This window comes from Tursiops truncatus, chromosome X (assembly GCF_011762595.2).
Source record: "Tursiops truncatus isolate mTurTru1 chromosome X, mTurTru1.mat.Y, whole genome shotgun sequence".
NCBI lineage: Eukaryota > Metazoa > Chordata > Mammalia > Artiodactyla > Delphinidae > Tursiops > Tursiops truncatus.
The window spans coordinates 97117386-98270818 of NC_047055.1; the positions used below are offsets into that span (position 1 = coordinate 97117386).

At 38.1% G+C, this 1153433-nt stretch overlaps 6 protein-coding genes and 6 pseudogenes across 6 annotated transcripts; 4 read left to right on the forward strand and 8 right to left on the reverse strand.

Moving 5' to 3' along the window:
- Positions 1–124444: 124444 nt before the first annotated feature.
- On the forward strand, positions 124445–126039 carry LOC101338861 (T-complex protein 1 subunit zeta pseudogene; annotated as a pseudogene).
- A 41810-nt stretch (positions 126040–167849) lies between these two features.
- On the reverse strand, positions 167850–684755 carry CFAP47 (cilia and flagella associated protein 47). The gene is given in 61 exon segments (XM_073798895.1): positions 167850–167879; positions 173617–173785; positions 186929–187100; positions 200495–200647; positions 203999–204091; positions 204643–204716; positions 205772–205931; positions 248493–248649; positions 252536–252640; positions 256608–256716; positions 259828–260003; positions 275981–276078; positions 291160–291300; positions 310694–310756; positions 317251–317449; positions 317451–317477; positions 318231–318374; positions 318854–319050; positions 350883–351057; positions 357056–357282; positions 358034–358145; positions 374434–374579; positions 376033–376103; positions 384277–384363; positions 396228–396316; positions 406440–406598; positions 415040–415156; positions 418641–418775; positions 420621–420631; positions 423983–424175; positions 461494–461622; positions 462603–462689; positions 495672–495724; positions 497598–497800; positions 503872–504067; positions 521459–521618; positions 527252–527346; positions 539369–539510; positions 553451–553545; positions 565203–565305; positions 565384–565425; positions 568651–568728; positions 572738–572869; positions 574142–574264; positions 577291–577421; positions 588515–588745; positions 588748–588755; positions 589055–589271; positions 594119–594215; positions 594316–594499; positions 595080–595232; positions 597871–598084; positions 598820–599009; positions 667226–667461; positions 670063–670187; positions 672197–672357; positions 672710–672938; positions 675123–675261; positions 680764–680879; positions 684567–684691; positions 684693–684755. Coding segments are annotated over 61 exon segments (8046 nt in total).
- Positions 453125–454174, forward strand: LOC117310387 (melanoma-associated antigen B4-like). Its single transcript, XM_033849943.1, has one exon. The coding sequence runs from the start codon at positions 453125–453127 to the stop codon at positions 454172–454174; it is 1050 nt and encodes a 349-aa protein (XP_033705834.1).
- On the reverse strand, positions 614202–615721 carry LOC117310312 (melanoma-associated antigen B4-like). The gene has a single exon (XM_033849681.2). The coding sequence runs from the start codon at positions 615719–615721 to the stop codon at positions 614675–614677; it is 1047 nt and encodes a 348-aa protein (XP_033705572.1). The 3' UTR covers positions 614202–614674.
- LOC117310314 (ubiquitin-conjugating enzyme E2 D3 pseudogene) lies at positions 624888–625256 on the forward strand (annotated as a pseudogene).
- On the reverse strand, positions 627268–627938 carry LOC117310388 (melanoma-associated antigen B4-like; annotated as a pseudogene).
- Positions 632982–634298, reverse strand: LOC101316359 (melanoma-associated antigen B3-like). The gene has a single exon (XM_004331303.4). The coding sequence runs from the start codon at positions 634296–634298 to the stop codon at positions 633267–633269; it is 1032 nt and encodes a 343-aa protein (XP_004331351.3). The 3' UTR covers positions 632982–633266.
- LOC117310313 (melanoma-associated antigen B4-like) lies at positions 650604–652193 on the reverse strand (annotated as a pseudogene).
- Positions 684756–855413: 170658 nt separating the features above from the next.
- On the reverse strand, positions 855414–856780 carry LOC109551176 (large ribosomal subunit protein uL4 pseudogene; annotated as a pseudogene).
- Positions 856781–880579: 23799 nt separating this feature from the next.
- MAGEB16 (MAGE family member B16) lies at positions 880580–881623 on the reverse strand. The gene has a single exon (XM_019943086.1). The coding sequence runs from the start codon at positions 881621–881623 to the stop codon at positions 880580–880582; it is 1044 nt and encodes a 347-aa protein (XP_019798645.1).
- Positions 881624–943664: 62041 nt separating this feature from the next.
- Positions 943665–944309, reverse strand: LOC117310310 (small integral membrane protein 12-like). The gene has a single exon (XM_033849678.2). It carries the CDS (start codon positions 944307–944309, stop codon positions 944031–944033), a length of 279 nt encoding a protein of 92 aa, XP_033705569.1. The 3' UTR covers positions 943665–944030.
- Positions 944310–1087606: 143297 nt separating this feature from the next.
- On the forward strand, positions 1087607–1089144 carry LOC101322300 (ubiquitin-conjugating enzyme E2 variant 1 pseudogene; annotated as a pseudogene).
- The last annotated feature ends 64289 nt before the right edge of the window (positions 1089145–1153433 follow it).

Below are 1153433 nucleotides of genomic sequence, written 5' to 3' on the forward strand. Positions count from 1 at the left end.
GTCTGGGAAGATCCCACATGCCGCGGGGCAGCTGGGCCCATGAGCCATGGCCGCTGAGCCTGTGTGTCCGGAGCCTGTGCTCCGCAATGGGAGAGGCCACAACAGTAAGAGGCCCGTGTACCGCAAAAAAAAAAAAAAAAAAAAGAGTAGGAAGCTGGAAGCTTGGCAAACCCTTGGCACGTCAGATGCAAGGCTTTGAGGAGTATGACTGCCAGATCTGGGTATGAAGCTAATATGTTACCAGCCTTGGTCAAGATCTAATTAAGATCAGAAGTTAGGGACTTCCCTGGTGGCCCAGTAGTAAAGAATCCACCTTACAATGCAGGGCACGCTAGTTCGATCCCTGGTTGGGGAACTAAGATCCCACATGCCGCGGGGCAACTAAGCCCATGTGCCTCCACTAGAGAGCCCGTGTACCGCAAACTACAGAGCCTACGCACCCTGGAGCCTGTGCACCACAACTAGAGAGAAGCCCACACGCTGCAACGAAAGATCCGTATGCCACAACAAAGATCCCAAGTACCGCAACTAAGACCAGATGCAGCCAAAAAAAAAAAAAGATCAGAAGTTAGATGTGGCTTGAGCCTACAGTATGAGTGATCTCAGTGTGTGCAGCTGAATGAAATTTTGGTAAGAGAGCAATGGATATTCACTAATTAAATGGAGGAGCACACAGTGAATAGAATGATTATCGGTCAATATTCATTGGTAAACCAAATGAATACTAGCAATGTAATCACAATGCAAACTCTCAATTTTTTTTGGTGCCTTAAGAAATATGCCCTTAAAGGAACTTTTCATTCTTTTTTTTCCTACTCTCATCTCACATTTTGTCTTTTGGCACGTCAAGCTTGAGGATACCAAGTGTTTGCCTTTGGAAAGAATTTGAGTGGCTTAAGCCAGATGGGAAATTGGACCATCTGGGGTTATCTCTGCATGCAATGTAAGTTTAAATACCGTAAGAGAGACTGGCTAACTGCCCAGATAACACCACTGATTCTCTAGATTTATTGGGTTTTTCCAAGAGCTTCACTTCACCATGGGAGTTTATTTTCAAGCAGAGTACTGTTCTGATTTCCTTGGAAGAAGAAAAAAAAAAATTAAAGGAATGGATGAAAGAATAAGACTTAAAAATGCAGTATTTTATTGTTATCATATATCTCATACTAGGCTTTCAGCTCCTAAAATTATTCAAATTAGCAATAATGGGACCTCATGAGGACCAAACCTTCTAGAAAGATATGAACACTGTAACCTTGAATATATGTAGTATCCCTTTTTCTTATCTAATGTAATATTTTTTTCCAACTAAGAAGATTCCTTTTGCAAGGTTGTCTCAGGATTGTATCAGGGGAATTCCCCTTGGATGCTGTAGTGTAGTAAAGAAAATGTGTTTCCTCTACTTTCTCGCCTGGTGAGTTCTCAAGGGGAATATAAAATCAACAGCAACAAGCACAACAAAAAAGAAGTGTAATACCTCTAGAAGGGATGTCACCAATGGGACTACTTTTGCCAATTCACCTTTAGAAAAATTCTTGCACGGTGACCCATAGGCACTTTGTCTCTTGAAAGAGTCAGGTTTTGTGATTCTAATGCATTGACCAGGTTGGATTTTAAGAGATACTCTAAGCAGGAGTCCAAATAAAAGACTCACTCAAGGATTTGTGGACAGAGACCATAACTTTCTTGTTCTTTAGCTTTGCTGAATACTTAATACAGAGCTTGACACAGAGCAGTAGTTCAAAGATTAAGTGAACAAACTATTTTCTTATCTGTTCCTACCTCACTCCTAACTCCATATTTTTTATTTCTTTTGCCTAAACAACTCATTATTTTTCATTATATCATCATTTCTTTTTATTACTGTTTCTCCTGCTATATATGCTCCTAAACTTCCTGGGTGTCACATCAACTTTTCTCCATGTTTACTTTCATCTTTCCATTAGTGTTTGACACATTCATAACACTGCTAGGTAATTTCACCCTAGCCAGGTCCCAAATACTCCTTTCTGCATATGCTTACTAAAGGTTACCCCCTCCTAACATTTAAAGATTAAAGTATCAGGAACAACCTTATCTAGCTTCATAATTCCTAAAGAAGATTTAATTCTTATCGTTTAGGTTAGGGAAGAAATTCAGATTTATTTTCATATTGGGTTGGCCAAAAAGTGCCTTAGGTTTTTAAGCAAAAAGACACATTTTTCATTTTCACCAAGAACTTTATTGAACAACGTATTCACCCTTTTGTTCCACTACCTTCTGCCATTTTTCAGGCAACTTCATAATTCCATCTTCCCAAAACTTTTTACCTTTTTGAGCAAAGAACTGTTCCAGATGCCTTTTACAGTCTTCCGGGGAACTGAAATTTTTTCCATTAAGAGAATCTTGTAAAGACCGAAATAAATGGAAGGTGCAATGTCTGGTGAATATGGCGGATGAATCAGAACCTCCCATCCAAGCTATAACAGTTTTTGCCTGGTCATCAAACAAACATGTGTTCTTGTGTTATCCTGAAGGAAGATTATGCGTTTTCTATTGACTAATTCTGGACACTTTTTGTCAAGTGCTGCTTTCAGTTAGTCTAATTGGGAGCAGTACTTGCTGGATTTAATCGTTTGGTTTTCTGGAAGGAGCTCATCATAGAGGACTCCCTTCCAAACCCACCATACACACAGCATCACTTTCTTTGGATGAAGACCGGCCTTTGGTGGGGTTGGTGGCAGTTCACTTCGCTTGCCCCACGATCTCTTCTGTTCCCCACTATTGTACAGTATCCACTTTTCATCACCCGCCACAATTGATTTTAAAAACGGAACGTTTTCATTACATTTCAGTAGAGAATCCCATGAGTAAATATGGGGTCAAGAAGGTTTTTTTCACGTACGTGGAACCCAAACATCAAAGCGATTCACAAAACCAAGCAGGTGCAAATGATTTTTAGCATTTGATTTGGATATTTTGAGTATGTCAGCTATCTCCTGCATGGTGCAATGCTTATTGTTCTTAATTTTTGTCTCGATTTGATGGCTATCCACTTCAACTGGTCCACCCGACCGTGGAGCATCGTCCAGTGAGAAATCTCCAGCACGAAACTTTCGCAAACCACTTTTGACACATTCGATCAGTCACAGCACCTTCTCCATACACTGCACAAATCTTTTTTTTGCGTTTCAGTTGCATTTTTACCTTTCTTGAAATAAGGCATAATATGCCAAAAACGTTGCTTGTTTTCTTCCATCTTCAATATTAAAATGGCTACACAAAACTTCACCAATTTGATATGTCTTTCTTAAACGCACACTGATATGACAGCTGTCACATACAATCTAACAAAATTGTTTTGAATGAAGTTAAAGACAACTAAGTGCTACTAGAGCCATCTTATGGAAAAAAACGGAATGAACCTTTTGGCTAACCCAATAAAATTCACTTTTTGTAATTACATAACTCCTCAACTAAAGCTAAGAACATATATGATTGAGGCCAGCTTTGAGACCCAGTGCCGTTTATTGGAACTGATTCATATGGTAGAACATGAAATGATAAATCAGCAAATGTTAATGGCCAACAATCTATGTCAGGGCATCCTTATTAATTTGCTGTTATATTTCAGCCTAAATCCTGTACATGTGTGAGTGTGGGAGTCATGGTTTATGTTGATATGAGTTACAGAAATCACACATCAGATGAATTTTCTATTGACAATTTCCTTAATCTCAGGCAAGGTAAATTCAGGTACCTTTTCAGAAATGGTTATATCTGGCTATGTGTTGCAAATAACTGATATAAGGGAAGGATCATAGCAACAGAAATGTGTACAGAACTACCTGTTATCTGAGTTATTATATTTTGAGATGGGGGCATTTCAGTCAAACTTATCTTTCCTTTAAGACGGAATCATAAATTCAGGCTTCTTGGTCAGTACCATGTAAATACAGGTAACCTGGTATATGCTTCATTCTTTTCTGGTTTTTCTTAGAACTAATCAGTAACTTATCAGTAACATTCTAACATCCATTTCTTTATCCATACATGGGGTTATAGTATACACTACATGTAACACAGCTAAGAAAATGACTACTGCTTTCGTCAAAAATCAGTGGATTTTCTCCACAAAGACTCCATTTGTGGAAAGACTATTCATGTGGATGGTTTTGAATAGCTTGGTTTCATATAGTGCCTTCTTCACTTTTTACCTGCTATAAACATACACGATGGCAAAAAGCAATTTATTAGTGATTTAATTAAATAAAGGTGGATCAGGAATATTCTCAAATGTTAACATGCTCCATGGCTGACTCTACTCATTGGATGTAGTACTTTTAGCTTTGGGGCAAGTAAAAGCACAAAAAGCCAAATGCTGAATGAGAGAAGATGAGGGAAAGGAGTTGGAATGAGAAACTGAGGAGCATCAAGAAGAATTATGTCTCTGCTTGAGGAGGCCTATGGAGTGTCCCTGGATGACCCTATCCCTCTACTTCCATCCTTCGCCCACAGCTCACAATGACCCAGGCAGCATGGCGTGTCTCTGTGTGCAGTACAGCAGTGGTGCTAGACTACTGTGTTCCTTTCCCACCCACACCCCATCCCAATCTATTTGGTTTTGGAACAATCATCTGATTCATTTGTGACCCTCTTATGGCCTCATTAGAGTCAGCATATATTTTGATTCTAGGAAAAGCAGGCCAGACGGTACTGGAAATAGGTAGGAAGGGTCTCTCTACCCTTCTAAGCCATCTCCCTCTGTAGTTGACTGAGCACCCAGATGGTGAATTCCAGGAAGTAGACCAAGCACTTCTTGCTATCCCAAACCATTTATTTTAAATGACGAGCCTACTCATTGTTCAAGCTGACAATCAATTCCAGTTTTATACCAATAAATAGTCTAAAGAGGTGACCATCTGTCACCAACATTTTCTGTAATAGTCTACGCTCATTTTAAGTTTCCAGAAAAGTGACTAACGCGATGGAAGAATGCCTTCTCTAGACTTGAACTAGAGTGCATACTCTTTACATCAGTAGTGTTCGACCTTGACTGCCCATTAGAATCACTTGGAAAATAGTTAAAAATCCAGATGCTAAGGCCATGACCCAAACCATTAAATTAGAATCCCTGGATGTTGGGTCCAGTCATCAGAATTTTGTTTTTTTGTTGCTTTTGTTTGTTTGTTTGTTTTTGGCTGCACTTCGCAGCTAGTGGGATGTGGGATCTTAGTTCCCCAACCAGGGAATTGAACCCGGGCCCTTAGCAGTGTGAGCACAGAGTCCTAACCGCTAGACCGCCAGGGAATTCCCTCACCAGAGTTTTATAAACTCTGCAGGTGATTCCAATGTGCAGCCAAGTTTGAGAATCACTGCTTTATACAACAGTTTGCAACTAGAAAAGCCTTGTTGAGGACTATCCGTTCATAATCATCTATTCCAGTAGTTTGTGTTTCTATAATGGACATAGATCTGAATAGATGTGACATAACACAGACCTCCAAAGATGCAAACTCACTTTGATAAGATATGAATTTGTGGCAGGTGTGATTCTTTCCTAAGTCAGATGTTTTAATAGGGGCTACGGTTCTAAGAGCACATGTCCTTTGTCCACAAACAGCTCTCAGAGCTAGGTGTTCTGATATGATGCATCTTTCCCGTGGTGCATATTAGCACGTGCAGTAAAAGTCCACAGAGGCAGGCGTCATTAGCAGGATGCCAGTGGAGTCAGGAGAAAAAATCAATGCGGCTCACTCACTGCCAGCATTGGGAGTATTTGATATTTAATATTCACTAAAGTGCATGCTGAAGGGCCATTTTCTATTGATTTTCACTCTGCAGTGAGGCGGTGGGGAGGCACAGCAGTCCTTTAAAGAGCTCTCACAAGCCCATCAGTGAGGTCTTCATGCTATTATAGTATTTAGTGTTGTAACTGGTTTTAGTCTTATATTCCCAAATTCTGATGGGGTTACACATGCTACTTATTACTGGAATATTAAATAAGAGTTCAGTTCTACTCCTCAAGAACCTTAGCACTTCTGTAAAATCTTTATTTCCCAAATTTATGCACTTCTGAAATCTGCATAACTTGAGATGAAGCACTGAATCATCCCAGGTGCTTACTCTGTCAAAGCAATTTCCCACTACTCTTTGCTCTTTATCCCTTATTTTTCATTTCTTTACCTCAGTGTTAGGAAATAAAGAAAGTAAAGGTGAGGAAGGAGGTGGAATAGTATATTTCTTATTGACAACTCTCTTGAACACTTACCATATAAAACTTGGTTTAGCATCTAAAACACTGGTGGAGTTAGAATTTAATCAGTGCCCCATATCTCTAGAATTCATAAAAATCCCAAACTCTTACATTGCTTAGTTTTAAGGATTATAGGCTTTATTTCAGACCTACTTCTCAGATTCTTCTCAGACCTACTATCTCAGACCTACTGACTCAGATTCTAAATACATCATGTATCTATTCAGCTTGGGGAACCATGATTTAACCAAATGAGTTTGAACTCATTTTTCTTCGAAACTAAATCCATTCTCAACATTAAAAGGAAAATGGGGACAAAGTTGTAAAAGGAACTCTTTGTGGAAACATTTACTGTTTCCATTGTAGAGGAATAAAGATGTTACAATTGGACTACATCTCCAAAGTGTAAATGATCTTCATGAGTGCAGAAGAAATTTAGATTAAAATACATAATGTATTTCCCAAGTTTATGTTTCTGGGTCCAAAGCAGAAGTTCTTGGAAGATACACAGGTGGACTGATTCAATTACTTTTGTCAGAATTATTCAATGAATACCTGGTATTTTCCAAAAATTGACCCAGGTGTGAGGATACAATATGTGTTCTCAGGACATTTCCAATATAGAGAAGAAGAAACACAAATAAATACACTCAATTGGGACTGCAATGGCTGTGTGTATGAGGATGCTAAGGGACCACAGCAAAGGCCATCCTAACGCTTTCCTGATGTACTCATCAATATCTTTGTTGAGAAAAATTATATTTGAGTTGATTTTTGAAATGTGAAGGAATACACAGGAAAGAAAGGGAAAAGCAAACTCCAGGAAGAGGGAAAAGCACATATAACCTGCAAACAGTGCAGGGGACTTGGCAGAGACTCAACTCTCAGAATGAAAACTGGGGAGTTGCAAGTGATGAGGCCCAAGGAATAAGCCTTGTAAGTAAGGCTAAGGAGTCTGAACTTCATTCATTTGGGAAATCACTGCAGGCTAAGGCATGATCAGTTTTTCCATTTGGAAAGATAAATCTGACATCAGTAGGAGAGCTGGAATGACCCAAGGAGGAAAGACATTAGGAGGCCAAGGCAATAGTCCAAATAAGAATCTGAATGTCTTCAGCTAAAAACGATGCTGCATTTAAAAACAGCATGTTGGGGACCTCCCTGGTGGTCCAGCGGTTGAGACTCTGCGCTCCCAATGCAGGGGGCCCGGGTTCGATCCCTGGTCAGGGAACTAGATCCTGCGTGCCGCAACTAAGAGCCTGCATGCTGCAACTAAAGATCTCACATGCCGCAATGAAGATCCCGCATGTGGCAATAAAGACCCCGTGTGCCGCAACTAAGACCTGGTGCACCAAAATAAATAGATAAATAAATAAATAAATATTAAAACAAACAAAACAGCATGTTGGGTGATGTCAGCAAGATGGCAGAGTAGGAGCTCCCAGCCCTTGTCCCCCCTCAGAAAAAAATTTAACAATTACTGGGATTTCCCTGGTGGTCCAGTGGCTAAGACTCTGTGCTCCCAATGTAGGGGGCCCAGGTGAGATCTCTGGTCAGGGAACTAGATCCCACATGCCGCAACTAAGAGTTTGCATGCCGCAAATAAAAAGATCCCGCATGCTGCAACTAAAAAGATCCTGCATGTCACAACTAAAGATCCCACATGCCACAACTAAAAGATCTCACATGCCGCAACTAAAAAGATCCCGCATGCTGCAACAGAGATCCCACGTGCAGCAACTAAGGCCCGGTGCAGCCAAATAAATAAATAAATATTTTTTTAAAAAGTTAACAATTACCCACCAATGAAATAACTCTGGGAGAGTTCTGGAGTACAATGAAGAAGCTGCAGCAACCCAGGGAGCACAAAAACTGAGGATGTCCACATAGGAAAGCATAGGAATCATTTTACCTATGTCATCCTATCTCACAGCCCAGCCCAGCTTGGGGCCAAGAAGCATCACACTGGCCACGACCTCCCCTCATGGAGAATAAAGAGACCAGGAGGGCGCTAGCACCCTTTCCCACCTAGGAACTCAGCAATGCTGTGGACACTTAGAGTTTTTATCATTCAAGACCCCCTCTCAGTCTTTGACGATGCTGACCCCAGCTGATGGAGATTGCCTGGAGTCCACACCACAGTGTCCTCCTCTGGCTGGAGATGCCAATCCTCCACTCCTTTTCCTGGTGCTGCTGCTGCTACACTCATACTAACACAACAGGCATGCAATTAACAGCAATACAGTAATAGTGGGGGACTTCTATATCCCACTTACAATAATGGATGGAACATCAAGACTGAAAATCAATAAAGAACCAGCTGACTTGAACAAATTATAGACCAAACGAATGTGACAAACATACAGAATTTTCCACCCAACAGGAGAAGAATACACATTCTTCTCAAGTGCACACTGGACATTCTCCAGGATAGATCACATGTTAGATCACAAATGAAGTCTTTACAAATTCAAGAAGATTAAAATCATTCCAAGGATATTTTCTGGCCAAAATGGAATGAAATTAGAAAACAACAATAATAAAATGGAAAAAATTCACAAATATGTGGAAACTAAACAACTCACTTTTGAACAACCAATGGGTCAGAGAAGAAATCAAGAGAGAAATTAAAAAGTGAAAACACAACATACCAAAACTTATGGAATGCAGCAAAAGCAGTACTAAGAAGGAAGTTCATAACAATAAATGCCTACATTAATAAAGAAGAAAGATCTCAAATAACTTTACACCTCAAGGAACTGGAAAAAAAGAACAAACTAAACCCAAAGTTAGAAGAAAGAAAGAATCATAATAAATCAAATGGAGAGAGCAAAAATAAAACAAATAGAGAATAAAATTAGAAAAAAATCAACAAAACTAAGAGTTGACTTTTTTTGAAAAGTAAAATTGGAAAACCTTTAGCTAGAATAATTAAGAAGATTCGAATAAATAAAATAAAAACATGAAAGAGGAGATGTTACCACAGATGTCTCAGAAATAAAAAGAATCATAAAGGATTATTATGAACAATTATATGCCAACAAATTGGATAACCTAGAAGAAATGCATAAATTCCTAGAGATATACAACCTACAAAAACTGAATAAAGAAGAAATGTAAAACCTGAATTGACCAATAACAAATAAGAAGACTGAATCAATAATCAAAAACCCTACAATAAAGAAAAGCAAAGGACCAAATAGCTTCATGGGTGAATTCTATCAAACATTCAAAGAAGAATTAATACTAATCCTTATTAAACTCTTTAAAGAAACAGAAGAAGAGTGAATACTAATAAACTCATTTGATGAAGTCAGCACCACCCCAATACCAAAATGAGACAAAGACACTGCAAGGAAAGAAAACTATAGACCGATATCTATGATAAACATAGATGCAAAAATCCCCAATAAAATACTAGCAAACTGAATTCAACAACACATTAGAAGGATCATATACCATGACTTAGTGGGGTTTATCCCTGGGATGCAAGGAAGGTTGAACATCCACAAATCAATCAATGTGATACACCACATTAACAAAATGAAAAAAAAACAAAACAAAACACATGATCATCTCAATAGATTCATAAGAAACATTTGACAAAAATCAACATCCATTCATGATTAAAACTCTCAACAAAGTAGGTATAGAAGGAACTTACCTCAAAAGAATAAAGGTCATGAAAAACCCACATCTAACATCATAATCAGTGGGGAAAAACTGAAAGATTCCCCCTATGATCTTGACAAGGCAAGAATGGACACTCTTACCATGTCTATTCAGCACAGTACTGGAAGTCCTAGCCAGAACAATTAGACAAGGAAGGAATGTAAGGCACCCAAATTGGAAAGGAAGAAGTAAAAGTATCTCTGTATAAAGATGGCATGATCATATATGCAGAAAACCCTAAAGACTCAACAAAAAACTGCTAGAACTAATAAACTAATTCAGTAAAATTGCATGTCACAAAATCATCAAACAAAAGTCACTTGTTTTTCTATACACTAACAGCAAAATATCCAAAAAAAGAAATAAAGAAAACAATACCATTCACAATAACATCAAAAACAGTAAAATACTTGTGAAAAAATTTAACCAAGGAGGTGAAAGATCTATACACTAAAAACCATAAGACAGTGAAGAAAGAAATTGAAGAAGAAACAACTAAATGGAAAAACATCTCATGCTCATGGATTGGAATAGTTAATATTGTTAAAATGCCCATACTACCTAAAGCTATCTATTAAATTCAATGTAATCCATATAAAAATTCCAAAGGCATTTTTCATAGAAATAGAAAAAAACAATCCTAAAATTCATATGGAACCACAAAAGACACTGAATAGCCAGTGGTCCTGAGAAAGAACAAAAAGTTGGAGACATCACACTTCCTGATTTCAAACTATATTGCAAAGCCTAGCAGTCAAAACAGTATGGCACTGGCATAAAAACAGACACATAGACCAATGGAACAAAGAATAAAATCAATCAGTCCATACATCTATGTTCAATCGATCTTCAACAGGAGTCAAGAACACAAAATGTTATGGGGGAAAACTGGATATCCACATGCAAAAGAAAGAATTCGGACCATTTTCTCATACCATATACAACAATGAACTCAAAATGGATTGAAGACTTAAATGTAGACCTGAATCAGTAAAACTATTAGAGGAAAAGATGGGAAAAAGTTCTTGACATTGGCCTGGGATACGATTTTTTTTGGATATGACACCAAAAGCATGGGCAACAAAACCAAAAAAGAGACAAATGGGATTGCATCAAACTAAAAATCTTCTGCACAGCAAAGGAAAAATTCCACAGAATGGAAAGGCAACCTATGGAATTAGAGAAAATATTTGTAAATCCTACATCTGATAAAAGATTAATATCCAAAGTATGTAAGGAATTCATGAAACTCAATAGCAAGAAAATAAATAACCTGATTTTAAAAACTACAAAGGACCTGAAAAGACATTTCTCTATTAATGACATACTAATGGCCAACAGGCATATGAAAAGGTGCTCAACTTAACAAATTATCAGGGAAATGTAAACCAAAACCACAATGATATATTACCTCACATCTCTTAGAATGACTATTATCAAAAAGACAAAAGATAACAAGTGTTGATGAAGATATAGACAAAGGAGATCCCTTGTTGGTGAGAATGTAAATTGGTACAGCCATTATGGAAAATGGCATGGCGGTTCCTCAAATAATTTAAACATAGAACTACCATATGATCCAGCAATTCCACTTCTGGGTATATATTCAAAGGAATTGAAATCCATATCTTGATGACACCTCTGTCAGACCCCTGACCCCAGGAACTGTAAGATAATAACTTTGAGTTGTTTTAAGCCACTAAAATAATGCTAATTAGTTTTAGCTGAAATTAGAAGATAATACATGTGCCATCGCTGGATCCTAGATTTGACTCTTACCTGAGATCAAGGCATCTCTACCCAACACCTGCTCAGAGTCAGAGTTTAATCACAAGAAAGGGATAAAGAGAGATATCTGTTGGACAGGCAGCCATAGTATCTGCTACAGAAACCTTCCAATAGCACTTATCGTATATTATAAATTCATCTTTTCACATAACTGCCTCTTCCCTTAAACTATGAACTCCTCATAAACATGAACCAGGACATATTCATTTTGATATTCATATTGGCTATTGTGGGAAATGGCCTATTGTAGGTTTCAATAATTTTAAAATTAATGGATAGTAGAATGAATACATAATTATCAAAGTCACAATTTTGATAAACATTGGGCTAGAAAAATGGGTAAATACAGTGGTCCAAAGTAAAAAATAAGCTTCTGTCAGTTATAGGTTTTCACTACTGTAGAGATATTAGAGTGCTTTTTTGTGTGGGTCTGTCACTCCTGGGCCCAATGCTTCCCATAGTCAATTGTATTATTTTTGATGATTTTTACAAGTGGACTTCTGAAATGACCCTTTATTTTACAAAGTTTAGCTGTCTTTAAGAGGAACCACAATTCAGTTTTAAGCAACAAAAATGTAATTCTTCACAGTATCATCAAAATTTCATGAATATTTTATAAAATTGAGTCATGAGCACTGCCATTTTCTCTTCAAATGCTGTGAGACTGAGATACTGGAAGTCGTAATAGACTATTAAAAGTTTTGGCTTCATGTTTGAAGATCACCTAAAAGATTACACCTTCCAAAAACTCTCAAGCAATTAATTATTCATCAAAATGTAAAAAAGGTTTTTGCATGCAAAAAAGGTTTATGAATGCAAAAAGTTTTCAAATAATATATTCTTTACTTATCCTCAAAGAAACTAAACATATTAAGCATAAATCTTGCCTTTCTTCTTTGTTTTACTTATAACCAAGGTAAATGTATAGTGTAGGTGTTATTCTGTATACACAATACCAAATTTACACTTTAGATGATCCATTTGTCAGAGAAAAAAATCTAAGATTTAGTAATGTAGTAACTTTCAATAGTTGATTCTCTTAAAATAATTACTCAGTGAAATAAAGAATGAAATTAGAAAAGTTAGTGACTATTTTAGCACTATTTGATTTAAACTCATATTTCATTCTGGTATTGCAGGTATACCTCTCTGTTTTTCCTTTACAGCTAGTGAATATATGGTCTTAGAACACTTTAAATAATTCATGATTATTAGACCAGGAACCAACTATTTCAATTAAACCCAATGGTTTAACAAACCTCTCGAGAACTTAGTATCGGGAATCACAGTGCAACTAGGGGAGCTTCCTATTTTCCAATTAGAGAATAGTGGGGCCATATGTTGAAATGAAAAATTATACCATCAGTATAGTTTAAGAAGTTTTAAGGTATTAGTGATAAAGGATCTTGGTAAAAGAAAGTAGAGTAACCTCTTCCCCAAATTTTGTCACCCAAAAGAGGTAAAAGACAACAAAGGCCAATATCAAGGGCAATGAATGCAAGTGTCAGAATCAAAATCTCCGTTAGAACTAGAGTCTGAACAGCACTGAGGAGTTTGACTAGAATTCCATAGCCAGTGGGCATAGAGAAATCGTTGGATTGTCCACATTAGGAAGGGTTAAAGTGTTCAGACGCCAGATACTGGAACGACTGGATCTCGATAGAGGGGATACAAACAGGTTTAACTGTGCCCATCAAAGTAGGCAGATATAGAGAAGGAAGCCATGCACCATGGGGTTGGCCTGGGAGTCCCAGTTTTCAACCCTGTCCAGTTTTGTGTCACTCAGTGTAGAGAAATGATTGTGGTAGTACAGATACCAGAGGTGGTACCCTGGTACTAATTCACACAGATCTGGTTTTCCAGCAGTATTTGAAGAACAACATTTTCAATGTGATTTTGAGAGCCAAAAGCAACCCCAAATCACCACAGTTATGTATCTATATCTATATCTATCTATCAATCTATCTATATATATATATTTGTTTCAAATGGCTCTTTCTCAAGTATAGAAAAGTAAAATAATGTTAAGGAATGAGGCAGTTTTGTAGCATTCTGATGCCTTAAGCAAAAGTAGCCCTTTAGAATGATGGCTCTATTAAGCAGAATTACTCAGAATAGATCATTGAGAGTTGGAAAGAGAAAGTAAGAACATTTGAGTGAACACAGGAAAAGAATATTTTGAAGAGTGAAACTCTTCCTTAGTGGTAGAATCACTGGCTATGTGGAAACTACCATGGGATCACCACCACAGTTCTCTGCCACAGTTTTACTGGTAACTTAAAGTAATGAAATACATATCAAATCTACAAAAATTCTTGTGGCCTTCAGCAATCCCTTTATTACTTTTGTGTCTCAGTTTCCCCAAATGGAGACAAAGGGCTAGAATCCAGTGATCTGTAACATCCATCAGTCTTAAACATTGTGAGCATCCTTTTTCATACTGCTCTCCCCCTTTCTGTCTTTTGTGCTCAAATCCATCTTTCTTATTCCCTCTACTCCAGTCTTGATAAATCTCCCTGCTGTTTCTTGTCACCCCTAACCTGAAGGAAACAGCTCTAGAGACTATTAGTCAGAATTACTACATGGTCATCACCAATATCAGACAAGCAGCCTTCATCAGGGAGAGAAGGGCTGAACAAGCATGAAAGCAACAGTCATTGGACCGGAATGAATGAGCAAGAAACACTGGGTATTGCACTGGATTGCCTCCGTATTCCTTTCTTTATATGCTTTTCTTTCCTGATTCTTTTTCTTTCTCATCTGAGAGTTACAGGAATGTTTTGCCCAAACTATACAGGAATGGCTAAGCATAACAGCTTCCTGTTTTTTCCACCTTACCTCCTAGCTTGGAGGGTGAACACTAATTAATTTCCAATACACTGATTAGCTGGCTATACAGTGTGCCAGTTACCCCCAACCTCTGTGTTGTCTATAGAGCCTACTGCTTAAATATATACTAAAATGTGTGTGTGTCCACAAATATATATATATATATATATATATATATATATATATGCTATTTTTTCTTTGTTTCAACTTTAAGGAGAAGCTAAAGTTTTCCTGCTAGTGTGAAAAAAAAAAATGATGGATCATGATATTTAATGGGTTTTTTGTTTGTTTGTTTGTTTTGTTTTGTTTTGTTTTGGGCCATGCTGCATGGCTTGCAGAATCTTAGTTCCCCTACCAGGGACTGAATCCAGCCCTTGGCAGTGAAAGCACGGAGTCCTAACCATGGACTGCCAGGGAATTCCCTAATGGCATTTAAATAGAGGAATCACTTATACTGGAGAGAACTAAATGTAGATGATCCTAAACTTAGTGTGAATATTGTTGTTGTTCTTCCTTTTATAAAAGAAAAAAAATCCTCAGTATGCTCTGTTGTTATTGAAATGAGCCCAAACATCAACTGTGGTCATTTTCAGGAGCTCCACATTAGTCATTCCATTTAACGCCAGATATTTAGTGCAGATTAGAGAAAGATGACAAGAGGAAAAATATAGCTTTTTGTTTAATGAAAATGAGTTTGAAAGACAACCTATGAAATGGGAGAAAATATTTGCCAACAGGGCTTAATTTCCAAAATATACAAACAGCTCAACCAGTTTAATATACATATAAAAAAAAAACACAATCCAATCAAAAAACGGGCAGAAGATCTAAATAGACATTTCTCCAAAGAAGCCATACAGATGGTCAAAAGGCACATGAAAAGATACTCAACATAGCTAATTATTAGAGAAATGCAAATCAAAACTACAATGAGGTATCACCTCACACCTGTCAGAATGGCCATCATTAAAAAGTCTACAAATAATAAATGCTGGAGAGGGTGTGGAGAAAAGGGAACCCTCCTACACTGTTGGTGGGAATGTAAACTGGTGCAGCCACTATGGAAAACAGTATGGAGGTTCCCCCAAAAAAACTAAAAATAGAGTTACCATATGATCCAGCAATCTCAATCCTGGGCATATATCTGGGGAAAACTCTAATTCAAAAAGATGCATGCACCCCAATGTTTGTAGCAGCACTATTTACAAGAGACAAAACATGGAAGCAACCTAAGTGTCCATCAACAGATGAATGGATAAAGAAGCTGTGGTATATAGAGACAATGGAATATTACTCAGCCATAAAAAAGAAGGAAATAATGCCATTTGCAGCAACATGCATGGCCCTAGAGATTATCATACTAAGTGAAGTCAGACAGAGAAGATATCATATGATATTGCTTATATTTGGAATCTAAAAAAATGATACAAATGAACTTATTTACAAAACAGAAGTAGGCTCACAGACATAGAAAACAAACTTATGGTTACCAAAGGGGAAAAGGGGGAGATAAATTAGGATTATGGGGTATATACTACTATAAATAAAATAGATAACCAACAAGGACCTACTCTATAGAACAGGGAACTATACTCAATATCTTGTGATAACCTATAATGGAAAAGAATCTAGAAAAGAAAAGAATATATATGTGTGTGTGTGTGTGTGTGTGTGTGTGTGTAACTGAATCACTTTGCTGTACACCTGAAACTAACACATTATAAATCAACTATATTGGTGCTGGGTTCTAAATGTCCTAACTACCTTTACCTTTTGCCACTCATGAGGTATTGAGGGCTCAGTTGTCTTGTTAAGGGTCTCCAATGAAATGCAACTTACGCATTAAGTAAGAAATTGTCAGGAAAATGGTCACTTAAGCCTGTGGTCTTCCCTGTTAGTTCCACATTTTCAAATTACTGCATTCTGATGCCTTACAGTACTTTACCATTTAGAAGTCATCTGTGACAAAAGCTAGAGTTAACTCCCAGACTCTGTCACTATCAATAAATCTGTTGTTTTCATGGATTAATAAAAGGAAAATAAAAAGATTAGCAAAAAAAAAAAAAGTGGAAAATATGCGTTCACTCATTCATTGAGCAAATATTGCTAGATACTTCCATGTTCCATACAACTTCCTAGGGCCAGAGAGGAAATATGGTACATAGCTCCTATTCTGAAGGAACTTACAATATGTAAGTTGACAGAAGAGAAATGTGTGAAAATGGGAGAAAGAACCAGTCAAGGAAGCACACAGTGCATTCATGTATTATGGGCACAATATTTGTAGTGGCCCAGTCTGGATAGTTAACATTCATTCTTGTCACAAACAAATCTGAGGGGTTTAACACAATAATGGTTTAATTCTCATTCATACAAAGTCTGGTCATGTGGTTCTTCTGCAAAGGTGACGGAAGTCTGTGTAGCTACATCCTAAACAAATGGTGTCAAGACTGCCATTACACCATCCATTTGGCAGCAAGTGTGCAGAGTGAACATGAATCACACCCACTTTTAAATGCCTCGATCCAGAAATAGCATACTACTGCCACCTGCTTTTCATTTACAAAAACTTGTTATATGATTCCAAATAGATTCCAGGAGTCTGGGGAATACAGTTTTAGCAGCGTGCCTAAGAAGAGGGTACAGTTTTGGTGAGTATCTAGTCAGTTTCTACTAATCTACACTCCTGGTCATCATATGTCTCTTTCACTTCTTCCCCACATAGAAAACAGTCTCCCTTTCAGGGAGATACTTCAAGGTCCCTCTCATTGCTCCATTCATATGCACATGTTCTAAGCACTTTCTGCAGTTTTGAGTGAAATAAATCTTCCCTTTGATATCCTCATAAATTCTCCCCACTCTTCCAAACCCTTTATATCTCTTAAACATAAGGAGATTCTTTTAGTTTTCTTTTCTATTCGGATGAATCTATTCCTAATTTATGAACCCCTCGCCTCTCTAATCCAGTCTTTCTTTCTCCTGCTTTGAAAGGTGATTCTTTAAATACCTAAGAGTGTAGGATCTTATGAAAATTTGCAGTTGAGAAATGATCTTTCTTGTTGGTACGGTAAATTCTTACAGCTTCATGTACTTCTATTTACTGCTTAAGGGTTTTGCACAATCTTTCTAATTACAAACCGGAACTAAGTATATTTGAAGCCTGTTGTGATGGGGATTGATGTGGGAGCTTTATTGGCAGAGAATATTCCCAGGTGAAAAGAGAAGACAAATATCTCTAATCCCATGTTCCTTGGGCTTCACTTAATAGTACCAAGAAATTTCTCAATGACCTGCAAACCTTCCTTTTCTTAACAACTCTGTCATTTTGCCCTTTATTGCTCTTCTTATTTTTCTATATTAATTCCCTTTCTATTCTTTTTCCTTTTTTTATCTTGATCTTATATTTGAGCCAGGGATACCCATATCTTGTCCAAATTTCCTAGGAGAGAATCTAGATGTTCTGGAACATGAAGCTAATATAATCTGGCATGGGGGACTCTTTAGGAAAAAGCATATAACATTATCATAAGCAGTCAGAGCCTCGGAAGCAGCCTGCTCAAGTTAAGGGCCCTGAAGATTTAGCTTCATTAGTTTAATGGTAAATCTGCTTATCACAGTCCATCTCAGATCCGTTTTTCTTTCACATTCATTTCTTATTACATATTCACTAGAGGCTATATTAACAGAGTTTCTGCTACATTTATTAAGCATCGCATTTTTACTTATTACGAAACAGCTCCTTCTACAAAGAAACAGCAGTGGACTTGTCAGAAACTCTCAGAGATTTAGTTCTTAATGTAAATCTGCCTATGAATAAAATTGGAGCTAGACGGGATTCTGAACTAGACAGGCAATGCAAATTTTCCTTTGAAGGAGAGGGAGTTGAAGTTAGAGAAGCATAGATGGAGAGAGTTGACATACAGTTTTGTATTACTTATTGTGAAAAAGAATATTTAAATGCAAAGGGAATTTTGGAAGTAGTTGACAATAGTCAACTTTTTCTTTTGATCTTCAGTTTCCTATTCCTATTGCTAAAGAAACACCGTGAATTGATAGAAAGTCTTCGGGCTTTAGAATTAAATAGACCTCAAAGCAAACCCTGGGTCTGACACTTACGAGCTATGAGATTATAACATCTCTGATGCACTGCTGCATCGAGTATGAATGTAGAGGAGAATATCCAGTTTGTTGTTAGGATTTCTTATAATATTTGTGGGTATGTGTGGTTACTAGGTGATACTAAATGAATCAAAGCCATCATGTAATTACTATCATTAAGCAATCAATATATGTGTATGTATATATACATATATATGATGTTAGGTATATAATGTATACATATAATTGATGATACAGTAGGCATTTAAGAAACATTAGATAAAGGTTTATAGATATTCATATTTAAGGCAGAACAATAAGCCTGTTATTTAAATGATTTTTCTCTGTAATTGATTCTCTAAAGATTTTTTTCATAAGAATTTTGCTTTATTATCATTGTACTAATAACTTCATAAATTAACAAATGTGTCTTTCACTTCTTGAATTTCACAGCTTGAATCAGACTGCCACACCCCATCACTTGCCCCTCTCTCAAAGTTGCATGCCAGCAAATTTAAACTTATGTCCTTATTACACATTTGTTTTAGGAGAAATAGTCATCCAAGTGCCAACTGCATTTCCATTGTCATAAGCATTATTCTATTTAAAGTTATGAACCATCTTGAGTTCTGAGTCATAAGCAGAAACTGAGTTAGGCTGAGATTGAAAGGTAATTTAGTGGAATCCTATGTAGAGCTCACAGAATTGACAGCACCAGTACTGGAAAAGAAACAAAAATCTAGGTAACTCCTGAGGAATCAGTTGGAAAACCTGCATCAGAAATCCTGTATCGCTAGTAGTCTAGTCCAGTATTTTTCACACTTCAGGTAAGGGCTTATAACGAGATAGGAAGTCAATTTGTGAGTCCTGACCAGAATTTTAAAATGGAATGGAATGAAATGGAATAGAAAGGAATGGAATAGAATCGAATAGAAAAGAACAGAATAGGATAGAATAGAATAGAACCAGGAACAGTACATTACATGAAAAATTGTAATGAACAGTCCACATCCTTGATGATTCACTAAAGATTCAATATACCGAGAGGGTCCAATTAGACAAACCTAAGTCATGATCTTGCTTTATAACATTTTCCAAAATTCATTTCATTCTACTGCAATAAACAATGAGCCCTGAATAAAGTCCAGTACTACATTAAGAGGGCCCCAAAACATTGGGCTTCTGAACCAACATAACTTACCTATGCCTGGCACGAAACACACACTGTTGGTCTGTATCCCTCATGATTCATTCTGCTATTGGAAGTTTAAAATTTTCAGCATGTATGGCTGGGAAAATAACAGAAGTTCTCACTCTCAATCTCTCTTTTATTCCTTTTGCCCTATGCACAAATACTTGGAAAGTCCAAATACTTAGAAAGCTCAGCTTGTTTTGATATAGGCATTAACTAGGACTAAATGGTTTTCTTCTTCGGTCATTTAATCCTTGTGTTAGCACAGACTGCTTGGCTAAAAGCTAAGCTGATGTGGGCCAGGGTGAGGTCAACATGAAGCTCTGTTGTCTATGCTTACTGAGGCTTGTCCCACCTGAGCCACTTAAAAACCCACAAAGATCTAAAAAAAAAGAGTGGATATATGTACATATATGTATAACTGATTCACTTTGCAGTACAGCAGAAACTAACAAACATTGCAAATCAACTATACGCCAAAAAAATTAAAAAAAAAACAAACCCACCAAGGTGAAAAATCACATGACTTATGAAAGCCTTGAAACCTGATGCCCCCTGCCTAGGCTGTGTCAGAAGCATGGATCTTTTCTTCCCCAAAATATCAGTTCAAGATTTCCAGCCAACGTGGCCAAGATGTTGGGGTATTACGTTGCTGATGAATAGCACACTTATTCCTTTCACCCAAGTTAGAAACTAATCTAGTGACAGGCAAAGGAAACTAATGGAGAAAAAAAATCAAAGTAATTGTTTTATTACTGATAAGGCTGAAGGAAAGATTCAACTCCTAACAACAGAAAAATATACAAAGTATAAATTAACTTTAACAAATAGTGCATAAAAATTGAATGGATAAAATTACCAAATATTTTTAAGGTTCTAAGAAGAGTTTAATAACTTGAATTATATATCACATTCTAGAAAAGACACCATATTGTGATATGTGATATCAGCTATCCCTCAATTAATCTACAATTTTAAGACAGTTCCAGTAAAAAATCCCATTGGTTTCTTTTTTCCATGAAACTTAATGAATAGCATTTTAAAGTTATTTGAAAAAGCAAGAGACTAATAATAATGAAGATAACTTTAGGGAAAAAAGAACAATGACAGAGAATCGTGCTTTCAATTATTACAACATATCACAAAAATTCATTGTGGTTAAGAAAGTAACGTTTTGGCAAAAGGACAGAAAATCAGACAACAAAGAATACAGAGTACAGAAAGATACACAGAAATAAACAGGATCTGTACATGTGACAGAGAATAATCAGTGGAACATGGGTTACTTATTTATCTGTATGAAATTAATTACCCAAATGAAGTAATAAAATTAAATTAGAATCATTACACCTTACCCATAAAGCAGTTACAGGTAGATTAAAACATGAATTTTTTTAAAAAAATCTAAAGAAGTACAGCACTGGACATGTATTTCAGACTTTAAGTTAGGGAAGGATTTCTTAATCAAGGCAAAATACGTACAATGTATCAAGGAAATCAATTTAAAATTTGACTCCCTTGATATTATACATGTCATAACAATAACCACAATAATCAAAAGGATAAAAGCTGGATCACTTTTCTTGGATCACTTTTCCCAAGTTGTGGCCCACATTTCCCTCTCTGAGCTACAAACAAATTTTGGAGAGATGCCAATGGTAGACAGGAGCCACAGAAGGAATCCTTAGCGCAACTTAACTGCTTGAGAAGCACAATGGAATCGAATGCTATCCAAAACACTCCCTTCTCTGTCTCCAGAAGGATTATTCAATTACTACTGGAAGATTCCCACATTTCTCCTGGCAAATCTACACACCTTGGATAATTTCTTATCACTAGTAACTACTGTATACTAATAATTTCTTATCAGTCTTAACTACTGCCCTTCTTTCTCAATTCCATGGATCCAAAGTGAGTTTTATGAAAAATTTTCTTCTTCTAAAAATGACACATTAAGTTGGATATTTAAGTACAGTGAAAAGGTAGGGTTTCAAAAAACCAATTACCCCTATGTTTAATGCTCGTAGCAATGTTTTTGTCTTTTCTCTCAGAATGGTCACCTGTGTTAACCATTTCCCAGATGCTTCACCACTTGGCTGTATCCTAGTTCAACTCCCATGCGTTTGGAAGATTCACTGGAGTCACCTAAAATTTCCCCCATGGCAGCCATTGACAAATTGGTCAGGAAGCATACACTGATGCTCTGATCATTGGGATAAAAAAATGAAATCAATTCTGTGTTAAATTCGAACTTTCAAGAAATACTCTTCTAGTCACATTACAGTAGAAAGAAGAAACCAGACAGCTCTTCATTTAGGTTTTAAAAGATTTAGTTCATTTTAATATGAATAAAAGGAACTCCCTTCATAGACATACATTACAATATAATCAATCCTTTATGTCATTTAATCCAGGAGAGAGTGGTAGGAAATTGGACCCTAAGGCAGTTTTCTTTTACTGTTGATGGCTGGATGATAGAGCAAACTACCTTGCAACTCTCAAAAATGATATATTAATTTAACAGGTTATACACAACAACACAAAGACATGATGCTTTTCAAAGGAATGAAACAGGACATAAGAAAGCTGGAATATCCTCCCTCCCATGTACCCTCACACCTGCATTTAGCAATCTCCATTTGGGTGGTATGTGCAGTTTTAATAAGTAATGAAAGGAATAATGAAGCTTGCAATCTAGAGCATAAGAATAGCACCCACAGGGATTCAGCAGGGCCAAAGATAGCCCTGAGGCTGTGCATTATTCAATGGATCTGACTCTGTGATTACACACATGCAGTCACACTGCCTGTTACAGTTATAAAGGCTGACAGTCCTTAAGGTTAACCCACTCCATCCCCCAAACTTATTCTCCTTTCCTCCTTGAGCACCACCCCCCAGGTAAATATGTTTAAAAGTTTAGAGTTTCCAGTTGCCGCAATTGATTTGGCTTGTCTTTTTTCAAATTATTTTAACTTTGGCACATTTAATGTAGCACAGCCGTGTGGTGAGAGAGACAGTTGGCCAAAGAGAGGGCTCCATGGTGAACACCGTGCTTCTTCCCAATGTCAGGTCCACAACCTTGAACTCAAGGCAGCCCCTCCATTCCCAGAGCAGAAGGAGAAGCAGCCAGGAATGGTGAACCTTTCTGCATGTCATTCTGCTAATGTCCTGCAGCTCAGCCTGCAGGGATCGCCTCCAGGTGTAAGAGGATAATTCAGTGTTCACAGCCCGTTGATTTCCTGGCCACAGCTGCAGAAATGTCAATAAGGTGCCGACCGTAGCAGGGGTTGCTGTGTGATCCATTCTCTTTTCTGCTGAAACTCAGTTTGTCAGGGCTGCCAGATAGTCCAGGACGATGTTTTGTCACTATGGCCTGGGCTGGATTTGGGTCATCGACTTGGTTCCCACATTAGTTACCTAATGTTCTAGAGTGTAACCACTGTGCATATTTATATCAGGGTCTGTATCTTGGACAATTACGATGTTTGGAGATTTCAGGCCTCTGCTTTCAGAGTGTTCAATGATATATATTACAAGATACATGACAGGCTCTGAGCAGGATGGCAGGAGAACTGGTTTTCCAGGAACTCCCTCAGTGGTGTCTGTCAGGTCCCATCACACGCTGGGAAGCAGATCGTCCATTGCGGATGAAATGTTTTATGACACTGTGACTGCAAATCACATCACACCATCTCGAAGGCATACGTGCAGTTCCCCAGGGGGCCCTGCAGAGCAGCGCTACAGTCCTTACTGACTCGGGAGGGGACTGCACTGCCTGCATCAGTGTCATCCCGGCTCCCCCCCCCAGGGGTCCAGGGGCAGGACCCGGGCCAGTCAGAGCGGGTAGGTAGGCGCCTCCCAGGGACTCCAACGAGTGCATGGGGCGGGTCTCCTGCTGGCTGCCTGTTTCCATATCCAGCCCAGTCTCCCCGTTGTACTAATGTTGAGGGGCTCCTATTTGCCTCAGAAGTGTCCCCTGTTAGACCCCAACAGCCATGCTTCAGGGCTCCTCCTCTTTGTGCTGTCACACCCCCTCCCAAGTTACACATGGCCCCGGGGGTCCGCGCTGCTCCTATTCGCCTCGTTCACATCTTCAGTGGTTGCGCAGCTTCTACCTCCCGGGACAGGTCCACCATGGCCCTGAGGGGTCGCCCTCATCCTCTGGGACCTGGTCGCACAGGGTCTGGACCCATCTCTGCTGTGAGTCTGGCTGTGCTCATCCTCGGCCCGGTCTCCCCTCTGGCCAAGCACAGTGACTGGGGGAGGCTCTTCCGCTTCGCTCTGCTCGCACTCCCTGTTCACTCACACAGGCGCACTGAGGACGAGCGGCTGACCCTCCCGGCAACTCTCCTTTCCCTTTGCGTCAGATTCTCCTCTAACCTGTTCACAGCCCGACCAGTTACGGAGTGCGGTGACTCTCCTACTTGCGCTTTCACACTCCCCGTCTGTGCGCTCCAGGGTGACGCCGCCGCAAGGACGGCCCTTTGCTGCTCAGCACCCGCCGTGCACTTCCCCCGCTGCACCGACCATGCCTTCCTCTACCCGGTTCACATCACCCGCCCAGGGACCACGCTGCAGGCTGCTGCGCACACACGGGTTCCGCCCCGCTCGCATCCTGTGCAGCGTAACCACCGTGCTGGTGCTGCGGGGTTCCTCCTCGTGGCCCCGTTCACATAACCCCGCCACATTACATGGCTTGCCCTGTTCACGGAGCCTGTCACCTTCCGCCTCGGCACGAAGGGTGTGAGGATTCTCCTGTTTCGTCTGTTCACGTCCCCATGGAGGAAGGGAGGAACTCCCCCTCTTTGCCCTTCTCACCTCCCATGTCAGTCCCATCTGTGCACGGACAGACCAGGGATCACCCTCTTTCCCCATTCGCTTTTCTAGTCCAGTTGTCCCAGTGCGCCGAGCGTGTGGGGCTCTTTCTATTTGCCTTGTTCACATCCGTGCCCACGGACATCATGGTACTCACGGGTGGTACCTCATCCTCTTTGTCCTGTTCACATCCTCTGGCCACTGAAGCTATTATAGTTATGGTGCTGGGCTACTCTTCTTTGCACAGAATACCCTGGTCAGTTATGCCAGTGACACCAGCATATGGTTGAGGCAGGGCTACATCTCTTTACCCCATCTGAATACCCTGCTCAGTGACATCAGTACAGTGATGCTGCCAGAATGCATCACATCCCCTGATCATATCCCTGGTCCAACTATCCTTCTACACTGATGGTGGGGGGGTTGCTCTGCTGCCCCGTTAATATTCTTGGCCAAGTCACACCACTGGTTACTGCTCAGGGCTCTTCCTCTATGCCTTGATCACATCTCTGTGCCCTGGGCCCTGTTCCCCCTCTGCTCTAGTGAGACATGGTGCTGGGTCCTTCTCTTTGCCGAGTTCACAGCGCCTGCACACTTGCAACACTCTCTGGTGCTACAGGCCCTATTCACTTTGCCCCAATCACATACCCTGTCCATTTACAACACTGCACTAATGCGGTGATCCAGAGCTCTTCCTCGTGACCCCGTTAGCATGCCCTGCACTGTATTTTGTATTGATGAGAGAGGGAGGTTAATTCTCCTTGTGCCCTTCACATCCCTTGTCATTTATACCACCACACTGATGATGCTGGGTTCCTTTTCTTTACCATGATCCTGTTCCCTGTTCAGAGTCACCACCACATTGATGGTATGAGCATGTGTCTCACTTCCTGTACACCTCTTCCATCCGGGAACTGATGGTGTAGGTATCCCCCTTGCCGTACCCACAATGTTTGGGGGTTCTCATTTCTGCCCCTTTCAGAAAGCTCCTCAAGCTGCACCACTGCACTGACTGACTGGGGATCCTCCTCTATTCCCGATCACCCCACTGCTCTGATAGAGTAGGGTTCTTCCTCTTTGCCTGTCCACATCCCTTGGCCAGTTACTCCACTGCACTGATGGTGCATGGATCCTACTGACTGTCCTGGTCACTTCTCCTCCTGCCCAGCTGCACTAGTTCTCTAAAGGTTCAGGGAAGCACCTCTTTGCAGTTTCATATCACCTGTCCGGTTACATCACTGCATCTGGTTTACCCCACTCACTTACATGTCTTGTCTGGAGACCCACTGCATTTATGGGACAGTAGTTCTACTACTTGCCACATTCATATCCTCTGTCCAGCTGCTCTAATGAACTGATGATGGAAGCCCCTTTTCCTTTCCCCTTTTTGCATCCCCTGGCCAAGTACATCACTACAGTGATGTGGGGGGGGGGGCTCGTCCTCACTGCCTTGCTCATATCGACTGTTCAATTTCTCTTTGCCTTGTTCACAATCTGCCATTAATGCACTGATGGTGCATGGGTCCTCCTTGTTAGCCTGGTCAAGTAGCCTTCCTAGTTACTCCCCTGGACTGAAAGGATGGGCCTTCTCTTTCCCCACCCACATCGTTTGTCCATTTCTGGAATTGTACTCCTGGGACAGGGCTCCTCCTCTTTGCCTTGTTCACATCCCCTCTCCCTTACAACACTGTGCACATTGGACAGAGCTCCGTTCTTTGCTCTGTTCACATACTTTAATTACACCAGTGCACTGATTGTGCAAGATCCATTTTTTCCCAATCACATCTTCTACCAAGATGCCCCAGGGCACTGATAGCACATGACTCCTCCTCTTTGTAATGTTCATATGTATTCCCTTCTTTCTTACTCCACTGCACCCATAGTGCAGGTATCCTCATTCATATTCACTGCCAGGATAAACCAATGTATTGATGGACGGCCAGTCGTCCTCCTGGCCCTGTGCACAGTGTCATAACTCCACCACACTGATGGTGAAGGGTTCTTCTTTGCCCCCTTCACATTGCCCACCCAGTTCCTCCACTCCAGTGATACACTGGGCTTCCTCTCTGCCCTATAAAGAAATGACCAGGTGCACTCTGCATGTCATTAATAACCTCAATAATGGTAAAAAAAAAAAGGGGGGGGCTGCCTTGATGGACAGAACGACTGCACTGAGATGGAGATCATCTAGAGTTAGGTGTAATCTACACCCTAATTTGTCTGCCTTTAGCTATGGCCAGACAGGGCTATTAATAGGACAGATGGTAGGAACCACGATGTCAGCTTTAAAAAGATCTGAAGTAATGGGCCTCTGTCCAGCCGGACCTTGTTGTAACTTATCCTGAGACGTACTGACAATCTTAATGGGAGGTGGAAAGTCCACAGGTTCCCACCAAGCAAGTCCCACAGCAAGTGCTACCAATTTTGGCTTGTTCCACTTTAAGAGATTTCCCAAAATGGTGTCCATGCCTATGACTAGATGGACCAGAGACAGGGGCAACTAGCACTGGGAATTTAGTTAATTTGATAGATCTGATCATAACATTGAGCAGGACCTATATGCCCTGAATGGGGCGACATAATACACCCTGGATTTTAACTGAGTTACCACAGTTTTTGAAAAGGGAGGAGTTACACAGAATAACTGTGACCTGTGCCCCAGTATCTAAAAGGGCCAGGAAAGATTGGTTACTTTGTGGGATCCAATGGACCATAAGAGTAGTTTATGTGTGATTATCCCCAGGCAGTGGGACAAGCTCCAGGGAGCTGCCGTCATCCTAGGGGAGGTGATTAGGTGACTGCTACTGTCGAAGGGCAGGGCAGGGCATGGGGCATTAGGGCCCCTAGAACTAGGAGCTGACACTGCCTCCCTCTGGCTGCGTGGGACTTCCCCTAACCAACAAAGGGAACTCCCTCCTGTATGAGTTCCAAAGATATCTAGCAGGTTTTTTAATTGTTGGATTTCATAGATGGATTAGCCCCAGTTTTTTTCATGAGGGATACCCCTGTCTCCAAGTTGCCAACAGGTAGGTTTGTCGGGATGATAGCTGAGAGCCTCGAGGTGTCTCCGCAGAAGCTGACTGTGGATTAGGAAAAGGTCCTAAATTAAGAGATACCTCCTTTCTTAGAAAAGGGAACCCACCTACACTGTTGGTGGGCATGTACATTGGCGTAGCCACTGTGGAAAACAGTAGGGAGGTTCCTCAAGAAACTAAAAATAGAGTTGCCATATGACCCAGCCATCCCACTCCTGGGCATATAACCAGACAAAACTATAATTCGAAAAGACACATGCAGCCCTATGTTCACAGCAGTACTATTCACAATAGCCAAGACATGGAAGCAACATAAATGTCCATCAACAGATGAATGGATAAAGCAGATGTGGTACATATATACAATGGAATATTACTCAGCCATAAAAAAGAAAGAAAGAATGCCATTTGCAGCAACATGGATGGACCTAGAGATTGTCACACTAAGTGAAGTAAGTCAGAAAGAGAGACAAATACCATATGATAACACTTATATGTGGAATCTGAAATATAACACAAATGAACCTGTCTATGAAAGAAAACCAGACAAACAGAGAACAGACTTGTGGTTGCCAAGGGGGGAAGAGGTGTGGGAGAGGGATGAAGTGGGAGTTTGGGATTAGCAGATGCAAACTATTACATATAGAATGGATAAACAACAAGGTCCTACTGTGTAGCACAGGGAACTATATTCAATATCCTGTGATAAACCACAATGGAAAAGAATATGAAAAAAAGAATGTCTATATGTGTATAACTGAATCACTTTGCTGTACAGCAGAAATTGACACAACATTGTAAATCAACTATACTTCAACTAAAAAACCATAATGGAAAAGAATATGAAAAAGAATGTACACATATGTATAACTGAATCACTTTGCTGTACAGCAGAGAGTAATAGAATACTGGAAATCAACTATACTTCAATAAAATAAATTTTAAAAGAAGAAGAGAAATGCCTCCTTTCCAGAGTTTGAGTTTTTGAAATGGCTGCCCAGCTATGAGGTCTTGGTGAACTACCATTACCCACTGATCCCCAAGGAGAGATTTATCTGGGGGTCCCTGAGGGAGACAGTCAGGAAGTAGAGGTCGCCGCCCAGAGGGAGAAAAGACCTAGAGGGTCAAGCCAGCGCTGGTTCTGATAAACTAAAACCTGTTAATTGTTGTGTGAGTTGTTCTCAAGTCAACTGGGATAGCTATTCCCTCTAGGGTCTCCTGGACTGTGTGGGCTGAGCCATAAGAGAAACAAAGGTAGGTTTATAATTTGGTGGGAGGGGAGGGGCCTTGGAAAAGTTCCATGGACTGTGGGTCAAGGAGGGCAGACTCTGGGTTTGAAATGGCTTTATGATCTGCAGGGTCAGGGTTTTCTACAAAATAATACACTGGCCCAACCATGCCAATTTTGTGTAATAATGTTTTGGCCTCCTGTACTATTTGCCATTTATCACTGGCCTTAGCAGTGATGGTGCCTATGCTAGGGTAAGCCCATTCCCAGGCCATAAAAACCCACTGTAATAATAGAAGGGGCTTGCTCCACACAGCGATTTTCTAGGGGCTCTTCTGATCTGGCTGATCAGTGGCACTTTCATCTGTTTGACACGTGTGCTGAGTACAGGTGCGAGTCTAGCCAGAGTGGACAGAGGATCCCTGAGTACAGTATGTATTTAGGGGTCTCAGGCTATTCCCACTGACTGCCTCATTTCTTAGACCATGAGCCCGAGTATGCAGCCTATAGTAAAGACCCTTACAAACCATGATGTGCCCTTTTCCTGAACGCTCTGTACGAAGTCCCTTAAGATGGTTTGTATTTCTAGTCTTATGAAACTTCAACTCTCCATCTCAATTTCTTGCTCACTCCCAACAGTTTTTACCAGTTGGGCGTTTACCAGAAATACCTGCAGCAGTGGTTTGGTGTCGGCCTCCCGTTCTAAGGCATCCCAGTTGACGTCCACAGTGTTGTGGTCCGCCTGCAAGAGGGCAATTGTGGCACTGCCTGATCTGTTCCTATGCTTTGTTTCTAAAACCAGTTCTCAGAGTGCTGATACGCTGCGGCACTGACAGCACTCCAGAGTGTTCTCGTGGTATTTCACAAGTAGTAATCAAATCGAGCACATCAGCAGGAGTTTCTGGAGGTGCCAGGACAAGATGTTCCATACGCTTCTGGTTTTTCTCATTCACTATTGTGCCAAAGGTCTCTAAGGATACAAACTCTTAGAATCCACAGGATCCGGGGACAAAGTACAATAACAGCAAAGCAGACAACAGCAGAGGAGTTTGGGAGCGACACGGCAATGTTTGCAGGGAGCCATGGTCTCAGGGGAAAGAGCGGACCACATCACTGGTCACCAGGTCCTTTCAGTGTAAGGATATCTAGTTAGGCAGTTCCCTGCTACCCACAGAGATAGGCCCGTGGGCCTTACACGTATGAGGAAGGGAGTTGGTTTTAGCTGAGTAGCCTCTATGGCCTTCTGCACTAGTGAAGGTTTGGCGGATCAGATTCACTTGTACCAGGAGAGCGGTAACCACTTCTTATTCCTTTGGGAGGACTTCCACATAGTACGATAGCTAACTGCCCTAGACTCTCCTAGGGACCGTGCCCAGATTAGCTGCATCATAAAGACTTAAGGGAACCCTCCTACACTGTTGGTGGGAATGTAAGTTGGTGCAGCCACTACAGAAAACAGAATAGAGCTTCCTCAAAACACTAAAAATAGAGTAGCCATATGATCCAGCAATCCCACTCCTGTACACATATTTGTACAAAACTATAATTCAAAAAGATACATGCACCCCCTATGTTCATATAACAGCACTATTCACAATTGCCAAAACATGGAAACAACCTACGTGTCCACTGACAGAGGAATGGATAAAGAAGATGTGGTACATATATATAATGGAATACTACTCAGCCATAAAAAAGAATGAAATAATGCCATTTGCAGCAACATGGACACAACTAGAGATTACCATACTAAGTGATGTAAGTCAGAAAGAGGAAGACAAATACCACATGATATCACTTACATGTGAATCTAAAATATAACACAAATGAACTTATCTATGAAACAGAAACTGACTCACAGACATAGAGAACAGATTTGTGGTTGCCAAGGGGGAGGGGGACGGATGGATTGGGAGTTTGGGGTTAGCAGATGCAAACTATTATATATAGAATGGATAAACAACAAGGTCCTACTGTACAGCACAGGGAACTATATTCAATAATATCCTGGGATAAACCATTATGGAAAAGAATATATAAAAAAAGAATGTTTATATGTATATAACTGAATCACTTTGCTGTACAGCGGAAATTAACATAACATTGTAAATCAACTATACTTCAATAAAAAAATAAATAAATAAAAACTTCTTTAAAAGACTTAAGGAACCAACTGGAGACCACTCTGCCCAGACCACAGCACTCTGAGCTAGACAGCTGCTCGGGGAGGACTCAGCTTTTTGGGCTCTGCTACAACATAGACTGGAGAACCACAGCAAAACCAGACAAACATAACACAACGCAATGGCCACTGAAGCACAAGCTGGCCCCAGCCACCAGTGCCTTCCCACATAGTATTTGCTGTCTAATGAATTCAGTTAGTAAACCCAGAGGCCAGGTCACCCCTGTCACCACTACCCTGCTCTCTGCACCAACCATTTTAAAGTACACTCAAGATTTGTTTTAATCGCATTTGGTAAAGTATGGACATGAAGACAGCTGCCTTTCAAAGAACAGTTGATTACAAAGGGTTGCCCAGTGGACAGGAGGCCCAACATGCCACACAGGGCCACATGAGGTCATGTGCAGGGAGAAGCAGAGAGAGAGAAAGAGGAACTGGGGCTTTTATCACTACAGTAGTCAGAAGTAGCTCTACTGGGCTACTGGACCAGAAGCAAAACAGGCTGAAGCTTGTTGTTGAAGGTTTGTAATAAGATTCCTTCATGCTCATGAAAATGCTGGGATGGTGGAGATGTAACAACCTTGGGCCACTGGCAGAGCCCAATGATTCCAAGATGTCAAATCATCAATTAGAGAACACCAAAAATAGTTATTAAGTAAGTTATCACAGCCTGCTACCCATGAACCTCCTGCTGAGTAAGCCCCTGGGCTGCATGCTCCTACCAGCCACACATTTCCTATCAGGAACCCCCCGCCAGCTTCTCTGTACTCTCCACCCTTATACCTCTTGCTGACTGCTCCCCGAGGCTGGCTGAATCCTTCGCTTACACAGTCTTACATGATCCTCCCCTAGAATGGCTATTTCACCCATGCACCTCCCATCCACTCCTCCCACAGACTAGATGCTCCACCTTTCCATGCATCTCCCTTCTGTGTCTTTCCCTTGGGCTGGTGTTCCATCCACTGCTTTGGTCCTACCAAGTCTTCCCCATTACAGTACTCCTTCGTCTCAGGCCTTAGCCAAGGGTATCTACACCCTTCACTCAAGAACGTCTTGGAGGGTCATCTCCTAGGTTGGCTACATCGCCCGCTACTACACTTATTGTTGCATACTTCACCAGGCTGCTTTCCCTCTACTCACTCATAGCCTAGAAGTCCTCCTGGAGGCTAGATGCTCCCTCCACTCATGCATAGCTTTCTAGGTCCTACCACAGGATGGATATTTACGTCACTCATGAAACTCCTGCCAAATCTTCCTCTAGGCTGGTTTCTCCCTCTTCCCATTTACCTTCTAATCCATCAGCCTACAGAATGGCTGCACCTTCCACACACGTACCATTCTCCGATAGCTCCCCTAGAGTGGCTGCAGCCTCCACTCAGGAACTTCCTGATGAGTCCTCACCTAGGCTGCCTGCTTCAAGCACCCATGCGCCTCCTGCTAGATTCTCAACTAGGCTTACTACATCTCCTCTGCCAAGACCTTTATTCACATAAAAAGTTATTGATTTTTAAATGTTAACAGATAACTAATTTTCTTTAAAAACATTTGTGTAGGACTAGCAAACCCATCTGTGGTCCAAATTAGATATGCAAGCTGCCACTTTGAAACTGGTCAGAATGGCCATCATCAAAAATTCTACAAGTGATAGATGCTAGAGAAGGTGTGGAGAAAAGGGAAACTTCCTACACTGTTGGTGGGAATGTAAATTGGTACAAGCATTATGGAGAACAGAAAACTGAATACAGAACTACCATATGATCCAGCAATCCCACTCCTGGGCATATTTCCAGAAAAATCCATAATTCAAAAAGAAACATGCACCTCAGTGTTCACTGCAGTGTTATTTACAATAGCCAAGACATGGAAGTAGCCTAAATGTCCATCGACAGAGGAGTGGAAAAAGATGTGGTACACATATACAACGGAATGTTACTCAGCCATAAAAAAGAATGACATAATGCCATTTGTAGCAACATGGATGGACCTAGAGATTGTCATACTGAGTGAAGTCAGAGAAAGACAAATATATGATATTGCTTCTATGTGGAATCTAAAACCAAATGGTACAAATGAACTTACTTACAAAACAGAAATAGAGTCATAGATGTATAAAACAATCCTATGGTTAGCAGCAGAGAAAGGCGGCAGAGAAACTGGGAGATGGTATTGACATATATACACTACTATATATAAAGTAGATAACTAAGAACCTACTGTATAGCACAGGGAACTCTATTCAATACTCTGTAATGACCTATATGGGAATAGAATCTAAAAAAGAGTGGATATGTGGATATGTATAACTGACTCGCCTTGCTCTACATCTGAAACTAATACAACACTGTAAATCAACTATATCCCTCAAAAAAATTAATTAAAAAGGATAACTGTAAAATAGATAGCTAGTGGGAAGCAGCCACATACCACAGGGAGATCACCTCGGTGCTTTGTGACCACCTAGAGGGGTGGGATAGGGAGGGTGGGAGGGAGGGAGACACAAGAGGGGGGAGATATGGGAACATATGTATAACTGATTCACTTTGTTATAAAGCAGAAACTAACACACCATTGTAAAGCAATTATACTCCAATTTAAAAAAAAAAGATAACTAATAAGGAACTACTGAATAGCACAGGGAACTAGACTCAATACTCTGTAATGACCTATATAGGAAAAAATCTAAAAAAAAGTGGATATATGTATATGTATAACTGATTCACTCTGCAGTACCCCTGAAACTAACACAACATTGTAGATCAACTATATTCCAATAAAAAAAAAATAAAGAGTCATAGCCACATGACTGTAGGAACTGTCAGACTCGGGGACCAGGGGAGCCTGGGCCTTCAAAACACCTCTCTTCTCAGAGGTTGTCTTCAGTGGGAGGCCAGCCTAGGTCCCAGGCCTCGTGTTCATGTCAACAGCAAACCGACGTTACTCTCCAAGATCTTTCCAGGCTCGACTCGGGGGCTCACGTCGTCCCACACGTGATGTTTTCCCGTGTGTTGACCTGTGTCTGGTGTCTGACCCTGGCCTGCCCTGACACTGCTTTTGATCACAGACCTCGTTTGGCAGCCACACCCTCCCCAGCATCTGTCCCTACTCACGCCAGTTTTAGTTTTCCCACTCCCAACAGGGCACTGGTCGTTACTGGTGTTCTCTCTGCAGGGCTCGCATTAGAATAAATCCCTCTTCACCATCCCCCTTCCCACCTCTTCAAAATGTACAAAAAACCTAAACCTGGTTGCCTCATGCTTTCCCAGGGGCAGTGGTTCTCACCCTCTGCCTGCCCTCCTCCCCTGCGTGGACGATTCCCGGTCCCGTGTAGGAGGGGATTTGGCAGGGGGCGCAGTTAGACTGATGACGTGCTGGCCGGGGGCCCCATGTCTCCTGTTAAAGCCACAGGCACAGCTGAAGCACGATTCTTAAAGGGATGGTGGTATAGCTCTGCCTGATTCTCCCATGTCCAGGTGACTCTGCAGAAGGTTTGCCAACACGAGGTCAGTAAAGCTCAACCTCCAAACTCGGACATCAAACAGAGAGTGTAAAAGAGCTCAGGAAGCCTGGCTCCCTGCAGGTGTCCCAGGGACCACTACTGCTGACTACGGCATGGACTGTAAGGGGACCCCCGAGCACACACACCTGCTAATCTGATGTGGCTTACCCACCTACTATGACTTCTCTGGCCCTTAAGGAATTCCTCTGGTGTGACTTCTGGTCAGGCATCCAGGAGACTATGCTTTGTGCTAAAACAAGCCACGGCCAGAAGCCAAAGTAAACAGCTTTTCCTAATCAGACGCTATTTAACCAACATGGCAGGATTTGAGTATCATGATCGATTCCCTGGCACCACCCACCCTGGAGGCATCTCCCTGTTGGCTGAAGGTCACTGAAAGATGAGGAACCATGCCCTGGACACCAAGAGGCTCCACTTCAGGGACGGGGTGGCACTGTTGGTGCCATGATGTGACCAGCTGAAGGTGACTCTCCACCTGCAGTCGCTGGGGAGAGGCCTGCTGGCCACTCACGTGAGCAGAAGAGCAAGAGGGGGGCTTGGCGGAGGCCAGGAGGCCTTCACGGCTCTTCTAACGAATCACAAATTTGTGCGGTGGACATCTTGGCAATGAGGCTTCTGTAAATATTTGGCTGAATGAGCACCAGGTGTCAAGAAAAGTTTCCTGGATTAAACAAGCACCTACTCCACTGAGCTCTAAGCACACCCGACACTGTTACTCTAGATAATGCTGTGAAGTTGGCAAAGGCTCAGTCAGCTCCAAGCTCTATTAGATGGTACAAGGAAGCAGAGACGGTGAGTCACCGGGCAGAGGGGAGCAGACAGGGCGAGGGCTGTCTGGTTCCCGGATGCAGCCCTGGCTTTCCCCCTGCACAGGAGGCACTCTCACTCTCGTCCCCCCCACGAGCTTCGAGCTTTGGCAGGCCGGGGTTTTCACAGCCAGAGGCCCAACATCCAGCAGTCACGGGAGAACCAGGCCTGGCGGCACCTTGGGGAAACCTGTCTGAGCATCTGGTACACGGGGAGGGAGACACAGGCAGCCATCTGTTAAGGGCGTGCCCTGTGCCAGGCTCTGTGTTAAGCCGCGGTTTACAGGCGCACGGTGACTTCGTCTTTGGGAAAATCCCAAGATGGAGGAACGCTGATTATCCCCGTTTTACAGGTGAGGAAGCTGCTGCCCACAGGAAATAGATGAATGTCCAAGATCATGTAGCCAGAAAGTGGGGAACTGGGATGGTGAACCCAGGTCCACTGATGCCACAGTTCAAGCCAGCTGTGCAGCTTCTGATCAGTCCTTTATGACAGGCCAAGAGGCAGCAGACGGTGGCCCTTCAGCGTATGATGAACAGGAGAAAATGCCAGATGTTGACACAGATAGGAGAGGAATTAGTATACATCACTTGACATGACAATTTTTTTTAAACTTAGCACATAAGAGTGTTTATAAGAACTAGGTGTGCTTTCGAGTCCATCACTTGGGACAGAATTTATTTATTTACTGAATTTTAGAATTTTATTTTTTTATACAGCAGGTTCTTATTAGTTATCCATTTTATACATATTACTGTATATATGTCAATCCCAGTCTCCCAATTCATCCCACCACCTCCCTACCGGCCACTTTCCGCCCTTGGTGTCCATACATTTGTTCTCTACATCTGTGCCTCTATTTCTGCCCTGCAAACTGGCTCATCTGTACCATTTTTCTAGATTCCACATATATGCGTTAATATATGATGATATTTTCTTTTCTTTCTGACTTACTTCACTCCGTATGACAGTCTCTAGATCCATCCATGTCTCTACAAATGACCCAATTTCGTTCCTTTCTATGGTTGAGTAATATTCCATTGTATATATGAACCACATCTTCTTTATCCATTTGTCTGTCAATGGGCATTTAGGTTACTTCCATGACCTGGCTATTGGAAACAGTGCTGCAATGAACACTGGGGTGCACATGTCTTTTTGAATTATGGTTTTCTCTGGGTATATGCTCAGTAGTGGGATTGCTGCGTCATATGGTAATTCTACTTTTAGTTTTTTAAGGAACCTCCATACCGTTCTCCATAGTGGCTGTACCAATTCACATTCCCACCAGCAGTGCAAGAGGGTTCCCTTTTCTCCACACCCTCTCCAGCATTTGTTGTTTGTACATTTTCTGATGACGCCCATTCTAACTGGTGTGAGGTGATACCTCATTGTACTTTTGATATGCATTTTGCTAATAATTAGTGATGTTGAGCAGCTTTTCATGTGCTTCTTGGCCATCTGTATGTCTTCTTTGGAGAAATGTCTACTTAGGTCTTCTGCCCATTTTTGGACTGGGTTGTTTGCTTTTTTAATATTGAGCTGCATGAACTGTTTATATATTTTGGAGATTAATCCTTTATCCGTTGATTCATTTGCAAATATTTTCTCCCATTCTGAGGGTTGTCTTTTTGTCTTGTTTGTAGTTTCCTTTCCTTTGCAAAAGCTTTTAAGTTTCATTCGGTCCCATTTGTTTATTTCTGTTTTTATTTCCATTACTCTAGGAGGTGGATCAAAAAAGATCTTGCCATGATTTATGTCAGAAAGTGTTCTTCCTATGTTTTCCTCTAAGAGTTTAAAGCAACTCTATGCCAGTAAAATGAACAATCTGGAATTTTCTTTTTTAGTAGTATCTAAAAAAGATACTACTAAGCAAGCAAGCTCCAGTGGTGGACACCCTTCGCCAAACAACTAGCAGGACAGGAACACAACCCCACCCATTAGCAGAGAGGCTGCCTAAAATCATAATAGGGCCACAGACACCCCAAAACACACCACCACTAAAAAAGCTTCAAGGTGAAGGAGGAGTAGGACGTGGAGATCACCTTCCTCCCCACAGATACATCAGAAATACATCTACATGTGGAACAACTCCTACAGAACACCCATTGAACGCTGGCAGAACACCTCAGACCTCCCAAAAGGCAAGAAACTACCCACGTACCTGGGTAGGGCAAAAGAAGAAAGAAAAAACAGAGACCAAAGAATAGGGATGGGACCTGCACCAGTGGGAGGGAGCCGTGAAGGAGGAAAGCTTTCCACACACTAGGAAGCCCCTTCGCGGGTGGAGACTGCGGGTGGCGGAGCGGGGAAGATTCGGAGCCACGGAGGACACCGCAGCAACAGGGGTGTGGAGGGCAAAGCGGAGAGATTCCCGCACAGAGGATCGGTGCCGACCAGCACTCACCAGCCCGAGAGGCTTGTCTGCTCACCTGCTGGGGCGGGCGGGGACTGGGAGCTGAGGCTCAGGCTTCAGAGGTCACATCCCAGGGAGAGGACTGGGGTTGGCTGCGTGAACACAGCCTGAAGGGGGCTAGTGAGCCACAGCTAGCCGGGAGGGAGTCCGGGAAAAAGTCTGGAGCTGCCGAAGAGGCAAGAGACTTTTTCTTGCCTCTTTGTTTCCTGGTGCGCTAAGAGAGGGGATTAAGAGCGCTGCTTAAAGGAGCTCCAGACATGGGTGCGAGCCGGGGCTAACAGCGCGGGCCCCAGAGGCGGACATGAGAGGCTAAGGCCGCTGCTGCCACCACCAAGAAGCCTGTGTGCAAGCACAGGTCACTCTCCACACCTCCCCTCCCGGGAGCCTGTGCAGCCCACCACTGCCAGGGTCCCGGGACCCAGGGACAACTTCCCCAGGAGAACGCACGGCGCGCCTCAGTCTGGTGCAACGTCACGGTGGCCTGTGCCGCCGCAGGCTCACCCCACATCTGTACCCCTCCCTCCACCCGGCCTGAGTGAGCCGGAGCCCCCGAATCAGCGGCTTCTTTAGCCCCGTCCTGTCTGGGCGAACAACAGACGCCCTCAGGCGACCTACACACAGAGGCGGGGCCAAATCCAAAGCTGAACCCCGGGAGCTGTGCTAACAAAGAAGAGAAAGGGAAATCTCTCCCAGCAGCCTCAGGAGCAGCAGATTAAATCTCCACAATCAACTCGATGAGCCCTGCATCTGAGGAATACCTGAAGAGACAACGAATCATCCCAAATTGAGGAGGTAGACTTTGGGAGCAACTATATATATATATATATATATATATATATATATTTTATATATATATAAAATTTTCCCTTTTGTTCTTTTTCTGAGTGTGTATGTGTATGCTTCTGTGTGTAATTTTGTCTGTATAGCTTTCCTTTTACCATTTGTCCTAGGGTGCTGTCTTTTTTTTTTTTTTTTAGCGCTTTTTATCACCGGTGGATTTGTTTTTTGGTTCCTTTTCTCTGTTTTTTTTTATAACTTAAAAAGTTTTTTTAATAATTATTTTTTATTTTAATAACTTTATTATATTTATTTTATTTTATCTTCTTTCATTTTTTCTTTCTTTTTCTCCCTTTTATTCTGAGCTGTGTGGATGACAGGCTCTTGGTTCTCCAGCCAGGCATCAGGGCTGTGCCCCTCAAGTGGCAGAGGCAAGTTGGGGACATTGGTCCACAAGAGACCTCCCAGCTCCATGTAATATAAAACGGCAAAAATCTCCCAGAGATCTCCATCTCAACGTCAAGACCCAGCTCCACTAAACGACAAGCAAGCTCCAGTGGTGGACACCCTTCGCCAAACAACTAGCAGGACAGGAACACAACCCCACCCATTAGCAGAGAGGCTGCCTAAAATCATAATAGGGCCACAGAGACCCCAAAACACACCACCAGACGTGGACCTGCCCACCAGAAAGACAAGATCCAGCCCCATCCACCAGAACACAGGCACTAGTCCCCTCCACCAGGAAGCCTACACAACCCACTGAACCAACCTTAGCCACTGAGGGCACACACCAAAAAACAACGGGAACTATGAACCTGCAGCCTGTGAAAAGGAGACCATAAACACAGTAATCTAAGAAAAGTGAGAAGACAGAGAAACACACAGCAGAGGAAGGAGCTAGGTAAAAACCCACCAGACCTAACAAATGAAGAGGAAGTAGGCAGTCTACCTGAGAAAGAATTCAGAATAATGATAGTAAAGATGATCCAAAATCTTGGAAATAGAATGGAGAAAATACAAGAAACATTTAAAAAGGACCTAGAAGAACTAAAGAACATACAATGATGAAAAACACAATAAATGAAATCAAAAATTCTCTAGAAGGGATCAATAGTAGAATAACTGAGGCAGAAGAACGGATAAGTGACCTGGAAGATAAAATAGTGGAAATAACTACTGCAGAACAGAATAAAGAAAAAAGAATGAAAAGCATTGAGGACAGTCTCAGTGACCTCTGGGAGAACATTAAATGCACCAACATTCGAATTACAGGGGTTCCAGAAGAAGAAGAGTAAAAGAAAGGGACTGAGAAAATATTTGAAGAGACTATAGTTGAAAACATCCCTAATATGAGAAAGGAAATAGTTAATCAAGTCCAGGAAGCACAGGGAGTCCCATACAGGATAAATCCAAGGAGAAACATGCCAAGACACATATTAATCAAACTATCAAAAATTTAGAAATCATAAAGATCACAAAGAAATCATAAAGAGCAGATCAGAAATCAATGAAAAAGAAATGAAGGAAAATATAGCAAAGATCAACAAAACTAAAAGCTGGTTCTTTGAGAAGATAAAGAAAATTGATAGACCATTAGCCAGACTCATCAAGAAAACAAGGGAGAAGACTCAAATCAATAGAATTAGAAATGAAAAAGGAGAAGTAACAGCTGACACTGCAGAAATACAAAAGATCATGAGAGATTACTACAAGCAACTCTATGCTAATAAAATGAACAACCTGGAAGAAATGGACAAATTCTTAGAAATGCACAACCTTCCAAGACTGAACCAGGAAGAAAGCGAAAATATGAACAGACCAATCACAAGCACTGAAATTGAGACTGTGATTAAAAATCTTCCAACAAACAAAAGCCCAGGACCAGATGGCTTCACAGGCAAATTCTATCAAACATCTAGAGAAGAGATAACACCCTTCCTTCTCAAACTCTTCCAAAATATAGCAGAGGGAGGAAACACTCCCAAACTCATTCTACGAGCCCACCAACACCCTGATACTGAAACCAGAAAAAGATGTCACAAAGGAAGAAAACTACAGGCCAATATCACTGATGAACATAGATGCAAAAATCCTCAACAGAATACTAGCAAACAGAATTCAACAGCACATTAAAAGGATCATACAAAAAAAAAAAAAAAAAAAAAGGATCATACGCCATGAACATGTGGGCTTTATCCCAGGAATGCAAGGATTCTTCAATATACACAAATCAACGTGATACACCATATTAACAAACTGAAGGAGAAAAAGCGTATGATCATCTCAATAGATGCAGAGAAAGCTTTTGACAAAATTCAACACCCATTTATGATAAAAACTCTGAAGAAAGTAGGCATACAGGGAACTTTCCTCAACATTATAAAGGGCATATATGACAAACCCACAGCCAACATTGTCCTCAATGGTGAAAAACTGAAATCATTTCCTCTAAGATCAGGAACAAGACAAGGCTTCCCACTCTCACCACTAGTATTCAACATAGTTTTGGAAGTTTTAGTCACAGCAATCAGAGAAGAAAAAGAAATAAAAGGAATCCAAATCTGAAAAGAAGAAGTAAAGCTGTCACTGTTTGCAGATGACATGATACTATACATAGAGAATCCTAAAGATGCTACCAGAAAACTACTAGAGCTAATCAATGAATTTGGTAAAGTAGCAGGATACAAAATTAATGCACAGAAACCTCCTGCATTCCTATATACTAATGATGAACAATGTGAAATCAAGAAAACACTCCCATTTACCATTGCAACAAAAAGAATAAAATATCTAGGAATAAACCTACCTAAGGAGACAAAAGACCTGCATGCAGAAAATTATGAGACACTGTTGAAAGAAATTGAAGATGATAGCAACAGATGGAGAGATACACCATGTTCTTGGATTGGAAGAATCAGCATTGTGAAAATGATTCTACTACCCAAAGCAATCTACAGATTCAATGCAATCCCTATCAAACTACCACTGGCATTTTTCACAGAACTAGAACAAAAAATTTCACAATTTGTATAGAGACACAGAAGACCCCAAATAGCCAAGGCAATTTTGAGGGAAACAAACGGAGCCAGAGGAATCATGCTCCTGGACGTCAGACTATACTACAACGCTACAGTAATCAGGACAGTATGGTACTGGCACAAAAACAGAAATATAGATCAATGGAACAGGATACAAAGTCCAGAGATAAACCCATGCACCTACGGTCAACTAATCTATGACAAAGGAGGCAAGGATATACAATGGAGAAATGACAGTCTCTTCAATAAGTAGTGCTGGGAAAACTGGACAGCTACATGCAAAAGGATGAAATTAGAACACTCCCTAACACCATACACAAAAATATACTCAAAATGGATTAGAGACCTAAAGGGAAGACGAGACAGAATTTATATACTTACACGCTTAAAACATGTATTCAGCTGCTGGTAACTCTGTTCCTCTATCAAATAAATGATCATAGGTTAGGTGTTTCATCCGAGAATGAGATTTATAATTGCATTTACAATGGGACACATTTAAGCATAAGTCTGATAATATTTAGTAATCACAAGAACTGCTTGAATTGCATGTTTTAGTCCAGATGGTAGGTTTATATAATATTACTGTTTAATTTACCAGTGTCCACAAGAGAGGACAGAAGGATATATTCCACAGAGAGTATCACAGCACTATCTAATAAGCCCAGCCTCAAGTCCTTTTTTGAAATGAGGCAGGGTGTAAATCAATATGAAATCAACATGGCCATAATTCCTTTTATGTGTAGGTCTTTATGGTCTCCCCATCACTACTCAATCTCCACGTAAAGGCCGTGTCCCATTAAGTTCACTGCCAACTGCTGTGCCACCCTGTCCACCCACCTGATTGCCATCACCTCCCACTTTTAGATGTTCCCCATCATGATTAAAGCCTTCGGTTCTCCCATCATGGTTTTCAGCCCCTCCCCCATTACCACCATGATTCTGGGAATTCGACATGCTGGGGAGCCCCCGCCAACCTCCCAGCCTCCCAGGCCTGGACTCTCTCACAGCCAGTGAGGGACTAAGTCCTCTATCCCCACAACCTCGGCCAGCTACTCACCTCAGGACCCCACACCATCACCATGGGAATACGCTCCCCGAAATCAGGGGAGCAGCATCCCACCCTGACCACACCCTCCACCCCTCCAACCCCCCCCCATGAGACGGCCCCTCCTGGATGTCCCACAGACACCTCACCTACAAATGACAAAAACGACAGGAGTCAGAAGCACAGCCATGCGTTGAAACTCTTTAATAGCAGTGCTGAGGGCAGAAGGCCTCCCTCATCCGTGGGCAGTTTGGGGGCGAGAAGAGGCTGCTGATGAGGTCCGGCCGGGCTCTGGGGCCAGGGCATCACTACTTCTCCTTGGGCAGGGGCAGCTCAGCAGTGGACAGAAGGTGCTGGGCTCAAAGAGGCAGCTGAGGTGCTTGTTGTTGTCCAGTGCCCTCTGCACGTGCTCGGGGTGATGCGCATATTGTGGTTGTTGAGGGCCTCCCTGCTCCACGGTGTTGACCGTCACATACTCGAGGTTGCTGGTCTGGAACACAGCAGTGGACGAGCTCAGGCACTGGGCGTAGCAAGCCTCTTGCAGGAGGAGCTTCATGCGGCTCACGGGGAACTGCAGCTCGGCTCTTCTGGAGTGGAAGAGGTAGCGTTTCTTTTGACAATGATAGAACCAGAAGCTTCTTTTCTGTGACATGATGTTGGCTGGGTTCTGCCCTGATCAGTCCACCTTGATTGTCCTGCTGGCCTGGGTCTCTCGAGAGGCCAGTGTGTCTTTCTGCCTGCCGTATCCCTGCACTCCAGCCTTTTATTGGTCAGGGTGCTACCTTTGTGACAGCTCAGACTTTGTGAGTCATCGGTGTCCACTGGGCCCTGATCAGGACTGGCCTAGAAATGTCTGTGATAGGAATCTGGTCTCTCTGCTGAAAGGACTCTCTTTTTCAGGGAACTCTTAACTTTGTATCAGTACTAGACTTCAGCATTCTACCTAAAAATGTGTTTCAATGGAAAACTGCTCCTTGTCTATAGGACACAACTCCCTGTTATTTGATTCTAGCCTCACACTATCTTTGAGCCCTTTTACATCCTTTTGTAAGTTGTAGGTCGCTGATAGATACCCACAACCTCCAGTGGAGGCTCAACTGTCCCCTTCATACGATAATCAAACCAATTTTGCCCCTGTTTACATATTCATCTTACTATTCCTGGTCAATATTCCTGTTTCTGTTCTTTGGTTTCTCTTGTCAACTAGTTATAATATCTGCCAAGTTCCTTACGTGATAAATAAAATGTTTTAATATGTGTTCCTATCTGGGTAAGTGGTATGATTTTATACTTGCTTGATAATTACCTTTAAGTGTTCTGGAAGACACACCCATATGTCCAATTATTTCACCTATCAGAGCCAGGTAACTACAATGACAGAGAAGTAACCCACATGAACATTTAAGGCCCAGGCATGTGTTTTCCTGGCTCTCCAATGTGAATTCAATGCATCAGTAACACATCGTTGACTCTTTTTATAATTTTTTGTTTTCTTCTCTACTGATTTAATGTTTCTGTTGTGTTTTTGGCTCATTTACAGCCAATAAGCTATTTCCTGCTATTGATAGCCATGGTTGGTAATTGGGTTTTCAGTTTCCTTTTTCTTTTTTTATTAAGGTAAAGTCCACATAAACAAAATTCACCATTTCAGCCATTGTAAGTGTATAATTCAGCGTTTTTTAAAAAATATATTCACAATGTTGTGAGAGTATCAGTTCAAATTCCAGAATAGTTTCAGCACCCCCAAAAGAAACTCCATACCCTTTAAGCTGTAAGGCCTTATTCCTCTCTCCCCACCAGCCTCCGACAATCTACTTTCTGTCTCCATGGGTTTACCTATTCTAGATATTTTACATAAATGGACTCATAAAATAAGGGGCATCTTGTATCTGGTTTCTTTCACTTAGCATGTTTTCAAGGTTCATCCACATTATAGCATGTATCAGTACTTCAATTCATTTTTAAGGCTGAAAAACAGTCCATTTTATGTATATATCACATTTTCTTTATCTCTTCATCAGTTCATAGACATTTTGGTTTTTTCTACTTTTGGGCTATTAAAAATAATGCCGCTATAAACATTTATGTACAAGTTTTTGTGTTAACATATGGCTTCAATTTTCTTGTACATATAACCTAAAAGTGCAATTGCTTGGTCATGTGGTGAGAATTTGTATTTATGATTTGCCATTTGAAGATCTCTCTAGATTGCTGGTTTGTACAGATCTAGTTCCCATGGGGTGAGAGACAACACAGAATCTGGTTCATCAGTCTTTTTGTCTATTTTTGAGCTCACATCAATGAAGAATTTCATACCCTCTGGGAGGAGAAGAGCTATTTGATATCTGTACCAGGGAGGTTCACTGTTTCTGTGTTTATACTTGACCTGTTCCTGAAATTGTAGAATTGAAGCTATAAGCTCTACTTCTCCGTGCTTGTATGTCTATGTGCCTGTAATTCAGAAATGCCTTCACCTCTGATTGTGTACGTAAAGTTTTCCTACACAGTATTAATATAGTAGATTATAAATTATCGGAAATTAAAGGCGCCTCTGTTCTGACTGGCATATCTAGATAAACAATTGCTTACATAAATTGAGTATTCCTAAAATTTCCTGAAAATAAGGAAACTTAATTTCTGACCCTTTAAATATACTCCATTATAAAAATGGAGTATAAAAAGATTCTTCCATAAAACAACTCAGATTCATTTTAAGAATTTAAATTCATATAATTTAAATATTTGGTGAAAAGGATTAGTTTCATCTTTAGTGTTTAATGTAAAGGAATATGTTCTCTCTCATTTACCAGTGTCAAGTATAACACAAACACACTTTTTTTGTACTTGGGAATGTTTTTCCTTAACTTACACAGGTTTACTGATCAAATAAAGCAGCATTACTTTTCGTTACTATTTAACATTATGAAGATATAAATTCATTTTTAACCAAATTGAACCATAATTCAAGCCACCTTTTATTTCCACAGTAATAAGGTTTTGCAGCTTGCAGAAAGTTCAAGACAATATGAAAAGGAACACAAATCTGTGTTAAAAGTTTGCCAAATCTGGCTCAGGTTTGATGGGTTCATTCATAAAATTATAAAAGAGAGTTTGTGGTTCCTTTAGAATGAAATACTACAGTGATACAAACCTAAAATTTAATGTCCTCTCTGAAAATAGTAAAGTCCTTGTAGTATTGTTCTGCTCTTAATAAGACGTTGTTAAAAAGTTCGCTCTTCATCTTTTATGGTAATATGTTCAAAAAGAGATTCTATATCGCACCAAAATGACATTACACATTCTGTTTCTAATTTACAGGCTCACTTACCTCTTAAGATAAACAAATACCCTACAATACTGTAAGTGTTAAGGATTTGTGTTTATTTAAATACTGAGTTTATCAAATACTGTATTGTCCCTTTTATCAAAAGATAGCCTTGATACAACCATTTGTGTTTACCTGGGTGCCTACTGGTGACTCCTCAAGGCCGGCTTCCCCTCTATCCATGTACTTCCTGCTCAATTCTGCCTTAGGTGGGATACTCCTTCCACTCTTGGCCCTCCTGGTAGATTCCTCCCTAGGCTGATGGACTGTACTCTCATGCACCTCTTGCCGTGCCCTCCCTTAGGCTGGCTGCACCTTCCACACCTGCACTTCTTGCCATATCTTCACCTAGGACAGATGCACACTCCACCTTCCACTTCCTTCAATGTCCTGCTCTAGGCTGAAGCATCCCCATCCTCTGCACTTAGCCTCTTCACACCTAGTTGCTCTCTTAACTCGTGGGGTACCTGCTGGATCCTCCTTAGACTGGCTGTCCCACCATGATGAACTTAGAACCGAGCCCTCCCCTAGCTGCACCTTCCAGCCACACACCTCCAGCTGAGTTGTCTCCTAAGTGAATGCTCACTCTCCCATACTTCTCCTGCTGAGTCCTACCCTGGGCTGGCTGTAACCTCCACCCACGCATCACCTAACAAGTATGGCCCAAGGTTGACTACACCCTCCATCCATGTACCTCCTGGTCAGTCTTCCCCTAAACAGAATACTGCCTCCATTCATGCACTTCCAGCCTATTCCTCCTCTAGACTGGCTGAAACCTCCACCTTTGCATCTCCTTCTGAATCTTCCTCTAGGCTAGCTGAAACCAACACTCATGCACTTTCTGCTGGGTCCTCCCTTACAATGGCTGCTTTCTGCACTGATGCCCCTCCTTTACTTCTCCCTCAGGCTAGATGCAACCTCTTTGGCTGCATAGATTGTCAGTTTATCTGTCAGTTTATCCTCTAGGGGGAAATTCCAATCCTTACGCAACTCCTGCTGAGTCCTCCTTGAATGGATGCTTCCTTTACCCATGCAGCTCCTGCCATTTCCTCTCCTAGGCTGACTGCACTCTCCAACTATGAAGCACTTGCCACGTCCTCCCTTGGGCTAGCATAACCACCCACTGATACACTTTCTATCAAGTCTTCCCTTAACCTAAATGAGTCCTCTTTTCATGGATCTCCTGCTTAGTCCTTGCCTAGGCTTCATTCTTCTCTCCCACTATGTACTTCCTGATGGCCTGAGCCTAGGCTGGCTCCACCCTGCGCCACACAACACGTGCTGTGCATCCTCAACCATACACACCCGGCCATATCCTCCTCTCAGCTAGGCAGTCCCTCCACCCATACACCTCCTGCCGGACTCTGCCTTAGGATGGGTTCACCTTTGTCCATTCATGCATCTCTTCCTATTCCTCCCCAGGTTAGGAAGTCACTAAACCCTATACCTTCTGCTGTGTCCTCCACCAATCTGATGATACCCCTCACCCATGAGCCTCCTGCTGAGTCCTCACCTAGGGCGAGCGAGTCTCATTCTAGACTGGATGCTTTCTTCACTCATGCATTTCTTACAATGTCCTCCCCTCTGCTGTCTGCTGCTTCTGCCCAAGCTCTTCCTGCCTGGTTTTTCTCCAGGCTGGTTGAACGCTTTATAACATGTAGTTCCTGCTAGGTCCTCTTTTACATGCCTGCGTTCCATCCATGCACTTTCTGCCAGGTCCTTCCTAGGTTGGCTGTACCCAAGTACCTCTGACTGTGTCCAACCCTAGGATGGATGCTCCCTGGACCCATGCACATATTGCTGACTCCTCCTTGAGGCTGTCTGCACCCTCCACTCATACACTTCCTTTAATATCACCCCCTAGGTTAGATGCTCCCTTCACCTATTTACGTCCTGCACCGTCCTCGCCAAACCTGGCTGATACCTTGACTCATGCATTTCCTGCTGGGTCCTCCTTACACTGGCTGCTCCCACTACCCGCGACCTTACAGCCAGATATGCCCCACACTCACCCCACCCTTGCAACTCCCGCCAAGACCTCCCCTAGGGTAGATGCTCTCTCCAGCCATGCACTTCCTGCCATGTCCTTTCCTGGGCTACATGTTCCTTCCATCTATGCACTGCCTGCCTATTCCTCCCCTTGGCTGGCTGCATGCTCCCTAGTGCATGCACCACTTGACAATTCCTCTCCCTAGGTTGAGTGTACCCTGCTCCCTTTCACCTTCTGCCGAATCCTGTCTTATTCTTGCTGTGCCCTGTATCTATAATACCTCCTAAAGATTCCTCCAGCCATGCACTTTCAGCCCGTTCCTCTAGCTGCACCCTCCATGTTTACAGATCTTTTTGATTCCTCCAATAATTTGGCTGCATCTTTCATGCACGTAGTACCCGCTGGATCCTTGCGTGGAATGGCTGCTTCCTACACACGTGAACTTCCTACCAATCCTACCTTAGGCTGAATACTACACTTCTGCCCATGAACCTTCTCCTCCCTCCACTGATTCTCATGCTGTTGGTTCTCTAAGGAGACTGGAATACTCCCTCAAGCCTTCTGCTTCCTGCCATTCCACGCTTTTTGACTGCATGCTCCCTCCACCCATGCACCTCCTGCCTAGTCTTCCCTAGGCTTCCTGAATTCTCCAGATGTGCACCTGCTGATGATGGGCCCCACAGCACTTCCTGCTGGTTCTCATAGGCTCACTGCCTATTTTACCCATGCACTGCCTGCAGGCCTTCCTCCTAAGCTGGCTTCACTTTCCTATCTTGTAACTATTTCCATTTCTTCCCCTTGGCTAGATTCCCCCTCAACCAATGAATAGCCCACTTGATCCTACTATAAGCTGGATGTTTTCTCCACCCATGTGTTTTTTGTAATTTCCTCCTTTCTGCTGGGTCTTCCCTCTTCCCATGTGCTTCCATATATGTTGGTCCCTTGGATGGCTGCACTCTCCACCCATGGATCATCTTTCAATACCTCCCCTTGGGTGGTTGCGGTGTACACATCTGTGTACCCTGACATGTCCTATCCCAGGCTGGCTTCACCCTCCACTCATGAACTTCTGGTCTTCTCTTTGGCTGTATGCTCCCTCCACCCATGATCTGCCCACTTGGTCCTACCACAGGCTATATGTTCCCTCCTCCCTTGCATCTCTTGCTGAGACCATACTTAGTCTGGATGCTTCCTCTTCCCATGCACATCCTGGTGTATTTTTAACTCCAGCTACACACTTCCTACCTGATCCTCCAATAGCCTGGCTACACCTTTCACCATGCACTTCCTGCCATAACTTTCCCTGTGCTGGCTGGAACCTCGTTCATGCATCTCTTGCTGGCACCCTATAAGCTGGCTTCATTCTATACCTATACCCTTCCATATGGTGCATGATCTCTCCACCATTTACTTCTTATTGATCCTCCCCTAGGCTAGCTGTACCATGCACACAAGCAACTACTGCAATGTGCTGCCTTAGGCTGGCTGCCCTGTACAATAATGGGTCTCCTCCAGATTCTTATCCCAAGATTCAGGCCTTCTCCACCCATGCACATCTTACCATGTGCTCCTTTAAGCTGTCTGTAACCACCTGAACGAACTCCCAAAGCCTCTCCTAGACTGGATACTCTCCACCTACATACTTACTGCCAGAAATCCCCTTTGGATGGCTCCCCCCACACCCCGCACCGAGCATGAAGGCTAACCTAGTCCCTCCCTAGACATAAAGTTCTTTACATCCGTGCACTTTCTACCTACTCACCCCCCAGGCTGCCTTTACATATCACCTCCTTCCAGATCCTTCACACATCACCTCCATACAGAACTCATGCACCACTGGCCACGTCCTACCTATTCTGCCTGCACCCTCTGACGCACCTGCATCAGAATACTCTTCTAGCCTGCAATCTTTCTCCATCTATTCAACTCCATAGGCTAGCTCCAGGTTTTCCCTAGGCTAGCTACATGATTCACTCATGCACTTCCTGTGGCTTTCCTTACGCTAGATATAAACTCCCTGACTGCACCTGACACCAGGTTCTCCACCATGCTAGCTGCTCCCCTCTTCCATGAGCTACATTCTGGTCTACCACTTGGCTGGATGCTCACTCTACCCATAAACCACCTACTTGTCCTGCCATAGGATGAATATCCCCCCCACCCCCACCCAGGCACCTTTGGCCAAGCTCTCATCTAGTCTGAATATTCACTTGTCCCAGATCTTGCTGGTTTCTGACAGAGGCTGGCTGCAACCTCTAATGCTGCATATTCTACCCGGTCTTACCACAGCCTGGCTACACTTTTAACTCATGCACCTTCTGGCACAATTTCCCCTACACTAGCTGAAACCTCATCCATGCATCTCATGCTGGAGGCATTCTACACCCCTGCTCTGCCTGCAATATTCTTCCATTTCAATTTTCACTAACAATACCACCAAGCAGGATGAATTGAGAAGCACATTCTCTGAACTAGAACAAGGTAGATGTTCCCAAAGATGGTATGAACCTAATTCCAGGCTTCCAGGCTACAGTGGCCAGCAGAACATGACTCTTTTCCCCACCACAAGAGAACCAAACCATGAACCAATCATAGTCCTCTCCCTTCTTTCATCTACTCCCTCTTCTGCTTTATTCAAGGACTTTACCTCCCAACTCATGAAACTCAGAAGAAAATAGCAGGAAACTAAAGGTGATTATTTGCATCCAAATACGTTTGGTTGCCTGAGAAACAAATGTGAACAAGGGCAGATATAAGAAAAGCTCTGAATGTAGTGCATGCTACAGAGGACAATATTTCATATATTTTCATATATTTCAAAAAAGAAGTGCATCTGAATTACTTGCTAATTTGTGAGAACCTGAAAATTCCCACTTCTGGATATTCCATATTGATCCAGGTGTCATACAACTTTTAGATTTAGTCCTCAGAAAGCTCACATGATTAATGTCAATATTCAGTTCACTTTGACCCAGGTCCAGGCTATGGTAACCTGTCTGAACACTAATGAGAGAGATGTTGGAGGAGGAAAGCTTAGAGTTCTAAAGCTCAAATAAGCATAGATTATAATGGAAAGGTTGTAGTAAAAATAAAAGTTAAGCCTGGAAAGAGTTGGCCAAACTGTTAAAAGCATGAAACATATATAAGTTAAATCATTTTCATACACTGAGTATTTCAAAATTAAAAGCAGAAATAAGATCATGTAAAATGCCTGCGTTTACTTTTTTGAATTTTTATTTACTTGAAAAATAGAATAAAATTGTCCTCATTATAAACCTCTTGACTTTATATTACAAGATACTGTAGGAATCTGTTTATCTTAACCCAAACACATATGGAAATTTTAGACTACATTATATTGTAAGCAAAAAGACTACTAGCTACAAGTCGTATACTTGCTTAGTTGTACATGTGACTTGAGTCAAATCTGCGTCAGCTCCAGGCTTGGTTATGCAAGAAGGTGCCAGCTGTTATTGCAGATCTCCAGTGGGAGTGCCTCCCTTCCTAATCTATGTGAATAATGCTGCCTGCAGTGCAAATACATTCCCATATAAATGAAGAAATCAAGTTCCTGGGGACTTCAAAAAAGAAATCAGGAGCAGAAAAATGAGAAGGTGGCAGCCTAAATTCAAGAATTTGATTGACAAGAAAGAGAATTTCTGGACAAGGATTACAGTTCTAAAGAGATGGAACAATTTCCAAATGCCATAGATCTGCCCATTATCTTGACATCTTTCTTATAACTAGCCATTTCTAGAAATTGGGTCAAACCACATACACAGTAAAATGCCATAATATGAAATATACAGCTCAATATAATGTTTTTGAGATTCACTCTTATTATTACCGAGAATTGCAAAAAACATAAAACAAAAACCCTCTTGGTACATAACTCAATTTAAACCCCTGCACTAAGAGAATTACCCAAACTCTAGCATGGCTTCTAAGCGCTTAAGGCCATGTCCCTAGGATGACTCCAGTCTCCCTTAAAATGCCTGCCTGAGAAAGCTCAAGACTGTCAGGAGAATTTGCTGTTTGTTTCAGCTAAAACCTGGTAATAGGCAGATAGGCTCATAACCCTCCCCCCCACCCCCCCTTAGAGCAATTACTTTAGAAAGCTTGCAATTATAAATCCTTTCTCTGCTCCTTTGAGATATAAATCTTCCAACACCTAGAACTGTCTCCTCAATGACTTGAGAGCCATTTCTTTGAAATGCACACATTCAAGGAGATGAATTTTAATCCTGGTCTCAGTCTCCATGGGAGGGTAAGGTCCTAACTTTAGTGGGTACCTTGCTCCAATCTGTACCATTGGCTCTTTTCATAAAGGTATGAGAAGTTTGTTTCTCCTCTGGATGAGCCCCAATTAGTAAACCCAGATGGCCTCGTCGTACAGACCAAATTCCCCCTTAATGCCCTCAGTGCCTTTTCTTTAGCACACCCCAGCCTTTAAAGTCTCCTGCCTTTTGTTTTTGTGGAGTTAAATTCAGGTGACACTGTGTTCTCTCTCCTATTGCAATAGTTATTACTGAATAAAATTTGTCTTCACTGCTTTAACTAGTGCCTCTCTTTGTTCATCTTTCACCTGAGAATATTCGTACTTTCTATTCCCTTTTAAAGGGACAGTTCGTCCCATGATTTCTCCATGGCTCATTCCATCAATCCTTTAAAATTTCTACTCAAAGACCACTGTTTCAATAAGACTTTTCTTGCCTGCTCAATTTAGATTATCCTGTCCCATCCCCAAGTAGACAGTGTTTTTCACATTATCCTATTTTTTTTTTTTGTATGCATGCATGCATCATTCTCTGGAATTAGCTTGCCCATTCCTTTGCTTCCTTGTTTCTTTTCTGTCTCTTTCCACTAGAATATAAACTTCATGAAACAAAGGCCCTTGTCTGTCTCTATCACTATTTTATTCTCAGTGCCTGGATATCATAGCAAGTTGCTGAATAAATGAAGTATGTAGACTTGAATGGGGAATCATTATCACTTAAGTCTAAAACCAATTTATGTTTGATTTAAAAATCACTTTCCATTATTCTGCTGATTTAATATGATTATTTCTCTTCTCATATCTCAAAATGTGTTAGCTAAATCTCAAATCAGGAAAAGAAGGAAAAATGATCCATGGGTCTACATTCCTATGAAATAATCAGAAGATCTAAAAAACAAACAATAAGATATGGAGAGCACAGAGAAGGGGAAAGAGAGAGAGCCCGCTGATAATTTTTATCTTTTCATTTGCCATCAATAGGTGACATGAAAAGTTTTGCCAAATGATAATGTCATGAGTTAAGATCTACTGTGCTAGAAAGAAATGAAGCCTGCTATTGAAATTAAGGGTATTTGACTAGAGCAGAAGTATTCTTTCTAATTTTTGTCTACAGCTTTGAAAAATTAATAAGTTTATTAAAGCAAGGTGTGGTATAATAAAGAATATATCTGGTATTCATTGTCTACCACCCCATCCCTGCCGTTCCTGGCACAGAACTTGAAAAAAAAAAAAAAAAACCCTTGAAATTTCCTGAGTGATAGGACTGTCTTTGTGATCCTAATGAGGTGACTCACGGTGGGCCCCTAGGTAGCTTTAGGATGGGGGCTGGTCACCAGAAAGACCAACCACCATGTGAGTAGACTGTTGGAACTCTGGGCCAGTCCAACCTCCAGGGAAGGTAGTGGGCTACAGATTGAGTTCAATCATGTAGCTAATGATTTAATCCATCAGGCCTCAGTAACGAAACCTCAATAAAAACTCTGCAGTTGAAAGCTAAGTGGAACTTCTTGGCTAGTGAACACACTGATGTGCAGGGTCGGGGGGTGAAGAGCCCTTACTCCATAGGGAGAGGGTATGGAAATTCTGCATTCTAGACCCTATCAAACCATTTCCCATATATACCCTTTATAATAAAACTATGACCATTAAAATAGAGCTTTCAGCAAGCTCTGTGAGCTGTTCTAGTGAATTATCGAACCTGACCAGGTCACGTGAATCCTCAGATTTATAGTTCGCTGCTCAGAAATGGGGTGGTCCCTGAGAATTGTTTGCTGGTGTTTGAATTAAGAACAATCTTATGGAGGACTGAACCCTTAAACCTGTGGAGTCTAATGCTAACTCCAGGTAGCTAGTGTCAGAACTGCATTGCAGTGTATCTGCTTAGGGTAGAAATAGAGCACAAAGGTTTTAGTTTTCTCTTAGACGTGTAAGATGAAAAAGTCTATATTATCAGACATAATTTATGTAAATGATTCCCATTCAGTTTTAGAGACACCAGAAGTCTAGCAAGTGGTGACTTTCTTCTAAGATTCAGAATTCAGGGTACTTTTTAAGTAGTAAAAAGTACCCTGCCACCTAGACTCAAACCCTGGCCTAAATAGGGACCAAAGTAAATAGCAGAAGGGTTTTCACTGCTATGTAGAAACATGGCACTTCTCTAATTTTAATTTTTAAAAAATGTTCAGAAAAGATGATCCAGGTGATTTCTATCTCATAAAGCTTTTGGGTGCTGCCATTAAATTGTATGGCAAATACTCATGAAACAAGCTGAGGACTGGAAAACATCCATAAAAAGGGCTCACTGTGTGCAAGTTGGGCTTTATGGGACATAATCAACTCTTGGTTATTTCTCTGTGCTCCAATATTAGCTCCCCCAAAGCCACAGAATCTTGCTGAGTGCTATATCTGTAGACCTCTTAGGAGCTGTCCTGGACACATTCAGTAGATTCAGCAGACAAGCACTTCTTACTTCATCTTAGCCAAGTCCCATCCAGAGTTAAACGGGGATTCAGTTCCTTAAGAAAAATTATTTCTGTTGTGAGAGTCACTCACTGTTTTTGCTTTTGTTTTTGAATTTAGTAGATTGGATCAATGGATTGGTTGAAACAATGGGCTAGAATTATCAATTTAAAAAGACAATAGCATTTCAGGAAAAGCAACTGACTGTTATCGAATTCATCTTGAACACAACTGGGAGGTGTAAATTTAGAATTCAGTCCTTCCTGTATTTGCTTTCATTGTTATCTCTTCTCAACTCTGAGGTTTAGAGATCTGAGTCTCCCAACACCCTCCTAGAAGAATTTATGCTCGGAACCCACAATTTTTCTCGTCATCCTCTTCACCTATCCATACTCTTGTTGAATTTGTGACTATTTCTCACTAACTGTTTGAGAAAAAAACCTTCCTGATGTACTAAATGACAAGAAAGTGCTTATTATGTATCAGAAAAGGCTTTCAAACTAATAGCCACATTTTGGGATAAGGGGAGAGATAGGAGGGACTTTGTGAGATTGTGTCCTTCAAGTCAGAATTTCTCAAACAATAGCATGCAACAGAATCACCTGGTTTACAGCACAGATTCCTGGGTCCGACCCCTAGAGTTTCTGATCCAGTAGATCTGGGATGGGCTTGAGATTTGCATTTCTAGTTGAGACTGATGCTGCTGATCCAGGGACCATGCCTTGAGAACCACTGCTTTAAATTAACCTGGCTCATTGCCTCATTTGTCTAGGCATACAAACGCCAGTGTAAGCAATACTCCAGCATTTTCTATCCAAACTTTCTAGCCAAAATTTGGGATTTTATACCCCCTTCATTGTAATAGTCTCAAGCTGCTATTGGGACAAGAGTATTAGGTTGGGTTAAGATCTGTATTTGGTGTCTGCTCAGCTACTCACCGGCAGTACTGTCGTGAAAATTTTCTTTTAAATCTCTGAGCCTCTCTTCTGTATTGTAACAAGCAGAAAATAAATCGAGGCACTCAACTTCATTGTGGGGTTCAAAACATAAAACACATGCGAAGATGCTGGGTAAATTATCAAGTGCCCTACAAATGGTATACAGTTGGCCCTCTGTATCCATGGATTCAGAAACCGTGGGATAGAGGGCCAACTGTACTACACCAGTTTATATAAGGGACTTGAGCATCTGTGGATTTCGGTCTCTTCAGGGGTCCTGGAACCAATTCCCGCAGATACTGAGGGATGACTACAATTGTTCTAAAGTAAGTGGTTGCCCAAGTTAGCTATCAGAATGAAAAGGCACTCTACCAGGTGCTGGGCATGTATCACTGAACAAAACAGGAAAAAAAAAAAAAAATCCCTGTCCTCACAAGAGTTTACTTTCTACTGGGTTTATAATCTGGATTTAAATCCAATCCCCAAATCTTTATTTTATATGGAAGAATGAAATGTGTTTATTCTCAGGAGGAATAAATTCTAATTAAGTCAAAATTTCTCAAAGATTTTTCCCAGAAAATCTCCATCAGAATCTCTTAACATGCTTGTCCAAAGATTAATGGGCTCCACAGCAGGCCCACTCAATTAAACTCTAGAGGGTGGGGCGCAGTAATTTGAACATTCTTGGCATGAATGTCCCCTAACCTTTCAGAGGATCTGTCAAACTAAAGGGATTACATTCAAATAGTGCAGGAGATTCAGTTCTTTTGTTCAAGCTAAAGTTCGAGATCTGCTCTGCAAACCAAAGAGATAAGCTCACATGGTGGAGTTTCAGGCACCACCAGCTGCAGGGATGTTTCCTAAACTTCCTGATAAAATCACCCAGAGGCACATGTTAATACTGGATTTCCCAGACTCATTTCACACAGGTTCGGATCTAGTGGTGTGGGATGGGCCCACAGGTGATTCTTGGGTTAACAGTAAAGTTTAGGAAATACAGCACTTCAGGATAAAAGAGCAAATCAGGGACATTTTGAAACATTCCATGCTCAGGGAAAACTATCCAGGAGTGATGTATTAGGCCCTCTTATTTTTCCCCCATTTTAGTGACGTTTTTTCCTAACATGAATTTGCCCCTTTGACCTCTGTGTTTTCTCTCTCTGCTGGGTATCTATTTAAATTGCAGCTATGTGAGCCCTGGGTATGAAGGATCAAGATTTCATCATAAGAGTCTTCATTAGATCTTCATGGGTGGAGACTAATCTTATCAACCCAGTACCCACCTAGGGCCTCTCCCCAGTAGGTGATCAATATATATTTACTCAATACTAGCCTGGTTGATAGTATTCTGAGGGGTTAGAAGGTGTTTGGCTCTAATTTAGACCACATCTTGCAATCCTCCTCTGACCCTGCAGTCAATTGTTTACCCTTCAGTGAATGAAGCACCAAGCATCAGTTCCTTTGCAGATCACCCTGGAACACCTCTTGATTCTCCCTGATGTCTCCTCTGCTCCCCCCACTCAACAGACAAGTACAGAGTAGAGCAGGTGGGCTGACAAATGCAGATCAGAGCTCTACTTGAAAGAGATTGTGCCTTTTAATCTGGGGGGCTGTTGATGTCAAGCTGGTTATGGCGCCATTGTAATAACATTTTAGTATTAAAAGTGTGCTGTTTGAAGCAAATACATTTATTTTGAAATTTTTGATACTTAAAAAAGTCAATAACCACCTCCTTTCCTCTTTATCAGTAGGGCAAACTGAGGTTTGATATTATACACGTGAGATAAATTTGGGGAAAAGATATAGGGTAAAAGACCAATACATCTAGCAAGTTCAGAAGAAGGAAACACAAAAGCAATGTGTGTTGAAGATACCGTTTATGAAAACCTCTCATGGTTTTTGTGAGCAGAAACCATGACTGAGCATAGTGAGAGAAGACGCAGCTCAGATAAGGTAGGAAAGTTTGACAGGTGGGGACAGAACCTCTAAGGTAGTCAGTCCCATGAGAGAATTCAAGCTCTTACATGGAGAGACTATGTGATCTTCGGCAAGTCACCAATGCCTCAAACATTAACAAAATGTTTACATATACATGTAAATATTTGCGAGAATAAATGGCAATCCATCTTCCCTCCCCTTTAACTGAAAGAGTATCAGAGATGAATATTTGGAAAAGGAATAATACAGAACAGATATGAATTGCAAACTTTCCCCACTTAGTTCTTCTGGCTGGCAATTAAAACGATATAAGGCAGATTAACAGGAGAAAATCAGATTTATTAAATGCACACAGAGAATCCACATAAGCATGAAGAATTCCAAAGACAGCAAGGCCAGATGAGGTATATATATTATTCTGGACTAAGAGAAGGAGGTAGAGGTCTGAGATCTCAAAAGGAAGCAAGCTAATTCACAGGAAGATAAAAAGAGTGAATGTTTGGTAAACAAATGTTTGCTGGGCATCCAAAGACAATGGGACACAGAGAGGACACTTATCAAACGGGCTTTGCTATGCTTCTCTCTGTCTACCAACTTTATTATAGTTACCTATGGGGATAGCGCCTTCCAGGGACAGGCCTCTTATCTTAAATTCTTTTAGGCAGTGAGAAGGAAGTACAAGGCTCTTCTTGAGTCTTTTGGGCCTTGCTTATTTTCAGCTCAAAATAATTCACATGCCAGAGTGGCACATCTGGGGGTGGCCTTCCCTGAGCCCCATCACTGGTCTATTAGCACAGAAAATATAGCCAATGTCAATCATCAGCAATGATTTCAGTTAAGCAAAGTAAACCAATCTCTATCCCAGTTGAAAATCGTTCAGCTATTAAAGTTACCATACGTTAAAACAAAAAAAAAAAGAAACAAGCAAAACAAAAAAAAACACCCCCAGACCTGTTTATCACAAAAGAGTTTTCTAAATAGGTTCTTTGTTTGTCACTGCATTTAGAATTAGAATTTAATTTGCATTTATCTCATGATTAAGCCTTTTGGAAAATACGTTGACATTTCAATAAATTTTGAGTAGCCTTAAAGCAGAATTTCTTACACAGACTCTGAGGAGTTCATTAATCCATATCCTAAAGGACTCTGTGCCCTTGAGTAGAGACTTCCCTACATTTTTCATGCAAAAAGTCAGCAATACGTCCAAGTGCACAACGTATCAAGATGTAGGCTTGGCAAGAAAACATTGGTAAAACCCAGTCCCATTCACCAAATTTAATTTAATAGTTTGTTTTATGCTGGTAGGTGGGGGCAATTAACAGACAAAGGAATTGCTCAGAACCACACAGTAAATCTGCTTTATTTCAGTCATGTATTCCTGAATATGCTCTCATCTGACAAAAAACTGATAGGGAGGGTGGGAGGGAGACACAAGATGGAGGAGATATGGGGATATATGTATATGTATAGCTGATTCTTCACTTTGTTATACAGTAGAAACTAACACACCATTGTAAAGCAATTATACTCCAATAAAGATGTTAAAAAAAAACAAAACCTGACAACATAGTTCTACCCAGTTTTCTTCATTTCTGTTTTATCCAATACATTGGTAATATGCACAAACAAAGGTGAAGGCTTATTTGCAAACATGAATAATTTCAAGTGAGTTATGCAGGCTTCAAAGAATTCACATAAATTCAGAGTTCATAACTTGAATGAATGCTTAGCTCTGGTCTCTCTTTGGTAACTGTGATACATATTCCACCTTCACATATAAAACAGATAATAAGTAATATTAATAGATTAGGAAGAACATTCATCTCTGCTAAATAGGTCAGTGTCATTCTGAAGACTATACGTACAAACAGGAAGTCAAAGCATGCATTTAAACAGGTAAAACTATTCTGGTCACTAATGCCAGTGTGGTGGAGGGGAGGGGATGTGGAGCGTTTCCTCACACCAATAAGCAGTTCTCCAGACACCAGCTGGGTGTCCTACAACTCAACTCAATTCTGACACTACCAACCTTGAAATAGCATCAGATTCCACGGGTTAAGGGGTCAGTACTACAAGACTGCCACCCTCCCTACTTCGGATGTCAGTTGCAAGCCCACCTGTGCTTCTGACTGACTGGCTATAGATCTGAGGTTCCAGTGACCCCCTCCTTAGGTCCAATTAATTTGCTAGAATGGCTCACAGAACTTAGAGAAACATATTACTTACTAGGTTGCTGGTTTATTACACAAGGATATAACTCAGGAACAGCCAGATGGAAGAGATGCATAGAGAAGAGTAAGTGGGATGGGGCACGAAGCTTCCTTGCTCTTTCCAGGTGCGCCACTCCCACCACATCTCCACGTGTTCTGGCTATTCAGACAGTCTTTAGTTTGCCTAGATGTGCTGTTCTTCCTGCCAGCATTTCATTAGAATTTTTTCATTAGAATTTTTTATGAAAGAAAGGTACACAATGTCTATACATTGTCTTTGATTTGTCAGTCCACAAAACTAGCCGTAAGGTTTTTGGGATGATTATTTCTTATAATCTAATGCCAACTCCTATTAGCACTGTCTGCTTTCATAGCTCTATCTGTGCCTGAATTTAATGTGCCCATGGTCATACACACACAGGAATTATTACATCACTTTAAGTAGCTGGTTTCAATCATACAGACATGTCCTTGTTTTCCTAGTTCCTTGGTTCCTGATGAGTGTGTGTGTGAAAAAGGACTTGAAACACTGAAACAGTTTAGATAGGAAACTAATGCACCAGAGACATTAAATTGTGAAACAAGAAATGGATTCTCCTCCTAATTCCAAATTATGTTGTTTTTCAAACTGAGCAGAATCCTGAGGGGTCACCCCAAGGACAAAGGCCCCCCCCCCCCGAGTCCCCTGCCTCTTATTTGTAGAAAAGCTGAAGTCTTTCAGCTCCCCTGAGGCACAAAACAGCAGGTTCAAGCAGTTAATTATTAGGACAATAGAGTCACAGAATCTCTAGTTCCTCCTTAAAGGACCTAGGCAACAGTGTCTGATGCACATTCCTGAGTTGTTTTATAGACATTATAACTGCCACCAGAGGGAAAAAGCTAACCGCACGATGACCAGACTGTAGCCATGACATAAGCTGCTCCATCTTGAGCAGTACTAAATCTATGGCTAGCACAATTCCAAGAACTGGCCTCAAGATAAGAGGATTAACACTATTGCTCATAATAGTCGGTATCTTTGTGGGCATTAAAAAAATTCTGATTTGCTCTGCCCCTATATGTAAGTGGGCAACTGATGTTATCAGCAAGGAGATGCTACACACCCATGTCAACATCCTCCACTCAAAGACCTCAATGCCCTTTCTCAGCCTGAAGCAGCTACAGAAGATCGACCTTTGCCCCTGATCCCACAGAAATAGAATGTCTGACAGTGGGGATTTGTTAGCAGCCCCTAAAAGCTAACAGATAATAGACTCCACCAAGCTATATTTTAACTTAGCCTTCACACCAGGTGCCTCCATGCTTCACTAACCTCCAGCCCAAGCATACCTCTCAAATCTTTTGATCATACGATGCCTTGTCTAACCTGCTGACTCTTAGACTGAACAAGTAGGAATGATGAATAAGTGATTAATAATGGATGACTAGACTTCTTCCCCAGATTCCGCCTCAGTAATCCTGTGAGCAGACTGTCTGAACAAGATAGCATATAAAGAAAGATCACAAGAAGTCAACAAGCTTGTGAATGGATACAAAAACAAGACCCATATATACGCTGTCTAAAAGAGAGCCACTTCAGACCTAGGGACACACACAGACTGAAAGTGAGGGGATGGAAAAAGATATTCCACGCAAATGGAAATCAAAAGAAAGTTGGAGTAGCAATTCTCATATCAGACACAATAGACTTTAAAATAAATACTATTATAAGAGACAAAGAAGACACTACATAATGATCAAGGGATCAACCCAAAAAGAAGATATAAGAATTGTAAATATTTATGCACCCAACACAGGGGCACCTTAATACATAAGGCATATGCTAACAGCCATAAAAGGGGAAATTGATAGTGACACAGTCATAGTAGGGGACTTTAACACCCCACTTTCACCAATGGATAGATCATCCAAAATGAAAATAAATACAGAAACACAAGCTTTAAATGATACATTAAACAAGATGGACTTAATTGATATTTATAGGATATTCCATCCCAAAGCAACAGAATACACTTTCTCCTCAAGTGCTCATGGAACATTCTCCAGGAAAGATCATATCTAGGGTCACAAATCAAGCCTTGGTAAATTTAAGAAAACTGAAATCATATCAAGTATCTTTTCTGACCACGACACTATGAGCCTAGATATCAATTACAGGAAAAAAAATCTGTAAAAAAAATAAAAACACATGGAAGCTAAACAATACACTACTAAATAACCAAGAGATCACTGAAGAAATCAAAGAGGATATCAAAAAATACCTAGAAACAAATGACAATGAAAACACGATGACCCAAAACCTATGGGATGCAGCAAAAGCACTTCTAAGAGGGAAGTTTATAGCAATACAATCCTACCTCAAGAAACAAAAAACATCTGAAATAAACAACCTAACCTTACACCTAAAGCAATTAGAGAAAGAAGAACAAAAAAACCCCAAAGTTAGCAGAAGGAAAGAAATCATAAAGATCAGATCAGTAATCAATGAAAAATAAAGGAAGGAAACAATAGCAAAGATCAATAACACTAAAAGCTGGTTCTTTGAATAGATAAACAAAATTGATGAACCATTAGCCAGACTTACCAAGAAAAAAGGGAGAAGACTCAAATCAATATAATCAGAAATGAAAAAGGAGAAGTAACACCTGACACTGCAGAAACATAAAGGATCATGAGAGATTACTACAAGCAACTATATGCCAATAAAATGGACAACCTGGAAGAAATGGACACATTCTTAGAAAAGCACAGACTTCTGAGACTGAAGCAGGAAGAAATAGAAAATATAAACAGAACAATCACAAGCACTGAAATTGAAACTGTGATGAAAAATCTTCTAACAAACAAAAGCCCAGGACCAGATGGCTTCACAGGTGAATTCTATCAAACATTTAGAGAAGAGCTAACACCTATCCTTCTCAAACTCTTCCAAAATATAGCAGAGGGAGGAACATTCCCAAACTCATTCTATGAGGCCACCATCGCCCTGATACCAAAACCAGACAAAGACAAAACAAAGAAAGAAAACTACAGGCCAATAGCACTGATGAACACAGATGCAAAAATCCTCAACAAAATACTAGCAAACAGAAGCCAACAACACATTAAAAGGATCATACACCATGATCAAGTGGGCTTTATCCCAGGAATGCAAGGATTCTTCAATATACATAAATCAATCAATGTGATACAACATATTAACAAATGGAAGGATAAAAACCACAGGATCATCTCAACAGATGCAGAAAAAAGCTTTCGACAAAATTCAACACTGATTTATGATAAAACCCCCCAGAAAGTAGGCACAGAGGGAATTTACCTCAACATAATAAAGGCCATATATGACAAACCCACAGCCAACATCGTTCTCAATGGTGAAAAACTGAAACCATTTCCTCTAAGATCAGGAACAAGACAAGGTTGCCCACTCTCACCAATATTACTCAAGATAGTTTTGTAATTTTTAGCCACAGCAATCAGAGAAGAAAAAGAAATAAAAGGAATCCAAATTGGAAAACAAGAAGTAAAGCTGTCACTGTTTGCAGATGACATGATACTATACATAGAGAATCCTAAAGATGCTACCAGAAAACTACTAGAGCTAATCAATGAATTTGGTAAAGTTGCAGGATACAAAATGAGTGCACAGAAATCTCTTGCATTCCTATACTCTAATGATGAAAAATCTGAAAGAGAAATTAAGGAAACACACCGATTTACCATTGCAAAAACAGAATAAAATACCTAGGAATATACCTACCTAAGGAGACAAAAGACCTGTATGCAGACAACTGTAAGACAATGATGAAAAAAATTAAAGATGATATAAACAGATGAAGAGATATACCATGGTCTTCGATTGGAAGAATCAACATTGTAAAAATGACTATACTACCCAAAGCAATCTACAGATTCAATGCAATCCCTATCAAACTACAAATGGCATTCTTCACAGACTAGAACAAAAAATTTCACAATTTGTATGGAAATACAAAAGACCACAAATAGCCAAAGCAATCTTGAGAAAGAAAAATGGAGCAGGAGGAATCACGCTCCTTGACTTCAGACTATACTACAAAGCTGCAGGAATCAAGACACTATGGTACTAGCCCAAAAACACAAATACAGATCAATGCAACAGCACAGAAAGCCCAGAGATAAACCCACACACATATGGTCACCTTATCTTTGATAAAGGAGGCAAGAATATACAATGGATAAAAGACAGCCTCTTCAAAGAGTGATGCTGGGAAAACTGGACAGCTACATGTAAAAGAATGAACACTTCCTTACACCATACACCAGAAATAAACTCAAAATGGATTAAGGACCTAAATGTAAGGCCAAATAGTATGAAACTGATAGAGGAAAATATAGGCAGAACACTCTATGACATAAATCACAGCAAGCTGTTTTTTGACCCACATCCTAGAGAAATGGAAATAAAAACAAAAATAAATAAATGGGACCTAATGAAACTTAAAAGCTTTTGCACAGCAAACGAAACCATAAACAAGACCAAAAGACAACCCTCAGAACGGGAGAAAATATTTGCAAATGAAGCAACTGACAAAGGATTAATCTCCAAAATTTACAAGCAGCTCATGCAGCTCAATATCAAAAAAACAAACAACCCAATCCAAAAATGGGCAGAAGACCTAAACAGACATTCCTCCAAACAAGATATACAGATTGCCAACAAACACATGAAAGGATGCCCAACATCACTAACCATTAGAGAAATACAAATCAAAACTACAATGAGATATCACCTCACACCGGTCAGAATGGCCATCATCAAAAAATCTACAAACAATAAATGCTGGAGAGGGTGTGGAGAAAAGGGAACCCACTTGCACTGTTGGTGGGAATGTAAATTGATACAGCCACTATGGAGAACAGTATGGAGGTTCCTTAAAAAACTAAAAATAGAACTACTATATGACCCAACAATCCCACTACTGGGCATATACCCAGAGAAAACCATAATTCAAAAGGAGTCATGTACCACAATGTTCATTGCAGCTTTATTTACAATAGCCAGGACATGGAAGCAACCTAAGTGTCCACTGACATATGAATGGATAAAGAAGATGTGGCACATATATACAATGGAATATTACTCAGCCATAAAAAGAAACAAAATTGAGTTATTTGTAGTGAGGTGGATGTACCTAGAGTCTGTCATACAGAGTGAAGTCAGTCAGAAAGAAAAACAAATACCATATGCTAAAACATATATATGGAATCTAAAAAAAAAAAAAAAAAGTGGTTCTGAAGAACCTAGGGGCAGGACAGGAATAAAGACGCAGATGTCGAGAATGGACTTGAGGACACGGGGAGGGGGAAGGGTAAGCTGGGACGAAGTGAGAGCGTGGCATGGACATATATACACCACCAAATGTACAATAGGTAGCTAGTGGGAAGCAGCCGCATAGCACAGGGAGATCAGCTCGGTGCTTTGTGACCACCTAGAGGGGTGGGATAGGGAGGGTGGGAGGGAGGCAGACGCAAGAGGGAAGAGATATGGGAACATATGTATATGTATAGCTGATTCACTTTGTTATAAAGCAGAAACTAACACACCATTGTGCCTTCTGTGGGCAGACAGGGAAGGAATCCCCTCTCCTCATGCACCCCGGAACAATGGTATCTTGCCTCTTAGGCAGTTCCAGACTTTTCCTGGACTCCCTCCCGGCTAGCTGTGGTGCACTAGCCCCCTTCAGGCTGTGTTTACGCAGCCAACCCGAATCCTATCCCTGGGATCTGACCTCCGAAGCCCGAGCCTCAGCTCCCAGCCCCCGCCCGCCCCCGGCAGGTGAGCAGACAAGCCTCTCAGGGCTGGTGAGTGCTGGTCGGCACCGATCCTGTGTAGGGATCTCTTCACTTTGCCCTCCGCACCCCTGTTGCTGCACTCTCCTCCGTGGCTACGAAGCTTCCCCCCCCCCCGCCTACCCCCCATCCCCACCAGTGAAGGGGCTTCCTAGTGTGTGGAAACCTTTCCTCCTTCACAGCTCCCTCCCACTGGTGCAGGTCCTGTCCCTATTCTTTTGTCTCTGTTTTTTCTTTTTTCTTTTGCCCTACCCAGGTACGTGGGGAGTTTCTTGCCTTTTGGGAAGTCTGGGGTCTCCTGCTCACATTCAGTATGTGTTCTGTAGGAGTTGTTCCACATGTAGATGTATTTTTGATGTATTTGTGGGGAGGATGGTGATCTCCACGTCTTACTCCTCCGCCGTCTTGAAGGTCCCCCCGATATGATTCCAAATGCACTTGTTTGTAACAAAAATGAAGTTGTTTTTAAGAGTGAAGTTGTTTTGATCTAAGAATGAAGTTGTTTTTATAAGTTGTTTTGATATATATGTAAAATTGTTGTGTCAGGATGTCTTCACTGACATCTGTAGTTGCCAATAACCACTCAGTAGCTCAGCTTTTGATGGACACTGCTGGGGGTTTATCAATAAGAACATATGAAGTAGCAATTCTGGTGAGGGGACATTGAGACTATAAATACCCAGTGTTTGTGATGACTCTCAGAGTGCTTGGTCTGGGCAAGGCAACTCTTTGCTGATCTAAACAGCTCTCCAAAGAACTTGGGGCATTAGGTCCTGCTGTGGCAAGGCAGCCCTTTACCAGCAGTGGTGAAAACCTTGCAGCATCCACATGGAGATCATCTTGCCCAACACTGGCACCTTCCTTCCCTAGCAACATGCTCTAGCCACAAGGAATGTTCACCTTAGCACCGGCAGCTGGACATCAGCTTGTGGTTGGCTAAACCCACTCTACCAAGAACCAACTAGAAAGGTCCACCTCAACTAAATTTGGACTTTATTCCTTTCATCTTCCCCTTGCCTGGAACAATATTGTGATTAATCTATCATTGATTTGGAGTATCTTATTTCTTTATTGGCTTATTAAGAGACATTATCCTGTATGCTACTGGATTGTGAAGTTATTACAATTCCTGCAGTGAACCTATGTTAAATAAAATGCTGGCAAAGACAATCTCAGTGTCTGAGTATAATTTTTTAAACAGAAAGAACAAAGTGTCACTCATCATCCCCTTAAACAAAGCGTTAAGTCGAAACCCACTGCAATTGCCTGGCCCTCTGACAATGTACCTTGAGGCGAATTCAGAATGGAAAAAAAAAGGATGAAGCATTCTGTGCTTTGGATATGGGCGTGAGAGAGTGAAGATGCACATCTAAGGAAGAATTTCAATGAACCAGATTCTTGCATCTTGCCTTACAGAGAAAAGCAGTAAAATCATTAACTTGAGATACCGGTTCTTTGTGATTAGCAGGAATCATTTTATGCTTCACTATATGTATTTCCCAGCCAAAACCAATTCATATATATCCTGGCTCCTCCCCCACCTCTTCAGAGCAGTTCCTCAGAGCTACTGAGAGGCTGTCTTCCAGGCTATAGACCTCAGTATGGTCCCTGAATAAAACTGAAACTCACTGATCTCACATTTTATGTGTTTGTGTCTTTTTTCTCAGTCAGCAATTTGCTGCCCCAAACAAAACACTTTGGCTTGCTCTCTCTTGCTCTTAGAAATAGTCCATTAGCTGATGAAAATTCAAGTATTTTCCCTACCATAATATCAACTTTATTTTCGTTCTACAATCTAAAGCAAATATCAGTATACCCTTTTCTAATTAAGTAGAAAAGGAAATCATATAAATTCTTGTGGCCTTTTTTGCTTAATAAATATGTTTTATCATATTTTGCTAGAAGGTATTTTATTTCTTTCTGAAATTCCAATTCCTTTTCTATCCTCTTTTTTATCCACTGAATATTATTAAATTTGTAGAATTCAAATAGATGAAATAGTGACATAAGATACAGTTCTATGTTCTACATCCATCCTTTTCCTTCTGCTGGATGTTTGTTCACTTTCTTCAAATACATACCACACACTGTTTCAGACTTCTACTGGGCCTCAACCACACACTTCCATAAACATGTGAGTTATCTTTATTTTCTTTTTACAAAGAGCAACACTATTTTTGTTCACAGTAAAATTTTAGAAATTAGATTTACTTATTCATTGAGCACATATTTCCATCTACAATCTCTCTGCAACTTATAATGGAAATTGAAAACAAAGGGGGACAGAATTTGTCACCCCAAATATGTCCCTTTGTCATAAGGATGATTTTACGCTGATTGTTTTTAAGTAACAGCGGGCATAGGAAAAGCTCTGGAAAACTGAATAGAAGTTATCCTTTTATGAGAGACATTTACATTTATAAGGGCACCCTCCATTTGTAAGTGTGTCTCCCTCTCTGTACCAAGAAGAGAAGGATGATTATAAATCTCTAGAAATGCTTATCAGTGGAGAAGGCAACAACTTAAATCTGCAAAACAACCTTATCCTTGTTTACTGTGCCTTTGCTACTAACCTCCCATAACTGGCCTTCTCCCCCTACCCCCAGCATATTTTGTCTTTAGCTGGAGATGTTAGTGAAGGTGGCTTAGGCCATTTTGGAGAGTTACTCAGTTTTCTGGGGTATCTCCCATGTATACAGGAGGTATACATGTTATTAAACTTCTGTGTGTCCTTCTCCTGTTAATGCTTTACTGGGGGGGGGGGGCGGGAGGGGGAGTCTCAGACAAGAACCTAGAAGAGTAAAGGGAAAATTATTTCTCTTCCCCCACAAAAATTATACAGTAAAATTCTGAAGCGGGATGCATATAAATCTAGCAAAACAAACCAGAGATTATGATATTTCTATGTTGCATTCTATGATAATTGTGGAGTCAAAGCATTCAAACAGATCCCTATAAAGATATTTCACATACAACTGTGAAATAAAATTCACATTTTATGGCAAGACAAGAAAAACTTAAACATAAAAAATTTTCTCTGCCCTTTGGACTACAACTTGGCACTTGCCATCTACCTCTATAAGGATTAAGTTGTGAGCCACTGTAGCTGCTGACCTTCAACACCCCCTGAAAGGAGTTCAGGGTGGAGGGCAGAGATGAGGCACTCCGTGCTCTGGGAAAAACTGGCAGAACAGTCTTCAGATAGTTAGATATTTTCCGGAGAAGATCTGATGAGCCCAATTCTTGTATCTCCTTGTACCTAGGAAAGCACTAAAATCCTTCATGGTGACAGCTGCTCCTCGTGACTAGCAGCAACCTTCTGCAAAAAATATGTGCTTGGTTGCATGTACTCCCCCCCTTCACCAAAATCACATATATACTAACCTTCCTTCCCTACCTCTTTGGAGCAGTTTCTCAGAGCTATCTGAAATGCTGTCTCCCAGGGTATAGTCCTCTTTTTGCCCCAAATAAAACTTAACTCACAACTCTCATGTTGTACATTTTTTTCAGTCAACAGTTATGGCGACCACAGATACGGGACCCAGAGTGGATTTCTCTGCTTTACCTGAACTGTACGAGGAACCAGAGCCTGTGCCCGTCTGCCTCCTCAGAGAGTCCAGACGAATTTGGGTAAGTCTCTCCTGGTTCTTGGATCTCCCACATTAGTTGATTATCCTGAGTTTTATTTGTTCCTGTATAACAGGTACCTGTCCCCCTCCCCCAGTTGAAAGATACCAGGGAATACCCACCCAGGTGAAACATACTGGGGGGGTGCTTGGTTGAAAGATACCAAGGAATACGGACCCAGTTGAAAGATACTGATGGGGGGGTGGTTGAAAGATACTCAGTTGTAGGAGACTGAGTGGTCTGGGCTGAGTGGTTAGGTAAGAGGCTGATCTGACACTTTTCCTCAACTTGGCTGCCTTAATAGAATTTGTTAGGATGAAAGTGAAGATATTACATGAGAGCCTTGCTCTGAAGAAAAGGGACAAGACTCCTCCCAGCTGGTTACAACTTTCTCAGGCGACTGAGACATTTACGGGAGTGGTGGAAGCAGAGTCCTCATACCGTGCAGTGGTCCCATAGGGAAACCCACTCATTAATTAAAAGACTTGCTAATACAGGGGTCACTATAAGAACTGGCCATTCAGTGATCCAAACACCTGCAGTGGTCTTAGACCACCGAAGGGAAAAACTGAGACACGTAAGAGGGCTGAAACCACTCTAGGGTGACACCTAGAGGAGTTAAGCTCACAAGCAGCACACTGGTGCACTACACAACTTCATTAGTAAATTTTATCCCCAAGTTCAACTTTAAAATAGGAAATAGAGCCTCTCAAACACAGAAAAAAGGGGAGTCAGAAAACCAGCCTCTGACTAACACCCCAGCCAGGTTTACGTACATACAAAACTCATACTTACAAATACCTACTTAATTTGGGAAATTATACTAAAGGAGATCTCATTTTGCCCCCAATAAAACTTAACTGACAATTCTCACATTGTGTGTTTTTTTTTTTTTTTTTCAGTTGACAGCCTCCTCTCTCCCCCACATTGTGCATTGTGTTCTGCATTATGCATCCACCAAACCTCATCCAGGGGCAGAAATACCTGCTCAACCATAAAGAGCAACATTCTCCCAGCATCAACAAGACAACTCCTTAAGAGATAACATTCCTTCTTGATCTTGGAAGGGGCCACAATGAGGCTTAGATCTGGATTGTATAAACTGTCATTTAATGTACAGCCCTCTGTCTCAAAAACAAACAAACAAACATATAGCTGTGCCCGGAGTTCTGACAAGTGGAACAGTTCTTGGAGCTTTCTGAGATGCTGTTCTATGGTTATAAACCTCCGTTTGGCTAGAAAAAAGATTTCCACTTTTTTCTTAGCTCGACTGATTAAGTTTTCACTGACACAACTCACCTTCACATTTTTGTTAATTTTGTTCACATCATGTCAATAGTCCCTTATTAAGTTTCCCGAGGGTGCTTACTAAAGGGGCAAGAAACCCAGAAATGGAGATGAATGGGGAACATCTAGCATGTAGCCTGCCTCTCAATTTTGCCCAGTCATGGCTCTTTCTCTCCACCTCACTGGGAAAATAATCTTCTAGCCACTTTTGTCCTCTTAACTTCAGCTAAAGGTTTTAGATTTGAACCCAGACAGGAACTGTTAAAAAAGAAATGACAGGTCCCAAAGGAGTCACTTGTGCTAAAACTAAGACTTAATACTTAACCTAATTAATTGCAGTTACAAACTTCCCCAGGAACGTAATCCTAAGTGGTCAGTCAGGAATCTTCCAGTCAGCACCAATGAGGTAACCCAGCTAATTAAGACCCTTTTATCCCCAAAGGAAGATAACTGAATCAGAAATCAGTTTTTGTTTATGACTTGCCTTTAAAAACCTCTCCCTTTCTGTAGCCCTTTGGAGCTCAACTTCTACTGGCTAGTGGGGATGCTGCACAATTCATGAATTGTTCGATATAGCCAATTAGATCTTTTAAATTTACTCAGTTAATTTTTTTTTTTTTTTAACATTTTTGATGGCAGTATCAGGATGCAAAGTGAACTTCTGGTGGTATTCAGGAACAACGAGAAACACAGGCGTGGTACCTGAGAACGCTTTTTGAGTTCCCTATTTTTCTCACTGTTTCCAAGGGCTGTTGGCAAGTTTCTCTTGGTTCTGAGCTCTGCTCTCTTTGCATCAAGCTCCCAATCTAAACTGGCTTTCCAGTCCAGGGCTTGGTTGGTCAGCTTGAGCCGACACAAGGTTCCACTTGGAACCCAAGTCCCCTGGCCTTCATTCAGTCTGTAATTCCCCAGTTGTTTGGAATCCCTTTCCCCACTTCCAGTCTGCAGTCCCTATTTACTGGAGCCTGCTGGAATTGCTGGTACTGTGCATAGCCTTCTACTGTCCAGTCTGTCCAGTCTGTAGTAACATTTCCTTGGTTACTGCTGGTGTGTTAAGGTGCACATACTTGTTTGTCTTGTTTTGTGTCAATAAAGGCTACCTAAACGAGGTGGGATCTTTAATTTCTAAAGAGTCAAGTGCACTAACTTCTAGAACACCTGCTTATTTTATGTCTAAGAACTATGGTCCCAGAAGCCATAAATATCTACAAAAATAGCAAAGTATTACTGAAAACAACCTAGAATTACAATGGCCATTATGGGGAATGTTCCAATTTGACAAGTTCATTTCACAAGTGTACTTGGAAATAAGGTTCCAAAATTAAACAAACAGGATGAGATATCTATTTTAATTGGCCTGCAGGAGACTGCAGAAGGCTTCAAAATTCCAAAATAGCTTCACTGAAAGTTTCATTGCAAAACACTAGTAAAAAATTAAAAAGGGCTTCTCTGGTGGTGCAGTGGTTGAGAGTCCGCCTGCCGATGCAGGGGACGCGGGTTCGTGCCCTGGTCCGGGAAGATCCCACAAGCCGTGGAGCGGCTGGGCCTGTGAGCCATGGCCGCTGAGACCGTGCGGCCGGAGCCTGTGCTCCACAACGGCAGAGGCCACAACAGTGAGAGGCCCGCGTACAGCAAAAAAAAAAAAAAAAAAAAAAAAAAAAATTAAAAAGATAAAGGTACCTAAAACAAAAGACTTTGAGATAGACCCAACCCCTACTAGTCCCCCTCTCCTCCTTTATTTGAGTACTCATACTAGCCATCCTCTGTTTTAATCATCTTTCCATCCTGAAGAGACTACAAGAGTATAAACAAAAGTCTTCCTGGAATTGAACAGAACACTGCAGCACGCCCCCGCACCCCAAGTACAAACCGAGCAGTTAATGCTTAGGACAATAGAGTCACAGACTCAGTGTCTGATGCTCATACCTTAGTTGTTTTACAGATATTATAATTGCCACCATAGGAAAAAATGCTAACTGCATGATGATCAGACTATAGCCATGACATAAGCTGCTCCAATTTGAGCAGTACTGCATCTATGACTGGCACGATTCCAAGAACTGGCTTCAAGAGAATGGGATTAACCTTATTGCTCATAATAATCTATATCTTTGTGGACATCAAAATAATTGTAGCTTGATCTGCCCATATATGTAAGTGGACAACTAAAATTGTCAGCAAAGAGATGCTACAGACCCATGTTAACATCTTCCACTCTGAGAATACGGCGCCCTATATCAGCGTGAAGAAGTTACAGAGGATAGACCTTCACCCCTCATCCAATAGAAATGGAATGTTGCCTGACAGGTGGGGATTTGTAAGCAGCTCTTTACAGGAAATCACCCTCTGCAGGAAGCCCCTTTTCTTGTCACTTTAGTGAACCTATATTTTAACTAACTTTTAAACCAGGCACCCCCATTCTCTACTCATCTCCAGCCCAAGCACACCTTTCAAATCTTTTAATCACACAATACCTTGCCTAACTTGTCAGTACTTTCCGTAGATCAAAGAAGTAGAAATGAAGAATAGGTAATTAACAGATGACCAGATCTCTTCCCTTGCTCCCCTTCAGTAATCTCCTGAACTAACTGTGTGACCAAACTGTGTGAACAAGGTAGCATCTAAAGGAAAATCATTGAGGGGTCGACAAGTCTGCACACAGTGTGGGAAGGTGACGACTCTGATCCCTGATCTCAATGATTAACTGAGATTACCTCCCTGCTTCCTTTTAAAAGTTTCATGGCCAAGCAGAATCTTCAGAGGTGGTTTTTGGGGCACGCTGAGTCCACCATCTCCCCAGATTGCCGGCATTCTGATTAAAGGCACCTTTCCTTTCTACCATTTGTGAGTAGTATAGATTCTGTAAGCGGTGAGCAGAGGGACCCCCATTCGATAACATGGCAAGTTATTGGCCTTACAGATACCTCCTGTATCTACCTCTGAAAGAGGGCCCCTGTATGGGCCCTTCCTAGAGTTGATGGGACACTGAGGAATTTTCTGTTAAATTGCTAAGTTATTCTCTTTCATAGCCAAGAGAAGGTTAAATTATAATTAATGAAAACCCTGACTCTGCAGAGGGAATCCTGGGAAACTGTCAGAAACCAGAGAAAGGTGAGAATTCTTACCAGAGTCAGCTCTCCCTAATCTGTCTGTAGTGCCTAGTTCAGAGAAGGAAACAAAATTTCACAGTGTCCCCTCCTTTCCAAATCCAGAACCATTGCTTATTGATCCTTTCTCTCCCAAGGATAGCTACTGCCTTCTTGCTTTACATCCTACGTACCTGGACTGGCTCTCTGCCCTCCTGGGACATGCAGGTTGTGGTTCCTTCTTTGGGTTTTCTTTACGAGTGACTCTAGATCTTGTGAAGATAATACCTTTTGCACCCACTTTAGGGACACTGCTTAAGTCCAAGAGGTTTTTTGAATACTGGCAGAAATATTCACTGCTTATCCAGGTTGAAACCTGACAAGATATTTTAAAGGATTTAATAACTTTATAACCAGAAATTTGGTCAAATTTGAAGCTGATATTCAGCGTCTGATAGAAAAAGAAAATGTTTATGCCAACGCCTCTAAGCTAAATGTAACCAGAGGGAAGCATTTCAACATAGGTGGATGGATGTGTCAGTCCTTTAACCTCCAGGTTACAGACCAATTCTTTGAGGAATTGAAAGCAATTGCCCTTACCTCACAAATCTTTGCAAAACTAAAAATACAGCTCTAGAGCAGGGGTCCCAACCCCCCGGCCACGGACCTGTACCAGTCTGTGGCCTGTAAGGAACTGGGCCGCCACAGCAGGAGGTGAGTTTCAGGTGATCGAGCGAAGGTTCATTGGCCACTCCCCATCGCTCCCCATGGCTCTCATTATTGCCTGAACCGTCCCCCCAATCACCCCACCTCCTCACCCCGCCCCCGCGTCCATGGAAAAACTGTCTTCCATGAAGCCAGTCCCTGGTACCACAAAGGTTGGGGACCGCTGCTCTAGAGGACTGCAGGAAAAAGAAAAGTGTAGCGGGGAGAAGAACTTTAAAAATACTAACTGCTACAGAAGCACCCTTGCCCAAAAATCTAGTCCCAGTTCAAGGAAAATTTTTAAATGAAAACTATAAGGTCTCTGTTGACGTCTGTCTATAAGTTCATATGTGTCCATGTATATATATATATATATGTCTTTTTGTGTGTGTGTGTGTGTTGTAAACGTATGATATTTTTCTACCTCTGGATGGTACTGGTAAAATTAATTTGTAAAACAGCTCTATTTAATTGGTTTAAACAAACAACCGCTTTTATAGATTTATTATTCAAACTAACCCAAATGCTTTTCAAGTTCATGTAATCTGGGATAATCTTCAGTAAATAAAAGCTAATTTAAGTTTGTTGGTTTAATTAAAATAGGTATGTCTTTAGAGTTATCAACACTGAATATAATGCAGACATAAAACTTTTTATTTCACCTGGGTTTATTAGTCAAACAAGTTCATGTTACCTCTTATAAAATTTGTGGGCCTGAAAAATAACCTAGGATGATGACTGACTTTGTTTAATGTCTCATGAAGTTTTTGTTAATGGTCTAAACATAATTGTTGAAAATAAGTAAATTAAATGGATGTGAGATAAAAGTTTCTAGGTGAAATTTTAAAATAGTTTCCTAAAATCTTTCTGGAAACCTGAATCTTAAAGTTTTGCTAAATTAAATTAAATGATGGATAGTCACTGAATATCTAGATCATTTCCAAATAAGATAAAATACTGAAACATTAAGCACGGAACATAGGTTTATCTACTTTTTGCTTCCTTTTACAGACTAATTAAAGGTATTTGGGTCCATTAGCAAACACATTTTGTGCCTCGCTAAGAAGCATGTTTCTAGAAATTATAAAAGTATTTATAAATCCGCCAATCCACAGAATGTTGATGCAAAACATAGTTGGTTTCTTCTTAGTTTTTATTAGAAATTAAAGGTTTCTAAGGGTTAAAAATTCTAATATGTAATTAAAACTACTAGAACTAATTAGGAAAAGGAATTTTATGTGTGAATAAGATTAGAATAAATTTAATTAAATAAATGAGTTTTAATTCAAAAGTCAGGTGGTGCAAAATTGAAATTTGGTTTTCTGCTTGTTAAAAAGACAAAGTTTTATTGGACTACTGGTCTCCTCTTGATACGAAATTGTGAAAGACTTTCTTTAGCTTTTAAAATAATTTGCCTAGAAAACAAGATTCTGTATTTTGTTACAATATTTTTTTTTTTCAGAAAACTGAATCTTCTCTGTTAAAAAAGTTTTGTTTTTGGTTTTTTAACTATTTACCTTTCTGTATTTGCCTTTAACATCTTCTATTGTCACTTTGGTTAAATGAATAACTAAGCACTGTTTTACAGTGACCTATGATCCTATTTGACTAGGTGTTTTAAAACCTTGTTGATAATTTTGAAAAACTTACCAAAATAAAATTCTAAATGAAGTCTTTTTTGACCTCCAACTAACTTTGAAGTTTTCCAGAGCCTCCCTGGAACATTTTAAAAGATTTGCTCTCTCTCTCCTTATAAAAAGGGAAGGTGTTAAACTACTTAGGCTTATTTGATATGGTAAATTACATGCGAAGCATTGTCAAATAAGAAGTAATACAAAGCCTTTTAATGTTGTGCTTATATAGGTATATGTTATAAGTATTTCAGTAAATGTGTGCAATTCCTGGAAATCTATTTCCTGGTATAATGTTATCAGTCATAATTCCAGTTATTATCTTAAAATGTTGTATGTCACAGAAATACCCAGATTTCCTTAACAATTCCACCATATCTTTAGTAATAGGCATTTTTAAGTCTTCTGTAATTTACAGAGAGTTACTGTTTTATTCTGATGCTCTGCAAAGGTGTTCCCACAGAAGTATTTCATCTTCAGAAAAATTCAAGAAAAGGACTTTCTGACAAGTGAAGGTTTCTGATAACTTTAAGATCATGAAACTGAACTGGTAAGAACAAAGACTGCCCTTGAGTCTTCCTGGAAGGGACTATACGAGGTCCTCCTCACTACCCAGATGGCAGCCAAAGTTCAGTAGTCAAGCCTTAGGTACACATTTCATAGCTAAAGAAGACTCCACTTGACATCTGGTGGCATACAAATGCTAAAAAGCTCCAATGAAACTGACTAGGAAGAGAAGTAGCTAACATTAAAGGAGACTGCTTCCTCCTAAGATGCCAGATCAAGACTTCATACTTTTATGAAACATGAAACTTTCTCTTTCTTTCCTCTACTTTGACATTGGCCTAGAAAGATACCACCATCATCTGTATCTCCCAAGCCACTGTTAAGAGGGGTGGCCTTTCAGACTGCTGCATTTGTCAACAAATCTCTTATCTATGATGGTAGAGACTGCCTGGTTTGTTTTCCTGCCTCTGGTTAACACCCCAAACTTTGCAGCCAGGCTGTATTCAAAGGAAGGGACACAAGGCAAAAGTAACCAAAATAAAACTGCCTGTGTGGGCTACAGACCCTTAATACAAGATGGCATTCATAATTCAAAATTAGTTCCCTTTGACAGATCCCTACTTTCCTGCTTAAGAGGAAATGCAAATGAGGAATGTCTCCTTAACTCTTGAAGCTACTGCAGTTTCCGTTGCTAAGAGAACAGTTGACCAACAAAGATCCTTAGACTCTCTGGCCAAAGTTGTTCTTGATAATAGGACAGACCTTCATTATCTTTTAGCTGAGCAAGGAGTCGTCTGTGCTATGGCCGACACCACTGCTGCACCTGGATTAACACTTCTGGGGAAGTTAAATCTCAATTATATAAGGTCACTGAACAAGCCACTTGGCTTAAAAAGGTGACTCCTTCATTAGGTCTTTTCTTTGATTTTGATTGGTTTGGGTCTTGGGGTCCATGGCTCCAAAATGCACTGCAAACATTGGGAATTATCCTGCTTATTACAATCATAGAAATCTCCCTGGTGCATTGTGTTCTTTCAAAAGCTTTAAATGTGTGTTTGCAGTCAGTAACCACCAAGCAAATGCTCTCCCTAAGACTAGAAGGCCAGAAGAGGAACAAAGAGAATGACCAGCTTAAAGATTATGAACCTGAAGTGGTGACCTGTGAATATGACAAGGATTAAGCAAAAACATGACCTGTGAATACCACACAGAGTATCAACAAAAGCTCTGAGAACTACAGAGCAGTAGCTGAGACTGGTGCTAACGCCTTAACTTTTGATCACATCTCTCAGTTAATGTGGGAGTCTGATCAAAAGTGGGGAACTGTTCGAAAGGAGTCATGTGCTAAAAGTAAGACTTAATACGTAACCTAACTGCAGTGGCAACCTTCCCCAGGAATAAGACCCTTTTGTCCCCAAAGGGAGATGACCTAGTCTGAAATAATTTGTTTCTGACTTCCTTGTCTTGCCTTTAAAACATTCTCCGTTTTTGTAGTCCTCTGAATCTCCCTTCTATTGATACTTGCTAGATGGGATGCTCCTGATTCATGATCATTGAAAAAAAGCCAATTAGATCTTTAAAATTTACTCAGTTGGATTTCATTTTTTAAACAGAACTAAAAGGAAGGAATAAATTCTCTGGAAAAAAATCTCACTCTAAATTAGTTTGGAATCAGTCCTTAAATCACAGTCCAACATAGCATCACTTGACTATCAGCTACTGAAGATGAAGAAGCTATTTACTCTCTGAAATTGAGATTTTTATTTGACCTTAACAACTGTCCTCTTTCTTTGAACTGTGTTTGACTTTCCAACCTAAATTTTTCTTCTATGAAGAAAAGGATAAGTAACCCAATAGAAGATCTAAAGACATGAACAGGTATTTCACAGAAGAAGCAGCACATACGCGGGAAAACTGTGCAAAAGTGGTCAGCTATGAGTGTGAGCAAGGAATCACAAATCAATGCAAGAATGAGGTGCCATTTCATACCCATTTTATTGGTGAAACTGAGAAATCAGATAATTCCAAGTGTTGGGGAAGATCTGGATTGCTGTGATTTTTGGACATTGCTGGAAGAAGTATTGATTACTACAACCACTATGGAAATCACGTAGCAATATCTTGCAAAGATGAACATTCATAATCTCTACGGCCTATCAATTTCCCTGCTAATCATATATCCCAAAGAAACTTTGCACACATACACCGCTACCACAACCATCATGAGATATGAACAGGAATGTCCATCGAAGCTCTTATATAGTTGTAAAAACATGAAAAAAACTCTCAGCAGGAAAATGGATAAAAAGTAATGTAGAAATGATTGAACAGCAGCTGTATGCAATAAGGATGAATGTTAGCACTATAATTTTGAATAAAAAAACTAATCCCTGGAGTTGCAGCTACTGTAGCTGACAGGGTCTTGGTGCTATGACCAGGTTTCAGGCCTGTGCCTCTGAGGTGGGAGACCCGAGTTCAGGACAATGGTCCACCAGAGACCTCCCAGCTCCACATAATATCAAACAGCTAAAGCTCTCTCAGAGATCTCCATCTCAATGCTAAGACCCAGCTCCACTCAACGACCAGCAAGCTACAGTGCTGGACACCCTATGCCAAACAACTAGCAAGACAGGAACACAACCCCACCCATCAGCAGAGAGGCTGCCTAAAATCATAATAAGGTCACAGACACCCCAAAACACACCACTGGACACGGTCTTGCCCAGGAGAAAGACAACATACAGCCTCATCCACCAGAACACAAGGCACGAGTCCCATCCACCAGGAAGCCTACACAACCCACTGAACAAAACGTAGCCACTGGGGGCAGAAACCAAAAACAATGGAAACTACAAACCTGCAGCCTGTGAAAAGGAGACCCTAAATACAGTAAGTTAATCAAAAATGAGAAGACAGAGAAACACACAGCAGGTGAAGAAGTAAGGTAAAAACCCACCAGAGCAAATAAATGAAGAGGAAATAGGCAGTCTACCTGAAAGAGAATTCAGAGTAATGATAGTAAACATGATCCAAAATCTTGGAAACAGAATGGAGAAAATACAAGAAACGTTTAACAAGGACCTAAAAGAACTAATAAAGAGCAAACAAACAATGATGAACAACACAATAAATGAAATTAAAAATTCTCTAGAAGCAATCAATAGCAGAAAAACTGTGGCAGAAGAATGGATAAGTGACCTGGAAGATAAAATAGTGGAAATACCTACGGCAGAGCAGAATAAAGAAAACAGAATGAAAAGAATTGAGGATGGTCTCAGAGACCTCTGGGACAACATTAAACACACCAACATATGAATCATAGGGGTCCCAGAAGAAGAAGAGAAAAAGAAAGGGACTGAGAAAATATTTGAAGAGATTATAGTTGAAGACTTCCCTAATATGGGAAAGGAAATAATCAAGTCCAGGAAGCACAGAGAGTCCCATACAGGATAAATCCAAGGAGAAACACTCCAAGACACATATTAATCAAACTATCAAAAATTAAAAACAAAGAAAAAATATTAAAAGCATCAAGGGAAAAGCAACAAATAACATACAAGGGAATCCCCATAAGGTTAACAGCTGATCTTTCAGCAGAAACTCTGCGAGCCAGAAGGGACTGGCAGGACATAATTAAAGTGATGAATGGGAAAAAACTACAACCATGACTACTCTACCCAGCAAGGATCTCATTCAGTCTCAATGGAGAAATTAAAACCTTTATAGACAAGCAAAAACTAAGAGAATTCAGCACCACCAAACCAGCTTTACAACAAATGCTAAAGGAGTTTCTCTAGGCAGGAAAAACAAGAGAAGGAAAAGACGTACAGTAACAAACCCAAATCAATTCAAAAAATGGTAATAGGAACATAAATATCGATAACTACCTTAAATGTAAATGGTTTAATGATCCCACCAAAAGACATAGACTGGCTGAATGGATACAAAAACAAGACCCATATATATGCTGTCTACAAGAGACCCACTTCAGACCTAGTGACACATACAGCCTGAAAGTGAGGAGATGGAAAAAGATATTCCATGCAAATGGAAATCAAAAGAAAGCTGGAATAGCAATTATCATATCAGACAAAACTGACTTTAAAATAAAGACTATTACAAGAGACAAAGAAGGACACTACATAATGATCAAGGGATCAATTCAGGAAGAAGATATAACAATTGTAAATATTTATGCACCCAACATAGGAGTACCTCAATACAAAAGGCAACTGCTAACAGCCATAAAAGGGGAAATCAACAGTAACACAGTCATATTAGGGGACTTCAACACCCGACTTTCACCAATGGACAGATCATCCAAAATGAAAATAAATAAGGAAACACAAGCTTTAAACGACACATTAAAGAAGATGGACTTAATTGATATTTATAAGACATTCCATGCAAAAACAACAGAATACACTTTCTTCTCAAGTGCTCATGGAACATTCTCCAGGATAGATCATACCCTGGGCCACAAATCAAGCCTTGGTAAATTTAAGAAAATTGAAATCGTATAAAGTATCTTTTCCGACAACAATGCTATGAGACTAGATATCAATTACAGGAAAAAATCTGTAAAAAATACAAACACATCGAGGCTAAACAATACACTACTAAATAACTAAGAGATGACTGAAGAAATGAAAGAGGAAATCAAAAAATACCTAGAAGCAAATGACAATGAAAAGAAAATCTATGGGATGCAGCAAAAGCAGTTCTAAGAGGGAAGTTTATAGCAATACAATCCGACCTCAAGAAACAAGAAACATCTCAAACAAACAATCTAACCTTACACCTAAAGCAATTAGAGAAAGAAGAACAAAAAACCACAAAGTTAGCAGAAGGAAAGAAATCATAAAGATCAGATCAGAAATAAATGAAAAGAAATGAAGGAAACGATAGCAAAGATCAATAAAACTAAAAGCTGGTTCTTTGAGAAGATAAACATAATTGATAAACCATTAGCCAGACTCATCAAGAAAAGAAGGGAGAAGACTCAAATCAATAGAATTAGAAATGAAAAAGGAGAAGCAACAACTGACCGCGCAGAAATACAAAGGATCATGAGAGATTACTACAAGCAACTATATGCCAATAAAATGGAAAACCTAGAAGATTGGAAAATTCTTAGAAATGCACAATCTTCTGAGACTGAACCAGGAAGAAATAGAAAGTATAAACAGACAAATCACAAGCACTGTAATTGAGACTGTGATTAAAAATCTTCCAACAAACAAAAGCCCAGGACCAGATGGCTTCACAGGTGAATTCTATCAAACATTTAGAGAAGAGATAATACCTATCCTTCTCAAACTCTTCCAAATATAGCAGAGGGAGGAACACTCCCAAACTCATTCTACGAGACCACCATCACCCTGATACCAAACCCAGACAAAGATGTCACAAAGAAAGAAAACTACAGGCCAATATCACTGGTGAACAAACCCGACAGATGCAAAAATCCTCAACAAAATACTAGCAAACAGAATCCAACAGCACATTAAAAGGATCATACACCATGATCAAGTGGGGTTTAGCCCAGGAATGCAAGGCTTCTTCAATATATGCAAATCAATCAATGTGATTCACCATATTAACAAATTGAAGGAGAAAAACCATATGATCATCTCAATAGAGGCAAAAAAAAGCTTTCGACAAAATTCAACACCCACTTATGATAAAAACCCTCCTGAAAGTAGGCATAGAGGGAACTTACCTCAACATAGTAAAGGCCACATATGACAGAAACACAGCCAACATTGCTCTCAGTGGTGAAAAACTGAAACCATTTCCATTAAGATCAGGAACAATACAAAGCTGCCAACTCTCACCAATATTATTTAACATAGTTTTGGAAGTTTTAGCCATGGCAATCAGAGAAGAGAAAGAAAAGGAATCCAAATGGGGAAAGAAGTAAAGCTGTCACTGTTTGCAGATGACATGATACTATACATAGAGAATCCTAAAGATGCTACCAGAAAACTACTAGAGCTAATCAATGAATTTGGTAAAGTAGCAGGATACAAAATTAATGCACAGAAATCTCTTACATTCCTATACACTAATTATGAAAAAATTGAAAGAGAAATTAAGGGAACACTCCCACTCACCACTGCAACAAAAATAATAAAATACCTAGGAATAAACCTACCTAAGGAGACAAAAGACCTGTATGCATAAAACTGTAAGACACTGATGAAAGACATTAAAGATGATACAAACAGATGGAGAGATATACCATGTTCTTGGATTGGAAGAATCAACATTGTGAAAATGACTATAGTACCCAAAGGAATCTAGAGATTCAATGCAATCCCTATCAAACTACCAATGGCATTTTTCACAGAACTGGAACAAAAAAATTCACAATTTGTATGGAAACACAAAAGACCCCCAATAGCCAAAGCAATCTTTAGATAGAAAAACAGAGCTGGAGGAATCAGGCTCCCTGACTTGAGACTATACTACAAAGCTACAGTAATCAAGACAGTATGGTACTGGCACGAAAACAGAAATATAGATCAATGGAACAGGATCGAAAGCCCAGAAGTAAACCCATGCACATATGGTCAACTTATTTTTGATAAAGGAGGTAAGACTATAAAACGGAGAAAAGACAGCCTCTTCAATCAGTTGTTCTGGGGAAACTGGACAGCTACAGTCAAAGAATGAAATTAGAACATTCCCTAACACCATACACAAAAATATACCCAAAATAGATTAGAGACCTAAATGAAGGCCAGACACTATAAAACTCTTAGAGGAAAACATAGGCAGAACACTCTATGACATATATCACAGCAAGATCCTTTTTGACCCACTTCCTAGAGAAATGGAAATAAAAACAAAAATAAACAAATGGGACCTAATGAAACTTAAAAGCTTTTGCACAGCAAAGGAAACCATAAATAAGATGAAAAGAGAACCCTCATAATGGGAGAAAATATTTGCAAATGAAGCAAGTGACAAAGGATTAATCTGCAAAATTTACAAGCATCTCATGCAGCTCAATATCAAAAAAAACAAACCACCAAATACAAAAATGCGCAGAAGACCTAAATAGACACTTCTCCAAAGAAGATATACAGATTGCCAACAAATACATGAAAGGATGCTCAACATCACTAATCATTAGAGAAATGCAAATCAAAACTACAATGAGGTATCACCTCACACCAGTAAGAACGGCTATCATCAAAAAATCTACAAACAATAAATGCTGGAGTGGGTGTTGAGAAAAGGGAACCCTCTTGCACTGTTGGTGGGAATGTAAATTGATACAGCCACTATGGAGAACAGTATGGAGGTTTCTTAAAAAAACAAAAAGAGAACTACCATATGACCCAACAATCCACTACTAGACGTATACCCTGAGAAAACCATAATTCAGAAAGAGTCATGTACCACAATGTTCATTGCAGCACTATTTACAATAGCCAGGACATGGAAGCAACCTAAGTGTCCATTGACGGATGAATGGATAAAGAAGATGTGGCACATATATACAATGGAATATTACTCAGCCATAAAAAGAAGCAAAATTGAGTAATTTTTAGTGAGGTGAATGGACCTAGAATCTGTCATACAGAGTGAAGTAAGTCAGAAAGAGAAAAACGAATACTGTATGCTAACACATATGTATGGAATCTAAAAAAAAAAAAAATTGGTTCTGAAGAACCTAGCGGTGGGACATGAATAAAGACGCCGACATAGAGAATGGACTTGAGGACACAGAGAGGGGGAAGTGTAAGCTGGGACGAAGTGAGAGAGTGGCATGGACTTATATAAACTACTAAATGTATAATAGACGGCTAGAGGGAAACAGCCACAGAGCACAGGGAGATCAGCTCAGTGCTTTGTGACCACCTAGAGAGGTGGGAGAGGGAGGGTGGGAGGGAGACGCAGGAGGGAGGAGACATGGGGATATATTTCTATGTATAGCTGATTCACTTTGTTCTTAAGGAGAAACTAACACACCACTGTAAAGCAATTATACTCCAATAAAGATGTTAGAAAATAAATAAAAGTCAACTCAATGAAAAAAAATATTTATTGCATATATTTGAGGAATGAAAGTAATCACAGGAAATAAAGGATTGATTTAATAAAAATAAAAGGTAGTAACATTTCATCAAGTAAATGTTTTGGATTCTACAAAAAACATTTCAGCTACGTTAATAGAAAAACTGAAAAGATCTTTGATTCAGAAAATTGATTTGGAGAGGAACAGCATCTACCAGAACAGTTTCTGTCTTCCTTTATTTTTTTTTAAAGTTAAACAAAACATCTTATTCTAATTAATTAAAAAATTATACCCCCAAGAGAGGAACAGAGGGACACAGAAGTTTGCATTCCTGCTTGCACCAAGAACCAATCCAAACTCTGTACACTACTGAAATGGAAGTAAAATGGACTACATTGGTTAAGAATAAATCAGTGAATATTTTTGTGAGTATATAGTAGGGTTAAGGCACTTTCATAATTACTGGAGGAAATGCACATTTGACAAAACTCTCAAAATTGCAAATGCACATATCCTTGCAATCACCAATTCCACATATAGGAATTTATTCTGAAGATACACTTGCATACATTCATGGGAAATGTTACATGTAGAAGATTATTCCTACAGCATAGTTTGTAATAGCAATCTGGAAACAAATGTTCACAGATAAGGGACTGGCTCTGTAAATGACTCTGTATCCATAGAAGAAAATATTACTGAACAGAATGAACAAAGTCATGGTGTACGTGAAGGAAATAATTTCCAACTTGTTTTAGATGGAAAAGGAAATACACAGAAAATGGATGGGTAATACATGGATATAATATATATGAGTATGTAAAGATATACACCTGTAAAATACTTTGTGTGATATCTTTATTTATCTATCTATCCATCGATCTATCCATTGATCCATTCCCTGGTATAACTCTAGAAGAAACTTATGGCATTTGCTACCTTTGATGACTGAGGGTAATGTTAGAGTAGTGTGACTGGAAACAGGTTAGAAGATAAACCTTGATTATAAAACTATTTTTTTTTAAATTACAAGCAGTGTGTAAGCTATTACCTATCTAACAAAAGAGATTTAAAAAATATAAATTAGTGAAAACCCTGAAATCTGATGTGATGAAACAGGTTACTACCTCTTCACAAACTGATAATGCACAACACTGCATACTCTCCTGGAAGAGGTTAAATTCAGCATCTGCTTTCTGGGTGAGAACAATCCCTTTTGTTCTCTAATAGGTACCACTTCCTTTCCACTGGATATTGGCATTGCTGCCCATTGTGGAAATTAAATCTCACAGACATCACCAATGTCAGCACTAACATCAGCAATAGTGGGCAATAAAGCCAACATCTGAGAGTTTGTTTGCAGAAAGGGTGCAGCCCACCTCAGGAAAGGAAGGCAGAGTAATTCGTTGTACAGGTCAAAATTTGCATCAAAGAAGGATGTCATATAGTAAATGAATGAAACCTGGGTCGACATCATTAATCAGAGGAGTTATCAGATTGCCTCCCAAATCCTCATGATCAGCTCTGCCAGAAAAATACACATATCATACAGGAAACACTGATAAAAATGCTGCATGACCCTTGTCTCAATGTGTTTGGGATATAACATGAAGCCAGAAAATGTGAAGGTTAACCCAGAAGTCATTGCAAGGAGAAGACTCCACTTAGGCTACTAAGTGGAATGGCAAAATGCTCCATGTGACAATGACACAGAAAGGACTAACTTCATGTGGGAAGGGTGATGACAGGGTTACTTTGAAATATCTCTATCTTTTTTTATAAAATTAATATGTAGAACTTCATAAAAAGGTTTTACTTGTCCTAAATATATACTTCATAAAACTATACTTTTCTTTCCTGTTTTTCTGACCTGTTATAATAACATTTATCCCATACCCTTCCCATGCGCCACTGAATGTATGGAATATTGAACTTCTCTGCAAAGGAATGCTCATTTAAAAAACTTTGACATATGAAATTCTGAAATCAAGTCATGCCAAATGAAGTCCCTTTTTTTCTGTGAATGAGTGACTTAGTTTACTACCTTATCTAAAATCTTGTAATATGATTTTAGAGTGTTTAGTTAAAAAAATCAAACAAGAAATAAAGCTGAAGGATAGAAAGAAAAACGGAGAACTGGACATCAGAAGATCTATGGTAAATTTAGAAATATACTGCCAAATAGAAAATCAGGACGAAAAAGTTTTAAGCATCTTGGATTGACAATTTGCAACTATATTCACGTAATATAATTTTATCTTTAGTGAAAATAATCTGTTCACTACTGCAACAAGTTTACTGTGTCAGGGTTGGTGAGATGGCATGTGGCTATACCATGAAATCACATATGAGTGACACCAAATATAATAATTAAAAACTGACAATGGTTTCCTCTCTTCCTTCCTTTTCTCTTTTTTCCTTCCCTTCCTCCTTCCGTCCTTCATTTTTTCCTTTTCTCCTTTCTTTTTCAATCTCTACTCTGAAGTACAGGCTAGTCTAGTTTATATACCATGATTTACGCAAGTAGTTTTTGGTAAGCGTGAATTAACCACCAATCCAATTCCAATTTATTTTAGTGGTGTTTTATCAAGCCCTCATACCTTGACACCCTCCAGGAATGTGTCTTGATGGGCCAATCCTCAATCAAATTCTGAGCAGTGAGAAGCATATACAGTGTTATGCAGCATGTGAGTGCTCTAATGAAGCTATGTGTAATATGCTATGGGATGATAAGAAAGGAGGCAATTGATCGAACCTGGGGGAATTTGGAAGACTTCCTCTAAGGGGTGACATTTGATCTTGCATGGAAGAGTAAATAGAAATTTGCCAGATAGACAAGATGGGGAGGCATACAGAAGGGAGTTAGGGAAAAATGCCGTTAATTCAGTCAATAACAACAGATTAGTTGATTTAGGAAATATTTTTTGATGTGAATTTCTATAGCCAGAGTCTAATCCTACTTGGTCCCTGCTGGAGTTAAGTGAGTTCATATTGAGACCACATTCAAATAATGCCAGACTTACCCTGAAAGGACAAGAAAGTGCTGTTGACCATCTCATAATGTGGTTCACACGGGGCTGTCAATGCCAGCGTGACCTAGACTGCCCTCAAGGTGATCAAGGAAGAGTCTGGAAATGTTAGTGCACTGTGATAACAAGACGTTGGGGAAACATCCTGAAAACAGGCATCCATAAACGTATGTGCTCTAATTTGGGAGATTTCTCAAAAATCTGAAACTGTTTGCTCTCAGTCAGAATATTCAATGGCTTGTGCAGGGCACTATTTGGAGGCATTCAAATATTTCTTTGCACATCCAATAATATTGATGAAAACTCTTAGCCATTTATGGAGTTTTCTTTTAGGAGCAAGGAAGAGATATTCTTTGTAGTCATATTAGACTTTGTATTTTCCCTAGACTATAGGCACCTTCATGTAAATATAATTCCCAGGTTGCATGTACTTGAGTTTGTTTGTTGTATAAATCCATTTTTACATCTTTTTGGTTGTCTAAACTATATGTATCTATAAATATAGCCCAGAATTCTATTCACAGATGTGTAGGTATGTAAATTATAAAGAAAACTGATTTATTTCTGTATTTTCTTTACATTGTTGATCTGAAACTTGAAAACTATAACTTGATCCCAAATCATCTTTATGCAATGAGATTCAAATGCATTAAAGTTACAGAATTTTATAGCCTGTAGTCATCTTTAAAATGATTTACCTCTGTCTCCTCATATTGAATAAAGGAGACTTAGGTCAGATGAGGTCATGGCTTGCTCCTGATTCCTCAGTTATTGTAAACATCCTAGAATTAGAATATCAGTTTCTGGATTCCCAGCACTTGTTCCTTCCCTTGCTCTATTATGGATACTCCTATATGCCTACCTTTTCTTTAAATATAATCATAAAATTAGAGATGTTGAGGGACACTCAAAGATCACTTAGTGCCTCTGTTCTTTGAGTGGATAGAACTACTGTGTTCTGCACAGACTTTAAGCTATTAATTTCTGAAACCGACATATAGTAAATTAGAGTATTATTCAAATGTCATCCCCACATTATCATCTTTCCCTTTAAATAAATGAAAGTGAGTTTCATTCTTAAGGGGGATATTATTATATCTTGGCACAAATATTCTTTTATATTATAGAAAAATTCAATGGAAAATGGGATATAATTTGTCAGCAACATATCCATTCTAAAATTTTTAAAAACTCATTACTGTCTTCGAAAAAGCAGTATCATTAAAAGATGCTTATGAATTGTCTCGGTTGCCAAGGATTCATTTAATCCTAATGAGTCACTATGTGGTAGAAGGTTTTTTTGTTTGTTTTTTCTCTCTCTCTGGGATTTTTGCTGTGAAAATCAGCCTAGATATATTTCTGCAAAAGAGAAGCAGGCTACTCAATGATCTGGTGCCATGAGTTCCCAACAGTTTGTAAGCCAGCTAACAAAAGCACCAGGAACAATTTTGCTTATAAAACCAGTCATTCTCCAGGTACCACTGTGCACAGGCAGCATTACTACATAATTCAAAGGATCTACTGAGACCCTACTCCATGTGGAGCACTGTACAACAAAAGCACTTTTACAAATTGGGCCTCAGACTCTACCATCATGCTATCTTGAGCCACCCTCCCCTACGTCTTTGAGGGAGCTTTGAAAGCAGAGGATCTGGGTTCCAATCCCTGCTCTGGCACATGCTAGCTGAGCAACTCCTCTAATCCTCAGTTTCCTTATCTGTAAAATGGAAACAAGAATCCCTAGTTCATGAAGTTTAAAGGAAGGTCAAATAAAATAATACTTGAAAAATACTTAAGAAAATTGTCTAGTGCATATATAGTGTGGAATTGGAAATGTTTAAGCACCAAATATTGTGATTCACTTTGGTTAGAACAAAACCATAAACTAAATATTTCAATAGTATTTAATAAGAAAATGTTAGAGGAAATAATTGATTCTGATACAAGTGCATTGGGGAATGTACCATACAGGGCCCTTTGTTAATCTTTATTGAAAAGATAATAGAGAAGGCTGGGAAATATTTGCAAAACAATTATCATTAAGGCATAAGGTATAAAAGCATTAGCCACGTACTGATTTAGCTTAATCTATATATATTCTTTATCCCATCATTGTAAAATTGATTTTTGACCAAGTTTGTTGCAAACGGAAGAAACTCTCTTGTAACATTCTGTTTTCTTTTACAGAGTTTTATTTTTATCCCTAGTGTAATATAATCTTTAACCTCAAGACTATAATTACAAGGGGCTTCTCGTACCTGTTTTCTATAGAAACTGTCATCTGTTAGCGTACGTATGACAGGAAATTGGATTTACTCAACAAAATTGTAAAGTACAGACTAGCCCTCTGATGTTTAACTCAGTATCTATCTGTGTCCTTGGTAAATGTGGTAACACATCTCCTATATATGTGGCATAAATTTACTTGTCCATGAGAAAGCGTTCTAAGGTTAAATTTCTCCTTTTGGGCCTGTCTGCAAAAAAAGATATCTGTGACTCTAACACACTCATCTCAAAACAAAACACCGAGATTCTTTCTTCTACAATGAATGGTATGTACAAAGCCAATGCTGACTGTGGCTAGTTATACTTTCATTACTTGTTCTCCCTTCTACCATTTGACAACTGCTCTAAACCTGATGGAATAATGAGAGCAGAGTCACCAGGACTCATAATTGAGTTAACTGTCCTGCTGGAACCTGGGGTTTTGTCCTAATTCTTGTCCCTACCTTTCTATAGTAATTGCCTACAAATATCAAGCCCCCCCATCCTTTAGAACTTGGGGCCGTATATACTCTCGCTATTTCACTTACTAAGTACTGGTGTCCTGACCAGAAACCCAAGATTATGGCTGGTGTCTGGCACCTGCTGAGAGTTCTCCGAGTCCCAATGTCTGCTAGTCTGTCTGCATCTCTGAACAAGATCTTCTCCAAGGTGCCCTGAGCACTTGCTTGTCAAACAACCAAACACCAGCTTTTGTTATATTGTGTTTCGATCACATCCCACAGTGAATAAAAGTAAACATAAAATTCTGCAGTTTGAATCATGGACCAGGTGCTGCTCATCCCTCTGAGTGTAAGGATCATCCTAGGTAATGGCATCAAGACAGAAGCTATCAGTTTAGTAACTGGTTAGCCTTGGGAACAGAAAGGTAAAGAGAATCTCAATTGGTGAAGAAATTTCTACACTCTGTTTTTTGTTTTGTTTTAAACAACGTTGAATTTTATCTGAAACTTGTGCTCCTGGAAAATACGGACGGTTAAAGAAATCTCTCCCATCCATTTGTGTTCAAGGAGATGGCTTACTGCAGAGAAATACCCTTCCCCAAATGACATGGAAAAGACTCACAATGCTCGCTTTGTTTCTGTAAGACAAGGCCAGACTCAGACCCTCCAAATTCCCATTCTTTGTCTCATAAAAGATGAGCTAAACTGATTTTTCCTACTGATCAATTAGAATAAAATGCTTGTTAACCAGACTTTGATTAAGCTTCTCTACTTCCCCAGGTCCCTGAACTCTGACCCATCCTCAGCCTGAGCTAACATATAATCCCTCCTGTGTTTACAATGGCCTCAGGGTAAAATATTCTCTGATCTAATGCCCGATTTCCCTTTCATCCAACTTCCCCACACCTAATTATTTCTAGCCATGTTTAATCCTCCCCATAAAAGAAAAACCCTTTGTGCCTAACCCTTGAGAGGCTTGCAGAGCCCATGATGAGAGCATTCTCCCTACTGCAAGTGTATTCCCTCTTGCACTATCCCTTTCTTTATTCAACTTTATTCCAGATAAAGAAATTACCTTAGTATGGATTTTTTTTTTAATTTGATGGTTTATTGGTTTGCTTTTTGGATGGGGAGCTGGGCATGAAGGGTAGGTGGGGAGTGGTTGGAAAACTAATAGAAGACAGAAGCAATGAAGGAAATTTGCAGGTTTTGTGTGTTTGTTTTCATAGACAATATTCCCCTTATGGGAATGAGAGGTGGAGTGAGAGCAGAGTCGAAGGAGGGTGCTCCAGAGGCTGTGAGGTAGAAGCTGGCTCTGGATCTCTTAGTTCCAGGTTGGGTTCTGCACTCAGATCTGTGACTATCAGGGCAATCTCACCCCTGGAGGTAGGGGCTGCCTGCAAACACTCCCCCTCCGCATCATTCCTTCCCTTGAGAGCTCAAGTGTAAATCTTCTCTAGGCTGACTTTCTGGGCAAAAATATTTCCTGTCAAAGCAGCAGGAGTCAGAGGAGAGAAAAGGAAATGAATCTTGAAACAAGCTGATTAAGCAAATTTCAGCAAAGGTCAGAGGTGTACCTAAGGACTGTTTTTTTAAAATCCCAATGGCTCCTGGAGTTTATAGTTGTATTATTTTGAAATTTAGTTTTATCAGGTCCTTCTCACTTCCTGGGGAGAATATTATCTGAATAGACCATTTTCTATCGACACTATAATCACATTCGATTCTCATCATTCTTTCTACTCAATTTGCATTGTAAAGACTTAACATTGACAGTGCACTTACTGTGCTCCAGGCACAACACACACAGTGTCCTATTCAGTCTTCACAGTAAATGAGGCATCAGTGAGGCATTATAATTTCCATTTTATAGATGAGGAAACTGAGATTCAGAAAAGTTAATTGCAGGAGATTCTAGATCTAGCGGGCAATGAAGCAGAAACTTAAATCTTCCAATTAATTATATCTGACTCAAAACATCCTACTATTTCTATTCTACCATAACGCTTTACTATGTACCTATACATATCCTCATCTTCAGTATACACAAAAGATCTCATGTTACTTACGCACTTCATGAAGACTATTCACATATTTTGTTTCATTAGTATTTCTCACCAGTTCCGTGAAATAGGCCAAATTGTATTATTGTCTCCATTATAGATGAATTATTTGAAATTCAAATTGAAAAAGGAACTTTTATAAAGTGAGAGACCTACTAAAATGGCAGCATCTAGACCTGAACCTAAAACTTTGATTCCAAATCCATGACCCTCAAAAATACAGCACATTTTCTAGATCAACTCTGTGTATCTCTTTGTATACTGTGGTGTCTAAGGAAAACATCATAATTTGTTAACAAACTATTTTCACTGTGAGGCAAAGTACGTATCAGAAAGGAAAATACGTATGTTATACTCAACCAACAATGGAACCAGAGTAAAACTAGTATATCTAAAGAACATTAGACATAAAATTTAAAGTTATTCTTTTAAAAATATTTAATTTTATTAATTTTTGCATATAGAATTGTACAAAAAAACATAAATGTAAAGTTTAAGAAATGATTAAGGGCTTCCCTGGTGGCGCAGTGGTTGAGAATCTGCCTGCTAATGCAGGGGACACGGGTTCGAGCCCTGGTCTGGGAAGATCCCACATGCCACGGAGCAGCTGGGCCTGTGAGCCACAACTACAGAGCCTGCGTGCCACAACTACAGAGCCTGCGGGTCTGGAGCTTGTGCTCCACAAAAAAAGAGGCCGCGACAGTAAGAGGCCCGCACACTGCGATGAAGAGTGGCCCCCACTCTCCGCAACTAGAGAAAGCCCTCACACAGAAACGAAGACCCAGCACAGCCAAAAATAAATAAATTAAAAAAAAAAAAAAAGAAATGATTAAAATGTAAACATCTAGTCGAAACTGGAACCTTACCAGAACTTTCAGGCTAGGCTATAGGTATACTCTAAGAGAGAGGAAAAGATTCCAGGTGGAAGATTCAAGAGGTAAGGAGGAAGAACAAAAAATAGTAAATACAAGTGTATTCACATTGATTGTGTTAAATTATTATTAATGTCTAATAGGCTTATAAATAGAGTTAAACGCAGGGCAGCATTACATGTTAGGATGAGATTAATTCAAGTATATAAGTTTACTGTATTATCTGGGAAGATGGTAAAAATATTGCCCTTATTTTTAAATTAACTTTATTGTGAAATGTAGCAAACATATAGAAAATCCATAAAACATTAAAGCATAGTTTCATGGAATATTGGAAGTGAATACCTGCATAACCATCCCATTTGCCTATTGATCACAATCCCTCCCCCACCCTCCCAACTTCCCCTACCAGAGTAAAGCCTTCCCTGACTTTCATGGTAATCACTTCCTTTGTTTGCTACTATAAAAATTAAGTTTGTCCACTTTGTGGTCAATATTTATAAATATTCTATGTGTGAGTGAAAATAACATGTATCACGTTGTTGGTGCATGCACACACACGCACATAACCGTTAAGCTATGTTTGTTAATGGAGTTCAAATCTTCTATATCCTAATTGATTTTTTGTGTGACAATTACCAAAAGAGGCATATGTTAAAATGTCCCACCATCAACAGGAATGGATAAAGAAGATGTGGTACATATACACAATGGAATATTACTCAGCCATAGGAAAGAATGAAAAAATGCCATTTGCAGCTACCTGGATGGACCTAAAGACTATCATACTAAGTGAAGTAAGCCAGACAGAAAAAGACTAATATCACATGGTATCTCTTATATGTAGTATCTTAAAAAATGGTACAAGTGAACTTATTTACAAAACAGAAATAGAGTCACAGATATAGAAAACAGACTTATGTTTACCAGGGTGGAAATGTTGGGGAGGGATAAATCGGGAGATTGGGATTGACACATACACACTACTACATATAAAATAGATAACTAATAAGGACCTACTGTATAGCACAGGGAACTCTACTCAATACACTGCAGTGACCTATATGGGAAAAGAGTCTAAAAAAGAATAGATATATGTATATGTATAACTGATTCACTTTGCTGTACACCAGAAACTAACACAGCATTGTAAATCAACTATACTCCAATAAAAATTTTAAAAATCCAATAAAATACATCCTACCCCCAAAAAAAGTCCCATAGTGATTGCTGAGTTTACCCATTTCTCATTGGAATTTTGCATCTTTTAGATCTATCTGTCTATATATCTAATTTGTTTTATCTTCTTAATGAGTCTTTCATCTTTATGAACTGACTCTTGTTTATTTCTCTTTATCTCCTGTAAATTTTTATTTTTTTTTGCCCTAGCTAATTTACAGTAGGGCTGACTCATGACAATGTGTCCTGGATTTTTTTTGCTTTCCCTTTTTTTCCCACTCTGCTCAGCACCAAGATGACTTTTCTGCACCCGATGGGGATGAAATTAACTCCGGTTTACTTTAACACTAAGGTTGTAACCCTTTGGGATCCTGGACTTTCCTGCTTGGGCAGGCCCTGGGCCCTTACTTCTGTCCTTCCATCCTTCTTTCCCTTAAAGGGGGAACAGAATACGTCATCCCAAAATGCGCCACTTTGGCATGATGACTGTATGGAGCTAAAGACAATGGAGACCCAGCAGACCCATGAAAAGCTTTTTACCTCTCCCTTAACTGCCTAAAAGAATTTAGACGGGGGACCTGTACCAAGAAGAGAGCTATTACCAGAGGTAATTTTTACATCAGAAGGACTTACTGAAGGGCAGGGCAAACATTTGTTTACCAAACATTTGCTCTTCCCACCTTTCTGTGAATCATCTTCCTCCCCTTTGAAGCCCCAGACCCCTACCCCCTTCTCCTTAGCTCAGGATGGCATAAAGGCCTCAATGACCTGACTATCTTTGAGTCTTCATGTCTTTGTGGGGCTCCTGTGTCTACACAGTTAAGTTTGTTTTTCTCCTGTTTATCTGTCTTATGTCAATTAAATTATTAGACCAGCCAACAAAATGAGAAGGGAAGAAGGAAAAAAAAATTCTGCCTATGATCCCTCATCCCTACTCAAGCCAGAGAATCTAACCCCAAATGAAGGAAGCTCAAAGTCTTTGGGTATGAGGGAGGGGGAGGGGAATTGAGTGTTCTGTGTTCTGCTAAACTCCCAGGGTTCTCATTTTAAAGTATAACTTTGGCCTGGAAATTCTTCTATAGTCTTACTTGCTCTTTGATGTTTTTAAAGTGATGTTTTAAAATTTTTATCCAAAGTTTTCAGTTGTTTCTAGTGGGAGAATTCATCTAAACAGTTTAGCCTACCATTACCAGAAACTAAAATTCAACAGATACAGCATTCTAGCATGGAACAAACAAACAAAAATACCTGTTTATCCATGGAATTTAAAAAACTCAAGACAAAATATTCTTGATATCCAAGGCTTTTGAGTATAAGAGGTGAGCTCTCTGTATTGAGGAAATAATTAGAAACAAAATTTCCTGCCAATCCAGAAAAACTCTCTACAAAAGTACAAGAGAAAGAAAACAGTTTTATTATTAAATAAGCAATAAATAAGACTGTGATGTGCATCACAGACATCAGCTCAAGTGATTAGAAAGACAGAAATCTTACCATTTTACATAGCCAAACAGATACGACCATTACATATATGTTCTTAAGATAAATGATAACTAATCCTTAAGAGGACATGACAGTGCCATTTGTTACACATAATTTATCTTAAGTTTACTTGGTAACTGAGGTGGCCATCTGTGTCAGCTAATTGCTTTTATCCAAAGAAATAATACAACTCCTCATACGTATATAACAGGCAAGTAGTTACAACCTGGTGTCAGATGCCTAGGTCAACCTCTCAGGGAGACTAGAAGATGGGGTGGTATCTTTCTTAATGCTTACACATTTCAAAGAGATGTCTTCAGGCCTTTAAGAAAAATATCTCTGGGTTGTAAAATTGGCAAGAGGATTATTTAGCCTTTTAAAAGCCTTATATATTTACATTTTGAAAAGCAGAAAAAAGTATATACATATGTTTTATACAGGAAATATTCTAAGAAAAGGGATGGGAAAGTTTCTTTCCTTTTTTCTACCATGGAAAATTAATTTTTTCCTTATTTTGGGTTTGTGCTTACCCTAGCATTTCAAAAAGGAAACTTTTCCCCTGGCTTCCAAAATCGCCGCTTTGAACACTGAGAGGTAAGTCTCAAAGCACAGAACAACAGGTATGGAAGAATGCATATTGATGAAAGAGCGGGTCTTTCCTACCCTAGGAATATAACTCTTTGGAAGAGAAGATAGAACTGGGAAAGAAGAGAGTCACTGATGTAAGTCCAGAAGACGATACCACTAGGTGGAGCCAGAGCTCCCAATTTGAGATGAAATAGGCTCACAGACATGATTTATTCCCCACTTCCTACTTAGAACTCCAAGAGTGCAACATGCTAACATCTACAGCCTCACAGTAGAAACGGCCATAGGTCAAGTGTCATTGAGGAAAAATCCTGAGACTGTCCCAAGTTGCTTGCATTCCCAAGTTTTTTTCAGTCTATGATGGCTACCTGAGAATGTTGCAGGTTTTGAACCAGAGAAGATTTCTGGTGAACCTGAAAGGCGTATGGAGAGAGTCTGAGGAAGACTCGGTGGATGTGAAGGGACTCAGTGTTTTAGATGAGGAAGATGACGTATGCCCTTTGTAGATCTGGTATCAGAGAGCAGACATCAACATGTCTTCATGGGACTGATGACAAATTCAGAGGCATCTCAGCAGAGGCCATAGTGTGCAGGAAGTGACAGGGACAAAATACAAAGCCTAATGTGACAGTATAAAGTATTCCACTGTAGGGAGAAAAAATAATTTTCCTTCTACCCTTCTAGGTTCTTGGTGAGACTCCCCTATAATAAAAGACAGATTGACAGGAAAAAAAAACAAATAGAAGTTTAATGACACGTATACTTCCTTTATACATGGGAGATGCCCAGGAAAACCGAGTACCTCCCTGAAAAGGCCCAAGCCAGCATCTTAAATCCCATCTCCAGCTAAAGACAAAAGAAGATGTTGTGGGGGAGGAGTGGGGAGTCAGTTATGGGAGGTTTTGGGGGGTGGGGGGGAAGCACAGTAAACATGGGTAAGATTGTTATGCAGATTTAAGTCATTGTCTTCTCCATTGATGAGAGTTTCAGAGATTTAGTCATCCTTCTCTTCCTGGTACAGAGAGGGAGACACCCTTACAAATGGAGAGTTCCCTTGTAAATGTCAATGTCTCTTACAAAAGGGTAACTTAGGTTTCACAACTTTTCCTATGTCTGCTATTTCTTGAAAATAACCAGCCTAAAATAATCCTTATGCCAAAGAGACATGTGTGGGGGTGGAAAATTCTGCTCTCCTTTACCATCATCCACAGTATAAGTATCCCAGAGGAAAAAAAGATGATGAAGGTTAAAATCCAGAATTTCCTCTCTAAATAATACTGATAGAAATCTAGAAGTGGTTGAGTTTACCATAAATGTTCAGGTTTGTTTTCTTTCCTTCACAAATTGGGAAATGGAAAATGAGGTGCACTAAAATGTAACATATGATTTTAGTATTTGTAGTACCCTAAATGAGGCCTGGTCTGAGTTTCCAAAGAATTTTTATGCACTATAACAATACATCTGCCTCAAGGACTAACACTAACAGATGGGAAGGGGTGTGATTAGCTTGAGGCCAAACTCCCACCTTGTGAGAGAAATGAGACTCTCAGAAGTATTTAATGATTTGCAAACAATGGGTTGTAATGAGCCTGAGTGTAAGAGTATTGCATAATCCATCACATCTCCAGGGTTGACACAGGAATGTCAGCATAAGGAAAAACACTATGGATGGCTATGGGAAAATATCATGAAGGCCTCTATGTGAACTCTGAGTTGCTCCTGCAAGTACTAAACTTCTTCTCAGAAAGGAAAAGACGTTTCAGCTCAGGGTATAAGTGTGTTACCTGACAACGTCGGTTTTCCAGGAGAAGTAGGAGTCCACACCTGAGCTAAAAAGCCCAGTCAGTCCCTGGGTTGGGAGTTAAAGGTCTGGTCACCAATTCCAACATGTGGGTGTATGTGTGTGGGGACAGGTGTTCCCACACCAATAATCAATTCTCCAACACCAGCTGGGTGTCCTACAATTGAACTCAATTCTGACACTATCTAAGTGGGGATAGTGTCATACCGCACAGGTTAAGGGGTCAATCCTACAAAACTGCCCCCCTCCTGCAAATGCTGTAAGCAGATAGGGTACCGGGTCCCTAGAGAAAGAGAAGCAGCATGGCTTTCTTGACATAAGAGAGGCCATTTTTGGTCTAAGTCATTTTGTGATCTAAGCCTGGCCACAATGCGTGCCCTTGAACAGATCTCAGTAATTTATGATCTTAAGGGAACAAAGGAATGTGGGAACGAAGTAAAAGCAGTCAAGAAACAATAGTTCAGTGATAAAACAGAGTCCTAGCTCCTCCTCAAGGGATATACATAACAATCTGAAACATATCTTTGAGTTATGCAGGAACAAAGGTCCCCACCCAGGTGGAGGATGGTAACTACACGTTGAGACCCCACATTGGCCAGAATCTGAGGAATGATGATGTTGACCTTTACTGATCCTCGGAACTTCAATCACCTAAAGCTTGGGCCCTGTCAACCTCTGCCCCAATTCTATGCTGAATTGTCCTCTGCTCAAGCCCCTTCATGAATATGCATGTACCCTTAGCTTAAAACTTCCCCAATTTTGCTGTTCAGGGAGACACTGCTTTGGGAAAGATCCACAGTGCTCTCTTTACTGGCTGCAAGTAATAAATCCTTCCTTTTCCTGGTCTTTGACTTGGTTGTGCCTTCTGGCTTGACACCCACCAAGAGGTGAACCAGTTTTTGGGTAATAATCCCAGTGGCAAGTCTAGGTTATCACCTGTGCTTCTGACTGGTCGGCTATAGACTGGAGGTTCCAAGGACCCCCTCCTTGGGCTCAACTAATTTACTAGAGCAGCTCAAAGAACTCAGAGAAACATTTATTGTATCACCAGTTGATTATAAAAGGATGTAACTCAGGACAGCCAGATGGAAGAGATGCACAGGACAAGGTATGGGGAAAGGATGTGAAGTTTCCATGCCCTCTCCAGAAGTACCACTTTCCAGCACCTCCATGGGTTTATTAACCCAGAAGCTCTCTGAACCCCATCTTTTTGGGTGTTTATGAAGGCTTTATTACACAGACATGATTAATTAAATCCTTAGCCATTGGTGATTGATTCAACCTCTAGTCCCTTTTCCCACGCCAGAGGTCAGGGTGATGAGACTAAAAGTTACAGTGCTGTAATCACATGATTGGTTCCCCTGGCAACCAGCCCCCCCATCATTAGGTGCAGTTCAAAGGTCACCTCATTAGTATAACAAAAGACACCTTTATCGCTATCATCACTTAGGAAATTCCAAGGGTTTTAGGAGCTCTGCGCCAGACAGGAGACAAAGACCACACATACATTTCTTATTATAAATCACAATATCACAGAAATGGTAGAGCATTTCCACAACAACTGAAGCTCTCATTATACCACAGCACCCTACTCTCTGTATTCCCTTAAAAAAAAAAAAAAAAAGCAAAACAAAAATTTATGTAATAAGCTATAACTATTAAGATAACATGACCAGTAATACGGAAGGTGAGGCAGGATTAGGAGGTCACTGAGGCCCAAGTGACTTCAGGAGTAGGGTCAAAATATTACTGAGACAGCTTGAGAGCTGTTCTTACCTATGTTTCTTTGAAGCCAGACAGTTAATGCCAAGAGACAGACCACAACTCTCCTCTAGACAAGAGAGCATGGCCAGAGATTTGTGTTTTGAAATCAGCTATTGTAACTGAACTTTCTAAACAAAGACAACACTCTATGCTGTTTTCTCAAGGCAATTTAAGACTGAACACTACTATTACCGGGATTAAAAATTCTTTGTTGAGGTGAGAGGAAGATGAAGCAAGTGCTTAGAAATGCAGTCTTCTGGGAGAAACAAATATTGACTTCCAATGGAAGAAGTTGAGAACATTCCCTCCCAGTAGAAGGAGTTGTAAATGGCACCCAGGATCCAGGCGACCTATATGATGACAGTGGGCAGGGGTGTTATACCGTCTACAATTTATTTAAAATTTTACACACAAGAAACTGAAGAAGACACAAAAAAATGGAAAGATATTTGGTGCTCATGGATTGAAAGAATTAATATCATTAAAATGTCCATACTACCCAGAGCAACCTCGGATTCAGCACAATCCCTACCAAAATCCCAATGGCATTTTTCACAGAACTAGAACAAATAAATCTGAAATTTGTATGGAATCACAAAAGATCCTGAATAGCCAAAGCAATCTTGAGAAAGAACAAAGCTAGAGGTATCACACTCGCTAATTTCAAACTTTGATGCAAAGTGATAGTAATTAAAAAGTACAGTATTGGCATAAAAACAGACACAAAGATCAGTGGAACAGAATAGAGCCCAGAAATAAACCTGCACATACATGGACAATTAATTTATGACAAAGGAGCCAAGAACATATAATGGAGAAAGGACAGTCTTTTCAATAAATACTGTTAGAAAAACTGGACAGCTACATGCAAAAGAATGAAACTAGACCACTATCCTACACCATACACAAAAGAATAACTTGAATGTAAGATTTGAAACCATAAAATTTATAGATGAAAACATAGGCAGGGAACTCCTTGACATCGGTCTTAGCAATGTTTTTATGGATCTGACTCCAAAGGCAAAGGAAACAAAAGCAAACAAGTCGGACTATAAGCAGTTAATATCCAAAATATATAAAGAATTCATACAGCTCAACAACAAAAAGACAAATAACCTGATTAAAAAATGGGCAGAGGATCTGAATAGACATTTTTCCAAAAAAGACAACAAATGGCCAACAGACATATGAAAAGATGTTCAACATCACTACTAGGGAGATGCAAATCAAAACCACAGTGAGAAATCACCTCACACCTGTTAGACTGGTAATCATAAAGACAAGAAATAACAAGTGTTGGACAGCATGTGGAAAAAGGAACCCCTGTACACTGTTGGTGGGAATGTAAATTGGTACCGCCATTGTGGAAAACAGTCTGGAGATTCTTCAAAAAATTAAGACTAGAACTACCACATGATCCAGCTATTGCACTTCTGGGTATTTATATGAAGAATGAGAAAACACTAATTCAAAAAGATATATGAACCCCCATGTTCATTGCAGCTTTATTTACAATAGCCAAGTTATGGAAACAACCTAAATGTCCGTCAAGGTATGAACGGATGAAGAAGATGTGGTATATAGAGAGAATGGAATACTACTCAACCATAAAAAAGAATGAAATCTTGCCATTTGTGACAACATGGGATGGACCTTGAGGGTACTGTGTTAAATGAAATAAGTCAGATGGAGAAAGACAAATACCATATGATTCCATCATATGTTTAATGTAAAAAAAAATACAAAAGAAATGAATAAATAAAACAAATTCATAGTTACAGAGAACAGAGTGGTGGTTACTAGTGGGGGAGGGAGCTGAGGAGTGGGCAAAATGGGTGAAGGGGGTCAATTGCATGATGATGGATGGTAATTAGACCTTTGGTGAAGATCACATTATAGAGTGCACAGATGTCGAATTATAATGTTGTACACCTGAAAACTACATAATGTTATATACTAATTTTACTTTAAAATATTCTACACACACAGATGCACACACACACACACATATATTTTACATGTATTATTTTAAAAGTTAGTTCAAATACTAACTCGGGTCCAGATATCGATGTACAGTCTAAGTGCGGTCGACTGGCACTCAAGTAGGAAGTCCATACACAAGAGGCAGCTACTGAGAGTGCCTTTGTTCCTTGTTTTTCAGTCAACAAACTACGCTTTGCAAATTAACATATTAAATGCCAGAAATGAAATTTTATTGGCGAAATGGGCATGTTGTCTAGAATGATGTTGTTTTGTAAATGGACTCGCATAGGTGAAATAAAAAGTAATTAAGGTTTATGGACTGGCTGAATCTAGGGCGGAAGTTACTGCCCATCCCTGCACAAAGAGTTTTTAAGAATCTAATGAGGTTGATAGACTTTACCCTTTGGAATGCAGCCCAAGATCATTTCTCCTGCTATTTGTTTAGGAATGCAGTTCTTAAACTTGGCTGCACATTAGACGTACTTGGAATGCTTTTAAAAGCTGCAAAGGCTCAAGCCACACCTCAGAACAATTAAATCAGAATCCCTGGGGGAGCAGTCCAGGCATTAGGGTTTTTTTAAGTTTCATAGGTGATCCCCATGTGTACCCAAGTTTGAGAACCATGAGTCTGAGAGGATATATAGTGATAATTATTATAGTGTTTGCAGATTCCAGCCTCTGCAATGGTTTTGGATCTGTCTAGGACCCTTTCATGCAAGGAGGTAGCTGAAGTACCTAGAGGGACAGAATTCTGGAGTTCATGGAACCCACAGAATAGGCTGTATGAACCATTTTATGTCTGCTTGATAATCAATGTTTGATTACTCTATGTTTGTATTTATGGCAGCATTTGTTCTAAGACTTAAGATATCCTGACAGAAAAATTAAGAGGAAGCAATTACCCTTACCCACACCCAACTTTTGGGCAGCATTGTCTGTCAAAAATAAACTAAGCATTGGGCAAAACCCAAATAGGCCTAAGTCAGATTGCAGTGGGTGCTGGGGATGTAATCTGTTACCCAGGCAACCATGAGCTGTTTCGTCACTTTTTTTTTTTTTTTTTTTTTGCGGTACGCGGGCCTCTCACTGTTGTGGCCTCTCCCATTACGGAGCACAGGCTCTGGACGCGCGGGCTCAGCGGCCATGGCTCACAGGCCCAGCCGCTCTGCGGCATGTGGGATCCTCCCGGACCGGGGCACGAACCCACGTCCACTGCATCGGCAGCATCGGCAGGCGGACTCTCAACCACTGCGCCACCAGGGAAGCCCTGTTTTGTCACTATTTATACAGATAGTCACTATTTTAGGATACTAAATTATGGACAGAGACCTAATTACCATATTCATCAAAGGGTAGAGACATTAGATAATAAGTAAATAATTTGTCTCTAATGAGGAAAGCAATGCTGTCCTAGGGTAGAGAAATATTTATTGGATACAGTCACCAACCACAAGAGAGCAAACATGTCCCTATATTTTTGCCTCCGTAACTACACAAAATTTTGAACTTGAGCTTTCATTTCAACTCAGTGGTAGAAAATTTAATCTTTCAAATTCAAGGTACATTCAGTAAGTTCTGGTTTGAAACTCAGTCTCTCTTAAGGTAGAATTTCCTTTTTCCCCTTTCCTTCTATTTGTCCTGATCTATATTCCAGGGGGATTCATAAATAAGCTGGCATTTGGGATGGATGAATGGATGGGTGGATGGATGGATGGATGGGTAGATAGATAATGTATAACTTAACCTTAGAATTAAGAACCCATGCTGGCTTTGGCTGAGATGTATAAGCTTAATCAATTTTAATGATTGACATCTATCAACTACCTCTGTGGCTCAAATGCCCATATTCTTTCTGTTCTGCCACGCCCAATTCATTATAAGCCGATGTGTGCCTTCATTTTCCTGTCATTTTGAGGCTTCTAAGTCTCCAGGCCACTCTTATTCATTTTTATACCCCTCTAAAGGGAAGATGCCATTTTAGATGCTCTCTGACCTACTACATTGAGGGACATGCACTTACAACTTGCTACTCTATAGATTTCAGATGCCAAAGTGTCTTTGGGACTCCTCCAGGGGCCTTTCACTAACCCCTCTTTATGTTTGGGTCCCACTAACTCTGTCTAGATTTCTCACACACACTAAACCCTGTTACATAACCCTGGAATATTTAATCCACAATTTAACTCCCTCAATTACCTCTGCCAAATACATGGGTTCTTTACCTGCCCATAGGCAGGAAACTGTTCTTACATCCTCATACAATCTTTTGAGTTAAATACATATGGCATAAAGTCTAGGTCTGCTTCCTTAAAGGCTGCGTTTCTTGGCATTCCACAATGTCAGGTTTTTCACAACTTGTGTGTTCTATGAGTTTATAAAATCTACTCAGAAACTCACTTAACTTCTTTAATTCCCAGCTGAGTTAGCCCTTTCCTCACTCATGGAATACCGGCAACCCAACTGGGTGGTGTGCCCAAGATTGTTAAAAATAACAGGAAAGAGGAAACCTTGGTTATTATCAAAATATTGCCTCCTGCTATACCTGTAACAAAGACTTGTGCCTCTGAATGACTGGGATAAAATGGATAACATTTTATCAGAATATCTGTATTAGCTTGTATTTAAAGTGACTTCTTGCAAGAAAACCGAAGCTCTGATATATTAAGTGACGTGTCTGAGATTGCAATGCTAATTAATAGCAACTCTGGGAACAGAAATGTGCAGTGTTTTTCTGTTGCTGGAAGCTCTAAACTTGGATTGGAGAAACAGAAAGTGGCTTCTAGCTGTACAAAATTAATAAACAGAAACCTCAATTAAATAGTCAGAAGACCAAAAGGGGACCTCTCATGCCCTACGATGATTGCAGAGTCCAGCAGGTAGAAAGAAGAAAGATTCCTGTTCTTTCATGGCGAGGACTCAGCCAATGAAAAGCCATGGACTCTTGTTTATTATGGGCCTCCCAAGTTCTTTCCCCCCCCCCCCTATAAAAGCAGTTTCCTTCCCTTGCTGGGCAAGCACTTGCACAAGGCTCACCATGGGTGCAGGCCCAGAATTGCAATTCTCTGCTGACCCTGAATAAACCCATATTCGCTGGAGAAAGACCTGGCAGTCTACTTGCTTTAGGTCAACACAGCTAGCTCCATATCAGTGATTCACAAACACGGCTGTGCACTAGAATCAACAACAGATCTTTTGCAAAATACATGCGACTCTGACACAGCATGCATGCAGTTTCACCAGGCGTGGGTTAGTTTCCATGCCTCTCTACTTAAAATCAACTTCCACAGATAATTTCTATGCTTTGTAAAATAAACAAAGCTGAAGAGCATGTGTAATACACAGCCAATCGGCTTCAAATATTACCTTCCCTTGACGGCTTTCCAGTAGCTTTTTCCCAGTCTCTTCTAGCTCCTAAAGCTACATGTAAAAGAACGAAATTAGAACATTCTCTAATACCATATACAAAAATAAACTTAAAATGGATTAAAGGCGTAAATGCAAAACCAGATACTATAAAACTCCTAAAGGAAAACATACGCAGAACACTCTTTGACATAAGTCGCAGCAATATTTTTTTGGATTCATCTCTTAGCATAACGGAAATAAAAACAAAAATGAACAAATGGAACTTAAAAGCTTTTGCACAGCAAAGGAAATCATCAACAAAACGAAAAGACAACCTACAGACTGGGAGAAAATATTTGTAAACGATGCTACTGACAAGGGATTGATTTCTAAAGTATACAAACAGCTGAATATCAAAAAAAAAAAAACAAACAACCCAATCAAAAAATGGGCAGAAGACCTAAATAGACATTTCTCCAAAGAAGACATACAGATGGCCAACAGGCACATCAAAAGATGCTCAATATTGCTAATTACTGGAGAAATGCAAAATCAAAACTACAATGAGATAACACCTCACACCAGTCAGAATGGCCATCATTAAAAAGTCTACAAATAATAAATGCTGGAGAGGGTGTGGAGAAAGGGAACCCTCCTACACTGTTGGTGGGAGTGTAAAGTGGTGCAGCCACTATGGAGAACAGTATGGAGGTTCCTTAGATAACTAAAAATAGAGTTGCCATTTGATCCTGCCATCCCACTCCTGGGCATATATCCAGAGAAAACTCTAACTCGAAAAGATATATGTACTTCAGTGTTCATAGCAGCACTATTTACCAAGTGCCAAGACATGGAACCAACCTAAATGTCCATTGACAGATGAATGGTTAAAGAAGATGTGGAACATATATACAATGGACTATTACTCAGCCATAAAAAAGAATGAAATGTCATTTGCAGCAACATGGATGGACCTAGAGATTATTACACTAAGTGAAGCAAGCCAGACAAAGACAAATATCACATGATACCATTTATATGTGGAATCTTAAAAAATGATACAAATGAACTTATTTCCAAAACAGGAAGAGACTGAAGGACATAGAAAACAAACTTATGGCTACCAAAGGGTATGTGGGGGAGATAAATTAGGAGTTTGGGATGAACATATACACACTGCCATATATAAAATAGGTAAACAACGAGGAACTACTGTATAACACAGGGAACTATATTCAATATCTTGTAATAGCCTATAATGGAAAAGAATCTGAAAAAGAATACGTGTATATATATATATATATATGAATCACTTTGTTGTACACTCGAAATTAACACATTGTAAATTAACTATACTTCAATTAAAAAAAGAAAAAAAAAGGCCAAAAAAGGGAGGACTAAGGTAGCCATTAGCTCTGATGTAGGCACAGCTTGAGGCAGTGGTTTTAACACTTTGTTGTGTGTTTCAGGATCATCTAAGATGCTTGTTAAAAACGCACTTACCAGGTGCCACTCCCAAGTTGCCTAAACTGCTTTATGGACACTTGATAATGGGTAATTAAATAAATGGGTATATGCTGGAGTGTGATTCAAAGCTGGCTTTTAGTATGACCTGGAAGTGAGGCTTTGGGGCTTCTTCAGCCGTTATCCACATCAGAACTGCGCCTGCTCTTGTTGTGTATCTACCAAAAACAAGTTAATAGCTGTGCGTGAACAAATCGGTTTAGGTTGTAGGGTTTATTTATTCTATCATCTGTCTCTAATAGTTGAACCTTGCTTCCTTTGGAGGCTGCAAACAGTCTGTTTCCTGGTCTTGGCTTTGGAACATTGTCTGGCAGTGAGTAGGAAGTGAGAATTCTGTTGGGGGATTTGGCAGGATGGCATGTAAAAGCATTTCCCGAACTATTTCTGAGCCTGCTCAGAGAAATACCAACACTTCCAAATCTATAAAATGAGCTGTGATGTTTACTAAGTGGTGAGTTTGAAAGCACTGAATTTGCTGATTGATAAATGCCTGTTTGGAGAACAGAAAATACCTGCCAAGCACAATCTGCCACTCAGTAATTTTCAGGAAACACAGATGGCGGCGTATTTGGACCTTAACAGCTCTGGTGACCTAGAGAATTTGTTTGTAGTTTAATTACTTTGCAGGTAAAACAGAGGACAGATGTATCACACCAGGGCCAGCAGCAGGATGAGCCTAGGTACTGGCCCAAACCATTCCTCCTTGGCTCCTTGCATGAATCCCTGGGAATACGGAGATAAAGAGTCCAAAAATCTGTGTGATGAGCTCTGCAGCCTGTGCTGCCAGACAAGGCAGGTGAGAACCATTAGGAGAAATGCCCCTGTTGGGATAACTATTAGGGCAGCCTCCTTACCAATAGATTGACATCCAGTGGGAGGAAAACCTGAGAGAATGGGCTGGGGGCAGGGTGGGGGGGAAGAGTAAGAGAAATAAGACAGAAAAAGAACTGGAAGATGAAACTGCAAAATTAAAGGTGATCCTGGCAAGACAGTAAGGAAATCCTATTTTGGCCAATCTTATTTTGGGCTACTGATTTGCTTTGCTGTCTGCTCCAGATCCAGAGAAGCCTAAAGATAGCAGAGAAGTCAGAAAACATAAAAGATGTGATACCTGAAGAGCATGGAAAGGAAACAAAACAGAAAGTACTTTCTTATGGAAAAAAATGTCATCCTTTTTGTGACGGGTTTTATTCACAGAAGTGACAGTGATATAATTGTCTTGTTATATAAATTAATGTATATTACCCTCACTGCACTCTGAAAACTCTGAATGGAGGCAGGATGTGGTATTTATTGTGGTATTCCCAGCACAAAGCATAATGTTTACAAATGGTAGGCGTTTTTTAAGTGAATGAACATAGTGAAAATGTCTCTATTCAAGTGGAGGGGTAGTGGGCGGCTGGAGATGAGATATGAATTCTACGGGCACATGTAATAACACTCATATTTCAGAAATTGTGTCCCTTTGTTCCCTTATTGTTTCTTTCCTCTGTCCCTCTGCCATTTATTCCCTTCCCTTCCCTTCCATTTCTTTCTCTCCCCCCCATTCATTTCCTTCCTTCCTTCCTTCCTCCCTCCCTCCCTTCCTTCCTTCCTTCCTTCCTCCCTCCTTCCTTCCTCCCTCCCTCCTTCTCTCCTGAAATTGAGGGAACTGAGGCTAAAAAGGGCTAGCTGACATTTCCAACTTCCTCCATGAAGGTGATGATAGAGCTGGGACAAAGATAATTCCTTTGGTCACCCAAGCCAGGTCTCTTGTCTCCACATCACACACACTCTCCCTAGTTTAGATTTATGTACAGTCGAAGAGAGCCAAGCTGTCACCATAACACTGAATGAAGCTCCTAATTACTCTCTCTACATGGCTCTGAAATTATGACATCAAAGGAAATTAGTGGCACTTCACACTCTGCTGTATTTCAGGCATAGGAAATACTTGGTTGTGATGGCCATTAAGAGGACAGACATGAGTGATAGGAAACAAATTTTGTTAATAAGTATGTGTCAAAAAGCACAATACGTGTAGATGATCAACACAGTAAGTGTTTTCTAAAATTGACTGCTCTGAATTTCAATTACTATCATGGGCTTTGTCACACTTCAGCTGTATGCTCACAACACCCAAATTAAAATGAAAATATGAAAAATCTGTCAGTTCATATTTGTTTGAGTATACAATTCGATAAATGTGCATGTTGTTTTTCTAGCTAAATCCATCTGTTATTTTGGTATCGTGTAGACATATCCATAATTATAATTTTATTTTTGTATTGCCAAGTGAATATTTCAGGAGGCAGAAGACTTGAATACTCTAAGCCTCTCAGTAACCTGGAAAAAAGTTACTTAGCCATAGTCCTACCCACTAATATTAAAACTAGTAATATACACTCTTACACTATTTCACGGAGGATTATGAGCCAAATTAAACGACATTCAATGCATAGAGGAAGTTTTCCGAAGGCCAGTAAAAAGCATTATTCATTTTATTTTTTAAGTGCAGTGAAATGGTAATATTTGCCGAGGGAGTAGGAAGCACTATGAGGAATCAATCAACTTTATTTTCCCTCATGCATATTCTTACTTTTCCCCAGAACTAATGAGCCCTGACTCTGCTCAGCAATAGTGAATAATCGCATCTGAGGTTCTACTGAGATTTTGCTCTAGTGTTGGTTTTTTTTCTCTTGCATTTGTACCTTCCATTTACATTTACTTTCTCATCTATGCTTTGCTTATTAGAAATTGTGCTTTAGGGAGACTGTTTTAATTTTTTATTCTTTTACCCTTAGCAATGATTATTACTTGAGGCAATTTAATTTAAACGATTGGAAGGGAAGAAGCCGTAGGCAGGGAGGGTAATTTGGAGGCTGCTAGCTTGTGAATCAGGTATCCTTGATGAGTGATAATCAAGAAAGCCGTGAATTATAAATAAGAAACATAATATACTGGTGTGTGTGTGTGTGTGTGTGTGTGTGCGCGCGCGTGTGTGTGTGTGTGTGTGACCCAGATTTATCTTAGTTTTTATTGGATTTTTAAAAATATGATAAATGAGGTTAACATTTTTCTAAGTACTGGAACTTTAGAACAAGTATTTTACAAAGAAAATATCTGGCCAATACCCTTCAGCTTTCTCTCTCATCTTATACGAAGTGTAAAAACTGCAAAAACACAAAAAAAGAGAAAGCAAAATGAGTAATATAGAAAAAGTAGGTAGTTGAAGAAAATTTGTTGACATAATCTGCCTTAGAAATTGTTCTTATTGTTCCACCTAGGGGAAGGGTAAGAGGGAGGGATAGATTGGGAGTTTGGGATTGATATGTACACACTGCTATATTTAAAATAGATAACTGGACTTCCCTGGTGGCTCAGTAGTTAGGAATCTGCCTGCCAGTGCAGGGGACATGGGTTCAAGCTCTGGTCTGGGAAGATCCCTCATGCCGTGGAGCAACTAAGCTCCAACACAGTCAAAATCAATCAATCAGTCAATAAATGTTAAAAATGTATAAAATAGATAACCAACAAGGACCTACCGTAAAAAATAGTACAAATATAAAAAAATTAAAAATATAAAAGAATAAAACTCATCCTGTCACTTTAAAACCAAAAAAAAAAGTAATTGTTCTTATTACTTGAAATAAAGAAAACATGGCAAAGTTGAATCTTGAGCACTGGAAGAGATAAAATTTCACAAATCACTGTGTACCATGGGAAAGTTGAATGAGATGTTAGTGAGGGGGTGATGGAACCAGCCTGTAGGGTTTTGCTGGGTTTTGGGGGGTTGAACATAAAGTTATCCTGGAGGGAGCTAATATGCCATAAATCCCTACATCTGACTGGGTTTGGAAAACTACCCCCTGAGCATGTATGGAGGTTTCCGTTGACTAAACAAATTTAGGGCTTGTTAATATGTTTTAGTCAAGGCTTTTCTAATGGGCATCTGGGATTACTTCAAAGACAGAATTATGATCCCATGCAGAAACTAGTGGAAATCAATCTCTCTTTGAATGGTATACTTATCAGATTTAAATCAACTTTAGGTTAAACATTCTTCTTCCCTCAAAGTCTAAGAATTTCTGAAAATGTTTTGTATGTGTAGCTATGTTATTTAATGCTTTATTACCTGTGACTTTCTTGGTTTCCTATGATGTTAAACAATAAAATTCATGTTAACTCACAAAACTAAATAACTTCCTGGTTTTTGTTTTGCTTTTTTGTGTGTTTGTTTTTGGCTCTTATATAATCCTACAGCTTCAAATACTAAAGACTTTGAAGCAACTTGTTAAACCCATAGGCTATGGATTTAGATTGCCTTGGTGCAAACCCCATTCCTACTATTGACTAGAAAAGCACCCTTAGGCCACCCTCTTTTAGTTTTCTGATTGGGTAAATTGGGAGACAGAAGTGGTATTTGGAATCTTTATTGATACAGTTGTGAGAATTTTATCACACAGATCTTCCTTGACTCCTGATGGGGTTATGCCCCTATAAATCCATCGTAAGTTGAAAATATCATAAGCTGAAAATGCATTGCATACACCTCATCTACCAAACATCATAGTTTAGCCTAGCCTACCTTAAACATGCTCAGAACACTTACATTAGCCTACAGTTAGGCAAAATCATCTAACAGAAAGCCTATTTTATAAGAAAGTGTTCATAACTCATGTAATTTATTGAATAATGTACTGGAAGTATAAAACAGAATAGATGTATGGGTACAGAATGATTATAAGTGCATTGGTTATTTACCTTCATGATGGTGTGGCTGACTGGGAGCTGTGGCTCGCTGTCACGGGCCAGCATCACAAGAAAGTATTGTAGGGTATATCTCTAGTCTGGGAAAAGATCAATATTCAAAATTCAAAGTACAGTTTCTACTGAATGCTTATGGCTTTTGCACCAACATAGAGTCGAAAAATCGTAAGTTGAACCATTGTTAAGTTGGGACCATCTGTATACCATGTGTCACCCTCATAGTAAGCATTAAAGAAACGTCAACAATTATAATAATTATTCAGTATATAAAACACATTTCTCTTCTCCCAGTGACTTGATCCTTATCATAAAATACGAATGAAGATTTAGGACTGATGTCAGTGAGATGGCAGAATAGAAACCCTCAGACCTTGCTCCCCACAGAGACACTGACTTACCAACAATATATGGCCCAGAAAGCCTTTATGAGAACTCCAGAAACCACTGAAGATGACTCAGTACCCCAGGAAAGGGGAAAGCCAAGAACAGTCACATTGAAATGGGTAAGAAAAATTGTTACATTTCACCCATGATAGTCCTTCCCCAAAGCCAGCACAGCTTGGGGTGACTGGAAGAAAACACTCAACTCAGTGGTTGTCCTTTGAAGGGTAAGAGAAAAGTGGAACGTATACCCAGTATTCCAGCCATTCAGGGGGCTGCCTGAGGGACTGGCTTCTGTCTCCCCTCAGTTGGAGTGCTGATGGGGAACCAGCTTACTTTTGAACCCTGGGGGCTGCTGAGAACAAAGTAAAGCTTGGTGGCTTGTTGTAGTAACAAAGCACCTAGAGAACCATAATAGACACTGGAGGGAGCAAGACATTACAAGATCCTGAAAAGCAAACTGGAAAATCTGTACAGTTGGGAAATTATATGCACAAGCACAGAGAAGACACATCGTCAGAAAATGTTTGAGAGGCCCCTAGAATCTCTAGCCAGGTTGACTGGTGAAGGTCTTCTGTACAAAGCCAGTTTATAAAGACTGGAAGAGGTGGATTTTTTTTTTTTTTTCAAATACCCAAATCCCAGCAAAACCCAACAAGGCATATGTTGGTTTTAGGGCTTGTTAATATGTTAGGGAAACATGGCTCAATTAATTAAAAAAAAAAAATCTCCAGAAACTAACCCCAAAGAAACAGACATCTATGAATTAATTGACAAAGAATTCAAAATAACTGTCTTTTGGAAGCTTAATGAGCTTCTGTTAAAAAAGAAAAAAAAAACAGAAAATGACGTGTTGGTGAGGATGCAGAGAAATCAGAACCCTTGTACACTGTTGGTGGGAATGTAAAACGGGGCAGCTGATGTGAAAAACAGTATGGAGGCTCCTCAATAAATTAGAAACAGAATTATCATATAACCTAGGAATCCCACTTCTAGGTATATATCCAAAAGAACTGAAAACAGGATTTCAAAGAGATAATCTGCACACCTATATTCATTGCAGCATTATTCTCAAGAGCCAAGAGGTTGATATCTATCACAGATAAATGGATAGAGAAAATGTGGCATATACATGCAATGAAATATTATTCTCCCTTAAAAAAGGTGAAAATCCCATCATATGCCACAATATGGATGAGCCTTGTGGATATTATGCTAAGTTACATAAGCCAAGAGGACAATTACTGCTTGATTCTACTTACATGTGATATCCAAATTAGTTAAATTCTTAGAAACAGAAAATAGAACAGTAGTTGCCAGCAGCTAAAGGCATGGGGAAAAGGGGAGTTGTCTTTCATTAAAATCAAGACAACACACCCAAAATGGAGTTGTTCATGCTAAGTCCCACGTCACCAAACTGAGACTTAACTGAATTATAGTTTTGGCTCTCCCACAAAAGGAATCTTAAACCAGTCAATCAGGAATCACCTAATCAGCATTAGTTAGATAATCTGCCTGAGAGACCCCAGACACTGCCTAAAGGAAAGAGACCTTGCAATAATCAACCCACTTTTTTTTTTTTTTTTTTTTGGCCTAGTATAACTTCCTTGTTCCCACTCGCTTCTGCCTATAAAGGTCTTTCATTTTGTACAGTTCCTGAGAGCTCCTGTCTATCTGCTGGATTGGGTGCTGCCTGATGCATGAATCATTGAATACAGCCAATAGGATCTTTAAAATTTACTCAGTTGAATTTCATTTCTTAACACTTTCAATGGGTATAAAGTTTCAGTTTTATAAGATGAAAATTTTCTAAAGATCTGTTGCATAGCAATGTGCTTATGGTTAACACTACTGTACTGTACACTTAAAAATGGTTAAGATTTTACATTTTGTTATGTGTTTGTTTGCTTTTTTTTAACACAATAAAAGCAGAAGATTTCATGCTAGGGTAAACTCTAAAAATTTATACTTTATCTATTCCCTTCTATTCCTATGCCAGCATTTTGTCACAATTTCTCTGTCTCTTCTCCTTGAACTTACCACTACTTCCATTTCCTTTGTCTTTTGAATTTTTCATTCAGTGCCAAATGTTTGAGAATAACAGAGTTCAAATTTCTTTAAGAGATGCTTATAAGAAAAGTACACAACTCTGAAGATTCAATCAACAGATGTGGTCTAAACCACAATTGTTTCTCCATGCTACACCAACCTGTAGCTATAATTAACTCTCTGAGTAATCTATTTTGGGGGAGGAAAAATAATTTTCTCTCTTCCTTTCTAGTTGCTTGGCTGTAATAAAAGACAGATTAATAGGAGAAAAACAAACAGAAGTTTAGAAACACATATACCTGCTGTATACATGGGAAAGACCCAAGAAAACTGAGTAACTCCCTGAAATGGCCCAAGCCACCACCTTAAATACCACTTTCAGCTAAGACAAAACATATTGGGGGTGGGGTGAGACAGTTATGGGAGGTTATCAGGCAAAGCACAGTAAACAGGGTATGTTTGTTCTGCAGATTTAAGTCATTGCCTTCTCTATCAATAAGAGTTTCTAGAGTTTTAGTCATTCTCCTCTTACTGGTACAGAGAGGGAGAAACTCTTACAAATGGAGATTTCCTTTATAAATTTAAATTTACCTTACAAAAGGGTAACTTCTACTTGGTTTTCAGAGCCTCTCTTGTGTCTATTTCTTAATATTAAGCAGCTCAAAATAATCCTTATGCCAAAGAGACATATTTTGGGGTGGCACATTCTGGTCCCCTTCAGTTTACACCAATTCTAAAACTAGGGAAGGTATAGTAAAATGTACCTCCAGCGTTAGTAACGGCAAACGCATATCACACAAAACAAAAACCAGATGAAAACAGAACAAAACATGAACTGAGTGTCCTCATCCTAACATTAGTTTCCTATCTGGATGGTTTACCTTTTTGCCAATTGCCTCCCCTGTCTCTTTGAAGCCCATCTTGTAGATTTCCCTTATCTCCTGTGAAAACTTGCTAAAAAAGTAAAGAACGTAAGTCTGACCTTCCTTTGTAAAGTGGAATTTCCCATTTCCATTTCCCATTCCATTTCCAAGTTATTGTTTTGCTGGGATTATCAGTGTATTTAGCACATCACTTTACAATTCATTAAAGAAAGAAGAGGCAGGGGGTCAGTATTTGAGGCCACTTTTCAATTTATTTTATTTTTTTTATGTTTTATTTTTGAGTTTGTATTCCATGCCAAACACTGTATTAGGAGCAGAAGATTAAAACAAGACAAAACAAAAAATACAGTCCATAGTTTTATGTTAAAGATCCTAGTCAGGGACTATCCTAGAAACTCAGCGTGAACAAATTGAGGCACAAAGGGACTCGATCTGCTGCAGTAACCAAGGGAAGGTGGGCAGTGGTGCGGCCAGGCCTCTGAGACAGTAGGAACAGTGGTGCTCTCTCTGCCAGGCTCTGTTTCTCTGCGGTGGGCTCCTTTATTTTCTGTAAGCCAGCGTCTTCCACAAGTTCTTCAGCCTGGCTCTCACAGCTCTTGTCCTCACAGCTTCACCATCAGAGAGGGGCTGAGCAGAGCCCAAATCCCAGAGAAGTGCTCTGACTCTCTGGCACAAAGTCTGTATCCATCACTGTGTCTAGGAAGATGCACGCCTGTAATTGGCAGCCTCTGTCAGGATCCTCTGTTGCAGTGAGAGCACAAATGACTGAGCTGTGTGTCTGTTTTGAATGTTAGTAAGTATTTTGTTAGATCAAAAATAGATTTGGAAGAGAATCCCCTCCCCCAGGCCTAGGTTAGTTGAGCAAGACAAAAAGGTATGGATGGATTCATATATTATCCCCTGAGGCATTTCTCAAAATTATTTTTCACCCATCTGTTATTCTCTTTCAAAAAGAAAGTTTAAGGCAGCCTTGTTTGGAGTATATAACTACTTTTCCATCCGGACATAAGCATAATCATCTGTAAGTTCTTGGTTTAAAATTACTGCTGGTATCCTGCATTTTGCTTGTGATGTTTTATGTCTAGGCATCTATTTGGGTCAATTCTGTTAACTTATTTCTCCACACGAAGAAGAAAACCATGTCCTGCCCTAGCACGTGGGAAGATTTTATCTCATTTTATAGAATGTTTTATATGGCATTCATTTAAATTTTCCTTCATATGATGGATTGCAGATCTCTCTCTTGTATAATGTCAGTTTGGTGCTAAAGTAAAATGTGAAGATTTACTGGTATCTTTCCAAAAGAAATATTATCCATGAACTCTAAAGCAATAAAAAAAAAGAAATTCACTGGAGGATGTAGCAGAATGAGGGAAAAATCTGGATGGTGGGAAGAAAAGAATCCCAGAAATAGCATTCTGGTTTGTTTGACCAAAGGGGGATAATCTGAAATGCTGAGTAGCACAGTGTGCTGAGGTATTTGCATGACGATAGGGCACACAAAAAGGTGAAGCTCCGTATGATGGGTGTTTGAACCAGGTCATAATGGGCCAACTTGGATGCCACAGATTGATTTCTGCATCATAGAAACATCCTCAAGGAGCTTGTGCTGAGGAAACATGCCATATAGGCTGAATCTGCAAATGCTTCACAGCTTTCACTTCTCCCCTCTCTAAGTATAATCTCTTGCAGCCAATGAATCCTTGTTTTCTCCCTGGTAATCCCAAGTGGTTTTACCAGTGATGTTCTGTTACTTTACTCTTGATTTGCTACAGACAGTTGTGAAAAGATGAATCACTCGTGAGGGCAGTGAGGAGATGAAACTCAAGACTTCAGTGCCTGGTTTACTGATGACTGTACACCAAGTACAGCAGCCCCCAATGGCAGCAAATGTCCACGAGTCCTTACGGGGAAGCAGAGAAAGCCCACTTCCTTCTCAGTCTAGTAGATGTGAAGCTATTATCAGATATCAACTACCAGGCTGCTGGTACCTCGTTAGGGTGGGAATTCTTGCTCATAAGAAGCAGTTGATGAATAATAAGTCATAAGAACAGCCCTGCAAATACCTACCAATAAGTATGACCAGCAGATAAGGCTTCCTGTTGCTTTTCTTATAAAGAAATGTAATACTCTATTCCTGGGGAATAAAACTGGATCTGGGCCCATCAATTCTGGCAACTTATGCTTTCACTTGTGTCATCAAGCCGTTTTTTTTCTGAAAAGGGTGTAGAAATTTAGTGCACTATCCCAAGCAAATTTATTAATTCTCTGTTGACTTTTTCCTTCTTGTGGACTTTCTGTTCCTTCATTCCAAGAGGACTCTGATGGTTTTCCTAAACCTTCACCCATAGCCTCTCATTCCTGAGCATCACCGGCTCATGCACTCATTTCATACATATTAAAGGCCAGGCACCGAGCAGCCCTGACTTTCGAGATGCTCAGCATAGAGAAGAGGACATGGGGAAGAACATCAGTCATTGCTGTGCTGTATGATGAGATGAAAATGGAGCGTCTCCTGAGTCAGCCTGAGAACTGTGAAGATACTTATGGGGACCCGTTAGCATCAAGTGAGCTGATTCTTGAGGGACAAGCAAGGATTAACCAGAAAAGTTGGCATACAGGCAGAAGAGGAGGAAAAGAAATTCCAGCAGGTAGAACAGCATGACCAAAGACCTGGAGGTTTGAGGGATCTTACGACACTGAAAGAATTGAAGATAGACTAGCAAGTCTGAATCTGGGACCTTATAGGTCACCTGGCTCAGTACAGTGTTCAAATGTTTTCAGGGAGTAGAAGATAATCCCACTGCAAACAAGGCACAGGAAAACATCTATATTCTCCCATGAATGTGGGCATGAAATGGAAAAAAACCTGAACCAAGCATGTGATTGCTTTTAAATAGGCACAAATCCAGAGAGAGATGGAAGAAGTTGAAGACTGAGGTAGAGGGGCAGTTTCTAAGCCCCTCTTGCGCTGAATCTTTTCAAGATAACTTTCTTCTTCCTCTTCCTCTTCTTCCTCCTCCTCCTCCTCTTCTTCTTATCATTATTATTATAATTATTTTTGAATTGCTGCATGTTTATACTGCTCTCAATGTCAACCCCAATATTCAACTAAAAATCCAACTAGAGACTGACTCCAATATGTAAATATATTATGTCCCCAAATCCCATTTCTAAATCAGCTGTTTTACTCACAATGTATTTGCCCACAGAATTAGTGTTTCAAAAGGCAGCTTTTGAAAACAGTGGTAGTTGGTGTATTTCAAGGAATTGGTCCACTTCATCCAAGTTATCAAACTTATGGGCACAGTGTTTTTTGTAGTGGTCTTTTATTATCCTTTTAATACAGGCATACCTCATTTTATTGTGCTTCACTTTACTGCACTTTGCAGATATTGCATTTTTTATAAACTGAAGGTTTGTGGCACCCCTGCATTGTTAGATGATGGTTAGCAATTTTCAACAATAAAGTATTTTTACCTTAAGTCATGTACTTTTTTGGGGGGGCTGCATTGGGTCTTTGTTGCTGCGCGTGGGCTTTCTCTAGTTGCGGCGAGCGGGGGCTACTCTTTGTTGCGGTGCGCGGGCTTCTCATTGTGGTGGCTTCTCTTGTTGTGGAGCACGGGCTCTAGACACGCGGGCTCAGTAGTTGTGGCTCGTGGGCTCTAGAGCGCAGGCTCAATAGTTGTGGCACACGGGCTTAGTTGCTCCGTGGCATGTGGGACCTTCCTGGACCAGGACTCGAACCCGTGTCCCCTACATTGGCAGGTGTATTCTTGACCACTGCACGACCAGGGAAGTCCCCAAGTTATATACTTTTTAAAAGACATAATGCTATTGCACATTTAATGGACTACAGTACAGTGTAAACATAACTTTTATATGCAGTAGGAATTTTAGAAAAAAATTTTGTGCAACTCATTTTGTGATATCTGCTTTATTGCAATGGTCTGGAACCAAACCTGCAATATCTCCAAGGTATGCCTGTATTCTTGGATCAGTAGTAATGACCTCTCTTCCTTTTCTTATATTGCTAATTTGTGTCTTCTTTTTTATTAACTTCTTCTCCAGGTAAACAGATCTTGGCTCTCTTTCTCTACATGTGCTTGTCTCTTCAGATTTAGGGGTAGCAAGTTGCCCTGTGACCTTAGTTCTTTGGTGGGTCCAAGAAAAGTCATTAATTTCCAGTCTGTCCAGCTTCTTCTGATTGTAAGGATCGGTATGACGACTTGCTCTTTATGTGTTTGTGCTAAAACTAGAAGTGCAAATGTTTCTATGTATAGATTAGGCTATTTGAATCCACAAAGTCAGATATAAAATGTATAATTTATTCACAAAATTAAAATTCAAAGTTAAAGTATTTTTAGGAAGAACGTTTTATGTCCAAAGAAAACATACATGGCAGAGCTGAGATAAAACTAAGCTTGCACTAAATTTATGCTAGTATAATTGCATCTGTGTGAATTTGGTTCCCAGCAAAACACTTATATACCCCAGACTGTGTATGAAACATGATGCTGGGCTCCACCAATATAGGAAGCACAAGGATAAAACCACCAAACTCAGGGAGCTGACATTCAGTCGGAGATAGACCAGTGAATAAAGAATCTGACATATGTTATAAAAAAAATATGAGCATGGTGTTATGGGAAGAATGAGGTGATCCTCAATATGAAAGTACAATTTCAGAAATAATTTTCCATATATTCATGTAGATTTCTGTCCTCGGCACTCTGAAATGCACTGAGTAATGGGGTTTGTCCCCTGGAGACCATGAGACTTTGGAGGATGCCAGGGACATATGTTAAAAGGAGTTCGCACACAAATTGCATTAGCATCAGTGTTAATCCCCATTTCCCTAATCGGCTTATGGAAAGCCATCTCCAATACTGACATTTCTCTATTTTATCTTCTTTTCTGAAAACCTTATGATCTGGTTTTGACAGGAATAGACATATTTCATTCTCAAGAAAAATATATATGTTTGAGATTTCATAGTATTAAATGGTTTTTAAAAAAGGAGTATTATTGCATTCTTGGAGAACAAAATGCCATACATAGTCTCAGAAAGCAGAGAGAAACTCTACAAAGAATAATAGAATCACCTGACTGGCATCAGGACAGGCATTGCTTAGCAACCGTCTGTGATTTGCATTGATCAAGTCAGCAGGTTCCATGGTCCCAAGGAAGGAGATCTCTACTATTCTTTAAAATATTTATTAATTTGAGGTCCAAAGTTTATACTCAATTATTTCCTTTTGCTTTTATATCATCCTCCAGATCTGGGCATGGAGTGATATGTGAGTCTCCTTTGCATTTTGACAACACATACAGACTACCTGTTTACAAAAAATGCTACAACTCTGAGATATCTCTCAGGCCACTTAATAAAACTGTCATTTTCCCTATGCCTCTATTATTACTTTTAAAATTTTCCTTTTCTCACACCCTCACCTCACAGACAATATGTGCCTCATTTACAAACCACACCAAGGATACTGATTTTTCTTGATAAGTTAACAGTACTGCCTCTTGGTTTTTATACTCTCTACAAGGCTAAGGAAGACTAGAGCTTAAAAGACAATACTGAAGTGCTTCCATAATTTAAACTGGAGTCACAACATCTTAGTTTTCATCTTTTGAGGGCCACCATTTGTTCTCTTTTGCTAGATCAAAGAAATGGAACAGAGATATGAGCCCAAGTGGATGATTTACTAGAGTCCTCTTCAGAGAATAGCCGTGGGCTTTCGGACTCAGCGTTCATGCCAAAGCCTAGTGAGCAGTGTCCCTTTCCTGCCCTCCCTTCTTACGGCCCTCTCATGAAGGCTGTGGAAAATTTGAGAGGACCAAACTTCTTATAATTCTCAGCACATGGTATTCTCCTCCTGTATGTTTACAATCTTAAATGGTCTTTAAAATGTCTCTGTACCTCTGGCTTTCCCCTCTCTAAATACTCCAACATGAAACCTGAATGGCTCCCAAGGGGAGCCCTTGGCTTTGCCTTGCAAGCCCTGGCTGGCCAGCCAGTGTAGTTACAGCAGGGCCTGATGCTGGCCTCTGTGATATGCCATGTTCAAGGCTGTCACCTGTGAGCTCAGTCTCTCCATCCATAAGCACACTGGACACAGTTAAAGATGAGAAAATAAATCTTTACCTGTCAAGTTGCAAAGAGACATATTTCTCTCCTCCATTATTAAAGGGACTTGCTCAGTAATCCTGAAAATAAAACCCTGTAGTTCTAGTGCTTTACGCCTTGTCACATCACCACATATAAAATGAGCTAACCGTATGATCTGTTCTTCCACTGAGAAGAGAGGGCAGTTTCCCAGTCTGAGCAGCAGAAGCCCTTCACTTTCCCTGGTGGAGTTAGGAATGGGCCAAACTCTGCAGTGAGCTCACTCCTGTTCTGTGGAGATCAGAATCGCCAATATCTGCATCTACATAGTCTCCCCTGATCTACCAGGACATACTTGAAGTTGATTTGAAGGATGCTTAGGAACCAACATTAGCTTACAGCCTTAGAATACACTGTCTCTACCTGAGTAATTTTCTTATTAAAAAGTTTTTTGGAAGAGAGAGCACATGAAAAAAGCAGAAGCTCAATCTACCAAATATTCACTGGGTTGTTCTAATATTTTCCTGTGAGAATAAACTGATGAATTCATGGATCACTGATATATGAACTGCTCAAAAATCCCTTTAGTCTTTTGAAGGCCACAAAAATGAGAGGAGGACCACAATGATCCACTTATTTCTTTCATTTAGCATTCACTGATCATCTGAAACACGATACCCAATGCCCTAGACATGAGAAATACAAATACTACAAACAATTTCTTCTGTAGTATATGCTTAAGAAATACACAGTCAACCAGAAACTGGCATATATTTCTCAAATCAAGTTGTAGATGTCAGTTTCCTATGCAAATTAATTCCCCGGGATGATTTAATTTCAAGTGCTTTTACTCATAAAATTACATATTTGGCTCTTCCCCACCCCATTCCACATTCTTAAGCTTATGTTATTTAAATCTGAAGAAAAAAATAAAAATAAGTAAAGACACTACTTTCAGTAAGAAACACACACATCAGGGGAACTTGAGGGCTTGATCTGTTCCCACAAGTGAGCTACAAAATGGAGCATTTGAGCTGTTCCACACATATCAAGCTCAAAGACTATTTATCTGAAACATCCAACAAATGGAGGCTATGGTACTTTCTTGGCTTAATTAGTCAAAGGATTTCCTCCACTTTCCATCTTGTTTTGCATCAACAGACCCAACCGAAAATCAGAGAGAAACCTCTTTGTTGCAAAGCATATCCTCCATGGTCACTGCTTCTATTGTGACTGTTGGAACTCATAAGTGCTAGTGAAGAAGGAGATAGATGGGCCCCAGGCTGAGCAGCTGGAATCTGTCCCCTATGGACAGATACTCCAAGATAAAGATAATGGCGGGAGCAAGGAGGGGCTGAGTCCTGCTTGGACAAAAAATAAAGAGACCATGTATTTCTTATTCTTGAGGTCAAGGAGACCTCCCCGACTACACATCCGCAGAAAGGCTCCTCGGGGGTCAAAAAGGGAGGGGGCACCACCCCATAATAGGTGTGTCAACCTCCCCATAGTCCTCTGTGCTGAAATCCCTCTTGACAAAAGGATGTGCACGCATGTCGGGAAGGGATCTAAGACAGGTCAGGTGTGGAAAAAGAAGTGAGATAATTAGCCAAAGGTAAACAAAGACCAGGAAGAACTGCCCTATATGAGTGATTTGAGTCACCTCTCTGGTGCACTCCTCCTCGTTAGGGAGGACGCCCACACCCTTTCTCTCTGGGTGTGCATCTCTGCCTTGCTTCTGTCTTAACCAAACAAACTGTTTCTCTGTGTGCTCTCCCACTTGTGCAGTGTCTCTAATTATAAACTTTATATGTGTTTTTACAGTTTTTGCCTCCCTGAGAAATTCATTTTTCAACAGGGGCAAAGCCAGCAAAAGCCAACTTTGCTTCTAGCCTGTAGCCCCTGGTGGACTGGTGGCTAGGATTCCTGGTTTTCACCCAGGCTACCCAGGTTCATTTCCTGGGCAGGAACTAAGATCTCACTTCAAGCCACCACACACTGCTGTCTCTTCAAGGTCACTAGGATTGTTGATCGGGGCCATATTGTTTAAGGCAGGTTTGCAAAGGGAGATGTAAATGGTGGAAGAGCCATTTTCCTGTAGGTGGTTTGAACTCAGACTTAATTGAGGGCTTCAGAAAGGAGGGATGATTCCCCAGAGAACATTAAAAAGAACTGACCAGCCTGACTTTCAGTGAGATTAGAGGCATAAAAGATCATATTTTAAAAAACGGCACCATACTTATGCCTCCAGTCAAGATATATTAAAGGATTAGATTTACGTTTTCACATAAAACAAACTTAAAAAAAAACTGGCCAAAATATATGAACTAGTTCTCAAGTCACCATGCAATGAAGGACAGTGATTACTGAGATTTGAAAACAAACTAGTCAACCTATTGATGAGATGTATGAGGTAAATATGATTAAAAAGTGGCAACAGATATCAAATGTTTGGAGATGGGACAGGTCATGAGCCATAAAAGTAAGGAAGGACTCACACAAGCCAAGAATGTAAAGAAAGATGAAGGGTGATTCTTTAGTTTGGGTTTTTATTTTATTTTGATTTTTGCTTGTTTTGTTTCTGTTCTCTTCTAGACACATGCTCCAAGTTTAGAGGTGAGATGGAGAGGCCCTAAATACAATGCAATTTGTGGCCAAAGTTCAGTAACTCAGGACCAGGAAAAAATGAATTAAAAAAAATCATATCGACTGGTGGCAGCTGTATTTAAAGGGGATATGAGTTCTGTAAGGGATCTCAAACCAAAAGAATTGAACAATAAGACTGACCTATTTTCCCTACAGAGTTGTTGAGATGTATTTCATTTTATCTTATACTAGATCTTTAAAGCCCAAACTGTAGTGAAGGAGTGGCGACTGTCCACTGAGTTGAGGTAGTAAATGATTCAGCTTGAATCCTCATATGGCTTCAATTTTTACATAATAGAGGTGAAACGAAAATGTCTAAGAAATAGTTCTCAGGGACTTCCCTGGTGGTCCAGTGGGTAAGACTCTGTGCTCCCAGTGCAGGGGGTCCAGGTTCGATCCCTAGTCAGGGAACTAGATCCCACATGCATGCCTCAACTAAAGATCTCGCATGCCGCGACTAAGATCTCACATGCCGCAACTAAGACCCAGTGCAGCCAAAATAAACAAATATATAATAAAAAAAGAAGAAATAGTTCTCATTTGTCTGTATTTGGAAGATTTTCTTATTATTATCAGTGACCTAAGTAAAAAGAAATTTCACAAGCTGTTAACACTATTTAAATATTCAAACAATAAAAAAGAAAACTCCCTCTCCATAAGACCTGGATAGCGCCTCCCAGCCATGCTGAACTGGCTCTGGGCTTTCCAGACACCGGGTTCCCTCACTTTCTTCTGCTGGGTCAGCTATGGCGGCCAGGAAGACCCTGAACCCCAAGGCTGAGGTGGCCTGAGCCCACACGGCGTTGGCTGTCAACATCAGTGTGGCCTGGGGGATGCAATACGTGCTGAGGACCAACTTGGGGCCTAAGGGCACCATGAAGATGCTTGTTTCTGGTGCTGGAGACATCAAGCTCACTAAAGATGGAAATGTGCTGCTTCATGAAATGCAAATTCAACATGCAACAGCCTCCTTAATAGCCAAAGTAGCAACAGCCCAGGATGACATAACTGGTGATGGTATTACTTCCAATGTCCTAATCATTGGAGAGCTCCTGAAGCAGGGGGATCTCTACATTTCTGAAGGTCTTCAACCCAGAATAATTACAGAAGGATTTGAAGCTGCAGAGGAAAAGGCACTTCAGTTTTTGGAACAAGTCAAACTAAGCAAAGAGATGGACAGGGAAACACTTATAGATGTGGCCAGAACATCTCTACGTACTAAAGTTCATGCTGAACTTGCTGATGTCTTAACAGAGGCTGTAGTGGACTCCATTTTAGCCATTAAGAAACAAGATGAACCTATTGACCTCTTCATGGTTGAGATCATGGAGATAAAACAAATCTGAAACTGATGGAAGCGTAATCAGAGGTCTTATTTTGGACCATGGGGCATGGCATCCTGATATGAAAAAGAGAGTAGAAGATGCGTACATCCTCACATGCAATGTGTCATTAGAATATGGAAAAACAGAAGTGAATTCTGGCTTTTTTTTACAAGAGGGCAGAGGAGAGAGAGAAACTAGTGAAAGCTGAAAGAAAGTTCATTGAAGACAGATTTAAAAAAATGATAGACATGCAAACGAAAGTCTGTGGTGATTCAGATAAAGGATTTGTTGTTATTAATCAAAAGGGAATTGATCCCTTTTCCTTAGATGCTCTTTCAAAAGAAGGCATAGTAGCTCTGCACAGAGCTAAAACGAGAAATATGGAAAGGCTGACTCTTATTTGTGGTGGAGTAGCCCTAAATTCTCTTGATAACCTAAATCCTCATTGTTTGGGACATGCAGGACTTGTCTATGAATATACATTGGGAGAAGAGAAGTTCACCTTTATTGAGAAATATAACAATCCTCGCTCGGTCACATTATTGATCAAAGGACCAAATAAGCACACACTTACTCAAATCAAAGATGCAATAAGAGATGGTTTGAGAGCTGTTAAAAATGCTATTGATGATGGCTGTGTAGTTCCAGGTGCTGGTGCAGTGGAAGTGGCAATGGCAGAAGCCCTGATTAAATACAAGCCCAATGTAAAGGGCAGGGCCCAACTTGGAGTTCAAGCATTTGCTGATGCATTGCTCATGATTCCCAAGGTTCTTGCTCAGAACTCTGTTTTTGACCTTCAGGAAACACTAGTTAAAGTTCAAGCAGAACATTCAGAATCAGGTCAACTTGTGGGTGTAGACTTGAATACAGGTGAGCCAATGGTAGCAGCAGAAGTAGGCATAAGGGATAACTATTGTATAAAGAAACAGCTTCTTCATTCCTACACTGTGATTGCCACCAACATTCTCCTGGTTGATGAGATCATGAGAGCTTGAATGTCTTCTCTGAAAAGTTGAATTGAAGCTTCCCTTGTATCATCTGAATCTCAGACTCTACAGAGCGATCCTAAGAATATAGTTATGGAATTTTTGTCCAAGCTTCAAATGATTTTCAAAGGATTTTTTTTTCCCATATAAAAAAAGGAGAGAACACTGGCACCTATTCAGATTCTGAGGTTCTGAAATTATAATTACAGTATTTTAAAAATTGCACTGTAGTGTACACATACAGGCCATACTTGCCAATAAACAGGATGTTTTGCTTTAGCTTCAGTGATATAAAAATACATGTTAGATAAGCTACCTACCTTGTTATTAAATATTCCTTGAAAAACATCACTACCACCAAAAAAAAAACCTCCTTTAGTTTCAGCATAAACACACAGGCACTCCTTCCCACTAAATGCTCTCTCATCTTTATGACATCCTTTTGCTAATTTATAGCTGGGATTTCTGCCATGCTTCTAGTGAAATAAGACATGTTTATGACTAAGGCTTTCACACTTTCAAAAATTTTTCAACTAGATACTTGAGAAACTTAACATCTTCCTCCTCTAAAGTCAGTATAATTCATAGAGATATCAATATTGAGCAATTTGAATTTCTTGTGGTTGTCAAACTTACAACCATATTTTACAGTGGATTAAGAACACCGTTAGTTCTCTCTTGAGTTTGTCAGAAGAGTAACTTGATTTCTTTGACCTGCTTTCATACTTTTCACCTTATGTTGTTAGACCATGGGATTTTATATCATTTCTCCCAATGGAAAATATAAGACTTCCATAAATGAGGGCTTGACATTTAAAACATTTATTGCTTATTAGGTATATGATTTGCAAATATATTCTGTAGGTTGCTTTTTCATTTTGTTGATTGTTCCTTTTGCTGTGCAGAAGCTTTTGAGTTTAATGTAGTCTCACTTGTTTATTTTTGCTCTTGTTGTCTGTCCTTTTGGTGTCATATCCAAAAATTCATTGCTAAGACCAATGTCAAGGAGCTTTTCCTGTACATTTTCTTCTAGGAATTTTATGGTTTCAAGTCTTAAATTTAAGTCTTTAATCCATTTTGAGTTGAATTTTGTGTATGGTGTATGATAAGGGTATAATTTCATTCTTTTGCATTTCTGTATACCATTTCCCAAACAACATTTACTGAAGAGACTATCCTTTCCCCGTTGTGTATCCTTTTTTAAAATTGAGATATAACTGACATAAAACATTATATTCATTTCAGCTGCACACCAGAATGATTCGATATTTGTATATATTGTGAAATCACCCACCGCAATAAATCTAGTTAGCATCTGTCATTATACATAGCTACAACATTTTTTTCTTGAAATGAGAACTTTAAAGATTTACTCTCTTATCAACTTTCAAGTATGCAATATAGTATCATTAACTACAGTCACCATTCTGCACATTACTTCTCCATGATTTATTTATTTTATAACTGGGTGAAATGGGTGAAGGTGGAAATGGATGAAGGTGGTCAAAAGGTATAAACTTCCAGGTATAAACTTCCCATTGTGTATTCCTGGTGCACATGACAAAGCAAACACTATATAATCTCACTTATTTATGTAATCTTAAAAAAAAGTCAAACTCACAGAAGGAGAGAGTAGAACAGTGGGTTACCAGGGGCTAGAGGGTGACAGAAATGGAGAGATATCAGTCAAAGTGTATAAACTTTCAGTTGTGAGGTAAATAAGTTCTGGGGATCTAACCTACAGTATGGTGACTATAGTTAATAACACTATATTGTATATTTGAAATTTGCTAAAAGAGTAGATTTTAAGTATTCTCACCACACACAAAAAATGGTAACTATGTGAGGTGATATATGTGTTAATTAGCTTCATTGTGGTAATCATTTCATACATATATATATATATACACACACACACACATATATATACATATAAATATATCAAGTTGCAACGCTGTATACCTTAAATTATACAACTTTAATTTGTCAATTATACCTCAAAAAAGCTGGAATAAAATAAAATAAAATACAGGTTCATTGCTTCATAATGTTTCCATTTGGCAGTGAGACCCAGGGTTGCACTATCAGTAGATATGCAATGTATATGAATATAAAAATTTTCCTCAGCATGCACTGTCAATAGACACAGATAATTTGGCTTTGTTTTTGAACATGTTACAAACAGGATATTAATTCTTAGATGACTTAGCTCTAAGGTCAATTCCCGAATAGACTCTGGCAACACCCACATACTCCTATAATAGGTTCTAATAAGAGACACAAACATATCACGCCTATAAACCCAAGTTTCAATCACTACTTTGGACCCAGAATTAAGGATGATGGTGAAACCAACACTATGGTGCTTCCATACAGCTTCTCTACCAGGCCTACAAACTCATCTGACAGCCCTAAGATCAGCCAGTATATCTTACTTCCTGATATATATCAGGCATTTTAAAAATATTTTTATTGTAAAATTAATGATCCATGTAGAAAATTCAGAAAATCCAGAATTGTAAAGAAGAAAATAAAATAACCTATAGTTCTATATTCTAAAGATAACTTCCATTATTTTGGTGTGTTTCCTAGAAACAATTTTTATCTTTTTGTTATATTATCATGAACACCTTTTCATATCCTTAGACATTCTGTAAAAGGAATTTTAATGGTTGTATAATGTTTTACTGTATTCAGGTAATACATAATTTATTTAACCACATTGCTATAGTGAAGAACCTGTTTTAAACATTTTTTAATATTGTAATGTGGTGCATGTGCTGGAATATAATCCTCTAACTCACAGGAGATACACACTTCATGCATTTCTCTTTTAAATCATCTAGCATCCTTGTCTTGGCTCACCAACACTCTCTATCACACTATCTTGGAAACAAAAATTAGTCACGGGGTGTTTTCATGACCTAAGTGCAGGTCAATCCAAGACATTTTCTGGTTTGATAGAGAGATGCTATGAAAATAGGGGAAGAAATGCTCTTTTATCTCTGGAGTTGCTAAAGCAGACAGGGTGGAAACCTGCAGCTGCTGGGGTTTATATTTTCTTCTTTGAGAGGAAACCTATCTGAAGAGTGAAGTCAAGTAAAACGAGCAGAGAGAAATGATAGATGAAGTGCAGGAATGTCCTGGCATATACTGGTCCTTGCTGCCTGAGCCTGGGCCCTGGGGATTGCAACTCCTCCTTCAATTTTGTGAATTTCCCTTGTAGTTTTTCTAGCTTTAGGAACAGCCACATTTCCACTTTCCATTTAAATTATTTTGGGCTGGGTAACTGTCACAATTGAAAAAACTTTTGTTTATTTTGGCATCTATAATTTCTTTCTGAAGACTACTTTTTAAAGTAGAACTTAGGGTTCAAAGAATAATATTTCAAAGCTCTTGATACATATTGCAAAATCGAATTACAGAGAATTAACATCAATTTGCACTGTCAGTAATGAATGTACACCATAGAGAGGTTTCTGAAAAAACTCGAAATGATGACACAACTGTTGTTTTGAGGTTGCTTCTAATTCTGAATTTTTATTTTATTTATCCCACCAATATTTATAAAGCAGCTGCTTCAGTGTGTCAGGAATTGTCCATGAATTAGAATGCAAAAAATGACGACACAGGCCTGATTTAAATGAATTCACATCTGGCTGGGGAAGAAGAAGCCTTCCTATCCAAATATATCATGGACTTCCCTGGTGGTGTGGTGGTTAAGAATCCGCTTACCAATGCAGGCGACGTGGGTTCAATCCCTGGTCCAGGAAGATCCCACATGCTGCGGAGCAACTAAGCCCATACGCCACATCTACTGAGCCTGCACTCTAGAGCCCACGAGCCACAACTACTGAGCCCACATGCTACAACTACTGAAGCCCGTGCATCTAGAGCCCATGCTCCGCAACAAGAGAAGCCAACGCAATGAGAAGCCCTTACACCACAAAGAAGAGTAGCCCCTGCTCGCCACAACTAGAGAAAGACCGCACGCAGCAACGAAGACCAAATGCAGCCATAAATAAATAAATAAATCCAAATATATCATGATGCAGTGAGTAATATAACAATAACATGCTTGGAAAATGAGCAAATGGGAGGATACCAGCACCTGGACTGGCTTTGTGGAATTGATAGAAGGTATACAAGTTTAAGAGTCTCCCCACAAGAGGGGATAAGAAGTGTGGAGCAGGCATACCCATAGAAAAGATCTGAGAAAGCTGCAGAATCCCTAATAGGGTTGAAGGAAGGTATTTTTCTCCTGAAATCAGTCAGTAGAGACTGCAGGAGGTGACTGCTTCTTCAAATGCAAAGTCAGTAATGTAAGACTTCAAGGAACATGAAAAAAATTGAGAAAGCATGATACTACCAAAGGAACACATTTTCCAGTAACTGATCCAAGAAATGGAGATATGCAATTTGCCTGATAAAGAATTTAAAATACTTGTTTTAAGATACTGAACCATTACATTGTATACCTGAAATATAATGTTAAATATCAATTATGCTTGTATGAAAAAATAAAGCAAAAGAGTTGTTTTCACAAAACTCAGTGAGCTACAAGAAAACAGAAAGACAATACAATGAAATCAGGAAAGCAATACGTGAACAAAATGAGAAGGTTAATATAAAGATAGAAATAATAAAAAAGAATGAAACAAACTTGGGAGCTAAATATTACAATGAAGAAATGAAAAATGCAATAGGGAACATCAATGTCAGAGTGGATTAAGCAGAAGAAAAAAATATGTGAAGTAGAATACAAATCATTTAAAACTATCCAGTCAGAAGAGAACAAAGGAAAATGAAAAAGAGTTCAGAAAGCCTACATGAGCTATAGGAAATTATTAAGAGAAGCAATCAACGACATCATTGAGAAATAATCTATACATTATTGGCGTCCCAGAAGGAGGAGAAAGGGAAAAAGGAGTAGAAAGGTTATTTAAAGAATTAATGGCTGAGAACTTCACAAGTCTGGGGAGAGATCTGAACATCCAAGTTTATGAAATTCATAGGTTGCCCCAAAATTTCAACAAAAGATAATCTTCTCCAAGGCACTTTATTAAAAACAAACAAACAAAAAAAACTGTCTAAAATCAAAGACAAAGAGAGGATTTTAAAAGTAGCAAGAGAAAAAAAATTACACACAAGGGAACTCCTGTAAGGCTATCTGCATATTTCTCAGCAGAAACTTTGCAGGCCAGGAGAGAACAGAATGACATAGCCAAAGTGCTGAAAGAAAAAAAGTAACCAGAATATTTTACCAGGCAAGGCTGCCCTTCAGAAATGAAGGAGAGACAAAGACGCTACCAAATAGACAAAAGCTGAGGGTGTTTATCACCACTACACCTGCCTTACAAGAAATGCTAAATGAAATTACCTCTGTTTGCAGATAATTTGATCTTACATATAGAAAATCCTAAAAACTCCATCAAAAAATTGTTAGAATTAATAAACAAATTACGTTGTAGGATATAAAATCAATTTAAAAAATTAGTTGCATTTCTATACATCAACAATGAAATACCTGAAAGAGAAATAAAGAAAACAATCTCAATTACAATAGCATCAAAAACAAAATATTTAGATATAAATTTAACCAAGGATGCAAAAAATTCATACACTGAAAATTATAAAAATGTTTAAGAAAGAAATATAGAGACACAAATAAATGGCACAATATCCCCTGTTTGTGGATCAGAAGAATTAATATTGTTCAAATGCCCATAATACTCAAGGCCATCAATAGATTTAATGCAATCCGTACCAAAATTCCAGAGACATTTTTCACAGAAACAGAAGAACAATTCTAAAATTTGTATGAGACCATAAAATCCCCAAATATTCAAGGCAATCTTGAGAAAGAACAAAGCTGAAGACATCATACTTTCTGATTTCAAAATATATTACTAAACTATAGTAACCAAAACAGTATTACTGGCAAAAGTGGACACACAGACACATGGAACAGAATTGTGAGCCCAGAAATAAATCCATTCATATATGGCCAACTAATATTTGACAAGGGAACCAAATATATTCAGTGGAGAAAGCATAGTCTCTTCAATAAATGGTGCTGGGAAAACTGGATATTCACATGCCAGAAGAACGAAATTGGACCCCTATCTTAAACCATTCACAAGAATTTACTTGAAATGGAATAAAGACTTGAATGTAAAACCTGAAACTATAAAACTACTAGAAGACAAAGGGAAAAACGTCATTGACACTGGTCTTGACCATGACTTTTTGGATGTGGTGCCAAAAGCACAAGCCACAAAAGCAAAAACAAAAAAGTGGAACTGCATCAAACCAGAAAGCTTCTGCATAGCAAAAGAAACAATCAACAGAATAAAAAGGCAACCTGCAGAATGGAAGAAAATATATGCAAACCATATATTGGATAAAGGATTAATATCCAAAATACATAAGGAACTCATATAACTCAGGAGCAAAACAACAAAAAACAATCCAACTAAAAAATGGGCAGAGAGGGCTTCCCTGGTGGCGCAGTGGTTGGGAGTCTGCCTGCCGATGCAGGGGACACGGGTTTGTGCCCCGGTCCGGGAGGATCCCACGTGCCGTGGGGCAGCTGGGCCCGTGAGCCATGGCCAGTGAGCCTGCTCGTCCGGAGCCTATGATCCGCAACGGGAGAGGTCACAGCAGTGAAAGGCCCGCGTAAAAAAAAAAAAAAAAAAAAAAAAAAAAAAAAAAAATGGGCAGAGGACCTAAATAGACATTTTTCCAAAGACATACAGACAGCCAATAGGTACATGAAAAGATGCTCAACATCACTAATCATCAGGAAAATACAAATCAAAACCATAATGACATATCACCTCACACATGTTAAATTGGTTTTTATAAAAAAGACAAGTGATAACAAGTGTTGGCGAGGATGTAGAGAGAAAGGAAGCCGCCCACACTGTTGGTGGGAATGTAAATTGGTGCAGCCACTACGGAAAACAGTATGGAGATTCCTCAAAAAGCTAAAAATAGAGCTACCATATGATCCAACAATCTCATTTCTGGGCATATATCCTAAAAAATGAAAGCACTATTAGAAGAGATAGCTGCACTTCCATGTTCAGTGCATCATTATTCACAATAGGCAAGATAGGAAAATAACCTAAATGTCCATTGATGGATGAATAAATGGATAAAGAAAATTATATATATATAATTATTGTATTATATATATTATTATAATTATATAATATAATGGAATATTATTCAGCCACAAAAATGAAGGAAACCCTGCCATTTGCAACAACCTGAATGGGCCTTGAGAGAGCATTATGCTAACTGAAATAAGTCAGAACAAAAAAGACAAATACTTTATAATCTCACTTATATGTAGGGATCTAAAATAGCTGAACTCATAGAAACAGAGTAAAATACTAGTTGCCAGGGGGCTGAGGGGTGTAGGAAATGGGAATACTTTGGTCAAAGGTACAAATTTGCAGTTATAAGATGAATAAGTTCTGGAGATCTAATGTACAACAGGGTTACTATAGTTAACAATACTACATCATATACTTGAAACTGCTGAGAGAATAAATCTTAAACATTCTCAACACAAAAAGTGGTAATTATGTGAGATGATGGAGGTATTAAACAACCTTATTGTGGTAATCATTTCACAATATATATATTTACCAGAGCATCATACTGTACATCTTAAACTTACACACTGTTATATGCCATTGTGTCTCAATAAAGTTGATTTAAAAAAAATGCTAAAAAAGAAGTTGCATGACCCCTGCTGTTTTTCCTTGATATGCTCTGCTGGAAAAAAAAACATGTGTCAGTAAAGCTCTTGGCAAGTTCCTTTTGAACCCCATCTCTTGATATCAGAAATGACTAGCTTGTATATTGTTCTGAATCTAAAACTCATCTAGTGAGAAAATGAAGAATATTGTCTGCTGGGGTTTAAAAAAAAAACTTTTCTGGGAAATTTTCCTCAGCTGAAAATTTCTTTACTGATTTAACTGACCTGGTTATTTCCTTTGTTATTCATTTTATTTACTCCTATATTACATACCTCACCATTACATTTTATTTAACAGTCTTTCTGTGAGTAGTAGGCCTCAGTCTTCAATTTCACTAGTCTATAATACCTTTCTTTATATTTAATGTTACTAAAGTTCATTGAATTTCCAAATGAATCTCCTTTGTAACATCTCTATGTCTTTTTCTAACAAATATAGTCATTTTCCAAAATGGCAGCATGAAGTATCATTTACATATAATATTATTCAACAATTCTGTGATGCAAACATTTCATCAGCCTCCATAAATAGTGTATGATTTTTAAAAGTTAAAAAGAGGATGTCACCACTAAAACAGCAACACTGACCTCTATCAACCAAGCCTCCTGGGCAAGGATCCAAAAAGTCTAGGGACATTCTATCTAATAATACTGGCCTAATCAAAGATATCTGCACAAGAAAAGGAAATTCTATTTAGTGTCTGGTTAACACTAGTCCAATTAATGATATCAATTCTGTTTGTGAGAACAAAGAAGAACCTGGAGAGGAGGTGAGATAGGGAGGCACAAGGGGGCTGTGGAGGGGTCACCTTCCAACAAGGCTGTCACTCCATCCTCCCTCTTAACTGTCTACACTGGAGAAAGATAGGAAAGTAGTGAAGAGTCTAATACAGGACATTCACTATAAAGCTGCTGAGGCGTAGAGGAGTCTGTGAAATATCCAGCAGCAAAAACACTAGCTGAGAGAGAGAACGGGCTATTACATCCTCATATTTCCACTCAGAGATTTTCAGACAAGAAACTATTTAAGCCAAGCTGACTGTATTATTTTTATACAGGATGAAGAAAAAAACCAAAAAAAACATATATATATATATATATATATATATATGACACTATATATATATATATATATAGTGCCAACTGGTTTTTATACCGTTTTCAAAGATGGAGGCATAGCTCCCCCAAATGCAAACACTCCAAATGCAAACCATTTTTAGTCTTGAGGGTAATGGATGTGGAAGTATAATAGCTCCCATGGTCAGGGAATAACTGATAAAACTGAACACTGCAGTTTATCCCTGGCCCTGGGAGCAGTCTGTCTGCTCCAAGTGCCAGCATTAAGAAGATACATCGTCTGGAGATTTTAACAGAAACAATAACAAAACCAACTAAAAGTCTTTTACGTAAGCTGTCCATTATGTAGGATGGGCAATTCTAAATATCTGGGATAAAATATTCCTATCTGAAAAGATCTTCTATTGGCTGTTTAAGTTCTGTGGTCATTGTTGAAATTTAATACTAGAGATGAAAGCTTTAAATTAAAACACGTTTCTTTCTTATCCTCTTATAAACATCGAGAGTTAATTGGGAAAATCCCCATTACACAGTCATCCCTCAAAAAACAGGGACTCAACTACACAGGTTGTTTGAGAGAGTCCCTAATGTTCTGAGCTCTGTGAGCTTGCTTTATTCAGAGCTCACGTCACTCATCCCCGTGCTCTTGCCTTTTCTTGCACATCAACAGGAGATTAAAATTGAACTCTGCAGGCACAGTGAGCAACCAAGCAAAGAAATATAACTTGAGTTACTTCAATTCTGTCATTTTAAGCTACCAGTTGTAATTTTCACATGTATTTAACATTTTAAACAGTGAAAAATAGTGTGAACTACCAAGTATGATGATTTTCTTCTGTTAACTTTTTTTTTTTTTTTTTCCCCAGTACGCGGGCATCTCACTGTTGTGGCCTCTTCCACTGCGGAGCACAGGCTCCGGACGCGCAGGCTCAGCAGCCATGGCTCACGGGCCCAGCCGCTCCGCGGCATGTGGGATCTTCCCGGACCAGGGCACGAACCTGTGTCCCCTACATCGGCAGGCGGACTCTCAACCACTGCGCCACCAGGGAAGCCCTTAAGTAAACATTTTGACTTGCACGTGAACTATTTTTTATGAACTTAAATCTTTATTATTGAGATTTAGTCTTCTAAAGTTGTTTGTTCTTTAGCTTTAAAACAATTAACAAAAAATCAGTTCCCTAACTGAACTGATTTTCATGTTTCCGGATATGATTTGATATAAAAAATTCCAATAATAAATATTCCATTCTCTGTTTTTCTATTATATATTGATATTTTTTGTTTTATGATGATTACTGACAATATTTTTCTATGTAGATAAATGCGGTCTTAAAAATGACCTTTTCCACGTATAAAATATATTAGGCATGCCACCATCTCATCCATATCATAGCTGATTTACTTCCTTTTACCTCTGTGGATTTTTGCTCATTTCTTCCACTTGTACTCCTACTGGTTAATGTCTGCCATCTTCTCTACACTCTGATGAAATCCAATACTTTATACTATATTGACACTGACTGACACCAACTGTCTGTGACACCTTTTTTTCCCCCTTTTAATTGGGAGAATTTATGTTTGAAGTCTTGTGTTACTCTCTGATAAGTACAAACACTCTGATATGTTACAAACAAGTGAATAAACACAGTTCCTGGGTATGCTTATTCATCCAAACATTTACCCAACTGTACTTTCAGTACTTCTCTTCTGCCACTTCATCACAAACTCCCACCCTGAGACACAATAAACGGGCACCAGACCTGGTTATGGGTTATCTCCTCTGCTCATCACCTAGATGACAGCATAGCTTGTTTCTTGCTTCACTCAGATTCTCAAATGACAGTTTAGAAAGAATTTGTCTTTACCACGGATAAAAATAACTCCCATCCCTTTCACTCTGTTCCTTTTTCTCTACTGTAGTTTCTACTATTTGTTCACTCATTTACTGTAATTTTCCAATATTCTGTGAGCCCCAAAGCATGAACACTGGCTGCCTTATTCACCACGATATTTGGTAACATTGCCTAAAATAGTGCCTGGCACTAGGAAGCACTCAATATTTGTTGAGCAAATGCTCTGATCTCCAGGAGACTCTGGAAAGGAAGACAACTTGTAAAATGCATTGTAGGAGACCCACCTTCACCCCATTTTTGAGTTTGATGAGTGGGAAACTGGAACAAATCTTTTTAATTTGGAGATACAAAGGTAGAAAGAGAGTATAGGCCTCTGTATTAGTTTGCTAAGGCTGCTGTAACTAAGTACCATAAACTGAGTGGCTTAAACAACAGAAATGTATTGTCTCATAGTTCTGGAGGCTAGAAGTCCGAGATCAAGGTATCAGCAGTGTTGGTTCCTTCTGAGAGCTGTGAGGGACAATCTATTCCAAGCCTCTCCCCTAGCTTCTGCTGGTTTGTGGGCAATCTGGCAATTCTAGCTTCTAAGAAGTATCACCCTGATCTCCGCCTTCATCTTCACATGGCATTCTCCCTGTATGTATGTCTGTCTCCAAAATTCCCTTTTTATAAGGATGCCAGTCATATTGGATTACAGCCCATCTTAATGACTTCACCTTAACTAATTATATCTGCAAAGACTCTATTTCCGAATAAGAACACTGAGGGTTAGGACTTCAACATATGAATTATGGGGCAACACAATTCAATGTGTAATAGCCTCCTTGGCAAATCTGAGGGAGATGGGAAGTCTTGTAGAAGGTCTCCTGAAGAATCATGGAGATCCAGCACAAGATTAGAAATGGTGGGGTGGCATGTTCCAGGCATAAGGGGCAACAGCCTTCCATTTACCCTCCTAAGGGTCCTATGGTTTCAAACAAATAACAGAACATCCAAAAGCTGAAGTGATACCCCAAGAGAATATTAGTTTAGAGAGAAATTGCCGGCAGACTTGTAAATGTCTTGAAACTAGTTCAAGGGAATGCTGCTACAGAGGGTGCATTTTGCACTGGCTTTGGGATTCAGCCGTTGTGAATTTCTGCTGATGGCAGGGTGAGCGGAGACAAACCCAAAGGCCAGACTGCATGAGTTATATCACTTTAGATGCCAGCAGGAGACTGACATAGAGCAAGATGGAGAAAAACGCTGACTTCCCACTGGTGACAGTGGCGTTTGTGTAAGCCAGTACGATTTAACATCAATCCCAAAGAAAAAAAAGAGTCCAAGTACAGAATTTTTCTTAGTTAAAGCTGAAATGACTGAGAAAAATCACCAAAGTAACTAGGCTTATCTGGAAGTGGTAGGATCCTAATAATAATAATAATAATAATAATAATAATAATAATAATAATGTTGTTATTGTATCAGAGAGAACCAGGGACTGGTATAGAGTATGTTGTGATAGAAATTAATTTGTGGAAAAGAAAGAAAAGTTACCTTTTGTCACATAAGGCCTAAATTTGTGGTCTATTAAGTCTGTACCCATCAAGTTTTCTTTAACCAAGGAGATTCTTTAACCAAGGAGAATATTGGAAGGATAACTTGCTATTGATGTACTATTATGAATAATGCCTAGACAGTACAACATAAAAATTAAAGGTTTCATATATTTTACTGGCTGGAAAAATACATATTATGGGTAAAATCCATATGTTTTTTTGGTGTCAACATGATCAATATTCCCACTAATCTCCATTAAATATCATATAATAAATGGATCACCTAAAATAATACAAGAATAAGACTTGTTCTTTTTTCTGTAATTTTAACTCCCTCTACAATATACCTTTCTAATGGTTACTTATGACCACTTGCTCACTCTTTAAGGCAGATTGAGTTCCTCTAGGAGACGTGACCACAGCCACCCTTGCATCCCACCTGCTGGTTCTTGGTCTTTCTCAGAGCGAGCTGACTCAGGACAGGGTCAATTCTGCCCTCCTTTTCCTAGATGCCCTTCCAGGTTATGCACAGCCATTGTACCCATTCCCAGCTTATTGGTCATTTTTTTCCCCTTGACTGAAGTGAAAATGTTTTCTCCTGGAAAAAAAACTGTGGAGGCCCTGGTTTTATAAGTTTGATGGCTCTTATAATAACATCATTTAAAACAAGCAAAAAAAATGTCCTTCCTAAACCAGCTACATGTTTTACACTATTCATATATTTAGACGTACCGCTCTCTTTAATTTTCACTTATTTCATCCCTTCTGCAACAGGATCTTCTTTTCATTTGGGAAGTCTTACCTGCCATTTGTGAGGATGAGGCACACGAGGGTTATAGGAATCTCTCTTGGGGCTCCATGTATGCTTCCTTGCTTCAGTGCACCACAAATCAGGGTCCTGATTAATGTGCAAGTCACCCCTGACTGCTGAGTTGGACGCGCCATCTCACAGCCACCTGAGTAATAAGAACACTCTTGATGACTTGGTCCCTCACTGATGGTCCCTTCCTTCTTAGCCTGGGGGCCCATTTTGCTTCCTGTATTTTCCTAGGATATAACAACTACATTGAGGAATGTTTCCTCTCTCTCCTTATTCTCACTACCTTCTTGTAGGACTTTATGGGAATCTGCACACTAAATCATCCCACAAGGATGTAAGACCCTCTCTTTTTAGGGTCTTTCTGACATTTAAAAATAAAGATTGGAACTTGTGATAGTAGTTAGGACCACTATAAAGGAGCAGATAGCCTGTGTTTACTAGACTGATGGGGCTCACTGAAGAGGTTTTTACACCAATTTGCAAGGGACAAAAGATGCCTTTATTTTGATTTTTTATTCTTGTTAAATAAAATGAGAAATAACTTGCAAAATATTAACCTTAAGAAGAGGGTAGTTTGTTGGCAATATTTCAACATATATATGAATAAGCAAAGGTGACTTATAAAGAAAAATGGGTACTATTCTAATCAATAATTATTGTTATCATTCATACTGCCCTGCCACATAATTCTCAATTTAAGTATTTATGTACACACCCAGATAAAATGTAAACTCCTCCAAGAAAAAGGAAAGTTTTATCATGTATTATAATTTTATCTAGGACACCCAACAAGGGCTTTTCACATAGTGGGGCTGTCATATATATGTTATTGTATATGCAGAGATGTATATATACTAAATGTATCACATATATAATATACGCATATATCTTATATATTTCTTTAATATTTTCATATATTACACACATATACTAAAGCTACCGCATATATCTACTATATACTTACTCTATATCATGTATATATACTTAATATATATTTACATATTTTGTAATATACACCTTACATGTATGCATCTTGTGTAGCTTATAAGATATGCATGCATGTATTATAGTTCACATATATCTTATAATATCTTCATATTTGGTGTGATTCTTATTTTAACAGACAATTTTTTTCCCTAGGAAGCAAAAGCCAAGTAAAAAGATTTGGAATCTTTAAAAAAGACCCATGTTAGACTGTTAAATGTTAACGATGCTATGAATTCCTAAGCTGTGTGCTAACCAAACACATTATTAAAAGTGCTAATATTCAAATGTGAAAATCACCAGGTGGGAGCACAACAGAGGACTCTGGTTTGCAGAGGAGCCCTCATCCTGGGGACACAGGGTGAAATAAGGACGCTGGAGCAGAAGGTGATGTGATGTAATTGTGAAAATTCTCCCTGAAGCAGGATACAGATTCCTCCTTTCACTTAGTCTGATGCTGTAACAGGGTTCATTTCACCCAAACCGGAGGTCTCCTCATTATCCCTTCACACCCGGCAGACACAGCCTCTGAAGCAGTTTTCTGTGGTGCTTGCCGGTCTAGACAGGCATGATTTGCTCGGATGTTGAGAGGTGAAGGGGCAGAGCCCGGGAGGCTCCCTCGTGAATTTCGCAGGCAGGTCTCTTTAATTCAATCACTTGCTGGACCTGCCAACCGAAATGGGCGTGTGAGAGAGAAAGTCAGCTGTCCAGCAAAGGGGCTGCAGTGCGGGCTTCATCTCGGCCTTTATCAAGTGCGACTGTATTTTAATGCAGTGGCAGTAATTCCAGAGGGAAAGGTGGAGCTGTGGCAACTTGTTTGGATCTAACATGAGGCTTCAAGACGTGCCTGGAGAGACTCGTGCTGGGAGGAGCCCGCGTCTCTGACCACGGCCTGTGGAGACGCTGCATTGGCTGCTGTCTGTGCATTTGAACGTTCTCAGTTGTGCTCGTCAGTTCGTCATCCTCAGCTGTAATTGCCTCTTTTCTAGCTTATTCTCTGATCGGCATCACCTGCACTGCAAATCGGCTTCCCACTGCACATGCTCCGTCGGCCTCTTGGTGATTTCCACACCCCAGGCGCCTTGATAAACACACTCAGCACCAGCGTCCAGTTTCAACGCTGGAGAAATGGGTTCTCCTCATCACCTTTCCCTCCCCTCCTTCCTTCTCGTTTTGATGGGCTTCGTCCATACAAATACGGTCTACTTAAGGCTAAAACTACATTCCACAGCACACCTTCTGGCCCCTTCGGTATCAAAAGTGAGTTATCTTTGCCTTAATTTTCCCCCTTTGGTAAGGGGTAGGAGGATTAGTACAGGGAAGCCAGGCAGGACAAAAAACCAAATTCTTCCACATTCCACATTTTCCTAAATGGATTACTAAATGCGTATTGCCAATCACACCATTTTGTTTAGGCAAAAGAGAGAGAGAATATCAAGCTGTTGTTATACACTACTAATTACGGATGAAAGGATTAAATTGGAAAGAATCTGACTGCAGGAAAATGGCAAAGGAAAAAAAAAGGCTAATATTGTTATTATTCAACAGAGACAACACACAAAGAAAACAGAGTTTAAGCCTTTCTTCAAAGGAATTTTGAAGGTAATTTGATGGATTTTTACAATGCAATTATTATTAAGAATCAAAAGTACATTTTTAAACAAAAGAACTCATGGAAGGGCAAAATCTCCCCAGCATGGACAGGAGAGAAAAGGGTCTCAAAAATTTCATAGTAGGTGGTTCTTTACTATGAAATCCCTGATTTCTGTCCCATTTTGGCTACCTCCTGCCTAGTATCCTCTATTCCCTTCTAATATCATAAGCTTTACACCCAAGCCATCTAATCAGGCATACTTCCCAGTATGATTTTGAAACTTCGTTGGTCAGGCTAAATGAATCTTAGCCTACAATGTAGAATACATGTTCTCATGCCTCAGAAATGCATTTGTTCATTTTCAGGTGTTTCAAGGAATAAATTACTTTGCTGCTTGATGCAACATAACAGTTCCGTGCCTCAGTGTTCTTTATGCTAATTGAACTAGTCTGCTAAGTTAACAGCCTCAGACCTCCCAAAGCAGTGAATTCATATTATCTATCCCACAAACATGTGTGACCTGCGGAAATGACAAGGAAAAAACTTGGGCCAACTGCCAGGTTTTCAATGGATTTTCAATTTCTGTAAGTCTCCACCATTAAGGAATAAAATGATCCCTCTTTTAATTTAAACTAACAGTTTTAAAGTGGGATAGTAGAAAATAAAATTTTCTTACAATTTTTGAAATTATTTTGGCACACATACCTCATGCTTTACTTGATTTGTGTCCTATAATGTGTAATGCAGCTAGACTAAGACTTCCATGATCCCGCAATAAATAGGGAAATATAACTAATTATGAATATTTACAAAAATGGAAATGTTTCTTTAGAGAAGTTATGATGAGCTGAGTTTTGTGGGAAAACAAGCAGAGTAAGCTAAACGCTAATGTGATATTTTTTTGTCTGCTAATGCAGATCAGTCTGCCCCTAATAAAAACCAGAGGTTTACTGCAAAAAGCAGTGGCAGAGGAGTTGATTATGATTTTAGCTCAGAGGGGAAGCACAGGTAATAGAAATCTTTAGATCATTTTCACACTTTAATTTTAGATATTCATCTCTACTTTTCCCGAAATAAATATTGTATCATATCTATAGTGTTGTGACTTTTCCATATAAATCTAATGGAAACAGAGCCACTTGGATTTAATTTTTTAGAACTGGTGATTCATTTGGATCATTTATTTCAAATTAATTATTGAGCATCTACTACACACCATGAGTGCTAGGGGGTTACAACTGTGATGGGACATTCACAACCAAAGCCCCAACAGAGATCACCACTTAGCGGTTTCGAGTTTGCACTATTTCTCTTTCCTCCAAGGCCGACAGTCATCCCAACCTCCTTGGACTCACAGCTGCCTCCATACTAGAGCTGTGATCTGTGGCTGTGGCACAGATTTTTCTCTTTGAGAAGAAGCGATCTTATTGGGGGTGAACAGGCCAAGGCTGCCAGCATCTCTACCCCAGAAACAAATGACACAGCAGATCCACCTGGGCAACTTAGAATACCAAAGTTTGGGCTTCAATTTCTCCTGAAGTTGGTTTGCAGGTCAGGAGGAAGTGCTAATATTCTAAGGAAAACCAAAATGCGTGTGCATCTTCCTCTTCACTCCATCTCCTTTCCTCCCAGCTAGGCTGTGACGTCCTCCCCCAGTGTTCTGCTGCAAGGCTTGCTGAGTAAGGACCTAGGTTTCAGAGGTGAGACGGTAGAAGTACTGTTCTGTTTATGTTGTCCTAGACAGGTTATGTAGCATTCTGTTTGTTTTTTCCAGCTTCAGTGAGGTGTAGTTGACATAAAATAAACTGCAGGTGTTTAAAACATATAGTTTGATAAGTCTGGGCACATGTGTATATCCATAAGGCCATTATCACCATCCAGATAATAAACAAATCAATGACCTCAAAATTGTTTCCTCACCTCCATTTGGTACTTAGCATTCTAAGCCCCAGATTCTTCACCTGTAAAACCAGTATGAACATAGCAACCTCATAATGTCATGAAAAATTCACAACACACAGGTAAAGTGAACACTATATAGCAGAAGAGGGGTCTGTGTTAGATCCTTACCCCCACTTTGCATTAGTGAATATTCATGAATTGTCAAGTTCTCACTGATTCTACCATTTTATGCTTCTCATTCTTTTCCCCCAGTAAGTCAAATCTTTTCTCATGCTTATAACCAGAAATAAAAGATTCCTAGGTAAGCTCTACAGGAGGTCTGCTGAGCTAGTTGGGGAGAGGAGAAAGCTGGGCATTTTGAACTACCCAGGCAGTGGAGGGTAACTATGGACACAAGCCCTACTGCTGGCTGACAGCTGAGCAAATGTGTGTGAGAGAATCTGGAAGGGAGGGGGCACATCAAGGGCACTGATGTCTCTACCTGAAGGGAGTCTGATCTTACATCAGTAGCTGGCACCAGGGATGGGGATTCACAAAATTCTGTCAGCAAGGAAAGTGCTATCTGGTTGAACAAGATGGGGTAGAGAGACAGTTAGCTCCCAGGAGGAAGCTGTGCTTACCTGAGTCCACATAGAATCAGTTCCTGTTTATTTCCACAGACATTCAAAGTAAAATGGCTGAGATGTGGCACTCATAGAAGAATAGATTGTTTTCCTGTACCTGTGTAGGAAAAGAAGGGAAGAAACTATCTTAAGGAATCCAGTTGCATGTGAGAAAAACAGATGAGAACTATGTCATATTTTACAGACGTAAAAGGGAATCCATGGCTGACTAACCATTGCCTAGGTTGAAAACTGCCATTTAGAGTTATTTACAATTGATTCTTACTCCTTTTCTAACTATAAAAATGCACCTGTTTAAGTAATGTTTGAGCACCACATGATTTAAAGCAATAAAAGACTGTCCAAGTGGCATTTGGAAAATTTATTTGAAAAGCACCCTATGTTATTAAATGATTCATACCCCCAATACACACAGGCCTAGAAATTATTTTAATTCATTGTTTTCCAACTTGGGATCTCACATTTCTAGCATAGTCCATTTTGATACTTTTTAAAAGTCAGTATTCTGAAGAATCTTGGAGACTAGTAGAGTTGGAAATACTTTAAAAGCTTCAAAAACAGATGAAAAGCTATTCGATTCAACCATAAGAAATTGCCGGGGAGACCTTCAAGATGGCGGAGGAGTAAGAAATGGAGATCACCTTCTTCCATACAAACACATCAGAAATGCACCTACATGTGGATCAACTCCTACAGAACACCCACTGAACGCTGGCAGAAGACCTCAGACCTCCCAAAAGGCAAGAAAGTCCCCAAGTACCTGGGTAGGGTAAAAGAAAAAAGAATAAACAGAGACAAAAGAATAGGGACGGGGCCTGCATCAGTGGGAGGGAGCCGTGAAGGAGGAAAGCTTTCCACACACTAGGAAGCCCCTTCGCGGGCGGAGACTGCGGGTGGCTGAGGGGGGAAGCTTCGGAGCCGCTGAGAAGAGAGCAGCCACAGCAGTGCGGAGAGTAAAGCGGAGAGATTCCTGCACAGAGGATGGGTGCCGACCAGCACTCAGCAGCCCGAGAGGCTTGTCTGCTCACCTGCCGTGGCGGGCGGGGGCTGGGAGCTGAGGCTCGGGCTTCGGTCGGAGTGCCGGGAGAGGACTGGGGTTGGAGGCGTGAACACAGCCTGCAGCGGCTAATGCGCAGGGGCTAATTCGCAACAGCTAGCCGGGAGGGAGTCCGGGAAAAGTCTGGACCTGCCTCAGAGACAAGAGACTTTTTCTTCCCTCTTTGTTTCCTTGTGCACGAGGAGAGGGGATTAAGAACGCAGCCTAAACGAGCTCCAGAGACAGGCACGAGCGCGGCTAACAGCATGGACCCCAGAGACGGGCATGAAACGCTAAGGCTGCTGCTGCCGCCACCAAGAAGCCTGTGTGTGAGCACAGCTCACTCTCCACACCTCCCCTTCCGGGAGCCTGTGCAGCCCGCCACGGGACAACTTCCGTTCTCCCGCGGAAGGAACAACTTCCGCGGGAGAACGCACGGCGCGCCTCGGGCTGCTGCAACGTCACGCTGGCCTCTGCCGCCGCAGGCTCGCCCCGCCCTCCGTGCCCCTCCCTCCCCTCGGCCTGAGTGAGCCAGAGCCCCCGAATCAGCGGCTCCTTTAACCCTGTCCTGTTCTGGCAACCTACACGCAGAGGCGGGGCCAAATCCGAAGCTGAACCCCGGGAGCTGTGCAACAAAGAAGAGAAAGGGAAATCTCTCCCAGCAGCCTCAGGAGCAGCTGATTAAATCTCCACAATCAACTCGATATACCCTGCATCTGTGGAATACCTGAATCGACAACAAATCATCCCAAATTGAAGTGGGGGACTTTGGGAGCAACTGTAGACTTGGGGTTGGCTGTATGTGACTGACAGGTTTCTGGTTTTATGTTTATCTTAGTTTAGTATTTAGAGTTTATTGTCATTGGTAGATTTGTTTATTGATTTGGTTGCTCTCTTCCTTTTTTTCTTAATATATAGATATATATATATATTTTTTCCTTTTTCTCTTTTTGTATGTGTATGCTTTTTTGTGTGATATTGTCTGTATAGCTTTGCTTTTACCATTTGTCCTAGAGTCTGTCTGTCCGTTTTTTTGGTTTTTTTTTTTTTTTTTTTTTTTAGTATAGTTTTTAGCTCTTGTTATCACTGATGGATTTGTTTTTTGGTTTGGTTGCTCTTTTCTTTTTTTCCTTTTTTATTACATTTTAATTTTTAATAATTTTTAAATTTTTTTAATTTAAAAAACCGTACTTCTTTTATTTATCTTTTTCCTTTCTTTCTTTTTTTCTCCCTTTTCTTCTGAGCCATGTGGCTGACAGGGTCGTGGTGCTCTGACTGGGTGTCAGGCCAGTGCCTCTGAGGTGGGACAGCCGAGTTCAGGACACTGGTCCACAAGAGACCTCCCAGCTCCACGTAATATTAAATGGTGAAAGCTCTCCCAGAGATCTCCATCTCAACACTAAGACACAGCTCCACTCAACAACCAGCAAGCTACAGTGCTAGACACCCTATGCCAAAAAACTGGCAAGATAGGAACACAACCCACCCATTAGCAGAGAGGATGCCTAAAATCATAAAAAGGTCACAGCCACCACAAAACACACCACCGTACGCAATCCTGCCCACCAGAAAGACAAGATCAAGCCTCATCCACCAGAACACAGACACTAGTCCCCTCCACCAGGAAGCCTACACAACCCACTGAAGCAACCTTAGCCACTGGGGGCAGACACCAAAAACAACAGGAACGATGAATCTGCAGCCTGTGAAAAGGAGACCCCAAACACAGTAAGTTAAACAAAATGAGAAGACAGAGAAACAGCAGATGCAGGAGCAAGGTAAAAACCCACCAGACCTAATAAATGAAGAGAAAATAGGAAGTCTACCTGAGAAAGAATTCAGAGTAATGATAGTAAAGATGATCCAAAATCTTGGAAATAGAATGGAGAAAATACAAGAAACGTTTAACAAGGACCTAGAAGAACTAAAGAGGAAACAAAGAATGATGAACAACACAATAAATGGAATTAAAAATTCTCTAGAAGAATCAATAGCAGAATAACTGAGGCAGAAAATGGATAAAATAGTGGAAATAACTGCTGCAGAGCAGAATAAAGAAAAAAGAATGAAAAGAATTGAGGAGAGTCTCAGAGACTTCTGGGGCAACATTAAACTCACCAATGTTCGAATTATAGGGGTTCCAGAAGAAGAAGAGAAAAAGAAAGGGACTGAGAAAATATTTGAAGAGATTATAGTTAAAAACTTCCCTAATATGGGAAAGGAAATATTCAATCAGGTCCAGGAAGTGCAGAGAGTCCCATACAGGATAAATACAAGGAGAAACATGCCAAGACACATATTAATCAAACTATCAAAAATTAAATACCAAGAAAAAATATTAAAAGCAGCAAGGGAAAAACAACACATAACATAAAAGGGAATCCCCATAAGGTTAACAGCTGATATTTCAGCAGAAATTCTGCAAGCCAGAAGGGAGTGGCAGGACATAAAGTGATGAAAGGGAAAAAAATAAATACTGTATGCTAACACATATATATGGATCTAAAAAAAAAAAAAGGTTCTGAAGAACCTAGAGGCAGGACAAGAAGTAAGACGCAGACGTAGAGAATGCACTTGAGGACACAGGGAGGGGGAAGGGTAAGCTGGGACAAAGTGAGAGCATGCCATGGACATATATACACTACCAGATGTAAAATAGATAGCTAGTGGGAAGCAGCCGCATAGCACAGGGAGATCAGCTGGGTGCTTTGTGACCACCTAGAGGGGTGGGATAGGGAGGGTGGGAGGGAGATGCAAGAGGGAGGAGATATGGGGATATATGTATATGTATAGCTGATTCACTTTGTTATAAAGCAGAAACTAACACACCATTGTAAAGCAGTTATACTCCAATAAAGATGTTAAAAAAAATTAAAGAAAAAACATTGCCATTTGCCAAGTGAAAATCATTCAAATATAGGTGATTTTACATGGCTCATCCTAAATAATTTGGATTCTTTAAGAGAATCTTAGCACAGAGTCTATTTCTAGAAAAGCACAATTTATACATTTTGGGCTTTTTTGTGAAGCTCCTATCGATTATGAAGAAAAGGCACATGAGCAAGTCCAGTGGTAGTCACACTGATTTAGTCCTGTGCAACTGTTCTTATGTTTTTTCAAGCTACTGAAATAATATCTGCTTATTTGCTTTTTCTATAATTAAAAAAATATCATTGTTATTTATGTTTATCTACATTGAGTGACATGTCCTAATTGTTATAAGACTAAAGTTTCCCAGGGATCTTGATCTCTTAAATGCTGATTTCTGGGCCATGTTCCAGACATACCGAGGGTGGAAGTATTTTAGTCAGCTATAACAACATACTGAAGTCTGGTTGGCTTAAACAACAGAAGATTATTTTTCATAGTTCTGGAAGCTGCCAAGTCCAGGGGATCAAGGTCTTGGCCGAGTTGGTGTTTGGTGAGAACCCACTTCCTAGCTTTTAGACAACTGCCTTCTTGCACTATGTGCTCACATGGCCTTTCCTTGGCATGTAGAATAACTATGAGTATCTCTCGTCCTTTTCTTGTAAGGGCACTAATTCCGTGATGAGGATCACACCCTCATGATGTAATCTAAACCTAATTACCTCTCAAAGACCCCATCTTTGTGAATTTGTGCGGATACGAACTTTCAACCTATAACAGGGTAAGAACATGGAATTGCAATTTAAAACAAATTTCCTGAGTGAATATTAAATGCATATTTTTGAGACAATGTTATATACTTTTCATTTATCTTAATTTAAAATTTATAGCACTTAGATGTGGTGCATTTTACAACTGGAATTTTTAAAAAGAGGACTGAAAATTCAGCAAAGCTGAAGAATTTGCCAAGATCTGACAGCTGCAAAGTTCTGATTGATTTGAAATATGTGAATTCCCCTACATGTTTCAAGCCCTTTGTATGCCTATTAGTTTTCATCCTTCTGGAACCTTTTGCACATCAGTCTAAGTCAAATAACAGTAGCTTGACTGTATTAAGGCTGAAAAAAATATTGGCTACCTGAAAAGAACTGCTGTATTCTTGGAAAAATAGATGTGGTTGGTATTTCTAAGTATGAATCAAAAGTACAACAATAAGAAGTCACCAGAAACAACATAAGTGGAGCCATCTGGACAATCTATTCTTCATCATGATACTCTGTCTGTTAGGCATTGGCTGTTGATAGGAAGATCATAGTTCCTCTGTTTACAAAGGCTGCAGTAAACTGAACCTGGATTTAATGGCATATAATTTAGTGAACTCAAATTTTTAAGGGGGGAATAAACTGGGAGACTGGGACTGACATATACACACTACTATATATAAAATAAACAACTAACAAGAACCTGCTGTATAGCACAGGGAACTCTACTCAATACTCTGTAATGGCCTATATGGGAAAAGAATCTAAAAAAGAGTGGATACATGTATAACTGATTCACTTTGCTATACACCTGAAACTAACACAACATTGTAAATCAACTATACTCCAATAAAAATTAAAAAAAAAAAATCTGAACATACACAAAAGAGAAGAACAATATTATGTGCCAATCTCAAGACTAAGGACTTCTAACACATGGTCATATTTAACTGACATAAAATACATGAAGGATTCCATCCCCTTTTGCACTGCCACAGATCAACTCCTATGCAAAGATTCTGGGGTAAACAATATAGGAAGAGAGAGCTCTGCCTGTTAGCCTCTGCTGATGATATTTGAGCTGTTTTAGAATATAATTTTTGGTGTAATAGAGCCAGCACCAGGTAAAGATATGTAAGTTTATGCCCTGCACTGTTTGGCATCCAATAAGTCACCTCCCCTGACATATTTTCACTGTAAAACATGAAGGGATGGACCAGGTGATGTGTGGCATCATTTCCTGAAAAAAAATTTTTTTTAGCTAGATTAAGAAAGAAGACTCAAGTTAATGAAATTAGAAATGAAAGAAGAGATTACAACTGAAGCCACAGAAATAAAGAGGATCATGAGACTATTATGAATGATTATACAGCAACCAACTGGACAACACAGAAGAAATGCATAAGTTACAGAAATATACAAACTGCCAAGACTGAGTCATGAAGAAATAGAAAATCTGAATACACCTGTAACTAGCATGGAGGTTGAATCAGTAATTAAAAACCTCAACAAAAAAAGCCCAGGACCAGAGAGCTTCCCTAGCAAAACTTGCCTAACATTTACATAGGCATTAATGACTACAGTTAATTAAACTGTATTGTACACTTGAAATTTGCTAAGAAAGTAGATGTTAAGTGTTCTCACTAAACCAAAAAAAAAAAAAAGGTAACTATGTGAGTCTATGGGTGTATTAATTAGCTTGATTGTGGTAACAATTTCACAATGTACATGTACAGCAAATTATTCTGTTGTACACCTTAAATATATATAATTTATATGATTTTTGTCAATTATACTTCAATAAAGCTGGAAAAAGAATTAATGCCAATCCTTCTCAAAATTTCCCAAAATTGAAGAGGGAACACTTCCAAACTCATTTTATGAAGCCAGAATCACCCCAATACCAAAACCAGACAAATAAACCATAAGAAAATAATTATAGGCCAATATCCCTGATGAATATTGATGCAAAATTTATCAACAAAATACTAGCAAACAAAATACTAGCAAAATACAGCATATTAAAAGGATCATACACCATAACCAAGGGGGATTTATCCCTGGCATGAAAATATGATTCAACATATCAAAATCAGTAAATGTGATACACCACATTAACAGAATGAAGGATAAAATTCACATGATCATCAGTAGATGCAGAAAAAGCATATAATAAAGTTCAACATTTTTTATGATAAAAATATCAACAAATTAGGTATAGAAGGATATTACCCCAACATAACAAAGGCCTTAAGTGAAAAGCCCACAGCTAACATCATACTCAATGATGAAAAACAGAAAGCTTTTCCTCTAAGATCTGAAACAAGGCAAGGATACCCCCTCCATTTATTTCTGTTCAATACAGTGCTTCAAGTCCTAGCCAGAGAAATTAGGCAAGGAGGGGAAATAAATGGCATCCAAATTACAAACAAAGAAGTAAAATTGTCCCTGTTTGCAGATGATATAATAAAGAAACCCCAAAGATTGTAGAAAAGATTGTTAGAACTGAAAAATAAATTCAGAAAAGTTTTGGAATACAAAATCAACACACCAAAGGCAATTGTGTTTCAATACACTAATAAACTATCTGAAAAGGCAATTAGGAAAACAATCTAATTTATAACAGTATCAAAATAAAATACTTAGTAATAAAATTAAGGAAGTGAAGGACTTGTACACTGAAAACTAAAAAACACTGATGAAAGAAATTAAAAATGACACAAACGAAGATATCCTGTGTTCATGGATTTAAAGACTTACTCTTGTTAAAATATCCGTACTACCCAATGTGATTTATAGATTCAATGCAATTCCTATCAATATCGCAATGGCACTTTTTCCCCAGAAGTAGAAAAAATATTCTAAAACTCATATGGAACCACAAAGACCTCAAATAGCCAAAACAAATCTTGAAAACTATGACTCAAGCTGGAGGCATTACATTCCTGATTTCTATATGTTATAATGCTCTAGTAATCACACCAATATGCTATTGGCATAAAGACATATAAATCAATGGAACAGAATAGAGAGCCCAGAAATAAATCCATGCACATATGCTCAACTGATCTTTGACAAGTATGCCAAAAATACACAGCAGGGAAAGACTAGTCTCTTCAACCAATAGTGATGGTAAAATTGGTTATCCACATGCAAATGAATAAAATTGAAACCTTCACTTAACACCATATGCAAAAGTCAACTCAAAATAGATTAAAGATTTAAATGTAATATGTGAAACTATAGAACACTTAGAGGAAAACATAGGGGAAAAGATTCCTGACATAGATCTAATGATTTCATAGCTGTAACAGTAAAAGCACAGGCAGCAAAAGCAGAAATAGACAAGACAGACTACATCAAACTGAAAAGCTTTTGTATAACAAACGAAGCAATCAACAGAATGAAAAGCCAACTTAAGGAATAGGAAAAAAATTTGTAAACCATGTATCTGATAAAGGGTTAATTTCCAAAAAAACATAAAGGACTCCTGTAACTCAGTAGCAAATAAACCCATTAATGTGATTTTAAAATGGGCTAAGAACCTGAATAGACATTTCGCCAAAGAAACATACAAGTGCCCAAAACATATATGAAAAGATCCTTGACCTTGCTAATCAGGGAAATGCAAATCAAAACCACAATGCAACATCACCCCACACCTCTTAGGATGGCTATTATCAAAAGAACAAAATACAACAAATGTTGATGAGGTTGTGAATCAACTGGAACCCTTTTACACTGATGATGGGAATACAAAATGGTGCAGTGACTTTTGAAAACTATTTTTTGTTTTCAAAAACCTCAAACAACTTTTTGAGGTTCCTCAAAAAGTTCAAATTAGAAAAATCATATTATCCAGCCATCCCACTTCTGGGTATTTATCCATAATAAATTGAAATCAGGGTCTTGAAGACGTATTAGCACTCCCATGTTTATTCTAGCTTATTTATAATAGCCAAAATGTGAAAACAACCTAAATGTCCATAGATAGATTAATGAATAAAGAAAATGTGGCATACACATACAACAGACTATCATTCAGCCTTTACAAAGAAGGAAATTCTGCAATACATGACAACATGAATGAACCGGGAGGGCAATTTTGCTAAGTGAAATGAGCCAGTCACAGAAGGGCAAATACTGCACAATTCCACTTATATGAGATATGGAAAACAGCCAAACCCATAGAAGTAAACCATAGAATTGTGGTTTTCAGGGGTGAGTGGAGGGTAAATGGAGTGTTGATAATCAACAGTCATAAAATTTCAGTTATGCAAGATGGATAATTTGTAGAGATCTGCTGAACAATATTGTGCCTATGGATTATGATACTGTATTTTGCACTTAAGAATTTGTTGCGTTCTTAAGTTCTTACGTTAAATGTTAAGTGTTCTAACCACAGTAAAATTAGTAATAAAAAGAAACAGCCTTGCTGGCACCTTGATCTTGCACTGCTAGCCTCCAAAATTCTGAGAAAATAAATTTGTTGTTTAAGCCACCCAGTCTGGTCCTTTGTTAGGGCAGCCCGGATAGATTAATACACCAGAGAAATCACTGCCATGTTGTTCCTCAAGTCCCAACGTTCCTAGTCATCTCACCAGCTTTCTGCCTTTCAAAGTCTTCCTATGGTTTTCTACTGTGTCAGGTTTAGGACTTTTCATTTTAAGACTGAAGACCTAGAAGAAAGGGGGCTTCTCCAACTTGGCTGGAACCAGAAGTCTCCTGCTAAGGGTCACCAGGCAGAAGTACAGGATGACTACATTACGTAAACCCTTTCCAATTTGTAAGGATCAAATGAAATAGGCATGTGTCAGCTATGTGTCAGGATTAGCTGTTTCTTTTGTGACCCTCCTGTTCATATCACTATATGCTCAGCATGAATGGGAATAAAGTAAGCATCGGATTCAGTCCCCACTTCACTGTTCTTCTCTTTTAATTTACTCTCTAAATAATACCCAACTAGAGACCCTGACCAGTTCAAACACCTAGACTTGTTTCTTCTTTGCTAGTCCGTGCATCCACGAGGATTGAACTTGCTTTACGGCACATCAATACTCATCTGTGCCTTTGTTATAAATCTCCCTAGTGGCAGCATTGCAAGCCTTACATCTGCCCGTTGTGCAGCTTAATTCCAGCCTATTGCTGTCAGTATCTGCAGGGATTAAATACTGATTTTTTGGTTTTTTTAAGTTAAGTATCTCCTTTATCTACAAGACACTTTAAATCTGTAAATAATAGACCACTATGGGATGCAAGGTGCTTCCCGTGGATTTTTAAGGAGGATGTTTGATCTTTTTCTCAGGCCTGGATACTGTATTCTCTGTTCTCCCATTAAATTTTTGTTTAATATTGACTGAAAGGGGTGAGCAGTAACACTAAGAGGTGCCCTGGTGGCTCAAGGACTCCAGAAATGTTACTATCATCCATGGAGCTGCAGGATGTGATAACAAAGGAAGAGCGGGCCTTCTTCCTTTCAGCTGAATCACATCTGAGAAAATGAGCTTCTGGCTTCTCCTGCTTCCCAATGTGGCACTCAGCAACATACTTTCAAGTCCAGTATGCTTTTTTAATTTTTCCTCATTACTTTGCTGTTTTTAAATGCTTAGCCTCAAAAGTATCCTGGCAATTAATTGTGGCGCTTCATAGAAATTATTCTTAACCCTTGCCCCCCCCCCCCCCCCCAGTTTATGTAATCTCTGCCCTCCCTAAAGATAACTCGGAGTGGCCAAAGTGTCATGACTCTTGTAAATTTTAACATCTTTTTTGTGAACCAAAGGAGGGTGATTGAATTGGGCAAATACCTGACGTTTGGTGCTAAAAAGTCCTTTAACAACACTTTGTAGATTCACAACAAACTCTTATCTATAGTTATAATTAAGAGCATACTGTTAGTTTCTTTCTTTTTTTTTCTACATCTTTATTGGAGTATAATTGCTTTACAATGGTGTGTTAGTTTCTGCTGTATAACAAAGTGAATCAGTTATACATATACATATGTTCCCATATCTCTTCCCTCTTGCGTCTCCCTCCCTCCTACCCTCCCTATACCACCCCTCCAGGTGGTCACAAAGCACCGAGCTGATCTCCCTGTGCTATGCTGCTGCTTCCCACTAGCTATCTACCTTACCTTTGGTAGTGTATATATATCCATGCTGTAAGGCCAACTGGCCTGAGGCAGGGGAACACAATCAGATTCACAGGTTGCATCAGACCGAAACTCTCCGGACCACCCAGTTCCAGAAACTGACCTGGAGACTTTCCGGACCACCCAGTTCCAGGAACTGACCTGGGGACTTTGAACCCAGCCCAGCCTTCCAGCCTTTCGAGGGGCGGGACTAATGGTCCCCCAGGATACCCGAAAAGACCACCAAATAAGGAATACCCTGCGCCTTCCCAGATTCACCACACCCCTTTCCCTTCTTCCCCTATAAAATCTTGCCCAACCCTCGCCCGGGTGCGACTTCTCTGGCCCCTTTCTCTCGGACCAGTGAACCTCGCCCGGGAGCGCTCCCTAATAAAGCTCACTTGAAGCTTTCCTCTGTTTCGCGGTGCCGTTTGTTAAGATCCGACCTTACACATGCCTCTCTCCCGCTTTGTCACAGTTTCTTAAATGTGTTTTGAAAGTCTAAAACCCTCCTCTGCAAATAGAACGCAAAGCTATAAAAACACAAGTAAATTACCCCACAAGTAAATTACCCCGTCATCTATACTTAATAACATCTAAACACCAATGACTATTGTAATGAAAAACATGAAATACTTTCTATTTGTGAAACAATATTTACACTTTCAAACTGTATTTGGAGATGAAAATGAACTCTCCCAGCTATACACAGAGAATCCATTAATTAAAGACAATTGTTTAATTATTAGCAGTTTGCATAGTTAACCAAGGCTCATGATTTTCCAAGTTCAGAGATCAGAAACCACATTTTCTCACTTAAGCTGTGTATACCAGACTCATCTTCAAAGGCCAAACTAGGAAGGGTTCAGGAGGCCATAAAACTCAGATTTCATTAAGAGGTAAGGAAACTGATGCTCAAGGTAAGTGGCTTGTCCACGGTTATAAAACCAGTTGATCCTAGACTCAAATTCCGACCTCTTAACTCCCGGACTGTTGGTTTCAAACCTTGGGCGTTCCCTGAGTAAAATGTGAAACTGGCCCCAGTACAGGGAGAGCAAGGAAAAACCAGAGAAAGAAGAAGACCACTCCAGATTGGTAGGTGGCAGGTTTAAAAACAAAAAGCAAGGGAACTTACATGTGAAGTTTCTCTCCGGCGGCCGCAAGATGATCTCCTCACCCGCCTGCCAGAATCTTAAGGGTTTATATAGAGCACTTCTGAACGTTTGAGAGGAAGACTCCAGGAATCTGTCCGGTGAGAGAAAGAGAACACACGGCGTGCCTCAGGCTGTTGCAGTCACACCGGCCTCTGCTGCCACAGGCTTGTCCCGCATTCCAATTATAACTACTGTACCCCTCCCTCCCCCTGACATGAGTGAGCCAGAGCCCCCTAATCAGCCGCTCCCTTAACCCCCTCCTGTCTGGGCAAAGAACAGATGTCAGAGGGTAACCTACACGCAGAGGTGGGGCCAAATCCAAAGCTGAAGCCCAGGAGCTGTGTGAACAAAGAAGAGAAAGGACATATATACACTACCAAACGTAAAATAGCTAGCTAGTGGGAAGCAGCCACATAGCACAGGGAGATCAGCTCGGTGCTTTGTGACCACCTAGACGGGTGGGATAGGGAGGATGGGAGGGAGATGCAAGAGGGAGGGGATATGGGGATATATGGATATGTACAGCTGATTCACTTTGTTATACAGCAGAAACTCACAGAACATTGTAAAGCAATTATACTCCAATAAAGATGTTAAAAAAAGAAAAGTTTATATAGAGGCTTTCATGAGGTTCAGTCATGTATATGCCCAGATGGTTTCAATAACATTATGATCTGAGGCTGCATCCTTGAAGTAGTTCCTCGGAGTGGGGGTGGGGTGTAAGGAGCCTCTGATTGCCCAAGTCTAGCCTCCATTAGGGACAACCTCCAACACAGGCTAATCCTATTTTCATTATATTAATGATTTTCACATTTTAGTGGTATATCAGAATCACCTGAAGGGCATGTTAAAACACAGACAGCCGGCTCCCACCCTCAGAGTGTCTGATGCAATTTACCTGAGGTGGGACCCAAGAATATGCATTGGAAACAAGATTCCAGATAGCTGTTGATACTGCTGGTCCCAGGGACCACTCTGAGAACCACAGCAGTACAGTGGTTTCCTCTTACGTTATGTAGTACTTTACTTTTAAAGGACTTTTAAAAACTTTTTATTTTGGAGAATTTTGTAAATACACAAAAGTGGACAGATATGTATAAGGAACCGTCACAAATCTATTGAGCATGGACAACCATCCAACAATGGGCCATCTAAAGGACTACTTATCATGCCACTTTATTTTTTTCTGCACTTTCTCCTGGGAGACAGGCATTTTCATAATTTCCAAGATGCTAACAAAAATTGTTTTGTATTATTACTCTGCTAATGTTTAGTTTGCAGTGTTACTTAATGTACACTGTCTCCACAACTCTAAGTCGGAGACAGTGGTTTCCCAGCTTCCATGTTACAGTGAGGGAAATGGAGGCTCAGATGGTCATTAAGCAACTCACCCAGGACTCATACTTAAGTCCAACTCCAGAACTTATCATGACAGACACTATATTCAATTGTTTCAGTTAAAGTCAAACTTACCTGATTTTAAGACAAAAGCACATTTCAGCTGCACTTACTTTCATATGTGTAGCCGGTAATGGTGATACAACCTAAGCACTTGTGGTCAAGTGTTAATATGGTTAGTGGCCCAGGAAGATTCAGACCTCCTGGTGGAATGGTACTGGCTGCATTTTCAATCAAACCCCCAGTGTGGTTAATTGCTATTAGGATTTAGACACCATCACCTGACTCATTCTTCATGCCAGAGTTGGAGTTCTTCCTTCCTTTAGGACCTGAGTCTCCCTGGGACTTGTCGAGGAGAAAGACATTTTCCTCTGCCCTTCGAGGTTCTTCTGGCTATTCTAATAATTAAATTGACATGAGACAGATTAATGTGGGAAAATCAAACAAAAGTTTAATAACATGCCTAAACGGGAGAGACCCAGAAGAAATAAGTAACTCACCAAAATGGCTGAAGCCCTCACCTTAAATATCATCTTCAGCTAAAGACAAAAGATGATGTTGAGGGAGGCGAGAGTCAGGAGAGGTTACCAGGAAAAGAACGGTAAACAATCTTTATGCAGATTTAAGTCATCATCTTCTCCACTGATAAGAAATTCTAGAGATTAGAGTCATCCTCTTCTTCCTGGTACAGTAAGGCAGACATAACTTACTAATGGAGGTTTCCCTTATAAATGTTCATGTTTCTTACAAAAAAGTAACTCCTATTTGGTTTTCTGAGTTTTTTCCTTATCTGTTGCTTCTTAAAAAACAACCAGCTTAAAATAATTAATGTGCCAAAGAGATATATTTTGGGGTACCAAATTTTTCTCACCTACAGACTCTTGCCTCTTGTTTTCAGAAATATGCATAGTTTTTGTCATCTGTGTCTCAGATGACTTGTGAGGCTCAATGAATTATTAAGAACTGTTTAGATGAATGCTCATTTATAGTAGCATGGTCTTGAAATAATTCTCTGCACTACATATTCATATGCATATACATTATGAGTTATACATCTGCATTTATGACTCAATGCTCACACAAAATTTTAAAACATCTATGTATGTCAAATAAAATGCCACTGATCATGGTTAATGAAATCTTATCCTAAACTGCTAACCTTTGCAATGTTCTAATAGTTATTACCTTTGAGACATAATTGATTTAGTCAGTGTTGTTACATGCGTCTCTATTTGTGATGGACATGGTGCTCTGTACATTCTGTGATTAGAACAGAACAAACAGAAAAGGTAGAAAAAGCTCTGTCTGAGATAAAGCTTGGCAGTTACAATACTTTCTTAACACTGACCTGTGACTTTTTAAAAATGCGATTCCGGTTTCTTTTCTTCAAGTTTATTACATTGTAATAGTAAAGAATGGTTTTAGGGAATTTGTGAAATGACATCTATTTTTATCTAAGATCTATGAAGAAAAATGAAAATATTTAATTTATGATACATTTTTATTGAGGTATAATTTACATATAACATTGTGTAAGTTTGAGGTATGTTTATATATCGCAATATGATTACTACAGTTGTGTTATCGAACACCTTTATCATGTCACGTAATTATCATTTATTTTTTAGTTGAGAACAATTAAGATCTAGTCTCTTAGCAACTTTGAAGTTTATAATACAGTATTGTTGACTATAGTCACTATGTTGTGCATTTGATCCCCAAGACTTATGTATCTACTAGTTGCAAGTTTGTGCCCTTAACCAACATCTCCTCAATTTCCTCCCCTACCCCCCAGACCCTGGTAACTACAATTCTACTCTCTGTTTTTATAAGTTTAGTTTTTTAGATTATTATTTTATAATAAACCAGTAATCCAGTAAGTAAAATGTTTCTCTGAGTTCTGTGAGCTGTTCTAGCAAATTAATTGAGCCCAAGGAGGGGGTCATGGGAACCTCTGATTTAGAGCCAGTTGGTCAGAAGTGCAGGTGACAACCTGGACTGGCAGTCTGAGGTGGAGAGGGTTGTTGAGTCCTCCAGTTTTTAGACTGTCTGCCAGAAGTACAGGTAACAAACTTGGGCTTGTGCTGGTGTCTGAAGTGGAGGGTGGTCTTGTGGGACTGAGCCCTTTACCTGTGGAATCTCATTCTATTTCTGGGTAGGTAGTGTCAGAATTGAGTTGAATTCTTGGACACCTTGCTAGAGTACAAGAATTGCTTGTTGGTGTGGGAAAGCATCCACATACACACATTGGAATTGAGTCTGGGAAGCTTATTTAGCTGAATACACGACAGAAATGTCTATACATGTGCACCAAATGTCGGACAGGAATGTTCTTGGCAGTTTTGTACATAAAGACCAAAACCTGGGAACAACACAAATGTCCAACCACAAGTGAAAGGAAAAATACATATGATACATTCATACAATGTAATAATGTGATATATATAATGTGATTCATATAACGGGATATAACTCACAATGAAAATAATAAACTACTGATAGATGCAAAAGCATGGATGAATCTCACAGACAAAATATTATGTGAAAGAAATCCAAACAGAAAAGAGGACAAACTATGTGATTCCATTTATATGAGGTTCAAAAGAGCCACAATTCTTCCATAATGACAGCATTTAAAATCATAGTGACCTAGAGCAAGTGACGCTGAAATGTAGATTTAGTATCATTTCTTTTCATTGTGAAATGTCACTCAGTCATATAACTCATTACTTTCTTCCTTTTTTAAAAAAAAAAATTGTTTATTTATTTATATTTGGCTGCATTGGGTCTTCATTAGTGCACGAGGGCTTTTCTCTAGTTGCAGCGAGCGGGGGCTACTCTTCGTTGTGGTGCGCGGGCTTCTCATTGCAGTGGCTTCTCTTGTTACAGAGCACAGGCTGTAGGCGTGTGGGCTTCAGTAGTTGTGGCACGTGGGCTCAGTAGTTGTGGCCCACAGGCTCTAGAGCACAGGCTCAGTAGTTGTGGTGCACAGGCTTAGTTGCTCCGAGGCATGTGGGATCTTCCTGGACCAGGGCTTGAACCTGTGTCCCCTGCATTGGTAGGTGGATTCTTAGGCACTGCTCCACCAGGGAAGCCCCATTATTTTCTTTCTTACACACAGAAGTAACAACTTGAAAACAATTTAAAGCTTGTATACATCTATGTAGCCAGCACAACTTATACAACTCCTTGTAAGCTATTGTTTAAGTAACTGCAAAGGTGTATCTATTCTTGGAGGACTGCAGTATAAGTCTAAAAGAAGAGCTTTGCTTAAAAAAATATTTATCTTTTTTTGAGATTTACAAAAATAAATGTCTAATAAATACCTTATTTCATAATTTTTAAATATATGCCTTATTTTCAGACACATTGTTGTTTCAAAGAATGATAAATAACATGCAGACCTGGAAGAAAGATACAGCCCCTATTTCTAAACCATACTCTGGATGGGACTATTTTCTGCCCAAGCTGGACTATTCTACAAAGACACACAAGGCAGGAAGGTGCTCTAGACACAGGAAATTCAGGCCACAAAGACATCTGCTGAGGTGTTGAGTTTTGGTTTTGCTAAAGTTTTGCAAAATCCTCTGTCATGGTTGTCCCAGATACAAAATTACACAGGGAATTAATTCTCAGGGATGCAGCTGAAGTCACAAGTTTTGTCTGTCTTTGGAAATCTCAGGATTCTTTTTCAGTACTGCCTTTCTCATCTTGGAAATGGAGCAAATCTTCACACTCTGGAGATGATTTTTTACACCAGAGGACAAGCTTAAATATCATTTTTCTTTTGGGGAGTGACTTTTTAAAATGGTAACCTTGACATATTATTAAATGTGTCACCTCTCCCAATTAAAATATCCTTTTACAAGCCAGGTGCCGCTCTCAGCATTACAATGGCTGAACTAAAGTGGAATACAGAGGAAGATTTTTCACATCAGTGGAAGTGGTAAAGCCAGAAAATGAATTGGATTCCTTTTAGATGAATCTTTTATGGATCAGCAGATTTATTCAGAGTTACTTAAAAAGCAGTTAACATTCCATTAGCAACAAACTGTGATCTGTGTCAGCAATAAGACACTCTTCGGTCATTTATTTCAGCACAAGAAGTCACTTCAGAAAAAAATGCAATTATTGAATCTCTAAAAGGCAAATAAATACTGAGGCAAAACTAGGTCATTTTTCTTATAGAATTATGAACATTATGCTTGATTCTTTGCTTCATTTAATCAAAGCATTTGTTTTATTTTTGTAAGTTTATGATCAGGAAGGAAAGATAAATGATTTTTTTTTAAAAAAGAACAGTAATGTTAACATATTTTCACCAAGTTCATAGCAATGATTTCAGGAACAAATGGTTGGAGCTATTGCTTGAAGGGATGGGAGATGCTATTGGAGTTTCCCAAGCCTGTGTTGTAGGACAGGGGTACTACCAGACATGAGGAGACGCCTGGCCTCAAGTGCTGGGGAAACTTGGAGAGGTTAGCGTTCAGAGGCTTATTAATGCAGAGTGCTCTTCACTTTGACTGCGTTGGGCCTAACCTCAAGCCCCTATACTTTAGAATCTCTTTTGGCATTAACAAGATGGAAGCAGATAGTAGAAAAATCCCAAAGGGGTCTATGAGTCATGCTGAAAGTTGGTGTCTCATAGAGTAGAGAGGTAAAGGGCCCTGAACCCCTTTTGACTTTTGAAATAAGTGGATGGCAAGGATGCTGGAATAAACTGAAAGCATTCATGTTATTTTTTTCTCTGAGTTAATTAAATGAATATGAAGCTAGATCTCCTCTTCTGGGAAAATGGAGTAAACGTATTTGTCCATTTTCCTCCCAATAAGTACAACTAAAACACACACACACACACACACACACACACACACACACACATATGTAAGTATATATATGTATGTATGTATAAATATGTATATTACTCTAAAAGATGGAGAGAAGGCAGATGGACTAAGGACAACCTTGGAACTCAAGGAACAACATGGCTGTGAGTTTCCAAGGAAAGTCTGCTCTCTTTAGAGAAAGGACTCAGAAAAGGTCAGCCTAGCAGAGAGAAAACTTAAACAATAGCTTCTCTACTCCAGCCAAATACTACAGAAAAAACTATTGCCTCACACTCACCCTCACCAATAAAGGCCAAATGGGGGCCTAGACTTTCAGACTCACATTTGCTAGGCTGTAAGGAAGCGCCATAATTCCCCACTGGAGTGGTGTCAAAGAAGGTTGAGTAGGGGCCAGGGCTTTCATAGTCAGCCCTGCTAGGTGGTAATAAGGCTCTGCCTTCAGGGGAGGTCTCTGTCAGGGAAGGCTCTGCCTTCAGGGGAGGTCTCTGTCAGGGGAGACCGCTGGGTGGAAAGCCTGAATATCTACCCACACCCTGCAGCAACAAGATGCTCCTGCCCCTCCCAACTGGGGTGGTGGAGAGACAAGACTTTCACCACCTCTCTCTCGCACATGAGGAGGACACCAGCAGCACAATGGAGGGGGGCAGAAAAAAGGGTTAGTGAACTGAAAGATAGAACAATTCTAATTCTAATCTGAATAACAGAGAAGAATCTAAAAAATGAAGAGAGCCTCGGGGATCTGTGAGATTATAACAAAAATCTAATATTCATGTCATCAGAATCCCAGAAAGAGAGAGGAAAAAGGATAAGGCTGAAAACGTACTTGGAGAAATAATGGAGGAAAACTTCCAAAATCTGGCAGAAGACATATACCTACAGTTTTTAAAAGCTGATACAATTCCAAATAGGATAAATCCAAAGAAATAACAACACACAATAGAGTCACACTTCTGAAAAATGAAAACAGAGTAAAAATCTTGAAAGCAGCCCAGAAAAATGACACCTTACCAACAGGGGAAAACAATTAGAATACAATGAATTCATTATTAGAAACCACGGAGGTGACACATTTTTTTTTTTTTCCCAGTGCTGAAAGTAAAGAACTGTCCACCTAGAATCCTATATACAGTGGAAATATTGTTCAGAAAGGAAGCCCAGATATTCTTAGACAAAGGAAAGTTAGTGGAATTTGTCACCTAGAGATGGACTCTAAAGGTGAGAGAATTTCTCTAACAGAAAGAAAATTATAAAAGCAGGAATATTGGAATATAAGAAAGGAAGAAAGAATGCAGTGAGCAAACATATGGGTAAATGCCAGAGACTTTCCTTCTTCTCTTGAGTTTTCTAAATTATGATTGATGTTGGAAGAAAAAATTATAACATTCTCTGATGTGGTTCTAAATACCTGTAGAGGAAATATTTTTTAAATTATATAATAAGCAAGGGAGCATAAAGGGAGGTAAGAATGCTGCACTTCACTCAAACTGATAGAATGACATTAGTAGACTGAGAAGTTATGAATATATAATACAATAAGTAAGCTATCATGAAAATTTTATGCAGAGTTACTCTTAAAAAACACTTTAGATGAATCAAAGTGGGACTTAAAAAATCTACACGTAAACCACAGCAAGACAGGATCATAAACAGAGAAACAAAAAATGGAATGAACAAAGACAAATTAAAAAAATAAAATGCTTAAAAATAGGGAGAAGATTGGCATTTTTCTATTAGGTAAGAAACGTGTTGTATCATTACAGCCCCTGTAGGCATCAGAAGGTTAATAAGGGAATAATACAAAAGTGTCTACACACATACATTTATCTACACAATTGGCAAGGATGTGCAGAAAGTGGAACCTTTGTGAATTGCTGTTGCAATTGTAAAATGGTGCATGGAAAATAGTATGGCGGTTCCTCAAAAAATTAATAATAGGATCACCATATGTTACAGCAATTCCACTTTCAGGTATATACCCATTAACTGAAAGCAAGGAATCATACACATATTTGTACACCCATTTTCTTTTTTCTTTTTAATTGAAGTATAGTTGATTTACGGGTGAACAGCACAATTATTCAGTACATATATAACATGTTCTTTTCATATTCTTTTCCATTATGGCTGATTACAGGATATTGAATATAGTTCCCTGTGCTATACAGTAGGACCCTGTTGTTAATCTATTTTATATACAGTAGTTTGTATCTGCTAATCCCAAACTCCTAATTTATCCCTCCTCTGCCCCCTTTCCCCTTTGGCAACCATGTTTGTTTTCTATGTCTGTGAGTCTGTTTGTGTTTCATAAATGTTCATTTGTGCCATATTTCAGATTCCACATATAAGTGACATCATATGGTATTTGTCTTTCTCTTTCTGACTTACTTCACTTAGTGTGACAATCTCTAGGTCCATCCATGTTGCTGCAAATGGCATTATTTCAGTCTTTTTTATGGCTAGGTAATATTCCATTGTATATATGTACCACATCGTCTTTATCCATTCATCTGTTGATGGACACTTAGGGTGCTTCCATGTCCTGGCTATTGTAAATAGAGCTGCAGTGAACATTGTGGTACATGACTCTTTTTGAATTATGGTTTTCTCAGGGTATATGCCCAGTAGTGGGATTTCTGGGTCGTATGGTAGTTCTATTTTTAGTTTTTTAAGGAACCTCCATACTGTTCTCCATAGTGGCTGTATCAATTTACATTCCCACCAACAGCATAGGAGGGTGCCCTTTTCTCTATACCCTCCTTAGCATTTGTTATTTGTAGATTTTTTAATGATGGTCATTCTGACCATGTACACCCTTTTTCATAGCAGCATTATTCACAATAGTCAAAAGGTGGAAGCAACCCAAGTGTCCATCGATGGATGAAGGGATAAACGAGTTGTGGTATATATATATAGACACACAATGGAATATTATTCAGCTCTAAAAAGAAGGAAATTCTGTCATATGCTACAACAGGGATGAACCTTGAGGACATTAGGCTAAGTGAAATAAGCTAGTCATAAAAGGACAAATACTGTATGATTCCACTTATCTGAGGTGTCTGGAGTAGTCAAATTCATAGAGGCAGAAAGTATAATGGTAGTTGCCAGGGGCTGTAGCGAGGGGAGAATAGGGAGTTATTGTTTAATGGGTACGTAGTTTCAGTTTGGAAAGGTGAAAAGTGTTCTGGGATAGATAGTGTTAATAGCTGAACAATGTGAATGTACTTAATACCACTGAACTGTAAACTTAATGGTTAAAATGGTAAATTTTGTGTATTTTACCACACATAACACAAAAATGTTAAAATGAACAAAAGTACTTGACTCAGATACATAAATAAGGTACCACATAGTATTTATTTATCTCTATATCTGGTTATATACCTCATCTCCCTCACTGCAACTTGGTCTGACCTTGGTATAATGTGGAGGCCATCAACCTTCTACATTCCTTATTCCATATATCAGTGTTCTTGTGCTTTCTCTTTAAATAGGTCCAGAAGGAAATCCATCTGGCAAACACATTCAGAGTAAAGAATTAGTGCCTGAAGTTTAAGTGTAAAGGAGAAATGTCAGGATTCAGGTGTAACCCAGGGATAATCAGTATAGACAGACTTCCCCAGCGGTATGATCAAGCCACTTGAATGGTATTAGTAAGCAAGACACAGCATAGAAGCTCCAGTTTGTTTCTCTCTATACATTTACCTTATTTCTCTATCTGGAGTTCAGCCTTATTGATGTTTGTCTGCTGCATACACTGTCATACCTTGGCTCCCAAATTTTCCTAACTGAATAACTGAGACCGAAAGAGCTTCTCCCGTCCCAACGCCAAATTCCTAGAGAAAGAATCTGATGGCTTTTCCCAGGTGAGTTCCATGCTCTTTTTCCAATTGATTTGTGTGGTCATGTGGGAGGATGAATACGGATACTGAGGACTCATCTAGAATCCAGTGACATTTGTCTTTTGAAAGAAATGAAGCTATTGGTAAAAGAGAACCATAGGCATGAGTGAAGCAGATAACTTTGGATGAACACTTTGCTGGTGCCTCACAAATACCACTGCCTGGACAGCCTATGCATGTAGTGGGGATGCCCTCACCTCTGTGATACAGATGTCAACAGTTCCTACATAAGTATTAGAGGATGGGAGTGATTCATCAGTTCCTGTTAGCACCTCTCCCATACTCATTCAACACTCACTGGCCAGTACATAAACAACCCTGATCCATTGCAAATTTCTGCTGAAGGGCTTTCTTTCAGATGCTTGTGAATTAATGCCCTTAGAAAGTAAATGTTCCTATGGAGCAGCCCTTAGCAATGACAAATGAGTACTGGAGGATGAATATGGACCCCACTTGGCTCTGAGAAAGAAGGGGGATTACTCTGAGGCATGATCTACCTTGGACTTCAGAGATCCTGAGGAGAAGTGATATCCATTTGGACACAGAACAAACCTGTTAATAACTCACCCTCTTTTGGGTTCCTCCCCTTCCACATATCATCTCACTACCTTCTTCCCCTAATGGTGCTTTCTGTGATCAACGCCCAAATAAACTACCTCCTATCACATACCATATAAAGATTTCCCTCTTTGGGATGCAACGTAAGATAGGAGCATAGGACATAAATTGCCAAATGCCTATCTTCAGGGCTGGCATGATGGAGAGAAACAGGAAAGGACAGTCATTGGCAAAGGTAAGAGAGAGAAGCAGGAGCCGTGAGAAAGCTTCAAGTCTAACGTGTACCTGGCTGAGTCAGGGTGCAGAGTGTGAATACAGCTTGAACACTGGAGGAAGATCTAATCTACGCAGAGAAGGGAAAAAGAAGCATTGGAGAAGAGGGGGTAACGTCCTCAGCCAGATCATGGTGCAAGATCAGTAACAGACAAGCTAAGTAAGACTCATCCCCTTGAAATCTTAGCAGATGGGAACACAAAGGGAGCAGGGCCCTGCTGGCTGCCTGGAGACATGGGATTCATGTGGTCAGTAACCTGAGATGTATTAGGGAAACTTCTCAGCTGAGATCCAGAGGAGTGAATTAACAATCCACTAATATATTCTTAGTTTTCACTTGAGTAATTAATTGTTAACCAGTCAGTATAAAGATACTGCCTTACAAATGAAACCATTGGCTAATGTTTCACTTCAGTAAAGTGCTTCTTGTAAGAGGAAAGAATCCTTTCCTCGTAGATATAATTTTAAAAAGATAAGGCCTTCATTTGAAAACTGTATAAGACACCATATTTTAAGGCTTAAAAACAGAGAGAACTTCAGAGTTTTACTCAGGAACATGTTAATTAATAAGTAAACATATAAAGATCCAACAATCTGATATGTATTCACTGAGACTACAGTAACTCTGACAGAAAAAAAGCATAGAAATTACTTATCTAATCCTAAACTGTAGACACCAAGGTTCTTTTCAGTGATAGCTGATGAGAAAGAACCAGTTCCAATATCCCTCACTAGTTGACTGAATTGCAAAGTTTTACATAAGTCTTTCAAAGCTAAGTACTTCCTGAAACAGAGAAAAAAAAAAAAAAAAAAACTTTAGTAACTGATTATAATCTATATAATTAAACCTCTAGAAACTCCATAGCTATTTCTACTTGAAAGTGATTGGATTTCCTTTATTAATTATATTTCCAACATTCTAATAAAATTTGTAGTTAAAAATTAACCCAGAGACACTAGGAAAAAGGCTCTCTGTTGCTTCTTTGATGTATACCCTTTGGCTCTAAAAACTTAGCAATATAAAAATACAGAATCAAAGAGACTTAGACAAAATAAGCATTTTCGTACACAAAAGACAATATAGAAAGCTGGAGTGCTTAATGGAGCTGATGGTCTATATTCCAAAGCAGGCAGTGGGAGATGCAAATTTACCTCTTTGGGATAAGAAGGACTAGAGATCATCCATGTGAAATGGAGAAAAGGAGTTGGCTTCACTGCTTAAATCCAGGGGCTATGATTTCTAAAAGTAGGGTGAAAAAATACTGGTAACTGCTGCTCAGAGCTGCAGGCAATGGAAGCTCGAGCTGCCTGAGGTTCACTAATCAGTCCTGTATATCTTTCATATCCCTACCAGGGAGGAGGCCCAAGCCTTCATTATGAGAGCTACTTGTCAACTGAGGGCACCAGGACATTCCTGGAAGGAGCCTCATAACTCCTTGTCAGAGAGGAAAGAGCCCGGAAAGTGAAAGAAAAAGAAAACAATGCAAAGCAAAAAAATACATATTCCCCTTAGATAAGCCTGTGATCCACCATTCTAAAATGCATGAAGAAACCTAATGCTAAGAAAGACAATCAATAAGATAAACATCACAACAGGAATTATCTCCTCATGATATTAACTTTATGGAATATTTTGACAAATGCTTTATAGTAAACACTGCTATGATACTCAAAGATAAAATCTTATTAAGGAATGAACAAGAAAACATCAAACGAGAAGCTACATATATTTAAAAGGTGAATATAAAAAAACTAATCGAAATATAAGAAATAAAAAACATCATCAAAATAAACAATAAAATCAATAGACAGGATAAACTCTAAACAGAACACCCCTGAAAAGACTATTACTGACTTGGAAGATAGCACTGAACACTTCATCTACCACACAGCAAAGAGATAAAAAAGGTAAAATATATGTACAAGCTGTTAATATTCCCACAAGATCGATTGAGATCCTTTACACTTAAGCTTCAGGCCCTAAGCTCTTGGGATCTCTTTCCAGAATACAGAAAATGCAGGCAAGGAAGAGAAGGAATATTTGATAAGATATTAGTTGAGAATTTTCTGACATGGAAGAGAGATATAAGTATTCAAAATGATAGCACAGTTTGAGTACCAAGCAGAATAATAACAGTAATAATAACAACAATAATAAAATAACATAATAGACCCATTGCTAGATACATAATAGAGAAATTTTCAGGAAATCAAGAATGAAAGAAAAAAACCTTAAAAGCTAAAAAGGAAAGTCAGTTTACCTTTCAGGTAAACTTGACATAGAACAGATTTCTCATCAACAAGAAAAGTCATAGAAAATAGGGTAATAACTGCAAAGTGCTGAGGGGAAAAATAGTTATGAACCCAGAAATCTATGCCTAGAGAAAGTGTAAATTGAGAGTAAGGGCAAAATGAAGACATCTCTAGAAATAAGACTAAAAGAAGTTAGTTGTCACAAACAAACCCTTACAATATTGATTTAGGTTACAAGAAAAATCTTAAGTGAATGACAATTTTTTTTTCTTCCTGATTGTATGTTTGAACCATGTGTTTTGTTTACAAGGAGGCTCCTCACAATCCCAGCTTAACTCTTTCCTTCCCAGGGTAAATACCCCATGTTGCCCAGTCTGTTCTCCAGGAACTATCCTTGCTATGTGGTTGTTTGGCTCAGTGGGGACAAGACCCGGGACTGCTGTACCCAACATCAGGATCAGGATCTAGATATTCCTCTCTTTAACCAACTTCTTCTTAGTTTACACCACTGCCTCTTCTCTCTGCTTGCTACTTTTTAAATGTTTGTTTTTCAGAGTCATAACCATGGCCCTCTTCTCTTACTGTATATTTTGCCTTAACGTGTGAACATTAGAAGCACCTAAACACACGTTAAAATGTAGATTCTTGCATTTAGCCCCAAATAATGAATCAGAATGGAGGAGAGTGAACCTTGTAACTGCATTTTTAGCAATCAACTAAGACAATTCTAATGCATACTAGGATTTGAGAACCACTGCTTTTATAAGCTTACTATAAACATTATCATGCTTTCCTTTTGACTCATACCAATAAGTCACAAAATTATCAGAATCAAACCCATGTTCTGAGTTCCATATGCATATATTCACCTGCTAACTGGCCATTTCAATATAAATGTCCTTTATTTATCCATCTTCCTACCCCTTTACTCTATGTAGTCCCTTAGCTGAGAATGTGTTCCCACCAACATTTGTTCCCACATTTTCTGTTAATCCCCAGCCCATTAATCCTGAGCTCCAACCATTGCTTACTCCTGGACATGCTATGTACTGTCACATTTTTAGGCTTTGGCACATGTCCCTCCTCCCAGTCTGAGAGGCCACACTCTCCTTCTATACCCAGAAGACAACAACTCCATTAATATCCTGGTCAAATGTAATGTCTTCTGTGAAGCCTTTTCTTACTCCCCAGCCAGGTCCCCACCTCTGTCTTTCTACACCAAGGTCTCAATCACAGCATTTTCCATGTGGTCTGGAAACTACCTATTTACACCTGTCTTCCCCACCAGTCAGGGAGCACTTGCAGGAAGGTCTGACCAGTGCTCATTTGTTTTTTTATCTCAAGGCTCAGTACAGAACCTAGCTTGGAGTAGTACTCAGCATGTGTTTATTAAGTAAGGGCATAAACACATAAGTGAATTGATAGATACTTGGCCAACATTCACAAATTCCAAATCAGCATATGTATTTTTTAAAATGTACAGTGTCAGCTCCATATGGAACTTTCAGAATCTCAGAAAACTCTTAGATTCCGTTCTTCAGAAAATTCACATACTAATGAGCAAATTGAGATCCTCAAGTAAGAAACTCCAAGTAAAATCTTTTAATACTTTTTCAGACTTCTTTTTAAATATGAAGCTACAAAAATCAACAGCATGTTCTGTGTTCTCTAGAGATAAGAAAGAAGTTTGTGGACACTGTTAGCTCTTTATCTGGTTACTCCCCCTACTCCTCATGTAACTGCTCTAGTCTCTGAATTGATGTGGTGCCCTTTGATTTTTTTAAATTGAAGTATAGTTGATTTACAATACTATCTATGATACAAAACTATCACTATAGTGATAGTTTCAGGTATACAGCATAGTGATTCAGTGATTGTTTTCTGAATATATTCCATTATAGGTTATTATAAGATATTGAATATAATTTCCTGTGCTCTACAATAAATCCTTGTTGCTTATGTTTTATGTATAGTAGTTTGTATCTGTCCACTTCTGCTTTGTATGTAGATGCATTTGTACTATTTTTTACATTTCACATATAAGTTATACCATGTGGTATGTCTTTCTCTGACTTACTTCACAAAGTAAAATATTCTCTAGGAACATCCATGTTGCTGCAAATGGCAATATTTCATTCTTTTTTATGGCTGAGTAATATTTCATTTTATATATATATATATATATATATATATATACACACACACACACACACACACATACGCATTATATATGTATACCACATACTCTTAAGCCAATCATCTGTAGATGGGCACTTGGCTTGTTTCCTTGTCTTGGCTATTGTAACTAGTGCTACTATGAACATTGGGGTGCATGTATCTTTTCAAATTAGAGTTTTCATCTTTTCCAGATATATGCGCAGGAGTGGGATTACTGACTTATATGGAAACTCTTTTTTTAGTTTTTTAAGGAATCTCCCTATTGTTCTCCATAGTGGCTGCACCAATTTACATTTACATTTCCACCAACAGTGTATGAGGGTTTCCTTTCCTTCACAATGCCTCCAGCACTTAATATTTGCAGACATTTGATGATGGCCATTCTGAGTGGTTTGAGGTGATATCTCACTGTGGTTTTGATTTACATTTCTCTAATAATTACTGATATTGGGCATCTCTCTATGTGTCGTTGGCCATCTGTATGCCTTCTTTGGGAAAATGTCTATTTAGATCTTCTGCCTATTTTTTGATTGCATTGTTTGTTTTATTTTTCACATTGAGGTCCACAATTTATCTGGAGTTAATTTTTGGTTATGGTGTAAAGTAGAGGTTAAGATTTCTTTTTCTTAAAGGAACGAAACTGAGTTATTCGTAGTGAGGTGGATGGACCTAGAGTCTTTCATACAGAGTGAAGTAAGTCAGAAAGAGAAAGACAAATACCGTATGCTAACACATATATATGGAATTTAAGAAAAAAAACATGTCTTGAAGAACCTAGGGGTAAGACAGGAATAAAGACACAGACCTACTAGAGAATGGACTTCAGGATATGGGGAGGGGGAAGGGTAAGCTGTGACAAAGTGAGAGAGTGGCATGGACATATATACACTACCAAACGTAAAATAGATAGCTAGTGGGAAGCAGCCGCATAGCACAGGGAGATCAGCTCGGTGCTTTGTGACCACCTGGAGGGGTGGTAGGGAGGGTGGGAGGGAGGGAGACGCAAGAGGGAAGAGATATGGGAACATATGTATATATGTGACTGATTCACTTTGTTATAAAGCAGAAACTGAGACACCATTTAAAGCAATTATACTCCAATAAAGATTAAAAAAAAAAAAAGAAGGAAATACATCAACATGATCATTTAAAATCAAATACTAACACAGGAGTGGGTTATGTGCAGCAAGTCTCCAGAGGCTTTATATTTTTATTACCTGGGTTGTAAGGACTCTAAGATGAAAAATAAAAATAATTTTCTCAAGCAATATCCAACATTTTTCTCTATTCATTAAAACAGTAACAACACATTTTTCTGCCAATGGTGCTGCTTAATTAATGTCTGATTCAGAAGTCTAGTAGACACTTTGGGATCAGTAGTTGTGTCTCAAAACAAGACTACAAGTCCCTTGTGCCTGTGCTACTGAAAACAGACAGTGGCAATAGGCATCTTTTCAGAAATAACTTGAAAGTTATCTTTAGCCAAAATGTTCCTAGTGGCATATATGTGGGAAATTTTATGGAGAAGTGTTGCTTACTGGATAAATTTTCAGAATTGTATTTACCTTAACTTTTTATAAAATGATCACTTTAACATTATTTTACATTAATGGCCCATTTCACATCGTTTTTTTTTTTTTCAATTCAAGATAAAATTTATCTTCTATTTAATTTTCTTCATTTTAGACTTTAACATTTTGACAACATCTTATCCCTTAATCAAAGGTTTCAAAATCTCTATCACAAATCACCTAAAGTCTTTGAATAGGTTATTACAGAAAATAATATGTGACTATACAAATCACTTTACAGTCATTATTTATCTCTTCCACAATTCCTTAATATGGAAGAGAAATAATTTCCTATTTTCACTGGTGATAACAATATTTTTGGCTATACTTCACATTTAAAATTTCTTTATTGACCAAAAGGAAGTTAAAACAATACAGAGCAGTTGAAATATGTTGACTTTTACAAGATAATGTTGCTATTCTTTATCTGTGATCATTGGGTGAAACCTTTTCTCCCAAAGTCATTTAATGACTTTTGTGACATCAAACATTCTTGACTACTGCCTTTGTAGAACTCACCTGTATTGCTAACGTTGCTTTGTATTTCCTGCTGTACATTTTGGGTTTAAAACCCACAACGATTAGAGTTCCTTCAGTGTCAAAAGGAAGAAGTTCTCCAACCTGAGGTTTTACAAAAAACTCAGGATCACTGCCAGGTAGGAAGTATGCCGTGAATGGCTCGGGATTTCTGGAACAAAAATATAATATCAACCTTTAAAATTGTATCATTACCCTGTTCTCTTTATGAGAACTTGATGGGTAGGGCTTGGTTTATATCCTGCTGCATAGGACTACAGTTAAACATTAATGCTGTTATGCAGCTGTGAGTCTGATACTTGTTACTTTATGGAATGCTTACAGAATAATAGTGAGGAGGCATTTTTTAAATTACCGAAAAGTGTCATTCTTTGCAGGGTGACAAAAATGGAATCTTAAAGATCTTTTCAATCACATTTTATATTTATAGTGTACAAAGAATAAAATGCTGTCCCTATAATAACTGAATAACAAATGAAAATTCAATTATTTTTAAATAAATTAATATCTAAAATGCCTGACCACAGCAGCTATCATAAAGCCTTTGTTTTTACTATTATTCCAATGTGACATTTGCTCACTCTCCTTCAGTTTTCCACCTGCTAAGTAAGACATAAGTACTTTACAGGTTCATTAAAGATTCTTGGGCCTGAAGATGAGCTGCTATGATCTGAAGTGAACTGAGTGACATTTAAGATTCAAGTGACCATCTTGAAGTCAAGGTAGATTACATTTGAGATGAAGACTGTGAAAGAATTTGAGGAACTTCTTGGTAGAAGAAAGCAGGAGAGAGGCACAGTACATGGGAGGTTGTGAGGATTTTAAAATCCAAACTGACAGGGGAGATACAGGCAGAAGGTAAAGAACAGTTTCCTAGAAAAGATCCAACAGTGAAACATAGAAGAGCAGATGGGAGATTCAGGTTGGGACTCACTGATCCTTTCAGTAAATGTGTATTGAGTATCATAGTAGGTGGTCTGAGAAAGTGGACTATGGATACAGATGGCTTAGACTGGAATCTTAGCTCTACCTGGGAGCATGACTTCAGGCAACTTGCTTAGTCTTTTTGAACCTCAGTTTTCATTCTGTTAAATTAATAATACCCATAAAGATTATTATCTTTCTTGGCACATGGAAAGTACCTGACAAGGACTAATTAATATTAATATAGTCATTATGATTGTTATCGTTTTAAAACATTTTATTACCAGTGCTAGGCAATGATGCATGATCCGATAAATAAGAGATGTATAAAACAGAATATCCAGAGGGGTGATGTCAGGAAGATGGCAGAATAGGAAGCCCCAGATCAGTTCCATGGAGACACTGATTCAAAATTATGCAGGCCAATTTCCATTGTGAGAAATTCTGAAACCAGTTAAGAGGCTTCTGCCCTCCAGGTGAGTGCAAAATCAGCTGCTCTGAAGCTATTAGGAAAATCTGTGGATGCAGTCACCACAAGCTCTCCCTCCTGAGCACAGTACCACAGGATTAGGAGGGAATTCTCAGGTCTCACTTCTCCCAGGTGAAGAAAAGAGAAGAGTGGACCAGACGTCCAACATCTGGATATTGGAGGTGTGGGGCTGCTGGGGGACTGGCTTCCGTCTTGCCTATCTTGAAGTATTGATGAGACCTGACACACTCCAGAAGCACGGTAGTTTCTGAGAACAAAAAAGAGCTGGGCAGGGTACTGGTTCTACAGAGGTCTCATGGTATGGCAGACAGAAACTGATATAGCTCAGAAGGCTCTCCATAAGTGCAGAAAAAGAAGAGAGGAACATGCATCCAAATTTCTGGCTTTTCAGTGGGCTGCTTAAGGTTCTGATTTCTGTCTTGCTTGTCTTATGGAACTGAGAGAACATGACAAACTCTAGATGCCTAGAGGCTGCTGAAAAAAAGATCTGGGCAGTGTGCTATTTCAGAGTACTCACACTACAGAAGACAGACACCAGAGGGAGCAAGAGATTACAAACTCCTGACAAAATAGAAGCTGGCAAGCCCCTCTAATTAGTGATCTTCACACACAAGATCAGAAAGACATATTCACAGAAAAGATCTGAGAGGCCCCCAGAGTCTCTAGTTGCACTGCTTGGTGAAGATCTTTCCCTGTATAAAGCCAGTCTGTAAAGAATGGGAGAGGTAGCTATTTTTTCAAATGTGTAGACACCAACACAAAGTTAAAAAGAAAATGAAAAAAATTACCCTGTTAAAGAAACAAAATAAGTCTCCAGAAACACACCATAAAGAAATGGAGGTACAGGAATTACTTGACAAATTATTCAAAATAACTGTCATGAAGATGTTCAACAATATCAGGAAAACAATGCATGAACAAAGTGAGAATTTCAACAAAGAGATAGAAAATATAAAAAAAGACCAAACAAATTTTGGAGCTGAGGAATGTAGCTGAAAAATTCACTGAAATGAAAAATTCACTAGAGGGTCAACAGATTTGATCAAGCAAAAGTAATCAGAGAATTTGAAGAAAAGTCATGTGAAATTATCCAGTCAGAGGAGCAAAAAGAAAAATAAATAAAATAGAGTGAAGAAAATCTAAGGGACTTACACAACAATATCAAGAGGACCAATATACACATTATGAGTCTCAAAAGGAAAAGAGAAAAATAGAGGCAGAAAGCTTATTTAAAGAAATAATGGCCAAAAACTTCCCAAATCTGGGGAAGGAAATGGACATCAGATTCATTAAGTTCAAAAGGCTCTAAACAGGATGAAACCAAATAACTCCACAATGAGATGCATAATCAAAATGTCAACAAAGCCAGAAAGAGAATTTGGAAATAGCAAGAGAAAAATAACTTATCACATACAAGGGAATCCTTGTAAGACTCTCAGCAGATTTCTCAGCAGAAACCTTGTAAGCCTGAAATGAGAGGGATGATATATTTAAAGTGATAAAAAACAAACTGCTAAACAGAAACACTATAACCAGAAAAAACATCCTTCAAAAATGAAGTAGATACTTTCCCTGACAAAGAAAAGCTGAGGGAGCTAATCACCATTAGACCTGCCTTACAAGGCATGCTAAAGGGAGTCCTTCAAGTTGAAATGAAAAGATGCCAAACAGCCACACAAAAGCATTCGAAAGTATAAAGCTCACTGGTAAAGGTAAATATATAGAAAAATATACAAAACTCAATAGTGTAACAGTGGTACATAAATCACTTTTAATTGTGGCATAAAAGTTAAAAAACAAAAGTATAAAAATAACTATAATTATAAAATATATTAATGGATACACAATATAAAATATGTAATTTGTACATCACTAACAAAGTGTACAGATTTTTGTATGCAACTGAAGTCAAGTTATCAACTTAAAATGGATTGTTAAACTTATGAGGTGTTTTATGTAAGCCCTATGGTAGCCACAAAGAAAACACCTACAGAAGATACCCAAAAGAAAATGAGAAAGGAATCAAAGCATGTCACTAGAAAAAAAATCAATACAACATAAAGGAAGACAGCAAGAGAAGAAAAGATGGACAAAAGAGCTATAAGACATACAGAAAACAACAAAATGACAATGCTAAGTCCTTCCCTATCAATAATTACTTTAAATATAAATCAAACTCCCCACTGAAAAGAGACAGTAGCTGATAGGATAAAAAACTGTCTATAAGAGACTGCTGTCTATAAGAGACTAACTTTGGGTTTAAAAATACACATAAGCTGAAAGTTTTAAAGGGAAGAAAGATGGCAAATGGTAAACAAAAGAACATGGATGGCCTTACTTATATTAGGCAAAGCAGACTTAATAAAAAACTGTCAGAGAAGACAAAGAAGGACCTTATATCAGATCAACTTGACAGAATGATATAACGATTATACATATTATAGCTATACATATGCCCCACAATAGAGTATCTAAATATATGTACCAAAGATTAATAGAAATGAAAGGAGAAATAGAAAGCAATAGAATAATAATAGGAGATTTCAAAATCCCATTTCCAATAATGGATAGAAAACCGAGAAAGAAGATCAATAAGAAAAAAGAAGACAGGAACAATGCTATAGACAAATGGTTCTAACAAATATACGCAGAGTATTCCACTCAACAGCAACAGCATTTACATTCCTCTCAGGGGCACATGGAACATTCTCAAGGACAGACTGTATGTTAGGTCACAAATCAAGTCTAAACAAATTTAAGAAGACTGAAATCCTACCAGTTGTCTTTTTCCACCACAGTGGAATGAAACTAGATTATCAATAGCAGAAGGAAAATTGGAAATACACAAATATGTGGAAATTAAAAAATCAAATTTTAATTTAAAAAAAAAAACAATGAAATCTTGAACTACCAATGAACCAAAGAAGAAGTCAAAAAGATGTTAGAAAATATCTTGAGACAAACGAAAATGAAAACACAACATTGCTTGAGGAATGCAGCAAAAGTAGTACTAAGAGGGAAGTTTATAGTGATAAATGCCTACATTAAAAAAAAAAAAAAAAGAAAGAAAGAACTCAAATAAACAACCTAACTCTATACCTCAAGAAACTAGAAAAAGAAGAAAAACTCAACCCAAAGTTAGCAGAAAGAAGGAAATAATAAAGAGTAGAGCAGAAATAAATCAAAGAGACAATAGAAAAAAATCAACTAAGAGTTTGTTTTTTGAAAAGAACAAAATCAACAAAATTACCTAATTAAGGAAAAAAGAGAAGACAAATATATAAAATCATAAATGAAAAAGGACACATTACAATTGATGCCCCAGAAATAAAAATGATCATAAGAGACTGTTGTGAACAATTATATATCAAAAAATTGTATAACCTAGAAGAAATGAATAAATTCCCCCCAAAATGTAATCTACCGAGACAGAATCATGAATAAACAGAAAATCTGAACAGATCTATAAATATTAAGCACATTGAATCAGTAATCAAAATCCTCCCAACAAAGAAAAGCCCAGGAACAGATGGTGAATTCTACCAAATATTTAAAGAAGAATTAACATTAATCCATCTTAAACTCTTCCAAAATATTGAAAAGGAGGGAATACTTCCAAATACTTCCAAGTATAATTTATCCTGATGCCAAAGCCAGAAAGACACCACAAAAAAAGAAAACTACCAGCCAATATCCTTGATGAATATAGATGCAAAAAATCCTCAACAAATGCTATCAAATTGAATTCAATGGCACATTAATAGGATCATACACCATGTCCAAATAGGATTTAACCATAGGATGCAAGGAAGGTTCCACATAAGAAAATCAATTAATATGATAAACCACTTTAACAGAATGAAGGATAAAAAACACATGATCATCTCAGGACATGCAGAAAAAAATTTGACAAAATTCAACACCCTTTTATAATAAAAAAAAAAAACCTCAACAATCTAGGAATAGAAGAAAATTAGTTCAACATAATAGAGGCCCATATACAAAGTCCACAGCTAATATCATCCTCAATGTTGAAAAAACAAAAGCTTTTCCTCTGATATCATTATCTCTGTTAGCAGATGACATGATTTTATTTGTAGAATGATTCCAGGAAAAACTGTTATAACTAATAAATGAATTCAGTAAAGTTGCAGGATACAAAATCAACATACAAAAATCAGTTGCATTACTATATACTAACAATGAACTATTTGAAAAAAGAAATGAAAAAAAAATCCTATTTAAAATAGCATGAAAAAGAATACAGTTGACCCCTGAACAACACAAGTTTGAACTGCATAGGTCCACTTATACATGAATTTTTAAAAATACATATACTACAGTACTATACGATCTGTAATTGGTTCAAATCTGTTGGTGTGGAGTCACATATAGGGAAGGCTGACTGTTGACTGCTGGAAGGTCAGTACCCCTAACTCCCATATTGTTCAAGGGTCAACTGTACTTAGACATAGATTTAACCAAGAATTTTAAGATCTGTACATTGAAAACTAACAGACAAGGATGAAAGGAATTAGAGAAGACATAAATAAATGGAAAGATATCTCCATATTCATGGACAGGAAGAATCAATATCGTTAAAACGTCCATACTATCCAAAGCAATCTACAGATTCAATGCAATCCCCACCAAAATCCCAATGGCATTTTTTGAAGAAATAATAAAAAAAATTGTAAAATGCATACGCAATCGTAAAGGATTCTGAATGGCCAAAACAATCTTGAGAAATAAAAACAAAGCTAGAGGCCTCATACTTAGTAACTTCAAAATTTATTCCAGATCTGCAGTAATCAATATGGAATGATACAGGAATAAAGACAGACATATAGACCAATGGAACAGAACAGAGAGCCTGGGGATAAATGCACACATATACAGTCAACTAATCTTCGACAAAGGTGCTGAAAATACACAATGGGGAAAGGATAGTCTCTTTAATAAATGGTGCTAGGAAAGTGGTATAACCATATACAAAAAAATAAAATTGGACCCCTATCATATACCACTAACAAAAATCAACTCAAAATGGATTAAAGATATAAACATAAGACCTAAACCCTGTATAAATCAAAAGTAAAAATTTCAGAGGAAAACAAGGGAAAAGATCCTTCACCTTAGTCTTAGAAATGAATTTTTGGATATAACATCAAAAGCACTGGCAACAAAAGCAAAAATAAAGAAGTAGGACTATATCACACTAAAATTTTTCTGCACAGCAAAGGAAAAAAAATCACCCAATGAAAAGGCAACCTCTGGACTGGGAGAAAATATTTGCATACCATATATCTGATAGGGGGGTAATATCTAAAATACATAAGGAACTCATACAACTCAATAGCAAGAAAACCCACAAATAACCCTATTAAAAAATGGGCACAGGACCTCAATAGATATTTTTCTAAAGAAGACAGACAAATGGCCAACAAGTATATGAAAAGGTGCTCAACATCACTGATCATCAGGGAAATGCAAATTGAAACCACAGTGGGCCATCACCTCACACCTGTTCAAAGAGTCAAAAAATAAGTGCTGGCATGAATGTGGAAAAAAAGAAAACTACTGAACACTGTTGGTGGGATTTAAAATTGGAACAGCCATTGTGGAAAACTGTACGAAGTTTCCTCAAAAAGCTAAAGTTGAATTACCATATGATCCAACAATCCTACTTCTGGATTGTATATCTAAAGGAAATGAAATCAGTATCTCAAAGATATATCTGCATTCCCATGTTATTGTAGCATTAGTCACAAAAGCTAAGATATGGAAATAATCTAAGTGTCTGTCTACAGTTGAATGGATAAAGAAATCTGGTATATACACAGAATGGAATATTATTTAGCCATAAAAAAGAAGGAAGTCTTGGGACATTAGGGACAACATGGATGAACCTGGAGGGCATTATGCTAAGTGAAATAAGCCAGATGAGAAAAACAAATCAGCTGCTACTTTAACCCTGTCCTGTCTGGGGAGGGAACAGACGCCCTCAGGCAATCTCCATGCAGAAGAGGGGCCAAATTCAAAGCTGAACCCCAGGAGCTGTGCGAACGAGAAAGGGAAATTTCTACCAGCAGCCTCAGGAGCAGCGGATTAAATCTCCACAATCAACTTCATGTACCCTGCATCTGTGGAATACCTGAATAAACAATGAATCATCCCAAAATTGAGGTGGTGGACTTTGGGAGCAACTGTAGACTTGGTGTTTGCTTTCTGCATCTAATTTCTGTCTAGTCTTATGCTTATCTTAGTTTAGTACTTACAGTTTATTATCATTGGTAGATTTGTTTATTGATTCGGTTGTTCTCTTCCTTTTTTATATATATATATATAGATATATAGGTTTATTTTCTCCTTTTTCTCTTTTTGTGAGTGTGTATGCGTAGGCTTCTGTGTGTCATTTTGTTTGCATTGCTTTGCTTTTGCCATTTGTCCAATGGTTCTGTCTGTTGTTTATTGTTTGTTTTTTTTTTAGTATAGTTTTCAGCACTTGTTATCATTGGTGGATTTGTTTTTTGGTTTGGTTGATCTCTTCTTTCTTTCTTTTCCTTTTTTTTATTACTTTGTAATTTTTAAATTTTTAATAATTAAAAAAATATTTTAATAACTTTACCTTTTTCTTTATTTCTTTCTGTCTCTTTTTCTCCCTTTTCTTCTGAGCCATGTGGCTGGCAGAGTGTTAGTGCTCCGGCCGGGTGTCAGGCCTGTGCCTCTGAGGTAGGAGACCCAAGTTCAGGACATTGGTCCACCAGAGATGTCCTAGCTCCATGTGATATCAAACGGTGAACGCTCTCCCAGAGATCTCCATCTCAACGCTAGACCCAGTTTCCCTCAACGACCAGCAAGCTACAGTGCTGGACACCCTATGCCAAACAACTAGCAAGACAGGAACACAAGCCCATCCATTAACAGAGAGGCTGCCTAAAATCATAATACGGTCACAGACACCCCAAAACACACCACCAGATGCGGTCCTGCCCACCAGAAAGACAAGATCCAGCCTCATCCACCAGAATACAGGCACCAGTTCCCTCCACCAGGAAGCCTACACAACCCACTGAACCACCCTTACCCACTGGGAGCAGACACCAAAAACAACGGGGACTATGAACAAGCTGGTGGTGAAAAGGAGACCCCACACACAGTAAGTTAATCAAAATGAGAAGACAGAGAAACATACAGCAGATAAAGTAGCAAGGCAAAAACCCACCAGACCTAACAAATGAAGAGGAAATAGGCAGTCTACCTGAAAAAGAATTCAGAGTAATGATAGTAAAGATGATCCAAAATCTTGGAAATAGAATAGAGAAAATACAAGAAACGTTTAACAAGGACCTAGAAGAACTAAACAGCAAACAAACAATGATGAACAACACAATAAATGAAATTAAAAACTCTCTACAAGGAATTAATGGCAGAATAACTGAGGCAGAAGAATGGATAAGTGACCTGGAAGACAAAAGAGTGGTAATAACTACTGGAGAGCAGAAAAAAGAAAAAATAATGAAAATAATTGAGGATAGTCTCACAGACCTCTGGGACAACATTAAACGCACCAACATTCCAATTATATGGGTCCCAAAACAAGAGAAAAAGAAAGGGACTGAGAAAATATTTGAAGACATTATAGTTGAAAACTTCCCTAATATGGGAAAGGAAATAGTCAATTAAGTCCAGGAAGCACAGAGAGTCCCATACAGGATAAATCCAAGGAGAAACATTCCAAGACACATATTAATCGAACTATCAAAAATTAAACACAAAGAAAAAATATTAAAAGCAGTAAGGCATAAACAACAAAAAAACATACAAGGGAATCCTCATAAGGTTAACAGCTGATCTTTCAGCAGTAATTCTGCAAAACAGAAGGGAGTGGCAAACATATTTAAAGTGATGAAAGGAAAAAACCTACATCCAAGGTTACTCTACCCAGCGTGGATCTCATTCAGATTCGATGGAAAAATTAAAACCTTTACAGACAAGCAAAAGCTAAAAGAATTCAGTACCACCAAACCAGCTTTACAACAAATGTTAAGGAACTTCCCTAAGCAGGATACACAAGAGAAGGAAAAGACCTACAGTAACAAATGCAAAAATATTAAGAAAATGGTAATAGTAACATACATATCGATAACTACCTTAAATGTAAATGGATTAAATGCTCCAACCAAAAGACACAGACTGGCTGAGTGGATACAAAAACAAGACCCGTATATATGCTGTCTACAAGAGAACCACTTTAGACCTAGGGACACATACAGACTGAAAATGAGGGAATGGAAAAAGACATTCCTTGCAAGTGGATATGAAAAGATAGCTGGGGTAGCAATTCTCATATCAGACAAAATTGACTTTAAAATAAACACTATTAGAAGAGACAAAGAAGGACACTACATAATGATCAAGGGATCAATCCAAGAAGAAGATATAACAATTGTAAATATTTATGCACCCAACATAGGAGTACCTCAATACATAAGGCAAATGATAACAGCCATAAAAGGGGAAATCGACAGAAACACAACCATAGTAGGGGACTTTAACACCCCACTTTCACCAATGGACAGCTCATCCAAAATGAAAATAAATAAGGAGACACAAGCTTTAAATGACACATTAAACAAGATGGACTTAATTCATATTTACAGGACATACCATGCAAAAACAACAGAATACACTTTCTTCTCAAGTGCTCATGGAACATTCTCCAGGATAGATCATATCTTGGGTCACAAATCAATCCTTAGTAAATTTAAGAAAATTGAAATCATACTAAGTATCTTTTTGGACCACAGTGCTATGAGACTAGATATTGTGGAGGCTAAACAATACATTACTAAGTTATCAAGAGATCACTGAAGAAATCAAAGAGGAAATCAAAAAATACCTAGAAGCAAATGACAATGAAAACACAATGACCCAACCCTATGGGATGCAGCCAAAGCACTTCTAAGAGGGAAGTTTATAGCAATACAATCCTACCTCAGGAAACAAGAAACATCTCAAATAAACAATCGAACCGTACACCTAAAGCAATCAGAGAAGGAAGAACAAAAAAACCCCAAAGTTAGTAGAAGGAAAGAAATCATAAAGATCAGATCAGAAATAAATGAAAAAGGAATGAAGGAAACAATAGTAAAGATCAATAGAACTAAAAGCTGGTTCTTTGAGAAGATACACACAATTGATAAACCATTAGCCAGACTCATCAGTAAAAAAAGGGAGAAGACTCAAATCAATAGAATTAGAAATGAAAAGGGAGAAGTAACAACTGACACTGCAGAGATAAAAAGGATCATGAGAGATTACGACAAGCAACTATATGCCAATAAAATGGACAACCTGGAAGAAATGGACACATTCTTAGAAAAGCACAACCTTCCAAGACTGAACCAGAAAGAAACAGAAAACATAAACAGACCAATCGCAAGCACTGAAATTGAGACTGTGATTAAAAATTTTCCAACAAACAAAAGCCCAGGAACAGATGGCTCCACAGGTGAATTCTGTCAAACATTTAGAGAAGAGCTAACATCTATCCTTTCCAAACTCTTCCAAAATATAGCAGAGGGAGGAACACGCCCAAACTCATTCTACAAGGCCACCATCACCCTGATACCAAAACCAGACAAAGATGTCACAAAGAAAGAAAACTACAGGCCAGTATCACTGATGAACATAGATGCAAAAATCCTCAACAAAATACTAGCAAACAGAATCCAACAGCACATTAAAAGGATCATACACCATGATCAAGTGAGGTTTATCCCAGGAATACAAGGATCCTTCAATATATGCAAATCAATCAACGTGATACACCATATTAACAAATTGAAGGATAAAGCCATATGGTTATCTCAATAGATGCAGAAAAAGTTTCCGACAAAATTCAACACCCATTTATGATAAAAACCTTCCAGAAAGTAGGCATAGAGAGAACTTACCTCAATATAATAAAGGCCATATATGACAAACCCACAGCCAACATCGTTCTCAATGGTGAAAAACTCAAATCATTTCCTCTAAGATCAGGAAAAAGACAAGGTTGTCTGCTCTCACCACTATTATTCAACATAGTTTTGGAAGTTTTAGCCACAGCAATCAGAGAAGAAAAAGAAATAAAAGGAATCCAAATCAGAAAAGAAGAAGTAAAGCTGTCACTGTTTGTAGATGACATGATACTATACATAGAGAATCCTAAAGATGCTACCAGAAAACTACTAGAGCTAATCAATGAATTTGGTACAGTAGCAGGATACAAAATTAATGCACAGAAATCTCTTGCTTTCCTATACACTAATGATGAAAAATCTGAAAGAGAAGTTAAGGAAACACTCCCATTTACCATTGCAGCAAAAAGAATGAAATACCTAGGAACATACCTACCTAAGGAGACAAAAGACCTGTATGCAGAAAATTATAAGACACTGATGAAAGAAATTAAAGACGGTGCAAACAGATGGAGAGATATACCATGTTGTTGGATTGGAAGAATCAACATTGTGGAAATGACTATACTACAGATTCAATGCAATCCCTATCAAACGACCAATGGCATTTTTCACAGAACTAGAACAAAAAAATTTCCCAATTTGTATGGAAACACAAAAGACTCCGAATCGCCAAAGAAATCTTGAGAAAGAAAAATGGAGTGGAAGGAATCAGGCTCCCTGTCTTCAGACTATACTACAAATCTACAGTAATCAAGACAATATGGTAGTGGCACCAAAACAGAGATATAGATCAATGGAACAGGATAGGAAGCCCAGAGATAAACCCACGCACATATGGTCACCTTATTTTTGATAAAGGAGGCAAGAATATACAATGGAGAAAAGACAGCCTCTTCGATAAGTGGTGCTAGGAAAAGCTGGACAGCTACATGTAAAAGAATGAAATTAGAACACTCCCTAACACCATACACAAAAATAAACTCAAAATGGAGTAAAGTCCTAAATGTAAGGCCAGACACTATCAAACTCTTAGAGGAAAACATAGGCAGAACACTCTATGACATACATCACTGCAAGATCCTTTTTGACCCACTTCCTAGAGAAATGGAAATACAAATAAACAAATTCGACCTAATGAAACTTAAAAGCTTTTGCACAGCAAAGGAAACCATAAACAAGACCAAAAGACAACCCTCAGAATGGGAGAAATGATTTGCCAATTAAGCAACTGACAAAGGATTAATCTCCAAAATTTACAAGCAGCTCATGCAGCTCAATATCAAAAACAGAGACAACTGAATCCAAAAATGTGCAGAAAACCTCAATAGACATTTCTCCAAAGAAGATATACAGATTGGCAGCAAACACATGAAAGGATGCTCAACATCACTAGTCATTAGAGAAATGCAAATCAAAACTATAATGAGGTATCACCTCACACCAGTCAGAATGGCCATCATCAAAACATCTACAAACAATAAATGCTGGAGAGGGTGTGGAGAAAAAGGAACCCTCTTTCACTTGATCAGAATGTAAATTGATACAACCACTATGGAGAACAGTATGGAGGTTCCTTAAAAAACTAAAAATAGAACTACCATACGACCCAGCAATCCCGCTACTGGGCATATACCCTGAGAAAACCATAATTCAAAAAGAGTCATGTACAGGCTTCCCTGGTGGCACAGTGGTTGAGAGTCCGCCTGCCAATGCAGGGGACACGGGTTCGTGCCCCGGTCCGGGAAGATCCCACATGCCGCGGAGCGGCTGGGCCCGTGAGCCATGGCCGCTGAGCCTGCGCATCTGGAGCCTGTGCTCCGCAACGGGAGAGGATGCAACAGTGGGAGGCCCGCGTACTGCAAAAAAAAAAAAAGAAAAAAAAGAAAGAAAATAGGGGTGAAAGCAGGTTTACCTCAGTGGTTTCTTTGGTGCAAATATCAGACTGAAGACCAATGTTACCCTTTCAGCCTTGATATTATAAGATTTTTTAATGTAATATAAAGCCACGCAGGATTCCAAATTAGCCTTCACAGCTTCAGATTCAAATTGAATTTCATACTCAAATTCACGTTTTACAGGTATATCTAAGAAAATTAAGATTAAAATGCATTTTAATTCGATTAAATATGTATAGGTTGAAAATCAATTATGTCAGCATTAATCATGCACAAGTATTTAGAGGGAGGAAGATGGTATATGTTATTTAGCTTTGTGTTCATAATACCTATTGCATTACCAGATATATAATAGTACTCAGTATGCTTTTGTTAAAAGGTAAATAAATGAATGAACATAAAAAAAATACATGCACCCATCATCCTTAAATTCCACTATCTTAAATCCTTAAAATTCAGACTTATGAAACAAGAAATAGCCAAGTGGAAACTAAAAATCAATATTTACTATAAAATAAAAATAATGACATGCTCTCTATAAAAAATATATTAAAAGCCTATAGACTTGTAATTTATAAAGAACGATTTGAATTAAGTTCAAACAATATTAAAACTGCATCCCAGTCTATTAGGGCAGGATTTTCAAACACTGGTATATTTTATTTTTTGGCCACATTGCACGGCTTGCGGGATCTTAATTCCCGGACCAGGGATTGAACCTGTGCCCTCAGCAGTGAAAATGTGGAGTCCTAACTACTGGACCACCAGGGAATTCCCTGGTAAAGTTTAATACAAGAGAGAGTTCTTCATTAGTCTTGGGTTATTATAGACAATATGGTTAACTGTATTTTCTTACCCAGTAGGTTACCAGAGGAAAGTTAATTATAGCAGGGTTTTGTTAGGTACATGTGAAAAATATCTTAAATTCAAGACTGGCATGTAGAAGAGAAGCACAAGCATTTATTATATTTATGCTCCATGTCCATCTAAGGAGCCCAACTTGCAAATCAAGAAGTTTGTTGCACATAGATCATGGAAGAGAGCTCCAGAGAACCATGACTTGACCTGGTCCACAGCTGAGCTAATTTCTAAAGTCTGTCTCTAGTGTGTAAAGGTAAACGCGATCCTTGGATTCACAGAACTGACAGCCACCTCTAAGCAATCCTAACAGAAACCAGACCACCTTTCAGAAGTAACTGATTATAATTTCTGCCACAGAACTCTGAAATATAGCTTGGCTGTAACAAGCCTGAGTCACATTTAATGATTACTCAGCAAACCTTATTAATGTAAAATAACTGACTGACCCACACCCTTACAAGATCTTTTTTTTTTCCACGTGTAAAAATAAATCTCTGACCTCCTGAATTGCTAGTTCTCATCCTGTTGACAAAATCGGCAACTGTTGTTCCTATCAATAACCATTCTTTGTTGTAGCAAAATCAACATGTCTACTTTAATGTGTCTATTTGTTTTGGGGACAGGATATGGAAATGTATAGGAAGCAGCATTCCATACAGAGAAGCAGTATTTAAGAATTTTAGAGTGTTTAGTGGGAGATGAAATTTCCACTGCATTCAAATGACATATTTTTCAAAGTAAATACTGTATGTAGTTGAGATTTGCATCTGTTTCTGCTTAATTATTGAAGCCTTTATGGGAATGGCTGTGTTAGAATCAAGATAGGAAACGAGAAGCTAAATTTAGTTTCAGAAGCATTGAACCCCTTGTGGGGAATCGTCTCTATGGATGTCATAATTCCAATCATAAGAAAACCCACTGGTACAAAAAACAGAGATGATTATCTGCAAGGGACAGGGGGTGAGGCAACTAGGAATTTTTTTCAAACTACACATAATTTTTTCAAACTACACATATCCCCCTTACCTGTAACTTGAATATGTTGATACTAGCACCTAAGGGAGAGGGACAGAATTGGGTTGTACAAAATCGTAAACTGACATTCTGTATCGTGTCTTAAAGCTATCATAATAGAGTCTCTGCATTTTACTTGAAAAGTCATATTATGAAGTTAAAAACATGCCTTTTGCTAAGTGGAAGAGAATCTGTATAGTACTTTTATGTGGACATGGTTGATAAGAGCTAAATCAGTGAGGCCAGTGTAAATTAATTATCATCTGATTGTTGTATAAAATTAATCACTCATGACAAACATAGCTCATAACTTTAAGAGAGTAATTGCACATTTCTAAAAAAATATCTAAATAAATGTAGCTGCTCTTAATACAGTTTGTAATTTCAAAGTTACAGGTCAACAGTTCTTGGGACTACTGTAACAAATACAGGAGGAAAATTCTGTCCTTAGCAGTCCCTTAAAAAGACACTTGATGATGGCCATTCTGACTGGTGTGAGACGATATCTCATTGTAGTTTTGATTTGCATTTCTCTAATAATTAATGATGTTGAGCATTCTTTCATGTGTTTCTTGGCAATCTGTATATCTTCTTTGGAGAAATGTCTATTTAGGTCTTCTGCCCATTTTTGGGTTGGGTTGTTTGTTTTTTTGTTATTGAGCTGCATGAGCTGCTTGTAAATCTTGGAGATTAATCCTTTGTCAGTTGCTTCATTTGCAAATATTTTCTCCCATTCTGAGGGTTGTCTTTTGGTCTTGTTTATGGTTTCCTTTGCTGTGCAAAAGCTTTGAAGTTTCATTAGGTCCCATTTGTTTATTTTTGTTTTTATTTCCATTTCTCTAGGAGGTGGGTCAAAAAGGATCTTGCTGTCAAAAAATCTAGAAACAATAAATGCTGGAGAGGGTGTGGAGAAAAGGGAACACTCTTGCACTGCTGGTGGGAATGTGAATTGGTACAGCCACTATGGAGAACAATATGGAGGTTCCTTAAAAAACTAAAAATAGAACTACCATACGACCCAGCAATCCCACTACTGCGCATATACCCTGAGAAAACCATAATTCAAAAAGAGTCATGTACCAAAATGTTCATTGCAGCTCTATTTACAATAGCCAGGAGATGGAAGCAACCTAAGTGTCCATCATCGGATGAATGGATAAAGAAGATGTGGCACATATATGCAATGGAATATTACTCAGCCATAAAAAGAAACTAAATTGAGTTATTTGTGGTGAGGTGGATGGACCTAGAGTCTGTCATACAGAGTGAAGTAAGTCAGAAAGAGAAAGACAAATACCGTATGCTAACACATATATATGGAATCTAAGAAAAAAAAAAATGTCACGAAGAACCTAGGGGTAAGACGGGAATAAAGACACAGACCTACTAGAGAATGGACTTGAGAATATGGGGAGGGGGAAGGGTAAGCTGTGACAAAGTGAGAGAGTGGCATGGACATATATACACTACCAAACATAAAATAGATAGCTAGTGGGAAGCAGCCGCATAGCACAGGGAGATCAGCTCGGTGCTTTGTGACCACCTAGAGGGGTGGGATAGGGAGGGTGGGAGGGAGGGAGACGCAAGAGGGAAGAGATATGGGAACATATGTATATGTATAACTGATTCACTTTGTTATAAAGCAGAAACTAACACACCGTTGTAAAGCAATTATACTCCAATAAAGATGTTAAAAAAAAAAGACTTGAACTCATGAAATTAATAGGATAAATATATATTTAATTTCAATTGTGTTTTAACAGGTACTGAAATATTTACTAAACTTTTTTTTTTTTTGTATTTTACAATATATAATGGTTATCACAGGCTTGTCTAAAAGCACTTCCCATTTTCAATGGTCTCCCATTCTCTGAAGATTTTCATAAACTGCTCACTAAGACCTGTAGAATTTGCCCCAGTAAAACTTCCTAGCTACGGCTAAATTCATGAATATGAGGCAGATAATTTTGTTTCCACAGCCAACATCTAAACAGACTTTAAAAACGTTTTTCTTATCATTTATATTTTCATTTCTTTACTCATTCAATGAATAATAATTGAAAGCTTTCCTTGAAATGACAAATAAGGTTCTTGTCCTCATGGAGCTTTATGATTGGGAGGGAAAAACTGCCAATAAACTACCAATTATATCACTAGTTTTTAAATGACTACTGTGATAACGGCTACGATGGAGAAGCAGAAGAGACTATGAGAGCAAAGGTCCTGGGAACTTGACTTCTAAGGTCCTGAGGAAGTGACCAGTACACCAAAGTTGAAACGCGATAAGGGTTTCCTGGATGTAGAGAGAAAGTAAATGCCTCCTAGGCATCAGAGCAGCATGGGGAATTTTTCCATGGTGGAAACCACCTTGGCTCATTTGAGAAAGAACTTAAGCAGGTGGAGCAAAAGGGAGTAGGAAGAACTTGTCAAGAGATGAAATGGGCAAAATAGGCAAGACCATGCAGAGTACAGTGACGATTTGGGACTTCTAAGAATAACAAGAGCCTACTGAATGTTTTAAGTATGGAAGTGATGTGATCGTTGAATGGTAAATTGAGCAAAAGGGGATTAGGAGAGAAGGTAATGAAGTTTCTGCAGTAGTTCAGGCCATGTGGTGACTTTCACAAGGGTGAGAGGAAGATGTAGATTAAGCTCAAGCAATGCCCTGTGATGTGTGAAGTGGCAGCTACATGAGCAGTCCTGACTGGTAACTAGAATCATGAGCTTATCACTTCAGTACTGTATTCATACCCTTAACATATTGATACATACAAAATATTTAATCAAACAGGTTTCAGAGAATTGTAGAATATGAGATATCTATATCTTTCTATCTATCTATTGATCATTTACTGTCTCATAAAATAATGATGGTAATAATCATTTGGGTATGACAGCAAGGTCATTATATTGAATAAGAGGGGTATGTCTCCATCCAGATATTATGCCTGCATAATTATCATTCAATCTAATGCTTGTATCATCATGCCCATAAATCATGCAATGGGCACTATGTTGGCCAAGGGTGCCTATTACTTGGGTGAATTTTCTCAGGGCAATGACTGCATTTTATTCAATGTGGAAGAATATTAGTAATTCTTAAAAAGAGAATGCTTGATTAAATATGATAAATAATCAAAAAGTACTGAATTTTAACCAATTTATTTGCAAAATGTACTTTGAAATTATGTATTTTATACCATATATATTTTAATCTGTAAGAAATACGTTTCATAGTAAACCAAACCAAAATGTCTCAATTATAGAGAAATGAATATCAAAGTATAAAGAACAATATTATTCATGCTCCTTCCCTAAATTTCTATAGTTGTCTCTTCGTTAATAACAGGCATCTACATTTGTTTGAAAGAACATAGTAATCATACAAGGAATGAATGGAGTACTGAAGACAAATCTGAAATAGGATGACGACAACAAGGTATTCAAAGAAAAGAGAAGATACTGGATAAACTACCTAAAGCTATTTTCTTTGAACAGATAATGAAGAATGTGCCGTCTGCACATTCTTATTATTTTTTTACAAAATTGTGTACCTTTTTGAAGGGGTATTTCATTTACATGCTTTACTGCACTTTCATAAGGTCATTTAATAGACAAAACATTTTGATTAACTTAAAATAACTGCATGGTCCTTTAATACAACTGCAAGCACTACAAAATGAAAATTAAAGGAAGAAAGTGGCCACATAGCTGATGCTCTTCTTACATGTTTCATTTTAAACAAGAAACCAGAAATAAAAGATAAAGGAACTTCTTGTAACATAAATATTTTATCTAACCTTTTAGCAATGAGCACCCAATTTCAGACTCTAAGATTTAGGTACCACATTTTCGTACTTTCTTTTTTGATAGAATATTCTTTTGTGTATTAATGACAAAACCCACTGAATGACATTGAAAGAATCATGTTTCCATCTCAACATGTCATTTGTCAGTGACTGAAGACAGGCCCTCTAGTTACATCACTGTCAGAGAATGCCCAAACAGAGCTTTAAATGATAATAATGGTAATATCTAACACTTCTGAGACACTTACTGAGAATCAGGCACTTTTAAGGATTCTATGTATTTGCACTTAATCTTAAAAAAATATCCTATGAAATAGATACCATTACTATCTCCATACTACAATTGAAGAAACAAAGTTTATAGACATCTAAAGTAATTTTGTCAAGGCCCTACAGAGACTAAATGGAAGAACCCAAGCTGTCTGTGTTCAGGTGTCACAACCTAGGATACCAGGCCTGTCAAGTGGCACAACTGCTGAGAAGACGCCATCAGCAGCTGCATCTGGAAATGTGCAGGCCACCACCTGCGCAAGCGGGTGTGATGGCCCTCAGGGCAGAGGCCTGGGTCACTCAAACATTTAGATCCTGATCAGAGGAAGAGGAGCCAACAACAGAGATGGAGAAGGGAGAGATAAATAAAGCTAGTCATGACAGCCAAGAACAGAAATTTCTTTAACTGGGTCAACTGGTAAATGCTGCCGACGCGTAAGCTCAGAACACAAATCTGACCACTGGATTAGGCATATTGGATAAGGTTGACAATCTTGTCAGGGGTACTCTCATTAGAGTAGTTACGACAGAAGGCTTAATGGAGTGAGTGGAGTAGAGAAAGCAAAATGAAGAGAAGCAGAGGAAAGGATCAAGTCTAGAGGCCAATATGGGGTCATGGGAGGACCAATGACGAGCTTCTCAGGAGCTGTTTGTGATCACAGACCAAACCCAACATGGTGTTTACACTCAACACGTAAACAACATGCAACAAGATGACTGGCTTGGGGGGTGAAATGGCGACCAGTGTGACACATAAATCAGCAAATCAGGCACAAAAAAAGACAATAGATTAATCAAAGAAAAACAGCCTCAAGCTACTGAACACTGGGAAATAACAGGAAGAGGCATGAATCTGTTATGCAGTTCAATGGCAAAACTACTCTCACAGAAAAAGTCCCATAGAGAGAGCGTCACCGAACTAATCTCCAGAGAGGCACAAAGAAGGCACGGACTAGGAGTTACTTAGGAAGAATAAACACAACTATAGGGGAAATTCTGTCCACACGGTACAATTTGTAGTCTTATAGAAGTGACATTTCAAAATACAGTCTAAAAATACAAGTATTATAATATCCCAGTAGGGCAACACCAATTGATTTAAATAGTACAGGTGCATAAATCCAACATATTGGATAGATGTTTTTTGAATTCCTTCACAACAGTTTGTGTCTTGTTAAATTTTGGCATCTCTGGGACTCAGCATAATACCTGGGAGCAAAGATGCTCCCTAGATTGTTGCTGAATAAAAAAGATATGAAAGCGATCAATCTTCATTAACTCAATGGTGTGTGTGAGGAGTCAGGGTGGAAAGAGAACAGAGAGGTCCTGGTATTTTCATTTAATGAGGTTTGATAGTTTTATTGGACTCTCAGGGAAAGAAGATGATGAAGATAAAGGGAAATAATGGGAAGGCAGTGGTGGGGATCCTTATTTCCTACTGATCATGTTTACATAGAGAGGCTTATTCACTCACTAGAAGGGAAAGTTATGGGAGGAAAAAAAATCTCAGCATCAATCTGCCGCCTCCATCATGATCTGCCATCCAAGGAAAAGCAACATATCTGATCCGTGAATTTGGGTGAAGAAATGAAGCATGAGCAGATGAGCAGACCCTTTTTTTTCTTTCCCGATGTCCTGAATCCAGGATGTACACTTTCTCTTTCTTCTTCATGTGTTGGTTGTTTATTCCTATAGGGAGTCTACAACTGGCTAGGCTGGGGTTAATGCACTTGATTTTGGTGGAAGGTATTAATAAGCCCAAACAAATCCAAAGTCATTTTCCAGTTCACCTTTATATAAAGGTACTTTTTGATCTCCATCTGCTTTATTTCTACATCTATTTCTCAGATGCTTATAAATTCGGATGAGGGAATACAGGGTGTAATTAATGATCACACCTAAAAAAGCCCCATCAAAGTTCAAGCCACAGAGTGAAGTGCTCTAATTTCCACCATAAGGGATTTAAGAGACTACAGGAAGTACAAAATGGCTTAAACAACATGATTCTTTTGAATTCTATATAATGTGTTGAGTAAACTATAATTAAATGACACGCGTAGGTGAAAACAGCTGGTTTGCCTTTGCATAAAGTCTAAAATAGTATTCAGACTTGTGACCAGACTTGTCCCTCCATAAAGAAATAGGTGAGAAGGAAAGGGTGAGCAGGGAGAATTACAGAGTGCATGTAAGTTGGTTACATCTTTGGAATAACAGCAGTGAAAGGAATCCAGTTATTACCAGATGCTTTTAAGGAACTCAGAAAAGAGAGAGGTCAACTGATTTATTAAATATTCAGAGAAAAGACACTAAGACAGAGAAAAACATTAAAGTTGAGAGGGGACTGAACAAACGTACTTCTGTATAGCAAGACATGCTTCAGAACAGAAATAAACGTTCACCAATTAAAATGTCTTTTGCCAAAAAATAGATAGCTTCTCGCGTTCGGTGGTACTGAGCAGAGAAAAAGCTATTTTAGAGAGAATGATGGGAAGAGATAAGCCTGCAAGCCTTCCAAATAGTAATTTTCAATAGTAAGCATTACTTTTCATCATGAAAAGTAATGAAGCAGTAAAATATGAACCATATCAAAAGGTGTATTTTCAAGAGCTATTTGAGAGAGACTGTTTTCCTAACATGCCTTTCAAACCTCTCAAAATGATGTTGGCAGCTTCCTTATAGACCCTGCTTATCTAGGAGGAAGCGGATTTTTTTCAGGTAATAAGATTTAATCAATTTCTATTATCAGAATTATAATTTCTTTAGCTTGCAACCTGACAAGAGTACAATTTAAGCAATTTAAAGTAGCAAGAACATAGTAAGATGAGTCCTGGATACAAGCATTTCTTTACCTTCCTTTCCACTTCATGTCATAGAAGCATCAACATTTTCCCTTCAACAGGATAGATTTCAAATAAAAATCAAGGCTTGAACACTAAACTATTAATATTCACTGAAGCGGACTTCCCTGGTAGTGCAGTGGTTAAGAATCCACCTTCCAATGAAGGAGACATGGGTTCGAGTCCTGGTCCGGGAAGATCCCACATGCCGCAGAACACCTAAGCCTGTGCGTCCCAACTACTAAGCCTGTGCTCTAGAGCCCGTGAGCCACGACTACTGAGCCAGCAAACCACAACTACTGAAGCCCACGCACCTAGAGCTCGTGCTCTGCAACAAGAGAAACCACCGCAGTGAGAAGCCTGTGCACCACAACAAAGAGTTGCCTCCGCTCGCCACAACTAGAGAAAGCCCGCGTACAGCAACAAAGACCCAATGCAGACATAAATAAATAAATAAATTTATTTATTTTAAAAAAAGAATAAAGAACCCCCCCCTTAAAAAAATTCACTGAAGCATAGTAGGATGACACACAAAACAATGGTTTCACTTCAGAAAGAAACTGGACATTCACTGGGGTACAATTATTATAGGCTGGCTGCTTACTAAAATTATTTTCTATTTTAATAAGAAAGCACTTACATTTATTTATCACTGGAAATTGGAAGTTGTATTACACATCTGAATTCTGAGGTTAATCTACACTAATATTCTTATCCCTGGTATGTATAAACAATCAGAATTTTCTTTGAGTATTGTCTATCAGTTGAAGCAAAGAAAGCCAACAGAATTTCATTTAATTAAAGATTACATTTCCTACATTTGTCTAATGTCACTACATGATTCACTAAGGTAAAATCTATATCCAATTTATAATAACTTTTTTGAGATAAATGGAAATGCTTTGTATCAGTCTGATTCCATTATTAATGGATAGTTCTTTGAAATAGAGAATAACTGAAAAGGCACTGAAATGGAAAATTTCCCTCTCCTCATATAAATTTATTTCACTTTTTATAAATTTAAGCAGTTCGTGATTACACTGGCATTTTGCAATGACAAAACTAAAATTCAACCAAAGGGAAAAAATAAGTTAATATAATTAAGAATTAAATATCTCATTGTGCAACCTAGTAACTGCATTACTATCTCCAACTCTCACATACTTCATACTATCTATAACTAGCCAGTAAATAAAAAGAACACAGTTAGGGTGAACTAATATTTTTGGAATTCCAAAGACCTTTTGAAATACATTGGATACATATAACATAGATACTCATTTCATAATTCCATCTCCAGCTTTTCAAATATTGCCTTGCAAATTTTATAGTGAAAGTGTGTAGGGGAGATTATTCTGACATTTTTGTAATTCATTTAAGAAATATTTATTATTTCTAGTTCCTCTTCTACATTTACTCTCAGAATGTTTATTTGCAAATAATAGAACCCCAGTTTGAATAATCTTTTTTGGAAGACACCAAGGGTTTCATGAAGCAAATGGAAGTGTTGATTAAGTGTGATGGAGCCATGTGTATAAGTCAATGAGCAGGCAGAGAAAGGAGACCTGCAAAGAGAGGAGAAAGCAGGCCTGCATAGAAAAGCAGAGAAATAAATATTCCCTAGCTCTACATATTACAGCTTCAGCAAATAAAGATAAACAGGCTAGAATGACAGTAGGGAACAAATGGTGAATGTAATTCAAGATTATTTTATATAGATTGAATCACGTCAAAAACATTTTAGTAGGGCTTCCCTGGTGGCGCAGTGGTTGAGAGTCCGCCTGCCGTTGCAGGGGACACGGGTTCGTGCCCCGGTCCGGGAAGATCCCACATGCCGCGGAGCGGCTAGGCTCGTGAGCCATGGCCACTGAGCCTGCGCGTCCGGAGCCTGTGCTCCGCCACGGGAGAGGCCACAGCAGTGAGAGGCCCACTTACCGCAAAAAAACAAAACAAAACAAAAACATTTTAGTAGGTAAAAGTGATCAAATATCATTTCATACGGAATAGATATTTTTATAGGTGAAAAATTGATGGGTATTGGTACTTTTATATGTCGCAAAGTCATTTTTTATTCAGCAAGCAATGTGTAAACACTACTACTGAAAAAAAGAGCAACAGGATAAAACAGGGTACAAAGTAAAATAGAAGAGAGTGTGATAATAAAGGGAAAGCTGAAACAACTCTGTTTATTGATTGGCCACTTTGTACCGGGCATTATACCTTATGCTAGGGAACCTCTTAGAAAGCTTTTCCCTTGTAAAAGTTTTTGATTTCTACAGGGCTTTAGAAGATAAAGCAATTAGGTTAGACCTGATGCCAATATGAACAGCTCAGAACCTACTATTTCATCTTTAGGTTTTAAATCTAAAGTATTTTTTAAAACGGTTTTAAAAAATAGTCAGGGGCTTCCCTGGTGGCGCAGTGGTTGAGAGTCCGCCTGCCGATGCAGGGGACACGGGTTCATGCCCCGGTCCGGGAAGATCCCACATGCCGCGGAGCGGCTGGGCCCGTGAGCCTTGGCCGCTGAGCCTGCGCGTCGGAGCCTGTGCTCCGCAACAGGAGAGGCCACAACAGTGAGAGGCCCGCATACCACAAAAAAAAAAAAAAAAAAAAAATAGTCAGGCCTGGATTCATGCATTATCCCTTCCACTGCTGCATTGTAGGACCCTGGATAAGTCACTAAACTTCTTTTACTTAGATTTCCTCACTTGTAAAATAAAAATACAGGGATACTATGTGCTTCATAGGGTTTCTTTGATGATAAGTTCTATAATAATACAATAAATACAAAACATAAAACACTTAGCACTGTTCTTGGAAGACTAAGCACTTAATAAATAAACTGGCATGGATATCAGAAAGGTTCTAATCTGGGTTTGGGGTATGGTAGAAGGCACAGACAGAGTGACAATACTTTATATCAGATAGGTGGCTGAGAGAACTGGAGAATGGAGGGTGGTGCTCGGTTCACAGCAACAGCGGCTGTGCAGAGCCAGCCAGTTAAACCTGGATCCTCATCTCAGTAGGCGATTTGAGATGTTGACCAGAAACTGACTGGAACTCCATCCTACAGAGTGGGGAGACCAGTCTGATGGTAGGAGAGGGATAGGGGTATGTGTGAATTTCCATGCCCAGAAAACACTTGATGTATAATAGGTCCTCATTAAGTACTTTCGGATGGACTGATGATAGATTTTAACAGTTCACAGCAAATAAAATATGGCAGAGACTGCTAATTGTCTCCCCAATATTTACTTTCTCTCTTTTCCTCTTTTTTCATAATAGAATGTCCCCCAGTTTTATCTGGATCTGTCAAGAGGCATTTCCCAGCCTCAAGTGCAGCTAGGTGTGCCCATATGACTGAGGTCTCACCAGTGGGATAGAAGTAGAAATCACATATGCGTCTTCAGGTCATGGCTTTAAAGGGAACCAGCTTGCTCTTCACTGTGGACATGACTGTAGAACTGATCATGCAGAGGAGGACAACTTAGTGGATGGTGGAGCAACAAGAGAAAAGGAACCTGAATCCCTGATAATCTTGAGGGGCAGAGGCACTGTACTGCCTAAACCATGCACAAGTCCAGGCTTACATGTGAAAGAGAAATACGCCTGTCTTGTTTGTCACTGTTAATTGGTCTTAGTTAAAATAACTGGTTAAATTCCTAACATGTTTCCATCACTCAAGTATGGCCGGAAGTATGAGAGGGTATATATCAAGTTTATTATATCCTAACACCATCTGAGTGGGGCTGAATTGAGTTGAGGGGCTGCTTTCCATATTACTTCAGGAATTTCTTGAACCATTTAAAATGAGCATTTATAACTTAGTAGAAATAGCTGCTATTATAAAATATTAAAAACTATTTTACTATCTCTTGTATATCCTCTCTATACTCTTGTATACTCTCTCTCTCTTCAGTTATACCTCATTTACATTCTCTTATCACTGAAATAATTAGATTAGACACAGAGATGATAGTAGTGAGATTAAAGTAAAAAACTATACATATAAATGAGAAAACTAGAGAAGATATTTTGTTTCTGCAAGGAATTTCATACTTAATTTTGTGGTTAATTTGCTTTTTAAATAATACATAAACATAGATTTCTCCCCTTGATTCTAATAAAACACTGCTATGGAAATTTCCCTTTCAGTGTGAATAGGAGCATTCTACTTTAGTTCATCTGGGAAATAGCTGAAAAATAAAGTTTGCATCATTGAGATTTGATTTTGCCAGACCATAATATTAACTTTTTGAAAAGTCTTATTTAAGGTTCTAAATGTCAGAGGGGTAGTTGTACAAAATATATGTCAATTTATTGATTTATGTCAATTTTTATTGACATAAATTTTATCTAATTTATGTCAATTTTTCTATTTCTTTAAATAAGAAACATTTTATTCAAGGTTCTGCTTCCAAGTTTAAAGCTGAAGCCATGGCTTCAATCTTATTCCTTAAATCAGAAAACGAGAGTAAAGGAAGAAATTAAAGTTGAAGGAAAATGAAAATTACAGTTACTGTAACTTTTTCTTTCCTCACTGATGACAAAATCACAACCTATTTTTATAAATCCACTGATAACCATAATTATTGTCGCTTTGGAGAAAACTACTATGTGAAGAGAACAAACATAAGCGAACACTCATTGGACACTATTTTAATGATATTGTATGTGAAAAATAAATGGGAATGGATTTTCATGCAACTGAGTAATCAGCAACCTGAAATTTAAGGAAAATTGAGTTTTTATTTATTATAATTTTTTATACCCATGACTGTGGTTCTCTTACCTTTGATATCTTCATAAGAATCATATGATTTTCTTTTTGGAATCACTACAAAGTTTGTCAGATCTAAGATAGGATTTTGTCCCCAAAAATCTCCATCCAATGTGACTTCCACCTCCTCTTCTACCCACTTCCTGGACTGACATTTTATGACAACTACAGGAGAGAAATACTTTCAGTTAATTTGACTATTGGGTTATATGATTGTTCTTGAGATAGAAAAAATGAATTATGTTATGAAAAATAAAAGTTCCTTTCGCATACTTTGACACGTCATTGCATCTGGTATTAACACACATACACTCATCCAGTATCAACATACATTGACATTTTGGAAGCAACATGAATATTAAATAATATGTAAAAATAGCATGACAAGAGATAAATCTAGAAGATACACACCAAAGTATAGAAGATTACATTAGGATGTAGAAATGTGATTCAGGGACTGGATTTTTCAGCTAGCTGTATACTCATTGTGGTAAATACCAAACTTTACTTATATAAAAATACTACAGCAAATACCTTCAAATAATTAAAAAAATAAGTTTATTTTATAATAACACTTATAAAATATATTTTATTAAAGTATCTCCTAAACCAAAAATATTAGTTTATTTACATGCACCTTAAAATTCACTTAAATTAAGTAAAATATTTTGATTTCCATTTGTGAATTGCTTTTAAATTTACAAAATACACTATTTAGTAATTAAAAATTGTAACGAATTATTTAAAGTTAATATTAAAATGTTATTACATATTAATTTAGCATACAGCACTAAAACATTAAATATATAACTTTACATGTTTCTATATATATATAATTCCAACATTTTCCTATATAAAGTGCAGAAGTTGTTAATGATCTTGTGAGCAACCAAAATATTATGTCTATATCAACTACTAATTATATAAAGGAATATTAATATATTGGCATTAGCTGTATAATATTATGGGGCCATGTATGCTACAGTCCATATTTAAGAATATTATTTCTCCAAAATATATTAACTGTTATATTTTTATCAGTTCAGATGCACATAGGACATAAATTGAATATGAGATAAAAAGGGAGTCATAATACTAAAAAAGCTTTGAAATGGATTACACTATGCTTTCGTGGCATCAATAATATTGATAATATGTTCATCTGAACAGCAAGATTGGATAATGTCCTCAGATTTATGTGTTTTCACAGTATAGACCACATTTATAGTAAAGAAATGTTTAAAATAAATTTATTTTAATTCTTAAATTTACAGGTTAATACTGAACATTTTGGACTTAGAATATGTGAAATGTACAACAAGGGTACAAAGTTAGATGTAAATTAAGTGGGTTGAAATGGCTGAGGAAAATGTACAAGCTTTTCTGGTTATAATTAGCTTCAGTCCTAAAGCATTAAATTGGAAATTAGTGTGATCAAAGTTACAATTAGTATCATGTCATTGGTCTTGTCCTGTAAGTCCTTAGGAAATTACTGCCCTAGCAATGCCAGGATTACTAAACCACAATGGATTCACATTCCATTGTCTTTACACTGTGATAGGGAGTACAGTCCTTTTCTAATTATCTACCCCCAAAGGACAGGAGAAAAAGTGGTTCACAGAGCAACAAAAGTACCCTGGGCTTGAGAATAACCTGGGTTATAGATACATAGAAAAAAAAAGAAACAACAAACATTGATGGTGACACAGTTGAGCAGGGAAAGCAATGGGTTATTTCTGATGTGCTCTTAAGAATGAAGAATGGACTGTACTGAAAGTAAATAATATTTACGTATAAAATCATACCCATCTGTTTCTCAAGGGCATTTGTAGAGAAAAAGAATTACTAGAATAGGTTTTAGACTTTTGGTAAAATGATTTAATAACTAGTACACAGTCTGTTCAGAACACAGATGTTACTACTTGGTTGTGCTAATGTAACACAGGCTATTTACAGAACTCACATTTACTTTAAAAATCTAATAATTATGAAAAGAAGTGACTTGATAGAAAATTTCTATGTTTCTGGAGCATATTTAACCTTTGAAGAAAACTGTGCAAGAAATTTGTATTTTCTCATAGGTTTTATTTTAGACTTTAAAAAATCTGCTTTAAGTCTTTAATCTGGGAAAAAAACAAGCAGTGTCTGGGGTAGACATGAGCAACACCGCTGTTAGAATCCCAACAGAGTAATGTCTAGGCTGTATTACATCACTTTGATCAGAAGACTATTATAAATTTTAAACTGTTCAGCTCTTTGGAAAGTATAAAAACAACTATGTTTTGAAGGAAATTAAAAAAAAGCATTTTGACATGTTTTTGAAGCATTCTGAAGATAATTTAGTATATATGAAATATTTATGTGTTGATAATTTTTTGTTGTTGATAATTTTTTAACTCAAGAGTAAAAATATTTCAAGTAAAACAAATGACATTTATTGTCAAAGGTACTGTTAGTTATGTGGATTTTCACTCCAGTTAAAATTAAACTACACAAGGAAATATATAATCTTGGCCTTCCTTTATAACCAGTGTCTCTGGGGAAATGCTGTTATTCACAAGCAAAACTGACTATTTTCTCTTCTAAGTGTGGTGACATAATTTGTATCAGTAAAGACTAGCTCTTTTTCACTAGCAAAGATTGGTATTGGAGGGAGAAGAAAAATTCAAAATTTCAAGACTTCTTTTAGCTTATCTGTGTTGCTCAAGGTGGAGATCAAAAATAGATATCCCTTTGCTGTGCAATTCAGTGATTCTTAGTTATGAAAAACTATGCCTAGAGCCTGGTAAGAGGCTGGGATACTAAATTTCACCTTATGGTTATCTAAGAGGAGTTGTGATTCTTACGCTGACCCTGGGAACAAAACGGGAAAATAAAAGTATGCAGAAGAAGTGAGAAGAGTGTTGGGGAAAGAGAACATACAGAAACTTGAGAGAAGCCTGGAGTATGTGGAGAAAAAAAAGGGTCATTGAGGGAAAAAAAGGCATTTTAAGAGTAGGGATTTTACGTTGCATGTGTGGTGGCCAAGCCCACCTCCCTAAAATCTGTAGTACATTCTGACTGGTTTTTGGAGAACACCATAAAAGTTTTGTATCTGGGACAACTAATAGAGGAATCATTGCCCCCATGAGTTACACAGAAGCTAGAATATGGTGATTAAATGTGATCCAAGAACCCCAGTACCCAGGAATCTTACAGATCTAGCACAGGGCTCTGAGCATATCAAAGAATATGAAATAAAGGGGTCTGAATTTAATGTTATTTCAATCTTAGTTGATTTGTAGGTTTTACCAACAAGGAAGACAACAGGAAATGGTATGGTTTTGTGGAAAGATCATTGGACTTATTGTTAAGAGACAAGATTCAGTCCTAGCATTTCCACCAATAGGGCTAGGTCACTTTACAACCTACTTTCTCTGGACCTGGATTTTCTTACTTGTACAAAGAAGAGATGGGATTAGAAGGCCTCTAAGATACCTAAAATCCTGGTGTTCTCTGACTCTAAGATATACCTACCTTGGGGGAATTTAGGATGTGGTGCCTGTGGGAATCCAAGAATAGGGTATATCCAGCATATTCCTGGGATTTCTTCACTGTCTATCCCCAAAGCTCCAATTAGAAATTAAATTATTAAGAGTGAACAAAAGCATAAACACTTTCAATATTAGCATGAAATGACATATTTTTTAGTAACCTAATGGTGTTTTAGCAAAGCTTGTGAATTTAAACTTTGGCAGAGAAAAACTAAGTATGAAATACAAAACATTTTCTGCAAATGTTGATTTTATAACCATTTCAAACCAAACCCTGGTAAACTGTCACAAAGAAAAATGTAATACAACCATTGTAAGATGCAAGTTAAAACTGAAGAACTTTTTTCTCTACATTCAAAGGTTAGTACAGCAGTTGGCCCTCCATATCTGTGGGTTCCGAATCCACAGATTCAACCAACTGTGAAATTAAAATATTAAAAAAAAAAAAAAAAAGAAATTCCAGAAAGTTCCAAAAAGCAAAACTTGTATTTACATAGCATTTACATTATATTAGGAATTATAAGTAATGTAGAGGTGATTTAAAGTATATGGGAGGATGTGCATAGGTTATATGCAAATACTATGCCATTTTATATAATGGACTTGAGCAACCATGGATATTGGTACCTGCAGGGGTCCTGGAATCGATACCCCATGGATTCTGAGGGATGACTGTATTGGTATTTACTGATGTGACTAAACTGATTAATCAGAAGTAATACAGTTTCCATATTATGTTCTAAACTGGATGGGCAAAGCACAAAACACAAAAAATACCATTAAGTACAGGACTTCAGAAAGTTATCAGTAATTTACTTTTGGAGGCTACCAGTTAAAAGAAAAAGGGCATTTGTAAAATTATTCTACGTCCATCATACACCATCAGGAGAAAAGCAATACTAGAAAATGATTCTGGTCGTTGTTGAAAACAGGCTTTTCTTATGAAAAATGGAACATAAGACACGACAGGCAGGACCAGCTTCATGGGCATGTGACGTATGCAAGAACTCCACACTTGGAATTGCTCATGTTTGTTTAATGTCTTGAAATTCTTAATACTTTTTGAACAAGGGCCTCCTCATTTTCATTTTACCCAGATCACGTCGGCAGGCTTGATTGCAGGAGTGGTAAAAAGCATGGGAGAATGGACTCTGAGCCCACAGGAAAGAATTTTCTGAACGTGAAGAAGAAATATGCACATATAGGACAAAGTAAGAATTTCTTTTTAATTAATAAAGTTTCTAGACAAGTATTTAATGAAAATTATAAAAGCAGAGAAAACATTTAAATTTTGCATCATCACTGGAATCTGCTTAAATTTCAGCGAAGCAAAGAGGGGACAAGTAACCTGCATTCTGGCAACGACAGCACACCCTAGTCATGGCAGTATCTCATCAGGACGCCATATACCTGGCACAGTGCCATCACTTGGTGAACACGAGCATCAGAAGTCCTATGCTTTGCCCAGACAAGCTGTTCCAGGTTGTTCTCTAGATACAGACTCAAAAAGGAGTCCCTTTGCATGTATCTGACTATGATTCACTGATACGATACTTAGATTGACTTGTTCCTCACTCTGAACTTCAAATCAGCAACGATATATACAACCCCGTATATCAAATATATTTTCCCCCTCTGACCATGTAAATTTGAACACTTCATGAACTTCACATTGCATAACATATAAAAGAAACCGATCATATCAATGCCAGTCAAAATGAAATCATGTTCCTTCAATGTGCTATGTAAATGTTACCTTTTCACCTCTGTGTGCAATTCTTTAAAATTGTCAACAGGCCACCTTTCTCCACTTGCCTTCTTCATTTGAACAATGACCATTGTTTTTTGTAATTTCATAACCTGGGGCACAAATAACACCTGGATATCTACAGTCCCTTTAGGAGGCAATGCAATTCCTGTAAAAAAGAAAAACACACACACAAAAATAAGTTTTAATGTGGTAAACGTTTTTAGAATATAATTTTAACCACAGAAAGTAACCTCTCCTTACTGATGACCTAAATTTTTTAAAATCACTCCTGAACAAAAAATACATTATGCTAAATTATAAGTGCACTTTACTGGCTTCACTAATTTTCCTCAAATGTCACCAAAATTCTTTAAAAAACACATTTTATCCTGAGCCAAGGAGGTTCTCCTGAAGAGGCTGGAAGAATTGAAGAAATGTTGATAGTGATGGCTTGAGTTTCCCAGAGTGATAAAAAAAAACCCATAAAACCCATGGATCTTTTCAAGTCTTACCACATTTTGCATAAGGCAAAGTACAGCAATTTCTGACCCTTTCATTTCTTTGCATATTTTTGTTCTAGACCATAACAGCTCCATGTTTCTGCTTGGAGCCCCAGAATTGCTACCAGTAAACTGTTCATTTCTTTAACTGATTCACGAAGGAAGCCAAAGCTTATTTGTGAAAGAAAGGGGCATCCACTTCAAGTTGTAAAAATCAGAAGACAGAAAAACAGACAGCAATTTCTTGTGTTCTAGTGAATTCGAATTTTTCAACCTTTGCTTTGAATAAGTACCACCTGCGAAAAACTTGTTAGACATGGAGCTTGCTAAGGCCCAACTACAGAGATTCTGATTTGTTCAGTCTGGGCTGGGACCTCAAAGCTGCGTACTTAAGTAGCAGCTCATGAGATCCAGAAGCAGGTGATCATGAGACCATACTTAGAAAAAAACCCTCTATCTACTGGACGAGTAGTGAGCTTCTAGCCATTTGTAACAGTGAAGATTTCCAAGTGATCGGTGTCTTCCTTTATTTTGAAGAGTAACACTCTTTACAAGAAAATGGGATTACTGACTATATTTTAAAAATTCTTTGTTATAAGATTGATGATATTCAAAGTCATTTTGTCTCAGATGAGAATACTGTACTAAACTATTAAGAACATCAAGAAAGAAAATAGAAAATGGCCCCTCTGCAAAATATCCCAACTCAAAATTCTTATAAATTTTCAAATTTTAAAGTTTATTCCTTCAGGAAATGAAAATTTTCTAAGGTGTACTGTCATACTTAACAATAACTAGTAATTAATATGATTACGAGTTAATATTTATTCACTACTGATTCTATGCCAGGCTCTGTGCTAAGTATTTTTCACACAATTATCTCATTTCATTCTCAGAAAATCACCATAAACAAGTGTTATTATGTTTCTCATAGACAATTTGGTTAAACAACTTGCCCAACGTCCCAATGAAAGATCATGTTGTTTACTGAGATATCTGAAAAATTTCTATCTTCAATTTTGCCTTTATGAGTTCTGTATTTTCAATCAATCACTGCATTCAAATAAGTAAAAACAGCAAGAGCCAGAATAAAATAGGATAAAGAGCTGGAATATGATAAAAAAAAAAAGCAGAGCTGAGTCAAATAAACCATACATTGCATCTCCAAGGAAAAGTTTAGAAATGATCATTTACCCTTACAAAAGTATATTACCACTAAAAATAGATTATATTATAACTAAAAATAAACCCAGACATTTAGATGGTGTAAGGAGTCAAGACAAAGATACAAAAGGGTACTTCATTGCTAACATCATGCTTTCTTATAATATTTGAAATGAAAGATAATGCTATAACCAATAAGCTCATTTAATTAAAAATCTAGCAGGCTATTTGTGGCTGTAACTTTTTACCAGTCTACAAATAGAACTATAGTTCCCTATTGAATTCACCATACATTTCTTTAACTACTATTACATGCTTAAATAGTAAGTCACTGCAATGTTAATAAACTTCCAAGAAATCACTGAAACTTAGCAATGAAAAGAACTTTGAGAATTTATCAAATTCATTTCATGTCTCACAAATATTTTATATTTTCTGTGGTTTTCCCATCGTCCTTTGCAACACTTTGAGTAGAGACAGAAAAGTCGTCCACACTTCTATCTTATAAAGAATCTAACCTATGTTTTCTTCTAATATCTATATATTTTCATCCTTATAGTTAAATACTCAATCCACTTGTAATTTATCCATATGTAAGGAATGAAGAATGTATCCAATGTTGTTGATTTTCTATATGAGACTAATTATCCAAAAACCACTTATTTAAAAGTTCAATGATTTGAAATGCCACCTACACGGCATTTCCTTATATATTTTGGTCTTTTTCTGGAGTCCCTAGATTCCTCTTCATGTGTAAGTACCACACTGTTTTAATTATAGATGCTTTATTTTCTACTAGAACTGTCTCCTCCCCCAGCTCATTTTTTTAAAATAATTTTTCTAAATTTGGAATGAACAGTTAGCTCCAAGAAGGGGATGGCCTGGCAAACAGTTCTTTTAATGGGATTGCCCCACATTTACGCTTTAGGGATCACTGACATTTTTGTCCATTCACGATCTATTCAAGAGCAAGGATATGGCCTTTATTTTTCTCACTTGAGCATTATATTAGGTGCTTCTAGGTTCTTGGAATAGGTTTTCAGCCAGTGTTAGTGTTCAGTGTTGCTGGAGGCTCATTGCAGCATCTTCATATGTGTTTAGCAGGAAGCTGGGAGAAACCACATCAGTTGTTTCTATCTTCTGACTGGGAAATGTAGCTAGTGTGATGATTACTAAATCTATTAGGTTAAACAATCTAGTAAAACATATTCTAAACTCAAAACATTTTCTAAGCTTATCTTTTTCTGTTTTACTCCATTTCCATATAGTAACTACACAAAGTAACTACAGATGTATTTACTTTTTTCTATTACAGTTACCATTCGGGGATTCAAAATGCTAATAAGTATCTAGGGGGAAATATGCACATTTTATTTTACATAATTGATTTTAGGTACTTATATAGTTTATGAGAGAAGTATACATTATTTATATAATTTTGAGACCTGATAATACGTCATGTTTAGCATCTGAGAAATATTAAAAAGAGTGGCATTCAATGTATTATTATTATTGTTATTTTGCTTTTGAAATCTGCTATGGCCTAGCTGCACTTAATATTCAAATTTTATTCAGTGTATTCTAATACTGCTATTTTGACTGCTCTTTTGATCAAATGTAATAGAAATATTTATGCACTGATCTCCAATTTGAAATATAGAAATTGTACAATACTTTAATGGAATGAGGTTACTTGCCTTCTTAGAAGAAAATCTTCTCAAGAGCATAAAGTGAGCATAATACTCATTTTAGTAATGAAAATATTTCATTTGGAGAGATTAATTTTTAATCACTTTAGTGGTATTACACTACTGCTCCCCACAGCATAATTTCTAATTTTTAGCATGGAATTAGAAATAGCCCATTTCAGGAAATCAAAGAGATACTTAAACATTCTAGCTCCCTAAGTGATGCTATTATTTTTGTTATAGTGGTTTCTTTAATTAATTTATTTATATTTTTGTCAAATGTCTATTTGTTTGTTTTAACTGAAGTACAGTTGATTTACAATATTGTGTTTCAGGTGTATACCAAAGTGATTCAGTTATACGTATATATGTGTATATATCTATATTCTTTTCTTTGATTCTATCCCATTAGTTTATTACAACATATTGATTATAGTTCCCTGTGTTATACAGTAGGACCTTGTTGTTTATCTGTTTAATATATGGTAGTTTGCATCTGTTAATCCCCTACTCCCAATTTATCCCTCCTCCATCTTCCCCTTGGTAACCATAAGTTTGTTTTCTATGTCTGTGAGTGTCTTTCTGTTTTGTAAATAAGTTCATTTGTACTATTTTTTTTAGATTCCACATATAAGTGATATCATATAATATCTGTCCTTCTCTGTCTGACTTACTTCACTTAGTACGAGAATCTTTAGGTCCATCCATGTTGCTGCTATAGTGGTTTATCTTCAATAAGAAAGCAAGCTTTTATTTCTAAAACATCAAGTCATCAAGAATGTGACTTTTCATCAACCACTTTCACACATGAAATGTGTGCACTTTCTACTTGAATACTTTATATTTTCAATAACTGATTTAATAATCTTTAAATTATCACTAAAAAATAGAACAGAATTGTTAATGTGGTAGTTTGGAGAAGAGTCCTTTCATTGGTTCTTTAGAGATATTATAGGCTGAATTATGCCCCCCTCCCCAACTCATATGTTGAAGTTCTAATTGCCAGTGTCTCAAAAGTGACTGTATTTGAAGTTGGGGACCTTTAAAGAGGTGGTTAAGTTAAAATAAGACTGTTAAGGTAGGCTCTAATCCAGTCTGACTGGTGTCCTTATAAAAAAAGGAAATTGTGACACCAAGACAGACACCAAGGATGCCCACATACAAAGGAAAGACCATGTGAGGGCACAGTGAGAAGGCAGCCAGCTACAAGCCCAATAGAGACACCTTAGAAGAAATCAAATATCTTGGTCCCTTGATTTTGAACTTCCAGCCCCCAGAACTGCGAAAAAATAAATTTATTTTGTTTAATCCACCCAGACTGGTATTTTATTATTGCAGCCCTAGCAAACTGATACATGAAATTATCTTTCCTTCTATGTTATCTCAGAGGCTGAGGCATGGGATGCCACTGAACTTGCTTAGAGACTTTCTAATTCCAGGCTCTCAAAACAGGACAGATAGAGAAATTTGACTCTGACTGCCATTTGGCTGCTATGATCATGGAAAAGCTAGGGATGAAGCAGTATTCCCATCCAACCTGTATCTTGCTGACTGAGGTGCATGTATTGAATGGAAGCATCTATTGAAGAACAAGAAGGGCATTTCAGGGATGGAGTTTTCTTCATGAAGGATTAGAGACTGCTGCTGCTTTACTCCTCCATCTTTTATAGAGCGAGCTAATGTCTGAGATTTAATAAAGAACTTGTCCAAAGAAGACACCATTAAAAGGACTAGTGTACAAAAAGTGAGCACTAAGTAGAAGGTCACATTTACTCGTATAGGTCATTGGGGAATAGATACAAATCCATGCTTCTTAGAAAAAAATGTTCAGTTTGAGACATATAATGCTTTTAAAGTAGATATTTGGGATTATTCAACACAAATATGATTGCTAAGGTAAGTTTTACATCATGAACTAAGCACCTGTAAGTTAAAGTTTTATGTTTGCTTTTTTAAAAATCTAAGAATACATTAGCAAAAAATAAACAAATAAAACTTAAAGGAAATACTGATTCCAATGTAAACATTCCACTGCTGGGTCAAAAATGAGTGAAAAGTCCACTATCAGAGCCTCCTGACCAGAGACACAGTAAAGGACAGAGTTTTCTGTTATTGAAGGCCTTCAAGCACATGCTAATAACCACTGACAGTGATGACCAAGAGAAGGGTTTTGAGCTTTACATTAATATTTAGAATATCTTAATGTGCCTTCCAGTCTTAATATTCTATGGTAACATTTTTCCTTATAAATAGAAAAGATAACTAAGGTTTTAAAAATTAATGTCAGGAAATTGAATATTTTCTTGGAAAGTAATTTTAATTTCAATTAAAATAATATCCCTTATTGATCAATTACCATATCTTCCTTGTTCTCTGCACTGCTAAGTTGTGTGTGTATGTATGTAAAATCTCTCTCTTCGCCTGCAGGAATACTCTATGATATAATGTCAAGCATTTGAGATTTACAAATTTAAATCTATGCTCTGATATTCATTAGTTCTGGGAAACTGGGAAAGTTATTTAAATTTCTAAGTGAGATTTTCCTCATATGAAAAAGGAAGCATATATACATATATATATATATATATATATGAATATAATATACATACCAAGATTTTGCTATGGCAAAGGTACTATTTCAGATCCATCCAGATAATTCCATTTTGTACAGTATACATCGATTGTACACTGTTTTATTCTTTCACTTATTCATTCAGAAAATACTCTGTGCCATGCATTGTAATAAGGGATAAAATAGTGAAGAAAATAAATTCCTTGCTTTTCTGGATCATGCATTCCAGAATGTGTTGGGGGTGAGAAGTCAAACAATAAATAAAATGTATTATATGTATGGTGTTGTTAAGTAAAACAATAAAGAGTTAGAGAGTGATGTGGATGTTAATATAGGGTGGTCCAGGAAGGCCTCTCTGATAGGTGTCATTTGAGCAAAGCACCTAAGGAAGTCTGAGAAGCCTTGTAGACATCCATGGGGGGAATACTAAGATAGCAGGTGGCTATATGTGTCTGAATTTAAGGGGAAATTGAGGCTGGGGCTATCAATTTAAAAGTTGTTTGAATTCACTTGTGACTGAATGAGAGCTCATCAGGAACAAGTATGGACAGAAATGAAAAGAGAAGACAGCACCTTGGGCCTCTGGGAATTCAGGGGATAGGAACAGGGGAGAAAATGCAAAAAAGACTGAGGAGGCCTTACTAGAGAGATAGAAGGAGAATCAAGGGAGAATTGAATCCTGGAGGCCAATTGTTTCCAAAATGGTGAGAGATCAACTGTATCAAGTAGAGCTCATGAGCAAGATGAGGATGCACATAGACGATTAGATCTGGCAGTGTTATGTTACTGATGAACTTCAAAAGAGCAGAATCGGGCTTCCCTGGTGGCGCAGTGGTTGAGAGTCCGCCTGCTGATGCAGGGGACATGGGTTCGTGCCCTGGTCCGGGAAGGTCCCACATGCCGCGGAGCGGCTGGGCCCGTGAGCCATGGCAGCTGAGCCTGCACGTCCGGAGCCTGTGCTCCGCAACGGGAGAGGCCACAACAGTGAGAGGTCCGTGTACCACAAAAAAAAAAAAAAAAAAAAAAAAAAAGCAGAATCATCTGTAGACTGATGGGGAATAAAGTAAGATTAGCTTTTGCAATAACTTATAAGGGAAAATAATCTGAAAAAGAATCTATCTATCCATATCTATATCTATATATCTGAATCACTTTGCTGTACACCTGAAACTAACACAACATTGTAAATCAACTGTACCTCAATAAAAAAAAAAAAGAAAAAAAAGATAATGTATAAGAAATGAGGGCCATAAGTATAGACAACCTTTCAAGTTGTTTTGCCATAAAGAGGGATCAGAGAAATGGGATAGTACCTGGCAGGGATAAGGGGTAAAGAGATGCATGTCTTTTAACATTAAGAGGTATTATTGCATGCTTGCTATGTTGATAGGCATAATCCCACAAGAATTATTACACAGAAGACAGAGGAAAGAGCTGGAGAGCTCCACATAGTTGAGTAGGCGTGGGATTCAGTGAACAGGTAGAGGGCTGGCCATAAGAACACAAAGAGCTTTTCCAATGTAATGGGAGGAGAGGCAAGGCACATGGATGAAAATAAAATCAGGCTGGTCGAGCTAATGGAAGAACCAGACAGTTAGACTCTGATTTGACTTTATATTCTTAATGAAATAGGAAGAAAGAATATCAGATGAGAGAAGGGGAGGAAATGCTGAATGTCAGTAGTAGTCATCAGGTTTCAATTCATTGCAGGAAATTTTACTAAAGGAAAAGAATGTGTCATCAAAAGTTCATCATTCACTCACAGTTTTATTTCTCTATCTCCTTTCTATCTATCCATCTCTACATCCATCAACCACTTTACCTATTGTAAAAGCCCCAAATTCTCTAAATCCTAAGAAGACATTAGTCCTCTCTCTGTTAAAATACTTATCTGTATTTCTGAAGCTAAGAAAATTGTATAAAATGACAGAAAAGAGAAATGGTACTGTAAGCCTTGGGTTCCATTTTACAAGCCCAGACCATATAAAATATTTTAATTAGTTCGATTTTCATTCTCTTCATAGAAATATTCTAGTGGTAGAAGTAGGTCTAAATTTCAGGTTATAGAGATTTTTCTGAAGGGCAGGCATCCAGGCATCTTTGCATAACAAAAGCTATAGCTTTGTGTTTTACAATAAAATCAGCAGCTTCACTGACTAGCTTAGAAATCTGCTTGCTTTATGCTAAAAATCATAATTACAAATCTGTCTGATTGGAACCTGAGCTCATTTGTGTGGAAAATTGGTCATCTGACATAATAGGAAGGGAAATTTTATAAAAAACATGAAATTATGCTCAGCTGTCAACATAATTTAATCAACATTCATGACAACTATCTGGAGACCTGGGTATGCTTTACGTCAGGCAGCAGCACACATTAAATGCCACTAAACACTGAATTCTTGAAGACATTTTCCAATTCACAAGTAGCAACGTTTAAATTGAAAAAACATTTTTTTCTGCATAAAATATTTTTATTATTCATTGCCAAACTGCATGATATATGTTAACTAAAATCAACATGAGTCTTGGGAGCATGTGTGCAAGGGTTGGGTGGAGACTGTTAAGAATTATATACCTGATTTTCCTTTGCAAATTCGGTCACATTCAATCTGTTCAATGTATCATATATTAAGTTTATTTTACAACGCTAAAGTTAAATATCAGGACTAAACTATACATTAGTCAGTGATGTATTAATTAAGACTTTTGAGTAGAACTACATAATGTGTATATTCCTTTAAATTTTACAAATTACTGCTTCATTTTATTCTCCTGCATATCCTTGGTAATTGGTGTATAACAGTCTCCATAAATGTTTCTTGAATAAATATAAGAAAAAAATAAAATAAAAAATAAAATAAAATCAACATGAGACATAGCAATTATCTCTCATAAGGAAAAAAAATACGTCTCTTTTCTAAATGCTTATTTAGCTCTAATTATTAACAATCACATAAATTATGTATATTTTATCTTTTAAAAAGTAGATATTATAGATACCAAACATAGTGTATATCATTATCCTTCTGATTATTCTCTCTTATTATAATATGATATAATCCTTATCCATTATAAAAACATTTGAGATAATTATAAACATGCAGTTGTAAGAAATGAAAGTATGCTTTACTCAGTTATCTCCCATGGTAACATCTCGTAAAGCTATAATGCAATACAAAATCCAGAATGTTTACATTGAAGTAGTGAAGATATAGAAGTTTCATCACCACAAGTATCCCTCTGGTTGACCTTTTACAGACATCCCTGCCTCCCCCACTACTCTAACCCTGAATACTACTATTCTCCATTTCTGTAATTTTGTCACATCAAGAATACTCTATGAATGGAATCATACAGTATATAAATCTGAGGGACTGGTTTTTTCACTCAGAATAATACCCTGGATATTCAACCAAGTTGTTGTACTTATCAATGCTTTGTTCGTTTCTATTGCTGAATACTACACAGCGGTATAGATATAACACCGTTTGTTTAACCATTCACACTTTGAAGGGCATCTAGGTTGTTTTCAGATTTTGGCTATTACAAATAAATCTGCTATGAACATTCATGCACATATTTTTGTATGACATAAATTTTTACTTTTCTGGGATAAATTCCCATGAGTGTAATTGTTGGATGGTAGGGTAATTGCATGTTTACTTTGATAAGAAACAACCAGTTTTCCAGAATGGCTATACCCTTTTACATTCCCACCAGCAATGTATGAGTGATCCAGTTTCTCTACATCTTTCCTAATACTTGATGTCACTATTTTTTATTTTAGCCATTCTGATAGGTTTGTAGTAAAAACTCCTTGTGTTTTTATTTTGCATTTCTCTAAAGATTAATGATGTTGAACATCTCTTCATGTGCTTATTAACGATCAGTATATTTTCAGTATAGGTGAAATGCCTATTCATATTCTTTGCCCATTTTCCAAAAATTGTATTATTAGTGAGTTTTCAGTATGTTTTATATATTCTAGATACTAACCCTTTGTCACATATGTGGTTTGCAAACATTTTCTCCCAGTTTATAGCTTTCCACTTTATCGTCTTCTCATGGGCTTTTACGGAGAAAAATATTTTAGTTTGATGTCCAATTTATTAATTTTTCCTCTTATGGAATTTTTTATTGGTTAAAAGCAAGAACTATTTGCTTAGCATTGTGTCAATTTTTGCATAAAGTCTGAGCATCCTGGCTGGAATTGCATTAAACCTATAAATCAAGTGGGATAGAACTGACATCTTTACTGTATTGAGTCCTCCAATTCATGAATAGAGTGGATCTCTCTATTTATTTAAATGTCATTTGATTTTGTCATTTTCAGCATACAAGTCCTGAACATGCTCTGTTAGATTTACTTCTAAGTAATTTATTTATTTGGAGAGATTACAAACAATATTAGATTTTAACTTTCAGTTTCCATATTTTCGTTGGTAATATATATAAATACGATTGATTCTTTGTGTGTCGTTCTTATTTACCATGACCTTGCTGAATTCACTTAATACTTCTACAAGCTTTTTTTTTTTTTTTTTTTTAAGATTCCTTGTGATTTTCTGGTAGATAATCATGTGATATGAAGATAAGGACAGTTCATTTCTTTCTTTCATTCTATTTGCCTTTCATTTTCTTTACTTGCCTTATTGCACTGGCTGGGACTTCCAACAGTATGATAAATGCTGAGAGTGACATCCTTGTGTTGCTCCCTATTTTAGAGAGAAAGTATTCAATGTTTCATAACTGAAGATGACACTATATTTTCTATACTGAATGACCTGTGATTTTTTTCCTTTATTCTTTTTAAGAGAGTAGATTACATTAATGAAATTTCAAATGCTCAACCAGCCTTTACATTTGGAATAAATGCCATCTGCTCATGGGTATATTTTTTTGTTATATATTTTGATGGGTTCATTTTATTAATATTTGTTGAAGATTTTTGTGTCTAATTTCAGGAACAGTATTAGTCTGTAGCTTTCTTTAATTGTGATGTGTTTCTAGTTTTTGTATCAGGGTAATGCTGTCCTCATAGAATAAGTTGGAAGGTGTTTTCTCGCCTTCTCCATCTTGGAATAATTTGAGAAAGATTGGTGTTAATTCTTTTTTACATGTTTGGTAGAATTTGCCAGTGAGGCCATTTGGGCCTAAAGATTTCGCCTTGGAAGTTTCCCAATTATTAATTTAATTTCTTTAATAGATGACTACTCATATGATCTATTTCATCTTTGGTGGATTTTGGTAGTTTGGAATTTACGAGAAATGGATCAATTTCTCCTAAGTTATTGAATTTATGTGTTTATAGTTGTTCATAATACTGCCTTATTTTTCTAATGTCTTAGGTTATCTGTAGTGATGTTGCCATGGGTTACTTGAACATATTTTAGGATTTTAACTGATTTACAGTGTTTTTGAGTCTATCACTTCATACAATTTTCTTAGTTGTTTAAAATGGTAATTCAATATACATACGCAACTTACTGCTTTCCATAGGTATCAATGTTTAATTTGAATGAAATGTATCAATATGTACCTTATGTTTTAAAATGCACTCAGGATTTGTTTTAATCAGGTATGGTGAGACATACAGACACAGAAATGACTGTCATGAAGAAAGAAGTTTTATACTCACATATCCCTAGGAACGGGAGGCATAGCATGCCATGCAGGGACACATAGGGAATCATCAAAATTAGTCATGGGGTGAGGGAATGGCCAAGAGCTTTTACTGTGGTTTTCATGGGAAGGCTAAGCAGGTTTAGGATAGAGGGTATTTTCCTTACGATACATCACAAATTCTAGAAGATGGTGTGGTAAAGTTTTAGGATTTAGAAAGGAGTGAAAGTTGTGGTAAAAAAAAGAAAGTGGATGTACACTGCCACTGGGGATATGAATGTTGAGAATGAGGGATGACCTGGAAGAACAGGTGCTCATATGGTAACAGATACAAAGAAGGATAAATACATACTTATATACTTCCTGATGAAAGAAAGATAGATGGTGGTGGTAAGATCTCACACTCGCACTATGGGGATGAGACTTTAGAGATGGAAAAGAACGGATAACTTAGCAAATATACATTACATATAAGGATTTTCTAATGGCTTGAAAATAATCCATCAATTATTCAACATTCTCTAACTACCTAAACATAGGCATATACTTTGCTATATGTAAGCTTAGCATTCTTAAAACTCAGGTCTCATAAATAACAAACTAATGCCAAATGCTGAATTTGCTAACATACTCATGAATTGAGTGCTTGTCTGCAAGACAAATGTCTCAGCGTCTGCATTTTCCTCCTATTAGTTTCTTCCTGATAAGAAGTTTTGATAAAGATTACGGTACCATTTATATTTGATAATAAGATAAATAACACTCAAAGTTGGCATCTTCTGCTGTTATCGAGGGGATAGGGATTTCAGAACATGCCCACTTGCTACAGGAAAAGAAATCAATTAGAGCTACAAGAATTCAGGAAGAATACAAGTGGCAAAAGGTAATGAATGGTTGTGCCTAGTCAAATTGGGGAAATCCTAGAATGGATATTTTCCTAAAATGCATTCACCATATTTCTTTTATGAGTTAACTGAAAAAACAGAAATCTAATCCTTTAGTAAGATTAAATTTTGACTTGTCCACAGAGCTGGTGACAGTAGAGTTTCGACTGTGTACTCATGTCCTACACATGGAGACCATGACAACTTATATCCATCTGATTTTCCTTTTAGGCTTAAATATAAATAGGGGTGTCAGCTAAAAGAAGAAGAAAAAATAACAATTTCAGTTCAGGTGTAATTGGATTTTTGACATATCAGAGCTCTGATTACATCTGACAGATGCATATTGATTTTCATTTTAAGCTCTTCTTCTCCAACACACTTGGTAATTTCTGGAATTTTTTGCTTTAAATTAAATAAAGGTTTGAAGTGATAGAAGATTTTAATTAACTTCACTGACAATGTAATACCTACTCTGGAATTGGAGTCTGATATTATATTTTTTCATACAAAATAAACATAATGAGAAATATCACATTTATGTAGCATAAAGCAGGAATTTTGTTATTTAGAATGCACCAAACAGGTCATAAGGTATGGCTTAAAACATGTTCTCACTTGTCAGAGTCTAAGAATTAAAACAAAAATGTGAAGTCTACAAAACTGCATTGTTTCTCATAAGTGACCCAAATGTGCTAAAGCTGTCACCGCCGTTACTCTCTCTCCACACTGTATTTACAGCTTCCATCTCTTGAGGCTCTTGCATAGAAGCTAATACATTGTATGTTTTTCCATACCCGTGGATTCTGTGCCAGTGATCTTCAATAGTCTTACCCTGATTTCTTCTCTATCTCACACATGTGGATAAATGCCCAATGTTAAGCATGTTTTATGTTTTCCCCAAGACAGGCACTTGATACTTGATCCAAACATAATAAAAACATCATTAGACCAATAAAATGTGAAAGAGTATATTCCATTTACAAAACAAAATTTCACTCTCTAACTAACATCCTGTTGTATTCCAGAACTAGTAGAAAAGTATATAATTGACTTTTCATTTTACTTCTGAGCACTTTTATTCTAAATTTTTCTTTTTTATGCCTTATCTAGCACCTAAAGAAAAAAGGGTTCCATTTTTTAAAGAAAATATTTTAAACTTAACATCAAAATTAGCATAATTGTTCCAAAACAATTATCCTGATCCTATATAGATCAGTTTTTATTAATGTTACCAACAAAGAATGATAGAATCTTTGAGTTCTAACTTAATGGTCCTCATTTATAACCTCCCAACGAGTGTAGCAACATATTGTAAGAAGTCTATGCAAGACAGCCCCTCAGCAACCATTTGGACCCATCATCTGATGAGGAGTTCCTATTTCTTATGGTACTCAGTTCCTTCATGAAACAAAATTAGAAGGTTTTTCCTTGTTTGAGCCCCTAGTTCCACTGCTTAGAACTAACCAGTCTCTGGTTGAAGTTCTGCCCTCAGCAGGGATACAGAAAATTAAACTCTTGTCTTCCACACTTGGAGAAACTATTTTTCGAAGCTCATTATAATTTAACCCCTCAAGCACTAGACCCAGTTCTATATGTTTGCCAGTATTTTGCTAGTTATTCAGATTTTCAAGGACTTAACATCCTGACTATCTTGTCTCTGCTGGGTCCTTTACTAGGCAGTCCAAAACCGGTAAGCTCAGTTACGTGTTATATTTCACCTATGATGAATGATTTCCTGTATCTCTAAATACTGTCCTTGAATTTCTAACTCCATGGACTACCTGCCCATTAGGACATCACCACTTATACCTAGATTATAACATGTTGTCTGTTGCTTTATCCTTAATGCAAGATTTTCCAGATTTCCAATTTCACTCTTTCCTAACAGGTATAATTATGTCTGGTTTCTGCAGCACCAGTGTAAATTCAATCAAGAGGTCTAGTTGGAGGTTTTGGCTACAAGTAGAATTGTCTAGCTATTTATCAGGTATTTACTAGCCATTTCCTAAGATATGACAAAGGATCCTTCATCAAGCAATATCCATGCAAAGAAGCAATCTATTTTCTAATATCTTAAAAGATAGCATGTTTAATAGACTCAAATTATCTAGGTATGATCTAATTAGTTCATAGCAATTACCTATATTCTCATACCTGAGAAAAGCAATTTTACTATCATGATTGAAATTTACTTTACATTTGTAGATAATCTTACTACAAAGTATGTTATCAAGAATGAAGGGACTTCTCTGGTGGTGCAGTGGTTAAGAATCTGCCTGCCAATGCAGGGGACACGGGTTCGAGCCCTGGTCCGGGAAGATCCCACATGCCGTGGAGCAACTAAGCCCACAAGCCACAACTACTTAGCCCGCGTGCCACAACTACTGAAGCCCGTGCACCTAGAGCCTGTGCTCAGTAACAAGAGAAGCCACCACAATGAGAAGCCCGCACACCGCAACAAAGAGGAGCCCCCGCTCACCACAACCAGAGAAAGCCCGCACGCAGCAACGAAGACCCAACACAGCCAAAAATAAATAAATTAATAAATTAATTAATTGAAAAAAAAAGAAAGAAGTAAGCCAAACCCAACAATGTGCTCCCAAGCCACACACCACATATTCAATTTATGCTACTGGTGCTTTGAACCCACACGTGAGACATTCTGATCTCCAAAATACTATGTCTTGAAGACCACAGTCAAACATTGTAGAATATTGAGATTAATTATACATTTGGTATTCTAGCATACTGACTTTCTCTTCCTGTTTTTTGTAATACATAAAGTTGCTTAATAGTCTATGGTTTTACGTAAGACATAGATGACATGGACTCCAACAAGACTCTGTCAGCAATTTATTATAGCCATCAGTGCAGGTTAATTCATGCATTCACTTTTTCCCTTCAGTAAGGACTTTTCTAGCCACCCTATTCAAAACTGCACCTCCAACACTATGACTGTCTTTAACCTCTTCCCATGCCTATTTTCTCCCCCCCATCCTATTTGATCATTGTCTGTCTCTTTCCATGAGCATGTAAATCCCAGGAAGGCAGAGATTTTTGTATATTTGGCTCCCTGTGTATCTACAGAACTTAGAACGGGATCTTAGCATATGGTAGTTCTTAATAAATATTAGTACTTAAATGGATTCAGCAAGGAACTGTTCTAGTTGCTGGGGATACTGTAGGAAATGAGACAGAAAATATCTCTCGCATCATGGAACTTAACTTCTAGTGGAGAAAAAGAAGAGAATAAATAGATAACTGCATAATAGATTTCAAGTTAATTATTTAGGGAGAATTAGTGGAGTGTGCTTTCAGAGCAAACTTCTCTAAAGAAGTGATGTTTAGTGGAGGCTTCAAGGATTTGGAGAAAGTTAAACAAGAAGTTGCGTAAGAGTGTTGCAACCAGAAGTGTGAGCAATGTAAAAGCTTAAATAGGAATTGGCTCAGAATGTTGATACAGTCAGTAGCTCAGTGAAGGGTGGGAAAGAGCAGAGAAGGTAAGGTCAGAAAGAAAAGCAGGGACCAGACCAGAAAGGTGAGGCCTTTCTGACCTCACCTCCTAATGTTAAACTGGAAAACATGGGAAGGTTTTAAACAACATAGTGATACGACCCAATTTTTGTTTTACAAGAAATCGTTCTGTCTTCTGTGTGGAGATTAGAGTATGGTGTATACGACTGAAATACAGGAAGCAGTTGCAGTAGTTCGGGTGGTATAGTCTAGGGTGGAGGTGCTAAAAAGTGATCAGAATGAGATATATTTTTATGGCTTTGCTATCAGTATTTACTCATGGGCTGGAAATTTGCAATGAGAAAATAAAAGAAATCAAGTATGACTCCTAGGTTTTTGGAAAGATAAACTGGATAAATAATGGTGCCATTGACTAAGATGAAGAATTATTCAGGGAATAAACTAGCATGGGTGAGGAGACAGGTATATCAAGCATAATATTTAGTAAGAGATACCTGTAAGATATCCATGTGAAGATGAAAACATGCAGCTGAAACTCAGGAGGAAGTTTAGAGTTGGAGATATAAATTAAGAGGCCATGTATAGATGGTATACACAGGCTGAAAAAAAAATGTCCAGGAAGATATTATAACTGGGGAAGAGACTGGGATAAGCCCTAAATCAAGCCAACATCTAGAATTCTGATAGCAGTTAAGAGACAGAAAAGAAGATTTAGAGGAACTGAACAATGACATCGGAGGAAAACTAAAGCCAAGTGAATATAACATTTTAAGGAGAAAAAAAGACAACTACACCAAAGGCTACTGAGAGATAAAGTAAGATAAGGACATAGCACTGACCTACAGATAATGAAACATAAAAGTCGTGATTTCCTAGACAAAGGCAATTTCAGTCAAACTGTCAAGACTAAATCTTCACTGAAGTGAGTTTGAGAATTGGAGAAAAAGAAGTCAAGACATTCTGTACAGCAAAGGAAACCATCAATAAAATGAATGGCAACCTACTGAATGGGAGAAAATATTTGCAAATCATATATCTGATAAGGGATTAATATCCAAAATATATAAAGAATCCATATACTCAATGGCAAAAACAAAAAACAAAAAAATCCCATAAACCCCCAAAAAATCTGATCACAAATGGGCAGAATATCTGAATGGATATTTTTCCAAAGAAGACATACAGATGGCTAATAAGTACATGGAAAGATGTTGAACATCACTAATGCAAATCAAAACCGCAGTGAGATATAGCCACATGCCTGTTAGAATGGCTATCATCAAAATGATATGAGATAACAAGTGTTGGTGAAAATGTGGACAAAAGGGAACCCAACACAATGTCCTCAGTGCCCACTGATGAATGGATAAAGAAAATGTGGTATATACAATGAAATAGTATTTAGCCATAAAAAGGAATGAAATCTTGCCATTTGCGACAACATGGATGGATCTCAAGGGCATTACACTAGGTGAAATAAGTTAGAGAAAGATAATACAATATTATCTCACTTATATGTGAATTCTAAAACAAAAACAAAAACAAGCTCATAGATACAGAGAACAGATTGGTGGCTGCCAGAGGGGGGTGGGGGGACAAAATGGGTGAAGGGGGTCAAAAGGTACAAACTTCTAGTTATATAATAAATAAGTCCTAGGGATGTAATGTACATCATGGTGACTATAGTTAATAGTACTTTACAGTATATTTGAAAGTTGCTAAGAAAGTAGATCTTAAAAGTTCTCATCACAAGAAAAAAGTTTATTTGTAACTATTGTGTGGTGACAGATGTTAACTAGACTTATTGTGGTAATTATTTTGCAGTGTATACAAATATCAAATCATTGTTGTACACCTGCAACTAATATAATTTTATATGTCAATTATATCTCAATTTAAACAAAGAAGTAGAGACAATGAGTATAAACAACTCTTTCTAGGAATTTTACTTCAAATAAGAAGACAAAAATGGATTGGTAGCTGCAGAGGCCAAAAGATCAAGGTGTTCATTTAAAATATATTAATATTATAACATGCTGGTAAGTACTGTGAGAATCTCCAGTCAATGGAAACACCGTAGATATAGGTGAGATGAAAGATAATTGAGAGGTAAGGTTGTTGTATAAATTAGGAGAGGTGGGATCTGGGGATCAAGTGGAGGGGCTGGCTTGTGACAGGAGCACAAACCATTTGGCCCTAGTAATGGGAGTAAAGTCAGAGTTTTTTTTGTTTTGTTTTGTTTTTTTCTTTTTCTTTGTCCTTCAGTGATAATCAGCTATATGTGTGCAAATGTAGAAAGGGCAGAGAGTTAGTGTCTGATGTAGCAGACTAGATCATTCTTCCTGATAACTCTTTATTATAATTATATAATTATAATTTTACTCCTCTTTATTATAATTATATAATCATGGCCATACTTTTATGTTTCCCATGTTAAGGTAGGGAAAATATATCTCCCACTTCCACTGATATTAAACATACATTAATTTGAACAATGGAGTGTGGGTGTAGGTGAAATATGCAAATGAGATCTTAAGAAGTATTTTGTATTTCCACTTGCCCTCTTGTGCCTCTTCCAGCCACAATAAGAACATATTCTAGGTATGTTCCAGAACGAGTAAACCTATCGAGCAGTCCTGAACCTGAGGCACAATCTAAAGAAGAGCTGCCCAGCTGATCAGCAGATCCATGAGCAAGAAAAATAAATGTTTCAGGTTATAAGACATTGACATCATGGGGTTGTTTGTTATGCAGTTTTAATGCAGCAATTACTGACTAATTCACCATGGCTGTGGTTCTGCCTAGTGAACAGAAGGAGGAAGATAGACAAAAGAGTTGAAAGCATAAAGAAGGAAGTGACTATAATGACAGACAGAAGGTTCTGACCCTTCACAGAAGTTTTGGCTATAAGTGTTCAATATACGAAAATGCATGTACTTGTCATCACAAAGATCTTATAATGGAATTTGTCCAATGCCTTGTGGAAAATGAAGAACATAATTATTACATATTTCTAAGATGTAAGAGTTTAGTAAAATAAAATTAGGTTAATGTGTTAGAACTTGCTCTTAATCTACCCATGCTGTTATTACTCTTCATGTTTGTTTTTATTGTAAATATTCTACATGATTTTAATGATATGTCAGTAACTTTTTTAGGAATTAAAATAGCTGTCTAGCCTTACAATTCTCCTTGTTCTACTTTTTGTATGGTAACAACCAAACTCAATTTATCATCACAATATCATCCTAAATTTACTTAACATAAAAGACTCACATAATCTTACAGAAATTATAAAACATGCCATAGATTTTTAATAATAAAATTCAAAACTCTTTGGTGTTTGGAATAATTCCAGAGATTATATTATCCAACAGACTTCAAAAAAATTTTACTCAGAAATGCACAACTATAAAAACTAAGACAGTAACATTGGTACAATATGATTAACTAACCTACATACTTAATTCAGATAACATCAATTATTTCACTAATGTTATTTTATATCACAGGATCCAGTCCTAGATTCTACATAACATTTAGATCCCATGTCCCCTCAGTCTCCTTCAATTTGTGAGTCAGCCTTTCCTTGTCTTTTATGACCCTGACACTTTTGAAGAGTACTGATAAGTTGTTTCATAGAATACCCCTCAGTTTGAGTTTCTCTGATGTTTTCTCATGATAAGATTGAGGATATATATTTGGAGGAAAATACCAGAGAGATTATTTTCCCTTCTCAGTGTCCAATAATCAGGGGATACACGGTGTTGATATATTTTATTACTGGTCATATTAATCTTTATTATTTGGTTAAGGTGATATCTGCCAGGTTCTCCAATGTAGACTTAGTATTTCCCCTTTGTTTTTAATAAATACTTTGTGGAACTACTTTGAGATGGTGCAAACATTCCCTTTTTCTTTGAATGTTCACCTTCTAATTTGTTCATCCGTCAGTGGACCTTGTTTGTACCAATTATGTATTTAGTACTTCTTCAAGACCCTAAAACATCCATTTGACTATATTTGTTTGAATCTAAATCTGAGTTTTCTCTTCTGTTCATTTGACCTCTATGCCTGTTTAGCCAATACAAATTAGTGTAGTTTTTAGGTCCACAAAGGATAATTATTCAAAAGTTTCTCCAGCCTTGTCTGGAGTGCCAGTGAGTTTTTAGGGGGTTAAGCTTCTAAGAGGGTAACACTGTCCCTCTATCTTAAGCCCTTGGGATCTTTCTACTCCTTTATCAGTGCACATTCAGTATCCCAGTTCTCCAAACTTCTTAGCTGAACTCTTCTTACAAGTGTGCCACTGTAGCTTTATCCACAGATAAAACTACTTTGCCTCTAGTATCTCTCTGCAGGTACCCAGTCCTTGTTCAGATTTTGAGCCAACCGATTGCGACTTTAACTCTGATTTTTTTTTTTAAATTATAACTTTTCCATTTTCCCGTCTTTTCATTGTTGCTATGAGTGTGAACAGTGCTTTTTTCCAATGCTAAACATTTAAACATTGCTGAGCAGACATGCAAATGCCAAGTGACAGATTTTTAAAATGAGAAAACTTAAAAGGTCTAGAAGACGTCTCTTGTCTAATTGGTGGCAGAGTAGAGTTCACAGTAACCATATCAGCAAAACACTATTTATATGAACCTTTTACTGGGTCATTAAAATATTTTATTACAAAGAAACTTTCTCTGAAACATATTTCTCTTAAATGGTATTTATGATAATGGAATTTTGTTTATACAGTGATACCTAAATATGTACTAATTTTTAATCCATTTTGGTCTGTTTCTCTTCTGGAGATACTTATTTTCTGAAGTCATATTAGTAAAAAACTGTTTTAAATGTAGCAGCTTTTATTTCTGGATGAAATGGATTTTAACTGGTAAGAAATTATTTATATATTCTTTTAAGATACTGGTGTTTTATATTTCACTAAATATCCATGAATAATAACTGAGAAAACATGGTTGTTGTCATTAAAACTATTAAATTCTAAAATACAAATCCTTTGAGGATGTAACTTCTAGTGATTATAGCAAAAATTCCAAAATTAGAATAACTTCCATATTAATAATGAAAGCAGTAGCAACAACAATAAAAGCAAAATTATTATCCTATAAATTTGTATATCCTTCTACATGTATAAAATGCTTTGAGACAGAGTTTTGGCTTCACATTTATTATCTAGATTAATGCTGAATTAGAATATTGTCATAAATCATCACTAGTATAACTCATATTGCTTAAAGATATACTTTCTCATTTTGAGGATTATGCATAATACTTTATATAAAAATATAACAACATAAAAAGAAGAAAAATTGTACATTTTTATTCTGGAGAAGGATTTTGGCTTTCATTCACTGGCAATAATATAACTGAGTTGTAACTATGAAATCCTCTCTTGAGAATTTTGTGAAGCCATTATGTGAAAATAAGCATTTAAGGTGAATGGTAAGTGTCAGCATTTAAATATTATAGACTGGTAATATAACAAGAAAAATTAAATGACTTACCAAAAGCACATATAAAACTGTAAGAATTACTGTTTTAAGATGGATTAATATAGTCAATGATAGAATTGTGTTCTTACTTCCCAAATATCCTATGCTGATGATGGGCTATATTTTATGCAACATCAAAATTAATAATTTATATTGCTGGTTTCTATTGTGTCATATTGAGAATAGAGAAAGGGACTAGCCATATTAGATATAAATACAATGCCACAAAAATCACAATTTTAAAAAAGGTACTGGCTAGTTATAACCAAATTAATTAATGAAGCAACATATAGAATGACCATAAAGAGATCTGGAAGTATGCATTTATGAATATATTATCTTATTAACATATGCATCAATTAATTAATATACTAAAATACTGAATATATTAAAGTTAATATACTCAAATATGCATCACTATATTATAATCATCATAATACATCTTCAAATAAATTAACTTATAAATTATTATTTAGTTATATAAATTTTAATAATTAATATATAATATATAACTTATATATTAATGGTGTTTCCATTCAGTGGGAAAGGGCTGGTTTATTTCACAAATGATACTATCACAACTTGCTATCTAGCTAAAGGAAAAAAACAAATGGGAAATTCTGCACACCAAATATAATACAAAGATAAATTCCAGATGAATTATATATTTAAATATATTTTTTAAACTCTACAAGTCTTGCAAAAAAATTTACTAGTCTATTTTCACAATGCTTGAAGGAGAAAATCTTTCTAACCAAGACAGGTGACCCAGGGAATATAAAAGACAGGACTATTTAATCATAAAATTGCAAAAAAACTTATGGGAAAAATGCTACAATCAAACATAATAAACAAATAATAAATTGAAAGAAATATCTCTCAGTGACATATCAAAAATGTTTTTTTAAATTGAATAGGAGGGAACAGTCTCAAATTCATTCTATGAAGCCACCATCACCCTGATACCAAAACCAAAGAAACCACAAAAAAAAAATTATACACCAATATTTTTGATGACTATAGATGTAAAAATCCTCAACAAAATATTAGCAAAATGAATCCAACAATACATCAAATGGATCATACACCATGATCAAGCTGGATTCATTAGGGGTTGCAAGGATGGTTTGACATACGCAAATCAATCAATGTGATACACCATATCAGCAAAAGAAAAGACAAAAACTACATGCTCATCTCAATAGATGAAGAAAAAGCATTTGACAAAATTCATATTTTTTTACACTGTTAAAATGGCCATATTACCCAAAGCAATCTATAGATTTAATGTGATCCCTATCAAAATACCCATGACTTTTTTTTTTTTTTTTTTTTGCTGTACGCGGGCCTCTCACTGCTGTGGCCTCTCCCGTTGTGGAGCACAGGCTCCGGACGTGCAGGCTCAGCAGCCACGGCTCACAGGCCCAGCTGCTCCGCGGCACGCGGGATCCTCCCGGACCAGGGCACGAACCCGCGTCCCCTGCATCGGCAGACGGACTCTCAACCACTGCGCTACCAGGGAAGCCCCCCATGACATTTTTAATAGAACTAGTAGAACAGATAATCCTAAAGTTTATATGGAACAACAAAAGACCCAGAATTGCCAAGGCAATCCTGAGGAAAAAGAACAAAGTTGAAGGCATAACCGTTCAGACTTCAGACTATACTACAAAGCTACAGTAATTAAAACAACATAGTATTGGCACAAAAACAGACACATAGATCAATGTAATATCAATAGAACAGAGAGCCCAGAAATAATCCCAACCCACACAACTATGATCAATTAATCTATGACAAAGGAGGCAAGGACATAGAATAGAGGAAAGACAGTCTATTCAACAACTGGTGTTGGGAAAACTGGAAAGCTACATGTAAATCAATGAAATTAGAACACCCCCTTACATCATATACAAAAATAAACTGAAAATGGTTTAAAGACCTAAATATAAGACATGACACCATAAAACTCCTAGAAGAGAACATAGGCAAAACATTCTCTGACATAAATCATAGCAATATTTTCTTAGATCAGTCTCCCAAGGCAAAAGAAATAAAAGTAAAAATAAACTAATGGGGCTTAATCAAACTTAAAAGCATTTGCATTACAAAGGAACCAATCAACAAAATAAAATGACAACCTATGAAATGGGAGAAAATATTTCCAAATGATGTGACTGACATGGCATTAATCCCTAAAATATACAAACAGTTCATACAACTCAATGTTGAAAAAGTAAACAACCCAACCAAAAATTGGGCAGAAGACCTAAACAGACATTTCTCCAAAGAAGACATACAGATGGCCAACAGGCACATGAAAAGATGCTCAACATAGCTAATTATTAAGAAATGCAAATCAGAACCACAATGAGGTATCACCTCACACCAGTCAGAATGGCCATCAACAAAAAGCCTACAAATAATAAATGCTGGAGAGGATGTGGAGATAAGGGAACCCTCCTACACTGTTGGTGGCAATGTAAATTGGTATAGCCTCTATAGAAACAGTATAGAGGTTCCTTAAAAAAATAAAAATAGAGGTTCCATATGAGCTAGCAATCCCACTGCTGGGCATGCATCTGGAAAAGATACAAACTCTAATTCTAAAAGATACATGCACCCCAATGTTCACAGCAACACTATTTACAATAACCAAGACATGGAAACAACCCAAGTGTCCATCAACAGATGACTGGCTTAAGAAGATGTGGTTTAGGGGGCTTCCCTGGTGGCACAGTGGTTAAGACTCTGCCTGCCAATGCAGGCGACATGGGTTCGAGCCCTGGTCTGGGAAGATCCCACATGCCGCGGAGCAACTGAGCCCGTGAGCCACAACTACTGAGCCTGCACATCTGGAGCCTGTGCTCTGCAACAGGAGAGGCCGCAACAGTGAGAGGCCCGCGCACCGTGATGAAGAGTTGCTCGCCGCAACTGGAGAAAGCCCTCGCACAGAAACGAAGACCCAAAACAGCCAAAAAATAAATAAATAAATAATTTTATTTTAAAAAGAGGAAAAAAAGATGTGGTTTACACACACACACACACACACACACACACACACACTAGAATATTACTCATCCATAAAAAAGAAAGAAATATTGCCATTTGAAGCAACATAGATGGATGTAGAGAATATTATACTTAGTGAAGTAAGTCAGACAGAGAAAAACAAATATATGGTGTCACTTATATGTGGAATCTAAAACATAATACAAATGAATCTATATAGAAAACAGAAACAGACTCACAAACATAGAAAAAAAAAATTATGGTTACCAAAGAAGAAAGGGAGGAGGGGAGGGATAAATTAGGAGTATGCGATTAATGGATACAAACTATTATACATAAAATAGATAAGCAACAAGAATTTACTATATAGCACAAGAAACTATATTCAGTATCTTATGATAACCTATAATGGAAAAATATATATATATAACTGAATCACTTTGCTGGTACAACTGTAACTAACACAATATTGTAAATCAACTGTGCTTCAATTAAAAAGTTTTTAAATTAATGATATGCAAAAGTTTTACAAATTAATGGCAGATGTAAAACAACGCAGTATCATTAAAAATTGGCAAAAGTTATGAAAATACAATTTACAAAAAGTCAAATGTAAACATTAATGTTAGATCTGAAAGTTCTGCTTCCTGGAACCCAATGGACTTCTTAATTAGCCAACTGAATGGCTTCATGTTGACAACAGAGGCATTAATTTTCAAAGAAGGGGATGTTACCTAACATTTATCTATCTGTCTACCTACATATCTATATTTAAATAAAGCTAAAATAGAACACTGACATTTTTAAAAATCACATAAAAATGACACTAACTAAAATTATATCTGATTAGTTTCAATTAGATATAGAAAATTATGTGGAAAAACAAAGGCCTGATGTTTTAAAGAAAAATATAAATAGAGCAACACAGTTAAATGTATCTTCCCTATGTGCTTTCTGCCAGGAATCTTTATCTAACCAGAAGTAGGATTCCCTAACATTGCAATTACTCTGTGGACAACAATCTAAATTAAGGCTCTAAATATTTTCTTTTAAATTGAAGATAAAATTTAATTATCCCTTACAGAAATTATTTCACGGTATAAAATGTTTTGAATAGTGTGATAATCCTTTTACTATTGCATCATGGAATATCAAGAGTACTAAAGCGATATGATAGTCATTGTATGAGTACTTTTAATTATATTACCCTTTCTCATTAAAATGACTAAAGGTTTTCTACTCTCGAGTAAAATGTTATTTTAAGCAAAGCCTTTTTTGTTATTTGGGAAGCAATAAGAGAAAATATAATAGTGAGCTGTTACACTTAAAATCAGTAATAAAATATTGAGTATAAATGATCATAAAGGTAGTTTATATTATGTGAAAACAAATTGTATATTTTCTGTTGCTCTAATATCACAAAAAGAATGAGATATATTGCTAATACTGTCACTTTTTTTAAAAGGTGATCTAAAGTGGTTTTAAGCATGATTTGTCCATTAGAACACATGCAAAAAACATTTAAAAAATAAAATTTAAATGTTTTTGAAGGCACAAATCTGCTGAACTAGTGAAAATACATAAAATGACATTGATACAAAGATGCACTATCACAGAAATGTCATTTCTTCTTATATGTATAGAGTTATAATTTAAATTATAAATTTAAAATAATTCCAGTAAATATTCTATCAGGTTTTCTCTGGAGGTAGTCAAGTTTATTATAAGGTTCCTACAGATAAATAAATAGGGAAGAACAGCTAATAAAATCTTAGAATGGAAAAGCAATATGCAAGAGCCATCTTCACCACGTATTAAAGCACATTATAAAGACTCTCTAATTAAAACAGTGTAGTTTTGGCTCTAAAAGACAGATCAGTAGAATAGTAGAGATAACCCAGAAAGGACCCAAGTACATATGGCAGTGTAGTCTATGATAATGTTGGCATGTCAAATCAGTAGGGATAAGATGGGCTTTTAAATAAATCTTGAAGAAATAGATAGCCATTTGGGTAAATTAGGTGGAGAGAAACACCATGTTCTTGGATTGAAAGACTCAATAACTCAGTATTTCTAAGATGCCAGTTGCCCCCAAATCAAAGTATACTTTCAATACAATTCAAAGTCCTCACGGGGGTATGTGTGTGTATCTGTGTTCCTGTGTGTGTTTGGAAATTAACTAGCTGATTTTGAAATTATTATGAAAGTGCAAAGGATCTAGAATAACTAAGAAAATGTTGAAGAAGAGGAAAAATTTGAAGGATTTACGTTACTACGTGTTAAGACTTGCCATATAGCTATAGTAAAGACATACGGTAATGCTGCAAAAATATATGAATAGACAACTAGAGATGAATAGAGTACAGAAAGAGACTCATACACATTCTGCCAGTGGATTTAGGAGAAAAGCGTCACTGCAATTTAAGGACGGAAAGGATGGCTTTTTCTTTAAATGGTGCTAGGACAATTAGGTATACATAATGAATAAAATGAACCTTGACTCTGATATCTTATCACATTTTAAATTATTGATATAAGTATCAGGAAAAGTGAATAATGCTTCAAGTAAAAAGAGGAATATATCTTCATGACTTTATGTCCCAAGCTATCAAGATTATTGCCAGTATACAGTACCTAGATATCAGCTTTCTGGGAGAATTGCCTTCAGCTGAAGACAGTCACCTGACCAAGGTTAAACTCCTTTCCAGGATTAGACTACATTTCATGATGGATTGATGGGATGGGGGATGGGAGGGTTGTGGGTGAGGAAATGAGATATAAAATTCTGGCTTCCTCATCCCAAATTGGGGAAACTCTGAAGAACTATCCTAGTTTTGGTGCTTGCCAGGGTGTGAAATGACACCTTTGTCCCCACCTCCCTTTGTTAAGCTTTGCTTCATCCTCTTCTTCCCCCAGTGCTGTGGGTCCTCATACACTTCTCCCTAATACAATTCCTGCATGCTAACCTCCTTGTCAGAGACTGCTTCCCAGGAAAACCTTTTTGGCAACAGTGACATTTAAGATACTTCTGAGTGAAAGCTGGACAGATATTTAAAATTTTTATTTTATTATTTACTGATTGACGTTTTAAAGTTGTCTTCTATTTATAACAGTATTTTGTAGTTGAGTAAGAGCCCAAGCCCTATATTCAAACACAAGCTCCAGCACATACTGTGGGTGTGATCTTGGATATAACTCCTGCACGTCTCAGTATACTCATCTCTAACATAGGGTTATTAATAGAATCTATCTCATAGGGTTGTTGTGAAGACTAAATGAATTAATATTTGTGAAGTGCTTAAAACAGTTCCTGGAACAGAGTACATTGCTACTGCTCATGACAAGTGACACTGCTTTCTACTAAAATACAATTAGGTAAATTATTATATAGGTAATACAAGGGAATGCCAAAATCTGTGAAAGTGGTATATGAATTTACTGATTTTTTAAAATTAAAATGTTGAATGAATAGAATATGTAAAGGATTAGGGATATCGAAAGGAAGAACAAGGTTGCATTATTTTTTAAATATAGTTATAGATATCTACAAAGTTGGATACTCTTAAAATATAGATATAAATACAGAAATAGATATCTACTGTCCTGTAAGATATCCTTTTCTAGAAAAGGTATTCACCAACATAACAAGACTGTTTCATCAACGAGTAGTTGATGAAAATTAAAATCATTTGTCTCATAACTGTTTCACCTAAAAAACAAATGGATTTCAGAAGAAAAATAACTGCTATTTATTTCTTTGCTCATTTTTCAGAAATATATTTCCTGGCATGTACTGGCAGTGTACTAGGTCTTGTTTCATCTAAAACTGAAGAAAATCAGGAATCCATCTTTGGGTTTACCTATTTTCACCTATACAAGTAATACTAATAAACAATACTTGTATATACCTTTAGTGTTTAGACATTTCTTCACATGCACAACTGTGTTTGTTCTTCAAAAAATATCCTATTAGGTAAAACTGATTTTCATTCTTTCTGATGTCCAAAACAGGGTCTAGAAAGTACAGAAACCAGCTCAAGCTAACACAGCTTTTCCACATCACAGTCAAAACCAGAACACAGATTCTCACACTGCAAGTCTAATGCCCTATCCCTGCAGCTTGACTCCTTTACTAAAGTCCTACGTCTAATTTTATACATATATAGATTTGTAAACTAGTACCTTACTCCCTAGCGCTACACTATGATATATAATAATGCTAATCCACTGCCCCCATTTTTTTTAAACTATCACAGTCAGAGGACCCAGGAAAATGTTTCAGCTAAGACTGTTTTCTCAAGAGTTTAATCTTGATTTTGCTTCGGTGACATTTGATTACTTCCTAGTAAAAGAGAAAAGGAACACTGCAACTCTTATACATGTATCACCGTTGCAGAAGGATGGCTTCTGAGATCACAATTCACCTATACTCTTGTCTCATTTTTGGTTACTCGACCTAATTAGATGTGTACACAAGAATGAGCTTCAAACTGAAAACCTGGCAGGTTAAGATTCTTTGCTGACAGGAAGACCCTTTTTTTAAATTTTTTTTTTTTTAACTCCTGTCTAGTTTCTGTCACCAGTTTTGAAAGAAAGATAATGAAAAGAACAGTGAAACTACTAAAAACAAAATGAAGTATAGCCCAGAACTCATTCTAAGGAAGAAAAATTCTAGGAAAACAAAAATGTTTCCTTGGAGGAATGAAATGGACGTGAACATCTTTTTCCAATGTAAAAAAAAAGTGTCAATGGCTAGAGTTCTTGTCTTGGTATGTATGTATGTATGTATGTATGTATGTATGTATTTATGTATGTATCTATCCATCCATCCATCTATCCATCTATCGTTCCATCAACCCACCCACCCACCCATCCAATTTTATTAAGGGATTTCAGCAATGCAAAGGAACTTAAAATTTCAGAAAGAAGTTAATATGAGGAGTATTTGCAGAAATTATTTTTATCCATGTCCTTTTGTCATATAGAGAACAAAATGTTGGTAAACTCAGGCTGTGACTGGGATGATGCATAGACTAGCTTACCATGGACTGAAGCAGCAGCATTCACATTTGAGGAATATATACTAGTCTTACCAGCTATCACTTGGTTTCCCTTTAATGCCTAGCACTTAACTGAATTGAACTGAACGCACTGTCACATTACTTGGCAAACTGGACGATACAAGTTTAGAACCTCTCCACTCAATCAATTCATCTGAGATCATGTAGATGTAGAAAGACTTAGTTTTAAGGATACAAATGCTTTATATGGTATATGAGATTTTCCCTAGAAGCAATCTTTACAATATGGTCAATGAATCCCAAAGTCTCTAAAAATGCCAATAGCAGTGTAAGAAACAGAGATCCCATTTCTGTTGTACCCTTACTGTTTATGCTCCCCAAATCATCAGGGATATCCATAACACTAATATAATACCATATAAGAATACCAGTGCAAATAACAAATTTCTTGAAAATAAACAAACCCCTTTGGAGATTTTATTATATGAGCAGCAGAGACTATATTTGGAACTGTCAACCCACTGCACAGTCAGGGTGGTCCATTGCTAGTTGAAAAATCTAGCAAAGATGGCATTAAATTTGAAAAACATTTGAAGACAGCAAGAACAATATAAATTATAATTAAGAAAGTACGCTTAGGGACTTCCCTGATGGTCCAGTGGCTAAGACTCTACTCTCCCAATGCAGGGGGCCTGGGTTCGATCCCTAGTCAGGGAACTAGATCCCACATGCCACAACTAAGAGTTCACATGCCTCAACTAAAGATCCTGCATGCTGCAACTAATGATCCCACATGCTGCAACTAAAGACTCTGCATGCTGCAACTAAAGATTCCGCATGCCGTAACTAAAGATCCGGCACGCCACGATGAAGACCCCGCACACGGCAATGAAGATCCCACATGCTGAACTAAGATCCGGCGCAGCCAAATAAATAAATAAATATTTAAAAATAAATAAATATCTATGTACCAAACAGCATTGCCTTAAAATATACAAAGCAAAATTTTAAAAAGAGAAAGTACATTTATAATTTTTCAAATCTGAAGATTTTAAAATAGAACACAATGTTGGTCTCTGTGTTGCATAGAAATTACATTATATATAATTGCTAACTGGATTATTTAGTTAGTTTTTAATTTGAAAATATCTTAAAAATTACTTGCAGCAGAATAAAGAACCAGGAATTTAAAAAGAAACAAACAAAAAATAAGCAGTCATTGCAATATATAAGTAGTCCAAAATTAGTAAACAAAGATGAAAATTTTATAAACTAATACAATAAGATAGTTGACTTTGGTAAAAGAAACAATAATTTCCATAATTCCCATACTCTATGTTTACAGTGGATGATTCCCTGCCATTTTATTAATTTATTTACCTTTTGACCACCTTTACCCATTATTTGTATTATTTAAATAAGAGAACTGCCACTGGAAACTTTATGTTTTTTTCATGGAAAAACGAACTTTATTAATATTTATAAATACTGTGCTCAAAAATATTGAGGAAGGGCTTCTGGGAAGATGGAGGAGGAGTAACACATGGAGGTCACCATCCTCCCCACAAATAGGTCAAAAATACATCTACATGTGGAACAACTCCTACAGAACACCTACTGAACGCTGGCAGAAGACCTCAGACCTCCCAAAACGCAAGAAACCCCCTACGCACCTGGGTAGGGCAAAAGAAAAAACAATAAACAGAGACAAAAGAATAGGGACGGGACCTGCACCACTGGGAGGGAGCCATGAAGGAAGAAAGGTTTCCACACACTAGGAAGTCCCTTCACGGGCGGAGACTGCGGGTGGCAGAGGGGGAAAGCTTCGGTGCCACAGGGGAGAGCGCAGCAACAGGGGTGCCGACCAGCACTCACCAGCCCGAGAGGCTTGTCTGCTCACCTGCTGGGGTGGGCAGGGGCTGGGAGCTGAGGCTCGGGCTTCGGTCGGAATGCAGGGAGAGGACTGGGGTTAGTGGCGTGAACACAGCCAGCAGGGGGTTAGTGCGCCACGGCTAGCCGGGAGGGAGTCCGGGAAAAAGTCTGGACCTGCCAAAGAGGCAAGAGACTTTTTCTACCTCCTTGTTTTCTGGTGCGCGAGGAGAGGGGATTAAGAGCGCTGCTTAAAAGAGCTCCAGAGACGGGCGCGAGCCGCGGCTAAAAGCGTGGACCCCAGAGACGGACATGAGACGCTAAGGCTGCTGCTGCCGCCACCAAGAAGTCTGTGTGCAAGCACAGGTCACTATCCACACCCCACTTCCGGTGAGCCTGTGCAGCCTGCCACTGCCAGGGTCCCGGGATACAGGGTCAACTCCTCCAGGAGAACGCATGGCGCCCCTCAGGCTGGTTCAACGTCACGCCGGCCTCTGCCGCCGCAGGCCTGCCCCGCACGCCGTACGCCTCCCTCCCCCCGGCCTGAGTGAGCCAGAGCCCCCGATTCAGCGGCTCCTTTAACCCAGTCCTGTCTGAGCGAAGAACAGACGCCCTCCAGCGACCTACACGCAGAGGCGGGGCCAAATCCAAAGCTGAGCCCCTGTGAGCTGTGAGAACAAAGAAGAGAAAGGGAAATCTCTCCCAGCAGCCTCAGAAGCAGCGGATTAAAGCTCCACATTCAACCTGACATACCCTGCATCTGTGGAATACATGAATAGACAACCCATCATCCCAAATTAAGGAGGTGGACTTTTGAGAGCAAGATTTATTATTTTTTCTCCTTTTCCACTTTTTCTGAGTGTGTATGTGGATGCTTCTGTGTGAGATTTTGTCTGTATAGCTTTGCTTCCACCATTTGTCCTAGGGTTCTATCCGTCCGTTTTATTTTTGTTGTTTGAATTTTTTTTCCTTTTTTTGTCTTAATAATTATATATTTATTTTAATAACTTTATTATATTTTATCTTACTTTATTTTATTTTACTTTATCTCCTTTCTTTTTTTCCTTCCTTGCCTCCTTCCTTCCTTCCTCCTCCTTCTTTCCTTCCTTCCTTCCTTCCTTCCTTCCTTCCTTCCTTCCTCTCTTTCTCCTTCTACTAATTCTTTCTTTCTACTTTTTCTCCCTTTTATTCTGAGCCGTGTGGATGAAAGGCTCTTGGTGCAACAACCAGGAGTCAGTGCTGTGCCTCTGAGGTGGGAGAGCCAACTTCAGGACACTGGTCCACAAGAGACCTCCCAGATCCACATAATATCAAACGGCAAAAATCTCCCAGAGATCTCCATCTCAATGTCAGCACCCAACTTCACTCAACAACCAGCAAGCTACAGTGCTGGACATCCTATGCCAAACAACTAGCAAGACAGGAACACAGCCCCACCCATTAGCAGAGAGGCTGCCTAAAATCATAATAAGTCCACAGACACCCCAAAACACACCACCAGACGTGGACCTGCCCACCAGAAAGACAAGATCCAGCCTCATCCACCAGAACACAGGCACTAGTCCCCTCCACCAGAAAGCCTACACAACCCACTGAACCAACCTTAACCACTGGGGACAGACACCAAAACAACGGGAACTACGAACCTGCAGCCTGCAAAAAGGAGACCCCAAACACAGTAAGATAAGCAAAATGGGAAGACAGAAAAACACACCACAGAGGAAGGAGCAAGATAACAACTCACCAGACCTAACAAATGAAGAGGAAATAGGCAGTCTACCTGAAAAAGACTTCAGAATAATGATAGTAAAGATGATCCAAAATCTTGGAAATAGAATAGACAAAATGCAAGAAACATTTAACAAGGACCTAGAAGAACTAAAGATGAAACAAACAACGATGAACAACACAATAAACGAAATGAAAAACACTCTAGATGGGATCAATAGCAAAATAACTGAGGTAGAAGAATGGATAAGTTACCTGGAAGATAAAATGGTGGAAATAACTACTGTAGAGCAGAATAAAGAAAAAAGAATGAAAAGAACTGAGGACAGTCTCAGAGACCTCTGGGACAACATCAAACACACCAACATTCCAATGATAGGACTTCCAGAAGAAAAAGAGAAAAAGAAAGGGACTGAGAAAATATTTGAAGAGATTATAGTTGAAAAATTCCCTAATATGGGAAAGGGAATAGTTAATCAAGTCCAGGAAGCACAGAGAGTCCCATACAGGATATATCCAAGGAGAAATACACCAAGACACATATCAAGCAAACTGTCAAAAATTAAATACAAAGAAAATATATTAAAAGCAGCAAGGGAACAACAACAACTAACACACAAGGGAATTCCCATAAGGTTAACAGCTGATCTTTCAGCAGAAACTCTGCAAGCCAGAAGGGACTGGCAGGACATATTTAAAGTGATGAAGGAGAAAAACCTGCAACCAAGATTACTCTACCCAGCAAGGATCTCATTCAGATTTGATGGAGAAATTAAAACCTTTACAGACAAGCAGAAGCTGAGAGGGTTCAGCACCACCAAACCAGCTTTACAACAAATACTAAAGGAACTTCTCTAGGCAAGAAACACAAGAGAAGGAAAAGACCTACAATAACGAACCCAAAACAATTAAGAAAATGGGAATAGGAACATACATATTGATAATTACCTTAAATATAAATGGACTAAATGCTCCCACAAAAAGACACAGATTGGCTGAATGGATACAAAAACAAGACCCATATATTTGCTGTCTACAAGAGACCCACTTCAGACCTAGAGACACATACAGACTGAAAGGGAGGGGATGGAAAAGATATTTCATGCAAATGGAAACCAAAAGAAAGCTGGAGTAGCAATTCTCATATCAGACAAAATAGACTTTAAAATAAAGACTATATTAGAAGAGACAAAGAAGGACACTACATAATGATCAAGGGATTGATCCAAGAAGATATAACAATTGTAAATATTTATGCACCCAACATAGGAGCACCTCAATACATAAGGCAAATACTAACAGCCATAAAAGGGGAAATCAACAGTAACACATTCATAGTAGGGGACTTTAACACCCCATTTTCACCAATGGACAGATCATCCAAAATGAAAATAAATAAGGAAACACAAGCTTTAAATGACACATTAAACAAGATGGACTTAATTGATATTTATAGGACATTCCATCCAAAAGCAACAGAATACACATTTCTCTCAAGTGCTCATGGAACATTCTCCAGGATAGATCATATCTTGGGTCACAAATCAAGCCTTGGTAAATTTAAGAAAACTGAAATCGTATCAAGTATCTTTTCCGACCACAACGCTATGAGACTAAATATAAATTACAGGAAAAGATCTGTAAAAAATACAAACACGGGGAGGCTAAACAATACACTACTTAATAATGAAGTGATCACTGAAGAAATCAAAAAATACCTAGAAACAAATAACAATGGAGACACGATGACCCAAAATCTATGGGATGCAGCAAAAGCAGTTCTAAGAGGGAAGTTTATAGCAATACAATCCTACCTTAAGAAACAGGAAACATCTTGAATAAACAACCTAACCTTGCATCTAAAGCTATTAGAGAAAGAAGAACAAAAAATCCCCAAAGTTAGCAGAAGGAAAGTAATCATAAAAATCAGATCAGAAATAAATGAAAAGGAAATGAAGGAAACAATAGCAAAGATCAATAAAACTAAATGCTGGTTCTTTGAGAAGATAAACAATTAGCCAGACTCATCAAGAAAAAAAGGGAGAAGACTCAAATCAATAGAATTAGAAATGAAAAAGGAGAAGTAACAACTGACACTGCAGAAATAAAAAAGATCATGAGAGATTACTACAAGCAACTCTATGCCAATAAGGTGGACAACCTGGAAGAAATGGACAAATTCTTAGAAATGCACAACCTGCCAAGACTGAATCAGGAAGAAATAGAAAATATGAGCAGACCAATCGCAAGCACTGAAATTGAAACTGTGATTAAAATCTACCAACAAACAAAAGCCCAGGACCAGAGGTCTTCACAGGCGAATTCTATCAAACATTTAGAGAAGAGCTAACACCTATCCTTCTCAAACTCTTCCAATATATAGCAGAGGGAGGAACACTCCCAAACTCATTCTACGAGGCCACCATCACCCTGATACCAAAACCAGACAAGGATGTCACAAAGAAAGAAAACTACAGGCCAATATCACTGATGAACATAGATGCAAAAATCCTCAACAAAATACTAGCAAACAGAATCCAACAGCACATTAAAAGGATCATACACCATGATCAAGTGGGGTTTATTCCAGGAATGCAAGGATTCTTCAATATACGCAAATCAATCAACGTGATACACCATATTAACAAATTGAAGGCGAACAACCATATGATCATCTCAATAGATACAGAAACTAACATACCATTGTAAAGCAATTATACTCCAACAAAGATGTTAAAAAAAAAAAAAAAAAGAAAATGTCAGAGAAAATGACTGAACCAAACTGTGTGTTTGGTAACGCGGCTCATCTATATTCAAAAAAAAAAAAAAATAGCAAGGATAATGGACATAATAATTAATACTGGTAGCATATCTGAAAGGATACTAAAACCATCAAATGAAGGGTTGTAAGGGAAGAGGTTATTCACATTGTCTCAAATTATCTATTAGTTATAAAGGGAAAAGATAATCTTTACAATATAAAGATCTGGCAGACACAACCTTAACCAAGTGATTAACTTAGTATCCCCACTAATGGGACTTTGTGTCTCCGGATGTGTTGCAATGAGAAGTACACGATATGTGATATTCTTACCAAAATGTTTAATCTGAATTGAATAATGAAGAAACAAAGATAAGGTAAATCAAAGTACATCAATGCAGTGTAACATTATGGAGCTCTAAATATATTTAGGTAGTTTTTTATGTCTTAATATATGACTTCCAAGATATGCAATATGAAACAAAGACAAAGAAATTTTTGTACAGAAAAAAAAAAAAAGAAATCCATAGCATGCAGTATTCTACAAGACAACTGGTTTGGACTCTCCAAAATACCAATATCATAAAAGACAAAACAAGGTAGAAGGGAATTTTTAGATTAAATGAGATGTAAGAGATTGGAAACCAAATGTAACGAATAATCCTTGATTGAATCCCAGACTGGAAAAAAGATAACATTTTTAAAAGTTATAAGGAACATTTTTGGGACAATTGGAGAAGTTTTACTGTGGATATTTAATATTTTAAAAATATTAATGTATCTAGGTTAAATCTTAGTGTATGATAATGGCATTGCAATTATGTTGGAGAAAGTCCTTTTTCTAAGGCCATACATACTTTAGAGACGAAATTATATGTCTACAGATAGAGACAGGATATAAAGCAAGTTCCCCAAAAGTTAACAATTGATGAAATAGATGAATCTGTATGAAAAATATAGGACTATTCATTGTACTATGCTCTTCTGTAGGTGTGACATTTTTCAAAATAAAAAGTTGTGTTTTGTGGGGAGGGGACTAAAGACTAAATGCAAAAAAAAAATTCCTACAGCTTTAATTAAATGGAAGCACATTTTGTTATCTTTAAAATGAGATTTGTGCAAGTTGAACTACTGGGTCATGGGGGAAACATTATAAATTATAGTTACTTCTCTATGGAAAGGAGATAAGCTTTACTGACATTGAATATATGAGGTGATGATGCTATATGTAAATATTTCACAAGTAAATATGCATACATTGAAGTGAATGCTGAAAAACATTTACTAATTGAGGTGTATGATATTAAAATATATTTCAAGACAATTGTGTAAAGAGCAATATTTCTGAAAGTACTGTCTTCTGACAACCTACACTGGAATAACTTGTGATGGTAGGGTCTTACCCCAGACATAATGAATCAGAATAACTGTGAACCTGAGAATCTAAATTTTGATAAGTTTCCAATTACTGCTTACTGAATTTTGAAAGCTACTAAGTGAGAAAAAAGGAATTCCAAATATTAAGGCTCCCAAACAGTATCTAAAAATAATTAAAGTAATTATAAGCAAGTTGAGTCTCAGATTACTTGTCTGAAAAGTGGCTATAACAATAATTTCACGTCTACTTTTCCATAGTATGAGTGTTAGTTATTTGTTATGAGCAAACTAAGACAAATAATCCAATGAAACTAAGGTATAAATAGACTGTTATATATTTGATACTCCAACTTTCCTGCCCACCAATCTCAAATCTCCCAGTGATGTTTATTAATTCAAATATTTAAATAGACTATCTAAATTTGGGAGTGATTTTGAGAGCGTGGGACTTTTTCTTACACCTATTTATCTCTCTTATGTATTAAGCTATGCACACCTTGACTGGCAATGTACAATGATCACTACATATTTAACATAAATATTTATTCAACTCTGGAGGTACTTCAGATAAGATTCAGAGGCCTCCAAGGGCAAGATTTTCATAAACTAATTCAAACATGTGAAATCAAATGCACTGGGTATTGCCTCTCCACATCCCGTAAGTGTGATTAACTTATCGTAACTGTGTTATATTATTTACTTTATTACTATATTACTAGTGAACACCATGGTCATAATCAACCTGAGTCAACAACAATTCAACAGAGTACCTTGTTTATATTTTATCAACCCTCAGAATGGAAGTTGATATTTGTAAAACTAATATGTTAACTGGTATGCACACCTTTATCCCTGCTGTTATTCTGTTTTGCTCTTCAATAAAACTACTAATGTCTGGAAAAGAATCCACTTATACTTAAACATTTGAATCAAATCACTAATATTGCATTTAAATTTGTATTAAGTAAAAGATCAAATAATCTCAAGACTACAGCTACTTTAACAGAAATAATCAAAACAACTACTCTGCATACATCTATTACTGCTTCATTCATTTATGCAACTTTTAGGTATATAACCTATAGTGATATTTCACAAGTAGAATACCACACAAAATCAAAATACAATGTGTATAAATTTTTGTGTGTATGTATATCCCACACATGAGGTAGCTTTGAAATGTGCATATGACAGTTTTCAGCACAAAACAGATGCTCAATAAACAGTGACTGAATATTCAACTCCTGCTTTATCAATATACATGCCAACACTGAAATACTCATTTAGTTAGAAGCAAATCTATGAGTTAATATAACCCCTGCCATTAGCAAGCATATAAAGTAGCAGGTGTGGAATATGGTTATATGAACAAGGGCACACACATACATATAATAGAGATGGGTCCTTAAATTCTTAATGTATACACTGGGCCCTAATTTCTAATGTTTCAACTCAGATGCTTGCTTCCCATTCACAGCTACCTTCCCTGTTTCCACTTTTACTTCCAGCTAAGTAGGAAGGAAACTTAACAGTAGGGGGCTGGGATGGAGGGCATAATTACTGACGAGAGAGGATTGTGGGAATTGAGTCCATGGATACCAGTCGCTGAGGAAGGGAAAATGTCCTGGCCGAATAAGGCAGCCAAGATGGGAAATCCAAACATATGTGAGCTAGGGTCTGATGGCAATGTTAAAAAGAGAAAGGAGAGTCCTGAAGAGCTGAAAAAATGTGAAATGAGTGGTAGTCAGGGGCATTTCTTGAGGTCCTTTGATAGGATGCAGGGAGGCCTCTTTCCCTGAGATCCGGGGGGAGGAAGCAAAAAGAAGGGCAAGTGCCTTTCTTTAGAGGCTTATCAGTATGGGGCTTTTATTTATTTATTTTTTAATTTATTTTATTGAACTATAGTTGATTTACAATGTTGTGTTAATTTCTGCTGTACAGCACAGTGATTCAGTTATACGTATATATACATTCTTTTCATATTCTTTTCCATTATGGCTTATCACAGGATATTGAATATACTTCCCTGTGCTATACGGTAGGACCTTGTTGTTTATCCATTCTATATATAATAGTTTGCATCTGCTAATCCAGTATGGGGCTTTTAAAGCACCATCTGTAAGCAGACAACTTAGAAAGACAGTGAGGTGGTCCTGGAGAAGATGAGTTCAAGAACCTGTTCCATCACTTACCCACTGCATGGCTTTAGGAAATTTCTAAGCCTCAGGTTCCACATTGAAAAAACTCCAAGAGTCTTTTTGTAAAGATTGGGTATAGTCACATTTATAGAGCTTAAGTGTGGTACATAGTGGATGCATAACAAATCCTAGTTTTCTACGCTATTTGAAAGCTTTTCTGTAGCATTCTGGTCCTCATGGGACTCATTAATGGTGTGCTTTGGACACATCTCTAGTATTCTCCAGGTGTTTAGGCCATCTCCTCTCTAGCCTCCCTATCTCATTACTTTTTTAAGTTGGCATAGATTCAGATATGAATAGATCCCTCAAATATAATATTTTTGATACCTTTCCTTGCATAATGGCCAACTGAAAGAATGTATAGATAACACACAGTAGAATTAAAAGATTAAATAGAATTTAATTAAAGATAATAAATAGATTATTTGAATATCAAAGGGCAATATATCTGAGAGAAGTGATTAAAATGAAAACAGCCAAGATAGCAGAAGAAAAGACGTTAGAGAATTGGGCAATATAAAAGTTTTTGATGATGAGTTTACAATTCTAAAAATGTTGCCTTCTGGGAAAAACAGTGACTTTTGAAAGATATCTTCATCTATATATCTTAAATATCTATAAAGTCTGTCTGTCTATCTATCTGAAAGAGAGATGAGGAATGCAGGATCTGAAATACTGTGGGATCTCTCACACGCATCAACTACTCTCTTGGGGCTATATTGAGTCTTCCTATCAACCTCCCTAAGGGGATTCTGTGAATTATGTAGCATCTGCAGGAACATTTACATGTTCTTTTGAAAGACAGCAAGGTATTCCATCGTCCTATCATGAAATAATTTTAAGACATTTACAAATATTTAAATGAGAAGGTATTAATGTAGTACTTTCTCTAATGAGTATATTTGGCATATGTGTTAAATATTTTTATTCTTCTTGTCAGTCATATTTCCTTGTGGCCCTTCAACAATTCAGGTCAAATTATGAGGCCAGGTTGCCAAGAAATATGATTACAAGAAGACGTGTACATGGTGGCTAGAAAAAAAAATAAGTCCACAAAAGAAAGAAGCAGGAGGTTATGACAGAGTGACAGAGAGACTCCATCACCAAGAAAAGGAAAGGAGGAATCTTTTCATAAACTAATGGAGAAAGTGGAAGAGAGAAAGATATCAGAGGTCAGTGTCTTTCTTATTCCCCAGACTCCATGGGTTGAAGGAAGAAGGGGGAGAACCTGAAAGTCTAAACATTCACCCGAGAGAGTGAGTTTACTTAAAAAAGACTGTTTTAAACTACAAGAGACTAATACATTTTTAATTATCAAGCTGACTCTTTTTTCCTGTTACATAGTAGAAAAAATTTTTGACCAATTAAAGAAAATTAAGAAGCCACAAATTATTTCAGTTTATTTTAATGTTAAAATATTGACCCAATATGCTTTTATAACACTCTTATAGCTATGCAGCTGCCTTGAAAATTCCATTCCCTGGAAAGTTCCATTAATCAGCCTTGTGTGTTCCCACACCAGGAATTCTAAGCCCTACAACTGGTACAAAGTTTACAAACACATATTTTCTTGGCGCCTACCTAAATTTGTGTTTTCCAATTCCAGCCAAATACAATACCTTTTCTATTTGAATTTTGTCAGTTCCATCTTCCTTTCCCTCCAGCAGTTATTTCAACCCACTGTGCCACTCTTCAAATCTCTTACTATATCTCCTTTTCTCAGCATATGAAAATATAAATCCAACTGCTCTTAATTCCAAAGCCCCTCTACTACCTACAATTTATCTACATTCACATTTGTTTTAGCTTACCTCCACCTGTTCAAAAGTAGAAATGCCCCTGCTGTTCATAGCTCTTCCTTCTAACTCAACCCTGATACCAGTCCTCCCAGAGCCTTGGCCCATCGGTTAAACCCTATGTCCTTTATAGCTTTAACTCTTTCTCAACCCTGGCTTCTTCCTTCTGCTTATATATATGCTCAAGTCTCTTCCACATTAAAATACTGACTTCCTTGAGCCTGCAGTCAAGTTTTACTAAACAGCATGTCTCTCCTTCTCATCATAGCCAGAGTATTCATAAGGGAATTTTACATGAGATGACATTATGTTCTTAATTTTTCTTATTTCATACCACAAGCATGAAGAGATGATCAGGAAAGATGAGAACTCTAACAGGTAAATGATAGTGTTCAGCTTCAGCATTAATAAAAAATAGAAAATTTGCAATGATGATAAGATACAATTTTCCCACAATGAGACTGCTGGAAATTAAGGAGAATGATGATACTCAGGGCTTACAAGGTTCAAGAAAATAAGTAGTTATGTCTGTAATATACTCCTGATGGCAGCATGAAGTGCAATAGGATAACCATTCAGGAGAATAAATTGGTTACTTATATAAAAAACCTTAACATATGTGTTCCTTTTAGCCCTGAAATTGAACTTTATAAAATGGATCACTGTAGTTGTAGCAGTAGTTGTAATTTTAGTAAAAGTAGTAAAAATAGTTGAAAAGTTAAAATTATTAATGTTCAACATTACATTTAAAATGTGTTTCAGAAAACTAATAATGAGTTGATTTTTATTTCAGACCCACATTATTTGGTCATTTAATACAAAGTGATCAAACATTTCACACAACTGAATTTAAAAACATGCATCTTCAATATGACACGAAAAAAGGAACAAGCTTGGTTGGAGCCAAAATTTAATCTAAATACGCTATTTATATAGAAAAGGGGCAAAGGAAACAAAATTAGAACACTGGAATTTTTATAAACTTTGAGGAATAAACATTGGCATATTTGAGTGATATCATAAGAACTGTACAAATTTACTGACTTACATATTCAGCTTTCCAGATAAAATTAGAAGAATTTGACTTGGTATACAGATTCCTAATTTCTGATCCTGGAGTTTAGAGTTGTGATTTTGGCCATGATACTTCATCTCTTACATGTATGCTTTCTCTTTAATAAAATGATGTTGTTGAACTAACAGATCCCTGAAGTGTCCACTACCTCTAAAATGCTTGGACTCTATAATAGAATAAGTGTGATTAATAATTACAAAATGGGCTTCCCTGGTGGCACAGTGGTTAGGAATCCACCTGCCAATGCAGGGGACACGGGTTCAAGCCCTGGCCCGGGCAGATCCCACATGCCGTGGAGCAGATAAGCCCGTGCACCACAACTACCGAAGCCCCGCACACTGTGCTCCACAATAAGAGAAGCCACTGCAATGAGAAGCCCGCACACCGCAATGAAGACCCAACGCAGCCAAAAATAAATAAATTAAAAAAAAATTACAAAATAACATATGTAAAGTAAAAGAAAAACAACTTACCTATTAGTATGATATCGATTAAAACATCTTCTTCGGTGGGATTTTGGAAAGGTATAAGAACAGATGATTGAAGACGAAGGTATGTGGTCATTCTTTCTATTTCTAGAGGCTGGGGGAATAGTCCTATTCCAGAGATGTAGAATATCCATTCTTTAAACTATATAAAGATAAACATCCATAACATATATGTACTAATTACATACTTTTTATTTGTACCACTTAATAAATATAGTACACATAAAAATTTTGGCAGATAAGTTTTTTGTTAATATTTAACATGCACTGTTTTTATCTTTCCTTCCTTTTCCAAATTCCTTTTGATTTTATTGAAAAATCAATGTGTTTTTACACTGAAAAAAAGGCAAAAGGCCAATGTTCAAATATTAAACATATTTCAATACATACAAGGTTACTGATAATAACATAAAAGAGAAAATTTAATGAAAGCCATGCATTTCTGCTCAAGATTTTTAAAAAAATCAATTTGTCTAACAAACTGGGTACTAAATGCTCTATGAAGTTTCCAAAATATTTATCACAGGAAGGCAAAGAAGGTGAGACACAGATTGCAGTCCCATTAAAAAGAAGTGTATACAACTTATTGCCATATTATTTACGCCCATCATCTAGTACAGTGTATGTTTTATCACATGATATGAAAAAATGGCTCAAAAATTATATGAAGAAGATTGAATGTGGCCATTGTTCTTATCTGTGTTTCAAAAGCCTGCAAAGCTCTGTTTGAAAATGTTCCGTTTGTATTCATTTGGAATAAAAGTCCCTTGAGACTCTGTTCTACACTGAACACTTTGCTAATGTTACCGATGAATGACGAGGTCATTAACCAAAAACCAGCGAACAATGTCCTGGTTTATCACCTCTCAAACTACATAGATGTTTCTAAGCTTAAGTTCCAATAAAAAGAGGGAAACTTGCTTTGTTTCCAAAGTAGGATGGGTGGTGACAGGAAATTTATAAAATTCTATCTCAGTAAGTGAGGATGAAAAGGCAAGTTTTATCTGCATATGTCTTCAAATGACTGTATTACTTTTAGTTAGAGAGTCTACAAGCATAAATTCACTATATTTTCACTTATGATGTCTGAACTTGATCACACGTAATTGACTGCCTGGAATCAAATGTCAGGGTTCAATTATAGTAACAACTGTTTTATGTCAATTACTTACTTTTTGGCTATTTTATAAAATAAAGCATGGATGACAGAAATTAGGTTAATTTAAACCACTGGAAATAAGCCAAACTACAAAAACAAGAAGGTCATGTTTTCGTGTTTTGCCAAGTGGCCTGGAATACTGGAGGTTCTAAGTTAAACCATTTCCTACCATTCCTGGACACTAGTATCCAACAATTACCCTGGCATTGCTTACATTATCCACCTGGGTTCACAGAGGGAAATTAAAAAGTACCCCAGGGAACATATGCATTAAAAAAAAGGTAACATTTTTAGTCCATCTTCATCTCAAACTTCTTTGAAAGAAGACAGAGTAAAACAATTAAAGATCCAATCTCAATGTTTCTGAAAGAAGAAACAAGTGGAGGTAAAAGACAGTAGATCTGGCTTGCACACTGAGTAGAGCTCAAGGGCATTCGAGCTTGCTAAGAATCAAGAGAGTCTGCCATAGACACAGGCTGCAAGGACCATAGACACATGCTGGGTAATAAAATCACTCTGATTTTATCTCTTTTTCCTTTATTTTCACTGTTCTGACCTTTAGATGCAGTGAGTCCCACATCAAGTATAAATGAAATAAATAATGGCAACTATTTGAAAATAAAAATGAAACGACTGAAAACCAAGAGAAAATCTCAGAACATAATGTTTGATATCAGAGAAGGCCTGTTTATCACATTTACTGCTTACTATTGTTCCTCTTATCCTGTTATGCAGTAACAATCTCATTGAGAGATTCTGGTAGCATATTATGAGTTTATGATATTTGCAGTTGTGATGCCCTAACCAAATTAATCTCAGGATTCAAAATCTATACAAACAACTTTAGCCTAAAGTTAGATTTTTTACAATGCAGAGTTCTTCACATGGATACAAACTGGAAACAAATGAAACAAATAATAAACCTTAGCCATTTCCTTAAGTTCAGCAAAGAGTCATATTCAGAAATAGTTAAAACTTATCCTACAAGCACCACCACACTAGATTTTTGATTAATCAGCTACTCAGTTGTGTGTGTTAGTTCAGATATATTTATCAGTGAAATCAAGAGAGGGACAGAAATCTGTGTGAGTTTTTCCCTAGTGGTTAACCTAATTGCAAACTTTCAGACTTAGAAAAGTAAGCCCTAAAATTTTCTTCTTAAAAATATCTTCTTTAGATGCTTACACATACATAATATATACTGCATTTTCAAAAGTTCATTCAATTAATACTTTGGGATAAACCAGTTTTGCCTGCAAAGAATGTCAACTAGATGAATTAAAAGAAGAGGAAGACCTGAATTATTCAGGGATAGACAGGAAAAAAAAAATTAAAGGCAAAAAAATAAAAAGAAAAGGCAAGAAAAACCACAAAGGTTAGGGCAACACATTGAAAAGGTTGAAGCGGTCTGGACTCAGTAGCTAAAAGAATGAATTACCGACTTAAGTCTAACCAGAGATAAAGCCTTGGAGATTTGCTACAACTTGGAAGGAGAGGCTTAGAGTGACTGAAATCAAGCCCCAGTGTTAAAGTGATTGACAAAAAGGTTTGAGTGGATTACTTACTTGTTTGAGTTCTTTTGTATTTGATAAAGAATTTTGAGTTCAGCCTCTAGGCTAGGATTTTCTAAATCTATTAAGATGGAGAACTGATCACTATCCTGCTGATGTGCCAGACCACCTTGAGTAGATGTAATTTCCACCAGAAATGCAAGCAACTAAGTTATCTCCAAGAATTAAGATGAAAGGCCTGACCCTGCTATGAAGCAATGATTTAAAAGATCAGCTGTGTTAAAATTATTTTTGTGAAAGAAAATCTCTCTACTATACCTGCCCTTCTTTATGAGAAGGATTACTGGTTTGTCTGTTTTCTTTAATATCTTTGAAAGTCAAGCATACTTCCATAGTATTGCTTCAGGTCATGTATAAGTCAGTAATCATGTAAAAAATTTATTAGCCTCAAAAACTTTTTTCTAAATTACACATTTTGGGGGAAAAAGAGGGTACTTCAGTTACATACAGGCCTTGCACTGACATAGGAACCCCTGTATTATATTTGATTTCACTCCCTCCCAGATGGCAGGATTTTGTAAGCTCCTTGGTGTCCCATAGGATATAAAGTATATACCTCGATTTACTTTACTCCCGCATCAACACCTGAAGAAGTAAAAAATAATAATAACTGTAAAATTTATGAAAAATTTTCATTGGCAGTAAGAGAGTTATGCCTAGGCATTCTGTCAGTAGCTGTAAGAACAGTCATGAAGACGGGTTGAAGCCAGATGTCCTGGGTTCAGGTTTGAGTTCGACCTCCTACTAGCTGCCTGGTCTTAATTTCTGTGTCTCATATTCCTGATCCATATAATGGGGTTGGCCATACTTCTTCCATAGGACTCTGGACAATGAATTGAAATAATTCTTAGAATGGCATGTAGCGAGTCTAGAGATACTTAAAAAATATTTTTTTAAATTCTTATTATTCAGATGAAAACAGAGTGAAAAAAATAACACAGCACTTGCAAGATTACATTTTATACAGTTTTATATTTAAGTTCATGAAAATTTGAGTAAGAAAATCCAAGTCAGAAAATTAACATAAATGCTAGCAATTTAGCATTTACATTAAAGTCCTTACATTTTAAATCTGGGTGTATATTCTCTTTCAGTCAAGTGATCTAAGGATTTAAAAATGCCTTCTTAAATGCCTGCACATACATAATGCATACTGTATTTTCAAAAGTTCATTTAAATAATAATTTACAATAAATGTGTTTTGCTTGCAAAGATGTCAAGTGGACAAATTAGATTTACTTGTGTATTGACTTTAAAATTTAATTAACTTGTCTTGGTCCAAGAATACTCTATTGTACCTGAGCACAGTGGAAGGTGACAGAAGTCTGATGACCAGCTCCTCCAAGAGCAGAAGGACGAAAGTGAACAGATATGTCTTTGGTGGAGTGAGGTGGTATGATCAGCTGTGTAAATTAAGAAACAAGAAAGAGAAACAAAAATCAATACTTTTGTTTGAGTCAGCATCTTTGTGTGCTAGGTGTATACCAGGTTGATGTTCATGTGATTAACATGTTGCCTTATACACATGAACCATTCTCAGTATGCCTGCTTGGGGAATACTGGTGAAACAGCCCATAGTAAACAGTGTTTATTAGTGCTCACACAATGTTCTTCCCCCAGACAATGACCACATCGACCAATAAAAGGAAATCAGGATGAATTTTTTAATCTGAGTTGGAATCCCCAATAATAGAAATGTACATTTTATTTAAAGAACCCATAGCTTATTATCCATCCCAAAATACATGTCAAACCACTGGGAACCTAACTTGCAGTGCTGACGAGGTCAAAAGAAATGAACTGAGTCTAAGTGCAGATGTAAGACATGCTTCTTTATTGTACAATGAAGTTTTTTCTTTGCCCTATTACATAGACCCTCAAGGTGTGACCTGCTAGAATAACTTGAGTCTGAAATGTATTAATCTGAGTTACCTCTTTAGAGATTGTGAAAGAAGCTAGAAACTCCATCATAATATAATGAAGGCTTGAAGATCTTAAGTAATCAAAAAGCTACACTGTGAATAATGTAATATTTATTATCAACCCTTATAGAATGACAGAATGAGTGGCACATTTGAGAAGTAAGTCAATTATTTTTTCACTAATGTATTTTGCCAGATAACTTTTGAAAAAGGACACTTGCAATTTGGCAAACTCATTCAATCTTTGTAGAATACAGCACTTGCTCTTCAATAAACTCTGAAAACGACCATAAAAAAATACAAACTTAATTTTAGAACAGAGTTACCTCCTTATTATACATGTGGTTTATCTACAGCAAATATTTTTTATCTCAGGCTGCGTGTCCCTCTGATACTTCATTATCAGTTTTGACATTATCAGTTAATGCATATTTAAGGAGTTCAAATTAATATCAGAATTAACTTTAGCAAAGAAAAAAAACAGAAAAGTTGCAGTTCATATGTTCTTTCAATTTAGCAAATGTGACAAAAATATTTCTCTCCCTCCCCCCATACATATATAAAAGAAATCAACCATTTCATCGGAAAAATGTATAATACTATATTAACTTAGATTTTTAACTCTAGTTCTACCACTGACTAATCATGTGGTTTAAATCTTTTAGCCTCTCTGGCCTCAAATTCCTTTTCTATAAATATATGTCAGAGGCATGTGGTGAAAACTGAGGTAGTGTATACAACCAAGCAATAACTCAATTCCTTTATTTCCACCTAAAATTTACTGAAAAATGCATCTCCCCTGGTTTCAAGGAAAAAAAGATAAACACGGTTGGATGGAATTTAACTGTAGCAAACCTACTGGTTTAGTGTAATGGGATATATAATTAATATGTTAAACATATCAGCTTTTGAAACTTAAAAACATTTTATTACAAGCAAGTGTCATCAGCAGTACCAATTCCCATGTTTGAGCTTACACTAGATCCTAGTTCAAGAGGGAAAGATATTCTTGCGACAGTTAGGTAAACTGAAATTTGGACAGGATATTAGATGATGGAGGAGACTAATATGCTCTTAAGAAATATAATCTAAAGTATTTACTGTTAAAATAGCATCTATAATTTACCTTTAAATTGAATAGTAAGAAGTGTAAGAGAGAAAAGAGAGGAAAAAATGTAACGAATTGTTACTATAAGAACCAAGATAGAAGGTATAAGTTTGTGCATTGTATTATTCTTTCCACTTCTGTTATCTTTTTGAAATTTCTCATAATATATAGATGGAGGACAGTAAATTTTTAATATCATTATTTGCCTTGATAATCAATCTATGCTTACTTATTGAAGCATTTACAGGTAATCATCAATATTTAAAAATCCTTACCTATGTAAACATGAATATTACACAACAAAACCAGGAATAAAGTTATATATACATATCTATATAAAGTATATACATATATATATATAATATACTTTCCATTTATTACCATTACCATTAATGTATGTTCCTATTTGTTCTATAACATATAATAGTATTTTTCTCACCTGTAAATTTATTTTTGAGTTGTTTCCAAATATTAATTGCATATTCTGTGGTCAATAATATTTGATAAGTGTACAAAAGAATGAATGGACTAGAAAACCATGGTTGGAAATGTTAAAGCTGAGACCATCTTTTTCATTATGCAATGTTAAGATGGCATCTGTAATACAATGCATTTGTTTTCCCTTGGACCACAGTTTACATTCTCTGTAAAAGTAGTGATACGAAGGATATGAAAACACCACTAATGAGTAATTTCTGTTAAATGTAAACTATAGCCTGAACATCATATTCTGTTTAATTTATGGAAAATATGGTGTTAAGTAATACAAACATACATGTATATTTTAAAATAATTTTTCTAAGATTGCACTATATACACCAATTTTAGCAATGTAATACTTAGCGATATCTGATTTGACACATCATGGCAGTTAAGAACTAATTTTGTATCATATTAGTTGGCAACCAGTAAGTGACAAGAGACAGGTATTAAAATATAAATAAAGAAATCACATTGTAGATTCGTTAAACAATCATCAAACAGCAAATAGTAAAAGCCTTTTTCTAAATACCATGATTTACTGTGAGGTCCTCTGAAGAAAATAATCTATTGCAATTATCATTTCGAAGTTTACTTGAAAGCAGGGTTTTGGCATTCACTATACATATTTGGTATCGTATGCTTTGGAAATAGAGACAGGGATGCTGAACCTTCAGATCTTGTTTTGCTACTTGGGGGAAGATAAAGTGATTGAGGCCCATTGACTGGCTCTAGTCTCTCCCAGGAATGAAGGAATGAGAAAATGAGGTAGAGAAAAAGAGAGAGAGGCAGAGCTGTCAGCACTGTCTGTGGGGAGGGGGTGATGGGTAGGAACTAAGGAAAAGCTAAAAAGAACTGGCGTCCTGGGACCTGGACACATAGAATAACCATTGAGTCAAATCATATTCCTAAAATGCACCACTTTGGTGGGGACGTTGATAGCTGGGGAGACGCAAGAGGGAGGGTGGGTCTCCTTTGTGGACTCTTCTCACTCCTCTACACTTAAGGGTCAGTGAGGCTTGGGGTTTTCTACTTTTCTATATACACAGATCTCCCCCCATATACTCCCCAAATTTCAGTTATCATTTTGGTGCAAATGATCCCCCAAGTCTTCATTTCTAGCTTAATATTCTACCCTGAATTTCAGAGCCACATAGCCAATTGCCTATGAATATTCCCTGAATTTATGTTCCTTTGAGATACTCTCCAAACTGTACATATCTTAAATCAGTGTTCTTAAAATGTGCTCTTTCTCCAGCTGCAGCAGCAGCAGCAGCAAGAGAACTTTTTAGAAAAGCAAATTCTCTGTGCCCCATATACACTACCAAATGTAAAATAGATAGCAGGTGGGAAGCAGCCGCATAGCGCAGGGAGATCAGCTCGGTGCTTTGTGACCACCTAGAGGGGTGGGATAGGGAGGGTGGGAGGGAGACTGAGGCAGGATGTATATAGGAAATCTCTGTACGTTCGGCTTAATTTTGCTGTGAACCTAAACTGCTCTAAACAATTGTCTCTTTAAAAAAAAAAAAAAGACCACTCCAATTAAAATCAGAAAAAAAATCATATTATTGGGAAACTATTGCAAAAACTGGTTACCAAAGCGGTCAGGAATAAAGCACAACCAATTTATTTAGGGTTCAGTGAAAATGAGCATGAATCTAGCATATATAATTTCAAAAATTTACATGAACATGATACTGATTTTCTTGATAAATTAAAATTGGCAATGCATATATTTTAAAATTTTAGCATTTGAAACCTTATTAATAATTCAATTGCTAATACTCCATGGTGTCCCAAAATCAGAATTGGAAAATGTTCTACTAGTGGTAGATTACTCGGCTTTCTGAATATACTTACCTGTGATCTGTTAATCTCCAGGACAAAATTATCAGGATTACTGTTTGTTGCTTCCAATTCTAAGGTTTCGTGTGTAGGATTATCTAAAGGAATTATCTGAGTGACAAACCTGGAAGGAAGAACAAAGGTAGTAAAGTTGTTCAATGATAAATTTCACAAACTTGTTGACTATTATGGGTTGAACTGCATCCCCCCAAAAGATATAGTAAAGTTCTAACACCCAGTGCCTCAGAATGTGACCTTATTTGGAAACAGGGTCATTGCAGACGTAATTAGTTAAGTTATGGTCACACTGGAGTAGGGTGGCCCTTAATCCAACATGACTGGTGTCCTTATGAGAAGATGATGTGAAGACACATGAGAAGGCCATACGAGAAAGGAGGTAGAGATTGGAATGATACATCTACAACTCAAGGAACACCAAAGATTGCTGGCAAGCACCAGAAGCCAGAAGAGCCAAGGAAGGACTCTCCCTTTTGGGTTTCAGAGGGAGCATGGTCCAGCTGAAACCCTGATTTCAAACTTCTAGCCATTCTAACAAGTGTGAAACAATATCTCAGTGTTTCCATATTGAAAGAGACCCCAACTACACAGAAAAATGTACGAAAATAGAGCCACACCAATGTATATCCTTAAGAATTTTGAGGACATTAGGTACAATTAAAGACCATGAAAACTTCAGAAGAGGAAAAAGACCCACAAGACTAGTTAGAAATACAGTAACTATTAAACATCTTTTAATATTATGCAACTTTAAATTATACACAGTATGACTTAGATAAAAAGTAGTTGTTTTAGAAAAACGTAAAGAACAACAAGAACTTGAAAGAAAAAAAGGCTAGCACTTTTAGGTAAAATGAAAAAAAACATGACTGTAAAATTGGTTGAGCCAAATATTTTCACAACACTGACTTATATTTATTAACAATTGTATATATATATATATATATATAGTTTATAGTTTTATATATATATAGTTTTCACATATTGGTATATATTTAAAACAAGAAAAACTTAAATCTAGAAATAAATTTGTAAATAACTTGTAGCAGACACTGTCGGTGCTCCACCTAGTTTCCTGCCTCCATCCTCCAACTCCCGCATGCTTGCTGTTCATCTTCCACCTGAGACTTTCAGATGATTGCCTTGGGATCCTGAAGTCCTCAGCCCTAGAGCAGAAGTGGCTGGGAGTTTACAGCTCATCCAGAGGAAGCTTATACTGCCTAGTATGGGAGTTCAAAAGCCCAGAATCTTGGCATCGAGACAAGACAAACTCTGAGATGTGATTTATGCTCCAAAGCTCTCCACAGCAACAGATAAAGTCTGGGACTGTACCTGCAATCACATCCTTGCTTAGCTTCTTCCCTTTGCTTATTCTGCTTCCCTTGTTCTCTTACTAATTTTTCCTACTGGGATCACACCTCCTTAATAAATCACTTGCAGTGATGTTTTGGCTCAACATCTGGCACTGGGAGACTTGAACACTCTTTTGGTGTGCTGAGGGAGAGACATTAATGAGAAGGCACTGATTTGCCCACTGGTACACGTACACTTTAAAAGCAGGAAATGTGACTTGATTATCCCTATGCATCAGCGCCAAACTTGACCCCAGAAATGTACTAGGAACTCAATCACCTAAATATAAAGGTCATATTTCAAGGGCATATGGTATTAACCAAATGACCAAGTATTCTCAATTGCCCAATGCTTACCCTCTGCTTTGCCTTGACCAAACTTTAGTCAGCTTTCTATCTTTCCCATAGGCCCCTGAATTCTGCTTGTCCCCAAGCCTGAGCAAGCACCAAAAAAGTAGAATGTGCCTCCCTTCTGGGCTTCTCTTGGGAATCAACTGACCACAGCAAAACCCTTTTTCCTATCAGTCCCCACCGGTCATTTTCCCTTCCTTGTCCAGCTTTCCCTCCAAAGATTCTGCTTATTTCTGCTTGCTCCTTCTTTAGCCTATAAAAGAAAAAGCTTGCCCGGTTTGATATTGAGTAGCTTGCAGATTTCTGAGAGGGGAATGTTCTCCGAATTGCAATAGTACCCCACCAACTATTTCAATAGTCCCTTTTCCTCCCTTGCAATAATCATTTTGAATAAAAGCCTCTCCTTACTAAGTCCTGACTTGTTTTTCTTTTCACACAAGTTTTCCACACGGTCATTTAAATATCAAACCTCCCTGGAGAAATAAATCAATTACTAAAAACATATTTATGTCTTATTTTAAAATACTAAATGCATTATAACAATATTCTTTTAGATAAACATTTTTTTCTTCCATGAAATAATTTTATCTATTAAATAGAACTTACTTTCCAAGGTCACAATGTATTTCTGTGTCTTTTAATGTATGCTGACAAAGAAAATCCAAGATTCAGTCTGTGTTCACAAAGCCTCTATAGTCACAATGCAGAGAGGAGACAAGCCCACGTTTCTAATGGTAATCTAGCAAAATAGGGTCTTGTATATACATTATGGTCTTAATTTTCATGCTTCACATTATAAAAATGTTTATCCTTTAAAATTTTACAAATATATTTATTTATTCATCATTCATTAAAATAAGAATTATTCTAACTCTGAAAGAGCATATAAACTAGCAAAAGACATTTTCATGGCGTAATGGAATGCATCGTACACACCAATACTAAGTACAGTCTTTAAAACTATAACAATTGGATATTACTGTTAAAACAAAGAAAGTTGACTATTTTACTATAAACAGAGTTAATCGTGAGCATAGAGGCCATGTGTTTGTGTGTGTGTGTGAGAATACATAGTGCAAAGTTTTTCATAATTATGCCATAAGAACACTCGTCATTGCACTGTTAATATATGTGTGTATGTGATTTGCATTTAATTGAGAATATAAGATATAAATGAATTTTTATCATGAAAATTGAAAGTTTAACCCCTAGTCCTTACAGAATCATTTTCATTTGGTGCAACCCAGAAAAATATGGTTAACAAAAAGTGAAGTGAAAGAGAGTATATAGGGGCAATTTAAGAATTATTTAACTTGATATTCTAATAAATAATATCTTTGCATTAAAGAAAACAATGGTAATTCTAAATTAGTACATTTTACCAATGAATGGTATTAAACAAAGCTAAAACTATGAGTGAGTGTAATCTCAATGATTATACCATGCAAAGAAATAATTTTAAAGGTTAATTTCAAAGGATCAGCAATAAGTATAATGCCACACTCAAACCATACCTTTGTTCTCTATAGCCTGTAGTCGCTGGAGAATACCGTACAACACAGTTGAGAGAATCTAGTGGAAATAGTACAAGTTCCTTGAGTCCACTAACGGCAGCACTCGATAACTGCACATCTAAGTGAATAATTTTCTCTTCTGGATTAAAGACACGTATTTCAATACAAACACTCTCCTAGAATTACATAAGAAATATAAAATTAGCTCTTAGCATCAGCATAGAGTCATTGTCCTATGGAAGCCATAAAACAATGGCCAAATGTATAAAAGTTTATTTTTCTCCTTGACCCACTACTGAATGTACCTCACTCTCTTTTAATCTCTTATATATTTTCTTCGTTTATCCTTGCTAAATGGTGACAATATTTTTTTCAACAACAAACGGTCCAAGAGATCCACCTAGTTAAATGCTAAGGAAACTGCAAAATTACATTTAAAATATATTTGTCTTCAGTACCATTATTATTATGAGGTCTGTCTGTCAATGTTTCTTCTTGCTGTGGTACTCAGACTTATCATACGTAGAGGTCGCTAAAATATGGGTTACTTGCTGTGGTACTCAGACTTATCATACGTAGAGGTCCTCTTCCTCAAAGATTCTGATTCAGTACATCTGGGATGGGGCCCGAAAATTTATCTTTCTAAAAAGCTGTGGCTGCTTCTGCTGATTCCGAGGATACACTTTAAGTAGCTCTGTACATTAGTAGCAAATTCTAGAGACAATCTGAACTAAGAGGTCAAATTATGCTGATGATATGACTACCTTCCTGTTTAGACTCCTCCCTTCTGTAAGGTTTCTCCTGTCCTGCCTCCTGGGCTACATCCACTCAGCCATGGAAGGCACACTTCATGTTCTAAGACATTTCCTGATTCTCATTCTGATCCATTCTGGCTAATGACTTACATCTTTTATTTATTTATTTTTTTGTGTGGTACATGGGCCTTTTTTGTGTGTGCTACGCAGGTCTCTCACTGTTGTGGCCTCTCCCGTTGTGGAGCACAGGCTCTGGACGCGCAGGCTCAGTGGCCATGGCTCACGGGCCCAGCCGCTCCGCGGCATGTGGGATCTTCCCGGACCAGGGCACGAACCCGTGTCCCTTGCATCGGCAGGCGGACTCTCAACCACTGCGCCACCAGGGAAGCCCACTTATATCTTTTTTCTAAAAATTTTCTTGAAGTATAGTTGATTTACAATGTTGTGTTAATTTCTGCTGTAAAGTAATTCAGTTATACATATATTATTTTTCATATTCTTTTCCATTATGGTTTATCACAGGACATTGAATATAGTTTCCTGTGCTATACAGTAGGACCTTGTTGTTCATCCATCCTGTATATAATATTTTGCATTTGCTAATCCCAAACTCCCAATCCATCCCTCTCCCATCCCTCCTCCCCTTGGCAACCACAAGTCTGTTCTCTGTGTAGTGACTTATATCTTACCCCATTACAGCCATGATCTCCACTACAGTAAAAGCCATTAGTTGAAGGAAATGTGTCAAAGGTGATTAAATAGACAGGACATATCTCAATCTTAACAAAGACTAATTGTCTATAATGTCTTAACCTAATTAAATGGAGAATGTTGGACATTTTAGTCATAATTTAAAGTTTGGTAATGGATGTACTTTGGGACATGGAGCTATTTTGAAACTTATCAAATCACATTAAAGGAGCTGGTGGGGACAGGTGGTGATGGGGAGAGAGTTATTCACACAACGTATCTTCAAGACAGACATTACAGCTTTGTCCATGAACAAGCATTTGCTTGATTACCTCTGTATAAATAAATGAGTGGATAAGTATTATATTTTAGGGGGATGGAAAAAGCATTTAGTGTGGTGAACATCATCTGGCAAGGAAAGATGGAAATCAAGGATATAGACAAGTTTATAATTACTAGATGAGAGAAGATATAATTTACTACAAATCAGATTTAATTATGAATGCAATTGAAAATGGCCATCTACAATAGTTTCAGGAGATATTAGAATCATGGATTCCTAAAATAAATGGCCATTAAATTCCTACAGTAAAATATCCATGCTCATAATTATAAAGAAGGAAAAATAAGATATAACATGCGAAAAACTCAACAGTGGCATTACATCACAAAATTTACTATTTCTTAGGCAACCTGACATATTTTATAAGACTGTTACAGAACACAGACTCCTAGGAAGTTTCTGAGGGTCAAGCAAATCAACAACTAACCCAAAGGAATATGCCATGATAACAAATACCAACCACCATATATTAGCCTAGAAACTTTGCCCAGGTCTTTGGACAGAAAATTGAAATGAGACATCTCAGACTAGATATGTGTCCTGGTCTATTACTCAAATTTCTTCAGAGGAAGTGTCAGTTTAAGACACTGCTATAGCTTCCTTTTTTTTTTTTTTTAATTTTTGGCTGCATTAGGTCTTCATTGCTGCGCACGGGCTTTCTCTAGTTGTGGTGAGCAGGGGCTACTCTTTGTTGTGGTGCACGGGTTTCTCATTGTGGTGGCTTCTCTTGTTGCGGAACACGGGCTCTAGGCACACAGGCTTCAGTAGTTGTGGCACGTGGGCTCAGTGTTGTGGCTCGCGGGCTGTAGAGCACAGGCTCAGTAGTTGTGATGCATGGGCTTTGCTGCTCTGTGGCATGTGGGATCTTCCCGGAGCAGGGCTCGAACCCGTGTCCCCTGCATTGGCAGGCAGATTCTTAACCATTGCGCCACCAAGGAAGTACTATAGCTTCTTCAAAGTAGTAAAAATGCTAAGATCTAAACCACTGATTATCACAGTAATTCATTTTTATATCACCATCAGCTCATATACACATACTACTGAAACGGAAGTTTCACAAAACAGTCCCTACTCTTACCACATGTGATTTCTATGATCTATTCTATTCTACTCTACTCTATTCTAGTCATCTCTTTAAAAAATAATGCTCATTTTGACCCAGTCACATTCTGAGACCTGTACATTGAAAAACTCTGGTCTAAAAAGGAAAAAAGTACTGGAATATGGAATTGCTTTATGTCTTATCACATGTAAACTATGAATACAAAATAAAACAAAACCACTTTAAAGCTACTGTTTCCTCTGTGAACTACAAGCCATATAACAGAAGCATGCTTTGTGTTACAAATGTGTGATGACATTCTACACAGTTGGCCAAATCTCTTGGGAAATGTGGATGGCAGCTAAGGGGCACCTCTGTCACAGCTCCTCCTTGACATATCCATTGCAAGTATCACTACCTGATCATTTCACTCTTATCCAGTAGGACTGGATGCCCCCTCAAAATTCTTCACAGAGCAGCCTTCCAGAGAGCAATCATCAATTGCTTACAAGCACTAAGTACCACTGCAGTCACTGGAGAATCCCTGCAACCAAATTCTCTGGAGTCTTGAAAATAGCAACAGACTCAAAAGAAATGAATATTTCATTATACTAAAATGACTGAAGTTTCCAATTAATTGTTCTGTACTCCTACCATGGTAAAATATATGTCAAATTTAACTACAATATTATAAAAAATAATTTCTAACTTTCATTATGGTTTGAATATTATTTTCTTCAAAGTTTAAACAGATAAAAATCCCTAAATGATACCTTTCATATATGGTATTATATAAATAATTTTTATTAAATATCCATCTGCCAAAATAATGTCAAAATTAATTTGGACAAGATTAATTTTCCAACTAGATTTCTTAAGGCCATAAAAATTAGATATTTCTTTAAATATCTGATGCATTCAGTAAGTTAAAGAAAGGAAATTTTTGTCATTCACCATTTTACCAAATGATCAAAATTTGTAAATTTATTCTTGGAACACCTCCTTTGAGTTATCTACGTAATCCAGAAATACATAACTATTTTGAGTAAATAACATACAAAACAAAATGTGTAAAAAATTACTCTGCAAAAATGGTTAATAGTCTTGCTGCCTAAGGTATCCTACTACCCCCATTCCATTTTTTGATAAATAAGTTATTCAATAGGAAGTACAAAGTCAGTTAAATTTCTGTGAACACTTGATATATTTAAAAAGTTTGAAATAATGGGCTACTGTATATCTTGCCAATGGCATTTTACTCCACTTTGATGAGTGGATTTTTTTCAGTTTATGTTTAGAATTAAATATAAATCAGTTTTGACTGATTATTTTTTTTGAAAAATAGTAATGACTGTATATGGTGACTTCCAAAGTTGTCTTTCATCTTCACATGGCCTCTTTTAGGTTCAATGATAGAGAGTATTACTCCATAAGTTGTCTAGTATTTTTCTCTTGATTGTACTTAAGGAATATTTTAGCTAACATAATGACTGTTTAAAGAAACTGCTTCCATTTCTCACAATCCTTTGTAGAGAGACCAAATTGGGGATATTTAATCCTGTGGAATATAGGTAAAGATTTTAAAGCATGAGAACATTCATAAGATGCTGAAATTTAGACTATCGAAAAAGTTCAAATACTCAGAGAAGTCTGGAATACTATTTTAAAATATGTACAAACAACTGAACTGAATTTTGTTAAGTTATAAACCTTTTCAAAGGGAATTTGACTATCTGTGTTCATCTTAAAACAAATATAAAATATTTTCAGCATCTAAATACATATTATATGTTTATTATTTTCTTAAAACAGAAGAAACATTTTGAGAGATTTAAAAACATAAATTAGATCAGGTCATTCCCTTCTTCACACCTCCTAGTGGCTTCTAATTGCACAAGGAATAAAACTCATCTTGCCTTTTGAGGTCCTACAAGATGGTGTCCTATAGACACCTCTGATCGCAAATCATACCTTTACCATTTCTGTCCAAGCTCCAGCCTCACAAGCCTCTTTTCTGTTCCTGGAGTGCCTGGGCTCCTTCCTGGCAGGCCCCTTCCCACCAAGCTGATTTTGTCCCAAGGGCTTATACATTGGTTAGTCTCTCTACATGGTTGTACTGCTTCAGTCTTTGTGTCATCCTCAATGAAACCTTGGACTATTTTCGTTTGTAGAATTATCACTGTCTAAATTCATCTTGTCCATTTACGGTCATGGTAATGGGTTCACCTGGTGAACTAAACTTAGTGGAGTGTAATCTGAAAATGGTTTCTCTCCTCCACTGCTGCTCTCCAAACCAGGCAGGATCTCCCTTTCCCCACCCCTGTTGTTATCTTAGGATGGTTCGCAATGCTAGAGCAGTCTCACTGTCAGATATATAAAGAAATACAAAATCAATCAACACTTTCATCTCACATCCAACAAATACTTTTCCTGATTTCTCTCCCTGGCACACCGTCCCCACTTCCAGGACTATCTACTGATTTTTCAGACTGCCTGTGAAGAAGGTAGACATGATCTGTTCTTTTCAATTCCCTGCTCTGACTTCCTCCCCTCCTGCAATCACTGTGCTAATATGGATCCTTCAGGTTACAGGATGTAGATGGGATGAGAGGTAAAAGAACAAAGGCCATTTATTTAATTGATGCTGGGTGATCTTCTCCAGCTGACTTGCTAGGTCCCTCTTTCTTACTCTTTGTAGCATTACCCCCATGTAGACTCTTCTGGGTTCTTCTCACTCTAGTAGAATGTACCTTGAGGCAGATTCTTTTAAAACAGTCCAAGCCCAGTCTCCTTCCACAGAGTAAAATCCATTTTGATCCAGAAGGTCTTATCATGTGTCAGTGGAAGTGTAGCTGCTTTCACTCTAGCCATTTTCCCTTTACATACGGTCCAATCTGTGGGCAGGAACGCACCAAAATCTAATGGGCATTAAACTGTCAGTTTCCACTCCTTAAAGAAAACACCGCCACTCTCTTTGTGTTCTGGCCGTGGCATACACAGGCTAGAAAGCGGATGATAGGCTAAAGATTTCTCATCTCCCTAGACACAGCAGAAATATCATTTCTCCAGCAAAATTCTGTGCTCTCCTTCACAATATAAAGATATCATTGGGTAGCAGCTATCCAATCAGAGGTTACATTTCCCAGACCCTCCTGCACCCAGGCATAGCTGTGTGACTAGTTCACTCCAATAGTATGTGAGTTGAAGTGATGTGTGCCACTTCTATGTGACTAGCGGGAATTCTCTCCTCTCTTTTCTCTTTCTCCACTCATGTGCAAGAACCTTTGAGGCCCTAAAGGATGATGGATTCACCATATGGGAGGAGTCTGAATCCTGGGATCTCAACATGGAGGGCGCCAGCCACTAACCAGGAACAAATGAACCACACTGTTACAATTATTAAAAATGTTGATTGTGTTAAACCACTGAAATTCTGGAGTTTGTTATATCAGCTAGAGATGCCCTAACTTATACATTTAGTGAGTCCTAATTAAGTGGCATAGCAAAACCTTTCACAGCATGGAGAAAGAATTATCTATAGTTCTCAGGTTTGTATTTTACTTGAAAATCTAAGACAATAGAAAAACTTCACATAGAGTATCCCATTTCAATTTTATTTTTGTTTCCTCTCTAACGCAACTAAAATATTAGCTCCATGCAAATAGGAGCCTTGTTTGTATGTTCATCACTTTCCTCAGCATCTAGAATAGTGCCAGGGATACGAGAGACAGTAAATATTCATTAAATAAGAAAATATGCAATTTTTAAGAGGCTTTAATGTTTGTATATAAATCTAGTTGTTAATACGTCTAATATTCTGGATAATCACAACACTGAACTAAATAATACAGCAAAACCACTCATAAAATCTGACTCAGGAGGAGTTTAAAAATATCAAGTTAACTCAGGCTGACCTCTTTCATGAAAGTTATTGGGAAAGAACAGCTGCCTCAGATGGGAGAAAGACACTGGGTTAACTTTATCATTTGGTTGCTGGTTCACACCTTCTCTGAACAGGAATAATTTAATTCACTGAGTATTTCTACCGAAAACTTCATCAATTCCTATTCTTAATGGGTCACAGAAAATGAAGATTATTATTATTTTTGCCCATAAAAGCCTAATTGAGTCAATGACAATTCAATATGCACTAGCAGGAAGTATTTTTCACCATATCTTCTCCTAGAAGATAATCATGAGTTCATTATAAAACGATTATTTCTGAGGTCCAAAACCACAATAATATTAATTTAAATAAGGCATATTATTGAGGAATTTTAATTTTATTCAACTTGAAAACATTATCAAGTCAATAAATAAATTGTACCAAAGGGGATTTTGAAGTGTACCATGTAATTCAGAAGAAGTGATAACTATAGTCTGTCCTAGTAATTTTTCTAAATTGAAAAGTCAGTGCAAGCAGTTCAGGACTCAGAGGAATCAGGTAGACAGCTGTAAACTACAAGCACCATTGTCATTCCTCTGCTACTGCCATCTACATGTCACTGTGTCTATGGAAGTCATGCCTCACATCCCCCCTCACCAACTCCAGTCCTTTGCCATCCAATCTGAGTCATACAGATTGCAGAGGTGCAATCAAAGTGGGAGATAATTCCAGACTGGGAGTGATGTCGGGTGAGGATGCACTGATAGGCACTGAGGAGTTGTGAAAAAGCCAGAAACTCCTGCAGAGTCTATAGGTTTGTTCACGTGTATTCAGACATTTCCCACAACCTTGAAGGGGGAAAAACTATGAAAAGCAGTGACAAATAGAAACATGTCTAATTACAGGGACAAATACCTAGGAAGTACCCTCCTGCTCAGTCTGTTTAATATAGGCTCTCTCTGTCTCAAGATATAGATATAGAGGGGACCTTCAAGACGGCAGAGGAGTAGGACATGGAGATAACCTTCCTCCCCACAAATACACCAGAAATATATCTACATGTGAAACAACTCCTACAGAACACCTACTGAATGCAGGCAGAAGACCTCAGACTTCCCAAAAGGCAAGAAACTCCCCACGTACTGGGTAGGGCAAAAGAAAAAAGAAAAAACAGAGACAAAAGAAAAGGGATGGGACCTGCACCACTGGGAGGGAGCTGTGAAGGAGAAAAGCTTTCCACACACTAGGAAGCCCCTTCGCGGGCGGAGACTGCAGGGGGCGGAGGGGGGAAGCTTCGGAGCCGCGGAGGAGAGCACAGCAACAGGGGTGCAGAGGGCAAAGCGGAGAGATTCCCGCACAGAGGATCGGTGCTGACCAGCACTCACCAGCCCAAGAGGCTTGTCTGCTCACCCACCGGGGCGGGCAGGGGCTGGGAGCTGAGGCTCTGGCTTCGGTCGGACCCCAGGGAGAGGACTGGGGTTGGCGGCGTAAACAAAGCCTGAAGGGGTTAGTGCACCACAGCTAGCCGGGAGGGAGTCCGGAAAAAAGTCTGGACCTGCCGAAGAGGCAAGAGACCATTGTTTCCGGGTGTGTGAGGAGATGGGATTCCTTCCTCATGTGCCCACAGAAGGCAGAGCACCACCTAAACAAGCTCCAGAGATGGGCACAAGCTGCGGCTATCAGCTCAGACCCCAGAGACTGGCATGAACCACTAAGGCTGCTACCGCTGCCACCAAGAATCCAGTTTGCAAGCACAGGTCACAACCCACACCCTTCCCAGGAGCCTGTGCAGCCCGCCACTGCCAGGGTCCTGTGATCCAGGGACAACTTTCCTGGGAGAACACACAGTGCTCCTCAGGCTGTGGCAACATTATGCTGCCCTCTGACGCTGCAGGCTTGCCCCGCACTCCAATTATGACTACCGTAGCCCTCCCTCTCCCCAGTCTCTGAGTAACAGAGCCCTAATCAGCTGCTGCTTTAACCGCCTCCTGTCTGGGTGGGGAGCAGATGCCCTCAAGGCGACCTACACGCAAAGGCAGGGCCAAATCCAAAGCTGAATCCCAGGAGCTGTGCGAACAAAGAAGAGAAAGGGAAATCTCTCCCAGCAGCCTCAGGAGCAGAAGATTAAATCTCCACAATCAACTTGATGAACCCTGAGGAATACCTGAATAGACAACGAATGTTCTGAATAGACAACGAATGTTCCCAAAATTGAGGTGGTGGACTTGGGGGCAACTGTAGACTTGGGGTTTGTTGCCTGTGACTGATTTGTTTCTGATTTTTATCTTTATCTTAGTTTAGTTTTTAGTGCTTGTTATCACTGGTGGATTTCTTTATTGGTTTAGTTGCTCTCTTTTTTTTTACTTTGTTATTTTTTAATTTCATTATTATTTTTAAAATTTTATTATTAAATTCTTTTTGATTTTTTTTTTTTCCTTTTCTTCTGTGCCATGTGGCTGACAGGGTCTTGGTGCTCCAGCCAGGTGTCAAGCCTGAGCCTCTGAGGAGGGAGAGCTGAGTCCAGGACACTAACCACCAGAGACCTCCCAGCCCCACATAATATCAATCGGCGAGAGCTCTCCCAGAGATCTCCATCTCAACACTAAGACCCAGCTCCAGCCAACAGCCAGCAAGCTCAAGTGCTGGACGCTCATTGCCAAACAACTAGCAAGACAGGAACACAAACCCACCCAATAGCAGAGAGGCTGCCTAAAATCATAATAAGTTCACAGACACCCCAAAAAACACCACTGGAAGTGCCCTGTCCACCAGAAAGACAAGATCCACTCCCACCCACTAGAACACAGGCACCAGTCACTTGCACCAGGAAGCCTATACAAGCCACTGAACCAACTTACCCACAGACACACAGACCAAAGGAACAGAATTGAGAGCCCACAAATAAACCCATGAATATATGGTCAATTATTTGATAAGGGAGCCCTCAGTGGGGGAAAATATTCTTCGCAATAAATGGTGTTCATCACTCCCAAACTCATACTACGAGGCCATCATCACCCTGATACCAAAGCCAGACAAAATGTCACAAAAAAAGAAAACTACAGGCGAATATCACTGATGAACATAGATGCAAAACTCCTCAACAAAATACTAGCAAACAGAGTCCAACAGCACATTAAAAGGATCATACACCATGATCAAGTGGGGTTTATCCCAGGAATGCAAGGATCCTTCAATATACGCAAATCAATCAATGTGATACACCATATTAACAAACTGAAGGATAAAAATCATATGATCATCTCAACAGATGCAGAAGAAGCTTTTGACAAAATTCAACACCCACTTATGATAAAAATCCTCCAGAAAGCAGGCATAGAGAAAACTTACTTCAACATAATAAAGGTCATATATGACAAACCCACAGCCAACATTGTTCTCAATGGTGAAAAACTGAAACCATTTCCTCTAAGATCAGGAACAAGACAAGGTTGCCCACTCTCACCACTATTATTCAACATAGTTTTGGAAGTTTTAGCCACAGCAATCAGAGAAGAAAAAGAAATAAAAGGAATCCAAATTGGAAAAGAAGAAGTAAAGCTGTCACTGTTTGCAGATGGCATGATACTATACATAGAGAATCCTAAAGATGCTACCAGAAAACTACTACAGCTAATCAATGAATTTGGTAAAGTAGCAGGATACAAAATTAATGCACAGAAATCTCTTGTACCCCTATACACTAGTGATGAAAAATCTGAAAGAGAAATTAGAGAAACACTTCCATTTAGCATTGCAACAAAAAGAATAAAATACCTAGGAATAAATCTACCTAAGGAGACAAAAGATGTGTATGCAGGAAACTATAAGACACTGATGAAAGAAATTAAAGATGATACAAACAGATGGAGAGATATACCATGTTCTTGGATTGGAAGAATCAACATTGTGAAAATGACTCTACTACCCAAAGCAATCTACAGATTCAATGCAATCCCTATCAAAAAACCATTGGCATTTTTCCCAGAACTAGAACAAAAAAATTCACAATTTGTATGGAAACACAAAAGACCCCCAATAGCCAAAGCAATCTTGAGAAAGAAAAACGGAGCTGGAGGAATCACACTCCCTGACTTCAGACTACACTACAAAGCTACAGTAATCAAGAAGTATGGTACTGACACAAAAACAGAAATATAGAACAATGGAACAGGATAGAAAGCCCAGAGATAAACCCATGCACATATGGTCACCTTATTTTTGATAAAGGAGGCAAGACTATAAAATGGAGAAAAGACAGCCTCTTCAATAAGTCGTTCTGGGAAAACTGGACAGCTACATGTAAAAGAATGAAATTAGAACACTCCCTAACACCATGCATGAAAATAAACTCAAAATGGATTAAAGACCTAAATGTAAGGCCAGAAACTATCAAACTCTTAAAGGAAAACATAGGCAGAACACTCTATGACATACATCACAGCAAGATCCCTTTTGACCCACCTCCTAGAGAAATGGAAATAAAAACAAAAATAAACAAATGGGACCTAGTGAAACTTCAATGCTTTTGCACAGCAAAGGAAAACATAAAGAAGACAAAAAGACAGCCCTCAGAATGGGAGAGAATATTTGCAAATGAAGCAAGTGACAAAGGATTAATCTCCAAAATTTACAAGCACCCCATGCAGCTCAATATCAAAAAAACAACCCAATCCAAAAATGGGCAAAGACCTAAACAGACATTTCTCCAAAGAAAATATAAAGATTGCCAACAAACACATGAAAGGATTCTCAACATCACTGATCATTAGAGAAATGCAAGTCAAAACTACAATGAGGTATCACCTCACACTGGTCACAATGGCCATCACCAAAAATCTAGAAATAATAAATGCTGGAGAGGGTGTGGAGAAAAGGGAACCCTCTTGCACTGTTGGTGGGAATGTAAATTGATACAGCCACTATGGAGAACAGTATGGAGGTTCCTTAAAAAACTACAAATTAGAACTATCATACGACCCAGCAATCCCACTACTGGGCATATACCCTGAGAAAACCATAACTCAAAAAGAGTCATGTACCACAATGTTCATTGCAGCTCTATGTACAATAGCCACGACATGGAAGCAACCTAAGTGTCCATCGACAGATGAATGGATAAAGAAGATGTGGCACATATATACAATGGAATATTACTCAGCCATAAAAAGAAACGAAATTGAGTTATTTGTAGTGAGGTGGATGGACCTAGAGTCTGTCATACAGAGTGAAGTCAGAAAGAGAAAAACAAATACCGTACGCTAACATATATATATGGGATCTAAAGAAAAATGGTTCTGAAGAACCTAGGAGCAGGACAGGAATAAAGATGCAGACACAGAGAATGGACTTGAGGACTCGGGGAGGGGGAAGGGTAAGCTGTGACAAAGTGAGAGAGTGGCATGCACTTATGTATACTACCAAATGTAAAATAGATAGCTAGTGGGAAGCAGCTGCATAGCACAGGGAGATCAGCTTGGTGCTTTGTGACCACCTAGAGGGGTGGGATAGGGAGGGTGGGAAGGAGATGCAAGAGGGAGGGGATATGGTGATATATGTATATGTATAGCTGATTCACTTTGTTATACAGCAGTATCTAACACACCATTGTACAGCAATTATACTCCAATAAAGATGTTAAAAAAAGATTTAGATATAAGGATATATTCATATCTACCTGCATATATGTATCTACCTATATATGGAGAGACAGTATCTATGTTTCTATCTATCTATGGCACAGCTATATATATATGATTTAATATAAATAGGCCATGAGATTTTTTAAAAATCCTATTTAAGAATTTTTCACAACTTGTCAAGATAAATTCAGAGCAGAATGTTATTTTTTGCTACTTCAACATTTCATGAGGATTAAAATTTCAATAACATGTACAAATACTCATGATATATTATTTTTAACACAGAAAAAATTAAGAATATAAAAACCTGAAGGAAAGAAGAAAATACATAAAATGAAAACCTCAAAATACAGTTTTCATATCATGGAGGCTAAAATTTTAAACTAAAAACTTATTGGAAATGGTTGGCAACTGATACATGTTGTTATATTTGATACAAGTGGATTAATAGTGTTTTTAACTCTGCTTCTCTCTTACTAACTTGTGGAGAGGTTTCTGGGCCTCACCATTAACAATATAATGAATTTAATTGAAGGTTGATTACAGAATGAAAAAATACGTAAAGAAATGGTCATGCAATTTTCACTGACAAGAGAACAAATATTATGAAGGCTATGACTGACCTAAAATTTAAAGCCTATAAGGTTTTATTTACAAACTTAAGATTTGTTTTCAGCTCATTGCTATATATTGAAATTACTGACTGTCAATGGGAAGACAGTAGATTACGCTCATCATTCTACCACACCCAAACTATATGATACACAGGAGATTTTTGTGTTCAAAGAAAATGTAATAGCAGCTATTACCCATTAAAATTTCCAAGACAGTAGTGCTCATTTTGTAATGTATAAAAATATTGAATCCCTATGTTGTAAACCAAACAAACAAACTCATAGAAAAAGAGATCAGATTTGTGTTTACAGGAGTCAGAGGGTGGCGGGAGGGGCAAAAGGATGTAAGTGGTCAAAAGGTACAAAATTCCAGGTATAAGGTAAATAAGCACTAGGGATGTAATGTACTACCTGACAAAGATAATTAACACTACTGTATGTTTTATAGAAAAGTTGTTAAGAAAGTAAATCCTAAGAGTTCTCATCACAATGAAAAAAATTTTCTTCTTTTACTTTTTTTTTTTAAGGAATATGAATATTTATTAAATCTCCAGATTGGCAAGGGTCTCCATGTTTAACAGGAAAAGCCAGGGAAAAAATCACGTAGGAAAAGAGCAATTTGTTTGATTACTTATAAAAGCGAAACCTAAAATTTAAAGGCAAATTCACACAACTAGAAATATAAATGCCCAACAATCGTACAGAAAGAACAATGATCAAGGTCATTAATAAGCAAAGAATTAAAAGCTCATACAGGATTCCACTTTCACACATACTCTGTATGTTTGCTTGCTTTATTTTCAGTTATACAAATCTTCTTTTTCTTTTATTTTGCATCTATCTGAGATGATGGATGTTCACTAAACTTTCATAATGTATGTAAGTCAAACCATTATCCAGTACACCTTAAACTTATACAGTGCTGTATGTCAATTATATCTCAATAAAACTGGAAGAAAAAAGATTCAAAAAGACATCCTAAGTACTTTACATAAAAGAGAACGGACTACTATCAGCCAATTGTTTATTATAAATATAACCTGATTTTTGGAACCTGCTGTAAGAAGTAAGCAAATTTATGTACCTCGAGGATGTAAATATTTCTTACAAAAACCCTATTTAAAGAGATTCTAACCATTCATTCATCACTAGGGAAGGTGTGGAAATTGAGTTGAATGTAACCAAAGCTGAGATACAGATGGAAAATCAGAGAAGACTTAGTGTCTTGAAACCTTCATTGCCACATCTGATGATCTAAGGATTAAGTATAGTATTTCTCAAAAGTTTAGCAAACACAGCAAATGCAGTCAAAAATATTAGGAAACTATATATTGGTGTGGATAGCCATTTTAGTGTACTTCTGAAAGTATTCAGAAAGCATGTTCTTCAAGAAGTGCACAAAGGTTTATTTGATGGGATTATTTAAAACAACCCATACCATCTCCAACGACTAAATCTTCATGTCTGAAAGTTATAGAGCTAACAAGTTTTTACCTTAGGTAATTACTATAAGAAAGGTGGGAAAACTTAGTAATTTGGCAACATCACTGTCATTGGTAGCCTATTTGGGCAAAGTTACTTGAAAATGACTCCCCTTCTCCACCAACTTCTGTTGAAAGTGAACATTTAATTAGTACAGCACATCTGCCTGTATTCGCAAAGAGAGCAATCTAGTGGTGCTAAGTCTTGCTCCTTATTAGTAAGGAAGCCAATGTCTCCCTTTTTGAGGTGCCACCTCATGGTCCCAATTTCTCCTGGACCCGTTTAAAAATTTTTTTTCTCCTGTGTCCTGATAAAGAGATAACTATTGTACTCAAGCAAAATTTGCCGCCTCAAAATGTCTCTTTGGCATGTGGATTATTTCAAACTGAAACCAATCAAAGCCCAAAAGACTCAGGAAGGAACTCTGACCTTCCCCCTAACTGCCTAAAAGAATGTAGAGAGAGGACGTATTCCAGGAAGGGAGCTATCACCATAGACTAGCGTGAACTAGGTGTGTAGACAGGAGGAACCTAGCAAAGTCTGTTTGTTAAAATTTCTCTCTGTGCCCCGTTGTCTCTGCATGGCCCAGCAAATACTTATTTACCAAACATTTGCTTTTCTATCTTCATGTAAATGTCCTTCCTCCTCTGAGAAGTTCCAAAACACTAACCCTAACATCCTCTTTTGCCTATAGCTAAAGATGTAAGTGGTCTCATAATTAAAGTTATGTCATTTAAAAATAATCTTTAATAAAGATTTTATTCTGCAGTGATAACAGGGTCACGGAAATAGGACATTTTCACTGAGTGAAATGATCCTATCATCATCCCACTAAATAATTTTCTAGGTAGAAGAGAAAGCTTTTGCAAGTGGCACTTGAGTGCATTTCAGTAGTTTAACCATCCATTTTCTATGCCTCAATGGAGATTTACCCAGAGATTAGGTGAGCAAATAATTGATTTACAGACAGAAATAATTTATTTTCTGCTGGAGCAAAAGTTGAAGATTCTAAATAATCATTCTATGAAGAAATTCATCTGCATATTTAAAAATGAAAATAACCATTATTTATCATAAGTTTAAATATTTGATTTAAATAAATGAGTACTAACGATAATTGCAAGTTAATTAAATCAAATTAAAATGCAATTAACAACAATTAATATTGTCCTCATATTTTATTTAAATGAAGACTCAATATTTGACTTTATCAAATAATTCTGGACATGGATTTAGTAATACTTTAATAATTCACATAAGACAATCCTATTCTTTGTCAGTATTATTTAAAACCCCAAATCTATGCCAGTTGCTCGAAATATATTTCAGAGTGAAAGGCCTGCTATAGAAACCAGGAAGAATCAATACTGAAAGAGTCCAGAGAGCACAGTCCTGCTTTTATTAGATGTGTGAGGAAAGCATGTAGGCTAAGGCTAATTTTGCTCTAGTAATTCTTGAGACATGCAGGTAAAATGCTTATCGGGGCAGCCACTATGATACCACTGAACTAAAAGATGTTTTCTATAAGCATTTAAGGTACATTTTAGTGGATTTAAAATAAAATTGCTGTAATTTGAATAATTTATCCCAAAATGCTCATTTAATATAGATATTTTTTTAGGAATAGCAATTTAGGTCTACAATAAATGCCCCAACTGTTTGCGAAAAGGAGTCTATGAACAATTAATGGGGTTCTTACCAGAGCACTACATTTCACTTCAATAGTGTTTAAGGGTGGTCCAGGAGCACTATGGATTTCAAGATAATACCAGATTTGTAAACTGCTAATAGCATCATCTGAAAAAAGAAAAAAAACATAGCACATCTTAATTTAGGTTTCAGAAAACCATATTTAACATAAAAATTTGAGAAACATGAATTAGATATCATTTTCAAACTCTTTCTGATGGACTCATTTGTCAAGAGAGCTGTGAGGAAGGTGAAAAGCTGATTTCATCACAGTTTGTGAGCAATAAGAGAAGCCCCAGCCTGCATGGCCATGAGAATGGGCTGTGAAAGCTCCCTGCCTCATGCCTGCCCCATAACTCACTAAGTTCCCCACAAAAATAAGAGTGTTTTACTTTTAAGGATTAATATTTCAAAAGAAATAACTAATCTTTCCCCCTTAATTCCCAAAGTATTCACATATTATACGTAGAACTACCTAACTATGGTATTACAATATACAAGGCTACATTTCTAGTACCATAAAAATTTAGCCTAAGGAAAAAATCAGAAATAGTTTATGAAATTTCTGGTTTTTTGGGAGTGTGAAAGAGGATCCTAGCAATTTAGCCCAAAAAAAGCTGAAATGGGGTATGGACTGTTAAAAAAAAAAAAAGAAGGAGGAGGAAAAAAAGGAGAAGGTGGGGAGGGGGGAAAGAAAAAGAAGAAGAAAGAAAGAACAGGCCCAAGGTGGAGCCACTTGCCTCTGGGACAGTAAACCAAGACTTAACTGCAGTTTCAACCTCTCCCAGGAATGGACTTTTTGCAATTTCCTGGTCAGCTCTAGTGAGGTAAACTTGCCTGAAACAATCCTTTCTTTTGTCCTGCTAATAACCTCCTTGTCCATACCCCACCCCTTCCACCAGCGTTTCTATAAAACCTGGGAGTAGCTTTCTATTTGCTAGATGGGATGCCGCCTGATTAATGAATTGATGAATCAGGCCAATTAGATCTTCATATTTACTCAGCTGAATTTTGTTTTTTTAACAGGACTAAGCGGTGAGAAAGTAATGTTTACATCTGGGTTTTCCAACTCTTTTTTTTTTTTTTAAAAAAACAGGCCTTTCTGCTGCCGGTGATGTCCAAAATTACACCGTTAAATCCTGAAACCAGAACCCTGGTCAACCATAAAAGCCCTGTGTAGCAGGGTTTGTACTGGCATCAAACCCACATGTTTTCTATTTGTTCTCATCTGCTCAGCTTCTCACTTTGATATTCTTTATTCTCCAATGTTGAGCTAGATTACAGTTTAAGATGACCTTCAGTTTCAGTTAATTGTTTGCATATCATATCAGTATTGTCAAGTTTTAAAGATTCCAAGAACTGCAGTGTTTGATTAACTTACTTAGGTAAATCACTAAGCCTCTCTGGGCCTAAATTTCCTTATCTATGAAATAAGGGGCCCAGACCAGTGCAGTTCTCAGACTCTCTCTTCTGAAAAAGTGTTTTGTTTTGCACTGCATTGAAATGCATTGCATTGTATTATGTTGAATTGTTGAATTACATTGAATATATTGAATTGTATTGCATGGCTCAAATAATTGGCTCAGTAAGTCCAAAATCTGCAGGTTAGTCCAGCAGGTTGGAGACCCAGGGAAGAGTTGGAGTTCAAGTCCAAAGGCAGTCTACAGGTAGAATTCCTTTTTGCTCTGCAGATGTCAGTCTTTGTTCTATTAAGACCTTCAACTGGTTAGGTAAGACCCACACACATTATGGAGGGCAACCTTCTTTGAACGTCTAAAGATTTAAATGTAATTCTCATACAAAATCACCTTTACAAAAACATCCAGAATAATGTTTAACCTAATATCTGGGCACCATGACCCACCCAAGGTGACACATAAAATTAACAATCACGGGGACAAGAACACCTCCTATTTGTAATTGCTGTGTCTATCACATAAGGTAGTATTGTGATGAAGCTAATTTAATTCCTACAGAGCTAAAAACATACAATGAATATGAATTTATTGGTGAGAGTGGGATTAGTGATAATTTATTAATGAGATGAACAACAAAAATAATAATTATTAAACTTTGCTTAACTACAAGCTTTAAACATATTAAAACTTTTTTTCTAATTCTAAAATTAGGAGTATTCACTATAGCAATTTAAGAAATTACTGAAAAACTTTAAAAACTAAAAATTATTCACCATCTCATGACCAAGAGTACTTTTTTTTTGTATAAAATTTCAAGTGTAATATATCAATAAAGACATAGATATATAGACATATACATATATAAATACACTGGGATATACACATATATAATTAATAGATCCATATATATGTGTGCATTTGTATATACACATTTCTATCATTCAGAGAATATTCATTATTAAATTTAAGTTCATTACTAGTCATTAGGGAAATGCAAGTTAAAAGCACAATGAGATATCATACTTGTTAGAATGGCCATGATCAAAGAGACAAGAGATAACAAACGCTGGCTTGGATGTGGAGAAAAGGGAACCCTTGTGCACTGTTGGTGGGACTGTAAATTCATATGGCCACTATACAAAACAGTCTGGAGGATCCTCATAAAATTAAAAATAGAACTACCATACGATCCAGCAATCTCACTTCTGGGAATATATCCAAAGGAAGTGAAAACACTAACTGGAAAAGATATCTGTATCTTCCTGTTCAAAGCAGCATTATTTACAATAGCCAAAACATGGGAACAACCTAAGTGTTATCAACGAATGAATGGATAAAGACGTTATAGTATATTCAATGGAATCTTATTCAGCCATTAAAAAACAAGGAAATCCTACCATGTGTGACAACGTGGATGGACTATGAAGGCATTATGCTAAGTGAAATAAGTCAGATAGAGAAGAAAAAATACTGTATGATCTCATTTATATGTATAGTCTAAAATAAACAAACAAAACAATAACAAAAAACCCAAACTCATAGAAAAAGAGATCAGACGTGTGGTTACCAGAGGCAGAGGGTAGGGGTAGGGGGAAATGAAGGAAGGTGGTCTAAAGGTATAAACTTGCAGTTATAAGATAAATAAGTACTAGGGATGTAATGTACAGCATGATGACTACAGTTAACACTGCTGTATGATACATAGGAAAGTTAAGAGAGTAAATTCTAAGAGTTCTCTTCATAAGTAGAAAATTGTTTTTTCTTTTTTCTTTCTTTTCTTCTTATTGTATCTATATGAGAAGATGGATGTTAGCGGAACCCATTATGGTAAGCATTTCACAATATGTGTAAATCAAACCATCAAGCTGTACACCTTAAACTTATACAGTGATGTATGACCATTATTTTTCAATAAAAATGGAAAAAAAATTATGGGCAGGTAATACTTATTCAAAAACATTTTAAATCGAGACTTCCCTGGTGTCGCAGTGGTTTAGAATCCGCCTGCCAATGCAGGGGACACAGGTCGAGCTCTGGCCTGGGAAGATCCTACATGCTGCGGAGCAACTAAGCCCGTGCGCCACAACTACTGAGCCTGTGCTCTAGAGCCCGCGAGCCACAACTACTGAGCCCATGTGCCACAGCTACTGAAGCCTGTGTGCCTAGAGCCCGTGCTCCGCAACAAGAGAAGCCACCACAATGAGAAGCCCGTGCACCACAACCAAGAGTAGCCCCGCCTCCCCGCAACTAGAGAAAGCCTGCGTGCAACAACAAAGACCCAACGCAGCCAAGAAAAAAAAATTAATCAAATTTAAAAATTAAGTTTCGGAGTAAGGGAAGATGGCGGAAGAGTAAGACGCGGAGATCACCTTCCTCTCCACAGATACACCAGAAATACATCTACACGTGGAACAACTCCTGCAGAACACCTACTGAAGGCTGGCAGAAGACCTCAGACCTCCCAAAAGGCAAGAAACTCCCCACGTACCTGGGTAGGGCAAAAGGAAAAAAGAATAAACAGAGACAAAAGAATAGGGACGGCACCTGCACCAGTGGGAGGGAGCTGTGAAGGAGGAAAAGTTTCCACACACTAGGAAGCCCCTTCGCGGGCGGAGACGGCGGGAGGCGGAGGGGGGAGCTTCGAAGCCGCGGAGGAGTGCACAGCAACGGGTGCGGAGGGCAAAGCGGGGAGATTCCCGCACAGAGGATCGGTGCCGACCGGCACTCACCAGCCCGAGAGGCTTGTCTGCTCACCCGCCGGGACGGGCGGGGCTGCGAGCTGAGGCTCTGAGGCTAGGGTTTCGGTTTCGGACGGAGCGCAGGGAGAGGACTGGGGTTGGCGGCTTGAACATAGCCTGAAGGGGTTAGTGCACCACAGCTAGCCGGGAGGGAGTCCGGGGAAAAGCCTGCACCTGCCGAAGAGGCAAGAGACTTTTTCTTCCCTCTTTGTTTCCTGGTGCGTGAGGAGAGGGGTTTAAGAACGCTGCTTAAAGGAACTCCAGAGACGGGCGCGAGCCGCGGCTAAAAGCGCGAACCCCAGAGACGGGCGAGAGCCGCGGCTGAAAGCGCGGACCCCAGAGACGGGCGCGAGCCGCGGCTGAAAGCGCGGACCCCAGAGACGGGCGCGAGCCGCGGCTGAAAGCGCGGACCCCAGAGACGGGCGCGAGCCGCGGCTGAAAGCGCGGACCCCAGAGACGGGCGCGAGCCGCGGCTGAGGGCGCGGACCCCAGAGACGGGCGCGAGCCGCGGCTGAGGGCGCTGACTCCAGAGACGGGCGCAAGCCGCGGCTGGAGGCGCGGACCCCAAGGCGGGCGGGAGACGTTGGGGCTGCTGCTGCCGCCACCAAGGGGCCTGTGTGCGAGCGCAGGTCGCTCTCCACTCCCCTCTTCCGCGGAGCCTGTGCAGCCCGCCACTGCCGGGTTCCCGGGATCCGGGGACGACTTCCCCGGGAGAGCGCACGGCGGGCCTCGGGCTGGTGGCCGGACTTTGCCGCCGCAGGCCCGCCCCGCATTCCGTGCCCCTCCCTCCCCGCCGCCGGCCTCTGTACGCCAGAACCCCCGAATCAGCGGCTCCTTTAACCCCGTCCTGTCTGAGCAAAAAACAGACGCCCTCCAGCGACCTACACGCAGAGGAAGGGCCAAATCCAAAGCTGAGCCCCTGTGAGCTGTGAGAACAAAGAAGAGAAAGGGAAATCTCTCCCAGCAGCCTCAGAAGCAGCGGATTAAAGCTCCACAATCAACTTGATGTACCCTGCATCTGTGGAATACATGAATAGACAGCCAATCATCCCAAATTAAGGAGGTGGACTTTGGGAGCAAGATCTATGATTTTTCTCCCTATTCCTCTTTTTGTGAATGTGTATGTGTATGCTTCTGTGTGAGATCTTGTCTGTATAGTCTTGCTTCCACCATTTGTCCTAGGTTCTATCCGTCCATGGTTTTTTCTTAAAATTTTTTTTCTTAATAATCAATTTTAATTTTAAGAACGTTATTATACTTTACCTTCGTCCTTTCTTTCTTTCTTTCTTTCCTTCCTTCCTTCCCTCCTTTAGACAACGAATCATCCCAAATTGAGGAGGTGGTCTCTGACAGCAAGATTTATGATTTTTCCCCCTTTACCTCTTTTTGTGAGGGTGTATGTGTACGCTTCTGTGTAAGACTTTGTCTGTATAGCTTTGCTTCCAACATTTGTCCTAAGGTTCTATCCGTCCCTTTTTTTTTTTTTTTTTCTAATTAAGAATTTTTTTAATTCAATAACTTTATTATACTCTATTTTATTTTTACTGTATCTTCTTTCTGTTTTCCCTTCTTTCCCTCCTTCCTTCCTTCCTCCCTCCCTCCTTTCGTTCCTTCTTGCCTTCTTTCCTTCCTTGCTTCTTTCTTTCTTCCTTCCTTCCTTCCTTCCTTCCCTCCTTCCTTCCCTCCTTTAGACAACGAATCATCCCAAATTGAGGAGGTGGTCTCTGACAGCAAGATTTATGATTTTTCCCCCTTTACCTCTTTTTGTGAGGGTGTATGTGTACGCTTCTGTGTGAGACTTTGTCTGTACAGCTTTGCTTCCAACATTTGTCCTAAGGTTCTATCCGTCCCTTTTTTTTTTTTTTTTCTAATTAAGAATTTTTTTAATTCAATAACTTTATTATACTCTATTTTATTTTTACTGTATCTTCTTTCTGTTTTCCCTTCTTTCCCTCCTTCCTTCCTTCCTCCCTCCCTCCTTTCGTTCCTTCTTGCCTTCTTTCCTTCCTTGCTTCTTTCTTTCTTCCTTCCTTCCTTCCTTCCTTCCCTCCTTCCTTCCCTCCTTTAGACAACGAATCATCCCAAATTGAGGAGGTGGTCTCTGACAGCAAGATTTATGATTTTTCCCCCTTTACCTCTTTTTGTGAGGGTGTATGTGTACGCTTCTGTGTAAGACTTTGTCTGTACAGCTTTGCTTCCAACATTTGTCCTAAGGTTCTATCCGTCCTTTTTTTTTTTTTTTTTTTCTAATTAAGAATTTTTTAATTCAATAACTTTATTATACTTTATTTTATTTTTACTGTATCTTTTTTCTTTTTGTTTTTCCTTCTTTCCCTCCTTCCTTCCTCCCTCCCTCCCTCCCTCCTTTCGTTCCTTCTTGCCTTTTTTCCTTCTTTGCTTCTTTCTTTCTTTCTTCCTTCCTTCCTTCCTTCCTTCCCTCCTTCCTTCCCTCCTTTCCTTCTTTCTTTCCTCATACGTCTACTAATTCCCTCTACTTTTTCTCCCTTTTATTCTGAGCCGTGTGGATGAAAGGCTCTTGGTGCTCCAGCCAGGAGGCAGGGCTCTGCCTCTGAGGTAGGAGAGCCAACTTCAAGACACTGGTTCACAAGAGACCTCCCAGCTCCAGATAATATCAAACGGCGAAAATCTCCCAGAGACCCCCATCTTAACACCAGCACCCAGCTTCACTCAACGACCAGCAAGCCACAGTGCTGGACAACCTGTGCCAAACAACTAGCAAAACAGGAACACAACCCCACCCATTAGCAGAGAGGCTGCCTAAAATCATAATAAGGCCACAGACACCCCAAAACACACCACCAGACGTGAACCTGCCCACTAGAGAGACAAGATCCAGCCTCTTCCACCACAACACAGGCACTAGTCCCCTCCACCAGGAAGCCTACACAACCCACTGAACCAACCTTAGCCACTGGAGACAGACATCAAAAACAGGAGGAACTACGAACCTGCAGCCTGCAAAAAGGAGACCCCAAACACAGTAAGATAAGCAAAATGAGAAAACAGAAAAACACACAGCAGATAAAGGAGCAAGATAAAAATGCACCAGACCTAACAAATGAAGAGGAAATAGGCAGTCTACCTGAAAAAGAATTCAGAATAATGATAGTAAGGTTGATCCGAAATCTTGGAGATAGAATGGACAATAGAATGGACAAAATGCAAGAATCAGTTAACAAGGACCTAGAAGAACTAAAGATGAAACAAGCAATGATGAACAACACAATAAATGAAATTAAAAATACTCTAGATGGGATCAATAGCAGAATAACTGAGGCAGAAGAACGGATAAGTGACCTGGAAGATAAAATAGTGGAAATAACTACTGCAGAGCAGAATAAAGAAAAAAGAATGAAAAGAACTGAGGACAGTCTCAGAGACCTCTGGGACAACATTAAACGCACCAACATTCGAATTATAGGGGTTCCAGAAGAAGAAGAGAAAAAGAAAGGGACTGAGAAAATATTTGAAGAGATTATAGTTGAAAACTTCCCTAATATGGGAAAGGAAATAGTTAACCAAGTCCAGGAAGCACAGAGAGTCCCATACAGGATAAATACAAGGAGAAATACGCCAAGACACATATTAATCAAACTGTCAAAAATTAAATACAAAGAAAGCATATTAAAAGCAGCAAGGGAAAAAACAACAAATAACACATAAGGGAATCCCCATAAGGTTAACAGCTGATCTTTCAGCAGAAACCCTACAAGCCAGAAGGGAGTGGCAGGACATACTGAAAGTGATGAAGGAGAAAAACCTGCAACCAAGACTACTCTACCCAGCAAGGATCTCATTCAGATTTGATGGAGAAATTAAAACCTTTACAGACAAGCAAAAGCTGAGAGAGTTCAGCACCACCAAACCAGCTTTACAACAAATGCTAAAGGATCTTCTCTAGGCAAGAAACACAAGAGAAGGAAAAGACCTATAATAACGAACCCAAAACAATATAGAAAATGGGAATAGGAACATACATATCGATAATTACCTTAAATGTAAATGGACTAAATGCTCCCACCAAAAGACACAGACTAGCTGAATGGATACAAAAACAAGACCCTTACATATGCTGTCTACAAGAGACCCACTTCAGACCTAGAGACACATACAGACTAAAAGTAAGGGGATGGAAAAAGATATTCCATGCAAATGGAAACCAAAAGAAAGCCGGAGTAGCAATTCTCATATCAGACAAAATAGACTTTAAAATAAGGACTATTAAAAGAGACAAAGAAGGACACTACATAATGATCAAGGGATCGATCCAAGAAGAAGATATAACAATTGTAAATATTTATGCACCCAACATAGGAGCACCTCAATACATAAGGCAAATACTAACAGCCATAAAAGGGGAAATTGACAGTAACACATTCATAGTAGGGGACTTAAACACCCCACTTTCACCCATGGACAGATCATCCAAAATGAAAATAAATAAGGAAACACAAGCTTTAAATGATACATTAAACAAGATGGACTTAATTGATATTTATAGGACACTCCATCCAAAAACAACAGAATACACATTTTTCTCAAGTGCTCACGGAACATTCTCCAGGATAGATCATATCTTGGGTCACAAATCAAGCCTTGGCAAATTTAAGAAAATTGAAATTGTATCAAGTATCTTTTCTGACCACAACGCCATGAGACTAGATATCAATTACAGGAAAAGATCTGTAAAAAATACAAACACATGGAGGCTAAACAATACACTACTTAATAATGAAGTGATCACTGAAGAAATCAAAGAGGAAATCAAAAAATACCTAGAAACAAATGACAATGGAGACACAACGACCCAAAACCTGTGGGATGCAGCAAAAGCAGTTCTAAGGGGGAAGTTTATAGCAATACAAGCCCACCTTAAGAAGCAGGAAACATCTAGAATAAACAACCTAACCTTGCACCTCAAGCAATTAGAGAAAGAAGAACAAAAAAACCCCAAAGCTAGCAGAAGGAAAGAAATCATAAAAATCAGATCAGAAATAAATGAAAAAGAAATGAAGGAAACAATAGCAAAGATCAATGAAACTAAAAGCTGGTTCTTTGAGAAGATAAACAAAATAGATAAACCACTAGCCAGACTTATCAAGAAAAAAAGGGAGAAGACTCAAATCAATAGAATTAGAAATGAAAAAGGAGAGGTAACAACTGACACTGCAGAAATAAAAGAGATCATGAGAGATTACTACAAGCAACTCTATGCCAATAAAATGGACAATCTGGAAGAAATGGACAAATTCTTAGAAATGCACAACCTGCCAAGACTGAATCAGGAAGAAATAGAAAATATGAACAGACCAATCACAAGCACTGAAATTGAAACTGTGATTAAAAATCTTCCAACAAAGAAAAGCCCAGGACCAGATGGCTTCACAGGCGAATTCTATCAAACATTTAGAGAAGAGCTAACACCTATCCTTCTCAAACTCTTCCAAAATATAGCAGAGGGAGGAACACTCCCAAACTCATTCTACGAGGCCACCATCACCTTGATACCAAAACCAGGCAAGGATGTCACAAAGAAAGAAAACTACAGACCAATATCACTGATGAACATAGATGCAAAAATCCTCAACAAAATACTAGCAAACAGAATCCAACAGCACATTAAAAGGATCATACACCATGATCAAGTGGGGTTTGTTCCAGGAATGCAAGGATTCTTCAATATACGCAAATCTATCAATGTGATAAACCATATTAACAAACTGAAGGAGAAAAACCATATGATCATCTCAATAGATGCAGAGAAAGCTTTTGACAAAATTCAACACCCATTTATGATAAAAACCCTGCAGAAAGTAGGCATAGAGGGAACTTTCCTCAACATAATAAAGGCCATATACGACAAGCCCACAGCAAACATCATCCTCAATGGTGAAAAACTGAAAGCATTTCCACTAAGATCAGGAACAAGACAAGGGTGCCCACTCTCACCACTCTTATTCAACATAGTTTTGGAAGTTTTAGCCACAGCAATCAGAGAAGAGAAGGAAATAAAAGGAATCCAAATCGGAAAAGAAGAAGTAAAGCTGTCACTGTTTGCAGATGACATGATCCTATACATAGAGAATCCTAAAGATGCTACCAGAAAACTACTAGAGCTAATCAATGAATTTGGTAAAGTAGCAGGATACAAAATTAATGCACAGAAATCTCTGGCATTCCTATATACTAATGATGAAAAATCTGAAAGTGAAATCAAGAAAACACTCCCATTTACCATTGCAACAAAAAGAATAAAATATCTAGGAATAAACCTACCTAAGGAGACAAAAGACCTGTATGCAGAAAACTATAAGACACTGATGAAAGAAATTAAAGATGATACAAATAGATGGAGACATATACCATGTTCTTGGATTGGAAGAATCAACATTGTGAAAATGACTCTACTACCCAAAGCAATCTATAGATTCAATGCAATCCCTATCAAACTACCATTGGCATTTTTCACAGAACTAGAACAAAAAATTTCGCAATTTGTATGGAAACACAAAAGACCCCGAATAGCCAAAGCAATCTTGAGAACAAAAAAAGGAACTGGAGGAATCAGGCTCCCTGACTTCAGACTATACTACAAAGCTACAGTTATCAAGACGGTATGGTACTGGCACAAAAACAGAAAGATAGATCAATGGAACAGGATAGAAAGCCCAGAGATAAACCCATGCACATATGGACACCTTATCTTTGATAAAGGTGGCAGGAATGTACAGTGGAAAAAGGACAGCCTCTTCAATAAATGGTGCTGGGAAAACTGGACAGGTACATGTAAAAGAATGAAATTAGAACACTCCCTAACACCATACACAAAAATAAGCTCAAAATGGATTAAAGACCTAAATATAAGGCCAGAAACTATCAAACTATTAGAGGAAAACATAGGCAGAACACTCTATGACATAAATCACAGCAAGATTCTTTCTGACCCACCCCCTAGAGTAATGGAAATAAAAACAAAAATAAACAAATGGGACCTAATGAAACTTCAAAGCTTTTGCACAGCAAAGGAAACCATAAACAAGACCAAAAGACAACCCTCAGAATGGGAGAAAATTTTTGCAAATGAAGCAACTGACAAAGGATTAATCTCCAAAATTTACAAGCAGCTCATGCAGCTCAACAACAAAAAAACAAACAACCCAATCCAAAAATGGGCAGAAGACCTAAATAGACATTTCTCCAAAGAAGATATACAGACTGCCAACAAACACATGAAAGAATGCTCAACATCATTAATCATTAGAGAAATGCAAATCAAAATTACAATGAGATATCATCTCACACCAGTCAGAATGGCCATCATCAATAAATCTAGAAACAATAAATGCTGGAGAGGGTGTGGAGAAAAGGGAACCCTCTTGCACTGCTGGTGGGAATGTGAATTGGTTCAGCCACTATGGAGAACAGTATGGAGGTTCCTTAAAAAACTACAAATAGAACTACCATATGACCCAGCAATCCCACTACTGGGCATATACCCTGAGAAAACCGAAATTCAAAAAGAGTCATGTACCAAAATGTTCATCGCAGCTCTATTTACAATAGCCCGGAGATGGAAACAACCTAAGTGCCCATCATCGGATGAATGGATAAAGAAGATGTGGCACATATATACAATGGAATATTACTCAGCCATAAAAAGAAACGAAATTGAGCTATTTGTAATGAGGTGGATAGACCTAGAGTCTGTCATACACAGTGAAGTAAGTCAGAAAGAAAAAGACAAATACAGTATGCTAACACATATATATGGAATTTAAGAAAAAAAAAAAATGTCATGAAGAACCTAGGGGTAAGGCAGGAATAGAGACGCAGACCTCCTAGAGAACGGACTTGAGGTTATGGGGAGGGGGAAGGGTGAGCTGTGACGGGGCGAGAGAGAGTCATGGACATATACACACTAACAAACGTAGTAAGGTAGATAGCTAGTGGGAAGCAGCCGCATGGCACAGGGATATTGGCTCGGTGCTCTGTGACAGCCTGGAGGGGTGGGATAGGGAGGGTGGGAGGGAGGGAGACGCAAGAGGGAAGAGATATGGGAACATATGTATATGTATAACTGATTCACTTTGTTATAAAGCAGAAACTAACACACCATTGTAAAGTAATTATACCCCAATAAAGATGTTAAAAAAAAAAAAAAAAAAAAAAAAAAAAAAAAAAAAAAAAAAAAAAAAATTAAGTTTCAATTATTCAACATAATAAATCATATAAAAAATTCTTATATTAAAATATTTGTGCATATCACTGATCATTTTATTTAAAAAAATCTAAGCTGTGTGATGACAGGTTGCAAGATAGATTAAGAGCTAGGAAAAATGTATCTACAGGTATCCGCAGTTCTTCAGACAGGCCTTCCCATATTCCTACTCAAACAGAATTAACCCTTCCATTCCCTGTAATACTTTGGTCTTTTTCTTACTGATTGCTCAGTAGTACATTTCTTTTCAATTAGGGAAATTTCAGTTATGCAAAATGAGTAAGTTCTGTAGATCTAATGTACAGCAAGGTAATTATAGTTAATAGGGTGGTAGTGTATACTTGAAATTTGCTTAGAAGGTAGATCTTGTGTGTGTGTGTGTGTGTGTGTGTGTGTGTCTATACAGGCTTATTAACTGTGACACATGTACCACTTTGCTGGGGGATATTAACGATGGGGGAGACAATCCATGTGTTAGGGCAGGATGTATATGGGAAAACTCTGAACCTTCCTCTCAGTTTTGCTGTGGACCTAAAACTGCTCTAAAAATTAAATATTTTTAAATATGCCATTGGGATTGTGATAGGTCATTACATTGAATATAGATCACTTTGGATAGCAGGGACATTTTAACAATATTCAGTTAGAAGGTAGATCGTTAAGTGTCTTTACCTTCTTCCATGAAAAAGTGGTAACTATGTGAGATGATGTTAATTAGGTTGATTGTGGTGATTATTTCACAATGTATACGTATATCTAATCAAGCTGTCCACCTGAAATATGTACAATTTTTAATACTCAGTTGTACTTCAGTAACGCTGGGAGAGAAAGAAATGAAAACAACTAAATAAGAATTTTCTAATCTTCCAAATAGGGAAATATGAAAAATAATGGTAACACCCAGCTTTAATGAGGGTCAGGTTGAAAGAGATAATATTATACATTATAATGGAAATTTGAAGAGCGCTTTAACATGTTTAAAATGTTTAAGAATTGCTTATCCCCTTCGAGCCAATGATTTCATTCTAAGAAATTTGTTGGAATAAAATAATCGATGATATGCACAAACATTTTAATATAAGAATGTTTCTTATATGATTTATTATGTTGAATAATTGAAACTTAATTTTAAAAAATTTTAACAGCCCACACAGTCACAAGTAGATATAATTCCTAACATGACTCCCCCAACCTCCCCTGCAAAGAACACTTTAATCAGTAGTCTTTGAGAAGCACTTTCCCCTGCCTCTCGTGCCTTCCCCTTGTGTGCCCCTTAGATAAGATCCCCAAGATACAAACAAGATACAAAGAAAACTTGTTATTTTTTGGAATCAATTCTCACTTCCTGTCTTCTCTCTCAAGAGAGTCATCTAATGCTAGTCTCTGAAATGTTTTCCACCTTTCATGGTATTTCTCTCTCCCCATCACCACCCTAAAAGACATTCTCCTCTTCACTTCAAACCCAGTTAGCTGTTGCAGTGGCCTAGCTTTTGCTCCAACTGCTCTTCCCTTCCCAAACTATTTTGAATAGTGCCTAAATATCACTCTTAATTCACGTATTCTGTGATGGTACATTTTATGTGTCAACTTGGCTGGACTATGGTGTCCAGTTGTTTGATTACACACCAATCTAAATGTTGCTGGGAAGGTATTTTTTTTTAAAAATATGTGAATACTTTAATTGGTAGACTTTGAGTAAAGCAGAATACTCTGCTTAATGTGAATGGGCCAACTCCAGTCAGTTGGAGGCCCTAAGAGCAAAGACTGAAGTGACCTGAAGGAGAAGCAATTCTTAGCCAAGTGTGAAACATGGAAACCCTGCTTGAGCTTGTAGCCTGCCCAGTCTGCCCTGGGGAATCTGGACTCATGACTGCAACAGCAACTCTTACCTAACTGTCTACCCTGCTCGCTTGCCCTACAGATTTTGGACTTGCCAGTCTCCATAGTTATGTTAGCCAATTCCTTAAAATGTCTCTCTATAGATATAGGTTATTGTATTATATTGTACTATATTATATTGTATTGCATTATATTGTGTTGTATTACATTATGTTATATTATGTTATATTATATTATATTATATTATATTATATTATATTATAGTGGTATCTGTTTCTCTGAAGAATCCTGATTAAACAGAAATTCATTCAATAAAGATTTCTTCTTTGGTACACCTCTGTTTCTAGAACTTTGCCCCTGTTGACCCACTCTTCTCTATTGCCCTCTTCCATCCCTGCTACTCACCCGTAAGAGAACTCATTTACCCACTCTCTAAGAAATCTGCCCTATCTATTCCAACTCTCCATACTCTCATTTTCCTTTGAATTTCTACTGAAACGATATGATGTTTAACAACATTCAAATAAAACTTTATAATAAGGGAAAGGGAAATAATAGCATTTGCTTTCTTTTGCATATGAGGGAGATTGTTATCATCTCCTATATTTAGAAAAGGAGAACACATTACATTGTTAAAATAATATACTTATTAACATTTTATTAGAAATTGACTGAAATTTTTTGTTTAGTAACAGAAATATTTGTAAAGTTTTTCACTTATGAAAGATTAGGCAGCCTTCAAGCTGAAGTATTATAATCTACTAATTTTAATAGCAGTACAAATCCAGAAAGTAAACTAAATCAAGTTAATCCTGAAATAATACAATTCTTACAGATGATATATGAAATACACATTTGTATACGTATTATGAAAGTAAAGTATCTATTGATTTATAAGTAAATGATGAGGGTTTATAAAAATTGATCATGAAACTCTCCATAATAATAAATTTACCTGGTTTTTCCTCATCAAACTTGTCAGATGGTTCCAATAATGACTTCTCAAAGGAGGGTATTAGATCTCTATTTTTATCTTCATTTGAGTCTTCCTGAGAATCACCATTTTTCCTGCTTTTAACGGAAAACGAAATTGTACCTACAACACATAGGCGCAAGATGTCAGATTAACCAGTGTTTCGTTTTCTAAACTAACAATTAAACAGAACAACTTAATGGAAAGTTCAAGGAAATATTTTTAAATGTCCATTAAAATGGTAATTTTTAAACTGCTTTCTCATAGTAATTAAGAAAATGCAGCAAATAATAGAACTGTAACAGCTTTCAGAAAACGTACTGGTCTTGGGTGAGTATTCTTACATATTTTCTTCTTAAGTCATTTTTAACACTCATTTATTACCTCATTAAAATACTTTGTTTAATACAATATTCTAAGCATGAACTTTCCTTTAAACATTTAATATGTAAAATGCTAAATTCTGTTACAAAAAACTGTTAGTGTCAAAAATTGGCACTCTTTATCTGGAATTTTTGTTATACTAAAATTGACTTATAAAAGATTGGTATTAACTCTTAAATTGAAGCTAACATACATATGGAAATAATTCAGAAATTGGCCCTGATATCTCAATAACAGCTTGCTATATTCACAGTCTTACTATCCATGTTTAGAGGATGGTTCAAATCTTCTTTCCCCTTCAATTTCCAATACTTCCTTCTCCCTCCTCATTCCTAGCTGATTATCTTGTTTCTATTTCACTAAGAAACTGGACACTTCCAAGAAAGAATTCCTTCACAGTCCCACCACCACATTGAACAATCCTTCCACAATGGTGACCTCATCCTCTGGCTTTCCTCTTGTAAGAATGATTGATACACTTTTACCTGGGACCAGCCCTTGGACCTGTGCACTGGATCCCATCTACTCTAGTCTACGCAAGGATCTGGCTACTGTAACATTCCCCACTCCCTTCTGCATCTTCAATTCTCCCTCTGAAACATGGTGTAATAACACCCAACTTCCAAAAAGCCTTCTCTCCATCGAATGTGTATGTGTAAATCTATGTATTTTTATATGTTTTTGTGTACACACACACACACACACACACACACGCACACACTGCGTAATACCATGTTAGGCTTAGTACCAACATCAGGATGAAATACCCAACATAAATCACAAAAATGATTCAAGGCATAAAATAAATACATTAAAAAAAACTCAAAGTGGTATCTTGGCACCAATCTAAGCAGGTTTAATCAAAATTGTCAAAGAATAAAATGTTGTCATGATATTTAAATTTTTAGAGATAATTAAAGATAAAGACAAATAGGAGATAAAGTTACAGTTCAGTTTTTTTTCGTTTTTAAAGATTTTTTTGATGTGGACCGTTCTTAAAGTCTTTATTGAATTTGTTACAATATTGCTTCTGTTTTATGTTTCGGTGTTTTGGCCACGAGGCATGTGGGATTTTAGCTTCCCGACCAGGAATTGAACCCTCACCCCCTGCATTGGAAGGCAAGGTCTTAACCACTGGACTGTCAGAGAAGTCCCACAGTTCAATGTTTAAAGCTAAAATAACACATACCAAAATTTAATAGAGATAACACATAGGAATATAGATTCAAAAATCTTATCCCCCCCCAAAAAAGTCCAGGAATTAAAAGAAAAAAAATGTATTGCTCTTTCAAATTGATAACTTTTAACACTTTTGATAACATTAATTTTTGATGAGACTGCTCAGTAACAACCCCCATCTCAGATACTGCTGGTAAGAGTAAAAATTGGTACTACATATTTTGGGGGGTAATTTTTCAACATCCACCAAGTTGTTGCACATCTCCTTTGACATGTCAGTTCTGTTTTTTTATGCTATAAATACCTTATATCTGAAATCTTACCCCATAGGTAAACTAGCAGAGTTATTTACAAAGATGCTGTTGCAATATTATCAGTAATTACAAAATAAAAAAAAAAAAGAGGAACTTGATTTCCACCTATGCATGACTAGTTACATGAATTCAGATAAACATTTATTTGGATTATTGTTCATCTAGTCAAAAGAAAAACCTATGAAAACCGCACTGAAAATACATCCATGATAATTTGAGTGAAAGCAGCCACTTACAGAGTTTTATGTCTCATATGGCCCATTGTGTGTGTGGGGGACTGTGTGTGTGTGTATTTTTGTGTGTGTGTGTTTAAAAGATATATACAAATATGAGTTGGCATTTGGACAGAAATTTCTTTTCTCACAGTTCTGGAGGCTAGATGTTTGAAATCCAGGTGCCAGCAGAGTTGGTTCCTTCTGGAAATTCTGAGGGAGATCTGTTCCATGCCCCTCTCCTAGTTTCTGCTGTTTGCCAGCAATCCTTGGCATTCCTTGGCTTGTAGACGTATCACTCCAGTCTCTTCCTTCACCTTTGCATGGTGTTTTCTCCCATATCTATCCATGTCTATTTTCCTCTTCTTATAAGGACAACAGTCATATTGGTTCAGGGCCCACCCTAATTCAGCATGACCTCATCTTAATTTGATTATATCTGCAAAGACCCTATTCTAAATAGGATCACTTTAACAGATATCAGTGGTTAAGACACTAGGTCCCTGGGCAGGCAGAACTGCTTCCAGACTGCAGCTGTGAGGGGCTGGAGCCGGATTATAGGAATGCTTCCAGATGTACAGACAGAACATAGTCAGTGGGCCTACCTCTGGGGCATGGACAAGCTTGTCTCACGGTAGGAGTGTTCCCAGACCATGGCTGAGAGTAGCTGGAGCTACGTTACAGGGTCATTTCAGGATCTGCAGTTGGAACAAAGTTGGAGGGCCTGTCACAGGGGCGCAGACAGGTGTGTCTTCCACCTGGTCCCCAAATGGGTAGAAATCATGGCTAAGAGGGGCTGAAGCTGGGTCATGGGCCACTTCAGGGTCCACACATGGGACTGAATTCAGCAGATAGTGCTGATGGCAGGCCCAAAGTCAAATGGGACTGTAACAGTCCACGGGGCTGTTTCCTGGTTGTAGCCAGGACCACAGTTGGCAAGTCCGTCATCTGAGCATGAGCCTGCCTTTTCAAAATGGCCCTCCTCGGTTTTGGATTCCACCAAGGTTTCATGGACTCCTACCTGGATCGCAAAGCTCCCACAATGGCACTTTTGTCCTTGGATGGCTTCCAAATGCCTGTGCTGAAGAGGGATACAATTGGTGGATCTTCTACTCTGCCATCTTGCTGATGTCACTACTATCTTATCATTTTCAATTCCTTTATTTTGAAATATGACAGTCACTTAAGTTACAGGTTAAATTTCAGGTCCTACTATAAACATGGCTTTCTTAGTTTACATAGGAGCTTGGTATATGCTCACAAACACATTGTGGAAAGACAGGGTATCTAGTGGAAAGAACACAGGCTTCTGACAGAATGAGGATTCAAATTCTTGTTCTCCTACGGCTAACTTAGCCTTGAACATGTTACTTATCTCATTTTTAAAATGGTGCTAGTAGTTTTGAGGATTAAATGACTGTAGTTCATGCTTATGTAGGACTTACTGTATGTCAGGCATTGTTCTAGGGATTTACAAAAATTGACAAATTTTCCCAAAACATACCTATGAAATTAGTCCTATTATTATCCTCATTCTAAAGAAACGCAACTGTGACACAAGAAAGTTCAGTAGCTTGCTCAAGGTCAATCAGCTTGTAATAATACAGCTGGAATTTGAACATGAGCATTGTGATTTAAAGTCCATACTCTTTGTTGAATTAATATATTTTATTTTTCAAACAGTTTTAGGTTTACAAAAAAATGAGTGTACAGTACAGAGAGTTCCCATATACCTCCTTTAGTTTCCCCTATTATAAGCATCCTGCATTAGGTGGTACATTACTTATAAGTGATGAGTCAATAACAATACATCATTATTAACTTAAGTCCATAGCTTACATTCTGGTTCACTCTTTGTGTTATGCATCCTATGGCTTTGACAAATGTAAAACTTCATCTATCTACCATTACGGTATCATGGAGAATAGTTTCATATCCCCCAAAATCCCCTGTACCCCACTCATTCATCCCTCCCTCCCAACCTCCCCAAAGGACTGGCAACCACTGATCTTTTTCAGAATGTTGTATAGATGGCCTTTTTGGATTGGCTTCTTTCACTAAGCAACATGCATTTAAGCTTCCTCCTGTCTTTTTGTCATTTATTTTTATCACTGAAAAATATCCAATTGTATGGATATACCACTATTTATCCATTCACCTACTGTAGGACATCATGGTTGCCTCCACATTTTGGCAATCATGAATAAAACTGTTATAAACATTCATGTGTAGATTTCTGTGTGGACATAAATTTTCAACTCATATGGGTAAATACCAAATGGGCTTGTGATTTCTGGATCATGTTATGAATATGTTTAGTTTTGTAACATACTGCCAAAATGTCTTCTAAAGCACCTGTACCATTGTACCATTTTGTATTCTCACCATTAATGAATGAGAGTTCCAATTTTTCTACATCTTTGTCAGTATTTGGTATTGTCAGGGCTTCTGAATTTAGCCATCCTAATACGTATGTAGTGTTATCTCGTTGTTTTAATTTGCAGTTCCCTAAAGATATATGATGTTGAACATCTTTTTGTATGCTTATTTGCTATCAGAATATTTTTTTTGGTGAGGTATCTCTCCAGATCTTTTGCCAATTTTTAAAGTTGAGTTATTTTACTGTTGTTGATCTTTAGTACTTTAAAATATATTTTGGATACCATTCATTTATTAGATATCCAAAAAGTTTACAAGAGACAAATAAGGATACTATATATTAATAAAAGATTCAATTAACTAAAAAACAAACAAACAAACCTGAGCTTATATATAGATACAGAGAACAGACTGGTGGTTGCCAGAGGCAGGGGGTGGGGGTGGGATAAGTGAAATGGGTGAAGGGGGTCAAAAGGTACAAACTTCCAGTTAAAAAATAGGTCATGGGGATGTAATGTACAGTATGATGACTACAGTTAATAATACTGTATTGCATACTTGAAAGTTCCTAAGAGAATAGATCTTAAAAGTTCTCATTACAAGAAAAAAAATGTAATTATGTGTAGTGATGAATGTTAACTAGACTTATCGTGGTGATTTTACAATATAAACAATTATCAAATCAAAAAAAAGATTCAATTCAGCAAGAATATATAAAAATTATACACCTATACACACCTAAAAACAGAGGCCCAAAATATATGAAGCAAAAAAACGACAAAACTGGAAGGAGAAATAGACAATCCTACAATAATAGCTGGAGACCTCAATACCCCACTTTCATTAATGGACAGAACAACCAGACAGAAGACAAATATGGAAATAGAGGAGGTGAACAATACTGTAACATGACTAGACCTAACTGACTTACAAAGAACATTCCACAAAACAACAGCAGAGTACACGTTCTTCTCAAATGACCAGAGAACAATGTCTAGGAGAGATCGCATGTGAAGCCACAAAGCAAATCTTAATAAATTTTAAAATACTGAAATTGTACAAAGCATTTTTTTCTCATTACAATGGAAAGAAATTATAAATCAATAACAGAAGAATGAAATTTATGAATTTGGAAATTAACATACTCTTAAACAACCAATATTTCAAAGAAGAAATCACAATGAAAATTAGAAAATATCTTGAGACAACTGAAAATGAAAACACAGTATACAAAATTTAAGGGATGCAGTAAGAGCAGTGCTAAGAGGGCAATTTATAGCAATGAATGAATTTGTTAAAAGAAAAGAACAACCTCAAATCAACAACCTAAATGTACACTATACGAACTAGTAGAGTTCATAGAAGAGCAAATTAAACCCAAAACTAGCAGAAGGAAGGAAATAATAAAGATTAGCATGGAGGTAAATGATATAGAGAATAGAAAAACAATAGAGAAAACCAAAAAACCCAAAAGTTGGATCTTTAAAAAGATCAACGTAAGTGGTAGACCATTAGCTAGAGTGACTAGGAAAAAAGGAGAGGAGACTCAAATTAAAGTAAGACATTATTATTGTTTTTACCAAAATAAAAAGCAGTATATATATGTAAAGAGAATATTATAAACAATTATGTGCCAAAAATTGGATAACTTAGACGAAATGGACAATTTCCTAAAAACACACAATATACTAAAACTGACTCACGAATAATAGAAAACTTCAATAGACATAAAATTAGTAAGAGGATTAAATCAGTAATCAAAACCCTCCCTACAAAGAAAAGCCCAGCATGAGATGGCTTCACTGTTTAATTCTACCAAATATTTAAAGAAGAATTTATAAGATTTTTTCTCAAACACTTGCAAATTATTGAAGAGGAGGGAAAACTTCCTAACTCATTCTAGGAGGCCAGCATTGCCATGATACAAAAGCCAGACAAAGACAGTGTAAGAAAACTAAAATCCAATATCCCTGGTGAACACTGATGCAAAATTTTTCAATAAAATACTAGAAAATTGGATTCAGCAGCATATCAAAAGCATTACATACCATAATCAAATGAGACTCATTTCACGAATGAATGAATGAATGAATGAAGGGTAAATTTCTGTACACTAGCAATGAACAATTAGAAAACTAAGGAAACAATTCAGTTAAATAAAACCATTATTTGGATAACCTTATATGTGTTAATACGTGTGCACTGAATAATAAGGAAACCTAATCAATATTTCAAATACTATGAAATATTCTCAAGAATTAAAAGTACACTTTCTCCATTCTTTCTCATTTCAGTTCATTTATATACCCCGCATATTTTTCTTCCTCCAACACACCCATTTAAACATTTTTGCATTTTTATTATCCCATAGCAAATAGAAATTGGACAATCACTTGTAAAACAACCCAAAAGCCCTATATAAGACCATATATTGTTTTATTTCCCCTTCATTAGGGGACCAAAAGGCAAGGTGGAAAGACAAAATTATGTACTGATAAAGAGATAAAGAAACCCAGTGCTGTGGCCACAATTGCCATAAATAGAGCTCTTGTCTCCCACTCTTTCTAAATGCTTAATTTTTAACGATAAAATGTACAGCAGTTTAGCACCCAATGGTAGTCCTAAAGGCTCCATTTTTCTGTGTGTGTGGAATTATACTGTTTGTTCTTTCTATAATACATTTTGGCATGAGTATATCAAGACACTAAAGACAACAGGAAAGGATTATAAAGGATTATTAAAATCTATAGGATTCAGATTTCTGTTGTAGAGAATGGTTGATTACATTTTAATTTTAACAAGAACCTATGCTTTCATTTCTGGGGCAAGCAATGATAGTCTAGACTGCAATTAAAACTGCATGCTTCTTCCTGATCCGTAGAAGAAAAAACTGATAAACTGCATTTCATTAAAATTAAAAACTTCTATAATTATTTCATAATGTATACATATATCAAATCATCACATTGTGCATCTTAAATATATACAATTTTTGTCAATTATACCTCAATGAAGCTGGAAAAAATAAAAACTTCTGCTATTTAATAGACACTGTTAATCAAATTAAGAGGAAAACTACATATGGGAGAAAAACTTATAAAGCACATATCTGATAAAGGGAATATATCCAGAATATATTTTTAAAAACTTCTAAAATTTCAACAGTAAGAAAACAGACGACTCAATGCGGGGGCTGGGCAAAAGACATGAAAAAAAAATTAAATTAAGAAGGCATATGGATGACAAACAAGCACAAGATGTTCAATGTTATTTATTATTCATTATGGAAATACAGATTAAAACCACACTATAATAGCACTACAACAAATTAAAATGGAAAAAATTGAAAGGACTAACCCTACTAAGTATGGTCAATGATGTAGAGAAAGTGGAACTTTCATACACTGCTGGTGGGAATGGAAAAAGGAACAATCTCTTTGAGAAACGGTCTAGCAGTTTCTTTAAACGTTATAAATTCAATAACCATGTTACCCAGCCATCCAACATATAAGTGATTTACCCAAGAGGAATGAAAGTATATGCCTATAGAAAGACGTATACATGAATGCTCATATCAGCTTTATTTGTAATTACCAAAAAATGCCAAAACCCAAATGTCCATCAATAGGTAAATAGATGAACAAAGTGTGGTATATCCATTCCATGGAGTATTACTCAGCAATAAAAGGAATAAACTATTGATAGATACACTGTGTGGATGGATCTCAAAAACACTATGATGCACAAAAGAAAACAACCAAAAAAAGGGTGTACAATGTGTTATTATATAATATATATATACACAATATATATAGTGTGTATATATACACATATATACAATATATACAACACACATGTACACAATATATTATTATATATATTATAATTATATTATATATTTATAAATATTCATATTTATATATAATTTTATATAAATATATTATTTATAAATATTTATTATATATTTAGTATAATATATAAAATATTACAAATTGTGTGTATATATAGTATATATATGTATATAGTTATATATATAGTGTACGTGTGTATATATATCTGTGTGTGTGTGTGTGTGTGTGTGTGTGTGTGTGTGTATATATATATATATATATATATATATATAAAATGCTATAAGCTGCATATAAAGTGACAGAAAATAGATAAACGGTTGTCCAGGGCAATGGTGGCATTGGGCAGGAGAGGAGCAGAGGCAAAAAGATTAAAAATGGACACAAGTAAACTTCAGGGGGTAAAATATATTATTTGAATTGTGTCAATGGATTCATGGGTGTACACATGTTAAAACTTCTCAAATTGTACTTTGAATATGTACAACTTATTGTATATCAATTATACTGCAATAAAGGTGTTAAGAAAAATACAGTGTATTTCAGATATTACACCCACCACTTCTGAGCAGAATATTGACAGAAGTTGAGAACTGTCACCCCAAATTGGAAGTACTGTATAAGTAGGATGTGTTTAAGAGAAGTTCACAGCCACCAATGAGTATCTCTCCAGCACAAGGCAATGTCATGTGCAAGATAATTAATACAGGATAATTAATGAAGCCATCATATTAAATAGCCAGAAGACTTTTATCTATCCATCTATCCATCTATCTAAAATCTCTATCTATATCCCCTCTTGTTCCATAAAGCCATGCATGTTTTGTTGATATCAAATATAATTGTTTGCTCATTTGTCTGGATTCACTGCACTGTGAAGGTGGCTTCTTAAGCCTCCATGTAAAGCCCTCAGTTTTTTTTCATTTTATTTTCAACTTATTTCTATGATTAATTTCTGCATGAGATAAAAATGGATTTTAGCATTAAAAAGCATCCTTAGACCCCATCCACACAATAAAAACAGGAGTCACATTTTATAAAACTGCAGAATGTTAAGAGGGAAACGTTCACCAGTATTCACAAAACTTTTTGAAGTAGATCCACGTTAAGAAAAAATATTTAAATACAGATGGCCAAGAGGCACATGAAAAAATGCTCAACATCGATAATTATTAGAGAAATGCAAATCAAAACTATAATGAGGTACCATCTCACACCGGTTAGAATGGCTATCAATAAAAAGTCTACAAATAAGAAATGCTGGAGAGGGTGTGTAGAAAAGGGAACCTTCCTACACTGTTGATGAGAATGTAAATTGGTGCAGCCACTATGGAAAACAGTATGGATGTTCCTCAAAAAACTAAAAATAGAGTTGCTATACGATCCAGCAATCCCACTCCTGGGCATGTATCTGGACAAAAGTATAATTCAAAAAGATACATGCACCCTTATGTTCACAGCAGCATTATTCACGATAACCAAGACATGGAAACAACCTAAATGCCCACCAACAGACGAATGGATAAAGAAGATGTGGTACATATATACAATGGAATACTACTCAGCCATAAAAAAGAATGAAATAATGCCATTTGCAGCAACATGGATGGAGCTAGAGATGATCATACTAAGTGAAGTCAGAAAGAGAAAGACAAATACCATATCATATCACTTATATGTGGAATCTGAAATATGACACAAATGAACCTATCTCTGAAAAAGAAACACACTCACAGACATAGAGTACAGACTTGTGGTTGCCGGGGTGGGGAGTGGGGAGGAATGGAATGGGAGTCTGGGGTTAGCAGATGCAAGCACAGGGAACTAAAATCAATATCCTGTGTTAAACCAAAATGGAAAAGAATATTAAAAAAAAGAATGTATATATATGTATAACTGAATCACTTTGCTGTACAACAGAAATTAACACAACATTGTAAATCAACTATACTTCAATAAAAAAAGAAAAAAATATTTAAAAGATAAAAAATAGTTTTAAAGTTTCAGAATTTCTGAATGTTTTTCTAACCCTTCTAATTCCAAGAGGTTATGTTTAATTCCTCACATATTAGAAAGCCTCTTTGAAGGATGCTTTGAATTTGAAATTTTTTTTAAAAAGTGTATGAATAAATTATTTACAATAAAGCCCTCTCTCTGAGATTCTTCAGTAAAAGTTTTACTTGAGAAAAGCCAATGACTTGGGGGCTTCCCTGGTGGCGCAGTGGTTAAGAATCCACCTGCCAATGCAGGGGACACGGGTTCGAGCCCTGGTCCAGGAAGATCCCACATGCCGTGGAGCAACTCAGCCTGTGCACCACAACTACTGAGCCTGCGCTCTAGAGTCCGTGAGCCACAACTACTGAAGCCCGCGCGCCTGGAGCCCATGTTCTGCAACAAGAGAAGCCACCGCAATGAGAAGCCCGAGCACCGCAACAAAGACTAGCCCCCGCTCGCCACAACTAGAGAAAGCCCCCACGCAGCAATGAAGACCCAATGCAACCAAAAATTAAATAAATGATAAATAAATTTAACAAAAAGCCAATGACTTGCCAAATCATATTTTCATTTTACTATAAATAACTCCTTACAAAATACACAAATTCTTTTGACTAGTAAAGCAGGATACATACATACACACACACACACACACACACACACACACACACACACACAACATACACAAACACAGGAGGGGGGATAAGAGAGAGAGGTGGCAAAATGAGGGAGAAAGTTTTATTTTCTTAGTAACAATGATATATATGTGTGTGTGTGTATACATACATATACATATATATATATATCACTCATTCAAAATTCAAATATGAAGCTTTTAACCAGAATATCATGGGTGGATTGGGAAGCCACTAGAGCCTTCTTCTGAAAGCAACTTAAATTCATATTCAATAGAGCATCTACGGCCTACCTTGCACTCCCAGGGAGAACTATATCTCTGACACATGACCCCACGGCAAACACTGGAATTGCAAGAGTGTCTTCCTTCAGTTTGACAGAATATATGCAGTTTTCAAATTTATGTTTTTCTTCAAGTTTTTAAATCTTCCTTGTTCTCATATTTTACTGCACTCCTATTATTGCACTACTAAGCAATTTTAAAAATATTTTAGAAATAATTTTATTTTTGAAATGTATTGCTTCTTCCATTTGACACTGACCGGATACCTGTTGTTATATGCCAGGTGTTGGTCTGCAGGCCAATGCTAGTCTGGCACTCAAAGGACAGATCATCCCATGTAAAGGCAGAAAATGCAGGATTTGTTGTCACTCATTGATCTATTAACGTGCATGAATTTACCTCTAGCCAATCATCTGAGTAGACCTTGAGACTAGAGTTAATACTGATTTTGATTTTGGGGTCAGGGGCAGGAAAAACAAATCTAGTGTTCACAAGCCCCCCAGGGTAATACCATGCAGGTGGCTAGAGCTTTTACGAAACATCAGAGCAGAGGCTGTCTGGGAAAGCAGAGATGGTGAAAGCAAAGAGGAACTCCCAGAAGACGATGAGAGGATACAAACAAACCCAATTCATTCTCTCTGCAGTGCCTCAAGGCCCTGTTTTTTTTTTTTTTTGTAAACCATATTTTTCACCTAAAAGAGCATGAAAATGTTTTATGGCATTTAAAGCAGCCAACATTTGTTTTGAAAGACCAGTGGCATCTAATTGTTTTTTATGCTCCTATAACTGTGCACAGTCTACAACACTGGTGGGAACAGGTCAGCAAGATCCAAATTCAGTTTTAGCCAAGCTTTTGATAGCACTTTCTCTGGCATTTTCATTGAGACAAACTAGGAGAGAGTGGAGACAAAAGAAGCCCTAAATCCTTGCATATATCCATATCATGTTAGGGAATTTCAAAAAATGGGAGCTAGCATATTAAATAAGAGTGATAAACATTAGCTGAGCACCTACTAGATGAGTACTTTTCATATATTCCCATTTTATGCCCATAACTACCCTGGGTTAAGGTTAAGGAAAGGTTAAGTACTATCTATATTTTACATGTAAGAAACCTGATAATCAGTGATGTTAAGTATACTACCAAGGTCGCCCAACCAGAGAATGATATAATTGGAGGTTGAAGTCACAAGTGACTTCAGAACGTGTTCCTTTGCAACACAATAGCAGTAAGATAAGAGCAAAGGAAAAGATGTTCAATTTTGCCATTGTGATGTGCTGGTTAGCATGAACATACTGCCCAAACTTTAAATGAAAAAATGCAAATTTAAATAGCACTACTTTTGCTCAGCATCACATTCTGAAAATACACATGACAAGCAGGCTTCTCATCACATACAATATTAGAAATCAAATTTTGAACTGAATTTCTATTTCAAAGATGGCAACTGGTAATACATATCTGTCTAGATAGTGGAGAGTAGCAGGACATCAGCTATAAAAACTATTCCTATCTTGTTTAAACATAGGCCTAACATAAGAACTTTGTTATGCTCACATTAAACATTCCATTTTGACATTAAGCAGAAGTTCATCAAAAAGAAATTTTAAAAAAGCTTTAGCAAAGCTGACTAAAAGCTTGTTTGCAATCATTTAGAGTAGGCTTTCTTGTGCCAATGTCATAATAGATCTCATTCTAGCATAAGGACTTCTGAAATGCAAATTTTCAGAAATAAATCTTAGCTCTAATTTACAGTTGTGTTGAAGTGAATGAATGCAATCACTTTTCAGCAAGTGAAAAAGCACTTTCGGCTGCTGCTGAAAAAATACAAGGTAACTGTGGGCTACATCAAAATCACCATTGTTACCAACTTTCTAGAGCTATCAGCTTGTCAAGGGGCACGGATATAAGAGAGAATTTAAGACTACTTTATCACGAATGTTCAGGGTAGAGACTAAATTTACTAACATGACTGGAAACCATTTTAAAACGTGGATTCTCAGCATTTAGTTTTCTACTGTAGAATAAACAGTTAAAGCGCAGTATTAACCTGTGTCCATGTAGTATCCTGAACAATTAAATACTTGACACTGTAAGTGAATGATTTATGAAAATATCCTTTAAAATTTTAAATATTTATTCTTAATTGAGATAAAATTGACATATAACATTATATTAGTTTTAGGTGTAAAAATACTCTTGTTTAATGTTTAGAGATCATTTTAGGCTACCATGCCATGATCAACATATTAAATTATTTCAGGCTGATTTTAGTTCATAAATTTAAATGACTCATAGTTCAATAAATAGTCCTCGTGGACTTCCACGACTCTGCAGACAAAGATAAGATATTCAACTACCCAAATTTCCCACCCCCCCCCCCCCTTTTTTTTTTTTTTTTTTGCGGTACGTGGGCGTCTCACTTTTGTGGCCTCTCCCGTTGCGCAGCAATAGGCTCCGGACGCGCAGGCTCAGCGGCCATGGCTCACAGGCCCAGCCGCTCCGCAGCATGTGGGATCTTCCCGGACCGGGGCACGAACCCGTGTCCCCTGCATCGGCAGGCAGACTCTCAACCACTGCGCCAACAGGGAAGTCCCCCCCCCCCCCCCCGCTAACTTTTTTTTGGATCACAAATAAATGTCATTAAAAATCGGAAGGATTTCTAAAGACTTCCTCCCTGGAGATGAAAGTATGTTCCTCACAACTGGGGGATCATAAGGGATAATTATGAAGTCTTATGCTTAGGTTAGATAAATCAACTGCATTGGTTAACAGTAAGATAAAAGCTGTTTAAAGATATCTAGGGATCGCCATTTCCATAATATGTTGGAAGAGATGTTCAGAGAATCCTCTCTCAACCGACAAGTTTAAGTTAAACACACATACAAGCTAAGAAAGCAGAATCCACTGCACAGAGCCATCACTGGAGATATCTGTTCTGGAGTATGAACTACTCTGTGGTATCCTGGAGTCTTGCCTTTCGGGGTCATAATTGGGAATCAGAAAACAAACCTGTCAAAGAGCCCAGGCTTGCATGGTTTGGGGTCCCGATTTCACATTATATTTTTGGACTACCAAACCCCAAATTAATTATTTAGCTTCATAACTCTTCATTTCTCTTCACAGAAAGGGGGCCCTAGTGGTATCCCCACAAGTTTAGACAGTCACCTGTTTGTTTTTATTGAAATCTGCTTTTTAAAGTTATATTATCACCCTGATATTCACAAGCTGGAGGGCACTGAGCTGATTACTGTGATTTCCTCATAAGAAACTCAGAACAGTTATGCCAGAGACATATGTGTTCCATGTAGATTACTGAAGAGCAAATGGAGCAAACTATTAGAAAAAATGATATGTAGGTCATATCCAATTGTATAACCTTAATTCTTACAAGTTCATTTTCTTAGTGCTATATTAGGAGTGAGTTGCTCTATGTTGTGAACATGCTTGTTTATAGACATCTCTAAATCATATTTGTGAATCATGTTATTGCAATCAAAATAAATTTAAGGATTATTGTTACTAAAGTATATGCTAACCGTTAATGCCTAATCATCTTCACTAAATATTGGCCTTGTACAAAAAATCAAGTTTCTACCTGAGACGAATGGAAATTTAGTTGCATATTTCACTACTACAAATAAGCCACAGGCCATTACTACATTTCTATATTTTGTTACATACTAATCCTGTAATAATGGACAGTAATATTAGCTTTTTGCATTCTAATGACCAGAGAGGTCATTTTCTGGTTGTTAAGGAGAGAATCAGGCCATTACATTTTAATGCATTTAGTCATTAACACATTTCTGCCTTTACACACGGTGTTTTTGTTGGCTTGATTTTGTGTGTCTCTTTCCCTTTAAGGTTCTATGCTTTCATATCTAGGTTGACTGATTCAATATTTTTCCATTTTTCTGAAATTTATTGACACAAAAAAGATAATCTTCAAATCAAGACAGAACTGGGCTTTCCCTCCTTAACTAGTAAATCTATCCTGCTGATCTCTCTCTCGCAGTTAATGGTATCACCTTCCTTAGAGTTGCTTACTATCAGAAGTACACTTGACTCGCCTTTCTCCCTTCTCTCTCCTTATTCAATCTTCATCAAATGCAGCTGTGATAGACATTATACTACATCAACCATTTTCCTTTTCAGGAATGAAGGACTTATTTCTGTTGCTACTAGGAATAATGCTGGAAAATGACTATTTGGTCAAGCCCTCTTTAGGCATGGCGCCTTGAGAGAAAAAACAAAAAAGCCTCACCCAAGGTCAAACCTCCTTCCACATGTAGTCCACTTTCAATGATGGATCAGCACAGCAGCATAAAGGCCCAGTCCCCTTCTCCTAACTTGGGACAAGTCCAGAGGACCATCCCAGCTTCAGAGGGCCCAGTGAGTTGACTAAAAGCCTTCACTCCACCTGTCCGGAAACTCAACTTTGCCCTCTGGTCAGTATGTTTTCTTACCTTTTCCTTTCACAAGTGTTGATCACAACACATTCCCTAATAAATGTCCTATAAACTAATCTCCCATCTCAGAGTCTGATTCCCTGGAAACCCAAGCTGCTACAGCATCATTTTCCATTGTTACTTTTCTTGAAACTTCATTTCTGTTTTTTTTAACCCACTATCACTGGCCTAGTTTGGTCTGCCCTTAATGTTCATTTAAGTGGTCAACCTTAACTTTTTGTTCCATGGCCAAAGAGGCATTCAAATTTAAACCTCCACATAGGTACGCCTGAAACATGATTGCAGTTCACTGCAGGCTCCTGTGATAATTCCAGTTCCATCCATTTCTCAAAATTTCTACCTACCAATTAATATGCCATGACACCTACTTTAGTATATGCCACATATGACTCAGTGCCCCATGAAAATCCCCTCTGCAGACAGTTCGCATTCACACCAGTGGTTTACTATGACTTTTCCAGTGGGAATTCACTGCCATGGGAATCTGCCCTAAGAACAAACTTTAATCATTGAGGGAAAGGAGGTAGAGGATGTTTACCCCAATTTCTTTACCCTTCAGCCTGACAATTCTCTCAGAAAGCTCCCAGTGAGGTTCCCCAGGTCTCAGCAGTAATCTCATATCTAGCTCATTTTCTGACTTTTTCCCTTCAGCATCTTACTTCCCCATTTGGTCAGCGTGCTTCCTGTGATCACCTCTCAAGAAAACTACTTGCAATTAAACTCTTTTCTCAGGGTCTGCTTTTGGGAGAAGAGGCACAAACTAATACTGAGAACTAATCAACCAGAATATTGCTAAAGGCCCCTAAATGATCTCTCAGATCTATCCACCCTCTCTTGTACCTCCTATCCATTTTATATGTTACCTCCAGACTTTTCTTCCTAAAACTCAGTTGACTCATGCCCCTCAGACATCTTCAATGGCTCCAACTGCAGTAAGAAGTAAAACACAACTCTGTCCAGCAAAGTCTGCCTGTTTTTCTAACTGTATGTCACTCTGCATTGGCTACCACAAACACACACTCCAGACACACCCCTCTATTCATTATTTACAGAAAGTAACTTCTCTGTGTTTTCAATAAGGTTGTTTCCTCTGCTAGAATGTGCTCCCCACCGTATCGGCTGATAAATCCCAGTTCATCCTTTGAGGTCCAGATAAACCCATTATCCCCTAAGATGCCCTCTTGGACTCCCACTGTTAGGGTTAACGTTTCCCAATATCATGCTCTGCAGTGCCATGTTTAAACTCGTGGTACATCAGTGTGTACCTTGTATTGAGATGACTTATGGATATCTATTTCTATCACCAGATATGAATTCCTAGGAAGCAGGAACCATATGACATCTATCTTTGTAGCCAGTGGTAATATTTGAAATAATTATCAAACCTATATTCCAGCTCTGACCAGTCAGGAAGGACACAGGATCCAAGTCCTGAGGCATGTGTTAACACTTTATTTGTTGCTGAATTGTTGGGAAGTCCGGGGGGGCCAAAGGGAGGGGCTGTGGTGGCTAGAGATCAAAAGTTACACCTAAGTGGAGCTCAAACAATTGAGTATTTGCCAACATATGAGGAAAAGCATCTGTGAAAATATTTTAACAAACAGAGCGTAATTGGTTAAAGATCAGCTTTGTTTATAACTACTGTATTTATCAAGACTTTCCAAATTATAGGCCTTTTGTAAATAATTGTTTATATAATTGAGGACAGAACTGAAAATGTGCACAAAGTTTTTTTCTTTTTAAGATGGATGATATACGATATACATAACCAGCACAAATAGGAACGTTCTCATATATGTATGAAAATTTTAGTCTAGTTTTCTTTATATTACAACAGATTAACAACTGTTCAGAAGCAATTACATTTACACTGCTTAAAATATTGTAGCAGCCTTCCAACAGTAATATCAATAAAAATGGACTTTGCCTTCTTTACAGGCTCAGCTTGTCCAAATCATAACGGCAACATTAATTCAAATTTAAGGGACCGCCCTGGGAAGAACAATCATGAACATGTCTTGCAAATATTTTTCAAAATTATGAAGCCTGCAAAAGCTCTTGTGTAGCCAGCAATATTTACCAATTCATCCTCACCTAACGATGTATCCTGAGTTGCCTTTAAGTTCCCCAAATTTCTTCTAAAGCCCTTCAAATCAGCATGCTAAGAGTGCTTATCTGATCAGTGAAAATACGTTTTGAAGTTTTATGGTCTCAGAAATGCTGCCAAAATCAACAAAAATGACTATACAAAGGTAAGATATATTAAATCTGATTATTTAATTCTTCTTAGCTCCCTTTCTATAACTTTAAGAGTCTGATTCATGGATCAGCAGCTCTGTTTTGCTTAAAGGAGTCATAAACACTCCTAATTCAACAATGTTCTACCGTTTGAAGTTCCTCTTACGTTCCTTCTCACACAGAGCAGACCTCACTGCCTTTTATAGAACAGGAAACTCAGATTTACTACTTATATAAAAAATAATAATGGCAATTTTGAATCACTTGCTACCCTTTACAGAAGACTAGTTAAAATTCCAGAACTAAGGAACATTAGGATTGTCATTTGATGATTAAAATGAAAACTGAAATTTACATTTCTATCCTGTGAATTACATTAAAAATGGCAAAAAATATGCTACTTTATTGAAATGCCTGGAATAAGCTCACTCTAGTTCAAAATCTACCTATCACATGGAGAAATGTTAACGGGCTTTGTAAAGCCAAATGTCTGAAAAGTGACAGGAAGATTTCACAAGATGCTAACAGCTATGACTATGGTGACATTTGAGGTCAAGCCAACTAGAAGTAGAGAGTGGGGATGGGCAGGTTGGCTCTTCACCCATAGCGTATTCTATTACAGTGGTGGTAACTGGATCACTGTGGTTGCCATTCTGAAATTTCCCTTCTGCTTGTTAACAGCACTGGCATTCAGCCTACTCTCTATGTACTTTCTTATTTGGAGCAGCTCTCTACACCTCCTATGCTAGGTACTGACCTTTTCCTAAAACATTCTTTGTTGAGGCAAGCAAGGATGAGGGGCCAGTACTTCCAGGCAGTACAAGATTGCTACTGGCTGTATGCTTTCTACATTTTTAAATTGTATCCATTTACCAACATTTTAATAATTTCCTCAGCAGGATCTAACCACCATGGGACACTGAATTCTCTCCCGAATAGAACAATTATTCCTTTGATGAATTACAGTCCCTCAGTTCTTCCCTGTTAGTCTTCTACACCTCTCACCTCCTCTCTCATCAAAAGCTTTGTAGGAATACCCCTCACTCCCATTCCCAAGCAAGCAATTCTTTTCAGGGACCATCAGGCAATTTGCATAAATGAATGTTTTACTAGAGAGAAACAAAGAAAACTTCACATATACCAAAGCCTTTAACCTATTTTTCATGTTCAATTAAGTATATGTACATGTTTTTATAATACCTAGTCCTATAAAGAGATATTCTCATAGGACACTGTCTGGCTCATAAATTGATATAACTATTTGAAAGTGTTTACCACAATTTTAAATGTAAATGGCTTAACTAAATATTTCTACTTCCAGGAATTTGCCCCACAAATAAATATTAAAAAATGGACAAGAGAGTATAGCACTATAGACATAAAATGTATGCCCCAAAGCTCTGATTATTCAGAAAGGTAATGAGTGAAATAGAAAACTAAATTTCCCTCTGGGTTATCTATTAGACAGGGGAAATTTAAGTTACTTTTTTTTTTTTAAGTTACTTTTTAATTTATTCTCATCACGCATCTTTCCCAGTATGGTAGTTAATAATATCTCATTACCAATTTTGTTACCTTTGAATACACCACGTTTCCAAGGACATACGTGTAGAATATAGAGTATTGCATTATCAGGGTCTATGGTGATGTGTAGGCAGGCGGACTCTCAACCATTGCACCACCAGGGAAGCCCTCCAGCTTTCTTTTGGTTTCCATTTGCATGGAATATCTTTTTCCATCCCCTTACTTTCAGTTTGTATGTGTCCCTAGGACTGAAGGGGGTCTCTTGTAGACAGCATATAAATGGGTCTTGTTTTGTATCCATTCAGCCAACCTGTGTCTTTTGGTGGGAGCATTTAGTCCATTTACATTTCAGGTAATTATCGATATGTATGTTCCTATTCCCATTTTCTTAATTGTTTTGGGTTCGGTATTGTAGGTCTTTTCCTTCTCTTGTGTTTCTTGCCTAGAGAAGTTCCTTTACCATTTGTTGTAAAGCTGGTTTGGTGGTGCTGAACTCTCTCAGCATTTGCTTGTCTGTAAAGGTTTTAATTTCTCCATCAAATCTGAATGAGATCCTTGCTGGGTAGAGTAATCTTGGTTGCACGTTTTTCTCCTTTATCACTTTAAATATGTCCTGCCAGTCCCTTCTGGCTTGCAGAGTTTCTGCTTAAAGATCAGCTGTTAATCTTATGGGGATTCCCTTGTGTGTTATTTGTTGTTTTTCCCTTGCTGCTTTTAATATGTTTTCTTTGTATTTAATTTTTGAAAGTTTGATTAATATGTGTCTTGGCATGTTTCTCCTTGGATTTATCCTGTATGGGACTCTCTGTGCTTCCTGGACTTGATTAACTATTTCCTTTCCCATATTAGGGAAGTTTTCAACTATAATCTCTTCAAATATTTTCTCAGTCCCTTTCTTTTTCTCTTCTTCTTCTGGGACCCCTATAATTTGAGTGTTGGTGCGTTTAATGTTGTCCCAGAGGTCTCTGAGACTGTCCTCAGTTCTTTTCATTCTTTTTTCTTTATTCTGCTCTGCAGTAGTTAATTCCACTATTTTACTTTCCAGGTCACTTATCCATTCTTCTGCCTCAGTTATTCTGCTATTGATCCCATCTAGAGTCTTTTTCATTTCATATATTGTGTTGTTCATCACTGTTTGTTTGCTCTTTAGTTCTTCCAGGTCCTTGTCAAACGTTTCTTGTATTTTCTCCATTCTGTTTCCAAGATTTTGGATCATCTTTACTATCATTATTCTAAATTCTTTTTCAGGTAGACTGCCTATTTCCTCTTCATTTGTTAGGTCTGGCGGGTTTTTATCTTGCTCCTTCCTCTGCTGTGTGTTTTTCTGTCTTCTCATTTTGCTTATCTTACTGTGTTTGGGGTCTCCTTTTTGCAGGCTGCAGGTTCGTAGTTCCTGTTGTTTTTGGTGTCTGTCCCCAGTGGCTAAAGTTGGTTCAGTGGGTTGTGTAGGCTTCCTGGTGGAGGGGACTAGTGCCTGTGTTCTGGTGGATGAGGCTGGATCTTGTCTTTCTGGTGGGCAGGTCCACGTCTGGTGGTGTGTTTTGGGGTGTCTGTGGACTTATGATTTTAGGCAGCCTCTCTGCTAATGGGTGGGGTTGTGTTCCTGTCTTGCTAGTTGTTTGGCATAGGGTGTCCAGCACTGTAGCTTGCTGGTTGCTGAGTGAAGCTGGGTCTTGGTGTTGAGATGGAGATCTCTGGGAGATTTTCCCCGTTTGATATTATGTGGAGCTGGAAGGTCTCTTGTGGACCAGTGTCCTGAAGTTGGCTCTCCCACCTCAGAGGCACAGCACTGACTCCTGGTTGTTGCACCAAGAGCCTTTCATCCACAGGGCTCAGAATAAAAGGGAGAAAAAGTAGAAAGAAAGAAAGAAAGAAAAAAAGGAGGGAGGGAGGGAGGAAGGAAGGAGGGAAGGAAGGAAAGAAAGAAAGAAGATCAAATAAAGTAAGATAAAATAAAATAAAGTTACTAAAATAAAAGAATAATTATTAAAAAAAACAAAAACGGACGGATAGAACCCTAGGACAGATGGTGAAAGCAAAGCTATACAGACAAAATCTTACACAGAAGCATACACAAACACACTTACAAAAAGAGGAAAAGGGAAAAAAATCATAAATATTGCTCTCAAAGTCCACGTCTTCAATTTGGGATGATGGGTTGTCTATTCAGGTATTCCACAGATGCAGGGTACAGCAAGCTGATTGTGGAGCTTTAATCCGCTGCTTCTGAGGCTGCTGGGAGAGATTTCCCTTTCTCTTCTTTGTTCTCACAGCTCCCCGGGCTCAGCTTTGGATTTGGCCCCGCCTCTGCATGTAGGTGGCCGGAGGGCGTCTGTTCTTCGCTCAGACAGGACTGCGTTAAAGGAGCAGCTACTTACGGGGCTGTGGTTCACTCAGGCCGGGGGGAGGGAGGGGTATGGAGTGTGGGGCGGCATGACGTTGCACCTGCCTGAGGCGCGCCGTGCGTTCTCCTGGGGAAGTTGTCCATGCATCCCGGGACCCTGGCAGTGGCGGGCTGCACAGGCTCCCTGGAAGGGGGGTGTGGATAGTGACCTGTGCTTGCACACAGGCTTCTTAGCGGCCGCAGCAGCAGCCTTAACGTCTCATGCCCGTCTCTGGGGTCCAGCGCTTTTAGCCGCGGCTCGCGCCGTCTCTGGAGCTCCTTTAAGCAGCACTCTTAATCCCCTCTCCTTGCGTACCAGGAAACAAAGAGGGGAGAAAAAGTCTCTTGCCTCTTCGGCAGGTCCAGACTTTTCCCCGGACTCCCTCCCGGCTAGCCGTGGTGCACTAACCCCCTGCAGTCTGTGTTCACGCCGCCAAGCCGTCCTCTCCCTGCGCTCTGACCGAAGCCAGAGCCTCAGCTCGCAGCCCCGGCTGCCCCAGCGGGTGAGCAGACAAGCCTCTCAGGCTGGTGAGTGCTGGTTGGCACCGATCCTCTGTGCGGGAATCTCTCCGCTTTGCCCTCTGCACCCCTGTTGCTGTGCTCTCCTCCGCGGCTCCGAAGCTTCCCCCCTCTGCCACCTGCAGTCTCCGCCCGTGAAGGGGCTTCCTTGCTCGTGGGGTGGGGTGTTGCTAGAGAGCTACGAGAAAGGTCAAGTTGTGACAATGTACTGGGGATGGGAATTGTGAGGAGAGCCATACTCAGTCTGCCTCTTCCTTTCTTTGCAAGGTTACAGTTTTCATAGCTACTGTGATTGCAAGATTGCAGAGCTGAGGAGAGGGGCATAGAAATGGGTCAAGTCAAAATGTCGCAAATTACCCTGCTCTTACCAGGATTCAGAGTTTTTCTTGAGTAAATACTCCTCAGATTGTTTGAAATCTTTGTTTAATTTCAAGATTTAAAAGTTTTGACAAGTTTTGTCAGTGTTTTTATTGCTTTTAAGGAGGAACAGATTTATGAAACCCCTTGCTCCACCATTTTGGAAGTCCCAGGTCTCCTGTTTTCTTTATTGCATAACTATTTCCTACTCCTTGGTCACTTTGATAAAATGCCATAGCATTTTACCTGTATCTCAATTATATTCTCTGATTTTTTTATATTCTCTTTCTTGTTAGGGAAGTCTCAACCTTCTATTGCAAACTATTCTTGTAGCAATGAGATTAAATATATGTTAAAAGGCTTTTTAAAAAAATACAAAGTATCATAAAAATCAATACTAACAGCAATGAAAAACAGAACAAGGAAAAGACATGAAAAGAATATAGTGAGTCTGAGTTGTCAGCAGACTGTCAAAGTGCAGGTGTACAGCAAGCAGTCAAAAATGAGGGGCTGAAGCTAATACATCTTGAGTAAAAGTATGAATTTGGCATTTGTAACCAGTTGATAGTTTGAAGCCAAGAAACTGCCAAGTGGGATGTTGTACAGACATAAGAATGCTTTAGAAGGTGGAAACTTGAAAAGAAATGAGAAGGCTAGAGGAATAAAAGGACCAGATAAGTAACAATCCAGAAATAGCATGGAAATGAGGACTATAGAATGATGTAAAATAAAGGGTGAATAGTGTTAAGAAGGCAGACAGACAGTGCCAAACATTATAGGAGTTTTGAGGCAGATAACTTGGGAAAAGAACAAATTTTTCTTGACCAAAAGTTATGGGTGATCTTTGTGGCAGAAGTTTCAACAGAGTAGAGGAGATAGAAATGGACCACCATGAAATAAGAAGTGATCATGTAAATATTGCTTTTTCAAGAAGTTTAGCAATCATGGAAAATATAGAGGGTAATAGTTGAAAGGCTATTGTTAGAGACGTTTTATCTTATAATGGAAAATCTTTGAGAATATTTATAGATTAAGAAAAATAATCCAACAATGAGGAAGGTATTGAAAGAGAGAGAAAGAGAGAGAGGGGTGAAAAGAATGAGAATCAGCCTTGAGTGCCCAGAGGCCAACTTCATTTTACACATTGAAGAATGAAGATGGAGAATCAGAAGCATTTCAGTAGTCTCAAAGGGAGTGCAAGATGAATCCTGACACTATAAAGCAAAGTTTCTCAGTCTAGCCTTTCTCCTTAGCAGCACCTCAGTTGTTTCTCAATAGAATTTCCATTGAAATACCAGCAATAAACTAAATATTATGAATGAAAAGAAAGGGCAAATTGGTAATGCTCATTAGTATATGCTGATTAAAAATAATGGTGATTTTCAAATTAAGAAAGGTGATACTTTATTCATAATATCTCTAGGGACAAATGTTTCTTCGGTCTTAAACATGTTTCTGTTCTTTTATAATTGTTGGTGCTATTTAAATATAGAAATATAGAAGAACTGGAATACATGAACAGTATTATTAATATCTTAATGAAATGACATTTAATTAATTTAATATGTAGTATCTTTAATTACAGAAAGGGCCTCACTGAAAACTTACACTCTAAAGGTAAAATTAACTAGATTCTTCAGTTTTATTTGTGTATCGAAACCATATAAATATAGACTTTGATTATTTCCTGTAAGTACAATTCTGCTATGAATAGAATTCCACTTCTACATTTAATTAGAAAAATATAGTTAATATAGCACAATTATTATTTTTAAAGGCCTACATTTTTTAAAAAATGCATTCATTCTGAAGAATAAAAGTTTTAAAAAGCTACAGACATCACCTCTGCCAAAACAACAAAATGAAATAACCAATGTTAAGAAATTAAGCAATTTTTTCTTTAACCTGTTTTCATCAAACTCATAAGACAGGATTTCTTGCTCACCAGAAAATTCTGGAAGGGGAAAGGGAGTGATGGAAAAATGATTTTTTTCCTTAGTTATAGCAAGTGCAAGTAGTCATGCTCTTTTCTTTTCTTTTCTTTCCTTCCTTCTTTCCCTCCTTCCTTCCTTCCTTTCTTCCTTCCATTTGAAAAGCCATCTATTATGTTTGTATCCGTTCATTAAACAAATCTTCCTTGAAAAACTATTATGTGCTTGATACTATGATTTATGCTAAGTACAAAAGTATGGATACGAGGGGCATGCCCCTTTTCTCACAGTTCATAATCTGGTGGAGAAGAATAATCTGGTGGAGAACAGGTAATAGCAATAGGATGTAATGTACATGATGGTGGGAAAAGTAAAAAAAAAAATGCTGTGGAAGCACATGAAAGGCATCTAATCCAGGTTTATGGGGATGTAGAAGAAGTCTTGGAAAAGTGGCATCTAAGCTTTGTCATAAAGAATGAAAAGGAGTTAGACATACACAGAGAAGTGGAAGACAGGGAATTGGATAGAGATTTCCAGGCAGTAGTAAAAGGAAATACTATATACAATGGCCTAAGTGTGGCTGGAGCCAGGAGTGCTAAGAGAGAAAGCTGAGCAGATAGGCTTTTGAAACACGTGAAAGCCACTTCAGGGAGCCTGGACTCAATCCTGAAGGCAAGAGATGACAGTGAAGAGTTTTAGCAGGGGAGTGAGAAGATGAGATTTTCATTCATAATATTCACTCTATTTGCAATCCAGTAAGGAAAGAAGAAGAAAATCAATGCACATATTTTTCAAGATTACCAAAAAAAGCAGAGGACAAACCCAGAGAATTTCTAAACTTCTGATGTACCCTCTAAAACTAGATTCAGGCATCTATGATGGACAGATATTTGAAGCTTCCTTGAGGATTCTATTGGGCACATAATTTGTAGATAAATATGGGAGTGGGGAGTAGAAAAATTTATTTTCAGATTTGCTTAAACAAATCAAGTGAGGAGGGCCAAGTACAAAACCTCATAAAAAATAAAGATGTAACTAATTATGCATTTCTTCACATTCCCACTATTATTCACACTGGTAAATGATAGGATACACTTTTGAAATTTCATGCCTGCAGATATCACATTACAATTTTAAAAGCTGTTTAAAAGTTTTTTAAAAAATATCTTTCATTGTCATGTACAATTTCTTCAAGTGAAAATACACATGACTCAAATAAGTAAATTTTAATGTGTTTTATGATTATATACTAATATTTAGATATAAAACTTGTTTGGTGCTAATTCAACTTTATAATCAAAATGGCATTTTAAAAGCTGCTGGACTAATAGGAGAATTCTAACCATCTCCTTATGTCACACTGCTTCACCTAGTTAAGTAAAATTAAATGTTTTAAAATATCATATAATTCAATATACTCCTTCTGAAAACACTTTCATACCAAAAAAAAAAAACAAACCAAAATCTTACCTTAAATGTTAGGATGCTTGTTGTATAATTGGGCATCATTATGGGTTTATTTGTTATCTCCCCCACTTGACAGTCTACGGTGATGTGTTCCAAGGCCAGCGGTCTTTTTCCAATCCCTTTTATGTCAAAGATATGCTCCATACCATCCTACTTCATTTTGTAGAGTAAGTTTGCCCTGTGACAAATCAGCCAAATTTCAGCTCTATAGGAGCGACAGTTGGATGCCAACCATCTCTTCTATTTTAGTAATCTTGAATCTGATCGATGAAATGAGCTTTCAAGGAGGTGCTAGTCATTAGCTTTCCCAGTTTATACATAAATACTTCTACTGAACAAATAAAGATGAATTTCCTGTGAAAAGCTCTTCATTTCTTTTCACTTTCTCTAAGTGACAGTTTAATAGGCATTCTCATACATAGCAATTATATGCCTGTTTACATCCTTGTCAAAGAAATATGACTTAAGAAAATATTTTCTGAAGTACAAACTTCCTTACTGAATACAAAAAAAGCAATGATTTTACTTTGTTAAACATATTATGTAAAAATAATCTAGACATAAATATTGACAGCCTATGACATTGTGACTTTCAGAATATTTATCCCTCAAGTTACAACATTTATTAAAGTTTCAAGCAGAGTGAACACTAATGATCAAATTCATGGAAAATATAACTTTTTAAAAAAATTTTTTTTAGTTTAATTTTATTTTTTTTAGACAGCAGGTTTTTATTAGTTACCCATTTCATACATATTAGTGTATATATGTCAATCCCAACCAATCTCCCAATTCATCACACCACCACCCCACACCCCCCAGAAAATATAACTTTTCTGCAAGAAAATTTATCACAAATTATATATGTTAACATCACACATTGGTTTATCGACATATTAAAGCTAGGGGAAAAAAATCAATGAGTTCATACCATAATCTCACATTCCAAAATAGGTTTGAATGTGAGAGGATAATTCACAGTCTCACTTGGTCCAACATGTAAAACAGGAGGTCCATAAAACCATTCTCCTTCTATAGTAACTTGACATTTCCATTCATTCTTTGTTTTATTATTCTAAAGCATGAAAATAAAGACAGAAAAATATCAGATAGAAAAATATCAGTGTAAAAAATTCAAAATTCCTTACAATTATATTACCTTCCTTGATGCTATTATCACCCACTAATAGCCAAGCTACAGCCAATCACTGTTCTTAGTGCCTATGAGCACATCTTAATCAAGTGTTAAGATCACAACTGAATGTGGAGCAGAGTGATCTGAGAGACCATGACTCTGCTTGGTTTGATGATAGGTTAAGGAAGTTAGAATTAATTTTTTAAGCAAAGAGATCCAGCAGGAGTGATTAATCAGGTGAGTAATATGATAACATTTATATTCAGGAATAAAACTGTGACATCAATATGGAGAAACAAATGGCCACACATAATGCAATTAGGAATTGGTAAGAGTTCAGATGAAAGGTTTGAAGGACTTTAATTGAGACAGTGGCAGTGGGAATGAAGAAAAGTACGAAAAAAAAAGTCTGTGCTTACTATTGGAATATTCTGGGTAAGGGCTTCAAATGCTGGTGTTTCAAAATCAAATCTGGCCTCTGGACATTCTTCATTTACCGCACCTTCAATGCAACAGACATGCACATCATACCTTGATGTCAACAAGATTTTACAAGGGTAGCGTCCAGGACTGAGAGGAACAAATCGTAAAGGAACTGGAACAGATCCATCTGTAACTATCAAAACAATTAAAAAATGGTTTAATCATTTTTGATGGTATAAATCCTAAGATTCATTTTCAGGTACAGCAATATTTTTTTTTTTGGATTTAATTGTATTATATAATCCAGAAGAGACTAGGTTATAGCAAGGTAACACATTACCCCTCAGTCTCCTGGGCATTACAAGCAAGTTTATTTTTTATTAATGACAAAATATATCCTGCATAGGTCAGAGGAAGGTTTGCTCCATAAAGCCACTGAGGGACCGAGGCACACCACTCCTTCTTCGTTTACAGGTCAGGGAAGAGTAACTGAAAGTTTGCCCAAGGGCTTTTTAGTGCTCAGCCCAAAGTTAACACACATCACAGTTAATTGGTCAGACCCAACCACAGGGTTCTTTCTCAGCTGACAGGGGCTGAGAACTGAGAGATATATGGAATATTTGGCAAGCAATATTATCTGCCACATTTCTATGACATAGAAATGCTCTGTCCCATAGCAATCAAAATAAGTTGCAACTTGACCAGCAGATAGAAATAATTTTTCATAGTTAATAACCAAGGGAAGCCAAAAGAGGCATGTCCAATGAATACTTCTCATATCACCTTGTTATACCATATACCTTAAGTTAATAGCTAATATCATTTCTTATGGTGGGTAGGCTGTCTATGCTGGTCCTTTCCTTCCAAGCAATACTACTTTTTCTCTGAAGGTCACCATTTTCTTACTCTCCAGGAAATGAGAAAATAGTTATAAAAATCTCTCAACCCTAAAATAGGATGCAGTATAATACTATAATAAAATTTCACTGCTAAAGCCAAAGTATTTAAGTTATAGATGAGAAACAAGTGCTAAAAAATGTTTAGAAGCCTAACTCTGTTCTAGGAAATTCTCCAAAACCAAGAAGACAAATCAAGCTTATCAACCAATGGATAAGACAAGTATTATGACATTAATTGGCTATAATTTTAATTCACTCACATTTAACACCTCAAATGTTAAAAATGGCAAACTTGTTTTCAAACATACTGAAGTCTATATGCCAAGAAGACCAGTCATTCTTGCAAGAACATTAACTGTTTTAAATCATTTTTAAAACATATTGAAGATGTGTATGTATGTGTTATATGTTCTGTGTTACACATTTTAAAAATATATTCATCATATATTATATAGAATGTATTATGTGTTGTATATGTCATATATTATGTATAATGTCGTAGTTATATGTTAAAAAACACTGACAGTGGATCACACTTGAAATCTATATTACATCTAACCAAAGTCCAAGATTCTCAGCTGGTCTAAGGAGGAAACAAAGGCTGTCAGAATGTTGTAATTTTTATTTCGTCCTTTTCAAGTACAAATCTAATTTTAGAATAATTTTTTTTTCTGGTCAAAAAGGACTCCAGGCACATTTTATCATCTGTTGTTCACTGATTCATTCACTTTCATTCTGAGAAAAGTATATGAATTGTGGCAACACCATTAGAACAAAACAGGTGAGATAATTATTTGATTAAAATTTGTTGCTTTATTATCAGAAAGGAAGAAACCACATTTCTCTCTTGCATGAACAGATTGAAATGAAAATACTTAGATTAGGTAATTTAAATAAAATTAAACTTCTTAGAATACGAAATTTAATCAACTTAACAGTAATTTTTTTAACATCTTTATTGGAGTATAATTGCTTTACAACAGTAATTATTATTTTCATCATCAATAAAGAATAACTCTATTTCATGGTAAACAATAATTGAAATGCACAAGCTCAAGTATAAAGCTTCTATCAAAAGCTTTATGTTATACACTATTTCCTTTTCCCTAAAAATATGCACTTCCTATTGATACTAAGTCTGAAAGTGAAAGCCAAGGACATTCTTCAGTGTACATTTTCCAACTCATGAAATGTTCCTGAGCAAAGACCCTAAGAAATAAGCCATGCAAGCCCCTCTCCCTTACAAGTCCAAAAAGAAATTCATCATAATAGTGGAATTCATGGAAATGATGGTTTTGTTGAAGATATATTGATAAAACAGTATTTGTTTTACTTAAACATCTGAAATAATTTAATTAATTCATGCTAGGCAAAAAGAGTAGGAATATTATCATATATTACCAACATGAAGCTACTTGTGGATTAAGGTATTCATCACACAGTATCCGCATCACCTTAGATGTAAAATAGCAGAGGTAGAGACTTTTCATATTTAGAAACTTGGAAATTTTCCTGGCCACACTGTGCCACCTTAACATCATTCTCCTTTAAGGACATGTTTTCTCAAAGTCTTTTCCAATTCTGCTCTGTAGCAGATGTCATCCATGCCCTGCCATGTCCCCTTAGCATTTAATCCTCCCTGCGGGACAGTGGCTTTATGGAAAACAGCTCCTTTCTCCTTGAGGGCTTCCTCTAGTCATAGGAAGGTGCTTAACCCTCACATGGATCAGGCCAGAAGTGACAGTTAATGCCTGCAGTTGCAGTCCTCAACAAATAATGTATCAAACTGGTGGAAAAATAACCCAGCTTCTTTATCCTTGGGTTGGAATAACTCTGAGGTGAATTCTACACCAACTCACAGAGATTCCCCAGTGCAACTGAGCCCAAATTGCTCCCAGTGGCAACTGCTCATTAACACTCCCTGAATTGGCTTCCTCTCTTTACTGTCTCTCACTCTCTCACACTTCTACCTACGGTTCCTGAGACGACTTCTCAAACTACTTGCTCTCAAGACCTGGTCTCAGGGTCTGCTGTTGGGGATCCCCAACCTAACACATACCCTTAGACCAAGGAAAGAGAGCTTGCTGTCCTGGGCCTCATGCTTTCTAGAACCTTACTCTGAATCTCCTGTCATTCTCTCTCTGCATATGCAAGGAGGACATGGGCCCACTGGGACAGGCCTATGTTGAGAGCCCAGCCCCATCCTTCTTCCAAGTTCATGGGATGTCACAATTCACAATCCAAAGTACTGTGATCCCATTTCCAGTGCCTGCACAGAACTCTTCCCTATGTCAGTCCCCCTGTTGGAATACTCTTAGAATTGAAGAATTCTAAGTTAGAATAGCCACCTCTAACTAAGAGGTGGCTATTAACGGGAAGATGTCAACCAAGATTAATTATGTGGGCTGAGGTTCCTACAAATTTGTACACAATCCCTCTTACAATACATGCTAGATGTGAAGGAAAAAAGAGAATGGGGTGGGCACATGCCCAGGGCCCAGCTATCCTGTGTTTTCATGTTCTAGTGCAAAACTCTGAGGAGGCCAAGAATTCTAAATTCAACTTTGGTCTTCTAGGTTGGAATAAAGCTTTATTTCTCAAGGTGGAATAAATAGATTATATTCTATTTAAAAATTTGTTAGTTTGATTTACCACTTTTAAAATTTAGATATATGGTATATGGGCTTCCCTTTGTACTTTTGACCTGGGCATTACAAATGTCAGGGACAATCTGGACCTGTCCCTTCCATCCTTACTCTACTAGATGTAGCTCACCTGGGGCCTTTTCTTTACAGGTGATCCCAGTAACTATGGGAGTTGCTAGGGTTCTGTAATTAAAGATAACCAAAGATACGTAAATTTACCAGATTATAGTTACTAAAGAAAATAAAGGAACATAAACAGAGAATCTCTCTAATGAAAAAATACTTAATTTTATATAACTTTAGCTACTGGAAGAAGTCAGTGTGACCCACCGTTTTTAAAATAACCCATAAAAATGGGCATCCAGCACATATGATCTAACAATCCCACTCCTGGGTATATATCTGGAGAAAACTCTAATTTGATACATGCACCTCAATGTTCATAGCAGCACTACTTACAATAGCCAAGACATGGAAGCAACCTAACTGTCCATCGACAGATGAATGGATAAAGAAGATGTAGTAGGGGCTTCCCTGGTGGCGCAGTGGTTGAGAGTCCGCCTGCCGATGCAGGGGACGCGGGTTCGTGCCCCGGTGCGGGAGGATCCCACATGCCGCAGAGCGGCTGGGCCCGTGAGCCATGGCCGCTGAGTCTGCGCGTCCGGAGCCTGTGCTCCGCAACAGTAGAGGCCGCAGCAGGGAGAGGCCCACGTACCGAAAAAAAAAAAAAAAAAAAAAAAAGAAGATGTAGTATATGTATACAATGGAATACTACTCAGCCATAAAAAAGAATGAAATAATGCCATTTGCAGCAACATGGATGGACCTAGAGATTATCATACTTAGTGAAGTAAGTCAGAGAAAGACAAATATCATATGATGTCACTTATATGTGGAATCTAAAAAAAATGATACAAGTGAACTTATTTACAAAACATAAACAGACTCACAGACATAGAAAACAAACTTCTGGTTACCAAAAGGGAAATGTGGGGGAGGGATAAATTAGGAGTTTGGGATTAGCATATACAAACTACTATACATAAAACTACTATACATAAAATAAATAAGCAACAAGGTCCTACTGTATAGCACAGGGAATTATATTCAGTATCTTGTAATCTTTTCAATGGAACAGGATAGAAAGCCCAGAGATAAACCCATGCATATATGGTCACCTTAGTTTTGATAAAGGAGGCAGGAATGTACAGTGGAGAAAGGACAGCCTCTTCAATAAGTGGTGCTGGGAAAAATGGACAGGTACATGTAAAAGTATGAGATTAGATCACTCCCTAACACCATACACAAAAATAAGCTCAAAATGGATTAAAGACCTAAATGTAAGGCCAGAAACTATCAAACTCTTAGAGGAAAACATAGGCAGAACACTCCATGACATAAATCACAGCAAGATCCTTTTTGACCCACCTCCTAGAGAAATGGAAATAAAAACAAAAATAAACAAATGGGACCTAATGAAACTTCAAGGCTTTTGCACAGCAAAGGAAACCATAAACAAGATCAAAAGACAACCCTCAGAATAGGAGAAAATATTTGCAAATGAAGCAACTGTCAAAGGATTAATCTCCAAAATTTATAAGCAGCTCATGCAGCTCAATAACAAAAAAACAAACAACCCACTCCAAAAATGGGCGGAAGACCTAAATAGACATTTCTCCAAAGAAGATATACAGACTGCCAACAAAAACATGAAAGAATGCTCAACATCATTAATCATTAGAGAAATGCAAATCAAAACTACAATGAGATATCATCTCACACCAGTCAGAATGGCCATCATCAAAAAATCTAGAAACAGTTAATGCTGGAGAGGATGTGGAGAAAAGGGAACACTCTTGCACTGCTGGTGGGAATGTGAGTTGGTACAGCCACTATGGAGAACAGTATGGGGGGTTCCTTAAAAAACTAAAAATAGAACTACCATATGACCCAGCAATCCCACTACTGGGCATATACCCTGAGAAAACCATAATTCAAAAAGAGTCATGTACCAAAATGTTCATTGCAGCTCTATTTACAATAGCCAGGAGATGAAACAACCTAAGTGTCCATCATCGGATGAATGGATAAAGAAGATGTGGCACATATATACAATGGAATATTACTCAGCCATAAAAAGAAATGAAATTGAGCTATTTGTAATGAGGTGGATAGACCTAGAGTCTGTCATACAGAGTGAAGTAAGTCACAAAGAGAAAGGCAAATACTGTATGCTAACACATATATATGGAATTTAAGAAAAACAAAATGTCATGAAGAACCTAGGGGTAAGACAGGAATAAAGACACAGACCTACTAGAGAATGGACTTGAGGATATGGGGAGGGGGAAGGGTAAGCTGTGACAAAGCGAGAGAAAGGCATGGACATATATACACTACCAAACGTAAGGTAGATAGCTAGTGGGAAGTAGCCGCATAGCACAGGGAGATCAGCTCAGTGCTTTGTGACCGCCTAGAGGGGTGGGATAGGGAGGGTGGGAGGGAGGGAGGCGCAAGAGGGAACAGATATGGGAACATATGTATATGTATAACTGATTCACTTTGTTATAAAGCAGAAACTAACACACCATTGTAAAGCAATTATACTCCAATAAAGATGTAAAAAAAAAAGAATATATAATATATATATATAAAACGAATCACTTTGCTGTACACCTGAAACTAACACAACATTGTAAATCAACTATACTTCAATATAAAAAAAAATTCAGTAAGAGAAAGAGCTTGGATTGAGGGGTGTCCATGGGTCACAGGGTTTCCAGGCATTCTCTCTATATAGAACATGCCCTTGTATTTCATGATTTTTTCTTGAAGCATGTATTGACGTTGTCAGGATGCCCTAAATTTCCTATATTCAGTCTTTTCCAACAAATTGCAAAATTTTGCTGTTAAAAAAAATGTGCAATTTCAGATCCTAGAATAGCTCATGGTTGGGACAATAAATCAATACTGCTGTTTTGGTCAGCTAAAACAGCATAACAAACTCTCCAAAACTTAGTGGTTAAAAAAAAAACACACACACACCGTTTATTTCTTCATGATTCTGTGGCCTAACCTCATTTGGGAAAGCTTACCTGCTTCATGTGGTATTGGCTGGGCTCACTCATGCATTAGGACCTCAACTGGGAATTCTGTCCATGAGCTCTCTAACCTTCTATGAGATGAGCCCAACATTTTTCATACAGTACAGAAGAATGACCAGTAGCAAAAGAATGAGAGCCTTGTGCACAAATGGTTATCATATATCTGCTTCTTTCGAATTCCTTAACAATCCATTGGCCAAAGCAAGTCACATGGCCAAGACCAGGGAGCTGAGACCACATATAACATGTGTACAGGCAGATAGGATCCACCTGGGCTTTTACTGAAACAATCTACCATATCTTAACTCCAAAGCAAGATACATGCATTAAACTGGTGAGGTGAAAAATGCAGTCAACTAACAGTTAAAAGCTCTGTTTTCTAGTTCTAGTTCCTCTTCTACATCCTGTGATCTTGGGCAAACAACTTAGAGGTCTTTTTCAGAATTCAAGTTCTTAATCTGTTTAAATTAAGGAGTGAGATTTGATCAGTAGCTTTCAAACATTTTATTTTTTGGCTTGGTGGGGCGGGGCGGGGTGGGGAACGTAGCTGAACAATACCTAAGACAGAATCTCAGTATATAAAACAAATTAAGCTAGAGTCAATCTGGTTGAAGTAAGACACTAGAAGCTCCGATTCACTTCCACAGCCTCCCTATAGACAAACCAAAGCACTTCAGAAGAATGTTACAGCTCTAAAGAATATAATTTGATTAACTGATCTCTTAGGTTTCTTTCTGCTTTAACATTCCATGATTATATGAAAGTACATCAGAAAAGTGGAAGAGACTAAGTAATACAGTAAATTGGTCATTATCTTCTATAGTTAATTATATAAGGATATTACTAGCAAACAATAGTCAGAAATCCTTAACTCAGAAAATGAGGTATCGGGAGAACGAATAAATTTATGATATGGATTCATTTATAAAATGAACTTATAATAAACAGATATTTGTTATAAATTAATGTATGAGTAATTATATTTTCAAATCATGTTTTAGCCTATTTGCTAATCCCACTTCCATCTACTGCTGGAAAGATTTAGCGTAGATTTTTTTCCCATTACACAAGTAAAGGACCAAATCACTTGCCAGTTGGAATTTTACCCATTTTAGTTACTTTATTATGTTCTTTTCGGCACATGAGCATCTACCTCACAAATACTCTGGCAAAGTAAGTGATACATTCATTGTGTGCTAACAAGTTCTCATTACTGAGTTTACTCATTTAATATCAAAATCATGAAGTGTGCCAAAAGACTTCATATAAAAAAGAAAAAAGTTCAGCAATTGCAATTTAAGAGTGTGCTTGATTTATTTTGTAAAATGTTTTCATTAGCATCATCCACTCAGGTAAAACCATTTTCTGAAATGGTTCACTGCTTAAATTGTCAAATTTAGTATACTATTCAATAAAATAACAATAATTTAAAATGATAGAAACCCATACTAATTACTGACAAATTCAATTTTTGAAATATTGGTTAAAATGGGTCTTATCACTTCAAAAGAGGCTGGCTGAATTACTTTTGCTTTTCTATCACCAGGAAGATCTAAAATAATATTTAAGGGTGAAAAGAAAGAGATAGGAAGAGAGAGGGAAAGGGGAAAAGGAAAAAAAAGAAGGGGGCTTCCCTGGTGGTGCAGTGGTTGAGAGTCCTCCTGCCGATGCAGGGGACACAGGTTCGTGCCCCGGTCCGGGAAGGTCCCACATGCCACGGAGCGGCTGGGCCCGTGAGCCATGGCCGCTGAGCCTGCCCGTCCGGAGCCTGTGCTCCGCAACGGAAGAGGCCACAACAGTGAGAGGCCTGCATATCGCAAAAAAAAAAAAAAAAAAAAAGAAGAAGAAAGGAAGATGGAAGGAGGACAAAAATAAAGGAAAAAGGGAAGTTGGAATTGAGGAAGGAAAAAGAATGTTTGGGGGATGCTAAGAGAATGGCATGTGACCTTTCCTAACCAACTCCAAATGGTTGAGAGCATCAGACTTGTTGGCCCATGAAGTTTCTAAGTATCTGCAAGCAGAAAAGACTGGTATGCAGTTCCCTGTCAAATTTTGCTGAAAGGCAATACCTATACATCCCCCAGGTGCTCTAAAGCACAGGAAAAAAACCAGAGAGGGATATCAAAGTGCTATAATAAGCAAATGGCAAGAACTGCCAATTATTTCCAGCACAGTCAAGCTAGGTTTAATAGGTACAGGAATACCTAATCTTATTAATTGTGTTGGTCAAGACTAGTAGGGCCTTACTAATGTTCTGTTGGCTTGATGTATCAATTATTGAGAGATGTGTAATAAAATCTCCCGCTCTGTGGATTTGTTCATTTTTCTTCCATATTTGCCAATTTTTGCTTTGTACATTTTGAGATTCTGTGATTAGGTGGAAATAAGTTCAAAATTTCTCTCTACATTCAAGTATTCCTTTTTAAATTAACACATTTATTTGCCTTAAAGTCTACTTATTCTTTTTTTGTTGGCAGCACTGCATGGCTTGTGGGATCTTAATTCCCTGACCAGGGATCGAACCCGGGCCCGGCAGTGAAAGTGCTGAGTCCTAGCCACTGGACCACCAGGGGATTCTCTAAAGTCTACTTCTTCTATATTTATGCCAGCTATTTTTTGATTAGCTAATACCTGGCATAAGTTTTTAGATATTTTACCAGGTAATTTTGTAAACGGCATAAAGCTGTATTTCACCTTCCATTGTGAAAATATCAACTTTTATATTTATCATGACTAATGACATATTTATGTTTAATATCTCATTTTGTGATTATTTTATTAATTACAGCTCTTTGATTCCAAGTTTTTCTTCTGAATTCAATTTCCTTCATCCATAAGTAGATCCTCCTTTGTTCTTTTAGCAACTATTTGTGAGTTTTAAATTGTCCCAATTTCACTGTTGAATTGAAAATAATTTTATTTCAATCTTACTCTTGGGTGATAGTTTATTGGGATTTAAAATTCTAGGCTGACAGTTAATTTGCTTCAGTACTACAATACCATTGTCTTCTGGATTCTATTTTTCCTATTGGTAATTTTGCCTTCAGTATAATTTTTGTTCCTTTGAAACTAGTATGTCTTTTTCTCTTGTTGCTTTTCAGAATTTATCTTGTTTTTGCCATTCAACTGTTTCACGATAAACTAAGTATGAATTTAGGTGTCACTCTGTTAACTTCTAGCATTTAAAAAACCATTCTGTCTTTTCTTTTTCATTTGCTTCTATAAATAGGAGAGGGTTATCTTTCCTAAGTGGTCACTTGTACAGGGTCTCACTCGCCTTTCATTCTGCAGCGATCTCTTAGATCTAAATGTGGAAGTAGCTCAATGCATACCCTTGGGTCAATTTCCTGTATCAAACAAGCATATGTCTGTTAGATGTAGGGGGGATATTTCTTATATCCACTGGCAGGTTTCAAATCACCTAAGGGAAAATTTACATCTTAGAAAATTTCATGAACTTCCTGTTACTGGATAAACTCTAATCCCACCAACAACATGTACCAAAAATCACTTGGACTCTTCCAATCTCTGTCACCAACACCAGATCTACATGCTAGATTCTATACATCCTTATGATAGAATGATGTTCTTCCACATTTTCCTCATACAGTTACAGTCATTTTAAGTTCAGGGGGGTTGTTTTCTTAAAAGAGGTGCAAACAAAAGTGTTAATAGAGGATCACCTTGGAGAGTATTTCACCTATATTCATTCATTAGAAAAATATTTTAAAACACCTACTATGTACCAGGAGGTATGCAATTAGGAGGCAGCTTCCTAGTTTTCTGGTATGTTGCAGAAAATAAATTTCTGAGGAAAAGGAAGATCATGGGACTAAACTGTTTTCTTTTTATACCTAAATTATGTTTTAATTGAGCATGAGCCTATGGAGGTTATTAAATGTGTTTTTCAATCAGGCCACATCCTTTCAGTGACTACTGGGAATTCCTCATAGGATTTATGCAAATGAATAGCTGTTATCTTTACTTTACATTGATATTGAATTTCTGAATTTCTGTATGTCTTCAGGGATCATTTAACGGAAAATTAGGAGAGAGTCTATCATGGAATTGTAGCTTGCCGGTATTTAAACTAGGAAGTTGTCTTTTTCATATAACTTTTCTCAGAAGACAAAATTTCCAACAGAAAAGAACTAAAATAAGATTTCACTTTATGGGCTTCCCTGGTGGCGCAGTGGTTGGGAATCTGCCTGCCAATGCAGGGGACATGGGTTCGAGCCCTGGTCTGGGAAGATCCCACATGCCGTGGAGCAACTAAGCCCGTGAGCCACAACTACTGAGCCTGCGCGTCTGGAGCCTGTGCTCCGCAAGGGGAGAAGCTGCGACAGTGAGAGGCCCGCGCACCGTGATGAAGAGTGGCCCCCGCTCGCTGCAACTAGAGAAAGCCCTCGCACAGAAACGAAGACTCAACACAGCCCAAAATAAATAAATAAATTTAAGATTTCCCTTTCTAATTAACCCCTCCATGGGGATGGAAGCAAGAGATTGCAGACAGCAAATTAACTTTGTGTTTTGCATTTTTAATTCTGAATACCATAAACTTTCTCTAATTGTCTTGTATTAAATATAAAATGCTTTGAACAGAGTTGAGTTTTAAATAGATTGATTTACTAAGTGTGTAAATTAGTCTGAATGAACTGTTAGGAAGCCAATAAAAAGCACATTCTCTAGGACTTAGACCAGGGGAAAAGGTTATACAATTTTTGATTAAATGTCTCCCTAAACGTACTATTGCACAGCATATATTCACTATTGAACACCTAATAGGAAGAATAAGACACTGCTTAAAGTTCACATTTTTTTTTACTTGCAGGCTTTATGTCCACAGCTATAAAACAATAAAAGCCAAAGTAAGACATTTATCAAACTGAAAATATCTTATATTAAAACTATAAGGATAAAGAATACACACTCATGGATATTATAATTATTTTAATGTGGTTATGCAAATTATTTGACTTAAAGTATATTTTCGTTGATAACATAGGACACAATCATATCTCATTACTGCATGGTGCAGAGTAAAAAGAAAGAAGCTGGAGCTGGCAAAAACCCAAGCGTTAGGACAGGACACGTATAGGCAACTCAACAAGCTGTAAACTCTGACTATGGGAGGACAGGTATAGGAAGGTAGCCAGATAAGAAAGTCATTTTAGTCAAACAATAGTTATGACTCGGATTTTCAAAAGTAGGAAGTGAAATTATAATCACGTAAGTGGTCCAGAGAAAAGGGGAGCTAGGTCAGGCTGATGTCAGAGGCCAGTCTGCAGTCAAGAAAGACCCAGGATCCCAAGTTCAGGGGCAAGATTCTTGTCTGAGGGGCTTTGGGCTGTCAGAACAAGGGTGGATGGCAGGAAAAGTGTACCAGTACCCAGGGAAGGAGTCTGGAAACAACACACCTGGATTTTAAGAAATAAAGTAGAAACCTATGCCTGGGTAGTGGAACACACCAGAAAGAGAGAGACACATCACAAGGATGACAGCCTATGAATGCGGAGCCAGGGCTGTCAGATTTAATGTCAGAATGGAACCGAGAGGGACCCTATGGGGACTTCCCAGGACACCCCCCCCCCCACCATGTCCTCCACCTGCCTCTTGTTTGTAGAAAAGCTTTAGTTTCCCAGGCCTGCCCTGAGTCACAAAAGGCTGGCTCAAGAATTAATGACTGAAAGTATGTGGACATACAGTAACAACAAAAAAACCCAGCAGTTAGGCCAGGAGAACCGGTAACAATTTAAATGATAAATCGGTCATATAACGGTCACAAAATCTTTAGTTCCTCCCTAAAGGACAAAGATTACAGTCTGATGCACATTCCTGAGTTGTTTTGCAGATACTAAAACCTCCACCAGATGGAAGAAGTTAACTGCATGATGACTATGAGCACATAGTCCCCAGACCAGCTGGAGCCTGAGGATTGATGATGTTAATCCCTGTGACACTGCCCTGGTTACCTCACCATCAACCAATCAGAGAATTGTGCACAAGCTGATCGTGTACCATGTGACTCTCTCCCTCACCTTGCCTTTAAGACTCCTTCCCTGAAGCCCATCAGGGAGTTTGGGTCTTTTGAGCATGAGTTGCCTGGACTCCTTGCTTGGCACCTGCAATAAATGCTGCATTTCCTTCACCACAACCTGCTGTGGCTTTACTGTGCAGGTGAACGGACTCAAGTTCAGCTCAGTAACAGAACTAGTACTCATGAGACAATGTGGATGACACTGGAGACTGGGGTGGGGGTGGGAGGGTCAGCATAGATGAGCCCCTAGGTGCTGGGTCTGAGAAGAGGTTTGGCTCAGGGTCTGTGATTGAACCATGTCAGCAGAGATGGTAGGGGAAAGGGAAGGAAATTGGACAGTGTCTTTCTTGAAAGCTGCAGACAGTTTATCTAGCAGAATTCTCTAAAATATTAATAGTAAGATAACATTGGTATAATGGGTACATTTTATGTGCTTCCTGAGATTCTCTTGGTTCCACCCCCTCCAGCAACTTCAACCACTTGTCCCACCTCCGTGTTCCTCTGCCTGAGGATGACCTGTAACTTCCTCTAGAACTAATGAAGTCAACCCCCTGGCTGCTGCTCTACACACAGGTAGATCAGTCCCAGTCTCGGAATTTTGGGCTCCTCTTGCCATGATAGGGCATAGAACCTGGCATTCCATGGGGCCAGGGAATGCCACCTTGAAGCCGAGGACCCTTAACACCCATGGTGTAAAATCTGGCAAACAAGAGCAGGAGACAGGAGATACTCCTTTCCTTCCTCTCTCACACTGACTGCTCAGGGGCACTTTCTTTTCACATAGCTTTTCAAAAGTGACACTTGCTGAGTGACGTGTTGCATCTCATCCTAGAGGCAAGTAGTGGACACTAAGGTATTAGCCATGTGGCATTCATTGCTTTGCTTCCCGTTCTTCCCTTCCTTGTTTCTCTTTTTTCTCACACGCACTACCCTGAGTCTGCACAGTAGGGGAGCAGAATTTTACCACCTTAAAATATGTCTCTTTAGCATATTAATTGTTTTAAGTTGGTTATTTTCTGAGACACAGCAGACCTGCTAAGGGCTCTGAAAACCAAGTAGGAATTGTCCTTTTGTAAGAAACATTTACATTGTAAGGGAAATCTCCGTTTGAAAGGGTGCCTCCCTCTCTGTATCTGGAAGAGAAGGATGACCAAATCTCTAGAAACTCTTTTATCAATGGAAAAGGCAATGACTTAAGTCTGCATCATAGTCACCCTTGCTTACTGTGTTTTTCCAGGTCACCTCACGCAACTGACTCTCCCCACCCTCAATACCCTCTTTTGTCTTTAGCCGAGGATGGTATTTAAGGGGAGGGCTTCGGCCATTTTGGTGGGTTACTCGGTTTTCCTGGGTTTCTCCCATGTCTACATGTTATCAAACTTTGATTTTCTCCTGTTAATCTGTCTCATGTTAATTTAATGCTCAGACCAGCCAAAAGAACCTAGAAGAGTAAAAGAAAATTTCTTACTCCCGGATAGCACCATACAAGTAAAGCATCAGTATTTAATTCTTGCCTCAGACTTCATTTTCTAGGGGACTCAAACTAAGACAATTACTAACCTCAGAAGAAAGAGCAATGTGACTATTTTATATAGCATAGCACAATGGAAACAGCAATAGACAAAGACTTAGTAGACTTAAGTGCTTACTCAGGAGACCTGATGTGACCATCTTACATGGCCTCTTGAAGGACTTAAACTTTTTGAGTCTGACTTTCTCCACTTGTAAAGTGGTAGCATTATGCTGTGGAGCAGTGGTTTCCCAATTCTAACATGCAGATTAACAATGACAGTGATCTGGAGGGAAACTTTTAAAATACAAATTCCTATACCTTTTCCAACCTAGGAATGATTCAGTAAGTGTAGATTTGGGCCTGAAATCTGTATTTTTTAAAAGCTACCCAGGAGCCACTGATGTACAACCAGGGTTGGCAACTACTGGCAATGTGGAAAGAGCACAGGCTTTGGATTCTGCATTTCTCAAATCACTTTCATTTATAAGTGTCAGAGACCCACCCAAAACTAGCAGGAGCCACAGAGGTAATTTACTGACTCAGTAACTGGCATGTACAGACGGAATGACCACTTTAACAATGAGAGCATCCAGGGACACACCTGAGCTCATGAGATATCATCTTTCTTTCTCAGCCTTTTGACTTTGCTTTCCTCTGTGCTGACCTCATTCTTGTAGACTCTCCCAACTTATCCTACCAAAAACTGGCAAAAAAAGCGCCATTCCTTTCCCAAAATTCCAGAAAAAGTCCCAGGTTTGCCTCTCCCTGAATCAAATGTGGTCAACTCAAGCCCTGAAACCATTTCTGTAACCAGGTGAATAAACACTCCAGTGACCAGAAAGCTAAGAAGAGATGTAAGCAGATGGGGTAGAGGGTCTCCAGAGAAAAAGAAGCAGGCATGGCTTTCTTGACATAAGAGAAGCCATTTTTGGCCTAAGCCATTTTGTGATGTAAGCCTGGCCACAATGCTTACCCTTGAACAGGTCTCCGTAATTAATTTTCTTAAGGGAAGTGAGGGAATGCAGGAACAAAGGAAAAGCAGTCAGGAAACAATAGTTCAGTGATCACAGTTCTAGTTCCTCCTCAAGGGATATACATAACAACATAACAATATGATACGTATCTTTGAGTTCCCAGGTAGAGGATGGAATAATGATGTTGACCTTTTCTCTTTTTTTTTCAAAATGATCACAACACTGTATTTGAAAGGAAAGAATCACAGATAAAAGCTTTGTGAAAATTAAAAACAAAACACACTGAAATCACCATGGTTGTCTCCCCGAGGGAGGAAGGGGGGCGGGGGGGTCCGTGGACAGCCAGATTTACCTTTTCTGACGTGACCAGTTTTCACAGCAAGTGACCACACCACGTGGGAAGGAAGAGGACATTTCATTGGCAGAAGAGGAATTTTTCAAGTCAGGAAGAGCTTAATTGAATAAGAATAAAAACTGTTGAAAAGGCATTTCTCTTTGGCATGGGTGGGCTGCCAAAGGAGTGTTTATTGACAGCATCACTGAAGCCTGCCAGGTTGGCCTGGCAGGGGTGCATGGAGATCACTGCAAGAGCCCGGAAATCCAGCTGGCCCCTCTGGCTGGCGAAGTGTGGACTAGTGTCCTTTAAGACAGATGTTGACCTTTTCTGACTTCAGTCAACTAAAGCTTGGACTTTGTCAATCTTTGCCCAGATTTTATGCTGAATTCTCCTCTGCTCAAGCCCCTTCATGAATACGCATGTACCCTTAGCTTAAAACTTCCCCAATGTTGATGTTCAGGGAGACACTTCTTTGGGAAAGATCCCTGGTGTTTTCCTTACTTGCTGAAAGTAATAAATCCTTCCTTCTCCCGATCTTTGGCTTGGCTGTGTCTTTTGACTCAACACCCACCAAGAGGTGAACCCAGTTTGGGGTAACAGAGAACCATTTATCACTTTGAATTGCATATTATGGTTATTATGTGCCCACTGCTGTCATTTACACTAGTCTATAAGCTTCCTGAGGATAAGAACTTAGATTTCTTCATCATTTGAATCACTTGAAAACAAATCCAAATGAATGAATGAAACTCTTTTTAATTTCAATAAAATAAAATGAAACTTCTAACAAAAATAAGTTTTTTTTACATTTTTTTTTTTTTTCTTTTGCGGTACGCGGGCCTCCCACTGCTGTGGCCTCTCCCGTTGCAGAGCACAGGCTCCGGATGCGCAGGCTCAGCGGCCATGGCTCACGGGCCCAGCCGCTCCGCGGCATGTGGGATCTTCCCAGACCGGGGCACGAACCCGCGTCCCCTGCATCGGCAGGCGGACGCTCAACCACTGCGCCACCAGGGAAGCCCCAAAAATAAGTTTTTTAAAGTAACGAAACATGAAGAATGGAAGAGGTACAAATACTACAATTAAATGAGAAATTTTTAGGACAAATAATTAAGTGAAATGGAACACAGCTTAGATATGAATATAGGTACAGATTATTGATTAAATTATTTTTATAAGTGAGATAACACGTAGTATGCCAAGTCAATCCACGTTGTCAATCCTCCACAGAAATTCTTTCCTAACTTTTTCAGTAAGCATTTCCAGTTCTTTCTTTCCTATTATCTTAAGATTTGTTGGAATCACATAATTATAACTCACATATTTTGGTGAAGATTTATATACTATCGTATAACATTCATCTCAAAAATCACAATATTAACTCTAAGTCTAAAACCATTTTTTCTGAGAAACACCAAGGTTGATGGCTAGAAATAAAATGAAAAGAACAACATGATGTTTGTAAAAGGGAGTTCATACAGAAGGGAGAAACTCAGTGTCCCCACAGGTGAGGCAAAGAAATGAAATGGAAAAGAGTAACCCTGAAATGGAAAGAGATGGGAGTGATCATTCTCAGCAGCTCAATCATTTATCCACCATTGCGGCCAGATTACAAAAGCACATGACCAATTTTCTGTCTCAGCCAAGGAATGGGTGAGCAGTGACATTAAACACCCTTGTGAATTGAGGACAATACTGTGATCAATGGGACTGACCCCTGCAACCTGAAGCATGATTAGGGAATGGGAACAGAGGATTGTCACTGCCCTTGAACATATTCTCCAAAGGTAATGCATGTCATTGACTCAGATTAGAATAAAAAGCATGACAGAAAGCAGAGTAATCACTAAAATATAAGTATCAATGGTCAGACTTTGAAATGTGTAGATAAGGTGCTCATGGTTTTACCTTTTAAGTAACTACTCACCTACCAACTGCTGAAACTAACATCACCCCCTCTTCCACTGCATCACCAGACCCCCCTTTTCCTAATGTTAGATCCAAATACGCTTCAAAATGAAGTCTAATGGTTAGGTGCACCTGGGGAAGCCCTTCACATCCCAGAGGTGGTCAAGAGGCACCTCTCTGAAGAAAGACAGCATTATGATTTCCTTCCACAAGAACTATCATGACAGTATCTGTCATGATACTTATTAAAACACGAAAGAAAAAGATCAAAATGTTTGAAGCATAAAAGACAAATAAAAAGTCTCTATGATTCTATGTTTAGTGGTAAAATCCAGAAACTTACTAAACATAGGAATGGTAAATTATCATAGACACAATGCTTAAAAGAAACTGACTTCATATACCTTCGTTGTGCTTTATGATACCCATGTGTATATTACAATGGAATGTGCCACTAGCTAGTATCCTGTGCATTCAACTGAATGTACAATCACCCACAAACTTAAAAACAAAATTCTGGTTCAGCCACTATTTTTCTACTGACTTTTATTTTTAAAAAATGAAAAAAAGTTTTACACTCTGTTCACCAAAAAATAAAATGATATAGCAGTGACAAGCAAAATCAGAAGATTTTCCAAACTATGTTAATACAGTTAACTTACCTAACTACTTTTCTGATTGCTAAATGTCACTATACTAAAGTCTTGTGCATGAAATTTAATACACCTTAATTAAAATCGCTTTTGAATCACCATGCATGAAAATATAAAATGGACTTCACAAAAAATTGTACCTTCATGTTGTTTTCTGAAAAATAAAGAGTGACTATTGCACCAGAACCTTCAAGCATTACATGAAAAGTTGATCAAATAGGGGAAGAAGACCATGCAGTTATTTTCAATCAGATATTATGTGGTAAAAACAACTGATTTAAAATATAAACAGCTGAGAGTTATGAACAGAGCTGATAATTATACACATATAATAGGTCAACCTAGCCACTAATAATTGGTAGACCATTTAAAATGGAAAACCAGAGGCAATACCCTTTTTATTAAAACAATATTACTACCATTGTAAAGCAATTATACTCCAATAAAGATGTTAAAAAAAAAAAGTTACTGAAGTAAAAATTTGGGTTAAGTTCTCATGTGGCTCATCATATTTCTCTATGCTACAACCACTTTCAGTATATCTAACTGGCTAATTATCCAAAAAAGTAATACCCTCAGTCAAAAAGATGGAATGAAAGAATGAGTCACAGAAGAGCAGGAACCAATACTGAAAGTGCCATTCAAAACATATGTCCCAAGGATGGCAAACACTAGGGACAACTTTTTGTATCAAATTTCTAGAAGACAAGAACCCTCTCTATTGTGTTCACTGCTATATCTCTGGTGCCTGAACACTGCTTACACACAGCAGGCTCTCAATAAATATTTGTTGAATAAAGTATCACATCATTTAGCATCTTTGTTCAAAGAAGGTGAAGACTTATGTTCAAGAGTGAATTTGTGGGCTTCCCTGGTGGTGCAGTGGTTGAGAGTCTGCCTGCCGATGCAGGGGACACAGGTTCGTGCCCTGGTCCAGGAAGATCCCACATGCCGCGGGGCGGCTGGGCCCATGAGCCATGGCCACTGAGCCTGCGCATCCGGAGCCTGTGCTCCGCAACGGGAGAGGCCACAACAGTGAGAGGCCCACATACCGCAAAAAAAAAAAAAAAAAAACAACAACAAAAAGAGTGAATTTGTAATAGGGAAGAAACTTGGTATTCTATTACAAGTTAATCACTAAAGGTATTATACCTATAAGCTTAAATTACACATAATGGCCCATCTCTGGGAACCCTGCATCTCATGTAATGAGTGTTAAGTTAAAATACCTTTGTTTGGCTCACAGGAAACATCCTGACCAGGCCCACCTGTGAATAACTGCAGGAAGGAAGAAATTAATGCATCCCCTCCTTAGGCTGACCAGAACCAGGAAATGTTCGACATTACTCCCTCCTCTTTCAGTATAAAAGAAGCCTGAATTCTAACTCAGGCAAGATGGTTCTTTGGAACACTAGTCCACCATCTTCTCAGTGTGCTGGCTTTCTGAATAAAGTTGCTATTCCTTTCCCCAACAACTTGTCTCTTGATTTACTGGCCTGTTGAGGGGACAGCAGCATGAGCTTGGACTTGGTAACAATTCTGTCACTAACTACCTGATTCTAGTTAAACTGTTGAACCTCTCTGTGTTTTAATTTCCTCATCTATAAATGTGGAGGCTGGAGCAAATCAGTGGCTTAAAACCTGTATTCACCAGAACCCCAGCCTTATGAGAATCTGGTTCATGAACCACTACTGGGGATACAATAGGAGGCAGGGAAGGACAAGCAAACAGAGCTCTGGAGCATCTTCTCTAGTTTTGAACAGAGAAGCTTTACATTTATCTAACTTATATATTGCATGGCTCATAATATTTCAACCTGCCTTTCAAAATATCTATTATTATTCTTTTTCTTTTTTAATAAATTTATTTATTTATGGCTGAGTTGGGTCTTCGTTGCTGCGCACGGGCTTTATCTAGCTGCAGCAAGCGGGGGCTACTCTTTGTTGCAGTGCACGGGCTTCTCATTGCAGTGGATTCTCTTGTTGCGGAGCACGGGCTCTAGGCACACAGGCTTCAGTAGTTGTGGCTCGTGGGCTCAGTAGTTGTGGCTCATGGGCTCTAGAGTGCAGGCTCAGTAGTTGTGGCACACGGGCTTAGTTGCTCCGCGGCATGTGGGATCTTCCTGGACCAGGGCTTGAACCCGTGTCCCCTGTATTGGCAGGCGGATTTTTAACAGCTGCACCACCAGGGAAGTCCCTCTATTATTATTCTTAATACACTCTTAATCAATGAGTCAAGAAGAAACCGGGGAAATTAGAAAATATTTTAAAATTAATGAAAATGGAGATAGAACATACAAAAACTTATCGGATTCAGCTAAAGCAGTGCTTAAGGGAAATTTACAGCTGTAAATGACTATTACAAAAAGAAGAATGATCTAAAATCTAAGCCTAACCCTCTACCTTAAGATACTGGAAAAGGAAGAACAACCTAAGCTTTAAAAAAGTAGAATGAAAAAAATAATAAAGATTAAAGGAGAAATTAATGAAATAGAGAAGATAAAACAGTGGAGAAAAATCACTGAAACTATAAGATAGTTCTTTGTAAAGATAAACAAAATTGACAAACCTTTAGCTAAATGGATCAAAAAAGAAAATATTCAAATTATTAGAATCAGAAATAAAAGTGGGGGCATTAATTCTGTTTTACAGAAAAAAAAAATGGAATGTAAGACAATGCTATAAATAATTGTATGCCAAAAATTAGATAACTTAAATGACACAAACTAGGAATAGCTGGAAAGTTCCTCTGTCTCATAAAGGGCCTCTATGAAAAACCTACAGCTATCATGAGAATTTAAAGACTGGATTCTTTCTTCTTAAGCTCAGAAAGAAGACAAGGATGTCCCCTCTTATCACCTACATTTAACATACTGGGCATATTAACCAGATCAATTAGGCAAGGAAATTAAAAGAATTCATTTTAGAAGGGGAGATGTAAGACCATCTCTATATGCATATGACCTTATCTTGTATATAGAAAATCCTCAGGAATCCAGTAAAACATATTAGAATAAAAAATCAGGTCAACGAGGTCACATGATATAATTTCAATATATAAAAATCAACTGTATTTCTATACATCTGCAATGAATAATCCAAAAATGAAATTAAGAAAACAATTCCATTTACAATGTTATGAAAAGGAATTAAATACTTCGGATGATATTTAACAAAAGGAATACAAAATTTCCACTCTTAAAACTACAAAAAAACTAAGGAGTACCTAAAGAAATGGAAAGATATTGCATGGTCATGCATCAGAAGACAATATTAAGATGACAATCCTTCCCAAATTGATCTACAAATTCAATGCAATACCTATCAGAATGCCAGCAGCTTGTTTGTAGAAACTGACAAGCTGATTCTAAAATCCATATGGAAATGTGAGGATCCCACAACAGCCAAAACAATATGGTTCAAAAAGAACAATGCAGCAGGACTCAGTTGCTGATTTCAAAATTTACTACAAAGCAATAGTATTAAGAAAAGTGTGGTACTGGCATAAAGATAGACCTACAGATCTATGGGATAAAACAGAATTCAGGAATAAACAATGTATCTATAGCCAACTGATTTTCAACAAGGGTGCCAAGATCATTTAATGCCAAAAGAACAGTGTTTTCAACAAATGGTGACAAGCCCACTGGATAGCCACATGAAAAGAATGAAGTTAGACATTACATCAAATAATATACAAATATTAACAAAAGTAGATCAAAGAACTAAATCAGGAACTAAAGCTGTAAAATTCTTAGAAGCAACAGAGGACTAAATCTTCATGACCTCAAATTTGGCAGTGGATTCTTAGATATGACATCAAAAGCAAGAACAATAGGAACAACTAAACAAGATAAACTGGACTTCATCAAAATTAAAAACTTTGTGCTTCAGCGAATACTATCAAGAGAATGAAAAGACAACCAAAAGAATGGGATAAAATATTTGAAAATCATACATCTGATAAGGTATTGTATCTAGAATACATAGAACATTTACAACTCAATAATAAAACGGCAACTCAAAGATAGGCAAAGGATCTCCCTAGACATTTATACAAATAAAATATATAAGTGGCTAATAAGCACATGGAAAGATGGTCAACATCATTAGACACCAAGGAAATGCAAATCAAAATCACATGAGATATCATTTCCACCCACAAGGACTGCAACAATAAAAAAGTCAGACGATAGCAAGTGTTACTGTTGATGTGGAGATATTTGAACCCTCATACACTGCTGGTGTAATGTAAAAATGGAACTGCCACTTTGGAAAACAGTCTGGCAGTTCCTCAGATGTTTAAACATAGAGTTACCATATGATTCAACAATTCCACTCCCAGCTATGGATGTGTGCATGTGTGTATGTGTGTGTGTATGTGTGTGTGTATATGTATATGTATATGTATTACACCCAAGAGAAATGAAAACATTTGCACACAAAAACGTGTACACTAATGTTTATGGCAACATTATTCATGGTAGCTAAAAGGCAGAAACAACCCAAATGCCCATCAAATGACGAATGGATAAACAAAATATGGTATAGTCATACAATGAAATATTGTTTGGCCATTAAAAGGAATGAAGTTCTGATACATGATAAAACATGGATGAACTATAGAAACATTATGCTAAGTGAAAGAAGCCAGTCACAAAAATACCTCATATTATATGATGCCGATTATATGAAATCTCCAGAATACCAAATCTATATATAGATAAAGTAAATTAACGATTGCTTAGGGCTAGCGGGATAAGAGGTTGATAGCTAAAGGTTACTGTGTTTCTTTTTTTTTTTTTTGTGGTACACGGGCCTCTCACTGTTGTGGCCTCTCCTGTTGCAGAGCACAGGCTCCGGACGCGCAGGCTCAGCGGCCATGGCTCACGGGCCCAGCCGCTCCGCGGCATGTGGGATCTTCCCGGACCGGGGCACGAACCCGTGTCCCCTGCATCGGCAGGTGGACTCTCAACCACTGCGCCACCAGGGAAGCCCTACTGTGTTTCTTTTTGAGGTCACATAAATGTTCTAAAATTGAATGTGGCAATGGTAACATGTATCTATGAATATACTAAAAACCACTGAATTATATACTTTAAGTTGGTAAATTGCACAGTACGTGAATGGTATCTCAATAAAGCTGCTAGAAATGGAATACCTAAATAAATAGGAGAATAAAGTTTTGAGAATGAATATAGGTGAATATCCTCTTAGTTTTCACTTGATGTAAATTCAAGTGACAGGTATTAACTTATATGACTATACTTGCAAGTATTCTCAGAAGCTAGACTATAACAGAACCTATTATATTCATAATTAAATATAAATTTAAAGACCAATAACAGAGCTGTGTGTCCCTTGCCTTTCTTGAGAGATTTCGATGTAGTATATGGATTACAAATTTCCTTCCAAAATCTATTCCCATTCTTTTATACACTGTAATCGAACTTGATGGCTTACGATTGTGGTGATCCTCTTTGGAAAATGCAGAGGATTTGAATTATATTTCTAAGTGAATTAAAGTAATTTTATTTCAAAAAGCCTTTGCAAATTTGAAAACAGTTTTTGCCAAAACCAAATGTAATATAATAATAATACAAGTTTAACTCAAGATATGTTGATGAAAATTAATTAAAGCACACTTTTGAAATTAGGTGACCACTGGCAATGCTGACAATATAGTAGATTGTTTCAATTAAGTTTAATCACTAAAACTAACATTTTAAATGATACTCTGTTAAATGAAATTTATTTTTTATTCTATTTGAAATACATCTGCGGTTATTTGATATAATGCAGATGTAGGGTTTATTTTTCAAAGAATACTTAATAAATTTTAAGCAGGAATTTAGGTTCATTCCATTGCAACAATTTTACAGTCTTTTTCATACTGAAGGATAATTTAGGCATTACAATAATGCATTTAATCTTTGTAAAATGGGTAGAACTACCTATAGTGTTAGTTATTACTAGCAAATGTTTACTACATGTTTATGATCACTTTACATGATCATTGTCATGGAAGGATTTAGTGGATATTTGTCACCTATTTGACTGCTAATTATTAGTAAATATTAGAAAATTAGGAAAACTGGAATTAGATGGGGGGAAGGAAAGAAGGAAAACACTGTTCCTACAATATGCATTTCCAGTATGTCTGCCATGTATCCCTTGGGAGAGAAGAAGAAACTGGGTCAATAGCACAAAGTGCTAGAAACTGAAGTGATAATCTTTAGTAATGAGGGTTTGAGCTCTGTTTAAGGTGATCAGCAAAATCAGCCCAGAGCATTTTGTCTGAGTGCCCTTGAACAGAGTTTTCATGGGTGGCACAGAACACACAGGACCTTTGACATTGGGGAGCTGACTCAGATAAGTGCTCCTGGATCCACTGGAGTTTTCTTGCTTACCTATATCTATTTAAGGTCCATGGAACTCTTCCTGTTCATAAATTTCAACACCCCCAGAACCACAAGTAGATGAGATTTTAAGTCAATATCTACAACCAGGGAAAAGTCCAGATTTTCTGCAGCCTGAGGCTTTCACAATTTAGGGGGCCTTCTTCAAGAGAAAGAATGTAAAATTACAAATATAAAAGTAGGTATAGGGTCTAGAAAGGGGGGTTGAAAAAGTGAAGACTCATAAAGTTTATGTTCCTTTAGAATCAGAGTAAGTCTGTACCTAAAATCACTAAATATTTCAGTAATATTTCACAGTCAGATTTAATCATTCTTGTGCCTAGGGGTGAAGTGTAAAAAGGGTGATGGGATTAGAATATTATTAATAGCCAACATTTATTAGGTATACCATAAGGCATTTAAATTCTTGACATGTTATCTCCTTAAATTTGCACCAAAGAGAGAAGAGAGAGATGTGATTATTTTCTCATTTTGTGAAGTGATGATGAACACCTGAATCATAACAGTGGGAGTAGAGAAAAAGAAAAGGAAATAAACTACAGAAAATTTAGGACTACAAGATGAATTTTAGGTATGGGCTCAGAAGAAAAAAGCTTCAAGTAGCGTACCCAGATTTCTAATATAAGAGACAGGTCAAGTCCCACCATCTGAAATTATAAAGATTATGTAGTGAGAAACAAATAAATGGAGAATAATAATGCATTCATTTTGAGTTAGAGGGATACATCTCTATATCTTTCTATCTGTCTATCTATCTATCTATCTACTTGTATATCTATTTGCATATATATCTAGGTAGGCATGACTAGTCTGCCTCTGAATATATAAGTTGGAAACAGAAGGAAAAGGTTAGGAATAGAAATAAATACTGGTGATGTAAATGGTAGTTGTAACTATGGGAGTGTACAAAATCCCTCAGGGGATGGGTAAAAAGTAATAATAGCCCCATTAGGGCAAGAAGAACCTTGAAGACTCCCATATTGATGGGATAAATGGAAGAACTCACAAAGAGACTAAGAAGAAATCTTGTCAAGGGGATGGAGAAGAAATGCAGGAAACAAGGATAAAGCCTTGATATCAAATGCCTAGAATTCTAAGAGTAGATGCTTAATCATCCAGGTTAAATGCTATAGAGGTCCAGTAAGATGTAGACGGAGAATGGTCCACTGAAAGCAACTAGCTGTTTTGCTACAGTGGTAGCACAAGCCAGATTTGAGAAGTTGAGAAAGTTATGCATGAATAGAAACTGCAAATGCAGATTCCTCTACTGAGAAATATGTTTGCCAAGGGAAAGGTAGGAGTTTCTTTAGCTTTTGAAGTTTGACAACACTTGGGAGCCAAAAGTGAAGGAACTATTCTCAGAGAAGACAAAGCTATGATAAATGATGGAGAAGAGCCCCAAAACAGGTTCTGAGATAAGATAAAAGATACACGTTGGAAGGCTGATAGAGTAGATTCCTGTTATTCAGAGAATGGGGTGAAAGCAATAAGGGGGATAAGGAAGAGTATATGTTCATGAAACCCCTATTCCTCCATGAGAGAACAGATGCAGTCATTGTCCAGTGGAGGCTGGAGATGGGGAAAAGACTGGAGTGAAGAGGATGTTTGAAAAGACTAATAACACTTTGGAAAGATTGCTGTGAGAAATGCAAGAGTACACAAATTAGCAAATAGAAGTTAATGCCTAAATAGGGTCTGAGACAGAAATATCTATCAGGAGAATTAAATGAATAAATGTACACAGGATTTCCCTGGTGGCGCAGTGGTTAGGAATCCGCCTGCCACTGCAGGGGACACGGGTTCGAGCCCTGGTCCAGGAAGATCCCATGTGCTGCAGAGCAACTAAGCCCATGCGCCACAACTACTGAGCCTATGCTCTAGAGCCTGCGAGCCACAAGTACTGAGCCCACGTGCCGCAACTACTGAAGCCTGCACACCCAGAGTCCATGCTCCGCAACAAGAGAAGCCACTGCAGTGAGAAGCCCACACACCGCAAACGAAGAGTAGCCCCCACCGCTTGCCACAACTAGAGAAAGCCCATGCACAGCAACGAAGACCCAATGCAGCCAAATATAAATAAATAAATAAATTTAAATAAATAAATAAATTGGAGAAAAAAAAAGAAAATGTACACAAACCAACCCTTGCAGTGCTTTGTGTATTGTCGGTGTTCAACAAACGTTAGACCCACCCCAGTCCACTATCATGAAGGACTCATAGGATCTCTGAGATCCGTGAAGCGGGACAAGCGATGTCTCCTTTCTATGGGAAACTGTTGTCATATATGTATATCTGTCACATCTACAGAGATGGATGCACCTACTACGTGCACATGCACTTTCTTTACAGCTTCATTTCCTTCTGATGAAAGCATTATAATTAAATGGTAGAGTGGAAAAAAATATTTTTCTAAATGATGGGGCTGAAATAAATACAGATTTAAGTAGATTATTTTTTTATAATTTTGGTAATAGCTATGTAAGCAGAATTGTGGAATTTTATTTACGAATTTCAAAAAGGTATAGACTGATAGGCAACATTAATATGAGGGGGCCGAAGACAGCCATTTTTTAATATATCAAAACTAGTTCTTTTTAATGAGTTTAGAACTTCAAGAGATTATATGACTCTACTTCCACCCCTTTCCTGAAATTAGCAGGAAGGCTGCGCTACCTCTACTCCTCCACATAAACACTTGTCATTTCTTTCTTTCTCTAAGCCACCCATAAAAAAAAAATTGCTTTTACATTACTATACTTATTGCTAGGAATTTGCTGGTTTGTTCTCTTCAAATTAGTTTATACCATAAAAATAAGTTTTTTAAACCCTTAAATCTAATATTCTTTGCTTCAAATTCTAATAGGTTATTTATTAAAGTAAAAATGCTTACATTTTTTTCCTTTTCATTAATCAAGTCCACTGCTTCACAATAGAATGTACACTGCTAAGGGTATGTATTTTATATGACCTGCTACTATCCTGAGTTAGAATATTCTGTTTATGTAAACTTACTTTATTTAAATGTATGCTGAAGGAAATGAAAACAGAAACTTGGGCTCAAAAGTTCCTCTATAAACTCAACTGCACAGACAATTAAGTTAGACATGAACCATGATTGGCTAATTACGTTGTAAAAGTTTTATGATAATCCTTTAAAATTGTTTGCAGTTCTATTTTTTCTTAATTTTCACAATAATTTTCTCACCAAAATGGATAGTTAACAGTTGATATGAAAGACACATATTAGTCTTATTAAAATATCTGAGTGAAAGACTTTCAAATATAAATCACTTCATACTTATTTATAATTAAACAGCATCTTAATATGCCACAGTCTTCATTTGTAAGACTATACTGTGAGTTTCATGGCAAGCCTACGCTATGTATCCTTAGTTATTTGTTTTCTCAAAATGAAAATTCTTTTAAATTTGAATTACCCTCTATAATCAACTGTATTAATGTTAGTTTTATTTGTAAACATACTCTATATAGGTGCCTCTCTATCAATACTTATCCCATTGTATTACAAGAGCTACTTATCTATTAGTCCTTCAAAGGGATGAATACAGCAATTTTCATCATTTTGCCCAAAAGAATCAATGCAGAACAGTGTTGCTGAATGAACAGCTGAATAAATGAATGGCCTGAATGGACAATCCTAGCCAGTTTATAGTGCACACAGCTTTATTCAGTTATCTCAAAAGGGATTAAAATGTTATGAAAATAAATTCTTCATTTAAAAATTTAATAGCACACAGAAAAGCTGGAGGTAATAAAGATTAAAAAAAAAAGACAACAACTTAACCTGAAAGGTCTCAAACTGACAGCTGGTCAGTCAAACATGACCTCACACTTGTTTGTCTAGCTCAGGATTTTATTTTTATTTTTATTTTTGGAATTTGAATGTCTAGACAGGGCATTTACTCTTCAGTTTGTCATAGGCCCCATCATCCCTACTGCCATAGACCAGACCCAATTCATAAATCCTTGTTACCTGCTTGGCCATTTGGCATTTGAATCTGGGTTCTCAGATCTCCTAGGAAGGCAAAGTGAACAGATTACCCTGTACCTTATTATTTGCAATCACCTTTTCAGATTTAGAAAAACTTTATAGTTAACACAAAGCCATAGGAAGATAACAAATAAAAAGCCCTAGTAAAGAAATTATATTCCTACTATTATCCACCAACTAGGAAAAAAGTGAACGAAAAATGTAAATTACTTTTGAATACTTTAGCCTACCAAAGTTGAATCAAGAACAAATAGATCATTTGAACAGACTGATCACTAAAAGTGAAATAGAATCTATAATTTAAAAACTCCCTACAAACAAAAGTCTAGGACCAGATGGCTTCACAGGCAAATTATATCAAACACACAAATAACTTATACCAATCCTTCTCAAACTCTTCCGAAAAACTGAAGAGGAGGAAACACTCCCAAAGACATTCTATGAAACCACCATCACCCTGATACCAAAACCAGTCAAAGACACCACCAAAAAAGAAAATTACAGGCCAATACCTTTGGTGAATATAGATGTGAAAATTCTCAACAAAATGTTAGCAAACCAAATCCAACAAGACATAAAAAAGATCATACACCATGACCAAATGGGATTCATCCCAAGTTCACAAGGATGGTTCAACATTATGCAAATCAATCAATGTAATACATCACATTAACGAAAGAAAAAGACAAAAACCACATGATCCTCTCAACAGGTGTGGAAAAAGCATTTGACAAAATTCAACATCCATTCATGATAAAAACTCTTACCAAAGTATAGAGGGAACATATCTCAATATAATAAAAGCTATTTATGACAAACCCACAGCCAATATAATACACAATGGTGAAAAGCTGAAAGCCTTCTTGCTAAAATCTGGAACAAGAAAGGATGCCCACTCTCACCTCTTCTATTCACACAGTATTGGAAGCCACAGCAATCAGAAAAGAAAAAAAAATGAAAGGTATCCAAATTGGAAGGGAAAAGGTAAAACTGTCATTATATACAGATGATATGATACTATATAGAGAAAACCCTGAAGATCCCACACAAAAAAACTACTAGAACTGATAAACAAATTCAGCAAGGCAGCAGGATACAAGATTAACATACAGAAATTGGTTGCATTGTTGGTGTAAACCAACAATGAAATATCAGAAAGGGAATGTAAAAAAAACAATACCTTTTAAAATTGCACCCCCCAAAATAAAATACTTAGGAATAAACCTGACCAAGGAGGTGAAAGACTTATATGCTGAGAACTGTAAAACATTAATAAAGGAAATTGAAGACAACTCAAAAAAATGGAAAGGTATCCCATGCTCTTGGATTGGAAGAATTAATATTGTAAAAATGGACATACTGTCCAAAGCAATCTACAGATTTTATGCAATCCCTATCAAATTACCCATGACATTTTTCACAGAACTAGAACAAATAATCCTAAAACTCATATGGAACCATAAGTGACCCAGGATCACCAAAGCAATCATGAAGAAAAAGAACAAAGCAGGAGGCATAACCCTCCTGGACTTCAGACAATACTACAAAGCTACAGTAATCAAAACAGCATGGTATTGGCACAAAAACAGACATACAGACCAATGGAACAGAATAGAGAACCCAGAAATAAACCCACACACCTACAGTCAATTAATCTTCGACAAAGTAGGCAAAAATATACAATGGAGAAAAGACAGTCTTTTCAGCAAGTGCTGTTGGGAAAGTTGGAGAGCCACATGTAAATCAATGAAGTTAGAACACACCTTCTCACCATACATGAAAATACTCAAAATTGTTTAAAGACCTAAATATAAGACATGACACCATAAAACTCCTAGAAGAGAACATAGGCAAAACATTCTGTGACATAAATCATACCAATGTTTTCTTAGGTCAGTCTCCCAAGGCAATAGAAATAAAAACAAAAATAAACAAATGGGACCTAATCAAACTTACAAGCTTTTCCACATCAAAGGAAACCATAAGCAAAATGAAAAGACAATCTACAGAATGGGAGAAAATATCTGCAAATGATGTGACTGACAAGGGCTTAATATCCAAAATATACAAATAGCACACACAACTCAACAACAAAAAAACAAACAACCCTACCCAAAAATGGGCAGAAGACCTGAATAGACATTTCTCCAAAGAAGACATACAGATGGCCCACAGGCACATGAAAAGATGCTCAACATCGCTAATTATTAGAGAAATGCAAAACAAAACTACAATGAGGTACCACCTCATACCAGTCAGAATGCTCATCATTAAAAAGTCTACAAATAACAAATGCTGGAGAGGATGTGGACCAAAGGGAACACTCTTACACTGTTGGTGGGAATGTAAGTTGGTGCAGCCACTGTGGAAAACATTATGGAGGTTCCTCAGAAAACTAAAAATAGAATTACCATATGATCCAGTGATCCCACTCCTGGGCATATATCCAGACAAAAGTATAATTCAAAAAGATACATGCACCCAATGTTCATAGCAGCATTATTCACAATAGCCAAGACATGGAAACAACCTAAATGTCCATTGACAGATGAATGGATAAAGATGTGCAACATATATACAATGGAATACTGCTCAGCCATAAAAAAGAATGAAATAATGCCATTTGCAGCAACATGGATGCAATTAGAGATTATCATACGAAGTGAAGTAAGTCAGAAAGAGAAAGACAAATACCATACGATATCACTTATTTGCGGAATCTAAAATATGACAGAAATGAACCTATCTATGAAACAGAAACAGAATCACAGACATAGAGAACAGACTGGTGGTTGCCAACAGGGAGGCGGATGGAGGAGAAATGGAATGGGAGGTTGGGGTCAGCAGACGTAAGCTTTTATATATAGAATGGATAAACAACATGGTCCTACTGTATAGCACAGAGAACTATATTCAATATCCTATGAAAAACCATAATGGAAAAGAATATAAAAGAATATTAAAAAACATACACATACACACAATCACGTTGCTGTATAGCAGTAAGTAACACAAATACACAGAATAAAGGAGACCAAAAGTAGGTACTCAACTAAAAAAGGCCCTTGTCCAGATGAAAGATAAATTGCTCATAAATGGCTTTTTTCTCCTCTGATATGTTCTTGCCATCAATATCCCTCCTATCCTTTAGGGCCAGCCTAAGTCTCAACTCCAGCACAACTTTGTAACCAAGTTCCCTGTGAAAGCAAGAGCTCACCTTCTTCAAAGAGCACTTATTGTCTTAATCAGATAACCACTCTTTACCAAAGACAGGTTGGCAAATTTCAGTAAATTTCAGTACCAGTATTTGGCACCCAAATTCAGTATGTAATTTAAATTACTATGATGTAGTACATTGGTTATTTATAATGTAAAGTACCATTCAACAATTGGTATTTATGTAGCTGGACTATCTCTTCAATTATATTACGAACATCCTATTAGTTAACATAATCTCTTCTTTGTATTTTAGTATTGCAGGTACCTGAGACAGTGCTAGATATTGCAGTGTACACATTATTGGTTACCTGTTTTTTCTGCAGATTTAGTTCCTTGATATTGAATCAATTTAGCTTGAGTTTCCGGAATCCAAGGAATGCAGATTGTCTTAGGGATATCAAAATGTTCTGGAAGGCTCAGCTCTGTTTTGTATAAAATGGACTTTGGCTTCTTCAACTTTGAGATATTAAAGAGCATACAAATCTGCAAATAAATAGAAACTAAAATTGGAATGTAATCCTCTTACCCGTTGCCTCCAAAATAAACAAACAAAAAAGACAGCATTATGTACTTAGACTCCATATTTGGGTGAAAAAAATCCCTCAAGGGATTGAATTTGTTCATTTCTTTAGACATACTATTGTTTACTTGGTAGAGGACAACACTAACATGTTTCATAGACTCAAAAGAGTCATCCTTTATTGAGAGATGCTCAATGTCACCTGCTCTAATCCTTTCAGTGATGAGGAATTCATTGTCTCAGGAAGAAGTCATTCCACTAGTGAACAGTACTGAGAAAGCACTTCCCTCTGTGAGTTGAACCTGGTGTTCCTTAACATCTTCCCATCAGCTCTAGTTCTTATCAGCAGTACAGTTAGTCCCCTCTCTTTTGCTAATAACAATTTTGGGGAAAAAAATATGCATCTATAAAACTAGGTCCTATCCCTCCACAAACCTCCAAACATCCCTTTCAAATAGGTCTGATATTTTTAGTCCATTCAATCTTTACTTATATGATGTGGTTTACAACTTACCCCCATGCATATGCTTCTCTAGACACAATCTAGTTCAACACTGTCATTCCTAAAATGGGACCCTGAAGATAAACCCAGCTCCCTAAGTATGAACTAAGCAATGCAGAGCATAGAAGTAGGCAATCGTTTAGTTTTATCTGGACCTTCTACTGCTAAACACGTAGTAGAGCCTAAGGGTTAGACCAAGTCTTCTTGAAGCCAGACTGCCTGAATTTATACCCCAATTTTAAACAAGCCTGGCCAGGTTATTAACCAAAGCCACAAAGTCTTCATTTGGGAAACACAGGCAATAATAGTACACATTGCCTATCCCTGGTATATTTAAAGTATAAACAAATGCCAGGTCCTTGGAGCATATTTTAAGAATTCAATAAATGTTGGCTGTCATTATCATTACCATTGTTGTCCTTGTCATCAACATGATTGTAACCATGATATCATTACTCAGCAAAAATAAGTTTTAGTTCCTTTGGCAATTATCCCATTCACTAGTTCATTATCTATAAAATCCACAAGTTTTTTTTTTTCCTCACAAAGCCACATTTTCCACCTACTTTATTTTGGCAATTAAAATCATGTAAATGCAGAAAGGTAAATTAATTCATTTACCACTGTTTTGGCTTGGTTTACTTTTCTAGTTATCATGAAAAAATTATCTATTCATATAAGCAACTAGTTCTTTATCCCAAAGTGGATCATCTGCCTTCTATATCTGCAAGTCATTCAAAATAATATGTATGGGGCTTCCCTGGTGGCGCAGTGGTTAAAAATCCGCCTGCCAATGCAGGGGACACGGGTTCGAGCCCTGGTCGGGGAAGATCCCACATGCTGCGGAGCAACTAAGCCCATGGGCTACAACTACTGAGCCTGCGCTCTAGAGCCCACGAGCTACAAGTACTGAAGCCCGCGCGCCTAGAGCCTGTGCTCCGCAACAAGGGAAGCCACCGCAATGAGAAGCCCACGCAGTGCAACGAAGACCCAAGGCAGTCAAAAATAAATAAATAAATTTTAAAATATATATATATGTACGGATACACACTCTCTTCTTGATCAAACTCTAGTCAGGCTCCTCCAAGCCATCTTCTCAACCAGGCCTCAACTTTAGCCTATAAAAAATGCAGATTCTCAGCACAAATGATTTTGTCCACCCTTTTCCCTCACACACACACACTAAGAGACTTGAACAAGCACTAACAACGTTTCTAACAGCTCAAGGCCATATCCCTAGGACGACTCCAGTCCCCCTTAAGGTCCCTATCTGGGAAAGTTCAATGCTGCAAGGATAATTTACTGTTTGTTCCAGTCAAAATCTGGTGATAGGCAGATAGGCTCCTGAACCCCTCCTAGAGCAGTTACTTTAGAAAGCTTGCAATTATAACTCCCTTCTGTCTCCTTTTGAGATGTAAATCTACCACCCACAACTGTCTTCTTCTCAAGGACCTCGGAGTCCTCCGTTTGAAATGCAAAAATTCAAGGAGATAATGCTCCCAGCCAGGTAGGTACTTAGTTCTAACTTGCATCACTACCTCCCTCCTGTCACAAAGATTCCAGAAGTTTGTTTCTCTTTATAAGCATCAATTAACAAGTCCAGATTGCTGTGACCAACTCCCTCCTGCTTCTTGTAAACTTCACTTTGCTGACACTTCTCAGGCCCCAGCTTATTCTCTCTCCTGAGTTCAGCTCATACTGGATCCTCCTCCCTGATGCAACAGTTACTGAATAAAGTCTATGCTTGTTTTAACTAGTGTCTGGCTTTGTTTATCTTTGACAGTATCGACAGGTACTTATTTCACGATTTGAAGTGCACTTAAATTATACAAATACAAAAACCTTTTCTCTACTCTACTGAATCCTCACCAAGGGTATCTTTTAGATTTCCTTTTTAAAAATGTCAAATTTCAAAATTTCAATGAGTTTCCTCACCATTTATCCCAGAGTACAAAGCATGGCTTTTAAAACATAAAATTGAGGAAGTTAATAGAAAACATAAGGAAACTCCCTTGCAAGCTCTGAATCTTCCTACTACCAATGAGTGTATCACTAGAGTTAGTTTATTAATGGCCAGGAGAATATGAATTCAATACATGAGCGCTAAGTGTAAAGTACCAGATATTCATGCTCCTGACAAAAGATCCTGTCTCTCAGAGTATATAAAGTAGATACATCATAATGCTATTACCTTACAAATATTTCAACAATTCAAATTGCACATGGCTGTATAATAAAAAATTAGACATGTCACTTTTCTTTGGTGGAAAAGTAATTACATTTATTCAATTAGATTTTGCTCTAAACAGATTTATTTCGAGGATAATTTTAGATTTTATTTGTTATATGGTTATTTTATGCTATAACAGAGAATTCTAGACTTTCATTTATTCCATTATACAATTTCATGGCAGTAAACTAAGAAATGAACATATGATCTGGAGGCTATGCAGGGCAAGGAAAAGAGTAATGGACTCTGGGAGGTAAAAACCTAGGCCCATTTCTAATCTGTCACAAATCAGTGGTGTCACCTTGGGCTACTATCTTACTATTTTGGGGTCTTGGTTAATAGGTCTGTAAAAGTAAGATGTTGTACTATGTGTCTCTGAGTGTTCAGCATTATTTATTTTCCAGCTTTAAAATACAATAATGTCTCTACCCTGATCTAGGCTGTAATCTCTGCCCTGTCAGTGAGGGCAACTTAGGTCTTTTTATGCCTCAGTCATTCCACTTGTTTTGTATTACAAGTGTAATCCTATCTTCTCTCCACTTCTCCATGGGGTCATGGAAATAATTTGAAAAGTGTACATAAAAGTATTTGGGGGAAAAAAGGTGTCAAATACTATACAAGGAGAGAGAACTTTTAAAATCAATTCTGTTTACTGTTCTGCTGTATTAGCATTATTATATTTCAACAGTGCAGTGATAATTGCACTTGAAAAGAAAACTCTATGACTACATGTATATCAACAGAATAAGATGTGCCTATACGTTCTGATTTGGTGTAGCTGATTTTCTTAGACTGGCATATTCAACACTTCTGTAGTTATTTTTTGCATTTAGAGAGTTTTTGCCAAAATAAAAAAAAATTCATGATATTTGTAGACTTCAAAGAAAACTGTAATCTTCAAGTGAAAAAAAACTTCTCATTTTAAATTTACAGACTGCTTAAAACATTTAAATTTTAAAGAAGTCAAGATTTAATCATAAATAATAATAATTATTACTATTTCCACCAACAATTTTGGAGAAGTGGAGACATACATATACCCATCCTGCAAAGGTGGGAGGGAAATAAGGATAAGTAAACAGCAAGATGACTTTGTGAAAAATCAGGCTATGAGGCAACCTGGACTGACATCAGCCTATACAACAAAGACTACAGGTTTAAAGTACCATTTGTTTGTCAGGTACATGTTCAATCCAATTAAACAATGACAGCACTTCTCATGCACAAGACACTGAGGGATAGACAAGAAAACACATGACAAAAGTTTTTAGATTTCTAGGAATTCACAATCTGATGGGGAAAATAGGTAAATAAAAAAAAATCATATACAAAACATAATTTGATAAATGCAATAAGAAACAAAAAGTGTGCTGGGTTCCAGGGAGAAAGATAGAAACTATATACATGCATAAATAATAGAAAAGGGATCCACAGACAAAATCCATCTCCCTCAAGCATTTTTTCATTTACATAAAATTTTCGACAAGAGGTACGAATGAAGACAATTTAAAAGAAAAGAGGGAGAGAAAGAGAGAGAGAGCACTATAATAGGCATGAATTTTGAAAAAAGCCACCTATTGAACATTTTTATTGTAATAGTGCACTGCAAGTTGAACACAAACCTTCCCAAATGCACTGCTCTATAGCAGAAGTAAGCATTTTGGTATGAGCTGAAGAGAGAGCCATTGGCTTCTTAGATGCACAGTGTGTACAGGTCAGTCTGGAGGATATCAGAGCCTTGGGCCTTGATATTTTTGACCTTATCAGAACATAAAAATCCAGGTCATCCATAAAATAACAGCACAAATTGTTAGAAATTGGTGCTTAGACTATATTCATTCTAGCATTCTGACAAATAAAAAAATAAATCACCCCTACAATGCCAAGGGTTTTGTTGTAACCTATGTAAATCAAGACTAACATTAAACGAGCAGGATTCTAAAAATTACTGTTTATTCCTTCAGTGAACAAAGATTTAGTGACTACCTTTGGTACAGTGCACACTTTTCTAGGCACTGGTGATATGAGAGTTAACTAAACAAATATCTTCTCACAAATTCCCTTGCTGGAGATAAAGAGTAAACACATAAATATACTACTCTCAGATGGTAAATGCTACTGACAAAGAAAACTGAAAGAAGTTTAGGGTTTGGAAAGTGGCTGGCGGAAGTAAGGGATTCTTTTAAAAATGCAAGCTGGTAAAGCAGAAGCTTAGCAGTAGCATTCCAGCAGACCTGAAGTAACTGAGGGACGCAGCCTCTCACGCCCAGAGAAAAGCAACAAAGGACAGACGTGCACAGGCCGCAGGGAGCAGGCCTTCTTCGGGCACTGGAAGAACAGCAAGAAGGCCTGTACCCAGGGAGGGACAGGAGTGAATGGGCTCCAGTGGAGATGCTGAGGTCAGGAAAGGGGATGGGCCTGACCAGGAGGGTCATGAAGACCACCGTAAAGATGTTGGTTTTCATTCTGACGCAAGCTAGAAAAGCCAGGGGAGCGAAGGAGCAAAGTGTGCAGGTTACCATTTTAGAAGAATCGCTTTCGTGGCTCTGTGGCGACTTGACTGTACCTTATTTCAATTATAAGATAGAGTTCAAGCTGTAATACAGTAGAGTCTACAGTAACAGTAACAACAACAACAACAATGCCATACATCTAGAGAGCACTAATTATATACTAGGTACTACGCTAAGCATTTTATATAATTATCTCACTTAGTTTCCATTAATGACCATTATCTCCTTATTACAAATGTAAAAATCAAGGCTGGAGGAGTTTTAAGTTACCAGCTCACAGTCACACAGCTGGACAGTGTTAGAGTCTGGATTCTCAGCCTGGTAATCTGACCCCAGAAATGATCCTCTCTGGATGAACAACAGAATATCCTGGACAACTTGTAGAATATGTCCCCACTCACCCCCTTCCAGAGACTGATACTGAATTGTTCTGGTGGGGCCTGAGCACTGGGATCAGTTCTCCAGGGCATCCCAATGTAGAGGCAGAATTGAGAATTACTGTGAAATATCAACCATACTGTAATGCCTAAAATTACCTAGCAGAACAATTTGTTTCAGATTTATTATTTAATGAGGTAAAAAAGAAAAAAGCTACTGAGCTGTCCTTCTGAGGAAAAGCAGCTTTCATCATTTTTATATGTAAAAACATTGTTATGATCTCTGTACATTTTTAAAGAGAGACTAATTTCAGCACATCCTCTGTCCTCCATTCCCACCTTGATCTTGGTCAGCCCCAGGAGGGTGATGGCCAAGCGGATGCTACTGCTCTCCAGAGTGCCCGTGATCAACCTTCTCTCATACTCTATCTTCGACATCTGCTGCTGTGCTGCAAAAGCCAAGGCCTTCTCCTTGGCTTCATTAGTCAGTGGCAATTTAAGGTCCACATCCAGGATTTGACGGAGCTTACATTTCAAATACAGAACTGGATCTTCCTTATTAAGCACTAGGGGAAGCAAAAATTATTCATGATTGCAATGATCAGTTACACCCTTAACGTTGTTATCCAGGATGGACTTGGGAGGTCTGAAATATAACACTGCAGTTATGGCCTTTATTAACCAGAGTAGAAAGAAATAGGCAACACATCTCTAGTAGTCCTAATTCAGTAATTCAAGAGTAAGTCTTCAGGAATTAAAGATATTTTTCTCTACAAAGAGTTCTAGTCAAGTGGTTCTTTCGTAGAAACATCATCAACTTGCTAAAAAATTCAGTGGCCATTGTGCTCCTACCAGTGGTTAGAAGGTAGGAGGAACAGAAAGAAATGTAAAGAAAGACACCTCTCAAGGACGGGCAAAAATTGCCATTTTCTTTCAGTAATAACCTTACACTTTAAACTAGGACATTGGGTAGAAGTACAGGTTATATTATAGCATATAGAATTTGACATTGTAGTTATTTCCAAGTTACTTGGAAAATGGAAAATTTTGCTGAGTAAATATTTTGAATGCCAAATTATAATATTTACCTGAAGACTAAAAGAAATAAAGATTTAAAAAAGAATCACCATCGACATTTTCTTAATTGTTAAAATGGTACTCTATTCCATGTATGCTGACATAATAAAGTTAAAAGGGAGCCTTCAGAAATGTAATCATATATTGGCAAAATGTGCTGTGAGGGTGCTTAGGTGACTATATGAGGAATGGTACCATCCTTCAACATTAGAAATGAAATAAAATGCACAGATACTCTACCTTCTTCTGGAGAACTGCTATGGTCAAGCGGAGTTGAAGAATCCATTGGAAAGAATCTGGAAGGCAAGGGGATCATACCTCTTCCTTCCAAAGCATATATTAATTCTCCAATCTAAAACACAACCACACAGTAATATTAAATTTTAAAAGTTCAGAAAAATATTACGATAAATCTTTCACCTATGAGAAAAATCTTTGTACTATAAAAACATGTATTGTGCATTACTAAGCAACACAGGCCCTAAATGGGTGGAGAAAGGTAAGGATGAAATACAGCCCTACCATAGTATGAGGGAAACTTTGCACGCAACTAGAACAGAGATGGATTGAGAAGGTCTCAGGGCGGCACTGACAGCAGTTGATCGTTATAGGTACAAATATCCTTGGAAGACTGTTAGCTTAAAACAAATGAATTCAAGCAAATGAGAAAAAATTTTCCTTCATTTTGTGATTTATTGTTGGAAGGGAGTGACATCATTTTTGCAGGGTGTCTGAGTCCCTAAGAGTCTATATTTTAAAGTGGGGGGTTTCAAAATGTGCATGTGAGGGTCTGAAGATCTTTTAGAATAAGTGATTAGGCAAGAAGTACAAAAGACTAAACAGCATGAAACTAAAAGTGGGAACAATGCAAGGGCAACAACATGATATAGGGAAAGACCAACAGAGGTGGACAAGCCTGGTTTTAATTCTGGCGCTGGCACTTACTACCTACTAATAAGCCTCAGGCAAGTTTACTGAATCTCTGAGTTCCAGTTTCTTCCTCTATAAAATGGGATGAACAACACTTTTATGTTAGGAACCCAGAGAGTAAATGAAAAATGAGAGGGAGAAAGTCTCAAAAGACACATCATACAATCACAATGGATAAATATCATCTAGATCTTGATTCTTCAGTGCAGCAGACTATGCTATCCCAAAACATGACTGTAGGAGTTCAGGATGTGCCACAACAAAATATGCTGCTTTGGTATATTGATTCTTTTGAGCTGTAGGCACCTGAAAAACAGGGAGAGCTTTCTATGAACTTCCCTTATCTGCCTAAGACAGATACTCCAAAAGGAACTCGATTGTTGTAAATCCCCTCCCTGAGAGTTTCATCAACTAGGGAGTATTGACGCTTGTCACACGAAGAGACTAGAAGTTGACACCACAACCAAGCGTTGTCACAAACTATCATATCTTTCATCTACTCTAAGGGCCTATTCATTTTTCCTAAAAATCATTTACTCTCCTCTAAGTGGCTGACATCCCTCCCTCCCCTTTCCTTATTAAGATGGTATTTAAGCCTGAATTCTAAGCCACCTCAAGGAATTAACTCCTTTTTCCTTGGGTATCTCCCATGTATATATGAGGTATACATGTTAATACACTTCTGTTTTTCTCTTGTTAATCTGTCTTTTATTACAGGGGTCTTAGTCAAGAAGAACTCAGAGGAGTAGAGGGAAGATTATTTTTCCTCCCCTGTATTTCAAACAAAGAAACTTAAAATGAAATGATAAAAACAAACAAACATAACAACAATAATGAGACAATCAGGGAAATATGAAGAATGCCTTGATTTTTGATGCTATTTAAAAAAATACGATATTTTTAGTAGTAATGGTATCATGGTTATGTCAAAAAAATAAAACAAAACAAAAAACAAACCCAGAGTCTTTTTGTTGTAGAGACACTTCCTGAATTATTTGTGGACAAAATGATGTGATGACTGAGATTTGCTTCATGAAACTTGCTTGGCAATGCACTGTTGAAACTGAGCAAAGGATACAGGGGGTGATATACTACAGTTTTATTTCTACAATTCTGTGTATTTTATATGTTCCATAATACAGTCTTTTCTTTGTTTCTTTTTCTTTTTTTAAATTGAGGTATATTTGCTTTACAATATTAATATAAGTTTCAGGTGTACAACACAGTGATTCACAATTTTTAAAGGTTATACTCCATTTATAATTATTATAAAATATTGGCTCTAGTCCTTGTGTAGTACAATATATCCTTGTAGTTTATTTATTTTATACATAGTAGTTTGTGCCTCTTAATTGCCTACCCCTATATTGCCCCTTCCCCTTCTCTCTTCCCACTGGTAACCACTAGTTTGCTCTTTGTATCTGTAAGTCTGTTTCTTTTTGTTATATTCATTCATTTGTTGTATTTTTTAGATTCCACATACAAGTGATATCATACAGTATTTATCTTTCTCTGTCTGAAAGCCTTTTTTTTAATGCTGATATTTTAAGAAGTAGAATGATAGTAAAGATGTGGTGAGGACTACAGGAGGTCATGCAACAACTGTTGCCATTTCACTTGTTATCTAAGATATTACAATTTTTTGGTATATTTTTATCATGTGATTAGTTTACTTTTATATCATTTACATATACGTTGCTTGTTCAAACACAACTTTAGAATAATCTCTAACCCTTTGCCTGGCACGTACCAGGCACTTAAGAGATCCATTTAAATGGAGTGAGAGCAGGCTTCCCAAATTTCACGTGCATGTCAATCACCTGAGGGTTTAAAATAAAAATTAAGTTAAGAAAAAAACAAAAAAAAGATCTAGGGTGGAGCCAAGACTTGAGAGGATGAGTGAAAACATGGACTGACAAATTTAGGTTTAAGCCACACAATGGATAATCTTGTACCAGAATGGGCTTGTGACAGGCATGCAACTAACTACCAGGCAAGCAAAAGGAAACCTAACTTCGAAGCTGGGATTGTAACTAGTTTGAACTGTTGCACAGTCTTAAAATAATCTCAACTGTATGTTTGAGAGACTATTCCAAAGATATCTTTGAACAAGCAATACACACATAAATGATATAAAAGTAAACTGATCACATAATAAAAATATACCAAAATGTTATAAATATCTTTGATAACAAGTGAAGTAAAAATCTGGAAACAATATAAGAATGAACAATTTCTGATTGTGAGGACAATTTATTTACAGCTTCATTATCCCTCCCCAAATGAGATTTGTTTATAATAAAATTAATTTTGTCTTCTACTTTCACGATAATGTTCAATACAATTTTATTAATTACAATCCACAATTATCTTTAGTTCCTGCTGAAAAATGGAATATGGAAAACTTTGAATGTTTTAAATTGCTTAGCATTTAAATCTGTGCACTCCTAGTAATAAATAGTATGTTATATATAATTTTCATGGAGTAATTTTTACTAAACAGCCATGTACTTTTCAAACATAAATGCAAGCTAGCAATCTGAAATGTGTTTACTGTGTATGTGTGTGTTTTACTACATACAACTGAATGATCGATACTAACGTTATAAAATTTTCAGATCCCGCAAGCTGCACAGTGCGGCCAAAAAAATTTTTTCTCAATGATAATTGGAGTGCAAATGTATCAGTTCACCAGAGACTGGAGAAAACAATATGTTAATATTTTACTTTTAATATTTTTCTCATGTTTATTTTTATCTAAAAATCAGTTGTTTTACCCAAAGTGTAGTTGACAGAAGACATTTTCACATGTTGAGGTATGGGGAAATCATTCTGGCTTATATATGATTTGGCTCAAACTTTATGCTAACTAGAATAGCCTGTCTTATGGCCTGTGAAACACAAATTTTACATCTGCCTTAACCACTGAAGAAAAGAATAAAAATCATTGGAGTAATTGTGGTTCAGGCATTCAAAATGGATGCGGGTGGCTATTGCAGATGTAGTTTCAGACACATTCCTGCATCACTGAGAAACTGACCTTTCTGAACTGTTTCAAACTTAAGGACACCGCTAGCCATTCTCAAAACAATACCTGCTAGCAGCTGCCAGATGCAACCTTATGATCTCAAGGTCTCCTCTTGTAACTGTGAAAACACTTCAGAGTCCAAACCAATCCTTGCTTAACAAGATCCTTACTTCTTGCCAGCTCCAATCCTAATTCTTGACAATCAACTTATGTAACTTTTTGATTTTTGCCTATATTAGCCTCCCACATTTTGTAGTATGGGAGAACACAATTCAAGTGCCTCTCGAATCTGTGTCCCAGGCCACAGTCCCCAGTTTAGCTCAAATAAAACTCTTTTCCTTTCCTATTATAGATTGTTAATTGATGATTTGTGTTGACATAGTCTTCGTAAGAAATTAGACTTGGTGAGTATAGAATTATAATAATTGCTTTTTTTTTTTTTTTTTTTTTTTTGCGGTACACGGGCCTAACACTGTTGTGGCCTCTCCCGTTGCAGAGCACAGGCTCTGGACGCGCAGGCTCAGCGGCCATGGCTCAGTGGCCCAGTCATTCCGCAGCATGGGGATCTTCCTGGACAGGGGCACGAACCCACGTCCCCTGCATTGGCAGGCAGATTCTCAACCACTGCGACACCAGGGAAGCCCATAATTGCATTTTTTTAAATGTGTACCTGAATGAAACCAGATCTATATAGCTTGTCTACTCCATAAAACTGAATACCAATTCACAGGATTTAATACAAAAGGAGTAAACTGTTATTTTCCAGAATATTTTTCTAAAATGTAAATTATAAACAGCTTCCTAGCCATTGATTAGCCACTTGAAATGTCAGTTACTAAGACTCTGTTCAATTCAGCTCTACATCTTAAACAGACAATATGTTATCATTTCTCAAAACAGTATGTCTAACTTGTTCACTTTCAAAGTTCTTTTTTATTAAAAAGAAACAATTTAATTGAATATAATGCCTGTTCCAGCAAATTATTTAGGGAAGTCATTTGTAGTATCACTTAATTATTTCCCTCCACTTTTCTTGAAAGAAAATCAGACCAGGAAAGAATACAAATGCAATAAAGAACTCTTTTAAAGTGGAGATGCACTTTTCATTTCAAGTCTAGAGGCAGAGACAAGGATACTGACAGTATGCGTCAGTACCTATTATCTGATGCATAATAGGTACTTGTCAATGTGAGCTATTCTAAGAGTCACCTATTAAATTTCCTTTCTGCTCTTAATTTCATATTTTACAGTCGGCAGGTTTACTTGAATTTATATTTTCCAGAAAGATGCCAATGCCCATTGTCAACTGTAAGAAAGCCTCACAAAAGATATTTTGTTCTTCCTGTGTATCTAGTTAAATGCAGTCCTCAAACAATAAAGTTCATGCAACTTTAACACCCCACTTACACCAATGGACAGATCATCCAAAATGAAAATAAATAAGGAAACACAAGCTTTAAGTGATACATTAACCAAGCAGGACTTAATTGATATTTATAGTACATTCCATCCAAAAACAACAGAATACGCATTTTTCTCTAGTGCTCATGGAACATTCTCCAGGATAGATCATATCTTGGGTCACAAATCAAGCCTTGGTAAATTTAAAAAATCGAAATAGTATCAAGTATCTTTTCCGACCACAATGCTATGAGACTAGATATCAATTACAGGAAAAGATCTGTAAAAAATACAAACACAGGGAGGCTAAACAATACACAACTTAATAACGAAGTGATCACTGAAGAAATCGAAGAGGAAATTAAAAAGTACCTAGAAACAAATGACAATGGAGACACAATGACCCAAAATCTATGGGATGCAGCAAAAGCAGTTCTAAGAGGGAAGTTTATAGCAATACAATCCTACCTTAAGAAACAGGAAACATCTCGAATAAACAACCTAACCTTGCACCTAAAGCAATTAGAGAAAGAAGAACAAAAAAACCCCAAAGCCAGCAGAAGGAAAGAAATCATAAAGATCAGATCAGAAATAAATGAAAAGAAATGAAGGAAACGATAGCAAACATCAATAAAACTAAAAGTTGGTTCCTTGAGAAGATAAACAAAATTGATAAACCATTAGTCAGACTCATCAGCAGAAAAAGAGAGTAGACTCAAATCAATAGAATTAGAAATGAAAAAGGAGAAGTAACAACCGACACTGCAAAAATACAAGAGACCATGAGAGATTGCTACAAGCAACTCTATGCCAATAAGATGGACAACCTGGAAGAAATGGACAAATTCTTAGAAATGCACAACCTGCCAAGACTGAATCAGGAAGAAATAGAAAATATGAACAGACCAATCACAAGCACTGAAATTAAAACTGTGATTAAAAATCTTTCAACAAACCAAAGCCCAGGATCAGATGGCTTCACAGGTGAATTGTATCAAACATTTGGAGAAGAGCTAACAGCTATCCTTCTCAAACTCTTCCAAAATATAGCGGAGGGAGGAACACTCCCAAACTCATTCTACGAGGCCACCATCACCCTGATACCAAAACCAGACAAGGATGTCACAAAGAAAGAAAACTACAGGCCAATATCACTGACGAACATAGATGCAAAAATCCTCAACAAAATACTAGCAAACAGAATCCAACAGCACATTAAACGGATCATACACCATGACCAAGTGGGGTTTATTCCAGGCATGCAAGGATTCTTCAATATATGCAAATCAGGGCTTAACTGGTAGCGCAGTGGTTGAGAGTCCGCCTGTTGATGCAGGGGACATGGGGTCGTGGCCCAGTCCGGGAAGATCCCACATGCCGCGGAGCGGCTGGGCCCGTGAGCCATGGCCGCTGAGCCTGCACATCCGGAGCCTGCGCTCTGCAACAGGAGAGGCCACAACAGTGAGAGGCCCCGCGTACCGCAAAAAAAAAAAAAAAAAAAAAAACGCAAATCAATAAACGTGATACACCGTATTAACAAACTGAAGGAGAAAAACCATATGATCATCTCAATAGATGCAGAGAAAGCTTTCGACAAAATTCAACACCCATTTATGATAAAAACCCTGCAGAAAATAGGCATAGAGGGAACTTTCCTCAACATAATAAAGGCCATATATGACAAACCCACAACCAACATCGTCCTCAATGGTGAAAAACTGAAAGCATTTCTCCACTAAGATCAGGAACAAGACAAGGTTGCCCACTCTCACCACTCTTATTCAACACAGTTTTGGAAGTTTTAGCCACAGCAATCAGAGAAGAATAGGAAATAAAAGGACTCCAAATCGGAAAAGAAGAAGTAAAGCTGTCCCTGTTGGCAGATGACATGATACTATACATAGAGAATCCTAAAGATGCTACCAGAAAACTGCTACAGCTAATCAATGAATTTGGTAAAGTGAAAGGATACAAAATTAATGCACAGAAATCTCTGGCATTCCTATACACTAATGATGAAAAATCTGAAAGTGAAATCAAGAAAACACTCCCATTTACCATTGCAACAAAAAGAATAAAATATCTAGGAATAAAGCTACCTAAGGACACAAAAGACCTGTATGCAAAAAATTATAAGACACTGATGAAAGAAATTAAAGATGATACAAATAGATGGAGAGATATACCATGTTCTTGGATTGGAAGAATCAACATTGTGAAAATGACTCTACTATCCAAAGCAATCTACAGATTCAATGCAATTGCTAGCAAACTACCACTGGCATTTTTCACAGAACTAGAACAAAAAATTTCCCAATTTGTATGGAAACACAAAAGACCCCAAATAGCCAAAGCAATCTTGAGAACGAAAAATGGAGCTGGAGGAATCAGGCTCCCTGACTTCAGACTATACTACAAGGCTACAGTAATCAAGACAGTATGGTACTGGCACAAAAACAGAAAGATAGATCAATGGAACAGGATAGAAAGCCCAGAGATAAACCCACGCACATATGGTCACCTTATCTTTGATAAAGGAGGCAGGAATGTACAGTGGAGAAAGGACAGCCTCTTCAATAAGCGGTGCTGGGAAAACTGGACAGGTACATGTGAAAGTATGAGATTAGATCACTCCCTAACACCAAACACAAAAATAAGCTCAAAATGGATTAAAGACCTAAATGTAAGGCCAGAAACTATCAAACTCTTAGAGGAAAACATAGGCAGGACACTCTATGACATAAATCACAGCCGGATCCTTTTTGACCCACCTCCTAGAGAAATGGAAATAAAAACAAAAATAAACAAATGGGATCTAATGAAACTTCAAGGCTTTTGCACAGCAAAGGAAACCATAAATAAGACCAAAAGACAACCCTCAGAATGGGAGAAAATATTTGCAAATGAAGCAACTGACAAAGGATTATCTCCAAAATTAATAAGCACCTCATGCAGCTTAATACCAAAAAGCAAACGACCCACTCCAAAAATGGGCAGAAGACCTAAACAGACATTTCTCCAAAGAAGATATACAGACGGCCAACAAACACATGAAAGAATGCTCAACATCACTAATCATTAGAGAAATGCAAATCAAAACTACAATGAGATATCATCTCACACCAGTCAGAATGGCCATCATCAAAAAATCTAGAAACAATAAATGCTGGAGAGGGTGTGGAGAAAAGGGAACACTCTTGCACTGTTGGTGATACAGCCACCGTGGAGAACAGTATGGAGGTTCCTTAAAAATCTACAAATAGAACTACCATATGACCCAGCAATCCCACTACTGGGCATATACCCTGAGAAAACCATAATTCAAAAAGAGTCATGTACCAAAATGTTCATTGCAGCTCTATTTGCAGTAGCCAGGAGATGGAAACAACCTAAGTGTTCATCATTGGATGAATGGATAAAGAAGATGTGGCACATATATACAATGGAATATTACTCAGCCAGAAAAAGAAACGAAATTGAGCTATTTGTAATGAGGTGGATAGACCTAGAGTCTGTCATACAGAGCGAAGTAAGTCAGAAAGAGAGGGACAAATACCGTATGCTAACACATATGTATGGAATTTAAGAAAAAAAATGTCATGAAGAACCTAGGGGTAAGACAGGAATAAAGACACAGACCTACTAGAGAATGGACTTGAGGATATGGGGAGGGGGAAGGGTAAGCTGTGACAAAGCGAGAGAGAGGCATGGACATATATACACTACCAAACGTAAGGTAGATAGCTAGTGGGAAGCAGCCTCATAGCACAGGGAGATCAGCTTGGTGCTTTGTGATCGCCTGGAGGGGTGGGATAGGGAGGTTGGGAGGGAGGGAGTTGCAAGAGGGAAGAGATATGGGAACATATGTATATATATAACTGATTCATTTTGTTGTAAAGCAGAAACTAACACACCATTGTAAAGCAATTATACTCCAATAAAGATGTTAAAAAAAAAATACTACTTTTCATAGAATGATGGAGGTTGAAGATTCAGTGAGGGTGAGAAGAAGGCATATGAAAAGATTTATATGCCTGCACTAAAAATTTCAACTTTTTAAACATAGTTTTAACACAGTGTTAATTGCATGCCCGAGAGATTATTCCACAGACATTTTGAGGAGGCAACATATATTTAAATGGCATAAAATATGAACTGATTGATAAAAACACATGGTATATTGTAGGAAAACATCTCTCAAATAAACAGGAAGCTGGGCCTAGACTCTAGAAGCTACTGTGGCAATAAGATTAACAATCTCTCTTTGCCTTTATCACCATATTTTTCAGAAGTTTCTATTCAAATTTTTTGCCACCAATTTGCTCTGCAAGTATTGATAAATGAAAATTTGCTTTCCCTTCAAGCGTGAACATCACTGAAACTGCCATTAAGATTGATCTTTATAACAATATTCTTCACAGTTCTCTCTTGTCCCCTTCTTCTTTCCCCCAAATCCGACATCATCACCTCTTCTTCCCCCATTGCTTCTCACATCCTTTTCTCTATTTGACTGCTGGTAAGTGAAAAGCAGAGGGCAGTAGAAAATGGAGGTGTGTGGAATAGTGTAATAGACTGCAGGAGTCTCCTAGCCAGTCTCTCGGTCTCCAGTTTCTGTCTCCAACTCTTAATTTACTCTCTGTTTTGGCTCCAGAGATGCTTTCTAAAACAAAACGAAATCAGATCACACCTATGCTCAAAACCTTCTGTTGGGTTCCCGCTTTCAATAATAATAATAATATTAATAAATTAAGTTATTCAACTTAAAATTCACTGCCCTCCTCATTATCAGTGTGACTTACCCATCCAATCCATTTTCTGTCATTTCCAACATTCCATGCTCAAAACTGGCAATTCAAGTATTCATGAAATTTCACGCTTAGTTCTTTTACCTAATGTTCTTAGAATCTTCTCCTGAGCACACTTCTCTCCCCAAACTCTGTTTATTGGCAAATTTCTACTCACCCTTCTTAACCAAACACCTCAATTAATCAATTATCCCTGCCTCTGCTATGCATTCTTCCCTCTATTCTAGAAATGGTCACAATCTATATTATAGAAATGAGTGGACATGTTCCAGGACACCACGCACACAAGAAAAGAGTATATCTTGCAAGGGGCATCTTGTTGAGGGCAAGGTCGTCCCAGCATAAGGTTGCATCCATTGAAGGAAGGAATGCATTTTTCTAATTCTTATGAATGTGCCATATGTTCAGCAAGCATTTTTTGTAAACCTGGAGGGAGCACCCACTTCAAATTAACACAAAATTTCTGTGTGAGCTGGGCCAGCCTTGTGCAAGTTTGTTTTCTCCACTGGAATGTAAGTCCCTTGAGTTGTGTTCTTGCCTTTTCTGTGTGTTCACTCTCTCCATACCTAGAAAATTGGCTTTATACAGTTGGTGAATTAAACTGTGTTGGGCAGAGTGAACTGAATGATAAAACGAAATTACTGAGAAAATAGCTTGAGGGTGTCATATTTTAACTTACAATAAGGGTGTCAAATTTTAACTTACAATAAGCCATACTCCATATTCTACAGTTTCCTTCAAGAAGGAGAGGGTTCCAAACCTGCAACTATCAGATAAATAAGTTTGAGAGATCTAATGCATAGCACAGTAATTATAGTCAAAATTAGTATTTTATAAACTTCAAAGTTGCTAAGACACTAGATCTTAGCTGTTCTCAACACAAAAAGGAAAAAATAATTGTGTGATGTGATAAAGGCATTAGCTAACGTGACTGCGGTAATCATATTGCCATACAGAAATGTATCAAACCAACATGGTGTACACCTCAAAATTACAGAATGTTATCTGTCAATTATATCTCAATAAAAACAAAAGGATGAGAGGGTCCATAAAGTTAACATGGATTTGGGAAAATAGGAATTACTGTTTCCTCATATTTTAGATGTCATTTGAAGTGCAGTCCGCTGGAGCTAATATACTGGTACCCCAGAGATATGCGGAATCTCTACAGACTAATTGGTTGTATCATTGATAAGGAGCCCAGAGGAGACCCCCCCAAAATAAATAACTACCATTGGGTACAAAATTCTCATTTTCAGATTTTCTTCTCATAGTTTGCTTGAAAAAGGCTGCAGTGCTTATTGTATGCTGATGGTTTCACAGTAACAGGGGTAAGGAAGGTAGGTGAAGCAGGAGAAGGCCTTGCAGTGTGGAGGGGCTCAAGCTATGCATATATTTGAGAACATTCACCACATTGGTGAAAACTTCAAAGTTCACCTAACCTGCCACCATATTGCCAGCAGGCATACTGTGGTTAATAAATGTTTCAAAGTGTTTATGAGCCAGATGGGATTTCATCTCTCTGTTTCCCAGGGAACAAATCAGGGGTATGGCCTGTGGGAAGGAGTGTAGTTACCAATAGAAAAAAAAAAAAAATGCAGTTGTAACAAATCAAAAGAAAAATCAAAGGGCGAATGAAATGTGGCTTGCTGTTAAAAATTATGGAAAATAAAAGAAACCGCCCGCAAATAATACTCGGTCCCTCCAGCTATAAAAATAACTTTCATGAAACTGAAGTTAGTTTGCCTAAATGTTAAATTATACAAAGATTTTAGCATAATATAATTTAAGGTTTTTACCTTGACAGTCTGTAAAATTACGCAAAAATCAGTATTATTTAAGTCTGCACCTTAAATTATGATTGAAAAAGTTGCACACTGATTGCAGAATAGTTACAAATATACATAACAGAGACTGCCAGCTTAATCGCTGCATCAGCAGAGACAGAGAGACTGAGGGAGAATGAGACGAGTGACAGTGCAAAAAGTCACGCGAGGGGTTCCACTTATTTACGCAAATCTAAGGGAGATGGACAGAGTGACATACTATATATATATATATATATATATATATATATATATATATATACATTTTTATTTATTTACTTTTTTGCAGTACGCGGGCCTCTCACTGTTGTGGCCTCTCCCATTGCGGAGCACAGGCTCCGGACGCGCAGGCTCAGCGGCCATGGCTCACAGGCCCAGCCGCTCCGCGTCATGTGGGATCTTCCCGGACCGCGGCACGAACCCATGTCCCCCACATCGGCAGGCGGACTCTCAACCACTGCACCACCAGGAAAGCCCCATACAATATATTTAACAACTGGTATGGCACAGCCTTAGACTAAATTGTTGTAAACCATAAATCAACAAGAAGACCTTGTGGGGTCTTCTACCAGGCAGTGGGCACCCTCGCCCTCTCAACTCTTGATTTGACCTGGCAAGGCTGGAGCTCTCTTGGTGTGGAACAGGACCAATCTGCATTGCATAAGTTGCTCAGGGATGCTGACTCCCATTTACTCAAGTCAGCAAGATATGGACTTTGGTTTCTATTTGTTTTGACCAAATTCTGTAGACAGAAAAAGGACAATGTAGGACTAGAAGATAAATCTACTGGGGGGGAGAAGGAGTCTGGTGTGGTTCAATAAAAAGGCTCATGTGTTGATGGAAAAGGGCTGGTCAGGCCACAGTAAGTAGCTACAGATGGAGTCCACTCTTAACCCAGGCCCCACATCAAGGATCCCTGCCTGATCCCCCTGCCTCTCTCATAAGGATGATCCCAGCAATGCTGGGTGGTTTCCGACTTTGGAACGTAGGACTACACAGAGCAGATGTTCACACGGGCACCACTGTGAAGACAGAGTCCCAGGGTTGTGTCAGTACATGGCTTTGTGCTGTGCAGTGTTTGTGTGCTCTTTGTGGGTGTCTGTCAACCCCTCCTCCAGGAAAGTGCATTTCCTCAGGGACTGGGTCATGATTTTGCTCCAGCTTCCTCCATTCAATCTGCCCCTGTCTACACATGAGCAGAAATCTTTTTGGATTTCTACATTTAAGAGCATGAATTTTTAGGGCTTCTGTAGATTTTCCCCTAATTGAGGAATTTCTATGAACACTGATGGAAGTTTTGTAAAACTGTTTCTACTTTCAAACAGCTATTACATACGTCATTTCGTTTTATTTGAAAGTTCAAAAGGAACAACCAAAATGAAACAAATGGCTGACCCTTGATAGCAGTTTTAGTAGAAACGTTTCTGTTTTACACTTGGACAGCTATCAAACTGGGGCCTAATTACTTTACAGTTTTCAACAGGTGGTTCTTAATGGCAAGGCAGTTATCACACATTCAATAAGAAAAGGAGCTAACTAGGTGGACTTGGATGTTTGATTATCTATTTAAGCGTGTAATTGCATTTTTCAATATAATTAGCAATAAAATTGAATGTGTAAATTAATAGATGTGTTTCCCCACTTAAGTAATTGTAATTCAATGCAATACTTTAGATTAGGGGCATTATTTCTCAATTGATGGCAATATAATTTCATGATCATTGTTTTTCTTAATATTTTTTCTGATAAGAACAAAATATATGTAATCAAAAGACTGTTTTAATAAACTGAGATGCCAAGTTAAGTGTAATTATATTTTGATTAATTTAGATAAAATTTATGGAAGTAAAGATTAATACTCGAATAGTCTAATTAAAAGAATAATGGGAGTTCACTGGAGGTCCAGTGGTTAGGACTTGGTGCTTTCACTGCTGAGGGCCTGGGTTCAATCCCTGTTGGGGAACTAAGATCCCACAAGCCGTGAGGTGTGGGAAAAAAAAAAAAAAATTCGAAGAATAAAATCAAACTCTTTACCATGCTATTGAGAATTAACCCTAGGGCATTTTTCTAGGGCTATATAATGAATTGATATAAAAAAGGGATTGTGAAACATTTTATTTAACTATTGGTCAACCTATAGCTATTATTTTTCACAAATTTTGATATAGATGAATTCAGTTAAATCCTAAACTTTTTTAAAAGAAATGAAGAACAAGATTTAGCATTACTATAAAATAGCATTTTTTCTTCCTAAATGGTAATTTTCAGTGTAAAATTAAACTATTTTTTACATGTTTAAGAAGCTATACTATTTTTCAGGTGTAAATAATCCTACAGAAAACAGGTCAATATAATACCTCTTTCCAGTTACCATTATTTCATTGAACATGCATTCAATATAGTACATAATTGACACATAACTTATACATTTGGAACTATCTCCTGGGGGTTATAAATTCCTTCCTCAAATCAACACATGGCAGTATCTTTCTCGAAGGGAATAATGCTGTAAAACGTTTCCTCTAAGCCTGTCTTCTTTCTTTCTCTCTTTCTCACTCTGTCTCTGTCTCTGTCTCTCTCCTTCCTCCCCTGCCTCCTCTCCTCTCCCTGGCTCTCTCCTTCCCTGGCTTTAGAGAAGCAAGATGTACGGATCCCAGAGCCAGGAAATTAATTCTGTCAACAAGTTGAGAGAGCTTAGAAGCAGCTCCTTCCTCAATTGAGCCTCTGAGGAGAACCCAGCACTGGCCAATCCCTTGATTGAAGACTTGATAGACCTAAAACAGAGGACCTATCTAGGTCATGTCTGGATCTCTGATCCGTGGAAAATGTGATATAATAAACACGGATTGTTTTAAGCCCCATGTTCGGTAACTTGTTACACAGCCATAGATAACTGATACAGATAGGGCCCAGCAGGTCAGGCTTGCCTCCACTCTGCTCCCATGGGACTTCCTTATCCAACCATTATATTGGGCTGGCCAAACGGTTCATTTGTTTTTTTCCATAAGATGGCTCTAGTAAGTGCTTAGTTGTCTTTAACTTCATTAGAAACAATTTTGTTAGATTGTATTGTGACAGCTGTCATATCAGAGTGCATTTTAAAAAAAAACTTATCAAAATTGGTGAATTTTTGTGTAGCCAATTTGATATTGAAGATGGAAGAAAAAAGCAACATTTTTGGCATATTACAATTTATTATTTCAAGAAAGGTAAAAACGCAACTGTAATGCAAAAAAAATGATTTGTGCAGTGTATGGAGAAGGTGCTGTGACTGATCGAACGTGTCAAAAGTGGTTTGTGAAGTTTCGTGCTCGAGATTTCTGGCTGGACGATGCTCCAAGGTTGGGTAGAGCAGTTGAAGTCGATAGTGATCAAATCAAGACATTAATTGAGAACAATCAACGTTATACCACACGGGAGATAGCCGACATACTCAAGATATCCAAATCAATTGTTGAAAATCATTTGCACCAGCTTGGTTATGTTAATTGCTTTGATGTTTGGGTTCCATGTAAGTTAAGCAAAAAAAACCTTCTTGACCATATTTCTGCATGTGATTCTCTACTTAAACGTAACAAAAAAGTTCCATTTTTAAAACAAATTGTGACGGGCGATGAAAAGTGGATACTGTACAACAGTGTGGAACGGAAGAGATCGTGGGGCAAGCAAAATGAACCACCACCAACCACACCAAAGGCCCGTCTTCATCCAAAGAAGGTGATGTTGTGTACATGGTGGGATTGTAAGGGAGTCCTCTATTATGAGCTCCTTCCTGAAAACCAAACAATTCCAACAAGTACTGCTCCCAGTCAGACCAAGTGAAAGCGGCACTCAATGAAAAGCACCCAGAATTAGTCAACAGAAAACGCACAATCTTCCATCAGGATAACACAAGACTACATGTTTCTTGGATGCCCAGGCAAAAACTGTTATAGCATGGCTGGGAAGTTCTGATTCATCTGCCGTATTCACCAGACATTGCACCTTCGGATTTACATTTATTTTGGTCTTTACAAAATTCTCTTAATGGAAAAAAATTTCAGTTCCCTGTAAGACTGTAAAAGGCACCTGGAACAGTTCTTTGCTCAAAAAGATAAAAAGTTTTGGGAAGATGGGCTTCCCTGGTGGTGCAGTGGTTGAGAGTCCGCCTGCCAATGCAGGGGACACGGGTTCGTGCCCTGGTCTGGGAGGATCCCACATGCCGCGGAGCGGCTGGGCCCGTGAGCCATGGCCGCTGAGCCTGCGCGTCCCGAGCCTGTGCTCCGCGACGGTGAGAGGCCCGCGTACAGCCAAAAAAAAAAAAAAAAAAAAGTTTTGGGAAGATGGAATTATGAAGTTGCCTGAAAAACGGCAGAAGGTAGTGGAACAAAACGGTGAATACGTTGTTCAATAAAGTTCTTGGTGAAAATGAAAAATGTGCCTTTTATTTTTACTTTAAAACCGAAGGAACTTTTTGGCCAACCCAATAAAATTTACAACTAGTGTAACTCTTTGCTTATTCTTGAGGATAAGATCTTTGTTTAGCAACTAGAGGGCTGACATTGTTATCTATATTCCTATAGTCTTCAGCTGCCTTCAAGTTGCCTGCATTGGTTATTCCATTAAAGTGCCAGCCCTTGATGAAAGCACACACCACAGTTCCATTCTCACCTTTTTGTCGCTGAGGATGATGACACAGTAGCGGGTGTGCATGCCAAAGGGGAGAAAGAAGACCTCCAGGCTTGAAGTCCCTTTCGCTCCCAGGTGAAGAGTATGTGTAGAGCAGAAGAACTCTTTGATGAAATTGGACTTAATTACTGCCAAAACATGAAGTAGGGCTTGTTTACGTATCACTTCATAAGTGCTGTTCAAATAAAGCAGCTGTTTCAATTAGTGATTAGAGTTTGGGGATGAATTTTTAAAATGTTCAAAGCATTAGCACACAAAATTAGATGATGCATTTGTTAATGAAAGTATGGGGGACCCCAGCCCAAGCTTGACATAATAAAAATGTGTAATTATGACCCTCTATTAAAGATTCCTTAAAAAACAAAAGGAACTTCACTAGTGTTTAAAATTAGCCTAGATATACATATAAAAATAAATAGCAAAGAGATCATTCCAGAATCTTCAGCTTTTTTGTGGACTATGCAATGATTCAAATTACAGGGTGTAACAGACAACTTAAACTGGAAATAAAGGACTGTTTATAGTTTTATCTTTTTGTTGTTTTTTAAAACATATCCACAAACTCCTCAATACTGTCTCTCTCCCCCGTTGCGGAGCACAGGCTCCGGACGCGCAGGCTCAGCGGCCATGGCTCACGGGCCCAGCCGCTCCGCGGCATGTGGGATCCTCCCGGACCGGGGCACGAACCCGTGTCCCCTGCATCAGCAGGCGGACTCCCAACCACTGCGCCACCAGGGAAGCCCCCTCAATACTGTCTTGAATGTGGAGATACGGTGGGCCAGTCTTAGTGACCTGATCCTAACGGAGAGTATGCTAGAATGCAGCAAAATCAAGCAGTATGACTTCTGACACTAGATCAGAAAATGTAATTCAACTTCTTCCTAATCATCTCTCCTTCCTGGTTCACTTGCTTTTAGAACCAAGTTGCCATCCTGTGAAGAAGCCAAGGCCACATAGACAGGCTGCATGTAAGCGTCCAAGACAACAGCCCCACCCTCGATCTGACAGCAACTGCCTGAGAGACCCTGAGCAAGAGTCACCTAGCTGAGGCCAGTTACCCCCGAAGTGTGAGAGATCATAATATAAGGCATTTTTGTTATTTAATACCACTACATTTGAGGTGGTTTGTTCTGTAGCTAGAGATCACCAGAACATCCCCATATCCATTTTCCTATCCATCATTCTATCCACATTTTCTAAATCTATAGTTATTTCATAAAACAAAGTAAATCTGTCTTCTGCTTAACATTTTAAACATGATGAGACCTGTCACCTAAATAGGTTTAAACAGTTCAGAATAAGCCAAAGGAACCATAAAGGTCCCTTATTGAAATACATTCATTGTACAGGCGAGGAAACTAAGACTCAGCAGTGAAAGGCAGGATGTGGACAGAGTTTTCCAAAGGGTCATGGTGCAGAAAAGGCTGAGGACCAACACCTCGGGCTCCCATGTGGCTAGCAATCCCCAGGGCTTACCGTTCTGTCTACAGTCGCATTTACTGACTATTTCATTTCATATTATGCTCTCTATATAAAAATAAGATATGCAAAAAGATAAAAGCTTTTATTTGCAGCACTCACAGGTTTTTAAGGCATCTGGGGCCTGGGAACAGCCCTCAGCAACATCATGTTCACTGCTACTCACAGCACCGCTGTCATAAGGGAACAGGAAGACAACATCAACAGCACAAACAAGACTCAAAAACAATATTCTATCTTAATTCAATCTTTTACACATCCTTAAAAATTATGGCTACCTACAATATGACATGCAAAGACCACAGATGTATTTCCAAGATCATTTTTACATTTATATCGTTAGAAATTTTAAAAATAAGAAAAATCATTTATATCTTCACCATTGCTTTTTAAAAATTTTGGTAAAAACAATTCCTTTTTACTTGCAAATACTGTAGAGAAGTAAACAGTTGGTAATAATAATAAAAACCCAAATCCTCAGACTCCAAAGGAGGGTGTCTCAACTTAGGACTACATAGGCAGTCTCTCCAAAAATGGTTCTAGAACCTGATTTCTTGAAAAATTCTCTTCTCTAAGCTAACTGTTCCCACATTTGTTTCTTTCTCATAAAGGTAGGAGACTTGGGCAGCTGTTTAATCTCTTGTTGCACTTCTGAAAATTAGCCCATCACAGTCTGAAGCAAGGGCCTCCCTTGGAAGGTTCCATGTCTTCCAGAACCCATCAACTTTCTCCAAATTGCTCCTCTTGGTATTCATGATTATTTTGCTGTCAATTAGGACCTAGGCTCTAAGACATTGTTTGCCTGATTTTTTTCTGAGAATATAAACATCCCGTATTTTCTCACCTTGCCAGCTGATTTGTTTGAGTTTGATGCTGTAAAAATATACTATTTCTAAGTAATGTTCTTCCAACCATATCTATTCCTTTTCTCCAAACACTGTCTTTTCTTTACACCACATTCTTAATAAGGTTATTTACCACCTCTTGTCATTATTCTGTGCTTTACTTCTACTCACAGGCATTCTGACTATCGGTTTCAGTAATTCCCTTTTTTAAAAAGAACATTTAATACTTTTATGTCATTTGAGCATTTGATAGATCCCTAAAGGCTATGATAGACATAGTAGACGAATATTTTAGCATTTATAAGAGAGACAATACAAAGAGTGGAAAGAACAACAAAGAATGCTTATTTCTCAATGTACCGCTCTGATGCCATCTCTTTGATAATGGAACTCTGGGTAGAATGCCTGATTAAAATGCTCAGATAATCTCCAAACCTCATTTTGTTCAATACTTGCAATCACTAGCCCTTCAGTCATTTTTGTTTTTTCACAGTGAATAGAAAAGCAGAGCAATTTGGGGGCTTTGTCTCCTTTTTCTTTTCTTTACCTATTTTGTTGGAGAACAGCTAATGAAAGTACCTTTTTGAATAAATCAGAGTTGCCTTATCCTCAAAGGAAAGTCTCAAACCCAGAAAAATTGAGTTACCTGTACTATTTATGGTAAAGACAAATAAAAATAATTTATAGATCTAAGAATTTGATTGACTTGCTCATAAAGCTAATGATTGTCATGATTAATTCAGAGACATCAGAAAATAATTTAATAAAATAATCTGGCTCAGGAAAATTCTAATTTACCTAATCAATGTTCTTGACCCTAGAAATTTGATGACAAACCCAATTTGATTACAAAACCAGTATCTTGCATGTTCCAAAGACAGAAAAGAAAACAATTCACTCACCTTTTTGTTAATCCCCATACCTCAATCCATGCTATCACTTTCCCAAATGCTCATTGATTATTGTTGAAGCTAAGGCAGAGGGAGCATTTCAAAGCCTTGGTCTTAAGGAAGAATAGCATCAAAAGAGGCTAAAATTATACAAAACACTGTAGATCAAGCAATGGAATATTTTCTGCTAATTTAGTAGTAGGCCAAAGTCAGGGAGTAGAACTTACTTATGAGGTGGGAAGGGATGGCATTACTTTTTCCTCTGCAATAGTGGTAATACAGCTCTTTTCAAGCTAAAATAATCAAAACGATATTGAACTGGTTCTAGTCAGGGCATGAATAAATCAGCTGCAAGAATGGCTTCCTTCTCAAGCTTCTCCAACAGGGAAGGAAGATCTTTATTATAAGCTTTCATACTTCTGGGTTGAAGTATGCAGCATTCAGGGCTGCATCCAAACCAAACAGCAAATGATCTTGTTCAAGTCTAGTTTTTATGCATCACAGGAAGGAATATAAGAGGATCAATTTTTAGATTCATTACATCCTCCATGTTTCCATGAGTTTGTCAAAATAGGGCCCCATGGCCATCTGGAGGGCTGTTAAAATGGAATGTTTGCTGCCTTTTGTACCACTTTGGCTCCTGAACAGTTGAGAAGTCTCTAAAGCAAGGGGTGCTAACCTGTGGTACAAGGACAGAGTGAATCTGTGAATTTAAATGGGGAAAAATTCATCTTTATGTCCACTAACTCTTAATAGCAAGTTAAACCAAATCACAGTAGTAGTGGTTAACTATACTATGAATTGATCACCAAACAATCACAAATATGTATACATCACATTTCAGTTCTTGCACATATCTTGAGCTGTCATTTATTTCATTGCTACTTTTAGAGTATGGTAGTTAATCTCTACCAGTAGATCTTACTATGTATTGTGTTAATGAAGAAGTATATATTTTAACATATTACAATTTTTAAATATTTTGATAATCTACTAGACTATTACTTTCTTCTATGCTATGGACTGAACTGTGTCACCCTTAAATTCATATGTTGAAGCCTTAACTCCCAAAATGACTGCATTTGGAGAGAGGGCATATTGGAAGGTAATCAAGGTTAAATAACATCATGAGGGTGGGGTGCTAATAAGACAGAATTAGCATCCTTACAGAAAGAGACACCAGTGAGCTCAACCTCTCTCTCCATGTGTGCACAAAGAAGAGGTCATGTGAGCACACAGTGAGATGGCCACCACCCATAAGTCAAAAGAAGAGGCCTCAGAATGAAACCTAACTTGCTGGCACCTTGGACTTTTCAGTCTCCAGGACTGTGAGAAATAAATTTCTGTTGTTTAAGCCACCCAGTCTATGGTATCTTGTTATGGCATCCCAAGTAGATTAAGACACTCTGTAATCCTTGCATCTTATTTTATGTATTTATAAAACACTATTCTGTGAAGTAGAATAGGTTTCATAAGACTACCAAAGAGCTTGACAACATTAAAACCTCATATGAAACCCTAATCGAGAGCAAGAGGATCATGGCAGATTGTTACTCTTAGTATATACATCTGGTTTTTGATTCACTCTGCTTTCCTTACAAACTTGCCTAATTCTAACTGTTACTAATTATTCAGTGTAGCAGAATGAAATATTTTAAAATCATGGCTCTCCAGAACCCAGCTTTTTTTTTTTTTTTTTTAAACAAGACTCAGAAACATCTCTCTACCAGGGCCTTCTTTCATCATTTGGGTGGCTATTCTGGGCCAAGCTATACTGGGAACAATGACGAATGATGAAACCCCTCAGTTCACAGAGTATCCAGTCTGTCATGCAAAGTAGCTCTACAAGAAATAAGTACAAAGCAGAATGATAAACACTTCAATACCTCTTCAACTTGAATTCACACTTTCCTATGCTGACCCTATAGTCCATATTTATAAGCGTATGCCTTGTACTTCTCCTTGCCTGCCTGTCCCCCACTCCCCCCAATGCTTCTGCGATTCCCTCTTCCTATGATATTTCTATATTTGTAGGATATTTGTAGGAAAGTTCTGCCCCTGCTTTAGATTCTGGCCGTCAAGATCATACTCATATTTCAGATCCCAATTTGTATATGATAAAGGAGAACATGGTGTACACATGGAAAAAAGGTTACTAGGACCTCATTTTTCTCCTTCAATGTTTTATCTTTCACGAAGATCTCAATAATATCTACATAGTGATATTCCTTGCCAATCAGCTCACAGAGCATATACATATATATATATTATTTTTTGGTATAACACATACTACTGAATGCATTCTGCCCTGTATAATTGCTTACATTTGTGTAGATTTTTTCTTCTCTGCTTGATGGTTGGCAACTTTAGGGCCAGATCTGTGACTTATTTATCCCAATATTTCTCCAGTACTAAGAACAGTACTTAAGGTGCCACTTAGTAAAAATTTATTGAGTGATAAGTAATTCAAAATTGCTGGAAAAAAATTGCAAGTCATATCACTGTAGGAAATTATTTACAAATTGCCCATTTCTGAGCACTGCTGATCCATCACTCAATTTTAAAGTGTGGCTAAAATCAGTCTCCTGTCCTGATCCTTTCTGATAATCCTTGGGATTTAATTAGAATAAAAGCTTCTTAACTGCTCTTGCTTATGCTCAGGGATCATGTTCACATACAGTAAAATATGTGATGAACATAAAGTTTCCTCATCCATGTGGTTTCAACTGTGTTGTTTTATATGTATCTGTTGCTTAAGAAGACCAGTTTACAGAGACATTTTACATTTTTAAATAGGAGATCCTTTTTTATGCCATCTAAAAGATAATTTCAGCACTTTACGGCTCATTTGAGAAGAGGTTATTTATCATGTGGGGAGATATTAACAGAAGTGACTCTGAAGAGGAGTATCAGTTAGTATACGTTAGGTCATGCTACAGTAACAACTCCACATCTCAGTGGATTAACACAATAGTTTATTTCTTGCTCACACATGTAGTGATCTTTGGTGAAGGAGGCCTCCATTTCTAAATGTGCCTCTCTAATAACTGTGGCAGGGAGAGGGGACAAGAAAAATTGCTCACTGGGTCTTAAAGCTACCATCTGGAAAAAACAGTCAGCAGTTCTCACATGCCATTGGCCGATTGAGTTATGTGTTCATGGATAACTTCAACATTAGTGGGGAAGTGCAATATTACCATGTGCCTAAAAGAGGAAAACAAGGATATTTGTAACAAAGCTCTAAAAATAATCCAGTTAGCTTATGGAGATTTTTAAAAACATTTTCTTGTTCTCTTATGTTACCTTGATGATTAAATCTAGAGACCAGACCAGGGCTTTACTGAGATAATGTAATACTTATTATATGGTATATTACATATGAAAGTTAATCATAGAGGTACTGCACCAGACTTCCATTCTGGTCATGATTGAAATGCATGTTCTTAAATTTTGTGTCTGGAAATCTGTTCAAGACAAACATTAAGGAGAGCTTTAATAAAAACAGGATGTGTCACATTATTAAGTATTGTTTTATTAAGATTATATTTAAAGATCAAAAGGCCTCATTATGCTGATGAAGTCAGATTGATGAAATATTAGATAACGTTGTGCTATTTGGAAGAAAAACACTCTTTTGTGCTCCCCTCACGGTGGAACTTGTTGGTTGCCTATCCCAATAACCCCTGGTCCTTCCCTCCTCCTTGACAAAACCCTCATTTTCTTTTGATGTGTATGTGGAGAAGGGCAGTTTCTCAGTCTTCCTTCCAGCTAGGGTTGGTCATCTGATTAAGATTGGATCAATGGCTACAAGCAGAAGTGCTATGTGGTATTTCTGGGAAGCTTCCCTAACAGAAAAAGGGCACACTCTTATCCTTTCTGCTGCCTATAAAGTGGACTTGATTGCTGGAGTTCTGGATACTTCAGCTGATCCTTGAGAAAATGAATAAAGGCTTGCCTGTTACATGAACCGGAGCCTGGAGGTGTTACACAGAAAGCAGTCAGGACCCTAGAAGAAGGAGCCACAGTAATGCTTCTAATAAATCTGTTCAGAATTGTCAGAAAAGCAAGGTTTTTGGTGAACTTGAGACTATTCTATCACAACTCAACATATGGATTTGGGGCTCAGTATTCAATCCATGTCAATGCTGAAATGACATACCAAGGACCAGCCCTTTTCCTTGAGGAACTGTGTGGCTTTCATCTTTGTCTCACCCTTGCCTTTGATCTGGGAGACAGTCTTTAAAGAGGTGCACAGGAGTAAATCTGCGATCCTTTAAATTAACGGCTCTGAATTTTTCTTTGAGAGCTAATCTGCCGAAGCCTGACTACTCTATGTTCTCCCTGACCCAACACTCAATGTCACTGCATCTTTATGCTTCTTTCCTCACAGGAAGACTTGAGAGAAGAACTAAGACAGTACAGTATTATAAATACATATGGAAGAGACTATATGAGAAATAATGATCAATAAAGTTTGAGACTGTGATAGACACACTTCTTAAGTGATACTTCACGCTGAATTGGGAATTATTTTGCATGAGTATTTCCAAAGTTTCCTTCCTTTCCTAAATTAAATTACAAATGCTTTCATACTTGTTGACTCTATTTTGTTTTTGATTTGAAAGGCATAACTTAAAAAGATATGTTTACCTGTAGTTTGAGATTCTATGGCTTCAATAATTCTGGAACTTTGGGTCTAACTAAAACCATTTCAGAACATTGCATGAAGAAAAATCATATTAAAATCTGGATACAGAATTTCCATATTGTGTTCCAAATTATGAAGGTAGACTCATTATTCTTGCTCTTCATTAAACAGATCCACTTTGAGTTACTTCTGCTCACAGATACCTACAGCATTTCTTTGAGATTTGACTCTAGTTTAATTACGTGATACTATAAATTATTTGCAATTAATGTGAAGAAATTGTTTCAAAGCCATTCAGGCAAAATCTGTGACCACAAAGCAACTTCTTGATCAAGAAGCAAGGGACTGAAAAAAAAATCCAGGAGAACTGTTTACCGAAGTTTTTTTGCCAATACTAGCATTTCACACTACAAAGAAATTAACATAAATGCCTACAATACTGCATTCCTATGATATCTATAATGTTGCTTTATAGCTCAATGTATCAACACTGCCAAATCCTTGCCTCTTGCAATATTTTTGCAGCTAAAAGGATGACACTGATGCTGTCAAGCATTACACAGAGACAATGGTATAAAATAAACTAACAACACAGTAGTAACGGTCAAATGTACTTCTATAATAGAAACCTGCATTATTTTGTTTCTGCCTGACTTTCTTCAACCTTTATAACATTGTTTTTTTCTACTTCACTTTAAATAGCTATTTTGTAGTTTAAAACAGATGAGACACATGAGGCAATCTAACTTTAAAAAATTCTACTTTTCTATTGAGAAGTCAAAGTTCCTTTCTAAACTAAATACAGACTTCATAACATGGGTCAAATAAGCTTAAATACAGTCAATCCTCATTATCCACCAATTCCATTTTTGCAAATTCACCTCCTCACTAAAATTGATTTGTAACCCACAAATCAATACTCATGGCACTTTCAGAATTGTTCGCAGGCATGTGCAGAACGGTGGAAAGTTCCAGTAGCTGGTCACACAAGTTCCCAGCTGAGGTCAAATAAGGTGACACTGGGCTTTTCTATTTCAGTTTTCCAGCATAGATAAGCAGAGGATGGAGACAGTAGGGGGTAGTACACAAGTACAGAAGTGCAAGCCGAGGGACTTCCCTGGCAGCTCAGTGGTTAAGAATCCACGTGACAATGCAGGGGACACAGGTTCAATCCCTGGTCCAGGAAGATCCCACATGCCGCAGAGCAATTAAGCCCGTGCGCTACAACTACTGAGACTGCACTCTAGAGCCTGAGAGCCATGACTACTGAAGCCCATGCGCTAGAGCCTGTGCTCTGCAGCAAGAGAAGCCACTGAAATAAGAAAGCCCGCGCACCACAACGAAGAGTAGCCCCCGCTCACCGCAAATAAAGAAAAAGCCCGCGCGCAGCAATGAAGACCCAACACAGCCAAAAATAAAACAAATAAATAATAAATAAATTAAAAAAAAAAAAAAAAGAAGCACAAAGCCGCTCTAGCTCTGAGGTCAGGCTTTAAAACCTTTCTCTTATACCTGTTAGTGGGACTGCCTCAGGCAAGTCATTTAACACTTCTGAACTTCATTTTCTCTGTGTAAAGTAAAAAAAGTGGAATCTACCAGGATAGGTTGTTTTTAGGATTTACAATTATAATCTATGTGGTTAAATATACTTCTCCTTGGAGTAATGGTGCAATATTCACTAACTGAGTGTTTATGGCAACTTTATAGAAAATAACTACCATGAATAATGAGAATCCACTGCATTTAATAAAGTGCATATGTATTCAATTTTCATGCACATAAACCTAGCAATATATAAAGAGAATAAGTGTGAATAATATAAATTATATATATAATATAATATAAATTAAATATTTCAAATAAATGAAAACTACTATGTAATTATATAACAAGTTTACTTGAATGCTAATTTCTCAGAAATTTGCCTCAGATAATTATGAGCATAAAATATATAGACATTTACCCATCATTCATGTGGTCAACAAATTCTCCAACTTCAGTTAATTGGGATGGCAAAGAGATAAATGTTGAGGATTCCACAAAAATGACACTAAAATAAATGAAAAAAGGATTATTTTGAATTCTACTGTAACAAATTTCAGATGACCACAAAACAGTCTTCTTTTAAATTATTTTCCATCATTCATAAACTATAATTAGAATCAGAATAAATTACAATTCAAAAAGTCCATGTGCTCTCATTCTGCAACTCAAAACGTATGCTAGAAAGAAAAGATCTGGAATGGAAGTAGGTAAAAAATGCTATTTTTATACGGAAAGTCAACACTGAATTCTCATAACAAGGAAATTTAGAGCAAAAATGACCACCCAAATTATATTTCAGAAAGAAAGAGGAAATTACACACTGGTCTTAATACACTGTCAGAGTTATACACATTTAATAATTTCTAATCCTATTTCCAGAAAAGAGAAACGTTTCTTTCAGGAGTGGACATGAGATTTGGGTACCTAGTTAAATCAGTGCATTAATAACCATGCCATCATCTGGAATCACACAGAAATTCCGTCCTTCCTATATAATAATGCTCATTCCTTCAAGAAACAGTTTTGGAGACTCCATTGTGTGTTAGGTGTGGGACTAGGTACTGGAAAGTACAAACATGAATATATTATCCTCTCAGCCCCCCACAATGTAGAGAAATGATACTCTAACGACAGGTGAAAGATATCATGAAGAGTCATGTCAGGAATGCCTAATCCCTCCTGCAGAGTTGAACAGAATCTGTATAATATTGTTAAGAACAGATTTATCCAAACTTGATTTGTTAAAGGAAACCTTTTTTATTATATAACAGTTATTAATATCTTACAATACTAGCTTTACAATGAAAAACACATCAGTAATAAAATTAATCAAATATTTTAGTCTTAAAACACACACACATTCACAAACACACATATACAAACTAAGCTGCAACACATTTATATATCCTAACATTTGAATGTTGACATCAGTTTTTGTCCTTTTGTTTTAACTTGATATTTCTGGTGCCTTCATATAAGGGTTGTAAGGAATTTTATAAATATTAAATAATAAAAAGTTTTAAACAGACAAAATTAACTGTAGTAAAATGTAAACTATGAACAATGCAAGCTATGTATCAAACTAGCAGATTTGCTTATATCACTGTAAAGTTACAGTTACGCAAATGTAGGAATAATTCCTCTCCAGAGAGCAATTTAAACATAAAGTCATACACTAAATTCTCATTTAAATATCATAAAATTATGAGGCACAAAACATAATGTTTCCTTTTATTTCTATAAATCCATGGTGAATCACTGGGCAATTTATTTTGGTAATAATTTGTTCTGGCTAAAAAACAATCACACGGATAATATTACTTGACACACAAATAAAAAACTAAACCACTATAATATTAGATTTTTCATATACTATACATGTACCATTTTGAGATAAAATAGCATTCTGTTTGCTTGCTTGAAAAGTTCCTGCTTAATTACAATGAACATGCTTTCCTCAAAATAGACATATTAATTGTAAAATGAAATATAAACTGTCATTAAAATGGAAAAAGATCCTGTTTCATTACTGCAGTTTCTAAATCAGTGGTTCTCATACTTCAATGTGCATTATTATTATCCGGAGTGCTTGTTCAAAATGCAGATTCCCAAGCTTCTATTTGCATGAATTCTGACTTAGTCTGGCATGGGTTCCATTTAAAACAAGATCTCCAGGTGTTTTTAAAATAGCCTGTCTATGGATTAAACTCTGAGTAATCTTGACTTAGACCAGCACTGCTCCAACATTAATGTACAAACAAATACTCTGGAGATGTTGTTAAACGCAGATTCTAACTCAACTGGATTGGAGTGGGCCTGAGAGTCTGTTTTTCTAATAAGCCCCCAGGTGATGTTGATTTTACTGACTCAAGGATGACATTTTGAGAAGCATGAGTATAATCTAAAACAAAAACAACCCCAATATTTTAAATAATAAAGCCAGGCCACCAGAAAAAGAAAAGCAGGGAATGGTTTAGAACGACTATATATTCACTACCGTATAAAAGCAACAAAAACACTGGAAAAATTTGTCCAAATTAACTTTTTCAGAATTCTAGTTCACTAAAGAAAGGCTTGCAGCAATCTAAGTAGTGTTTATTCAAGAAAAGCTGCCAAACCTTGGCAAGAACAGTAGTTTGTGGCCTTGTAACTTTTATGTTATAACTCTCCCTCCACCTTTCCATAGCTCTATAGTAGCCTTGAAAACCAACAGCCTTGCAACCAAGGTAGTTGTAAAAAATGCTCAGGCTTGCAGCCACAGGAGGGAACAGACTGAGACTGGAGCTCTTCAAAAAAGTCCCATCCATCCCTGATCATTGTTCCTGTGTAACCCATCTCACAGTACCCTCCGAAGAGCTCAATATTCAAGGTGTTGTCTTTAATCAAACTGACTCAAAGAAAAACACCTATCCCCAAGATGTTAGTTGAAAACAATCAGTAGCAATTATGCCTGAGGCTGCAACAGCAACTGGATCAAATAAGAGCCTGACAAAGCATAAAAGGAAGATCTGGGGACAAGATGCCCATAGGAAGAGTCGCCATAGCTTAGTAGAGACCCAAAATATGTCAAAGACCTTCAACTCCACTTATGGAGACAAGTAATAAAGAATATCAATAAAGAGATATTATACAAAAGAACTAATTATAAATTCTGGACTTAGAAAGTACAATACCTGAAATAAAAAAGCACTAGAAGGACTCAGCTGCAGGTTTGAGGTGGCAAAAGGACCAGTACACTTGAAGATAGGTCAAGTAAAATGATTAATTCTAAAGAATGGAAAGAGAAAAGAATGAAGAAAAATTAACAGAGCCTCAGAGAACTGTGGGAAACCTTCAAACAGACAAACATAAGCCTAATCAGAATCCTGAAAAGAGAAAAACAGGCAGACAGAAAATGTGAAGAAATAAATGATGAAAACTTCCCAAATTTGATGAAAAATATTAATTTACACATCTAAGAAGTACAAAAAATTCTATGCAAGATAAACCCAAGGTGATCCATAGCTAGACAATAAGAGTCAAGTCATTGAAAGGCCCAGACACAGTAAGAAGCAGAACAAAATTGACTCAATACCTATGTTGCTCCTCAGTAAGATTAACAATAGAATTCCCATTTAAACCCTAAAGAACAGAATGCAATGCAATTGGATGATGTATATACAGTATGCTGAAAGAAGACTATCAATAAGGAATACTATATACAGCAAAACTATCCTTCAAAAATTAGGGAAAAATTAAGAAATTAACAAACAAAAAAATGAAAGAATTCATTGCTAACAGACCTACCCTACAAGAAATACTAGCAGAATTTCCTCAGGCTAAAGGAAAAGAACACTAGAAGTTAATTCTAAACCACATGATGAAATAAAAAGCATAGGTAAAGGTAACTACATAGGTAAATACATAAAACAAATAGGCTATAAATGTACTTTATTTGCAATCCTTTTTGTTCTCCTTTCTGATTTAAAATAAAATAGTGTGAGACAATAAATGTAAAACTGTTTTAAGGGCTTATAACTTATAAAGATGTAATGGGTGTAACAATAATAGCACTAACAAGAGGCTAGGAAAAGGAGATACACTGAAGCAAAGTTTCTGAATTATACTGAAATTAAATTGGTATCAATCTGAGCTAGATTATTTTAAATTAGGGTGCTAATTATAATATTCAGGATAACTACTGAGAAAAAAACTAAGAAAACATACAGTAAAAGAAACAAAAATTTTAAAAGGCACACTAAAAGTAAATATTTAAAACAAAATCAAGCAGTAATAAAGAAAGAGATGAACAAAGACACAGGACTTATAGGAAACAAGTATCAAAATGGCAGACAAAAACCCTACTGTATCAGAGATTACATTAATTGTAAAGGGATTAACACTCTAATCAAAAGGCAGAGATTGACAAAATGGAAAAAATAGCTTGGAAAAAAGACAAACATTGGTTCAAAGACACAAACAGACTGGGAACAAAAGAATTAAACAAACAAACAAACAAAAAATACCATGCAAACAGTAAAAAAAAAAAAAAAAGAGAACTGGAGTGACTATACTAATAACAGACAAAATAGAACTTAAAGCAAACAATGTTCCAGCATGACAGCATGAGAGCTCCATGGACTACTTACCAGGGAAATGAGTTAAAATATAAAAATCAACTATATAAACTCTCTGGAAATGATCTTGAGGGCATATAGCAAAAAAAAAAAAAAAAAAAAAACCCCAAAAAACACACACCTCTTCAGTAATATTTACTAAATTCAGTAAGAAAAGATGCAGTCTGTGGCACTTGAACCAAGACCACTCCCTTCCTCCTCCTTCCTCACCCAATTAAGACATAAACTCTACTCCAGACAAGTACAGCTAAGAATATAGGGCTCATTCCTCCCCTAGCTCCCAGATAAAGAACTATATTTCTGAGAGATGTGTGACATCAACATTTCTCATCCTGCCCCAAGTACACGTTGCTAAGGCTAAGTTCTGGGCAAATGCAGCTGAGAGGAGCCAAGGGGCTCCCTTCTTCTGCCCAGCACCAAATCATGGACCACAGGCTCTACATGGATGTGAAATTGCCATTGCCCTACCTTATAAAGTGGTGGATCTATGCTGGAAGAAGCAAGCCAGGAAGACCTGAAGCTACTGTCCCCCATCCCACCTAGCACTCAGCTCCTAATGTGGGACTGATTCTCCAAGAAAAGTGTACCAGTGTCCCCAGTTCCACCAAGAGAGCTGTGGCTCAGAGATTTTGCCTAGAGGGAGAAGCTGACCTTAACACATATAGTTCTTAATCTCTTCACAAAGGAACTGATTCCATTTTCAAAAACGTGAAGATCAAGGGTGCCCTTAAAAATAGTGCAGGTGGAGCTTCCCTGGTGGCGCAGTAGTTAAGAATCCACCTGCCAATACAGGCGACACGGGTTCGAGCCCTGGTCCAGGAAGATCCCACATGCTGCGGAGCAACTAAGCCCATGCGCCACAACTACTGAGCCTGCACTCTAGAACCCATGCTCCACAACAAGAGAAGACACTGCAATGAGAAGCCCACGCACCACAACGAAGAGTAGTCCCTGCTCGTTGCAACTAGAGAAAGCCTGCGTACAGCAATGAAGACACAACACAGCCAAAAAAATAAAAAATAGTGCAGTTGTAGTGAAAGGCAATTGGGAGGATCCCTGCTAGTTTGTTGGAGAAACCTGGGGCAAGAGACCACTGGGAGGAGCGCTCCTGGGGACAGAATAAATCTCAAACACTGACCTAACGAATTATTATTTCAAAGGACCTGGATTTGATTGAATTGGCCTGAAGAGCAATTTATGCCTTCCATAGAATTGGAATTAGGGAAATTTAATAGCTAGGTGTGGACAGAGACACAGAGAGTCAAAGATAAGCCCTGCCAAAACCACTGTTAACTCAGAGTGACTGTGAGCATACCCAAGGCTGTATCCCCTAGAAGCAACATTAGAAGGTTCACACTATGTATGTGTTTTTTTTTTTTGGGGGGGGGACGGGAGAATGGGGAGTAGACATCACTAAAATAAGCCAGCTACTCAGTAAACAAACAACCAAACAACATTAACAATCCTGTGGGAAGTGGGACCAGAACTCAATATATTTTCAAAAACGTCCAGTTTCCAACATAACAATTATGAAACAAGCAAAGAAACAATAAAAGAGGCATGCAAGAAAAACTGCCTGTTGGAGTGATCAACTACCATATTTAACAGAACACTAATTCAAAACAGCCATTGTAAATGTCTTCAAAAACGAAGGAAACTATGACTACAGAAGTAAAGGAAGGCATGATGACAATGTAACATCAAATAGAGAATATCAAAACAGAATGAAATTAATAAAGAACCAAATGGAAATTGTGGATTTGGAAACAACAAAAACAGATATAAAAAAATCACTAGAGGGGCTCAAGAGATTTGAATTGGCAGGAAAAAAAGAATTAACAAACTTCAAGATTGATAGAGATTATGCAGTCTGAAAACAGAGAGAAAAAGAAAAATAAACAGTCACATATATATGGTATACACTTAAATGGACCAACACATGTTTGATGAAATTAACAGAAAGAGAGGAGAAAGCGAAAGGAAAATAAAAACCATTTGAAAAATGAGATGGGTGAACATAGCTGTGTCACACTCCCCAATTTCAAACAATACAAAGGTAGAGTAATTAAAACAGTATGGTATTTGCATAAAGACAGATACATAGATCAATGGAAAAGAATGGAGAGCCCAGAAATAAATTCACACTTATACGGTCAATTATTTACAACAAAGGAGCCAAGAATATACAATGTGGTACTGACAGTCTCTTCAGTAAGTGGTTCTGGGAAAACTGGTCAGCCACATGCAAAAGAATGAAACTAGATCACTATTTTACATCATACACAAAAATTAACTCAAAATAGATTACAGACTTGAACATAAGACTTAAAAGCATAAAACTCCTAGAAGAAAACACAGGCTTATGTAAACTCCTTGATATAGGTCTTAGTGATATTTTGAATCTGACACCAAAAGGAAAAGCAACAAAAGCAAAAATAAACAAATGGGACTACATCAAACTGAAATAAAGCTTCTGCACAGTAAAGGAAATCATCAACAAAATATAAAGGCAACCTAATGAATTGGAGAAAATATTTGCAAATCAAATATCTGATAAGGGGCTAATATCCAAAATATAAAAAACTCAATATCTAAATCCAAACAATCTGATTAAAAAATGGGCAGAAGATCTGAATACACATTTTTCTAAAGAAGGCATACAGATGGCCAACTGGCACATGAAAAAATCCTTAACATCATTAATCATGAGGGAAATGCAAACCAAAACCACAATGAGATATATCTTATACCTGTTAAAATGGCTATTATCAAAAAGACAAGAAGTAATAAGTGTTGGTGAGGTTGTGGAGAAAAAGGAACCTTTCTGCACTGTTGGTGGGAATGTAAATGGGTGCAGCCACTATGGAAAATAGTTTGGAGGGTCCTCAAACAATTAAAAACAGAACTAGCATATGATCCAGCAATTCCACTTCTAGGTATTTATCTAAAGAAAACAAAAACACTAACTCTAAAAGATACATGCACCTCCATGTTCACTGCAGCATTATTTACAGTTGTTAAGATACGGAAACAACCTAAGTGTCCATTCACAGATGAATGGATAAAGAAATTGTGGTGTATATATACAATGAAATATTACTCAGCCATAACAAACAATGAAATATTGCCATTTGCAAAACCATGATGGATCTCAAGGTCATTAAATAAAATAAGTCAGACAGAAGATGACAATACAATATAATCTCTCTCATATGTAGAATCTTGAAATAAACGGGCTCATAGATATGGAGAACAGACTGGTGGATGCCAGACTTGGGGGATGGGGTGCGTGGGATAAATGGGTGAAGGGGGTCAAAAGGTTAAAAAGAAGAAAAATAAAGGGAAACAATTAAACATTTATTTTACTTTTCTTATATGAACTGTACCACTGGATAACCAAAGAGATGAGAAGATGTTCTCTTTGTAAAAATATTCCAACTAATAAATTTCATAAATGATAGAAATGGAATATCACCATTTTGTAACCACCCACGAATAATGGAGGTACCCACTGAGTATCAATGGCTACTAACATTCCAAAAAGAGAGAAGATATTATATGCTTCCTAAAGAAAGAATATGTCATTTCCTTTAATCTTGCCAAAGCAACTGAACCTGAGTTCCTCTGTATCCATTCCTCTGTATCCAGCTGTGAATTTAAAAAATATATAACTGAGAAAAGAACACGTGAACCTATACCATAAACATGAAATCAGCAAAATCCAGACATGGGAAACCGCAGCTCAATCAGCTCATGTTCTTCAACTGATGATTGTAAGGAAAAGAAAGAAATGGAGGAGGAACTTGTAAATCATTTAAAAGGCACATGATTTTTTTTTAATCAGCAAGAGTAAACTCCAGTGCCCAGAAATTCACACTTGTGTGTGTCACTTCCTTGATTACCATGAAAGTCAAGATAGCAGTTTATTCAAGAAAGAAAGAAGAGATTTGGGGATGGTTGACAAAGTCCTATTTCCTGACTCAAATACAAGAGTGTTTACCTTATAATAGTTTATTAAATAATACATTTGTTTTTCTGTGAAAGAGAGGAAGGAAAGAAAGGAGGGAGGAAAGGATGGAAGGAAGGAAGGAGTGAGGTAGGTGAGAGCAAACTTGGACTGGGCTATGGAAATCATTCCAGAAGGTAACATGAATCTATAAGAACAATTAAAGAAAACAAAAATGATAAATAAGAAGGCTAATATAATGAAGGTTATAAATATGTACTTTCTGTTATGAACTGAACTGTGCACCCCCCGCAAACTTCGTATGTTGAAGCCTTAACCCCTAGTACCTCACAATGTGACTATAGTTGGACATAGGGCCTTTAAAGGTGATTAAGTTAAAATGAGGCCATTAGGGTGGGCCCTAATTCATCCTGATTGGTGTTCTTGTAAGAGGAAACGTGGACATACAAAGAGACACGAGGCATGCACACACAGAGAGAAAAGACCATGTGAAGACACAGAAAGAAGGGGGCCATCTGTGGGCCAAAGAGAGAGGCCTCAGAAGAAACCTAATCTGCCAGCACCTTGATCTTGGACTTCTAGCCTCAAGAACTGTGAGAAATAAATTTCTGTTGTTTAAGCCACCCAGTCTTACGGTATTTTGTGCTAGCAGCCCTAGTAAATTGATATACTGTCCTTTTTTCTCTCAGTTTTCTTAAAATCATAAAAAATATACAAAATAAATAAAAAGAAATATACATAAATATTATATAATATTACTGATTATTGTAACATTATTGATATAATACATATGACCAAAAGAAACACAAAATAGGGGGAAGGGAATAGAGCTATATAAGAGTAACACTTTGTGAATCTCAGTGGAATTAAGTTACTATTTACATGAGGTATCTAAAATAGTCAAACTCATAAAGCAGAGAGTAGACTGGTGGTTGCTGGAGGCTGGGAAGAGGATGAAATGGGAGTTGTTGTATAAAGTTTCAGTTATGCAAGATGGATAAGTACTATAGATGTTCTATGCAACATAGTGCCTATAAATAACAATATGGTATTGTGCACTAAAACATTTGTTAAGAGGGCAATTCTCATGTTAAGAATTCTCACCACAAAAAAGGAAAAAAAAAAAGAGAAAAGGAACACAAGGAAACTTTTGGAAGTGATGGATATGTTTATTGCCTTCATTGTCGTGATAGTATCATGGTACATGCGTATGTCCAAGCTCATCAAATTGTATACTTTAAATGTATAGGGTTTTTTTGCATACCAAATATACCTCAAAATAAGATGTTTTTTAAAAAAAGATAAACAATAGAAAATATCAAGGAAACTAGAAGAAGGGTCTTTCAAAAGATCAATAAAATTAACAAATCTTTACCTAGATTGACCAAGAATAAAGGAGAGAAAAATCAAAGTAAGGGATGGAAGAAGGGCCATCACTACTGCCTTTGCAGGGGGGAAAAAAAGGATTATAAGGGAATACTGTGAAAACTTCCATGCCAACAACTTAGATAATTTAGAGGAAATGTATAAATTCCTACAATGGCACAAACTACCAAACTGATTCAAGAAGAAATGCAAAATCTGAGTATGCCATAACAAGAGATGAAATTAGTAATAAAGTTTCCACAAAGCAAAGCTCAGACCCAGATGGCTTCAATTCTACCAAACATTAGAAGAATAAATACCAGTCCTTCACAAACTCTCCCCAAAAATAGAATGGAAAGGCCCATTTCCCAAATCTTTCTCTGAGGGTAGTATTGATGATATAAAAAGCAGATAAAGACATCACAAGAAAAGAAAATTACACTAGTAAATCCTTTCTTTATAAATGCAAAAATTTCAACAAAATACTACTAAACCAAACCTTACAACACGTAAAAAAAGAATTATACAGCATGAAATAGTTGCATCCTGCTAAAGAGGAATTTGAGAACTACTGATCTGGTACACAGAGGTGTGGGAGCTAATCCTGTTTCTGTTAAATCTAGACTGGATAGGAGATTAAGAAGTACAAACTACCATGTATAAAATAAATAAGCTACAAGGATATATTGTACAGCAAAGAGAATAGAGCCAATATTTTATAATAACTATAAATGGAGCATTACCTTTAAAAATTGTGAATCACTGTACTGTATACCAGAATATATAATATTGTATATCAATCACAGCTCAATATTTTTTTTTTTTTTTAAATCTAGACTGGGTCACCTTATTTGTTAAAAAGAATATTAAATTTTGACAAAGTAGAATCAAATCTGATCATTGTGCTGCATATAAATTTTTGGAAAATATATGAAATTTAAAATTTTACTTTAAAGTACATTTAATATGAGATTATTAATAATAAGCAAATCCTGATCATTTTTTGTAAGTGTAATATGAAAAACTAGGTCACTTATTGTTATATTGTTTATAACATTAAAATAGTCTCTATATGAATTATGTGGCTTTAAATTTCCTTTCTTATTCATTCTCATTTATTATATTTTACCTTTGAAAGTAATATATGTTTACAGTAAAATATTAATTTTACAAATTTTATGATTGGCCTTAAATTTTTCAGTTCATATTCCCATTCCCTAAGTTTGAAGGCCACATTCAAATAAGAGAGGAAGGAGTCAAAAGTCCCCAATTAACAATCTTGTCCTTTACCAAACCATGCATTCCTCACAAGAAGTAACAATTTTAATTCAATCTGAGATAAACCATAAAATAACAATAAAATATTATAATTTTTTGAGAAACATACAATTATAATATTCTACCAATTCCAGGAACTTTGAGATTTACTTTCAGTTCTACCACTAGAATAAGTCTAAACATGTTTGATCCTGATTTCCTCTGAAGAACCGCAGTCATTTGGTTTACTTAAGGGCATATTTTAATACTGGATTAATGCCACATATTCTGGTATTTTTTATTCCTTACATTCTGATATAACACTTTAATAAAATTAGGGTAAATAAAATTCTCCCTCACTGAACATGGGAACCATAAATTCACCAGCCGTTTTAAAAAAAGAATTTTTGTTTTGTAAAAAATAAATGATACTGTTAATAAGAAATTACCAAAAGCCTAGACATATAGTGATTTAAAAACTGGAAATTATCAACTACTAAAATAATAAGCATACATACAACTTCTAGTCTCGACACAAGTTCTGCTGTTAAGGATCTGATTTTTAAAGCTGGTGGAAACACAGTTCATAATTTAAGCGATACGTAAGGTAAATTTATATGTAAATTTATAGAAAGACATTTTTCTACTTGTGACCTTAAATAATACTTAAGCAATTTATTGTCTTTTAATTTCAAATATATGCTGTTGTTATTGTTGTTGCTAAATCTCAAGATGCACAAATGCACGTTTAATGTGCAGTTTGAATTAATCATGATGCTTTAGGTAAAAATAAATTTTCCGCTTGAATCAACATTTCACTTTTGGAAATTAACAGATAGGATAAAATTAGAAGTTAAAAAGTATATTAATTATAAGTTTTAAAAAATGAAAGAACTCTAAATCTCAATAAACAGAAAGCTTAGAGACAAAATTCATAAATTTGATATGATCAGCCTTAGCTTTGTAGAGATCAAATAGCATTTCAAGGAAAACTGATTTACCTTCATTATTTGTTCTATTTTACCTGCTGATGCTTATAAATTTATAGCAATGTAAATATATAAAATTTCTCCTCAAAACAGTTCATGTTGAAGAAAAATACATACTTCTCTTAAGATTCAATACGGCTAATTGCAATGAATTTATGTCAAAACAATAACTTACCTGAAGTTCCCAGCAGCGTGGAAGGGATTTTTAACATTCACAATGATTTCTTTCCATTTATAACACGGAGATTTGCATTTTATACTTGCCTAAGGTAAAAAAAATATATAAAACATACAATATGATAATAACAAAAAATAATAACCTCAATTATAAAAAACAAACTGGGGCTTCCCTGGTGGCGCAGTGGGTGAGAGTCCGCGTGCCGATGCAGGGGACACGGGTTCATGCCCTGGTCCGGGAAGATCCCACATGCCGCAGAGCAGCTACGCCCGTGAGCCATGGCTGCTGAGCCTGTGCATCCGGAGCCTGTGCTCCGCAAAGGGAGAGGCCACAATAGTGAGAGACCCGCGTATCACAAAAAAAAATAAATAAAAAATAAAAAACAAACTTAAAGTACCTAAAAAACTGTCCATTTAAATAACATAGTGATATCAATTTTTTTTTACATCTTTATTGGAGTATAATTGCTTTACAATGGTGTGTTAGTTTCTGCTTTATAACAAAGTAAATCAGTTATACATATACATATGTTCCCATATCTGTTCCCTCTTGCAGCTCCCTCCCTCCCACCCTCCCTATCCAATCCCTCTAGGTCATCACAAAGCACCAAGCTAATCTCCCTGTGCTATGCGGCTGCTTCCCACTAGCTATCTATTTTACGTTTGGTAGTATATATATGTCCATGACACTCTCTCGCTTTGTCACTGCTTACACTTCCCCCTCCCCATATCTTCAAGTCCATTCTCTACTAGGTCTGTGTCTTTATTCCTGTCCTACCCCTAGGTTCTTGATGACATTTTTTTTCTTGAATTCCATATATATGTGTTAGCATACGGTATTTGTCTTTCTCTTCCTGACTTACTTCACTCTGTATCACAGATTCTAGGTCCATCCACCTAATTACAAATAGATCAATTTCGTTTCTTTTTATGGCTGAGTAATAGTCATTGTATATATGTGACACTCTTCTTTACCCATTCACACAATGATAGACACTTAGGTTGTTTCCATCTACAGGCTACTGAAAATAGAGCTGCAATGAACATTTGGGTACATGACTCTTTTTGAATTATGGTTTTCTCAGGGTATATGCCCAGTAGTGGGATTGCTGGGTCATATGGTAGTTCTATTTGTAGTTTTTTAAGGAACCTCCATACTGTTCACCATAGTGGTTGTACCAATTCACATTCCCACCAGCAGAGCAAGAGTGTTCCCTTTTCTCCACACCCTCTCCAGCATTTATAGTTTCTACATATTTTGATAATGGCCATTCTGCCTGGTGTGAGATGATATTTCACTGTAGTTTTGATTTGCATTTCTCTAATGATTAATGATGTTGAGCATTCTTTCATGTGTTTGTTGGCAGTCTGTATATCTTCTTTGGAGAAATGCCTATTTAGGTGTTCTGCCCATTTTTCGATTGGGTTGTTTGTTTTTTTTGTTATTGAGCTGCATGAGCTGCTTGTAAATTTTTGAAATTAATCCTTTGTCAGTTGCTTCATTTGCAAATATTTTCTCCCATTCTGAGGGTTGTCTTTTGGTCTTGTTTATGGTTTCCTTTGCTGTGCAAAAGCCTTGAAGTTTCATTAGGTCCCATTTGTTTATTTTTGTTTTTATTTCCATTTCTCTAGGAGGTGGGTCAAAAAGGATCTTGCTGTGAGTTATGTCATAGAGTGTTCTGCCTATGTTTTCCTCTAAGAGTTTGATGGTTTCTGGCCTTATATTTAGGTCTTTAATCCATTTTGACCTTATTTTTGTGTATGGTGTTAGGAAGTGATCTGATCTCATACTTTTACATGTAGCTGTCCAGTTTTCCCAGCACTACTTATTGAAGAGGCTGTCCTTTCTCCACTGTACATTCTTGCCTCCTTTATCAAAGATAAGGTTACCATATGTGCATGGGTTTATCTCTAGGCTTTCTACCCTGTTCCATTGATCTATCTTTCTCTTTTTGTAACAGTACCATACTTTCTTGATTACTATAGCTTTCTAGTATAGTCTGAAGTCAGGGAGCCTGATTCCTCCAGCTCTGTTTGTCGTTCTCAAGATTGCTTTGGCTATTCATGGTCTTTTGTGTTTCCATACATACTGCGAAACTTTTTTTCTAGTTCTGTGAAAAATGCCAGTGGTAGTTTGATAGGGATTGCATTGAATCTGTAGATTGCTTTGGGTAGTATAATCGTTTACACAATGTTGATTCTTCCAATCCAAGAACATGGTGTATCTCAACATCTGTTGGTATCATCTTTAATTTCTGTCATCAGTGTCTTATAACTTTCTGCATACAGGTCTTTTGTGTCCTTGGGTAGGTTTATTCCTAGATATTTTATTCTTTTTGTTGCAGTGGTAATGGGAGTGTTTTCTTGATTTCACTTTCAGATTTTTCAACATTAGTGTATAGGAATGCCAGAGATTTCTGTGCATTAATTTTGTATCCTGCTACTTTACCAAATTCATTGATTAACTCTAGTAGTTTTCTGGTAGCATATTTGGGATTATCTATGTATAGTATCATGTCATGTGCCAACAGGGACAGCTTTACTTCTTCTTTTCCGATTTGGATTCCTTTTATTTCCTTTTCTTCTCTGATTGCTGTGGCTAAAACTTGCAAAACTATGTTGAATAAGAGTGGTGAGAGTGGGCAACCTTGTCTTTTTCCTGATCTTAGTGGAAATGTTTTCAGTTTTTCACCACTGAGTACGATGTTGGCTGTGAGTTTGTCATATATGGCCTTTATTATGCTGAGGAAAGTTCCCTCTATGCCTACTTTCTGCAGGGTTTTTATCATAAATGGGTGTTGAATTTTGTCAAAAGCTTTCTCTGCATCTATTGAGATGATCATATGGTTTTTCTCCTTCAATTTGTTAATATGGTGTATCACGTTGATTGATTTGTGTATATTGAAGAATCCTTGCATTCTTGGAATAAACCCCACTTGATCATGGTGTATGATCCTTTTAATGTGCTGCTGGATTCTGTTTGCTAGTATTTTGTTGAGGATTTTTGCATCTAGGTTCATCAGTGATATTGGCCTGTAGTTTTCATTCTTTGTGACATCTTTGTCTGGTTTTGATATCAAGGTGATGGTGGCCTCGCAGAATGAGTTTGGGAGTGTTCCTCCCTCTGCTATATTTGGGAAGAGTTTGAGAAAGATAGGTGTTAGCTCTTCTCTAAATGTTTGATAGAATTCGCCTGTTAAGCCATCTGTTCCTGGGCTTTGGTTTGTTGGAAGATTTTTAATCACAGTTTTAATTTCAGTGCTTGTGATTGGTCTCTTCATATTTTCTATTTCTTCCTGATTCAGTCTTGGCAGATTGTGCATTTCTAAGAATTTGTCCATTTTTTCAAGGTTGTCCATTTTATTGGCATAGTATTGCTTGTAGTAATCTCTCATGATCCTCTGTATTTCTGCAGTGTCATTTGTTACTTCTCCTTTTTCATTTCTAATTCTATTGATTTGAGTCTTCTCCCTTTATCTCCTGATGAGTCTGGGTAATGGTTTATCAATATTTTTTGTCTTCTCAAAGAACTAGCTTTGTTTTATTGATCTTTACTATTGTTTGCTTCATTTCTTTTTCATTTATTTCTGATCTGATCTTTATGATTTCTTTCCTTCTGCTAACTTTGGAGTTTTTTGTTCTTCTTTCTCTAATTGCTTTAGGTGCAAGGTTGGGTTGTTTATTCGAGATGTTTCCTGTTTCTTAAGGTAGGATTGTAATGCTATAAACTTCCCTCTTAGAACTGCTTTTGCTCCATCCCATAGGTTTTGGGTCGTCGTGTCTCCACTGTCATTTGTTTCTAGGTATTTTTTGATTTCCTCTTTGATTTCTTCAGTGATCACTTCGTTATTAAGTAGTGTATTGTTTAGCCTCCATGTGTTTGTATTTTTTACAGATCTTTTCCTGTAATTGATATCTAGTCTCATAGCGTTGTGCTCGGAAAAGATACTTGATAGAATTTCAATTTTCTTAAATTAACCAAGGCTTGATTTGTGACCCAAGATATGATCTATCCTGGAGAATGTTCCATGAGCACTTGAGAAAAATGTGTATTCTATTGTTTTTGGATGGAATGTCCTATAAATATCAATTAGGTCCACCTTGTTTAATGTGTCACTTAAAGCAAGTGTTTCCTTATTTATTTTCATTTTGGATGATCTGTCCATTGGTGTAAGTGGGGTGTGAAAGTCCCCTACTATGAATGTGTTACTGTCGATTTCCCCTTTTATGGCTGTTAGTATTTGCCTTATGTATTGAGGTGCTCCTATGTTGGGTGCATAAATATTTACAATTGTTATATCTTCTTCTTGGATAGATCCCTTGATCATTATGTAATGTCCTTCTTTGTCTCTTGTAATAGTCTTTATTTTAAAGTCTATTTTGTCTGATATGAGAATTGCTACTCCAGCTTTCTTTTGGTTTCCATTTGCATGGAATATTTTTCCATCCCCTTACTTTCAGTCTGTGTGTGTCTCTAGGTCTGAAGTGGGGCTCTGGTAGACAGCATATATATAGGTCTCGTTTTTGTATCCATTCAGCCAATCTGTGACTTTTGGTGGGAGCATTTAATCCATTTACATTTAAGGTAATTATCGATATGTATGTTCTTATTCTTATTTTCTTAATTGTTTTGGGTTTGTTATTGTAGGTCTTTTCCTTCTTTTGTGTTTCTTGCCTAGAGAAGTCCCTTTAGCATTTGTTGTAAAGCTGGTTTGGTGGTGCTGAACTCTCAGCTTTTGCTTGTCTGTAAAGGTTTTAATTTCTCCATCAAATCTGAATGAGATCCTTGCTGGGTAGAGTAATCTTGTTTGTAGGTTTTCTCCTTCATCACTTTAAATATGTCCTGCCAGTCCCTTCTGGCTTGCAGACTTTCTGCTGAAAGATCAGCTGTTAACCTTATGGGGATTCCCTTGTGTGTTATTTGTTGTTTTTCCCTTGCTGCTTTTAATATGTTTTCTTTGTATTTAATTTTTGAAAGTTTGATTAACTTGTGTCTTGGCGTGTTTATCCTTGGATTTATCCTGTATGGGACTCTGTCTGCTTCCTGGAGTTGATTAACTATTTCCTTTCCCATATTAGGGAAGTTCTCAACTATAATCTCTTCAAATATTTTCTTAGTCCCTTTCTTTTTCTCTTCTTCTTCTGGAACCCCTATAATTTGAATGTTGGTGTGTTTAATGTTGTCCCAAAGGTCTCTGAGACTGTCCTCAGTTCTTTTCATTCTGTTTTCTTTATTCTGCTCTACAGTAGTTATTTTCACCATTTTATCTTCCAGGTCACTTATCCATTCTTCTGCCTCAGTTATTCTGCTATTGATCCCATCTAGAGTATTTTTAATTTCATTTATTGTGTTGTTCATCGTTGCTTGTTTCATCTTTAGTTCTTCTAGGTCCTTGTTACATGTTTCTTGCAGTTTCTGTATTCTATTTTGAAGATTTTGGATCATCTTTACTATCATTATTCTGAATTCGTTTTCAAGTAGACTCCCTATTTCCTCTTCATTTGTTAGGGCTGGTGGGTTTTTATCTTGCTCCATATGTTGTGTGTTTTTCTGTTTTCTCATTTTGCTTAATTTACTCTGTTTGGGGTCTCCTTTTTGTAGGCTGCAGGTTTGTAGTTCCTGTTGTTTTTGGTGTCTGTCCCCAGTGGTTAAAGTTGGTTCAGTGGGTTGTGTAGGCTTCCTGGTGGAGGAGACTAGTGCCTGTGTTCTGGTGGATGAGGCTGGATCTTGTCTTTCTGGTGGGCAGGTCCATGTCTGGTGGTGTGTTTTGGGGTGTCTGTGGCCTTACTATGATTTCAGGCAGCCTCTCTGCTAATGGGTGGGGTTGTGTTCCTGTCTTGCTAGTTGTTTGGCATAGGGTGTCCAGCACTGTAGCTTGCTTGTCGTTGAGTGAAGCTGGGTGCTGGTGTTGAGATGGAGATCTCTGTGAGATTTTCGCCATTTGATATTATGTGGAACTGGTAGGTCTCCTGTGGACCAGTCTCCTGAAGTTGGCTCTCCCACCTCAGAGGCAGAGCACTGAGTCCTGGTTACAGCACCAAGAGCCTTTCATCCACATGGCTCAGAATAAAAGGGAGAAAAAGAAGAAAGAAAGAGAGAAAGAAAGAGAAAAAGAAAGAGAGAAAGAAAGAGAGAAAGAAAGAAAGAAAGAAGGAAAGAAAGAAAGAAAAGAAAAAGAAAGAAAGAAAAGAAAAAGAAAGAAAGAAAGAAAGGAAGGAAGGAAGGAAGGAAGGAAGGAAGGAAGGAAGGAAGTTAGGAAGGAAGGAAGGAAGGAGGGAGGGAGGGAGGGAGGGAGGAAAGAAAGAAAGAAAGAAAGAAAGAGAAAGAAGGAAAGATAAAATAAAATAAAATAAGCTAAAATAAAATTATTAAAATAAAAAATTATTATTAAGAAAAAAATTTTTATAAAGAAAAAAAAAAACCAGACAGATAGATCCCTAGATCAAATGGTGAAAGCAAAGCTATACAGACAAAATCTCACACAGAAGCATACACATACACACTCACAAAAAGAGGAAAAGGGGAAAAAAATCATAAATCTTGCTCTCAAAGTCCACCTCCTCAATTTGGGATAATTCGTTGTCTATTTATGTATTTCACAGATGCAGCGTACATCAAGTTGATTGTAGAGCTTTAATCTGCTGTTTCTGAGGCTGCTGGGAGAGATTTCCCTTTCTCTTCTTTGTTCTCACAGCTCCTGGGGCTCAACTTTGGACTTGGCTCCACCTCTGCGTGCAGGTGGCCGGATGGTGTCTGTTCTTCGCTCAGACAGGACGGGGTTAAAGGAGCAGCTGCTTACAGGGCTGTGGTTCACTCAGGCCCAGGGGAGGGAGGGGTACGGAGTGCGGGGTGAGCCTGCGGCGGCAGAGGCCAACAGGACATTGCACCAGCCTGAGGCGCGCCGTGCATTCTCCTGGGGAAGTTGTCCCTGGATCCCGGGACGCGGGCAGTGGCGGGCTGCAGAGGCTCCCGGGAGGCAAGGTGTGGAGAGTAACCTGTGCTCGCACACAGGCTTCTTGGTGGCTGTAGCAGCAGCCTTAGCGTCTCATGCCCGTCTCTGGGGTCCATGCTTTTAGCAATGGCTCATGCCCGTCTCTGGAGCTCCTTTAAGCAGCGCCCTTAATCCCCTCTCCTCGTGCATCAGGAAACAAAGAGGGAAGAGAAAGTCTCTTGCCTCTTCGGCAGCTCCAGACATTTTCCCGGACTCCCTCCTGGCTAGCCGTGGCGCACAAGCCCCCTTCAGGCTGTGTTCACGCAGCCAACCCCAGTCCTCTCCCTGGGATCTAAGCTCCGAAGCCCGAGCCTCAGCTCGCAGCCCGGCCCACTCCGGCGGGTGAGCAGACAAGCCTCTCGGGCTGGTGAGTGCCGGTCGGCACTGATCCTCTGTGCGGGAATCTCCCCGCTTTGCCCTCCACACCCGTTGCTGTGCTCTCCTCCGCAGCTCTGAAGCTTCCCCCCTCCGCCACCCGCACTCTCCGCCCGCGAAGGGGCTTCCTAGTGTGTGGAAACCTTTCCTCTTTCACAGCTCCCTCCCACTGGTGCAGGTCCTGTCCCTATTCTTTTGTCTCTGTTTATTCTTTTTTCTTTTGCCCTACCCAGGTACGTGGGGAGTTCCTTGCCTTTTGAGAGGTCTGAGGTCTTCTGCCAGCGTTCAGTAGGTGTTCTGTAGGAGTTGTTACACGTGTGGATGTATTTCTGGTGTATCTGTGGGGAGGAAGGTGATCTCTGCATCTTACTCTTCTGTCATCTTCCCCGGTGATCCGGTATTAATATATTTAAACATTATACTGTTAAAATCTGGGTGGGAAAGAATAAAAATAGATTATTCCTCATCACTGATCCATAGTACTATGCTAACCAATGAATGATCTTTCACAATAGTGTCTCCCAAATTCATTTCCTTAAAATTCATTTTGTTAATGACTGAGTATGATTTTCCGTTTGAAAATTAATCAATCTTATATATACCTAATACATATGACATAAGGAAGGGGCAGGTGTGTACGTGTGTGTGTGCATGTGCACACTGGTGTGTGAGTGCAAGAATATCTGTGTTGGAATGTGTGTGACTGTGGCATGCCTGGGTTTATAACATGGTGGCTGCACTGACATATTTTAACTATAATAAAAGTACAAATATATAAAACTGAAACTCAAATTACCCAAAAGACTTCCATGAAAGAAAAGATTCTAGGAATTCCAAATTTTTAGACTAATCATATTCTCACCTTCTTTCTCCATTGTTTTCCAAACTATTTCCTGGTGTGTAAGACCATGAGTAGCCAGATGAAGTAAACAGAGATCACACAAGCTCCAAGTGTCAGCTTTTCTGCCCCAGAGCCATGATAATGACACGCTAACACCATCCATGGGTCTCTTAGACACATGTGGCAAAGAGATGTTTTGTTTCAGAGAATTTGTGTGAGAGGCTTGGGAAGTGTAAGAGTTCATTATTCAGGAGGAAATCAGAAGATCACAATACACATCTCAGTGACAATCAAATGCCTGCTCCCTCTCCTGGGTGCCCTTATCGAATAAGCCATTCTGTCCAGGTGAGCATCTTAATGCTCTCCTCACACAAGTGGCCTTTACTAGAGTCATTCTCTTTTCTTCCCACTCAAGCCACTGCACACCTACGATTCTTTGTAATCCATATGGAAATCTGGCAACATCAATTTACTTCTTTACCATACATCCATGGTAGAAAATAATATTTAGACAAACTAATGGCTACACAAAGTCAATCAAAGCAATATCACAACCATTTTACAGAGGTTTAAAAATCCTTCTGCCCCAACCTTTGAGATATTAACACTTAGAACTCTGCCTGGAACATCATCAAATCTCACTAAATGCCAGTCTTAGTAATCTTTCTAATGGATTTGCTCCATAGGACACTCAAGATAAATTGATGAATGCACCTATAAGAGAAACATTTTCTATGCTGTGTAAACCACCGAACCTTAATTCAAACAAAAAGAGACATAGGTCCGGGGACTGCTTTAACTTAAATCACAAGTCTCCATAGAAGAAGGGCATGTAAATTGCTACGTGTATAGTGAATGGCTCCTTGATAAAAAGCACAGAAACAATCCTAAAAAGCTGAACTTAAAATAGCACTCAGTACAAGTGCTTTCAAAATGCAGATGGTCAATAGACACATGAAAACAAGCTCCACCTTGCTAATCATCAGGGAAAATGCAAATCAAAACCATAATGAGATACCACCTCACACCTGTCAGAATGGCCATCATCAAAAAGAACACAAATAACAAATGTTGGTGAGGATGTAAAAAAGGGGAACCCTTGTACACTGTTGGTGGGAATGTAAGTTGGTGCAGCCACTGTGGAAAACAGTATGGAGGTTTCTCAAAAAACTAAAAATAGAACTACCATGTGATGCAGCAGTTCCACTCCTGGGTACATATATGAAGAAAATGAAGACACTAATTTGAAAAGATACATGCACCCCAATGTTCAGAGCAGCATTATTTACAATTGCCAAGATATGGAAGCAACCTAAGCGTCCAGCATATATATATATATATATATATATACACACACACACACACACGCACACGCGTACGCAGTGGAATACTACTCAGCCATAAAAAAGAATGAAATTTTGCCATCTGAAGCCACATGGATGGACTTGGAGGGCATTATGTTTATGTTTAGAGAAATAAGTCAGACAGAGAAAGACAAATACTGTATGATATGACTTATAGGTGGAATCTAAAAAATACAACAAACTAGTGAAGATAACACAAAAAGAAACAGACTCGCAGTTACAGAGAACAAACTAATGGTTACTAGAGGTGGGGGGGAGTGGAAGGTACAAACTATTGGGTGTAAGATAGGCTCAAGGATGTGTTGTGCAACACAGCAAATATAGCCAATATTTTATAATAACTATAAATGGAAAGTAACCTTTAAAATTGTATAAAACATTTATAAAAACACAAGTCCCTTTAACTTCTATGATAAAATTGAGACTTATTTCCAAAGAAAGAGTATCAAAGTAAAAATATCAGAAATACAGAAGCCAAAAACTGTGCAAATGTAAGTTAAGTACACATCTGTGTCTGTATACACACATGATCTCAAAGAACAAGAGCTGCCAGGAGATGAAACTTAGAACAGCTGTGCTTGGGACACTCCATGGCCTGAGAAAAGCAGAAACATATAAAATAGGTAACATTTACTTACGATGGCTTTAAAATTGAGGACTTCACCCTTGAGAGCAAAAGTCAGCATAGTACCTCCTGCTCCACTCTTAGGTTTTGAAATTAATAGCAGTGAAGCTTCAGCAGGATGGAGGAAGCGACTGGTAAATTTCAGAGTTCAAACCAAACAGTAATTTGGTTTCTATTTAACAAAAGATGAAAACGAAAATATTGTAGTGAAAAAAGACAACAAGCATCTATTCAGTGTATGTGCCTAGTAACCACACCCTGCAAAATACTCACTTCTACAATAAAGTTAAAGATTGTTGCAGATCTTAGAAAGCCTACAATCTAGTTATTGCTGTCAGTCAAAACATCTTGATCCAGTATGTAAAACCTAAAGTTAACTTTCAAATGTATGTATAATCTACTGAATACTGGATTTTCTAAGAGCTAGCCACAGGAAATCATATATGTATTTTTGTTGTGAATTTCATAGGACATTCTGTGCTAGTGTTTAGGCACATTCTTAGTTATATCAATGACTTTTTTTTTTTTTTTTTGTATGCAGGCCTCTCACTGTTGTGGCCTTTCCCGTTGCGGAGAACAGGCTTGGGACGCGCAGGCTCAGCGGCCATGGCTCACGGGCCCAGCAGCTCCACGGCATGTGGGATCTTCCCGGACCAGGGCACGAACCTGTGTCCCCTGCATCAGCAGGCAGACTCTCAACCACTGCGCCACCAGGGAAGCCCTATCAATGACTTTTGATTGCAGGGAGGAAAAAATGAGAAAGACAAAGAATTAGAAAAATACTTAAAACTGTGGTTGAAACTAAAATTCGAACCTCAAATCAAAATAACGGTATATAAGTAGCATGACTTTTATTTGAAAGATAGACTTAATTAAAAGAAAGAATAAGGAAAACATGTCCATCTCATTTAATCTTCAACTTTCTAGTCTAAACCATAGTGAATTGTTTAAAGAATCGATGGATTCGGAAATTTTACTTCCCAGTTTCTAGGGGAATGAGTCAACCATGGCACCCTGGCAGCCCTGCATAACAACACAGGCCAAACACATGCAAGGCTTAACTGCAGTGGATATAAGTCTTGGCAGAAAGCTCTGTGATCCTCCCATAACATAAGAGCATGGAACTTCAGGAAGCACTGCTACAAGAACATTTTTCACTTGCCTCCCTATCCTCCCTGAGAGGCTGTCACCAGACAGTTTCTCACTGCCTCCTACATTCTGATGAGGTCTGAGGCTTGCTGCCTATCCTCCTACAGGGTAGAGTTACAGGCTAGAAACTGCTTAGTTGCAGCATGAAACTGACTGTCAGCAACAGGTGTCCTACCATGCATGATGCAGTCATCTGGTCCCTGTTGTTTTGGTGTCACTCTGCATAAGGGACATGGAGATCTGGCCCCTTTGTTAACTCTTGCTTTCACTGTTTATAGAAGTAATGAGGTCTCTGAATAAAAAATGGGCTCAATGTTTCTTGAATGGCTGAGTCTTTCTGCCTTGCCTTGCTGCCACAGCTGTGGGTGGTAAACCGTGGGGACCTTTTACCATTGCTTTTTCACTGGCTTTTAGCACAGTTAGCATTATACATCATATCACAGTTATTCTTTGTACAAACTATCACCTGTCACCTTCCCTTAGGATAGACACAGTTGGGAATGGAGATGGGAATAGATTCTCTCGGCATTATACTTTGGCTTAACTTTCCCAGAACCTTTGAGGAATCTCTGTTAAATGGGTGAGTTTAGGGAGCAGCACAGAGTAAAATGAATGGAGGACTTTCAAAATCAATTGAAATATTCTCAGAATTGTTTCTTAGGGAAAATTACAACTCACAACCAGCAGGAATGGGGAGGATTTTATTCAGATATAATATCACTAATCTCAACCTCTGCTAAAGGACACTTTCTTGGCTATTATGAAAAGCTCAAGGGCTTAAATTTAATTGAAAACAAAGAATATTTGACCTTGAGATCTTTTTTTGGGTGTATAGGCTCAAACTCTGTGTTAGGATACCTGTGAGTGACTTAGGATTTTTCTAGATATTCTAAAATTCATTACTAGATAAAGCCATTCACTCAATTAATATTTATAATTTATAATGTTCCAGACATTGTTTTAGGTTTGGGAGATACAGTAATTGGAAAAAAAATACACTATTCCTGATCTCCTGGATCTTTCATTTTATAGGATATGGCAGACGTTAATTATGTCATAAAATAAATGTGAAAATTACAAATTATGTATGTGCTATGAAGTGATAGAAGGGCACATAATGGAGAGTGTGATGTAGTCTGAAGGATCAGAGGAAGTGATATGTTAGGTAGGATATGGAGGACGAGAATGGGTTAGGTAGAATTTGTAGGGGATGAAAGAAGGCATCCAAGACAAGGCCTCTAAAATGAGAAATTATGACGTGCTTGAAGAAATTACCAAAGGCCAGTGGTGCTGAAGCTTAGAGAGCAAGGGTGTTAGTGATGCAAGATGTAGCTAAGAGCCAGCCATGAAAGGCCACATGGGCCATGTTGAGATATTCAGTCTATATTCTAATGGTGATGAAAAGCTATTGGAATATTTTAAGCAGAAGAGTAACATGACCAAATTTACAACAAAAAAATTACTGCCATTCTAATATAAAGAATGGATTGCAGAGAAACCTTTTAAGAATCTATTGTAGTAGCCCAGTTTAAAGATGATAGTACATTAAATTAGCATAGAAGAGACAGATAAGAGGAAAGATGTCAAATTTAAGATACATTGGGTAAAATCAATACGATGAGGTAATGGATGGGCTCTCCATGGAAGGTGATGAAAAATGGAGTTCAAGAATGACCATAAGTGGGCTTCCCTGGTGGCGCAGTGGTTGAGAGTCCACCTGCCGATGCAGGGGACACAGGTTCGTGCCCCGGTCCAGGAAGATCCCACATGCCACAGAGTGGCTGGGCCCGTGAGCCATGGCCGTTGAGCCTGCGCGTCTGGAGCCTGTGCTCCACAACAGGAGAGGCCACAACAGTGAGAGGCCCGCGTACCGCAAAAAAAAAAAAAAAAAAAAAGAATGACCATAAGCTAAATAACATGCACTTAGTAAATAAATTTATGGAACTATACTTAAGTTTTATGAAACATTTTAAAATAGAGTATCCTTTTTCTGAAGCCAACAGCTGGTTTTAGGACCATCAAGATTTGAGCTTCTCCTGAGTATAGATATTCCTTTTATACATTTTGTAGTCATATTTAAGCATGGAAATGACCAGTATTCCTTCCTGAGCGTGTTAGAAATTTCAGAATCAAGTGGGTTGTCCTTTTCAGGTAAGTATCTTATGTCTCCAGATGCATATCATAATTATGGACTTTATCTTAATTTTCTTATCTTTTATTTTCTTTTTGTTCCAACTGCCTCCCCCTCATTCAAAAAAAGTCTCCTTGATATTATATGTACCTCATAGACTACTTCAACATGGCTTTTGGATGGGATGGAAAATAAATATATGACACATCAATGTCAGTGCCCAGATGGCTCAATGAGAATAATGAGAAAAAAAGAAACAGAATGGTTTTCTAAAAGTATACTTTCACTTCTATGACAGTCACTCTATGATTAGAGCTAAATTTAGTCATCAAGTTAGATGCAGAAATGTTTTTTTATATGCTGGTATAGCTGTTTAATCTTTTCTATATAAATGATACCTCAGGGAATTTAAATCCACAACTGGCAGAAAGAGCCATTATTAATCATGATTCAGACAGAATCTAAGACAGGATATGGTGCACATAGATAATTATATAATATCTGATAATGATAAACCTATAGATTTTTTAAAGAAAATAAAATATTTTCTGAACCCTATGTGTAAAAACCAAAGTCTTCTAAATTATTTAGTCTAAAAAGATATTTTTATATCACTGAGACCAAGATAAACAAACATACTGACTGATCTCAAAGAAAATAAAAATAATACAGGTCACAGATGAGAATGTAAAAGTCAGAATATAAAAATCAGAGATGCTTATTAAGATATTATAACTCCAGTTTAAGAACAGGATGCTATGAAATAGAGATACTCAATGCAAAAGAAAGTATTCTTACAAATATATATAGGAGATCACCTATCTATTTATCTATCTATCTATCTATCTATGTATCTCCTAAAGGAAACAGTTGGAAAAGAAGGCTTGTTGATAAAGAGAGAAAAAAGCAATGAGCTGAAAAATATGAGTGATAAGATAGGATATACAGAGGATCCAATTAACAGGTAGTATCCAACAACTAACGGTTGGAAAATGAGAACAATGAAAATGGAGGGGAGAGAATGATGAAAGAAATTATTTAAGATAATTTTTCAGAGCTTATGGAAAACAAGTTCATAATTAAAGGACTCACTGTGCACCCAGATAGTGAATTTAAAAAGTCCCTCCTTGGGCTTCCCTGGTGGCGCAGTGGTTGAGAGTCCGCCTGCTGATGCAGGGGATGCGGGTTCGTGCCCCGGTCTGGGAAGATCCTACATGCCGCAGAGCAGCTGGGCCTGTGGGCCATGGCCGCTGAGCCTGCGTGTCCGAAGCCTGTGCTCCGCAACGGGAGAGACCACAGCAGTGAGAGGCCCGCGTACCGCAAAAAAAAAAAAAAAAAAAAAAAAAGTCCCTCCTTGATGCGTTCTGGAACAATATCACAACACAATGGAAGATCCTAAAAATGTCCAGAGGTGTGGGAAAACAGAATTATACTAGACTTTCTCATCACCAATACTGAATACCATGAGGCAAGTGGAACAATTATCTCAAGAGTTATGAGGAAAAACCTTTTCATCCTGGAAAAATATACGAAGCAAAAAATAAATCAAGTGTAAAGGTAGTCAAAAGACATGCCTAAAAATAAAAATTTTAGGAATTTACCTCTCCCATACTTTTTATTAGAAGGTTTCATAAAGGAAGTTTTTTAGTAAATAAGTGAGTACACTAAGAAAGAGAAGGATATTAGTTTCTATCCAAAGAGAAATATAGAGTGCCCAATACTAAGCTCTTCAGTAGGTCTGGAAAGCACTCAGTCCAAATAAGAATGAAAGGTAAGGTGCTCTAGAATGTGGTATACTTGAAGGAAGGATTAAATTTACTCACTTCTTTAGAATTTATTTTCTCAGCTTAAAAAAAGCATCAAAAGATGCTTTGTACACTGATTGCATAAGAAATATTTACAAAACACATTTTTACTCTTGGAACAGTAATGAACAGAGGATAAAACTAGTGATGTTTGGTGGGAGGGTGATCCATCTAGAGGAATAAGTAAGCAAGACCATCAAATATTATAGCTATATGTCAAGACATTATTTCTGAAGTTGACATAATAAAAATACTGGCAAAGATATATAGATTATTTATATTTATGGAGGCAACCACTGGAAGAACTAAAATTAGACATAGTTGAAAGAGTTAAAAGTAGGCACTCAAGAAGTGGATCTTTGGGCTTCCCTGGTGGCGCAGTGTTTGAGAGTCCGCCTGCTGATGCAGGGGACACGGGTTCGTGCCCCGGTCCGGGAAGATCCCACATGCCAAGGAGTGGCTGGTCCCGTGAGCCATGGCCGCTGAGCCTGCGCGTCCGGGGCCTGTGCTCCGCAACGGGAGAGGCCACAACAGTGAGAGGTCCGCGTACCACAAAAAAAAAAAAAAAAAAAAATAGAATTGGATCTCTGCAGATGGGAATATGAGGGGAGAAGGATTTCCTTTGCATGTTAAACTCTTCTGTATCTGAGTTGTTAAAGCAGATTCAAATTAAATTTTGATTAAAAAAGATAAAGAAGTTGAAAACAAGAATACATGTACAATATGGTCAAAATATGAATACATATATTCATGATTACATGTATAAGTGTACATGGATATATGGTCAGTTAACGTTCACTTGGCATGTGTTAAAAACCTCAAGAAGCTAATATTCATAAATATTTTTTATACTGATGCAGACCATTAAAGGTACAATGGTGAATAAAAAGAAAAAAGCACCGCTGAGAAATTAATGGGAATTACGTTCACCCAAGTGAAATGTTCTCACAAACCAGCTCCTGGAGAAGCAAAAATGATATAATTATATGTCATGGATCTTCAGGATTTCTTACAAATAGTCAAAGTCACATTTCACTGAATGCCAAGGGCTCTGTATGAATATGATATACACAAACACAGACACACAGTATGGCAGGTGTTAGTTTAATAAGAGTACTAACTCTGGATTTACATTGGCTGGTTTTGAATCTTTATTTCACCATTTAATAGCAGGGAAAATTGGGCAAATGATTTAATGTCTCTGTGCCCAATGTCTTGTTTTGTAAAACGAGGACACTAGTATGGTTGCAAGAATGATTAAATATGAAAAGGTACATAAAAGTGTATGCTATATAGATTTCATACATAACAAATGTTTAACATATATTGTTTTAATATTTATATATATAATACATATACTTTGTAAACATCTAATTATACATATGCTATAATAAACACATACTTGTTCATATAAAAAGACTGGAAAGAAATGAATAAATTAAATGTGTTTATCTGATGGAATTCTAGACAATTTTTGTTTTCCTCTTTATACTTTTCTGTTAAGTGCAAATTTTCAACAATGCAGGTATACAGGTTTTACATTTATAATAGAAACTATAAATTTAATTGTTAATTTAACTAACAAGAAAAATGGTCTTAAGCTATGACATCAGAGGTTTAGTGTGGTTGTTAGGAAGAATTTCCACATCATGAGAACTTTGAAATACTGGAAGAGGCTATCAGGTTTATGAGTGAACAAAGGGTCGGGGGGGACTTAATTCTTTTCACTTGTATCATCCTATTTGAAGGGCAGAGAAGAGATCATTTATCAAAGTCCTGAGGGAAGACAAATGGTACTGTGACAATGTCCAAATGAATTTGTATGACCAAAGTTGTGTTTTACAACAGACGTATAAGAAATATAACTTGGAAAACAAATGGGCTGTTTTTACAAAGAGTTTTATTCTGAGATTTGATTTATAATATAGATGGAGGTGAGTGGAGAATTGTTTTTCTCATATTTAATTCAATCTGGATATAGTCTCAACCATGAATATTCAGATTTTATAAATTATATACTCCTTTAGCATGGAGCAGCAACTGAAGAAAATGAACAGAGGCTAATGACACAAGTCAAATGTACTACTGTAACTGGGTTTCTTCGTATTTTAAATACAATTAAAGTTGTCTCCCATTTCCAATTATTTCTGTGTTTGATATATTAGAAGTAATAAAGACTACATGTGAAAAGTAATTCAGTTTAAGGTATAGTTCAAAAACCTAAAAGATAATTAGCAGTTATAGTCTGTTGCTTTGTACAAGGAAAAAGTAATTGAATACAAAGACAATGACTAAAATTTAAGACTGGTTAAAGACCATTACTGGTTATCAAATCTGTCAACTCCTGTGGTACTGACACAGCTATTCTCATATCATCGTTGTAATATGTAATAAGAGTATTTGCCATCATTAACACATTAATATATGAAGTAGGATTTGTTGATCTAGGAAGAATTATATATTATGCTCGTATTTAATTTCTCAAGACTATTCTCTGAGGCTTTCATTTGTTCCTTATTTTTGAGAATGGGCTAGTAATTGAAACATTAAACAAGTATCATGTGAACAGAATCAAATAAAAATGAGACTATATAGAATATCATCACAATTTGGGAGTGTACATGTATGTATACATCCATACATAAATATACAATGATTATGAAGCGACAGAGAAAAATGGAAACATTGGGGGTATCTTTGAGGTAAGATTTTTAGTCTTTACTTTTATTTTTCTTCAATCTTTCATAGTTTCTAAATTTTTACAATGAGCACGAAGTGCATTTATAATCAGAAACAACTAAATATTATATATATATATTTAGCACACACTGGTTCCAGTTTCCTGGACTGGGACTGTAGTACATAAAGAACTTAGAGGCTATTCTCTACGGACCATATGCATGCAAAATAAACTAAAATTAAATGCATACATAAAAAGTAAATGCTTTATATTGTTAGAACTGTTTTAACAAAATTGGTGAGAAATCTCAGTAACATATGAAAAACTTATCTATATCAGCAGTGGCAATCTTTTCATTACACATATATATCTGTTAAAAACAAATCCAGGGACTTCCCTGGTGGTACAGTGGTTAAGAATCCACCTGCCAATGCAGGGGACACCAGTTCGAGCCCTGGTCTGGGAAGATTCCACATGCCGCGGAACAACTAAGCCCGTGCGCCACAACTACTGAGCCTGCACTCTAGAGCCTGCGAGCCACAACTACTGAGCCTGGGAGCCACAACTACTGAAGCCCATGTGCCTACAGCCCATGATCCACAACAAGAGAAGCCACCGCAATAAGAAGCCTGTGCACCGCAACAAAAAGAGTAGCCACTGCTCTCTGCAACTAGAGAAAGCTCTCGAGCAGCAATGAAGACCCAACTCAGCCAAAAATAAATAAATAAAATAAATAAATTTATTTTAAAAAAAAAAACAAATCCAGCTCGCTCTTTTGTAATTATAACACACATTAAATCTCTAGGGTTGATATGTTCAGTGAAGCAAAATTAAAAGAAAAAAAACACTTACTTTGGAGAAACTGTCACAACCTTCCCTTGGGAGAGGAAGAAGTCAGTGGCATCTCTTCCGATAATTGTAGCATTATACACTAAGTTTTTCAAGCTTGAATTTTTCAGTAGGATCTATGTTGAAGAAGAGTATAAATGAGATCATGAATTTTAAAAATATATAACTTAACATTTCTTATTTTTATCAAAGAGTTATATATTTTAATCATGAAAATACTTACTCCTAGTATAGTAACTGGAAGGAAGCAGAATTTGTGTTCAAAGATAGTGTGTGTGTGTATTATTGTTTTTTTTCTAGAAGTGGGCAGGGAGAAAGAGCTACCAGTCAAGGAAATTACAGATGTAAGAACACCTGATCTTTGAAGATATGAAATCCAAAGTTAGCAACTTGGATTTTAACTGTACTGCAAAGGGAAATCTTTAAAGAATTTGGAACAGAGAGCTTACATAATCCAATTTACAAAAAGGTTACTCTGGCTGCTCAGTGTAGAAAGCATTATAAGGAGTGTAGGTTTAGTATCAGAGGTCCAGGCTGAAAACGATGGTGGCCTCATCTAGAAGTGGTAGTAGAGCTAAGGGTTGGCTGTCCCTTCCTTCCTGATGCCAAGATATGGAGAATATTTGAGAATGAGTTACTTCATTTTTAGAGAGCATTTCATGAAAAATGTGAGTTTATAAGTGTTTATGCAGAATATAATGGGGATTAAAAAAAAATACACATTAGAACGACACAGAGTTATCATGGAAAGTACTGACCCAGAGGACACAGAAGACCTCAGGGAAGTGAATGGTTGGCCAAATTAGAGTAAGGAAAAGGTGACAGCACTTAGGCAGTCCAGGAACTATAGTCATAGATAGAATATGGTAGATATCTGTTGAAAGATAAATTAACTACTTTTATATTTCAATAAGAACTTTGGTAACCACCAAGACAAGTAAGTTGTTGCTGAAGAGTTTCTACCCTTTGTTTACCCTCAAATTTGGGGCTCTCATGTTGCTTACCTGTTTACAGATCTCAGTAACAATCGAGGCAAGACTCCTCTAGTGTCTTATTTTTAATGTACGTATGTGTGCATTTAAAGTATTAATTAACAGATCTAGTGATTTTAAGTCACAGAGAGCTAATTTCCATTTTCTGGAAGGAAATGTTGAAAATAATAGTAGATGTACTATGAACTGTTACTGGTTTATAGTCTTGGAACTTCCATAACCAGCCCTGAGATCTGAAGAAAGCTACTTATTCTCATTATGTCACACACACACACACACACACACACACACACACACACACAAATTTATATAAAAATAAAAAAATAAATAAATGATGCAAAGGCATAGGGCTCATCTGTGGTCAGATTATTCCACCCAATTCCAGGATTTCATGTAGGGGTCATGTGAGTGGTAGATGGGGAGAAGGGAAAGCTGTTCAAGGAAAGAAAGCAAGTTTTGGAACCTCAATTCTCCTTTTGCAATGACAGCCATTCTTTAACTATTGTGCTCCTGTGTAAATTTTGTTTCAAAAAGTAAAAAAAAAAAAAAGTTCTATTGCTTTTAAAAGTATCTCAGAAAATCACTGCACTCTACATTTTTTCACTGATCATTATACTGTTTAATGGTCCCAGTATTCTATTTGTGACACATAGCTACAAAAATACTTTTTCAATTATAGTAGCCGTTTCTTGAGATTTTTCTTTATACTGGAAGGTTGAAAGGGTTGTTAAGAATGACTTTCTACTACTTAGGCACTGCCATTTACGGTGTTGATGCATATGGGCAAACTATGCCATAGATTCTCAGCAATTTCCAAATCAGTGATTTTCTTGAATGAAATTTAAAATCAAAGTATGTTGTAATTAATATTTTATTTTGCATTTCTATTTAATTTTTATTGTTTCCTTCAGAAGATGTTTATTATATTTGTGAAAAATAAAAGTTCTATGTAGAATCGCATCTATAATCTTAAAGTGTGAACATTATTCTTAGTAAAAAGTGTCAAAAGAAACCATGTTTCTATTTTAATATGCTTTAATCTGATTTTTAACATCACAAATAAAATTTATGTTTAAAAATTAGCTTGTGTTATTAACTTTTTCAAAATAATAATCAAACGGCATAAAGAAATTAAAACGTGTACAGAATTAGAAAACTAGTAATAATACTTAAGTGAAATAAATCACTGCTTAAATCTAATTCAGACCTCTCCTATCTTCTGCAGGCTTAAGCAAAGCATTTCTAACTCTTCAGAAATTTGATTCTGAAGTCAAAAGTCCTCTTCATTGTAATTACAGCTCTAGGCCAGTTAGTACCCAAGGCCCTTAATTATCATTGCACGTAGTGAATTACCGTACAAAATACTGTTGAAAAAGTTCTCTGAAGAGTTTTGTATCTCTTTTTCCAACAAAAAAAGGGAAAGGAATAAAATTTTTAAAAAAGGATCATATCTCAATGTTTGCTAACAGAAAATCAGGAGGAGTGGCTTTCCTTTCCCTAAATTGAGCCCTTTACACTTTGAGACAAGGACCTGAGTTTTTCCTGACTTTTAACTGAATCCTTATTAACCATCACTCATACAGTCACAGAGCCTGCACAGTTATTTTCTCAAAAAGGTTACATCTACAAAACACCAGGATGTATCTTTTGAAGACCAAATATGGATGTGTTTTGCATCAAAAGTATCAAATTACCACACCCCCCCCAGCTTAACATGAGGAGGAATACATAAAACAGCCTAAGGACAAGGAATAAAAATGATCTGACCAAAGAGGTAAATTAACTTCTGTACATAGTAAGATTCTAACAGCCCAGACTTTCCTGAGAAAGAAGGAGAGAACTATAAATCTGGTTGAAGATTTTATGAAAACTAGTAGAAGGAACAGTCTTAAACAAATATAAGAAATAAAACTGTATGCTCAACATATTTCACAAGTATTCATATGAAACATATTGTTTGAAAACTAAAGTGCTGTTGATGATCCCTGACAAGATATTTCTCAATCAAAGAAAACACTTGCAAAACATGGACATATTTATATAGTTTTGTCAGGGTCACAGGACTGAAAATTTCATTTTTAATTTTTCCTGCATATTAAAAAAATTCACTGTTACATATTTAGCAGCTCTAGCATATATAAAAGCCCTTAGTGGGGATTAACAGTGGCCCTGGTCAGGAGTGCTTTCATAATTACTTCCCTTTCCATATCCTCATTTGAACAAAATTCATCTGGATGTGTAAAGTTCCCTAAAGGAAAGCCAGGCATACTCCGATCACAAGTTTCTACTTACTGTGTCAGTCTTCTTGTACATGAAATGGATCTCAAGTTTCCTGAATGATTTGCCCTTCAAAGTACTTAACTTTCATTTTCCATCTCCCCACCCTATTCCTCAAATGAATGAGGCATCATTTCATTGTAGGTAGTGATTACTATTAAGGAAAAATTCTCCCTTTCACTCTGCTATACCTTTAGTTTAGAAGGAAAAAACATTTAAGGCTTATTTTATCATACTGATACTTTCGTTAATTTTGGGTTGAGAAAGAAATATCTAAAACCCACTTAAACGTTTAACTCCACGTATATTTTGGCCCCAAAGATATCCTTACCTCTCTCAACACAGTGTCATGAAGAGTACAATGAAAGGGCACCACCTTCTTGGGGAGATATGCAGGAAGTCTTTCATACATGCAGACACAAAACATGAGCATCAGGATTGGATTGGGATCACAGATATCAGTAGCCTAGTTTCAAAGAAGAGAATTATAAATTACAGGAAATACAGATAAAATATATAAAAAGAGCTAAAGCACAGTACATCAATTGTTGAATTACTTAAAACATCTTAAAATGTTATTGACACTGAAATGTTGCTATGAGCAAACAAAATATTGCTGTGAATCAGAACAGCTTCACCTATGTGTTAAAAGATAAATTAGATGTATTCTAAATATAACAATGACCTCACAGCCTCAAAGATGTGATAAAAGCTAGTCAGAAGTCAGAAAAAATACTGTGCACTAGAAATACTGACTAATGTGATTAAGATACCATCCCTGACTTAAAGTATATAATATGGTAAAAGGTAATAGTAGACAAACTACTAAGGTAAAAGATGGCAAGAGATTTTCAAGCAAAAGCCCAAAGGAGGAGGTAGCAGATGGGATGGCCTTGAAGAATGCTTGGATTTTAAATAAGTTGGTGTTTGAAGTGAGAAAAAGGTGTATTCTATCAGAAAGGTAAAGAACTCTAGGACAAGGATATAGGAAGTATAGTGTTCATTCGGGAAAGAAAAAGTACAATCCAAATCACGCATAATAAGGTAAGAAGGGGCCAGTTGTGGAAGAAAAGACTAAGGATTGCCACGGCCACATAGAGGAGGGTGTGGACGCCAGGGTGAGGGACTTGATTTCAGAACAAGGAATAACACAAGAGCAACAATTCGGGCAGATCAGGTAGGGGCAGTGGGAGGTGGCTGGGGAAGTACTTTGTCTAGAACAAATCACAGTAAGGCAGAAAATGTAATTATACTGATAAACAAGATAAATTAGTACTGATTGTTGGAAGAGATTTGAGAGAAAATCCAGAATTAGGGAGGAATAACAGCAGGGACAATCAACATAGCCAGAATGTGCATTAAACCCAAAATGTAGAGTCAGGAGCAGAAGGAGGAAGGATTCTTTCTCTCAGTTTATGTAGTGCTTATGATCTCCTAGAGAAAGGTGGAAGTAGTGGGGAAGAATTATTCACAGCAGTGAAGTATTGGGATTGGTCTGAGGCAAACACTCAAAGACATATAAACACCACTGATCAACAAGCAGCTCTGTCATTGTTAGTCAACAGGGAGCTCCTAACATTTCCAAAAAATGAAGATCTACTATGACTTAATGGCACACATTCACATAGCAACTGAAAATGATCCAGGCCTGGCTTGCAAACACAAACAGTGCCAGAGCTAAGTATATCTAAAGTGTTATGTGAAACTAAAGCACTTGATTCTGAAATCTGGCAGCAGTTACCACAGAATAATGACAGCCCCTTTGATCATCTGCTAGTCCACATTCCTGAAAACATTCTTTTCCTTCTTTGAAAGAACACAAAGGTTTATTCTTTCTTGTTCTCTCAATAAGCAGTAAGGCTAACCAATAAAGGTGCATGGGGAGGAGATTATTAGGGGGAAAAGGGGGAGCCTCGGCAGGGTAGAAAACTGTTAGTGAGTATGATGTGAGGAAAACTGAGAAATATATCAGGACCTCAAAGTTTCTCATCAGTATTCTGTCATCTCACATTTCTTCACTAAGGACAATGTTAGTCAACATATATAGGAAAATTATTCAACATAAGGACAAACTGAAAAATGGAATACAGAGTTTAATTCCCACGAAATGAAGAATATGGGCCAGCCTCTGGGTGTGATCCAAAGAGAGCTATCTATAGTGATGGGAAATGTGTTCATTGGGGAAAGGGTAGAACTAGTGGCAGGATACTCTGGTTCCCAAGCCTGAGGCCAGTAAAAGTCTTCTGAACAGTTATAGTGACTACAGCATAAAATATATAGGCAGCAATACAAAATTATTCCAAAAACTCACCTTTGAAAAATCTGTAATAGGATGAAGACGCAGTATTTTGGAAATGAAAAAAAATGTTTATCTTAATTGAAAAATACTTTTGATAATCAGGGTATTAGAGTGAAAAACCTTTAGAAAAGCACAGTCTTACCTTTATGATAAATTTCAATGAAAATAACCTAAAGAACTTTAAAGTAATCTTTAAAAATTGTATAAAAGGGCTTCCCTGGTGGCGCAGTGGTTGAGAGTCCGCCTGCCGATGCAGGGGACACGTGTTCGTGCCCCGGTCCGGGAAGATCCCACATGCCGCGGAGTGGCTGCGCCCGTGAGCCATGGCCGCTGAGCCTGCGCGTCCGGAGCCTGTTGCTCCGCAACGGGAGAGGCCACAACACAGAGATGCCCACGTACCACAAAAAAAAAAAAAAAAAGGGACTTCTTTTCCAAATATAACTGGTAAATAAGTACCATTCTGTGAACAATTTAAAAGCACAAATTGCTTTTTGTGATACTATGGGCTAATTGCTTCATACATTAGAGTGCATCAGAATCACATGGAGGGTTTACTAAAACACAGATCGCTAGGCCCCATCCTCAGAGTTTCTTAATCAAAAGGTGTGAAGTGCAGCTCTATCCATCTACCCTGCACAACACCACTGCACCAAGCTGTAACCATGGTGAGACTTTACCAATGGAGAGGGATGAGTGGAGTAAGTGTCAATGTTGAGAAGTAAAAATCCAGGGCACTGAGTATGACTTTTGCTCAGTCCAAGTTAACCTAAGTAAAGCCCTTCAGAGAGCTTCTCCTCATGGACCACCACAGTTATTAACCATGCAGACCTGTACTCAGGTACATACTGAACACGGAAACTGCCTCTTTCTAATTCAACCATTCGACCTGATCCCTACATTGGTACTAGCAGGTAGAAACTAGTAAGCTAATGTACACTCAATTGTCTGAAATAGGGTAGAGAAATATATAAAACCTGAGTGTGTCCCTTTATTCACTCATTTTTCATTCATTTATTTATTTACTCAATATTTGATATCTGTTATTTTCCAGGCACTTTTCGGAGACTACAGCAGCGAACAACAAAACAGAATAGACTGTTCCTGTTAAGAAGCTCACATTCTACAGGAGGAGGCAGGGTATAAATATGACCGGGGATCAACACTATTGAGAAAAATAAGCAAGAAAGAGAAGGACTGAAGGATGTACTAATTTAGAGAGGGTACTGGGAAAGCTTCTCAGATAATGTGATATTTGAGCAGGGTCTTGAGTGAAGTGGGAAAAAGAATCGTGAAGATATCCAAGAAAATGAAGCTCCAAGCAGAGGGAATAGAAAGTGCAAGGGCTTTGCAAAGGCATGAGACACAGTGTTTTAAAAAGCAGAAAATAGGCCAGGGCCCATAATGCATTATTCTAAAAAATGCAGCAAACTCTGTGAAAACAACTTGTGTACGTCATTTTGTTGGTAAAAAATAGAACCATAATAATTTTACAACAAAAGGACATATTCACTTCTAATATATATACATATTGTATAACACTGGTTAAAGTGTTACTCCTCAGTAATCAAAGTGCTTATTAACACCTTGTTTTACATTTTTTTTTTTTTTTGCGGTACGCAGGCCTCTCACTGTTGTGGCCATTTCCGTCGCGGAGCACAGGCTCCAGACGCGCAGGCTCAGCGGCCATGGCTCATGGGCCCAGCCGCTCTGCGGCATGTGGGATCTTCCCGGACCAGGGCACGAACCTGTGTCCCCTGCATCGGCAGGCAGACTCTCAACCACTGCACCACCAGGGAAGCCCTTGTTTTACATTTTTGAATAGGCCAAATACATGTTTATAAGATTTGAATCTTATTAAATTGCAGTTTCAAGGCAAATTGCTTGATATTATCAGCATGTCAATTAGAAGGTGATAAAATATTCCATGTTTACTGTTCTCTAATACCAATATATCAATATATCTCTTTCAATCTTGATGTCACTATGTTTGCTAAACTAATGCCTTTAAGTTAGAAGCAACTGTAATTCAAAGTCTCATTTTAAATCATACTTTTAATCTTCCCCTTACTTCTAAAGTTTAGATTAAACTCTGAGGGTTCTGTATAAAAAATAAAACATAACCCACTCTGAACATGACAGGTTTGTATGTACTTTGAAGAGGGTAGCTGAATGGAAGCCAAAGAAACAAACAATGTGCACATGTCCTCTTCTCAATACAAGCAATGCTTATGATGAAGAAAAAAATGCACAGCTATACTAGCCAATTGGAACTATTTCAAAGAATGTAAGCCTCTTGGGGTAGAAATTTATAAAGCCTCATTCCTCAAGGACAGAACCAGGGAGTGACCACCTGAACACTGGAGCAGGTCTATCTATGATCACCTGTTTGTCTTGGTCTTGGTATATGGACTTAATATGACCTACCCCCTCAAAATTCACACTTAGTGATTACCAATATGACTGTCACAATGACATGTAAGGTGTTTTCTAGTCAATTTTCACTTGGTCTCAACTAATTATGTACAAGGTTTCAGCAGTGTCACCTAAATTTAATACTTTATAGAGCTGAAAATGCCAGCAGTGTTAAGGCGATCTTTCATTTGTAGAGCATCTCTACATAATTTTTACCATTTATTCTTCAAAATAAATTGAAGAAGCATCTTTTATTATTTCCATTTTACATGTGTTGGGGCCGAGGGTAGGCTGCCCCAAAATGTGCCTCAATGGCATATTGATTATTTTGAATTCAAGTTACTTAAGAAACAGCCAATGCAAGAGGGACACTTTGACCCTCCTCTTTGTGTCCCTGAAAGTAGGAGATGAATCTATCACATGAAAGGTGCACTCCCTGCATTTGAAAGCAGAAGGACATACTTATCACAAGAGACAGGGAATTCGGGCAGAGATACCTGTATAAACAAAACATTACTTATTTAATTGACTACCCCAAGCCCAAATTCTGCTTAGATTCTTCACTAATTAAGCACCCAAAGCCCAAGTTTCTTTGTCCTGCCAATTCATCACCAATTTCTCTGTTTAAAAAGTATAAAAGCTGCCTGCTTTGGCCACTTCTTAGGTCCAATTTTTATGGGACCTCCATATGCATGAATTAAAATGTGTTTCTTTTTCTCCTGTTAATCTGTCTTGTGTTAATTTTATTATTAGTCCAGTCACAAGAATTCAAGACAGGTAGAGGGGGAAATTTCCCCCTCCCTGACACATGTAAGGAAACTGATGTTGAAAATGTTATAGGACATCCTATTAAATGCTGTAGTCAGGTCTAGAATCTATGGATTCTGTGTTTGGTTCTGTGGTTCCTTCTGTATTGTCAGACTACAATTTGTGATAATTTATTTAAAGAAAAAATTTCTCACCTTTGGGACAGTTTTTCCAAATAACATGTCAGCTGTTCTCATAATTTGTGTTCATCAAACTAAGCAGAATCCTTTCAGGATTAGAATATATGTTGCTGGATACAAAACAAGGATTGACTTTTGGTGAATTTTGTCCATGTACAGGGCGCAGATTATTGATGCTATGTGGTATAACTCGGTATAGTACCAGAACCTAAAATTTGGGTAAGAGAGAGAGGAAGAAATTTTACTAGACCTGAATAGCAAAATAAAAACTAGTATTTAAAGAGTAAATACTACCAAGCAAAGAGTAAATACACACCACCAAGCAATTCTCTGGCACCAGCTAGATGTCCTACATTCAACTCAATTCTGATAGTATCTACACAGAAGTTGTATCAGAGTCCATAGGTTAAGAGCTCTGTCCCACAAAACTGTCCTCTACTTCAGATGTCAATCACAAGCCCAGGTTGCTACCTGTGCTTCTGACCAATGGGCTATGTGTTGGAGGTTCCAACGACCCCTTCCTTGGGTTCAATTAATTTGTTAGAACAGCTCACAGAACTCAGGAAACCCTTTTACTCATTAGATTACTGGTTTGTTACAAAGGAAATTAAAAGATAGGAATTAATAGCCAGATGAAGAGATACATAGGGTGAGGTCCTGAACAAAGGAGCTTCTCTCCTCGTGGAGTTTGGGAACCAGCATGGTGGCTTGTGGAAGCATTCTGGTTGGATGGTTTCTGAACCCCCCTCCTTTGGGGTTTTATGGGGGGCTTCATTACACAGCCATGATTAATTAAATAATTAGACATTGGGGACTGATTCAACCTCCAGCTCCTATTGCCTCCCTGGAAATCAGGACATGGGAGTGAAAGTTCTCAATGCTCTACTCTTGGTTGGTTCCCCTGGCAACTAGCTCCCATCCTTAGGTGCTCTCCAAAAGTCACCTCATTAACGTAAACCTAGTTTTGGTGGAAAGGGGCTTCTTATGAATAACAAGATATCCATTTCAACTTTATGGCTCTGAAGGGATTTCAGGAACTGAGGAAAAAACACCAAATATTATAACAAAAGATGCTCCCATTGCTCTTATCACTCAGGAAATCCCAAGGGTTTGGGGAGCTATAAGCCAGGAACCGTGGATGAAGACCAAATGTATATGAGAAATATACATATTTTGGACAAAATATATATGAGAAATATATATATTTGGTCAGACCAAATATATTTATTATAAATCATAATATTGCATTACCTAATTAAAAAATTAACTGATTTGAGGACAGTTTTTTTCAAGTGCCATTTCATTAAAAACACAAGGATGTGAAATTCCTTTCTCATTTCTTTGCCAGCTTATGTAACTTATAAAAGTAAAATTTAGAAAATCAAAGAATAAGTTATCAAGTCATAACTGATTGTGATAATGATATTTATTTAAGAGGTCTGTTTTTAAGACAACAAAAATGTATACAATTTTGTAATTTGGCATGTTTGTATCCTATATCATAAAATTTGGTGTCTTTACATCATAGCACCATTCACTACATATAGACCACATGTTTGATCATGAAGCTACACATCTGAGTTTAAAAATAATTAAGCAATATTAAGTAAAGAAACCAGTGTCTGATCAGCAGTGTAATATAGCAATGAGCTACTCAAAAGTGCTGCTCTACTAGTGAGGTAGTAGATCACAAGCTGTTCATCCCACCCAGAACCTACATATATACAGGCAAGACTTTCTCAATGAAGGAGTCAGAGCATTTGGTTTACATTACTGTACAAACTCAGCTCCTTGGTTCATCCCAAACCTGTGATAGACAGGCATGGGTGTGAAGACCACAATCTGAGCCATATGCTTTAGTGATACTGTCGGTAGCCTGACCATATCTCTCCAGCATTCACCTCTTATTCGGAAAGCTACTCACCTACTTACTTTGTAGGTAAAGACCTACAAATCTCTGCTGGAGGGCTTTTTCTCTGGCACATGGGAGCACACTCAGCCAGGAGTGCCAGAAGATTAATGACCCTTGAAGCAGCCCCCTACCAAGAATAGTCAGGGAACTGGTAGATAAATACTCCAGCTTCCTCATCACTCAGTTGGGTTGACTCTGAGATTCATCAATCTCATTCATCTGAGATTCAGTGCTCCTACAGATCCCCTGTGGAACTGAGCCTCAGTTGCCCACAGTGGAACCTGTGTGAAACCACATCTGTTATCAGCCTTCCTCACATTCTCTGATTCAACTCCCTACTCTAATGCCCATGCTTCTTAGGATCACCTCTGAAATAAACTACTTGGAATCAAACCTTGTCTCCGAGTCTGCTTCTAGGAGAGTGCAGTCTAAGACAAGTATTGGTACTTTCCTAGTCAAGTATACGTTAATTCTAACCTTAGAAAAAAGTGCTCATTTCTTTACATATAACATATCTACACGATGTAGTGTCTTAAATGGCTACAGTTTAAAAAGTATTAAAATATTTACAAGAGTGCCAGAACTATTCTTAACTCTGCCACGATGAGAACTATTTTAAAATTCCATCAAAAAATCCATGTCTGAATTCCGAATAATTATCTGGCATATGTCTAGTAAGAATAGTCATTCAAAAATGTGATTTGCATCATTTAAGCATTTTTGACAGAAGTGTAACAAAACTTCTTTGCTCCTTCTTTCTGGTAGTTATGCGACTTAGGGTTCCTAGGCTTCAAATGACATATTCTGTAACAATGCAATTAAAAGCCTTTGAAAAGAACCTTTTCCCCTTCTCAGGGATTACCAAATGATGAAACACCTGAGAAGAGTTGAGATAAATGTTTGAGGCTAATAACCTGAACTGGCTCAGGATTCAACTGTCATCACTTACCTCCACTCTGCAAATAAGACAAGATCTACAAGTGACCCCTGACTACAAATATGGATTCAATGATGGACCCACACAGAGGATGCGTGTGACCTTTACCACAAGAAGAGCCACCAACCTGAGTACTTAATTCTACAGCAGTGCTTCTCAAACTGTCAGCAGTGAAAGACCCGTTAGTTTTTACTGTGCCACAAAATGCTAATTTTGTCAAATACTCTAAAAATAAATTCCTAGACAAATGAAATGAAGAATAAAACATACAAAATATAAGACCCCATCACAAGCAAACCCAAATACACTATGTGTAAGAAGTGTTACTATTTTTTGCTTAACATTCAATCCACATAAAGTATTTGAAAGACTCAAAACAACAGTGACAAAACTGCTAATAGTATATCTTTTGGGTCAACACCCAATTTCAGCATGTGGAGGGGGCAGAGCTTCCCCACAGAAATGAGCAATTCTCAGACACCAGCAGGGCATCCTACAATTTAACGTAAAACTGACACTATCTACCAGAAGATAGCATCAGATTCTACAGGTTAAGTACTCAGCCCTGCAAGACTACTCCTCCCTCAATTCAAATATCAACTGCAAGCCCAGACTATTACCTATGTTTCTGACCTTCCAGCTACCCGTTGGAGGTTCCAATGACACCCTCCTTGGTAACTCAATTTATATGCCAGCTGAAAGTCCAGGTTTGCTGACAAACTAGCTATAAATCAGAGGTTCCCACGACCCGCTCCTTGAGTTCAATTAATTTGCTAGAGAGCCTCACAGAACTCAGAGAAACATTTTACTTACTAAATCATGAGTTTATTATAAAAGGATATGATGCAGGAACAGCCAGATGTAAGAGATGCTTAGGGCAAGGTATGTGGGAAAGAGTGAGGAACGTCTACACCCCTCTGGGCTCTCCACTCTCCCCATATCTCCACGTGTTCACCAATCCGGAAGCTCTCCGAAACCTGTTTGTTTGGGGTGTTTATGGAGGCTTCATTACATAGTCATGATTGGTTAAATCACTGGCCATTGAAACGAATCAATGGACAAAGGCTTAATCTCCAAAATATATAAACAGCTCATGCAGCTCAATATTAAAAAAAACAAACAACCCAATCCAAAAATGGGCAGAAGACCTAAATAGACATTTCTCCAAAGAAGATATACAGATGGACAAGATGCACATGAAAAGCTGATCAACATCACTAGTTATTAGAGAAATGCAAATCAAAACTATAATGAGGTGTCACCTCACACCAGTCAGAATTGCCATCATCAAAAAATCTACAAACAACAAATGCTGGAGAGGCTGTGGAGAAAAGAGAACCCTCTTGCACTGTTGGTAGGAATGTAAATTGATACAGCCACTATGGAAAACAGTAGGGGGGTTCCTTAAAAAACTAAAAATAGAACTACCATATGACCCAGAAATCACACTACTGGGCATATACCCTGAGAAAACCATAATTCAAAAAGATACATGCCCCGCAGTGTTCACTGCAGCACTATTTACAATAGCCAGGTCATGGAAGCAACCTAAATGACCATCAACAGACAAATGGATAAGGAAGATGTTGTACATATACACAATGGAATATTACTCAGCCATAAAAAAGAACAAAATTCGGTCATTTGTAGAGACGTGGATGGACCTAGAGACTGTCATACAGAATGAAGTAAGTCAGAAAGAGAAAAACAAATATCGTATGTTAATGCATATATGTGGAATCTAGAAAAAATGGTACAGATGAACCGGTTTGCAAGGCAGAACTAGAGATACAGATGTAGAAAACAAACGTATGAACTAGGAGATTGTGACTGACATATATACACTAATATGTATAAAACAGATAACTAATAAGAACCTGCTATATAAAAAATAAAATAAAATTTAAAAAGAAAAAAAAATCATTGGCCATTGGCAAATGATTTAACCTCCAGCTCCTCTCTGCTCCTAGGAGGTCAGGATGTGGGATGAAAGTTCCAACCCTCTAATCACATGGATAGTTCCTCTGGTGACCAGCCCCCACCCTTAGGTGATCTAGAGTCTTTCCAAAAGTCACCTCATTAACATAACAAAAAACACCTTCACCACTCTCCGCACTTAAGAAATTCCCAGGGTTTTAGGAGCTCTGTGCCAGAAATGGCAATGAAGGCCAAATCTATATTTCTTATTACAAATCACAATATCACAGTATTGTAACATGGACGAGCCAATTTTGACTCCGTGTTGAATCTGTTTCTTTGACTCTAGCCTTTGCTTTTCATTGCTTTTGTTATTATAATCATACATAATGGCCTGTCTCAGGGAATCCTACCCACCTGTGAATGGCTGAAGAAATTAGCACATCCCCTCCCAGAGGCTGGCCATTCCAGGAGATGTTTTGCAAGACTGATGGTCCTTTTTACTTTACTTCCTCCCCCCTCTCCCTCTCTATTCTGCCTTTTTACTTTACTTCCCTCTCTGATTCTATCAAAGAAACTGGCATCCAGACCCCCATAAGATGGTAATTTTGAGACATCAGTCTTCCATCTTCTCAGTCTGCCGGCTTTCCAAATAAAGGTGTATTCCTTGCCTCAACACCTCATCTCCAATTTATTGGCCTATCGTGCGGTGAGCAGAGTGAGCTTGGACTCGGTAACATTCTTTCATTACATACATTGAGTGCTATCCAACCACTGTCACATGCACTTCTAGTTCCACATGACTTTCACTATAACATGTGACTTAATGTTTTTCAATGACAGATTTTTAAATTATGTGTTATTTTAATCTATTTTGCCAGTTGACAGAGAAAAGAGATGACAATTTTCATCTTTTCATTGTCCATAAAAAAATCTCTGCATTTTCTTAGATTATTCAGATAGTTTGATTTGTTCTGAAGAACCATCTCGAATTGGCTTATGTTGATCAGAAGGAAAGAATCAATTGCCAGTTTATGATGATTATGTTAGATTTAGGGATGCCTGATGGTTTAACACTTGGTTTGGAGTCTCTTTACTCCATTAACTGCAGGAACTTATAGGAGTATGCCAGATCCGAGTTAACTGAGAATCCAATTGAGGATTGTGTACTGGACCAAGCACCCAGACATCATTTTCAAGACTTTTTATTAGTTAATGAATGATTAGTCATGACAGGGAACAGAATACAGCCACCCCAAGATGTGCCAACTTTGCATGTGGATTGATTTGACTGAAAGCAACTGAGACCCAGCAAACTCAGGAAAAACTTTTTACCTCTCCCTTAACTGCCTAAAAGAATTTCAATAGGGAGCCTATACCAGGAAGAGGGCTATCACCAGAGATAACTTTTTTCATCAGAAAGACTTATCTCCATGGCAGGGCAAACATTTGTTTACCAAACATTTGCTCTTCCCATCTTCCTGTGAATTGTCTTCCCCCCTTTTGAAGCCTCAGACCCCTACCCCCTTATTCTTAGTTCAGGATGGCATATAAGCCTCAACTGTCTGACTGTCTCATATTTTTATGGGGCTTCTGTATGTATATAACTTGTTTCTCCTGTTTGTCTTATGTCAATGTAATTATTGGACCAGCTAAAGAACCTAGAAGGGAAGAAGGGAAATTTTTTCCATCCCTAAACTCATCACCCTGAGTGTGCTGCATGTAGAAAATGGAAAGGACCTCAGACTGAAGGCTTCCCTGAATTGAAATGGTCCATGGCCACTAGGGCTCCATCTTTGTGTACATTTCTGATTTGAGTGTGGAGTGAGTGGGACACTAGAAGTGACGATATGAGTGATAAGCCCTCTACTTTGCTGTTACTGTGCATTCTCTTTTTACTTATCTTGTACACTTCCTTAAAGCTAAGTTAACATGTTGCTATGTGAAGTTCAGTGTATTTTCCACTTTTGATTGTCAAACCAAACCCAAGGCCATGCTGCTGCTGAAGCAGACTAGGCCCTATATGACTGACTATGCAACAGATAACATTTCCAATATATTTTTGCCTATGGACTGGGATAAGTTAGGCATTAGCGATCAGTTAGCAATGAGCTGAGTCTTCCCATAATCTTTGTGATAAACAGAGGGAAATTTTCTTGAAGGATTTAAAGAACTTGAGCATCCTTAAGTATGGCTGTAAAGTAGATTTTAAAAAATCATATCTACTATGGGTTTTTACTGTGCTGCAATAAAGATGAAAATCAGAGCACATGCAGTAAATAACTCACTATCCAAATCTCAGCTACCTCTGAAAACCTCATGCAGGCAAGCCAGCAAGCACATAATACATATGTAAATATTCTGAGCTACAATCTGTGAAGTCTCAAAGTCTGTAAGTTAATTTTTTTCCACTTAATTTTAAAAAACCTGTTTGTGTACTTTAAGGCAGTGCCTTTTTGCTTTTATTTTATAGAAAAAAAAGTAATAACCTTGGATATCTGGTTTCTTAGGCCACAAAAAAGTTACAAGTACTAGGAAAAGGAACTAGTGTAAGCAGATTCATTGATAATAAAAAGTGAGAGGATATAGTCATATGACATGTGAATAAAGAAACAAACTATTAAAAGCTAAAAAATAATCCAAGGGCTTCCCTGGTGGAACAATGGTTAAGAATCTGCCCGCCAATGCAGGGGACACAGGTTTGAGCCCTTGTCCAGGAAGATCCCACATGCCGCGGAGTAACTAAGCCCGTGTGCCACAACTACTAAGCCTGCGTTCTAGAGCCCGCGAGCCACAACTACTGACCCTGAGTGCCACTACTACTGAAGCCCATGCACCTAGAGCCTGTGCTCTGCAACAAGAAGCTACCACAATGAGAAGCCTGCGCACCGTGACAAAGAGTAGCCCCTACTCACCACAACTAGAGAAAGCACGCGCACAGCAATGAAGACCCAACTCAGAACACCTCCCAAAAAAGATAATAATAATCCAAGCATCTCAGCACCATTTAGAGGAGAAATAGGCTTGTATACAGTCCTGTGGACCACTATACTGGATACTGAGGTGATACAAATATTTCAACCATTTCAAACCATATTCTATTTAAGAGGAAAGAAGGTCTATGTCTACTCCTTTATTCAATTATTACACACTGAGTACATAATACAAAGCCAGTTACTGTACTTAGAAATAGAAACATGACAAATACAATAATGCAATCTCTAGTTAAAGCATATTTAGAAAGATAATTAATCCTAAATGGTTGAACTGTAAAATCTTTAAAAAAGGTAAAGTATAAAAAGTAGAATGAAAAAAAAATGCTACCAAATTTAACTCCTTTTCCAAAGTTTTCAAGGAATATGGCCTATCACACCTGCATTTGTCAGTGTTTCTTCCTGGTCTAAAATTCAAGCTGTTATTCCACCAGGAAATGGTTCTTATATTTTTAGACCACGTTTAACGAAAACAATATTTTTAAAATAAAGATTGGTCTCATAATGAATAAATAGAATAGAAATAAAGAAATGTGAACTACTGCTTCATTAAAAAAAGAAGATGTAGATCATGACATGAGCTCAAATTTTAATTTAACTAATCTGTTACAATTTCACTGAATGTTCTAACCTGTGTACAAATTATTGTAGTAAATCTTAATTCAAAAATATATTTTGGGGCACATTTTCAGTAGGAGTCAGCAAGAATCAGATTTAACTTTTAGAAGTTTACATTTCCACTGATCAGATTGTTTAAGTGGAATGACATAATAAACAATGTTTGAATACACCATAAATGTTTATCACCATAACAAAACTTATTAGTCATTTAAGTCTAAATATTATCAAGATCACAAATGTGTTATAAAGAAAATATAATTTAATTCCATAAGGTAAGAATTACAAAAAAGAAAATAACTTTTATAAAAAAAGAAAGGAAGAGAGGGCTTCCCTGGTGGCGCAGTGGTTGAGAGTCCGCCTGCCGATGCAGGGGACACGGGTTCGTGCCCCAGTCCGGGAAGATCCCACATGCCGCGGAGCGGCTGGGCCCGTGAGCCATGGCCGCTGGGACTGTGCATCTGGAGCCTGTGCTCCGCAACAGGAGAGGCCACAACAGTGAGAGGCCGGCGTACCGCAAAAAGAAAAAAAAAAAAAAAAGAAAGGAAGAGAGAACATTATTTTTAAAAAGCATTCAAGTTTGTTCATCAACAGCCCCTATTAAAGAGGACAACAAAAGAAGAGACTTTGAGGAGAAGATGCAAGTTTCAGTTAAAACAGGAGGTGGAGAAAAAGCTCCAAGAAGAGACTGAGGCTACAGGGAAGCTTTCTGGTGGTAGAAGACATGGCATCAATCTGATCTCAGCTCTACAGCAGTGCACAGCATCATCCAGGGGATCACTGCCAGGGGTTCCAGGAAACCTGAGAGGCACCTGTTCCTGAGTGAAAGATGAAGTCTGCAGGCCCAGAAAAATCCCCGTTTCCCTTGTCTTCTCACTCACATTATCCATGGTGGCTCCTGACTCCTTAATCATCTTTATCAAACCTCCTCCCCTCTCAGCCTACATGCTAGTTTTTCTCAGAAAATCCCTCATCTCTATGTCAAAGAGCAAAAGGATGACATCTTAATGAAAACATGTCAGTGTCCTACCACGTGTCTAAAAGTTCTTGCATTTGTGCTCACTTTTCTTCCTTCTCTACAGCCACAATGGATGAGCGCTCCCTTCTCTTGTACTAGACACCGGCCTTTCTCATCTTCTTTTTTACTGTCCTACATCAGCTGTCTTTTTTAGCTTTTGGATCTTTAACTTCTCCCTCCGACCAATTCCTTTTCAGCCATATCAAAACATGCTCACTATACTCAGCTTTTAGAGAGTTCTCCCCAAATTGGATTCTCCTTGATTCTTCTGTTCCCTCTACCAGTTACAATTCTTGAAAGAGATTTCTACCCTCACTGTCTCCACTTTCATTTATTCCTTTTGTTCATCAAACCAAGGCACACCTAATGACCTTCCCTAACTCATCACTACCACCACGCCCTGAAAGTCTTTTGGCATCTTTGCTGTCCAATAACAAAAGAGTTTTTTAATCATTATCTTAAGCAACCTCTCAATTTCATCTGATACTGTTAACCACATCCTCCCCCAAAGGCTCTCTTTCGTACTTTTTCATGATATCATAAAGTGTTACTGCCATCCTTTTGCCTATTTCAGGCGCATTTGCAGGATTCTCTTCCTTTTCTATTTAAATAATGGGTTTCTTTGACACTGGGTTTCTAACCTACGCTGTCTTTTCTTTTCACTTTATAGCTGTGTTTATCCCAATTTTATCCTCTATAAACCACTAAATTTGCATTAAGAAACCACACAGACCACCAATTTGCATATCCAAAAAATAGGATTCGACACAATATTTAAAATACTTGTTAGTGGTAGTAATGAGAAAAACTATAGCTTCATCAGTGAGATGAATGATATTGTTAAATCTCTATCAAATTATATATATTTATCAAGATGATGAATATATTCAGCTCTGTATCACTTTATATATTCAGTAAGTTTCTTTTCTTACTCTGTTTCCACTAAATGAGAAAATCATAACTCATAATCATAAGTTAACAGAATGGGTGCCCATTTTGATTGTTATGGACAGTCAGGCCCAATATGAAACTAGAAATAATAGAGATATTTTTCTTTAAAATCTACTTTCAAATACTAATCAAATGCTAAGGTGGTTGATGAGCATATCACACTCAAAAGCAGATGGTAAAAAAACTACACTTGGAAAATAACATTAAAGCAAATAGTATAATACTCCTCAATAGCATTCATCTTGGAGAAGAGTTTCTTCAGCCTTCATTTCCAGGACCTGAATAAACTATATAGTGTTTTTGTGCAGATCAGAAAATGGCAGTCCCTCTGAGAGCATGATGTCCTGATAGTACCTGCATTTAAATTAAGAGTTCCCGCCCCTCACTTTGGTGAGACACAGCATAGACCAGGGTCCCCAGTCTTAGAAAGCAGCATGTAGACTGGATTTCAGCACCCATTCAATTCAGCTGTACAGAAACTACACAATCATATTCAGTTTCTGTCCTTTCAACAACTGGATATTTTTTTTCTCCAATAAATCTTTGGAAATGGTCAAACTCTTAATGCTTAGTGATTTGTACCACATTAAAAACCATGATATTCAAATCTTATAGGTATATATGCAGTGTATCCAAGACATGGAAAGCATCATTTGATGCATCATTTCAGCCAGTCACTTAAAATAATGGAAATGGTATATACAGAAAACATCAGTGCTATGAAAATATTATTTTTAATCTCACTCCTATTGGAAAAATGCATGACAGTGATCATCCCTACATAACTAGTACATCTCAACATTGGAAAGAAGGATGTTGAATTCAGAGATCACAATAAACTTATGTAATTCAGTAGCCTTACTTTGACAGTGTTTACAATTTTTTTCTATGTCTTTTTACACTGAATTCAGAACAGAAGCATATTTTTAATCCCACATTTCCCTATGAATAAGGGTACATTTGCGACACCTTTTCTGTTGTGACCAATGGCTCATTCTCTATTAATATATATACCACTGGTGGATTTTCTCCAAGTACCTTACAAATTAATCTTTAAGTAACAAAGAATCACTCTTCATAATGCATGGGCTTTCTCTGATAAAGAGAAGAAAATGTCATCATATACTTCTTTCATATACAGTCAACCCTCCATATACACTGGTTCCCCATTGTGGGTTCCACATCCCTGGATTCAACCAACAATAGATAGAAAACATTCAGAATTCCAAAAAGCAAAACTTGAATTTGCCCCACACTGGCAACTATTTACATAACATTTTAACTGCATTTAAAACTATTTACAGAGCATTTATATTGTATTAGGTATGACAAATAACCTAGAGATGGGAGATTTAAAGCATATGGGAGCATGTGCCTGGGTAATATGCAAATACTATGCCATTGTGTATAAAAGACTTGAGTATCCTAGCATTTGGTTTCTGTGGGGGGTCCTAGAACCAATCCCCTTCCGATACGCAGAGGCAACTATATAATTATTACAGATGTGCAAAGAGTTATTCATATGTTCCCTATACATGGTTAAATCCAAATAAACTGTGCAATACTTGCTATCTCATGTGAGAATAATCATGTTTCCACACTGCATTCCAGGGACATTATGGGACATCCTACAAATCCATTTAATAAAAGAATTTCACCAATTATGCTTTCCTGCCAATCATATTTTATTGAAGCTCATTTAAAATATTCAGTAGAATTCATATCTTACCTCCTTTAGCAACAAATATTCTAATTTTATTATAGGGAGAATTTAAACTGGTATGGGGAAAATGTGTTTAATTAACCAGAAAAATTGTTGCTCTTTGTTTAAAAATATCAATATATTTGACAGAACTGTACCACTATTAAAAAAAAAAAAACTTTCTGACAGAAAATACACTGGGAACAAATGAATAAACAGTTTAATTAAAATTATTGATTTATTTATTTCTGATCATCTATTTCTCTTCCAGATTCTTGTATAAAATTATCACATTCACTTCTTTCAGCACATACATATTCATCCTTTATATCCACATGAGAGCCCTACTTATAATTTACATTTAGAACAGCATTCTGAGTTTAAGTGTTTCTCTTACTGTTTTCACCTCCCATATGCTTCAATCAGCCATTTTTTTAGCCATCAATACATTTTTGTAAATTGGGAATATAATGCAAGAAAATAGCAACAATTAAACGTAAATTTAACAAGCAAAAGTAACATAAATGACACAAAATCAAATTGGTTAAGACAAGCTATATCCTGTTATCAAAACTATTAGCAAAGAAGAACTGACAAAGGCATTCCTGAAGTGCACGAACGACCTCTAGGAAAGAGACAATGAGAACCTAAAGGGATTTGTGTGAAAATCACAATTTTCTATTTCTAACTTGTAAAACTCATCTCAACAACACGGCTTGCTTTTTTTTAAAGTGAAATTGTCAATCCATTACTGATTTAGAAGAATGCCTAGAGCTACCCATGCTTTAGACACAATATATGGAGAAACACAGCTCTATAGGTGATCTATTGGGCAATCATCCATGCCTATGACTTTCTCATTGAATCAGTAAAGAATCTCAACCACATGCTACCATTCAGATCAAATTCCTGACTAAAGGATCAACCCACCTGGTAATCATACACAGCACCATGATACAGTAGGACCAAAATTAATTTATCATGCCCTCTTGCTGTGTCCCTTTGTCTTCCCCAAACAAAATCCTGTTATCATCCCTTGTCTTGTATTTCAGTGACTGGGATCAAATTCCACTAAGTCACCAGAGCAAGGAACCCACTGTGATCTTTGACTTCTCTGTCTCCTTCACCCCCATAAGATGTAGTCATTCACCAACTCCTACTGAGTTCTACTCCTAATATTTATGAAAGCTGCCCCTTTCTCATCTTTCCTACTACCACAAGCATTTCCAGCACCAGCACTATTCACAATAGCCAAGACATGGAAACAACGCATATGTCCATCAACACATGAATGGATAAAATATGGTACATATATACAGTAGAATACTACTCAGCCATAAAAAAGAATGAAATAATGCCATTTGCAGCAGCATGGATGGACCTAGACATTATTACGCTAAGTGAAGTAAGTCAGACAGAAAGACAAATACTACGGAGGCTGGAGAAGATGGTGGAACAGAAAGACGCGGAGATCACCTTCCTCCCAAAAGATACATCAGAAATACATCTACACGTGGAACTGCTCCTATAGAACACCTACTGAACAATGGCAAAAGACCTCAGACCTCCCAAAAGGCAACAAACTCCCACGTACCTGGGTAGGGCAAAGGAAAAAAGAAAAAAACAGAGACAAAAGAATAGGGACGGGACCTGCACCAGTGGGAGGGAGCCGTGAAGGAGGAAACGTTTCCACACACTAGAAGTCCCTTCGCGGGCGGAGACTGTGGGGGGGCGGAGGGGGAAGCATTGTAGCCACAGACGAAGAGTGCAGCAACGCAGATGCAGAGGGCAAAGCGGAGTGATGCCCGCACAGAGGATCGGTGCCGACCAGCACTCACCAGCCCGAGAGGATTGTCTGCTCTCCCGCAGGGGCAGGTGGGGGCTTGGGAGCTGAGGCTCGGGCTTCCGTCAGATCCCAGGGAGAGGACTGGGGTTGGTGGACTGAACACAGCCTGAAGGGGTTAGTGCACCACGGCTAGCAGGGAGGGAGTCCGGGAGAAGTTTGGAGCTGCTGAAGAGGCAAGAGACTTCTTCTTCCCTCTTTGTTTCCTGGTGCGCGAGAGAGGGGATTAAGAGCGCCTCTACAAGGAGCTCCAGAGATGGCCGTGAGACGGGCGCGAGCCGCGGCTATTAGCGAGGACCCCAGAGACGGGCATGACATGCTAAGCCTGCTGCTGCAGCCACCAAAAAGCCTGTGTGCAAGCACAGCTCACTCTCCACACCTCCCCTCCCGAGAGCCTGTGCAGTCCGCCCCTGCCAAGGTCCCGTGATCCAGGGACAACTTCCCCAGGAGAACGCACGGCGCGCCTCAGGCTGGTGCAACGTCCCGCTGGCCTCTGCTGCCGTAGGCTCGCCCCGCACTCCGTGGCCTCCATCCTCTCCGCCTGAGTGAGCCACAGCCCCCGAATCAGCTGATCCTTTAACTCAGTCCAGTCTGAGCGAAGAACAGACGCCCTCAGGCGACCTACACACAAAGGCGGGGCCAAATACAAAACAACCCCTTGGAGGTGTGCAAACAAAGAACAGAAAGGGCAATCTCTCCCAGCAGCCTCAGGAGCAGCAGATTAAAGCTCCACAATGAACCTGATGTACCCTGCATCTGTAGAATACCTGAACAGACAAAGAATCATCCCATATTGAGGAGGTGGACTTTGGGAGCAAGACAGATTATTTTTTCCCATTTTCCTCTTTTTGTGTGTATGTGTATGCTTCTGTGTGAGATTTTGTCTGTATAGCTTTGCTTTCACCATTTGTCCTAGGGTTCTGAACGTCTCGGTATTTTTTGTTTTTTTTTTTTAACTTAAAAAAATTTTTTTCTTAATAATTATATTTTATTTTTTGTTTAATAACTTTATTTTATTTTATCTTACTATTTTACTTTATCCTCTTTCTTTCCTTCTATCCTTCTCTCTCTCTCTCTCACTCTCTCTCCCTCCCTCCCTCTCTTTTCTTTCTTTCCCTTCCTTCCTTCCTTCCTTTCTTCCTTTCTTTCTATTTTTCTCCCTTTTATTCTGAGCCACATGGATGAAAGGCTCTTGGTGCTCCAGCCAGGCATCAGGGCTGTGCCACTGACGTGGGAGAGCCAACTTCAGGACACTGGTCCACAAGAGACCTCCCAGCTCCACGGTATATCAAACGGCGAAAATCTCCCAGAGATCTCCATCTTAACGCCAAGACCAAGCTCGACTCAACGACCAGCACGCTACAGCGCTGGACACCCTATGCCAAACAATTAGCAAGACAGGAACACGACCCCACCCATTAACACAGAGGCTGCCTAAAATCATAATAACTCCACAGACACCTCAAAACACACCACCAGACGTGGACCTGCCCACAAGAAAGACAGGATCTAGCCTCATCCACCAGAACACAGGCACTAGTCCCCTCCACCAGGAAACCTACACAACCCACTGAACCAACCTTCGCCACTGGGGACAGACACCAAAAACAATGGGAATTACGAACCTGCAGCCTGCGAAAAGGAGACCCCAAACACAGTAAGATAAGCAAAGTGAGAAGACAGAAAAAAACACAGCAGATGAAGGAGCAAGGTAAACACCCATCAGACCTAACAAAAGAAGAGGAAATAGGCAGTCTACCTGAAAAAGAATTCAAAATAGTGATAGTGAAGATGATCCCAAATCTTCGAAATAGAATAGAGAAAATGCAAGAAACATTTAACAAGGACCTAGAAGAACTAAACAGCAAACAAGAAACAATGAACAACACAATAAATGAAATTAAAAATACTCTAGAAGGGATCAATAGCAGAATAACTGAGGCAGAAGAACGGATAAGTGACCTGGAAGATAAAATAGTGGAAATAATTACTGCAGAACAGAATAAAGAAAAAAGAATGAAAAGAACTGAGGACCGTCTCACAGACCTCTGGGACAACATTAAATGCAGCAACATTCGAATTATAGGGGTTCCAGAAGAAGAAGAGAAAAAGTAAGAGACTGAGAAAATATTTGAAGAGATTGTAGCTGACAACTTCCCTAATATGGAAAAGGAAATAGTTAATCAAGTTCAGGAAGCAGAGAGAGTCCCATACAGGATAAATCTAAGGAGATACACGCCAAGACACATATTAATCAAACTGTCAAAAATTAAATACAAAGAAAATATATTACAAGCAGCAAGGGAAAACCAACAAATAACACACAAGGGAATCCCCATAAGGTTAACAGCTGATCTTTCAGCAGAAACTCTGCAAGCCAGAAGGGACTGGCAAAACATACTTAAAGTGATGAAGGAGAAAAACCTACAACCGAGATTACTCTACCCAGCAAGGATCTCATTCAGATTTGATGGAGAACTTAAAACCTTTACAGACAAGCAAAAGCTCAGAGAGTTCAGCACCACCAAACCAGCTTTACAACAAATGCTAAAGGAACTTCACTAGGCAAGAAACACAAGAGAAGGAAAAGACCTACAATAACGAACCCAAAACAATTAAAAAAATGGGAATAGGAACATACATATCGATAATTACCTTAAATGTAAATAGACTAAATTCTCCCAGCAAAAGACACAGAGTGGCTGAATGGATACAAAAACAAGACCCGTATATATGCTCTCTACAAGAGACCCACTTCAGACCTAGGGACACACACAGACTGAAAGGGAGGGGATGGAAAAAGATATTCCATGCAAATGTAAATCAGAAGAAAGTTGGAGTAGCAATTCTCATATCAAACAAAATAGACTTTAAAATAAAGACTATTACAAGAGACAAAGAAGGACACTATATAATGATCAAGGGATCAATCCAAGAAGAAGATTTAACAATTGTAACTATTTATGCACCCAACATAGGAGCACCTCAATACATAAGGCAAACACTAACAGCCATAAAAGGGGAAATTGACAGTAACACAATCATAGTAGGGGACGTTAACACCCCACGTTCACCAATGGAACTATCATCCAAAATCAAAATAAATAAGGAAACACAAGCTTTAAATGATACATTAAACAAGATGGACTTAATTGATATTTATAGGCCATTCCATCGAAAAACAACAGAATACACATTTTTCTCAAGAGAGCTAGAACTAGAACAAAAAATTTCACAATTTGAATGGAAACACAAAACACCCTTACCTAGGGGTAAGATGGGAATAAAGACAGACCTACTAGAGCATGGACTTGAGGATATGGGGAGGGGGAAGGGTAAGCTGTGACAAACTGAGAGAGTGGCATGGACATATATACACTACCAAATGTAAAACAGAGAGCTAGTGGGAAGCAGCCGCATAGCACAGGGAGATCAGCTCGGTGCTTTGTGACCACCTAGAGGGGTGGGATAGGGAGGGTGGGAGGGAGGGAGACGCAAGAGGGAGGAGATATGGGCATATATGTATATGTATAACTGATTCACTTTGTTATAAAGCAGAAACTAACAAACCCTGTAAAGCAATTATACTCCAATAAAGATATTAAAAAATAAATAAATAAATGAAAAGCCTACATACTGTAGGATTCCGTCAATATTATATTCTGGAAAAGGCAAAACTCTAGGGGGAGTAAAAAGTTCAGAGTTGTTAGGGGCTCAAAGTGAGGTTTTGAGGGATGGACAGGTGGAGCACGGGAGAGTTTTAGGGCAGTGAAACTCTTCTGCATGATGCTCTGTTGGGGAGTAGATGACGTCATGCCTTTGTCAACCACTATAGAACTATAAAGCACAAAAAGTGAAATGTGTAATAAACAGTGGACAATAGTCAATAATAATGTATCACTATTAGTTGATCAATTATAACAAATGAACTTGCATCCATTGAATGAACTTGCATCCATTGTACCAACAGAAGATGTTAATAATAGGAGAATCGGGCTTCCCTGGTGGTGCAGTGGTTGAGAGTCCGCCTGCCGGTGCAGGGGACACGGGTTCGTGCCCCGGTCCAGGAAGATTCCACATGCCGCGGAGCGGCTGGGCCAGTGAGCCATGGCTGCTGGGCCTGCGCGTCCGGAGCCTGTGCTCCGCAACGGGAGAGGCCACAACAGTGAGAGGCCCGCATACCGCAAAAAAAAAAAAAAAAAAAATAGGAGAATCTAACTGGAAGAAGAGAGTGGCTGTATGGGAACTCTTTGCATTATCTGCTTAACTTTCTGTAGTCTGAATCTGTTCTTTAAAAAAGTCTATTAATTTAAAAACTAGAAAAAAATCTAGACAAGAACACATAGCCAGTACAGAGCTATATACAACAATACCAAATAAATAAGAGTCATGAATAACGAAAAGCAAAAGATAGCAATGCTAATAATTTGATCCTCTAATTAAAATGCTAAGGGAATAGGCACAGAAAATAGTCAAACATATAAGGAACTTCAGAAACCTGGTGGAAAAAAGATCACCACAGCGAAATCAAGAGACTGGCCGGAAACAAAATCAACAATTCCTTAGATCATGTTAATAGAAAATACACCAGGAGCTTCAAGATGGCGAAAGAGTAAGACACAGAGATCACCTTCCACCCACAAATACATCAGAAATACAACTACACGTGGAACAACTCCTACAGAACATTTACTGAACGCTGGCAGAAGACCTCAGACCTCCCAAAAGGAAAGAAAATCCCCATGTACCTGAGGAGGGCAAAAGAAGGAAGAAAAAACAGAGGCCAAAGAATAGGGATGGGACCTGCAGCAGTGGGAGGGAGCTGTGAAGGAGGAAACCTTTCCACACACTAGGAAGCCCCTTCGCGGGCAGACACCTTGGGTGGCGGAGGGGGAAGCTTCGGAACCACGGAGGACAGCCCAGCAACAGGGGTGTGGGGGGGCAAAGCTCAGAGATTTCCGCACAGAGGATCGGCGCTAACCAGCACTCACCAGCCCGAGAGGCTTGCCTGCTCAACTGCCGGGGCAGGTGGGGGCTGGGAGCTGAGGCTCGGGCTTCGGAGGTCGGATCCCAGGGAGAGGACTGGGGTTGGCTGGGTAAACACAGCCTGAAGGGGGGCTAGTGTGCCACAGCTAGCTGGGACGGAGTCTGGGAAAAAGTCTGGAGATGCCAAAGAGACAAGAGACATTTTCTTGCCTCTTTGTTTCCTGGTGCGCGAGGAGAGGGGATTCAGAGCGCCGCTTAAAGGAGCTTCAGAGACGGGGGCGAGCTGCTGCTATCAACACAGACCCCAGAGATGGGCACGAGACACTAAGGCCACTGCTGCAGCCACCAAAGAGCCTGTGTGCAAGCACAGGTCACTCTCCACACCTCCCCTCCCGGGAGCCTGTGCAGCCTGCCACTGCCAGGGTCCCGTGATCCAGGAACAACTTCCCCGGGAGAACGCACGGCGTGCCTCAGGCTGGTGCAACATCACGCCAGCTGCTTCCGCCGCAGGCTCGCCCCGAAATCCGTACCCCTCCCTCCCACCGGCTTGAGTGAGCCAGAGCACCCGAGTCAGCTGCTCCTTTAACCCCGTCCTGTCTGAGCGAGGAACAGACGGCTCGAGGCGACCTACATGCAAAAGCAGGTCCAAATCCAAAGCTGAACACCGGGAGCTGTGTGAACAAAGAAGAGAAAAGGAAATCTCTCCCAGAAGCCTCATGAGCAGCAGATTAAATCTCCACAATCAACTTGACGTACCCTGCATCTGTGGAATACCTGAATAGACAACAAATCATCCCAAATTGAGGAGGTGGACTTTGGGAGCAACGATATATATATTTATTTTTCCCTTTCTCTCTTTTTTGTGAGTGTGTATGTGTATGCTTCTGTGTATGATTTTGTCTGTAGAGCTTTGCTTTTACCATTTGTCCCAGGGTTCTCTCCATTTTTTTTCTTTTTATTACTTAAAAAATTATTTTTTAATAAGCATTTCTTATTTTAATAACTTTCTTTTATTTGAATTTACTTTACGTTACCTTCTTTTTTCTTTCCTTGTTTTTTTCCTCCCTTTTATTCTGAGCTGTGAGGAGGACAGGCTCTTGGTTCTCCAGCCAGGCGTCAGGGCTGTGACACTGAGGTGACAGACCCAAGTTCAGGACACTGGTCCACAAGAGACCTCCCAGCTCCACGGTATATCAAATGGCGAAAATCTCCCAGAGATCTCCATCTCAACGCCAAGACCCAGCTCCACTCAACGACCAGCAAGCTACTGTGCTGGACACACCATGCCAAACAGCTAGCAAGACAGGAACACAACCCCATCCATTAGCACAGAGGCTGCCGAAAATCATAATAAGTCCACAGACACCCCAAAACACACCACCAGATGTGAACCTGCCCACCAGAAAGACAAGATTCAGCCTCATCCACCAGAACACAGGCACTAGTCCCCTCCACCAGGAAGCCTACACAACCCACTGAACCAATCTTAGCCACTGGGGACAGACACCAAAAACGACGGGAACTACGAACCTGCAGCCTGCGAAAAGGAGACCCCAAACACAGTAAATTAAGCAAAATGAGAAGACAGAAAAACACACAGCAGATGAAGGAGCAAGGCAAAAATCTACCAGACCTAACAAGTGAAGAGGAAATAGGCAGTCTACCTGAAAAAGAATTCAGAATAATGATAGTAAAGATGATCCAAAATCTTGGAAACAGAATGGAGAAAATACAAGAAACGTTTGACAAGGACCTGGAAGAACTAAAGAAAAACAAACAGTGATGAACAGCACAATAAATGAAATTGAAAATTCTCTAGAAGGGATCAATAGCAGAATAACTGGGGCAGGAGAACGGATAAGTGACCTGGAAGATAAAATAGTGGAAATAACTACTGCAGAGCCGAGTGAAGAAAAAAGAATGAAAAGAATTGAGGACAGTCTCAGAGACCTCTGCGACAACATTAAACGCACCAACATTCGGAATTCCCTAGTGACGCAGTGGTTAAGAATCCACCTGCCAACACAGGGGACACCGGTTCAAGCCCTGGTCCAGGAAGATCCCACATACCGCAGAGTAACTAAGCCCGAGTGCCACAACTACTGAGCGTGCGCTCTAGAGCTTGCGCGCCACAACTACTGAGCCTGTGCGCCACAACTACGGAAGCCCACACGCCTAGAGCCCACTATCCACAACAAGAGAAGCTACCGCAATGAGAAGCACACACACTGCAATGAAGAGCAGCCCCCGCTCGCCGCAACTAGAGAAAGCCTGCACTCAGCAACAAAGACCCAATGCGGCCAAAAATAAATAAATAAAATAAATAAATTTACAAATACAAAACAAGAAACAACAACAAAAAACGCAGCAACATTCAAATTATAGGGGTCCCAGAAGAAGATGAGAAAAAGAAAGGGATTGAGAAAATATTTGAAGAGATTATGGTTGAAAACTTCCCTATTATGGGAAAGGAAATAGTTAATCAAGTCCAGGAAGCACAGAGAGTCCCATACAGGATAAATCCAAGGAGGTACACGCCAAGACACGTATTAATCAAACTATCAAAAATTAAATACAAAGAATAAATATTAAAAGCAGCAAGGGAAAAACAACAAATAACACATAAGGGAATCCCCATAAGGTTAACAGCCGATCTCTCAGCAGAATCTCAGCAAGCCAGAAGGCAGTGGCAGGACATATTTAAAATGATGAAGGAGAAAAACCTACAACCAAGATTACTCTACCCAACAAGGGTCTCATTCAGTTTTGATGGAGAAATTAAAACCTTTACAGACAACCAAAAGCTAAGAGAATTCAGCACCACCAAACCAGCTTTACAACAAATGCTAAAGGAACTTCCCTAGGCAGGAAACATAAGAGAAGGAAAAGACCTACAATAATAAACCCAAAACAATTAAGAAAATGGGAACAGGAACATACATATCGATAATTACCTTAAATGTAAGGGGACTAAATGCTCCAACCAAAAGATATAGATCGGCTGAATGGATACAGAAACAAGACCCGTATATATGCTCTCTACAAGAGACCCACCTCGGACCCAGGGACACATACAGACTGAAAGGGAGGGGATGGAAAAAGATATTCCATGCAAATGGAAATCAAAAGAAAGCTGGAGTAGCAGTTCTCATTTCAGACACAATAGACTTTAAAACATAGACTATTACAAGAGACAAGGAAGGACACTACACAATGATCAAGGGATCAATCCAAGAAGAAGATATAACAATTGTAACTATTTATGCACCCAACATAGGAGCACCTCAATACATAAGGCAAATACTAACAGCCATAAAAGGGGAAAGCGACAGCAACGCAATCATAGTAGGGGACTTTCACACCCCACTTTCACCAATGGAACTATCATCCAAAATAAAAATAAATAAGGAAACACAAGCTTTAAATGATACATTAAACAAGATGGACTTAATTGATATTTATAGGACGTTCCATCCAAAAACAACAGAATACACATTCCTCTCAAGTGCTCATGGAACATTCTCCAGGATAGTTCATATCTTGGGTCACAAATCAAGCCTTGGTAAATTTAAGAAAACTGAAATCGTATCACGTATCTTTTCCGACCACAACACTATGAGATTAGACATCAATTACAGGAAAAAATCTGTAAGAAATACAAACACATGGAAGCTAAACAACACACTACTTAGTAACCAAGAGATCACTGAAGAAATCAAAGAGGAAATCAAAAAATACCTAGACACAAATGACAATGAAACACGATGACCCAAACCCTATGGGATGCAGCAAAAGCAGTTCTAAGAGGGAAGTTTGCAGCAATACAATCCTACCTCAAGAAACAAGAGAAATCTGAAATAAACAACCTAACCTTACACCTAAAGCAATTAGAGAAAGAAAACAAAAAAAGCCCAAAGTTAGCAGAAGGAAAGATATCATAAAGATCAGATCAGAAATAAATGAAAAAGAAATGAAGGAAACGATAGCAAAGATCAATAAAAGTAAAAGGTGGTTCTTTGAGAAGATAAACAAAATTGATAAACCATTAGCCAGACTTATCAACAAGAAAAGGTAGAAGCCTCAAATCAATAGAATTAGAAATGGAAAAGGGAAAGTAACAACTGACACGGCAGAAATACAAAGGATCATTAGAGATAACTACAAGCAACTCTATGCCAATAAAATGAACAACCTGGAAGAAATGGACAAATTCTTCGAAATGCACAAACTTGTGAGACTGAACCAGGAAGAAATAAAAAATATGAACAGACCAATCACAAGCACCGAAATTGAAACTGTGATTAAAAATCTTCCAACAAACCAAAGCCCAGGAACAGATGGCTTCACAGGCGAATTCTATCAAACATTTAGAGAAGAGCTAACACCCATCCTTCTCAAACTCTTCCAAAATATAGCAGAGGGAGGAACACTCCCAAGCTCATTCTATGAGGTCACCATCACTCTGATACCAAAACCAGACAAAGATGTCACAAAGAAAGAAAACTGCAGGCCAGTATCACTGATGAACATAGCCGCAAAACTCCTCAACAAAATACTAGCAAACAGAGTCCAACAGCACATTAAAAGGATCATACACTATGATCAAGAGGGGTTTATCCCAGGAATGCAAGGATTCTTCAATATACGCAAATCAATCAACGTGATACACCATATTAACAAATGGAAGGAGAAAACCCAGATGATCATCTCAATAGATGCAGAGAAAGCTTTCAACAAAATTCAACACCCATTTATGATAAAAACCCTGCAGAAAGCAGGCATAGAGGGAATTTTCCTCAACCTATTAAAGGCCATATATGACAAACCCACAGCCACCATCATCCTCAAGGGTGAAAAACTGAAACCATTTCCACTAAGATCGGAAACAAGATAAGGTTGCCCACTCGCACAACTATTATTCAACATAGTTTTGGAAGTTTTAGCCACAGCAATCAGAGAAGAAAAAGAAATAAAAGGAATCCAAATTGTAAAAGAAGAAGTAAAGCTGTCACTGTTTGCAGATGACATGATACTATACATAGAGAATCCTAAAGATGCTACCAGAAAACTACTAGAGCTACTCAATGAATCTGGTAAAGTAGCAGGATACAAAATTAATGCACACAAATCTCTTGCATTCCTATACAATAATGATGAAAAATCTGAAAGTGAAGCTAAGAAAACACTCCCATTCACCACTGCAACAAAAAGAATAAAATATCTAGGAATAAACCTACCTAAGGAGACAAAAGACCTGTATGCAGAAAAGTATAAGACACTGATGAAAGAAATTAAAGATGACACAACTAGATGGAGAGATATACCATGTTCTTGGATCAGAAGAATCAACATTGTGAAAATGACTCTACCACCCAAAGCAATCTACAGATTCAATGCAATCCCTATCAAACTACCACTGGCATTTTTCACAGAACTAGAAGAAAAAATTTCACAGTATATATGGAAACACAAAAGACCATGAATAGCCAAAGCAATCTTGAGAAAGAAAAATGGAGCTGGAAGAATCAGGCTCCCTGACTTTAGACTACACGACAAAGCTACAGTGATCAAGACAGTATGGTACTGGCACAGAAACACAAATATACATCAATGGAACAGGATAGAAAGTCCAGAGATAAACCCACGCACATATGGTCACCTTATCTTTCATAAAGGAGGCAAGACTATACAGTGGAGAAAAGACAGCCTCTTCAATAAGTGGTGCTGGGAAAACTGGACAGCTACATTAAAAGAATGAAATTAGAACGCTCCCTAACACCATACACAAAAATAAACTCAAAATGCATTGAAGACCTAAATGTAAGGCCAGACACCATCAACCTCTTAGAGGAAAACGTAGGCAGAACACTCTATGACATAAATCACAGCAAGGTCCTTTTTCACCCACCTCCTAGAGAAATGGAAATAAAAACAAAAATAAACAAATGGGACCTAATGAACCTTAAAAGCTTTTGCACAGCAAAGGAAACCATAAACAAGACGAAAAGACAACCCTCAGAATGGGAGAAAATATTTGCAAATGAAGCAACTGACGAAGGATTAATGTCCAAAACATACAAGCAACTCATGCAGCTCAATATGAAAAAAATAAACAACCCAATCCAAACATAGGCAGAAGACCTAAATAGACATTTCTCCAAAGAAGACATACAGATTGCCAACAGACACTTGAAAGAATGCTCAATATCATTATTCATTAGAGAAATGCAAATCAAAACTACAATGAGATATCATCTCACACTGGGCAGAATGGCCATCATCAAAAAATCTACAAACAGTAAATGCTGGAGAGGGTGTGGAGAAAAGGGAACCCTCTTGCACCTTTGGTGGGAATGTAAATTGATACAGCCACTATGGAGAACAGTATGGACGTTCATGAAAAAACTAAAACTAGAACTACCATACGACCCAGCAATCCCAGTACTGGGCATATACCCTGAGAAAACCATAATTCAAAAAGAGTCACGTACCAAAATGTTCATTGCAGCTCTATTTACAATAGCCAGGACATGAAAGCAACCTAAGTGTCCATCAACAGATGAATGGATAAAGAAGATGTGGCACATATATACAATGGAATATTACTCAGCCATAAAAGGAACGAAACTGAGGTATTTGTAGCGAGGTGGATGGACCTACAGACTGTCATACAGATTGAAGTAAGTCAGAAAGAGAAAAGCAAATACCATATGCTAACACATATACATGGAATCTAAGGAAAAAAAAAAAAAACATGGTCACAAAGAACCTAGGGGCAACACGGGAATAAAAATGCAGACCTACTAGAGAATGGATTTGAGGATACGGGGTGGGGCAAGGGTAAGCTGGGACAAAGTGAGAGAGTGGCATGGACATATATACACTACCAAACGTAAAACAGATAGCTAGTGGGAAGCAGCTGCATAGCACAGGGAGATCAGCTCATTGCTTTGTGACCACCTAGAGTGGTAGGATAGGGAGGGTGGGAGGGAGGGAGATGCAAGAGGGAGGAGATATGGGGATATATGTATATGTATAACTGATTCACTTTGTTATAAAGCAGAAACTAACACACCGTTGTAAAGCAATTATACTCCAATAAAGATGTTAAAAAAAATCAAAAAGAGACAAGAAAATACACCATAGACAAAAGCAACGATATAAAAACATATCTAGAAAGAAGCCATACAAATATGTATATAATCTACATGGAGGCCAGAATAAGAATTTCCTGATTGACTTAGGAAAAAGAAGTCTCAACCAGAATAGTATGTTATGTGTATTCGTGAGGCACAGATATTGTAAGAATATCGATTATCCTTAATTCATTTACAGATTTAGTACCTTATCCATAGCAGCTGATGACAATCAAACATGGGCTACTTTTCCTGTACCCAAAGTCAACCATGGAAAAATTACAGAAGGAACAAAGAAAAAACATTAACAAAAGCAAAAACACAAAACTAAATAATCCCTGAGGGACAATAAGTTTCCACTGAACTGGAACCTGAGTGTGGGCAGGTAGGGGGATGCCCTGAATTGGAGACAGGTCTGTAGCCTGCAAGAGAGACAGATGACAGGATTGATTTGAGAAAAGCCTTTAACTTTGAGCCCTTGATTCTTCCACTGTGCTCTGGGACCATGAATCTCTACTGCTTCACTGAAGGAATCTGAGGCAGCATTTCAGAGCCCGCATGCCAGGAGCATGGGACACCAAAGATTGGGCTGGATGTGGCAGTATGGTCCACAGGCTGTGAAATAACCATCTGAAACTTTCTTAGTGCATGACAACTGGCCTTTTTAAATGATCATCTTAATAGACTATCACACACAGACTAAAAGAGAAAAGCAAGTAACACAGTAGTTGTACAAAAGGACAGAAATTCATTTCTGAACTTTTGGGCAATGTCCCTGATGTCAACAAAGAGAGACCACAGTGAGAACTGTCAGGCTAAGGCACCCCTTCACTAACTCCTCTGGGATTCTGTGGGGCATGGCTGGGGACAGGGATGGATTCATACCAGAGAAGGAAGGAATTGCAGGCCCTGCCAGCAGTCGATGTGAGGACCTTGAGTGAGACCTGACGGGCTCCAAACCACAGAAGAGAGTCTCGCCTCCTTTCCCCTCAGCTCATCTTACCTTCAGCAGCCATCTCTGGGAGGCTCCAGGCAGAAGTGTCCAGATGAGATGTGCCTGCACTTCACACTAGCAGTCTCAGGGAGCTGATGTCTTTGATGTGAGGCCTTGGCCTCAGGTCAGCAGACGGGAGGTACCCAGCACCTACAGGGAGTCAAGAGAAGACACTGAGAGAGGATTGAGAGCAGCATCCACCACAGAAGAGGGGGCCCCAAAGAGCCCTCACTGTCAGTCTCGGGGGACCCAGGCATGGCTGTGAGGCTCAGGGCCCCAGATACTTCTGGCTGGGGGTGCCGACATAAATGAGAGCCAGGCTGTGACACCTGCTGACTCAGCTCAGCAGAGGGAAAAGTCCCAGGACCTACCAAGAGTCAATGAAAGGCCCTCGTGCCAGGTCTGCGGGAAGCTCCCCCGGAAGCACCCCCCACTGCCCACCCCCTCCGCCCCGCCCCTGCCGTCCTCCTGGAGCCCAGATGCACATGACCGGAAGTCACGTCCTCCAAGCCGCGCTGTGGGGGCGAGGCCATTTTTGAGAGCTGAGGTCCGGCAAGGGTGAGCCGCGGGAGGAGTGCCACGTCTCGTCAGGTGTCAAGGTGTGAGGTGACCCCAGTTAGAAGTGCGGGGACACGCCCCCGACACCCCCAATCCCCATTCCCTCCGAAAAGAGGCGGCCACACAGGCCCCGCCCACCCCTCCCCTGCTCTCGGCCCCAGAGGCTCGGGCCTGGCTGTTAGGCCTGAAGTCCATCCGCTTCCCCGGCGGGGTCTCGGGCAAGGAAGGCCTCGCTCTGAGGCTGCTGGACCCTGGCTCAGCTCAGTAGAGGGAGCGCCCCAGGCCCTGTGGAATGAAGGACGGGACCCTCGTGGGGACCGAGGGGCTCCACACCCCAGAATGGCGGCCACGCGGACCCCGCCCCTGACGTCGGCCTGGGAGCCTCCGGGCAGGTCTAAAGACTGAGGGGCTCCCTCAGTGCGAACGCGGACTGACGGACAGACGCGGGAGACCCAGGGAGGAGGGGGCCTTGTCCTGAGGGGCTGGCCGCAGGTCAGCAGAGGGAGGATATCCAGGGCACGGGAGGAGTCAGGGCGTGGACCATCCTCCCCGTCGCAAGGGCACCTCAGAACCCCTCCCCTGTTGTCAGCCGCTTCCTTCTGGCCACACACGGAGGAGGGAGGGCTGCTGTCTGAGAGGGGAGGTGCAGACCAGCAGAAGGCGCGTCCCTAAGCACTCCCAAGAGTCAGCCCAAGTCCCTGAGGGCCAGTGGGGCCGCCAGCCACAGGGCCTCGACCTGTCTGCCGCACGCTGCAGGCCTGGTAAAACTCTGCCATATGCGGCCGCGTGGTCACCCTCACTGCCTCCGAATGAGACTCAAGCAGGTGCCGGCACTGGTGCGAGCAGATGGCCCTCGGGGCAAGAGAGGAGCTCCAGGCTGCACCGGCCGTCCAGGGAGGACCCCGAGTGAGGACTAAGGGAGTCACCCACCCCGAAGAGAAGGGACAAGAGAGAATATGGCCCGTCCCCTCCTGTCAACCCTTAGACTCCCAAGAAAGGACTGTCAGGCTGAGACTGCCCGTAATTTCCTCTGCCAGGTTCAGGCTGAGACTGCCCGTAATTTCCTCTGCCAGGTCCAAGGGAGGTTAGAGCGTTGTTCTGAAGGGGCAGCCACCAGGCAGAAGGGAGGGTCCCAGGACCCTTCGGTGGTGGGCTGAACGCTCCCTCCTTTCCTCCTCCTGGGTGTCATGGAAGATGGTGGTGTCAACTTCAGAGCAGCAGAGGGGAGGGGGTGGGGGTGTCTTGCCAACAACTGTCATCCTGACTCTGAATGGGAACCGTGGAGACCTACCTCCCCTGCCAGCCCCCACTGTCACCCCCGTACCGCCCAGGCAGGGCTGGCTGGCTGTGCCCCAAGGCTCACTCTATCGTCCTCCACAGGGGTCTCAGGGGACAGGCTGAGCAGGAGAACAGGAGCCCTGTGGGTCCTCGAGCAGTGCCCTCACGGACCCTGCAGAGGCGGCCTTGGTTAAAGCCAGGGAGGAATGTCCCTGCTGAAGGTGCTCACAGCATCTCCTTGTCCCTCCCCCAGGTGCCCTCGTTGCCTGCCTTCCTGCGCACACTCCCGCCTGCTGGCCCTGACCTGTGTCATCATGCCTCGGGGCCGGAGGAACAAGCGCCATGGCCGCAAGAAACGCCACCAGGCCCGGGGGGAGACTCAGAGTCTCAAGGGTGCCCAGCCCACTGAGGAGGCGGCGGCGGCAGAAGAGATACAAGAGTCGCCGTCTTCCCCCGCTTCTGTTTCTCGGGATACTTCCCCGAGCTCCCCTGCTGCTGGCACTCACCAGGAGCCTCAGGGAGCCCCAGCCACTACCTCTCGTGATGAAGGGGTTTCATGCCCAGGATCTGAAGAGGGTGCCCAGAGCCAAGATGAGAAAAGTGCAGGTACCTCCCAGGCAGCACCTTCCATTCACAGCAGTTGCAGAGATCCTCTGATCAGGAAGGTCAGAATGTTGGTGCACTTCCTGCTGGAGAAGTACCACACGAAGGAGCCCATCCCGCAGGCAGCACTGCTGAAGGCTGTCAACAGGAAGTACCAGAAGCACTTCCCTGAGATCCTCAGCAGAGCCTCTCAGATCATGGAGGTGGTCTTTGGCCTCGAGCTGAAGGATGTCGACCCCAGCAATCACTCCTACGCCCTCATCAGCAAGATGGCCCTCCCCAGCGAGGGAAGTCCGAGTGATGAGTCGGGGCCTCCCACATCCGGTCTCCTGATGGTTCTCCTGAGCACGATCTTCAAGAAGGGCAACCGTGCCACCGAGGAGGAGATCTGGGAATTCCTCAGTGAGTTGGGCTTGTATGCTGGGAGGAGGCACTGGATCTTCGGGGAGCCCAGGAGGCTCATCAGCAAAGATTTCGTGCAACAGAAGTACCTGACGTACCGCCAGGTGCCCAACAGCGATCCTCCGCGCTATGAGTTCCTGTGGGGCCCGAGAGCCCACGCTGAAACCAGCAAGATGAAAGTATTGGAGTTTATGGCCAAGTCCACTGGTACCGTCCCCAGTGCCTTCCCAGATCTCTATGAGGAGGCTCTGAAAGATGAGGAAGAGAGAGCAGCAGTGAGAGCCGCAACCAGGGCTGCAGCTGTTGCTGAGGGCAGAGCCCCTTCCAGGGCCAAAGCCCGCAGCTCCTCCCACATGTAGGGAGGGAGGCCGCCGGCAGTTTGCTCTCTTTGTTTTGGAAGTGCAGAGTAGTAGGGGTGGAGGGAACAAAGTATAGATCTTATTTACCTTCCTGTTTTAAACTAGTAACTTCTATATATTATTGATTGATTGATTTAGGTTTTTTCAAATTTTTTTTCTTGTAATAGATAGTGTGTTTTCTTAAGAATAGGAATTCGTGAATGACATTGCTTGCGTATCTATTGCTGTCTAAAGAATTCTAAAGTTACAGTTTTGGTATATGTAAAACAAATTCACGAACCATCTATATTTTCTGTATGATCCAGAAGTAGAAAACATGGCACTGCAATAGAGATTTTCATGGAAATGTGAAAGGCGACCACAGAAAATATTTAGAAACAAAAAATGGAGAAAACAGAGAGTAAAAGCCATTTAACTCATGGTTTGCCTTACTTCGTTTAAACTTTCTTTTGGTAGAAATAAAAGATACTTTGACTGATTTAGCTCATTTGTGAGTATTTGTTTGTTTTGCCCTAGTGCACTGCATATTCTCTGCTACCTACTGGATTAAAAATAAACTCTGATGGGAGGGTGGTATTTTGGGGGTTCACAATAATCATATCAAAACTGCCATTCATCAAAAACCCAATATTGCTTAATGAGTATGCCACTGCTTTACATGTAGTACATAACATTCCAAAATTCACGCAGGATAGGATTTAGCAGACTCTCTTTATAGGTGAATAACTTGCAGATTTCTCAAGTTCACAAGGCTGATTTAAGTGACCTTGCTGGGTCTAGTCCCCTGGTCTGGAATAGTCTAGAGCCTACACTCTTCCACTCCTCCCAGCCTAAGCCAGACCTTACGTCTTTTAATTCATTTTTCTTCTCACCACTCCAAAATGTATCTCATGGGATAAAAGGGGCCCTGTTCCCAAAGCACTGTTCTGGAATACTGTAATAGTAACGCTGAATAAGTGAATGGTATGAATAAAAAAAAGTTTTCCGGTGACAATGGGGTCTTCTACATATGCAATGTCAGATACCCTGAAAAGACCAGCATCTCCTCATTTACTCTTCAAGTTTCTCAGGGACATAAAAGCCTTGGTTTAAGAGCTGTGTCCTCAGGTCAGTGGAGGGAGGAGTCCCAGCCTCTGATCGTTACTCAAGGTGAGGACCTTAGAACAGAAGGGGGCCCCACAAAGTCTACCCTTTCTCCCTTGTGTGGCCATGCGCAGAGCTGTCTGTCTGAAGGTACCCCTTCTTTTCCTCCGGGGCAAGGGTGGAGAGGTTCTCAGGGAGGTGAGTTCCTTGGTCTTGTGGCAGCATCTCCAATTCTGCCCAAGTAGGAGATCCTAACAGGCCTTAATTTGCTTCAGAGTGAGGACACTGGGTGCTGATGAGTGGATTCCCCATAACAAAGGGGACCACACAGAGGCCCCCGGCAGGGGTAGCCAGGGAATAGGTCTCTTATCTCCCCTTCTGGTGTCTCAGGAAGGTGAAAGCCTTGGCCTGAGGCTGGCAGACAGACAGTAGGGAGGGTGGAGTCCCATATGCTACCTGAAGTCAAGGTAAGAAACCTGAGTTAGGACTGAGGGGCCACTGACTCCAGAAGAGTGGGGCCTTGTAAAGTCCTGCTCCTCAGAAGACCCCAACAGCTTTGGACAGATCTGGTTCATCTTGACTTCCAATTCAGAATTCCCAAGAAGGTAATGCCTTTGTGCTGAGGAGCACAGCTTCAGGGGAGTGGAGGGTGGAGTCCTGGGTCTGGTCAGGCATCACGATGAGGACCCTGAATGAGGAGCAAGAGGACCACTCACTCCAGAACAGAGGAGAATGCAGAGTCCCGCCCCTGAGGTCAGCCCCAGGAGGCCCAGGACAAAGCTTTCTGGCTGACCTGCCCCCTCTTTCCACTGGGGGTGGTCTCGGGGAGGCGAGGGCCTTGGTCTATGGGGAACAGCCTCACTCAGTAGAGACTGGAAATCTAGTGACTCTAAATGAGGATAAAGGGACTCCACCTAGAGCAGAGCCCTGCCACTGGATACCTCCCCTTGGCAAATCCAGGAATGTTGGCATGATGCGCCCCACGCCTTTCCTTTTAGAGCGTCTCAGGTAGATGAGGCACTTGGTCCCAGGGGCCAGCCTCAGAGGAGCACAGGGAGGAATTCCAGGTCATGCCAAGAGTCGAGCAGAGGACCATGAGGACTGAGGGAACCACCCAAATCATAAAAGCGGGGACGCCACAGAATCCCTCCCTTACTGTCGGCCAGGAGTGACCACAGGCAGTCATGCCCACGTGAGGCAACCCTCACATCCTCCTAGGTGGTCTCAGGGAAGTAAAGGCTGTAGTATGAGAGCACAGGCCTCTCTAGGTCACGGGAAGAGCCAGCGTAAGGACTCCGAGTGAGGACCAAGGGGAACGCACAACCGAAAAGAGACAGGAACAAACGCATAGCCCCACCACCCTTTCGGCCCGGGGAAGCCCCAGGCAGGGGTAGTTCCATGTGTCACCCACTTGCCTCCGGCTCTGGAGGACTCAGGTCGGTAGAGGGAAGAGTCCCAGATCCTGACAGAGTGAGGACTATTGAGGTCACAAACCCCAGAAGAGCGGAGCCCGGGGAATCTTGCCCTCTGTGTTAGTCCTCAGAAGCCCCTCAGAAATAGCTGTGGCTACACGTGGCCTACTCTGACTTCTGCTTCTGGGGACTCAGGGTGGTGAGGACTTTGCTCCGAGGCTGGCTGACTCAGCACAGGGGAAATTTCCAGGTTGTGCTAGGAGTTGGGGTGAGGACCTAAGGCTGTAGTGGAGCATGAAAACCATAACAATGGGGGCAGAACATCATCTCTCCCCTGCTGTCAGTCCTGGGAGACGCCTGGAGAGATGTCAGGCCGAGCAGAGGCAACCCTTAACTCCTCCCAGGGTGACAGAGAAGTGGGGACAGTAATAGGTGAAGAGAGGGAGAAATGATAGGTCTTCCCAGGAGTCAAACCGAGGAAGGGCCTGAGTGAGGACCAGCGCGGCCAAGCATAATAAGGCCTGGATCTGCCGGCCCCAGCGTCCTGCCTTCAGAGACCACAGGTAGACGTGGGACATTAGGCTACCCTCACTTTCTTCTGTTGGCTCTCAGAGAGCGGTGGGCCTTTCTATGAGCACATGTCCTCAGGTAAAGAGACAGGAGCCACAGGCCTTCCCAGGAGTCAAACTGAGAACACTGAGTGACGACTAAGGGGAACATGCCCCACCCGCTGAGCTGTGGGGACGACAAAGAGTCTAGCCTTGCCCCTGCTTTCAGCACTTGAAGGCTCAGGACAGGGCACATATATACAATGGAATATTACTCAGCCATAAAAAGAAACGAAATTGAGCCATTTGTAATTAGGTGGATGGACCTAGAGTCTGTCATACAGAGTGAAGTAAGTCAGAAAGAGAAAGACAAATACCGTATGCTAACACATATATAAGGAATTTAAGAAAAATAAATATCATGAAGAACCTAGGGGTAAGACAGGAATAAAGACACAGAGCTACTAGAGAATGGACTTGAGGATATGGGGTGGGAGAAAGGTAAGCTGTGACAAAGCGAGAGAGTGGCATGGACATATATACACTACCAAACGTAAGGTAGATAGCTAGTGGGAAGCAGCCGCATAGCACAGGGAGATCAGCTCAGTGCTTTGTGACCGCCTGGAGGGGTGGGATAGGGAGGGTGGAAGGGAAGTTGACGCAAGAGGGAAGAGATATGGGAACATATGTATATGTATAACTGATTCACTTTGTTATAAAGCAGAAACTAACACACCATTGTAAAGCAATTATACTCCAATAAAGATGTAAAAAAAAAAAAAAGGGTCATGTACCAAAATGTTCATTGCAGCTCTATTTACAATAGCCAGGACATGGAAGCAACCTAAGTGTCCATCAACAGATGAATGGATAAAGAAGATGTGGCACATATATATAATGGAATATTACTCAGCCATAAAAAGAAACAAAATTGAGTTATTTGTAGTGAGGTGGATGCACCTAGAGTCTGTCATACAGAATGAAGTAAATCAGAAAGAGAAAAACAAATACCGTATGCTAACACATATATATGGAATCTAAGAAAGAAAAAAAAAGGTCATGAAGGTCCTAGGGGTGAGACAGGAATAAAGACACAGACCTAGTAGAGAATGGACTTCAAGATATGGGGAGGGGGAAGGGTAAGCTGTGACAAAGTGAGAGAGTGGCATGGACATATATACACTACCAAACGTAAAATAGATAGCTAGTGGGAAGCAGCTGCATAGCACAGGGAGATTAGCTCAGTGCTTTGTGGCCACCTAGAGGGGTGGGATAGGGAGGGTGGGAGGGAGGGAGACGCAAGAGGGAAAAGATATGGGAACATGTGTATATGTATAACTGATTCCCTTTGTTATAAAGCAGAAACTAACACACCATTGTAAAGCAATTATACTCTAATAAAGATGTTAAAAAAAAAGGACAAATACTACATAATATTGCTTATATGTGGAATCTAAAAAAATAAAAAGAATGATATAAATGAACTTATATACAAAACAGAAATAGACCCACAGACACAGAAAACAAACTTGTGGTTACCAAGGGGGAAGAGGGAGGAAAAGGGGGGATAAATTAGGAGAATGGGATTAAGATATACACACTACTATATGTAATACAGATAACCAACAAGCACCTATTATATAGCACAGGGAGCTATACTCAATATTTTGTAATAACCTATAAGGGAAAAGAATCTGAAAAAGAAAGAAAAAAATATATATATATAAAACTGAATCACTTTGCTGTACACCTGAAACTAACATAACATTGTAAATCAACTATACTTCAATTGAAAAAAAAATCCACGAACAGTTTCCACACCATACCAGAGTGATTTCTCTAGAATGCAAAACTGATCATATCAACCTTGTGTTTAAAATCCTTCAGGACTTCTGTACTGACCTTGTGCTAAAATCCATAAAGTCCAGATGCCTTGGTTTGGCTTATGAAGTCAACCATGGTCTAATTTCTGACTGGGCTTATTGTCCACCCCTCTTACCCACAGCCATACTGTTTTTATTCCTCAGAACGTACAATGCTCTATCAAACCACAGGCACTTCCACATTGAATTCCCTTTATCTGGAAAAAATGTTATTGCCCCACCCCCCCCAATAAAACTCACCTATCACCTCCGTCACACAAATTGTACTATCTTTCTCTCTAACCTATGCCCCACCTTGCCTGCCAAACCCTCTTCATTGCTCAGGGCTCAGTTTAAATCCACCTTTTTCCTAGAAACCTTCTCCAAGACACAGGAAAGTTAGGTTCCTCTCTATGTCCGCTCATCCTTAGTTCTTTGGGCTTACCCTGTTATAACATTTGTCATCCTTCTCTGTAATTATATATATTTAGTTACTTACATACTTCAGGACACAAAATCCTTGAAGAGACAGACTATATCAAGTTTACTTTTATACCCCCAGAACCTATTATAGTAGCTCGACCATAATAGTTGTTGAATAAATTCATTCAACCAATATTTGTTGAGCCATCTACTATGTAGCTGACACACTATTAAGTTCTGAGTTTACAAGTGATACTTGGTATCTAAATTCACAGACTTATAAGTTGGGGAAGATGGGTTAAATGAATGAGACATATACATGAAGGCATGAGGGAGTGAATAAGTGAATGGGTGAGTGAATGAAGCCCACAAACCAAGATTAGTACTAGCTTGTCCATAAACTAGGACATGTGCGGCTCTTCTGTTTTGGAGTTGCTCCTCTTTATCAGTAGACAAAATTATATAGGAGGCAGCCTGGAGTTAAGAAAGAAAAGAAGAAAATTGTCTTTTCCCAAATCTAAGTTTGGGTGAGAGTCACAAATACCCCCATACATTCTTCTGGGAATTACTAAAAAACATACAGGATTTCTGCTCTTGACATCAAGCAAGAAAGACAGGGCAGGTTACTGGGAAAAGAAAAGGTAGAGAGGGGGAGTAACTGGGAATCAAGCCGCAGAAGGAACTCCCCAGAGGGTAGGCTTGGGTGGCTGGCTCAGTGGAGGATTTAGAGTGTCAGAGGGCAACAAGAGGGACCTGGGCTCCTGGGCCCCAGCAGAGAACAACAAGGAAGAAATAAGCTTTACCTACATCAGATGGTTTTATATGGCCAAAATCAGGTGATCTTGGAAGAAAGTATGTATGCATGTGAACCTTTGTACCCACATTTCTAAACTGAGGATATTACTGGTTGTGAAGAATAAACAAGATCACATTTAAAAAGCATTTTGTGACAGAAGTCTTAAATATATTACTCACTATTTAGATTTCTATTTTATCCTTTCCTTTGAGTGACTAATTGCTGCTTCTATTTGACTTCTTCCTTCTTTTAACTCCCTACCCTACAGCTCACCCTATCTGTGGTTGTAATCTATGAGGACAGAGCAAAAGCCTCTATTGGTCTTAGTGGGCAAGATCCACAGTGCCATATTTGGAAACCTAGGGAATGATTCCAAAGACTGAAATCAGGACTTGTTTAAGCAATAAAGATGTAGGGTGTGAAGGTGCAATTTATGCTATGATAATCTACCCAAATATGTAACTTAACATGAAGCAAACTGGAGAATCTCATCAACACCTGGTCTCGCCTACAGTTGTATGATTCCTAGTAAATATCTCTCCAGAATAACTTTATAGCAAGAGTCTACTAAGCATTAGAGGTAGAGACCATAATTTTCACCAATAGCTATTCTTTCTTTCTTTAATTTCTTTCTTTCTTTATTTTTTGGCTGTGCCACACCATATGGGATCTTAGTTCCCCGACCAGGGATCGAACCTGCACCCCTTGCATTGGAAGCACAGAGTCTTAACCACTGGGTCGCCAGGGAAGTCCCCCAACATCTATTATTTAATCCTTCCTTTTATGTACCAGAATATGTCTGTACCTACCAATTTTAGAGACTACATTTCTCAACTTCCCTTGAAGCTAGGTGCAGTCATATGACTAAATTTTGCCCAATGGAATGTGAAATGGAAATGATGCATTTTTCAGATGACATCCTTAAAAGGTATTTACCTGTCTTCTACTCTTTAACCTGCTCTTCCTTGTTCTGAGAAACTGATCCAGAAATGAAAGTCCAGTACTGAGGATGGAAGAGACACCCACTATTTCTAAACCACTTCTCCACAATAGATAGAAATAATATTTCTATCTTATTTGGGCCACTGTATTTTTTAATCTTTTACAGCAGCACTACCTATACCTTAACTACTACACTATTCATATAAATCAACCAAAAAAAACCCCTAGCAGTGAACAAGAGTGGAAAAGTTACCTTGTATGTCTGAAGGAATACATCTGTCCATGCCCGTTTACTCCAGGTTTCAAACTTTGTAATATCTGTAACAATAGAACGCTTTTCCTTAGGTATATTGGAAAACTTGGGCAAGGTATTAGTGGAAGACTATAAGAAATAAAATATCACAACATTAATTACAATGCAAGGCAAATGTAAGTACAAAGTTTTAACTACTTAGTTAGCATACAATTTTTTTCTTTTAATAAAACCTTTACATGTCTTTTTTTCCCACTCATCCAGATCTCTAATTCCCCATGTGCCAGTAATAGAAACTATCAACACAGGTAACTTTCTGGAACTCACAGCCCCTATTTCATGTTGTAGATTTATTCAAACAATGTAGCTACTAGCTCACTCTGTGGCAGAAGTGGTAGAATGAGATGCAAAATTATTCTGAATTCTGAACCCCCAAAGGAGCCACACCCTTTGGATGAAGCCACAGGAACTCAGCAGAGTGCCAAAGAACAGGCCCTTGGCTCTTCTACTAATGTCATGTGGTGACTATAGTAACACTGCCACAACTAAAGGAGCGTTGCCTCAAAGCCTACAGGCTTCTCAATAATTAATAATTCCTCAATAATTCCTCAATAATTAATAATTCCTCAATAATTCCTCAATAATTCCTCAATAATTAATAATTCCTCTTCTCAATACGTTTTCATAAAATGAATTGTATAATTTGAAAAAAAATGAATATCTTGTTTAATTTCTCCCTATTCTCCTCTAAAACTAAAGAAAGGAAGTGGCAAGTGGCAGGGAAAATAAACCAGTATTTTCTTTGAAAGATATACAGTCTAAGGATGTATTTTAAGAAAAAATTTAAATTAGCACAGACCATTCTTTATTTCTAAATCCCTTAAAAGAAGCAATTACCTGTATATTTAAGAAAGCCATGTAATCATTTCTGTATGGGAACTCCACAGAGACTTTTAGACAAATACAAATATATACTGTCCAGAGAGGCATAATCCTTAGGATATTTCATAAATAAAAAATCAAAGATTCTAAAATAAAATCTAACAAAGACCAAAAACCAGTAAATTCAATAACAGTGCAGATTTTTCCAAGAAATTAAATTCGCTTACTGTAATTTCAATACACTTCTTACAATCTTCTGGTTCAAGCAGAAATTCTGGCAGTACATGAGAAATACATGCTCCTTGAGCACTAAACTAAAAAAAGAAAAAAACATTATTATAGCATAATACGATCAATCTATTACTTGCATTTGAACTTCGATGAAATTATTTCAATGTCATATAGTTTATATATGTATTGAATTTTAATTTTCAAATTTAAAATTTATATAATTAATTTAAAACTTTCCTTAACAATGAAATGTGCATATGATGTTTCCTTTGGAGGATTAATAGTGAGAAAGAACTTACTAAGTGCCTATAGCCATACACATCTACCTTTACATGTTAATGGGACACAGACAGTTATATGACTCGGACCCTATCGTCAAGACCATTTTATTGTTGTTATAATATTATAAAACTGAAAAATACCTGCAAAAAGTATGAACACAATAGAACATCTATTAGATAGATCATTAATCACCCTATGTTCATTGAATGCCTATCACCACATATGCCTGAATATAGAAAACTCCAATGTAACATAATCCATCGCCTATTTTTCCAGAGAATATCTTTGATTATATAAATTTATAGTATCTGAAGCAGCAAATATCTATTTATATTATTATATACATGTAATAGCATATACATGTATATAATTTATATTTTAAAATATATTTTTTCACTGTCATATTTCTTGAAATGTTTTTATCTGAAGTCTTCATATGCATGTCCACTACCACCATAACCACTCTATAGCCATCTAATACAAATTTGGCAAGAGTGTTTTCCGGTGGGGATTTGGGTGTTTAGGTCTAACTCATTTAGTGAGCAGAGAAGGTCACTTACCGTAAGCATTTAACAGAGAATTTACCATAAGCTTTTAACAGAGAATGCCAGATCTAGTACTTAACTCTATAAACACCCTCAGCAGTTTGCGGTCCTGTAACTAGTGAAAAGTGGGAAAAAGTAAAAGCAGAAAGATGATTCTGAAAGCTCAAACCTTAAAGATAGTACAGATGAATAAGAGGAAGGCCATGTTTGTGGGAGTGGAAGGAGACAGCTTGGTTCCAGAGTTGTTAAGCTTGCTGTGGCCCTGGGCCAGTCAAAGCTAGTGGAAGAAATCGTGTTGCATACATAAAGCTCCTTTGTTTGGAAAACAAACATCATTCCTTCTCTTTGATTTTGACGCATTTCCCATCTGCATTTGCATTATTCCTATGTATCTTCATTACACTGGAATCACTATAGGTTTAAATAAAATCTAATTTTAATGGTACACCACTCCTTAGCAGAAGTAGCCTCACTAAAGCCTATGTAAGAATTCAATGAGATGATGTCCATTAACTTGAAATCCTAGAGGTAAAACAAACAGCTCAGAGCCTTATGAAGAAACTGGAATACTTCCTTGCATGCAAAGCTAAGACAGGACGTCAGGAGGAAATAGTTGCTTCTATCAAATGCAACTGAGAGCCTAAGGAAAACTATCAGGGAACCACTAAACTGAGAGTTTCTTGAGGGAGACTACACGGTATTCATTTGAGTATTCCATAGTGCTCAGCAGAGAGCAGGCCCTCAGTAACACATTGAGGCCAAAGAATGCATTTTTGCATTGGTGAAGACAACAGGCCCAAAATGGAGCTGCTTATACTAAGCCCCACTTCACCAAATCAAGACTTCTTACAGTTTTGGCTCTCCCAGAAATGGAATCTTAAACCAGTCAATCAGAAATTGCCTGATCAGCACTACTTACGTTATCTGCCTGACAGACACCTGTCATTCCCTAAAGTAAGCTTGGAATAACCAATCTGCTTTTTTTGCTGTAGGGGCAGAAAACTTTTCCTTTCTTCCCTTCTAAATTCGTTGGCTGGTCGAATAATCAAATTGACATAAGACAGATTAACAGGGGAAAAGAACAAATTTAATTACATACCTATGGGAGCCCCACAAAGACATGAAGATTCAAAGGTAGTCAGGCAGTTGAGGTTTACATACTATGCTGAGCTTCGGAGAAGTGGGTAGGGATCTGGGGCTTCAAAGAGGAGGAAGGAAATTCATGGGAAGATGGGAAGTACAAGTGTTTGGTAAACAAATATTTGCCAAGCCATGAAAATAAGTCTTTCTGATGTAAAAAGTTGTTGCTGGTAATAGCTCTCTTCCTGGTACAGGCCCCTTATCTAAATTCTTTTAAGCAGTTAAGGGAGAGGTAAAATGCTTTTCATGAGTCTGCTGGTTCTCAATTGCCATTAGCTCAAAACAATCCCCACGCCAAAGTGGGACATTTGGGGGTGACATATTCTGTTCCCTCTCACTGCCTCAGTTCAACTTCCTGTTCTTGCCCCCTTCTGCCTATAAAAATCTCTTGCCTTCAGAGCTCCTTTCTATCTGCTAGATTGAATGCTGACTGACTGATGAATTGCTGAAAGCCAGGAAGAGCTTTAAAATTTACTCAGCTGAATTTTGTTCTTTAACAGCACTTTACAGAGGCTGTTATGAAGTGAGGGGTAGCAGAATAAGGCACCCTAAAATATGCCTCTTTCGCATATCAATTATTTGGAGAAACTGCAGAGACAGGAGAAGTTTTGAAAACAGAGTAGAAGTTATCGATTTGTAAGGGAAATCTACATTTCTAAAGCAAATTTACATTAGAAAGGGGGCCTGCACCAGGAAGGGAGCTATTACTACAGATAACTTTTCCACACCGGAGACTTATCTGGCAGGGCAATCTATCTTTACCAAACATTGCCTCCTCTCACCTTCCAGTAAATTCCACCCCCCTGCCACCCTTTGAAGCCTTAGACCCCTATACACCTTAGGTCAGGACTGCACATACACCTCAGTCCTCTGGCTGCCTTCTGAGTCATATCTCTCTGAGGCTACCATACTACTTACATAGGTAATTGAGTATGTTTTTTTTCCTCCTGTTAATCTTTTATTCTTGAGGTTCAGCCAAGAACTTAGAAGGGTAAAGGAATAATTAGTTTTCCTCCTCTACATGAGACTTGTTCCATTCTTTTCATTTTGAATATATCTCAAGGCCTACCTTCATCAAACGATAAGACAATATTTACAATTATGTTTTGTCAATAGATTTTATGTGTGGTTAGTAGTTTTACAGAGTTGACTCTTATAATTGATTTGATTACATTTTACATTTGATTACATTTATGCTAGGTTTTCTATTTGAACCTTCTGAGATTACAGAGTAGAAGAAAATTAATTGAAATGAGTTATTAAATTTTAATCTACAAAATTATACTTTCTCATTTACTGTGTAAAACATATAATTTCACTTGTACAGAACTCCTCACTCACTGACATCAAATTTAAATGGGAAAGCTAATAACATTTATGATTATTTTGAACTTTAATACATTTATTTCCATAATGAAACATACACACATATCTTGGATTAACAACCCAATTCTATTAACCATACTGCTACTTTCTAAATGTTATCACAGCTAACATATCCTGATAGACATGTATTTGCTGATAAAAGAGCAATAAATTTGAATAGCTTGGCTTTAATTCCAAAATCATTCTTCCATACCTGCATCCTCATACCATAAGATGTCAAAACAGAAACCACCCACGTTAATGTTAACACTACTGGGAGCTGTGACAATAATAATGCTCCAAGAATAACATGATGATCACAAGTACCTGTGATCTGAAAACTGATTTTTATAATGCACAAACAATAAGGATTTAAGTAACGAAACTTCCTTCTTTTGTTCACAGTTAATACACCATTAGATTTTAAAAGCACAACGAACTTTCTAAAACAAGAAGAGCATTAGAATTTTTGCCTTACTGAATTAGAGCATTTAATTTATTGCATGAATCATCAAGGACCAAGTGTAGGAAGTGGTAACATTAAAAGTCATGTGCTTTCTATTTTAAACTCATAAAAATTTAAATAAAATTCCCATTTTATCTAATGAAAACACAACAACCTACAGACTGGGAGAAAATATTTGCAAATGATGTGACCCACAAGGGCTTAATTTCCAAAATACACAAACAATTCACACAACTGAATAACAAAAAAGCAAACAACCCGATCAAAAAATGGGCCAAAGACCTAAATAGACAATTCTCCAAAGAAGACATACAGATGGATAACAGGCACATGAAAAGATGCTCATCATCGCTAATTATTAGAAAAATGCAAATCAAAACTACAATGAGATACCACCTCACACCAGTCAGAATGGCTATCATTAAAAAGTGTACAAATAACAAATGCTGGAGAGGGTGTGGAGAAAAGGGAACCCTACTACACTGTTGGTGGGAATGAAAATTGGTGCAGCCACTATGAAAACCTCCAGTACGGAGGTTCCTCAAAAAAGTAAAAATAAAGTTGCCATATGATCCAGCAATTCCACTCCTGGGCATATACTCAGACAAAACTATAATTTGAAAAGATACATGCACCCCAATGTCCATTGCAGCACTACTTACAATAGCCGAGACATGGAAACAACCTAAATGTCCATTGAAAGATGAATGGATAAACAAGATGTGGGATATATATACAATGGACTATTACTCAGCCATTAAAATGAATGAAATAATGCCATTTGCAGCAGCATGGATGGAACTAGATATTATCATGCTAAGTGAAGTAAGTCAGAAAGAGAAAGACGAATACGATATATCACTTATATGTGGAATCTAAAATACGACACAGGGCTTCCCTGGTGGCACAGTGGTTAAGAATCTGCCTACCAATGCAAGGGACATGGGTTCAAGCCCTGGTCCAGGAAGATCCCACATCCCACAACTAAACCCGTGTGCCACAACTACTGAGCCTGAGCTCTAGAGCCCGCAAGCCACAATTATTGAAGCTTGTGTGCCTAGACCCCACCACAATGAGAAGCCCATGCATTGAAACAAAGAGTAGCCCCCACTCGCCACAGCTAGAGAAAGCCCACAAGCAGCAACGAACACCCAAGGCAGCGAAAAATAAATAAATTTATTAAAAAATAAATAAAATAAAATACAACACAAATGAACATATCTACAAAACAGAAACAGACTCACAGACATAGAGAACAGACTTGTGGTTGCCAAGAGGGATGGGCGTGGGGGAGGGAAGGATTGGGAGTTTGGGATTGGTAGATGTAAACTGTTATATACAGGATGGATAAACAACAAGGTCCTACTGTATAGCATAGGGAACTATATTCAATATCCTGTGATAAGCCATAATGGAAAAGAATATGAAAAAGTATATACATATATATGTATACAACTGAGTCACTTTGCTGTACAACAAAGATTAACACAACATTGTAAATCAACTATACTTCAGTAAAAAAAATTTTTTAGGAAATAATAACTTTCATATGAGAAAGTAATGTTAAAAAAACACCAAATTGAATTCTGTCTAGAGTAATCGCTTAGAAACTTGTTAAATATGTATGTAAATGCTGTTTACTTCTATTAAGATCTTATTTTCTGAAGAAAAGTAGTCTTTTCCTTATGTGAAAAGTAAGTGGGATTGAATAGATGATCTTTGGGTTCATTTCCAGTTTATTTATTATTTTTAATTTGTATTGGAGTATAGTTGCTTTACAATATTGTGTTAGTTTACACAGTACAGCAAAGTGAATCAGCTATACGTATACATATATCCCCTCTTTTTGGATTTCCTTCTCATTTAGGTCATCACAGAGCACTGGGTAGAGTTCCCTGTGCTGTAGGTTCTCATTAGTTATCTATTTTATACATAGTATCAAGAGTATATAAGTCAATCCCAATCTCCCCATTCATCCCACCCCCTTCAATAAATTTTTTTAAAAATAAAAGACACACTTGACAAATACTGGTTTTCTGGCATTCTTATAACAACAAAACATTTATTTCTAATAGAACAGATTTTTAAAATATTCTATTTCCTGAAATAATATCACAAGAGTCAGTTTTTAGTATGTCACTAATGGTTATCCCACTGGAATAATTTAAGAAAACATTTTGGCATATGAAAGCCATAGATCATAATTTATTTAAATAATAATCTACTATGCATCATGTAATACACATTTTATTATTTCTAATACTTTTTATCAACCAAAGAAGTTTAAGAATTATTATTGTCAATTTTACAGATATTGAAATTGGAGCTTAAACAGGTTAAGTACTTTGTACAAAGTCACAAAAGTACAAAAGAGCTAGAATTTAAGTCTGCATCTGTCTGATTCAAAAGTCATGCTCTTTAATCCACTTCACTGCACTGTTCCAGAATCACTTCTTATGCTGTTGCTTTGAAATATTTCCATTCTTAGATGAAACTCCATTAAATAAGATACTATAATGGTCATGCAAAAGTAAGAAAGATATAAAGTTTTTAAAGATAAAAGAAGTGAAATCACAAATGGAATTAAATTTATTGGGCTGGCCAAAAAGTTTGTTCCGTTTTAAGTAAAAATAGACATTTTTCATTTTCACCAAGAACTTTATTGAACAATGTATTCATTAACTGAATGAACTTTTTGGCCCACCCAATACTTATAAAGGGAAGAGAGTTAGTTTTTCTAAGTATATTTATTTTGGTGTATGAACAATTTGTTTAAAAATCAATGAGTCCAACAGAATGGGAATGGTTCCATAAAAAACGGTATCTCTTTGTAATTAAAAGTGATGTTTGTAAAGAGTTTTTAACAAAACAGGGAAATGTTTAAGTTAATAAAGCAGGATTAAAATATGTTTAGAAGGGAATCTCAACTAAGAAATAAATATGATAAAATTGACTTGAAGGAAATACAGTAAAATGTTAACCGAAGTTAAAAAAAAAATCAATAGAATTAGAAAGTAACAGTTATAGTAGTCTTATTTTAAGTGATATCCTACTTTACAGTTTCAATGAGGGGTACATGATGTTTAGATTCTGCTTCTATTTTGAGTTTTATATTATGGAAAATACAAATCAAAAACGTTTATTTTTCAATGAAAATCACATCATAAAAATGATTACTGGTTATAAACAAATGAAATTATATCAAAGGATGTTAGGTACTGTATTAGTCTGCTCAGGCTGTCATAACAGAATACCATAGGCTGGGTAACTTAAACAATAGAAATTTATTTTCTCACAGTTTTGGAGGCAAGAAGTCCAAGAACAAGCAAAGCAAGGTGCCAGCCAATTCAGTTTCTGGTGAGACCTCTCTTCCTAAGAAGACAGCTTAGGGTCCCACCCTTATGACATCTTTAACCATAATTACATCCTAAAGGTTCTATCTCCAAATACAGTCATAATGGGGGTTAGGGCTTCAACAAGTGAATTCTAGGGAGACACAATTCATTCTATAACAGGCACAAAAGACAGGAAACATTAAGCATATTACTTTGAATACAGCAATATAAAATTTATTGTAAAATACAACACCCAATTTATATATATATTTTTAATAACAGAAGACACATGGCATTGTTATGGTCTGAAATATGTGCCTCCAAAAGTCATATGTTAAAAACCTAACCCTCAGTATTCCAGAATGTAATTGTATTTGGAGTTAAGGCCTTTAAAGAGGTGATTAAGGTAAAATGAAGCTCTTAGAGTGGGCCCTAATCCAATCTGACTGGTGTCCTTATAAGAAGATGGAGTTTAGACACACAGAGAGACACTAGGGGGGTGTGCACACATAAGAAAGACCATGTAAGGACACAGAGAGAAGGCGGCCATCTGCAAGCCAAGCCAGAGGCCTCAGAAGAGAACCAATCTGCAGACACCTTGATCTTGCACTTCCAGCCTCCAAAACTGTGAGAAAATAAATTTCTGTTGTTTAAGGCTGCCAGTCTGTGGTATTTTGTTATGGTTGTTCTAGCAAACTAATATAGGTATTATGGAATAAATGTCTTAAAGTTATTTTTAAGACTTTATAGTTTAATATCATACATAATGTTCAATGTATGACATTCATAGTACATACCCCACCTTTCTCCAACTTGACCCTCTCTCACTAGAATCTCTCCTAGAATGCAAATCCTTTACCTTTTCTTCTTTTACCCCTAATTTTTATATTTCACAAAATTTTTCTGTTTTATGACTGTCCTGATATCCAATTTCAAAGTTTTATTTCTTTCACCACATAAGCTCAAAAACTAAAGCTCTGTGAGTGACAATGTTAATAAATAAAAGTTTAATGAACATTGGCCACATTCCATGTTATCAATGACCCTGGGTGTTAGAGATGCCAGATGAATGAGATGTGCTTCCTGTCCTCAGAATGCTTAAAAATTAGTGGGGTACACAGATTCATGAATAAGTCAGTGGTGTTGAAAATAATTTACATAGTTATACACAGCTGTGCTGTTTTCCTTAACAGAATCTTCCTCATTCTCCCACTCAGACTGGTTGTAGAGGAACAGGAGGAAATGTAGACTTGGATCTTCACATATCTTAGTGTCTTCTAACCTGAACAGTCTCTTTACAGTAACTCTGTTCTTTGGGGTAAATAGTCAAAATTTCAGACCTTCCCATCCCCCCAACAAGATGGTAGCTGGGAAGAGGTAGGTATATTTTCTACTAAATAAAGCTTCAACTTCAGGTTTCCTCACTTTCATGAGCCTCTTCTAAAGCTATGCATGTAATTTTTGTATTTAGAATTTGATATTATTTTATAAAGAAGGGATCTCCAAAATGTGTAAGGTCTCTCAGAACATGGATCAGCCCTGCAGTGGGCTTTCATGAGGGAGGAGAGACGGGCTCTTGTGTCTGTACATGCATCTGTCACTACTTTTCTGGATACTCAGTCTCTTTGGCAATGCCCCCTCTCTACCTGGAGCCTACTGACATGTTGCCATCTGCTACTGAGGCCTGAGATAGGGATCCTGAGTCTCTCCCCTTATTCCCACCCAGGACCAAGAGGGTCTCATAAGTGACTCAGCCACTTCCCAGTCATCATATATTTTTCATTAATGCTGTGGCTGCAGAGCCAACCATCTCCGACTCTTCTACCTATTCAATGGAGTCCCTCTCATTTAGTCAGGCTCCACAACAGATTGCCTGGGTCTTAACTCAGTCATCCTCAGTGACTTTGAAACTCCTACATCACTTCCAACCACAAGAAACTTAAGCCAGTTTTGGCTATTGACATGACAGTGAGAGCCTAAGACACAAAGAAAAAATATTTTGTTCAGTACCATGTCTAATTTTTAAGACCACAGTATTGCTACGGACAGAAAAATTCTGATCTGGAAATTAAAAAATAAAAATGAACACTGAAACTTTGATTTGCATTCCTGCTATAAGTGCCCTCTTCTTACCCTTCATCCCCATTCCTGCTAAAGAAGCTGAACATCTCTGGCCAACCATGGAGTAAATTCCACATGAAAAGAAACATAAAAATATGATAATTCAAAATATATTAACCACATTACATAAATAACTACAAGTAACAAATGCTACTTTAGTGGTACAGGAGCATGGATAATGGAGTAATAAGGCTGCCTATGGATGTGGAGAGTTCCAGTGGACAAGGCAGATGTAGGCAGAGGAAGTGGTATAAATTTACCAACACTCCACTGACACTTTTTTCTTATATGAACAAAACTTTTATTTAAAAAATATTTTTTAACATCTTTATTGGAGTATAATTGCTTTACAATGGTGTGTTAGTTTCTGCTGTATAACAAAGTGAATCAGCTATACGTATACATATATCCTCATATCTACTCCCTCTTCTGTCTCCCTCCCACCCTCCTTATCCCACCCCTCTAGGTGGTCACAAAGCACCAAGCTGATCTCCCTGTGCTATGCAGCTGCTCCCCACTAGCCATCTATTTCACATTTGGTAGTGTATATATGTCCATGCTACTCTCTCACTTCATCCCAGCTTACCATTCCCCCTCACCATTTTCTCAAGTCCATTCTCTACATCTGCGTATTTATTTCTGTCCTGCCCCTAGGTTCATCAGAACCATTTATTTATTTACTTATTTTTTTAGATTCCATATCTTTGTGTTAGCATACAGTATTTGTTTTTCTCTTTCTGACTTACTTCACTCTATATGACAGACTCTAGGTCCATCCACCTCATGACAAATAACTCAATTTTGTTTCTTTTTATGGCTGAGTATTATTCCATTGTATGTATGTGCCACATCTTCTTTATCCATTCATCTGATGATGGACACTTAGGTTGTTTCCATGTCCTGGCTGTTGTAAATAGTGCTGCAATGAATATTGTGGTACATGACTCTTTTTGAATTATGGTTCTCTCAGGGTACATGTCCAGTAGTGGGATTGCGAGATCATATGGTAGTTCTATTTTTAGTTTTTTAAGGAACCTCCATACTGTTCTCCATAGTGGCTGAACCAATTCACATTCCCACCAGCAGTGCAAGAGTGTTCCCTCTTCTCCACACCCTCTCCAGCATTTATTGTTTCTAGATTTTTTGATGATGGCCATTCTGACCGGTGTGAGGTGATATCTCATTGTAGTTTTGATTTTCATTTCTCTAATGATTAATGATGTTGAGCATTCTTTCATGTGTTTGTTGGCAATCTGTAAACCTTCTTTGGAGAAATGTCTATTTAGGTCTTCTGCCCATTTTTGGATTGAGTTGTTTGTTTTTTTATCATTGAGCTGTATGAGCTTCTTATAAATTTTGGAGATTAATCCTTTGTCAGTTGCTTCATTTGCAAATATTTTCTCCCATTCTGAGGGTTGTCTTTTGGTCTTGTTTATGGTTTCCTTTGCTGTGAAAAAGCTTTGAAGTTTCATTAGGTCCCATTTGTTTATTTTTATTTCCATTTCTCTAGGAGGTGGGACAAAAAGGATCTTGCTGTGATTTATGTCATAGAGTGTTCTGCCTGTATTTTCCTCTAAGAGTTTTATAGTGTCTGGCCTTACATTTAGGTCTTGAATCCATGTTGAGCTTATTTTTGTGTATGGTGTTAGGAAGTATTCTAATATTTTTTTACAAGTAGCTGTCCAGTTTTCCCAGCACCATTTATTGAAGAGGCTCCCTTTTCTCCACTGTATATTCTTGTGTCCTTTATCAAAGATAAGGTGACCATACATGCGTGGGTTTATCTTTGGGCTTTCTATCCTGTTCCACTGATCTATAGTTCTGTTTTTGTGCCAGTACCATACTGTCTTGATTACTGTAGCTTTGTAGTATAGTCTGAAGTCAGGGAGCCTGATTCTTCCAGCTCCGTTTTTCTTTCTCAAGACTGCTTTGGGTATTTGGAGTCTTTTTTGTTTCCATACAAATCGTGAAATTTTTTGTTCTAGCTCTGTGAAAAATGCCATTTGCAGTTTGACAGGGATTGCATTGAATCTGTAGATTGCTTTGGGTAGTATAGTCATTTTCACAATATTGATTCTTCCAATCCAAGAACATGGTACAGCTCTCCATCTGTTTGTATCATCTTTAATTTCTTTCATCAGTGTCTTATAGTTTTCTGCATACAGGTCTTTTGTCCCCTTAGGTAGGTTTATTCCTAGGTATATTATTCTTTTGGTTGTAATGGTAAATGGGAGTGTTCCCTTAATTGCTCTTTCCAATTTTCATCATTAGTGCATAGGAATGCAAGAGATTTGTGTGCATTAATTTTGTATCCTGTTACTTTACAAAATTCATTGATTAGCTCTGGTAGTTTTCTGGTAGCAACCTTAGGATATTCTATGTATAGTATCATGTGATCTGCAAACAGTGACAGCTTTACTTCTTTTCTGATTTGGATTCCTTTATTTTATTTTCTTCTCTGATCGCTGTGGCTAAAACTTCCAAAACTATGCTGAATAATAATGGTGAGAGTGAGCATCCTTGTCTTGCTCCCGATTTTAGAGGAAATGGTTTCAGTTTTTCACCACTGAGAACAATGTTGGCTGTGGGTTTGTCACATATGGCCTTTATTATGTTGAGGTAAGTCCCCTCTATGTCTACTTTTTGGAGAGTTTTTATCATAAATGGGTGTTGAATTTTGTTGAAAGCTTTTTCTGCATCTATTGAGATTATCACATGGTTTTTATCCTTCAGTTTGTTAATATGGTGTATCACCTTGATTTTCATATATTGAAAAATCCTTGCATTCCCGGGACACACCCCACTTGATTATGGTGTACAATCCTTTTAATGTGATGTTGGATTCTGTTTGCTAGTATTTTGTTGAGGATTTTTGCATCTATGTTCATCAGTGATATTGGTCTGTAGTTTTTTTTGTGTATGTGTGTGTGTGACATCTTTGGTTTTGGTATCAGGGTGATGGTGGCCTCGTAGAATGAGTTTAGGAATGTTCCTCCCTCTGCTATATTTTGGAAGTCTTTGAGAAGGATAGGTGTTAGCTCTTCTCTAAATGTTTGATAGAATTTGCCTGTGAAGCCATCTGGTCCTGGGCTTTTGTTTGTTGGAAGATTTTTAATCACAGTTTCAATTTCACTGCTTGTGATTGGTCTGTTTTTATTTTCTATTTCTTTGTGCTTCTGTCTCAGAACACTGTGCTTTTTTAAGACTTTGTTCATTTCTTCCTGGTTGTCCATTTTACTGGCATACAGTTGCTTGTAGTAATCTCTCATGATCCTTTGTATTTCTGCAGTGTCAGTTATTCCTTCTCTGTTTTCATTTCTAATTCTATTGATTTGAGTCTTCTCCCTTTTTTTCTTGATGAGTCTGGCTAATGGTTTATCAATTTTGTTTATCTTCTCAAAGAACCAGCTTTTAGTTTTACTGATCTTTGCTATCATTTCCTTCATTTATTTTTCATTTATTTCTGATCTGATCTTTATGATATCTTTCCTTCTGCTAACTATGGGTGTTTTTTGTTCCTCTTTCTCTAATTGCTTTAGCTGTAAGGTTAGGTTGTTTATTTGAGATGTTTGTTGATCTTAAGGTAGGATTTTATTGCTATAAACTTCCCTCTTAGAACTGCTTTTGCTGCATCCCATAGGTTTTGGGTCATCGTGTCTCCATTGTCATTTCTTTCTAGGTATTTTTTGATTTCCTCTTTGATTTCTTCAGTGATCTCTTAGTCATTTAGTAGCATACTGTCTAACCTCCATGTGTTTGTGTTTTTTACAGTTGTTTTCATGTAACTGATATCTAGTCTCATAGTGTTGTGGTCGGAAAAGATACTTGATACAATTTCAATTTCCTTAAATTTACCAAGGCTTGATTTGTGACCCAAGATATGATCTATCTGGAGAATGTTCCATGACTACTTGAGAAGAAAATGTATACTATTATTTTGGGATGGAATCTCCTATAAATATCAATTAAGTCCATCTTGTTTAATGTATCACTTAAAGCTTGTGTTTCCTTATTTATTTTCATTTTGATCTGTCCATTGGTGAAAGTGGGGTGTTAAAGCCCCCTACTATGATTGTGTTACTGTCGATTTCCCTTTTTATGGCTGTTTGCATTTGCCTTATGTATTGAAGTTCTCCTATGCTGGGTGCATAAATATTTACAATTTTTTATATCTCCTTCTTGGATTGATCCCTTGATCATTATGTAGTATCCTTCTCTGTCTCTTGTAATAGTCTTTATTTTAAAGTCTCCACTTTGCCCTCCGCACTCCTGTTGTTGTGCTCTCCTCCATAGCTGAAGCTTCCCCCATCAGCCCCCCCGCAGTCTCTTCCTGGGAAGGGGCTTCCTAGTGTTTGCAAACCTTTCCTCCTTCACAGCTCCCTCCCACTGGTGCAGGTCCCATTCCTATTCTTTTGTCTCTGTTTATTCTTTTTTCTTTTGCCCTACCCAGGTACGTGGGGACTTTCTTGCCTTTTGGGAGGTCTGAGGTCTTCTGCCAACATTCAGTAGTAGATGTTCTGTAGGAGTTGTTCCACGTGTAGATGTATTTCTGGTGTATCTGTGGGGAGGAAGGTGATCTCTGCATCTTACTCTTCTGCCTTCTTCCCTGCCCCCCAATCGTTTTTTGTTTTTTTTTTTAAATCAAGCCTGACAATTTCTGTCTTTTGATTAGCTTGTTTAGTCCATTCACATGTAGGGTTATTACTGATATTTTTGGATTTATATCTGCTACTTTATTTGTCTTTTGTATGCTTCATATTTTTTCTTTTGTTTCTTCTTCTATATTAAGTGGATTCTTTCTAGTATACCATGTTGATTCCTCAATGATTTTTAACTGCATTTTTACGTTATTTTCTTATTGCTTGCTCTCAGGATTATAATATGCATCTCAACTTAGCATCTACTCTAGATTTATACTAACTCAATTCTACTATGTTATGAAATGTTGCTCCAATATAGTTCTATTCCTTTTCTTTACTGTCACATAGAATTACATCTTTATGTGTCACAAACCCAACAATCTAGTGTTATAATTGTTATTTTATATAACCTTATGTCTTCTAAAGATGTTAAGAGAAGAAAGGAAAAATCTATTTATATAGGTTTTTATATTACATTTCATTACCATTTCTCGTTCTCATCTTTTCTTTCTGTGGATTCAATTTACTATACAGTGTCATTTCCTTATTCCGATATAGCTTCATTTCTATTGCCCTGCTTTGTAATGTTATTTACAAAATATCTCTATATGCTGTTAGCCTAACTATACAATTTTATATTGTTTTGTGCAAGTGTTTTTAAGAATCATTTAAGAGAAGATAAGAGAATAAATATATGGCAGTACAGTCATAAAGTTCCAGAGTTCTGACTGATTTATTTTTTTGGAATGAATCAAAACTGATTCAAGTTTCAGGATCATAAAGGAACTCTAATTTAATTTCATTTCAATATCCTCATGATGCTGTTTTGAAGTTATCTTTATTTTCTATTACCACAGAAACAATGCCTCTGAATGCTACAAGTTTAAGAACAAGATACTCCTATAGTGTCACTGGCATCATTTGATCTTTACTAAATCTGTAGGCAACATAAAAATATCTTTAAACATACCATTGACTGAAATGAAATTGCTACTATTCGTAAGTTTTCATCAATGATACTGGCAACTTCATAAAATTGGCCTAATATATCTGTCTCCCTTAAGCTAATGTATACACACATAGTGCATGTGCACATGTATACACATATACACACACACATACACACACATCACACACTATATACCTTTCTCCATACTCAAACAGCCATTATTGCCTTAGTCCTATTTGATTATTCTCCACACTACTGGATTCTAGGAAGGAAGCCACTACAAACTAACAAAGGTAAAACCAACAAAAAAGAAACGCTAAATTAGAAAGAGAAAAGTAAGTCAAATAAGAATGTTTATGTCTACATCAGAGAATAACCAATAAGATCCAAATTATATTTTTACAAATCACAATTTTGATACTGAATGGCATGGTGACCAAATTAATTCATAAAATAATGTGTGGAAAGTCTCATCATTCATCTCTCCAGTCATTAGCTGGTGAATAATTAATAGTCTAATTACACATCTCTAATTCTGTCCCAAGCAATAGTGAAGATAAGAGACTCTTATGTTTGTCATCCCAAATCACTCTAGAAATGAAACAATGAAGTTCCATGATATCTTTAAGAGATAAATATAAAATATATATATAAATATATATAGTATATATATATATTTTAAATATATATATATATGTATGTATGTATTTTTAAATGAAACTATAAGGAAAGAAGGGATATTTCTGATTTGAAACCTCTGGAATTGGTCAGAATTGGAGGCCATCTCTGTGTCATGATGGAACTTCCTCTAATAGAATTCCTTGTGAAAAATCATTTTCCCAACCATCTGGCCAAAGGTCTAAGTTCCCACCATGAAATATGTATTCTCATTGGTTAGAGGAATGCAATCCAGAAGAATATTTGTTGATTATAAATTAATAGCTTTGAAGTTAAATATTAACACCTAGGCAAGGGAACACTTATTAGTGATAAACTAGGATATGATGAAATGATCACAAGGGTTTGGGAAACCAGGAAATAGCCTGGCATTGCTTTCAAAGGGAATATGGTTGCAGAGGGTGGTATCAGCTGAGGACTCCTGGCAATAGAAAAGTGGTCCAGAGGAAGGGGAAAAGTAAACTAACCAGGAACTACAATGTAGTAAGTACAGCATAAAACACTCTTCTCTCATTTAATATTCCAAAGTTAGATGATCTCTATTCACAATACTCCCATTGGATGTAAGTCCAGTAATAGGAAAACAGAAAAATTTTATTTGAATTTCACTGTTTTATTCCCTTCCAAAAATGTAAATAAAATTCATCCAAAGGTATCTCTTCGATATCATTAACAGACTTCGAACACTGAAACTATTAATAGGTTTCCATAATCTATGGAAATGGTTCCCGATTTTTAGGCTGCAGACTCTCACATCTGTTTTAAAAATTCAACTAACAGATTTCAGTATGTGCTCTAATAGTTAATAAAAAGAAACTTTACTTTAAAATGTTTCTGAATTTAGAGTAACTTTTGGTAATATGTTTTCTCAATAAATGGAGTAAAATATAAGTACTCTCATGTAGATGGTCCAGTAAATGGTTTAAATGTGCAGTCCTCGAAAAGTATGAAACCATTGCTCTTCAACTTGAATATATTCTAAAATAGACCACAGTAGCATCCCATTAGTTCATGCAAGATAGATAAAGATCATTTAGAGCGCATGAAATACAGCTGTCATGTCAAACCCTAAAGTAGAACCTTGAACCACCTTTTTCATCTTAGCATGGAAGAAATGAATCCAGCTTCTTGTCATTGATGCTTCTTTACATAGACTTATCTAGTAGTGATAGGTAAATACTATGTCCAGAAAGACGCTGGAAAAGATCAAATTCCAGTATCTACAAACACCCATGTGACGGCTACAAAACGCAGTTGGAGACTGACTCACACAGTCACAGGGAATATGTTATTAAGATCACAGGGCAAATATCTGCTGCTGGATTTAAAAATTAGAAAACAAAACCCTTAAAATATCATAACATTGAGGTAAACAGTTGTCAAGAGAACAATAAAGTACAAGAGTGGGAGGAAAGAAAAGCATCAAAGAGAGTATAAAACATAATAAACTTGCATGGCCATTTCAATAAATTGACTGATAAGGTTTGGAGTTTTACTAATGACTACAAGGGCTATATGTGGGAGATTAGTAGGATAAAGGACATTTCATTTACAAATAAAAGTTTTTAAAAATTCAATTACACAAAACAAGTACAGCCAGCTACAAAGATTGATTTGTGAAGGCGTAGCACCTAATTTACATTCATATATGCTACTTTTTAATTCTCTTTCATTTCAAAGGTTTGTTGAAGTCCAAGAGTGCCATCAGTCACCATGTCCCTATATTCATTCAATCAAAATCACTCTTTTCCATTCATCGCTTTCTTTTCATTGTAACTACAACCACTATAGTTCTGTACCTCTTCACAGCATCAATCTGGGAGAGCTTATCTATTGATCTCTCTACTTCTGGCCTTTGTGTTTTCATAGTCACCTAACACATAAATATCTTATCTCTTTCATCTAGCTAAAGCTCCTTAAAGGCAAAGACCAGCACAGAGCACATAAAAAATACTTGGAAGTTTTGACTGCATACATGGGCAGATGGATGGATGGATGGAGGATGGATGGAGTGACTGACATCTGCAATCAAGATCCACCTGAACTAAAAGAAAAGACCACTTCATAGCCATCATCAGGACCCCAGAAGCATAATACCCAATCTCTAATTACCATAGATTGGGTTTACTGGAAGAAAACAGTCTGGGGTTTAAGATGTTTATTAGGCTCAACATCTGTATAAGGAAGGGGAAGGAAGCAGGTTGGAGAAGAGAGTAGGAAGAAGGGGCAGGGCTGCAGGGTGTGGAGAACAGGATGATGTAGAACAGCTTTGCAGGCCTGATGAGGCCTTGGCCAACTGGGCAGGGAGCTCTGGATTGCCCTTCAGAGTTTCTAGCTTTAGGCTGAAATGCCTGGCTCTCTAAACCTGCCTGTATCAGTTAGTGGATGCCGGCTTGCCTGGTGGGGTGTAACCTCAGGCCAAGTGGTACCAAGTAGATAAGACAGATCCTGTAGGAGGTGACAAATGGAGGCAGTCGGCTGACCTCACTTCACATAGTTGAGCAGCAAATCCTGCTTTGAAGGGGCACTAGGAGGTGCAGTCCCATGTCTTCCCATTTTGATCTTTTTTTTTTTTTTTCTTTTGGCCGCACAGCTTGCAGGATCTTAGTTCCCTAGCCAGGGATGGAACCTGGGCCCCCGGCATTGGAAGCTCAGAGTCCTAACCACTGGACCGCCAGGGAATTCCCAACACACTTTGATCTTGATTTCTGAATCAGAAAACTCTAACAGGTGAGATGATCACCTGGTATAGCAAGCTCTACAAACTGCTAACCTAAAACTCTTGGTGTATTTTATGACAGAGGAGATACACATAGGTCAATACCTCATTTAAGCAGCCCTGTTTAAGTAAGGAGAGACTGAGTGACCAGTCAAGGACTTCATGTCCCCTAAATCCATGAAGCCCTTTGGAGAGCACAGAGTCTTGAGGCTCTTATTGGAATTCTACTGGCTATAAATGTGGAATGCACTTCTTAGTCAATTTTCCTCATGCCCAGCATTTATTTATTAGTATGAACTCTCTGTATATATCACATATCACTCACCTTCTGCAATAACTATTATTTGAATACCTAATGACCACCAAGGTGATACAGTATGGTATTTAAATTTATGGTTTTATCAAGTGGGAACTAACTGAATGCAAGTAGACAATACTTTTCCTTCGAAAGTAAGGGCATGACAACATCCTCTAAGATTCACTATAACGACATTCATCTTTAAATAAAATCCAAGCATTTACATTATGAATTTTAAGCAGTCTGCAGAAATTCTGAAACAGTTCAATACATTTAATAAAAGTAATTAAATGAGGAGTGGAAGTAATATCATTAGCTTTAAGTTGAATAGAAATTTGTAAACAGAAAAAAATATTTCAATTAGTTGTATCATATTCTGCCTTTCTTTTTAACTTGAGGGAAGTAAATGAATTTTTCTTTCTAATAACACCCTCTGTATCCATAAAAAGCATGAGTTTGAAGATCAACCTATCTAACATGAAATGCCCAAAATTACAGAAGGCAATAGTTATAGAAAACTAAAGACTACAGAATTTAAACCAGGTCATGACCTGGAAGGATACATACGCAAGAGATCTCTGAGGCATCACTGATGTTCTATTTCCTGACCAGAGTGGTAAACATAAGAAGGTTTACTTTTACTTTGTTAAAACATGCAAATTAGTTTTACATAGTTTGATCTGTATTGTTTCAAGAAAGAAAAAAAAAAGCTTCAGAACAAGCCAAACAATCCAAAAAGCAACTTGTAAACCAAATGTCCTCAAATTGATATTGCTGGGGGAGTTGAAAGTTATCACCGTGGAATTATCACTTCCTCTGAGTACAAATTTAGAAGAGATTGGAAGTTTCCTTGCAAATGTGGAATCAATGCTGGCAGTTACGAATTGGGAATGTTAGCACAAATGTCTCCCCACACTATCCCCAAACTAAGATTATAATCAGCAAAGACTGCCAGAAGCAACCTTTAGCTGTCAGTAGAGAAAAACCCCAAGCGCCATACCATGAAGTATCTGAACAAACCTCTTTTTATTAATAATAGATCAGTATACAATTATACCAGTATATTTGTTTGGAGGAATTTGAAATGCAGAATGGACAAACCCAGAAGTTAGGATATGTTTAAAAACAAATCCAAGGATTTAATACAAACACAAAAGGAGGAACATATCTGAGCAGCAAAAGGAAAATTCAGGAAAGTTGGGGCCGACATGCATTCATGCCACCCTCTTCCACACAGACCCTGGTAAAACAACTACCAAGCCTGACGGTACAGACTGGGCACCAGTGTCAGAGGCTTGTGGGTCTTGTGGAACTTCTGGTGAAGAAGGTTAAATATGCAATTGCCTAAAGGGCCTGACTGTATGAAATGCAATTAGAACACCGAGAAGGGTTTATAAAACATTAAAAAATTAAAATTTAATGAAGTATTCAAAGTACTGAAAAGGAGAAAGAGCTGTTACTACTTGCAGTAGAGTCTGCTATCACCCAGAGGCCATGCTCTTCTTTATAGAAATAGAATCCCCTTCCCAAGTGTCAGCAGAACACATAGCCACACATGTACCCACACGTGCACCTACCCGTGCCCATGGGACTAGCTTGGGTCAGTGACAGATTAGCAAACGTAATGAGTGCTTGTTCTGGTTCATCTCCTTAAAAATTTTTGTCCTACATTCTCTGAATTCTATTCCATTAGCCTAGGAATGACAACAGCAGGAAGCCAGCTCAGAAGCCGTGTGTCAAAAATGATGGAGGTGCGCGGAGCAACTAAGCCTGTGCACCACAGTTACTGAGCCCACGTGCCACAACTACTGAAGCCTGTGTGCCTAGAGCCCATGCTCCGCAACAAGAGAAGCCACCACAATGAGAAGCCTGTGCACCGCAACAAAGAGTAGCCCCTGCTCACCGCAACTAGAGAAAGCCCACGCTCAGCAATGAAGACCCAACGCAGTCAAAAATAAAATATATAAATTTTTAAAAAATGATGGAGCTGGCCCCCAAGCCCCAGACTGCCTTCCCACTCCATTATGTTGTGTGACATATGCAGGGGAAAAAACCCACAATTAATATGTATAATATTACATTATCTTAAAAATAATCCATATATATATATTTCTGCATACATACACACATACATAGTGTTGCATACATTTGTATAACTAAGGTAACATATGAAAAGGTACCACATTTTTAATGCATGATGTGACTGTGTAAAACTGAAAGGTGGAGAAGTTAACTATTAATGGTATTTTTAAACTTTTGCATTGTGAATTGTTATAATGAGCATGCGTTCCTTTTTGTTATTTAAATGCCTGATATTCTATGCACAAAGTAAATGTTGCAATCAAATATTATAATCCCGTTAGTTTCCTGATTAATCAATTCACATTTATAAATAGTTGAGGAACTGGGTAGACAGATAGGGTATGAGGAAGGAGAGATGGAGAGGACTCTGTCAATTGCATCCAACTTGCAGAAGCTCTGGGAAGACCAGCAATCAGGCAAGTGCTCACAATCACTAAGGGGGAGACAAAGGGCAAGACACTGGAACTTCCTCCAAAATGAAAAATCTCTCAGCAGGGCAAAGGCTCTCCAACCATCACTGACTCCAAAGAGAATGGCGAGGGGAGGGGGGGAGTGGAGAAGAAAAAGGAGGAAAAGAGAGAAATCACATCCTCTACGGTTAACTTTTTTAGTCTGCAACCTGGTGTTAAAAGCAGTATGATTTTAATAATCTGAGATGAGATGGTAAATATTATCTTGGAAATTTGGGGCTTTTGCAATCTCCATACAAATTTTAAACACTGCCATTTTGCCACAAGTGCATGACAAACAAATCATAATTATGAATATTTTTCTGTTTACAGTTTATTATAATACACTGCTAACCTATGTGTTAGTTAAATATAAGGAAACATTCTACTTTATAATTGAGACTGTGCTACAATCCTGCGATTTGGTTTAACAGATTTACCATGAAAATAACGTTCTTCAGAGAATGAAGGTGCCGTTACACATAGCCTTCCATAAAACTAGGTCAAGCAATAAAGAACAGATGATTATATCAGGACAAAGCATGGCTCCTTATGAAGTTTACTCCCCCCCTTACTGCCTATTATATCTACACACACACCACTAAGAAAGGTGGATAAATACATGCTGTCATGCATAAGCAAGACACCCAAAACACGACAAATAATGTTTAGGGAAATATTTCAACACTACCTTCAGTTACATCTATTAGATCATTACTGAAATCCTCTTGAGATTTCCAATTACCTGCCTTTCAGCAGCCACAATGCTAAAAACTCTAGGTGGTTCATTGTCCATGGGCAGCAGGTCTGTGCTAAGAATGGAGTCTCCAGAAGACAAACACATCCTAAATACTGCTCCTCTTAATCCACAAAGGGAGCACTGAATAACTCAAAAGTTGCTTCTAGCTATCTGGTAGTGTCCCTTAGAGGTTCTTGACTCACTTTCCATATGTATTTTTTTTTTTTTTTTTTTTTTTTTGCAGTATGCAGGCCTCTCACTGTTGTGGCCTCTCCCATTGCGGAGCACAGGCTCCAGACGCGCAGGCCCAGCGGCCATGGCTCACGGGCCCAGCCACTCCGCGGCATGCGGGATCCTCCCGGATCGGGGCACGAACCCGTGTCCCCTGCACCGGCAGGCGGACTCTCAACCACTGCGCCACCAGGGAAGCCCTCCACAAGTATTTTAAATATTTAAATATCATTTTAAATATATGTCTACATCCTTATTTTAAATATCTAAATATCCCAGAGAAGCACATTAAGAGCAGATATTAATTCACACTATAGTTACTAAGGTGGCCTTGCCAACCTGAATGCATTAATGCTCCACATGCCTCTAGGTCTGATTCATTCTCTGCTGGTTTCCTTCATGTGATGCAGGTTCCTACCCTTTCAAAAATAATAGTAAAGTCTCTGGAAGAGGCATGATAATAATACTTTTAAAATACTGGAAACAGACCCAAAGTTGCCAAGTACACCCTACACAAATACCAAATTATGCACTAAGTAAATAATAATGAGAATCAGCTTTCATTAGTCCTCATTTCCTTTTTATTATACTGAATGCTTTCAAAAATAGGTAATTTCAATTTAAGTTATTGTCAATGCCCTATTACTTTAATGAGGTAAGTATAACTAGTTTTATTATGCATCAAAATGTCTTTTACTCCATAACAAGTTGATAAAATTCTACTGTATATAGAAAAAGAGTTGATATAATTAAGAGCTGTATGTTCTCAGTTTTAAACAACAGGTCTGCACATTATGTCCCCACCAGCAAAATGTTCACTACATTTGGAATTAAGACTATGTGCTTCATCTCTAAAGTCAGAATGGAATGGCTAACATATACCAGTGAATAAGGGAGAAACTATAATTTATCATTTAAACTCTTATTAATGCATTAATTTATCTGTATATGCAAAATCCTTACTGCACTTGTTTAAATGTCAGAAGATACATATAACCCAGTACCTTAAAATCAGTAAGGCAAAACAAAAGACTGTGACTGGTTATTTTTAAGGAAAGGCCATGAATTCTGCTAAACCATATCTTGCTCATGATTAAGAAAACAACAAATTTGTATTGGTTTCAAGTGAGCAACTAAATCAGGCACTACCCAGGAGTTTGTGTGCCAAGAAATTTATAGAGTAGACACTTCTGTGGCAGCTTTAGAGCTAAGGACACTGAAGCTTCTGAACACCAGCCAACAGCAAATGTGCAGGACCCCTGCTCCCGATTTCTTAGAAGTAAGTTAACTATGCTTTTTGGAAAGACAATCACATTTCATATGAAAATGGGGGTGATAATCAAAACATCCATTTTTGAATATCAATGAACCCTATACTCTAAAACCGAGGTGTATATTAACATGTAGTTTAAGGGCTTGACGAGGAGCTTTCCTGATTACAGTCTAAGTGCCTCACATTAAACTTTTGATTGTTGAAGCATCCACTTCAAAAACATCCATTTAGAATAAACACACTTCATCTACACAATACATGAAGAGCCAGGCTGCCCCACCCAAGAAATTCCCCTTCTTAGAAAACTCTGGTAGACCTAGATAACCAACCAGACTGATTGTCAGCTAGTTTTTCCCCTCCTGAGCTTTATTTTATTTTATTTTTTTGCGGTACGTGGGCCTCTGACTGTTGTGGCCTCTCCCATCACGGAGCACAGGCTCCAGACACGCAGGCTCAGCAGCCATGGCTCACGGGCCCAGCTCCTCCGTGGCATGTGGGATCTTCCCGGACCAGGGCACAAACCCATGTCCCCTGCATCGGCAGGCGGACTCTCAACCACTACGCCACCAGGGAAGCCCCCCTCCTGAGCTTTAATTCCCACACTTATGTTTTAAATTCACCAATAAAGAGTGAACGTACAAAAGCCTAGGCATCCCACCCTAGATCCCAATAAAGGCAGAACCCAGGCCTGTGTGAACTTGCTCCCCACCTCCACCCTGCCCCCTGCCCATTGCATGGCCCTAGGCATGCAAGGTACCCTCCAGTACCTATGAGTAATAGACCTTGATTTTTCAAAGTTCCCTGATGGCTGTTGCTGAGATATATCTTGTAATCATAATAGGAACCACAAAAGCAGGTCCAGCCACAATATTGACTCTGAAAGGGGAAATGTCTGTGGGGGCTGCCATAAGTAGTAAGGGGCCAGGTGAGTGCCCCCAGCATTCTTAGCCAATGGTATCACTATTGAGAGGCTGACATGGGCCCACCCATCACCAGACAAGCAAATTGAAGTTTTACTGAGCTCTGCCCACCAGAGCAATACCCAGCCCTACCCACCACCAGTACCCCCCATCAGGAAGCTTGCACAAGCCTCTGAGACAGCTTCATCCACCAGAGGGCAGACAGCAGAAGCAAGAACTACTATCCTGAAGCCTATGGAACAAAAACAAAATTCACAGAAAGATAGACAAAATGAAAAGGCAGAGGACTGTGTACCAGAGGAAGGAACAAGATAAAACCCCAGAAAAACAACTAAATGAAGTGGAGATAGGCAAACTTCCAGAAAAAGAATTCACAATAATGATAGTGAAGATGATCCAGGACCTCAGAAAAAGAATGGAGGCAAAGATAGAGAAGATGCAAGAAATATTTTAAAAAGACCTAGAAGAATTAAAGAACAAACAGACAGACATAAATGATACAATAACTGAAATGAAAAATACACTAGAAGGAATCAATAGCAGAATAACTAAGGCAGAAGAACAGATAAGTGACCTGGAAGACAGAATGGTGGAATTCACTGCTGCAGAACAGAATAAAGAATGAAAAGGAATGAAAACAGACTACAAGACCTCTCGGACAACATTAAATGCACCAACATTCGCACTGTAGGGGTTGCAGAAGGAGAAAAGACCAAAGAAAATATTTGAAGAGATTATAGTCGAAAACTTCTCTAACATGGGAAAGGAAATAGCCACCGAAGTCCAGGAAGGGCAGAGAGTCCCAGGCAGGATAAACCCAAAGAGAAACACACTGAGACACATAGTAATCAAATTGACAAAAACTAAAGACAAAGAAAAATTACTAAAAGCAAGAAGGGAAAAATGACAAACAACATACAAGGGAACTCCCATAAGGTTAACAGCTGATTTCTCAGCAGAAACTCTACAAGCCAGAAGAGAGTGGCATGATATATTTAAAGTAATGAAAGGGAAGAAACTACAACCAAGATTACTCTACCCGGCAAGCACCTCATTCAGATTCAAAGGAGATATCAAAAGCTTTACAGGACTTCCCTGGTGGTGCAGTGGATAAGAGTCTGCCTGCCAATGCAGGGGACAGGGGTTCGATCCCAAGTCTGGGAAGATCCCACACGGCACAGAGCAACTAAGCCCATGCACCACAACTACTGAGCCTGCACTCTAGAGCCCACAAGTCACAACTACTGAGCCAGCACGCTGCAACTAATGAAGCCCGTGTGTCTAGAGCCCGTACTCTGCAAAAAGAGAAGCCACCGCAATAAGAAGCCCATGCATCGCAATGAAAAATAGCCCCCGCTCGCCTGAACTAGAGAAAGCCCAAACAAAGCAATGAAAACCCAACGCAGTCAAAAATTTAAAAAATTAAATCTTTAAAATAAAAACGAAAAGCTTTACAGACAAGCAAAAACTAAGAGAATTCAGTACCACCAAACCAGCTCTACAACAAATGCTAAAGGAACTTCTTTAAGTGGGAAACACAAGAGAAGAAAAGGACCTACAAAATCAAACCCAAACAATTAAGAAAATGGAAATAGGCACATACATATCGATAATTACTTTAAATGTGAATGCATTAAATGCTCCAACCAAAAGTTACAGGCTCACTGAATGGATACAAAAACAAGATCCATATATATGCTGTCTACAAGAGACCCACTTCAGACCTAGGGACACATACAGACTGAAAGTGAGGGGATGGAAAAAGATATTCCATGCAAACGGAAATCAAAAGAAAGCTGGAGCAGCAATTCTCACATCAGACAAAATAGACTTTAAAATAAAGAATATTAGAAGAGACAAAGAAGGACACTACATAATGATCAAGGGATCGATCCAAGAAGAAGATATAACAATTATAAATATATAAGTATCCAACATAGGAGCATCTCAATACATAAGGCAAATGCTAACAGCTATAAAAGAGAAAAGAGACAGTAACACAATAGTAGTGAGGGACTTTAACACCTCTCACCAATGGAGAGATCATCCAGACAGAAAATTAATAAGGAAACACAAGCTTTAAATGACACAATAGACCAGATAGATTTAATTGATATTTATAGGACATTCCATCCCAAAACAGCAGATTACACTTTCTTCTCAAGTGCACATGGAACATTCTCCAGGATAGATCACATATTGGGTCACAAATCAAGGCTCGGTAAATTTAAGAAAATTGAAACCATATCAAGCATCTTTTCCGACCATAATACTATGAGATTAGAAATAAGTTACAGGGAAAAAACATAAAAAACACAAACACATGGAGGTTAAACAATATGTTACTAAATAACCAAGAGGTCACTGAAGAAATCAAAGAGGAAAACAAAAAATATCTAGAGACAAATGACAATGAAAACACGACGATCCAAAACCTATGGGATGCACAAAAGCAGTTCTAAGAGGGAAGTTTATAGCAATACAATCCTACCTCAAGAAACAAGAAAAATCTCAAAAAAAATCTAATCTTACACCAAAAGGAGTAGAGAAAGAACAAACAAAACCCAAAGTTAGTAGAAGGAAAGAAATCATAAAGATCAGAGCAGAAATAAATGAAGTAGAAACAAAGAAAACAACAGCGAAGAGCAATAAAACTAAAAGCTGTTTCTTTGAGAAGATAAACAAAATTGACAAACCTTTAGCCAGACACATCTAGAAAAAGAGGGAGAGGACTCAAATCAATAAAATTAGAAATGAAAAAGGAGAAGTTACAAAGGACACCACAGAAATACAAAGCATGATAAGGGACTACTACAAGCAACTCTTTGCCAATAAAATGGACAACCTGGAAGAAATGGACAAATTCTTAGAAAGGTATAACCTTCCAAGACTGAACCAGGAAGAAATAGAAAATATGAACAGACCACTCACAAGTAATGAAATTGAAACTGTGATTAAAAATCTTCCAACAAACAAAAGTCCAGGACCCAATAGCCTCACAGGTGAATTCTATCAAACATTTAGAGAAGAGCTAACACCGATCCTTCTCAAACTCTTCCAAAAAATTGCAGAGGGAGGAACACTCCCAAACTCATTGTACGAGGCCACCAAAACGCTGATACCAAAACCAGACAAAGGTACTACCAAAAAAGAAAATTACAGACCAATATCACGGATGAATATAGATGCAAAAGCTCTCAACAAAATACTAGTAAACAGAATCCAACAACACAGCAAAAGGATCATACACCATGATTAAATGGGATTTATCCTAGGGATGCAAGGATTCTTCAGTATACACTAATCAATGTGATACACCATATTAACAAATGGAAGAATAAAAACCATATGATCAGCGCAATAGATGCAGAAAAAGATTTTGACAAAACTCAACATTTATGATAAAAACTCTCCAGAAAGTGGGCATAGAGGGAACCTACCTCAACATAATAAAGGCCATATACGACAAACTCACAGCAAACATCACTCTCAATGGTGAAAAACTGAAAGCATTTCCTCTAAGATAAGGAACAAGGCCAAGATGTCCACTTTTGTTGCTCTTTTTCAACATAGTTTTGGAAGTCCTAGCCACGGCAATCAAAGAAGGAAAAGAAATAAAAGGAATACAAATAGGAAAAGAAGAACTAAAACTGTCACTGTTTGCAGATGACATAACACTAAAAATAGATGAACCTATAGATGCCACTAGAAAACTACTACAGCTAATCAATGAACTTAGAAAAGTTTCAGGACACAAAAATAATGCACAGAAATCTCTTGTATTCCTATACACTAACAACAAAAGATCAGAAAGAGAAGTTAAGGAAACAATCCCACTCACCACTGCCAACAAAAAGAATAAAATACCTAGGAATAAACCTACCTAAGGAGCTAAAAGACCTGTACTCAGAAAACTATAAGACACTGATGAAAGAAATCAAAGATGACACAAAAAGATGGAGAGATATACCATGTTCTTGGATTGGAAAAATCAATAATGTGAAAGTGACTATACTATCCAAAGCAATCTACAGATTCAATGCAATCCCTATCAAATTACCAATGGCATTTTTACAGAACTAGAACAAAAAATTTCCCAATTTGTATGGAAACACAAAAGACCCCGAATAGCCAAAGCAATCTTGAGAACGAAAAATAGAGGTGGAGGAATCAGGCTCCCTGACTTCAGACTATACTATAAAGCTACAGTAATCAAGATAGTATGGTACTGGCACAAAAACAGAAAGATACATCAATGGAACAGGATAGAAAGCCCAGAGATAAACCCACGCACATATGGTCACCTTATCTTTGATAAAGGAGGCAAGAATATACAGTGGAGAAAAGACAGCTTCTTCAATAAGTGGTGCTGGGAAAACTGGACAGCTACATGTAAAAGAATGAAATTAGAACACTCCCTAACACCATACACAAAAATAAACTCAAAATGGATTAAAGACGTAAATTTAAGACCAGACACCATCAAACTCTTAGAGGAAAACAGGCAGAACACTCTATGACATAAATCACAGCAAGATACTTTTTGACCCAACTCCTAGAGTAATGGAAATAAAAACAAAAATAAACAAATGGGACCTAATGAAACTTCAAGGCTTTTGCACAGCAAAGGAAACCATAAACAAGACCAAAAGACAACCCTCAGAATGGGAGAAAATATTTGCAAATGAAGCAACTGACAAAGGATTAATTTCAAAAATTTACAAGCAGCTCATGCAGCTCAATAACAAAAAAAACAAACAACCCAATCCAAAAATGGGCAGAAGACCTAAATAGACATTTCTCCAAAGAAAACATATACATGGCCAAGAGGCACATGAAACGCTGATCGACATCATTAATCATTAGAGAAATGCAAATCAAAATTACAATGCGATATCACCTCACACTGGTTAGAATGGGCATCATTAGAAAATCTACAAACAACAAATGGTGAAGAGGGTGTGGAGAAAAGGGAACCCTCTTGCACTGTTGGTGGGAATGTGAATTGGTAAAGCCACTATGGAGAACAGTATGAAGGTTCTTTAAAAAACTAAAAATAAAACTACCATACAACCCAGCAATCACACTACCAGGCATATACCAAGAGAAAACCATAATTCAAAGAGACACATGCACCCCAATGATCAGTGCAGCACTATTTACAATAGCCAGGTCATGGAAGCAACCTAAATGCCCACTGAAAGACAAATGGATAAGGAAGATGTGGTACACATATATTAAATGGAATATTACTCAGCCATAAAAAGGAACAAAATTGGGTCATTTGTAGAGACGTGGATGGATCTAGAGACTATCATACAGAGTGAAGTAAGTCACAAAGAGGAAAACAAATATCGTATATTAACGCATATATGTGGAATCTAGAAACATGGTACAGATGAACCGGTTTGCAAGGCAGAAAGAGAGACAGAGATGTAGAAAACAAACGTATGGACACCGAGGGAGGAAAGTGGTGGGGGTGGGATGAATTGGGAGATTGGGATTGACGTATATACACTAATACGTAAAATATGTATAAAATAGATAACTAATAAGAACCTGCTGTATAAATAAATAAATAAATAAAGAGGCTGAGCAGTCACCTGCATTCATTTTGTAAGTTCACTCATCAACATTTAACAAACGCCTCCTATTCAAGGCAGATTATTTCTCAGTATGGTTTCCACAAGTCTTATCTATGTAAGGGACTTCCTGTTATTCTATTCAGGGAACATTTATTGATTAATTCCCTAATTCTAGAGAATATAGCCTATTTAAGACTTGTAGCTCTGAATGTACTTCATATAATTATGAACTAAATACCTTGGCACATAAAGGCAATAAAGAAACTAAAATGTTAAGTTCAGAAAAAAAAAAAGAAAATATATTCTAGATACTCAAAAAAAAAACCAAAACCCAAAAATAAGAAAACATATTCTAGCCATTTTACTCAGATAACTAATGGAGATTTTATATATATATATATATATATATATATATATATATATATATATATTGCTTCTCTCCCTCTCCCTCTGTCTCTCTCATTAGCACACACACACACACACACACACACACACACACACACACACGTACCCCTACAGTATTACTTCATATGCCAAAAGTAAAAATAAGGAAAGTCAAGAAGAAAAAATTGAAGTGATGAGCACATAAGGAAGATAATCAGTTAATCTAAAATAGAGGTTAATTCGAAAAGCAGCAAGGAAGGAATTGTATTTTACTACTGGGTTCCTTGACTCCCTCAAAAACCATTCTTTTTTTTTTTTTTTTACCATAAAATAATACTTTTTATAACTTAGGAAATAGATGGAAAGGCTAGTTATTAATTTTGGAAGACAGAAATTACAACAAACCAGTGTCTTCTGTATTTAGAATGTCATAGCTAATCAGATAATTCAGCATAAACAATGACATTACTTTACTGGTGCTACCCAATATCTAGGTGATGTTAAACTAAAGAAAACTCTAAATAATTTATCTTAGAAACACAGTGGCTAGGAATATCCATTCTGGTTCTGGAAACAAAGACTTTGTTTCTTTTGAAAATCACAAAAACCATTCTTCATATCATTTAAGCAACTATAAATGGACATAAAAATCCCACATAAAACCATAAACTTCTAAAATAAGATATAAATTTGTTTCAGTAATAAGTACATGCATTTTTTGTAGGAAAAGAAAATATTTTAATTTTTACAAGGAATATGTTTTTCATTTTGAAACTTTATTGATGTGAAATGTACAATTTCAAAAGAGCAGTTTAGCATTGGTTTTGGTATTGGGTTTCAATTTCATAAGTTGATTTGAAGCCTTTTGTAAACACTATTAATTTAAAATATCTAAAATAGTTATATGATATCTTACAAGTACCCATATATAATACATTTATTTATTTACTTATTTATTTATTTATTTTTTGGGTTACGCGGGCCTCTCACTGTTGTGGCCTCTCCCGTAGCGAAGCACAGGCTCCGGACGCGCCGGCTCAGCGGCCATGGCTCACGGGCCCAGCTGCTCCGCGGCACGTGGGCTCTTCCCGGACCGGGGCACGAACCCGTGTCCCCTGCATTGGCAGGCGGACTCTCAAGCACTGTGCCACCAGGGAAGCCCTACATTTATTTTTAACTAAATATCTTCTGTAGAGTTTACTGATGGCAGTTGTAAAACAGGCTTCTTCATTGAAACTATAAACATTCACTTCATCCTATAACTATGGAGACAATTTATGGGTTTTTGCCTCATCAATAAATTAATATATCAATAAAAATAAATGAATAACATCTCAGTTTTTATTGAGTAACTTTAATTACTATCATTACTATGTATCAAACATGGAATATTTATTAATGTATTCTATTCAGGGGATATTTCTTGATCACTTCCCTAATTCTAGAACATATAGCCTATTTAAGACCTGCAACTCAAAATGCACTTAATTATAAACTAAATTTCTTGGTACTGAAAGGCAATATAGAAACTAAAATGTTATTTACTTTAAAATAAATTTATTATATAAGGGTACTTATAAGATAGGGGTGTGTGTGTGTGAGAGAGAGAAAGATGAGAGATGCAAAGAAATAGGAAAAGACGAAAATGTAGAGTTTCCTTTTCTTATTCTTTGTAAAGTCTATACCTGACATATGACAGTGTTATTCTCAAAAGACTGTACCTATAATAAAATTTCTATATGATTCTATACAATCTAAGTGGTGTTAAAACAAGGTGATTAAGTGCATAATCTTTGGAAACAGAAATTTGGTTCAAATTCCTGGCTCTCCCACTTAATATGTGAGTAAACTTGGGCAAGTTATCTCACACTATGGGCCTTATATCTCTTCTGTAAAACAGAGATGAAGATCTAAAAACATCCACATCTCAGGGCTGTCCTGTGGATTCCATGATATCCAGCCTATGACCTAGAATTTGACCTGTGTTAATTGATAGCTGTTGACCTCATGATTCCTGTATTTATCCAAGCTTTGATTTCCATAAAATCAGCCTCTCCCCGTTCTCGTCCTATGTCTTACTCATGGATAATAAAGAGAGTGTGCAAGACTCTCACAATCTGCTCCTGCTATTCTTTCACCTTCATCTCTCAGCTTTGCCTGGCCAGTATCCATCAAACCAAAAAAACCCCAAAATATTCCCCAAATATAAGCCTGTTTCAGCCTCCATATGCAGTGCATTTTTTTTTTTTTTTACAACTTGTAATACTCTGCCCACATCACCATCCCTCCCATAGATATATACAACCTCAAACCCCAGATTTTTTGGAAATTTAGGGAAAAGAAAAGCAGGATGTGCAACCACCAAGCTGAAGACACATGAGTGTGGAGGATACCAGCAGCCACGTTAGCAGGCTATAATTAATAGTTCTACAGCCAGGCGAGCCAAACCAAATGTGACAAAGTCAAAAGAAGAAAACAAAATTAAAAAGCCAAGCATGTTCACTTCCAAGGTGAGCCACGGTATGAAATGGTCTTACCTAAGTAAAAAAAAAACCCAAAACATGAAGAAATGAGTGTTTCATTTTTTCATTGCACCATGCGCCTCAACACAGACACACCAGATGCAAATAAGTCTTTAATTTAGGACAAACATCAGCAAGTGTAATTTGTCCTTTGAGATTTTACTCAGAAACCCATGCAGCCATCCCCAGTCCCACCCCCACCCCAGGACATTATTAGTTGCTCCTTTTGTGTTGCATTTTCTCTTTACCTCTATTGGTACCAAACACTTTTTTAAAGTCTACCTTCCCTACTATATTGACCTCCATCAAGGAAAAGCCACTTTCTATTTAATCCTTGCTTACCCAGTACCTTGGGCAGAGCTCACAAGGATTACTCACAAATAAATATAAACTAACTGATAAAAAGCAATAAAAGAATCAAAAGAATCAAATTTATTTCAAATAGGCTGAGGTGAAAGGGAGGCTTTTGAGGACGTTCTTGCTGGAACACCTCATTTATCTCAATGGGATCAAAAACGTGTAGTGAGAGAAAGGCAAAGACAGTTTCGGAGAGTTGAGAAGGAAGAGCTGATCATATGCACTATGGGAAACCAGATAAGGAGTTAACAAGGCATCAGTAAAAGGATTTGTCACTATTAAGGTTCCAGGGAATGTTTCCTTGTACATGGAAAAGTCTTTTGTAGCCCATTTATGATTTCCAAAGGTTCTAAATTAGTTCCAAAAGCTCTACCTTATCCCAAACCTGCTAAATGTTGAATTGGAGTTTAGGGTAAGGGAAGAAGGGTGGGGAAATCTACTGAAGAGCAAATGAGTCTCAAGGCTGAAAGGAAACACACAACAACAAAAAGACAAGAAAATCATCAAATATATGACCCTCCTCTTTCTGGAGACTGTTGTCAGGTCTCCTTACATCCTGTTTGCTGACCAGACGTCAACACTGTAACAATGAAACCTGTTTATGCCTCTCTTAGAGGCAACTGTACCACTGTCCAAGAAGCCATCTAGTTCACACAACATTTACTGAAGCTACTTCCTTCCTCACCTTGTGAACGTGGTCTGAGCCTTCATTAGCTTGAAGACACTCATGGATAAGTTATTCATGATTTTTATTGGTGAGCTCAAAGGTACACCTTACTTAGTGCTTTTGGCATTGAATTTGTGGACTAGAGGGAAGTAAAGTTAAACTTCTATGAACAAGGTCAGTAACATACAAAAGGACAGAATACCTCCCAGGATGGAGGCATGGAGTTCAGTTCTTGAGAGGAGCCTAAAGCAACGCCATTAAAAAAAAGGGTTTTTTTTTTAATGTCAACAAAAGATGGACTGTGAGCATCAAAAGAGAAAAATAGGAGTCTGAGAGGTATAATTTAGATAATTTTATCCATCAACATATGTGAGAAAGGGACATGGAAGCTGGAGCTCAGAAATCCATGAACCGTGTCCCGGATACAGCCACGCTTTGCCTTGGATGCAACATTCCAGTACCATCTGTCTCTCTCACTCTTCTAATTCCTAATGCATAAATCAATCCTTAGACTATAAATATGCTATATAGTAATGACCTCACTAAAAGTTAATAAATTATCACATAGAGTACATATTCATCTTTAGTATACAATTCACTCTACACTATAAACATTTTTAACAAACTTTATTGCTCTATACATTCACATCTTGCCCTTTGGAGAGTCAAATCATCTCAGGGTATAATGTAAAAGTGAAATTTCTGGTCCTAAAAGGTAAGAAATCCAGAAACATGGTTTAACCAAGGTGTCCTTTAATTTCCTTGAGTCTGTCAAAGGAACGTGTAACAAAATCATATTGTTTGGAAACTCATTGTGCTGATGTTTCTCATTTTCATTTAATACTGACTTAGCATTTCCTTTGTGCCAGTTCTTGTACAATTACTCAATAAAAATTAACTCAATGAATTTCTCATTATTACAGATGAGATAGGTTCTGCTATGACCCCCATTTTACAGATGAGGGAACTGAGAGGCTCAGAAGATGACATAACTTCACCAGAGTTAACAGAGCCAGGATTCAAATCCAGGCAGCCTAGTCCCAGAGTATAGGCTGGCAGCCACTATCACCCTGTTTCTCGTGAAAGCAACACTGCATTTGGAACTTTCTTAAAAAACCTTTATGTCCAAAGTCATTATTTTAGATGTCCCTCTTTTAAACATTTTATAATAGTATAGAATATAAATCTATTATTCTTCACTGTCAGATACAAAAGAATCTACATTTAAATGCCTTACCACTTACCCCTGCTATCGCAGAAAAGAACACTGGTGAAAAATGACACAGGTTTAGATGATTTGAAGCTGAGATGACAGGTGAGGGCAGCATTAATTCCACTGGGAGAGCACATAACGACTCTGCCTTTTGGAAAATTCACAGAAAGAGGTTGAATCACGTCACCATCAAGAAGCCTTGTTGGGGAAATCTGGACACTGAACATTGAATCCCTGTTTAAAATTAAAAGAAAAAATTAGCTCAAAACATGCACAAGTAATTGGATTTAAATGTGGTTTCCTCTGTTTTTTGAATCATTAGAAAAATTAAAACAATAAATATTTACAATAATATGCCCAACTACTAAAGATATTTTTGTATCATCTCTCGTTTTCTGGTCACAATATAAGTAAAATTGATAATATGTTGATTTAACCAAGAACTACATGAGGTGATCAAAAGTTCCTTTTGACCTGTCAGGATTAAAATAACAGGGTTAAAATGCCTGATTAAGTGCAATGTGTTTTTAACCACAGCCATGCTAAAAGCATTGTCCTTAAATATGTCCTGACAAAAATTTACTAGAAATTACTGCTTGAACAGCTAAAGCTTTAATGCATGTAGACTAAATATTAACAAATGCATATACACATATTTTTCTTTAATTTGGGTACAATTAAGCACTTGTACACATATATCATGAATATTTTTTCAATCATTACTATCAAAAAAATTCTACTAAATGTTTGCATATTTCATTATATACTATAATTTATTTAGCCAATCTAAAATGTTTGTGATTTTTAGTAGCATAGTATGTAGTATTCACCTCGATTCTAATTAATACTTGGTAAATTTTAGTTGTCAATAAATATTTCACCATATTACTTTGTTTTATTATATATGTAGGTTCCTACAGCAAATAAGAAGTGCTATCAAATGGGAATCATATTTCCCTAGTACTTTAATTAGAATGAAGATTATTCAGCTAATTAACTAGAAAAAATAAAGAAAGCTCTCAACTTGAATTAGTTAAACTCATATGGTTCACTGGATAAAACATGAAAAAGCAGTTTATAAATCAGGTTTGAATCCAATTCTGTTGCTAATTAACTGTCATCAGATAAGTCATTAATGCTATTGATTTTATTGTATATATAATGAGAATAGGTTACATCATCTCTACAGTCCCTCTTACATGCTCATTTCATTATACCATGTTTTGTAAGACTCAGCTTTCAACTTGAGGTATTTTTAAAATTGATACCATTATACATTAATTTAAAAGCTGAAAGATTAAAAGATTAATTCATATATGAGACGTTTCTTCACCAAAAAAAAGTACTTTCTAGTACAATGTAATTCAAGTCATGTCTATTTCCTATTTAAGCAACAAAGTTTAGTCTACTTACAAGATAGGGACTTGGAAAAACTGTGAATCCCAAAGTTGTAAAGTTAAGGTTGAGGAACTACACTCTCTCACAAAATGGCATTTAAAGCAAGTCCCCGAGGTATAAGTAAGCACTCATCATATCTTGCAGGCGAAATGTTAGAAACTAAAGGCCGTTCTATGCTCCTCAACTTGGACAATTTTCATTTATTTCCAACCATTACATCACACATGGAATCCATTTTCTCTGGATCTCAGAATGCTTAACTGTAAAATAAGGTATTGAGCTAGAGAAGCTCTGAGGTGGGTCCAAGATCTGGTAGTTTATGAAAATAATGCTAATAGGCAATTCACATCGGTATACAAATCCTCACAATTTATATAATTTTAAGATGTAAACCAGCCACTCTTTACATCTATTTCTTTGTATATATAGGCATATATTTCTAAATAAAAATTTGTTTCACTTTCCTTTTTGTCATTTTATATAAAGGATATCAATATATGTAGTCTTCCTTAACTTTTTATTAATCTCAATATTTTGTTTTCTAAGATTCATAATACATTGTCTCATTAGTTGAAGTTCCTCCACTTCACAGGTATAGAAATATTCACGTACACATATATCACAAATTATTTATCCCTTTACCTGTCACTGAACATTTGTGCAGTTCCCAGATTTTGCTATTCTGAATAATGCAACTATGACTAATTTCAAACATACCTTGTAGAACACGTGCACTTTATTTTATTTAAGTATAGTTGATTTATAATGTTATATTAGTTTCAGATGTACAGCACAGTGATTCAATATTAGTTATTATAAAATATTGGCTATTTACAATAGCCAGGTCATGGAAGCAACCTAAATGTCCACTGACAGACAAATGGAAAAGGAGGATGTGGTACATATATACAATGGAATATTACTCAGCCATAAAAAGGAACGAAATTGGGTCATTTGTAGAGACATGGATGGACCTAGAGGCTGTCATACAGAGTGAAGTAAGTCACAAGAGAAAAACAAATATTGTATATTAACGCATATATGTGGAATCTAGAAACATGGTACAGATGAACTGGTTCACAAGGCAGAACTAGAGACACAGATGTAGAGAACAAACGTATGGACACCAAAGGGGGAAAGCGGGGCGGGGGTGGTGTTGGTGGGATGAACTGGGAGATTGGGATTGACATATATACACTAATATGTATAAAATAGATAACTAATAAGAACTTGCTGTATGAAAAAAAGAAATTCAAAAAACAGTTATAAAATATTGGTTATCTTCCCTGTGTTATATAATATATCTTTGTAGCTTATTTATTTTATACATAGTAGTTTGTACCTCTTAATCCCCTTCCCCTATCTCGACCCTCCCCCTACCTCTCTCCCCTCTGGTAACCACTAGTTTGTTCTCTGTATCTATGAATCTGTTTCCCTTTTGTTATATTCATTCGTTTTATTTTTTAGATTCCACATATAAATGAAAACATAACAGTATTTTTCTTTTTCTATCTGACTTACTTCACTAAGCATAATACCTTCCAGGTCCATCCATGTTGTTGCAAATGGCAAAATTTCATTATTTTTTATGACTGGATAATATTCCATTGAATATGTAGAATATATACACATCTTCTTTATCCATTCATTTGTTGATGGACACTTAAATTGCTTCCATACACTGGCTATTGTAAATAATGCTGCTATGAATACTGGGGTGCATTAATCTTTTTGAATTAGTGTTTTTATTTTCTTTGTATATATACTCAGGACTGGAATTGCTGGATCATATGATAGCTCTAGTTTTAATCTTTTGAGGAACTGCCATGCTGTTTGCCATAGTGGCTGCACCAATATACACTCCCACCAACAGTGAACTAAGGTTCCTTTTTCTCCACATCCTCGTCAACATTTATTATTTGTTGTCTTTTTGACAACTGCCATTCTGATAGGTGTGAGGTGATATCTCATTGTGGTTTTGATTTGCATTTCCCTGATGAGTTTTTCTTGTATATACTGTGAAGTGTAAATGTTGGGCTATGAAATATGCCGATGTTACACTTTACATAGTATTATCCAGTGTGGTCCTACTCACTGACACTGTAACTAGTAACCTGATTTATTAATGTTTGCCTACCTAGGACAAGCAAAATACTATCTTATTGCAGTCACTAATTTTTACTTCCAAGTTTACAAAGAGGTCAATTATATGTTTTCTTGTGTTTATTTTCCGTTTTATCTGTGAAAGTGATTGAAACTTTTTGTCAACATTTCTGTTGAGTTACTTGATATTTTTCTGATTAATTTGTATCAGTTATTTATTTTATTGTTGGCATGATTTTAAGGCTTAAGAAATCTTTCTCTACCCACAGACATTAAAATTGTTTTAATTTTTTTTTTGCCTATATTCAAATTGCCTATCTTTTTTTTTAAATTTATTTATTTATTTTTGGCTGCATTGGGTCTTTGTTGCTGCGTGCAGGCTTTCTCTAGTTGTGGTGAGTGGGGGCTACTCTTCATTGTGGTGTGTAGGCTTCTCATTGCGGTGGCTTCTTGTTGCAGAGCATAGGCTCTAGGCGCACGGGCTTCAGTAGTTGTGGCATGCAGGCTCGGCAGTTGTGGCTGATGGGCTCTAGAGCACAGGCTCAGTAGTTGTGGTGCACAGGCCTAGTTGCTCCATGGCATGTGGGATCTTCCTGGACCAGCGCTCGAACCCGTGTCCCCTGCACTGGCAGGTGGATTCTTAACCACTGTGCCACCAAGGAAGTCCTCTAAGTTATTTTTTACATTTGACCTTTCACATTTAAGCCTTCAATCCATGTGTAATGAATTTTCATGTATTAAGACAGGAATCCAGTTTGAAATATTCCATACAATCGATTATTCCAGCACCATTTATTGAAGAGTAATCTCTTTGCTCCATAGATCTATACTACCTTTGTCATATATTCAGTATCCATCCATGTGTGGGCCTTTTTCAAGTCTATTCTACTCCTTTGCACATTTTCTCTATCACTGCACCACTATCACATTGATTTATTAGTCTTGATATTTGGGAAGCCAAGCCCTTCTCACCTTATTCTTTTTCTTCAGGGGTGGCTTGGCTACTCTTGACCCTTGATTTTTTCATATAAAATTTAGAATTTTACGTGTCAATCTCTATGAAAAAATTTATTTGAATTTTTATTTCAGTTGCATGAAATATCTAAATTGATTTGTAGAAAACTGTCCTTTTTACAATATTAAATATCCCAATTCATGAATATGTGTAAATCTTCATTTATTTATGAGTTCTTTGACTTAAATTTTATAATTTTCTCCATACAGTTCCATACAATTCTTCCTATTATCTTTAATTGTTAATGTTTTTATGAATAGTAGTTTTACGGTTGCACGTTCTAAATGTTGTAAGCTGAAATGCTATTGAATTTTAAATATTGGACTTATATTTGTCTATCTTGATAAATGATCTTCATAGTTTTAAATATCTACATATACATTCTTTTAATTTCCTATACAGAAATTCAGATTCCAACATACACCAAAGTTTAAGAACCACTGATCTAGAGAAGATTTGCTTGCTTCTGCTGAAAGATAGAAGGACTTACTCACGTGGAACGAGTTTAGCCTCCTCCAGATTAATCCAGGAATCAGAGATTAAGTTTTCCTATCTTGAAGTTGTCCCAATTTAAGAACAAGCTTGCATTTGGCATTTTATTACAGTTCACCACTCCTACTCTAGTTTCAGCTTATAAGAATGTATTCTTCTGGTTTGGCTTGATCTGATACCCTTTAGAGACCTCCCACACTTCTCAGCAGCCCAGCAGTTTTATATTATATATATTTTAATACATACATACATATATATACACACACACACAAACACAAGCTCTATTTGTTTTGTAATGTGAGGGTTCATAATATATCTAGGCCAATACAGTCCTGGGAATTTGAGCTCTTCATAAATTTTTTAAAAAATGAAAACAGATTGCATTCTCTATGGTATGTGCACATGATAGGCAGAATTCTGTGATGGCCACCAAGGGTCCTGTTCCTTAGTGTACAAACTGCACAGTTCCCACTCCTTGGGTGGCAGGATCTGTAAATATGATGAGATATCACTATGGTGATTAAGTTATGCTATATGGCAATAGTAAAGGAACTTTCCATAGGTAATGAAGGTCCCTAGTCAATGGAATTTGAGTAAGCAAAGGGAGATAATCAGGGGCAGATCCAATTTAATCAGGTGAGAGAGAAAAGTCAGAGAGCTGATGTACTTCTGGCTTTGAATGAGTTAAATCCCATGTTGTGAGGAGGGGACCACATGTCTAGGACTTGAGGGTGGCCTCTAAGAGCTGAGAGTTGTCCGAGCCAACAGCCAGCAAAAAAACGACGTCTGAGTGCTACAACTACAAGGATTAGTTCTGCCAACAACCAGAGAGCATGGAGGAGGACTGAGCCTCAGAGGAGACTGATGCTATAGCCCACACCTTGAGCTCTGCCTACTGAGACCGTGAGCAGTGGACACTAAACTAACCTGGACTCCTGACCCACCCACCACCTACGCCCCCAAAGAAAACTGGGAGGACAAATTCATGTTTTAAGACACTCAGTCTGTGGTAATTTGTCACACAGCAAAAGAAAACTAATACACTGAGTTTTTAAGCTTGCTTCTCATACCACATAAAGAGATATACCAAAAATTTTTACCAGAAAATTAAACGACTAACGGTGAGACAACTAAATGGGCTTTTGGGGGGCATTTTTAATTTAAATGTACAGTTAAATATTTTAGTAGTTCACTCCAACTATAGAAACAAGTCAGACATTGTTCATGACTCATATAACACAGACAGAAAGAAAAAAGCACCTAAAGAAAATGTGGTCAATTCACATTAGGCATCTACCTGAAATAGTTTTGAGGTAAAATGTTGACATCCATCACAGTTGTTACATCCAAAGGAACAGGATTAAAAAATATGAAAGGAGGGTCAAACAATAACTTGGGTAATTTTACCTCTCCAACCAGACATAACATTCGATAGCAAACTGGATTATCATTTAAATGTATAGGAATATCAGCTGTGTATTTTCTAGGCTGTTCTAATGAAAGAAAAACATTTTTTAAGTATTTTAGATTAGTTCACACACAGCAAAAAACATTTACATAATTTAAACCTTACTAAATATTAAGATGTACTATGAAGTTACAGCTCAGTAGAGCAGAATAGATTACCCAGAAACTGGATTTATCCTGCCAAGGAACTTAAGACTTGTAATGAGGTGTCATTGAAATAAAAATCTTTTAAAGTGCACTCTGTCTAGAAATAGAGTACGTCTCCTTACAGTAGATTTTCATTATTATGGGAAAATACATATACCTTGGGGAAACAGTAAAACAGGACTTCTTTTTCTAATTGTTTTCCATGCCTTAAAAGGAGCTGCCCATCCCTTTAGTATATGCAGCATGAAGATGAGGTCAGATAACTGCCATAAAGATCTCAGGGAATACTGAGAAATGGATATGCTGAGAGGAAAGGAATGTGCTTTCTTGCAGATTTTTAGATTTATGTAAGGCTGTCAGGGTCGACTGGCCAATTTCACCTGGTAGGAAAAGATAGGAAATTGCCACATGGCAACTCACAGGAGGAAAGGCAGTTTGTGTAGGAGAAAAAGGCTCAGCACAGAAGCAGCAGGCTGGTCTCGGACAACAGGTGCCATCAGAGCCAGCTGCCAATGCCTTTTAAGACCCAAATCCCCAAACGTAAGTCTCACAGGCAGAAAAATGTGATCTCATGAGTATGAATTCAAAGTTATAGTTTAGAAATCAAAAACTTACTGAATTCTGAGTTTTGAATGGATTGCTTTGAGATTATTCCTGGGTTTTAGAAGTGTTAAAGGTTTCTGGGATAATGGAGAAGGGGTTCCTTGTGTAAACTAAGACTACTGGGGATTCAGTAACACATGTTTTTAAGCTCAGGTATGCCTTCTCTCTCATCTGAGATGTAAGTTATATAAAGGTGTTATAGGCATGTTTAATTTTTTTTTAAGAGTTAGGATGAGATCCTAAGGAAGGAGCCTATAGGTTTGACTGCTTGGGTTCAGCCCCATACTGCAGGAAAAGGCAAATGGAAATGTTTCTTATTTCCTTCTAGATGATTCAGTCCATTTCATCTGGATATAAATGTTGATAAGGACATAAAGGAGAAGCTCTGTATAGAAATACAGGTGGTGGCTTTAGCTGGACTACCTTTTATACTATTTCTTTTAGGACCAGACACATTAGAAACTAAGAAGAAATACAAAGAAATATATAATGAAACCTAATAATTTTTATAAAGTAAACTTCAGAATGCAGGGAATATTTGATGTTTTCTATCATCTTTTCAGAGTTCTAAACAGAGGTAATAAAAGATGAAACATTTAAAAAATCTACTAATCACGATATCCTATGTACTGTCTCTCACACATAAATCTAAAGTGCATATACAAGGCCAGGCTAAGAGATGTGCTGGACATAGACTTAATGCAATACTGTGCTAACAGAATATTATGGAGAAAGCGAACACACAGCTCAATGAACTCTCTAAAAAGCTTAAAAGCGGTAATAGGTTCTTATCCTGCCTTTTCTGTTGTTAACATAGCTAGCCGCGGGTATTTTATTAGATTGCCACATGTGTAAAACATAGTAGTGTCCGAGAGATCCCAATGCAAGTGATTTACTGAGGGAGTGCTCTCAGGAGGAACCCGTGGGTAAAGGAGGGAAGCAGAACAGGGCAGGGCAAGAAGCTATGAGAAGCTGTAGTTTTAGAATCCAGATTCAACCTGATTCCACAGGGAGCTCTGGGATATCAGAAAGAGCAGGGGGAGGGGGTGGGAGGGAGTGGGTTGGGTCACCTGAGGTAGTAGTGGTGGTTAGACTTAATCTCCTTGGTATCTCTTCATGAGGTATCTTCCTCCAGCCAAGGGCAATCCCCTGGAGAAAGGGACAAACATAACCTGCCAGGAACCAACACCCACAACTGAAGAGAGGGATGGAAAAGCCCAGTAATGGGAATCTGGATAGGCCCAAATAGCATATACAAGAGCCTGTAATCTTAACATTGCTTCATAAGTAAGAATAATTAGGAAGAAAAACAGGTAAGTTACTATAATACCCTTTTAAATAGAAAAATAGTCTGGAAATGACATTTGGTATGCTTTAGTTATAGTATATAAACTATAAAGGTACTTAAGCAGATGCTTTCAATTAGAGACAAATAGTAGTATAGACTTCCTCAAAGAGAGAGAAAAAAAAAAAAAAACATGCATAGATGTTTTTACAAGCACCTTCCTGCTGTTCCTTTGCTCCTGTCTGCTTAAAAAAGGTAGTTGCCATACCTTCACTTCCTAAAGCTCATTATCTGAACAATTCTATGTTTTAATGTAGCACGGATTCTCATGTGGAGAATCTTCTTCATGGATTCTCATGTTGAGAATCTTCTAAGATATGCACATCCTGGGTGTCAGGCTCAGGAAACATTGAGGTTATTTACATGAGAACTAAGAACAATCTTATCCAAGGGGAGTGAGAGTCTAGCCACACAAATTAGATTCAAGAACAGTGGTTAAGATTCAGAAGGGATTGATGATTTGCCTACATACCAGTGCGGATAACAGATACTATCACAGCCCTGCCTCTATCCCTGTGGCAGTCCAAGGAAGAGCAATAAAGGGGGAGTGAAAACTAAAACCCACCTCACTCAAACTCTTGAAAGCCCTGACAGTATAAAGGAGCCCTGCTTGGTTAGCAGTATAACAGGTTCTACCCAAAGTGGAGATAAAATATATTTGCCCTACTTTAAGTGATATTGATGGCAAAGGTTCCATCTACAAGGCAAAGGAAATAGGAGACATAAAAGCCCTGACCATGGTTTGAAATAAAAGGCTTATACCACAGTCAGATTACAAGAAGAGAAAATGGCAGAACAAAAGTGTAATCAATCACCAATGCCTGCTAGAATAAAACGGCAGATGCTACAGGATAGCACAAAGAACAAGGACAAGATCTCACTAGGTGTGATTAAAAGAAATCTTAAGTTAATTAGAGACCCACATCTCTCAAGAGGCTGGGAAAAGTAAACAAGTTGCTTTCTGTGCTGCTTATTACACTGTCCTTCCAAAGCCCTGTGACCTGGGGGGTGAGAAGTTATGTTAATAAGATTATTGGAATCATGGTTTGCACATAAGTGGGGGTGTGTGTGTAAAAAAGTTAGACAGTGGATCAGATTTAGGACAAAGGGATTCAGTCGGGGCCAGGGGTGGACAGAAAAACAGACTTTCAGTCAAAAATCAAAATGCTACCATTGTAACTTGTCCAAAAGGAGACTAACTTGTCCTAACAGTTTTCTGATTAAAAAAAAAAGACTAGAGGAATTTTTTAGTTATTTGAAATGTACAGATGCAGAGAGATACCTCTTATCCCCACATTTAAAAAAAATTATTGTGGTAAGAACACTTAATATGAGATCTACCATTTTAACACATTTTAAAGGTATATTACAGTATTTTTATATGTAGACACAATGTTGTACAGCAGATCACTAGAACTTATTCGTCTTGCATAACTGAAACTTTATACCCACTGATTAGCAACTCTCCATTTCCCCCTTCCCTAGCCCCTGAAAAGCACCATTCTATTCCTTGTTTCTCCTAGTTTGACTAATTTAGTATCTCACATAAGTAGAATCACGCAGTATTTGTCTTTCTGTGACTGGCTTATTTCACTTAGCATAGTGTTCTCAAGATTCAAACATGTCACATATTACAGGATTTCCTTCGTTTTTTTTTTTTTTTTTTTTTGGCTTTGCCCTGCAGCATGTGGGATCGTAGTTCCCCCAACAGGGATCCTACGCGCAACCTCTGCAGTGGAAGTGCAGAGTCTTAACCACTGGACAGACAGGGAAGTCCCCTTTTTTAACGATGAATAATATTCCATTGTAAGGATATACCATATCTTCTTTGTCCATTCATCTGTCAGTGACATGCCCCAACACATGCACAGAATCCCTCGGCAAAGTATGGGCAACTTATTGATTTAAAGCATTTAAGGAAATCACTGTTTAATCATTAGATGAGCTCTAAATTGAGAGTTCAGTGGACAAATAAGAAAGAGAATACAAATCTTACAGAATTAGTTCTGTAATGTCATTAAACAAACAAACAGTAACAATAATAACAACAAACCAAAAATTGCAACAACTACTGAGTGGAAGTGAAGTTCTCATTTCCATGGTAGCCATATTACATTACTTATAATGCCCCATTTTCAAAAATAAAATTTGACACACACAAAACACCAACAGTGAATGATCTATACGCAGGAAAAAAAATTGTCAGTAGAACCTGTCCCTGAGAAAGTTCAAACATTACACATACACACACATATTTATATATAAATATATATTATACATAAATTGCAGAGTTGATGTACAGTAAATGAAATGAAAAATTCATTCAACACAGTTTCACCAGTAGATCTAAACTGACTAAAGAATCAGCCAACATGAAAAAAATGTCAGTTGAGTTCCTCCAGTATGAGGAACAGAAGAAAACAGAATGAAGAAAACTAAACAGAGCCTCAAAGATCTACAGGACAATATCAAGTAAACCAATATACACAAAACGAGAAGCCCAGAGATAGAGAAAGAGAGAGTAGAAAGACCATTTGAAGAAATAATGGCCAAAACCATACAAAATTTGATGAAAACCATTAAATGAAACATGTAAGGATTTCAATGAACTCCATGTAAGATAAATTCAAAGAGATCTACTCTCAGACATATTTGTCAAATGGCCAAAAACCAAAGGAAAGAGAGTCTTCAAAGCAGAAAAAGAAAAGTGACTCATTATATATATGGGATCTTCAATAATGTGAACAGCTGACTTACCAAAAACCTTGAAGGCCAGAATGCAGTATGAAGACATATTTAAAGTACTGAAAGAAATAGACTGTCAACCAAGAATTCTATATCCAACAAAATTATCCTTCAGAAATGAGGAATAAATTAGGACATTCCCAAATAAACAAAAAATGATAGACTTCATCACCAGCAGACCTTTTCTAGAAGAAATACTAAAGGGAGCCCTTGAAACTGAAATAAAAGGAAACTAGACAGTAAACTGGATCACAGAAAGAAATAAAGAGGTAAAGGTAAATATATGAGTAACTATAAATGATAATATAAAAGTAGTTTTATTTTCATTTTCCTTGACTATCTGATTTTTTTTAAATGCATACTTATTTCACTTAGCATAATGCCCTCCAAGTCCATCCATGGTGCTGCAAATGGCAAAATTTCTTTTCTTTTTATGGCTGAGTAGTATTCCATTGTATATATATATACCACATCTTTATCCATTCATCTGTTGATGAACATTTAGGGTGCTTCCATATCTTGGCAATTGTAAATAATGCTGCTACAAACATTTGGGTGCATGTATCTTTTCAAATTAGTGTTTTTATTTTTTTCGCATGTATACCCAGGAGTAGAACTGCTGGGTCATATGGCAGTTCTGTTTTTAGTTTTTTGAGAAACCTCCATACTGTTTTCCACAGTGGCTGCAGCAACACGGATGCACTTCAAGGGCATTATGCTAATTTAAATAAGTCAGATGGAGAAAGACAAATACTGTATGATATCATTCATATGTGGAATCTGAAAAAAAAATGCAACGAATTAGTGAATATAACAAAAAAGAAGCAGACTCACAGATATAGAGACAAACTAGTGTTTATCAGGGGGGAGGGGGGAGGGGCAATATAGGAGTAGGGGATTAAAAAGTACAAACTATTAGGTATAAAATAAGCTACAAGGATATACTGTACAGTATGGGGAATACAGCCAATATTTTATAATAACTATAAATGGTGTATACCTTTAAAAATTGTGAATCATTATATTATATGCCTGTAACTTATACAATATCGTACAACTAAACTTCAGTAAAAGGAAAAAAAACCTTAAAACTACACAGAAAAAAAGTATAAGAAAGTAGTATAAAACTGTATTGATGGGATTATATTGTGCAAAGATGTAATTTGCATGACAATAATAGTACAAAGAAAGGGGATGCTATATTGGAGCAAAGTTTTTGCATACTGTTGAAATGAACTTGGTATTACTCTCAATTACATTTTAAAAAGTAAGATGTTACTAGTATTTTCCAGGGAAGTCACTAAGAAAATACCTCAGAATTTTATTAGGAAAGAAACAAAAAGGGAAGTTAAATGTTAAGCAAAAAGACAGATGTAAATCTTTCCTTAACTTCATTAGTAATTAATCAGTAAATATAAAATAATTCAGTACAGTGATGAAAAGGCTGAGATAAGTAAAATAAACTTTAAAAAATAATCCAAATTCATGTCATCTACAGGAGACACGTTTAGATTCAAAAACACAACTCAGTTGAAAATAAAAGGATGGAGAAAGGATATAAATGCAAATAAAAACTAAAAGAGAGCTGTGGTGGCTATGATAAATTTAGAAAAAATAAATATTAAGAAAAAAATTGCTACTATAGATAAAGAAGGACATTATATGTACTGATAAGAGGACAAACCATCAAGAAGATATAACAATTTTAAGCATATATGCACTTAACAGAGCCACAAAGTACATGATGAAAACCTGGTAGAACTGAAAGGACAAATAAATAACTAAATAATAACCCTATAAAGCTTCAATACTCCACTCCCAATTGTGGGTAAGTCAAGTAGGTAGAAGATCACTAAAGAAATAAAAGACTTAAACAACATTATAAATGAACTGGACCTAACACACATCTATGGAACATTCCACCCAACAAGAGCAAAATACATACACTTCTCAAGTGCATGTGGAACATTCTCCTGGGTAGACCATACTTTAGAGTGTAAGGTAAGCCTCAATATATTAAAAATGACTGAAACCATACAAAGTATGTTCTACAACAACAATGGAACAAAAATAGAAATCAATAATAAAGTGAAATTTGGGAAATTCTCAAATACATGAAAATTAAACAACACACTCCCCAAAAACTAATTATTAAGAAATGGCAGGAGGAGCTTCAAGATGGCGGAAGAGTAAAACACGGAGATCAACTTCCTCCCCACAGATACCTCAGAAATACATCTACCTGTGGAACTGCTCCTATAGAAGACCTACTGAATGCTGGCAGAAGACCTCAGACCTCCCAAAAGGCAAGAAATGCCCCCACGTACCTTGGTAGGTCAAAAGAAAAAAGAAAAAACAGAGACAAAAGAATACGGACGGGACCTGCACCAGTGGGAAGGAGCTGGGAAGGAGGAAAGGTTTCTACACACTAGGAAGCCCCTTCGTGGGTGGACACTGTGGGTGGCGGAGGGGGGAAGCTTCGGAACCGCGGAGGAGAGCGCAGCAACAGGGTTGCGGAGGGCAAAGCGAGGAGATTCCCGCAGAGGATCGGTGACGACTGGCACTCACCAGCCTGAGAGGCTTGTCTGCTCACGCACCGGGGCGGGCGGGAGCTGGGAGGTGAGGCTTGGGCTTCGGTCAGGTCGCAGGGAAAGTACTGGGATTGGCTGCGTGAACACAGCCTGAAGGGGCTAGTGCACCACAGCTAGCCAGGAGGGAGTCGGGGAAAATGTCTGGAGCTGACGAAGAGGCAAGAGACTTTTTCTTCCCTCTTTCTTTCCTGGTGCGCGAGGAAGGGGATTAAGACCACTGCTTAAAGGAGCTCCAGAGACAGGCACGAGCTGCGGCTATCAGCGTGGACCCCAGAGACAGGCAAGAGACGCTAAGACTGCTGCTGGAGCCACCAAGAAGCCTGTGAGCAAACACAGGTCACTCTCCACACCTCCCGTCCTGGGAGCCTGTGCACCCTGCCACTGCCAGGGTCCCGTGATCCAGGGACAACTTCCCCGGGAGAACGCACTGCGCGCCTCAGGCTGGTGCAACATCATGCTGCCCTCTGCCACTGCAGGTTCGCCCCACATCTGTAGCCCTACCTCCTGCAGGCCTGAGTGAGCCAAAGCCCCCGAATCAGCTGCTCCTTTAACCCTATCCTGTCTGAGTGAAGAACAGACGCCCTCAGGCAACCTACACGCAGAGACGGGTCCAAATCCAAAGCTGAACCCCCCGGTGCTGTGCAAACAAAGAAGAGAAAGGGAAATCTCTCCCAGCAGCCTCAGGAGCAGCAGATTAAAACTCCACAGTCAACTTGATGTACCCTGCATCTGTGGATTACGTGAATAGACAACGAATCATTCCAAATTGAGAAGGTGCAATTTGGGAGCAAAGGTATATTATTTTTTCCCCTTTTTCTCTTTTTGTGAGTGTGTATCTGTATTCTTCTGTGTGATTTTGTCAGTATAGCTTTGCTTTCAACATTTGTCCTAGAGTTTTGTCCATCCATTTTTGTTTCTTTTTTACTTTAAAAAATTGTTTTCTTAATAATTATTTTTTATTTTAAACACTTTATTTTATTTTACTTTATTTTATTTTATTTTATCCTCTTTCTTTCATTCTTTCTATTTTTTCTCCCTTTTATTCTGAGCTGTGTGGATGAAAGGCTCTTGGTGCTCCAGCCAGGAGTCAGTGCTGTGCCTCTGAGATGGGAGAGCCAACTTCAGGACACTGGTCCACAAGAGACCTCCCAGCTCCACGTAATATCAAATGGCAAAAATCTCCCAGAGATCTCCATCTTAATGTCAAGACCCAGCTACACGCAACGACCAGCAAGCTACAGTGCTGGACACCCTATGACAAACAACTAGCAACACAGGAACACAGCCCCATCCATTAGCACAGAGGCTGCCTAAAATAATAATAAGGCCACAGACACCCTAAAACACACCACCAGAAGTGGACCTGCCCACCAGAAAGACAAGACCCAGCCTCATCCACCAGAACACAGGCACTAATCCCCTTCACCAGGAAACCTACACAACCCAGTGACCCAACCTTAGCCACTGGGGACAGACACCAAAAACAACGGGAACTATGAACCTGCAGCCTGTGAAAAGGAGACACCAAACACAGTAAGTAAAGCAAAATGAGAGACAGAAAAACACACAGCAGATGAAGGAGCAAGGTAAAAACCCACCAGACCTAATAAATGAAGAGGAAATAGGCAGTCTACCTGAAAAAGAATTCAGAATAATGATAGCAAAGATGATCCAAAAATCTTGGAAATAGAGAAAATACAAAAACATTTAACAAGGACCTAGAAGAACTAAAGAGCAAACAAACAATGATGAATAACATAAAAAATGAAATTAAACGTTCTCTAGAAGGAATAAATAGCAGAATAACTGAGGCAGAAGAACGGATAAGTGACCTGGAAGATAAAATAGTGAAAATAACTATTGCAGAGCAGAATAAACAAAAAAGAATGAAAAGAACTGAGGACAGTCTGAGAGACCTCTGGGACAACACTAAACACACCAACATTCGAATTAAAGGGGTCCCAGAAGAAGAAGAGAAAAAGAAAGAGACTGAGAAAATATTTGAAGAGATTATAGTTGAAAACATCCCTAATATGGGAAAGGAAGTAGTTAATCAAGTCCAGGAAGCACAGAGAATCCCATATAGGATAAATCCAAGGAGAAACATGCCAAGACACATAGTAATCAAACTATCAAAAATTAAATACAAAGAAAACATATTAAAAGCAGCAAGGGAAAAACAACAAATAACACACAAGGGAATCCCCATAAGGTTAACAGCTAATCTTTCAGCAAAAACTCTGCAAGCCAGACGGGACTGGCAGGACATATTTAAAGTGATGAAGGAGAAAAACCTACAACCAAGATTACTCTACCCAGCAAGGATCTCATTCAGATTAGATGGAGAACTTAAAACCTTTACAGACAAGCAAAAGCTGAGAGAGTTCAGCACCACCAAACCAGCTTTACAACACAAATGCTCAAGGAACTTCTCTAGGCAGGGAACACAAGAGAAGGAAAAGACTTACAATAACAAACCCAAAACAATTAAGAAAATGGGAATAGGAACATACATATCAATAATTACTTTAAATGTAAATGGATTAAATGATCCCACCAAAAGACACAAGCTTGCTGAATGGATACAAAAACAAGACCCATATATATGCTGTCTACAAGACACCCACTTCAGACCCAGGGACACAAACTGACTAAAAGTGACCAGAAGGAAAAAGATATTCCATGCAAATGGAAATCAAAAGAAAGCTGGAGTAGCAATTCTCATATCAGACAAAATAGACTTTAAAAGAAAGACTATTACAAGAGACATGGACACTACATAATGATCAAAGGATCAATCGAAAAAGAAGATATAACAATTGTAAATATTTATGCACCCAACATAGGAGCACCTCAGTACATAAGGCAAACACTAACAGCCATAAAAGGGGAAAGCGACAGTAACACAATCATAGTAGGGTACTTTAACACTCTACTTTCACCAATGGACAGATCATCCAAAATGAAAATAAATAAGGAAACACAAGCTTTAAATGATACATTAAACAAGATGGACTTAATTGATATTTATAGGACATTCCATCCAAAAACAACAGAATACACATTCTTCTCAAGTGCTCATGGAACATTCTGGAGGATACATCATATCTTGGGTCACAAATCAAGCCTTGGTAAATTTAAGAAAACTGATATCAAATCAAGTATCTTCTCCGACCACAACGCTATGAGAGTAGATATCAATTATAGGAAGAGATCTGTAAAAAATAAAAACACATGGAGGCTAAACAATACACTACTTAATAGCGAAGTGATCACTGAAGAAATCAAAGAGGAAATAAAAAAATACCTAGAAACAAGTGACAATGGAGACATGATGACCCAAAACCTATGGGATGCAGCAAAAGCAATTCTAAGAGGGAAGTTTATAGCAATACAATCCTACATTAAGAAACAGGAAACATCTCAAATGAACAACCTAACCTTGCACCTAAAGCCATTAGAGAAAGAAGAAAAAAAAAAAATCCAAAGTTAGCAGAAGGAAAGAAATCATAAAGATCAGATCAGAAATAAATGAAAAAGAAATGAAGGAAACGATAGCAAAGATCAATAAAACTAAAAGGTGGTTCTTTGAGAAGATAAACAAAATTGATAAACCATTAGCCAGACTTATCAAGAAAAAAAGGGAGAAGACTCAAATCAATAGAATTAGAAATGAAAAAGTAACAACCAACACTGCAGAAATTAAAAGGATCATGAGAGATTACTACAAACCACTCTATGCCAATAAAATGGACAACCTGGAAGAGATGGACAAATTCTTCGAAATGCACAACGTGGGGAGAATGAACCAGGAAGACATAGAAAATATGAACAGACCAATCACAAGCACTGAAACTGATTAAAAATCTTCCAACAAACAAAAGCCCAGGACCAGATGGCTTCACAGGAGAATTCTATCAAACATTTAGAGAAGAGCTAACACCTATCCTTCCCAAACTCTTCCAAAATATAGCAGAGGGAGGAATACTCCCAAACTCATTCTACGAGGCCACCATCACCCTGCTACCAAAAGCAAAGATGTCACAAAGAAAGAAAACTGCAGGCCAATATCACTGATGAACATAGATGCAGAAATCCTCAACAAAATACTAGCAAACAGAATCCAACAGCACATTAAAAGGATCATACACCATGATCAAGTGGGGTTTATTCCAGGAATGCAAGGATTCTGCAATATATGCAAATCAATCAGTGTGACACACCATATTAACAAACTGAAGGAGAAAAACCCAATGATCATCTCAATCGATGCAGAGAAAGCTTTTGACAAAATTCAACACCCATTTATGAAAAGAACCCAGCAGAAAGTAGGCACAGAGGGAACTCTCCTCAACATAATAAAGGCCATATATGACAAACGCACAACCAACATCGTCCTCAATGGTGAAAAACTGAAACCATTTCCACTAAGATCAGGAACAAGACAAGGTTGCCCACTTTCACCACTGTTATTCAACACAGTCTTGGAAGTTTTCACCACAGCGATCAGAGAAGAAAAAGAAATAAAAGGAATCCAAACTGGAAAAGAAGAAGTAAAGCTGTCACTGTTTGAAGATGACATGATACTATACATAGAGAATCCTAAAGATGCTACCAGAAAACTACTACAGCTAATCAATGAATTTGGAAAAGTAGCAGGATACAAAATTAATGCGCAGAATTCTCTGGCATTCCTATACACTAATGATGAAAAATCTGAAAGTGAAATCAAGAAAACACTCCCATTTACCACTGCAACAAAAAGAATAAAATATCTAGGAATAAACCTACGTAAGAAGACAAAAGACCTGTATGCAGAAAATTATAAGACACTGATGAAAGAAATTAAGGATGATACAAATAGATGGAGAGATACACCATGTTTTTGGATTGGAAGAATCAACATTGTGAAAATGACTCTACTATCCAAAGCAATCTACAGATTCAATGCAACCCCTATCAAACTACCACTGGCATTTTTCACAGAACTAGAAGAAAAAATTTCACAATTTGCATGGAAACACAAAAGACCCCAAATAGCCAAAGCAATCTTGAGAACGAAAAAGGGAGCTTCAGGAATCAGGCTCCTGGACTTCAGAGTATACTACAAAGCTACAGTAATCAAGATAGTATGGTACTGGCACAAAAACATAAATATAGATCAATGGAACAGGTTAGAAAGCCCAGAGATAAACCCATGCACATATGGTCACCTTATCTTCTATGAAGGAGGCAAGAATATACAGTGGAGAAAAGACAGCCTCTTCAATAACTTGCTGGGAAAACTGGACAGCAAATGTAAAAGAATGAAATTAGAACACTCCCTAACACCATACACAAAAATAAACTCAAAATGGATTGAAGACCTAAATGTAAGGTAAGATACTATCAAACTCTTAGAGGAAAACATAGGCAGAATACTCTATGGCATAAATCACAACAAGATCCTTTTTGACCTGCCTCCTAGAGAAATGGAAATAAAAACAAAAATAAACAAATGGGACCTAATGAAACTTCAAAGCTTTTGCACAGCAAAGGAAACCATAAATAAGACCAAAAGACAACCCTCAGAATGGGAGAACATATTTGCAAATGAAGCAACTGAGAAAGGGTTAATCTCCAAAACTTACAATCAGCTCATGCTGGTCAATATCAAAAAAACAAACAACCCAATCCAAAAATGGGCAGAAGAGCTAAACAGACATTTCTCCAAAGAAGATATACAGATTGCCAACAAACACATTAAAGAATGCTCAACATCATTAATCATTAGAGAAATGCAAATCAAAACTACAATGAGATATCATCTCACACCAGTCAGAATGGCCATTATCAAAAAATCTAGAAACAATAAATGCTGGAGAGGGTGTGGAGAAAAGGGAACCCTCTTGCACTGTTGGTGGGAATGTAAATTGATACAGCCACTATGGAGAACAGAATGGAGGTTCCTCAAAAAACTACAAATAGAACTACCATACGACCCAGCAATCCCACTACTGGGCATATACCCTGAGAAAACCATAATTCAAAAAGAGTCATGTACCACAGTGTTCATTACAGCTCTATTTACAATAAACAGGACATGGAATCAACCTAAGTATCCATTGATAGATGAATGGATAAAGAAGATGTGACACGTACATACAATGGAATATTACTCAGCCAGAAAAAGAAACTAAATTGAGTTATTTGTAGAGAGGTGGATGGACCTAGAGTCTGTCATACAGAGTGAAGTAAGTCAGAAAGAGAAAAACAAATACCGTATGCTAACATATATATATGGAATCTAAGAAAAAAAAAAAAAGTTCATGAAGAACCTGGGGCAAAACGGGAATAAAGACACCGACCTACTAGAGAATGGACTTTAGGATATGGGGTGGGGGAAGGGTAAGCTGGGACAAAGTGAGAGAGTGGCATGGACATATATACACTACCAAATGTAAAACAGATAGCTAGTGGGAAGCAGCCACAGAGCACAGGGAGATCAGCTCGGTTCTTTGTGACCACCTAGAGGGGTGGGATAGGGAGGGTGGGAGGGAGGGAGATGCAACAGGGAAGAGATATGGGAACATATGTGTATGCATAACTGATTCACTTTGTTATAAAGCAGAAACTAACACACCATTGTAAAGGAATTATACTCCAATAAAGGTGTTAAAAAATCCAATAAAAATCAAAACAGAATACACTGCAAAGACAGATGATCACAAAGAACAGCATAAGTATACATTACTCAACCATGAACATTTTTCTAGAATTATAAACTTTTTGATCTGATTCAGATTTGTACCTTAGATATCTATACTGGTTATAAAGTGGAAACTATGAAAAATTCATGTACGCAAAGTAGATGAATGGTCATTGGGAAGCATGGCATAAAATCTAAGCCAGAAAATTATACACACCACGTTGATCCTTTTCAGTCACCATCTCAATTAGTGATTTAATTCCAATAATTTTGTGTCCATTTTTCTGATGACAGGTATTTAGGGAGCTTAACAAACAGAAATTTGTTTGACTCTCAAACAGATTTGTTTGACTCTGAAATTTGACTCTCAAAAGTCTGAATCCAGAGAGTGTTCGGACTCCCATAGATACATCATGATGAAACAAGGTAGTCAGCCATTTTTACCAATTAAAAAATAGCTTACAATTATCATTAATATTATAAAGACATTTATGATATATTAAATGCAAAAATATAAGAGCATAAGGCAAAAGCAGATTATAATGTGCACATGTTATTCCTCAAATATTATAGTACAGTATATTATAGTATATAATATACTATGTGTATTGTATATTATAGTATAATCAAGCCTTTGCTGATGCAGCTTCCATCTACTTGTGGACTTAAAGAAAGCCTATCTAGAATTATTGGATAACTGCTGGAAAGCCTACATCTTCAATGAGAAAAGTTACAACAATCTGAAGGATGAAGCTTTTGTAGTGGATATTTGAGTGAGGTCCAGCAATTCAAATGATACCTATTGCTTGGCATATCACCCACTGGACCAATGTAACCAGGCCCAATACCTTTGTTAAAACTGGTGAGAATGAAGCAATCTCTTTTTCAACAGATCTACACATGAGAGAATGGAAGCCTATTTTAAATGACCACATGACTCTGATAATGATTTAGCAGATTTGAAAAATAAGAAAGAAACCAGGTAATCTTTAGAGCACCTGGTTCCAGCCATGCCTAAAGACAGGAAATCTATTCCTAGGTTTTTCCATTAGATGAGTCAAATAAATTAACTTTTACATTTAAGATAGTCTGAATTGTGAGAGGATCCCTACATCCTTCAAAACATTAAGTTTAAGAATCTCTCACTGGTCTTCCCTGGTGGTGCAGTGGTTGAGAGTCTGCCTTCCGATGCAGGGGACGCGGGTTCGTGCCCCGGTCCAGGAAGATCCCACATGCTGCGGAGCGGCTCGGCCCATGAGCCATGGCCGCTGAGCTTGCGCGTCCAGAGCCTGTGCTCCACAATGGGAGAGGCCACAACAGTGAGAGGCCTGCGTACCGCAAAAAAAAAAAAAAAAAAAAAAGAATCTCTTATTAATAAGAACTGCTTAACAATGGAATGGATAAATGTAACAAATTGCTATTGGAAGCAAATGCCATAAAATAAATAAATTTGCTCTTGGGAGCAAATCTCAGATGATTTAAGGACAAACAATGTAAGACAGCAGGAAGAGCTTAGATACAATATATTGTCATGAAAATAGAAGCAAAAGAAAATACAAAAATATTTTTGAAAGGAAAGCAATGGGTGGGAGGAAGAAATAGATCAAAAATGATTATGTTTCCCCCACATTTAGTATTAAACACTTCATCTTTGTAGCTGAAAAGAATAGAACTAAAAGGGAAAAATACAAGGAGTAAACACAATAGCTGCCAGATTAGTGAATCTTCCCATCAAAATGATGACAATGTGTGCCGTTCTAATATTATGTAAAAAGTATTAAAATATAATCAACCTGTAGGCTAGCTCCAGATGGAGAGAACAGAACTGAATACACTGTACGATGTTTTCTCCCTTGCTCCCAAGCCCCTTGCTCAGTAGTTGTGGGTTCTCAGAATAATACCATTGAGGACACACTGTTGACCAGCAAACGTCAGAGTGAAGAAAACAAACAAAAAAAAGAAATGGCAAAGTAAATTTTTAAATATAATTGTAGATTAAAAGGAAAACAAAACATATCAAAATTTATGGGATGCACCTAAAGCTGTGCTCAGAGTGAAATTTATAGCTATAAATGCCTCCATCTAAAAGATATTTTAAATCAATACCTAACACCTTGCACCATAAGAGACAAGGGGAAAAAAAATTATAGCCAAACAAAGTAGAATAGAGAAAATAATAAATATTAGAACAGAAATTAAAGTATAGGAAAAAATTAAGGAAATCAAAAGTTGGTCTTTGAAAACATTATCAAATTTTTAAAACCGTTAGCAAGAATGACCAAGGAAAAAAAAAGAGAGAAGATTCAAATTACCAAAGTCATGAATATAAAAAAGGTAAAATAAATACTAACTTTACAGAAATTTAATAGAAGGATTATAAGGAAACACAATGTACAGCTGTATACAAACAAATTAGATAACCTAGAAGAAATGTGCAAATTTCTAGAAAGACACAAATTACTTAAACTGACCCAAGAAGAAATATAAAATCTGAATAGACTTATAGAAAGGGATTGAAGAAGGAATCAAAAGACTTCCCACTTAGAACAGCCAAAACCCAAACAACTTCATTGGTGAAATGTACCAAACATTTCATGAAGAATTAATATCAATCTTCACAAAAACAGAAATGGAGGGAATACTTCACAGGCCATTCTCTAAGACCAGGTTAAGAGAAATAAACAACTCTGTTTACGGTCAACTGAATTTCAACAAGGTACCAAGATAATTTAGTGGGGAAAAGATATTCTTGTTCTTTACATAATAATGCATATAAAATGACACCTTAATTACTGTAAAAGCATGTTATTCTTTGCAGGGAAAAAACTCAATTATATGCCATTTTCTAGAAACTGGAAAAAATAACCTACAGTTCATTTAGAAAAGTAAATGTATAAGAATTGCCAAAAAGTTTTGAAATATATGTTTAGTGAAAGAAAATTTGCCATACCAATTATTAAAAAGCAAGCAATCCAAGAGGAAAAGTCAGATATGTTGCAGTGCCTTTTCTGATCTAGCCTTAGAAGTCACACACCATCACATCCATAATATCCCATGGGTCATATATTAGCTCTACTTGATGTGGGAGGGGACTACATAACAGCATGAATACCAGGAGGTAAGGATCATTGGGTGTCATTTATAATAACAGCTACCACAAAATTTTAGTAAGAAATTTCTTAAAACTGTTTTAAGAACATATAACAAATAATCTAAACTTTTATATACTTGATAAAATAAAATATGTGAAGGATAAACTGATACAGAAGCAACAACAAATACAGAAAAAAGTACCTACCTGGACAGAAATTTATAGAAACATTACACTCTTCAATTGGTCGCAGAGTCCCACTGAGTATGCTAAATTTGAATATGCCATCTTTGAAAAGTTTACCAGTATTACTAGTATCCAAATTCCACTCTAAATCTTTTTTTGAAGTATTATGTAAAACAAGATCCTGTTCACACATAAAAAATAAGAGATTTATAAAGATTATAATATGCAATATAAAATTTAGTTTGTATTGCTGTAGCAACTTGATAGTCCTAGGCACAAAGTCAAGCAATTAAATGTGGTAATCATAGATAAAATGTTTTAAAAGTGATGTTAGGCAAACAAAGGGGTATGCAAATATGTTCACAGCCTGTCAACAACTATGAAAAGTACTCAAAGGAGCTATGCTAGTTAGCAAGGACACAGAGTAACAAGAACCTTCATTCATGATGGTGAGAATGCAAATTGGTACAGTCACTTTGGAAGACAGTTTGACAGCTTCTTATAATGTTAAACATATGTCTACCAAGTGACCCAGTAATCCTACTCTTAGGTATTTTCTTAAGTAAATTGAAAATTTATGTTCACACAAAAATCTGTATGTGAATGTTTATAATAGCTTTGTTCATAATCACCAACCAATGGAAGTAGAAACAAACAAGATTTCCATCAACAAATGAATGTATAAACAAACTGTGGTACATCCATACAATGGGATAAAATTCAGTGACAAAATAAGTAAAATATTAATTCATGCAAAAACATAAGTGAAGATTAAATATATTTTGTTAAGTGAAAGATGCCAGACCCAAATTTCTACATACTGTATAATTAAATTACCTGTCATTCTGGAAATGCACAATTTTGTGGGTGGAAAAAAAAATCAATTGCTGCCAAGTGTCAGTGGAAAGAGAAGTAGGTGGTTGCTAAGGGGTTATACAGAGAATTTTTAGTGTAATGAAACTGTTCTGTATGGCACTGAAGTAGTAAATAAATTATTCTATACATTTTTAAAAACTCATACAACTGTATACTGCAAAGAGTGAACTTAAAGGTATGTAAATTAAAAACAATCAACCAAGATGCTGGGGATCCCAGCATGGACTGTAGACTGTGACAAGTTATATCACAAATGTAGGAAATAACCTCACCAAAGGTAGTGTGGGTGGTAAGGAGTGTCCTAACTAATTCTGGAAAACTGTGTTTTGACTGGAAACTATAAAGCTAAAGACAAAAAGATACTCTTTGTAAACACTGTACCCTAGTTGGAAAATATGTTAAGAATTCTAAAAGGGTACAGGTTAAAAATTCTGAAACTTCTTTACTAAGTCCACCAGAGTTAAAAAATAAGTAAATATATTATAAACAAGAGAGTCAGATTTCTCACTGTCAGAGTTAAAAATGACAAGGGAGAAAGACTGAAATGAACCTTGTGGTGCTGGATTACAGTCAGAGTTATCAGTTTGAATTCATGTTTAGATAAACAAACAGGAAAAGACATATAAATAGATGATAGACAGGCAGATAGACAGATAGGTAATTACCAATATATGTGTACTCATGGATTAGTACACATACAAATACTTCCTTTCTAGGCCAAAAGGGCCTAGAACACGTGACACCACGGTAGCAGCAAGCACACCTAGTGTACAGATCTTGGTTTCTAAATACCATTCTCCTGTAAAAGATAATGAGGTTTCTTCGAGAAAATGTTGACTCAAGAGCTGGAACAACTAAAATAAAAGTGACCCTGGGAGGGAGACCTTCAAGATGGCAGAGGAATAAGATGGAGAGATCACCATCTTCTCCACAAATACATCCAAAATACATTTACATGCGGAACAACTCCTACAGAACACATACTAAACGTGCGCAGAAGACCTCATACTTCCCAAAAGGCAAGAAACTCCCCAGGTACCTGGGTAGGGCAAAAGAAAAAAGAGAAAACAGAGACAAAACAATAGGGATGGGACCTGTACCAGTGGGAGGGAGCTGTGAAGGAGGAAAAGTTTCCACACGCTAGAAAGCCCCTTCACGGGCGGAGACTGCGGGTGGCAGAGGGGGGATGCTTCAGAGCCACGGAGGAGAGTGCAGCAACAGAGGTGCAGAGGGCAAAGCAGAGAGATTCCCACACAGAGGATTGGTGCCGACCAGCACTCACCAGCCCGAGAGGCTTGTCTGCTCACTCGCCGGGATGGGTGGGGACTGGGAGCTGAGGCTCAGGCTTCAGAGGTCAGATCCCAGGGAGAGGACTGGGGTTGGCTGCGTGAACACTGCCTGAAGGGGGCTAGTGCGCCACGGCTAGCCGGGAGGGAGTCCGGGAAAAAGTCTGGAGCTGCCAAAGAGGCAAGAGACTTCTTCTTCCCTCTTTGTTTCCTGGTGCACGAGAAAACCATAATTCAAAGAGTCAGGTACCACAATGTTCACTGCAGCTCCATTTACAATAGCCAGGACATGGAAGCAATCTAAGTGTCCATTAACAGATGAATGGATAAAGAAGATGTGGCACATATATACAATGGAATATTACTCAGCCATAAAAAGAAATGAAACTGAGTAATTTGTAGTGAGGTGGATGGACTCAGAGTCTGTCACAGAGTGAAGTAAGTGAGAAAGAGAAAAACAAATACTGTCTGCTAACACATATATATGGAATCTAAGGGAAAAAAAAAACGTTTTTTAGAACCTAGGGGCAGGACAGGAATAAAGATGCAGACATAGAGAATGAACTTGACACGGGGAGGGCGAAGTGTAAGCTGGGCCAAAGTGAGAGAGTGGCATGGACTTATATACACTATCAAATGTAAAATAGATAGCTAGTGGGAGGCAGCCGCATAGCACAGGGAGATCAACTCGGTGCTTTGTGACAACCTAGAGGGGTGGGATAGGGAGGGTGGGAGGGAGACGCAAGACGGAGGGGATATGGGGATATATGTATATGTATAGCTGATTCACTTTGTGATACAGTAGAAACTAACACACCATTGTAAAGCAATTATACTCTAATAAAGATGTTAAAAAAGTGACCCTGGACCATTTTGTAGCAAAGGAAGTAAGAGAATGCTTTAAAATCATAAAGAAGGGAGTATATCAAAGGGCCAATCTAAAAGAGGTCATTATGGCCAAAGCTGGAACAGTTTTAGCAACAAAATAAAAAATGTAACATTGGATTAAAAGTATGGAATAAATATATGTGAGGTCACAGCGATATATTAAGTAACTAACTAACTAACTAAATAAATGGAGAGAGGAAATAACCTTTCTTACAGAAAAATTCCAAATAATATATGTAAATATCCCCTCCAGAAGATGGAGCTTGTCCCCTACCCCTTGAGTCTGGGCTGAAATAGATGACTCACTTCCAAAGCATAGAGTGTGGAAAGGGAAAAATAGTTTCTCCAACTTTACAGTGGAGAAACCTGGCATGTATACTGATACCATGTCCTCCCTTCACATGATATGACAAAAAGCACATTTCACCTCTGTGACATTCTTCCCCAAAGTCCATGGAAAATAAGAACTGAGCCTAGTCAAGGTGGAAAATATAAGACAAACTGAAATTAAAGAACATTCTAGAAAAAAAAAAAAAGCCAGACCAGTATTTTTTTAAATTAACATGGTCATAAAAAATTAGTAAGATTGAGAACCTGTCATACATTAGAGGAGACTAAATGCAATATGGTATCCTGGATTGGACCCTAGTACAGTAAAAGGACCTTAGTAAATACCTGGTGAAATGTGAATAGTCTGTTGTTTAATTAATAATATTTTACTAATGTTAACTTCTTAGTGTTAAAAAATTGTTCTCTGGTTGTATAAGGTGTTAACATTGGGGAAAGTTGTGTAAAGTGTATGCAGAAAGTCCCTGCACTCTCTTTGTGATGATGTTCCCATAAATCTGGGAGCTATGTACATGACTTGTGTGCAAACTCATCTTTCCAGTGCAACTCGCTATGAAAACAAAAGCTTCAACCAGGTTTTTTTAAACTTTATTCTTCCAAATTGGAAGTGTGTAGAATGATCCATGCAATTGTCACCACAACAAAATAACACACTTTCTTTCTAAAGCATGATTGATTTAAAATATTCAAGATAAAAAAATGAGGCAATTTTACTCCCAGATGTCTCTAAGTACTGAGACACCTATTTAGCTCTAATATTTGTGTACTTTATAACGAAGTTCATTTGCACCTAATAAAGAAAACATCTTTTAATACAGAAGGTGAGCATGGTATCATACCAGTTATATGAATGCCTCATATTTCTCATTCTGAAATTGAGGAAATGGTATAAGATCTCTAACATACTATCCACTTTCTATATCCTAAGAATTGAACTGTTCCAGTCATCTATGGAGAGACATCGTTTAATTAGTTTAGCATGTGTAGTATGGTTATTTTTCTTTATAATTTCATCAAAATGATACATGTGCATAGCTTACACCAATAGTTAAAATACACTTACAAAAAAGTTGGCCTGGGCTTCCCTGGTGTCGCAGTGGTTGAGAGTCCGCCTGCTGATGCAGGGGACACGGGTTCGTGCCCCGGTCCGGGAAGATCCCACATGCAGTGGAGTGGCTGGGCCCGTGAGCCATGGCTGCTGAGCCTGCGCGTCCGGAGCCTGTGCTCCGCAGCGGGAGAGGCCACAACAGTGAGAAGCCCGCGTACCACCCCCCCCAAAAAAAAAAAAAAAGTTGGCCCACTCAGCTCCTCCTCATCAACAGTCCTGCTTCCCAGAAGCAACCAATTTTAACCAATTCTTATTTCAATTTTCTCTAACAGTTATAGCCTATTCTAAATGTGATACTGATATAGCTTACTTTAGGATTTTTATTGCTGCCATAACAAATTACCACAAAGTTAGTGGTTTAAAACAAAACAAATTTATCTCATTACAGTCTTGTAGATTAGAAGGTCAATGCAGATATCACTGGACTAAAACCAAGGTGTTAGAAAGAACTGTGATACTTTCCGGAGGTTCTAGAGAAGAATCTGTTTCCTCGCCAGTCTCAGTTTCTAGAGTTCAGACAAATTCTTTAGCTGGTGGCCTCCTTGCACTATCTTCAAATCCAGCAACATCACATCTCTCTGACCCCTCTTCTATCATCACATATCCTTCTGACCACTGTCAGGAAAAGTTCTCTGTTCTTAACTCTTCATGTGATTAGACTGGGACCACCTACATAATCTCAGACAATTTCCCATGCTCAGGATCATTATTCTAATTACACTATACATCAGCAAAGTATCTCTTACAATATAAGGGACTGTATTTACGAATGCAGGAAAACTGATATAAAAGACAAAAAAAGGGGCACTACCAATACAAATTTCTACAATGTATGCCTGAGCTTCTTTATTATGCAAGTCTCTCTTTTTTTTCTTTCCAGATGGATTCATAATTAGAAGAGAGGCAGAAAGATAAGAAATAAAGAGTAGATTATCATAGAAGTGATTGTATTATATATCTGGACTTTTTCAATTTTTATTATTGCCTCTCCCATTTCCTCACCTGTATGGAACATATTTCACGTTAATTTTAATCACAGCTTCCATTTGTATAAAGAAAGAGGGATAACCATTCAGTTTAATATATTTTGAATAGTCCTATTAAAATATACATATATAAAATAAGTGGCTTTATACATTTGTATACTTTATTACTTCTGAGAAATACGGTCTATATATACATATATATATATGCAAGTTCTCGACAATGAAAGTATTCTTAAAACACATCCTTCAGAATAATCACCTTAATAAACTGAAAACCATAATCAGAAAAAAAATGTAAATTGCAACAATTCTCTATACACACCTGAGTTTTTGTGACACTTTTATTAGGATCCATAGTATGTAATGGGATTTCAAATATAAAATCAGTGCTGGAAAATGTCACTGGTGCTTGCAACACTGTGAGAGGAAAGCAAATACACTGTTAACATACTAATAGACATAAGCTCACAGATAATTTTTACTTTACATTTAAATTTTCTACCTATTTTTGTATTTCCAGCCAGAAAATAAAATTATGTTTAAAAACATTTCAGGAATATCTTGGTTTATCACATCTGTAAGTTCCCATTTTGTAATGGTAGTTAATTACAAGTAAAATATAAAATGTACCCTTGAGTCAATAAGAGTATAAAATATACTAAATATTAATCTCAGGAAAAAAACAGACAAAGTTAAAATGATGTCCACAGTAAAATTTCACCAATGCAGAAGTACAGAAGTGAAAAGAAATATAGAAGGAAAAATTATTGGAATATAGGGAAAATATATAGATGGCATATCAAAAAACATTCTATACATGAAACAGAAAAGCTCTATGGAGAAAATGGCTATTCATGGAAGGTTAGGAATGGAATCATATGTAAAAATACATTAGAGAAGATATTATCTGCTGGAAACCCCTATATTTTTAATAGATTTTTAGAGCAATTTTAGATTCACAGAACTGAGCAGAGATTTCCCATATAACCCCCTCACCACTGCCACACACACAGCCTCTTCCTTTATCAACATCCTCTACCACGGCGGTACATTCGTTACACAGGAACCTGCAATGACACATCATTATAAGCTAATGCCCACTGTTTACATTAGTGATCATTCATGGTGTACATTCTCTAGGTTTGAACAAATGTATAGTGACATCTATCCACCACTATAGTTTCATACAGAGGAGATTCCCTGCCCTCAAAATCCTCTGTGGTCTATTTGTCTCTCTCTCCCCACAACCCTTGGAAGCTACTGATCTTTTTTATTGCCTCCATAGTTTTACATCTTCCAAAATGTTATAGTTGGAATGATACAGTACGTAGGCTTGTGAGATTAGATTCTTTCACTTAGTAATGTACATTTAAGGTTCTTCCATGTCTTTTCATGATGTGATAGCTCATTTCTTTTTAGTGCTAAATAATATTCCACTGTCTGGATGTACCACAGTTTATCCATTCACCTACTTGGATAAACAAGATTTGGAAGGACATCTTGGTTGCTTCCAAATTTTGGCAATTATGAACAAAGCTGCCATAAAATTTACATGCAGGTTTTTGTGTGAATATGAGTTTTCAACTCTTTTAGGTAAATACCAAGGAGAGTGATCTGCTGGATCGTATTATAAGAGTATGTTTAGTGTTGGAAAAAACCACCAAATGCCCAACTGTCTTCCAAAGAAGCAATATTATCTTTCAATCCCATCAGCAATGCAATCTCACTAGCAATTGCATTCACATCAGCTCCTGTTGTTCACATTCTCATCAGCATTTAGCATTGTCAGTGTTCTGGATTCTGGCCATGCTAATAGGTGTATAGTGGTATCTTATTGTTGTTTTAATTTGCATTTTCTTGATAACATATGATGTGGAGCATTTTTTCATGTGCTTATCTGCCATCAGTATATCTCCTTTAGTAAAGTGTATGTTCAGATCTCTGACCCATGTTTTAATTGGTTTTTCTTATTGTTGCATTTTGAATTCTCTGTATATGTCTTTTGCAAATATTTTCTCCCATTCAGCAGCTTGTCATTTGGTATCTTAATACTGTCTTTGGCAGAGCATAATTTTTTAATATTAATTAGGTCCAGCTTATTCTTTCATAGATCTTGCCTTTGTTGTTGTACCTAAAATGTCACTGCCAAACCCAAGGTCATTTTAGAGATGTTTTCCTATGTTATTTTCCATGAGTTTTATAGTTTTGCATTTTACATTACGGTCTTCAATCCATTTTGAGTTAATTTTTATGAAGGGTATAAAGTCTGTGTCTAGATTCATTGTTTTTGCTTGTGGATGTCCAATTATTCAGTACCATTCTTTAAAAAGGCTATTCCAAATTGTACTGCTTCTACTCCTTTGTCAAAGACGAGTTGACTATACTTATGCAGGCCTGTTTCTGGGCTCTTTTTTCTGTTCCATTGATCTATTTGTCTAGTTTTGTCAATACTAAACTCTCCTGATTATTGTACCTTTGTAGTAACTCTTGAAGTTGGGTAGTGTCTGTCCTCTAACTTTGTTCTGTTCGCTCAATAGCATGTTGGCCACTGTGGGTCTTTTCCCTTTTCATATAAACTTTGAATCAATATGTCTGTCAATATCCACAAAATAACTTGCTGGGATTTTGACTGGGAATGCATTGAATCTCTAGATAAAGTTGGGAAGAACTGCCAACTTGACAATACTGAATCTTTCCATGCATTAACATGGAATATTGCTCCATTTATTTAATTCTTCTTTGATATCCTTCATCAGAGCTTTGTAGTGCTCCTCATATAGCTCTTATTAAGTATTTTGTTCAATTTATACCTAAGTATTTCATTTTTGTTGGGTGCTAATATAAATGGTATTTTGTATTTAATTTTAAATTCCATTTTACATTACTTGTATACAGGAAAGCAACTGACTTTTGTATATTAGCCTGTATCCTGCAACCTTACTATAATAGCTTATTAGTTCTAGTTTTGTTTTAATTTACTCAGGTTTTCTATAGACAATCATGTCACCCACAGACAAAGGCAGTTTTAGTTCTTCCTTCCTAATCTGTATACCTTTCAATTCCTTTTTGTGTCTTATTGCGTTAGCTAAGTCTTCCAGTACAATGTTGAGAAATAGTGGTGAGAGGGGATATCCTAGCCTGGTTTCTGTTCTTAGTGAGAAAGCTTCAAGTTTCTCACCATTAAGAATGACGTTAGCTGTGGGGGGTTTTCATAGATATTTTCTGTCAAGTTGAGAAAGTTCCCCTCCATCACTCATTTACTGAATTTTTTAAATGTATATATGGGTAATGGATTTTGTAAAATGTTTTTCTGCATCTACTGATATGATCATGTGATATTTTCTTCTTTAGCCTGTTAATGTGATGGCTTAATTTTTTTTCTTTCTAATAAAAAAAGTTGTATGTTCTTCATAAAGAAAACTGTAAGAACACAAAAAATCACCCCAAATTATCTATACTCTACCCACTCAGAAATCATTACTGTTTATGTTTTGTCTACATACAATTTTTCATATACACATATATATTTCCATAACCCAAAAGTGGGGCCATATAACCACATTTTGTAATCTGCACTTTTTTTAAACAAGATATCATGAATTTTCTTAGAAGTATAGCATTCCTTAATAAACTCATAGTATAATCTAATTACCCAATCCCCTATTGCTGGACATTTAGGTTACTCCCAGTATTTCACCATCATTGGTAATGCTCTAATGAACATCTTTATATATTCCTTTGTTTTCTTAGGATAAATTCCTAAGGAATGTTCTTAACAGAGAAAACTGATATTTGGGGGTTGTATCTATAATATATATTTCACTGGTTTAAGTTATAGTTTGCTTATTTAAAATATATCTTCAATTCCTCTAGTGCTTTTACTTTGCACAGTGCTTTCCGCTTTGCCAAGTATGCAAGGAAGCTACCAATTGTCCTTTTTTTACTGATAAGAAAACTGGTTAATTGAGTTTTGAATGTGAACCAGCCTTGCATACATGAGATACCCCTATACCTCTTTCCCCTTCCCACTGGTAACCACTAGTGTGTTCTCTATATATGTAAGTCTGTTCCTGTTTTGTTATATATTGGGTTGGCCAAAGAGTTCATTTGGGTTTTCCCATAAGATGTTATGGGAAAACCCAAATGAACTCTTTGGCCAACCCAATATATTCATTTATTTTTTATATTCCACATACAAGTGAAAACAGAGTATTTGTCTTTATCTGCAAGGACCTTTTTAATAACAAAATAATCCTAATTCCTCCCTACCTTCCTTAACATACTTATAGCATAATTGTTTGATTACTGTCATTGTTTCATTATTGTCATTAATTTCACTTACATATAAGTATACATAAACATATATATAAATAAATACCGTTGTGTTATTATGTTGAATAAACTTAAACGTCAGATCAAGAATATGAAAAATAAAAAATCTTATTTTACCTTTATTTATTTTGTCTCCAGTGCTCTTTTCTTTATATAGACCTAAGTTTCTCACCTATAACATTTTTCTTCTCGCTAAAGAACTTCTTTTACTACTTCTTTCAAGGCAGGTCTATTGGCAACAAATCCCCTCAATTTTTGTTTTTCTGAAAAAGTCTTTATTTCTCCTTCACTTTTGAAGGATAATTTCTCAAGGTACAGGATTCTAGATTGGTGTTTTTTTGTCTCTCAACACTTTATATATTTCCCTCCATTCTTTTCTTGCTTGCATAGTTTGTGAGAAGAAGTCACATATAATTCTTATCTTTGCTCCTCAATATAGTATGGTGTTTTTTCCTCTGAATTACTTCAGGATTTTTTAAAATTAATTTTTATTATAGTTGCTTTACAATGTTGTGTTAGTTTCTGCTGTACAGCTAAGTGAATCAGTTATACATATACATATGTCCACTCTTTTATATTCCCTTTCCATCTAGGTCACCACAGAGCACTGAGTAGAATTCCCTGTGCTATACGGTAGGTTCTCATTAGTTATCTATTTTATATATAGTAGTGTATATATGTCAATCCCAATCTCCCAATTCATCCCAACACCCTTCCACCCTTGATAACTATAAGTCTGTTTTCTACATCTGTGACTCTATTTCTGCCTTGCAAACAAGTTCATGTGTACCATTTTTCTAGATTCCACATAAATATTATACGGTATTTGTCCTTCTCTTTCTTACTTACTTCACTTTGTACGACAATCTTTAGATCCATCCATGTTGCTGCAAATGGCATTAATTCATTCCTTTTTATGGCTGAGTAATATTCCATTGTATATATGTATCACATCTTCTTTATATATTCCTCTGTCAATGGATATTTAGGTTGTTTCCATGTCCCGGCTACTGTAAATAGTGCCGCAATGAACATCGGGGTGCATGCATTCTCAGGATTTTTTAATCTTTGATTTTTCTGCAGTTTGAAAGTGATATGCCTAGGTGTAGTTTTGCCATTCATCCTGTGTGGTATTCTCTGAGCTTACTGGATCCATGGTTTGGTGTCTGACTTTAATTTGGACGAAATTCCAGTCATTATGTTTCAAATATTTCTTGTTACTTTCTTTTTCTTCTCCCTCTGGTCTTTCCAGTATACATATATTACATACTTTGTAGTTGTCCCACAGTATGTAGATAGTCTGTTTTTTTTTTGTTTTTTTTCCTCAGTCTTTTCTATCCTTGCTTTTCTTTGGAGATATCTATTGAGATATCCTCAAGCTCATAGATTCTTTCCTCAGCCATGTCCCATCTACTAATACTCCTATCAATGACTCTTCATTTCTGTTCCAGTATTTTTTGATCTATAACACTTCTTCTGGATCTTTCTTAGAATTTTCATCTCTGCTTATATTGCCCAACTGTTCTTGCATGCTGCTTACTTTATCCATTAGAGTCCTAAGCATATTAATCATAGTTTCTTTAAATTCCCAATGTGATCATTCCAACACCTCTGCCATATCAGCATCTGCTTTTCAATGCTAGTTCTGTCTCTTCAAACTGTGTTTTTCACCTTTTAGTATGTCTTGTACTTTTTTCTTGATCCTTAGACATGATGTATTGGGTAAAAGGAACTGCTGAAAACAGACCTTTAGTAATGTGGTAGTAAGTTGTGGGGAGAGGGGAAACATTCTATAATGCTATGATTAGATCTCAGTCTTTAGGTGAGCCTGTGTCTCTAGACTTTAGCACATGAACTTTACATGTGCTTCTCAATCTGTGCCCCACCACCACCAATCTGGGACTAAATGGCTAGAGTGGGCTGAGTTGGGTATTTCTCTTCTCCCACATAGAAGGTTACAGGACGCTGGAGTTGGATATTTCCCTTCCCTGAGATCAGTGAGGGTCTGATAAAACCCTAGCAGGACCTGGTCAAATAGTTTCTCCTGAGGGCAGACCCTGTTTAGCAGAACAGAATGTTCTGGCATATTTCAAAATTATTCCTTTTCCTCACCCCTGCCAGAAACATGAGGGGATCTTTCTCCTATATTCACTGAGAGAATCAAGTCAAGCTCCTGGAGGTAAAATTCACAAAACTACCAGAGCCCCTAATGACTGGGGCTCCATGGAGATTTTCTCTCAGACTTGTCCATGCTGAACCTCCAGCAATTCATCAATTACAATACAGGTTTCCTTCCTCAGGCATTGATTCCTGAAGTAACTTCCATTCCAGCAAGTTGTGATTCTCTGTATTTGCCCATGACTCTTTCCATTTTCAGGAGCATGAATCTGCCCTGTGACCTCACTTCTCTTATAGATCTAAAAAGATTTGTTGATTTTTCAGTTTGTTTAGCTTTTGTACTTGTTGTAAGGATGGAGCAGTAACTTTCAAGCCTCTTACACAGTGAACCAGAAACCAGAATTGAAAATCTATACTTTTTGAAACTTACCTTGGAGACGTTTGTAATCCTTAATGAAAACTCAAGAATCTTACAAGTTTATGGGAGTGTAAGTCCCTGGAAAGAAACCAATTTCTGATGCAAAAACTCATGTATCTTACAAGTGCTTTTATTATACCAGTGGAATTAATAGATGCTTTGGCAGGAAGTTAGGACATGTGGAATAGGAGAAATGTGTAGATAGTGTTCATCATTGTGTCACCCCCAACTCTCGTCATGAGAAATCCTAGGAAAAGACAATATTATGGCACACTACAAGAAATAGTACATCTAAGATGTTCTGCCTATTTGCAAACTGGCAACTGGGGATAGATCACTGAAATAATAGATTGGTTATATCTTTAAAAACAAAGCACTGTTTTGCCATATTATGACACCATTTAGATATCTCTATTTCATTTATATAAAGCTACATTCTACCCAACACGTTATTAGAGAAACAGTTTCTGGAGAAACTGTTTCTCAAGATTAAAGTCTCACATACTAATATTTTGGTTCCCCCCCTAAATTAAAACATTCATTGGCATCCAGATTGTCAGGAAATGATGTAATAGTTGATGCTGAAGTCAGCATTGTGAGACTCACTAAGAAACGTAATAGGAAAGAATCAACAGACATTTAAGGAACTCCTCAACATGAGGGAGACAGAAATAAAGGAAAAATGATTCAGCAAAAATTGAGACAATGTAGTCAACAGAAGTTCAAATAATTTATAACATACAGATAAAAAGTGTTGCTTTCGGGCTTCCCTGGTGGCGCAGTGGTTGAGAGTCCGCCTGCCGATGCAGGGGACACGGGTTCGTGCCCCGGTCGGGAAGATCCCACATGCCGCGGAGCGGCTAGGCCTGTGAGCCATGGCCGCTAAGCCTGCGCGTCCGGAGCCTGTGCTCCGCAACGGGAGAGGCCACAACAGTGAGAGGCCCACGTACCACAAAAAAAAGAAAAAAAAAGTGTTGCTTTCATTTAAAAAAAAAGTCTATAAGTAAAGAAATAGAAAAAAGTTCAAAAATCTTGTCAGTTTGAAATCACCAAGATAACTTTTTAAGACATAAAATAGTCAAGTCAGAAAGATATCCTGGGAAATAAAATGAAAAGATGAGAAAAAGGATAATAAGGGAGAATATGTAAGATAATTAAAATATATAATATAATCAAAGAGGTACAAAATCTAACCAATATGAGTCAGAGAAAGAAATAAGAAAATAATGGGAAGGAGTTTTTCAAGGAAGCAATTTAGGAAAACTTTATAGAACTGAAGGACATAAGCTTCTAGAGTGAAAAGCTCCACAAGAACTTAGGACAGTGGTAAAGATAAAAGCTTCACACCAAAGTCATCAATGGGAAATGATGGAGTACAGGGATAAAAAAGTTTCTAAAACCTTCTAAAGGGAAAACAGAGGGTAATATATGATGGATGGGAAAGAAGAATGGCATTAGACTTCTAAATGCAACAATGGGAGTTAGAAGATAACGATAGCACCTTCAAATTTTTGAGGGAAAATTATTTTGAATCTAGAATTCCACACTCAACTATCATTCAAGTGTGGGAGGAAAAACAAAGATACTTTCAGACATGGATTTTCTAAAAAGGTAACTCCCTTGCACCCTTTCTTTGGAAGCTCCTGGAAGATGTAATCTATCAGTACAATGAAGTAAACCAAGAAATAGGAAGGTGGGAATTTGAAGAAACGGGATATTCAAGGTAAAAAAGAGTCAAAAGGAATCCCTACAAGTAGAATGAAGGGAAGTCTCCAACTCTGCCACAGGGGAAGAAAGCATCTAGTCCATGTTGGAACAGGAAGTTGATGTGCTCCAGGAGGGCTGCTTGAAGAGAACAAGAAGACATATTATCTGACAGACTAGACTATGTGGAATACTGTCCTGACAAGCATATTATAGAGCTTTATAGCATGGAAGGATTTAGTAAAATACCTAAGGACAATTAAGCAATTATTAACTCCAGAATAAAAAAAAAAAGTTGAAATAAAGGAAATAAAATAACTATGCATGATACATTACTTGGCTAAACAATGTACAATCCATCATCATAATAATTAAATCTGATAAAAAGTTTAATTGAAATTAAAGGTATATTAGGAAAATGGATAAGAGGAGTTAGAGTTTCCAGTGAGTCAAGTTGCCTATCATCAAATAAGTGTTTTCATTAGATAATTAACGAGGAAAATCACTGCCTCTAGGGTGCAGGATAAGCCTCAAGGAGGAGACAGATAATGGATTGCAATTCTGGATTAGCATATTTTAATTCAAAAATGAACGCATGTAATTTGGGAGTAAAGAGATCACAGCAGGCTTGCGAGCTCTTACTTAGGTATCATCATCCTACCGAGGTGATGGCTGAGAGAGTAACGGATTTGATCATACCTCCTTGTAAACATAAAAATGGTATTGACCAGTGGCCTTATTCAAAGAAGAAACTTGACATGCATTATCTGTCCAAATAGCCAATTAAAAATATCTGGGATTTATGGGGCATTGCTCGTAGGAGAATGGGTATTTATCACATAGGCATTATCTGTATAACTATGAAGATTAAAAAACAATGCAGAGCTCCAAACAAAAACAGCATCCTTTGAGAACAAGGTTTCTACAAATATCATTCAAAAGTCATCTGTTAATTCAAAACCAAAGGCATCCTACAGTGGGATCAAAGGACAAGTTGGAAGATGCCAAGTTCTACAGGAAGAAATATTACATCTTTGTCTCATTTTACTTGTATCATTTGAGTCATTAGCAAACTTTGGTGTTGATAAGTTATATGATATAATTAAGTCTGCTTTGACGTTTCAACTGTTGGTGTAAATACAATAATATTTTTATAAATTAAGTAAGTATAAAAATTACTGAATAAATTTTAAACCATTAAAAATAGGGGAGGAAAAAAAAAAAAAAAAAATCGGGGCTTCCCTGGTGGCGCAGTGGTTGGGAGTCCTCCTGCCGATGCAGGGGACACGGGTTCGTGCCCCGGTCGGGGAGGATCCCGCGTGTCGCGGAGCGGCTGGGCCCGTGAGCCATGGCTGCTGGGCCTGCGCGTCCGGAGCCTGTGCTCCGCAACGGGAGAGGCCACAGCAGTGAGAGGCCCGCGTACTGCAAAAAAAAAAATAGGGGAGGGCTTCCCTGGTGGCTCAGTGGTTGAGGGTCCACCTGCCGATGCAGGGGACATGGGTTCGTGCCCCGGTCTGGGAAGATCCCAAATGCCGTGGAGCGGCTGGGCCCGTGAGCCATGGCCGCTGAGCCTGCTCGTCCGGAGCCTGTGAGAGGCCCGCGTACCGCACAAAAAAAAAAAAAAAAAAAAAAAAAAAAATAGGGGAAAACACCAGAATTACATATTTACCAATCCTGTAGATGGGGAAGACGATCTAATCTTTAAAGCAATGTTGGAAATCACAGAGGAAATGATAGATTTAACCATAAAATTATTTAAAAGATCTACTGAAAAATGAATAAAACTAAAGGCAAACAACAAATCTTAAAAAACATTGACAGTAAACATGAAAAAAAAATATTATCAATAAAGAGGTCACTGACATCTATTGGATAAATACAAAACCTCAGTGATAAAGGCAAGGTTCATGAACAGATAATTTATATAACATATATATAATTAACAGCAAAGATACAAAATGTTAATTCTCATGAGCAATCAAAAAAATGAAAATTGAAGTGAAGAACTTTTAATCACAAAGAAAGAGATCCAATTTCTTTCATTCAATGCTGGTTAGAGGTGACACTGGAGGAGGGGTGAAATGACACTGACACACCTCTTTACAAAAGCCCTTTGGCAAATATGTACTGATACATACTTTAGAAGAAACGCAGGCAATTCAGAGACTCTCACCTTCAAAAAAATCTAAATAGGGAAAAAGTATTATACACAAAAATGTTCACTACTACAGTATTTACATTAACAAGAAAATAAAAGAAGGAAACAACCTATGCTTGTGATTATGTTTAAGTAATCTATAAGAGTGTCTTACTGGATGAAATACTCTACAATAGTTGTCAGTGTTAATTTATATAATTAATAAGAGTCTACAGCATCCAAGTAAAAGTTTCTATTGAGTAATCAGATTTCAACTTAACATAGGCAGTAAGATCCCAAGTATGTTATAAATAAGCTAATAAAAGCAAAATAGAGAATAAGAGTAAGACACCAAAATATTAGTAAGAGTATGCTCTAAATATTCACATTCCAGATGATGTTTTCTGTGTTTCTACACTTTCCAATTTTCCTTAATGATGATACATTAATTTTTTAAAAATCTGTGAATTTTATTTTCTTTTTCATTAAAATAACTTACCTAATTCAGAAAAATTACACAATAATTATTTTCTTTCCCTAAAAAGATATCTTAAAACAAGGGAGAAATTTTTAACTTCATGGAGCCTCTCCACCAGTAGTGAAAATTCTAATTCTGTATTTTAAATGGGAGTGAAATAAATCTCTATACTATATATGCTACTTTAATGAGGCTTCTCTTACTAGGTGCCAAGTACAATTATTAACTGATCACTATTTTATTATTAAAGACAATTAATGTCAGAACCATAAAAACATAGTATAATATAAACTAGACTTAACTTTTCAAGAAAAATACTTAAGCACATATAATACTATGCAAAGTCAAAGCCAGTCAAAAGTATGGTTTACAGAGGGCATCAGTTTTATACTTGAACTCTTGGAGAAAATGAATAAATATTCAATAAATAATTCAAAATTTTAATATACTTGTCCTTCTTTACTTGTACTTAGTTCTTTAGTAACCCATCCCTTTGGGGTGAAAAACATTTCCTTAAATAAAATTTTCATCATTTTATAACCAATGTATTTTATTTTAATAATTTCTATTTTGATTTAATCATTTAAATTGCCCACACAATAAACAAAGTACTAACCTGACCTTTGTTTTTTATTATATCTTGTTTTTCAAAAAATATTTATTTATTTGGCTGCACGGGGTCTTAGCTGAGGCATGCGGGATCTAGTTCCCTGACCAGGGATCAAACCTGGGCCCCCTGTATTGGGAGCACAGAGTCTTAAACCACTGGACCACCAGGCAAGTCCCTATATCCTATTTTTTTTTTTTTTTTTGCGGCACGCGGGCCTCTCACTGTTGTGGCCTCTCCCACTGCGCAGCACAGGCTCTGGACACGCAGGCTCAGCAGCCATGGCTCACAGACCCAGCCGCTCCACGGCACGTGGGATCCTCCCAGACTGGGGCAGGAACCCGTGTCCCCTGCATCGGCAGGCAGACTTCCAACCACTGCGCCACCAGGGAAACCCTATCCTATTTTTTTAAGCAAAGGTAAATCATGTGAGATTATATCCAGGCTATTTATTAAAATTCAATCTCACAGACTCACAAACACATAAGAATCGTATCGTAAATTTACTAACATTTCTATTTTGAAAAAATAAGTATCATGCTCTAATTTTTTAAACTTAATTTTTAAGTTAACTTTAATTTTTTAAACTTCTAGCTCCTTAAGCATAAATATTTGGTTTATGCACATCAATTTCATATTACATACCAGTAGCTTGAACGTAACATGGTCGAATAAGTGGTGCTGTTTTTGGAATCATAGGAGAGTCCGACAAACAACACTGAGTGTAAAGTTCTGAAGCTGCGAAGAAATTAATTCGAACTTGAATGCTAAAGTTGTAAGTTGCCACCTGACAGACAAAAAATACATTATAAATGTGACTATTTTTGCTGTAAAAATTGTGATTTTTAAAAATTCAAATACAGTTGGCATACGTTATGTTAGTTTCAGTTGTGCTACACAGTGATTTGACATTTGCATATATTATGAGATGATCACCATGATAAGTCTAGTAATCAACTGTCCCCATACAAAGCTATTACAACGTTATTGACCATTTTCTCCTTATGCTGTATATTACACCCCTGTGGCTTATTTATTTTATAACTGGAGGTTTGTATCTCTTTATTCCCTTCACCTATTTCAACCAATACTATTTTTTATTGTACATATTTAAAGTTTACAACTTGATGATTTGATTTACATATACATAATGAAATAACACAATCAAGCTAATTAACATATCCATCACCTCACATAGTTACCTTGTTGTGTGTGTGAGAGAGACAGAGTTAGCAAATTTCAAGTATAAAGTACAATATTGTTACCAGAAGTAACATATGACCCAGCAATCTCACTTCTGGATGTTCACTTAAAGGAACTGAAATCAGGATCTCAAAGAGATACCTGCACTCCTATGTTCACTGCAGCCATTATTCACAATAGTCAAGATATGGAAACAACCTACATATTCATGAATGGATAAAAAAATAAATGTGGTATACACATACAACGAAATATTTTTCAGTTTTAAAAATAGAAGGAAATCCTGCCATTTGCAACAACGTGGATGGACCTGTGGGACATTATACTAAATGAAATAAACCAGACACAGAAACACAAATAATGTATGGTCTAACTTACATGTAGAATCTAAAACAGTCAAACTCATAGAAGCAGAGAGTAGAACGGTGGTTGCCAGGGACTGGGGGGAAGGGAGATATGGGGAGATGTTGGTCAAAGGGTGCAAAGCTTCAGTTATGCAAGATGAGTAAGTCCTGGAGATCTGACGAGATACTATGGATTTAGCAAAACAGCAGTTTAAAAAAAAAGACAGTTTCAAAAAGAAAATTATCATATGACATTGAAAGAACATTTTTTTTTTTCAAAATAAGACTTGGCTTATTTTTCATTAGTCCAAAAATAATTCTTAAAAATAAAAAATAAAAATATTAAAAATAATTGCTATTAATTCAAAATGGACCAAAGACCTAAATATAAAACCTAAAACTATAAACCTTGTAGAAGAAAATGTAGGAGAAAAATCTTTCTTAAGTGCAATACAAAAATAATCATCTATAAAAAAAATAAATTGTACTTTATCAAATTTTAAATTTATTTACTTATTTATTTATTTTTGGCAGTGTTAGGTCTTCGCTGCTTTGCACGGGCTTTCTCTAGTTGTGGCGAGCGGGGGCTACTCTTCGCAGCGGTGCACGGACTTCTCATTGCAGTGGCTTCTCTTGTGGAGGACGGGGTCTAAGTGCATGGGCTTCAGAACCTGCAGCGTGTGGGCTCAGTAGTTGCGGGTTGCAGGCTCTAAAGCGCAGGCTCAGTAGTTGTGGCACACGGGATTAGTTTATCCACTGGCACATGGGATCTTCCCGGACCAGGGCTCAAACCCGTGTCCCCTGCATTGGCAGGTGGATTCTTAACCACTGCACCACCAGGGAAGCCTCTCTCAAACTTTAAATATCTGTTCTGTTAATGATAATGTTAAAAAATAAAATTACAAGCCAAAAACATATTTCTCACAAAAAAATCCATCTTACATCCAAAATATATAAAGAACATACAAAGATTAATAAAAAACAAAGTACCCAATGAAAAACTATGTATTGAAAAGACAATTCAGAAAAGAAAATGTACATATGACATATTACCACATAATTAGGTGTTTAACATCATCAGATATTAGGGAAGTGCAATTTGAAATCACAGAAGATAACACTTCATACCTATCAAAATGCTTACATAAAAATGATATTACCAAGTGCTGATAAAGATGTAAGCACCTAATACATTTATGAATTGCTGATAGGAATGCAAAATTTTATAGTCATTTTGGAAAAGTTTTCTCGTTTCTTAGAAAATTAAATACATACTTAACATAAGGCCCAGAACTCCCAACCCTAGGTGTTTACCAAAGAGCAGTGAAAACTTATTCATACACAAACCTGCATGCAAATGTTTTTAGTGGCCTTATTCATAATCGTGAAAACCTGAAAACAAGCCAAATTCCCTCCCAATAGTGAACGGATAACAAACTTTGGTAAATGCATCCAACAGCTTTCTACAATAAAATGGAATGAACTACTGTTACACAGAATAATACGGATGAATTTCAAATGTAGTATTCTAAGTGACAGAAGCCAGATTGATAAGGCAACCTATTTTATGATTTCATTCATATCATATACAAGTGAAAAGGCAAAATTATACAAAAAAAAATGAGATCAGTGTTTGCCCTGAACTGAAGGTGGGGGAGAAGGTGACTACAAATAAGGACAAGAAAAATTTAGGAGAGGTGATTTTCTATGAAATATCCAGAATAGATAAATCCATAGAGACTGAATGCAGATTGGTGGCTGCCAGTGGCTGGTGGGAAGAGGGCTGGGGAGAAACTGCTTAATGGGTAAAGGGTTTTACTTTGGAGTGACGGAAATGTTTTGAAATGAGATAGATGGGGTGGTTATACCATATTGTGAAGGCACTAAATTGTTTACTTCCAAATGGTTAATTTTATGTTATAGAAATTGACACTCAATAAATTATTTTTTAAAAAATAAATGAAGGACAAATCAATCAGAGGTTTCCAGGAATTCCCCAGATATCTACCATGTGATGATCTCAAGATTCTACAGAAATAAAAAATATGTGTTAAATAAAATGAAGAGCTAAATAATAAAAAGCATATAGTTACAGCTTGCCATGCATATTACCCTACTAGGCAAACTCTTGGGCTTTTTGTTTCAGTATTAGCTGGCTGCTATGGTCTGAAAATATCCCCCCAAAATTCATATGTTGAAATCCTAACCCCCAAAGATGATACAATTAGGAGGTGGGGCTTTGGGAAGTGCTTAAGCCATGAGGATGGAGTCCTCATGACTGGGATTAGAGTCTTATAACTATAATTAGTGCCTTGTAAAAGAGACTCCAGAGAGATTCCTGGCCCCTTCCATCCTGTGAGGACACATCAAGAAGTCCGCGACTCAGAAGCGGCCCTAACCCCACCAATTCTGGTGCCATGATCCTAGACATCCAGGATCCAGAACTGTGAGAAATAAATTTCTGTTACTTATAAACCACCCAGCCTGTGGTATATTGTTATAGCAGCCTGAACAGACTAAGACAATGGCCATGTCACTGCCAATTCCATCTCCCGTCATAGAATCTTTTGCAAATAATCTGTTCCCATAACAGAATTATAGAAGCATAAAAATACTGTAACATGTTTTATTTTCATGGATGTTTCATTTGTCTTGACAAATCAGAGCAAGCAACTCATTCCCATGATAATCTATTTCTGCAGTGATACCAGCACACAGGTGTCAAGGAGTAAATTGAAAAAAGATATAGTTCATGTCCAAATACTACACTTTTATATCTTTCTCAAAACAAAACAAAACTTTGTTTGATCTTATTTCTCCTGGAATTTCTCATTGTTAGTCATCAACAACCAGTTATATTTTGTCTCATTTCTATTTTTCCTCTTCTGGTTTGTTTTTTTTCATTTTTTACTTGTTATATTAATAGAAATCAATACTTTCACACATATTTTAATAGTATTTATATTATTTTTTAGGTTACTATTGTATTCTTTCCTTTTTTTATATATAATATGAACTCATTTTAAACTCAAGTAATGCTATACACTGACACAGAAGACATGTGAGTGGCCCACAAGGAAAGGAGAGGGTTGAGTGACTTAGTGTAAACAAACAAGTCTAGTCAAGGATGCCAAATACAATTGTAATTGTCCACAAGCAGTTTTGATTGTACCCAAACCTGGTGCAACGTAGGAAAGGAAGGGTTACAACTAGAAATAAATCAAGTCCTTTATTGCTGATTTCACATTTTCCTGCTGCATAGGTCAAACAAGAGAGCACCCACTGACAATTTACATCTACACACACACAAAGATAGATAACTTACAAGTAGCTATAAATATAGTGGAGGACACCTGAAATGCCTCACTGGCACAAATTTAGTGAGCAAAATCTCACAGGGTGTGCTGTCTCTGCAGGGTTCTTTATGTTCTTCTTATTGTCGGATTGAATTACACTTCTATACACTAGGTAAATCTCCCTTTAAACTACCTAGTAAATGTTGAACAATTCAAAATCTTAAGCAATGTGCAGCACTCCAGAAAACTATAAATATATATAATTTATTTTAATTTTATAATCAATTTTAGAACACTAGAAGAGCCACAGTCCAAACATTAAGAAATAGATTTCTAAGCTTTTAACTGTTGAAAGTGTTAAATAGTAAACTGGACTGAAAAATTATCAAATTGCATATGCATCCTCCCCAAAAGTCATGTAACATTTAAATTGGATTACGTATTTTTTCTAATTTTTAGTGACCCTTAAGCTAAATGCTTTTGTGGATAAAGGATGAAATTAAAAACACAGTTCCACTGTATGAAAACATAAAATCACAATATCGACTTATTAAGACAAGATATAACTTGATCTCAGCAAAATTAAAAACCTATAGATTAAATTACTGCTGAAACTCATTTATTTTCCTATTGAAGAATGTGTGTATGTGTGTGTGTCTGTCTGCATACCTCTGTACACATGAAAGATGCAGATGTAGGCACTGGATAAGAGAATGATAGACTTCAATGCTTCAAAATAATCTGTCACAAAAGGATTATTTTCTTTTAATTTTGAGGTTTTGTTTTTATCAAAATTATAAGAGTACATACTTGAGGAAATAAAAATAATCCTACAAAGCTTATTTTGAAAATCAGCATTCCCTTCCCTCCACCGATGTATACTCACACACACACACACACACACACACACACACACACACACACACACACAGAAATCCAGATGCAATCATTTTCGACTCTCCTAGTTATTTCTTTTGGATTTACCTCAACACAGCTAAATAACCTACACAGAGTGTCATAAAACAAGCTTCAATAAATTTAAACGTATTTAAATAATACAAAGAATATTCTCTAATTACAATGTAATTATATTAAAAATAAATAACAGAAGGAAATATGGTAAATTCACAAATATGTGGAAATTAAGTAACATCCTAAATAACCAATAGGTCAAAGAAGAAATTACATGAGAAATTGCAAACTTTGATGAATGGAAAACACAAAATACCAAAACTTTTGGGATATGGGTAAAGCACTGCTTAGAGGGAAATCTATAGCTGTAAAACCTATACAAAAAATTAAGAGGGCTTCCCTGGTGGCACAGTGGTTGAGAGTCTGCCTGCCGATGCAGGGGACACACGTTCGTGTCCCGGTCCGGGAGGATCCCACATGCTGCGGAGCGGCTGGGCCCGTGGGCCATGGCCACTGATCCTGCACGTCCGGAGCCTGTGCTCCGCAACGGGAGAGGCCACAACAGTGACAGGCCCGTGCACCGAAAAAAAAAAAAAAAAAAAATTAAGAAAAATCTCAAATCAATACCTTCTACCTTAAAAAACAAGAAAAAAGAAAAGTAAACTAAACTCAAAGAAAGCAGAAGGAAGTAAATAATAAAAGATAAAGTGAAAATGAACAAAATCAAAAACAGTATAGAAAATCAACCAAAAGCTGAATCTTAAAAATACCAACAAAATGGACAAACCTTTAGATAGTCTAGGATGAAAGGTGAGATAATTTAATAAAATCAGAAATGAAATAGGCAACTTTACTACCTACCTTACTGGAATAAAAATAGTAAGAGAACACCATGAATAACTGTATGCCACTAAATTAGATAACGTAGCCTAAATTTCTCAGGAAGAAATAGAAAATTTGATCACCTTTACCCATGAAGTGGGGAGAAGGTGGTCAAAAGGTACAAACTTCCAGTTACAAGATAAATAAGCCCTGGTGATGTAATATACAGCAGGGTGACTCTAGTTAATGATACTGTATTGTATACTTGAAAGCTGCTAAGAAAGCACATCTTAAATGTTCTCATCACAAGGAAAAATACTGTAACTATATGTGGTGATGAATGTTAACTAAACTTACTGTGGTAATCATTTCACTATATATATATATATCTAATCATTATGCTATACACCTAAAACTAATGCATGTTATATGTCAATTATATCTCAATAAAAAAAAGAAACATGGAGGGACTTCCGTGTCAGTCCAGTGGGTAAGACTCCGCACTCCCGATACAGGGGGCCTGGGTTCGATCCCTAGTCAGGGAACTAGATCCCACATGCATGCCACAATTAAGAAGCCTGAATGGCACAACTAAGAGTCCGCATGCCGCAACTAAGAAGGTTGCATGCCGCAACTAAGAAGGTTGCATGCCGCAACGAAGATCCTGAGGGCCACAACACCTGGTACTGCCTGCCTAAATAAATAAATAAATAAATAAATAAAATTATTAGGAAAAAGAAAGAAAATACTAGTCTCATAATTATAGGTCTCATTAAAAAAGAAAGAAAGAAAGAAACATGGAAACTCACCTGGAAGAAGTATGGAGAAAACTATTAAAATATAGATGAAGCTGGGGGTTGGGGGAGTAGGGAAGAACTATTGGCCTTAGTTTACTCAAGGGAAGTCAGAGTACTAATTCTAGCAAAACAGAAAGTTCCCAAGAGAGAAAATACAAATACTAAAGGAACATCAGGTCATATCAGAATGAGTAATAGGAAATTAAACCAACATTCATTGGGCTCCATCCAAAGCAGGACATTAGACAGAAGAAACTCATGTGCAATCTATATAAAATCTAAGAGGCAATACTGACAAAGAAAGAATTGAGAAATGAGAAAGAAGAAGAACTCTCCTTTTGTTGCAGATGCTATAAATTTTTACTATGAGAAATATATGCAAAACTTGAAAACAGAAAAGGCTACCCATGATTTGACCTGACACAGAAATGCTATTCATGTTTAAGGACTGGGATGACAGATATACTGTATCAAGTAATAAAATCATGCCACTTTCAATGATATAGACTTGGTTTTTTGAGTTGTCTTGTTCAGATGTGTATCTTTTTAATTCAATATAGTATTTCCCAATATTCTACAAAATCCTGACAATTTCTGTCAATTTCTTTTCTTTCTTTCCATTTTATTATGGGTTATATTTTATTAGTTTCTACAAATACCCTTGTATATGTAATTAAAGGCTTAAGCATATGGTAATTATCCCCCAACCAAACTTAATCCCAGAAGAAACAAACTGTGACTGCAAATTTCCCCCCTATGGATATGCAAAGTGGAACAGAAAAAAAGGACTATATAAAAATGGTCATTGACATTTTGATGATGGCAACCTTATGAAACTGAAGATTCTGAATGCTAATGACTAGAAGGAAAGTAATAAGCCTCAAAGAAAGGATATGAAAATTTTGTGTCTATAGGCTAAAGAAATATATACTATTCTTCATCATGTTTGGATTCCTAAGATGGCATCATGACAAGCCAGGAGGCTGAGGACATAACATTTATGGTCTAAGCTCTGCAGATCACCAGCAGCTAGCCTTGACGAGTCCCCTGGCCTCACTGTGCACTGGCTTCTACAATTGGAAAAAGGAGAAAAATCTAAGGTCTCAATGCCTGTCTTATTGGATTCATATGGAAATTAAGTGACATTGGATATTAGGGCACTTTACAAACTCTAAGTACTATATAATTATCAACTAAAGGATTGTTATTATAATTTTAAATATAAAATTTGAATAGATCTAGTAGATTGAATTAGTAATTTAGAAAACATATGACAAAGCAAAGCCTGAGATCAGATGACTTCAATGATGAAATAGATCACTAATTTAAAGAAGAATTAACACAATTCTTTCAAAAACAGAAGAGGAGAAAACACTTCTCAACTCACTCTAAGAAGTCAGTATTACCCTGATACTAAAACCAGACAAAGACAGTTGAAGAAAACTATAGACCGATATTCCTTATGAACAGGGATGCAAAACTCCTCAAGAAAACACTAGGAAACTAAATCTAGAAACGTATAAAAAGGATTATACTCCATGATCAAGGGAGACTTATCCCAGGAATGTAAGGTTGATTTAACATACAAAAATCAATCAATATAATGTACCACATTAATAGAATAATGGGCAAAATCATGTGATCATCAAACTGCATGCAAAAAAATTTTTGACAAAATGCAACCTTCTTTCATGATCAAAATACTCAAACTAGGAATAGAAGGGAACTTTCTCAACCTGATAAAGGGAATCAACAAAACATTTTTTAAAATAACACTGCTAACATCATATTTAAAAGCGAAAGACATATGCTTTCCTCCTAAGATGAGGAACAAGACAAAGATCTTTGCTCTTGCTACTTCTATTCAACATTGTACTGAAGATTCTAGAAATCAGGCAGTGAAACAAGTAAAAGGCAACCAAATTGGAAAGGAAGAAATAAAATGCTCTATTTGCAGATGGCATGTTCTTGTACATAGGAAATTCTAAGGAATCTACTAACAAACCATAAGAACTAATGTATAAGTTAAACGTGGTTGCAGAAAAACTAGATCAATGTTTAAAATCAACTGTTTTTCTACACACTTGAAATGAATAATCTGAAAATAAAATTAAGAGAACAATTCCATTTATAAGAGCATCAAAAAAAATTATTTAGAAATAAATTTAATAAGGAAAGAGGAAATTTGTACATTGACAACTACAAAACATTGTTGAAAAAATTAAGAAAGATTTAAATAAATGGAAAAACATCCTATGTTCATGGATTAGAAGACGTAATATTGTTAACATGGCACTACTCCCCAAATTGATCTAAAGATTCTTCATAATCCTTATCAAAATCCCACCCAGACTTTTTGCAGTAATTGACAAGGTCAGCCTAAAATTCATATGGAAATGCATGGGACACAAAGTAGTCAAAAATACTACTGGAGAACAAAATTGGTGGACTCACATTTTCCAATTATAAAAACTACGAAGTTATTATAATCAAGACCTTGTGTTATTGGAATAAGGACAGACATATAGATCAATGGAACATAACTGAATGTCCAGCAATAAACTTTTATATTTATGTTTAATTGATTTTAGACAGGAGTGTGAAGGCAATTTAATGTGGTAAAATAATATTTTCAATAAATGGTCCTGGGACAAATGGACATCACATGCAAAAGAATGAAACTGGACTCATATCACACATACACAAAAAATAATTCAAAATGGATTACAGACCTAAATGTAAAAGCTAATACTCTAAACAAAACTCTTAGAAACAAATATAGAAATCTCATGACTTGAGTTAGGTAATAGCTTCCTAGATATGATACCAAAAAGCACAAGTGACAAATGAAAAAGAGATACATGGGACTTTTGTCACATGTGTCTTTTATATTAGCAGATGATAATACCCAGTGTGAAGACAATGTGAAGAAAATACAGCTTGGTGCCACATTAGGATGTAAGCTTTCTACTATAATCCTAAAGTCAAGAATAATGCAGGAGGGGGCTCCCCTCGTGGCGCAGTGGTTGAGAGTCCGCCTGCCGATGCAGGGGACATGGGTTCGTGCCCCAGTCTGGGAAGATCCCACATGCTGCGAAGCGGCTGGGCCCATGAGCCGTGGCCACTGGGCCTGTGCATCTGGAGCCTGTGCTCCGCAAAGGGAGAGGCCACAGCAGTGAGAGGCCCGCGTACCGCAAAAAACAAAAAAAAGAAAAAAAAAAAAGAATAATGCAGGATACCTACTAGGTGCCCAATAAACATTTGTTGAATGATGATGATTGATGGAAATATAAACTGATACAAGTTTCGTGGTGATAATGTGGATATATGTACCAATAATTAAAAAGCACATAACCTTTCCTCACCAATTCCAATTCTAAATATCCAAAAGAAACAACAGAACAAGTCCTCAGAAATGAACATGCCAGTTTATTCACTGCACTTTAAGTCACTCGTCGAATACTTATTGTCTGATATGTGCCAAAAAATATATTAATGCTACAAATATAATGTTGAACTATATATCATACTGTTTTCTTCCTTTGAATAATAATATGATTGATGACATACAGATATCTGACTAGATTAAGAAACGACATCTATCCTGGGTTAAAACGTGTGTTAAATGAGTATGTGAAAGATATTTCCCAACATGGCCTTAAAGCATATTGCTTCATAGGAAATTAGGAATAAGATAAGCCAAGAAAAATAACTGATCTTGTTCTAGAAATTCTAAACAAGGTAGTATGATAAGAAAAAAGTGGTAAAAATTATCATTATTAAAATAGAAGAGACAATAATATTTGCAATCTATTGTTTTGTTTTGTTTTTGTTTTTTTGCGGTACGCGGGCCTCTCACTGTTGTGGTCTCTCCCTTTGCGGAGCACAGGCTCCAGACGCGCAGGCTCAGCGGCCATGGCTCACGGGCCTAGCCGCTCTGCAGCATGTAGGATCTTCCCGGACGGGGGCACGAACCCGTGTCCCCTGCATCGGCAGGCAGACTCCCAACCACTGCACCACCAGGGAAGCCCTGCAATCTATTACAGTATTCCTAAAAAAAATCTAAAATAAATTGAAGGATAATTAAAAGTAACTGATGCTTAAAGTAAGATAAACAGTTTTACACCTCATTAACATAATTTATTTTCAAAATATTGATGAGAGCATAAAAATAATAAAACCCAATCATTTACACTGCACAAAACAGCATAGAAAAATTATTTCAAAATATTTCAAACTTTTGCTGAGCAGTATAAAATGCTTTAATAACATAAACGGCATATCTTTTTTCTGAATATGAAGCTCAATTTTATACAGAAACCACTTCTCTCTAAATTTTTTATTAATTTAATGCAACACAAACCAAAATTACCATAGAAGTTTTAGCTATAAACTCAAGAAAAAGATTCTAAAGTTCATCAAGAAAAATGGCCAAGGGGCTTCCCTGGTGGTGCAGTGGTTGAGAATCTGCCTGCCAATGCAGGGGACACGGGTTCGAGCCCTGGTCTGGGAGGATCCCACATGTCGCAGAGCAACTGGACCCGTGAGCCACAACTACTGAGCCTGCGCGTCTGGAGCTTGTGCTCCGCAGCAAGAGAGGCTGCGACAGTGAGAGGCCCGCGCACCACGATGAAGAGTGGCCCCCACTCACCACAACTAGAGAAAGCCCACGCGCAGAAATGAAGACCCAACATAGCCAAAAATAAATAAATAAATAAATAAATAAAATTTAAAAGAAAAATGGCCAATGGTATTTTAAAAGGAAAAGAATACAGTTATCCTACCAGAGAATTAAAAGAATTTTAATAGTACCAACCAGGCCAAATTGTTAGCAAATAAATCATTACTGTTGTATGGTGGCTTGTTATGCAAGAAGAATCAAAGAATTTTAAGTGCAATTTAAAATTCACCTTTCACCTCTGAGGTTGGCAGAATATTACATACACATACATATATAATGGATGCAACCTAGTTGTACAAAGAAAGACGACAGTAAGCAACATTTTACATTGTTACTAGTGGCTAATACTACTGGTATAACCTTTTTGAAGAGCAATTTGACAACGCATATCAATAGCCTAAAATATGTGCACAGAGTTTGACCCAATTATTCTACTTCTAGGATGATATAATGAACGCCTATAATGTGAAAACAAACAGTTATTTACAAGGATGTTTCTTACAGAATCATTTATAGAGTCAAAAAATGGAAAAATCTTAAGTGTACAGTAAGAAGGATTAGTTTAATAACTATAACATAGTATAGCCATAAAATATTATCCCTAAAAAATTAAATTGCATTTAGAATACTTAATGACACAAAAAGCAATTGATAACATTTAAATTAATACACTCAGCAAAAAAAATGCAGGTTAAAAATGTTCATAAAGTATTATTTCATTATAATTATAGACATAGAAATATAAGTATAGAGATAGAAGGAGAAAAAACAAAGATACCCCAAAATATAAACAGAGGTCATTGTTATGTATTAGGATTTATTTTGTATTCTTTCTTTCTGCTTTTCTAAACTTCCCATTTAATTTTGACAAGAGACTTTAATAATCAGGAGGAGAATATCACTGATATGCAAGATTGAAATATAAGATGATGCTGAGAAAACCTGCAAATCGTTAGGATACGTGGGAGTTGAGTAGGCTTTGAAAGCTATTAAAATACTGTAAAAATTAAAAAGATAAACATCCTCTGAATCTCTTCAAATAACTTGTTAATTATGCTTTTGTCTGAATTAGAAAGACAAGTCACAGATTGTATTATTCAACAAATAATTGTAATACCTTGACAATATTTCATGCACTTCAAAATCCTTTGCTGAAAAGATAAAAGGAAAATGTAAATAATGTGTATTTTGATATTATCTGATAGCCCAAATTAGGCCAAAGGAAACTATTCCTAAAATGACTTTCAAAAAAAGCAAAGATGTTCTCTCTCTTCTGGATAACCCTGCTAAAGAGTATCTATCTAAATGTCACTGGTTCATGAATGTACATTAATAATTATTACACAGTAAACCTGTAGAAATCAAATATAGTATGGTATACATCTTGATTATTACACACTAAACCTGTAGAAATCAAATATAGTATGGTATACATCTTAATGTTGTATAATACAACTTAATGTTGTAGATAAAATTAAAATTTTTCATTTTCTTTAATATCAGAAGAGTAACCTTTGATATCTCATCCACTATGATTGTCAAAAACTAGAACAGACAAAAGAGTGAACTCTGTAGACATTATCATTCCATGTGAACCATATGTGCACAAAACCCACAAAATACATGCCAGCTAATGTACTGCACCTAAGAAGGCAAAATTAATCTTTAGCATTTTCTTAAATCTGAATGTGTCCTTAAATTTTCTTGACTTTTTCCTCCTGAAAGCTAAATAACAGCTATCATTGTTCCTAAAATAAGATTTTAATCTCAGTAAACTCTGTAGTTTAGTAACATTACTAAAAAATGGATTATTAAAGATGTACTTTGTTAGCATTCAATACACCTTCTTGTTGTGTTTTAATTCCTTTCCTTTAGTTGATTCTATCCTATACCTACTGGGTACAAGGCATCATGCTAGTTATGCTGGAATATAAAAAATGTTTTGACATAAGAGTTTCATACTCTAATTGCCATATAGCAGTTTGATTCTTGTTTGGGAGGATGCAGCGACATGCCTTTCCATATCATAGGTAGCAAGACGCTCTCTCTTTGGCACTTCTATTGCCTTCAAAGCAAAAGCATATCAGAGATTGCCCCTGAAATTTTGCCAGTGGTATCCCTTCCTCCTGGGCACATTCTAGGAAAGGTTTTTTTCTTTGATTTTCTTTGCTTGTTGTTTTTGTTGGTGTTTTTAAATCACCAAACATCGAGGGACACTACCCAAGAACCAGTGTTATAGCAACCCCTCTTAAATCTTCACAGCATGTCTTTGGTGATTTCAGGTGATGATTCTAAGAACATCAAGCATACCCCACTCAAATATAAGTAGAAAGCACATGCTGGCTCAAATATAAGTGATTTTGGGGTTAGCCTCAACTTTCCTCTCCTTCACAACATGTCATATCTTGAATTTTCTAGAGAGCATAACTGAGACCACAAGACCACGAAGGCTCCTTGTGTGTGCCCTCTGCACCTCTTGAGATACACTGCAAGCATGAAGCCAGACAACTCCACGATCATTTTACTGAATTAAAGGGTATACCCAGACATGCTCACAAGTAGAAAAAGACCCACTACAAAAAGAACTTAGGTGATCTTCAATAGCTTCTTAGTTAGGATTATCTTAACTCCACAACTCTCCAGTAATGTGAGTAATAGAAAGCTTAACTTACTTCTTTCGGAGAAAATGCTAGGCCACACTCCAGAGATGTCTCTCTCTCTAACTCCAAGGAATATATGTCAGGAAATGCAGTGTCTGTGAATTCCCCTATAAGAGCAGAAAAAGGACACTTTTTTTTTTTAAGCCAGATACATATCTATGATGCTATTGTTAAATGTGGAAATGAAACTTTGAGAAACCTCATCAAAATGTTCACAACAATCAAAAAACAGTCGCTAAAACAACTGTGCGGGGCTGCATAAGGTTGCTAGGTTAAGGAATCACTCTTAATGCCAAGATGCTAATCAGCAAAACTGGTACCCAAAAATGGAACAAATATATATTCAATCAGCAAAACAGAGAGGATAAACCTATTTTTTAAAATCTCCAAAGTTCAAGAATGATATCACAGTCATATTCAGATGAATATAAAAAGGTATAAAGGTCAAGATCAAATAACTGACTGAATCTTATGTCTGAGAAAATTGAGACTCCCTCTCCAGTGAAGATGGAACAGGGAGAATCCAGACCTCCTCTGATGCCTTACGGAGTTCACAAAGAAGATAAACACAATTTCGTACAAGAAAACTTTTCAACAAAATGGTATCACTCCAGATACAAAGGCATTGGGTGGAGATACAGAAACAACTGTCAAATAGTAACACAAACTTCAGGGTCAAAAATTATAACCACTTAAATAAACTTCTAAAATAAGTTCCTGAAAGATCAAATGTTAGCTACAATAGAACCTCTGCCCTCATCTAAACAATTCTAAAAATCCTTTTTTCTCCCTAAAGTTTTCTGATTAATCCAAGGAATGATAATAATTTCAATTACCCTGTCTCAAAATAAACTTAAATAACTCATTTCATTCTCCTTCACCCTACTCAATTTCTCTCAACTTGATGTATGATATAAAAACCATTAAACAAATGAAGAAAAAGGATCCATTAAGTGTTTATTAACACAAACATGTTTGTGGTGTGGGAAAAAATACATATATTATACAGCAAAGAATATCCACCTAGAATGGCTATATATCTCGAATACATAAAATATAATAAAAATAGATATTCTTAAGTATATTTGAAGTATATATAAACATATAGATTGTGAAATGCAATAATCCAAGACAGCATCAATAAATATTTCTTGAGCACCTATAATGTGCAGAGAACTATGTCAGACAACTCTAGCAGAAAACAAAAATTGGAACCATAGTCCTTGACCTCATGGAGCTCACAGCGTAGTAAGGGAGACAAACAAGTACAAAGCTCTTTTTGATACAAGGTACAATTTGGTTAGTGCTATAATAAAACTCACCTAATGTCCTAAAGGAGCAAAGGCAAAAAAAATAATTTCAACCGATTGGACAGGGGTACGAATGGGGCTAATGATTCATAGGAATGCAGGAGGTTGATGCTAATTTATAAAAGAGGGTAGAATCTCAGGCAGCAGGGACAGAAGAGGAGGAACTAGCCTAGGAGGAGGGAAGCCCAGTGCCAGAGGAAATGTGTAACACAATCTGGTTGCAGTAGAGACAGCTGATGGAGCCTACAATGGGAGAGGTGACTGGAAAGAAAAGGTGGCATCATAGCTAAACAGATCTCAGTATTTCCTCCCCCTTAAGTCATTCTTGTCCTGAAACGATAATGTGAAAAACCAAGTCTAATTTGTCACAGAAGGACATTTATGTTTTAACATACTCATAATAATAAAATACATTTTCAGGACATTTTAAGTATAAACTTTATTGCAAATTGTTAATAATTGTTAAGATCAACTTATATACATCCTAGACTGTGTCAGCAGCCTGCTGCTGAGAACCACTGCTACTGGTAACAGGAAACCAACAAAGCTTTTCAAGCAGAGGGCAGATGGGATAAGATCTTTGCTTGAAGGAGATCACTCTCTGGTATAGGTATGAGGATAAAGGCTTGGAGGCAAGGAAAGCATTTTAAAAGATGATCCAGTGACCTAGAAGGGAAGCTTGAGCTAGGGCTAAGGCAGAATTGTGGAAAGAAATGCATCTTGCCGAGTAGCTCTGCAGAATAACCAGGAAGAGCCTGTGATTCATTAACAAGGTGCATGAATGCATATGAGGCAGTCAGAGTAAAGTGTTAATGCAACTAAAGTTTCAACATCCAGATTTTCCAAAACAGAATATAAATCTCATATGGATTTCCAACTGCCTACTGTTATGATTCCTGGGCTATTCCACAGTCCCCTCAAACACAGCATGCTTGCCTAGATCTATTCCTTCCCTCACATTACATCAACTATGAATAGTCCCTCCCATCACATACGTCTTAGAGTCAAAAACTGGGAGCGATCCAAGACTTCCTCCTCCTCCTTAATACTGATGTCCGCTTGGTAACCACATCGAGGCATTGCTAATTTCTCAGCACCTCTGTACTCTCCTCCTTCCCGTCCCTGGTATCAATGTCTGAGCTCAGGCTCTCATCACTTCTCACCTGTATGGCCACCATACCTAACTGATCCCCCTGTCTCTGTTTTTGCCCCTCCCGTACCCACCTTTTCCCCCAGCCCATTTTCAACTTTGCTCCAAAAGGAAAATTAGTGAAGTGCAAGCCTACTCATACCATTGCCTGGATATCAATCCTTTAATTGTGCTGCCTAACCTCTAGGATAAATGTCCAGAAAAAACTATTAGTTACCTGGGTCTCACTTGCCCCTCTATACTCTAGATAGTCCAAACTACTTGCCACACTGACTCATTTCTAGGCCTTTACTTGCATTCTTTCATATCACCTTCTCTGTTTCTCTCCTTATTTCTTCTAAATTCAGATTAGGCATCAACTTCTCCAAGAAATCTTTCCTGTTGGTGATTCTCAGCTAGTTTCCCTTAGCATATGCTTCCTTAGCACCAGGTACTGACCTGTCTTGTAGCATCCACATGCTATGTGGTAATAACCCAATTCTTTTTTTTTTTTTTTTTTTTGCGGTACGCGGGCCTCTCACTGTTGTGGCCTCTCCCGTTGCGGAGCACAGGCTCCAGACGCGCAGGCTCAGCGGCCATGGCTCACGGGCCCAGCCACTCCACGGCATGTGGGATCTTCCCGGACCAGGGCACGAACCTGTGTCCCCTGCATCGGCAGGCGGACTCTCAACCACTGCGCCACCAGGGAAGCCCCTAACCCAATTCTTTGTCTCTCTCTCCTACTGTTATATAGGTGGTCTCCATTTGTCATTTAGATCCAATAGCCATCTTTCTCTGCTCTCCTCTGTCCTGACCTCTACAGACTGATTTATCTAGGTCCCTTGCTCTTCTGTCTCTGATTTGGTTCAACCACAGGGAAATGTCAGCAAGATATCAGAGAGTAGGAGGTATTTATGCCCTCATGTCTTCCCTGCCTTGGCTGCAATTCTGGCAAGGACAGCATTTTTTTTTTTTTTTTTTTTTACAGTTATAGCTTTTATTAGATGGCCCCTCTTTCAGAGTTTCACCACTCACAGGGCTTCAATAATATCTTGCCTCCTCTTGCTCCTTCCGGCCTAGAGGTAGAAGCAGCTTCCATCCCTTGTCAGTTTTTTTTAACCTGGCTCCCAGGTCCATACATAATTCCTTCACTAAATCATCTTCAGTTAAATGCTTTGAGTCATTTGTTTACTACTAAGACCCTAACTGATAAACTTACTGTTAACTTTTAGAGAACAAGTAAGATGTCTTATTATCTTTATACATTCAAAGTCTAGTATCTGGCCTATAATTGGTATTCAACAAATATGTACTGAAGAAATGACTAAACCAACGGTTGGCAAACATTTTTCTGTAAGGGTTTATATAGTAAATATTTTAGGCTTTGCAAGCCATAAGGTTTCTGTCACAACTATTCAACCCTGCCATTCATGAAAGCATCCAGAAACAATATACAAACAAATGAGTGTGACTGCGTTCTAATAAAACCTTCTTTATAAAAAAACAGGTGTCAGGCCAGATTTGGCCCACAGACTTTAGTTTGCCAACACCTGGAGTAAACAAATGAAATACTTTATAAAAGTGCATTTTTTTCAAACTTAATTTAACATAAAGATACCTAATATATAGGTAAACACAGAGAGAGAACTCTCCAAAACATTCACCTGAAATTCTTAAGCAATTAAAACTAGCAATTAATAATTTTATTTTCATTTATAGTATATACTTATGTATAATATACTTAACCTACTATATTATATCAATTAATAAGCACAGTTATATGTCATGCATTATCAAAGTCTTCTGATATATATACATGTATTTCTAGAAATAGAACCATTATGGTTTATAGGATATAAGAAAAATATGGGGGACTTCCGGGAAGATGGCGGAAGAGTAAGACGCGGAGATCACCTTCCTCCCCACAGATACACCAGAAATACATCTACGCGTGGAACAACTCCTTCGGAGCACCTACTGAACGCTGGCAGAAGACCTCAGACCTCCCAAAAGGCAAGGAACCCCCCACGTACCTGGTTAGGGCAAAAGAAAAAACTAAACAGAGACAAAAGTATAGGGACGGGTCCTGCACCAGCGGGAGAGAGCTGTGAAGGAGGAAAAGTGTCCACACACTAGGAAGCCCCTTCGCGGGCGGAGACTGCGGGAGGCGGAGTGGGGGAGCTTGGGAGCCGCGGAGGAGAGCACAGCAACAGGGGTGCGGAGGGCAAAGCGGACAGATTCCAGCGCAGAGGATCGGGCCGACCGGAACTCACCAGCCGAGAGGCTTGTCTGCTCGCCCGCCGGGGCGGGCGGGACTGGGAGCTGAGGCTCCGGCTTTTGTCGGAGCGCCGAGAGAGGACTGAGGTTGGCGGCGGCGTGAACACAGCCTGCAGGGCGTTAGTGCACCACGGCTAGCCGGGAGGGAGTCCGGGGAAAAGTCTGGACCTGCCGAAGAGGCAAGAGACTTTTACGTCCCTCTTTGTTTCCTGGTGCACGAGGAGAGGGGATTAAGAACACTGCTTGAGAGAGCTCCAGGGACGGGCGCGAGCCGCGGCTAAAACTGCGGAGCCCAGAGACAGACATGAGATGCTAAGGCCGCTGCTGCCGCCACCAGGAGGCCTGTGTGCGAACACAGGTCACTAGCCACACGCCCTTCCGGGGAGCCTGTGCAGCCCGCCACTGCCAGGGTCCCGGGATCCAGGGACAACACCCCCGGGAGAACACACGGCGCGCCTCAGGCTGCAACGTCACGCCGGCCTCTGCCGCCGCAGGCCCGCCCCACACTCCGCGACCCTCCCTACCCCCGGCCTCTGCCGCCGCAGGCCCGCCCCACACTCCGCGACCCTCCCTACCCCCCGGCCTGAGTGAGCCAGAGCCTCCGAATCAGCGGCTCCTTTAACCCCGTCCTGTCTGAGCAAAGAACAGACGCCCTCCGGCAACCTACACGCACAGGCGGGGCCAAATCCAAAGCTGAGCCCCTGGGAACTGTGAGAACAAAGAAGAGAAAGGGAAATCTCTCCCAGCAGCCTCAGAAGCAGCGGATTAAAGCTCCACAATCAACTTGATATACCCTGCATCTGTGGAATACCTGAATAGACAACTAATCATCCCAAATTAAGGAGCCCTGTGGATGAAAGGCTCTTGGTGCTGCAGCCAGGAGTCAGTGCTGTGCCTCTGAGGTGGGAGAGCTAACTTCAGGACACTGGTCCACAAGAGGCCTCCCAGCTGCACATAATATCAAACAGCAAAAATCTCCCAGAGATCTCCATCTCAACGCCAGCACCCAGCTTCACTCAATGACCAGCAAGCTACAGTGCTGGACATCCTATGCCAAACAACTAGCAAGACAGGAACACAACCCCACCCATTAGCAGAGAGACTGCCCAAAATCATAATAAGTCTACAGACACCACAAAACACACCACCAGACGTGGACCTGCCCACCAGAAAGACAAGATCCAGCCTCATCCACCAGAACACAGGCACTAGTACCCTCCACCAGGAAGCCTACACAACCCACTGAACCAACCTTAGCCACTGGGGACAGACACAAAAAAACAACAGGAACTACGAACCTTCAGCCTGCAAAAAAGGAGACCCCAAACACAGTAAGATAAGCAAAATGAAAAGACAGAAAAACACACAGCAGATGAAGGAGCAAGATAAAAACCCACCAGACCTAACAAATGAAGAGGAAATAGGCAGTCTACCTGAAAAAGAATTCAGAATAATGATACTAAGGTTGATCCGAAATCTTGGAGATAAAATGGACAATAGAATGGACAAAATGCAAGAATCAGTTAACAAGGCCCTAGAAGAACTAAAGATGAAACAAGCAACAATGAACAACACAATAAATGAAATTAAAAGTACTCTAGATGGGATCAATAGCAGAATAAGTGAGGCAGAAGAACGGATAAGTGACCTGGAAGATAAAATAGTGGAAATAACTACTGCAGAGCAGAATAAAGAAAAAAGAATGAAAAGAACTGAGGACAGTCTCAGAGACCTCTGGGACAACATTAAACGCACCAACACTCGAATTATAGGGGTTCCAGAAGAAGAAGAGAAAAAGAAAGGGACTGAGAAAATATTTGAAGAGATTATAGTTGAAAACTTCCCTAATATGGGAAAGGAAATAGTTAATCAAGTCCAGGAAGCACAGAGAGTCCCATACAGGATAAATCCAAGGAAAAATACGCCAAGACACATATTAATCAAACTGTCAAAAATTAAATACAAAGAAAACATATTAAAAGCAGCAAGGGAAAACAACAAATAACACACAAGGGAATCCCCATAAGGTTAACAGCTGATCTTTCAGCAGAAACTCTGCAAGCCAGAAGGGACTGGCAGGACATATTTAAAGTGATAAAGGAGAAAAACCTGCAACCAAGATTACTCTACCCAGCAAGGATCTCATTCAGATTTGATGGAGAAATCAAAACCTTTACAGACAAGCAAAAGCTGAGAGAGTTCAGCACCACCAAACCAGCTCTACAACAACTGCTAAAGGAACTTCTCTAGGCAAGAAACACAAAAGAAGGAAAAGACCTACAATAACAAACCCAAAACAATTAAGAAAATGGGAATGGAAACACACATATCGATAATTACCTTAAATGTAACTGGACTAAATGCTCCCACCAAAAGACACAGATTGGCTGAATGGATACAAAAACAAGACCCATATATTTGCTGTCTACAAGAGACCCACTTCAGACCTAGAGACACATACAGACTGAAAGTAAGGGGATGGAAAAAAGTATTTCATGCAAATGGAAACCAAAAGAAAGCTGGAGTAGCAATTCTCATATCAGACAAAATAGACTTTAAAACAAAGACTATTAGAAGAGACAAAGAAGGACACTACATAATGATCAAGGGATTGATCCAAGAGGAAGATATAACAATTGTAAATATTTATGCACCCAACATAGGTGCACCTCAATACATAAGGCAAATACTGACAACCATAAAAGGGGAAATCGACAGTAACACATTCATAGTAGGGGACTTTAACACCCCACTTTCACCAATGGACAGATCATCCAAAATGAAAATAAATAAGGAAACACAAGCTTTAAATGATACATTAAACAAGATGGACTTAATTGATATTTATAGGACATTCCATCCAAAAACAACAGAATACACATTTTTCTCAAGTGCTCATGGAACATTCTCCAGGATAGATCATATCTTGGGTCACAAATCAAGCCTTCGTAAATTTAAGAAAATCGAAATTGTATCAAGTATCTTTTCCGACCACAATGCTATGAGACTCGATATCAATTACAGGAGAAGATCTGTAAAAAATACAAACACATGGAGGCTAAACAATACACTACTTAATAACGAAGTGATCACTGAAGAAATCAAAGAGGAAATAAAAAATACCTAGAAACAAATGACAATGGAGACACAACGACTCAAAATCTATGGGATGCAGCAAAAGCAGTTCTAAGAGGGAAGTTTATAGCAATACAATCTTACCTTAAGAAACAGGAAACATCTCGAAAAAACAACCTAACCTTGCACCTAAAGCAATTAGAGAAAGAAGAACAAAAAAACCCCAAAGTTAGCAGGAGGAAAGAAATCATAAAAATCAGATCAGAAATAAATGAAAAAGAAATGAAGGAAACGATAGCAAAGATCAATAAAACTAAAAGCTGGTTCTTTGAAAGGATAAACAAAATTGATAAACCATTAGCCAGACTCATCAAGAAAAAAAAAGGAGAAGACTCAAATCAATAGAATTAGAAATGAAAAAGGAGAAGTAACAACTGACACTGCGGAAATACAAAAGATCATGAGCGATTACTACAAGCAACTCTATGCCAATAAAATGGACAACCTGGAAGAAATGGACAAATTCTTAGAAAGGCACAACCAGCCAAGACTGAATCAGGAAGAAATAGAAAATATGAACAGACCAATCACAAGCACTGAAATGGAAACTGTGATTAAAAATCTTCCAACAAGCAAAAGCCCAGGACCAGATGGCTTCACAGGCAAATTCTATCAAACATTTAGAGAAGAGCTATCACCTATCCTTCTCAGACTCTTCCAAAATATAGCAGAGGGAGGAACACTCCCCAACTCATTCTACGAGGCCACCATCACCCTGATACCAAAACCAGACAAGGATGTCACAAAGAAAGAAAACTACAGGCCAATATCACTGATGAACATAGATGCAAAGATCCTCAACAAAATACTAGCAAACAGAATCCAACAGCACATTAAACGGATCATACACCATGATCAAGTGGGATTTATTCCAGGAATGCAAGGATTCTTCAATATTCGCAAATCAATCAACGTGATACACCATATTAACAAATTGAAGGAGAAAAACCATATGATCATCTCAATAGATGCAGAGAAAGCTTTTGACAAAATTCAACACCCATTTATGATAAAAACCCTGCAGAAAGTAGGCATAGAGGGAACTTTCCTCAACATAATAAAGGCCATATATGACAAACCCACAGCCAACATCGTCCTCAATGGTGAAAAACTGAAAGCATTTCCACTAAAATCAGGAACAAGACAAGGCTGCCCACTCTCACCACTCTTATTCAACATAGTTTTGGAAGTTTTAGCCACAGCAATCAGAGAAGAAAAGGAAATAAAAGGAATCCAAATCGGAAAAGAAGAAGTAAAGCTGTCACTGTTTGCAGATGACATGATACTATACATAGAGAATCCTAAAGATGCTACCAGAAAACTACTAGAGATAATCAATGAATTTGGTAAAGTAGCAGGATACAAAATTAATGCACAGAAATCTCTGGCATTCCTATACACTAAGGATGAAAAATCTGAAAGTGAAATCAAGAAAACACTCCCATTTACCATTGCAACAAAAAGAATAAAATACCTAGGAATAAACCTACCTAAGGAGACAAAAGACCTGTATGCAGAAAATTATAAGACACTGATGAAAGAAATTAAAGATGATACAAATAGATGGAGAGATATACCATGTTCTTGGATTGGAAGAATCAACATTGTGAAAATGACTCTACTACCCAAAGCAATCTACAGATTCAATGCAATCCCTATGAAAGTACCACTGGCATTTTTCACAGAACTAGAAGAAAAAATTTCACAATTTGCATGGAAACACAAAAGACCCCGAATAGCCAAAGCAATCTTGAGAACGAAAAATGGAGCTGGAGGAATCAGGCTTCCTGACTTCAGACTCTACTACAAAGCTACAGTAATCAAGACAGTATGGTACTGGCACAAAAACAGAAATATAGATCAATGGAACAGGATAGAAAGCCCAGAGATAAACCCACGCACATATGGTCACCTTATCTTTGACAAAGGAGGCAGAAATGTACAGTGGAGAAAGGACAGCCTCATCAATAAGTGGTGCTGGGAAAACTGGACAGCTACATGTAAAAGTATGAGATTAGATCACTCCCTAACACCATACACAAAAATAAGCTCAAAATGGATTAAAGACCTAAATGTAAGGCCAGAAACTATCAAACTCTTAGAGGAAAACATAGGCAGAACACTCTATGACATACATCACAGCAAGGTCCTTTTTGACCCACCTCCTAGAGAAATGGAAATAAAAACAAAAGTAAACAAATGGGACCTAATGAAACTTAAAAGCTTTTGCGCAGCAAAGGAAACCATAAAGAAGACAAAAAGACAACCCTCAGAATGGGAGAAAATATTTGCAAATGAAGCAACTGACAAAGGATTAATCTCCAAAATTTATAAGCAGCTCATGCAGCTCAATAACAAAAAAACAAACAACCCAATCCAAAAATGGGCAGAAGACCTAAATAGACATTTCTCCAAAGAAGATATACAGACTGCCAACAAACACATGAAAGAATGCTCAACATCATTAATCATTAGAGAAGTGCAAATCAAAACTACAATGAGATATCATCTCACACCAGTCAGAATGGCCATCATCAAAAAATCTAGAAACAATAAATGCTGGAGAGGATGTGGAGAAAAGGGAACCCTGTTACACTGTTGGTGGGAATGTAAATTGATACAGCCACTGTGGAGAACAGTATGGAGGTTCCTTAAAAAGCTACAAATAGAACTACCATATGACCCAGCAATCCCACTACTGGTCATATACCCTGAGAAAACCATAATTCAAAAAGAGTCATGTACCAAAATGTTCATTGCAGCTCTATTTACAATAGCCCAGAGATGGAAACAAGCTAAGTGTCCATCATCGGATGAATGGATAAAGAAGATGTGGCACATATATACAATGGAATATTACTCAGCCATAGAAAGAGACGAAATTGAGCTATTTGTAATGAGGTGGATAGACCTAGAGTCTGTCATACAGAGTGAAGTAAGTCAGAAAGAGAGAGACAAATACCGTATGCTAACACATATATATGGAATTTAAGAAAAAAAAATGTCATGAAAAACCTAGGGGTGAAACAGGAATAGAGACACAGACTTACTAGAGAATGGACTTGAGGCTATGGGGAGGGGGAAGGGTAAACGGTGACAAAGCGATAAAGAGGCATGGACATATATACACTACCAAACGTAAGGTAGATAGCTAGTGGGAAGCAGCCGCATAGCACAGGTAGATCAGCTCGGTGCTTTGTGACCGCCTGGAGGGGTGGGATAGGGAGGGTGGGAGGGAGGGAGACGCAAGCGGGAAGAGATATGGGAACATATGTATATATATAACTGATTCATTTTGTTGTGAAGCTGAAACTAACATACCATTGTAAAGGAATTATACTCCAATAAAGATGTTTAAACAAAAAAAAAAAAAAAAAAGAAACCACAGGGGTGTATGCTGAGTGTGCCCATGGAAACAGGGGCCTGCTGGAACTAGCCTTGCTTTCCCATTTTGAAGGCTGCATTCATGCTGCCTTGAAGCTACCTGACATTCCCTGCTCTTGACAGGCCTGTCAACCCTGTAAGAATGCTTCGGGGGAAATTATGAGTCTATTCTGTCTAAACCAGGTGCTTCCGCGGCCGCGGTTGTGGTCCGCCTGACAAGCTATAGAGGTAAAGGGAATCTCAACGTGAAAACTTGCCTTCAGGTTAGGCCCCTAGTAGCCGTGCAGAAAGGGAAGCGGGCAGCTGTTTCCATGAGTTCTTAGTCGCTTATATGCTTGATGTGAAAGGAAGTGCACTTTAAAAAAAAAAAAAAAAAAAAAAAAAAAGAAAAATATGCATTGAGTCATAAGTCAAAAATACTTAAGAATAATTGCCCTTGACTTACAGTATTTGCTTAACATTATTCCTTAGAGCAAACTTAAAACTGCTTTACTTTTACAATAATATCATAATGGTATAAAATATATACCTGATTTGTCTTTAAAATCCATAGAAAAACCTTCAAAGTCTTGCAGATTAAACTCTGCTCTGGCACGTGTTATACCTTTGCTTTTTACTAAAAATGGAATAATAGTAATAGTAATAGTAAATTCCATTTACTAAATTCCATTTACTAAATAGTAAATTCCATTTACTAAAAATGGAATAATCTGGGTAACGCCAACATAGGTGCCACTGAAGTTAAATATATCCTAAAACATAAAAAAAGAAATCATAATTAGAAGGTAGAGTAACAATTTATGAAAATAATGTAAACGAAAAATTACACTGCTAAACAGTAGATCTTAAAAGTCCTCATTATGAGAAAAAAATTGGTAAGTATGTTTGGTGACCAATGATAATTAGACTTACCATGGTGACCATTTCACAATATATACAAATATTGAATCATTATATTGTACACCTGAAACATGTTATATGTCAATTATACCTCAATAAAAAAATACACTCATGTTTATCAAGGACATTATTACAGCAGTATTCTATACAAATCAGTTAAATTTTCCTTCTTCCCCCTCCCTCTTACATGTAATCAGTTACCAAATCCCATTAATTCTGACTTCTTCACCTCTTAACTTTATTGTAATTGTATAAAGTTAGTAACTCATCACTTTTTTTTTTTTTTTTTTTTTCTCCTGTACGCAGGCCTCTCACTGTTGTGGCCTCTCCCGTTGTGGAGCACAGGCTCCAGACACGCAGGCTCAGCGGCCATGGCTCACGGGCCCAGCCGCTCTGCGGCATGTGGGATCTTCCCGGACCGGGGTACAAACCCGCGTCCCCTGCACCGGCAGGTGGCCTCTCAACCACTGCACCACCAGGGAAGCCCAGTAACTCATCACTTTTCATTTCATTGCTAGATTTGACTTTCTCCAATTCTCCCCTCCACATCTAAGTCACAATTAAACTAATTAAAAATCTGACCACATCATTTCCTGTCTTAAAATTTGATGATTCTCCTCTACAGGAGATCTACAGGACAATGTCAAGTTTGTTAGCAGGTCTCATAAAGTTCACCATGACCTTCCCCTGCCTCATGTTCCAGCCTTACCTAGCTCCACTCTCACCCCTATGACTTCATATTTCAGCAAGCTGTATGACTTGTCATTTCCAACCAGTACCTGGCGCTTCTCCCTTCTGTGTCTTTATCAAGGTGTCTCTTCTGTCAGAAGGCCCTTCTCTAACTTGTAATTGCCTGATAAAATACTAAGCATCCTTCAAATACCAGTTGGATAAGCCACAATTAATTACAATATGATCGGGACTACTTCTGTTGCTTATGTTTATTCACATTATGACATCATAATGTCCGTTTATTTGTCTTTTTATGTCTCTTCTAGTGGACCTTAAGTCTCATTCATTTTTACATCTCTAGCACCTATCTGACATCTAGCTTAAATACATAAGGAATGTTTACTGAATGTATCTTAACTTTAGCTTATATGCCAGGCATGTGTACCCCACAAAACTCTGCAGGATTCCTCTTCTGGTAGAGTAACTATATATACTCTACAGTTCCTTAGTAAAAGAATCACATACACCATTAAAAGAGAAAGAGGCAACAGTATCCTAATGCTGAGAAAAACATGGCATTAAGGTCAACTGTCCACTATTTGCTTCACTTAAAATATCAACCCAGTTCTACAGGTGAAATTTGTGAAATCCAAAACAGGTAGTGAAAGTTTGATGCTTCGTATGCAAAAAATCACTCCTCTTATCCCATTTCTGGTCTTTCCCATAGGTTAATTTGGATAAAATTTCCTAATTGTTATTAAGACACACAGTCAATGCCACACAGTTATTAGATATATTGCTAACAATATCTGGTAATACTAGAATATTGTTTTTAAAAGGTAACTGGGCATCAATGTTTAAAAATCCAACATAATTAAGAAATATTGATAAATATATATTAAAGTCCTATAAATTACTCAGTTATGCCATAACATGCAAAGCCTGCCACAAATATCTTTAGGACTAGGAAATGCAGTATTTAAAGTCTCCATCTTTGTCTAACATTGTTCAAGGAGGGACACCATATCAACTGAAAAAAAGCACTCTGGATACTACAGGAATCACCACTGTCTTGGACAAGCTAGCTTAGTATCCATCAGTCTATCTGGACTTACCATGCCTTCAACACTGAATAAAAGAAAGGTTAGAAAATTGTAACTTAAAGCCTAGAATTGTGGTGATGCCGTTAAAGTGCAGACTAGTGGTAAGGCCCTACCTGAGGCAACCAGCAGCCTCATCAATTTCTACTCAATTTAGTTCAGCACCAGAATGGTACTAGGTACTGGGGATAGAAAAACAAAAGGGCAGATAACCTGAAAATAATATGACAATTGCTACAATGGAGATGTTCCCAGAGTTTAAGATGTTTGTGACATCTAGTAAATGTCACAAGAGAGGGGAATATGGGCTTGCTTTGAAGGATCAGGGAAAGTTTCTTTAGGTAGGTAAGACCAGATCTAACTCTGAAAGCTTGGACAGAAAAAAAAAAAAAAAATAGCATGTATGTGCACTCTATCAACTGTAGAACAAAATTTCATTAGGGTACAGAACAATAATTCAAAAAATAAATTTGATTATAGTTCAGAAAATGTAAATCAATACCATAGTGGGGTATTTTACACTCAAAAGATTGGCAAACATTGTGTCTTATAATACAACTTATGGAGCAACAGAATGTGGATCAATGGAAACATGAGAAGAAAATATGGAAATTATCTTGTGAAGTCAAATATGTACATTATCTGCATCTCAGCAACTCCATTCCTAAAGAAACTATTTCATAAGTACCTTAGAAGATATGTACATAAATGTTCATAGCTATAGTATTTGTAATACCAAAAAAACAGACACTAATTGGATGGACAATGGAATGAGTCTACAAATTACAGTATGTCTACATAATGGACTATTAAGCAGCAGGGAAAATGAATAACATACAGCTACACATAACCTAGATGAAGTTTAAAAACATGATATTCAATTAAAAGTAACCCACCAAAGATAATATATCTTTGTTATAAAGCTCAGAAATGAACAAACTAAATAATGAACCATAAGGAATTCATACATATGTGGTAACCTAATTAGAAAAAGTAAAGGGAGAACAATGACAAAATTCAGGAAAGTAGTTATCTCTTAAGAGGGGTAGGATCATGATGAAGCCTTCAGATAATTTAACGGTACTGGTACTGTTCTGCTACTTAAGTTCAGTGGTGAATTCTTAAACTTTCATTAATTGGCTTAATACTTTGCTTCATCACTTATATTTATATTACATATATTAATTTCTATGTGACAAATTACTACATAATAAAAAATGTTTAACCTAAATGGGCTGACTAGGGACACATAAATAAAAATCACCACACTCATAAATTGATTATACAAATAGGTAACATACTCACAGGATTGATTTCAACATCAGCAATCTCAATAGATCCACCAGTCCTAAGATCTATGTCTTTTGCACGGTGAATAGCAATCTATTTAGGAAAAACATAAAACTCTGTAGAAACCACACTAAAATAGACTCATATACTGCTGAAGTATTACCTGGCATTTATATAACATTTTATAATTTAAATAATCATAACTTATTATAAATGTCACAAGATTTATTCTGGGAGTTATCATCCCATTTCTTGTGATGTAGAATTGATATTCCTAAAGGAGTGAATTTTCAACTCTTAAAAACTTCCATCACAAATGGGACCTCGTGAATTTGACTGAAGAGTTCTACCCATTTGCCTTGACATTATTGCTTCAAACTCTGTGTGAGCCTTTTGTATTTACCTAATTCCAAAGGAATATTCAAAATTAAAACAAGCAAGAAACTGAGTGCAAACACAGAAAGATACTAATATCCAAAACAACCATAATTCTAATGAGAGCAGCTAAAAATTGCTGAGTATATGGCCCAAGTATACTGCTAAATACATTATCTCCTTTTTAATCTTCAGTATTCTGTTAATACCCTAATTTCCAAGTGAGGAAAACTGGGGCTTAAGGTCACAAAACTTGAAAGCAGCAGTGGCTAAACTTGAACCAAGAACTGCCTGAGCACTCAATTTCTTCCAAGAAATTTAAGACAGTGAAATAAGAATTTAGTCATGTAACTCCTACAAAATAAGAACTATAGATTACATGAACATATAATTGTCTAATCAAAATCTCAGAAGCACAAAAATATCATTCCCTGAAAGCCCTACCTGTACAAGAACAGGTTAGCAGTCAACTTCGAGATTTAAATCTAAATGTATATTAAAAAAAGAGATATGAGTGTATTTCACTCTTTTGATAGAATCAGTGGCATTGTTTATAGGTAAAGAAACCACAAAATACCATTTTTTCAGAATTATTAAGGAAAGTGAGTGTCATCTAGACAATCTTATTAACCGAACTGCTTAATTCATACTACTATATGATTTCTATATTTTATTTACAGAATACATAGTACCTAAAATACTTGACTAAAATCATAAGAAGCATAACTTAATGCTTCAGAGGTAATTACAAATCAATATATTGCTTCACTGATGAACGCCATATGTAAGTCTCAACACCCCCATGGCTGCCTTTTACTCACTTCTCCTTTCGTGGGTAACTGAAGATTCCAGGCTGCCATAACCCATTTACTACCCTCACCAATTGCCCACTTGACCTTTTCATCTCCTGAGACTTAATCTGTACCCTGGACAATATCACCCGTCACAAATCCATGGCCTCAGAAACCATACATTCATCTGTCCCTCTCTTTCTCACAACCCTCTCTCATCCCTGCTTTCTCACCCATTTTCAGAGACTAGAGTTCCACGATGTCACATGTGTGATGTTTCCCTGATCAGCCCCAATTAACCTGTCTCCATTTTCTCCGTTATTCAACAAAGTTTATCATTCCAACTTCTCATCAATATATTCGATCCACTTATACTCATCTTGATTTTCACAGGGGTAACAGAAATAACCTCTATCATCTCTAAGATTAATCCTTAGCCTTCAGACCAACATGTATAAGCAATGGCCTCTTTACTAGACATCTCTACATAGGGATGCAAAAGGTGCCTCAAACTCATGATTTCCCTCTAAAATATGCTACTCATCCTCTAATATTTCTTCAAATGTTGTTACCACCTGTCTCACACTTGACTTACCTGTTTTATTTATATGTGACCCCTTTCAATCATCAAACCCTAAATATTCATCTCCTAAATTTGACTAGAATTTGTCTAGAATCCTACCTCCTGAGAACACAATCTTCTCCTGCCTGGACATCATCAGCAGACTAATAACTCTGCACTGGTCGCAGTTTAACACTGCTCTATAACCAAAGTGATGTCTGAAAAATGCAAATCTGAGTGTGAAACTCTCCATGCTTAAAAACTCCAAGCTCTTAAGATGAAATTTTGACTTCCTAAGTTGTTGCTAAGGACCTGTATGACTAAAATTTATACAGGCCTCTAAATACATCTTTCCCCACTATCATCCATTCAATCTATAACCAAGTCATGTTAAACTAAGTTTTTCATATCTGCCTTGTAGCTCTCCCTCTCCTCCCATATGCCTGAACACATTCAATTTTGTCTTCCTTGAATACTCTTTCCTCCTCTCCTCCCTCACCCCACTACTACCCCTTTCCTCTGGCTGATTCTTAACTCTGGTGTCTTTCAGATTTATCTTCCCCTAGGAAACTGCCCCTGACCATTTAAGCATGGGTTGCAAACCTCTCCCGTGTACGCCCCCAGCCTACTGTATTTCTCCATCATAGTACTTATTACACTATCTTTTAATTTTGAGTTGTTTGCATCCCCCATAATATTGTACATTCTTAGAGACCAAGGACCCTAGTTATCTTGTTCAATTTTGCATTCCTAGCAACGCAACAGAGCCTAACACATAATATGTGCCCAGTAAGTACGCATGGAATGGATGAATAAAGGAATCTCATTATAATATACTGTTAAAAAGGTAAGCTTTGTAAAAACAGCATGGTTCTCTAAAATACAGTGGAAACTAATCTCAGTAAAACCTATATTTTAGTGGCTATGTTTTTTATTTTTTCCAAAATAATATACAAAAATTCTGCCTAAATATCAGACCGTATACCACAATATACACTTTATAAACATCTTTCAATATATACTTTTGTTTTTGTAATTTATTTGTTTTATTTAATTATTTTTGGCTGTGCTGGGTCTTCGTTGCTGTGCACGGGCCTTCTCTAGCTGTGGCGAGTGGGGGCTACTCTTCCTTGTGGTGCACGGGCTTCTCATCGCGGTGGCCTCTCCTGTTGTGGGGCAGGGGCTCTAGGCTCTCGGGCTTCAGTAGTTGTGGCGCGTGGGATCTAGAGCGCAGGCTCTGTAGTTGTGGCGCACGGGCTTAGTTGCTCCGTGGCTTGTGGGATCTTCCCAGACCAGGGCTCGAACCCATGTCCCCTGCATTGACAGGCGGATTCGTAACCAATGCGCCACCAGGGAAGCCCCCTATACTTCTTTATAAAAGTAAGATATAATTATTAGGTTGTTTATTTGGGGGCCAGGTAAATTGGTGTTTATTATATTAAGCTAAATATTATTTAAGAACTAATGATTATGGGAAATTGAAGGATAAAATGGAGGATATCTCTTAAGCCGTTCATTTTGATCTGATGATAGTGCACATATTACTTTTTTAATGTGAGTAAATGCACAGAGTTTATCATCAAATTGAAGATTAAGAGCATTCCATTCCATGAGTTTATAATAAGTAAAATTTACTACAGACTGGTCTTACATGTTTTATTTATTCTGTTTAATGAACACTTAGAGAAGTCCCTAAAATCAAGGTAATACCTTTTCATTTACATAATTCCCAGAACATAAAATAGTAAAACATTTTATGTGTGCTATAAAATACAGATATTAACGTCATATACAATTTTCCTATGATTCCTATAGTCATTAAAGCTATTTAAAATTAGCATTCCAAAACTGATTATTTTTTCCTTAGGTATCTAATTAACACCATGGAAAAAACAATCCTTTGCTCTGTGACTAGCGAGGGCTTGTCACAAGTTAGAGATGCCAAATATTCCAAGTTCATGTGAAAAATGCCTCATATCAATGAAATGTATCCATTTCAACATAGTAGAAACTTCCATTAGCAACTTTCACCAAAAATATTTTCTACAAATCCTCTTGCCAAGTTCTGCTAACCATTTTTACAACCGATGTATAAGTAAGGTTGTTTATTTTTTAGATTTCTAAAAACTGCACCTCTGTAGAGCTAACTCAATTAGAAATTTAGAATAGAAAAATAACAGAAATTTTTTAAATTACTCTTTAGTGTCATAATAGTAAAACCCATCCCCATTAGAAGAAATCATTAAAATAAGCTTTCTAAGAATAAACATGTATATAACATTTTATAGAATTATACCTACTATTATAAATATCATAACCAAACAAATCCACAGACACATATATAAGGAGCAAACACACATATGCATAAACATACCTTTGCTCCTGTATCAAATTTTCCTGCTACAGTAGGAGTACAGGAGGTATTGAGAACAGTTAGCCCCCCCAATGGAATGATTCCTTGTGATGGAACAACATCAATCACAGACAAAAGACTCTGGTCACAAACCTATAATCAAAAATTTGCAGAAATGTCACTTATCCTTTAAAGTTATTGTTCCAAAGCTTTCATAGGAAAACTTCTAGACCAGTACATAGAGAGAGGACCTACAGGCACACAGCATGAGATGGTTTTGAAATAGATTTTCAAACACCAGAGAAACAATTTGAACTTCAACAAGGATTTGCACCCCTAACCCAGCAAACAGAACTTTTAGTAATGGCATCTTCCAATTCAAACAGGACGATGAAGGTTATTATCTGAAGTGTTTTCAAGCCTTTGCAAAACTTACAAGGAAAGGATGAGATGTATCTGTTGGAGAGATGCCAAAATTCTAGATACTATTTTGATAGCCTGTCTTTTCCCTGATCCTAAAAAACTGAAAGCAAAGTTAGTGGGGAGGCAAGATGATAAAGTAACCTACTCTTCTTTATTATTTCCTTTATAGCCTAATGTCTAAGATATCATTTTGACCTTCAAAAAAGTAACTTACCACAAGAGTTAAGGTGTGGTTTGTCAGAGGCCAATTTAGGCTTATCTATCATGCCTTAAGTCAGAATAATTTGAAGGGAAATTGGTTAACATATTTTAGGGGATGAGGGAACAAACAGACTTCAGAACTAATTCTGAAGCAACAGAGTAGAAAAGGGTACCCTCCTTTGCTTGTCTGGGCAGAAGACATGTAAATACAAGCTTGAAAGAAAGATCTCAAATGCTAACCTCTACTGTCACTATTAGGAGATGTTAATGTTTCTCAGTTAAAAAAAAAAACATCTATTACCAATTTAAACACCACCCGCCCCACAATTTAAATCAGGAGTAACAACTATAAATAGAATATCTTTAGAATGGTCTTGATCTAGGTCCCAGTTGCTACCGTAACAGTCTTGATGACAGAGTGAAAACGAGGAAAAAAAGGAAAAGCATGTAATTAAATACTGAATGTAACATAAACACTGCATATTTTTTTAAATGTTAGTTTTTTTGAAATCATCTTTTTTTCCCAATAAAACAAAATAACAGAAAGAAAGCAAAAGAGGGGTAAGAGGAGAAGGAAGGGAGAGATTAAGGAAGGAAGGGAGAGATAGAGACAAATTTTATGGGAAACTAAAAGGATAAAGTAGATGAAATGTATTCAGATAAATCTGATATGAAATACCTAAATATTAGCATTAGTCAATCTATAAAGACTAAAGTATTCATGGCATAGAACTCATGGCAATAAATAGTTCAAATTATAATGTGATCTGATCCAAGTAAGATTTCCAGATTCTACATTACCTTGAAATAAGCATGGTTTGGTCCTACATTGTGAAGAATGGCTTTTCTCCAAGTTGTTAAACCTTGAGGGCTATCACTGAAGAGTATCCTTGGCTCTAAAAGAACGACCTTGGTGTGACCAAGCTAATAAGAGGAAGAAAGGGAACATGAAATTGAAATAACAGTAAACATTTTTTTAATCCCCCACAAGATAACTCAAACTTTTTCAGCTTCATAGAAATTTCTAAAATACGAAGCGTTATCAGATTTTATGGTGTTCTTAAGAGAAAGGAAAAGAGTGGAATATTTACAATGTACTCCTAAACTGAGGAAGGCAGAGAGAGTAAGATAACTCTAAGGACGAAGTAAATCCATGACTGAGAATGATGTAGATTAGTCACTGAAGGGGATACTAGAGACCATCTGCCCCACTACATACAAGGTGTTACCATGTGCTACACAAAAGGAAAAAGTTCAAGGGTCATGTAAGTATGGGAAATAACATGCCAAGAGAGATTATCCAGGCATGTTTCTACTAGAAGTCTTCTCATAGGGCTTAATATGCTGATAATGTACACTTTGCTTATCTGAGAATGGGGAGGTAGTACACTGTGATTCACAGAATTACTTAGGCACAGGACTCCCTCGCCCTGTCCTACACAAACCACTTCATAGAACTACAGCAACATAAAACACTTTTTGGAAACGTTGATATTATCCACCTCTCCCATTTTACAGGAAAGCAAATAGTAACCAAGGTGAACTAGAACCCAAGATTTCTAATTCCTCATTCAGTGCTCTTTACAATAGACCCTACTATAAATAATACATATTATTTCTTATTGTCTTAGGAGATTTTAATACATTCGTATAATTAGTTGAAGAACATGATTCGGATAACTGGAAAAATAAACTTTCAAACAAAGCTAACAAAAGATGAAATGGTCAAGTAAGTCCTTCATAATTAATGAAAAAACTTAAATGAACATTTTATTTAATTGTTTCACATTCCCCCTTCTTTCCTTTCTTAAGAGTAACACTTCACTTACTCTTAAGTAAGTTCACTTAAACTCAAGGGCTTGAAAAATTGGCCAAAAATAATCTAGTTCAGTACACTGACATCTCAGAGTTTAATTCTTAACCAACCCTAGTGTAGGGAAAGTGGAAATCAAATTTTATGAGAGGGTAATGGCAAAGGCTGTGGAGGCAGATCACTTTGGATATAAATTCCAATAGGGCATTTACTGCACGTGTGAACTTGTACTAGATAATTAACCATTCTAATGCTCCATTTTCTCACCCATCAATTGAGTTATTAATACATTCCTTATAGAGTTGCTGTAAGGATTAAATGAGATAATACAAGAACGTCATTTTGCATCGTACCTGAGACACAATAATTAATAAATGATACCTTATGGTTATCAGGGGATAAGGGGGGGAGGGATAAATTGGGAGACTGGGACTGACATATACACACTACTATATATAAAACAGATAACTAATAAGAACCTGCTGCGTAGTGCAGGGAACTCTACTCAATACTCTGTAATGGCCTATATGGAAAAAGAATCTTAAAAAAAAAAGACTGGATACATGTATACATATAACTGATTCACTTTGCTGTACACCTAAAACTAATACAACATTGTAAATCAACTATACTCCAATAATTCTTTTTAAAAAAAATGATACTTATTATTAATGCTAAGTCTACATTACTAAATTGCTCATCTTTTATTTGTTAGAAAAAATACACATGGGGTGAGTATATGAGCAAATTTATATTAGTAAACTTGTCAAACACAGTTATGTAAATAACAGTTAAAGAACTGTATACATATGTTCACCAAAAGACAGAGAATGTTAATAGAAGCACTATTACATTAGCCAAAAATCTGAAACAATCCAAACCCTCATCAGCTGTGTGATGGAAAACTGATTGTATAGTCTAACCAAATGGAATGCTATTCAGGAGTGAGAATGAATAATCTGTCACCACATGTATCAGCATAGATGCATCCCACAAACCTAATTATGAACAAAAGAAGACAGGCATAGAAGAGAACATATGGTGTGATGACATTTATATACAGTTTAAAGCCAAAATTAATCTATGCTCTTAGAAGTAACGATTGTGATGATCCTGGGAGGGACACATAGTGACTGAAGTGTGGACTAGGGGGGTTCTTTTGTGATGCTAGTCATGTTCTGTTTCTTGATCAGGTTGATCTGGGTGTGAGTTACAAGGGTGTTACTAGTTTATAAAAAATAATTGAGTGATACATACTTTATAATATGTGCACCTTTCTGTAGTATACTATACTTCAATACAAAGTTGTAAAAAGAATTAATAAGTGATTTAAACATAGTGAAAGCAGCAGCTTATTTCAAGCCTGGGGCAAAGGAAAGACCCTATTGATTTCTGACTGCCACTTGCCATCATAAAAGTGGATGGATCTCTTATATCTTAAGGCTATAAGCTTCTTTATAGCTAAAATATGTAAGAACATGATCATGGCCTGGAGACAGAGATGGGATTTAGTAAAACAGCATTGGGTTGTGTTAAATTACTAAGAATGTTGGGAAGGGAATTTGGTACACATGTAAAGCATATCCTTGGTAATTAAGAGCCATGAAGTTAAGGTCTTCTGGGTTCTACCACAGAAAGAAAGTTAAAATTACATATTGCAGCCTTCACTTTACTTACATTTTTATTATAAGTATATTCCATATGGAATATGGAAGAATTTTCTATATTTCCTTGCTATATAAATCACATGATCCATTTCATACTGAATTATTAATTACAACTAAATACAAAAAATGCAATAATTTTCTCTAGTTTTCTTTGGCACTTATTAAAGAAATAATTTAATTTCAAGTGGCTCCCATGGTATTATAGTCTCTAATAACAATCTAGTATTGTTGGCACAAAAGTTTTGGATTTCTGAGTTAATTCTAGATAATACAACACATTTTTTAGCAAAGTCTTCATTTATGGTAGAGAAGTGGCTCCAAGAAGATGTTAAGACACTTTAGCTAACTAAGTATTACATGTAAAATCAGTTTTTACTAACATAGTATATATACGCAACTATATACGCATATGCATACTCAACCAATCTATAGCCCTCAAAATAAAAATAATATTCAAGGGAAATCATTACATGTGCAAGACATTTCAGTGTCAGCGTGTTTCCTTCATTAATGTGAAGAATAAATTCTCCCCTTTCTGGAGAATCAAATCCCAGCTGCCATGTCACTTCACATTCCAATAGGGAGTATGGCTCAACAGTGCCTACAGAGAATTTAGAGAGAACAAGAAATTTACCACATTTTAACTATATTTATTTTTTAATATCCAAAATAAGAGATGGCATAAACATGTAATGACATTTTATAACAAATTATTTAAATTAAACAAAATACAGGGAATACCTTATGCTCCAACTTTAATAGGCAGATCAAAATATCTGACAAAAAGTATGCCAATATATAGCAAAAAAAATTTAAATTTATCAATGAAGCAACACTCTAGGATTAGAGATAACTTTACATCTAGACAGTAGAAAATCATCTGCGATCCCTGATCAAATGTCCCCTCCACATTTCTCAACACTCTGAAACACACCGGACACTCATTCAGTTTCTGGAGGAAGGAATTATCATTACCAGAGGCTTTTTTTTGTTTGTTTTAATGTTCAAATCCCTAGAGATATAACTTCTGATGTAGGTATTAGCAATTAGCACATTTCTATAATTCAAATGTATTTAGAACCCAGGAGGGTATAAGGCACATTTACTGTGAGCTGCTTTACCTGTTTAAATTCATCATCTCCTTTGGTCTAAGAAAATAATACTTGATGGAAAGAATGACTTAGAAGCTCTTCCCTCAGGAAGAGGGGATCATCTGAGATTCAAAGGCACAGGATACTGAACAGAGACATGCGTGACCATCACAACAAACTTTGCCTTGAGTCAGGCTGACTCACATGCAACAGTAGTTTTCTCAACCTTGAAAAAGGTATAGTGCCTACCTCCTAGTTTTGCAGTGGCCACGTAGGGAGATAACAACACACATAAAGGGATTAACATAGTGTGTAATGCCCAGAAAGCACCCAGTGTCAGATATTATTATTAATACTCTTGAATGCCAATACTATAGTTGGCACAATAATTTATAAAAAGAGGAGAAACTACTCGTGGAAGAGCTAACAGTCTAGTTGGGATCCATCAGAATTATATTTGTCTATAAGTAACAATAAGTCCTGTTACAGTAGGTTAGGTAGATACGAGTTTATTTATCTTATGCAATCAGAAGTCCATGGGCAGGTATTCCAGGGCTGCCTTAACAGGTTGACAATGCCTTGAAGGAGCAATGCTCCTAGCTTCCCACACTGCCATTCCTTATCACGTGGCCTTCCTCTGTGTGGAAAGGTATCAAAGCACAGTCGTTAAAAAGAGCACAAATTCTCCGGTCAGACTCCCTGGTTCAAATTTCAGCTCTGACACTTACTAGCTGAGACTTTGGACGATTTACTAAACCTATGTAACACAGATTCCTCATACATAAAGTGGGGATAACAACTGTTTCTTAGAGAATTGATAAAGGGAATAAATAAGCTAATATAAGCAGAAGTACTTCAAACAGTACCTGGCATATAGAAGGGGGATGAAGCTAAAAGAAATTTCTGTCCATATCTCATTGGCAAGAAAGGCTGGGGAAAAGAGATACGTAAATAAGAACACTGCTTCCCCAAACAAAATGAGGGTCCCATAAGGAAGGGGAATGGATATCAGATAATCTGGGCTTAGTAACATCTACCACAACAGGAGATGGACATAAACAAATAACTGTAGGTGATGTAACAAATACACAATGGGAGTGGAAAAGAGGTTGGGTGGGGAGTTCTAAATTAGCCCAAGAAAGTGGAGGAAACTTCATCATAAGGAGATGGCATTTGAGTTGTGACTGAAGAATGAGCAGGAACTCTGCAGGAGGACAAAGTCTGCGGGAAATGTAGAAGTCAAGTGATGGCACTAGAAGTGAGTGATGTGTAGAGAAGACTGTGATGGGAAGTAACTCTGACAAAGAAGAGTCAATGCTATTTATAAAGACACCTAAGCTTTCAGAGAAGAGTTGAGAGCAGCACAAGGATTATAGATCCATATTGAGAGGGTTAGCTTGAGGTCAATAATTTCCCTTCAACCAGCATGGCTATATATTTTTCTCCAGGAATATTATGTATATCATGGGACAGGAGAAATAAGTTGGATGGCTGAATTGAGCATGGCTGGGATTGGCAGGGAAGGTACTACAAACGGCCAAGGAGTGACAGAATTGAGAAAGACAATGAGAGTGAACTGACTGAAGACAAGGCTGAGGACTGAGTGGACTCAAGAGTTCAGTATGGTTAAAGACAACAAGGATGAACACATAAGAAAACAAGCAGAAACATAAACAATATCTAATGAAAAAGTCATATGAGAAACCAATTCTACCTTAGAAAACATCAATCCACTCTTCCATTCTCCCCTTATAATATCCACTATCCAAATACAAATCCAAAATGTATCATGCCTCAGGAAAGAAGGACAATCACAACATAAAATTTAAATTATAACTCTTCACTTTAGTTTACAAAACAATAGAGAGGGATATGATTAAATGCATTATGTAGGATGTAAAACCAATTCTAGGGGCACAAAAATTTGCCACCCCAAAATGTGTCTCTTTGGCATGAGGATTAATTTAAGCTGATTATTATTATTATTTTTTTTTATTGCGGTACGCAGGCCTCTCACTGTTGTAGCCTCTCCCGCTGCGGAGCAACAGGCTCCAGACGCGCAGGCTCAACGGCCATGGCTCACGGGCCCAGCCGCTCCGCGGCATATGGGATCTTCCCAGACCGGGGCATGAACCCGTGTCCCCTGCATCGGCAGGCAGACTCTCAACAATTGCGCCACCAGGGAAGCCCTAAACTGATTATTTTTAAGAAATAGAAGAAGACTCAGGAAGTTTTTTCTTGTTACCTCTTCCTTAACTGCCTAAAAGAATTTAGATAAAGGGCTAGTTCCCAGAATAGAGCTATCACCAGAGATACATGCAAAGAATATGGGCTGGCTATGATAGGGGAGACTCAGCTGGGCCTAGAGATCAAGTCTACTCTGTGTACCATGATCCAGGAAACATCTGTTTACCAAACATTTGCTTTTCCATCTGCATGTGAATTCCCTTTCTCACCTTTGAAGCCCCAATCCACTACCCCCAACATCCTCTTTTGTCTTTAGCTGAAGACAACATTTAAGGTGAGGATTTGGCCACTCTGGCAAGTTATGGGGTTTTCCTGGGTCTGTCTCACGGATACATGTTATTAAACTTTTGTGTGATTTTCTCCTGTTAATCTGTCCCATGTCAGTTTAATTCTTATACCAACTAGAAGAACCTAAGGGTAGAAGAAAACTTCTTCTTTTCCAACACGATATACAAAAGGGATGTAAGAAAAATAACTCAATAAAAAGATTTATACAGGAGACCTTCAAGATGGTGGAGGAGTAAGACGTGGAGATCACCTTCCTCCCCACAAATACATCAGAAACACATCTACATGTGGAACAACTCCTACAGAACACCTACTGAATGCTGGAAAAAGACCTCAGACCTCCCAAAAGTTATATATATATTTTTCCGTTTTCTCTTTTTGGGAGTATGTATACGTACGCTTAGTTGTGCAATTTTGTCCGTATAGCTTTGCTTTCACCATTTGTCCTAGGGGGCTGTCTGTCTGTGTTTTGTTGTTTTTTTCTTACTATAGTTTTTAGAGCTTGTTATCATTGGTGGATTTTTTTATTGGTTTGGTTGCTCTCCTCTTTCTTCTTCCTTTAATGACTTTTTAATTTTCTTTTTTTTTTTTTTTTTGCGGTACGCGGGCCTCTCACTGTTGTGGCCTCTCCTGTTGCAGAGGAACAGGCTCCAGACACGCAGGCTCAGCGGCCATGGCTCATGGGCCTAGCCACTCCGCGGCATGTGGGCTCTTCCTGGACCGGGGCACGAACCCGTATCCCCTGCATCGGCAGGTGGACTCTCAACCACTGCGCCACCAGGGAAGCCCTGACTTTTTAATTTTTTAAAATATTTTCTTTTATTTTAATAACTTTATTTTATTTTATTCCTTCTTTCTTTCTTTCTTTCTTTCTTTCTCCTCCCTTTTCTTCTGAGCTGTGTGGCTGACAAGGTCTTGGTGTTCCGGCCGGGTGTCAGGCCTGTGCCTCTGAGGAGGGAGAGCCAAGTTCAGGACACTGGTTCATCAAAGACCTCCCAGCTCCACAAAATATCAAATGGCTAAAGCTCTCCCAGAGATCTCCATCTCAAGGCTAAGACCCAGCTCCACTCAACAAACAGCAAGCTACAGTGCTGGACACCCTATGGCAAACAACTAGCAAGACAGGAACAAAACCACACCCAATACCAGAGAAGCTGCTTAAAATCATAATAAGGTCAGAGACACCCCAAAACACACCACCAGATGTGGTCCTACCCACCACAAAGACAAGATCCAGTCTCATCCACCAGAACGTAGGCACCAGTCCCCTCCAGCAGTAAGCCTACACAACCTACTGACTCAACCTTAGCCACTGGGGGCAAACACCAAAAACAATGGGAACGAAGAACCTGCAGCCCGTGAAAAGGAGACGCCAAACACAGTAAGTTAAGCAAAATGAGGAGACAGAGAAACACACAGCAGATGAAGGAGCAAGGTAAAAACTCAACAGACTAAACAAATGAAGAGAAAATAGGCAGTCTACCTGAAAAAGAATTTACAGTAATGATAGTAAAGATGATCCACAATATTGGAAATAGAATGGAGAAAATACAAGAATCGTTTAACAAGGATCTACAAGAACTAAAGAGCAAATAACAATGATGAACAACATAATAAACAAAATTTAAAATTCTCTAGAAGGAATCAAGAGCAGAATAACTGAGACAGAACAGATAAGTGACCTGGAAGATAAAATAGTGGAAATAACTACTGCAGAGCAGAATAAAGAAAAAAGAATGAAAAGAACTGAGGACCGTCTCACAGACCTCTGGGACAACATTAAACGCACCAACATTCGAATTATAGGGGTTCCCAAAAAGAAGAGAAAAAGAAAGAGACTGAGAAAATATTTGAAGAGATTATAGTTGAAAACTTCCCTAATATGGGAAAAGAAATAGTTAATCAAGTCCAGGAAGCACAGAGAGTCCCATACAGGGTAAATCCAAGGAGAAATACACCAAGACATATATTAATCAAACTGTCAAAAATTAAATACAAAGAAAACATATTAAAAGCAGCAAGGGAAAAACAACAAATAACACACAAGGGAATCCCCAGAAGGTTAACAGCTGATCTTTCAGAAGAAACTCTGCAAGCCAGAAGGGAGTGGCAGAACATATTTAAAGTGATGAAGGAGAAAAACCTACAACCAAGATTACTCTACCCAGCAAGGATCTCATTCAGATTTGATTGAGAAATTAAAACCCTTACAGGCAAACAAAAGCTAAGAGAATTCAGCACCACCAAACCAGCTTTACAACAAATGCTAAAGGAACTTCTCTAGGCAGGAAACACAAGAAAGGAAAAGACCTACAATAACAAACACAAAATAATTAAGAAAATGGTAATAGGAACAGACATATTGATAAATACCTTAAATGTAAATGTATTAAATGCTCCAACTAAAAGACACAGACTGGCAGAATGCATATAAAAACAAGACCCGTATATACGCTGTCCAAAAAAGACCCACTTCAGACCTAGGGACACATACAGACTGAAAATGAGGGGATGGAAAAAGATACTCCATGCAAATGGAAATCAAAAGACAGCTGGAGTAGCAATTCTCATATTAGACAAAATGGACTTTAAAATAAAGACTATTACAAGAGACAAAGAAGGACACTACATAATGATCAAGGGATCGATCCAAGAAGATGATATACAATTGTAAATATTTATACACCCAACATAGGAGCACCTCAATAAAAAAGGCAAATGCTAACAGCCACAAAAGGGGAAACTGACAGTAACACAATCATAGCAGGGGACTTTAACACCCCACTTTCACCAAAGGACAGATCATCCAAAATGAAAATAAATAAGGAAACACAAGCTTTAAATAATACATTAAGCAAGATGGACTTAATTGATATTAATAGGACATTCCATTCAAAAACAACAGAATACAATTTCTTCTCAAATGCTCATGGAATATTCTCCAGGATAGATCATATATTGGGTCACAAATCAAGCCTTGGTAAATTTAAGAAAATTGAAATCATATCAAGTATCTTTTCCGACCACAACGCTATGAGACTAAGTATCAATTACAGGAAAAAATCTGTAACAAATACAAACACATGGAAGCTAAACAATACACTACTAAATAACCAAGAGATCACTGAAGAAATCAAAGAGGAAATCAAAAAATACCTAGAAACAAATGACAATGAAAACACAACAACCCAAAACCTATGGGATGCAGCAAAAGCAGTTCTAAGAGAGAAGTTAATAGCAATACAATTCTACCTCAAGAAACAAGAAACATCTCAAATAAACAACCTAACCTTACAGCTAAAGCAATTAGAGAAAGAAGAACAATAAAGCCCCAAAGTTAGCAGAAGGAAAGAAATCATAAAGATCAGATCAGAGAGAAATGAAGGAAACAATAGCGGAGATCAATAAAACTAAAAGCTGGTTCTTTGAGAAGATGAACAAAATTGATAAACCATTAGCCACACTCATCAGAAAAAAAGGGAAAAGACTCAAATCAATAGAACTAGAAAATAAAAAGAAATAACAACTGACACTGCAGAAATACAAATGGTCATGAGAGATTACTACAAGCAACTATATGCCAATAAAATGGACAACCTGGAAGAAATGGACACATTCTTAGAAGAACACAATCTTCCAAGACTGAACCAAGAAGAAAGAGAAAATATAAACAGACCAATCACAAGAACTGAAACTGAGACTGTGATTAAAAATCTTCTAGCAAACAAAAGCCCAGGAGCAGATGGCTTCACAGGCAAATTCTATCAAACATTTAGAGAAGACCTAATACCCATCCTTCTCAAACTCTTCCAAAATATACCAGAGGGTGGAACACTCCCAAACTCATTCTACAAGGCCACCATCACCCTGATACCAATACCAGAAAAAGATGTCACAAAGAAAGAAAACTACAGGCCAATATCACTGATGAACACAGATGCAAAAATCCTCCACAAAATACGAGCAAACAGAATTCAACAGCACATTAAAAGGATCATACACCATGAACAAGTGGGCTTTATCCCAGGAATGCAAGGATTCTTCAATATACACAAATCAATCACTGTGATACACCATATTAACAAACTGAAGGAGAAAAAGCATATCATCATCTCAACAGATGCAGAGAAAGATTTGACAAAATTAACACCCATTTATGATAAAAACCCTGAAGAAAGTAGGCATACAGGGAACTTTCCTCAACATTATAAAGGGCATATATGACAAACCCACAGCCAACGTCGTCCTCAATGGTGAAAAACTGAAACCATTTCCTCTAAGATCAGGAACAAGACAAGGCTTCCCACTCTCACCACTAGTATTCAACATAGTTTTGGAAGTTTTAGCCACAGCAATCAAAGAAGAAAAGGAAATAAAAGGAATCCAAATTGGAAAAGAAGAAGTAAAGCTGTCACTGTTTGCAGATGACATGATCCTATACATAGAGAATCCTAAAGATGCTACCAGAAAACAACTAGAGCTAATCAATGAATTTGGTAAAGTAGCAGGATACAAAATTAATGCACAGAAATCTCTTGCATTCCTATACACTAGTGATGAAAAATCTGAAAGAGAAATTAGGGAAACATTCCCATTTACCATTGCAACAAAAAGAATAAAATATCTAGGAATAAACCTACCTAAGGAGACAAAAGACCTGTATGCAGAAAATTATAAGACACTGATCTAAGAAATTAAAGATGATAAAAAAAAGGTGGAAAGATACACCATGTTCTTGGATTGGAAGAATCAACTGTGTGAAAATGACTATACTACCCAAAGCAATCTACAGATTCAATGCAATCTCTATCAAACTACGTATGGCATTTTCCATAGAACTAGATCAAAATATTTCACAATTTGTTTGGAAATACAAAAGACCTCGAATAGCCAAAGCAATCTTGAGAAAGAAAAACGGAGCTGGAGGAATCAGGCTCCCTGACTTCAGACTATACTACAAAGCTACAGTAATCAAGACAGTATGGTACTGACACAAAAATAGAAAGATAGATCAATGGAACAGGATAGAAAGCTCAGAGATAAACCCATGCACATATGGTCACCTTATTTTTGATAAAGGAGGCAGGAATGGACAGTGGAGAAAAGACAGCCTCTTCAATAAGTGGTGCCAGGAAAACTGGACAGCTACATGTAATAGAATGAAATTAGAACATGCCCTAATGCCATACACAAAAATAAACTCAAAATGGATTAAAGACCTAAATTTAAGGCCAGACACCATCAAACTCTTAGAGGAAAACATAGGCAGGACACTCTATGACATACATCACAGCAAGATCCTTTTTGACCCACCTCCTAGAGAAATGGAAATAAAAATACAAATAAACAAATGGGACCTAATGAAAATTAAAAGCTTTTGCACAGCAAAGGAAACCAGAAACAAGACAAAAAGACAACCCTCAGAATGGGAGAAAATATTTGCAAATGAATCAATAGACAAAGGATTCATCTCCAACATTTATAAGCAGCTCATGCAGCTCAATATCAAAAAACAAATAACCCAATCCAAAAATGGGCAGAAGACCTAAACAGACATTGCTCCAAAGAAGATATACAGATTGCCAGCAGACACATAAAAGGATGCTCAACATCACTAGTCATTAGAGAAATGCAAATCAAAACTACAATGAGGTATCACCTCACACCGGTCAGAATGGCCATCATCAAAGAATCTACAAACAATAAATGCTGGAGAGGGTGTGGAGAAAAGGGAACCCTCTTGCACTGTTGGTGGGAATGTAAATTGATACAGCCACTATGGAGAACAGTATGGAGGTTCCTTAAAAAACTAAAACTAGAACTACCATACGACCCAGCAATTCCACTACTGGGAATATACCCTGAGAAAACCATAATTCAGAAAGAGTCAGGGACCACAATGTTCACTGCAGCTCTATTTACAATAGCCAGGACATGGAAGCCACCTAAGTGTCCACTGACAGATGAATGGATAAAGAAGATGTGGTACATATATTTAATGGAATATTACTCAGCCTTAAAAAGAAATGAAATTGAGTTATTTGTAGTGAGGTGGATGGACCTAGCGTTTGTCATACAGAGTGAAGCGAGTCCCAAAGAGAAAAACAAGTACCATAAGCTAACACATATATAAGGAATCTAAGAAAAATAAAATAAAAATGGTTCTGAAGAACCTAAGGGGAGGACAGAAATAAAGACGCAGACGTAGAGAATGGACTTGAGGGCTTGGGGAGGGGGAAGGGTAAGCTGGGACGAAGTGAGAGAGTAGCATTGACATATATATACACTACCAAATGTAAAATAGATAGCTAGTGGGAAGCAGCCACATAGCACAGGGAGATCAGCTCCATACTTTGTGACCACCTAGAGGGGTGGGATAGGGAGGGTGGGAGGGAGACGCAACAGGGAGGAGATGTGGGGATATATGTATATGTATAGCTGATTCACTTTGTTATAAAGCAGAAACTAACACACCATTGTAAAGCAATTATACTCCAATAAAGATGTTAAAAGAAAAAGATTTATACAAAGAGGCAAAAACAAAAGTGAGTAATTATTATATGAATATTCTGAGCAGCAGAAGGAAAATGACATTAGAGAAATCTAGGTATATAATATAAATTATGCATACTTTCCTCGATGCTATATCAAATAGATTCAAGTACTGTATCATTTGTGTTCTAAAAAAATTAAAAGTACTTAAAGGATGGGCTTCCCTGGTGGCGCAGTGGTTGAGAGTCCGCCTGCCAATGCAGGGGTCACGGGTTCATGCCCCGGTTCAGGGGGATCCCACGTGCCGCGGAGCAGCTGGGCCCGTGAGCCACGGCCACTGAGCCTGCGCATCCGGAGCCTGTGCTCCGCAGCGGGAGAGGCCACAACAGTGAGAGGCCCGCATACCGCAAAAAAAAAAAAAAAAAATGTACTTAAAGGCTAATGGTATTCATACTAACACTATATTCGGAATTAAATGTCTTTGTGTTTTTTGCTTTGATTTTAAAAAATGTAAGAGGTGTTATGAGAAACCCAAAGAAAAGAAAAGTAAATACTAAAATCTCCCTGTAAAAATAGAGTACTAAAAACCATGAGAAGTTTATAACATTGTAATTACACTTTTGACAAATGAAGCATTTTCACGGCATTTCCATGGCAGCCACAAGGGGGAAGCCCAGCCACTCAACACTGGCTAGGATGCAGAAATACAAGGAAAAGTACCTGTGCACTGTGCTTTTCTGACACCCTTAGTGTCATATCACGTGCTTGATCAGAACCTATAGCTGGAATGCAGATAATGTAACTACAACTGATACCTCCTGTTCAAAAAAACTGGAGAAGGTTTATCTAGAATCTCTGAAATCTGCAGAAATATTTTCTTTTTCTTCTCTGATCATTTACTCCACTTCTTTCTAGTTTGGGGCGGGACCCAGTATTTTCAGTATTAATAACAACAACAACAAAAAAGAGCTTGGTCAAATGAATCTGCTAAATATTGATAGAAGTATACCTCAAATGCTTAATAAATTATAATCTGGGATTGTGCTAAATCTATCCAGATTAATAAAACGATTAAATATGGTTATATCAATGATCTCCAGCCATAATAAAGGGACAGTCCTCCACTTCCACTTGTTAAATTTGTCAACATCTCCACCTATATCTGCACTAAAATTAAGTGAACTTAAATTAATACTCGAGCTTGTTTATAACACTCCCTGGTACCAACACTGGTAGAGTTATATAGAAGTCACGATTTGGAAATGACTGATATTCACAGGAAAAGCACCTAAGGCAAGAATTCAATGAACCAGGACTCCTCTGTGACCTGAAGTATAGTCTACTTAGATCTCAAATGAAGACTATCTCTAAGTTAGAGATAAAGAGGGAGGGAGGGGGAGAGGAAGGGAAGGACATAGGGAAGGAAGGAGGGAAGGAATGTCCCATTGTCCCAAGACCATTTGTGATTTACTTCTACATTCTTATCACCATTATACAGTACACACTCCAGATATGATTAATGCCTGAATACATGAATAAATGAATGTCTAAATCAAACAACAGAATAAACTATTACCTTTAGCTGGACAAATGGAAAATGCCATCCCTTTTCCTGTATTTATCAGTTGCCATTCAAATTTGACAAAATAATTCTGATGATTATACAACCTAACCATCCCCCTAAAACATGTTTTCACCAAGAAGCCTTGTGGTCTCAGTACTAGCTCATTAGCAGATAGCTCAAGTTTTACTGGCAAGACAACTGCCATCACTAGGATGTGCCCACCAGGCATATTGTTGACTGACAGGTGAAAGACCTGTAACACAGCAAAGGCATCCAAATTTAACTAACACCTCTTAACTGAATGGTAGAATTCAGTTACATGTAAAATGTATATATTATTGATTGACATCAACAATTCTTAGTAAACAATATCAAAATAATTATGAAAGGTAATTAGACTACCATTGAAATATGAATCTACAAATCTACATATTGCTGCACATATAGTTTCTATGTTTGGGGACCAAACATAATATATACTACAATAATTGGGGTAAATATACAAAACGACATTTTGATTCTAGCAAACAGAAATTTGAAAATAAATCTTACTTCCAAAATTTTCCAATGGTGGGAGATTCAAATATCATTGAAACAGAAGTACTAGCTGTAGGTGGAATCACATATGAAAATTGGTTGGTCTTCCGAAGTTCTTGCAAATTGACATCTAACTGGATCAAAATATGAATAGGTAGCATATTAATAACATGTAATAGACGAGTATTTGTTGAGTTCACACAAACATCACCAAAGTTAAGGGCAGAGAGCCCTGAAAAAATGAAGAGTTACTAAGCTTAATGTTGACAAACGTGTTCATTGACTTATTTAAGTTTTCATACTATATGCTGATCGATTAATTCGTTAAAAATAGTACTTAAAATAGTTACTATATATCAGAAATTGTTAACAGAGCTTTTTATCTAAATGTCCATAATTTGAGGTGATTGGCCAAAATTCAATACATATTGTGATTATATGGAAAATTTCATGACAAAATTATTAGCACTAATTATAACTCAGTACATGAATTTGCATACTCCTACACCCTCTCCACTCCCATAAATGCATTTATGTTCACTTATCCAGAACTTACAGAAATTGGTAACTTCCCATGACTCACTGTTTAACTTTTAAGTTTTCCTCTTTAAATGCCAGAAGTTTTTATATCATAACAATCTTAATTATGTCTTATCCTTCTTTTTTAACAGCTTAATTTAATTTTAACTGGTATACAGCAAACTGTACATGTTTAAAGTACAGAATTTCATAAGCATTGACATATGTATACACCTAAATACAGGTGAAATACCTGAAACGATCACCACAATGAAGAGAGTGACCATCCATCACTCCAAAAAATATACTTGGCCCCTTTATAGTTTCTCCCTACCACAATCCTCTGTATTCCCCCTTTCCAGACAAACACTCATCTGCTTTATGTCATTATAAATCAGTTTGCATTTTCTAGACTTTAATATGAGTGGAATAATATAGCATGTATGGTTTTTCTCTGATTTCTTTCACTCAGCAAACTCTCTAGAGATCCATTTAAGATGTTTCATGTGTCAACAGTCCATTCCTTTATATTACTAAGTAGTAGTCTATTATAGGTGAATGTTTATGTATCACCTGTTAACACTTCGATTCTTCCCAGGTATGGCCTGTTAAAATTAAGGATGCTAAAACATTTGCGAACAAGTATTTGTTTGAAAATATGCCCTCATTTCTTTTGGATAAATATCTAGGAGTATAATGGATGGGTAATATGGTACATGTGTGTTTAAATGTTTAAGAAACTGCCAAACTGCTTTAAAGTGGTTGTATAACTTCATATTCCCACTAGCAGTGTACAAGAGTCCCAGTTTCCTCACATCTTCAGCAATAATTGAAATGGTAAGTTTTTCAGCCATTCTAATAGATTTATAGCAGTATCTCATTGTGGTGTTATTTTGTGTTTCCCTTACAATGAACAATGTTGTGCATCTTTCCATGTGCTTATTTGTCATTGTATCTTCTATAAGGAAGGAAGCACATGGCTTATGATCTATTTTGATTTAGTTTTGGCACATGATGTAACTAGCACTACTTTTTTTTTTTTTAATCACAGCCATACTAACACATGTGACGTGGTATCTCATTGTGGTTTTGATTTGCATTTCACTAATGACTAATGATATTGAGCATCTTTTCATGTGCTTACAGAGAATTTTTATGTCTTCTTGGGAGAAATGTCTATTCAAGTTTTGTGCATTTTTAATTGTGTTTCTTGTTGTTGAGTTGTAGGAGTTCTTTATACATCCTGGATATTAATCACTTATCAAATATACTATTTGCAAATATTTTTTCATATTACGAAGGTTGTCTTTTCACTCTATTGATTGTGTGCTTTGATGCACAAAAAAGTTTTTCATTTTGATGAAATCTGGTTTATTTTTTCCTTTGTTGCCTATGCTTTTGGTATCATATCCAAGAAATCATTGCCAAACCCAATGCCATGAAAAATTTCACCTGTTTTCTTCCAAGAGTTTTATAGTTTTAGCTCTTAAGTTTAGATCTTTGATCCATATTGAGTTAATTTTTGTACATGGTCACATTCGTTTTTTTTGTTTTTTGTTTTTGTTTTTGTTTTTAACGTCTTTATTGGAGTATAATTGCATTACAATGGTGTGTTAGTTTCTGCTTTATAACAAAGTGAATCAGTTATACATATACATATGTTCCCATATCTCTTCCCTCTTGCATCTCCCTCCCTCCCACCCTTCCTATCCCACCCCCTAGGTGGTCACAAACCACCTACCTGATCTCCCTGTGCTACGCGGCTGCTTCCCACTAGCTATCTATTTTACATTTAGTAGTGTATATATGTCCATGCCACTCTCTCACTCTGTCACAGCTTGCCCTTCCCCCTCCCCATATCCTCAAGTCCATTCTCTAGTAGGTCTGTAGCATTACTTATTGAAAAGACTATGCTTTCTGCACCTTTTTGAACCTCACTGCCTTTTACCTTTGTCAAAATTCATTTGTCCAATATATATAGGTCTATTTCTGAACCTTACTTATGTTTCATTGTTCTATATTTATGCCAATAACATACGGTTTGGTTTACTATAGCTTTATAATAAATCTTGAAATCAAGCAGTGTTTTATCTCCAACATGTTTTTCCTTTTTCAAAACTGTTTTGACTATTCTAATTACATTGCATTTCCACATGAATTTTAAAATGAGCCTGTCAATTTCTACAAAAGATCCTGATGGGATTTTGGTTGGAACTGTGGTGAATCTGTAGATTATATGGATCGTTTTTGCATATCTTCTATGTCTCTGCATAATTTTTTTTTTCTACATCTTTATTGGAGTATAATTGCTCTGCATAACCTTTTGAATAAATGGAATACAGGTACAATAACTGTTTTAGTGTCGTTGTCTGATAATTCTAACCTATGTATCAGTATTTATCAGATTTAACTGATTAATAATTCTCTTTATTATGGGTTGTATTTTCCTGCTTCTTATGTATTGTAATCTTTGTTTGGATGTCAATATAGTAAATTTTACCTCATTAGGTATGGGATATTTTTTTCATATTCCTATAATATTCTTGAGCTCTGCTCTGGAAGGAAGTTACCTCAAAACAGACTGGTCCTTCCAGATCTTTCTTTTATGAATGTTACCCAGGTCCAGAGCCATGCTCTAAATAGTAATAATTATTCTCCACTACTGAGGCAAGAACTTCCTGAGTACTCTGCCTCAATGTCCCATGAATTATGAGGTTTCAGTACTGGTTGAGGCAAGCAATACAGAGGTGAGCCAGAAATATTAAGACAGAGATACAAGAACAAGACAGACAAAGTGGGTCTAATAAGATCCTATTTATACCTAGAATAACCAAAGCAATCCTGAAAAAGAAGAGCAAATTTGGAGGACTTGCACTTACTGATTTCAAAACTTACCATAAAGCTACTTATCGACAGTATAGAATTGTCATTGGGATAGAAATACATATCAATGGAACAGAATTAAGAATCCAGAAACAAACCCTGACACATTTGGTCATTTGATTTTCGACAAAGGTGTCAAGGCAATTCAATGAGAAATGATAGTATTTTCAACAAATGGTGCTAGGACCATTGAATATCCATATGTTATAATATGAATTTAGACTCAACTCATACCATAAACAAAATTTTTTAAAACATAAAAAGGAATTGTAGGGGCTTCCCTGGTGGCTCAGTGGTTGAGAGTCCACCTGCCAATGCAGGGGACACGGGTTCGTGCCCCGGTCCAGGAGGATCCCACGTGCCGCGGAGCGGCTGGGCCCGTGAGCCATGGTCGCTGAGCCTACGCGTCCAGAGCTCTGCAACAGGAGAGGCCACAACAGTGAGAGGTCCGCGTACCACAAAAAAAAAAAAAAAAAAGGAACTGTAGTCCTAAACATAAGACCTAAAAATATAAACTGTTTAAAAGAAAATAGGAGAAAATATTTGTGACCTTGAGCTAGCTAAAGATTGTTGGGCATGATATCAAAAGCATGATCTATAAAAGTAAAAAATTTAGTAAATTCGATTTCATTTAAATTAAAAAACTCTGTGCTTTAAACAACATTATTAAGAATATGAAAAGAAAAAAAAAGCCACAGACTTAGGGAAAATATTTGGAAATCATATATCTGATAAAAAAAACTTGTACTCAGAATACATAAACAATTCCTACAACTCTGTAATAAGAAGGTAAATATTCAAATTAAAAATTGGGCAAAGACATTTCTCCAAGATATACAATTTAAATAGTTGTACCTCTAAGTAAATGCATGAAAATATATTCAACACCTTAGTCAAAAAGGAAATGCAAATAAAAATCACAATGAGAGAACATTTCGCACCCGCTAGGATGGCTGTAATCAAAAAGACAGAAAATAATAATTGCTGGTGAAAATGTGGAGAAACTGTAACCCTCATACACTGTTGGAGGGATTGTAACTTGGTGCAGTCACTGTGGAAAATTTTTGGCAATTTCTTTAAAAGTTAGACACAAACTTACCATATGACTCAGCAATTCTACTCCTAGGAATCTAACCAAAAGAAATAAAAACATATGTTCACTCGAAGAATTATATGTGAGTGTTTATAGCAGCAATATTCACAATAGCCTCAAACTGGAAATAGCTCAATGTCCATCAACTGGTAAATGGATAAACAAAATGTGGTATTCCTAATAAAATGAGATACTATTTAGATACAAAAAGGAACAAAATATTTATACCTACTACCACAAGGATGAACCTTACCAACATTATGCTAAGCTAAAGAAACAATATAAGGGAAACCACATATTATGATTTCTTTTACATGAAATGTTCAGAATAGGCAAATCTATACAGATAGAAAGCTAATTAATGGTTGCCTGGGGCTAGGGCTGGGAATTGGGAGTAACTTGTATATAGACATGAGGGTGATGGCAGCACTGTAAAACTGAATTGTGATGACAGTTGCATAAACCTGTAAATTCACTGAAATTCATTGATTTTCATGCTTTGACCTGGTGAATTTTATGTAATATAAATTATACTTCAATAAATCTGTTAAAAAATTGTTCATTAGGTTTTTATAGATTCTTACCAACAATTACTTGATGAATTTGCTTTGGTGTCAAGATTAAGCTGCAATCATGTTTTTCATGGGGTGAGGATGGGTCTGATTTAAGTCCTTTGAGAACCTGTGAGAAATCACATTATTCCAAAATTAATTGTTCAATATTAGCAAAAGGTATTTTAAGAATTTTCATGGTATAATAAAATGTAAAATATTGCACATGCCTTTCTTCTCAAAGACTTTGTCTCCGTGGATGCTATATTTCTGGTACTTAGCAATTGGTTACACTTGATCCAATGCTGTGCTGAAGATAACTCTTCTATTTCCGCTTCTGAGAATGTGGGTGACTTTAGACCCGATGCTGGCTGTAATCCTATGTCTGTATCATTATATGAGTACATGTGTTTCCTAGTGAAATCATAATAATAATTAACTGAGGCTAGGTCTTTTAGAAAATACATCAGTAAATCCAAATATTCCCCATAGTACATGCTGTTACTGACCCACTCAGATCCACTGAAGCAGATGGAAGCACTAATCTGCATAAAATTGCCGTCTGTTAAGGGACCCCATTCTCAAACACCTCCTCAAGGTGTTTAATTTATGCTCATGGTATAATTTATGCTCAAAAGACCCTAGGTATCAGGCTGAGAGTAAACTTTATTTGAAACACATTATTTCTGAGTTCTCTCTTCTGCCCTCTCCTGCTTTCCTCATATTGTGCAGGTTTCTCCCAAAAGAACATTCTCCAAAAATCACATGTGCTGGAATTCCTGTCTCAGAATCTGCTTCTGGGGAAGCCCACCCAAGACATTCCCAAATCAGAAGTAAAAAAGGAAATAAATACAGTTAAAGTAGTTCAATGTTTTGCTATTTTCATACATGAAAAGTCATTTAAATCACTAAAAAGAACCTAAAGAGTAAAGAAAAAAATTCTGGCTCTACAGGCACCATGCTGTTTCATACTGTTTGAGGAAGTGAACTTTACCTCTGTTCTTCTTTCTGCAGGCGCACATTTCTTAAATATTTAATGTATCCTGCATAATGCTTTTCATGTGCTTTCTTTTCTATTTTTTCAAATTTAGTATATGCAAAATCAGGATCCACATAGTTATATCTTGGAATCTTTGTGAAAATCGTCCTACAATATGAGCAACACATGTTAATATTTAGGTGTATATATATATGCATTTATTCAATCAGTATTTACTGAGTGCCTCCTATGCCAGGATATGGGCACAGAACGGTGAACAGGACAGATTCTAGTCCTTTTATATACCAAGACATTATTACATGTAGAAATAGAATGACATCTAATCTTCTTCTTAACCTAATCACAGGAAATCCCTAAGGTCACTGGGAAGAAGTAGGACCTACCCTAAACCCACTCTTGGGGAGTATTAGTCAAGTAGGCAATTTGGGCAGTTCTAGATTACAGATGGAACTAGATCTGAATCTGATTAGTGTTTCCTAATAGTTAATTACTTTTAGATCACTGTGATCAAAATCATAAAAGAATATATAGAATAATAAATCCTTTTGTTAAATCATGCTTTCTTAATATCTCAGAGCTTATGAAATAACCATCAGCAATAAATCTATACAGATAAAAAAAATCCAAAGAAGAACTGCAAACTACTCTACATCTCACATTCACTCAACTGGTGCATGCACTTCCTTTCACCTACCACATATTTTCCATAAAAACAAAAAGTACAATTATTCACATCTTTTGGCCTTAGGCTACCTCAGTCTTCAGCAAATTTTATTAATCATTGAGATTCTCACCCTTAATAATTAACTCCTAAGTATAAACCTAGTAGTCATATACAGTCAAATGAAATTTAATCTAATATCTAATATTTCTTCCTGTTTTTGATAATTCCTCAGTGGTAACAGTAATACAGCTTGAACTGAGTTAAAGACTTTAAGAGAGTGAGGCAATAAGAGAAACAAATGCTTTGTTACTCAGATAGTTGTTGATATATTTAAATCTCCCTTCAGGCTCTGGGATCCTTAACCACCTTTAGAACCTAGAAATAATTCCTATATCTGAAGTCCCTCTCTCTGTAACAAGGAGAAAAGGAGGGACTTAAAAAGAAGTAGTACAGGAGGTGCCTAAAGTGACACAGAGCTGCTTACTAACATATCTAAATGCTTATCAGCTCCTTAAAGAATAAACTTTAAGAAATACCTCTGCAACTTTGAGTAGGTGATTTTTTTTAAATGTGCAAAGTACAGACAACAAAAATTACTATGTAAATAAAGCATTTTTCCTCACTTATTTATTAAAAAAATTTTTACTGAATGCCTAATATAACACACTATTCTGAACACAAGACATATACTGCATTAAATAAAACTAGACAAAAATTCTTACCTTATTTTCTTCTCAAAAATTGAAAAGGTAAAAAGCATTAAAAAATAAAACAGCAATTATAATTACAACAACTTAATACACTATAAAATTTCATTACTTAAATGTTCATTACTATTTGCTAGCCAGAAAATAACTGGACTAAATTTTGTATTTCTATTAGCATGGAAAAGAGTAAATTGAGAAAAATAATTATGACCATGGGATGCTTACATTAGCCTTCTTCAAAAAAATCCTGGCATTTTGAGATCATCTGATTAATACTTAGACAGGAACAAAATGTTAATGTTAAATTAACACATTATATCTCTATATAGATATATTTGTATAAGCATAAGGAATAATTGAAAATGATACATTTAAAAATTATTTCCAGCAGCTACCTCTGCAGGGTGGGATGAGTTTTCTTTTTTATACTGTATAATTATTTAAAATGGAGTCTGCATAATTTTTATGCGTGTGTGTTTTATGGTACTTGTCAAGTAAAAAAAGAGAGATAAAGACTGCTGTTGATGGAATCTGTAAAATAAAATCATAAAATAGACTATATAAAAACCCAGAATTTTCCAATTGTGGATAATAAAACAATTATAGACTAAAAAATCAAATGGTATTTTAAGAAAATGACTATAAAAGTAAGTGAACTTGAAGACTCACCAAAGGTAAAGAGACAAGTAGAGAAAGCCCAGGGACATGGTCAAGTTTAGACAGTTAAACAAGCAGGCAGAAAAGAAACCCAGTTCATCCTCAAATGTATAAAAACCATTCCTGAGCTAATGGCCCAAATAAAGATGTCAGGTTGACTGGGTTTATTCTCACTAAGCATTGACATGGTAGTAATTTCTTTGAAAATGGGGTAATTTTTAAATTGAGGCTTACTATCACTCATAGTCCTTATAATTGGGGAGGTTTTAGTTCACTTTGGTAAAGGTTATTGAAAATGTGACTTTGAGGGGACTGAACAAAGATGATAGCATAGGGATGAAGATAATGACAATGAAGACGAGAACAACTTGTTTATCACAGTTTAAAATTTTTAATCTTAGATAAATTCAGGCTCTCAGCCATAATTAATGAACATGACTACTCTGAGGACTGTATACATTTCCAAAAGTGATTATTTCTATTCTTCTTCTCTACTTGTTGACAGCATATTTTAAGAATCATCTGGTAAACCATTCACAAGTCCTGGCAAGTACGCAATAGAGATGAGAGGTTAGATGATAGCATTCAGCAACCACTCCTCTGATGTAAAAGAAAAAAAAAAGAGAGAGAAAATTAAATTTTGCTATTATTATTATTACGATCACTAATTTGTTACAGCAGGATCTGATAAGATCTCTGCATGTCATGCTGGTTATTGTATCTTACAAAATTTCAGGTATTTAATATAGCACATTACCTGAAATGTTTATGCTCTTCTCCAGACCGGATACTTGCAGCTCGGTCATTGGGAAAGGCTATCAGAGCATCCTTTATTAACTCCTTACTTGTGTTATGATTGTGAATGTGTGTCGTGGTTGATTGAAGCATTGCAACAAGTGCATGGTCCTTGTATTTTGCCAAGTCTTTCACCACAAACTGTCCCACAGGGTTACTGATCAAAGGGGATATACCTTTTAGAGAACTGAATATTAAGTGTAAATATGTTTTTTTTAATTTCCATGAATTAATTACTACACTAGACCACTGGTTCCAACTTAAAGCTAAATCTCTAAGCAAATTCAGAAAATATGAATAATTCATTTAATAAATGGATCTACATAAAACAATTTAGCAAAATAATACATGCATAAGTAATAAAAATGCATGCAAAAAAACTAAAACATGGTAACTTGAAGGACTGGGTTGGCACACATGAAACTGAAATTTTTATACGTTAAAGAGAGTTGAATATCAGCAATTTCATATGGGTCAATGTATAAGAGATAACTGAGAATTAGTTGAAACAGCAGCAACCAGAAAATCCACGGAATGGTCAAAACCAGTTTACAATATAGACTCAAACAAAGAAGTAAAAGAATAAAATATAAAAACCATTAAAATATTTAATAAATTTTATAGATCACTAAACCAGTGCTAGTCAAAGTTAGATCCTCAAAATTGCAGCATCAGCATCTACTGGAAACATGTTAGAAATACAAATCTTTGGGCTCCAACAAAGACCTACTTAATAATCAACGCTGGGACATAGGACAGTGATATGTTTTAACAGGCCTAGATGCACGTAGAAGTTGAGAACCATTAGATTAGACCACATTTGATATATACAGCTAAGCATTAGTATGTTAAGATAATCCTGTATTAACCAAAAATAGATAAATAAATGGTAAGCACCCCCAATAGCATACCAGGATTAATTTTCATCACAACTTTCTTGGTGGAAGGTTTGCAGACACTACTGAAATATAAACGTATCTGATGGAAAGGCTTCAGGGACAAAGACTGCAAATTTTCATCTGTCACTGAGCCAATAATCTCTATAAATTGCTTCACTTTAAAGACTCCAACTTGATGTGGAATGAATAAACATGCCACATTCTGAAAAAAGAAGAAAAGTGACCAATTGCTATAGGCTGAATGTTTGTGAACACCTAAAACTCATATTTTGTTTTTTGCCTTTTTTTTTGCCACACCGCACGGCACACGGGATCTTAGCTCCTCAACAAGGGATTGAACCTGCATCCCCTGAAGTGGAACTGTGGAGTCTCAACCACTGGACTGCCAAGGAAGTCCCTGAAACTCATGTTAAAAACTCATATGTTAATGCCCTATGGCAGGGGTCCCCAACCCCTGGGCCACAGACCAGTACCAGTCCCAGTCCGGTCCATAGCCTGTTAGGAACCGGGCCGCACAGCAGGAAGTGAGCGGCGGGCAAGCAAGCGAAGCTTCATCTGTATTTACAGCTGTTCCTCATCACTCGCATTACCGCCTGAACTCCACCTCCTGTCAGATCAGCAGCGGCATTAGATTCTCATAGGAGCCCGAATTCTACAGTAAACTGCGCATGCGAAGGATCTAAGTTGCAGGCTTCTTATGAGAATCTAATGCCTGATGATCTGAGGTGGAGCTGAGGCAGTGATGCTAGCACTGGGGAGCGGCTGCAGATACAGATTATCATTAGCAGAGAGGTTTCACTGCACAGAGACCATAATAAATTAATTGCTTGCAGACTCATATCAAAACCCTATCAGTGAGTGGCAAGTAAAAACAAGCTCAGGGCTCCCACTGATTCTGCATTATGATGAGTTGTATAATTATTTCATTATATATTACAACATAATAATAATAGAAATAAAGTGCACAATGAGTGTAATGCACTTGAATCATCCCGAAACCATCCTCCCTACCCTGATCCGTGGAAAAATTATCTTCCACGAAACCGGTCCCTGGTGCCAAAAAGGTTGGGGACCGTTGCCCTATAGGATAGAATTAGGAGATCCGAGCCCTTGTTAAAGAGGGTCCACAGATCTCCCTAGCCCCTTCCACCATGGGAGGATACCACAAGAAGTCTGTGACCAGGAAGAGGGCCCACACCTGACCATGCTGGCACCCCAATCTGGGACGTCCAGCCTCCAGAACTGTTAGAAATAAATTTCTGTTGTTTATAAATTGTGCAGTCTATGGTATTTTCTTACAGCAGCCCAAATGGATTAAGAAAAACTATTGTACTGTTAGGACAAAATAAAAAGCAAATCAAAAAATATTGCTTATAAAACTTTAAGGAAAGCTAATTTATCGTGGTGATATGAAAGTCTTTAGAAATATCATATACAGAATTGACAAACCTTCAAGATACACATTACTGGAAAATTATCTAAGAAAAAATTAAGATTAATGGTACTGAAGCACTTCCAGAACGGCAGATTAAAGACCTCCAAATAGTTACTCATCCACAAACAGAAAGAGAACACTAGGAAAATTGTCAAAATCAACTTCTCGGATGTTTGAAAATTACCTAAAATACTGCAAAAGTCCAAAGAGTATTTATTTTTTTTTAAATGGCTGAATTCTAAACAAAGAACAGGCTTTGTGGCATTTTTACCTACTGTAATCACATCCTCTTATTCCAAATTCGTGCTCTCCTTGAAAAACAACAGCCTTGCAACTATGGTAACTGTGAAAATGATTAGCCTAGCAGCCATCGAGGGAGAATGGGTTTAAAACTCTCCGAAAACCCCATCCCCAGAGAAGTGCTCATATGTGTTCTGTCTGAAAGCTAGCTGAAAAGCCTAGTTTGAGAGCATGGCTTTAACTGACCTGATTCAGAGCTCACTCTGTGTGAACAACTCTCTCCCTAGGGTTTTGCCACCCTCCCCTTGAAAAAGAATCAGCTGCAACTGTTGAACATCACAGCAACCTGAGATAGCATTAGCATTTAAGGCTAATAAGAAATAAGAGAATAAAAAAACAAAGCCAAAAATGTTCAGAGGGTATTAGAAAAGCTCTGACATATTCCTGGCAATCTAGATTGCCACACACACGTGCAAGAGAGTGTATATCCCCAGGAAAGATTTGAGAAAGATCTAATCTGTCACCTCTGGCTGACTTTGGGACTCGGTACAAGGAGGACCTGAAGCCAGAAAGAGTTGTAAACTACCTGGTAGAACACTGAAGTCATGGCCCACTCAACACATTTATACAGAGGTACTCAGCAAAGGCTGTGAGACATATGGAATCAAGGAATTTAAGGGAGTCTCTGCCCAATCAATAGCTGACCACTAAATTAATTGAGCAACACTTGATAGTCTGCACACAGCAAAGAAAACAACCTTTTCAGAATTAGTCTAGAAAGTCACTAAACAAATAAAACAACAACAACAAAGAGCAAAAATCCTATGGGAGATCTGATTTCCAGAGCTCTCAAATTATATTATTTAAAATGCCCAGTTTTCAACAAAAACTTACTGGACACTCAAAGAACTAGGAAGTTATGGCCAACACACAAGAGAGAGGCAATAAACAGAAACTGTCCCTGAGGAAAAACAACTGTTGGACCTATTAAACAAAGACAGTAAGTGCAGTACTATAAATATGTTCAAAGGACTGAAGAAAAACATGTCTAAAGACTTAAAGGAAACATGAGAACAACATCTCACAAAATGGAGCATATCAATAAAGTACAGAAATTGTTAAAAAGAACAAATAAAGACAAGGGAATGTAGGAAACTCACAAGTATGTGGAAATTAAACAATACACTCCTAAGCAACTAATGGGTCAAAGAAGAAGTCTCAAAGGAAATTAGAAAATACTTTGAGATGAAGAAAAACTAAAACTCAACATACCAAAACTTATGGAATGCAGCAAAAGCACTGATTAGAAGTACATTTATAGCAGTAAGCACCTATATTAAAAAAGACAAAGGCCTTTGTCATGTAATACATGAAATAGAGAATAGAAAACAACAGAGAAAATCAACAAACCTGAAAGTATGTCTTTGAAATCATTAATGATATTGAAAAAAAACTTGAGCTAGACAAACCAAGCCAACAACAACAACAACAAAAACTCAATTTCTTAAAATCAGGAATAAAAGAGAGGACATCTTTACCAACTCTACATCAATAAAAAGGAGTATGAAGGAATACAATGAACAATCATATGCCAACCAATTAGATAACCTATATGACATGGACAAATCCTCAGAAAGACACAAACTTCTGAAAATGGTTCTAGAAGAAACAGAAAATCTGAATAGCCTAGGATAACAAGAGATTAAAGTAGGAATTTTTAAACTTCTGACAAAGAGAAGTCCAGAACCAGATGGCTTTGATGAATTTTACTGAACATTTAAAGAATTAGCACCAATTCTACAAAAACTACTCCAAAAATTAAAGGGAACACTTTCCAAATCCTTCCATACCAGTTTTAGGCTAATGTAAAAAGTAAAGACATTCAAGAAAATAAAACTACAGACTAATGTCCTTTATGAATATATATGCAAAACTCTACCAAACATTATCAAATTGAATTCAGCAACACATACAAAGGATTATCCACACTATGTAACTATGTAAAACTATGTAAAACTATGTAAAACTCCTTTGCCATGTAACATCACATATTTGGTCTTGGGAAGAATTTTTTGGATTAGACTTCAAAAGCACATACAACAAAAGTAAAAAATAGACAAGACTGCATCAAACTAAAAACCTTCTGTTGAGCAAAAGAAACAGTCAACATAGTGAAGAGACAGCCTACAGAATGGGAAAAATACTTGTGAATCATCTAACTGATATAGGGTTAATATGCAAAATATATAAGGAACTCATACAAATCAAAAGTAAACTAATAACCTGGTTAAAAAAATGGGCAGGTGCAGCAGAAACTAGGTGGCGGGTAGGGAGTGAGCAGCTCCGCGTCGCCACTGCACCTACAGTGTGCCTCGGTAGTGGTGAGTCCTGGTACAAGACCACAGTTTGATAAGCCGTCTCCTACTGCATTAAGGATGGCCAACCTCAGCATGAGATAGGCCTCTGGACATTGATGGCTTAAAGTCTTTCTATAAAAATCTACTACTGGACAGATCTTCAAGATGGCGGAAGAGTAAGAGGTGGAGATCACCCTCTGCCCCACAAATACATCAGAAATACATCTACATGTGGAACAGCTCCTACAGAACACCTACTGAATGCTGGCAGAAGACCTCAGACCTCCCAAAAGGCAAGAAACTCCCCACGTACCTGGGTAGGGCAAAAGAAAAAAGCAATAAACAGAGACAAAAGAATAGGGACGGGACCTGCACCAGTGGGAGGGAGCTGTGAAGGAGGAAAGGATTCCACACACTAGGAAGCCCCTTCGCGAGCGGAGACTGCGGGGAGCGGAGGGGGAAGCTTCGGAGCCGCGGAGGAGAGCACAGCAAGAGCGGTGCGGAGGGCAAAGCGGAGAGATTCCCACACAGAGGATCGGTACCGACCACTCACCAGGCCGAGAGCCTTACGCACCGGGGTGGGCAGGGGCTGGGAGCTGAGGCTCGGGCTTCGGAGGTCGGATCCCTGGGACAGGACTGGGGTTGGCTGCGTGAACACAGCCTGAAGGGGGCTAGTGCACCACGGCTAGCCCGGAGGGAGTACGGGAAAAAGTCTGGAGCTGCTGAAGAGGCAAGAGACTTTTTCTCGCCTCTTTGTTTCCTGGTGCGCGAGGAGAGGGGATTAAGAGCACTGCTTAAAGGAGCTCCAGAGACAGGCTAACAGCGCGGACCCCAGAGATGGGCATGAGACGCTAAGGCCGCTGCTGCTGCCACCAAGAAGCCTGTCTGCAACCACAGCTCACTCTCCACACCTCCCCTCCCGGGAGCCTGTGCAGCCCACCACTGCCAGGGTCCCATAATCCAGGGACAACTTCCCCGGGAGAACGCACGGCACGCCTTAGGCTGGTGCAATGTCATGCCGGCCTCTGCCGCCACAGGCTCGCCCAGCACTCTGTACCCCTCCCTCCCCCCGGCCTGAGTGAGCCAGAGCCCCCTAAGCAGCTGCTCCTTAAACCCCATCCTGTCTGAGGGAAGAACAGATGCCCTCCGGCGACCTAAACACAGAGGCGGGGCCAAATCCAAAGCTGAGCACCTGGGAGCTATGAGAACAAAGAAGAGAAAGGGAAATCTCTCCCAGCAGCCTCAGGAGCAGCGGATTAAAGCTGCACAATCAACTTGATGTACCCTGCATCTGTGGAATACATGAATAGACAACGAATCATCCCAAATTGAGGAGGTGGACTTTGAGAGCAAAATTTATTATTTTTTCCTCTTTTCCTCTTCTGGTGAGTGTGTATGTGTATGCTTTTGTGTGAGATTTTGCCTGTATACCTTTGCTTTCACCATTTGTCCTAAGCTTCTGTCCGTCCCTTTCTTTTTCTAAATAATTATTTTTTAATTTAATAACTTTATTATATTTTACTTTATTTTATTCTACTGTATCTTCTTTCTTTCTCTTTTCCTTCCTTCCCTCCTTCCTTCCTTCCTTGCTCTCTCCTTCCCTCCCTCCATTCTTTCCTTCTTTCCTTCTTTTCTTCTTTCTTCCTTCCTTCCTTTCCTCCCTCCCTCCCTCCATCCCTCCTTTCTTTCTTTCTTTCTTTCTTTCTTTCTTCTTACTTCTACTAATTCTTTCTCTCTACTTTTACTCCCTTTTATTCTGAGCCGTGTGAATGAAAGCCTCATGGTGCAACAACCAGGAGTCAGTGCTGTGCCTCTGAGGCGGCACAGCCAACTTCAGGACACTGGTCAACAAGAGACCTCCAGGCTCCACATAATATCAAACGGCGAAAATCTCCCAGAGATCTCCATCTCAACACCACCACCCAGTTTCACTCACGACCAGCAAGCTACAGTGCTGGACAACCTATGCCAAACAACTAGCAAAACAGGAACACAACCATACCCATTAGCAGAGAGGCTGCCTAAAATCATAATAAGTCCACAGACACCCCAAAACACACCACCAGACGTGGACCTGCCCACTAGAGAGACAAGATCCAGCCTCATCCACCAGAACACAGGCACTAGTCCCCTCCACTAGGAAGCCTACATAACCCACTGAACCATAACATAACCCACTGGGGACAGACATCAAAAACAACGGGAACTACGAACCTGCAGCCTGCAAAAAGGAGACCCCAAACACAGTAAGATAAGCAGAATGAGAAGATAGCAAAGCACACAGCAGATGAAGGAGCAAGATAAAAACCCACCAGACCTAACAAATGAAGAGGAAATAGGCAGTCTACCTGAAAAAGAATTCAGAATAATGATACTAAAGATGATCCAAAATCTTGGAAACAGAATAGACAAAATGCAAGAAACATTTAACAAGGACCTAGAAGAACTAAAGATGAAACAAACAATGATGAACAACACAATAAATGAAATGAAAAAGACTCTAGATGGGATCAATAGCAGAATAACTGAGGCAGAAGGACGGATAAGAGACCTGGAAGATAAAATAGTGGAAATAACTACTACAGAACAGAATAAAGAAAAAAGAATGAAAAGAACTGAGGACAGTCTCAGAGACCTCTCAGACAACATTAAACGCACCAACATTCGAATTATAGGGGTTCCAGAAGAAGAAGAGAAAAAGAATGGGACGGAGAAAATATTTGAAGAGATTATAGTTGAAAACTTCCCTAATATGGGAAAGGAAATAGTTAATCAAGTCCAGGAAGCACAGAGAGTCCCATACAGGATAAATCCAAGGAGAAATTCGCCAAGACACATATTAATCAAACTGTCAAAAATTAAATACAAAGAAAGCATATTAAAAGCAGCAAGGGAAAAACAACAAATAACACACAAGGGAATCCCCATAAGGTTAACAGCTGATCTCTCAGCAGAAACTCTGCAAGCCAGAAGGGAGTGGCAGGACATACTGAAAGTGATGAAGGAGAAGAACCTGCAACCAAGATCACTCTACCCAGCAAGGATCTCATTCAGATTTGATGGAAAAATTAAAACCTTTACAGACAAGCAAAAGCTGAGAGAGTTCAGCACCACCAAACCAGCTTTACCTCAAATGCTAAAGGAACTTCTCTAGGCAAGAAACACAAGACAAGGAAAAGACCTACAATAACAAACCCAAAACAATTAAGAAAATGGGAATAGGAACATACATATCGATAATTACCTTAAATGTAAATGGACTAAATGCTCCCACCAAAAGACACAGATTGGCTGAATGGATATAAAAACAAGACCCATATATATGCTGTCTACAAGAGACCCACTTCAGACCTAGAGACACATACAGACTGAAAGTAAGGGGATGGAAAAAGATATTCCATGCAAATGGAAACCAAAAGAAAGCTGGAGAAGCAATTCTCATATCAGACAAAATAGACTTTAAAATAAAGACTATTAGAAGAGACAAAGAAGGACACTACATAATGATCAAGGGATCGATCCAAGAAGATATAACAATTGTAAATATTTATGCACCCAACAAAGGAGCACCTCAATACATGAGGCAAATACTAACAGCCATAAAAGGGGATATTGAAAGTAATATATTCATAGTAGGGGACTTTAACACCCCACTTTCACCAATGGACAGATCATCCAAAATGAAAATAAATAAGGAAACACAAGCTTTAAATGATACATTAAATAAGATGGACTTAATTGATATTTATAGGACACTCCCTCCAAAAACAACAGAATACACATTTTTCTCAAGTGCTCATGGAACATTCTCCAGGATAGATCATATCTTGGGTCACAAACCAAGACTTGGTAAATTTAAGAAAATTGAAATTATATCAAGTATCTTTTCCGACCACAACACCATGAGACTAGATATCAATTACAGGAAAAGATCTGTAAAAAATACAAACACATGGAGGCTAAACAATACACTAATTAATACCGAAGTGATCACTGAAGAAATCAAAGAGGAAATAAAAAAATACCTAGAAACAAATGACAATGGAGACACGACGACCCAAAACCAAGAGGATGCAGCAAAAGCAGTTCTAAGAGGGAAGTTAATAGCAATATAAGCCTACCTTAAGAAGCAGGAAACATCTCGAATAAACAAACTAACCTTGCACCTCAAGCAATTAGAGAAAGAAGAACAAAAAATCCCCAAAGTTAGCAGAAGGAAACAAACCATAAAAATCAGATCAGAAATAAATGAAAAAGAAATGAAGGAAACAATAGCAAAGATCAATAAAACTAAAAGCTGGTTCTTTGAGAAGATAAACAAAACAGATAACCCATTAGCCAGACTCATCAAGAAAAAAAGGGAGAAGACTCAAATCAACAGAATTAGAAATGAAAAAGGAGAAGTAACAACTTACACTGAAAAAATACAAAAGATCATGAGAGATTACTACAAGCAACTCTATGCCAATAAAATGGACAACCTGGAAGAAATGGACAAATTCGTAGAAATGCACAACCTTGTGAGACTGAACCAGGAGGAAGAAATAGAAAATATGAACAGACCAATCACAAGCACCAAAATTGAAACTGTGATTAAAAATCTTCTAACAAACAAAAGCCCAGAACCAGATGACTTCACAGGCAAATTCTATCAAACATTTAGAGAAGAGCTAACACCTATCCTTCTCAAACTCTTTCAAAATATAGCAGAGGGAGGAACACTCCCAAATTCCTTCTATGAGGCCACCATCACCTTGATACCAAAACCAGACAAGGATGTCACAAAGAAAGAAAACTACAGGCCAATATCACTGATGAACATAGATGCAAGAATCCTCAACAAAATACTAGCGAACAGAATCCAACAGCACATTAAAAGGATCATACACCATGATCAAGCGGGGTTTATTCCACGAATGCAAGGATTCTTCAATATACACAAATCAATCAATGTGATAAACCATATTAACAAATTGAAGAAGAAAAACCATATGATCATCTCAATAAATGCAGAGAAAGCATCTGACATAATTCAACACCCATTTATGATAAAAACCCTGCAGAAAGTAGGCATAGAGGGAACTTTCCTCAACCTATTAAAGGCCATATATGACAAGCCCACAGCCAACATCATCCTCAATACTGAAAAACTGAAAGCATTTCCACTAAGATCAGGAACAAGACAAGGTTGCCCACTCTCACCACTCTTATTCAACACAGTTTTGGAAGTTTAAGCCACAGCAATCAGAGAAGAAAAGGAAATAAAAGAAATCCAAATCGGAAAAGAAGAAAAACTGTCACTGTTTGCAGATGACATGATACTATAAATAGAGAATCCTAAAGATGCTACCAGAAAACTGCTAGAGATAATCAATGAATTTGGTAAAGCTGCAGGATACAAAATTAATGCACAGAAATCTCTGGCATTCCTATACACTAATGATGAAAAGTGTATGCAACAAAAAGACAAAATGATGCAACAAAAAGAATAAAATACCTAGGAATAAACCTACCTAAGGAGACACAAGACCTGTATGCAGAAAATCATAAGATACTGATGAGAGAAATTAAAGATGATAGAAATAGATGGAGAGATATACCATGTTCTTGGATTGGAAGAATCAACATTGTGAAAATGACTCTACTACCCAAAGCAATCTATAGATTCAATGCAATCCCTATCAAACTACCACTGGCATTTTTCACAGAACTAGAACAAAAAATTTCACAATTTGTATGGAAACACAAAAGACCCCGAATAGCCAAAGCAATCTTGAGAACGAAAAATGGAGCTGGAGGAATCAGGCTTCCTGACTTCAGACTATACTACAAAGCTACAGTAATCAAGACAGTACGGTACTGGCACAAAAACAGAAAGATAGATCAATGGAACAGGATAGAAAGCCCAGAGATAAACCCACACACATATGGTCACCTTATCTTTGATAAAGGAGGCAGGAATGTACAGTGGAGAAAGAACAGCCTCTTCAATAAGTGGTACTGGGAAAACTGGACAGGTACATGTAAAAGTATGAGATTAGATCACTCCCTAACATCATACACAAAAATAAGCTCAAAATGGATTGAAGACCTAAATGTAAGGTCAGAAACTATCAAACTCTTAGAGGAAAACACAGGCAGGACACTCTATGACATAAATCACAGCAAGATCCTTTTTGACCCACCTCCTAGAGAAATGGAAATAAAAACAAAAATAAACAAATGGGACCTAATGAAACTTCAAAGCTTTTGCACAGCAAAGGAAACCATAAATAAGACCAGAAGACAACCTTCAGAATGGGAGAAAGTATTTGCAAATGAAGCAACTGAGAAAGGGTTAATTTCCAAAATTTACAAGCAGCTCATGCAGCTCAATAACAAAAAAACAAACAACCCAATCCAAAAATGGGCAGAAGACCTAAATAGACATTTCTCCAAAGAAGATATACAGACTGCCAACAAACACATGAAAGAATGCTCAACATCATTAATCATTAGAGAAATGCAAATCAAAACTACAATGAGATATCATCTCACACCAGTCAGAATGGCCATCATCAAAAAATCTAGAAACAATAAATGCTGGAGAGGGTGGGGAAAAAAGGGAACCCTCTTGCAGTGCCGGTGGGAATGTGAATTGGTTCAGCCACTATGGAGAACAGTATGGAGGTTCCTTAAAAAACTACAAATAGAACTACCATATGACCCAGCAATCCCACTACTGGGCATATACCCTGAGCAAACCATAATTCAAAAAGAGTCATGTACCAAAATGTTCATCGCAGCTCTATTTACAATAGCCCGGAGATGGAAACAACCTAAGTGTCCATCATAGGATGAATGGATAAAGAAGATGTGGCACATATATACAATGTAATATTACTCAGCCATAAAAAGAAATGAAATTGAGCTATTTGTAATGAGGTGGATAGACCTAGAGTCTGTCATACAGAGTGAAGTAAGTCAGAAAGAGAAAGACAAATACCATATGCTAACACATATATATGGAATTTAAGAAAAAAAAATGTCATGAAGAACCTAGCGGTAAGATAGGAATAAAGACACAGACCTACTGGAGCACGGACTTGAGGATATGGGGAGGGGGAAGGGTGAGCTGTGACAAAGCGAGAGAGAGACATGGACATATATACACTACCAAACGTAAGGTAGATAGCTAGTGGGAAGCAGCCCCATAGCACAGGGATATCAGCTCGGTGCTTTGTGACCCCCTGGAGGGGTGGGATAGGGAGGGTGGGAGGGAGCGAGACGCAAGAGGGAAGAGATATGGGAACATATGTATATGTGTAACTAATTCACTTTGTTATAGAGCAGAAACTAGCACACCATTGTAAAGCAATTATACCCCAATAAAGATGTTTTAAAAAAAAATTCTCTTTATCAATCCACCATCTGGAGAGAGAATAGTCTATAAGTAATCTTTTTGTTTTCATTCTGTAGGAGAAATAATCATGCGTCACTTCACTCTTCTTTTGTAAATTATTTGCTTATTTTTCCCATTTTAAAGGCTTCCCTAACATCTGTAATTAGAATTTCCCATGCCTTTTGAAGTTTATTTTTCTTAACCTTAAAAATATTTTTAGGAATAGTATGTGTTCCGTGTGGAAGACAAAGAACATAAAAAATTAAAATATGAACTGCTAGCCCTTAATGTACTTATTAGTAAACTTCCACTGCCCAATGAAGAGCCACAAAACGTAGCATCCTAACACAACAACTGTTTGTTCTCATAGATCTACAGGTTGGCTGAGGGGCTCTACTTCACGCTGTAGCTTAGGACCAGAGGGCTGGCTGGGACCCTTTCTAATGGTGATGACAGTTTTAAAATGTGAGGTGGGTCTTATAAGTGCTGTCACAGAAAGATCTTGCATTCACTTCCATTAAGTTACAAGAGCAAGTCACAGAACAATATGTACACTGTGGCCCCTGTGTGTTAAAAATTCAACATATTTTTGTAGCACATCTATGTACAAAGAAGCCTCAAATCAGCTTTAGAATGACACACACCAGACAGTTAATTGTGGTTACTTTTGAAAAAGGGGCTGAATTTTCGAGCAATGTTGTAAGGGAGGAGTTTGTGATTTATGTGTGTAAGAAGTTTTTATAAGAAGAATATATATGCTATGATTAGCTCTGTCATTAAAACATTTAAATGAGCCTAAGAGTAGAAATAGTAGTTGTGTATCACTCGGATTAAGTAACTGCTAACTGATGCAACAGAGAAAACCTGATATCTGAATGACTTAACACAACAAAAGTCTGTTTCTTGTGCACATAAAATCTGATGAAGGTTGGCAGAGGCTCACCTCTCACAGATGACTCCGAGATCCCGGCTATGTACGTCGCGTGGCTCCACACCTCAACACGGGCTCTCTCTGTTTGCTGCTGAATGGAAGAGAAAGCACAGAGGTGCCGTACTGACTCCCTCGTGCCTTGGTCTGGAGGTGACCCTTCCTAATTACAAGTGGACTGGGAAAATAGTCTCCCCAGGAACCCAAGGAGAGCAAGACAGGATGTGGATGAGGTTTGCAGTCTCCCATAAACTGGTGTATAGTGTGTGCTCAATAAAGAGCAACTACTGCAATTGCTTATGACAACAACCCTCTTAGTTAGTTGGAGGAGTTTCTGAGAAGGCCAAATTTACCTTGAAATTCACGAAGTTTTTCTTGTGCATACTATGTAAGACATGTTTGCAAATACAGGATTCCATCTAATTTCCAAAAGTACCCTGTACATCTCAGCAGAGAGGGCTTTCACCAGTACCTTTCCGCATTGCCAGTTGCAATAACCTGTGTAATCTTAGTAGGCTGGGAATTTTCTCCTAACTTTTGGTTGCATGGTCAAAATCATAGCCACCCACCACCTGACTGAACATACCTGAACACCCGAACAGGTGCCATTAAGCATATTGAACAAACAGCATCTCCCCTGGGGCCGATACAGACAAGGATTACTGGGAGGATGGTGAATTACTCTTCCTTGTTATTCAAAGCTAGCATGTCTGACAAAGAACCATTTTCCACCTCCAAGAAGGACTCCAAGATGGGTTTTTAGGAATTCAGCCTCAGCAGATGTTTGTTTACACAGTGATTTCCTTGGTCCCTCCTCCTTTACCACTTAGGAAGAAGGCTTTGCTTTTGGACCCCTTAATTAAGTTCACTCATCAGTGTATGGATTCAGTGGCCAGATTCAAAGAAGACACTTCATTAAAATCCTACTGCAAATATCACGTTGTTTCAAACAAGGCCTCCCTAGCCTTGGGGTTATAAGCCAAGGCCCTGTAGAGTCCATACCAAATCAGAGTCTCGTCACCAGCAGGTTTGCAAACACTGAGAATGTGGTGGAGGCACCCAGTGGGGATGAGGAGGTGTGTAAACGTCACTGTCTGAAGTGAACAGATACATGGAAAGGGCAGCTGCTGTCCCAGGGGTCCACGGTGACGAACGGGATCTGCGGGGAGTCGGGATGCTCCGAGTCAGGGGAGGGCAGGGCATATGGGCTGTCCGTTCCTCCGGGAGCTGAGTGCAGCCTCCAGAGGAAGATGCAGAGAAGAGCTGGCCAGCAGGTCAGCTTCCAGTCTGGACACGAGGGCACACTGGGGAAGACCAAGGGTCAGGGCGCTGTGATGCCACAAAGTGCTGGGACTGGACCCCCGTGCCGGGACCGGGGCAATCAGCTCTCAGGGAAGCCTGGGGCGAGGGGCAGGAGGATCCTAGGTAAACGAAGCCCACAGACAATCCCCAAATGGTGTCTGATTCTCATGTTCACCTTCCTTCTTTAGGCCTGCTTTTAATATTTTGGCTACAAGTTCCTCTTTCTTATTGCCTGAGAGACGTCACGGAGCAGTGAGAGGAGAAATGGATTAAGAGACAGAAGGGCTGCCTCAGGCTGGGAGGAGTGGAACAGTATGGGCTCTGGAGGAATTCAGACCGGGCTGTACTCCCGGTTCTGTCACTTTACCAGTCCGGAGAATACTGCAAGTTCTTTGTCTGCCAAGTGGGTTTGATAAGCCTCATCTTATAGAACTGTCGGAACATATGTGATATATGTAAAGCACCTGGCACGGTGGCTGGCGATGTCTGGGTCTTTCATGCATGGCAGTTATTATGATGCTTATTTTCATACCAGAAGAGACTGGTCTTCTCTGTCCTAGAGATACCCTCATCTCTAGGAATTTTTCATTTTATCCAGGAGATGTCAGAGACTATGCGGGCCTCTAGGACAAAGAAAGCTGAATTAACCAAAGTGCTCCTTAGCAAGTAACCCTGAGTACATTTTCCCTATCAGAGAATGTTGTTTCATTTGTGGAGGCAGGGGTTCCACCAGGATGCAAATCAAACCTTATAGAATTTGTGTCAAGGACCAATAATTCCCCTGCCTCCCAAAACCCCCCCGATTTTCATGTGTTTCATCACCACCAAAATCTGGGCCCATTTAGGAGTTCTGCCAGATTACACTCAAGACAAATCTCATATATTAACGCATATATGTGGAATCTAGATAACTGGTACAGTTGAACCTCTTTGCAGGGCAGGAACAGAGACGCAGACATAGAGAACGGACATGTGGACACGGGGGAAGGCGGGGTGGGATGAACTGGGAGATTAGGATTGACCTATGTACACTACCATGTGTCAAATAGACAGCTAGTGGGAACCTGCTGTACAGCACAGGGAGCTCAGCTTGGTGCTCTGTGACCACCTAGATGGGTGGGGGGAAGTGCAGCAGGGAGGGGATATATGTATACGTGTAGATGATTCACTTCGTTGCACAGCAGAAATACAACATTGTAAAGCAATTATACTCCAATTAAAAAAACCCGATAACTAATTAATGGAGCGGGCTGGGGCTCCTCCAGCCCAGGGCACAGAGTGCCAGCACAGGGGCTTCTCAGCATCCCACCACAAAGAGACAATCTGCATAAAACACCTGGTTTGTTTGGGCACCGTGTTCACCTGCACCGGGGCAAAAGCACTGGACCCCTGCTCACCATTATCACAGCCTCATCTAGCCCACCATGCAGCCAACTTAAAATTACCTCCCAAGGAGGGATTTGCAAAATAACCTAAACCTCAAAGTGTTCTGGCTAAGAGAATTTATACTTCACTGCTCTCATCTGGACTCTCTCCCCACCATCCTCACTGAGTTTTTCCATCACACCACCTTCCTTATATAATAGCGGCTCTTATACTCTCAACATCTACAGGCAGGTGCAGGGTCTTTTTTATCTTAGCATCATCACTACCAGCACAGAACCTTCCAAAGAGCAGATGCTCAATTACAGATGGGAATCAATGAGGCACTGAGTGAGGAATGTAACTTATTACTATTTAATTTTGTCGGCATTCTTGAATAAGCTAAGGACATCTAGGTGTATATCTTTGAATTTTACAAAGAGAAAGACAAAGGTGAATAAGACAAACCAAAATTTGACTAAACTTTACTTTGCTTTTCATTTTAAAACCACAGCATTCTTTCACATTTCCAACAAAATTCCTATTCCAATGCCATATTATCTCAGTCCAGAACCCCAGAAAGATGCAAGGAGTTTTCACATCGTACTACACAGTACCTAAACTCTTACGCTTAAACCTGATAAACAACAACAAATATGTGATCCATGTCATTTATAAACTTGGATTCTGAATCTAAAGAAACATTCTAGTGAAAGAAACAACATTTGAAAGATACTACTGTAAAACAGGAACACAAAGAAGATATATATTATGATCTTTCCAGCCCCAGCTTAGCCTCTCACTACTGAAAAGGTTGGCAGCGTTGGTCAAACACAAAGTGAAGAAGCTGCCTCAGACCTCACTAAGGGTGGGAGGAACTGCTAGACATGACCTTGGAAGGCGCACTGGCCTTGACACAAGTACCAGCCCTGGCTGCAGCTCTGGCTCGGGCTCGGGCTCGGGCTCTCTCTTCCTCATCTTTCAGAGCCTCCTCATAGAGATCTGGTAAGGCACTGGGGACGGTACCAGTCACCTTGGCCATAAACTCCAGGACTTTCATCTTGCTGGTTTCAGCGTGGGCTCTCCGGCCCCATAGGAGCTCATAGCACGGGAGATCGCTGTCGCACACCTGACGATACACCAGGTACTTTTCCTGCACCAGATCTTCTGTGATAAGCTTCCTGGGCTCCCCAAAGATTATGTGACACCTTCCAACATAAACACCCAAACCATTCAGGAATTCCCAGATCTCCTCCTCAGAGGCGCGGTCGCCATGCAAGAAGATCACACCGAGGACAAGCATCAGAAGCCCATTCTTCCGAAACCGCCCGCCACTGCTCTGACGCCCATCATCGCTGACATGTAGCTTGCTGACAAGGGCATAGGAATCACCACCCGGCTTGACTTCCTTCAACTCAAGACCAAAGACCAGCTGAACGCACTCAGCAGCTCTCCTGAGGATCTCAGGGAACTTCCTCTTGTACCTTTTGTTCACAAGCTTCAGCAAGTCTGCCTTTATAATGGGCTCTTCCACTGTATACTTCTCCAGCAGGAATTCTATCACCATTCCCACCTTCTTGATCAGAGGATCTCTCTGAAAGCTCTCACCGGAGGCTGAAGCCTGGGAGGAATTTTTCCTTGCCTCAACCCGGACCTTGGCACGCACATCAGATCCTGGGCCTGAAACCCCTGCAGCACGAGAGCTAGTGGCTGGGGCTCCCTGAGGCTCCTGGCGAGTGCCAGCAGCAGGGGAGCTCGGGGGAGTACCCCGAGAAGGAGAAGAGGGGCACGAGGGCGACTCTTCTCTCTGTGCTGCAGTGGCCTGAGCACCCCCGAGATTCTGGGTCTCCCTCCGGGCCTGGTGGCGCTTCTCACGGGCACGGAGCTTACTCTTCTGCCCCCGAGGCATGACTATGGGCAGGGACAGCAAGCGGGGGAGTGGGCAGGAGAGCAGGTGATGCTGGAACCTGGAGGAGGGAAGGTGAGAGGGTGTGAGCACCTTCAGCAGGGAGGTCCCACCCTGACTTGAAGAAGGCCGCTCTGCACGTTTCCTTGAGGGCACTGCTCTAGGAACCACTAGGCTCTTGTTCTTGGTCAGCCTGTCCCGAGAACCCAGTGTAAGAAGCGAGAGTGAGTGAGCCTCAGGCTACAGCCTGCCAGCCCTGCCTGTGGCTGACAGCGGTGACCACAGATCCTGGTAGGGTAGGCCCTCTCTGGGTTCCAAGGGTCCCTTTCGTTCACAAACAGGATTGTCCCATTGACTCTTGGTAGGGCCGGGACCTCTTTCCTGTGCTGCTCTAAAGGTGACACCTCAAAGCTCCCTGGGGCCCACGAGAAGGAACTGAGCCATGGACACTGTCGGGGTGCACAGCGCTGACAGTTGTGTGGGGCCTGCTCTGTCCTGAACTCGTTGGTCCTCAACCATTCAGTGTCCTCATCTTGTCGATACCAAGGGTCTGGGACCCCTCCTGCTGCCCCTGGTGCGGCACCTTCAGACGAAGGATCTCGTCTCCCTTAGAAATGATACAAAGAAATGAGGAGCCTCCGCCTGACCATGCTCTGGGCCTTCAAGGGCTGAGCAGAGGCCTGGGCAGGACTCTTTATTATGCCTTTGATTCGGTGGAAGGGGGGTGTGCTATCTTCAGTCGTCATTCACAGTCCCCACTGGGTCTCCTGGGAGGATCTGGGGGCTCCTTTCTCTCTTGACTTGAGGACATTTCCTCACAGTACGGCCCACAGCTCCCTGAGACTTAACAGTGGAAGTGAGGATGGCCTTACCTGGCCACAGCGCCCCTAGTCTCCAGAGGCTGAAAGCTGCAGCAGGCAGGCTGAGGCCCTATAACGTGTGGTCCTCCCTCACGGTCCCCATTTCTCACTCAGGGGAGGGTCTACGGTTCCTCCCTCTGCTGACCCATCACACCAAGATGCTGACTTCCCTGTGAGTTCCGAGTGGGGAACTGATGGGCACTTCTGCCTCACATCTGTGCCCGGGGGCGCCTCTAGGAACGACAATGGAGAGGGACTCTGCGCAGTCCCCGCTGGCACGGGATGGACTTCCCCCCACAGTCCTCAGCATCTTCTCCGTGAGTCCTGGCAAATCCCGGAAATCCTCCCTCCGCTGATCTGAGTTCGCTTGCATTACATTAAGATTCTCACCTTCCTGAGATCCCCAAGATGAAAGAAAGGGTGAGCCACTGCCAGTCACCCCCATCCATGCCCTCCCTGGGTTGGTAGCAGGGGCTGGACTCCGCGGGACCCCACTGTTGCGGCATCGTTGGTCTCTTTCGCCCTCACTCAGACGGCATCTACGCTCCTCCCTCAGCCCACCTGAGTCTTCTGGCCTCAGATCAAGGCCCACATCTGCCTGGGTCCCTGGGGCCTGAAGTGAGGGGTGACACATCAGGCTACCTCTACCTGGGGTGTCCCAGGGCTGAGGGGGGTGGGAGTTTGTGGGCCCCCACTGCTTTGGGTGGGTGTGCATCTACATCATCCCTCAGTGTCCTCACCCTGACGCACAGCAGGACTTGGACATCCTCTGTGTCTTGACTTGACGTCTATCCCCTCACACTAAGGCCCCCAACTCCCCAAGACCCGCTAGAAAGAAAATTTTCTTGTCTCTCTAGCTACAACTGTGTGTGGACTTGCAATGCTGACAGGCAGGAAGAGATTCTGTGGCCCTCACTATTGTGGTGTAGGTGGTCCCCTCAATTCTCAGGGTCCTCTCCTTGGTTCCTGACATTACCTGGAAATCCTCCGGCTGCTCACCTGAGCCCATACTCCCATCAAGGAGGTTCCTCACCTCCCTGCCATGGTCCGGGAAAACGTGAGTGATATTCATCAGGTCACCATGCCTGAGTCTCCCTCCCAGGTCTGAGAGTAGGAATGAGATTCTATGTAGTTCACTTCTTTCTGGGTGGGGCTCCCGCATGTTCACTCGGTGTTACCACCTTGACTCTCGTTAGGAACCAGGCTTCTTCCCTATGTTGAATGAGGCCTCTCCCATTAGACCCAAACCCTGACGTCCCTGAGACCACCCTTGGAGGAACTGAGAGGGCAATTCAGCCTGAGAGCTCTAAACCTGGCTTCCCAGGGCGAAGGCAGAGGTGGCACTTTGTGGGGTCTCCTCTGTTCTGGGGGAGTCGGTTGTCTCATTCCTCACAGAGAATTTGTGCCTTGACATCGATCATGGCCTGGGACTCCTCTTCTTCTGCTGAACCGGGCAGCCAGCCCTTAAAGCAAGGCCCTCATCTCCCTCAGACCCCACAGGCAGAAGTTAGGGGGCACCTGAGCCTGCCAGCTCTGCCCTGGGCCTCCCGGGGCTAACGGCAGGGGCGGCATGAGATGCAGCTCTCTCCACCGTCTATGGAGCAGTCTCCATTTCCTCACTCAGGATCTTCACCTTGACTCTGCACCCTGCCTGGGACTTTGCCCTCTGCTGACGTGAGCCCATGACCGTCAGAAAAGGTCCTCATCTTCCTGGGACCTGAGCTTACAGTCAGAGTGAGCCTCATTCTGCCAAAGCTGATCTGGGGCTCGGCTACGCCTGGTAACAGCAAGGGTGGGACTCTCCGACCCCACTGTTCTGGAGTTGGTGGCTCCCTCAGTCCTCATTCAGGACTCTGGCGTCCAGTCCGGGTAGGGTTTGGGATTCCTCCCTCCACTGACCCGAATCTACATGCCTCAGACCGCAGCTCTCACCTCCTTGAGTAGCTAGAAGAGAAGTCGGGGGCTCCACATCCCGGCTACCTTATCTGGGGACTCCCAGGTCTGAGAGCAGGGCTGCTGATTTGTGCAGTTCCCTGTTTTCACGAGAGGTCTGCTTACTAACACTGATGGTCCTACCTCTGCTTCTTTTAGGGCCAAGTCTCCTCCCTAAGCTTAATGGGGTTGCCTTATCTATCTATCCATCCATCCATCCACCCGTTGTTTTACATTTCACACCCATTACGCATTTACTTCGTAACTGGTAGTTTGTATCTCTTAACTGTCCTCACCTAATTTCTCTCCTCCCCCCAACCACGTTTGCACTCTGTATCTATAACTGTTTCTGTTCTGTTGTTTGTTCATTTGTTTTTTCAGCTTCCACGTGTAAGTGAAATCATACAGTATTTGTTTTTCTCTGTCTGACTTATTTCACTTAGCGTACAGAACACCCTCTTGGTCCACGCCCCCGCCCTTTCTTTTTGGCCGCACCATGTGGAACGTGGGATCTTAGTTCCCCTACCAGGGATCGAAGGTGCGCCCCCTGCAGTGGAAGCGAGGAGTCTTAACCACTGGACCGCCAGGGAAGTCCTGCCCCCTTTCCATAAAGGCCTTTCTCTACCCGAACGTTCCCTAGTCCCCAACCCCACTTCCCACCCCAGGCAGAAATGAGGGGTTCTCTCAGCCTGAATTACTCTAGAGCATCGCACGAGTGAAGGCGGGAGGGGGCCCCGTGCAGTCACGCCTTTCGGAAGGAGGAACCCTCGTCAGCTCTGAAGGTCCCACTTTTCACCTGCTGGGGACAAGACTACACCCTTTGCCTAAGAAGCCGCCCCCTCTAGACAAAGGCCCTCCACTCTCTGAGGCCCTCCAGACGGCAACTCCTCTGGCATATAGGTCAGATCAGGGTCTCATGCTGCTGATGGCAGGCAGGGGCGGGAGGCGGGGGGGTCACCTTTGTTATGGGGAGAGGGGGGAGGGAAGGTCCCTGCAGGCTACATTCAGGTTCTCACCGTGGCTCCGGACGAGTCCTGAAAACCCACACTCGGACAAACAAACGCCGCAGCTCCCGGTCGGGCTCCTCGCTTCCGAAGCGGAAATCCGGGGGAGCCGCATCCGGCGCTGCGTGGGGTATCCGAGGGCTGACGGTAGGGGCGGGACTCTGCGGGAACGCCCACTGTTCGGGGTTCAGCGGCCCCTGCCTCCTGCCGGTGCCGTCTATCAGAGCCTGGGACCCCTCCCTCTATGGTCCCGGGTCCTCCAGCCTCCGAACCAAGCCCTCACCTCCCCGAGGCCCTAGTGGAGGGAAGTCAGGGCGCTGCTCCGACCATCTCTGCCTGACAAGACGGGCGCCACCCTGTGAGCCTCCCTCCTTGGGGGAGAGACCCCCTCATTAGCACTGAGGGTCCTCACCTTGACTCTGGTTATGGCCAAGACGTCCCCCTCTGCAGAACTGGAGTCTGATCCTGCTAGATGAGGCCCTTCCCTCCCTGAGATCACTCGGGTGGAATGAGGGGATGACTCAGCAGTAGCTCTTCTGGGTCTCCCAGGGCTAAGAACTGTACAGAATTCTATTTGGCCCCCTCTGCTTTTGGGGGTCCCCTCATAACACTCAGCATCATCACATGAATTCTTGTTAGGGCTCAGGTCTCTATCTCTCTCTCTGCAAAACTGAGGCCAACCCCATTAGACAGAGACCCTCACCTCACTGAGACTTTCCAGGCTGAAATCAACCTGACATCTATGGCCAGAGCTTCCCGGGGATGACAGCATCAGAGATTTTTCCGGGGCCTCCTTTTATGCTGTGCGTGCTACCCTTAGTCCACATTCAGATCCTCACCTTGACACATGATCAATCCTGTAACTCCACTCTCTGCTTTCCTGAAGCTGCTTGTCTTACATCAAGGTCCTACTCTCCTAAGAATTCCAAGTTGAAAGTCAGGGTGATCCTCATATGACCATAGTCCATTGGGGCCTCCAAGAACAGGCAGCAGGGATGCAATTCTATTGGACCTCACTGTTCTGGCTGGGTCCTTCCATGATTCCTCACTCAACATGCTCACTACATCTAACAAAGCCTGGCACTCCTCCTTCTACAGAACTGAGGTCACTCTCCTTAGTCTTTGGATAACTCCTATATTCAGGGGTGATTGTCTCCTCGGTCCTCATTCATGGGGGTTCTTATATCAGCTTCTGTCTCTTGATTAAAGGCTTTCTGGGAAACGCATATTCCTACAAACATTTGACCGGTTACCCTATTGCAAATCTTGGGAGAAAATGGGTCTCTGTCCCGAAAGTGATGTAAGATTAGGAAAATACAGCACAAATTAAGGACCTCAGGACAGATGTTACGCTGTCAGAGAAAAAAAGCTGATATATTCCTTCTCTTCACCAGCCAGACTTAGGGTAGTTCTAAAATATTTACTTTCTACATAGAAGGATAGAGCCAGATAATCTTGTAAGCCCCTGATCATTTGAGGGTATCTGATTTTGCACATGCAGATGATCATATTGTTACTGAGCATTATCTCTTTCTCTCCTTTATTCATATCTCTTGTTTATTTCCGTATTCGTACTGCTGTGGGTATGTATTCCAATCCAGTGTTTTGGTCACAGAGTCCTTCTTTTCATCACTCAAGATACATTTCGAAGTGGTAGAAGACAGTGAATTAACTGACTCATGATCAGCCTCAGGCTGGGAGGAGTGGAATGGCGCGAGCTCTGGACAAATTCAGACCAGAGGTCCAGTCCCAGCCATGTGACCTATTAGCTGTGTGAACTCAGGTCCATCACCAAGCTCTGTGAGCCTCAGGTGAAGTGGCTTTGTTAAGCCCTATTTTGCAGGGCTAGTGGCATGCAGGTAATGTATGTAAAACACCTGGCACAGCGCCTGGACCACATTGAGACTTTACACAATGTCTGTTTTTACCATGATTATGATTATTTTGGCTGCAGACGATACCACCCACCCTGAAGGAATTTTTAAATCCAGGAGATATCAGAGCATATGTGGCATTCTAGGACATGGAACACCAAATCAGTCCAAAATGCTGTTTACAAAGAATCTTTAATTTCCCCAATAAATCAAATATGAAAATTATATTTTCCTTCCAACTGAATGAAATTCAAATATTCTAGAATATGCTTCCAAGACTAACTCTTTCTTCCTTCCAAGCTGCCCTTTCATCTAAACTAAACAACCCCTATCGTCATTAATTTTACCGTCACCAAAAATCTACACCTCTCGTAGACTTTGCGGAATTACAACCAAAAAAAAAAAAAAAAAAAAAAAACTGAATGCGAATGCCCTTTTAATAGAATGGGCTCTGACTCCTTGTCCCCCAGCAAAGAGTATCAGCCCACTGGCTTCTGAGTTTCCAGTTTCAGACTACTGTCACCTTTATTTCAAAGACACTCCTTGGAGATGATGTGCATAAAACACCTAGGTTGTGCACTGTGTTCACCTGCACTGGGACAGGAGCACGGGGCACGTTCCATCCCTGCCCCGGGTGGAGATTTCTCTCTGGTTTACTCATGATTTCAAAGTAACTGTTAAGGGCAGTTTTCCATTCCAGGCTTAAGTCTCTCAACTCTGAGACCCACCATCTGAGGGTCTGGCCCCTGTTCAGTGTTTCCACAGCCTCACTGGCTGGCTCACCATACGGCCTAACTTAAAATTATCTCCCACTGCAGGACTTTTATATTGTCCTAAAGTCTCAAAGTGCCTTGCATCAGGACGTTTACACTAGACTCCTCATGAGGAACCCCTCAACCCCCACTTCTTACCCCTTATTTTTATTGGGCCTTTAGATCTTCGTTCACCAGCTGCTTTCTATGAATGCTGCTCTTAGACTCTAGAATTCTACAGGCAGGGGTTGGGTCTATGTTTCTTAGCATCCCCAGTACCATCCAAAAGCCTTCTGAAGAGCAGACGCTAAATTGATATTTGAACAATTAAAGATCAGGGCTTCCCTGGTGGCACAGTGGTTAAGAATCCGCCTGCCAATGCAGGGAACACGGGTTCGAGCCCTGGTCCGGGAAGATCCCACATACCGCGGAGCAACTAAGCCCGTGTGCCACAGCTACTGAGCCTGCGCTCTAGAGCCCGTGAGCCACAACTGCTGAAGCCCACGTGCCACAACTACTGAAGCCCACGTGCCTAGGGCCCGTGCTCTGCAACAAGAGAAGCCACCGCAGTGAGAAGCCCACGCACCGCAATGAAGAGTAGACCCACTCGCCGCAACTAAAGAAAGCCCTTGCAGCAACCAAGACCCAACGCAGCTAAAAATTAATAAATCAAAAAAATAAAAATAAAAAAAAAGAGCACATGTGCAAGAAGGCAAAATACTGTGATTTCACTTCTCCCACATTCTTAAGTAAGCAAATCCAGGTATATATACTTCCATTTTACAAAGAAAGACTACAAGGAATAAACAAACAAGAAGTGAATACCTCTTCAGTTTTTTTTTCTGTATCTCATGATCACACAGACTTTACTGTGGAATAATTTCCTTTTTCACAAAAAATCCATATTCCAATGTTCCGAATGACAAGAAATGATTCAAGGATTTCCAGTTTGTGTTACATAATACCAAAATTCTTATTTTTCAACCTGATAAGCTGCACTAAATGTGTGAGTCATATCATTAATAAACTTAGACTCTGAAGCTAAACACATCTTTAATTGAAAGGAACAACATTTAAAAATAGAAAAAAGAAAAATCTCCGATTTGTGCATATTGTCTAGGAACACAAATATATTATATGTTGTGTTCCCATGAGCCACACCTTGGCCCTCCACTAGTTGGGAGACTGACTGCTTTCTTTAAATACAATGTGAAGTATCCGCTCAGACTTCACTAGGGACCGGAGGAGCTTTGGGACATGCCCTGGAACACCCACTGGCCAGCGTAGCAGTATGAGCCCTGGCTGCAGCTCTGGCTCAGGCTCTCTCTTCCTCATCTCTCAAAGCCTCTTCATACCAGGATGGGAAGGCACTGGGCTTGGTATCACTGACATTAGCCCCAAACTCACACATTCTTTTATATATCTATATCCATAACTATCCTGGAAGCACCCCATATTAGTTTACAAAGATCATGCTCATTCTTTTTCATAGCTACACAGTATAGTACTCCACTCTGTGAATATACCATGTTTTTATCAATTAATATATTCACGGACATTGCAGTATTTTCACATTGTTGTGGATGTGTCTTCGGGGTTAATTTCTGAAAAATTGGAGTTACTGGCTCAAATGTAAATGCATATTTCCTTTTGTTGTATCGCCAAATTCTGTTTATGTTCTAATCTCATTCTTTGACGTGTAGCTGTCCAGCTACACGTCAAAGAATGAGATTAGAACATTCTCTAACATTACATACAAAAATATACTCAAAACCAATTGAAGACCTAAATATACGAGTGGAAAACATAATGCTCCTAGAAGATAACATGGGTGGAACACTCTTTGACATAAATCATAGCAATATTTTTTTGGATCTGTCTCCTAAAGCAAAGGAAATAAAAGCAGAAACAAACAAATGGAATATAATGAAAGTTAAAAGCTTTTGCACAGCAAAGGAAACCATTGACAAAATGAAAAGACAACCTGTGGAATGGGAGAAAATATTTGAAAATGATATGATCAATAAGGAGTTAACATCCAAAATATATAAACAGCTCATATAACTCAACAGTTAAAAAAGAAAAACCAAATAACCCAATCGAAAAAATGGGCAGAAGATGTAAACAGACATTTTTCCAAAGAAGACATACAGATGGCCAACAGGCAAATGAAAAGACGGTCAACATCATTAATCATCAGATAAATGCAAATTAAAACTACCATGAGGTATTATTACCTCACACCTATCAGAATGGCCATCATCAAAAAGAACAGAAATAACAAATGCTGGCAAGCACGTGGAGATCTGTACACTGTTGGTGGGAATGTAAATAGGTGTAGCCACTGTGGAAAACAGTATGGAGGTTCCTCCAGAAACTAAAAATAGAGCTACCATATGACCCAGCAATTCCACTCCTGGGTATGTATCCAAAAGAAACAAACGAACAAACAAAAACCAACAACCCCACCCCCTCACTAAGTTGGATGGTCTCCTTCAGGTTCTCGATGGTTCTCTGAGCCTGAGGGTTTCCACCGCTCATCTACCCTTCCCCCCAGCTTCGTCTACATGCCTCTGACCTCACCCTCCCAGTCCAACCTCTCTGTTTAGTAAGAAGGTGCCTGTGTCTGGCAGAGCCAGGATAGGATGAAGAGACAGTCCTTCCCAGCCGCCCAGATAATCAAGAGTTTTGACCGGATCTTTGAGCACACACCAGGACTGTGAGGGGCCAGAGGAAAAGCACAGACTATGGTGCTGAAAGGGATTAATAAGGAACTTCGTGATTTGGCCCGTGACCCTCCAGCACGCTGCTCTGCAGGTCCAGCTGGGGATAATATGTTTCATTGGCAAGCCACAATTATGGAAGCTAATGAAAACCCATATCAAGGTGGTGTATTCCTTTTGACAATTCATTTTCCTACAGACTACCCCTTCAAACTACCTAAGGTTGCATTTGCAACAAGAATTTATCATTCAGACATTAACACTAATGGCAGCATTTGTCTCAATATTCTAAGATCACAGTGGTCTCCTCCTTTAATTGTTTCTAACGTTCTTTCATCCATTTGTTCACTGCTATATGATCCAAACCCAGATGACCCCCCCCCAGTGCCATAGACTGCATGAATCTATAAAACAGAGAGAGAGAAGTACAAAAGAATTTCTCAGGAACGGACTCAGAAGTATGCCAGGTATGCTACCTTAAAGTCAGAATAACCTGCATTATAGACAGAATAAACTTTAAATTACTGTTAAAAAAGGAAAAAACCACTAATTCGAAAAGATGCACGCACCCCAATGTTCATAGCAACATTACTGACAATTGCCAAGATGTATATACCACATCTTCTTCATACACACACACACGTGCACACACACACACACACACAATGGAATACTAGTCAGCCACAAAAAAAGAACGAACTTTTGCCATTCTGCAACAACATGGATGGAGTTGGAGGGTATTATGCTAAGTGAAATAAGTGAGATAGAGGAAGAAAAAGACTGTATAATACCACTTATATGAAGGATGTCAAAAATAAAGCAAACTAGGGAAATATGAAAGACTCACAGATATAGAGAACAAACTAGTGGTTACCAGTGGGAAGAGGGAAGGGGGAGGGGCAGGGGAAGGATAGGGGATTAAGAGATACAAAATACTATGTATAAAATAAATAAGCGGGCTTCCCTGGTGGCGCAGTGGTTCAGAGTCTGCCTGCCGATGCAGGGGACACAGGTTCGTGCCCCTGTCCGGGAAGATCCCACAGCCGCAGAGCGGCTGGCCCCGTGAGCCATGGCCACTGAGCCTGCGCGTCCGGAGCCTGTGCTCCACAACGGGAGAGGCCACAACAGTGAGAGGCTGGCGTACCGCAAAAAAATAAAATTAAAATAAAAAAATAATAAATAAGCTACAAGGATATATTGTACAACAAAGGGTATATAGCCAATATTTTATAATAACTGTAAATGGAATATAATCTTTAAAAATTGTGAATCACTCTGTTGTATACATGAAACTTATGAAATATTGTACATCAACTATACCTCAATTAAAAAAGATCTACTCTCTTAACAACTTTCAAATATACAATACAGTATTATTAACTATAGTCACCATGCTGCACATTACATCCCCAGGACTTCTTTATTTTGTAAATGGTTTGTACCGTTTGGCCATTTACACCCATTTCATCCATCCTCCACCCCACACCTATGGCAACCACCAATCTGTTCTCTGGGTGTTTTTTTTTTTTTAATTTCCACATATAAGTGAGATCATATAGTATTTGTCTTTGTCCCTCTGTGTTATTGCAAATGGCAGGATTTCCTTTTTTTTTAAATGGCTGAATAATATCCGAGGGAGAGTGAGAGTATGACTGTGTGTGTGAGTGTGTGTGTATCACATTTTCTTTATCCATTAATGAACACTTACGTTGTTTTCATGTCTTGGTTATGGTAAATAAATGAATATGGGGGGGTTGTGCAGATATCTTTTCAAAAAAGTTGTTGTTTTCTTTTCCTTCAGATAAATTTCCAGGAGTGGAATTGCTGGATCACACGGTAGTTCTATTTTCAATTTTTTCATGAACCTCTATACTGTTTTCCATAGTGGCTGCATCAATTTACAGTCCCATAAAATCATATTTTCTTGAATAATTTAAGCACATCCTAAATGCAAAAGGTATATATCTTTTCCTAACTTTAAAAGGTGTATATCTTTTAAATTTTGGAAAAGAAAGACTGAATGGAGTACGCCAAACCCATAAGTGAACAACTTTAATTTGTTTTCTCTATCTTCTTATCCTATTTTACTGTGGAGTTCTTTCACATTACCAAGGATATCCCTATTCCAATTCCATGCAGTCTTGTTCTGGATCACATAGATGATTTAAAAATTTTCAATTTGTATTTCAAAAAACAAAATTCTTACTTCTAAATCTGATAAAGAGCAATAAGTGTGTGCCCATGTCATTCATAAGCTTATGTTCTGAATCTAAATAAACTTTCTTTTGAAAAGAAAATCACTTGAAAATTACCAAAAAAATAAGCCAACAGGAATTTATGCATATCAGGAACACTGGTTAACAGGCTTTTCCAACCACAAAGTGACGAATCGGCCTCTACCTCACTAGGGGTGACAGGAGCGACTCGATGTGGCCCTGGAATGTGCACTGGCTGTGGCAGTAGTGCCAGCCCTGGCTGCAGCCCTGGCTCGGGCTCTCTCTCCCTCATCTCTCAAAGCCTCTTCATACCAGGATGGGAAGGCAGTGGGGACCCTATCATTGACCTTGGCCAAAAACTCCAGGACTTTCATTTTGCTGGTTTCAGCTTGGGCTCTTGATCGCTGTCACGCATCTGATGATACACCAGGTATTTTCCTGCACCAAATCTTCTGTGATAAGCTTCCTGGGCTCCACCAAGATGAAGTGCCTCTTTCCATCAAAAACACCCAAAACATTCAGGAATTCCCAGATCTCCTCCTCAGAGGCGCGGTCGCCATGCAAGAAGATCACACCGAGGACGGGCATCAGGGGCCCATTCTTCCGAAACCGCCCGCCACTGCTCCGACGGCCATCATCGGTGAGATCTAGCTTGCTGACAAGGGCATAGGAATCACCACCCGGCTTGACTTCCTTCAAGTCAAGGCCGCAGACCAGTTCCATGTGCTCAGTGGCTCTCCTTAGGATCTCAGGGAATTGTTCCCTGTACATTTTGTTGACAACCTTCAGCATGTCTACCTTCATGATGGGTTCTTTTATATTTCTGCAGTAGGAATTGCATCAACATCCCTGCCTTCATGGCTAGAAGGTCCTTCTGTAAGCTCTCAGTGGAGGCTGAGGCTTTAGAGCGACGTGCACTTTCTCATCTTGGCTCTTGACATCTTTTTCGGACATTGTGCATGAAATAGCTGAGAAGTAACGATGGTGGATGTGGATCTCTGAGGCTCCTAGGAATGCCAGCCACCGGGGAGTCCAAGGAAACATCCCCAAAACAGGAGAGGAAGAGAAGGGGGACTCTTCCCTGCTCAGTGGTTTGAGCACCCTGGAGATCCTGGGTCTCACCCCGGGCATGCTGGCATTTCTCACGAGCACTGAGTTTACTCTTGTGACCCTAGGGAATGATGAGTGTGATCAGGAACAGCAGGCGGGAGTGTGGGTGATGCCCGCACTTGGAGGAGGGAGGAGGAGGGGGAATGAGATGATGTGAGGACCTTCAGCAGGGACATTCCACGTAAGCTTTAACCAAGTCCATCTCTGCAGGTTTCCTTGAGGGCACTGCCCTAGGACTCTGCAGGGCTCTTGTTCTCCTGGTCAACCTGTCCCTGAGAACCCAGTGGAGAAACGGTGAGCCTTAGGCTGCAGCCTGCCTGCCCTGTGTTTTACTGACTAGGGTGACAGCATGGTTGATAGTGGGTCCACTTGTGTTTTTCAGTGTAGGGGGTCTTCTATGTTTAGCTTCAGGATTATCATGACAGCTCTTGGCAAGGCCTGGAAACTCCCCTCTCTGTTACTCTAAAGGTGACACCCCAAAGCTCTCCGGGACCCACAAGAAGGAAGTGAGAGGGGCACCTCAGCCCACCACTCTTATCAGGGGGAACCCAGTAGTTAAAGCTCTGTGGGTAACTCTCTGTCCTGAGCTTGTTAGATCCTAAGTCATCATTTGGAGTCCTCACTTGGATACCGCACAGGGTCATGGACTCTTCCTTTTGCTGACTGGGGGCTGGACCTTCAGACCAAGGATCTCACCTCCTTCCAGAACTCATAAAAAATGCGATGGGGATCCATGAAAGAAATAATTGATAAGCTAGATTTCATTCCCTTAAACTTCTAATCTGCAAAAATACACCATCAAGAGAACAAGAAGATGAGCTACAGTCTCAGAGGAAATATTTGCAAAAGACAGATCTGATGAAGGCTTTTATCCAAAATATACAAAGAACTCTTAAAATTCAATAAGAAGGAAACTAACAACCCGATTAAAAAAATGGACAAAAGATATGAACAGATACCTCACTAAGGAAGATATACAGATGGCAAACAAGCATATGAAAAGATGCTCACCATCATGTACCATTAGGGAACTGCAAATTAAAATTACAACCAGAAACCACTACGTGCCAAAATCCAGAGGACTGACAGCACCAAATGCTGGTGAGGATGGGATTCAACAAGAACGCTTTCATTGTTGGTGGTGATGCAAATGGTATAGCCACTTTGGAAGCCAGTTTGCAAGCTTCTCAGTAAACTAAACATATTCTATACTGTTGGTGGGAATGTAAATTGGTCCAGACACTATGGGAAACAGTATGGAGGCTCCTCAAAAAATCAAAAATAGGGCTTCCCTGGTGGTGCAGTGGTTGAGAGTCCGCCTGCCGATGCGGGGGACGTGGCTTCGTGCCCGGGTCCGGGAGAATCCCATGTGCCGCGGAGCGGCTGGGCCCGTGAGCCATGGCCGCTGAGCCTGCGCATCCAGAGCCTGTGCTCCGCAGCGGGAGAGGCCGCAGCAGTGAGAGGCCCGCATACCGCAAAAAAAAAAAAAAAAAAAAAATCAAAAATAACATATGATATTATCGGCAATCCCACTACTATCCAAAGGAATTGAAATCAGGACCTTGAAGAGATATCTGCATTCCCATGTTCATTGCAGCATTATTCCTAATAGCCAAGCTATGGAAGCAACCTAAATGTCCACCGATGGATGAATGGATAAAGTATAAAGTATACATACAATGGAATATCATTCAGCTTTAAAAAGAAGCTAAAACTTCTCCAGCTATGACAGCGTGAATAAATCTAGAGAACATTATGTTCCAGTGAAATAAGCCAGACACAGAAGGACAAATACTACATGATGTCATTTATATGAGGAATCTAAAATAGTCAAAGTCAGAGAAGCAGAGAGTAGAGTGGTGGTTGCCAGGGGCTATGGAGATGGGGAAAATGAGAAGGTTTTAATCAAAAGTTACAAAGTTTCAGTTATGCAAGGTAAATCCTAGGGATCTACTATACAGCATAGAGTTTACAGTTAAGAATACTATATTGTACACTTTCTAACAGGTTAAATCTTATGGTAAGTGTTCTTACCACACACACAAAATAAAAAGGGTGGGAGGAAACATTTGGAGGTCATTGATATGTTTATGGCATAAACTGTGGTGACTGATAGTTTCACAAGTGGATACTTATCTCCGAACTCATCAATTTGTATACATTAAATACGTACGGTTTTTGTATGTCCATCCTACCTCAATAAATTGTTTTTTTTTTTAAAAAAAACAACTAAACATACCCTTACCATACAATCTAGTAATCATGCTCCTTGGTATTTACCAAAATGAGTTGGAAACTTACATCCACACAAAAACCTGCACACCGATGTTTATAGCAGCTTTACTCATAACTGCCAAAACTTAAAAGCAACAAAGGTGTCCTTCAGCAGGTAAATGGATAAATAATGGAATACTGTTCAGTGCTAGAAATAAATATCAAACCATGAAAAGACATGGAGGAACCTTAGATGTGTACTACTAAGTGAAAGAAACTAATCTTAAAAGGCTACATGCTGCGTGATTCCAACTACATGACATCCTGGAAAAAGGCAAAACTATAGAAAAAGCAAAAAGACCAGTGGTTGCCAGGGGTTGGGGGCAGGGAGGGATGAATAGAGCACAGAGAATTTTTAGGGTAGTGAAATTACTCTGTATGACACTATAATGGTAGATACAAGTCATCATACGTTCGTCGGAACCCACACAGTGTACACCACCAAGAATGAAGCCTAATGTAACTCTGGACTTTGTGTGCTAATGATGTGTCAATGTAGCTTCATAGATCGTAGCAAACGGCCCACTCTGATGGGGGATGTTGATAGTGGGGGAGGTGTGAGCTGTGTCGGGGAAGAGGGTACATGGGAACTCCTTGTACTTTCTGCTCCATTTTGTTGTGAACCTAAAACTGCTTAAAAAAAAAATAAAGTGAACTAAAAAAAAAAACTGATGGGGGGTGGTGGTTGTTGCTCAGCCTCACACCCTTCCCTGGGGATTTAAGTCTTGAGTGCAGGTGCAGGGCCAGTTTTCCCTTCTATGCAAGAGTGGGTGGGCCTCTCAGTCCTCACTCAGTTTCCTTGATTTGACTCCTGGCAGGGCCTGAGGCTCCCCTCTTTCTCGACCTGAGGACATTTCTTCAGAGAAAGGCTCTTATTTCCCTGAGATCCAATAGGAGGTGAGGGTGGCCTTACTTGGCCACACCTGCCATGCCATGAGTGACAACTGTATCAGGCAGGTTGAGACCATATGATGGTGATCCCACTCAGGGTTCTAACTCAGTACCCTAAATCTGACTCACGTGAAGGCCTAAGATTCCCCCCTCTGCTGCCCTGGGACCTCCCCCTCAAACCAAGTTCCGCACTTTTCTGTGATCCCCGAGAAGGATATGAGGCCGTCTCTTCCTGACATTTACACCAGGATCTGTCACGGCAACAGGGAGGATTCTGTGAGGTCTCCGCTGATATGGGTTTGGTGGAGTGGGCTCTGGCTCCCCCAACTAGGGCAAAGAGTGCCAGTCCAGTGGCTTCTGGGCATCCCCCCTCAGGGGAGTACCACCCTTATTTCTCAGAAACTCCCTGGAGACATGACAGCATGAATAAAACATCTAATTTGCATAGTGTTCACCTGCACTGGGACAAGAGCACAGGACACATTCTATTCCTGCCTCAGGTGATTTCTCTCTGATTTACCCACAACCCCAAAGTAAAAGGAGACCTCGAAGATATTGCAGGTTTGGTTCCAGACCCCCAAAATAAAGTGAATAGCACAATAAAGTGAGTCACAAGGATTTTTTGGTTTCCCAGTGCTCTTACAAAATTTATGTTTACACTATACTGCAGTCTATTAAGCGTGCAATAGTATTATGTCAAGGAACAATGTACATACCTTAATTAAAAAATACATTTTTGCTAAAAAATGCTAACCAGCATCTGAACCTTCAGCGAGTCCATCTTTTTGCTGGTGGAAGGTGTGAAATATTGTGAGAATTACCAAAATGTGACACAGAGACATGAAGTGAGAATACGTTGTTGGAAAAATGGCACTGAAAGACTTGCTGGAAGCAAGGTTGACACAAACCTTCAATTTGTTAAAAAAAGAAAAGAAAAAGCACTATCTGTGAAATACAATAAAGCAAAGCACAACAAAATGAAGTGTGCCTGTAACTGCTAAGGGCAGTTTCCCATTCCAGGCTTTGTCTTTCAACTGTACGGCCCACCATCTGAGGATCTGGCCCCTGCTCAAAATTATCAGTCTCATCTAGCCCACCACGCACCTAACTTATAATTACCTCCCACTGAAGGACTTACATTTTTCCCAAGGCCCACCACTGCCTTGCATCAGGGAATTTACATTTGACTGCTATCATGTGAAACCACCCCTTCTCCTTTCTTATCCTGTCTTTTCATTTGACCTTTTGGTCTTAGAGTATACATCACCATTTTCTTTATATGATAGCTGCTTCTCGGCTCTATAATTTTATGGTCAGTGGCTAGGTCTCCTTCTTCTCAGCTCTCACAGTACTAGCAAGGAGCCTTCTAAGAGCAGATGCTCAATTAATGTTTGGGGAATAAACGAGCCTGTGAGCATGAGGTCTAATTTATTATGATTTAATTCTACATTTTTGAATGAGCCAAGCACATACTGTTATTTCTAATTTTATAAAACAGAGTAAAAGGAATTAGTAAACCAAATATTGACCATCTTACTTTTTCTATACTATACTACATACACTATACTATACTATACTTAACTTTTTCACATTTTCAAGGAATTGCATATTGCAATGCCATGTTATCTTCCACCAAATTACTAAATAAGATGGAAGTTTTCCCAATATGTTTTACAAAACAGCAAAACTCTTATTCTTAAACCTGATAAACAACAGTAAGTATGACTGATGTAATTCATAAACTTACATTCTAACGCTAAATAAAATTTCATTTAGGAGTAACGTTTGAAAAACAGCAAAAAACAAAGACGTATTTCCAAATTCCCCATACAGAACAGGAACACGAAGGTATTATACAGTGTTCCCTCTGTCACACCCAGCCCTACACTACTTGAAATATTGAATGCTCTCTTCAGCCACAAAGTGCAGAATTTGCCTCAGATTCTGTGTGGGAGGAGCTGGACAGAACACTGGAACATCCACTGGCTTGGGCTCTCTCTTCCTCATCTTTCAAAGCCTCTTCATACCAAGACTGGAAGGCACTGGGGACGGTGTGATTGACCTTGGCCAGGAACTCCAGGACTTTCATCTTGCTGGTTTCGGCATGTGCTCTCGGGCCCCACAGGAACTCGTAGCACGCTGGATCACTGTTGGCCACTTGCCGGTATTCCAAATACTTCAGCTTCACCCAATCTTGGGTGATGAGCTTCTTGGGCTCCCCAAATATGAAGTGCCTCTTCCCAGCATAGACTCTCATCTTATTCAGGAATTCCCAGATATTCTCCTCTGTGGCGCAGTTGCCCTTCATGAGGATCACAGCCAGAATGTACATCAGGAGACCGGTCTTGGGTAACCCGCTGCCACGGCTCATGGTCCCATCGTTGGGGAGAGCCATTTTGCTGACAAAGGTATAAGTATGCTTGGTACGGTCGACCTCCTTTAAGTCAACACCAAATAGCATCTCCATGCTGAAGGAAGCTCTTCTGAGGATCTCAGGGAATTGATTTTGGTACTTCTTAGCGATAAACTTCAGCATATGTGCTTTCCTAACAGGCTTTTTCATTTTATACATGTGCACCAGGAACTGCACCAACACACTCGCTGTCCTCCTTAGAGGGCCTTTTCGAGACCGCACGGCGGAGACGGGGGCCTGAGAGGAACTGTGCTTTTTCTTCATTTGGCCTTTGGCTCCTTTGTTTGATCTTGCGGGAGAAACACCTGCAGGATTAGTGGTGGTGGCTAGGGCCCTCTGAGGACTCTTGCGAGTGCTACGTGACTTAGCACCCGGCTTTCTCCGAGTAGTAACCCCAAGAGAAGGACATGAAGACGAGGCGGCTTCCTCCTCAGCTGCAGTGGCCTGAGCACCCGTCAGACCCTGGGTCCCACTTTGGGCCTGGCAGCGTCTCTCACGGGTGCGGAGCTTACTCTTCCGCCCCCGAGGCATGGTGACTGTGGTCAGGGACAAAAGGCAGGAGCGCAGGTAGGACAGCGGGGTGATCTGGCAGAGATGCGAGAGGATGAGAGGCTGTGAGTGCCTACAGCAGGGAGGTACCACCCTGCCTTTAAGAGGGCCGCTCTTCAGGTTTCCATGTGGGCCCTGCTCTACGAACACACAGGACTCCTGTTCTGATCACCCTGTCCTATCCTCTAAGAACCCTGTGGAAATAATTAAAGTGAGCCTCAGGCTGCAGCCTGCCAGCCCTGCCTGGTGCTTATTGGGGCTGAGAGCAGCAGTGGGCAATTATCTAGTCCTTGTGGAGCCCCCTCTACTCTGGAGCATTGGGGTCCCCTCAGTTCATATGCAGGACCATCATATCAACTTTGGGCAGGGCCTGGGCCCCCTCCTCTGTGCTGCTCTAAATTTATACCTCAGACCCAGATCCTCATCTTCCTGGGATACCTTAAGAAGAAGTGAAGGGGCACCTCAGCCTAGCACCCCTGCCAGGGAGCACCCACAGCTGACAGCTCTATGGGACTCTGTCCTGGGCTCCTTGGGGTCCTCAGTCCTCATTCAGGGTCCTTGCCTTGGCTCTCACCAATCTGATACCATCAAAAATAAAGGAGGGGAAACCCGGGAGCTGTGCAAACAAAGAAGAGAAAGGGAAATCTCTCCCAGCAGCCTCAGGAGCAGCGGATTAAATCTCCACAATCAACTTGATGTACCCCGCATCTGTGGAATACCTGAATAGACAACAAATCATCCCAAACTGAGGAGCCGTGCGGATGAAAGGCTCTTGGTGCTGCGGCCAGGAGTCAGGGCTGTGCCTCTGAGGTGGGAGAGCCAACTTCAGGACACTGGTCAACAAGAGAACTCCAGGTTCCACATAATATCAAACAGGGAAAATCTCCCAGAGATCTCCATCTCAACACCAGCACCCAGCTTCACTCAACGACCAGCAAGCTACAGTGCTGGACACCCTATGCCAAACAACTAGCAAAAAAGGTACACAAGCCCACCCACTGGCAGAGAGGCTGCCTAAAATCATAATAAGGCCAAAGACACCCCAAAACACACCACCAGACGTGGACCTGCCCACCAGAAAGTCAAGTTCCAGCCTCATCCACCATAACAGAGGCACTAGTCTCCTCCACCAGGAAGGCTACACAACCCACTGAACCAACCTTAGCCACTGGGGACAGACATCAAAAACAACAGGAACTACGAACCTGCAGCCTGCAAAAAGGAGACCCCAAACACAGCAAGATAAGCAAAATGAGAAGACAGAAAAACACACGGCAGATGAAGGAGCAAGATAAAAATGCACCAGACCGAACAAGTGAAGAGGAAATAGGCAGTCTACCTGAAAAAGAATTCAGAATAATGATACTAAAGATGATCCAAAATCTTGGAAATAGAATGGACAAAATGCAAGAAACATTTAACAAGGACCTAGAAGAACTAAAGATGAAACAAACAATGATGAACAACACAATAAATGAAATGAAAAAGACTCTAGATGGGATCAATAGCAGAATAACTGAGGCAGAAGAACGGATAAGTGACCTGGAAGATAAAATAGTGGAAATAACTACTGCAGAGCAGAATGAAGAAAAAAGAAAGAAAAGAACTGAGGACACTCTCAGAGACCTCTCAGACAACATTAAATGCACAAACATTCGAATTATAGGGGTTCCAGAAGAAGAAGAGAAAAAGAAAGGGACTGAGAAAATATTTGAAGAGATTATAGTTGAAAACTTCCCTAATATGGGAAAGGAAATAGTTAATCAAGTTCAGGAAGCACAGAGAGTCCCATACAGGATAAATCCAAGGAGAAATACGCCAAGACACATATTAATCAAACTGTCAAAAATTAAATACAAAGAAAGCATATTAAAAGCAGCAAGGGAAAAACAACAAATAATACACAAGGTAATCCCCATAAGGTTAACAGCTGATCTCTCAGCAGAAACTCTGTAAGCCAGAAGGGAGTGGCAGTACATACTGAAAGTGATGAAGGAGAAAAACCTGCAACCAAGATTACTCTACCCAGCAAGGATCTCATTCAGATTAGATGGAGAAATTAAAACTTTTACAGACACGCAAAAGCTGAGAGAGTTCAGCACCACCAAACCAGCTTTACATAAATGCTAAAGAAACTTCTCTAGGCAAGAAACACAAGAGAAGGAAAAGACCTACAATAATGAGCCCAAAACAATTCAGAAAATGGGAATAAAAACATACATATCGATAATTACCTTAAATGTAAATGGACTAAGTGCTCCCACCAAAAGACACAGATTGGCTAAATGGATACAAAAACAAGAACCATATATATGCTGTCTACAAGAGACCCACTTCAGACCTAGAGACACATACAGACTGAAAGTAAGGGGATGGAAAAAGATATTCCATGCAAATGGAAACCAAAAGAAAGCTGGAGTAGCAATTCTCATATCAGACAAAATAGACTTTAAAATAAAGACTATTAGAAGAGACAAAGAAGGACACTACATAATGATCAAGGGATCGATCTAAGAAGAAGATGTAACAATTGTAAATATTTATGCACCCAACATAAGAGCACCTCAATACATAAGGCAAATACTAACAGCCTTAAAAGAGGAAATTGACAGTAACACATTCATAGTAGGGGACTTTAACACCCCACTTTCACCCATGGACAGATCATCCAAAATGAAAATAAATAAGGAAACACAAGCTTTAAATGATACATTAAACAAGATGGACTTAATTGATATTAATAGGACACTCCATCCAAAAACAACAGAATACACATTTTTCTCAAATGCTCATGGAACATTCTCCAGGATAGATCATATCTTGGGTCACAAACCAAGCCTTGATAAATTTAAGAAAATTGAAATTCTATCAAGTATCTTTTCCGACCACAACACCATGAGACTAGATATCAATTACAGGAAAAGATCTGTAAAAAATACAAACACATGGAGGCTAAACAATACACTACTTAATAACAAGGTGATCACTGAAGAAATCAAAGAGGAAATAAAAAAATACCTAGAAACAAATGACAATGGAGACACGACGACCCAAAACCTATGGTATGCAGCAAAAGCAGTTCTAAGAGGGAAGTTTATAGCAATACAAGCCCCCTTAAGAAACAGGAAACAACTCAAATAAACAACCTAACCTTGCACCTAAAGCAATTACAAAAAGAAGAAAAAGAAACCGCAAAGTTATCAGAAGGAAAGAAATCATAAAAATCAGATCAGAAATAAATGAAAAAGAAATGAAGGAAACAATAGCAAAGATCAATAAAACTAAAAGCTGGTTCTTTGAGAAGATAAACAAAATTGTTAAACCATTAGCCGGACTCATCAAGAAAAAAAGGGAGAAGACTCAAATCAACAGAATTAGAAATGAAAAAGGAGAAATAACAACTGACACTGCAGAAATACAGAAGGTCATGAGCGATTACTACAAGCAACTCTATGCCAATAAAATGGACAACCTGGAAGAAATGGACAAATTCTTAGAAATGCACAACCTGCCAAGACTGAATCAGGAAGAAACAGAAAATATGAACAGACGAATCACAAGCAGTGAAATTGAAACTATGATTAAAAATCTTCCAACAAACAAAAGTCCAGGACCAGATGACTTCACAGGCAAATTCTATCAAACATTTAGAGAAGAGCTAACACCTATCCTTCTCAAACTCTTTCAAAATATAGCAGAGGGAGGAACAGTCCCAAAATCATTTTACGAAGCCACCATCACCTTGATACCAAATCCAGACAAGGATGTCCCAAAGAAAGAAAACTACAGGCCAATATCACTGATGAACCTAGATGCAAAAATCCTCAACAAAATACTAGCAAACAGAATCCAACAGCACATTAAAAGGATCACACACCATGACCAAGGGGGGTTTATTCAAGGAATGCAAGGATTCTGCAATATACGCAAATCGATCAATGTGATAAACCATATTAACAAATTGAAGGAGAAAAACCATATGATCATCTCAATAAATGCAGAGAAAGCTTCTGACATAATTCAACACCCATTTATGATAAAAACCCTGCAGAAAGTAGGCATAGAGGGAACTTTCCTCAACATAATAAAGGCCATATATGACAAACCCACAGCCAACATCATCCTCAATGGTGAAAAACTGAAAGCATTTCCACTAAGATCAGGAAGAAGACAAGGTTCCCCACTCTCACCACTCTTATTCAATATAATTTTGGAAGTTTTAGCCACAGAGAAGAAAAGGAAATAAAAGGAATCCAAATTGGAAAAGAAGAAGTAAAGCTGTCACTGTTTGCAGATGACATGATACTATACATAGAGAATCCTAAAGATGCTACCAGAAAACTGCTAGAGATAATCAATGAATTTGGTAAAGTTGCAGGATACAAAATTAATGCACAGAAATCTTTGGCATTCCTATACACTAAGGATGAAAAATCTGAAAGTGAAATCAAGAAAACACTCCCATTTACCACTGCAACAAAAAGAATAAAATATCTAGGAATAAACCTACATAAGGAGACACAAGACCTGTATTCAGAAAATTATAAGACACTGATGAGAGAAATTAAAGATGATACAAATAGATGGAGAGATATACCATGTTGTTGGATTGGAAGAATCAACATTGTGAAAATGACTCTACTACCCAAAGCAATCTACAGATTCAATGCAATCCCTACCCAACTACCACTGGCATTTTTCACAGAACTAGAACAAAAAATTTCACAATTTGTATGGAAACACAAAAGACCCCAAACAGCCAAAGCAATCTTGAGAACGAAAAACGGAGCTAGAGGAATCAGGCTCCCTGACTTCAGACTATACTACAAAGCTACAGTAATCAAGACAGTATGGTACTGGCACAAAACCAGAAAGATACATCAATGGAACAGGATAGAAAGCCCAGAGATAAACCCACGCACATATGGTCACCTTATCTTTGATAAAGGAGGCAGGAATGTACAGTGGAGAAAGGACAGCCTCTTCAATAAATGGTGCTGGGAAAACTGGACAGGTACATATAAAAGTATGAGATTAGATCATTCCCTAACACCATACACAAAAATAAGCTCAAAATGGATTAAAGACCTAAATGTAAGGTCAGAAACTATCAAACTCTTAGAGGAAAACACAGGCAGGACACTCTATGACATAAATCACAGCAAGATCCTTTTTGATCTGCCTCCTAGAGAAATGGAAATAAAAACAAAAATAAACAAACGGGACCTAATGAAACTTCAAAGCTTTCGCGCAGCAAAGGAAACCATAAACAAGACCAGAAGACAACCCTCAGAATGGGAGAAAGTATTTGCAAATGAAGCAACTGACAAAGGATTAATTTCCAAAATTTACAAGCAGCTCATGCAGCTCAATAACAAAAAAACAAACAACCCAATCCAAAAATGGGCAGAAGACCTAAATAGACATTTCTCCAAAGAAGATATACAGACTGCCAACGAACACATGAAAGAATGCTCAACATCATTAACCATTAGAGAAATGCAAATCAAAACTGCAATGAGATATCATCTCACACCAGTCAGAATGGCCATCATCAAAAAATCTAGAAACAATAAATGCTGGAGAGGGTGTGGAGAAACGGCAGCACTCCTGCACTGCTGGTGGGAATGTGAATTGGTTCAGCCACTATGGAGAACAGTATGGAGGTTCCTTAAAAAACTACAAATAGAACTACCATATGACCCAGCAATCCCACTACTGGGCATATACCCTGAGAAAACCATAATTCAAAAAGAGTCATGTACCAAAATGTTCATTGCAGCTCTATTTACAGTAGCCAGGACATGGAAGCAACCTAAGTGTCCATCATCGGATGAATGGATAAAGAAGATGTGGCACATATATACAATGGAATATTACTCAGCCATAAAAAGAAATGAAATTGAGTTATTTGTAGTGAGGTGGATGGATTTAGAGTCTGTCATACAGAGTGAAGTAAGTCAGAAAGAGAAAGACAAATACCGTATGCTAACACATATATATGGAATCCAAGAAAAAAAAAGCATGTTATGAAGAACCTAGGGGTAAGACGGGAATAAAGACACAGACCTACTGGAGCACGGACTTGAGGATATGGGGAGGGGGAAGGGTGAGCTGTGACATAGCGAGAGAGAGGCATGGACATATATACACTACCAAACGTAAGGTAGATAGCTGGTGGGAAGCAGCCACATAGCACAGGGATATCCGCTCAGTGCTTTGTGACCGCCTGGAGGGGTGGGATAGGGAGGTTGGGAGGGAGGGAGACGCAAGAGGGAAGAGATATGGGAACATATGTATATGTATAACTGATTCACTTCGTTATAAAGCAGAAACTAACACACCATTGTAAAGTAATTATACCCCAATAAAGATATTTAAAAAAAAAAAAGAAATAAAGGAGGGCTCACATACACCTGACTTCCATACCTGGGCTACCCAGCACTACAAGCAAGGAGGGGGGCACTCCCTGTTGTCTCCTCTGTTTGTGGGTGAGTGGTATCATCACTGTTCTTTCAGGGTCCTCACCCTGACTCCTATAAAGCCCTGGGTTTCTTCCCTCTGCAGAATTGAGGCTATTCAATTAGTCCAACACCCTCACATCTCTGAACTCTCCAGACAAATGAGAAGAGTGCTTCAGCTTGACAGATACTCTTGGTTTCTACTTAGAACACGTGCAGAATTTATGAGACCCTACATTTTAGAGTCGGTGTTCACCTTAGTCCTCACTCAGGTCTCTGACCCGAACTCTGTGTAGGACTTAGGACTCCTCCCACCAATAACCTGGGTAGTCCAGCCTCAGAGCAAAGCCCTCAATTCCCTGAGTCCCTAGAGGGGGAAGTCAGGGTCCTACATATATGACTACCCCTGGCTGGAGCCTCCCACAAGTGTAGGGGTGCTGCTTTGTGATGCCACCCCTAAATGGGGAGAGGCCACCTCATCAGTATTTAGGGCCCTCACCTTCACCTCAGTTAGGACCTAGGTATCCTCCATCTGCAAGATGGAGTTACTCCCTAGACCTAGGCCCTCCCAGCCCGGAGACATCTCAGGCAGAACTCAGTTTGATGGCTCTCTTGGGGCTTCCCAGGGCCTACAGCAGCAGCGAGACTTAGTGCAGTTTGTTATGGGCCGAGTGGCACCTCTCACTCCCCACTCAAAGTCTTCACCTTGACTCCAGACCAGTACTGGAAATTTTCTCTTGGCCGCCGGAGGCATGGCCCTCAGATGAAAGTTCTCACTTCCTGGAACCTCTGAAGCCGAAGTCAGGATGACTCACATCCGGCCACAACTACTCAGGGTCTCTGACAGCTGACAGCAGGGGCGGGGGTCTGTGGTACTCCAGTGTTTGGAGCCGGTGGTCCCTAGGTCCTACATACAGGGTGCCCATCTTGGAATCTGTCAGAGCCTGGGACTCCTCCCTTTACTGAACTGTGCCCACAAGTTTCACCTCCTTGAGCTCCTGGGGGTGGGGGGAAGTCTGGGCCTGCTATATATGACCACCCCGGCCTGGAGGCTCCGGGAACTGAGTGCATGGGTGCAGCTTTGTTGCCATCTCTACTCCCTCATTAGCGCTCAGGCCCTGCCCCACCCCCGGCCCCCACCCCACCCGCCACCTTGACTTCAGTTAGGGCCTAGGTTTCCTTGATTTACAGAATCAGGAAATTCTCTTAGATTAAGGCTTGCCCCCTTGAGAATTTCCAGGAGGAACTCAGCCTAACAGTTTTTCAGGAACCTTCCACTTTCGATCACAGAGGCGGGATTTGTGGGGGTAACCTTTGTTATGGGAGGGGGGAAGGATCCCTTGAGTCCGCATTCAGGTCCTCACCTTGACTGCAGAGCAGTCCTGGGAATCCGCCCTCGGCCGAACAAACGCCGTGAACAACCGTCCGGCTCCGCCCCCGGAGCGGAAGTGTGGGAGCCACTACCGGCTGCGGCTGCCTCGTGCGGGGTTCCAACGGCTGACGGGACGCGCAGGGCTTTATGGGATCCCGGAGTTCAGAGGTCAGCCGTCCCATGATCCTCCCTCGCGGGTCTCTCCGGGCCATCTATTAGAGCCCGTGACCCCTCCCTCTGTGGTCCCGAGTCCTTCAGCCTCCAAACAAAGCCCTCACCTCCCCGAGTCCCTAGTGGGGAAGGCAGGGCGTTGCTCTGACCATCTCTGCCTGACAAGAAGGGCGCCACCCTGTGAGCCTCCCTCCTTGGGAGAGAGACGCTCTCATTAGCACTGAGGTCCTTACCTTGACCCTGGTTTGTCTGGTTATGGCCAAGACCCCTTCCCTTGCAGAACTGGGACCTGATCCTGATAGACAAAGCCCTTCCCTCGCCGAGACCAGACAGACAGAAATGAGGAGGCTTCTCATCCCTATGGCTCTGCCTGGGGCCTCTCGTGGTTAAGAATGGGGGCAGGGGTCTGTAAAGCCCCCTCATTTGTGGGTCTAGTGATACCTCTTTCCTCACTCAGGGACCCCACCATACTCCTGGCCAGTCCTGGGACCGGATCCTCCCTGACCCTCCAACCTGAGCTTCTCCCTCTACTGAACTGAGGCTGTTCTTAGACCAAGACTTTGACCTCACTGAAAACTATGAGACTTATAAGAGAGGATGCCCTGCCTGGGCATTCTAGGTCTGAGAGCACGTTTGGGCAGGTCTCTGAATGACCTATATTTTGGCGTGGTTGTCTCTCCAGTCCTCACTCATTTCGGGGGAGGGGTGTTCCTTTAGTCTATCTCTTGGATTAAAAGGTTCCTGGGGAATGCCACATCCCTGCAAACTCTTGAGCAGCGTACCTAATGCAAACCTTGTAGTTTCATGTCCCAGACTTGACGTGAGATGGGGAAAATGCAACATAAGGCAGCAGGTCCAGGACAGGGGTGGGCTCCCAGAGAAAAATAATGCTAATCTGTCCTTTTCAATAGCCAGAATTAGCCTCTTCTGTGACTTGTTTTAATTGATTTATAGGCATACCTCTTTTTATCGTATTTCACTTAATCATGCTTCACAGATATTCTGTTTTATTATGAATTGTAAGTTTGTGGTTACCGTGCATTGAACATGTGAATGGGTGCCGTTTTCCCAACACCATGTGTTCACGTGGGGTCCCTGTGCCACATTTTGTTAATTCTTGAAATATTTTAAACTTTTTCATTATTTTCTTATCGTTCTCTGCTCAGTTATCTTTGTTATTCTTGTAACTGTTTTTGTTTTTTGTTTTTTTGTTTGTTTGTTTTTTGCGGTACGCGGGACTCTCACTGTTGTGGCCTCTCCCATTGCAGAGCACAGGCTCCGGACACGCAGGCTCAGTGGCCATGGCTCACGGGCCCAGCCGCTCCGTGGCATGTGGGATCTTCCCGGACCGGGGCACAAACCCGTGTCCCCTGCATTGGCAGGCGGACTCTCAACCACTGCGCCACCAGGGAAGCCCACTGTTTTGTATTTTTAAATTAAGATGCGTACATTTCTTTTAGACACTGTCTAGTAAGTGTACAATAGGATTAACAACTTTTATAAGCACTGGGAAACCCAAAATTTCGTGCGATTTACTTTATTGCAATATTCGCATTATTGCGGTGACCTAGAACCCAACCCACAGTGTCCGAGATATACGCATACTTCTAAAGGAAAGGAGCTGTCCAGGATGGTTTTGTGCTTCCCCTGATTGAGGTTATGTGACACTGCATATAGAGATGATCCTATTGTCACTGAGCAGCATCTGTTTCTTCTCCTTATTCCTGTTCCTCCTTCTTATTCCTAACTGGCATTTACTGAGGTATTCTTCAATGCTTTGGATAGATTCCAATCCCGTTCTTTAGCCACACAGTCCTTATCTTTATCCCAAGATACATTTGAGTGTCAAGGAATACAAGCTCTGCTTTAGGCCAAGAGGAGTATAACAGTGTGAGATCTAGAGGAATTCAGACCAGGAGTCTAGTCCCAGGCCTGTCATTTACTAGTGTTACCCAGCAAGGGCTCACTGCCTGACATGCATAGAAGCCAATACTATCACACTGCCTTCTGAGATAAACACTTTATTCCGGGACTTCCCTGGTGGTGCAGTGGTTAAGAATCTGCCTGCCAATGTAGGGGACATGCAAGAGGGAAGAGATATGGGGCTATGTGTATATGTATAGCTGGTTCACTTTGTTATAAAGCAGAAACTAATACACCATTGTAAAGCAATTATACTCCAATAAAGATGTTAAAAAAATGTGTTGAAAAACAAAATGACACAAATGAACTTATTTACAAAACAGAAAAAGACTTACAGATATCGAAAACAAACTTATGGTTACCAAAGGGGAAACGTGGGGCGGGGGGGAATGGATAAATCAGGAGCTTGGGATTAACACGCCCACTACTATATATAAGACAGATAACCAACGAGGACCTACTGTATAGCACAGGGGACTCTGCTCAATATTCTGTGATAATCTGTATGAGAAAAGAATCTGAAAATGAACGAATATACGTATATGTGTGACTGAATCACTTTGCTGTACACCTAAAACTAACACATTGTAAATCAACTATACTCCAATAAAATAAAATAAAAAATACCATGTGATCCAGCAATCCCACTCCTGTGCACATATCCAAAGAAAACCATAATTTGCAAAGGTACACGCACCCCAATGTTCACTGCAGCACTATTTGCAATAGCCAAGACATGGAAGCAACCTAAATGTCCATCGACAGAGGAATGGATAAAAACTACGTGGTACATATATAAAACGGAATATTACTCAGTCATAAAAAAAGAAAGAAAGAATGCCATCTGCAGCAACGTGGACGAACCTAGAGATTATCACACTAAGTGAAATAAGTCAGACAGAAAGACAAATATCATATATCACTCATATGTGGAATCTAATTTTTAAAAATGACACAAATGAACTTACTTACAAAACAGAAAAAGACTTACAGATATCGAAAACAAACTTATGGTTACCAAAGGGGAAACGTGGGGCAGGGGGGAATGGATAAATCAGGAGCTTGGGATTAACATACACACTATTATATATAAGACAGATAACCAACGAGGACCTACTGTATAGCACAGGGGACTCTGCTCAATATTCTGTGATAATCTGTATGAGAAAAGAATCTGAAAATGAACGAATATATGTATATGTATAACTGACTCACTTTGCTGTACACCTGAAACTAACACAACATTGTAAATCAACTATTCTCCAATAAAGCAACAAAAAAACAAAAAAGGAATATACACGTGTAACACCACCTCAGGGCAATCATCTTAGGCATGGGTGAAAAACCCCATCACCCTGTAAAGCAAGGTTTCCAGTCCAGGAGCAAGGTCTTTTATCTCCTGAGTCAGAGGACCCTCATTAATATCAATCAGGTTTAATAAAGTTTTGCCACAGTCATCCAATAGCCAACTCCCATTAGCCAATCCTAACAGATATAACAGTCAGACCTAAACAAACATAGGCAAACAAATCCAAAGGCCTGGGACTTTAACCCAATCCTTTGAGTACCTCAGCAGCTGTAACCTTTTGTACTCTCTTAGGGTGGAACTCTAGTCCACGATCCTAGCCTTAGGACTCTAACCTGGACTCTATCCCGAGCAAAAAAAACTCCCCCAGGCAGGACTCTAACCCACAATTCCGATGAGATTATTAGACAATTTAGGTACAGGCACATTTTAACAAGGTTACTCACCCAAAAGACGTCTGATCCAGGAGCTGTTTCTTTTCTCAAAAGTGAAAGTAGCCCGAGGAGCCTGGAGTGCCATGGCGGGGAAGCAGGAACCCAAGAGCCGACCTTCTAGACAAATTCAGTCTAGGTGGCTACGCAAGGTTGGTGCTGAGGGCCCACGCTCTGCCAGGGGCTACAGTGCCTCACGCAGGCGGTCACAAGACCTAAATCTCACCTGGGTTGCCAAAACTTACTGAACAAGGGCTCACTGCCCTGTGTGCACAGAAGCCAACACTATGGCAACAGTTTTTGAGAAAAGAGCTTCACTGCAAGGCCGACTAACACAGGAGACAAGGCTCTCAAATCTCACCTCAATCCAGCGGTCTGGGTGAAATTTAAGGGGTCAGGGTAATTTCAAACTTGGAAGCTAATTGGCTAGTCTTGAATTAGTCCATATAAGCTACTCATGCTGCTGGAGGCCAGATTTTCCTTAATTGAAGGATTGTCACGGGCTCTCCAGGCAACATTTCTATTCTCTGAGTTCTGCAGACTGAAGATCTTGGTTCCAGGGTCATTCTGGGGTCATGGGTTGCTTCCTGGAGATGTGCAGTTCTGTCTCTGTAAAATAACACAAGGTTTGATTAATCAGCAACCTATTTAAGGAGGCAAAACCAGTTTAAGCTGATCAATTGTTTTACGTGCTGTTTCACTAGCCCCGCGAGCTTGAGCACATTAACCAAACAGCAAGACAAAGAAATCGCAATTAACTAAAATGCTGCCTAGCAAGGACAATCATGTAATATCCACACCAGAGGATATAATACATAATGCGCTTGTGGGAGAATCTTTCCTAGTTGGAAACAACTCAAAGTCCTTAGAATTTTTGTCATTGACCAGTATCTTCCCTACCAGTTACGCTTTCTTCTAAATAACCATTATTTCCACTTATTTAACTACCAACAAAAATCTAGAACTTGCCTAGAATTTGCCAAATTACACACAAGATAGAATAATTGAGTACGCTTTTAATGGCGAGGTCTCTGGCTCCCCCAACCCAGGGTAAAGACTGCCAGCCCAGTGGATTCTGGATTCTCTGAGGCCCTCCATCTGAGGCTCTGGCCCGGCTCACCACTCCCACAGTCTCATCTAGCCCACCAGGCAACCTCACTTAAAATTACTTCTCACCGAAGGCTTTGCATTTTCCTAAGGCGCCAAACTGCCTTGCCTCAGGCCATTTACACTTGAGTGCTTTCAGCTCCAACTGCCTGCCCTCTTTAACCCTACTTTTTACTTGTTCTTTAGGTCGTAGAGCGCATCCCACCATCTTTTTATATAATAGCAGCTCCTAGACTCTAAAATTCAATGGGCAGGGGCTAGATCTTGTTTTTGTGGTGGTTGTTGTTTGGGGGCTTTTTCTGGGGGATGGCGGGGGGAAGCATCCACAGTACTAGTATGATGCCTTCCTAAGAGCTCATTCTCAATTAATGATTGGGAAATTAAAAAGGAGTAAGCATGTGGCCTAATCCATTAAAATTTAATTTATCCTACATTCCTGAATAATCTAAGCAAATCCAGGTGTATGACTTCTACTTTTACGAGAAGAAACATGAGAAGGATTTAGGCAAACCACAAATTGACGATCTTTCCCTTATTTATAGTCTTTCTTTCGGCCTTTATTGATTAAATATAAGGTACCTACTGTATACTATGCACTATGCTCAGACTACAACCCCAAATAAAACAAAATATGAGCTTTTTTTTTTTTTTTTTTTGCGGTACGCGGGCCTCTCACTGTTGTGGCCTCTCCCGTCGCGGAGCACAGGCTCGGGATGTGCAGGCTCAGCGGCCATGGCTCACGGGCCCAGCCGCTCCGCGGCATGTGGGATCTTCCTGGACAGGGGCAAGACCCCATGTCCCCTGCATCGGCAGGCAATTCCTACTGCAGAAATATAAAAGAGCCCATTATGGAGGCAGACATGCTGAAGGTTGTCAACAAAATGTACAGGGAACAATTCCCTGAGATCCTAAGGAGAGCCACTGAGCACACTGGTTTTTAATGAGGTTCCTTACCTCCATGAGAGCTCTGGGAGGAAGTGAGTATGACGCATCATGTCACCATGCCTAAGTGACATAGCCTCAGGTCTGACAACAGGGACAGTGCTCTATGTGGTCCCCTTCTTTCTGGGAGAGATCCTTTCATTGTCAGTCACTGTCATCATGTTGACTCCTGTTAGGAACTGGGTACCCTTCCTCTGCTGAATGAGGCCTCCCCCATCAGTCCAAGGACTTTAAGTCCCTGAAACCATCCTCCTTCAGGCAATAAGGGATAAACTTAGTCTGAAAGCCCTGTCTATTGCCTCCCCAGGCCAATTACAGACACGGGACTTTCTAAGGATGTATCTGTAACGGGGTAGTTGGTTGCCACACTCCTCATACAGGACTTTTACTTTGACACTGTCACGCCTGGGATTCCACTCTCTGCTGAACAGCCAGCCTATAAACCAAGGTCCTCCCCTCCCTGACACCCTCCAGGCAGAAGTCAGGGGGCACTTGACCCTGCCAGCTCTTGCCTATGCCTCCCAGGGCTAACAGCAGAGGAGGGGCTAAGTGTAGCCCTGACAGTGGTGGACTGAGTGGTCCCCATGTCCACAGACAGGGTCTTCACTATGACTCTGCACACTTCCTGGGGCTCCATTCTCTGCTGATCTAAGGCTGAGGGCTCTGCTGATCCCCAGAGTCCCCACCTTCCCACGACCTGAGTTGAAAGTGTTAGTCACAAGCAGCCAGGACTGTTCTGGACCTCAAGGGGCTGCCAAAAGGGATGGGACTTTATGGGATCCTACTGTTCTGGCTGGGTCTTTATTCAGGTTTATCACTGTCATTTCTGTGAGAGACTCACACTCTCTCCTCTACCAACCTGAGAACTCTGCCCTTAGACAAATTTCTTATGGCCCCAAGAAGCCTGAAGAATAAGTGAGGGTATGGTTAGCCTAACAGGTCTGCCTGAGACCCTCTGTGTCTGATAGCAGACAGGACTGGTGTCCCAATGACCACCCCCCAATATTCTGGGCTTTGGTCTCCTCAGTCCTCCTACACGGGGCCCTCATCTTGCTTTCTATCTCTTGGATTAAAGCCTGCTTAGGAAATTCCACATCTCTGCAAACTCTTGAGCAGTTTTCGCTCTGCAAACCTTACAGAGAATGGGTCCCTGGCCCAGGAGTAATGTGAGATGGGGAAGCTGTAGCACAAGGCAGGAGTCCCAGAACAGGTGGTGGTAGCCTGTCAGGGAAAAAAAGTACACTGATCTATTCTATCTCATCAGCCAGATGAAGATTCCCACGTCACTTCTGTTCTGATAGATTTACTTTCTACAGGGAAGAGACTGTGAGGATGATTTTGAGAGCCCCTAGTCTTTTGAGGTTATCTAACATCGCAAATGTAGATGCTTATACTGTCACCGAGTATTGTCTCTTTCATTTATTTATTTATTTATACCTCTCAAGTATTTTGGTATTCTTACTGCTCTGGCTACGTATTCCAATCCAGTAGTTTGAGCACAAGGCCACTCTTTTTATCACCTAAGACAAAGTTTGAAGTACTGAGAAAACAACTGAAATAAAAGACACAGGATGTGTCTCAGGGTAGGAGGAATAGACCAGTACGAGCTCTACAGTAATTTAGACCAGAAGTCTAGTCCCACACCTGTCATTTACTAGCCTTATGAATTTTGGCACATGACCAAACTCTAACTCTATGAGCCTCAGGATCTTCACTGTGAAGTGAGTTTGATAAGACCTGTCTTGTAGGACTGGTGGAATATATGTAATGTATGGAAAGCAGCTGTCACTGTGCCTGTCTTGTATTGAGACACTAGGGAATGGCGGTTATTACTATGATTATCTTGACCTCAGACGTTACCATCAATCCAGCTGGGATTTTTTTTTTTTTACATCTAAGATATGTCAGAGAATATGCAGCATTCTAGCCGGAAAAAATCCTCCCAATCAGCCAAAATTCTGCTTTTAACAATGAAAACTAAGGAATATGTTCTCTCCACCCTCTCTTTACCCTGCTTTTTTACTTGCTCTTCTTGAAGTAGAGAGTATCTCACCCTTTTCCATACAATAATAGCTTCTCTGAGAAACTGTAATTGCATGGGCAGAGGCTAGGACTTTTTTGATTAAACATCCCCAGTACGAGCACAGAGACTTCTTAAGAGCAGATGCTCAGTTAATGTTTGTGTAAAATAAGAGTCATGAACAAATCATTTGCTATAATTTGTATTCTCAAACATTCTTGAAAACCATAAGCAAATCCAGTATATATCCTTTAAATTTACAAAAGAAAGACTAAATGGAGTAAGGCAAACCAAGAATTGATCAACTTTGACTTTAGCTCTCTATCTGTCTTATCTATCTTATCTCTCCATCTAGCTACCTAGCTATCTTCTGATCCTATTTTAGCGTGGTGTTCTTTCATGTTTCTGAGGATATTCTTATCCTAAAGTGATGTTATTCTTGTTCTGGACCACAAAAGTGATTTAAGGATTTCCAATTTGTATTTCAAACAACAGAATTCTTACTCCTAAATCTGACAAGCAGCAATAAGTGTGTGATCCATGTCATTCATATACTTATAATTCTGAATCTAAATAAACTTTCTGTTGAAAGGAACACCAATTAAAAATGCAGGAAAAAAGTCAACAAGTTATTTAAGCATATCAGGAACACTGGTTAACAGGCTTTTCCAACCACAAAGTGAAGAATGGGTGGGCTTCAGACCTCACTAGGGGTGTGAGGAGAGGCTGGATGTGGCCCTGGAACGCGCAAGGCTGTGGCAGTAGTGCCAGCCCTGGCTGCAGCCCTGGCTCGGGCTCTCTCTCCCTCATCTCTCAAAGCCTCTTCATTGTGGGGTGGGAAGGCAGTGGGGACCGTATTGTGGATCTCCAGATCCATGGAGATACGGTTCTGGTTCCGCATCCAGAACCTCCAGCACTTTCATCTTGCTGGTTTCAGCGCGGGCTCTCGGGCCCCACAGGAACTCAGAGCATGGCGGATCGCTGCTGGGCACCTGGCGGTACTCCAGGCACCTTTCCTGCACCAAATCTTCTGTGATAAGCTTCCTGGGCTCCACCAAGATGAAGTGCCTCCTTCCATCAAAAACACCCAAAACATTCAGGAATTCCCAGATCTCCTCCTCAGAGGTGCGGTCGCCATGCAAGAAGATCACACGGAGGACAGGCATCAGGGGCCCATTCTTCCGAAACCGCCCGCCACTGCTCCGACGCCCATCATCAGTGAGATCTAGTTTGCTGACAAGGGCATAGGAATGACTGTTGGGCTTGACTTCCTTCAATTCTAGGCCAAAGACCAGCTCCATGCACTCGGAGGCTCTCCTGGGGATCTCGGGGAAGTGCTCCCTATACCTTTTGTTGACAATCTTCAGCTTTTCTCCCTTTTTAATGGGCTCCTTTATCTTATATTTATACAGCATGAACTGCACCAACATCCCTGCCTTCCTGGTTACAAGATCCTTTCCAGGATCACTGGAGGTTGAGGCCTGGGAGGAATTTTCACTTTCTTCAACTTGGCCCTTGGCACGTACATCATATCCTGGGCATGAAACCCCTGCATCACGAGAGCTAGTGGCTGGGGCTCCCTGAGGCTCCTGGCGAGTGCCAGCAGCAGCGGAGCTCGGGGGAGTACCCTGAGAAACAGAAACGGGTGAGGAAGTGGTCTCTTCTACTCCTGCTGTGGTGGCCTGAGCATTAAGACCTTGGGTCTCATCTCTGTTACGGCGGCGTTCCTCACGAGCACGGACCTTACTCTTCTGACCACGAGGCATGGTGGCTGTGGTCAGGGACAGCAGACAGGAGTGTGGGCCAATGACAGGTGATTTGGACACCTGGAAGCTGGAGAATGAGATGACGTGAGCACCTTAAAGTAGGGAGATTCCACCTTGGCTTTATCAAAGGCTGCCTCTGCAAGTTTCCTTGAGGGCACTGCTCTGGGAACCCACAAGGTTCCTGTTTTCCCGGTCAGCCTGTCCTCCCAGAATCCCATAGAGGAAACACAGAGGCCTTAGAGTTTTACTCTACATCCTATCAGCCCTGCCTTGGATTTACTCAGGTGACAACAGGTGCTGGCAGTGGGGTCCTCTCGGTTCATCTTCAATATTATCATGTCAGGTCTCTGCAGAGCCTGGGCACCCTCCCCGCTGCTACTCTTAAGCTGACACCTCAAACCTCCCTGCGATCCAGGAGAAGGAAGTGAAGGGGTGCCTCAGTCCACCTCCCTGCCAGGGGACACCAGAGCTGCGAGTTCAGTAGGGTCCTTTCTATCCTGAGTTCGTTGCGATCATCATTCAAGGTCCTCACCTTGGCTCCTTTAAAGGCTTGGAACCACTACTCTCCATTTGCTGACTGGTGGATGCACCTTCAGACTAAGGACCTCACCTCTCTTAGACGTGATATAAAGAAGTGAAGCAGACGCTCTACCTGACAGTCCTTCCCAGAGATTTCTTGGGCTGAAATCCAAGGGTTGGGCTGGACACTTTGAGTCCTAACTCAGGTTTCTCAATTGGGCTCCTGGTAGAGAAGCTCAACTTTTGCCTGAATTGATGCCTATATGATAGTAAGAGCCAAACCACCCTGTGTCCCAATAGGAGGAAGCGAAGATGACCGTATCTAACTAAACGTGGTCTCCCAAGAATGAAAGCTGTTGCAGGCAGGCTGAAGTCCTTGTGGTCCCACACAAGATCCCAATTCAAGGTCTAAATGTGCCTCCTGATAGGGTCTAAGATTTCTCCCTCTGCTGACATGGGACCACTCTCCTCAGACCAAGACCCTTATTTCCCTGTTAGCCTGTAGTGGGAACTGATGGGCATTTCTGCCTGACATCTATGCTTGAGGTCTCCCAGGGATGCTAATAGTGAGGATTCTTTGTGGCCTGAATGCTTTCATGTGGGACATTCCCACAGTCCTCAAGGTTCTCACCATGACACCTGGCATAACCTGAAATCCTCCCTTGCCAACCCGAGGCTGCCCCCTTTGACCTGGTCTCTCACCTCCCTGAGATGTCCTGGGAATAAGTGAATGCAACTCATGTCAAAATACCCAATTCTCCCAAGCCTGAAAACAGGGCTGGTGCTTTATGCTGCCCCGTTTCTTGTGGGAGGGGCCCCCATCCTCACTCGGTGTCACAACCATGAATGCTGTTGAGGACTAGCTCCCTTTGCGGAATTGGGCTTATTCCATTAGACCAAGGCTCTCATCTCCCTGAGACCATCTCCAGAGGAGATGAGGGGGCACCACAGCCTGCCAGCTCCGCCCGGAGCCTCCTCTCCTGAGTTTGGGAGCCATGAGGTAGCCCTCATTTCCCTTCGTCACTAGAGGGGAATTTAGGTCACTCAACATCTGTCTACCTTGCTAGGGCCTCCTGTGGCCCGCTTTGGGGGTCGAGGTCTGCTCACTAGCACTCAGGGCCCTCATCTAGGACTTAGATCTTCTCCATTTGTAGAATCAGCGCTACTCTCACAGACCAAGGCCTTCTGCCTGAGACATCCTAGGCCGAATTCAGCCCGATAGCTCGGCTGGGGCCTCGAAGAACAAGATCGCAGGGGTGGGATGCAGGTGGGTCACCTTTGTTATGCGGGGAGGGGGGAGGGAAGGTCCCTTCAGGCTACATTCAGGTCCTCACCGTGGCTCCGGACAAGTCCTGAAAACCCACGCTCGGACGAACAAACGCCGCGGCTCCCGGTCGGGCTCCTCACTTCCGAAGCGGAAATCCGGGGGAGCCGCATCCGGCGCGGCGTGGGGTCTCCGAGGGCTGACGGCAGGGGCGGGACTCTGCGGGGACTCCCACTAGTCAGGGGTCAGGGGTCAGCGGTCCCTGCGTCCTGCTGGTGCCGTCTATCAGAGCCTGGGACCCCTCCCTCTATGGTCCCGAGTCCTCCAGCCTCCGAACAAAGCCCTCACCTCCCTGAGGCCCTAGCTGGGGGAAGTCGGGGCGCTGAAATTCATAGAGCAAGCCAGTAGGTTAGAAACTCAGATGTTACAGTCTTGAGTCCAAGGTCTGTATAGCAGGGCAGGCATACTGGAAACTCAGGCAGGGTTTCTGTGTTGCAGTCTTTTTTTTTTTTTTTTTTAAATATTTATATATTTATTTTGGCTGCACCGGGTCCTCGTTGTGGCATGCGGGATCTTTAGTCGCGGCATGGGAACTCTTAGTTGCAGCATGCATGTGGGATCTAGTTCCCAGACCAGGGATCGAACCAGGGCCCCCGGAATTGGGAGCACGGAGTCTTAGCCACTGGACCACCAGGGAAGTCCCTGTGTTGCACTCTTGAGGCTGAATTCCTTCAGGAAACCTCAGTCCTTGTTCTTGGGGCCTTCAACTGATTGCACGAGGCCCAGTCACACTATGGGTGGCAATCTGCTTTACTCAGAGCCTACAGATGTAACTATTAATCGCATCTAAAAAATACCTTCACAGTGGACATCTAGACTGATAACTGACTAAACAACTGTGCAGCACAGCCTAGCTAAGATGGTGTACAAAATTAAGAGGTGGGAATAATAGGGAGGAATCTAGACTTGGAAATACGATGCTGCCACTAACTGGGACAAAGAATACAGGAAGAGGACGAATGAGGTTTGGAAAAAAAATCATGTGTTTATATTTTTTCACATTGAGTTTGAGACATCCTTGAATCAGTCATTATTGGATTTATGTTTAAAGCTTTGTGGGTAGGTCAGGACTTGGGATAATAGATCTGGAAGTTAGCAGCAGATAGTCTGCAGTTAGAACTGGAGGAGTGGATGAAGGTACCTGGGGATAGATGTGGGGAGAAAAAAAATAGTGGACCGGATATGGTAACTTGGGGAGCACCAGTTCCCCAAGGGGTGACGGAAAAGAAGTCCATTGAGGAGGCAGAGAAAAAACAGGTTGAGAGATAGAAGAACCAGGACAGGGCAGTGTCTTAAAAACTGTAGCAGACAGGGCTGTGCTCGCCAAACCCAATTCTATATTCCTTCTTCTCAGGCACATGGAGAGCTCCATTTTTCAGACCCCTTGAGGCTAACTGAGGATTTATGACTGGTTTCAGCCAATGAAATGGGAGAAGAAGTGATGGGTTTGGCTGAATCAGAGAAGAGCCCTTTAGAGACTCTCTGCCCACTCTCCCCTGCCTCAGTGAATAGGTAAGCCCCAGAGAAAACCCCCAAATGCCCCTCCCTCCCCCATACCCATTGAACATGTAGTGTGGTTGAGAAATAAACCTTTGTTATGGTAAAACACTGAGATTTCAGGATTAATTTGACACTCTAACATAACCTAGCTTATGTTGACTAATACAGAAGCCAAGGCAGTAGAATATTTTGCAAAGGAGAGAACAGTCACAACAGTCTCACATGCATCAGTGTTCCAGAACAGAGACCCTTCCATGGATTCCCAAATGTGGAATAATTAAGCCAATAAGTCCAAACAATTTAGGGGGTCTCTCAATCATAACAGTCTGACAGGGAACCTGCATTGTCTTTTGGCTTTAGCAAACAAATGTGCTCATCAGATCAATAAAATGTAGAGTTAACTTGAATTGGACATTGACATCACAACACATATACACATTTCAGTGTACTAGTCTTGTGGTTTGGCTTGAAATCTTGAGGTGATGACATAAATTCTGATTGAATTATCTTTGCCTTAGTTCTCCATTTATGTTTTGCAAAAAGAGTGGTCTCAATATTTCCCCTTAGTACAAGAGACCCCAATTTATAAACAACTTTATCCTATATATTCAGTTACGAAGTTGATTGTTTAGCGTTCTGGGTGCCCTTTCACAAGTGGAAAGAAATGATAAAGGATGATTAGCTTCCCAGGCCATATCCCACCACCTACAGTGCAGCCAGACTAGAAATGCATATTATTCCAGGACATAATTATGACTTATGTTATTGATTCTAATCAATGAGAAGCAAACTAAATGTCATTTTACATAAGGCACAACAATAGAGTCAAGCAGGAAGCTGTGCCAGATATATATGCATTATACTTGAAAAAGGAGAATTCCAAATTCCAAAAGTACATTGATGTAAAATAAAGGAGGTCCAACTGGCCTAAATGCACACATCTAATCATAGATTCCACATATCTGTATAAATAAAAATGAAATCTCTGATGAGACTAGTAATTATGACATAAAATGTTCCAGCTAGAAAACATTAAGCTAAAAAAATCACTTAAAAACTATAAAATATACATGAAAACAACGCTTTGATTAGGCAGCATTTCCAATGTATTCCGGTCCTTCTTCCACATATTACTCTCTAATGAGATCATCACAATCTCTTTTCTTCTCAGATTTATAGAAATTACATTAAGAGGTATCCTTGGGGCTTCCCTGGTGGCGCAGTGGTTGGGAGTCCGCCTGCCGATGCAGGGGACACGGGTTCATGCCCCGGTCTGGGGGGATCCCACATGCCGCGGAGCGGCTGGGCCCGTGAGCCATGGCCGCTGAGCCTGCGCGTCTGGAGCCTGTGCTCCGCAACGGGAGAGGCCGCAGCGGTGAGAGGCCCGCGTACCGCAAAAAAAAAAAAAAAAAAAAAAAAAAAAAAAGACGTATCCTTGGATACCAAACAATCCTTAAATCTCACTTAGTCCAAGATGTGGTCAAAGCTGAGTTCCTCAGTTCTTCACTGCTTAGCTATTTACTAATGATAAAAAATAAAATCTCTCTCTTTTGAATTACCTCATTTATCCTATACAAATGGGGAGTGAAGTATTAAGGCTAATAATTTTTTCTGATAACCATGGCTTGTATTTAAACATTAATACTTTTTATTGACCTAATTAATATTAATGGAAATCATCTGATAGTGCTTTAGGGACTACAGATGTGACAGATTCCCTCTCAGAAGGTTAGGATTTCTACATTGTAGTTTTTAAGTGTTAAGGTTATCTATAGGGCCCATATTCTTCCTGTATTAAATGTCAATTAATCCTTCAATGAAAACTCAGCAAAATGCTTTGATAATAAAATAATAGTTAACACATATATAACGATTATGAATTCGTGGGCACCGTGCTGAATGCCCTACACTTAATTCTCAAAATAATCTTATAATTAGGTATTATTATCATCACAATTTTACAGATAAGAAAAGAGGCACAAAGAGGTTACGGATTTTACCCAAGATTACACAACTAGTAAATGGTAGCGCTGGGAGTGAAAGACCAGGTGTCTGGTTCAGGAATCTCATGCTCTTCCGTACTACATATCGCCTTTCTAGATGGTGCGAGATAAACGTGCTCCAGAACTATGTTGAAACTCATGAACTATCAGGAACTTATCCTCTGATATAAAATTTCTCTTTATCAGGCGGAGGGGAAGATGGCGGAAGAGTAACGCAGAGATCACCTTCCTCCCCACAGATACACCAGAAATACATCTATACGTGGAGCAACTCCTACAGAACACCTACTGAAGGCTGGCAGAAGACCTCAGACGTCCCCAAAGGCAAGAAACTCCCCACGTACCTGGGTAGGGCAAAAGAAAAAAAGAAAAAACAGAGACAAAACAATGGAGACGGGACCTGCACCAGTGGGAGGGAGCTGTGAAGGAGGAAAGGATTCCACACACTAGGAAGCCCCTTCGCGGGCGGAGACTGCGGGAGGCGGACGGGGGAGCTTCGAAGCCGCGGAGGAGAGCACAGCAACAGGGGTGCGGAGGGCAAAGCGGGGAGATTCCCGCACAGAGGATCGGTGCCGACCGGCACTCACCAGCCCGAGAGGCTTGTCTGCTCACCCGCCGGAGGGGGCCGGGTTGCGAGCTGAGGCTCAGGCTTTGGTCGGAGCGCAGGGAGAGGACTGGGGTTGGCTGTGCGAACACAGCCTGAAGAGGTTAGTGCACCATGACTAGCCGGGAGGGAGTCCAGGAAAAGGTCTGCAGCTGCCGAAGAGGCAAGAGGCTTTATCTTCCCTCTTTGTTTCCTGGTGCGCGAGGAGAGGGAGAGGAGTTTAAGAGCGCTGCTTAAAAGAACTCCAGAGATGGGCGTGAGCCGCGGCTACAAACGCGGACCCCAGAGACGGCGCGAGCCGCGGCTAAAAGCGCGGACCCCAGAGACGGGCGGGAGACGCTAAGGCTTCTGCTGCCGCCACCAAGGGGCCTGTGTGTGAGCACAGGTCACTATCCACACCCCTCTTCCGGGGAGCCTGTGCAACCCGCCACTGCCAGGGTCCCGGGATCTAGGAACAACTTCCCCTAGAGAACGCACGGCGGGCCTCAGGCTGGTGCAACGTCACGCCAGCCTCTGCCGCCACAGGCTCGCCCCGCACTCCGTGCCCCTCCCGCCCCCCGGCCTGAGTGCGCCAGAGCCCCCGAATCAGCGGCTCCTTTAACCGCATCCTGTCTGAGCAAAAAACAGACGCCCTCCGGCGACCTACACGCGGAGGCGGGGCCAAATCCAAATCTGAGCCCCTGTGAACTGTGAGAACAAAGAAGAGAAAGGGAAATCTCTCCCAGCAGCCTCAGAAGCAGCGGATTAAATCTCCACAATCAACTTGATGTACCCTACATCTGTGGAATACATGGATAGACAACGAATCATCCCAAATTGAGGAGGTGGACTTCGAGAGCAATATTTATGATTTCTTCCCCTTTTCCTCTTTTGGTGAGTGTGTATGTGTATGCTTCTGTGTGAGATTTTGTCTGTATAGCTTTGCTTCCACCATCTGTCCTAGGGTTCTATCTGTCCATTTTTTTTTAAATTTTTTTCTTAATAATTAATTTTAATTTTAATAACTTTATTATACTTTACCTTCTTCCTTCCTTCCTTCCTTTCTTTCTTTCTTTCTTCCTACTTCTACTAATTCTCTCTCTACTTTTTCTCCCTTTTATTCTGAGCCGTGTGAATGAAAGGCTCTTGGTGCTGCAGCCAGGAGTCAGTGCTGTGCCTTTGAGGTGGGAGAGCCAACTTCAGGACACTGGTCAACAAGAGACCTCCAGGCTCCACATAATATCAAACGGCGAAAATCTCCCAGAGATCTCCATCTCAACACCAGCACCCAGCTTCACTCAATGACCAGCAAGCTACAGTGCTGGACACCCTATGCCAAACAACTAGCAAAACAGGAACACAACCACACCCATTAGCAGAGCGGCTGCCTAAAATCATAATAAGTCCACAGACACCCCAAAACATACCACCAGACGTGGACCTTCCCACTAGAGAGACAAGATCCAGCCTCATCCACCACAACACAGGCACTAGTCCCCTACACTAGGAAGCCTACATAACCCACTGAACCAACCTTAGCCACTGGGGACAGACATCAAAAACAACGGGAACTACGAACCTGCAGCCTGCAAAAAGGAGACCCCAAACACAGTAAGTTAAGCAAAATGAGAAGACAGAAAAACACACAGCAGATAAAGAAGCAAGATAAAAACGCACGAGACCTAACAAATGAAGAGGAAATAGGCAGTCTACATGAAAAAGAATTCAGAATAATGATAGTAAAGATGATCCAAAATCTTGGAAACAGAATGGACAAAATGCAAGAAACATTTAACAAGGACCTAGAAGAACTAAAGATGAAACAAACAATGATGAACAACACAATAAATGAAATGAAAAAGACTCTAGATGGGATCAATAGCAGAATAACTGAGGCAGAAGAACGGATAAGTGACCTGGAAGATAAAATAGTGGAAATAACTACTGCAGAGCAGAATAAAGAAAAAAGAAAGAAAAGAACTGAGGACAGTCTCAGAGACCTCTGGGACAACATTAAATGCACCAGCATTCAAATTATATGGGGCCCAGAAGAAGAAGAGAAAAAGAAAGGGACTGAGAAAATATTTGAAGAGATTATAGTTGAAAACTTCCCTAATATGGGAAAGGAAATAGTTAATCAAGTCCAGGAAGCACAGAGAGTCCCATACAGGATAAATCCAAGGAGAAATACACCAAGATACATATTAATCAAACTGTCAAAAATTAAATACAAAGAAAGCATATTAAAAGCAAGGGAAAAACAACGAATAACACACAAGGGAATCCCCAGAAGGTTAACAGCTGATCTTTCAGCAGAAACTCTGCAAGCCAGAAGGGACTGGCAGGACATATTTAAAGTGATAAAGGAGAAAAACCTGCAACCAAGATTACTCTACCCAGCAAGGATCTCATTCAGATTTGATGGAGAAATTAAAACCTTTACAGACAAGCAAAAGCTGAGAGAGTTCAGCACCACCAAACCAGCTTTACAACAAATGCTAAAGGAACTTCTCCAGGCAAGAAACACAAGAGAAGGAAAAGACCTACAATAACGAACACAAAACAATTAAGAAAATGGGAATAGGAACATACATATCGATAATTACCTTAAATATAAATGGACTAAATGCTCCCACCAAAAGACACAGATTGGCTGAATGGATACAAAAACAAGACCCATATATATGCTGTCTACAAGAGACCCACTTCAGACCTAGAGATACATAGACTGAAAGTAAGGGGATGGAAAAAGATATTCCATGCAAATGGAAACCAAAAGAAAGCTGGAGTAGCAATTCTCATATCAGACAAAATAGTTTAAAATAAAGACTATTAGAAGAGACAAAGAAGGACACTACATAATGATCAAGGGATCGATCCAAGAAGAAGATATAACAATTGTAAAATATTTAGGCACCCAACATAGGAGCACCTCAATACATAAGGCAAATACTAACAGCCATAAAAGGGGAAATCGACAGTAATACGTTCATAGTAAGGGACGTTAACACCCCACTTTCACCAATGGACAGATCATCCAAAATGAAAATAAATAAGGAAACACAAGCTTTAAATGATACATTAAACAAGATGGACTTAATTGATATTTATAGGACATTCCATCCAAATACAACAGAATACACATTTTTCTCAGGTGCTCATGGAACATTCTCCAGGATAGATCGTATCTTGGGTCACGAATCAAGCCTTGGTAAATTTAAGAAAACTGAAAATGTATAAAGTATCTTTTCCGACCACAACGCTATGAGACTAGATATCAATTACAGGAAAAGATCTGTAAAAAATAGAAACACATGGAGGCTAAATAATACACTACCTAATAACGAAGTGATCACTGAAGAAAACCATAATTCAAAAAGAGCCATGGACCACAGCGTTCATTGCAGCTCTGTTTACTATAGCAAGGACATGGAAGCAACCTAAGTGTCTATCGACACATGAATGGATAAAGAAGATGTGGCACATATATACAATAGAATATTACTGAGCCATGAAAAGAAACGAAATTGAGTTATCTGTAGTGAGGTGGATGGACCTAGAGACTGTCATACAGAGTGAAGTAAGTCAGAAAGAGCAAAACAAATACCGTAGGCTAACACATATATATGGAATGAAAATAAAATAAAATAAAATAAAATGGTTATGAAGAACCTAGGGTCAGGATGGGAATAAAGACGCAGACCTACTACAGAATGGACTTGAGGACACAGGGATGGGGAAGGGTAATCTGGGACAAAGTGAGAGCGTGGCATGGACATATATACACTACCAAACGTAAATATAGTAAAACCAAATATAAAATCGATAGCTAGTGGGAAGCAGCCGCATAGCACAGGGAGATCAGCTTGGTTGTTTGTGACCACCTAGGTGGGATAGGGAGGGTAGGAGGGAGATGCAAGAGCGAAGAGATATGGGGTATGTGTATATGTATAGCTGATTCACTTTGTTATAAAGCAGAAACTAACACACTATTGTAAAGCAATTATACTCCAATAAAGATGTTAAAAAAAAATCCACTAAAAAAAAAATGGGCAGAGGACCTGAATAGACATTTCTCTGAAGAAGACATAAGAATGACAAACAGTATATGAAAAGGTGCTCAACATTACTAAGCATCAGGGAAATGCAAATCAAAACCTCAATGAGCTATTACTTCACACCTGTTGAAATGGTCATTTATCGAAAAAGTAAGATAACAAAGGTTGGTGAGATTATGGAGAAAAGGGAACCTCTTATTTTCTGTTATTGGGAATGTAAACTGATACAGCAATTAGGGAAAATAGTATGAAGGCTCCTCAAAAGATTAGAAATAGAACTACCTTATGATCCAGCAATCCCCCTTTTGAGTATATAACCACAGGAAATGAAATCAGTATCTCCAAGATGTTATCTGCATTCTCATGTTCATTGCAGCATTATTTGCCATAGCCAAGAGTCAAAAACAATCTCAATGTTCACCAATTAATGAATACAAATAATATAGTACACACACAATGGAATATTCCGCCTTAAAAAAGAAGGAAATCCTGCCATTTGTGACAACATGGATGAACCTGGAGGATATTATGCTCAGTGAAACAAGCCAGACACAGAAAGACAAATAGTACATGAATTTTATATGTGGCATATACATGGAATCTAAAATAGTCAAACTCATGGAAGGAGAGAGTAGAATGGTGGCTGCCGGGGCAGGGAGGGGGTGGAAATTGGGAGATGTTGGTCAAAAGAGTACAAAGTTTCAGTTACTCAAGATGAGTAGGCCTTCCCTGGTGGCGCAGTGGTTGAGAGTCCGCCTGCTGATACAGGGGACACGGGTTCATTCCCCGGTCTGGGAAGATCCCACATGCCGCAGAGCGGCTGGGCCGGTGAGCCAGGGCCGCTGGGCCTGTGTGTCCGGAGCCTGTGCTCCGCAACGGGAGAGGCCACAACAGTGAGAGGCCCGCGTACCGGAAAAAAAAAAAGAAAAAAAAAAATAGATGAGTAAATTTTGCAGATCTAATGTAGAGCATGATGACTATAGTTAACAATACTATATTGTATACCTGCAATTTGGTAAGAGGTTAAAAACAAACTGTAACAATGTGAGGTGATGAATATGTTAGTTAGCTTGATTGTGGTGATGATTACACAATGTACACATATATCCAAACAGTTGTACACCTTAAATATATACAATTCCTATTTGTCAATTATACCTCAATAAAGCTGAGGACAAAAAAAAAAAAATGTTGAGGATAAGACTGGGGAAGTGTGGGGCAATTATAATCTATATATTTACTGCCACATCCCTTCAGAGCACCTTGATCTGTATTAGAAGTTCTAACGTTTCCTTTTGTTTTATTACGTAACTTTTTCTATAGTAAAAACTACGTACATACATACATAAGGAAACTTACCCATACAAAAACTTCTATATGAATGTTTATAGCAGCATTCTTCACAACAGCCAAAAGGTGGAACAAATGCAAATGGCCATCAACTGATGAATGGATAAACAAAAGGTAGTATAGCCATACCATGGAATATAATTTGGCCATAAAAAGGAATGAGGTAATGATACCTATTTCAACATTGACGAATATTGAAGATATTATGCTAAATCAAAGAAACCAAAGTCCACATATTATATGATTGTATTTATATGCCATGTCAAGAACAGGGGAATTTAGAGGGATAGAAAATAGATTAGTGGTTACCAGGGGCTAAGAAATGGGGAGCAAGCGGAGTGACCACTAATGGACATTGTGTTTCTTTTTGGAGTGATGAGAATGTTGTGGAATTCGTGCTGATAGCCACACAATTCTGTGAATATACTAATTACCACTGAATTGTATACTTTAAATGTGTAAATTTTATGGTGTGTGAATTATGCTCCAATAAAGCTGGTATTAAAAGAAAAGAATAATCTTACCACACTTCCAAATACTCAAAGGCTATTTGACCAGCCTGTGGAAGTCATAGTTCTCCAGTGTCCCCCACATTCCCTACATTCACTTTTTAGTAATTTGGAACTTACAAGTGCTCAAGAAATCCAGAAATGTAGAGGGCTAAAAATTATGTTAAGAAATTAACTATCAGCTATGGGGTTTTTTTTTTTGGTTTTTTGGTATTTTGGGGTTTTTTGGGCCAAGCCACACAGCATGCAGGATATCTTAGTTCCCCGACCAGGGATTGAACCCATGTCCCCTGCAGTGGAAGCACAGACTCTTAACCACTGGACCACCAGGGAAGTCCCTTATGGGGTTCTTTTTTGAGTTTGAAAATTTTATATAGCATATGGTGTTCCCAGGAGCCCCTCTCAATGTGAAATTCCCAAATTGGTTTCAGAGATGCACAAAAGTATATATTTCTTTTTATGCCCAGAAGATTATATGCTGACCTAAATTTAAGTGGCAAATATACTTCAGGTCTGTCTTGCATTACAGAAATTAAAAACCTTTGTGAACAGAACAATTTTCATTTAATAATGAAAGGAAAGACCCTTTATTATACCCTCTTTAAATGTTCCTTTCTCAACAGTGATTCATTATCTGCTCAGCCACATATTTATCAGCTGTCACCCATGTATCTTCTCTAAACACTCAGACTCCCCCTCTACACTCAAACTGAATTAACCTTTTCATATCATGTCCACTTAAATTGTTGGCCATCCTACACATTTTCTCAACATAACCACTAGGAACAGCCCATCCCTAATCTACTGTTACTAATTTTATGCCTGCCATATATTAAAAAACATCCTGTTGCTATCATTTTCCACTATATATTTCATGCTGTAAATTTTCTCGTTTCCTGGGTACTTAGCCCTTTCTTAAGATAATGCTAATCAAATTGAGGTTGGATGCCACAACAGGTTCTGAAACATTTTAGCTAGCAAAAGTAAAGCAACACAAAGGATGTAGGACATATCCTTCCACATTATAAATTCACCTTAGCCTTTGTTTCCTTTGCGCTATTATTTCCCATCTTTTCTGTAGCACTGCTATTTTCAGTCTTTCACTCATTTTGCTCCTCTCACCACTTCTTTCTCAACTTCCACCTCCACTCTCTTATCGTGGTGTGAAGAGCTTCTGTAGGAAATTGGTAATCGTGTCTTTCAAAGTCTTTAACACTTGGAGCTGACTGCTAAGAGAAATTGACCAGATTCCTGTGATCCTTGTCAGTTTCTCTGATCAGAGAAAATCAGCTATGTTTTCAAAGATATGCAGGTTACTGGAGAAAATGAATTATGCTGGTAGGACTAAGAGACTTAGACTAAAGTCTAAGAAACCATTAAAAAGAAAGCGTTTTGCATAAAGTGGTTAACACTTGTTATTCTGTGAAGACTAATTAGCTCTATTAAAACTGTGGGACGAGTGTCATTCTAATGAAGCAGGAAGAGTTATACATATGAACTGCATGCATTTAAACATGTATACAACAGTTCTTAACTGCAACTGGGAGAAAGCTTCCATCAATAATTTTATGAACCATATCACTATGCATTGGAGGAAAGATGATAACATAAGAACCTGAGGTGAAACTGAAGGCACTCATGTTTGCTACTGTTTAGAGCAAGGCTCAGCAAACTTTTTCTGTTAATTACCAGACAGTAAATATTTTAGGCTTTATGAAACCATACAACTCTCACAACTATTCAACTCTGCCCTTGTAGCATTAAAGCATCTATAGGCAATAGGCAACAAATAAGAGGGGCTACGTTCCAATAGCAGTTTACTTAAAACAAACAAACAAACAACAACAACAAAAAAAGAAACAGGCGGCAGGCCGCCTGTGGACCATAGTCCGCCAACCCCTGGTTTAGAGGATCTGGGAAAGAGCTGTCTGAGTAGTGAGAAAGAGCAAAGCAGACTCTGACATCCACAAGCTGTCCTGGTGCTCACAGGTGTGCTTCGTCAGTCAACTTTTCTGCTCTGCACCAGCAGTACAAGGCCTCGGTCAATTAAGTATCATCTGTTTCCAATTAGAAAATTCTACTGAACCTTCAAGGTCTGGCTCATATGTTACTATGATGGAAGACCTTTCTACCTGGCTGGAGTTTCTATATCACCTTGTTACAGATTTGTTTTAAGATACCTTGCATTCTTGAACCCTACCTGTTTGTATGTCTTACGCTTCCTTAATGCATTAAAAAATTCTTACCTGGCGGAATGCTGGAGGGAAGGAGGCGGCATAGAAGTTCATCCGCCGGGCCATGACGGGCTGCTCCTGGCCGAGGCGCCGGTCGGCGCGAGCTGCGTCCGGGCCAGGCTCCCGCCGCTACCGCGCGGCCTCATAGGTTTGCTCACCGCGCGGGGCTCGTGGCCGGAGCTGGGGCGCATCCACAGCCCACGCAGCCGCAGCCGCAGCCGCAGCCGCAGCCGCAGCCGCAACCAGCGGGCCCAAGCCTCCGGCGTCCGGGACCAGCCCCTGTACGCCGCCCACCTTGACCCCGCCTGCCGCGCTGCCCTAGGCGGCGGTGGGCGGACGCGTCCCTGCTGTGCCAGCTGGGGGCGCTGTACGAGTCAATCCTGAACTATTGAAAGCACCTGTGACAAGACTGGCCCTCCCTACACTCAGCTCCTACCCACCCGACACTGGCCCTAATGACGACGAGCCTCCTGATACCAGCCTGCCCCTCAACCCGCCACCCTTCACTGTGCCCCAGACGCACTATGCCCATGACCAGTGGTTGCAGGGCGCCTTCCACACCAGCCTCTGAAGAGCTGGCCTTGGGGGATGCATCCCTCAGCAAGTAAGCAAGTACTCAGACTATAGTGCCCGCTTTCCCCCCTACCACTTCACCTCACAGAAGTGTTAAGACCTGGGCCTCTTGATGGCAAAACTGCCACCACCCCCTCTCTCCTGTCTTGAGTTAGCTGGCACTGGGGCGGACACCTGGGTTCCAGCCTTTGCACATGGCTCTGGACTTCCAATTCTCCCACATGTGTGCACCCAAGCTTGACCAACCTTCGGCAGCTCTCCGGTTGGGATGAGTTCCTGGTTCCCACCACCTTTTCACCTTTTGCTATCAGCAGCCGCTGGCTCAGGTGCATCCCATCTCTGGTTCCTGGGTTCTACTGCCCTAGACAAGGGCTCCAGGACCCATTCCTGCATCCACCCTCGTGTGGGAGGGCCAAAGCTCCATGCTGGATATTTAAGTTTAGGGGCCAAACTCCTGGGCACATAGGTAAATAAATATTCTCTCAGAAAAAAAAAAAAAATTCTTAGAAGCAGTAACTATGTTTTGTACTTTACATTCCCTACAGTGTCAAGTGCTTTTCCTGGCATATGAAAGGCACTTAACAAATAATTATGGGTATTGTATAGGTACCAATACAAAAGTATTCATAACTAGGTCACAAAAGAGATAAAATTTATAAACACTGGTACAACAAATGTAGCTTTTAATCCTCTGCATGGCTTTTTAGCCAACCTTAAAATATTTAAAGCATGTGAAAGCACAGAATGATTATCTTACCTGCATACATCCTTCATCAATCTTGCCCTTTTGAGGATCAACTTTAAAATGTGCAGTTTTTTTAAAGCGGTACATCACAGGACGTGATTTGGATCGATTTTGCATAATACACTGAATCTCTGAACGTCCACCCATGAAACAAGGTGCAAAATTAAGGACCCTTCCCGGATCAAACTGTAATAAGACAGGAAGTCCTGAGCCTGTCAGGGCTAATTCCACTTTCTGAAATCGATCACCTGTAAAAGCAATAATAGCTTTTTAACATTAAAAGTGTTTTGGGACTCCAGAATATATTTGCTCAGTCCAAATAGTGTCATCTGCAAGACTTGATGAGACATGGGTAGCTCATTCAATCTTTCCTTCAGCAAAGTTATTGAGTGCCAGGGCCTTCTTTGTGCCAGGGATTTTTCTAGGCCTTGGGGGTACAGCAGTGAATAAAATAGACAATGTCCTTCCTCTCATGGGTTTTACATTCTAGTGAGGTGACACTGACAATAAAATAAATAGATAAGGTAGAGTAAGACAGCGTACAATGTTTTGGGGCTGCTCATTTATATGGGGAAGTCCCAAAAGACCTCTCCGATAGGGAGACGTGTGAGCAAAGATATAAGGGACTCCGGAAGAAAATCATGTGAAAAATCCAGAAAAAAAGTGTATTCTAAACAGAGAAAACAGCAAGTACAGAGACTCTAAGTTAGGAATGGCTTGGCATGCTCAAAAAAAAACCCCCAGGAACGAAGTATGGCTGCGGGAAGAGCAGTAGAAGAATGGTGAGAAATGATCAGACTTAACATATACTTTTGAGGGTACAGTTAACAAAATTTGCTGACGGATTGCATGTAGAATAGGAGATTGAACACGATAAATGATAATGCTAAGGTTTTTGGCATAAGCAACTGAAGTGATGGAATTTTCATTTCTTGAGACAGGAAAGACTTCAGGAGGGATAGGTTACAGGGAAACCAATAGTTCTTTTTTTGGACATGTTAAGTTTGAGATGTCTAGTAGACATCCAAGTGGAAATGTCTTAATAGGTCACTTAATATATTTGTAACCTTAGAGTGAAGATGAAGGAGGAAGGACTGGAGTTTTGAGGGGAGAAGAAAAGCTGTGTGACACTAATCTCAAATCGAAAGAAAGTGAATGCATGCAGGAACACAGCAGGAATGGCAAACACCAGGACTCAGTTGGGATTAGTGGTTATAAAGTGAAACCTCACAGCCTGGTTTTGTGTTTGTCGCCAGCGCAATTAGCTTCCCAGGTGCAGCGCTAGAGTAGGCTAAGAGTTGAATTTAATCAGATTAGAGGTTTTCCACTCAGCCAAAATGGGAGTTGAGCCAAGAGATTTACATATACTAGGGAAAAGGTGATTAAAATAATGGATGATGGAATATAAGCTGAGCAATAACATAAATATGAAGTTTAGGAGATACTAGAAAGAAGCTAGTACCTATGAATTGTGAGCTCTAATTAAGTGAAAGAACTGTTTTGCAGAGAAAGCAATGTAACTATAATCCCATAAACAGAGTTTATATTTCTTCACTCTTGGTCTTACTAGCCAATCCTAGACTCTAAGGAAAACCTAGCATCTGTATCTCTAGCCATTGAAAACTAGATTAACTTGCAAGCCTAGAATAAATGTTCTGTCTATGATCAGCAGACAGAGCTCCATATCACGAACCGCGGCATAAATAGTAACAGAGCAATCAATTTCTGCCCTAGGAACACAGTTCAACTCTGCTCAATGACATCACTTGTACCAACATGTAAATCTTCTAGACTCTTGACTTGCCATGGCTCATCTTTCTGGATTTCATCTGTCATCTGCCTATTATTTTTCTCTTTGATCTTTCTTGCTAAACTGAAGTCCAATTCCATTTTTCTCACTGCAACGCATCCAACATTACCCAAAAATGTAAAAAGTGTCTTGCATCTTTACGTGTGGCCTGCAAAGCACATGCACTTATCAATATCCTATAGCAGGATATTACGCTCTATTTACTAGAGCTCTAGTAAATAGGGTGACTAGTAAATAAAGTGACTGTCTCTTTATATAGATTCTAACAGAGCAAAAGGTTTGGTAAAGATGAAATAGGTCATTTGTTCCCATATTAATCTCTAACAGATAACCTAGGCTTACAAAGAAAAGAAGGCAGGGTTTTTTTTGTGTGTTTTCTTTTTTTATTCCCTTAACTCTACATCATCATGTTTATCTAATGTTATTTTAAAATAATAAAGTTGGGACTTCCCTGGTGGCGCAGTGGTTAAGAATCTGCCTGCCAATGCAGGGGACACAGGTTCGAGCCCTGGTCCAGGAAGATCCCATAAGTCGCAGAGCAACTAAGCCCATGCATCACAACTACTGAGCCTGCACTCTAGAGCCTGCGAGCCACAACTATTGAGCCCATGTGCCACAGCTACTGAAGCCCCTGCACCTAGAGCCCATGCTCCACAACAAGAGAAGCCACCGCAATGAGAAGCCCGCGCACAGCAACGAAGAGTAGCCCCCGCTCTCTGCAACTAGAGAAAGCCCGTGTGCAGCAACCAAGACCCAATGCAGCCAAAACTAAATACATAAATAATTAAAAAAATAATAATAAAATAAAATAATAAAGTCATCTAAATTCTAACTTGGAAAATTATCATGTAAATGATGCTGAGGCTGACTTTTCTCAATGTGCCACAGAAGACATGTTAAGGTCTCTCAAATGTTTGCATTTTTATTGTAGTCCAGAATTATACATTTTTATTAAACTGCCTCTACAAATATTGCTGTCCAAACTTTTAAACAATTTAAACAGCTATACATTTGATGATAATGTTCATTTCGTACTTACTTTTGATGGTTTTATTGTTATCATCTCTCAAAAATCCATCTTTACTTTCTACAGACTCAAATCTCAAAAAGAGAGCATAGTCTTGCCTGTGTGAAGGATCATCCTTTTGACCATTAATGATTAGCCTGTAAAAAATCACAGTCAGTTATTTCTAAAGCAAAGATGATAACTTTATTATCTCTCAAAAGGGAATTTCAACCCAATACTTAAATCTATGCAAAAAGACGAAATTCAGGAATAAAAAGGTGACTGCGATCCATTTTCCAAAATTACTGCACAAGACATTGAGACTTGCCAAAAAGAAGACCATACTCATATTATGTGAAGATCCAAAAAATGACTTCATGATGTTATTTGTAAGATAAGAGGAATTTAAATATACTAAGTTGTCAAGGTCTTGCCTCCAATGCCACTTTCTATGTAAAGGATTTTCTTTCCAGGCAAACTTCATTGCTAGCTAAGGTCTCTGTTCAATTCTCTACAATAGTCCTTCTTACACCAGGGTGAAACTGCAAACCTCTCGTATGTACCTGTCTCCTCCCATGGACTAGGCACATATTGCTAGCCACATTCTTGTTAGAGGAGAACAAGTAATTTGGAGAATAAGATTTGGTAACAGCCAAACCTTGGCAGAGGAGAAAAGCAAAGGAAAGATGAGAAGAAGGGAAGTAGGACCAAAGACAGAGATGGGTTACATCACAGGCTTGTGCACTAGCAATCTTTACTTGCCTTACCTAGAGCTCAGCTTTTTAGCAGCAGATACTCAAACATACACACAAAAGGCTGATGTGAAATATTACATAGGAAACAAAATAGCATAGTGAGAACATCTTTAACTAAGACTACAAATCATATTTATTCCTATGTGTTCATGCTAGACTCTCAAATAAAATGAACATGTTGCCATGAAAAGAATATTTAGAATTTCAAAGACTGTGTCTTAAACAGACTCTTACAGATTCACCAAAGAAGTTTCCTACATGAAGAGATGATTAACAAGGCAATTATAGGTTGTACAAATAGAACAATTACTTGATTTACTACCCTCCTTAAATTAAACCACAACTCAATCTTCATCGGACAGTTGGTATCACCAAGTGACCCTGCTGCCACAGAGAGAAGTACATTAAACACTGCCTTCTTACAAACAAGGGTAAGCATACTGACAATTGGATCGGTTACTGTCACACACTGCAACCTCTCAAGTGTAGCTGAAATTGCTACTATATATTTAAAACAGCATTGCCAAATATATTTTCAAACTAAATAATCAAACCAAGTACAGGGAAAAATATACATTGGCAAAAGTCCTAAACGTCTGTATGAGTTTCAGCAAGCAAGTGTGGTTGATCCCAGCAGCTGCTATAGGCTTAATATTCCTGATACTCAGTAAGCATTTGGCCCTGGCAGGAGCACTGCATCCTCTTTGGAGGTATCTAGAACATACTGCATGCCCCTGGCCATCACCTGACTATTTCTGCAGGGACAACAAGGTCTTGGTTGAACAGATTGGTTTGCAGCCAAAATCCAAAGCAACCCAAAACTTGCATCACCTCATTTCCACAAGGTCTGGAGAGATTTTTAATTTAAAATGAAGTATTTAGAAACATTTTTAAATACTGGAAATAATATTAACCATGTTAGAAATATTTAGAACCATAATAAGAAAAACCCAATTTGTGCCTTCTGCCAAGTTTTTTTTTTTAATTAAATTTATTTATTTTATTTATCTATTTTTGGCTGTGTTGGGTCTTCGCTGCTGTGCACGGGCTTTCTCTGGTTGCGGCGAGCAGGTGCTACTCTTCATTGTGGTGCGTGGGCTTCGCATTGCGGTGGCCTCTCCTGTTGCACAGCACGGGCTCTAGGCACGCGGGCTTCAGCAGTTGTGGCACGCGGGCTCAGTAGTTGTGGCTCGCAGGCTCAGCAGCTGTGGCGGCCTCGCTGCTCCGTGGCATGTGGGATTTTCCCGGACCAGGGCTCTAACCCGTGTCCCCTGTATTGGCGGGCAGATTCTCAACCACTGCACCACCAGGGAAGCCCACCAAGTTTTACTATTAAAATCAATCTGATGAATGTATGGTTAATATACTTTCCATTAATAAGTAACATCATATTGGAATTAATTTTTGCTTACTTTGGGCTGAAACAAAATGTAATTAAAATCTTTTGATAAGGCTGTAACCTCCCTTCATTAGGAACATAGGAGATAAATGTGGTAATATCTATTTTCTTTATTTTCCTTAAGTAGGTTAGATTATTTAAAGCAACATCTGTTCTTTGTTGAATATTTGTACCCTGTAATATAAAATCAGAAATAAAAGAATATTCAGGCAAAACACAAAATAAAATATTTTAAGATTAAGTCATAAAATAATTATTGAAATTCCAGAGTCTAGATATAGAGAATATGTATGTTTTAACAGTAACATACATAAATTTGATCAAGGCACCTCATAAAATTAAAAGAACTATTGAAAAATGAATAAGAACAGATATAGATTACTATCAATGTCAGCTGAATTTACTGAACTTTTTTAGGTCACCCTTGGAGACACATGAAATGAAATCATATCTATCTTCATGTTAAAACATATTTAGAAAAATTAAACAGCTTGTTGGTTATTAGTAAGTTGCACTACTTACTTACCAATTCTTCTCCAACAGAATCATCTTGCATTATGGCTACCCAATTTATAGGTTCTGGGCTATTATTGTATAGAAGTGCATGTTCAATCTTTGACATTCCAAAGAAAACAGGACCAAAGCTTATGCCTTCCAACTTTTTATCATTACTCATGTTTAACAATTCAATAATCTGCTCAACAACATGAGCTTTGACATTCAAGAATATGTCTGGACGATCTCGCAAACTCACTCTACAAGATAATGAATTATACATACATATTTTAATTAGAATTCTATATATTTTATTTTTCTCCTAAATGTTTATATAAACAGAAATTTTATAAAATCACATAATAATTAAAATTCAAAGGACTAAGAGCAGTTCCTTTCACGTATGTGCCAGAGACTGTCATGTCCTTCTGTCTGTCTGAATCTGCAAAGTAGAATAGCATATGTGCAACCTAATTCATTGTCTCCAGGGAACAACAAAGATGGAAAACAACTGCATGAATTGACCCCAAAAATCACTTACTGATATTTGCATATCACCAATGATTTACATGGTCACCTGTAGTTCTAGAATTCTGAGATTCTTTTCTAACTCATCCCATTCCCCCAAGTCCAACAGCCAACTTCATCCCCATCCTAATAACCCAATTCCCTACAAAGTAAAGTATCTCAGCAAAACTCCACTTCTTTGCTGAAATGAATATCCTCCCTCATAAAACTTCACTTTCCAGACTAATTCGAATTCACTGTTGCAACTTCTCTCCATCCCGCATTTATCCCTCTCTGGCATAAATGCAATCCTTTTGAATCTCACCCTGTCAGATACCACAGATCACTGACCAATTCACAGCCATCACCAAAGTCATTAACTTTGTATCTCTGTGTATCTCTGTCACATTGGGCACGGTTGATACCATCTCTTTCCACATCTCCCCTCCCTTAGCTTTCTTGACACCATACTTTCATGGCTTTCCTTCTAATTTATTTAGACTCTGCCTTCTCATTCTTCTAAGACTTGGATATTTTGTAAATTCCATGAATAATGCTGTTTCTCTCCTACTTGTTTTATACTCTACCCTCCTCAAAGTTATTTTCAACATTTCATGCTTCATCTACAACTTATGAACTGACAACTCTCAAACCAATATACCTAGACCAAATTTTTTTCTGGGACTCAAGATAAGTAAATATAATAGGCTCCACAGGATTCTGCAAAGCAAATCAATTCCAGCATTCCAAAACAGAACTCAAGATCTTCTCTCACAGACCTGAACCTCCTCTTACCTTCCCTTTCTATAACCAGTCACTAAATGTAGTCAAATTTACCTCCATAACATATCTCCAATCTGCACACTTCTCTCCCTCCATACTCCTAATTTGTACCTTAAATGAGGCCTTCATTATTTCTCTTCTGCTTTACTGTTAGAATTTCTAGTCAGGCTATCCGCTCCACATCTGTACTCCTCGATTTTGTACACTGCTATCAACATGACCTTTCTAAAAAGCAAACTAATCAAGACACTCCCATCTTAAAACCTTCCTGAGATTCCACAGCCTTTACAATAGAACCTAAGCTCCTATCAGGGCTCACAACTGTTTCTCAAACATTTTTTTAATTGTGACCTTCAGTTAGAAATGCATTTTACATTACAATGCAGGACACATACACACACACACACACACACACACACACACACACACACACACGAAACAAATTTTACAAAACGCCACTTGCCCTTACCATGTGAGATGCATTCTGATGTTTTCTATTTCATTGTTTTAATACTGGTGGTGACCCATTATAGTGACTGCACATTCTGCTAATGAACAGAGACATATAGCATTAAAAAATGCTGTCCTATGAGGTCCTTAACTGGACCCTGCACCATTCTGTATTTCTGGTCTCATCTCTCATCACTCCTCACCTCCATCTCTTTGCCTCAGATCTCTTGATGTGTAACACTGTCTATTAACCTGTAGGAATTCAAGTCTTCTACTTGCACTGCCTGAAATCACTCATTTAACCCACTCTCATCACCAATACCCACCTCCCCTGCACACAGACACACATACATACACACACACACTCAGCCCAAATCACACCACTGCTCTTTGCCTGGCTAATTTCTACTCAACCACAGGTGTTTGGTTCAACTGTCACCTCCTTAGTGGAGCTCTTTCTTGATCCACTCCCTGACTCCAACAAAATCCAAACTAGGAGCTCCTGTTAGGTGTACCCATATGCCATTCTCTGGTTCTTCCCATTTTTCAGTCCCTAGTGCTTGGCAAATAGTAGATACTCAATAAATGAATGCTGACTGAAAGAAGAAGCTAACATACATTCAAATACAACAGGCATATATGAAAAGTGAAACAGGAAAGTATTAAGCACTACACTAGAATTAAGAACCATAGTATATACTCACTTTGCCACTTCATTTACAATTATGGGCCAGTCTGCACAGAAATCCACTTTAATAACCATTGATGACTTGGGCTGCACAATACCACTGGTTGGAAAAGTGACAATGGGTAACTGGCCCTGGTATTCTGTTTTAAACATACCTAAGGAGAACAAGAGCAGATGGTTTACATTTGGATCCTTATAATGTTAATGTTCACACTCTTAGTAGAGGACAGAGACACATTACAGAGTTTATGGTCTATTGTGGACCAAGAATCACAGCTTTGATTGTAAGTCCTGTCTCTAGGGTCATCCAATAAATGTGAGCCTCGTGTTAGGACTCAACCCTCATCAATAGCTAAAATTTTCTGTCTGCTTACTGTGTTCAGACACTTATGCTAAGAGCTGTGCATATGTTATTCTATTTAGTCCTCATAATGAAATCTATGATTCTGGCTCAATCATTACCTCTATTTTATAAATAAGGAAACAGACACTTAGAAAGGTTGAGTAACTTGTCCAAAAATACACAACTGTTATGATAGATTAGATCATCAACTCCAATTCTTTAACGTTCTCTGCATCCCCACTGTTACCCTCCCGTGGACTAAGTATGTTTTCCTACCCCTTGACGGGGCCTGATCACGTGATTTACTTTGGCAAATAGCATGGGAGTAGAAGTGACAACATGTCAGCTTCATCCCCAGATGTTCTCTTGCTATTCTACCATGGAAAGTGTTTCTTTTAAGAAACTGCTGTCCCGTTGGCCTGTGCCTCAGCATTGTCAAATGTGAAGCAGAGCCACCCAGCTGACTCAGAAACATGCAGTGAGTAACAGATCAGCCCCAGCTGCCTCAGCTTGAAGCAGAGTCATGCAGCTTAGATTAGTCAAATTCCAGCTAATCTGCATAAAAATGAGAAACTAAAAAAATAATTATTTTTTTAAGATATAGAATTATGGAGTGGTTTGTTACATAGCAATAGTTGACTACTACAGCTAGTAACTAACTAATAGAGCTGGGATTTTCACTTGGATGTTTCTGACCACAGGGCTCACACTTCTAGCCACTACCACTACTCTATAAACGAATTAATGCAGTTCACATATGGAAAGGGTGAAAGAAATGGGTTTCTAGACTCAAATAGCATATGAGGAGGCCACAAAAATTTCTTGTTCTGAAAGCAGAAATGGTCCATAATTTATGGTAATGTTTGGTGCCTATCTTAGAGCATGCAGGTGAGATCAGATACTATCTCTTTTTCATCGTTGTGGTCCTGGCACCCCACATGGTGCCTAGCAGCAAGCAGTGTTCAAAATGTCCAATAAATGGGAGGTAACCAGTCATGAGTTTCTTTGATATCATTATACAATATTAACACAAATGAGCATGCTGCCAACATAAACAACTTTGAAAATTCCTAATTTACCAGTTTTAAATCACATTTGATGACATTTTCCAAAATTATTCAGTTAACTTAGGAGAATGTAATATTAGCGTAATAAAAGTACTGAAAATATAAAAGATAATAAAACTTTAGGTTCAGAGATGACCAGATGAAAAAGGCAAACAGTAACAAAATTTGTTAATCCAATCATTTTTAGAGACTTGCTAATGACATAATATTTAAGGCTTATTTTTTTCTGTCATAATATAAAACAAAACTCTGTAAAATTATATCCATTATGAATAAATATTATTGACTCAATTCTCCAGGAAAAGAAAACTATATGAGTTCAGTTAAGTCTGAGTCAGTGAAATAGTTTCTATACTGTAACCACTTTTCTGTAGTTTGAGAAAAGAGTTTTCTGTAGTTTGACAAAAGAGTTTTAAGTGAATGGTTCAAAAGCTTATTCAGGAACAACCCCTAACAAAAGAACATTGTTCAATCTTTTAAATATATTAAAACAGTGAGCTCACAAACATTACTGTGTCTTATGTAACTTTAATATCATTAGTAATAATGAAATATTTGACTGGTTTTTTAATTGCTCACAACAGGAGCAAGAACATCATCCTAGGAGAAGGGTGTCATTGAAGAATTTTTTGTCATCAAATTTTCATTTATTTTCAGATGTGAAACTGGCTGATGTGTGGAGAATGAACTAGAAGGAGATAAGAGGTGACTCCAGACAAATAATTTAGGTTGATGTAATTATAAGGGAAGAGAAGATTATGGACTGTTGTAAAAAAGTGACAGTGAGACAGAGAAAAGTAGGATTACTCACACTATAAGGAAGTGAACAGACAGGATTTAATAGTTGACTGAGTAAGGGGGTAGAGGGTGAAAAGGAGGGAGGTGTCAAGGATTTGCCAAATTTCTGACTTGGCCATATACATGGTGGTGACATTCAATGAAAAACAGAAAAGGAGAAGTTTGGGGGAGACATTGAGGAGTTTAGTTTTAGACGTGTTAACTCTGAAAAACCTGAAGGAAATGCAAAGTCTTGTACAGACTTCAGTGAAGTAACAGGAATGGAAGTGATTGCCTAGGGAGAGCAGGGTGACTGAGGAAACATGAGGGTCTATGACAAATCCTAAGCAACACTCACTTCTAATGTACTGAAAAAAGGGACAGCAGTCCACAAAAGAGAATTAAGGAGGAGGGAGAAGAAGAATAATTCTAACATCAATAATGAATATTTACTGAACACTTAATATATGTCAGAGAGTGTGCTAAGCATTTTATTAATCATCACCACAATTATAGGAGGAAGGCGCTATGTTTATCTTTAATGTATAAGGGAGGCAATGAATGTTCGGGAAGTGTAAATTCCTTGTCTGGGGCCTCCCAGCCAGTTAATATTGTAACCAAGATTTGGGACCTGGAACACCTCGCTCCAGGTCAAATCAGTTAAATGAAGGCTTACTGAATGCCTGGTATATGCCTAACATTGTGTTATGCATGAAAAGTATGTTGAGATTTCATGACATCAGTTTCCATGAAAACAAAACAAAAAAAATGCATTGACAATAAGTAGTGGGTGCTTCTCTGGGTAGTTAGACAGGATTCTGAGGACCACTCCTGGGTCTGGTCCAATTTAGCAAATTTTCTGGTTTACAGATGATGCCAGGCTTTTCTAGACAGTGATGTAGAGAGATGATGCTGATGATCAGGGGAAGGAGGACAGCAGACATTAAGAGCAAGAGAAAGGTCATATATTTGGGGCAAAATCACCCCCCAAAACCTAAAGGAGTCCTAAGGTAGCTGTTTAAACCCAGAAATGGTATGTAAAGATCACACTAGAGACTTTAAAGACTATTCTACATCATAACACAGTAGTAGAAAAAGTACCCAAAGATTCAAGAGGGGAAAGGGAAATGTGTGCAATTCAAGGCATGCTAAAATAATGTTTTTTCAATCTTCAATGATAAAAACTGAGAAACAATAAAGACATAAAAGAGAACATGGAGTTCCCCAGCTCACAAAACACTAATATTAGAAACATCTTAAAGATTAAACCATGTCTTTTCAAGATGAAAAGACAAGCACTACTTTGTAAATTTAGGAAACATTCTTATAAGGGGCAAGACAACAAAATGTATTCAACAACTTTCAGCTAAATCTAGAGATGGTTACTCCATAATAGACTATTAAAATAAAACATCATGAAGTTGTTACATAAACTTTGGCTTCTATAAAACTGAAGATAATAACCTCAGTGACACTACCAGAGAGAGAAAACAAAGCTATACAAATCATGAATCTGCTGAATGTGGCTTTTTAATGTCTTCTTAAGTACACATATACGTTTGTAAACTCTTGATGTTTGACTCTAAAACTATAAAATATTTGTCACATAAAATCCTTTTTGAAAATTTTATTAAAATCATCTTTGGTTGCTGAATCTATTTTCTGCCTAAGTGTTTTTCTTCATGAAAATGCATTATAATTCTCATGAATATTTATATATTGTGCTTGTGGGTAATGAGGACTTTATGACACTTTACGGGCACTTGCTACTGTGAATATAAAACATACTATCAATTTTGGTAAGGGTGGAAAAAATAATATCATTCAACTCCAAAAATGAGGGACAAAGTCAGCACTAAGAAAATGTGTTTCATTGATAACAATTTGTTTCAGTTAGTAAGGTAAGAGTAATTAACATTTCATAATACTCAATTATAATTTACCAATATAGTATTAACTACAAATACTATGCACACACAAAATATTAATACAATACTAAAAGTCAATGTGGATTACTTTTCTTAAAATGGAGGGACTCAGGTCCACACATATACTTTTATTAAGTAAAATAATATTAAATATTCAATTAAAATTATGTATTTTTTACTTATAGAGAGTTTTTATAAGTAATAAAACTGTACAATTTGGTGAGATTTTAGAATAAAGAGAGGATATGATCAAAACTTTAAAGGTTTTGGAATGGACAACAGTTAAGAGAGATTTTGGAAAGTAAAAGAATACAAATAAAATTCTCTCAATTACATATCACTGCTCTATAACCAGACAATCTAAAGGACCATACAGCCTATAGTCAATCACCATAAGAGAGTTCATCCTTAACACTGGAGTCAGCCCACAAATGAGCCTAATATTCCACAGTCTGACAGGCATCAGAAATTCAGCCATTTAAAAACCAAAGCATGGAAAGTGAAATGAATAACATTCAGTGAGGAACAACTATCAGTTTTATTTGTTCATATCCCAGAAGAAATCAGTAAAGTGACAGACTGCCTTTGTCTTAATAATTCCCACTGCTCATTCAAGCAACCCCAAAGAACATCCTCACTTACTGTAAAACGGGTTTGGATTTAAGACCTGTTTTATGTATCCAACAAGCAGTCTCAGAGAGAAATGCCCTCCCTGTCTGGAGCTAGTCCTCTTCTCAGCTTGGGGAAAATGTGAGTCTTATCATCCCAGATGCTGACCATCCAATCAAGTGAATGAAAGGACAAGTGATTTTATGCCTACAGTATATCATCAATGAAGAGCGTGCATACACACATGCATGTGCACACACACAGACACAGGCACACTTATCCCTTTATGGAAACTCTTAGGTCACAGTAAGAATGTCTAGAAATAATCCAGTATGGAGAAGAGAGAAGTACTTTTCCTTTCAACAAAATGTTAGTAAGAGCCTTCTAGGGATCATCATGTGAATTCAAAGTTGAATATGATCGAGAAAAAGAACAAATATTTACTGAGTGCTTGTGATAAGTCAAGTACCATATTACAACCTTAAGTACATACATAATTAACCACAGTATATTTTATTAGCCAGTTTATAAATGAGGAATCTGAAGTTCAATGTCCTTAAAGATACTTGCCCCAGATCACACAGCTAGTAAGGCACTGTGTCCTGATTCTATCTCTGGAAAGCTCTAAGGACTATGTCACTTCCACGACACCACCTTGCCTTCTATCCTCAGGGAGATCATCAGTCATCTGAGAGTCAGGTTGTATTAATAAGAATCATAAGGATGTAGCTTCATCTTTCCTGATATTACCTATCAGTCTTTTACAGTCATCCTACTTAAGGACCTTCAGTTTTGAGCCTTTTCAAATAACATAATTCTTCTGGAGGGGTAGGGTGAATCAGAGAATCCATTAATTGCAGAAGGTATATATTTCAAACAGTACCAATTTTCTTCCAAAAGTCTAAGTTAATTTATATGACAGAAAGTATTTACCTGGTACTCTGCCATGGTTAATGATATTAATCTCTTTACAATATACTTTACTATTGGCAACCAATGTCCCAAAATTAACTTCTGACTCAATTTCCAGTTGACAGGATAGAATCAACCTAGAAGAGGAGAAAAGAGGATGATATGATGAATTTTTTTTTCTTTTTTTCTTTTTTTTTTACAGTATGCGGGCCTCTCACTGTTGTGGCCTCTCCCATTGCAGAGCACAGGCTCCGGACGCGCAGGCTCAGCAGCCATGGCTCACGGGCCCAGCCGCTCCGCGGCATGTGGGATCTTCCCAGACCGGGGCACGAACCCGTGTCCCCTGCATCGGCAGGCACACTCTCAACCACTGCCCCACCAGGGAAGCCCCATATGATGAATTTTAACAACTATAACCTCATGGTCAAATCCACAGGGGGACATATATAGATATTTTTACCTTAACTCCTAAAAAGATATTTCAGTTTCCTTATAGGTCTGCTGGTGGCACATCTGTCAGTAAAACAAACTGTAAAATAAAGACACGAAAAAAAGATAATGAGAACATTTTAAATAAAGAAATCAGACTTTATGCATAAGTACATGGTATGCCTTCCCAAGTACTCACCTTGAGAGGTTACCCACACATCTCAATATTTTTGTAGCTCAAAATATATTTGGAACTCTGTTTTGGAATCTCCTACTAAGCCTATAATACATTCTTTTGCCCCCCCCCCCAACCCCAAAAGGGTGCAAGTTATCTGAACAAAGTAAACTAGTTTGGATGGTCCAAATCTGATGAAATAAAAGGAGCTATGATACTATAAAATATCGCTTGGGTACTAAAACAAGGCCTAAGAACAAAAGGATACAATTGATTTTCCATGTGTGTCGCCAATTTAAAGGACTCACTGTAGCGTATCTGTAGCATGTTTTCATAAGCATTTAAAAAATCCATTCTAATCCTAAATACACATCTCATAATGATATATATATACACATATATATTATATCTGGATAATAATTTATAGTTTATAAAGCACCATTAAGTATATTATCCTGTTTGATATTAACAAATTTCCTGAAAGGTAGGTAAATATTACGGCTCCTAGGTTACAGATGAAAAGCCAAAGACTTAAAAAGCTTAAATGATTTATCTAAGGAATTATCTGGATATAACGTTGGGGAACTTAAACTTGAATCCATTTTGTTAGACTTCAAGTACATTACCTTAGAAACCTAACAATGATAACAACAGCATCAGTAATAAATATAGTAATAACTAATCTTTATTGAGTCCTAAGATTATGTGCCAGACACATGAATTAAGTAATTTACTCCACTTAGGATACAACCTCCAAAGCATAAATGCATACATACATACAATCATATATACATACAAACACACTAAAATTCATAAATAAAAATACCTGAACAAAACATTTACAAATACTGCCTATACATTGGTGGTCTGGGCCTTCTTTCTGGGATCTGTGTTTATATGTGTTTGTGTATTACTGGATAGGTACAGACATTCCAGAGGTCAGCCAGGAATGTCCTACTTATGCTGCATAGTCTAAGAAATACCCATGTTCTTCTCATAGAGATTGTAATTTTGTGACAGGAAAAGATCAATGACCTTGTACATCTCCTTACAATATATTTATATGTGTATACATAATTGCATTAATAGTTTACAGGATCTAAAAGAGGAACCAGTTACACAAACAACATAAGATGTGAAGCTGAACGTTTTTTCAAACTTTTTCTCTAGCTAGATGTGGAAAAGTATCTTAAGAAGAATTTCTTAAGAATCTTCACACATACACACACATATAAATGTACATACATGCATACACATATATATGGTTTAACCTTAGCAGTAAGGGTGTGGTAAAATGGCAATATATAACAGTTTCTCTGGCTTTCCTATTGGTTTCTCTTCTCCTTGTATAAAAAACATTTTCTGGCCCCATATGCACCACAACACGTCAAGACAGTTGACCTCTGAGGACAATAAAGTATCTAGCCACCTATCAGAAGAAGTGCCTCTTGACTCCAAATGCCTTCTGCAAGATGAGTTACCAGTTGAACCCTGACTAAGGATCAGAGTTGAAGGAAATTCTGGAGAGGGGAATGACCAACACACTCATGCCAAGTACCAGTGGTCTCCAAACTCGGGGATGCTCTGATAGCTAAATAAATACCTTCCAATGATGCAAAGGAGTAGCTTATTCCTTTCCTAACATGTGTCAGCTGTTTGATTCCTATGCAGAATGGGATGTTGAGAGAAAGCAGAACTTCTCAACAACACTGAGAACCCAAATAATTGCACATCTAAATTTAGTTTATGAAAATTAAAAAATGCAAGGGAAATTATAAAAAGACATATCTAATACCAATATTAATGTTAAATATTAATATTCTAATATTAATTCTGCTGGTGCCGGATAAACAGAGACAAAAGAATAACACCTATGGAATCATATTTTGCTGGGGAAAAGAAGGATCATGCATGTATGTATGTGAAAAAAAAACAAAAATTTTAACAGCAGCTCTAACGGGTAATTTTATAATGAACAGAACTATACTTATTTCAATATAAAATGAAAAGCACAATGTCCTGGTCAAATAAATTATTTGTATTAAAAAAAAATTATTTGTATTAAGGTTAATCTGCAAACCAGTTACTTAGTTCTGTATTATATTCATTATATCAGTCCATATTTTTCAGCCAATCTCAAAAAAACACCATTTTGATTTTTTGAAGCCAAACATCTGCATTATTTAAATTTCTGTGAAGTAAATATGACAATAATTTAAAATTAAATTAAAATGTGAATATGGGTTCACAATAATTCATTTAGGAATACATCCATCATAAAAACAGAAAGTAGAAGGGTGGTTACCAGAGGCTGGAGGGTAGGAGAATTGGAGAGATACTGTTTAAGGGTACAAACTGGGAACTAGTAGATAAATAAGTCCCAGAGAGCTAACATACAGCATAGTGATCATAGGCAACAAAAATGTATTATATAAAAAAAAAAAATGTATTATAAACTTCAAAGTTGCTAACAGACTAGATCTTAATTGTTCCCACCACAGGAAAGAAATGATGACTATGTAATGTGATACTGGTGTTAGCCAACCCTATGGTAGTAATATATTGCAATATATAAATGTATCACATCAACATGTACACCTTCAACTTACACAATGTTATATGTCAATTGTATTTCAATTAAAAAAAATAACATAGGATAAGAAGGAACAATCATTGAAGAGGTGTAGTAGCAAGGAAATCAAGAGAATAAAGTGGCCCACGAAGGCAGTAATGGTTAATTGTGTCTAATGCTTCTGAGAAATGGAGTAAGATAAAGGCAAAGGAGGTACCAACAGACTGGCAATATGCGAGAGCTACTTCACTGGAAAGCTGGGGAAAACAGCCCCTCTGGAGTTTGCTGGAGTGAGAATGGAAAGTAAGATTGTAGAGACAGCAAAAATAGCATTCTTTAATAAATCTTGCTATCAAAAGGTACAGAAAATATGGTGGAAATAAAATAGGGTGCGAGTTCAAGGGGAAAAAAAGAAAACATGCAATTGTTGGACATTTTTTAATGATTTTAATAAAAAAATAATGGAAAACTAGTCTTCCATTTGTTTTGAACACTACAATTTGCTAAAAATTTGTTCTTTAAGTTCAGTTGTAAGGAAACTGTAGATACAAAAAGCCCTATTAGTCATAGAAAATACCAAATATTACTATGACCCTTAATGTTTGAAGAGTGCTCAAAATATTAGCATGAAATATGAAGAACACATACCCAATTAGAGGGATCTCTATTGTTTTATTTCCTACTGAAATAAGAAGTTGGTCAAAGGTGTCTTCATTCTTATCAGGATGATATTCCACCATAGCTGTCGTCTGAAGGCCAGAAGCAAGTGCTTTAATCCACATTGGTCAAAATCAGTTTGAACTTCAGTGGGAGGAAAAAAAAAATCAAATTATACATCTTAAGTCCTAATAAGAAAATAGTATGAGCAACTGTAGTTAGGAGTATACATTGTTTCAAGAGATATATCAAGACATAGGCAATATTCCTGCCCTAAAGGCAAAGACTTAATGACCATATCTATACCTATCAGATTCTAGATGCTTCAGATATGCTTTTAATGGTACACAAACTGAAACTGAAAATGCAGTCAGTCAAGAAATATGTAAATGCTTGTGGGCTCCTTTAGAAGTATGAGGTACTAGAATACAGAAAAAAAGGGAAGAGCAATCTAATAAAAATGTTACTCAGTCTAAATACATACACAATATAAACATGCACACATACATACAATCATAAATACATACATCATTTTATATACTTTCTGCATAAGGACTTGGACTTCATAACTTGGAGGAAATATAAAAAGGAATAGACCAATGAGGAAAAAGAACTTTTGTTCTTGAAAAACATTTGCTAGACTCCAGGAAAAATCTGAAGGGGGAAGAGAAGAACTGCTTTGTGTTGAGTACGTCTGGTAGGTAAAGCATTCGATGTCTATTAGCTCACTTAATACACTTCTACAGCCCTGTAAGGCTGATATTAAGGATCCCAGTGTAGAGATGAGAAACTGGGACCTGTAGGTGCAATTAATACCTAAGGTCACTGTGTCAGTGAGGACTCAAAACACACATCTGTCTGACTCTAAAACTAAGCTCTTTCCCCACAACTAGAAAGAATCTCCTGAGTATATAATCTCTTTAAAGAAGCAGACTATATACCCCTTGAAAATTAAATAATGTAAGCCAGGGACTAATCAAGTGTCATATGAGTGATGCAGACATAAGTATCATGAAAATCCATGAGAGAACATGATTACTGTGGGCTAAGAAGGAGTACACTCAACCCAGGCTTAGAGGATGGATGTAAAAGGTAGAGAAGAAGCAAGAAAGGTGCTCCCTATGGAGGCGGGAATATCTCAGGCACACGCAGAGAAAAGAATAAGCAAAATAATCTCTCAGCAGGCAGCTAATAAGCTAGCCTTGCTGGGCAAAGAGCTTCCATGAGTAACAATGGAGGTCAAGTTGAAATTAATTATTCAGGGCTTTTAATGTCAGACTGAGTCTAAGCAGGGCTTTCCAGCAATGAGAGCTACAGAGAACTGGAGTGATGTGTTGATACCACTGGTCTGAAAGCATCATACTTCCAGCAAACAATGATTCTGACATCTCATAACTACCACAGCCCAACTCTCAACCCCCATCCATCACCAAACAGTAAGAAAACAAGGAATAGATTATTCCCCACATAGGTCTTTGGGTGCTGGAAGTCCACATAACAGGTTTGACCGTCTTCCTTTAAATAAGAAGGGCAACTAGTACTTCAGCAGCATGTGCCCAAACCACAAGTTTCTCAGCACTCTGAGTGGTCTGCAAAGGTGTGTAAGGCACCACCCCTTCTCTTAGGAGCTTATGAACTGACCATTGAGGTGAAAGTAACAGTTACCAGGAGCCATCTGGATTCAAGTCCAAGCTATAATGAATGTCTGTAAATGCAATTAGTATCCAGTAGGGGAGAAATAATTTGGAGATAATATAAGAGAAGACTTGTTTCAGAAAATGAGAACTCACTTTGACCCTAAAAGATAGGTGGGATTTGGAAGGCGGTGATTCTTGCAGGAGGAAGGAATGAAAACATGGGTCAAAAGAAAAGGAAGTCTGACCCATGGGGGTAAGAGGACGATTACAAGACTGGCCTGACAGAACCAAAGACCACACAAGTCAGCAAAACACTGAAGATAAAGACTGTGTCTTAATTTTCTAACAGCAACCCACAGTAGGTGGCATTAGCATTGCATATGGCACATAGTGGGTACTCAATACATAGGCAAGGCAGGATCTTGGAAAACGGGGTGGAAAACAAGCACTGCTGTGTGTTAAGAGAATCATTTCCTAAATAATTACAATAGTGATGATGACAATGCCCTTTACGTAGCACCGTTTTTATTTTCTCTTTCTTCCTCCAAGACAGTTAATATACTTTTTGCTAATCTATCCCTTCCCTAATTCCCTTTATGCCTGTGAAGGACCAGGAGTGCATATCATGATCTTGCAACACATATTGAACTCATGGCCTTGGCCTCTAACTAGTAAACCTGTCTGGCCATTCTCTTGCCAATGTCAAGACCTGTGGTCTAAATAAAAACCACAGTAAAACTAATTATATTATTTTTCTTCTGACTGCATAAAAACCACCCATCCAAGTGCCTCCTGGACATCCATAAACTAGTGTTTGCCCACATCTGGGATCTGCTTCCAGCCTGAGTTTTAAAAGAAAATATTTTCAGATACACATTCAATTGTTCAATAAATATGTAGTGAGTTAATGAAATAATAAACTTTTCCCCGAATTTTACAGTGTTTGGAGTAATCAGGTACTTCTTGATTTAAAGAGTAGTTAATAGTCCCTGTGATGTACACTTTTATTACAAAATAAACACATCACTATTGTTAAAACATGTACACACAAAAATCAATAAAGAATGATTCCGGGGGGACCTTGAAGATGGCGGAAGAGTAAGACGCGGAGATCACCTTCCTCCCCACAGATACACCAGAAATACATCTATACGTGGAGCAACTCCTACAGAACACCTACTGAAGGCTGGCAGAAGACGTCAGACCTCCCAAAAGGCAAGAAACTCCCCACGTACCTGGGTAGGGCAAAAGAAAAAAAAAAAAAAAAGAAAAAACAGAGACAAAAGAATAGGGACGGCACCTGCACCAGTGGGAGGGAGCTGGGAAGGAGGAAAAGTTTCCACACACTGGGAAGCCCCTTCGCGGGCGGAGACTGCGGGAGGCGGACGGGGGAGCTTCGAAGCCGCGGAGGAGAGCACAGCAACAGGGGTGCGGAGGGCAAAGCGGGGAGATTCCCGCACAGAGGATCGGTGCCTACCGGCACTCACCAGCCCGAGAGGCTTGTCTGCTCACCTGCCGGGGCGGGCAGGGCTGCGAGCTGAGGCTCTGAGGCTCGGGTTTCGGTTTCGGACGGAGCACAGGGAGAGGATTGGGGTTGGCACCTTGAACATAGCCTGAAGGGGTTAGTGCACCACGGCGAGCCGGGAGGGAGTCAGGGGAAAAGTCTGCACCTGCCGAAGAGGCAAGAGACTTTTTCTTCCCTCTTTGTTTCCTGGTGCGTGAGGAGAGGGGTTTAAGACCGCTGCTTAAAGGAACTCCAGAGACGGGCGCGAACCGCGGCTAAAAACGTGAACCCCAGAGACGGGCGGGAGACGCTAAGGCTGCTGCTGCCGCCACCAAGGGGCCTGTGTGCGAGCACAGGTCACTATCCACACCCCTCTTCCCCGGAGCCTGTGCAGCCCGCCACTGCCAGGTTCCCGAGATCCAGGGACAACTTCCCCGGGAGAACTCACGGCGGGCCTCAGGCTGGTGCAAAGTCACGCAGGACATTGCCGCCGCAGGCCTGCCCCGCACTCCGTGCCCCTCCCTCCCCACCGGCCTGAGTGCGCCAGAACCCCCGAATCAGCGGCTCCTTTAACCCCGTCCTGTCTGAGCAAAAAACAGACGCCCTCCAGCGACCTACACTTAGAGGCAGGGCCAAATCCAAAGCTGAGCCCCTGTGAGCTGTGAGAACAAAAAAGAGAAAGGGAAATCTCTCCCAGCAGCCTCAGAAGCAGCGGATTAAAGCTCCACAATCAACTTGATATACCCTGCATCTGTGGAATACCTGAATAGACAACCAATCATCCCAAATTAAGGAAGTGGACTTCAGAAGCACGATCTATGATTTTTTTTCCCTTTTCCTCTTTGTGTGAATGTGTATGTGTATGCTTCTGTGTGAGATCTTGTCTGTATAGTCTTGCTTCCACCATTTGTCGTAGGGTTCTATCCGTCCATGGTTTTTTTAAAAAATTTTTTTCTTAATGATCAATTTTAATTTTAATAACGTTATTATACTTTACCTTCGTTCTTTCTTTCTTTCTTTCCTTCCTTCCTTCCCTCCTTTAGACAACGAATCATCACAAATTGAGGAGGTGGTCTCTGACAGCAAGATTTATGATTTTTCCCCCTTTACCTCTTTTAGTGAGGGTGTACGTGCATGCTTCTGTGTAAGAGTTTGTATAGCTTTGCTTCCAACATTTGTCCTAAGGTTCTATCTGTCCCTTTTTTTTTCTAAATAAGAATTTTTTAATTCAATAACTTTATTATAATTTATTTTATTTTTACTGTATCTTCTTTCTTTCTGTCTTTTTTCCTTCTTTCCCTCCTTCCTTCCTCCCTCCCTCCCTCCCTTTCTTTCCTTCTTGCCTTCTTTCCTTCCTTGCTTCTTTCTTTCTTTCTTCCTTCCTTCCTTCCTTCCCTCCTTTCCTTCTTTCTTTCCTCATACTTCTACTAATTCCCTCTACTTTTTCTCCCTTTTATTCTGAGCCATGTGGATGAAAGGCTCTTGGTGCTCCAGCCAGGAGTCAGGGCTCTTCCTCTGAGGTAGGAGAGCCAACTTCACGACACTGGTCAACAAGAGACCTCCCAACTCCACATAATATCAAACGGTGAAAATCTCCCAGAGACCTCCATCTTAACACCAGCACCCAGCTTCACTCAACGACCAGCAAGCCACAGTGCTGGAAAACCTATGCCAAACAACTAGCAAAACAGGAACACAACCCCACCCATTAGCAGAGAGGCTGCCTAAAATCATAATAAGGCCACAGACACCCCCAAACACACCACCAGACGTGAACCTGCCCACTAGAGAGACAAGATCCAGCCTCATCCACCACAACACAGGCACTAGTCCCCTCCACCAGGAAGCCTACACAACCCACTGAACCAACCTTAGCCACTGGAGACAGACATCAAAAACAGCGGGAACTATGATCTTGCAGTCTGCAAAAAGGAGACCCCAAACACAGTAAGATAAGCAAAATGAGAAGACAGAAAAACACACAGCAGATAAAGGAGCAAGATAAAAATGCACCAGACCTAACAAATGAAGAGGAAATAGCCAGTCTACCTGAAAAAGAATTCAGAATAATGATAGTAAGGATGATCCGAAATCTTGGAAACAGAATGGACAAAATGCAAGAAACAGTCAACAAGGACCTAGAAGAAATAAAGATGAAACAAGCAACGATGAACAACACAATAAATGAAATTAAAAGTACTCTAGATGGGATCAATAGCAGAATAACTGAGGCAGAAGAATGGACAAGTGACCTGGAAGATAAAATAGTGGAAATAACTACTGCAGAGCAGAATAAAGAAAAAAGAAAGAAAAGAACTGAGGACAGTCTCAGAGACCTCTGAGACAACATTAAATGCACCAACATTCGAATTATAGGGGTTCCAGAAGAAGAAGAGAAAAAGAAAGGGACTGAGAAAATATTTGAAGAGATTATAGTTGAAAATGAGCCTAATATGGGAAAGGAAATAGTTAATCAAGTCCAGGAAGCACAGAGAGTCCCATACAGGATAAATACAAGGAGAAATATGCCAAGACACATGTTAATCAAACTGAGAAAAATTAAATACAAAGAAAACATATTAAAAGCATCAAGGGAAAAACAACAAATAACACACAAGGGAATCCCCATAAGGTTAACAGCTGATCTCTCAGCAGAAACCCTACAAGCCAGAAGGGAGTGGCAGGACATACTGAAAGTGATGAAGGAGAAAAACCTGCAGCCAAGACTACTCTACCCAGCAAGGATCTCATTCAGATTTGATGGAGAAATTAAAACCTTTACAGACAAGCAAAAGCTGAGAGAGTTCAGCACCACCAAACCAGCTTTACAACAAATGCTAAAGGATCTTCTCTACGCAAGAAACACAAGAGAAGGAAAAGACCTATAATAATGAGCCCAAAACAATTTAGAAAATGGGAATAGGAACATAGATATCGATAATTACCTTAAATGTAAATGGACTAAATGCTCCCACCAAAAGACACAGATTAGCTGAATGGATACAAAAACAAGACCCATATATATGCTGTCTACAAGAGACCCACTTCAGACCTAGAGACACATACAGACTGAAAGTAAGGGGATGGAAAAAGATATTCCATGCAAATGGAAACCAAAAGAAAGCTGGAGTAGCAATTCTCATATCAGACAAAATAGACTTTAAAATAAGGACTATTAAAAGAGACAAAGAAGGACACTACATAATGATCAAGGGATCGATCCAAGAAGAAGATATAACAATTGTAAATATTTATGCACCCAACATAGGAGCACCTCAATACATAAGGCAAATACTAACAGCCATAAAAGGGGAAATCGACAGTAACACATTCATAGTAGGGGACTTAAACACCCCACTTTCACCCATGGACAGATCATCCAAAATGAAAATAAATAAGGAAACACAAGCTTTAAATGATACATTAAACAAGATGGACTTAATTGATATTTATAGGACACTCCATCCAAAAACAACAGAATACACATTTTTCTCAAGTGCTCATGGAACATTCTCCAGGATAGATCATATCCTGGGTCACAAATCAAGCCTTGGTAAATTTAAGAAAATTGAAATTGTATCAATTTGATACAATTTCAAATGACTCTACTACCCAAAGCAATCTATAGATTCAATGCAATCCCTATCAAACTACCACTGGCATTTTTCACAGAACTAGAACAAAAAACTTCACAATTTGTATGGAAACACAAAAGACCCCGAATAGCCAAAGCAATCTTGAGAACGAAAAAAGGAACTGGAGGAATCAGGCTCCCTGACTTCAGACTATACTACAAAGCTACAGTTATCAAGACGGTATGGTACTGGCACAAAAACAGAAAGATATATCAATGGAACAGGATAGAAAGCCCAGAGATAAACCCACGCACATATGGACACCTTATCTTTGATAAAGGAGGCAGGAATGTACAGTGGAGAAAGGACAGCCTCTTCAATAAGTGGTGCTGGGAAAACTGGACAGCTACATGTAAAAGTATGAGATTAGATCGCTCCCTAACACCATACACAAAAATAAGCTCAAAATGGATTAAAGACCTAAATGTAAGGCCAGAAACTATCAAACTCTTAGAGGAAAACATAGGCAGAACACTCTATGACATAAATCACAGCAAGATCCTTTCTGACCCACCTCCTAGAGAAATGGAAATAAAAACAAAAATAAACAAATGGGACCTAATGAAACTTCAAAGCTTTTGCACAGCAAAGGAAACCATAAACAAGACCAAAAGACAACCCTCAGAATGGGAGAAAATATTTGCAAATGAAGCAACCGACAAAGGATTAATCTCCAAAATTTACAAGCAGCTCATGCAGCTCAATAACAAAAAAACACACAACCCAATCCAAAAATGGGCAGAAGACCTAAATAGACATTTCTCCAAAAAAGATATACAGACTGCCAACAAACACATGAAAGAATGCTCAACATCATTAATCATTAGAGAAATGCAAATCAAAACTACAATGAGATATCATCTCACACCAGTCAGAATGGCCATCATCAAAAAATCTAGAAACAATAAATGCTGGAGAGGGTGTGGAGAAAAGGGAACCCTCTTGCACTGCTGGTGGGAATGTGAATTGGTTCAGCCACTATGGAGAACAGTATGGAGGGTCCTTAAAAAAGTACAAATAGAACTACCATATGACCCAGCAATCCCACTACTGGGCATATACCCTGAGAAAACCAAAATTCAAAAAGAGTCATGTACCAAAATGTTCATTGCAGCTCTATCTACAATAGCCCGGAGATGGAAACAACCTAAGTGCCCATCATCGGATGAATGGATAAAGAAGATGTGGCACATATATACAATGGAATATTACGCAGCCATAAAAAGAAACGAAATTGAGCTATTTGTAATGAGGTGGATAGACCTAGAGTCTGTCATACAGAGTGAAGTAAGTCAGAAAGGAAAAGACAAATACCGTATGCTAACACATATATATGGAATTTAAGAAAAAAAAAATGTCATGAAGAACCTAGGGGTAAGGCAGGAATAAAGACGCAGACCTCCTAGAGAACGGACTTGAGGGTATGGGGAGGGGGGAAGGGTGAGCTGTGACAGGGCGAGAGAGAGTCATGGACATATACACACTAACAAACGTAGTAAGGTAGATAGCTAGTGGGAAGCAGCTGCATGGCACAGTGATATTGGCTTGGTGCTTTGTGACAGCCTGGAGGGGTGGGATAGGGAGGGTGGGAGGGAGGGAGACGCAAGAGGGAAGAGATATGGGAACATATGTTTATGTATGACTGATTCACTTTGTTATAAAGCAGAAACTAACACACCATTGTAAAGCAATTATACCCCAATAAAGATGTTAAAAAAAAAAAAAGAGTTCACATGCCGCAACTAAAGGATCCCATATGCCACAACAAAGATCCCGCAGGCTGCAACTAAGACCCAGCCCAGCCAAATAAATAAATATTAAAAATATGTATAAATAAAAGGAACCATTTGAGACTAAAGTCTGCCAGGAATTCCAGCAATTACAACTTTGGGGCAGGCATGGGGAGGTGAGGGTGAGAAAAGGAAGTTCTGTTCCTGTTAAATAGTTGGAGAAAATATAACTTGTAGTGTATCCATCATATAAGTCAATGTTGTATAAACTACCTTTTTCAACCCTGTAAGCATATAGCAGAAACTCTCTCCTCTGTCCTCCCACCCCCATGAAGGAGCTTTTGAAAGTTTTCTTATTTTGTCTCTCCTTCCTCATCTCCCCAACCCTCCCACTCCCCCTTCTCCTCCTTATCACCCTTGCTTTTTTAGCTTAACCTTCAATAATCTCTCTTGCTACCAGATTTACATGCAGTTTTCACAAATGACAGACATTTCTTTTATATTAATAAAATAAAAAAAGAAATTATGATAGCAAGACTTTCTTGATGTAATGTGAAGGGATCCTATGATACATGTTAAGTAAAATAATTTTAAAATTTCTGATAAGAGAAAAGCTGCTGGAAAAAGAGAAAAAGAGAAAGAGAAATGTTTCTGGGTTCAGAAGCTTTAAAATTTAGTTCTCACTCAATCTCCAGTGTTCCACAGAAACATATGTGTGTGTGTATGTGTTGCATGTCCATATGTACACACACAAAGAGAAAGAGAAGAGGGGAGAGGAGAGGGAGTCGAATTACCCACTGACAAGAATGCTTTTATTCAGGGTATCACATCTCAAAGTGACTTACAGATAGTACTTTCTATGTGTGCCACAATATGAAAATAGATTGGAAAGCCTCTTTGCAGGGAATTTCTGAACCAGTGAAATAATCCTTCTTCAAACTGAGATGTTAATTTCTTTATTTAGTGATGGGAATTAGGTGGATCTGCCCCTCCTAAAATGGAATTTTTCCCCTATAATCAGTCCTTTACCTGAAAAATTGTTCATTATTGGGAAACTTGTATGTGTGTGTGTGTGCTCTTATCCAACTATTTGATTAGAGATAAAGATATTTGAGTAGTGCATTTCAAAGTATGGTCCATGGAAGGGCCTCAGTCCATGAACATTTTGTTCCTGGTCCATGATAAGTACAGAAATTGAAAGGAAGAGTTTAGACACATTAATAGCAATTTGATATTATCAGACTTCATGTTCTCTCTCTTCATGATGAAGGGAATCTTCTGACAAGTTACTTCACTTCATTTGCCACAGGACATCATGTTCTGAACTGTGGATGTTCCGCACATGGTTTCATTTAAAGCTGAATAAGCCAGATTTTTGGAAATGCGTTGTTGATCATTGTGACTGACCTGGTCAACCCATGAATGGGCCAAGCCACATCCCACTGAAGAGTGAGATGTACTTAAACATTTATAATCCTAGTATAGAGGAGGAGGTGAGTTCTGACAGCAGAGAGGGAAGAATTTACATCTTTCTGTAGGGCCAAAGAACAGATACACCTGGCCTCCCACATGGGTGAGGCTTCCTGGAGAATCCCATGTGTGACAGCGGAGCCAGCACCCTGTGTGAAGACCTGAGGGAATGAGGCTGAAGCTTAAGAACAAGACCAGTTCTTGGGGCCCTAAAAGTGGCTTCTTTTAAGAAATCAGGAAAGCAATCTCCACTAACAATAAGGTTTCAGTAGAGTCTAGTTAAAAACACAGCCTGGATCTCCTTTGTGCTGCTGGGAATTAATTTATCTGGAACTAAACTTCAGTCTTCACGTACCCATAGGGGGTTCATTACAACTGGCATCCATTCTGATTGATTGGTAAACTTTCTGTACCACAGTTAAATATTCCAAATATCACCTATGGCAATGTTCCTCCTTCAGGTCTTCAGAGTAGGTACAGTACACACCAGCTGTTCTCTCTTGGAGTTATACTCAACCTTGATAAGAGGAATGGAAGCAAGACCTTAGGAAAAGAAAGTAAGACATTGTTTGGGAGCATAGGAGGCAGTATACTTGTCAATTCTGAAAAAAAGCTGGAGAAGAGATACTTTTACAGGAAATTGTCTTAGCTTAGGTTCTTACTCCACATTCAACAAGTGGCTATGTTCTGGGAACTGGGTTCTTTTTGGGGTGTGTGTGTGAATGCATGCACATGCACTAAGATAATTTTGATATAAATTTTCATTGGTTTCGTTATCCTTTAAAAAGAGTATATATGTCATGTCATATGTCTTTAGCTAATGATTCTCCTGAGATTCCCAGATCGCCCTCCCTTCACCTCCTCTGTCCCCTTATGGAATTTTTCAGCCATAGACATAAACTTAAAGGCCTATAGAACCGGGGTCCTCTCAGACCCTAAATTCACATCTAGGGAATAAGTAAGGTGATTATCCACAACATTTTAATAAGTTTGATTTCAGTGGACTGAAAGAGTTATTCCACTTAAATGTCCGTTGTATTGGGAGGACATGGAAGAGAGTTCACTACATTCTTTTAATTCTTATTTAATGAGATGTTGCAGATGAACGCAATCAGTTGAGGAAATTAGTGTTCTTGGCAAGTCACTAATATAGTCCAAATGCAATCTACATAAATGAGAAATAAATACTGTCTCTTTCTAAGGCTAGCACCCTATGAAAGCCAACTTTTTCAATTGGAATTTGACCCCAATTTGTAGGTGGGTAATGAGATAAGCACACAACCAGGAGGTCCCAATAACTGACTGTATACCTTAATATTGCCACCAATTATTTAATGAAATTTTAAATTTTATTTCTTTTAACAAATATTTATATGGTACCTACTGTGCATCAGACATTTATTTAAGTACTTTATGAAAAAATAGTTATTTTACTCTTCCATAAAACCCCATAGAAGTACTGTTATTATCCCTATATTACAGAAGAGGAAACTGAAGCACAAAGAGGTTAAATACATTGCTCCAGGTCACACTGCTATTAAGTAGCAAAGCCAGGATTGGTAGCTGGATGGTATGGCTCTAGACTTTGTTCTCCATAATCACTACATTATGCCGCCTACCATAGGACAACCACTATGTCAGAGTAGAGAAGGAGCATCCTATTAAAATCTCATAAATCATGCTATGTAGGTAGCTAGCCACTTATCCGATGAATAAGACCAGTTGGAGAGATCAATATATTCTTATACATTATAAATATATACACTATAATATGCATTCATAATATGTTTTTAAGTATATTCTCAATACATATATCAATACATAGTCTTAAGACATATTCTTATGCATTAAAATATATATTATAGGGCTTCCCTGGAGGGGCAGTGGTTGAGAGTCTGCCTGCCGATGCAGGGGACACGGGTTCGTGCCCCGGTCGGGGAAGATCTCACATGCTGCAGAGCGGCTGGGCCCGTGAGCCATGGCCGCTGAGCCTGCGCGTCCGGAGCCTGTGCTCCGCCACGGGAGAGGCCACAGCAGTGAGAGGCCCGCGTACCGCAAAAAAAAAAAAAAAAAAAAAAAAAAAAAATATATATATATATATATATATACACATACATACATACATATAAAATACTACCCTTGATCACTTAACATGATTATAACAGCCTTTGTTCCTACTTAGATATTTTAAGGTTTTAATATATTAAAGCTCAAGCCCACCAAACTATGGTCAGAAATAGTACTCAAATCTTACTGACCTTTTTCTACATTTTCCTGCCTTGAATTACATGTTATGCATGTCATGTCTTACTGTGTTGGACAGAGGTCATAAAATGTAATACATGTAATTTTTGACCACTATTTATGATATACAATAGGCTTACTTGATGCTTGTTAAGATAACATATTGTAGTAATATGTTATTATTACTTATTATGTTTTATACTTATTAACATGAGTAACTTAAGCCATTTATTTTATACACACAAATCCAGGTTAAGAATTTATCTTCCCTTCTCTAACCACTTTTGAATAAAATATTTGTCTGCGCTTACCATGACCCAACCAGGTGAAAGTTATGAAAGCCCCTGGAATTTAGCCCTACTCAGTACCTGAGCAAAAGTAGCCAACATTGTTATTTGCTTACCCAACAGTTATTAATTGATAACAAACTTCTTCATTGTTAAATTTTTATTTGCTTAAAAAAAAAAAGAATTAGATGAAGAGTTGCTTGGGGATAAAGTTCCCAAGCCCTAGTAAATGAATGACGATTGGTCATAGACTGTGCAACTATGACAAACATATTCTTTAGATCATCAATTCTCCAGTCTACCTTGCATCTAGGCTTGACCTTTGAGACCAGTTTGAGTTAATACCATTTAAGAGTAAATCTGGGGGCTTCCCTGGTGGCGCAGTGGTTGAGAGTCCGCCCGCCGATGCAGGGGACACGGGTTCGTGCCCCGGTCTGGGAAGATCCCACATGCCACGGAGCGGCTGGGCCCGTGAGCCACGGCCGCTAAGCCTGCGCATCCGGAGCCTGTGCTCCGCAACGGGAGAGGCCACAACAGTGAGAGGCCCGCGTACCACAAAAAAAAAAAAAAAAAAAAAAAGAGTAAATCTGGAAGAAATATAGAGGCCTCTGGGAAAGTTTTGCTTATGAAAGGGTCAAATTTGACTGGTGTCACTCTTCCTCATCCTTCCTGCCTTAAGATGGGGTACAGTGGCTGAAGATGCAATAGCCGTCTTTCAGCCATGAGTCAACAAGCATAACGAAAAAAGATGAATACACTAAGTATGGGAAAGCAGAAAGATAGAAATTGCATGAATCTTTGATGGGATAGTTTAGCAGATGAATCAATGCCAGCATGGCCTACTCCAGAGTTCATGTTCCTTGAGAAAACCCACACTTGTTTAAGACCCTGTTAGTATGGATTTCTGTTACTTATATCAGAAAACATATGCAATCAATACCACCAAAGAAATCCCAGGCACTCAATATATTAAATTTAATTACCCAATTAATAAAATGGTAACCAACCAGTTATGTCCCTAGCTCATTCACTACCTTCATCCCATTCTACACACATCCCTAGATCACCACTATGCATAATAGATGGCAATAGCATGTCATCAACAACTTGTCATTCATTAATTCAAAAATATATATTTAATGTTACTGAACACTTTCTATGTGCCTGATACTCTGCTAAACAGTTGTGAAAAAAATGTTCAGAAGCAGGCTAGGAACATTCTCACCCTAATAAAACTTTACAGTCTAGTGTGAGAGAAAGATTCTAATTATATATTATCATAAAATAAATACATTTGATATAAGTCTAATGAAGAAGAGGTATGTGTTGCTACAAGACGATAAATTAAGGAGATTTAACTAGTCAAAGAAATCACAAAGGCTGCCCTAAAGAGATGATTAATGTTTTCCTGAAAGCTAAAGAATGAATAAGTAAGTTCATTAAGAGATATAGGCCTATAATTTTCTTTCTTATGGTATCTTTCTCTAGTTTTCGGTAACAGATTAATGCTGACCTCATAGAATGAGTTGAGAAGAATTCCCTCCTCTTCAATTTGTGGAAAGAGTTCTTGCATAATTGGTATTATTGATATTGGTTTTATTTCTTCTTTAAATGTTTGAGAATTCACCAGGGAACTGATGTTAACCCGGGATTTTCATTGTGGGAAGCTTTTTAACTACAAATTCCATAACTACAAATAACCCTAGATATAGGGTTATTCGGGTTATATTTTTCTTGTGTGAGCTTTGGTAGTTTCTGTCTTTCAGGAACTTATAGAATCATATAAGTTATTGAGTTTATTAGCATAAAGTTGTTTATAATAACTCCTTATCATTTTAATATCTGTAGAGTTTGTAGTGATGCCACCTTTCTCATTCTTGACATTGGAAATTTGTGTCTTTTCTATTTTTCTGATCGGCCTGGATACAAATTTATCATTTTTGTTAAGCATCTCAAATAACCAGCTTTTAGTTTCACTGGTTTTCTCTAATATTTTTCTGTTTTAAATTTCATTGATTTCTGTTCTGATATTATTTCGTTTCTTCTGCTTACTTTATGATTCATTAGCTTTTCTTTTTCTAGTTTCTTAAAGTGGAAGCTGAAGACATTGATTTGAGACATTTTTTTTCTTTTCTAATATAGGAATTTAATAAGTTTCCCACTAAATAGGGCTTTAGCTGCATCACACAAGTATAATACATTTTTTTTATTAACGTCAAAATACTTTCTAATTTCTCTTTTGATTTCTTCTTTGATACATGGATTATGTATAAAAATAGGGCTATATTATAGCTGGTCAGTAGTGCCCTTTGTTTAATTTTGCTTGCATTGAATTTTCTGATACTTGGAATTGAATGTGTCCTGGTTTAGGAGGGTAGTGGTAGCATCATTCAGGTTTAACATACTATAAGCTTAAAACCTGGATAAAATACTTTGAAAAATGTTAATATGGGAGAAAAAATATTTAACAAAAAATTTGGTAAAATAAAACAGGCCAACAAAGTATGATCTATTGATTTGTCTAAATCTAGAGATTTACAAGATTTAGATCTCCTGACCCTGACCCGTATTCAGGCATAAGATTGAATATTTATTTCCAGAGCAGTATAAAACAGAGACTTCCCAACTGAGGGGCACCAGGCATTGCTGAGGGCAGAGTACTGTACTAAAAAGAGTGTTAAAAGCTCTCAGTCCTCTTACCTCATTTGGATATCATGGCAGCAAGCTTATAAAAGCTGGAAGGTATCTGACTATTCCAAGGGGAAATACTGCCATTGGGCATTGCCTTTGAGTACAGCATTTCCCTAAGAAAACACTCTTACTAGACTGCCATTCTGGAAAGCTCACAATTTACAAAATTCATCTATGTGTACAGAAATTTCAGCATTTTAGTGCCTCACTCTTAAATATGAGCAAGTAGTCAAGGCTCTCCTATAATCATTTTAAAAGTGCTAACATTACAGAGACCAAAGACATAAGGCATAAACAACTTAAAGGAAAGAGAGACCATACTGGATGATAAAATCTTAAGAACAGAGAAGAGATTATTTATATCTTCAGAAAGATAATAGAGAATATTATAGCCATGACTTAAGAACAGGATGCTATAAATAGAATTAATGGAAGTTGAAAATATGAACATAATATGAGAAATTCGATAGAATATCTGGAAGACAAAATAGAAAAAAAAATCTCTTAGAAGAGATGTCAATAAACTTTGTATTAAATAACCAGATATTACATATTTTAGGCCTGCAAGGCATATTGTCTCTGTTGCAGCTCAACTCTGCAGTTATAACAGAATGGATGTGGCTGGGTTCCCATAAAACTTTACTTAGAAAAATGGGTGGCTAACCCATGGACCGCAGTTTGCTAATCTTTAACCTAGAAGATACTTTCAAAAGCCTAAGGGATGGAAAAAATGGGCAGAAAAACACAATAAGATTAGAAGACATCCATATGTCCAATGGCCACATAGTAGGTGTTCCAAGAAGGGAAAAACAAAACAAAAAAGGCCATAATCAAAGGCATATTCAAGACAATTTTATGGAATTTAGGGATATGATTTTCCTGATTGAAAGGTCTCATTATTTCTCAACACCATGGATCCAAACACATCTATGACTAGGTAAAACTGTGGAAATTTCAAAGAAAAGAAGTAAAGAGAAAATACCAAGAGTTTCCGAAGTGGGTGGTAGGGGGGAAAGTATACATGCAAAGAACAAGAAATCAAAATGGCTTTGGTCTTCTTCAGCAGAATATTGAATACTAGAAAATGCTGCAGCAACAGCTTCAAGATTTAAGAGATAATTATATACGAAATTAAACTACTGATTAAATGTGTGGGTAAACTGATAATATTTTCTGTCAATCAAGGCGTTAACTTTACCTCACAGGCCCTTTTCCCAGGAAACCAACTAAGAGATTATGTTCTACTCAAACGAGGCCAAGGAAAACAAAAATAGTATTCAGGAAATAAGGTGTCCAACTTAAGAGAGTGGTGATAGAAAACCTCAGGGAGATGACAGATATGCAACAAACCTAGCAAGCATCCAGTGAAGATTGAAGGTCAGAGGGCAACAGAACAGATGTCTCCAAGAAGAGTGAATGAATAGAATGCTTGATGAGTTTTAATGTATTGAGAAATTATTTAAACAACTAGGGGAGGTTTGGGAGGAATACATTAGTGAAAAACACATAGAAGCAAACTAAAAACATAAAAATAACATTAATTACTTGGAAAAATGAAAAGCTTAGTATGAAAATGAAAATATTACTTAAAAATGATTATTTTTTATTGAGATATAATAATATAAAAGAAGAATATTGATCCAAACGAAATTACAATATAACTATATCAGGAAAATGGCATATGTATGTGCTGGTGAGCTGGTTGATGAGATTACTAAATCATCACCTTCTAAAATAAAAAATGACAACACAAAATGCTGGTGAGAATAGAGCAACTGAATCATTCATAAATTTCTGGTGGGAATATAAAAGAGTACAGCCACTCTAGAGAACAGTCTGGCATTTTCTTATTAAACTAAACATGTAACTACCATATGACCAACAAATTGCATTCATAGGCATTCATCCTAGAGAAATGCAAACTTAGGCTCACACAATAACTGAATGTTCATACTAGCATTATTCGTAACAGTTAGAAACAGTCCAGATGCCTTCAACAGGCAAATAAACTCTGATATATCCATACTGTGGACTACTACTCAACAGTGAAAAGAAACAAACTATTGATACACACAACAACTTGGGAAAAATCTTCAGAGGATTATGGTAAGTGAAATAAATCCATTCCAAAAGGTTACATAGTATATGTAACCTTTACATAACATGTTTAAAGTGATAACAGAAATACAGGGCATATCAGTGGTTAGGTATGGGATAAGGCAGAAGAGAGCTGGGTGTGGTTCTAAAAGGGCAAAAGGAGGGATCCTTGTGGTGTTGGAACTGTTCAATATCTTGACTGTAGCGGTAGATACATGAACCTACACAGGTGATAGAATTATACAGAACTGAATACACTTACACACACATACACACACATACACACACAAATGAATATGGGTAAAACTGGCAATCTGAATAATATCAATGCCTTATATCAATGTCAACATGCTGGTCATGATATTATAGTGTTGCAAAATGTTACCATTGAGGAAAACTAGGAAAATATTACACAGACATCTCTGTATTATTTCTTACAATTGCATGTGACTCTACAAATCTCTTAACACAAAATTTAAATTTTAAAGAAAATTTAAACAAAATAGAATTTTAAATAAATGCAAATAAGTAAAAGTTTTATGGAATTCCCTACCCCACCCCAAAATGTTACCATTGGGATATCTGGATAAAGTGTACATGAGATGTAAAAACAAAATAAAGAAACGCAATGCGTTTGTTTATAATACTTTGTATGGCAAGTGTCACACTTTTACTCAAAATTCTAAATCATTCCATTTTTTGTTGTGCATCTAGAGGGAGATTTACTTCATGTATAAGAGTGTAATTCAGCCAGACAGTGAGAAGAACATAAAAAATCCTGCAGAGACAGCACACCCTGTGAGAATTTGCTCACTAAATTTGTGCCAGTGAGGCAAATTGATTATCTGGTTTCTAGTCGTTTCAGATGTCCTTCATTATATTTATAGCTAGCTATAAGTTGTCTGTTGTTTTCTTGTGGAAGTGTAAATAGCCAGTGGGTGCTCTCTTGGTTGACCTGTGTAGCAGGAAAATGACACATCAGCAATAAAGGACTTGATTTATTTCTCGTTGTAACCTTTCGTTTCCTACGCTACATCAGGTTTGGGTACAATCAAAAGGACTGGTGGACAACTGCAGTTGTATTTGGTATTGTGGCTGGACTGGCTTGTTTACTCTAAGTTACTCAAGCCCCTCCTTTCCTTGTGGGCCACTCGCATGTCTCCTGGGTCAGTGTATAGAGTTGTGCGTCCTTACATGGTAGCCACTGGCCATGTGTGACAATTTAAATGAAAGCTTAGATTAAGTACAATTACATGAAATAAAAAATGTAGTTCCTCCATTGTAATAGCCATATTTTAAGAACTCTATAACTAGTAATAAGTGCACTGATATTTTATGTTTCTATAACTATTATGAGAACAAACTATTTCCAAAAATTTCTATAACAAGAGAAGGAATTGACCAGTTCATGTTAAATAAAAACAAAAATGAAAACTCAACTGTTTTGCCCAGTAGGCAATACATTTGACTGGAGCTGAAAGTATTCCCTTTATATTATTTAGCTCTTCATTTTATTAAAAAAATTTTCAGGATGTTAGCATAGAATTTATGAATATAGCACAACACTAGTTATATGTATCTCTGAACCCATCAAAGCTTATTATGATCTTGAAGGCTTAGGTGTGTCAGCTGTATTATTATTCTTCCTTTTCCCACTCTTGAAATATGTGTCATTCTTTCTCATTTTCCTCCTCCTACTTTTAGACTCTGACCAAGGAACCATGAAGAAAGACTTACAGAGTTGGTTTTTTTAACTTAATTTTAACATAACCTAAATGTGTTAGGTTTAAATAAAACTAGCACATGCATAAGAAAATTAAGTCAGTCACCAGAATAGTGGGTCTGGTAAATGGTATTAACTTTCCAAAGTTGAGATTTTGGGATAGAATTCCTCTCTAGTCCTCACACAGAGAAAGAGAAAGAATATTCACCTTCATCTTTCCCCCAGTGTCAAGGCAGACTAATAGGCTTTTGTTACTCTGACTGCCTAATTCCTCAATTATTAATTCTTCTCTAAGGACCCTGGAGTGTGGGAGGGAATTTCCGGTCAGAATTTGGGGATTGAGACCAACTCACATTTTAAAGAGCTATTAGAGATGAATCCTTACATTTTGTAGAAGCATACTCAATATTGTTTTTTTCATATGTATCACTGGGTTATGTTTGCTCTTTGATGTTTGTAAGATTTTCTTATAAATTAGATGCCATTGATTTTTAGTATTCTGTAAAGTATTTTTAATATATTTTTGAATTACTAATCCATTACTTCAACTATAGAGTAACAGAATTAATATTTAATGACAAACTCTAGTATAATACTTACTCATTTTCTTTGTTTTAAATACATGTCTTACTAAAAAATAGTAATGCAACATTAAAAAAAAGTAGAAAAGAAAAATTTTTATCTACCCATAATCCCACCCTCAAATATAATCATTTGAATTTCTTCATTTTACCTCAATCTTTGTCTGCTGATCACTTGAAATAGTAGGTAATAGCCTATATATTAATATTTATTTATATGTATGTTTATTTACCTAATATTAATTTTAAAATATTTTTTCTATAATTATCACTTTTAATAATTTCAGTTGATGCATAAGGTTCATCAGTTTGCTATGCTGGTATAACATAAATATTCTATATCTTACGATTTTTAGAAATTTCTTTAATTTTTATTTTTCTTTATATAATTATGTCAGCTTCCAAGATGGCTCCCAATAATCCTCACCTCCCAACATTTATGCCTTTATGTAGTCTCCTCCAGTATTGACTAGGGCAAACCTGTGACCCAGGGGGTACTTTGGATACAACACTGTGACTTCCAAGCTAAGTCATAAAAGGCATTGCAGCTTCTTCCTTGTGCTCTTGGATTGTTCACTGTGGGAGAAGCTGGCAGGTATATACGGAGGACACATAAGCAGCCCTGTGGAAAATCCCATGAGGAAAGGAACTAAGGTCTTTTTCCAGTAGCCGGCACCCTCTTCCCAGCCATGTGAGTGAGTCACCTTGGAATCTGGTCTTTCAGTCCAGGTCAAGCCTTCACATGACTGAAGCTCTGCAATCTGAGTCCTGACTGAGACAACATAGGAGACCCAAATGCAGAAGTGACCATCTAGGCCACTCCCGAATTTCTGATCCATAGTAACTATGATAGATAGTAATTGATTATTTTGGGATAATTTGTTATGCAGCAATATCTAACGAATACAAATATTTTCTTTACAGATAATCTGAAATGCAGCTTTTGTTAATGGCCAAAAATGGTTTCTATATAATGTATTACTGTCATTTATAAAATAAATTTGTTACTTCATATAAATGAAAAGTTATATCAAAAAATATAAGGGAGAAATTGCACAAATATCACAGGCATTATATCACTATCAGCATTCTGAATTGTAATCACTATCAGCATTTGAATTTTTTCTAAACATACTTTAATATATACATTTGTATAAAAATGTGTATATATACATATCTAAATAATCATTTTGATGGCTCTATATTATTCAGTTTTATAGATATACCCTAATATATTTTACCAATTCACTCTTTGGACATTTAGGCTGTCTCCATCTACTTAGTGTTATACTAGAACCACGATCAGTAGCTTTTTATTGACATTTGTTTTCATAATTCTCTATATGTTTTTCTTATGACTAATTTCTTAGAACTTAGAGGAAACTCATACACATACACATTTATAATAGAAATATTGAAATCTATTCTTATGGAGGCTGTGGGGTGGGGATCTAGCAATATTTGTTCCTTAAATTTTCTCTGATATTCCCACACTATTTATAGAATAACATTCAGTGTCTACAGTAATTTAAAATGACTCCTTTATGATACACTAAATTCTCTTATGTACTTAGGTCTGTTTATAGAATCTGAATTAATTATATCTTTTGATCTATCAGTCCACTGAAATCCTGGCATTTCAATTTTTCATTTTGAATTACAGCAATTTTAGACTCTTCTTCACTACTTGGTACAAAAATTCTTACCTCAAAGACATCCATTACACAGATTTCTTGACTCTTCTCACCCATTTACTTGTCTAGATGAAAGAGATAAACAATAGAGTATTTTTTTCCTGTTTCAAGAAAAAAGGCTCTTTATGATATTGAATTGGGATGACCTTATGTATGTATAAGTTTGGGAAAACTGATATATTTAAAATACTGAGTTTTCCCATTCAAGAAAGCATGTTTTTCCATTTAAGTTTATCTTTATATGCATAAGTGTTGAGAGAATATTTTTCCATTATTCTTTTAAATTAGTTATTCCTAGTCCAAAAGACAGCTTAATTTATTTATTTCCATTTCATCGTGCATCTGATTCTCTTACTGAACTTCTCTGATTAGTTCTGGCATATTTTCAGTTATTCTTCAAGGTTTTCTAAGTAAACAGTTTATCAGTCTCATAAAATGGTAACTAACTAATGTTTCTTCTCCTCCTCCTCCTTATTCTGCCTCTTCTTCCCCTTCTTCTCTCCAGCTTCGTCTTTATGGTTAGAATATCTAGAATTATGTTGAATCCTTGTGTTAATGTTAGGCATCCTGACCTTGTTCCTTCCTGAAAGGAAATGCTTATAGTGTTTCAGAATTACTGTGCCAGTTGAAGAAACATGTGGCAAACTCAAAGGGAGTATTTATCACAGCTGGGTTAATTTTCTATAGTCTGGATCCCTATCTCCTCATCTCTCATTCCACCCTCTACTCCACTCTCCTCAAACTACTCTTGCAAAAGTCACCAAGGGCAAATCCAGGGGATACTTTTCAGTCTTTTCGCTAATGGAATTTACTGCGGTATTTGATACCATTGACCCCTTCTATGATTTGTAAACACCCTCCTACCTTGTCTTCCACAAGACCCCTTTCTCCTATTTCATCTTATTTCTCTGCCCTCCTCAGGGTTCTTCCTCCACTTATCCCACAGAGGACAGGTCTCTTTTCTCTTCACGAGAGATGCGCTCTCTCAGAGTTTTCTTATCCACTGACAAGTTTCTGGAACTGATCCTATAAGGTGATACCTTCCACCTCTGAAAATGTTGAAAGAGCATTACAGGTAAAGTCTGTAGCCTATGGTCCCTTTCATCACATGCACCTCCAAGCCTGGCTTGTTGGCTCTTGCCCACAGGTTTTGTGATGGATGCTTTAGAAAGCCCAAGGCTGGGGTTCAAGATGGTCAGTTTCATATGGATCCAGCCTATTGTTTTCACTCCAAGTTTCAGGATCCCATTCTTCGTCGATCAGTGCCCAGACTTTCACATGAGAAACTTAGTAAGCCTCTGACTGTCAGTGTGATTCAGTAACCCACACAACGAAATTTTGCATTTGATTTTAAGCAGCATCAGCCCTGTGACCACAGAAGTAAAAGCTTCTTTTAGGAATGACAAGGAAACTCTCATCATTTTCTCTTTGTGAGCACGCAAGCGAACTCAAAAGAATCTATCCCATATCATAGTCCCTTCAGTAGTCATTACTCCCATAATAATCAAGTGCAGCAGCCACTTGAGCCCCCAAAGCACAAGCTTCATTTGGCATTTCATCACAATCAACCACAAGCGAAAGCTGGATTAATTGTGAAGCCACTGCATGCTGTTTTACTAGCATCCTGTTCCCCACTGGCAAAGAACTCAGCACTGTGCCCAAGCCCAAAGGCGTGACCAAACCAAAATCCTATCTTTGAGGATCTATCTCCTGGGATCACTACCAAGTACCAAGTATGTATCAGTCTGGATTCAACCAAGAGAAGGAAACAAGACAGTAATTTGAACAGGGAAAGATTAATATAAAGAATCATTAACAGGATTGGTGTGATGATGGATTAGCTAGTAAAGAGGAAAGATAACTAAAAAATATAACAATTTATATATAAATTTCAGCCACTATGCTAAAAAAAAATCAGCCACTATGCTAAGGCTAAGATAGAGCACACCAGGAAGTTGCCTCTCCCCCAGGGCTGAGATCCAGACCTTCTTGGAGAGAGTGCAGGCATGGGTCACTAAATGGCAGAGAATCTGCTGTTGTAGGACACTGGCAGAAACACTTGCTGGAGATCTTCCCTCTAGGGTGAGGAGAAAAGTAGTTCATGGCTTAGTGGCTCTTCAGACACTCTGCTACACAACTGCTTGAGGGAGGGTGCGGGGAACTACTTACTGCTGCCTTCTGCTGCCCACCACATACTGCAAGAGCTGGGCGCTGGAGAAACAGCCTGTGCTCTAGTTACAGGAGCCAGAGGACCCAGCACACTGGAACCCGGAAGCAAAACGGTTCCTCCTGCAGTGTATCTCTAGCGCCCTCTGTTGAGAAAGATTCTGTGTCAGCCGGCAAAAGAAAAATTGCCCACATTCATTTTCCCAGAGCAGTCTAAAATGGTACATCTGGAACTGAGAGGTAATAAATTGATAATCGGCACCAGAACATATAACATGGAAAGGATTAGATTTAATCCCATCAAGCTACTGAAACTCTTGGAGTTTCAATTTTCTCCTCTTCAATAGGGAGATGATAATACCTAATAGGGCTATTATGAGGATTAGATATATTTTATATAAAACACTTATTAGAGTACTTGGCACATATTAGGAGGCCTAATATAAAGTGTTGATTACGGGGTTTTAGCAATAGTTAACATTACTATCAGCATTGAGTTCATAACATATGTATAAAATTTTGCATCTTATATTTTTAACTGAAAATCATGTTATTATTTAAAATATTTCCTAAATGTAATTGTTTAAAATTAATTTTTTAAAAATACTGAATTTCATAGATTACATAAGACTCTAATTTTGATAAAAAGATAGCTAAGACAATATTATTGATTACAAAGAAAATTTTGTAGGCATTTTTCACAATATCATTTTCCTGTTTTTAAAAAATCTCAAAACCATAAGATATGTTATCCCAGAATTCAATTTCTGCCCCATCTTGTACACACACAATGATTAAATAACATTTTTCATTTTCAACTAACATTTTCAACATGATCTATTCTCTGATACAATTTTGATACTTGGCTTTGAAATATTTGAAATAAAATATTTATTAGCAGCAAATTTTGTATTAGATTATTCATTGTGTTGTCTTTTGGATGTGTCAACTTGGCTAGGCTAATGTCCCCATTTATCTAAACATTAATCTAGATGTTGTTATAAAGGTAGTTTGTAGATGTGATTTAAGTCCATAAACAGATGATTTTTAAATAATGTAGATTAGCAAAGATAACTGGGATGGGCCTGATTTAATCAGCTGAAAGGCCTTAAAAGCAGAGCTCGGCCTTCCTTCAAGAAGAACAAATTCTGCCTGCATATAGCAGCTTCAGGTCATGTTCCAGAGTTTCAGTCTGCCTTTCCTAATGGTCAGCCCTTTTGATTTCGAATTTGCCAAGCCAACTCCCACAACTGTGTAAGCCAATTCCTTGCAATAAATCTCTTAACATTAATTCCTATTGGTCCTGCCTCTCTGGTTGGACCTTGACTGACACACCAGAAAAGATGGAGTATTTTACTTCTTTAAATATATCAATGTTCTCAAAAGAAAAATCAGCTGTGAGCTGCTAAATAGAGAAGTTGGCACCGGTGGTAGGAAAGTAAGCAAAGCTGAGTCTAGCTAAAGAGTATTTAGATGAATAAAAACCATAAAACACACTTTGGAAGCACATTAAAAATATGTCCAAACTCATCAAACTATATACACTAAAATATGTGCAGTTTTCTATACATCAATTATACTTTAATAAAGTGGTTTTTAAAAAAAGAAATTTAATTTTGTCTTCTTTGAAGTAATGTAAATGCCATGGTAAAACGTTGGTAAAAGAGAAGAATAATCTTGCCACTCTAACAAAACCACTGTTAACAGCTCTCCTTACGTGCATCTGTGTGTGTGTGAGCTGTCATCAAAGGGAAAATATAATTTTGTTTCTAAAAGCAAGTTTGGACTTCCAATTCTGGAAAAGGTAAAATGGACTTATTTCTCTCTGTTCTTCCTACAGCTAAAACCCCTATATATAATACATAAAACAAACATAAAAAGACCTTCCAAAATGTTGGGGAGACTGAGGCAAATTTGCTAGGGTCCTTGGGGCTTGAAGAACATTATGGCAGGGAGCTCCCTGGGTTTTCATTTTCATTTTGCCTCCTGTGTCCCCCAGACAGGGTGCTAGAGAAGTTCACAGCCCAGAAAAGCCAACGGCTACAGACAAAAAGTTAAATACTGTGTGATTACAGTTATATAACATTCTTGAAATGACAAAATTTTACAGATGAAGAACTGATTAATGGTTGCCAGGGGTTAGGGATGTAGGCAAGAATATGACTATAATGGGGTAGTAAAAGGGAATTTCTTTGTCATGATGGGATTTTCTGAATCTTGATTGTTATCGTAGTTCTATGAATCTATACATTTGAAAAAATGCATACATACATACACACACATACCACAAATCTATGTATGTAAAAATAGGTGAAATCTGAATAAACCTGTAGTGTCCTTAATTGCATGGTACCAGTGTCAATTTTGTGGTTTTGATATTGAATTATAATCATGTGAGATACAGTCATTGTGGGAATCTGGAGGGAGGAAGGGTACACAGACCTCTGTATTATTCTTGTGATTTCTTGTGTGTCTATAATTATTTCCAAATAAAAATTTTAAAAATAAAAGCATATTGCTTGTTCATGTATTCAGGCCATAGCAACTGTCACTTGAACATCATTATATGTTCAAAACTAAACACTATCATCTATTTTAAGATACTCTAACAAATGCCCAAATCACAGAGATATTACAAATAACCTAATGATATATAGAGAGATGCAATGAAGATACTTTAAGTCCAAAAAGTCAAATATAAAATATACGTTCTCAGCCTTAGGAAATGGGATGTCATGGTAGCTTTATACCTGAATAATTTTGGAACCCATTAGCAACTCAGTTTGTTAGATTCTAATACAAAATTTTGTCAGATATAAACATAGAATAAAATTAATTTGTGATTATTGTGAATGATAAATTATCCAAGATCTTAGTCACTTATACCTTATAGTGTCCAGTGATTTGTTTAGTTTGTTGTGTGCATGTGTATGAGTGTCTAAGTATGGGGTCTGTGTGTATGTGTAGAGAGAGAGAAGGAGAGAGAGAGAGAGAGAGAATTTTATTTTGGCTTTATTAATGTTCATAATTCAATTCTATTGCTAGGCAGAGTAAATGCAATTCAAGCTAAGTGTCTATCAATGAGTTTATTAAAAAAGAAATATGATATATAATGGAATATTATTCAGCCATAAAAAAGAAGGAAATACTGCCATTGTGACGATATGGATGAATCTGGAGGACATTATGGTAAGTGAAATAAGCCAGACACAGAAGGACAAATATTGCATGATTTCACTTATATGTAAAATCTAAAGAAGTCAAACTCATAGAACCGGAGACTAGAATGGTGGTAGTCAGCGACTGGGGGGTGGGGGAAATGGGGAGATGTTGGGCAAAGGGTACAAACTTTCAGTAATAAAATGAATAAGTTCTGGGGATCTACGATGACTATAGCTAACAATACTGTATTGTATACCTGAAATCTGTTGAGAATAAATCTTTTTATATATATATACATTTATTTATTTATTTATTTTTTATTTTTGGCTGCGTTGGGTCTTCACTGCTGCATGCAGGCTTTTCATCGCAGTGGCTTCTCTTGTTGCGGAGCACAGGCTCTAGGTGCAAGGGCTTCAGTAGTTGTGGCACGCAGGCTCAGTAGTTGTGGCTCGTGGGCTCTAGAGCACAGGCTCAGTAGTTGTGCTGCACGAGCTTAGTTGCTCTGTGGCATGTGGGATCTTCCCAGACCAAGGATCGAACCCGTGTCACCTGCACTGGCAGGCAGATTCTTAACCACTGTGCCACCAGGGAAGTCCCAAGAGAGTAAATCTTAGGTATTCTTACTAAGTGCGCACACAGACGCAAATGTTAACTATGTAAGGTGATGATGTGTTAAATAACCTGATTGTGGTAGTTACTTCACAATACAGTATATATATTTTAAATTATCATGCTGTGTACCTTAAATATATATAAATTTTAATTGTCAATTATACCTCAAGAAAGCTAAGGAAAAAAAGTGCAACTTAAATCTCAAATTTGCAGATGCTGGAGAGCTTGGCAGGCTACCTAATAAAATAGATGGATGAGAGAATCAAGATTCAAATCTTCTTGATGGACTGGAATAACGGACTGAAACTAACAAGGCAAAATTGAATTTAAAAAAAAGACAAAATCCTGGCAAGATAATTTTTTGTCTTGTGTGTTAGAGTACAGGTTTAGTGATCAGTCTGACAGGGTTTGAATACTGGTGCTAACACTATCTGACAATGAGTCCTTATCAATGACACATCTCTTTGTGCATCAGTTTCTTCATTTGTTGAGTGTGAATGATGGCGTTAACAATGATGCATGGTGATGCCTACATTGAAGGTTGACTGTGAAGATTAAACAAAAGAACACTGAAGGGGCTTCCCTGGTGGCGCAGTGGTTGAGAGTCCGCCTGCCGATGCAGGGGACACGGGTTCGTGTCCCGGTCCGGGAAGATCCCACATGCCACGGAGCGTCTGGGCCCATGAGCCATGGTCGCTGAGCCTGCGCGTCCAGAGCCTGTGCTTCACAACGGGAGAGGCCACAACAGTGAGAGGCCCGCGTACCGCAAAAAAAAAAAAAAAGAACACTGAAAAAGTACCTATAATTGTAACAGAGCAGAACTCTATGAGGCCTTCCCAGGATAGATGCCTCCCCCATATCCTTTGCTTAGCTCCTCTCTGAAGTATCTAGATAATAATATCTGATGCATATTTCCTAAGTTGTTTAACAGATGTTAATGGAAGATGTTAACTACTTCATGACCGTGAGCACGTAGCCCCCAGGCCTACTGAACCTAAGGATTGATAATGTTAACCTCTGTGACAACACCCTGTTACCTCACCATCAACCAATCAGAAAATTGTGCACAAGCTGGTCACATACCCTGCACCCCCCCCCCCCCCCAATCTCTCACCTTGCCTTTAGATATGCTTTGCTGAAACACATAAGGGATTTCGGGCTTTTTGAGCACTAGGTCTCCTGGACTCCTTATATGGTACCTTACAATAAATGCTGCACTTTCCTTCACCACAACCTGGTGTCAGTTGTAAGGTCTGTCAACCCGGGTGAAAGGAGGCCCGGGGGGTAAGAGAAAACATCGACCAGTATGAGGAAGGAGAGGCATTGGGACATAACGACCTCACCTGTTCTGGGAATCAACAAGAGACTCTAACTTCCTGCCCAGAAAACAATGGGGCTGACAGGAAGGGGAAATGGGCTTACGCCCCACAACAGACCAACCAACACCTGGCCCTGCTGTATTCTCACCAAATAAGGAATTACCCTGTATAGCAACCCCCCCCCCCGCAAACCACCCTTCCCTTACACCCCAATAAAAATCTCCCACGCCCAGGACTGGGCGTGACTTCTCTGGCCCCTTTCTCTCGGACCAGTGAACCTCACCCGGGAGCGCTCCCTAATATAGCTCACTTGAAGCTTTCCTCTGTTTCGCGGTGCCGTTTGTTAAGATCCGACCTTACATTAGTAGATTGGTTTTACTTTGTGCGGTTGAGTGGACCCAAGTTTGGTTCAGTAACATTATCATCTCTGGCACACAGTAAGTCTCAATAAATGTTTGTTATTGTTATTGCTGCTTGAAAAACTTGCATAAACGTAAAGCCTTTAAAGTCACATATAGATAAAGATGAGAAAAATGAAGAAACCATGAGCAGTGGGGCATCACAATTTCCATTTGAGCCAATCACCTGATACAACTTGGCAAGTGTAATAACTGCAGTGTAACGCACAGGCTTTGGAGGAGGACTAACCCAGAATCAAGTCCTGCCTCTAATATTTACCAGCTATGTGACTTCAGGAAAATTACTAAACCTCTGTAAACCAGGCTTTGTTTCTTCATTTGTAATAGGGAGTAATAGTAGTGACTGCATCTTAGAGGTGTTGTGAGGATTCAGAGACATTGCACAGATCTGGAACAGAGTGATAGCTCAGCAATGAAATATAATTTTATTACTATTATGTGACTGCTGTAAACACTGTCCTTTATTTCTAGAATATAGTCCAAGACTTGAATGTCGTAATACTCTGGGAAACTTCTCCAATTTTCTAATCAAGAGAAGATATATTTCCCTTAGCTTAGTGCTAATCTCTTAGCTGTGCTAAGCAGTACTTCTGGAACAGCAAGTCCTGTCCTTTCTTCCTTTGTTGACTTTCTTGGTTCCATTCCTTATGTCTACTCCTAATGTTAGTTATCTCCTGTGTTCCAGTTCTTGACAACTTTGACCAGGACTGTGGCAAATAAATGCCTTCTAAATATTTCCCCCAATGTGGAGGGCAGGCTGGAGTTGCTTGTGAGAATCATAATTTTTCAGTGGAGAGGGTTTACTGATATCAGATTACATATATCCATATAACCACCTCCATTCTTCTCACATCTGTCAGATTCTGTCCCCAGAGCATCTTTGAGCAAAGCAGTAGGTATGTATTACCTGTTGAGATTGTGGTAAAAGTCTCTTTTCACCTGCAACTGGACCAGGCTTTTAAAAACAATGTTTCAATTGTGTCTTTATAGGCTACTAAGAGCACATTTATTGACCACTCATTATTTGTCAGGAATACAGTGTCACATTATATCATCAGATGAGAATAGGTCTTATGCCCATTTTAATTATGAGGAAGACATAACACCACTAAAAGGGAAGAAGCTAAAAAGTCAAGTGCCAGGTCTGTAAGGAATGAAAGCCCAGAAAAATGATTATTTCCTATGTGTACCTTATACTGGAGGAAAAAATAATTGTCCCTCTACCCTTCTAGGTTCTTGGCTGAGACCCCCTTGTAATAAAAGACGGATTAACAGAAGAAAAACAAACAAGTTGAATAGCATGTATATCTGCTGTATACATGGGAGAAACTCAACCTTAAGTATCTTCTCTAGCTAATTGACAAGGGTAGATGTTGGGAAAAGGGAAGGCCAGTTATGGGAGGTGACCAGGAAAACCACAGTAAACAAAGGTATGGTTGTTATGTAGATTTAAATCCCTTGCCTTCTCCATTGATAAAGCTTTTCCAGAGATTTAGTCATCCTCCTCTTCCTTACAAATGGAGATTTCCCTTCTAAATGTGAATGTCTCCTTCAGAATGGCAACTTCTACTCAGTTTCCAGCGTTTGCTGTGCCTGCTATTTCTCAAAAATAAACGGCTCAAGATTATCCTTACGGTCAAAAGGCATATTTGGTGGTGACATATTCTGCTCCCCTTCAATACAGTGGATCTTGCACTGTGTTGGGTTTCATATAGATTGTGACAAACGTGTAAGATATAGTTGTAAGGTCGGATCTTAACAAACGGCACCCCGAAACAGAGGAAAGCTTCAAGTGAGCTTTATTAGGGAGAGCTCCCGGGCGAGGTTCACTGGTCCGAGAGAGAGAAAGGGGCCAGAGAAGTCGCACCCGGGCGAGGGTTGGGCAAGATTTTATAGGGGAAGAAGGGAAAGGGGTGTGGTGAATCTGGGAGGGCACAGGGTATTCCTTATTTGGTGGTCTTTTCGGGTATCCTAGGGGACCGTTAGTCCCGCCCCTCGAAAGGCGGGAAGGCTGGGCCGGGTGCAAAGTCCCCAGGTCAGTTCCTGGAACTGGGTGGTCTGGAATGTCTCCAGGGCAGTTTCTGGAACTGGGTGGTCCGGAGAATTTCGGTCTGATGAAACCTGTGAATCTGATTGTGTTCCCCTGCCTCGGGCCAGTTGGCCTTACAATAGTCTTTGTCCTTGTCCTCCAATTGTTTTTAAAGAAATTGGTGCATACGTAACCAAGTAAACTCGAAACACTCAGACTACTTACTTGTTATTGTGTGTGGTATTTCCTCATAACCACAGAGGAAGTACAGGGAAGTGTCAGGGAGGAAGAAATTTCCCTCTACCCTTCTAAGTTCTTCTGGCTGGTCTAAGAATTAAGTTGACATGAGACAGACTAACAGGAGAAAATCAAACAGGTTTAATAACTTATATACATGCGAGAGACCCAGGAGAACTAACTCACCAAAATGGCTGAAATCCTCACCTTTAATACCATCTTCACCTAAGAGGATGTTGGGGTTAGTGGTTTGGGGATTCAAAGGGGAGAAAGGCAATTCACATGGAAATGGAAAAGCAAATGTTTGGTAAACAAATGTTTGCTGGACCATGCAGAGACAATGAGACACAGGGTGGACTCTCATCTCTAGGCCCTGCTGAGTTTTCTCCACCATACCTAGCCCATGTACTTTGCATATTTCTCTGGTGATAGCTCTATTCTGGGAAATTCTTTTAGGCAGTTAGGGGGATGGTCAAAGTTTCTTCCTGCTTCTTTCGGGCCTTGATTTTTTTCACCTCAAAATAATCTGCAGGCCAAAGAGACACATTTTGAGGTAGCAAATTTTGCTCCCCTACAGTATAAAGAGCCCAGCTTATCAGAGATGATCCACTGAAAAAAGGGAGGTTTGGACAAGATTTAGAAGGTGGAGGGAAAAGGTTGGGCAAGTTTTTAAACAGTCCTAAAAGTGGAATAGGTGGAAGCAACTTTGCAATGGACTTGGTGGAAATGAATATAAGGGGCTAGGAAATGGGAAATACATTTGATTAGGAATTATCAAGCCATTTATTTGCCATAATTGATTAGTAAGCACTTAGGAGCCATTTCAAGTTCTTGAGCAAGAGACTGAAAGATTCATGGTATGCTTTCAGAAAAGTAGTCTGGTAGTTGAAGTGTTGGAGAAATAGGGCAGAGAACAGGATGGCAGGGGCACTGGTGGAAGCAGTCATAATAAACTACCTTGGTTACCATGGTGATGGCAAGGCAAGGATACATCCTAGATTCAGGATGGAGTGACCTGGGTGTTGCCCTTTCTCACTAAACTCTGTACTATTGCCATAGATGAACAACCTGAACATTAATTTTTTATTTAACATGTAATTATAACTCACTTTAGGATTTTGAAAAATGCATCATCTTTCATGTTACAAATTGGAGCAGTCATTCCCTTGTAAAAAGCATAGAAACCAGAAATATTTCTGTGCATTTGCACACCTCAGATGAATCAAAGTTTTTCCAATTGTTTGTTTTGGGAAATAGAACCAAAGCTCTTAGACTAGACCAATACTCTACTTAACAACCTTCAACAGCACCATTTTACTTTTTAAAATTAAAATTCAGTTTTCCAGTTCCCTTAATCTCATCCCTCCCCAGTCCCTTTACATGACATCCCACTTGTGTTCAAACCATGACTCCAATAATATTATGAATATAACTTTGTCTTTTCACTCCCAGGTCACAAGAGCCTGGGAGTAAAAATAGTGTCATAAATAGCACAGAAAAGAGCTTGTGTATTTTCTCCCTTCCCCTTGTGACTGAGAACTGTGCGTCTCTAATTGACTTAAAAATTCCTTCCACTTACACGTGGTGGAGTCTTACCCTTGTTCTTTGAGCTATCATATATCATCTGCCATTTCCCTCTGGCATGTATTGATGAGTGATTACGCTTCTGCTTTGCCATTATCTCCTCTCCTAATCTGGCTGTGATGTGAACCTCCTGTCCCATGCCATGATCAAGGCCTTGATGTCCCCTTAAATGGAAATGTTCCATTTCCTTTGCCTTGTAGACACAACCTTTGCTATGTAGATGCAACCTTTGCCATTAATATTATCCTTAAGGGGGCCAGATACACTTTATCTCCACTTTGACTAGACTGTTAGACTGGCCACCAAGCAGGGCTGCCTTATACTCTCAGGCCTTTCAGGAGTTTAACTGTGGTAGGTTTTATTTTTCACTCCTTCTTTCTTGCCCCTTCATTGGATTCCCATGAGGGCCAGAATGCTGGGACAGGGATATATATGTGACTGTGGGGAAGGAAAAAACTTTCCTCTACCCTCCTGGGTTCTTCTGGCTGGTCTAAGAATTAAGTTGACATGAGACAGAGTAGTAAGAGAAAATCAAAGTTAATTTTGTAGTATGGGAATCCCACATATACAAGAAGTTCAGAGACACAAAGCTAAGGAAAGGGATAGGGGACTGGAGTTTGCAAGGACAGCAGTGTCACTCACAGGATGATAAGAATAAGAGCATATGTTTGGTAATTAGATATTTGCCCTGCCATATAGCTGGAGCACTTAGATAAAATTTATCTCTGGTAATAACTCTTTTCTGGAAAATATTTCCAATTTAAATTCTAGGTAGCTAAGGGAAGGGCAGTAGTTTCTCTTGAACCCACAAGGTCTCAATTGCCTTTAGCTCAAAATAATCCTCATGTAAAAGTGACACATTTTGGGGAGGCTTCTTATGAACCCCTATATGACCCACCTTGAGCTGTATCCAAATCTCCAACCTCTTCCATTTCTGAGCTATTGTTCTTGAATCACATTTGTGTGGCTAGACTTTCACACCCCTTGGAAAGCTTGTTCTCAGAGCTTCTTAGTTCTCTTGTAAATAGCCCCAATGTTTCACAAGCCAAACACCTAGGGTGCATATAGCTTAGAAAATTCTCAAGCTGAGAAATCCTGCTACATAAAGATACAGAATTTCCCATGTAATAATCCTCAGACAGTGACAGCATTGACAACTAGCTACTTTAAGCAAACCAAAGCAAAAGAGCAGGAGGAAGTAGCTGGGAAAAAGCATCTAGGAGAGTTTTTTTCCTCTTTTTTGATGAAGTCCATACTGGTATGTATCTTTTATTTAAAGCATCTTCCTCAATCCTTTAAAAGTTTATAGCCCATACCAGAATAAGCATATTAAATGCCATTTTCAGACTATTTTTTTATACATAAAGGAGTGGTATAACAGCTTATTTGTTATTTTTCATAGTTAGGCTTACTTTTGAAGTGATATTTGGAATACCACCTCCTGCATATGCTCTTTGAACCTGTCATATTTCCATTATTGGTCTTCTAAAATCTGAAGGATGATAGACTATGCCACCCCAAAATATGCCTCTTTGGCATAGGATTATTTTGAGCTGATTATTTTGAGAAACAACATATATAGGAGGAGCTCTGAAAACAAAGTATAAGTCACCCTTTTGTAAGGGACATTTATATTAACAAGGGAAATTTCCATTTGTAAGGGTGTCTCCCTCTCTATACCAGGAAGAGGATAACTCTAAATCTCTAGAAAGTCTTATCAATGGAGGAAGTACCAACTTAGATCTGCATAACAACCTTACCCTAATTTACTGTGCATTGTTTGGTAACTTTCCATAACTGGTCTCCCTGTCTCCCCCTCATTTTCCTTTGTCTTTAGCCAGAGATGGTATTTAAGGTGGTGACTTGGGCCATTCAGGGAGTTACTCAGTTTTTCTGGGTATTTCCCATGTACACAGGAGGTATACGTGTTATTAAAATTCTGTTTGTTTTTCTCCTATTAATCTGTCTTTTATTACAGGGGGGTCTCAGCCAAGAACCTAGAAGAGTAAAGGAAAAATTATTTTCCCCCCCTAAAGTTTTATGTTTATTATGAGTGTTATAGGGAATACTCCCTCACACCATATCCAAAAATAAACTCAAAATGGTTTAAAGACTTAAATATAAGACATAACATCATAAAACTCCTAGAAGAGAATATAGGCAAAACATTCTCGGACTTATATCACAGAAATATTTTCTTAGATCGGTCTCCCAAGGCAAAAGAAATAAAAGCAAAAATAAACAAACATGACCTAGTCAAACTTATAAGCATTTGCAAGGCAAAGGAAACCACAAACAAAACAAAAAGACAACCTATGGACTGGGAGAAAATATTTGCAAATAATGTAACCAACAAGGGGTTAATTTCCAAAATACACAAACAGCTCATACAACTCAATATCAAAAAACAAAACAACCCAATCAAAAAAATAGGCAGAAGAGCTAAATAGACATTTCTCCAGAGAAGAGATATAGATGACCAACAGGCACATGAAAATATGCTCAACATTGCTAATCATTAGAGAAATGCAAATGAAAACTACAATGAGGTTATCACCTCACACCCGTCAGAATGGCCATCATCAAAAAGTCTACAAGTAATAAATGCTGGAGTGGGTATATATAAAAGGGAATCCTCCTGCACTGCTAATGGGAATGTAAATTGGAGCAGCTACTATGGAAAGGAATATGGAGGTTCCCTCAAAAACTAAAAATAGAGCTACCATATGATCCAGCACTCCCACTCCTGGGCATATATTCAGAAAATACAAAAACTATAACTCAAAAAGATATATGCACCCCAATTGTCATAGCAGCACTACTTACAAAAGCCAAGACATGGAAGCGACCTAAGTGTCAATCAACAGATGAATGGATAAAGAAGATGTGACATATATGTGTGTGTGTGTGTGTGTGTGTACACACACACACACACACACACACACACACACACAATAGAACATCACTCGGCCATAAAGAAAATGAAGTGCTACCATTTGCTGCAACATGGATGGACCTACAGATTATCATACTGGGTGAAATAAGACAGAGAAAGACAAATATATGATATCACTTATATGTGGAATCTAAAAAATAACACAAATGGGTTTATTTACAAAACAGAAACAGACTCACAGACATAGAAAACAAACTTATGGTTACCAAAGGGTTAAAGAGGGGGGATAAATTGGGAGGTTGGGATTAACATATACACACCACTCTATATAAAATAGATAACCAACAAGGACCTACTGTATAGCACAGGGAACTATATTCAATATTTTGCAATAACCTATAATGGAAAACAATCTGAAAAAATAATATATGCATGTATAACTGAAGCACTTTGCTGTACACCTGAAACTAACACAATATTGTAAATCAACTATACTTTGATTTTTAAAAAGAGAGTGTTATAGGAAATCAATTTTTTCTTTACTTCTCTCAGGTTAAAAATAAAAATAGAATATGATACAACTGAAAGAAATATTTGGCTCTATTTATAAGTATCTATTCAATATAAAACAATGTATTTCACTTTTTATTTAATTACTTTTATTAAGGATATTGAACTATCTTATTTTAAAACTTTTAATTTTATTTAATAACAGTGTTTAATTTTGTTTCACCTTCACCTATAGCCTGAACAGTTTCAGCATTCCAACTGAATAGAAATCAATACAAAAAATGCTTTAATAAAAGAGTTTCAGAATTTCAGCAGACTACTTAAAATTCATTATTTAAATCCTTGGATTTTACTCAAAGATGAATGTCAATTTAAAGAACCTCGGAGGACTTATTCATGCCCTTACTTTCAGAATAAAAGTATTCTCTATTTGCATAAGTTTTTTCCCACTTAATAAAACCATCAGTTTAAAATACTATACTGGACCACTTCAGATATTAAGTATCCAAATAATACTTACTGTAATAGCTGAGTGATATGTGACATATACAGTGGGGCTGACTTATGTGGGGGAGGAAAAATAATATAGTAGATGATCATCTCATGGGTTAGATTTTTCTGATTTGGAAATCAAGATAAAAATGGGTTTATTAGTATGGAAGACATGGAGCTGTACCTTCTAGAGCTCCTTCAAGGTAGGACATGCTGCCATGTGGGGTGTGATCAGATGACTGCCTCCATTTGTCAACAGTGGGTGTCTCAGCCACCTGGCCCCAGGTTACACCCCACCATGCAAGCCTGCATCCTCTGCCTGACTGTCAGGGTTTAGAAGTTCAGACAGTTCAGACTGGTGCCAAATACTTTGAAGGGCAATCCAGAGCTCCCTGTCATGTTGGCCAAGGCCTCGTGGGGTCTGTGTAGCTGTTTTATTTCTTTGTTTTGTTTTTTGTTTTTTGTTTTTTGCGGTATGCGGGCCTCTCACTGTTGTGGCCTCTCCCATTGCGGAGCACAGGCTCCGGACGTGCAGGCTCAGCAGCCATGGCTCACGGGCCCAGCCGCTCCGCGGCATGTGGGATCTTCCCGGACTGGGGCATGAACCTGTGTCCCCTGCATCAGCAGGCGGACTCTCAACCACTGTGCCACCAGGAAAGCCCCTGTTTTATTTCTTAATCTGCCCCAATCTGCTTCCTCTCTACTCCTTACACAGAAATGGATCCCTAATAAACTTCTTACACCTCAAACTCTCTCTGCTTGCAGTAAACTCAATTTGTGACAATTAGGGATTAGATGTTATACTTTTGGGGTTCCCTACTGATGGTTACAAAGCAGTCTTTTCTACTAGCTCAAATTTATCTTGAATGACCATGTCAAACTCCAACCATCCATCCATCCACCTTTGATACATTTTGCAAATATCTTTATCTTGTGCTGGTCTTTCACTTTAAGGAGCTTTCAGCCAGATGGAAGAGATATTTAAGTGCAAGTTGACTAAGAAAGGACAAAGGGCAGTAGTAGAGATATCTGTAAATAAATAAGCAAGATTGATAGCAAATAAACCAGACTGATGCTGGAAAGAGGGACAGAACTACAGTGGTGGTAGTTAACCTCAGAGTTTATTATATTTTAAGGGTTTTAGTCTCCAGTATCCAAGTTCAGCAAAAGTTAGCTCCCTGATGTTAAAAAACATATCCCCTGTAACTGTGGGTATCAGTCTCCAACTGCATTTTGTAGCCAGCACATAATTGTTTGTAGATATCGGAATCTGACTTTTCCCAATAACTTGCTAGACATAGTACTGCTTTCCTGTTACTACTAGATATGTCAGAAAGAAACCTCAATGGAAAGAAGTTGAATTCATCTCTCCCCTACTAAAATACAAAAGGTAGTTCAGAATTCCACATTAATCCTTGTGATGACACTTATCTTCATTCTACTCTAAATGATCTTTATCTCACATTTCTGTAAATTAGTGGAATCCTATAGTGCTTTATTTTAGACTAGATTCACACTGAAGAGCAGTGGTTCCATGTTTTTCAAGTTCTATAAGCACTTTTAGCCTCAAATCATTTACTGGACCCTCTACATTAGAATGCTTCCATTTTACTCTGTTGTTTGAAGAAACATAGGCCAAAAGTTACTCTAAATTCATCAGCACTTAAAATTTTCATTTTATTAACTATTAGAGCAGGCACTGACATTTTGTAACATCATGTTTAAAAACATGTATTTGATAAATTATTTTTTTGACTATTTGTTGTGCCTAACTAAGGACATACAGATCCTCAACTGGTTATATTTCTATTGCCCCTCATTTGTCTGCAGTCTAGAGTTAGGGCTCCATATTCATAGATGATGGAAACCTGTTGGTAATTTTACCATTACAAGTCTGTTATTGAGTAGAGACATTTTGGATGGATTTCATTGACACCTTATTAGGAATGTACAAAACAATGCAATACAAATGAATTTGTCTAGTTTCCTAACATTGGACTTACATACAATGGGAGTATTCTGAAAGAGATCATGTAACTTGAAATATTATTGATAAATAAGCTAAGAATGTCTTATGCTTGTGTCTTATGCCAATGTCTTGGTACATCATAGTTCGTGCTTAATTTACCTTTTCCCTTTCCTTGTGAGCCACTTCTCTGTTATGAGGGGTCCCCAGCTGCCCTCATCCTTTGCAATCATACTTCTTATGAAAGTGATGCCAGACAGTCTTCTGGTTTCCCAAGTCCCTGTGCTCATTTCACCATGGCCCAGTTGTTCCCTTGCTTAGGCATTCACATTTTAACCTTCAAGCTAGTAATTTACAGTCAACTAAAAATTCATCTTTAGCATTGCTCTAACTAATGAGAACACACATTTTATGGTGATATTTCAGATATTTGCCCAGCTGATTAAGGAAATACATTTTAACAAGGGATTCCATCAGAGGGAACTCCATCTTAACACCTTGTTGCTGGTCTCCTTTAAGTCCAGCTCTGACATTAGTCTGTGTTACTACCTGTTTCTAAAAATCTCTGCATTAGAATAAACTGATTCCAGGTATTTCAAAACATAACTATCCCTTCTTCTGTGCTTACTGAAGACATCCTGAAACCTAAGAGGTAAGATGAAAATAAACTATGAAAAGTACCTAGTCTATGTTTTAGCTAGTTCATGGCTGTCTTCTAAAATTAAAGTACATTATATATTTCTAAAGATAGCTTAATGAAAATGAGCTTGCTGTGTTTATGTGTTCATGCCATCACAGTGGAAGTTTCAGCTTTTTGTTATCAGCAGGGTGAGGATGTTGATTCACATAATATATTTAAAGGCTGCTGCCTCTGCTCAGAATTCTTTGGAATTAACCATTAAAGATGTAAACAGCAGAACAGCTAATGGTTCATATGGTTTACAAATAACTTTTCGACTCAGCTTTATTGGATGTTATAAGTTTGATTGCATTACGAGAGCAATCTACCATATATAGAAGTTCTACTCTTTGAGAGCTAAGGCAATGATATTTACTGTTTTGCAGTAATCTGTATGTCTTTCTGAATATGTTTTGCCCTTGCATATTTTTGTAATCATATTTATTTATAAATATCCATTACATTAAGCCAAAAAGTTTATAAATTTAGAGTATACATACAAGTACATACACACATGTACAGGATTTGGCCCAAACTTAAGTATGTTTAAGAAATGGTAATTTTCCAGTTTTGCCACAATTCATTCCTGGAAACTATTTTAAACTGTTAACAATAGATTACGAATTTTTCCCATAGGTATACTCTCTTGGAAAGAAAATATGCACTGATAGATGTTAATCAAAGGTAATAATTTAAAACAGTGAAAGTAGGGACTTCCCTGGTGGTACAGTGGTTAAGAATCTGCCTGTCAATGCAGGGGACATAGGTTCGATCCCTGGTCCGGGAAGATCCCACATGCCACGAAGCAACTAAAAGCCTGTGTGCCACAGCTACTGAGCCTGTGCTCTAGAGCCTGCGAGCCACAACTACTGAGCCCACATGCTGCAACTACTGAAGCCTGCACACCTAGAGCCGGTGCTCCGCAACAAGAGAAGCCACCGCAATGAGAAGCCCGTGCACCGCAATGAAAAGTAGCCCCCGCTCGCTGCAACTAGAGAAAGCCCACGCACAGCAACGAAGACCCAACGCAGCCAAAAAAAATAATAATATTTTTTTTTAAAAAAATAGTGAAAGTAGGCCCTAACAGAGATTTTACAATTTCTCAAATGTTTTACATAAATTGTAGTCTTTTCTTATCAGGTTATTGGGTATCCAACACAAGAGATGATTTGTGTGAAAATAATTTATAGTTTTGATAAGTGGACATATATTACTATACATGGTGAATATTTATGGAACTTGTAGATGGTTTAAAGACATGTTCTAAGATCTTTTTCTGCTGTAATGAAGTCATTGGAAGATTTTCACTTTCAGGGACTTAAATGAAGTCATTGGAAGATTTTCACTTGCAGGGACTTAGGCACACTTAGATCAAACTTAAAAACAATTTTAGGCCACTAACTTAGTACATTAACATTTAGTCAAGAAATGTTCATGTTCATGAACAACAGTGATCTTTTGGGCTCCACATAACATATAGTCTGGGTTATTGTAATGCCTAGAAGAGTAGCTGTAACTCTACTCTTATCTCCCTCATGCAAGGATACTGAAACACAAATGAGTAACAGTTACATTATGACAGGGAATCTTATGAGTGTCTTTAATGCATTAAAAAGAAATAAACGTACTGAAACTCTGAAAGATTATCACTGACTAAAAAACAAGTTTTGATGTCCTTACACATGATAGGTACACTCTTGCACGTTACAACATCGTGGATGAGCTGTACAGTTATAAATATAAAAAGTACATCATCAGCATTAAAATTCACTTGTCCCATAGATTGACCTAACCAACAAAAATATACTAGCTACATTAAATATTTAAAGAAACATGAGCTCTTTTATGTAAATAAAGTTAGATGCAAATAATATTGTCACCAGTTATTAAAGTAAGAAATTTGGATAGGTATAGATATAAAAGAAGCTTTAGAAAGCTTGCTAAAAAAAGTTTGTCTAATGTAATTACACTCCCTTAAGTAAGTACAGCCATTCAGAATCATTCCATTGATTGTAAGTCTTTACTTAAAACTATATGGATAGTAAAAAGCAACTTGTTTTTTAGATGGTTTTGTTGGTAGCAGTGGGTTTCACAGTGAATAGCAATTTCAAAGGGCTGACCCAGCATTTTTTCTATTTTCCAATTTTTCACTGTTTTCAATTCTATAAATAGAGTTGTAAATTATTAATCCAAAGCAGTGTTAGCAGTAAACTCTTTCATTAATCCTTCACAGCCACGGGCAATTCTGCCAACATGTAATTTTTGATTTAGCAGCCTTGAGGAAAAAGGTTTATACAGGCAATCATATTAAGACCAGAGAGATGTGTTTCTAGAAGCTGCACCATGAAACCCTGTTCCTTTCTTTTCTCTGTTTTTATGAATTAAAACCATTTTCAGTAGAACTATTTTTTGAACACAAGATCTGTTTTCTAACAGTATATGTAGGAGAATAAACTTAGTTAAGATCAGAAAGATAAACATACCCAAACAATCTTATGGAACTTGGCATATTGTGGGCAGTACATCACAGGACTTCATATGATATTGTAACTGCCATTTATCATAGAAATTCAATATAAAACTTCAAAATTCCATCCCTAAAATAATTTGCAAAGACAAAGTCTCTTATCTTCACTAATCATGAAGAAAGGATGGGAGATTTGAGATTAGAGAGCTAGTATTCCTCTGGCAATGAGTGAAGTGATGAATAGAGACACTTTATGAGATTTCTGTAATGTTTTATACATAGGAGAGAAAAAATAATTTTCCCTCTATCCTTCTAGGTTCTTGTCTGAGACCTGCCTGTAATAAAAAGACAGATTAGCAGGAGAAAACAGAAATTTAATAACATGTATACACACCATATACATGGCAGAGATCCAGTAAAACTGAGTAACTCCCTGAGATGGCCTAAGCCACCACCATAAATAGCATCTCCAGTGAAAGACTAAGGAAGATGGAGGGAGAAGGGGAGTCCAGTTATAGGAGGTTTCCAGGCAAAGCACAGTAAACATGGTTGTTATGCAGATTTAAGTCCCTGTCTTTTCCACTGATAAGGATTTCTAGAGATTTAATCATCTTCCTCTTCCTGGCACAGAGAGGGAGACACCCTTACAAATGGAGATTTCCCCTATAAATGTAAATGTCTCTCACAAAAGGGTAACTTTTACTATGTTCTCAGAGCTTCTCCAGTGTCTGCTATTTCTTAAAAATAATCAGCCCCCCAAAATCCTCAAGCCAAAGAGGCATATTTAAGGGCGGCATATTCTGTTCCCCCTCATTTCCACCTCTGAAACTCCCAAGAAGTTTCACAATACAGAAGCTGAGTCGGTAAATCACTCCATATTTTCATTAAACCATTCTCTTAGTCTTGAGAAAATAGGTCAGTTCAGTTAAACAGTTGTGTCTCATTTCAGAAGGCAGTATTACAGGTGGGCTCCCAAAGTTAGGCCTATATGGTGCTAGCAGTGAGGTATTTAATAAGAGATATTTCTATGGAAACAAAAGAAAAACAAAGATTAAGGTTTGGAGCAAAGTATAAACCCAGTCTGAATGCCTCTGGTGATGTCATCCAGTGTTCCAGTGAACATTCTGAGTGGCCCACACAGCAATGGGCATGAAGGCTGTCTATACATGAGCCGCTGTGGTGTTTTCTCTATGCTCTAATTGGCTTCATTCAATGATTCATGAATTGAGCAGCATCTAATCCAGCAGATAAAAAGGAGCTCCAAGGAGTTGTACAGAATGAAAGACTTTTATAGGTAGAAGGGAGCAGGAACAAGGAAGTTATACTAGGCAAAAAGCAAATTGATTATTGCAAAGTTATTTTCATTTAGGGTATAGCAGGGGTCCATCAGGCAGATTACCTAACTAGTACTGATCAAGTGATTCATGATTGCCTGGTTTAAGATTCCATTTCTGGGACTTCCCTGGTGGTGCAGTGGTTAAGAATCCGCCTGCCAATGCAGAGGACACAGGTTCAATCCCTGGTCCCAGAAGATCTCACATGCCGCGGAGCAACTAAGCCCATGTGCCACAACTACTGAGCCTGCGCTCTAGAGCCCATGAGCCACAACTAGTGAGCCCGTGTGCCACAACTACTGAAGCCTGTGTGCCTATATGCCTACATATATGCTTATATGCCTATATGCCTATATGCCTACATACAGATATATATAGGCATATATATCTATATGCCTATAGAACATATAGCTTTTATGTATCATTGCTGGGGATTCAAACTCAAGTTTGTCCACACTCAAATGTTAGCTCTTTTCACTAAAGGGCATTAAAAGAATAATGAAAGAAAAGTTGAATGAAAGTCCACTAATGTATGGATTATTCTGTCCTATGCCACTATGAGGCTCTGTCTCTAGTCTGGACATCAAAGTTTGAAGATTTTAAATCAGTATAATGGAAAAATTTATAACAGAAACATGTCTAATGGACTGTGTAGAGACTCCTTGAAAGAGGTAAACTTTGTAGTTAAACAGAAGTGAGTGGCTCTCTATCAATAAACAAAAACAAACAAAAAAAATTGTCTGGGACTCTGGTGGGTTTCCTGCAACTGCTCCAGTGCATGCCCCAGCCCATGTTAAGTGCCTGCTACAGCGCCTCTAGCTCTAGTGCAGCTACACACGAAGGCAAAGACTGATGCTGCTGAGGAGAGTTCGTAGCTGTGGGGCACAGGGCTGGCTTGAACCCAGCACAGCATCCAAATGGGGTAAGGGCAGCCATTACTGGAGTTCACAGAGGTGACAATTGGGAGTGGTATGGAACTCTGAATGATGTACCAGGATCGCCCCAGCACACGACCTGGCCCATGCTGAGTGCCCACTCCAGGCCTTCTTGCTCCACTGCAGCTCCCTAACATGGTAAAGGCTGCTGTTGCTGAAGAGAGTGCACAGTTGTAGGGGACAGAGCTGGCTATGACCTGATATGGCATCTGAACAGAGTGAGAGCAGCCATTACACTTGTGTGTACAGAGGTGTTGAATTGGGAGCTGTCTCAAGCGCTAACTGGTGTGACCTGGCCCACACTGAGTCTGTCTTGCTCCAGTCCTGCTCCCCTCAGGGGGAGGGGAGAGGGAGAGGGAATTGTTAAATCAACTAAAACTACAACAAACAGTTAATGGATAAAGATGAAGATATAAAATATGACATCAAAAACACAAAATGTGTGGGAGGGGAGTAAAAAATGTAGATGTTTTAGAATGTGTTTGAACTTAAATGACTACCAGTTGAAAACAAGTAGATATAGTAATAGGTCAACATATATGAACCCCATGGTAACCACAAATCAAAAACCTACAATGGATATATAAAAATAAGAGGGAAAGGAACACAAGCATACCACTAAAGGAAATCATCAAACCACAAGGGAAGAAACTAAAAGAAGAACAGAAGAAGGACTAAAACAACCAGAAAACAAGTAACAAAATGAAAATAACTACATACCAATCAATAATCACTTTAAACATCAATGAACTAAATGTTCCAATTCAAAGATAGAGGGGGGCTGATTGGATAAAAAAAAAAAAAGACCCATCTATATGTTGCTTACAAGAAGCTCAGTTCAAAGCTAAAGACATACCACACAGACTGAAAGTGAGTGAATGGAAAAATGTATTTCATGCAAATGGTAAAAACAAGAAAGCTGGGGTAGCAATACTCATATGAGACCAAATAAACTTTAAAACAAAGTCTACAATAAAGACAAAGAAGGGCAGTACATAATGATAAAGAGGATATAACATACATTATCATATATGCACCAAATATAGGAGCACCTAAATATATAAAACAAATATTAACAGACATAACGGAGAAACTGATAACAATAAAATAGTAAGAGGGGACATTAATACCCCACTTATATCAATGGACAGATCATCCAGACAGAAAATCAATAAGGAAAAAGTGGTCTTAAATGACACATTAGACTAGTTGGATTTAATAGATCTACAGAACATTCCATCCAAAAACAGCAGAATACACATTCTTTTCAAGTGAACATGGAATATTCTCCAGGATAGATGACATGCTAGGCCACAAAACAAGTCTCAACAAATTCAAGAGGATAGAAATTATATCAAGCATCTTTTCTGACCACAGCAGTATGAAACTAGAAATCAATTGCAGGAAGAAAAGGGGGGAAAAAACACAAACACGTGGAGACTAAACAACATGCTACCAAAAAAAAACAATGGGTCAATGAAAAATGAAAGAGTAAATCAGAAAATGCCTTGACACAAATGAAAATAAAAACATAACTTTCCAAAATCTATGTGATGCAGCAAAAGCAGGTCTAAGAGCAAAGTTTATAGGAATACAGGCTCAAGAAACAAGAAAAATCTCTACCTAACCTTCCATCTAAAGGAATTAGAAAAATTAGAACAAAGAAACCCCAAAGTCAGCAGAAGGAAGGCAATAATAAGATCAGGGAGGAAATGAATAAACAGGGACCAAAAAAATAGAAAACATTAATGAAAACAAGAAGTGTTTTTTTTTTTATTCTTTTAAGAGAAACTAAATTGATAAACCTTTATTCAGGCTCATCAAGAAGAAAAAGAGAGAGGACCCAAATAAGCAAAATAAGAAAGGAAAGAGGAAAAATTACAACCGATATCACAGAGATACAAAAAATCATGAGAGTACTATGAAGAGTTATTTGCCAAGACATTGGATAACCTAGAAGAAATGAATAAATTTCTAGAAGTACAATCTTCCAAGACCGGGTCAGGAAGAAACATACCATATAAACAGACTGATCACTAGTAGTAAAATTGAATTTGTAATTTAAAAACTCCCAGCAAACAAAAATCAAGGACCTCTTGGCTGCATAGGAGAATTTTACCTAACACATAAACAAAAGCTAACACCTATCCTTCTAAAACTATTCCAAAAAATTGAAGAGGCAGGGATACTCCCAAATTAACTCTATGAGGCCACAATTATCAAAACCAGACAAAGACACCACACAAAAAGAAAATTACAGGCCAATATCTCCAGTGAATATAGATGCAAAAGTCCTCAAAGAAATATTAGCAAACTGAATCCAACAATACATAAAAAGGATCAGACACCTTGAATGAGTTGGATTCATTCCAGGGTCACAAGGATGGTTCAACATATGCAAATCAATCAATGTGATACAACACATTAAAAAAAAAAGACAAAAACCACATGATCATCTCAATAGATGCAGAAAAAAAAGCATTTGACAAAATTCAACATCCATTCATGATAAAAACTCTCACCAAAGTGGGTACAGAGGGAACATATCCTAACATAATAAAGGCCATTTACACAAACCCACAGCCAACATAATACTCAATGGTGAAAAGCTGAAAGCCTTCCTACTAAACTCAGGAACAAGACAAGGATGCCCACTCTCACTGCTTCTATTCAACATAGTATCGAAAGTCTTAGCCACAGAAATCAAACAAGAAAAAGAAATAAAAGGTATCCAAATTGGAAGGGAAGAGGTAAAACTTTCATTATTTGCAGATGACATGATACTCTATTATAGATAACCCTACAGACTCCACACAAAAACTATTAGAACTAATAAGTGAATTCCATAAGAAAGTATGATATAAGATTAATATATAGAAATCTGTTGCATTTCTTGATACTAATAATGAAATATTAGGAAGAGGAAGTAAAAAAATCTCGTTTAAAAACACACAACACCCCCCAAAAAAATGCCTAGAAATAAACTTAACCAAGGAGGTAAAAGACCTATACACTGAAAAATATAAAACAGTGATAAAGGAAACTGATGATGATACAAAGAAATGGAAAGATATCCCATGCTCTTGGATTGGAAGAATTAATATTGCTAAACGACGATACTACCCAAAGCAGTCTACAGATTTATTGCAATTCCTATCAAAATACCCATGACATTTTCCACAGAACTAGAGCAAATAATCCTAAAATTTATATGGAACCACAAAAGATCCAGAATTGTCAAAGTGTTCTTGAGAAATAAAAACAAAGCTGGAGTTATCACCCTCCCAGACTTCAGACTATACTACAAAGCTATAGTAATCAAAACAGTATTGTACTGGCACAAAAACAGACACACAGATCAATGGAACAGGATAGAGAGCCCAGAAATAAACCCATGCACTTATGGTCAATTAATCTACAACAAAGGAGGCAAGAATATACAATGTAGAAAAGACAGTCTCCTCAATAAGTGGTGCTGGGAAAACTGGACAACTACATGTAAAAGAATGAAATTAGAACATTCTCTCACACTACATACAAAAATAAACTCAAAATGGATTAAAGGCCTAAATGTAAGACTGGAAACCCCAAAACTCCTGGAAGGAAACAAAAGCAGAAAACTCTTGGACATAAACTGTAGCAATATTTTTTGGATCTGTCTCCTAGAGTAATGGTAACAAAAAGAAAAATAAACACACGGGACCTAATTAAACTTAAAAGCTTTTGCACAGCAAAGGAAACCACTGACAAAATGAAAAGACAACCTCCTGAATGGGAGAAAATATTTGCAACTGCTAAGACCAGTATGTAGTTAATACCCAAAATATATAAACAGCTCATACAACTCAATATCAAAGATACAAAAAACCCAATTACAAAATGGGCAGAAAATATGAATGGGCATTTTTCCAAAGAAGATATACAACAGACACATGAAAAGATGCTTCACTTCACTAATCATCAAAGAAATGCAAATCAAAACCAAATGAAATATCACCTCACACCTGTCAGAATGGCTATCACCAAAAACACCACAAATAACAAATGCTGGGGAGGATGTGGAGAAAAAGGAACTCTAGTACACTGGGAATGTAAATTGGCACAGCCACTATGGAAATCAGTGTGGAACTTCATCAAAAAACTAAAAATCGAGTTCCCATATGATCCAGCCATTCCACTCGTGGGTATATATCTGAAGAAAATGAAAACACTCATTTGAAAAGATACATGTATCCCAAAGTTCATAGCATTATTATTTACAAAAGGCCAAATATAGAAGCAACCTAAATGTCTATCAACAGATTAATGGATAAAGAAGAAACGGTATATACACACACACACACAAATGGAATATTACTCAGAATAAAAAAGAATGAAATTTTGCCATTTGCAACAACTTTGATGGACCTGGAGGGTATTATGCTTAGTGAAATAAATCAGACAGAGGAAGACATCACTTTTATGATAAAAGTATATCACTTTCATGTGGAATCTAAAAAATCAAAAAATGAATGAATATAACAAAACAGATATAGAAAACAAACTACTGGTTGCCAGTGGGGAAAGGGAAGGCAGGAGGGACAAGATAGTGGTAGGGGATTAAGAGGAACTACAAGGATATATTGTACAGCACAGGGAGTATAGCTAATATTTTATAATAACTTTAAATGGAATATAATCTATAAAAATACTGAATCTAATATTTGAAACTTGAAACTAATATAATATTGTAAATCATCTGCACTTCAATTAAAAAGGAAATAAACTTTAAAAATGTACAGTTTTTGGTAAAGATTTTCATAGACATTAGAACAATATGTTAAAACAGTAAGTTCTATAGATAAAAATGAAGCAAAGAAATCAGATTTTCATAATAGCAGTATACAATGACCTACTGATTTATATAGCTCTTAAATTTCATTCAGAAACCATGTGTTACTGATGCTATTTGAAATATATTTGTATTTTCATATTTTAATTTCTTCTTGCATTATTTATGTAAAAAAAAATAACTACTTTAAGGCATACGAGTTCTAAAAGCAGTGTTCATTAATTCTACTTTCTGAGTTTCACAGGAGATGGAGAGCATCCATGCTGTGAAAAAGTAAGAATTATAAAAGTACATTTTTAGAACTGTGATATTAGAACTATCATCCCAACTGTGAGTCAATGTCATTTATTGTGTACTGATTTATACTGGAAATCAACAGATTCTTGTCAATGAATTCTTAGCAGAACTTAGCCAAATGATTTGGTTGGATGAACTAACTCTGATCCTATAAACTATTAACCAGCAAAAGATTAACACAATATATTTGGAAGTGAAGTTATACAGAAAGGATGTATCATAGTAAACGTGTTAACATAAGAATAATTGATTTGCATAGATATAGATCAATTATCACGATAATTCTCAGCTTTATATGGTTCTAAAATATTAGTATTCTTAGACAACCTGTTGGAGGAAAGTAGAGAAATTGCAGGGTCTACATGCAGGGCCTGAAGTTCATAAAAAGAGTAATAATAATTTCTGGCTGTTTTACTTAAAAGATGTACGGATTCTGTAAATTTTTTTTTTTTTTTAAGGGAACGCTATTTATTTATTTATTTAGTCTGCACTGGGTCTTCGTTTCTGGCGAGGGCTTTCTCTAATTGTGGCAAGCAGGGGCCACTCTTCATTGTGGTGCGCAGGCCTCTCACTGTCGTGGCCTCTTTTGTTGTGGAGCACAAGCTCCTGACACGCAGGCTCAGTAGCTGTGGCTCACGGGCCTAGTTGCTCCGCGGCATGTGGGATCTTCCCAGACCAGGGCTCGAACCCATGTCCCCTGCATTGGTAGGCAGATTCTCAACCACTGCGCCACCAGGGAAGCATGATTCTGTAAATTTATAATGCATAAAATAAATTTACACACTCACTTCCTCACACTGCTATAAAACGCATCTGGTTTCTTTTTTTTTTTTTAATTAATTTATTATTTTTGTTGGCTGCACTGTGGGGCTTGTGGGATCTTAGCTCCCTGACCAGGGATCAAACCCAGGCCCCCTGCAATGGAAGCACAGATTCCTAACCACTGGACCGCCAGGGAATTCCCAAAAAGCATCTGTTTTCTTTCCCATCTTCTGATGCTGCTGTCCTGTACTTTTCAGTTTTGGAGTCTGACTGGGTAGTTTTCAGCCTGGAGAACCACTGACCTAGCTGCTTGGAGGAACCCTTCCAGAAGGCTTTAAACCACCCAGACACAGAGTATATACTTTATATGCAGGACCACTGAGGCAAAAGTTGATAAGGAAGTGGATGTTCACACAGTCTCAAAGTCTCATCCACATGTTAGTTATTAATTACCAAGAGAAAAGATAGCTTTAATATGAAGGTATCTGTTATTTATACCATAACCAGATAACTGTGGGGGAGGAAAGATAATTTTTCCTCTACCTTTCTAGGTTCTTGGCTGAGACACCCTTGTAATAAAGGACAAGTTAACAGGTGTCAACCTAAACAAAGAGGTAAACTGAGGGAAGCTCAAATGACCTGAAATCAAGTTTATTTGGGAAGAGCAGAGGAATCGCAATTTGGGAAAAGCGTGCTGTAGCAAGTAACAGGCAAGTCTGTTGAGGGTTTGGGGTCAGCTGTATTTATGGGCAAGGAGCAAAAAGAAGGGAAAGTCCAGCCAAAGTGTAAGCAGTAAGTTCATTGGCTTCAGGATGGGGAGAGATTTTTGGTGGATGTTCACTGGTCAAGAGATAAGGCTTAGTCTTCTGTAAATCAGATGTTAATGGGAAATCAGTCTCTCAGCTCTTAAACTCTATTCTTCTGAGGATGCATGCGTGACATTCTCCATATCAAATCCTGTGGTTCCATTTTAGATAGAAATCCTTTCATAGAGGAGAAAAACAGAAGCTTAATAACATGTATACCTCCTGTATACATGGGAGAGACCCAGGAAAACAGTAACTCCCTGAAATGGTCTGAGCCACCACTTTAAATACCATCTCCAGCTAAAGACAAAAGAAGATGCTGGGGTGGGGTGGGGTAGATGCCAGTTATGGGAAGTTGCTGGGAAAAGCACATTAAACAAGGGTAAGGTTGTTATACAGATTTAAGTCCCAGCCTTCTCCACAGATAAGAGATTCTAGCAATTTAGAGCCACCCTTCTCTTTCTGGTACAGTGAAGGAGACACCCTTACAAAATAGAGATTTCCTTTATAAATACATTATAAAAGTCTCTTACAAAAGGGAAACTTCTAGTCTGTTTTCAGAGCTTCTCCTGTGTTTACTGTTTATTAAAAATAATCAGCCTAAAATAATCCTTATTCCAAAGAGGAATATTTTGGGGTGGCAAATTCTGCTCCCCTCATGACAAAACTCAGCATCACTAATAATGTGGCACTCTGACCTGCAGTACTTCCTGATGAGATGCTATGTGAATTTTACCATAGCCCATAGGGAATTTTCTTGCCATGAAAGTTTAAACTCATCCAGTCATGAGAGGAAAATCAGAGCACTGGCTTCATCTCTTCAAGAATGTCAATGCCATGAAAGATCAAACAATTGACTGTACTGGATTAAAGGAAACTAAATTCAAAGATACGGAAGCAAGCTAAGTGCCCATTGATAGGTGAATGGATAAAGATGTGGTACATATATACAATGGAACATTGCTCATCCATAAAAGAGAATGAAATCCTGCCATTTTTGACAACATGGATGGATCTTAGAGGGCATTATGCTAAGTGAAATAAGTCAGACGGAGAAAGACAAATACCATATGATTTCACTTATATGTGGAATTGAAAAAATAAAACAAATGAATAAACATTACAAAACAGAAATAGAGTCATAGGTACGGAGAATAAACAAGGGGGGGTGTGAGTGAAATAGGTGAGGGAAATTAAGAGGTACAAACTTCCAATTATAAAATAAATGAGTCCCAAGATGAAACGTACAGTGGGGAATATAGTCAGTAAATGGGTGCAGCCACTCTGGAAAACAGTGTGGGGGGTTCTCAAAAAACTAAAAATAGACCTACCATATGACCCAGCAATCCCACTCCTGAGTATATATCCGAAAAAAACAAAAACACTAATTCGAAACGATACATCCACCCCACTGTTCACAACATCATTATTTACAACTGCCAAGATATGGAAGCAACCTAAGTGTCCATCAACAGATGAATGGATAAAGATGTGGTACAGGGGACAGAGTCAAGATGGCAGAGTAGGATGACATGGAGTTCGCATCTCCTCACAACTAGGGCAGCTACTAGGGGCTGGTGGGGGACATCGAACACTTAAGGGGACAGGAGGAACCCCTGAGCGACCAGGTAGGATGTGGAGGGAGTGAAAGGGGAGGAGATGTGGAGGCAGGATGGGAGTGGCGCCCCTGAGGGGTGGCTAGGGGAGGGGAGGGGTTCCCATGCTCAGAGGGACCCACTTAGAGTGAAGGGATCAACAGGGACAGGGAGAGACCCTTGGGGGATCAGAGGATCGGAAGGGAACATGGCCAGTGTTTCCCCTGCCCACTCAGGCCCTGAGGAGCCAGCTGAGGTCCCAGGCCTGATCCTCCACCCTCCAAGGGCCCCTCCAGCTGCAAGGGTACTGCGGGAGTGGGAGGGATGGAGGGGGCGGGAGGAAAAGTAGAGGCAAGACCAGATCTCTGACCCTGAGGAGCATCTTGGGGAGAGGAGGGGCCACACTCAGGAAGGGCCCACTCAGGGTGAGGGGAATCAGCAGTGACTGGAAGGGAATGCCCACTTGGGCCCCAGTGAGCCTGCTGGGGTCCCGGGCCTAAACATCCGCAGTCTAAGGCCCCCTCTGGCCACACTGGGTCTAAGCCCCACCCCTGAGGGTCTTTTCCAGCTCTGTGGGTCCTGACATAGGCCCCACACCTATGTAAACGCCACCCCCGCCTAAGCCCCGCCCCCGCCTAAGCCCCACCCCCTCACAGCCAAGGCCTTTTCTGGCCTTTTTTTTCTTGCTATCGTGACTCTGTTTTACCTTGCTACTGTTGTTTCACTTATATTTTTATTTTTTCTAATATATTTTTATTTTTCTATTTGTACTTTATTTTTCATTCTTTGTTATTGTTCTGCCGTGCAACTTGCAGGATATTGGTTCACAGGCTGGGAGTTGGGCCTGAGCTCCTGTGGCGGGAGTGCTGAGCCCAAACCACTGGACTAACAGAGTACCTCAGACCCCAGGGAATATTAATCACAGTGAGGTCTCCTGGAGGTCCTTATCTCAGCACCAAGACCTGGCTTTACACAACTGCCTACAAATTCCAGTGCTGGAAGGCTCAGGCCAAACAACCAGTAAGACAGGAACACAGCCCCACCCATCAAAAAAAACGAGATGAGGGCTTCCCTGGTGGCGCAGTGCTTGAGAGTCCGCCTGCCGATGCAGGGGACACGGGTTCGTGCCCCGGTCTGGGAAGATCCCACATGTCACGGAGCGGCTGGGCCCGTGAGCCATGGCCGCTGAGCCTGCACGTCCGGAGCCTGTGCTCCGCAATGGGAGAGGCCACAACAGTGAGAGGCCCTCATACCGCAAAAAAAAAAAAAAAAACGATGACAAAAAAAAATATGTTACAGATGAAGGAGCAAGGCAAAATCTTACACGACCAAATAAATGAAGAGGAAATAGGAAACCTACCTGAAAAAGAATTCAGAGAAATGACAGTAAAAATGATTCAAAATCTCAGAAATAGAATGGAAGCATGAAATAATAAATGCTGGAGAGGGTGTGGAGAAAAGGGAACCCTCTTACACTGTTGGTGGGAATGTAAATTGTTACAGCCACTGTGGAGAACAGTATGGAGGTTCCTTAAAAAACTACAAATAGAACTACCATATGACCCAGCAATCCCACTACTAGTCATATACCCTGAGAAAACCATAATTCAAAAAGAGTCATGTACCAAAATGTTCATTGCAGCTCTATTTACAATAGCCCAGAGATGGAAACAACCTAAGTGTCCATCATCGGATGAATGGATAAAGAAGATGTGGCGCATATATACAATGGAATATTACTCAGCCATAAAAAGAAACGAAATTGAGCTATTTGTAATGAGGTGGATAGACCTAGAGTCTGTCATACAGAGTGAAGTAAGTCAGAAAGAGAGAGACAAATACCGTATGCTAACACATATATATGGAATTTAAGAAAAAAAAAATGTCATGAAAACCTAGGGGTGAAACAGGAATAAAGACACAGACTTACTAGAGAATGGACTTGAGGCTATGGGGAGGGGGAAGGGTAAACGGTGACAAAGCGAGAGAGAGGCATGGACATATATACACTACCAAACGTAAGGTAGATAGCTAGTGGGAAGCAGCCGCATAGCACAGGGAGATCAGCTCGGTGCTTTGTGACCACCTGGAGGGGTGGGATAGGGAGGGCGGGAGGGAGGGAGACGCAAGCGGGAAGAGATATGGGAACATATGTATATATATAACTGATTCATTTTGTTGTGAAGCTGAAACTAACATACCATTGTAAAGCAATTATACTCCAATAAAGATGTTAAAATGAAAAAAATAAAAAATAAAAAAAAAGAATGGAAGCATGCACTGAGAAAATATAAGAAATGTTTAACAAAGACCTAGAATAATTAAAGACAAAAAAACTGATAAACAACACTATAACTGAAATGAAAAACACACGAGAAGGAACGAATAGCAGAATAACTGAGGCAGAAGAATGAATAAGTGAGCTGGAAGGAAGAATGGTGGAAATAACTGCTGAGGAGAAGAATAAAGAAAAAAGAATGAAAAGAATTGAGAACAGTCTCAGAGACCTCTGGGACAACATTAAACACAACAACATTCGAATTATAGGAGTCCCAGAAGAAGAAGAGAAAGAGAAAGGGTCTGAGAAAATATTTGAAGACATTATAGTCGAAAATGAGCCTAAATGGGAAAGGAAATAGCCACCCAACTCCAGGAAGTGCAGAGAGTTCCATACAGGATAAACCCTAGGAGAAACACACCTAGACACATAGTAGGCAAACTAACATAAATTAAATTCAAAGAAAAAATCCTAAAAGCAGCAAGGGAAAAGCAACAAGGAACATACAAGGGATTCCCTATAAGGTTGTCAGCTGATTTTTCAGCAGAAACTCTGAAGAACAGAAGGGAGTGGCAGGATATATTTAAAGTGATGAAAGGAAAAAACCTACAACCAATATTACTCTACCCAGCAAGGATCTCATACAGATTAGATGGAGAAATGAAAACCTTTACAGACAAGCAAAAGCTAAGACAATTCAGCACCACCATACCAGCTTTACAACAAATGGTAAAGGAACTTCTCTAGGTGGGAAACACAAGAGAAGAAAAAGACCTACAAAAACAAACCCAAAACAATTAAGAATATGGTAATAGGAAAATACATATCGATAATAACCTTGAATGTAAATGGATTAAATGCTCCAACCAAAAGACACAGACTGGCTGAATGGATTCAAAACAAGACCCGTACATATGCTGTCTACAGGAGACCCACTTCAGACCTAGGGACACATACAGACTGAAAGTGAGGGGATGGACAAAGATACTCCATGGAAATGGAAATCAAAAGAAAGGTGGAGTAGCAGATAAAATATAAGATAAAATAGACTTTAAAATAAAGACTGTTATAAGAGACAAAGAAGGACACTACATAATGATCAAGGGATCAATCCAAGAAGAAGATATAACAATTGTAAATATTTATGCACCCGACATAGGAGCACCTCAGTACATAAGGCAAATGCTAGCAGCCATACCAGGGGAAATCGACAGTAACACAATCATAGTAGGTGACTTTAACACCCCACTTTCACCAATGGACAGATCATCCAGACAGAAATTTAATAAGGAAACACAAGCTTTAAGTGACACAACAGACCAGATAGATTTAATTGATATTTTCGGACATTCCACCCAAAAGCAGAAGAATACACTTTCTTCTCAAGTGCACATGGAACATTCTACAGAATAGATCACACCTTGGGTCACAAATCAAGCCTTGGAAAATTTAAGAAAATTGGAATTGTATTAGCATCTTTTCCAACCACAACTCTATGAGATTAGAAATTAATTACAGGAAAAAAAATGTAAAAAACACAAACTCTTAGAGGCTAAACAGTGCTCTGCTAAATAACCAAGATGTCACTGAAGAAATCAAAGAGGATACAAAAAATACATAGAAACAAATGACAATGAAAACACAATGACCCAAAACCTATGGACACAGAAAAACAGTTCTAAGAGGGAAATTTATAGCAATTCAGTTTCATCTCAAGAAACAAGAAACATCTCAAATAAACAATCTAACCTTACACTTAAAGCAATTAGAGAAAGAAGAACAAAGAAAACCCGAAGTTAGTAGAAGGAAAGAAATCATAAAGATCAGAGCAGAAACAAATGAAAGAGAAACAAAGAAAACGATAGCAAAGGTTAATAAACCCAAAGTTGGTTCTTTGAGAAGATAAATTGATAAACCTTTATCCAGACTCACCAAGAAAAAAAGGGAGAGGACTCTAATCAATAAAATTACAAATGAAAAAGGAGCAATTATGACTGACACCACAGAAATACAAAGGAACATAAGAGACTACTTCAAGCAACTATATGCCCATAAAACGGACAACCTGGAAGAAACAGACACATAACTAGGAAGAATTAGAAAATGTAAACAGACCAATCACAAGTAATGAAATTGAAACTGTAATAAAATATCTTCCAACAAACAAAAGCCCAGGACCAGATGGCTTCACAGGCAAATTCTATCAAACATTTAGAGAAGAGCTAACACCTATCCTTCTCAGACTCTTTCAAAATATAGCAGAGGGAGGAACACTCCCAAATTCATTCTACGAGGCCACCATCACCTTGATACCAAAACCAGACAAGGATGTCAAAAAGAAAGAAAACTACAGGCCAATATCACTGATGAACATAGATGCAAAAATCCTCAACAAAATACTAGCAAACAGAATCCAACAGCACATTAAAAGGATCATACACCATGATCAAGTGGGGTTTATTCCAGGAATGCAAGGATTCTGCAATATATGCAAATCAATCAATGTGATAAACCATATTAACAAATTGAAGGAGAAAAACCATATGATCATCTCAATAAATGCAGAAAAAGCTCTCAACAAAATTCAACACCCATTTATGATAAAAACTCTCCAGAAAGTGGGCATAGAAGGAACATACCTCAACATAATAAAGGCCATGTACGACAAACCCACAGCAAACATCATTCTCAATGGTGAACCTGAAAGCATTTCCTCTAAGACCAGGAACAAGACAAGGATGTCCACTCTCACCAGTCTTATTCAACATAGTTTTGGAAGTCCTAGCCATGGCAATCAGAGAAGAAAGAGAAATAAAAAGAATCCAAATAGGATAAGAAGAAGGAAACTGTCACTGTTTGCAGATGACATGATACTATCCATTGAAAATGCTAAAGATGTCACCAGAAAACTACTAGAGCTAATCAATGAATGTGGTAAAGTTGCAGGATACAAAATTAATGCACAGAAATCTCTTGCATTCCTATATATTAACAACAAAAGATCAGAAAGAGAAATTTAAGAAACAATCTCACTTACCATCACACACACACAAAAAAGAATAAAATACCTAGGAATAAACCTACCTAAGAAGGCCAAAGACCTGTACTCAGAAAACTATAAAACACTGATGAAAGAAATCAAAGATGATACGAAGAGATGGGGAAATATACCATGTTCTTGGATTGGAAGAATCAATAATGTGAAAATGACTATACTACCCAAAGCAATCTATAGATTCAATGCAATCCCTATCAAATTACCAATGGCATTCTCTACAGAATTAGAACAAAAAATTTTACAATTTGTATAGAAACACAAAAGACCCCAAATAGCCAAAGCAATCTTGAGAAAGAAAAACGGAGCGGGAGGAATCAGGCTCCCTAGCTTCAGACTATACTACAAAGCTACAGTAATCAAGACAGTATGGTACTGGCACCAAAACAGAAATATAGATCAATGGTACAGGATAAAAGCCCAGAGATAAACCCATGCACCTATGGTCACCTAATCAATGACAAAGGAGGCAAGAATATAAAATGGAAAAGAGACAGCCTGTTCAATATGTGGTGCTGGGAAAAATGGACAGCTACATGTGAAAGAACCAAATTAGAACACTACCTAACACCATACACAGAAATAAACTCAAAATGGATTAAAGACCTAAATGTAAGGCCAGACACTATGAAACTCTTAGAGGAAAACACAGGCAGAACACTCTTTGACATAAATCACAGCAAGATCTTTTTTGACCCACCTCCTAAAGTCAGAAACAAGATGAAAAGGCAACTGTCAGAAAGGGAGAAAATATTTGCTAGTGAAGCAACGGACAGAGGATTAATCTCCAAAATATACAAATAGCTCATGCAGCTCAATATCAAAAAAAGAAACAGCCCAATCAAAAAATGGGTGGAAGATCTAAATAGATATTTCTCCAAAGAAGACATACAGATGGCCAAGAGGCACATGAAAAGATGCTCAACATCACTAATTATTAGAGAAATGCAAATCAAAACCACAATGAGGTATCACTTCATACCAGTCAGAATGGCCATCATCAAAATATCTACAAACAATAAATGCTGGAGAGGGTGTGGAGAAAAGCAAACCCTCCTACACTGTTGGTGGCAATGTAAATTGATACAGCCACTGTGGAGAACAGTATGGAGGTTCCTTAAAAAACTAAAAATAGAACTACCATATGACCCAGCAATCCCACTTCTGGGCATATACCCTGAGAAAACCATAATTCAAAAAGAGTCATGTACCACAATGTTCACTGCAGCACTATTTACAATAGCCAGGACATGGAAGCAACCTAAATGCAGACAGATGAATGGATATAGAAGATGTGGCACATATATACAATGGAATATTACTCAGCCATAAAAAGGAATGAAATTGGGTCATTTGTAGAGACATGGATCAACCTAGAGTTTTTCATGCAGAGTGAAGTAAGTCAGAAAGAGAAAAACAAATATCATATATTAACACATATATGTGGAATGTAGAAAATGGTACAGATGAACCTATTTCCAGGGCAGGAATAGAGATGCAGATGTAAAGAATGGTCATGTGGCCATGGGGGGCGGGGCAGGGAAGGGGAGGATGGGACAAATTGGGAGATTAAGATTGAAATATATACACTACCATGTGTAAAAGAGATAGCTAATGGGAACCTGCTGTATGGCACAGAGAGCTCATCTCGGTGTTTTGTGATGACCTAGATTGTTGAGATGGGGGGGTGTGGGTGGGAGGGAAGTCCACGAGGGAGGGGATATATGTATGCATATAGCTGATTCACTTTGCTGTACAGCAGAAACTAACACAACATTGTAAAGCAATTATACTCCAATAAAAAAAAAGATATGGTCTATATATACAATGAAATACTACATCCATAAAAAAGAATGAAATTTTGCCATTGGCAGCAACATGGATGGACTTGGAGGGCTATATTTTGTAATAACTTTAAAGTAATCTTTAAAAATTGTATAAAAGCGCTTCCCTGGTGGCGCAGTGGTTGGGAGTCCGCCTGCCGATGCAGGGGACACAGGTTCGTGCCCCGGTCTGGGAAGATCCCACATGCCACAGAGTGGCTAGGCTCGTGAGCCATGGCCGCTGAGCCTGCGCGTCCGGAACCTGTGCTCTGCAACGGGAGAGACCGCAACAGTGAGAGGCCCGTGTACCGCCAAAAAAAAAAAAAAAAAAAAAAATTGTATAAAAAGTTTAAAAAGTTTAAAATAAACTTTAAAAATGTAGTATCTTTGTATGGTGATGGAGGTAGTCAAAAGACACAAACTTCCAGTTATAGGAGAAAAAAGTACTAGGGATGTAATATGCGACATGATTAATATAATTAACACTGCTATATATTGCATATGAAATTTGTTAATAGAATAAATCCTGAGTTCTCAACACAAGAAAAAATAATTTTCTTTCTTTTATTTTGTGTCTGTAAGAGATTATAGATAACCACTAAACTTACTGTGGCAATCATTTCATAATGTATGTAAGTCAAATCATTATGCTATACACTTTAAACTTGTTCAGTGATGTATGTCAATAATATCTCAATAAAATTGAAAGAAAAAAGAAAGCATATTATACATAGCTAAAAAAAGGAGACTAAATTTATAGGGTGATTCTAATTTGGACCCTGACATAATTGGGTCTCTTGAATATGGACTATAAATTAGACAATGTTGTCATATCATTGTTAAATTTCTTGGTTGTGATGATGGGATTATTATTATATAGGAAAATGTTCTCATTCTTAGTAGATACATGCTGAATATTTGGGTGTGAATCTGTGTGCGTGCATGTGCACACCTGCATATACATTAAGAAAATAAACTGCAAATAGAGAGAGGAGAGAGAACAGATGTGGCAAAATGTTAATTGGTGTACTAGTGAAGGATATATGTGTGTTTATTATACTACTCTTTCAATTTTTCTTTAAGTTTGGAGTATTTTAAACTACATAGCTGGGATGGGGGAATATTAATAACAAGTGTTGCGTATGCTTAAATGGTAAAGAATAAAAAATAAATAGTGCGCTTGATATATGTCTATTTTTTACAGTATTTGTTCTTTGAATTTTATGCTAAAATATCAGTAACTGGCTCATGAGAATTGTATCTGAAGCAGTGTGACATGGGAATTGGCCATGATTTCCTCTGTATTTATTTAACAATGTTCTGTATTGTTATGGTGTACCTCTTTTTCTGTATAAAACTTCAAACTTTCCACCTCTGTAAGAATGTATCATGTGCTCCATGTAAATATTTGGCCAAGTCGGTTTTGTATTTGCCACTTCCTGTTTACTATGGGGAGCATCTGAAATCAAATATGTTTCTTCCTGAGCACCTAGAACAATACTTATAGCTTCCAAAAATGAAGCTTTAATTTAAACTACTTTCTAATATGAACAAATAAGATTGTACATTATTAGAACAGGGATAAATTATTAAAATGTATTTTGTTTAATGACAAATTGATAAGTTAGTGAAAAGTTTTAAGTGCTTAAATTCATCGTCTATACGGCTTTGTACAGACTTCCTAAATTTGAGCAGATGCACAAGACAGATCTGGTAGTTTACCATTCCCATGCAGTAGTTAAGAATATAAACTCTTTCAAACAGGCTGATACTGAACCTGGCTCCTTTATTTTCTAATTGTGTGACTTTTTCTTTCCTCCCTTCCTCCCTTCCTTCCTTTCTATTGTGTGACTGACTTTTTCAGGACCTTGGTATCATAACTAAAGGCTGAGAAAGATAATAATACATAATTTCTAAGACTGTTGAGAGGATTTATGAATGAAATAATATATGTTCAGTGCTCAGCACAGTACCTGGCATGAATCATACAAGCACATTTCCATCACTTTCATTAACATCTTGTCAAATCATCAACCCTCTTGTCACCCAAAATGTCCAGCTTGATTTATGCACAGTGGAACCATTCTAAATCATTAATGGTTGAAAGTTGATACTTAAATTCCAGAATGGTATTGAAACCCACAGTGTCAGAGTATCCTCTTATTTCACTGTCACTCTAAATTGAGTATTTTTACAGTAAAGACCATACTGCTAGTGTTCCTATCTGTTTGGAAAGGCAAAGGGAATCCATTCATATTATCACTGTTTCCTGAATGAGGTATCATATATTTTCCAGGAAATATTTTTATTTAAATATAGAATATTAGTATTACCAACTACAGGTCACTTTTCTGTTTTAATATATTATTAATACTAATGACACCAATGTATAAAGTGGCCATATAGCCATGCTGTATAACTTGTTCAATTTCTGTATCATGTGCTACATGGAAGAATAGGGCCAAGTCAATTTTGTATATGTCAATCATTTTCTACTCTGAGGGGGCATCTGAAATCAAATGCAATCATCTTCAAGAAAGTAGTTTTCTACAAAAACCAAAACAACATATTAGTATATTACTCCCCATTTGATACTCAGAATAAATTCTTATTTTTACCATTATTTTCATTAATCCTTTAACTTTTTATAAATGATTGAATTTCCAATGCTTCTTTTGTTTGCTTATTTTGTATTTTTCTTAGACAGGATTGTCCTCAAGCTGATCTTTAGATGAGGATTCAATGATACGTGATTTATTAAGGAAATGATTCCAGGAAAAACAAGTAAGTGGGGATGGAAGCAGAAGAGCAAATCAGATATTCCAAAGAAATGTGGGATTTAAGGCATTGTATCAGCCCTAGCCTGATTCCATTGTGTTCTCTGGAGCTGAAACGACACCAGTGGCTTTTTTTTTCTTTTTTTTTTTTTTTCTTTTCTGTTAGAGGCAAGGGAGCTGGGCTTTCAAACTCCCACCCCACATAGCCTTTGGTTCTGGTCCTGCCCCAGGAGACATCAACTACCAGCTACTTCTGGTTTTGAGCAACCTCAGCAGTGCAATGATAGTTCCCTGAAGAAAGTTATAGGTAACCCACTAAAGGGGAGCAGAATTTCTCACCCCAAAATATGCCTCTTTGGCATAAGAATTATTTTAGGCTGATTATTTTTAATAAACAGCGGGCACAGGAGAAGCTCTGAAAACAAGAGTAGAAGTTGACCTTTTGTGAGAGACATTTGCAAAGGAAATCCCCAGTTGTAAGGGTGTTTCCTTCTCTGTACCAGGGAGAGGAGGATGACTCTAAATCTCTAAATACTCTTATCAATGGAGAAGGCAATGATTTAAATCTGCAGAACAAACATACCCTTGTTTACTGTGCTTTTCCTGATAACCTCCATAACTGGCCTCCTCACTTCCCCCAGTCTTCAGCTGGAAATGGTACAGGTGACCCTCCGTATGTGTAGGTTCTGCATCTGTGAATTCAATTAACCATGGATCAAAAATATTTAAAAAAAAAAATTCCAGAAAATTCCAAAAAGTAAAACTTGAATTTGCCTTGTTCTGGTAACTATTTATATAGTAATCTAGAGATGATTTAAAGTATACAGGAGGATGTGCATATGTTATAGGCAAATACTATGCTATTTTATATAAGGGACTTGAGCATTCAAAGATTTTGGTTTCCAAGGGGGTCCTGAAAACAAACTCCTGCAGGTACTGGGGGACAAATGTATTTAAGTTGATGATGTGGGCCATTTTGGAGAGTTACTCAGTACCTGCGCAGTGGGACCACTGAAGCCCCAGGCCCCTGTCCCATTCCTTAGCTTGGGATGACATATATATCTCATTTTACCCTTCTGTCTCTGACCCTCTCATGCATGTGGGATTCCTGTACATATAAAATTAAATTTGTTTTTCTTCTGTTTATCTGTCTCATGTTGGTTTGATTATTAGACCTGCCAAAAGAACCTTTGAATGGTAGAGGAAAATTCTTCCTCCCCAATAAAAGGACAGCACAAGTAAACTGGATGCCAGGGGATAAGCGTATAAGAGCAGAGTATCCAAAGCATTTACTAAAATTGTCCTTCTTGTTTCCCCCCCCCTCTTCTGGAATCACTGTTAAAACCAAAATAATACTTTTGAGTCTACGATATCAATGATGATGATGTCTGTGAATAAGAAACTGTATATAATCGAGGTAATTATTGGTTAAACAGTTGGCCAGTTAATAGAATTTTTGATCTATCAGTATTTAGCATAAACACACAACTTGTTTAAGCAATAATTCCTGCTATCGAAGAATTTCAAGTTTCATTTTTAAATAGGAGAACACACAAAATAATTACACATATGTATTATTTTTCTTTTGCTTCCATACCAAATTAGCACAATTTTTTTTTTCAAATTAGCACAAATTTAATGGCTTAAAGCAATGCCCACTTATTATCTCACAGTTCTTGTAGGTCAGAAGTCCAGTGTGGCATGGCTGCATTCTCTGCTCAGGTTCCACAGGCTGAAGTCAAGTTATCAACCAGGCTACAATGCTCATCTGAGGCTTGGATCTTTTTCCAAACACTGTGAGTATTGCCAGAATTTTTTCTTTGTGTTGGTAGAACTGAGGCCCCATTTTCTTGCTGGCTGTCAAGCTGGGGTGGCTGTCAGCTATTAAAGGCCTCCTACTCACAAGCCATCTTACAACATGGCATTTTATTCCTTCTTCCTTTAGGTCAGCAGGAGCACATCTCTCTCTGACTTCTGTACATCCAGAGAAACTCTGCTGTTTAGCCTCTCACCTGATTGAGTCAGGCCCACCCAGATAATCTCCATATTTTAAGCTAAACTGATTTGGGACTTTAATTATATCTATAAAATCTCTTTCCAGCAGGATATACATCACTGATTGAATAGCCAGGGGACTAGAATCTTAGGGGACCATCTTTAGAATTCTGCCTATTACAGTACGCAAATGCAAATTAGCACTCAACAACGAAATCTGATGTATGTGCTTAGGCTGCAGTGAATAGAATGATTGGTTTGGATAAATGGTTTAAAAGGAAAACTTTAAGTATGCGGATTTTGCAAAGATTTTTGAAGAGTTTTAAATGTTAAAAATAAATGAATAATGTATTCTACAAGGAAGAAATATTTGCCAGACCAAGGGGGAAATAACAATTCAGTTATATGGAATACATGTATAGTTTTAATATCCTTGAGAACTATTTATATTTGAGCTAAGATATTTTTCTTGGTTCTGTGATAGGTGGGCTTAATATAGTGCTAGGAAATTAGATTAATTTAGTTTTTAAATTATTAGATAGAATAAGCTTAAATCACTTTCCTTCTGTATTATGTGTACTAATCTCTCTCCTCCTCTCTTTCTCACAGACATACACCAGTTGTGTGTGTATGTACACATATATGTGGATAGATGCGTACACGTGCATGCACATGCACACACATACACCTACACCAACTGGAACACAAAGGAAGTTTCTTAGCCCACCAATTATACAACTACAGTAAGACATCCAGTTGCAGAATCACTCAGTGAACCATTTTAATAAATACATTATTTCTATGTGCAGTTACAAAATCCATCAACTAGTACCCGATATACTCCAGTACTGGCAAAACAGATGTTGCTCACATAAGGAGAAAGAGGAAAGAGAGGTATCAAAGGCATGCTCTAGAGGGACAGTGTGAACAGAATTTAACATTTTTCATCATGACAGTATCAATATCTCTTAAAATATTTGGAAGCTGAATGATTCTTTATTCAACAAAGAGGAACTTACTAGCTATCATCCAAAGGAGTGTGAGGAATGGAATAGAACCTGTCTCCAAACTGAGGACAAGCAAATGGCAGGGAAATAAAGGAGAGCAATGAAATCACTAAAAGCTCAGTGTGAACTGCTTCTTTCAAATAATTATGATGGTGTGAAATCTGGCTAATGTGTAAGCCTATGTCTTAATGTAAACTAGTTAATAAAACAATTCTTGCAAAATTCAATGGACTAGTAGTAATTGGAGGGGATTTGAAGACAATATTGAATCAGGGATACAAGATGAACTGTTGGAATTAAGAATTTGGTTGTTAAAGGAAGGGGAGGCCCTACAAAATAATTGACTACTTTGATCTGCTGTGGTAGGTTCTATTTCTGTGAACCATCTGTTTAATTTTATTTTTCTAACCAAGACATATTATTACCATAAAATATAAATTTAAATTCTCATGCATTTTTTTTCTTTCTTAAGAACAAATCTTTAATGGAAAGGTAAAGCCAGGGTGATTTAATTCAGTTGACAGAAAAAGAAAAAAAAATAGATGTCATACGTGAAAAAGAGAATAGGAAATTTGGTGATATAATAGCAAAATGCTAGGATCCAGATGCTATAATAGCAAAGGTCAGGAATAACAGGTTTTCAATTTCTGGGTGAATTTTGTAATAAGCTATGTTCATTAGCACTCGATACTCTACAGACACAATTACAACATCTATATTGAGTTTAAATGAATGGTTTTCATTAATTAGAGAGCATCCCCATCTTCATCCTAGTGATCATAAAAAATGAAAAATATTTTTATAAAGCACCTGAAGTGTACTGGTCATGTTTATGTCTGAAGGATGGCTTAGCATACTTAAGTCATTAAGGGCTTTGGAGACCAGAAGTATGCAAAGAGAAAGAATAGGTTAACCAAAAAATGCAAATGATTTATTTTGTAATTATAAATATTAAATGTAATATATTCCCTGAGTAATTTACAAGTATATATAGATTTGTACTATTTGGATGGCATTTATCATACACCCTCTTGTAAACCACATCCAAATCAAGTACTTTTGATTTAGTTAGAACAAATTTAAAGTAACCAATCTTGTTCATGATATTGCTATGGAAATTCATAAATATAAACTGAGAAAAAAAACCCTGGCATTACTTTTCTGGTTGTAAAAGTAGTATATATTCATTGTAAACAATCTGGAAGTTATAGAAAAGTATAGAGGAAAAGTTCACCATAACACCACCTTTCTAAGATACCCACTGTTAATATTTTAGTATTTTGGATTATCTCTGCCTATCTGTATATAGTTATCTACATATACAGTGCCTATGGGCACACAAAGCTATTGAATTTTAAAATATACATGTGTGTGCGAACCAACTCGGTCCTCAATTTTTATGGAAAGCTCCTTCCACGCCCCTCCCCCAGTTCCTCTACAAAGTCACACGCCATCTTTTCATGAGGTGAGCATTTTGTTTCCCAGACTTCAGATATCTTATGTCACGAAGTGGGATCAGCTTCCCCTTTAAACTCCACTGCTACTTCCACACAAATTCACCTCTAATGTTATCTAAATTCTCCTGTTGCATTTTGTCTCAAGCCCTCTGACTCTATCGCCCTCTACAAATCTCATTCCTGGATTCAACCAACTCAGTCTCTTCACTCCATTCATTGAATGACTAGCTGTACATTTGCTCTGTGTCTTTATGCTGATTCCTGCCACACTCCAGATGACAGCAACTTTTAGGACTCTAAACACAGTTCCTCAATTTATTAACTGTCAATGTTCTACTTCACCACCAATTCCATGGCTGTATCGTAGATCACACCTCTCCCCAGAACTGCTCTATTTCTGACATCATACATTCATACTTTATTTTTTTAACATCTTTATTGGAGTGTAATTGCTTTACAATGGTGTGTTAGTTTCTGCTTTATAACAAAGCAAGTCAGTTATACATATACATATATCCCCCATAGCTCTTCCCTCTTGCGTCTCCCTCCCTCCCACCCTCCCTATCCCACCCCTCTAGGTGGTCACAAAGCACTGAGCTTATCTCCCTGTGCTATGCAGCTGCTTCCCACTAGCTAGCTATTTTACGTTTGGTAGTGTATATATGTCCATGCCACTCTCTCACTTCATCCCAGCTTACCCTTCCTCCTCCCCGTGTCCTCAAGTCCATTCTCTACATCTGCATCTTTATTCCTGTCCCGGCCCTAGGTTCTTCATAACCTTTGTTTTGTTTTTTTTTTAGATTCCATATATATGTGTTAGCATACGGTATTTGTTTTTCTCTTTCTGACTTACTTCACTCTGTATGACAGACTACATCCATACTTTATACCTTCATACTTATGACTCCAAACCCTTGTCCTCTCACTCTCATTGGGCAATTCCCATTTTTCCAGTTCTCTTACCTATGAATTCCTCGCTTCTAACACCATTTCTTGCCAAGTTAGATTCCATTGCCTATCACTTTACTGTCTCTCTTTACAGTACATGAGTCCCCTTTCTTCACAGTTTTTACTCACATTTGTCTGGTAAAACTCCACCCATGGATCTTTGAAAATTTAGACCTTCTCCCAGCTGCTGAGAATGTAGATTGTCAAGGCCTGAATGTTCAGTGTTGATTGGAAGGTGTCTGTATTCTTATCCAGTTTTCTCTGATTGTCCATACTTTCTTCAACTCTTTACCACTCTTACGAAATTTCTTTCATCCTTCTTCCTCAAGCTTAGGGGATGCCCTTTTCTCTAAATCTTAGAACAAATAAAGACCACTAGGCAGGAATACTCTGAATTTTCAACTACCAAATACAAATTGAAACCTATGATCTGTCCTTTGGCTTTTGTCACAAAGCAGGGAGCTGAACTGTCTGTTGCCCTAGGCCATTCCTTCCCCTAATGGAATGAATCCCTTTACCCAAAGCCCTCGTTTCAAATCATTGCTTACTCTTAACTTTCAACTTCTGCTTCCATCTAGGCTTCTTTGGGAGAGTGTCCAGATATAGCAGCAGGAAGGACAGAAGTGACTTTTTTCTCTCGGTGGACAGGCTCATTCCCAGACAGGAAAGGGGGCTGATTCAAACCATACATGCCCAATTTACTCTTTCCAAATTTACCAATCAAATAAATCACTGTATTTCCCAGGAAGAAAGAGGAAGCTAGCAGAGGAACGAGGCAGTTAGAGTACATACTTTAGCTCCCCTTTAACTGGAAGGAAATGTTAGAGGTAAGGATAACACATCCCTCCATTATAACTTGACTTCCGAGCAGCATTTGATACTGTGACTATTCTTTCTTCAAAATCTCTCTGGGCTTCCACGTATCATACTGCCTTGGGGTTTCTCTCATCTCTCTGACTATTCCTCTGAGCATCCCTCATGGGATCCACTTTCTCTACCTGCCCTTTTAAATTCTTTATGTCAATGTGAATTCTCTCCTAGCTCCTTTTCTCTTCTCCCTTCCATGATCTCAGTTATAATTCCTGGGCTATATCTCCAACCTAGATCCCAATCCAGAGATTCAGGAATCTATAGTCAACTGCCTTCTAGATATCTTTCCTTGGATTCCCACAGGCATTTCAACAACATGGCACAAAACGAAACCATCAAAACGAAACCAACAAAACGAAACTTTCTGAAACCATCTTCTTCCAAACACCCCAACCCTGTGTTTATACCTACTATCCCTCCTGGTATCCAATCCAGAAAGCTGAGTGCCATCCTAAACAATGTCTTCTCTCTCCCACTCCACTTCCAGTCCACAATTCCCATCCCTTTTGTCTCCTAAATATCTATCAAATGCATTCACTTCTCTCCCTCTCCACTGCAACTCCCCACATTTAGGCAGGCCAGGATCACTGTAAAGGTCTCCAAACTGTTCTACTGCCATCTACGATGTTCCCCACATTTCCCACACCATCCTTCACACTCTGGACACAGTGCCCTTTCTAAATTGAAATCCAGTCTTGTCATTACCACGCCTAAAATCTGTCCACAGAAGCTCACTGCTAATAGGATGAAGTCTACAAGGTCCTAATGGCATGGCCCCAGCCAATGACTTCATTCTCACTTCGGGTTACCTTCCTCTATGTCGAAGCCACATTATACTTCACTGAGTTCTTCCAGCATCTATATTTTTGCTGATGGTCTTTCTTATAACTGGGGCATTTCCCCCTACCACAACCTATACATATACAAGAGAACCATACCTCTGCACGTAGGGGTCTTATGTTTCCCTGGTGCACCCTCATAGCTCTGCAATTCTCCTGTCATGGCCCTTAACCACATTGTGACTTAACCGTCCTATTATCCATATCCATTCTAAATAATGAAATCTGTAAGTTCAGTGACAGCAGGAACCGTATCTCCCCTTTTCTCCCTTGTATCCATAGTGCTTAGCACCATGCCCAGCACATAAAATGTATTCAATCAATGCTATAGAATGGATAGTCTGAATTATGGACTACCAGGAAGGAATATTTTAGCAATGCAGTTTCATAAGGGAGTGGATTTTATGTGGAATAGTGTGTTCTGAATGATAGGACATTGATTTTAAAGTAATTTATTGAATAATCCTGCTGGCAGGAGGGGACTTTTATATCTATATATCTATTCCTATCACAACTTTACAAACATTGTCAAAATAAAAAGGATTTTCTGACTAATCCTAATGTTGTATTCTAATATACTAGAAGGAAGATTTCAGGTAACAGTGATAAGAGCAATAGATGAAGAGTTACAGAATCTGGATGGAAATTCTATTTTGTGTGCTCACCTCACCAATCTGCTGTATAATTTTATCTGTATCCCTTAGAGCCTCAAATTTATCATCTGCTATTAAAACAAAATGTGCACATTGGTAGGTAGAGTAACAGGATATTTTTAATGTTTGTTTCATTTATTTGAAGGCTTTTTTGAGAACTCATAGACTGTAAAAAGTTGGAAGGTGTTATTACTATAATTTTATTATTATTGCTGCTATAACTGTTATTATTATTGCTTTTTTACTGTTACATTTTTCATAAGATGCTTCCACAAAAACAAATGAGGAATTGCACTACAATAAATAATATTCTTATATGGATAAAATCTTTTTCTTTGATTATTGGGAAAGAAGTCTAGGGGTTAAAAATAATGCATCCATTTGGAGAAATACTTCTAAAGATGGACATGATGATTCTTAAATATTTTAAAATAACTTTAGAAATACATGTAATAATAATCACTAATATATATTTAGTGTTTTCCTGGTATGAGGTGCTCTGCTATGTGCCTTACATTTATTGGTCCACTTAGCCCTCCCAACAGCTCTGAATTAGATGACCTTATTGATCCCACTTTACAGACTAAGAAACTACATCCTAGAGAGGTTGAGAAGCTTATGTTTATAGCTACTATGAGTTAGCTACATAGGAGACTGCTTGTCTTGTGAAGAGATGGACATACGTGTGTGTGTGCATGTACATTGTGATTAAATCATACTTTGGTCTAGAAAATATTGTTAACTCAGAAAATGTTCTGTTTCAACTATTTTATTTGGATATAAACTTATTTTGAATCTGAAGCTGCTTTTGCCTCTGTCATGTCTGCAGCTAAAGTCTTATTCAGGCTAATTAAGAATGCTAGGAAGTTTCAAGATGTTTTGAAAGTACTTGAATGTAAAAGAATATTTTGGAGGGGATGTTTCTACATACTATTATGATGATAAGAAAAATTAAATGGTTTTGTTTGTTAAAATTAACCTGTTTTCTGGACATTTCTGTTAGATCTTTGAAAAGAGATATATTCCTTTTAAGATACAGCTAACTGACTTAGAATTTCTTCTTAAAGAACATAGAATAAGTATAATGGGATCTATTTGTCACATACAAGTAGTAATAACAGAATATTTTATAATATTCAAGGAAACTTATTTGACCAATACTTATGAGTACTTAGTTGTTGATATATTAAATGAAAATTTGAATTTGGAGGAAAATAAATCATCAAAGAAAGAAGGTGACAGATCTATGGAAGAGGTGGAGAAAAAAGACAAAAAAAGGCATATAATTTCTTTCAGAATCTTGTAGATGCAGCTCAGTCTTGATTTAGTCACTTAAGGTGGCCCCAAAGACTCCACTCCCTTTCTATTCCAGAGCCAATAAGAAGGTGACTATTACACCTTTCTCCGAATCTCTTGCTTTGTGTCATATAATAAAATATAGTGTATCCTTTGGAATCACCTTAAACATATATTGTTTTCTTTTCTTTTTATTATTCTATTCTATATTTATTCTGTGCTAAACTATAAATTATGAGGGAGTTAAGAAGACCAAAAATTTTCAAATATAAATCGTTTAATATCCACATACTTTTCATTTTTTCTAAACATCTTGTGACTTAGGCAAGCAATGAAAAATTGAGTTTCAGTTTCCTCACTTGTAAAATGAGAAAGTTGAACTAGAACTAAGAAAAGTCCATTTAAACATGCAAAATTTAGAAGCTGCACATTTCTATAGAAATAAAATATCCACCTTAAATCTAGCATATAGTCAAGTAGACACATAATAGTATTAATGAACAGGGAGCAGTCCTTTTTTTGATATTATCTTCTTTTTGACAATATATTTACCTCAATTAATTAATTAATTAATTGTGTTGTTTTATTACTTAGCATGTCAAAAATAATTACATTGTATTAGTTACATCAAGCCATGTATATTTATTGTTAATTTAAATAGGAATTTGGGTCCCATTGATAGTTACAAGATGGCAGGTATGGTGGGTTGTCAGAGATTCTCTACCATAATTTTAACCACCAAGGTAATCTGCTGACACATTAGATGTGAGTCTTGATCACTATAAATAGAATGGCTATATTTAGAATTTCTGCATCTATATTCAAGAGCAAGCTAAACTGAGCTAGTTCTATATGTTTCTTATATATTATTCTTTTCCATTTTTGAATAATAAGACAAACCCAGCTCCATGGATTTAATGAACTAATATTTCAAGTTTCTATACAGTGGGAAATTTAACCAGCAAATATCTTGAAAATTTGAATACTTGATAATAAAAATACCTTAATCTGGGAATTTTTTCCCCAGGAATTAATTCTAACTTCAATTTTCTGTTTGATTTATTGAAATTTTAACATATTTTAAGTAGTTTTTAATAATGTACTTTCATTTTGGAGGAAATCATTCATTGGGCATTCAGAATTCATTACCCAACAGTTGTGACTTAGAGTCTTTTTAAAAAAAAATCACTTTATATATATATATATATATATATATATATATATATATATATATATATATTTACCTAATACAGGGAATGAAAGGGAAAAATTAGAAACATTTTATTATTATAATGTACCTGCACTACCTGTAAAGTGGTATAGTGTTATTTGAAAGCAGACTTGGATTAATTATAAATGTGTATTGCAAACTCAAGGCAAACACTAAAAAAGTTAAAAAATAAAAGAAGTACAGTTGATATGCTAAGAAAGGAAAAAAAGTAAATCATATAAAATGCTCAATTAGAACCATGAGAGGTCACCTCATACCTGTTAGAATGGGTATTATCAAAAAGACAAGAGATAATAAGTGTTGGTGAGGATATGGAGAAAAAGGAACTCTTAGGCACTGTTGGTGGGAATGTGAAGTGGTACAGCCACTATGGAAAATAGTATGTTGGTTCCTCAAAAATCTAAAAATTGAACTACCATATAATCAGCAATCTCACTTACAGGTATTTATCCAAAGGAAATGAAATCACTAATTTGAAAAGATATCTGTACCCCAGGTTCATTGCAGCATTATTTACAATAGCCAAGACACAGAAACAACCTAAGTGTCCATCAACAGACAAATGGGTAAAGAAGATGTGATATATATACACACACACACACACACACACACACACACACACACATATGAATATTATTCAGTCATAAAAAAGGATATCTTGACATTTGTGACAACATGGATGAATCTTGAAGACCTCATACTAAGCAAAATAAGCCAGATACAGAAGGACAAAAAAATACTACATGAGGAACTTATATGAGGAATCTAAAATAGTCAAACTCATGGAAGCAGAGAGTAGAATGGTGGTTGCCAGGGCCTGGGAGAGGGAAAAATGGGGAGGTATTAATCAAAGAGTACAAAGTTTGCTACACAAGATGAGTAAGTCCTATGGAACTTATTCTGTGTACAGCATAGTGCCTGTAGTTAACAATATTGTATTGTACACTTAAAAATTTGCTAGAGGGTAGAACTTACGTTTTCTTATCACACACAAAAATAATTACAAATAAAGAGGGCTGGAGAAAACTTTTAGAGGTGTTGGATATGTTTATGGCATAGACTGTAATGACGATTGCATGGATCAAGTTGTATACATCAAATGTCCAAGTTTTTGCATATCACACTTCAATAAGTGATTCTAAGAAAAAGACATGGAATGTTGTGATTTTGACACAAATCCTTTTAAGTTCTAACCGTCTCTTTCCTAGTGATCATGCATGCCTTCCAGGGCTGTCTTTGCAGTTCTCCTTGACTAATAGTTTAGATAACAGGATACAGCTTGTCTCACCCAATTTGATTCTGTGTCATTTGGTTATTTTTGCTTGTTCAATTTGCTTGTTCAATTACAGCCATTGTCTTGCATTATATTCCAGAATTCATCAAAAAGCACCTTGATAACTGAAAAATTTTTCATGAAGCACAAGTGAGATGAAAAAAGGATAATAGAAACACATGAATTCAGAATGTAAATAGAGCTACCACATGAATACAAAGGATAAATCTGCATGTGATTAAAGAAGAGCATCTGTGCCTCTGATGATTTTACAGAGGGAGCTAGAAAAGAAAAATGTGATAGGGAATATAGCAATAAATATCTGAAAGCCAGGTTTAATTAGATTGTTGACTAATTTCTTCCACGTATTGTCTGTTATAAAGTTTTGTCAAATAGTGGCACAATTCCATCGTAAAGTTAGATATTTTCAAACAAAGAATAGGGATCCTTCCGGTAAATCAACGAAATTTCCTCAGAACCAGTATTAAATTATGCTTTATAGAATTAAATTGATGCATTTTGTTGCTGAACATAGGGAGATGAGACAAAAACTCTAACAGGGAAGAGCTAAATCGGACTCCACGTTGGATCTGTTTCTTTGACTTTAACCTTTGCTTTACATTGCTTTGGTTATTCTAATCATACATAATGGCCTGCCTCAGGGAACCCTGCCCCTCTGCTGTTCAGCTCACAGGGAGACAATCTGACCTCGCCCACCTGTGGATGGCTGCAAGAAAGAAGAAACTAACACATCCCCTCACCGAGGCTGGCCATTCCAGGGGATATTTGCAAAACTTATGGCCTTTTTACTTTACTTCCTCATCTCCTCCCCATCTCTGTGCTATTAAAGAAACTAGCATCCAGACCCTGATAAGATGGTTTCTCAGAGACACTAGTCTGCCATCTTCTCTGTCTGCTGGCTTTCCGAATAAAGTCGTATTCCCTGCATCAACAACACCTTGTCTTCGATTCATTAGCCTGTCGAGAGGCAAGCAGAGCGAGCTTGGACTCGGTAACAAAACTACAGAGGCATACTGAGGTTTATAAAAATGCAGCAAAAATGAAATGAAGCAAAATAAAATAAAAATAACACATGGGCCTCATATTGCAATATCAATTCCAAAATATAATTCTGAAGAAGATGAAATTGGTGAAAGCATTTTCTTAAATGTCTCTGTAAGATGTTCCACAATACTATTGACATACAATGTGGAAGAACAACTATTCACATATGATACCAGTCATTTCTGTCACGAAGTTAAAAATGAACGCACGATACAGAGAAGAGACTTTGGGATAAGTACGATAGAGCATGAACCATGAGGCTAGAAAGGAAGAGAGTGTTTATGTGAATAAGGGAGGTTGCAATTGAAACCTTATCCACAGGAAAATGTTGGCAATTAGTTTTCTCTATTTGGTGTTAATGAAATGGTGAAATTGAGAATACTGAGTTACATATTTTCATTTGCTCTTTGAAGATATAGGTTACAAATTCCAAATACTTAACGGACATAACTGTTATTTATCGGTATGTCATTCATTCACAACTGAGGTTATAAATGTTGATATCTAGCCTACATGCTACCTGCTAAGTCAATAAACATATTTAAAGCTGTGCCTGACTAGAGGAACAGATGAATATTTCTTTGCACAAAGATACCATCAGGTAAAACCAGGTACAATAGACCTTTGAGCAACACTGACCCTCTGCACAATGGAAAATCTGCATGTTACTTTACAGTCAGCCCTTTATATCTATGGCCCCATATCTGCAGATTTAATCAACTGTGGATCCTGCAGTACTGCAGTATGTATTCATTGAAAAAAATCCACATATAAATGGACACATCAGTTCAAACTTGTGTTGTTCAAGGGTCAACTGTAAATACAGGATTATGGCAATTCTGAGAGGACTGAGGCACATTAAAAAAAATTATATAAGGGTTTTGTACAGGTTAATAAAGTTCTGGTAACAGAATCTGAAGAAACTTTGAATAACACTGAAAATTATTCTTATCTTTGCCACTCTATCCCTATTTTATCTATCCCGCTCTATTTTACCTTCTGCTATTGAGCTTGTCATCACAGCTTAGCATCTGATGGAATCTGGATAGTAGATTTCCATGAGAAGCCTCCACAGAATTCTTCACTTCATGTTTCATTTGAATATCCAGAACTATCTTCCAGAACCACCAATTTTGTTAACCCATAATTGTGAGAGAGTATTTTCTCATGCTTAGTAGAAATAGAGTATGGAAGCATAAACATTGAATATGTAGAGTGATCTACAAGCTCAATGTATCCACCACCTAGGTAAATAAATATGTTCTGAGACTCTAACAATATCATTCCTCCCACTGATATGAAGCCATTATTATTATTATCACTATTTTTATAATAATGCTTTTCCCTAATATTTAAAATTATATTGAATCTTGTTTTAATTACCAAAATTGACAATCTCTGTGGTTGTTGAATGCATATTAAGTGACCTATGGTTATACAATTTGGTAACCACACAGAATGCACAACAATTGAAAAGTGGAGTGTGCTTCACTCAAGGCATAGCTTTCAGGGTCTTATTCACTCCATTCTCAAGTCACAAATGATCATAAGAGATGGGGGCATGGATCATTTCAACTCAGGAATGCCTTCAAGTCTGACATCCTTTCAGTTTTTATTTTTACATAGTCAAGCAACACCCTTGGGGTAATGAGTAATTATCCATTACTCAATAAACAATCTTGAAAATGAGGTATGGTTGCTGGGCCCAGTACACAATCTTCAACTGGGTTCTCAACTTAGATCTGGCATACTCCTATAAGTTCCTGGAGTTAAAGGTGTAAAGAGATTCCAACTAAATGCCAAGCCCTCAGGCATTCCCAAGTCTAAAAGAAAGGTCACAAACTGGCAATTAATCATTTCCTCTGGCCAGAATGAGACTATTCAAGATAATACTGTAAAATCAAGCCAGCTACTTAAATAGCCTAAGTAAAAGTAGAGATTTTTTTGACAATGCAAAGATTCAAATTATCATCTTTTTTCTTTGTGTAGGGGAGGAAAACTTTTCCCCTTCTTTCCTTCTAGGCTCTTTGGCTGGCCTGATAGTTGAATTGACATAAAACACATTAAAAGGAGAAAAACAAATTAAATTTCGTATGTATGGGAGCACCCAAAATATAAAGTTCCCTGTCAGGCACTTGAGGTTTATATGCCACCCTGAGCTAAGGAGAAGAGGGCAGGCAAGGATCTGGAACTTCAAAGGGAAGAAAGCAATCCACAGGAAGATGGGAACAGCAAATGTTTGCCCTGTCATGAGGTTAAATCCTTCTAAAGTAAAAAGTTTCATCTGGTAATAGCTCTCTTTCTGGTATAAGCTCCTTTTCTAAAGTCTACTTAGGCAGTTAAGGGAGAGGTAAAAAGCTCTTCTTAAGTCTGTTGGGCCTTGATTGCCTTCAGCTCAAAATAATCCACATGCCAAAGTGGCACATTCTAGGGCAGCCTGCCCTGAACCCCATCAGTTGCCTGTTCACAAAACAGATCTGAATTAACTGAACATAAACAAACCTATAATAAGCAAAGAGATTAACTCAGCATTCAAATAATTTCAAACAAAGAAAAACCCAGGACCAGAGAGATGGCTTTTCTAGTCAAACATTTAAAGAAGAACTAACATCAATCCTTCTCAAATTCTCCCTAAAAATAGTGGAGTGATTACTTCTAACTCATTTTATGACACTAGTACTACCCTGGTACAAAAGCTAGACAAAGACATCATTAAAAACAAACAAAAAACTACAAGCCAATGTCCCCTAAGAATATGATGAAAAAATCCTCAACATAATACTGGCAAACTGAATCCAGCAGCATACTGAAAGGATTATACACCATGACCAAGCAGGATTTATCCCTGGAATACAAGGGTGAGTTAACATATGAAAATAAATTTAATACACCGTATTAATAAAATGAAAGAAAAAAGATCATTTCAATTGCTGTAGAAGAAACATTTGACAAAGTGCGACACCCTTTATTGATAAGAAAACACTCAATAAAATAGGAATAGAAGGCAACATCCTTAAATCAGTAAAAGGCATCTCTGAAAAACCCACAGCTAACAACATATTAAATTGAGAACGATGGAAAGTTCCCTCCCTAGTATCAGGATCAAAATAAGGATGTCCATTTTGTTATTTCTAGTCAACATTGCACTGGAAGTTTTAGGCAGGTAAATGAAGTAATCAAAAGAAAGTCATTAGCAAATTGGAAAGTAAAAAAATTTCTATATGCAAGTGACATGATATCATATAGAGGAAATCCTAAAGTTTACTAAGAAACTGTCAGAGATAATAGATAAATTCAGCATAGTTGCAGTACATAAGATCAACATACAAAAATAAGTTTTATTTCTACAGTAGTTAACAATCTGAAATGAAATGAAGAAAACTATTTCATTTACAATAACAGCACGGAATACTTAGGAATACATTTACAATGAATGTGCACAACTGGTACACTGAAAACTACCAAACACTGTTGAAATAAATGAAAGAACTAAATGAAAAGAAAGACATTCCACATTCATCGATTAATATTGTTAAAATGGTAATACACTCCAAAACTGATCTGTAGCTTCTATGCAATCTGTACCAAAAATCCCACTGCCTTTTTGTCAGAAATGGACAAGCTGATCTTAAAATTTATGTGGAATTACCAGGGACCCCAAATAACTAAAATAATCTTTAAAAGAAGAATGCTGTTAGATGACATATACTTCTCAATTTTAAAACTTACTACAAGGCTACAATAATCAAAACAGTGTGGTATTGGCATAAGGTAAACATATAGATCAAAAGAATTGGGAGCCCACAAATAAAGCCATACATCTATGGTTGACTGATTTTCCACAAGAGTGACAAGACAATTTAATGGGGAAAGAATAGTCTTTTTAATGAAATGTTGTTGAGACAACCAATATTCACATGGAAAAGAATGAAGTTGGACCCTTACCTCATACCGTATACAAAAATTAACTCAAGATGGATAAAGGTAATAGCTAAAACTATAAAACTCTTAGAAAAAATAGGAGTTAATATTCAAGACAATGGATGTGACAATGGATTCTTAGATATGACACTAAAAGCACAAGTGACTAAAGAAAACTAGGTAAAAATGGATCTGCTGATTTAATCAAAATCATACATTTTTGTACATTAAGGGATACTACTATCAAGAGAGTGAAAAAACAACCCATGGAATGTGAGAAAATATTTGCAAATCATATATTTGATAATGATCTAGTATCCAGAATATAATAAATATTCTTCCAATTCAACAACAAAAGCCAGTCACAGAAAGACAAATATTGCTTGGTTCCACTTATATGAGGTACATAAAATTGTCAAATTCATAAAAGCAGAGATTAGAACCATGATACCAGGAACGGGGGGATGAGGGGGAAATGGGGAGTTGTTTTTTCAATTTGTATGAAATTTCAGTTATGCAAGATAAATTTTTCTCGAAATCTGCTCTATGGCATAGTGCAGTAGTCAACAGTACTGTACTGTGCACTTAAAAATTTGTTAAGAGGGTAGATTTCATGTTAACTATTCTTATGATAAAAAAATTCGAAGGGACACAAGGAAACTTTTGGAGGTGATATATATGTCTATTACCTTGATTGTGGTGATAGTTTCACAGGTGTATGCATACATCCAAACTCATAAAATTGTATACATTAAATATGTGCAGTTTTTTGTATATTAGTTATACCTCAATTTTTAAAATGACAAAAATGCCAATTAAATTTTATTTAAAAAACAAGACAAACAAATAGAGTCACAGATGTAGAAAACAAACTTATGGTTACCAGGGAGAAAGCAGGGGGTGGGGGGAAGGACAAATTGGGAGACTGGAATTGACACATACACACTACTATATATAAAAGAGATAACTAATAAGGACCTACTGTATAGCACAGAGAACTTTTCTTAATACTCTGTAATGACCTATATGGGAAAAGAATCTAAAAAGGAGTGGATATGTGTATATGTATAACTGATTCACTTTGCTGTACAGCAGAAACTAACACAACATTGTAAATCAACTATATTCCAATAAAAATTTCAAAAAAAAAAGAGAAAAATGCTAATTAAACATGGGCAAAGGACTTAAATAAACATTTCTCCAAAGAAGATACACAAATTGCCCAAAAACACATAAAAAGATGCTCAACAATATTGGCCATTGAGGAAAAGCAGGTAATCAAAACCACAATGAGATCCTATTCCACACCCATTAGGGTGGCTACAATAATTAAAAACATAAAATGAAAATAACAGGTGCTGGTGAGGATGTAGAGAAATTGGAACACTAACGCATTGCTGCTGGTGGCAATGTAAAATGGTGAAGTGCTCTGCAAATTTTGAAATTCCCTCAAGAGGTTAACCAGAGAATTACCATATGACTCAGAAACTCTACTTCTAGGTATATACCCCAAAACAGGAGCTCAAACAAAAATGTTCATAGCAGCATTATGAATAATAACCAAAAAGTAGAAACAACTCAACTGATAAATGAATAAACAAAATGTGGTATATTCCCACAGTGGAATATTATCCAACCATAACAAGGAATGAAGTACTGATACATGGTACAACATGGATCAGTCTTAGAAATACTGTGCTAAGTGAAAGAATCCAGAAGACCAAAGGACACATAACTTATGATTCTGTTTATATGAAATGTCCATAAGGGGCAAATTCACAGATGTAGAATACAGATTAGTGGTCACAAGTAGCTGAGGGGAGGGGAGGAATAGTGAGTGACTGTTTAATGAGTATGGGTTGTCTTTCTGGGGTGATGAAAATATTCTTGAACTGGAAGGTGATGATGGTTACACAACATTTTGAATGTATTAAAAGCCACTGAATTGTGTACTTTAAAATTGTTAAAATAGTGAATTGTAGGTAAGTTTTAGCTCAGTTAAAATAAATTATCAAAAATTTCAAAGAACAATTTTACATCTCCTGGGTGTCCCTCCTTTAAAAAAATACTATGAGGATAACAAACATTAAACAAGTCAATATTATTTGGCAAGGTATTGCACCAGCACAGTATCTTTGATGAGAAAGTAATGGAGTAAAATTTGATGTGTTATGGGCAGACAGGCAAATTTGGAAGGTGGCATTGCCATGGTGAAATTATGGTTTATCTTTGTTGAGAATATCTACAAATGGCAGGAAATAAAGAATAATATTACAAACAAGTTTAGCTGTAAAAAAAAAAAAGTTGACAGTTAAAACGTGGATTTATATATAAAGGGGTTAACAGATATAAAATTAGGATAATTATTATCTTTACTGAAGCCATTGATAGCATTCTTGTGAACTTAAAATGTGACTGTCCTCACAAAAATTCATTCATCACAGATTTTGCAGAAAAATAAGTACATGTAATAAGAGATAAATCTGTAGTTTCCCATCTGGAGATCAAGATCAAATAACTCTGACCTTTTCTTTAAAGTCAGAACAAATCTCAGTCAATCTCTCTCTTTCTTCTCTCTTTTTTCCTCTCCCTTGTCAAATACTTTATTTTGACATAGGCCATGTAGTATATATTAGGTAAAATTTGTTCACAGCCAGAACTGTTGCAGTTATATTTTATAATAACAGTTTCAATAGACATGTCATTAAAATATATTTAACTATGTACTGATTAAAGAGCCTGGGTGTGTTGGCTAGATGCCAGTGGAGGTACCATGGACTGCATTACAATATAAAATGATTAGGTAGCTCAGAATTCTTGTTCAGTGGACATTTTAAAATGTTATGGAATGATATTAAAATTGGTTCTTTCTGAACATTTTTCCATGGCCAAAAACCAAATATAGTTCCAATGACATAAAGTAAAAAGCCCCAAATCAGGTCTGTGGCCAACACTAGCTGTACCTCTTGCTCATTTTAGAGCAAAATTACTGAAGGTGATTTAGAGCACACAAATGGAGAGATTTTTAATAAATTCATCAGAATATTCAGTGTCCAGGTTAAAAAATTAAACCTATGATATATCTTCATGTAAATGGAATGGTTTCTGTTATTGAACTATGCCTCTAGGACTTAGGAGGTGCTGATGTGGGAATTAGTGCAAGGCCAGAACCTAAAATAATTTTAACTCAAAATATGCACCACAGACTTCAGGCACAGAATCACTTGAGAATGCTTGTTAAAATGCAATTCTGAGGCTTTACCCAGGACGGTCTAAATTAGACATTCTGGGTTTATCACCTGGTAATCTCCTTTTTAACAAATTTACCATTGTGTTACTAATGTACATTAAATCCTGAGAACCATTTTCCCCCCAGATGTGACAGTATTCTCATTCATTCTCATTCTTTCTTTCTCTCTCTCATGTGCTCTCTCTCTACCCCTCCCCCATTCTCTCTCTCTCTCCCTCTCTCTCTCTCAGCACCCCTTCCTTATCTTCAGTCAGTCACTAATGTTACCACTGGTTTCACTGCTGATAATCTCCCTTAACCTGTGGTCATGTTCCAGATTTCATGGCAGAACAGGAAATTATTATCTTTTCTTTTACAATAATTGTAGGAGAAAGGGTTTTGATGTTTTTTAAAATAAGGTATACAGTGGTACTCTTATTAAATGAACTGAGACCACATAGTACTGGAGAAGAAAAGTGGGTGCATATTCAATTTCAAATAACCTCAAAACATCAGGGGCTTTCAAAATCTTTCATCTCAGTCTCTCACTGTAGAAAATTAATTTTTAGAAAAGAATTTATGAACAGGCTAACTCTGACTGGTGAAGAGAAGGAATAAATCACTGTGATTTTTTTTTTTAGGACTAGAATATATTTTTGCTTAGAAACAGCCAGGATTAAAACTGTGTGCCAGGGCTTCCCTGGTGGCGCAGTGGTTGAGAGTCCGCCTGCCGATGCAGGGGACACGGGTTCGTGCCGCGGTCCGGGAAGATCCCACATGCTGCGGAGTGGCTGGGCCCGTGAGTCATGGCTGCTGAGCCTGCGCATCCGGAGCCTATGCTCCACAACAGGAGAGGCCACAACAGTGAGCGGTCCATGTACGGCAAAAACAAAACAAAACAAACCAAAAAAAAAACTGTGTGCCAAGATATCATTGCTTAGAAGGACAGATTTTAATGATTGAAAACTCAGGAACTCTTGATCACAAGTGCATTCTAAAGAACAAAGCACGATCCACATTTAACAAACCTACTTTTGCTACATGATTCTCTCACCATCTCTCACTTGCCTTAAACATGCAATGGTATAATTGCTTTAGATGAGCTTTTGGTTTGGCAGGCCAAGTGACACACTTTATGGCCCTATGCCTTCTAATTTTTGCCTCTAACTCTTCCTTCTGACAAAAAGCCTTTCATTTTCCTTTTGAAGTACAGGGTATTCATCATCCGTTCTCCTAGTACACTTTTAGTATCTTCAATTTCAATATAATAAAAGCTTCCATATGTGAGGAACTATATGCAAGGTCCTCCAGAGTCTAGAAAAATGAGTAAGTTTGTCTCTGTCCCCAAACACCCCTATCAGAAAAATAAAAACCCAGGATAAAGTATTTACCTGGGAAATATACAGAAAACACAATGACTGCTGAAAGTGTAGAAACAAGGAACTATAGGATTAAAGGAGAGATGCCTGGATGTGGAAATATCTGGAAGGAGCCTCAATGGCATCTTGACATGCGGGGATTACATGGAAATCACTTGAGGTAGAAAAATAAGTATAAGCAAAGAGCAGGTGGTAAATGAAGTTGCATCACATTTAACTGGCAGCTTAGAATACAGATTGATTCAATCATTTCACAAATATGGGAAGTAGTGAGAGAGATTTTAAAGATCAGTTAAGACTACATTATGGAGACTGCTAAAGAGATTTTTTTCACTAACTCATTAGGAAGGTACAGGATCAGAGTCATATTATAGGTTAACTACTCCACTGGCAGTAAGAAGGAGCATTTGGATGGGGCTTGTAGCAATCAGCTCAACAACTATTACATAAGTGAGCATATTGATAGAGGGCTCATGGTGGAACTAGAGACAGGAAAGAGAAAACAAATATGGACCTGGTTGTTAAGTCCAGATCTATGGAACATCACCACTGTTGGAAGGCAGAATATGAAGGAGAGTCAAAGATTTGCTTGAGCTATCTGGAGTAAGTCACTGGAAGGAGTGAAAGGAAGGAACTGACTTGGGGCTGAAGATGATGAGCTCCATTTGGACTATGTTGAATTGGAGCTAGAGCCATGCAGCAACAGTTTGAAAGGTGGGACTGAGGTTGAAGTTACTGGGATGGGTTTGGGAGTCATTTGATAAACGCCAAGGAAAGATTCTAGGATGAATATAGAGTGAGAATGGAAAAGCTGGAGAGGATAATTCCATGAAGGAGCAAGAAAGAAAAGACAGAGTGGTAGAAGGAGGAAGGGAAGGGAAGAGTAGTCTCATAGGACACAAGAGATAATGTGTCAAAAAAGAAGAGTACAGGCTGAGGAAGGTGACTATTAAAAACAAAAACAGCTGCATCAAAAATCCTGATCTTAGATTTATTTTGAATAACACTTCAAATTGTAGAGATAGATTAAAAAAATAATAATATATGGTCTCCACTGTTTGCAATTCAATCAGGGACTTAACTGTACACAGGAAACAGAGATAAGTGGTCGCTCAGGGCTGTTTATTTGTTAAGTCTCTAAAGCAAGTGGTAGAAATGATAAACACTGAAGAAATCTAAAGATTGGAGATGATCAGTATGGATAAGAAAGTTGAGAGGATGTCTCTTGAAGAGAAGGGTTGAGAAGTACATCTAAAAAAAAGAAAAGATAGTTTGGAATGTCAAAGAATAACTCATAGACCTACAGTTATTTTAAGCAAACTGTTTACTTCTAAATAAAGAAAACCAACTGTTAAAATATCAGCATTGAAAAGTCATGGGAGATGAATGAGCTGGAGACTGTGATAGAACCAGTGTTCCAGCTGGCAGCTGAACTGAGAACCAATTGAAATATCTTAGTCCTGAGCCTTCCGTGGACTTGCCCAAGAGCACAAGGTACCAGGCAGTCAAATCCATTTTGGATAAATTTCCTTTCCTAACTACAGATGGTTGCTGGGAACCATGTTAAGAAACAAATAAATAAGAAAAAAAACACTAAAAACCTAGTCTATGTTTCAAAATTCATAACATGTGGTGATTTGTTTTAACTGTGGCAAAAGTCAAAACATACGTTCTATTTAATAAAGAGACCACTGCTAATGTGAGTAAGGGGCCTTTGTTTTTTTGTTGTTGCTGTTAGTTTCTACTTCATAACAAAGTTAATCAGCCATACATATATATATATATCCCCATATCTACTCACTCTTGCATAAATTTCTGGTTATTTTAGCCACCAAATGTGTGGTACTTGTCTTGGCAGTCCTAGAAGCTAATACACCTAGGGAGGAAGTTACACGGAGTCTTAGGATGAGGCCTTCCAGCCCTGCCTGAGGTACACTGGGGTGAGAGCAGGGGCTGGCATTCAGGGACCCTTTGTTCTAGAGTGAGTCACTCTTAGTTCACATTCAAGATCATCATATTAACTATTAACTAGGCTTGTGTCCCCTCCTCTCTGCTGCTGTGAAGTTGACACTTCAAACCAAAGCAGTTAACTTCCATAGGGCCCCAGGAAAAGAAAGTGAGGGGTGTGTCAGCCACCACCCCTACCATGGGATACCTAGTACTGACTATTCTGTTGTTCCCTCTCTGTCCTTGTCCTGGGATACTTGGTTCCTAATTATTGAAGAAGCATCCTCACCTTGGCTCCTGGGACTACTCCATTTGGTGACCAATGGCTACACCATCATCCCCTTAGACCTGATATAAAGAAGTGAATAGGACGCTTAGCCTGACAGTCTGGCCCAGGGTCTTCAAGGGCTGACCACAGAAATTATAAAGGCACAACAATCCTAATAGGCCCTCAAAGAAGAGCTTAAAAAACTACAACAAAAACTGAGGAGGCTTCCCTGGTGGCGCAGTGGTTGAGAGTCCGCCTGCTGATGCAGGGGACGCAGGTTCGTGCCCTGGTCCGGGAAGATCCCACATGCCGCGGAGCGGCTGGGCCCGTGAGCCATGGCCGCTGGGCCTGTGCGCCCAGAGCCTGTGCTCCGCAACAGGAGAGGCCGCGATAGTGAGAGGCCCGCGTACCGCAAAAAAAAAAAAAAAAAAAAAATCTGAGGGAACTGAACGGACGGACTTGTAGACAAATCCACACTTAGAGTCAGGGATTTAAACACCTTTCCCTAAGGGATCAACAGTAACAGTAGAAAAGAACTCATCAAGGATTTAGAGGATATAAATATAGTATAAAGGATATAGAACTGAACAGCATCATAATCTAACAGGATACAATTAGTGTTTATAGAACACGACCCAACACAACAGAACACACATTGTTTTCAAGCACACATAGAATATTCACAAGCTAGACCCTATGTAATAAAAAAACCTTAACAAAGGTAAAAGAATGAAATCACACAGAGTGTGATTGGACTCTGAATGTAATGGACTGAAACTAGAAATCAATAACAGAAACTCAACAGGGAACTCTTCAAATTATCGAAAATTAACTAACATAACCCTAAAGAATATATGGGTCAAAGAGGATTTCTCAAGGTAAATTTAAAAAATATGTTCAAATGAATCAATGAAAATTAAAATGCAATATATCAAAATCTATGGGATGCAAGTAAGGCAGTGATTAGAAGAATTTATAGCACTAATTGCTTATACTAGCATATTAGTTTTCCTTTCCTGCTTTATCAAATACCACTGATTTAGCAGTTTAAAACAACATTAATTATTATTTTATGGTTCTGTAGTTCCAAAGTCTGACATAAGTATTGTGAGGCAAAAATCAATGTGTTGACAGGACTACATTACTTTCTGCAAGTTTTAGGGTCAATGTACCAAAAAGATACTGCAGTGTTCATTGTAGATTCACTAAACTATAGAGCTGAAAAATATGTGAAACAAAACCAGATACAACTGAAAAGAAAAATAGATAAATCTATAATTATGTTTAGAGTTATTAAAGATTAGCTAAGCTATTCCATGGTATTATTGCCTTGCCATCCATTTTGTTTGGCCAAGCAGTCTGCAGAGACCTTAAACTGACACTAGCCCCTCATGCACGTGCATGCTCTAGATAGCATCCCACAGAGTCACAAGCAAATTAAGTTCCTGATATGACTCCTGCAATAGTCCTTGTGATCAACAGTCTCCTCTGCCTCCCAGGGCCACCCCCTTATATGTCCCTTAGATGAGATCCCATGTAACTTACCAAAACTCTACTCCTTTGTTTTGAATTGACCAATCCGGCCTTAGCCTGGGAATCCCAAAGCACTCCACCCACAGACCCTAATAAAGGCATGTGTCCCAGGTTCTGCCTCTGTCTGCACTCTGCCTTGATCTCCCCCATGTGGCCCCTGAAGGCTTGGATGTACTTCCCCCAGGACCTGTGAGTAACGAACCTCTCTATTTCAATTTCTCCTGTGGTCTGTTGTTGGACCACCGCTCACCATTCAGCACCCTTAACTTGTGTTCCTTTTAACATATGTTAATTTAACAAAGATATACCAGGAGTGTTGAACACTCTTCTCTCTCAACAAATGATAAAACAACCAGGTACAAAATCAGCAAGGATATAGAAGAACCAACAACCAATAGAATCTAATAAACATTTATAGAACATTCTACACAAAAAAAGGAGAATGCATATTCTTTTCAAGACATCATGTAACATACACCAAGACAGACCATATCCTAGTTAATGAAACAAACCGTAACAAATTGAAAATAATTACAATCATATAGAGTGCACTCTCTAATGATCATGGAGCCAATATTGAAATCAATAACAGAAGGACAACAGGAAAACTCTAAATATTTGGAAACTAAAAAACACTTTTAAATCATCCATGGGTCAGCGAAGTCTCAAAAGAAATGTAAAAATATGCTGAACTGAATTAAAATGAAAATACAATATTTCAAAATTTGTAGGGCACAGCTAAAGCAGTGCTGAGACTGAACTTTATAGCACTAACATAGTAAATTAAATAAGCAGAAAAGTCTCAGTTTAGTAATTTAAACTCACACCACAAGAATCTAGATAAAGAAGAGCAAACTAAACCAGAAGCAAGAGAAGAAAGAAAATGATAAAGAGCAGAACTTAATGAAACTGTAAACAAAAAGAAAAATGGAGACAATCAATGAAACTAAAAGCTTGTGTTTTTTTGGTGTGGTTTTTTTTTTTTTTTTGGAAGGACCAATAAAATTGACACACCTCTAGTAAGACTGACAGAGAAAAAAAGAGAGAAGACAGAAGTTACCAAAGTCCTAAATGAATAGCAGAATGTCATACAGAAAATGATGATGATGATAATTATTATTACTGACAAAATTCAACACCTATGTATAACAAAATAACTCTTAGGATATAATAGAGGCAAATTCCCTCAACTTGATAATGAACATCTAAACATACCTGAATTTGACATTATACTTAATGTGAAGTATAAGTATAATTTGACATTATACTTAATGGTGAAAGACTGAATGACTTTTCCATAAGATCAGGAACAAGGCAAGAATGTTCACTCTCACCACTGCTATTTAACATAGTACTAGAATGTCTAGCCAGCACAATAAGGTAATAAAAGAAATAAAAGTCTTAAGAATCATATATGAATAGATAATACTCTCCCTCTTTGAAGAAGTCATGACTGTGTATATTTAAGAACCCAAGAAATCTACAAAACAACTCCTAGATCTAGTAAGTGAACACAGCAAGGTTGCAGACTTTAAGATCAATATGCAAAAATCAGTTGTATTTCTATATAGTAGTAATGAACACATGGAAACTATAAATGCAATATCACTGACACTCAAAAAACAACACAACTCTGAAATACCTAAGTATAAATCTAAAAAAATATGTACAGGCATTGTATGCAGAAAAGTATAAAACACTAATGAATGATATAAAAGAATATCTAAATAAATGGAGACATATAATATGTTCATGGATTAAAAGACTCAATATAGTAATAATCTCAATTTTTGTCAAATTGATAAAACAGGTTTAAAATAATACCTATAAAAATTTCAGCAAGATTTTTTCCATGTCTAGTTAATCTCATCTAAAAATTTATATGGAAAGCAAAGGAACTAGAATGGCTAAAACAATGTTTTAAAAAGAAGAGTAAAAATGGGAGGAATCTCTTTATCAGATTTCAAGACATTGATTAGCTGTAGTAATCGAGACTGTGATATTGGTGGTTGGGTGGACATACAGACGAATAGATCAGAAAAGAGACCACAGAAATACCCCCATATAAGTATGGAAATTATTTTCAACAAAGTTGCAAAAGCAATTAAATGGAGGAAGGAAAGACTTTACAAAAACTGGTGCTGGAGCAATTGAACATCCACTGGGAAAAAATGCATTTTGACCTAAATCTCAGATCTTATACAAAAATAAATTCAATGTTACAGAAGAGTTAAATATAAAATGTAAAGCTATAAAACTTTTAGAAGAAAATGTAGGAGCAAGCTTTGGGGATCTACTGAAGATTTCAGACATTATACCAAGAACACCATCCATAAAAGAAAAGATTGATAAATTAGACTTCATCAAAATAAAAAGAAATTATTCATGAAAAATCTTTTCAAGAGTATGAAAATACAAGCCGAAGAAAATATTTGCCAAACCAAATATGTACAAAGCATTCATATGTAGAATAGCTAAAGCCATCTGAAAAAATTTAAAAAAGGAAACAATTAGAAAATGGACAAAAGACATTATGAAGTAATAAATAAATAAATTATATATATATATATATATATATATATATATATATGTATATATTGGTCTCTGCCCCCAGTTCCTGGCACAGAGTTCCTAAAACCCTTATAATTTCCTAAGTGGTAAGAACACCAGGAACATCTCCTGTTCTAATATTTGTCTTTGACTCCATCCCTGACCCAGGACTCCTAAAACTCTTGTGAATTCCTAAGTAATAAGAGCACTAGAAGCATCGTTTGTGCTACTGAGGTGAGTCTGGGGGGCTCCTGGATGGAGGCTGGTCACCAGAAAGACCAAGCCATGATTAGAAGCTTAGAAGTTTCAGCCCCATCCCTCATCCTCCAGAGAGGGGAGAGGGACTGTAAATGGAGTTAACAATTGATCCTGCTTACATGAGGAAGACTTCATAAAATCCTAGTAGTACAGGGTTTGGGGAGCTTCCAGGCTGGAGAACACATCTGCACTGGGAGGGTGATGCACCCCAACTCCATGGGGACAGAAGTGCCTATGCTCAGGACCCTCCCAGGCCTTGCCCTATGTACTGATATTTTTTCATCTGGCTGTTCATCTAGATCTTTTATCAAATCCTTTAATACACCAGTAAGTGTAAGTAAGTGGTTGCTTGAGTTCTGTGAGTCATTCTAGCAAATTAATCAAATCCAAGGAAGGGGTCTTTGGAACCTCTGATCTATAGCCGGTTAGTCAGAAGCACAAGTGATAGCCTGGGCTTGCAACTGGCATCTGGAGTTGCGGGGATGGGCACTCTTGTGGGACTGAGCCCTTAACCTGTGGGATCTGATGCTCTCTCCAGGTAGATAGTGTCCTAGTTAAACTGTAGGATACCTAGCTGGTGTCATCACAGAGAATTGCTTTTTGAGGGGGAAAAAACTTCCAAACGTTTGGTGACCAGAAATGTCAGAAGTATGAGTGTTCTATGTGAGTAGTAAAGGAGACACATAGGAAAGAAACACACAGTAGGAACAAACAGGGTTTTTCCTCACACAAGGAGGTGGAAAACTGAGTTTTTTCTTATAGAGACATGAAGAAAGATTTCACTGAAAAGGGCATAGAGATAGCAAATAAGCACATTAAAAGAAGTTCAACTTCACTAGATTTCAGGGAAATGTGAATTAAGGATGACAATGAGATATCACTACATACTTATCAGAACAGCTTAAAAAAAAAAAGTAAAGCATCAAATGTTGGCAATGATGCAGAGAAACTGGATCATTCATACATTGCTGGTGGAAATAGATGGAAGAAATTTTCACATGTTGAGGTATGAAGTTGTTCAGGTTTATACATGATTTAACCTAAACTTATGATAATTAGAACAGCCTGCTTTGTGGCCTATCAAACATACAATATACATCCTTTTTAACCACTAAAGAAAAGAATGCATTTAAAAATCAAAATGGAGCAACTGTGGTTCGGGTATCCAAAATGGAGCTGAGTGGCCACTGTGGATGTGGTTTCAGACACGTTCCTGCATCATTGAGAACTTGAATTTTCTGGACTGTATCAGACTCAAGGACACCACCAGCCATTCTCAAAACTATATCTGCTGGCAGCTTCCAGCTGCAACTTTGTGGTCTCAGGGTCTCCCCGTGTAACTATGCAACCATTTCAGACCCCAATCCTTGCTTAACAAGCACCGTTACTTCTTGCCAGCTCCAATTATAATTCATGACAAACAACTTATGTAATTTCGTGAGTTTTTGCCTTTATAAGCCTCCCCCATTTGTAGTCCGGTGGAACACAATTTAAGTACTTCTTGAATCATGTCTCCTGGGCTATAGGCCTCAGTTTGGCTCAAATAAAACTCTTTTCTATTCCTACTATATATTGGTTTATTGATTATTTCTGTCAACACAATGTAAAACGGCACAGTGACTCTAAAAAACAGTTGGAAAGTTAAAAAAAAAAACTAAACATACACTCACCATATGAACTAGAAATTGCACAACTGGATGTTTATCCTAGAAAATGAAATCTTATGTCCACAAAGAAACCTGCACACAATTGTTCATAGCAGCTTTGTTTGTAATAGCTGAAAACGCAAAACAACCAAAATGTCCTGTAGTAGGTAAACGTTTAAAAAAAACTGGGACATTTATGCAACGGAATGAAAAGGGGAAAAAAACCCTATTGATACATGGAACAATTTGGATGGATCTAAAGGCCATACTTGCTGAGTGAAAGAAAAAAATCAGTCTCAAAAGGTCACATGCTATATGACCCATTTTCATAGCATTCCCCAAATGATAAAATGATAGCAATGGAGAACAAATTAGTTGCTGCTATGTATTAGGCATGGTTGGGTGAAGGGGGTTGGCACCACTATTAAGGGGTAACACTAGGTAACCGTACTGAATTTTGACTGCAGTGATAGTCACACAAATGTACATGCGTGATAAAAGGACATAGGTCTAAACCAATACATTATACTGAAGTACTATAGTTATGTAAGATAACACCATTGGGGGAAACTGGGTAAAATTTACCTGAGAACTCTACAATCTTTGCAATTTCTTTTGCAATAATATGTAATTATTTGAAAATAAATGGTTACATTCAGTATGATTCTATTTATATAACATGCTTGAGATGACAAAATACAGAGATGGGTAACAGATCAGTTGTTGCCATGAGTTAGTAAAGTAGGAAGGAGTGTGTGACTATAAAGTGATAATATGAGGGAGCTTCTTTGTACCAGTGGATCAGCTCTGTATTTCGAATGTGGTGGGAGTTATATGAATTAGCACATATATAGATATACATACGAACCTAGACATACATTGTAGAATTATACAAAAACACATCCCCAAAACAAGAGTTGCAAGCAAAAACTGGCAAACTGTGTGTATCATTTCTAGTGTAGTTAATTTCATTATACTAATATCAATTTCCTGGTTTGGATAAATGTACTATAGTTACATAAGATGTCACTACTAGGGAAACTGGGTGATTGTATACTACTGAGAGAAGCTGAGAGATGGATTAAGCTTAGTGATTGTAATACTCTGTACTGTTTTTGCAACATCTCTTGAGTCTATTTTTTAATGAATTTTTTAAAAAAGCTATGAATAATGTGAAAAGTCATAGTCCAAGAAAAACTATTTTTAATGAATATAACTAAAAATGGCTTGATGGCCAAAGTATACAAAGATCTAAAAATCAATTCAGAAAAAGACAAACAATCCCATAGCAAAAAATAGGCTAAAGACATGGTCAGTTACCAAAGAAGAAACCCCAATGGCAAGTCTGATAATAATAGGTATTGGTAAAGAATATTGTTGATGGTGAGTAAACTGATACAAACATTTGCCAATAACATGTTCATTTGAATATGCAAATTCCTATGACATATTAAATTCGCTTTGGGGTATGTATACCAATTATGGCATATGTGCACATAGAGAATGTATCAGAATGTTCCTAGCAGCACTCTTTGTGATACTAAAAAACTTGGAAACAAAGTAAGTATCCTTTATATGGAGAATGTGCTACAATTATATAATGGGATATTAAATACAGAGAAAATTAATTAATTGGAGCACCCACAGTCAACATGGATGATGGCTGTAACATAATATCAATGGAGAAGTCAAACCCCAGAAAAATAGAGTATAGAAACGTTCAAATACTATGTATAATTTATGGACATTTTCACATATAGTAAAAGTATAAAAATACAATGGGAATATTTAACACAAAATCCAAGAAAATACTTTCCTTTGACAAGGTGGCCAGGGGACAGGGTATTATTGGGGAGAGGTACAGTGGGTGCTTAAATAATATTGGCAATGTTTTCTTAATTTTAGTGTTGGTTACACAGGTGCTTATTAAATTATTCTGTATATGTATTTGTGTCTTAAATATTTCATAAGTTGCAACAAAAGAGCAAATTCATAAAAATGCAAAATGTATACAATTAAACTAATAAAAATCAAATAAATTAAAAAATAAAGTATGCATAAGAATCCCAGAGAATAGTCATATTTATATAAATATGAGCAAAATATATATTCCTTCCAGGATCAATAAATCCCAAATGATGTACCAATGGATGTTAAACATGACAAATACTCTTCTTAAATAATACAAGCAGTGTCAGTACCAGAAGAGTTGACAAATTTCATAAGCACTTATGATCTTTAACCAGTTGTAACTTTTAGAATTTTTTGCATTCAATTATTTTTACCAGTTCAAAAAGACAGAATGGGGGAAAAAAAGTACTTTTCCTAGTTGTCTCTTTGGTCTTTATATATTAGGCTCTATTTATTTCTAAACTGTAATCTTTATTACTTATAGTAGATCAAATGCAGAAATTATTGGATTGGGTCAAGCTTATTTAAATTATATTTGAAATACCCAGGATCCAATTGAAATGATCTTCTTGGTTTGTGTCTTTAAACTGTGGTTGTTTTCTTCAGTAAATGCTCCCTGCTAAAGGGTATATATATGATCAAATCTGAATATTCATGGTTGGAAGTATATCCATTCTGAGTTAAATATGAGGGGAAAAAAATGTTCACCTGCTTCCTTATTATCAATCAATTCTGAAGAAAACTCCTTGGAAAAAAGAAAAAGAACATCAATTTCCCAGGTACTTTAGTAGTTCTGCTTCCTTATGTGTTGATTGATAAAACATAACTTTTTTTTTTTTGGCCACACCATGTGGCATGCTGGATCTTGGTTCCCCGACCAGGGATCAAACCCATGCCCCCTGCAGTAGAAGAGGGGAGTCTTAACCACTGGACCGCCAGGGAAGTCCCAAAACATACCTTTTGTAACAGAAGTTAACTTGTTTGTAACCACAGAACTATTTGTCATGCTGTCAAGGCTTTGAAAACCTGAGATGTACTCTTCCTCCTTCAATTAGGATTAAAAAGGAGAAGAGTGTTAAGGTTTCCAAAAAGCAAAACTCCATAAACCTAGTAGTCTATTCCAGTATTTAAAAGATCTCGTTATGAAGAAATTATTCTTGATAACCACACCAGCTCTCTGATGTGTCAGAGCATTCTTTTCCAAGTGAATAAATATTGATCATTTTTCTCTGATTATAAATGTGATAAATGCACACTGTTGAAAATTTGAAATTTGCAGCAAAGTATAAAAAAGAATGAAAACTCCCATCAGATAAACATAGTAGTACTAACGTTGGTTAATTTCTTTCTGGTCCTTTTATATGTACATTTGTGTTTATTACACATACGTATATGCATATATACACATGACAACATGTTATATATACACATTAATATCTATTATTTAACATTTACTGCATACTGAACATTAAGAACATGCACTTTATGTACATTTGCATATTTAACCCTCATTATAAGCATATTTGCATCCACATGTTTAAAAGAAAACTGAAGCACAGAAACATTTAAAAAATTGCCTGGTATCACATAGCTCTTAAGTTACTAAGTGCTGGAGTAGAGGTTCCGACTGGCACTCTTATTAGCCTGCTTGCCATACAGTAGACATATAACTACAATATAAATACACACATTTACAGACACACACGCGAATATATCACAAAAGCCTTGGCATTAATTAACAAACCGTTGATTTGACTATCTGTAGGAAGTCCTAAAGGTCCGTGGTCCCTGACAAGTAATTTATGGAAACAAAACTTACTCATATTCTTTGCAGAGCTGTTTTCTGAGAATAGATCGCTTACGTGAACCTAACAGACTGAATCCCACCAAATGTGTCATGGATGTAGAGGGAAAGTTATTCAGAGCTGAGAATGAAGCCATGAGCTGGGGACATGCAATGGGGGCTCGTAATGAAGGGAAGCCATGGACATAACAAACATTAGCCATGTAGAGATATATGATAAATGCCATCCAAGTGGAAAACATCTATATGAACTTTTAAATTATACAAGGAATGGATTATATTTTGTATTTATAATTACAAAATAAATCATAAATTATCTGCATCTTTTGGTTAACCTAATTGATTTTTTTTTGCATACTTCCAGTTTCCAAAGACCCTGATGATTTAAATATTCCAAGTCATCCATCAGCTAATAAACATGACCAGTCAACTCAGGTACTTTATAAAAACACTTTTCTTTCTTAATGATCATTGGGATGGATATGGGGGCAGTCTAATCATTGAAAGCTACTCATTTAAACTCAATCTTGGTATTTTAATAATCTTCAGGATATTGAGTGCTTGTCAACATTACTTATTACAGAATTAGCCCGGATATTCAAAACGTGTTATTCCTGACCTTTGCTGTCATAACCTCTGGATGCAATTGCATCACACAGTGTCTATCTGCTTTTTTGTTTGACATCTATTTTTTTTTGTTTTTAGTCAACTAAATTTATTTGCCCTTGCTTTATCTTTACTTCAGATTTCTTAAGGAAGCTATAATGTATGAGAACTTTATACTTCATGAAATAAAATGATTTGGTTAGAAAAATGTAATTAATATGATGGATCACGGAAACAGAGACTTATCACAACAGATAAAATCAGTCATTTCTTTTCTAGGGCCTCCTCTTTTAACAACCCAATTCTAAGTCTATACTATGGCTTTATTGACTTCTAACAGTAGGACCCTGTGAGGCTCTTCTGGGTACAAAAGCCTTTCTGTGTCCCCCATTTGTTGTTTGTAGAAACAGACTCCTAGACTTTCCCTGAGTTCCAAACAGCAGATTCAAGCAGTTACTAATTAGGGAAGTGAGGGAATGCAGAAACAAAGGAAAAGCAATCGAGAAACAATAGTTCAGCGATAAAAAGTCTTAGTTCCTTCTCAAAGGATATACATAACAATCTGATGTATATCTTTGAGTTCTGCAGGAACTAAGGCCCCCACCCAGGTGGAGAATGTTAACTACATGCTGAGACCCCAGAACCAGAAGATTGAGATTCCTGGAACCCACCCTGTTACCTCACCATCAACCCATCAGAAGAAAGTCGTAACACCCTGCAGCAGTCACCCTGTAACTGAGCAGGACCCTATAAGGCCTTCCCTGGACAGACCTCTCCCCATATCTTCTGCTGTAAGCTCCTCTCTGAAGTACCCAGATGATAGTATTTTCTGCATATTTCCTGAGTTTTTCAGATGCTAAAAATCACCATCAAATGGAAGAAATTAACTACTTGATGATCATGAGCACATAGCCCCCAGACCTTCTGATACCTAAGGATTGATAATGTTAACCCTTGTGACACAGCCCTGTTACCTCACCATCAACCAATCAGAGAATTGTGCATGAACTGATCACATACCCTGGGATGCCCCTCTCTCATCTTGCCTTTAAAAATGCTTTGCTGAGGGCTTCCCTGGTGGCGCAGTGGTTGAGAGTCCACCTGCCAATGCAGGGGACATGGGTTTGTGCTCCGGTCTGGGAAGATCCCACATGCCACGGAACGGCTAGGCCCTTGAGCCATGGCCGCTGAGCCTGTGCGTCCGGAGCCTGTGCTCCACAACGGGAGAGGCCACGACAGTGAGAGGCCCACGTACCACAAGGAAAAAAAAAAAAAAAAAAAAGCTTTGCTGAAACCCTTGGGGGTGTTTGGGGCTTGGCGGGGGGCATGAGCCACCCGTTCTCCTTGCATGGCCCTGCAATGAACCTTTCTCTGCTCCAAACTCTGAGGTTTTGGTTTGTTTGGCTTCACTGTGCATCAGGCACACAAACTTGCATTTGGTAACAACTCTAAATGTTGACTTTAAAAACTCTTCCCTGAAAACCATCAGGGAATTTGGGTCTTTTAAGAACAAGCTGCCCATTCTCCTTACTTGGCCCATGCAATAAACCTTTTCCTGCTCCAAACTCAGACATTGATACTGAGCAGGGCCCTGTGGGGCTCCTGGGCACAAAGCCTTTCTGTATTCCCCATTCCTTTGCAGGAAATAGGCTTCATGCAGTCTCCATGACCTTCCCTGAGTTCCAACAGGCAGGTTCAAGCAGATGTTAACTAGGGAAGGGAGGGGATACAAGACAAGGGAGAAACAAACAGTCAAGAGAAACAATAGTGCAGCCTTGGGGCAAGATTCTGGTTCCCCATCAAAGGATACACACAACAATATCTTTGAGCTGTTTTGCAGAAAATGAAACCCCCTCCAGGGGTGAGAAATTAACGTGCTGCCCAGAAGCACATAGACACCAGACCAGTTGGAACCAGAAGGTTGATGATGCTGACTCCTACTTACCTCACCACCAACCCATCAGAAGAATGTCCATGAACTGATTACGCCCCTCTTTGAACCATTACTATAAAACTGACTATCCTCTCCAAGTTGGGACACATAGTTTTTCGAGGCAGGAGCCCACTGTGTCCCCCTTTGCTTGGCAAAGTAATAAAGCTATCCTTTTTACTTCACTCAGAACTCTGTCTCTGAGATTTGATTTGGCACTGGTGTACAGAGAAGCTGAGCTTTTGGCATCAACATTTAGGTCTGTTTGACCTCACTGTGTGTCTGGCTCAGGGACCTGGACTCGAAAACAATTATTGATTCACCATTGTCCTCCAGTATCTTCCAATCAGTCCACTGAATTTTACAGTAATTGGTCTATAAACTAATTTACATTAAGACATAAGATACATTAGCCAGACTGAAAAAATTCACTGACATTTTAGTAATTTCATTGCCCTCCTCCAATTAACTGATGGTTGTTTCCCCTGCCATTATCTTGTCCTTAATTTTAAGCCAGATTTTATTCCAGTCCTCATACTCATTGGATGATAAAAAATTCTTTGCTGAATGAAGTATTTGCTGAATAATTTTCCCCCTACCCTTCTGAATTCTTGGCTAAGATTCCCTGTAATAAAGATGGATTAACAAGAGAAAAACAGTTTATTAACATGTATACCTCCTGCATACATAGGAGATACCCAGGAAAACAGAGTAACTACCTCAAATTGCCCAAGTCACCACCTTAAATTCCATCTTCAGCTAAAGACAAAAGAAATATGTTGTTGGGGGTTGGGGAGAGGCAATTCATGGAAACGTAAAAGGAGAAAATGTGTGGTAAACAAAGGTTGCTCTGCCCTGCAGGTAGTCTCTCAGGTGAAAAATTTATCTCTGATAATAACTCTTTCCAGTAATTCCCCCCTTTTAATGCAAATTTCCTTTATAAATGTAGATTCCCCTTACAAAAGAGTAAATTCTACCATTTTCAGAGCTTCTCCTGTGTCTGCAATTTCTCAAAACAATCAGCTCAAAATAATCCTTATGCCAAAGAGGCATATTTTGTGGTGGCATATTCTGATACCCTTCAGAAACATCATTCAACTTTCAAATATTTACAATGTTGTTGCTGCCATGATGAAAAATTTCAAATTCTGTTTACGTTGCTCCTCTAGAACTTTCCTTTGATTCCTATCATTCCTCTTTTTCCTTACATAAGAACAATCTTTTTTCAGTTGTGGATTATGCCATCCACTGGTTGACAAATTTTGTAACTGAGCAGATAAACGATCTATTTATTGAAATATTTCACTGAATGACTTTCCAACTGGATGCCTTGTGATAGATGTGTAATCAATGGACTAAGAAACTTCTTTTGTGTTACAGTTAGTGAATGTGTATGTGTGTACAGATGTATGCAACTATCCACATTTGCGTGCACATGCACATATGATTGGCATATGTGGGAAAGAAAAGAGGAAGTCAGTACACATACTGCAGAAGGAAAGTGATGTAAACTTATTTTATCAATTTTAAAACTAAATTAATCTCACCAACTTCCTACCATTACGTAAAGTCACCCATCACAAAACCAAAAAAAAAAATCTTAGCTCAAATATAAGTTCTCAGGGATATTCAACCTATACATCTGCTTCATATAACTAAATTGTTATTTCTTTCATGGTCCTACATATGCTATTTCTTCCTTACAAAGTGCATTATCCATTTATCTTTTTTTTTTAAAGGATGTACTCTATTTTATATTTTTTTAAAAATTTAATTTTATTTATTTTTGGCTGCGTTGGGCCTTCGTTGCTGTGCACGGGCTTTCTCTAGTCAAGCGGGGGCTTCTCTTGTTGCGGAGCATGGGCTCTAGGTGTGTGGGCTCAGTAGTTGTGGCATGCAGGCTCTAGAGCACAGGCTCGGTAGTTGTGGTGCACGGTCTTAGTTTCCCCACGGCACGTGGGATCTTCCCGGACCAGGGATCGAACCTGTGTCCCCTGCATTGGCAAGCGGATTCTTATCCACTGCACCACCAGGGAAGTCCCTATCCATTTATCTTTAACATTTAAAATTCTTCAAAATTTTGTGCAAAATCCACAAACTCAATTTTTTTTAAAACCCTTTAGCCAAACCATTCATTCTATTCTCTGCATCCTAAGCACATACATCAAACTTCCTTGTTGTGTTAATTTGCATTTGTATACTGTGACAGGGAGAATTCTAAAGATGGTCCCCCAAGATTCCAGTCCACTGGTTGTTCAGTCAAACACTAATTTATGTCCTCCTGGTGAAGATTTTACAGAAGTAATTAAAGTCTCAAGTCAGTTTATCTTAAGATATGGAGATTATCTGGGTGGACCCAACTCAATCAGGTGAGAAGCTAAACAGAAGACTTTCTCTGCATGTGCAGAAGTCAGAGAGAGATGTGCTCCTGCTGGCTTAAAGGAAGAAGAAATAAAGTACCATGTTGTGGGATGACTTATGAGTATGAGACCTTTAAGAGACGAGAGCCACCTCTACCTGAGAGCCAGCAAGAAAATGGGGCCTCAGTCCTACAAACACAAGAAAACAAATTCTAGCAACAGCCACTGTGTTTAGTAAAGGACCTACCCAAGCCTCAGATAACCATTGTAGTTTTAGCTAATCCCTTGATTTCAGCTTGTGGGACCTGAGCAGAGAACACAGCCATGCTCTATTGGACTTTTGACATATAGAACTGTGAGATAGTAAGTGGGCATTGTTTTAAGCCATTGAGTTTATGCTTACTTGGTATGGTAGCAATAGGACACTAACAAATATATGTAATTATTTCATGTGTTGTCCTCTTTACAAATAAAGCTTAAAGTTCCTTGACATCAGGAATTACTACTTTTGCTTACTGTATATTTATGCTAAACATAATGATTAAACATTCTACTACCTGAGCATGTTTTTAACCATAATTATCTAGATCAAATAAAATATTTTATTCATGGCATCATCATCATTGCTATCATAGAATCAAAAAATTTTGTTTTACCAATTTCAGGAAAAAAAAGAGCACTCTAGTAAATGCTATCAATATTCAGCCCAGATCACCTGTGATATGCTCCTATCCTCCAGCTTCCACAAGCTTAGCCCTATAAAATAAAATATTTTATGGCAGAAGAAGAAATAAAATTTAAACATAAAAAATTTTCTCTGCTCTTTGGCCTCCTCTTTCCCCTCTACTGTGCACTGTGTATCTGCATCGACCAAACCTCCCCCATCGGCAGGAATACCTGCTCAACCATAAACAAACAACATTCCTTCTGAATCTTGAAAGGGGCCATGATGACCCATGACCCACCACTCCCTAGATTGTGTAAACTGTCAATAGTAAGTCATTTAATGTACAGCCCTCTGTCTCAAAAACTTATATAAATGTGCTTTGACTTTTAAATGGTGGAACAGTTCTCAGAGCTTTCTGAGAGGCTGTTCTTGGGTTATAATCCTAATATGGCTTGAATAAAATTTTCATTTCTTTCTTAGATTGACTGATTAATTTTTTGTCGACAGTCCTAAGTGGGTACCTCTAACCTTCTTCAGAGAACTTCCCTTGGGCTACTGTAGCTGTTCAAAGCCTGAAGTGCCTGAAAGTTTATGTGCCCTGTAGCAAGTCCAAGCCAATGCCCATGTAGTATGGGAGTTTAAAAGTCTAGCTCCATTGCCTCAAATAGTCTAAAAACTCAGTGGTGCAATTTCAGTTCTTGAGAACCACAAGTATGAGGGTGAGGCTTGAGCTTTGACTGAAATGTCACTTTTATTTAGGGTGACTGATTCTCTGTTCTGTTTCTCCTACTCCATTACTTCTTTTTTCCCCTGGGATCATTTCCTTAACAAACCACATACCCATGAATCCTCCAACACTTAGCAACAATTCACAAGCAGCTACCCATGACAATTATCAAATGAATGAATGGAAGAAGCACTATTGAATGGATACAAAATGGTAAAGGACTAAAGGAAAAAAGTTGAAAATTTTATTGTGAGAATAAAATTTCACAAAATCGGTTTATTAATTAAGATAGCATTTGATTTCAGATGCTCCTCAGAGTAAGAAAAACTGATGCCAAAAACTCAGCCTCTGTGCACTGGTGCCAAATTGAATCTTGGAGACAGAGTTTTGGGTGAAGTAAAAAAGAATAGTTTTATTGCTTTGCCAGGCAAAGGGTGACACAGAGGGCTTGTGCCCTGAAAAACTGTGTGTCCCAACCTGGAGGGATTTGGTGAGGAGTTTAATAGTAATGGTTCAAGGGCGGGGCTGCTGGTAAGGATCAGGGTGTGTGCAGAACCTGCACGCCTTTAATCTGGCCTCAGGTGGTCTCCTCCCTGTCTCTGCATCCCTCCCTTCCCTGATTAGCAATTGTTCGAATCTGCCTTTTGGAATTCAGGGAAGGTCATGGAGGCTGGCTGGAAATGGGGGACACGGAAAGGCTTCCGTGCCCAGGAGCTCCACAGGGTCCTGCTCAGTTTCATAACCAACACATACATAATTGACTTGATCACATTCTTCCATGAAGCACATGATACAGAAATTTAACAAGTTATACTGAATGGCTACATGGGCACTTTATACATTGGTATCATTATTAAAAATATGTTAAAAAAGAAAAGGGACATGCAGATGGTAATACTAATACTGTATGTTTTAATATTATATTTTAATTTTAAATGAATTATAATTTAATTTCTATTAAATAAAAATAAATTTATATTTATTTTACATATTATGCCATAATATATCATTATAAATTATAATAAATATTGTTAAATTTAAAAAACTTAAAGTTAAGTAAAATATTTTATTTTAGTAAAAGTATTTCCTGGAATATAGGATAATTTATGGTACCTCATCAGGAAACAATGGTAACATTTATGGATTTCCTATGCCAATCTGTACAGAAAGGAACAATTAGTGGTAAGGAATTTATTCCAAAAATACTCAATATTAGAGTGACAGTAAAATTAAAAGGCACATGACACCATGGTTTTCAACTCCATTCTGGGATTTAAATAACACTTCTGGCATAAATGATTTAGATTGTTTCTACTCGCCATAAATCAGGATGGACATTCCTGATGACAACAAGGAGGATGATCTGGCGTGGATGTAGATAAAAGTGGTGGTAATGTGCTTGTACTATTTGTGTCAGATACTGTTTTGAATACATAATGTGCACTATCTCATTTCTATAAATCCTCTTAACAGTCTCAGAGAGCAGACGGTAATATCTTCCTCGGACTTTATGATAACAAGGCCCTGAAAAGTCATTAATTGTTTAAAGTCCCACAAGTAGAAAACTATGGGGCTAGGTTCAAGTTCAACCTGCCTGAAACAAAGCTATGTTCTTAGTCACTGCATGAAAATGGTTAGTTTCCAGACCTGTGGCTGCACAGATGCTTAAATTTAGGAGGTCTGAATAAAACCATATAGACAATGATGAATGTCAACACTTATAACCTTTTTGCACTAACTTATTTTCTCAACTTTATCATTAACTAACATGCATTTTAATAATTTCTAGCTGTTCTAAGAATATGCAACTGTATATGTTCATAGTAAAAAGTAGTTTAAACAGTAGCATTTTTTGGAAGCTATAAATATTCTCCTGGTTCCCAGGAAGAAAACACATTTGATTTAAATGCTCCCCAGAGGAAAGAATAACCAATACTTACAAAACTGACTTGACCAAATACTTCTATGGAGCACATGATAAATTCTCACAAAATTCTTACAAAGTTCGAAGAACAAAAGGTACTCTAGTTCTCGAAGTACTAAGAAATGCTATAAAATGTGACTATGAGAAGATATTCTGGCCAATTTCTGTCTAATGCTGATTCACATATGATTCTCACGTACAAACTCTTGATAGTTCAGTGTAATAAATGAAATGATAAATACCATAATACATAGGAAGACATATCCAGAATGCACTATTTAGTTTTTATGCTTTTCATGTTCAGACCCATCCAATACTTATTAATGATTTCTTCTTCCCACCCCAACTCTGTACTTTAAAATATTCCAAATTTACATAAGAGTTGAAGACTAGAACAGGAAACACATATTCCTCCATTAGTTCACCAGTTGACATTTTGCCATATCTACTTTCTCCCTTACTCTCTCGTCTTCTTTCATTTGTGATTTATTTTCTTAAGGTATTTTCATGTGTGCATGTGCACACGTGCACACACACACAGGCACATACACCCCTAAATATTCAGCATGCATCTTCTAAGAAAAAAAAGTCTCCTATATAACAGTAATTCCATCATTACAACCAACACATTTAACAATTACATAACAACATTATCTAAATTACAGTCCATGTTCAAGAGTCCCAATAATGTCAGGATTACCCACTGAATTTAGGCTCCTTTAATCCAGGATAGTCCCCCAACCTTGTTTGGGTCCTTCATGGCACTGACATTTTTTAAGAGTTGAGGCCAGTTATCTGAAATCTCTGGTTGTCCCTTCATGACTAGAGGAGTTTAAACTTTTCTGCAAGAAAACTGTATATGTACTGTGGTATAGTTCTCAGTGTGTCCCAGAAGCACAGCAGGTCAGAGTGCCAAGTTATTTGGGATGCTAAGTTTGGTCATCTGGTTATGGTGGTGTCCACCAGATGTCTTCATGTTAAAGCTAGCTTTCTCCCTCAGTAGTTAATAACTAACCTCTACATGAAACTTTGAGACTGTGTGAACATTCATTTCCTTATCAGCCTTTTCCTTAGTAGTCTGCATATAAAGTATACACTCTGTGTTTGGGTTGTATAAAACCCTTTGGAAGGGCTCCTCCAAGCAGCTAGGTCAGTGGTTCTCAGGGCTAAACACTACTGAGCCAGATCCCCAAACTGAAAAGTGCAGTGCAGGACAGCAGCATCAGAAGACGGAAAAGAAAACAGGTGCTTTTTATAGCAGTATGAGGAAGTGAGTGTGTAAACTGGCTCTATGTCCTATAAATACAAATTTATAGAACCAGTATATCTGCTTTCAAGTAACACAGTCAGAAATTATTGCCTTTTTCTACATACTTCAGGCCATGCACATAGTCCTCTGGTGGAGAACTATAGGAAATCACCTCCTTTACACTCCTCCAAGGGATTAAGAATAGCAGTCTTTCAGAACCACATGAAACTAAGAATTATGAAGATAATTCATCTTATTCACTACAAATCAATTATTCTTATGTTAATAATTTTAATATGCATCCTTTTTATATAACTTCATTTCTAAAAACATTGTATTAATCTTTTGTCAGTTCCCATTTTATAGGATTTAAGTTATCCAACAAAATCATGTGGCTACTTCTGCTAAAGATTCTATGACAAAAATCACAGTATAAATCAGTACTCAATAGATGTCATTGATTTACAGTTGGGATGATAGTTCTAATATCATGATTCTAAAAATATGCACTTCTAATGACTACATTTCCATAGCATGGATGCTTTCAATCTCCTATTAAACACAGAAAATCAGGGTTATGAGACACTGCCTTTATAATTCCCATGCCTTAGAGTGTTTTGTTGTTTCTTTTATATAAATAAAGTAATTAAAGAATGATCATTCAGATCTTTTTCAGATTAGAATACTTTATTAGCACAGTTTCTGAATGAAATTTAAGAGCTATATAAATTAGTAAATCATTTAAAAATACTACTATGAAAGTGAAAATGTATTTACTTCAATTTTATTTGTAAAGATTTCAGTTATTTAATATATTGTTCTAAGGTCTGTGTAATTTTTAACCAAAACTGATATATAGAGATACTAATATTTACTTTCAATCAGTTTATCAGTTTAATCCTAGGTAAGTATTAATAGTTTTTGATTGTTGCAATATTCAAACACATCTCAAAATCTTGATGGTACCACAATTCATTTTTTTAGTCAGTAATAAAGTATGAGTTTTTGAAGTATTTATTTTTATTGAATTGAAGCAGACTCAAAAGTTTCCTGATAATAGTGCAACTCTCATTCACTTGTATTTTAATACCCTCATGATATTATTTTCGGCTTCTATTTCCTCTTATTAAAAAATGATACTTCTGGATACTACAATTATGAACTATCCCTGAAGCTGCAGTGGTACTTATTACATCAGTGCTAAGGCTGTTTGCATCAAATGAATGTTTAAATATTGGGTTGAACCATATGAAATTGCCAACTGTGTAAATGGCAATTTAATTTGATTCATCTAATACAATTGTCTCCCCAATATACTGCACACACACACAGACTTGATGCACACATAAATACCACATCCCTCTCCCCAGGCCCCGGCACACAATACTGTCTTAATTCTATTTTCCATTTCTCCTCATTGCCAGATTGTAGGAAAGAAGTCACTATCTTTCCTATGAGGGGAAAGTAAACAAACAAAAACATCATTTAAAGGTAAAAACAAACATCAATCACTCAAAAAATTTTAATTTACAGTAGAGAATAACCGATACAATGCCAATGATGATTTTAAGCACCATGATTTTGAAGTTTAATGACATGATGAGTATATGTAACACATTAGAGAAGGTATGTAAAGTCTCACCATTTATCATTCAGTCATTAACTGGGTAACAATAACACTCAAATTTTATATCTGTCTTTCCCCATCATTAGTGAAGATAATGACCCTTATCCTTGTCTTTCCAAATTATGTTAGGATTAGGGTTGAAATTTTGAAGCTTTATAGTAAATATTTGTGATAAAGGGCTTAGTAACTGCAGTATTTTATTGCTTTCCAATAGCATATAAAGTACTGTGATGGCCTACTGAAAATATGTATCATAACATTGTGATATTCTTTATATCTTTCTGCTATTAACTACAGTTCTGTTCCTATACAAATTAATGAAAGACAGATCTTGTGTTCAAAAAGAAGTTCAACTGAACGTGGCTTTAATTCATAGAAATAGGGTCAGAGCAAGAGGAAGGGGCAAGGCTCCAGGATGTGGTTTCTAGGAGCAAACCTCTAGTCTTAATATGATTGTGTGTCTAAACTTTCTCCACAAGGCAACTCAACCAAAAATTAAGGGTGACAAAACCAGCAGTGGCAATGAATGGTTAATGGAGAGTTCACTGCTAACACTGCTTCATTGATACACCACAAGTTTTTCTATAGGGCTAAATAAACTCATAAATAGGAGAAGGAAAAGAAAAAATTCTGGGTCAACCCTTTGAAAATGCCTTATATTATGAAATTTACTACCACCAACATCACCATCCAAAACAAATGCTTATTACTATCCATCTACTATTTAAGTAAAAATGTAAAATTAATGGAATGATTTTGAATGACTGTCTTTGCTTCAGAGAAAGTTATTACAGAAAACAAATTTTGTTCAGGAAGCTTTCTAAAGCAGACTGTACTACTCACATTTATTTAAGATATTTCTCAGTTTAATAACTAGCAGCAAATATGCACATGCAAAATTACTTTCACACAAAAGTGTTAATTAATGTTTATTTAAATATGTAATGCTTACTATAGATAGTATATTTAAGTTAGGTCAATTGATGAGACAAGTAAATTTTAATTTGGGTGCAGTAATGTATATTTATAATGATAGAATTCATCCATGATGTAAAACATTAGAATGTCTCTATCACAATTCATTTTGTTAATGAGGAATGAAGTCCCAGAGTTTTAATTTCTTTCATTTATTTTCAAGAATCAAAGCAGGCTCAAATATTCCTGATGATAATGTGACTCTCACTCATTTATCTTTCTATATCCCTTCTTTAGTGGGAGGAAAAAACAGAGTAGAGCTATAGCTACTCTTCTAGGTACTGCAATAACTCAGAATATATGTTATCTGCAGGCCATAAAGTCACTGTTATTTATGAAAATTACTAATTCTAGCTAATATACATTAACTAATTTAGTGCCTCAATATAGATTTTTGGTTTAATCTAAAACTTCCTAAATCCACTGAAGTATGTTGCATAAGTGAAAGTCTTCCATTGATTTGTATCACAGCAAAATAAGGGCAGAGAATTATTTTTTTAGATCACATAAGAGATCTGTAGATATTCATCAAGTATAGAAATATATATCCATTTAGCAATAACTTAAATTTATGTTATTTTCACATGAATCATCTCAGTTGCTGGATACCCAATAATCTGGTAAAATAAGCATAAACTGCAATTTCTATAAAACATTTGAGAAACCTGGATATCATAGAGCCTATTTTAAGTATTTTAAAACATTACCTTTGATTAATATCTACCAATATATATTTTCTTTTCAAGAAAGCGTTCCTGGAGAAAAATACTATAATCTATTGTTAACAAAGTTCAAAATGTAGTTTCTAGGAATGAAACGTGACAAAAAGGAGAAATTGCCAATCCCTAAACATATTTATGTTTGGGCGAAACCCCATATGTATGTGTATGTATTTTATGTAGGTGTATGTGTACACTCTAAATTTACAAATTTTTTCTTTGTCTGTAAATAACTATCATTACAGAGAGATACAAAGGCAAAATCTAAACTTTAAGTATTTGGAAAGCTATATAGAATACTTTAAGACAGTACTAAATAGTACTGCCTTCATGCCCAAAGAGTAGAAATGTGATCTATGGTAGACTGCTCTGGTAACATGATCAGCCTTATGACACCTAATAAAGCTGAGTCTGAAAATTATTTGTAAACTGTATGATCCAATAGCTTTTCTTCTGTTTGCATCCTTACATCTTTAATGGTTAATCCCAAAGAATTCTGAGCACAGGCAAAAGCCAGTAAATATATTATGTGAATCAATATCAGTATCCTGCTGGTAACCTAAAACTAAGGCTCCCTCTGTGCTGACATAAACTCATATGAACACAGTAAGCTCATTTTCATTAAACTATTCCTTCATATGTATAATGCATTTTATTTTAAGGCAGGCATGATCTAGCTAAAACACAGGCTAGGTAATACTTATAGAATATCCCCCTTTTATCTCTTAGAAGATTTTTGGATTTTTTAATGAACATAACAAAAAGAAGTCATAGTTACACCTGAAATACCTGGAATCAAGCTATTTTGTTGAAGAAGCTTTTAGGAACAAACAGTAGCACAGGCTAAGGTCAGAGCAGGCTTTACAAGTTATTAAAGCAAGTCGTCACTGACTTCTGTGTCATAATAGAGCTCCCCCTGATAGAAACCCCTATTAAAATACATTTCCCAACCATTCAGTCAAATGTCTCTGAAATCCCACCATGTGTGTGTTCTCATTGATTAGAGCAATGCTAAAGATGTATTGATTATAAATTTGTAGCTTGAAGGTTAAATGTTGATGCCTAAGCAAGGGAATGAGATCAGTTAGGCTGTAACAAATGACTCCAGCAGCTTGGTCAGCTTGAGAAGCCAGAAGATGGTCTGGCATCAGTTTCAGAGGGACTACAATTGCAGATGGTGGGATTACCCAGGGACTCCTGACCATATAGAAGTGGCTTAGAAGGGAGATTAAAAAATAAAATTAACTGGGAACTACGATGTGCCAAGTATAGCATAAGGCAGCCTTATCTCACTTAATTTTTAAAAGATAAATGATCTTTTCCAGACTATTCCCGTTGGATGTAAGGCCAATGATAGGAAAATAGACAAACTATGTTTGTATTGCATTGTTTTGTTGCTTTCCAATAAGAGGTCAGTGACATGTATCCAAAATATCTCTGCTCAATGTCAATTATAGACTTGCAATGGTAAAATTATCAGCAGATTTCCATCATCTTTGAAAACAGTTCCTGATCCCTGGGCTGTGGATACCTGAGGGGCAGTGGAAACACAGCAGTTTTGGTTCTGTATTGCCTTATGAACATCAAACAGTCTGACAAACAATTTGCTTAAAACTTTTTTTTTTAAATAAATTTATTTATTTATTTTTGGCTGTGTTGGGTCTTCGTTGCTGCACACGGACTTTTCTCTAGTCGCGGCGAGTGGAGGCTACACTTCGTTGCAGTGCACAGGCTTCTCATTGCAGTGGCTTCTCTTGTGTGGAGCACAGGCTCTAGGCATGTGGGCTTCAGTAGCTGTGGCACATGGGCTCAGTAGTTGTGGCTCGTGGGCTCTAGAGCACAGGCTCAGTAGTTGTGGTGCACGGGCTTAGTTGCTTCGCAGCATGTAGGATCTTCCCCGACCAGGGCTCAAACCCGTGTCCCTTGCCTTGGCAGGCGGATTTTTAACCACTGCACCACCAGGGAAGTTCCCCTAACACATGTTTTTAAACATAATCTTACAGATGTCAATGTATGCTCTAATAGTTAATAAAATGAAATTTTTACTTTAAAGAGATGCTGAATTTAAAGTAACTTTTCGTCATATGTTTTCTCATGTAGAGGATCTGGTAAATGGTTTGAGGTTAAAAGAGTCTGCAGTACTTGAAAAGTATGAAACCACTGCTCTTCAGTTGGAATGAAGGCTAGGATAGAGCACAGGAGGATCCCATTAGTTTATGTAAGACTGAGATAAAGATCATTTAAAGTGCATGGAAGATCACTGTACCTTCAAGCCCAAAATTAGAATTCTTAACTACATTTTGCATCTCAACAGGGGTGAAATGAATTTAACTTCCGGCAATTGATGCTTTTTTTTGGTAGACCTTTCTGATAATTATAAGAAAGCACTAAGTCTAGCAAGTCACTGAAAAAGGTCAGATGTGAAAGTTTACAAACACCCAAGTGATCAATGGTTACAAAATCCAGTTGGAGACTGACTCTCATGGCTACAGGGAATAGGTTATTAAAATCACGGAGCTAAGATTTACTGCTGAACTGAGAAATTGGAAAATAATCACTTAAACACTGAAGTTAACAGTTATCAAGAGAATAACAGAGAGTACAGGTGGGAGAAAGAGAGGCATCAAAAAGAATATAAAACCAAATCAGAGCTTCCCTGGTGGCGCAGTGGTTGAGAGTCCGCCTGCCGATGCAGGGGACACGGGTTCGTGCCCTGGTCCGGGAAGATCCCACATGCCGCGGAGTGGCTGGGCCCGTAAGCCATGGGCCTGCGCGTTCGGAGCCTGTGCTGCGCAACGGGAGAGGCCACAACAGTGAGAGGCCCGCGTACCGCAAAACAACAACAAAAAATCAATTTGTACACCCATTTCAAACAATTGAAAGATAAGGTTTGAAGTTTTACTACTCACTACAACGGTTTTATTTAGGAATTTAGTAAGATATATGGTATGTTATTAACAAAAAAAATATAAGAAATATTCATTAATCACAACAAACAAGAAAAAAGTCCTACCATTTTTGAAACCATGTACTGATTAGAAACAGAACATGACTTGCGTTATCAAGACTTGAAGGTCTTTTTTTTAAATACTAAATTTTTCAGAGGTTTAAAGCCAGCTACAGAGATTGGTCTATGAATGCATAGGGTCCTACTCACATGCATATATGATGCTTTTTTAGTTCTTTCAGAGGATTTTAGATGTCCTACATTGTCATCAATCCTATTATTTATTCTATCAAAAATGACTCTTGGGCTTCCCTGGTGGCACAGTGGTTGAGAGTCTGCCTGCCAGTGCAGGGGACACGGGTTCGAGCCCTGCTCTGGGAAGATCCCACATGGCACAGAGCAGCTGGGCCTGTGCGCCACAGCTACTGAGCCTGCGCATCTGGAGCTTGTGCTCGACAATGAGAGGCCGCGACAGTGAGAGGCCCGCGCATGGCAACGAAGAGTGGCCCCGCTCACCGCAACTAGAGAGAGCCCTCGCACAGAAACGAAGACCCAACACAGCCAAAAATAAATAAATTTTAAAAAGACTCTTTTTTTCCATCCATCCCATTTTTATTCATTCTAACTCCCACTCCTGTAGATCCTGTACCTCTTCACAGCATCAATCTGGTAGAGTTTATTTACTGCTCTGACTTCTGCATTTTCTCCCTTCATAGTCACTTTGTTCTTCAAAATCTTATCATTTCCATCTGGTTAGAAATTCCTTGAAGGCAGAGACCAGCACACAGCACATAAAAGTTACTTGGAAATTTTGAATGCAATATGGAATTAGATATATGGATGGATGGATGGATGGAAGGATGCATGAAGGATGGACAGACAGATGAAGAGAGCGTTGACACCCTCATTTAAGAAAAATTTGAAATACCAGAAAAGATTGTTTGTAGTCATCAGCAAGGACCCCCCCCAAAGGGTAACCTTCAGCCTCACAGGAGGCTGCATGAGTAGGACGTAACTTCAGGCTAGGTGGCTGAGACAGACTTTGTAGGAGGTGAAAAATAGAGGCAGTCAGCTGACAACACTCCACATAGTTGGACAACATGTCCTACCTTGAAGAGGCACTGGGAGGTGCAGCTCATGTCTTCCACACTAATCAACTTTTTTTTAATTGTGAAAGAAAACACATAACACTGATTTACCCTCAACAATTTTCAAGCATACAGTACAGTACTGTTAACTCTGTGCACAGTATTGTACAACAGATCTCTAGAACTTTTTCATCTTGCATGACCCAAACTCTATACCCATTGAACAACTGTTTCCCTTTCCCCCATACCCTAGCAATCAACATTCTACTTTGTTTCAATGAGTTTATTTTAGATATCTTAAAGAAGTGCAATCATGCATTATTTGTCTTTCTGTGATTGAGTTTTTTACTTAGTATAATGTTTGCAGGTTTCGTCCATCATGTAGCATATGCCAGGAATTATTTTTTTCAGGCTGAATAACATTCTACTGTATTTATATACCACATTTTCTTTATACATTCATCCATCAATGCACTTTTGGGTTGCTTCCACATCTTATCTGTTATGGATAATGCTGCATGAATATGGGTGAACAAATATCCCTTCAGAATTCTGTTTTTAATCCTTTTGGATACATACCGAGAAGTGGGATCATATGGTAGTTTTATTTTTTGAGGAAACTCCATACTCTTTTCCATAGTGGCTACACCATTTTACAATCCCTCCAACAGTGCACAATTCCAATTTCTCCACGTCCTCAATGAAACTTCTTTTTTTAAACCAGTGGCAATACTGATGGGTGTAAGGTGATATCTCTTTGTGGTTTTGATTTGCATTTCCCTAGTGATTAGTGATGTTCAACATTTTTTCATATTTTTTTGGCCGTTTATCCTTTTTGGAGAAACATCTATTAAAATTTTTTGGCAATTTTTAAATCAGATTATTTGGTTTTCTGTTGTTGATTTGCAGAAGTTTTGAACATATATTCTGGATATTAACACCTTATCTGGTAGATGGTCTGTGAATACTTTCTCCCATTTTTTAGGCTGACTTTTCACTCTGTTGATTACTTCATTTGCTGTGCAAAAATTATGAATTTTGATGTAGTCCCATTTGTCTATTTTTGCTTTTGTTGTCTGTACTTTTTGGAGTAATAGCTCAGAAACCATTGCACACTCCAATGTCATGAAGGTTTTCTCCTATTTTTCTTCAAGGAGTTTTATAGTTTCAAATCTTACATTCAATTCTTACGGTCTTCAGTTGATTTAGGGTTCATTTTTTTATACAGTGTAAGATAAAAGCCCTTCATTTTTTTTGCATGTTTACCCAGTTTTCCCAACACCATTTGTTGAAAAGACTATCCTTTCCCAATTGTTTAGTCAATGGCAGCATTTTCAAAACTCGCTTGATATAAGGGTTGCTTTCTGAGCTGTCTTTTCTGTTCCTTTGGTCTATTTATCTGTCTATATGCCAGTATTATACTGGTTTGATTACTGTAGCTTTGTACAATATGTTTTGGAATCAGGAAGTAGGAGGCCTCCAGCTTTGTTCTTTCTCAAGATTCTTTTGGCTATTTGGGATCCTTTGAGATTTCATATAAATTTTAGGATTTTTTTTTCTATTTCTGCACAAAATGCCAATGAACTCTGTTTTTATTGACATTTTTTTTAGAGCAGTTTTAGCTTCACAGCAAAACTAAGAGGATGATACAGAGGTTTCCCATATATCCCCTGCTTCCAAACATGTATACCCTCCCCTATTATCAAAATCTCTTACCAAAGGATACATTTGTTATAATTGATAGACCTATGATGATACACCATAATCACCCAAAGTCCATAGTTTATCTTATTTACTTGGTGTTATATATTCTGTGAGCTTGGACAAATATATGACACGTATCCATCAAATCCTGACTAATACATTACCTCTCTAATGTGAAATGCCCCAAATTATAGAAAAAATAATTATAATCAATGACTATAGAATTTAAAGCATGTTTGATGGGGAAGCGATATACAGTAGAGATATGGGGTGCCAGTAATGTTCTATTTCCTGACAAGAGTTGTGGATACGGGAGGGTTTATTTGACAATATGATTTGTTAAAATGTTTTGAGTCATTTTCTCTATGTTGTTTCAAGGAAAAAAAACTTTTAAAAATAAGCAAAAAAAAATTCAACAGACGGACAGTAAACCAAGATGTCCTTAATTCATACTCCTCTGTAGTAGAAAATTAAAATTAGTATGGTTTCCACTAAGTATAAATTTGTAAGTGATTGGAAATTTCTTTGCCAATGTGAAATTATTTCTGGGAGTTTAGAATTGGGATTTTAGCATAAATATATCCCTACATTATTCCTAAACCAAGATTATAATCAAAGGCCATAGACAAAACACATAGACATTAGGTTTATAGCTAATCTCAGTGGTCAATGGAGGAAGACCCCAATAGGCCCTACCTGATGTATCCGAACAAAGCTGACTCTTTTTTTTACTAATAATGGATCAACAAAACCAAGTAACACATCTGGAGGAATTTGAAATGCAGAATGAACAAACCTAGAAGCCAGGATATGTTTAAAAGCAAATATAAATATTCAATACATTCTGGGTTTGCACTATGAATGAATGGAGTTTCCAAAAGATGAAAACATCCCAGAGTATTGCTCTTCTTAATCCTTAAGCCAGCTCTGAATAACTCAAAAGTTGCTTATAGCTATGGGGTAGTGTTCCTTAGATGTACTTAGCTCACTTTACATATTTTAAAAATGTATTTTTAATCCACATATCGTAGAATGGCACATAAGAACCAGGTATGGCTTTGTTTACTTTTTGTCTTCTAATATTTTAAGCATTGAAATATAGTTGATTTCCAATACTGTGTTAGTTTTAGGTGTACAACAAAGTGATTCAGTTATACATATATACATTTTTTTCAGATTCTTTTCCATTATAGGTTATTACAAGATATTGAATATAGTTCCCTGTGCTATACAGTAAATCCTTTTGCTTATCTATTTTAGATATAGTAGTATGTATCTGTTGATCCCGAACTCCTAATTTATATATCCCCCTCCCCATTCCCCTTTGGTAACCATAAGATTGTTTCCTATGTCTGTGAGTCTGTTTATGATTTGTAAACAAGTTCATTTGTATTTATTTTTTAGATTCCACATGTAAGTGATATATTTGTCTTCCTCTGTCTGAATTATTTCTCTCTTTATGATAACCTCTAGGTTCATCCATATTGCTGCAAATGGCAATATTTCATTCTTTTTTATGGCTGAGTAATATTCCACTACAAACACAGACACAGACACACAGACACACAGACAGACAGACAGACACACACACACACACACACACACACACACACACACACGTATATGCCACATTTTCTTTACCCATTCATCTGTTGATAGATACTTAGGTTGCTTCCATATCTTGGCTATTGTAAACAGTGCTGCTATGAACATTGGGGTGCATATATCTTTTTGAATTAGAGTTTTCATCTTTTCTGGATATATGCCCAGGAGTGGGATTGCTGGATCATATGGTAACTCTACTTTTAGCTTTTTAAGGAACATTCATACTGGTTTCCATAATGGCTGTACCAATTTACATTCCCACCAACAGTGTAGGAGGGTTCCCTTTTCTCCACACTTTCCCCAGCATTTATTATTTGTAGACTTTTTGATGATAGCCATTCTGACCCGTGTGAGGTGACACCTCACTATAGTTTTGATTTGCATTTCTCTAATAATTAGCAATGTTGAGCATCTTTTCATGTGCCTGCTGGCCATTTGTATGCCTTCTTTGGAGAAATGTCTTTTTAGGTCTTCTGCCCATTTTTGATTGCGTTGTTTTTTGTTATTGAGCTGTATGAGCTGTTTGTATATTTTGGAAATAAACCCTTTGCTGGTCACATCGTTTACAAATATTTTCTCCCAGTCCGTAGGTTGTTTTTTCATTTGGTTGATGGTTTCCTTTGCTGTGCAAAAGCTTGTAAGTTTGATTAGGTCCCATTTGTTTATTTTTGCTTTTATTTCTTTGCCTTGGGAGACTGACCTAAGAAAATAATGCTGTGATTTATGTCCTAGAATGTTTTACCTATGTTCTCTTCTAGGAGTTTTATGGCATAGTGTCTTATACTTAAGTTTTTAAACCATTTTAAGTTTATTTCTGTATATGATGTGAGGGAGTGTTCTAACTTCATTGATTTACATGAGGCTGTCCAGCTTTCCCAATATCACTTGCTGAAGAGACTTTTTCTCCATTGTATATTCTTGCCACCTCTGTTGAAGATAAACTGACTATAGGCGTGTAGGTTTATTTCTGGGCTCTCCATTCTGTTCCATTGATCTATATGTCTGTTTTTGTGCGAATACCACATTGTTTTGATTACTGTGTAGTATCCTCTGAAGTCTTGGGAGGTTATGCCTCCAGCTTAGTTCTTTTTCCTCAGGATTGTTTTGGCAATTCTGGGTCTTTTATGGTTCCATATGAATTTTAGGATTATTTGTTCTAGTTCTATGAAAAATGTCATGGGTAATTTGATAAAATCACATTAAATCTGTAGATTGCTTTTGGTATTATGGCCATTGTAACAATATTAATTCTTCCAATCCAAGAGCATGGGATATCTTTCCATTTCTTTGAATCAATTTCCTTTATCAATGTTTTATAGTTCTCAGTGTATAAGTCTTTCACCTCCTTGGTTAGGTTTATTCCTATCCTAAGTTGTCTTTTTGGTCAATCTTAAATGGATTATTTTAGTTTCTCTTAAATGGATTATTTTACTTTCTCTTTTTGATATTTCACTGTTAGTGTAAAGAAATGCTACAGATTTCTGTATATTAATCTTGTATTCTGCTATGTTGCTGAATTCATTTATTAGTTCTAATAGTTTTTGTGTGGAGTCTTTAGGGTTTTCTATATAAAGTACCCTGTCATCTGCATGTAATGACAATTTTACCTCTTCCCTTCCAATTTGGATGTCTTTTATTTCTTTTTCTTGTCTGACTTCTGTGGCTAGGACATGTAATACTATGTTGAATAGAAGTGTTGAAAGTGAGCATCCTTGTCTGTTCCAGAATTTGGTCAGAAGACTTTCAGCTTTTCAACTTTGAGTATTATATTAGCTGTGAGTTTGTCATAAATGGCTTATATTCTGTTGAGATATACTCCTTATATACCCACTTTGGTAAGTTTTTATCATGAATTGATGTTGATTTTTATCAAATAGTTTGTCTACATCTAGTGAGATGATCATGTGGTTTCTGTCTTTTCTTCTGTTGATGTGGTGTATCACATTAATTGATTTGCATATGTTGAACCATCCTTGTGACTCTGGGATGAAGCCAACTTGATCATGCTTTATGATCCTTTTTATGTGTTATTGGATTTGGTTTGCTAATATTTTGTTGAGGATTTCTGCATCTATATTTATCAAAGATATTGGCCTGTAATTTCCTTTTTTTGTAATGTCTTTGTCTGGTTTGGTATTAGGGCGATGGTGGCTTTATAGAATGATTATGGGAATGTTCTCTCCTCTTCAATCTTTTGAAATAGTTTGAGAAGGACAGGTATAAGTTTTTCTTTGTATGTTTGATAGAATTCCCCAGTGCAGCCATAGACTCCTGGACTTTTGTTTGTAGGGAGTTTTTTTAAATTACAGATTCTATTTCACTTCTAGTGATCAGTCTGTTCAAATTATTTGTTTCTTCTTGACTCAGTTTTGGCAGACTTTATGTTTCTAGAAACTTGTACATTTCTTCTAGGTTGTTCATTTTGTCCAGTTATTGGATTTCTGTGGTATCAGTTATTATTTCTCCTTTTTAATTTCTTATTTTATTTGGTTCCTCTTTCCTTCTTGGTGAGCTTGGGTAGAGGTCTGTCAATTTTATTTATCCCTTAAAAAAACCAACTCTTGGATTTATTGATTTTTCTATTGTTTTTATCTCTTATTTATTTCTTCTCTGATCTTTGTTATTTCTTTCCTTCTGCTGCATTTGGGTTTTGTTTGTTCTTATTTTTCTAATTATTTTAGGTGGCAGGTTAGGTTATTTATTTGAAATTTTTCTTGTTTTTTGAAGAAGGCCTGTATTGCTATGGACTTCCCTCTTACAACTGGTTTTGCTGTGTTCCATAGATTTTGTGAGGTTGTGTTTTCAATGTCATTTGTCTCCAGATATTTTCTGATTTCCTCATTGACCCATTTATTTTATAGTAGCATGTTGTTTAGTCTCCCATAATCTTTTTCTCGTTTTTCTTTCTGTGGTTGATTTCTAGTTTCATACCATTGTGGTCAGAAAAGATGCTTGAAATAATTTCTATGCTCTTAAATTTGTTAAGGCTTGTTTTATGTCCTACTATGTGGTCTATCCTAAAGAATATTCCATGCATGTTTGAAAAGAAGGTGTATTCTGGGGTTTTTGGAATATAGTGTCCTGTAGATATCAATTAAGATCAACTGTGTATTGTGTCATTTAGGATCTCTGTTGCTTTATTGATCTGTCTGCAAAATCTGTCCATTGATGTCAGTGGGGTGTTAAAGTCTCCTACTATTATTTTCTTCCTGCCAATTTCTCTCTTTGTGTCTGTTAGCATTTGCTTTATGTATTTAGTTGCTCCTATATTGGGTGCATATATGTTAACAAGTATAATATTATCTTCTTGTATTGATCCCTTTATCATTATATACTATCCTTCTTTGTCTTTCTTTATGGATCTCTTCCTTTGTGGACTTTGTTTTAAAGTCTATTTTGTCTGATATGAGTATTGCTGCCCCTGCTGTCTTGTCATTTCCATTTGCATGAAATATCTTTTTCTATCCACTCACTTTCGATCTGTGTGTCACTTCTGCCCTCTCTTGTAGACAGCATATTGTAGGTTCTTATTTTTTATCCAATCTGCCACTCTCTTTTTATCAGAACATTTAGTCCATCGACATTTAAAGTAATTATTGATAAGTATGTATTTACTGCCACTTTAAATCTTGTTTTCCAGGTGATTTTGTAGTTTGTTCCTTTCTTCTTTTGTTTTTTCTTTTGTGGTTTGATGGTTTTCTTTTCTATCAATATTATGCTTGCATTCCTTTCTTTTTGGTTTTTGTGAATCTATTTTATGTTTTTGATTTGTGATTACCCTGATTTTCAAGTATGTTAACCCATAACTATATCTACTTGCTTTAAACTGGTAATCATATAAGTTCCAACACATTCTAAAACATCTACATTTTTTACACTCCCCCCTGACATTTTGTGATTTTGCTGTCCTATTTCATATCGTTATGTTTATCCTTTTGCTGTTCATTGTAGTTATAATTCCTTTTACAAAAATTTTTTTATTTTGTTTTTAAATCCACACACTGGCTTATTAAAGTGATCTTCATTTTTTAATATATTTGCCTTTACTATTGTGTTTTTCCCTTTCCTATAGATTTCTGCTTCCTTACTATTTAGAGAAGACCTTTCAATATTTCTTTTAGGACAGGTTTAGTATTTCTGCATCCTTTTAGTTTTTGCTTATCTGAGAAATTCGTATTCTCTCTTACTACTCTTAATGATCATATTTCTTGGTAGAGTATCCTACGTGGCAGTTTCTTCTCTTTCAGGACTTTGAATATATCATGCCACTCCTTTCTGGCCTACAAAATTTCTGTAGAGAAACCAGCTGATAGCCTTATGGGGGTTCCCTTGTAACTGACTCTTCTCTTGCCATCTTCAGAATCCTCTCTTTATCTTTAACTTTTGCCATTTTAATTTTGATATGTCTTGGTGTGGGTGTGTTTGAGTTCATTTTGTTTGGGACCCTCTGTGCTTTCTGTACCTGGATATCTGTTTCCTTCCTTAGGTTTAGGAAGGTTTCTGACATAATTTCTTCAAGTACATTTTCAACCCCCCTTTCTCTTTTTTGTTCTTCTGGGATCCCTATTATGCATAGGTTGGCACGCTTAATACTATCCCATAGCTCTCATATGTTGCTTTCATTTTTAAAAAATCTTTCTGTCTGTTCTGATTGGGTGATTTCCATTATTCTATCTTCCAGACGAGTTATTCATTCTTCTTCATTATTTAATTTCCTATTGATTGCCTTTAGCTTGGTTTTTAATCTCTGCAATTGACTTGACTAATTTTGATTGGTTCCTCTTTATGGTTTCTAGTTCCTTGTTCCAGTGATCTGCATTTTTCTTTCTTTTTTTTTTTTTTTTTGCCATGCTGCATGGCTTGTGGGATCTTAGTTCCCCAAGGATTTAACATGGGCCCCGGCAGTGAGAGCGCTGAATACAAGTCCCAACCACTGGACCGCCAGGGAATTCCCTGATCTGCGTTGCTATCAAGAGTTTTTCTTAATCCCTTTAGCATTTTTATTACCTCCTTTTTGAACTCAGAGTATGGTATACTGGAGAGGTCTGTTTCATTGTTTGTTCTTTCAGGGTACTTCTCTTGTTCTTTTAATTGGGAGTAGTTCCTCTGCTTTTTCATTTTATTGAACTTTCTCTGACTCTATGAATTGAGGAGAAACAATTACCTACTATGGTCTTGAAGGGCTGTTTTTATGTGGGAGCATCCCTGTGTAGACTGTGTGAGTCCAATATTTTTGGTGAGAGGGTTGTTTTTGGTATGGATGCCTGCCATGTCTTTCCTCAGAGTGTGCTGGCCATTGTCCCCTTGATAGGGGGTGTGTTTGGCTTTTGTGGTATCTGCACTGGATGTTGGGCAGGGCATCCTCTTTGGTCTGTGGCTGTCAGAGTCTTATTGGGGGCAGGGTCTGCTCCCCAGTTTTTGAAGTAGAAGCCCCCAGATCTACTTCTAAGCTGTGGTGTGAGGTAGGCAGGACCACAGTGCTCCTGTTGGGAAAGGAGCCACTGTGTATTCCTTCCCAGGAGCTGTCCACTGGGGACATGTGATTCTGTGATATCATCCACCACCCAGTGTGTGTGTCCACAAGGTCTGCTGCTGCTGGCACCGCCCCTGGACCTGCCCACACTGTGGGAGCCCTGATAATTGGCTTAGCTGTCAGTTCCACTTCCAGTGTATATGGGCACCCAAAGCCCACCACTGCCACAGCTGCACCTCATTGGGAGCATGCTGAGAATGGCACTTCTGTGGCAGACCCGCACTCTATCTGGTGTGCACCAGCAATGGTGGCCCAGACCACACACTAGGCCGTTCAGGTTGTCTCCATGCAGCCAAACCGAGTCCTCTCCACAGATCTGTCCTTTGAAGCCTGAGGTTCAGCACCCAGCTGCTGTGTGCACCAGCAGGCACATGTCTTGGCCTGGGAAGAGTGACAACGATGTGGCAGCCATCAGTGCTGATCCCTCTCTATCCCACCTGCCAGCAAGCTAGCACCTGCACATTCCTCTCGAGCAAAGCCCAGGCCACTCCATTTCCCTATCTGTTCCAGCAGACCTCCTAGCCAGCAAAGGGGGTCCCAGGGTGATGGAACCTTTCCTCTTTTGGAGCTCCCTCCAGGGGCACAGGTCCCATCCTGATACCTTTTTTTTCTTCTTTTTCCTTTTGTCCTACCGAGTTATGTGGGCATCTTTCTTGTAGCTTTGGTTGTATAAGAGATCTTCTGCCAGCTTTCAGTTGGTATTCCGTGAGAATTGTTCCACATGTAGATGTATTTTTGATGTGTTTGTGGGGGGAGATGAGCTCCACCTCCTTATACTCTGCCATCTTGACCTCCTCCCCAGGAACTAGATATTACTTTACCTACATTACAGTTACTATGCTGTTGCCCACCTGAGTGCATTCCAAGTGGTTTAAATCTGGGTCTGATTCATTTTCTGCTGGTCTGCTCTATGTGATGCAGGCTCCTCCTCTTTCAAAAACAGTAAAGTATCTAGAAGAGGAATGCTTAAAATACTTTAATAAATACTAGAATCCAATCCAATATACCCATATGCACCCTGCAGAAATACCATGGTATGCACTGACATTTTTTTTAATAGCATAATTTCCATTTGAGTGGCAATGCCTTATCATATTAATGAGACAAGCATAAGAAGGTTTATTATGCATCCAGAAGTTTTATGATTCTATAACAAGGATGACAAAATGTCTGCCATATAAGAAAACAGTAAATATAATTAAGAGCTTTACATTCTCAGTTTTAACGTCAGATTTACATATTTTAAAATATACTTCTCATAAACATAATATTCTACACTTTTATGATAAAGACTTTTAAGCACTGCTTTAACTTTAAAACCAGAACAGAATACTTAATTATCATATCAACAAATGAAGTCTAAATTATAATTTAATTATTTATCATTTAAACTCCCTATTAACATATTAAAATATATGTGCAAAGTTCCATTTACATGTGTTTTAAAGTCAGAAAAAATTTATATAATCCAGTACCTTAACACCAGCAACTCCAAAATGAACAAGATTGTGTCATATATTTTTTTAAGAAAAAGTCCAAGAATTCTGCTAAAATATATCTCACCCATGAATAGGGAAAGCACTAATGACATTAGTTTAGAGTGGGTAATTAAATTAGGCACAACCCAAGAGTTGTGTGGCAAGAAATTCATAGAGGAGACATTTTAGTGACAGCTTTGCTGTCAATGACACTGAAGCTACTGCACACCAGCCAACTGCGAATGTGCAGGGCCACTACTCCTGATGGCATTAGAAATATAACTACTATGTCTTTGGAAACATGATCATGTATCATATGGAAAAGGGTCATATTCAGAATAGTTAGCTTCTAATGCTAATAAATCCTCCAATGTAAAAGGGAACTATAGAAAAATAGATAAATAGCATAGGACCCCAAAGAATCCTGACTATGCCAGGTATTAAGCCTTTGGTTACTAGGTCTTGAGTAGGTATGAAGTCCAGAGGGAGTGGGTAGACAGCCCAGGCATAAGGTGTGGGCACTAAGGACAGAGGCTAGTTACCGACTAACAAAGAAGTATGTCAAGATTTTATCCACTGGCAAATATATATCATTTTGTGTCAGCTGAAAACCGTCCCTGAGTTTAGTTCACTGTCATCTACCAAACATTGCCTATATGATTCTTACTGTGCATCTCTAATCGGTCCCTCATTTGGAACATAATCCACTAAAACACTGAAGCCTTACTATATAAGTAATGGATTTTCACAACTCAAAAATAATTTTATACAAGTTTCTTAGTAAACTGGTCATGTAAAAGCAGTAAAAAATCTGGTTGATAAAGTTGGTTCTCATAGTGGTGCAGGTTACCAACACTGAAAGTACTATACATGTAAACCAAATTTAACAATTAAATAAACAGATGGAAAATGATGGATACAGGTCTCTCATTGTTGGACTGGGAGGTTACAGAAAAGCAATGGGGAAAGGTTAGAATGACTCGTGGTACTGGATTAGAATTGAAGATACCAGAAAGAACTCATGTTTTAGCTTAATACAGATATGGATGGATACATACACAAGTATTTATAGGGATGTATATGTGTAGGGGTTCGTATATACACATATATTTCCTTGCTCCGTCAGCTGAGAGGGCCTAGAAGCATTGACACACCAGTTGCAATAAGCACACCTGGCACCCATTCTCCAAAAAATAAAAACATTCTCAAACAAAAGGAACCAGGACTCCTTGGAGAAATGGCCAACTCTAGGCTTGGGACAAGAAATGTACACAGTGACTGTGGACCATATTGCAGTGATAGAAATTATAGAAATTCTCAGAAACAAACACGAAGATAAGGATGTGTCAAAGGGACAAAGGAATCAAAAAAATAAAGAGTTCTGAATAGACAAAGCTGGAACAATTTGAGCAAGAAAATACAGAAAGCAGTATAAAATTATAATCCAATGTATAAAATAAATATCCAAGAGTCCACAGTCAATGGACTATGGTCAGATAAATAAAGAAAGATCATAGTCAATGGTCAAATAAATAAGTAAACTAAAGAAAATAGACAAATCTCCTTTGCAGAACAATTTCAAATAATTTATGTGAATACTCAGGGCTCTCAAAGAGGTAGCACTTAAATCCCACTCCTTAACTGGAGGCAGAGTGTAATGACTTCATTCCAAAGAGGACAGTATAGAAAGTGAGGAAAAGTAACTCTGGTGGAGAAACCTGATAATATCTCAGGTAAGTGATCAATGTTAACACTGAGTCCTGCTGATAGCATGTTCCCTTGATATGATGGGATGATAATGGTATTTTACCTCAGTGGTCTTCTACACCAAAATCTATAACTCAAGTTTAATCATGAGAAACGCATTAGACAAAACCAAATTGAGGAATACTGTACAAAAGAGCTGACAAGTACTCCTCAAAACTGTCAAGGTCATCTCATCTAAAACAAGGTAAATCTGAGAAACTGTCATAACCAAGTGGAGTCTAAAGAGACATGATAACTAAATGTAATGTGGGATCCCAGTAAGGATCCTCAAAGAGTAAAATAACATTAGGGAAAAATCTGAGGAAATCTCGAAAAAGTAGAAACTTTAGTTAGCAATAATGTATCCATATACATTTATTAGTCATGACAAATGTACCATACTAATGTAATATGCTAACAATAGAGGAAACTAGGTGTGAGGGGTATAGGAACTCTCTGTACTATTTCTAAAACTTTTCTGCACATCTAAAGCTATTATAAAATTTTATTAAGATAAAAAAGTTAGAAGGAGGCAAAATGTTGTACTAGATATAATAACGTGATTTCAAATCTAGCTTCGCTCATCTAAGAGTTGGTTGAAAGTATAAGAGGTAAATAGTCTAATAATGTTTCTGTTTTCTCTGTAATTTGGGGACTATATGCTTTACAACGTGGAGTTATTTGAAGGGTAAAGTTAAGTAATACTTGCTTTTGTATTTCATTAGTTTATATACAAAGACAGAATTATGAGTAGCAGAAACAAAATCTACTCTAATGTTATAAAGATATGTATCAAGCCTAAAGAGTCCCAGAGCAACATCATTTCTAATGTCATTTTCTGCCAAAATGTTTAATCTAATCCCTCCTGATGGCATTTTCCCTTATCCAGTCTTTCTAGGTCCCCAAGCTTCACTAACTTTACTGAGAACCTGAATCACCCAGGGATATTTTTAAAATACAGATGCTGTTGATTCCTTAGATCTGGAGTAGGACCTGAAATTCTCTTTCAAACAAGCTCAAAGTCTCTCCTCAAACTAGCGATCTCAGCAGGCAAATTTACAGGTCCCACCAAAGACTTGCTAAACCAGGAGTTCAGGAGGTGGGACTCAGAAGCTGTTTTAACAAGCCCTCCAGGTAAGTCATATGCATGATAAAGTTTGAGAACCAGTGTTCTAGAGCAAGGGTTCTCAACTTTGGCTTTCCATTAGAAAAATCTGGGAAGCAGTTAAAACTTTCAGCACTCTCGGTCACCCTTCAGATCATTAATATCAGCATTTTGGGGTAGCAAGAAGACATTTGTAGTTTTTTTTTTTTTTTTTTTTTTTTTGCAGTACGTGGGCCTCTCACTGTTGCGGCCTCTCCCATTGCAGAGCACAGGCTCCGGACATGCAGGCTCAGCGGCCATGGCTCATGGGCCCAGCCTCTCCGCGGCATGTGGGATCTTCCCAGACTGGGGCACGAACCCACGTCCCCTGCATCGGCAGGCGGACTCTTAACCGCTGCGCCACCAGGGAAGCCCGACATTTGTAGTTTTAAAATTCCCCAGGTGATTCCAATGTCCAGCCAAGCCAAAGTTGAGACCATTTCTCTAGAATGGGAAAACAGTTATTATCTGAACAACCATCCCATATATATGTTTTATATTATCTAGTCAAATAATCCAGAATTCTATCATTTACTTTAAATTTTATTTTCCAATAACTTATTTAGTTCTCTTAAAAAACACCTCAAATTTTTCTTTTGGTCTACATTTACTCACTCGAAACCTGGGTACTAAAATGTAGGGATTATATAAGCTGTTTTCAATATAATGACTATATCTTAAAAGTCTGTGGGATGAAGAATATAATGAGTTGTAAACCTTCGTGTTCTTACCTCCCCTCTGCTAATTATGAACACTTGACTTGTGCTTGCATTTTAACATGGAGGCACTCCTAATTCAGGTTACCCTCATGGTACCTGAAACACACAGCTGAAATCAACTCTTGACTTTTCAAAATTGTGAAAACACCCTAGGTTTGGGGTTAATTATCAGAAAATATTATGCTTTCTTTGGAATTTTTAGAATTCTGCTAAAAATAATCACCCAGAGATATTACTTGAGTCCTTTGTAAGGTCTAACCAAAGTACCAGTCAGGCAGTGAACTTATTATAAAATAGGAGGAGGCAGAAAGACTTCATTCTGATCATTACATGCTCCTTCAGGATATAATGTTTCCTTCCCTTGTCTTTAGTGGAAACCACAGTGCAAAATCGGGGATTTCAACACTCTGGCATCTGTTAAACCATGTGATCTTGGTGCATTCCCAAATCAGATACATTTTTCCAACATAAAAACAAATTCTGAAACACAATGTAAATGATTTGGAGGTTATCCAAAGCACTCCTCACTCCCCATGAATTGCATTCCTGCCTCTGCCCCTTCTTCCCTTCCTGCCCAAACTCTCTGTCCCTATGACAGTGTCTCTTATAATCCAGAGTGGACCCAATAATACTCTCAATAGTAAAAAGCCCATATCTCTATAGTAGCCATTGAGATCATTCTGGAAAGCTGAAATCCTAATTCTATTACTAATGACAATATTAGAACATTGACTCAGTTATTACAACTAGCCAGGGACTGTTAATAGCACTTTTAAAGGAATTCTCATTAAATTTCACAATAGCCAATTGCTTAAATATATCCGCAGGATGCCTTATCTGTCTGCCACACAGAGCTATCCCTTACTCTCTTTCTCCTTGAACTCACTTATTTTCCTTTTTAGACTGTTATATCATATTATTTACCTATTTATTTGTTGTTGTTTTCTCTGTTATAGCCACTGGAACAGAAGCTCCATGAGGGCAGGGGCTCCTCTCTCTTGTTTATTGCCCTGACTTCAGTGCCAAAAAAACCAGCCAGGTCTATAGCAGTCAAGAATTAAAGATAGAAGGATGAAAGACGAGTATGAAAACTAGACCAAGAGAAACTGGAACTGAATAGGAAGTTACAAGAATGCACAGACTCTACATTGTTCACTTCATGCCATAGAAATTCAAACCAAGAAAAAGGAAATTAAAAAATTAAATGAATAAAGTATATATTTAAAGGATAAATAGCTGATTCAACTAGGCTCAAGCAACAACTTGAGAATATAGTAACACTTTGCCAAGAACATGAAGATCCACACCTAGACTGAAAGGCCTAGAAAACCAGTACCACATCATGAGGCAGGAAAAATAAGATTTTTTAGAAGCAATTGGTTGAACCTTCAGACAGTCCAAAATCCCAAGCCAAAAAACCACAAAGATACCCATCAGCAATAAAAGCTGACCCTGCAGGAATTCTCAGAGATAGAAGCATGCATGGCTTACAGAAGCAGAAGATTTCCTGAAAGCTTAATGACAAAGAGGAAGAGATGGAAGTGGCCATGTCGAAAAGTAACTCCATGGAACAGGAAATCTCTGAAACCAAGATGTTCAGGAAAGACCTGGAAGCTCAGCTTGAGGATACTTTTGTTGAGGCTTCACAGGAACACAAGCCTCATGAAAGCAGAGAGAACCTCTCTAAACAAACAGAAAGTGAGCTTGAGGTCCCCCTAACGAGCCAAGGAGGTTAAATTCCAGGTTCCACTTCAGAATACCAGCAAGAGATTTCTGAAATAAAATCTGAACTTGAGGAGAAAGTCTTGTTTTATATAAAGGAATGTGTTGGACATGAAATGTTCTATGTCTTAGAAGCCAAAAAAAAACAAAAAACAAAAAACCCACAAAAACCAAACAAGCAAAAAATGCAAAAAAACAAGGTGTGTGATTCAGAGAGCCATCAGCTTATCCTGCAGGAAAAAAAAAAAAAAAAATTAAAAGAGAAATAACAAAAGTAAAAACAAGAATGTCATAATGAAATGGAAGAGGCAGAAGACACGGTGAAAGATGTATTTTTGAAAAAGAAAGTGTAATGAGGTGCGAAGAAAACAAGAAATTACTGGTGAAAATGAAAGGCTTTGACCTGTTGCGGATAACCTAAGAGCTCAAAATACACAATATGAAGTTGAGGTTATGGATTTGGCAGCTACAAGTAGGCGGCCTGCTGGGAAGCTTAGATTGCAGAAACCATGAATTGGATCAGCAATGAGAAAGATGTCCAGCAGTATTTTGAAGCTCTTGTTTCTAAAATGACCAAAGAGTTTGAAACCGAAAAGGTCTAGTTTGGCATCATGAATGCTGGATCCACTTTGGAAAGGCCATCATAGTAAGAAGCTGAGCATGTCTGCAGGGCTTTCAGTCTGCTTTTGAGGTAAGCAACCAGGCCAAGGAACTTGTTCAAAATTAACTGAGAAACTTTTAAATACAAACCTCTCTTCTGGAAGCAAACTAAAGGATTCTGAAGCAACAAGGAGAGAATTATTAGATGATATGGAAATTTTGAATAAAACGAGATAAATTTAGAATAAATACAGAACTCAAAACTCTAGATTCTTGTGATTCTATTTTTAACTATTTCAACACTGCATCTCCTGCACTGATTTGAAACTTAGAACTAGCTGAGCTAGTAAGAAACACAAACTCCAAACCCGGAAGTGTCCCCATCAATTTTCATGCCCATAAGCCCAGAACAGCAAGAAGACATGTCTCAGCTGCAGCAAAGGCCAGCTGCTGTGCCACTGTCACCACACAGGCCGCCTTATTGGTTGAACCAAAGCCAAAAGGTCATTGATTTAGCATCAAGTTGTTTTCCAGTCCTACTTGCTGTAGCCATTGCACCTCACTCATGGTTGGACTAATTTAACAAGGCTGTCGCTTGGAGGTGTGTATCCCACAAAGACAGTGCTCCCAAGGTCTGTACAACCTCTAGGCAGTCCCAGGGGCCTCTTAAAGTAGATGTGCAGAAAGGCCTAGGAACACCCTACAAAGTTTACCTTAAGGTGCAAAACATACCAGTGTGGAGAAAGGATGACAAAGATTTATGTATTGGTATATAACTGTCTACTCTTTGTATGATTTGCCTGAAGGAAAACCCACCCAGCCTGGAGTTATTGTGAGCCAATCTTGCATCTTAGAGGTGAGGATTTTTTGATGAGCTTTATCCTCGCTTTAGCTGTTATACGTGATCCGAGCTGATATTCCTTGTATATTCAGGGTGACAGCTTCTCTCTTAAGTACAACTTAAAGACTAGTTCTTTACTAATTCTAACAGAAAATGAGAAAGAAAAGAGGAAATTGGCTAGGTTTCTAGAAGGACTCCAATCTATCCTACATAGAAACAGACTGAAAAATCATGCTGTGCATATTCCACTAGAAGCCTATGACAGGATACTGTCTCTTATTAAAGCAATTCTGACACCTGTTATGGAAAATCATCTAAGATTGCAGTCGGTTTAAAGCTAAGTGTGTACATAATAGAGATTACCTGTGATGTGATCATTCAAGCTACTGTTTGTAAGAAAGTGTACCATACTGAACTTTCTCTCCCCAAAAAGAAAACTACAACGCTTTTCTGTTATTGGAATAGCTTTGTTGCTAGGACTGTTGACTTTTAAAAAATGCACAACGTGAGAGCTGTGAGTTAAGTTTTATTTGGGGCAAAATGAGGGCTGCAGCCCAGGAGGCGAAGGGAGGGGCCAGGATATATAGGAGTTTTGCAATAAAGAGCACGTAATTGGGAAGGTCAAATGATTACTGTTAAATAAAGAAAACCAGATATCTCAAGTTAAGGAATTTAGCGCTTTTCTATGTATGGGAAGATGCAAGGGCCTGGACTCACTGAAATCATTTCTCTGATATGCACCTTAGCTATCTAGGGCCTGTATTTTCACACCCTGAGTTTCCTCAGGGCTCACCGCAGGGAGTGGCTGCATTCTGATGGTTGCTAGATGGCAGGTATTCTTTTCAGCCCTGAGTTTCCTCAGGGCTCACCAGCTCACGTTGGAGGGTTGCAATCATTGGTGACTGTGACATCCTTTGTTTATTGATATGGCAGGAAATATTCCATTTATAAATATTCCATTTATCAGGACCATGCTCCATTTTATCCATACTCTTCCTTTGAGGCAGTGGAAGGGAGTCTGACATCAAGCTTCCAGAAATAAAGGGCTGCCTAGACATCCTAAGTTCAACACATAGGAAGAGTTCTTCAACCTGTCTGCTTGTAGCAGTGAAATGCCTGATCTTTCGCTACGAAATCCATAGAACTAAACCTTCTCACAGACAGTTCAATGAAACTGTGGCTCCAGGAACTGTACAGTGCATGACAATGTTCAAGGAAAAGCTCTGTGTTGGCTACTCTTCTGGGTTCTCTCTGTTGAGTATCCATGAAGATGGGCAATGTCTAAGCCTGGTAAATTCCAGCAGCCCCTCAGTTATGTTCCTCTCACTGTAATCTTTTGATGACATTTGTTCTGTGGAGCTCAATAATGAGGAATACCTGTTTTGCTTTAGCCATATGGGATTGCACATAGACTCACATCAAAGGTCAAGCATGCAGGAGCTAATATGGCCCTCAAACTATAGTTACTTATAGTTACTGCTCTCTCCATGTCACAGTATACAGTGAGTGTGATATCAATACACCTTAATGATGATGTTAAGACTATGGAATGGGTCCAAATAACTGGTCTGAGAAAGATAAGACCACTAAACTCTTTATGTACCATCAAACCTCCTCAACTGTGAGTTTCCATGCTTAATCTACTTTAACAACAAGTCCTCTGGAGATGTTAAGGGTGTCAGATACTTGCAAAAGTTCCAGAGCAAGAGAGATTACAATGTGGGTGAGCAATGCCTAGAGACCCAAAATGAGCTCCAAAACTATATCAACCTAGCCAATTTCAATTAAATGACTCACATGCGGCCTAGAGATGGAATGCAAGTCCTCATGCCTCTCATTCTGAATGTTTTGCTTCCCTCACTGGAGGAAAGGCTAGGTCCTGCTCCAGCCAATCTTTCTCAGTAGGCTCAGTCCAGAAAAAAACAAGATGTACATTTCAAGGTTCTCATTGAATGGTTCAGAGATGGGAGTGTCCACACCTCTGAGAAGCAGTCTAATCCTGACCAGGAATTTGACGAAGAGCTTCATTCATATTCCAACAAACACTCAACTCCAACCTCAGCAGCCCACTGAGGTCCACCCTTCCCTAGAAGAGCCAGCTCCCACTAGAAGGCCTGCAGCAGTTGTCCTGTGACACCTGAAGCTTCTTGATCTATGGCCCCTCATGGCCAGGTCAGTGCCAAGGCTGATGCTGAACCTTTATTATTGTTTAAGGAAATGTGGAATTGATTTGTAAATATGAAAAGGAAGAAAATATTTATTATATTATTGTAATGATCAGTTTTAGGTCATACTGCTCAATAGTGGTAGACAAGATCCATTCTTCTGCACAGCTACGAGGCAACACTGTTACGTTTGCCCTTAAAAGGCCACCATTCAGTCTACCTCCTATTCAGAACAAACTGAGGTACCTATTAGGGCTTGTGCTCAACTATGCCTGTGGATGATTCCACGTCTCATTTGAAGGAAACTTTTTTATATACAATGTGACCTCTCTGGATAATGCCTCAGACAATATAATTTTTCCTATTTTCTGAAGCTATTTTCCTGAAGTCTTAGGACAATAAGAAAGTGTTTACTGTTCTCATGAACACCAGAATTTTGAAGACAGAGCAAAATAGAGGTTAGTCTGTGGTATTTTTATTCACTTAGCTATTGCACATTAAGCTGCAGAAGTCTTTCTAACAATTCTTTAGTCATGGGTAGAGGCCCACCAACAGTGGGCTTTATAGTCATCCCTACCTCCTAGCCCACTCTTCCGGGTCCCTTGCGTGTATTTGTCCATCCTTCATCACAATCAGGAAGTTTCACTACTCCTTGCTATTGGGAAGTCTGGCTGCATTCTCTGCTTCTCAGTCACTCCCACAGCTTCTGATTTCTGTCATAAAAATACCCATTCTTAGCCAATGAATATCCCAGGGGTCTTAGAGGACTCCTGGGGCTAGAAGGTGGCCAGAGCCCAAGGGAGCCATGAAGCAGATGATGGGACATTTCACTACCCACACTGCTCCCTGGCCGTGAATGAAGATGCCATGATTGGTAACCCAGCACTGACCATGTGGAATCATCTAACATACTCCTCTATATTGCCCCACAGCCCTTGGTCAGCAGTGATATTCTGCACATGTATTAATATCATCCCTCCATGTATTACATGTTTAGTAATCAGATTTTTTACCATATCTCATTAAAAGTTGGTAATTTACTGTGGCCAGCAGACACAGCTTGTTATCTGTGGCCTCAGGACCTCTGAGCAAGTGTGAGGACAGTGGGGTGTCGTTTTCTTAAATTTGTATTTTCTTAAGATTTTTTCTGCTCTCCAACTGGTTGACATATTCTTGGCAACACTGTATAGCATGTGCACTTACCATGACTAGGCACTGAGTGTGCGGGTGCCATCAATTCTGTGCCTGAGAGTGTTCCACACCTGGCACCTGCCTGCCCTACCCGTATCTACTGGACCTTCTGTGGGTCTGGCATGTGTTTAGGATTCTAGTTTTTACTTTTTAAATGTAAATTGTGTTTTTGTAATTATTGAATCATGCAATCATTTTTAAACAACTTACCCCTCAATAAATCAGCAGACAACAGTTTAAGTTAAAGCAGTTAATTTTTTTAAGTAATCACTTATATAGATATAGATATAGATATAGATGATATAGATATAAATTGGTGGCCGCCTCATTCTTTCTCAAGCTCAGAACCATGCAATAGCTCCTCATTTCATTCATGGTAAAAAAATCCTTAAGAGAGCCAGCCTCAAAGTCCCTACAGGGTCCAATGCTCAGTTATCTTTCTAACCTTTTCTCCTACTTTCCTCTCTCTTTGCTCATTCCACTTATGCCACACCGGCCTCCTTATAACATCCCCCTTGATGATCTCATAACAACTGTTCCCTCTTTCTGGAAGACACTTCCACCAGATATCTAACTAACTTACTCCTTTTCTTCACATCCCTCAGTTCCCATCCTCTTAAGGGATCCTGCCTTACCACTCTACATCATACTGCCAAATACACCCACTCCCTGGCACTCCCCATTACCTTACACTGCTCCTTTTCTTTTTTCTTCTGGTGTTTATCACTTCCCACATACAAGAAAATTTATCTTTTATTATGTGTACTGTTTATTGTCTGTAACCCCTTTGCTAGACTCTAAGCTCTACAGGGCAGGGATTTTTGTTTTGGTCTCTGATGTAATCTGAGTGCTTAAAACACAGTCTGGCACACAATACACGATAAATATTTGTTGAATGAATAAATGACTCAAATATTTATCCACAATTTCAGATTAATAACTGAGAATAGTGTTACAGTAAAGAGATTTGGGTGACTGAATTGGAAACTTGCATTCAATGTTTAAAGTTGCTCTTGACTTTAGGCTGTGCTGAACACCTGGACATTCTTATTATTCAGCTCCAGTTTAAATGTTCATCACTTATCCAAAGCACCTCTCATTACAGACATAATGTAATTTCCCAAACTATACCTTTTCCCTAGTTATTTTATATTGATGACTTCATTTTTAAGGAGGCACTGAAGGCCACCTGGAGACATTCAACATGTTCACACCAATGTTATCTACAATTAGAGTAAATTATTTACTAGGACACTTTCCACAAATCTTATCTCTATATCTAGGAATCCCTGTTATCCTAGTCAAGTAGATATTTCTGGATGCATTCCCTAATTCTTGAGTCTAGTCTATTTGAGGCCTGTAGCAGAACTCAGACAAAGTCTGGTAGGACAACTGCAGTTTTACATTTTTCAAGTTTAAAAACAAAAATAAAACCAAACCAAACAAACAAAAACCAACTGATGAGGGATACCAAACTGGCAGCTGGTGAGCTAAATATGACCCCATCATTGTTTGGCTGGCCCAAGCTTTTAGTTTTTCTTTTAATTTGAACATTCAGTCAGGGCATCTACTTTCCAATCTGCCATTTGCCCTAGGCTACATCACCCCTATTGCTTATACTAGACCTAATATTAACATCTTTGTTATCTACCTGGCTACTTAGCATTTGAATCTAGGATCTCACTTCTCTGGGAAGTTCAAGTGAACAGAATACCCTGTAACTTATAATCTGTAGCCTTCACTCTTTCAGACTTAGAAACTATACTATATTTAACATAACTCATCCTAGAATAACAAATGAAAATTTAACAAGACCAAATGTAGCGAAAACATAGCTTAGAATCCATAACATTATATATACTGTACAGTCTACGAGTAGCCCAAGAGAATAAATTATGTTTCTGTTATTATGCAGCAGTCTGGAAGGAAGTGTAAGAAAAAAGAAAGGAATTTTGAATTGTTAAAAATATTTGGCCACATTGTTTATGTATTATCACTTGTATTTAATAATGTATCAACATTTATATTAAATCTGGCTTATTCCTTCTAGATTACAAAAAACAGAATAAAGGGGCCCCAGGAGACCATAAGTAAGTAATCAATAAATAAAAGCTCTAGTCCAGATCAAAGATAAATTACTCAAAAATAACCCATCATTCTCCTCTGATATACTCTTGCCATCAAAATCCCTCCTATCCTTTAGAGCCAGCCTAAGCCTGAACTCCAGCGCAACTTCTGTAACCAAGTTCCCTGTCAGATCAAGAACTCACTTCTCAAAAATGTACTCATGGTCTTTATCAGATAACTATTCTCTAAGCAAGACAAATCTTTAAATTTTAATACCAGTATTTAGCACTCAAATTTAGTATATAATTTAGGTTATTGTGATGTAATGTGCTGCTTATTTATAATGTAAAATATCATTCAGTAATTGGCATTCAGGGCTTCCCTGGTGGCGCAGTGGTTGAGAGTCTGCCTGCTGACGCAGGGGACATGGGTTCGTGCCCCGGTCTGGGAAGATCCCACATGCCGCGGAGCGGCTGGGCCCGTGAGCCATGGCCGCTGAGCCTGCGCGTCCGGAACCTGTGCTCCGCAACGGGAGAGGCCACAACAGTGAGAGGCCCGCGTACCGCAAAAAATAATAATAATAAATAACTGGCATTCAGGTAGCTGAATCTCTCCTCAATTATATTACGAACTCCTGTTAGTGAAGATAATCTCTCCTTTCTTAGTACTTTGCAGTACCAGGGACAGTACTAGGTACTGCATTATGCATGTTACTAATAACCTGTTTTCTTTGAAGTTTAACTCCTTGGTATTGAGACAAGGCAGCTTGAATTTCCAGAATCTGAGGGATGTAGATTTTCTTGGGGATACTGAAATATCCTAGAAGGCTCAGTTCTATCATGTATAAAATGAGCTTAGGCTTCCTCAACTTTGAGATATTAAAGAGGATAAAGGACTGCAAATAAACAGAGTAAAATCAGAATGGAATTCTCTTAACTTTTACTTACAAAACAAAGAGCATTATGTATTTAGACTTCATATTTGGAGAAAAGGTCCATCAAGAGGTTAAACTGGTTAATTTCTTTAGCCAAAATTTTATTTAATTATTGGAAGATAACACCAACACATTTCACAGAACTAATGGAGTCACGCTTTATCAAGAGGTGCTTAATGTTCCTGCTCTAATGTTTTCAGTGTTGAGGAATTCATTGACTTGGGAGGAAACCATTCTACTGATGAATGGTACTGTGAAAGTGCTTTCTTGCTTGAGGTAAAACTTGTGCTCCTTAATATCTACCCAACAGACATATTCTTATTAGCAGTACACAGTGAGTCCCCCTCTTTTACTAATGACAATTTTATAAATATGTAAAAGCAACTAGTTCCCACCCCTCCATAGCTGTTCAAAATTCTTATCTAGGTTAGACATTTTAACTTCTGTCCACCATTCCATCCACCATTTTTACTTCCATCCACATAATGCCCCCATGCATAATCCTTCTTTAGACATAATCTGGTTCAAAAACGTTCCGACACTGCAGATAAATCCAGCCCAAAGAGTATGAGTCAAGTAGGTTAAAAGAGCCATTTTCTGTTCAGGCATATGTTCAATTCAATTAAACAATGACAGAGCACATATCATGCACAAAACATTGAGAGAGAGACAAAAAAATACGTAAGAAAAGCTCTTTAGATTTCTAGGAATTCACAACCTGGTGGGCAGCACAGGTAAATGTAAAAGCAAATCAACAGAAAACATAATTTGATCAATGCAATGACACAGTAATTAACACAATAAGTGTACAGGGTTCCAGGGAGAGAGCCAAAGACAGAGTGAGAAAATTCAGAGTGTAAGTACATTCATCATAGAAAGTTGGTCCTTGTACAAAATTATCTCCATCAACCCTTTTCCATTTCAATAAAATCTCTTGAAAAGAGATAAGAATGAAGAAAATGAATTTAAAAGGTGAGAAAGCACTCTAAGATAGGCTTAAAGTTTAAAATGGCCACTCATTGAACATTTTTACTGTAATAGTGCACTGAAAGTTGAACATAAACCTTCCCAAATGCACTATTCTATAGTAGAAGTAGGCTTTTACATATAAGCTGAAGAGAGCCATCAGCTTCTTAGAAGCACAGAATGGATGGATCAATCAAGAGGGCATCAGAACCTGAGGACTTGATGCTTTGGGACACTCTTAAAAAGCCATCATTAATAGTTGGTAAACTTGTTTTCCCCCTGTACTGATTCTGGCATTCTCACAAATACAAAAGAAACTATGCCTACGATGCCAAGGGTTCTGTTGTAACCTATGTAGATTAAGGCTAACGTAAAACTAGTAGGAGTTTTAAAATTACTATTTATTTCTTAAGTGAACAAAGATTTAGTGACTACCTTTGGCACAGTGCACACTTTTCTAGGCACTAGTGATATGAGAATTAACTAAACAAATATCTTCTCACAAATTCCCTTGCCGGAGATAAACAGTGAACACATAAATATACTACTCTCAGATGGTAAATGCTAACTATAGAGAAAACTGAAAGAAATTTAGGCTTTGGGGAGTGGCTGGTGGAAGTAGGGATTTTTGAAGAAATGTAAGTTGGTACTGAAATTGAAACGTGATTAAAAAACTCCCAACAAACAAATTCCAGGACCAGATGGCTTCACAGGTGAATTCTATCAAACATTTAGAGAAGAGCTAACACCTACTCTTCTCAAACTCTTCCAAAATATAGCAGAGGGAGGAACACTCCCAAACTCATTCTACGAGGCCACCATCACCTTGATATCAAAACCAGACAAGGATGTCACAAAGAAAGAAAACTACAGGCCAATATCACTGATGAACATAGATGCAAAAATCCTCAACAAAATACTAGCAAACAGAATCCAACAGCACATTAAAAGGATCATACACCATGATCAAGTGGGGTTTATTCCAGGAATGCAAGGATTCTGCAATATACGCAAATCAATCAACGTGATACACCATATTAACAAATTGAAGGAGAAAAACCATATGGTCATCTCAATAGATGCAGAGAAAGCTTTTGACAAAATTCAACACCCATTTATGATAAAAACCCTCCAGAAAGTAGGCACAGAGGGAACTTTCGTCAACAAAATAAAGGCTATATATGACAAACCCACAGCCAACATCGTCCTCAATGGTGAAAAACTGAAAGCATTTCCACTAAGATCAGGAACAAGACAAGGTTACCCACTCTCACCACTCTTATTCAACATAGTTTTGGAAGTTTTAACCACAGCAATCAGAGAAGAAAAGGAAATAAAAGGAATCCAAATCGGAAAAGAAGAAGTAAAGCTGTCACTGTTTGCAGATGACATGATACTATACATAGAAAATCCTAAAGATGCTACCAGAAAACTACTAGAGCTAATCAATGAATCTGGTAAAGTAGCAGGATACAAAATTAATGCACAGAAATCTCTGGCATTTCTATACACTAATGATGAAAAATCTGAAAGTGAAATCAAGAAAACACTCCCGTTTACCACTGCAACAAAAAGAATAAAATATCTAGGAATAAACCTACCAAGGGAGACAAAAGACCTGTATGCAGAAAATTATAAGACACTCATGAAAGAAATTAAAGATGATACAAATAGATGGAGAGATATACCATGTTCTTGGATTGGAAGAATCAACATTGTGAAAATGACTCTACTATCCAAAGCAATCTACAGATTCAATGCAATCCCTATCAAACTACCACTGGCATTTTTCACAGAACTAGAACAAAAAATTTCACAATTTGTATGGAAACACAAAAGACACCGAATAGCCAAAGCAATCTTGAGAACAAAATCGGAGCTGGAGGAATCAGGCTCCCTGACTTCAGACTATACTACAAAGCTACAGTAATCAAGACACTATGGTAGTGGCACAGAAACAGAAAGACAGATCAATGGAACAGGATAGAAAGCCCAGAGAAAAAACCCACGCACACATGGTCACCCTATCTTTGATAAAGGACACAAGAATATACAGTGGAGAAAAGGGAGCCTCTTCAGTAAGTGGTGCTGGGAAAACTGGACAGCTACTTGTAAAAAAATGAAATTACTATACTTCCTAACACCATACACAAAAATAAGCTCAACATGGATTCAAGACCTAAATGTAAGGCCAGGCACTATAAAACTCTTAGAGGAAAATATAGGCAGAACACTCTATGACATAAATCACGCAAGATCTTTTTTGACCCACCTCCTAGAGAAATGGAAATAAAAACAAAAATAAACAAATGGGACCTAATGAAACTTCAAAGCTTTTGCACAGCAAAGGAAACCATAAACAACACGAAAAGACAACCCTCAGAATGGGAGAAAATATTTGCAAATGAAGCAACTGACAAAGGATTAATCTCCAAAATTTACAAGCAGCTCATGCAGCTCAATAACAAAAAAACAAACAACCCAATCCAAAAATGGGCAGAAGACCTAAATAGACATTTGTCCAAAGAAGATATACAGCCTGCCAACAAACAGATGAAATAATGCTCAACATCATTAATCATTAGAGAAATGCAAATCAAAACTACAATGAGATAACACCTCACACCAGTCAGAATGGCCATCATCAAAAAATCTAGAAACAATAAATGCTGGAGAGGGTGTGGAGAAACGGGAACACTCCTGCACTGCTGATGGGAATGTGAATTGGTACAGCCACTATGGAAAACAGTATGGAGGTCCTTAAAAAACTACAAATAGAACTACCATATGACCCAGCAATCCCACTACTGGGCATATACCCTGAGAAAACCATAATTCAAAAAGAGTCATGTACCAAAATGTTCATTGCAGCTCTATTTACAATAGCCCGGAGATGGAAACAACCTAAGTGTCCATCATCGGATGAATGGATAAAGAAGATGTGGCACATATATACAATGGAATATTACTCAGCCATAAAAAGAAACGAAATTGAGCTGTTTGTAATGAGGTGGATAGACCTAGAGTCTGTCATACAGAGTGAAGTGAGTCAGAAAGAGAAAGACAAATACCGTATGCTAACACATATATATGGAATTTAAGGGAAAAAATGTCATGAAAAACCTAGGGGTATGACAGGAATAAAGATACAGACCTACTAGAGAATGGACCTGAGGATATGGGGAGGGGGAAGGGTAAGCTGTGACAAAGCGAGAGAGAGGCATGGACATATATATGCTACCAAATGTAAGGTAGATAGCTAATGGGAAGCAGTCGTGTAGCTCGGGGAGATCAGCTCGGTGCTTTGTGACTGCCTGGAGGGGTGGGATGGGGAGGGTGGGAGGGAGGGAGACGTAAGAGGGAGGGGATGTGGGAACATATGTGTACGTGTAGCTGATTCGCTTTGTTGTGGGGCAGGGGCTAGCGCACCATTGCGAGGCGGTTATACTCTAATAAAGATGTAAAAAAAAAAATTAATGATCCAGAAAGCAACCAAAACATACACATACACACACACACACACACACACACACGCACACACACAGCCCTTTTTCCTCATTCTGTAACTTATTGTTGGAGGGTAGTGACATCATTTCAGCGTGTGTCTGATTTCCCAGGAAACTAGACTTTAACCTGTGGACTTCCTAAATGGACATGTGTGGATACAAAACAATTTTTAAGAATGAAAAGGCAAGAAGTCAATGAGCTACATGAAAGTGAAGAAATAAAACTGGGACAATGTAAGGGCAGTAACATGATGTAGAGAAGAATTAATGGAAGCGGACAGGCCTGGTTTCAATTCTGGCACTGCCATTTACAAGCTACTTAATCTCAGGCAATGTAGTTAATTTGAGTTCCAGTTTTGTCCTCTGTAAATTGGAATAAAAAATGCCTTCCTTTGTAGTAACCCAGAAATTAAATGAGATTTAGGGAGAGTATTTAGATTCTACATGCCCAATTCTAATGTATGGAGGGGGTGTTTTCCCCCATAACACCAAGCAAATACTTGGGACACCAGCTGGGCATTCTAAAATTTAACTCAATTCTGACACTGTCTACTGGGAGATAGCATCAGATTCCACAGGTTAAGGGCTCAATCCTACAAGACTGTCCCCACCCCCAAACACAACCATACTGCAGACACCAGTGGAAAGCCCAGTTTGTCACTTGTCCTGGGTAAGCATAGATGGGGGGGTTCCAAAAACCGCCTCCTAGGGTTTGATTAATTTAGAGTGGCTCACAGAACCCAGAGAAACATTTTACTTACTAGATTACCAGTTTATTATAAAAAGATACAACTCAGGAACAGCCAGATGAAAGAGATGCCTAGGGCAAAGTATAGGGAAATTGCTTGGAGCTTCCATGCTCTCTCTAGGTGCTCCCCTGTCCCCACATCTCCATGTGTTCACCAACCCAGAAGCTCTCCAAACTCTGTCCTTTGGGGGTTTTATGGAGGCTTCATTACATAGGCATGACTAATAAAGTCATGGCCATTAGCAACTGATTCAGCCTGCAGCCTCTCTCCCCACCCAGGAGGTCAGGGGGTGAGACTGAAAGTTTCACCCCTCTATTCATGACTAGTTCTCCTGGGAACCAGCCCCCATCCTTATGTGCTTTCCAAACCTCATTAACATAAACCTGGCTGTGGTGAAATGGGCTTGTTATTGATCGGGTTCAGGACAGGCCATCCCCAAATACACCACTTTGGCATATTGATTATTTTGAATTAAAGTTACTCAAGAAACAGCCAGTGCAAGAAGGGCACTCTGACCCTCCTTTGTCTCCCTGAAAGCAGGAAATAAATCTCCAATGTGAAAGGTACCCTCCCTGTACCAGGAGGGTAGAAGACATCCATATCAACACAGGCAGGGAATTTAGAGCCAAGAAGACTGTATAAACGAACCTTGTTAATTCTTCGCCATTTACTACCCCTAGTCCAAATGCCTTTGTCAATTCTTCACAAAAAAATTGTTTCTTTCATTAAAAGGTATAAAAGCTGCCTGCTTTAGTCACTCCTTTGAGCTCCTATTTCTATGAGCTCCTGTACATACAAAATTAAACTTGGCTTTTCCTGTTAACCTGTCTTATGTCAATTTAATTATTAGACCAGCCAAAGAACCTAGAAGGGAAAAAAGGAAAAGTTTTCCTCCCCTACATAATGAATAATAAGATAGTCATTTCATCCTTATGACTCTGAAGCATTTTGAGGAACTGAGGACAAGAGACCAAATATTTTAACAAAAGATGTTCCCAATTCGTCTTATCATTCAGGAAATTCCAAGGGTTTTGGGAGCTCTGAGCCAGGAACTGTGGATGAAGACCAAATATATACGAGAAATAGATTTTGATCATCTGAACGTTAGGCAGGAAGTTAGCCATGAGCGACAAGAGGCGGCCCCGTCGGCTGAACATCCAGTAGTAGCCGCCTAAATCCTGCCAAGCTATTTGCCAACCCCGCCCCAAACACACCCCCATCAGTAACCAACATGGTCAGGGGACCAGAAAAATCTCCCAATGGCCGACTGGAGGGACTTCCCCACTCTGGCACATGCACACACCTCACGCTATCATGTTCATAGATAACCTTTGGTGGCCTTTAGGCTCATTAAATGTTCATAAATATTCTATGAATACATACATCTGATTATAACAGACAATTATGGGAAGGACATGCACAGCAGAGCCTCTTGTTATATAACCTGCAGCTGTCACTGTCAATCAAAGACCTTGCCTTAAAAACTCTACATCCCAGGGCTTCCCTGGTAGCGCACCGGTTGAGAGTCTGCCTGCCGATGCAGGGGACACGGGTTCGTGCCCCGGTCCGGGAAGATCCCACATGCCACGGAGCGGCTGGGCCCGTGAGCCATGGCCGCTGAGCCTGCGGGTCCGGAGCCTGTGCTCCGCAACGGGAGAGGCCACAACAGTGAGAGGCCCGCGTACCGCAAAAAAACCCAAAAAAACTCTACATCCCAGCCTCCAGGGCCATTGCCTTCCTTGGCCTGGCCCACCTCTCTCTTGAGGTGTTCTCTCCGTTCTCTCCTTATCTTCAATAAACTCTCTTCCAACCGGTAAGACCTCAGATTCTTCTTTGAGACCTTACCAGGAACAGAAGCCCTGGCAGGAGGGGTCCCCAGACTCTCTTCTGCTAAACATGAATGACAAAATGTATATTTCTTGTAAATCACCATATTGCAGAGAGAGACAGAGACAAAGACAAAACATACAATCACAATAGATGAACTTTATTTAGATGCTAATTGAAACAGTTACTTAAAAAGAAGCATCAGCAACAAGACAAACACAATTATGAGACAATTAGGGAGGTATGAACAATGCCTGGATGTTTGAGGACACTAAGGAATAACTTAAATATTTTTAGTAGTAATGGCATCATGGCTGTGTCAAAAACAGAGAGACTGTTTTAGAAACACAGCACTATTTAAGGATAAAATGGTGTGATGGTTAGGATTTGCTTCAAATTATCATGAAAAATGTATGGCCATGCAATGGAATCTGGGTAGAGGATACAAGAGAGGTTTCTTGTTATTTTATCTCTACAATTATATATATTTTATATTTTCAATAATTAACTTAAAAAATCCTTAAATCTTAAGAAATAGAATTATAGTAAGGATGTGGTAAGGACTACAACCCAGAAGCTCTCCATAGAGCTATAATAGAATTATAGAAAGGATGTGGTAAGGACTACATGAAGTAACACATATTAGAAACCTAACCCTTTTCCAGGCACGTATGAGGTATTTAGGGATCCATTTAAATAGACTGGAACCATTCTTTGAGAGCAGGGCTTCATAAACTTTCATGAGCACACACATCACTTGGGGATCTTGTGAAATGCAGATTCTGACACACAAGGTCTAGAAGGACCAAGATTAGAAAGGATCAATGAAAATAAAGGCTGGAAAATTTACGTTTGGGCCTACAGTGTAGAATCTTGCAACTACATGGGCTTGTAACAGGCATACAAATAACTATTATAGGAGGGAACCAACAGAGTATCAAATCCAACTCTGAGGAGGGCTTTTAACTCATTTGAAGTGCCCTGAGGCAATCTTAAAACACTATTAACTGCATGCCTGAGAGAGTATTCCATGGATATCTTTAAATATGCAATCCATTTTTTTTTTTTTTTTTTTTTTTTTTTGTGGTACGCGGGCTTCTCACTGTTGTGGCCTCTCCCATTGCGGAGCACAGGCTCCGGACGCGCAGGCCCAGCGGCCATGGCTCACGGACCCAGCCGCTCCGCGGCATGTGGGATCTTCCCAGACGGGGGCACGAACCCGTGTCCCCTGCATCGGCAGGCGGACTCTCAACCACTGCGCCACCAGGGAAGCCCTGCAATCTATTTTTAAATATTCCAAAATAGTATAAATATATTAGATAAGAAGTAAAACACAGGAAATTGAAAATTAAATAGGAAGACAATGTAGAAAATAAATAATTTGTTTGTAAGGTCATATTCCTAGCTTCCTTACCTTCTTCCCAAACTGATACTTGTTGATATTATAATTTATTTAGTGGTCTACTTACATAGGATCAAGTTTCCTAGAATTTCATTAATTAAGATACACAATTTGTCTTCAGTTCAGCTACTCCAGGAAATACATAGTATTTTTATAAAATTTGAATATAGAATATTTCCTAAGCAGCCATGTATTTTGCAGGGTACAAAAACCATTTTTTTAAAGTACAAATACAGCTGACTGATCAATGCTAATGATGGAAAAGTTTCAATAGTAATTAGAATAGAGAAGTATCAGCTCAACAAAGCAGAGGCTTGAGAAAACAAGAAATAGTTCTTTTACTTTTATTTGAATTGTCATGGCATCCCTATTCTAATTTAAAGTTCAGTTGTTTTTCTCCAAAATATACTATTCATAAGCATTTAGACTCAGTGATTAAAATATTATCCTAATTTTCAGTGTTTTTGTGTGTGGCTGAATGAAACCTGAAGTTTGTCTACCTCATGCAAATGAGTATCAAACCATAACTGTCTATATAAAAGGAGTAAACTGTTATTTCCAAAATCTAATACAAATGATAAACTCCTTCCCAGCCATTGATTAGCCAATTTTTATGAAGATATCAATAAATTAGTCTCCATTCAATTTCATTTCTTACACAGATGGTATATTACCATTTCTCTAAAAATTATTTTACCTAACTTGTTCATCTTGAATATGTTCTCCTTATTGTATAACAACACTTAAAATAAATGAAAATAATTCTTGTTTTGCTTATGTTAGAGAAGTTATTCAGGCAACTTTAATCTGTAGTCTGACGTAATTATTTTTCTCTACTATTCTTGAAATAAGATCAGACTAAGAAGGGAATGCAAATGTAATAAAGGACAGTTGGAAGTTATGAGATTAATAAGTTCTGGGGATGTAGGACTTCCCTGGTCGTGCAATGGTTAAGAATCCACCTGGCAACGCAGGGGACACGGGTTCAAGCCCTGGTCTGGGAAGATCCCACATGCCGCCGAGCAACTAAGCCCGCGAGCCACAACTACTGAGCCTGTGTGCCACAACTACTGAAGCCCGTGCACCTAGAGCCCGTGCTCTGCAACAAGAGAAGCCACTGCAATGAGAAGCCTGTGCACTGCAATGAAGAGTAGCCCCCGCTCGCCTCAACTAGAGAAAGCCTGTGAGCAGCAGCAAAGACCCAATGCAGCCAAAAATAAAATAAATTAATTAATGTATTAGAAAAAAAGTTCTGGGGATGTAATGTACAGTATGGTGGCTATAGTTTAAAATACTGTATTGTATCAAAAAATGGGCAGAAGACCAAAACAGACATTTCTCCAAAGAAGACATACAGATGGTCAACAGGCACATGAAAAGATGCTCAACACTGCTAATTATTAGAAGAATGAAAATCAAAACTACAAGATATCATCTCACACCAGTCAGAATGGCCATCATCAAAAAGTCTACAAATAATAAATGCTGGAGAGGGTGTGGAGAAAAGGAAACTCTCCTACACTGTTGGTGTGAAGGTAAATTGGTACAGCTACTATGGAGAACAGTATGGAGGTTCCTTAAAAAACTAACAATAGAGCTACCATATGAGCCAACAATCCCACTCCTGGGCATGTATCTGGAAAAAACAAAAACTCTAACTTGAAAAGATACATGCAGCCAATGTTCATAACAGCACTATTCACAACAGTCAAGACACGGCAGCAACCTAAGTATCCATCAACAGATGAATGGATAAAGAAGGTGTGGTATACCATGGAATATTACTCAGCCATAGAAAGAATGAAATAATGCCATTTGCAGCAACATAGATGGATTTAGAGATTATCATACTAAGTGAAGTCAGACAGAGGAAGACAAATATGGTATCACTTACATGCAGAATCTAAAAAACTAATACAAATTAATTTATTTACAAAACAGAAACAGACTCACAGACATAGAAAACAAACTTATGGTTACCAAAGGGGGAAGAGGAGAGGGAGGCATAAATTAGGAGTTTGGGATTAACAGGTATACACCACTATATATAAAATAAACAACAAAGATTTACTGTATAGCACAGACAACTACATTCAATATTTTGCAATAACTTATAATAGAAAATAATCTGAAGCTGTACACCTGAAACTAACATAATACTGTAAATCAAATATAGTTCAATAAAAAAATTTTTAAAAATACTGTATTGTATATTTGAAAGTTGCTAAGAGTAAATGTTAAAAGTTTTCAACGCACACACACACATTGTAACTATGTGAGGTGATAGATGTGTAAACTAATCTTACTATAACAATTATTTTGCAAGATATAAATTTATCACATCACCACACTGTAAACCTTAAACATACTCAGTGTTGCATGTCAATTATATCTCAGTAATGCTGGGAAAAAAGTTCCTTAATTTATAAGTCTAGAGATCATGGCCAGAGAAATGAAATTCTCTTAAATATAGCAGACACTTGCCACTGTGAGCTGTCCTTAGAGTCATCTGTACAAACTCCTTCCTGCTCTTAATTTCATATTTTTATTGTACTTGATTATTGTAATTATATTATCCGGGGAGAAGCTAAGAAACACTCAGAAAATATTTTGTTCATTCTGTGTATCTAGGTAACTGCATTCCTCAAATAGCACAGCTGCATGCAACTTTGCAAGAAGACCAACTATTAATGACCCAGAAAGGAAGGACACAAAATTTAATGGGCAGAAAAGGTCTAATCCTAGCTCTGTAACTAATTATCTGGGTAACCTTGGACATGTTGTGAATGCCCTCTAGATACAAATAACGTCAATCTTTTATAAAAAGATACTCTCCTAGACAGATATCCATATTGTCTTACAGATCTTAAATTCTACTTATTCTCTTACCTTGAGCCTAGATCCTGTGGGCAAATTACATGAGTCTGAAGGCTAGATAGGCAAATGAGAGCTAAACTGAAATTATAAAATTTTAAATTGCGTACTCTAGAAAAAGGCCATTAATCATTCAAGATGACTACTTGACTTTAAAAAATTATATATAACATGACCAGGGCAGAATAATTGCTATTATTTTGAAAAGAATAATTGTAATTGAATTATTAATAATAATTAACTCAGGGGAATGTGTTGGAAAACTCAGTGCAGGTGAAAGATTCATAAAAAATTTGTAAGCCTGCAGTGAAAAATTCAGTAATTTGAACACAATCTTAACCCAACTTAATTGCATGCGTCAGAGATGATTCCACAGACATTTTGAGAAGGTAATGTATACTTAAATGGAAAAACATACAAATGGGTTTCCTAATAAAAATGTAGTGTGCTGTATGACATTATCTCAGCAAATACCAGGAAACTGTGTCTAGACTACAGAAGTCATTGTGGTGATAAAATTAATACTTTTCCTCCCCACTGTTGCCATTTCTTGGGGAAAAAAAAAAAAGAGTTTCTATTTTTAAAAATGCCACCAATTTGCTCTGCAAGTAAATTAAAATTTGCTTTCTTTCAACTGTGAATATCAACCAAACCAATATTAAGATTAATCTTTTTAAAAATTAATTTTTATTGGAGTATAGCTGCTTTACAATGTTGTGTTAGTTTCTACTGTACAGCAAGGTGAATCAGCCATACGTACACATATATCCCGTATTTTTTTAACATCTTTATTGGAGTATAATTGCTTTACAATGGTGTGTTAGTTTCTGCTTTATAACAAAGTGAACCAGCTATACGTATACACATATCCCCATATCCCCTCCCTCTTGCGTCTCCCTCCCTCCCACCTTCCCTATCCCAGCCCTCTAGGTGGACACAAAGCACCGAGCTGATCTCCCTGTGCTATGCGGCTGCTTCCCACTAGCTATCTATTTTACATTTGGTAGTATATATAAGTCCATGCCACTCTCTCACTTCGTCCCAGCTATCCCCTCCTTTTTGGATTTCCTTCCCATTTAGGTTACCACAGAGCATTGAGTAGAGTTCCCTGTTCTATACAGTTGGTTCTCATTAGTTATCTATTTTATACATAGTATCAATAATGTATATATGTCAATCCCAATCTCCCAATTCATCCCACCCTCCCTTTCCCCCTTGGTATCCATACATTTGTTCCCTGCATCTGTGTCTCTACTTCTGCTTTGCACATAAGATCATCTATGCCATTTTTCTTGATTCCATATATATGCATTAACATACGATATTTGTTTTTCTTTTTCTGACTTACTTCACTCTGTATGACAGTCTCTAGGTCCAGCTATGTCTCTACAAATGACCCAATTTCATTCCTTTTTATGGCTGAGTAATATTCCACTGTATATATGTACCACATCTTCTTTATCCATTCGTCTGTCAATGGGTATTTAGGTTGCTTCCATGTCCTGGCTATTGTAAATAGTGCTGCAATGAACACTGGGGTGCATGTGTCTTTATGAATTATGGTTCTCTCTAGGTATATGCCCAGGAGTAGGATTGCTGGGTCTTATGGAATATCAATCTTTATATCCAGATTCATCTTTACAGTTGTCCCTTGTTCCTCTGTCCTTCTTCCTATTCCTTTCTCCAAGTGCAATACTGTCACTGCTTTTTTCACTATTGTTCCTCACATCCTTCTTTGTTTTTACTGCTAGTAATCAAATTGTGGCCCTTGCCAGAATCACAGAAGGAAAACCAAAGGGAAGTAGAAATAGAATGCCTGAGCTTCTTAGCCAGTATGCCTGACTCTGATTTCTTTCTCCAAACTTTTAATGTACTCTCAACATGGGATCCAGAGACCCTTTCTAAAACACAGATTTTGCCTGTGATCAATACCTTCCACTGAGTTCCTGCTTTCAGTAAAACAAAACCTGTTATTCAATTTAAAATTTACTGGTCTCCTCAATTCCATTTTGTCCTACCCATGCAACCAATTTATTGACACTTCTTGTAAACCATTCTCAGAATTATCCACTCAAGTGTCCATGGAATTTCATGCTTAGCTGCTCTTTTTACAGTCTTCTCCCAAGCACATCTGCCCCTTGCCATCTCAGTATTTTATTGGCAAATTTCTACTCATCTTCCTTGATCAAACTCCTCTGTTAATCAACTATCCCCATCTCTACCATCATACAGAAATGCATTCTTCTATTCCAGAAATTGTCAGTCTGTCTGGTTGACTGTATTACAGAAATTAGTAACCATGTTCTGGGATGCCATGTACACTAGTAAAGATTATGCCTAACAAGGGACATCTTGTTGAGGGCAAGGTTGTCCCAGCACAAGGCTCCATCCACCGAAACAAGAGATGCATTTTTCTTATTCTTGCAAATTTGATATATGCTCAGCAAGCTGTTCTCATCCACCTGGAGGAGGCACCTACTCCATGGGGAAGCACTGTCTAAGTTTGCCCTCTTCACTTGATTGTGACAAACTTAAGCGCAGGGTTCATGCTCTTTCTCATTCATTAACATTCTCTATTTAATTAATTAAATTTTGTTGGGAGGAGTGAACACAATGATAAATTTATTGAGAATTCAACTTGAAATGGCAAACTTAAAAATTTGCAGCAGTCTTTCCCCATATTCTATGCTTTGCTTCAAGAGTACATGGGTCCATAAAATTAACACCAGTGTGGGAAAATAGGAACTAATGTTCTTTAATCTAGTATAAGGTATTTGAGGTACTGCCGTTATGGAAAGCAGTATGGAGGTTCCTTAAAAAATTAAAAATAGAACTACCACTGATCCTACAATCCCACTTCTGGGTACATATCTAAAAGAATTGAAATCAAGATCTCAAAGAGATATCTGCACTCCTATGTTTACTGGAACATTATTCACAATGGCCAAGATGTGAAAACAAGCTTAATGTCCATTGATGGATAAATGGATAAAGAAAATGTTGTATATTCATACAACGGAATATTATTGCTTAAATAAGAAGGAAACCTTAAAAATAAGAATTAAACCTTATAAAAGAAGGAAATGCTAGAATCGGAGACAACATGGAAATGCTGGATATGAGACAACATGGATAAACCTTGAGGGCATTATGATAAGTGAAAGAAGCCAGTCACAAAAAGACAAATACTGTATGGTTCCACTTATATGAAGTATCTAAAATAGTCAAATTCATGGAAGCAAAGAACATAATGGAATTGTTTCTGACAACCATTTGTAGACAGAAAAGGCACGGAAGAGAAATCTACTAGGGGGAAAGGCGAGTCTAGTTATACCTCAAAGATAGGCCCAAGATTTGGTGGGAAAGGGCTGGTTAGGCCACAGCAAATGGCTCAAACTGGAACCCTCTCTTAACCCAGCCCAAACTCAAGGATCCCTTGCCTTCCCCACATACAGATAATAATTGATGCCCATACTTGATCCCTCTACCTTCCCCATAGAGATAAGCCCAGCAATGCGGGTGGTTTCCAACTCTGGAAACCAGGACTACACAGAGCAGACGTTCCATGGGCACCAAAAGCGAGGACAGAGTCCCAGGGTTGTGTCAGTACATGGCTTTGTGCTGTGCAGTGTTTGTGTGCTCTGTGTGTGGGTCTGTCAATACCTCCTCCCAGAAAGTGCATTTCCTCAGGGACTGGGTCATGATTCTGCTCCAGGTTCCTCTATTCAATCTGCCCCTGTCTACACATGAGCAGAAATTTGTTTCGATTTGTAGCATCTGAGAGTATGAATTTTCAGGGCTTTTGTAGGTTTTCCCTTAATTTTAGAATTTCTATGAATCTCAGTGGGAGTTCTGTAGAACCATTTCTATTTTCAAAGAGCTTTTAAATAAATTATTTCAATATTATTTGAAAGTTCAAATAGAAGAGCTAAAATGAAACAAATGGCCTTTCCTTAGAGCAGTGTAAAGTAGAAATGTTTCTGTTATACATATGTAAAGGTATCAAAAAGAGGCCTAATTACTTTACAGGTTTCAACATGTGGTTCTTAATAGCAAAGAAGTTATTGCACATTTAATTAGAATAAGAGCCAACTAGGTGGACTTAGATGTTGATTTGATTATATATTTAAGTGCATTATTGCATTTTTCAATATGCTTACCAATATAATTGAGTACATACATTAGTAGATACATTTCCCACATAAGTATTTGTAGTTCAATATAATCCATTAGATTGAGAGCAGTATTTCTTATTTGACAGCAATATAATTTTATGATTGTCGCTTTTTCCTAATATTTTTTCTACCAAGACAAAGTATATGTGATCAAGACATGTTTTAATACATTTAGATGCCAAAATAAGTGTAATTATATTTTGACTGATATAAAGTTAGGGAGTAAAATATTAATATTCCAATTGTCTAACTGAAAGAATAAAATTGACTTCATTACTATGCCACTGAGCATTAGCTAAGCTATTAGCATTTTTCTAAGGCTATATTATGAATAAACACAACAAGGGGATTCAGAAGCGTCTGATTAAACCACTGATCACATTGTAGTTTATTTTTTTCACAAAGTTTTATATAGGAGAATTTAGTTAAGTCATATGTTACTTTAAAGGAGAAGATAAACAAGATTTACTATTACCATACAACATCATTGTATGTGTAAAATTAAAGTTTATTTTACATATCTAATATTCTGTATTATTTTTCATGTATAAATGATCCTCTATATACTAGGTAAGTCTGGCTGATGCTTTGATTGAAAATGTGTGAGATCTTAAGCAGATGACTCAGCCAAGTCTTGTTTGGACTCTTAATCCAAGGAAACTGTGAGATAATAAAGTGCATTGTTTTAAAATGCTAAATTTGTGTTAACTTGTTACACAGCTATAAATAACGAACACAGATAAGATCAAGGTAAGATTAGGCATGGTGCCACTCTGCTCCCACGAGACTTTGTATGTAGTCAGTCATTTAGAATTTACACACAACTAGTGTAACTCTTTGCTTACCTGCCTTCCTCACTAGTCTATCTGCAACCTGATGACAGAGATTGTTATCTATAATTCTAGAGTCTCAAAGAGTGCCTGATACATAGTAAGCACTCAAAAAATATTTGTTTTCAGATTAAATTAGGATTCTTAAGGAGGCCATCATGACAGTGAAGTGATGCGAAAGTGCTTGAAAAAACTGTTTACAAAAAGGATAGGATTTGGTTCTTACAAGAATGGTTAAGTTACTGTATGATATCTTTGAATTTTGAGCTCCTCAGGCTGAAAAAAAAATCATTAATATACTATATGTGACTTCAAAACAATAAGAATAATCATATAACCACAATTGAAAATTAGCTTCATTGATTTATAGTAAAGTTTCCAATATTCCTCTGCGATGAGAATAGTGGAGGCAAATATATATATACATTCACACACATATATATATATACATTCACACACACATATATACACATACACACACACACACATATACACACACACACACACACACATATATATATATACACCAATAAACTCTGAGGTATGTACAAATACATGGGACTATAAAATACTTTTTCAAAAGTGACTGAAAGATACAGGTAACAGAGAGAGCGAGAAGAAGAGAGAGGATAAATTGCTTAATACCTACAAACCTACATTTCATCCTAACAGAACTGGGTTCAATATTATTTAGGTTCACACAATGATGACAGCAAGCAGGGATGGTACATTTTGAGGACACAGTCTATACCTACTGCTAACATTCACTATCACCTTCCTGTCATATGTAAAGGCCTTAAAAAGCTAGTAAATTGCTCTTTTCAAATCAAAAGGCATTTTTGTTTTCAGTATACAGAAAATGAATGTTGGCTACACAGTGAAACTCTCAATTGTTATTGAAAGCCATGGATATTGATTACACATTAAAAGAAACATGTAGTTCATAGATATTAGGCCAAATAGAAATAAGAATGTTAAAATCATTTCCTTTGAGATGCATTATATCTTAGACATAAAAATATTAATAGGTTTCTAGCAGGAAAAAATTATAAACACAGAAAGTATAGAATTTCAACTAATTTTGTATATTAGCTGAAGACTTCTAGTGTTTTTTTTTAATTTTTACTTTATATTGGGGTATAGCTGATTACCAATGTTGTGTTAGTTTCAGGTGTACAGCAAAAGTGATTCAGTTATACATATACATGTATCTATTATTTTTCAAATTCTTTTCCCATTTAGGTTATTACAGAATATTGAGCAGCGTTCCCTATTGTGTAGGTCTTGTTGGTTATCTATTTTAACTTCTATTTGAGTAGACTGATTTTGAAATGATATGTTATACAAATTCTCAAGGGTGTGGCACCTCAGATGAAAAAGTAACCAGTACTGCTTCTGGAAGCATCCAAGACATTTGGGGTTCTAGAGAAAACTAAATCTTCAAATTTCAGGGGTAAAGCAATCCTCATTTGTGAAGTTAATACACATGTAAGGGTTCTGGTCACCCAGTTTCCAATGTGTGGGGAAATACCAACAGTTCTCTGATAGTAGCTGGGTATCTTAGAATTTAACTAATTTCTGACACTATCTACCCAGAGACAGCATTAGATCCCACAGGTTAAGGGCTCAGTCCCACAAGACTGCCCTCCACCTCAGATGCCAATTGCAAAGCCAAGTTGTTATCTGTGCTTCTGACCCACCAGCTACGGACTGGAGGTTCCCATGACCTCCTCCTTGAGTTTGATTAATTTGCTAGAGCGGCTCACAGAACTCAGGAAACCTGTTTACTCACTGGATTACTGATTCAGTACAAAAGATATTAAAGGATAGGAATCAACAGCCAGACGAAGAGATACATAGGGCAAAGTCCTGAACAAAGGAGCTTCAGTCCTCATGGAGTGTGAGACCTGGCATGGTGGCACATGGAGGCATTCTGGTTCCCCAGTGCAGAAGCTCTCTGAACTTCCTCCCTTTGGATTTTTGTGGAGCTTCATTACATGGGCATGAATGATTAAATTATTGGCCATTGATGATGGATTCAGCCTTCAACCCTTCTCCCCTCAAGGAGTAGGACTGAAAGTTCCAACCTTCTAATCACATGGTTGATTCCCCTGGCAACAAGCCCTCCCCCCTCCACCCCATCCTTGGGTGCTTTCTGAAAGTCATCTCATTGACATAAACCAGTTTTGGTGGAAAGAGGCTTGTTATGAACAACAGGATACCCATTTCACCTTCATGGCTCTGAAGCATTTTCAGGAACTGAGGACAAGAGACCAAATATTTTAACAAAAGATGTTCCCATTCCTCTTATCATTCAGGAAATTCCAAGGGTTTTAGGAGCTGTGAGCCTGGAACTCCAATGAAGACCAAATATGTATTTCTTATAAATCACAATATCACAACATGGAATGAGTATATTCTATCGTTTTTCCGTCACAGCAAGTAGGGTTCATGGGATTTGTGTGGATATATGAAGATCACCCACTTGTCTCCTTCACATTCATATAAGAAATCATCTCATCCCATTGAGAAACTAGGCTAATTTGGAAACTCTTTAACTACTGAGATGCCCCCACTCAACTCGGCAGTAATTTCCACTATTTAAGTTACCCTCCCTCCACTCAGATATTTATTTAATATTCAGAAGGTTTCATTTTTTGTTCCAATCTCTATGTAGTGATACTTTCTGTAATTGAAAATTCCTTTTATTTTCCTTAATTTTGCCTTGTCTTTTGTAAGTAAAATAATTCTGCCTTCTTTTAGCCATAAAATTTCTCTTATTTATGCCAAGCCTTCCATATACTTACTCTACATATATGAAAATTTGCTCAACAAAGAGGGAAATCGACAATGAAACTTTAGAGTTACAAGTAACTCATCCTTTCTGAGACTCCATACACATTTTTTCTTCCAGTTTTATTGAGTTACAATTGACATACAGCACTGTATAAGTTTAAGGTATGCAGCAAAATGATTTGACTTACATACACCATGAAATGATTATCACAATAAGCTTAGTGAACATTCATCATCTCATATAGATACAAAATTAAAGAAACAAAAAAATATTTTTCCTTGTCATGAGAACTCTTAGGATTTACTCTCTTAACTTTCATATATAACATAGAGCCGTGTTAATGATATTTATCATGTTGTACATTATATCCAAAGTACTTATTTATAACTGGAAATTTGGAGGGTAAACAGTACATGACTAAAGAAGCAACGAATCACCGAAAAAAATCAAATAAATCAAAACATATCTGGAGACAAATGAAAATGAAAACACAATGATCCAAAATCTACGGTATGCAACAAAAGCAGTTCTAAAAGGGTAGCTTACAGCAATACAAGTCTACCTCAGGAAACAAGAAAAATTTCAGATAAACAACCTAACCTTACACTTAAAAGAATCAGAAAAAGAACAAACAAAACCCAAAGTTAGTAGAATGAGAGAGATAATAAAGATCAGAACAGAAATAAATGAAATAGAGACTAAAAAAAAGAGAAAAGATCAATGACTCAACATAATAAAAGTTATTTATGACAAACTCACAGCCAGTATAATACTCAATGGTGAAAAGCTAAAAGCCTTCCTGCTAAAATCTGGAACAAGACAAGGATGCCCACTCTCACCACTTCTCTTCAACATAGTATTGGAAGTCTTAGCCACAGTAATCAGACAAGAAAAAGCAATAAAAGGTATCCAAATTGGAAGGGAAGAGGTAAAATTGCAATTATATGCAAATAACAGAATATTATACATAGAAAACCCTAAAGACTCCACACAAAAACTACTATAACTGATAAAAGAATTCAGGAAGGTGGCAGGATACAAGATTAACATACAGAAATTGGTTGCATTTCTTTACACTAACGATGAAATATCGGAAAGGAAATGTAAAAAAACGATCCCTTTTAAAATCACATCAAAAAAATAGCAGCACTACTCACAATAGCCAAGACATGAAAACAACCTAAATGTCCATCAACAGATGAATGGATAAAAAAGATATGGTACATATATACAATGGAATAGTACTCAGCCATAAAAAAAAATATGAAATGCCATTTGCAGCAACATGGATGGACCTGGAGATTATCATACTAAGTGAAGGAAGTCAGAAAGAGAAAGACAAATACCATATGATATCACTTATATATGGAATCTAAAATACAACACAAATTAACTTACCTATGAAACAGAGACTCACAGACATACAGAACAGACTTGTGGTTGCCAAGGGTAACAGGGGTAGGGCAGGGAAGGATTGGGAGTTTGGGATTAGCAGAGGCAAACTATTATATATACAATGGATAAACAACAAAGTCCTACTATATAGCACAGGGAACTATATTCAATATCCTGTGATAAACCATAATGGAAAAGAAAATGAAAAATTATGCATATATATGTATAACTGAATCACTTTGCCATACAGCATAAATTAACACAACACTGTAAATCAACTACACTTGAATAAATTTAAAAAATAAAAAAAACTTGCAACAAAGAAAGATTAATGAAACTAAGAGCTGATTCTTTGAAAAGATAAAAAAAATTGAGATCAGGCCTAAATCAATGAAATCAGAAATGTAAAAGGAGAAGTTACAACCAACACCACAAAAATATGAAAGATCATAAGAGATTACTATGAACAGTTATATGCCAATGAAACAGACAACCTAGAAGAAAGGGACCAGTTCCTAGAAATGCAAGTTTCCTAAGACTGAACCAAAAAGAAATGGAAAATATGAACAGACCAATTATCAGTAATGAAATTGAATCAGTAATTTAAAAAACCCGACAAACAAAAGTCCAGGAATAGATGGCTTCACAGGTGAATTCTACCAAACACACAGTTCTTCTCAAACTATGCTATCAATGCTTTTTAATTTATTTTTGCATTTTGCATTTAATGTATCAATAAATGGCCTGAGTGTTAACCTTCAAATACCTTTTCAATGAACTACAAAGAAAGCTAATGAAGTAGCAATTTGCTTCTATTACTAAAAGACTGAATATTGTATTTCCCAGACTCTCATTTGGTAGATATATGCAAAAGGCTGAACTGTCCTAAACAGTATCTGCACAATTGCCTGATCATTGTACGGAGAGCAGAATTTATCCCAAAATACGCCTCTCTGACGTGAGGATGATTTTAAGCTGATTTTTTTTTTTGATCATTTTTTTAAAAAGCAGACATGAGAGAGGCTCTGATAACCACAGAGAAGTTACCCTTTAGTAAGAGATATTTATAAGGGAAATCTCCATTTGTAAGGGTATCACCCTTGCTGTACAGGAAGAGGGAGATGACTCAATCTTTACAGACCTATTTACTTATGCAGGAGGTGTGGGCTAAATCTGCATAACAACCTTACCCTTGTTTACTGTGTTTTCCTGGTAACCTTTTATAACTGACCTGCCCAACCCCCAACATCTTTTGTTTTAAGCTGGAGGTAATATTTAAGGTGGTGGCTTGGGCCATTTCAGAGAGTTACTCAATTTTCCTCTGTATATCCCATGTACACTGCAGGTATACATATTATTAGACTTCTGTTTTTCTCCATTTAATCTGTCTTTTTATTACTGGGGTGTCTCGTCCAAGAACCCTAGAAGGGAAAATTATTTTTCTTCCCCCACAGTGTGAACACTCTATGTGAAATTTACTTTGACACAGACATACAGGTGTATTGTTTACATCATGCAATCTATAAACATTTTATGAGTATCTTGTTACTTTCTTTCTTTACAATAATACTTTGCTCATAAACTGCAAAAGTCTGAATTGAAACATATTTCATAATCAAATAGTTAGCTTAGAAACCCCATTAGGGGATTGTAGATAGAGAGGGAACTTTAGGGGGCTTTGGGAGACCACAATAAGGTTAATGATCACTCAAGAAAGTAATGGGAAAATCCTGAAACAATGTGGGCTTGCTTGACTCATAAAGCAGAACAAGTTGGTTAGCATCAAAGCCAGATTGGCTTGCTTAACAACAAAATCAAGCCAACTTGATTAGCAACAAAACCATGTTAACAGAAGCATGAGACATGCCCCCAAACAATAAAACAATGGTGGCATGAGACCTGTATCCTGCCCAGTGAGCTCAGTAAGTTAATGACCCCCAAAACATGCTCTTTGACCCCTAGAACATGCTCTTTGCACAATGCCCCCAAAACAATAAAACAATAGTGGAGAATAAGGCCTACAACCTGCCGGTGGTGTCATCAAGTTAATGACCCCCAGGATATGCTCTGTGTACACACACCAAAAAACAGTCATTTATGGAAAGGTGACATTTCAAAGTGAAAGACCCTGATTGTACTGAGACCTGAAATAAGTTTTCCAAAGTGCCATGACAGTCCTGGCCTGACCATGTAGGGAACAAGAAAACTCCCCTGTCCACCCTGGAGGAGGAGCTGATGATGGAAATGTGATGTCTACTCAAGAAAGACAAAGAAGGTCTTCTTCCCCTCCCCTCTCTTCCTTTGATTATAAAAATGTGACCCACTAAGTACTCGGGGCAGTGCAATGCTTGCCTGCCCGTTTGTAAGCCTCACAAGCATCCTATTGTAATAAATCACTTCTTATCTATCACTTTGCCTCTCACTGAATTCTTTCTGCCATGAGACATAAAGGACCAGGCTCCTTGGAGACCCCAAGACCACACCTATTGGTTTCAATAGGATATTACTATAGTATAGATACTGAAAAATGATTCCATAGAAATTGACTGCATTACAAAAAATGTGTGTGTGTGTATGTATGTGTGTGTGTGTATTTACTCAACTGTAAATAATAAGGAAGCCATTCTGTTGAAAGGTCCAGGTATCATATAACATATAAATGAAGTGTGAGTGTTTTATTAACATTAACACAACTCTATGAATGAATTTACAGAGCAGAGCTGTACACATATAGATTTTAAAATTATTTCCTAATTCAGTAGAAAAAAATTAAAATATCAGTTTTCTCATTTATATTTTTAAGCTAAAATGTGTGGAGATCTCTACAGTAATAGTATGTTTCATTTTATTTGGGCCTCTGAGTTATAATTCTATTTGGGCTTTCACATCCAGTACACAATTGCAATGACCTAAAATATTTTGTATACTTACTGTATTTTGAGCCATCTACTTTTTTACTTTCCCTTAATGCAATGATATACAATAAGCTGTTCCCTTGAGGAAGAGAAAACTCATTGCAAATATCCTGCATTGTGTTTCATTCCTTTGCTTTTTTTTTCACCTATAGGTGTCAGTTTGCGACCTATGTGTCTTACTAGTTTTTTGATTCTTTTATTTTCTATTTTATTTTTTAAACATCTTTATTGGAGTATAATTGCTTTACAATGGTGTACTCCTTTGCTTTTTAATAAAATTTCTGCAGATATGTTGAATCAAGATATGTTTATTTTATTGTGTAGCCAACATTTTAAATTTAAAAAATTGAGTATATTTTGTTGAATTTTAGGAGTTCTTTAAATACTTTGGATAACACTCTTTTATCAGATAAGTCTTGAGGATATATTTTCTCTCAGTCTGTGGCTTATCTTCTAATTCTCTTGACAATGTTTTTTACCGAGCAAAAAATTTTTTTTTTTTTCCCCTGGTACGCAGGTCTCTCACTGTTGTGGCCTCTCCCATTGCGTAGCACAGGCTCCGGACGTGCAGGCCCAGCGGCCATGGCTCACAGGCCCAGCCGCTCCGCAGCATGTGGGATCTTCCCAGACCGGGGCACGAACCCGTGTCCCCTGCATCGGCAGGCGGACTCTCAACCACTGCGCCACCAGGGAAGCCCCCGAGCAAAAATTTTTAAGTTTAACGAAGTCCAGCTTATCATCTCCTTCATGTATCAATCCTTTGCTGTTGTATCTTAATTTTATTACCACACTAAAGACCATCTTGCTTTCCTCTTATATTATCATCTAAGAGTTTTACAGCTTTAATAAATTTTTGTGACAGGTATAAGGCCTGGGTCGTCTAGATTTTTTTTTTTTTTTTTGGTGGATGTCCAGTTTTTCCAGAAACATTTGTTGCAAAGACTATCTCTGCTCCATTGTATTGCCTTTGCTTCTTTGTTAAAGATCAACTGTCTATATTACATGTGCCTATTTCTGGGCTTTCTAATCTGTTCCTTTGATCTATTTGACTATTCTTTCATCAATATTGCACTGACTTGATTATTGTAGCTTCACAGTAATCGAAGTAAGTTAGTGTCAGTCCTCTATCTTTGCTCTTCTCCTTCGATATTTTGCTGGCTATCTTTTGTCTCTCCATATAAACTTTAGAATCAGTTTGTCAATATCTGCAAAATAACTTACTGGAATTCTTACTGGGATTGCATTGAGGCTATAGATCAAGCTGGGAAGAACTGACATCATGACATTATTGAGTCTTCCTATCCATGAACATGGAATATCTCTCCTCTTATTTAGTTCTCCTTTGATTTCTTTCATCACAGTTGTAGCTTTCCTCATACAAATCTTGTACTTATTTTGTTAGATTTATACCTAAGTATTTCATTTTGAGGGTGCTCCTGTAAATGATACTGGATTTTTAATTTCAAATTCCACTTATTCACTGCTAATTCATACTTTAAGAGAAAAAAATTCATCAAAATATTCTGATTCACCACAGAAGGTATGGATACACAAAATGCATGAAGAAAGATATAAAAATAAATAAACATTTACACAGATTTTAGTACACAGCACATGTTGATCACTGGGTACTGTTAAAGGTAGATACTTAAATACTCTAATTTTGCCCTTAAAGATCTATTTTTGTTTTTGTCACTTAGGATTTTTCATCCAAAATAGCAGAACTCATGATTACAAGTGGTTTAAAAATAAGGAAAACTCAATATTTTGTAGTACATTAAATCAGGCGGTAGAAGTAATCAGGTGAGTATTTAATTTATCATAAAAATAAGGGATTTATTTTTGTCCAGCTATTCCCAGACTGATGGCTTTGTTCTAAATACATACACTAATAAATCAAAAAAAAATCTACCAAAGTTCTTACATAACACCTTCATTCAGCTATTCCTAGGGAAAGACAAACGGCATCTCTCCTTGTGCTTCTATTTTTCCAGAAGGCAAACCTTTCCCAGTAGCCATGCAGCAGAGTTCCCCTTGCATCTCACTGTTCAGAATTGTTTACCATGTCTGTGGAAAAAACAGGCTTTGACCAAGGAAATGGTACACCTACAAAAAGTGGGATTATTAGTGAAGAAGAAAGGAGAAATGGCTGTTAAAAAGGCAATCAGGGGGCTTCCCTGGTGGTGCAGTGGTTGAGAGTCCGCCTGCCGATGCATGGGACACGGTTCGTGCCCCGGTCCGGGAAGATCCCACATGCTGCGGAGCGGCTGGGCCCGTGAGCCATGGCCGCTGAGCCTGCGCGTCCGGAGCCTGTGCTCCACAACGGGAGAGGCCACAACAGCGAGAGGCCCGCGTACCGCAAAAAAAAAAAAAAGGCAATCAACAGAGTCCTCTCTAGGATTACAGTATATCAGTGGGTACTGGTAGTTATAATTCAGGTAAAGTGTGAAAGCTGGTGATATCATGAAATCATAGCAAATTAAATCCACCATGAAGCTCATGATCATCTTTCCTTTTCTAGTTACTGATGAGGAAATCGAGGCCTAGGAAACCCAATTCAATACCACCCAATCCAAGGTCATGGTACTGTGTAGTAGTAGGACTTGCTTCAAGTTTACCAGATTTTGACTCCAGCATCTTTTCTATTAAGAAGATTTTTTCCCCCTCATTTGTTGGTTTAATTTTCTGTCTTTCACTAGTTCAGCAGCAAAACACTATCTTCAAGAAGAAAAAAATCAAAGATCTAAACAACTTAGTTCTTTTTGGATAAAGAACTTCTTTTTGGATAAAGAGAGATAGGGAAATTTTATGCTTCGAAAGATAATTCACGAGCGAATTGTGTTTAGGAGAAACTTGGGTTTATTTTAATATTTTTTAAATGTAGGAGAAAAATGTAATTTTTTTCTTCTTTCATTGAAATGTATCATAAGGAAAGTTATGAATGTTCTTTCATTTAAAGAGTTTTATCTAGTTATTCACTGTATAGTCTTAATTATCAAGTATATTTTTCCTTTAAGATAAACTTTTCTTTCATTTACCAAATTACTGCATGCTCACAATATATATCTTTTCAAAGATTCATTTTTGAACTAAGTTTTATATTGTTATCTATTTTAAGTCATGTATACTAAGACAAGTTTCAAAAGAATTTTATTAGCCCCAGGCTTGAGCCCAGAGTTTTCTGCTACTGGTTCTCCCCATTTCCCCAATAAACACTTTTCCCATCACCCCAAACAGACCTCTTAGGATCAAACCTATAGGTTGGTCCATCACACTGGGCCAAGCAGGGACATATTTTTCATTTTGAAATTTACATGCTTAGGCTACAAAAGTGAACTTCAGAATCAAATTCTTTTATTTTGTTTTTGATTTTGTTCATCTCTGCAATCATTTCCCTATGTCTGTTGCCTAATATTGTCTCTACTGGAAAAATGTGGAATCCCAGAATACTGATGAGAAACTTCGGGGTCCTGGTATATATCTTAGTTTTTCTCAAACCATAATCACAAACAGCTTTCTACTCTGCTGAGGCAGGCCAGCTACCTCATTTATTTATTTATTTATTTACTAACAATCCTTTCCCCAGGCACTTTTATTGGTAAACCTTACTGCTTATTGACAAAAAAAAGTGAAAGAACTCTTTCCGTCTTCACAAGGAGGAGCGGAGTTTATAAGAATGTGTGAAATACTGGATTATCAGGGAGAATAGTGTTATTCTCTAATAACTGCTACCAAACATCATCATCAAGTGCATTCCTTCCACATGGCACTTTAGGTCTCCTCTAACATTTTACCATTTGCATTTCCAGGCTAGGCCCAGATCATTTTCAGTTGCTAATTTGAAAGTATGCTTTTAAGTCATAGCAAATCTTCATTTCATCGAAGTGCAGAGAGATGATGGCTCACTTAGTGTCCATGTGTGTCTTAATCCTTACCTCACAGCAACCTCAGTTGCTGAGATTCTTTGGCACAGTTTACCTCTGTGAACCAATATCATGAGATGGTAGTGCCTAAATCACAGAATGTCATTCTTACCAACACTTTCAAACCCCTTAAACAGATTAAAAAGAAACCTCAAGTAACAGCTATTAAAACTGACGGAACAGGGGCTTCCCTGGTGGCGCAGTGGTTGAGAGTCCGCCTGCCGATGCAGGGGACACGGGTTTGTGCCCTGGTCTGGGAAGATCCCACATGCCGCGGAGCGGCTGGGTCCGTGAGCCATGGCCGCTGAGCCCGTGAGCCATGGCCGCTGAGCCTGCGCGTCCGGAGCCTGTGCTCCGCAACGGGAGAGGCCACAGTGGGGAGAGGCCCGTGTACCGAAAAAAAAAACCAAACAAAAAACCCAAAAAAACCTGATGGAACAGTTTGAAGAGAGGTGAGCACAATACCTTTGTGTCACAGACACAATCAGACAGAGTGGCTTCCTTAAGGTCTTAGGAGTGGTTATGGACTATCCAACAGCAGTAGTTCAGTTTAGTATGATTTATGGGTTTAGTATGATTACCAAAACTTCCTGAAAATAGAAATTAGCAACCTAAATAATGTTGCAAATAAATGTCTGAGGCTTAAAATTACTTGGTCTCTTAATGAACACCAGAGAAAAATAATTAGTTAATTAACTGAAAGGAAAACCCTGCTGGGGTAGCCTTGTCCCCTTTTTAATTGATATGTACAAGTGAGCAGCCTAAGATGCCCAAATCCCCAAGAAAATGAAGGTAGAAATTTTGATAACACACTTTTTTTTCGGAAGTTGCCAGCATTCTTGTGCAACTAAGAAAGTAGTTAAGTTCCTTTTTCTACACCTGCTGATCACATTGTCTATGTTTCACTCTCAGCATATAATCAGTGTTTGCTGAATGAATGAATGAATCAGTCAATCGAATTACTAAAGGGTCACATTACCTGATTCAAAATGTAGAGCCTTACCTCTGCCTCCACTGAAAAAACTCAAAGTGCTACAGCTGAGATAGGAGGGAAGGGGGCAGGACACAAATGTTAGGTAAATGAAGAAGGGGCGCAGCTGTTGGGATGCGATAAATCCTAGAACCAACTAGCTGGAACCAACTGAAACCAGGGTGGCTTTGAGAAGAGTCCTGCCATTGAGATTTAGCTCATTATACCTTCATTGTAATGTTCAAAATTACTCCCCCTTATGCCATGACAGTTCTGAAATGAAACATAAAAGGCCAAAAAGTTGGCAGCGGCCCAATTCCTGGGAAATCCCCACCCTTCCCTGAAATAGCAAGACTATTCCTCCCACTCATTAGCGTATGAAATTACTCAGCCCATAAAAACCAATGATCCCATACCCCAGGGCCGCTCTCACTTTCTGAGATGACCCCCATGCCCTGGGGCTGCTCTCACCTTCTAAGAAGGTCTGCATTCTGCCTATGGAGTGTGTATCCCTCTATTTTATCAAAAAAAAACTTGCTTTCGCTTTTCTTTGGCTTGCTCTTGAATTCTTTTCTGCAGGAAGCCAAAAAGCCTCACTTGGCTGTCTGTCCTAAGGACTCCCACAGGTCCCAGGATGTGACATTTCCCTCTCCTGCAACACAGCTGTTCATCTAACTTGAGAATTCCCATGTGAAACTATCACACTGAATATCATAATGGACATCTCATTCCCAGGCCCTAAACTCTTCATCTTAGAGGTGGGAGTGTGCACAACAGGATGATATACTATGCTTCCTGCATTTCACTACACACATCCTTGTTACCCCAGTCAATTTAAGAAGAACATGTGCCATCTTCATGGGTTCTGCATCCAACCTGCAAAGTCTACACCTTGAGCCAACTTCCTACTCCAGGCAGTAACTGGTGCCAATGTAGGCCAGCAATCAAAGCCACAGAACACCTACTCTGTAGTGTGCCAAGCTCTCAGAAACCATGGAAAGGAGTCTGAGCTGAAGACACCATCTGGATTGATTCAGAAGACATGTCTTCCACATCCAGCCTTTCTTCTGTTGAATTACTGAGGTAATTAGCACCCATGTATCCCCCCTTCTAATTTCCAAGTGGAAAAACAAGACATACTTGAACCTGCACACCCACTTCCACTACTCATGGGACTCCTGGCCTGTCTTCCCTGTCATCACTCACCAATATCAACTATTACATAGCCCCAGCATCAGGGGAGGAGGGCCACTGTCCACATGAGAAGAAATACCCATCTCCAGCAGGCAATAAGACAATCCCCAGCAACAACTGAAACTGAATGGATAAATATGTGTCACCAGCAATGCCCACTGGGGTCCCTGAGAAAAATAAGATGGAATCTAGGTGATAAGATAAAGTTTAACTTCTTTTGTGCTTAGTCTAGTTTCACTTGCCAGTAGAGGGCCATGTGCAGAGGCCTTGCTCCTAACATGTCGGATTAGAGCTCCTAGTACAGAACCTTCATGCCTGATACCCCAATTGGCATGCTGTGTGCAAAAGTACTGAGCAGGACACGTCAATTCAAGATGGCAGTAGCATACCGTGTGCAGAGATGCTGCACCCAGTGCTTCAGTCTGAACTGCCATGAGGAGAACAGCTGCACCTGACCCTCAAGGACTCTGCCCCTCCCTCCACAGATGAGAACCCTATAAAGCAGCCCTACTGATGGCCTTTTGGGGACAGTGTGTAATCTAGAGTGAGAGTGCACCTCTCCATTCTTTAATCAAAGAATAAAGCTTTCCTTTGTTTCTGAACCAAACTTGCTCTCCTTCTATTGGAGCAAGTGACATCAGGCAGGAGGACCCTTATTGGGGCCTGACTCGAAAGGGTCAGTAACAAGTTTTGGTGATCCAGATGGGATGGACCATGGCCTTTTTGCCTCCACCTATCCACTAGGCTCTGGGCTCATCCCAGCTCCAGTGGGAGGAAGGCAGAGGCTTTGGGAGGTTCATGTGAGGATGAATGACTGTGTGATCTTTGACTACACTCTGATGGGGTAAAATGGCGGTAGCCTTTGGCCGAATCCAGAACAACTCTGCCCAGCAAACCAATAGCCGGATGTGGGGTGCACACAGCGTAGCTCCCAGAGTAATCCAGACTGTGACCCCCTGAGGGGATCATACTCTGGCATCCTTGGGGATCAGAGACTGAAACTCAATAATGAGTATCTTCCTGCTGCCTCTGGCTGGCCTTACCTTGGTACCGGACGCCTGGGGACGGTGAGGATCTGTGGACTAGAGGGAACCACGGCAGTCTTGCCTGCTGTCTCACCAGTAGTGCTGACCTCTTGACCCCTGTACAAGGCAGTAGCAGTAACACCAGGGCTTTTTGCCCTCCTCCCCAACCTCCAGGGGTCAACAGTAGCATTCTCCATAGTCACATTCAGTTTGGTAAGGGAAAGTGGGCAGCCCCGTGAGCCAAGAGGTGAGACCAGAACAAGGCCCAGGTAATAAGAACCACCTGACAAAACAGAATGAGGATGCTCGATCTGAGTTCAGGAAAAGGCATCGAAGACGCCCAAATGCAAACGGGTCCCAAGGTAGGTATGCGACCGGGGTCTTGACCTCTTCTGGTCAGTGCTAGTTTGTCTGAACTGGGATGGGGAGCCCTGTGAGCCACTCACAAGACCATTACTGGGAAGCCCTGTGAGCTGCTGGCAAGAACAGGAAACACCCACTGCCCGACCTCTCCCCCCCACTCTGCTTGGGAGGCGAACCTTGTGTGATTCTTTACCGACTGAGGCTCCACGGGCTCTCCTCCTGGTATCAGCACAGAATACCAGCTACTCCAGTGATCTGGTGAGTACGCTGTGGGAATCCCTCATGCTTTTAGCTCTCACCCGGCAAGAAGCCTGAAAACTCCTCCTCTTCAGCCAAAAGGAGGAAAGAGAAGAGCCCCGTCTCAGACATCTGTGCCACTCCCTAAGGGACTAAGGTGGTCAGGAGCCAACATGGCTAAGCTGTTCTGGCCTGGAGGCACTCCTGTCCAACCTCCTGTGGGACATTCTGACTGAGGAAGGACTGAGTATTTCAAGCACAGGCCATTATGAATTCAAAGGGAACCCCCAACTGTATCAGATCCCATGCCTATTTGGGTCTCTTAAGGAATCCAATAATGGTTTGGTTGCTGGTTCCAAATTTCCCAAACCAGAAATTTATTTGGGTCAAACCTTGGGGCATTTGTGTGCCAACAAATCACTCCAACCGCCCCCTCGGTAACTGGTAACAAATCCAAAACAGAACACCTAAGGTATGGGGAACCAAACATCTCCCATGTCGAAGGGTAGCCCATTAGGGTGTATCCTGCAGAAATGGAAGTTTTTCAGGTATCACCCCCTAACTGAAAACATTTAATCTTCCTACGTAATATAGCCTGCCTCCAATACCAGCTGAGAGATGGGTAAAGTTGGCCTGTCTATGGGTCTACTAATTACCAGCCAAGGTCCAACAACCCACCAAGAAAAGTACTCTCTTTGAGTCAGGTCCCTGATGGAGAAGAAGAACTCATCCAGGTATATATCCCATTTACCACTGTTGATCTGTATAAACACTGGAAAAGTCACAGTAAGGGGCTGATGGAAGATCCAGAGGAGTTCCTGAATCTGATTATGGGAATCTTTCAGACCCATGACCCCACCTGCGCTGACCTGTAGAGCCCCCTCAATGTACTCTTAATGGGGGAAGAAAAGGCCAAGGTCTTTTTAAAAGCCAGAGACGAAGCAAACAAAGAGAACACAATGCAGTTTGTGTTATTTTCAGACCAGGGAATTAAGTGGTCCCAGATAACGAACCCACCTGGGACCACGGAGACAATGGAAAAGAAACAAAACCAGATACCACTACCTCTTGCCTCGTTAAGGTTGCCCACTGGCTGTTTAAAAACTGAGATACAGAGGAGAAAAAGTCAGAATAAAAAGGCCTGGCCGCAAGCCCATTTACTGCCTATTGCCCTCCAATGTCAACTGGTCGGCAAGGGAATCTGGACTAACAGCCCATGGAGACTCGCAACTCTGTTGCAGGGGATTACTCCGTGGGTACATCACTTGAGAGTAAACAAGCCAAGACAATGGACCCTTCTGACTCCTCTTCTGAAACTTTCTCCAACCTAAAACTCCTTTTCTGAAAAACGGCAAACGATAAGTAACCCTATATGCCTTGCTGAGCAGTAGACATTTGAAAATCTCTTAGCTGACCAGGGAAGGGTCTGTGTGCTGGCCAATACGTCATGTTGCTTTTACTTCAGTGCAAGTGGCCTGACTGAAGAAAGTGCAGACAGGCTACCGGAAACAGCAACTTGCCAAACAGAAGGCAGCCAGCCTCACCCGGCCGAACAAATGTGGAGCCGGGTAAAACAAGGCCTCCCCTGGGTCGCCGGTTTCTACTTTTCCTGGGCCCCTTAATAACCATTGTTCTCTTGCTGACACGTGGGCCATGTATCAAATTGTCTTGCGTCTTTTGTCTCCAAAAGGTTAGAATCTATAAAATGTCCAAGGGTGGTCGCTCAGAAACGCAAACAGGGCTAAGGCCTGGGGAAAATCAAAAATAACTAAAGGCAGCTGTGGGAAGCTCTGCTCCTCTCCCTGGGGTTATGACGACCCCCCAAATCAGCAGAAAACAGTCACAGAAGACAGACCGTCGCCCCTCAGCGTCCCTCGAGAATGAGAAGCCGGCCAAAAGGCAGAGGAGGGAATTGTCACCAGCAAAGTTATTAACAATTTCTGGGAAATAGAATCTGGGTAATACAATAAAGTCTAACCTTTTTTTTTTGTTTCTTTTCCTCTGTGCTTCGTCTTCTCTCTCTTGCTCATATGGTGCTACGTGCAGAGGTCTTGTACCTTGCACTTCAGACCAGATTCTTAGTTCAAGATGGCTGCACCGGACACCTCAGCTCAGCGGGCCGTGTGCAGAGACGCCGCGCCCATGCTGGGATCTGGAGCGTGAGCAACACGTCTGCGCCTCCCGTGCGAACTCCGCCCCTTCCCCGCTGATCCCAATAAAGCAGCCCCGCCCCTGGCCTGTCAGGGAGAGCAGGTGCTCTAGAGCACAAGCACACACCTCTCCACTCTTTGATTAAAGAATAAAGCTTTCCTTTGCTTCTGAACCGAACTCCGCCTCCTATTGACTTGAAGGACACTAGGCAGAAGGGCCCTTGTTGGGGCCCGACTCTAAAGGGTCAGTAACATATGTGGTATAGACATACAATAGAATACTATTAAACCTTAAAAAAAGAAGAAAATTCTGCCAAATGCAACAATAGGGATGAGCATCATAGATATTATGCTAAGTGAAGTAAACCAGTTACAGAAAGAAATACTGCATGATTCCACTTGTATGAGTTATTTAAAATAGTCAAATTCACATAATTAAAGACTGGAATGGTGGTTGCAAGGGGCTGAGGGGAAGGGGAAATGAGTTACCAATCAACAAACATAAAGTTTCAGTTAAGCAAGATGATAAGATCTAGGATCTGCTGTACAACATTGTACCTATAATCAAAAAATAATGTACACTTTAAAATGTTTTAAGACAGTAGATTTCACGTTAAGTGCTATTATTACACACACACACACACACACACACACACACACACACGACAGCCACAAGCCCTGGAACACCAAGAGGGGTGCACTGGACTCCCAGTATGTAGGGGGTATTCTAAGGTAAGGTGGCTGTCTTTCATGTCTCTATTCCTTTCATCCAGTAGACTCACCACACTGAGATGTCCCTACTGCTCAGCTGGCAATGGTGATATTTCCCAAACCTATTCATGTAATTTGTCCTGGACCCTCCCCACCCCCCTGCCCCCAAATTCCCCATCTTCTCTACTTCCTGTGCTTTCTCCACATAATGCTGAGCTCTGGATTCAGAATCCTGACAGCTATCCTACACTGGGGTCCCTGGACTTGCTTTGTATGTGACTCTCATGGACCCTGCATAATGCTGTCCTCTTGGATCCTCACTAGCTAAGATTTTCCTGTCTGGCCCTATTCCTTGACACTTGGTCATTCTGATCGAATCCTTGCTTCTCACATGAAGGAGAAATACCATGTTGGCATAACAGAATTTTAAAGCATTCCAAGAAATATCCTGTTACTCAGGAAATCACTGTATAAATCCAGCTTAATATGAGTGAGGTTGTAATATAATTTTCGGCTAAACTTAATTAGAAAACAAGGAAATACAAAATATTAGTGAGACAATATTTTCTCACTCTTAAGTTTGACTATAATTTAAAGGATTGGTAAATTAAAGTGTCCGTAAATGTGTAGGGTATTAAAATACATTAATTTGTGAGACAGAACTAGAAGAAAAATGTTGGAAATAAATTTGGGCTATATTTATAAAAATATACAATCTTCTCCACTTTAACCCAATTTACATTTTGTATTATCTTTCCTTTGAGAAAGCATGCACATGGGCCCTATAATGCATTTCCAAAATGTTGACTTCAGTTCTGTAAATCATATTAACAAATGGGAAACAACTTAGTTTCCAATTAGTAGGAGAACAGTTAAACTCATTATGACACATACTTGCTTTGGGTATAGTTAGATAAGTGAGGTTATCTATATGTGTTATCATGGAAAGATCCACATTAATTTTATTAAGTGGCAAGGGCAAGAAGAAAAACATGTTACTTTTATCCATTAAATTAAAAATAGAACGTATTTCTATACTACATCTCTATATTGTAAATCCTAGAGTCATTTTTTTTTTTTTTTTATGTTTCTCACTGCCTCTTTGATCAGGTCTTTATTCAAAATTAGCTGTCCAAAATGATTTGACCTTTACCGAATAAACAAATTTAAGTTTATGCAGCAGCCTTTTCCTCTGTGGTGGGTTTCTTTTCTGTGGGCTTCTTTTTAGCAGGCTTCTTTTCAGCTGCTGGTTTCTTGGTCACTGCAGCTTTTTTCCCACCAAAGGCTTCTTTGGCTTCTTCAGCTTCTTAACGCAAACAGCCTCCTTTCCCTTCTTTCCCACCACAGGCTTCTTGCCTGGAATCCCCTTCTCAACTGATTTGGCTTCTAGTGCTGCTGCTGCCCTATCCATCCGGATTTTGTGGTTCTTGGCCTGGCGAAGAATGGTGTTCCGGCACATGGTCTTTGCATATGGGTTTAGCTTCAACATGATTCTCAGGTTTTTCAGTGGATTCTTCTTCAAGACTCTGCGATGAATCTTCTTGCTTGGTGCTCAGAGGGCTCTTTGGATCTCTGGGCTTTTCAAGATTCTGCTAAGGTCTGTATTGAGCATCTTGTGCGTGGGGAGGTTGTAGTTACTCTTGAGGGAGACAGCTTTACGCCAAGTGCCATACAGCTCCTCTAACTTGCGGAAAAGCACTTTCAGTCCAAATGCAGAAACGTCCCACATGCCCACCAGGAGCCAGTTTCAAAATGTTCAGTTTGCTTACATTAAGCAGAGTAATTCCAGGGATGTTTCTGAAGGCCTTGATGATACCATTGTCCTCATTATAAATGATGCAGGGTCCCCTGCACTGGATACGGTGACGGTTTCTCATTTTGCCTTTGCCAGCTCTCATTCGCTGCGAGCCGTAGACCTTTTTGATATCATTCCAAGCCTTAAGTTTCTTCAGGAGCAAAACAGCCTCCTCGGTCTTCTTGTAGCCTTCAACTTTATCTTCAACCACCAAAGGAAGTTCAGGAACTTCCTCTATACGATGACCTTTAGACATGACCGGCACTGGTAAAGCCGAGGCAGCCAACGCAGAGCAGATGGCATATCGCTTCTGCGTTGTATTCACTCTGCGGTGCCAATGTCGCCAGGTCTTGGTTGGTGCAAACATGCGGCCCCCACGACACATATTTCCAAAAGCACCCTGGCCAGAATGGTGAGTGCCGCCACCTCGAACCCTGGGAATTCAAGCCACAGCTCTGCCAGTACCCCAAGACTCAGCACTGGTTTGATGACCTGCTAATTCACTGACTGCATAGGGCTGTCTGTTGTTTTTGCGCAATTTGGTGTGAACAAAGTTCATAATATCTGGTCGAATGGGGGCCTTGAACACGGCAGGCAAAGTGACACTTTTGCCAGATGACTCCCCCTTTTCAGAGTACACTGATATCAGTGGACGAGCACACGCCATGGCGGGGAGAGGACAAGGCCACGCTCCTCTCAACCCGGCGGCTCCCACAGGAAAAGCTAGAGTCATCTTTTAAATTATACACACTAGACTCTCATTTGTGGTAACCTCTCAGTGAGGGCATGAATTTTGGAGAAATACTGTAAAGCAGAGAACTTTGATTTATGTATATTGTTAAAACTCTTTTGCCACAAAAATATATGCATCAGTAGCTTTCTTATTAAGATATTAAAATAGGTCAAACAAAGAAAGTAGCTAATAAGATAGAGTATGTTAATAAGATAGAATGATTGCTGCATGATACAACACACAAAACCTGAATTTTGAATGGCTTAACACAAAGATATTTATTTTTGTGAAGATGAAACCTTATGTACATTGTCCTGGCCACACTACTATCAGGTGACCCATGGATCCAGGCTGTTCCACCTTCTAGTTCCACCATCACAACACAAACTCTCCGGGATGTTGCTGAATGAAAGAGAAAGCATAGAGGTGGCATACTGACTCCCATATTCTTTGGCCTGAAAGTGGCAAACTGCGTTTTCTCATATGTCAGCAGCAAGGGCTAGTCCAATGACATGTGATGGGGACAAAAACTATACATACCATTAAATTATACTTTATTCTCATTTTCATCTTCCTATTTTAAGCCTGCATAAAGTACTTTGGTGATAGAGTCCTTCTTTTTATCACCTGGGACACATTATGGAATAGTGGGAAGATAAATGAATTATTGATAAAAGACAGAAGGTTTACCTCTGGCTGGCAGGAGTGGAAGAGTGTGGGCTGTACACCAGTTCAGATCAGGGGTTTAGTCCCAGTATAGTCACAAACTATTCTGTTAATTCAGGCACATCCCAAGCTCTATGAACCTCAGTTTCTTCATCTCTGAAGTTGGTCTAATAATACGTCAAAAGTCTGTTGGAATGCATGTAATGTATGTAAAACGCCTGGCACAGTGCTTGGTATATCTTAAATCTTTATGAATGGGAATTATTACTCTGGTTATTTTGACCACAAACGGAACCACCTTTACCTATTTTTTTAATTAAAAAATTAGTCAAGGATGTATCAGAGTACATGAATCGCTGTAGGACATGAAATATCGAATCAGATAAAAATTGTTACTTGGCAAGTAAAAATCAAATAAAAATTTCCCCTCAAATAGTCTATTATATAATTTAGGTGTGGAGGTGTCATCCCAACTGGATGAAACTCAATGATCCTAGAATTTGTGTCAAGGACTAACTCCTTCCCTGCATGCCATGCAAACCACCGTTTTCATTCATTTCACCCTTACCAAAAATCTAGCCCCAGATTAGATTTGCCAACATACATTCAAGATAACCTGATTAAAATGTTCTATGAATGTAGTGGACTCTGGCCCTCCAAGCCCTACATATACAGTGCCAGCCCAGTGTGTTCTGCACATATCATCTCAAGGGACTATCATACTTATTTCTCAAACACTCCTTGGAGATAATGTGCATAAAACATTTAGGTTGCAATGTGTTCAACTGTGCTGGGACAAAAGCACAGGACACCTTCCATTTTTGCCTTTCTTCATGATCTCAAAGTAACGGCTAGAAATTCTCCCTCCAGGTTTTTATCTCTGAACGCTGAGTTATACCATCTGAGAATGTGGCTCCCGCTCACCTCTCTCATAGCTGTATCTTCTCCACCACCCAGCTTAACAACAAATCACCTCATACAACTCAATAGCAAATGAATAAACACTCCAATTAAAAAATGGGCAGAGGACCTGAATAGGCCTGAAGACATACACATGGCCAACAGGTACATGAAAAGGTGCTGAACATCACTAATTATCAGGGAAATACAAATCACAATCAGGTATCACCTCACACCTGTTAGAATGGCTAACATCAAAAAGACAAGGCATACAAGTGTTGGCAAAGATGTGGAGAAAAAGGAACGCTTCTGTACTGTTGGTGGAAATATACTTTGGTGCAGCCACTATGGAAAACAGTATGAAGATTCCTGAGAAAAAAATAACAATAGAACTAACATATGATCCAGCAATTCAACTTCTGGGCACATATGTAAAGAAATGGAATCACTATCTTGAAGAGATGTCTGCATTCCCTTGTTCATCACATCATTATTCACAACAGGCAAATATGGAAGTGACCTAAGTGTCTGTCTGCAGATGAATGGATAAAGATGTGATGTATGTGTGTGTGTGTGTCTGTGTGTGTGTGTTTGTGTGTGTGTACAGACACATAGATGAGTACATACCTATATGTGCACAATTCTTGGCTTTTGTGTCTCTGATATTCTTACTCTGCTACTCTTCCTGTGGAAATAAGTCTCCAGTTTTATAAAAGAAGTTGAAAGAACTTGCACTGAGGGACTTCCCTTGTGGTGCAGTGGTTAAGACTCTGTGCTCCCAATGCAGGGGGCCTGGGTTCGATCCCTGGTCAGGGAACTAGATCCCGTGTGCCGCAGCTAAGAGAGTCCACATGCCACAACTAAGACCTGGTGCAGCCAAATAAATAAATAAATAAATATTTTAAAAAAAAGAACTTGCATTGAGTGTTATTTTAAAGTCAGCTTTTTAGGATTACATTTGTGCTTTTCATAAAGGAGTCTTTCACTATACACATAGCAACTTATATTTCCTTTTGTCATGGAGACTTATGATTTAAGTTAAAGCAGTCCCTGAGCCTGTCTGTGTTTTTGTTTGGATTAAGAGTTGGAGGTTTACGCAGAAAAGAAGACTTTTCTCTTCTTTGACAGGAGCGTTCATCAATTTATCTTGAGTGTCCTGTAGAGCAAATCCATTATAAATATAATGCTAATGCTGGCATTTAGGCAGAAGTGATGATGTTCCAGGCAGAGTTCTAATGTTTATAGCTCAAGGAGGGGTGGATTTTAAAATCTTAATAAAATTACTGTGACATTATCATGATTGACTTTTGTAGCCATTATCTTGTCTAAATATTATTTTCTACCATGGATGTGTACGGTAAAAAACAAGTAAATTCATTATGTTACTGGATTCTCATATAGATTTATAAAGAATTTTAGGTAGGCAGGTGCAAGAATGGGAAACAGAGAGGATGACACTGGGAGGGTTGAGTAGGCCAGATGTGTGAGGAAAGTGTCAAAATGCTCATGTGAGCAGACTGTCTGATTAGATAATGACAGAACCGGAAGTGGGCATTTGATTGTTACTGAGATATGTGTTGTGATCTTCTGATTTCCTCCTGAATAATGAACACTTATACTTCTCAACCCTCTCTAAGAAATTCTCTGAAACAAGACGTTGCTTTGCAACATGTGGCTAAGAGACATAGCTGATTTTAGCCTGTCATTAACATGGTTCTGGGGCAGAAAAGCTGACACCTGAAGATGACACCTGAAGATTTTAGACATGATCAGTCTAAAAATACAGAATTCCTCAAAGGTTTCCCTCCATGGAAGTCATTTGGGTAATCTGAAGTTTTAATTTTATATCTGTGCTTTTACTACAGTACAAATACGCCAGTGTAGCCACATTATAAGCACGGGCATGCCATGCTCACACACAGAGGTATTCATACACATACACACACACATCAGCTTCTTTTTTATGTCATACATATTAGGGATATATAGATATAGATGCTTGATTAATTACAAATTCAAAATCATGTTCATTCATTAACAAAATCAATTTTAAAGGACGTCAATTTGCGAGAAATCATTTGTTATTTGGGAAGTTATAAAACGCAAAACACCACAATGGAAAGAAATCACTGTGAATGTCAAAACCCCTTCCAAACTGCTGAGGACTTAAGTTGTCTTGGTATAAACTCACTGAAATTAGCATTCTTCACTCTTAAGAGAAATATGTAATTTTCTTCATCTCTTTGAAAAGAAATTATATGTATTCATAGCTCTATAAACTTATAAGCATCATCAGATAAAAATGAATAAACAATCATGGCAAATCAATTTTCCTTGAAATGCTGTTTGATCTGTACAAAGCAGACTACTTCAGATTTATAAATTGTGTCTTTCTGCTAACTGAGATTCAGCGTTCTGTCAATATTTAAAATTTTATAACTAATAGCCTTTTTTCTTCTAATTTTACTTCATCTGTTAAACATGAAAACTGAAATATTGATTTAAACAGGAAATGAACTTTTACTTAGGGCATCATGATTAATTAGTACGGCACATTCAATGTACATGTGCCTGTCTTGAGATTAACAACAACAACAAAACAATAGATTTGAGATGAAAAAATAAAATGCTTGAATATTATTTATGGACACAATGTAGAAAATAACTTATCTATTCTTAATGAATTTGTCAAAATTCCTACAGTTTTACATGCTGAGGGAGAAGATAGATTATAAGTGAAAATATCAAATGTTAATACTATAAACTCTATTTCACTCAGCTTCAGAAATCAGATCCTCAGATCAATACTTTTGTTGAGACCTGGAAGTTACACATATATCTAATACTTGGTATTTGACATTTTCTATCCCTTCATTTATATGCCCCACATACCCGGCTTGCCAAAGAAACCCAGGGCAGCTACTCACCTGTCTGCCCACTCTCCTTCTGAGAGTGTATTCTTGCTTAAATAAATCCTCACTTTACTTTCTTGACCTCCCTGTCTCGTTTCTGAATTCTTTCTGTGATGGGACAAGAACCTTACATTCACCAGGAGCATTTGTGCCTAGACAACTCAGGGGACAGACAAAGAACACAACTTAATATGATTTTCCAACCTTTCCTCTCATGGCCTCCTCCTTCCCACCTGCAGCCTCTCACCTGACCCTCCATCCCCAAACAGTCCCAAACAACCTTCCCTCTCTCCAGGTTTATTGTGATGGCTAATTTCCTGAAATACATGTTTCTACTCTTTATAGTTTTTCCAGGATTGATATTGGCTAAGAGAGTCAGCAGAACACTTTGCTGAAAAACTATCACTACACAACAAAACTTATATTTACTAACATTTGCTAAAGTCCTTGGTATTGCATAAAATTATTAGTTAAAAAAAAAATTATTAGTTAAACTTAGCATCTGTATCTCATGGATTTCCAAAAGAACCATGGATTTCACATACTCTGGCAACGGAACATGTTTAAAAGACTTAAGTGTCTTTTAAACATGTCTGCTTGGTGCAACTTAAGGAAATTAACGGTAAGCTGAGAGTTCCTTCTCTACCGTACACATAATACTCAGCATTAAGTCTGTTTGTTGTTTGAATCCGGGGACTGACACTGAATTCTAGCAACTGTTGAATCTATTACTTAATGTAAGATGAAAACAGAATTAATAATGCTGGAAAAAAGGCACTTGAGAAAATAAATCTGCTAACCAAACTTTTATGACTTCATAATCATCTATCTGCCCTGTTTTGCTGGGCAAATTCTCCACTAGTAGTGTTAAAAGGAAAAATCCCTACCTGTAGCAGCATTTGTCTAGATGGTATAAAACTGAACACTGTGGTTCATCAAAAATGTTCTAACCAGCTGAAGCTGAAAAAATACCATTATCTTTTAATGACTCTTACTGGACCTAACTGAAGGGGCTTTTCTGTCCAACAAATAGCAGGATTTATTTTTTACCCAAAATACATACAGACCTATGGACAATTCAAGTCCTCTCTAAAGTGTTAGTTTTCAATCCTTAATTAGCATAATCACTAAGTAACCCCCTTTCTAGCTAAAAACCTCCAAATCACCTCCACCACCACCACCAGTACTTTGTTAATTTACTTACTGGTAAGTATTATAGCTGTCATATCTCATATCTCTGAGAGTCTTGGTTTATGTTTAACAAAGGTTTAGGTTTTAAAACCTTGCTTCTCAAAGTGTGGTCCACGGACCATAAGCATTGATCTCACCTGGGAACATGTTAGAATCCTCAGACACTTCCCCCAAGAACTACTGAATCAGAACTTGCACAATAACAACATCCCCAGGGGATTTTTATGCAGAATTAAGTTAGAGAGGGGCAGGTCGAGGGCAGGATTTATCAGGGGTGAATCCGTGGACAAGTAACATCAAAAGCACCTGAAGAGTACTGGCACAAAAACAGAAATATAGATCAATGGAACAGGATAGAAAGCTCAGAGATAAACCCATGCACATATGGTCACTCTTTGACAAAGAAGGCAAGAATATACAGTGAAGAAAAGACAGTCTCTTCAATAAGTGGTGCTGGGAAAACTGGACAGCTACATGTAAAAGAATGAAATTAGAACACTCCCTAACACCATACACAAAAATAAACTCAAAATGGATTAAAGACCTAAATGCAAGGCCAGACACTATAAAACTCTTAGAGGAAAACACGGGCAGAACACTCTATGCCATACATCACAGAAAGATCCTTTTTGACCCACCTCCTAGAGAAATGGAAATAAAAACAAAAATAAACAAATGGGACCTGATGAAACTTCAAAGCTTTTGCACAGCAAAGGAAACCATAAACAACACGAAAAGACAACCCTCAGAATGGGAGAAAATATTTGCAAATGAAGCAACTGACAAAGGATTAATCTCCAAAATTTACAAGCGGCTCATGCAACTCAATATCAAAAAAACAAACAACCCAATACAAAAATGGGCTGAAGACCTACATAGACATTTCTCCAAAGAAGATATACAGACTGCCAACAAACACATGAAAGGATGCTCAACATCACTAATTATTAGAGAAATGCAAATCAAAACCACAATGAGGTATCACCTCACACCAGTCAGAATGGCCATCATCAAAAAATCTACAAACAATAAATGCTAGAGAGGGTGTGGAGAAAAGGAAACCCTCTTGCACTGTTGGCAGGAATGTAAATAGATACAGCCACTACGGAGGACAGTATAGAGGTTCCTTAAAAAACTAAAAATAGAACTACCATATGACCCAGCAATCCCACTATTGGGCATGTACCCTGAGAAAACCATAATTCAGAAAGAGACATGAACCACAACGTTTATTGCAGCACTATTTACAATAGCCAGGACATGGAAGTAACCTAAGTGTCCATCATCGGATGAATGGATAAAGAAGATGTGGCACATATATACAATGCAATATTACTCGGCCATAAAAAGAAATGAAATTGAGTGATTTGTAGTGATGGTGGATGGACCTAGAGTCTGTCATACAGAGTGAAGTAAGTCAGAAAGAGAAAAACAAATACCATATGCTAACACATATATATGGAATCTAAAAAAAAAAAAAAGGTTCTGATGAACCTAGGGGCAGGACAGGAATAGAGAAGCAGACATAGAAAATGGACTTGACGACACGGGGAGGGGAAGGGTAAGCGGGGACGAAGTGAGAGAGTGGCATGGACATATATACACTACCAAATGTAAAACAGACAGCTAGTGGGAAGCAGCCGCATAGCACAGGGAGATCAACTCGGTGCTTTGTGACCACCTAGAGGGGTGCCATGGGGGTGTGAGAGGGAGATGCAAGAGGGAGGAGATATGGAGATATATTTATACATATAGCTGATTCACTTTGTTATAAAGCAGAAACTAACACACGATTGTAAAGCAATTATACTCCAATAAAGATGTTAAAAAAGAAAAAAAAAAAAGCACCTAGAGAGCTTGTTTTAAATGCAGGGTCCTGGGACCCATGTCAGATTTATCTGATCAGAATCCTGTCAGGTAAAACCTTGGGAATCTGAACTTTAAACAAGCAGCCCAGGTGATTATTATGTACATTGAAATGTGAGAACTACTGCCTTAGAAACTGCAGTCATCAAGTAGGTTTTTTTTTTAAATCAAGAGAAGCATTGGAGACTTTTTTTGCCTCATAATTTTATGAAATTTAAATGAGAATTCAGTGCCTGGTTTTAAATTTAAATTACTCTGTGGAGAGGATCACTTCCTTATATATTTGCCTAACTGTAACTTTACAGTGATATAGGTACCTCTGAAATTCTGTCATGTGTCTTGCATCATTCATAGCTTGCCTTTTACTATGATTAATTTTATATATTGGACATTTTCTGGTATACACTATTGGTACATCTTACAAGTCAAATAGGAAAGCATTAGAAATATCAAGTTAAAACAAAAGGAGAGAATCTGATGTTAGTTTTCAAGTGTCAGGATATACAAAAATATTGCAGTTGTGCAGGTGTGGGTGTGCATGCACATGTGTGTGTTAAGAAGGGTGAAAAAATCTTTAACCTTATTACTGGCTTGGTTTTTGATTCAATTTTTCTACATTCAGAAGTCATCATATTACTTATTCTAAATGTTTGCTAGTACAGCTATTAAAGAATATACAATATAAACTGGTGATATGAGTAATTCAACATTTAAGCGTCTTGGTATAGCATAACATCATGTATATATATGTTACTGCTTCTCCTTCCCCGTTTTCTTTTCTTTTTTCTTTTTCTTTGAATACTGGCTTGAGGAATAGTGAAATGACTATGAGAAACTTGGCTGGAAAAAGCAACTTTCTCCACTTACCCTTAGATCTTTCTTCTGGCAGGAGTGAACAAGGCGAGGAGTGATTGTCTGAGGCACAGAGGTGGCTTTGGCATTCTAAGCACAGGGGGAGCTTGTCTTTTGGAATCCTGGGTCAGGTAGATTATGGGTTTTCCCAGAACGTCCTCTTGAGGCTGGCTCGTTTTTTCTTAACTTTCTCTGATAAGGCTATTTTACGATATATCTTTTATTTTTACTTCTTTTTTTTTTTTTAAAGAAGCTGATACGGCTTTTTAAACAAATAATTAATTAATTAATTTTGGGCTGCATAGGGTCTTCATTGCTGCGAGTGGGGCCTACTCTTCGTCACGGTGCGCAGGCTTCTCATTGCGGTGACTTTACTTGTTGCGGATCACGGGCTCTAGGCACATGGGCTTCAGTAGTTGTGGCACGTGGGCTCAGTAGCTGTGGTTCACAGGCTCTGGAGTGCAGGCTCAGTAGTTGTGGTGCCCGGGCTTAGCTGCTGCGCGGCATGTGGGATCTTCCCAGACCAGGGCTCGAACCTATGTCCCCTGCATTGGCAGGCGGATTCTTAACCACTGCGCCACCAGGGAAGTCCTGATGTCTATTTTTTAAAAAATTTCTAGGTCCCGTTCTCCACCAATTGAATCAGACTTCCCAGAAGAGGGGCCTGGGAATCTGTGCTTTCTCTTCTTCTAACATAAGTTTTGAGTGGTAGAATGAGAAGACTTAGACTCCTTAAACTGTAATTTATTCTGACTATAATTAGTTTTCATGAATGGTGGAAAAAAAGGGAAGAATTTTTTTGTGGTTGTGTGGATTTCTGTGAAGCAGAATTCTAAATAATTCTTTTTTAAATTTTTTTAACATCTTTATTGGAGTATAATTGCTTTACAATGGTGTGTTAGTTTCTGCTTTATAACAAAGTGAATCAGTTATACATATACATATGTTCCCATATCTCTTCCCTCTTGCGTCTAATCTTGTTTCGTTTATTTTGGTGTCATTTTGGTGGAATCCTCAACGTTTTTAACTTTACTATAACAATTAACTAAACCTGGCCAATTAGTTAACCACATGAACCACTGTAAATATTTGTATTTTATAAATTCTTAATTATCAGAGGGAATTCACTATAATTTGCACTGAATAAATTTACTATAAATTTGCATATTTGTTTTAATTTATTCAAAATGGTTAATTTATATTATTCACATTTTAATTCAAATATATCTCTTTATGTGTTACTAGGTTCATGTGCATGGTAATTGAATAAATATGCACTCGACAGCATTAATATTTAAATTTCTTCCATCTAATTTGTGAGGTCAATGTTTATAGATTTTTTTAAAGAGTCTGAATTCAGGATATAGAAGCGAAGTTTTTAAAACTTAGATTGCTTTTAATTCTAACATCTTTTAAACTACAGAAATCTATTGACAGTAAAGCAATAAAAAGTAGTGCTATGACAGTTAAGGAATGTCAGGGCAAAAGAAAATAATGCAGATTTATATTAATGAAATGGATTTATATATTAACCTTTACTGCTATACTGTTAGTTTACATTACACTTTTGTTTGCCTCTGTCTGTGTGATCCTTTTAGGTGTAAAGAAGGCTCAGCAAGTAAAAATTGGGGCAATTTTGACAACATGGGTTGTGAAAGTTATCTGAAATCATTACAATGCTTGGGCCAATCTTGCTAAGATTGAAATAAATGTATTTTAATTTCCGAAAGTGAAGTGTACTCAAGCCAATATTTTTAAGAAAGTATAAAAATTATATATAGGGCTTCCCTGGTGGTGCAGTGGTTGAGAGTCTGCCTGCCGATGCAGGGGACGTGGGTTCGTGCCCTGGTCCGGGAGGATCCCACATGCTGCGGAGCGGCTGGGCCCGTGAGCCATGGCCGCTGAGCCTGCGCGTCCGGAGCCTGTGCTCCGCAACGGGAGAGGTCACAGCAGTGAGGCCCGCGTACTGCAAAAAACAAAACAAAAAAAAAAATTATATATATTATGTTTGATTTCCTTATTGGTTGTTCTGTGAGAAAAGTTGTGAAAGAAGATGCCATTTGGTCTCACTGTATTTGTTTTATCAATGGTCATGTTATGCTTAACTTGGGCATTCAAAGCCTTGTTTTCTCACTCAGCTTTAATAATCAGTACAACACTAATTGATGAGCTGACCTTTAATACTATACCACATTGCTGGGGAGGAGGAAATTTCCCCCTCTACCCCTCTTGAGTCCTTGTGACTGGACTAACTAACAATAAAATTAACACAAGACAGATTAACAGGAGAAAAAAGAAACAAATTTTCATTTGTGCACACTGAGGTCTCATAGAAACAGGACCTAAGAAGTGGCCAAAGTAGGCAACTTTTATACTTTTTAGACAAAGCAATGATAAAGTGAGGAATTTACAGGACAAAGAAACCCAAAGGACAAAGAAACTTAGGCTTTGGGTGCTTAATTAGTGAAGGATCCAAATAGAGTTTGGGCTTTGAGTAGTCAAAGAAGTAACAAGGTTTGTTTATACAGGATTCTTGGCCTGAATTCCCTGTCTCTGGTGATAAGGGTGTCCTTCTACCTCCAAATGCAGGGAGAGCACCTTTCACCTGATAGAGTCATCTCCTGCTTTCAGGGAGACAAAGAGGAGGGTCAAAGTGTCCCTCTCACATTGGCCATTTCTTAAGTAACTTTAATTCAAAATGATTAATATGCCACTGAGGCAACATGTGGGGCAGCCTGCCTTCCGCCCCTATAATACCATACCATACCATACCATACCATACCATATCATACCAGGCAATTCTAGGCATCTTATGTTAACTTATTTGTAGATATCAAATATTATTATTCCCAAACACTAGTAAACAGTTCTTCTAGAAATCTAACTTTTTAGTCCCTTGCATCTTCTTGATTAAACAGTTGCTTTGTCATGTAGATTTTGCCTGAATTGTCTCAAAAGATTTTCTTTACTTTTTATTTTGAATAATTTATGATATCACTTATTAAACTAGAGGTGAACTTCAAAGCAACGCTGTAGGTATCTGTGAGCACAAGTAACAAAAAAATTGACTCAGTTTAATGAACAGCAAAATTGAGTCTACTTTCAAAATTTGGAATGCAATATAAGAATTCTGTCTCACAGACTGTAACTTTTTTTTTCTTTACATAATGTTCTGGAATGTGTTTGACTAGATCCAAAGTCCAAAGTTATTGAAACTATAGACAGTAAAGTTACAGGCAGAGGTATGTTTCTTTTTATGGCATATGTGCCAAGTCAAAACCAAAATGGAGTATAAAAACATTTATAATGTAATTTTGGCAGGAAAGGAAACCTTAGAAGTATTTATCTAAAATAATTACAAACTCAGTTTAAAGTACAGGTTAAGAAGTGCATCTACTATGGTCTCAAGATTTATTGATTATTCTTTCTCATATAGTCTCTTCCATTTACAGTGATAATACTGAATATCTCAGTTCTTCTCTCAACCCTCCCTGAGACAAAAGAAACATAAAGTTGCTGAAACACTGAGTGAAGGAGTCATGATCTAACAGAAGTCAGAAAGAACATGATCCAACACAGAGGAGTCATTATTCTGCAAAATAACCCCCAGAGAATAAGTCAGAGCCATTAGTTTAAAGGATTGAGGATTTATTCCATATACCTTTGTGAAGACTGTCCCCCAGATCAAAGGCAAGGGTGGGACTTAGAAAGGCAAAAGCCACAGGAGGATTTCTCAAGGAAAAGGTGTTGGTCAATTTATACAAATCCTTGATTTGGCAACTGGCATAGATTGCTGAGCCCGAAATCCATATGATGAATTAAAATATAGTCGTCACAAGTTCACTAAAAAGGCTGGCTAAAGAGTCTCTTTTTTTTTCTGGGATCCTGACTATTTTTTTACGGCACCTCCAGGCTCTGGGTCATGTAACAGGAAAAGTCCTATGCACCTACTCAAGGCTCAGTGAAACTTTCCAGAACTCCAACAATAATACCCACCTTTTAGACAGCAGAAAAATAGGAAGGGCAGTGAAAAGAGTGTGCCTTCTCTCTAGAAACACAACACAGCCCTTCTGCTTGTAGCCCATGGGCTAAATCTTAATCAGATGACTGAACCTATGCTCACATGCCTAAATAAAGTCAAAGTTTTGTCAGTGAGGAGGAAAGGTAAAATGATTAGTGGGGTATCTGGTCATGTAGGCATAATGAGACCTTCCGATATTTAAATATTTCTTAATAAAATAACAGTAATATTACAATATCACATTTTTCTCAAAGCTCTCATTATTATTTTTGAAGAGAATTCCAGGCACAAATAAAATATAAGAACGTACATTTAAAATCATAATTAGAATGGAAGTCCTGCATAGTACCTCTATAGTTAACTTTCTTACGTAATCTAAAATGTAATAACATGACATTGTCTCATTAATAACCCCAGGTCTGGTCTCTAGGTTTAACCAGCAGGGTTACGCTGGGAGACAAGAAAAGGTTAAAAAAAAATTCCCCACAAACTGACTGGATTGCTTCTGGTGCTTTTAAAAAATATTCATGTTCTTCTCTTTTTAGGCACATGGTAATATTGCATTTCCTCATCAATGCTCAAGTTATGTGTGAACATAAAATTTATTTGGCCAAAAACATGTGAGAAGTGCTGTACATTATTTTCCACGTTTAAGTGCCACTGGGCAATTTTTCAGATTCCTTTCCCCAGCTGTAATGAGTTTTGAAGCACATGCAGAAATTGAGTCTCCCTCAGCATAGGTCTCCGATTGTACCCTCTCCATCTATAATGGACATGTAGTATGAGGAAGAAATCAACTATTATGCAAATCCACTGATTTGGGGTGTTGTTTGTTACTGCAACATAATGTGTCTCAAAAGAATAAATTTTCTCTTCCCAAATGAGCCTTATGGTATTGAAGTTATCTTTCAGGTGCTGTTACAAATATAATAGAAGCCATTATTAAGAAAAAATTTAAAGTATCTGTAACCTGTTCTTTATTAAATGGTGTGAGAGGTAAACTTTATAGTCATCACACATTTTACTTTATGAGAATATGAAGCATTAGCATAAGCAAGAACAGTTAGCAAATTCTTATTCTAATTAATCCCCAAAGAACTGGCTGGCAAGGATCAGTATAAAAGACTGGTTTTAGCCACAATTTAAAATTGATCGATGGATGAGCTGTTCTCAGAAATGAATCCTTTGAAAATTATTTCCCACACTGATACGATCTGCTGTTCTTACCAGCAATATTGAGTTATGTACTCATTCAACAGATACATACTAGTTGGCACCCCAAGCACTCTTTTTAGTACTGGAAACATATAGTGTGATGAATAAGTCAGATCTGGTCCTCAAATAGCCCACCATCAAGTAGAAAAACAATTACACAATGTTTGCATTTGTACAAGGCAGGATGCATTTGGTATCATACGTTATATGAAAAAAAAATGCTCTATGAGTTGACAGGAGAAGAATATCACTATTTAGATCTGATAGAGAACTTCATGGAAGAGGAGAGGACATTTAAGAAGAATTAAGAGGTACTAAGCCTTTTTCTCACATATACACTGTACTCTGTTCCTTTTATTTATCATATACAAATCGGGCTCCAAAAAACAAATAAGCTCTTGATGGTCATAGTCTAGAGAAGGGGAATAAGTTCCATACAATAAAAGGGAACATGGAAAGAGGGGATGACAGAAGCATTGGGGGTAGCCAAAGGGAAGCACAAGCCATATGTGTGTACATATGGACCACAGGGTCAACATAGGAGAGTGTGAATGAAGGTTGAAAAGATATTAAAGTATTTATCATTCTGCATTGTACTTATTTCTTGCAGGCCTGCATTTTATGGCAGACAGTATGGTACATGAACTTAGGGGCTTCATCATTCAGGCTTGTATCCCAGAGTAGGTTGATCCAGAATACTCAGTCAACTGAAAAAAGGCCCTCATGGAGATATTTTCGTGGGCCCTGATCCTCACTAAAGCCTCACCAAAAGCTGGATCCTGGAGAGCCACAATTTTAAAATATTTCATTCTATTGCACTGAGTTAGCAATTTGAATTAGGCAAGTCTCTAAGTTAACCAGAACAAATCACAGGCAAGTGTATATACTAAGTGGTAAGCTGCCTTGATCCTCTCACTCCAGATCAGAGTTACTTAATTATTTTTTATGCCATCAGCCTCTTTGGTAGTTTGATGAAGCCTATGCTTCTTCACAGTATAGGGTGTTTAAAATACATAAAATAAGAGGCAAGAATTATGGAAGAAGCTAATATTCCAATAGACTATCAAAAAGTAAAAAAATATATAAAATGTAGACTTCTTCATTAACACAATGCATAAGATCTAATGGTGGATCTAATGACTGTCGTACTTTCAAAGTAGTGATGAATATAAACAATATTTCAAACAACAGAAATGTGATATAAACGGTGGCCAAGTTACAGGTACAACTAATAATACTGTGGTTTGGGAATGCTCTAATGCAATTAAAAGTCAGTAAAAATAAAGTTGGAATTTCACATATCCACTTTGTTCTTAGACTACAGGTTAGGGCTCCTTGCTTAAGATACTCCTCAATTTCCTAGAGGTAAAGCAGTACAAAATGCAGGAAACATCCATTTTTACTGTCCTCTAGATGGCTACTTGTCTCTTTTCTGAACTCTTGGACACGTAAAAGATGGGATGAATCTAAAACTTCATCTCGTATCACTATTCAAGAAGGTGTTTTCTGTTTCACCTTCAGGGTACATATGATACTGGCTTTATAAACAAGATATGTTCATTACTGACATTCTAGACCCAGGAACATTAATCAAGTAAAAACAGAATTTTCCCAAAACAAAATATTTCATCAAGTTTTATTCTGGCATCTCTTAAGTAACACTAATGATAATAATTAGCTTTGTAAACAGGTAAATACAAATTCTTAGGTTCTCAAAGATTTTCTAACCTGTTTTTGCTATAGTACACTTAATTCTGTTTCCTGGGTTTGAGAGGCTCCTTTGGGGATGAAGCAATTTTTTGATTTATTTAAAAAACCACTTTCATTAGCTGCTTGCCAACAAAATAGGTAAAGAAAAGTAATGGAGATAAAGCTTAAGTTAGTCTGGTTTTCTACTCACTATGATAAAAAAGATTGAAGTAATGGAGATTGCAAGTGTTGAACAAACTGAGCTTTGGAGATTTTATCAGTCTCCTATGGCTACTTAGCAAATTATCTCAAGCAGGGATTGTTTGCCTGGATACTTACAGGTGGCCTCTCCATGTAGCCCGGGCTATTTCACAGGATGGCAATTTGGTTCTAAAGTCAAGTAAGCCAAAAAGATAGAAGACTAGGCAGAAATTTTGTAAAATTTCCTGACCTAGTACCAGAAATCACATTGCTTCACTTCTGCTGAATTCTAGCATACTATTTGTTAGGATGTTCTAGCATACTATTTGTCACTAAAGCTGGCCCAGCATATCACCACATTCAAGGCAGTATTAAAGAAATTGTGGATATATTTTCAAACCACTCCAAAGATGTGTATGTATATACTAAGACATAGAACAGTCCTTTATTTCCAGTTCAAATTTTCCATTATATCTTGTACTATGAACTATTATAGTACATAAAAAAATTGAAGATTCATTGGTGACTCCTTTGTTATGTATTTAACTGGCTAATTTTTAACCACAGTCAAGCTCTCTTTGTAATGAAATTCTTTAATAAGGGTAGCCATTATGCATTCTTTTAAAAGTTGAGCTGGGGTCACCGATACTTCCTTTAACAAATGTACGTATCATCTTTTAATCTTGTGTGCTAATGCTTTGAGCAATTTTATTGATCCCCAAATGTTCATCACTAATTGAAACAGCTGCTTTATTTAAACAGTACTTACGAAATGACATTCAGACAAGCTCTGCTTCATGTTTTGTCCAGAAGTTAAGTCCAATTTGATCAGAGAGTTCATCTGTTCCATACATACTCTTTACCTGGGAGTGAAAGGGACTTCAAGACTGGAGCTCCACTTTCTTCCCTTTGACATCCACATGTGCCCCTGTGGTGAGAGCAACAAAGAGTTGAGAACAGAATTCTGGTCTGTACTTTCAGCATGGGCTGCCACGTTAGTGGAGTAACCAGTACAGGTGACTTGAAGGCAGCAGGAAGTCTTAGGAAGTATGGGATTATACCTTGTGACCAACAGTATCCTCAAATAGAAGTTGCTTTGGAAGCCCGCAGGTGAAAGCCATAATTCAGACAATACGTCTGCATTTCTGTTTCCAGGACTCACAAGAGTCAAAAAGTCAGTAGCCTTGATTGTCCCTACTTGGTTCAGTTATATTTAAGACAGCTAACAACAGAGATGAGGGTGACACTGAGATACCACTGATTGAAAAGCTCAATCATTCCCATGCCTCATCCCAACTTCTATTTCTGACCGATCCCACCTCCTCTTATATTCTTTATTTTTTTCAGATTATTGAGATATTGATAACATATGTAAGTTAAAGGTGTACAATGTGATGATTAGTTACATGTATATATTGCAAAATGATTACTAAATTAATTGGCTAACACCTCCATCCCATCACATAATTGCCAGTTTTCTTGTGTGTGTGGTGATAACATTTAAGATCTACCCTCTTAACAACATTCAAGTAAATAACACAGCACCAGTTACTATAGTGACCATGCTATGCATTAAAGCCCCAGATCTTATTCATCTTATAGCTGGGAGTTTGTACCCTTTGACCAACATCTGCCCATTTCCTCCACACCCCCAGCTCCTGGCAACCACTATTCTACTCTTTATTTCACTTAGCATAGTGTATTCAAGGTCCATCCATGTTGTCGCAAAAGGCAGGATTTCCTTCTTTCTCGAGGTTGAATAATATTCCATTGTGTGTCTATATATGTATGTGTGTATACACACCACATCTTTATCCACTCACGCACTGATGGACACTTAGGTAGTTCCCACATTTTGACTCTTGTAAATAATGCTGCAATAAACATTGGAGTACAGATATTTCTCTTCGAGATAAGTGTTTTCATTTCCTTCAGGTATATACCGAGAAGTGGGATTGCTCAATCATATAGTAGTCCTATTTTTAATTTTTGAGGAATTTGCATACTTTTTTCCCTAGTGACTATACTAATTTACGTTCTTACGAACATTGCACAAGGGTTGCCTTTTCTCCACATCCTCACCAATACTTGCTACCTATTGTCTTTATGATAATAGCTATTTTAACAGGGGTAAGGTAATATCTCATTGTGGTTTTTATTTGTATTTCCCTGATGATTAGGGACATTAAGCACCTTTTCCTATACTTCTTGGCCATAGGTATGTCTTTGGAAAAACGTCTTCTAAGCCCTCTAAGCCCTCTAAGCCCCCAACATCTTGTTAAAAAAAACAAAAAACCAAAAAAAACAAATACAAAATAAGTAAGCCTCAGAGATATAATCTACAGCATAAGGAGTATGGTCAACAATATTGTAATAATTTTCTATCAGGACACAAGGTTACTAGACTTTTCATGGTGATCACCTCCTAACATATGTAAATGTCAACTCACTATGTAGTTCACCTGAAACTAACATAATATTGTATGTAAACCATATTTCACATTAAAAAAAATGTTTAATGTGTATTAGTTCTCGACAAATGTGAACAGGGTGAATCACAATTTCACAATCTCTGGCATCCTATCAAATATTACCAGGCATGCAAAGAAGCAGCAGTATGTAACCAAAAATTAGGAGAAAATTAATCTCTCATAATTGACCTGGAAATAACACAGTTGACAGAATGAGTAAATAAAGACATCAAAACAGTTATTATAACTGTACTTCATATGTTCAAAAAACAAAAAGACTTCAACTGGTTAGAGACATAGAAGATATAAAAAGACTCAAAGTGAACCTAAAGAGGTGAAAACAACGTCTCAGATATGTTTTTATGTTGGATATTGAAACAATAAAAAAGATTAGTGAAGACATGTATGTGAAAATACTCAACATATTTTTATAGTACACATATGTATGGAATAAAAACTAGGATCAGGTTTAAAATAATATATACCAGATGTTAGTTATATTTACCTTTGAGGAAGGGGCAGAATTTCTGAGTTATAAAGAGGGACAACTGTGATTTCTCAGTATTGTTAGAATTTCTTGCAATAACAACATATGCAGTTATTGCAGTAATTAAAATATTTGAATAAGCCCAACGCCAGAAAGAGTAGCTGTGTCTTAGCCAGGAAAGTGACTGATAAATAACAGAGCCTGAAATATGAACTTAATACAATAAACATTTCTCTCTCCATGTAGACTAGCAGACGTTCTGTACTAACAGGTGATGCAGGGGTCCAGGCTATGTCCTTCTTGTACGTTCACCCATAAACCCATGATTTCCACGTTTACTGATGAATGCAAGGAAAAACATGGAAAGTGGTAAAGTGGATATCAAATGTTTGGCCTGAAATTGACAAATACTGCTTCTGCTCACAGATCAATGGCAAGAGCTAGGGCACATGATCCTTTATAACTACAAGTGCACTTGGTAATATAATCTCCTGAGGAGCCCAGGAAGGAGAGGAAGGCAAAATATGGATAAGCACTTGTAGTCTCCCCCATTAAGTGTTACAAAGTAAGTGCTCAATAGAAGAAATGCAACTAGTAAAATTTATGCAACGGCCCTCTTCATTTCCTGTTAGAGTTTCTGAGGAGGCCCAATTTCCTTGAAATTCTTCAACTTTTTTGAGGTCCTACTATGTGACAGTTGCTTCCAGACACAGACTCACATCAAATTTTCAAAAAGGATCCTGTAGAATACCAGAAGAAAGATTTTGCCTTCTTCACTCAGTAGTACCTTCCTGCACTGACCTAAACCTTAACTTTTTTGTTTGTTTGTTTGTTTTTACATCTTTATTGGAGTATAATTGCTTTACAATGGTGTGTTAGTTTCTGCTTTATAACAAAGTGAATCAGTTATACATATACATATGTTCCCATATCTCTTCCCTCTTGCATCTCCCTCCATCCCACCCTCCCTATCCCACCCCTCTAGGTGGTCACAAAGCACGGAGCTGATCTCCCTGTGCTATGCGGCTGCTTCCCACTAGCTATTTTACGTTTGGTAGTGTATGTATGTCCATGCCACTCCCTCGCTTTGTCACAGCTTACCCTTCCCCCTCCCCATATCCCCAAGTCCATTCTCTAGTAGGTCTGTGTCTTTATTCCTGTCTTACCCCTAGGTTCTTCATGACATTTTTTTTCCTTAAATTCCATATATATGTGTTAGCATACGGTATTTGTCTTTCTCTTTCTGACTTACTTCACTCTGTATGACAGGCTCTATAAAACTTAACTTTTAAAATCTTAATGGGATGAGAGTTTTCTTCTTCCTGTTGGTGCCTGGTCAAAATCTATGAATTTCTGCCACCTTCAAGATGACTGAATATAGCTCAACACTGTACAAGTGTCATTAGGCGCAAGGAAAAACCATAATTTTCTCGCGGATCATGCAGTTAGACAAGAGGCAGTAGAAAGATGCTGAATTATTTTTATCTCTGCCACCCAAAGTTAGCACGTCTGTCAGTAAACAATTTTTCACCTCCTGGAAGGACTGCAGGTCTTTAAGGAAGTTAATCCTCAGTAGATGCTTGCTTTGCGGTGATTTCCATGGTCTTTAATTCTCTTGCACTTCTCACTTACGAAGAGAACTTTTTTTTTTGATATGGACAATTTTTTAAGTTTTTATTGAATTTGTTACAATATTGCTTGTTTTATGTTTTGGTTTTTTGGCCGCGAGGCATGTGGGTTCTTAGCTCCCTGACCAGGGATCGAATACGCACCCTCTGCATTGGAAGGCAAAGTCTTAACCACTGGACCACCAAGGAAGTCCCAAGAAAGCTTTGATTATTAACCACATAGGTAACTACATATGTGTATGTGTTCAATGGCCAGTCGTAAAAAAATATATACTCATCAAAATTCTTTTGCAATATAAAGGTACTTTCAAAATTCCTTCTCCAACTTCAGGGTTCTATCCCCCAAATTAGTAGATTTTATGACAAATTGGACTAAATTCACCAGCACTTTGGAAAACGTTTTGAGACTGAGGCAGAGATGCTCAAAACTGGTGGCCAGGTCTAACTTTCAACATCAGGTTACCTTTTATGTGGAACAGGATGTTGCTATCACAGGGGTACAGGTGAGGGAGGGGACCACCAGGGAACTGGAATGCTCCAAGTCAGGGGGAGGCAGGTGAATTTTGCCCTATTTGTTCCAATGGGAGCAGGTACAGCTTTCAGAGGAGGACTGCAGAGCTAGCCAGCAGGTCAGGTTCCAGTGTGAACAAGAAGGCTCACTGGAGAAGACCCAGGGGAAAGGCACTATGTTGCACAGAGAGCAGAAGCTGATAGAAATGCCAGCCCCTAGGCAGAGTCAGCTCTCAAGACATTGGTAAATGAAGCTCAGAGACAATCCCCAAATTGTGTTTCTTATTTCAAACTTCCTTCTTTATACCTGCTTTAAGTTCCTGCCTACTACATTCTTTCTGTATCCTGAGAGGTATTAAGGAGTAGTGAGAAGACAGATAAAGGGTCAGAAGGTCTGACTCAGGCTGGGAAGAGTGGAACCTAGTGAGTTCCAGATGAATTCAGAGAAGAGGTCTAGTGGCAGCTCTGTCACAGTCTAGTCATGTGAAATCAGGTACGATCACAAGGTCTTTGAGCCTGAGGATCTTCTTTTATGTGAATTTGGTTTGGTAAGTCCTGTCTTCTGGGACTATTGTAATGTGTATTAAGTATACAAAACACATGGCACAGTGTCTGGCATATCACAGGGCTTTAATGAATGAGAGTTATTGCTGTGACTGTTGATTCCAAATCCTACCCCCTCACCTGTGTATGTGTGTGTATGAGTGTTTCTCTAAATCTACACTTTCTCAGAAAACATACAGTGCTATGGTATATCAAATCAGACAAAAATGTTCCTCAGCAAAAAAAAAAAATTTGTAAAAATTTACCCTCAGAGTTTATGTTCTTGAATTTGGGTGTTGGAATGTCTTCCCCATCTGGATGTAATTCAAATGTCCTAGATACCGTGTCAAGGACAAACTCCTTGCCTCTCTCCCAGCTGCTGTTTGTAGGGGTTCATAATACAGCAGTCCCCCCTTCTCAGAGTGGGATATGTTCCAAGACCTCAGTGGATGACTGAAACTGTGGATAGAACTGAACCCCATATATACTACGTTTCTTCCTATACATTCATACCTATGATCAAGTTTCATTTATAAATTAGGCACAGTAAGAGACTATCCAAATTGCCAGCATCACTTCTCTTGTACTTTGGGGCTGTTATTAAATAAAATAAGTGTTACTTGAACACAAGTGCTGAAAAACCTTGATCAATCTCATAAAAGAGAAAGCTACTAAGTGACTAACAGATGGGATACGCTGGACAAAGGGATGATTCACATCTCAGGCTGGATGGAGCAGGACCACAAGAAACTTAATCACAGCACTTAGAACAGCATAAAATTTTAAATGTGTGAATTGTTATTTCTGGAATTTTCCATTTAATATTTTCAAACCATGGTGGACTGCAGTAAGTAAAACTTTGGACAGCAAAACTGGGGTAAGGAAGGGCTACTGTATGTCACCCTTAAATATGCCACTTTGGCATACAGGTTGCTTTGAATTAAAGGTACTTGAGAAACAGTTAGTGAAAGGAGGACACTCTGACCCTCCTTTGTTCCCCTGAAAGCAGGAGATAAATATCCCTGCACCAAGAGGGTAGAAGGCATTCTTACCACCAGAAACAGAGAATTTAGGGCCAATAGGGCTATATAAACAAACCCTCTTACTGTTTCACTCTTGACTTGCCCCGGTTTAAACCCCTTTGTCAGTTCTTTTCAATTCATTGTTTCTTTGTCTAAAAGGTATAAAAGGCTTCCTGCTCTGGTACTTCTTTGAGTCTCATATATTTGTGGGGCTCCCATACAGACATAGAAAACTAAATTTGTTTTTCCCCTGTTACTCTTTTTATTACAAGAGGGTCTCAGCCAAGAACAAGAAGGATAGAGGGAAAATTACTTTTCCTCCCTTACACCTTGCTTGCAACCCTGCCCCACTTTTTCATTCATTTCATCCCCACCAAAAATTAAGCTTTAGCTTATTTTTCTCCAAATTAGACTGAAGACAGCTTAATTAAATTTTCTTTTGAATGAAGTAAGCGCTGGCTCTCCTAGGCGATGGCCAACTGTGAGCCCAGTAGCTTCTGGGTGTCTGATCTCAAAGAAGTATTTATCTTTCTCAGAAACTCCTTAGAGGTGACATATACAAAAAAACTTTGTGCATGCGTTCAGCTGCACAGGAATAAGATTCAGGTAACCTTCCATTCCTGTTCCAGGTGAGAATTTCTCTCTAGTTTACTTGTGATCCAAAAGTAACAGCTAACAGCAGTTTACCACTCCAGACATTTGGGTTTCAACTCAGACAGACCATTAGAGGGTCTGGTCCCTCTCATAATGCCCTCAGCCTCATGTTGCTCACCACCCAGTTTCATGTAAAATTAACTCCCACTGAAAGACTTGAAGTTTCCCAAAGCCCCAAATGGCCACGCCTAACTGCATTACCACGCTGACAGTCTCACAGGACTGTCCACCTCTACCTACTCACTTCTTCATTTTACTTGTCCCTTAGGAATTAGAAGATCTCATTATTGTCCATGAAGGATTCTTCCTCCTATATGTTAAAACGCTATGAGCAGGCCCTGAGTTATTAATCCTAGCATTCCCAATACTATCTACAGTTCTTTTCAAAGAGCAGCTGTTCAATAAAGGTTTGTGGAATAAATGATCCAGTGAATATGAGGTCTAATTCATTAACATGTTATACATTCTTTAAAGAGCTTAAGCAAATCTACGCATATATCATTTAATTTTACAGAACAAGAACTAAAAAGAATACGAAAGGCAAATTTTGAATATCTTTTAGAGATTCTTGATTTTTTCTATTGATCCCAGCTATCTTAAAGCTGACCTTTCACATGTGCAAGGAAATAAATGCCTATAGCAATGCCATCTTCTTATTCCAGAAGATAAAATGGATAGTTTCACAATTTGTTTCACAAAACAACAAAGTTCTTGCTTTAAACATCATGAGTAGTAAATGTATGATCAGTATCATTCATAAATCTTTATATTTTGAAAGTTAAATTCATATTAAAAAATACGAGTAATACATACATCAAAAAAGAGAATAAACTTACAAGTTATACATACAAAACAGGAACACACAGGCAAATACACTGTCTTCCTTTCTGCCCCCACCTCAGAACTAAATTCTACCAGCACTAACTGCGTCTTCCAACAATGCATGAAGAAAGTATCCCCGACTCCCCTAGGTGTGGGAGAAGCTGCTAGCCTTGGCACTAGAACTGGCAGTGGCTACAGAAGGAGAGACAGCCCTGCCTGAAATTCTGGCTCGGGCTCTCTCTTCTTCATCTTGCAGAGCCTCCTCATACTGAGATGGGAAAGAACTTGGGTCAGTCCCATGAACCTTGGCCAGAAACTCCAGGACCTTCATCTTGGTGGTTTCAGCGTGGGCTCTGGGGCCCCACAGGAACTTAAACTGCACAGGATCAGTGTTGGTCACCTTCCGGTACTCCAGGTATTTTTCCTTCACGAATTCTTTGGTGATGAGCTCCCTGGGCTCCCCAGAGATGAAGTGCTTCATCCCGGCATATATCCCGCTCACATTCAGAACTTTCCAGACTTCGTCTTCGGTAGCACAGTTGCCCTTCATGAAGATCACACCCAGGATAAGTATCAGGATGCCGGTCTTGGGCATGCCCACTTCACGGTGCAGCATCCCATCATAGGTGAGGCCCAATTTGATGAAGAGGCCATAGTGGTGATTGGTGTGATCCACTTCCATCAAATCAAGGCCAAAGACCATCTCCATGCACTCAGAGGCTCTCAGGAAGATCTCAGGAAAGTGGACTTCACACTCTTCGATGACAATCTTCAACATATCTGCCTTTGTTATTGGCTCTTTCATTTGATACTTGAATAGCAAGAAATTTACCAACATAGATACTTTCTTATCTAGAGCATCTATAGGCGCATTCTTGGGGCCTAGCACAGCCTGTGAGGTGCTCAGAGTATACTCTCTTTCTTGGCTATTGGACCCCTCATCCGATTTGGTGGGTGAGGTGGCTTTGATAGCAATGGAAGAGGAGTAGAAACACTGAGGACCCTCAGGAGTGCTGGATATACCAGCCCCAGGAGCCTCCTTCAAATCGCCAGGCATTAGAGGATGGCAGGAGAGATGGGTCTCCTCCAGAGCCTTGGAGACCTGTTCAACCTCCAGGCCCTGGGACTTTCTGAAGGTTTGATGGCATTGATCATATGAGTGCTGAGGACGCTTCTGACGCTGAGACATGATGACTCTTGTGGGTAGCAGTACGTGGACAGGAGGATGGGCAATGAGATTCACCACCTAAGATAAACAGGGCATATGTGAGTGGCTTCAGCTAGTAAACTTAACTGTGGCGGCTCTTCCTGAGACCCAGAGGAGGAAGGGAGGGGTGGCCTCTGCCAGCTTCACTCCCTGGACCTCTCAGGGCTGTGGAGCCCCCTCTGCCATGGGTTGGTTAGCCCCACAATCCTCACATACGCTTCTCAAATTAGATTCTGGTTGGTAAGGTGCCCGCCGCCATCTATTGCCTGAGGCCCCCCCTCCAGTCAAGGCCGCATCTCTGTGAGACCCCCAAAATGGAAGTGAGGAGAACCTCATGACGGGAAATCCACGGCTGACAACAGGGACGAATGCTGTGCACACCCTCCGTCCTGGGGTCTGAGGATTCCTAAGGCTTCACTCGCGGTCCTCACCAGGACTCCTGCAGGGCCTGAGATGCCTTCCTTTGGTGACATGACAACGCCTGTCCCAGACTAAGGCCTCCCCTCCCTCAGACTCCAGTGGCCGCGGTCATTAGCACCACTTCCGGCCGCTCCTGCCCGGGGCCTCCCAAGGCCGACCTCCCGGCCGAGGCTCAGTGAGTCGCTACTATTGTGGGAGACAGTCCCCTCAAATCTCACTCACGGGCCTTTGCTTGAAGACTCGTAGGTCGGGGACCCTGAGCCCCACGCACAAAGGCCACCACCTCAATCAGACGGCCCAACAGGTAGCGTGTGGTAAGTCAGCCTGAACCTGTCCGCGCCTCCCGGGGTCGGGGTGGGGCTCTGACCAGGTGGGCATCCCCCTTTCTGGGGCCGGCGGTCCCCCTCAGTCTTCATTTAGAGTCTCACCTGACACCGAGCGGCACCTGGGGCTGCTCCCACTGCTGACTGGAGTCTGCGCCTCAAACTGAAGCCCTCGCAGCCGTTAGCTCCGGAGGTGGAAGTCAGGGGGCGTGGCATCCAGTGAGGACTGCTTGGGTCTTTCCGGGGTCACCAGTAGCGAGGTCACGCTGTGCACGTAGCGCTCAGTTTCAGAGGGGTGGTGCCTGCTGGTCCGGCTCCCAGCCCTCACTTCGGTTGCCAAGCTCTAGCTGCCTCCCTCTGTTGAGCTGAGGTCTTGACGCTCATGCCAAGGTCCTCTTGCCACTGAGAACCCTGAAGAGTAACTGAGGGCGTATCTCAACCAGACAGACCTGCCTGGCCTTTAAGGTGAAAAGCAGCCGCTAGCCCATCTTCGTGTGACCCCCACCCCCACCCCTTTATTCTTTGTTGTTGTTCTCCTGGGTCCTCATTTATGGGGTTCTCTTTTGGCTCCTTTTTCATGACTTCAGGCTTTCAGGGAAATGCCTGATCCCAGCAAAGCCTTGATGAGTTCACTTACTGCAATCCTTGCAGCGCTTAGAATGGGTCATGTTCCAGCCTAAATGGAAAATGGAGAAGTTGGAGCACAAGGCAGGAAGGCGGCAGGACAGGGGGGTGAGCTGTCAGAGAAAAGTCATAGCCATCTATTCCTGCTTTCACCAGGCAGACTTAGCCACTTTCATAGGTTATCCACTAAAAAGTTTACTTTGTACATGGAGGAACTGAGACGAATGATTTTGAAAGCCCCTGTTTTATGACGCTGTTCCACACCTGTAACATGCAGTAATCATATGAAGATGATGAATGTTATCTATTTGCATTTTTATACTTCTGGTTTATTTTTCTATTCTTATCTCTGTGGCATTGTTTTCTAGTCCAGTTTAAAACAGTGGCTTAAATATTCTTTTCTTGAGTCTCCTCATCTATTTGGTTTTTGTATCAAGGGGAGCCTGCTTGTTAAAATGTGTGGAGTAATTTCAAATATTTTTGTGTGATTTGGAAAAGTTTACAGAACATGCTGATTAGTTTTCCCTGATTATATGGTGCAAGTAGCCTCTAAGCCTTATGTGATCTGTGTGGCTTTAGCCTACTGTTTCAGTTTGTGATTGCTGATTTCAATTTTCTATTATTAATGGGCCTCCCTTGCAGTATATGTTTTGCTGAAAAACAGCATTTCTCTTCATTTCTCTTGGGTATTCAAAGTTAAAGGCATGATATTTATAATAAATAATTTTGCATAGAAGTTCTCTGACATTTAGTGTACTACACAAAACAGTACTATGAACCCTGTTTCCCTGACACTCATCATAATCATCATCAATAGTTATAAGTCTGATCATATCAGTATTTTTTTGGTCAATGTGTTTGTTTTTTTGGCAAGAGCACTCCACAGGTGATACTTTATACTTCCATTAGGAGATATAAAATGTCTATGTGTCTTCCTTTTTTGTGATCTTCACACTCTGATAATTATGACCATTCTCCATTCTCCACTATGGGCTAGCATGGTAATTTTCTCATTCTACCATATCTTTAAATTATTAACAGAAATTTTCTATAGGCATAAACCTTTCCTTGTTGCCACTTTTTGCTGAGGTATTGTTTTAAAATACTGTTAGTGTTCTCTTAAAATACTTAACTCTCTGCACCTATATTTCATACACTATTTTTAACTATTATTACTTATTTCTGTTTCTTTTGTAATTGGTAATACTTATAAATTATTGGTCATATAGATCTTACATAACAGAAGAAACAACATACAAAATCTTCACATGTTCTATCAAGTAAAGAGCCGGCAACATTGGTCATTGAGCACATCAATAAATCTGGAGGAGAAAGAATGAAAAGTCTGGGAACATCTATCAGGTCAGTAACATAAGCACGTGAAATGACATGAGTTGGACAGAAGAAGAAATGCCAGCTCTCCTTCCTCATGTGCCACACGTAGTTTTTCTTCTTGGGCCTTTACTTTCAAAATGTGACAACTGGGACTTGGGAGAATGCTGCATTGGGAGAATGCTATCTGAGCCAATGATATGTTCATTTCACCTCCCACTACATCATCCCTCATGCTGACTTGTGTTGCTCTGCACCTCCAAGAATTATATGCTCTGAACTGTACTGTTCCAGAGAAGAGAGACACCAGGGGATAGCCTGTTGATTACAGACACACTGAGAACCAAGAGGTCACTACTGACCTAGATGCAGTGCCACGCCAGGGTGTCCAGATATGATGGGAATAGAATCCCACCTGTTGTTCCACCAGGATGAGTGTTCCTTCTGGAAGTTAGGAATTTGGGGGACTGGGCTTCTCTCCTTTATTTTCCAAGTGAAAGTGTCCTGAAGATTCTGCTGTTTAGCACAGAGACCCCCTTATAGAGGCCCCTGACTGGGCTATGGAGTATTTTAATGTGAAAGGCACAGGTCTCTCTACTTGCTGACGTTAAGGAGAGTCTGATTTAAGAGAGGGCAGGACTCAGGAACCCTGAGCTAATTCCAAAATGGGCAGGCAGCTCTTAGTGAACCCAGAGGGAGGGACTCTTCATCCATAAAGTAAATTATCACCACTCCTGACAGGCTAGGTCCTGAAAGTGCCTAAATGAGAAACTTCCACCATCTAAATGGTATTCTGGGTTCCTGGTTTGAGAGTTTAGTCTGACAGTCAATGCTGAAATGTCAAAGGGGACTCCAAGAAATAATTCCACAGAGTCCTAAGCTGAGGGGAACTTGAAGAGGAGGGACACCATCTAGATCATCGTCAATCATGATAATTACTAGCCCAGAGCAAGGCACACACCCATCTCTACTCCACACACTTCATTCCAGCTCCCTTCACCCTTGAGATCAAGGAACCATCCTTACTTACTCAAACATTATATGAATCTATTTCTGCTCGTCACGAGATAACCACTTTAGGTTTGAAACATGAAATATAGGAATGAAGAAAGAGAAAAAAGAAGAGTTTATATCCAGAAGAATATCATACACTATTCTTCATGCATTGGTTCTGTTTTGCTGCGTAACAAATTACCACAAACATACCAGTTAAAAAAACACACACAATTTAATTCTCTCATGGTTTTTGTGTATCAGGAGTCCAAGAATAGCTCAACTGCCTTCTGTGATTCAGGGTTTCTCCTAGTTGACATTAACATATTTACTGAGCTCTGCTCTAATCTGAAGGCTTGACTAGAGAAAAATCCAGTATCAAGCTCACTCAGTTTGTTGGCAGAATTCATTTCCTCTTGTCTGAAGAACTAACAGCTTAATTTAAAAAAAAAAAAAAAACTCTTGCAAAATCAGTTTAAATGGTTAAAAGTAGCCTGTAGTTCCAGGCCGGTGACCCTCTCCATAGGAAGTTCTCAACATAGCAGATTTCTTCTTCAATGCCAGCCGGAAAGTGAGAGCAAGTCTTTAGCAAAACACAGTCATATATGGTATCTGTAATCAAATGAATGATGTCCCATCTTTTTTGGCATCAAATGTAATGTAATCATGGGTGTGACATATCAGTTTTCCATATTCTGTTGGTTACAGTCAAGTCCCAGGCCTTGCCCATACTCAAGAGTAGTATACAGATACGTGAATACCAAAAGGTCAAGATCACGGTAACTACTTTAGACTCTGTCTACCACAATTTATTTCTGAACTCCATGAACCAAGTCTCTTCCCCATCCAAAATACATTAATATTCTCCCAAGATTCCCCCAAATCTGAATCTACTACAACAGCAATTTAAAATCTAAATCTCATCACCTAAAATAGGCTCCTATGCAGATGAGGCTCTTGGGGAACATACAGTTAAGTATACCAAATGGGGCACAATACTCCTCTCTCTGTGGACCTGTGAAATAAAAGAAACAAATTATCAGGCCCCAACACACCCTATATATAATAGTGGGACAGGGAAAGGACAGCAACTATAGACATTCTTATTCAAAACAGGAAAAGTGGAAGGTATAAACATTCCCTGGCCCATAGCATTGTGAAAGCCTGTTGGGCATATATTGTGAATTCCTTGATTAGATTTTAAGGCCTTCAGATAAATTTCCAAATGCCACTCTCTGGGTTCTAGGTTTCTCCTTGAAGTCATCCTTCATTTGTTATGGAAGGGAATATGTGTTTATAACTGATTATCCAATGCAATTACTTTGCAAACTGTCCTCAAATGTATAGAGACAGGGGCCAAACTCCTACCCCCCTAGTGTATCCAGGATTCAAGACTAATTGCTGAGACCCATTTTGCATTCCAGGCTTTAGTCTCTCAACTGTGAGATACCATCTGAGGGACCTGTTATCTGTTGAACAATCCAACACCTTTGATTTGCCCACTCCAAAGCTAAATTTAAACTTCACTCTCACAAAGGACATGCAGCTTACTGAATGTGCAAAAGGCCATGCAATGGGACATTTATAGATGACTATTCTAACTTGAACTCATGCCTCCTAACTCCTTTTTAAAAATTGTCCCTCTGGTTTACCGTGCTACCTCACTTCTTCCAACTTCTACACACAAAAATCTGAGCAACTCAAGCAATGGTACAGTGTCTCCCAAAGAGCAGATGTTCAATGTTTTGGAGATAAATGAACGAATGAACTTGGTATCTAATTATTAATATTTAATTTCTCCAATATTCTTTATAACTAAATACAAATAGATACCTTTGGTTTTACAAAATGACAGTAAAAAGCTTTAGGAAAGACAAGAATTGACCAACATTTAATTTATTTGCATCAATTTCTTGGGGTAAATGATTTTACTACTGAGTTCTTTCAGATTTCCTAAGAAACATGGACTGCAATACCAGGTTACCCTGTTCTGGATTGCAAACATCGTTTTACAGTCACAAAAGTCCTACTCAATCTTGATACAAAGCAGTAAATATTCAACCAAAATTATACATAAACATAGGTTCTAAAGCTATTTAAACATGTATAAAAAGAACAGCACTTGAAAAATAAATGAAAGAAGAAAGCAAGGCTACATGGGAAGTAGGGATGGAGAGAGAGAGGAGAAAAGGAAGAAAGGGAGGAAGTGTGAAAAGAAAGGAAGGAAGGAAGGAAAAACTCCAAGTTACCACATAAATCAGGAATACAAAAATGACATAAAATTTTCCCTCCAGCCCTATGCTGGACCTCAGCTACTTAAGAGTATTGACCTTAGTATTTAAACACTAAATGAAAAGTCTGCCTCAGGAGAAGCTGTTGAACTTTGCCCTGTAATGTACACTGACTATATGGCAGTAGAGCCAACCCTGGCTGCAATTTTGCCTTGGGATTTCCCCTCCTCATCTCTTAGAGCCTCTTCATATCAGGAAGGGAGTGCAGTGGGGACTATAACATGGGCCCTGGTGGAAAATACCAAGACTTTCATTGTGTTGATTTCGGCATGGACTGTTGGAATCCACACGTATTCAACAGCATGCAGATCACTGCTGAGAATCTTCCAGCGCATCAGGTATTTTCTTCCATCCATGAATCAGATGAGATTCATGAGCTCTTAGTAGAGAAGTGATTCCTCTCAACACATACCTTCATTACATTAATCTCTTCCCAGATTTCCTCCTCAGTGACTCAGTTGTCCTTAGTAATCTAGTGGCCGGCCTTGGGCACGTCCTTGTCATTACTCAGTTTCCTATCAAAGGTGAGGTCCATTTTGCTAATAAGGGCATGGAAGCACTCCATGGAGACAACTTTCTTCAAATCAGTGATAAAACCCAGTTCCATCTACTCAGAAGCTATCCTGATTTCAGGGAAGTGGTCCTGTTGTTGACATTCGTTAGCATATGTGTCTTTGTGATGGGCGCTTTCATTTTATCAATGAGCAACAGAAACGACACTAAAAAAGTCACCTTGTTAGATACAGGGTCTGCACACAAGCACTTATTGTCAGGCAGGGCCTATGAGGTGCTAGAATTTTCCTTTTCTTGACTCTGTTAGCTCCTTTATTGCTTCTTGTGCATGATACAGCTACAGCAGTAGTGATGGTGGATGGGGGCTCTCGGAGGGCCCTGGAGAATCACAGGTGTCCCCAAAACAGGTAAGTCTGGGGAATACCCTTGAAAAGATAAGAGCCAGAAGAGTGGGACTCTTCTTCAGCTACAGTGGTAGTCTGAAACCCACCCCCGCCACCCAAACTCTACATGTCACTTCAGCTATATCTAGGAAGCCTACAGCTTCTGGAGCAGCCCACAGCCTCTCCAGACTGAAAGCAGGAACAGATCTCTGCTCCTTGCTACCCAAGTTCTGGAGCACGTGGTCCTTTCAGATCTTTCTCAGGGTGGTCTATATCTGTATTTGGAATTCTGGCTCCTTAATTAGTTTATTCTGTTGATAATATTACCTTCCTGCCTGCTCTGAGACTTTTGCCCAACTCTTACACAAAATGGATCAGGATCTAAGCACAATGGAGGAGCTGCAGCACAGGGTAGGAGCCTTAGAATGGAGGATGGGCTGTCAGAGAAAAAACAGGCTGATCTATTCCTTCCATTTACCCTGTAGAATTAGCCTCTTGAAGACCTTCAGTTCTTAAAGATGTACTTACTATATGGAAGAATCTGATAGTCAGGATTTTGTGAGCCCCTAAATTTTGGGCATTATCTTACATTGCATTGTCTAGTGTAGTGACTTTTTTTTTTTTTTTTTTACCATCCTTCATAATGAGAATATAAACTATTAAGCAATGTCTAACAAGAGTTTGTCTGTGTGTGTATGTATACATATATTATCTGAGTTTCATAAAAAAAGACCTAGCCTTATTGTGTGCGATTTACTCTGATATCCTCAATTCTATTCCTAGTCTATTCTTTACATTTTATTAAAATAAAAATAATGGCCAGTTCTCACCCATTAAAGAGGCTTTAGGTGGTTATTGTACACTCCGGAGTCATACCGCCTCAAGCAACTCAAACTTTTATGCTTTACTGAAATGACCTTACTGATGGTTGATGGCAGCTGTGGTTTCAGGTACCACCTCAGATTCCTGCAGTGAAGCAATAGAAATCCACTGAACCAAGTCACACTTGGAATAACTAAGGGGGAACTTTAAAATGTTCCCTCTAATCTATCTTGTCTTCTCTCTTCTATTGTAGATTACAGACTCACCACAATTGCATAGCATGCCCGGTCCATCCATTGTGAAAAGTTCTCACACCTGACTTTAATCCATAAAATCAAACCTATCTATATTAGACTTATTTTTTTTGAACTTTTGAATTTTATTTATTTTTTTATGCAGCAGGTTCTTATTAGTTATCTATTAGTGTATATATGTCAATCCCAATCTCCCAATTCATCCCACTATATTAGACTTAATCAAATTTAAAACATTTTTTGCTCTGTGAACGGCAATGATAAGAAAAAGAAATTACCATACAAAGACTGCGAGAAATATTTGCAAATCACATATCTGAAAAAGGGCTTGTTCCCTAAATAGAAAGAACTCTCTAAACTCAACAGTAATAGACAGAGTTCGGTTAGAAAATTGGCATAAAACTTGAATACATGCTTACCAAAGAGGATTTATGGCTGCCAAATAAGGAGATGAGAATACATTAAACACCATTACACTTAAAGAAAATGTAAATTTAAACTGCTATGAGATGCCACTACATATCTATTAGAATGGCTAAAAAAGACAATACTAAAAATACCAAGTCCTGGTGAGGTTGTGGAGCTATCAGATCTCTCATACATTGATTTGGGAATGCAAAATGAGCTAGGCTCTTTGGAAAACCATTTGGATGTTTCTGATAAAACTAACTTATTACTTAAGTCTGAAAAGGCCCCTTCTGGATATTTTCATGGAGAAATGAAAACTTACACTCACACAAAAAAAATAGCATCTGAATTTTTATAGAAGCTTTGTTTGTAATAGCCAAAAAGCAGAAGCAAGCCGAACAACCTATGATGAGGAATTGATAAAAGACAGTGATTCATATTATACCACAACAAAAAAGAAGGGGACAAACATACGTATTACAATGGGAATCAATCTTCAGAAATAATGCTGAATGAAAAAAGCCAATCTTAAAGGTCAACCTTATCTACTCTATAATTTCATTTACATAAAATTCTCAAAAGGCTAAAATTATATAGGTATATGTGTTTGTGTGTTTGCCACAGTCTTTCATATTCCAATTTTAATTTTAATGTGTTTGGAATGCTGGTTTACTTTTTCATGACATTTGTGTGCTGCAACAATTTAGATCTTACTTATGACTTTTACAACTTCTAGTATGCTGAAGATGGAGTAACTGGGACTGGATTTTCCCACTTGTCTGAAACAATTTTAAAAAATAGATAAAATACACGACAACATTATTCAATATACTGGACTTCAGACCATGAAAACAGTGATCCCTGAGACATGAGAAAGAACGGATCTGAGCCTGTAATTACCCCAGCTTGCTGCCTGGAGCTCAAGTGGAGCCTGTGGTATCTCTGAGTTGGTAAGATGAAGCTGAGAGTGGTGAGAGGACGATGCAGCTAGAGCTCCTAAGAAAGAGTACCAGAGGGGAGAGAGCTACACAGAGAAAGAACTGTGGAGCCCACACAGGGCAGGAAGTACTTCCTGTCAAAGTGATAAACCCTTATCATTCATGGGGCATCAGGGAGAGTACTCAGAAGTGAGGTGAGGTAAGCCATGGTTCATGCTCTTCTAGTCCCAACTAACAAAGCTGGAAAGCAAGAACCGACAAGATTATTTTGTTTCTAAGTAACTTAATATTCACTACAAAACAGAGCTTAAGAATACTGATATATTGAAATTAAAAAAAAAAACTGTGCATTTGTTCTGGACAAGTGTAAACAAGGCAAAATCACAATTGCACAAGGTCTGGCATCCAATCACATATCGCCAGGCATGCAAAGAAGCAGGAATATATAACCAATAATTAGGAAAAAATTAAGCAATCAAAACTGACCTGGAAATGATACACGTGATAAAATGCATAGACAAGGACATTGAAACAGTTATCGTAACTATATTTCATATGCCCAATAAACATAAAAATTAAGTGGGTTGGAGACACAGAAGATACGAGAAGATTCAGAATGAATGTGAAGAGGTAAAGCTACTGTGTCTGAGATAAAAGTATACATTGGTTTGGATACTGAAACAATAAAAAGGATCAGTGAACCCGTGTATGTGAAAAACAGCACAACATATTTTTATGGCATATCTATGTATGAAAAACCAAATAACTAGAATGAGCTTTAAATTAATATATTTCAGATGTTAAATGTGTTTACCTTTGAGGAAGGAACAGAATTTTTGAGGGAGACAATTGTTAGAATTTACAATTGTAAAGGGAGACAACTGTTAGAATTTCTTGCAACAAGAATGTATTTACAGTTACCTTAGTAATTAAAATATTAAATAAGCCTAACACCAGAAAGAGTAGCTGTGTTTTAGCCAGAAAAAGTGACTGCTAAATGATATAATAGACAAAATTTGAAATATAAAGAGCTTAATACAATAAAAGTTTATTCCGCCATGTGAACTGGTAGACATTCTGTACTAAGAGTGAAGAGAAGAGACTAATTCAATGGGTGTTAATGAGCAGGTTACCACCGTGGGCAGCTGGGGCTTATTCCCATTGTGGACCTCTGGAATAATTCACCTCAGAGTTATTCCAACCAAAGGGCAAGGAAGATGGGTTATTTTTCCACCAATTTCCATCCATCATTGGTTGAGGACTGCTCCTACGGGCTTTAACTGCAACTTCTGGCCTGAGGCCTGTGAGGACTGAGCACCCTCCTGAGAACAGAGAAAGCCCTCAAGGAGAAAGGAGCAGTTTTTCATGAAGCCACTGACCTACAGGGAAGATTTAAATGTGAAAGGACATGGCAGGGCATGGATGACATCTGCTACAGATCAGAATTGGAAAGAACTTTGAGAAAACGTGTCCCTAAAAGAGATGATGGTATGGTGGCACAATGTGGCCAGGAAAAATTTCCAAGCTTCGAAGGATCAAAATAGTTTCTACCTTTGCTATTTTACATCTGAGAGGATGTGGATACTGGCTGATGAACCTCTTAACCCAGAAGTGGCTTCTGATTTATAACATATGAAAATCTTCCTATTTATATTTTTTATGTGAATCAAATTATTTTGGATTTTAAGAAAAGAAATGTTGTTTTATCAATACATCGTCAAAGACAGAACCATCTTTTCCATGAATTCCACTATTATGATGGATTTCTTTATGGACTTGTAACGGAGGGGGCTGGCATTGTGCATTCCTTTGGGTCTTTGCTCACGAACATTTCATGAGTTGGAAAATGTACACTTAAGAAGATCGTTGGCTTTCACTTTCAGATTCCATATCATTAGGAAATGAATATTTTCAGGGAAAAGGAAATAGTGTATAACATAAAGCTTTTGACAGAGACTTTATACTTGAACTTGTACATTTCTATTTTTGTATACTATGAAAAAGCTAGTGATTCTTTGTCTTTGATAACATTAATAATTCCTGTTGAGCTGTTTAAATTTCCTATTCTAAACATTTCATTTTATTTAAATTTCCTATTCTGAATGTTTTTTTCAATCTGTTCAAGCACAAGAAAAATCAGGCATTTTTCCCCTAGATTTCTACTAATAAAACAACACATTTTGATCAAACAATTCTTTCTCCTGATTTGCTCTAATGAGATTGCCACAACCCAAATACTTCTCTGAGAATGAAAGTAATCAGTGAACAAAGATGACAAAATGTACCTGGAGTCCTTTTTTGCCAAGAGAAAATTATATCCTAAAATTATATTTATACTTGAGTAGGATGGAATAAAAATAGCAATATTCTGACAATCTTTGAGAGTAACTCTTTCTTTGCCCCATAGCCAGCTGAGAGTCTTGGGGTTTTGATTAGACACAGTATGAATTTCAACTATGGTCCACTGCCAATGTGTTTTAGTATATAATATAAAATTATAATGTGGAATATGTATATAGCAGCACATCATATATAATATGTGCTATATAATGTATAATTAATGTGTATAATGTAATTAATTTGTGATAAAATATAGTACATATATAAAACATAAACACACAGAAACCCTCAATTTGTCTTACAAAGGATTTAACATACTTAATATTCTTGCAGGAGTGACTTATTTTCTTGACACATAGACTTCAGTGCATTTGAAAACAAAGGTGCCATCTTTAAAATTTGATTTGTTAAATGCTTCTCACAGTAGTGAATTAAAATCATATCCATTTAGTTTCATTGTCATGCTACTTGTCTGGTTGATATGCTTGACTTGTTTTTCTAGTTTTCTGGAGAATTTCCTTACATGGAATTAAGCCTTAGGACACTTTTTTCTTATTTGCTGTTATGTATTGATTACTTACGTATATTGGCAACAAATGGAAAGATAAGTGCAACAGTGAAATTTGTATTATGCTTTTATACTGTATCCTACTTTAGGGTTGAGAAGGTTTTTATAACTATGCTCTGATTTCATTAAGATTAGAAAAATGGAAACCTTCAGAGAAAAGTGACATTGCTTGAAAGGAAAAGACCAGCATAGATAAATGAAACAAAGGATAGCCTGCCTAACCAGCTCCAGGGCCTTAAAGAAACAGGAAAGCTCTCCATGGATAAACAGCAGGGTAACAAAAAAGTCTTCAGTAGAGCAAGATAACTTTTTATAGTTATGTTGTCCAGCTGTTACACCTTCTACCCTTTTTAGCAACATGCTCCACTCCCTCTGGCAAATTCCATGTTCGTTAAAGGAAAGGGATCATTATTCAGTAATCTGAGACATTCAGATAGTCTGTTGTAGACTTAGACTTGAAGAAAACTGGAAAGTGAACAAAGCACTTTTTATGTCCAAATTTATACGCTTCATTCTCTATCATCCAAGATTTAACATATTTCAGCTCAGCAGCTTAGCTGGGCTTAACAAGTATGCATGTTTCTGAGTGCTTCAGGATGGTGAATAACAGTTACTTAAATGGAGGAGGCTTACTGGCTTCTTGCCATAAATCCTTTGACAGTTTCCTTGCTTAGTATGGAATTAGATAATACAAAATATAAAAAACTATCAAGGAGGAAGAACTTCATTTGAGTATCTCTGGATACATACTGGATATAAATTATGTATTAGTTAAGATATATTTGGAGGAAAGAATACATACACTCATGTCTGCAGAGACTGGACATCCTGTGAGTGGTCTAGAAGTGAGACTTGAAGACAGAGTTTCTCCTTAAAATAAATAATAGCACACTTTAATAAAAATAGATCATTAAATTGTTCTTGTCTCCTGCTCTCAGTTGGATTAAACCAGCGTTTTAAATTATTTATGTGCTATACTCAAAAGTATAGTTTGCATAGATATAAGAGGGAAAACAAGAATCTGGAGTGGAGGAAAAGTAAAATCTCCTAAGATATTATGGTGAAGATAAAGTAGGACAGTGGCGGGCTGGGGGAGATCAATGCCAAAGTCACTGGGAAATTGTAGAAAGGGTTTATCTTACAGGTGCTGGAGGATCCTTTGGGGCCACAGTCCAATTAGAAAATTGTATAACAAAGATCAGACCAGGGGGCAGAAATTTCTGAATGCAGTGCTAAAATGCTGAAAATCAACTATTCATTCATTCATTATTTATTCTTTCATTCAATTAATGTTGGTGAGTCCTTATATGTGCCAGAGTCTGTGTTTGGCACTAGACATGCCAAAATGTACAATGAGGACAAATGGTGGGAATCAGAAATTGTGTCTGAGAAAACAGCAATTGCCAAGATTTTGCTGCACAGATGGGAGATTAAAAAGAAGTCAGACATATTGAACTTTAAGCACTTTCAAGAAACTAAACTGTATAATTATGATAGGTTAATCCAGGGGCAATAAAGGTACGCAATAATTCTCCATATTCTCTCTAGGGAAAGAAGGAACTAAGAACTGAAGATGGCAAACTGAGTGATGCGCATCCTGCAATTAGGAAGAAGAATACGAAGAAACTCAAGAGTGTGACGATGAAAAAAGATCATATTTGGTGAGGAAGGAAATGTTGTTTGGTGTTTTCAAACACCCCTTCTAGTGTACCTATTTAATAACATTTTCTATTCTTCCTCTTCGAGAGAAACATGTTTTCTTTATCTTATCTGACTACATTTAACTATATGCTTAATTTTAAACACAGGGCAATGTCATCGCATGGTGAATTTCATAACACCGTAAATTTTTTCTTTAAAATGAAACGCACACACTGAAGCAAAATTTGAGTATGGTGCTCATGTTTAGTGTTTCCTGTACTACTCTAATTGGATGAAACTGCATACAGGAAAATATACTCATGAATTTTGGTTAAAGGTAAATTTTTTAATTAAGAGTAATTATGTGCAAAAAACGACATACTTAAAATAACATTCCACAATACGTATAACATTTTGCTCAACAAAAGCAGATAAAATAATAATTTTCAAATTAACAGATCATTAATCTTGAGCTTATGAGAGAACAAAGCAATTTATTTCGAAGATAGTTAAACCTAATATGTGAAACCTAATAAAGTTGAAATATTAGTAATGTAACTGTTCTCCTTTTAAATTTGCGTCAAGTTTATAATGTAATGAGAGAGCAAACAAGGAGAATATTAACTTCATAAAAGCTAACAGCAGGATGTTTCCTTTTGCTTGGCAGACAGTAAAGCAGAACAGAAGCAGGAAAAGGTTCAAACCTGAGCACCAGCACTTACTATCCCTGGGACAAGTCCGTTTTCTCATATGGGGACAGGGATTGTTCAATGAAGAACATGTGATGATATACTTAATGCACTTAAGCCAGCGTCTGGACCATGATAAATGCTAATTCAATGTTATTATTGTTGTTGCTGCTGTTATTATTACTAATTCATCAGAGTAAAAAGAAAACACCTAAGCATATAAGAAAGGATACTATGCTGTATTTGATTTATCACAAAGATTTCAAAGCACTGACCTTGGAGCGAAATACTAGTTATATAATTTGAAACAATTTACTTGCCCTCTCTCAGCCTCAGTTTCACAGGTTACTTTTCCCCCAGGCATCAGTGGTTGAGCTGACTTCGAATATTCCAATAGTAATGCAATTTTTTTATCTTATGCTAACTAAAGAAATATAACAAATGCTTCTCAGGGATGCTCATGCTCCAGTAAACTATATTACTATATTTCTAAATAGAGAGTTCAAGTGCCAAACTACCGAGCTTTTCTGGCCAGCCAATATTACAGCCTGTCTTAAGTACGTATATCAGTGTTACCAAAACATCTTTGTATAAATCTACTTCTCCAACAAGCTTCAAGAGATCTTAAAATGTCCATGTTTCCTTTGGATTAAAGCACTGATGGCTTCAGAGGAAAGCAAGTTGGTTAGGTGAGTAATGCAATAAAACATATAACCTTGAAAGAGCCTTAGGGACTGAGATCAAAGGCTGGTCAAAGTTAACAGAGGCAAACTTGTAATGTGAGAAACACACATCTAGCAGCAAATTCCGGGTGAGTGCTGTCTCTTCATCCCCACTTGCCTGAATATTTGTTAAAGTCCAAATATTGTTTTTATGCACCAGAATAAGTGGCCAAGAGTCCTTTAGAGTACTGTTCTGTTGAAGCTCCCTAGAAAAAGGCAAGTACCATAGAAGTGATAAATGTTAAGAATCCATAAGATGATGAATCTCTTTTAGTTAGACTATTAGGGAAAGACTATCTAAAAAAGCTACCATCGTAACTGAGACTTAGAGAATGAGTAGTACATTTATACGTAAACTTGGATGTGGTTATAAATTCAGGGAAGGTGGACGACAAAGCAAATTCTCAGAATATGGAGTTTTCCCAATTAACCGGGACACTGAGCCTTTGGGAAACTTGGGGAGTTGGGGCTGTAAAGGTAGGCTTGTGTCAGTGATTTTTTGCATCATTCAACGAATAGTGAGGAGTCATAGGAAATTTTTATGTGGCAGTATAACATAAAAATATTTTTCCAGAAGTTAATATAGCAGTCTAACATTAGAGAGAAACTATTTTGAGTTTATGGAATCGATATGGTAGATGTTTTCAGTAGTCTAGCCATGAAGTCACAAAGTCATGGACAAGAGTGGGGAGGACAGATATGGACAAATAGGGGCAGAGGCAAACAAACAAACAAACAAACAAATCAATAAATAAAAGTATATTTGGTAGGACTTGTATGCCAGGCCAGCCTACAAACACTAATCCAGTTATAAAGACTCTCAAAATGATTACTTAAACCAAGTTTGTTTTACTTTCACATAAGTTAAATAATTCAAAGGACATAAATTGGATTGAGGATACAAATATGAGTATAAATATTTCCTCAAGGTTTTCAGAGTTTCTCAGAGGTCCACCAGCTTGGGGGTTAATGCAACCCATGCTGAGAGAGATCGGGTCTAGTCTGTGGAAACGTGTGTGTGTATGAAGGGAACTTCTTATTCTTTAAACCAACTGTCCAGAGTTAAGGCCAGGTAAACATTCACGTACAAAATCTTGCATATCTGTAATTACTACAGAAAATAGGTAGCAAAACCATTTCTTCAACATGATGAGAAGAGATGGCACTTGGGAACTAAAGGGCCTTAGGGAAAGATGTGAAGAGCCCTTTGGAAAATGCCACGTTAGGGCAATATGAGATTGATAAAATATGGCTAAGCAGGAGTAAAAAGGGCAGTTAGAGCACCCCAAATTTTAGGGCTAACCCCTATTTGTGACTTCCTTACCATTTTGTAGGAATTATGAAAAAATCAATGGGAGGGTAAGGTCAGCCTAGACTAGATAAGTTCCATGGCATCAATGAAACAGATCAAATAAGTAGGAGATTTAAGGGCAGTTTTAGAATAGCTGGCCATGAGATCCATGTTAATTATCAAGGCGACTTGTCAGAAATTTTTATTACTACATTATCTTGAATTTCCAAGGATGATGGCAAGAGACAAGTCAAGGAAAACCTTGATTCTGGGCTTGGATTTTGTGTTTTTTAAAAAAATGAGTGGTAGAGAAGTAAACACATGATAAAGAAAGGGATAATCTCAGGTTATGAATTTCTAAAGTCTTTGATGAATGACAGTGGAGGAATAATGGTCTGAAATTATCTATGAAGGTCCATGCATATCCTGTTTGCCTTCTTTTGAGTCTGGAAGGGTAGAAAACAGATTATATTTTGGAGAGGACTGAGGAAATGTTTGAGGAAATAGCAGTTCAAGCTTAAGTGGGAAGATATGGGTGACTCGGAACAAAGTTACATGGCGTATTGAGCAGGATGAGCAGGAAGATACCAGAGAACTGAGGAACTGAACTAGGTAAGAATGGGAGAACCAAAGATTGTTTGAGGGCACAGTCCACACCTGGTATAAAAGGTGTAGAGAACCAGAGCAAAGAAAGAAGTGCAAAGATAGCAGACTGAATCTAAATACTATTAGCAAGTAGAAAGGAAATTCTTAAAAGGCATAAACTTGGCATAAAGTTGGAGCTCTGCTTGACTCCATGATTCACTGCCACTGCAACAAAACATACTGTGATGGAAGAGTCCACTGGCTCATTCCTCAGCTTCTAGTGTGCTTGACGTCAAACGTCACCACAGCAATAGTCATTAGCATCTTCTGAAATCTTCCCATCACTTTTAAGAATTTTGCTTTACAAAGTCCATTAAGAATTCATCATAGATTATAGTAAACCTATTCCAAATATTTCAATGAAGTAGTATATTTCACCATTTTGCATATAATTTGGGATATAAAATTAATTAAATTAACCCATATTTTGGGAGGAGATCAAGATGGTGAAGTAGAAGGGCATGAATCTCACCTCCTCCCACAAATACATCAAAAATATATCGACGCGTTGAACAATTCTTACAGAATACTTACTGAAAGCTGGCAGAGGATTTCATACAACCAAAGCTGCAAGAAAGATCCCCATGTAATTGGGTAGGATAAAAGAAAAAAAGAAAGAATTGGGATGGGACCTGTGCCCCTGGGAAGGAGCTGTGAAAGAGGAAAGGTCCCCTCACCCTGGGAACCTCCTTCACTGGCTGGGAGGTCTGCAGGGATAGATAGGGAGTTTCAGAGGCTTAAGAGGACAGTATGAGAGGTGGCTTCTGGCCAGGCAGTGTACAAAGAGACCAGTACCGACAGTCCGTGCCACATTGCCACACTTCCCAGACCAAAACACATGCCTGGGTGCTGAAACTCAGGCTTCACTGGAAGCCTGTTCGTGTTCAAAACAGCTGGGTGCTGAAACTCAGGCCTCACTGGACAAACCTGGGGAGAGGACTCAGTTTGGCTGCATGGAGACAGACTGAAGGGCTGGGAGTGTGGTCTGGGCTGAAACTGAGGGTACAAGAGGACACAGCATGGGTCTGTCACAGAAGTCCAATTATCAACGTGTGAAGGGAGGGGCATGGATCCACCACAGCAGTCTCACTGTCAGCATTCTCACATCAGGGCATGGTTCTGACAGCAGCGGGTTTTGGGAGTGCATGTGTGGAAGTGGGGCTGAAATACCAGCCGACTACTAGAGCTCCCCTGGTGGCTTCAGGGGCGTGGTTTCAGTGGGTTTTCCCACCAGTAGACTTTGGGAGTGTACACATACCTGAGCCAATTACCAGCACTCCCACAGCAACAGTGGACTTTGTGGATGCACACACCAGGTGGCAGGTGATATCACAGAGGCACATGTCCCTGTAGACAGCTCCTGCGGAGGAATATGCAGCAGCTCCTTTCTCAGTGGGAGTGCTCCAGTCCTGCTTACCTCAACTGTAGCTTAGAACTGGATCTGGGGCTTCTACTTCAAGAACTGGGAAGCAGATCCTGTCCCCAACAGGGCTGTGACAAGCACAGAGCAAAGAGGAGGCTCCACCGAATATCCAGTACAGGTTCTGATAACCACAACAATAAACACACCCCTATCAAGGGGACAATGGCCAGCACATGATAAGGAAAGACATGGGAGGCGTCCATACCAAAAACAGTTCTCACACCAAATATTTCAGACTCACACAGTCTACATAGAGATGCTCCCACATAAAAACAGCCCTTCAAGACCACAGTAGGGAGTTCCCTGGTGGTCTAGTGGTTAGGATTCAACACTTTCACTGCTGTGGCCCAGGTTCAATCCCTGGTCGGGGAACTGAGATCCCGTAAGCTGCGTGTGGTGTGGCCAAAAAAAAAAAAAGACCACAGTAGATAAATGTTTTTCCTCAATTCATAGAGTCAAAGAAATATAAGTTAAATTAAAAAGCAGAGTAACTATTCCCAATTAAAAGACTAAGAGAAATACCCTGAAAGAACAAACAATCAAATAGACTTCACCAGTCTACCACATGCTGAGTTCAAAACGGAGGTAATAAAAATGCTAAAGAATTAGAAAAGATTATCAATGGAAATGCAGATCACTGGAACAAAGAACTAGAAGCTATAAAGAGGAGCCAATCAAAATTAGACAACTCAATTGCTGAAATAAATCCTAGCTAAAGGCAACGAATAGCAAACTAAATAATGAAGAAGAATGGATAACTCATCTGGAAGATAGAATAATGAAAATCACCCAATCAGAAGAGCAGAGAGAAAGACTTAAAAAAAAAAAAAAAACAAAAAAAGAAAGCAATATACAACACCTACGGAATAATATTAAATGTGCCAATCTACACATAATAGGGATCCCAGAAGGAGTAGAAAGAGAAAAGGGGATCAAAAACGCACTTGAAGAAATTATGGCTGAAAACTTCCCAAACCTAAAAAGGAAACAGATATCCAGGTATGAGAAGCACAGAGGGTCCCAAACAATATGAACCCAAACAGACCCACACCAAGACATATCATAATTAAAACGGCAAAAGTTAAAGATAAAGAGAGGATTCTGAAGATGGCAAGAGAAAAACAAAGAGTCAGTTACGAGGGAACCCCTTACAGCTATCAGCTGATTTCTCTACAGAAACTCTGCAGGCCGGAAGGGAGTGGCAGGACATATTCAAATTCCTGAAAGACAAAAAACTGCAACCCAGAATATTCTACCCAGCAAGATTATCATTTAGAATAGAAGGAGAAACTAAGAATTTCTCAGATAAGCAAAAACTAAAAGAATACAGCAATACTGAACCTATCCTAAAAGAATATTGAAAGGTCTTCTCTAAATGGAAAAGAAGCAAGAATCTATAGGAAAGGGAAAATCACAATAGTAAAGGCAAATATATAAAAGGATTGAAGATCACTTAAATAAGCCAGCACATATATTAAGAAAACAATTAAAAACATTTCAGTGAAAGTGATTATACCTACAATGAACAGCAAAAAGATAAACATGAAGATGTAAAATAGGACATCGAAATCACAAAATGCAGGGGAGGAGAGTAAGAAAATGTAGACCTTTTAGAATGTGCTTGAGGTTATATGACTACCAGTCTAAAACAACTAGACATAGTAATGGGTCAACATACTTGGAAACCAGGGTAACCTCAAATCAAAAACATACAACAAAGAGGCAAAAATCAAAAAGAAAGGAATTCAAGAATAGTACAAAAGAAAACCATAAAACCACAAAAGGAAAAACAAAAAGAAGAAAGGAACAAAGAAGAAACACAAAATCAACTGGAAAACAAAATTTAAAATGGCAGTAAATACATACTTACCAATAATTACTTTAAATGTCAATGAACTAAATGCTCCAATCAAAAGACACAGAGTGGCAGACTGGATAATAACACAAGAACCTACAATAGGCTGCCTACAAAAGATCCACTTTACTGTGAAAGACACACATAGATTGAAAGTTAGAGGATGAAGAAAGATATTTAATGCAAGTGGAAATGACAAGAAAGCAGGGGTAGCAATACTAATATCTGACAAAACAGACTTCAAAATAAAGGTCATAAAGAAAGACAAAGAAGGACACTATATAATGATAAAAGTATCAATACAAGCAGAGGATATTACACTGATTAACATATATGCGTCCAATATAGGAGCACCTAAATATATAAAACAAATACTAACAGACATAAAGGGAGAAATTTACCGGAATACAGTAATAGTAGGAGACTTTAAGACCCCAGTGACATCAATGGACAGAACTTCAAGACAGAAAATCAATGAGGCAACAGAGATCCTAAATGACACAACAGAACAGGTAGACTTAATTGACATCTACAGGACACGATATCCCCCCCAAAACAGAATACACATTCTTTTCAAGTGCATATGGAGCATTCTCTGGGAGACACCACATACCAGGACACAAAACAAGCCTCAACAAATTTAAGAGGATAGAAATTATTTCAGGCAACTTTTCTGACCACAGAAGTATTAAACTAGAAATTGACCACAGAAAGAGAAACAAGAAGAAAACCACATACCAGGACACAAAACAAGCCTCAACAAATTTAAGAGGATAGAAATTATTTCAGGCAACTTTTCTGACCACAGCAGTATTAAACTAGAAATTAACCACAGAAAGAGAAACAAGAAGAAAACAATTACATGGAGACTAAACAACATGCTACCAAAAAAAAAAACAACTGGTCAAAGAGGAAATCAAAAAACACCTCAAGACAAATTACAATGAAAACGCAACAAAACAAAATCTATGGGATGCAGCATAAGCAGTCCTAAGATGGAAGTTCATAGCAATACAGGCCTTCCTCAAAAAACAAGAAAAATCTCAAGTAAGCAACCTAACCTACCACCTAAAAGAATTAGAAAAAGAAGAACAAACTAAACCTAAAATCAGCAGAAGGAAGGAAATAATAAAGATCAAAGAGGATATAAATAAAATAGAGATTAAAAAATAGAAAAAAATCAATAAAACTAAGAGCTGTTTTTTTGAAAGAATAAACAAAATCAACATACCTCTGGCCAGGCTCACCAAAAAGAAGAGAGGACCCAAATAAACAAAATAAGAAATGAAAAAAGGAGAAAGAACAACCGATACCACAGAAATACAAAAAATCATAAGAGAATACTATGAACAATTATATGCCAACAAAATGGACAACCTACAGGAAATGAACGAGTTTCTAGGAACATACAACCTGCCAAAACTTAGTCAAGAAGAAACAGATAATTTGAACAGACAGGTCACTAGAAGTGAAATAAAATCTGTGTGTGTGTGGGGAAAACCTCCCTGCAAACAAAAGTCCAGGACTAGATGGCTTCACTGTGGAATCCTACCAAACATACAAAGAAGAACTTATACCTATCCTTCTCAAACTCTTCCAAAAGACTGAAGAGTAGGGAACACTCCCAAAGTCATTCCATGAAGCCACCATCACCCTGATACAAAAATCAGACAAAGACACTACCAAAAGAGAAAATTACAGGCCAATATCTTTGATGAATATAGATGCAATTATTACAATATCTGGTAATAACCTATAATGGAAAAGAATCTAAAAAACAATATAGGGGAATTCCCTGGCAGTCCAGTTGTTAAGACTCTGTGCTTCCAATGCAGGTGACATGGGTTCAATCCCTGGTTGGGGAACTAAGACCCCACATGCCGCAAGGTGTGGCCAAAATAAATAAATAAAAATTAAAAACAATATATATATAAAACTGAATTGCTGTGCTGTACACCTGACACTAACACAATATTGTAAATCAACTATACTTCAATAAAAAAAAAGTTTAAAAAAGCAAAACTCAAAACTCAGGGTTCACTATGCAACAAACTTTTTTGTATAAAAAAGAAAATTCATCAAGTGACTCTAGGGAAACTGCTCTCTCTTTCACTTGGTTTTCTGCCTCAGAAGATTTTTCACTTACTAAATAGTACAATGTATTTTTTAATTACAAAGAAATATTTTATCCAATGTTTTAATTAAAAATAAAATAAAATGAAGGAATATTTTATAAGAATAAAAAAAATTAACTTGTATTTCAATTTTAATCTTGATCATCAAATGACAGCTGTGCAATTTAACTATTCTTTTGTAATGAACAACATGTCCCTCAGAATTGGCATGACTATTTTTAGACAAAACATAGTGAATGAACTTCAGTATCCTACTGTATATAAGGCAGCAAGGTCTGCTACTTAGGAGAAGAAACATAAGAGGCATCGTGAACTGTGGAACATTATTGAATTAGGAATGTTTATGACAACCTTGAAAGAAACTCCTGGGCTAGGAGTTATTGAAATAAATAGAGGAATTAAATAAGTGGATTTAATATGTTTTTCCTTTGTATAACGTTGTTTGTATTGGCCTTACCAGCAATTGTGAGGCTATACATTTCAAGATATATTTACAGTAAGCAAATATGTGCTCTTTTAACATAATTGTATGAAAGATTTTACAAGGAATTTAGGGAACTAAAGGCGAATCAGGGCCCAACGCAAAGTGAGGGTGGATTAGGGTAAGTGCTGGTGGTTACATAAGAGGTTTTACAGGCTTCATCATTTTGAAAAACATTTGCAAAACATGTTTATGATGGCTGTGCCCAGAGTTTTCCCTCAGAGTTGAATTAATGTTGCCATTATGCTCTGGAAAAAGAGAGCTAGTCAAGGAAGGGCTAATTCCATTTTTATTGATGTTACCATTGGAAGACTTGTACAAGTTTTTAAACACCGTAAGTGTAATTGTTTTTGAACAGCTGTTAACTACTCTGAAATAATATAAGGAAAATTACACTATAAATTTTTCACACATATGTGAAATTTTCCCTATTCATGCTGGTCAAAGATATGCATCAGCTTGTGTGTGTGTGTGTGTGGGGGAGCAGTCTTTAAAAAAAAGTGCTCATTTTCAGTTCTGTTCTTAAGTATACAACAGTTATTTACTGAGGGCCTATAATTAGGAAATCCTTGATAAGCATAGCAGTTATAAACAAGGCTGGCATTCAAGCATTATGCTCTGCTTGTTAAAATATCATAACAGTGGCTTTTACTACAGTATAACCCTTGGCCCTCTAACTACTTTGTCCCCTCCCCCAGAGCCCCCTGCATCTCCCAATAATTCAGTGACAGCTAAGGAGTTAACACATAGTATATCAGGGAGTCTCAGGACTTTGATCAGGCATCCTTTCAGATTGGTAAGAACTCTAATCTATGTTTGTTAATTATTTCAAATATTAGCAATGGATACAAAGATAGATATGATACGGCTCCTGCCTCCCAGGAATTCATATCTGGTGGTGGAAACAGACATCCATAAATCTTCTGAATACAAAGTACACTCCGATAGACTGAAAATTTCAACATGATGCTGTGGAGCATGGTGGAAAGAGATTAATCACAACAGTGGGGGTCTGAGAGGGCTTCTTAGGAGATAGTGGGTTTTATCTGGACCTTGAATGATGAGCCAATATGGGTGGAGGAGAGCATTTTAGCAGATGAAACAACCTTATTGTAGAATAAGACAATTTCTATTACAATTACAGAGAAAACAATTTCTATAGATAATGACTAGAAGGGTGCATCTGGAGTGTGTGTGTGGTAGCGAATGCAGAGTGACATACAGTTAGGAATACAGGCAGAATTTGTAGGGAAGTTTTGTTTTACTTCTTAATGCACTGGGAACCACTGAAGATTTTGGAGGAGGCAAAAGGCATGAGTCAATAGTTTCTGAAAGAGAAATCTATAGGTAATATATAAAACAAATGGGCTGGGAGAAGTAAGGCAGCTAGATCTGGGTGATCATTTAGGGCCCTTTGGCAATAATTCAGATCAGGTAACAATTTTTTTTTTTTTTCTGTAAAGGCCCAGATAGTAAATATTTTATGCTTGTGGGTCATCTGGTCTCTAATGCAACTACTGAACTCTGCTGTTATAGTGTGAAAGCAGCCACAGAGAGTACCTAAATGAATGTGAGTGGCTGTGTTCCAATACTTACAAAAATAGGTGGCAGGTCAGATTTGGCACACAGGCCTGTTGACTCCTGTCCTAGGTCATCATTTATCAACATAAGTAACTTATTTGGTTTCCCCAGAAAGCAGACTCTGAAACAAGGATCTGTTTATCTGGAAGGTAATCTTAGGAAACCCTTTGAAGTGGGAAATTAAGACAGTGAAGAGTGAAAGACAATAAAGGATAGAATTACAAACAGATTGCTACTGAAACGTGGGGTACCTCACTGAGGACCTTGTTAGAGACTATGTAGAATATCCCTATGTAGAACTGTCACATCGTAGGGTGAGGAAGCTGGGTATGTATTCACTATATCCATGCCTCATTATTTGAGAAACACTCTTGAGATATTATCTCCCAGATGTTTCTGACATAAACAGACTAAGTATGTTCCCATGACAAACAATGCCTTCAAGCAGAGATGCAGGAAGACATGAGTGTGTATGGGAACCATTATGGAGGATATATGGGCTAAGAACAGTACAGTTGCCCCTCGGTATCTGCAAGGGATTGGTTCCAGGACCCCCATGGAAATCAAAATCCTTGGATGCTCAAGTGCCTTATATAAAATGGCATAGTACTTGCATCAACCTACACACATCTTCCCATATACTTTAAATCACCTCCAGATTACTTATAATACCTAATACAATGTAAATGCTATGTAAATAGTTGTGGCCTGTGGCAAAAAGTTTTGTTTTTTGGAACTTTCTGGATTAAAAAATTTACTTTTGATTTACGGTCAGTTGAATCCGCAGATGCAGAACCCACAGATGTAGAACCCATGGATAGAGAGAACCAACTGTATATGCTTCAGTGGGTGTAATGCCATATAGGTGAGTAGGGAAATGTTTTAAGAAAAGGGTGAAGTTGAAATGTATGCCTTCAGTGAGCTCCAGTCAAAATTCATGTGTCTGTGGGACCAATATTTATTTTAAAGCCCACTTGGCAAGGAATAAAATTAAAGAATGACCATTCAAAATGAAAGTTAATGGTAGATTGAACTAGATCAGTGAGAAAAAGGAAGAGAATTTCAAGAGAAATAAAAAGGTAAAATGGTTCTGTCACAGGTTGGGTTCCATGGGAATTTAGCACTCAGGATGTTTATTAGGAAGTGCTACTGGTATCAACAAGTATGTGTGTTGGGGGAAAAGGGTGTAACATAGAACTGGAGAAAGTAAATGTTGAGCTGTGATGCAGCCTCAATAAAGGGCTCAGCCAACCTCATGGGGAATGCTATAGCTGAGCTGACCCTTCAGGATTATCCTGAGCTGGGGCAAGGGGGTCAGGTCTTTATACCCCTCTGTTGTTTGGTTATTGGAAGCTGGTTAGCTTTGGAAGGAAGCATGATTTTGGGTGAAGCAGTTTTCTTCAGCTAAGGAAACCCTGAGAGAAGACTGACAGCCAAAAGCTATCTTTCCACAGGACCCCACCAGCTGAGGAGATAATTCCTGGTTGATGGCTGAGAGTATCCACCACAGGTACATTTGGTGATAATTGGATATAGGGAGATGAAGAAGAAAAAAGAGGTAAATATGATAATGATATTGAGAAACCCTAGGAAGGTGACACAATATAAAGAGGGAAAAAGGGATTAAAAACCCAGTTAAATGTTGAGATCAAAATTACCTTTTTTGCCAACACATTTCAGAAAAAAAATTAAGTAAGTTGATCTAGACATGAGAATATGGAAACTAATTTTATAAACCTAACATTATCTCCATGAGAAAAAGAAGCAAAAGCAAGCAAACAAATACACTATGTGTGAAGTCTATTTTTCTTAAGGTCATGATAGAAATAATGTTAATGATATCATGCTTTGAGACATGATGAAAGTTAAGATTCTTTCCTGCATAACCACACAGATAGCTCTCTGGTCTGGATAAAAATTATAATTTGAAAAGCTCATTTTACCATACATTATTACAGGATTGATATGTAACAAAGTGTAGAAATGCAATGCTGTGACCAGTTGTTTAGATGAAGTAGTGAAATATGCAAGTACATTTCTACTTTTCTTCAGGAAGAAGTTTGTTTTGCACAGACTGAAATTTAGATGAAGATAATTTGTCCTAAGTGGTTAACTTATATTTTAGTAACAGCAATTCTTAAATTTATTTTGATTGCAATAATACGATTCATAAATAAAATTTAGAGATAGCTATAAAACATGCATGTTCATAAGAGAGAGACAACTCACTCCTAATGCAGTATTATGAAAATTAACTTGTACCAGTTAAAGGTTGTATAATGTGGTATAACTTGCACATCATTTTTCTAATAATTTTTTCTAGCTGCTCTTTAATAATATATATAAAAGCCATATGTCTGAGGTGTATCTCTGGCATGACGGTTCTAAATTTCTTAGGAGGATGTCACTCCAATCTGCTCAAGGCCCTCCAGCTTGTGAATATCAGGTCCATAATATATCCTTAAAAATAAAATTTTAATAACAACAATCAGATAAATTTAATGGGTTTAAATTTATAGAACCACCTCCAGAACCACTCTTGTGTGTTATCAGTTACCTACTTCTAGACCATGCCGTATAGAGTGTAGCAGTTTTGAACCTATTTTCTGACACAGACACCTTTGGAAGTCTAAAAAAATATACTCAGAATACTGTTTGTATATAAATAATAATATATAAGATAGCAAAAAAAAAAAAATCTTAAAAAACCCTAAAAATAGAGCTATCATATGATACGGCAATCCCACTCCTGGGCATATATCCACAGAAAACCATACTTCAGAAAGATACATGTGGCCTTCCCTGGTGGCACAGTGGTTAAGAATCCACCTGCCAATGCAGGGGACATGGGTTCGAGCCCTGGTCCGGGGAGATCCCACATGCCATGGAACAGCTAAGCCCGCGTGCTACAACTACTGAAGCCTGCACGCCTAGAGTCCGTGCTCCACAATGAGAGAAGCCACCACAATGAGAAAGCCTGTGCACCACAACGAAGAGTAGCCCCCACTCACTGCAACTAGAGAAAGGCTGTGTGCAGCAACGAAGACCCAATGCAGCCAAAAATAAATAAATAAAAATAAATTTATTAAAAAAAAAAGATACATGCACCCCAGTGTTCACTGTAGCACTATTTACAATATCCAAGACATGGAAACAACCTAAATGTCCATCAGTGGATGAATGGATAAAGAAGATATGGTACATATATACAATGGAATATTACTCAGTCATAAAAATGAATGAAATAATGCCATTTGCAGCAATATGGATTGATCTAGAGATTATCATACTAAGTGAAGTAAGTCAGAGAAAGACAAATATCATATGATATCACTTGTATGTTGAATCTAAAAAAATAATACAAATGAACTTATTTACAAAACAGGAACAGACTCACAGACTTAAAAAACAAACTTATGGTTATCAAAGGGGAAAGGTGGTAGGGGAGGGGTAAATTAGGAGGCTGAGATTAACAATATACACACTACTATATATGGGGTAGATGATCAATAAGGACCTACTGTATAGCAGTAGGACCTACTGTATAACAGTTCCCACTCTACTCAGTACTCTGTAATAACCTATATGGGAAAAGAATCTGAAAAAGAATTAATATATATATATGTATAACTGATTCGCTTTGCTGTACACCTGAAACTAACACAACTTTGTAAATCAACTATACTGCAATATAAAATAAAATTTTTTAAAAAGATAGCAAAGGAAACCAGTAATTTTAAAATAGTGCTGTCAAAATAACTATGAAATGCATCTGTGATGTAGGAGCATATATGCTCCTTAATGCACTGAGCAACAAGATATAGTGGGTGATTTCATAATTTTCATGATCTCAATATGTGTGATATGACTGTTGCATGGTTTAAAAATACCTGGGATGTTTACTGGTGACCTGGTCATAGGTACTTCTTACCTATTAGGTTGGTTGCCCATATTCATACTTGAAGGGAATGACACATTTCAGTAAGGCATTCATGAAAATATAAAAGTCATTTTTTTCCATCCAGTTCTTCATCCTCCCCATCCCCTGAATTTTATACATGGGAACCTCTGGGGGACCATGGCTGCTAGGTGAGAAACCCATGGCACACCCTGCTCTATTGCCCTCTGCCAGAGCCACATGTGTGGTGAGTTTGGTGTTGACAAGTCAGTCCAGTGGTTCTTCTGCACAGTCCACTTTGATGAAATCCTTCCCCTGAGGGCATTTCTTTGATGTAAGTGAGGCCAGATGGTGAAGGAATGTAAATTCGAGAACAAGAAGCTTAGACTTCAATCCATAGACATTTTCCAGCCTTTGATACTTTTCTGATAGCATGCTAGTATGATCCGAGCAGTGGTTTAGCTTTATAACCCTGTTAGTGGTGAACAAGATGGCTTGAAACTGAGGCGGGGGTTGAGTAAAGCGTGAGAAGGAAGTATGGGTTGCGTTATCACTGTCACTGTCCCCCCTTAAGAAGGAGGGGTAAATTACCAGGTAGTGTGATGTATTACCAAGACTTGATGAATGTGGAATTTGGATAAAGAATCAAAGTTCTCATTAATAATGTTTTCTAGTCAGGCAATATGAAAATTATTTCAATGTAAACAGAAGCAGAGAAGTCAGTCAAAATATATTTGGGGAGGACACATTATGTCTTTTATTTTAAATGTTCACTATTTGCTATCATGGCTGAGGAAATGTCCAACAGGTACTTGTTAGTCTTGAACTGAAGTTCTGGGTGGGAGACTGGGAATTATATGGAACAAGATGATATTTGGATTTGTGAGTGAGTGTGGTAAGACGTCTGAAGGACAATGTGCAGAGTGAGCGAAGAGCAGAGAGGTAAAAACAAAACTTTGGGGGAGTGCTACGTGGAGAAGGAGCAGAGAAGTAGTGAAAGAAAATCCCAAAACACAAGAGACAAAGTAATAGCATAGTTTCACATAAGGTAAGCAGTTATAAGTAAATTCTAGGGTCTAATGTATAATATGGTGACTATAATTAATAGTACTGTATTGTATACATGAAAATTACCCGAGAGTAAATCTTAAAAGTTCTCACCATGAAAATAAATAATGGTAACTATGTGAGGTGATGGATGTGTTAACTAACCTTATTGTGGCAATAATTTTGCAATATATACATATATCAAATCATCACACTGTACACCTTACGTTGACACAATGTTATATGTCAATTATATCTCAATAAAGCTGGGAAAAAAGACAAAGAATTTGCCAAATTGTCTTCCAAAGTGACCATACCATTTTGCATTCCCACCAGCAATGAGAGTTCCTGTTGCTCCACAATCTTGCCAGTATTTTGGTGTTGTCAGTGTTCTGAATTTTGGCCATTCTAGTAGGTGCATAATGATATCTCATTGTTTTAATATGCATTCCCAGATGACAACTGATGTGGAGTATCTTTTCGTATGCTTATTTGCCCCCTGTATTTCTGTTTCGGTGGGGTGTCTATTATGATCGTTGGTCCATTTTTCAATTTAGTTGTTTTCTTACTGTATTGTTTTAAGAGTTCTTTTTATATTTTTGGTAACAGTCCTTCATCTAATGTGACTTTTGCAAATATTTTCTCCCAGTCGGTGGCTTGTCTTTTTCTCTTGACTTGCTTTCACAGAGCAGAAGTTTTTAATTTTAATGAAGTCCAGTTTATCATACATTTGGTGTTTATCTAAAAAGTCATTGCCATACCTAAGGTCATTTAGGTTTTTGTCAATGTTATTTTCTAGATTTACAGTTTTGTGTTTTACATTTTGGTCTGTGATCTATTTTGAGTTCATTTTTTTGAAGGGTGTATGATCTGTGTCTAGATTCTTTTTTGTGTGTGTGACTGTCTAGTGGTTCCCATACCATTTTTTGAAAAGACTGTCTTTGCTCCATTGCATTACCTTTACTCCTTCATAAGAGATCAGTTGACAATATTTACATGAGTCTATTTCTAGGCTCTGTATTCTATTCCATCGAACTATTTGCTTTTCTTTCACCAATATCATACTGTCTTAATTACTGTAGTTTTATAGTAAGTCTTGAGGTTACACAGTGTCAGTCTTTCAACTTTGTTCTGCTTCAATATTGTGTTGGCTATTCTGGATTTTTGCCTCTCCATATAAATTTTAGAATCAGTTTGTCGATATCCAAAAAATAACTTGCTTAGGTTTGATTGGGATTATACTGAACCTGTAGATTATTTTGGAAAAGGACAGACTCTAAGAATTTAATATGTTGATATTGGCTGGTGGCCTAAAATAATTTCCAAACATTGAACAACAAGAATATTTTTATATAGCATTTACTTACAGGGGCAAATCTTTAGATGTTACAGAACATTACATGGACATAGTTCAATGCAGTCATCAAGGTGCTTTAACTGTTTACTCCTCATTAGAAAACTAAATACTGAGAATTTACAATTAAGGTGGTTTCTAGTCGTATTAGTAAATTTAATCTCTACCCTGAACATTCTTAATATACTAGTCTGAAGTTCAATCCTATTATTCATGACCTTTGACAGTAACAAATAGTCAATTAAGCTTGTAGCTCCAGAAAATAAGTAACAATGATGTTTTAACATCATCAACAAATACACTGTATTTCTGCTCAATAGCAGCTATAAGTGCTTTTTTACTTGCTGGAAAGTGATTTTATTCATTTACTTCTTACAAGTGTGAATTATAGCTAAGACACATTTCTAAAAATTTGCAATTCAGAAATTAGCACACTGGAAAGAAATCTTTTATGACAGTAGCACAAGAAAGCCTCATCCAAACCACTGCAAACAAGCTTTTATTCAGCTTTGGTAAAGCCTCGATATCAGAAAACTTCTGTTTAATGTCTAAATAAAATGTTTAATGTGAGCACAAAAAAGTTGTTCTTATGTTAGGCCTATATTAAAGCAAGATAGAAATAGTTTTTATAGTCAACATTCTGCCACTCTCTGAAATAATACACTTTCCAGAAACACAGTTATTACCAGTTGCCATCTTTAAAATGACAAATTCAGTTCAAAATTTGATTTCTAGTATTATGTGTGATATGAAGTACTACTTGCCCTGTACTTTTTTAGAAAGCAATGCCAACAAAAGTATTACCATTTAATTTTGCATTTTCATTTAACTTTCGGAAGGAATATTTATTCTATCCACCACATTGTAACAGGAAAATTGCACATCTTGTATTTCACAATTTCCTATTTAACTGTTATTGCAAAAATAACTTATTCAGAAGTCAAATAATTCATTTTCAATGCCTTAAAATATCCCTTTGAAAACATTTCAAGGTAAAGCCAAGGTTATATATTCCAATCGATTTTTAGCCTTATTCTTTTTCTTAAGACAATATTCCATAACCAAAATAGTTGGCCTGAGAAAGGCTTTTTTAAAAAACATAAAGCATATATAATAGGCTTATTCCATTTTTACTTTTATAAAATATATTTTAAATATTTTATAAAATATCAATAAATCAGTAAACTTTCTTTTTAATGAGAGATTTCTCTCTTGAATATAAGCCACACTAATTTTTATATCTTGAGCAAGCCATCCTTTGATTTCTGTCATTTAAATTGACATACAGCTACTTCAAGGTTTCCAACAATATTATAACAACAAAGAGTCACTTTACATAAAATCTAGTTTTAGTTTGTTTTATGTATCATAAGAATATATAGTATTGTCTCAAAGATGTAGCTTTTGAAAAATCAAAAGACATCATCAAAATATGATCACTTTTTATAATTCCATGTTACGTGAAGAACAGACTCTGAATCTCCTACCTACTACTTCCTGTCTCTGGGACCTGATAACATAAATGATAACATAAATACTCCCTACGTCAATCAGCTGTTATACCATCTATGGATGATAGTGCTATGAAGCCCCTAACACAGAACATGCAGAAGGTACTAAATAAATGCCAGCTCTCCTCATTATTTTACACCATCAAATAAACATGACTTCAGTTCCCCATTATATCATTCTCTGGTTGTGTGACCTTGGGTTACTAATTAACCTCACTAAATGTCAGGTTTCTTATTTGTCAAATACAGATAATATTTAACCTTTCAGGATGGGTATGGGCAGTAAATGAGAATAAGTGAAATGCACACAACTACTAGGGCTCAATTAATGTTTATCACTCTTATTTAACATGCTAACTCCCATCTCCACCCCATCTCTGGCCCTCACATTTGGTAACACAGTCTTTTTCAACATGGAAAAAAAAATCATGTAGGGGACATCCTTTGCATGCTAACACTGGGTTAACTGAAATTTATTCTTTAATTTTTAAATAAAGTAAGCCCTAGAGAAAATCTATTTGGAAACTGGCTTAGAAGATGAATGGTACAAATGTAAAACTACCACTTACTTGTACCGCTGAAAAAAACTCTGTGTATCATTTGAAGCTCATGAGAAATCTGCTTATGATGATCAGTTTCACTTTTTCATGTGTTCTAATAACTAACTATTTGAACAACACATGGCTCCTTTATTAACAATAACTACTAACACTATATCTGTATCTTATCTACCTTACTAATCCCCACAAACATTTGATATAGGTAAGATTATTTCCACTGTTTTAAAGAGGATGAAACTGAGGCACAAAAGAGCTTAAGTGAGTTGTTGACATTCACGTAACTCATCAGTGGGAGAAAAAAGATTTGAACCATGGCAGTTTGTCTCCACAGTCTTTGCTCTGCATCTATGTGCCATATTGTCTCTCTTTAATGTTGAAAGAAAGCTAGTGACCACAGACCACAGAAAATGATAAGGTATTATCTAATGTAAACTTCTGTTTTTTCTGTCTTCTTCTCCTCACTATTCTCTTCTTAGTTTGGCAAACAAACACCTAAAAGGTATGGCCAGATGGCTATACATCCCTTTTATGAAAACTCTCTAACATGATATAAGTATATGGTAGATTTTGGACTCCATTTGTATTCCACCCTCTCCTAGCTTGTCTCAATAAGAAAGCCAGGAAGCAAAATGTCAAGATTTGGCTGAAATCAAATTTGTATTTTGCTGTACTGTCCCTATTACCAGTGTGGTCTGTCACATAGATGTAGGAGCATAAAAACCAATCAGGTGCCACTACTCTTTGAAGTATCGGTTGGTACAAACCATTTCATGCTTTTGTAGAGGACAAGAATGGTTTGCAAAAGCAGGGCTTTGAAGAACTTCAGAGAGACTAGAATAGGTATGCTTGGATCCTGCCATGGTCCTCTGGACCCTCCTCTTTGCTCTCACCATCTCTTCTTTCTCAGGTGGCTGTGATGTCTTATGATAGCTCTAGCCACCTTCATGATGGTGTTATCCTCCAGAGCTTGTGAGCACTAGAACTTTTCCTCCTGCCCTTGTCCATCAAATCAAGATGTATACCAACTGTAACCCAACTTCAGCTCAGATGACCAGCTAGAGATAAATTCATTCATGTTAATAAATCAGTGAGTGATGATGTATCCTGCAGTTTCTGTTTTTACATAAGATGATCTGTCCTTTATCTACTAGTCCAGCATTGGCCTCTAGACCAACACCTGGCATACAGCACCAGGTATCCAGTCAATATTAAGTGAAAGAAAAAATACAGTTCAAAAATAAAATTGTTTCTAAATATTAAAAGATGTATTCAGTAGTGCAGTAATGGGAGGGCAATAAAATACAAGAACACGATCAAGGAAGATTTGTAAACTTGGAGAAAAGCATAAATTTGACAACTGCATCTACTCTGTCCAGCTGAAGGGAAAGACAGTCCTGCAATTCTAGTGTTTACTGTGAAACCCACATTTAACTGGCACACTATTAATTTGTAATTCTTGATCATGTGTTAGGGACATAGTTCATCTTGGGAGTGCAAGGCAGGCTGTAGATGCTCTACTGAATATAAATTCAGGTTGCTTTAGGAAGAAGGTTCTAGTGGCTGATGACTCAATCCTAGACATTCTGCTTAAAGTCTTTATGTCGGAATGTTGAACTGCCAATATATGTTTTGCAATTATATTGAGTAGATAAAACTGTTTGTGTGTGTGTGCATGCATGCATGTGTGTGTATATGTGTATGTGTGCTGCACAGCCAATCCAAAAAAAAATTGTGACTTATTTCAAGCATCTTTTCTGACCACAATGGTATGAAACTAGAAATCAACCACAAAGAAAAACGGAAAACCAAATGAACACATGGAGACTAACACCATGCTACTAAAAAATCAATAGGTCAACAAAGAAACCAAAGAGGAAATGAGAAAATATCTTGAGACAAACAACACTGAAAACACAACCTTACAAAATCTATGGGATGCAGCAAAAGCAGTTCTAAGAGGGAAGTTCATAGCGATACAGGCCTTCCTCAAAACAACAAGAAAAATCTAAACAACCTAACCTGCCACCTAAAAGAATTAGAAAAAGAAGAACAAATAAAACCCAATCAGCAGAAGGAAGGAAATAATACGTATCAGAGAGGATATAAATAAAATAGAGATCAAGAAAACAATACTAAAGATCAATAAAACCAAGTGCTGGTTTTTTTGAAATATAAACAAAATCTACAAACTTCTAGTCAGGCTTACCAAGAAGAAAAGAGAGAGGACCCAGATAAACAAAATAAGAAATGAAAGAGGAGAAATAATAACTGATACCACAGAAATACAAAAAAATCATAAGAGAATACTATGAACAGTTATATGCCAACAAAACCGACAACCTACAGAAAATGAACGAGTTTCTAAAAACAGCCTGTCAAAATTGAGTTAAGATGAAACAGATAATTTGAACAGACAGACAGGTCACTAGAAGTGAAATAGAATCTGTAATTGAAAAAAACCCAAAAAACCCCAAAAAAACTCCCTGCAAACAAAAGTCCAAGACTGGATGGCTTCACTGGGCAATTCTACCAAACATACAAAGAAGAACTTATACCTATCCTTCTCCAAAAGACTGAAGAGTAGGGAACACGCCCAAAGTCATTCTACAAAGCCAACATCACCCTGGTACCAAAACCAGACAAAGACACTACTAAAACAGAAAATTACAAGCCAATATCTTTGATGAATGTAGATGTGAAAATCCTCCACAAAATATTAGCAAACGAAATCCAACAATATATAAAAAGAATCATACACCGTGATCAAGTTAGACTCATACCAGGGTTGCAAGCATGGTTCAACATACGCAAATTAATCAATGTGATATACCGCATTAATAAAAGAAAAGACAAAAACCACATGAACATCTCAACAGATGCAGAAAAAGCATTTGATAAAAGTCAACATCCGGGCTTCCCTGGTGGCGCAGTGGTTGAGTATCTGCCTGCCAATGCAGGGGACACGGGTTCGAGCCCTGGTCTGGGAGGATCCCGCATGCCGCGGAGCGACTAGGCCTGTGAGCCACGACTACTGAGCCTGCGCGTCTGGAGCCTGTGCTCCGCAACAAGAGAGGCCGCGACAGTGAGAGGCCCGTGCACCGCGATGAAGAGTGGCCCCCGCTCACCGCGACTAGAGAAAGCCCTCGCACAGAAACGAAGACCCAACACAGCCCCAAATAAATAAATTAATTAATTAAAAAAAAAAAAAAGAAACAACACCTTTAAAAAAAAAAGTCAACATCCATTCATGATAAAAACTCTCATCAAAATGAGTATAGAGGGAACATAGCTCAACATAATAAAACCAGTTATGACAAATCCACAGCCAACATAATACTCAATGGTGAAAAGCTATAAGCCTTCCTGCTAAACTCTGGAACAAGATAAGGATGCCCACTCTCATAACTTCTATTCAACATAGTATTGGAAGTTTAGCAACATCAATCAGACAAGAAAAAGAAATAAAAGGTAACCAAAATGGAAGGTAAAAGGTAAAATTGTCACTATATTTGCAGATGGCATGATACTCTATATAAAAGACCCAAAAAATTCCACAGAAAAACTATTAGAACTAATAAATGAATTCAGCAACGTAGCAGTACACAAGATTAATATACAAAAATCTGTTTCATTTCTTAAACTAACAATGAAATATCAAAAAGAGAAAGTAAAAAAAAATCCTGTTTAAAATCATGTCAAAAAAAATTAAAATACCTAGGAATAAACTTAACCAAGGAGATAAAGACCTATACACTGAAAACTATAAAACATTGATAAAGGAAACTGAAGATGATTCAAAGAAATGAAAAGATATCCCATGTCCTTGGATCAGAAGAATTAATATTGTTAAAATGACCATACTACCTAAAGCAATCTACAAATTTAATACAATCCCTATCAAAACACCCATGACATTCTTCACAGAACTAAAACAAATAATACTAAAATTTATATGGAACCACAAAAGACACAGAATTGCCAAAGCAATCTCGAGGAAAAAGAACAAAGGTGGAGACACAACCCTCTCAGACTTCAGATGATGCTACAAAGCTACAGTAATCAAAACAGCATGACGTACAGAGTGAAGTAAGTCAGAAAGAGAAAAACAAATACTGTATGCTAACACATATATATGGAATCTAAAAAAAAAAAAAAGGTTCTGAAGAACCTATGGGCAGGACAGGAATAAAGACACAGACATAGAGAATGGACTTGAGGACACGGGGAGGGGGAAGTGTAAGCTGGGACAAAGTGAGAGAGTGGCATGGACGTATATACACTACCAAATGTAAAATAGATAGCTAGTGGGAAGCAGCCGCATAGCACAGGGAGATCAACTCTGTGCTTTGTGACCACCTGGGGGGGTTGGGGGGGTGGGAGGGAGATGCAAGAGGGAGGAGATATGGGGATATATGTATACATATAGCTGATTCACTTTGTTATAAAGCAGAAACTAACACACCATTGTAAAGCAATTATACTCCAATAAAGATGTTAAAATAAAATTTTTAAAAAACAAACAAAAAAACAGCATGGGGCTTCCCTGGTGGCGTAGTGGTTGAGAGTCCGCCTACCGATGCAGGGGACATGGGTTTGTGCCCCTGTCCGGGAAGATCCCACATGCCGCGGAGCGGCTAGGCCCGTGAGCCATGGCCGCTGAGCCTGCACGTCCAGAGCCTGTGCTCCGCAACGGGAGAGGCCACAACACTGAGAGGCCCGTGTACCGCCAAAAAAAGAGCAAAAAAAAAAAAAACAGCATGACATTGGCATAAAAGCAGACATACAGATCAATGGAACAGAATATAGAGAGCCCAGAAATAAACCCATACACCTACAGTCAATCAATCGACGACAATGGAGGCAAGAATATACAATGGAGAAAAGGAGGCCTCTTCAGCAAGTGGTGTTAGGAAAGCTGGACAGCCTCATAGAAACAAATGAAGTTAGAACACTCCCTCATACCATATACAAAAATAAACTCAAAATGGTTTAAAAACTTAAATATAAGACAATATGCCATAAAACTCCTAGAAGAGAAAATAGGCCAAACATTTTCTGACATAAATCATAGCAACATTTTCTTAGGTCAGTCTCCCAAGGCAATGGAAATAAAAGCAAAAAATAAACAAATGGGACCTAATTAAACTTACAAGCTTTTGCACAGCAAAGGAAACTGTCAACAAAACAAAAAGACAACCTACGTACCGGGAGAAAATATCTGCAAACGATACAACCAACTAGGTGTTAATTTCCAAAATATATAATCAGCTCATACAACTCAATATCACAAAAACAAACAACCCAATCAAAAAATGGGCAGAAGACCTAAATAGACATTTCTCTAAATAAGGCATACAGATGGCCAACAGGCTCATGAAAAGATGCTCAACATCGCTAATTGTTAGAGAAATGCAAATCAAAACTGCAATGAAGTATCACCTCACACTGGTCAGAATGGCCATCATCAGAAACTTTAGAAATAATAAATGCTAGAGAGGGTGTGGAGAAAAGGAAACCCTCTGTTACATTTCTACACTGTTGGTAGCAGTGTAAATTGGTGCAGCCAGTATGTAAAACAGTATGGAGGTTCCTTAAAAAACTAAAAATAGGGATACCATATGATCCAGCAATCCCACTCCTGGGTATGTACCTAGAAAAAACAAAACCTCTAATTTGAAAAGATACATGCACCCCCAGTGTTCATAGCAGCACTGTTTACAATAGCCAAGACATGAAAACAACCCTAGTGCCGATCAACAGGTGATTGGTTTACGGAAAAAAAAAAAAAAATACACACACACACACACACACACACACAATGGAATATTATTCAGCCATAAAAATATGAAATATTATCATTTGCAGCAATATGGCTAGACTTAAGATTATATTATACTAAGTGAAGGAAGTCAGAGAAAGACAAATATTATATGAAAGCAGTTATGTGTGGAATCTAATAAATAATACAAATGAATCTCTATACAAAACAGAAACAGACTCACAGACATAGAAAACAAACTTATGGTTATCAACGAGGAAGGGGGGAGGAAAAATTAGGAGTATGGGATTAACAGATACAAACTACTGTACATAAAATAGATAAGCATCAACTATTTACTGTGTAGCCCAAGGAACTATAGTCAATATCTTGTAATAACCTGTAAAAGAAAACGATCTGAAAAAAAAAAGAATTTTTTATGTTGTGACCAGTTATTTACAGTTAAATGAAAATGTGATTTGATAAACTTTTCTGATGTAAAGCATTTACTTAAGAATCTCAGATATAGGGGTTTATTATAAACTATTTTATTCATACATCATCCTTTTTTTAGATACTCTTTCAAATTCAAAGCACTCTTCAAAAATGCTTTCCTAATACATGAGAAATTAAACATAGCCTATTGGAATCAGTAAGGTTGGAAGATTCTTCAACAATTTTGAAACTTTAAAACTTTACATGGAAGCTTAGGAAGCCATCACCACAGTGCAGTGGGGCTCCAAACAGATGAGCACTATTGCATTCAATACTCATGAAATATACCTGACTAAAACATATTTGACAAGTTAGTCATGCTAGTGGAATGACTGGTGTATTAGACAGGATCCTCTAGAGAAACAGAACAAATAGGATATACATAGATAGATATACAGAAAGAAATTTATTATGAGGGATTGGCTCATGCAGTTATGAAGGCTGAGAAGTCCCACAATCTGCCATCTGCAAAATGGAGACTCAGGAAGGCTGGCGGTGTAGTTCCAGTCCAAACCCGAAGACCTGAGAACCAGAGGAGCCAGTGGTGTATGCCTCAGTTCCAGGAAAGCCAGAGAACAAGGAGCACCAATTTCTGAGGGCAGGAAAGATGGGCGTTCCAGCTCAAGCAGAGACCAAAGTCACCCTTCCTCCAAATTTTAGTTCTATTCAGGCCCTCAGTGGATTGGATGATGCCCACATAGAAAGGTGAAAGCAATCTCTTTCACTCAGGTTACCAATTCAAATGCTGATCTCTTCTAGAAACACCCTCACAGAAACAGCTATCTGGGCATCTCTTAGTCCATTCAAGTTGACATATAAAATTAACCAGCACAAGTGGAATATGTTTAGAAAATGATACCACAAAACCATTGCCATGGGAATCAAAAAGTACACAGATAAGAAATAACAAATATAAAAGCATTTCACAGGTATCTCAAGTAGTTGATCAAGTTATATTATTTTTCTGAACTTTGTGGTGCTTGCAGTATTTATCACCTTTCAAAATTTATAATTCGTTGTGATTTCTTTTCCCATTTTCATAGTCCTTTTAATACCTAATTTTTTAGTTTCAATTTTATATTCTCTTCTCTTAAAGAAGCTGTGCAAATCATACAAGTTTCAAGCGCCACAAAACCTGAATTTCTCCCCGAGTGCGCCTGATTACAAGTGTGAGAACAGCCTTACTTACCTTTGTTATAACATCCGCTGCATAGTTAAGCTCCTAAACAGAACTGCCAATTTTCTAGATACATACTGTGCTTTTCATCTCGTAGCCATTTCATTGCCACTGCTGGGACAAGGATGGAACTAGGCTGAAAGCAAAGAGAGATGGTGTACTTAAGTCTATAATTTAAGTAAGTGACTTGAGAGTAGCGTAACTATACCATAGTAAATCTTGTAAAAATGTTGATCTTGATCTTACTTTTTATTTTAGTCCATTTTGTAATACATTTATAATAGCATTGAATGACAATCTGTACATTTTAAGCTGTGTATGTTATTTTTTATAACCAACAAGGAGAATCTATTATGTTCTCATCAGTACAGTGACAAACATTGAGTATTTTAATATACGGGATAGAATATTAGCTTTGAATCAGGCAGATCTTGTTCAGAACTGGGTTATACCTCTTACTCATTTTGCTTTGAGCAAGTTGTTTTATTCCCAAGCCTTTGTTTTATCCTCTATAAAATGTGAACTAAAAAATAGCTATCTTAAAGAATGGTTGAGAATGTTAAAAGAGATTTTATAAATGATTCCATTGCTTGGTTGTGACCCATGATAGGCACTGATGTATACGTTCTGGGTGTTACTATTATCAAAGATTCTTTCCATCATGGAATTAGTGAGTCATTTTATTATTACTTTGTATCTGCAGGGGATGTCCCTACTTTACAGGCAGAAGCAAAGGTTTGCTTACTGTAGGCTGCCAAATAATTCTTTTACCTTTGTCCTAGAAAATAGTTTTATGTTGTTACCAGTGAAGAAGACATTGTGAGAGGATCATCTAACTAGAATAACTTGTAACATGATAAGCAATTAAAGTTGCACCATTGTTTTGATGACTAGCTTCTATACTAAAAGATTTATGGTATGTACTACTGTCCTATTCTTGGCAGGCCAGTGCTTGCTGCTATTCACAATAGCTTAGCATCAATTCACATAATTAAGGTTCAATGAATTAGCTGTAGCTGAGTAACACAATACACATTGTACCTATAAAAATATACTTACCGTGTAAATACGCTTATAAAATATCTGTAGGTCAAACTTATACCATTGGCTCAACTGTCATCCCTTCTTATAAAAGATTCTGTCTTAGCCATATTTGGGGTAAATGATTCTATCTCTGTGGCTACAGCTGATTGGATCAAGAGTGGACACTTGACAACCGGAATACCTCTCTGGGGAATTTGGAATAAGAACATTTTAGGCTGTGTCTGCAGATATCAGACCTGCCATAATGAATCAAGACTAGATTTGGCAGTATAGAAGTTTAAAGCTCTATACAAACCTAAGTAATGGGGTAGCAAATCCTAAGTATCTTCAGGGCAAGTCAGTGTTCAGAAAGGAGGCTGGGGTAGGCTTGCAGAATAAAAACAAAGGTATGGCACACTGTGGATGAGAGAGAGGGAAGATGATAAGGGAGTGTGAGCAAGAAAAAGAGCCAGAGAGTGAAAGAGTAAGTGTAAGACTATATGCTTGATGATTTTTTAGTTTCTGTAAAATTCAGCTACACTTCCAAATATTGGGCCCTGTAAGATTCTCCTCCTACTAGAGAGTAAAATAAATTCCCTATTTATTTTAAGTAGTTTGAGTGAGTGTTTTTTATAACCATGTGATTGCTAATTAGAATTCTAACAATTATATATTTCATATCTGTACAGGGTCTGAATCAAGCTAAGCAAGATATCTTTAGAAATATTAAAAACTGCTACTGTAATATGGAAGGTTTAATTCCTCTATCTATAGTAGTTTGTTATTGCTGCTGTAACAAATTATCACAAATTTGTTACTTAAAACGACAGAAATTTATTATCTTACAATTCAGGAGGTCAGAAATCACAACAGGTCTCATAGCACTAAGATTAAGGTGTCAGCAGGGCTGCATTCCTTCTGGAGAATCCATCCCTTGCCTCCCCCAGTTTCAAGAGGCTGCCTGCATTCCTTGGCATGGGCAGCATCATTTCAATCTCTACTTCCATCATCACATCTCCTTCCCTAACTCTGATTCTTCTGCTTCTCTCTTATAAGGAAACTTGCGATCACATTGGGTCCAGTCAGATAATTCAGGATAATCTTCCCATCTCAGAATCCTCTACTTAATCATATCTGAAAGATATGCCACATAAAGGAACATATTTACAGGTTTGGGAGATTAAGTCATAGGCATCTTTGGGGGAATATTACTCCACTTGCCACACCATCCAGGATAATAGTATTTGAATGGTTTTGTAATCCATGTTTTCACTCATGTTTATATGCTTAAAATTATCAGAGTTTATGGTAAGATAAGAGTAATAAATCTAAACTTTATAGTGTTTATAAACTTTGCATATCTGTTGGAGGGTAATATAGCATACAAAAAGATAGATGCTCTACCTTTAAACATATTTTAATGATGAAATATTTGGTAATCTTTCAAAGGAAAAATTCTTGACTGGATGCAGCTAACATTGTGATCTTAATCATTACCATATGTCTTGAAGATACTTTTAAAATATGACATTTATTTTTTTTAAATTAATATTTGATTTCCAGGTAAGTATTTACAATTTTGATCCCAAAGTGTTTCACTTCCCTGTAATACTTTGAAATATACAACATGAATATGAAATTAGACAAAGAAGACACTGGTCATCTATAACTCACCTTCAATTTATTTAGTCACCAGCCAGACATCTCTTGTTTTTTATGAAACACGAAATAGCATCCCTGCTTTTATGTAGATGTCCACTAATAATTTCAACTAATGACTGTATTTTATTTAGTAATTTTCCAAATTTTAATTCTTTCTACACTTACATCATGAGTTTATAACTTCAGAGTATTTGTTTGAATATTTATCATGTTTTAACAGAATATTGTGCTATAAAAATATTAAAAGAAGAAATATATTCTCCATCTTCCTGCTAAAGGTCCCAGAGGTATTTGTTTATTCAAAGAAATGAAGTTGTTGGCTGGGAATTTTAGCTAATATATAAAAGCAGCTCTAACACTCCCCATTCATTTTGAATGGGCTATTTTTTGTTTTTTTTCCTTTCTGTACGCGGGCCTCTCACTGTTGTGGCCTCTCCCGTTGCGGAGCACAGGCTCTGGACGCGCAGGCTCAGCGGCCATGGCTCACGAGCCTAGCCGCTCCGTGGCATGTGGGATCCTCCCGGACCGGGGCACGAACCCATGTCCCATGCATCAGCAGGCGGACTCTCAACCATTGCGCCACCAGAGAAGCCCTGAATGGGCTATTTTGAGGGTAAAAAAGAACATAAAATCAAGGAGTATTTAGGAGATATAGACATATTTCCTTTTGGTATAAAGCAGAATTACTTAGAGTCCCATAGGTATTTTTCACAAAATAAAACCAGGACCATAAAAGATTATAGGTCAGTGAGGAACTTATTCAATCTTATTGGAAATTAAAGTAGACTGCATGTGTCAGGGTTCTCCAGAGGAACAGTACCTATAGAATGTGTGTGGGTGTATAATTTTTTTTTTTTTAAAGCAATTGGCTAACTTGATTATGGAAGCAGAGAAGTCCAGACCCAGGAGAGCTGATAGTGCAAATTCCAAGCTGAGTTCAAGACTGAGTCCCAAGGCAAGAGAAGACTGATATTACAGCTCAGAAACAGTCAGGCAGAGGGAGAGAATTCTTCCTTACTTAGCCTTGTATTCTATTCAGGCCTTAAACTGATTGGATGGGTCCCACCCACATTGGGGAGGGCAATCTGCTTTGCTTAGCCTACTGATTTAAATGTTAATCCCATCCAGAAACCCCCTCACAGACACACACAGAAATAATGTTTAATCTACTATCTGGGCACCTTGTGGCTCAGTTAAGTTGACAGCTAAAATTAACCACCACATAGATTTTTAAAATATTCTGAAGATTGTAGAAAATTTAGTTGGTTGCATTTAAAATTAATTGATACTGCTTTCTAATAGTTCACAGTCTAATATGGATCGAGGTTGGGAAAGAAAAAGTAGAAATTCAAATATCTTTCTACAGTAGAATATGATAAATATCATGAAAACAGAGGAAAGCTAGGTAAATACATAATGCCAAATCCCAGTTTTAATAATGGTGGCCAGGGCAAGGCAGATGCTAGCAGACGTGGACTTGTTAAATTTGGTGTCCTCCATGTTAGGGTGGAAGAATCTGTCTTGAGAAGTTAGAGGAATTAAAGGATCATAGAACTGATGAGAGAAGCCTGGCCTTGCTCTGAAGAATAGAGTGGGTAAGCACTTTGTTGCAATAGAACCCAGCAAACAAAAAGGCACTGATGGACCAGAGTGACTTATTACCCCCTATGCCATACCTCAAATTTAATTCTACTCACAAGGGCATAGTAATACACACTGTGGCAGATACTGTTACTGTCTGGACCACATCTCCTCCGCTCACCTCTCACCTCATCTAAAGCTATAGTGGACTACACTTTACAAACTCCCAGGATGCCAATTTAAGGGCACCATTGTCTCTCTGCTTTTCTGCCTCAAGGTTTCCTCCTGACTGATGATAAGTCCAATCAGGGTTTTAGTGCTCTCAAGGAAACACATCAACCAGCGTAGGATGGGAGTCTGTAGTGAAATGCTCCAGCCTCCACTCCTATGCAGGAAGCCAATTCCATAGGGAATTCTATATAATTCCTCATAAGGTACACAGGGAGACAGCATATTTGTTCATGGGGAAAACCGGCTCCTTATTGGTCTTCCAGTCTGACATTACATTCCCTGCTCTCTCCTTTATCCTTCCATGGATAACCTGCCAAATAAATATCCTATTCCCTCAAATTGCTGCATGCTCTGCTGTTAGGAAGATCCAAACTAAGATACACACTCAATTTAATGCATATAGTTCTACTGTTTTATGCTCCTAATTGCCCTCTGAGAGATGTAGGGTGTGGTGGGGATTGAGGGACAAGCTCTGGAGTTGTTGTCAACTCCATTTTACTGATGAAGAAAAGACTTTAGATAATCTGAGTAATTCTCCCAAAGTCTAATAATTGACAAAGTCTTCTTTGATGTGCTAAATAGAACCTTGGCAACACACAAAAAAAGAATGAATCATTTCCCAAAGGAGTTCTGTGTGCTTTAATTTTATGTATAATTTCAATTTAATGTGTCGGATCTTGCTAGCTTAAAATATTTCAGCTAAACCTCATTAATTTGGACTCCATTAATTTATGCTTTGTGATAACTTGTAAATGTAGGAGTGAAATTTATGTTCTCTGTAAAAATATTATTATCTAATCTAAGGTATAAATTTTTAATAAGACCAAATCATTTCCTCAATCCCCACCTTGCCATCATCATTTAATGTTCTATGATATCCAATAAAAAAACAACGGACATTAGGCACACTGAATTTTAGGATGCTTTATTGCTCTCAATGCTCTCCAGGACCATGAAATCAAGCTCTGCCCCATTTCAAGTTACATTCAGAGAAGGAATATAACTTTGTATATTTTTTCCAATTTTTAGTTTGGTATATTTTTTCCAATTTATTTTGTATATTTGTATGTTTTTTCCAATTTTTAGTTTTTATCAATATTTAATATGTATTTATACAGCACTAACTATATGCCAAACACTATTCTAAATGTTTTACAAATAGTAACTCATTTAATTCTTACAATAACCCTTTGAGGTAATACCGTTATCCTCATTTTACAGATGAGAAAACTGGGGCACAGGGAAATTAAGTGATTTGATCAGTGTCACACAACTAGTAAATGGCTAAGCCTGGATTCAAACTCAGGGAACTTGGCTCTGAAGTCAGAAGTCAGTGCTCTTAGCTACTAACAATGCCTTGAAAATCTTTAAATCCTACCTCATTCAGTCACCATGACAACCCACATTCCACAATAAGCAGTCCTTTGTAAGGAAAAGCTGAAGAGGAGGGTTTTAAAGTACACTTTTCAGGGATGCTCGTGAGTCCTAATTCCACAGAAGTGATTAAGTTATTTAGGTACCAGTTGCTTCTAGATGCCTTCATGTGCCTTTTAAGACTTTTTAAGTCCATGTCACAGCCCTTTGATGAGGAAACACTGTGACCAAGAAAGGCTTTTGTAACAAAGAGAATGGATAAGAACTACTACGAGGTTTTGGAGTGTATCATCTGAAAAATGAATGACAAAGAAGGGAAAGCCAGCAGATTCAATAGTCATTTGCCCATTCAAATCATGTGTGAATATTAGGCCTTCATAGGTTAGTCAAAATTTCCACCAGTATAAGGATTTGGTAGAGCCAGTCAGAGAGAGAAGAATTTTGCAGTTGTTTCTAGAGCTGAGCTAGGAGAACTGTCAAACTGAAAGGAGTTATTTTCCAGACTAACTCCCCTTGCCCCAAAATGCTTTTGTGGATTTTATAACATGTGTTGGGGAGGAAATATTTTCCCTTCCTCCCTTCTAGGTTCATTGGCTGGTCTAATAATGAAATTGACATAAGAAAGGTTAACAGGAGAAAAATAAATTTAACTATGTACCTATGGGAGCCCCACAAAGATATAAGACCCCCAGGAAGTCTGGTAATTGAAGCCTACATACCATCCTGAGCTATGGAGAAGGGGGGTAGGGTTTTAGAACTTCAAAGGCGAGGAAGACAACTCACAAGAAGATGAGAGGAGTAAATGTTTGGTATACAAATGTTTGCCATGCCATGCAGGTAAGTATTTCTAAAAAAAAAAAAAAAAAATCTCTGGTAATAGTTCTCTTTCTGGTACAGGCCACCTATTTAAATACTTTTAGGATGTTAAAGGAGAGCTAAAAACCTCTTCCTGAACCTGCAGTGTCTTGATTGCTTTCAGCTCAAAATAATCCCCATGCCAAAGTGGCATATTTTGGGGGTGGTGTATTCTGTTTCCCTTCATATGTCAGTGTTCTTATTTGCAAAAGTTCTTATTAAAAGGCTTAGATTTTCTAAAATAAATTATCCAGCTTTATTCTTTTATCAACAGTTTTTCTATACATTATTTTAAGAAAAAAAAATTGCTTTCCTCCTTAAATGTTCTTGCTGACTGTTTTCATAAGCCTCAATGACATTTCTCCACACTTAAATTTGATTGTACAGATTAAGGCCACTAGAATATCATTTACCCTCCTAGAACATTATTTTCCTGAATAAATGATTCCCTAGAGTTCTGAAAGAAGATTAACACACTGAGCAGAACACCTTAGCTCACAAGGGAGTCTGATTTATTTACTCATTAGGATTTACTTAGAAGATACTACAAAGACTAAAATCCTCAAGATGGAACAGAATTATGTGATGGTACAATAACACTCATTTTATTGATTTGACTTTGATTTTCTAACCCTGTGTCTTGTGATTGTCTCTTTTTCTTATTAAGGTTACAACATCATAATGTTAGAAGCTGTGACAAGAATAATGAAGCCCAGCTTCCTCATTTTACATCTAATGAAACAAAAGCCCTTGCTTCCAATCCAGTGCTCTGTCCAGTAAACATCTCCCATTAATCATGACATGTTTATCTTCAAACATAAACTCCTTGGTGAGAGAAGGGTGTGTTTCAAAAATATATGCACATATAAAATATTCACAAATGTTAATTAATTATGGTGTTGATGGAATAAACATCAGTAGTTTTATATTTGACTTATTAACGTAAGGCCAACTGGCCCGAGGCAGGGGAACGCAATCAGACTCACAGGTTGCATCAGACCGAAACTTTCCGGACCACCCAGTTCCAGAAACTGACCTGGTGACTTTCCGGACCACCCAGTTCCAGAAACTGACCTGGGCACTTTCCACCCGGCCCAGCCTTCCCGCCTTTCGAGGGGCGGGACTAACGGTCCCAAGACTGATGCAAGCGGCACCGGATATTGCCAGGATACCCGAAGAGACCACCAAATAAGGAATAACCTGCGCCCTCCCGGATTCACCACACCCCTTTCCCTTCTTCCCCTATAAATTCTGCCCAAACCCTCGCCCGGGAGTGACTTCTCTGGCCCCTTTCTCTTGGACCACTGAACCTCGCCCGGGAGCGCTCCCTAATAAAGCTCACTTGAAGCTTTCCTCTGTTTCGCGGTGCCGTTTGTTAAGATCCGATCTTACAATTAAGAAACACAGACTGTTGATCTTAGTTGAAATACCAGATCTCAAGGAAATTTTTCAGAAGTGTCTATTTTATAGTTTGATACTGATTTTATAAATACATCCCTCTTTTGGGCAGCATTGACACTTTTATTATACTTTCCACTGGAGAAGTTATTTGGGTATATGTGTATGCAGAGCAGAAGTGGAGGAGTTTTATAAGCAACCACGCATTTGTTCTGAGAGGTAGCATAAAGGCAACATAAAACAAATTAGAGATAGAAAAAGTTCTACAAAAGAAAGAAAATGTGTTTGTGGTGAAAACCAAAATAACAAAGTTGCTTGCACAGAGAAAGACTATTCCATTCAAAAGGCAGAGAATTCTGACAAGAATTCTGACAAGAATCAGATGATCACAGTGTCTATCAAAGCACAAGGTGATGCCCCTCTCCCCCCGCCCCCTCCAGCAAGTGGATACAGAATCCCAGCTGGCCTGACTAAAGATGTGCATATTAATCTATCAGAGACTGATGTCATCAAATGCCTGTATCAAGCCACTATTTCCTCTTGAACTTGATCTTGTATCAATCAAGCAACCTTCAGACAATTTGCCTTCCATCTAAAGAAAGGGGATGTGCTAATCTTATCATTCAGTGCAAATCTCTGTTTCACTGGACAGTTTCTTTTTCCTCATAATATGTTGCTGGGGAGGAAAATTTTTCATTTTACCTTTCCAGGTTCTGTGGAAGGTCAAACAATTAAAATGTTATTAACAGGAAAAAAACAAATGTAATTTCATACACATGGGATTCCCATAAAAATAAGAGACCCAAAAGGCAGCCAGGTGATTGAAGCTTATATAACATCCTTAGCTAATAAGAAAAGGAGTGGGGTCTGGGGATACAAAGAAAAGAAGGCCATTCACAGGAAGGCAGAGGAGGTGTCTGGAAAACAAAGGTTGCCCTGTTATGCAGATAAGTTTCTTAAGTAAAAAGGTATTTCTAATAATTCTCTCCCTGGTATAGGCCCCCTTTCCAATGCAAATTTTGGCAGTTGAGGATGGGGAGGTAAAGGATTTTTCCTGAATGTGCTGGGTTTTCATTGTCTTTAGCTCAAAATAATCTGTAACTGAGCAGGACCCTATGGGGCCTTCCTGGGACAGGCCTTCCACCATATCCTCTGCTTTAGCTCCTCTCTGAAGTACCTAGATAATAGTATTTGATGCACATTTCCTGAGTTGTTTTGCAGATGTGAAAACCCCACCACCAAATGGAAGATGTTAACTACTTGATGACCATGAGTACATAGCCCCAGGCCTCCTGGAGCCTAAGGACTGGTAATGTTAACCCCTGTGATGCCACCCTGCTGCCTCACCATCAACCAATCAGAAAATTGTGCACAAGCTGATCATATACCCTGCGACCCTCCTTCTCCTGGCCTTTAAAAATGTTTTGCTGAAACGTTTAGGGGAGCCTGAGGCTTTTCAGGGCATGAGCCATCCATCTCCTTGCATGGCCCTGAAATAAACCTTTCTTTGCTCCAAACTCCGACGTTTCAGTTTGTTTGGCCTCACTGTGCATCCGGTACACGAACTTGCATTAACAAATCTCATGCCGATGTGGGATGTGGCATATTTTGGAGTGGAAAAATTCTGTTCCCCTTCATTGCCATCAGAGTCTTGTGAGTTGACCTAGCAAATTTAGTCTCTGTGATTTTAAATATTTCTATAGTGAGTCTAAATATTTATATGTTGTAAAACCAAGGGGCATAGGTAATACTGTAGTTAATTCACCAAGATAAAGATATATCATGAGGCATTTTGGAAACTGGACATCTACCTTTCTTCATGGGCAAAGAAAGTTTTTCAACTGTTTTACTTTCAGGTTTCCAGAATAGATACTTATTCTACTTTTAAGTATGCTTTTGTTTTTCAGATCCATATTATTAATTCATAAGTACACCACCACTATATTTATCACTATGGTTTTATGCCTACAATTGTATAAAATCATCCAAATTAATGTTTGACACTATGTTACTTATAGCTGAAAGCTGTGGACTGTTGGCAAACTTCCAAGTTTGAGATTTACTAGTATCTTGAAGGTTCTGGTTACCTGAGATGTTGTCCTTGGTAGGTAGACACAGGACCTAAAAATGGATATAATACCTTTTTTCTTTTTTCTTGATGGATCACAACTAGTTTCTTAAACTTCCTTTGGAGGAAAGAATCAATGTATTCATAAGAGTGAATATATTTTGTCAAGACTCTCGTATTATTTATAATAAAATCTGATGTCCAATTAAGAGCTTGTATAAAACTTTACCTGTAAAATTAAATTATGTTCCCAAGTAATGGAAATTTGTGAATTCTATACTCTGCAACTGTAATATTGTGACTTATAAGAAATATATATTTGGTCATTCAGATGACCAAATTCTATTTCTCATATATATTTGGTCTTCATCCACAGTTCCTGCCTCACAGCTCTCAAAATCCTTGGAATTTCCTGAGAAAATAGCAATGGAATATCTTTTGTTATAATATTTGGTCTCTTGCCCTCAGTTCCTAAAATCCCTTCAGAGCCATAAAAGTGAAATAGGTGTGTTATCATTCATAACAAGTCCCTTTCTACCACAACTGGGTTTATGTTAGCGAAATGACTTTTGGAAAGCACCTAAGGATGGATGGAGGCTGGCTGCCAGGGGAACCAACCACAAATAGAGGGGTGGAACTTTCAGTCCCACCCCCTGATTTTTGGGGAGGGGAGAGGGACAGGAGGTTGAATCAATTACCAATAGTCAATGATTTAATCATTCATGCCTATATAATGAAGCCTCCACAAAAACCCAAAAGGACTGAGCCCAGAGCTTCCAGTTAGTGAACACGTGGAGATTTGAGGAGAGTGGCACTCAAAGAGAGCATGGAAGCTTCGTGCTCTTTACCTTACCTTGCTATACTCCTCTCTTCACCCTGGCTGTTTCTGAGTTATATCTTTTTATAATAAACCATAATAAATCAGTGATTTAGTGAGTACAAGGTTTCTCTGAGTTCTGTGAGCCACTCTAGCAAATTAATCAAACCCAAGGAGGGGGCTGTGGGAACCTCAGCTTTAGAGCCAGTCAGAAGTACAGATAACAACCTGGATTTGCAAGTGGTGTCAGAAGTGTGTGTGTGTGTGTGTGTGTGTGTGTGTGTGTGTGTGTGTGTGTGTGTATGCACACAAATGCACAAATGCGCAGGGGGGTGGGCAGTCTGCTGGGACTGAGCACTTAACCTGTGGAATCTGATGCTATCTCTGGGTAAATAGTGTCAGAATTGAGTTGTTTGGTGGTGTGAGGGCACCCCACACACACATCAGAATTGAGTACTGATCCAAACAGCAATACATCAGAAAAATCTTACATTGTTATTAATAGCTATAAACATGCATTAAAACGTATTGTTCATATGCCTAGATTATCACTAAATCAACTCTATAGCATCACTTTCTAACAGAAGTTTCTGTGATGATGAAAATGTTCACATAAAACATTGTATCACCTAAGGATGCTACCAGAGAACTACTAGGGCTCTTTAATGCATTCGGTACAGTTACAGGATACAAAATTAATATACAGAAATCTGTTGCATTTCTATCACCAACAACAAAGTATTGTAAGGAGAAATTAAGGAAACAATCCCATTTACCTTCACATCAAAAAGAATAAAATACCTAGGAATAAATCCACCTACAGAGGCAAAAGACCTGTACTCCAAAAAGTATAAGATGCTGATGAAAGAAACCAAAGATGACACAAACAGATGGAAAGATATATGGTGTTCTTGGATTGGAGGAATCAGTACTGTTAAAATCACCATACTATCTAAGGCAATCAACAGATTCAATGCAATTCCTACCAAAATACCAATGGCATTTTTCAAAGAACTGGAAGAAATAATTTTAAAATTTATATGGAAACACAAAAGACCCTGAATAACCAAAACAATCTTGAGAAAGAAGAATGCAGCTTGAGGAATCAGGCTCCCTGATGTCAGACTATACTATAAAACTACAGTCATCAAAACAGTATGGTACTGGCACAAAAACAGACACACAGATCCATGGAACAGGACACAGAGCCCAGATATAAGCCCACACACATATGGTCACCTTATCTTTGACAAAGGAGGCAAAAATATACAATGGAGAAAAGACAGTCTCTTTGTTAAGTGGTGCTGGGAAAACTGGACAGCTACATGTAAAAGAATGAAATTACAACATTCTTTAACACCATATACAAAACTAAACTCAAAATGGATTAAAGACCTAAATGTAAGACCAAATACTATAAAACTGCTAGAGGAAAACATACGCAGAATTCTCTCTGACATAAATCGCAGCAATAACTTTTTGGATCCATCTCCTAAAGTAAAGGAAATGAAAGCAAAAATAAACAAATGGGACTTAAACTTAAAAGCTTCTGCACAGGAAAGAAACCATTGTCAAAATGAAAAGACAACCCACAGAATGGGAGGAAATATTTGCAAATAATATGACAGATAAGGGATTAATATCCAAAATATATAAACAGCTCATACAACTCAACATCAAAAAACCAAACAACCTGATTAAAAAATGGGTAGAAAAACTGAATAGACATTTTTCCAAAGAGGAAATGCAGATGGCCAACAGGTACATGAAAAGATACTCAACATCACTAATCATCAGGGAAATGCAAATCAAAACCACAATGAGATATCACCTCACACCTGTCAGAATGGCTATCATCAAAAAGAACACAAATAGCAAATGCTGGTAAGGATGTGGAGAAAAGGGAACCCCTTGTATACTGTTGGTGGGAATATAAACTGGTACAGCCACTGTGGGAAACAGTATGGAGGTTTCTCAAAAAACTAAAAATAGAACCGTTATAAGACCCAGCAATTCCACTCCTGGGCATATATCCAAAAAAAACCAAAAACACTGATTTGAAAAGATACATGCACCACGATGTTCATAGCAGCATTATTTACAATTGCCAAGATATGGAAGCAACCTAAGTGTACATTGACAGATGAATGGATAAAGAAGTGGTATATATACACAATGGAACATTACTCAGTCATAAAAAAGAACAAAATTTGGGCTTCTCTGGTGGCGCAGTGGTTGAGAGTCCGCCTGCAGATGCCGGGGACACGGGTTCGTGCACCGGTCCGGGAAGATCCCACATACCGCGGAGCGGCTAGGCCCGTGAGCCATGGCCACTGAGCCTGCGCGTCTGGAGCCTGTGCTCCGCAACGGGAGAGGCCACAGCAGTGAGAGGCCCGTGTACCGCAAAAAAAAGAACAAAATTTTGCCATCTGTAGCACCATGGATGGACTTGGAGGGCATTATGCTAAGTGAAATAAGTCAGACAGAGAAAGACAAATACTGTGTGATCTCACTTATATGTGGAATCTAAAAAGTACAACAAACTAGTGAATATAACAAAAAAACCAGCAGACTCACAGATATAGAGAACAAACTAGTGGTTATCAGTGGGGAGGGGAGGGAGGTGGAAGATAGGGTGGGGGAATGGGAGGCACAAACTCTTGGGTGTAAGATGGGCTACAAGGATGTATTATACAACATGGGGAATATAGCCAATATTTTGTAATAACTGTAAATGGAAAGTAGCCTTTAAAATTGTATAAAAAATATAAAACAACAACAAAAATACAGTATCACCAAAATGGTTGCCCTAGCTACTTATCACTATTGAGCACCTGAAATGTGGCTAAGGCAACAGAATAACTGAATTTTAAATTTTACTTATTTTTATTAATTTAAATGTATATTGTTATATGTGGCTAGGGGCTCCAGTATTAGACAGTACAGCTCTATAGGACATATAGGGAGACTAGAATTTTGTCTTATAAATGTACTGATTAATTTTAAGAAAAAAAAGTGAGCAAGTTAGAACATGTGTTTGTAAACAACTGAGTGAAATCCTTACAGATATCAAACTATGTTTCATTAATTGAAACTGTCTTAAGGTTAAGTACTATAAATGTCTAGTTTTGGTACTCCTTTATTTTGAAACGATAGCATTCATTACTTCTTATATTACTTTTCAATAATTTGTTATATTAATCATGGGGATCTCTGTCAACTAAAATTATGTTTTAAAACTTAAATTATATTTCCTAATCTTCATGGTGTATAGAATTTTTGTTAGCAATCTAGAAAACGTTGTTGATGATTACCAACTGTATTAAGTGAAAGGGCTTCCCACTACCCAACGTAACATAATATCGAATAATATCTCCTTTTCTCTCTCTCTCTCTCTATATATATATGTTATAATCCTGATGATTTTTTAAAAAAACTATCTTCTACGTGCTAAATGTCAATGTGTGTATTTATATATGGTAAATCCTAGCCATTTTTGCAAATGTTTTGATCCCACAGGCTTCTAAATAAAAATGTTATCAAAATAAACAGCAAAAGTGAGGAGATAGTAGGAAATTAGAAAATATATGTTTATTTCCCCTGCTTGTTTTTCCTTCCTAGTTAGATGAGCCAGGTATTAGAGGAGAGAAAAAAATAGGCTAAACATGAAAGGTTGGACTGAACTGGTATATACTAGATTGAGAGAACTGAGTTGCATAATATTGAAGCTTCCCAGAATATCACCGATTACTTAACTTTGGACTCTGCATAGCAACTGCTATAGTGCCAATTACGAAAGTGCAAAGCACGAGATGCAATGCCTAGATAGTACTGTAGTGGCTTCACTCAACCTTGAAATCCATTTTTCCTATTTTTACAGGAGTACCCAGGAGGAGGGTAGGAAATTGTCAGTAAGAATACTGCATTACCTGTTCCCAGAGGAAAATTTCTGTGATAAATAAAATCCAGCTTCTAAAGGTTTATATAAAAAGTGCATAGCTAAAACTGTCACCCTATAAACCAATTTATGATGCAATTTATGACAGGCTTGAAAAGAATGAGAAGGGAAAGTGGAACAGGTTGCCCATCTAATTGGTACCATTCACTGGAGACTATCTTAGGGCCCGAATAATCCTTCCTAAATCAGAAACAGAGTTCAAATTATACATTTTTTCCCAGTGTTATTGAAAAATAATTGGCACACCTCTCTCTATAAGTTTAAGGAATGATAGTTTGATCTACACATTGTGAAATGATTACCACAATAGGTGCAGCTAACGTTCATTTTCTCACACAGATACAATAAAAAAAAAAAAAAGAAGAGAAAAAAGAGAAAAAAATTCCCCTTGTGTTGAGAACTCAAGATTTACTCGCAACAACTTTCCTATATATTGTATAGCAGTGGTAGCTATGGTCATCATATTGTACATTGCATCCCTAGTACTTATTTATCTTACAACTGGAAGTTTGTATCATTTGATCATCTTTCTCCAATTCCCCTTCCCCCCACCGTCCACCTCTAGTAACCACAAGTCTGGTCTTTTTTCTATGAGTTTGTTTGGTTTTTTTCAGATTCCACATATTAGTGAGATCATACAATATTTGTCTTTCTCTGTCTGACTTATTTCACTTAGCACAATACCTTAAAGGTCCATCCATGTTGTCACAAATGGTACGATTTTCTCAATTTTTTATGGCTGAATTATATATATCGATATCAATTTCTTGAAGGATTTATGCATCTGTGGACACATCTATAGACACAGGTTTTTGCACACCTTGGCTATTTTTTTTTTCTCTTAATTCATTTAACATGTATTAGAAATGACTCTGTGCAAGGCTTGGTCCCTGCCCTCAAGGAACTCACAGTCTAGGGAAACAGACACATGACCATCACAGTGCCTTGTGTAAATGCTGCAGTAGGAGAGCAGACACAGGGTTAGAGAGGCAGAGGGAATGGCAGTCTCTGCTTAGCTACCTAGGCTGTCTTGTGGTGTAATGGAGTTCACCAGGCAGCCAAGGAGGCCCGATGCATAGTGCACCCGGAAGCATCAGGATCTGAACGAGCATAACGTGTTCAGGAAATGGTATCAATACAAAGTAGGTTCTGTCCTGGGGATGATGGGAGGGAGGCTAGGGCAAGATGATGAAAGAATCTGCATGGCACACAAGGGGCTTTGGTGAGAGAAGCCATGGAGGTCTTTAAGGAGTGAGCTTATTAAAGATGTGTTTTAGAGAGAAAATGCTGCCAGAAACGGGAAGAATTTTCAGGAAGAGACCAAAAGTTTAGGAAAGAGATTAATAAGAGGGCAGGGAGGTGAGATGGAGAACAGAGGATGAATTCCAGATGAAGAAGAAGTGGGTCACCACAGGTTGGGGGAAGAGGGAGTCAGAACCAAGTTGAGCAACAGGAGACAGGAGACGGAATCCATGCCAAACACCAGGCCGGGTATTTTACAAACACTCTCCATCTTCACAAGAATCGTCCTCATTGTACAGATGACGCTTAGAGAAGTTAAGTGACTTTTCTGGTCACGCAACTAGATTACAGAGTTAAGCTTCAAACCCAGGTCAACACCTTTAACTGTCATACACATCTAGACAAAGATATATAGTGAGCTGTTTCGGAGCTTGGGGGGAAACTCATGACTACAGATAAGACTTCTGGTAGATCAGCAGGTGGTTGAAGCCACAGGTGAGGCTAAAACTGTGCAGCAAGAAAATAGCCAAGGATGAAACTGGAAGAGCACTCACAGTTAGGAGAACAGGAGGAGCCAGTGGCAGAGGAGACAGCTGGAAAAGGAAACAGAGGTGGTGGTGAAGTCAAGACAGAATTCAGTCAAGAGTGCCAGACACTGCAAAGCATTAGTATGACTGGGAATGGATGCCACATTTGCAATCACAAAGGCTTTTAGCCAAACTGGCTTCACCACTTTAGTGGTGGAAGCGGAGAGCAAGCAGCAAGGGCTAAGAGGAATGCAGGGATGGGGCTGAGGGCTTGACAACCTTGGTTGAAAAAAGAAATCAGGGACTTCCCTGGCGGTCCAGTGGTTAAGGCTCCACACTCCCAATGCAGGAGGCACGGGTTTGATCCCTGGTCGGGGAACTAAGATCCTGCATGCCATGTGGCATGGCCAAAAAAGACAAATAAATAAGAAATCACCTTGAAGGTTGCATCTGAACCCATATACGGAGAGTGTCAGGCCACACAGTTATGCAAAATTCTCTAGCTGCACTGGGCAGTTCAGGCCCAGAAGCAAACAGAAATGGACAGTGGACCTGGGGTTGGAAGTGAAGGAAAAGGGGCAGTAGAGAGGGGAATAAGGGTACAAGGGACTTTGGACTCTTCTAGAGAGAAGAACTTCCCTTTCTGGGACACCAGTAAAGATGTTTAAAAATCTCAAAAAGATTTGGAGGACCCATTTGGAATTTTTAAACAAAAAAAACAAAGCCAAGGTTCATCTCTTCATTGTGTAAAAGGGATTTGATAAACAGATAACTAATGTTAACCAATTTAATTATAAAAGAATAGACTGTTTTTAAGTACATCAAGGTACCACTGGAACAGAATGCAAAATGATACACACTAATTACTCCTCTTTACTCTTAAAGCTGATTCCCCAAAGACTTCTACTTAGCAAATACTTTAAGAGACTGCTCAGAAAAAGAATAAAGGAGCATTTAGGTCTATTCCATTATTCAGACTGGCTGCCATCCTGATTCGATAAAAGGGAGATTTTACTGGGATAGAACAGCACTTGCATGTTTTTGAAGCTCTAAGCTGGCTTCTCACTCTTTTTACACTACAGCAGGAAGGACATCAGTACCCCTATTCTTCCAAGGCCAGAAGAGGTGAAGGGGCATGTCCCAGGCCACCCGTCTCTTGCCTCCAAGTCCAAGGCTCTCACCTCCACCCATCTGGACGCATGCTACTCTCGGGCGTTCCCCCATACCTCGCTCCGCCCGTCTTGTCTCTGACCCTGAGACGGCACCGACGCGGCTACTACTTAGCAGCACAGGTTGAAGTCTGCACCCCCGTGGCCAGCCTGGTTCTTGGACAAGGCAGCCTTTCCTGTAAAATACTCCTAAGAAGCCCTCAACCACCAGGCCTGAGAGGGTCCCTGTGAGGGTGGGTCCCTGTGATCACCCTCCCAACCACGGCTGCTCTCCCCTCTGGATCCCTAGCTCACTAGGATCACAAGGCTACATGGAACTGTTTTTCCTGCAATAAAACTCCAGCAGCCAACATTTATTGAGCACCTACTTGTTGCCATGGACTCTGCTAAGAACTTTACATATGTTACCTTAACTTTGCAACAACCCAGCAAAAATAGGTACTCTTATCCCTGTTTTACAGATGAGGATAACAGATACCTGAGGCTCAGAAAGGCTATGTGACTTGCCCAAGGTCATTCAGCTAGTGGTTGAAGCAGTACTCATAAGTCTGTCAGGCTCGAGAATCCACTTTATTTTCACTGTACCATACCGCCCTGGCTCACCACTCTACAAGTGCCTAGAGACCCACACCAGAGTGGAAAAGGAAAAGTGAGGCAAGGCACAAGCCTTTTCATTTTCACTGCCTGGCTCCCAAGCGACTTTGGGGACGCTGATCCCATGGTGTTTCACTCGGCCGACGGCCTCACCAGCCTGGGGCCCTGGGAAGCTGACAGGAGTCAAAGGGCCCCCTGGCAGGATTGTCCTGGCAGCTGCCCAGCTGACTTGAGCTAACACAGCAACAGGCACAGGAAAGGCTCGAGAGAGAGTGGAAAAGCACCAGACCCTGGGCCACTGAGGGCAGAGAAGTGATCCCGGCCATGCTCAGACGGGATAATGCAGCTCTAAAGCCACTACTATCACCAGGCTGGGAAAAGACCCGGGGCAGGGGCGGGAGGGGTGGGTAAAAGCCCCAAGCCCCAAGCACATCTACTTACTCCTGTGTTTCAGTGAATCGTGACTGCTGGGCCAACCCAAAAGAGGGTCACGTGCCTCCAAGGCGAATCAGCAAGAGTGGAAGAAAACCAGTCCATGCCTTGTTGGTCCCAGCAAGCCTGGCCCACCTTTGCCCCACCCACAGAAACCCTGCTGCCTGATGACACCTGAGCAGAGGCAAGAAAGCACGCTCTATCTCATAGCCCCACGGTAGCAGCAGAGCTCAGCCAGCCCTGCGAAAGAAAGAGCCAGCTGAGAATACTAATAGACTTGCTGGAGGCAAAAATTCAGTGAGGGCAAGCCCGAGGAAATAAAATTATTTAAAAGAGGCACAAAGTGAGACTAGAAAAAGGGAGCAACTTGGACTTCCAAAGATAGTGCTTCTTCCATCAGGCACTGGGAGGACATACATCAGTGGTGGCAGGGTTATTCTAAAATATCTGAAAACCCAAAAATGTCTTAGTCTGTGGGAAAACTTTTTGTGTGTTATTTCTGTAGGTTTTCTGTCCTGTAATGTTTTGATTAGCTTGATATTAAACTACATATGTGCAGGATGCCCAAAAGTGTTTCGAGGGAAACCAATCCTGGGATCTAATGTTTGCCACAGTTGTTAGATTGCTTAAAAACAAAGCATATCTCTCAGATTTCATAAGAAGGCAAGGGGCAGCTTGACAGGTGGCATATTGGCCGCCACTGGGTCAAATTAACCCTATGGGTATGGTAGCATGCTTAGAATTTTTTTAAAAATAAATTGTCAACATTTAAAAATCAGAAGTTCAATCTGGTATCTCTGGGCAAGCAGCACAAATTGGAAGAAGCTGCACAGCCACTGCCCACTTTCGGCAGGCCTGTGCTTTCTAGTACCTGGCCTGGCCGCTCATTTAAGCCACCTGACTGACCCCTGTAGGCAAGAGAGTTTGCTACTGGTGGTTTCGCCTAGTGAAGGGATCCCAGGCTTGGTCGTCCTCAGGACTGCCACAGGGGGGCAGCACTGGTCTGCCCATGAGGCCTGCGTCAGCCTGAGCCTATGACCAAGCTAAGCTTATTAGCACATCCTTTCAGAACCAGAAACCTCATCCTCACTTCAGCAGCAGACCCTGCTTCCCCACACTCCCCATTGGATATATGCCCTGAGAAGCAACAGCAGCTCATCTCAACATTCCCAGCAGGGCTCGGCGACTGAGGGGAAGCCACCGACTCAACTTGCCCCTCCTTCTCTGGCTACCACTTTCCACGTCCCCCCACTCCTCCCACTCCACAGCCGGCATCTCTACCTGTTCAGTAATTCTACCTTCACCCACCTGTTAACACCACTGGGCCTCAGATCCTGAGGTAAGCGGCAGGGCAAACAGCCTCCCCCTTTTAAGGCAGGTTCATTCTTCATCAAATACTCATTACTTGCCTTTGCTCACTCAGGTTAAAGGTCAGTTGACTTCGTGAGGCAACAGGTCTGCCCTCTGCTCTCACCCCTTCCAACCTCACCGAAAACATCCTTAGTGGCAGCATTTAGTATAAGCTCCTACTGCCCTTCAGGAAAGACATTTAGTATTATGCATTGAGGCCCTTAAAACCGTTCGTCCCATTTCATCCAAAATGCCATTTACTGTTCCTACCGTTTAGTCCAAAAATGCAGGAAAATCCTTATATAAGATACTCTGCAATATTTCTCTAGTGAACAACCAGAAACAACCCAAATGTCCAGCAATAGGGAAACTGTTAAAAACAAACTATGCTATATTCCCACTTGATGGGCAATTATACAGCTAATGAAAACAATTAGAATTATGAAGGCCATGTGATAAGATAGGAAAGTGATTATGATATGAAACACTATGTAAAAAGAAGAATATAAAATTAAATGTACAGTAATAAATATCTAAAAAAACTAGTCCAAGAATTACTGAAAGATACCAAAATGTTAACATTTTATCTGTACTAGAGCCCTCAGAGTGTGGGTAACCTTTTTTAAACCCCTACCAAATTTAACATACATATACTACTTTTATAGGGAAAAGTATGTGTACATGTGTGTATGAAGTTGGAAAATTTGATAGCAATTGTTAAGCTCCCTGGTCTACTCTTAATGTAGACTTCGAAAGTATATAAGCCTCATGTTATCATGATAAAAAGGCCCTTGGGAACCTGCGCCTCCAGGACTCACCGCCTCCAGGATCCAGTGCAGCCACGCTAGTAAAACAAAGCTTCCAGGGCCCCAAAGTACTTAGTTAAAGGCCAATTTTATCCTACCCGTAGATGACTGCTTTGCATAACTCCTAGGAGACCGCAGCACCACCTGGAAGATAGGATTAGACCAAAATGGTTCTCAGACGCAACTTTAATCAAGTTTTGCACTACACAGTAATGGGGTGGGGGTGAAAGACGGTGATTGTTTTCAAGCAAATTCACCTGCCCCAAGGTGAACAGCCTGGGCTCCCAAGAACAGAAAACTGCTTTCCTTCCCAGGGGAATCCCCTTCCTGAGCTGACAGGATTTCAGGGAGAATGAGCACAAAGGACAAAGCAAGCTAGTTAAGGGAGCCAGGTAGATTTCTGAACTCCTCCCAGTGCAAACTAGAACCAGGCATGTAGGTACCCCTCCTAAAGGCATCACCCCAATCCCAGCCACTCCCACCTGAGGCCAAACTGCCTCCCCACAGGGACTGACGGCCAATGTTCACTTCATCACTCTCCTCCCAGTGGTGCACCTAGCAGCGCAGAAGCCTGAGCAGCTGTGGCCACCATCGAGCAGAGGCAGCCTTCAGGCCAGAACCCTCACGGGCCTTCCTCTTCACTGGCCCCTCAGCTACTAGTGTGTCTGCCTGGCCATAGCAGAGCAGCCAGTATGTGTGTGGCTGTGTGGGACGGGAGGGGCCAGAAGAAGCAATAAAGCAAATCAGATGTGGGTTCTGGTTGCTGGGTCGACATGGTGGCAGGACCAGTCTTGGCCCCCAGAAGGACCCATAGGGCCCTGTGTCCTCCATTAATTCTTCTCCGGGCAGTTTCTGTTCAGGACAGCTTTAGGGGCAAGTTCCAGCTTGTCCTTAAGGCTCACGACCTGGGTGTGGTCCTTGCCTAGCAGCTCATCCAGCTTGCGGTCCTCCCGGCGCTCCGAGATGCTCTTCTCCTCCTCCACAGGCTGGGGATCCTTCCCCCGGATGAACCATTCCAGGTGGTAGCCCAGAGCCCCAACCACGAAGGCCACGGGAAAGGTGACATAGGGAGCATAGGTACTCACCACAGTCCAAAGCACAGGCCACATGACATTTGCGCCGCAGCTCACACCCCGCTGTCTGGCCCCCACCCTTCGCCTGTGCTCCAACTTCCGGAGCACCGAAGCCGCCAGTCCCAGCGGCCCTCAGGGCCTCGCCCCAGACCCCGCCCACTGGCGCCCGCGATCTTGGATATTGTAAATAATGCTGCTGTGAACATGGAGATACAGATATCTTTTCCAGTTAGTGTTTTTGTTTCTTTTGGATATACTCCCAGAGGTGGAATTGCGGGATCATATGATACTGCTCTTTTTAATTTACATTTTTCCCTCTCAAAATGAATTAGTGTTTTGGAAATATCAGATAACAAGGTGAGGGATTATCACTTTTTTATTCTTCAGTTCATTCAACAAGTATTTCCTGATCACAAACTAAGAGCCGAGCATTGTGCTAGATGGTCTGGAACGTCAAAAAAAAAAAAAAAAGTGAAACAGATACCTTCATGGAAGTTAAGGTTTAGTTGGAGAGAAATTCAATAAGGAAATAAATACAAAATAAATACAGAACCATAAATTGCAATAAGTGTTTTGAAAGAATATACAATGGAAGAGGATATCAGGAAAAAAATGGTTATATTTGGGGGCTAAGAAAAATGCCAATTTGAGAAAGTGACAACAGGTTGAGATCAGAAAGATGAGAAGGAGTTAATCTGGGGAAGAGTGAAACATATGGAACCTTCCAGAAAGAAAAAAAAGCAATTTGATAATAAGAGCAATTCAGAGGTATTATCCAAATATTTTGCATTACAGGGCATTAGAATTGTTTTAAATAATGGAAATCAGTAGTTTTTTCAAGAATCTGTCAACATTTTTTTATTATTAAACCATCATATTATTTAAGTATTCTTTATAAAATCAAGAATCAGGCCTTTTTTATTGTAATGAATTGATTGCATCATTTGCTCAATTTTGAGTTAGCATTTAATATTGAAATCTTCTTTTTTTAATATTTATTTTTATTTATTTATTATTTTAGTCTGTGTTGGGTCTTCGTTGCTGCACGTGGGCTTTCTCTAGTTGCTGCGAGCAGGGGCTACTCTTCATTGCAGTGCGCGGGCTTCTCTTTGCAGTGGCTTCTCTTGTTGCGGAGCATGGGCTCTAGAGCAGGCAGGCTTCAGTAGATGCAGCACGTGGGCGCAGTAGTTGTGGCTCATGGGCTCTAGAGCGCAGGCTCAGTAGTTGTGGCGCATGGGCTTAGTTGCTCCGCAGCATGTGGGTCTTCCCAGACCAGGCCTCAATCCCATGTCTCCTGCATTGGCAGGTGGATTCTTAACCACTGCGCCACCACGGAAGCCCTTGAAATCTTCTCTTCTAATTATTTCCTTGTCATTAGATTAGTACAATGTCTTCCTAGCTACTCATTCAAAAAATTTTACAGACTTTTATAGTGTTAAGTGACCACTTATTTAAACTGATTTACAGTAGAGAGTCCATCTGTTAGAAATTTTAAAATTCTATCAGATTATCTAGAAAAAAAGAAAATAGGCATTCCAGGCTGGAACCAAGTTGTTCTTTGTAGAGAATACTTTGGTTTTTTTCAAAGAGTTTTTCCTTAGCTAAAATTTTCTTAAAATTATTTCTTTCTAGTATCAGGAAACTAAAGCCAAGTCTACTTTTGATGTAGGGTGGAGGAGGTGGCAGTTGGCCTTGCACAGCACTTTGTTAACCAGTTTTCTTCGAGCGGCATTTTCTTTTGTTCTGAGGTGGCAGATTTGTAGCAGAGTGACATCCAGAAATCATTGTAATTGCAGCAGTATTTCATGCAATTGCTGAAGAGTACTCTCTGTTCAAGGATTTCAAAACACTTTTCTAATGGTAAATTACCTTCACAGTATTCTTTTTTGTAAACTGCAAAAACAAACTGAAGCACAGAGAGCCATAGTTTATCAAGGTCTAGTGCTGATTTTCTTAGGCAACATATTTGTTAGACATCTTCTGAATGCTGAACCCTTTGCTGGATGCAGTGAAGAGTTTCAAGGGAAATAAAAGATAAGTTTCCTGAAGTCAGTTGTTTGGCTTAAAGAGAGAGATACAAGAACCAAAGAAAATTATGCATATGTAGAAAACATTTATAGAGCCAATTATAGATGTTCCCATTAAGTGCTTAAGTGTTTAGACTGGTGAAAAGGCTGGATAAAGAGGTTTCATTGTATAATTAGGATCATTGGCCTTGAGAAAGTTTTTAATGAGTGAGGCAGATGATTTGACACTGCAAAATGGGGATGACATTCTAGGCAAATTAAGTGGCATACTCAGTGATATAGAGGCCAAAGAGAGGACAGTTGATATGGGGGTTGGCTTGCAGTACTGCCAAATACAGTAAAAGCTGGATGGTCCCAAATCAAGTAGAATAAGAGACCCTTTGGTTAAGGGAAGAGTTTCTGGCAACAGGAATACCTGGAGTAATTTTAATTGAAAAGCTCAAAATGACATCAAGGTAAAGTCCTCACTACATTATGTGTCAAAAACTGGACAATAGAAGGGGAAGGAGAAATACAGAGGAAGGGCCATCAGCAAGAATTCTCTGGAGACACTTTATGCATTGGGTAGCAATAGGAATGGAGAATCAAATCTTTAGAGAAAAATCTTAGAATCATAGTCATTAAAGAAATCTTGGAGATCATTCAATTCACTCTTTATCAAATTCTAACTGGAAATGAAATACAGGTTTAGGTACTGTTGTATTAATTCTGAGATACTTCTAAGAAACAGATGGAAGCAGAAACATATAAAGAAGATGTGGCACATACATACAATGGAATATTACTCAGCCATAAAAAGATATGAAACTGAGCTATTTGTAATGAGCTGGATGGACCTAGAGTCTGTCATACAGAGTGAAGTAAGTCAGAAAGAGAAAGACAAATACCGTATGCTAACACATATATATGGAATTTAAGGAAAAAAAATGTCATGAAGAACCTAGGGGTAAGACAGGAATAAAGACACAGACCTACTAGAGAATGGACTTGAGGACATGGGGAGGGGGAAGGGTAAGCTGTGACAAAGTGAGAGAGTGGCGTGGACACATATACACTACCAAACGTAAAACAGATAGCTAGTGGGAAGCAGCCGCATAGCACAGGGAGATCAGCTTGGTGCTTTGTGACCACCTAGAGGGGTGGGATAGGGAGGGTGGGAGACGCAAGAGATATGGGAACATATGTATATGTATAACTGATTCACTTTGTTATAAAGCAGGAACTAACACACCACTGTAAACCAATTATACTCCAATAAAGATGTAAAAAAATTTTTTTTAAATGTTACTGTGTAGGTTCAACTGATATTTTAATAGAACTAGAAATTTTACTATGACATAATTCCCTCTGTCTCTGTTCAGCTCACCAAGTCCCTCTCTCTTGTCTCATTATATACTCATGGATCACGTGACTGACATTAAAAGCATTGGTCTGAAGCAAAAATCCTTAGAATTCAAACAAAAAAACAAGAATCCCCATGACAAACTATTTTTATACTTGTCATTACTACAGTTTGATCTTATGTACAAATTATTCACACGTTTACTAACTCAAACAATTCTCATACATACCCTATCATAGTACATCATGGCGTATTAGCAATAGCCTTGGGTAGTAGATTGAGTAAAACAGAACTACAGGCTATGGATTTTCTTAAAAAACTTCCTTGGCAACAAAATTATTTTATGTTTAGCAACTCTAGAAATAAATATTATTATCAGCAGTATTGGTGTATGCTATTATCAATTAACGATAATAATTCTTATACTTTTTTCATAAAATATATGCAGTTGAGAACTAGTGCTTTATATAAAGTTGTCTAAGTTTTACTTTCCTGTATCAAACTTTTGATGGGGGCTGAATAGCAGAGAATTTGAGATTGTACTTCTTGATGGGAGCTTCTATTGAAGAATTTTATGCCAGGTGTAGGGTTGACATTCTATTATGAAAATTGAGATCCCCAGATAATGTTACTACCTGCATGAAAAACTCCCTTACTTCTGCATAGGAGCGGGCCATATAAACTCAAAGGTAGAGAAGTTACCAAGCTTAATGTATCCACATGTATCAGATGGTGAGATGAGTTGACCAAGGTCATTTTATTAATATTGGTAAGATCATACATCTGTCAAAGGAGTTCTGATGTCAGGATCAGACTGTCTTCTTTACCATCACAGCAACATAGAGACAGCTATGTTACGAGAGATCATTTCTACTATCACATTCTTTGTTAGAGTATTTACCCAACAGTCAGAATGAAAAGTACACAAAGTCTTCAGCATTGGAAAAGCTATGACAAAGTTTCCTAATTAAAATATCTGTGCGAACAATTTATTAACTAAAATATGCATTTTATTCTGTTTGCACACATATTCTTTTCACCTCGAATCAAGGAGATATTTAAAGATAAAATGGTAAACTCTTGGGATTATTATCAGAATTAAAATATACATAATTTTGAAGAGGACATTTTCATGAAAAATATCTCTAGGTATTAACATAATTCATGTAGATGCATTTATTATGCTTCATGTATGTATATAAACATTGTAAGAGCATTAGTATAAACCAACAATTGGGCATGATGGTGTATAAGGCACAGCTTGAAGAAAAGTAGGGGCCTCTTTTTTTATCCTTTGTGCCTTCTAGAACAGTATTACCCAATAAAAATATAATTTAATATGTAATTTTAAATTTTCTAGTAGCTACAATTAAAAAGTAAAAATTAACAAGTGAAATTAATTTCAAAAAACACTTTACCCCAACATAACCAAAATATTATAATTTCAATATAACACTGCTATAATTTCACTATATTAATATATATTAATAATATAATCCAATATGATGTTGATTACATTAAAATTATTCAGCAGATGGTTTACATTCCTATTTCATACTAAGTCTTTGAAATTCAGTGTGTATTTGGACTTATGATACATCTCAATTTTGTCATGTTTCAAATGCTAAGAATTAAAAGATAAACTGAGGCATATTAAAAATTTTATTTGAGCAAAAATCAATCCAAATTGGGCAGCAGCTAGTACAGCAGAAAGGAGCTCAGAGGAGCTATACAAAATGAAAAACTTTTATAGACAGAAGGGAGCAAAAATAGGGAAGCTACACTAGGAAAAAAAAGCAGGTCAGTTATTGCAAGGTTACTTTCCTTTAGGGGATGGCAGGTGTCTATGAGGCAGATTACCTAATTAGTGCTGATCAGGCTATTCCTGATTGACTGGTTTAAGATTCCATTTCTGGGAAAGCTGAAATTGTAATTACGTTGTCTGGGTTTGGTTATATGGGGCTTAGCATAAGTGACTCCATTTTGGGCCTGTTGTCTCAATTTTAACAGAGCATATGGCTATCATATTGGATAGCACATGCTCAGAATTTATGATCTTTACCAACAATTTAAAAAAGGTAAAACAATCCCTGAATGTGTGTGTTTGTTTATTTTTTGAGGAGTCACAGTTTATTGGCTCTACTTTCTCTACCAACGTCCACATGCAAAAAATCAAAGTGATTTTTCTACTGTTCCAACTTGAACATGTAGCTACCTTTTTTGAGGGCTATACAAGTTTCTGGGTAACAGTTTGGAGTGGGAACAATGGTTCTTTGAGAGCTTAGTACTAACACCAGTAAATATAATTCCTTTCAGTCATCTGGAGGGATAATAACAAAAATTAATATTCTGTAAAGATCTGTACAGCTTAATATCCCTTAAAGGTAGGTATTGTGTTCAAATCAGGAAACTGTGGTTCACATATACTGTGCAACTACTGTTACTGAGGCTTTCTGAGTGTGATTGCTATGCTTTGAGTTCTACGTTGTTTTTATTAGAGGGAGAAAAAAATAGTGTAAAAAACACATTTGCTTCATTTATTTGTCAAATGTTTATAGAGTACCAAATTGGCTATTTTAGGGATAACATGAATTTATCTGAACATACAATAGAATTTTTAAGGAAAACAAATGTTTAGAAAGGGAGAGAAAACTTCATGGAACTATAAGTGATATAATATTGGGATATTAATTTTTTAAAGCAAAGTAGTTTGAAATTTTACTTTTCTTTGGATCCTATGCTGTAATTTTTAAACTTGTAATTTTTAATTAGAAATGACTTCTTCAGTGACCTCTAAAGTCATTGTTAAACTCAGTGTTAATATGGCTTCATATAGCTTTGTTTAATTTTATAAAAATAATAGACATAATATTTTTAGTGCAAAAATGATTAAGTTCTTTTTTAGGAAAAATATCCCCTCTCAAGAGGCTTAATTAGTTGAAGTGAATATTAAGCAAGCAGAAATTTTCAGAAGAAGCGTCTCCTTTTAAAAACAAGATTATTATGGAATATGGTTTATTCAGCCTTTCAGTGTCCTCCTTGATTGGAATTTTCATAGCAGAATGAATAGAAAACTCAGTTATACTTTTACTTTGTCTCTTTAACTTGCTTTTAAAATGGTCATTATTCTAAGCCTTTACCTGTTTCCTCAAAATTATTCCCACTATTCCCATCTCGGCAAGAGATACAGCTATGCAATGAAGTTCACCAGCCTGGTCTTATATCCAGGAGGTTCACACTTATGCTGCCATGATTATTGTTTATTGGTGATATCTGTTCTGATTGGTAGCACCCATGGACCAATCATTAAATATTTTGAATTGGACCCTTGTCCTGACCATCTACATCCAATCAAATCAGTCTTGCCTCCTTCCAACTCATCTTCCATGTAGCATTCATTATATTGCTTCAAAATAATCCATCTAATGATGAGGGTCTCCTCCTTAAGACACTGCAATGACTTTGCATTGTTCTTGGGATAAACATCAAACTCTTTAATATTTCCTAAAAGCCCCTGCCCATCTCACCAACATAAAATCTTGTGATCATTCCCCCTTGTCTCCAACTCTAGCCACAGCACCTTTATGAAGCTTTTCCTAGAAATGAATGTTCTTCTTAACTCTGCTCTAATTTTCCCTGCTCCCTACTACTTTTTTTTGCAGTACGCGGGCCTCTCACCGCTGTGGCCTCTCCCGCTGCGGAGCACAGGCTCCGGACGCACAGGCTCCGCGGCCATGGCTCACGGGCTCAGCCACTCTGCGGCATGTGGGATCCTCCCGGACCGCGGCACAAACCCGCGTCCCCTGCATTGGCAGGCGGACTCTCAACCACTGTGCCACCAGGGAAGCCCTCCCTACTACTTTTTTGTCTACTATTCATCCTTTAGAGGTCCGTTCCTCAAAGAGGCCGTTCCTAACTCTCCAGCTTATTCAGCATCCCCTGTTGAATGCCCTCATACCAGCCTGCACTTTTCCTTTGTAATTTATCACTGCTCTAGTTAAATAATTCCAATTATAATTAAACTAATCATTATATTTAATGTTTCCCTTGCTAGTATGTAAGTGCCACTAACACAGGGTCATTACTGTCCAGTTGATTTGCTCTATTCTGAGTGTCTATCACAACACCTTGCACAGAGCAGAATTCAATAAATATTTACTGACTAAACAAATGAATAAATATGATAATATATTTAAAATAACACAATTATAATTTATATGTCCACATAACCATGGTTATGTAACAATATTTATCATCATGCATGAAAGAGCAATTACATGTAATTAGCAAAGTGATAAAATGGCAGAAAATAAATGTGAAATACCAAAAGCAGTTTTGCCACAGATGAGAATTCCAATCTGCTCTTCTAACAGCTTAGAATTCTTTGTTAAAACTTTTAAACAATGTGGAGTAGCAGGAAGATCCCTGGCCTGGGAATATAGGAACCTGGGTTTTAATCTGGCTGTGGTACAAAAAACTTGCATGATCAAGAAGTCACATTCACTTCTATTAAAATGAACTCAACTTAAAAAAAAAAAAATCCTAGCACAGGATTTCCTTAACTGTGTTCCCTGGAACTGTAGCTGGGTAATTTAATTCAATATGTGTCTAGAGTCTGCTACTTCTCAAATGTTTCTTGTCTTTAAGAAAATAATAACAAAAATTATACTATTTTAATTGCTGCAAATACCTTACACCTATTTAAAAATGTATAAGGTATTAAAATTTCTACTGAAAAGGTTTATAGCTTGCAAAGTTTGATACATGTCTGTTCATATTTTAAAATAGTATCCCAATCTTTTCTGATTACTTGAATTTTTTTCAATTTTCTAAATTTCAATATCTTTTGAATGTCCTTGTTTTAAAATCTGCCCTTCTATGCCACAAGACTGAATATACATGGTATAGTCCTTTAATTAAGGATTATGAGAAATAGAGGCAATTTCTTTGAACAAGCAGAAATTCTTTCACACAGAATGTTAAGTCATTATGCTGGTTAATTTACTCTTCAAGTACATGTAAGAGAAAAACGCTTTACAAAGGAATGTTCATGATGAGGAGCCGGAAATTTCCCCCTCTGCCCCCCCTTGAGTTCTCATAGCTGGACTGATAATAAAATTGATACAAGACAGATTAACAGGAGAAAAAGAAACAAATTTTAATTCAAATTCAGTGGGGTCTCATAGAAATAGGACCTAAGAAGTGGCCAAAGTAGACAGCTTTTATACTTATCAAACAAAGAAACAAAAAATTTATGAGGAATTGACAGGACAAAGAAACTTAGGTTTTGGGTGTTCAATTAGTGAAGAATCTAAACAGAGTGTGAGCTTGGGGTAGTCAATTAAAGAAGTAGCAAGGTTTGTTTATACAGGGTTCTCTGCCTGAATTCCCCATCTCTGGCAATAAGGGTGTCCTTCTACCTCCAGATGCAGGGAGTGCACCTTTCACATGGGAGATTTATTTCCTGCTTTCAGGGAGACAAAGGAGAATCAGCGTGCCCTTTCTGCACTGGTCGTTTCTTAAGTAACTTTAATTCAAAATAATCAATATGTCATTGCAGCATATTTTGGGGCAGCCCACCCTGAGCCCCAACATACTCTATCATTGAACCTAAAGGAGTCCATATGAAGATGAAATACACTTTCTGAAGTCACCACGTACAGTCATTATTATTCTACCTGTATTAAAAAAAATTGGTCTAACAGTCATAAACATAAATTAACAATAAAAGCCCACTCATCAAATGGAAGAATAAAAGCCCACTCATCAAAGTGAGCCAAGATACTAGCCAAATATTCAAACATATTAAACTTTTCACAGAAATTCAAAAGACTGTATTTGGTGTACTTCCTGTGTGAGACCCATTTCTCTTAAATGGGGTGGAGGCAGGATACCTTAGACAACAAGATAAACTGTTTTTGCATATGGAATTTTCTTTATAAATTTTATTTTGCATGGTGTTTGCTCAAGATACTTCTGCATTTCTGGAATGAGTTAACATAAGGGAGACGTTCCAAGAATGAATTTATATATATTTTGGCCATCTCATAAAATGATGAATAACAAAATGTCATTCTCATTTACTTACTGAGTCTAATAAATACATTAAACTAAAGGGTCTATTTTTTTAGAATTAAAAATATTGTCGGTTAGGAAACTAACATTGCCTAAATTAGTTTTGATGTGAGAACGTTTTGGCAGATGGATATTTATTATAAAAGTTATTAGTATAATAACATAGTTTAAAAGTGTGATTTAGATACGTTTACATATTCAAACTTGGAAGAAAATAATATTCAAACCATAATTAAATTTAGAAATTATTTTTATAATATTATAGTTAAGTTTGACTTTGTTTTAGCCTCATAGAGATTCATTAGGGTTAGTTAGAAGGAATAAACTTTTTTTTCTAATTGTAGAAAACGCATTACATATTTACCATTGTCAAGAGTTTAGCTAAGCTACGCCATGGTATTGCTGCTTCAGCATCCATTTTGTTTGGTCAAACGGCCTACAATGGCCTTAAGCTGGCACTAGCCCCTCATACAAGCACATGCCCTATGTAGCAGCCAGAAGAGTCACAAGTAAATATGTTTCTGATATGACTTCCCCAACAACCACTGTGATCGACAGTCTCCCCAGCCTTCTGGCACCTATGTGCCTTATGCATCCCTAAGATAAGAGCCCTATGGGTCTTACCAAAACCCTGCTCTTTTGGTTTGAATTGACTAGTCCAGCCTTAGCCAAGAAACCTCAGAGCACTCCACCCATGGACGTTAATAAAAGCATATGCTCAAAAAAAAAAAAAAAAAAAAAAAAAAAGCATATGCTCCAGGTCCTGCCTCTCTCTGTCTGCCCTCTGTCTTGACTTCCCTGTGTGGGCCCTAGAGGTTGCCAGGTATTGTGAATAGTGAATTTCTCTATTTCAATTCCTCTTGTGGTCTATTACTGAACTACAGCTCACCATCTGGTACCCTATGCTTCACATAATAATAAGTGCTAATTTGACAAAATCACAACAACCATCTTAAACATTTTCAAGTGTACAGTTCAGCAGCGTTAAGTATATTCACATTGTTGTGCAACAGGTCTCTAGCATTTTTCATCTTATAAAACTGAAGCTCTATACCCATTAAACACTAATTCTCCTTTTCTCCCAGCCCTTGGCACCCACCCACCTATGTACTTTCTGTTTCTATGATTTTGACTTTTAGATACTTCACATGAGTGGAATCATATAGTCTATGTCCTTTCATGACTGGCTTACTACTTCACTTAGCATAATGTCCTCATGGTTCACTCATGTCATAGCATGTAACATTATTTTCATCTTTTTTAAATGCTGCATAATATTTCATTGTATGTTTATACCACAATTTTCTTTATCCATTTGTTCCTTGATGGACATTTGGGTTACTTTCACCTCTTGGCCACTGTGAATAATGCTGCAGAAAACATGGGTGTGTAAACATCTTTTCGAGATCCTCCTTCAAATTCTTTTGGATATGTACCCAGAAGTAGGATTGCTGGATCATATGGTAATTCTAGTTTTAATTTTTTGAGGAAATGCCTTAATTTCTTCCATAATGGCTGCACCATTTTACATTCCCAGGAACAGTGCACATGGGTTCCAATTTCTCCACATCCTTGCCAATACTTGTTATTGTCTCTTCCTTTGATAGTGGCTATCCTAATGGGTATGCGGTGATATTCACTGCAGTTTTGATTTGCTTTTCTCATACGATTAGTCATGTTGAGCATCTTTGTATATGCTCTTTAGTCATTTATATATCATCTTTGGAGAAATGTCTATTAAAGTCATTTGTCAATTTTTTAATTGGGTTATTTAAATTTCTGTTGAGTTGTAGGAGTTCCTTACATACTCTGGTTATTAACCCCTTATCAGATTATGATTTGCAAATATGTTCTCCCATTCCACAGGGAGCCTTTTCATTTTATCAATTGTTCCTTTGATCTAATTCGTTTTTAAGTTCAATGTAGTCTTATTTATCTATTTTTACTTTGGTTGCCTATGCTTTTGATGTCATATCCAAGAAATCCTTGCCAAACCCAATACTGTGAAGCTTCTTCCTTATGCTTTTTTTCTATGAATTTAACAGTTTGGGGCCTTATGTTTAGGTTTTTAATTCATTTTGAGTTAATTTTTGCATATGATGTAAAATTTTGAGTTAATTTTTGTATATGGTTTGAGATAAGGTTCCATCTTCATTCTTTTGCATGTGGATATCCATTTTTCCTAACACCATTTGTCCTTCCCCATTGTATAGCACCCCTGTTGAAGATCATTTAACCACATGACACAAGGGTTTATTTCTGAACTGTTTTGTTCCATTGGCCTATCTGTGCCAGTAGCACACCATCTTGATTACTGTTAGTCTGTAGTATGTTTTCAAAACAGGAAGTGTGAGGGCTCCGACTATCATCTTTTTCAAACTTGTTTTGGCTAGTGTGTGTCTGTGGTACTGCAGGCTCTCTGGTGCTAGTCTAAGGTGCAATGATCTTATTCCTCAGAAGCCCCCAACCTGTTGCATGTTCCTGTCAGCACTTAGGTTCAGGCAAGACTGAAACTAGTCCCTTAGGCAGGCACTGAAAAAGTAAGAATGTTGAATGTTGGATGTATGTTCCACTCTTCTCTTTCCCTCTCCAGTGAGAAGCTGGGAATTGGGAATTTCTTCCCAATCATGTAGTGCTATCCTGTGGTGAGGCACTATAGAGAGTAAATGCCACAACTTTTCCTACTGGACCCAATATGGTTCTTCTTGTCTATGTGTCACCTGAGGTGCAGGAACTTCTTAACCGGTTACTGGATTTCTCCTACAGGCGATTAGCATTGTTGTTAAATTGTTGTTAAATTGTTGTTTCCATGGGGAGAGAGCTTCCTATTCTACCAAATGCTGACGTCACTGTAATTACAAGCTTAAACTTTTTTGTTGTTATTTATTTATTTTTTTTGCATTATGCGGGCCTCTCACTGTTGTGGCCTCTCCCATTGCAGAGCACAGGCTCCGGACGCGCAGGCTCAGTGGCCATGGCTAACGGGCCCAGCTGCTCTGCGGCATGTGGGATCTTCCCGGACCGGGGCACGAACTCGTGTCCCCTGCATTTGGCAGGCGGACTCTCAACCACTGCGCCACCAGGGAAGCCCAATGTAGAGTTTTGGTTTTTTTTTTTTTTTTTTGCAGTACGCGGGCCTCTCACTGTTGTGGCGTCTCCCGTTGCGGAGCACAGGCTCTGGACGCACAGGCTCCGCGGCCATGGCTCACGGGCCCAGCCACTCTGCGGCATGTGGGATCCTCCTGGACCGGGGCACAAACCCGTGTCCCCTGCATCGGCAGGTGGACTCTCAACCACTGCACCACCAGGGAAGCCCAACTTTTAATTATAATGAAAAATTTTCTTTCTAGTGAGTCTCTTTCTTATTTAGAAACCCTAGAGAATTAGATTCCAGGGATTCCCAAGAGATTGCTGTGCTGGCAGCTCTAATAATCAACACTGGCTATCTGAAGGGCTGCTGTGTGAAGGACTTTGAAGGGGTAACCAGACCTACTGATTAGAGTGATCAGTTAGTGATGTTTGCCATGGATGTGGCAAGGATGCCAAGGAACAGCTGTGACATAAGTGCCCCATAGTTGCTATCCCCATTTCCTACTCTTAAGATTCAGCCAACCATAGAATGTTGTAACACCTTTGTACCATGAGGGCATGCTCCTATTAAATAGGTTGCAGCTCACAGAGAAAAGAGTAGGTTTTAGTGCTTTTATTTTGTGTTCAAGGCTTATAAAAGTGATGATAAGACCTAAGTCAATTCTATATTCCAGTATTTTATTCCTCTTTCGACGAGGATTTTACAATATGCAGGTGTCAATTCATGAGTGAATCAAAAGTAGCATTATTTTTGAAGAAATAGACTACAGTAAAAGAGAATAGAAAATATCAGAGAACATCACATGTGGTAAGGGTAGGAATTATTTTGTGATACTTTTGGGGTGAAAACATTTTGAAAATCATTGGCATTTTCACTTTCGTGAAGAAGCTGTAGCATTCTCTTGAACTGACACTGCTCTTCTCTAATAAATATCTGAATATTAAACCAGAACAAATGCCTAGGCACAAATATATCATTTTAATTTTCTCATTTTCTCTCTTAAACCCTAGGCAAAGTTTCTAGGGCAATATATGGTTGATGGTGTTTGTTATTCTGGCATATTCCTTTGCTTTAGTTGTTGATTTGCTTGACCATTGAAATACTCCTTGGAGGCCTAATCCTATACCAGTTTTATAAAATATGCTATGTTGATGAGGAAATTAGTCATTGCCCAGTGTTTTGCCTTTTATAGTTTTATTTTTGCTTCTTTACAATTATAAGCATTGAATATTTTACTGTAGTTCTTTGAGTGCCCATTTATCTTATGAACCCATGATTCTAATATCACCTATAACTATTATAGAAAGCACTTTTCCATTGTTTTTACAATTAAAACTTATTTATAATAAATTATAATTGCTCAAGTTGAATTGTAAACTTGTGTATATTCTTGATTTCCATCTTTCCTCGCCAGATGTTATTCACTGCCCTAAATTTTGTCTCTAATCTCCTAAAACGTATTATTCGCCCACTTATTTATTTGCAGAGGTAACCAAGCACATTTTCTGGGAGTTGGGCCTTCTGAAATACCTACGGACCAAGCTGTAATGGTCATTTTGAAGATGTGCTTTGTGAATATCTCTTCTGTCACCACCTTATTATCAAAGTTGTCTTGTCACCTCTGTAATGTTATTTGATAAATGTCAAAATATCTCTTTGTTCTAAATTATATCCATTACCACTTCTGATTTACATCCAAAATGCCACTCTTCTTTATTTCTTAGGTTAAAATGTTATTTATGTACAACTGGTCTTTCTTAAAATTAAAATGATTTCTGCCTAATAATAGCCTTATGGAATACTGAATTAAATAATTCCTAAATTTCTATTTATGCCCCCCCTTTTTTCCATTTCACTTTCTGAGAATGAAAAATAGAACCAAATGAAAATTATTATATGAGAAGGATGAGACTATTCAATTCCCTTAATGAAAATTAATTTCCACTTAAATTCTCCAGTAATCAGACAGTGCCCGTTTAGAGAACAAGAAAAAATTTAAATAAAAAATGTTAGCAGGTGATCTTTCAGCATATAATTTGTTTGTGAAAAATTTACTTGTGAAAAGACACACACACACATATATATGTGTGTATGTGTGTATATACACGTGAGTAATTCAATTACTTTAATAAAATCAACTTTATGATATGTGTTTCAAAATTAATCTCTAAATTAGTTACTGCTATTTTAAAGTCCACAAGTGACTTAGGTATGATTTGTACATTGAATTTAATTTTATTCCACGAAAACACCCTTTGTTAGTTTATAAGCTCTTTCAGAATAATAATAATTCATATCTATTCCCCTAGCACTGATCTGTCATATTATCAGAACCATGTAATTACCACTTAAATGCACGAATAAATGACTTAATTTGCCAAGTTTTAAAGGCTAAAACTAGCTCGTAATTTGAAGCAAAAAAAAACACCCAAGGATATAACTTATTATAATGGGCACTCTGATAAATTGCCACTAGAAATATATAGCCTTGTCTCATCTCCCATATTAGTTTCCTAGAGCTGCCACAAGCTGGGTGACTCAAAAGAACTGAACTTTATTGTCTCCCAATGAGGGGTCCTCATGGTGATGGAATGTGGAATGATGAAATGGTCTATATTTTGACTGTATCAATGTCGGTTTCCTGTTTGTGATATTATACTAAAGTTTTGTAACATGTTACCATTGGGGGAGATTGGATGAAGGGTATATAGAATCTTTCTGTATTATTTCTTACAACTGCATGGAAATCAACAATTATCTCAAAATAAAAATTTTAATTAAAAAAATTATTTTCTCCCAGTTCTGGAGGCCAACAGTCTGAAATCAAGGTGTCAGCAGGGTCACACTCCCTCAGAAGGCACTAAGGGAGAGTCTACTGCTTCTGGCTTCTGTTGGCTGCAGGCATTTCTTGGCTTGCATCTCCAGCACTCCAATCTGTCTCATGGTCACACTGCCTCAACCTCTTTTCTCTCTGTTTTCCCTCCTATCTCAAATATCCCCCTGCCTTTCTCTTATAAGGACTCTTACAGTATTAAAGGCCTAGAGGGATAATTCAAGAAGATCTCCTTATCTTAAGACCTTAAATTAATTACATCTGTAAATATCCTTTTTCCAAATAAGGTAACATTCACAGGTTCCAGGAATTTGACACAGATATATCATTGGGCTGGGGGGCGGGGGCTTTCAACTGCATCTCCCCAATGTGACTGTATGAACTTTGTGAGCAAAGAGCAAATTTTGTATTTTCTTTATCAGCCTACATTAAGATACAGTTTTACCTAATACTTACCAACTGTCTACTCTGTTATCTTCATTGTGGCATGTATTTTACACATACACACACAGAAAATTCCCACAGCACTCATAAGAGGTATGAATGCATCATCCCATTTTATAGATGATGGAACTGAGGCTTGTAGATCTTAATTTACTTGTCCAAATTTGTACAAATAAATAGTGATGGAGCTGGGATACCAGCACAGTTAAGATTTTAGTGTGTCACAGGCTCTCTCCACTTGAGCTGAACACATGTTGATTATAAATGGAGCCCTCCAGAAATATATGTCACTTGATAACATTCACATAAATGCATATACATGCATTCAATTCAAGAAACCAAATTTGATTTAATTACATTTCCTGTGTTAGTTCAGACAATACATTAAAATTCCTTAAGTTTAACAAGTGTTAATGCCAAGTTCACTATTTTTCTTAAATAAGAAATGATGAAGTAATCTCCTCACCATAAAATAAATGTTAAAAAATACATCACAGTGAGCACCGTGTCACAGTGCATTTACCAACAGTGTACCTTAAACCATATAATTCTAACAATTTTTCATTTTTATATCAAAATTATTATGAAAACTACATGTAATGAGAAGATTATATACATGTATCTCCTCTAGTTTTGTTTTCAGCCTGATAAAGGTTTAGAGTTGAGATATTTACTGAGATTGACTCCTGAAATACGACAACCAACCACAATACCAGAAGTAACTTGTGACCTTGGAGAACAGTTTCTTTTCATGCCATAAAAAAAAAATAATAATGCAACAGAGCAATCAGCTAAGAGAGGTGAGCCAGCAGTCCAAATCACATAAATCCAATCAGGAATTGAGATGCTTTTAAGTTTATACTGTTAATCTCAGAGGGGATTATTTCATGGTTCCAGTGGAAAGTCTGAAGTCGCTTCTAGGATTCATCCTCCATGATTGACCCTGAAATCATGCCTTCCCCTACGCCACAGACTTACGAGTTAGCTGAAAGTTCCACTGAACTTTAGTCTTCCAGTTGCTACTTTCAGGATCAATAAAAACATGAAAAGGAAAAATGGCTTAAAATGTTGCTTTCATTCATTTAATCATGTTTCTCGAAGAAATGTGAATAAAAGGATTTTTCTTTATTAGCCAATGAGACAGTCTTCTCTGAGCAAGTGACTTTTTACTTTCATTTTTTTCTATTGTGGTGATAACACTTAAAATAATGTCTAGAGCTTCCCTGGTGGTGCAGTGGTTGAGGGTCCGCCTGCCGATGCAGGGGACACGGGTTCGTGCCCCGGTCTGGGAGGATCCCGCATGCCGCGGAGCGGCTGGGCCCGTGAACCATGGCCGCTGAGCCTGCGCGTCTGGAGCGTGTGCTCTGCAGCGGGAGAGGCCACAACGGTGAGAGGCCCGCATACCGCAAAAAAATAAATAAATAAATAAATAAAATAAAATAAAAAAATGTCTACCCTCTTAACAAATTTTTAAGCGTACAATACACTATAGTTAACTATAGGCACAATGTGCTACAGCAGATTTCTAGAATTTACTCATCTTGTATAACTGAAACTGTATACACTTTGAACAACAACTTCCCATTTTCCCTTTCCCTCAGCCCCTGGCAACCACCATTCTACTCTCTGCATCTATGAATTTGACTATTTTAGATAACTCATATAAATGGAGTCAGGCAGTATTTGTCCTTCTGTCACTGGCTTATTTCGTTTAGCATAATGATTCAGCAATTCCACTTCTGGGTATATATCCACAAAAGCTGGGGCACCAGAGGCATGTATAAGCTCCTTTCAGGGAGAAACTGGTGACTTGGACCAGGCTAGATAGAGAGGGCAGGGGAGGTGTGCATAGGCTTCCCTAGTCTCTGGGGAGTATCACGGTGAGCCAGTAGATGTATGCTAAATTAGAAGCCAAACCCTCAGGTAGCAGTTTTGATAGGGATAGAGTAGGATAATTAAATAGTCAGTTTAGAAATCACACTAGGGGATTAAAGACAGAAAGGGAATTTTAAGGGAGTTTGGGAGACTGTTGTAAGCTAATGACCACTCAAGAAAAGAATCCAGTAACCTAGCAACAATCTATACTACCTTGAAGGAAGACCAGGTGCATCCAAGTGCCAGAAACATTCAAGCCACAAACCCTGACAGTTAAAACACAAGACAACAGATATGGGGTCCGATTCTTGTTACATGAAATCAGGGAGTTTAGTCCTTGAAGAGTAGCATTTCTGCACGTAGCCAAGACAAAAATATAGGTGAAAGGGGACATTATACCAAATCCTGAGATGAATTACCATATTTTAGTATATGTTACCACCCTTCTGCTAATTTACATATGATTTAAATAGCGACAAGACAGTCCTGGCTAAACCATATAGGGTCAAAGGAGGAACTAATGATATGAGCCTTGACATTTACCCAAGAACAAGGAAGAAGGTGGTCTTCTCCCCCTCCCCATTTTTTTGTTTATAAAGTCCTCTCTCTACACAATGGAGGAAAGACAGTCTCTTCAATAAATGGTGCTGGGAAAACTGGTCAGCTACATGTAAAAAAAATGAAATTAGAACAATCTTTAACACCATACACAAAAATAAACTCAAAATGGATTAAAGACCTAAATGTAAGACCAGACACTATAAAACTCTTAGAGGAAAATATAGGAAGAACACTTTGACATAAATTGCAGCAATATCTTTTTCAAGCCGCCTCCTAGAGCAATGGAAATAAAAACAAAAATAAAGCAAATGGGACCTAATGAAACTCAAAAGCCTTTGCACAGCAAAGGAAACCATAGACAAAATGAAAAGACAACCCACAGAATGGGAGAAAATACTTGCAAACAATGCGACTGACAAGGGATTTAGTCTCCAAAATTTACATATAGTTCATGCAGCTCAATATCAAAAAAACAAACAATGCAATCAAAAAATGGGCAGAAGATCTAAATAGACATTTCTCCAAAGAAGACATATAGATGGCTAAGAAGCACATGAAAAGATGCTCAACATTGCTAATTATTAGAGAAATGCAAATCAAAACTACAATGAGATATCACCTCACGCCCACCAGAACGGCCATCATCAAAAAAATCTACAAACAGTAAATGTTGGAGAGGGTGTAGGGAAATGGGAACCCTCCTACACTGTTGGTGGGAATGTAAATTGGTACAGCCACTATGAAGAACAGTATGGAGGTTCCTTAAGAAACTAAAAATACAGCTACCATATGATCCAGCAATCCCACTACTGGGCATATATCCAGAGAAAAACATGGTTTGAAAGGATACATGCACCCCAATGTTCATTGCAGTGCTGTTTACAATAGCTAAGATACGGAAGCAACCTAAATGTCCATTGACAGAGGAATGGATAAAAAAGATGTGATACATATATACAATGGAATATTAGTCATTAAAAAGAATGAAATAATGCCATTTGCAGCAACATGGATGAAACTGGAGATTATCATACTAAGTGAAGTAAGTCAGACAATGAAAGACAAATATGATATTCTTTTATGTGGAAACTAAAAAGAAATGATACAAATTAACAAATGAACTTATTTACAAAACAGAAACAGACTCACAGACTTAGACAATGAACTTATGGTTACCAGAGGGGAAGGGTAGGGGGAAGGGATAGTTAGGGAGTTTGGGATTGACATGTACACATTGCTATATTTAAAATGGTAAGCTGTGACAAAGCGAGAGAGCGGCATGGACATATATACACTACCAAATGTAAAACAGATAGCTAGTGGGAAGCAGCCACATAGCACAGGGAGATCAGCTCGGTGCTTTGTGACCACCTAGAGGGGTGGGATACGGAGGGTGGGAGGGAGGGAGACACAAGAGGGAAGAGAGATGGGGACATATGTATATGTATAGCTGATTCACTTTGTTATAAAGCAGAAACTAGCACACGATTGTAAAGCAATTAGACTCCAATAAAGATGTAAAAAAAAAAAAGGATAACCAACAAGGACCTACTACTGTATAGCACAGGGAACTCTGTTCAATGTTATGTGGCAGCCTGGATGGGAGGGGAATTTAGGGGAGAATGGATACATGTATATGTACGGCTGAGTCGCTTGCTGTGCACCTGAAACCATTATAACATTGTTAGGCAGCTATACTCCAATATAAAATAAAAAGTTAAAAAAAAAGAATGAAATAATGCCATTTGCAATAACATGGATGAACCTGGAGATTATCATACTAAGCAAAGTAAGTCAGAGAAAGACAAATATATGATATCGCTTGTATGCGGAATCTAAAATAAAAGATACAAAAAATAAAGTCCTCTCAGTCTTCAGCACAGAGCTGTCCGTTTGAATCTCTCACTAGTGTCCTATGCTAATAAACTCACTCTTTGCCTGCCACTTTGCCTCATGCTGAATTCTTTCTGCAATTAGACAAAAAGTACCTGAGCTTCAGTAAGCCCTGACACCAGATGAGCAATTTCCATTAAAATATAGTGGGTTTCACATGCCGCAGAGCAACTAACCCCATGTGCCGCAACTACTGAGCCTGTGCTCTAGAGCCCGCGAGCCACAACTACTGAGCCCGTGTGCCACAACTACTGAAGTCCGTGCGCCTAGAGCCCGTGCTCCACAACAAGAGAAGCCACCACACTGAGAAGCCCGAGCACCGCAACCAAGAGTAGCCCCCACTCATCACAACTAGAGAAAGCCCAAGCGTAGCAACAAAGACCCAATGCAGCCATAAATAAATAAATATTAAAAAAAAAAAGAGACAGTGGGTTTGTGTCCCCTCCTAAGTCAGGATCCTGGGTTCAAGTCCCAATCTGAGGTGCGGGTGGGTTCAAGTCCCAGCCCCAAACTGAGTTTTGGCTGGGTTGAGTCCCGCCTTAGGAGTGAAGTTTCAGTTTAAGGTATGCAAATAGGTCTCTTTCAGGGAAAGACTGTTCCCTCTCCCAAGCCCTGTGAGGATAGCTGATTAAGAACTCTCTTTGTTTACCATAGTCCTATGGGACCGGTGAATGCAAGCCCCATTGGCTATCAGAGCCAGGTGATCTAGGGGTCCATCCTTTGGGCAGCAGGTACAAAAGCTGGGCTGCCAGATGTGTGCAAGCTCCTTCCAGAAAGATATTGGAGACTTGGGGCAGGTTCAAGGGAGAAGGCAAAGGTGGAGTTCGCTGTCTTCCTCGGTTTCTTGGGAGAATCACGCTTAGTCCCTAGATGCATATTAAATTAGAAGTCTAAGCCTCAGGCAGTAGCTTTTAAGGCATGTAAGTAGGCCTCTTTCAGGGAGACTGCTCCGAGCCTTGAGGTTAGAGCCCCAGCAAGTCCTCATGAGCCCTTCTAAGAACTGTTTCTTTGTTTGCTACAGCCTTGTGGGCCTCATTGACACAAGCCCCATGGGCTTTCAGAGCTAAGTGCTTTGGGGTCCTGTCCCTAAGATGGGAGTTTTAAAAGTTGGGCCTCTCTAGATGTGGTGCCCAAAATTCTTCACTCCTTGGGGAGGCACTTGGAGTTGGGAGTCTTCTGTCAATTGTATGGCATTATGCTGAGAAAGGGTTTTATGGTGAGTGTCTTAGGCTTTTTTCTCCATTTTGATGTGGGTGATGTGGGTATTTTCTCATTTACCAGATGTATAAGACTGAGTGAGTGAGTGTGAGTGTATGTGTGTGTGTGTGTATGTGTGTGTGGTCACCTTGGAGCTTACATAAAATACTTTACAGTTATAACAATCTACTTTAGTTGAAAAAAACAAGTTCAAGTTCAATCTTGTATACAAATTCTGCATTTAACTTCTCCCCCATCTATATTTTATCTTATTGTTGGCACCATTTACACTATTCATATTATCTTTTAATATACTTTTTTAGTTATAGTAATGTTTAATACTTTTGTGCTTTAACTTTAAATTTGAATTAAAACTCATTTACTGATTACAATTACATTAGTACAGTATTATGTATCTGTCTATATACTTACTTTTATCAGTGAGCTTTATACTCATTTATGCTATCATGTTACTGTTTAGTGCCCTTTCCTTTTCAACCTGAAGAACTTTTAGCATTTCATTTAAGGTAGGTCCATCCATCTAGTCTGCTGCTCAACCCCTCTAGTAAATTTTTCAGTTCAATTATCGTGTTCAGCTCCATGATTTCTGTTTGGTACCTTTTAATATTTTCTATAAATTTGCTGACATTTTTACAATGTTCATGCATTGTTCTCTTAGCCTCAGTGAGCATCTTTATGACAGTTATTTTGAATTCTCTGCCAGGTACATCATAACTTTCATTGGATTGGTTTCTGGAGATTTATCTTGTTCCTTTGTTTGGAACATTTTTGCCTGATTCTTCAATTTTCTTGACTTTCTGTATTGATCTCTGCAAATTACACAAAACAGGCACCTCTCCCAGCCGTCCTGGCCTCATACAGGACAAGATCTTCACCAATCAGTCCAGCCAGAGATTCTGCCCACCCCCTCCAAACTCCTTCCCTCTCCAGGAGGAAGCAGGTAGCTGTGGTCATGTCTATTCACTCTGTGCTGATCCAGTGGTTGGGGACCTATGGCATCTACCTGTCTAAACCATCATCTATGTTCTCCCCAGGTGTCTAGATTTTGCCATATGTATCAGAGTTTCAAGATGCCAGTTCAGATGCAAGCCAGCAGACAATTCTTTGGGCAGCTCTGGAGAAATTGGGACACAGGACATCTAGATCAACCCTTTCCCTCCCAAGGGAAAAGCTGAGAGATGGGAGTTTTCATCTTTTCTTTCTTTTCTAAGCAGAGAAAGGGGTGATCTATGACATCTACCAGCCCCAGCCACCATCTATATTCTACCCTGAGTGGCTAGACTGTGCTGCACTCATCAGAGCCCCAAGACTGGCAAAACATACGCCAGTCCTCTAGGGAGCCCTCTGGGAAAAGTTGGGGTACTGGACATGTGAACAAACCCCCCTCCTCCCCTGGTGAATCTGGGAGATAGGGAGTCTCTTCCTGATTGTATGGTACTATGCCAGGGGAAAGGACTCCAGTGAGGGGGTGTCCTGAATCTCTCTGCTGGCTTTGAAGACTGGTTTTGCATTCACTTGGGATGTAGGATCCTTTCAATCCAATTCTGGATTTTTCCAGAAGGGAGAAAGTTCCAAAGGGAACTGCCCTTGAATTGGTATGTTTGTGGGAGGAAGGAGGGTCCAGGTCTTCTTACTCTACCATCTATTGATGTCACTTCTTGACACTTATTTTTAATAAAATATTTTTAAAGGTTTAAAAATTTCCTACATTTAGAACCTTAAATATAGCCCATTTCAATAATCCAGTAGTTTGCTGCCAATGGTATTTACCTTTCTTTCCTTGAAACCATGGAAGATATATTTTCAGTGAATTTCAATGAATTTTTAGCAAAAATAAAGGATTTTGATTGAACTACTGATGGGTTATATACACTACTTCAGTTAATCTACACCATAGGCCTCTCACATACAGTTATAGAGGAGGCACTTGAGGCCATAGAGGGTAAAGTACTTAAACTGCATGGTTGACAAGTGGCAGAACTAGAATAAAATACAGGTTCATGTAGTGATTTATCTTCTTTGCAATGAAACAGATGGCTCTCTATAAGTAAATATAGATAGATATGGATAGAAAAACAAAAAGACAGAGATAGAGACAGAGAAAGACACCTACACACACAACTTTCTTTTTCATATTAGCTAAGCTGCAAGAATATATGGAGTGCAATTATTTTCTTATTTACTTTTTTTGGCTAAGACTGATATGAAAATTAATTTATATTCCTGAAGTGTATACTAACTGATAACCCTGTAGTATTTTAGGTGTCAGAGGGAGGCTAGCATGAGGTAAAAATACTTGCTGTAGATAAACCACTCATATATATAATGACACTGCTATAAATAAAAAATTTAGTTTTCTTTGTATTTCATGATAATTATCAAAGTTTCTTGAGTATCAAGTGCTATATTTTACAAAGATTGAATTATACTGCTAAATTGTAATTTTATTTTTTGAAACGTTATCTGACAAAACACATTAGTGAAAAATAATTGGCTTACTTTTCAAACATGTATCACTCATTCTGTAAATGTTCATATTAAATATTATATTATGCCCACTGTAGCATTTTTTTTTTTTTGCGGTACGCGGGCCTCTCACTGTTGTGGCCTCTACTGTTGCGGAGCACAGGCTCTGGACGCACAGGCTCAGTGGCCATGGCTCACGGGCCCAGCCGCTCTGCGGCATGTGGGATCTTCCTGGACTGGGGCACGAACCCGTGTCCCCTGCATCGGCAGGCGGACTCTCAACCACTGTGCCACCAGGGAAGCCCCCCACTGTAGCATTTTGATGACAGAAGATACTCTCGCTCTCATTATGTTGTGATGGAGTTGCTGGCTTCTTTCACAACTTCTAAAGTGGTAACTGAATTTAACACCATACAGTCTCAATTTATTCCAGCTGATCACATTTGCACCCTGAATGTGTATGTGATAGGAGAATAAGGAAAACTTCATTGCATAGTAAAAATGAAAGTCATATCTATGCTTAGAATCTTTTGACTTCATCAAGCCTTTGGTTCCCAGTGCTTTGATATGTACCATTGGATGAATGATGCAGTCATCCCTTGGTATCCACAGGGTATTGGTTCCAGGACCCCCAAGGATACCAAATCTGCAGATTCTCAAGTCCCTTATATAATATGCTGTAGCATTTGCATATAGCCTATGCTTTTCTTTCTGTATACTTTAAATCATCTCTAGATAACTTAGAATACCTAATAAAATGTAAATGCTATTTAAATAGCTGTGAATACAATGTAAATAGCTGTAAACTCAAGTTTTGCTTTTTTGGAACTTTCTGGAATTTTTTTTCTTAATAGTTTCAACCCACTGTTGATTGAATCCACAGACATAGAACCCATGGATATGAAGAACCAGCGGTGCACTATGGGCTTCAAAATAAAAGGTACATTTCTATCGGGGCCTCTGAATCAGCTTAAAAAATTAATCCTGACTTCCTTTTATATATCCAGTAATTCTGGGTGGTCAGTGTGCTTCGAACACCACTGAACACTGTTTACCAAGGGCTGCTTTACCAATATCCTGAGCAGGCCTGCTGAGAATGAAGAATGTGTGCAAGGCAAGACATTAATCACATGAACACCAACCTTGCCTATACCTAGTACACAAAGATGCTGACACAAACAAAAGTATTGATTTTTGTTCTCTTTTGCTTCTCTCCATAGTTGCACAGTTGCTCATACCTCTTCACTTCGCTGTGGAGGTATCTGTTCAGTTTCATCTTTCTGTACTCAGGAAGGTTATTCATCAGGCTCCAATCAACTTCCACTATGCTAAGATATGATAGTGTATTCTTAGACCAAGTCAATTAATTAAATTTTAAAATAAATAAATATTTGTATCACTAGATTGCTTGAATCAACCAGAATCTATACTCAGATTTAAAAGATAGGTATTATAATGTAAATGCAAAATTGCTGGCATTTATGTTAATTTTCTGGCTTGGGTTTTACTATTCAACTTTTTATGAACATAAATATAAAAATGTAGAGAGTATGATTTTGCACTCCATTTCTTTCTTTTTTTTTTTTGTTTTGTTTGCGGTACGCGGGCCTCTCACTGTTGTGGCCTCTCCCGTTGCGGAGCACAGGCTCCGCACACGCAGGCTCAGCGGCCATGGCTCACGGGCCCAGCCACTCCGGGGCATGTGGGATCTATCCGGACCGGGGCACGAACCCGTGTCCCCTGCATCGGCAGGCGGACTCTCAACCACTGCGCCACCAGGGAAGCCCTTTCACTCCATTTCTTCTGCACAGTATGCTTGAATAATAATTTTTAAAAACAACAATAGTTAATCAGTTTTTGAGCATCTCTAAAGGTGCTACATACCAGCCTAAGAATTTTCTCAGTGCGTTCTCACTATAATCCTATACTGGAAGTATTGTTTTCAACCCCATTTTATGGATCAGGAAACTGAGACACAGAGAAATTAAGATCAGGCAGCAAGTAAGAGTCTGAGCCAAGACCTGAACTCAGGATATCTGACTTAAGTTTGTTTTCACGACTACTTTTCACAGGTACCTACAGTTTGCCAAGCGATTGTAACTCTCTTACTGCTAATGAAAAATGTAGACAGTACTTAAAGGTATTATTATTCATTTTTTTCTTTAACTCTTAATGGGGAAGAAAGTCAATGGAGGAATGCACTTTATATCTCGGAGAACACCAAAGAACTCTAATAACTCTGACATCTGAGAGGCAGTGCAATCAAATATAATACAGGAGTCCTAAAATCAGTGCACAGCTTGTGGGTAATTGAAATGTTGCCTTTTCCAAATTATGTTTTAGAAGAATTGTTTTGAGACTAACGGATAACTGATTTATACATGACCTCAACCAAATATTTTAGAAATATTCTTGATTGTCCAAAAAATAAAACAATAAAACAGTAATCCTCATACAGAAGGGAAAATATAGAAGAGATTACTTTTTTATACAAATAGATAGATCAGCAGGGTGATTATCAGTTCTGAATATTAATAGCATTAGGAGATCCTAATCTGGAAGCTGAAATTCTCTACCAAACACAAAAGAAATCAAACAAGTAAATAATCAACTCAAATCTTTTGTGGACCAGTTGAGTACTGGTACTTGATTTCATTCTGAGTATCTTCTCATGAGTTGTAACGAATCTCCAACAATTCATCTGAAGCTGGACTTGAATCAATAACTTATCCTTTCAGCTGCTGTATGCAAACTCCTTCAACCTTTTCAATGTATTGCTCTAACCTTTGCAATCTGTCCTGCCCTTTTCATCCCTGAATCATTCTGGTCTTCTTCTTTTATTTAATTCATTTAGTTGGCATTCTTTTCAAACAAAAAGCAGTTCATTGCAAAGTGTTAACTGAATGAACTTTTGAAAATATAGTATATATCATGTAGTGCAGACATCTAATGGAGCTTTTTAAAATAAAATTTCAGGGTTTATTTTTCTAGATCTAAGAGTCTGAAATAACTTTTAGCCATTATAAAAAAAAACTCATTCAGATTGTATTCTCTTGATTTCACTGATTAAATGCATCTGAACTGACACATACATCTGAATCACTGACTAATCTAAAATCAACAAATGGCAGTGCTTATAGGATAAGCTTTAACTTTTTCTGATCATGCCTCTTGCCTGAACTAGGGAAAATGGCTATGGATTACTATTCGCTTCATTTGTTTCTGGCTTGGATTCATGTAAAGATGTCTGCATTGCAAAATCTTTAGGCTAGAGTTGTTTTGTGTAGATTTTGAATCTTGAAATTAATTTGGTTAAGATATCACAAGTGCAAATATCATGAACTCCTATTATGCTACCAGAGTCTCTAAATGAGACTGCATTACTGCATAACAGGGTAAAAGGAACAGTAATAAACAACAAATGTGGGAATTGGGGGCTCTCTTTGGTCTGAAACACTATATTCTGATATTTTCTTTCTTGGTCTTCAGTTGTTCCATTTTTAATTTCCAAAGAGTTGGCATTATTTATTTGATTCTTACTTGATTGTTTCACTCTCTTCACCTAAAGGTCAGAATAGCAAAAATGAGGGAAGAAGATATACAATCAAAGTGTTTTGATAACCCAGCTTGAGTCTATGGTCCTCACAGCCTGTGTCTATGCAAAGCTCTGTTGATTTTCAGCACGTTTTGACATCCTGGAGCTCTGCTCAATGTGTAAGCCAGATTTGCTCTCTCTGCCTCTACTTGTTTTAGCTTTTAGAAACAATGGAATTGAAGCTTTAAAGATTTTACTGCCTCTCCTTTAGAAGACTGCAATTAAGATGGGCTAAAAATGTTACTTGATTTTTTAAAAATGCACATGCTCACCGGGCTACTTTTTAATTTTCTTCTCTACACCCAAGTGGATAATTTAAGCAATGGCTAGGGCATTAGTGGATATTAGTGTTCCACTGCTTATTGTGTTCAATTGCAGAATGTGTCTTAGCAGAGAAGCACAGAAAAACTCCATTATACCAGGACACTTGGGGAAACAAGAAAACATGACTTTCTTCTTTTTGTAGCTTGTCATTGTGATGGTTTCAAGTTACGTGATTTCTGTTATACAGGATTTATTTCATAAAATACCCAAAAAGTAAGTAACCATTTGTTATCTAATTATACCTAAGCCTTTACATAATTATGCAGATACTCAGTGTGCTTCTAAAAATATCTTAACATATTTGTGAGTTAAGGCTCCTTAACAAATAGAAGCTGCAGAGACAGACTGTTGGTATTGCAATAAAATAAAAATATGTCAAATATCTGCAATGACTGATTCCTCATGCCAGGGCTCAACAAACTTTACCTGTAAAGGGACAGATAGTAAATATTTTTGGCTTTGCAGCCCACATGGGCTCTGTTGCAACTACTCTGCTGTTTTAGTGCAAAAGCAGACATAGACAATATTTAAACAGATGATCATGGCTACATTCCAATAAAACTTTATTTACAAAAACCAGCAGTGGGCTGGATTTGACCCCTGGGCCCTAGTGTGCCAGCTCCTTCCTTATTCTCTTGATGGTGGACATCTCACTTATACATGTTACTTTATAAATGCACACTTAGCATCATATACACAAATAATTTAAACTATCTGATCGTAACCAAATACGATTTACTATCTTAAATGTTTTAGATGTTTTGTGGGGAAACTTCTAACAAAGAGATCAAATACTTAATAAAGCATTATACGGATATGAAATTTATGAAAATACAGTTGGATCAGTATGTTAACATTAAAAATAAATTGGGAAATAGTTTGTCTTTTTAATTTCTCACAATTGGTTTAAACTGCTTTCTACTTCATAGCTAGAAAAAAGAGTAAACTTGCCAATCAAAAGAATACCAATGCTTTTCAAGTTCAAAAGTTTCTTTCCAGTAAACTCACTATCTCTAGGGTAAATGCTCAGACTCCCAGAGTTTCTCCTCCCTTTTTCTTCATATAGTGGTGTGGGTAGGAATGAACAGTGTACTGCTGGAGTGTTTTTCTGGTGATGGGAGAGGTAGCTCTAGATTCATAGCTGAATCCTCTTACTATTCTTGTGGTCCTTGGTGGTCTTCTCTCTTTAAATCCAAGGCTGGTGAAAGGTTTGAGTTATTCCCTTGTCATAGACAAGTTCTAAGGGCTGAGCAGGCTTTATCTCAGCATGAGAAATCCCATGAGGTTGACTATAACGCCCATCGGAACCACTGAACAGGCATGAACTGGCCCAGTAGCTTTCAAACAGATGGGCTCTTTGACGCACTCTGTTGATCTCCCTGCACCTCTAGCCTACACCATCAGCTATTTTAATATGACCTCAATATGGCAATAAGGAACTCATGGATCAATTGCACACAGCTGCCACAGGAGACCCTTCGGTTCTATTTCATCTTCCTTCTGCCTGAAATTCTACTTTTCACACTTTACTTTCACTCTGATGTGGGTACCATGTGTTCACAGGGTGCTCACCGTGAGGTGCTCCTCACCTAGATTCACAAACTCAATGTGGCACAAAATTGCCTCTGAGGTCTGTTTTTCTGCAACAGTTATCTTGGTTTTCTAATCTTCTCATTTGCCTTCCCCCTCTGAAATTCACTATAAGGAATGGGAGAAAAGAAAGACATCAACCTCCGGTACCTTCTCTCTCTCTTCTATATGAAAAGGATCTTCCTTACCTTTTCTTGGTAATGATATCTCCCTCTCTCTAATAACTTACTTTCTGTCTTTTGTTTTTTCTTTAGGCACCAACTACATATCGTGTTGTATTCATATTCTTTGGTGACAAAGCCTCATAATGTGGCCTGCATTGTCAAAGGGCTATAGGGAAACATGATGCCAGGAAGAATAAACATGTTTAACATATATGCCAAATGTACTCATTACAAAAGCTACTAAATTAATCATTTCTCATTTAAATACTTGTAAATGTCTTAACATTATTTCAAGAGAGGACTATGTTCTCTGTTGCTGTCTTTCAACAGACAATATGAATGTGCCTTTAGATGGTACAGAAATCACAGAATCTCTGTTAGTGGCAGGTTGATAGTAAGGTTCATGATATAGCAGCAAATGGGAAATTTGTGGATGTGAGTGATCTCACAGTACTTCAGATCCTGCATCTTGCCTGACTGCCCCCCTTCTACACACACACACACACACCACTATTTTTCCAAGAAATCAATTTTTGGAGTTGCAAACTCATTATCAAACTTTTAGATTCCATATTTCTCTAACATCTTTTTTCCTCCTGACATCTTGGCTATTTCCACTTTTATCACCTGTCCCAGAAATACTGCCCTTTGAAAATCAAGTAATCTTTTTCACTTTATTTCTATTTTGTTAACTCTAAGTTCTAGATATTTATAATACTTTATTCATGGTCCAGTCATCCAGCAGAGAAGTACTGAAGGACTGCTCTCTCCCATTTGCTATACAAGTGCCTAATACACAAACCCTGCCTTCAAAAGATCTCACAATATGGTGGGAAAGACAAACATTAACTATAATAACAGTGACAAATATTGCAATAAAGGTGTGTATCAGCTGCCACATGATTCCAATAAGGGAAGTAATCATTCCAGGCTTAGCAGATGCAGAGAAGATCTGGAGAGAGATGTCATGTACCTTAAGACAGGATGGTACCTGAAGACAGGATGGTACCTGAAGACAGGGTGACTAAAGTTAGGCAGATGAAAATGTGGGGAAAAGAACTGAAGGCAGAAGAAGAGCATGAGTAGGTATATGAGAAAGATGCACAGGTCATTTGGGGAAAAGAGAGAGAAAGAGAGAATTTACCATTCAATGGGGAAGAGGTAGTCTTTTCAACAAATGGTGCTGAGAGAAAAGGATATCCACATGCAATAGAATGAATTTAGAACTCTACCTTATAGTACTGTATATACAAAAAAATAACTCAAAATGGACCAATAACCTAAGTATTAGAGCTAAAAATATAAAAATATTAGAAGAAATCCTAGTGATGGATTATTAGATAAGACCTTAAAACATGAGCAAAAAAAGAAAAAAATAGATAAATTGGACCTTAACAAAAATTTTTAAAAATTGTGTATCACAAGATATTAGCAAGAAGGTGAAAAGGCAACCTAAAGAATAGAAGAAAATATCTGCAAATCATATATGTGATAAGATATACAAATGGCCAACAAGCAAATGAAAAGATGATTTATGTCAACTGCCATTAGGGAAATGCAAATCAAAAACACAATGATATGCCACTTCATGTATCTAAAAAGAATAGAATATAACAAGTATTGGTGAGGATGTGGAGAGATTGGAACCCTTGTAAACAGATGGTGGAAATGTAAAATGGAGCAGCCACTTGGGAAAACAGTTTAGCTGCTCTTATAAACCTAAACATAGAATGCCATATGACCCAAGAATTCCACTTCCAGGTTTAAATACAAAACAATTAAAAAAGGATACACAAAAAAATACTTGATACACGTGTTCACATAGCACTATTCACAATAGTCAAAAGGTGGAAACAGCCCAAATGCCCATCAATGGATAAATAAACAAAGTGTGGCATTACTTTGCAGCCATAGAAGGAAAAGAAGTACTGATAAATGCTACAACATAAACGTGCCTTGCAAACATTAAGTGAAGGAAGCCAGATATAAAAGATCAGATATTGTATGATTCCATTTATATGAAATGTCTAGCAGAGGTAAATCCATAGTACAGAAAGCATATTGGTGCATGCCGGAAGCTGGAGGAGAGGACCTTAGGGAGTAACTGCTTAATGGGTACAAGATCTCCTTTTGTAGAAGTGACAGTTTTGGAGTTAGATAGAGATGGTGGCTGTACTACATTGTGAATGTGCTAAATACCAACCAGATGTACACTTTAAAAATTGTTAATTTTATGTTATGTCAATTTCACCACAATTAAAAAAAAATATCCAAGTTAAACATTTTCCTGGCTATGCTTTTGGAGCAGAAATTGGAGACCTTGGTCACACACTGGTCTGTGCATTAAAGCAGGCTCACAATTATGTCCTAAGGAGAATTTTGACCCCATTCACAAGAACTTCCTGAGTGGGATGGGTTGCCTTCCACTTATGCATAAATCCTTATTATGCGCCTCAATTTCCACAGGAGGATGTGAACTCAACCTCTAACTCAACTGTTAGTTACGGTATATATTGTTTACATGTAACTGAACGGCTGTAATTTAGGTGATATACAATAGCTGATATTTAAGATGGGAATTATGACAGGCACTCTACAGAGCCCTTCATTTTCATCCTAGGACATTTTTGGCTTCCTGCATGGAAGTTATCTGGGCCATCTTCCAACTGCCAAGAACCACAACTCATTTCCTAGGAGCTTTCTCAGGATGTCAAAGCCTGCTCAGCCTACCCAGGGCACGAACCCTTTCCAATAGGCAATATCTCTGTTTTTACAGATAAGAAAACTGAGGCATAGCGAGGCTTAACAACTGGCTCAAGATCACAGAGGTATCAAGTGATGTTGCTGGCATAAAAACCCAAGACTTTAAAGCTGGGTCTCTGAATCACTTTGCACATGGTCTCTCAGTAAACAGACAGCACACTATCTCACTAACTGCTCACCTAGGTATACACAAAACCTAAAATCTCTACTGAAAAAGTAATACTAGTAAATGATTAGAGGAAAGTCTTGCAATCTATTCCTCTAGGTGCTCTAAAATCTACTCAATGATTACATCAACTGAGCCAAAAGCCCTGTACCTAAAATCTACTATGTCTTCTCCCAACCACACTAAGATTTCATTCAGTGAATACTATGTTGTGATGTCATCTACCCACAACTTCAGATGACACAGAAATATTCTAAGGGATTCATCTTGATGTTTAGGTAAGGATGTTATCAAAGGCTTTCCAGTCTTTTCAATGAAAACTTAGGGAGAAATGGCTTTGAGATGTTAGTGTCAGGAAGAGTAGTTGACTGTTCGAAGCAATTAGTTGGTTTTTATCCCATGGAGCATGATTGTGCCACTCTTCATTTTTCCATTTTGGCTTCTCCAGAGCAAGTGACGTGACCATACTATATCTCATCCCTGACTGCACGTGATGTCTCTAATCTTGTTTCAACTTCCTAAAAAATCACTCGTAATTCATTTTTTCTTGTGTTTTATATCTTTGTGATACCTTTAAAAGTTTTTGTAACAGATGAAGCATAAGTAAATGCATATATGAGCCAAGAAGCACCACAGTTTATTTCAAAACTTTTGATTGCTGCGGAAATATCCTACCCATGACATGATAAACCAATAGGAGTGGACTGCAGCTCTCAACTTCTTTTGGATTTTTCCTGTCTTATTCACTTTAGGAACAGAAGATGCCAGGCAAGGACATGTACAAACCAAAGCAAAAGAAACATAGCAAGCTCTTGAAAGAAATTTCAGTTGAGCATTATGCAAGGCAATGTATAGAAAATATTATGTTTCAGGGGTCCACACATGCCTTAATGCCTACCAACTACAAAACATGAATGGGATGGGGTGCCTGGATGGAGATTCAAGGACGAATCAATAAGCCATAACCAAATATTTAACTTCTGGACTATCCATTTGGGGGATTTCGCTTCCAAGCTGGTTGTGGTGCTGAAGCATGACAGAATGCATGCAAAGCTTCTTGCTCTTGGATGACCACTAGGTGTAATCATTTAAGTGCATAAACCTCATTTTATCTTATGTTATTCAAGTATGTTCTTAGTGCGGGTGTGTGTGTGTACATGTGCGTTTGTGTGTATACATCAAGTTATAAGGGTGTGCCTACTTACAGGCCCGAAAATAGGCTGGGTAGACAGCACAGAACTTTGTTTATAATAGCTGTATAATAATTTTTGATAATCTAGCTAGCTATAAGTGCTCAAAATACATTCTTATATTATTTATGGTAATCACTGATGTGCTTTATTAATCTCAGCAATTATCAAAATGCCAGGAAGTTACACATTGAGTCATCTGTGTAATCGGTGAGCATTTGGCTATGCTGTCAAACCTATTTTCTTAAATTCTAACTGCCAGTCTGATTTTAACAGACGTAATGTACAGGGTGCCAATCAGAGTACAAGATATTACTTTTAAACTAGTTAATACTTCCATCACAACTTTATCACTTTATGTTTCTCTGTAATTGCCTTCCTGGGTTTTAAATTGTATCCCCATTTATGAAGTCAGCAGTATGCAGAAAAATATTTTGGTAAAAATGAATGACAGCTATTTGTCATATTTTGTGCTTAATTATGGCATGCCAAGCATGCTGATTCACAGTGACATAGGCCCTTAGGGCCCATAGAAATAATCTGGCACTGGAAAAGTCATGATTTGAACATCAATTAAAAGCATAAGATAGCATTATCAGTCCTGTGCAACTTCAGAATTCCAACAATATTGCTAACTAAAGTTCTGTCATTGAATCTGCTGAACTACTTTTGAAATCTGCATGAGGCACAAGATGAAAAAAGTGATAACTGGACTTCATTAAAAGCTTTTGTCCCTCAAAAGACATTATTAAGGAAGTGAAAATACCCACAAAATGAGAGAAAATTCTTATAAATCATGTATTGGATAAAGTTTTAATATCTAGAACATACATGTTTGTATGTGTATATATATATACAGCTTTATAATATATATATACACAAACAATATTACAATTCAACAAAAAGACAAACAACTCAACTAAAAAAATGTGCAAAGGACTTGAATACTTAAAACATAAACATAGTATTATTATACTACCCATAAATTCCACTTTTAGTTACATACACAAAATCACTAAAAACACTCATACACTGTGTGCCACTGTTCATTGTACCATCATTCATAATAGGCAAAGGTAGAAAAACCCTAAATGTTCATCCACAGATGAAAGGATAAACAAATGTGGGATGTACATACAATGGAATATTATTCAGCCCTAAATAATAAAAAATGAAGTTCTGATACATGCTATAACATGGACAAATATTGAAAATATTACTCTAAGTGAAGCCAAACACGAAGGTATAAATATTATATGATTCATTTATATGAAATATCTGGAAAAGAAAAAAAATCATATAATCAGAATGTAGATTAGAGGTTACCAGGAGCTGGGTGGAGGGGGAATCAGAATTATTGATTAATGGTTACATAATTTATGTTTGCACAGTGTTACATATGCAACACTGTGAATGTAATTAATGCCACTGAACTGTACATTAAAAATGGATAAAATGGCAATTTTCATGTTATATATATATTTCATGACAGTAAAAATAAAATGTATAAAATGGTCTGCATATTTCAGTGTAACAGTTCACAACTCTTTTTCAACCAAGATGACCTTTATTTTGATTTTTCCTGGTGTTCTGAAAGATGTTGGCTTTCAAAAAAGTTGTGTTTACTGATTAATCCTCATTTACCTATTCTTATTATAATATGAAATCATTCAATAGAGTTTCTCTCAAGAGTAAGGGAATAGCTATGTTCCTCACTGAGTTCCTGTAATTCCAGCTGCCACACTTCACCTTTTCATTCACCCACATGGCCTTTTTATGGGGAAATGGATAACTGATTTCTACTTGAGCTTTTAAAATAATGCCCATATTTCTTCCTTCAAGTACCCCTAGACATCCAGGGTTCTAAGGATCCAGGGCTGGAAGCCACTGATAGAGTTACAAGGAGCACTTGACTAGGAGTCAAAAAATGTTCAAATTCAACTCTGTCAGAAACACTATGGGCTTAACACATGTATTAAATATAATATCCAATCTGACTTACAATCTAAGATACAAGTATATTCTGTATTAAACAAAGTGATTCATAAAGGCCAAAATAAAGGAATATGCTAAGATGTACTAGGCAAAAGGAAACAATAAGCAATCAAAGATTTAATACCTGATATCAAATAAAGTATAATTTGAGTCAAAAGCATTATTCATGGGAAAGAATGGCACTTTTTAATACTAAAGTCACAATCAAATTGTATATATAATAGTTATGAATAACTATGCACTAAAAACAGAGCAACTACAGGGGATACGAGGAGAAAATAAAAGATAAAAACACACTAATATTATGATACTTTAATACTTCAATAAGGCTCTAGTACATGAAACACCAAATCAATAATGTAGATCATATGGATATATTACACACTTTATAATAAAGAATACAACTTAAGCCACATGGAATATTCATTTGTAGCATTTTAAAAAATATTCTGATGTCATTACATTTGTTGTATTTTCATATTAAATTTAAAAATACAGGAATTGTATTCCACTAAGTTGAATGTCGTACATATGGTGGTCTTGTTATATAGGCTTTAGTACCTGGATAAAGGCCATGGCAGGTATTATATAAATGAGTCAAAGATGGCTTATGCGCCTTAGCTCTACATTGTTTGCTTCTTACAGTAGCCAAAAGCCTATCGGCACCAAACTTAAATTTTTATACATCTGATTATTTTTAAAATACCACAAATAAAGCAGACTGTTAGCCATTGAGAGCTTTCCTGTTTTGCATACCTCCACAAAACTGCACCCAACATCTGTTATATCTAGATAAGCTCTGTAGCTCTAGAAGACCCTAGTCACTGCTGCCTTCAGAGTTCTCTGAGTGAAAGACTCCCCACCTTGCTGCTGAGCAATTAGTATCACCTAGACACATAAACCTCCTGATTCCCCATCTCCCCCAGGAGTTCCCATGTCCTTTTCCCCTTCTGGGGGCAGCCCTTGCACTGCTGCCTCTGGAAGGTGGCCTGCAGTAAGGGACTTCCCCTTGAATCCAACCTATCCAAAGGCTGCCTGAATACAGCTCCTTATATGCTGCTGCCACCTATTGATCAGATCCTTTTCGGTCAGCCTCGAAATCCCTCAAACTCACTACCCCCGTGTAAAAAAGGGTGGTTAACAAAATACAGATTACTCTTGACCTGGTGTGATATAGTGTTCTAAAAGATCATGGCTTAGGCCAACGCTACCCAAAATGTGTTTCCTATACCTGAGGAAGTTGTAGTGGAGGCTATTATGTACCACCCAGCAAACTCTTCAAAATGGAAACCCAGCTAGTGGGAAGTACTATCTGTTGAGAGAGAACTTGCAGTTGTCAGCCCTTTTGGAGAATTGCCCTTGATTGAAGAGAGCAGCCTTGCACAAGGTTAGGACTTTTTTCCGCCGGCAGACTGTATCCAAGGACTGGTTGAGGCAGGGATATAAAATCTTGATTCCAACACCTCAATTTAGAACTACTTTGAAGAGTCTTTGTACATTCAGAACTTCTTCACGTGAGGTCAGCTAAGACTTTTTTGCGTGTGACTGCATCACAGACCACCTTCTGCTTAATCCTGTTTCATTCTCTTCCCCAACAGGTGCTGCTCCTTAATAAACTTCTTGGAAACTAATCTCCTTTTCAGTGCATGCTCCCTGACATGGAACAGTGTTAATTAAGATAATTCTGAGTGATACACAGACTGATGTTTTACATTTTTATTTTATTAGTTATTTACCCACTTTTACTGTTATATTTTATTTATAACAGTATTGTTTATTGGGTAAGAGCCCAGATCCTGAAGCCAGACTGCCTGTACTCAAACCCAGCTTCAATACTTAATATCTGATTACTTTAGACAAACTGCTTAAACTTATGAGCCTCAGTTTAATTATCTTTAGAATAAAAATGATAACAACACCTAACACAGACAATTCTACGAGGAGGAAATCAATATTTTTATGGTTACTTAGAAGAGTATCTAATATATAAGCTCAATATAAATGTTTAATAAAACAAAAATAAAGTTAGCCAGTAATATACGTACAAAATTATCAGATAAAAAAGGGTAACATTTTCTAACTCAGATACTTATATAATGGACATGAATAGTATTTAATTAAGGAACATTGTAGCTGAGGTACAATTCAAGGGCATTATTTATATTAGAGATGTGATTCCTGGAATCACAACTGGTGTTAGTTAAATGTGGAAGCTAAGTTTTAATTTTTTAATTGTTCATTTGTTTAGTCATCAGGCCTCTACAGAAGAGCACTGTGTGTGGAATACTGTAGGTATCTCAATAGTAAGATCATGTCCTCCCAGTGGCTCCATCAGTTATTGCTACAAATGTGCTACAAAAAATTTTAAAAACACCTTAAAACTGTGATTTAGAACGACAAGATTTTACACTAACCCATAAGTGTGGGTTAGCTGGGGTTTAGATAATAGAGGTTTGGCTTTTTGTGTCGTATCTAAGAATTCACACAAATTAAAAATTCTACCATCACCAGCTCTGTGAGCAAGTCAATTTAATCTTACAGAATGGATTAGTTTCACATTTTTTTAGCCATCTCATATAAGGGAAATAGTGAATACATTTTATTTTTTAAAAATCTATTCTCAGATTTCCCTCCTATGGGCACAACGACTCATGACTTTTTGTTCCTGTTTATTCTTCCTTAATTATGGTAGCTAAAATAGATGTCCTTTCCTATAGAAACTGGGCAGGTACTGGGACCCCTGCCTCCTTGTTAGATGTAGACAGAGTAATCATTGAGTTATATTTATCTTTTTACCACATGTAAATGATGTGCTGATATTTACCACAAATTCTATCATAAGGAAAATTGATAGGAGGAAAAGGACAAATGGTGAGACATTCATCTTGTACCAAGCACTCAATTCCTGGGTACATTAGCAAACTCTCCACATACATATATATATATATAAATATAGAACTATTAATAATTACATAATATATTATATATACACATATTTCTCTATATGTATATACATAATTTTTATATAGATTTTTATATACATAATACATAGAATTCTATAAAGTATATAATATATTTTGTATATATTGTATAATATGTATCAGGTGTCAAATGACACCTTACAATCATATCACATTTCCTGAGCTTTCTCCCTCTGACCATTTCACACCTTTTCCTCTCTCCTCATACAGCTAAAACCTCTTCCCACATCCTCAGTCTCAACAGTTGATAGTTCTAACTTACTGAGAATACAGAGGCAATCAAATGAGAACATCTAAAAACGTTCACAATCTCAGTAACTCAGACACATGTACCTGTGACCATATGGTCTTTCTCCTTTTATAGTGGAGAAACTTTCAGAACTTCTGTTTAGGTCACTCTCTCGACCTGTCCACTAGATACCATCCTTACTGGTTCCAGTGATTCTCCTTTAACACTAGCTTCATCAATTTCCCCCCCTTCTAAATCATTCTTATTTGCATATAAAATGCTATAATTTCCCCTATCTTTAAAAAGAACTCATACCCACTGCATCTCCTTCAAGATACCTCCTCATTTCCTAACCCCTCATTTACAGCAAAGTTCCTCAAAAGAGTTGAAGAGACCTCAAGAGCTGAGAGCTCTAATTTCTCACCTCTCATTTCCTGTTGAGCCTGCATTCAGTCAAGATTTGTTACATTTCATCAAACCAACTATCGTTAAGGTCACTATGATTCCCATGTTGGCAAATTCAATTATTAAATCATACTTATCTTACTTCACAGATGATCATCTCTTTTACTCTAGAGCTACATTAGTGAAATGAAGGGGAAAAAATAACCCATGATGTTTTCTAGATTGATGCAGAAAGCGTATTTGACTAACTCCAAAACTCTTTCTTGATAAAAACAGTCCACAAACTAGGGAATAGAAGGGAACTTCCTCAAAATGATAAAGTGCTTTTATGAAAAACGTACAGCTAACATCATACTTAACAGTGAAAGCTTCTCCTCTAAGATCAAGATGAGGAACTTCACCTCATCACTTCTATTCAGTATTATACTGGAAGTTCAAGACAGAGAAATTAGGAAAGAAAAAGTAGTCAAAGGCATCCAAGTTGGACAGGAAGTAGGAAAACTATTTCTATTCACAGATGATATGACCGTATATATAGAAAATCCTAAAGAATGCACACACACAAAAAAACCCGTTAGAGCTAATAAATAAATTCAGTGAAGTTGCAGGATATAATAGTAGCACATAAAAACTCAGTTGCATTTCTGTATACCGTCAATGAACTATCTGAAAAGGAAGGTAACAAAACAGTTCTATTTATAACAGCAACCAAAAAAATACAGTACTTAGAAATAAACTTAGCCAAGTAGATGTAAGACTTGTACACTGAAAACTACCAAAAAATGGGAAAGAAATTAAAGAAGACCTAGATAAACTGAAAGACACCCTGGGTTCACAGACTGAAAACTTAATATTGTTAAGATAGCAATACTCCTCACAGTTATCTTCAGATTCTTTGCAATTCCCATAAAATCCTAATGATCTTTTTTCAGAAATGGAAAACTTGATCCTAAAATTCATATAGAATTCATAAGGAATCCTAAATATCCAAAACTGTCTTGAAAAAGAAAAAATTTGGAGGGCTCACTCTCCCAGACTTCTAAACTTACTACAAAGCTACAGTAACAAAAACAGCTTCATACTGTCATAAGGATAGACCTATTGACCAACAGAATAGAATTGAGTCCAGAAATAAATCCATACATACAATGATTTTCGACAATACTGCCAAGACCATTCAATGGGGGAAAAATAGTCTCTTCAACAAATGGCACCGGAACAACAGGATATCCACATGAAAAAGAATAAAGTGGGACCTCTAGCTCACACTATGTATAAACATTAATTCAAAATGGATCAAAGACCCAAATGAGCTAGCTAAACCTGCAAATGTCTTATAAGAAAATATAGGGGTAAATTTTCAAGACGTTAGATTTGGCAATAGATTTTTTTTTAAACATCTTTATTGGAGTACAATTGTTTTACAATGGTGTGTTAGTTTCTGCTGTATAACAAAGTGAATCAGCTATACATATACATATATCCCCATATGTCCTCCCTCTTGCATCTCCCTCCTACCCTCCCTATCCCACCCCTCTAGGTGGACACAAAGCACCGAGCTGATCTCCCTGTACTGTGCAGGTGCTTCCCACTAGCTATCTATTTTACATTTGGTAGTGTATATATGTCCATGCCACTCTCTCACTTCATCCCAGCTTACCCTTTCCCCTCCCTGTGTCCTCAAGTCCATTCCCTCTGTGTGCATCTTTATTCCTGTCCTGTGGCAACAGATTTTTTAAAAAATATCCAGCCTTCCTTTTCTCACATAAAATTAATAGTCTTTAATTTATGATTTAGTTTTATCCCACAAATTTTTTTATTGTGGTAAAAAATACAATATAAAAGTTATCATCTTAACCATTTTTAAGTTCTTTAACATTAAGTATATTCACAGTGTTACGAAACAGATCCTCAGAACTTTTTCATCTGGCAAATCTGAAACCCTATACCCAACTAAAAACAATTCCTCTTTTTGCTCTCTCTCTAGCCCCTGCTAATCACCATTTGGAGATTTTTGCCTCTAATTTTGTTACTGATTCTTACTGCAATTGCACTGCAATCAGAAAATTACTCTGAGTTTTATCTCTTGAAATTGTTTGAGACTTGCTATATGGAGACATATATGACAAATTTTTGTTAATACTACCTATGTGCTTATAAAGCATGAATTCAGGAATTGTTGGGTATGGTATTCCATACAGATATATTAGGTTATATTTCTTAATACCATTGTTTATATCTTCTAAACACTTAGTAATTTTAAAAAAAATTTTATTTTAGTATTGATTTTGGTTGTGCCGGTGGTCTTAGTTGCAGCAGGTGGGCTCCTCAGTTGTGGCTCACCGGCTCTTTCAGTTGCGGCTCACCGGCTCCTTTAGTTGCGGCTCACCGGCTCCTTTAGTTGCGACACGTGTGCTTCTTAGTTGCAGCTGGTGGGCTCCTTAGTTGTGGCTCATGGGCTCCTTAGCTGTGGCATGTGAACTCTTAGTCGCGGCATGCATGTGGGATCTAGTTCCCTGACCAGGGATCAAACCCATGTCCCCTGCATTGGAAGGCAGATTCTTAACCACTGTGCCATCAGGGAAGTCCCAACCCTTAGTAATTTTTAACTTGCTGGTTGTATGTGCTACTGAGAGGTTTTTTTTAAAAATTTTATAAACTTATTTATTTAATTTATTTTTGGCTGCACTGGGTCTTCGTTGCTGCACGTGGACTTTTCTCTAGTTGTGGTGAGAGGGTGCTACTCTTTGTTCTGGTGCATGGGCTTATTGCTGTGGCTTCTCTTGTTGTGGAGCATGGGCTCTAGGTGCACGGGCTTCAGTAGTTGTGGCATGCGGGCTCAGTAGTTGTGACTTGCGGGCTCTAGAGTGCAGGTTCAGTAGTTGTGGCCCACAGGCTTAGTTGCTCCACGGCATGTGGGATCTTCCTGGACCAGGACTTGAACCCGTGTCTCCTGCATTGGCAGGCGATTCTTATCCACTGCGCCACCAGGAAAGCCTGCTGAGAGAGGTTTGTTAATATATTCCAACCTCATTATGTATGTATCTATGTATCCTGATAGTTTTGTTAAGTTTTTTACAGATATTGATTTTTTAATAAATTAGAATTATATCTTCCTCATCAATTTAATCTTTAATAACTATAAAATAGTCCCATTTATTTCCAGTAATCATTTTTCCTTAAAGTCTATTTTGTCTTCTATAAATTTAACTTTACAAACTCTTTTTGGTTCATATTTACAGAGAATTTTTTAACCTATACATTGACTTTCAACTTTTCTGTATCCATATATGTTAGATGTATCTCTTGTAAACAGTATATAGGTTGTGTTTTTTTAAATCCCATCTGACAATCTTCATTTTGATTTGTTCATTTCATCTCTTTCCATTTAATTTCTTCATTCCAATTTCCACAGTTTGCATGCAGCATGCAGACTACTTTCCTATCCAATAGTACTTCCTCAATTCCCTGAAGTCTCCTTCCCAAGCCTGGAATTATAAAGCCAGGCATACAGTATTACTGTAGGTAGATTAATGTGCATTATCCAAAATGTAGGTGAGCCTCCCTTACTTCTGGTTGCTGTCTTCTCCACCCAAGGATTCTTTTTTTTTCCTTCCAGTTTTATTGAGGTTCTTAAGGTGAAACAACTTAAATACATTCATATTTAAAGTAAAAGTTAGAGGAAGAGACACTTTTCAGGATCTTCATTCACTCCTGTAATTCTCATTGTGACCGTGGTTTTCTGGAGATAATAACCATGCTCAACAGTGAGTTTATTTATTTTAGTGTGACTTTCAAGCCAGGTAGAATGTAAACATCACTTATTATGAGAATTTTGCCTGTGTAATTACTGTGTGGTGATCTACATCCTCCATTCTCATATTACATTAATATATATTTATAATTTAGGAAGTTTATTTGCTATTTTACCAGGTCTTAATTAGTTTTTATGCATCTGTCTTCTTAGGAGTACAATCTAAACGATGTTCATAATGATGAAGATGAGATAATGAAAGATCTCAAAAGCATTCTGAAATTTCCAAATACTATTCCAATTTATTCTCCAAACTCTGCCAGTATCAGGTTGATCTCACATAGGCAGAGCTCTCATGAATTCATTCATCCATTTATTCTTTCAGGGCATACTATGTGCCATACTCTGAACTGAAAGACTTTAAAACAGCTAAGAAGACATGCTTTCCCTTGAAAAAGCATATTTTACTTTGAAAAAAAAATCATAACATATCTCAGATTAATTCTTTCAACTCTTTTTTAGTTTGCAATCTCTTTGATTTACAATTTTCAATGTCTTTCAAATAGCATTTCAGGATCTCCATGTTGTCCTGTTGCTTTTGTTATTCACTGTTAGAACACATGCATGCCTACTGACTTCTTCCATTTATATTACATCAAAATTATCCCCATCTCCACTTTCCTGTTCAGAATGTTGCCAAGAGAAGAACAGAAAATACACAGATGTTATGGAATATTTATTAGTGAGATATTAAATGAATTTGATAAAATCTCAAAGTTATCTTCAATTTTAAGACTATTATTTCTCAGAAGTTATGAACATTGAACTACAGTTTCACAGGTTAGCAAGAAGACTGACTCTTACCCTTTAAGAGTATAATTAAAACTAAAGAAGTCTTATGGTAAATTCAGGGGAAAACTATGATTCTCCTTTTAGATGTGGCAAATAGATATAGGCACAAACATGTTACTGGATTTTTACTTAAATGAGCTTATTTGTCTTGACATCATCATATCCTGCTTTTTAATTAAACTATTACAAGCAAGCATGGTATAAAGAATGGATAACCTTCTTATCTATGCTTTGTCTCCTTAGATTAAATAAATGTCAAAGTATGTTTTTAGTGAAAAATAGCTCTTGTCAGTTTAAATGATATTTTCTAAACTTGATTATTTTGAGATGCATGGTTTACTTGAATCAGCTCTTGCTGTTTTGTGTTCCAAAAATATTTTAAAAAGAACCGATTATTGTAGTATAATGAAAAAAGAAGAGGCGGATTTTCTCACAAACTATATACTTCATCAGATTTGTACTTGTGACCTTTGAAATATGAAGTCAACTACGTTATTCTTTCATAACTCTACAAGGGAATTTATAGACTTTAAATTATTAACAAAAGGTCTTTCTTATTTTGCTATGAATGATCAAGAATCATAAGTAAAATGTTGATTAAAATGGAAAAAAAAGGTTTAAGAGTCAAATGGGTCTTACAGATCTATACCAAGATTTTAGTGCATGTATAATTTAATGACAAACATATTATTTTATACCATGTTTATTTTTCAGAAAAAAATGTTCCCTTTTTATTAACTGTATGGTATCTCACAAAACAATGATTCATGAAAAATATAGAGCTTATAAAGACAAATTGGAAGATAAAAAGCCTTATATAGATATGCTAGTTAACCTCATACTCTTTTATTGATATCTCTGAAAAAACTATATAATTATTGTATCTTACAAGGTTTGTGACATTATGCAAATGTTTTAATCTTACTATCTCAATTTCCTATTTATAAAAGGGGAATAATTATAACACTTAACTCATACGAAGTTTTCTGATAATTAAATGAGATGATATAAGTCAAATACCTAGAACAGAGACCAGCACAAATTAAGGACTTAATAATTAGTTACTATTAATTACTATCTGTGGTATGTTTAGTAATAGTGAACTTGATAAATTCGCATTTATTAAGGAATAAAGTTAACATTTAGGGGGATTATAAGAATGTTAAGTTGGGGAAAATTTTTCTTTCTTTTTTTGACTTTATTAATGGTTTAGTAAAAGGTATCACCTTTGGTGAAATGTCTCTGAATACCGTATGTCTTATTAGAAAGAATAAGAGAAGAATACAGCCAACAGTACTTTAGTATCATGAAGGAAGATGTCATTCTTTTTTAATTTCCCACTGTTAACTGACAGTAAAAAAACTCCTAACTTCTGCAACCTCTAAATACCTGTCAAAAACATGTTATTTTTCACAGTACGCCCCCATGATCATTTGATTCTGAATCTCTTAGCCTGTAATTAAATTTGCGCCTTAAAATGGCAGCTTCGGGACTTCCCAGGTGGCGCAGTGGTTAAGAATCCGCCTGCCAATGCAGGGGACACAGGTTAGAGCCCTGGTCCAGGAAGATCCCACATGCCAGAGAGCTACTAAGTCCGTGCACCACAACTACTGAGCCTGCGCTCTAGAGCCCACAAGCCACAACTACTGAGCCCGTGTGCCACAAGTACTGAAACCTGCACGCCTAGAGCCCGTGCTCCACAAGAGAAGCCACCGCAGTGAGAAGCCCACACACCACAACGAAGAGTAGCTCCTGCTCTCTGCAACTAGAGAAAGCCCGCACGCAGCAAAACAAGACCCAACACAGCCAAAAACAAATAAGTAAAGAAAATTTTTTAAAAAATGGCAGCTTCCTGGACACCAGCCAGATTGAATGAATCAGAATCTCAGGAGGTGGGACTCATCAGGCTTTCTTTTTAGCAAGCTCCATAGGTGATTTTTATACATAGTAAAGTTTAAGAAACCTTAATCTAGTACGACATAAGAAACTGCTATCAATCATTCTGCCTTCTGGCTTTCACAAGAGTGAGAATTTTCCTCTTTTACAAATAACCTTTTTTTTTTTTTTTTTTTGGCGGTACGCGGGCCTCTCACTGCTGTGGCCTTTCCCGCTGCGGAGCACAGGCTCCGGACGCGCAGGCTCCGCGGCACGTGGGATCCTCCCAGACCGGGGCACGAACCCGCGTCCCCTGCATCGGCAGGCGGACTCCCAACCACTGCACCACCAGGGAAGCCCTACAAATAACCTTTGATCTCCATCTTGGATCAGTCAAGGAAATGAACAGTGATACTGACAGCAATTTTGAGGCTTCAAATGGAGACCCAGACCTGTTTTAGAGTGGAAATACATACACCAGAAACGAAAGTTTTTTCTTTAATGCATTTGGATGAAATTTCTCTTTCTGTGAAGCGAGACAGACTCATGAGTTTTACGGTTCCTTATCTCAGAAACCCCAGCTGTCCCTTATGACATTTCCCAGAGAAATAAGGGTTGACTCTTTTCTAATAGGGCTGATTGATATCTTTTGAGATAAAATGGTAACAGAACACCTGCAATTTATCATACTGTAATTTTTGTTTAAAACCAATTTCTTAAAAAAATATTATTTTATTATGGTAAGGATACTTAATATGAGATCTACCCTCTTAACCAATTTTTAAGTGCACAATACATTATTATTGTTGACTACAGTTGCATCATTGTATGGAAAATCTCTAGAGTTTATTCATCTTCCTGAAGTGAAATTTTATGCCCATGGATTAGTAACTCCCTATTTCCCCCTTCTCCCAGCCCCTGGCAACCATTTCACACTTTGGTTCTATGAATCTATTTCAGACACCTTATATAAGTGGAATTATGCAGTATTTGTCTTTCTGTGACTGTCTCATTTTACTTAGCATAATGTCCTCAACGTTCCTCCATGTTGGTGCACATGGCATAATTTCCTACTTTTTTAAGGCTGAATATTATTCCATTGTTGTATATAGCCCAATTTCCCTATCCAATCATCCATCAATGGACATTTAGATTGTTTCTATACCTTGGCTACGGTGAATAGTGCCGCAATGAACATAGTCATGCTAATATCTCTTCAAGATCCTGATTTCTATTCTTTTGGATAAATATCCAGATGAATCTAAAAGTGATTTTGATACATTGATAATCTCTAAAGGAAGTAGATTACTTACTACTGCTGCTAGATTTGTATTCCGCAAATATTTATCACATTAATTTTTAATGCTTTACAGATGTAAATGTACTACCTCCAAGAATACAGATACTCTGGTATTATTTAGCTCCAACTTTATGAAATTATACAAAACACTGGTAGTTATTCAGATGATGAGTGCAAATGGTAAATTTACAATTGTGATGAACTGGATATAGAGATAAAACATTTAAATAAGAATATCGAGGTGAAATTATTTTAACACTGATCTGATTGGTTTCTTTTACATGCTATGCATATACAATATAAAATTCATGATTTTGTGGTGATGAATTTATTTCATGATGTCTTAAATGATGAGATTTATATTCTCAGAAGGGGAAAATATGTTATTTTGAGTATAGTATATTCCATTGCTGATTTTAGGTTTGAAGTGATGAACAAGTTCAACTGTCAGTATCATTCCCAATAAATCATAGTCAGAGACATACAAGAAGATTCCTTTTAAATTGGGATATTAGTGTCTACTAAGACAATAAATAATCAGTATCCAGAGAACAACCTCAAACAGGTATGTCTGGGAAAAGTATAAGACTTCTGATGCTGGCATTCACCAAGTGATGGAAATCCTAATGAAACACTGCCATGACTAGGGGATACTGTGTCACTTTGTGACTCAGAGAAAGTTTCTTTGCACACTTATTCCTCTCCTGTCCTATTCCAGCTGTAGTCCGCTGTCACTTGTTACTTAAAATGTCTTACCGTGGCAATGGGGGTGGTGCTGTTGTGACTAAGGGTCAGAGGCATGTACAATTTACTCGAGTGCCAGGGATGTGGTTTCTTGGTTATCCTGCCTGTCTCCAAATTGCAGCCATAAGTTGAATGTGTAATCATGCCTCTTCTCCGTGAGTAGGGTTTTTACACCTATTCAATTATTCCACATGTCATGACTGTCCACCAGTTCTTTAAGATCAACGGTGCTTGTTGTCCTTCTCCTCACAGAGGCAGGCTATTGTTCTGTATAGCAGCTCCAGGAAAAGAACACTGGTAGAGTTTCTTGCCCCTCCCATATGACTGTTGCTTCCCTCTAGGGCCTGCACTGCAGTGGATATTCCTCAGGGCTCTTTCCAATCTTTTCTGCAAGCACCTGTTGGGGTCTGTTGAGAAAGGACATGCAAGGGGACATGGACTCCTCCAATTTCCAATGCTCTCAGGGGTTTCACACTGTCTCAACAGGCCACACTTGGTCTTCACCAATTGTCCTTGCTCGTAGCTGAACTCTTCTTATTGGGACCTGATTATGTCTACCCCAGGTGAGTGCATGTTCATCTCTTCTCTTTCCCTGCAGTCATGGTCTTTCCTTGTATTTGCGACCAGTGACGTCAGCTTTCTGGTAGCTCAAGAAATGCCTTGTAATTTGAAGTTGTTCTGGCTCTTTTTTACTGTAAGGGTTTCCGGAAGCAGCACTCCTTTCAACTTCTCTAAAAGCCAGCGTGGATGGAAGCCAAAACCATTGCTTATATAGTTTTAATTTTAACAAATGGAGTGAAAATCCACATTTCTAGCAGTACTTTTGACAATAATATCACTTTTTTTACTTGTAGTACTCTTACTTTTGGGCTAAAAAAACATATAGCATATATAAATATTTCATAACTACTAGATTATTTTCAAGATGTTTCAGAAACAGGTCAAAATGTTTTTCTTTTTTCTCTAGAAGATAACTGTATAGTTTCCACAGAGAAGAAGTTTTAAATTTATAATACTGAGTCATCTAATCAAAGTGATATAATAGACCCTAGCTATAGCTCTACTGGAATTTTAACAGTAATGTTGCTTGTGTCTTCTGCAGACACTGTTTTTCCCATATTAAAAATGAAACGAGAAAATTTCCATCTAAAACAAGGCCAATGAGAACACAAAAGTATAAATTTCTTGCACATCATTTTACATTAAAGTTTCAGCACAAGGTCCAGAAAGTTATAGGTAATGTAGACATGTTCCCTTTACTCACTTGGCTTGGTAATTACTTGATTATAAAATTAAACGTGAGGTCTTTATCAAGGCTATGCTGGATTATAGTAGCAAAAACAAGCATTAATGGCAGTGTTGTGAAATAGATTGTGTACTAGATATTAAATCATTTTATCAAAGAACTGAAAGATGTATTATTAATTTTTAATCTACAAATGTCCTTAAGAAGCACACTGATGTAACTGTACAGATATGTATCATAGACATTCTGTAGAGTCCAGTCCCCAGTATTTACTTAGTAGATCACTGGAGATTAGCTGTGTACTTTTCCTTTTCAATTGGATCATCTGTTGATATTTTATTTATTTATTTCTATGTATCTATCATGTATGTTATCTGCAAACATGGGGTCCAAGGTCCATTTTTGGTTTTATTTCGTTTTGTTTTGTGAGCCACCTTTTCTCTTTGTGCATTCTTACCTTCTGCCCAATGGGAGAGATTATTGGAAAAGGACTTATTGCCTGTCACAGTGGAAATACAATGAAACAAGAATTCATTATGACTGAGTGGATGCTTTCACTGTCAGGGCACTAATTTCTTAAGGACTTACAGGAAAAGATCAGTGACATGATACTAACTGTAACTTTCATCACACTAATTTTCAATTTAATGCTTTAAGCCAGTGAAGCTAATTATAATCAGAAAAGCTTATACATATTCTCAGCCATTCCAATCCTCCCAAATTACATATAACTGTATCTTTATTGTTTATTTCACATATTTAATCTAGGTCTAGAGTGTTCTATATCAACCTGTAAATTTTAGAATAAATATAAATTTTAGATATTATATTACAAATGTGCTACATATTGCAAATACGCGTAAATTTGAGCACACTTAGCAATTTTGCAGTTTAGATGGATATATGATTATTTATGCCACAAAACATAGTATAATAAATTCAAAATCTCTTATCTGTATTATAATTCCCCTTTTCCCACAGAATGAATTTATATTTTCTGTGCATCTGACTTAATAAAAGTATAATACCTGACATATTGGTGAGGAACCATAGTCTTATTTATTTGAACTCTAACATGGCTCCAGAATACTTGAGAGCTAAGGCACAAGGAAAATATTAATACCATGTCTTTGCGTAATTACTGTCTGTCCAGATAAATTATGTTTTTATTTCTCACAAGATCACTGACAATTTCTCCTCCATCTACATAGAAATATATATATGCATTCCCTAAAACTGTAATCTTGTGGATCTCCCTGGCAGTCCAGTGGTTAAGACTCCGTGCCTCCACTGCAGGGGGTATGGGTTCAATCCCTGGTCAGGGAAGATCCCGCATGCTGCAAGGTACAGTCAAAAAACAAGACAAATCAAAAAACAGAAAATGTAATCTTGTATGTAAGCTTACTTTTGAGATAATTAATTACAACTATATTTGCTTCTTCACAATTAAAAACATAACAGTCTGTTAATTTTATAAATGGAAGAGCAATTCAAAAAATAAAAAGTTAAAATATTTTACAAAATTAGTTTAAATAAACATTAATAAGTTGCATTTGAATAAGTAGTTTGAGTAAGGAATTATTTGAATACGAAAAATATTTAAAGCATAAAAACATAAAGCACATTTGTTATAGTGTCACACTAAGCAATGCAAAGTTATTATAAAAATAGAGGTTATTATTTTCACAATGACAAAATTCATATGTTCACAGTGACCAGTTGAATTAGTCATATAATTGTATTTTTGGACCAGATTTCCTATGTACTAATCTGGTCTTCTTTAATCTAGTCCATATCTTTCATACATATTTTTTGTAGTAGCATCTTTTTTATATATTATTTAGTATTCATCTCCATAATCCTGTATATTCTTTACCAGTTACCAGTTATCCCTTTTTTTGCAGGCAGAATGTGTGTGTGTGTGTTCATATATTTATATATAAATTTATATTTATATATATATTGGGTGGGCCAAAAAGTGCCTTCGGTTTTTAAGTAAAAATAAAAGATACATTTTTCATTTTCACCAAGAACTTTATTGAACAACACATTCACCCTTTTGCTCTACTACCTTCGGCCATTTTTCAGGCAACTTCGTAATTCTATCTTCCCAAAACTTTTTATCTTTTTGAGCAAAGAACTGTTCCAGGTGCTAAACAGTCTTCCAGAGAATTGAAATTTTTTCCATTAAGAGAATTTTGTTAAGACCAAAATAAATGGAAATCTGAAGGTGCAATATCTGATGAATATGGCAGATGAATCAGAACTTCACAGCCAAGCTGTAACAGTTTTTGCCTGGGCATCAAAGAAACATGCAGTCTTGCGTTATCCTGATGGAAGATTATGCGTTTTCTGTGGATTAATTCTGGACGCTTTTTGTCAAGTGCCGCTTTCAGTTGGTCTAATTGGGAGCAGTCCTTGTTGGATTTAATCGTCTGGTTTTCTGGAAGGAGCTCATAATAGAGGACTCCCTTCCAATCCCACCATATACACAACATCACCTTCTTTGGATGAAGACGGGCCTTTGGTGTGGTTGGTGGTGGTTCATTTCGTTTGCTCCACCATCTCTTCCATTCCACATGGTTGTACAGTATCCACTTTTCATCGCCCATCACAATTTTAAAAACGGAACATTTTAATTACGTTTAAGTAGAGAATCGCGTGCGAAAATACGAAGGTTTTTTTCGCTTAACTTACGTGGAACTCAAACAACAAAGCGATTGACATAACCAAGCTGGTGCAAATGATTTTCAGCACTTGATTTGGATATTTTGAGTATGTCAGCTATCTCCTGTGTGGTATAATGTTGATTGTTGTCAATTAATGTCTTGATTTGATTGCTATCAACTTCAACTGGTCTATCCCACCGTGGAGCATCATCCAGCAAGAAATCTCCAGCACGAAACTTCGCAAACCACTTTTGACAGGTTCAGTCAGTCACAGCACCTTCTCTATACACTGCACAAATCTTTTTTTTGCATTTCCATTGCATTTTCACCTTTCTTGAAATAATAAAGCGTAATATGCCAAAAATGTTGCTTTTTTTCTTCCAACTTCAATATTAAAATGGCTACACAAAGATTCACCAATTTTGATAAGTCTTTTTCTAAATGCATTTTGATATGACAGCTGTCACACACAATCTAACAAAATTGTTTTGACTGAAGTTAAAGACAACTAAGTACTACTGGAGCCATCTTATAGAAAACACTGGATGAAACTTTTGGCCCACTATTATACTTGTATAATAGTTATTTGTGTATTTATGTATAAATACCACAGGAAATGACCAGATAACACATACCAAGGAAGTTTTATATTTCATGACATAGTTTATTTTCTGATATCTCAAGTATGATCATATAAACTAAGAGTCAAAGTAACTGGAAAAATTTCTCTCTAGGAATCAGGTGGAGAATACTGTAGAAGTCACACTGGTGAATTTTTTTTTGAACAATTTTATCTCAGAACTGACAGATTGTGCAGTGTTTTTTAAAGGAGTTCAGATAATTGTAATTAAGATGTCAAGGGTAAGAGAATCACAATCATGAATCTTCTTTTAAGCCATTAAAAACACAGTTTGCTTGAGTTGCAGAGTGCTGTCCATTTACTTTTTTTATATAATACATCATTTGAGTAGTGCTTAATGAGTGCTCAGTTCTTACATTTGCTGTCTTCACTTCATGGTCACACCCCCAAATGACAGCAATTAAAATTATTAACAGGTTTATTAGACACAGACTGTGATTCTGTCAGCAGTGAAAAGAGGAAAATCTAATAACTGCAATTTCTACTTCCAGCCTACTTTAATTTCTTCCTTTCTCTTTGTGATTTCCTTTTGATTTTAAGGAACATGATTGAGGCCATATGTCGCAGCCTTAATTTTAAAAGTACAAGCTTGGATAAAATGCCTCTTATTTAACGAAATAGAAAAATGGACACAAATGAGATATAACGCCCAAACATTTTTTATAATTAAGTATAAGGCATACATTACATTTAAATTACAGCTTTTTCTCATAAAGTTGGTATCTAATTTTGACTGTAAATAATTTGAAATACTTTACCTAATTTTCCAAATATGAGATTTTTCACTTGAAATAAAAAAATATACCACCAACCACATGGAAGACAAAGCATTTTGAACAAGCTATTGATTGCTCTTATAAGTTTTGTACTTTTGAATATATATCAAGATATTGATTTGGGGCACTTCATCTTTTCAGGTAAGCATTTTGGTAATGAAATGTTTTGACCCTGGGAGTAGTGGAGTGATTTATGTTTGTGGAAGTCATTATTGCTAGATGTGCCTGATGCCTGCTAGGAAGTCAAGCTTAATACCATAATGTTTGTGTTTAGTATAATACCAGTAAAAGGTAAATAAAAGTCAAAGTGCTAAGATACCAGCAAGGCAATCACTTTCTCCCTCTGGTATCTAAAGTGACCTTTCTTCTGAGGTCTGTATAGTGCTCAGCAAGCAGCATTTGTTTTTAAGCTACAGATAGAAGCTACTAATTAGTTAAAGGTCTGTTTTAAACAAATTCAGCTTTAGGATTCAGGGTTTTTGGCCAAACTTGACTAAAAGTGAATTTAGTAATGACAGAAACCACACACGAGTACAGAAAGACAAAACCATCTTGATTTGCATTTCAGACAGCGAACTTGGTCCCCCATAATCCCTCTGACATTTAGTCTTAAGACTTCTCAAAAAGTTAATATAATCATCTGGCAAAATCAAATCCCAATGATGCAAACTTTATTTTTCAATTGATTTCCAGATGAACTACACTGGAATGAGCCTAATCCACACCAAAAGGGATATTCCTATAGCAGTATTTCATTAAATTCAAGGGGAAAAAATCTATGGTTATATATTATGTAAAAAGCAAGCTGACCATAAAATTGAACATACAATTCCTTGCAAGAACACAAGTATCTTCCCTACTTTGCTTCACTTGTATCTATTTTGTTTTACTTTGACCTTAGTTTTATTAACACTGTCTCTAAGTATTTCAATGATAAAAGAAAATAAATGAGACATAACTGAAGGAGTTATGAGAGATAGTAGTTTTAATATTTTATAATAATGGCTACTTCTATTACTTTACTAAAATTTTCATTTTTAACAATTCCAGAAGTTGCTGAAGTAATATGGATAGCTCCCTCCTCCCCCAACTCAATCCAGTCCAACTCAGATAATGTTACACCATAAACAATCAGGCACATGATCTTCCATGCTTCCATGAATACTTGAGAGGCAGGAACATTTTTTAAACAGAAAACAAATAAGTCACGGTACATGTTGGTTAGGAATGTACTTCAGCTATTTTAAGTGACCAAAAACCAGTGACAAATAAGACAGGCTTATTTCTTTTTCACACCAAAGCCTGGACTTGTGCATGGGTTAGGGAATGTAGTGCCTCTGCCCCTTGAGATTTTCAGGGATTCTAGTTCCTTTTTTCGTATTGCTCCACCACCTACTAAGTTGTCCTCATCCACACGATCAATTGTACAGTCACATCTGCAGTGAAGAGCAAGCTGGTTCCCTTTAAACTATGACCTGAAGAAGCATACATCATTTCTACCTGCATCCCATTGGTCTGAACTCAGTCATATGGATGCTCCTAGCTGCAACTGAGGCTGGGAAATGTTGTCCCTTGGCATGCCCTCATATATATAAATATAGAGGGACCCTCTATATTTAAAAAGGGGAAGGAAGTAAATAAATATTGGGGAAACATTTAGCAGAATCTGTCATACTTTATTTACTATGGATTTATAAAATCTATATATCTATCCAAAAGTACTTATTAAGAAGCTATTATACATGAAGTATTTTTCTGTGCCTGGTGACATGATGGTGAGGGAAGCTTTTGCCTTCACAAACTCCCACCTCGTTCCAACCATCAAAGTTGGTGTCCCCATTCTTTAGGATAGAGCCCCAGTCAGTTTCTGGTCAGTATGTCAAAACCCCTACTGAGATAAGAAATCTTTTCTAAGCTCCAGTGTACTGGAATAGGAATAGGGTGACTAGTAATCCCAGTTTCCTCGTGAATAAAACGTTTCCCAGGACACAGAACTTTCAGTGGGTGCTGTCTCTTGCAAACTATACTCTTGACAATACACATGGTAGAGTTTAGGAACTATTAAATTTCGTTAGGTAAATAAATGAAAACAGTTGTCAGAATAATCCTCTTCCCATCTTTACTGAAACAGATAATTATTTTTTCTTAAAAGTGGAGAAAGAATCATGAAATGAAAATCTCCTATTATATGCACCCAATTATAACCCATAGGTTCTTAGAAATTTCACAAAAAGTTTGATAACTCACACAAATTACATTCTTTTTATTTACCAACTAGATAATACTAATACACATTTTGCAAAAGGAAACAGTATTGTTAGGTTGTACAATTAAATTTTAATAGTTGTTATTTCTTTTAATCTGTTTGAGTAAATAGGGCCAAATTAATCACATAGGGCTTAAATTTATAAATAAAATTGGACTATATGCAGATGGAAAGTACAGACTGTTCTATTGCCAACTTTCTCACTTACTCTTTAATGCATGGAATTATTTCCTCAAATTAAAATTGGACAGATAGAAACCAATCTCTCCTATCTTGGAAATATTATAACCTGGATCCAGAACTGGCTTTAGTAAAATAATTAGAGAAATTTTATAAATACAACATTTAATAAATGGAACCCTGTAAGCCTTCCTTTCTTCAACTAACACCAAAAACGGATTAATAGGCAAATCAGGGAAGCAGATATTAGAGTGGATTGCCTCCTAGTTCAAATGTATAACACTTGACTGCCAATTATACAGGCTAAAACAAATTTAAGTATTTCATGATTAAAATGGAACAAATTTTAATAAGCAGACAAACGACATTTATAGTACCCCAGGAATGACCAGTCTCATTCAGATGTGAAAGGATTGTTTTGTGTCATCCTGCTACACCTAAGTGAAGTTTAATGGTTGATTAAATTTCATTATAGAAACTTAACTGGGGTTAAGTGTTCAAGGCTTTATTTCTATTGGAAACCTATCCTGATGAAGGAAAACAGTTCTATATGTAAAGGAAGGTAGAATGAATGTTTGTATGTAGGAACCATCGTAACTCACTACTGCCTTGTACACTTTCAGGTTGTAAACTAAAGAAATATTAAATCTGCTAAATTGATTAAAAGTTACTACCTAAAATATTTGAAAGTTGCTAAGAGAGTAGTAGGATCCTGAAAGTTCTCATCAAAAGGAAAAACAAATTGTAACTATATAAGATGATAGATGTTAACTAAACTTACTGTGGTAATCATTTTGCAAATATATTTAACTCAAATCATTATGCTGTGCACCTTAAACTTACACAGTACTCTATATCAATTATATTCTGTTGGGGCCCACGGTAGGCCACCCCCGAATGTACCTCAATGGCATATTTACTATTTTGAATTACAGTTACTGAAGAAACGGCCAATGCAAGAAGGACACTCTGACACTTCTGTCTCCCTGAAAGCAGGAAACAAAATTTCTCATGTGAAAGATGCACTCCCTGCATCTGCAGGTAAAAGAACATCCTTATCACCAGAGATGGGGAATTCGGGCTGAGAAGCCTATATATACAAACCTTGTTACTTCTTTAATTGACTACCCCAAACCCAAACTCTGTTTAGATTCTTCACTAATTAAGCACCCAAAACCTAAGTTTCTTTGTCTGGTCACTTCATCACAAACTCTTTTGTCTAAAAAGTATAAAACCTGTCTGCTTTGGTCACTTCTTTGGTCCAATTTTTATCGACCTCCATGCTCATGTGTTAAAATTTGTTTCTTTTTCTTCTGTTAATCTGTCTTGTGTCAATTTTATTATTAGTCCAACCACAAGAACTCAAGAGGGGAAATGGGGAAATTTTTCCCTCCCCAGCAATCTCAATAAAACTTAAAAAAAATTTTTTTTATGTCACTACCTAAAAAACACTGGACTTTCTCCTAGATAACAGGATCTATAAGGAAAATTCCAATATCATTTTTGAAAATTTGAAAGGCAAAACAGAAAAATAATCTCAAATAGCTCTTGAAAATACATGTTTTGATGTCCTAATTTTACTGCTTCATTGCTTTTCATAATGAAAAATAATACTAAATGCTAAAAATAACTATATGGAAACAGTACAGGCATATCTTCACCCATAATTCCCTCTGAAATACTTCTTTCTCTGCCTGGTGCTACCAAATTCAACAAGCTCATTACTTTATGGCTAAAGACACTTTAATTTGTGACTGTTTTTGTTCTCCTAAATTATGTCTTGCCATATGGAAGTAGATTTGATCAGTCCCCACCTGACTTTATTATTTTTCTCTGTCTTTATGGTACCTGAATATTTGATAAATCAGCTGACCTCTGCCTCGTCTGCGTTCCTTAAAGGCACTTGGAAATAATGTGATTCCTTTCCCTACCCTTATTCTAAGGGTGTGATCAACTTGCCTGCACTCTTAGTAAGTCCCCCTTCTACCCTTTCCTTATGATCCCCACCCCCCACCAACTGGTTTACTTTTTCTTTCTTTTTTTTTTTTATAAATTTATTTATTTAGTCACTTTTCGCTGCACTGGGTCTTCGTTGCTGCACGCGGGCTTTCTCGAGCAGGGGCTACTCTTTGTTGTGGTGCACGGGCTTCTCATTGTGGTGGCTTCTCTTGTTGTGGAGCACGGGCTCTAGGCACGCGGGCTTCAGTAGCTGCAGCTCCTGGGCTCTAGAGCACAGGCTCAGTAGTTGTGGTGCACAGGCTTAGCTGCTCCACAGTATGAGGGATCTTCCTGGCCTAGGGCTTGAACCCGTGTCCCCTGTATTAGCAGGTGGATTCTTAACCACTGCGCCACCAGGGAAGCCCTATTTTTTCTTTCAATTAAAGTATAGTTGACCTACAATGTTACATTAGTTTCAGGTGTACAACAGAGTAATTTGATATTTTTATGGATTACACTCCATACAAAGTTATTATAAAATACTGACCATATTCCCTGTGCTGTGCATTACATCTTATAAATTATTTATTTTGTAACTCGTAGTCTGTACCTCTTAATAATCCCTTTCACCTATTTTTCCCATCCCCCCACTGCACTCCCCTCTGGTAACCACTCTTTTGTTCTCTGTATCTTTGAGTCTGTTTCTATTTTGTCAAATTTTTTTTTTTTTAGATTCCACATATAAGTGGAAACATATGGTATTTATCTTTCTCTGTCTGCCTTATGTCACCTAGTATAATACCCTCCAGGTCCATTCATGTTGTCAGGGAAATGCCTATCAAAATATCAATCATATTTTTCACAGAACTAGAAAAAATAATTTAAAAATTTGTATGGAAACAAAAAAGACCCCGAATACCCAAAACAATCTTGAGAAGGAAGAACAGAGCTGGAGAAATCATGCTCCCTGACTTCAGACTATTTTACAAAGCTACAGTAATCAGAACAGTATGGTACTGGCACAAAAACAGAGACATAGATCAATGGAAAAGAGGATAGAGCCTAGAAATAAACCCACACACTTATGGTCAATTAATCTACAACAAAGGAGGCAAGAATATACAATGGAGAAAATACAGTCTCTTCAACAAGTGGTGCTGGGAAAACTGGACAGTTACATGTAAAAGAATGAAATTAGAACACTCCTTAACACCATACACAAAAATAAACTCAAAATAGATTAAAGACCTAAATGTAAGACCAGACACTATAAAACTCATAGAGGAAAACATAGGCAGAACACTCTTTGACATAAATCGCAGCAATATTTTTTTGGATCTGTCTCCTAGAGTAATGGAAATAAAAGCAAAAATAAACAAATGGGACCTAATTAAACTTAAAAGCTTTTGCACAGCAAAGGAAACCATCAACAAAATGAAAAGACAACCTACAGAATGGGAGAAAATATTGGTAGATAATATGTCTGATAAGGGGTTCAAATCCAAAATATATAAATAGCTCATACAACTCAACATCAAAAAACCAAACAAACTGATTTAAAAATGGGTAGAAGAACTGAATAAACATTTTTCCAAAGAGGAAATGCAGATGGCCAACAGGCACATGAAAAGACGCTCAATATCACTAATCATCAGGGAAATGCAAATCAAAACCACAGTGAGATATGACCTCACACCTGTCATAATGGATATTGCCAAAAAGAACACAAATAACAAACATTGTGAGGATGTGGCGAAAAGAGAACTCTCCTACATTATCGGTGGGAATGTAAATTGGTGCAGCCACTGTGGAAAACACTATGGAGGTTCCTCAAAAAACTAAAAATAGAACCATCATATGACCCAGCAATTCCACTCCTGGGTATATATCAAAAAAAACCCCAAAACACCATAAACACTAATTAGAAAAGATGTATGCACTCCAATGTTCATAGCGGCATTATTTACTATAGCTAAGATATAGAAGCAATCTCAGTGTGCATCAAGAGATGAATGGATCAAAGGAGATATGGTGTATACATATATACAATGGAATAAACCCATGAACCATAAAAGAATGAAATTTTGCCATTTGCAACAACACAGATGGACCTGGAGGGTATTGTGCTAAGTGAAATAAGTCAGACAGAGAAAGACAAATACTGTATATTTTTGCTTAGATGTGGAAACTAAAATACCTATTTTTTGTATGAAGGGACAAGTTTGGTCACAACTCTAAATATGATTTTATTCTTTAGTATATGTAGAGGCAAACCAGCTATACTCCCCCTTGAGTATAACTTAATTACAGTTTATTCAGCACATTAGTGTCCAAAAGGGTAATGTTGTCTATGCAATTTTGTACTTTTTATAGTCTCTTAAATGCCTTATGGTAGAAATTAAAATACTTCACTCTGTGGCTTGGACTGTGATTAGGTGTTACGACTAACTAATGACACCCTTACCTCATCTGAGCGTAAAACCAACTGAGAAGTAGATGTAGAAATAAGGCAGGGGAAGATTAAAATGTCAGCTAATTACTTATAAAGATGAATTGGATGGTGGTTTGGCACTTTGGACACAACTGGCTTCTTAATACTTTCCACCAAAATTGAAAGTATTCACACCAAACTGGCCAGTTGTAGACTTCTTGCAGGAAAAAAAAACAAAAACAAAAACCTGCACATGAAGGAGGAGGAGGAGAAAAGATAGATTCCTGGATTCAAGTTACTGGGAAAGAAATAGAAGGCTCCGATCATCTGCTCATGTTTCATTCCTTCACCCAAATTCACTGAACTGATATGTAGCTTTTTCTCCCATGGGGAATCATGAGGGAGGAGGCAGGTTGAAGCCGGGATTTTTTTTTCTCCTATACTTTTCCCCCTCCTGAGCAAACAGGCTCTTATATGTAAACGTGGTAAGCAGGAGATAAGAATCCTCACCACTCCTTTTCCATCAGCCTCCCTTTATCTTCATCATCTTGGTTCCATCTGTCCAGTAAAACTATCAAGCCTCATCTAATGAAAATGCCAGGACCCCTCTTCTCTCTCTCCATCCCCACTCCTCACACACATGTGCTTGCACTAACCAGGATAGATCATTTTAACACTGTTATCATTCAACAACAGTTGAGTGTGCATCTTTGCTGCCAGATACTATGCTCAGTCTCAGATGCTAAAATGAACAAAACACAGACTCTGTTGTCAAGAGGTTTGATGAACATCTTTCCAACATGTTTTACTTATGCGTCCGTTCTATTTAAATCAGTTGGCATTTCCTTGCCAGGATATTATTCTCAGTAGACATTTAGACTTTGTTTCGCCATGTCACTTCTTTAAGATTACAAATCATTCTCTGCAGGCAAAATTTCCCCTATACTTGTATTTCTTCTTCCTAAGTAACTCTTGGTCCAGGTGTTCTTTGTGCCTCCCTGGGGATTAGTTCAGTTACTTTTCTCTGTGGGATGTTCTCTGTGGGAGTGGTTTTACTGTTTAACTGTATGTCAGATTCATGACTCTTCTTTCATTTCCCAGGTGTTCTGTAGCTTGAGGACATTGTTCTTTGACTAATTTGTTGTCTCTTTTTGCGTCTGATTTGCTGATTTATGAGTCATGCTGGTCTCATTTCACTCAAGGCCAGTCATCTTCTTGTGCTTTGTTTGCAAGCTGAATGTAATCTCCAACATCGGGTTTGGTCTGTAATCACAAACAGCTCCTGAGAAACCTGTCATTGGTCCTCCCATGACCCCACATTGGCCTCCAGACTGTGACCCTTTGCTCCACTCCCCCTCACGTTGTTTCCTCTCATCAATTCACTTTGTTAAGGCTCCCGTCCTCCTCATTTTAGTAGGACTGCCCTTGACAAGACTGCCAACTTTGTCTATTATGCCTCTAATCCAAGGGTCAGATTTGTGTTCTGAGCTCACTCAACCCATCAGCAGTATTTACTGTTTGACCAGCTGAAGTTCTTTCTGTTCTTGGCTTTCATGACTAGCTTTATTAATTATCACCCTGGCTGTCCCTTCTCCATTTCTATTCCTCTTCCTCTGATCTCAGACCTCTTCCTCTGATCTCTGATCCTGAGGGCCACCATGCTCCATTGCACAGGTTACAGGTTACATCCTACACATTTAATGATGATGCTGATGGCATCTTCTTAGCAGTTGTGCCATATGACAGGCCTGGTATCCTAGGTTGTGACATCTGAAGTCAGACGCCTTGGGTTCTTCCATTTGGTCTCTGTAGGACCTTAAGAAAATGTCTTCACTATAAACTCAGTTTCTTCAACTGTAATGGGGAGATGATGATAGAATCTGTTACAAAGATTATTTTTGGATATTCAAGGTACAAATGCATATGGAATCCTTAGAAAGTCCTGGTTCCCAGTGAGTGTTCCCTAAGTGTTACATATTACCATTATTACCATTTAAGCTCTAGTTTGGTAATCTGTGACAGTGATGTAGTAGAGTGCCCACCTTCCAATTTTGGTAAGTTTTCTCAGAATTACACAAAAGAATACTCTATGAAAATAAAGTACAAAACATGAAGCCTAAGTCGTGGATAGAGTCTGAAATTGGATGCTAATCGCTAAAAGCTCAGATAAAATATTTATGTTTCAGAAGTCCCCGTATCTTTCATTTCTAGTATCATTTTTTAGAAGAAAACATGTAAGAAGAGCATTAGATGTGTAGCAACTTTTCTCTCTCAATTTTTATTTTGTTGTTTACTGTTCTTACAGCCATAGCTGAGGAAAATGTAGTTATTTTAAGTTAATCAAAATGTCTGGTCTTTCAAATGACCTTATGAAAGTGAAGTAAAAACATGTAAATGAAATACCTCTTGAAAAAGATACACAACTTTGTAAAGATAATAAGAGTATATAGGTGGCATTACTTAATTATATATTCAAAGAAAATAACTTCTTGTAGTTCATCCACCATCCTCTATTTTCTCTGAATACCTTGTAATCTTTATCTTATTTCAAATGTGCCTTCAGTGATTCCATTCTTTTCTTATATGCCTATTAAGTTCTCCTGTTAAACAAATGTATATGCTTTATATTACAGCATAGAAAACAACAGAAATTCAGGGAAATTACATGGATAACAATTTCCATTACACCTTGACATTTATTTCTCCATCACTGAGATATTTTTGTTGTTTGCCATAAAAAGTATTTATTACAGATTAAAATGTTTAGTGATTTTGTAAATATTTTTTTTATAATTCAGTAGAATTTTAAATTATTTATCACAGGGACTTCCCTGGTGGCGCAGTGGTTAAGAATCCGCCTGCCAATGAAGCGGACGCGGGTTTGATCCCTGGTCTGGGAAGATCCCACATGCTGCAGAGCAACTAAGCCTGTGCACCACAACTACTGAGCCCAAGTGCCACAACTACTGAAGCCCACACACCTACAGCCCATTCTCCACAACAAGAGAAGCCACAGCAATGAGAAGCCTGTGCACCACAACGAAGAGTAGCCCCCGTTCGCCACAACTAGAGAAAGCCTGTGCACAGCAATGAAGACCCAAAGCAGCCAAAAATAAATTAAAAATAAATAAATAAAAGTTAACAAAATTATTTATCATGTTTAATCAAGTACTCTGTTTTTTAAAATTACTAATATTTTACTGTATTGATTAAAACTCAATCACACTTCCTGATTCACCCAAATAACAGGCACTCTTGGCCAATATAGCTCCTACTGCATGATATGTTGGCACTATGATATACACATTAGGTTGAATACTAATTATGCAGGGACAATATCTGGGTGGAAGACTTACCCCTTTTGTGCAGTATAATGAGTTGGCTGGCACATCCAAATGATTATTACCATTATTGTTTTATGACACTATTTTGTTAGATAGATAGGTAGATACATAACTCTGCAATTCTCTGAAACCTGTTTGATTAAAAAAAATATATATATATAAAAGGCGTGAATTCAGTACTGAAGTGATAAGTTTATGATGATTGATGATTCTAGTTACCGGTCATGACTGCTCACGTAGCACCTGCTTCATACACAGCAGGGCACTACTTGATCTTAATTAACGTGTTCCTCTCACCCTTGTGCAAGCCACTACCTGGCCTGAACTACTGTGGAAACCTCATTAACTTCTCTTCTTGAATCTCCTTTACTCAATTTACCATTAAAAGAACCTATTATTTTTCATATTTAAAACATTCTGTGGCCCCCACTATTATTAGAAGTCCCAAATCTTTACCATACCCTGCGTGGTCTTGCCAACTTTGCCTACTTTATCTCTCTCTTTTTTAAAAAAATAAATTTATTTATTTATGGCTGCATTGAGTCTTCGTTGCTGTGCGCAGGCTTTCTCTCCAGTTGCGGCGAGTGGGGGCTCCTCTTCGTGCGGTGCACGGGCTTCTCATTGCGGTGGCTTCTCTTTGCTGTGGAGCATAGGCTCTAGGCGCATGGGCTTCAGTAGTTGTGGTGTGCAGGCTCAGTAGTTGTGGCACACGGGCTTAGTTGCTCCGTGGCATGTGGGATCTTCTCAGACCAGGGCTTGAACCCATGTCCACTGCATTGGCAGGCGGATTCTTAACCACTGCGCCACCAGGGAAGTCCCTGCCTACTTTATCTCTTGACAAGTTCTTTCTATTCCCTCTGCTCCACCCACATAAGTTCTTGCTCAAACGAGCCAAGCTGGTTTCCACCATGAAAAATTCCCACATGCTTCTCTGATGCCTAGAAGGCTATTTTTTCTGTCTCTATATCCAGCTAACTCTGACTCACCCTTCAGGTTTGGTGTATTGGTCTTCTCATGGTGGATCTTTAGTAGTCAGCATCCCAGGACCTATGCTCTCATAGCCTCCTTGACTTGTTCATGGTAACAGTTATCACAGTCATCTTTTTATTTATTTATTTATTTCCACAGTAATCATTCTAAAACAAGTTGCGTTACTGGCAGTTTATTGTCACTTCTTTTCTAGTGATCATAAGCTCCATGAGGGCAAGAATGATACTTCTCATTTCAATTAAAGCCCTCAATTACTATCTGCTGAATGAATAAAGGAATGAAAATATAAATCATAAGAAATATGTTTTAAAAGTATGTTTAGATAGTGGCTGTAGAAACAGAATTACCTATCCCATATTTATGAATTTAGCTACAATAAGAAAGTTTAACTGTGGTGGAATCTATAGGTCTTAGTCAGTGGTTCCTAAAGCTCTTCAGAGAATGGGAGACAACTGACAATGGGCGGTGCTTTGAGGAGAGAAGCCAGTGCTAATCATTCTATATTGTAAGATAGAAAAACAAAGAAGTTGTTAAATATTTATACCCCTGTTCAAACACAACTGAGGTTAAATATATACTTATTCTGAGTACATATTTCATGAAGTGTCTTTCTAAGGATTTGCTAAAGATGGGCAGAAATTTTCTCCAATATTAAAAGGTTCGTTAACAGTAGTACTAAGGACTGTTCACTTGTAATTGAATTTTAAAAGTACTATTTTAGAAACCTACATTTATTCTCTTAAAGTTGTCAGCTATGTTTATCATAAAAGATTGATTTTATCTAACAACCAGATGATAATTCAATGACAGCTGTTATCAACCCAATCCACACACTATATAGATTCTGCCCAATAGAAATACAGTGAATGGCATACATCTTAAGTAAGAATATGACTTTTCAAATAAAATACTGAAACTCTGTAACGATCAATTTTAAAACATAATGTGAAATGTCAGTTTATCATAAGTTTTATCAATTGTGATGCTGTCCTTCTTTCTTAGGGGCTTATATCCAATATATTTGAGTTATAGACAAGGGGGATGTATGTATCATGAAAATATACTCGCTTGGTTATTACTTGCCTCACCCTCTGCCCGCAGCTGACAATCACATCTCTACTTCTGCCAGTGGATATTCTTATTATCAGAATTATTACAGCCATAGAGACAGATCCCCACAGGAGGTTCAATACTTCTGAAACTAAAATTAGCTTCTCATTTCTTAGCTTCATTTTGACACGGCCCATAAAGGCTTCAATAATTAAACAGAAATACATGCAGATATCAACTATATAAAGTACTTATGTCTCTGGAAGTAATTAGTATATCCAATAGAAATATTAGGCTGAAGGGAAATGGAAAGATCCAGAAGTAAGAGAGAGGAAGAAAATGAGGGAGTGGTTGATTTTTTTGTGGAGGTTTTCTCAATTTCAAAATATTTTTCTATAGAGAGTGAGAAAGTTATCTCCTAAAAACAGGATTTTGTACAATCCATTTTTGGAGAAACAAAGATAAAGGATCTTAAAATTTTTTCAAGTATAAAATATATACACATTCTTTGAGAAGCAGAGATGTAAACTTTATGTGTTAGTTATCATGGCACAGTACTTTCATAAAACAGTTTATATTTTTCTGATGTTTTATGTGTTAGCTGTTTTTCATAAACATTTGAAAAGATTTTGGGCTCCAAGTACAGTGATCACATGTGCAAATCAAACAGCTCACAATTTTCAGTGAAGGTACATGACCTCTTTGCCTCAAGCTGCTGTCACTTTGTTTAGGCAGCATTTGTATCAAGGAACCCTCCAGAAATGTTTAAATATTCACAGAAAGAAAACTCTGATATAGTAACATAGTACCCTTTAGACTGTGTATCTGATGAAAATCTAATTGTACTTTGCTGATTTCAAAGCTCTAAATTAGATTTTCAGTGCAGGGATACAAAAAGCTAAGTAAGAGGCAGCAAGTAAATGCTTACAATTGCTTTTGTTTTGGCACGTAGACTTTATTCCCCCTTGAGATGCTGTAATTATTAAAATATTTTAACTTACTAGATATTTCTTCTGCTTTATGTTTTTTTTTTTTTGGCCCTGAGGCATGTGGGATCTTAGCTCCCTGAGCAGGGATTGAACCTGCACCCCCTGCATTAGAAGGTGAAGTCTTATCCACTGGACCACCAGGGAAGTCCCTTACTAGATATTTTTAATCTAAGTTCACCATTATCACAGAGGAATCAAAGCCAAACAAACCTAAACCATAAATGCTGACTAGAACCGTAAAAGCTGTCCCTAAAATCTGAAAGCAAAACAGAAGATATGAATTATAGAAAGTAGCATAGTTTATCATATAAATAAAAGGATTGATCTATATCAGGATTTCTCAACTTTGGCACTACTGATATTTGGGACAGATAATTCTTTGTTCGGGGGGCTAGTTTATGCATTGTACGATGTTTAGCAGCAGCCCTGGCCTCTGCCCACTAGATACGAATAGCACCCCCTCCCCTATTTGTAGCAGCCAAAAAAGTCTCCACTCTTCACCAAATATTCCCTGGGGGAAGGCAAAAATCACCTCCCCCTCCTTTCAGAATTATTGATCTAGCTAAAAGCCTGTCAATTGGTGCATATGCAGGTATATCTGTAGGGTAGACTTTTAGAAGTAGGATTGCTGGATCAAATGGTAGTTTTGATAAATATTGACAGATTTTCTTCCATAGGGATGTACCACTTTGCACTGACACTAGCAATGTAGGACAGTGCCTAGTACTTCATAATGTCACAGAAAGGTGAATGGTCAAACTTTGATTATTTTTTTGCCAATCTGATAGGTGAGGGAAAATGTCTCAGTGTTGTTTTCATTTGTATTTTCAAGCTTGTTTTAGCAGGACAATTTTTTATTATTCTGTTGTCAAGGGGACCATCTTAATAGCATTTGTCACTTTTTGAAAGCCACGTTTCTCAAACTTGGTCACTGTTCAGACAATTTAAGGAAAAGAAAAAAGTTATTTTCGTCTCCCTCTGTGGGCTTCAATTATTTTTACTAGCCAATTACTAAATTTGTTCAAACAAATATATTAAAAAAGCATATCTTTAGCTTACAGCTTTTATGCGGCTATAAAAATAATCAGTTTATGAATTCAATAAAAAGAAAACAACCAAACCAAAACATTCAAATTAAGAACCCTAATTTAATATAGCCAATGATACACTGTGAACACTTAATCACCACAGACAACATGAATATGGGACTGTTAAGGAAGATACTTGTGTGATTTCCTTTGCCTTTCCTACAGAGTGTCACAGGATATGGCAAGCTGCCCTCCATTACTGAGCCATTCTATCACTTTAGGTGTCATGAAAAGATCCATGGATGCATCTGGACTTCTTTGGGTGCAAAATTATCATTTATGTCTAAGTCCTTTCTTCTCAGAACCCTCCTCCTCCAAGAGCAGAAGAATTTCTGGTAGCTTTGTCCCCCAGGCTCAGGGATATGCGACCTTTCCTGACCTGTTCAATGGAGGGAACTCATTCTCACCTGTACTTTTTTTTTTTCCTCTAATTAAAGTATAGTTTACTTACAATATAAAATTAGTTTCAGGTGTACAAAATAATTCAATATTTTTATAGATTACACATTATACAAAGTTATTATAAAATATTAACTATATTCTCTGTGTTGTACATTATATTCTTATAACTCAGCTATTTTATAACTAGTAGTTTGTACCTGCTAATCCCATTCACCTATTTTGTCTCTACCCCTACCCCTCTCTCCTCTGGTAACCCCTAGTTTGTTCTCTTTATTTGTGATCTGTTTCTGTTTTGTTATATTTGTTCATTTGCTTCATTTTTTAGATTCCCCATATAAGTGAAAACATGCAGTATTTGTCTCTCTCTGTCTGACTTATCTCACTAAGCATAATGCCCTGATATATTTTGTGATGTGGTATTTTATCTTTTCTGAAAAGTAAGTGGTAGGATTGGTGGGCAAGAACTTTCCTATCCCCTAAAACATCAAAAGTATCTATTGTGTTTTTCAGTTATGACTATAAAGTATCTATTAATGTGGTCATGAATGTACTTAAAATGGCTTTGAATATATACACCTAATTACTAAATGATACCAGAATAATATTTAGAAAGCAGCAATAAAATCAAGTTTCAAGAAGAATATAAATTATATGAAAACAAAAGCAAAAATAAATGGGGCTAAACTTAAAAGCTTTTTATGGCAAAGGAAACCATAAACAAAATGAAAAGACAACCTATGGACTGGAAGAAAATATTTGCAAAGGATGCAACTGACAAGGGATTAATTTCCAAAATATATAAACAACTCCTACAGCTCAATATCAAAAAACAAACAACCCAGTCAAACAATGGGCAGAGGACCTACACATACATTACCCCAAAGAGGACATACAGATGGCCAACAGGCACATGAAAAGATGCTCAACATCGCTAATAATTAGAGAAATGCAAATCAAAAACCACAATGAGGGGACTTACCCGGTGGTCCAGTGGCTGAGATTCCCACTACCACTGGACCTGCACTCCCAATGCAGGGGGCCTGGGTTCGTTCCCTGGTCAGGGAACTAGATCCCACATGCCGCAACTAAAAGTCTGCATGCCGCAACTAAAAGTCTGCATGCCACAACTAAAGATCCTGCATGCCACAACTAAGACCCGACACAGCAAAATAAATAAATAACTATTTAAAAAAAAACAAAAACACAATGAGATATCACCTCACACCAGTCAGAATGGCCATCATTAAAAAGTCTACAATAATAAATGCTGGAGAGGGTGTGGAGAAAAGGGAATCCTCCTACACTATTAGTGGGAATGTAAGCTGGTGTAGCCACTATGGAAAACAGTATGGAGGTTCATTAAAAAACTAAAAATAGAGTTACCATATGAGCCAGCAATCCCACTCCTGGACATATTTCTGGAAAAGATGAAAATTCCAATTCAAAAAGATACATGTACCCCAATGTTCACAGCAGCACTATTTACAATAGCCAAGACACAGAAGCAACCTAAGTGTCCATCCACAGATGAATGGATAAAGAAGATGTGGGGTGTGTGTGTGTGTGTGTGTGTGTATATATATATATATATATATATATATACACACACAATGGACTATTATTACTCAGCCATAAAAAAGAATGAAATAATGCCATTTCCAGCAACATGGATGAGCCTAGAGATTATCATACTAAGTGAAGTAAGTCAGACAGAAAAAGACAAATATCATATGATATCACTTATATGTGTATCTAAAAAAAATGATACAAATGAACTTATTTATAAAACAAAAATAGACTCACAGACATAGAAAACCAACTTGTAGTTACCGAAGGGGAAAAGACAGAGGGGGGAAAATTGGGAATTTGGAAGTAACACATATACGCTACTATATATAAAATACATAACCAACAAGGACCTACTGTATAGCATAGGGAGTTATATTCAATATCTTATAATAACCTGTAATGGAAAAGAATCTGAAAAAGAATGTTACACATATATATAACAATCACTTTGCTGTACATCTGAAACACTGTAACTCAACTATACTTCAAGAAGGAAGGAAGAGAGGGAAGGAGGGAGGAAGGAAGGAAGGGTAAGGCAACAAGGTATAATAATAAACTATTACAGTACAAACCGGCTCTAATTCTGCCCCTGGTGTTCCCACTGACTTTGGTGCGCCAGGGAACATCTGCCGGGCTTTGTCTTCTTCATCTAATAGAATGAGGGGATTAACTGCAGAATTTCTAACATGTCTTTCTGTTCTAACACTCTGTGAATCACACTCTTTCAGAAAATAGGTAATTCAAACACACACACACAAAGAACTTAAGTTATAAATATCAGTATTACCCCCATTTTTAAAATTTTATTTTTATTTAATTAATTTATTTTTAAGTTTGAAATTTTTTTTTTTGGTACGCAGGCCTCTCACTGTTGTGGCCTCGCCCATTGCAGAGCGCAGGCTCTGGACGCACAGGCTCAGTGGCCGCTCCACGGCATGTGGGATCTTCCCGGACCGGGGCACGAACCTGTGTCCCCTGCATTGGCAGGTGGACTCTCAACCACTGCGCCACCAGGGAAGCCCCAACATATTTTTTTTGTAACTGGGGTACAGCTGATTTACAACGTTGTGCGGGATAGGAAGGGTGAGAGGGAGACGCATGAGGGAGGAGATATGGGGATATATGTATGTAGAGCTGATTCACTGTTATAAAGCAGAAACTAACACACCACTGTAAAGCAATTACACTCCGATAAAGATGTAAAAAAAAAACCACAAAAAACTGAATCACTTTGCTCTACACCTGAAATATTATCTCCATTTTATCTTTGATTTTCATAGTTTTCTGTGCTTAACTTTTAGTATTTGTTCACACTTTTAGAAATTGTGTTAATTTAGTGAGATGAAAAAACACCAGCAAATACTAGAAGAGGAGGAGATAATATTGGTAAATATGGGCAGAGTCAATGCCCATATTTATACTCAAATTTTTTTGGATTTACAGCTCCTTGGTAAGAATTTGGAAACCAAGTTAGGACAATTTGTGTGCATGAGATTCATAATTTTCTATGAGTGTTGTGTGACGGTTTGATGTATTTTAACAATTCTATTTTATGCATATATTTACATATTAATTGATTTCTGTCATTCCTTGTTGCAAATGTATTTGATTTGCTTCACTGGAAGAGATACACATAAATAACACCAGTAAATATAAAAGCGATAGCTCAAAATTATGAAAGAATCAGAATAAATAATTATAATGAAACCTCAGCATAAAGTATTAAATTTAACTCTTCTTGAATGGCAAGGTAGAAAATACTATGCATTACATATTTTTATGGTTTGGTAAAGGAAAATGTACCATTGCTTCAGGACAATGTATCTCTTTGATAAATTCTAGGTAACTTTTAGTTTGAGTATTTTAAGATACATTGTATTGTATTGAGTATTTTAAGATACCATTACATAATAATGGTCAATGACCTAAAGTTATGTTTTTTAATTAAAGATGGAGGAATATTATTTCCATGGCCTTTGGTCATTTTATATTGATTTTAAATAAAAATCAAAGACGTAATATTATAACTAAATCAGTGAAAACATTTTGATTAGGTGCAGATGCATATAGCATTAATCAGTCTGATAATCATTCTAGAACAGGGATCAGCAAACTTTTTCTGTAAAGAGTGAAATAGAAATACTTTAGACTTTGTGGATGCTTCCATGGTAGCATGGAAGCAGGTATAAATAATATATAAGCGAATAAGCATAGCTGTGTTCCAATAAAACTTTATTTATAAAAACAGGTGGTGTGCCAGATTTGACCCATACATATCATCTGTCTTGGAATATATTCTGAAATACTAGTTATCTTAACAATCCCTGTAACTTTTTACCTGCTCAAATGATCAACTGTACCTTCCAAACTGAAACACTAACAAAGAAATAAGTGCAAAAATGGAGGGGAATGGATAAACAATTCTGATATATTTATGCAATTGAATACCACTCTCCAATAAAAAGCAATAACTTAGTGTTATGTGGATCAACATGGATGAATCTCAAACATTTCATGCTGTGTGAAAAAAAATAGAGGAGTATGGTTCCATTCATATGAGGCTGTAAAACAGGCAAAACTAAATCATGATAATTGAAATCAGAAGAGAGGTTGCCTGTGGATGGAGTGATTGACTGGGGAGGGGCATGAAGAAACTTATTTCAGTGGATGCAAAATGTACCTCAGTTTTTAAAAGTAAAGAAGAAAGAAAGAAAGAAAAGAAAGAAAAGAAAAGAAAAGAAAAGAAAAGAAAGAAAGAAAGAAAGAAAGAAAGAAAGAAAGAAAGAAAGAGAAAGGTAGCTAAGGAAGGCATCCATTTGCCAAAGCCATTTTAATTATATCAGGAACGTCAATAACCTGGGATTGAGGTCAAATTCATAATTTGATTCACAGATACACAGATGGTACTCATTTACATATTCAGAAATTAAGTTTCACATTTACTTACAATTTGATGTATTTTGTTTTTTGTCACTAGAAAAGATACGAGAAAGAGAAGAAAGCTAACATATCTAGAGAATTCATGATATGCCAAACATTGTGTGTGTGTGTTACATATACCACTTAATTGCATACAAATCTCTGATATAAATATGAGTAAACCGAGACTGCATGGAATTATGTAACTTTTCTAAGGGTGCATACAGTAGGTCAAAAACTAGAATCCATCTTTGTCTAATTTCAAATTCTAGTTCCTCCCAACCTTGACATGACTAGCAGTTCACCCACAGAAGACACAGAGAAGTTACAAGGACGATCACAAAATGTCACTATAAAAGGGATTCTCTTTTAAGTGTGGCTTAAAAGATGTGATGGGAGATCTTGGCAAACCTTAAATACCTGGCTAGGCTAAGCCAGTACTTGAAGCACTTACTTTACACAAAACCCAACCTGCCACACTGATGAGAGTTCTTGGGGCAATTTTCCACGGCAGACAGATCAGTAGGGAAAGTACTGTTTGCATCTGAGGCCAAACATGTTGTTTGCAGCTTCCCCTCATGCCCTTAGGCTTTGACATCACAGACTACTGTCCATGTTTGGGGATCTGTGTCTCAGTAGTATGTGTATGAAAGTCCACAAAGGAATGTGAACTTAGGATAAGAACGTTGTCCCTAAAAAGATGTTGCAGAAAGCCATCAGTTCCATAGCTGGTACCAGTCAACAAACACATTTCTTCTTCCCCTTTTTCCATAACCGCCAAATTTAACTAAACAATGTCTTGCCCTACTGTACAGTGGGCTCTACTCTCAGTTCCCTTAACACATTGAAGTGATATTAACAATAGGGTGTTATGCTAGTATGTGTCTGTGGTCATCAGTCATTGTGATTTAATTTAAAAAATAGAAGTCTTTCTTAGGTAATGTCACGAGGCTTTGCAAGTATTCACAGAAAATATGCATTTTCTATGTGAAGAGATGAAAGAGTTAAAATGACTATTTTACAATTAGCCATTTTAAACAAAAAACACTCATATATCCTGCCTATTATCCAAATACTTGGCCTTATTTTCCAAATCTTTCCTTGTATTCTTTATAAAAGTTTCTGCTGGTTATACTTGTGGCACCCATTAGATACAAGCTACCAGCTCTTAGTAAACAAATGGAGCCTAGATAAGATGCCCTACAAAATGATTACCCTGAAGGGAACATAACAATTTAAACTGTAGCATAAAAATTACTTCTGAAATCAAGTTTATAGCCACCTGCATTTTTTAAAGAAAACTCACAATGGCTATGCCAAAATCTCAAGGTTTACATTTTCACCGTGGATACTGATTTAACATGCTATGGTTTGCTTTGCTTTCCTCACAAGCATTTTTTACACATCTCTTATTTTATTCAGTGTCTCAAGTCACACTGATAATAGAGTGCATGATACGATCTGGAAGTTTCCCATAATGTTGGTCGTCACTGAACTTGAAGTGGATGGTGTCATTGACACTGAAAGGCTCGGCTTCTTTAAGTAATCTATTACTGGCTCTAGGCTGACAAGTCAGAGAAGGTAATATATCAAGAAAAAGTATGTGGCTCATTTTTGCTAATGCAATTTACACTCAACTGTGAAACAAAATTTAAGATGGAAAATCCTATTATGTCTTCTTTTCCTGCTTAATTTAAGCCAGAGCAGCATGGCTTCTATGCTCAAATTTTATACATTTAGTATATGTGTTAAAATATAGTGTCTTCAAAGTAAATACCAAAGAAAGTTGGAGGCAAAAGGAAATAACTAGATATTGATTCTTTAGGAAAATTTTTCTATTGGTTTTCAACGGGCAACCCAATGCATTTTATTTTTTAACATATGTGGGCTTTTTTCCAGTAAGATTTAAAAGTGTTATCTTATGAAATGCTTTAACTAAGTGGAGATGATTGGGTGACACGTTAATTCCATTTTCTATCTTATTTTCCTGTTTTACTATAACTGTCCTTATTGCACTTGTAATATCATACGCTACGTGACAACATTTCAGCCTGTCTCACATGCACATGTACAGTATATTTTAAGTACACTTTGGTTGACTATAAATGCTCTCTGTTATATTTGAAATGCTGACTAGGAACTGGTATTAATTATTTTAAGTTTCTTTGCCACATGCTAGAGAAATGGTATTTTGTTTGAATAAGGCAGATTTTTCCCTAATGAGGTTTAATTGTGTCCACTCAACACAGACTGCTAAACTTTAGTGGGTGGAGAAATAAGAGGTTCATGTCCCCAAGTCATAACTGAATACTTCCTTCATTGGTGCCAGACAAGGTGGGAGATGTATGAGTTTGGGAGGGCAGTACCTAATTTATTGATTTTCTTCATTTTACAACTGCCAGAAGAATGGTTTTGGCATGACTTGCCTGTCTGTGCTTTGTGGTATCTCAGGATGGTCTCTATCTACCATAGAAATGAACTTTACAAAGGCACTGGGTAGGTATGAATGCATTCTATGGACTTAGGTCAAAAATAATGAGCCGTGAAATGTCCAATCGCCTATCAATATTAAAACTGGAGTTCTCATCTTTGATAGCAAAGGCTCTCAGTTAGCCATTTTGAATATGTTACCGTATTGTCATTAAACCATTTTCTTTCAATTAGCTACAAATATTGCAAATTATTAGGTTTTTTAATCCAAATATATTTACTACCTTCAAAAGAGTTTTTCAGGCTTAGGGAAATATTTTCAACTGGTTTTACCAATAATCATTGTGATCCTCAGAACAAATGTTAGAAACATTTTGCAATATCAATATTAACAAAGAACAGTTGCAACAGGTCACAAGAAATTATATTTTTAAAATTATATCCGATGTTGAAACTATTTGTCACTCTAATTTAAAAAAAAATTCAATCACAATAATATCATTTTAGCTTGGATGCTTTTCTCTTCGTGTTTGAGCTAATGCAATTATTCTCTTTCACCTCTAATCCACCTTACAGAGTGTCATAAAACTAATCTCCCTTATAGGTACGTTGTTATAACGTCACTTCCCTTATCAAAATCATTCAAAGTTTCCCTGTCACTTACGCAGAGTAGTGTTCCACTTATAAATGCTGTCTATAGTACCAGGCTACTCAGACTTTCCAGGTTTCCTCTCCAATGTTTAAGACAGACCCTCTGCTTCAGTCTATGCAAAGGGTCACTATTTCCAGAGCCTCTTTCATGCATCACTACCTCTCAGCTACCTTCATTTCTTTAGGCTCCTAAAATTCCCTTCTTACCTCCTTTCCATCTATTGGTACTTAAATTCTATTTTTCAAGTTTCACACTTCACTTTAAAATGCCAATATAGTGTTAACTTGTTTTATGTATGTATGTATGTATGTGTGTAGTTACTTACTGAATAGCTCAGTTATTTACTATTGGTTGCTTTGTTCTGAGTTTCACGAAGGTATATATTCCTGTAACTGTCACCAGAATAAGATACAGAAAAATCCCATCACTGCTAAAAACTCCTTCCTGTTACACATTTGTAAACACTCTTCCTATCCTTAATATCTGGTAGCCACTAATCTGTTCTCAATCCCTATAGTTTTGCTTTGCTTAGAAGGTCATATAAATGAAATTATATAGCATGTAGTCTTTTCAGACTGTCTTCTTTCACTCCTCATAATGCCTTTAAGATTCATCTAAATTGTCACATGTATTAATGGCTTGCTTCTTTTCATTTGTGAGTAGTATTCCAGTACATGGATTTACCGTGGTTTATCTATCCATTCACTCTTTAAAGGACTTTTGTATTGTGTCCAGTTTTTGGCAATTATGACTAGAGTTGCTATAAACATTTGTATACAGGTTTATGTGTAAACATATTTTCATTTTTCTGGGATAATTACCTGGGTGTGAGACTGCTGGGCAGGGCTATGCTGAGACACACTGGAGCCAGAGGCCTAAGGGATAATCAGTAACACTGATCCTTTCTCTAGTTCAAATTTTGATGTTTTGTTCTTTATGCATTTTGGAATTAATTTTGATATTTTAAAATATTATATTAAAATAATATTTATTGCAATTACTGCGTTTTTTGACATGCCCTTAAATTTTGTTCTTCAGATGAATGCCTCACTTGTTTCACTCTAGTTTTGACCCTATTTCTGGGTAAGTTTACATTTAATTTTATAAAAAAAACTGTTATCCAGAGTGGCTTTATCATTTTGCATTCTCAACATTAAGTGTGGGAATTCCAGTTGCTCCACATCATTCCCAGTACTTGGTATTGTCAGTTATTTAGATGATGATGGTGGTGGGGATTTTAGGCAGTCTAATAGGTACGTAGGGGTTATTCCTTGTGGTTTTTACTTTGTATCTTCCCTAATTGTTAATGACGGTGAACTTCATTTGATGTGATTATTTGCCATTCACATATTTTCATTGGTAATATATTTTTGATGATTTTTGTGTCAACGTTCATGAATGATATTGGTATTTATTTTACTTTTCTTATACTGTCTTTGGTTTTAGTGTCAGGATAATTATGGCCTCATAAAATGAGTTGGAAAGTTTTCCCTCCTTTTCTTCTTTTCTGGAAGAGATTTTGTAGAATCTGTGTTATTTCTTCTTTGAGTCTGACGAGTTCACTAGTGAAACTATCTAGCCTTAAGTATTCTGGGGGTGGGAAAGGACGTTTTTATTACTAGAAATTAAATGGCTGTAATAGATAAAGGGTCCAACTTCATTCTTTTACCTGTGGGTATCTAGTTTTCTCAGTACCACTTGCTAAAGACACTATTTCTTTCCCAGTTGTGTGTTCTTGGCACCATCGTTGAAGACCAGTTGACTGCAAATGAGTGTATTTATTTCAGGGCTTTCTATTCTGCTCCACTGGATCATCCTTTTTAAAATCAATTCTATCTGCCTTTTAATCGGTGTGTTTAAATCCTTTTAATTTAATTACTGACAAGTTAGAGTTTATATGTGTCATTTTGCTATTTGTTTCTTGTATGATTAGTATTTCTTTACCCTCCATTCTTCCATACTGTTCTGTTTTGTGTTAAATAGATACTTTCTAGTGTACTATTTAAATGTTGCTGTTTCTTCTACTATGTATTTTTGAGCTATTTTCTTAGTGGTTGCCCTAGGGATTACTATCAACATCTTAACCTTTATCAATGTAGTTTGGACTAATACCAATTTAATTTCAATACTGTACAAAAAAAATGCTTCTGTGTACCTCCATTTCCCCTCCTTTCTGCTGTTATTGTAATAAAAATTTATAGATTGTGTGCCCATTAGCAAAGATTTATAATTGCTTTATGTGGTGTCTTTTAAATGAGATAGGAGAAAAAATTAAAATACAAAATACATTTATACAGCATCTTATATTTGACTGCGTATGTACCTTTACCAGTGTTCTTTATTTCTCCATGTGGATTCAAGGTACTGTTCAATGTCCTTTCATTTCAGCCTGCATGGAACCCCCTCCACCCCCCAGGCCATTAGTATTTCTTATAGGACATGCCTACTAGTGATGGGTCTCACGTTTTGTATATCTGGGGATATCTTAAATTCTTCATTTTTGCAGGGTAGATTTTCTGGAAATAGAATTCATGGTTTACAATCTTTTTTTTTCTTTTACCACTTTGAATACATCATCCCATTGCATTTTGGCCTCTACTATTTCTGGTGAAACATTAGCTATTCATCTTATGTTAAAACCCTTGTATCTGATGAGTCAGTTCTTTCTTGCTGCTTTCAAGATTCTGTTTTGTCTTCTCACAATTTGATTGTGATATGTCTAGGTGTAGATTTCTTTGTGTTTTTTCTAGTTGGAGTTTGTTGATAACAGGATATGTTTCCATTTTAGGATGTCTTTTTAAATTCTTTCACGGATGCTTTGTAGTTTTCAATGTACAAGTCTTTTACCTCCTTGCTAAATTCGTTGTTAGTATTTTATTATTTTTGATGCTATTGTTAAGGAATTTTTTTTATTTCCTTTTAGGATGATTCATTGTTAGTGTTTGATAATCTTTTTTAGTTCAAATATATCCTTGTTGATTTTCTGTTTACTATATTGATTACTGAGAGGGCGTTGATATATTCTCCAAATATAATGTGAATTTGTCCAAGTCTCCTTTTCATTTTATCAATTTTTGTTTCATGTATTTTGAAGCTCTGTTTTTAGATGTATACACATTTTATATTATTATGTCCTTGGTGAATTAACCCTTTTTTGTTATGCAATGCCTTTGGCTACTTTGTCTGATTTTAATATAGCTATTCCAACAAAGTTTAATTTAATTAGTTTTTAGCTTTTGCATGGTACATTCTCCTATTGTTTTACTCTGATCCTACATATAGCATTATGTTTAAAGTGGATTTCTTATAGATAACATGTTTTAGAATTAATTCCAACAATTTCTGTCTTTTAATTGGTCTGTTTAGACATTTTACACTTATATAATCACAGTATTTGAACTTAGGTCTAGCATTTTAATATTTATTTTGTTTGATCCCTCAGGTGCTACTGGTTGTGGTGGTCATGGAAGTGGTGGTCTTCTTCTCCTTCCCTTCCCCTCCCCCTCCTCCTTCTACTCCTCTTCTTTCTTCTTTTCTTCTTTCTGTGTTTCCCATTTCTTGCCTTCTTTTAGATTAGTTGAATATTTTAGTGTATCCTTTTATATTATATATAAAAATATATAATCCTTTTCACTATATATTTTTGAAGAAAACACTACTAGTTTCTCTAGAGATTACTTTATGCATTTTACTTTTCATAATCTCCATAGAATAGTTTACCACTTCAACTGAAATATAGATCCCTTACCACAATATATATCCCTTCACTCTTCCCCTTTATATTGTAGCTGTCATATAAATTACATCTACAGACATTGAACACTACATCAAGCACAGTGGTAACTTCTGCTTTTAACAATAATACATGTTTTAAAGAACTCAGAAGGAGAAGAATTGTCTACTACATTTACCCAGATATATACCATTTCTGTCACTTTTCCTTCATTCATAATGTTCCAATTTTCTCTCCTGTATCTTTTTCCTTCTCTTTTGAAAAATTTCTTATAGCATTCCCTTAGTTTCCTTCATCTGAGAATGTCTTTAATGGAGCTTAATTCCTGGCATTTATATTTTATGGATACAGAATTATGAGTTAACATTTATTTTCACTCAGCACTTCATAAATATATCTGCACTGCCTTTTGACCTCCATGGTTTCTGATGAAAAGTTTACAGTCCTTCAAATTGTTATTCCCCTACATGCAATGCATCAGTTTTCTATGGCTACATTTAAGATTTTTTATTTTCATTTAGTTTTCAGCCATTTGATTATAAATTGTCCTGGGCATAGGTTTCTGTGGGTTAATTCTGCTTAAGATTTGTTGAGTTTTTGAGCCTGTAAGTTTTTGTATTCCTCCCAATTTGTAAAATTTTCAGGCATTACTTCTTCAAATATGTTTTATGAAGCAAACTCTTTTTCCTTTCCTCCTAGGACTTCAATGACACAAATGTTAGACGTCTTTGTGTTGCCCTGCATGTTTTGGAAGCTCTGGTTTTTGTTTTTCAATTTATTTCTCCTTGTTATTCAGACTGGACAATTATTATTGATGTATCTTCAAGTTCACTGGTTCTTTACTCTGTCATTTCCATCCTGCTCTTGAGGATTTCGAGTGAATTTTTGTTACTGTTCTCTTGCTTTACACCTACTTGCATGTTGAGATGTCTTGCCTTTAAATTCATTTCAAAAGTATCTTCTCTCACTTATAGTACAGTTATAATGGTTGCTTTAAACTCTTTATTAATTTCAACATTTGTTTCATGTCAGTATTGGTTTCTGTTAATTGTCTTTTCCCTTGAAAGTTTTTGAAATTTTCCTGTTTCTTTTATGTTAAGTCAGTTTAGTTTTTATCCTGGACATTTTGAATACTATGTTATCAGTCTATAGGTCTAGTTTAATTTCTATAGAAATTGTTTGTTGTTATTGTTGCCATTTTAGTGGGATGTTTTATTTCAGTACAGACTGCAACTTCCAAACTGTATTCTATGGACTGATAGTCTTAGGTCAGTTCATTTTTCAAAGTGCCTGCAGTGATCTTCAGTTCTGTATACCACCCAGTGGACAGTCTGGACCTGGCTGGTCATCTATCCCATAGTACAATCTAAAAGCCTTTGATATACTGTTTATAATCATACTGAAATGATAGCATTTCTGTAGTGAGTCCTTGAGTTTATACCAAACTTTGTGTCACTGCTTTGTTGAACTCCTTCCTCACTATCATTTCCCAGCTCAAAGTGGCCATCTTCTGTGGCTGTCTAGTTAGAAACTGGGACTCTTTCATACACTTCTATGGTCTTGTGTCTACCTCTGTTTCCAAGGACTGGGAGAGGAGAGTGAGGGAAAAGCAATGAGGATTTTCCCCATAGTCATCACATTTCCTCTGGTCACAGAAAAAGGTTCCCTTCCTTCTGAGTTGTAAGGCCTGTCTTGTGCCAATGATCTCACCATTGCCACCTCCTTTGCTGCCTTAGGATTGCATGGGTGATAGAAAAGAGTGGTAAAAAAACTAAAATAAAACTTCACATCTTCTCCACTTTTTCTAACCCTCAGTGGCACTCTTGCTCATTTCTTGGACAAGAAAAAGAGAGGATTCCTTGGAGCTATTTCTGTTCAGAAGTGCTGCTTAATTCTGGGTTTTTGGTTGTCTTTGGCTCCAGGGCTAAGCCTAATGGAGTCAAAAAACAAATAGCAAACTCTATTACTTCGAGTTTGGGTTTCCTACCCCAATTTACCTGCTATGATTACTTTTCAGATTATTTCAATAACTTCTTAATGAACTCAGGGTTTTTAGTTGCATTCAGTTGGAGTAGAGGTTTGAATCTACTTATTTTATTATAACTGAAATGAAAACTTCTTTCTTTTCTTTTAATGACTATGACTTATATCCTCAGCCAGTTGGAAACAATCCTTAGGCAACAGATACAATTTCTCTTTGTAATTTAATCACTATCTTTTGTAATCTTAGATCATCTAGCATTTGAAATCAATACATGAAAAATAATTTAGAAATAATTCATTCTTTGATTTATTCAACAAAATTCCAAGATAAAAGTTCTACTTAGTCAAATAGAATATAATCTTAATATTAGAAAAATTTGCTATATTTATGTATAAGAAACACAAGATGTCACTCTCCTTTAATATCAGAAAATAAACCAAAATCAAAACTATGATATGGCCATTAATTTAAAGAACTATGCAATTCTTTATGTTTTAAAAAATATCTGTAAGTTATTGACTTATAGTGGGTAATCAATAGATGTTAATTTAATTGAGGTACTATGCTAGTTACTAAAGACAAATACAAAGAAGACGAAGCTTTGTGAAAATCAGACAAGAAGGAAGAACAATAATAATATATATTACTCTTTGTGTTATCACTATTGTTGTATAACAGACCGCTAAAAACTTTGTGCCCTAAAAAGAATTGTTCTATTATGTTTATTCTGTCAGGAGATTGAACAGAGAGTGCAGATGACTCATCTCCCATCCACCATGTCTGGGGTTTCAACTGGGAAGACTGAAAGGCTGGCAGTGACTTGATGATTGGGGCTGAAGTCATCTGGATGTTTGTTTACTCATATCTGGTGGCTGATTCTAGCTGTCAGCTGGGATTTTAGCATCTACCACATCATCACCTGTGGCCTCCCCATGTGACCCAGGCTTCCTCAAAGCATGGAAGCCTTGAGGTAGCCAGACTTCTTACATAGTGTATCAGAGTTCTATGAATATCTCAATATTGAATTTCCTTTTACTACTCAGCCTCAGAAATCACACAGCATCATTTTACCATACTTTATTTGTCAAAATAGTCACAAGGTTGCCCAGATTCAAGGGATGTAGTCTTAGACTCTTCTTCTCAAAGGATGAGGTGCCCAAATCATACTGTGCAAGAGCATGTTGAAAAATTATTACAGCCAGCTTTGGCAAAAATAATCTGTCACAACTCCATAGAATGTGAGCTCCACTGGGTTTATATATTGTTCATATCTGCAAACTCACCACCTACTTTCTCAATATATTCTTTCAGTCAACAGACATTTAAAGCTCAGGTTTGAAGATTAAATAGTTGTTTGCAAGGCATATATAGGAGGATGATGAAGGAATTTCAGGATGAGAGAACAGTGTGTACATATGACATAAGATACATGAAACAATATGTTCTATTTGAATAACCACAAAGAGTTCTAATTATTGGAATTTATTTACCACAATGAAACTGGGAGCAGATGAGCCTGGATAAGTTTTAATTGAGAAGTCCTTAACAACATGAGTATATGGGCCCCCAGAGTCTGTGATTAGTTCACTTTTCAGGCCTGGTAAGAAGGCAACTGATTTTGGCAATATTCTTCATTCATTTATTCAATAAAGAACTATTACGCATACTCCTGTTCTAGTCCTCTGTGCCCATAAGGTCTTTGTTATAGCTACAGCAAATATTACCTGTTATCATACTTATTTCTCTCACTGATAAGAATATGAGTTCCTAGAGCACAAGACCTAACACCTAGTAGAATAAATGAGTCATATTAAGATTTGGGAAATATTGATTAGTCAGTTCACAAATAAAATTATGAAATTAGAATGAAGAGATCATTCTTGAGGATCAACCTAATCAGGTATTTAAAAATCACAAAAGGAAGGAAACATACATATATCCTATATTTATACACAGTTTATAACTTTTTTCATATATTTCAATTCTTTCTGCTTTATAGATTCAGTATATATCTGGGTACTTGTTGATTTTTTAAAAACTATTTTATAAATTGTAAATTAAAAATGGCTATTTGGAACGTGAGAAGGCTGTAAGTGGGTAAGATTTCTCTGCACCTTGAAAATTTTCACAGCAAAATGAACATGTGATCAACTTTCTGTGTGCTTTTAGAGAAGAGCAACAAAAATGAGGCAATTTCACTGGTGAGATGTAATTTGCTGGTAGACATTTGACAGCTGTGTGGAACCTTAATATTCCCCCGAAAAGTATAATCAAGTCTGAATCATTGTGGTTACCTGAGAAAAAAGAGACCGCAGTGGAAGAATGTCATTTCTTAGGTTAAAAAAATCATTCATCTATTTGAGAAGTATTTAAAGTTATTAGCCTTTGTCATTATTAAAGAACAGGATATAAATATTAATTTAGATTATAGTAGGAATTATGTTAATTTTTTTCAAAAACATACTTTGGATCAATTTATACCACATGCGACAAACAGAACCTCAAACCATAAGATTTTTCTCGAAAATAATGGGTAATATTTAGAACAGGCAAATATATATGAATAGATAATAAGGCATAACTTTTTTGTGTGGTAACAGGTCTCAACTTGTTTGGCTTAAGAAATGAGAAAAGCAATTACATTATAGGTCACTTGGCAGGTCATAAGCCATGGGACGTAACTTCCTTGTGCTGATAATAAAAAATGGCAGGAAGAGGCTTCCCTGGTGGCCCAGTGGTTGAGAGTCTGCCTGCCAATGCAGCGGACACGGGTTCGAGCCCTGGTCCGGGAAGATCCCACATGCCGTGCAGCAACTGGGCCCATGAGCCACAACTACTGAGCCTGCGCGTCTGGAGCCTGCGCTCAGCAGCAAGAGAGGCTGCGACAGTGAGAGGCCCGCACACCGCGATGAAGAGTGGCCCCCACTTGCCACAACTAGAGAAAGCCCTCGCACAGAAATGAAGACCCAACACAGCCAAAAATAAATAAATTAATAAAAAAAATGGCAGGAAGCAAGACAGAGCAGTAACAACTATTATCCATATTGCTTAAATTAACTGTCTCGCTGATGGGTTTATACTCAGAATGGTTACTAGCCTCTGCAGTTAGTTCTATCCCATAAGGAAGAACTTAATTATGTAGAAATCACAAGTATTTGGAAAAAATGGCCGTAACAATAAGGAAGAAAAATCTGGATATTTTGAAGCATGTAGCTTCAACACTGCTGCTCAGACATATCAATAATTGATTCATTCTGAATTGTGCATTGTAAGAAGGTCACTGAAAAGTTCTAAGGCATCTAGAAACACGTCAAAAGCAAATAAGGAGAGTTAAAATCATCTCACCCAGGTTCGGCAGAAGAAAAAATTTTTAAAAATTGTCCTGTGTGAGCCATTAATTATTTTATCATTCATTAATTTAGTCAATCAATGTATTAACTACATATCATACAAAGAATGTGAAAGTTTAACTGTGATAACTAAGACAAGAAGTGAACGGTGCTCTGAATACGTATAATAAGGAAATTTGGTTCCTCCGTGTAGGTCAGGTAAACTCTACCAGGAAAAGAGATTTGAGGGTTGTAGAGAGATAAGAAGGCGAAGGAAGAGGAGAAGACTGCAGGCAGAAAAAGCCACATGGGTAAAGGTCCTTTGGTGGGGAGAGAGTAGGACATGGACATGGGACCACTGAAGGCCAGTGTGACTGAGAGAACGAAGCTAAGGAAATGTCAAAGGCAGCAAGTTGCTGGAGAGGCCAGTCAGAGCCAGATGGTGCAAAGAGTGTTCTCGGGAATCAACACACGTTGGAGAAAGAAAAAAATGCAGGATTTACCAGAGGGAGAAATTGCTCTATGATGCAAACCCAACAGAGATTCATCCAGGCTCTTAACTCTTCTAATTTATCCCAGTTTGGAGTAAGAAGGCCTCGTTTTTCTCTTTCTCCCTTGGCTAGTCACTAGCAGGTAGTCTCCCAAGGAAGGAGGAGTGCCTTTGGATAAAGTAACTCTCTTCAGATGAGGGTACTTCCTGGAGAGGCCTGACAGCTTTGTGCTACATTCTCACCAGCTGGGGGAGTAAGTCCTTCATTCATGAAAGGTGACCCGGGCAGAAAGAACATCAGTGTCCCCGGCACCTACTGATTTCTACTCATTTCTCAGGTCTCAACCTAAATGTTGTTTCTTTCTGGAAGCATACTGGAGAGCTAGAAGTATGTTCCTATAACACCACCACACCATCATTCTCTTTCGTAATGATCCATGTTGTTGTCCTTGTGCAATGTCTGCTATCATCATGCACCTGGGTTTGATGAGGGTAGGAACCATGGTCACCCTGTTCAACCACTGTATCCTCAACAACCAACACAGTGCGAAGCATGTAAGAGATGCTTAATAAGTATACCTAGAAAGAATGAAAATCCCCAAGCACCTTGGTTTCCACAATAAGTAACAAACAAGTTGGTGATGCTAATTGTTGTTAAATATAAATCTGCCTGGAATATAAATCTGCCTTGAAGTACTCTTGGGAAAAAAGAGAGCCTTGGTATATTTCTTGGGTTTCTGGGAATTTACTGACATATATAATTAATGACTTTTTCTAATCAGAGATTTTGAAAAACTTCAAGTATTTTTTAAAAAGCAGTTGTATGTTTGTTTTGTTTTATGTTGTGGCAACCCCTTATCCTTATTTACAGGATAAAGCCAGTACATCTATATATATGAAGTCTTTTCAAAGTATATTGTTTATCATAAACAACAGGATTTTTTAATGGGTTAATCAGCTCCAAAGAAACACAGCTATGGGCATGAATGAGAGCTCTGCTCCTTCACTAACTGATGAAATGTTCTGCATAACTTTCCCAGTTTGTTCAGGTTGAAAATATTCCCTTTGCAATCAGGAGTGCAAAAATGAATTTCTACTTATTTGGCAGTCAGTAGATTGTACTATACTTGTTTACTCTGAGAAATATGCCTCTTGGGTGGGAAATCGATTTTCCTTCATTCAGTTCTGTATGTTCATCTGGCCTACATAACACTTGGGATTTTGTTCAGAGAGTTTGCTAGTAGGAGTGTATTTTAGATGTTCTATATCACAAGTTTCTAGTGTAGGTGAAAATTAACTAAACATATACCAGATGTATTCCACCTAAAATATAATAAAATAAACTGATTTCATAACTTTTATGGGTCTTTAACAAGTAAAAATTTCTTTATTCTTTCCTGGTTGTAGAAAATAATCCATAGAGTTCAGAGTAACTGAGCTATTATATTGTGTCCTTGTTAATTAATCATCCTGTAATAGTATACTGCATGTAATTTGATGAAAACAGAGCAACCAAATAATTTCTATTAAAATAACACAAGTTCCATCCTCTATTGCTTCCTTGTGATTGCTTTTGACAGATAAAACTAAGTAACTCAATCATCAGTGATAAGAGATTACAATCAACACAAGTCTCAAAATTCTGGTTGACACAAAGGAAAACTCTCAATAAAGATTTGAAATGAAATGTTTTTTTCTGCAAGAATGCTATCGTGATTATTTTTAAGTTGAAAAAAATTCATTAGTCTAATTTGTCTTTAAATGTGACTGGGAACTCTGCCTGGAGTTAGTTAACTGGAGACATAGAACACAGGCCCATATTTAGGTTTCGAAAGAAGATGAGGAAGAACGGGGGCATATCACATCCTATTGAATATATAATTTAATTCAGATTCCAGTAAGACTTGCTTTCAATTTAGGGGGGTATCATCCTAATTTCGATAGACTCTACTGTAGTAGTAATAATACTGATGTTAATATTTTACAGATATGCTGAACATATTATTTTCTATGATAAATGATAATTTTGAATCCATGTCTTGATCAGTTTTTTCAGAGTAATAAATTAGAAGCTCAACTTTTGCTTTCTTTATTCTCCTACATTTATTCATTTCTTCTCAATCCAATTCTAAGTTGATTTTCGGATTACCTTTCTACATTCCCTAAGCCTTTAAGAGAACACTAAGACAATTAAAAATTAATTTCTTCAGATTGGCATTTGGTTTAATTTTATATTTTCACTGAATATCTTCATGTTTTTAATGTCCTTGTGGTACCTTAGTTATGGGTACCACTGGAAAATATATGACACAAGATTCAGTTTCTGATGCAATAACGTCTGCTTCCTTATGCCCTTGGTATCATTTTAAAAGAATAAAAGAAGTAAGTATGACAAAATATTTGTATGGAAGAAACAAAAAGAAAGCAACAATTTTGTTTCATACTTAATGGCTGAGTTCATTTTTAATTAATATCCCTAATATACTGTGAGGTGTTTGTTTCAAATTAGAAGCAACTTTTATCTTTTATTCTGGGGTATTTATGCAAGTGCTAATTTTAAAACACTCTCAAAAGAAATATGAAATAGACCTACTTCATTAATTTTCAATAAAAATTTTCCTAGGGAAAGAATGCATTTATCAGGAATTCTATGATATCAAATCATGTATGTCAAAGGAATTCAAAATATGAAAGAAAATTGTTTCTTCTGCCCTGAACTCTGATAATCCTTTTATACTGAGTGAATTACTTAGAATTACCAAGTAATCCAGAGTGCCAGCAGAATATTTTATAAAGACTTTAATTTTGTATAACTTTGGCTCTGAGAATGTAATAATGCAAGCCTTATACACAGTGATACTGGTAGACTAAAAAATATTCAGTAGCAAATGGGATTTTCCTCATCAACTACATTCAATGCGTAGGCTTGGGGTGCATTTTTGGTGCATTTTCATTATTGAGGTTCTTTCATAATTAGGGTTGCAATCCCTTGTTGGTCATGTCCACAGTTAGGTTAAGGTTTGACTGGCTAACTCTCATGAATGGAAGTTTATGCTGGTCGTTGGCTGCCAGCTCAGCTGGGACTGTCAACAAAAATGCCTACATATAGTCTAACATGTATTTCATCCTTCAGGTAGATGCATTTTCTACATGATGACTGGTTTCCCATAGAGTATATTTCCCAAGAGAACCAGGTAGAAGACACAGGACATTGTGGGACCTAGACACAGAAGTTAGGCAGCATCACTTCAGCCACATTCTATTAGTTACAATGAAGAGAAGGAACATAGGGCCCACCTTTCAATGAGAAAAGAGTTAAGGATATGCAGGCCTGCTACAATGGAGTATGCTCACTTTAGTGAAGTTTGGCCCAGGGTTGCCAAAGATTCTGCGGATGAAAAAGTCTTACTGAGAGGTAGGAAAAGGGGAAGGAGTAGAGGGAGGAGCAGAAAATCTTAAATTTAGGGGCAGAAAAATGAAGTTTAAGGTGAGGAAAGGTCATGTTGAAGGTAGAAAGTTACTGTGGGTAGAAACACATCTTGATAAAAGAGTTAGAAAGAGCAGGAGAGTCTCTAGGCAAATGACAAGGAAAAAGAAGCAGGGGATACGGAAGGGGAATCCAGGTGAGTCTTGTTCTCTGACCTTGGGCAGAAGCTGACTACCTTATGATATCAGTCTACTTATTCGGAGGTTCTTGGGATGACTGACCGCTTCTGGCTGTTGTCTGCTTCTGGAACTCCTGATATAGCCTCAGTTTCAGGTCTCTGGTTAGAATACTTCTCCAGTCTGAATAGCTCTTGTATTTCTTTAACTGTGAAACATGAATGCAAGGTTGAATAACTGATAATTTGACAGGAGTTTTAGCAGAGTAAACTGGAATAAGATCCCTTCCATCTGGGCTCAAGGTGGGTTTTCCAGTGGTGGCATTTCAAGAATACCAGATCACCTATTTGTAAGTCATGTAAAGGATAATCAGGAAATTCTAAGGGGAAGGCAGCCTTCATTTGCTGATATAGGATTGAGTATATTTTATTAACCCTTGAGAGTATCTAAGGATGACAGACTGTGTCAAGATAGAATCTTCTGCAGGCCAAAATGAATAAGGCATCCTCATGGGCCTTTCCATGATAATTTCGAAAGGAGATAGTTTATGCATAGATAGGGGTGAAATTCTGAGAGTCATAAGAGCAAGAGGAAGCTCTCATGGCCATAGTAAGTTCCATTCTTCAGATATTTTAGCTAGTTTGGTCTCGAGGTACTGTTGGCTCTTTCTGTGGTGCCTGATTACCGAGAATGGTAAGAGCAGCGGAGACTTTGACTAATGCGTGTTGCCTTTTCAATTTCCTGTATAATTCTGTCAATGAAATGGGATCTTCTGTCACTAGATATATTAGAGGGGAAGGTTCATTCTACAAAAACTTTGGCAACTGATGTTGCTGAGGTATTGTGGCAGGGGACAGCCTCTATTTAGAAAACATGCAGATTAGAGTAGTATACATGGGTAGCCTTGTGCTTTTCGTAATTTGATGTAATCTATTTGCAAATGAAGGAAGGTCTGGTGGGGGAAGATCTACTTCCCTTCCTTGCTCCACAAAGGACACACAGTTTTTCCAGGATTATGCTTCTGCCACATGAAGCAAGTGGCAACCATTTGGTTCAAATAAAAGCTAAATGGCCCAAACTATTGTTTGTCTAATACATCCAGCATTTTGTCCTTTCCGTGGTGAGTCATATCACGTAAACTATACACAACGACTTGCGCAGCAGACTTAAGAGCCATCCAGTGGCCATCTTGGTGTTTCCAAAGCCTATCCAAGTAGACTGAACATCCCACTTTTCCCATCCAGTTCTTTTTGAGGCTGAAGCTGTTATATGAGTCATGCAGATATCTGCTATTATTTCCTTGGGAGTCATTCTAAAGAATTTGTTTCCCTCAAGGAAAGGTGAATAATTCCACCAGGCAGGGCCTTGAAACAGACTCCAGGGGCATAGTCCCAAGTCGGAAGCCACTTGAATATCTTAGGTGGTATGGGAAGAGGCTGCTAGTTTAGCATATTTATCAGACAATTTGTTTTCCTGGGCCTTGTCTAAGTTTTTTATACCACGCCCCTCAGTTTTAACCATAGCAATATGCTGGGGTAATAACAAGGCTTCTAAAAGTTCTATTACTTCAGGTCTATTTTTGACTGGGATACCAGCTGTTGTCATGAATCCTTTGTTTCCATAACATACCAAAATCATAAACTACCCTAAAGGCATAGCGGCTGTCAGTATAAATGTGAACCTTCTTTCCCTCTGCTTTTATGCAAGTCTGAGTGATATCAATTAATTCAGCCATCCGAGCTGATTTAACATTTAGCAGGGCTTTATATTCAAGAGATTTGTGTTGATCATTGAGGGCATACCCAACCTGGAAGGTCCCATATTCATTCTGGAGGGAAGTACCACGAACATAAATAATGAGATCAACTTGGGGGACATTTTCTGATAAATCTAGCCTACAATAAGATAATTATCTGGTATTAGTGAAGCAATCATGGAGGTTCTGTCAGTGGGTAAAGCAAACAGGGTGGCAAGGTTAAGCTTCTAACAGGAATGTATGGTGATGACAGAGACGAAGAAATAGTAAGTCAAGATGTGGAATAGTACTGTGTATATTCATTAAGAAATTGGGTTTATATACCATGAGGAACACTTACGTCAAGCAGATGACCTAATACTAAATCAGAGGTAGCATGGACAATTTTGGCAGTTGTGGCCACAGCTCACAGGCAAGAGGGCTGCCTCAGCTACTGGGTCTAAGGCCAAGCTATGATACCCCATGGGTCTCTGGTATCCATTTGGCCTCTGGGATAATACTACAATGGCATGACCCTCTCATTCATCAACAAACAAGGGAAAAGGCAGAGAGCAACTGGGAAGTCCAAGGGTGGGAGGTGAAAGCAGAGATCCCATAAGGTTCTCACAAGCATCTTCGGATAGGAGATTCGAGATTATTGGGTCTGGGGATGATTCCTTAGTCACAGCATAGAGAGGTGAAGCAATCATAGGGAAATTAGGTATCTATACCTTATAATATCTCACAAGACCCCCAAAATCTCTCAGATGTCATTTTTTTTCAGGGAGAAAAAAAATGTTGGATGGTAAATTCTTGGTCTGCGGAGATAGTTTTTCCTGTGGCTGAGATGTCATGGCCAAGATATCAGACATACAGAGAGCATAACTGAATTTTGTCTCTAGACCTCTTGTGACCCATTCTTGCTAATGTCTTAAGAAGGTATTCAGTGTCCAGAAGGGACCTGTCATAACTGTCAGAACATATAAGGGAGTCATTTATGTACTGGATTACTGTGGAGTCTCCTGGGATTTTTTTTTCAAGTCTTTCAAATTGACATTTAGGGTATGCAAGAGAAGGTAGAGGCCTCAGTAAATTCTTCAGGCATAACAGGCCAGGTATATTGTTGGTTTCCCCAGTGAAGGCAAGCAAGTGTTAGGATTCCTTGTGAAAGGGAATACAAAAAATGCTGAACATAATCAACGGCTGTGAAATATTGGGTGCTGTAAGGGATAGCAGAGAGGATGGTGTTAGCATTAGGCAACAAGGAAAATCTAAATTTGACGATTTTATTGACAGATGTTAGACCTTGAACTAACTGACAACCTTTCCCATTAGTTTTCTTAATAGCCAAAATGGAAGTATTGCATGGACCAAAAGTGAAGACAAAGTTTTTTGTGTAATAAAGTCTGGAATATTGGGCAAAGCCTCTCAAGCCCTTCTGGTTTTAGATGATATTAAGGAATCCTGGGGAAGAGTGTGAAAGAATATATTTCCACTTTGAGGGATTCTGCATCCTGTATGTGTCCAATACTAGTGGAATTTGTTGCCCATAAATAAGAAGGAATTTTATCTAACAGTTGATTTAAATCTTCGCTCAAATAAGTTAGGTTGAAGGGGGCAAAGAAACTCAGGCAAGTTGGACAAAGCCCTTAGGGGACATACACAGGAAGGGGAGGAATTGAGGACCTGTAGGAAGGAGTCTTTTAGAGGCACAATAAATTTTGATACCATAATTCATGAGATGGTCCCTCCCTAACAGATTTACTTGGGTGGTAGAACTGAGAAGGAAGTTGTTTTGAGCTTTAAAAGGTCCTGTAGAAATATTAAGAGGTTGCAACAGAAGAAATCATGAGGTAAATTATCAAACCCATCACTGTTAAAGTTTTGGACTCTGAGGAAGGGGGGCAGGAAATGAAGTGATGTTAAAAGTGGAACATGCTGCTCCTATATCAATGAGAAACTTGGCGGGGTGCCCTTCAACTTGCAGGGTTATTTTTCTCTTGCAAGTTTAGTGATAGTTGAGGGCAGTGGGCACTTACTTCCTCCGAGGACAGTCAATCATGCTCTGATGAGAAAAAGACTCCAGCTTCCCCCTCCTCTTGAGGTCTAGACAATCCCAGACTCAGTGTCTTCTTTCCTTAAAATTTTGGGAAGTGTCTTGATCAGTGAGAAACTGTGATTTTGCAGCTTGCCATAGATTAAATTTTTCAGGTTTTTCTGACTGTTTTAATTGCAAGGCCAAAAGGTTGCATTGTGTTTATTCTCTGTTTTCAGAAACACTGTTTTCGTAATGCTGGGCTAATGTCTGGACCTCAGATGTGTTTGCATTTTGCCAGTTAATATCTTCCTATAATGTGCCATGGAGCTCTGGTCTGACACCATTTATGAAGTTTGTGGTCAGAGGCTGTTTGGGAAGTCATTTCTAGCTCTGAATGCCTTTCCATGTTCTCTTCAATCAATGGTGATAGCCATAGTTTTATCTCTTTGTTGTGGAATGTCCCCTAGTAATTTTTCTTTTACTTCCCTCAGTTTCCAATGGGAATCAAGTAGTCTGAGACCTCTGAAGGTCTTTAAAGGTGGGCCTTTTGGCTTTTTAAACCAAAGGGAGGCATCTCCAGGTCCAACCAACAGGTGTATAAGTTGATATAAATTGGGGAATCCAGGAGAACATGTTCCTAGAACAATTCTAAATTGTTCAGTAAATCTTTCCCTTTCCTTTCGGAAGTCAGAGAAGCCTTTGGTGATGGCATGTAATTCAAAGCAAAACCAAGGTCCCTAGGCTTCATGTGCAAAAGATGGGGGCCTTGTGAACTTCATGGTTACAGGGAGTTGAAGGGCTGGAGTGTGAATGATGGAGGATATTCTGGGGAAAAGAAGGATTCAGAGGAGAACTAGGAGGGAAATATTTGGGTGCCAAGGGGAAGGGAGTCTAGACAGCTTACTGGGTCAGAAAAACTTTTTTCTGTAGAAATTTCAATAGTTTGAGGGAGGCTTGAATTATTTAGCCATTTTTCAGCTTCTTCATACCAAGAGAAATAAGCAGACCATTTTGTGTCCAAGATTTTTGTACCTTTTACTCTAGGGCTCCTTTCAGGTGGATTAATTTGGAGATATCCCAGAAACCCCAGAGGGGCCACTGCAGCTCAAATGAGTGTCTAGTAAACTTTGCCAGGGAGAAAGAAAGTGGATAGTATTAGAGTGTAGTGGTTAAGCATATAGTCAGCAAGAGTTTGAGAAGGGGGGGGTGGTTTTTAATAATTTAAGAGTATTCCATGTTCTTGACTAATGATATCTTTATGCTTATGGACAGAGAGGCCTAGGACTAGCTTTTATTTGCCTGAGACTCTAATGCAACTTCTAGAGCATATTTGATTCTTAAAATCCATCTGTTCTCACCATGCTTGGATGGATATTTATCTGGAACACTGGGATTTGGAATCAGATTCACCACCGGACACCGAAATAAGCAAGCAGACTGGAGACAAAAGGCCTCGGTGCATGCTGGGAGGTCTGGTTGTCATGTCTGAGGGTCCAATGGTGGTTCCAATCCAGATCCGAGTCACAACACCAAGAAATTGTTAAAGAGAACCGGAGCTAGATACTAGTTAAAGTGGTAAAGACCAATTTTATTCAGAAACTACTGCAATAGGGAAAAAGATAATTTGGTATAGAAATGAGCTCAATTACAAATACAAGTGGGAATTTATAGACAAAGAGCAAGGTGACAGGGTCAGTGGATGAAGAATTACTAAGAGGAGACATCAAGGGTATGGGGAATTTTGCTAAATTGACTTAACAGGATTCTTACTGAAGGCAGGCCAAGGTGATGAGATAGCAAGGGTGGAAGATTCTCTCTAAACCAACTTAGCAGGATTCTTTCTAGGATTGGACTCAGCAAGGATGGATGTGGAAGCCCAAGGTGAAGTCCTAGCTGAGAAGAGGGCACAGAGGAACCTGTCTAAAGTTTGGTCAAGGACTGTCTTTGTCACCTCCCTCCAGCTCCATTTCAATAGAAACACCCCTATTCACATCCCTACTCTAGCTTAGTGTTCTGTGAATTTCAGATTCAGACCATTCTTATCTGTAGTAGACTAAAGAACACAGGAGATCTGCCAGCTATCTTTTCAATACCAAAATCACCGAGAAAGCTATTTAGCATCCCTGTTCCATTAGAGGTATCTCCAGCATTAGCTTTGGCAGATGTTGGCAGAACAGGTATCCTGCTGAGCAGTATAATTTAAGGAATATCACATAGAGGAAGGGATAATTTCTATAAGTATCTGTCATCACATACTGTGTCTGCAATTCTTCTTTCGGAGTGTAATCTTTTGTATTAAGGTTGCTATTTTAAAAAACTGCTACCCTATTCTCTCCCCCAACCAACCCCACCACCAAAACACAAACAAACCATTAGTATTTAAAAATAAAAGCACTATTTCATTTGTTTTATTCATTTGTCTTCTACATAACTTGTTTGAACAAAGGAGTCCATGGCTAAAAACGTAAATCAATAAAACAGAAGTCTTGCAAAACACCAGGTGAAAAAAGGAGAATCTCCCGGAAACCATGCCAACCCCAATTAAAACAGACTGTTGCTGCTATGTAAAAATAATCTTGGTGTAGATGTGCACAGAACCGTACAAGTTTGAAAAGGTCACAGAGCTGAGGCAGCGCCAACAAAAAGCGAGCAAATGAACTTTGGAACTAGGTCCCGTGGTTTTCAACCAGGGGTCATTATACCCCTCTTAGAGGGTACTTAAAAATTCATGGGAGAGTGTTTGGTTGGGTATTACAAACATTTAAAGCCTTGGAGGAGGAGTATTAAACCTCCCATCCCCATGACTCCAAGATCACTGGGCCTGGTGTTGGGCAGGTAACTTCACTCTACATTGTCTCCCACCTCTACTCTTTCTTGATACTGTCATTTTAAAGACACTGTAATAACTCCCTCTTAGCACCTAGTTCAATGTCACTCCCCTGAACCATCCCTGGCATGGTTCTCCATGACTTCAACATCCCCTGAGATGAGGCATCCAAGTACCACTGCCTCTTGGGCTGTTGTACTCTCTCCACGCCTTCAATAAAAGATCAATTCTTACTCCTCATCTCACTTAACTTGTGTCCATCATCTGGTACCGTTCACCACTCCTTTCTTGAACCACTGTGCTCATATCACCCTCAAAGCATCACACTTTCTTGGATTTCCTCCTCTGTTACTGCCACTCTTTCTCAGATTCCATCAGTTATCCTTTCCTATTTCCCTAATTTTGTAACATTTGTAATGCCCCACAGCTTAATTTCAGACTTTTGTTTTATCCACATTCCCTCTCTAGGTGATTTCACCAGTCTAATGACTTTACCATCTGTACTCTGGAGAAACAAAAAATCCTACTTGCAGTCTAGGCCTCTTCCCTGAACTTCAGGCGCATATAACCAATTACCTATTCAACATCACTATTTGTATGCTAATATTCATCTTTATCAATAACATGCCCAAAAACAGATTCTTGAATTTTTCCCCAAAGTGATTTTTTTTTAAAAAGTCCTCCCATCTCAGTAAATGGCAATTTTATTATTGCATTCTAAGAAACTTTGAGCAAACTTTGATACTCCCCATCTGATCCATTAGCAAATTTGTCGACGTAAGCTACAAAATAGACAAGAAACCCAAGTACTTTTCACCACTACTACTACTGCCATCTTGATCTAACAACCAACATCTTCAGCCTGTATTACTGCAAAGTTTCTTCACTGTTCTTTTTCTACCTAGTCTATTCTTGGAATAGCCAGAGTGATTCTTTTAAAGCATAAGTTTCTACTATTTCTTTGACCAGTCTACCTCATAGATTCCTTTCCCCTGTGAGTTCCTAAAATCCTTATTTTCTATAGCATTTATTTAGTTGTTGATATATGGTATCTTTTCAAATTTTAATTGGTTCTTTTTTATAGGTATTTGTCTACATGGCTCGTTTTCCCAAGTAGAGTCCAAGCTACTTGAATATAGGAACTATTTGTTACACTTCTATTTGTTACTATCCCCCATTAGGGATATGTAACAAATGTAGGGACTCAGTATATTTGGCAATAAATGAAATAACTAGAGGTAATACATGCCCTTAATATTCTAGATGCGGATGTCTTAAGTTCTTGCATTTCCAATATTGTGACCATAACTCCAGCATATCATTTCCCCCATAAATTATGGTAACATGTAAGCAAAACAAACAAAAAAAATCAATCTCTGAAAACTCTCAATGATTCTATAAATATACGATACATTTTCTGTAAATCGATTGAAACGAATTTTGCCACTTTCACACCCAATCTTATAGCATATTATAACTCTAGTGAGGTTAAAGATGAACTTACCTGATTGTAATGAAGTGGAAGTAATGATGATAGAGGAATACCTGCTGAGTGTCTCTGGAATTGTACTTCTCTTGAAAAGTTATACATTTCCCGAACTTCAATTAAAATGACTCTCCAATTTTCTTTAATGCTTTGTTTTTTTTAATTGGATGAGCATATTTTGCATAGACCAGAGCATCCACCAAAGTCATTTCAGAAAACCCCCTATTTTTTTGTTTCCTCACTATAACTGCAGGAGGCCCATTCACATCATACATAACAAGTTGAAGCTACTGCTTCAACACTGCATTATCTAATGCAACCAGCATTTCTGTATTTCTTCTAAAAGTCAAATTTGACTAATTGCTTCGATTTTTACCCTCTCCCATCATCGGCAATAGCTGACATCTTTAATTTTTGACGTACTTTCAAAATAAAACCCTGATTTATTATTGCATATGGGACGACTAAGACAGAACATTATTTTGCTAGGGTTGCTCTAGGATAGGACAGGCTCAGTGACTTGTTACTTTTCCCTCAGTCTGTATAATTCAAATGTTTGTCTCTATTCACATCACTCTGCTAGTACAATGTCAATGCTGCTCATGAATCCCTGAGACTACACAAACCATATCTGTCAGTACTAGGGAACAAATGTGTGTAAATTGGGAAGTTAGTTTAAAAGCAGGTATTTAAAAAGATTTGTCTCACAAAGGAAATCTAGATAATTCTATCATTAAGCAACTAGGTCTGAACATCATAATGGAAAAACTATAATAATAACTAATATGTTGGTAGCTGTCTGTGTGACAGGGATCTGTGTAAAACCTGAATTTAAGATTATAGGCTGGATATATATTTATAACACATCTATTTTCGTGAGTCTGGGCTCCTTCTGTTTCTTCTCTCTAGCTCTAAAAGGGAGGGGATTTTTGAGGTGTCTCATATTTGCCACCCTCTTCCCCTTCCCATGCTGCCTTTGGGGGATGGACATGGCTCTGAGGCCCTGTGAGCTTCCTGAAGAGTCCTTTGTCTGTTCATATTTCTGCCTTCCTCAAGGCCAATGCCACCCCTGCTCAGGCTTTCTCCTCATTTGACAGGAGCCAAGGATTCCAGTGGAGCCTGGAGAAGCTTGCATACATGCATAACTACAGAGGAGATGAAACCAAGCATGACCCTGTGGGGCCCTCCCACGTACAAATCCTTTCCATGTCCCCTGTTTCTTGTTTGTAGGAAATAGGCTTCATTCAGCCTCCTTGACCTTCCCTGAATCTGCTCCAAAGGGCAGATTCAAACAGTTGCTAATCAAGGGAGGGAAAGCAGAAACAAGGGAAGAGTAGTCAAGAAACAATAGTGCAGTAATTAAAGCAGGATCCTGGTTCCTCCTCAAGGAATATACATAACAATATCTTTGAGCTCTTCTTCAGCAACTAAGGCCCCTACCCAGGTGGAGGAAGGTAACTTCAGGCTGAGCACAAGATCCCTAGAGCACTGCCCTGTTACCTCATCACTAACCAATCAGAAGAAAGTCTGCACACACTGTAAGATAACAAAGATTCTGACACCCTCCCCAAATGATTAACTGCAATTAACTTCCCCTTTCTCCCTTTTAAAAACTTCCACAGTCAAGCAGAATCTTCAGAGTTGGGTTTTGGACACAAGTCCACCTTCTCCCTGGTTGCTGACCTCCTAAACAAAGCAAACATTCTTTCCAAGCAACACCTGTCTCTTGAGTATTGGCTTTCCAGCAGTAAACAGCTGAACCTCAGTTCAATAATGGAGAGAGTAATGGAACACTGTGCTACCACTGTTAGGTAATGACTTCTCCCCAAGTGGTGATGACTGCTTTCACAACCAGCAGGTGCTATTGTGTGTCAAGGGCGGACAACCGCATCTAGCCTGGGGCTAAATCTCCCAATCCATCAGCCCATCTCACTCATTATCAAGAGAGTATACTTGTGGTTTCTTCTATTCCCCTAGGAAATATAGTTCTAGACCCCAGGCTTCTGTCTGCCCTTCTCCCTCCTGAAAACCAGTCTAAATTGTCCCCATTTCAGGTTAAAGCTTTCTTCCAAGTTCATTTAAGAGATGTGATTAAAATCTGATGTGACAGAAGTTTAATAAATGATGGCTATTACTTTTATTATCCATGCATAGAGCCATTCATCAATGATGTTTTTTCTCAGTTCCAGGCACAGCCTTAATGTTCTGCTTGGATTTTGTTTAAAAAACAAAATAGCAGAATGTATTAAAGAAGAACAAACTGCATAGCTCACTGATGTCCATTGTTTAAAAAAAGAAACCACAGGGCCCAAATGGAGTCACTTGTGCTAAGCCCCATGTCAGCAAACCACAACTTAATACCTAACATAATTGCAGTTTTAGTCTTTACACAAGTGAAATTTTAAACCAATCAGTCTGGAATTTCCTAATCAACACTAGTGAGGTAATCTGCATGACAGACTCCCACCCTTCCCCCAAAGGAAGGTGACCTTGCCTGAAATAGTCCTTTCTTTTGTTTTTACTTTCTTGCCCCATTCCCTTTCTGCCTTTAAAAATCTTCATTTTGTACAGCTCCTTGGAGCACCTATCTACTTGCTAGATGTAATACTTCCTGATTCACATATTGTTGAATAAAGCAAATTAGATCCTCAGATTTACTCAGCTGAATTTTGTTTTTAACATCATAAACATTTTTTTCCTGAAGATCCCGGACTTGGTTTCTGTGCCTCAACTTTAAGAAATACAGAAGAATGGGTCATAGTTTTCTAAAAACAGTTGCTTTTTAGAATTATACCGAATTTTAAGTTTCTGCTAAAATAACACAAAGCTTCCTTATTAATGAAGGGGAAGAAAATATATCACTCCAAAATATGCCTTTTTGGTATGAGGATTACTTTAGGTAATTTGATTACTTTAAAAAAAATTAGCAGATACAGGATAAGATCTGAAAACTGAGTACAAGTTCCCATTTTGTAAGAGACATTTACATTTATAAGGGAAATGTCCATTTGTAAGGGCATCTCCCTCTCTGTACCAGGAAGAAAGGGGTGACTCTTACCCTTGTTTACTGTGCTTTTCCTGGTTACCTCCCCAAACTGGCTCCCCCCCCAACTCCCCCGCCCCCACCACCATCTTCTTTGTCTTTAGCTAAAGATGGTATTTAAGGTGGTGGCCTGGGCCATTTCAGAGTTACCCAGTTTTCCTAGGGCTCTCCCATGTATACAGGAGGTATACATGTTATTAAACTTCTGCTTTTCTCTTTTTAATCTTTTACTACAGGGTGTCTCAGCCAATAACCGAGAAGGGTAGAGGGAAAATTACTTTTCCTCCTGCACGTTAACATGTTAATTTTTAAAACTGTTAATAAAGAAGCCTTATTATTCATGAACCTATTATAGAGATGCGCTATAGAACCCATGGGTATCTGAATATAGTTCTGATATCAGTAATTCTTATGTCACTAATACTTATGTACTAGATCTATGGGACTTTTCAGTTCCTAATTTTTTGTAGTTAAGATTTTATTTGTTTAAGTTTCTTGGATATTTTGCATATTTTTCTGTTGGACTGTAAAAGATTGGAAATCACACATAGTCAAATTAGTCAGAGACAGGAAACTTCTTACACCCGGATTATGAAAACATCTCAGCAAAATACTAGGAAGCACTAGGTTACACCAAGCTACAAACTCTATTCTTAATGACTAGATAACTAGAAAACAAATAAACATTACAACAACATCTCCTGATTGGATCCATATTACAACTTTAATGGCAACAATTCACTTATACTTTACATACCTTACATTTATCTGTTACATTTTAGATATGTATGTAAGAAATTTTTTGGTCATTTGCTTTTAAATCAATGACTTAAAATACTGCACTAGATTGAGCTTCTTGAGAATGGACACTCTGTCTTATTCATCTCTCATTTATTAGATCATGCATCATTGCCTAGCACTGGTAATGAAATGTTAAAACAATAACAACAATGACCATAGTAATATTGGTTAATCCTTGATACTTTTCACATCAAGCACTAATGTGATGGCTTTACATGGGTTGTTAAGTTCATTTAACAGACGAGAAAACTGAGGTACACATTAAGTAAATGACCTGAAGTCATGCCTCTTGATAGAACTAGGGTTCCAATCCAGGCCATCCATATCCACAGTCCACTATCAAAACCTCTGCCATAATACTCAACACACATTTGCTCAATGGATCAGAGAGTCCCAACATAAATGTCCTCTGTCTCTCTTTCTATGTTTCACTGTTGTACCCATTCTTGAAGGCTGCACTTTACCTTCTACCTACATCTCCCATTAGTTTGAATTTTAAGTTCCTTTGTGTACAACCTCCCACACAGTATGCTCCTCCCCTGCTTTATTTGACAAAGAAGTTCCTCAACTTCTTTCACAGTCTTCATCCCAAATGTAATTAACCTTGGCATGAAGATGGTCACTTGAGTCTTAAATGTCACTCACTTCACTCCAGATCATTTTAACCTATCTTCAGGCCCAAGAATTCTCAAGTAGCCTGTAAAGTGCTTCCATCTCAGTTAGCAAATGGAAAGCTAAAGGGAAGTGAGTAAATATCACAATGGAATAGTAGTAAAAACAAAAATCTTATTGAAACTGAGCAGGACCCTGCGGGGCCTTCCTGGGTACCAATCCTTTCCATGGTCCCATTTCTTGTTTGTAGGAAACAGGCTTCATGCAGTCTCCTTGACCTTCCCTGAATTCCAAAGGGCAGATTCAAACAGTTGCTAATCAGGGAAGGGAGGGACTGCAGAAACAAAGGAGGAGCAGTCAAGAAACAATAGTGCAGCCATTAAAGCAGGATCCTGGTTCCTCCTCAAGGAATATACATGACAGATATATCTTTGAGTTCTTCTACAGGAACTAAGGCCCCCACACAGGTGGAAGATGGTAACTTCAGGCTGAGCACAAGAGTCCTAGAGCACTGCCCTGTTACCTCACCACCCACAAATCAGAAGAAAGTCACACACCCTGCAGTCCTCTCCCCAGATTTTGACTATAAAAACGTCTCCCTCAAAACCATCCTGGAGATCAGGATTTTGGAGCATGAGCCACCTATTCTCCTTGCTCAGCCCTACCATAAATCTTTCTCTGCTCCAAACTTGAATGCTTCCATTTGTTTGGCCTCACCGTGCGTCGGGCACAGGAACTGTGTTTGGCAACACTACAATAGCTGTTGTGGTCAGTCATTTTATATATGAATTCACAAATGACTGAATTTTCATATAGGACATTGAGTTCTTCCCACTTTTACAGGGACATTTTTTCTCTGTACACTATAAGTACGTGAAAAAATCTTTAGGATTCCATCTTGTTACTCTGGCAAGAATAACACCTTTCAGTAATTTAAAAAACGCCTCTTGACTGTTATTCTGTAAGTATCCCATAAAGTAATGAAACCAAGCAGGACCCTCTGGGGCTCCTGGGCATGGAAGCCTTTCTTTGTCCCCTATTTCTTGTGTGTAGGGAATAGACTCCAGCCTCCAAGACCTTCCCTGAGTTCCAAAGGGCATGTTTGAACAGTTGCTAATCAGGGAAAGGAGGGGATGCAGAGACAAGGGAGGAACAGTCAAGAAACTATAGTGCAGCCTTGGGACACGATCCTGGTTCCACCTCAAGGGATACACATAACAGTAACTTTGAGCTCTTCTGCAGAACTATAACCCCCAACAAATGGAAGATGTTAACTACTTGATGAAGCATTGTTCATTCCAGAGAGAAGGTCACAGTCGGATAACCTCGAGAACCACAGAAGCTCATCAGGAGACCACCTGAGGCCAGATTAAAGGAATGCAGGCCCTGCACACATCCCGATCTTTATCAGTAACCCCACCCTTGAACCACTGCTATAAAACTCCTCACCAAATCCCCCTGGGTTGAGACACACAATTTGAGGGCACAAGTCTGCTGAGGTCCCCTTTGCCTGGCAAAGCAATACAGCTATTCTTTTCTACTTCACCCAAAACTCTGTATCTGATATTCAACTTGGCACTGATGCACAGAGGCTGAATTTTCGGCATCAGTAACAAGTATCAGGCTCACAGCTGCTGCAGCAGGATACAGTCTCCAGTCATCAAGGTCTCACAAAGAGAATGGGGTAATGATCAAATCTAACAGGTCAATATTTACACTTTTTTTATAGACTTGCTGAGCAATTCACCACAAACTTCCTACCTGGTAGCGATCTGGAGTTTTGGTAAAGCCTCAGGTTGGAGAAATTCTTCCATTTGACACTGAAGGAACTCTCATCAATGTGGGTTTTAAACCTTGAATGTACAATAGAAAATACAAAGCAACATTAGTAATACAGGGGACTTCTATAAAGGCAATAGTCAAGTATGTTTGATGTCACTAAAAGCATTAAACAAACTAGGGGGGAAAGGTTTAATATTAAAATATGATCTTTCTATAACATATGTTTTCAAGGACTTTATTAAGTATAGGTGATTTGAGATATAGATTTTGGAATCTTTTTTTAAGGCATAGGGTATTGTAAGCAAAAAATTGAGTCTGAAATGTTGAGGAAAATTAAATACAATATTAAATTTTTTTGAATTGAAATAATAAGTATAAAATGAGCCATTAATATAAAAGTCTGATAAACTATCATTTCATTAATAGCAAAGGAAAATACAGGGTTTTTTTTTGGTTTTTTGCTTTTTTGGTACGCGGGCCTCTCACTGTTGTGGCCGCTCCCGTTGCAGAGCACAGGCTCCGGACGCACAGGCTCAGTGGCCATGGCGCACGGGCCCAGCCGCTCTGCAGCATGTGGGATCTTCCCGGACCGGGGCACGAACCCGCGACCCCTGCATCAGCAGGCGGACCCTCAACCACTGCGCCACCAGGGAAGCCCAGAAAATACAGTTTTGCAGATTCCACAAGTGGGCAAAATGTCTGTATAAAATTTCCCACATATGTTCTACTAAGAACTTTTAAGTTAAAGATAACTTTCAAATTAATTCTGAAAAGATGCCTATTGCCTGTGTCTACTTTCAGTAGCATAGGCACAAAAGACATGTTTCAGGATATAACTCTTGGTGCCAAAGTGATTACCGAACTGTTAGACACTAATTAGGCAGTGCCATGGGCAGAAAAATATGTTGTTACTGTTTTCATGAACAGAGAAAAGAAAAATGTTGAATATAGCTTGAGAAAATTATTGCTGTTTTTCATGTTTCTAAGAGTTCTTACAAACCAGGTAATAAAAATATAAAACCTCTGGAGCCTTGTTGCAAATAGCCCTTTGCCTGCACTGATACTTGATTTAAAGTGATCATGTTGTACTTGGTGGTTAAGAAAAGAGGATATACTTTCCTTCTAAGGAGCTTAAATAATCTCTTAAAGATAGATTTGCAAATTAAAGTGATGTTTATTTTATCTAACACACAATGGACATTTCTAAAATTAACTACTTATGAGGATTTATTAATATGTTCCTGGCTTCCCTGTATTGATATGACAATTAAATCACCGGCAGCAGAAATGAAGGTTTCCTGTGAGACAGTAAGTTGGTATATGGTATTGACTGAGAACATGACGTTTGCAGTTAGTGTGAAGTTGAACAATTTGAAAAAAGCTTACATGGGGAAAATTGAGACTGAAACATGCTTAAGGAATTACTATTTTGTTGATTCTATTTTTTTATGGAAAACCAAATATGTACAGAAATAATTAATCTCCAAACACCAATCATCCAGTATGAATACTTATGAACTCATGGCCAATCCTGCTTCAGATACCCACTCCCTTCCCTACCTTCCATATTATTTTGAAGAACATCCCAGACATCCTATCACTTGCAAAAATTTCCTAATCTCTAAAAGTTAAAAATCACAACCATAACCAATATCACATCTAAAAATGAACAATAATTACTTAATATTAACACATAAAATACACATTTAGTGTTCACATTTTCAATTGTTTTATAATTCTCACATTTTTTAAGCTTCAGTTTAGAATAAGTATAGACTCATAGGAAGTTGCAAAAATAGTAGAGTCCTGTGAACTCTTACCCTAATGTTGTCCCCAATGGTGACATGTTGTATAACTGTAGTACAATACCAAAACAAGGAAATTTACATTGGTAAAATACCATTAACTGGACTACAGACTTCATACCATTTTCATCATTTTTTACATGCATTTGTTTGTGAGTGTATACGTGTGTTTCTAGTCAATTTGAACTCACATATGGATCTGTTTAATGACAACCACAACAGAGATACAGAACTGTAACAGAGCAGGACCCTATGGGACCTTCCCGCCCCTCCATGTCCTCTGCTTTAGTTCCTCTCTGAAGTACCTAGATAATAGTATCTGATGCACATTTTCTGAGTTGTTTTACAGATGCTAAAACCCCCACAAATTTGAAGAAGTTAACTATTTGATGACCATGAGGACCTAGCCCCCAAACCCCTGTGACACCACCCTGTTACCTTACCGTCAACCAATCAGAGAATTGTGTATGAGGTGATTGCGTACTAGTGACTTCCCTCCATCACCTCACCTTTAAAAAGGCCTCCCTAAAACTCATTGGGGAGTTTGGGCTTTTTGAGCATTAGCTGTCCTGGACTCCTTGTATGATGCCTTACAATAAACACTGCACTCTCCTTCACCACAACCCGGTGTCAGCAGATTAGCTTTACTGCACAAGGGCAAGCAGACCCAAGTTTTTCATTCAGTAACTTATCTATTTTATTACCACAGAGGAATTATCTCGTGCTAACTCTTTACAGTCCAATCCAACCCAGTAACTGCCTACCTATTCCTAGAAACCATTAATCTATTCTCTATCTCTATACTCTTGTCTTTTTGAGAAGGTCATATAAATGGAATCATATACTATGTAACCTTTTAAGATTAGCTTTTTACAACTAAACATACCACCCTTGAAATTCATTCAAGTTATTATGTATATCAAAACCAAGAATCATAAAAATCAGGGTTCAAAGTTTGTCTGACCCTAAAGCCTGCTCTTAACAATACCATGCTGTCTCAGAAGACAAAGAACACACATTTAAAAACTAAATCACTATCTAATGAATATTACTGTATATATTATAATCCTTATTTTTCTTCTAATTTTATTGAGATATAATTGACATACAGCACTGTATAAGTTTAAGGTGTACAACATAATATTGTGTTGTAGATACATCATGAAATGATTATCACAATAAGTTTAGTGAGGAGAGATTTGAGAAGATGGCGGAAGAGTAAGACGCGGAGATAACCTTCCTCCCCACAAGTTTAGTGAACATCCATGATCTCATATAGATACATAATAAAGGAAAAAAAATTTCATTGTGATAAGAACTTTTAGTATTTATCCTTAACTATTTCCATACAGCAGTGTTAATTATATGTATCATGTTGTACATGACATCCCTGGCATTATTTATAACTGGAAGTTTGTACCTTTTGATCACCTTCCAATTCCCCCTCCTCCACCCTGCCTCTGGTAACCACAAACCTTATCTCTTTTTCTATGAGTTTGTTTGTTTTTGAAGTATAATTGACCTATAACACTATGTTAGTTCCTGGTGCACAACATAGTGATTCAATATTTCAATACATTACAAAATGATCACCACAATCTTTCATTTTAATCTCACTGTCTTGTGCAGTTTTGAAACTAAGCAAGACCCTGTGGGGCCCTCCTAGGTACAAAAGCCTTTCTGTGTCCCCATTTTTTTGGTTTGCAGGAAAAAGGCTTCAGCCTCCTAGACCTTCCCTATGCAGATTCAAACAGTTGCTAATTAGGGAAGGGAGGGGACACAGAAACAAAGGAGAAGCAGAGAAGAAACAATAGTGCAGAGATGGGGCAGGGTCCTAGTTGCTCCTCAAGGGATACACATAACAATATCTTTGAGTACTTCTGCAGGAACTAAGGACCCCACTCAGGTGGAGGATGGTAACTTCAGGCTGAGCATGAGATTCCTGGAGCACCGCCCTGTTACCTCACCACCAACCAATCGGAAGAAAGTCACACACCCTGCAGCCCTCACCCCAAATTTTGCTTATAAAAACTTCTCCCTGAAAACCATCTGGTAGCTCAGGTCTTTTGAGCACGAACCATCCGTTCTCCTTGCTTGGGCTGCAATACACCTTTCTCTGCTCCAAACTCTGACATTTCTGTTTGTTTGGCCTCACTGTGCATAGAACCCATAAACTTGCGTTCAGCAACATTTTGTCAGTAATTAATTGATTGTAATTTTTCCTCCCACTCTCCTGACTTGGTGTCACTAAAAATGAAATCTAACTTCCCAGATCCTTACTGAGTCATTTGAAGTTTATATCAAGTCATGTAGCTTCAGTTTGTAGGCCTTCAGGCAAAGGGCAGCTACAAGGCAATCTAGACTTCAAATGACTTACCAACACAACAGTTTGGGCCACTTAAGAAGTTCATCAGATCGTCCACATCTTCCATGCTCTGCTCTGGGAAATAACCATGACTGTGACACTGATGCCTCACACCACCATTTAAAGATGTTTCAAGCCCAACATCTAGATATCTTCTCAACTGGCTTCCCTACGTGAGACAGGAAGGAGGCAGGGCACAATCTTTAAAAGAATGACATAGTTTTTGAGGCCACAACATAAACTGGTCAGAAATAACCAGGTCTAAGATGGAGGAATATTCAACTTCCAGTAGAGCTTGAGCCTCATTATATGCTCATTGGAATACATTAGCATACGTGAAATGTATGTGAAATGTAATCAAGGCTCCTAATAACTTGTCTTTCATAAGTGAGGTTTTCCTGGCTGAGCTTGACTTAATCCTGGAGCCCTTTTTGTTCGTTTGTTTGCTTTTTTTTTTTAACACCTTTATTGGAGTATAATTGCTTTACAGTGGTTTGTTAGTTTCTGCTTTATAACAAAGTGAATCAGCTATACATATGCATATATCCCCATATCTCCTCCCTCTAGCATCTCCCTCCCACCCTCCCTATCCCACCCTTCTAGGTGGTCACAAAGCACCGAGTTGCTCTCCCTGTGCTGCGCAGCTGGTTCCCACTAGCTAGCTATTTTACATTTGGTAGTGTATATACGTCCATGCCACTCTCTCACTTCGTCCCAGCTTACCCTTCCCCCTCCCTGTGGCCGCAAGTCCATTCTCTACGTCTGCATCTTTATTCCTGTCCTGCCCCTAGGTTCGTCAGAACCATGTTTTTTTTTTAGATTCCATATATATGTGTTAGCATACGGTATTTGTTTTCCTCTTTCTGACTTACTTCACTCTGTATGAGAGACTCTAGGTCCATCCACCTCACTACAAATAACTCAATTTCGTTTCTTTTTATGGCTGAGTAATATTCCATTGTATATATGTGCCACATCATCTTTATCCATTCATCTGTCGATGGACACTTAGGTTGCTTCCATGTCCTGGCTATTGTAAATAGAGCTGCAATGAACACTGTGGTACATGACTCTCTTTGAATTATGGTTTTCTTAGGGTATATGCCCAGTAGTGGGATTGCTGGCTCATATGGTAGTTCTATTTTTATTTTTTTAAGGAACCTCCATACTGTTCAATCCTGGAGCCCTTTAAAAGAGGATCTAGGTCTTCTTTCAAGAGAGGAATTCAGAGCAAGAAAGATTCAAAGTAAGAGAGATTCTTCTGCTGGTTTTAAATAAGCAAATACCATATTGTGAGCAGACTGTGGAGATGCCAGACTGCAAAGACCTGAAGGCAATCTATAGCAGCTGAGAGTGGTACCCAGCCAACGATCAGCAATAAAATGGGGACTCTGTTCTCCAACCACATGGCAGTGATTTTGCCAACAGCCAGAGTAAGTTTGGAAATGGATTCCTCACTAGTCACATTTCCAGATAATACTGCATTCCAGACAACAGCTTAATTTCAGCCTTGTGAAACCCTGAGCAGAGGACCCAATTAAAATATGCTTGGACGTCTAACCTACATAAGCTATGAGACAATATATGTATTTGGTTTTAAGCTGGTAAAATTGTGGTAATTTATTACACAGCAATAGAAAACTAATACCCGAGAGATTTTAAGGGCTATGATTCCTCGATAAAGCCAATTACTTTCATAACTCTAACAGGGTAGTATTTCTCAACACATAACAAAATAAATACACTCCAGCAAGTGTTTGCTCAGCATTTCCAAATAATTGCTAAAATTATGAATCAACCAGAGGGCCAGATTATTCTTTCATTTCGATGCTTTCAATGAATCATACTGTCAAATTAACCCTGGGTTTAGACTTTTTTTTTTAACATCTTTACTGGAGTATAATTGTTTACAATGTTGTGTCAGTTTCTGCTATATAACAAAGTGAATCAGCTATACATATACATATATCCCAATATCTCCTCCCTCTTGCGCCTCCCTCCCTCCCTCTCTATCCCACCCCTCTAGGTGGTCACAAAGAACCAAGGTGAACTCCCTGTGCTATGCGGGTTCCCACGAGCTATCTATTTCACATTTGGCAGTGTATATATGTTAAAGCCACTCTCTCACTTCTTCCCAGCTTATCTTTCCCTCTCCCTGTGTCAAGCCCATTCTCTACTTCTGCATCTTTACTCTTGTCCTGCCCCTAGGTTCTTCAGAACCATTTATTTTTTAGATTCCATATATATGTGTTAGCATACGGTATTTTTTTTTCTCTTTGACTTACTTCACTCTGTATGACAGAGTCTAGGTCCATCCACCTCACTACAAATGACCCAATTTCTTTCCTTTTTATGGCAGAATAATATTCCATTGTATGTATGTTCCACATCTTCTTTATCCATTCATCTGTCGATGGACACTTAGGTTGCCTCCATGTCCCGGCTACTGTAAATAGTGCTGCAATGAACATTGCGGTACATGATGCTATTTGAATTATGGTTTTCTCATGGTATATGCCCAGTAGTGGGACTGCTGGATTATATGATCACTCAATTTTTAACTTTTTAAGGAACCTCCATACTGTCCTCCATAGTGGCTGTATCAATTTACATTCCCACCAACAGTGCAAGAGGGTTCCCTTTTCTCCACGCCCTCTCCAGCATTTATTGTCTCTAGATTTTTTGATGATGGCCATTCTAACTGGTGTGAGGTGATACCTCATTGTAGTTTTGATTTGTTTTACTCTAATGATTAGTGATGTTGAGCATCTTTTCATGTGTTTCTTGGCAATGTGTACAACTTCTTTGGAGGAATGTCTATTTAGGTCTTCTGCCCATTTTTGGATTGGGTTGTTTTTTTGATATTGAGCTGCAGGAGCTGCTTGCAAATTTTAGAGATTAATCCTTTGTCAGTTGCTTCATTTGCAAATATTTTCTTCAATTCTGAGGGTTGTCTTTTCGTCTTGTTTATGGTTTCTTTTGCTGTACAAAAGCTTTTAATTTTCATTAGATCCCGTTTATTTTTGTTTTTATTTCCATTACTCTAGGAGGTGGATCACAAAGGATCTTGCTGTGATTTATGTAATAGAGTGTTCTGCCTATGTTTTCCTCTAAGAGTTTTAGAGTGTCTGGCCTTACATTTAGGTCTTTATTCCATTTTGAGTTTGTTTTTGTGTATGGTGTTAGGGAGTGTTCTAATTTCATTCTTTTACATGCAGTTGCCCAGTTTTCCCAGCAACACTTATTGAAGAGGCTGTCTTTTCTCCATTGTATACTCTTGCCTCGTTATCAAAAACAAGGTGACCATCTGTGCATGGGTTTATCGCTGGGCCTTCTATCCTGTTCCATTGATCTATATTTCTGTTTTTGTGCCAGTACCATACTGTCTTGATTACTGTAGATTTGTAGTGTAGTCTGAAGTCAGAGAGCCTGATTTTTCTTTCTCCAGCTCCGTTTTTCTTTCTCAAGATTGCTTTGGCTATTTGGGGTGTTTTGTGTTTCCATACAAATTGTGAAATTTTTTATTCTAATTCTGTGAAAAATGTCATTGGTAGTTTGATAGGGATTGCACTGAATCTGTAGATTGCTTTGGGTAGTAGAGTCATTTTCACAATGTTGATTCTTCCAATCCAAGAACATAGAATATTTCTCCATCTGTTTGTATCATCTTTAATTTCTTTCATCAGTGTCTTATAGTTTTCTGCATACAGGTCTTTTGTCTCCTTAGGTAGGTTTATTCCTAGGTATTTTATTCTTTTTTGTGGCAATGGTAAATGGGAGTGTTTTGTTAATTTCTCTTTCAGATTATTCATTGTTAGTGTATAGGAATGTAAGAGATTTCTGTGCATTAATTTTGTATCCTGCTACTTTCGCAAATTCATTGTTTAGCTCTAGTAGTTTTCTGATAGCAACTTTAGGATTCTCTCTATATAGTATCATGTCATTAGCAAAAAGTAACAGTTTTACTTCTTTTCCAATTTGAATTCCTTTTACTTCTTTTTCTTCTCTGATTGCTATGGCTAAAACTTCCAAAACTATAATGAATAACAGTGGTGAGTGGGCAACCTTGTCTTATTCCTGATCTTAGTGGAAATGGTTTCAGTTTTTCACCATTGAGAACGATGTTGGCTGTGGATTTGTTATATATGGCCTTTATTACGTTGAGGTATGTCCCCTTTATGCCTACGTTCTGTATAGTTTTTATCATAAATTGATGTTGAATTTTGTCAAAAGCTTTTTTTGCATCTACTGAGATTACGATATGGTTTTGTTTTTTATTGTTCAATTTGTTAATACAGTGCATCACATTGATTGATTTGCATATATTGAAGAATCCTTGCATTCCTAGGATAAACCACACTTGACCATGGTGTATAATCCTTTTAATGTGCTGTTGGATTCTGTTTGCTAGTATTTTATTAATGATTTCTGCATCTATGTTCATCAGTGATACTGGCCTGTAGTTTTCTTTCTTTGGGACATCTCTGTCTGGTTTTAGTATCAGGGTGATGGTGGCCTCGTAGAATGAGTTTGGGAGTGTTCCTCCCTCTGTTATATTTTGGAAGAGTTTGAGAAGGATAGGTGTTAGCTCTTCTCTAAATATTTGATACAATTAACCTGTGAAGCCATCTTGTCCTGGGCTTTTGTTTGTTGGAAGATTTTTAATTATAGGTTCAATTTCAGTGCTTGTGATTGGTCTGTTCATATTTTCCACTTCTTCCTGGTTCAGTCTTCGATGCTTGTGCTTTTCTAAGAATTTGTCCATTTCTTCCAGGTTGTCCATGTTATTGGTATATAGTTGCTTGTAGTAATCTGTCATGATCCTTTGTATTTCTGCAGTGTCAGTTGTTACTTCTTTTTCATTTCAAATTCTGTTGATTTGAGTCTTTTCTCTTTTTTTCTTGATGAGTCTGGCTAATGGTTTATCAATTTTGTTTATCTTCTCAAGAAGCAGCTTTTAGTTTTATTGATCTTTGTTATCATTTCTTTCATTTCTTTTTCATTTATTTCTGATGTGATTTTTATGATTTCTTTCCTTCTGCTAACTCAGGGTAATTTTTGTTCTTCTTTCTCTAATTGCTTTAGGTGTAAGGTTAGGTTGTTTATTTCAGATCTTTGTTTCTTGAGGTAGGATTGTATTGCTATAAACTTCCCTCTTAGAACTGCTTTTGCTGCATCCCATAGGTTTTAGGTTGTCGTGTTTTCATTGTCATTTGTTTCTAGGTATTTTTTGTTTCCTCTTTTTTTTTGCGGTACGTGGGCCTCTCACTGTTGTGGCCTCTCTCGTTGCAGAGCACAGGCTCTGGACGTGCACACTCAGCAGCCATGGCTCGCAGGCCTAGACGCTCCGCGACATGTGGCATCTTCCCAGACCGGGGCACGAACCTGTGCCCCCTGCATTGGCAGGTGGACTCTCAACCACTGCGCCACCAGGGAAACGCTCCTCTTTGATTTCTTCACTGATCTCTTGGTTATTTAGTACTGTATTGTTTAGTCTCCATGTGTTTGCATTTTTTACAGTTTTTTTCCTGTAATTGATATCCGGTCTCATAGCGTTGTGTTTGGAAAAGACACTTGATACGATTTCAATTTTCTTAAATGTATCGAGGCATGATTTGTGACCTAAGATATGATCCTAGAGAATGTTGCATAAGCACTTGAAAGTGTATTCTGTTGTTTTTGGATGGAAGGTCCTATAAATATCAATTAAGTCCATCTTATTTTATGTGCCATTTAAAGCTTGTGTTTCCTTATTTATTTTCATTTTGGATGATCTGTCCATTGGTGAAAGTGGGGTGTTAACGTCCCCAATTATTATTGTGTTACAGTAAATTTCTCCCTTTATGGCTGTTAGCATTTGCATTATGTACTGAGGAGCTCCTATGTTAGTTGCATAAATACTTACAATTGTTATATCTTCTTCTTGGACTGATCCCTTGATCACTGTGTAATGTCTTTCCTTGTCTCCTGTAACAGTCTTTTTTAAAAGTCTATGCTGTCTGATATGAGTATTGCTACTCCAGCTTTCTTTTGATTCCCATTTGCATGGAACACCTTTTTCCATCCCCTCATTTTCAGTCTGTATGTGTCCACAGGTATGAATTGGGTTTCTTGTAGACAGCATATATACAGGTCTTGCTTTTGTATCCATTCGGCGAGCCTGTGTCTTTCGCTTGGTGCATTTAATCCATTCACATTTAAGGTAATTATCTATATGTATGTTTCTATTACCATTATCTTAAATGTTTTGGGTTTTTTTTAGGTCCTTTTCTTCTCTTGTGTTTCCCACTTAAAGAAGTTCCTTTAACATTTGTTATAGAGCTGGTGGTGTTGAATCCTCTTAGCTTTTGCTCGCCTATAAAGGTTTTAATTTCTCTGTCAAATCTGAATGAGATCCTTGCTGGGTAATCTTGGTTGTAGGTTTTCCCCTTCCATCACTTTAAATATGTCCTGTCACTCCCTTCTGGCTTGCAGAGTTTCTGCTGAAAGATCAGCTGTTAATCTTATGGGGATTCCCTTCTGTGTTATTTGTTGTTTTTCCCTTGCTGCTTTTAATATGTTTTCTTTGTATTTAATTTTTGATAGTTTGAATAATACATTTCTTGGCATGTTTCTCCTTGGATTTATCCTGTATGGGACTCTCTGTGCTTCCTGGACTTGATTAACTATTTCCTTTCCCATATTAGGGAAGTTTCCACTATAATCTCTTCAAATATTTTCTCAGTTCCTTTCTTTTTCTCTTCTTCTTCTGGGACCCCTATAATTCGAATGTTGTGCATTTAATATTGTCCCAGAGGTCTCTGAGACTGTCCTCAGTTCTTTTCATTCTTTTTTCTTTATTCTGCTCTGTGGCAGTTATTTCCACCATTTTATCTTTGAGGTCACTTATCTGTTTTCTGCCTCAGATATTCTGCTATTAATTCCTTCTAGAGAATTTTTGATTTCATTTATTGTGTCGTTCATCATTGTTTGTTTGCTCTTTAATTCTTCTAGGTCCTTGTTAAACGTTAAATGTGGGTTTTTACTTTGCTCCTTCATCTGCTGTGTATTTCTCTGTCTTCTCATTTTGCTTAACCTACTGTGTTTGGGGTCTTCTTTTTGCAGGCTGTAGGTTCGCAGTTACCATTGTTTTTGGTGTCTGCCCCCAGTGGGTAAGGTTGGTTCAGTGGGTTGTGTAGGCTCCCTGGTGGAGGGGACTGGTGCCTGTGTTGTGGTGGATGAGGCTGGATCTTGTCTTTCTGGTGCACAGGTCCGCCTCCCGTGGTGTGTTTTGGGGTGTCTGTGACCTTATTATGATTTTAGGCAGCCTCTCTGCTAATGGGTGGGGTTGTGTGCCTGTCTTGCTAGTTGTTTGGCACGGGGTGTCCAGCACTGGCGTTTGTTGGTCGTTGAGTGGAGCTGGGTTTTAGCGTTGAGATGGAGATCTCTGGGAGAGCTCCCACCAATTGATATTACGTGGGGCCAGGAGGTCTCTGGTGGTCCAATGTCCTGAACTTGGCTCTGCCACCTCAGGCTTAGGTGTGACAGCCAGCCAGAGCACCAAGACCCTGTCAACCACATGTCTCAGAAAAAAAGAGAGAAAAAAGAATGAAAAATATAAAAAATACAATAAATTATTAAAATAAAAAAAATTTTTTAAATTAAAGTCATAAAAAAGAGAGAGCAACCAAACCAATAAAAAATCCACCAATGATAAGAAGCACTAAAAACTATACTAAAAGAACCCCCAAAAACCAAACAGACAGAACCCTAGGATAAATGGTGGTAAAAGCAAAGCTATACAGACAAAATCACAGAAAGAAGCATACACATACACACTCACAAAAAGAGAAAAAGGAAAAAAAAATGTATCTTTTGGGAAGTCTGAGGTCTTCTACCAGCATTCAGTAGGTGTTTTGTAGGAGTTGTTTCACATGTAGATGTATTTTTGATGTATTTGTGGGTAGGAAGTTGATCTCCATGTCTTACTCCTCCGCCATCTTGAATGTCCTCTCGGGTTTAAACTTTTAATCACATAAATTTGTTCTCACATATAGAAGAAAGAAAAATGTATTTCAATTTCTGCTTCAGTTATTAAGGTAACTAGCCAACTCTTGAGGAAGATAAAGTTTATTTTTTAATGACAATTGCTGTGAGTTGAGTCCTGTGGAAAGCAGATACTGAGATGGGGTTTACCATGCAGGAGATAGTAAGGAGTACCTTTAGACTCAAGACACGTGTAAGTAAAGGGAAGGAAGCAGGACTAGATAAAGGAAGAAGTTAGGATGCAACGCAGACCCAAAGACAACGTTGACCAACCTCGTGAGGATCTCTGCTGCTAGAATATACCTTTAGAGTTGTCTGGAGTAGGGCTGATATGGCCAGGAATTTACACCGTTATAATGACCTGATATTTGATGTAGATCAATCTGGAAAGGGATGCAACCTTAGAGGAGGTCGTTCTCTGCAGTTGAGGCAATTCCTTAAGGGACTGACAGCCAAAGACATTCTTTCTACAGCACTTTTACCAGTTGCAGCATTAAGTTCTTCATTGAGGTGTCATCTGCGTGCACACAGCAATGTTCCCCACATCTATACTACTGAGATGTAAGCTATTAGTAGTTTTATGGCAGTAACTCTGAATGTATTCATTTTCCCCCAAAATGTAGTTCATCAAAAAAACTTTATATTAGGTTAGAAACTGTAGCCTACCATTTTTCCTTACATGCTGATAGTGATTTCTGAAAGATGGATCAGAGATTATTCCCCTAAATAACAAAGTTTTAGTGTCCCTATTAGATACTGTTTATCTTGAGACAATGAGAATGCCATGTCAGAGGTCAGTAATTCATCATATTTTAGGATCTGCCTTTTAAGTTGCCAACGTCTGGCATCTAGGATACGAAAGACGTAATCAAGGAATTGATTATCTTAGCACACACTTCAGAATCCAGAGAGAGGGAAAAAGTACATGAACTCACTCAGAGATTATAGTTATTGATGCTTTTTGACATGTTTGTATCAAATAATGAAAATTATCTTTCTTTATGATATCACATATTAACACTGTTTCTGGTCATTATCAATCAAAATAATGAAGACAGGCAACTGATAAACTGGCTTGATTTTCAGTGAAATTATGCAGTATGCTTTAAATGCTTAGTAACTTGGTGCATAGCTGCTGAAAAGCAGTTAATTCATAGAATTTCAGATCAAGGATTATGCTTTAAAAATCAGGATCTCAAAATTGCCTGACAGTTTTTCCAACTGTGACTCTTCTTCTATTAAAATGTATCAGAAGTGACTTTATTATTGCTGTCACTTTTGATAATAGCCTCAGAAAGTTTCAGATACTGGTATTTTATGCGAGTCCCATCTTTTAAATAAGAAATTAGAAAATAAAATTATTGATCTGAAAACAACACACAGTGCACCCCTACTGTTATGTTCTTTCTTCCTTAAAAATTGGTTTGTAAATGTGATACACCATGTTCACAAATTGAAGGAGAAAAACCACATGATCATCTCAATAGATGCAGAGAAAGCTTTTGACAAAATTCACCGTCCGTTTATGATAAAAACCCTGCAGAAAGTAGGCATAGAGGGAACTTTCCTCAACATAATAAACGCCATATATGACAAACCCACAGCCAACATCGTTCTCAATGGTGAAAAACTGAAAGCATTTCCACTAAGATTAGGAACAAGACAAAGTTGCCCACTCTCACCACTCTTATTCAACATAGTTTTGGAAGTTTTAGCCACAGCAATCAGAGAAGAAAAGGAAATAAAAGGAATCCAAATTGGAAAAGAAGAAGTAAAGCTGTCACTGTTGGCAGATGACATGATACTATACATAGACAATCCTGAAGATGCTACTAGAAAACTACTAGAGCTAATCAATGAATTTGGTAAAGTGAAAGGATACAAAATTAATGCACAGAAATCTCTGGCATTCCTATACACTAATGATGAAAATCTGAAAGTGAAATCAAGAAAACACTCCCATTTACCATTGCAATAAAAAGAATAAAATATCTAGGAATAAACCTACCTAAGGAGACAAAAGACCTGTATGCAGAAAATTATAAGACACTGATGAAAGAAATTAAAGATGATACAAATAGATGGAGAGACATACCATGTTCTTGGATTGGAAGAATCAACATTGTGAAAATGACTCTACTACCCAAAGCAATCTACATATTCAATGCAATCCCTATCAAACTACCAATGGCATTTTTCACAGAACTAGAACAAAAAATTTCACAATTTGTATGGAAACACAAAAGACCCCGAATAGCCAAAGCAATCTTGAGAACGAAAAATGGAGCTGGTGGAATCAGGCTCCCAGATTTCAGACTATACTACAAAGCTACAATAATCAAGACAGTATGGTACTGGCACAAAAACAGAAAGACAGATCAATGGAACAGGATAGAAAGCCGAGAGATAAACCCATGCACGTATGGTCACCTTATCTTTGATAAAGGAGGCAGGAATGTACAGTGGAGAAAGGACAGCCTCTTCAATAAGTGGTGCTGGGAAAACTGGACAGGTACATGTAAAAGTATGAGATTAGATCACTCCCTAACACCATACACAAAAATAAGCTCAAAATGGATTAAAGACCTAAATGTAAGGCCAGAAACTATCAAACTCTTAGAGGAAAAGATAGGCAGAACACTCTATGACATAAATCACAGCAAGATCCTTTTTGACCCACCTCCTAGAGAAATGGAAATAAAATAAATAAATGGGACCTAATGAAACTTCAAAGCTTTTGCACAGCAAAGGAAACCATAAACAAGACCAAAAGACAACCCTCAGAATGGGAGAAAATATTTGCAAATGAAGCAACTGACAAAGGACTAATCTCCAAAATTTATAAGCAGCTCATGCAGCTCAATAACAAAAAAAAAAACAACCCAATCCAAAAATGGGCAGAAGACCTAAATAGACATTTCTCCAAAGAAGATATACAGACTGCCAACAAACACATGAAAGAATGCTCAACATCATTAATCATTAGAGAAATGCAAATCAAAACTACAATGAGATATCATCTCACACCAGTCAGAATGGCCATCATCAAAAAATCTAGAAACAATAAATGCTGGAGAGGGTGTGGAGAAAAGGGAACACTCCTGCACTGCTGGTGGGAATGTGAACTGGTACAGCCACTATGGAGAACAGTATGGAGGTTCCTTAAAAAACTACAAATAGAACTACCATATGACCCAGCAATCCCACTACTGGGCAGATACCCTGAGAAAACCATAATTCAAAGAGTCATGTACCAAAATGTTCATGGCAGCTCTATTTACAATAGCCCAGAGATGGAAACAACCTAAGTGTCCATCATCAGATGAATGGATAAAGAAGGTGTGGCACATATATACAATGGAATATTACTCAGCCATAAAAAGAAATGAAATTGAGCTATTTGTAATGAGGTGGATAGACCTAAAATCTGTCATACAGAGTGAAGTGAGTCAGAAAGAGAAAGACAAATACCATATACTAACACATATATATGGAATTTAAGGGAAAAAAATGTCATGAAGAACCTAGGGGTAAGACAGGAATAAAGACAGAGACCTACTAGAGAATGGACTTGAGGATATGGGGAGGGGGAAGGGAAAGCTGTGACAAAGCGAGAGAGAGGCATGGACATGTATACACTACCAAAGTAAGGCAGACAGCTAGTGGGAAGCAGCCGCATAGCACAGGGTGATCAGCTCGGTGCTTTGTGACCACCTAGAGGGGTGGGATAGGGAGGGTGGGAGGGAGGGAGACGAGGGAAGAGATATGGGAACATATGTATAACTGATTCACTTTGTTATAAAGCAGAAACTAACATACCATTGTAAAGCAATTATACTCCAATAAAGATGTAAAAAAAAATTGGCTTGTAATAGTAACTTTGAATTCTGTATTCCCTATAATCATTTTAATACTCATTTATTTTATTTTCTAGACATGTATTTTCATTTTTAAAAGTTTTTCATAACTAACAAGTAAAAAACCAAAAAAACAAAGTTAACAAACGAGCCCACTCATTGATTCTAGCGGCACTAAAATATCTTATTTACTTTTATTTATTTAATCCATTTTATTGCTATAACTCTCTGATAGGGACTGTCAATATCAGGCTGCCATTTGAGTCCTCTGACACATTCTGCTTATTGTCACTGGTAGCAATGCTATTGCTGTGGAAAAGTTGACCCATCTATGCTCCCCAGAGCACCCTGTCTCCCCTTTGCCCTCTCTTCATATTTCAACTGCTCATTACCTGCATTTGATTCAGTGTCTGACGGAAGAGTTCATTTGTCTTTTCCAATATAGAGGAACATATTTTACCCCAGCAAAAGTCTCATAAACTTTCAGGAATATTTTATTTTTTCTATCAATGCTACATCAAAGCCACACTGATATCTGACTTACAGATTTTATGGAATGCCTTCTTCCTCTCCTAAGTGCTGATATCTGCTTTCTTAACAGGATAGGGTTTATCTTTTTGATATTAATCACTATTCTAGAAAGAAAACGTAGTTACACATTCTGACTGTGATATGCAGAGGAATGTTGCTTTGCTATCACCACTGAAGTAGCCACCACAAGAAACTGTTTCTTGTTTCCAAGTGATACCTCCCACGAAAATCTCATTCATCAATTTCTACCATCTTTGTGGTCACTCTCCTGCCCCATTAACCTCTATTTTGTTACAGACATAGAAAATATCTTTAGCCTCTATACTGTAAACTGGATATTTCCAATAGAGTTACCTCCAATATAGAGAGAACACACTTCCTAAAATACCAGTTATTTCTATCTGTTGCCTAAAAATGCAGAAGATAACATGGTGTAAACACAAAAATAACACTGAGTAGTAAGTCAGGTGTCCTGCATTTTATTAGCTGTGTGATTTTCAGCAGATTCTTAACTGCTCTGGTTATAGTTCTTCATCTATAATACAGCATGCCTGTCACAAATTAAAGTTTAAATGAAAAAAATCTATTGTGCATTGTAAACTATAAGTCATTTTACAAGCATAACCAATTATTATCACATCAAGTCCAAATCTCTCTACCATTTTTCAAAGCCCTCTAAAAGGTGACCTCGTGCTATTCATCCAGCATTATTTACCATGCCTCCTCCTTCACATTTAGTCTTTGTTGTCAGCAGACATGGCTCCTCCTATTCCTTTTCAAAATCACCATCGTCATTTATTTTCATTTCTGTACTTTTGCTCATGCCTTTCCTATTTCCCCTTTTTTTCCTCCAATTTCCACTCTACCTATCCAAAGCCTACTGATTTTTCAAGGTTCACCTCAGCAATGAAGCCTTGTTTGAGTACTCTAATTTTGAAGCTTTGCTGCAAATCATTTTATCTTCTTTGACATTGCATTTGTTATACACTCAGAAATAATACATACAGTAATATTTCAGTTGTTCAAAACACTATATGTAGCTTCACTTTTTGAATTGACATTCAGAATCAGTTTATGACACACATATGCATATAAACACACACACACTCACACATTAAACTGAGTACGCTATAGTCCTAACTTATTTTTGAAATTGTCAAGAGCCTACATTATTTAAATATGCCTATAAAATATTATGGAAACAACTCGTTAAAATTCTAAAGCATTAACTTGGAGTTGGGAAGCATATTTAAAGACATAGCTCCTATAGTTCTTATCCTATAGTTATTTATAGTTTGCGGGAGTAAAATAAAAAATAACATTAATTACAAATCAGAATGTGACAACCAACATTGGGAGAGGTACAAATTGCCATTAATAGTTGAGACAGAGGGACTTCCCCGGTGGCGCAGTGGTTAAGAATCTGCCTGCCAATGCAGTGGACATGGGTTCGAGCCCTGGTCCTAGAAGATCCCACATGCCACGGAGCAACTAAGCCTGTGCGCCACAACTACTGAGCCTGCGCTCTATAGCCCGCAAGCCACAACTACTGAGCCTGTGTGCCTAGAGCCTGTGCTCCACAACAAAGAGAAGCCACTGCAATGAGAAGCACCGCAAGGAAGAGTAGCCCCCGGTCGCCGCAACTAGAGAAAGCCCGTGCACAGCAATGAAGACCCAATGCAGCCAAAAAATAAATAAATAAATGAATGAATTAAAAAGAAAAATAAATCAATGCTGTTCCCCTCTCAGATTCTTTAAGAAAAAAAAAAGTTGAGACAGAAATGGAACAGGGTTCCTAGCGGAGATAAAACATGAATTAGACATTGAAGGATAAAAGACTGATGAAAGGGGACACATTTCAGACAGAAGGAACAGTGTACACAGAAGCAGGAAATGTCTGGGGTGATTTTGTCAAACCGTGAATAGTTCTCTTCGGGTGTATGCATGGAAGAGTAGTAGGAGACAATTCAGTTCAAATATGGTCATATTATGCAAAAGCTCAACTGGCAGACTACAATGTACATATTTGATTTTCTGGTGCTATTGGCTGTGGGGAGATATTAAAAGATGTTTGAACAGGAGAGCAAATAAAGCAATTGGGCATTAGGGAATTTTAATATGGCTACGACATGAGGATATTATCAATGTAAGAAAAAGACACCAAATAAAGATAGAGATTTCATCTTATAGGTCATTAGAGGCAACATAATGAGGCATCAGTCAAACCTGTCTCTGCATTTCTAAGCCAGGCTAGTTGTAAAGTGCTGGTACCATTAATAAAGACTGGAAACAGAGAAGTAGATAATGATTTTGTTTCTGTTCATCTACAGTTTGTCCACATCATTTTTGGAGATATATATCCAGGAGAATATATCTGGCAGGCTTGGGCTCAAACAACAAGTGAGAACTAAAGTTTTACATTAAAATATATATGTATGTATATACTTATAGCTTGAATGTTCACCGTACATTCCACGTGAAACTGATTTAAAAAAAAAAAAAAAACCTACGCAACAATTTCCAAGGTGTATCCTGAATTTTTACTTCCAAACCCCAGATGCTGCAGCCTCACTGGCATGGTTTTAGTGCCAAATAAAACAGGTAACATGTTAACCTACTGTCTTACTATTATTTTTAAAAAGTACCAAATACCAAAGCAAAATATCAGTTCCTAATGGCTTCCACCTAACTTCTGCTTAGCTAATTGAATAATGTAGGATCCAGCACATTCAGCACTCCCTCAGGTGGGTTTGTTTGTGGTGCAATTGGCAACAGACCCAACTCAGACTGGATTAAATAACAAAGTGAATTTTCAGCTCACATTACTGAAAACTCAAGAAGCAGCTTCAACCATGGTTAGATTTAGAATAAAAGCAAAGTCATTAAGACCGAATCTCTTTTCATCTCTTGCTCCGTGTAAGCTCCATTTCAAGATTACACTCGATTGCCTAGCAGTTCCAGTTTCTTCCTTCATGGGGCATTTTAGTACACCTGTTCCATCCTTTCAGCTTCAAGTAGATGGGTAAAGCATTCTAAGAATGTATATGTTGGATATGGTACAGAAAAGTGAGTGTGGCCACAGGAGGAAATGAGAACCAGGCTTGAAAGGAAAAAGTTTATAATACTCACAGATTCCGGAGGGGAGTCACTGCATGCCGTGCAGGGCCAAAGAGAAAGCTCCAGGTTTTGGTCAGGTGGCAAAGACAGAAGCAAGAGGAAACTCTAGGCAAGAGCCTTTAATGGGGTTTCTGAAGGAAAAGTGAGAGAAAGCAGAGAAAGTTGTTTAGAATTGATTAGTCTGAATAATTATGGCAGCATCTGGGCTATAGGGTGGTCTCTAGCTATCTGTACCTGGCCCTAGGATGAGGCAGAGGAAATACCGGCTTGTCAGTGGGAGTCAGATAAAGGAGGTGTTTGGGGCTACAGACTCAGGGCTGGCTGGTTTGTAATATAAAAGCTATTCTCCTGGCTAGAGCGCTTTGCTATCTCCCCTGGGAGGGCGAGTCACTCTCCAGCCAGCGAGATTTTTAAGATATCAAAACATCATAAAATACAGAAAATAAAATCATGATTAATGCCTAAAAGGAACATTCCTTTTTTCCAAGCTTTTCCTAGAAAAATCCGGAGATCGGCCTTTACTTTTGTCACATGACCATTACTTAAACATTAACTTGTTGGGCTTCCCTGGTGGTGCAGTGGTTGAGAGCCCGCCTGCCGAAGCAGGGGACATGGGTTTGTGCCCTGGTCCGGGAGGATCCCACATGCCGTGGAGCGGCTGGGCCCGTGAGCCACGGCCGCTGGGCCTGCGTGTCCGGAGCCTGTGCTCCGCAGCGGGAGAGGCCACAGCAGTGAGAGGCCCGCGTACCGCAAGAAAAAAAAAAATTAACTTGTTTAAGGGAATATAAGGTACTGTCAACCTAAATAAAGAGGTAAACTGAAGCAAGCTCCAATTACCTGAACTTGAGTTTACTCGGGAGTCGCAGAGGAACTGGAATTCCAGAAGCCACAATGTTGCAAGTTACAGGCCAGTCTTTGAAGAGTTCAGGATGAGCTGTATTTATCGCGAAGGAGCGCAAAGTGCAGGAAGTCCAGCCAGTAAGCTGTAAGTTCATTGGCTTGGAGATGGGGAGAGATTCACGGCGGATGTTCATTGGTCAGGAGATAAGTCTCGGTCTTGGGTAAATCAGTCATTTGCAGGAAGCCAGTCTCATTTAAGTTCCATTCTTCTGAGGGCGCGTGCGTGAGGTTCTCCGGTTCCATCCATTTGAGGTCGAAATCTTTTCACAATACTTATTTGAGTTCAAAGAAAGGTCAAGCCCTAATAAAATATTTAAAACAGGAACTGTGGAGTGACGTCATTAGCGATGGTGGTGTAAAACGTCCAGCTTTTTGCCCCCCTCCCCCCTTTTAGCAACTAAAACGACATCCATCTATGAACAAAAGTACCTCTGTGGCAGCTGTGAGATGCAGACCATATGTCCATAGACTAGGCGGGGACGGTGGCGGGGGGGAATCGGGTAACAGGCAGGCAGACCTTGACAGAGGCCGTGGAACCAGCAGGAGCCTGTGAACCCGCTTCAGCCCCTCTTGGCTGTGGTCCCGGAATACCTGGAGGGCACTGACTTATGGACGACGAGAGAGCCTTGTAGAAGTCCTGGTTTCCTAAAGAGAGATTCCAGCACTTCGTTGCAGCAAAAAAAAAAAAGTAACGAGTTTGGACGCATTAGACAAGGTTAGTGGAATTTTGACAGCGCCGCCCCTCCCCCAAGGTGGCACAGCGAGATTGAACTTGCCCACCCTGACTTCTCCTGGGGGGGAGGAAAGGGAAGTTGGTGAGGGGGTGAGAGGGTGCCCTGCTTCCCCAGCTGTGTGCCATGCTGCTGGAGAAACCCATTTCACTCTTGCAGCACCCAGGGTATTGAGGCGGGACCTCCATGGCTCAGGGGAGGGTGAGATCTGGAAAGAGGCAGATAACAATATCTGAGAGCATTAAAGGGACCCACTACCTGCTGACTGCATTCTGCACTCGAGCAGGAAGCCCGCCCCTCAGCCTTTTCTTCAAGCCAATCTGATTCATGAGACTAGAGATGGAACCTAGCCCTCCACAGGTGATTTAAAAGCCACAGACTTAATAACTGGTCCAAAAAGTTCCTTTTTCTCTTTTCTGATTTTTTTTTTCTTTTCCAGATCCTGTTGATTCATCCTTTTTAGCATCATGAGTAACGATCCCTTTCTTCCTAGGCTCATTGCACCTGCCTTGGTCAGACACCATGGCGTGTCTGAATTGCTATAGCTTGTCACTTTCCAATGCATTCACAGTTTTTGTTTTTAATATCCATCATATTCACAAACTTGTGAAGGTTTTCTCATCACTTACAGTGTAGATCATCTTCCTCAGCCTGAAATCCAAATCATTCAACAGTCTTCCCCCATTCCGTGCACTGTCTTATCTCCACAATGTTGTGCCCTCTTCTGCCTTAAAGCCAGAGCTTAGGTCACAGTGAATCTCTTGCCCAGTAACTTAGCTTGTGCAGTTTCTTTTGCTTAAAGTACACTTCTGTCTCATACCTGCCCAGCAACATACGTTCCGTCTTTCAAAACTCTGCTCAAATTCTTCTTCCAGCAGAAAGTTTTTTAGATGTCAGATGTTTTCCATCTGAATTAACTTTTCTATCCGAGTTCTTTCTCTCTGTGCTTTATACCATTGCAGTTCTTGTCACACTGTGCCTCATTATCACTTGGGGGTAAATGTTTCCCTCACTTTATTTCTGAGCCCTTAGAAGATAGGAACTTAATCATCTTTGTATCCACCACATTACCTACTGCTATTCCTTATGCATAGCGATCATTAATTGTTTTGTTATCTGAAGTGAATTTAACATTTGCATCAAAAGCCCTAAGTGAGTAGGAGAAGCAGTCCTGGAATCTGTCTCCCTATTAGTAGTTCAGGGCTTTTTCTACCTACCATACATTTGGGACCAGTAAAAGCAGTTTCCAAGACATTACCATGGATTTAAATATGTTTATCAAAAGCACCACTCTGTAATACAGCTCGGGACAATGCCCTCCATAGTTTGTTTCTTTGTCCACCCTCACTTTTCCTTGGTTGGGCTACAATCACAATATGAGATGAGTCCACAGCTCTGCCTCAGGGGTTCAGGCAGTTCTCTGAGAATGACCGCCTTTATCGAACTCCCAGCCGCTCCCATGCTCACCCGTGCAAGGAATTCAAGTAGCTGCTCTTGTCTGGATTCTCTGATGCTTTTGTTGCTGTCAGGCCTCACCTGTTCTGCCCTCTGAATAGCCTCTTCCAACTGACACCTTGATATTCCACCTGGCTCTTGATTTTATTTCTCCTTCTGACATCATCCCCCAGTTTTCACTGTTCCTTTATGCCACACTGTGGTTTACTCCCCACACACCCATGCTTCTTTAGGAGGAGAGATGACACATTAAAAAGAGGGAGGAATCTTCTTATCATATGCAGGGATGATATTATTATTAGAGACCTAGATAAGAATTATTGATGTATCAGAAGTTCTTATTAAGCCAAAGAGCATCAGTCAGACCTGTACTTAGCCCTGCACCCTTAAAGTATTTATTGGATTGCTTAAGCGGCTCTTCGACAGACAAACTGCTGAGACAAAAGGATTAATAGTGGGTATTTAATTTAGTTTGCTATATGAACACATGAGAGAAAGATGAAGAAGCCTTAACATCCTTGACTAAAAACAGAAACAAGATGAGAATTGAGACAAAGAGATAAAAACAGAGTGAAATTCTAGCCTTAATCCAGTGGACTAGAAGGTACATCCTCGGGGGAACACTCTCTCAGTGTCTGACATCATTTTCATTTAAAAGGCCTTTTTGTACTATATTTATATATGGGTCCAGAGAGAACACAGTGTGAAAATAAAGTGAAGACAAAGAATCCGTTATAAACCATGCAAATACCCATAACAAAGTAGAAAATCTCCTGGAGATAAAGCGTTGACATGGAAAAGCGTAGCACTGTGCTCAACTTGGAAATAATCATTCATGGAGGCAAATATTTCTGAGGATGATACAAAGTTGTGGCATCTGCATAACCTATGTGCTTGCATTCATTTACTCAAAAATTATTTTTTACAGTCATTACGCGCCCAGCATGACACAAGGGGTATGGTGTTGGTGTGCAGAACCAATTGAAACAAAGTCCTGGCCCATGAACTTGTAGTCTGACATGCAATTGGAAAAAGATTATCTCTGCTAATGTAAATGTATGATCTCTGGGCCCACACTTTGTGATGTAAACCAGTGCCATGACCAAACCCAAAGAGACTTTACCATCTTCTCCTTATTCATTCAAATCATGACCCTCAGAACCTTAGTTTGTGAAAATCTTTCTCTTTTTATGCTGTATCCAGCCTTGCTTTTAACTTGGTGAGACCCTGTGAACCTGTCTCTTTTTTTTTTTTTTTTGTGGTACGCGGGCCTCTCACTGTGTGGCCTCTCCCGTTGCGGAGCACAGGCTCCAGACGCGCAGTTTCAGCAGCCATGGCTCACAGGCCCAGCCACTCCGCGGCATGTGGGATCTTCCCGGACCAGGGCACGAACCCGTGTCCCCTGCAACGGCAGGCGGACTCTCAACCACTGCGCCACCAGGGAAGCCTGAACCCATCTCTTGAGTGATATTCCTGGCTCTCAAGGCACTGGCCTGGAGGGCAGTTAATTCTTGTTTTTATCAGCACTGGTGGTCTTTGAATTTTAATCTGACACTAATGAACCCTTCTATGTATACACTAGGGAGTGATTATTATATAGACACGAGATGATCAATCAAGTTTTAGTCACGTTGCATTGAGAAGAACATAGGATGTTAGGGTAGTTTAATTGGTTGTGATGTATATCTTGTAAAAGTGATTTTGGTACATGTGTACGTGGAATTTTCAAGAAGATGAATTAACAGTCACACACTGTTGCTACATATTCAATATACTATATATATGTGTGTGTGTATATATATATACATATATATATATATATATATATATATATATTTTACTTCTTTGCTGTTTTCTAAAAGGTAACATGCAAGAGTTGTTCTTGAATCCCAAAACAGTCCATTGAGATGACTGGGGTGGGGAGATTTGTCCTATGTCAATGTAAATAGCATCTAGCAGTAAGGAGAGAAGTAAATCAATACCATAATTTTTATTTATTTATTTTATTTTTTATTTTATTTTTTTGTTTTTATTTTATTTTTATTGTATTTTTTTAAACATCTTTATTGGAGTATAATTGCTTTATGATGGTGTGTTAGTTTCTGCTTTATAACAAAGGGAATCAGTTATACATATACATATGTTCCCATATCTCTTCCCTCTTGCGTCTCCCTCCCTCCCACCCTCCCTATCCCACCCCTCTAGGTGGTCACAAACCACTGAGCTGATCTCCCTGTGTTATGCGGCTGCTTCCCACTAGCTATCTATTTTATGTTTGGTAGTGTATATATGTCCATGCCACTCTGTCACTTCGTCACAGCTTACCCTTCCCCCGCCCCATATCCTCAAGTCCATTCTCTAGTAGGTCTGTGTCTTTATTCCCGTCTTACCCCTAGGTTCTTCATGACCATTTTTTTTCTTAGATTCCATATATATGTGTTAGCATACAGTATTTGTTTTTCTCTTTCTGACTTACTTCACTCTGTATGACAGAGTCTGGGTCCATCCACCTCACTACAAATATCTCAATTTCATTTCTTTTTATGGCTGAGTAATATTCCATTGTATATATGTGCCACACCTTCTTTATCTATTCATCCGATGACGGACACTTAGGTTGCTTCCATCTCCTGGCTATTGTAAATAGAGCTGCAATGAACATTTTGGTACATGACTCTTTTTGAATTATGGTTTTCTCAGGGTATATGCCCAGTAGTGGGATTGCTGGGTCATATGGTAGTTCTATTTTTAGTTTTTTAAGGAACCTCCATATTGTTCTCCATAGTGGCTGTATCAATTTACATTCCCACCAACAGTGCCACATAATTTTTTAAATGTGGAAACTTCTCTTGGACTTGGAGGATGATTCTGGATTCCTCTCTCCACTGGCAGGCATCTGAAGTACAAGCTATTCTAGTTAATATTTATTGTCAAGTGATCTCCCAAAGTCCTATTCACTGTCAGAACCATATAGCAAATAACTCTCAATCTTTATTTGTTTTATGATATTTGAGCTTCATATTTTGCCTAGTTTAGAAATATGATATTTATCTGAATATCTGAAATGGTCCCCAGTGTAGCCAGACAGCAAGAAATATCTGAATCCTCAAGACTTATGGATCTATGTCACAAGGCACCAAAAATGTCACAAAGACGTAAGAGGCAAGGTCATAGTGTCAAATGCTCTCTGCTCACCCATCATTTGTGGATTATTTTAATATTGTAAGGGATTTGAAATTAGATCACGAGCTTAAAATGTTCCTTTGGCAGTTTTACTTTTTTCAATTTCCTATAGAAATGTTGTTCAGAATGTCTATCTTTATATAGCTATGGTCCTAGTTCTTATGATAACCTATGGAGCAACATGAGATCAGTAAAACTTTAAAGAGTCTTCAAGCACGACCAGTCCTCGTTTTATTTTATTTTACTTTAAGAATCCAGTGGTGTTGGGAAATGATTCAGGGAGAGGAAAGCTTTGCATTGTATATTGTCACTATTTCTTTGTCCAACACTTGTGAATATCAATGCCTCTTAAAATCAAAGGGCATCAAATCAATTCAGAGACTAGAGCAGTTACACGGGGAGTAGGGGGAGTAACCAGGAAGAGGTCTACCCATGTCCACAAACAACTTCTTATCTCAAGAGGACAAGAAGAACACTATATTGTGTTGATGTTGGTTGCTTCATATAGAAAAAGGAATCTGAAAAAGCAATAAAAGGTTTTACTTGGAGTTTCTTATTTGAGGGTCACTAATTTGTTCATTACTATGTGAATTTCCTGCAGAATGGAAGATACCAGTTTTCTGGGAATCTTATCCACATGAAACGTACACTATCCTTTAAGAAAACACATATGCTGATTTGGAATTTGTAGATTCAATGAACCTTGGTCAGGTATCTATCAATTTGCTCATGTGTTTATACCTTACTTAAAAAACAGGTGTTAAGTACTACTCCAAGCTAGTTTCTGTACTCAACCTTGAGATATAAAAACAAGTGAGCCCTGATCAAACCTTTCCTGCAAGTGCTCCCTGACTGGTGGGGAAAACAGGTGTAAGCAGGTAGTTTCCAGATCATATGGAAAGTGCTGTGGTTGAGACCTTGGTGTGGAAACACGGAGGTGGGGGCTTGACTGGGGAATGAGAAAAGACTTCAAGGTACAGATTACTTTTGAAAAGAATATTCCTGGATGTGAAGTCTTCCATATGTAGAAGGGATTGTGAACTCTCAGACTGGCATGTCCAGGAACCAGTAAAGCAATGGTTGGAGCTCAGGATAAATGCGTTGGAGATTGACAGAAAACATGGGAAAAAATGTAGGTGGGAACAGAGGAGCTTAAGGTAATTCACATTCTTAGCTCAGGAAATAAAGGGGTTAGAAGATGGGTAAATATAGGACATTTATATTGAAATGGCCAGTTAGCAGGTGGAACTTAGAACATGGCTTTGAATCTGACATAAATTTTGTGACTTACTGGTGAATTGTTATGAGTCAAAAGCAAAGCTATACATGATAATGCTTACAGAAAGTTTATAAAAGTGGTGGTTCTTAAACTCTAGTATGCATTAGAATTATCTGAGTTGATTGCTAAAAATGCAGGTATAAGGTTCACCCTCTTTCATTGCAATTCAGTGTATGTGGGGCTAGATTAAAGAATCTATATTTTAACAAGTTCTCCAGGTGATTCGAAAGTTCACATGTTGGGACAAAATATTCAAGAGAAATAGGGCACGAATACAACCCTGAAAAACAGACATTTAAAGAGCAGTGAACAGACAGAAAAAGAGGCAGTGGTGTAAACTGAGAAGAAACTGGTTAGAATGAGAAATATCTAGATTCTGCTTCTGGGGTGAGGGTACATCAGTCAGGGGTCCTGTCCCCATTAAGCCAACCACAGCAAGGCATAGATGCTGAACAGACTGGACAACATGGAGTATTCCCTGCCCCCCCCCAACCCTCCCCCCACCCCGGGAAGGAAAAGGTTAAGAGGGGATTATAGAGAGTCTGGGGAAAGTTTTGAGATTTATCTAATCTCCCTGTAAATATCTTACTGAAATTTACTTGCAGTAAGAAAAAAATGGCATTTATTTAGGGTCTTCCTTCTAACCAAAGTCAATATTATAAGGTTTCTTTGTGGCAACATAATTTAGTCTTTTTATTTCTAAAAAGGTCTTCTTTTTGCCCTTACTTTTGAATTACAATTTGCTGGGTATAGAACTCTGGGTTCATATAGTAATTGTTTTTCCTCTCAGAACTTTGAGGCTACTATTCCATTTTCTCTGTCCTTTCTTGTTGATAATGAGAAATACACTTCAAATTGCCATTACCATTTAGATAAACTGATTTTTCTTCTAGCTTTTAAATTTTTTTCTTTTATCCTTGATTTCTTGAAATTTCTCTATTATGTATCTACCTGTGGATCTATTTTTTTAAAAACATTTATTCATTTATTTATTTTTAATTATTTTTGGCTGCGTTGGGTCTTCGTTGCTGCACGTGGGCTTTCTCTAGTTGCGGAGGGGGAGGGCTACTCTTCGTTGCAGTGCCTGGGCTTCTCATTGTGGTGGCTTCTCTTCTTGCAGAGCACGGGCTCTAGGCGCACAGAGGCTCAGTAGTTGTGGCACACAGCCTTAGTTGCTCTGTGGCATGTGGGATCTTCCTGGACCAGGGCTCAAACTTGTGTCCCCTGCATTGGCAGGTGGATTCTTAACCACTGTGCCACCAAGGAAGTCCCTGTTATTATTATTTTATTTTTACTCTTCTACTTGATAGTCAAAGTGCATTATTGATTTGAACACTTTTGTCTCTCTTCAATGTCAGAAAATTCTCAGCTAATATCAAATATTCTTTTCATGCCATTGTCTGTATTGTCTGTATGCTAGGACATGTTTTCAAAGAGATTAGTGAAGTTTAAGTTTAAAAGAACTCAATAGATCTTGTGGGAATATTAAACTGCTCTTGCATGTATCTCTTTTATCTTTTTACTAAGTGGTAGGTGAAGTGTTCAGTGCTATCAGCCAGGATTAATCTTTTCAGTGGTGTTCTGTTTAGAGTTTATCCTGTCTATTAATTTTATTTTTATTATATTTTTGTTTCCCATATTTCAATTTAATTCTTTTTTACACCCACCCTCTTTTATGTATGTAACTTTTTGTGTAATATTTTCTTGTTCTTTTTATGGATGTTAGGTCCTCACACCTTTGAGTATCCCAACCATGCTTATTTTAAAACATTTGTCTATTTCATAACATTTACATCATTAGAAAATAACTCCTGTTCTAAGGTTTATTTTTTTTGGCTCTTCCTTAACATTAGATTTCTTCATGCATTTTAGAGTTCCAGATCACAGGCTTATCTAAGGGAAACTTTCTTTTTTTTTTTTGCTTTGCATTGTTTTCTCTTTCTCTCTCTAGGTTCCTTTCTCTCTGACAAGAAGTTGTGAGGCTGCTTCCATGAATGTCCTGGGGCCATTAGTTGAGAAACAGCTCTCATAATGAAGGCTTGGGCCTCCTCCCTGGTAGGGGTATGAAGAATATACAGAAATGGTTAGTGAGCCACAGGCAGCTCTGTCCTGAGGCTATGTCCATATTCTCAGGGTTACATTACCTGGCAGCTCCATGTAAGTTGTAGCCCCAGGCAGCAGTTGTCAGTATTTTTTTCACCTTACTTTTATGACTTATAGCCCCTGGATTTATGCAGTGAAGCTGACTCCGTTTTTCCATTTCACATGGAAGACCTCTAGTCCTTCTTTTCCCAAAGGAGGTGAATTTATACCTCCCGCTGCCTGCTTTGGAATATGGATCTTCAGCCTCACTTTATAATTCCAGCTTTCTGTTTTGTCTCTGGTCTATGAGGATGTTTATCTTATCTGAGGTTCTCTGATTCTTTTTTTATTATTATTATTTTTTTTGCAGTACACGGGCCTCTCACTGCTGTGGCCTCTCCCGTTGCGGAGCACAGGCTCCAGACGCGCAGGCTCAGCGGCCATGGCTCACCGGCCCAGCCGCTCCACAGCACGTGGGATCTTCCCGGACCGGGGCACGAACCCGCGTCCCCTGCATCGGCAGGCGGACTCTCAACCACTGTGCCACCAGGGAAGCCCTCTTTTTTTATTTTTATAATTTATCTTTCATTGACAAGTTTGTAGAGTAAAAGGGGATACATCAATGACAGAATGTGTGCCATTTTTCCTGGTGTTTCTGGGATAATTTTAAACTACACATTCTATTCAAGTTTTGCCAAATTAATTGATGACGGAAATCCAACCACTTTCAAGTGAAAATGGCTATGGAGTTTCCAGAATTTTACACATATAGATGATAATCAGTTACTAAAATTATTTTTGCTCTGTTTTAGGAGATGCTTAACATTTAATGAGCTATGTAAAATTTTCCAATTCAATCAACTAGTTAAGGATATTGGAACTGGTTCCTCCTCATCAGCTATCACTGAGAAGAGACTTGGTCTCCACATTTTAGGATTAGCTAAGTAATTTGCTATGCCCTTTTCTGCCAGGGTTAGCATATCCTCACTGAATATCAAATGGTTGGATCTTTATATCTTTGCTTATAAATTAACATGTTCCTGAGTAAAACTCTGTTGTGAAGACTTAAAATACTGTGTTTTATAGAGTTTTTAAACTGAGGGCCTTATTTAAAATTATATCTACAGGGAGACAGTTCTTCTCTATTATAAAAAGCTCTTCATTAATCGAAAGCAAAACATTAGCCAGTAATCTAATGTGGCTGTGGGTAAGGCTGCATTTTAATGCTTAGAGAGGTTAGCAATTAGTCAAATGAACTAAGACTACAGTCGGCCCTCTGGGCATTCTGCACGCACCGGTTCTACTACGTTTATGACTCATGGCGGGTTGAATCTGTGGATGCAGAACCTGCAGATATGGAGGGCTGGCCGGAGGGCCATCTCTGGGACTTCAGCATCCCTGGATTTTCGTGTCTGGAATAGGTCCTAGAACCAACCCCCTATGGATACTGAGGGGAGGGATGACTGTATGATTAATGGATTAATTCACACCCCTGGACCTCAAAGGTTCCCCTGACCTCAGGTCCCTGACCACATGAATCCCATTTCTCCAGGCAGCCAGCGGGGCCCTGCTCCCTTTGTGTTTCCATCTGCTGAGATTTCAAGGGGATGAGCCTTACTTAGCTTGTCTGTTACTGATCTTGCGCCATGATCTGGCTGAGGACGTTACCCCCTCTTCTCCAATGCTTCTTTTTTCCTTCTCTGCATAGATTAGATCTTCCTCCAGTGTTCAAGCTGTATTCACACTCTGCACCCTGACTTAACTCAGCCAGGTCCATGTTGGACCTGAAGCTTTCTCACGGCTCCTGCCTCTCTCTCTTACCTTTGCCAACGACTGGCCTCTCCTGTTTCCCTCCATCATGCCAGCCCTGAAGATAGGCATTTGGCAATTTATGTCCTATGCCCCTGTCTTACATTGCATACCAAAGAAGAAAACCCTTAGGCAGGAATTTGAGGGCAGGTAGTTTATTTGGTAATTGATGACAGGAAGTGCCATTGGGGAAATGAGACAGGACACAGGAAGGGACGAAGCCAAAGGAAATATATGCTCTTAGACGTTAGTAATATGTACAACTGTGGCTCACTTTTGCTGGGGGTAGGGGGTGTGTCTGGAAGCCAGAATAGAACACATCTCAGAGTTACCCCCCTCCCTTGAGTTAGGTCTAGTATTTATCCTCCGCTTCTCATTTGTCATGGCTTAGGGCTGTTCCCTAGTAGCATTATCTTTCTAGGGGCATTAACTTACACTTGTGTGAAAGAAAGTCTTTAGGCAGAAGTTTGCAGTGAGGCATGGTTGTCACGTGCTTGACACTGACTGTTGAGGGAGTACAGGGGAGATACTAACAGAGGCTGATGAATGACTTTCATCCCCTACTACTGATAAAGAAACTTTTGCCATCTATACAACACATAGATGAGGGCATCCCCACTCCATGTATAAGCTATCCAGGAAGTGGTATTTTTCAGACTCCAAGAAAGGGTTCATCTATAGTTATGTGCCTCATTCATGCCTGTGATTCTCTTCTTACCAATTTGTTTGTGTAGTGCATCATAGCTTTCAAAAGCTAAATGTCACTGGACTCTAGATCTAAGTCCTCAATATCCACGTTCATCCTCCTGCATGACCCCATAGTTAACTGGATAAAGGGCAGGGAACTGACGTTGGAAAAAACCATCAGATTCTTTTGTAGGAATTCGGCATTGTGATGGGAGAATCTATTTTGGTACCAAATATTCAGTTGGGTAAATTTGGGAGTTGTGAGACGGCAATGTATGCATCAATAAATGATGAAAACCATCAATAAGGCCCGACTTCAGACAGAGAAATAAGGTAACTGTACAGAGAGAGACAAATTGCAGCTGCTATGATGTGTGTTGCTTACTAATACCATTCTAGTGGCTTGTTCGTATCACTGGGGATGTCTGTCTGTATTGCATATCTTTGGGTTTGATGTATTATTCCTGGATCCTTCTGACAGATTTCTTCTTTACATTTAAAATTCAGGCACTAATTCTTTACTCTGAATGAGCTTACCAGATGGATTTCCTTCTGAATCTGTTTAAAGAAGAAGCACAAGAGTACTAGGATATGGATAAGGGATACAGAAGGTTCATGGCCTCCACTTTTACCACACCAGGGTCAGACAATCTGGGGTGAGGTGGTCAAGTATATAACCAGACATAGAACAAATACCTATGTAATGTCCTTTTTCTATATCTGAGAGAAATGCTTTTTAGTGGAGATTTATGGTATCTTCATCCAAGAGAATCTCAGTATTACTCATTCATAATATTTCTGAATGCAATTTCTGACACACTTTACAAACGCATTGTGAATATGATTTTTTAAAATAAACTTTAAAAAAGATTTTAAGGAAATAGTAGATTTGCATGCAGTGGTAAAAATGAAAGATTACATATACATTTTGCTTAGTTTCCCCAACAGTAACATCTTACAAAATTATAGTATGATATCATAACCAGAATATTGACATTGACACAGACTAATCCCATCACTACAAAGATGTCTCATGCTGCTCTTCAATGGCCAAGCTTACCTCATTCTCATTCTTACCATCTCTTTCAAACTCGACAACCACTATTCTATTCTCCATTTATTTCTACAATTACATCTTTTCAAGAATATTACATAAATGGAATCATACAGTATGTGACCTTTGGGTATTGGCTTTTTTCACTCAGAACAATTCTTTGGAGATTCATCACGCTACTGTATCAACAGTTTGTTCCTTTTTATTGTTGAGTAGCAGTCCATGGTAGGGATGTGCCACAGTTTGTGTAACCATTCTCCTGTTGAAGAACATCTGAGTTGTTTCCAGTTTTGACTTACAAATAAAGCTACTATGAACTTTCATGTATAGGTTTCTGTGTGCACAAAAATTTTCATTTCTCTAGGATGAATAGCCAACAGTGCAAATGCTGAGCTGTATGGCAGTTGTATGTTTAGTTTTATAGGAAACTGCCAAATTGATTCCAGAAAGGCTGTGCCGTTTTACATTTCCTCCAGCAACATCTGTATGAGCAGGTTTCTCCACAGCCTCTCTAGAAATATCGTTGCCAATATTTTTAATTGTAACTATTCTGATCGAGGCATGGTGGTATCTCATTGTGGTTTTAATTTGCATTGTTGTAACATCTCATTATGAACATCTTTTCATATGTTTGTTTTCCCTCTATATCCTCTTCATGAAGTGCCTCTTCATATCTTTTTAGCATTTTCTAGTCAGATTTTTTTTTTCTGGTTGTTGTTTTACTGTTGAGTTTTTTTATATAAATTTATTTATTTACTTTTGGCTGCATTGGGTCTTCGTTGCTGCACGCGGGCTTTCTCTAGTTGTGGTGAGCGGGGGCTACTCTTCATTGCGGTGGCTTCTTGTTGGAGAGCACGGGCTCTAGGCACACAGGCTTCAGTGGCTGTGGCATGTGGGCTCAGTAGTTGTGGCTCATGGGCTCTAGAGCTCAGGCTCAGTAGTTGTGGCGCACAGGCTTAGCTGCTCCGTGGCATGTGGGATCTTCCCAGACCAGGGCTCGAACCCATGCCCCCTGCATTGGCAGGCGGATTCTTAACCACTAGGCCACCAGGGAAGCCCTACTGTTGAGTTTTGAGAGTTTTAATATATTGTAGATAGTAATCCTGTGGGCAGATATGTGGTTTGGTTACAACTATTTTCTTTCAGCCTGTAGCTTGTGTTTTCATCCACTTAACATAGTGTTTTTATAAAAAAAAAGTTTCTAAATTTGATGAAATCTGTTATTAGTATTTTCTTTAATGAATTTCTTTAATGGATTGTCCTTGAGCATGTTAAGTCTAGGAACTCATTGCTCAGCCTTAGACCCCAAAGGCTTTCTCCTTTGTTTTTTCTAAAAGTTTTATAGTTTAAAATTTTATATTTGTAATCCATTTTGAGTTAATTTTTGTATATGGTATGAGATTTAGGCTGAAGTTCATTTTATATATTTGTCTGTAGATGTCCAATTGCTCCAGCATCATTTGTTGAAAAGGTAACTTTTTCTTCATTTAATTGCTTTTGCATCTTTGTCAAAAATCAGTTGAGCAACCAGCATTTCCCATACTCTTTATATAATAGCTCTAAGCATTGTACTTAAATCATTGCTAAAAACTTTACAAAAATGTGTTAGCTTTAGTGTTCTTTAACAAATAATTATTTCATCTTTACTGATCATAAACTTACTCACCAAAGTATAATAGCCAAATGCTTTGATTAAATGAAGCTTAAAATCAAGTGTAATACCCATAATTCTGTAAAAAAATGTCTTAGTTTTGCCTCAATATTTATTTCCATCTTAGATAGTCAATAATCACATTTCTTCTGCAGTGACTTCTTATACTGAAATAAATGACCTAAGGATGCCTTATTGCTGACATAGATCAGAGTTAGTTGCTAATGAAATAACTCCTTTTTAAGTAACTCCAAATAAATCTGCTGATCCATAAAAGATTCATCTTAAAGGAATCCAATTCATTTTCTGCCTCTACCACTTCCATGGACATGAAACATCTTTTATATTCTACCTTGTTTCAGCCATTCAGCTACTCTCTCTATCCTAAGAGTAGCACCTGGTTTGTAACAGTCTGTTCTAACTGGGAGAGATGATACATTTAGTAAGATGTCATGACCACAATATGAAGGACAGACCCCTCTCAAAAGAAAAATGGTATTCAAGAATGTCCTCTGGTGTAAAAATTAATTCCAGGAAATTAATTCCAGAAATTAATTCCAAGGGTTTGCTCCATTTCAAAGATCAGAAAGGCAGTGTTGAAAAAGAATTCCAAAGACAAACAAAAGCCATGACTTAAGCTTCATTCCTGGGAATTAATTCCCTGTGTCATTTTGTATCTGGGGCAACAGAGGATGGTGCAGTACTTTAGCAAAAGCAAAATGCAACACCTCAGCAGATGTCTTCATAGCCGGAATCTCTTCAGGTCAAGAGCACCATCCTATCTTGTGTACCTTTGTAGGATAGTCCTTTCCAGGTAGATAATAGTAAGCTTGAATTTTTACACCCATGAAACCAGCTCCTGACATCAAGATATAGAACATATCCAGCACTCCAGAAAGCTCCCTTGTGCCCTCTCCTAGCTAATATTCCCATTCAGAGTATGGCTTGGAAATGGAGGCCATGCCTTTTTTCTGGGTCTGCATACAATGATAGAATATGTGTAGGGAAAAAAAAAAAGACATCTGTCTGGAAAAAATTATGAAATAACGTATATATAGACAATTTTTCCTAAATCTCAGGGAAAAAAAGATGCCTATTTTGTTCAGCAAAATGTTTCCAGCATTGGATAAAGCTAATAGTTATTTAAATGGTTGTTTTTAAGGAGTTGTGTAAGTTGTGATGTCTATTGATTGTTTTTAAGTTGTTAACTTGTGTATTTATGAGTAGAAAATTATTAGTTATATGACTGAGTATTCAACTCAAAATGTGGGTCATGAGATGTTGCTGCTTCCATGTGGCACTGTACAATAAAAAGAGATGACACTAAATCTACCTTTAAGCATCACTTGTTCCTGAGCAGAGCACTGAAAATATATTGCCCATGGAGAAGCTCCAGAAATATGACCTGATGACTCAGAAAAGCTTTCATTCTCTGGGACCAAGTTTACACACTTTGAAATGAATGAGCCTGTCTGGAAGTGTTCATTCAACAGGGCATTTTGACAATTTTGCATAATCTTTTTATTTCTATTTTTAAAAAATATTTTAGTAAGCAAACAGATCTTAAGGGTAAAGCTTGATGGATTTTTACCCCTTGAAACCAGCACCTGACATCAAGATATAGAATATATCCAGCACTCCAGGAAGCTCCCTTGTGCCCTCTCCTAGCTAATACTCCCAAAAGTTTTGGCTGTTTTTGAACTTGATATGAAAGGAATTATACAGTTTGTCCTCTTTTGTGTTTGACTTTCTTTTGCTCAGTACTATGTATGTGAGTTTCATCCATGTATTTGCATATATCGGTAGTGTATTCTTTTTATTGCTGAGTTATATCCCATTGTATGAATATATCATATGTATTTATCCATTCATCCATGGTTGCACATTTGTGTTGTTCTCAGGTTTTGGCTGGGAATATCATTTTTTGTCCATGCATTTTGGTACATGTGTACACATTTATGTTTGTGTATGTGGCCAAGAGTGGAATTACTGGATCCTAGGATATTTGTATTTTAGCCTTGCCAATTGCTGTTAAACATTTTTCCAAAGTGGTTTTACCAATTTATTTCCAACCAGCAGTGTGAAAGAATTCCAATTACTCTACATCCTTGTCAACACTTGGCATTGTCAGTCCTTTTAATTTTAACTATTCTGGTGATATCTCATTGAGGTTTGCAGTTGCAATTCTGATGACTAATAATATTGAGCAACTTTTCTTATGCTAACCAATCTGTGTTGGATGCAAATCTTTTAATATAAAAAGTACCATGAAGTAGATGTTTTTATTTTTCTTCTAGATCTTAGATAAAAACAGCTGTCAACTCACAAAATTTCCTAAAACTATTCATTATTATCCCAAATTAATAAACTTGAAGAAAAGAAACCAGAATCACATTTTAAAAAGCCACAGGTCAGTGATAAGAAAGTACTATAACTGCCAAGTTTCATCTCAGGTAGCTTTTCTCTTTTTGTTTTTTATTCTGTGCTAATCATAGAAAATCCAGGGTATAATGTTTGTCACAAATAATCAGAGAGGTACATTATCACACTATGTATATCAGTTATATCTCAAAAGGTGATAACTGTTAGAGCAGTGTAAGGGTTTGGAGTTTAGGATAAAATTTCATAAGATGCCAATGTTAAGTGGCATTTTATTTGACACATGTAGGTATTTTATACTTTTATATTTCTGAGTACTGGAGCATAACTGCATGTGAATTACCCATAAATGTATAATATAGAGAACTATTTAGAGACACATGGTACTATATATGAATATTCATCTAAAAAGCTCTTGAGGACTTCCCTGGTGGCGCAGTGGTTGAGAGTCCGCCTGCCGATGCAGGGGACGCTAGTTCGTGCCCCGGTCCGGGAAGATCCCACATGCTGCGGAGCGGCTGGGCCCGTGAGCCATGGCCGCTGAGCCTGCGTGTCCGGAGCCTGTGCTCCGCAACGGGAGAGGCCACAGCAGTGGGAGGCCCGCGTAACACCCCCCCCAAAAAAAAAATAAATTAAAAAGCTCTTGATAGTTCATTAAACTTCACAGTTTGTTGGCGGCACATAAATGGCAAAGACTATCCACATTTCTGAAAGCAAGAGACAGTCTCAGTGAGACTTAGGTCATAAATGAAGGAAGAACTCCATACTCTAGCATGAACATTGAATCAGGTGGTGATGTTGAAATCCTTATGGCAATTAATGTCACTGGAAGTTTGACTGAAAATACAGCCACCTCCACTCCACCAGAAGGTCTGAATCTTACTGGGCAACTAACCGCTTAACATTGGCCCACAAGTACTAACACTGTGTCACTGTTACTGGCTACATATATAGAAATAAGTGCAGCCAATTTTGTGCTTGCTAAAGACTGAATGTTTGCATCCTCCCAAAATTCGTAGGTTGAAATCCTAATCCCCAGTATGATGGTATTTGGAAGTAGGGCCTTTGGGAGGTGATTAGGTCGTGAAGGTAGAGCCCTCACGAATGGGATTAGTACCCTTATAAAAGAGATTCTAGAGGGATCCCTCATCCTTCTACCATTTGAGACAGAAAAACGGCTGTCTATGAGCCAAGAAATAGGCTCTCACAAGACAACGAATCTGCCAGAGCCTTGATCTGGGACTTTCCAGTCTCCAGAACTGTGAGAATAAATGTTGTCTAAACCACCCAGCGTATGGCATTCTGTTACAGCAGCCTGAATGGACTAAGAGAGTGCTTTTGCCTTAAATCAGATGAGTTTGGCTTTAATTAATGCAACTGAATGATGATGATCAACAAGGTAAATTCTGGAGTCAGACTTCCGTATGAGTCCTGGGTGAATCACTCAAGAACCATGTGAGCCTCCTTTTCCTTCATTGTAATAAAGAAGCTGGTAAACAACTGTCGCTACCTTTTCGTAAAGTTGTAAAGATAATCTACATTAAATAAAACCACAAAATGAAAAATTCTAGAGTAACAATACAAGACCTTGTTCTCATTAGACATTTTTGACATCTAAGAAAACCTGTCCCCAAGAGAAAAGTGCATAAAAAATAAAGTGGTATGTTAAGAAGTTCTTTAGATTGGCTATTGTTGGATGGTTGGTGTTCGATGGATTTATGAGTTCCTTATACATAGTCTTGGGTCCACTTTTGTGTATTTTCAAAATTATCCAAAATATAAAGTTAAAGATGTTCATTAAAGTAAAATAGAATAGAAACAGAGGAAAATGCTGCAATTCAGTGGTTCTCAAAAGTGGTCCCTGAGACCAGCAGCATGAGCAGCTTTGTGGGATCTGGTAGGAAATGCAAATCTTCAGGTCCCACCCTGAAAACTCAATCAGAAACTCTGAGGGTGGGACCCAGTAGTCTGTTTTTAAACATGCCCTCTAGGTGATTCTAATGAATACTAAAATGTAAGAACCACTGATGTAATGAAAATAATATTGGTCCAAGAGTTAAGAGATATGAACTGTAATTCAGAATTAATTGGGTTTGTGATCTTGGACAAGCCACCTGCCTTCTTTGAGCCTGCTTCCTCATCTCCAAATGAAGTCTGGATTGTGTGATCTTTTGGGCCCTCATTTCCAAGTGCAGTTAGAAAATATCATTTCATAAACAGAAAATATTTCAGATTTCCCATTATAAAGGGCATTGGTGTTTGGATTTTACTATTAAGTCTAGATGACTTGGGTTGATTTACTTGTGTTTTTAATGATTCTGCATTATATTTGATACAGAGTGAGAACTTATACTGTCTATAACTAAAATACATTTGAGAAATTTACACGTAAGCTCTGAGTTATAACTATTTATTAATAAAGTCTTAGTATGAATCTTAAAAGTGTTTTTAAAGGTATTTTAAACACCAAAGCTTGTCAGATATTTCTGCAAGTCTGCCACATTCCTCTATTTCATAAAGAGATGTTAAAAATGCACAGTGTCATGAAACTTGGGGCACTCTGAGTTATCCTTAGGGTGGGCAGAGAGGACATGAACTGAGGGGCAGAGGTTAGGAATAAATTCTATGAAGTCCCACCATCAATTGCCAGGACCTTTCTGGAGCTGAGCATTTGAAAATATAAGCTAAGTAATTAGGAACATGAGGCATGTTAGACTTGGAAGGGTATAAGCAAAGACCACATTCAGAAGCAGAGAGAGAAGCCAGGAGGTCTTTTTTTTTCCAGATGTGATCAGGCTACAAGGAGGAAGGCCAGAGCTTCCTTTGCTGTCATCCCATGTAACCCCCCAGATGCCGATAGCACTTCTTGAGACTTGAAGACACCAGGGTCGCTCTCAGAATTGAAGCCTTGCTCCTTTCAATCATTATTAAAGAGCAATTTAATGGGAAACCAAGAAAGCGTCATGTGACTGGGCCCTCAGGGTTCAGAGAACGTAATATCCAGGGCTGAGAAAAGGGGTCAGTCCTCAGTAAGAATCCAGAGGAAGGCAATTCCTTCCCAGAGCGGTCTATTATTTGTAGGTTTAGATTGCAGGGGGCTTGAGGAACAACATGGCAGTGAGTTTCCTGGGTCTTTTTTTTTTTTTTATCACTTCCATACATTTTTGTGACAGGATGCTACAAAAGCTTCCAACCCAGAACTGCCAACAAGCACAGATTAAAACAAAACAAAACAAAAACCTGCTTTCCCTAGCTGAAGGCCCAGAAAATGGGTACCTTAACAACAGAATCCTTTTTGGTAATAGCTACCCTACTGCAGCGCAAAATACATGGAACATTGGAAAAACTGTACCCCTTCCCCAAAGTTCCACTGAAGCCAAACACAAGCAGATCTTTCACTCTGCCACTCCTCCCTGCACCACAGAGAGGTGGCAGCCCTCTGATTCCCCTGCCCAGTGGAGTTGGCAGAGCTGAGGGGGGTGCTAGTCATCTATCCTCTGCCCAGCATAGGCAGGCTGTGCACCAATTCCCCTACAGGAAGAGTACTGGCGAAGCTGAGTGGAGATCTGATCTTCCATTCCCCCACCGGCCAGAAGCAGGCGTTATTACCATTCTCCCTCCCCCCCAGGATGGTGTCAGTGGGCTCCAGCAGTGAACAGACTCTCCAGATCTTCCTGGAAGAAATAAGACTAAATGAGGTGGTATGAGGCAGAGCTAGTCCCCACTAGGCTTCATAGCCCTTTCCCTGTGTCTGTGGAACACAACGGGGAGCAGATTCTCAACTCCCCCCACCACCAGCAATGAGGTAGATGAGGTGATGAGAGGTGGAGCCGGCAGACACTCTATTTCCCTCTCCTCATGTAGTGCCAGTGGGGTCCAGCAGGGAGCTGAGCTTCCACATTCACTCAGCATCAACAAGGCAGTGAAAGTCAGTGTCACACATTTGCTGGGAAGATGTCAGCAGAGGGAAGGGCTGGCTGAACTTCCACCTCAACTGTCTTCAGTGAGGTGTAAGTGCTCTGTTCCTCTTTTGTAAGGGTGATACTGGTCGGGTCCAGTGGGAAACTGAACATAACCCCCACCTGGACCTCATGCTACACCTCAACAGGTGTAATAAACTCTGATCTAAATCTCACACCTTATACCAAAAAAAAAAAATTCAAAATGTTCATGCATTTAAATGTAAAACTTAAAACTATAAAACCTTTATGAGAAAAGAAATACTAGGAGAAAATCTTTGGGATCAGGTCTAGGTGAACAGTTGTTAAACTTGATACCCAAAGCATAATCCATAAAAGGGAAAAATGATAAATTGGACCTCACTAAAAATATAAACTTTTGCTCTGCAAAAGACCCTGTGAAGAAGATGAAATACAAGCTTAAGACTTGGAGAAAATATTTCTAAAGAAGAATATGACAAAGTAGTAGTATCCAGAACATATGAAGAACTCTTAAAACTCAATGGAAACAACAAAGGAAAAATCCAATTAGAAACTGGGATAAAACATAAACAGACACTTAACCAAAGATAATATTCAGATGACAAAGAAGCATAAGAAAGATGTTTGACATCATTAGCCATTAGGGAAATGCAAATTAAAACCACTCTGAGATATCACTACATGTCTATTAGAATTCCTAAAATTAAAAAAAAAGATAGTGAAGGAGCGACAGCAACACAAGGTGGCAGCCACAGCAGGCTCGCGACTAAAAGTCCCTCGCAATTTCCAACTGTTGGAAGAGCTCAACGAAGGCCAGAAAGGAGTAGGAGATGGTACAATTATCTGGGGTCTAGAAGATGATGAAGACATGACACTTACAAGATGGACAGGGATGATCATTGAGCCCCCAAGAACAATTTATGAAAACCAAGTATACAGCCTTAAAATAGAATGTGGAGCTAAATACCTAGAAGCACCCGCCTTTGTAAGACTTGTAACAAAAATTAATATGAATGGAGTTAATAGTTCCAATGGAGTGGTGGACCCAAGAGCCAAATCAGTGCTAGCAGTATGGCAGAACTCATATAGCATCAGTTGCCCTGCAAGAGCTTCAGCGCCTAATGATGTCTAAAGATAATATGAAACTCCCTCAGCCGCCTGAAGGACAGCGTTACAGCAGTGAATCAAAAAGAAAAACCACCAGCCCTCCCTTACCCCCCATTTGATTTAAACAGTCTTCATTTTCCACAGTAGTAAATTTTCTAGATACGTCTTGTAGACCTCAAAGTACTGGAAAGGAAACTCCCATTCAAATGCAGTTTATCTTAAGATACTGTAAATGTGATACTAATTTTTTTGTCCATTTGAAATATATAAGTTGTGCCATAACAAATCATCCTGTCAAGTGTAACAACCACTGTCCACATATGAACTTCTGGGATCAAGAAAGTGTATTTAAATCGATTCCCGTCATAACCAGTGGGGCACATCTAACTCAACTGTGAAAAGACACATCACGCAATCACCTTGCTGCTGATTACATGGCCTGGGGTCTCTGCCTTCTCCCCTTCCCCTCCCCCTGCCTCCTCCCTCCCTGCAACAGCCCTCCAGCTGAGGGTGGCTTCTTAGAGTAGATGTGAAGGTTTCAGGTCACAGCCTGTGGGACTCCTGCTGGGTGTGTGTGGGTGCTTCGTCTGCACGCCTGGTTTCTTTCTTTAAGTCTTAAATGCTGCCCCCCTTCCAAGCCACCATCCTCTTCCCACTCTCCACTACCACCCTTGGCCGAAGCATAGATTGTAACCCCCTCAGCTCCCCTCTGAAATTGGCCTTTGGTGAAGAATTCAGGGCTTTCCCCATATCTTCTCCCTCCACCTTAATCGAGCATGCTGCTTTGTCCTTCCTCCTCCTCAAGTCCCTTTTGGCACCATCACCTCCCAGCACTTTCCATGACACTTCCTTGCTTTAATCAGAAGCCATCAGGTAAGGTTGGAAAGCGTCTCTGACCTCCCTCATTTAGTTTTGGAACCACACTTTTTACTCTCCACCAGCCTGGGAAATGAATATTGGGTGCTAAGCCCTGCCACCCTCTGCTGTCGTCATCAGCTGATGCATTTTTTTAGCTCAGGTTTTGATAAGGTGAAAAGAACAGTCACCAGGGTTACTGAGACCTGCCAGCTCTAAAGTCCTTGGTGGTTAAACTTGGAGAAAGGCCACAGAAGACACTTGTAGGCACACACAATCCCTCTGAATGAACTGTTTTCTTTTCCTGTAATTGCTTTTGCTTTTAAAATTTGAAGAAGTTTTAAACAGGGCTCTCACTGGGTCATCCTTGCAATCCATTTGGGTCTAGTTTGGAATCTGACAACTGGATCAAAAAGAACCTTAGATTCAATGCATACTTTGCTGCTTCTCACGGTCCTCAGCAGGGATAAGAAAGAACTTGTTTGTACCCCAAGTGGATCCCCAAAATTGGTGGGCTTGACTTCCTGGCAAATTGCTGCGTTTTTCCACTTTCCTGTTCAGGACCACTAAATGCTGAGATGTGGATGCATACCAAAAGAAAAGCAATTCATTGTATTCTAAGGGTTTTTCTTTTTTTTTTAGTGTTTGTATAAAACCACCTTTTGAAGCAGCAACCATCAAGTATGAAAAGCAGCTGATGTTACCATTAATCTTTTTCTGGGGAAACCCTTAGTTCTAAGGATTTAACGTCCTGTAAGTAAAGTTTAACGTAACAGTATTCCATAAGCAGCCTTTTCATTTTTCAGACCATTGCCTGATTTTAATATAATAAAAAGAAGTGTGCATTAATATTAAAAAAATAATAGTGACAGCACCAAATGCTGACAACAATGAAAAGAAACTGGAACACTCAAACGTTGCTCGTGGGAATATAAAATTTTACAGCCCCTCTGGGCAACAGTTTGGCACCTTCTTATAAATCTAAACATGAAACTGCCATATTGCCCTGCAAATGCAATCTGGGTTATTCATCCCAAAGAAATGAAAACTTATGTTCACACAAAAATCTGTACACAAAGGTTCAGAGCAGTTTTATTTGTAATAATTGAAAATGGACACAACCCAGATACCCTTCAACTGGTGACGGGTTAAACTAACTGTGGTACTTTCATCCCGTGGAACACTTCTCTCAAATAGAAAGGAATGATCTATCGATACAGGCAAAAAGAAAAGTACACAGAGTGAAAGCACCAATCTCAAAAGGTTATGTGCTGTATGATTCTATTTATATAACATTTTCGAAATGACAAAATTGTAGAGATAGATGACAGATTAGTGGTTGCCAGAGGTGAGCAATGTTGTGGGATGGGATGTTGGCAGTGATAAGACTGTTCTGTATGTTTACTGTGATGGTGAATCTACAAACCTACGTATGTGACAAAATTGCATAGAACTAAACACACACACACGAACAAGTAATACTGGGGAAATCTTGCAGGGTAAGTAATACAGGACAGTATTTCAAGAGAATAAAATTTTATAACATTGGTCCTTGCTACTCAAGAGGTGAGCCTGGGACCAGCATAATCAGCATCAAATGGAAGTTTGTGAGCAATGTAGACTCTTGGGCCCACCCCAGACCTACTGAATCAGAATGCCAGATCCCTGGGCAATTCGTACACACATTCAAGTTTGAGAATCACTGGTCCATACTTTATAACAAGAGTTAAAGGCTCAGCTCCAAGTCTCTGGATGCTTTTATGAGTATAGGCACCATGTCTGTCTGTCTTCTGCGGTACTATGCCTTTTGCCTAACACAGTGCCTGGCACATAGTAGATGCTCAGTAAGTAGTTTCTTTTTAAATGAATGAACTCAGTTCCCATGTACCTTGTAACATCTTCCCAGGTCTGGAGACGGGTCTCTGCTCTTAGTGACAGGACACGCTGTACCTGAGAGAGTACGACATTTGTACTCATTAAGCCTTTCTAAATTCAATCTTTCTAGTACTGACTACATTCTAGATACTGTGCAAGGTATGGGGGAACGCAGATTTAATGTATTGTCTTTAAGAAGAATTACCATCTAATAGGAAAGGCAGATATGGAAATAAGTATTATTTGCTGTAGCAGAGTTTATTATCTTCACCTCCTTTAGCAAGAACTTCCAGAAACCTCTTCCCTCCAGAACTCTACTGTGGACTTGCAAATGAAGACACCTGGGTATGGAGGAAGGCATACTGGACCAAGAACAACAAGACTGTGTGTGCTACAGATTGGGTATTTGGTCTTAGGCAAGTTATTTCACTTTGTAACTTTCATTATCTTCAGCTGCAAAACAAAGATGAAATCATCTCCATGAGACTACTGAAACTATACATTTGGAAATACTGTGTCAACTGAAAAGTAAAAGACCTCTAAAACTTAAATGATTTTTGTTATAAGAATATTCTGGAAATAAGTTCACAATGCTCGGAGGTGGAAATGGCATTGCTCTTTCTATGAATCTGATATAATATGATAGAACACTCTTCAGTCTATTTTAAGCAATTATTTCTTCATAGATAGTATGACTATCCATGCTACTTTTAGGTTTATAATTTATAAATATTTGTAAATATATATTTGATGCAATAGAGTTAGCATCATCATTTTCTCTAGCAAGAGCTTTCAGTTACTTCTCTCCTCCAGAACTCTATTCTGTATTCCCAAATTAAGACACTGGGATGTGTGACATATAAATAATATTTCAAATAGTTAACTTCCTCAAAGGGACCTTTTAAATATTTGGGACGCAAACACACTCTGGGCATTAACAGCCTTTAATGATCTGGTACAGGCCACATGCAGTTTAGGCGGCTTCCTTCCCAGACATGCCTGTTACGTAAGGCTGAGTTGATAATGAGTAAAATTGTTTCTGGTATTTCAACTCACCCTCTAAGTTCTCTTGAGATATTCTGGACAAAGCCCAAGATTCTACAAGTGGGTCATTTTCAGCTAGGTGTAAGCTTTCAACTCACAGGGAACTTGACTACATACATCAGTTACAGACGGAGAAGAAGGAAATATGAGCTTTAAAATATCGACTCAAAAGGTTTTTGCAAATGCCCTTGGATTTAATGTTATTTGGGGCCTACTTGTCTCTGATGGCCTCAACAATTGGGCAAAACTATTCAAATAGTTCAGTCCTTCCTGGCTTTGGTGATAATGACCAGAAATTAATGGATCAAAAATCATAATCATATTCATGAACACAAGGCTGTGTATTGATCATAAAGTTAGGAAAGCATCACTGCTTACCTTAAGTATGGCAGGGTAGGCCTGCGATAAAATTACAGACACCATTGGAATAAATGAAAAGTTCCAGGCAAAATGCATCTGATTTGTATGTGGGAAAAGCCACATATTACTCTCTGGCCAGGGGTCATCCTGAGAAACTTAGAGCAAGCTTTCCCTGTGTTCTTTTAGAGGGCAAAATAGGAGTCAGTTTTTCAGGATAGCAGGGAGGCAAATTCTCAATCAGTGTAAAAGTGGAACTTAGTAAATATTAACACCTTTAACAAATTGATTAAGCACCTGCTAAGTAACCCAGCCCATTATAGATGCTTGTCATTTATTAGTGAACCAGATAGACAAAATCTGCATTTCATGAGGCTTCATTTTGGGTTTCGAGACACGAACAATAAACGATAAAGATAATAACTAAACTATGTAGCATGCTAGGGAGTGCTAAGTACAATTAAACGATGATAAAGGAATGCAGAAAATAAAGAACGCATATAACTCAGCCACAGAAAAACAACCTGATCAAAAAATGGGCAGAGGAGCTGAGTAGGCATTTTTCCCAAGAAGACATACAGATGGCCAACAGGCACATGAAAAGGTGTTCAACATTACTAATTATTAGGGAAATGCAAATTAAAACCACAGTGAGATATCACCTCACACCTGTTAGAATGGCTGTTATCAAAAATGTAATAAATAACAAGTGTTGGCAAGGATATGGAGAAAAGGAAACCGTCATACACTGTTGGTGGGAATGTAAATTGATGCAGCCACTATGGAAAACAGCATGCAGATACCTCAAAAATTACAAACAGAACTACCATGTGATCAAGCTATCCCACTTCTAGGTAATTATCCAAAGATACAAAAACACTAATTTGAAAAAGTATATGCACACTTCTGTTCACTGCAGCATTATCTACAATAGCCAAGATATGGAAACAACCTAAGTGCCCATCAATGAATGACATATATATATATATATATATATATATATATACAATGCAATACTATTCAACCGTAAAAAAAGATGAAATCCTGCCATTTGCAACATGATAGATGGACCTTGAGGGTATTATGCTAAATAAGTCAGATGGAGAAAGACAAATTATGATTTCACTCACATGTGGAATACAACAAACAACAAAACAAAATAAATGAAAAAAAAACCAAAAACAAACACATAGGTACAGAGAACAGAATAGTGATTACCAGAAGGGAAGGGGCAGGGGGAAAGTGAAATGGGTAAAGGGGAGTCAACTGTATGGTGATGAACGGAAACTAAATTTTTGGTAGTGAGCATGCTGTAGTATAAACAGGAGAAATATAATGTTGTACATGTGAAACATATGATGTTATAAACCAATGTTACCTCAGTAAAAAATAATTTTTAAAAATGAGGGCAGAGAGAATCAATGGGAGTACCACATGGGAAAAGTGAGTTGCAACTCAAAAAGGGGTGGTCAATGTAAAGGTAACCTTTGTACAAAGATATGAAGGAGGTGAGGGAGCAAGTCATGTGGATGTCTGGGATGAGGAATGTTCCAAGCAGAAGAAACCACTGAGCGAAATCCCAACGCGGGAGCGTGCTTGGTGTGTTCCAAGAACAACGCAGAAGCCAGGGCAACAGGAGTGGGGTAAGAGAGGATGAAGAGAAGGAGATGAAGTTGGAGCAGTCACAGAGGGCCAGACCCCGTAACAACTTTGGTTTTGACTCAGAATGGACTAGGGAGGCATTGGAGGGGTTGAGCAGAGTGATGTAATCTGTAATTTTTAAAGGATATCTCCAGCTGTTTTGTTGAAAATCATCTATTGGGGCCTGAGATTGGAAGCAAAGAGGTCAATTAGGAGGTTGTTATTATAATCCAGGCAAGAGAGAATAACCGTGGCTCCAACCAGGATAGCAGTAAAGCTGGAGAGAAGTGGGCATATAGCAGATGTATTTTGATGTTGGAGTTAACAGAATTTCTTGGCAGTTTTGATGAGGCTTGGGAAGGAAAAAGAAGAGCCAAGAGCAACTCTAAGGTTTTTGGCTTGAACAAGTGAAATAACAGAATTGCCCTCAACTGAGATTGTGAGTAAAGTATGTTTGGGGAGTGAAATTTTTAACAAGGAATGAGAGATGGTAACTGGTCTTGTTGCAGTGATCATTTCATAATATATAAAACATACTGAATCACTGTGTGGCACACTTGAAACTAATATAATATTGTATGTTAATCATAACTCAATAACAAAATGAAAAAGAACACACTCAATTTGAAATGTATGTTAAACAAGTATAATTGTTGGATGTACAACTTGTATATATAACTATGAAGTCCAGGATGGAGTTCAAAGCTAGGATATACATTTCAGTGTAGTTAGCAGTTAGATACTATTTAAAGCCATAGGAGTTAAGTTCACCAGGGGCAGGGACAGGGAAGGAGTTGAGTATAATATTGAATATAAAGTTGGGACCAAGGACCAAACCCTGGGGCACTCCAAGGCTAAGGGGCAGAAAGAAGAGAAAGAAACAGAAAAGGACTATATAGCATGAACCCCGTCGTGGTTGCATGGTACTTTCTAAACCTGTTCAGTGTGTCAGCATGCTCTGTGGGTCTGTGCCATTAATTACAATATGGGATGCTTAAACTCCCAACATTTGGTTACACTGCAGAATAAGAAATCTTACGTCCCTTTGCATACAGTGTCTGCCATGCTTGTGGGGGCCAGGTAGAGGTGAGGAGCAGAGGTGGATGTCATATAAAGCTGCAAACTGGTCACCCTCTCAGGATTATCACCTTGTGTAAGTCATGTTGTGCTGGCATCTGGTCTCAGCTTTTCAGGCATAGAAATGAATGCAGTTAATATACCCAAAGACTAGCCACTGCAATGGATTCACACGAAATCACACAAAACTATTATGTGAAAGAGAAGCCAATTTGTTAATGTTAATGGGCAATAGTTTCCCCAGAGACCATCATGTCTAATAAAGCCAGAGGGATGTATTCAACAACAATCCATAGCTTCAGGACTTCCCTGGCGGTCCAGTGGTTAAGACTCTGTGCTTCCACTGCAGGTGGCACGGGTTCAATCCCCGGCCTGGGAACTAAGATCCCACATGCCGTGTGGCGCAGCCAAAGGAAAAACACACACACACACACACAACAACAACACTGTCCAATCCATAGATTCCTTTTTCACACTCCAGACATCCTGGAAGACAAAGTATACATGAATTTGCTTTGTCAGGATAAACCTAGAACAATGTGAGTAAAACAGTTTACGGGGATTTATGCCTAATAATTGGAAGGACCCAAGAAATATCTCTATCCTACGACAGAGTCTCACTTATTCAACACAAGTTGATTGAGCATCTGTGATATGCCAAGTGCTGTCACAGGCAAGGTATCTACTTATTTGGAGTTAACGTTCTTCGAGCAGTGGGAGGTATGGTTGACATAAAACAAACACTAAATAGAATAAGTAAATTTATGGTGATAAATATTATGGAAAATAGTAAAAATTCAAGTGAGGTAAAGAGAACAGAGTGCTGGCCATTTATTCTTAATGTGATCAAAAGAATTTTCAGCACCCTTGGAGATAAAATATGCAGTACCCATGAATTTGTCTGCTGCCACAACTGCATAGAAGAGGAATCCCACTATTTGTAATACTTCATGTAATTCTGGGGCTAACAATATAAAATTTGCTCTAAAAATAGCACCATAGTTTGAGTAGCGAGCAGCTAGATACACTGAAGGGACAAATATTGTGCCCAAAGCCCTGGTAAGAACCAGCTACCTTAACCCTTCTCTCGTTCCATTTTCTGTTTCATCTTGGCATGGGCAAAAGTGACCCATTTTGGGATAAAATTGTGCAGTTCAACTATAGCTTTAGGTGCTCTGAGGCAGAACCAAATATAATCTTTTGTGTGCGTGTGTGAATTTTGCAGAGAGTTTGGCCACATTTAGCTTTTTGCACTTAGCTTGCTTTGAATTGGTCCACGCTAATGCACTCTGCCTCCTCCCTGTCTTGCTCCTAGAACTGTAAGAACTCAAACAGCTGCACCCAGCACAGCAGCCATATATTCTTCTGAAAATCCAGCAGAACACACTCAAAATGAGAAGCAAGTTGTGAAATGTGTTTGAGGCCCGTTATCTCCTCCCTCACATCGCTGTTTATTTTCTTTGGACATTTGCGCAGGGGAGCCCAGGCTTTTCTGATCGCTATAGTCCCAAAGATATGCCGCTGGAGAAGTTGGCAACTGCCTCCACAAATGGTCCTTCACTCTGACCGGGGTCTTTCTACAGCTTATTGCAGTTTGCAGTAATTTTCAGTGGTGAGCATGACAGTACTTTGATTTAGTTGTACCAAAGAAAGCAAAACAAAACGAAAAAGAAAAGAAAAACTGGAGCAGTTCCGATAGAAAAAAAGCTGCTAAGACTTTTTCCCCCCTCCCTACCAGAAGAGAGGACATTTCATACAAACCAAGTTGATTGGCCTTATAAAGCTTTCTCATTACAGGCTAAGCTGGTAGCTAACAGAATTCAGTTTCTCCAATATAGTGTGTCTCCTAAAGGGACAGGCAGCACATGCAATTTTAGGAAGAGATGAGGAAGGAGAAGAGAAGAGGGAGATACTGTTTACAAAGACGCCTACAAGAAAGACCGTAATTAATTAAGGAATACTATCCGACGGGCCTCCTCTGTGTACACTGCAAGGGATGCCGTGAGGAATGGTGCTTTGAGGTGACATAATTGGCAGGACATACACTGCCCACAGCACTCGATGGCTGTTAGGAAATCACATTCCTAAACAAAATTAAAGGAAAATGTTGGAGCCTTTTCATTTCCTGGGCATTATTCGTGTGTGCCTGATAATTACTGATAGCTAGTCAGGACATTGTTTGTGTTCTTTTCTCCTGGGCATTTCCTAATTATGAATAATAATCCCATTCATCATGCACTTGAAACAAGTAAATTATCCCACAGAACATCATAATCAGTTGCATCAAAAAGCCTTCCAGGAAGCCCCCATGTGGCTTTGTTTCAGCTTCCCCATTTGCAGCTCTCCACGGCTCCCCTCAGGAAGTCAGGAATCAATGGCTGTCTCCTAGCACAGAAGGGCATCCATCAGTGACACCTTTGCAGATGAAGCCACATCCTCTGAAACAACTGTTTCTGTTCACTTATTTAGCTTTAATGGCAGCCTCGTGAATCGCCAGACTTGAAAAGGACAGGTTCTTCCTTGGCGGCTACTAAAGGTTCTGACATTCACGTTTCATCCTAGCTGCCACCTGGACCTCCCTGTTGTGGTCAGATGTCCTCATCATGGAAGTAAGCTTCCCCCAATCATAAAACTATCCTCAGTCCACTGATAAAATGAAAGTTGTTATTAAATTTACACAAAGGAGCCTTCCAACCTGCATATTTTTGTAAATAATTATTTTCTATAACCGTCCTCCTTTTCTTCCTTCTTTCTTCCCTTCCTTCTTTTCTGAATTTGTGTTGACATATGAGTGCTTGGCTCCCTCAATCTGTAACATATCTTGCTCCCAGCCTTGCTCTCCAGTGTGGTGGGAGGAAGGTTACCTTGCTGGAGATGTCACTGGAGTGGCAGGTCCCGGAAAATGGCTCTTCAGTCTTTTTTATATACAGCATGTCTTCTTCTTAGCATGGTTTTATTTGAATTATCTCTTACCATTGGGGATTTTTATTCCTTCTTTCATAAAGAAGAAGACAGACAAAATATATTGATTTCAAAACCAGATTCAGAACCACCAGCAATATCAAGTCACACATAGACTGTTTATATGGACATGGAGTAAAGGAAAGAAGGGAAAACATTCTGTAATCAGTCATTCTATTACATACAACATTTACTGTCATCCTCCTGGGCAACAGATGTCCTGTCAGGCCCTGTATTTTTTTGTGTAGGGGGTGAGAAGATATAAATATGAATAAAAGATACTCCTTTGTTGTCAGAGAATCAGCACTTTATTTGATCAAAAAGACGCTGAAATGTGACACAGAATCGAGCCAAGTCACAAAGTGCCTCCAGTTCCATGTTTACTAAATTGACTCTTCTTAACAGTTGAACATGCTGGGTGTCCAGATGGTACTTGGCTGTATAGAAGTGGTAGATGAATATCTAATGAGGCATCACAAAGCACTTATTACACTTGTAAAATTAACAGAAAAGCTGGGGATGCAGATATTTAACTTGAGATCAGGTGTCGCAGCCAGGGATATGCACTACTTAGATCTCCTTTCAAGAGAGAAGTGCTGTTCAGCTGCAAGGGGTGTATTTGGCTGACAGCCTCTAGCTGCACTGCCTTCAGGATACGCCTCGGCTTTCCAGAAAATGTCATGGTCTTCCTGGGTAGCCCCCAGTCAATGGCTGAGCAGTAGTATTACTAGAACCTGGCCATTTCTTCCCAATGCAGGGGACTAACAAGTAATCCTTGTTCCCAGCTCCCTACTGGGCTGGCTGAGACTTTGTCAGATCTGCATTGTAAACTAAGGATCTCTCTGCCCAGTCCTGCCCCCTCCTTATCTTTCTCAGGCATTATTCACAGTAATCATCTGTGCTGACAACTCTGTCTCCATGGTTGCTTCCCAAAGAACCCCAATGATCCACTGTATCTGCCTCAACCTGTAACTAATTTAAAGAAAAATATGATTTTAAATTAAAGCCAGAAATTATAAAATGTCTACAAAATTCTCCACCTTTAATAAATTTTCTTTTGCTAGGAAAAGAAGTTTTATTTCTTTGGGCAGGTCATAGTGCAAATGAATTTTCGATGAGTCTCAACTGGCTGTCCTGTATCAAGGGAGGTGTGGTAGGGACTGCTCCAAGACCAAGCAGTCAAGGAGTGCATTGTCCGTGGAGGAGAAAAAAAAACAATAACTAAGTCAATGAAAAGTAGGTATGCTTTCTATTATCCGCCTGGGCTCAGTAATTTTAAACAACGTCAGTAATAAAATCGCTGGTCCTGTCTAGGCAGACTGCACCCCTATTGCCCACTCCCCACCTTGATATTCTGATATGAACTGTTTAAATTGTAAATGTGAAATGGTTTTATTTTAACTACTCTCAACCATGAAATCTCAAATTCTCCTTTATAATATTGGGCAAATCCTTTATTTTTGAATAGTAAAATTTTTCTCTAGTCTTCTTTCAAACTCTAATATCACAGTTGTTATTCTAAAGATATTATAGTTAATGCTGGGTTTGTATCTAAAAAGGACTGGAGTTGTAGAGGTTGTGATCTGTTCCTCTTCTCGTACTTCTTTCCCTCAATGTGACACCATGTTTGTGTGTGTGTGTGTGTGTGTGTGTGTGTGTGTGTGTGTGTGTGTGTGTGTGCGCGCGCGTGTGTGTGTGTATGTGTATATGTTGGTGGGATATTCTCTCTACGTCCCTCCTAAGCATATAGCTTCTCCAGGTTTGGAAACAGGCAGGAGAGTCAGGAATGTAGTGATGTTTGTATGTAACTGCTGCCTTTTGGAGCCCCATTTCTCACTTTGATTTGGTCTAATTCTTTCTGTGGTTACTGGTATGTAGGTGGAATGGTGATACTCAGGTTATCAGTGATGCTTACCCAGGATCACTCCATCGCTGAGGACCCCTAGAGAGCAGTAGTCCCTTATCTCCCCCTGGCCTCCTGCCATACTCCATACTCCCAATCCCTTCTCTGGGCTGAATATCCCAATGCTTGGCCTGTCAGTGGCTTGAGAAACCCTGGAGCTCCTCTTGGAACCATAGGAACTGTGTTATCTCCTTCTCCAAGGACTGTGGAAACTGGGGTGAGGTGAAGATGCCTCCAAACTTTTTCCAAGCCTTCCTACACCATGATCTCTTAAAGTCTTGCTGGCCTTGACCCCTGCGATGGGACTCTCATCTTCAGAAATCTCTAGATCAGAAAGTGGCATCAATCTTTCTCTTCCATATGCCACCAACCTCCAAAGAACACTTATCAAACTATTCCCAAAATTTGTTACTGACCCCACTTAGGGTACGGTACCAGGACATCCAGATGAGAAAGTAGGAAAAGAGATCTCACTCTCTCCTTCTCGCAGACTCAGCCAAAATGTGTGATTTATTCTCTTAATACAAACCCATCACTGTCAACATTTGGATTCAGGAGGAAAAACTTGTAAAAGGAAGGAAAGAGCCTTTCTTTGGGCACCTGCACGCTCCAAAAACTGTCCACCATAACTCTCTTTCCTCCCGTCTCTAAGTCTCTGCTAATTCTGGGATGGGAGGGTGCACAGTAGTAGTAGAGCTAATTCTGTTGCCTCTAAATTCCTTCAAGAAGATGGTGTTCATAGAAAGGCCCTCTTCAGATGAAGTGGATTTGTAGGGTCTTTTGTTACCAGATGTTTTTCTTAATAGCCAAGCCTGGACTAACAGGAAAAATCCCATTCAATATCTTACTGCTCCAGTTTCTTACCTATAAAATGAAGGATTAGACAAAAATAATCCCTAAAACTTTACTTCAATTCTAATAGAGTATGGGTCAGGTATCTCTTACCAAGGTTAGAATTACATCACTCCATCCCCACTAAAGCTAATTTATTTACTCATCACATTTACTGAATCTTAACAATGTCTCTGTAACACATCACTAAACTATTTGTTTACGTTTTATCTTCCTGTTATACCATAAGGCCCTCAATGGCAGAACTGTATTTCATTCTTGTTGCATCCTTATCACATATGGGCCCTCCATAAATCTTGTTTGAAGGAATGTGTGGTTCACATAATTTTTTAATGCAAATTACAGATAACTGAGTTTTACCACTGGCTTGTCGTTAGAAAAATATCAGTAAATAAGTCAGTGTTTATCATTACCTTTCTATGAATCTCATACCATGCCCTAATTCTGGGAGATTCAGAGGAAATAGAAAATATGGTTCTTGACCTCATGAAGCACAAACTCTAATTGGGAAAGCAAAATGAGACTAAAGAAGACAGAGTTGAGTCTTAGTACACAAGCTAAGGAAGATTTCCTAGAAAATAGATGAGCAAGAGTTCAAAAAGCAAATACACGTCAGCCACATGTTCTGTGACTAACAGCATAGGATGTAAAATAATTGGTCTTCTACTGGGGTGGTGAAAGAATAACCGTTTATAATTGAGGACCCCCACATCACAAATGAATACAACATACTCACTAGTAGTTGGTGCAGCCTGGTGAAGTAGTAAAATGTTGCAGTTGGGCTCATAGTCTCTGGAGCCAGCACATACCTTATTACATTTGTTATCGTGGGAAAGATAATAATCCTCTTTGTGCCTCAGCTTTCTCTTATGGGAAATGGGAATAACAGAATTTTCCCCATAGGGTTGTTGTGAGAATCAAGTAAGTAAATACAAGAATATGGCTTGACACTCGACTACCACAATATCAATGTTTTCTGTTCTTCTTCTTATTGGATATATCACATTACTGAGTTTGTGAAAACACTAATGCAGAATTTCTGATTGATTGATTTATGGCTGTGTTGGGTCTTTGTTGCTGTGCGCGGGCTTTCTCTAGTTGCAGTGAGTGGAGGCTACTCTTCGTTGTGGTGCGCGGGCTTCTCATTGTCGTGGCTTCTCTTGTTGCAGAGCATGGGCTCTAGGCACGCAGGCTTCAGTAGTTGTGGTACGTGGACTCAGTAGTTGTGGCACACGGGCTTAGCTACTCTGTGGCATGTGGGATCTTCCCAGACAAGGGCTTGAACCTGTGTCCCCTGCATTGGCAGGCGGATTCTTGACCAGTGCACCACCAGGGAAGCCCTCTGTATTTTTTTTTTTTTTGTTTTTTTTTTTGTGGTACGCGGGCCTCTCACTGTTGTGGCCTCTCCCGTTGCAGAGCACAGGCTCCAGATGCACAGGCTCAGTGGCCATGGCTCACGGGCCCAGCCGCTCCACGGCATGTGGGATCTTCCAGAACCGGGGCACAAACCCGTGTCCCCTGCATTGGCAGGCGGACTCTCAACCACTGCACCACCAGGGAAGCCCCCCTCTGATATTTTTAAGGAACTAAAAATCAGAGTCCTTGGTAGGGGTTACATATACACACACACACATTCACATACGTACATGCCGCTTTTAAAGACACTGAAAAAGTTTTACAGACAATATTGAGGTGTATAATTCTGGAGATTATACTATGGATGAGTCTGAGTGGTCAGCAAATACTTCTGGAATTTCCAATAATCAAGCTTCCTTGGCAAGAATTTTCATGATAAATTGCTTTAATAAATCATGCTTTTTATTCCCTGGCATTATAATAAGGCTATACATTATGTTCCTTCCTTTCAAGCAAAAATCAAATACAGATGCAATACAGGTATTTCAAGTTTTAGTCCTAGAGCAACTGTACAAAATGATACAGTGTAACTATTCCCAGTCTTACTCATCAGGGCCAACATGTGAGGAAATAATTTATAATCAGGCATTCTACTATCAGCTGGTGGACTCCCCAGGAAGCAAATGATGCTTCAGCATCATCAGGGCCCCTCAATTCTATGGACTTCTGATAATGCTGAGAGTTTCTGGGAGTTGTAGAGTATTGTCGATGGGGAGAGGAAACCAGACTGCAATCAGGAAACCTGTTTAAAAAATTATTGCTGATGGATTTCCAAAATTTTCTCAGAGAAAAGAACCTGAATTTCTAAGACTACAAACATTTGTTATTTATTTTCTCATTTTAAATAAATATTCAATTTCCTGCTTAACTTTGTATTCATAATTTTGTATTTTTTTTCCTTAAAGGAGTACTCCAAAATTGTATAAATATCAGATCCTACAAAATCCAGAGCTGCCATTCCTACTGACCTCTTAGCTTTTGCTCCAAATTCTACTATTTATTTTTAGACCCTTTCTCCATCCCATCCATCCTACTTAATTTCTGTTGGTCTCCCAACTTGTAATTAGTGGAAGGAAGGTAAATGTTCCCATGTTATTTTCTTTTTCATGAATCAATTAGCGTTAATGTAAATTGGGACTGTACATTTGATCTTCAGTGAAAATAGATATTGGTCGATGTTAAAAATTGCATTGTAGTCTGTTTTTGCTACTTCTATTTAAAATAACACTTGGAGTTCTAGCCAGAGCAATGAGGGAAGAAAAAGAAATAATAGACACTGAAATTGGGTAGGAGGAAGTAAAATTATCGCTGTTCATAGATAACATGATCTTATATATTGAAAACCATAATGATCACACACACACATGCAAACTTTTAGAACTATTACATTAATTCAGGAAAGTTTTAGGACACAAAATCAATACAAAAAATTAGTTTTGTTTCTCTACACAAATAATAAACAACCCGAAAAGGAAATTAAGGGAAAAAATTCCATTTATAATAGCATCAAAAAGAAGAAAATGCCTAGGAATAACTTAAGCAAAGAGGCAAAAGAGTTATACACTGAAAACTAAAAATCATTGATAAGAGAAATAAGACATAAATGTATGGAAATATACCCGGTATTCATAAATTAGAAGACTTTATATTGTTAAGATATTAATACCACTAAAGTGATCTATAGATTCAACATAATCCCTATCAAAATTGTAATGATGTATTTTGAAGAAACAGAAAAATCCATTCCAAAATTCATATGGAATCTCAAAAGACAAAGAATAGCCAAAATAATTTTTAAAAAGAACAAAGATGGCGCGCTCAGACTCACTATTTTCAAAGCTGATACAAAGCTATACTAGTCACAACAGTGTGGTACTGCCATAAAGACAAACATATAGACCAATGGGGTAGAATAGAGAATCTAGAAATAAACCCTTACATGTATGCTCAAATTATTTTCTTCAAGGGTCCTAGACCATTCAACAGGAAAAGGAGAGTCTTCAACAAATAGTGTTCGGAAAACTGGACATTCACATGCAAAACATTGAAGTTTGGAACTTTATCTCACATCATAAATAAAAATTAACTCAAAATGGATAAAAGCCTTAAACATAAGAGTTAAAAATATAATACTTTTATAAGAAAAATGGAAAAATCCTCAGGACAATGGATTTGGTGATGATTTCTTTGATTTGACACCAAAAGCACAAGCCACAAAAGAAAAAAAAATGATAAATTGGACTTCATCAAAATTTTTTAAAATGTATGCATCAAAGGACATTATCGACAGAGTGAAAAGAGAATCCACAAAATGGGAGAAAATATTTACAAACCATATATCTGATAATGGATTAACATCTAAAATATATCACTCTTACAACTCAACAATAACAACAACAACAAAGCCAATTAAAAAGAGACAAAGGGTTTGAAAAGCCATGTCTCCAAAAAAGATATACAGATATTCATGGCCAATAAGTACACGAAAAGATGCCCAACATCACTAATCATTAGGGAAATGCAAATCAACTCCACAATGAGGTGCCAGTTACCATCCATTAAGATTGCATATGAAAAAGAGAAAGACTGCATTATAAGAAAAAAAGGAAAGAAAGAACATGAGAAAGAAAGAAAGAAAAAAAACAAGTATTGGTAAGGATGTAGAGAAATTGGAATCCTTATGCATTGCTGGTGGGCATGCAAAATTGCATAGTCATTGTGGAAAACAGCACGGTAGTCCTCAAAAAATTCAGCATAGGATTATCATTATGATCTAGTAGTTCCACTTCTGGGTATTTATGCAAAAAAATGGAAAGCAGGGGCTCAAACAGATATTTGTACACCTGTGTTCATACAAGCATTACTCACAAAAGGCAAAAGGTGGAAAGAGTCCAAATGTGCATCAGCAGATGAATAAACAAAATGTGAATATATACATACAATGGAATATTATTCAACCTCAGAAAGAAATGAAATTCTGACATATGCTACAGCATAGATGAATGAACGAACCATGGAGACATTATGCTAAGTGAATAAGCTAGTCACAAAAGGGTGAATCTTGTATGATTCCACTTATATGAGATACCTAGAGCAATGAACTTCATAGAGACAGAAAGTAGAACTGTGGTTGCCAAAGTCTGTGATGAAGAGTGAATGGGAAGTTATTGTTTAAAGATACAGAGTTAGAGTTTGGAAAGATGAAAAAAGTTCTAGAGAGAGTGGTAATCCTTGTACAACAATGAGTGTACTTTAATGCCTTTGAACCGTACATTTAAAATGGTGAAAATGGTAAATTTTGTTAGGTATATTTTATAATAAAAAAATAAATTATAAAAACTGAATTCTATTCCAATTGATGCTTAATTTTTAAAAATATCAAGTGATCTAAATTAAATAGACTTTAAATAAAAGAATGTTACAAGAGACGAGGAAGGACACAACATAATGATCAAGGAATCAATCCAAGAAGAATATATAACAATTATAAGTATATATGCACCCAACATAGGAGCATCTCAATACATAAGGAAACTGGTAACAGCTATAAAAGAGGAAATCAACCATAACGCAATAATAGTGGGGAACTATAACACCTCACTTACAGCAATGGACAGATCATCCAGCCAGAAAATTAATAAGGAAACACAAACTTTAAATGACACAATAGACCAGATAGATTTAATTGATATTTATAGGACATTCCATCCAAAAAACAGCAGATTACACTTTCTTCTCAACTGTGCATGGAACATTCTCCAGGAAAGATCACATCTTGGGCCACAAATCAAGCCTCAGTAAATTTAAGAAAACTGAAATCATATCAAGCATCTTTTCTGACCACAACGCTATGAGAGTAGAAATGAATTACAGGGAAAAAAACGTAAAAGACACAAACACATGGAGGCTAAACAATTGGTTACTAAATAACCAAGAGATCACTGAAGAAATAAAAGAGGAGATCAAAAAATACCTAGAGACAAATTACAACAAAAACACAATGATCGGGCTTCCCTGGTGGCACAGTGGTTGAGAGTCCGCCTGCCGATGCAGGGGACACGGGTTTGTGCCCCGGTCTGGGAAGATCCCACATGCCACGGAGCGGCTGGGCCTGTGAGCCATGGCTGCTGAGCCTGCGCGTCTGGAACCTGTGTTCCGCAACTGGAGAGGCCACAACAGTGATAGGCCCGCATACCGCAAAAAACAAAAAAAACAAAAAAACAAAAAAACAAAAAAAACCCCACAATGATCCAAAACCTATGGGATGCAGCCAAAGCAGTTCTAAGAGGGAAGTTTATAGCTATACAAGTCTACCTCAAGAAACAAGAAAAAACTCAGATAAACAATCTAACCTTACACCTAAAGGAACTAGAGAAAGAAGAACAAACAAAACCCAAGGTTAGCAGAAGCAAAGAAATCATAAAGATCAGAGCTGAAATAAATGAAATACAAACAAAGAAAACAGTAGCAAAGGTCGATAAAACTAAAACCTGATTCTTTGAGAAGTTAAATAAAATTGATAAACCATTAGCCAGACTCATCAAGAAAAAGAGGGAGAGGACTCAAATCAATAAAATTAGAAATGAAAAAGGAGAAGTTTCAAAAGACACTGCAGAAATACAAAGCATCCTAAGAGACTACTACAAGCAACTCTATGCCAATAAAATGAACAACCTGGAAGAAATGGGAAAACTCTTAGGAAGGTATAACCTTCCAAGACTGAACCAGGAAGAAATAGAAAATATGAACAGACCAATCACAAGTAATGAAATTGAAACTGTGATTAAAAATCTTCCAACAAACAAAAGTCCAGGGCCAGATGGCTTCACAGGTAAATTCTATCAAACATTTAGAGAAGAGCTAATACCCATCCTTCTCAAACTCTTCCAAAAAATTGCAGAGGAAGGAACACTCCCAAACTCATTCTATGAGGCCACCATCACCCTGATACCAAAACCAGACAAAGATCCTACAAAAAAAGAAAATTACAAACCAATATCACTGATGACTATAGATGCAAAGATCCTCAACAAAATACTAACAAACAGAATCCAACAACATATTAAAAGCATCATACACCATGATCAAGTGGGATTTATCCCAGGGATGCAAAGATTCTTCAATATACGCAAATCAATCAATGTGATACACCATATTAATAAATTGAAGAATAAAAACCATACGATCATATCAAAAGAGGCAGAAAAACCTTTTGAAAAAATGCAACACCCATTTATGATAAAAACTCTCCAGAAAGTGGGCATAGAGGGAACCTACCTCAACATAATAAAGGCAGTATATGACAAACCCACAGCAAACATCATTCTCAATGGTGAAAAACTGAAAGCATTTCCTCTAAGATCAGGGACAAGACAAGGATGTCCACTCTCACCACTATTATTCAACATAGTTTTGGAAGTCCTAGCCACGGCAATCAGAGAAGAAAAAGAAATAAAATGAATACAAATTGCAAAAGAAGAAGTAAAACTGTCACTGTTTGCAGATGACATGATACTATACATAGAGAATCCTAAAGATGCCACCAGAAAACTAGTAGAGCTAATCAATGAATTGGGTAAAGTTGCACGATACAAAATTAATGCACAGAAGTCTCTTGCATTCCTATACACTAATGATGAAAAATCTGAAAGAGAAATTAAGGAAACACTCCCATTTACCATTGCAACAAAAAGAATAAAATACCTAGGAATAAACTTACCTAGGGAGACAAAAGACCTGTATGCAGAAAACTGTAAGACACTGATGAAAGAAATTAAAGATGATACCAACAGATGGAGAGATATACCATGTTCTGGGATTGGAAGAATCAATATTGTGAAAATGACTATAATACTGAAAGCAATCTACAGATTCAATGCAATCCCTACCAAATTACCAACGGCATTTTTTACAAAACTAGAAATCTTAAAATTTGTATGGAGACACAAAAGACCCCCGAATAGCCAAAGCAGTCTTGAGGGAAAAAAACGGAGCTGGAGGATTCAGACTCCCTGAGTTCAGACTATACTACAAAGCTACAGTAATCAAGACAATATGGTACTGGCACAAAAATAGAAACATAGATCAGTGGAACAAGATAGAAAGCCCAGAGATAAACCCACGCACCTATGGTCAACTAATCTATGACAAAGAAGCAAGGATATACAATGGAGAAAATACAGTCTCTTCAATAAGTGGTGCTGGGAAAACTGGACAGCTACATGTAAAAGAATGAAATTAGAACACTCCCTAACACCATACACAAAAATAAACTCCAAATGGATTACAGACCTAAATGTAAGACCGGACACTATAAAACTCTTAGAGGAAAACATAGGAAGAACGCTCTCTGACATAAATCACAGCAAGATCTTTTTTGATCCACTTCCTAGAGTAATGGAAATAAAAACAAAATTAAACAAATGGGACCTAATGAAACCTCAAAGCTTTTGAACAGCAAAGGAAACCATAAACAAGATGAAAAGAGAACCCTCAGAATGGAAGAAAATATTTGCAAACGATCAATGGACAAAGGATTAATCTTCAAAATATATAAACAGCTCAGGCAGCTCAATATTAAGGAAACAAATAACCCAATCCAAAAATGCGCAGAAGACCTAAATAGACATTTCTGCAAAGAAGACATACAGATTGCCAAGAAGCACATGAAAAGCTGCTCAACATCACTAATTATTAGAGAAATGAAAATCAAAACTACAATGAGGTATCATCTCACACCAGTTACAATGGGCTTCATCAGAAAATCTACAAACAACAAATGCTGGACAGGGTGTGGAGAAAAGGGAACCCTCTTGTACTGTTGGTGGGAATGTAAATTGATACAGCCACTATGGAGAACAGTATGGAGGTTCCTTAAAAAACTAAAAGTAAAATTACCATATGATCCAGCAATCCCACTAGTGGGCATATACCCAGAGATAACCATTATTTAAAAGACACATGCACCCCAATGTTCACTGCAGCAGTATTTACAATGGCCAGGTCATGGAAGCAACCTAAATGCCCATCAACAGACGAATGGATAAAGAAGATGTGGTACATATATACAATGGAATATTACTCAGCCATAAAAAGGAACGAAATTGGGTCATTTGTTGAGATGTGGATGGATCTAGAGACTGTCATACAGAGTGAACTAAGTCAGAAAGAGAAAAACAAATATCGTTTATTAACGCATATATGTGGAACCTAGAAAAATGGTACAGATGTACCGGTTTTCAGGGCAGAAATTGAGATGCAGATGTAGAGAACAAATGTACAGACACCAAGGGGGGAAACCGGCAGGGGGATGGGGGTGGTGGTGTCATGAATTGGGAGATTGGGATTGACATGTATACACTGATGTGTATAAAATTGATGACTAATAAGAACCTGCTGTACAAAAAAAAAAAATTAAAAAATTTTTAAAAAAGTAAACATGCATATAAAGAAACAAAAGTATTAAAGTTAAAAAAGTGGGAAATATATAGCAGATATTTTCAAACCTAAAGAAAGCCCCTTCATTAATGTTAATATCAAAATAAATCATAAGGTAAAAAGCATTATTAGGAATAAATAAATTGACTACATGAGGGGCAAGTATACAACTCATCAGAAATAGGCAATATTGAGGAGACCTTCAAGATGGCGGAGGAGTAAGACGTGGAGATCACCTTCCTCCCTACAAACACATCAGAAATGCATCTACATGTGGAACAACTCCTACAGAACCACCACTGAATGCTGGCAGAAGACCTCAGACCTCCCAAAAGGCAGAAACTCCCCACGTACCTGGGTAGGGCAAAAGAAAAAACAGAGACAAAAGAATAGGGACGGGATCTGCACCAGTGGGAGCGAGCTGTGGAGGAGGAAAAGTTTCCACACACTAGGGAGCCCCTTCCCTGGTGGGGATGGGGAGTGGTGGGGGGGGGGGGAAGCTTCGGAGCCGCGGAGGAGAGCGCAGCCACAGCGGTGCGGAGGGCAAAGCGGAGAGATTCCCGCACAGAGGACCCGTGCCGACCAGCACTCACCAGCCCGAGAGGCTTGTCTGCTCACCCGCCAGGGCGGGCGGGGGCTGGGAGCTGAGGCTTGGGCTTCGGAGGTCGGATCCCAGGGAGTGGACTGGGGTTGGCAGCGTGAACACAGCCTGAAGGGGGCTAGTGCTCCACAGCTAGCCGGGAGGGAGTCCGGGAAAAAGTCTGGAGCTGCCGAAGAAGCAAGAGACCATTGTTTCAGGGTGCACGAGGAGAGGGGATTCAGAGCACCCACTAAGCGAGCTCCAGAGATGGGCGCGAGCCCCGACTATCAACGTGGACCCCAGAGATGGGCATGAGACGCTAAGGCTGCTGCTGCAGCCACCAAGAAGCCTGTGTGCGAGCACAGGTCACTCTCCACACCTCCCCTCCCGGGAACCTGTGCAGCCCGCCACTGCCAGGGTCCCGTGATCCAGGGACAACTTCCCCGGGAGAACGCATGGCGCCCCTCAGGCTGGTGCAAGGCCACGCCGGCCTCTGCCACCGCAGACTCGCCCCACATCCGTACCCCTCCCTCCCCCCGGCCTGAGTGAGCCAGGGCCCCCTAATCAGCTGCTAATTTAACCCTGTCCTGTCTGAGCGAAGAACAGATGCCCTCAGGCGACCTACACGCAGAGGCGGGTCCAAATCCAAAGCTGAACCCCAGGAGCTGTGGGAACAAAGAAGAGAAAGGGAAATCCCTCCCAGCAGCCTCAGGAGCAGCTGATTAAATCTCCGCAGTCAACTTGATGTACCCTGCATCTGAGGAATACCTGAATAGACAACAAATCATCCCAAAATTGAGGCAGTGGACTTTGGGAGCAACTGTAGACTTGGGGATTTGCTTTCTGCATCTAATTTGTTTCTAGTTTTATGTTTATCTCAGTTTAGTGTGTAGAGTTTATTATCATTGGTAGATTTGTTTATTGATTTGGTTGCTCTCTTCCTTTTTTTAAAAAAAAATATATATAAAATGGTGAAAATGGTAAATTTTGTTAGGTATATTTATAATAAAAATTAAATTATAAAAACTGAATTATATTCAAATTGATGCTTAATTTTTAAAAATTCACAAGTTATCTAGGTCCAAGGTCATACCATGTATGCATCAATTATAACCTTTCCTGCTGATTTCAAGATTATCCTACAAACTAATTTTAATCACACAATTCTCATTACGTTTTGTTCTTGAAGAGTTACATTTCACTTTGCAGTTTGTACCTCTGATTATACAAATCCACTGACAGTAACAAAGCTAACTTCTGTGTACACTCAGAAGACAGATGATGGTAAGGGAGCATGTTGATGCCAAGGGTAGAGGTAAATACATGGCATTATGCACTGTATGGTCAGATACTGTAGAATAAATGCAGTTTGTCAGTTGTTTCCTAGATTTTCAAAATCAGTCTTAAAACCATGACTGTCTCTATATCAAGTTAAGAAAATCAGTTTTTAAGTAGAGAAAGATAAACTTTTCTAATTTGGAGTCAGAGCACTGGTATGAGAAGAAATGAGGAATAGCCATCCAAAGGCCTCCAGTGTGAACTGTGCAGTGCAATTAGGGTTTTACAGACTTGCACTTTCAGGGGAAAGTCACTACCCAGCAATGCTGTGTGGGCAAAAATCGGGTCATCAAATTTCCTTCGTTTCCTGACAGTGTTCCAGAAGAATATTTATTTTCAGACTGTAACTGATCTGTCAGTTTCTAAAACACTCAGCTGAAACTGTTTAAGGGAGAACCAGTAAACACTGTCAGCCATATTCTAGTAGCCTAGCTCAGAGAAAATAAAGGTCCACATATGTATTCACATACACATAGGAACACATCTATTCTATTTATTTTAAGCAAGCATTGGAAATATACTTATTTTTTCATTCTTGGAACACTGACCCAGGAGTACCACAGATACCTTTATGTAAATTCTTTTGGAAATGCACACTCTAACACCACAACTATCTAAAACAGTCTCACCAAATGGATAGATGATTTTCCCTGCTAAACTCAGAGCTGTGCTGACATAATCATAGTCACTTTCATCCTTTCCTTCGTGGGGACTAATACACAGAGTATTCCTCTCTACTCCTTTTGATAAAATAGCTGTTGACACAAATTGACTGATTTCTCTACTTAGCCTAAAATTCCTCAAATTCTACGCACTGATGAAAGAATATGGACTCAATAGCTATTGAAATATATAAGATGTCTGCTTTTATTGTCATCATTATCATCATCATCATCACCGTTACTATCACACATTACATATAAAATCGCCAAACATATTCAAAGAATAATGATGTGAACAATACAATTGCTAGCCAATACAATGCCTTTGTGTGATTAGAAAAAGCTCTGCTTCAGGCTGTGTGTCAAACTGAGGTCTTCCCCTGTGTATCATTTTTGGACACAGGTTGAAGGGGCAATGGCTACCTAGTTCATATTCTTCTCATGGAAGAAATCTAAATTTTCCCAAAGTTCGGGTGGAAACGCACAATGCCTCTTAAGACCTAGGTCTGGAACTGGCAACTTGTTACTTCCACACATTTCTTTTGGCCAAAGCAAGCCATGTGACCAAGTCCAGCCTCAGTGGGATGGAGATACAGAAGTACTCTCTTCTCAAGGAGGAACCCTTAAAAATTCTCAGTCATGTTTCAGTAGCCTAGCCCAGAGACAACAAACATCCTCATATACATTCACATATAGGGGTGGGAAATATATTTGCCGAACAATATAGAATTTGTCATAGTCATAATCATGATAATTTATTTCTTTAGTCATATTAAACATGAGTCTGATAATTCCAATATCTGCAATCTTTGTGGATCTGATACTGAAGTTTAATGTTTTTAGCAACATTCATTTATGGTACTTTCTCTGTGTGTGTGTGTGTGTGTGTGTGTGTGTGTGTGTGTGTGTGTGTATTACTGTGATCTTATATGTCACACAAATTTAACTGGAGTAATTTTTGGACTTCAAAGTACAATCTTCCAGAGAGAATTAGATTTACTTCAGCTAAGTAACTGATGAAGTATTCAGCCACAGAAATTGTGGTTCCCATACATTTTGGAGGAAGAAGCAGTTTTCAGGAAAGACATGGACAAAGTAAAGGAGCCAAATATTCTTCAGGGAAAACATATACTGGGTTGGCCAAAAAGTTTGTTTGGTATATCTACATCTATCTATCTATCTATCTATCTATCTATCTATCTATCTATCTATCTATCTTATAAAAGATATGACTCCTCATTTGGGATCCCACATTCTTAGAAATCTTTTTATAAATGAACTGGGCAGAGAGCAGTAGAAAGGAATTTGGAGTGGTAACTAAGGCTTAATCTGGCCTTAAATTACCAGGATGTATTAGACCAGGAAGGTTACAACTGTAATGACCAATGACCAGCTCCCAAATCTCAGTGGCTTAAGATAATACCGATCGAGTGCTGGCTTATGCAATAGTTTAACACGGGTGTTTGATAGGTGGCCTTTGATGGAATGATTCCAAATCCAGGTTCCTCCTTCTTATAGCACTGCTGCCACAGAGGACTTCAGGTTCTCCTGCTTTTTTTTTTTTTTTTTTCCTTCTTCTGTCTGCCATAGGCAAGTGGAGGATCAAGAGATATTTTGTTGTGTTGGACCTGAAAGTGGTTGGTGTTCATCACTTTCATCCACATGGCCTCACCTGTTGCAAGGGAGGTCAGAAAAGGTGACTGTGAAGAAATGGACATGGGTTTGGTAAACAACCAGCCAGTATCTCTGATGCATGGAGTTCCAAGCAAAATAGGTTGAATCTAAACATTTCCTATGACTAAATAACTCAAATACCACATGGGATGGCTCTGAGATTAATGGCTGCATATTAATAGTAAAATAACAGGTTATAACATAGGTTATAACATAGTTTATATGTGGTAGCCACAGCTGATCGTGATAGTGGGAGGAGAGCATTTTATCTCCACACTCTCATACCCTCCTCACCTCCAACTAACAATAGGAACTCAAAGAAAAAACAAACCAGCGAAAGTATAACTATATCAGTAAACAGGAATGACATGGCACTGTTCAAACCACCTGATTTTTAACAGTGACACTGTGAGGTGGAGATAGTCTGGAGTCAAATCTGGCCCTCTGTGTTCTGCTTATAGTGAGTCACTTTGGCATGACAGTAGAGGTTTGGGAATGGTCTCCCCAGATTTCCGTGCATGGGCATTAGTCTCTGGCTTTGCTGTGAGCTGACTAGCATCTGCTTCCAGTAGTGGATGCAGAATTCCTCAATTTATATTTGGGTTTCAACTCCAAACATGAGGTAGTTCCCACAGAATACAATATTCCAGTGTGTGGTCTCTGATCCATACGCTAGAAGTGGGATGATGCTGGTGATGAGCCCACAGGGGGAGGGATGGATAACCTTGCAGTGCTGATATGAGAACTTACAGAAATACTGAGTGGATTATTAAAAACCACTGTGACCTTATTTGCACCCCTAGCATGTGAAGAGGGCTGTTTCTGGTACAGTTACAACTAGAAAAAATTACTGCTTCCTGTTACATGGAGAAGGAAAGGGATCATCACACTTATGCTCCAATTTTATCTTCAGAATGATGTAGCTGTGCACTTCAACAGTTTGCATGTTTGCTTGGCAGGGTTGTGACTCCCTCATAACTTCTGAGTCCTCTGAAGCGATACATTGACGTCTGCAGGGGCTGGCTTTCTTTTACTAGTGAGAAACTGACCTTGAACATTGTCATCAGCTGGCAAAGTAATGATCCCATTTCTTGTTGAAACAAGCTATCCCTTTGCTTCAAAAATGTCTTTTGAAGAAGAGGGGAAAAAAAGTTTTAAAAAAAAGCCCTGAATCAAGAAGGCTTGAGTTCACAAATAGCATAGTTTGTACCCTGCATGTTAGAGGTACTGTCTCATGCCAGTCCTTCTACCTTTGATTGTTTCAAAGGCTGCCAAGGCCATGTGGTAGAAGGAAGATGAGCCAACGGATCTCCTAGAATAAATCTGGCTGAGGTCAGTTTTTATTTGTATATCCTGCTTACCCTTTCCCCAGTATTTCACAGTTGTATTTTTCCATAGCAATTATGGGATAAGGATCTCTATTTCTATAGAACCAGCCTCTCATAACTCACCAAACTACTCACAACTCGATGGATGCTCAAGAGACTGCCCTGATTTATTATAATGAACCTCCTTGTCTCTGTCCTCTGAGACTTGTTGACATGAGTAGACATTGTAGATCATGTACAACTAGAAATTGGGCTCTAGAATTTGAGTTCTAGGCATCCTGAATTGAATTTTGAAAGTATTCCTAAGCCAGAGAGAAGAACTAGATGGGTTCTTAACCAAGCAAGAGAGATCCAGATCTCAAATTTTCAGAATGAGATGTCAGTGGGTGCTGCATAAAATAAGAGGATTGCTTCCTGGGAATGCAAAAACACCAGGACGTTTGGGGCTCCTCCTTATGCAAAATGCCACGAAGATTTACTATGTAAACAATTCTAGTTGACTGTAAAACAGAAAAGCACTAACTGTATTCCAAGTTCTCTGTTCTCCATGCCACGGAGATGAAGCTCAGTGGTTGAGTCAGCCCCAAGTGAGGGCCAAGTGAAAGGGAATCCTATGCAGGATTTATAACAGAAAAGCGATTGAATAGGCCAGCATGTGTGCAACTCAAGGAATTAGTCCCCAGAGAAGACCACATGAAAGGGAATCCTACACTGGATTCCTAAGAAGAGCATACGGTAAGTGGCCACCTTATGTGCACTCAAGGAATCACAGATGAGAAAAGGCATGGTGAAAGGGCATCTGATGCAGGATTCCTAAGATTTAGGGGTAGGAAGATGTCTGCATGTGTGTTCTTTGGGAGAAAGTTTAAGGCCAATTGAATGGGATCCTAACCTAGATTCCTAAGAAGTAAGCATTCCTAAGAAGTATCCTATATGTTGGCACTCAGGGATCCAGCCCCAAGAGAGGGTCAAGTGAAAGATCTAGGTTGGGTTTCTAAAAGGAAAGGGTGGGGAAAAAGAGAGAATATGAAGGTAGGAGCTCTCTTTGTCTGTTATCAATTAATGAAAAGAATTTGTCCAAATGATATATAGAGAAATGAGGTCCAAAATAAATTTATTTTTTTAAGCATAGTTGATATATAATATTATATGTTACAGGCCTACAATATAGTGATTCACAATTTTTAAAGGTTATACTCCATTTATAGTTATTACAAAATATTGGCTATATTCCCCATGTTGTATAATATATCCTTGTAGCTTAGTTTATACCTAATAGTTTGTACCTCTTAATCCCCTACCCCTATATTGCCCCTCCTCCCTTCCCTCACCCCACTGGTATCCACTAGTTTGTTCTCTATGAATTTGCTTCTCTTTTGTTAAATTCACCATTTGTAGTTTTTAGATTCCACATATAAGGGATATCATACAGTATTTGTCTTTCTCTGTCTGACTTATTTCACTTAGCATAAAGCCCTGCAAGTCCATCCACGTTGCTGCAAATGGCAACATTTCATTCTTTTTTATGGCTGAGTAGTATTCCATTGTCTCTATATACCACATCTTCTTTATCCTTTCATCTGTTGATGGACACTTAGGTTGCTTCCATATCTTGGCAATTGTAAATAATGCTGCCATGACCATACTACCCAAGGCAATCTACAGATTCAGTGCAATCCCTATCAAAATACCGATGGCGTTTTTCACAGAACTAGAACAAATAATTTAAAAATTTATATGGAAACACAAAAGACCCTGAATAGCCAAACAATCTTGAGAAAGAAGAACAGAACGGGAGGAATTATGCTCCCTGGCTTAAGACTATATTACAAAGCTACATTAATCAAAACAGTATAGTACTGGCACAAAAACAGATCAATGGAACAGAATAGAGAGCCCAGATATAAACCCATGCACTTATGGTCAATTAATCTACAATAAAGAAGGCAAGAATATACAATGGAGAAAAGACAGTCTCTTCAATAAGTGGTGCTGGGAAAACTGGACAGTTACATGTAAATGAATGAAATTAGAACATTCTCTAACATGATATACAAAAATACACTTGAAATGGATTAAAGATGTAAATGTAAGACCAGAAACCATAAAACTCCTAGAGGAAAACATAGGCAGAACACTCTCTGACATAAATTATAGCAATATTTTTTTGGATCTGACTCCTAAAGGAAATGAGATAAAAGCTAAAATAAACAAATGGGAAGTAATTAAACTCAAAAGCTTTTGCACAGCAAAGGAAACCATCAGCAACACCAAAAGACAACCTACAGAATGGGAGAAAATATTTGCAAATGATATGACTTATAATGGGTTAATATACAACATATATAAATAGCTCATACAACTCAACATCAGAAAACCAAACAACCTGATTTTAAAATGGGCAGAAGAACTGAATAGAGATTTTTCCAAAGAGGAAATGTGGGTGGCCAACGGGCACATGAAAAGATGCTCAACATCACTAATCATCAGGGAAATGCAAATCAAAACCACAATGAGATATGACCTCACACCTGTTAGAATGGCTATCATCAAAAAAAAACACAAATAAGGAATGTTGGTGAGAATGTGGAGAAAAGGGAACCCTCGTACACTACTGGTGGGAATGTAAATTGGTGCAGCCACTGTGGAAAACGGTCTGGAGGTTTCTCAAAAAACTAGAAGTAGAACTACCATATGATCCAGCAATTCCACTCCTGGGTACATATCCGAAAAAACCAAAAACACTAATTTGAAAAGATACATGCACCTCAATAAATTTCTTATTTCAAAAGCTAGTTTGCTGGTCAGAAACCAATGGGATTCCTAGAATTTTAACTGGAACTACATACACCACAAAACAACTTTTTGGTACCATAGTGCCTGTTCTTTCTTTGTCCATATTCCTTCCATCTTTGTGCAAGATTATTCTATATCAGAATATCCTGATTTATACATCTTTGTTTATAATTTTTAAGGTTAACTTTCTATGACACTCCTTAGTTCCTGTTGCTTTAAAAATTGGCTAGAGGGGGACTTCCCTGGTGGTCCAGTGGTTAAGAATCTGCCTTCCAGTGCAGGGGATGTGGGTTCGATCCCTGGTTGGGGAACTAAGATCCCACATGCTGTGGGGCAACTAAGCCCATGTGCCACAACTACTGAGCCCGCGTGCGCTAAAGCCCGTGTGCCACAACTAGAGAGCCTGCAGGCTGCAACTACTGAGCCCATGTGCTCTGGAGTCCGCACGCCACAATTAGGGAGCCCACGCACTCTGGAGCCTGCACGTCACAACTAGAGAGAAGCCCACATGCCGCAACAAAGAGCCCGTGCATGCGCCACAACTAACACCCAATTCAGCCAAATAAATAAAATAAAATAAAATAGAAAATTGGCTAGATATATAAATGTATTATAAAGATCATCCTTGTGTTTTCTTTTTTTTTTTTTTAACATCTTTATTGGGGTATAATTGCTTTACAATGGTGTGTTAGTTTCTGCTTTATAACAAAGTGAATCAGTCATACATAAACATATGTTCCCATATGTCTTCCCTGTTGCGTCTCCCTCCCTCCCACCCTCCCCATCCCACCCCTCCAGGCTGTCACAACATCCTTGTGTTTTCAATGCATTTCCAATGAGACCTCTAGGTTTCAAAGCTGACTGACATGGTATAGATCCCAGATCCACTACACACTGTGCTGTTTGGGGGAAGGTTTTTAATGTCACTAAGCCCCTATTGGTAAACTAAGAACAATAATATAGCCCACTTTATAGCACTGTTATGATGAATAAGGACATTATGTAAAGGAGTCTGGTGCATAATAAATGCTGAATAACTGTTAGAAATGATAATGATGATGATGATAATGACAATTATTAAGTCATTGTCATAGTAATGGGGAGGGGAGGGGAGGCTGATGTCACACCATGAAGGGCCTGGGAGTTCAGACTAAAAGGTTTTATTTAGATATAATGTGCAGTTAGATACTATAGATGGAAACATATAAAGTCACTGTGGTATTTCGAGTCCAGGAGAGGATAACACCATGGGCAACAATGGGTAATCAGAAAGATGAATCATGGCCTGGCCAGTGAGTGCCATGGGTGTTGTCCGTTCACTGGGATCATGACATAATATAGATAATACTTAAGCAACAAAGGGCCTGGTGCTTTCATAATCAACCAAGTGTCACTGGATCTCACTCCTTGTATTTTCCACTGAGGTTCATCACAGAGAACTGCTTAAAATGTATATTCATAACAGCAATGAACACTAGGAATTTTGCAATTCACGGAATGGGTAAATAACTGTAGCTGTCTCATATTATTCAGATAACTAATTTAAGAGAATACCCTGTGTTTGCAGGCTCTTTCATCTGAAGGGGTAGCACCCAGCCAGTAATCTAGTCCTTTAACAATAATTGTCTTGTCTTGATAATTACCAGCCAGTTCAGTACAGTGATGTTCTTCAGCCTCTGTAGCCACTGGAAAATAAAGGTCCTTTTTGTGGGATGCAAGCATTTGATTCTGGCTTTTGCTTAAAAGGATTCTGTATACTAAACTCAACCTGTAGACCTCTGAACTGCCCTCTTCTCTGGCCTGGGTGTGTGAGTCCCCAGTTGACTTCTGTCTCTGTGCTCAAATATCCCTCTGACTAACCTCATTACTCCACCTCTAATCCACTGGCTATAGATTCCATAAGAACCCATTTTGGTCCCTATTCCAGTTCTCTGTCATCTCCTATTCTAAGCCTCAACTCTAGCCTTCCATCCAGTCTCCCATCCAGAGATTCCCAGCATCTCATTTAGGACATCAGCTTGATTGCTATCCCTCCTTCAATACTTCTAATACAAAGCTTCTTCTCTGACATAAACATAAGACAGTAAATAGGGTTGACATGTATATCCCAGAATATGTAACTCCATAATGCATTCCATAGTGAAGGGGAGAGAGGCTGGTACACGAGGAAGGGGAGATGGAGGTTGCTGCAGCTTATATGGAATCCATCCATCGAACAGCATGTCTAGTTACTGTTCAACGCAGCTGAGACTGGGTGTTAACCAAAAGTAACTCAGAAGAGGTTGTCAAGTATACTCTATTGAAAAATTACAAAAGTGCATGTAGTATGTACGTAACTTATTATAGAATGGCATTCAGAGATTTGGGAGTCCAATATGAGTAGTAAAGGAAGGAAATGAGAGGAAAATGAGAATGATTCACCACTGCTTTGGAATTTGATATATAGCATTCAGGATTAATTCCTACCATGTGTATTTTGTATATGGAGTTTTACTTCTGAAGATGGGACAAAAGGGCTTTTAATGAAGTCATTAGGAATTTCAACATTACGTTCTCTCTCTCTTCCTCTCTCCTCAGCTGGATCAGCAAGTGAGTAAATTCTCTTACCATTTATCTTTTGTTAAACCAGCCAACAACTTTGAAACGTGATATTCATAGCCTTCCTTAACAAAAAGGAAGTGACAAAGTGTTGAGCAAAAACACTTTTGAAGGGAGAGATGCAAAATGGTTTTCACTAATAAGTTGTGTTTTTTCTTAATTACGCTGAGTTAAGCAAAGCCACACTTGAAATGTTTGTCTGAAGCTGGGAAAAGAACGAGGCAAGATTATCTGCAAAGATATTTGTGTAGTAACTGCCATTGAGCTCTTTGCTGTTGACATTTATTGTAAGACTGAGATAAAACGGCTTCACAATGGGAATAAATGGAGTCAAGTTGCTTTAGGTCCACTTGGCCATATGACTAACATGACCCCATGCATGTGGTGTTTAATGATTTCTGTACCCCCACTACCAAAAATTCTCCTTGGCTAGCAGTTGTCATGGTGACCATCTAAATTCTCTCCAAGCACACTTCAACACATGACACATGATATGTATAGTTTCTTCGTCCCCATGTGTAGCTCCTTGGAGGTGTCTAGACTTTGGGTTAAGCCGTGTGCTAAAGACTAAGAAATGACCTCCCCTCCCAGATTTGTCATGCTTGGGTCTGAGGCTGTAACTGCTGGGGAAAATGTAGTTTTTCTCACTTATTAAAAGGAGCAAGTCTTGAGACCTGATTTTAGATTGCACCTCTGGCTGATGGTGTGATACCTTTCTGTTGTGATTTAATCTCCTCTTTGGATGGAATATAAAGTATGATTTTTTAAAATTCATTCCAATTCAAAACACCATTCATCCTTGTTTTGGAAGGAACAAAGGATGATTTCTTGTGCTGAGGCTGAGCAGGGTGAGCAAGTGCTTCCACAACACTGCTTTGTCCACCAGCAGTGCTCTCTATTTCCCTTAAAAATAAGCATCTGACAGGGCATTCCAACCCTCAGAGTCTATTACCATGAAAGCTGAACAAAACACTTGAGAGATTGAGTCATACCATACTCCCTTTATAAAGCCAGTCAGTCAAAAGTGGAAACTGTGCTTGGGGCCCAGAACTAACGAAAGAGAGTAGAGTGAGAGTCAGAAAGTTCAGCAGGAGAGCCGTCTCTTTTCTTGCTTCATCTTTCCTAGTTAATTTTATTTTATTTATTACTTGGGTTTCTACTAATCTCTTGACTCTCTCCATCAGTGACCATCAGCCCCTCTTTATTCGTTGGTACGTTTGCCTTTTGACACCAGAGTGAATGGGTTTGGTCTTTGACTCACTGTTTGCCTTGTTCTTTGACACCACATGCACACCTACTACCTAACTGTCCACCAGACTTCTGGCTTCTTGTTTCATCCTCTCTTTGGTTCACATGTGTATCTCTGGACCACAGAAATTCTAGCTTTCCTTCCTAACTACGCCGCACTGAGTCACATCCTAACTTCTCAGCCCAGGCCATTCTCAGTAAATAAATCTCAGGACAAAATCAACTGCTCTTAGTATCCTTATCTTTTCTAACCCTTTTCTCTCTCATTCTACCCTGGTCCTCCCCATCTCCAGCCACATATTTGTACGTAAAGGTTTAACAAAGAGTCAAAGAAATCATAGAATAAAAACCTACATCTCTGCAATAGCATGGACTCCTGTAAATGGGGAGAGGCTTCCTTTCCCTGAAGTTAGGGTAAGAGGATTAAGAACTGATTAAATGTATATACCTTAAAATTATCTTAGATGGAATTTACCACCAATAATATGCTAAATAAACGAATTGAGAAGTTCCTCAAAAGTAGGCAAACTGCCTTTCATCATGGATATTATTTTTTGAATTCTAGAAGATCAATAAGAAATTGAGCTGAATTCAGTTGTATAAATCATGAGATATTGAATAGTTTAGTGAAATGCTACAGATATATTATCTAATTTTCTTTCAATTTCTCTCCCTTGCTTTTTCTTTGGAGAATGTTGGCTTAAAAGGCAAAATGTAATTATTGCTTAGTATTTAAAATAATTTCTTTGAGAACAATTTATAGGATGGACAATCAATATGATAGTTTCTAAATATATGCATCATTTATGCCCGAAGTTATGCATATGAAAGATATACATAGATTCAGGAATGGTTTAGATACACTGCAAATCACATATATAATGGGGAAACTGAGGATGCCAACATATCATTTATTTTTGAGAATAATAGTATGGGCAGGGCTATCATGCTCTTAAAATCTGTCCCCTGCAGAAAACCACTGGGGCCAGATGGACTACAGACAAACTTAATTTAGCATTTTCTTGTCTGTTTTGGTTATCTGTTGCTGTATAACCAACTGGTCCAACTTAGTGGCTTATAAAACAATGTTTTACTATTTCTCACTGTTTTGTGGATGACTGGGACTCAGCCGGACAATTCTTTTTTTTTTTTTTTAAGGTTTCCTTATTTATTGCAATTCACCCACACAATAGAACCCTTTTATTCAATATGAATGCCTGCAAAAGTTGGTCGGTTAATTGAAAAATTTGTTAAAATGGGTAAACATCTTGTATATGTTTTTTTTTAACATCTTCATTGGAGTATAATTGCTTTATGATGGTGTGTTAGTTTCTGCTTTATAACAAAGGGAATCAGTTATACATATACATATGTTCCCATATGTCTTCCCTCTTGCGTCTCCCTCCCTCCCACCCTCCCTAGCCCACCCCTCTAGGTGGTCACAAAGCACAGAGCTGATCTCCCTGTGCTATGCGGCTGCTTTCCAATAGCTATCTATTTTATGTTTGGTAGTGTATATACGTCCATGCCACTCTCTCACTTTGTCACAGATTACCCTTCCCCCTCCCCATATCCTCAAGTCCATTCTCTAGAAGGTCTGTGTCTTTATTCCCCTCTTACCCCTAGGTTCTTCATGACCTTTTTATCTTTTTGTTCTTAGATTCCATATATATGTGTTAGCATACAGTATTTGTTTTTCTCTTTCTGACTTACTTCACTCTGTATGACAGACTCTAGATCCATCCACCTCACTACAAATAACTCAATTTCGTTTCCTTTTATGGCTAATATTCCATTGTATATATGTGCCACATCTTCTTTATCCATTCATCTGTTGATGGACACTTAGGCTGCTTTCATGTCCTGGCTATTGTAAATAAAGCCGCAATGAACATATTGGTACATGACTCTCTTTGAATTATGGTTTGCACAGGGTATATGCCCAGCAGTGGGATTGCTGGGTCGTATGGTAGTTCTATTTGTAGTTTTTTAAGGAACTTCCATACTGTTCTCCATAGTGGCTGTACCAATTTACATTCCCACCAACAGTGCAAGAGGGTTCCCTTTTCTCCACACCCTCTCCAGCATTTATTGTTTCTAGAATTTTTGATGATGGCCATTCTGACCTGTGTGAGATGATATGTCACTGTAGTTTTGATTTGCATTTCTCTAATGATTAATGATGTTGAGCATTCTTTCATGTGTTTGTTGGCAATCTGTATATTTTCTTTGGAGAAATGTCTATTTAGGTCTTCTGCCCATTTTTGGATTGGGTTGTTTGTTTTTTTGTTATTGAGCTGCGTGTAAATTTTGGAGATTAATCCTTTGTCAGTTGCTTCATTTGCAAATATTTTCTCCCATTCTGAGGGTTGTCTTTTGGTCTTGTTTATAGTTTCCTTTGCTGTGAAAAAGCTTTTAAGTTTCATTAGGAATCCAAATCAGAAAAGAAGTAAAGCTGTCACTGTTGGCAGATGACATGATACTATACATAGAGAATTCTAAAGATGCTACCAGAAAACTACTAGTGTTAATCAATGAATTTGGTAAAATAGCAGGATACAAAATTAATGCACAGAAATCTCTGGCATTCCTATACACTAATGATGAAAAATCTGAAAATGAAATTAAGAAAACACTCCCATTTACCACTGCAATAAAAAGAATAAAATATCTAGGAATAAACCTACCTAAGGAGACAAAAGACCTGTATGCAGAAAATTATAAGACACTGATGAAAGAAATTAAAAATGATACAAATAGATGGAGAGATACACCATGTTTTTGGATTGGAAGAATCAACCTTGTGAAAATGACTATACTACCCAAAGCAATCTACAGATTCAATGCAATCCCTATCAAACTACCATTGGCATTTTTCACAGAACTAGAACAAAAAACTTCACAATTTGTATGGAAACACAAAAGACCCCGAATAGCCAAAGCAATCTTGAGAACAAAAAACGGAGCTGGAGGAATCAGGCTCCCCGACCTCAGACTATACTACAAAGCTACAGTAATCAAAACAGTATGGTACTGGCACAAAAACAGAAAGATAGATCAATGGAACAGGATAGAAAGCCCAGAGATAAACCCACACACATATGGTCACCTTATCTTTGATAAAGGAGGCAGGAATGTACAGTGGAGAAAGGACAGCCTCTTCAATAAGTGGTGCTGGGAAAACTGGACAGGTACATGTAAAAGTAAGAGATTAGAACACTCCCTAATACCATACACAAAAATAGCTCAAAATGAATTAAAGACCTAAATGTAAGGCCAGAAACTATCAAACTCTTAGAGGAAAAGATAGGCAGAACACTCTATGACATAAATCACAGCAAGACCCTTTTTGACCCACCTCCTAGAGAAACGGACAATTCTTTTGCTGGTCTCACTTGAAACCTCTTGTGCTGCTTCAGCCAGATTGTGGCTTGGAACATCCATGATGTTTCCCTCACAGATCCAGCTCCTGGAAGGCTGAGGTCTGCTGAGATACCACGATGACTGAGTCTCTCTCTCTTTCCCTCTCTCTGTAGTCACAGGGCCTCTACCTCTCCACATGGCTTTTCTACACATTATTCCCATATGGAACCTCCTGCAGGACTCCTTCTCAGGGTTCCATGAGCACAAAAGCAGAAGCTTCTAGTAGCTTTCAAGTCTTATGCCCAGAACTGGAATAGTATCACTTCTGCCACATTCTGTTGATTGAAACAAGAAACTGACCCAGCCCTGATCAAAGGGAGAAGAAGGGAGAAGACGACCAAAGGTGTGAATTCACTGGGGACAGCCAATATCACAGACTATGTCAATGTCCTTGTTTAATCTCTGGGGACTGGCAATGCTGACTCATCTATATTCTCTTCTTTGGAGGGCTCATCCACTTCCACAACTTATCTAACACCTCATGGGGATGAATCTCAGTTCTTTAACCAGACTTCTCCAGTAATATATTACCAACTCCCTGTAATTAGCAGCTAACGCTGATTGAATACCAAGTGTGGGCTAGGTTTTTCATATAACTATTTCTAAGTTATTGAATGCACTGTATTTAAAAATTAAGAAAACTGAGGCTCACAGAACCTCAGTTTATAAAAGGCATATGGCTAGTAAGGGGCAGAACTATGACTGAAACCCAGGTATATCTTTGTATAAAGTTCTGGCATGTTCTTCCAAGGTTCCACACTGTTGTCTCCCTTTACTCTCTTTTTGTCTCTGTCTCTCTGTCTCTGTTTCTCTGTGTCTGTCTGTCTCTGTTTCTCTCTTTCTCAGTTCCAGGGCAAAATAAGAATCTACCTCTTTTACTTAATTTCCAAAAAAATAGGAGTAGGGTAATCTCTTTTCCAAACCCATCTTTTTTTGACCAAGAAACCGAGGTTTGCCCTGAGGTCAGACTGGTGTGCATTATATAACTTGTTTTTTGGAAGAAAAAATAACCCTGGTTCCAGAAGAAGGGCAATTTGTGTATCTGGTTATTTTTGAATAGGATTTTTTTCTCTCAGGATAAAGTGAATTTTGGCTAAGCTCTTTTGTTTCCTCCATTTGTGTGTGTGTGTGTGTGTGTATTCATGAAGTGAAGGTCAGAGCTATTGGTCCTTTGTTGACTTTATTTCTGTGAGTTCACAGTATTTAAAATTATGGGGCATGTTTTCTTCTAGTCCTTTGATTAAAGACTTCAAGTCAAAAATATTTCAGGAGACAGTACATTGATAATTCATTTCCCAGGCAGAGGGGAGCAAGTCACAATGAAGAGATTAGCCTTACACTGCAAAGTCAGCCTGTTGAGAGACAATTTTCCCTGGGACTCTCATGTGTCTGGATATCTTGTGAGCAAAGGGACTGCATTTCTTCAAGGATGCTTGTGTAGTGACCAGCCTTGCAAGACAGATGTAGTGTCTTCCATTGGATCAAAGGAGAGGTTTACTTTCCACTATAATAATGACAAGGTCTTTATCTGGACCAAAGGAAGGGCATGCTTACTGCCTATTATAAAAAGATTCAGGTTCAGTAAGCTTACGGTTGGGACTAATCTGTGCTGCCCTTGTGGAACTTTAGGCAAGGAAAACTGACACAAATATGGTGATGATTATGCTGTTAATAGTGCTGTGAGTAATAAAGTTATTTATCCCTAACCCAGGAATCTTATGCTTTATGCCAGTGTCTATGAAATAAAAATAGGCTAGCTTATTAGTTTATAAACAATGTAAAACTGAGATCCTTTGCAGTTATTGACACAGCTGCAATGGGAACTACAGTCCAAAGCTCAAATATAAGCATATTTGTGATTCTAAATCACTTTCACTTTAGGGTATTCCCCCTGTGGTTCAAAGTAATTTTTATTGCTAACCAAGAGCTCAAAATCTATGTCTTATATGTTATTCTATTAAATATTTACATATGACAGTGTTGAACTGTTACCTCATTCAAATTGTTAAACTGAAAATAAAGGATAAGGTATAATTTGAGTGATAAATTTCCTGAGAAAAGTTCAATTATTCTATGTCTAGGCTATAATATGTTTATATTGCTATCTAGGAATGAATGATTCAAGGGCATAGATAGAAGGGCAATTAACAAAAGGAAAATCAATGGACATAAAGTACTTATACATTTAACTTCGATAAATTCAATTTTATCTTTTTAGGAGAGAGATGAAAGGATTAATAGTAAGATAGTGAGGATGAGTTGAGAAGGGGAAAGAGAGAGAGAATAAGAGACAGGGAGAGAATAAAAGTTCAAATAATGTGGGCAATTCAGTCCACCATTCCAGTTAGTGAACATACAGCCTACAGAGAATATAAAGTGAGAAACCTGAATTGGCTCTTGCTGTTACTTTGGCTGGTCCCAGTTACGGCATGCCTCCCATAAAGTGAAGAGCTATCTGTATTGAGTGTGATTCTAGTGTTTAAAGATATATATTTTTCATATAATATGTCTTTTGAAAGCAAGCCATGCACTTTATCTGGTGCTAAAGTAAAGAAGCAGCAACCTGCTCCCATGTTTTGGAAAAATCATATGTTGAACTTTTAGGTAATACTTTGGCCCCTAATGTGTTACCTTATGAAGGATTTTTCAAGCACCATTTTGACTTAAAACAATGACTTTCCTTCCTAACTCTCCAAATCCTTCCTCCTCAGCATAATGTATGGATCTGTGACTATATCCATCAGAAATCAGTAAATAGAAGAGATGCCCCCCTACCCATGTCAAGTGGAAAGTGGTTTAATATAGAGAATTAGAGTAATAATCATCGAAAGTGCTGGAGAAGTAAAATTCAAAGAAATAACACTCCTGGCTTTCAGGAAATCTGGAACTATAAGAATCAAGTGGAAGCCACTGATGATAATCTAAGCTGCCAGTAGGACTAAAGCAAGGGACTAACAGGACCTCACTCTAAGTCTAATGCAAACTCATGTTTACAATTTCCCAAGAGTCTCTTTTTAATGTGCTGGGCAATAATGGCTTCTACTTCACTTCTGCCTTTCAAATAGCATGTGGATTCTTCTTACTGGCAAAATTTAACCCTGAACTCTGTTGTCAGTGAAGTCTCAGAAATATAGCTTTGAAGTTTCCCCCTGTGATGTAGAATCAAGCATAAATCAGGGTATGGATTATGCTGATCTGACACAGATAATCTGATACAGTCTACTCCTTTGACAATTCAATATGCACACACCCCTTTTGCCCATATTTAACTTTCAAATGACAAAAATAGCAACAGATCCTGCTTTCCCATAACATGATGTGACTATATCTGATGTAAAGAAAATGCTTTCCCCTTCTATCCCCAAAATGGAACACTAACTCCCAATAAACTTTGTCCATTACTGGGCGATATTTTTTCCTCTTCTACCTCAGTCACAAACTCCCTTTGATGTTTAAAAATTTTAAGCTAAAATGTTGTTTACCTACAATGAATTATAGAAAATAGTAGGCAAAGAGAAGATCAGAAACATAAATTGGTATATATATTTAAAAAGCAAGCAGAATAAAACTTGCTTACGTTCTAAAGTCTTGATTACTGTAACTGGTCACAGTGTCATAGTTGGCATTTATAATGTTATTCTTCCTTAGTCAATATTTCCTTTGCTCTCACACTGGTCATATTTGTTTAACTGGAGATGTGACTCAGAACCTTTATTCCTAAAGGGTTAGAATCCTTAGAGTTCTGCCTGCATTGGGTTGCTATATCTTCCATTAACTTTTACCACTAGATTCAGAATTGCAAAGAAGAATCATTTGAATTCCACACTTAATACATATCCACCTTGATCCAACTGTGTAGTAGCCACCCTGTTTCCTCTTAATAATCAGGATCAACTAACAGAACCAACAGAGAAATCTTTCTGTCTTTCCATTAACTGGAATGCTGAATCCTAAATAGGACAGTGGCAATTTCAGCTTTCACTTTACTAAAAGAATTCTTGTGACCCTAGTGGAAGTATTCCTTTTAGGAGGGGGAACTAACACTCTAAACCAGGGAAGTACAAAGTTACTGTGGCAGGAAGCCACATTTTTATTCATGTCTTATCACTGGTAATAGTGAGAGAGGGCACTTCCATTTCTACCTCTTGGTACATCACCTTGGGAATTCTGGCTGTGAAACAGTTGGCATCCTATACTGGTCATTGGTTCAGAGCACATACTGAGCCTTTAAGTGCAGATACTCAACTCACAATGTGTTGTCATCCAAGGGCACCATACTGAGCCTTCAATAGGCTCTTCACAGTTTAGCTTGCTTCTGTGTGTTGTGAAACATGGTAAAATCAATGAATGAACAGGACAAAATTCCTTTACTTCCTTTGCTGTGAAATAGATTTTACAATGTGTGTGTGGATACCATGTTGATGAATGAGGGATTCTGTACATCCATTGATGGTGGTAATGGTAGAAGGACAAATCACTGCTCCCTAAATGATGTAAGGAATTAATTATAATCAACTTGCCACCAGGTAGGTCATTGTCTTCTCCCTCAAAATGGTGCTATGTTGGATTCTGGGCATTTGTCTTTGCTGTTAGCAGGTTGCACATTTAGATGTCAGAGTAAATAATCAATAGAAAAACTGAGAATTGATGACTTATTTAAAGTAAATGGAGAGTCAGGCAGCAAAAGCCTTTTTCTCATACTTGGGTCTCCTCAAAGCTATTATTATTTATTTATTTATTTATGGATGCGTTGGGTCTTCATTGCTGCGCATGGGCTTTTCTCTAGTTGTGGCGAGTGGGAGCTACTCTTCATTGCAGTGCGTGGGCTTCTCACTGCGGTGGCTTCTCTTGCTGTGGCGCATGGGCTCTAGGCGTGCGGACTTCAGTAGTTGTGGCTCGTGGGCTGTAGAGTGCAGGCTTAGTAGTTGTGGTGCATGGGCTTAGTTGTTCCACGGCATGTGGGATCTTCCCGGACCAGGGTTTGAACCCGTGTCCCCTGCATTGGCAGGTGGATTCTCAACCACTGCGCCACCAGGGAAGCCCAAACCTATATTATTTCTCATATTTATATAAAGCTCTGTCTCCATCAAATATGAAAAGCTGTAAAAAAAAAATATTTGCATCTTCTTTCCCATTCACACCTCCCTGGTTCCCCAGGAAATTGGCAGACAAAAATGCCCTTTACAATTGTACAGGCAAATCATTCTATGTGAGTTCAAATGGCTGGATCACATACCATCTTCTGGATTTCTCATATTGAAGGCCAGAAACTTGTCTCAAAATAGAAAATTTGAAACATGTCTCAAAATAGATTTTTTAAAATTATGTTTCAAGTGTACAGCATTATAGCTCAACCACTGTAAAAATAGACAAATTTCCATGACTACAACATTAGTATTGCCAAAATAATTTTAAGAATAGTAATATCAAACAACTCCATGACGCTTAAACTGCTGTAAATTCTTTACGCACAATGACTAATTTAATCCTCATGACACCTTGAGCGAGGTAGGTACTAAGTCACTCTCATTTTACAGACAGAGAAACTAAAGTACAGTGGGGTTATGTCACTTGTCAAAGGTCATACAGTTACAATCTGGTGGAGTCAGATTCACACTCAGGCATTTTGGTTTCAGAGTGCATGCTTCTATCCTGTTAGTTATATGTCTCACGCTCAGCCCACACTGGCACTTTTTGGTAAACTCATTTTGAACTTTCATAATTAATCTGCCTCCTAGTTTGCTGTTGAATCTGTCAGAAAGAAAAATCAGTACATAGACTGAAAACTGGCATTTTTAGAAGGTTTAATAAATCCATATTTTATATTTTATCCTAATTTAAATCTTGAAGCTTTTTTTTTTTACTTTAGACATTGCTGTCTTATTGTTTGGATCATCACTGCAGCTGCCAATAAAACCTCTGATTTTATTTTTGCAGTACTCAAGTTCCTTATAAATCAACTCATAAGATAATAGTGTCAAGTAGAATTGTTATTTATATGCTCAAAGCCCCGATTTATCTAAAGATTTATTCCTTCACTTAAAAAATTAAGCATTGTGCTATTTTAATAGCACAGTGAAGATTCCACTACACATTCTTCACCAATCTCTGAGCCTGGGTATCTAAAATGTTTGTGATAATTAAACTGATGAAAATAAAAGCATTTCAATATCACTGATTTCATAAGTGAGCCCTGATTTGTTAGAGTTTTGGTGTTGAGAATTGTTTGAACTTGAAATATTAAATTAGTGGAAAAACTGATAGAGTGGAAACCAAATGGATGTTTACCAAATGTATAGGCTTTTGTCTTCCTCATTGCTATTTTGGAGTAGTCTTTCAAATGAGAGAAGCAAGAAACTCACAAGAAATATATTGCAACATTAAATGGTACATTCTATCCCTGCCTAGGGCCATTTGTAAACAATGTAAAGACCATGCCAGAAACATTAATTGAGAATGTTACTCTCAAACTGCCTACAGCATACTGCATCAGTGGATGGCCTGAAGGAAAACAGTATTGCCAATGTAGCTGCATCTACATTTGAAGAGCAAAATCTAAATGATAATTCTACAATGCATGGAATTGAATTACCCTCAGGTGCTTTGGCAAGCCCATAACCACAGATCAAGACTCCTTTTTCTTCCTAAAGCAGGCAACAAGCTGTACCCCTTTTTTGGATTAAAAGCTGTACTAGCTCTAATAAACCGGTCACACTCAACAAGCCGTCTGCAAACATTATTTTCAAAGGAAGAATATTGTCATTTAATCTTGGAGACAGTCATACTTCACAACATTAAAAATTCTTATCATTGCTGTAAAAGAGGGAACTATGGCTGATGTGTAAAAGGAACAAAGAATACCATCCCTGCAGTCAAAGAGAATTCTTACAGGACAAATGGCATCGGTGTGAAAGCCTGATGAAGAGCCCAGTGTTAAATATTCACTATCTGTTTAACCTAGATTGCATCTTTGACCTATATAAATGAAATACAACAAACACAACTTCCTCTTTTCTCATTTTGCCTATTTCCTTTCTCATCTCTTCTTTCTGCTCTCTTAATCCACCCAACTTTACCCCATTTTTTACATCTGTAAAATTATTCTCCTCATTTTGTTTTTTAAATCTTCTGGTGTTGGACCACAATAATAATCACAGACACTCATTTCATCCCTTTGAAAATGATCACCACCCAAGAATTCCTCATTGTCTAGAATTTCTGCTGATAATTTTCTAATTCTAGCTCACCTCCATAATATATTTTATCTACTATTGCTTCAAGCCACCATTCATTCATGAAGAAAGTGACAAAAGGGAATTAGTTCCAAATCAAAGGCATGCTCTCTAACCTCAACTAGACCATTATTGCTACTCATTTTTTTTTAAATATGTGCACTGACTGTTCTTGTGATATCATGTCCATTCCATTGGTTATCCAAGACTTCTAACTTCACTTCTCAAACCCCTAATTTGACTTGTAAAAATTCTTCTAATTGCCTTAGTGGTAAGCCAACTCTATAGGGAATACTACAAAACACTGTTGAAAAAAATTTAAGAAATCAAAACAAATGGAGAGTTATAATATTTTCATGAGTGGAAGATTCAATAAATTGAATAAGTCTATTCTTCCCAATCTGATCTATTGACTCAATATAATACCAATCAAAATATCCAGGAAGGAGCCTTTTATGGGGATAGAAATTGACAAGCTGATTTTAAAATTTATATGAAATTTGTAAAGTACCTATAGAATAGCTAAGATATTTTGAAACAGAGAACAAAGTTGGAGTACTTATATTACTTGATTCAAAATTTACTATAAAGCTACAATATTCAAGACAGTGTGTTACTGGTGTAAAGGTATTGATACATATATAGATAAACTGAACATGATTGAACACCTAGAGATAAACCCACACATAGATGATCAATTGATTTTCCAGTGTTGCCAATGTAGTTCAATAGGGAAAAAAGTCCTTTATATAAATGGCACTAGAATAACTGGTTATCTCCATGGGAAAAACAATGAACCTTAGGCCTAGCTTCACACCTTACACACAAATCAATGAATAGAGGCTTATAAACAAACACGAAAAGGTAAAAACCAAATTTTTAAAACCTGTAGGAGAAAAGAGAAAAAAAGTACTCATGATTTTGGGGTAGGAAAATAGAGAATACAGAAAGCACAAACTACAAAAAAAATGGTAAATCAGTCTTTAACAAAATTCAATTATTAGGCAAACTACAGACTGGGAGATAATATATGTGATACATAAATCTGACAAAGAATTGATCTTTGGAATATAGTAAAAATCTTACAACTCAATAACAGGACAACAAAAAATGTAACGAAAAATGGGCAAAAAATTTGAATAGACACTCAAAACAGAATGGACAGAAAGCACATTAAAATGTCCTTAACATCATGAGCTGTCAGAGAAATACAAAATAAAATCAAAATGAACTTCTGCCCTCTAGAACTGCTGAAATTAAAGCAAGCAAACAAACAAACAAAACCTAACAATACCAAGTTTTATCCAGAAAGTGGGGCAACTGGAACTTTCATACACTGCTGGTTTTAGGGCAAATTGATACAGTCACCATAATAATCACTTTAGAAGTTTCTTACCAAGTTAAATTTATATCTATTGTATGAACAAGCAATTTCGCTTATAGGTATTTACCCAAGATAAATGACCATATATGTCCACAAAAATATTTGTCCATTATTATTCTTGGTATCTGTATTCATAAAAGCTAATGAGAGGAGACAATCCAAATATTCATCAACATGGCAGTGACTGAACAACCTCTGGTATATTTATCCAATGGAATACTATACAGCCACAAAAAGAATAAGCTACTAATAAAGGAACAAAATAGATAAATCTCAAATCTATTATGTTGAGTGAAAGAAGCAAGACACAATAGACTATATTCTATATTTAGTTTTAGAATGGATAAAAATAATTTATAAAGTTAGAAATTAGATGAGTAGTTGCTCACAGAGGAGTACTGATAGCAAACGGGACAAAAGATAATTTTCTGGAGTGACAGAAATGCTCAATATCTTGATTGGAATCATGGCTATATAAGTACAAATATTTGACAGAACTCATCAAACTGTACACTTAAAATGGGTGCATTTTATGTCAATTATACCTCAATAAAGATGAGTCAAAACTCACTGAACTGATTGAACTGTAAAATTTTAATGGGTGCATTTTATTCTATGTAAATTATACCTCGATAAAGTTAACTTAAAGAATGTTGCTGTATTTAAAGAATGTTAAAGAATGTAATTGAAGAAAAGAACAAATATTTATGTTCAAAAATATTCACCTCATATCACTTTCAATAACAAAAGCATTGGGAAAAAATGAAACATTTAAAGTCATGGTGGATCCATAAAATGGAATATTATTCTGGAATATTAAACTGGAATCATATTATCAATTATAGTTGAGGATACTAGATGCATATATACTATATGATTTTCCTTAAGTATAATTCTATATATAGGATAGATACAAGAAAATAACAATGATAAAAATAGTCATATTTTAAGCTTTGTGGGCCATATGGTCTCTCTTGCAAGTACTCATCCCTACTTTAGTAGTGTGCAAACAGCCACAGACAATATGCAAACAAATGGGCATAGGTGTGTGCCAATAAAACTTTACTGACAAAAGTAGACAGTGGGGGCTTCCTGGTGGTGCAGTGGTTAAGAATCCGCCTGCCAATGCAGGAGACACAGGTTCAAGCCCTGGTCTGGGAAGATCCCACATGCTGCTGAGCAAATAAGCCCATGAGCTACAACTACTGAGCCTGCACTCTAGAGCCCATGAGCCACAACTACTGAAGCCTGTGCTCCTAGAGCCTGTGCTCTGCAACAAGAGAAGCCACCGCAATGAGAAGCCCGCACACCAAAACGAAGAGTATCTCCTGCTCTCCGCAAATGGAGAAAGCCTGTGCACAGCAATGAAGACCCAACGCAGCCAGAAAAAAAAAAAAAAAATAGAGAGTGTGCTGGATTTGGCCATAGACTGCTGAAACTGCTTTATTTACTTATTTATTTTTATTTAGTGATTTTTTTTTACAGCAGGTCCTTACTAGTTACCTATTTTATACATATTAGTGTATATATGTCAATCCCAATCTCCCAATTCATCCCAAACACCCGCCCCCCCTTTCCCCCTTTGGTGTCCATACATTTGTTCTCTACATCTATGTATCTATTTCTGCCTTGCAAACTGGTTCATCTGTACCATTTTTCTAGATTCCATGTATATATGTTAATATACGATGTTTGTTTTTCTCTTTCTGACTTATCTCACTCTGTATGACACTCTCTAGGTCCATCCACGTCTCTACAAATGACCCAATTTCATTCCTTTTTATAGCTGAGTAATATTCCATTGTATATATGTACCACATCTTCTTTATCCATTCGTCTGACGATGGGCATTTAGGTTGCTTCCATGACCTGGCTATTGTAAACAGTGCTGCAATGAACACTGGGGTGCATGTGTCTTTTTGAATTATGGTTTTCTCAGAGTATATGCCCAGTAGTGGGATTGCTGGGTGGTATGGTAGTTCTATTTTTAGTTGTTTAATGAACCTCCATACTGTTCTCCATAGTGGCTGTATCAATTTACATTCCCACCAACAGTTCAAGAGGGTTCCCTTTACTCCACACCCTCTCCAGCATTTGTTGTTTGTAGATTCACTAATGATGCCCATTCTAATCAGTGTGAGGTGATACCTCATTGTAGTTTTGATTTGCATTTCTCTAGTAACTAGTGATGTTGAGCAGCTTTTCATATGCCTCTTGGCCATCTGTATGTCTTCTTTGGAGAAATGTCTATTTAGGTCTTCTGCCCATTTTTTGATACAGTTGTTTGTTTTTTTTAATACTGAGATGCATGTGCTGTTTATATATTTTGGAGAGTAATCCATTGCCTGATGATTCGTTTGCAAATATTTTGTCCCATTCTGAGGTTGTCTTTTCGTCTTGTTTATAGTTTCCTTTGCTGTGCAAAAGCTTTGAAGTTTCATTAGGTCCCACTTGTTTATTTTTGTTTTTATTTCCGTTTCTCTAGGAGGTGGGTCAAAAAAGATCTTGCTGTGATTTATGTCAAAGAGTGTTCTTCCTATGTTTTCCTCTAAGAGTTTTATAGAGTCTGGTCTTACATTAAGGTCTTTAATCCATTTTGAGTTTACTTTTGTGTATGGTGTTAGGGAGTGTTCTAATTTCACTTTTTTACATGTAGCTGTCCAGTTTTCCCAGCACCACTTATTGAAGAGACTGTTTTTTCTCCACTGTATATCCTTGCCTCCTTTGTCATAGATGAGTTGACCATAGGTGTGTGGTTTATCTCTGGGCTTTCTATCCTGTTCCGTTGATCTATATTTCTGTTTTTGTGCCAATACCATATTGTCTTGATTACTGTAGCTTTGTAGTATAGTCTGAAGTCAGGGAGTCTGATTCCTCCAGCTCTGTTTTTTTTTCCCTCGACTGCTTTGGGTATTTGGGGTCTTTTGTGTCTCCATACAAATTTTAAGATTTTTGTTCTAGTTCTGTAAAAACTGCCATTGGTAATTTGATAGGGATTGCATTGAATCTGTAGATTGCTTTGGGTAGTATAGTCATTTCACAATATTGATTCTTCCAATCCAAGAACATGGTATATCTCTCCATCTGTTTATGTCATCTTTGATTTCTTTCATCAGTGTCTTATAGTTTTCTGCATACAGGTATTTTACCTCCTTAGGTAGGTTTATTCCTAGGTACTATATTCTTTTTGTTGCAATGGTAAATGGGAGTGTTTCCTTAATTTCTCCTTCATATTTTTTCATCATTAGTGTATAGGAATGCAAGAGATTTCTGTGCATTAATTTTGTATCCTGCAACTTTACCAAATTCATTGATTATCTCTAGTAGTTTTCTGGTGGCATCTTTAGGATTCTCAATGTATAGTATCATGTCATGTGCAAACAGTGACAGTTTTACTTTTTTTTTTAACATCTTTATTGGAGTATAATTGCTTTACAATGGTGTGTTAGTTTCTGCTGTATAACAAAGTGAATCAGCTGTACATATACATATATCCCCATATCTCCTCCCTCTTGTGTCTCCCTCCCACCCTCCCTCTCCCACCCCTCTAGGTGGTCACAAAGCACCAAGCTGATCTCCCTATACTATGCGGCTGCTTCCCACTAGCTATCTGTTTTACATTTGGTAGTGTATATATGTCCATGCCACTCTCTCACTTCATCTCAGCTTACCCGTCCCCCTCCTTGTGTCCTCAAGTCCATTCTCTATGTCTGTGTCTTTATTCCTGTCCTGCCCCTAGATTCTTCAGAACCATTTTTTATTTTTAGATTCCATATATATATGTGTTAGCATACAGTATTGGTTTTCTCCTTCCTCTGGTACATAGTCCTCTGCCTTTTCATTTTGTCTCTCTTACTGTGAATATGGTTTTTGTTCCACAGGCTGCAGGATTGTAGTTCTTCTTGCTTCTGTTGTCTGCCCTCTGGTGGATGAGGCTATCTAAGAGGCTTGTGCAAGCTTCCTGATGGGAAGGACTGGTGGTGGGTAGAGCTGGCTGTTGCTCTGGTGGGCAGAGCTTAGTAAAACTTTAATCTGCTTGTCTGCTGATGTGTGGGGCTGAGTTCCCTCCCTGTTGGTTGCTTGGTTTGGGGTGACCCAACACTGGAGCCTACAGGCTCTTTGCTGGGAGTAATCTTGGACTCTGAGAGGGCTCATGTCAAGGAGTACTTCCAAGAACTTCTGCTGCCAGTGTCCTTGCGGTGAGCCACAGCCGTCCCCCGCCTCTGCAGGAGACCCTCCAACACTAGCAGGTAGGTTTGATTCAGTCTTTTATGGGGTCACTGCTCCTTCCCCCTGGGTCCTTATGCACACACTACTTTGTGTGTGCCCTCCAAGAGTGGAGTCTCTGTTTCCCCCAGTCCTGTCAAAGTCCTGCAATCAAATCCCACTAGCCTTCAAAGTCTGATTCTCTGGGAATTCTTCCTCCTGTTGCCAGACCCCCAGGTTGGGATGCCTGACGTGGGGCACAGAATCTTCACTCCCGTGGATGGACTTCCGTGGTATAAGTGTTCTCCAGTTTGTGAGTCACCCACCCAGTGGTTACGGGATTTGATTTTATTGTGATTGCACACTTCCTACCATCTCACTGTGGCTTCTCCTTTGTCTTTGGATGTGGGGTATCTTTTTTGGTGAGTTCCAGTGTCTTCCTGTTGATGACGGCTCAGCAGTTAGTTGTGATTCTGGTGTTCTCGCAAGAGGGAGTGAGCACACGTCCTTCTACTCCGCCATCTTCTGAAACTGCTTTAGATAACAGCTCTTTTATCATGTAAAAATAGCCTTTATTATTAGGTCTTTTACCCATTGTTTAAAAGAAGGTCCTACAATTTTCTCAATTTATTAGCGGCATAATAGACACATTTGATTTCAAATAGAATATATCAACTGATGAAAGTCTGCATGATTGATTTGCTGAATTTAAAAATGCATAACCTGTAAACAGTGAGTCATCAAATTCCTTTAAAAATCTATTTATACCAACTATATTTTATTCATCGTATTTTTTCTGCACAGAACAAAGGGATTATAGTTGTTTGTCAGGAAAGCAGAAACCAAGACAGAAAACCTTAATAAACATGAAAACTCACTGAGCAAAATAATACCCATGTTTCATCCTACATATATTTCAGACATTTCCATTTGTATTTTGAACTATGAAAAAAAAGGCTAAGGCAAAGAAAAGACAAAGTAACAATGATTTGCAACAGAAAAGAAAGTATATCTTTTAATATTTAGAAAACCTTTAAGTAGTCTAATAGGGTCAAATAAGCTCTTTCAGTTTCCCCAACAAAACTGAGAATGGATAAGGATAAGAGCGGCAAAGATTCCTGAAAGTGTAAGAGTTGTTTAGGCACCTTCACAGCTGGCAGAAGGCACACACCGTGTACACTATGTTCACCAAACAGTGAACATACAGCTCCCAGCTCCTGCACACACATCAGTATTAAATTTACCATGAATTACTCAGACTTGGTCATTGCTGATGGTTTTCTTATTTTAACTTTCATCATAGTTACAAAATTATGTCAGTGTCAATAATTTCTATGAAATATAGCATATATATATATATGTTTGCCTCGGGTTTGATTGCACAGGGACTAAGGCATTATGTGTGAGCCCTTAGGAGTATCTTAGTCAAAGGCCAAGACTTTCTCATATCACTTATAAAGTCACAAGTTTAGCTTCTGTGTTAGTTATGGACCCATAATGTAGCTCCATTGGTATGTCATCTTAAGCAACGTCAGACAGTTGACCATTTCACTAAGATTATTTGCAGACTCTATCTTCACCAGCCAAAATCTCAGGTATGGAGAGTTGAGTAGCTTATTAAACTCCTCAGCTTAAAATACATTAACCTCCCCCATTGGTGGAGTTTAATTGTAATCTTCCCTTTTCTCCTATTTTCAATCCCATTATCTTCTATTCTGTAACATCTCTGCTAATGTGTTTGACATATGTCTTTACATATGTGTAAGTCCTTACAAAATATACTGTGGCATGTGTGTGTGCATTCACATGCTTATAAATTTAATTTTACACATGAGGAATATGAAGTTCCTGTGCATGCACTTGGATGGAGGTGACACTAAGCAAGTAGATATACAGGCTTTTAACTCAGAAAGGTGATTTTAAGAGAGAACACTTGGGAGTCATCAGCTTTCAGATGAAAGTAGGAAATGAGGGGCTAGTGTAGAAAATGCATGCAGTATGCATGAAACAATGCAGTGGGTTGAAAATGGTCTCATAAATGTCTGGGCTGAGGCGGATTCTGTATCTGGAGAATATGGTGAATTAAACCAGAGGAGAAAGAAGATCTAAGAGTGAATCTGAGTCACAGAGGAGGAAGGATGCCAGGAATTAGGGCTGATTAGTTGATATTAAGCATCAGATTAACGGGAGTATGGCAAAGTCTCAAACAGAAGATGGTAAGAAAGAGGACAGATCGTTCATGCAAGAAATTTGAGTATGAAGCAATGGAAATATTTTTTTAAAAACACAGGGAAATAATTGCATAGAACATGAGGCTGAAGAAGCTTGTTGCATTTGTTTTTGCTTTGTTTTTTACTGTGTAAAAGATAAATAGCAAACTGATTGAGGGTATAGAAAAGTAATGACCTGAGATACTTGAAGAGACAAGAGAAGTGAATTGAAAGCACTGGTGCGGGACTAATCTTGGACAGGATATAAGGTTCACGCCCTGGAGGAAAAAACTGAACTAGATTCATTATCTCAGCAAATGGCCTCATCATTTCCTCAGTGCCAAAAACAGAAATCAGGGAGTGGAACCTGTCTCCTCTTTGGTCTTCTCTCTTTTTCCTGCAGTAGACACCACATCTAGACTACTCTAGACTACATCTAGACTACCATGTAATTGCTCTTAGACTTGAAATGAAATGTGTTTCTTTTATTTTCCTTTTTTGTCTTCTGTTATTTTCTCGGTACTGGCTCTCATCAATTTTGATCTCAATTTCTACACATGCTGACACTCATTCCTCATCCCTTTATTATCCATTCCCTTCACTGTTCAAGAGAGAGCCTTCTAAAATGCAAATCTGGTCATGTGACTTCATGCTTAAAAATATCCTTCCATGGCCCCCATGACCTTTGGAATAAATTCATCTCTTGACTATCACTTAATATGGTCTTTCATGAGTTGTCCCCTGCGAACCTCAGACTCATTTTTTATGTCCCAGAATCCCGTTGTTCCCTCTGCTCCAGCCCTACTCAGCACCTTAAGTTTCCCTGCACACTCCAGATTCTCTAACCATCCATGTTTGCACTTGCTGCCGCCCCTGCTTGGATGCCTAAAACCACAGAGAAACTCAAAGAACAGACTCATTTATTATGTGAGCAAAAGGAATGATCCTTGGTCTAGACCCCTAAGGGGATTGGAAACACAGGGACACAGAAGGCATGAATACTTTACCCCGGGAGACAGATGAATGAATGTCTTCTTGCTTTCTTAACTAGGAACTTAGAACACGTGTTTTGTTCTGAACTTACATATAGCTTCTTCTCAGAAGTTGTCACTGATTTCCTGTACACTTAGTTACGACTTGGGGCCCCTCTAAGGGCTTTGCCTCACTCTTTGCCATTGTTCCGATGAGTGGGTGTAGAGCAATCTATTTTTATCTGTCTCTCCAGCAGAGCTATTCATTCCTTATATGTCCTTGTGATTCCAATCCTCATAGAAGTACGGACTAAGTGTTATTCATTTTGCTCAAAAAATAAATGAGTCCATCCTTTGAGTTTCTCTGTAGTTTTAGCACAACTTGTATGTTTGGATAATAGCATTTCTTTTTTTTTGCAAGAAGCAATACCAGACATCACCTGGTTCATTTCTTCATATTTTGCAGTGGAAACATACACAGAAAGGTTAAATGACTTACTGCCAAAAACCGCAGGGACATAAACTCTGGTATCTTCACCTGGTGCTAGCGCTAATACACCAGAACTCATATGCTTAAACAGTTGAAGCAGCAACAGCAGCAGAAGCAGCAGAAGCAGCAACAGCAGCCAACAGGCAGAGCTCTGCATTTCCAGTGTTTCTCCCAGAACCTTTGTGTGGGACTTGGCCCGTGGCAGTGGGCAGTGTGGATGAGAATGGAATGTGCTAAATATTCTGTTAGGTGAATTTAAGATGATTATATGTTTAAACTCCTTAGCCTTGAGATTGGCACATATTGGGCACTTCAAATACGTTGGTCCTCTTTTTCATGTACTTTCAGGTTTCTGCCACTGAAATCTCAGCTTACTGTCATGGATAATTATTGTTCATACTGATGATGATTGACAAAGGTGAATGTTTTTAATATGTATTCAAGATATTGTGATTGGTCCCTTCTTCTCTTGTCTCAGCTCCCTCACACGCCCTCGTGTATCTTTTGCTCTGTAAGCTCCATTCTACTTTTAGTTCTTTCAAACCTCCATGCCGTCATACAATACCATGATTTTGTAAATGCTATTCCCTCTGCCAGAAATATCTTGTCCTTGTCTTCCTAATAATCTGGGACTGCTATACTTAGCTCAAACCTCACCTTCTCTGAGAAAAGTTATCTAAATGTTCTTCCCCCAAGGGGTTAGCCTCCCTCCTCTGTGCTTCTGTCTCCCTCATATAGTCCCATCTTTCTCAGTATGTTCTAGGATTGTTGGGCTGAGACATTAACATCTTACTTGTCCATGCTTATCTCCAGTGCCTAGAATTGTTCTCAATATTTAATAGATATGTTTTTAAAGAATTTCCATTGACTAAACTAATCTCTGTCACTGAATGTCAAATATATCTGATTGGAAAACTGAAAAAAATCATGATACAAATACTTATGATATAGAAATTATGTAATGTGTGATGAATACACAGAATTCACTAGTAAATCAAAGGCTAAAGTCAGGAAAAGTAGAATAATTTGAATATTTTGTGTTGCGTATTCTGTATGCAGTGCAGTTCAATGAGGGGAAGTGATGAATATATCAATCAGAGTTAAAATAATTCAGTTTATAGCCACCATTTAATGCTCAGAAGAAGCTTATGAGGGAGGTACTATTTTTACCGCCATATTGTAGATAAAGGAACTGAGACCCAAAGTCACACTGTTCATAAATGATAGAACCAAAATTACAAGTTTTTTTTACTCTAGAATAATATGCTAAAATATTATGCTAGTTCCTAAAGGAACTGTCTCCAAAAATATCAAAGCAGCATTATATGAAATGAACAGATAAGCCAAGTTCAGTTCACTTTTTTTTGGTAAGTTGAGAAGAGTTAATCTGATGGATCATCTCACTTAGCTAAACATCCCATTCTACTTAAGGATACATGTTTAAAAATAACATTATGAATCTTTCATAATTTGTTCATTTGTATCATTCAGAATTTTGCTAAAACAAATGTAAACAATGTTCTGTCCACCATGTTCTCACCACACTGTTTAGTTCTAAGTGTTTTTTCTCCTAATACGAGTTTCTGTGTCAGGACTTGGACTGGACTGTTAACCACTGGCCTCTCTCTGGGCAGAGCTCCTGTCATGCCTGCAAACACTGTGTCACATGAAATGAGATCAAATGCAGTAAGGGTATCTTGTTCTTGTCAGCAATGATGAATATAATACCAGTTGCCTAAACCTGCACACCTGAAAATAGAAATTGGCTTGAAGATCCTCTTAAAATCCCAATTCTTAGTTACATATATTGCCAGGAACTTGTGAAAGTATTTTTCTGTTTGTTTTCTCTATGCTCTGTACAGCTTTATACTATTCACCTAATGTGTTCAGTGATACAGTTAAAACTAGGAAATGTAATAACCAACGTATGAGCCCAGCACTACTCCCATCTGTTTGAAGTCATACTCTTCAAAGTGTGAGCTTTGACAGAATGTTCTCCACAGGGTTCTTGTGAACCTCAGCAGCTAGTGCATTGATGAAGGATGTTGAGTAAATCCCACTTACTGAATAGGAAATCCCAACAGGTTCCTAATGTCCATTAACCATATGGCTTTGATTTTCTGTGCTCTTAGCCAGAGAGTCCAAACTACCAGGGAACATCATTTCTTTCAACTCTAGAAATGCACAGCATAAGATTATACCAAAGAGTGGGAATGGCCCCAGACTTTCCAGTCTTGCTCTTGCCATTAGGCAATGATATTGTGTCACTTTTGTTTGGTCATGTTATGTGGTTGGTTTCCCATGAAATCTGTTCACTAAACCAACATTAGAGAGAAGGAACAGTAGGACTGCAAACCCTTGGGGCAATAATATAACCAACTAAGCAAATAGATCATGCTACAATTCCTGGGAAAGGACTCAGGAAGCAATGTGGATGCCATCATAACATTGAGTTAAAGAGACAGAGCTGGAGGACCAAGGAGGCCAAAACAGCTGGAATTCATAGGACAGAGTACTAGAGAGAGAATTCTGGAGATCTGCAGAGTCCCAGGTAAATACTGATCAGCAAACACATGTGAAGTAACTCCTTAAGACCAGAGACAGAATTGCCTAAAATTAGAGTCAGCAATCCCTGGGTCTCACACAGGACTAGGAAGGATTCCCATTCCCACTGGCCAGAGTAGAAAACCTCATAATTATTGGGGCACAGAGTATTCAAAAGTGTCTTGCCCCAGTTGTGGTTAAAAATTAGCCATAGACTAAACACTCATCTGGTCCTTCTCCACAAATCTGAAAATTAATGCCTAAGAAGATTGGTTTTCAAGTAACTTAATTGTATTCAGGATAAAAGATCAAAAATAGTTAAGGAATACAAATATACAAATACATCTAATACCTAACCAGGTAAAAATTGCAATGTTGGCATGCAATAAAAAATGAATAGGCATGCAATGAAGGTGGAAAATACAACGCTTATTGAGAAGAATAACTGTTTAATCATTTAAAATTGAAACACACCCAGAATTGACACAGACGATAGAATTAGGAGACAGGGACATTATAACAATTATTGTAATCGCATTCTATATATCCAAGAAGCCAGAGGAAAGATGGAACATCTGAAGTAGAGACATGGAAAAGTATAAGAGACTCAAAATGAATGTCTAGATATAAAGTGACTACGTATAAGATGAAAAATACACTATATGGGAATAACAGCATATTAGACATTGCAGAAGAAACTACTAGTGAACTTGATGACATAACAATGGAAAGTATACAAAATGGAACACAAAGGAAAAAAGAAAGACTGGAAAAAATTTAATAAATCATCAGTGAACATCTTTAAGAAGTTTCATTTTTGTAAATTTGATGAAAATTGTAAACGCACACATCCAAGAAGCTAAAGCAGAACTTAGAGGAAAGTTTATAACATTAAATGACTAACTTTTGAAAGAATAAAGGTCTCAAATCAATCTCATCTTCCAACTTAAAAACTACAAGATAAAGAGCAAATAAACTCAAAGTAATTAGAAGAAAGGAAATCACTCAGAATACAGTAAAAATAAATGAAACATATAACAGAAAATATATAGAGAAAATCAATGAAAGTAAAAGCTGATTCTTTGAGAAGATGAATAAAATTATTGTTTTTAACCAGTGTGATCAGAAATAAAATTGAAGGCATACATTACTAATGTCAGGAATTGACAGTTAACATCACTGTACATTCAACAGTCATTAAAAATGATAATAAACGAATATTAAGAACAACTTTATGCCAATAAATTTGGCAACTTAGTTGATGATGGGCAAATTCCCTGAAAGACACAAACTATCAAAGGCAACTCAAGAAATACAGAACCTGACTTTTACTCTATTAAATAAATAGAATTTGTAGTTAAAATTATTTCTGCAAATTGAATTGCAGGAGCAGATGGCTTCTATGGTAAATTTCAGCAAATGTTTCAGGGAGAAACTATATTAAGTCTACATGAATTCTTCCAGAAAACAGAAGATAAGTGAATACATAACAAGTCATTCTATGAGGCCAGCATTACTCATATCAAACCAGACAAATACATTACAGATAAAGAAAACCATAAGCCAATATCCCTCAAAATTAAAAAAAAAAAACAATTTCACCAATATCTAAAAATGATAATACATTACAACAATTTGGTGTTCATCCCAGGACTTCAAGACAGATTCAAAATTCAAGAATTAGTCAATATAGTTGATCATATTCACAGACTAAAAATAAAAATAAATATTTCAATAGATGAGGAAAAAAATTTGAAAAAATTCAACATCTATTCCTGATGAAAACTTACAGAGTACTAGGAATGGAAGGTGGAATGGACTAAATGTGTGTGTTCCCCCAAAATTCATATGTTGAAATCCTAACCCCCAAAGTGATGGTATTAGAAGGTGGGGCCTTTGGAAGTTAATTAGGTCATGAAGATGGAATGCTTATGAATGGGATTAGTGCCCTTATAAAGAGAAACACAGGGAGCTCTCTTGCCTTCTTTCTCCTATGTGAAGATACATCAAGAAGTCAACAGTCTGCAATCTGGAAGAGGGAATGTCTCCCTTTCAAATGTCTCTATAAATAGTGCATATACGATTTACTCTGGACCTGACAGTCTAGAGATATGTTCTTTCTCATTTATGGGGTTTAAAAAAATACTCAATGAAATCCTGTGTTGCTTTGGATTCACCAAGGGAGCAGAACTTGAGACAAGTATTTATTTGGAAGTTGATCTGAGGAAACATCATAGGGCCTAAGGAGGTGAGATAAGGAAGGGAAGAAATCATAAGTAGTCTGTTAATATGGTAGTAACTACTGTGCACAAGCAGTGAAAGCTCAGGCCATAGACGTGATGGACCTCTGGCCTTCCCATCATTGGTTGAGAGCTGCTTGTTGGGTGTACTAACTCTCTTGAGCACTTTGGTCTGCCCACTACAGAGACTCAGCTAGCTTCAAAGAAAGCCCTCATTAAGAGAGTAGCAAATGTTTGCAGTAAGCAACTTTTCTCACGTTGAGGTGCATGCTAACAGTAGAGACATAGGACACCAACAGCATCAACTAAAGGGCCCAAACCAAAGATGAGTTGAGAGCACAAAAACTTCCATTTCCCACCCAGAACAATCTAAATGCTATGAAATGTTTGAAAGCTTGTCTTCTGCGAGGTCATTAAATGTGCCAGTTGTGTTTCCAATTGTCAAATATGACACAGAAGGGAGACGAAGGCCAGTTACAACCTTGTGCAAAATGTATTGCCATTTGTAGAGTGTACTACAGACACATACCCTTTTAGGAAATTTGCTGCTTGTAAAGTTTTCCCCTGACATCTCATAGACTCACTGGGAATTTCCAGTGTGTGCCAATTCCTGAGCCACACTCTTAGTGCACAGTAAAAGGTGATTATTCTGTACCATGGTCCACTGCTTAACCCCATCTGCCAATAGCCAAAAGGATGGTTTTCTCCCCCACTGGCTCTGCCAGATGAGAAAATTTCCCAACATTATTGTTATTGTCTTTGTAAGTTGATTTTCCATCAGGGTTAGACCTTTGGGGAAAATAGGTTTCAACTTTTTTCCCAAGAAAAAAAATCTATTAGAAAGTTCAGCTCATAGAAAACACTGTGTTCTTACTGATAAAAATTAGGTATCCAATAAACGTGTAAATGTAATTTCTCTGCAATTTGAAGACTCTTTTAAAAATTCACACACATTTTTATACCAGGTTCACTAATATTTTGGCTACTAAAATATGAATTTTATTCTAGCATTGTTTTATAAACAGAAAACAGTTAAATGTGTAATGACAAGTGTAGTGACTCATTGCCTGTAAATATTATGGAAGGTGATCCTGGAAAACAGTTTTAAGGGATTGGGAAGTGACAATGGATTCAATTTTGTTGATTATATTAATTTTGAAAATTCTGAATTGTATCCATCAGTATAACCCATGAAAATAAATCAGATTTAATAATCTCACAATAGTCCCTTTCCCATAAAAAATTCTATACTTTCTAGAACCACAGTTCTAGGGTATACATTTTCAACCTGTTCATGAATTGTCCTGTTTATTTACTGACCTAAGTGAAATCAATAGGTATGTTAGCTGTAATTTATTTTGTAGATACTCTTTATCAAGTTGATGAAGCTCCCCTCTATTCCTAGTTTTCTAAGAGTTTTTAATCTGAATGGGTGTTGAATTTTATCAAATTTTTTTCTGTATTACATAAATCATGGGATTTTTCTTGTTTTTCCTATTAATATGGAGTATTATATTGATTGTTTTTTTGAATACCTACAAAGCCTCATATCCCTGGAATAAACACAAATTTGTCATCCTGTAAAATTCTTTTTTATATACTGCCAAATTCTATTTTCTAATATTTTGTTAATAATTTTTCCATCTATATTCATGATGGATACTGGTCTATATTTTTTCTTTTTTTGTACTTTATCTTTTTTTGCTATTAAGGTAATACTAGCTTAAAAACTGAGTTTAAAGTGTTACCATTTTTTTTCTGGCAGAGATAGGGTATAATTGTTGTTAAATCTCCTTTAAACATTTGGTCAAGTTCTCCAGTGAAACTATCTGAATCTGGAGATTTTTGAGGGAGTTTTTAAATTAAAAATTGATTTCCCTTAATAGTTATACAGCTATTAAAATTATCTATTTCAGATTCAGTGTGGTATGCTAGTTTATACATTTCAAGTAATTGGTCTCTTTCATGCAAATTTATTTTTGTAGAATTGTTCAAAGAATTCTACTATTATCTTTTTGGTGCTTGCAGGATCTACAGTGTACCTTCTTTTTCATTCTTGATTTTAGTAGTATGCATCTTCTCTCTGTTTTTCTTTTTTCTTTTATTGTGATAGGAACATTTAACATGAGAGCTATCCTCTGAACAAATTGTAAGGGTACAATACATTATTGTTGACTATAAGTACAACGTTGTACAGCAGATCTCAAGCTAATTCATCTTACTTAACTTAAACTTTAGGCTTTTGATTAATACCTCCCCATTTCTTCCTCTCCCCAACCTCTAGTAACCACCATGCTTGTCTCTGATTTTATGAATTTGACTATTTTACATAACTCATATTAGGCCACAAAACAAGCCTCTGTAAATTTAAGAAAATCAAAATCATATCAAGCATCGTTTCTGATCACACCACTATGAGACTAGAAATCAACTACAAGAAAAAAAAACTACAAAAAACACAAACACTTGGAGGCTAAACAGTATGCTACTAAACAACCAATGGATCACTAAAGAAATCAAAGAGGAAATGCAAACCGAATCCAACAATACATTAAGTGGATCATACACCATGATCAAGTGGGATTTATCCCAGGAATGCAAAGGTTTTTCAGTATATGCAAATCAATCAATGTTATACACCACATTAACAAACTGAATAAAAAACATATGATTATCTCAATAGATGCTGAAAAGCTTTTGACAAAATTCAACATCCATTTATGATGAAAACTCTCCAGAAAGTGGGCATAGAGGGAACCTACCTCAACATAATAAAGGCCATATATGACAAACCCACAGCTAACATCATACTCAATGGTGAAAAGTTGAAAGCATTTCCTCTAAGATCAGGAAAAAGACAAGGATGCCCACTCTAGCCACTTTTACTCAACGAAGTACTGGAAGTTCTAGCCTCAGCCATCAGAGAAAAAAAAGAAATAAAAGGATCAAAATTGGAAAGGAATAAGAAAAACTGTCACTGTTTGCAGAGGACATGATACTATACATAGAAAATCCTAAAGACACCACCAGAAAACTACTAGAACTCATCAATGAATTTGGCAAAGTTGCAGGATACAAAACTAATATATAGAAATCTGTTGTCTTTCTATGCACTAACAACAAATTATCAGAAAGAGAAATTAAGGAAACAATTCCATTTACCATAGGTTTATTCCTACCTATTTCCTTTTATTGCTAAGGAAATAAAAAACCTGTACTCAGAAAACTATGACACCAACGAAAAAAGCTGAAGGTGACACAAACAGATGGAAAGATACACTGTGTTCTTGGACTGGAAGAATTAATATTGTTAAAATGACTATACTACACAAGGCAATATACAGATTCAATGCAATCCCTATCAAATTACCAATGGCATTGTTTTCACAGAAGTAGAACAAATAATTTTAAAATTTGTATGGAAATACAAAAGACCTTGAATAGCCAAAACAATCTTGAGACAGAAGAACAGAGCTGGAGTAATTATGCTCCCTGACTTCAGATTATACTGCAAAGTTACAGTAATAAAAACAGTACAGTATGGGCACAAAAACAGACATATACATCAATGGAACAGAATAGAGAGCCCAGGAATAAACCCATACAATTATGGTCAATCCACGACAAAGGAGGCAAGAATATACAATGGAGAAAAGACAGCCTCTTCAATAAGTGGTACTGGGAAAACTGGACAGCTACATGTAAAAGAATCAAATTAGAACACTCTCTAACACCATACACAAAAATAAACTGAAAATGGATTAAAGACCTAAATGTAAGGCCAGACACTAAAAAACTCTTAGAGGAAAACATAGGCAGAATACTCTATGATATAAATCACAGCAAGATCCTTTTTGACCCAGCTCCTAGAGAAATGGAAATAAAAATAAACAAATGCGCCCTAATTAATCTTAAAAGCTTTTGCACAGCAAAGGAAACCATAAACAAAACAAAAAGGCAACCTACAGAATGGGAGAAAATATTTGCAAATGATGCCACCAACAAGGGATTAATCTCCAAAAGATGCAAACAGCTCATACAGCTCAATATCAAAAAAAAAACAACCCATCAAAAAATGGGCAGAAGATCTAAATTGAAACTTCTCCAAATACACACATCTCCATACAGATGGCCAAAAGGCACATGAAAAGATGCTCAACATCACTAATTATTAGAGAAATGCAAATCAAAATTACAATGAGGTGTGACCTCACACCAGTCAGAATGGCCATCATTAAAAAATTTACAAATAATAAATGCTGTAGAGGGTGTGGAGAAAAAGGAACCCTCCTACACTGTTGGTGGCAATGTAAACTGGTGCAGCCACTATGGAGAACTGTATGGAGGTTCCTTAAAAAACTAGAAATAGAATTACCATATGACCCAGCAATCCCACTACTGGGCATATATCCAGAGAAAACTCTAATTCAAAAAGAAACATGCACCCCAATGTTCACTGCAGCACTCTTTACAGTATCCAAGATATAGAAGCAACCTAAATGTCTATTGCCAGCTGAATGGGTAAGGAAGATGTGGTACATATATACAATGGAATATTACTCAGCCATAAAAAAGAATGAAATAATGCCATTTGCATTGACATGGAGGGAGCTAGAGACTGTCATACTAAGTGAAATAAGCCAGACAGAGAAAAACAAATATCATATGATATCACTTACATGTGGAATCTAAAAAAAATGATACAAATGAACTTATTTACGGAACAGAAACAGACTCACAGATGTAGAAAACAAACTTATGGGTACCAAACAGGGAGGGAGCAGGGATAAATTAGGAGATTGAGATTGACATACACACACTACTTTATATAAAATAGATAACCAACAAGGACCTACTGTATAGCACAAAGAACTATACTCAATATACTACGTACAACTAAATCACTGGGTTGTACATCTGAAACTAACACGATATTGTAAATTAATTATACTTCAATTTTTAAAAATTAAAAAAATAACAAAACAAACAAAAAAAGACAACCTACTGAATGAGAGAAAATACTTCCAAATGATATGACCAATAAGGGGTTAATATCCAACATATATACACAGCTCATACAACTCCACATCAAAAAAAAAAAAGCTATTTAAAAAATGGGCAGAAGAACAGAATAGACATTTTTCCAAAGAGAATACACAGATGGCCAACAGGCACATGAAAAGATACTCAACACTGCTAATCACGAGGGAATGAAAATCAAAACCACAATGAGATGGCACCTCACAACTGTCAGAATGGCAATTATCCAAAAGTCCAAAAATGACAAGTGTTGGTGATGATGTGGAGAAAATGGAACCCTTGTACGCTGTTGGTGGGAATGTAAACTGGTGCAGCCACTATGGAAAACAGTATGGAGGTTTCTCAAAAAACTAAAAACAGAACTACCATATGACTCAGCAACCACTACTGGGCATATATCCAGAAAAAACAAAAACACTAATTTGAAAAGATACACGCACGCCAATGTTCATAGCAGATTATTTACAATTGCCAAGATATGGAAGCAACCTAAGTGTCCATCAACAGATGAATGGATAAAGAAGTGGTATAGATATATATATACAACAGAATACTACTCAGCCAGAAAAAAGAATGAAATGTTGCCATTTGCAGCAACATGGATGGACTTGGAGGGCATCATGCTAAGTGAAATAAGTCAGGCAGAGAAATCCAAATACTGTATGATATCATTTATATGTGGAGTCTAAAAAATACAACAAACTAGTGAATATAACAAAAAAAGCAGACTCACAGATATAGAGAACAAACTCGTGGTTACCAGTGGGGAGAGGGAAGGCAGAGGGGCAACATAGGGGTAGGGAATTAAGAGGTTCAAACTATTAGATATAAAATAAGCTACAGGGATATACTGAACAACACAGGGAATATAACTAATATTTTATAATAACTATAAATGGAGTATAACCTTTAAAAATTGTGAATCACTAATATTGTACACCTGTAACTTATATAAGATTGTATATCAACTATACTTCAATAAAAAAAGAAGAAAAAATGTAAAAGGACAGTCTAAAAGTATTAATC

Bases quoted from the DNA above. Each gene is read 5' to 3' on its own strand.
- LOC101316359 (XM_004331303.4), bottom strand. From the start codon at position 634,298: ATGCCTCGGGGGCGGAAGAGTAAGCTCCGCACCCGTGAGAGACGCTGC.
- LOC117310310 (XM_033849678.2), bottom strand. From the start codon at position 944,309: ATGTGGCCTGTGCTTTGGACTGTGGTGAGTACCTATGCTCCCTATGTC.
- LOC117310387 (XM_033849943.1), top strand. From the start codon at position 453,125: ATGCCTCGGGGCCGGAGGAACAAGCGCCATGGCCGCAAGAAACGCCAC.
- MAGEB16 (XM_019943086.1), bottom strand. From the start codon at position 881,623: ATGTCTCAGCGTCAGAAGCGTCCTCAGCACTCATATGATCAATGCCAT.
- LOC117310312 (XM_033849681.2), bottom strand. From the start codon at position 615,721: ATGCCTCGGGGGCAGAAGAGTAAGCTCCGTGCCCGTGAGAAGCGCCAC.